At 42.2% G+C, this 1,153,433-nt stretch overlaps 7 protein-coding genes and 3 long non-coding RNA genes across 86 annotated transcripts in view; 4 read left to right on the forward strand and 6 right to left on the reverse strand.

Moving 5' to 3' along the window:
* Positions 1–171,994: 171,994 nt before the first annotated feature.
* GPAM (glycerol-3-phosphate acyltransferase, mitochondrial) lies at positions 171,995–286,591 on the reverse strand. 11 transcript variants are annotated; one of them, XR_013397668.1, is made up of 25 exons: positions 286,314–286,591; positions 255,731–255,828; positions 254,610–254,740; positions 253,398–253,520; positions 250,934–251,007; positions 248,560–248,673; positions 246,645–246,791; positions 245,921–246,017; positions 245,137–245,273; positions 241,812–241,911; positions 241,275–241,487; positions 239,353–239,466; positions 237,487–237,572; positions 236,685–236,800; positions 234,664–234,734; positions 233,595–233,859; positions 232,899–233,041; positions 231,332–231,409; positions 230,256–230,396; positions 228,860–229,049; positions 221,233–222,498; positions 215,108–215,225; positions 177,599–177,780; positions 172,901–173,064; positions 171,995–172,287 (listed from the first exon to the last, which is right to left on the reverse strand). XR_013397668.1 is itself a non-coding variant. In XM_015148146.3 (22 exons), exons 3-22 carry the CDS (start codon positions 254,709–254,711, stop codon positions 226,587–226,589), a joined length of 2,487 nt encoding a protein of 828 aa, XP_015003632.3. In that variant the 5' UTR covers positions 254,712–254,740; positions 255,731–255,828; positions 286,314–286,591; the 3' UTR covers positions 222,909–226,586.
* A 1,177-nt stretch (positions 286,592–287,768) lies between these two features.
* Positions 287,769–299,184, reverse strand: LOC107000278 (uncharacterized). Of its 3 annotated transcripts, none has more exons than XR_013398414.1 (3): positions 299,018–299,184; positions 288,994–289,109; positions 287,769–288,080 (listed from the first exon to the last, which is right to left on the reverse strand). It is a non-coding gene; the product is annotated as an uncharacterized LOC107000278 (long non-coding RNA). The 3 variants fall into 3 exon arrangements; XR_013398415.1 differs by having other exon boundaries at positions 287,952–288,083; positions 299,018–299,158; XR_001447308.3 differs by lacking the exon at positions 287,769–288,080 and having other exon boundaries at positions 288,913–289,109; positions 299,018–299,158.
* Positions 299,185–346,210: 47,026 nt separating this feature from the next.
* TECTB (tectorin beta) lies at positions 346,211–367,546 on the forward strand. Its single transcript, XM_001088216.5, has 10 exons — positions 346,211–346,372; positions 347,118–347,308; positions 348,654–348,796; positions 348,902–348,974; positions 356,022–356,125; positions 356,266–356,349; positions 360,406–360,568; positions 361,811–361,883; positions 364,601–364,633; positions 365,755–367,546. Exons 1-10 carry the CDS (start codon positions 346,297–346,299, stop codon positions 365,802–365,804), a joined length of 990 nt encoding a protein of 329 aa, XP_001088216.3. The 5' UTR covers positions 346,211–346,296; the 3' UTR covers positions 365,805–367,546.
* A 2,749-nt stretch (positions 367,547–370,295) lies between these two features.
* On the reverse strand, positions 370,296–414,104 carry LOC100423770 (guanylate cyclase 2G-like). The gene is given in 26 exon segments (XM_077947987.1): positions 370,296–370,570; positions 370,794–370,816; positions 371,640–371,738; positions 372,828–373,005; positions 374,817–375,009; positions 375,874–376,014; positions 379,115–379,292; positions 385,506–385,698; positions 388,305–388,460; positions 396,142–396,213; positions 396,752–396,790; positions 396,792–396,857; positions 397,569–397,652; positions 399,870–399,998; positions 401,420–401,428; positions 401,579–401,742; positions 402,472–402,580; positions 404,311–404,348; positions 404,680–404,720; positions 404,930–405,153; positions 407,182–407,277; positions 407,280–407,369; positions 409,518–409,627; positions 411,634–411,967; positions 413,722–414,035; positions 414,038–414,104. Coding segments are annotated over 26 exon segments (3,252 nt in total). The 3' UTR covers positions 370,296–370,465.
* Positions 414,105–428,121: 14,017 nt separating this feature from the next.
* Positions 428,122–482,754, forward strand: ACSL5 (acyl-CoA synthetase long chain family member 5). 4 transcript variants are annotated; one of them, XM_077947499.1, is made up of 22 exons: positions 428,122–428,404; positions 449,933–450,117; positions 453,658–453,766; positions 459,627–459,691; positions 459,823–459,924; positions 463,523–463,622; positions 464,614–464,792; positions 465,570–465,602; positions 465,691–465,742; positions 466,562–466,635; positions 467,002–467,079; positions 468,213–468,347; positions 471,565–471,699; positions 472,536–472,631; positions 476,289–476,361; positions 476,635–476,723; positions 477,014–477,130; positions 479,717–479,860; positions 480,640–480,741; positions 481,166–481,237; positions 481,594–481,740; positions 482,482–482,754. In XM_077947499.1, exons 2-21 carry the CDS (start codon positions 449,962–449,964, stop codon positions 481,732–481,734), a joined length of 2,052 nt encoding a protein of 683 aa, XP_077803625.1. In that variant the 5' UTR covers positions 428,122–428,404; positions 449,933–449,961; the 3' UTR covers positions 481,735–481,740; positions 482,482–482,754. The 4 variants fall into 4 exon arrangements, with proteins under 4 accessions (XP_077803625.1, XP_015003675.3, XP_077803624.1 ...); XM_077947498.1 differs by lacking the exon at positions 428,122–428,404 and adding an exon at positions 430,236–430,585; XM_015148189.3 differs by having other exon boundaries at positions 481,594–482,754.
* A 1,907-nt stretch (positions 482,755–484,661) lies between these two features.
* Positions 484,662–501,183, reverse strand: ZDHHC6 (zinc finger DHHC-type palmitoyltransferase 6). Of its 2 annotated transcripts, XM_001088533.5 has the most exons (11): positions 500,942–501,183; positions 499,382–499,861; positions 497,708–497,799; positions 496,377–496,536; positions 494,751–494,912; positions 492,691–492,744; positions 488,660–488,827; positions 487,603–487,644; positions 486,741–486,886; positions 486,605–486,651; positions 484,662–485,269 (listed from the first exon to the last, which is right to left on the reverse strand). In XM_001088533.5, the coding sequence occupies exons 2-11, from the start codon at positions 499,646–499,648 to the stop codon at positions 485,166–485,168; spliced, it is 1,242 nt and encodes a 413-aa protein (XP_001088533.3). In that variant the 5' UTR covers positions 499,649–499,861; positions 500,942–501,183; the 3' UTR covers positions 484,662–485,165. The 2 variants fall into 2 exon arrangements, with proteins under 2 accessions (XP_001088533.3, XP_015003677.3); XM_015148191.3 differs by lacking the exon at positions 488,660–488,827.
* Positions 501,184–501,449: 266 nt separating this feature from the next.
* On the forward strand, positions 501,450–898,559 carry VTI1A (vesicle transport through interaction with t-SNAREs 1A). 11 transcript variants are annotated; one of them, XR_001447311.3, is made up of 11 exons: positions 501,450–501,702; positions 514,646–514,704; positions 518,626–518,736; positions 581,980–582,057; positions 588,404–588,424; positions 593,102–593,186; positions 721,534–721,604; positions 722,253–722,314; positions 767,061–767,236; positions 767,363–767,433; positions 768,265–772,003. XR_001447311.3 is itself a non-coding variant. In XM_077947501.1 (10 exons), coding segments are annotated over exons 1-10 (633 nt in total). In that variant the 5' UTR covers positions 501,450–501,608; the 3' UTR covers positions 866,867–869,598. The 11 variants fall into 11 exon arrangements, 8 of the variants coding, with proteins under 8 accessions (XP_077803627.1, XP_077803628.1, XP_015003681.1 ...); XR_013398416.1 differs by lacking the exon at positions 588,404–588,424; XR_001447310.3 differs by having other exon boundaries at positions 767,061–767,433; positions 768,265–771,827.
* Positions 878,210–886,347, reverse strand: LOC144331349 (uncharacterized). Its single transcript, XR_013398417.1, has 5 exons — positions 883,682–886,347; positions 883,015–883,190; positions 881,661–881,773; positions 881,144–881,269; positions 878,210–879,115 (listed from the first exon to the last, which is right to left on the reverse strand). It is a non-coding gene; the product is annotated as an uncharacterized LOC144331349 (long non-coding RNA).
* A 23,621-nt stretch (positions 898,560–922,180) lies between the features above and the next one.
* Positions 922,181–926,187, reverse strand: LOC144331350 (uncharacterized). 2 transcript variants are annotated; one of them, XR_013398419.1, is made up of 4 exons: positions 925,962–926,187; positions 925,378–925,549; positions 923,800–923,915; positions 922,181–922,784 (listed from the first exon to the last, which is right to left on the reverse strand). It is a non-coding gene; the product is annotated as an uncharacterized LOC144331350 (long non-coding RNA). The 2 variants fall into 2 exon arrangements; XR_013398418.1 differs by having other exon boundaries at positions 923,800–924,557.
* A 77,612-nt stretch (positions 926,188–1,003,799) lies between these two features.
* The window catches only part of TCF7L2 (transcription factor 7 like 2), a 220,662-nt gene continuing 71,028 nt past the window's right edge, over positions 1,003,800–1,153,433 (forward strand). For 15 of the 50 annotated variants that reach the window (XM_028826859.2, XM_028826840.2, XM_028826839.2 and 12 more), the window contains exons 1-6: positions 1,003,800–1,004,500; positions 1,004,760–1,004,826; positions 1,005,036–1,005,160; positions 1,018,120–1,018,188; positions 1,093,560–1,093,661; positions 1,146,087–1,146,230. In XM_028826859.2, the coding sequence (XP_028682692.1) occupies positions 1,004,312–1,004,500; positions 1,004,760–1,004,826; positions 1,005,036–1,005,160; positions 1,018,120–1,018,188; positions 1,093,560–1,093,661; positions 1,146,087–1,146,230 (696 nt within the window). In that variant the 5' untranslated portion in view covers positions 1,003,800–1,004,311. The remainder of the gene's footprint in view (positions 1,004,501–1,004,759; positions 1,004,827–1,005,035; positions 1,005,161–1,018,119; positions 1,018,189–1,093,559; positions 1,093,662–1,146,086; positions 1,146,231–1,153,433) is intronic. The other 35 variants (XM_077947523.1, XM_028826852.2, XM_028826869.2 and 32 more) reach the window with 5 other exon arrangements.

The raw sequence follows: 1,153,433 nt of genomic DNA on the forward strand, positions 1-1,153,433 counted from the left end.
GTATACTGTCCTCAAGGAGTCATTAATCCAATATAGAGGTGACAAATCATTAGACAAAATCATTATAGTATTATTTGATTAGTGCTGTAAAAAGTGCAGGCTTTTTGGACACACAGGAATAAATATTCTAGAAGGAGTGAGGAATATTTGCAAAAGCCATATTGGAGCTGTCTTTAAGATATCTAGGAGTTCGCTGGGGAAAACAGAGACCAGGCAGAGGAAAACTAATCACGATTATCAGGATGCTTCCTCACTCCCCACTAAGAACCACAGGCTTCCTGGGGAAACCCAAGTAATGGAAAGAAGGACCAAGGACTGCAAGACTCACTGGCTCTTAAAGGACATTTTTTGGCCTCAAGATTCCTCCTGGCATCAGAACAGGAAAAGTGACACCTGAAGTCAGACTCAAAGTAGTTCAGTGTGACGGAAATGTACACTGGTCACACCCCTGTTTACAGTGACAAGTCCTTTTCCAGAGATCCATCGGCACCAACCTCCCTTGCACCAACCTCCCTTCTCTCTGTGGAACAATCCATTTTATTCCACAAGCCAAAAACAGGACAAACAGCCCAAAAATGTCCATTTAACTCCAGCATGTTTGTCTTCTCCGAATTCATTTCCCACCTTCCGTTCTTGACATATATCAGCTGAAGCGGTGATTTGCAAAGCACAGGCCCTGGCTTAGCAGCTTCAGTAGCACTTGGGACCTTGTTAGAAATGCAGATTCTCAGAACACATCTCAGGCCTCCTGAATTAGAAATTCTGGTGCTGGTGACCAGCAATTTGTGTTTTAACAAACTCTCCAAGGGATTCCAATGCACACTCAAGTTTGAAACTACTAGGCTAAACAGTGATTGATGCCACAAATACTGCTCAGAATTTTAAAGGGTCTCTTCTTTATGGTTACTTCAAAAGAACACAGGCATCACTGGGTGGCCTAATGTGTAGATTGGGGAAACAGGTCATTAGAATGAGTATAGAATAGTAGCAAGTAAGACACAGAAGGAATTTACTGCATATCCCAGCTCAGGGAAATAGATGAAAATACCCGTCCATGGTTCCAGGTGACTGTGCCCTATTTTTAAGCTTCCTCTATCTACTGGGCACAGTGGCCCATGCCTGTAATACCAGCACTTTGGGAGGCTAAGGCAGGAGGATCACTTGAGCCCAAGAGTTTGAGACCAGCTTGGGCAACATAGTGAGACCCCATCTGTACAAAAAATTTTTTAAATAGCCAGGTCTGGTGGTGGGCACCTGTAGTCCCAGCTACTCAAGAGGCTGAGGTGAGAGGATCACTTAAGCCTGGGGGTAGAGGCTGCAGTGTACTCCAGCATAGGCGAAAGAGTAAGATCCTGTCAAAAAGAAAAAAAAAGAAAAAAAAAGGCAGAGATAATTGGAAAGTCCCAGATACTTGGAAGAGCATGGAGTTTCCTGTGGCTCAATTCCATAACAAGAGTGAGGAAGGATGGAAAAATAGGCCATAAAGGTAGACTGGAGCAAGATCATGAAAGGTTGAGTCCCTTTTATACTTTGAGACTTTTATGTAACAATAACAGAAATCCACTAAAACTGTTCTTGCTGTTTGAGCAGTGTGGTGATATAAGGAGACGATGGTTTCAGAGTATTATTCTGGTGGCAAGGTCAGGGTACAGTGACAGTGATGGAGAGGAACATGGAGGTTTGTCACTTAAGAAGCTGTTAGGAGATGACAACCAAAATCAGGGACCCCACAAAAGGAATGAGGAGGAGGAGTCAAATTACAGGCAACTTTCAGGAAGAACTTTTAGGACATGGTGCCAGACTGAGTGTGGAAAGTGTGGGGAGGGGTTAGTGAAGACACTCGGCTTTATAGTTTGAGTGTGGATAGAAAATAGTGCCGCTCATCAAGGTGAGTAACACCAACAAGAAGAGATTATAGAGGAGAAAAACAAGTTTTATTCTTAATAGATGATGCTTATTGAGTCTGTGTGAAATTCACATAAAAGTATTAATACCTAATACCATTTTAATTTCCACATCCGTAAGGGTACAACGCACACAGCAAACTCACAAAGAGGTCTAATCTTCACTGCTCCCATCACTCCCATGACTTACACAGACATCTACCAATCTGTAATCTGAAATAGTGAAATTTAATGAACGGTAGATACACTCTCTCAATCCAGGTGTGTCTATTCAATCCAGGTGTGCAATATGACTTAAAATTCAGCTGTAATGCAAAACATTTCACATTTTAAGGCATTTGTAGGATATGAATTTTTAAGTGATATTCCTAGCCAACTTTTCAGATATCTGATGACTTGTGCTGAAAATTAAGCCCATTTAAAACAAATCCATTACACTCTCTGGCATCTCAAGGTTTTAAAGAATAAGAATTAGAAGACACTGCCAGTTTATCTGACATGTGATGTGAATGTCATGCAAATTAACAGAGAGCCCCCTTGCCAAGTTTTCATCAATAAGACTGAATTGAAAAGAAGGTACTAGTCCTGATAATAATGCTGTTTCCACAATTTCTCCATAAACAATAGACTCCATTTGCCTCCTCAAATCACTTTTAAAGAATTACTCATTCCTGGCATTCTGAATTTCTTCTGTCTGTGGTTTAAGGAAGCTAAAGGAGATGTCTCCAGTGGTATAACCCAATGTGAGAAATGAGCCAGAGCCCATTCAGACATGATGCATTCCCAGAAGTCTGGGAGATTCACCTCTGGTGCCAGAGTTTCTTCCTCTTGAAGAAATATAGCAAGTTTGTAGAAAATGAGATATCTTAGCAGTGGTCCTCCAAAGGAAGTTATTTGCTATATTTTAGGTTTGCACCTTGACTCACTTAGAGAATATTCTCTAAACACATCCTGGTCAACCAGTGAATAATATCTAGTATGAAATGTTCAAGGATTAATTAGTGAGGAAAATGTAAGCATGAGTGACATCAACAGCTAATCAATCATTTGCATTTAACCAACCTCAGACCTATTGGTCAGTCCAATAGGACTGGATCGAAGTCTTTTGATGTTAATCTCTCAATAAACCAAAAGGTCAAAGTCTGTCACTAATATTCAAACCCCTGTCCTGGGACAAAAAGGTTGAGGCTAGGGAAGGCAAGAGTGAGGCAAAATGTTTGTGTGTATATATACATGTGCAAAACGGATGAGATGTCCCTGTTCCTGGATGTTTGGATAAAGCTGTATTCTCATACAAGTGGGGAGCTGTGAGTTGAATACAGTACACTGGCCAAAACAGTTTACCTTAACCTTAACAACGAATACAATGATGGTGACTACAAGGCAAACCACCTCAGTAACCAAATTGTGGGCTGTCAGGAAAGGAGTAAGCTCCTGGAAGGTTGACCACGATTCCTGTACACACACCCCTTAGCTCAGTGCTAGGCAGTCAAAGATGAATGGAATGGTCAGCACATAGTGCATGCCCTACAGAGTGAGTGGCAGGTGGCCTTCACTTAACCAGCAACCCCATCCCTTCCTTGGCCATCAGGTGGTCATCCATGGGGCAGGAATGACAGGAAGCTACCAATGTGATGCTAATAAGCCAGTTTGGCTATGATCACTGAGACAGAGGGTCTCCAGGCTCCACCTTTACTCTCAGACTGTTAAATCATGCAATGCAAAACCGAATGTCAAAGAAAGCCATCAGGGACATAGATGCATTAAGAGGGGCACATGGAGACTGTGGTGAAGGAAGTGACTGCTTCTGCTTAGTGCCAACCATGTGCTGTCAAATAGGAAGGTCATTACATGTTGCTAGATCACCTAGCTTCCCAAGAAAAGCTAACACATCAGATTTTGATGTCAAATCTCCTGAGGTTTAGTATTTCATGGACATCTGTGCAGGCCAAACAAAATGCTGCTCAAGTGAGTCCACCAGGCTATAATCTTTGTTTCACTCCTTCACCAGGCTATAAAGCATTTCACCACATAATCAGAAATTCAGAGCTCCAAGTGAAAGCCTGTGGGAACTGGGGCCATTTCCCTTTCTTGTGAGTTAGGGGGAAAGGAATAAAGGACATACGGTGTATATTCCCAAAGAGAATACTACCCTGGAAACAGGAATACTTTGTTATTCTCATTATTTTAAGGTAACCAGTGGCCACAACAATAGCCAAAACCACTCTTGTCATCAAGGGAGTCTGTGCACACAGGTGTGTGCTATGTGGATTTGTGCTGTGTGTGTGTGTTAGCGCGCACGCACACGCTCATGTGGATGGGGGGATGGATGGGCAAGAAAATTTCTACAGAACCCAAGAGGGTATTGCAGAAATCACTCTCCCAGATAAGTTCCCTTCCTCCTCTTCACACCCTCTCTATCAACTCAAAGCACAGCCATTGGCATTCTGAACACAAGGCAAGAATCAAGCTTATTAGTATTTACCATACTAACTGACTTTGTGTTATTCAAAGGATGCTCAAAGCTTCTCATTCATATGGCTTAAACAATTGAAATGGTCAGGAACAGAATTTAGTGAATGGGATGAAGGAACATAAGGAGTCGGCTCTGGCTGCCACTCTGGGTCCATCTCCTCACCAGGCAGTGGTCCCAGAGCATTGGCCATCAGGGCAGCTTTACTGAAATCCCGCTCCAAGTCTGGAATCTTGCATTAGGAAGGGTTCTATTTGCTTTTTCATATAGAAAATAGCTTCAAAGGGCATTTTTGGCTTTGGTTTTTCTTTGGACAACATAAAAGGGGAGAACAAAGGGAATTCAAAACCTCTTTTTTTGCCACAGGCCACTCAGTTGACATCTTAGTTCAGAAGTGCTGGTGAAGTGCTGGTCTGCTCCTCTGCATGCCCAATGCAAACTGCCCTTGATGCTGCAAGCAGGCTCCTAAAGCTGCTTTCTCACAGAACAAGGTGGAGGAAGGTCCATTTTCAGGGCCAGGAAGGAACTTAGTGGAGATCAAAGTTAAGAAATATGTCTAAGGGGCTGACTGCGGTGGCTCACACCTGTAATCCCAACACTTTGGGAGGTCAAGGTGGGTGGATCACTTGAGGTCAGGAGTTCAAGCCCAACCTGGCCAACATGGTAAAACCCCATCTCTATTAAAAAATACAAAACTTAGCCAGGCATGGTGGTGCACGTCTGTAGTCCCAGCTACTCGGGAGGCTGAGGCATGAGAATCGCTTGAACCTGGGAGGTGGAAGTTATAGTGAGCTGAGATCACATAACTGTACTCCAGCCTGGGTGACACATTTAGACTCCATCTCAAAAAAAAAAAAAAGTGTCTAAGGTCCCATAGCAAGTCCGTGGCTCCCACTTCCCTTACACATTAGTATGGGAAGCAGGAGCTTCACTATTAGGCTTCCTGGTTTCAAATTCTGGTTCTGTTACTTCTTAGCACTTTGTTCTTGAGCAAGTTATTTAACTTCTCTGTGATCCTGTTTCCTGATTTATGAAGATAACAACACCTGCTTTATAGGATTACAGTGAGAATTAAACAAGATAGCATACATTCCTGATACATAGTAAACAATGAATGAATGTTAGGTGGTTTTGTTGTATTATCATCGTTATCATAGAAACCAGCACTTAACTGTAAAATTTCCTGATTTGTTCTATGACTACTTCATAAACTCCTTAAGGGCAACAGAATTTGTGCATTTAAAGAACACTGATCTTGAGATCAGAAGACCAAGAGATGGGAGTCAGCATTTCAGCTAGGCAGCTGACCAACCAGAGGACCACTGCCAAGTCACTGTGCCATCTTGAGTCTCAGTTCTATCATCTATAAAATGGGATAATATTTGTCCTTTAGCTTTTATAGGGTTTTTGTTAAACTCCATGTTAGGATTATTTGTCCTTAAGCCATAATGCATTATATTAGTCTAGTTATTCCTGTTTTCTCTATTTCATTCTCTTACTTTTTCACTTAGGGTACCTAACACACACTGAGGGCATAGCTGAGACTAATGGAATGGGAAAGGGAGGGGAGGAGAGGGGAGGAGAGGGGAGGAGAGGCGAGAAGAGGCAAGGAGAGGGGAGGCAAGGAGAGGGGAGGAGAGGAGAGGGGAGAGGAGGAGAGGGGAGAGGAGGAGAGGGGAGGGGGAACTGAATGATTGCTTACTTGCTCAAAAAATGGTATATTTTTTCATTTTATAAAATGTCCCTTAATCTACTTTTCTATGGTTGGAATTGGCATTAATTTGCTACCCTGAATATGAGTAAAACATTTGCTATATTAAATGAGTGTTAAATTTACAGATCTTGTGGAAAGCTGCATCTAGGACCCTTTGAGAACTATTAAGTAGCTTCTTCCCTATGTATCCATAATCCTGCTCCTGATAATTTGTCCTGGAGAGGTATTTTAAATAAAGAAAAATGAGACAAATGATTCATAGGTAAAGCTGCTTACTGCAGTATTATGTATAATACAAAACCACTGAAAACCATCTACATGTCCAAACATAGGAAGATGAACTAGTAAATTAGAGGACATTAACTTGATGGATAATATTGCAGGAATTACTAATGAAAGTTGTGGCACTCAGCAGTAGGCAAAGGCAGAGTACCAAATTTAATATAGATCATTATTATTATCTAATAAGCAGCCAGTTATATGAGTGTGGTGAAGTCACAGAGGATATATACAAATTTTTAAATGCCTTTTCAAGTTTAACATTGTTTTTTGTAATCAATGAAATTGAAAGATTGACATTTTTAAGATATGCGGTTGTCAAGTCTTTTGGCCTAGAACAAGAAGTTTGAAGAAAGACAGCTATCTTTAAGGTAGTCATTATCTGAACTGGCCCAGCAAAATGGCCAAGTATGTCTTCCCATGTATGTCTTCCCAGTGGGGAATGGCTCACAAAATTCAAGTGTTAATTTACAATGCTTATTAGTAAACTCCAAAAAATATCTGTGTTTTAAGAGGAATTTCCATTACTAAGCTTTCAGCCCCAAAGGTGGAGATATTGATCGAAAATCGACCACTGGAGTCAAAATTTGAGGAGAGATGAAATAGAAGCTAACACGTATAGAAACTCTCTTCTCTGAGTCCTCAGCTAAATATCTGCATATTTACTTTCTCAACGACTCTTCACCTCATGAGACAGGAAAGCATTATAAATTATGTTTTCAGTATACCTCACAAAGTCTGTGTTAACAGGCTGAAGGTCATACAGCTAGAGAGATTCTAATTGAACATAAAATTTATGGGGACAGTAAAATAACTTGGAAAACTGTATTTGGTATAGTGTCAACTGAAAGAAAAAAACATAGTTACACTGTAATTACTACAATGTAAAAGCATTGAGTTAATTTAGAAAGAAGCTTGGGGAAAATTAAAACAGTTTTGCAAGAGTAGTTAAATTAGGAGTAATTTTTTTCTTTTCAACTTCTTTTATTATTATAATATTGTTTTTGCAATACAGAGGCCTATGCTACTTTGATTGCACCACACTGCATGGTATACTCTCACCCTGTGGAGACCTGGGATGCCCTGGCTCAAGCTATAATTATATTAAAAATGAAACTGAATAAATGAATAATAATGACAACAATAAGAGCTGCTGTGAATTAACCATAATTGTCATGATGATAGGAGCAGCTATGAATTAAGAAGCCAGTTGTAATTGTAATGGCCATTGCGATAATGAGTTAGAAAATGAGTGCATGGAAATGGATCCTGAGGAAAGGGGCTGGGAATATATGGCAGGAGACAAAGGCCTGTGGATGGATATGGAAAATTACAAGAGCACCTTTCCAGCCAAGAGTGAATTCCAACAGAAACATCAACCAGAGAGAATTCTTCCAGAGTGGGTTGGGCTGCACTACAAAGGACCAGATCTAGCTAGGAAAAGCAAGTATAAGACATCCCAGGTGCCCATTGATGTACAGGTGCTGTAATTATGTAATGGCAGGGATGAACTTCTCCAAGTGGAATGAAAACCAGAAAACTGCCCAAATGAAGATGGCAAGGCTACACTCCGATACTCTACCCTTATGAGGGGTATGTGCTGGCTCTAAAATCTGTGTAAAATAAACTCCAAATATAGAACTAATTCTGTGGATGGAGAATTTCCTCTCAGAATGGCTTTGTATCTCTAGATCTGCAGACAGGGCTCCTCAGAATGTAAACTCAACAACTTATAACTCTACAGGCAACATGTGCTATGAGAAAATGACGTGTGTACACACGCTGATGGTGGCAGTTATTAAGAACATGGATTTCAGAGACAGAGGCCTGGGTTTGAAGCTAACCCTTATTAGATGTAATTATCAGACCAGTGCTTACCTTCTTTGGCTTTCATTTCTTCACCTGTAGAACACGGCCAGTAACAGAACCACTCTGACAGAGTTGTAATGAGAATTAAATAAGACAATGCTTGTCAAGTTCTTAGCATCGTACATGGTGTACTTTGAGTGCTAAACAGTGTTAAATACTACAGTTAATGTTCTTAGAGTAATAAGATTAAGTGATGTCATCATTTGTAAGTGAAAATTTTATTTTTAACCAGAATTGCATACCTATGTGGCATGCTTTTTTAACTTTCTTTCCTAAGATTCTGCATTATAAATAAGATCTTATTGTATTTGAGGCAGGTGACTGACAATGTCAATTACGAAATGTCAAAATGAAGTCCTAAAATGTCAGTTATGAGGTCTTGTCCATTTCCAGAATAGATATGTGAGGAAAGGGATGAAAGTGTAAGATTTTTAGAGTAGACAAGGTACCTGGTACCAAGGGATGCTGAGGGAGTTCACTCTTTTGACATCATTATAGGATAGGGAACTTTCTATTCTGATCAGTAAGGAAATAAATGGCACTTACTAGAGGTATCGGTGCTTAGCATATTGATTTACCATAAAATAATTACAAGTAAATAAACATCTAAGTATATGCCAGTAATAATAGCTAATATATATTGAGGGTTTACTATGTGTCAAGCATGATCCAAAATACTTTGTATTTATTACCTTATTAACAAGTCAGTGCTATGAAGTAGGTGATTGCTTATCCCAATTTACAGGTGAGGAAAATTGAGGCAGAGGAACTAAGTAACTAATTCAAAGTTGCAATAATGGAGTTGGGATTCAAGCCAGGCAGTCTGCCAGGAGAGTCTATCTAGGACAGTCATCAAGAAACATTTTGTACAAACTTTTTCTAAACTACAAAGACGACCCTACAAAGTAGGTACTTTTATCTTTATTTTACCCAGCTTTACAGGTGAGGAAACAAGTTCAATGGCATACCAGACTGTAGAGGGGAGATGAGAGTCGGAATAGTCATCCCTTTGGGGAAGAGTACTTTATTTCTAATGTTATCTAAAATTGCTAGTGTTTAGTGAAAACAAAAAGCAGATTTACTTTGATTTGCTGTTATTCCTCGAAATTTTCCAGACAATGTGCCCACATATTGCCAACGTCTAGGGTGGGCTCCTCCCCCAGCTCCTTCTACCTCACTCAAGCCTCTTGTCATGCCACCAGCTCAAAGAAATTGAATAAGATCACACAGCTTTTAAATCCTAGACCTCAGCGTCTGAAGCTAGGCTTACCTGGTTTCGAGGTAGGAAGGCATCACACTTGGTTCTTCCCAATTCATTAATTTATTAGAATCACTTGGGAAGCTTAACTATATATAAATGCCATATAAATGCCCAAACTCATCCCACAGACCGATTTAATCAGAATTCAGAATTCCCACTGGAGAAACATTTACATAAATATTTTATAGCTCACTGCCTTTATTTTTAAGTGCATCCAGAATTAAGGCCCTTAGCAACTTAAGAATTTTATTCTGGCATTGATTTCTTTATCTTGTTTTTTAAAAAAAAAAACAAAAAACAAAAAACAAAAACAACCACCAAAAAAACACCTCTAGGTAAGACTCCTATTGAGAGACAATCGCGTATTAAATTACCCTCTGAGCTGTGTCTCTAAATTCTCAGCCCTGAGATGGCTCCAGGTTAGCCTAAGAAGTTTGAGTATCTGGGAATGGCAGACGTGAGATAGCTATTGTGTCAGGCAGCCCCTCTTGGTAGAGATCCTCTACAGACTCTTAAAAGTGAATTTAAAATGCTAGCATATCAAATAGAAGCAGCAAAATGTAAACAGGACAGAGAGTTCCTTCTTCCAAAGACAGCCAAATACTGACTAGCGTGTTTGCATATCAAACAGAGTTTAGTAATGTGTACAAATCATTCCAGCCTATGCAGTGAGGCTATTTGTAGGGTTCTGGGGCCAGAAAATTTTTCTGACCTCCCCCTATATTCACTCCAGATGCTCGGACAGCCGGGATGCTAATATGACCTTTAATGACTTAATTTGAACAAAGCAACTTCTGACCATCCACGCAGGCCATCAGAACAGATGGTAACACCAAGGGATACCAGTTAGGGCTTGGCTTTGGAGAAATCTAGAAAGTTTTAAAAACATGTACAGCACTTTAAATTCCCGGCTCCTCTTAGCTTGTCTGATTCAATGAAGAGATTTAAGTTTTAAAAGCTCCCACAATGTGATTCTGAAACATCAAGTTTGGGTCCCAGCATGACAGAGGCTTTGGGCCATGGTACAACTAGGAAAGCTTAGGTCTATGGACTTCAAAGACCTCCATCCTAACCTACTCAAACACCTGAAGAGTTGTCATTAAAGTAACACCCTTTTGGCCGGGCATGGTGGCTCAGGCCTATAATCCTAGCACTTCGGGAGGCTGAGGCAGGTGGATCGCCTGAGCCCAGGAGTTCAAGACCAACATAAGCAACATGGCAAAACCCTGTTTCTATGAGGAAAAAAAAAAAAAAAAAAGCCAGGCCTAGTGGTGTGCACTTATAGTCCCAAGTTCCAGCTACTCAGGAGGCTGAGGTGGGAGGAATGCTTGAGTCTGGGAGGTCAAGACTGCAGTGAGCCATGATTGTGCCACTGCACTCCAGCCTGGGCAAAAGAGTAATGCCCTGCCTCAAGGAAAAAAAAAAAGTAACACCCCTTTGAGTCAAGCAAGAATAGCCCAGCAGTCCCCGAGAACAGTCAAATGCAATGAAGAGGTTCTGTACAGGGACCTAGACTGTGGTGTCTGTAAGTCTGAGGGGTAGAGCACATGCAGGTAAGACTGAGTCAGGAAGTCTTCTGTACAGTGGACAGACATGGACCTCAAAGTCAGGCCAGTCTGAATTCTACTCCTGCCTCTATCATTTCACCAGCTATGAATACTTGAATTATTAACTGAATCTCCCTCAGCCTGAATATCTCCATCTATAAACTGGGGAATAAAAGTGCCTTCCTCATGTTTATGATAATGATGCATTGAGCCGGTCCTGGGTCTTCTTGTTCTCAAATTGATTTTTCATCCTTCCAATGGTCTGCTTCCTACGGTAGGGGGCTGTTGCCTATATGCTATGGTTCTTGGCTGACTTGGCCAACAGGAAACTCCAAGGGAGACTGGAAGGTGGGAAGAAGGAAGAAGCCGTGGCATTCTCCGTCTCTCTCTCTGACTTGGTGGCATCTGTGCAGTGACTTCTGTTATGGCTTATTCCCACCAGATTTTTCCACCATGGTTCTAGCTCCTACTGAGTAACCCCATCCCATGGCCTCCAGTTACCCTTCACCCTCCTGTTGTCCTTCCAGCCCAGGGATGGAGGTACATGCTTGCTATGGCTAATTTCTGGGTTGTCGCTTGTCCCAGATTGTCTTGTTGGTTCTTCCACAACCAAGTCCCTGGTTTATTTTCTCTTTGTTTCAAATACTTCTCAACTGTTTCCTTTTTTTCCCTTTTCCTCCTAATTAAAACCTTACATTACAAAGCTCCAAGTGTATAGGGCTCAGTACTATTTATGTTGTATAAATTGGAGGTATTACCATTAAGTCTATTATAATAAGCTGCTGCTTATTCCCAGGTGCCTCCTGCTGTTGTACTCAGTATGAGTACTCTGGGGCAAGATGGCTGACCATGGCCAAATCTGTTTGAGCAGCTTTCCCAAGCTTGAAATAGTAATAATAGTCAACATTTATATAACGCTTACTCTGTGCTAGGCATGGTTCTAATTGCTTCATTTAAATGAACTCACTTAATCTTCACCATAACCCTATGAGGTAGACACATTACTACTGGGAATGAGGCAACAACAACAAAAAATAAAGTGACTTGCCCAAGGTCATAGAGCTAGTAGGTGATAGGGCCACAATTCAGCCCCAGGAAGTCTGACACAAGAAGCTGTGCTCTGTAACCTCTATTCTACACTGCCTCTCAAGATGACTGCCTCAGAACCAGGAGAAAGAATTTACTTTCATTCTCAGTGGCCACCGCCACTCAACCTGGAAGCCTCCCATGTGAAGACATCTCTCTCCCACACACAATTTCAGACCTGCACAAGAACCATGGCATCTTGATAGAGCATCCCTACCCAGCCTGGACCAGGGAGGTCCAGCATCTAGCTCTGAAGCTGCTTGGCACCTAACTGCCCATTTTTCTGCCTTAATAGATGCCTCTAGTGGAGCCTGAGCATGCAGGAATCCATAAGCCATTAAATGGAGCTATATTAAGCCTATAAAAATCAGTTGTTAACTTTCCAATAACCTTCTTATGAATTAGTTTGTCAGATGATTTTACTCATTCACTAATTAACTGAAGGCAGAAGGGAACATTTATTGTGTGCTTACTCTGTGTTCAGCTGTCTAGAGCTCTACATGTAACATCTCTTTTCCTGTTCATCCTCTTAGCAACCTGAGAGAGGAAAATATGATTCCCACTTTACAGATAGGAAAACTGAGTTCAGAAATGCTGACTGACTGCTGAGATCATAATTTAAATCCTCATCTGACCTGACTACACTACAGTCACCTTTGAGCTAAGATGAGGATGCTGTCTAAATGGGAATTTTGAAGTGTGGTTACAAAAAAAAAAGCATAATTATGAAGTTTGGGACACTTCCCATGGAAATTCCAAAATTTCTATAGACCAGCTACCACTCTGTAGGCTCACATTTTTCTCTTTTGAACAGGAATGTCTATAGCAATTAGATTATGCCTGCCCCACCACTTTATGTTGAGTGGGGCCCAGCAGGTAACTGTCTCTTTAATTTCATAGATCCTCATATTGACAGAAACTGTACTCAAGAAACTCTGCTTAACTATATTCAAGGAGTCTCATCCTCCCCTGAACCTGATATGCATCATGATATTTGGAACACAGAGCCGATACTTTATAAATGGGGGCATTTGGGGTTCTTGGGAATGACTGAATATACTTTGCATGTGAGAGAGATGTGACTTCTTAGGGACCAGAGGGCAAAAGGTAGTAGGCAGCCTTTAATGTGACTCTCAGTGATCCCCACCTCCAAGTATTCATATCCTTGTGTAATTCCTTCCCCTTGTGAGCTGGACCTAACAATTTGCTTCTAATGAATAGAATACAACAAAAGGGATGAGTTTGGGTTACAAAAAAAGACTCTGGCTTGTGTCTTGCTTATTCCCTCTTGCTCTCTATTGTTTCCTCTGCTATACTCCAGTTGCCATGTTGTGAGCTGTCCTTAGGAGAGACCCACATGGCAACTCGGGGAGATCTCAGGCCAACTGCCAGCAAAGAACCCAGGTCCAGCAATCCACAAGAAACAGAATGCTGCCAAATCCAAGAGTACATTTGGAAGCAGTTCCTTCCCCAGTCAAGCCTTCATAGAAGATTGCAGCCCTGGATGGCACAGTGATTAAAGCCTTAAGATCCTGAGACAGGAACATGTAGATTTACGATCCACAGAAACTGTGAAATAATAAATGTTTATTGTTTTAAACCACTAAATTTGGGGGTAATTTCTTATGCAGCAATAGACAACTAATAGACTTATTATCTCATCCATGATCCCTTCCAAGTGGTGCTTGAGAGAAGAATGCTATTTAGTTCCAAATTCAGCTCTCCAGGAAAGAGGAAAGGAAGGAAATAAACATTTATTGAGTACTTACTAAACTTTAAGCACTTATCTTGGTGATTTATTATCACATTAAATCCTCTCCCAAAAAACCCTCTGATTTCCATCTTACAGTTGAGGAAGCTGAGGCTTTGAGTCAGTAATTAGGTCACCTAGGTCATGAAGCTGATCAGCATCTAAGCTGGGGGTGAGGGGTTTGAACACAGGACCCTCAGCCTGCAAAGCTAATGCTCTTTCCACTAACCACACTCTTGAAGGTGGACCTACACTGTGCCGAATTCCATGGCAGCTGCTTTGCTACATTATGTTATTTAGTTTGTCAAGTTTTCTAAAGAAAGAAAACAAGCAGATCAGCAGACACCAAGAGCAGACATTTTTCCTGTGCTTGAGGCACAAAAGATAAAAGAGAAGGAACTTGTTTAATAGGATAAAAGGGTACAGTTTTGCATCCTCTCCCCATACCCCTTCTTGGTGTCACAAACCACATACAAAAACCCTCTTCCCCATCTAACTTTATTTGGCTCTTTATTTGCAGATGAGCAAGCAGGTTATCTCCATATTGGTGGAGAACTCTAGAGACTGCTTGGCTGAAAATGCAGACAACCTTTAAACATGGTGGGAGGGAGGAACAGGATGGAGCAGGATGGAGCAGGATGGAGCAGGATGGAGCAGGATGGAGCAAGGGTGGACACAGACAGGCAATGCCCTAAGGCTCCAAGCCTCTTCTGGGGAAATAGCCACAAGGAGAAAATCAATACCAATTGAGCCTTTGCTCCAATTTTAAATATTTCCTCTCCCCAACACAAGCCTCTACTTTCAGATTATTATTGCCCTTCCTCCCCACAGGGCTTCTCTCAACTAGTCTCTGCCTGCCAGCTTCCTAGACCCATGTTGAAGTCAAGGCTGTGGTCTTCCAGCTACATGGCTAGTATATTCACCTCAAACATTCTGGGAACATACATATTCTTCAAAAATGATAACTAAACTTTATATGTTAAATAGAAGAGTACATTTGCAAATATATATTTTTCCAGCATGTCAAATATATTTCAGAATTTTTGAGTCAATTGTAGATTCAGATGCAGTTGTAAGAAATAACAGAATCCTGTACCATTTACCCAGTTTACCACAACGTTTGCAAAACTATAGTACAATATCCCATCCAGGACGTCGACACTGATGCAGCCAAGATTCAGAACAGTTCCTGCACCATGAGGATCTCTCTTACTACCCCTTATGGCAAAATTCACTTTCCTCCTACCACATTCAGCCCCTGTATTAGTTTGCTAGGATTGCCATTATAAAGCACCACAAACTGGATGGCTAAAACAGAAATTTATTGTCTCACAGTTCTGGAGGCTAGGGGTCCGAGATCAATGGTTCAGCAAGCTAGGTTCCTTCTGAGTGGTACGAGAGAATCCTGTTTCATTTCCTAGCTTCTGATGGTTTGCTGGCCATCTTGGGTGTTCCTTGACTTACAGATCTCTGCTTTCATTGTTACAGAGTGTTCTCCCTGTGTGTGTATCTCCAAATTTCCCCCTTTATAAAGAGCACCACTCAAATTGGATTAAGGGCTCACCCTACTCCAGGTTGACCTCATCTTAACTAATTTTATCTGCAATGACCCTATTTCCATATTAAGTCCCATTCTGAGATACTGGGGGTTAGGACCGCCACATGTGAATTTTGGGGAGATACAATTCAATCTGTAAAACCCCTCCCTATCCTCAGCCTCTGGCAATCACTAGTCATCTCCCCCTGTCTATAATATTGTCATTTCAAGAATGTTATATAAATGGAATTCTACCTTAAATATTAGCATTTTTTCACTTATTTCTTTAGAGAGTCATCCAAGTCATTGAGTATATCAATTGTATCAACTGAGTATATCAGTTGTATGCTGAGTATTATACAGATGGACCATGGTTTAATCTTTCACCTATTAAAGAACACCTGGACTTACTCTAGCTTTTTGCCATTATAAATAAAGCTGATATGAACATTCATGCACAGGTTTTTTTGTATGAACATAAATTTTTGTTTCTCTAGGATCAATGCCCAGAAATGAAATTGCTAGATTATATTGTAATTGTATGTTTAGTTTTTTTTAAGAAACTGCCAAACTATTTTCCAGAATGATGGTACTATCTTACATTCCCAACGGCAAGGTATGAGTTATTCAATTTTTCTGCAACTTTACCAGCAATTGCTGTAACTGTTTTTAGTCATTCTTATAGGGCTATATTGAGAGCTCAGTGAGGTGTCAATTTGACCTGATGGTTAACGGTGTTGAATGCTGAACATCTGTTTGATTGTTTACCATGGGGACATCCTCTTCATTGAAATATCTCGTGTCTTTTGCCCATTTTCTAACTAGATCGTTTGCTTTATTTTTTAACTTGAGCTTTGATAATTCTCTCTATATTCCAGATACTAGTGTTTTGTCAGATTTGTGGTTTGCAAATATTTTCTCCCAGTCTATAACTTGTCTTTTTATCCTCTTCACATGGGTTTTCTCATAGTAGAAGTTTTTAATTATGAAGAGGTCTAATTTATCAATTTTTGCTCTTATGGATTGCGCCTTTCTTAGTGTTCTCAATGCCCTAAACCTTGAAATTTTTGTTTTTTTCCTGAAGTTTTATCATTTTATAGTTTTATGGTTTACATGTAAGTCCATGATCTGTAATTTTTATATAATATGTGAGACTTAGTTGAAGGCTTTTTGTTTTCCTTTTCATTTTTTACCTATGGATGTCCAATTGTTCCAGTACCATTTCTTGGGTAGGTGGGTAGGTGATTTGTTATTATATCCTAGTAATTTTGTCTATTGTGTTAGAAGCTTTTGGTCTTAAATTTAAGTCTCTTATTTTGGCAGAATGTCACCCTGTTTAAGTTTAGGTTTAGCTCATTTGTCGACTTACAGTTTTGGCCTGTGCTTCCAACAGAACCTCAGATCCTTTGTGACTTTATTTTGGTTTGCTTGGTTTTTCTGGTGATGCTGAGGCTCCACTGGTTCTCCACCAGTGCTACCTGCGAAAGTGGAAGGGCTTTCTCCAGGCTATACCACCAAGTATAGCAGAGAGGCAGAATTATTTTAATCAGACAAATGATATAATCAGTATTGTATTCTAGAATTGCTTTTCTCATGTAATGTTAAAATGTAAACATTATATTTTACTATATTGCTTTTATGTAAACCCTGAAGCACTCATCTTTAATGGTTCTTATATTTTAACCCCCACGTTATATTCAGAAGATAACACCCTGGGATATAAGAAATTGAGCAGTTAACATTGGTATTCCTGTCTCATTTTTTTAGGAGATATCTGGTGAGTTAATCTCAGATGTTGTCTTCCTTGCCCCCTTAACATTCCAGGAAAAAGACTTCAATGAAAATAGTTGTTTCAAGGCCAGAAGAGTTCCTGCTTTGGGAAGTATTATCCAGCTCTGGAATTTGAATTGTGAGTTTCAATTCCCCTTTTCAAAGTTCTATAAAATAAGAGGTTATGTTTTTTCACTATGATTAATTTTAAGAACATATGAAGATTAACATTATCTTCAGGCCCTTTTTCCAATGAACTGGCTAGATATATAAGCTCCATTTGGCTTGGAGATCTGTCTACAAGCATAAGCAAAGAACACAGAGTCTCTACCTAATCCTATGACACTGGGGTGCCCCTTCAAATTGTTTAGCCCTGACAAATCCATCATCTTCGTCTGTAAGGTCCTTTCTTTGCCTAGTCTTCTCCAGTGAAATTGTTCTCTGAAGTAGCAGGGCATTGCTTCCCACAGCTTGAAAAAAAATAATAGCTCCTCTCTCGCTTTTCCAGATTCTGAACTTTTCTTTCTGGTTCTAGGAAAATGCTTTTATTTTCACACATTAGGCTATAGAGTAGATTACAGGTTCAAACCCTTGCCCTGCCACAAAGTGCTTCAGTTTTCTCATCCATAAAATGGGAAACAAAATAGAAGCTACCTCACAGGATGTTATGAGGATTAAATGAGCTAACACATGTAAAAGCCCTGAGACTGGGACCTGACATTTAATCATCATCATCACCACCCTCTTCATCACCGTCTGCATTCTCGTCTCCCTCTGAGGTACTCCCTTTTTTCCCCACCAGGACACCTATCATAAGCTCCTTCATGCCTGGGGATGCGGAAAAGCAAAGTTACGGAAAGGCTCATCTTATAGCCCATGTTTGCCCTTCGTACAGCCACAAACCTCTCCAAGCCAGGAAGCTAGAGCCCACTACTCATTTTGGAAAATGGAGAGCAGGAAAATCATAAATCATTATCTGCAAAGATTACCCAGTCAATTATGGTGGTTTCAAAACTGCATATATTTGTCAAATCTCATTGAATAGTATACTTGAAATTGGTGCATTTTATTGTATGTAAATTATACCTCAGTAAAGCTGACAAGAGAAATTACCCTGCTGCATGAATAACACTATACTTAAAGAAATTATTTGGGGAGAAATACCTTGAAATGTGGATTTTTTTAATGGGAGAAATTACCATTCTAGGTTTTCTTAGTTCTTCCAATGTCTCCGCTATGCAATGAAGCCAAAGCTTTCAATCATAAATTACCCAGTGACTTGGGTGGTGGGGAATTAATTTGCCTCTCTATATATTCAGCAAAAAAGAGCAGAAAACAGTCTTCTGTCCCTAAATTTTTTAAAAGTCTAGGATCACAACAAAATAATCACAACTTGTGTGTGCTTTTGTTAGTGCTAATTTAGAGCTACACATGCCTACACAAGGTAATGCATTTGATTAATTCAATGGCCCAATATGTCAGTAAGCCAGACATTGTCCCCACTTGACAGAGGAGATATTCATGTCCAGAATGAGAAGGTGACTTGTCCAAGGTCACACAGATGGGAAGTCCCATCCAAGCCTTGAGCCCTGGTATTTTATAGCTAAATACCCTGTTTTATTTGTTACATCATTGGACACAATCATATTTTCAGGCCCTGGAATTGGCCACATTTCCCTCCAGGGTCTAGCAGTACAGATTCCTATTATAAAATAGGATGCTGCTGGTCTGAGTCTTGAGCCTTGTGTTGTCATCCTGCAGCGAATGCCATATTGTTATCACACAGCCCTCACAGGAACAGATGGAGAGAAAATGCAGAATGTTCTTCCTCCTGCTCCTGTTGTCGTGATCCACATGAATTGTGATGCAGCAGAGGGAAAATGAAAAGGTAGCAGTTTGCCTCTAAAGCATCAAATTGCCATCTGGTCTGAAGGGAATTATTATTTAACCATTGCCACGTAGAATTTGAGACGGCTCCAAAAAGAGTTTTGTTTTTCATTGAGGAGTTGGACAGTTTCAGAAGCAAATTTTACCACTTCTTTATTTTCTGGCCCACAGATAAGGGGTCGCTTCTTGAAATCAGGCAATGAATTGATCTGCTTCATGGATGGGGAACATAGAAAGGATCTCCTGGAATCTCTAGGAAGAAAATGAGAATCGAATGGTGATGGATGAGATTTCCATCTGCAGGAATGACCCAACTGAGTTCTGCAAATGGAAGCTGGAGAAACCTGGGAACAATAAAGTTTAATCATTGAGCATTGGAGACACTCTCCAGGGGCAACAATGGAACACACCATATCTCAGAATGCTGCAGCCTCTTTGTATTAGTTTGCTAGGGCTGCCACAACAAAGTACCACAGACTGGGTGGCTTAACAGAAATTTATTTTCTTGTGGTTCTGAAGGCTAGAAGTCCAAGATTAAGGTGCCAGTAGGACTTCTTATGAGGTCTGTTTCCTCAGCTTGTAAATGGCTGTCTTCTCCCTGTGTCGTCACATGGTCTTCCCTCTGTACCTGTGTCCAAATTTTTTCTTCTTACGAGGATAATAGTCATATTGAATTAAGACCCACCCTAAAGACCTCATTTTAATTTAAGTATGTCTTTAAAAACCTATGTCCAAATACAGTTGCATTCTGAGGTACTAGAGATTAGCACTTCAACATATGAATTTAGTAGGGTGAGTGGAATCACAACTCGCTTCATAACACTCCATAAAAGTATTTATCTTGTGGTGAGACCTCTGAATCTCAGATCTATTTCCAGTCTTTACCTTGACCTATTTACTGCTGAAAACTACATTTCCTAGGCTCCCTTGCCAACTGGCTCTGGATAAGTAGAAGGCATTGGTGAAAGACTGAATGATGGGAGAAGAGGAACAGCCTCTCTAAAAGTAGCTGACTCTTCCCCATTGTCCCAGGGCTATGTAGAAAGTCCCCCCGCTTCATGATGCTCATTTCTACTGGGCATATCTCCAGTGAGATAGCCATGGTTTCCAGATTTTTGTAACCCCATCTCCTTCATCTTTCCATTCCTAAGGGTGGTATAGCTTTCTGCAGTTGCTAATCTCAGAGGTGCTTCAGGAACTTGTTTGGCTTCTCAGCTCTTCATCGCCTGGCTAGCCAATTTCCAATATTAACTTCACTCTTTCTGAAAGACTTAGAATGTCCTGTTTCTCTACTGGGCTCTGAATATTATGTCCCCAATCTGAGAAAAATGTTTCCATCAGAAGGCAAAAATAAAGGTCAGCCTAGAATCTCAACAAAGCAATGACCCCTATGTGATAATAAAATAATTTTTAAAAAACACATTCTCTCTACTAGAGTTTCTTTCTAGGTGAGGAGACAGACAATAAAAGTCTCACAAACCACAAAATTACATGATCCCCAAACACACAGCCAGCAGCCAAAGCCACTGAGAAAGCTTAAATTTCAATGTCCCCAACCTTCAAGGGCCCCTTCCAAGGCCCTGAGAGAAACCTCAGCTGTGTGTTATATGGTCATATTTTTTGTAACATTTTTTAAAGAAACATATTTTTGCATTAAAGAGAATTTCACAATTTGCATAAGCTTCAAGCCCAGAAAAACTTCATTACACCTGCTGCAATTATTTTAGAACTGGCAGGCAGGGCTCAGCCCTTGCAGAAGCAGCTATTAGCATTTGATTGACGACCTCAATCTGTTCTCTGGACTCTTGAATCTTGGACACTCTGATTGTGAGTTGGAATCAACTCCTGGCCATAATCATTCTTGTTCTTCAAAATTCTGCTGAGGCAACAGTTTGCAGTTAAGTATATGCTCTAGGGTCAGACAGCCTCGACTACATTCCCAGCTCCACCTCCTATTACTGTATGACCTTGAGCCTCTAATTTCTTATCTATTAAATGGAGATCATGTGAGTACCTAGTTAACAGGGTTGTTCTGAGGATTTAGTGAGATGATCCAAAGGGTTTAAAGGGTGCCATAAACCCTTTATGTAGTTAGTAAGTGCTACATGAATGTCAGCCATTGTTAATATTAATATGGACTTGATCTCATACCTCCTGATCCTTTGTTCCTATCTCTGTGTTTCTTTGCCTAGACTTACTCAGCCACCCCACTGTGAACACTTTCCTGCCTCCGAATGGTAAGCTGACTGCCTTGCCTCTGCCAGCTGTGTCCAAGTCTCCTTAGAAAATAGACATTGACAGCTTTTTTTCAGCCCACTGGTACAGGGGCTCCACACTGCTCCTGGATTTCTCTTGGCCTTCCCAGCCACGTGCACCAGGTAGCAGGTTAACTCTGTTTCTTGAAGCATCTTCTTAGACCACAGCAGCAAAAGACAAAGCTTAACAAGCAGGAAATTACTGCCAGTATCTCCTCCTACCCTCTCATGAACTCTCTTTCTCCATTTCATGCCAGAGCTCCTGTGACATTTGATATTTGGGGGTCCTTGCCAATACATTTTCCTTAACTTCCAACTCTATGCTTTCTACTGCTATGTCCCCACTTCTGCCAGAATTCCCAACTATTCATGGCCTATCTTTGTTATTGTTACTATTAAGAAAGAAAACTGATATGAGTAAGATGAGACTTAATGACAGCTCCATTTGCATTTTTATGAGGTCTTTCTTTACATAAGCATATCATGTAATACTTAAGATTTACAAAGAGAAATAAAAAATAATACAGTGAAGATCTATATACAGGCATCCAGCTTAAGAAGTAAAATATTATCATCTATAGCTCCCAATGTACTCCTTTCCCTAGCATTTTGCCCTCCGTCCTCCCAGAGGTAACCACATCCTGAATTTGGTATTAATCCTTCCCTTGTTTATATTTTCCCTACATACAGGTAGATAGGCATTCCTACAAGTTAAAGAACATAAATAGTATTTCTATAAAGGGCAAAAACAAATCTAGTTGATTTTTTACCCAAATGATTCTATGGTTGGCCCAATAAGAAAGATTTGGAAGATGTCAGAAGGGAAGGCCAAATATTTAGTGAGTGTTTCATTTTAAAATTTCCAGTTCTAAAATTTATTTTGCTTCCACTTTTTAGTTTTTTCCATTTATTTACTTTCTTTTCGATAATTATGACTATCTTTTTAAAAAATTATTGAGCACATGTACAATAAATTCTTTAAAGTGCTTGCCTGCTGATTTCAAATTCAGAACCATCCTGTCTTTCTTTACTTACTGTTTTTCCTCTTGACTATGGCTCACGTTTCCCTGTTTCTCTGCATGTCTAGTAACTTTTTTTTTTAGCATGCTGGACATTGTTCATGGCAAGTTGCACAGACCTTAATCTGTCACATTCTTCTGAAGAAGGCTGGGTGATGAGTGCACTGGAGTCATTAGGTCAGATTTCTGGAGAGTCCTGTAAATCTTTGTCTAACTGCTGGCCCTGGTAGGAAAATGCTAGTGCCTGTAAAAAGTGAATTTGAGCATTCATATGGGAAACAGAAGTTGTACTGCTTACTGCAAAATTGTATTTACTTGATAAGCTAGAAGCTTCCAGTGGAATTATACTGATAGTTTAAGAAATATGTCCTATAATGACCATAAAGTTTGGGGAGAAAGTAAAACAGGTCTATAAGGACAATCCATCACAATATTTTTGCTGTGGAGAATTTGATGATGTAAGAAATGACTAAGGCATATTACCTCCTTCAAGGCGGTCCCTACTTACCAAGAAAACACAAACTGTATTTTTGTGTAACTGTTTCCAGGTTATTGAAACAGCTGAACAGATTTACCTGTGAAAACTCAAGATTTAATACATACGAAAGCACTATTGCTCTGTCTGAAGTACATTATGCCTCCAAGAACTTTGTTCACTGACACCCATGCCCCAGGAAAAGAGGTTTTTGAGTTGCATATCAGTGAATAGGTCTCTGGAGGACACAGCCTGCAATCTATTCCTATAGACCAGTGGTTGGCAAACTTTCTATAAAAGGCCATATAGTAAATATTTTAGGCTTTGTGAACCATATGGTCTCCATTCACAATTACTCAAACTTTCCATTGTAGCACAAAAGCAGCCATGAACAATATACAAATGAATGGGTTTGGCTGTGTCCCAGTAAATCTTTATTCATAAAAACAGATGGTGGGCCAAATTTGGCCCACAAGCTACAGTTTGCTGATCCCTGTTAGCCGAAAGAGGAAAGGATCCTTTTTAGAAAGCCTGAGTGACTAAAAGCCAACATATGCTTTTTTTTGAAGGTCTGAAATGTTAGGTGCTTATTGTTTCCATAAAGAATTTAGTACTGTAGATTATTTTATTGTTATTAACATTTTGCATTGTCAACCAACTAAATAGCCATGGATATTCTCAGCATCTGGGAAGTGTCTTTATTTATTGGCTGGAGAAAGTGTTCACTAGAGGAAAGGCAGAGCACCAGTGATGCTCAGGAAGTCCCACCCCGACTAGCTGTGCAAACCTGGTCAATTTTCTTCATGTGTCTGAGCCTCCTTCATTATCTATAAAATGGAAACCACAGTATCTAATTGACAAGACTGTCATGAAGATTAAATAACTTCAGAGTCAGTGCTGAATAAATGGTAGGTCCTTTTTTCTTCTTATTAAGCAGGGGACAAGAATAAATGTATCTGAAAAGTGTAATAAAAGGAACAAAATTTAAAAATCCAATTTGCCTAGGAAATTACTCTAGTAATCCCTCCCTAAAGGTCAGAAATATTTTTCAGGTACCCCAAATTCTTCTCTATCAATGAAACATGCAATAGGTTCAGCCTGATATGTGGGAAAAGCTCCAAATTGGGAGAAAAGTCCAAGTGACCCAGGTTCTTGCCCTATATCTGCTACATGACTTTGTGCAAATCACTTCTCTTTGTTCTCAATTTCTTTGATTTCCTCAGCTGTCAAAATGAAGTTATTTGGACTAGATTGGTGATTCTCAAACTGTCAGAACATGGATTCAGGTTCTTGAATCCATGCAAGTATCAGGCATTATCTGAATAAAATTCTTTCATATGGAGTAGAAAAAACTTAATGTTAACAGTGGTCCTAGAATGCGAAAGTGTGAGCAACACTAGGTTAGATGATTCTTCAGGTGCCTGCCAGTTCTAACAGCCCAGGTTGCAGTGAAACTGTGCAGTTCTATTATTTCCATGCATGTCACATAAATGTAATTGACAATATGACATTGTTATTCAGGAGGCATTTATGAGCCCTATTGAGTTCACACTACGAACACAAATTGGGGATATGGATTCTTTCCTTGGCTTAAAATCAATTGAAACTAGCTCCACTGTAGGAAAGCATGGTAACAATGTACACAATCAATCTTCCTTCTTAAAGGAGTTACAATGTCCAATGACAAGCCAGCAGGTTACTATGATGGGGGAGTAAATATGACACAGGCTCTCAAGAGTGGCTGGAGTTAAGCAATTTCATTCAGTCGATGCACAGTTGCTGCTCTAGAACTGGAAGTAAATCATAGAAGACATGCATTACCTTTGCCTTATGAGCATCCATTTCCATTCTTTTTGCAGTCCTTCCATTTTTCTTGGAAGGGGGAGGAGAGTGAATCACACACACAGTTGTGTGAACCCTGGTTTCTGGGGAGGACACATGATCCTAGTCTGGCCAATCGGAATATTCTATCTACCTACCTGTCTGTAGGGATGGACTTAGAATTGGACACATAGGTCAAATAGATCCAATGAGATTTTGTTCCATCACTTTAACTGGAACGATTGTCAAAGATCCACTCTAAGATTATTTGACTGATAGAATGGAAGCCATAATTTGCCACCATCACCAAGCACACACACATGCAAAATCCTCAATTTACAAAAATGTACAGATATCTGAACAGCTGGATTCAGTTGTGCCTGAAGCTAAAATATTCCCAGACTTTTCAATTATGAGACCCAATAAATTTCCTTTTTAAAAAAATTACTATGAATTGAACTTATGTGACATGCAACTGAAAGAGGCCTGATTGACTCAGAATGTCTGAGAAAAAGCAAATTCTGAGGTTCTGTTACACACATACACATACCTACATACATCCTTTTATTCAATAGTTCCAACTTCTCCCATTTAGTTGAGTCTAAAAACCAGAAGTCCTCCTTGATTCCCCTGCCCCATCTCCTTCCAGTCCCCAAATGTGTTTACCCAACTACAAAGTCCCACTGACACTACCTCTTAATTACTTGAACTTACCTGCTTTTCTCCAAACCCATGGCTAATGCTTCCCCGAGGTCTTCCTCCATCCTCACCAAGACTATTCCAACACCCTCCTAAAGACCCTCCTGCATATAACATGATTGTTATATCATGAATGGGGTTATATCAAACCCCATTCAAGCATTGTCCAGATTCTTCTGCCAGAGCAAATTTTTTTTTTTTTTTTTTTTTGGAGACAGGGATCTAGTCACCCTGGCTGGAATGCAATGGTGTGATCATAGCTCATTGCAACCTTGAGTTCCTGGGCTCAAGTGATGCTACCACCTCAGCCTTCTAAGTAGCTGGGACCACAGGCACATGCCACCATGACTGGCTATTTATTTATTTTATTTATTTATTTATTTATTTATTTTTTTTATTTATTTTTGAGACAGAGTCTTGCTCTGTTGCCAGGCTAGTAGCATGATCTAGGCTCACTGCAACCTCTGCCTCCCAGGTTCAAGCAATTCTCCTGCCTCAGCCTCCCAAGTAGCTTGAACTACAGGCGTATGCCACCACGCCCAGCTAATTTTTGTATTTTTAGTAGAGACGGGGTTTCACCATGTTGGCCAGAATGGTCTCAATCTCTTGACCTCGTGAATTTTTTAAATTTTTAATAGAAATGAGGTCTCAGTATGTTTCCCAGGCTGGACTTGAACTCTTGGCCTCAAGTGCTCCCCCCCATCTCTGTCTCCCAAAGTTCTGGGATTATAGGTGTGAGCCATCATGCCTGGCATCAGAGTACTATTTCTAAAGAGTAAATGTCACCAAACTCTTTAAAATTAACCAGACTCTGTTGCCTTCAGTGTAATCCAAATTTCACATTACTGTATGCAAAGCTACTGCATCCAGACCCTATCTACTATTCCATCCTTATCTTTTAACAATACTCCTTTGTCCCTTAGTTTCCCTTTCCACTTCCCCACCACACACACTACGCTTCTCCATGCCAAACTACTTGAAGTTTCCCAAACAGGACAGAAAAGAAACCCTATCTAGTTTGTAGAATTGAATTGACCTTGACAAGCAGCATCTCTGAAAATATATCCTGTTATGTCTGCTCTATCAGAACTCACCATATACCCACAAGTCACCAAATGTTGAGCTGCCATTAATTACATGGGAATTGAAACAACTGCATTTTGTTCTGTTTTGACATAGCCACTGCTAGGCCAAACCTCTTAACACTATTTTCAAATTGTAATGTGGAGGTTAACCCAAATGATTAAATCCAACATAGAAAAAGCAAAAAGAATTAGGATCTCCAATTTTGCTAGTAGCTCCTCTAGTAGATTACACAGAAAAATAGTCATTTTTGTGTCTTCACTTCTGACTTAGATGGAGTAACAGTTACACCCTCCATCCTGAAACAACTAAGTAAAAACACAATATATGAAACAATGGTTTGCAAGATACTGAACATCAGGCAACAAAGGACAATAATACTTGAGAGATGGGAAACAAATGAAGTGACCCTTATGACTGACCCAGCATCTCATCTTAAGAGCATTTCTACGACACAATACAGGGAGAGGAAACCTGGAAGAAGCTGGTGGATTCACTGAGTTGATGAGACAGAGCCAAGATCAAGGCAGTTGGAGTCCATGAGGAGCAGAGTACCAGGGAAGACAGAGCTGCACAAAGGGCCCAGTCCAGAGACTTGGAGAGGTTTTCTGAATACCAACCATCACAAAAAGCCAGCATGGCTTTGAAAAGGAATGCAGATGGAAGACTAAAACAACTTAATTTCAAGTCTAACAAAACTCTAGTAAGCAAGACAGTGTGGCATTAGCATACAGATGAACAAATATACCAATGGAACAAAGTAGAATTTAAAAATAGGCCCACACATGTATGGGCAATTGAGTTTCAACAAAGATGCAAAGCAATTCAATAAACAGAATCATCTTTGCAATAAATGGTACTGAAATAATTGGAGATCCATCACTCACACCATATACAAAAATTTATTCAAATAAATGCAGCACCTAAACTTTATAAAATGAAAATAAAATTTCCAAAAGAAAAAAAACAAGCAGCAGCCTTGGTACCTTTGGGTCAAGAAGGAGTTTTTAGATACAGCAAAAGCACAATCTATAAAGGAAAAAAAATGATAAACTGGACTGCAGCAAAGTTTACAACTTTTGCTCTTCAAACAATGCAGTCAAGACAATAAAAAGAAAGGCTCAAGGGGAACATCTGCAAGTTACATTTTTTAAAAGAGACATGTAGCTAGAATGTATAAATAATGCTTAAAACTCAGTAATAAGAAAACCAACTTATTTTCAAAAACTGGTTAAAAAGTTTGAACAGATTTTACCAAAGAAGATATATGAGTGGCAAATAATCACAGGAAAAAGAATTGTCAGGGAGTGAAGATGGCTGACTAGAAGCAGCTACAGTGCAGGGCTCTCACAGAGAGGAACAAAAGGGGCTAGTAAATACAGAAACTTCAACTGAAACATTCAGGTTCTCGCATTGGGACTGATCAGGGAAATAGTTTGAGCCACGGATAATGGAGAAAAGCAGGGCAGGGCAACGGTCTACCTGGGAGCAACATGGAGCCAAGCCAGGGAAGCAGTGAGTGAATGTGAGGCCCTGGGAAACCACACTTCTCGCTCTGATCTTTGCAACCCTCAGCTCAGGAGATCTCCTCGTGAACCTACTCCACCAGGGCCTTTGGTCTGACACACAGAGCTGTGTGAAGTCTCGGCAGAGCAGCTGCTCAGGCATACACAGATTCCGAGAAGCTTCACATACTCTAGCCCCAGGATCCTCAGCAGGGGTGACTGCAACTCAGGCATGGCGGGAGGTCAGATCTACACACACACCACTAGGAACAGAGCTGAATCCAGGAGGCCCACTGGCATTGGTCTGTGGGCCCCAGTTCCACAGCACCTCACAGGAGAAGACCCACTGTCTTAGATTTCCAGCCAGCCCCTGGCAACAGTGTTGCACTTACCTGGGGCAGAATGGAGTTGCCAGAGTGAGAGGCAGGCCACTATCTTTGCTATTTGAACGACTCAGCCATTCCTGCCTGCAGGTTTAGGAGAGTCCAAACCCACCTGACCAGGGACAGAAGGGACCCTCTACAACAGCACAGCTGCTCTACCAAAACATGGCCAGACTGCTTCTTTAAGCAGAACCCCAATCCATTCTTCATCTGAGAGCAAGGCCTCCTAACCAGGGCCTCCAGCCAGCCCCACTCATATTCTCTGGCAGACAGAGTTTTGATTTCTCTCTAAGATGGAGGGAGGAACTGGTTACCATCTTTGCTGTTTGGACAATTCAGCTGTTCCAGCCTGCAGGCTTAGGAGAAACTAAACCATCCAGGGGCAGAAGTAGTACCCCCACAGAGCACAGCTGCTCTACAAAAGCATGGCCAGACTGCTTTCTTAAGCAGGCCCCTGATCTGTTCCTTCTCAATGGGCAGGATTCTGCCCACTCCCACTGATGTTCTCTGGTGACAGAGGTTTGGAAACTTTCTAGGACAGAGCTACGAGATGGAGAGGTGGGCTGTCATCTTTGCTGTTTCAGCTACTTAGCCATTCCAGTCTCAAGGTTTTGGACAGCCCAACCCTATAGGGGACAGAAACAATACCTCACAGCACAGCTTGGCTGCTCTATGAAAGTGGGGCTAGACTGCTTCTTTAAGTGGGTCTCTGATTCCATTCCTCCTGGCAGGGTGAGACTTCCTAACCAGGGTCTCCAGCCACCTCCTGAGTTCAGGCTGCCAACAGGCCTGTACCACCCTGGGATGCTCCCAGCGGAAGGGGCAGGCTGCCATCCTTGCTATTGCACAGTCTTCACTGGTGATACCTCCAGGTACTGAAAAATCCAAGGTGACTAGGGACTACAGCGGATGCCCAGCAAACCACAGCACGTCTACAGAAAAGTGGTCAGACTGTTGAAAAACAAAACTAAAACTCCATCCAAAGGTCAGCAACCTCAAAGATTGAAGGCCAACAAATAAATAATCAGTACAAGAACACAGAAAACAAAAAGCCAGAGTTCCCTCTCTCCTCCAAATGAACATCACCTCTTCAGCAAGGGTTTGGAATAGGGCTGAGGCTGACATGGCTGAAATAACAAAAGTAGACCTCAGAAAGTAGATTAAAACAAACTTCTCTGAGATAAAGGAGCATGTTCTAACTTGATGCAAGGAAGCTAAAAATCACAATAAAATGTTGCAGGAGCTGACAAACAAAATAGCCAACATAGAGAAGAAAATAACCAACCTGACAGGGCTGAAAAACACAATACAATAATTTCATAATGCAGTCACAAGTATTAGTAGCAGAATAGACCAAGTGGAGGAAAGAATCTCAGAGTTTGAAGACTGTCTTTCTGAAATAAGAGACAATAACAGAGAAAAAAGAATGGAAAGAAATGAGCAAAACCTGTGAGAAATATGCAGTTATATAGAGATGGAATCTACAACTGATTGGTGTACCTGAAAGCACTGGGGAGAATGGAACCAATCTGGAAAACATATTTCAGGATATCAGCCATGAGAACTTCCCCAAATTTGCTAGATAGGCCAACATTCAAATGCAGGAAATGCAGAGAACCCCAGTGGGATACTCCACAAGAAGATCATCTGTAAGACACATAATCATCAGCTTTTCCAGATTCAACTTCTACAAAATCTAAATGAAAGAAAAAACGTTAAGGGCAGTCCAAGAAAAGGCCAGCTTACCTACAAATGGAAGCCCATCAGACTAACAGCAGACCTCTCAGGGGAAACCCTACAAGCCAGATGAGATTGAGGGCCAATATTTAACATTCTTTAAAAAAAAAAAAAAAAGATTTCATAACCAAAGAATAAATAAAATCCTTTTCAGACAAGCAAATGCTGAGGGAATTTGTTACCACCAGATCTGCCTTACAAGAGCTCCTGAAGGAAACACTAAATATGGAAAGGAAAAAACACTGCCACCCACTACAAAAACACATTGAAGTACACAGACTAGTGATACTATAAAGTAACCACATAAACAAGTCTGCCAAATAACGAGCTAGCATCATGGTGACAGGATCAAATCCACACACAACAATACTAACCTTAAACGTAAATGGGCTAAATGCCCCATTTAAAGACAAGGTGGCAAGCTGGATAAAGAAATAAGACCCACTGGTATGCTGTCTTCAAGAGACCCATCTCACATGCAAAGACACACATAAGCTCAAAATAAATGGATGGAGGAAAATTTACCAAGCAAATGGAAAACATATAAAAGCAGGGGCTTGCAATCCTAGTTTCTGACAAAACAGACTTTAAACCAAGAAAGATCAAATTACAAAGAAGGACATTACATAAAGATAAAGGATTCAATTCAACAAGAGCTAACTATCATAAATATATATTCACCCAATACAGGGGCACCCAATTTCATAAAGCAATCACTTAGAGACCTTCAAGGAGACGTAGACTCCCACACAATAATAGTGGGAGGCTGAGGCGGGCAGATCACCTGAGGCTGGAAGTTTGGGACCAGCCTGACCAACACGGAGAAACCCCATCTCTACTAAAAATATAAAATTAACCAGGCGTAGTGGCGCATGCCTATAATCCCAGCTACTTGGGAGTCTGAGGCAGAAGAATTGCCTGAACCTGGGAGGTGGAGGTTGCAGTTAGCCAAGATCACACCACTGCACTCCAGCCTGGGCAACAAGAGCGAAACTCTGTCTCAAAACAAAAAAAAAAAAAAAAAAAAGTGGTAGACTTGAATACCCTATTGACAGTATTAGATCATCAAGACAGAAAATTAGCAAAGATATTTGGGACCTGAACTCAGCTCTTGATCAAGTGGACCTGAGAGATATCTACAGAACTCTCCACCAAAAAATAATAAAATATGCATTCTTCTCATTGCCACATGGCACTTACTCTAAAACTGATTATATAAGCAGAAGTAAAACACTCTTCAGCAAATACAAAGAAACTGAAATAATAAACAGTCTTTTGGACCACAGCACAATCAAATTAGAACTCAATACTAAGAAATTCATTCAAAACCATACAATTACATGGAAACTGAATGACCTGCTCCTGAATGACTTTTGGGTAAATAATAAAATTAAGGAAGAAATCAAGAAGTTCTTTGAAACTAATGAGAACAAAGAGACAATGTACCAGAATGTCTGGAATACAGCTAAGGCAGTGTTAAGAGGGAAATTTATAGCTCTAAATTTATAGCTCCAAAAAGCTAGAAAGATCTCAAGTTAACAATCTAACATTATTACTAAAGGAACTAGAGAACCAAGAGAAAACAAAATCCCAAAGCTAGCGTAAGACAAGAAATAATCAAAATCAGAGCTGAAATGAAGGAGATAGAGGAATAAAAAACCATTCAAGAGATCAACAAATCCAGGAGCTGGTTTTTCAGAAAAATAAAATAAAATAAAATAAAATAGACTTCTAGCTAAACTGATAGGGAAGAAAAGAGAGATGATTCAAGTAAATACAATTGGATATAATAAGGAAGATAATACCACTGACATCACAGTAATACAAGCAGCCATCAGAGAATGTTAAAAACACCCCTATGAACATAAGCTAGAAGAAACTGATAAATTCCTGGACATATACACCCTTCCAAGACTGAACCAGGAAGAAAGTGAACCCCTGAACAGAAAAATAACAAGCTCTGAAATTAAGACAGTAATAAATAGCCTACCAACCATCCCCCCAAAAAAGAACCCAGGACCAGAGAGATTCACAGCTGAACTGTACCAGAAATACAAAGAAGACCTGGTACCATTCCTACTGAAACTATTTCAAAAAAAATGGAAAAGGAGGGATTCCTCCCTAATCCATTCTATGAGGCCACCATCATCCTGATACAAGAACCTGGCAACATACACAACAAGAAAAAATTTCAGGCCAACATCCTTGATGAACATCAGTGCAAAAATCCTTAACAAAATACTAGCAAATCAAATCCAGCAGCACATCAAAAAGCTTATCCACCACAATCAAGTAGGCTTCATCCCTGGGATGTAAGGTTGGTTCAACATACACAAATCAGCAAATGAGATCCATAATATGAACTAAAGACAAAAACCACTGATTATCTCAATAGATGCAGAAAAGGCTTTTGATAAAATTCAGCACCCCTTCATGTTAAAAATTCTCAATAGACTAGGTAATGAAGGAACATACCCCAAAATAGTAAGAGCCTACATGACAAACGCACAGCCAACATCATATTGAATGGACAAAAGCTGGAAGCATTCCCCTTGAAAACCAGAACAAGACAAGGATGCCCTCTCTCACCACTCTTATTCAATGTAGTATTGGAAGTTCTGGCCAGAGCAATAAGGCAAGAGAAAGAAATAAAGGGGATTCAAATAGGAAGAGAGGAAATCAAACTATCCCTGTTTGCAGATGACATGATCCCATTTCTAGAAAATCCCAAAAGCTTCTTAAGCTGATAAGCAATTTCAGCAAAGTCTCAGGATATAAAATCAATATGCAAAAATCACTAGCATTCTTATACACTAAGAACAGTCAAGCTGAAGGTCAAATCACAAACTCCCATTCACAATTGCCACAAAACGAATAAAACACCTAGAAACACAACAAGGGAAGTGAAAGATATCTACAAGAGGAACTACAAACCACTGCTCAAAGAAATTAGAGATAACACAAACAAATGGAAAAACATTCCATGCTCATGGATAGGAAGAATCAATATTGTTAAAATGGCCATACTGCTCAAAGCAATTTATAGATTCAATGCTATTCACATTGAACTACCACTGACATTTTCCCTAGAACAGAAAAATATATTTTAAAATTCCTATGGAACCAAAAAAGGGCCTGAATAGCCAAGGCCATCCTAAGCAAAAAGAACGAAGCTGGAAGCATCACGCTACCTGACTTCAAACTATACTACAGGGCAACAGTAACCAAAACAGCATGGTGCTTGTACAAGAACAGACACGCCGGGCGCGGTGGCTCACGCCTGTAATCCCAGCACTTTGGGAGGCCGAGGCGGGCGGATCACAAGGTCAGGAGATCGAGACCACGGTGAAACCCCGTCTCTACTAAAAATACAAAAAAAATTAGCCGGGCGCGGTTGTGGGCGCCTGTAGTCCCAGCTACTCGGGAGGCTGAGGCAGGAGAATGGCGTGAACCCGGGAGGTGGAGCTTGCAGTGAGCCGAGATCGCGCCACTGCACTCCAGCCTGGGCGACAGAGCGAGACTCTGTCTCAAAAAAAAAAAAAAAGTAAAAAAAAAAAAAAGAACAGACACACAGACCAATGGAACAGCACAGAGAAATAAGACACAAGATCAAAAAATAAGACCATACACTTACAACTATCTGATCTTCTACAAACCTGACAAAAGCAAGCAATGGGGAAAGGACTTCCTATTCCATAAATGGTGCTGGAATAACTGGCTAGCTACATGCAGAAAATTGAAACTGGACCTCTTTCTTACACTATATACAAAAATTAACTCAAGATGGATTAAAGACTGAAATGTAAAACCCAAAACTAGAAAACCCCTGGAAGGCAACCTAGGCGATACCATTCAGGACAGAGGCACAGGCAAAGATTTCATGACAAAGATGCCAAAAGCAATTGCAACAAAAGCAAAAACTGACAAATGGGATCTAATTAAACTAAGGAGCTTCTGCACAGCAAAAGAAACTATTGACAGAGTAAACAACCTACAGAATGGGAGAAAAATTTTGCAAACTATGCATCTGACAAAGGTCTAATATCCAGTATCTACAAGGAACAAACAAATTTACAAGAAAAAAATAAACAACCCTGTTAAAAAGAGCAAAGGACATGAATCTGTAGTTCTCAAAAGAAGACATATATGCAGCCAAGAAGCATATGAAAAAAGCTCAACATCACTGATCATTAGATAAATGCAAATCAAAACCACAATGAGATAGCATCTCACACCAGTCAGGATGATTATTAAAAAGTCAAAAAATAACAGACACTGGCAATGTTGTGGAGAAAAGGGAACACTTTTACACCATTGGTGGGAGTGTAAATTAGTTCAACCATAGTGGAATAAAGTGGTAATTCCCCAAAGACCTAAAAACAGAAATACCATTCAATCCAGCAATCCCATTACTGGGTATATACTCAAAGGATTATAAATTGTTCTATTGTAAAGACACATGCATGTATTCATTGCAGTACTATTCACAGTAGCAAAGACATGGAATCAACCCAAATGCCCATCAGTGATAGACTGGATAAGGAAAATGTAGTACATATACACCATAAAATACTATGCAGCTACAAAAAAGAATAAGATCATGTCCTTTGCAGGAACATGGATGGAGCTGGAGGTCATTATCCCTGGCAAACTACCACGGGAATAGAAAACCAAATACCACATGTTCTCATTTATAAGTAGGAGCCAAATGATGAGAACACATGGACACATAGAGGGGAACAAGAAACACTGGGACCTATCAGAGTGTGGGGAGTAGAAGGAGGGAGAGAAGCAGGAAGTATAACTAAATGGGCACTAGGCTTAATACCTGGGTGATGAAATAATCTGTACAACCAACCCCCATGACACATGTTTACCTATGTAACAAACCTGTGCATCCTGCACATGTACCCCTGAACTTAAAAGTTAAAAAAAAGAAAAAAAGTATCAAATTATAATCATGAGAAATTCAAATCAAAACCTCAGTGAGGTACCACTGTACATCTATTAAAGCAGCTGAAATTGAAAAGATTATACATGCCAGCTGTTAGCTAGGATTTAAAGAAACTAGAACTCTCATGCACTGTTGATGGGAATGTAAAATGGTACAACCACTTTGGAAAACAATTTGGCAGTTTCCTAAAAACTTAAACATGAACCTACTTTACAATCTGGTCATTCCACTCCAAGGTACTTACCCAAGAGGAAAAGCATATGTCTGCACAAAGACTTCTACATGAATATTTATAACAGCTTTATTTGTAATATTAAAAACTAAAAACAATCCAAATCTAACAAGAGGTGATTGGATAAAGTGTATTATCTACACCATGAAATATTCAACAGAAAGAAATGAGCTGCAAATAAATAATTCAACATGTATAAATCTCAAAATAATTATGCTGAGGGAAGAAGGCACCCCCCAAAAAAGAGTACTTACTGTTTGATTCCACTTATATAAAATTCTAGAAAATGTATACTAATCTAAGGTGATAAAAAGCAGATCAATAGTTACCTGAGGATGGGGGACGGGGCAGGAGGGAAGGATTACAGAGGTGCATGAGGAAATTTGGGAGGTGGAGGGGTATGTTCATAATCTCAATTGTGATGGGGATTTTACAGGCATATGGATGTATCAAAACTTATCAAATTATATATTTGAAATATGGGTTATTTACATATGCTGATGAAATCTCAATAAAAGTGTTTTAAACTATCATAACCTTAAGTATTTCTCTGCCCATATTCATGCCTATTGTAATGAAAGTTTGTAGCTACTCCCATTAAGAGGTAAAAGTCAATTTCTAGATCCTTTGAATCTGAGATGGCTAATAGAATGTGCTGGAAGTTCTGAGCCCAGACTTTAAGAGATTTGCACATCCCTCCCTGTCATTTTCTCAGAACCCTATTGCTTGCCACACAAGCAAGTTTAATGGAGGATGAAAGACACAAGGCCCAGTCACCCCTAAACTTCCCAGTCCCCACTGACATCTGTCCAAATCCCAGAAGCACAGCCATCTAGCTGGCCTGCAGCTGAGTGAGCTGAGCACATGAGGGAGCCCAGCAGAGACCTATGACCTGCCCAGCTGAGGCCATCTCAAGTTTTCAACCACTGGAATCATTAAATAAATGGTTATTCTGGTAAGCCACTAAGTTTAGAGTAGTTTCATGTGCAACATTATTTGTGGCACTACATAGTGATTTGCCTTCAGCCAGGATCATACCCCTCATTGCTTAACTCTGCTTGGCCTTTACAGGGCAGCTACAGATTTAGAAATGGTTCACTATAATGGATCAGAAACAATTATTTCATTGAAATCTCTCATTTGTTCACATACCAAACACCGAGCATCTACTAGGCTGTTGGCATTGTGCTAGATTTAAGGTGAAGATGTACAAAAGACACAGTCCCACCACAGGAGATTAGCGATTACAAGCCAGAGAAACATGCCTGCATGCTGGGTCTATCATACTCATTATTATTTTTTCCAGGTTGACTTTGTTATCCTACATTGTTCCAAATCAGTTGATTTCTCTCTTTCTATGGCCTGAATGTTTATTTCCCCCCAAAAATTCTTATGTTGAAATCCTAGTGCCTGCCACCCAAGGTGATGGTATTAGGAGGTAAGGCCTCTGGGAGGTGATTCGGTCATGAGGACACTATTCCCTAATTAATGGAAGAGCCATTAATTTAAAAGAGCCCAAAGAGGGACTCCCTTACCCTTTGTGCCACGTGAGGACACAGCCAGAAGTGTCCTCTATGAATCAGGAAAAGCTCTTCGGGAGGTAGCAAATCTGCCAAGGCCTTAACCTTGGACTTCCCAGTCCCTGGAACTGTGAAAAATAAATTTCTGGCTCGGCGCAGTGGCTCACGCCTATCATCCCAGCACTCTGGGAGGCCAAGGTGGGTGAATCACCTTAGGTCAGGAGTTTGAGACCAGCCTGGCCAACATAGCAAAACCGTCTCTACTAAAAATACAAAAATTAGCCGGGCGTGGTGGCATGCACCTGTAGTCCCAGCTTCTCAGGAGGCTGAGGGAGGAGAATCACTTGAACCCGGGAGGCAGAGGTTGCAGTGAACCAAGATCACGTCACTGCACTCCAGCCTGGGTGACAGAGCGAGACTCCATCTCCATAAATAAATAAATAAATAAACAAACAAATGACAGACAGACAAAAACAGAAAAATAAATTTCTGTTGTTTAAGCCACCCACTCTATGGTATTTTGTTACAGTAGCCCAAGTGGACTAAGACATCTCTGAACTAATAACGATTCATCTCTCCTCTAAGAAGAGCTAAAGAAAAATGGAGTTAACTCCCACCGAACCAAGACAAAATTCAGGTAGCATTAGACAAAGATGCTAGTCAAAGAAAGAAGTGACCAGGGCATGGAATAAGAGTGTTTATGCTAATTGCTGACATACAAAGTTACATAGCTTGAGAGCAGGTATTTTGAGAAGTCACAGAATTCGACTGTTAAAAAAAGAACCAGATTCATCAAGTACAATTATCAAGCATTTGTCCTTTGTATTTTTTATTTATTTCATTCTTTGCAGAGATGGGGGTCCCACTATGTTGCCCAGGTTAGAGAGCAGTGACTATTCATAGGTGTGATTATGAAGGTCTCTTAGGATTGATCACTGAATCCTCAAACTCCTGGATGGCTCAAACCATCCTCCTGCCTCTGGGATGACAGGCATGTGCCATGGGCCATCTTATATTTTTTAATATTTGTTATATTTTTTAATGTTTAAAAACATGCCATCCAGATGCTCTTTCCACATTGGAGACATTGAGCCAAGAGACAGGCTGTTAGTCTTAGCCAATTGCCATTAACTGTCTTTCCCTCAATCAGGAAAACAGATTTTATAAACTATCCTTAGAGAGCATGGCCCCTCGAGACTGGGGTCTTCCATGCCCAAGAGATGGTTTATATGTGAAATAAGAGTGATAACAGAAGTATGAGGTGTTCTTTGCTCTTTATATCTTTTTCTAGATTAAGAGAATGTTCATGGGATTGTCCTCACAAATATTTCTCTTGGTAAAAACAGAAAATCCACCTGATGGTGCCCCAAATGTCATCCCAGTTGTTCAATTCCTATAAAAGAGAGTAGTCAGGCTGGGCGAAATGGCTCACACCTGTAATCCCAGCACTTCGAGAGGCCAAGGCAGCCAGACGGCGTGAGCCCAAGAGTTTGAGACCAACCTGGGCAACATGGCAAGACCCCGACTCTTAAAAACAAAACAAAACAAAACAAAAATAAGCTGAGTGTAATGGCACATGCCTGTAGTCGCAGCTACTTGGGAGGCTGAGGTGGGAGGATCACTTGAGCCTGGGAGGTTGAGGCTGCAATGAGTGAAAATGGAGCCACTGCACTCCAACCTGAGTGGCAGAGTGAGATCCTGTCTCACCAAAAACAAAAGTGGGGGTGGGAGAAAGAGTGGTCCGTCACCTCATGGCACAGGAGCAGTACCCAGGTCATGTCCACAGAGCTTGATCTTGGACAGATCTATTTTGTCATCCTTCCTAAGTCAGGACGGCTCATCAGTACTATACCAATGCTGAAATAACTAATGACTGGTAGTTATCCACTCATCAGTCAAGGCTGAAGAAACAATGCAAGTGTAGATGATCAATATTTCAAGGTATTTTGAGGAGAAACTAAAAAGGACACAGCTTTAAAACCCACCTGACTGATGTCTGTCTCTCAGTCGCAAGCCTTTGACTCACCATCATTTTAAGTAAATAATTTATCCATCTGTGACCTGGCAAACAGAAGAAAGCCTCCCCTAATCCTTATCTATGCATGCCCCTCAGACAGACACCCAGGAAGAATCTGGAGACAAATGAAACCCCTTCTGCAGCCCTTCAGGGTGCTCTCCAGGTCCCCTGGGAACAAGCAGGCCCCTGTCTATGTAGCACAGGATTGACCCTCAACATCCAGGCACTGCTGCTTCTCTCCTGGGAGCTCTGGGCAACCTGTGCACACCAGGGCTCTCCCCAGGGAACTCCCACCAGGAAACTCATCCTTCTCCCACATTTCATCTTTTTCAGAGTCCTGGAAAAGCCTTCACTTCACCGCGACAGAGGAAGGTCCTTTTAGTCTAGTTACCTCTTTTCAAAAATTGTTTTTTTTTTTTTTTTTTTTTTTTTTTTTGCTTTGGCAGCTTTGTGTCTTTTATCATTAAAAGTGCAGTATCATTTAAATAAAGGTGAAGAGTGACATTTCTAAGAAAACGATTGCTGCTTGGGGACAGCACTACTAATTTTAAAAGGTTATTTGCTTCAAAGAACACCCTTTTAACACAGGATGTTAAAGAGTGTGAAACTTAGCACGCTGACTGGCTATACACCAACAGTTTTCCTTTGGTTCTGAGACCTCAAAGAGAATCCTATGTGCAGAAGCAGCCCAGCTTCACCGCCAGCCCTCCCACCCCAGCACTGCTGCCAGCAAGGTGCCAAGCCAAGGTTACCTGCTTAGTGAGCAAAACTGGATGTTCTCACTCTCCAAGTACCACTGAAAGAAAGCAAAGTATTTTTATTTTTGTTGAGAACACAGTTTCCTCGCAGGTGTTCCCAACTTCTGGCCCCACTTGACAACAGGCCAATCCCAGGAGCCTTGATGGAGAAGCTGAGGTCCATTGAACTTGTGAACCCTCTGGACATTCAGTCGCCACATGAGGCCAAGGAGACCTTTTCATTATAGGTTGTATTCGACCATCATGGTCGATTAAAGAGTCCATAAATCAAAGTCCAAAATAAGCTGGCTAGTGCCCATTTCACTGGCAGACTGAATTAAATACCTTCCATATGCTTTGGCCTCTGGAACTGCAGCCAAATGGCAAACACCATTCCATAGGAAAGAAGATCACCTTGGCTAGGAGACAACAATGTAGGATATATTAGGGTTTAGTGGCAGAGTATTTTTTACTTTTATAGTCAAAACCAACATCATTATATCAAACAGCCAGTAGCTGGAGTAACTAAAATAGACCTGCACATTAAAAAATAAATAAATAAACTATCAGTTACCAATCCTACTTTCATTGTTGCGTATACTGCTTAGAGAAAATATTCTTGCTGGAGCTCATCTGTTTTGTAGCCTATAAAATTCAAAAAGGATTAGGAGTGATAGGGAATTAGAGGTTCTTTTCCCCACAGTCTAGGTACTTGCATTCTGAGAGAAGAATCAGTCTGAAAATGCACTCCTGGGACATTCTTTAGCACTGCTCTATGCACATCAGGAAATTACTGTCGTCATCATACATATTGCCTCTGCTAACAAAACTAGACTCCTTCATTTCATCTCTGTTCAGTTTAACCTTGTGGTTCTGCTGGAGAGGCCAACATTAAGTCCAGATGTAATACTGTTGGTTGAGAAAATATAATAAATGCTGTCTCCAGGACGTACAAAATTAAAGTTAGTCCATCAAGTTGAAGATCTGTATCCACACATTTTGAAAGTTCATCACGATTCCCCCACTATCGAATAAGTGAAATCCTTTTAAATTTCCTGGAAGAGCTTGACAAATGAAGATGTAGCAGGTGTATACAATTTCCTTTAGAAATGAATGGTTTAGGGATAAAAATCATAATACATGCTGTCAAAATCAATGCTGTGGACGCAGTTTAATCACAGTGCTAATGGTGAATGCCACATTACAAAGCTTGCCCCTTTCTTGATATTAAAAATGACTTGTTATCTGTCACATGGAAAAGGTTGACAATTTTAATCACATTGGGGAACATTCCATCTGCTCAGGATATCAGTTCCTTTCTTCAGATGCTCTTCCATGTGAAGATGTTACTTGAGAACCAATTATGACGTTGGCAAATCAGAAGTCTTTTCCAGGCTAAGCTCCAGTGTTGGAGAATGGCATGGTGAATGTCTCCAGATAATAACTAAATTCAGTCGCAGAGACCAGAGCCTTCACAGACTCTCCGACTCAGTTCCACATATTAGTTTTAAAGCTCTGCTACACATCTTTTTTTAATTCCCACACATTGATTTGGTTGTAGCCCAGATTAAAATCAGACTGTCAGCTGGTTGCACATTCTCTCATACTCGAACACCAAGAGCATCTGTGATCCACATTAGCTATCAGAAACAAATATCACCAAATGAATAGATACTTCATATCTGCTACTGAGTTGAGCTATTACTCAAATGTGAAGTTTATACATTCTCTACATTTATGTCTTCTTCTCTGAGAGGATTAGAAGCAGTAATCCTTGAGACCTCTTTCTATTCTAAGATTATGTTTTTAAGAATTAACGGTAAAACAAGTAATATGTATCAAAAGACTTAATGATTCAGCAACCTCAAAATATCTGGAAATTTATTTAAAGTGCCCTGAGTTGAATAACAAGTTCCAGACCTTTTTTACTATGAAGGAAATGTCCATTTTTTGATGGAAGTAACACCAAGAAAAGCAGAGCACAGAAGGAGAAAGACCACCTGCAATAGCAAATATAAGCACCTGATGGAGCCCATTCCTGAAACAGGTGTTTTCCTTGACCTTTCAGCTATGTAAGCCAGTACATTTTCTTTTATGCCTAAGCATGTTTAAGTTTCCAGTCACTCAAAACCAGGTGATTCCTGCCTAATGACAGGCAGAATGGGGAATCTTTGGGGCCCTGAAGCATGTTCATTATTTTAGCTTTTCTCTGTCTCAGATATAACAACAACTTCAACCTCAGAAATTTGATCTTTAAAAGAGGAAATGAACTTTGTGACAACCTTGTCAGGTTGCAATCTGCATTTTTATGGATTAGTCTGTAATCTAGTGGGAAAATAATCTGTGTAGGCTCTACTAAAGGAAAAAGAAAAATGTAAAAGAGGAGTGAGAGTTAAATATAGGGATGAACTACTGAGTGCATAACCACATATCCCAGAAGCCCTGGGATGGGTACCAAGAGGCGCTGGCAAAGACCGCCACATGTGTGTCCTGGAAGCTGGATGGGTGATTGGGCAGAGTAGCCAAGGGCAATGGAAGCAGAAAACAAGGGTACCCCACATCCAAGAGATTACTGAGTGACCAACCTGGGAATGAGACCAGGCTAGAACCAGAACAAAATTTAATTCAGAGAAACTGAGGCAAGACGTCCAGTAATAATAACCAAACAGGACTGGATGTTCACACCTCACTGGAGGCAGGTTCCAGCAGCTTTGTACATGGGAGTCAGCCAAGCAAAAGGGCTCCAGGTGGATGAAAGGCATCACACCTTTAGGTTTAGGAGAGAGAAGAAAAAGAGAAAAAAGGGGACTAGATGAGGAAAAACAGGCGACGACGACAAAGGTATTAGGTTGGTGCAAATGTAATGGCAGGTTTCGCTATTATTTTCAATGGCAAAATCCATGATTACATTTGCACCAACCTATTAATATAATTAAAGCATTGCTATTTCAACCTTCCTCAATTCTGACTTTACAAATATCACTTTCCTTCTACTCTCTATAGAGCGAAGAAAAGCAAGATATATTTGCATTTTTTAAGGAATGAAAAAGGTTGAACAAAAGGTAAGTGACTGTCTCAGGCCACACGAGAACCTCTGAGTAGAAATGGGGAGGAGTGCTTTGGCACAGACAGCTCGGGAAATGTAGCATCTTCTAAATAGCATTGCCCAGGCTGTCAGAGATCTATTGCTTCTAAGTGCATATGAGAGAAGATGGCAGAATAAAATCTATAATGCCCAGATTCACTTTTCTAAGAAATGGAATAACAATGTGAAAGAATGCTTTGTAAGTGGGAATAATGGCATGAAATTGAGAAAGGAACAAATGCAAGTGAACTGGAAAATGCCACCCAGATCCTGACATGTATTCAATTGCCGCAGGGTCTTTCCAAAGGAATTGCAGGTGTGGCCCCACTCCAGCTGTCTGAGCTCAGACAGGACAAAGAAAGGAGGCTGCACATTGTCAAGAGCATCCTACTGCTCTGGCCACTGATTCAGCCTTTTCTCTCTTTCATGTAGCTGTTTCTGAAAATGCACTTTTTAAAAGTTACACTTTAAGTTCCTTGATACATGTGCAGAACATGCAGTTTTGTTACACAGTTTTGTTACAAACACCTGTGCCATGGTGGTTTGTTGCACGCATCAACCCATCATCTGTATTAGGCATTTCTCCTAATACTATCCCTCCCCGGATCCCCCACCTCCTGACAAGCCCCAGTGTGTGATGTTCCCCTGTGTCCATGTGTTCTCATTGTTCAACTCCCACTTATGAGTGAGAAAATGCGGCATTTTATTTGGTTTCCTGTTCCTGTGTTAGTTTGCTGAGAATAATGGTTTCCAGCTACATCCATGTCCCTGCAAAGGACATGAATTCATCCTTTTTTATGGCTGCATAGTATTCCATGGCACAAATGTGCTACATTTTCTTTATCCAGTCTGTCATTGATGGGCATTTGGGTTGGTTCCAAGTCTTTGCTATTGTGAACAGTGCTGCAATAAACATATGTGTGCATATGTCTTTATAGTAAAGTTCGCAACTTTAAATTTACCATACCGGCCATCAGAAATATATTAACAAAATAGAGAAATGCACCTAGAAATGGATTCTAGGTTCCAAAGCAGCTCTCTGCTGCAGGGACCATGTAAGGAAGACCCACAAAGACCTGGAGTTAAAGTACATTAAATGTAACTAGAACTCTCAGAGGAAGAAATAGCCAGTTTCAGAAAAGGAGGGATTTTATGTATGACAGACTTTTACATGCTTAGTAAATGCCCCCAAAAGTAGCAAATCTCCAAACCAAAATGTGAATTTCAGTTAAAGCAGAGAGTTGCTAGAAATACTATTAGAAACCTCTATCAGCCCTTTCATTTAATACCCAGGGGGAGGAGAAAGAATAGAAACACACAAACACCATGACCTTGGCAGGTGGATAAAGACTTCTCAGCATTAATTTGCTCTAGGATAAGTTAAAGAAAGAATCATGATTTCAACACCCTCATATTCATTGTATTGCTAAGGATAGAACCTCAACAGATGGCTTTTGTACCTAGTCAAAATAAACACCTCAGCAAAGTTTCTTTAGACCTACAAGTGGAGGTTAGGAGCATAATATGACATCAAGATTCAAAATTTAATTGCTCTATATAACAAAGTAACAAGAATTTTGAGTCTTCTTTTGGTGCATGGGACAGTAAGGGATCGGGGAACCCAAGAATGAACAAAAGAGAAATATAAGGGAAAGTATCAGGTTGGTGCAAAAGTAATTTTGGTTTTTGCCAATTCAATGACAAACTGCAATTACTTTTGTAACAACCTTATAATTCTACAGCAGTAGTTCTCAGCCCAGGGCAGTTTTTCCCCCAGGACATTTGGTAATACCTAGAGACATTTTCTGTTGGTTATCACAAATAGGGGGGAGGATGCTACTGGTATCTAGTGGGCAGAAGCCAGGGATGCTGCTAAACACCTACAGTGCACAGGACAGCCCCCACAACAAATATTTATCCTATCCAAAATGTTAATAGGGCTATGACTAAGAAACCCTGCTCTAGAGGGACAGAAAGAGGAACCTGTCAATGTCTGAAAAGCCACAGATTAAATAGACCACCAGAGAGAAGTTCCCAGTGAGTAGGGAAGGGCTGGGAAATAGTAACGATGCCACCTATGAAATTGTAAGTGTTTTATATGCTTAGAAGTACCAAGATCTCTTTCCATTCCCCTAAGTTAAAGTCTGCTGTGCAACAGACTTGTCGTAGTGATGCTTTGGAGAATGAAGGAAGAGGGGCTGGCTCCGTCAGGGGGCAGAGAGACAGGATGACAAGGTACAATGGCAGAGAAAAAAGGTGATGTTTGAACAAAAACAGAGGGTGGTGGCAGGGAAGCCTGGCCTATCCTTATTGCAGCAATCTCCCCAAATTATTGGGATAGCACAGAAGATCTCCCAGTATGTGGCAGGAGACTTAGGGAGATGATGGCACAGGTAAGGATATCCCAAAGTAATAAACGTACTTGCTGCTTGATTAAAGGGTAGGTAGAATTACATTTATACCCAAAGTTGGCCAAAGCCCAGGCCATCGTTCTGGTATATATGGCATCTTCCATTCATCTCTGTACTCTAGAATCTAGTACACCATTTGTGCATGTAATGCACCCTCACATCTTGTAGGGTGGGTTTTTCGCTCTGACTTGCAATCACGGTAATTTATTTCAGTTGATATTTGTTTTGTTACATTTGCATTCTAAGTAGAAAGAAAATATCATACTTAAAATCAACCAAAGACATGAGAACCCTAGACAAAGGAACAGACAGCTCTATTCCCCATCCTCACAAAACCTGTAGCAAAGTTTTCAAGGATCCTTATATGCCAGACATGGCACTTGGCATTTTTAATTGGAAGAAGACTATGATACACATATAATTCTTCCCATTTTAGTGATGAGAAAACTGAGGCTTGAAAAGAAAGTGACTCCCTGGAGTCACACAGATTGAAAATGTTTGAGCCAGGCCTGGAACCCTTTAAGTATTGAGGGATGAGTGACAGTGGAAATACTATACAGAATAGAACAGAAATGGGTACCAAGTACATAAATATATTTTCAATATTATTGGTTCAAGTAAATGTGAATTAAAACACAATAACTTAAAAAATCTATTAGCAGAAGTATGGAGAAGTGAGGGCTAAATGAGTATAAACTGAAACATACTTTCAGGAAAGCTATTTAGCAATAAATATAAAGAATGCTATGTTCTCACTTGTAAGTGGGAGCTAAATGATGAGAATACATGGACACACACATGGGAACAACAGACAACTGGGGCCTATCAGAGGGTAGAGGGTGGGAGGAGAGAAAGATTCAGGAATAATAACTAATGGGTATTAGGCTTAATATCCGGGTGATGAAATAATCTGTACAACAAAGCCCCATGGGTTTACCTACGTAACAAACCGGCGCATGTACCCCTGAACTTAAAAGATTTTACAAAAGAATGCTAGTAATATTCCTACCATTTGACCAAGTAATTCCATTTCTAGAAACCCACTGTAAATAAATAACTCATATGGGGACAGAGATTTATGCACAAATGTTTACTATGGGGTGATTTATTATAGCAAATAATAAAAAGAAGCTGTCTGAATATCATTATTAGGGAAACTAACGAATAAATGTTAAAATATGCATAAAATGAAACTGTATGTAACACTAACAACTATTTTACCAAATACTTAATAGTATGTGAAAAACACTTGAAATATCAGAAGAGGCTATACAATGGTTATCTTTGCAATGGTACCAGCTTTTAAAAATCATCTAAGAAAATATAGAAATAAAATATGCCAAAATATTAGCATTTTTTTCTTTTAAGTACCTTTCCGCATTTTTCAAATTTTCTCCAAAATCCATACTTTGCTTTTATAATCATAAACAAAATGAGGTGGGGTGGAGAAAGACCTAGTAAGCTGCAAAAAGAATTTCATCGACGATGATTGGGTTGGGTGATAGAAAAGAGAAATAAAACACTCCTTTGTTGAAGGCCTTCATTCTGCAAAACAACACTATAATACCTTCCAAGACCAGCACTACCTGTGAGGTACCAGAGATCCACAAAGACTCACAGTGCTTCCACTGAGAGTGAGCTCAGGAGGGACTGAAAGGAATGCAAAGCTCTGAGAAAGGAGCAAAACTCTCCAATACAAGTGAAGTCAGATGGGTTAACCAAGGGAGATGCCAGGCTGATATTGGAGATTCTAAAAAATTATTAAAGAAGGTCATTGTAGCCCTTAGAAGGACCAGTTATGGCAATCTCTGGCTATTTTAATAAAAATAAGTAGTAGTCCCTTGACATTTATATAATACAATTCTTCCTAGTACCGTACAATGCAAGGAGGCAACTGCACAATAAGCCAGCCCTTGAGACAGAAGTCAGCTGCTTTCTCTATACAGGTACAGATGGTAAGTATTTAGGCTTCATGGGCCATAGAGTCTCTGTTGTGGCTACTCAATTCTACCATGGTAGTGCAAAAGCAGCCATAGATGATAGGTAAATAAATTAGCTTGGTTGCATTCCACTAAAATTTTATTTACAAACCCAGGTATTGGGCTGGTTTAGTCTACTGGCCATAGTTTGCTGACCCCTTAGGGACATCAAACATGAGTAGCTTTCTTTTTTTTTTTTCTTTTTTTTAATTATATTTTAAGTTCTAGGGTACATGTGCACAACATGCAGATTTGTTACATATGTATACATGTGCCATGTTGGTGTGCTGCACCCATTAACTCGTCATTTACATTAGGTATATCTCCTAATGATATCCCTCCCCCCTACCCCCTCCCCACAATAGGACCCGGTGTGTGATGCTCCCCTTCCCAAGTCCAAGTGATCTCATTGTTCAATTCCCACCTATGAGTGAGAACAGGCGGTGTTTGGTTTTCTGTTCTTGCAACAGTTTGCTGAGAATGATGGTTTCCAGCTGCATCCATGTCCCTACAAAGGACACGAATTCATCCTTTTTTATGGCTGCATAGTATTCCATGGTGTATATGTGCCACATTTTCTTAATCTGGTCTGCCACTGATGGACATTTGGGTTGATTCCAAGTCTTTGCTGTTGTGAATAGTGCCGCAATAAACATACATGTGCATGTGTCTTTATAGCAGCATGCCTTATAATCCTTTGGGTATATCCCCAGTAATGGGATGGCTGGGTCAAATGGTATTTCTAGTTCTAGATCCTTGAGGAACAGCCACACTGTTTTCCACAATGGTTGAACTAGTTTACAGTCCCACCAACAGTGCAGAAGTGTTCTTATTTCTCCACATCCTCTCCAGCACCTGTTGTTTCCTGATTTTGTAATGATTGCCATTCTAACTGGTGTGAGATGGTATCTCATTGTGGTTTTGATTTGCATTTCTCTGATGAGTGATGATGAGCATTTTTTCCATGTGTCTGTTGGCTGCATAAATGTCTTCTTTTGAGAAGTATCTGTTCATATCCTTTGCCCACTTTTTGATGGGGTTGTTTTTTTTCTTGTAAATTTGATTGAGTTCTTTATAGGTTCTGGATACTAGCCCTTTGTCAGATGAGTAGATTGCAAAAATTTTCTTCTATTCTGTAGGTTGCCTGTTCACTCTGATGGTAGTTTCTTTTGCTGTGCAAAAGCTCTTTAGTTTAATTAGATCCCATTTGTCAATTTTGGCTTTTGTTGCCATTGCTTTTGGTGTTTTAGACATGAAGTCCTTGACCATGCCTATGTCCTGAATGGTATTACCTAGGTTTTCTTCTAGGGTTTTTATGGTTTTAGGTCTAACATTTAAGTCTCTAATCCATCTTGAATTAATTTTCATATAAGGAGTAAGGAAAGGGATCCAGTTTCAGCTTTCTACTTATGGCTAGCTGATTTTCCCAGCGCCACTTATTAAATACGGAATCCTTTCCCCTTTTCTTGTTTTTTGTCAGGTTTGTCAAAGATCAGATGGCTGTAGATATGTGGTATTATTTCTGAGGGTTCTGTTCTGTTCCATTGGTCTATATCTCTGTTTTGGTACCAGTACCATGCTGTTTTGGTTACTATAGCCTTGTAGTATAGTTTGAAGTCAGGTAGTGTGATGCCTCCAGCTTTGTTCTTTTGGCTTAGGATGGTCTTGGCAATACGGGGTCTTTTTTGGTTCCATATGAACTTTAAAGCAGTTTTTTCCAATTCTGTGAAGAAAGTCATTGGTAGTTTAATGGGGATGGCACTGAATCTATAAATTACCTTGGGCAGTATGACCATTTTCACGATATTGATTCTTCCTATCCATGAGCATGGTATGTTCTTCCATTTGTTTGTGTCCTCTTTGATTTCACTGAGCAGTGGTTTGTTGTTCTCCTTGAAGAAGTCCTTTACATCCCTTGTAAGTTGGATTCCTAGATATTTTATTCTCTTTGAAGCTATTGTGAATGGGAGTTCATTCAAGATTTGGCTCTCTATTACTGGTGTATAACAATGCTTGTGATTTTTGCACATTGATTTTGTATCCTGAGACTTTGCTGAAGTTGCTTTTCAGCTTAAGGAGATTTTGGGCTGAAACAATGGGGTTCTCTAAATATACACTCATGTCATCTGCCAACAGGGACAATTTGACTTCATCTTTTCCTAACTGAATACCCTTTATTTCTTTCTCTTGCTTGATTGCCCTAGCCAGAACTTCCAACACTATGTTGAATAGGAGTGGTGAGAGAGGGTATCCCTGTCTTGTACCAGTTTTCAAAGGGAATGCTTCCAGTTTTTGCCCATTCAGTATGATATTGGCTATAAACATTTCCTATCAATCATGACTCCTGGTACTAAGGAGCTAGCATTTGAATTCGGTTAATTATGTAACTATTTGGGGAAGATGCTGAGTAGAACCCAAGTAGACCAGAAAATGTGCTCAGTATTTTGGAAACTAAATGGATGTGAAACCCAGTACTAAATCCTCATTAAGCTACTACAAATCTAGTGGGTGACCCAAGTTGGTGGGCCTGAAGCAGCAGACACAAGTGATATGAAGTTTATCGCTGACCTTAGTAGGGGTGATCTCCATGGACGGATGGAAAGAGAAGGCAGAGAACAGGCATCCATCCAAGGAGGAGAAGACGTGGAGACAGGCAGCTGCACATTCTTGGAATGGAGTTAGCTGTTGAAATTTTTAGAATGGAACTCCAAAATCAAGGCAATATTTTGATTGGTCACATATCATTCACTTTATTTCTCACCCAGAAAAAGATTTAAATGCCCAGCAGTATTGAACTTTACCTGATTCCCATGATCCTGGAAAACAGTGAAGGTTAAGAAACGCCCCCATGCTTCGTGTTCCAGAAAAGAGCTTACTACAAAAACCCCTCTTCCCATAGGATTTAGATAAGACTCACAGATGCCCTGCTTCCTTGTTTACCTATGACAAGGCCAGGCAAAAAGCTTCCAAATCTCTATTTTTTGCCTCATAAGTGATTTGCTGAACTGCTTGTCCCCACTGAACAGCTGGAGCAAATGCTTGTTTAATCAAATTTTGGTTGTGCTTCTCTCTCCCTCATCTGGGGCCACCCTCAGCCTGCATCAATACATACACAGACCCTCCTGAGAATAGTCTGGCCATGGAGTGAAACACTCTCTGAACTACCATCTGATTACACTATACATTCAACCCACTTCCCCACACCTGGTTTTCTCTAGCCTTGTTTATTCCTCTGTTTAAGAGAAAAACGCTTTTGGCCTAGCCCTTGAGACATTTGTGGACCCTACGGTTACCATGTCCTCCGTGGCAGTTGTCCCCTTTGCTCTTGCAATAATCTTGAATAAATCTCTCCCTACCAAGTCTGGATTGTAATTTGACAGGCCCTAGATGATATGATTCCTGCTACCTCTCTTCCTCTTTCTTTTACATCTGCCCTCTCTCCACCCCAGCCATACTATTCTCTTCACGATCCCAAGCACATTTCCACCCCAAGGGCTTTGCATTCATGCAAAGCTTTACCTGAGTTTCACCTTTGCATACATCAAAGCTTGATGCTTCTATAACCTTAAAACTACCTAAGTTATTCCTGCACTTCCTTCCAGGATTTGCTCAAATGGTAACCTTCCAGAGAGGCCGTCCTTGAGAGCTCTCTATAAAATAGCAATCCCATCTCTTACCTCTCTCCCTATCCCTCTCTGCAGTTTACCTTTCTTCATTGTACTTATCACCACCTGACATGTACTTGTTTGTGGTCTGTCTCTCAACACTGAAGATGTAAACTCCATATACCCAGAAAATTTGCCTTTTTTGTTCACTGATGTCTGTACCTTTAGTGCCCACAACATTGCTTGGGATGGGACAAAGTCAACTTTTGATAAATACCCTATTAATAAAATGATATGACTAAATCAAATAAAATGAAAACTACTAGCTACATTTATTGAAAGTTTACTAGGTAGCAATACTGTGCTATGATTTCCAACCATCACAATTATCTGTCAAGGTAGAGATTATCTCCTTTTACACATGGGGACACTGAGTTGTAAAGATTCACTAAAATGTCCCAATTTTAACAGATGTGATGTGCTCAGTTTAAAACTCAAATCAACTACAAACTTTTTATTTTTTTTTTACTGTAACATACCAGGCTGCTTCCTAACCCTTTATTGAAATTGCCTAGAAGAAAAGCAGAAATGAGTCCTAAAGTACTATTTCCCTTTGGCACACTTAAAACTGAGAAGAATTTTAAGACAGATTGTGCTAGAGGTAGCATGTGAAAGTCCCCTAGAAAGGTGATGCATTTAGATACGTGAAAGGAAGAAAGACCCTCAATCTCTTTCTGGGGACTCACAGAGCCCCAGGCTCCTTGTCCATTGCATTTCATTGTCTCTGATCCAGTGTACAACCTGCCTCCAGGAGATGTTCCAACCTGACCAGCTACTTCATGGAGTCACAGAAATTATCGAACTGGGGATAGAATTGTATGACTCACTTATTTTTCTCAAGATCAGCTCTAAGTATTCGGGGCAAAAATAGCATAGTATTAGTATTGGTAATAGTATTGAATACTGTTACCATTTCCTTACATGTGCAATGAATTTTTAAATAGATCTACATTTTTTGGCTGAAAAATATTTGCCAATCTTGGTAATAATCTAGCTTTTACCTATCTCTTAATATGTGTTCGGTACTGTTTTAGACATGTTACATACATATGTCAATGCATCTAATTCTAACAAAAACACGGTGAAATAGAGATTATGTTCATTTTACCAAGGGGAGACTGAGGTTCAGAGTCCAGCATCATATCAGTTATAAATCAAGAGTGCAAACTCAGGAGCTCAGGTCCATCTGACTCTAATACCCTTACTTTGTTTACTACATTATTTTTCCTTTCAAGAAATGAAATTTTTACTAACTGGCTTCTTCTTGTTTTGCTAACTTAAGTATCCACACAGAAACAGGACTCTTCTCCCAGGAAATCAGTTCCCTTGGGCAGAGAATTATCCAACATAGTAACTGGTACCTAAAATTGCAGGTGTATTCCTAATTCATGAACACTGAAAGTAGAAAAATAAACTTAGCAAGCAGATCAATTGAGGGCCACTATTTACTTTCCAAAAGGATTCTGCCTTTTGCAAAATACTGAAGTCAAGTTTCAATGTATTTCATTTTTGCTAATAAAGAATTAATCAGTGTCCTGGGCAAATGGTAATCAATTTGCCTGCCATGACAATTTCCTGTTTAGTTCATTTTCACACTACTAATAAAAACATCCCCAAGACGGGATAATTTATAAAGGAGAGAGGTTTAATTGACTCACAGTTCTGCACTGCTGGGGAGGCTTCAGGAAACTTACAATCATGGTGGAAGGCGAAGCAAACATGTCCTTCTTCACAGGGCGGAAGGAAGAAGTACCCAGCCAAAGGGGGAAGATCCCCTTATAAAACCATCAGATCTTGTGAGAACTCACTATCATAAGAACAGCATGGGGGTAACCGCCCCCTGTGATTAAATTACCTCCCACTGGGTCCCTCCCATGACATGTGGGGATTATGGGAACTACAATTCAAGGTGAGATATGTGTGGGAACACTGAGCCAAACCATATCACCTGTTCTAACATAATCTGCCCATTTCTCAGCCTGGGCAAAGGAAACATTTGGTGGCTAGTGACTTGACCCCTTGTCACAGCTGACTGTCATGATGGACAATCTGACCCAAGCTGATTAGATTCTCTCCTGAGACTGTTAGGGGGCCCATAGATTGAGTTGAATTGTGCCGAGCATTGGAGTAAGAACACAGTCAGGGTAGCTGTAGTTCCATGGCAACCCCAAACCATGCACAAGCCAGTGTTCTTGGATAGCAATAACAAAGATAAATCAATACATAGGATGAGAGGGTGGGAGGGAACAGTACTTAGCAGACACAAGAGGCCATGTCACTCCAAAGAACCAGAGCCAGAAAGAGCTGCTGACTGATATTTGCTGAGTGATAACTTTCGACTTCTGGAAAACCTGACTGTATTTCCTGAAATTAGGTTCTGTGAGATGTCAACTGAAATTAAGGCTGTTCAGGCAGAAGTAATTTGATAAAGGGTTATTGGAAGCTAGATGGGAAGATCGACCTGGGAAGACACAACAACAAAGTTGGGCATGTTCCAAAGTCTATTACAAGTTGAAATGCTTTTATAGGAAAAGGAGAACTTTAGGAGAAGGAAGATGGACTCCTCCTATCAGAGTTGTCTTTTTTCATTGGAGAATACAATACAGAGGTTACAATCATTGGCTACAGATGACAACTTACAAGCTAAAATCTCCTATGTTCAAGACAATCAGTACAACTTCACGATTCAGAAACAAATCAGCAAAACTTCATAAATCAGAAACAAATCAGCATCCTTTTTGTTGTCAGTAGTTTACTGATTCATTAGTGTATCAATAGTTTGAGGAACTCATAAGATTTGAGGGACTCACGGTAAGATTCTTTCCTCAAGGACATGATATAAGCCATGAATCTTAACACCTTCCCCAGGCGATTCACTTAGAAATTTGCCAAATGTGACCTGTATGTTATCAGAAATTTCCCTGATTTCTTACAATTTATTTATCTTTATTTAAGCAATTTTCAGGCAATGTAGTAGTTATCTATTGCTATGTAACAAAGTATCCCAAAATGTAGCATTTTAAAACAGTATTACTATCTGTCTCTATTTCTGAAGGTTCAGAATTCAGAGTGGCTTAGCTGAGTGGTTCTGACTCAAAATTTCTTATAAAGTTACAGTCAAGCTGTGCTGTTGGCTGGGTCTCCAATCATTTCAAGGCTGGACTAGCACTGGAAAGTCTACTTCTAAGCTCACTCACATAGTTTTGTCAGGACTTAGGTCTTTGCTGGCTGCTTTCCCCAGAGAGAAAGAGAGAGACAGAGAGAGACAGAGAGAGACAGAGAGACAGAGAGACAGAGAGAGAGAGACATATACACAGAGAGAGCGAGCGAGCGAGCAAGAGCGCGAGCGTGCACAGGGGCGGGGAGGGAGAGGGAGGCACACCAAGACCAAGGTGAAAGCCACAATCTTTAGTAACTGAATCCCTTAAGTGACATACATTATTTCTGCCATATGCAATTGTACACACAAACCAACCCTGGTACACTATGAAAAAGGGACTATCTAAGGTGATATGGAAAAGGAGGAAGACATAATTAGTGACCCTCTTGGTGTCTATATACTATAGGAAGATCTCTGTTTTAAGCAAAGAATCTCAACCAAAACATTAGGCATATATAAATGGAGGCAGACTTTCGGCAATATCAGTTGAAATCCAAAGTCCAGTTAGAAATCAGAATATGAATAGAAAGAGGTTTCTAAGCACTAAAATATTTCAACAAAGCCTTTGCATTAGACTCACATGGATAGTCAGATCCACTCTTGGATCATTAGCAATTTGCACAGAAAACACATAGATTTAAAGCAATAAAAAAGGACACTTATTGAATGACTTACAGCAGTAAAAGGATACAGAAGAATCACCAAAGCAGGGTTCTTTGGGTCTATTTAGTATTGAAACAAAAAGCTCAGAAGATGTATTAGGGAAGGCAAAGTTATGCTGCAATAACAAAACCACAAATAAAAGAAGTTTTGTGGTTTAAAACAACTAACACTACACATCCATTTGGGGGCTACCTGCAATCTACTGTTTATTGTTGTCATTCCTACTCCAGGATCAGGGCTAAAAGAGCAATCTCAGTCTAGAATAGTCCAGTTGCTGTGCCAAAGGGAAAAATGGACGTGACAAAGCATGTTCTATATAGACCAAGACTTGAAGCAATGAGGTTTTCCTTTTTTTTTTTTAAGAAAGCAGATATGATTGGTTAAACCAATACTCTTTAGAGTCACAAGTTTTTGCCCCACCTATAATGCGATGCCATTTATATTTTGTCAGGAGTATGAAGTTACATAGCTACTTAGGAAGTAGAGTGTTTCCTATGGATGTGCATTGCTCCATCTGGAGGGTGGAAGAGGCAATCTAGCACCGTGGTGAAGAATAAGCCCTAGAGCCAGATCCATCAAGTTCCTCTCCTGGATCACCTTTACTAGCCCTGTGACTGTGAGCAAGTCACTTACCTGCTGGATCTTGGCTCTCCCACTAATGGAAGAGACCGAAATCAATAGCAACTATGCCTTAGAATTGATAGGAAGATACAACTGCAACTTAATAAAGGCATATGGAATGCTTAGAACAGGTTCTGACACAGAATCCTTGCTTGCCAAATGTTACCTGCTGCTGTTTTCTGGGTTTGCCTTTGAATATGTAACTTACTCCCATCCCAGAAATCCCTAAATCTCAAAACTAGAAGGAGCATATTCTCACTTTCTCCCCAAATACAAATGAGGAACAAAGAGATAAGTAAATAAGGTTTTTCAACCAGTGAGAACCATACGAGGAAATGAAATGGTACCAGGAGAGACTGCTGTTGATTCTTCATTTGTATAGATAAAGTTCAAATCTTCCCCATATTCCCTAGTACTTCCTTATTTCACTTCTGTTGTAAGAACTTTCATGATGCTCTTTAATGCTAATAGGATCAAATGCAAAATCCTCCACCTAATCTTTAAGGACTTGCACAGGCTGGGTACAGACTACCTATACCAGCCTTACAGGTCATAATTTCTTACATATATTAATTGCCTCGGAGACACTGGCCTCCTCAACCTTCTCTAAGCTCATGGTCCATTTTTCCGAATCCTTTTTTTGCCACTCCTCTTCCCTCTTCAGTCTTTCCAAATCTCACTCGTGTTTCAAAGGCCCACCTTAAACTATCTGCTCCATGAAGCCAGTCACTGACCATGCACTCATATATGGTTGCTTCTATTTCTGAATTCCTGTCTCTCTGGGCTACTTATTAATTCATTTGTTCACTCAATTCAACTATTATTAGCAATTGATAATTTTTTCCTTCTGATTAAAAAAGTTAGAATTCTACACCACACACAAAAATAAATTCCAGATGGATTAAAAAGCTAACCAGAGTGAATAGGCAATTCTTTAGAGACAGAAAATAGATTAGTGGTTGCCAGGGACTAGGGAGTTGAGGTGAAATGGGAAGTGACTGCTAATGAGTAAGACGTTTCCCTCTGGGATGATGAAAGTGTTCTGAAACTGATTGTGGTGAGGGTTGTCCAACCCTATAAATATACTAAAATCACTGAATGGTACACTTTAATAGGTAAATTGTATGGAATGTGCATTATACATTTCTTAAATATTAAAAGGGTATATTTTTTCAAACTTCTAAACAAACCTAACTAGAAACAAATACTTATGATTTGTACACTTTTGTGTGTGTGTTGCACATCAATAAAAAGTTTATTTTTAAAACTTTAACTGGATATAGAGAGACTTATAAAAGTCCTAGGACACATTGCAGGAAAACATTTTTCAATAATACTTGGATGGTAGGGACCCTCCTCAGTGTGGCAAAATACCCAGAAGCCATAAAATAAAAAAATAACATGCCACATTTTACTACCCATACAGGACATTAAATTATCTATTGGTAAATAACATCATAAAAACTTTAAAAAACAGAAGGGAATCTTTACTATATGTATATGAACATATACATATACACATGATGTATAACTATTAAGAATTTAATGTTCCTAATATAAAAAGAGATCTTAGAAACCAATAAAAATTATAAACAACAAAATATTAAAAAGGCCAAGAAATGAATGAGAGATATGAATGGGACCAACCAAGAAAAAAGTACATCACTTGCAACTGCTGGGAAGGCTCCATGCCACCTATCTCCTCAATTCAGTACCTAACACAGCGTCTCCTACGTAGTGAGGTTCACACATGTTTATCAAGAACAACATTCTTATTTTGTCTTCAAGGTTTAATTTGCCCTGTGACTTTTTCACTCTAACAGATTTTATATTATCTCTTCTTCAGCAGAACATGTTCCTTTTTTAGAGTTTTATTCAAAAATTGTTTATTCAAACATTTTGTATATACGTGGTTTTGTATTTTTTTGTTTTGTTTTGTTTTGCTGTGTTTTTTGTTTGTTTGCTTTTGTTTTGAGATGGAGTCTGGCTCTGTTGCCCAGGCTGGAGTGCAACAGCACGATCTCGGCTCACTGCAACCTCTACCTCCTGAGTTCAGGTGATTCTCCTGCCTCAGCCTCCCAAGTAGCTGAGATTACAGGCGCCTGCTACCACACCCAGCTAACTTTGTATTTCTTTTTTTTTTTTTTTTTTTTTTTTTTTTTAGTAGAGATGGGGTTTCACCACATTGGCCAGGTTTGTCTCAAACTCTTGACGTCAGGTGATCCACCCACCTTGACTTCCCAAAGTGCTGGGATTATAGGCATACGCCACCATGCCCGGCCATATTTATCTTTATTTAATTAAAGATTATTTTTCTCTTGATATATTGCTGCAGCCCAAACAATTCTCTTCCCTCACACACTGCGAATTACGCGTGATCTGCTGAGAATGAGTGGGTAACACTTCAATTTATTACGGGAGTAGGGGATATGGGTACTTAGCATTTTCATCAGGAATTCCGTCCTTGGTGTAACATGCAAAATGATTATGCTTTCAGGAACTTAAAGTAATTACCTCAGGCAAAAAATAGAAATTCTAATTTGTTAATGAAAATACTAGAGTTCGAAGCTCCTACTAAATTGGCCTCAGTACCATGCTTCCCTCTTAAATAGCATTTGCAGAAAAAAAAATGCACAACTTCTTATTAATTCTAAGAAATAAAAGAAAATTATTAGTCTCGATTAACCACAATAGCATGACGAGAGCTTACAAAGAACTGTGACGTGAATTTTTTTCTGTCTTGTGCAGAGGATTTTAATGAAAAAAAAAAATTCTCTCAGGAAATGGATTTCTCACCCTTAATTTCCTCACCAGCTACTGAGTTTGAGAGAAGCACTGAAGTCAAAGGATGGAGTCTCCAATCACCATGCTTTCCCCACACAATAGTCTACGTTTAAGGTCTATTTAGAAACAGACTGAAAGTCTTACGGGCACTTCAAATACCACAGGGACAAAGCCCTTCTAGAAGCTATTCTTCTTCCATGCTCCTACAGCACCATAAATCCTGTCACCCAGACTAAAACACTGGTCCTTCCAGAATCCTCCCTCCCTTTTTCCTCACTGCCCAAGCAGTCATGCACTGAGAGTTTGCCATCAAGAAATTTCTCAACCCCCTCCAGATTATCACTATTCTCACCAACTGTGGTTCACGTCTTTATCATTTATCACGTGGACTTTTGCAGAGGTCTTCTAATGGGTCTCTTTGAAGCTGACACCCTCAAACCCCTTAACTCCCCACCCCCCACCACAAATGCAAATCCAAACCTTGGCATTCTGCTCAATAAACTGTTGAAAATTCTTCTCAGCTAAGGCTCCATCCAGGCTTTGGCATCACCATTACGACCCTCTACAACCTGTACCCCACCCCCCTTCTCCAGCCTGTTCTCTCTCCACTGCTTCCTCACAGTGGATGTTCCAGTCTCCACAAGCTCTTTGAGGCACAATATACACATCATACTTTGCCGCATATTCATCATTGCTGGTAGAAAAATCTGTGCCTAGAGAACAGCGCTTCACCTGGCCACATCCTATACATCCTTCGATATTCCCAAGCCCCCAAATTAATCTAAGTTCTCTTATCACTCTTTCTTTTACCTCCATGACAGCACCTACTTCATCCGGTTGAAATAGCCTGTACATGTGTCTGCTTCCTTTACTAGAATATTCACTATTAGGGCAAGGGAGCCTGCCTTTGTCAACCTTGTATTATCAACAGCTGAGAAAAATGTCTGTTCCATAGAAGACTTGGAACAGTTACATATTACACATAACTGAATTGGGAAAATATCTCAGTGTTCTTTCCCTCAGCCAGTCTTACTAAGGCACTTACTTAAGTATGGAGCAGTTCTTCCTGTCCAGAAAGCAGAGTTCCCTGCATACCTTCAAGGCAGTCCTGTCCCCTCAGAGGCACTTTCCCTGTAAGATCCAATGAGTTGTTGTCTATATTACTAATTTTCAAACCTGATGGCCCATTAAAATTACCTGGAAGGCTTTAAAAATATTCACAGGCCCAGTCCCAATCCTGGACCACTGAAATCAAAATCTCTAGGGGTAATTCTTAGGCTATTTTTAGCAAGTTTTCCAGGTGATGGTAATGTGAAGTCAAGGCTGAGAAACACAAACCTACCTAGAAAATAAAACAATGGAGAGCGGAGACATCTCTCCAGACAGTACCACCTTGGGCAGCAAGCACGGCCCTTTCCCAGGGGTACACACTTTGGAATCTTTTTCTGAAAAATTTGAGCTCTATTCAGATGCCTAGAATTGGTACAGACCAGCAACACCATCCTAGGCAGGAAGCTCCAAACCCAAACCAGGACCCACATGGACCCCAGTAACCCCATATAAGAGGTTGATCAGACACAGTAAGGAGCTACCTAACTCACATATATGGGTCATCCTAGGGTTTAGGACACTTATACTGGCTGGCATATTTCTTTCACAGGATAAGATTGGGCCAGTAGAATGGTGTTAACATGCTTATTTTGAGTGACTCACTCACATCAAACAATGGTTGAGTTCAGGACTCGGGACTACCCAATGGCCCAAAGCCAACTCTTAGGCTTAGACTTGGTGTACAGGCCTCATATGCACTGGCTATCCTTATCACGAGTTGCCACCTTCAGTCCACAGTATCTGGGTGATGGGGGTAGGTAATGCCAGGCATTCTGTATCCTGAGCATCCCTTATTGCTGGCACCCATGGCAGTCACTCTGCCTCTTCCAAAGGTTCCACGCCACATTGTAGGCAGTCTGTGGGGAGTGGCTGCACCTCCTGAAGGCATTTGAGATTGTTGCTCCAAAAATTCTACAAGCCCCTCCAATTAATGTCCTCTCTTGCCTCTGATTGATGGGGTAATGTTGTACCCTCTTGGGTCAGTCTGAAGGCATGCCAGACAAGAAACAGACATTCCTTACATAAACGGAACTACTACTTTCAGTCCACAAGTGGGCCCCTGGTGAGGGACCAGAACATGGTCAACATTGAAAGAGATCACATTCTCTTTCAGCATATGGCCTAAAGAATTTAAGACAATTGCAAGATGTGTTGTTCTTATAAATTTTACATTATAAAATTCTGAATGGTGAATTATCTCGAATAGAAAATGAATTATCATTCATATTTTCCTAGATACTCCAAGCAAGACTTGCATCTGTGACCATCATTAAAAAAGCACCTTAACAATCTATCTTAGTCCATTTTGTGTTGTTGTAACGGAATATCACGGACTCAGTAACTGTAAAGGAAAGAAACTTACTTTTCAGAGTCTTGGAGGCTGGTGCCAACATCAAGGTGCCAGCATCTGGCAAGAGTTCTCTTGCCACATCATCCTACGGCAGAAGGGCTAGTGGGTGTGAGAGAGGGAGAGAGCAAGAAGGGTTCCAAATTTGCTTTTATAACTAATCCACTCTCATGAGAATGGCATTAATTCATTTATGAGGGAAGAGCCATCATGACCTAATCACCTATTAGGCTAACCCCACCTCCCAATAATCCAACATTAGTGATTTTCTAACACATGAACTTTGGGGGCCACATTCAAACCACAGCACAATTTAAGAGAGTCACTGGAAGTCAGTATTCACAGGCAGCATGATGGATGAGGCAGTGTCATGAGCAATGATACGGCCAGCAGGAAATAAGTCATATTAGGGAATGGCAGAGACCAGAAGGTCCACACTGGTTTAATACAGTTTCTAAAGAACCATGGCATGGTGAGTAATAATGTTACCTTTTTCTTTCTCAGTAGGACTTAGAAAATTAGCCAGGAATGGTTCATTTGACAGGAAAGAATATGAAGAAATGGTTTCAGGCCTGAACATTAAAAAAAAAAAAAAAAAAAATACCTGTGTCTGAATACTGAAGAATCTTCATGCACTGTTTGAACAATAAACAAATTGTCTCCTTTCTACCCATTATTCTAAATCTTTATCAATGTGTCACTACAATGCACAAGGGCCCATGACTTTTGTAACACATTCTTTTTGGCCCTGTCCCCAGATTATTCAAAAGGGAGAAAAATACATCCTAAGAAATTTGAATTTTGGTAAATCCCATTATATTTTGCTTGAACTTCATTTACAACCCTGAAATGTGGCTCCTCCAACTGACTGAGCTCCTAGGGTTCAGCGGGTGGAAAGTTGGGGACATGTTATTCATTCTTGTTTTGCCAGAAACAGACACCATGACACATAGCAGGTGTTCACATAAATGTTTGCTGAATGAATAATGGTTTTACTTGTACTTTTCATTTTTGTCTTTGTAGGAATCATTAAGAATATCACACTTAATTACATTTATGAAACATTTCTGATATTTATTTTTAACTAGATTATAGACTTTCTGGTTTACAAATCACTGTAGATGAATTATCTCATTGGCCAGGAAACATTTCCTGAGCCTTATTATGTGTCAGGCTCTTGGGGACAAAGATGAAAAGTCACTGATCTCAAGGAACTGAAATTTTAATGGAAGTAGTAGTCAGCCTAACATGATAAGGCAGCCTGTTAAGGGCTTCAATATAGGTTTGAACATCAAGATCAGCTGTGTGACTGAAACACACAAGTGACACTGAAATAGATGGTAGATGAAATCAAAGAGGCCAGCAGGAGCCCAATCACGTAAGACATGTGTTCTTCCAACACACCAAGCTTTTTCCTACTTTAGAGCCTCAACGTTTGCTCTTCTCTCTTCCTGGAACACTCCACTGCCCCCTAGATCTTCATGTGGCTGGCTCAGGCCTGTACAGTGTCAGTTCCTTAGGAATGACTTCCCTGACCACACGTTCAAAAGTAGCCTCCCATCCTCACCTCCTCACTATCTATGATACACTTTTTTCTTTTTAACTTCACAGAACTTTCTAAAACTGCTTTACATATAAACATAAATAGATTGTAACTTGTCTTTTGTTGGTCTTCCACATTATATATTCTAGGAGTCAAGGATCTTGAGTAGCTCATTCACTGCTATAACTCCAGAATCCAAGAGAGCATCTAGCAATAGTAGATTATAAGTAAATGGTTTTTGAATAAATTACTGGCAACGGGTTGCATGATCAAAGCCAGAGGTGTCAAGGCTGCATGTGGATAGAGTATGAGATATCTGGGGGAAATCTAAAGCTAGAACAAGCTGGAAAAGTAGTTATACCCAGCCCTATGAAGGTATCGGAATATGCTACAAGGTTTGAATCATATAAGGGATGGGATACCCAAAAATATTTGGGGCAAAAAAATAAGATCTATGTTTTAGGAAGATTAATTACATGGCAATGTTGAGAATGTCTTGGAGGAAGGTTGAAAACTGCACGCAAAGAATCCAGCTGGGAGCCAAAAATCCAGATAAAAGCGAATGAAGTCAGAGACATTGGGAAGAAGGGAGAGAAGACTGATTTGAGAGGCATAAAGGAAGAACTCACTCACTGACTGTACGGTAAGAGATTAAAATGATGGACACTGACTGAGTATAGGGTAGGTGCTTGATAAGTGCTAATTAAATAAATGAGCCCAGCTTGGGTGACTTAGTACATGGTGATATAATTGACCAAATTAGAACATGTCAGGGCATGAGCAAGTGGTGGTGGAAAAGACAGTAACAGCAGCTGTGGACATACTGTATTTGATCTGCCCATAACACGTCCAGGTGCAGAAGGTACAGACACAAAGCTTAGGAGAGAGTTTAGGTCTGGAAATATGAATGGATGGCCACCAGCTATAGGTAATTTCTCAAAGGTGGTAAGAGAATATAATTGATTATTGACTATTGGGGCATGTTATATGTAAGTAGTCAGAAAAGAGAGAACTAGGAGGAAGGACTAAGGAAGAGTGGCCAGGAAGGAAAAACAGGCAAGAATTCAGGAGCCAAGTGATGAAGGAATTAGATCTATTTTATCTTAACCAGCCTTTCAGTGGGGGCCAAAAGGCAGGTATTTTTTCCTCCACTTCACAAATGTAAAAATGACAACTCACAGGGGCTTGGAGATCCAGCTTAGGACAAACAGGGAGCAAGCAGCAGAGGTAGGACTCAAATCTAGGTCTCTCCATTGCAAGTTCAAAGCCCTTTAACCAAACCTTGCACCTCAAGAGTTGTGTTAAATGTTGCAACTTGAGGGGGTCTCAGATGGCTCAAATTGAACAGACACTTTTAGCACTGCCTGGAAATTTTTGTCCCCAACATCACTCTTTGGGGTAAATCAATTTTTAGAAGGCCCTTAAAATGGCACATTTGCAGGGAGGATTTTAACATATGAACACATTAACAGCTCTTAATGTGCTGTTCTCAGGACAGCCCTGCTCACAGCTCCTTTTCATCAAATTTCCAAAGAAGAAATGACAAGTCATGAAGGATGCCAGAACGTGAGAAGGAGAGAAAGTGTCTTTTGTATGCTGAAAAATTTCCCAGCTACCAGTTAAATGTGCTTTGACCAAAGCAAATGGACTCCAGGACCAGAGAGTAATAGTACAGCCAGCATGGTAGCTGATGGTCTAAATTGGGCTTAGGTTCTGCAGAGCTGGAATTGGAGCAGGGAACCCCTACATGAGGCAGCAGGGGCAATGAGAATCAGAGAGCATGGCAAGTATCAAACTAGTACGACTAGAAAGGATGTCCCAAATACTAGAGGCCATGGCAGGATTGGGGAATGGAGATCACAGAACCAGATATAAATGGGAACAGAAGTGAGAAGGTTGGGAAAAGGTAAAGGAGGCTGGAGGAATGGCAAGGAGGGTAACAGAAGGAATATGACCACAAACAACCATAAATATTTATGACTAGTGTTCATGAGCCAATCAGTGCATGGGTTGGTCAGGAGTGGATCCAGCACCATGACCATCTAGCTGTATGACCTTGGAAAAGATACTTTGCCTTTCTGAGTCTCACTTTGCTCATCTATTAAAATGATGACTTGATTAAATCATTTTAAGATCTTCTCTAGATCTAAAATAAAATAAATTTTCTGTTCCACTGTTGGAATCAGAGCTACCTTATACTTTTAACTCAAACCCCAAAGCAAAATCACACTCAAGATTTTTTTAAAATCAATTTCTTATCTACATTAAGGAAACTGTCAGATGCTTAAGAAAAGAAATCACCCATTGATTTATTTCTTACCTTCTAAGCAGCTATTCCTTTTAGCAAGAATAAAAGCGAAACAAGCCAAGGGGTGGAAACAAAAGGGCATTTTAAATCTCTAAATTGAAACAGAAAAGGAGGAAAGGTTTAAAGGTAGCCTAATAACAGCTTTTCTGTTTTCCCACTAAGAGCTTTTTATCTAAAAGGTTCACTTGGAATGCTAACAACAGAGCTTCAGAAATGCATCAAATGAAACCATTTCCATTTCCAGTAGCATTAATCTTCTCTATGGTTCAGGAAGAATTAAAAGTAACCCTAAGGAGTTGGCATCCCCTAGATGCTTTCCAAGTACACCTGTCCAGGTGTGCTGAGGCAAGGGCATCAGCCTGATTCACGTCACATTTCTGCCACAGCTCCACGAACTTCTTAAGTGTGTCATACTCTGAAGTCACCTGCTTGCTGCAAAGAGCACCAGTCAGTGAGCAATTGGATGAGAGTTCTTCTACCAGAGGAAGCTCACCATTGGAGATTTCATTTCCAAGACAATCCATCTATACATCACATTTATGCTGATAATATTATTCTATTAAAAAATAAAACATGGTATTTCCCACATAATTAAAACTATAAGATTGGGTAAATTCTCTCTTCTGTGTGTTTTCATTAGCCTATGCATTCCATTTACACAGAACTCTGTCTTACACGTTATATAAATTTATTCTATTTATACAGGTGAGCTAGCTGGCAGCACTTGCAGCTAGTCATTCTATTTTAGTACTGGTCTGTTATATCTTTGATCAATATACCAAAAAGGAACTCTCTCATGCTTTTAAAAATATGAAAAAATGTGAATAAATGAGAACATTTGTAAACAATGTCTTAAATTCTCCAGGGACCTTCTCTCTAGACCACTGATGCGCACCAGCAACATCCAATTCCACTGCCACTTGACGAAGGTCTTGTGTGAGCATGAGCTGCTTTACTTTCTCTAGCTTGCTTCCACTCCACTTTGGAAACTTGCTCAAACTTATACAATAAGAGACCAGTCATGTAGGGTAAGCTACACTGCAGTCTCATCAAAATCATCTTTGAAGTTTCATTTCCAAAAGAGCATCTGTAATTTTCAGCCCCCACATACTTAGTAATTAGAGATGCTACTCATCCAGAAGAAAATGACAAAGTTGACATTTCTACTGAAAAGTCACTGGAGCCAAGGAATCTGTCTCCAAATGTATTGACTATAAGAAGATACTTTTGGATGGTGGTTGGCGGTAATCATTAATGCTAAAAATAATGTTTTCTCTCCATCAGTTATGCCAATTTCACTCGGGTCTCATCTTCTCTATTAAGTGTTTTCTGATAATGGGTTTTGCTTTCACTGAATATAATACAAAAAGTATACTCATTAAATGTTCAAATGACCTCAAGCAAATGGGGTTTGCTATACCATGGGGATAGACCTAGAGTTCAAACTGGCATTGACAGATTGGATGGGCTGTCTAAATCCCAGCCACTGCATGCAAGGAGCACACACATACACAGCAGAGCCTTTGAGGAACAGGGAAAAAACTCAGTGGATCTTGGGTACTATGTCCTGCAATGGTCAAAAAGGTACACAGGCTCAGTCCATCCCCAGAAAGTTCCTGCCTTACTCATAACCAATGAAGAACAAAGTCAGGGCACAGAAAGTGAGCCAAATTTTTTTTTACTCCTTTTCAGTATCCTTTTGGTCAGGACTGTGGCATCTGCCCATACGAGTGTTCTGAAGACCTTTCTCCTTTTTTTTTCCACCAACTCCCTTTCCCTACTAGTCTCCTCCCAGGTTTATTTTGAGCCTTCCTTTGTGTTGAAGGCTCATGGCTTTCTTCTTTCATGCAGTTGCTACTTGACTCTCAATTAACAAATCACAGATCCAGTTTTACTGACACTCCAAGAATCTGCCCTGGCAAGCGGTCTGGTCTGGGATGTTCACATCCATTGGTGTTAGTTACATCTATAAAGAAAGAAATCTTCCTTTTGTTAATGTAAGTCATCTCTCATCGGATAACTTTGATGTATTATTATGCTCAAAAGAACCCCTGACCACCATGACTGAAGGAGGAGTGGGAAAAAGGGAATGCTCTGTCCTGGCACACATACAAACCTGGAATCGGGTCTAGAACTACCACTACCAATCACATGCCTGGAGGCAACACACTTCTCTCTGGGCCTCAGTTTCTCCATCTGCAAATGGCTGACTCTCAGATTGCCAGATTCCCTTCCAGCACTACTGTTCTCTGAATCTTGTCACTATATTGATCTTGCTCTTCTGCCCTTGGCCAACTCCATGCTCTCCAGCCCGAGAGTGCTATTCTCAGGCTGTTCATTACAGCTGAGGGCAGAAATAGATCGCAGCCAAGTTCTAATGAGCCTCAGAAAGAAGGAATAACCAGACAAAACTCAAAGTTGTTATAATCTGTACTCTCCATTGTTCCAAAGAGGATTAATGTCAGTTTAGCATGATGCTTTTTAAAAACACAGCCAGGCATAGTGGTTCAGGCCTGTAATCCCAGCAACATGGGAGGCTGAGGCAGAAGGACTGGGTAAACCCAGGAGTTTGAGGCTACAGTGAGCTATGATTGCTCCACTGCAGTCCAGCTTACGTGACAGAACAAGATTCATCTCTTAAAAAAGGGAGGGCAGGGGAACACATAAGCTAAATCAGTACAAGAAAAGAGAAAGCAGTGATAGGGACAAAGATGGAACCTCAAATACACCCCAAGAAACAAATAATAAATCCAGCTTTATCAATTCTTAATATTAAAATATTTAACTGACAAAAATTGCATATATTCAAGATGTGCAACATGACAATTTGATATACATATACATTGTCTACTAATTATCACAGCCAAATTAATATCACCTCCATCAGCATCCATAGTTACCATTTGGTGGGGGTGTGCAGATAAGGACACTTACAATCATCTCTTATCAAATTTCAAGTAAACAATATAGTATTGTTAATTACCATTACCATGCTATGCATTAGACTCCCAGAACTATTCATCTTATAAGTGAAAGTTTGTGCCTTTTGACCAACATCTCACCATTTTCCCTACCTCCCATCCCCTAGGCAATCACCATTCTACTCTTTGCTTCTATGAATTTGACTTCTTTTAGATTCCACATATAACTGCGATCATACATTTGTCTTCTAGTTTCTGGCTTATTTCACTTAGCTTAATGTCCTCCAAGTTCATCCATGTTATCACAAATGGCAACATTTTCTTCTTGTTCATGGCTGAATAACAGTTCATTGTATATATATTTTCTTTATCCATCCATCTTTGATGAACACTTCAGTTGTTTTCATATTTTGGCTATTCTGAATAATGCTCAATGAACAAGGGGGTAGAGACATCTCTTCAAGATACTGATTTTATTTCCATTGGATATATACTCCAAAGTGGAATTGCTGGATCAGACAGTTCTATTTGTTAATTTTTTGAGGAATTAACCATAATCCTTTTCCATAATAGCTGTACCATTTTACATTCCCACCAACAGTGTAGAAGGGTTCCCTTTCCTCCACACCCTTGCCAACATTTGCTATTTCTTGCCATGTTGATAATAGCCTTCCTAACAGGTGTGAAGTGATATATTACTATGGTTTTGATTTGCATTTCCCTGATGATTACTGATATTGACTATTTCCTCATAGACCTGTTTGCCATATGTATGTCTTCTTTGGGAAAATGTCCATTTAGGTTCTTGGCCCCCTTTTTTAGTTCATTATTTGATTTCTTGCTATTGAATTTTGTGTGTTCCTCATGTATTTTGAGTATCAACCAATTATTAGATGTATGGTTTGCAAGTATTTTCTTATTCTGCAGGTTGCCTTTTTCATGTTGTTGTTTCATTTGCTGTTCAAAAGCTTTTTAATATAGTCCCACTTGTTAATTTTTGCTTCTGTTGCCTATGCTTTTGTCATATTTTAAAAAATCACTGCCAAAACCAATGTCAAGAAGCTTTTCCTCTATATTTTCTTCAAGGAGTTTTACAGTGTTAGGTCTTACATTAAATCTTTAGTCCATTTAGAGTTCATCCCTTTTGCAAAGTCTGTGAGTAAGCAGTATATTTGGCTCTGAGCTCTCTAGTAGCCAAAGGGAAAAGGGAAATCCAGTGAGACTTCCTCTTTCCTGAAGGCTCTTTCCTCTATTTCACACTGCCTTTTGTCTATTCTTAATAAAGTGCTCAAAGCTAACATTCTCTGAAGTGGTATTGATTAGTGAGGCTGAAGCTTTTCAGTCTTTGGATAACTTTCAGCTCAGGAAGGAAACAGAAACCATAACCTAGAACACTGCCCCTGTGTCATATCAGACATGGGTAAAACAATGTTGATCCTTCTTTGCATCCCTGCCAGGGAAAACAACACAGAAACATTGGTTCTTTGCCATTTTTCCAGGTTTTCCTGTAATGTCTTACTCACTGGCCTAAGAATTGAAAGCTGATTGCTGAAAACATGTTTCTCACTCTGTTTCTTAATAATACAAAAGCCTCCATGTGTTCTAAAAAGAGCCTTTGATGCATAATTAAATAAACACCTGGCTTCTCAAAAAGAGACACCTTTTCTCAGCAGGGCAAGGACTATTTCCAAACAGTTCAAATCAAAACATCAGAAGGAACAAGTTCTACACTCTCCTCAAAGAGCAGCCACTGACAGGAATATTATTGGAGTGAGAAATCCAGCAGAGGGATAACTTTTCAGGAGTCTCAGAGACAGTGTGGTACTCTAGAAATAAACCTTTTAGTATCCTTATATTTAAATACGGTAATCCCTCTTATCCACAGGGAATATGTCCCAAGACCCCTAGTGGATGCCTGAAACCCCAGATAATACCAAACTGGATTGCTGTCCACCAGAACACGTGTCTGTTCCTATCTTCCACCCTCAAATTTAGTGCCTTTTCCATAACTGAGAATTTATCACACACTATGGTCATAACTTTTGCAGTTTGAGGTGCCACAAAGGTAGCATGAATTTCTTTTTCCTTCTTTACAATTTCAAGGAGAGAAGATTTGTTCTTACTATAGATCTTAGCAACCTCCATATGCAATTATTTTCCTCCTTTGAGTGAAGAACTTCCACTTTCTCACTTAAAAGGAGCACTCTATGACATATCTGACGTATCTGAAGGGCATCACCACTCTAGCCATCACTTTGGGGATGTTATTGAATAAAATAAGTGTGGCTTGAACACAAGCGCTTTGATGCCACAACTGTTGATCTGATCACTGAGGCAGCTACTAAGTGACTCATGGGTGGGCAGTGTCTACAACAGGACAAAGGGGGAATCTGTGTCCTGGGCGATTTCATCATGCTCTGTACTCAGAGTGGTGTACAATTTAAAACTTATGAATCGCTTATTTCTGGAAGTTTTCATTTAATATTTTCAGACCATGGTGGACTGTGGGCAACCATGGAAAGCAAAACCTTCGATTCAAGGGGACTACTGTAATGGCCCACAGTTTCCAAAGTATTTATATATATCCTATCTGTCACAAAATCTCTGTGAGGTGGGAAAAGGTAATGTTATATCCCCCAAAAATGGGGATAAATCTAGAACTGATTAAGGAAGTCTTCAGAGATGGGTCACATAGCCATGAGTCATGTCTTATAATTTCAAGTATAGTAGAAAGCCCTGGGGGACGGGAGTTGAATAGTGAAGCCCTGGATCTACCTCCCACTAACTAGCTGTGTGACCTCAAGCAAGTCACTTTTTCTTCAACTGAAAGCAGGGGAGGATGCAAAATGTGATTCCACCATCACTAGTGGGCAAACAAAGCTCATTCCTAGAGCCCACCTCTGTCTGTCTATGTGTCTTCTCAAGTCCCTCTCTTCATTGGGACATTGACTTCGGTGTTTCCTTCTCATATTTGCTCTTCCTAGTATTTATAGAAGGAGAGAACCAGACTCATTTAACTCATTTATCTACAAGGTACAATCACACATGGGCAATTTCAGCCCTGGCTGCCTCTGCAATCCAAGAAAGACTTTAACATGAGGCGATTGGGTTATATGTGCAAGATGGTAGGAACATTTTGTCTAGATAAAAATAATCTTTTCACCTACTGAAATCTTCTTCCTTTGCACATAAACAAGATAATGATGCCCCCAATTGCTCCAAGAGATTCTTTGCCACTTAAGGTAGCAAACCCCAGTTAGCATTCTCTGGCATAACTATTTGTGAATGAAAAGCATGTAGCTACTATTATGTCCTGTAGGCATCTTTTGAAATTAGAAAGGCCAGAACAGCCTCCCCGCTTGCCTCACCTCCCCACAGTAATTACAAATGAGAGCAGCTTTATCCTGTAGGCAATATACCACCTGCCCCTACCCATCCCATGCCCACCCCCAAATCCCCACCACCCAAGACCCAGCAAGGACCAAGGCAAGGGAAAGAGATTGTCCCTCACTCCCTAGCCTCATGCCCTCAGTGCTGTATTGCAGCCACTATAACCTGATGATGAATGTTGTTTTAAAAACCTGCTTAATTCCCAAAGAAGGTCTCTGGGTGTTCCCATCAATACAGTAAGGAAAGGCCAGAAAGGGCTATAGATCCTAAGGCCCCTAAATTCAGCATGGATCAGTTTAGAATTACTTGTCAGGAAGAGTTCCATTTCTGCTTTCTGGCCATGTTTCCTTCATGGCCCAGTTTAATCTTTCTCTGTAAATGGAATGTGTTTTCATCAGTTCTTCTCAGGAGCTGCCCTTCTATGAAATGATACACTCTAGTTAATGTACTGGAGCTAGTCTTTGATGGAAACTATGAATCACCCTTCTTCTTTGCATTGTCTATTCAACAATACCAATGGCAAGCTATAGAGCAAGAACTAAGAGTAGATTATGGTCATATTAACCTTAAAACTCAGAAAACAATGAATTTCAAACTGATGCTCCTTTAAAAGAACTACTATGAAACTCTTTGATGTCTTCCTAGCATTCCAAGGGGAAAGCACTTTTGTTGTATTATAGCAACAATTCCATCGTTCCTGCTGAAATAATAATTTGTACCCAATATTGCCAATCATGTACCAGAGTGAGGCAGGCAGCCCTACAATCTCCTACAGTGAGAGTACAGCCACAAATGTGTGAGTGTTCAAAACTTGTTCACTGTCAATGCGTCTCTGCAGCCAAGGGAACTGTCTACCAGACTGACTTTAGCATTCACACATTTATAATTTACCATTGTGACAGCATAAGCTGTTCATGCATTACCCAGATCCCCTTTATAGGCTGGTGCAGTAACCCTCCTCCCAGTCTCCAACTGGGAGTGTTGACTGCAAATGGCTCACAGCTGCCACCCTTTCCTTAAGAATAATCCTTATCAACAGGAACCATTTTCTCCATCGATCCCGTGGAGATTACCCAAAGCACAATCCTGCAGGGAATGAGGCAGGGAGAAGACTGCTGCCATGGACTGAACAATATGCGTATTAGAGGCTGGCTGCCTTACCTCCCCAGAGACAACACTGGGATGCTTCTCATGTTCCAGAGCTCCTTCTATCATCACACTGAGGCTAGGCTCCTACATCTTCATCCAGGTTCTTTCCTAGTCTTCTTCTGCTTCCCTGGCTCCTTTAAAGACCATACTTAAGAGCACTCACTCAAGAAATCACTCGCACATGAATTCTGGCTGACTCTGCTTCTAGAAAATCCAACCTAAGACACTGAGTAAGGAGCAAGTCTAAGCACAGAAAATCACACCTGGATGTTAATGATTGCAGCCCCTTCCTTGCGATGTGCATGTCTCTTATTTTCATCCATTGGTGCTATTTGGTCATCAAAGAACAACAGCAACAATGGAGTTTAAGAATTCAGTGTCTGTTGATAGGCACATAGCCCACATCTTACATAACCAGCAGGGATTATGCTCTAAGGAACGACTGCTATGGAAAATACGCCTTAGGAATATACGTACTTGCGTAAGGATTTTAAGAAGGCACTATTGATTTCCAAGAACAAAGTTCAATCATTTAACTGCAGGTGGAACAGACTTAAGGTTACGGCAGATGTATATTTAACTGTCGGGAAGCTTGATCAAACATTGAGGAGTCCCAGATACAAAGTTTCAGACAAGCCCCCTGCATTTGAACAGTTTGTCCAAACTAGATTTCCAAGTCTGAATTCCACTCAAGAATATAAATATGTGTTAATTTTTTTGTAGCAAAGTCTGTAAATAGTTTAAGTACCACACTCTAAGCTCCTTGAAGACTGAACTTGTTTCAGACACATATGCCAATCCTCTTGAAATGGATATCTACTATTTTTGGCCTGTCCAGAATCTATTCTATCTTCCAGTAGCAGCATCTTAATTGTCCCTTGTAAATTACCTTTCTCAACTTTCAGCCTAAGCAGCTCTGGTGAAGTTAGCATCATTCCCCAGATCCAGGAATAACTCAGGGCTAGGAAAAGTGACTTTCATATTCCCTGGTAACAATGTTTGGTTCAAGGATGGGCCCACGAGCCAAGCTTGGACAATTAGAGCCTACAAAAGTCAGTTTGAGTTTGATGCTGGAATAATTGAAAAGAATTTTGTTTCTTCTAAATTATTGAAGCTTATAGAATGTAGGCCTGCAGATGCTGGTGCCATATTTGCATAACAAGGAGACACCCTACAGGAGAATAAAGTCAATACAGAAGCAAGCAGACCTGAAAGATTAAAAAAAAAAAAAAAAAAACGAAAACAAAACCATTTTTTTCTGAACATAGTTCTGGTATTCCCATGACAAATAGCAACAAATTTTTTAAAGTCTAGGTCATTTTGAGTTGGATTGCTGTCAGTTCCAATCAGACAGCACAACTAAGGTCTAAATCCATGGTAGTCACAGATAAGTTTACATTAATCAGAATGTTTCAGTAACTTAAAACAAGCAGACAAATACTGTTAATCTATAGCAATTGCATCTAATTTAACAAATATCTATCGATTGCTTAATCTGGGCCAGACATAGGACTGGGATCTTTGAAGGATTCCAGGAAGATTAAGACGTGATTCCCTTCCCTTAAAACATTTATAATACTTGTAGCTTCCGAGAGAAACCCATTAGATTTTAATGGTAGTCTGTTGTACTCATTTCCATTGGAAATAGTACATGGACATCAATTTGCAAGTTTATGTTGAGAAATGTTTTATTAAAAACCCAGTGGAGAAATAGGTGATTCAAGTTGTTTCCTGGATCTAAATCATAAATTGTTGTACCAAGCCATAGATGATGACTCCACTGGGACACAGACATGTATTTTTAAACTTTTGAGATTGGAGAGTAACTTGAATAGAACAACCAAAAAGCACAGCCTGTCCTGTTGAATGACTCACTTGAGAAACTTTCATTTTTGTGCCATTTCAAAGCAGAATTTTCAGACTTAAAATTTGGATTGCTTTAAAGGTAAATGTGACATTTGGGTAACTTCATTTTGATGACAAACCAGGTCACCACATCATAGATATGATGCCCTCTGTTTTCATCAGCCTTTTTGATAATCATTAAATCTATTTTTCTAAGATTTGGATAAACTCATGAGCAACAGAGGCATGAGTTACTAATGGCAATATCCTACTTTTACATAGCACTTTCCTGCTTATGAAAGCACTTTAACTTCTGACACCTCAGAAGTTTGGTGTCAATCCCTAAATATATCTAAATGGTTACTTATCTTTGGATGGAATGTTTTTTATTTTACTCACTTTTATTGCCTTTTCTAAATTTCTACTCCCCTAAGAGAGGCTCACATAATTTACCTCTCACTTGAATTTTGTAATAGCCTCATAACTTGTTCCCATTTCTTAGTTTTTATTCTCAATATTCCTCATGCATAGTTCTGATCATGTTTTTTCTCCAGCTCTGGTGTTCCATGCTTAATAGACGAAATCCAGAAATCTTAGCTAGTCATTTAATGGTCCATCTTTTTTTTCGTGTGTGTGTGTGAGAGAGGAGACAGAGTCTCACTCTGTCGCCAAGGCTGGAGTGCAATGGTGCAATCTCAGCTCACTGCAACCTCCGCCTCCCGGGTTCAAGCGATTCTCCTGCTTCAGCTTCCTGAGTAGCTGAGATTACAGGCACCCGCAACCACGCCCAGCTAATTTTTGTATTTTCAGTAGAGACGGGGTTTCACCATGTTGGCCAGGCTGGTCTCAAACTTCTGACTTCAGGTGATCCGCCTGCCTTGGCCTCCCAAAGTGTTGGGATCCCAGGCATGAGCCACGACGCCCGGGCCCATTTTACATTTTCAATACCAACTCCTACTACCCTTCACTCTGACCAGTTTCACAGAAGAGGAGAAAGTTGGTATTACTGAAAGAAGAATGTATCTTAATGGAAAGATAGAAGTAGAAGCATATTCCTGAAGGAAGGACATGGGCAGAAATCACATGAGTAAAATGGTTCAACATGCACCCAAGAAGGTTAAGGAGGTCGATTTGCCCAGAACCAAGCCCTGGAGAAATGGTGATACCCACAGCGACATGTCAGCTTTAATATTCCTCAGTTCTACTCAATAACTCAGTACTCAATCTAAACACTTGAATGCCTCTGAAGGGATTAAAAAAAAGGAGGGGGGGGAACAGAAAGGAGATACAAATCTCTAACTACAGAATGGCTAGGGCTTTGGCCCACAAAGCTAGAAAAGATAACTCAGAGGGAGAACCTCTCCAGGGCTTGCAAGTTCATGAGGGCTGAGCCTTATGGTAGAGCCCAGAGCTCAGCTCCAAGCACAGTTTTGTCTCCCAAGACTGTAGTCATCTCTTTGGTAAAGCCCAGAGGGCAGGCCAAGATGGCACTAATGTCCCACTAGCAAAGGCTGAATTGGTCCCCAGGTTCTGAAATCATTTCAGTCGTATACACTGTGGCCAGCCACTAGCCACAGTAGGAGAGAAACCGCAGCATATGATATTTTTTTTTAACATCTGGAAACAGAGCAAACTGTATTTCCAATAATGCATATCTAATATCATTCAACAGCAGGTGGCTTGGAGGAACTAATAAGTGACTCCAGTGAAAAGCCTGTGAGAGATATGACTGTTCAACCCAGGCAAGCCCACACCTGTGCTGGGCTGGTTATGCCCAAGTTCCTGGGAAGCTTGTTAAAAATACACATTTCCAGGACCCCACTTCAGAAATTCAAATTCAGTAAACCTGAGGTGATGCTCCAAATTGCAAACTGTTAACATGGTTTCAGGTGATTTAGTTACCCGGCCAGCTTTGCAAGACAGAACAAGCCTACTTTACAAGTTGCCCCAGCAGAGGACGCCGCTCTCCCTCACCCAGGTTCCCTTGCTAATTGGGCTGCTGATGAGTCTATTAGGTACCAGCTGTTTATCAGTTCCTCTAGAGCAGTGGGTCCCAAGTTGTATGCACTGTAGAATCACTTAGGCGTCAGTTTCAAGGTCCAGGCCTTTCCCCACCCCAATTAAATCACAGTTGCGGGGAAAGGGGTTGTATTAGTTTATTCTCACATTACTATAAATGACTACCCGAAACTGGATAATTTATAAAGAAAAGAAGTTTAAGTGGCTTACGGTTCTGCAGGCTGTACAGGCTTCTGCTTCTAGTGAGGCTTCGGGAAACTTGAAATCATGGCGGAAGGCAAAGGGGAAACCAGCACAACCCACACGGCCAGAGCAGGAGGAAATGAGTGAAGCGAGAGGGGCTACGCGCTTTTAAACAACCAGATCTCGTGAGAACTCACTCACTATCACGAGACCAGCAAGGGGAAAATCCGCCCCTTCGATCTAATCGCTTCCCACCAGACCCCTCCTCCAACCTTGGGGATTACAATTTGACATGAGATTTGGGCGGGAACAGAAATCCAAACTGTATCAGGGGTTCACAAATGTCAAGAGTTGTTTAAGCTCCCCAGGTGGTTCTAACTTACAGATAGGTCTCGGAGCTGCTGCTCTATCGTGTTGCTGCTCAGATAGGGGTCCACAGACCAGCAGCAGCAGCGGCGTCACCTAGGCGTCACTTAGCACCTTGCAAGAAATGCGGAACCTTGGGCCACACCACAGCAGTAATGAATTAAAATCTGCATCTTAACAAATCTCCATGTAATGTGTGCACACATTCCAGTTTTAAAAGCCCAGTTCTATCGATTTGAATCCATTTGTTTGTGAATATCAAGGTCAGTTTTTAAGTAGACAGGGAAAAGAAAGACAGCACTCCCCAGCAGACAATCAAGTTCACAGGAGCCATCCCGAAAGAAATCATGTTTAAATGCCTAACGACTACAGGAAGATCCAGCCTGTCCCCCAGCTATTCAGCATTTACAGACACTACATGCTCGTTCTGACATTTCTATTTGGTAACTGTCAAAGCTAAAAGAGCCTTGCACAAGTTGATTCGTTGGTGGGGCTCATCCTCAGCCAGCCTAGCCTGCTCAGCCATGGGAGCATGCACAGAAAACCCCAGGGTCTCAGTGGAGCCGCGACCACCCCAGATTCTGCTTCGGTGAGTTTTGCGCTAGAGACACCTGCGTGACAAGGGCTCCAACTGCTGAGTAGTTGAGGACGCCAGAGACCCAGCTGGCAAATTGCCTGAACAGCTCTTTCCCCCGTGGGAGAGGGGAGGAAAGGTTTGCAGAGATGCCGCAGGCAACACCTGACTCAGGAGGAGGCGACCTGCTGATGAAATCTCTGGCAAGCACGAGCTCAGGAACAAAAGTCCAGAGCAGAATTATTTGCGCTGTAATTGCCAATTTGTCCATGTCAGCACGGCAGCCACATCTAATTTACTGTGCATAAGCAGTCGTGCTCGTGGCGGGAGGCAAAAACATGGCAGAGGAGCAACTTGTTACCTACCAATGAGCAGGACTCTCCCATGCCTGCGGGGATGGGTTGGTCCCCCAGCAGAATCCCTCTCCCTAGCCAGGGTAGCAGGAAGAGCAAATGAGATTATCTTTCAATACATTTTAGCTGTGGCAATTTTGTTATGTGTTTATTAGGCTACTTTTAGGGTGACAAGGAATAATCCCTATGTTTTTCCTGCAACCTCTCCTCCTTGCATATCAAAGAGGAAATAAGTTCATTAAAGATGTTTCTCCTGTCTCTCCTCTCTTCTCCTCCTTTTTAAACCCACCCTAGCACCCTTTGTAGAGATAGTCTATGGATCAGTAGTAGCTACGAACCTCTGAAGATTGGTCAAAGCAATCAAGAAAAAGAACTATGCCTCGTTAACTGTGTGCTAGCGATAAGTTCACTGGGAGAGGGAAGCCCAGACTGGGCAGATAAGAAGAATTAGCCCAAGGCATTCATCTGTAGCTGCTCTTATCAAGCTTTCAGTGGTGCCACTAAGAGTTACGCCAGGGGTTCTCAGACTTGAGCAGGCAACAGAATCCCCTGGGGTGAGAGCTAAAATCCCAAATTGCTGCGCCCCACCCTCACAGTTTCTGAATTAGTAGGTCTGGACTAGAGCACAGAAATGTACACTACTAATAAGTTTCCAGAAGCACAGGAATGTACACTACTAATAAGTTTTCAGGTGAAGCTGATGCTGCTGGCTGAGGAACCACATTTTGAGAACCAGTGAGCTAGGGTGACCCCAAGAGCAGCTGTGGACTTCAGGATGTGCAGAAGCAGTATCACTATGGAACTCACCCCATCCTCATTTAGTGAGGATTTTTGTTCATTTTAGCTCTATACTGTGAATAGTTTCTTAAACATAGATTTCCAGAAACAGGATTTATTGACCCAAAGAGTATAAACATCTTTACGGCTCTTGGTAATTATTACCAAATTGTTTTCGAAAAGGTTTGGGCCAATATATGACAGCACAACCATGTATGAGTCCACCTTTCATTACCAAAACTAAATATAATTCTTTTTACTAATTTCATAGACTAATAATAACAACAATAATTATGTCATTTAAAAACATACATGGCCAGGCGCGGTGGCTCACGCCTGTAATCCTAGCCCTTTGGGAGGCTGAGGCAGGTGGATCACCTCAGGTCAGGAGTTAGAAACCAGCCTGACCAACATGGAGAAACCCTGTCTCTAATAAAAATATGCAAATTAGCTGGGCATGTAATCCCAGCTACTCGGGAGGCTGAGTCAGGAGAATCGCTTGAACCTGGGAGGCAGAGGTTACGGTGAGCTGAGATTGCACCATTGCACTCCAGCCTGGGCAACAAGAGCGAAACTCTGTCCCAAAAAAAAAAAGAAAACAGAAAAAAACATACTTCTTTGAGGACTCTTTAGGGTGGAATATTATTCCAAGTTTATATTACCATCTTAATTTGAGTATTAAAGTTAACTGAGAAGCCTAGAGGAAATTCTATCACCTGATTGGGTTTATTAAAAACCCTGCTTTCTCAGAGTCTCAGATCCCATGTTCCCATGGGCTCAGGAGAAGCATTTGGAAGTTGCCCATTCAAGGAAGGGTCTTTGAGATGCCAGGAGGCTGGCACTGTGGCTGACAGAGCGAGAGGTAGGTGATGGTGGAGGGGGTGATGGGGCCCCAGTCTCTACCATTCCCATGGACCTGACCAGAGTGGAATTCAAACCCATTCTTCAGAAGAGTGCTGAAGTCCTTAGAGGAAGTGATTGGGCCATGACCAAGCAGGGTAAATGGTAGGACTGGGTGAGCCCAGATCTTTTTCTGTATTTATTCACACCCTTTATTTGTTTTATCCTCTTGAAATATAGGAAAACTTACAAACAAGGTCTACAATAAAACATACAAATCTCCAGTGTGCAGCTCAATGGATTTTCATATATGTATACAACTCTTAGCCACCACCCAGATTGAGGTAGGCAATATTTCCTGTACCCTAACAGATTTCCTTGTGCACCTTCTCAGTCAATATCCTCACCAAGGTAAGCAATGTTCTGAACTCTGTCAGTATAGAGTAGGCATGCCTGTTATGAACTCCATCTAAATGAAAGTGTGTCCTCTTTTTTGTCTGACTTCTTTCACTCATCATTTTGCTTCATGTGGCAGTAATTCATTCTTTTTCATTGCTGTATGGTATTCTGTTGTGTGAATATACTGTGATTTATTTATGCATTTTGTTGAGGGCATTAGACTTGCTCTCAGTTTGAGACTATTATGAGTTAAACTGCTATGTACATTCACACACATGTCTTTGGTTGGACATACACACTCACTTCTCTTAGATATATTTCTAGGAAATGAAGTACTGGGTCACAGGATAGGCAGATATTTAACTTTAGTAAATACTGCCAAAGTTTTCCAAAGTGGCTATACCAATTTACCCTCCTGCAAGCAATCTATGACAGTTCTGGTTGCTCCACACCCTCACCAGCACTTGTAACTTCAGCCCTATTGATGTTAATCCTTCTGGGGGTGATATAGAGGTATTTCATTGTGCTTCATTGCTCTTTCTAGGTATCCTGGAAATTAACATTCTAGGAAAGAGAATAGCAGAACATTACTTATTAGGGGAAAACAATCTCCAAGTTGTGGTAGAAATGAAACTCCCAGGCTTAAAAAGCATGAGGGGGTTCACTAGGTCCCATCTATTTAATACTTGGATAAGGGGATGCTGCTCAGGAAAGATGGGTTGGGGTGGCCACTAGAGGAATCAGGGGCATATTACACTAAAAATTGACTATGATCTCCTGTAGGAATGTGATGAAAGGAGGAAGAAGCTGGAAAAGAAAGAGAAGAGAGCCAGGGGGAAACTAAGAGGAAGAAGAAAAGGGTCAGAAGAAGGCTCCATTGATCTAGACTGTTACACTCTAGGGGCTAAGTAACCAGGGCTCAGCACTCAAACTTCTCTTAATAGAAACAACTTCTGTTTGCTTTTTGCTTTGCTTCTTAAGGCAAAGTAGAGGTCAGAAACTGTATCTTCCCAGATGTAACATGAAAAGCTTTTTAGGTGTTAACAATCTGGGTTTTCATTTCATTGGTGATGAAGTGCTTCCCAACTGAGTAACAGAGAAGGAGGAAGCTTCCCAAATGGCAGAAACCCAATCTGGGAGTGGAATTCAAGACAAGGGCTGCTGCTGCAGAGGTCCCAGTGGAGTGGGCAGAGAGAAGGGCCTCTGCCAGGGAACCGTTTGAGTGCATGGGGGCTTTTTCAGAGCTGAGCTTCTTGGATGACTGCATAGTCCTCCAGTGCATGGGGCATCCCACCCAGAGCCAGGAGGCCCAGGAGTGGTGTGATACCTAACCTATGCCATACATTACCACACTACATCATTTGGCTATCCTCCAAAGATACATCTCCATGGTACTCCCCACAACTGTGAGATCAAAGAGAGGCAAAGGGCAAGTCTCTGTATGTGACCTTGGGGCTGAACAAAATACACTAGGGTAATCTCAAGCTAGATCAGTGTGGAAGGGCACCCTTATTTTATATATGTGTTATTTCATTGAATTATCCAGACCACTCTGTGTGGTAGATATTATTGGTACATTGTTTTAGAAAACTGAGACCAAGGGCATTTTGCCACATGACCAAGGTAACAATGCTAGTAAATGAAGATTTCAAGGGTCAATCAGGATTCAAGTCCAAGCACACTCAGCTCCAAAATTTATGTTGCCTGAGACCAAAGAGGTGACAGCAAAAGCAACAGAGCCTATTCTTGCCTTAGCTAAACATTTTGTCCCCTTGCTTGTATGCCTTGATATCTGACTATAAAATGAATGACCAAATCAATTCATGAAAAGCAAGGTTGAGAAGAGAATGCAGAGAAAAGAAAAATAACATTTTCTTCTGTTTGTCCCATATAGGCCAGCTTCATTGTTTTGTTTTGTTTTGTTTTGTCTTATTTTTGTTTTTTAGTTTCATGAAACTATTAAGACATATTCCAGGCATTTGAACATGTAGTTGTTCCTCTGGTAACAGTTCTTCTTTCCTATTTGCTCCCTGATTAGCCCATTTGTTGGACTAACTTAAACTCCTACAAAAGTCTGAGCTTTTATATCACCTATTCCAGGAAGCCCCCCAAAACCTCCTGCCTCCACCTATTCTTCCACCCACCCACCTGAGCTTCCTGCGTAGTCTCTCCATAGTACCGTTCCACACCTAGACCAAAGCTTCATGATACAGGGCCCTGTCTGGTTCCCCACAGCATTCTTTGCCCAGAGCCTGGTGTGTAGTAGCTTCTCAATAAATATTTGTTAAATGAATAAATAACTTCCCTTGCATTTTGGGAAAATGTATATAGTTGCTACTTAAAAATAACATATTTCTCATTCATTCCCCATCACTTTTGTGCTGTTCATTCAAAGGAATAAAAGTTGGATAGCATCTTTGAATTGCCAATGCTGAGTATTCGCTGATGCCCCATGCCTTTCCCTGAGCATCCATATGAAGCAGGGAGGCAGGAGACAGACAAGCAGGATGTCGCCTGAGCCCACACGGGCTCTCTCCCTCTCCCAACCTGATTCTCTCTAATGTTTATTCCCGACCCTTTTCTACTAGATAAAAGAGGATCAGAGACTCCTCTATGCATGTCCCTTGCTGATGTGCAGCTAGCCAGGCAGCGGTGAGGAGTTGAAGGCAGACTTTTTCACCTTCCTTTGTGGGGTACAAGCAGAACACCTGTGGAACACTGGGCCCCTGGAACACAGCAATTCCCCAAGCATCCAGGCTGATTACTAAAGCCTGGTAACTCTGACTCAGACTCAGAAGCAGCCTCATTCTCTTTTCTACTTGTACTGGAGATTGATAGCTTTAATTTGATCTAAGTAATTCGTATGGTGGCCCAAGTGTCCTTATCAGAATTGTCACTAGGTAGGAAGTTATAAAATCAAAGGCAGGCCTCAGAGACAGGCTGTGATTGCTGGAAGTGGGTTGTTTTCAACTCTGGCTGCTGCTAGTTCCAGAGCTCTGAACTTTCTTCTTGGCTTCACTCAAAACCAAAGACATACAGTGATTCTCTCTGCCTCCAGCTAAACAACCAGCGGCCTCACATTCGAGGCCCTCTGTGAGATGACCTGACCAGCTTTTTCAAGTTTAGTTGCCATTACTTCCTGGGCCTGGGGAAGCCCACACATAGCATCCCTGCTCCCACACCTCCCTGCTACCTCAGCCTGAGCCTGGAATGGCTCAGTCTATCACCTTTTGAATCCTAGCCACCCACCAAGTTCAGTTTGAGATTTATCTCTTCCGAGAATACATGCCAGACAGCCTCAGCCTCAGGGAGTACACAATCTTCCCAACAAAAGCAGTGTCTGCGACACTCAGTTTGTCTCTTAAATCCATATCCAATTAGCAACACAACACTGTACATTTGACATCTGGGCTCCCCAACTAGAATGCAAGATTCCAGGGTCAAACATCTTTATGTGTCTTCTGGAACTCTGAACACAGTAGGTATTCAATAACTGCTGAGAAAGGTTTTTCCTTTAGGAGTTTTGCAAGTATCCTATTATAATCTAACCTGTATGTTTCTAGCAACTCTACAAACTAAAACCATAATCAGGTACAAACCTAATCCGACCATAATGTTTCTAGCACCTCTACAAACTAAAACCATAATTAGGTACAAACCTAATCTGACCATAATGTTTCTAACAACTCTACAAACTAAAATCATATTTAGGTACAAACCTAATCTGAGCATGATGTGTGCGCGTGTGTGTGTGTGCACGCGCACACATCTATGTGCACTTCTCTGACGTCAGTGGTGTCCTTGAAATCTAAACACAAATGTTATGGCCAGTCTAACAAAGGTATGTTAACACTCTCTTTCATACAAACCATCCTGGACTTTGGAAAACCACCTCATGTTACTTTGATTTTTCCTATATAAAACCCCTTTCCAAAGATTTCTCAGAAAATTGGTTTCTTGTCTGGTTGCCAGGAACACATACTTGTCAGGAAAGCTTTGACTTGATTCAACTGCAGCTTTTATCTGCGACACTACACACTACCTGCTCCCATCTTCCTATTCAGAAATATCCATTGCTCACCAGATCTCTCCCCTTGCAATATCTTATGCTGCTACTACGGTTCCAATTGCCAACCACCTTGTTTCACATGTTGTTGGCTTTTATTAACTCAGGGAGAGAGGATGGTAGGTGTCCATTTAACATGTATAAAGCTGAATGTGTGTCTACATCACAGCTGCAGTCTAGAAGCTGTTTAAGGCTATCAGTAATTGCTTTGTAATAAATGCTATCAGTGTTAGGTGGAATGGCTCACAATTTTATCCAATGGCTAATTTTCTCTCCATAGATTCTCAGGAAAAACTATCTTTATGGAGCCAGACAGAAAATGTAAATTATGCTTCTGTTTTCTCTCTTGTTCCTAAAGCTATAATTTATGTTTGTTCATCTTTTGTGTTAATATTTCCACATCTTTTCAAATAAACTTTGAAACATTTTACATAGGCACATGATTCTATAATTTTTTTAAAAAAATGAAATTAGGGAAAAGAGCAAAAAAGATGAAACCAAATAGCAAATTGTATTTTAGACAGATAGATGCAGCAATATCTCCCATCTTCTAGAAGCTCTTCAACAACATGACCTTGCACACACTCCTCCCATGAAGAAATGAGGTCTGTGTCCCTGTTTCCTGGTTGACTAACTAGTGGCAACCAAGAGACTGTGGCAGATGTTAAAAGACAATTCAGCTTTTGCCTTGTCTAGTGAAATACCTGCACTTGGAGCCCTGAGCTGCTATGTAAGAAAACTATCCTGAGGCAGCCATGCTGTAAGGAAGCCCAGACACAGGAAGAAACCACATGTGAGTAGTCAGCAGTCCTGGTCTTATTCCCTCTGCAAGTACCGGTTATGCAAATGAAAGAATCTTCAGGTTATTTTAGCTGCCAGCAATAGAGTCCCCTCTAGCCTTCCAGTATTCCCAGTTGAGGGCCCCAGATATCATGAACCAGATTCAAATCATTCCCACCATGTGCTCTTTTGGAACTCCAGACCCACAGAGTCTAGAAGCTTAATAAAATGGATGTTGTCTTGCTCAACTAAATTTAGAGTAATTTGTTCTGCAGCAGTAATAACTGGAACATGTAGTAACAGTAATTCACAGACTTGCTTAACATCAAGATGTTCAGTGTTCACCTGTGAAGTAATTGGATTCCTTTGATGTTCTAAAAGGCCTCAGTGAAAACAACTATCCTATAGCAGCAGAATCACAGAATCATTGTGATCACTGTGCTGTTTTAGAAGTGAAAAAGCAAGCTGTCTGACTCCAGATGTGTCACTAAAAAGATGCTTGACTTAGAAAACAATAACGTCTGCATAATGCTCTACTTTCCATTTCCCTAACTTCCTTCTCCATTTATAATTTCATTTATTCTTCCCAAGAACGCTGGGAAGTAGAGCAAATGTTCGTCTCTTGGACCTCAGTTTCCACACTGTAAAACTGGGGACAATGTCCTCACTACATCATCAGGCTTTTATGAGACTCAAATGAGATGGGGTAAGTGAACACACATTTGGACACCAAAAAGTAAGGTTTTGCCAGCTAAAAAGACAGGAATGTCAAAACAGGTATAACATATTGATCTTTGCTAAATATGCATCATCAGTAGCTACATAAATGCACACATTCTAATGTAGACCTCATGTGCTTGTCACCTCTGAATAAATGAACTTGATTGAAAGCAACACAAATCAGAGAAACAGAGGCTTCCTTTTCCTGCCAAGTAATTCAAGGAAACTGCTAGATTCAGTCCATCCCTCCCCAACTGCCATAAGATCCCGTCAAGCAGATCACAGGTGGAGTCCCGGGTCTCTTAGCAGACGTCACTTAGGCATCTTCGCCATGTTCACCTCGACCATGTCACAGGACAGAAGTGCAGAGACCACGGTGCATGGCAGAGCTGGCTTGGGTAAGGAGTATTGTGAGGGGAGAAAGCAAACCTGAATGAGTACTAGAAAACACTGTCCAGTGACAAACTTCACACTCACTTTCTATTCATCTCCCAGGTAGCCTCTTTTTGGAACAAAACTAAAGAACTGAGATGTTTCATGTCAACGAAGGGACCGATATCTAAGAATGAGAAGGTAGTCTCGAAAGAGGAATGCACACAGCCTGAGAGTGCATGCACTTGGGTTTGTAGCTCAGTCTGTGGACAGGAAAGAAGACTGTGACAGGGATACCATCCCAGCTTCACCACTGACTCATTCTTGGGTAAGTCTCTACTGAACCATGACCTGCTTGGGAGCAGATTTGTGTGTTGCCCCACTATATCCCTGCACTAGTGCAGTGTCTAGCATATAGAAGATGCCCAAGAAACGTTGTTTAATTAATGAATGAGTTTTGTTGTTGTTGTTGTTGTTGTTTGTTTTTGTTTTGTTTTTTGAGACAGAGTCTCACACTGTCACCCAGATTGGAGTGCAGTGGCATGATCGCCACTCACTCTAAGCTCTGGCTCCTGGGTTCAACTTATTCTCCTGCCTCAGCCTCCCGAGTAGCTGGCACTACAGGCGCCCGCCACTATGCCCGGCTAATTTTTTGTTTTTTTAGTAGAGATGGGGTTTCACCATGTTAGCAAGGATGGTCTCGATCTCCTGACCTCATGATCCGCCCACCTCAGCCTCCCAAAGTGCTGGGATTGCAGGTGTGAGCCACCGCACCCAGCCCATGAATGAGTTTCTTTAATGAGGCAGCTAAGATTGTGGGTTCTGCAACCAAAAGAAAAACTATTTTTCAATTCAAATTCCATCATTTTCTATTGGTTACTCAACATCTCTGTGTTTCAGTTTTCTTATCCACAAAATGAGGACAATGCTACCTCCCTGTAACGGGTGTTGTTAATGTTCTCTCACTTCCACTCCCCTTCCCATAGGCACAGCTGAGTTTCCAGCTGAAGCTGACAGCTTCCCACCTCAAGTACATCTTCCCATCTCTTGCTTGTCTTCTGGAGGACGTTCTCTAGCATCATAAGAGCCTGCTCAGCCAGAGGCAAATGCAATCCCCAAATGCTGGAGGGTTGTCCAATGTAGAAACCCCCACCTCCCCAGACTCTGGTTGAGCAATTTTTTTTTAAGATGAAGTCTCACTATGTTGCCCAGGCTGGTCTCAAACTCTTGGGTTCAAGCAAAAGCCTCTCAAGTAGCTGTGATTACAGGCACTGCACCACAATGCCCAGCTGGTTGGGCAATTTCAATGTCTATTGTCAGCAGGACTGAGGTTTATTAAGACACCATTTATTGGCTTTTCTACATGTCTCACTTTCCCTTATATAAACTCAACTGTGCTTCCGAAATGGACTGTCTGCACACAAGTTCTTGTCTTGGAGTCTTTTTTGGGAGTGTTACAGGCTAAACTGTGTCCTCCCAAAATTCATATATTGAAGTCCTAACTCCCAACAGCTCAGAATGTGACTCAATTTAGAGATAGGAGCTTTAAAGCAATTGAGTTAAAATGACATCCTTAGGGGTCCTTAATCCAATCTAACTGATATCCTCATAAGAGGAAATTTGGACACACAGAAAGACGCCAGCAGTGTGCACATACACAGGAATGGCCATGTGAGGTCACAGCAGACGGTGGCAACCAGCAAGTCAAAGACAAAGGATTCAGGAAAATCCAAACCTGGCAACACTTTCATCTTGGACTCGTAGCCTCCAGAACTTAAGAAAATGCACCGCTATTGTTTAAGCCACCCAGTCTGTGCACTTTGTTGTGGCAGCCCTGGCAAACTAACGAAGAGGAAAGGTAAAATAAGTCACCACCTCTTGAAGTTATTATGAAGAATAAATAAGACATTGTGTCTAAAGTACCTGGCAGGTGCCTGGAGAAACTCAATGCCTGTCCCTTAGGGCTATTGTTACTGTTAGTAGTAATAGTAGCAACAGTAATAGTAGTACTATTGCCATTATTTGTACAATAATAACTGCTCTGCTACAATTCTTCAAAAGGTAGTTGTGAAGAACCAAGAAGAAATTAGACGTGAAAGGATGTTAAATGTTTATAAAATCCACTCACTCATTCAACTAACTTTTATTAGCACCAACCATGTCCCAGGCAGGAACTACACAGCATTGCATTTTTCAGTACAATAGATACTAGTCACACGTGGCTGTTGAGATTTAAATTTAAAGTATTAAAAATACAATAAAATATAAAATCTAGTTCCTCAGTCATATTGAACACCTTTAATGTAGCTCTTTAATGTTCAAGAGCTCCATTTGCATGGTGGCTACTAGGCTAAGGCAGGGGAATCGCTTAAATCCGGGAGGCAGAGGTTGCAGTGAGCCGAGATCGCACCACTGCACTCCAGCCTGGTGACAGAGTGAGACTTTGTCTCAAAAAAAAAAGAGAGAGAGAAAGAAAAAGAAAAAGAAAGTTCTACTGAACAACTGTTGTAAGGAAGAAAAAAAATAAATGTTTCCTCTCAATGACTCTTAACCAATTACAAATGCAATCTGATGATGATGATATTTCTGGAAAATGTACTCAAAAGTCCATGGCCTAGGAGATCAGTCTTTGCTTCTGAAGGACAGAGGATAGTATAGTGATTTCAGGCATCCAAGCTCTGAGGATAGGCAGTTGCTATTCAAATCACTGCCAATAACAGCAAGGATATTCTTTCATACATATAACACGATCGAATGACTACTCTGTAAAAGTCATAAAACTGGGTGTAGTGGGGCACACAAGAAGAGAAAAGCAGCAGGTCCCAGCCTTAAGAAGCTTCCCGTTTAGCTGGAGAGATAATCGACATACACAGATAACAACAGATATACAAGATTGAAAGTAGCATTACATGAGAAGCCATCATCCTAACAGCAGCTAACATGGATTAAGCACTTAGCATGTGCTGGTGTGATATTAAGAGCTTCACAGACATGCTCTTGTTGAAGCTTAATAATCGCCCTAGTAGGTTACCAGCTGTAATCATTTTCGTTTTACAGAGGAAAATACAATGAAAAGCTGAAGATGACCATGCTATTTTGTATTCTTTCATGAGATGGTCAGGTGCAACCACAAGGAAAGAGGCTCAGGAAAGCAAAGTATATTATACTCACGGGTCCTACAAACAGGAGGCCTCTGGCACACCATGCAGGGCCACATGGGAAAGCACCTGCATGGTCAGGAGGCAGAAGAAGGGAGCCAGGGGAAGGTGGAGGCCAGAGCCTTCAGTGGGGTTTCCCCAGGAAAGAAAAGGAAAGGCAGGTGAAACAGTTTGGGATTGGCTAGTTTGAATAATTTGGGAGACTCTACAGGTTTGATTGCTAGCTGCCTGGGCCCTGGCCCTGGGATGTCTGAGGCAGATGAATGTTGCCTCCTGGGGTGCACGGGTCAGACAGGGGAGGCATGCTTGTTGTCTCTAAGAGATGACTAGTCCTAGGAGGTGCAGTCTCTTCTCAGCCAGAAAGGTTTGTTTTTAAGAGGTCAAAATATCACAAAATGCCCAAATAAATATATACCTACATATACATTTACAGTATATACATGCATGCACACGCACACACACATACACACACACCAACACTGCACATGCTCAGGGTCACATTGTTTAAAAGAAGTAAACCCAGACAGCCACATCCAGGGCATGTGCTCTCATAGTTGGATGCTATGGCTCAGTGTCGAACATGAATGAGGCTGAAATAATAGAAAGACCTACTTGGAAAGATAAAAGTGAACATGCCCCTCCTACACACCTGTTTTAGTTTGAGATCCCTCCAAAGCAGAGCAAAAGCCAACAAGAAAGGTACAGTGTTTTATGTGGCAGATGATATCAGGAAGCAGGAATGAGGGAGGAGGGAGAATGAAACAGGGAAGGAGGAAAAGCAAATGTCAGGGTGTGTTACCGGGGTTGCTGCTGTGAGCAACAGGAAATCACTTCTGCACATACAGGATGCCTGCCACAGTTGTCCACCTGAAAAACAAGGGACTTTATCCACCAGCAAGTATTCACCAGCTGCCAGCCTCACTGGCTGAGGGCTGCCCAGGGAGTTAATGTCACCCCATCTCTAGTCTGCAATGCACAGCCAAGCAAATTCCTGTGACCTCCAAGAGGACCCTGAGGCGGAGGGCTGGAAGATTCACCTTGCAGCCTTGCATATCTGAGGTGGGTAGCTAGCAGCATGGGGTGAGTCCATGGCAGCTACGGCTGATTCAGAAGTAAATGAAGGGATGTGGCACATGCAGGCATCAGAGGCATCTGCTATGTCATTCATATTTCTCCCCTGTGGACTCTTTCAGTTGAATTTTACCAGGGCAGATTTGTGACCTAGGCACGAGAGATGCCCTGGCCAAAACAAAACACTAGCTGTGTCCTCATGGAGTTTACAGTCCAATGGAAATTTCATTTGTGACCCATATTCAAATAGGAATCTTCCCAGTGTCCACCAAAGTGACTGACCTCTATCCTGGAGAACCACCACTGTTGCACAAGCCACTGAGCTCCTTTTCTGGTCACATGACTTACTGCTTTCCTAGGAACTGGCTGTTTCCCAACAGTTACTAAGCATTTTCCTCCTAAACTTTAGTTGGCAGAATTTTATTACTTTAAATAACCTCATTCCAGCAACCAGAAAACCTCATGTGCTTCTCTGTCAGGCCCAGAGCATTACTCAGGAAGAAATGCGGAAGAGGGAGAGAAGAGAAACCCCACAGAAGCAATATCATTAGGATTTGTCTGTTCCAGAGCCAGGCTGCCCACACTGCCATTTCATCTTTGTGCATATTTACTCAAGGCCCTCCAGTTCTACTTTGAGTCCCAAAGTTTGACATTTTCTTAAGGAAAGAAAGATGAGAAAATCCACTTTATTAAAGTCTAAGATTTTCACTTAAAGTTTGGTAACTTCTTTATATCACTGAACTCCAGGGGTAGATTTCTCATGTAAAATAATAAAAGTTTTTTAAATGCCTCCACACAAAGCATAACAATATTAAAGCACTAAATTAGAGTCCAACTTCTTCTGAGACTGAGCAACTTTAAAATCTATTTCCAAAGGGGGCTGTGATTTGAAGCACTTTGCAGAAGACAATTAGTGATCACTGAAATACAAGGAGGTATGTTGTGCAGTGTCCTTCAATGATCTTATTATGAAAAATGACATGTCCACACTGGGGAATTTCTGATCTTCATTATATTGATTTCCACCATTGCCGCTCCCACATCATTAGCCTGGTCAAATCCATAATTCAGAGATTTGTGCCAAAGAGTCAAAGGTGTAGAGTAGCTCTATATCCAATCAACTTGTTTGAGTCTATTGTTGAGACTCAACCTGAGATATTACCTAGAAGTATAGGCTATGAACATTCATCACAATGGGAGGTGATGGAGAGAGTGAATGGATCCATGGAGCCAGTCTGATATATTGCAAACACTTATGATATCAGTTTGGGAGCATAGCAGGTTGTCACCTTCACAGGCATGAATATAGAGTTGAGTTAGGTCTATCTGGGTGTGATCCTTTGACAATTTGTCATTAAGTCTGAAAGTCTCCAACCACAAGTCTAAGACAATCCTGGGCCACAAGACAAAGCTGTTAGAAAACATGTATATGGCCAGGTGTGGTGGCTCACGCCTGTAATCCAGCACTTTGGGAGGCCAAGGTAGGTGGATCACGAGGTCAGGAGTTTGAGACCAGCCTGGCCAACATGGTGAAACCCCATGTCTACTAAAAACACAAAAATTAGCGTGGTGTGTTGGTGGGTTCCTGTAATCCCAGCTACTCAGGAGGCTGAGGCAGGAGAATCACTTGAAACCAGAAAGTGGAGGTTGCAGTGAGCCAAGCTTGTGCCACTGCATTCCAGCCTGGGCAACAAGAGCGAAAGTCTGTCTCAAAAAAAAAGAAAAAAAAAAAAAAGAAAGAAAACCCATATGCACATCTACAAGAGCTGCCTAATTCCTTTGTTAGTGGATATTGTTGACATCACCTTTCGATAGCTGTTGAAAGAACATTCCAATCTTCTTTTCCATTATTGAAACTGTCTTTGCAGAACTTCTAGTAGTAAAGGAAATCTGACATAACTGACTCCATCTTGCTTCTACTGGGCTAAATTGCCTTTGGTTATTCTTGTGTAAAGCCATAATAGTCCTTTCCTTGAATTGATTCCCTCCTTGTTCAAAAATTGAAACTCTATTTGTAAAGACTAACAAAAGCTTACAAGGTTAGAATTATGGTAGGGGCATGAACTTTGCTAAAGAATAGGCATAGTTAAACAATAACCTGCCATGCTTAGCTTGCTTCTCTATAAGTGGCTGACTGCCCCACAGTCACATAACCAGAGGTCGCAGAATTTACAACTTCCCCAACTACTGGGCTTTGAGATATTTTTCAAATTTAACATTTCAACCGACCAAGAGATGCCACATAGTCCTGTGACCCCCTCCTGGAAACTGACTAAGCCTGTGATTTCAACCGCAGCCAATTATTTCAGTTCCCCAGTGCCCCCTTGCTATCCCAAGTATTTTTAAAAACCCTAGCCTCTGAATTCTTGGGAAGGCAAATTTGAGAAATTTCTCTCATCCTCCTGCTTGGCTGGCCCTTCAATAATTAAATTCTTTCTTTGCTGCACTGCCTGCTGTTCTAAGTGCATTAATTTTTTTCAGGGCAGTGAGCAAGAAGAACCTTTATGTCTCCGTTGGAATCCACCCTCATGTGATTTTTTCTAATCATCAAACCATTTCCCATGGCAGAAAAACTACTCCTGAGAAATACCATAAAATATCAGTAAATCTATATGCTCCTGACTATTCCCGTGAGATATTTCTCCCTTAAGACTAAGGGTGTGAAGATCTTGACGAACTTTGAGTGAATAGTATTGCAAATGCAATAAGATAAGAAAAAGAAGTGCAATATAAGAATTAGAAAGGAAGAGAAAATTTATCATTTTTTGCAGATAATATAATTTAACTGAAAGATCTAAAAGGATTTTAGGATTCATAAGCAGTTTCAGCAAAGTGATCCAAAGTAAGATCAGTACTGAAAAGTCAATAGAGACCAGGTGCAGTGGCTCACACCTGTAATACCAGCACTTTGGGAGGCGAAGGCAGGAAGAACGCTTGAGGCCAGGAGTTTGAGACCAGCCTGGGCAACACAACAAGACCCCATCTCTACAAAAAATAACATAATTTTATTTTAAAAATAGAAAACTAAAGTAAAAAAAAAGCAATAGGTTTCCTATACACCAAAGATAACTCATTATAAAATATAACAGAATAACAGATTCTTGTTCAAAATAGAAATTATGAAACTAACTAAGAATATAGCTCACAAACATTTCTAAGACTTTAACGATGAAAAAATAACATTTTAGCAATCAGTATAAAAGAAAACTTACTAAAAAGACCAGCAATACCAGTGAAAGGTATTTGTCTTGGTGAAAAAGAAGTACCTACGTATAACAATTCATGTTTTATAATGCTCACTGTATAAAGAAAAATAAAAACAACGTAACTCTCCATTAGTAGAAGATTAATTAAATAAACTGTGGAATAATGATACTACAAACTTCTATCATGTAGCAGGTAAAAAGATTGAGCGCCAACATGGTAAGAAATATAACTAAGGAGGAAAAAAAGCTACAAATGATAAATGCAGAATAATATTATTTATTAGATAAAATATATATAAAACACAAAGGCACATTTTTCTGTGTGTGTATGTGTATGTATACATTTAAATAAATAAAAGCATCTGGATAAACACTAATATGATAACAGCAATGACTTTCAGAGAGAGAAGTAGTACTTTTTTCTGTTTGCTTGAATATTTTTATACATATATGAGGTTGGTGCAAAAGTAATTGCTCTTTTTGCCACTGAAAGTAACGGCAAAAATCACAATTACTTTTGCGCCGATGCAATATATGAGGACTGTATGCATTCATTACTTAATTACTTAATGCAGTATATTATTACTTACAAATAATGTGTTAATTAAAGGAAAAAGCAGAAGAGGAAAGACAAAGTGCAGCTTTAGACCCCTCGAGTGTCCTCTCAGTCTTCCCCTTCCTTTCTTCTCCTTGTCAGTGCCCCACCTGGGCTGAAACAGGGAATGGATGGAATTCAGCCCCAGGGAGCATGCTGGTTCTAGTTCCTGAATGGCTGCTGGAGGCAAGTGGACAAAAGCTAAAGGTGTAAAGAGATGGCTCCTGGTAACTGAACTTTGACCAAAGGAAAACAGGAGCCAGAGAGGACTGGGAGAAAATTTCCCTGCAAGGCCAGAATTGCTCACGTAAATTCCCACCTCCAGGTAGGTGTTCAGTAGCATTTTCCCTTTTTGGAGTGGTCCCCTCCGCATGCAGGTATCAACACACAGACACTTCCTGAGCACTTACTATGTGCAAAACATCATGTGAGGGGCCCTGGGGGATCCAAAGAAGATTAAAGCCACAGGCCTTGTCCTCAAGGCATCTGCCGCTATCTTTGCCATCCCGGAGGAGACAGCAGAGAAAGGAAAGTCCAGCAAAGCAAGAGTTAACCCAGGCACAGGCTCAAGAAACAGGAGAAGCAATGAAGCAAAGGAACACCAAGCACTCTTATTCACCTTCTCAGGGCTAGATCACAGGGCCTGAACTCCTGTTGCCTGTTATAAGATCCCCGTAATCCATATTTTCCCTTTCAATAATAATAAGCAACATTTTCTAACGCCAGGCATAGTGCTCTGAAGTTTGTTTGCATTATCTCACTTAATCTTCACAACAGACCTATCACGTGGATGCAATTAGATTCCCATGTCATAAATAAGGCAACTGAGGCAAGCACAGCTACATTACCTACCCGAGGTCACAAAGCCTCATAAGCTTCGTAAGTAGGAGTCCACTGTTCACTTATAAAATGAGGGTAAAGAGAAACTATCAGAGTCTCAGAGAAACCAAGAGGGGAGCAGTGCAAGAGAGACTTACAATGGCAAAGAAAAAAATCCCTGGGAAATTACTGCTGGTCCTGAAAAAAGAAGACCCTATGAGCCAAAGACTTGTGATTTGCAGTTCTTAAAACTGTCCAGCTGCCATAGCAACAAGTGCAGCAAGCACTCAGGCTCTCTCCCAAGACAGAATATTTTATGACTGTATTACGGATACATACTCAGTGCATCATGTCAATAATGACAGGTGTTTTGCTGTCTTCCTGAGAAAGAATGTCTCCTTTTCCCCATGTTCTTTTACGTGCACAATTCCCATTTGCTCCTCCCTGGTGGGGGATGCGAGGAGGAGAAAGGATAGGGAGGAGAAAGGGTCTGTCTTTACCCTTATTTGTACAAGTGAGCAGTGGACTCATACTTACAAAGCTTGTAAGACTTTGTGACCTTAGGTAGGTGACCTAACCATGCTTGTCTCAGTTACTTTATTGATGACCTAGGAAACATAATTGCACTCACATGATAGGTCTGTTTTGAAGGTCTGCTGTGATATGCACATGCACACACGTGCATACACATACACACACACACACAGCTCATTTAGTTGAGGTAAGCCTGGCCTCATCGCCAGCTCCATCTCTGGTTAATCAATCACACACTAATTTCCCTCAGCCACAGGAACTGCAGTATTCAGAAATGTGCATAGGATGGGTATCTCCCATCTGATCCACTCTCCCACTCTGCTCTGTGCCCAAGAAGTTGACCAGTGCAGGCTTCATCAGCAAGCTCCCTTACCTTCTGGCTTCTATTTAGTGTCTGCCGTTGGCAAACATTAGCAAAAGAGCAGAGGGAGGAAGGAGGTCGAATGCGCTATGTATTCACCATGGGTAAATGCAGCCCTCAAAGGAAGGTTGCAGTCCATCAGACAGTCCTGGCCCCACAGCTCTTTCTGTTTCCACGCCTGGGAATAATAATAGAATCCCAGTGTTACAGCCTCAGGGTGCCTCTGTTCTCTGTGTTTTCCCTGTACACTGCCTACATATTTGAGAACAGTCTCTAATTAAAGTCTCCTCAAATCATCCAATTTCAGTGAACTACTTCCTGTTAGGGTCCTGACTGATACAGAGTATGTGACACAAGTTGAGATAATTAAAGCGAACCCAAGACTTCAGGAGAGAGAAGCTCTCTTTCTGCAGAAGTTAGAATGCAAGCTGAAGCCGGCATGAAGAATGCTGCCTGAGAATGAAGCCAACTTGAGGAGAGCCAAGTGGCAGGGAGAAGAGGAGAGAGACCCATTCCTCACACCATTCTTTGAGCACGTAGATCCAGTCATACGTGAAGACTGTAATACAAGACTGTAGTTATACAAGCCAATAAATCCCCATTATTGCTTAAGCCACTTTAAGTGCATTCCTTCACTGGCAAATAGTCATGACATCCCTTGTTCTCATGTCCATGGTGCAGGCTGATCTGAACAGAGGGGTACACTTATGCTCAACACATGATAAGTGTCTAGATGCGTATTGAGACATCCTTAGAGAGGCATAAATGGGAAAGGAAGGCAAAGAGGTGAAAGATATAAGCACCCTGCGATTCCTGGAAACAAGAGTCCAAATGTCAGTGCTTTGTAGGATTGAATCACTTTCTATTACAGAAGAGGTAACTGAGGTCTAGAGGAGTGAAATGACAGAGCTAGGACTAGAAGGGGGCTTACGCCACCCAGAGTCACGTGGAATGGAAACTATTTTCCTCTGACCCCAATTGCAAAATGTGAAAAACTCACATAAGAAAGTTTTTTTGTGCTCAGGAGCCACCAAGAGAGTTCAGCCTTTTTCCTTGAGATTTCTTATAAAAGCCTGATTTTTCAGAGACAAGTTGGCCCCAATGTCCTGAGTTGGAAGCACCAGGGGAAGAGCTGTGCAATATATCAAACCTGTGGCTTGCAGTCTGCAGGGGCCTTTCAAGAGGCTAAGAGTGTGTCAGCAGATAAAAACAAGCTCAGTCTTATTTCATCTTGATGTCTACAACATTGTCCCTTCCTACAAACAGCTCAAAGAAGGAGGGGAAAAGGTTTACTTGTTTGCTTTCGTTTTTACCACCTGGACATAGCAAAATAAATAAGACCTACTTGTTAAGGTAAAATACTTAAGATTATACAGAGATGAAGATGAAATTTCTCAGTCTTTAATCCTTTCTTCTTTACAGCATTCTGATAAGGTAATGGGAAGCATAGTTTGAAGTAAATAAATGTTTTACTTCATAATAAGCATCCTCACTGGAATCCCAAATCCCAGTTGCCAATCTCTAATGGAAAAGACCTTAAGGACCAAATACTAGGTAAGTTTCCAGATTTAAGGCTGTAGTTCTATAGCCTGTAGAGAAAAATGGATAAATACATGGGAACAAATCAAATGAAGCATTCACAAATTCAATCTTATCTTTAGAAAAGAATCCCAGCAAACTTGGAATCAAATCAGTCTTCTTAGATCTGATAATGCTAATTTCCCAAAATCCTGTATCAATAGTGATATTTTAAAAGCATTTGCACTAAAGTTAGGAAACAGGAAAGGATGTCCATTATTATAGCTTCTATTTCACATTGTTTTGCAGAACCTAACTAAAATAATAAAACAAAAAAGGGAAAAGGAAGTATAAAGATTGTAAATAAATATCATAATCTAAAGTCAAGATGATCATCCCAAAAGGAAACCCAAGAGAAAAATGACAAAATTATTAGAATGATGATACGGTAGTCTCTTATGCCAGCAATACTCAAATTAAAATAGAAAACAAGATAACTATACAAGTGTGAAGATTTGTGCAATGTGTGGGTGCATTCCCCAATGCTCCCTTTTACTTGATCTCAGGACCTAGACATAATATTTAATTTTTCTGATCCCCAGTTCCCTCATCTTTAAAAAAGTTTTTAAAATATTGAGCTCACGTATTCATGAGTTCATATACTCACATCCATATAGCCCCTAGCATGAAATCTGGAATTTAGTAAGTACCCAACAAAGATTCCTTCTTGAAGGATTATTGGCTATGTGGCTGTTAATTATATGTAATAAGAGCTAAGTGTAGGCATTTAACCATTGAAGAAAACATTTTGTTAAATAATCAAAGAAGCTAGTCACCTTATCCCTGTTTGCAACCACAAACCCAGTTGCTACCAAGAAAGAAGAAAGAGTTGTAAATCTTTGGAACTTAGTCCTTTGGCTAACGGAAGTAAAGAATGAAGGCCTCCAAATTCTCTACTGTAAGTTACTCCGATGGTAACAAAACTTCTCTTGTAATGGTCTTGCCTATTGACCAAGAAAGGTACATGTTTTTGCTCTCTGTATGTGGCCCACAGTGTTTGAAGTCCTGCACAAGCCCTAACAACTAGAGATTTTTTAGAGTCTGAAATGTTTGAGGTCTGGAAAAAAATTAGCTTTAATATATACAAGAAAACTGTGAAATTGAACTTAATAAATATGTAAATAAATGTCTACAAAATCTAACATTATGCAAACTTTTTAAATAAGCATATTTAATTTTATTTAAAAATTGACATTTAATTTTAAAAACAACTTATTGGTTAGATTTTTCTCATTGTGTGAGTATGAACACATACTTAGGAATTCTTGCAATGATTGTTGCTAAATTATAAACAGTAGTAAATTACATTATAGGAAGCCAAATTATTTTAAAAGCAAAAATAATAGAAGCTCTTTCAAACAATTATCAACAGAATATGATATTTAATGTAAGATGTGATGCTTTTTAATTGGTCTCATAATATGTGAGGATAACTAAAATGAAGAATTGCCTAGGTTTGTGAGTGTTCAAACACCAGCACACGTTTCTTAAACTGAAAGATGTGTTGAAAAGATGTGAAATCAGGCTGGGTGCAGTGGCTCATGCCTATAATCCCAGCACTTTGGGAGGCTGAGGCGGAGGAATCACCTGAGGTCAGGAGTTGGAGACCTGCCTGGCCAACATGCTGAACCCTCATCTCTACTAAAAATACAAAAATTAGCCAGGCATGATGGTGCATACCTGTAATCCCAGCTACTTGGAAGACTGAGGTCAGAGAATCCCTTGAACCCGGGGGGCAGAGGTTGCAGTAAGCCGAGATCACACCACTGCACTCCAGCCTGGGCAACAAAGTGAGACTCTGTCTCAAAAAAAAAAAAAAAAAAAATCAAAGAGTATTTTAGGAATCATAGGCAGAAGGCAGGAAAATTATAGCTATAGACCTAAGCCTCTACACCTTCACTCAGGAAAGACTTGTATTATCAACTACATCAGCTCCTGTGGCTTGAACCACTTCATAAGCAAATATAAATTATTTTTATATTTTATATATAAAATGTCCATCCTATCTGCCAAGTAAGACAATAAAACTCTCAAAGTCATGATTCATAACCACTGTCTCTCTTTTCATCTCATCTTAAGATGTGTAGAAATCACTCAGTATCTACATTTAAAACTGAAGATTAAAAGAAGCAAGTACCTTCAAAAACATTCTTTAAAAAAAGATTCTTCCAAGTTTGTTACTAACAACAAATGAAAAGAACCTGAAACTTTGAATTGTAAAATGCTGCTGGGAAATTACATTTTCACGAACATCTATTGTTTCTTTGTTCCTTGCCTGAAAATATGTTTCTCCCTGGGATATTAACATATAACAAATAAATCCTAAAGTACCTTATTTTCCTGCCCAAATGCAGTACTTAACTCTGGTTGATTTCTTAGCTAAAATTACTTACAGGAAGAAAAATTGCCTAAGTGTCTTTGATTACTATGGAATATTTGAGTCATCAAGCCATACCAAACATCTCACACATACACACACACACACACACACACACACACACACAACCATGCCTTGAATGGCATTGTATTTAAATACGATGATGTTTTTGACAGTGAAAACAAGAATTATTATTACGTATGTGAATTCCCACCTAAGGATTAACCTTGCTCTATGGACTTCATAACTATGGCATTACAGCTGTGCTTTTCATAATGAAGGGAAAAATCCAACATCAAATAAGCAATTTGCCATGGTTCATGTACTCCCCCACATCTGTGAGAGGAGGATATTCAACTATTCCAGCTATGAATTTCTAAGCGTTTTGTTTCCTAAAGGGGGATTTACCTGAGCTCCTATAGGGAAGAGATTCATGCTCACAAACTTAAGCCATAATGCCCCGAACCACAATCGCAATTTTAACAACATTTATTGTATGTATTTATTTATTTTTGCTACTTCTTCTTCATGAAAAGGAGTTGAGAATAGTCTCAGACTTCTGCTAGAGAGCAGGAAAGAACCAACTGTACCAGATGTAGCTCCATTCACCCTCCCCTGGCACTGACCCCCTCCTCCCATCCCCCCACCAAATAACAGTCTCCCAGCCAGAATGGGAATTGTCACAAAAGATGGATAACTGGAGTATAATTAACTGCGAGATTTGAGTCTCTTAAAGAACCTGGACCAAAGAGAGAGAAATTTGTTCTCTTAGCTAAATTATTCCTTCTGAACTCATTCTTCCCAATACCTTCTGCTCATTAGCTTAAATGAACTCAATCATCTCCCAGCCCAACCAGACTGCTGGGACTCTGTGATTCAAAGCACTCACCTGAGCTCAGAGGTCTCCAATCTATTCACCACCACAGAGAGTTCCCATTCTCCTCTACCTTGCCCACTCACCAAGTTTTCAAAGGTTATGTTCATTAAAGCAGCAGCACTGATTATGTCCAACTAATTAATTTTTCTACTTCAAATTAAGCAGACACAGATAACCACCAAGCAGCATGGTTGAGCAGCATGAAAGAGCCAGGATTACCACATTACCACCCTAGTTGCTTCTGAGTTTCCTATACATGATGTTTTAGGGTGGCTAAATATAAGATTTTCACTAGATTTTCTGAAATACAGAGAATAACTTAAGAAATCTGAGTTTGGGAGCACTGCCTCAGCCCTCATACAAGACTATCCCTGGGCGAATCCATCCTATAGGAGTCATGTGAGCATTACTCCCGTTTTGAGAGCCCCCAGCTAAACGGGGGCTCCTGCACCAGAGCAGCCAGCAACCCTTTCCTAATAGGAAATGAATAGAGCTGGATGTGAGTGTTGCAGTGTGCCTTTCACAAAATACTCCCTTACCTCGTGGACAGCCTAATGCCTGATTGTCTGAACTGCAACCAGGGAGTCCCCTCACACAGGAAACTTGTTTATACTGGCAGATGCCTTTGTGGGTCTTGTCTGACCTGCGTCCAGTTTATTCCTGCCCGACCATTGCTCTGATGCTGGGAGCGCAGCTTTGCGTTTTCCTCAGGGTCCCAGGGATGACCCAGCCTGGGGCAACACCCAGATCTTCAGACGAAAGGTGCAAATTCAATACACCACCATAACAGGAAACATGTGCAGAGATTTTTACTTAGAGATCCTGGACAGTGAGGGTATTGTGGGTTCTCTGGTCACCAAGCAAGAAGGAAGAGTCAGAAAGAGAGAAGGGGCGTGTGTGGTATCTAGTTGCACATCTAAGGGAGTAGGGTATGGGTCACTTTAAGTTCATAGGCAAATGTCTGCATGGTTCTTTTAAGGGGAGTGGTAGAAAAGCAGGGAGCCCAATGGCTAGGCCAGAGAGATGCCTCTAAGTTCTTATCTTTGGCCACCAGCTTGAGCCACTTGGATGTGGTTTAAAACTGGAAACTGTGTCCAGGGTGGGTGACTGAGCCCTGTTTCTGGAACAAGAAGTTTAAAGATGTATTCAAGATGAATGCTGAGGCAACATAAAATGATAAGAATTCACTAAATCTCCCTCTCCCTTAGAGTGGGTGTTCTTCCTAAACTGCATGGATATATCTATTTCAAGATGTTGCTGTATATTAAGCATGGTACTGGATGCTTTACAAACACGGACTGAAAAAGTCGTCATAGTAAGTAACTCTATGAAGTAGGTATTCAGTCATTCATCCACCCACTAATTCAGCAAAACTTTGTAGAAGGCTTACAACGTACAAAGTACAGTCTAGGCTGGTAAGTCCACAGCACTGGAAAAGACCCATGAAATACTTCCCTCCAGGAGTGTACACTCCAGCCCGGAGATATAGATGACAAGTGAAGAAACAATTGTGCAAGGAAATAAACAGGATGGCCTAATAAAGAGTGAAGGGAGGCATTACTTAGATTACATGCTCAGAGACATTCTCACTGGGGCCCTAACACCTGGTCCAAGACCTTACGGTCCTACACTTACTTTGCCAACTGAAAAACGGAGACTCACAGAGGTTGAGTAAAGAGCCTGACATCACACAGTGACACCAAGCCAGATTCTAACCTAGAGTTGTTGTCAATCTCCAAACCTGTTGACTTTTCACTACACCTATTGCCTCCCAAGAGGGACCCGAAAAATATCAAATTCTGCTCTATATTAGAGGCTGTTGTAGCAGAGGTTTCAGTCATGTCTGTGAGTGGAAAAACATAATGGATCAGCACTTAATTTTTCTTTCTTCATTTTCTTCCTCTATTAATTTTTCATCAAAACCAAAACGTTTGATTTTTTTCTTCCTTGGGGATGGTGATAAATAGGGTTCTGGTTTATTCCTTAGATATAATAGATTTTCAGAGCCTATTTTTAAAGATATGAACTTTACATAAACACAGATGTCCTCATCAAAGTCTAGATCATCACCACCCTCAAATCTTCATAAAGAAGTAGAGGTCCATTTAAAACACACACAAAGGAAAAAAGTTCTTGTTGGCTGATTGGGTAAGTAGCAGAGAGAACTGACTTGATTACAAATGACATTTAGAGGTTCTCTCTTGTACTTGGCCATTTTCTCTGTTGAGTGATCCTGAACAGGAGCTAAGGTGTTCATTCAGAATGCTCCCAAGAACAGTTTTATTGAACATAGGTTTTACTGAAACTGAAACACCCAGCTATCTTTGAACCCCACAGAAAAAAAAAAAAAAAAAACTTCTTTCAGTAAATTAAGGGCTATTACCTGAGAAAGGAGAGCAATTGAGGCCCTGCCTCCAGAGGAAGAACAAAGCCTCCAGTTCTAAGTGCACAGGAAGAAATTGTGGCTCAATTTAGAGAGGACAGCTCTGACAGAGAAGTCATTAAAGACAAGGAGGGAAAACCATCAGGAGAGCTTGATTGTGGCCACTCCTAATACTCTTTTCAAACAGGACAGCTATTAATCTCTGTGATGGGCAAGTAGAAAAGCAATCCATTTCAGTCCCACAATACCCTAATACGAAGAAAGGCCCCAAACCCAGGACTCCTGGAAGAAAATGTCAGTCCGACACAAATTCCTCCCAGATGGCCTGAAGTTATCGCCCCTTTTATGGTACCCCCTTAATGGTGTGATGTTTCTAACAATACAAAGTACGGTTGGGGAAAAGTTCCCGGAAGTTGAGAACCTGGGCTTTGGAATCAGACAGAGGAGTCTTGGCTCTCCACTTAAGAGCTATCACATGGGACTTTCATGAACACGGAGTGAACTTATTGTTTTTCCAAGGTCTTGAAATACCCTACACAATAATACAATATAGTCTTCTCCACCCAATTAAGAAAAACTAAGCATGTTTTTTTAGATGGTAGCCAAAATTTCAAAATCAGATATATATATATACACACACACTTACATATATATATATACACACTTACATATATATACACACACACACTTACACACACACACACACACACACACACACACACATACATACATATAGAGACAGAGACAGCTAATCAGAATCCTTCTTTGAGATTTTCTTCTTAAAACTGAAAGGAACTTAAGCACCCCCTTCCCCACCCTCTGCAGAAGTTGCAGGGTACAAGCTGTTGGGAGTTGAGAGCTTACTGTGATAGTCTGCAATGAGAATGGAGAAACTGAGGACAACCAAGGCAAAGAAAGAAGGTCCTACAGGGCCTCAGGTCCCAGGTTCTAACTGTTCTGAACTTGGCTGCCTGTGTGACCCTTTTATTATTTGGTTATGCAGACTCCTTGAATTATCTAAAATGGCTGTCCGCAAACTAAGGGTCTACAAGACAAATCTGGTCAGCCTATTTTTGTAAATACAGCTTTATTAGGACATAGCCACAGGCATTTGTCTGCTTTCAAATTATCCACGGCTGCTTTCACAATACAGAGGCTGAGTTGTGTCACTGGGACAGAAACCATATGAAAATATTCACTATCTGGACCTTTACAGAAGAACTCTGTCAATCCTTGATCTAAAACAATTCAGAAGTCTTTCAATGATTTCTCCTTTTTGTCCAAGTTAACTCAGGTTGGTTTCTGTCACTTGCCACCACGAATCATGATTAGATCTGTCTTCAAATTTCTCTTGTGCTTAGCACACCCAATGCACAGCTTACATGCTGTCAAGTCCTGTGCTAAAGCCTTTTGTCCTTTTTTGTGTTCATCTTCTCTTTCTGATCATTCCTTTGGTGCCATCCTGCATTAGATTTTTAGCCAGGGGTTTTGCCATGTTGGCTGGTCTTGAACTCCTGACCTCAGGTGATCCGCCCACCTCAGCCTCCCAAAGTGCTGGGATTACAGGTGTGAGCCACCATGCCTGGCCTGTTTTGTTTTGTTTTTGCTAAAGCTTTGGTTAAGTTTCTCAAAACATCTCATAATAAGCAAATGCTATCATTCTTTGGCCCTCCAGAAAGTCAACAAAATGCCTGGAGCATCCCAAACGACTGTTGCTATGCCCTTCGCTCTTGACAAGTCTGCTTTTGCATTAACCAGACCACTTCCATCTCTTACCAGTCATTGCTTTGATTGTGCTCTGTCTTCAGGATCATACTGAGAAAGCCATGTTTTTATCTCCTGTTACATTCTTCAAACAAATGCTTCAGGATCTTGATCCCATTTGTTTAAAATTTCCATTAAAAACTCTGCTCTTGTCTGCAGCTGATCTGGGCACAAGAGTTTTGGCACCCATCAGGTGGAGAGTTTGCTCAACTTTAATGTTTTAGTTACAACTGTGTAACCTGAATCAATCGAGATGTCTACAGTGTTGGCTATTGATTCTGCTGTTAATCATTGGTCCTCTTTAATTAGGGCATAAACTAGATGTTTTTTTCCTGGAAAATTGATGTGAATGGGCTGCTGCTGTGGGCTGTATCTTCAACATCATCTATTCCCTTCTTAAAATGAGTTACCCCGTTGTAAACAGCTGATTTCTTTGCGACATTTCCCCCATAAATTGTTCATAAAGTGTCAATGATTTCACCATTCTCCCAGCCAAGCTTTGCCATAAATTTGATGTTTGTTCTTGCTTCAGTTTTAGCAGAATTCATGTTTCTCTGATGAAGGTCCTTTTCCTTTTTAGTTCCTCAAACTAGATCTTGTTCAGACATGTTATAACAAATTAGCACCAGTTTATGTTGGTGCAAAAAAATAAAATTCTTGCATAATTTTTCATAATATGCATTTTCCATGAACTTTTTGAAGACCCCCTCATAGGCCCTCCCTCCTTCCCTCACCTGTCAACTAGAAAGGCAAGGCAGGAGCTATTTCTCATTCATCTTTGGTTTTTGCCTTTCTTGGTGCCCAGTGCAAAGTAGACACTCAAAAAACATATGTTGTATATATCTTGAAATAAATTTTTAAGTACTTCTTCACTTTCCAAAAGAAGACCAGTTTCCATGCCAAATGTTAGCAGGAGAGCCATTCCATCAAGAAACAAAACAAATCTTCAGTCTCTGAACATTTTTAGCACGATTAGTCTAAAACTGTCATTTCAAAGCATGGTCTATGAGCAGCAACAGCAGCCCCACCCAGGAACTTATGAGAAACAATTTCTCAGGATTCCCCTTCAGACCTTGTAAATTAGAAACTGATGGGTGGGACCCAGCAATGGGTGTTTTATCAAGACCACCAAGTGATTCTGATGCTCACTAAAATGTGATGCTCTAAAGCAAAAGCAACAGATCAGCAAACTTTTCTATAAAACCAGATAATAAATATTTAGGCTCAAGGTCAAGAAAATCAAACTTAGTAGATAGTGTTTGCATAACAAGACAGAATACAAATTTTTATAAATTTCCGATGAAATTTAGAAGTAATGTTATATAATATATTGTGATAATAATGGGATATAATTTTTTGTAATACAGGTCTACTCATGAAAAGAACAGAGTATGTTTTTCGGGATAACATTTTGATTAATTGGAGTTCTAAGTTAATTTTTGCTACTGCTGTGGTCTGAATGCTTGTATTTTCGCCGAAAATTTATAAGTTGAAGCCTAATCTCCAGTGTGATAGTATTTAGAGGTATGGCCTTTGAGAGAGAGTAAGATGATGAGGGTGAAGCCCTCTCGGCAGAATTAGTGCCCTTATAAGAACAGACTTGAGAGAGCTTCCTTCTCCTTTCTGATTTCTGCCATGTGAGAAAACAATGAGAAGATAGCCATCTGCAAACTAGGAACATCGCCAGACACCAGATCTGCAGGCACCTTGATCATTAACTTCACAGCCTCTAGAACTATGAGAAGCAAGTGTTCATTGTTTAATCCACCCAGCCTATATATCATAGTATATTTTTATAGCAGCCCAAACTGACTAAGACAGATATCATCAAATTGATTGTAAATATTCTTTTTTAAAAACAACTATTAGTTCATAAGAACAGGCTGTGAGACAGATGTGGTCCACAGGCTGTGGATTACTAACCGTTACTCTAAAGCATCAATGCCCACAATCAAGAGAGGGACCAAACATTCAGTGTAAGGTAGCAGAAGACCTTGGCATAAATTAGCAGTTTTCAACCGGGAATGGCTTTGCCTCCAAGGGACATATGGCAATGGTTAGGGACATTTTATGTTGTCACAACTGGGGAATACAAGTGTGCGTGGGGTTGGGGCGTGCTATTGTCATCTAAAAGGTAAAAGCCAGTAATGCTGTTAAACATCTTACAGGACAATCTCCTACAACAGAGAATTACCTGGTCCGACAAGTCACCAGTGCTGGTTGAGAACCACTGGGATAGAGACCCTCTGTGGATCACTGCAGGCCTGAGGACCTCTTTTTCACCTCCTGTCATATTTCTATGCCATGCAGGCAGGTGCCCCAGTCTTATTCCTATTGTTACTCTCCAATTCACACCTGAACAAGATACCTTTAAGTGTTTGTGCCAAGATATTTGCAAGAAGCAGAGCTTCTCTTTCTGGACTTTTCAAATTTTAATTATTGAGGCAAACTTAATGTCAACTCTAATACTATTTAATTTCAGAGCTATCCTTCAGAAGCAGCCTGGCGCCTATTTTCTCCCAGGAATAGCATCATGACGTTGGATATTTGTTGTAAGGAGGAAAACACAAAATGCTACTCAACAGAATCTTTGGCAAAAGAAAATGCCCCAGAATGTCCTAGGGTGTTGACGACTGTACAGGACGTTGGAGAATCACGAGGCCTTCAGTTTGGAAAACTTCTAATTATTCTAGTTGTGGAAGGGATGTAATAATCATCGATTACTTACACCCACCCCCGATTCTTCCCTTTAAAATAGGATACATCAGAAGCCAAGACATTCCTGAACCCCCTACCTGAATCAAAGAAAAAGACGCCTCCCCTTCTCCATGGTGTGGTCTAGGTTCGTCGTTAAGCTGCAAAATCACAGATTTGCTGAATCAGGTGATGGCTAGCAAATCAGTTGAAGTTAGGGAGCCTTTAGTTGAGGGTGGAGGAAAATATTGCTCTGTGCTAGGGAAATCTTAGCTAATATTTATTGAGATTTACTACATGCTGGGCACTCTCCAAGTGTTTTGGTATATCCTATTATTTCATCCTTACAGCAATCCTATGAGACAGATCCCATTATCCTCTTTTTACAGATGAGGAAAGAGGCACATTAACTTGTAAAGCCAGATCGCTGGTAGAACCGGTATTGAATCTAGATATTTCTGACTCCACACTTGGGATCTTTGACATTATTGCATCATTAAGGCTTTGTAGATGCAATAGAACCACATCATTGATAAATTAAAAATTGGCTGGGAGAAATTTTTAGTAAGTTCATGCCTGTAATCCCAGCACTTGGGGAGGCTAAGGCAAAAGGATCCCTTGAGCCCAGTAGTTTGAGACCAGCCTGGCAACATAGAAAGTCACCATTTCTACAAAAAAATAAAATAGCCAGGCACCTATAGTCCCAGCTATTTAGGAGGCTGAGGTGTGATGATGATCACTGGAGCCCAGAAGTTTGAGGCTGCAGTGAGCTATGATGGTGCCACCGCACTCCAATGTAGGCGACAGAGTGACACCCTGTCTCAAAAAAAAAAAATTAAAATTAAAAAGCTGACAAGGGGAAGAAAATTAGTTATGTCAATACTCTAAAAATATGCCAGCTATTGACCACTGTCTAAATGACTACTTGAAGGTGTACTCCAGATGACCAAGACTTAAATCCAAATTAAAATAGTCAAGAATAATGATACCGGTCACTGTATTAATGGCCCAGCCTAGTGGCCAGAGGAACTACCAAGAAGCATAATGCACAATTCATCACAAGGGTCCTAAGGAGAATTATCGTCTAAGTTAATTACACTTGGTTCTTCCGGCAACACTAATGAATATGGGGGAAAAAAATGTAGAAAGCTATTTGGCTCAATCACAATGATATCTGGATGAAGCCTAATAATAAAAATATTGCTTATGAGCCATTATCTGTTGTTATGAGAAAAGTCTTATAACTAGATATTTCTCTCAAAAAGACTTCTCTTAGGCAGGCTTTCAATCAGATTCAGAACCCCAAATAAATATTTCTAAAAATGTGGGAAAAAGAAAAACATACACAAGAATATCCACGCATGTACCTCTGAGTAAAGGAACCATTAGGATGTGCTTTAAATGTTTATGCATTTTTCAAATTTTTTTAAATAAACAGGCACTATTTTAATGTAAACAAACCTTCTAAATATTTAAATACAAAGCAAATAAAAAGCAAAGACTTATATTCCGAGATTCTGTTTATATTCTGAGATTTGAATGTACTAGTTTCAAAAAATAAAGTGATCTCTCTAAAAAGTGGTTCAGCATTCACTTTAATAGACTGACCTGAGTCCTGAAATTTAAAGTAGAGCAGATTTTAATTTCATTTCATTCCACGAACAAAGATAAAATAGCATACCTTTAGGAGAAAGAAATTTTATTTAAACGTGTTTCAACTATCAGTGATAATAGAAAAGGAAATATTTATGAGTCTGAGTAAAAGAAAATAATTCTTTCAAGTTCTTAACGAAAGACACAACTTTAGGAGAATTAGCTAAAGGGAAAAAAAATGCATAAAGAGTTGAAAAGAAGGATAAATTATTTATTGACTTTCCTCCTGCAGCGCCTTCTAAACTTTAGATACGCATCAAAAGATGCCTGAAGTGAGCTAATTTCTGTAGCAAATTCCCATTTAGAATTACATTGTAGGTTTCAAAATGCTCTTGTTCCGCTGTGTGCATGTTACATGTGTGAAAGGGTGGTCAGGTACAATGGTAATCGTAATCACATAACCAGAGCTCTCTTGATAGGGTACATATGTTCCTGGAAAGATGTATGTAAATCAAATTATATCTGAAATGCACTTGGGAATTCACCCAGCAGTGCATTATTTAGGAAACCAATAATTCCTGGATAATATGAAAAAGAAAAACTAAAACACTAAATTCTCCATCTGGCAAGCTTAATTGTTTTTCTTATTTGCTTTCTTCCAAAGGAACATGTTTGGACAATATGCACAGAAATCCCTGACAAAATTCATTATTTGTATTAAAGGTTACAGTTTTCCATTTAAGAACAAAGAACATTTGACCAGTTAGAACAATCTGAGTGTAACTAAAAACATATGCTCCACCCCAGCAGAGGTAAAGCAATGCTTAAATACGTTTCCCATATTAAGAATTTTCAGCATATAATTAATGTAAGACTGGATTTTCCCCCTTACGTTAATCAATGGCATCTGTAAGCCAATTGGCACCTATTAGGAGCTGCATGAGTTCCAGATAGCTTTCAAAGGGTAATTATTTTCAGACCATTCATGTATTTTTAAATATTTAATTTAAAATTCAGAATAAAATTTGCCTCATATGTTTGACATTTTGTCAGAGAAAATACAAATCTTCAAAACAATGATAATATCAACTGTGATCACAGCAAATTAGAATCACATCCAGTCTCCTCCCCTGGGGTTGTTTTGGGACCAGGACAAACACAGCTCAAGAAATTGAATTGCGATAACTAATTTGCCTTGACATTAAGCAAGAAAAATTGGAGGGGGCAAAGGTACCCCGGGTTACCTAAACCAGAAGTGCTGTTTCCTCGGTTCGGCTGAGGACTGTCCCCCTGTCCGGAAAAGAGAGGGATGTAAGACCACTAAAGATGCAGATCTTGGGCTGAGTGGATCACTTCCCAGTTCTGCAGATCAATACCTGAAATACTCACTGGGCCTAAGGGTGACCACTTGCTTGGGGCAGATAACGTCACATGATGTATGAGTGGGGAAAAATTCAGATCTTCTTCATAACAACAGCTATCATTTATTATGTCCCTCTACTGGCACTCCTCTTGGGCAAGGCTTTCTGCATATTTACCTCATTTGTTATTCCCAACACTGTTCCAAAGAAGGTATTACAATCCTTATAGCAAACTGGAACTAAGTTAACTAAGTTAAAGGGACTTGCCCAGAGTCACACAGGTAGTGAGTAGCAGAGTGAGTTATTTTCAATCCATATCTGAGTCTCAAACCCAAATCTTTTCCAATGTGCCAAGAATTTATAGCTAGTTGTGGCTGCCAGTCTCCAAGATTCCAAGATGTCCCCCAGCAATCCCTTCCTTGCGATATTCACACCCTTGTATAGTCCCCTCCCTATTGTACCAGGGATGATCCTGGTGACCAATCACATATACAATTTCTCTCTCTCTCTCTCTCTCTCTCTCTCATCCTTTGCTCTTGGAGAAGCAAACTGCCATGTTGTAGCAGCCCTGTGAAGACACCTACTGGTGAGGACCTGAAGCTCTGGCCAACAGCCGGCAAGGGCCTCAGTTTGGAAGTAGATTCTCCAGCCCCAGCCAAGCCTTGAGGTGACTGCAGACCTGGACAATGGCTTGACTGCAGCCTCATGAGAGATCCTGAGTCAGAACCACCCAGCTAAGCTGCTCCCAAATTCCTGACCTTCAGCATCTGGTGACGTGTTTACTGCTAAGGCGCTAAATTTTGGAGTAATTTGTTACATATATAACTAATATATGTGCTCAAAGCCTTGTATAAATACAATGGGAGAAATAAAAAAGCTAAAGAATAACATGCCCCTGCCAGCAGCTCTCAAGTAACTTTGAGGCAGAAGGAAAGAGAAAAGCATATATGAGAGTAAACCACAAAAATTTTTAAAAATAATTCTGTGATCTTCTTTTGGGTTTTTCTGTGTACAGAACCTTCTCCCTAATTAGCCCAAATTATTGAATCTGATACTTTGGGGGTATTGGGATTATTATAGAAGAACTGCAAAGAGAAAGAAAAGATTATAATTGAGCTTCCAAAATTCAAAATAGCATTTGCATGCAAGATAATTGGTCATAAGGCAGACATTGTTAAAAATGAAACAATTCTCTAAATTTTTTTAGCTCCCAGTTAACATATCAGGGGCTAGTCTTGGCATATTAAATCACAGACTTTTTCCACAATATAGATACTATGATTTTCTACCTATGATGGCTCGCCCAGAGTCAAAAGAAGACATAGGAAAGGTAAAGGAAAATTCTAACTGTGGTGGACACCGAGGTTCTCAGATACTATGGCTTCCCAGGAAGCCCTTTCTGTCGGCCTTCTTAGGAACTTGCCTTAGCTGAAGAGTCATTTTGCCTGGGCTATGCACCTTGGCAGGGCAGCTCCCGTCCAATAACTGGTAGATGCAGGGCAATGTAAAGGCCTGTCCCTTTTGCCCCAACCCAGGATACCTTGGAAGGGCATCCCAGCTTCAGAGTTCCCTTAGGACTGTCTGGAGCCATCAAGACTGCAGCAGAATACCGCTTATCCCTCTACCCAGTCAGGTTTCCTTCCTGTGCCTTCCATAGGTGGTGATCACTAGAGGACTCCCTAATAAGCCTTCTATACACTCAGCTATATCTCAGTATCTGCTTTCCAGAAAACCTGTGAAAAGATCCCTTTGAGTCCAGTGGAATGTGGGGACAAAGTAGGGGAGAGGTAAATCCAAAAGATCAGATGTATGTCCTAAAGCACAAAGCTTTGGAGAAGAGAGAGGTAGCTGATCAACACGTCGCTGGCAGATGGCTTTTAGCCCAGCTCCCTATTTAGGACTTAGGAGCTCGTCCTGCAGACCAGCACTGCCCCAGTGCAGGATCCCCTAGATAGTCAAGAAAGCAGCACAGGAGGCTCAGTAAACAGATCAGGTTTGCTCTCCCAGGTTTCTCTGGTTTTCAGTGCACAGGGAATGCAAAGCTGAGAGCCAACAGACCAGCCATGGAGCCTGCTGGGGTCAGCTAGGTGTGTGGGAAGAGAAGGCCCAGACCAGGGGCTGGCTGATGGATACAACAGAGTTTCAGAGGGGTTTCTGGTCCCTAGATGTCAAGGGAAGTCTACAGAGACAGAGAAGAAAGAAAAGACCCAGGAGAAACTGGAAAACAGGAGAAGCAGATTTAATAGCAGCAGTGGTGGCAGCAGCCAACACGAGCAGTGGATGGAAGCAGGATGTCCGGGTGTGGACCAGGCCAGCAGACCCAAAAGTCTAGCCCAAGTCCAGGTGGGCTAGACTTTTCACCCCAGTCCTATGAGGTCACATAAACCACTCCTTCCTCCATCTTCTTGGCCACCATATTGGACAGGAGGAGAGAAGAGAGCATGAGGCTCTGAAGACTAATGTATTTAGCTGAGTTATCCAAGCAGAGCAACCTGTCAGCCTCAGTTATGGTACTACAACTTTAATGGTTGCTGTAAAGGTCCCAGGAGACATTGTCAATGCAAAATGTGCAAAGATACTTTCATAAAATGTATGTTTTTAAAGTGTATTAGGTCATCAAGATACTTAACCCCCCATTTTTGACATTTCTATTTTTTTTTTTTTTTTTTTTTTTTTTTTGAGATGGAGTCTCGCTCTGTCACCCAGGCTGGAGTGCAGTGGCCGGATCTCAGCTCACTGCAAGCTCCGCCCCCCGGGTTCACGCCATTCTCCTGCCTCAGCCTCCTGAGTAGCTGGGACTATAGGCGCCCGCCACCTCACCCGGCTAGTTTTTTGTATTTTTTAGTAGAGACGGGGTTTCACCGTGTTAGCCAGGATGGTCTCGATCTCCTGACCTCGTGATCCGCCCGTCTCGGCCTCCCAAAGTGCTGGGATTACAGGCGTGAGCCACCGCGCCCGGCGACATTTCTATTTTTGTAAAGACTTTGTTTTCAGGTGGACAAGATAATTTTTGATGGTTGGATACATATTAACTTAGATGAAATCTTCTTGCATAAGCATTCCTGCTGCATTGTATAACCTGAGAGCCAGTGCATCTGCCATGGTGCCCCCACCATGATGTAGGTGTGGGGTCAGACTACCCAGATTAGAAACCAGTTGAGGGCCTGAAGGAGTTGGTAACCCTTAATAGTGAAAGGGAGGACAAGTCAGCCACCCCATTGTGATTAAGAATCCCTGAATTTGTGTATGTTCAAAGTAGGATAACCATATACCCTGGTTTTCCTGGGATAGTCCCGGTTTTTACCTAAGATCCTCATGTTCCATCCAATTGGCATCCCCTTTCTTTCTCAAAAGTGTCCCACTTTAGATAGGAAATTATGCGGTCACATTAACTAAAAGCTATTTATTTAGAAGGAAATAATTATATATTTATAATATTTATAAACAGGAAATTTCTCTGTTTAACTAAGCCTATAATGAATCCTTTGATAAAGCAAATAAACATTAAACATTGCCTATCCCAAGTGAGAGATTGGTTTATAGATTAATTGATTATTGGATTGGACAGAAATAACCACACATGTTGCTTGGTTTTTTCCTCATCACAATATGTGGAGGCTTAGAAAGAGACCAGATCAGCTACAGACATGAGGAGAGCCCATTTCATCTGCGTGTCTCAATTGATTGAGAGTAAATTTGTAACCCCCTACATAACACAAAAAGTTAGCTATCTTAGGCAGCTGATTTGGTACTGGACAAGTGATGCAGACAGAGGGGCTATTGACATTCAGAGGAGAAAGAAACCACATGTAACTCTGGTCATCCTGAAGGCTTCATTTTGAGGAGAATGTGGCTACATCTTGAGCTCCAGAGAGAGGGAGGAGAGGATCATCCACAGGCAGGGCCAGATTGCAGATCCCAGAGCCACAGGGAGAAGGGACATGGAGGACTGGACGGAGACAGGCTTGGCTGAAGAACTGAGCTGCTGCCAGAAACAGGGACACAAACATGGAAGGAAGGTGAGGACTGGATCAGGAAAGGGCCCAGGTCCAGGGAGATCCTGCCAGGTTTGGGGAAGACAGGGTCCTTTGGGATTATCTGTGGGAGGTAAAATACTCTACTAGACTTAGATGAAAAGATGCTGACCAATATGAGAGTAGGCATCAAGACAGCTGAGTCATCTTGAGTCAATTTTCTATTGCTTTAATTTAATGGTTGGAATAGGTAACATTCATATGATTAAAATTTCAAAATGGACAACATCATACATAATTTTGAAATGTTCTCACTCTCCTTCCCAGCCACCCATTTCTTCTCAGAAGCAGCCCATACCATCCCTTTCTTGCTTATCCTTCCAGAGATATTCTGTGTGGTGCAAACAATAATATTTTCATTCCAATCCCTTTTTGGTTTACATTAATAGCAGCTTATGATTTGCACTATTCTAACCTTGCTTTTTCCATTAAAAAATATATCTTAAAGATTGTTCCATATTAGAAAATTAAAAGTTCCCATGTGTTCTATGCTCTCGTAGTATTCCATTATATGGATGTGTCATGGCTTAGTTAACAGTCTCCTATTAATGGAGATTTCAATATTTTGCTCTTAGTAGCAATGGTTCAATGATTGTCCTTACAAATTCACCATGGCACACCTCTAAGTACATCTGTAGGATGTTTCTAAAAGGGGACCTGCCGAGGCAAATGATATGTGCATTTGTAGCTTTTTGCATTTTTTAAATTTATTTTTAATTGACAAATCATAATTACATCTACAGAGTACAATGTGTTTTAATATATGTATACAATGTGGAGTGATTAAATCAAGCTAATTAATATATCCATCACCTCATTTACTTGACTTTTTGGTGATGATCTATTTGAAATTCACTCCCTTTGTTATTTTGAAATATGCATTATTATTGACTATTATCACCCTGCTGATGGAATCAACCTAAACATCTGTTTTTTTTTGTTTTTGTTTTTGTTTTTGTTTTGAGACGGAGTCTCGCTGTGTCGCCCAGGCTGGAGTGCAGTGGCGCGATCTCGGCTCACTGCAAGCTCCGCCTCCCGGGTTCACGCCATTCTCCCGCCTCAGCCTCCGAGTAGCTGGGACTACAGGCGCCCGCCACCACGCCCGGCTAGTTTTTTGTATTTTTAGTAGAGACGGGGTTTCACCATGTTAACCAGGATGGTCTCGATCTCCTGACCTCGTGATCCACCCGCCTCGGCCTCCCAAAGTGCTGGGATTACAGGCTTGAGCCACCGCGCCCGGCCCTAAACATCTGTTAATAGATGAATGGATAAACCAAATATAGTGTATATATATACACTGTGTATATATACACAACAGAATATTGTATATATATATACACAGTGTGTATACACACAATAGAATATTGTTCGGCCTTATAAAAAGAATGAAGTTCTGTCACATGGGACAACATGGATGCATCTAGAGGACACAATGCTAAGTGAAATAAGCATTTGTCATATCTTGAGACATTGCCTTCGGTGAAACTTGCACCAAATTGCATTCCCACTAGAGGGCCTGTTCCCTTAGAGCCCAGCGAGCTCAGTGTGTTGTCAAACTTTGATTTTTGGCCAGTACTGAGAGGTGTAGATAGAGATGAGAAACACTGCTTAGTCTATTTCTGCTATTTCCTGACAAGTAAAGGGGACCCCCATGGCTCTCTCCACTCCCCAGAAGGTAAAGTCATGTATTAGATTGGTCAATTTGGGAAGCGTAACCTTGGTGTACTTCTCTCAGCTCCACATCTTAGCACAAGCTGCCCCAGAAAACAGTTCCTTTTTGTTCCTGCCTGAAGCACAGGAAAGCCTGCCTCACCGAACAGAGACTGAGGACAGGCTGCCCCATTCTGGGGTTCGTTGGTGGCCTGTTTGGCTCTCACACTTAACCTCATCCTACAAATCTGCCCTTGTCAGTAATTAGGAGGATATTTCAGCCCCCCATCTGCTTTTCCTTCTTTTATTTCTTAACTTGTTCATCACTCAAGCAAGAAGTTCAGAGACCCAAGTAAGAGGCTTACATTTTAAAAATTGTTATCCTACTCTTTCCTAAAAATTTACTTCTCAACTAGGCAAAATTGCCAAAGACTTCAGTTGTCTACCGAAGGAGTATTTCTCCAAGTAGAGTCATCTGCCTTCAAATCACTGGGGAATGTAGGGATTGGGAAACTGTCTAAAATGCAGAGTCTAGGCCCATCCCAGAATTTCTGAACTGAAATCATCAGAGGGCAGGAGGGAGAGAGGTGAGGCCCAGAAATCTACATTTCATTACAAACTTCTCTAGATGATATTGCAGCATCATAAAGTTTACAAAGCATTACACTAAATAAAGCAGTACGCTAAATTACTAGTCTTGAGAAAATCCCAAGTAACCTGTGTTATTATCTAATGTTATTATCATGACCAAAGCTAACATAACACACAAAGTGAAAGAGACAGCTAAAGAAAATATGACCCAGGAGAGAAAACTCGAAATGTTAAGAACTTGCAAGCACCGGCTAGGAATAACAGCAAAGAAATATTCATGAGCCTATTAAAGAAATAGATAAATAGCTTTCTGCTTCTATTAGGGATGGTACTTCAAAGCTGAGTGGCATCAAAGAAGAGGGCTGAATAGGACAAATGAAAGCTGTGGGCTTCAATTATTTATTGGCATGGTGAAAAATGAAATTTGGGGAAGTCTGAGCCTTCAACGTATTCTGAATAAACCGCTCTTGCCTGGCTAGATTAATTAGTATGTTAAAAGACTGGGTGTTAATTAGTTGCCTTTACACTGCTCTACCTACCCACAATACAACTGAGGAGTTATTATCTCCTACTTGTTAATTGGCTATTAACAGCAGGATGCAATTGCTCTGAAAATTATTCCCTTGAAAGCGCTTTAGGTCTAATGTTGAGAAATGTATCTGTGCACATGTTTGCACGTGAGCCAAGAAACAACCTGGCATGCTGATACTTCCTCATATTTTCTGAACTATGAAGTAGGTTTCATTCTTTGCATCTAATTGTTCATGTCCATACTTCTAAATCAGATATGACCAGCTTCATGGCCAATGGAGCTTCCCTAGGCAGGAACAGAACACACTGCATTGGTCACATTTGTGTGATTTTATCCTACTTAGTTCAGTAGTTATCTTATTCATGTCTTTTTTAAATTCATGCTATTAAATATAAATCAGATATAACTAAATATATTTAACATATTATGTATAATAATATTAGAAGGTTTATGGCTAATTTTTATGGAGGTAAAAATACATTCGCATGTGTTAACATAGTTTGATGTGACTTTACATCTCTATACACCTACATAACTTCTGCACACGGTGTCATTTCCAGAGGGTTCTCTAGGGCCAGTTCCCAGTCTATATCCAACCCCCAGAGGCAACTACTATTCTGTCATTTTGGCAATGTTTCCTCATTTTGAACTTGATATAAAGCCATACAATATTCATTATTTTTTGTCTGACTTCTTTCCTCAACGTAGTATCTGTAAGATTATCACTAGTCTTGGGTTAAGTTTTACTAGCAAACCCTTAGCCAGGGGAGAGCTGGCACTTCCATGAGAAGCTGTACTAAAGCAGGGCAGCTTATGCTTCATTCTGGGGACCGTGGGCTCTGAGGAGCTTGCATGTGCTCCCTTCTGGGACAGGATGGAAGTGGCATTGCCCAGACTGAGTTTCTAGTAGCTCAGGAAGATGGGGGGGATCTAGCCCGGCTGGAGAATTTCCTCTGTTTTGACGCCCTCTCGGCATTAAGACCCTAAAAGCTGAGCACTGGCCTTGCCTCCATTGCGCCCTTGATAAGCTTACTATTCCCTACAATTGTGGTCAAAAACATCAGCAAGCGTCGGAATCACTTAGAGCCTGTTAGACCACAGACTGTGGGGTCCCAACCCCAGAGTGATTGATTCAATAGATCAGGACTGATGCCCCAAATTGTATTTCTAAAAAGCTCTTACAGGTGATGCTGCTGCTCTGGGGATCACAATTGAAGACCCACTGCTCCATAGCAGCACTCAGGACTGGGGCGACTATGTTACTTAGATAAGGCAGGACATCGCCTACCATGGTAAGCTCACTGTCAAAGATGAGCAAAGTCAGACAGTGAAGTGGTGAAAAGGACTGTATTCGGTATCCACTGAATGTAGGGGAAAGAGCTGAGCTCCATTCCAGTTTATGATTTGCACAGAGGTGACTGGACTTTTTAAAGAGAGAATGAGAGAATAGGGAAGGGAAGAGGTCCCAAGCAGAGTCAGGGAAGAGAAAAATAGCAAAGAGTTGATGGGTGAAAATGCAATTAGGCCAGCTGGGTTGGTTGGCTGGCTGGCTATTATGGAAGTTAGGATTTCTATCTCCTCACAGAGACTGTGAGACAGAGCTCCTATCCTTCTGATGACCACATTTCAAAGAAATGGCTTTCAGGTCCTTGAGAAAGACATGCCTACATTATAGGAAATATGTGTACATGTCAAGAGGACAAAGAAAAAATTCACAAGCTTGAAGCCCTTTGTAGTAAACTCTAAGAAAGGGAGATCATGAGCCTCTCATGATGTAGTGTCAGTTAGAGCAAAGAATTTCGTATGACAGCCCTGAGCTTTTCTAGACAGGAACTCAAAAGGAGACTGGGTCATCCCAGGGACATGGCCTTAGGTTGCTAGATGGGTGATGAAGTCTCTTAGTGCAGGGGTTTAGAGAGTCATTATATGCCAGGAGTTCTCTGAAGTTCTTCACCACTCAAGTGGAAAATGGAAACTCCCCAACACATACACTGCTCCACCGTCCATAAATAGCCCTGACTTTTCCCATTCTCTTCCTTTCCTCACTGAGTCACTGTTTCTCATCTCTCTTTATATACCATGGCTCTAATGTAGAGGAAATCAAAACTAGCATTCCTAATTCTGAAGAACTTAAAAGCGTACCCATAAATGCTAACCAAATGACTACATCTATAGGCTACTTACTGAATACAATATCCCTATTGGTGGTGGATCAGGGTAGTGAAAAGCTATTTCCACCTTACCCAGGTCATCCTGTAGCAGAGGCTTTTAAAATATGGTTTGTGGACTCCTGAAAACTCCCTCAGGACTCTTTCAGGTAGTCTTTAATGTCAAAACATTTTTTATAATAAAAATTAAACATTATTTGTTTTCTGTTACTGTGTTGACATTTCCAGTGATGGTATAAAAGCAATGGTAGGTAAAATTGCTGGTACCCTAGCACAAATCAAAGCAGTGGGTCCACAATGTACTACTAGTCATTGCATTCTTTACTGCCATATACTCCCCATTTTTTTAAATGCCAGTTTTAACTAAGAAATTCCTTTATGAAGTAGTAAAAACAATATTAATTTTATTAAATCGCAACCTTTGAGTACATGTCTTTCTAATAGTGTGTGACAAAATGGGAAGGCTACATAAAAAATTCTGCTACCTAGTAAAGTTTAACAGCAGCTTTGTAGAAAACTGTTTGTTTGATTACTTAAGTTGCTAGCTGAACTAGCCACTTTTTTTTCATGGAGCATAATTTTTACTGGAAAGGATAAATGACAGACAAACTATAGCAATTTAGACTTAGAAAATTAGCAGACATTTTCTTCAAAACAAATGAAGAAAGCTTGTCATTTTAAGGGTAATAAATAATGTCATTTGTTTTGCTAATTTTAACATTGAAACTTTGCAATCGAAATTGAAATTTTGGAAAACTCGCATCTACTGTCATGAGTGTGACAGTTCTCAATATTTAAATACTTTATGAACTCAACAGTGATATTAACAAATGTGACTGGACAATTTATTATATGAAATGAATCCACCTTTTGAAGATGTGTGTATTTCAGAAGATCATTTTTTTCCACATGGTCAATGTTGTTACAAAATCATGCATTATAAAAAAATTCATTCAAAGTGCAAGATAGACCAATAGGTTTTAACATAACAGAATACAAGACTTTCATTGATATGGTTTCACATGCCACATCATTACTAACCTCTAAGAAATATCACTTGTCAAGTTTTGGTGTAGTATGAGAAAATAGCCACAATTATCTGAAAAGCTATTAAAGCACTGTTCCCTTTTCCACCCACATATCTATGTGAGGCCAGATTTTCTTTATATACTTCAATCAAAATAACACATTGTATCACACTGAATGAAGAAGCACCTATAAGAATCCAGCTGCATTCTATTAGGCCAGACATTGTCTAATTTAATCATTCATTGGCACATATACTCCATGTCATGCTTCCTGGGCCTGACAGGTCCTCTCTTTGATGAGACTTTATCAGCGTAATTGAACACTGGAAAAGAAGCATTCTGAGGGCAGCCAGTTGGATCAGAGGAAACAAAGCATGAGAACACACTGATGCAGTTTTCAAAACACTTGGTTGAAATGCAAAATTGAAACAATGAAATATTTTATTACTTTAAAAAATGGCAGATATTTTTCTTATTACTATTACTGGGATTACTGTATATGCCACCAGGATGGAAATACATTCTTGAATACTGCTCTTGGAAGCATTATTCAGCACAAACTTTCTGGAAGACTGGCAGTTATGGATTTTGAGATCCATAACTAATGTTACAGCACTGTGAGAATAGCACAGTTTCAGGGGTCACCATTCTAATTTACTTGGAGTTGACATCTAGGTGGAGTTGGCATGGCCAAAAGTAGTGACTCTACAAGCATACCCTTTGACCCGGAAATTCCACTTGCAGGAACTTTTCCTAAGCAAATGATTAGGGATACGTGCCAAAACTAAAGTCTTCATCACAATGTAATCTACAGTAGTGCAAAATGAAGAAAAGCATAAAGAATCCATAATAAATGAAGTAAATTAGTACATCCCTACCTATTACCCTTATTAGGAATGAGATGGGAAGTGTATATTCAGTGACCTTTAATGACATGGCATTTAGGTATCATGTGGCTAAAACAGTTTATATGAGAAAATTTGCATTAGAAACTGTAGTCAAACACATTTGAGTGTTACCATATTGTAGTGCTAAACTACATAGCTCTGCAATCAGATTGCCTTGTTCAAGTACAGGCTTTGACTGTTTTTTACCAAGGGGTGTTGGGCGAGGAACTTTGCAAGTGGATTTGGAATGTGGTTGCTGCTTATAGTAATGACCATGCAAAGAGAGTAGAGAGAGATAAAGAAGGGCTCCATTTTTCCACCTCAACAAAAACTCATGGGAACAATGTCTCCAAATCTTCCCATACCGGAGAATTCCTGGTTGGCTCCAGTCATGACTGCACTCAACAGCATTCACAGTTACATAGCCACAGCCTACCTCCTGGCCACATCAGTATCAAGATGCCCAGTCCATGTTGTTGATATTTACTTACTACTGGTAATTTGGCTTCTCTAAAGTTGACAGTTTGTTTTACATGTATTTTAAAAATTAATTTGCGTATCATCAGAGAGTATTCCTGGTTTGCTTTTGGAGTAAAATTCCAAACTATAGACACAAAAATATTCCAGCAACTATTATCATTAGCTTGTTTTCCTTAGCACTGAAGTAACTCCCTGCAACATGCTAATGATTATTTGATAACAAGATCACCACATTGTCTGTAAAATGGTGATCTAACTAAATATGCTAATTTTCTTACTTTTTAGAAATTCTTCCCTGCTAGGTTATCCTGAGATAGAACATGAGCTTTTAAATCTGTGAAGAAAATTATTCCAAAGCTCAAAATTCTCCTTCAACATCACTGCAGGCCTCCTTAGCCCTGAACTTTCTCACTGGCACTGCCTGTAGTTGACATTAGTGTTGCTGACTTTCCTCCTTGGCAGTGGGGGGATGGTACTTCTCTGGCCCACTTGAGGTCAGGTGCAGCTAGGCCAGTTAGTTTGTGCAATGAAAAGAGAGGAGGAGTGTATTAGTCTGTTCTCATGCCACTAATAAAGAATAAATTTACCCAAGACTGGGTAATTTATAAAGGAAAGAGGTTTAATTAACTCACAGTTCCACATGGCTGGGGAGGCCTCACAATTATGACAGAAGGTGAGTGAGGAGCAAAGTCATGTCTTACATGGTGGCAGGCAAGAGATCTCATGCAGGAGAACTCCCTTTTATAAAACCGTTAGATCTCATGAGACTTATTCACTACCACGAGAACAGCATGGGAAAGACCCATCCCCATTATTCAATTTCCTCCCACCAGGTCCTTCCCACAGTACACGGGAATTATGGGAGCTACAATCCAAGATGAGATTTGGGTAAGACACAACCAAATCACATCAAGGAGTAATGTGTCATTTCTGGGTGGAAGTTTTAATCCCCAGTGTGAAATTATCCACAGATCCCTTTGCCCCGACACAAATAACCTTGATGTTCCACATGATGGAGGCACCATTATCTAATGTTCTTGAGTAAGGATGACACAGAACAGCCTCCTAGAATGGGGAAAGATAAACCATTGTTGTTTTAAGTCAGGAAACTTTCTCTCTAAAGGAGTAAAGAGTATATATTTTCAACTTTGCAAGCCATTTGGTTCCTATCACAACTGTTTAACTCTGCTATATGTGGCATAAAGCAGTCCTGGATGATATGCAAATGCATGAGTGTGGCTGTGTTCTAACAAAACTTTACTTATAAACACAGGAAATAGCCAAATTTGACCCGGGACCATAGTTTCCTACCTGTTTTAAGCCACTGAAATGTTGAGGTTGTTTGTTACCACAGCATAATCTAGCTTTGACTGACCAACAAAATAACAATAGGACTTTAGGGCAACACACTTGAAAAATAAGTTCCAGGCAGTGGCACAATTTATTATGGTGACTTAGATCGTGGTAAAAAGTCCTTTGAAGTAACAGTCCTTTGAAGCCAAGTGCCTAGCCAAAGCAAAAGCAGCTTGGAAAAGTGGATGAGACATGAGGAAAACATAGAAAGGTATTATAACAAAGGAGAAATCAGACCTGTCGTGCTAGTTGAAGGCAGGTGGTTCAATCACCTTAGGAGCTGCTGGTGCACTTCAGAGCCACTAAGAACACATTCTCCAACTCCTTCCCACTACGCTAGACCTAACATGTTCCAGATGGAAGTTCTTTCCAGGAGAAAACCTCTTCAGCATGGATTCTCAATCAGAACCACCTGAGGATTGGTCCAAAACCTCTACTGAGAGAGGACTCTGCTCCCAGAGTTTCTGATTCAGAAGCTCTGGGGCAGGGCCAGAAAATTTGCACAGGTAACAAACAGGTGATGCTGCTGGTCCAAGAGCTATACTTCAAGATCCACTATTTCACAGTGAGTAGAAGTCCCACCTCGGGAAAACACAGAAAGGAACTTTCCGATTCAAAAACAAAGTTCTCAGAGTGTGTTTTACTCTTGCTTAAGGGTGATGGTTTTAAGGTGAGAGTGACCCAGATTCAAATCCTGTCACTGACCTTACTAACAGTGTGACGTTGGACAGTTACTTCTCCAGGTCTCAGGCCTCTCTGCAGGAAAAACATAGGAACGATATCTACCCCACAGAGGTGCTGACTGGGAAGGAAGTGACATTCGTCAGGCTTCTAGAATGCTACCTTGCTCAGTAGGTGATGTCCCTAAATTGCAAATGTGGGCAAGGTCCAACACTTTGGGAAGCAAGCATCAAGGGCCATTTCATGCATCTTTGAGATCATGTGTCCTCAGCAGGGATGATATCATTTCCAAGGGGGTAAAAGTTGGTTCTTGGGGAAGGGGTGAAAATCTGGACTCTTTAAAACAAATATACAGTATAATATCTATGGCAGCAGTCCCCGACCTTTTTGGCACGAGGGACCTGTTCCGTGGAAGACAATTTTTCCACATACAAGGCAAGGGGTGAGGGCGTGCGTGAGGTATGGTTTCAGGATGAAACTGTTTCACCTTAGATCACCAGGCATTAGATTCTGCAGTTAACAATAGGGTTTGCGCTCCTATGAGACTCTAACGCCACCACTCATCTGACCGGCGACAGAGCTCAGGTGGTAATGCTAGCTCACCCAGCACTCACTTCCTGCTGTGAAGCCTGGTTTCTAAGGGTCTGTGGTGCCATGGCCCCAGGGGTTGGGGACCTGTCATCTATGAGATTCATCTATGATATTAAAATTTCATGGAGAGGGTGCAATGATGAAAATATACATATACATAAAATGTTTCCTAAGCTTCAATAATAAAAAAAAAATGAGAAACACTGTTTCAGATGGTGTGTCATAAAGGCTAACCAGCTCAAGGTCACACAGATTCAATGTAGCAAGGCCTGATGATGCCGAGTCTTAACTCCAAATCCAGTGTTCTCATCGCAACATGATTTTGCCATTTACAAATAGTATCATAATACAGCATAAAAAATAAAGGAGAAAAAGAGGAGAAAATGAGATTCCCTCCCCAAAAAAATAACATGACATCATGCTTACTTGAGTTTACCTAACTTAGCCGTCTTAGTTCATTTTGTGCTGCTCTAACAGAATACCTGAGATGGGCAATTTATAATGAATGGAAACTCATTGGCTGACAGTTCTGGAGGCTGGGAAGTTCAATATCATGGCTCTGGAATCTGGCTAGGGCCTTCTTGCTGCATCATCACATGGCAGAAGGCAGAAGGGCAAAGAGGCAAAAGGGGCCAAACTTGCCCTTTTATAATAGCATCAATCGCACCCATGAGGGCAGAGCCCTATGGCCCTATCACCCCCTAACGGTCCCTCCTCCTAACATCACCACAACAGCAAACAAATTTAACATGATTTTCGGAAGGGACAGACATTGAAACCATAGCACTAGCACATAGCAACAGTGTGTCTTGTTTGTTTTAAATTTCCCTGGGTGTGTACCTTTGAGGCTAGAACTGATATAAGAAACAGTATGGGAGAATGCAAAACACATTGGAATCAGACAGACTTGGATTTGAGTACTTTGCCACTTACTGATTGGGCAATCTTAGCCCATTACTCAGTCCCATGAGACATCATCTATAACAGGGAACAGCAGACTTGTCTGTAAAGGGCAAAATAATATTTTAGACTTTGTCAGCCGTAACAGTAGGTCTCTGTTGCAATTACTCTACTCTGCTGTGTAGCGTGAAAGCAGTCATAGACAATATGTAAATTAATAATCTTGGCTGTGTTTCAATAAAACTTTATCTACAGAACAAGGTGGCAGACTAGATTTGGCCCAATGGGTATAGTTTGTCCACTCTGATCTACAAGATAGGGGTGATGATACCAACAATTTTGGATTACTATGGCTGCTTAATAAACCACCCCACGACTGAATGGCTTAAAGCAATGTCAAATTATTCCTCACCATTCTGTGGGTCAAGAACCCAGGCAGGGTTCAGATGGGTAGTTCTTTGTTCTAGTGGCATCAGCAGAGATCACCCACTCAGCTGTATTCAGCAGCAGCTAGAAGGGATGCATGCTAAGAAAGGTTCTCCACCCTGGCCAGTGCTTTCCCGTGTGGCCTCTTGTTCTCTCTCCACTGGTGTCTCATCATTCAGGAGTCCAGCCTGAGCATCTTTACATGGGACCTGGCTTCCCCGGAGAGAATATGAAACCTCCCAGGCTTCTTAAAGAACAGGTCTGAAAATGGCATAGAATTGTTTCTGCTACATTCTTGTGGCCAAAGCAAGTCACAAAGTCATCCCAGATTCAAGGGAGAGCAAAGAGGCTCTTGGCAGGAAGAAGCAGTATGTGTGTAAGGGAGACAGAGAAATTGCTGGCAGCCATCCTTCAAGAGTATGGACCTGATTGAGAGATGAAGAGGAGCTGATACAGGGAAAATGTTCAGCACATAGAATAGGTCAATACTACCCCCAAAAGCACTGGAGAGTCCCTGTGGTGGGCAAGCTCCTGAGTCACACTTACTCTTGCTTAGATGACTGCAATAACCTTCTTTCTGGTCTCCCTGCTTTAACTTTTGTCCACTTTGGTCCACTCTCCTCACTGTGTTAGAGTGATCTTATCAAAAAGCAAGTCAGATGATGTCACACCATTGCTTCAAACCCTACAGTGGGATCCATGATATTTAGAATAAAGTGCAGGCTCCTTCCCTTGTAAGGCTTGATTTTACCCCTGGCCCGCTCTAGAGCCTTGTTTCCTCCACTCTTACATTGTTCACCCTGCTCTGGCTGCAGTGGTTTCTCTGCAGTTGCTTGAAAATGACAAGCATGTTCCTGCTTCGGGGACTTTACATTCCTTGTTTCCCTTTTGTGGAGTACCCTTTCTTCACAAATTCATGTGGCCCAGTCTCCTAATTCTCTCGGGTGTCTGCTCAAATATGCCCTCATCAGAGAGGTCTTCCTGGCTCATCCTATCCAAAAGGGCATGTGCCATCACTCTCTGGCCACTTACCTCACCTTATGTTTTCACCACAGTGCTTATCATGACTTAAACTACGATTATATATATGTATTGATTTATTTGTTGATTTTCTCTCCCACTTGCATATAGGCCCCCCGCGGTGGGGAGTGGGTTCGCTGTTGAATCCTCAGCACCTAGTAATTAGCATGCAGTATGAGCTCAATAAATATTTGAAATAGGAAAGAAAAAAAGGAAAGAAGGGAAGGAGGAAGGGAAGGAGAGAGGGAGGGAGGGAGAAAATGAATGGGAGGGGAGTGGAGACGAAGAGGAGTCTTTGAATGTGATACCACCTTAGGTTGCACATCAGACAACTCCATGTAAAGACTTGACTATAGAAATGTGGGGTTTTCATCAGTCAATTTCTCCCACCCCCCCTGCATGGTACAAATCTTTTACAGGCATCTCCTTTATCGTATTGCAAGTTCTATTTCACTTAGACCCCAGGCTGGCTTGCAAGAACGAAATGCATTCTTAAAAGCTACTCTGCGCCAGTTTCACCAAATGCAGTGTTTCAAAGAGTACTTCAGGTCACTCCTTGTCTTGTTTTCCCTTTTCTGTGATTCGTTATGGTCAAGATGAAAGCAATCTGCCAATAAATCTTTTCAAGGGCACTTTAATTGAGATGCTCATGTTCATGTTTTTTAGCCTCAAAACAAAATGCTCAAGGGATGTCATGTTAGGTGAGTTGAAATAAAATCTAGGGCTTTGTTTTTTGTTTTTGAGACAGAGTCTCATTCTGTCACCTAGGCTGGAGTGCAATGGCACAATCTTGGGTCACGTCAACCTCTGTCTCCTGGGTTCAAGTGGTTCTCGTGCCTCAGCCTCCTGAGTAGCTGGAATTACGGGCGCCTGCCACCACATCTGGCTAATTTTTGTATTTTTAGTGGAGACGAGATTTCACCATGATGGCCAGGCTGGTCTCAAACTCCTGACCTCAAGTGATCTGCCCATCTCAACCTCCAAAGTGCTGGGATTGACAGGGGTGAACCACTGTCCCCAGCTCGGGCTTTGTTTTTAACAAACACACTGCTAACAGTCGAGCAGTGGGGAAATGAGGACCTTCCAGATAAAGCAGGAGGTAAGTGAGGAAGCTAAGAGTATGGATTTGGTGTCTGGCAGAACTTACTTACAAGTTCTATAACCTTGGAAATGTTGCCTATACTTAGTTTTACCACATAAACTAGAATCATAATCATGTATTCCACAGGACTGTTTTGAGGAATAAAATGAGTTGATGAATATGAAATGCTTAGCATAAGGCTGGGCACAGTGGCTCATGCCTGTAATCCCAACGCTTTGGGAGGCTGAGGCCAGCGGATCACCTGAGGTCGGGAGTTCGAGACCAGCCTGGCCAACATAGCGAAACCCCATCTCTACTAAAAATACACACCTGTAATCCCAGCTACTGGGGAGGCTGAAGCAGGAGAATCACTTGAACCCAGAGGCGGAGGTTGCAGTGAGCCAAGATCATACCACTGCCCTCTAGCCTGGGCAACAGAACAAGACTCTGTCTCAAGAAAACAAAACAAAACAAACAAAAAAAGAAATGTTTAGCACAACATCTCTCGCTGTTAAGGGCCCAGTTAATGTAAGTCCCCATCACTGTTTTTAAGAGAGAAACATTTGAAGCCTTAAAGCAGTGTTCTCTAACACATTCCATGTTTCATGTTTAGGACAAGAGAGCTGATTTCCCCCTAAAGACTGGATGAGAAGGCAGTACAAGGAAAAGCTTCTGGGATTACTAGAAAGTGGAGAATGTCTGACTATGAATAAAATTGCTGTGGAAAGAGCCAGCTCCTCAGCTAGCAAAGCACTGAGTTGCTACCAGGAAAGCAAGTAGCAGAACCTGGCACAGCTGATTTTTAAGGGGAGGTTCTTTTGACAGAAGCTGTAACAGACATCTCTGAAATCTGAGACCTGTCAAAGACTATAACTACACCCTTGCCAACCTCCCTGGGAACTATGACCGCCCTCCATCCAAAGCACTTTGAAGGGAATAGGAACTCAGCAGGCAAAGCTGAAACCAAGAAGTCGTAGTCCTCTGTGAACTCAGGCCAAGCTTTTACTTTCAAAGGGAAACCAATATCTAGGTTAATCAGAAACATCAGGTCAATGACTTGCTCTATAGAAGCTGACCAGAGATGAGAGGAAACAAATAGTTCTCTCATCCTGGAAACCAAAACAAGCCTCATTATATTTCAAAACACAACCTTATCTAAGTGGATGGTCAGGGAGGCTGGCAAGGCTACACAAGGCGCCCTCTTTTCCATCAGTGCTGCCAAGTCCCCCAACAATGCTATCTCGACATAAAGTGCTAGAGGAAAATCTCCATTTTCATTTAATTTGAGTGGAAAGCAAAGCTGTGGAACCAGAATCTCCCTCCTCTTTTAAGCAGCTGAATCACTGTAATGGTGAGCTTGGACACCCCAGGGCAAACAGGAAATGAGTAAATATTGTCAGGGTTTGAAATTGCCATTTTCCCCTAACGCATGTGTATATGCAGCAGAAGCAAGAACACAGCAAAGTACGCTAAACTAAGAGTCAAAAATACCCTTTATTCTCTAGCAACACATTCATGATTGAGCCCTGAATCTTTTAGGCCAATCCTGATTCTTGTTTTATACTTTTCAATAATGACTCTTCATTAAACAAATCCTAAATATAGTAGTGTATGCCTTTCACATAAATAGAAATATAAAAAGAAATCTTTTGTAAAGACTATATGACCAAATATTTTGGTTACCATATTTAATTTAAGTTACCTCCCAAGGCTCTTTTTCCTTTTCATTTTTCAGGTTCTTCCTGAGGAATGTTACTTACCTGTTCTCCAATGACTCCCTAATCTGTAGTGGACTCACATCTTATGCAGGAGTTAGGTCCCAAATTAGAGACCAAGGCAAAATTTATGAACATTACCAAAATCATCCTTGAAATTCTATTCTGCACTCAGACAAGCAAAATGCTGCCTTCATGAGAGGCACGTAAGAACTGAGATTTACCAGGAATCACAGACCCCTACCTCCCATCACATGCTCACTCCAAGGCAGATGTTTGTTGTATCGAATAGTAGATTCCACCTATGCCCTACCTGTTATTCTCCCTTGTGCTCTTTCTTTTGGTGAGTGCATTAGTCAATGCAAACAAGCTTTATGTTTCAAGCAGAACCACTAGGCAATGCATAAGTACATCTCTGTAAGGCTGTTCTTTTTGTATCTGATGCAGAAATTTGGAGTCCCCAGGGCAGGCAGTTGGTAGGGGAAGATTGATGTAAAGTAAAAGAGATTAAGATCAGGCTGGATCCCACAAACAAGAGGATGGAACCCAGCCTACAAGAATAAAGTAAAACCTATGTCATTTCTTGTTGCTTCTCACTTTGATAGTGTGGGTCCCTGCAGAAGCTGGAGTCTTTTGTCATGGAGCTAAACATACCTAACTGAGCTAGGAGTCAGAGAAGCTAAAGGAGGAGCCTGTCAAGGGAAAATGGAGCAGTTGCAAGGCCACAGCTTCTTCATGCAGATGAGGCAAGTCAGCAGATCAGTGACAATGCCTGTGAGCCTCAAAATGACTGCTGCTGCCCTTCCACCCACCAAGTCTCCCAAGACTCTCTCTTATGACCCACCCTAACCAGAAACATACAAAAAAAGGGAATTCTGGGAAACTTAGGTGAGCCTACCCAAGTTGACGTTTTACAAAGTTGACTTACCATCACGGTGTGTATTTGTTGAATGTTGCAAGCTCAGTGTGGTCAAGACTCTTCTCCTGATTTCAAGACCCCTGTATTAAAAAGCTTTCTGGACTTCCTCCCCATGCTGTCTCCACAAGCACTTCAAACTTAACTGTGCTCGTTACTGTCATAACAACTTCTCTCTCAAATCTATGCTCCTTTCTTTCTGATTTTGGTTAATAAAACCAACTAAGCCTAATACCTGAGATCAACTTCTCCTCTAAGTTTCTCTACATCTATTCAATTCCAAGTCTTATCAATCCCAAACCTTAAATATCTTAAATATCTATCCCAGACTTACCACTATCTCCTCTTCTTTTTTCCTCTTTCTTTTTTCTTTTCAACCACAGCAGCCTCCCAACTGGTCTTTCTGCCTCCAGCTTCATCCCCTCTAAATTCAGCGCTTACTGAGCTTATTAAAGCACAGATTGCTGGACCCTGGGCTCATTCCCAGAGGGTCTGCTTCAGAGATGCTGATGCTGCCAGCCCACTTTTAGTAGCTCTCCTCTAATCAAAGAGAATTTGTTTTCTAAAATGCAACTCCAATATGTCCCTTTCATCTAGAGAATAACATTCACACTTCCCATTTTAATTAGGATCTCTCTCTCTCTCCTTTTCCTGGAGACATGGCATACTCAAAGAGGAATATGCCTACTTTGAGAAGAGCATAGTAAAGGGACTATTTACAAAGAGCAGAAGGGATAGTGCAGCAACAGTCATGCCTCATTACTACCGCTGGGCCTGAGAAGGGGTGCAGATGGATGGTCACCAGAACCCAGACACAGAAAGAGTTTCATTAGTTTCATGGAAAGGACCATCCAACAGGAGCTGTGAGTTTTGGATGAGAGAGGCAGCCAGCCTGAATTCATCTTCTCCATTCATCCAGTCTTCCGCTGGTTCTCCCTATTAGTAGAATCCACCTCAAAGGCAGAGAACAAGGGAGCCCACTGATGTAGCCCAGGTCAGCCACAGGAGAGATAGAGTGGGTAGAAAAGGGTTGGGGAGTGGAATTGGAGTGGCAAATGTAAGATACCTGGCACTCTAATATTGTACTTAGAGTTCAGGAAATATTCAATGAAATGAAATGGCTTTTTCATCTCAGAGTGGTGAATGGCCCATTGGGCTGAGAATGCCAAATGATATTGGGCACAAATCCTAATTATGAGCAAACACAGGCTTTCCTGACAGTGGCATGCCTCTAAAATAATAGGACACTTCTTGATGTGTCTGAAGGCTAGATAGAAGAGAACCAGGTGGACAGCTGGAGACTGGAGAGGAGAGGAGAAAGTGAGCAAGCACATTACTCACTCCCTTGAAAAAAACAGTACAAGAACAAGTCCCTGCTGCCTTACAGATGTGTTATGCAAAAGTTCCAAGTCTAGGGTCTCCCTCTGCTTTCATCCCCAACAAGAACATGATCCTACAAAGTTTTGTTCTTCTGGAGAGCACATTGCAGAACAGTTTGCTTGTACAGTGGATGTGGACATTCCTCTCATACCCCTTCATTTTCTAGTTGGCTTTATTTAACAGCAGAGCTGCTTTCGCAAAAGAAGATGAAAGTGAAGCCTTCACGGAGAAGAAAGAGATGGCTTAGATTAGCAGTTGCAGTTGTATCTGAGAGAACTACTGAAAATGTGGGTTATACATCATATATTCCGTTTAATCAGCAAAGTTATATTAAGCATCTATTCTGTACAGAAACTAGGATAAGAGATAAGGATAAAAAGATGGAATCAGAAATATGAGCTTATAGTCTGGAACAGCGAATAAGACATTTATATAAATAGTTAAAATAGAAAGTAAAGAATTATAATATATGATAGAGAGGAGATGCAGATGAAGTGATTACCCCAGGATCAGTAGAGATGAACATCTAAGAGGAATAAGCACCCAGAAAGGCAAGTGGTCGAGAAAACATTGAGTACAAGCAGGTGAAGCTTGAAGTAGGATTTCAAATTAGAAAAGTAAGGCTGGATGCAGTGGCTCATGCCTGTAATCCCAGTGCTTTGGGAGGCTGAGGAGGGAGAGTTGCTTGAGCCTAAGAGTTTGAGACCAGCTTGGGCAACATAGCAAGACCCTGTCTCTGTAAAAAATTAAAAAAAAAAATTAGCTGGGCATGATGGCATGCACTTGCAGTCCCAGTTACTCAGGAGGCTGAGGTAGAAGGATCAATTGAACCTGGGAGATCGAGGCTGCAGTGAGCCATAATCACGTCACTACACTCCAGCCTGAGTGCAGAGCAAGACCCTGTCTCAAAAAATTAAAAAATAAATAAATACATAAAATAAAATAAAACAGGATCAGGAGCCTGGCTGCACTTGGTGCACATCAGAGCACCAATTAATAGTTTGCATTAAGAAACGATATACATACAGCTGTTCTTCTCAACCAGTAGCAGTGTATAGGGAACATCTTTGGACTCTAAACTTACTGAATCAGGCATCCTGTAAATGAAAATATTTTTATTTTACAATATGTGTAAATATGCAATAAATACACATTTATTTATAAATTACATATGCAAGTCACTGTTCTAGTGTGCTATGTGCATAATAAGGCATACATCAAAAGATGGACATTAAGAAATGAAAATATGCAAGATAAGTAAACAGATGTGCTAACATTTTCTTCCTACATTCCAATGGACTGCCTTATGTGTTCCCTTGGGTCTGTATCCTCTGTTCTTAGAGACCACTAAGAAACAGGCAACCTTCCAAGGAGATGGTAGGAACCTTTTCAATATGTGCCTGTGCCTTGGAGTGGAAGATCATACGTCTCTTTCAGGGGTTGGGTAGCCTGCGGACAAAGACTGAATGGGGAAGAGGCAGGAAATGGGGATTTTATTAGGAAGGATTAAGTGAAGCCCCAAATTAGGCTACACACAGTAGGAGCTGTTCAGCTTCTTGTCTCCCAGATCATTTTCTGAATTCATTCTCAGCACTGCCCAAGACACAGAGGACATGAAGTAAGCTCCCATCTTCAAGGAACTTTATTTTGAAGCAGAGTTAATAAACATGCCTAGGGGTAGCAAGAGATGTGTATCATTAACATGCTCAAAGAGCTAAAGGAAGAGAGGCTAGAGACAGCTCACTTCCCAAGGGGAGGGGATGGGAGAGGAGTCAGAAAGGAGCATCTCCAGGAAATGATTGAGCTGGCTCTGGAAACATGGTTAGACTTCCTCTTGGTAGAGGTGGCTATTCTAGGTTAATACCAGGGGCTGCAGCCAGGAAGTGGTGTGTAGTCCAGCATTATTACAGCACAACAGATGAGAAAGGTGGGCTCAGGCTAATTTATAGATAGCAAAGGACCCTGAGTGTCAGGCCAAGGAGTCTGGGCTGGTCGGCAATGGGTACCACCAAGCACTGGAGGAGGAAAGTTGTAGCAAGATCACTGTGTCCATGACCACACCAATTGCTACCATTTATGAACCTTCACTATTTATCAGACTCTGTACCAATCCCTTTACCTACATCATACCATTGAGGCCTTCCAGAATCCCTCTGAGTTGGATACTCTCATTGTCCCCATTTTAAAGAAGAAAAAACTTAAGCAAATTGTTTAAACAACTTGCCTGAGGTTATACAACTGATGAGAGGTCAAGCTTCAGTTTGACCCCATGTCTAACTCAAAGCCAAAATTCTTTACCATGTGCCCAACACAGGGTACTGGAGCCAGTCTATCAGAAGTGAAGGATGAGATGGGATGGGGAAGAGACACTGAGGGTGAGAAAGTCAGCAGATTCTACTCCAAGAGAGCTCCAAGCACCACTTAGGGCTTCAGCTAGAGCAGGAGAGAACAGGCTACAGTTGGAATTGACAGAACCCAGGCCCCACCACCCTTGGAGAAAAGCAGGAAGGGATGGGAAAAGGGAGAGCCAGAGTTGCCTCAGTAGTGAGTGAGAAAGTGTAGCTGGAGGGCAAAGAGCAGGCCATCAAGGAAGGAGATTCCAGTACCCACAGGGTCATCTCTGTCATCATCCCCTCTTCCAAGGCAAGATGATTCAAGGAAACAGCTCAGGCTCCAGAGTCCAAAGATTTTGTCTTGATGGCGACTTCTGCCATCCACCAGCTTATGTGACTGGCACAGTGCTGTGTTCCTGACTCACTGTCCTTGGTAAATCTGGGTGATGATCCCACTTCACAGGACTTTTCTGAGGATGAAATTAAATGATGCATAAAAAGCACTAGCCCAGGGTCTGGTTTTAAAAAACCCTCAAGAAATATTTATACCTTCCACTCCTCTTCCTTAAATTAAGAAATCAGAATGCTTTCATGAAGTCAGGGTGGCTACATGTTATCTTAAAACCTGAGAGCACAATTCCTCTTAGAGAAAACACAGTCTGTTATTTAGAAAAACCTTATTTAGATCGCAATTCTGGTTGTGAAAAGATGGGTTCTAGACAAGATATTGAAGATGGAGGAGACAAAGAAAAGCCAAAGAGTAAGAAGATAAGTGGAATAAAATATACCAAGATAAAGGAGATGGGGGAGGAGTGTCCAGGAACAGGTAGAAATTGACAGACATAAATTGGTCCACAAGAAAAGGAAGACAGCTCCAGTAAAATGCAAGGAGGCCAGTGCCTGGGAAGAGAATACAGCAAGTGAGACGTTCCTGACAGTGGGAAAAGGCCAAGGGAGATTTATAGGCCAGGACGGTCTCACAAATGATTCAAGTTGTATATCAGGAATGTGTTGAAACTCCTCCTCAGTAAAAGTCTACTCCATCAGCTCTCTTGACTTGGGGATGCTGTCGGGGAAATTTTTTCAAGGGTTAGTGGCACATTTGGGTGAACATGGGAAAATGGAAAGAACTGCCAGAGAAGGTGAACATAGGCAAAGATCAAGAATTACTCAGTGACAGCAGTAAACTGGAGAAAGAGGCAGGAAAGAGAAAGTCAGCCTCCAGGCGTTCATGAGAAGATTAAGATTGGAATGGGACTTCTGCCATATGTGAGACAGGGAGCACAAGCAGTTTTTTATTTGTTTTTAAATATTAAAGGAAAAGATGACCTCACAAGTCCTCAGGACTTGGATTCCTAGATAGCTAGTACTTGAATTATTTATGTAACCCAGATATCAATCGCAGCTCCTTAACCCTCAACGATTCCATTGAACTTGGCTTGAACCCCACTTCTAAGCATGAGTCCAAAAAGCACCACCACCCACTGTCTGTGAATTTGCAGCCTCACCTCCTTATGGTCCCTCTATCCCTGTCCCTTTGCCACTACCTAGCATCTCCCTTCTATTTCCTACCAAATCCCACAAAAATGTCCAGGTGAGTTAAGCACCTCTGAATCTAATAACTTGACCACATAGTCACCTGCCAAACGCTTCCCATCTTACAAAGGCCATTGCCCACAAATGCTCCTCTCCATGGTCTGAGGCCTGAGATGTGTGGCTGGCCCTCCCTGGGGAGCAGTCTCACAAGCCTGTCTGACTTACCCAGCTCACCCACTCACCACCTCCATTCTACGGATTGCAAGCTTTTCATCTTTTCACTTACCGAGTGTCTCAAAAGTCAGTGCAGTTTTAAGCAGGCATTAAGACTTTCGGGACACTCTGTACAAAAGTTTATTTTAAGAGGAGAGTTTTTTGGGTTTTCTTTTGACTTTGTTATTTTTTTCTTTTTCTTTTTCTTCAACTTTACACCAAGGTTGGATTAGGCCAATAGAAAGTGGTAATAAGAAGCGGAGTAATGAGCAACGAGAACAATTCCCATGGCTTCAAAATTTTTCTTCCAAGCCCATTTGAAACTTCCCAGTGACTCTCTGTCTCTCTCACACTGACACACACACACACACACACACACACACACACGCACACAACAGCCACCCAGGTCAGTCCAGCAGCCTGTTCCTGACTGAATCACAGGACAGCCAGAGCTACTAGAGGTACATCACTCTGACCAATGGCATCTGCCCAAGTGCTCATTACTTTGTCAGCAGAGATGGCACCCAGAACAAAAGCAAGACAATGAAAAAAGAGGAAGCTGGGGGGTACATTTCCATATTTGCTTCTCAAGCTCAAGGCATCTTTATCTCCTATGTTCAGTGCTACCATGTGCTTGGCTGGCCCTTGTCCTGGCCCTCAAGGATCAATATTCAATGCCTATTGGGTCAGAAAGGCTTGAAGGGGACTCACACTCCTCTTCCCAATTCTCCTTCCCAATTCCCCTAAGCTCATAGGATCTATAATCTGCCTCTGCCTCTTTCTGGCCATGTGGTCTTGGACAAGTCTTATTTTCTGAGTGTGTTTTCTCATCTATAAAAGCCGGGGGTTGGTAGGAACACTAGAGGGTCATCTCAGCTTTAGAGTCTAAGACCATGACCTCAGTGTTTACAGAATCGGAAATCAAAACTTCTTTGCCTCCAGGTGAGAGGAGGCACATCTCTTGTAATTACTACTTATTATTAAGAAAGCTCTCACATAAAGGATTAAATTCCTTTTTTAGCAAACACTTACAGTGCATGTGCATGCAAGTGTGTATAGGTACACGTGTGCGCGCACACACACCTTTTTAGGACTCATATATATATATCTGTTTTAGATAGATAAACATATATATACTCATATAAAATATGTATATTTATGTAAATATATAGAAACCTATATAGATATATTTGTCACGCAGGCTGGAGGGCAGTGGCACAATCTTGGCTAATGGCAGCCTCAACCTCCTGGGGGGGTCAAGTGATCTTCCCACCTCAGCCTCTTGCAATAGGTGGGTCTACAGGTGCGTGCCACCACACCCAGCTCATTTTTTAATATTTTATAGAGACAGGATCTCACTGCGTTACCCAGGCTAGTCTTGAACACCTTGGCTCAAGTGATCCTCCCATCTCAGCCTTACAAAGTGTTGGGATTACAGATGTGAGCCACTGTGCCCAGCCAGTTTTATATTTAAACATATACACTTTAAAAGTTCTTAAGGTTTTATCTTCTTCATTTTTATGTGAAATTCCTCATCCTCCTCCATAGCCGACATTTACATTGCACTTTTCACTGGCCAGGCAGGTCCTGTCTAAAAGGCTTTCCATGTTAAGTCAGTAATGCTCACAACAGCCCTACAGGGAAGGCATCTTCCAAAATGTACTCTGATGGAAGGTTCGATAGACAACCATGATGGACAGAGATGCCCTGAGGCTGTTTTGTCTCCAGGGTCTCCTGTTTTGCCTGTTGGGTGTATTTCCCCTCTGGGAAGGGCAGGTAGGGAGGGGAGCCAGGGCTCTGCATTCTTGCAGCCCGCTGTCTCCCAGGCTGCCACCTGCATCTGCCCCTGGGGCTGTCTCCTCAAAGCAGCAGCAGGCTGTCACATCCTCTTCCCATGTAATTGCAGAAGTAGCTTCCTCTGACTCAATTTGTCCTCTGAGTACAAATAATTCAGTTACAAAGGTTGAGACCAGGGCTCAGGTGATAGCAAACAGAAAACTGAGCCTCATGGGCCATACTAGAAAAAACACGCAGAGTTCACTGCTGAGATCAGATGCAGAGGCTGGAAAAAAATAAGCAATAAAACTGCCATTTAAAGTCTTCACTTACTTCCCTAACAATGGCTCTTTCCACTCCTTTTCGTTATAAGCTTATTAAATATTTTATCTGTTCCCACTGCCTTGAATCCTTTTCATCTAGTCTATTCCCTCTTCCAAACTTTCTGCAGGAAAGAAATGAAATGTGTGTTTGTTGTTTTTCTTAGAATGAATAAATCCTTCCCATCTAGGTGACTCTTTCTCATCATTGCTAGAATCATTGTTTAAGTGCCTAGGTCTTTGTGACAAGCATTAGGAGAATTCTAGAGCCAAGACTGCTATCACCTGCAGCCTTCTGGCATTTGCAGGTAGAATTAAATGTGTGTGTCTGTGTGTGTGTGTACGTGTGCACATGGTCCTATCAATTTCTTGACACAATTATACTGATTACAGAGAGAAAGCATAAAACACTTTCTCCAGGAGGCTTTGTTCAAACTCCTGTTCCATTTTCTTTTTTTTTTTTCCCCGAGACGGAGTCTCGCTCTGTTGCCCAGGCTGGAGCGCAGTGGTGCAATCTTGGCTCACTGCAAGCTCCACCCCCCATGTTCATGCCACTCTCCTGCCTCAGCCTCCTGAGTAGCTGGGACTACAGGCACCTGCCACCACGCCCGGCTAATTTTTTTGTATTTTTAGTAAAGACGGGGTTTCACCATGTTAGCCAGGATGGTCTTGATCTCCTGACCTTGTGATCCGCCCGCCTCGGCCTCCCAAAGTGCTGGGATTACAGGCGTGAGCCACTGCACCTGGCCACTTCTGTCCCATTTTCTTAAGAAGACTTTTCTCTGTTGTACAAACACCATTAGACCAATTATTTTATGGCATATGTTTATTTGCATGTCTGTCTCCCCTCTAGCTAGTTTTTAGTACCAGAGACAATTTTTAAGATACATCTTTGAATTCCTAGGCCCTAGCATAGTTCTTGGCACCTAGAAGGTACTCAGTAATTGCCTTTTGTGTGAATGAATGAATGAATGAACACATGAATGTCTATTCTTCACATAATCCTGGGAAGTCATATCCACTTCAGTAAAACTGAACAGATTCTGTTCTTTTAGCTGACACTAATGTGCCCAATCCCTGGTTGCCCACATATAGGGAGCTTTATTTTTCATCTCAGATCATGGTTTTTGTGCAGTGTCTTCATTTTTCATCGTGGTTGTCAAGAGTTTGTTTTCAACATAGTGCTTATTTTGCTGATGGATGAAGTTATCAGCTGTCTGCATAGTACAGTTTTAGAGATGGCACAAAGCTATGCTTTCGCCAAAATATGCCCCACTTCCCACTATGAGCCTGCCTGGATACCATAATACCTCTCAACCAAGCTGGGAATGATATCATGAGAATTGCCACCGTAAGAGTTCCAGATGGCCATTACTGTAATATTTGGATAGTAAGGTCAGAAGTCATCTGCATGAAAGAGTCACCCCTGCTTAACATAGATTATATAGACAGATTGGTTTGTAGACCTTTGGTAAACAGAGAATCACTGTGGACAAAAGGTGAGCCCAAATAGCCTTGTGTAGGGAGTAACAGCCACAGGGACAGGGACCCTGTCTTGGAGGTGACTCTGACCCTGGAGCATTTGGTCAGGTCATGGGATGCCAATCATGCCTTGCAAAGCAGTCTCCTGTGACTAAGGCTCCTCCCCTGCAGAAACAGTTTTGCCATGTCCTTATTCCTCATTGCTCATAACCTCCACCTAAAACAATCTTTGCTGAATTGATTTTAAAGACATCAAAGTCTCTGTTGTTCTTTCTCCCATTTGTAATGAACGAGGTTTCTTTATTCTGTGTGTTATCGAGGAAAGCTTCTGGCTTTGTGTCCCCAAGGTGAGGCAAATCTCACCAACACAATATTCAGTGAAGGTCTGGTCCAAGCTCATTAGAAGTAGAAAGAGAGGTTACCAAAAGCAAGCCCTCTTGTTTACTCTCAGGGTTCTGTCTTTTCTCCCTTTCCCATCCCCCTTTTTTTCATTTCCACATTTGCTCAGATTTTTCATATTTGTTTCCCAGGTTTCCTTTATTTGCCTCTAGAGTTGAAATCAAATCTGCCTTCTGCACAAGAAGCACACAGCTCCCTCACCCTCTGATGTATGCAGCAAATCACATTACAATCACTGCAAAAAGGGTCTGCAGGCTTCTTGGAATAGTGCACAGAATCTTCCTATGTTAGAAAAAAACATTTCAATTGAAAGCAAATGCTGCACCTAAAGATCAAAATAATTTCACATCACAAAAAGCAGTCTTCCTCTCTCCAGATGCAAGTTACAGATTATTAGATGTCCCCTTGTAAAATGCCCAACTCAGGGCCTTCCTCTGCATTCAACGGCAGCCTCATATGGGCCCAGTTCCTTCATGTTATGAATCCTATTTCCCCTCATGAGGATGCCCTCCACATTTAGCAAGGCCCCTTCACAACAAATAGACATGTTGTATTCACTGCACTAGGCACAGAAGACACACCCTATATTTATAATGAATTCACACACTTATTTCTCAAAATGCCCTATAAGGTCAATGTCATTTCCATTTTACAGATGAGGAAACTAAGGCATTCATATCCCCCTTCCCCTAAAGTCCTGCAGATAGCTAGGGGCAGGACCAGTTCTTAAAAGCAAATTTTTCTACCCCAGCATCAGTATTTGTTCTTTCCATGGCTCCACACCTGAGGGTTGATATCCAGGACTTTCCCTGAAGATAATAACTGTTTCCTTTCGTTGGGATACTATCTCCTTAGTAGCAAATGACACACAGAAAATAAGATGTCAGGTCCGTTTTGACACAGGAACACCAAACCTCCAAGGCTCCATCAGGTGCCACAAAGGGCCAGGTATTGTTCCAGGCCCTGGGATCCAGCAGAGAGAAAGACAAATTCTCTCCCTTAATGGAGCTTCCATTCTAGGAAGCAAGTAAGGAATCAACCTCTTTTTTTTTTTTTTTTTTTTTTTTTTTTTTTTGATGGCTCTAGTATATGATAAGGTTTCTAATATTAGGACTAAACAGCATATCTATAATAATTGTATTTATTTAATATATACTGACTTACACAGCAATTTCCATGTGCTCTGTGCTGTTATAAGCACTTCACAGATAAAGAGGTCATTGAATTATTCTATCAGACAGATGCTGTTATCTTCATCTCAAAAATGAGAAAGCTGGGGGATAGAGAGATGAAGTAACTTGGTTCAAATGGCACAGCTCTAAGGGGCAGGGTCAGGTGTCCAATACGGGCAGTCTTGTTCTAGAGGCCACTTTGCCATGTTGCCTGCAGAAACTTGAGGTCAAGAAGAGAGCTTTCTGCACAGCATGGCCTCAGAGTGGCATCACTGCCAATCATCATGGTTACTGCCATCAGAGTTTGACTGTCCAGGGCACTCTACATCATTTAATGTGATGGAAAGCCGCAGCCATGAGTGACATTGCACTGGCTGACAGAGTTGCCCACACCTGTGGGCAACAGTGCCTCTTACGTGCTCAGTGTCAGGTGCTACACCAAAAACTCTCAATGGAAACTTCAATTTAATACCAACGTCCCCACCCTGCGAAGTAGACCAGTAGACCTTATTTAAAAGATGAGGAAACCTAGACTTAGGAAACTGGAGCAGAGACTTCCAGATGCCGTCTCATGCCCCCACCCAACACACATACCCAGATATATTTCCTTTCATCTTCTCTAGAAATGTTGCAAGGGGTAATTTGCAACCTTCATAACCATGTAAATTCTAGCTGATGGCATGACTGACGGTGTGACTTCCTTTTCCTCATCTTTTCCTCTACCTGTGGCTGAAATGCAAACATGGTGGCCAGTGTCTTTGAACATGCAGATGAAGTCAGGGTTGACAGAAGAACAAGATGAAAGGAGGCTGTTCTCTCATGCTGTCAAGCCCCCGTATCAGCCCTGGACTCCTCATCTAGACTGTTATTCAAGGGATAATTGTAACATCCACCTTGTATGAGTCACTGTATTTGGGACCTCTGGTCCCAGCAGTCTAGCCTGTGTTTCCACAACTGTGCCCAAGGTCACTCAGCTGTGAGCAGCAGAGCTAGGATTTAGACCCAGGCCATCTCATATTTGACCTGGAAACCTCTCCCTCCCTTATAGTTACATCACAGTGGACAATCAGTTGCAATGACAGAATCACAGTCACAGTCACAGATAACTCACACCTTTGAGGCCAGAAGCACACTAATTGCATGTTGTTGTATCCTTCCTTTCTAGCTCAATTATGCTTCCACCTTCCAACCTTGCCTGTCTTGTGTCCTGCTTGTACTATCGTGCTATGCCAGGAAAGGAGAAGTCCTCTAAACCAAGCTGCATCTAGGTAAACTCACTAGCATCTGTGAAGGGTTGGAAGCCTCTAGAAGGCTTGATTTCATACATTACCACCACAACAGAACCTTTCATCAAGAACCTGAAATGTCCCAGACTTTTGATGAGACATTTTACATACATCTTTATGGAATTTGCAAGGGTTTGGTTTTGAGTTTGAAAATTACTTCTCAGTTACATGAAAGCAATACAAAATACAAATACAATCATGTGCCACATAAGGACATTTCAGTCATTGGCAGATTACATATACATTGGTGGTCCCATAAGATTACAATGGAGCTGAAATATTCCTACACCTAATGACATCAGAGATCTCATGATGTTATAGCACAATTTTTTAATGAATTTAGTGTAACCTAAGTCTACAGTGTTTATCAAGTCCACAGAAGTGTACAGTAATGTCCTAGGCCTTCACAGTCACCACTCACTCATTGATTCACCCAGAGCAACTTCCAATCCTGCAAGCTCCTTTCATGATAAGTGCCAAACAGGTGTACTATTTGTGTTGGGTTTTTTTTTAACCTTTTACACTGTATTTTTACTGTACCCTTTTGATGTTTAGATATGTTAGATACCCAAATACTTACTATTGTGTTATAATTGCCTACAGTAGTCAGTACAGTAACATTGTATGGTGTATAACCTAGGAGCAATTAGACCACATAGCCCAGGTGTGTAGTAGGCTATCCCATCTGGGTTTGTGTGAGTGCACTCCATGGTGTTCCCGTAATGATGAAATCGCCTAACCATGTATCTCTCAGAACATATCCTCATTGTTAAGTGATGCATGACTGTAATAAAATGCATATAGCCACTGCAAAACACGATTCAAATGTTAACTTAAAAATTGAAAGAGAACAGGCCAGGCATGGTGGCTCATGCCGGTAATCCCAGCACTTTGGGAGGCCGAGGCAGGTGTATCACGAGGTCAGGAGATCGAGACCATCCTGGCTAATACAGTGAAACCCCGTCTCTACTAAAAATACGAAAAATTAGCCGGGTGTGGCGGCGGGCACCTGTAGTCCCAGCTACTCGGGAGGCTGAGGCAGGAGAATGGCGTGAACCCCAGAGGCGGAGCCTGCAGTGAGCCGAGATCTCGCCACTGCACTCCAGCCTGGGCCACAGAGCAAGACTCCATCTCAAAAAAAAAAAAAGAAAAGAAAAGAAAAAAAAGAAAGAGAACAAAGACTAATAAATAAATGAAATGCTTGTGATATGACATGAAGGGAACAAAGGGACACTGCAGCAATGAAGAATCCAATAGAACTAAATTCATATGGCGCGTGATAATGTAGTTTCAGCCAACATTGTCCAACATATTATATACAAATGAAGCTAAAAACTAAAAAATAATTCAAATTAAGACCAGTTCTTCAATGTGTAAATGTGATGGGGTTTATAGTTATCTAGGAGCTATTAAAGGGTTTATACAAATGATTATGTTTTCATATATTTAAGTAACTTCATAATTAAAATAATTAAGTCAGACTGGGAAGTCATCAAGTTTGAGAAGCCTAATATTTCAGATAAATACAGCAACTGGGAACAATTCTCAGGAAAGGTTTAAGCCCTTTCTCACTGTTACCTCACAATTGTCCACATCATATGTCCTTACCTTGGCCTTGGAAATCAATATCCTACCCTCCAAGATATTAGGTAGATATACATCTGCCTCATTGTTAAATGGAAATATTAAAGTCACTGCTGTTGGACTACTCTCCCAATTTTCTCATTCCAAGGAATTTGCCATAGAATCAACATCTTGTATCTTTGTCAGTTAGGTATACAATTGTCTCCTCTGACTATTAACATGTGGGACGTAAAAGAAATTAACTGATGACCCTAAAACATCCATTTACCACATTAAAACAATCTTCCTACCAGAAAGCAAGCCACTGCCAATAGTTTGGGACTCATTTTTGCTGGCATTCAATTACTCGGCTCCAATGGATTAGGCCAATTAAACTGATTCGAGGTCACAATCCTACCGATCCTACAAATGTATGGTAATCAAATTTCAGTCACAAATCTGTTTTCCTGGCCTGGCATGAATAAGAAGTAAGGTGAGCTGGCACTAAAAATGATACGGAAGTGGCTAGAATCTCAGAGGAATTTGCAAGAGACCTCTTGGGAAAATTTCTCTCCTAAGTGTACATAAGGCAATTCCTCAAGCTATGACAATGACAATGTAAACTTCCTAGATTTTCTTCACCTAGCAGAAATGGCCACCCTTCCCCTCCCTTTACCCCACCCCCACACCTAGCGTCTCTTCACCAGTCCCAACAGGATTCTATGCAGTTCACATTTACCATCCTCCCCAAACGCCTATTTTCCTTATCTTCCACTGAGCTGTTCATCCCATGCAGGATGGACTTGGTGTGATCCACCACCGTATACCAGCACAATAGGCGGTCATTAAATGTTGGCTGAGTTAAAGATGCTCACTTAACTTTGTAAGACCCACTGCTGAAATCACCGTCTCCTGGCAGAATAGGGAACTGTCTCCATGTCTGTCTGCATGGGACCAAGGAAGGCAGAATCCCTCTGGCCCAGCATATAGGTTGAACTTTCCATGAGAGACTGCTTTAACGACATTTAATTTGATAGTGTTATGTTTCAACTATATTAGGCACTAGATACTTTTTGTGGGCTGTAACTGGAACATAACCTCCCTTTACAACATTCATTCTATGGAGAAATACATTCAGAAAGGTGATTGGGTATATATATTAGTTTCCTGGGGCTGCCATAACAAAATGCCACAAACTGGGTAGCTTAGAAAAATAGAAACTTATTCACTCACCATTCTGGAGGCCAACATTCTGAAACTGAGGTGTCAGCATGGCCACCCTCCATCGAAGGTGCTAGAAGAGAATCTTTTCTTGCCTTTTCCAACTTCTGATGGGTCCTGGCATTCCTTGGCTTGTGGAAGCATAATGCCAACCTCTGCCTCCGTCCTCACGTGATCTTCTTCCCTCTGGGTCCAAGTCTCTTAGGAAGACAAGAGTCACTGAATCTAGAGCCTGTCCTCATCCAGTATGACCTCATCTTGATTTGATTATGTCTGCAAAAACTCATTTCCAAATGGAGTCACATTCACAGGTACAGGAGTTTAGGACTTGAACGTATTTGGGGGATGGGGGAGGAAACAGATGATTCCACTATAATACAATAGTATCAAAATCCTATCTTAGCTACAATGTGTATTAAATTAATTGTTGTGGGCTAGCCTGTGAACCTAATCAGTGTTCATAACACTGAAATTTGGAACACAACATTTTAACATTAACATAAGATTATTAAACTGACTTTTAAAATACAACATGTCCAGGCCAGGTGTGGTGGCTCACACCTATAATTCCAACACTTTGGGAGGCTAAGGCAGGCAGATCACTTGAGGCCAGGAGGAGTTTGAGACCAGCCTGGCCAACAAGGTGAAACCCTGTCTCTACTGAAAATACAAAAAAGAGCCAGGCATGGTAGCGGGCACCTGTAGTCACAGCTACTTGGGAGGTTGAGGCAGGAGAATCACTCGAACCTAGGAGGCAGAGGTTGCAGTGAGCCAAGATCGCACCATTGCACTCCAGCCTGGGTGACACTGTAAGATACCATCTCAAAAATAAATAAATAAATAATAAATAAATAAAATACAATATGTCTACATTCATCTACATATAGAGAAAAATACGACATGTCAAATAATTAAGGATACATAGGAGAATATTCAACAGAACATAATTTCTAATACTAAAAAATTAGGAAAAACACAAATACCCAACAATATAGGGCTAATTATGTTACAGTTGTATAAGAAAATATATGGGGTTCTCCTTCAATTTTTAAGGTAACGTTTGAATCATATTTTACAGTGGCTATATGCATTTTATTACAGTCACGCAACCAAGAAAATTATGGGGTAAAATGTATTTGACATGAAAATATATTCATGTATTCATGACATACTGCCATACAAAACCATACACATATACATGTATAACTATATAGAGATTTTAAAACATACATAGATAAAAGTAAATCTATAGTTATATAATCTCTACATAGCTATATATATATATATATGTCTATGTGTGTGTATACATTTGTATTTATGGCCTTTACTACATTTCAAGTATAGACCGTACACAATTTGCAAGCAGATTTCAATATATTTTCTGTAAAGTTTTACATATGGAATAGTTTGTTGTTGTAAAACCAATACATGTTCATTTCAAATACATAAGCAAAAACAGACAAGCAAAATATTAAAATTTTGAATATCCATGTTTTTAACTACCCAGAGCAAACAGCTGTAAGCACTGTAGCATATATATGCACAGAATATAAGAAAATGGCCTTGAAAAAGACATCCCAAACTAGGACACACCAGTTTATCTACCGGCACAGAAAGCCACTGTATTAGCCATAGAATCACCCACAGAGTCAATTGTCCTCAAGTACCTAGGAGTGGGGAACATTAAGTAATTTAACTGAAAGTATGATGTGTATATTGAAACAAATGTAGGTGTATAATAAGATACGGAACTCATTCTTAGGGGAATAAACTCATTCAATAAGAATAAAAAGTTTAAGAATCACACACTAATATCTTAATGTGGGTAGAAGAATTGTGAGTATCTTATATATTCTTCTTTCAGCTTCTTTGTGTTTGCTGATTTTTTTTGTGAAATGAGTCAGTACTGCACTTATAGAGAAAATAACAAAATAATAACTCTACCAAAAACATAAAATGTATGACTTTTCCCCTCCACTACCACCTGTTTACAGATTGAGACTAGCTCATGACAAGGACAGTTATCAGCCAAGGATTCATGGTCAACCTAAATCTCATCCTCACTCCCAAAAGCTGTCCCTAGGCAGGATGAGTCTCTCTACACTGGGGATCTGGAAGGGCTGGGATGGCCTCTGAGGCTCACTCATCTGCCTAAATAGCCATCAGCTTTGGCCTCTAGAATCCCATCAGACTGTGGCAGAAAATACAATAAAAACGGGAGTGTTCACCACATGTAACATAACTGTAACTGTATTTTGGCTCAGAGCAATTGGTCAAGACCCTGAGAAGGCAACAACATCTTATTGAATGTGTGCTGTATGTTCCATCACTTTCTATTTAATTTTCTCAACAATCCTAGGTGCACTGATCCCATTGTTCAGATGGGAAAATTGAAGCTCAGAGAGGTTAGGAAACGTGCTCATAGTCACACAGTTAAGATGTGATGAGGACAAGATTCACACGCAGCTATGTCTGACTTCAGAGCTGTAGCCCCTCTGCTGCATCTAGAGACTTGTTCCAAAAATGAATATTTCTCCACCTGCCTCTTCCTGCTCATACGTTCTCTCCCTCTTTCCTATTCATTCTAAAAAGCAGCTTGCTCTTGCCTTTTTCCTAAGATGTCCTTTGCTATCTTTTACTCAAGAGTAGTTGTTAGCAAAGACTTCCTATATCAGTGAAGTGAGGAGGCAACTTCTAACCCTTGGCTTTCTGATTTCCAGTGAATGCTTCTTTTCTATTTAAGACAGGACAAAAATAACAGACACTCACGTACGAGGCGTAGCCTTAAGGCCTCAATAGTTCAGCCCAGGTAATCATTTCCCATCTTGGAGGCTTTTCTGCACAATGACAAATTAACTTGCTTTTTAATTTTCAAATCCCTTTTCATTTCATTTCATTATTTTTCCTTTGCCTCCTTCTGTTTCCAGAATGGGGCTCCCACCCATTTAATCACTTTTAAGAAACGTTCATTTTTTTAAATCTGCCCTGTAACTGTCCACTGAAGATAGCAACCAATAATTGCACTCTTTAGTCACATGAAATTTGCTGTTTAAAATAAGCTTCTAATCGGACAGGGTCCTCAAAACATTATGATTAATCTACAGACGATGTAATAGCCAAGACAGCAATGCTCTCATTTCTAAATGCTGTTTCATTAATAGGATTCATATCTTGAGTCTGTGATATTCTCAGCTCTACTTTACAGGCTGAACAAATAAAATTCTAAATCATATTAAGGAAAGGAGCAGCTTTGAAAATTAGAGTCTGTTGGAAATAGGAGACTCTCTTCAGGCAGCCCCAAGACCCTGCTACCTGACATTTCACCTTCCAAATGCGCTTCAGAAGGTACCAGTTTGTGATATGAGGAAAAGCTCGTAGGATGTTTATTTTCTCTAATGGGAGAAAAACAACAACAACAAAAAAAAAACACCTCTTCTTTCGAACTTGATGCAGTATGGGAATAACAGAAAAATCAATAACAAGCCTCAAAAGTATCTCTTGTTTAAACAGAAAGCAAGATTTTTGTTCCAGGTATTTCTTAAAAAAAAATATATATATATATACACACACACACACATATATATATACACACACATATATATATCTCTCTCAGAGATAAAAGAAAAAACTGCAAAGGAGAAGAGTTGGAAAAGAGAGGATGGCCAGAAATCAGCCGATATTTCAAAGGTAGAGGAAAGGTGTGCAAGCGTCAGGGCAAAGTGTCCATGCTGATATAAGCCCCGCCTCTGGAAATCACCTGTGGTACTCACATTGTCCCTTCCAGATATGCTAGGGGGCTAACAACTGCACCAGTGGTCCACTATGCCTCTCTCTGGGAGTGTACTAGAGCCAGGATGTGCTGCAGCCACCTCACACTGGCTCCTAAGAGCCTATTGTTCAATTTTTGGAATTTTTGGATATTGGCTGACATTACATTGGTGGCTTGAAATCAGCCATGGTGGGAGTATTCACACCACAGAAAGTAGAAAACGCAACAAATCAAGAATTCCCCTCCCCGCCGCCTCTCCCCTGACAGAGCCAGTTGTTAAAACTTTCACCAGCACACCACTGCTTCTTTCTCAGTTTTCCTGTGGGCTTCCCTTGGGAGGTGTCTAGGCTTGCCGAACATTGCCAAAGGACATTTACAAAAAAGAAAGAAGAAAAGCAGTTGCGTCTTCCAGAAACTTCCCACTAAAGGAGATATAGGACTATATCAACAAACAGGGCCACATCTAAATGCTTTCTGGAAGGGTCTGGATAAAACAGACCCACCAAGAATATCCCCTGGAGCCAAACTTTTTTGAAAAGCTCGGCCCTGGGCGCACGCTCTACCCTGAAACACAAGGTGCTGGCTCTCAACAGAGACAGCATGTCCCAAGGTCCTGAGGCCTCATCTTCACCCACAGGTAAATTTCTTTCAGTCCCTATGCCCCAGAGACTGGGTTTTTCTGCCAAGTCCTGCTTTTCTCTGCGTCCTCTACAAAGCAGGTCCTTGGCCTTTCCTGGCCACCCTATCTGCTGTCTCAGTCCCATCCATGACCCACCCAGAGGTACAGCCCCAACCAAGGGAGCAGCAGGGACCAACTCTTTCTGGTCACCACTGTATACTCAATTCCCAGCACAGTGCTGGCTATTCAGTAGATGCATGATAAATACATAGTGAAAGAATGAATGAATTCGATAGGTGAATCTCCACCAATCTACTTATTGCTAGCATCAGAGAATCTTGGTTAGGATAGGCAATTTAAGAAATTCAGGATAAGGCATCAAGAAACCTAGATTCTAGACCAGCCCCGACAATTAACTTGCTTATTTATGTCCCCTAACTTTGTTGGAGTTTCATCTCTTCATCTAGGAAATCGTGCACGCATTCTAGTATTTTTATACTGACTCTACCACTAAATAGCAGACATCTTGGCAAACTGTTATACCTTTCTTAGTCTCAATTTTTCTATCTTTAAATGAAGATAACACAATTCTACGTCCTTTTAAACTCTTATCGTGGGAACCAAAATATATGTGAAATGGGGACTCCATAAATTATTCATAGCTTCCCCTTCTCTTGTCCAGGCTGAACAGCTCATGAGTCCACTAGACCCAGTCAGGTATCTGTCTGTATACAGGAACAGGAAAGGTGCTGGTATCCAAATACTTCCCTGGAGGCTGACTTAGGACAGGTGAACATGGGAAACTATTTTTTAATTTCACTTCAAATAAAGCTGCACCAGTGAAAGAAACACAAGAACCTTCCTCTAAACTTAAAGAGTAATTGAACTTGGGGTCAAATTCTAGATTCCCAACTGACAGACTCTTCTATCAGTTAGGATGTCTTAAGCTACAAATAAAAGAGGGCCCAAATAACCATTGCTCAAACAATAAATGGATGTGTTAGCTCCCATAACAGATATCTAGTGGGAGGCCATTACAGAGTTGGCTAGTTTAGCAGATAAGACCACCACTAACATCCCTGGTCTCTTTCTATAGCATGTTTCTTTTGGAGCTAATTTCACTCCTGGTCCCAAGACGGCTGGTGCAGTGTCATGCATCCTATGCGGATATGATAACATTCAGCACACAAAAAATACTGCTCCTTTTGCATGCATGTCTTTTAAAGAGCAAAAAAACTTCCCCAAAAGTCCCCTGGCAGAATTCCCCTTATGTCACAATGACCAAAACTGAGTCCCGATGTCCACCCTTAAATGAATAATTGTCAAGAAAACGGGACCATTATAGGCTTAGACCAATTCAAAGTTGTCTCATTTAGGAATGGGTGGGACTAAACGGGAGCTCTGCCAGCATGGCAAAAAAAAGAGCCATGGGTGTTGAATAGGCAACCTGTACCATCTGTTGAACCCTCCCCACTCTGACAACCTTCCCCAACACATGCACACACACACACACACACACACACAGCTGCAGCCAGAAAGATCCAAATGATGTGATAGACTAACCTAAAAGCCTTTGTTACTAACCAAAGTGGAGGGGAAAGTCGCTTTTTTTGAGACAAGTTTTTATATTCATTCCATAGATGAAGAAACTGAATCACACATGGGCCAGTGAATGGCAGAACTGGATTGGAACGCAGATTTGGTTGACTCCAAATATTACAATCTTTCCACCATGCCAAACTACCTTACGAATGAGCAACCAGAAGCGTTGAATATATTTGCCTTGAACTAACGCTCTAGAAAGGGCATTAGAAAGGGCTCAGCTCCTAGACTCACTTGCCTCGGCTCATTCTGAATCCCAATAATAAAATGAGTCATTTTTAAGGTACAGGATAAAGAGCTTTGAGAGCCACATCCTGCTTTTGCACTTTCTTCTCTGGTTGCTATTTCGGAGTTTTCTTTTAACCACGCCGTTTTTAATATATTCTTTTGTCTTGCTAATGATAGGAAACTTGCTGCTGCATGGTTCCATAAAACATTATCTCATTATCTCCTTTGCCTCTCACTGTAAAGTACTTTGTAGCATTGAAAGTGGCATATGAAAAAAAATTAATTTCATTAAATTAATGGAGAGTATCATGACTGCTCAGTTATGGCTCAGATGCATTTGTAGAGGGACTGTGTATGCATCAGAGCTTGTCCTTTATTTTGCCATTTTTCCTCCCACATGCACCCACCAATGTTCCTAGGAAGGAAGAAATAATTCTAAATGGCATGCTTTCAAGATATATTGTTACCAACAACAACCTGGAAAATCCCAAATGCAAAGCTTGACTTTATATGGCCAATGAAAAAATTGCAGAGACAATCCAGTTATCTTCACCATCTTCCTAAGAGATACAAAAGTTACAGTTGAATACATCATGCTATAATTCACAGCAATCCATAAAATTGATCATGTCTCTCCAAGTGCCCAGTGTTTCAGTTTATACAACAAAATATTTTATTTAAAAAAAAAATTGTGGAAACGGGATCTCGTTATGTTGCCCAGACTGGTCTTGAACTCCTGGCCTCAGGAGAGTCTCTTGCCTTGGCCTACCAAAGAGCTGGAGAAAAAACAGTCTGGTCCCTCCAATCCTGGAGCACACTGTATCTGTACCACAGTTTACCCACCCAACTCAGGGGAAAACTGAGGTGCAGCAAATTAAAGAAATTACCTTCCTCCAAAAAAACAAACAAACAAAAATACTAGAATATCTTCTGAGAAATATGCTTCTGCTCAGTGAGCTTAACATAGTTTATGACAGGGGCCCCAACACCCTGGGCCACAGACTGGGCTAAGAACCAGTCTACACAGCAGAAGGCAAGTGGCAGGTCAGTGATCGAAGTTTCATCTGTATTTACAGCCACTCCCCATCACTCGCATTACCACCTGAGCTCCACCTCCTGTCAGATCAGCCGCAGCATTAGATTTTCATAGGAGCATGAACCCTATTGTGAACTGCACATGTGAGGAATATAGGTTGCACGCTCCTTATGAGACTCTAATACCTGATGATCTGTCACTGTCTCCCATCAGTCCCAGATGGGACCCTCTAGTTGCAGGAAAACAAGCTCAGGGCTCCCACTGATTCTATATTATGATGACTTGTATAATTATTTCATTATTTTATTATATATTACAATGTAATAATAACAGAAATACAGTGCATAATCAATGTAATGCGCTTGAATCATCCCGAAACCATACCCCTTCCCTGCCCTGGTCCACGGAAAAATGATCTTCCATGAAAGCAGTCCCTGGTGCCAAAAGGGTTGGGGGCCATTGGTCTAAGACTTTAACATCTATCTTGTTTTAGCTTCTATGAATGAAGAAAAGACTCCCACATTAGGTAATGCTGATACCCCCATGAGGCCATACTACATATCTGCACTTCATTGTGGAACTTCTCCAGATGACCTCCCCATTGGCTCATTCAGTTACTTCTTGGTCTCAATAGTCCTGGATCCTTTAATTCTCTGCTTTGGCTTTATATATCCACTCCATCTCAGGTCAAATATTCACTGGTATGTGTTAGACATTGTGCCTAGTGCTGTCTACATACAATGTCTAGTTCTCACAACAACTTATAAAACAGATGTGGCGGGCGCCTGTAGTCCTAGCTACTCAGGAGGCTGAGGCAGGAGAATGGCGTGAACCCAGGAGGCGGAGCTTGCAGTGAGCCGAGATCGCGCCACTGCACTCCAGCCTGGGCAACAGCGTGAGACTCCGTCTCAAAAATAAATAAATAAATAAATAAATAAATAAATAAATAAAACAGATGATGCAGTCTCAATTTTACAGAAGAAGAGACTGAGGCTCAGCAAATTAAGGAACTTATTCCCATGCTGGCTCACTCATAGGTGGCAGAACAAGGATTTGAACCCATATCTGTGCTTCCGGCATTCCATTATTCCACTTAACTTTAATCTCTACCTACTTCTTCACATGCAAAATGAGAAAAGTAATCCCCACCCTAACTGTCTCATAAGTTTGTTATGATTATCAAATGAGATTGTTGAATGTAAGGAATGCTGATAATTCATCTCTCCTATCTTCTGGGTTCTACCTGGTAGAGATTAATATCTAAAGCTAAATGGAGATCAATGGATAGCTTTGCAAATCATCACCTGATAACTTGGGTACCCTAGTAAAGAGATGCTGCAGAATGTTGCTTGAACTGAAAGCCAAAATGGAACCTTCTTAATGAAGTTCCTCTCCAAATCTAGACCCAGTATCTGCCTTTAGTAGAGTCACCTCTGCCAATACACCCTGAGTGCATGTTGACGGTCAGATCAGCCTTCCTCTAAAACCCAGACCTCCACAGAATGAGGATCCAAGAAAATAAGAGATGGGCTTTTGTTCCATTATCAATGCAGTAACTATGCACACATGGGAAAACGTGCTCCAGTGGAAATCAAGTTCTCTACAATCAATTGGATATTCACCTTCCCTCCAGGAAAACTAGTAAGAAATGGAGAAAACATCTCCTCCAGTATTTTCCCATCATTTGGAGAAAAGCAGAACTGCCCTCCCACCACCCTGTCCTGCAATAGAATCATGATGAAGGGGAAAAAATCATACTTCCCCACAATAAAGATTTTACCACAAAAGATGAAAAGTTCGGTACAAATCAAAGTTGTCAGTTTCATACCACTTTTTCATTACCGTTTCTATTGCGCTCTATACTTTTATATTATATTGTCAGATAATTAGTTATTTTTGTATCTGACTCTTAGACTGAATTCCTTCATGAAAATCATTTTTAAATTTATCCTTAAATATCCATTTCTAATACCATGTCTACTGCATAGTAGGCATGAAATATATATTTGTTCAATTAATAGAAAAAATAGATTTAATTCGTATATAAACACCAAGGCTCTGTAGAACAGAAACTCTTACAATTACAAAGCATAGGCATGTTTAGGCATCATTTTGCATTGTTTATCTTCGCTATTTACCTAACAGAGTGAACTAGATCCATATCTGTTTCTTTAAGTTATCTTATAATTCCCCATCAATGCAATAGGTTCATGTTTCACAAAATTAGATCTATAAATTCCCTACTCATTTAATTATGTCCCTCTTCAAAGAAAGAATTTAAGACAGCATACAATACAGGAAAATGAAAATCTTTTAGAATAAGTAAGAAAAATGAGGCAAAGCCACCCGTAAATTTTCACCTTTCTTACAATGTTCCTTTAGGAGTGCTCATCTGTCTACCTTAGTGCCACAAGATGGTATGGTGAACAACTTTTCAAGAAGAACACTGTACAATTTACTCATAAACAACCCAATAACTTTCCAAAATAAACCCAGACAACGTTGACAGAGGCTGGTGGTTAGTAAAGTAACATGATTCAGCCTTGGTAGCTATTAGCAAGTCTAGCAGACTTCACAGGGATTCTCTGAAGACACTAGACAGAGATGCACTTAAAAAATAAATCGACTTTTGGTCTGAAACCATTAGAAAAAAAAAATGAGGCAGAAGCAAAGGTCAGGGCTGAAGTGGGTTGATAAAGCACTGCTCCCTTAAAGATACCTTCTTCTCTCAAGAGGCACTCCCTGCCTGATATTCCCACTGAAGAACAGTTCTCTTGGCAGTTAATAATGGGCTAAGAGAAGCTGTGTTCTTTTGCTTACAGGCCCAGAATTGGAACTCATGATGGTGCTACTTAGATCACACCCCAGTGGGCAATCCCAGTTGAGAAATCTGGAAACACTAGAGAAGCTAAATGAAGCGTTTGACTCAAAGATGGGCTGAGTGTGTAGGTGGCTGGTGTTTGGTGCATATTGCTTTCATAGTAAATAAAGCAGGGAGAAAAAAGAAATCAAAATGGAATCTTTTCAACTTTTTTTTAACTTCCCAAGGGTTGGCTGAGGATAAGGTATCATTGGGACGTAGAAAAAGCTAGGGAAAATGTTGGCTTCTGCTTGCTTATACCAGTAACTTTATTATTTTATTTGTTTGAAAGTAAGAGAAGGCAATCCAACTGCAATCTGGACAATAACATCAGCACACTTAGGAAGGCCTGATCTGTGGATTGTCCTTTAAAATACTGAGTAACATCTTTCTGTCCAAGTGAAGAAAGGGAAAAAAGTTATACTTATCTTCTGTTCACTAAACACTCTTCCTTATCCAGTTGCAATACTTCCTTAAGACAATTTGGCAGTATCTAAAGCAATTGGAACAGTGGTCTTAACCAAAACAAACACCTCAAGCATAAACAATGGAAAATACACTGAACCTGTAGCAAAAAGTCCTGGGTTTGAGTCCTTTGTCCCCCACTTACTAATTTCGTAACTCTCAGCATGTCACTTAATGTCTTAGAGTCTCCAGTGCTTCATCTTCTAAATCAATAAACATTTCTACTTACCTACAAAACACTGAGAAGATCAAATAAAACACTATATGGCAATGATTCTAACTGGAGCTATTCTGCCCCTCAGGGGACATTTGCCAATATCTGGAGACAATTTTGGTTGTCACAACTGGTAGGCAAAGAGACCAGGGATGCTACTAAACATCCTACAATGCACAGAACAGCTCTCAACCACAAAGAAGTATTCAGCTCAAAAGGTCAATAAATGTCACAGTTGAAAAACTCTGATGTATGTCAGGTGCTATAAAGGTCCACTTCATTATCCTGCTTCTCTATGATAATGATGAAGCTAGATGTGATGGTTAATATTGAATATCAACTTGATTGGATTGGAGGATGCAAAGTACTGTTGCTGGGAGTGTCTGTGAGGGTGTTGCCAAAGGAGATTAATATTTGAGTCAGTGGACTGGGAGAGGCAGACCCACCCTCAGTCTAGGTGAGCACTATTTAATCAGCTGCCAGCGTGGGTATAATAAAACAGGCAGGAGATGATGGAAGGACAGACTTGCTGAGTCTTCTGGCCTTCATCTTTCTCCCGTGTTGGATGCTTCCTGCTTTTAGACTCCTGGACTTACAGCAGTGGTTTGCCAGGGTCTTTCGGGCCTTTGGCCACAACTGAAAGCTACACTGTCAGCTTCTCTGCTTTTGAAGTTTTGGGACACTGACTCATCCACCACTGGCTTCCTTGTTCCTCAACTTGCAGACGGTCTATCATGGGACTTCACCTTGTGATTGTGTGAGTCAATTGTTCCTAATAAACACCCTTTCATATATTCATATATCCTATTAGTCCACTGACTCAAATATTAATCGCCTTTGGCAACACCCTCACAGACTCTCCCAGGAACAGTACTTTGCATCCTCCAATCCAATCAAGTTGATATTCAATATTAGCCATCACACCTATCTTCATCATTATGATAGAGAAGCAGGATAACGAAACGATTAAACAAATAGGATCTGGACAGGAAGATGTAGAGTCATTTCCCTAGTTCCTCCATTTCCTAGCTGTGTACTAGTCACTTAATTTTCAAGTTCTAGTTGCCTCACTTAGAAAATAGAAGAAACAAAAATGCATACAGCAATAAAGTGTTTCAAAGATTCAATGAGATACAAAATGTAAAAGTGTTTTTATTCACTGAATGCTGAACATTTGATAAATGGTATATATCATCATCATTATCCTTTAAACACAGTGATTGACCAGACATGTTTATAGCAGCACAATTCTCAATTGCAAAAATGTGGAACCAACACAAATACCCATCAATCAACAAGTGGATAAAGAAACTTTGGTATATAAATACAACAAAATACTACCCAGCCATAAAAAGATATGAATTAATGGCATTCACAGCAACCTGGGTGGAACTGGAGACTATTATTCTAAGTGAAGTAACTCAGGAATGGAAAATCAAACATCGTATGTTCTCACTCATAAGTGGGAGCTAAGCTATGAGGATGCAAAGGCGTAATAATGATACAATGGACTTTGGGGACTCAGGAAAGAGTGAGAGGGGGTGAGGAATAAAAGACTACAAATTGGATTCAGTGTATACTGCTCATGTGATGGGTGCACTGAAATCTCATGAATCACCACTCAAGAACTTATGTAACCAAATACTGCTTGTTACCCAAAAAGCCTATGGAAATAAATTTTTAAAAAATAAATAACTAAACATAGTGATTAGATCATTCTGAGATATCAAATCACTGTCTAATTTTCGATCCCCTACTTTGATCTCAGGGACCCAGCCTTGTCTTCCCTCTGAATTGTGGAGACCCAGCCTGTAGGTCATAAAATAGATTTGAGCAGGGAGGCAATACTAAAGTTCCTTATTCACAGAAGTCAATACATAAATGATGTCATCATAACAGAGGTCAGACTTGGTACTTGCCAGATATAACAGCCTGATCCATTTAATGTACTTTCTGCATTTTTAAGAATATTAGTGCAGGAATATTGTCAGATGAACACCACATTATCTAATAGTTTACCTAAGTGAGGCATCTCTGTGCTTCATTGTTCATACATTATTAACTCTACCTGTTGACCAAATTATTATTTACAAACATATTTTCATTGATTGATATTTGCAATTTATTTGGAACTGCTCTCAACTAGCTAGAAGTCATCATCAAGAATCTCACAAAACCAACCTCATGTTGGGTCATCATCGTGAATTTGCAAGCGTCAGAAGACTCCAGTTTGGAAAGTGTGCAAAGGAGAGGTGGTATCCCTTCAATCTTTCAGAAGCATGCTGGAAGAGCAATCTTACCAAAATACGAAGGATGACTACTTCTCAAGAAAACCATAACGGCTCTCTACTGCCATAAGATCAAACAACAGCTCCTCCGTCTGGCTTCATGTATAGTAAACGCACCTGACAGCAGTAATTTAAGCATACCCTGACAACGACCCTGTATGGCAGACACATCTGAATGTGTGTTCTAAGCCAGGGAATCTGGGAGTGGCCAACCTGGAGATTCATTTCCCATCTATGACAAATATCTGAGTCCCTGGCCCATCCAGTGGAACACGAGCTATTCAGGAATTGAGATCCTGAGTTTTGGGTTAAATGAAGATTGCCAGGTGGAGGTCTTTAGGGGAGGTGTTACATGAGAATGCTATATAAACTGCATGCTGTTTGCAAGTGGTTGCAGTTTTCCTGCCCCGTCTGCTGCCACTAGACTGTAGGTAAGGCAGGCACCTTGTCTAGCCCATTGCTACTGGACCGTTTCTGTACAAAGACAGTTATCCTGTCCAGCCCGCCACCACTGGATTATTTCCCCTGTATGCAACCCCTAGATAAAACCCCAAGTTTCATTTGGCAGCTCTGGGTCTCTTCTTCGGCCTCTTGAACCTGGGGCCTTCCCTGTTGAAGTTAATAGGAGTTCCACACAATAGTGGGTAGGATAGAACAATAACCCTTGTTCTATCCTACCCAATATGAACACTCAGAAAATAGAGCCAAGTCACTAGAACTGGTTCCTTTTGTTCTTTTTTCATTCTTGTGACTATGCCCTGCATTAAGGGTGTCTTCTGTTCACTTGTGGCTGGGTTCGTGCCTGTAATCCCAGCACTTTGGAGGGCCGAGGCAGGTGTATGACATGAAACCAGGAGTTTGAGACTAGCCGGGCCAACATGGCAAAACCCCATCTCTACTAAAAAAAATACTAAAAATTAGCCAGGTGTGGTAGTACACATCTGTAATCCCAGCTACCCCAGAGGCTGAGGCACGCAAATCACTTGAACCTGGAAGGTGGACGTTATAGTGAGCAGAGATCACACCACTGCTCTCCAGCCTGGGTGATAGAGCAAGACCCTTTCTTACAAAAAAAGGGTGCCTTCTGTTAACTAACACCCCAACTATCCCCCCAAGTCATTTCCCATGACCCCACTCCCAGCATGTTCTCCATCCCTCCAATGCCTTTCCTCTCCTCTGCTTAGCCACGGTGATTGCCTCCATGTCTTTACTTGCAGAGCTTCCCCTGTCTTGAACATCTTTCTCTCTAACTCTCTAATTCCCACCAATTTATCAAGACTCAGAAGAAGGACCACTTGGTTTTATAGTTAACCCCCATTATTCCATTTCCCTCCTGTTAATCAACTTCTTCTCTGACCTCTCACAGTACCAGTAGCTGCAATACATAATTTAGCACTTGACTACTTTCCGTCTAATAGGGCTGTCTAATTGTTTCAGCACACATTTGGTCTGCAATTGAACTGTACAGTCTTCAAGGGAAGGGCCTCATGTAGTCTACATCTTTGCTATGTCCCAGAGGGAGAGACATGGTCTGCATTGTAGGCACACAAATAGTTCCTTGCCCAGGGCTAACCTAGGCAAGGAAATCAACAAATACTTACTGTGCACTTGCTGGAAGCAAGGCACTCTTCCCTGACCATTGCAGCTTCCTTGTTTACATAAAAGCAACACAGGTGAAAATATAAATGAACCTAAGATTAGGAAGACTTGGAAAATATTAATGCTCATTAATATTTAGCAGGGCTTGCTCATTAACTGGGTTTAGAGAGGTCTCCCTTACAATCACAAAGCTCTAATAACTGCTGGCATTTAATTGTGCTCATCCAATAGGAACTAAGCTGCAGGGGTTTGTGAGCCAAGAAGTACAATATGGTATAGAGTAGTGGTTTTAAAACCAAGGCTCATACAATTCCTAAACCCTTTCAAGGTAATTCAGAGGCTGCCTGGAAGACAAAGGGAGACTAGCACGTGGTAATCTGAGCCTCCACCCTCAATTCAACCATGGCAGCTCTTTTCTGACAGCTTCATATATTGGGCTTTGCTACAGAAAAAAGTTCTGTTACTAAAATTCTTTTTTAAAGAAAAGAAAACCACTGTAGACAGAATACTGCTTGGAACCAGAAGACAAGATATTTTTTCATTCCCAGCCAATTATTACCTATGGGAAACTAGACTGTGCAATTTTTCTGAAGTTCAGTGTTCTCCACTTCAGATGTAGGTAGGGCTTCCACCACACACACTGGGTTGTTGGGAAGATCAAATGAGGTGACGTGTACGAAAGCACAAGGCAAAGAGGAGGCATTTAAAACATGCATCATGAAGGCTGGGCATGGTGCTGTAATACCAGCACTTTGGAAGGCCAAGACTGGAGGATCACTTGAGGTCAGGAGTTTGAGACCAGCATGGGCAACATAGTGAGACCCCCCCCCCCACCTCACCATCTCTACAAAAAACAGTTTTTAAATTAACTGAGCACAGTGGCAACACCTGTAGGCCTAGCTTCTCAGGAGGCTGAGATAGGAGGATTGCCTGAGCCCAGGAATTCAGGGTTACAGTGACCCATGATTGTGCCACTGCACTCCAGCCTGGGTGAGACAGTGAGAGAAAAGAAAATAAAAAGGAAAAGAGGAAGGAAGGAAGGAAGGAAGGAAGGAAGGAAGGAAGGAAGGAAGGAAGGAAGGAAAGAAGGAAGGAAGGAAGGAAAAACAACATTGCATGAGGGTGAAACAACCTCCTCTTTATCTAGAGCATGGACGTGGACTGAAACACTGGACTTATGGGTATTTAGAGCAGACAGTTAACAGGAGCCTCCATAAATCCAGTTCACTGTGGTCAGGCTCACCTGAGAACTTGAACACCTCCAGAACCCCTGAACCAGAAATATCCTGCCATTGTCAGGGCCCCATTGTACACTTGTATGACACTCTTTTTTCTTTGGTGTATATCAACAGGAATTAATTGTTTGGGCAATTATTTAACATCACCCTCTCCCAAGATTGTAAGCTTGTGTCTGTCTTGTTCAGGGCTGGAGCCCAGCAGCCAGCACACACCTTGCAATAAATATCCCAAAAATACCTTGCTGAATAAATGACTGCATAATTCAAGGTAAGATATCTCCATGCTGGGCACCGGGAACATTAACAAGTAGAAAATAGGACTCCTTGACATAAAGGGACTCCCCAGGCCCTGAAAATGACACAGATGGCTGCAGATGCTATTGTTATAATCTATCTCATCCAGAGAAATAAAATTAAGTTTCTATCTATATCTGTTACTACATCAAACAGAAAACATTATTTGACTGATTTTTCAGTTTGGAGAATATATCTGGGAGTCTAACTTAAACACAATTTACGTTTCTTACGAAATCCACTCTGAATTTCACAGCTGAAACTGAAGTGCAGTAAAAGGGCTGTTGATCAAGAAATACAAGCCATAATTATCGAACTGCTGTGGGAAGGGAAATACCTTAAATAAAGGTTGCATGGGTAGATACCCCAAAGTGCAGATGGTGATCTACAATTGAGTTACTTCTCACAAGAGCAACTCTGAATGCTAAATCATGTGGAGTTCTATCAGGAACTGGTAATTTAATGATGGTTAATGTTTCTCGAGTAAGGCCAGATATTTGAGGTAGTTATTCTGATTCTTGCTCATAATGACAGTTGAGCACCACCTAGCTCTAATTCTCACAACACACTCCCAGGCTAGTGTTATTGTGCTTATTGTACAAATGAGTCAAATCAGGATCCCGAAGCTAATTGCTCAAAATGACAACTTGGGAAGTAGCCCAGCTGGGATTTGAGCTCCAGACTCTCTGACTCCGAAGCCTATTGTCTTGGCACACAGTCAGCCTTGCTTCCGGGAGAGGAAGGGACTGGAACCTTGTCCCAAACAAGCCCCAGGCACCAGGGCATCACCAATGAGATCTAGGGTTGGGTGCCTCAGAGTCCAGACCTGGGCCGCAATAGCGTTAATTATCACATGTTTTGAAAATAAAAAGTACCTGTTTGGGGAAAGCATATCAGGAGTCAATCCACAGATGTCTTGAAGGAGCTCAAGTCATTTTCTGCGTAAGTTGAAAATCGATTTCCTCTAGGAGGAAAGGTTTGCCAGGGAGGAAGCCAAAACCTCTCTGTAAAGCTCAACTTACCTGCTCCCTGCTCAGTGCACACACCTCCCCTCCCTTCCTAGAAGGAACTGCTCTCCTGAATCGCGCACATCATTCCATCGCATTGCTTTTTTTTTCAAGTTCTCCAGTTATTTTTGCCCTAACATGTCCACTTTACCCTGATAGATTGAAGCCTTAGCAAAGTTTATGCAAAAGGAAAAGTGTGGTCCAGAAAGAAGCTTAAGAAGAGTGACCATCATAGCCTCAGTTAACATATACCTAAACTAACCAGCCCCATCAAGCAGGCTTGCTGGTGGGTAATGCCTCGCTTTATCCTCTTATGGCAAGCTCCTTCTGATCTTTTACTGACTTATGTATTTCTCCTTCTAGGGAAACACAAAGAGAAGATACCTATCTCCCAGGGTTATTTGTTACTTTCTACATTGAAAAGATATTTCCATGTTTACATATTTGTAATTTTTTTTCTAACAAACCAGAAACATTTCTAAAAATTTAAAATTCTCCATGTCTCCATGACTTGCTGACAAACAGAATCCAGAAATGTATTCTTTTCCTCTTCTCATCCCCTCCCTTCCTTTCTCCTAATGCCCTGGACCCTACTCTTCTGCTGCCCAGAAAATCTTCTCCCCTGAGACCCTGACTGCTCCGCTATGGTCTTTCTCTTTATGCATGCCCATGGTTGACTTACTGTCTCGTGATCTTAGGCAAGAGCCACCATTATAGTGGACTCGGAAATCAAATAGCTCCTTTCCTTCTATTGAACTCCCTCTCTCCTCCCGCCTCCAAATGGTTTATAATATTTTACCCAGAAGTCTGACTAATGTAAAACACTACACACAACATCTCCATATTTTTCCTCTTCTGCAGTGACATTTTTTTTTTCAAATAACTGCATTGCTCTAACCCATAAAATTTCATTTTATGGGCCTGCACTTCTTTCGACATTCTATAATTTTTCATGGTCATCAGCAGCACTGGCTTCATTTCCAAGTGCAGATAGAAACAAACATGTTCCATGATAAATCACAGTTTATGCAACCAATAAATCAAAGGGCAGTTGCTCTCCGTGGGAAAATGTTATGCTAAGGTTCATTTTAACCAAGTGCCTTCAGCAACTAGTAGAGTCCTATGTACAGGAGGTGAGTTCCAACTTAGCACAGTGTCTCTGCACATACACACCCGTGTGCACATACATGCACCCCCATAATGCTATTCATTTCTCCTTCACAGCTGGTAATAACGGAAATAACAATAGCTACACTCAATCAAGAGCTTATGGTGGGTCACTCATTGTGTTAAGCCCCTTTCATACATCATCTCATTTAATCCTCACATCTTTTTCTTTTTCTCTTTTTTTTTTTTTGAGACAGGGTGTCACTCTGTCACCCAGGCTGGAGTGCAGTGGTGTGACCTCAGCTCACTGCAACCTCTGCCTCCAGGGTTCAAGCAATTCTCATGCCTCAGCCTCCCTAGTATCTGGGATTACAGGCAGGCACCATCACACCACCATGCCTGGCTGATTTTGTTGTATTTTTAGTAAAGAAGGGGTTTTGCCATGTTGCCTAGGCTAGTCTTGAACTCCTGGCCTCAAGTGATCCGCCTGCCTCAGGCTCCCAAAGTGCTGGGATGACAGGCGTGAGCCACCATGCCTGGCCCGCTCACATCTTATTAACACTATTTCACAGACTATGAACTTGAGCTTGAGGAGATTTTGTAGTGTAATGTGATCACACAGCTGGTGGGTAAAATTCCACCGAGGATGATTATTTCATGGAGACCTATCTTTCTCACTAGACAGTAAACTCATCAAGGGAAAGATAGTGTATGTTGGGCTCTTTGTGCCTGGCACATAGTAGGTGCTTAATAAAAGCTTGTTAAATGGATGAAATCAGGAAATGTTTTTGTTGTGATGATGCTGGTGATGGCTCCACTAATCCCCTTAAAAGAGGACTCATGTAGTTACAATATGACCAAGGCAGAACTTAGGAACATAGGAAGTAAACCAAAATAGTCCCAGATTAAACTGAAATATGTGCAATGAGAACTCTTCCTCTAAATGTACGTGTGACCTTAAGCAAATTCTTTACTGTTTCTGGGGCTGTTTTGTAGGTAATTAAGGAGGGGCAGGGGTTGGGGGACGGCTCCTGTTAAACATGGCAGACCAAACACAAATAAAAATAGGTGTTTATCCGTGTTTTCTTATTTTAAAAAATTCTAAAATTTCAGTAAATGATTTTATAAAAGAGTTTATAAACCTAACAGGACAAAGAGAAGAGAGAGAAGATAATAGCAACAAAATTCCAAAAAGATGAAGGAATTGTAATAAACTTACAGAAAGCAAGATAACATGAAAGTTAAGTTGAAAGCTGAAGAGGCCAAAATGAAGCCCAAGTATTCTGTATAACATCAGAAAGGCTCAGTGATTGGAGGTGCCTCTTTACAAAAGGGCGTGGCTGGGACTAGATAGGCTGAAGGTCTAACGAATAATTGGACTTACAAATTTCCATCCCCCCAAAAAACAAATTTCCATCCCTCCCTAGACCACGCTGGCAAGCAATGCCTCTATGCCACTCCAGCAGAAGATTGGAGGATTAGGTGGTTAGGACCAAAGGGTCCTGGAACTCGGGGACTCCAGGTGCCTTCTGTGGCTGAGAGTGCAATGTTGAAAACAGGGGGCCCATGAGAAAGTCTCCAGGGCAAGTGATGAGAGTCTTAGTCCCCGTCCCACTGTCCTCCATAAATGTTCCATCAAGTTGATACCCCCCAGGCAGAACATTGGAAAAATTTTTCTCCGGGGAATATCAAAAGCCCAAGAAAAATGACCTCTGGACATTGAAATCCCGGGGAGTTCCCCATTGGAACGGCCTTCCGCAGTGCCCCAAAGTGAGTCCCTCACTGGCAAGACCTACCAGTGCAGGCAGCTTCTCATCACTTTTTATGTTTCAATTAAAAAACAACTGAACAGAAAGCCAAGGATCCTCAAACATTTGAGAAAAGTATCCAACATGAGAGATAGAAACCAAAATAACAAACAGAGATCAGGAAAAACATCCAAAGAAAGCTATAGTTAATATTCTCAGCATGATAAGAACAGACACAGCAACCATTAAATAAAAACATGATGTTACTGTTTTTAAACAAAAAGAAACGTGCAGATATTAAAATATATATATTGAGAATTTAAAAGTGTGGAAGGAGAAATAAGAAATCCAATGATGGTCTCAAAAATGGAGTTGAGGAAATCTCTCATGAACTAAAACCAAAAAAGGTGGGAAGCAGGAGGGGGAAAAAGCGAAGAAAATCAGCTCATAGATCCAGGAAAATCAATGAATAGAGCTGCAGAAAGAGAAAACAGGACTCAGAAAGGGAGGACATTCAAAAGAAGAAAAAAAAAAAAACAACTTGGAGAAAATATCCCAGAACCAGAGGGCTTGAGTTCCAGATTTAAAGTGCAGTTCAAACAGAGAAAAAAGACTCACAGCCCGGGCATGGTGGCTCACGCCTGTAATCCCAACACTTTGGGAGGCCGAGGTGGGCAGACAGCTTGAGTCCAGAAGTTCAAGACAAGCCTGGGCAACATAGTGAGACCCTCATTTCTACAAAAAATAGAAAAACTAGCCAGGCATGGTGGCTTATGCCTGTGCTTCCAGCTACTCGAGAAGCTGAGGCAGGAGGGTGGCTTGAGCCCAGGAGGCAAAGGTTGTAGTGAGCCCAGATCATGCCACCGCACTCCAACCTGGGTAACAGATTGAGACCCTGTATAAAAAAATAATAATAAAAACAAAAAGACTCACACCAAGACATACCATTGATACCATTGTGATGTTTCAGAACACAAGGAATAAACTGTGGACCCTAAGTGCCTCCAGGGAGGAAAAGCAGGTCAATAACAAGATTGAGAATCAGAATCACATTATATTCTCAATGGCAACAATGAAGCGAATGAGAGGGAAAGGGGAAGCGCCTTTAAAATACTCAGGGAAAAGTATTTACTACTGGAATTCTACCAAGTCAAACTATTGATCAAATGTGAAGGGTAGAATAATACAAAATACGTGTCTATTTACCATGTACCCTTTCTCAGGAAGGTGCACAAGGATGATCTTCATCCAAATAAAAAAACAAACAACAAATGGGAAGACATGGGAGTGAGAACATGGGGATCTAATACAGGAGACAGGCAAAGGGAACTGCTAAAATAGTGGAGAAAGATTCCAGAATGACAGAACACAGACACAACATGAATGTACATGTGTGCGTGTGTTCATAGATTTATGCAAATACACATGAGTTATCAGTTGTGATTGTATATGGTCCCAATAGGATAAACACTGGATGATGAATTTTTTTAAATGTTACCTTGAGATGGAGTAGAGGGGAAATGGCTTGGTAAGAAAGCTATATCATGGTCTTCCATAGCAGGAAGTTAATGAATAATATCTAACACTGAAAAATTAAAAATCAAAGTATACATGCATAGCACTTGGAAATACAGAAGTAAATGGGAGGAGAAACGGTGAAAGACTAAAGATCTGTTAATTGCCTCTGGGAATGAGGATCAGAGGTGGGGCAGAGTGGGATCCAGGATTGTCTCTTTTGGTTACACATTTTATAGAGAAGTTTAAATGAGCTAATCTGCAGTTCTCTGAGTTTCTAATTGGATTTTTTGACATCTATTTCATAAAATGAGTTAATTTTGAATTCCAAAAGTCCTACATGAATCCCTCTTGCCAGAATAGAACCCCCCTTGTCTCATCCTTAATGGAAGAAAGTGCTTATCCTTCCCCGTCTGAGCCAATGCCAGGATTACACATCCCCACAGTGTCGGACGCCAACCAGGCTCCTACACGATGATGTATATGTTTCAGTTTTCAGCATTCCTATTTGAGCAGAGGTTTGGTTTAGGTTTACGTCATAAAAGCAAGTAAAGCAAGTCAGTGAGGTGCCTTAGTGAAGCTGACCTGGAAAAATTGAAAGAGCCAAACTACTTATTTAAAAAGAGAATTCAGAAACATCCTTTGCTATTTCAGTGAGCCCTCCATTCTCAAAAGAACCTTGTGGAATCTCCTTGACCATCACTAACTAGGAAGCATTTGCAGGAAAAATAGGTCATATTTCGGCTAATCTTATTTTAAATGGAAATTTCTCTGTGGTGTGCTGTTGAATGATATAAAACAGAAACAATTGCATCTTGAAGCTCCAGGCCTTTGGCTCTGTGAAGTTACACATAACCTGAGTGGTCTTCTCCCACCGCCCCCTCCTTCTTCCTCCACGTCCTTCCCTTTCCCACAGCAGGTTTGCTGACCTCCAGGTGAAGTAATTCATCTCACTCCATGTCTCTCTCAGCTGTCTCCACTTCACCTTCCAATGCAGGCAGCCCTTGGGAGCCCCAACATGGAAAACAGAAACAGAGATTATCCCCTCCCCTGCAGAGCGTCTCCCTGGGGGAGCAGGTGTCTTGATGAGGATGCAGGGCGGGGTCTGTGGACATAGAGTGTGATGGATGTGAGGGGCAGGCACACGTGCTCTTGCAGGGCACACAGCTTTCATCCTCATAATGAAGACACATGCAGTCGACAGGAAAATGGCTGTCTCATTAATGTTCCTTTTAACAGCATTGGGACATGCTCCAAATGTCAACCTCAAAGTGCAAGTGGTCTGCAATAACTGGGAGCCTGGGCAAGGAGCGCCCAGCACAGTCCTGGTGGCCGACATTCACTGTCTGCCCCACCACCCTTGTTAGCCCAAAAAGAGATGCAGCTCCACAGCCTTCTAGGAAAATCAAACCTCTGGTTTCAGCAATCTCATGGCCTAATTTCAAGGCAAATAAAACAGTCCAGAGTCAGATGGGGCAAAAGATACAGCATGAAAATACCCTTAATGGTGTCCCTGTTTTTTCTCTCTAATATCTATAATGTTGTGAGTGCCTCGCATTCTAACACAAATCATCCCTACCCATTCCATACTCCCATCCAGTTTCCTCCCCAAAAGATAAACTATGTGTCAGCCGATTACATTTTATTAGCCTGTAAAGGCTAATTAAATCACCTAATTTCAAGACACTGTACTTTCTAAGGTCCAATGGATTTTAAAAATGTTATTGACCTACAGAGGGTAAATGAGCCAAAATATTAACATTCTTAGAAGAGTTCATTCCAACCATGCTGTGAGAGGCATTCAGCGTCAGGACTGGGGTACCTTGATAGGGACGTTAGGAACGTCCTTATACCACATCTTGGAGATTTTACCAAGCAGCTGTTTACTGAGTGGGTACACTGGGCCAGACACTCAAAAGTTTTCTGAGATGTCTGGCACAAGACCTCTGCCATCAAAAAACTTCCCTGTGCTGAAGAAAACAGAAACAAACTATAGCTGAAAGAAACATGAAATAAAGACTCCTGGAATGCCACACAGTCCTGTGGGAATAACAAGGAGAGAGCAGTTCATCCTGACTGAGGGACCCTGGGACATAGGAGGTCACTCTTAAGATGAGCCTTGGGAATATGTATTGCTTCCAAAGGATTGGATATGGAAAGAGGGTGCACCAGACAGGGAGAGGGTAGAAGCGAAGGCCCAAGGAATCAAGTGGACATGACCCATTAGGGAACTCTAGAGCCCATTAAGTGCTCTAGAGCTGACGCCCACTGGCCTCTATCTGCAGACGAATTCTCTAAGCAGGTGGCTCAGGAAATATGCAGAAGAAAATAATGATGACGGAGCCCAATACTGGGTTTTTAGAAGTCACAAACTTGCTAAGTCCCAGTTTTCCATCCGAATAAAGCAGTTAGACTAAACGAAGTTCTCTGAAGTTTTGTAATTCCATGAGGCTGAGAAGAGGGCAGTGGAGTCCAGAATGAGAGATTCTTCAATGCCAGAACAAGACACACGGGCTTCTCTCAAGCAGATGGAGAGCCACTGCAGATTTTGTGAGCTGAGCTGTGACATGGCCTGGCTTGTTTAAATGGTGGCAGCAGCAGAGTAAAGATGAACTGGAGAGGCCAGGTATTAGAGGCAGATGCAAGGAAAAACTAGATCCCTGACTTCAGGCCATAATGTAAAAGAAAGCAAAACCCACTCCCCATGCCATGAAATGTAATAATTAAAAAAAAAAAAAAAGGAAAGAAAATGGCTTTACTTGCTAGACCTAGAATAGATATTGGCAAGAATCTGCACTTTGACCCTCTTCTTTCTACAGATTAAAAAACTGAAGGTCAGATAGCCTGACAGGTGCAGAGCAGGTTCGGAACTCTGAATTTCCAATTCAGGATTGTGGGGTCCTGCATACCTCCAAGGGGGGCACCTTCTCACTGGTTTACCCTCCCAAAAGAAGGCAAACTATTTGATCTTCATTTTTCAATACTCTGGGCTACTTCCCCACCCTCTGAGATTACCAATCAACACATTGTATTAATTGGGGGTTTCACTTGTTAATCAGTCAGGTATGGGGGGATGTTTTAGTGCTCATGGCAGGAATACAACTCACAAAATTCCATCAACTCACAAAATTCACAAAAAAGCTTCAACAACAGGAACCAGACATTCCACACCGCTAGGTATGTACCAGGTGTGTGTAATGTTTCCGATCCCTGTTCATCCCCATGTTGCCTTGCATGTCAGCTGGGTCTTTTTGCTCCTGGCAGCCAAGTAGAAACATGGCTGCCAGTAAACTCAATTTGGCAAACCCAACATAAGGAGAAACCAGCTTTTTCCCTGTGTTCATGTGTCAGTCCCAGGGAAGGATTCCAATTGACTCTGCAAGAATTACCTGTCCACCTCTTAAATCCGTCACTAATGATTTTCATTACACTTGCCTGGCACCCAGGACCATCCCTCTAGCCAGGATGAAAAGATCTGTTTCCAGAGTAAGAAGTTTTGGAAAACCTTTTATTTAAACAAAATAAAATAGCTTCCCTAATCTGCTAAACCCATCTCTACATAAACATCCTCAGGAAATTGCTATAATTTATTTCCTCTATGCAAAGTATATCTCCTTGGCTGTAGGACATGAGATTGGAAATGTATGCAGACCACCTCTTGCAAGCATGTCCCAGCATGTGCCCCTAAGGAATATTCAGGCAGGAACATGATGCTCACCCCAACATTTCATGCAAACATTTAATGTAGCGCAACTGATTGGTGATTAAATAAGAAAATGCATATTATGTTATATTATGGAAAGGTTTACCCTCAATGTGTCAGATCTTGCTAATATCAAACCTCTATAGAACATATCTCTCTGGAGCTGATGCCCACTGGCCTCTATCTGCAGGTTCTGCCTCGCCCGTTATTTTAAAACCAGCCTGCTTTCAGGCAGGAGGTACTTGAGCAACTCAGCCATCATCTTACCCAGGTACCCTGGCCCCAATCTTGAGTCCTTGTTGGAGTAAACAGGCCTCTGTCTTGTTCCAAAGACCCACTTTCTCATTCAGAGAACCTTATCTCATTCTCCTATCTCAATCCCTGCCTAGGCCCTCCATCCCCAAAAGACTGAAACTCTATCCCAAGCATGTCCACCTTGCACCCCGTGTGCTGCGTGAGGCCCAGGACAGCTTTGAATACAACCCAATGTAAATTTGTAAACTTTCCTAAAATATTATGAGATATTTTTATGATTTTTTTTAGTTCATCTGCTATTGTTATTTTATATGTGGCCCATGACAATTCTTCTCCTTTCAGTGTGGCCCAGGGAAGCCAGAAGATTGAATACCCCTGCTGTCTCCTCCATCCTACCTTCATCATTCCTCTCCCAGGGTTCTGATAGATGTCTCAGACTAATAACAGAGACCCTCCTGCCTTTACTGGTGCCATCTGCCTAGGTCTCCAAACCTCACCTCCTTCTGAATTCCCCATCACCCTGCTTAACCCCAACACTCTGGAATGTTCATCCGCCAGTGTTGACCATCAGAGAGGCCACCTCTTATTTACCGGCATTTCTTCCAGAAAATGCCTGTGGTACCCGTTCCCACTCACGGGGAGGATCTTACCTGATCCCAGTCTTAATTACCCAGCTGTGTTAAGCAATATGCACCGTAACAACTATGGCACTAGGTCAAAAGTCCCACAATCCCATCCCCTAAACCCAGCTTACACACAGGCGAAGGCTGAAATTACAGGAAATACCAATGGCCCAATGGCAGCCAGCCCAACCCTATGTTTATATTATACTCTCTCACATAAGCAGTGTGAGATAAACTTATGCAGTTCCAATGAATGGAATTCACGGGAAAAATAATTATGACAATCTTGTTACACCACCTAGCATAAGCAATGAGGATTATTGATCAAACCATCTGTGACTTTTATAAAATTATTTCTGGAGCTAGGGTTGTCCAAGGAAAGCATATTACTAACTTCATCTGCCTTCAACATTCTTCCAGATACAGTAGAAGGAAAGGCCTGGGGCCCCATTGGAATGGGATTATAGGCTCAAAGTTATCTAGAATCCTATGAGCTTAGCGGGGTATGAATCTCAAAATGTGTCTCTGAAACAACTGCAACAGCATCATCTAAGAACTTATCAGAAATGTATATCTTCAGGCACTACTCAGCCCTATTGAATCCAACATCCGAGGAATATGACCCCTCAATCTGTGTTTTAACAAGCCCTCAAGAAGACATTAATATCCGTGATGGTGACTACACTGGATGCTTTTAAAAAATTCAAATGCTTACTCCCCACTCCAGATATCCTGACTGGGTCTGGTCTAGGTGGGGCCTAAATATCACTTTGAAGAAATTCCCAAGGTGATTCCAGCAGTCAGTTTCTGTTGAGAAGCACTGCTTGGGATGTGCTGAGTCCTGCAGTTTCAGACAAATCTACAATCACTTTATCTTCCCCACCTGCCTTGCTTCCCTGCAAAAAGGCAGCTCCATCTGCACTTAATCTGCATGCTTCAGCCCCTGAAGAATGGACTGGTCAAGCTTGGCAAAGGCAAGATCTCATTTTCAAAGGCCCCGTAAATGTCAAGCTTCTTGTTATTCACATTGTTTCTGTGTTAGTCACGGTTGTTGATATCATCATCAAATCAAATTAGATTTTACAGGCTTGCTGTGAAATTGTTTCTGGATGTCTGCAACTCTAGCTGAAGTCCTACTTAGGTGAAGGCACATATGCTATCTGTAAGGACTGCAGTTTGCAATGAGAGGAAATGCCAGTGCTAAGGAGAGGCAGGAGGTATCAAAGAAATGAGACATTAGAACCTTGTTAAATCCACCCACCACGTTGCTGTTCTTCATGGAAGTCTACTTAAAACCACCTGTTTGGGTTGGATCCAAATCTGTAGCAAGGTAATTAATCAGGGGCGGGTGGTATCATATGGGTCCTGGGGGTCTGTCTTATGCCTCCCTCCAAAACAGTGGTTTCCAATTTTTAAGTATATTTTTAATGACAAAATACTTCTCAGAGCTCCACCTGATGGTAATAATGCTTTTAGCATTGTTGGATTGAGAAAATTCACAGAGAGAACTATTCTGCATTCATTACACTGATAAGTGAGTGTGCACTACATTTATCACATGCATTTGAAAATTCATACCTGTGTACTACACATTTGTTACTCAGCCTAGAGGCACAGATGGATTCCAGGGCCTTCTGTAGTCACCCTACAGCCCTAAGAAGACCACTGCCTTATAGAATAGAACTCCAGGCCAGGAGAAGGAGCAATGGGAACTTAGCAGTTTTATTGTACCAGACTTTCTCTACATAATTAGAATTCTACATCCACCACCAGCCCAGGCCCTACAGCTGCATAACCATCCCCAGGCATCCTGTAGTTTCTAGAAAAGCTGTCTTTATTCCCACCTACATTGTTCTGAGACACTGACTCTTGAGAAATAAATGCAGTCTATTTGAATTAATTGAAATTCCTTCAAAGGACCAAAGAAATGAAGGCTGGCTCTTTCTTTCTGTGGAATGACCTAAGCCTCCATCTCCAAGGCTAGGCCACATTGTCACTCTCTCTCTCTCTCTCAATCTGGTCCCAGCCTGCTGAGCACTTCGCTGCTTCCACCAGTCTCCTCTCCTCCTGCAACAAAATGGGCATTCTAAAATGCAAGTCTGATTGTACCACTGTCCCTGGGAAGAATCCAAACTCCTGAATGTAGAATAAAAGATGCTTCCCGAGTTGGCCTCTCCTCTCCTCACTGTCTTCTGCTTAGCGTACTAGCATACCCTAACTTGTGGTTTATGCTGTATCCTACCCAACCACTTCCAGTTCCCTGCAATAGCCTTTCCCTGTGCGCCTTTCTCTGGCTAGCTCTTATTCATTATTCATCTTCATCATAGCCAACTGCTGCCCCACAAAGGAGCCTGCCCTGACCACCAGGGGTCTGGATTAGCTTTTCTTCTTGGATACTCCCATAGTACCTTATAATTTCCCAACGATAGTGCTACTTAACCATACCATATTGTATTTGCTAATTTTCAGTGGATCTCAGAATATATCATACAACAAGAATAGAGGGAAAGTTGATTCAAGTGAGTTGGCTCCCATGTGAGATGAAGAAACTATAATCCCCAAATAACTTTTCCTTCCTGATTGGTTCTTTTGGATGATACCATGACAACAGCCAAGGCTACAGGACACATAAAGGCACTTTTCTTCAATGTCCTTGACCCACCCCATTTCCCATCCTCACCACCATTTGTGCAGGTTGTGACCTGGAGAATCCTTAGTGACAGAGGAACTGGAGCCATTCCACCTTCTTCTTAGGAAGAGATTGAAGGAATGTTCAGTAATATTTCTCCTTTAAGGGCTTAGGACTGAGAGGCCTCCCATGAACTCCTAGAATTTTGTCTGCTTCTGCAAAGAGGAATAAAAGATCTTTGAAGAACAATTCAGATCTAGGATTTTCATGAAAGAAAACAGGCAGAATGAATTTCTGCAAATGGTCCTTCCCAGGATCTTTCCTGATATGAAAAAGAAGCAGATCTGTGGACAATCAAAAGTATGCACAGGATAGAAAAGCATCTTCCTTCGGCAATCAAAAGCCTTGAATACATTTATAATTTCCTCATTCTATTTTGTTCATAGTGCATGCAACCTTCTGTAAGGTTTGCATGCTCTTTTCAGAACACAAGTTCTGAACCACCTAAGTAAATGTTCCAGATGACAAAACATATTCTTGTTTCTCAAAACAAAAATAAATCCATAGGATTTTTCCCTATAAAATAAAAGGTGTTCAGTATACATATCAAAAATACAGTTATGCGTAAAGAAGTAAATAAAATTTCAATACCTAAAAACGTCAGCATTACTTATTTTTAAAACTGCAAGCCAGACTGAGCTTCATTCAGTCCCTCCAGTCATGCCCCACCTCAAGCCTTTCCACCGGCAGATCCCTTTGTCTGAAAGAATTTTATTCTCCCTCTAAAAACCTGCCTTCAACCTCCTTCCCTGGTTCTAGCTTAGACATTATTATCATTATAATTATTACCTAATTAATGATGTCATATATAATTAGATGTGATACAATGTAACACTGCACTTTAATACAATTGTCATCATTGTTGGATATGATTCCTCCAGAAGGAGCCCCCTGACTTCCCAAGGCGGGTCCTCATACGTGCTCTCATAGCACCAGTCACAGTACTCCCCCCCTGTAATGCAATTGCTATTGATTCTTCTCTTTTTCTCACCATGGAGGCAGGGGAGTATTCACTGCTGTAAGAAGTGCCCAGCACACATCTCTCTCTCTCTCTCCCCCCCCCTCCCTCTTTCTCTCTCTCTCTCTCTCTCTCTCTCTCTCTCTCCCTATCCTTTCTCTCTCTCTCTCTCTCTTTCTCTTCTGTCTCTCTCTCACCAAGGGACAACTCTACATGCTGCTCTGTAAACTGCCTTGTTCTTCAATGACAGATAGTAGACATACTTCCGTGTTACTCAAGATACAGTTATATTGTTATTTTAAATGACTACTTTTCATGACATGGAAATCATCATTTCTTTAACCAGCCTTATACTGCATGCTGCTATGACATTTTATGAGACCAGATGATAATTTATTTTAGAACTCTGGGTGTAACAGTAGTCACTGGGCTCTGAGTAAGGAACTCTGATATGAGGAAATTTAATTCAAGAGTTCTCTTATGTCTTCCATCTGCTGAAAACGTGTTTTGTTGCTTACTTCCTGTGTCTTAGCTGCATTGTAATAATGGGTGTTGTTACCAGATTCATGACCTTCAGCGAAGTGACGCAGCATTGTTCTAAAACTAGTTAGTAGTTTCTGAACATCTGTAAACTGGCATTTAGTGATGTCAGCCCAGGGGAAAGACGCCATCCTGAGACAAATACTTTGCCTAGAAGAGATCATAAAATAAATAACCCACACATTGACAAAGTAAAATTGACTTTATTTGTACATTACCAAAAGTTCCCCAGGAATTCAGCACATTCCAGCCCTGGAGACAAAACTGTCCATGTATTTCCTATCAAATTGGATTTACAGAGCTCTGATTGTAAACCCAGGACTATGTTAGGTACTATGGAGAAGATAAGTGATACTTTTCTGCTCTGGGAGAGTTTATAGTCTCTTTTCATGATAAGATGTTTATACCAAAAGCTCTGGACCCCCCAAATTCAATTCACAGTCCCACAGATGGACAAACACACTTGCATTGATGAAAGAACCTGATCCATCTTCTTTTGAAAAAACAGATGCGTGAGTATAATGGCTCTCTGAAAATAATTCAAGCACATAGAAGAAAATGACTAATTTTGTTCAGAAAAGGGTCTTTAGAGGTACTGAACCAAGACATGAAGAAGTTGGGCAAGGCTGTGGAACATCATTTTTCTCTAGATGTGAGTATTATCACTTACTGCTGTGTCAGGATGCAGATACACAGCTGAGTAATGACTGGAGTTTTGGGGGCCATCAAACAGCTTGATACTGACGCCAAATATTTACATATTTCTTGCCCCTGAGGTGCTCAGAAGCTCTTTACAATTTTTTTAAAACTATAAACAAAAATCTCTCTATTGCATCAGTGCAAGTGGCAACTGGTATTTCCATGTTTGTAGTAGAGACAGTGGGAGTCCAACACATTTGGAAGCAAAAGCTGGACACAACCAACATGCATACATGTTTTGACCCAGAACCATTTCTTCCCTTGAACTCAACTCACATTTTCCGTCCCTACTTCTTAGTTACCTGCTATGGCCAAGCACTCATGAAATCCTCCATATGTCCACTATACATCATAGTCTCCCTTGGAATTAGGTCGACACCAGTTGAGGGTTCTAGTCAATGGATAATGAGCAGTTGTGAAGTGTGTCACTCCTGGGTCGAGGTAGTTCAAATAAATGTCTCTACCATCACTCTCTCCCTCTGTTCTAGCAAGCTTTGAGGCCACCTGGTGAAATGGGAACCTACCAAGATGGTGGGACAAAGGAGCATAGATCCAAGTCACCGGATGGAGGACAGTCTCCATCTAACCTGCATCAGATTTTGTAAGTGAGAAGTAAACTTTTGTTGTGCTAAGCCACTGAGATACTGGGGTCTGCTTGTCACCACAGCCCAGTCTATTCTATCCTGCCGGATATAATCCATCAGTCATTCCTATCCCCTCATTCCTTGTCGGTAAGGTCCCAATATTGTTCATGGTCCATTCTTTGCTTGACCACATGCTCAAAGTGACTGCCTCTCCAACTCTAGGAGGGTGAGTCATGAATTGACCTCAGTCAGCCACAGTGGTTTGAATTTCTTTGCCAGATTTTAGTTTAGGCTTGAACATGTGTTACAATTCTGGAATAAGATTTATAACATAAATCTCCTGAGGAACTTCTTGGAAAGGCTTTATTCACTCTTACAAAGAAAAATACATGGAAATGTCATCTTTCTTCCATCTCTAGATTCAGCTGATGAGGAAGTGATGCTTGGTACTACTGCAGCCATCTTGTGACCATTAGGCTGAGGACCAAAGCTAACATCTTGAAGATGGCAGAGAAGAGACATGAAAAGAACAAGAGCTTTTAAGATAATTCACCCATATATTAACTAACTCTGGAACCACCCTGTCTTTTTTATTGTTTGAGATGTGAAAAGTACCTGCCACCCGGGTCATCAGTTCTCAATCTGCCTGCACATTAGGAAAAGCTGGGGAATATTTGAAACATACCAATGCCCCAGTTCTGCTCCCAGAGATTCTAGTTTAGTCAGACTGCTGTGGAGACCAGACCTCACTTTTTGGAAGCTCCAAGATGGTTCTGCTCTATAGTCAGAATGGCAGACCACCGCAAGATTATAAGTTTCCTGAGGATAGGAACTATGCCTTTGTAATATTTGATGTCCCTGTAAGTGCCAGACATAGGGCTTAGTGTGCAAACACGTTCTTCCTTAATTTCTGAATAACTCTCTAAAGCAGATAACATGGGCTCATCTCTCTGGGGTTAATTTCCTTACAGAGCAGAAGCTGTGCTGTATCTTGGAAGGAAACAAGTTGTGACTGGTAGCAGGAACCCATGAAGTGGGGTCCCAGCAGCCCTCTTCTAGACATCCATGGGTCCTCTGATGCTCAGTGTCTCCACAACCCCTTTACTACCTAACACATACCTCTCTTCTCTGTGGCTCCAATGTCCAATCCCTCAGTCCTTCTCAGACCCTGGGAAGTTTTAAAGGCTGAGTTGGAAGATGCTTTTCTGTGACTGGGTCTGCTGAAGACTAATAGAGAAAGATCTGCCAATACTGCCCCATCTCACATAGAATAAACATCAATCTGATTTCCTTTGCTTTGAAGCTTCCAATTCCATGAAATAAATTATTGCTTTACTTGATATTGAAAGCTCAGATTCAATACAGCAAGTGAAAGCAGAGTCTGGCTGGAGAGAGCAAACGGCCTGGATAGGGAGGCCCTCTCTATCCCTACCCATGTGGCTTAGGAGTCCCCCAACTCTGGGAACTGGTGTGGACTTCCCTCCAAAGATCAGATCTGCCTCTTTCCCTCTTTGTATTTCCCTAGAACTGGGAGAAAAACCTCTGACTTCTGCCCACCTAGCCATATTTCCTTTCTCTCATAGAGCAACACAGTTTCAGGCTAAAGTGCACTACAGCTACATACCAGTTATCAGCACACTCTAAAATAAGCTCAGACCAAGCCTTACTGCAAATCTGTCCTGAAGTATAATCACTGATATATATATAACCACTTACTATGCACAAGGCACCAGGCCAAGAGCTTCACAAGCAGGCTCTGAGCAAATATGATTATACCCATTTATGGTGGAGGGAATAAGCACAGAAAGGTTAAGCAGTGTGTCCATGATCGTATCACTCATGGATGAGTGAGCTATTGCTGAGTTACAAAACTCCCCAAAACCTCTTGAAAATTCAAGCTAGGATCACCTATGCACTTTTTCTGGTCTTGGTGGGGCTCCTTCTCCTTTTGCCATCAACTGCAGATTGGCGAGGCATCTCTGATTCTGGATGCTGGCTCCTGTTGACTGAAGTGCTTCCATTCACCTGCTCATGGTCTTTCATGCTCCAGTTGGCTAGCTCTGGCCTGTTCCCAAGGCAGAACCAGCATTCTGAAAGAAAGCAAAAGTATGTAAGAACCCTTAAGGGCTAGCCTTGGAATTCGCACGATATCACTTTGTCTGCATTCTGCTGAATAGAGCATGACACAAGGCTAGCCCAGATTCATAGGCTGGAGAAATAGACTCTATTCCTTAATGGGAGGAGCAAAGACACTTTGCAAAGAACACAGATTTGGAGAAGCTATTAATCCACCAGAACTAAGTAATGGAACTGGTAAGTAATGAGCAAGTGATGGAACTGGATTGAAACCCAAGCAGTATAGATTTGGGCCCTGAGCTCTAAGATTGCACATTCATGTAGCTTTTCACACTCCCACCTATTCAGATTCTATGGTTCTGGTTTGAGCTCCCCACGTACTTCCTTCCAAGTTAAAATTCCTAGGTATTATGCAAACACATGTTCAATGCCACATCAACAGACAATAATTGACACCTGAGTCAGCCATGCCAAAAACCAAAGTTAACAGAAGGAGGAAATATCTAAATCTTGTTAAAACCAGTCTCCATATCTCAACATCACCTATATTAGTCCATTTTCATGCTGTTGATAAAGACGTACCCGAGACTGGGCAATTTACAAAAGAAAGGAGTTTAATGGACTTACAGTTCCACTTGACTGGGGAGGCCCCACAATCATGGTGGAAGGTGAAAGGCATGTTTCACATGGTGGCAGACAAGAAAAATGAAGAGAACTTGTGCACGGAAACTCCCCTTTTTAAAGCCATCAGATCTTATTCACTATCACAAGAAGAGCATTGGAAAGACCTGTCCCCATGATTCAATTACCTCCCACTGTGTCCCTTCCACAATACATGGGAATTCAAGATGAGAATGGAACACAAGTGGGGACACAGCTAAATCATATCATCCCACCCCTGGCCCCTCCCAAATCTCATGTTCTCACATTTCAAAACCAATCATGCCTTCCCAACAGTCCCCCAAAGTCTTAAATCATTTCAGCATTAACTCAAAAGTCCACAGTCCAACATCTCATCTGAGACAAGGCAAGTTCCTTCTGCCTATGAGCCTGTAAAATTAAAAGCAAGTTTGTTACTTCCTAGGTACAATGGGAATACAGGCATTTGGTAAATACACCTTTCCAAATGGGAAAAATTGGCCAAAACGAAGGGGCTACAGGTCACATGCAAGTCCAAAAGCCAGCAAGGCAGTCAAATCTTAAAGCTCCAAAATGATCTCCTTTGACTCCATGTCTCACATCCAGGTCACATTGATGCAAGAGGTGGGTTTCCATGGCCTTGGGCAGCTCTGCCCCTGTGGCTTTGCAGGGTACAGTCTCCCTCCTGGCTCCTTTTATGGGCTGGCATTGAGTCTCTGCAGCTTTTATAGGCACACAGTGCAAGCTGTCAGTGGATCTACCATTCTGGGAACTGGAGGACAGTGGCCCTCTTCTCACAGCTCCACAAGGTAGTACCCCAGTAGGGACTCTGTGGGGGCTCCCACCCCACATTTCCCTTCCACATTGCCCTAGCAGAGGCTCTCCATGAGGGCTCCACCCCTGCAGCAAACTTCTGCCTGGGCACCCAGGCATTTCTATACATCCTCTGAAATCTAGACAGAGGTTCCCAAACCTCAATTCTTGTCTTCTGCGTACCCACAGGCTCAACCCCATGTGGAAGCTGCCAAGGCTTGGGGCTTCCACCCTCTGAAGGAACAGCCTGAGCTGTACCTTGGCCCCTTTTAGTCAAAGCTGGAGCTGCTGGGACACAGCAACAAATCCCTAGACTGCACACAGCAGAGGGATCCTGGGCCCAGCCATCTTTTCCTCCTAAACCTCTGGGCCTGTGTAGGGAGGGGCTGTCACAAACATCTTTGACATGCCCTGGAGACATTTTCCCCATTGTCTTGGTGATTAACATTCAGCTCCTCTTTACTTTTGCAAACTTCTGCAGTTGACTTGAATTTATACTCAGAAAATGGGATTTTCTTTTCTATCGCATTATCAGACTGCAAGTTTTCCAAACTTTTATGCTCTGTTTCCCTTTTAAACCTGAATGCTTTTAACAGCACCCAAGTCACCTCTTGAATGCTTTACTGCTTAGAAATTTCTTCTGCCAGGTACTCTAAATCATCTCTCTCAAGTTCAAAGTTCCACAAATCTCTAGGGCAGGGGCAAAATGCCACCAGTCTCTTTACTAAAACATAACAAGAGTCACCTTTGCTCCAGTTCCCAACAAGTTCCTCATCTCCATCTCAGACCACCTCAGCCTGGACTTTATTGTACATATCACTATCAACATTTTGATCAAAGCCATTCAATAAGTCTCCAGGAAGTTCCAAACGTTGTCACATTTTCCTGTCTTGTTCAGAGCCCTCCAAACTATTCCAATCTCTGCCTATTACCCAGTTCCAAAGTCACTTCCATATTTTTGGGTATATTTTCAGCAGCACCCCATTCTACTGGTACCAATTTATTGTATTAGTCCATTTTCACACTGCTGATAAAGACATACACAAGCCTGGGCAATTTAAAAAAGAAAGATGTTTAATGGACTTACAGTTCCATGTGGCCAGAGAGCCCCAAAATCATGGTGGAAGATGAAAGGCACATCTCACATGGCGGCAGACAAGAGAAGAGAGCTTGTGCACGAGAACTCTCTTTTTTAAAACTATTAGATCTCATGAAACTTATTCACCATCACAAGAACAGCATGGGAAAGACCTGCCCCCATGATTCAATTACCTCTCACCAGGTCCCTCCCACAACACGTGGGAATTTAAGATGAGATTTGGGTGGGGACACAGCCAAACCATATCCCCATCCAACTAAATATTGTCCTTGCTGAAATCTCAAGCACTGACAATATCACAAACAAAGTTCACAGGATTATGTTTTGTGCTACAATCAAAGGCTAAGAAGTGAAGTGCCAATTTACATAAAACTTCAAGAAGAAATCTTTGAATGTTGAAGAATTGTTAGAATAGCTACTTTCCCTTTACAGAGTTGAGAGTTCAGCCAGAATGAAGGACCCAGTCCCTGGACTGACAGCTCAGAACTCAAGACTGTGATTTCCAAGAGAGCTTTCACCCAAAACTCCATCTTATAAAGACTGTTTGATGTCCTTGAACTCCCAGTACAAGCATACTTCATTTTTTTTCAAATTACCTCCAAACAATTACATTTGTATTGCACTCATGTCCTGTAATCCAAATCCCATTCTTCCAAATTGCCTGCAATACGAAACATGACTAACTCCTTCCTTGTGAGAATATTTTTTCTGACACGTGTGGTGACATCTTTTAAATAGATTCTTACAAATTGAACTTGCTACACAGTATGTAAGTGCTACTTGGAATATGTGAAAATATCTTCACTGCATAAACCCAAAAGTTCACCAAGAACATAAGCTCTCACCCTACCCCCTTCTCTCCCCTCTTTGGGACATATTGAAGTCCCTGAGCAAAGTGGAGCATCCCCAGAACACCTGTGCACCCCTGTACCCACCTGCCCTGAGTGGTCCAAATGCCAGTGAAATGCTATTTGGTGAGTGTTTCCTAGACTTTGCAAAATTTTCAAAGTAGAGGAAAATTTTGCCTGTAGCAACATACCTCACTTACCTTTCTCACCCCTTCCTTCTATTTTCCCCACATAAAAACGTTAAGACAATATTGGAAGTATTTCATTGACAGAGAGGGAGAGCAAGAGGGATATTTAGAATGAGAATCCCTCTTGGTAGCTGATATGGTACATGAAAACAGACTAATACAGTAGCCAAAAGAATTCAAAGGAATTGATAAAAAAAGGACTGGAGTTCTCTGGTGCTGCAGGCACTATCCCCAGTGTAAATATTCTCTTCAGTTCTTTCCTACATCAAGCAGGCCACCTGTTTTTAGTTCCATAAACCGACCACTCATTTCTTCCCCACACTCAATAATCAATAACCCTCATACAGAGTACTGGCCCATCCCATAGCCTTGAGGAACTCTCTCTCACTTTCCACCCACCAACACACATACCAAACCCTGACTAGCATAGAGCTCAACACATAATTTCTTACCTATGCTAATTGAGTTAACAGCTCAAGGTCTGACTATTGGTCTGTGGGTAGTGCCCATGGCTCAGGTCAGTGTCTCCCAAACCTAGAGAACCATCAGTATTACTGAATGAGCCCCTTACAATTTCAGATTCCCATCCTGTCCCATCAGAATCTCCACAGGAGAGGGATGGGCATCTCTGCTTTTAAAAGGCCATTCTTATCATTTTGATGATTGGCCAAGTTTGGTAATGAGTAAGCAGAAAATCTTTGAGGAACCAGACATTACCAAAAACAAACAGACTTGGGAGGGCTCTGGGGGTCATGGGAAAACACTCTTATCATGCACCTACTACTGCCTGCAGATTTCATTCTGAGGACTTCGGTGGCCCATGAAATCAAATCATTTTCAATAGCCACTAACCTTATAGAAAAAAGCCCTTCAGAGAGAACTCAACATATTCAAATTTTTTTCTTCTTTTTTAAGAATTAGTCTATGATGAACAATTATTAAGCTTCTTGTTTCCCAGCAGGTCAGGACAACTTCAGGGGAATTGTTAGCGGTGGAAGAGATCCGAGTTACCCCGAGTTACTGATGGCAAATTCGTACATGTCTGCAGCAAGTTTAGTCCTAGCCTCCTCAGAAGAAAGAATTAGACTGAGGGGCATAGAGCAGAAAAAGAGACCAAGGCAAGTTCCAGGACAAGAGTGGAAGTTTATTAAAAAGGCTTTAGAACAGGAAAGAAAGGAAAGAAGAGACCCAAGTAGGCACCTGAAGATTAAAGAGAAAAAAGGTCAAGTGGCCTGTTTAACCATGATCTTAGGACTTTTATAGACTTGCCTCTTTTCCATCATTCTTCCTTTAGGGTGGGCTTCTGCATGTGCAGTGCCCTCCTTGCCTTTGGGAAGTGAGCAGGCACAGTGTGTTTAGGAAGTTGTATCCACGCCCATCTGAGGCTTTCTTCCTTTTTCCAGTGGAGTGTACCCAGAAGATCACACTTTGCCAATTTCATCTCTCAATGTGTATGCCCAGTGATATGGTTTGGCTGTGTCCCCACCCAAATATCAACTTGAATTGTATCTCCCAGAATTCCCACGTTTTGTGGGAAGGACCCGGGGGAGGTAATCGAATCATGGGAGCCAGTCTTTCCATGCTATTCCCATGATAGTGAACAAGTCTCACAAGATCTAATGGGTTTATTGAGGGTTTCCACTTTTGCTTCTTCCTCATTTTCTCTTGCTGCCACCATGTAAGAAGTGCCTTTCACCTCCCACCATGATTCTGAGGCCTCCCCAGTCATGTGGAACTGTAAGTCCCATTAAACCTCCTTTTCTTCCTAGTCTTGTGTATGTGTTTATCAGCAGCATGAAAACGGACTAACATACCCAGGAAGTTTCTTCTCCCTGGGGCTGCTTTTAATTAACACTTTAATGTTAACAGGTGTGGACCATCCATTCATGGCCTCTGCCTGGCTCCAGCTGCCAGTTTATTACTTTTAGAGAAGCAATGTGATAATTGCCAAACCATCACCCGACATTTCTGGTGGGTGGGGGTAAGAGCCCTCTCCTGCCCCACTCACACCTAACTACCTGTAACAGAATCTGACCACCAAGGTGCAAGCCATTAAAGATACTCATAATAACTTCCCATCTGGGTCTCTCTCCTTAGGTTGCTTACAATAATCAAGGTCACTTTTGACTCCAAAGGACACTTGGCAATGCCTGGAGACATTTCTGCTACAACTGGGGAAGGGAGTTTGACTGGTACATAATAAGTAGAAGTCAAGGATGCTGCTCAACATCCCCCAATACACAGGGCAGCCCACTCTCACAACAAAGAATCATCAAACCCCAAAAATGTCAATAGTGCCAAAGTTGAGAAACCCTAGCTTAGAATAATATTTTGCAGTGTTCAATTAGCAATTCATAAACTTGATTTAGGTCTAACTCAATGAAAATCCTCTTCTATTTTGATGGTGGAGTAGTCACCATGACAGATTTGGAATATGGCAAACCTTTTATTTATTTACTCAATGGTTGCCTTAAATACCAACTATATGCGAGCATCATACTGGGAAGAGGGCTTCGAAGCAAAGAAGGCATGGTCCCTACCCTCGTGGAACTCACAGAATTGTTGGAGAGATGGGCACAAGGCAAAGAATCACCCAACTCAGGGTGAAGTGGCAACTGTAAGCACTATAAGGAAGTGGAAGAGTGATTAATGGTGAGATTTCACCTAGTCAAGGGGTCAGGAGAGGCTTCCTTAAGGAAGCCATGACTGGGCAAAGTTCTGAGGGATGCATAGAAGTTCTCTAGGGAAACAGACCTTTCCAAACAAAAGGAATCAGCACATACAACAGTCGCAGAAAGGAGTATAATACATACAAGAGGCTGAGATGCATACAAGGAAAATGAAAGTGGCACCAGAAGAGGCTTTGGTTTAGAAGACAATAAAGAGGTTGGTCTTTATCTTAATAGCAATGGGAAATCATTCAAAGTGTTTTAAACTGGAGCTGGAGAGTTATGAATGATTTAGGTATCTCCTAGTCCACTGACTCTCACCCCTGATTGTACATGGGAATTGACTGGGGAGCTGTTTAAACATACACATGTTCAGGCCCCACTTCAAATAAATCAGAATATCTAGGGGTGTTATCCAAGCATCAGTAATTTTTAAAAGGTTGTCCTTAACCATCTTAAACCCCCAATTCACATATATTTCTATAATCTATAATTTAGTCCATAAAACATAGCTGAAGAAGAGTAAAGATTAAGACAGTAGTTACCCAGATGCAGCCAGAAGCTTCTATTGATGGAGAAGTCATTCTACGCTAAGGGTTGAATCAGTCAGCCACGTTCATTAGACAGGACCTCTCTCAAGCATAGCAGCCTGTACTATGTACAATTCTACTTCTTGTTTTTGCAAAACTACAAATAATGTCCAGGCCTCTAGAAAATAGTCAACCCCATGAATTTGAAAATCTGCCTATGCCAAGGATCTACTGCATTTAGAAGATGGAAATGCTGAGGCAGAAATCAGAATTAAATAATACAGCAAAGCAATGGTAAAAATGGGAAAAAGAAAAACTTGAACCAAACAGCAATTGGCATCTCTCTCTGGTTATGTGAAGAGATGTTAGGTTTTTAAGTAGTTTCAAGGGGAATAGAAATGGAATTTATCTCTGAAGTTTGTAGTTTCAATGTTGCCTAGAATTACAAATAGTTTATAAAGTAATGTGAGATACCTTAATGTAGTATTCTCAAGCAAACGGACACTGTCTTCTGCTCATTTACCCCATTAGGATACAGAATAGGCAATTAAACCAAAATGAACATGACACAGAGATAATTGCACATCATAATAAAACCTATACTAAGCACCAACAACAATTTAAAAAATACCCAGATTTTAAACTATTAAAGGCAGGCACACAAGTGGGAAGTATTTCAGCACAACTTATTATGCCAAACGGTGTGGATAACTCAATAAAACAAAACTAGCTGCATGTCATCAGCTTTATATCAGCAGATGATTTATTTGCTTCAGTTCACCACACACAACAAAACACTGCTCATTAAAGACACCTAAGAAATACAGCACATCTCAGTAGGATTCATAACTGCGGCTCAGTCAATGCTCATTGGCAACACTGACTGAGAGACGACCTGTACTTCCTTTGGTGTTTTTTACACAAGGTAGGTGGGAAGAGGCAAAGAAAGGGAAGAAAAAAGCATTTGGCTTCTTGGGTCAAAAGTAGTCATTTGGGCCCAAGTACCTCTAACTTTGAACATAAAAGACCAAAGTAGACTATGAATCTTTCCAGAAACTTCCATTTGGGGATAAACTCATAGTTCTCTGCTGAGCTTGCATTCTATGACTCTACAACACAAGATATCTAAAATTAAGGAAACAGGGCAAAAACACAGACAATGGAAGTACTAAGAAATTGGGGATATTTTGACCCAAAGAGATCCTGATTTTTTTTCTTAATTCCAATTATTTGTCAACTCAAACAGCCTTTAGTAATTCATTGATCTATACTTACACATAAGCCAAACACCTCCAGTGCAATAAATGTCATTCAAATGACACACTCCTCAGAGTTAGACAGGGTCAAATCACTACTAGGTTACAAGTTATGATACATAAGCTAAATACTAAATTTTATCCAGGCAAAGGAAAAGCATAGTCAATATTTCATAAGGATTGTGTCCAGGTGTGGTGGCTCACGCCTGTAATCCCAGCACTTTGAGAAGCCGAGTTGGGTGGATCATTTGAAGTCAGGAGTTCGAGACCAGCCTAGCCATCATGGTGAAATCCCCATCTCTACTAAAAATACAAAAATTAGCCAGGAGGTAGTGGCGCATGCCTGTAATCCCAGCTACTAGGGAGGCTAATGCAGGAGAATCGCTTGAGCCTGGGAGGTGGAGGTTGCAGTGAGCCAAGATTGAGCCGCTGCACTTCAGTCTGGGTGACAGAGTGAGACCCTGTCTCAAAAAAAGGAAAAAATAAGTATTTCATAAGGTTTGCTTCTTTTTTTTTTTTTAACCAGTCTATCAGTCAATTAACAGTGAGTGCTACAGAAGCCATTTTGGATTTCTATGACGAAATATGAGTTGAAGCATTAATCAGGAAAATTCCATTTAATTAAGGCTTTCTGCAAGATATGCATTTGCATACTTTACCTTTAACACATATTCCTCCAAACTTGAAGACAGATGTAGATGACATTTACAGAAGGTATATGCTATAGTTTCCAGACAATGAAGTTTTTTTTTTTTTTTTAATTTACAGCTCCATCCAAAAATGAAGAGATGGTCATTTTGTTTATATTTTATTTGCAGCTAAATGAAACAGGTAACTGACAACATTCCTGGAAGGGAGCCCATTTTCAACCCAACAGGCCAATCTCCATTATATTTAGATAAGTTTGTCCATTGAACAAGAAGGATTACCCTAACCAACAGCAAATTAAATAACAACCTTTCAATAAAACAACAGCCTGTGCACTCTATATATACTTCTGAACAATCAATTTAATTTTTAAAAGGTTTGACTTTTTAAATTTTATCGTTTTATTATTTGAGACGTTTTTCTCTAAGTTAGAAAAAACAAGATTTCTTCCAGCATATCATCCCGAGGAACTGGGAATTCAGGGTAGACAGGACTCACTGTGCTTTCATCTTCCTTTATAATGATGCCCAGATCACTGCTTTGAAGATCTACTCTTAATTATACCATCAATGGGCTGTAGCTTAATTGTTTCCTGAGATTCATGGAGACACAGTAGGAAGCTGTGAAATGATTAAGAGTCTAGTATTTGCCGAGCACTATTCTAGGAACTGAGGAAACAAAGATCAACCTGTCTTCCTCAGGCTTAATCCAGCTGTAGATGTGCAAACAGAAATAAGGACATACCAAGGTGTTACCTTCCTAGGGTGGAAGCTTGCTCAGACTATCTCTGGGGTTCAAATCAGAGTAAACATTTGCTTAGGGTTTCCCACACACCAAGCACTTTACATGGATTATTTCATTTAATCCTGAGGTGAACCCTATGAGCAAGGCACTGTAACCTTCACCTTTCAAAGAGAGAGAAACTGAGGCCTAGAGAAGTTCAGTAGCCCGCATGGGTCATACAGAGCAACGGTGGTGACGCCAAGGGGTAGACTGGGATCATCCACCTCTAAACCCTGTTTTATTTTTGATTATGCTGCAATAGAATCCCACAACAGGGAAGTGGTGAGTGTCATCTTGGATAGGGCCTGGGGGAAGAAAGCAGGAAAGGCTTCAAGGGGGAGGTGATTCTTGAGCCAAGTCTAAAGATGAGTGGTGCACATGGGGTGAACAGCCCAGAAGAAGGAAGTCCGGCAAGACGAGGCATGCAATCCCAGTCCTCCAGGGAAGCTTCTGGGCCAGGGTTGGAGGAGCTGTGAGCAACACACTGAAGCTGTCTGCAGGGCCAGGCCACCAAAGAGTTTGAAGTGGATGCGTTCATGTGGTCATATTAGCATTTTGGAATGATCTGGTGACAGGGTGGAAGATGGATTCAAGGGACACCAAATGCAAGACAAGAAAACCAGGCAGGAAATACTTGCATTAATATGGGGTAAAATCAGTCTCTTCGCAGCACGGGGGATGGAAACGAAAGGATTCAATGAATATAGATGAATGGCGAACAGGGTTGTGATTGATTAGCCCTGGGAAGAGAGGGAGAGGGAGGTCGCAGGGAAGGTACCATGATTTCTAGCCTAGAAGACTGAATGATGCCATTTCCCAGGTCAAAGAGTGTAGAAAGAGACGCAGCTTGATGGGACTGCGGGGAGATGGCGAGCTCACTGTTGAATGTGTTAAATACCAGATTCCTATGGAGTGTCTAAGTGGAGGCATATCCTATAGGCTAGCAGATGTGGAATCAGAGCTCCTTACAACAGAACCTATCAAAAACAGTAAAAGAAGCAATGGAAAAGGACACCCTGGTTCCCTATGGGCGGGTGTGGACTCATGTGCATGGACCACCTGACGAACATTTTGAAACTCCAGAGGTAAAGGAAGGAGCATGTTCCCAGCTTCACCACATGAGGGCAGCACAGAGAGCCCTCCTCCGTGGGGACCTATTGCTCTCCTGTTTCCCTGACGCATTGCCTCTAACGGGTGACACAAGGTGACAATGCTTCGCCTGCAAAACAGTCCCAAAGGAGGCCCTAGTGCTTGCCTTTTGCCTCTTCCACAAAGAGGCCGACTGGGAGAAGCAGTTTTCCATTTAGCAAATTAGTCCTGATCATCTGCACCCCCGTGACGGCTGGGGTGACTTAATCTCTCTTCCGCCTAAAGAGAGGAGGACCTAAAGTATGCCAGAGGTAAAGGTAACAGGGGTTTTACGTGGCCGTTCCGTCATCAATAATTCCATATGCCCCTGCATGGTTTTTCCTTTAAGGTATTTCGTAGTTTATAATTGCATCTGTAGGTGATCATTTAATGAACATTTCCCTTACTATTTCTGCAAGGGTCTGTGTCTACCCACTTCATCCTAGCTGACATGTAACATTCAGAAAATAATATTAAATGCCTACTGTGTGTCAGCCACTACGCTGGGTCCTGAGGAGGTCAAGTTGGCTAGGTCCAGTCCCTAACACGGAGTTGCCTACAGCCCGCTATGGCCCAGATGTCATCCTTCTGGTTGGCTAAGGACATTAATTCTGACTGTTTAAAAGAGCCTCCGTCTGGTCTCCCTGAGCAGCCTTTTAAATGCCCCTCCAGGTCTGGTCCTCACACTAAAGCCAAAGACCGCTCAGGGAGAAGGGAGCTCCCATAAGTCATCACACGAGGCAAGACCTGAGATTCAAAATTGCTCTTATAAACGACATTTGCGATTCTTAAGCAAAATGGAATTTGTACTTCCTTTCAGGGTCTCACTTGCCCCCTTCCATTTTGAGCTGTGAGATGCATCCCCACTGCTTCATAATTAAAAGACACTGCCCATTTCCGGCAGCAAACACAGTCTCATGAAACAACAGTCAAAGCTAAGATGTGCATCTTTGTCCTTGAAGTTACGAATATTAAATCTTTCTGCTCAATAACAAGCATTTTCATGAATTAGTGTAAAGAACCTGAGACCTAATACACGATTAGAGTGATATGCTTAGAGAGGAAAGGGACTTTCTACTACTGTTATTTGTGAAGTTACTTCAGCACTGAATGTTTTCTTCAGCTAATTTCTATACCACAGATAATTCTGCAGATTGAACACCCCAGCCTGAGATTCAGCCTGACAGCTCTCTCTCCACGTAAACACACGTGTCCATTTTGAGATATAATTTACATACCATACAATTCACCTATTTAAATTGTACAAATTTATGGTTTTTAGTGTATTCACTGAGTTGTGCAACCATCATCATTATCTAATTTCAGAACATTTTTATCACCCCATAAAGGAACCCCATACATCAAGGAGGCCCTCCCCATAACCCTTTCTCCCCAGACATCAGAAATGGCTACTTTCTGCGTTTGTGGGATTGCCTCTTCTGGCTATTTCATGGAAATGGAATCATACGATATGTGGTCTTTCGAGGGGAGCTTCTTTCATTTAGCCTAATGTCTTTAAGGTTCATTCATGTTGTAGCATGTAGCAGTACTTCATTCTTTTTCGTTGCTAAATAATTGTATGGCATGAATGGATGGCATTCTGTTTGTCATTCATAATTGATGGACATTTGGGTTGTTTCCACTTTTTGGCTGTTATGAATAATGTTGCTATGAACAGTTGTGTTCACGTGTGTGTGTGGACATGTCTGCATTTCTCTTGGATATATACCTAGGAGTGGGATGGTAACTATGTTTAAACTTTTTTGTTTGGTTGGTACAGATGTTAACCTCTTATATGTATGGTTTACAAATATTTTCTCTCAATCTGTAAATGCCTTTTCACTCTGTTGATTGCTTCCTTTGCTGTGCAGGAGCTTTTTAGCTTGATATAATCTCACTTCTCTATTTTTGCTTTTGTTGCCTGTGCTTCTGGTGTCATATTCAAAATATTGCCCAGACCAATGCCCAGACCAATGTCAAGAAGTTTCTCCCCTAGGTTCTCTTCTAGCAGTTTTATGGTTTCAGGTCTTTCTTATATTTAAAAGTCTTTAGGCCTGGTGTAGTGGCCCATGCCTGTAATCCCAGCACTTTGGGAGGCCGAGGTGAGTGGATCACCTGAGGTCAAGAGTTTGTGACCAGCCTGGCCAGCATGGTGACCTGTCTCCAGTAAAAATACAAAACTTAGCCAGGCATGGTGACACATGCCTGTAACCCCAGCTACTTGGGAGGCTGAGGCAGGAGAATCACTTGAACCTGGGAGACGGAGGTTGCAGTGAGCTGAGATGATCATGCCTCTGCACTCCAGCCTGGGTGACAGAGTGAGATTCTGTCTCAAAAAACAACAACAAAAAAGTTCTTAATTGTTTCAAGGTAGTTATATAGTATGAGATAGGGGTCCATTTTATTCTTTGCCTGTGGATATCCGGTATCTAGTTTTCCCAGCACCATTGACTGAAGAGACTATCCTTTCCCCATTGTGTGTTCTTGGCACCCCTGCTGAGGATTAATTAACTGTAGCTGCATGGTTTTATTTTTGGGCTTTCTATTCTGTTCCATTGGTCTGTGTGTTTGTTTTTATGCCAGTACCATGCTGTTTAGATTACTGTTATTTAACCTTTTGAGGAACTGCAAGACTATTTTCCAAATTACTACACCATGAATTCCTCCCAGCAGTGTATGAGGGCTCCACTTTCTCTGCACCCTCATCGACACTTGTTAGGACTGGATCATAAGAAGTTAGTCTAAGATTATAAAACTCATCTAAACCCACCTTTTTGATGACAGCCATCCTAGTGGGTAGGAAGGGGTATGTCACTGAGATGATTTTTGTTTGCATTTCCCTGATGGCTAATGATGCCTATGGCTTTTTGATGCCTAAGTTCTGGGATATGATTTAGATCTTTTTTCCCCTGCATTGAAATGAAAATTAGCACTTCCAAGAACTTCAGAAAATAAAGCCATGAGATCCATAAGGTCCCTGTAATAGCAATAGAACTTGAAAGTGCCAACAGTAGTTTCAGGGAAGACACTGGAAGATGCAGTCAAGATAAGCTGTCGATGGAATGTGTTTGTGTTCTTGGGCCTGCAGAGAGAAGGGAGTCAAGAGTCCCATCAGAGCTCCACTAAGCAGGGAGGGTTTGTCCAAGACTCCATGAGCAAGCCCCACCCCCAGCTGCCCCAGTCATATCCTCATGTCAATGACTTTATGAACAAAAAGTCATAACCCAATAAGATATGTAGGAATCTAGGGCAGAGCAACAGGTGGTCCTGCTGAATTGCCTCAGGGGAAGATCGGGGTTGGAGTTTGAGAGGAGCTTGCACAGTGGACCAAGGATCGGATCATAAGAAAGTTAATCTAAGGTTCTAAAACCAAAATCGGGGAGGCTGTAATGAGCTTATTCAATCTGGAATTTCTGCCACTACAAACCAGTTGTCGGCACAGATGTGGCCACGGCCACCATTAAGTCAATGAAGTGTTTGTGTGCCCACAGCCCCTCACCTGTCCTATCTGCAGGGAATGCGGAAAAACGTCTGTGAGCCACAGCCCCTCACCTGTCTTACGCTCAGGAAAGGAAGCACAGCGCGAAGGATGGAGGAGCTCCTGTTCCTGAGGTTTGTGTAACTTGGTTGCTGTTAGAGGAACTCATAGGAGCCACTGGGTTGAGTGATGGAACCGTTAGAAGAGACGCTGAGACCTGGCCTCCCTTTAAGAAACTTATGTGTTTAACAACGGGCAAAAAAAGTGATGTTTTTCGCCCATCTTTATAACTTATTATATGATACTTATCAGTAAACCCAACTCCAGAGTTTACTTTTTAAAAAATAAAAAAATCACCAGCTAGGAAGTAACTATTACTGAAAATCAAATTGCCAGCCCTAGCTTATTCCAGAACAAAAAGGAAACGTGGGGGCTGGAATACCTTGTGTGACTACCACGTAATCAGTAAGCTCTTGTCGATAGGTCATTGTTCAACATGGAGAGACAAAGATCAGGCTGCCCATCTAAACCCACCATGAGCCCAGGAGGTTTCTCCCACTCTGAATGAGGTGCATCCATCTTACTCTCAGGCCATGTAGGTTGGTTGGGCCTGATGTAATCCCCAAACTGGGGGAAGTACAGAACCCATGACTGGCCAATGAGACTTAAATCAGGGATTTCAGCTTGGATTAGTAAGAAAGAGAAGCCTTCACTTTCTGCTAGACTTGAAGAAAGTGCCTGGGAATCATCGTGGAAAGGAAATCTGCCCCCAGGTGTGGCCCACAGACACGGTGGTGCTAAAAGTGATGCCAGAAAAACAAAGGCCTTTGACATCATTTGAGTGTCTGCAGACACCCGTGCCTAAAAACCATCACCTCTGGGATTTTTCATTACATTCACAAATGATCCCCTACCCCACTCACACACACACACACACACACACACACACACACACACACACATACACACACACACACGGTTTTGGTTTGTGTATTGTTTAAATCAATTTAAGTTGGGGTTCTATCACTTGCAAACACAATTCCCAATTGACACAATTTGGATTTTTTTATTATTATTATTTTCTACCATCTCTATCCTATTCACCTGAACCCCCTTTGGCACCAGGGGTGCTATTTAACACAGCCATTTGTGCTTTGACAATACTCTCCTTATGTACTGACAAGGCAAACCATGTCCACATTCCACTAAACATGCCAACTATCTCTGTCACTGCCTTGCCCGAAGGCCTCCTTCCTCTCACTCTCGCAGGACTTTGTAACCTGCCCCATGGCCCCACCCGGGACCTGCTCAGCTCGTCTTCCTGTTCCAACACAACCTGCATCTTCAGCCACAGGAAAATAAACCCAATGCATCCATCATTTTAGCAGCTCCCTTACAAGGCACCCCCAGTTCACTGATGCCCAACGCCTCCTTGGTTTTTTCTATTTCCAGTCCACATATGAATTCAGGAGTTTTTAACCACTATTTCGATATGCTCATTAGCAGAAGCAATAACCATCCTAAATGATGCCTTCATTTTTCCCTGCTTGCTAATCTTCAGGGAGTAAAGCCAAGCACAGTGGGACCCTCCATGGCACCAATCCAAGCCAAAGTTCCTGTCACCTCACAGGGGTTTTCTGGTGATATTTGTAAAAATTCACAGCTAAAGAACTTTGCCTAAAACCTCCCACTGGGGATGGCAGATGTATGCAGATGTCCTAAACCCCACTCACTGTCCTCTTGCAAGTCGCCTCCTCTCCACCTCCCCCGCTGCTACTCGTCACTGCCTGACACTCCAAAACTTCTCAAACAGGCAGAAGCATGGACAGAATGAGGTGCCTTGTCATTTACCCTGGGTGGGACTTCATTCCCATGCTGCTCCCCAGGGAGCGGAAAGCTGCCCAGGCCAATGTGCTCCTGATAAGGGAAATTTAGTGCAAAAAGCATCCCTTCAATTTTATTATAATGCGTTTTCAACCTAAAATTATATTTCCCTGGTGTTTGGGCAAGACTGAGTTATATTTTTCAGGAAATGGGAAGAGACATGCATATGTATATGGCACGGCAATTTACAATGTGGTCTCTGGAGTCAGATTGTCCAAGTCTAAATTCCAGGTCAGCCATTTGGAAACATTATTTCACTCACTGTTCTCATGGCTTTAATAGGGATAATAATAGAAGCCATATTATATAGTCGCTGGGAAGATCAAAAATGATAATGTATGCGAAGCACTCGGCATAGTGCTGGGTGTAAAGCAAGTGCTTGGTGTAAAGCAAGTGCTTGGTAAACACTCAGGATTGGGACAATTACCTTCCACCGTGACAAAGAAGCTCATTATGTCCAAAGGAGCTTGGGGTTGGAGAAAGCTGGTGGCCTCGCTGCCCACCAGCAGGAAAGTTTGGTAGTGCTATAATGGGTCCTACCAAAGGGATTCTCCGAAGAACCCCCACCTCCCTCCAACAGGTAGTCACCAGGATCAAAAGACACCCTCCATACGCGGGTTGGCTGCTTCCAGCACAGCTTGCCTTCAGTGGGAGGTATTCTTCCCTCAGCAGTGACAGGAACCCCCTCACTTCTAGCAACCTGTGTTGTGTCAATCAAAATGTCCAATAGCAGGTCCCAAGGGGAAGTACTGCCTATGGTAGAGGTTCTTAACCAAGGGCAATTTGCCCCCCAGGGAACAATTGACAGTGTCTGGAGACATTTTTAACTGTACCAATTAGGGAAAGGGGAGTTGCTATTACATATTGTGGATGGAGGCCAGGGCTGCTGCTACAAATCCTACGATGCACAGGACAACTGCCCAACAACTGATTGTCCGGCTCCAGTGTCAACGGTACCGGTGCTGAGTAACCCTGGTCTATGGTTACATCTTTTGAAGTTTGGTTCTTGGACTACCTGCATCTGAATTAGTTTGGGGTATGGCTAGGGATGCACATTTTGGAACAGAAGCCCCCAACCAACTAAGTTAGACTCTCCGGGGCTCCCTGTTGATTCTCAGGAGGACCAGGGTTTAATAGGATTCCTGCAGGTCTCACCTAGAAGCCTGAGAACTTGAACTGCGCTTTGGGAAGCAGCCTTCATGGGACCTCCCCAGACCATCTTGCTGTTGCCCTGACCGACTTTTGAGATCGCAGAGGATTAACACCGGAAGCTGCTTTAGGTGCTGACACATCTCTTCACCAAGTTCCAGAAATGTGCACAAATGAATTTGGGGGTGGGGAGGAGAGGCACTGTAATTGATTTAAAAGCTGGAAGAGATCTGTGAGATCACCCAGTCCAACACCTTCTGTTTGCAGTGGAGGAAACTGACATTGCTCAGGAAAGAAAAAAAAAAAAATCCATGCTTGGTAAAATTTCAGCATCAGTTACTACTGTTTCCTTTTTCTTTTTTCCTATCTTAATCAAAATCATATCAAAAGAGAAGTCGGCAGGGGGAAGCTGTGTCTAAGGTGGTAGGAAGGTGAGGGATCTGAGAGCTGGACAGTTGAGACCAAGGCACATTCTTCCATCACTGGGGGCTGAAAGGGAAGTGGCAAGAGGGGAGATTTTAGGCTCCAAGCCCCCAGCCAGTGAATGAGCCAGTGACCCCTTCCCCCACCGTCAGAAAGCATCTGTGGCTCCTGCACGGTTCACAGGCCTGAGGGGACTGCAGCTGGCAGGGCTGTCAGCTATGAGCAACCAGGAAAATATCATTGGCTGTATTTTTCCATCCTTCATTTTGAGAAGAAAAAGCAAAACTGTTATTAACTTTGGGTTGTTACATAAAAGGGCAGATACTCTTTTTTCTTTTCTTACTCTGTCCCCCAGGCTGGAGTGCGGCGGCACAATCTTGGCTCACTGCAGCCTCTGCCTCCCAAGTTCCAGCAATTTTCCTGCCTCAGCCTCCTGGGTAGCTGGGATTACAGGCGCACGCCACCACGTCCGGCTAGTTTTTGTATTTTTAGTAGAGATGGGGTTTCACCATGTTGGCCAGGCTGGTCTCAAACTCCTGACCTCAGGCGATCAGTCTGCCTCAGCCTCCCAAAGTGCTGGGATTACAGGTGTGAGTCACCGCACCCAGCCAAGAGCAGATATCTTTTATATTTCTTTTACTCATCAAGACTACCATCCAGGCAAAAAGAGCTTATGTTACACACACACACACACACGCACACAAACACATTTGTACATACAGAGACCTGCAAAGACACTATATATGCACACACACGACACACATGCAAACATTCACACACACACACACTATCCAGGTAAAGACAACACACAGAAAGAGACGGACGTGTGCTTTTCTCCCCCCCCAGGCCTATCTGCCCAAGGTACTTTTAGAATGGCATCTTAAAAGCAACCCATATCGCTTGCCAGGAATAGGAATCAGCCTCTGCCCTCATGGGATTTTAAATCTGGGAAGACAGGAAGGCTGCGTTTTTCATGCGGCTTTGTCCATATGTTTATGGAATACATGAGAATGCCATATGTGTCCCATAAACATATGGACAAAGCCACATGAAGTAAAGTCGGATCAGCTGTTATCTGGGTTGGGTGTGTGCGCGTGAGGACTACCCTTTATTTCTATTCACCACTCTCTGCCTTCCTGACCCAGGTCTGGACTTCAAGTGAGTCCCAGAGCTCCCCACCCAAGGGCAAGGTAAGGAGATACTAACAGGCTGTTAACCTCAATCAAGAGGGATTCCCTCATCCTGTGCCCTCCTCTCCTCCGCACTGATGCCCCAAATTCCTTCAACAGAGACGACGTTCCTTGCAAAGCTACGGCTACAGCCAGGATTAGACTGTCATCATCCCTGAGGAAAGGAAGCTTTAGACTGTAATTTGTTCCCCTTAAGGAGAAGAAGGCACATTTTACTCCACATGAGTGCTCTGCAAAAATGGAGCTGGTTGATGGAGGTGGCGGAGTCGCCTCCCTGTTGCTGGAGGAACCCCCACAACAACAGATATCAACCAGAGAGAACCCACCACTGGGAGGAAGGACCAGGGTTGGCAATGCTTTGCCAATGCTCTTAGTGTTCAATGTGAAAGGCTGAGTCCTCACCCCAGTCTGGAAACCCATGGAGATCTGGCTCCTGCCTACCCTCTGCCACATCTCCTGCCCAGCCCCCTCCATCACCATGACCCCAACCCACTGACCTCCCAGCAACTCCTGGAACATGCCGGTTTCATGACCTCCTCATGCACAGGTGCACATGCCTTTCCCTCTGTTTAATGTGCTCTTCACATGAAGCTCCTTTCCTGTTTTCAGGTCTCAACTTTGATGGCCAGTCCTTAGAGGGGCCTTCAGGATCACTCTATTGAAAGCAAGCCCCCTCATTATTGCCCCTCGCAGCTTCCTACTTGACATCTCCTCCTCCTCCTCTCCCCCATGCCCTCTTCTTCCTCTTCCCCTTGTTTCTTCTCCTCTTCCTCCTCCTTCTCCCCCATCATTAACCTAGCTAACATTGATTGGTTGTTTCCTACAAGTTGGGTAGAACTCTAAGCTTTCTATATGGATTATCTCATTTAATCTATTAACAACTCAATTGTCTCACTGATATGTCCCCATTGGGATTCTTGATTCCACACAACAGAAAGCAAGACTCTTTATGAAGAAACATTTACTGAAGAATATTGAATAGCTTGCAAAATCAATGAAACACCTGAAACTAATCAAGACTGGATGCCCAGAATCCCAGCCCAGGTCCATCCATAGGCAGGGCCTGGCAAAGAGCAAATGCCACTGCTGGATTTGGGTCACTATTGTCACCACTACCCCTGTGCCTAGAGACACTCACCGCTGCCTGCATCAACTCTGTCATTGCACCTTTGAGGCTCTACTTTCTCAAGTCAAGGTCCTCAGTGGAAGCACTCAGTGGCCTTAGCTAAGGCCAAAGGCCCTTCCTAGTCTGCCATGGGACTGAGATGTCATCTGGCACGAGGGCTGCTGCTGACATGGGTATATTGGAGACAGGATGTTCAAGTCACAATTTAAAAAAATCCTTGCCAAAACCGATGCCACTCCCACTAAAGAAATGTTGAATAAGTACTTTAAGACTCTCCCTTTGAAGAGGGGCCAAATTCTCAGGTGGGGCACCTGACTAGGGCACTGCACTTCTCAGTCTCATTCTGCTGATGAGGGTGGGCAGAGAAGTTTCCCAGAGGGACGTCTGCAGCCTGCATTCTCATGGACTTGTAGTTTCTGACAGCAGAGTCACATGGCTGAGCCTTCCAACTATTGCCACACAGTGTGATCTGGAAACCAGTGGCAGCATCCGCTGGAAGCTCGTTAGACATTCCGAGTCTCAGGCCCCACTGCAGCCCTCTCAAATCAGAATCTGCATTTTCACAAGATCCCCAGTCATTTACGGGCTCACAAAAGTTTGAAATGTACAGTTCTAGCGCTATGGTTCTCCCCCTCATCCGCACACTGAAATCACATGGGCAATTTTCACAAAGCATGGTGGCCCACCCTACTCCCAGAAATTCTGTTGTAATTGTTCTAAGGTGTAGCCTGGGCATGAAAATTTTGAAAAGCTCCCCAGAAACCCTGATGAGAAGCCAAAGTCAAGGACTACCTAGACGGACATGATCAAATCCAAACCAGGATAGCCTTGAAATGAAAAAATATTCTTAGGAAAATTCTGTCAATCCAGGGAGTCATTTCTCAACATGCTCCCTCTGAGAGGGTCACAGAGCATCACCACTCACTAAAGGTCCATTCCCAGAGAAGTAATTTCATAAACTAAAGGGCGTTGATTGGCCATTGCCTCTCTGAGCTGCTTACTCTAGACCTTAGTGGTTTAATTTTTTCCTACAAGCATTCAAGTTCAATAAAGCAGCAAAAGGAGCCTCAGAGGCCATAGGGTCTAACCCTCTCATTTTACAGATAAGGAAACAGGCAGAGAGAGGAGCTGATTTTTCAAGCGTAATCAAGGAGCTGACCTCCAACATTTAGACCACACACAGCCTCTCAAGCAGAGCGTTCATGAGGAAAAGATGCTGGATGAGTGCGTGGTCAAAAGTCCATCGCCAAAATGTTTATTATTAATAACGAGGTTAAGCTTCAAAGCCAATCCAGCAGTGCCGGTGGCTCCCATGAAAGCCATTTTTTCAGTTTGTTCTCATCTAATTACGGGTAGGTACAGTAATTGGAAACAGGCTATCTCCAACGGGCAGGGTTTCAGGAAATGGAAATCTCTAATACAATTCTGCCTGGGTAGAGTCAGCATCCACCATTGCATGCAGCTGGAAGGAGGAAAAGAAAGCCCATTTCAGGATGGGTGGGGAAAACAGGCTGAAAAGACAAGATCGCCGAGGTCTGGGAAAATTATGCCCCCACCTCCCTGGATGGTTGAGCACTGGGCTCTGGATCCCCTCTGCCATGTGCCAGTGCTCCACGAGTTGTTACTACAATGGTTATTATGCAAGATCCCCATGGTTATGGTCTTGAAGTGACCTCATTGAGTAGGCACTGGATACTAGGTGCCAGGTACTGCACTAAATATGCTGTTCACATTATACTATTTAATCCTCAAAAATCTTTCTGTGAGGTAGGTACTCTCTTTTGACAGAGGAGGAAACTAAGGCTTAAAGAGGTTTAAGTTACTTGCCTGTAGTCCCACAGATAGGGGTGGATCCAGGATTGGGGCCCAAGTCCATCTGGGCACAGAGCTCTCCCCTCCACCATGCTACTCTGTCTACCTCTTCCCATTGCAACAGCCTCAATTCCTAATCAGGACCAGCCTGATCCTGGCAGGTGGAGGTCAGCAGAAGCACCAGGCTCCATTGGAGCAGAAGGGCAGGTGTCAGCCAGAGGAAGGTGGACATGGAAGGAAGGAAATGGAACACACAGAATAAACAGATGCCCCTCTCAACTGCTCAGGGAGTGCCAACAACTTGAGTTCAGCTGGCCCAGGAGCTGTGAGCCCAGGCATCTGCTTCAGTGTGTGTTCCCTGCACTGGGACTCCAGGTTCACCACCACTATTTGCACCATCTGGCCTTTGAGTGGCAGAGATTCCACCACCACTTGCAGCTGGGCATGAGCTGAGCTCCAGCAGATACCGTTTAACAGGTTCATGGCTCAATGGTTCCCGAGATGGATTACTCCAAGCCCCGTGTTCTGGTGCCAGATTTTCTGAGAAGTCAGCTGCAGGTGGCGTCTTATGGTTGCCATCAGCCTTGTAAACCAGACCTGATGTGTAGATCAACCTTTTCCCATCTGCTGCCCATCAGCTGGAGGATTGATTTCACAATATCTCTCCTCTCTCTCTTTCTTTCTCTCTCTTTCTCTTTCTTTCTCTTTCTCTCTCTCTCTCTCTCCTTCCTTTTTACTCCTTCTACACCTGTGCAGTTTTATTCTAAACAATCTCTCATCAGTTCAAAAGCCCATACCCCCTTTGATCGGTTTTCAAAGCCAACCTCACACATGTTCTGCCCTGTATCACATACAAACGTCAACCCAGAGTGACAATACTCTTTCTTGTCTGATCAGGGTGGTGGAATTTACATCAGCCAATTCAGATCCACCCGCCCTTTCCCCTGAAGTTGCCCAGAAGGCTCAAGAAGGTCAATTCAATGCCCAGGATTGATGGGGGCAGGGAGAAGGGACCACCTGGGCTGTGATGGCCTAGGCCCATGCAGGTCACCGCCAAGCCACCCCTAGTCCTGCCTGTGAGGGCCCTTTTGGCCTCATGGCCCCTGTGGAATCATCTGCTGTGCCTTTTCCATGTCAGGTGGTGGATACACGAAGCTGTTCAGGGCATGCTTTGTCATGACCCGGGAGGAAGCCGTTTCTTCTCTGAGGTCCTTTGCCTCCCTGGAAAACAGACAGCCTGCTCCGCCCTCAGCTCCCACAGATACACCTGGTGACGTTGCTACTTGCCCAGAGCTCAGCCTTGGGGACAGGAAGCCAAGCCCCTCTGGGGTCTCTCCGTGTCGATACCTTCCCTACCCCCCTCCAACTCACATTCCTGCCTGCAGCCCTGAAAATCCTTTTCTGGTCAGCGATAGGGATGGGAGGAGGGTCTTCCTCTCATGCATTTCATGTCCTTCAAAATAATTTTTTGCAGACAGGAGTGCTCTTTGTCTGCCTGAAGATCTGGGCTACTGAAACTCTGAGGCCAGCAAGAATGTTCCTTTTTCATCCCCTTTCTGCCATCACAGAGAGGGGTAGGAAGACGGGAAGGTAGGAAGAAGGGGTAGGAAGACGGGAATGGAAGGAAGAGTTCTATGAGGGAAAAAGAAATAGCGATAATAACAACAATCAGATCACATTTTAAAAATATGATCCTGCCACAGGTTAAGAGGCTGGGGCTCAGAGACGTGAGGCGTCCTGCCCAAAGACACAGAGCAAATGCTTGTGGGAAAATTTGAACCGGAAATTAGCCTCAGGAATATGAACTATGGGAGATAATTTTGTTTGGTGGGTTCAGCTGTGAGTGAGAATCACCTGACCTCACACGGGAAATCCAACTTCAAGGAGAGCCTCAGGAAACTGGGAAGCAGTAAGTCTATACTCTTTGGAAACCATGTTGCAGGATGAAGACGCTAAGCTCAGAGGGGGTCTGCTCTCTCAGTTATCATTTATAGTCCACTTACTTCCAAAGAAATTGAGGTCACCCTTCACAAGGTCATGGCATCAAGACTAGAACCGATGCCCAGCTCAAGGTTCCTTCCTCCAGAAACCAGCCTGTGGTCTGTCCTCCACCCTGTTCACTCTGTTAAGGGAAAAGTTTTATCGTTTTCTTTTTTTTGGAGGGGGGGGCGGGGGGAAAAGAGTCTCGCTCTGTCTCCAGGCTGGAGTGCAGTGGTGCGATCTCGGCTCACTGCAACCTCTGCCTCCCAGGTTCAAGCGATTCCCCTGCCTCAGCCTCCTGAGTAGCTGAGACTACAGGTGTGCACCACCACACCTGGCTAATTTTTTGTATTTTAGTAGAGATGGGATTTCACCATGTTGGCCAGGATGGTCTCGATCTCTTCACCTCATGATCCACCCACCTCAGCCTCCCAAAGTGCTTTTATCCATTTTTTAAAAAATCACTTGTAGCCAATTCATTCATGCTCCAAAAGTTATCCAAGAAGCCAATATGGTTGAGAGATAAATAAAAGAGGAGCCTGTGCCCAGGTGTGACTGCATGAGCAAGAAGTAATGTACTGGCCGCAGACCAGTACCAGTCCATAGCCTGTTAGGAACCGGGCCGCATATCAGGAGGTGAGCAGTGGGCGGGCAGGCATTACCTCCCGAGCTCTGCCTCCTGTCAGATCAGTGGGGCATTAGATTCTCATAGGAGCACAAACCCTACTGTGAACTGTGAATGAGAGGGATCTAGGCTGCACACTTCCTATGAGTCTAACTAATGCCTGATCATCTGAGGTGGAACAGTTTCATCCTGAAACTATCCCCACCCAACTCCCGTCCATAGAAAAATTGTCCTCCACGAAACTGATCCCCAGTGCCAAAAAGGTTGAGGACCACCAATGTAAATAAATACAGGGTCAACACTCATCTGGTCTAGCACGTGTGTGTGTGTGTTTGGAACCAATAAGCCAAGCAGAGATGAACCAAAGATACCAACCAATCTGACCAGTAGTTACTCTATTAGTCCTAGGAAAGTATTGGACAATATTATAAATTTTATTTTTGTCAACAACTGGAGACTGGAGATATGCTTAAGAATGTCATATAAGGTCCTACCCTCAGAAAATTCACATTTTTATGGAAAGATTGGCAAAAAACTAAGGGAAAAAACATGAAAATATATATAATAATTACATGTGAAAGATGGCACTGAAGAAAGCCAATGAGAGGCTGAGCTAGAACGGGTTGGCAAACTTTTCTACAGAGGGCCAGATCGTAAAGATTTTAGGCTTCGTGTGCCATGCGGTCTCTGTTGCAACTACTCAGCTCTGCCAATGTAACCTGAGAGCACCCAAGCCCACAGCCAGGGGAATGGGCATGGTCGTGTCCCAATCAACTTTATTTACAAACTCAGGTTGTGGTCAGATTTGGCCCTGTAGTTTACAGACCCCTGAGCTACAGTATAATGTTTGTGGGGTGAAATGGGGGCAGAGACCTATGTTACATGGATGGTCACAGAGGATGTCCCCCGAGGAGGTGACGTGTAAGTTGAGACTTGAAGGATAAGGAAGTGCAGCCGTGGGGACAGAGAGCCCCTGGTAGGGACGAGCTTAGCAGAGTGGGGCATCTGGTGGCAGAACAGAGGTCAGGGGCTGGCAAGGGAGGGGGTGGCAGGTAGTGGGCATGGTTCATGGGCCCTGCAAATTGGAATTTTCTTCCAAGTGCAACAGAAAGCTATGGACAGTTTCACGTAAGGAATCAGCAGAACTTGAGTGACTTTCATCTTAAAAATCTCACCTCCTTGAAGCTGCTTTGTAACATATAGACTACCTGGGAGACAAGGACGGCTGCCAGGGCCAGTCATGGGCTTCATGCAGCAACTGGGTGGGTAGCAGGGCTGCGGTGGCAGCAGGGATGCTGGCCAGAAGTGGGGCCTTTGAGATGTGGTAGGAATCAAGACTGCGGCTTGTGAAGGGGACATTCCTGGGCCATCTCCAGATTTCCTGGCTGAACAGGTGGGCAGAGCTGGGGATGCATCATTGCTGAGTGAGGAAGATTCCGATGCCTTAGAGGATGGAGCAGGTCACAGAAAGAGGGGGCTGGACCCCATCACTCAAACCATCCATGGCTGTTCATTGTGTCAGTCAGTCTTAATTGGGCACCACTGTGTGCCCAGCACAAAGCCTCCTTGTAAGGCCTCACTTGGATGGAGTCGGACAGGTGAATGAGGTCACACACCTGCTGTCTGTCCACGCTGCTACACCTTCCCACCCCCGAGTTCTCGTCTCAGGCTCCCAGACACCAAAGATTCATGAGGGCAGCAAGAACAGAAGCGGGGGCTGCAGAAAAAGCAGTGACCTGTCCGGCACTGGCAAAGGTGTTGAAGAAGCTAGAAAGTTTTTTACAGTTTACGTTTTCCATAAAGCCGCGCAGTCAGCTCTGTGAGCTTTAAGGAAAAGCTGAGCCAGACGGACTGATGTAAGTGCCAGCCTCCCAGAGAGCGGAAGGTGAGGTTCTTGGCTTGCTTTTTGCTGTTTTTCTGAAAGGAAAGGCTCGAGGGAAGCAGGAACAGCACAAGGAGACATGGATCCAGGCCTGCGATGCCACAGGGGGACGCCCAGGGTGGGCTCTGGCAAGTCACGTGCCCCCGAAGGCCTCGGTGGACTATCTGTGAACTTGGAGTTGGAGCAGACGCTCGGCAGGCCTTTCTCACTCACCCTGACACCTGGCATCATGCCTGTGCAGTAAATTCCCTTTGTTGGGTGACGTCATTCACCACAGTTGTGGCCCAAAGGGTCTGTGGCCCTTGTAAATTGTGACCACCTGCCCTCTGTCTGGGAGCCGTAAATCACAGCACAGGGAGCTGAACAACCTTTCCTGCTCAAACTCAGGGCCTCCTCGCCGGCAAGCAGAGCCAGTTCTGTCCACCCGCAGAGTCGTCCGGCACACAGTGATGAGCATCCAGTGCTTCCAAGTTTACAATGATAGCCACGGCCCTCCCTCATCAATATGATACGTCTGACCCCTGGAGACATGGCCGGAGTCTTTTTTTTTTTTTTTTTTTTTTGAGACAGAGTCTGGCTCTGCCACCCAGGCTGGAGTGCAGTAGCCGGATCTCAGCTCACTGCAAGCTCCGCCTCCCGGGTTTACGCCATTCTCCCGCCTCAGCCTCCCGAGTAGCTGGGACTACAGGTGCCCACATGGGTTTCACTGTGTTAGCCAGGATGGTCTCGATCTCCTGACCTTGTGATCCGCCCGTCTCGGCCTCCCAAAGTGCTGGGATTACAGGCTTGAGCCACCGCGCCCGGCCTGCCTGAGTCATTTCTGATCTCCCTCCTCTTCTCTGCCAACCTCGCATTTGACCCTCTCTACAGCCTCTTCCCATGAGGCATTTTCGTTTATGTGTATATTGGGTATATTTATTCAGCAGTCATTTATTAAACACCTACTATGTGCCAGATGTGTAATTAAGGGCTGGGTATACAGGACAGACAAGACAGATAGGTGTGCCCACAAAGAGACCACAATCTGGTGAGGAAACGTGCCTCACAATTTATTCAAAATTACTACTTGGAGTAAGTGCCATGAGGAAGTTAAAACCAGATGGATGTGACAGAGAAGCATAGGCGGACCTGGTTTTGATTAGAGCAGGGTCAGAGAAGGAAAGGCCAGGAAAGGTCTCTCTGGGGAACTGGCATGTCGAGTGATTAGGAGGAGGACAGATGAAACGTGAGGGGTGGACAGGGCACAGGCACAGGCAGCAGGGGAGAAGGACCGGCACATGCCAGGCCTGGCAGGCCGTGTGAGTGGTTTGGGATTTCATTCTAGGTACAATGTTTCAATGTGGAATGCCATTTACGAAGGGTTTTATTAGATTCCTAGGGCTGCCATACGAAGTAGCACAAACTGAGTGCTGAAAACAACAGAAATGTATTCTCCCACAGTCCCGGAGGGTGACAGTCTGAAATCAAGGTGTTGGCAGGGCCGTGTCCCCTCTGAAAGCTCCAGGGAAATCCAGGAAAAAATTCCCTCATGCCTCTTCCTAACTTTCAGCAGCTGCCCACAGTCCCTGGCATTCTTTGGCTTATAGCAGCACGATATGGTTTGGAGGTCTGTCTACTCCAAATCGCATGCTGAAATGTGATTCCTAATGGTGGAGGTGGGGCCTGGTGGGAAGTGATTGGATCAGGAGGATGAATGGTTTAGTAACGTCCCCTTGGTGAGGAGTGAGTTCTTGCTCAGTGAGTTCACGCAGGGTTTGGGTTTGGTTGTTTAAGACAGTCTGGGACCTCCCCAATTTTCTCTCTCTCTCTCTCTCTCTCTTGCTCCCACTCTCTCTGTCTGTCTCTCTTGCTCTCTGTCTCTCTCTCTTGCTCTCTCTCTCTCGCTCCCACCCTCTCTCTTTTGCTCCCACTCTCTCTGTCTGTCTCTCTTGCTCTCTGTCTCTCTCTCTTGCTCTCTCTCTCTCGCTCCCACCCTCTCTCTTTTGCTCCCACTCTCACAAGGTGACCTGCCTACTCCCCCTTCACCTTCCGCCATGACTGGAAGCTTCCTGAGGCCCCTCACCAGGAGCAGATGCCAGCACTCAAGTTCCTGTCCCCCCTGCAGAACAGTGAGCCAATTAAACCTCTTTTCTCTATCAATTCCTCAGTTTCAGGTGTACCTTGACAGTCATGCAGCTGGACTAATACATCACTCCAATCTCTGCCTGTCATTGTGTGTCGTCTCCTCATCTTATAAGAACATCCGTCATTGGATTTAAAGCCCACCTTCATGCAGGATAACTTCAACTTACTTACAACTGCAAGGACTCTTACTTCCAAATAAGGTCCCAGTCTGATGTTCTGGGAAGACATGAACTTGTAGGGGCGGGAAATCCCTATTCAACCTACTATGAGATTTTAGGCAGGGTGGGTATAATGAGATTAATGTTTCAAAAACAGAGTTCTGGTTGGACAGTGAGGAATGGATTCGAGTGAGGAAGAGAGGAAGCAGGAGTGAGCCAGGGCACTTGGGGGATGATGGGGGCCAGACTGGGCTGGGGGAGGTGGAGAGAAGGGGTAGACTTGGAATCTGTTTTGGAGGTCGAGGGGACATGATAGGCCCCAGATGGATGTGAAGGGTAAAGGAGAGGGGTAAAGATCGCCACCCAGTTGCCTGGACACCATACATACTTTGAGAGCATGAGACAAGCCCCTTCTTCCCCCAGCACAGACGAGGTGCTCACTAAGTACCTGCACGGTGATGGATGGCTCAGGGCAAACATCTCCGGTGCCAAAGCAGGTATCTGAGTAGTGGGGCACATGGCCTCTTTCTCCACTTTGCAGGCAACACCTCCAGGCTCAGTCTCTGACTCGGACAGGGGCTTCCACACAGCCAGAGAGGCAGAAGCTGACTTGTCCTCCCAGGTCCTCCCCCAGATCTCCTTCCTCTGTTTTCAGAGCACCCCTAGGAATCGCTGGCTGGCAGGTGGGTGAACTGTGGTTGTTGCCATTTCCATGGCAGCCTGCCCCCCTCAGACCACAGGACCTTCGAGGTAGAAGCCCAAGTTTATGTCTAACGTCACTGGAGCAGAGCTGATATGTGCTAAGTTATTCATAAATAGGGGCTGAACAACAGAAGGGAGAGGGAGGAGAATGCTGAATCCTCAGACCTGTTAAGGATCCTGACAGGAAAGACCCCACAGTCAAAATATGGGCAACAAAAGGAGGCAGCAGCAGGAAATTGAAGTGCAGACATTAAAAGAAATTCTGTCCATGCTGAAGGCTTCTTTGAAGCTTTGACAAGGAGAAACACTTGCTCTTTGCTCCTTGCCTGCTCTTTGACAAGCAGCCTTGAAGCAGTTTTGTAACCTTAAGAGGAGCCTGTGACCACCAGAGAGTGGAAAGCAGTGGTTTCTGAGAAGTGGCCCAGGGAGAAAAGCCTAAAGGCACATACACATGTGTGCACACACACAGGCACACTGGCACACGCGCGCGCGCGCGCACACACACACACACACAGAGCTCAGCAGGCTGCCTGTGATCTGTGCTTCAAGACACTGGCACTACAAAAACTCAAACCTAAATCAGCTCAAGCCTCCTGATTCAAGTTCTAGGTTATAGGAAATACAGGGGACAGAGGAACATGCTAAACAGGGCCCCAGGGATACAAACAGCAAATGTGAGGTATAGAAACCATAGAAAAGATGACCAGATTGTGTAAACAATTACATTGTAACGAAAGAAAGAGGGAGAGAAACTACAGCTCAAATGAAACTGCATGCAATGTGTGGATTTTATTTGGATCCTGAGTTGAACAAACCATCTGGTAAAAAAAAAAAAAAAAAAAAAAAAAATGAGGCAATTGATGATTGAACACTGACTGGAATTACTGTTGATGGGTTTAGGTGTGATAATGGGATTATGATTGTGTGTTTTTTTTTAAGGAGTCATTATCCTTTAGAGCTGCCTGCTGAAATACTTATGGATGAAATGAGATGATGTCAGAGATTTACTATGAAATAATCCAGTGGTGGGGTAGTGGAGAGGGTATGGATAGAATGAAATTGGCCCTAAGTTGAAGATGGATGTTGGGATCATGGTACTTTGTTGTTCTCTCCACTTGTGTACATGTTTGGAATTTTCCGTGATGAACAGAAATTAAAAACAAAACAAAACAAAAAAAAACAAAAACAAAATTCTACCCAACGGACTCCCAGCTCCACCACTGACCAGCTGGGGCCCTCCCAACAATTCCTGGCTTCCCTGAGCCTCGGTGTCCCCAGGGGTAGGGACTCCTGCCTTGCAGGGAGTAGTGTCTAGCAAGAACTCCATCCCTGTTCATTATTTCTGCTATTTGTTTATTAGTGTTTACTCTCTTGTTTCTCTCGGGACAGTCTCAAAGGAGCATCAGATTAATGGATTATCCGCCAACAGGGCGCAGGTATTTTTTTGCTTCCTCCAAGAAGCCTGCTTGAAACCTGACTCGGCTGAAGTGGGCGTCTCCCCAGGATCATCCTGACACTCTGCAGGGGCATCCCCCATTAGACTGAGCTGTCCTTGGCACCTAGCATGCCGTAAGCACTCAGTAAGTTCTATTTGACCAACCAAATGAATAAACTTTGCATCTCTGGCTTTTCAGGGTCCCACTTTGCTGAAAGAACTCCCAAAGATACGATGCAGAAATCTGCCTTCTCAGCATTCCTCTGCCTCTGCTTCGCTGTGTGGCCCTGAGCAAGAATCTCAACCTCTCTGAGCCTCTCAAGTCACACTTCCTGATGGTCGTGCTGTGATAGGGAATGGATGGAAATCTGACCGTTGCCCATTGCCTCCCAGTTTCAGGTGAACCTGTCTTTGTAACACAACATTGCTTAGGGGTGTGGCCTGTACTGAAGCCAACTGCCCAAATGCCCAGCCTGAAGCAGCTCCCATGGCCTCAGTTTGAAAGGTGATGCCATATCCAACCCGCCCACTTCCCCTCTCTGCTAGATTCCCTTGTGGTCCACAAAGACTTTGCACGAAGTCCCCGGGCTCTCAACAACTTTCATCAATGAGGCTCTCATTGTGATAAAAATCATCCACCGATGACATTTAAGAACAAATAGGTTAACATTTTAGATAAGCCCATAACAAACGAACCCAATGAGGGACCCTTTTCAGACAGGGGAATTGGCTGCTGGAAACCACCAAGTAAGCAACGTCCTCTGGCTGCCAGAATTGCAGCTTTACCGGCTGGGAGAAGAAAACACAGCCTGCCAATGTGATTTTACCAATAGTCCAGCATGTCTATAACCCATGTCAGTATGGCTGAAAACCCACATAAGAACTTTGGGCAGCTCCATACCCAGGTGAGCAATATTCAGAGATGCTGGCGGTGACAGTCACACGAACTGCAACCTATGCAGAATATGACACCTGCACCTGCAGCTGTGGAGACCTTCATGGATCTTGAGGGGCACACAGGCCCCAGCAGCTCTGGGTCCTCGGCCCAGGGCACAGAAGAAAGGCCCAGCCCGAGGCTGCAGCTGAACAGTGTCTGGACAGAAGGGCACAGATGTTGGGGGGATTTGATGGCCAGTCCCCCTGGATCCTCCAGAGAGCTTGGCAGGCGACACCACAGCTAAAGGCCAGAGTGGAATAAGGAAAACATTTCCCCTCCCTTCCCTGGCCCAGAACAGCCTAGAGGAAAGGGCTTTGAGGGCCAGGAACAGAGCCAGCTTCCTGGGTTGGTTTCCTAGTTCTAGAACACTGGCAGCCCAGGTGGCTGCCAGCCCTTGTTTAATGTGGCTCTTCTGTGCCTGTCTGAATCCTTCCCCAAGCTTCCAAGACCAGCTCACTACCCTCTCCTTCCTCCACACTCAGCATCTCCAGCCTCCCAGCCCTGCTCTGATCCCATTTTGCACACCAGCTGAGCCTTCTCACCCACTCACTGTTCCCGGGGCTCTACTCCCACTCTGCATAGCAGCTGCCAGGCCCAGTGCCCAGCACGCACACAGGTGCAGTCGATTTGGGGAGTACCGACTCAGTGCACGGTCCAGTGAGGCCCTAAGGAAATAGGGAATAAATGAAATATGCAAAGACAAGCTCTCTTTCCCCAGCAAACTCTCCCTCCAGGGAGGAGGCCATAGGAACTGGAGGCTCCTGAGCAGGCAGACCCAGCTGCACATACCAGCTCCGGGGTCCCTCTGGTGCTCATCACAGCTGCCTGAAGTTCCCAGGTCTAGCTGGAGGTCCCACAACCCAGGACTCATGCTGGCAAACGTGGGGCCAGAGTTGGGTTGGGAAATACCCAAGGAAATGCAGCCCTATTGGAGCAGCAGAGGGGAGCAGGGAGCTCAGGGGATGCAAGGCAGGAGATTCCAGGTACATGGTGCTTGAGGTCCTGAGATGCCCCAAAACCTCTTCCATTCTCAGCGGTCTTTCCAGCCAGGTCCCAAAACTCCAGGCTGGATTGCAGGGTGCTGGTGCCCTCTACTGGATGAAATGGCAGGTGGCCTCACCTTGCTCCACCTGGAGCCCCCGGCTCCTCTACTGAGGAAGGATTCAAGTTCCCAGGCAGGCGCCAGCCCAGGGGACGACTGTGCAGAGCAGGACACTTCCTTCCAGCCCCAGCGTCCCTCCCCTCGTCCCTGCTCAACATTCCCCCCTCTTCCCACAGACCTCAGACATGAAGCCACACATTCTCCCTCCCACTCTCCCCCAGTTTGCTTTGCCAATCTGTCTACCAACGTGTGAAATTTACACTGTAAATGAATAATAAGGGATAATATGGTGGTCTTTTTAGGTGCAGCTGGCACAGTCTCTGTTAGGAGTGAAGTTCCAATATGGTGATTTGGGCATGAAAGAGGTGTTTCTAGGCAGAACGGGAGGCACTGCTTTCCCCTTCTGAGAGGAAGTTGGCCTCTATCCTACATGACTTGAAATCAGGAGCATTCCACTTTTCAAAGGCCACCGTGTAACCAGTGGACCCTAAAGGGGAGTGAGGGGGATCCTGAGCTCACTGCCTAAGCAACATGCGGGAGGACCAAGTTGGCTTGGAGTCCCCTAGGCACAGCAATGGAGAACAGAGGAGAAAAGCAATGAGCCGCCCTCACCCTCACTCTGCAGCCACTGGAGGCATCCCTAGGTGCTTCCAAGTACGCGGCAAGAGAAGCCTATCCAGACCCATTGGCATCCATTTCTCCAACAGTATCAAATCCCCGTGCTTGTCAGAGAGGTCACTTCCCCCTATCCCAGGAAATGCTTTTTTAGAGACACAACAGTGAATCAAGCACAGTTCCTGCCGTCGAGGAGTTGGGAGGCCATTCATCGAATATCAGATCCAACTGCCCATCTCACACTGCCCCTCCGGTGCTGTGCTGCCTGAGAGCTGTCAAACACATCACACTTTACCTCCCAGACTGCACATGGCCTCAGAACCCCTCCCTCGCTGTGCTCTGGAGGCAGCCATCCTCCACCCCACCCCACCCCAAGCCACTGGAGTTTACCTCGACAGTGCACCCTCTCCCTGTATGGTGGAGAAGGCCTGCTCAGCTGGTCTCCAGAATGCCCAAATTCACCCACTTCTCTGCATCCGCACCCCAGCTACCAGCATCTCTTTCTGGACTATGGTTTCCTTTCCTCTCCTTCCGCTCAGGACACTATATACAGATCAGCGAAGGAAAAAAAAAATGCTCTTTAAAAAGCTTGAGTCTTCATTACTTCCCTTCAATAGCTTCCCTACCTGGCCCTCTGGCACCCCTCTCAGCTCAGATGCTGCCTTCAGCCTTGATATGGTTTGGCTGTGTCTCCACCCAAATCTCATCGTGAATTATAGCTCCCATAATTCCCACCTGTTGTGGGAGGGACCCGGTAGAAAATAATTGAATCATGGGGGCGGTTCCCCATACTGTTCTCATGGTAGTGAATAAGTCTCATGAAATCTGATGGTTTTATAAGGAGTTTCCTCTATCGCTTGGCTCTCTCTCATCTGCTGCCATTTAAGATGTGCCTTTTGCCTTGATTGTGAGGCCTTCCCAGCCACGTGGAACTGTGAGTTCATTAAACCTCTTTTTCTTTAGAAGTTACCCAGTTTCAGGTGTGTCTTTATCAGAGGCATGAAAACGGACTAATACAAGCCTTCTCTGAGCTTCTCCACCAGCCCAGTCTCTTCCCACCTTAGGGTCCTATGCATGCCATCCCCTCTGCCGGGGCAGCCCACTCCCACTCCACTAGCCCCTTGCCAACCTGGCTCTTTCTCAGTCTTGAGGCTTGGCTGAAACACCACCTTGCTCAGATAAGGCTCCCCAGCTGGCACCCCACAACACACTACCACAGCACCCATGGGTTCCCTAAACCGCCCTCGTGGCAGACTGTGATTGTTTTCCTTACACTGTTTACTTTTAGGCCCATCTTGCCAGCTGGAACCGAAGCTCAAGGACCGCTGAGATGTTGACTTCATTCACCATCGTATCCCTGACATCTTGCCACACATAGTAGGTGTTCGGCAAATATTAGAATGAAGGAATAAATGAAAGGGCGCAGCACCATAGAAGCGATGCAGTGAGGGTTCAGAGGAGGAAGCAATCACTTCTGGGTTGGGGTGGAGAATAAGATTTGAATATGCAGAAGTGAGGGATAAGAAACTGCAGAAGCAAAGGTACGGGATGGGGTGCGCCTGAGGAAGCACAGAGTGCAGTGAACAGGGAGGGCCAGGGAAAAGCAGGTGGTCTTGGAGGGCTCTGACAGTGATGGATGGAGGAACAGAAAGGCTCAGGGAAGACAGGCTGCAAGGCAGGGGTGGGCAGAGAAACTGGAGAGAAGGCAATAAAATCAGCAGAGACAATTTGACAGAGAGTGACCAGAGCCTGGACCAGCACAGGGGACGGGCGGATGTGAAACCCAGGCAGAGGTGACAGGGCCTGTCTCCTGGCAGGAGATGGGCTGCCTCGGGTCCCCATCAATCCACATCCCTGTGCCTCTAGGCTGCAGACAGGAAACGGAGGCTAGATGGAGACCTTGGGTTCCCTGAGCCATGCCCATTGCTGCCATTTTTACCCCACTTCCCACCCCATCTGCATTTCTATCTCTCCTTTCCTTTCCTCCACTTGAAGGATCCATCCTGAGGTCTCATTTCTGGCAGTCAGTGATAAGCTGCAGTTGCTAAGAAGCACCCCAGGAGGCGTCCACCTGGTCCCAGGGTCTGGGTGGAGGCCACACCTTTTTTCCAGGCCTGGGTCTGGTACCCCTTGATGAAATCCGACCGCCATCTAGTGGACAGAGTTGGAATGCGCAGTGTGGCCACACCCTGCATCCTGGTCCATCCAGGTGGGGCCTGATGCAAGCAAATTAGCATCGGAAAATTCATGACCAACAGGAAGGTTGAGAAGGCTGGTGAACCCCAAACCACTAGTCCTGCGCACGGATGCCCCTGTTTAAGTCCAGGTGAGGCTTAAAGCAAGCAAATTAGCATCTGAAAATTCATGACCATTAGAAAGGCTCACAAGGGTGGTGAACCCCAAAGCACTACCCCTGCACACGGACGCCCCTGTTTACGCGGTGGTTTCAATACGCTGGCCAAAGAAGCCAGTGGGCAAGTAGGGGTAGAAAAGCAGTGGCTTCTGCAGAAAGTGTGCAGACTCATCTCGAAAAGGGTAGGCCTCTTAGCAGAGCTAATGTGTATAAAGCGTTTACCGTGTGCCACGCTGGTGCTAAATGCCTCATGCATGTTCATTACTTCATTTGATCTCCTATCAGTGGAAGTGACTAAGCAAAATGCAGGCACAAGGTTCAAGTGGCTGGTAAGTGCAGAGCAGGGATTTGAACCCAGGCACCCTGAGCCAGATTCTGAATCATAAAGCTACAAGCCCCTGGACAGCAGTAATATGCGAAGGCAGTTAAGCCAGAAGGCATTTAGGTAGGAAGCTGCCCCCAGACCATGCACCAGACTCTAGCTGCTCGAAACTCTCGTCTGTTGGTAGTTCAGAGCTCTGTACTGGAAGAAGGCTATGAAAATGGACTTGCCCATGACCTTCTGGGTTGTGGCTTTCTATTATCCTGAGGCCCCTGATATAAGATTGGCCCACCCATCACATTCAACAGCAGTGTGTGCCTCCCCGCTTCAAATAGTTATAGCCCCTTTATGCTGGAACGGGTGGGTTTAATTCCTAAGGCAGATACACGGGTCCTGGGAAGTGGGCTTTACTTTTTTCTGGTAAAGTCCCACATTCTAGTGCATTACCTTCCTTCTCCTTCCCCTCATCTCAAAACCCATATCCAAATGTATTGGTGGGGTCGTGGGGTGGGTACTTAGTACACCCATATCATGAAATCCAGACATCCAGGAAGGAAATCAAGGTCAAGGAAACTTGAGATTCAGTGGAAAGAGCTGGAGTCTGAGTGCCCACTGACCAAGCTTCCCCTAAGAGCTTGAGGAGTTTCCAGAGACCCATTCTGCTTCTTTATCTGTAAAATGGGAAGTGGCTAGTCTTGCCTGTAAAGCTGTTAGCCCAATGACTGGCAATTAGTTCTTGCTCAATATGTATTACTTTACCTTTACCCTGAAAAAAAACAAATTGTCCATCTGCTTTCTTTTTTTCCATTTTAAATAAACATAGGCATTTGGAGACACTGCTTTCTGTTTTGCAAAAGAAAACAGTGTACGTCCAATAATTAACAACCCCTGACCTTTGGCCTGAGAACCAGGGGACAATTCGGTAGGGGGAGTGTGGCACATGAAAAGACACATGCCCCATCCAAATGCTCTCTGTTCACTGGCAACCCCTTACTCCACGCCAGGGCACAGACACCGGGCCGCCAGGTCTTCTTACAGATTTAACAAAAGCTAGAATTTTACAGAAAACTTTTCTGACATCTGAAGCATTGACTTCATTTCTTTGAAAATTTAAAGTTATCAAAGTAGCTTTAAATAACTAAAGCTACTTTAATTATTTACAGTAGTTTTAGGGATGTGATGTGATGGGTGGGCCATCTGTCCGGAGCTCACAGGTCACCACTATGTGTGGCCACGCACAGTCCTCGCATATTATCACTTAAGAGTTTTGTTAAATTTCACTGTTGGGGCCATGCACAATGGCTCATGCCTGTAATCCCAGCACTTTGGGAGCTGAGGCAGTCAGATCACTTGAGGTCAGGAGTTCGAGACCAGCCTGGACAACATGAGGCAACCCCATCTCTACTAAAAATACAAAAATTGGTCAGGCATGGTGGCACTCACCTGTAATCCCAGCTACTCGGGAGGCTGAGGCAGGAGAATCGCTTGAACCCAGTAGGCGGAAGTTGCAGTGAGATGAGATCATACCACGGCAATCCAGCCTGAGCGACAGAGTGAGATTCTGTCTCAAAGAAACAAAAAGCAAAAAACAAAACCATCTGGTGAACTGTTAAAGGGATTCCTGTCCCCACTCTCTGGTTCTTGCCCTTCCTTCAAGGCTCAATTAAAAACTCACTCTGATGTGAGACCTCCCTCAATCACCATCCAAATCTCCAACTACAACATTGTTAGGTAACTTTTCTTGGGTAAAGTCTTGTGTCCCCTGAGAGCCTGAGAGCCAGAGGGCTGCCCCAGGTAGGCTGGCCCTTTGTATCTTCTGCCTTCTCTAGGCTCTGTGAATGAGAGTTGATGATGGTAATAACCCTCCCTGAATATTTCCCACCCTGAATCCTATTCTCTCTAACCACAGAAGTTGATCATTTTTCTTCCTGGCAACCAGCAAAGGAACCAGGGCAGTATTTCCAGATCATTCCTCATCACCAACTTCTGGCAGGGACCTCAAACCCGGAACTAGAAACGTCAGCTTCCCTCTCTCTCCCTTTAATTGTTCCGCAACCTGGAGGGACACTGCATTGGTTAGTGCAACTTAACAGTCTTTGGAAACACTAGCTGTTGACGTGGCTTTGTGGCTCGGCATCTTTTTCTGTTTTTGTTTTTGCTTTTTTTGAGATGAAGTCTCTGTTGCCCAGGCTGGAGTGCAGTGGCACAATCTCGGCTCACTACAGTCTCCGCCTACCATGCTCAAGCGATTCTTCTGCCTCAGCTTCATGAGTAGCTTAAATTACAGGCATGCGCCACCACGCCTGGCTAATTCTCATACGTTTATAGCGGAAATGGGGTTTCTCCATGTTGGCCAGGCTGGTCTTGAACTCCTGAACTCAAGTGATCCACCTGCCTCAGCCTCCCAAAGTGCTGGAATTAAAGGCGTGAGCCACTGTGCCCAGCTGGTACAGCATCTGGTGTGATGAATAGTCATGAGGCCTGTCTTAGCTTGCATCTCCCTAAAAGCTGCTAGAAAGACAAGTTTGCCTGCAAGTCATTTATGTGCAAGCTGATGCCAGGAAGGTCCAGTTAGGGATGGGACAGGGAGACACAGGGGGAAAAGCCAAGAAAAGGGTGCTCATGAGTAGGTCACCGATGAGGGCAACTGGAGCACCATCCCACCCACAGGGGCCCTCCAAAGCACGCCCCTGAGAGACAGAAACGGCGGGCTGTTTATCCCACAGCTCTCTGGGGTGTTGGCTCCCAAGCACCAGAGGCAGAAAGCAAGAACACCCCCTACAGAGAGACCCAGGAAGAGAGTGGGTGCGGGAACATCCGCGGCTGTCCTCCAGGGTGGCTGAGGGGAGAGAGGTAGGGCCTACAGAATCTACTGCAAAACTCTGCCTCGAGAAAGTCCAATTCGGCCGGGCGCGGTGGCTCAAACCTGTAATCCCAGCACTTTGGGAGGCCGAGGCGGGCGGATCACAAGGTCAGAAGATCGAGACCATCCTGGCTAACACGGTGAAACCCCATCTCTAATAAAAATTCAAAAAAAATAGCCGGGTGTGGTGGCAGGTGCCTGTAGTCCCAGTTACTTGGGAGGCTGAGGCAGGAGAATGGGGTGAACCCAGGAGGCGGAGCTTGCAGCGAGCAGAGATCATGCCACTGCACTCCAGCCTGGGCGACAGAGCAAGACTCCATCTCAAAAAAAAAAAAAAGAAAGTCCAATTCCGTGACCGAAGCCCATCTTTACACCTAAATTACACTGCAAAGCACCTCACACTGGCTCAGCAGGTTTTGCTAGACATGAGGTCAGTCATTATTATTGGCCCTAATTAACAAAAGGGAGAGATCAAGTGTGTGCCCGAAGTCATAAAACCAATTACTAATTCTACTTTGCAGACTCAGTGACCTTCATATGACTAAAGACCTTGCCAGGGGGCCTACTTTAAATAGCAAAGCATTTAACCCTTTAAAATCATGTTGTAATTTTTAAAGTTGATTTCCTTGGAGCTTTTTGGGAATTCACCTGGTGTTGGGTATCTCCTGTCTCTGTATGCCTGGCCTGGCTACAGTAACTCCATATTCAGTATCTACCAAGTCCTAGCCCCTCACAGTGCCATGAGACCCAAATGCCTGACAGTTGTTCTTTCAATCTCTACATTTCACCATTATGTAAAATTATCTTCTGGGCCCTGACAAGATTTTATCTTTAATAAAACTGAATTAAAACAGCAAGCACAGGCACACCATTTCAGCTGACCCTCCTGGTTCAAAAGATTAGAATAAAGAAGAGCAATGAATTGTCACGAAGAGAAAGAACTAAATGCAATGTTGTTGCCAACAAAACTTAGGTTTCATACTGACCAGAAACAATGATTGTGTTCCATTGCCCATTTTAGATATACTCTCCAAATTTAATTTCCTGCTTTGTGTCTGCAGTGAGAGGGAACTTCTATGGGGGAATGTTAAGGAGGCTAGAAGGCTCCTACAAAACAGATTGTACAAAAATTCCTGGCTGGGTGTGGTGGCTCACACCTGTAGTCCCAGCACTTTGGGAGGCCAGGGTGGCTGGATCACGAGGTCAAGAGATCGAGACCATCCTAGCCAACATGGGGAAACCCCGTCTCTACTAAAAATACAAAAATTAGCTGGGCATGGTGGCGGGTGCCTGTAAGCCCAACTACTCAGGAGGCTGAGGCAGGAGAATCGCTTGAACTCGGGAGGAGGAGGTTGCAGTGAGCCAAGATTGGGCCACTGCACTCCAGCCTGGCAACAGAGCAAGACTCCGTCTCAAAAATAACAACAAAAAAAATCCTGACCCGGAGGCAGAAAGACACTTTGTCTAAAAACAAACAAACAAACAAACAAATGAAAAAACAGCTTGTAGTTTAGAGCCGTAAAGCATTAAGTAGCTTTGGCCCTGTTAATATCATTGCTGTCCCAGGACTGCAGGTTTGGAAGTGATCCATTTGGTGTCTTGGAGGGGAGAGGTCCCTCCTGACTGCAGAGGGAGGGGCCAGGACCACAGCCTGCACAGTGAGGGAGGACAGGGTGGAACCTCTTCCCTCAGCCACAACAGACAAGTGAGTTTTCCAACCCAGTGAACACAGTGGGAGACTTCAAAGCGAACCTGACTAAAGCTCGCTTTGTGCTCAAACCACTTCCCAAATAAGTGCCATCTCCAGATTCTGTTTCAAAGTTAGTTGTTCTCTCTTCCAGACATGGACCCACCAGGGAGGCTAAGTGATTCCACTGAGCATTTGTAAAACACAATGTTGAAGATCAAGTTGGAAAACCAGCCAACCGCTTGCCAACACGATGACCCTGAGAAATTGCTCACATTCAGGTTACTATCAGGGTTGTTTAGGACCATGAACAGCATGGTTTCTGGAGCACACAATAAAAATACTACCCTCTGCTAAGTTGCTGAGTGTGGCTCTGTGCCATAACAGATTTGTAATAAGCAGTAGCACATTCTGGCTATTCTCAACCTCAAAGGCTCTCCTCCCGCTCAACTCTGCGGAAGAACAGTCTAAGAGAGCTTCTGCGAAGCCCTTTGCTCACTCTCTTCCCCCATCCTAAGGATGTTTTCCCAAGCACTGCTTTTCCTGTGCTTTTGTCAACTGCTCCTAGATGAAGGTTCCTTGGGTTTGCAAACTCCAGAAAGAAGCACGTCACAATGATCAAGAGAAATGTGAACTCCGTCTGACCAGTCTTCAGCAAACTACTTCACCCGAGTTTCAGTTTCATCGCTGGTAGGATGGGGCTCACAGTACCCACCCCAGAGGACTGATGATACATACAAAGTGCTTAGCCCAGTGCCTAACAATAGAAGCACAAGTCAGTCCTAGATATGTTTGCCACACTGTTTTGCTGGAGCCAATTAACTTCCATCCAGTCCACATCATTATGCCATTTGCCAAGCTTCACATCAAACACATGCATGGTTCGACTTTGGTGCAGGAAAACTGGGTCATTTTACTGACTTGTCCATGTTCCATTTGGCTGGTGTTGACTGGACTGTGTCAAACAATGTTGCTTCTGGTCTAGATTCTATCAACTTACTGTGTGAGCACTGGTAATTTTCTCTTCTGTAAAACGTGGAGGCACAATATCCTTAATTTCCCTCTGAAGGACCCATAAGCTTCCTCAGAGCTAAACTTTCTGTCCTATGATTCTTTGACATCCTAAAAAGACTGTCTGGCTAGGGAGAGACTGCCCCTCCTGGCACTAGCCAATTCTTAGAGATAGCAAAGGACTCAGCCAGGAGCCTACTTTGATATACACACTAATTAATCCAGAGTCATGCCTTCTCAATCTGGCCCATATACCCTCGTAAGCAGTATTCCTCTACCTAACTCATCCCAGGGACTGATACCAGCAAACTAGGGACCACTCCTATAGTTTAGAGCCTAATGAAATTATCCAGACTATTCAATTGTCAGTCCTAAACAGTTCACCCTGCTCTGCCCTGCCCTTCCCTCAGAAGCATCAATAAAGGCTCTGACCTAAGCCCCGCCCCTCGCTCCTGTCTTCTGCCTCCTGACCACCCGTGTCTTTCCCATGTGGCCCTGTGTGGTGTGTCCCATGCCTCCTGCCTCTACAACCTGTGAGGCAGGTTGTAGCAATAAATTGTGTCTCTTCTGTGGCCACACCTGACTGGCCATCACATGAAAGCATACAAAACACACAGTGGCTTCACACTTGCCAGCCTACAAAACACTTCCGCCTTCATTAAACCTAATTTCATCTTCAAACATCCACTGTGCATTTGCCCCTGTGCCATATGGAGAACCACCATGTCCACAGAAGTGATGTGACCAGCTCAGAGTCTGCACGCGCACAAGCAAGCCAGCTCTCAGTCCTAGGTTTACTGACCAAGGGATCAGTTTAAAGGACTGTGTAAAGCTCATACACAGAATTCAATTCGGGCAAGCCTCCTTTTCATAGACTGAGGGCTGAGAAGCACCTCGATGCCAAACTTTGTGGTGTAAGTCACCCAACTGCACAGGAGCTATGCCAGCATCTACAGAGATGGCTAGGCAGTGACAAGGTTCGAGGCAGCCATTTCCCGTTGTAGAAACATCTCCAGGTACATAGAGGATTTAAGCACGGTTACCTGAAAGCCCAGTTCTGTCCCGTTTACTAGATCACTTTAATACGTCCTGGAGGAAAAGCCATTTTAGAAGGGCGTTTATCACCCATGCCCTCTCCCTCGTTTTTACTTCCAGAGTATACTGTGTAGAACTGTGAAATGCCAGATTTTGCCAAGGTAAAGTGTCTAGAGCAAGGGTGCTCAAACTTCATGTGTATCACAATCACCTGAGGACTTGTTAAAATACATATTGCTGGTCTCTGGGTTGGGGCTCAAAGTAGTTGCATTTCCAACAAATTGCCCAGGTGATACTGATGCTGCTTGTCTGGTAACCACACTTGACAATCACTGGTCTAGACAGAGCCACCGTATTCCATGGCTCCTTAAAATCCTCACTGTGGACCCCACACTGTTCTACTTTTCCCTCGTTAGGTGAAGGGAGTCAGCGCTCTCTTCACTACCACGCACACCTAGCATTGTGTAATAGAAGCAGGATGTCTGCCCACCATTTCAACAATGGGGAAATAATAAAGCAGGCAAATTGGGCCTCAAACCCTCCAAAAGTAGGAGAAGAAATGGGCTTTGTGGGATTCTGTCTCCAAGAGAGATTACTTGGGGACAATTGGGCTATTTCTGAGCTCTCCCCAACAAGTGCCAAGATTGGTTCAAGAAGCAGAAGTTAGACGTTTTATAGTGCATAAACATTTCCTTACAAGTAAACTCAAAGACTGTTAAAATTCTCAGGTGATAACAACCTGAATATATATTCTTAAGGTAGCCTCTTTCTCAATTCCAGCCAGATTCTTTGTCACTAGCAGCGGCATAGCCCAGGGATACACAACAATATAGTCTATTATGCACACCTAGACTCTTCTAAGAGTCAGAGAGGGCATTAATAATTACAAGGAAAAAGGAGGGTATGGACGTAGGATTAGCCCACCAGTAAGGAAGTAAGGAACAAGGTGAAAAGCACACTCAGGCATGCTACCTCTGCTCTTGCCTGAGGGAGTCACCTCACTTCTACTAAGTCCTGTGTGATGTATCTCGGCCATGTAGGTTGGGAACTTTCAGCAGGTAGTTGAGGGTGTGTCCACTTGTGTTCTTTCCTTTCTGATTGTCCACCAACCTGCAAGACAAAAGAGGCAAGACGTTTTCCCAGAGGGCTGGAAATTGCATTTGCCCAATCATTTACTCTAATCACCAGCAGCAAATGCTAGCTCGATTTGATACACACTTTCTTTGACATGGGCACAGGAGTGAGTCAGATGTCAAAGGCTGACCCAGATGTTCTCATTGCCTAGTTAAACATCACCGGTCTTCATCAGATACTTGCCTCAAGCTCTAGTCCTGCCTAAGTCAGGTGACCAAGGTTAGCTTTCTCTCCCCTGGGATTGCCTACTAGCTCCTCCTGGAAGGGGCACCTAGAAACTCATCCTTTCATCCTCCTTTTTCCTAGGCCAAAAGATACGAACTGGCAGTTGCCAAGACAGAAATGGCCTGGAAATGCAATTTACTTGATCCATACATGTTGTCGGACCATCGTGTAAAAATTAGATGCTTTCACATAAAAATAGCAAATTCCAGATTATATTGCAAAAAATTTTTTTTCAAATCAGAGGACCAGGAAACACCACCAGGACCATCTGGTAAGGGATTGGAGGCAAGGAGTTGGAGAAGAACGGAGTCGTGATGGTAGACAGGAGACAACAGGGCCATGGAAACTGAAGGGGCAAGAGAAGCCAGGTGGGGGTGTCAACACCACAAGTGCCCTTGCACATGTCAAGGAGGTATGTTGGAATTTTACTCGCTAGGTGTGTAGAAGACAGCAAGAGCTTAAAAAGGAAAATAATAGGACTACAATTAGAGCGTAGACTAAACAAGAGATGAGACTTCAAAATTAACATCCACTTACCTAGTGGCTGTAAAAGTTAGAATTTAGCTACAATAAAAGGAAGGTAACCTTTGGCAGCAGCAAGAGAGTGCTAATGCAAAGAATGAATGTGCCAGAGTAGGGGCACAGTCACGGCAACATCACAAAGGAAATCAGAAGGGTTCAAGTAGAAAGTTTAGGGAGAGAGGCTGGCTGGAGAACGGATGGGATGGTCTTGGGCGTCAGTCAGTTTCACAGCCGCATCATGCATCCAAAGGACATGGACGTCATCAGCAGGCACACGTTTACCACTGTTCCCAGAAGGCACACTCTGGATATCAGGCCGTATTTGAGAACTTTCAAAGAATCCACAAAATCTGTGCTCTGATAAAAGAAATAATTTTCTTGTCAAAAAAGTAAACTAACATTGTTTGAGCAACTGTGATAAACTAGTGGAGAAAACACTTTTTATTAACTTAAATATTTAAAAATATAACAAAAAGCACCAAGCTTAAAGAAATATTTACAAAAACCCAAAGAATCTCTCTAGAATATGAATATTTACTAAATAAAAGGAGAGCAACAGCTAAGAAGCAGACCTACATCTCCAAATGCTTGATCAAATTTGGAAAGCTGTGGGTCAATAATAAAAGCATGTACTGTAGGTTCATACATTTATGTAAGATATCGTTAAGCATTTTAATAAGTTGCTATATAAAGTCAGAAAAGACTGATTGTTCGTATAGTGAATTATGTAGGAAACTGTCTTAAATACAAATCCAACACATCAAGAATATGTTCATTTTTTGGTTTATTAAAACAAAACTACATTTTCTGTGTTTCTTGCAATACATTAACAAGCATAAAAATCAATTCAGTATTTCCAAGTATGTTTCGCTCACAAAAATCACAGTCATTTCACAGTACCTTACAGTAATTCTTTTCACAACAGTCTTAACATTTCTTTATACAACAGGCAAATAGTTTAATACCTTCCATCAAGACATTTCAGAGCTTTAGATGTTCAGAAATAAGGTCAAGAATCTCTTTCAAATGCAATCATTAGTTTGTATTAAACTAAAATGCCAGATGACAAGTCTCAGGTTTCTAAAAAGAGTTTTAAAAAATAGGTTTACAGCCCATAGTAAGTCTTATAAACCTCAACAATAGGTCCTGTCACGTCTAAACACTACAACTGTCTGTGGATAAAAATCTGCATTCAATTGTACAATACTTTCTTCTACATCTGAATGAAAACCTTATTAACCCCAACTCATCCATGTATTCTGATATGTTCAGTGAAAAAGCCAGGATCATTGGGGCTGTTCTTTCTATCAAAGGAAAGAGCTCCGATCACCTACAATATAATTTTCTGTGCTTATTTTCTTTAGGGGAGGAAATACACATCTATTCCATGCCACACTGGATGTTACAAAATGCATGTGAATTCTGCCCCAGTGCCATGTGTTCATTACCGTTTTGTCTCCTTAAAGAACTATCTAACAGCGTTTCCCAAAATGTTCTCCACAGGACAGTAGTGAGAGGTTCACAGGTATCCCAAAGGAGAAAAAGGTCCTGATGTCAAAATAGTTTGGGCAATGCTGGGTTGAACAGTTTTTCACTGCCAGATGCCAAGCCCTTACTGCGCTAAAGTGCATTGTAAGTCTCCATGTGCAAACTTAGTTCCCAGCAACACCATTTCTATAAAACACTGATGAACATCTCACAGAGCACTCATATTACATGGAGTACTATGGGAAATGCTTTTCCCGGTCCAGGTTACTGGAAATTCCACAATCTGGGATTACATTCATTGTAATCCCAGAAATATTTTCTCCATATACCCTCATGACTTTGTGAGATTTAACAGATTTCAGAAGGAAGACTCAATGCCGTCTCAGTTAACAGTTCTACACATTTCACACTAGTTTTTGCCTTGTTTTTCATGCAATTTTAAGAGTACATAAATTCCTTCCTCTCTTCTGAATCACTTAGGACATTCTCATTTTTAAAAACAGAGAGCAGTTGCATATTGCTTAATATTTTTTTTTAACTTGACTCACAGTCTTCCCCTGAAGGGCATGCATTTCATGTTATAGAAATGCAATAGAGTAAACTGTAATAAAATTATTTACAAGCACCTAGTTTGTTTAACCTTACATGGAAGCCATCGCTGTTGGAAAACAATGAGAACGTATCTTTTAGCAAAATGGTGCTATCTGGAAGCTTTATTGTGAAGATGCTTTCTTTTTTGCTTTTTGTTTTTCGGTCATGAGGCACTGAAGAATGAGTTGTGCTGAAATTAACTCAAAGGTCAGCTTGTCTGGATGAGCATAACTTTGGTTGAGATTTTTCTCCCTTAAAAAAGATTTTCAAAGCACCAGTTAATTACAAAATGCATGCATATTTATCCTCACAGTGACTTAAGTGGTAAGAGAGCTAGCAAATCATACATTGCATTCCTCAAAGCATCTGATCAAACTTCTCGAAAACAAACCAACCAAAAGGGAAAATAATGCAAGAGAAGCCATATTTTCTCTGCTTAGGCTGGCGAAGCAGCAGCTCTTTGCAGCAGTGACAGGCAGGGCAGAGTATCCACTGGGAAGTGAGTCCCAACCTTGAATAATGGTGAGCTTGAGTAATCCTTAATCTACAATTTAAAGGATGAAAAAAAGAGACTAGTGAAATGTTTGATTCCCCACATAAGGAACACCCAAGACTCCCTGGGTATCCTCCAAATGTAGCCGAGAAAAGTGTTCTTCCACCCTAGTCAGTAAAATGGAATGCTAAAACGTGATTATCTCATTAACATCAGAGCTACTACAACTGACAATGACTTAACAGTACCTCAATTCCTATCAAGAAAAAATATCTTTTAAATGCAGAACTTGAGAGGGATCACAACAGCATAGCATTATTGCTACCAGTTTCAAACGTGATACTTCATACAATGTGAAATATCAATCAGCATCCCTCCCTCTCCCAAAACACACGTTACTCATGAGACACTATTAGTGTTTAAAACCCAAGCTTATAGAAGTACAAACTTAATTCTCAGTATTTTTATACTAAATTCAAAGAAACTATGTAACACTCATCTGGAAAAATTCTTAATTCCATAATATCTTAGAGATAAGCAACAGTAAACTGTTAGAAAATGTTTTAACATTACATGATATTTAAGAAATCACCATAATTACCATAATAAACTAATAATTATGCTCCCTGTTCACAAAAGGCACCTACCAATTATGAACAGACCATTTTTCATAATTATTTACCACTATGTGGCATAATGGTTTAGGCATATAACCCATAAAAATTTGTTAAAAGTCATGGTTTTTCCTCAAAGCTAAAAATTCACAAATGCCTCTAACCATTACCAGTCAGTAGGGCCACCACATGCATATACTGGACAGGTTGTGCACGGCACAACTCAAGTGGGCACCAGTCACCTGGACTGGGGTGCAGTACACAATCTGTGTGCAGTACAGAAAGCCCTCATCAGTTGTGGCCAGAGCACTGTATTCTAACAGAGTCTGTCAGCTCAAGCTAATCAAGTTAGGAAAGTTGCTATTTGGTTGGAGGATTTCCAAGAAACAGCTGTACCCGTGAGAAGCAGGTATTACCTGAGGGGTAGACGGGGTACAGACATAAAACAGGAAGGGTTCTAAATATTTGCTGGTCATTTAAAACTCAATGGCACTTTTTTATATGAGCAAAAGCCTTCAACACCAGTTTTCTGGCCAAGTTTCCCTAGAATTTTGCCAGCCAAATTAACTTCCTGATGTTAACTATTTGATTACAATATCTCAGTTCCCGACCTAAACTAATACTGTCTGTTTTCACATACCTCTTAAAAACATTTTCTATATCTGACTGCAAAGGACAGCACAGTGATACCTGGGTGTGATATATATCAGTCCATTCATTTATAAAGCACTTGGGATAAAAGGTACTCCCATTAAAAATGTAGCTACTATTGACAAAGATAAAACTGAAAAAGAGTGAATGGATGACTCAATTATTTTTAAAGGAAGCATTAACCATTAACCAGATAATATACCAACAAATTACCCAATAGCACTAAGTATACCATATAAGATTCAGTTCTAGAACACAGCTACATTTCTGTGTCCATCACAGTAATTAGTCCTTAAAAGTTGTACTTAAAATGTCAATCTTTAATAAACTCCAAAATAATGTATTGAGATTTCATCTTGTAGTCTACGGATTGTGAGTTGCGAATAGAGGCTGAGGTCCCCCCAAGTGTTATCTGCAGGCTGCTGTGTGGATGCAGAGCTGGGAAGATCACAGATCCATGGAGGGAGAAGGCACTTGTCTTCCAGGAGATCACTGCGGGACAGGGCAGGCGTGACCTTGCGACGGCACCTTCAACTCTCGAGCCAGAAGCTGGTACCTACAAGGGACTCATCTCATGACCTTCATTTGCCAGCGGTGCCACACGTTACCTACAGCACCACAAAACTCAGAATATATTCTAGAAGTTTTTGCCGGTTGCATTGAGGTAGAAAAGTGCTGCTCAGTTCTAAAACAGACACTCTCTTTTGTTTGGTCTCCTTGAAAACCTAAAGAAAAAGTTTAGATTAAATTAAAGGCAAAAAATAAAAAATAAAAAATAATTTCTATCACCAACCTGATCTGTGGTTTCCTAGACCTCAGAAGGCAGTAAAGGCACACAAAACCATATCCTGGCTTTAAGTAAATGTATGCATGTGTGTGTGTATGAGGTGGGAGTTTCCAATGCAAGCAAGGTTTTCCTTTTTTTTTTTTTTTTTTTTGATGGAGTTCAACCAACATAACTATATTCTAAAATTTCAACCAATTTAACTGTACTCTAAAATGACTTAGAATAAAGTCACAAACAGTCCCTCACAAAAGGCCACTAGTATCTCTATGGAACTCACATTCTCCATCAATTATGAAGGTAAAGGACACCTGAGGATACTTCTAGAAATACTTGTAAAAATACAAGAAAGTAACTAAAAATCATATGGAATAATTAAGAGCCAAGATTGTGGTCCTAATCCCAAAGTCAAAAAGCTGAAGCACCCCAAAATCTAAAACATTTTGAACGCCAGCATGATGCTCAAAAGACATGCTCATTAGAGCATTCTGGGTTTCGGATTAGAGACGCTCAACCTGTAAGTCTAAGGCACGTATTCCAAAATCCAACATTTCTGGTCCCAACATTTTAGATAAGGGATACTCAACCTGTAGCACCTTGAAACATATTGATACCAGTTATATATAGCAGTTTGGGAATAAATGTGAAACCAGTAAAATTCCAGAACATTCAAATAAATCTACACTGATGGGTTTCACCTTCAACATAGCCCAACCCATCCTACATGCTCCATTCCCAAAAACGCCTGTATCATTAAGCCAGCAGAAACTGCTTCTCTCGGGGTTCACCCCACCACAAAGGTAGCTCAAACAGACTCGATCTAAAGAGAACAGAAGTTAAGATAGCTTTTATACCATAAATGGTGGACACCTACCCCAATATCCTTAAACATTTTCACAGCATTCTTCACAAGACAGTATGTGGCACTCTCAGCTGAAGAGAGAGAATAAAACCCTGTCAAATGGTTAGGCCCAACAAATCATGACAATCCCAATAGCCACAGTAAGAAAGTACGGGGAGCTCGGAAGAGAATGAGGGCAAGTCAGCAGACAGGGGTGGGGCCCCACTTCCACCACTGACAACCTATGAGTTCTCAGCTGACTTGCTGTTACACCTACTTTGTTTAAACCTACTTTGGCCTATGTTGAGGTAAACAAGAAAGGGAGGGGGAAAGAAAAGAGGGTGTAGAGAGAGAAATGGGGAGAATGGAGGGAAATAGAAATACCTAAAACATCCATTGTCCAACATTGTTGTGAGAATCAAATGAGACAGCGTATAAACATTCTTTAAGCTACTCAGTGGTACGCAGATGACTGTACATCAGTGGAACCAGAGAAAGCACAGGCCTCGAGGTTACGAAACAAGATTTCTGATCCCAAGATCACCCACTAACTAGCAGTGTGACCTTCGGTATTTTCCTCAACTATAAAATGAGGTGATTAGATTAGATTCCTTCTGGCTCTGAAAAGTGATTCAAAGTAGTTTCAGCTCCAAACTACAACTGTATGAAATACTACTCCCACCCCAATCATATCTCCTACAACAAACAAGACGGAGCGCTGGCCAAGATGTGCAGCAAGTGAAACACACACTGTTGTGGGAGTACAAGCAGGTACTGGAAACTGTTTGGCGGTATCTACTAAAGCCGAATATATCTCGAGCCTACAACCAGGCAATTCTGTTCCCATATATATGCTGTATATAGGGGCACAGATGTTCACCAAAAGACATATTCAAACATGCTCACAGCAACACTGTTCAAAGCAGTTGTGAACTGAAAACAACCCAAATATCCTTCAACAGCAGAATTAATAAAATGTGGTAAATATTTATACAAGGGAACATTACACCACAAGAACAAAGGAACAAACTATATGCAACATGTATGAATCTCAAAAATAATGTCACGTGAAAAAAGCCAGACATAAGAGTGTATAACTGTATCATTCAACTTATATAACATACCAAAGAAGATAATAGTAATACTCTATGGTGTTAGAGGTCAGGATAAGTTTGCATTTTTCCAATTTTCTACAATTAGCAAATTTCTGTAATCAAAAAAAATTTTTTAAAAGAACAAATAGTGACTCAACATACCATATACTGCAACATTTCTTTCTGTTCTGGTTACTAGGTATTTGTGCAACTTTTGCAGATATTCAGGTTCTGGAACAGGACCGCTAAAGTTGTGAACAAAGATGGCAGCAGAGCTGTAGGCCTCCAGCAAAGGCCCAAGGAGTCTCTGTAAGAAGGTGATAAACTGCTGGTGCTCCTTGGATTGGCTCACCTGAGTGTGCAAAAGCAGGAGATGAAGTCATGAGGAAGGGACAAGAGACACAAGGCAAGAGGACAGAGGACTTTCTCTGGAGAGCCAGTAACGTGAGAAGATGGCCACTCACATCAGCACTACACGAAAGCGGACCCCTGCCCTTCATGCAGAGAATCTCTGCAGGAAACAACTGCTGGCTTTCAAACACATTCTTTATGGTAATCATTCACTTTTTTATAGTATATGAGGCTTGTGTTCATTGAACAGCCACCTAGAAGAAATTTTCATAACTGAATGCTATAATTATGATATGCTATCATCACTGAAAATAGCTGCTCCTAAGACTAGGCCTTCCACAGTTTGAAGCCTGGGCTCGACAGTCACTCAAGTCTGCAAAACAACCAATGAGAGACCATTAAGATCAACTCATTCCTTCTTCAGCACCTATTCCCTGCCTCCCCTAAATGGCCTTTGCCCACAGTCCAGCAATGTGGGGAATGATGGCCACCGTGACGGGGGTGCTTTATGGCCGAGAGGCTCTCACGGTACCTACCCAAAACACATGGGTTCGGTGAAGCCCCTCTGGAGTGTGAAAGCAAGATCACTGCCCAATCTTAAAACTACACTAGTACCACCCAAGTGAAAAAGAAGACAATTTCTAAATGTCAAAAAAGAGTAATCCACTTAGAGTATTCAGAAAAGATGGGTCATTATTACTAAGTTCTAAAATTATAAATTAGACAAAATTGATTTTTCTAAATCAGGGACTTTTTCTTAATCTAAATTTTCTCCTATAATGGTATTTGTTTTAACTGACAGCAAAGAGCTCAATATATGAAATTTTGGGAGGGACAGCAAGAGTGACTCAAAAAGAGCAACCAGGCCAATGGCAGCTCAATAGCAAAACTGCTGCCTCATGAGGGGGTGCAGGTGTAGATAAACAGGTATACACCTGTATATTTCATAAAAGGATGGTGAAAGTCTCACCTATGACATTCATCTTCCTGACTTTTCAGACTCTCCCTTCCTTTTCTACTTAAACCGAATAATTTAAGGTATTAATTCAACTCAAACAGTTTGAGTGTCTTTACCACACAGAAGGCACCAGAGCGAGCTGGGGAGTTCTTTAGATATGAAGACATCACCAGGGCTCCAGCTGATCTCATTGCAACATAAACCTCAACATATCCCTGTAATATCCACCAGAATTCTTCACCAAAGTACCTTCAGGTAGCAATCTCGCTGTTCCTCCCCAAAGTCACTGTCTTCATCTTCTTCATCACTTCTCCAAGACAAAGGTTCAGGAAGCTTCTTGTCCCACTGCTGCTCAGCAAGACTAGGACTGATATCTTCCTGGTCATCGTGCTAGGCCAAGGAGACAATGGATAGTAAATAAATATGCACTGGCACACAAACAACTGCCCAGTGGAGCCAGGACAAGGCGGTCCTCTTCTCTGACCCTTCCTGGCTCTTCTCTGTTTAGCCATTCATAACGTCAATCCACTTCCCTTCCAAACTCAAACTCAGTCAGGAGACAGCAGGGGACAAAAGAAAGGGCGGGTGGGAGGGGAGAGCTACCAGAAAGATCAAATAAAAGTACCCCCACATATTCTAAATTGATATCTACTTTTCCAGGCCATCCCCTCTACACTAAATCTACCAAAATTAAGATAGAATCTCAAAAATGAAAACTGCAGATGTGCAAGCTACAAGCATACTGATAGGTGTAACATCTCAACTTAGCATACAAACTTCTGGATGTCACGGAATCAAGTCAGGATATGTTTTAGATAACACAACTTACAAATAGGAACCAAAATATTAAATAATCCAAAGGACACTTATTCTCCCCATTCTTATTTTTCTCTTCTCTACATCTGAACATGACTGTATACCAAATGTAATTATTGATTTGTTTATTTATTTATTTATGAGACTGAGTCTCACTCTGTCGCCCAGGCTGGAGTGCAGTGACACGATCTTGGCTCACTGAAACCTCCACCTCTCCGATTCAAGCAATTCTCGTGCCTCAGCCTCCCAAATAGCTGGGATTGCAGGCGCGTGCCACCATGCCCAGCTAATTTTTGTATTTTTAGGAAAGACAGGGTTTTGCCATGTTGGCCAGGCTGGTCTCGAACTCCTGACCTCAGGTGATCCACCCACTTTCGCCTCCCAAGGTGCTGGGATTACAGGCGCATGCCACTGCGCCCGGCCAATTATTGGTTTAAATAAGTGGTAGAAAAGGGAATGAAGAGCAAGTAACTTCATACAGACAAATAAAGGAAAGCTCTTTCTCTTACCTCTGCCACTGTAAGAATGCCATACTGGATAAACTTTCCTACTGTTTCATGGCACACTTGGTAAAATGTCTGGCAAGGCTGAAAAGAAAAGTCATTTAGATGTAAATGCCACCATTTTATACTTCTTTTTTTAAAGGCAGAAAACATGGTATAAGGTAGCTGCCAAAGCCTTCCATTCTGTTACCTCCGTCACCCCACTGGGCAAGTCCTGTGATTCCCAGTGCCCACCGTCTTGATACACACATGGCCATGGACAAAGCCCAAGAAGAGACCTCTGTCACTTCACTGGCAGAGCACCCAACACTGCACCACCTGCAAGGGGTACTCCTGAGCTCAATTCTCTCCCCACACCCACAACGCGGCAAATCCCCTGAAGACTGCTTATCAGCCCCCCACCACCTACTTCTTTTACTTTCTAAGACCGTTTTTTTGCAATAGTTATAATAAATACCGTACACAAACATGGTGATTGAGGAAACACAACACTGGAATAAGTAAACAAAAACCAGAGAAAAGCCAAAGTCAGTCTTCGAGTCTTATCCGCCCTCGTCCCTCCCATCCCACCACCCACAGTTCATGCAAAACAGATTCCCCAACAGGACCACCAGGACACCTCACCCAAAGCACGGTGTGGAGGGGCGGTACTCCTAACACATGCCCTTATCTCATCAACATCTCAAGACACATTCATACAAAAGAAAATATCGGAATTCAAATAAAATATGAATTCTACATGTTGACAATTTTGAGAAGAAGGAAATCTACTGCTAAATACATATGTCTCATGATAAATGCCTAAGTGTTTGGGTATATAATATAAATGCTCATTAGTACTGCTGGGCTTTGTTTTCCTCGTTTGTAAACTGAGAGGGGTTGAGCAGATGTTTTTTTTTTTTTTGAGATGGAGTCTCGCTCTGTCTCTCAGACTGGAGAACAGTGGCGCAATCTTGGCTTACTGCAATCTTCACCTCCCAGGTTCAAGCGATCCTCCTGCCTCAGCCTCCAAAGTAGCTGGGACTACACACGCGTGCTACTACACTCAGCTAACTTTTTTTGTATTTTTAGTAGAGTCAGGGTCTCTCCACGTTAGCCAGGATGGTCTCGATCTCCTGACTTCATGATCTGCCCGCCTCAGCCTCCCTAAGTGCTGGGATTACAGGCATGAGTCACAGCACCTGGCCGAGCAGATGATTTTTAAGGCTGCTTCTAACTCTTACCATCTGTGGTTTCATCATCTACAGGTGGGTGCGTTAATTATTTACAAACCACTGACCCAGTGGCTCACACACAATACGTGCTCACTAGCTTTGGATGTGACTGCCTGAGAACACTGAGCGATCTGTCCTATCATGGCTCATACTGCAGGACAGATTCAGTGGAGCAGTGACCCAGAGAGCAAACCAAGATAGTAAATGACATATTGGTTTGGTGGTCACTGAAATCCAGGAGTGGAATATAAAGTATCAAAAATGGGCCAAACGTTCTCTAACAGAAAAATACGGGGGTTATGTTTTCACGAAAACGCTCAAGAAAAGAGACCAGGCAACACTGAAGAGTCTTCACTCACCAGTGAGATGGTGCCCTCATTGGAGAGAAGGTAGCACAGGCTGGCCGCCTTCCGCACCAGCTGCTCCTGGCTGATCAGGTTAGGTGGGGTGCCAGTGGGCCCCCCTAATCCCCTCTTGTTCAGAACTGCATAAAGGCTGCAAGCTAAGAAAAGAAAAGCAACAATGAAGTTGCCAGCTCAAAGTCTCCAAGAAAAACTTCAACTGGCTCAAATAACCTTAAGAGATTAATACATCAAAAATAATGGCCCGTATTTCTAGAAATTTAAGTAAATCCCACAAGATTAAATGCTTATGATTCCATATGATCCCAACTGCATCAAAACCCTTCTCCAAACACATAAGCCCCCTCTTCTCTCCTTCTTCTCTTTTCTCTTAATCACAAATGAGGCCCTCCACTCACTTTGCTGCCCTGTATATGTCTCATCTCAGTTAGATTTTCAGCTCCTGGATTGCAAGACACTCTACCTCTCCTGAGAAATAAGGGTAATATTATACAAATGGTAATTCAGTAATTACTCATTGTAGTTATAAACAGTGATATAACAGGAGATTACATTTTCATTTGAAAACTAAAATTACAGCCACATTCCCTCAAGCAAGGGGCTATCACCCAAATTAAAGCAGATACCACTATGTGTTTTAGGCTTTTTTATTTTCCATGAAAATTACTGAAAATATTTCAAGGACTGACATACCTATGATGGCCTCCATGATAAAGACATGAAGTACCCCATTGCTGTAGAAGTTGAGTTCGAAGACTGCTGGGACAGTTGTGCTGGGGGTGATAAAAAACTCATCGTTCCTGCTAGTGTGAGTGATTGTGACGCAATTTCCCAGCAGCTGTATGGCATGCATTACTACATCTTCTGAATTTCCTGAGAACCCCAGGTCAAAATCACGAGCCAGGACTTCCTCTTTCATCACAAAGAAGTCTTCCACCAATGTGGAGAGATCAATTCCCTAAAGAAAGAGACAGAAATGGTATCATGACAGTGGAAAACCTACTTTCCAAAAAGTTGGGAGGTCAACACTCCAAGACTTTCTTCTTGCCTTGGCTTTCCTGCAGCTCACTGCTAGCACAGAGAGAAGTAGGGCCAGAACACCAATGCAGAGCGAGTCAGAAAACTGCTTAAAAAGCTGGTCCTCCAGGAATGTCAAGGTATTACACACGCTAGTGAACACTCTAGCCATGACACATGATATGCACACATAAGATCACAAGAGAGAGAAAAAAAGCCATCTGCAAGTAAGGAGTGCTTATTTTTTAGCAAGATTTCCTTCATTTTAAATATTTATCTGACAAATATTTACTTGGTGCCTATATATATATTGGCACTGTGTTTGGTGTTGAGAACATGACTGAACAAGACTGATGTGGTCTCTTCCATCATAAAGTTTAGGCAAATGTATTTTGGGAGGATAAACGGTGGGTTCTAAAATATCAATCAATTTGTTTGGAAAGCATTTGCTATCAGAATACATGCCACATGTTAATGAAATAGATCTTATTTACATTAACAGTATTAATCAAGCAATAGCTTTGTACTACATATATTAAGCAGTCTGTTTTGTTTTGTTTTTAAATGTAGATTCTTCCTCCACCAAGTTGATAAGCTCCTTTGGGCAGGGTCCTCAGCTTATTTTACTGTTTACCTCATGGTACTAGCCATGAGTGGGCCAAATTTGCCCCTGAATATGTATCTGAGCAGCTAACAAAACATCCTAATGCTTCCTACTTAACTGCAGGTGACATTGCAGACATACCTGCCTGTGTCTGTAGAGGAGTAGGCAAGCCACAATGTGTGTGGACATAATGGCACAGGACTTGCTAGCAGCTGGAAGGCAAACACAAAGCTTTTTTTAGTTGCACTTTTTACAAATATAGCTGAACTTTTTTGAAATACCTAAATTTTAAACAAGAGTATTTAAAACTGTAAAAGTCGTCTATCACATTTCCCATAAGTGTGATTTACCAAAAGGAAGTTATAATATTACAGTGTTCTGGTATAATGGAACGTCATTAGAGATCACTGTTCATCATACAACAGGCTAAGACAGGTCCAAATTCAATCCAGGCCAATGGAATTTAGTTACTGAATGACAAAGAGACACTTTTATTGAAATATCAAGACCCAAAGTACAAGCCTGTTTGAGTTCTACAGGATCTCCCATTTCCATATTCCTTGACTTGCTCCCATCTAGTCTATTATAACTACAACTCCACTTCACTCTTCTTGCTGGTATTCACCATGTTAAAATGAAGGTGTAGTAAAAGGATAACAGCTGACTTGAAGTCAGAAAAATCTGGGCTCAAATCCTAATTAACTCACTAACTAACTTCATGACTTGGGGCAAATTACTTGAATTCCTGGCCTCACTTTCCTCACTGGTAAAATGAAAATACTACTAGCTCATTAGACTATGTGAGAATAAAATGATTGGCCCGGCACAGGAGCCACAGTAATGGGCGCTCAATATATTTGTATTTCCTCTTTCAACCTGACCCAGACGTAAGAAGGAAGGGCACAGAAACACATTTGAGAATGACTACAGTGCACACCCCTACAGTGAATTTGCATAAAATTATAATTATATAAATCAAATCTGAGAACACCCATGGAATGATAATCTGAAATCACGATAACATTTGTGAGTTTTCTAAGGTGACATTTATGAACACTTCATTCACTACTTGTAATTGAAGTTGTCTCCAGTGTTTAAAAAAAAGTACTCAGTACTATATGTATCGCTATTAAAATATTTATAAAGAATTTTTAAATATGAATATATGTGTTACAAATGGAAAGCTGCACAATACAAAACTGTAAAAAATATTTTTAGAGACTACACAGCAACACCCATGGTTATTTGGGTAGTGGGTTTTCGCTATCTATTTCATCTTTATTTTCCAACTTTTCGACAATAAGGTATTATTTTTCGTATCCAGATTTTAAGCCAGAGAGAGACACAATCAAACGTGCTTGAGAAAGAATCCTCTGACCCAAAGTCAAGCAGGAATAGGAGCCTCCAGAATGGGAGGAGCCAGGTGAGGGAGGGAGGCCTCCCCAGTAGCATTGGCAGGAGGCGCTGAGAGTATCATCAGTGTCCTGGCCCAGAGAGCAGCAAGAAAGAAATCACCACTGGGCTGAGCAGCAAAGAACCATCGTGCTGCCTTGGGATTTTAAAGCAGCCTCCACAACAGTACACAATTGTACAACTTGGAACTTAAAGAAGACTGATCCTGCAGTGAACTCACACTCCTCTCCAGGTTCACTTTAATTATTTGTGTATAACTATCCCACTGACGAGAACATAAGCTCGTTGAGTTCAGAACCATTAATTATTCATTTTGTATTCTCCACGGCTAAGGCAAAGCTTTATACAAGGCCACTCATATCTGCTGCATTATAAAAACTCTACGGGGTCAAAGCAGAAATGGACATGCAACTATAAATCTAGACGTTGTACCACAAATTAGTTCAAGCAGTTCAAATAAAACACATTAATGAGCAACAGAGGCAACAAATCATTTTAATAATAACTATCTTTAAAAAGCACAACAACTACCACACGAACACCTACAATTACCAGACACTGTATAAGATGTTTAACTCCAATTACCTCAAATCCCCATGGTATCACCTTCTTTCTAATAACTTACCTATCACCACCTGTGAATTAATAGAAGTGGAAACTAACCTCAGCAGATTTCAAAACCTGTATAGTTTGCACCACACCATGATGAATCTAAATTGTAGAATTAAAGAGTCTGGTATTCTACTTACTGAATAGAATATGCTCAGCCAGATTTGCAATCAACCTCCTTCGTAGGAATTCATCTGTTGCATTTCTGGACTCATTAATGGATGTGTCTCTACCTTCATCAGCAGCATCATTGGGTCTAAAAAGTGTTTCAAAAATCAACCCACAACCACACTCTTTTACAAGGCAAACTATGTGGAACTGATCTTTAAATGAATTAGATACTTTAAATTACTATATATTTTAAATTTAAACCACACATAGATTATTTCTATGGGTTATTCTCCTACATAATAGACTATATTATGACCTGGCCAAAAATTGTTATTTAGTTATGACTAAATAGTCTCTTGGTACATCACTTCCAAAACCACTGGCGGAAAGAATACATAAAGCAAGATGCCAGACTCTAAAACATTTCTGAAAATTCAACACTTCCACATATGAAAGGAAAGGCTTCATATTCAATTTATCTAAGTTAAAATTCAATTTGAATTCTGAAAAATTCAAACAGCAAAATCCTTTTCTATGGTTCACTTACATACAATATGCATAACCTACTACCACAAAAACTCAGTTCAAGTATTCAAAAAGCATAAATCAAATAAGAACTCCTATATAATTCACAAAATCAAAAAGCTTTTATAAGCAAATAACTAAAAACTTCCAAACTAATATGAAAACATGTCATCTCAATATTCCTTATTGGACCAAGAGAAAAGTTACTTGAGTAAAGAAGTGAAAATAAGAATGTGCACATTTTTAATAAGGTTAATCTATGCAATACAAGAAGTAACAGATGTTTGATAGCTCTACAAATTTTACCTTGAAGGAAGTATAGCTGGTAACAACGCTTGCTCCAGAGAAAGTGGAGCAGACACCGGTTTCTGACTTTGGCTTTCTAAATATTCCTGGAGAAAAAAAATACAACATGATCATTTACCCTCACTTTCACATCAACATATAAAATGTAATTTCATCTTCCAAAGGTTAAAAGGCAGTTGTGTATGAAATAAGCCATGCTATAGAGCATGGGAAATACTTTCTATATCTTAGACTATCTTCAGAAGTCCAGAATGATTCACAGACTGTTGCTAAGCATGAAGCTGAACTTAAGAACTGAAGACACAAAGAATAGGATGCTTAAACAAAATCATTTTAAAATTAAAATAAATTTTTAACTTTTCTCACACATTGTCATAAAATTGACATTCTTAATATCATTAATAGTGATGATAGACATAATCATACTTTAAAAAATCTGGCAACCTAAGAACCACATTATTTTCAAAAGAACCTCAATCTAAAAGCAAATCATAACAAGACAGAGGAGCTACGTGACCATTTAAAAAATAAAGAAAAAGAAAAGAAATGATGAGGTTCTAAAAGATCAAAGCATTCAAGGCCAGCAAGCATCTACCACAGCAGCTGGAATCTCTTAAAGTTAAGCCAGGAAGTAGAATAAAAGGAGAGGCGGGACCTTCTGCTCCTTATCCCTGGGCTCCCTACTTCGGTACCCATTCTTCTCCTTCTCCTTTACAATTTGAATATCTTAAGAATTTAAAACAGCAAGGGCCTCAGGGACCTGCCAGTCCCAGACTTTCAATGAGGATGGCACTATCCCTTAGGATGTGTGGTACTGGATTCTACACAATAAGACATAGCATCATCCTGTCAAATTTGCCCAGCTTTGGCTGCGCAAAGTGGCTCACACCTGTAATCCCAGCACTTTGGGAGGCCGAGGTGGGATGATCACCTGAGGTCGGAAGTTTGAGACCAGCCTGGCCAACATGGTGAAACCCTGTCTCTACTAAAAATACAAAACTTAGCCAGGTGTGGTAGCGGGCACCTGTAATCCCAGCTACTTAGGAGGCTTAGGCAGGAGAATTGCTTGAACCTAATGGGCAGAGGTTGCAGTGAGCTGAGATTGCGCCACTGCACTCCAGCCTGGGTGACAAGAGCATGAAACTCCATCTCAAAAAAAAAAAAGTTACGCCGCTTTTAGGGGAGGTGTTTGGAAAAAATTTCCCCTAAAGGCAATTTTAAAACATAAGATATAAATACATATTATAAAGGCACATGCAAGATTCACATGAATTTTTATTTTTTTACAATTATTTATTCGTTTATTCATTCATCCATCTCAAAATTTTTTTTGGCTTTTGGGGTTTTTTAATTGATATATAATAGTTGTACATATTTTGGGGTATATGCAATATTTTGATACCTATATACAATGTGTAATGATAAAATCAGGGTAACTGGGATAACCATCACCTCAAACACTTACCTTTTTTGTGTGTGTTGGGAATATTACAATTCTTCTCTTTCATTTTGAAATATACAATAAATTACTATTAACTAAAATTTCCCTACTGTACTATCAAATACTAGAACTCATTCCTTCTACGTGTTTTTTGTTCCCCTTAGATGGTCATGAATTAAAAAAAAATAATAATAGCAATAAATATTGAGCCTGATATCTCCCAAAAACAGATACTCACTCTTCTTCGTCAATAGGCAAATTTTGTGGAAAAATTTAGGCAACACCACCTTTCTCATAGTCCTCATTTTACAGGAGAGCAAACTGCAGCCCCCAAGTCACACAGAGAGGTGCTGTTAGATTCAGCACTGGAGCCTCCTGACTCCAGGTCGATGCTTCAACACGGTTTCATTTCAGCAGACACTCACCTTTAAGGAAAACGGCTGTGCAAAATCCACTCGGACACAACCATAGTTTTTTCGTAACATTCTAATAACACCTCTTGCTATACTCCACAGGCTCTCATTCTTCTTTGGCTTGCCCTAAATTCCAATAGTGATAATGACATGGTGAGAAATAAAGCCAACACATACACAAACATTCTATTATCCACAGAATAACTTGTTTTATGGAAACTGTAAGTTCATCTTGAAAAAGAACAATGAATGAAGAAGGAAAGGAAGCAGTCATTAACTGTGGCCTGTCAGAAAATGTTTAGTATTCAAAGATGCTCAAAGATGTAATCATGTCATTGGCAGATGGAATTCAGTCAATGAAAAACAAAACATTTAATACTATTTCATTTAGTATCATGTTCACACAATTCACAAAAATACAATTGCATACTAATCAAGGAAAAATATGACATAGCCTGGAAAACTGTTCTGTAGTTCTTAAATAAGAATAAAACATCGAAGAGGTCATTTATCTGAGGTCTGATGATCACCAGAGTCTAAATGTCTAATATTAGGCAAGTAATTGCAAATCCAGCCTCACAGTGGCCTTTGAACTGAGTATTCACTCAGTAAACACCTAGTATCTATTACATATAAGGCACAATGGCAGGACATATAATGGACACAGACTCAGATATGAACTTGTGAGACACAGTCAGGATGAGTAGGGTATACATCAAGGACAGATTCACAGAACACAAGGAGAAGAGTGTCATACAGATCACATCACTTAATTTGTAAGCCTATCACTTAATTTCTAAAGCCTCTGATTGTCAGATGTCCTTGAATTTCTGACACATCTGGAGCCATAAGCTTGAAATAAGTACCTCACCAAAAATTTCCACAATAAATAAGAACAAAACTAAATTCCTCTTGAACTCTAACGGCTGACTGGAGTGGTAAGCTGGTAAAACCATTCTGATAAAGTGGTTGGCAGTACCTACTAAAGCTGAAAATACATGTTTTAAGACCCATCAGTTCTTCTCCTAGGTGCATACCCAACAAAATGAATGTATATGGTCATCGAGAAAAAATATACAAGAATAATTACAGCCAAACATCTTGTTAACAGTAGAATAAATTATGGTATACTCATACACTGGAATACTACACAGCTATGAGAAGGAATAGACTACATGCAACAATGTGGATGAATCTCACAAACACCTGCTTAAGCAAAGGAAACCAGATGCGTACAGACCACATATTATCCAATTTACGTAAGTGCAAAAATATGCAAAACTAATCCAGTCTATAAGAAATGAAATTAATGATTAACCTTGAGGGGATGATGACAGGAGAAGCACGAGGAGGGTTTCAAAGGTCCTGGTAATATTGTTCCTTGATCTGGGTGCTAGTTGCATAGATGTATTCACTTTGTGATAATTCAAGCTACATGCTTATGATTTATCTACTCTTTTGTAACTATTACACTTCAATAAAAAGGTATACTGAAAAAGTCATTGCTACTTCTCAATCTGTAGGTGTTTTTGCCACTATGACCTCACAAGTTCTTCATGCCCAATTTAAAATATGCACATATTCATTAAGCCCTGGGGAGAACAAACCACAGATAACCTTCCACAGCAGAGATTGCAACGTGGTGGCAAGTCTTCTCCCACTTTCCAATCCCATGACCAAGGTCGTCACTGATAAATCTAACCAGGTCACTTCTGCCAAGCTCAGGAAAACACCACATAAGCACTACCAATCAAGTTAAAGACAGGGCATGAAAGCTACTCACCGTGCCCATCCAATCACATTTCATACAGTGCTTTAAACACAGGGAGTACCGAAAAAAAATTCTTAGTTAATTCTAAAAGCAAATCTAAATTCTAAAAGTTAAGTCTAAAAGACTTGATAAGCAAAGACGACTTTTGTGTAGGTATCCTTACCAGTTGTTCGCCATTGTAGTGACCTTCGATAATACGATCATAGGAGATTCCAACAGGTATTATCAAGATGTCTGGGATGACATTGGTAGATAGAGTATCTACCACAACTGACAAAAGTCCCGCCCGAGCACAGGAGGTTTTTCCACTCCTAGAACGTGTGCCTTCCAGGAAGATCTCCAAGAATTGCTGCTGTCGAAGTAATTCAACTATATGCTGGGATATAAGAAGAAAGTAAAACACGAATTCAAGACCACTCAACTTAGAATGAGCTCAGAAAAATTAAATCTTTAAAAGCAAAACAGAAAAAACTATAACTTGACTACTGACAAAGTATCTTATTCACACTAATAAAGCAGCTCCTCCAATGCTATATTTTGGTAATAACAACAATAACAACAAAAAATTAACAAACTCGAACAATAATCACTCAAATTTCTCAGAGTAGTGTTTAAAAAATCTCAACTCAAAAGAGTCCTTTTTCCTTCCACCGTGATAACCAACACAACGGCCCTAAGGATAATTAGAGCTCACACATACCCCATGGAGCAAAGCTCTGTAGAGAACATCTTTCCGTCCATCTGGTGTTTCATCGAGCCTTCGTCGTATGAAGAAGCCCCCAAGCTTATGGATCAAAGTACTATAAATTCAGAATGCATGAATTATTTACAAAGAAAAATGTAAAAAGAATACTCACATTCCAAGTTAATTCAAAACATTTGCCAAATGGATACAAGCCCTTATGTGCTGCTTGAGCAGCTGACAGTAAAAATGCAGGCATTTTTTTCATTTTCCACATTATTGACATGTTTCAGTCATTTACATTGTTCATCAGTCTTCGGGATATCACTGTGTATAATGAGCCTCTATTACATCTGTTCCAAGCCAAAAGGAGTTTGCATGATATATTACCCGTAAAAATGATAGTATAGATTTTAAGAGGATTACAGAACACTTCTAAATTTTAAAATCCTGCCCAGGGTCTCAAGACACTGACCCTTAGACATTCTGAAATTTGCCCATGACATCTTTACTACAAAATGAATATGATGTTTATCACGAAAGCTCCTTGGAGGAAATTTTCTCAAATAATTATTGCTTACAAAGGGTCCTTGTGAGACAAAAATAATTTTATCCAACTGAAACCACACATAACCATCTTTCCAAAACATGCAACAAAAATGTGCTTCCTTTGCACACACACAGGCATAAAACAATTCTTTTCCCAACCCCATGTCTCTTTCAACAACACTAATTGTGATATGAAGTTGAAACTAAGTCAATCTTTCCAAACTCACAGCCTCCTATTCTTTTCAAGTAGAGTGATACTAATATAAACATTAATATATATAGTTTTGGTATCCTCTACAGCAGGAGTCCCCAACCCCAGGGCCACGGACCAATACCGGTCCCTGGCCTGTTAGGAACCAGGCCACACAGCAGGAGATGAGTGGCAGGCAAGCAAGCAAAGCTTCGTCTATATTTACAGCCATTCCCCATCACTTGCATTACCCTCTGAGCTCTGCCTCCTGTCAGATCAGCAGCAACATTAGGTTCTCATAGGATAGGAGTGCAAATCCTACTGTGAACTGCAAATCTGCCCATGAGGGATCTAGGTTGTGCATTCCTTATGAGAATCTAATGCCTGATGATCTGTCACTGTCTCCCATCACCTCCAGTTGGGACTGTCGAGTGATTCTACATTATGATGAACTGTATAATTATTTCTTTATATATTACAATGTAATAATAGAAATAAAGTGCACAATAAATGTAACATGCTTGAATCATCTCAAAACCATTCTCCCCACCCCCATGGTCCGTGGAAATTGTCTTCCATGAAACTAGTCCCTGGTGCCAAAAAGAGTGGGGACCACTGCCGTACAATAAATATAAGGAGGCCACAGTAAGGTGCTGCCAAAGCTTAGCATCACTCTTTGAGAGTAAAACTCTGCAGAATAAAATGAATGAGATGAGCCATCCACAAAAATAACACAGGAGAAGTGGTTTGTGAATGGGTAGGCTGTCATGTAACAAAAGCAAGCTGCACAAAAACAGACTGGGTTATCTACAGCCTGCTGTGTCTGAAGGACAGGTGAGCTACACAATCGCTGGCATAGGGTCCATGAAAGGGAAGTTAGATTACAAAAACATTATCAGTGTTTATTAAGTAGTTCCAAGAAATCCTAGTTGAGAACCAAATGTGAAGGAAAAAGGTACAGGAAATATTCTAATTACAAGAGAAGCAAGGCTTCTCTAGAGCCCCACTGGAACATTCTTCCCTCTAAGTCTGTGCCCACCAGAAACTTCCTGATGACTTTCTAATTCGGTTTCCCAGGTTCCTTGGTTCTGGGAAGAGGTCCCCTGGAGAGCAAACACAGATATTCTAATTCCTGGAAAAGCACATCTACCCTGTAGGATCATATCACACTGTATTACAGCTAGCCGTCTGTCTACATTATCCATTAAGCTATGTGAAGGCAAGGACTATATATTTTGTTCTCTCTTGTCTAAAGCACAGCTGGATAAATATCATTGACTGCATGAATGCATGGCTTCTCTTCAGTTGGTCACAGGAGTCTGGTTAGCTACAGAACTCTGAAAGCCTATAGAACTCTGAGCCAAGGGATTAAGAAGGAGTTCCTTAGACTGTGATACTGAGGACATAGCACACAAAGGTGACAAATGCCATCTTGTGAAGCTCCACCTGCACAACCTGCCAGCCCACTTTCCTTCTAGTCTCTTTCTAAATTCATGCTCCTCTTATCCACTCTCTACCTACACAGTTGACCTTAGAGATGCTTTGTGCTTTCACGTTTCAAACTTTAATTTCCCAAACCAGCTCAACCAGTTCCTCACCAATTCCTTGTTGGTGATCAGACCTACCATCTACCCAGTTTCCTAGCTGGTAAACACCTGGGAATCTTGCTCCTTCCTCTCCCCCTCTATTGAGACCCCATATGGACTAGCATTGGGTCTTATAAATTCAAGCTACTAAATACTTTTTAAATCTATGCCCTCCTGTCCAAAAACAATACTATACTTTTAATTTAAACCTTCATTATCTTCTGCCTGAACTATCCTAATGGAAGCAGAATTGATTTCATTCTTCCGAATCCAGAATGACCTTTCAAAATACAAATCTGAACGTGTCATTTCTCAATTACGGGACAAACTCTAATCTCCTGGCTTAGAAATTGTTTTGATCTGGCTCTACCTATGCAGCTACCACCTCCAATCTCTGATCCTTCCTAATGCATCCCACATTCCCACCTTACCAAATTGTCCACCACTTCCCAACCATATCATGCTCCTGTATCTCTCCACATTTGCACATACCATTTCCCCTAAATGGAACACATTGAGGAAAACCTCTAAAAAACCTTTCAAAAGGTGAAAACCTCTAAAAGACACCTTTCCCATGATATTGCACTTTTTAAGTGGTTCTAGCTCCACTAAATTATGAGGTCAAAGTTACAGGTATGGTTATCTTTTTATCACTAACCCTTCTCCCACTTCACTGCCCCCTCCCCCACCACACAACTCCCTACTGCTGAGCCTGGTCTGGTAATTTGCTATTTTGCCCTTCTAACTACCTTTTATCCATTTGATAAATAATGCCCATAAAGTTTAGGTAGCCACAGTTCACCAAGTATCCCACATAAAAGATATAAATAATGATGATAGTCTTAATGCATTTTTGCACTCTCCACATTTTACACAATAAATATATATCACTTTTATAATAAAAGAAAAAAAGCTAATGTCATCTTTACAATAACATATCGAAAGGTATAATTTAAAAAACAAAAATTCAAAACATAGCCTTTTTAATTCCTTAAATTCCAAAATAAGCTCATCTTACCTGAAGATTGGGATATGGAGATTATTGCCTGAAGCAATGTATGGTGCTTTGATGTTATGGCAGAAGAGAATGAAAGTGAGCAGCAGATAGTCAATATGGGATCTATGAACTGGTAGAAACAGAAGCGGCAAATTCGTCTAGCAAAGGAAAAAATGCCAAATTTAAAATTCAAATGTAAAATTCAATCACACTTTGCAACTGCATATTTGGCTAGAGTCACTCAAACACTGGCTAATCAGTGACTCACTCTTTAAAAACATTTTCCAATAATAGGAACTTCCTTCAATGTAATACTTTTTGAGCTAAAAATAAAAGCAACTATAACAACAGAAACAAGTTGGGGGAAGAAGAGCAATCAAGAGTTCCAGTTGACTTATACCCTTTCTGAGAAGCAGCTCTACTGATATAAAAAGAGCACAGGTTTTGGAGTCAGGCTTGGTCTGTTTGAAATCCAGGACAAGTCACTTATTATCTGCCACTTGAGACAACCTATTTATCTATCTGTGTCTCTATTGCTTCATCTACAAAATAGAGATTGTTCTACCAGATTTTCAGGGTTGTTGCAAGGTAACTTACAAAAAGAATCCTGCATATTGCTGATAAGTACTCCTGTATCCCATTTCTCCTCCCCAAATACACAGCTGCTGAAGTTATCACAAAAGAGGGAAATCTTCCAAATGGGTTGAAATACATAACAGTACACAAGAGAATATTTCCACAAGAACTCTAAAATCACTCTAGAAATGAGGGGAAAATGGGGTAACAGATTCACAGAAATTCTTGCCTCAGTTGCAGCTTTAACCATCTCAAGTTGACCTTTGTGAATTTGAATGTTCCAAAAGAAGCTGTTGAACAGTTTTAGCAGCACCCACCCAGTCAGTCTGAAACAAAGTACAAACAAAAAAAAACATAAATGAACACACATATATTTTTACATACAAGCATACACAGTTATTTCTGTCTAAATTTATGGACCTACAACCTAAAATTTCTTATAAATGACTTTGTGTGTATGTGTGCACACGCATGCATGTATATCTGAATTGCTGAACTAGAGCTAACTTTATATATATATACTATTACAAAAGTATCCATTTATTATAGACTACAATCATATTTCACTCTAAAAATATTTTATACTGCAGAAGCAAATGACCAAGGTGAATGAATATTTAGTGAGCAGAATGATCCCTCTGATGTACACAAACCACTCCTTTTATGACTCGGATATGTGAAAGTTGATTCACAACTAGTCTAGATGAGCAGATGTTAGTAGTAATACATTGGCTGCTATCAATTAACAGAGATGAAGGCACCTTCAAGCCTACCACAGTGCTACTTTGCATGAAAGCTGAAGAAGAATTTAAGAAGAGTTTAATTTAATATCAGGATTCATTGAAACATCTTTTGGACAAAGAGAACTGTGCTAGGAAAGTTCAATAATTCAGTCTTATTTGCTCAAATCAGCATGGCTGTGATTGAAAGCTTTTTGTCTGGCCTTTTAATACCTGATCATTGCCGGTGAGACAGTGGCAACCATTTCTTGAAGAATCCTTTTAGCTTTCTTTTTCACTTTGTTAACGGCTTTTGATTGCTGCTGGGCAGAACCATCAGGGTTTAATTCAGCAGCCACTTCTGCAATTGCCTCTTGTACTCTGGTATGAAAATGGAAAAGAGACAATGTAACTGATTCTATACTAAATTCTGTATTCAGTATTTTCTAAACTGCAGCTGTAAATCACAAAACAAAATACATGTTCTCTTTAAAATGTGGCAACATGAAAGAATAAGCTCAAGCTAGAAGTGCTCTTTCTGGCTATCTACTAAATATTAAGAGTATTATATTCCTAAATCAAAGAATCTCTGAGGAATCTGGAAAGTGGACTTAAGAATTTAATTCAAATTTACTGGGTGACAACTATGTGCATTTGAATGTTCCCACTGAAGTGGGAGGGACATGAAATTGTACTCTAGCAGAAGAGAGAAAAAGAAAGGTTATCCCTTTAGGCATACAATTCAGAGGTATCCAAAAGTCTACAACCAAATTAATGTGTGGTTTTTCTTTTGAAGACTTAATTTACTTTTAATTTGTATTCTGACTCCATTAGTAAAAATATATGTAAAACTCTGGGAGGGACCAAAAAGGGACACAAATATTTACAAAATTTTTCAACTCAAACCAGTAGTTTTTAAAAGGCACAGCTCAAGATCAAAAGAGCACAGCATGGAATCATAAGCAGTGAGATAAAAGGAAACATTTAATCCAGTTTTATAAATCTTCCAGCTGACTTAAGGCAGAAAGTATGAGGTTCAACCTCCTTAAACCACTTCTAACATCCCAGTTTCTAGTCAAAACATCTGTATGAAACAAACATACTTAAAGGTTTTAACAAGAAAACAGAATATATAATAACCTAAGAGTTTCAAATAATTGTGTTTTATCCCACTGGTGTTGATTTTAGACTAGTGAAGTACAGCAAAATTCCACACAGCCCCATAATTCACTAATACAAAAAGACCAATACCACAGGACACTGATGCCCCCCAAGTCTATTCCCCAAAAAGCATTCATTGCATTCTGGCCAGGAATGTTTCTACAAGTCATTACCATGACTGATGCACCTCAATTATCAACTACTCACTCATCCATTCGAAAAGTATCTCTTGAGCACATACTATGTGCCAGCATTGTTCAGGCCTTAACAAACGTAACGAAGAGTCTACAAATGACACTTGTGAATTCAAAGCAGCCTTTTAATTCACCCTGATCTCCTGCTCCCCAAATCCAGGTAGATCTCTAAAACTGGCCACACCAATGAGACCAGTACTCTAGAATCAATATGCTAGAGTATGGAAGTTTGGAACACCTTCACCCAAACTCCCATACTCTAGAATATTTATTTCCCCATTCCACCTGAGTTCCAATCAGTCTTTCCTATTGTAAGCAAGCTCCTGTGAGAGCAAAGGCAGTATCTCATTCTGTTAAGATTTCTAGCAATGACTTTCTACTATAAGAATTTGTACCTAGGTACTCAGTAACTGGCAAAAATATCAAATTCACTTCTCTTTCGGCTATAAAATAGGAAATTCAATGTCTCCAACATTTATATTACAGAAAACAGAGAATTCTGGAAATATGTGCATCTCTGAACTTCTATTTGCCTTTCATGTTTTAGAAACCCATTTGATTATTAATCCATAACACAAGACTGCTATTCCCACATGGCACTGTCACCAAAGCATCTATTGCCTGCCCTTCTTTAGTTTCCTTTGGAGCTTAACATTTAATGTTTGGAAATATGAACACTTCTTGAGACACAGTCCCAGAGAAACTAAAGGTTACTAAGGAAAATTACTTCCCCCTCCCACTCCTACCGCCCATCCCTGCCATTTCCCACCTTTACACCTGTGTCCTGCCCTTACCTACTGCTGTTCAGCACATTTTCAGTCACATTGGTGGCAAACATGCCCTTATGCACATCTCGCTCTTGAATAAAAAGAACATAAGAAAGGCGTCTTGCAAGCCATCCCCGGTGTCTGTGAAAATGATTTAGCAGAGAAGTATTAGAGGTAAATCTAAAACAAGTTGTTTAAATCATAAACTAATTTTCCACCCATAAAAACAAAGCCTAATGTCATCCATTTCTGAGATTTAGGGTTCTCCTACAGCAAATTCTCCTTAGTAGTTCAGAATGTTGTGCAGCCAATTTTATTCACGTACTCTCAGCTAAAATTGAAACTTGGAATTTGTATATTAACGTTTGAATAGTGTTACTGTGCTGAATAACCCTAATATGAAAACAAAAATGAAATAAGAACATCTGGGTTTATTAATACCATTAAAAAGGCAAAAATGTTTAATGCTATATATAAGCTATATCTATTCTAATAAACCATACAGTTTATAATTATAGCTATGGGCTATAAAAGATAAATTTAGAAGTCTTTTCCTATGATTAAAGGCTAATTTTTTGTTATTGTTATAGTTTTTGTTTTTTCCTAAGATAATTGCTGACTAATTGAATTGACAAGGCTGATCAGCTGAAAGAAGTCAAGCATGATCTAAATATCTGTACTCTGGGCTAACAAAGCCAGAATTTTTCACTTTTTTTCCCCTTCACATTTTAAATATACCTGAGGGATAGAATATATTCCTGTCAGTTACAAATTACTATGAGGTATTTAGATGGGAGGATGGAGAGACAAGTTTCAGAATAAGAATGCTACAAGCTTTCATTATGTAATAATTTGAAACCATTTGTAATGATTACATGATATCGCATTATCAATTCATTAACTCTGAAAAGACCCAGAATGCCCTCAATTCTGGGCAAAGAAAAAGTAACTTGAGAGAGAACTGTTTATGAATGACTTATTTCTTCACCTCTCCTTCCTGCCATTCTCTTTTTCTTCCTCCTTTGTCTAAATCTTCCAAAAATTTGGCCCAATATATTAAACATTAATCCTAAACTCTTCCTTCAGCCAACATTTTCAGAAATATTATTGGAATGTACAAAGTCCAAGCTCTCTATGTAATCCCTTTGCAACTGACTGAAAGAATTGTGTGTGTGTATGCACATGTGCATGAGTGTGACAGTGACCGAGTGTGTGACTCTGTACGTGAATGTGTAAAAATGTTTTAGGCTTTGCTTCATTTAATATACAGAAGAACTAAATAGCTGAACATGCAGCTTATTTCACTGAATAGTTTCATACTGCTTAGTCATCACGGCAAACGCAATTTTCCTTAACTGTCTCTAATTGAGGGCAAGAAACAAACCTCTTGGCTTTCTATATAAAATATCTACTTAGATAAGGAAGACTCTATGAGATCCCTTTTCTTAGGATCTTATCATCTAATCAAAAAAAATTCAATGGACCAAAGTCTCTCCCCTCTTTTTTAAATTTAAATTTAAACATACATTTAAAAAAGGGAGAGAGACCAGCAGCCTGGGAATGATCTGCTCGTCTTAGACCTCAGTTCTATTTTTTAAAGTTTACTATATATGCAAGTATTATCATTCTCATATTTGATCTAATCATCAAATTATGAGAAGTAATATAAGGGCTTCAAGCAGTTGATTTCTTGCACTAATTTTCATAGAATTTCAAGTATTTCTCATCATCTGAGCCTATCTGCCTGCCTACTCCAGGTATCTATTTTTAGAATTACAAGGACTGCTAGCATTTGGCTACTGATTCTCTTGCCTCACAGACACTCACACAACCTTTCGACCCTCCTTCCTTGTTCCCTGGCCTAGAGTCAGATAAAACAAAGACCTTTTTCTCTCACCCTGGTGCTTACAAGCCTATCCCCATACGCCTAGAGATTTTAAGAATTCTAAGTCAAGTCTTGGGTAAACAATAACTCAAACAACATCTGCTCAATACAGAAAATGTCTTCTAACACCCTACAGATTGGGCAGATTTCAGTAATTTATACTTTTTTTAAAGTATTAAATAGTCATAATAAATCATAAGAGATTCAAACCTACCAGTCTCCTCAGACAAATGTTTCCCACATTTTGGCATACTTCATATGCAAAATCAATCTAAGTCAAAGAAGTGACATCTACACTCCCCTGAAAATATTTTTAAGTACACAAGTGGTAACAGTAATAGTTCTCTCTGTGGCTATACTGCTTCCAATTTTCAGATAATGTCTGTCTCTTGTGTCAGAAACTCATATTCCATTAACTCTCAATAACGCAAAGCAACTCAGCTTAAAGTGTATTAACTGATTATTATGAAGTTTTTCTTTTGAGATGTATTAAAAACACAAGAAATTTATTTTTACCTTGTGTGAGTTTCATTGATATAAATAACATTCCGCAAACCCAAAGACGGGATACTGGGGTTGAAAAATCTGTCCTATATAAAACAAAGTAAACGTAGACATAAATAAACAACTAGATTGATGAAGAGCTCTCATTACAAGTTCTTGACGACTTTAATATCAAGCATAAAAACAGACATTGCCTCAGAAATCTAAGTGAAGAAAAAAGTTTTATTGAAAAGTACTTTTTAGCCTTCAAAGGAAGTCATAAACTCAAAACAAATCTTTAAAATCTTAAAACCAGCCCGGTGCAGTGGCTCACACCTGTAATCCCAGCACTTTGGGAGGCTGAGACAGGCAGATCACCTAAGGTCAGCAGTTTGAGATCAACCTGGCCAACATGGTGAAATTTCATCTCTACTAAAAATATAAAAATTAGCTGGGCGTGGTGGTGGGCACCTGTAATCCCAGCTACTTGGGAGGCTAAGGCAGGAGAATTGCTTGAACCTAGGAGACAGAGGTTGCAGTGAGCCAACACAATGCCATTGTACTCTAGCCTGGGTGACAAAGCAAGACTCCGTCTCAAAACAAACAAACAAAAAACCGACAAACAAAAAAAAACACCTTAAAACCAAAGGAAATAGTACCCCTTCCTGCTTGACTCCTCATCTCCACCCTGAAAGAAGTGAAGCTACAAGAATGTCAGAGATTTCAGGTTTCCCAAAATACAAAGACCATGCTAAGGACCATGCAGTTATTGTTGCTTACTAAATCTCCCAAAAATCCTGACACATAAGAGTTATCACCATTTTCTAGGTGAGAAACTAAGGCTGGCAGAGGTTTAGGATTCAATCTTATGTCTTGATTTAAAGAGTATGGTCTTTCTATTACACCCAAATAACTGTCCACTTAATGAGAAATCGCATGTCTACTGGTCACCATCTTTACATGTGATCTTGAAAGATAATCCAGAGATAGCTTTGCTGAAAAGACAGTCTATAGTTTTATCAATATGGGCAAAAAAGTAACTGTTCCACACTCAAATGCTGAAAAAGCACAGTGTTCCCTCAACAAAAAATATAAAAACACTTAACTGTAATCTCTTTAAAGGAAAGGAAAATAGGATTTCAGAGAAAAGATAGCAAATATCATAAAGTTACCAAAAAAAACTTTTTTAAGCAAATTATTTTAAATGATCCTGTCATGGAAGTAATTCAAGATCAAGTTCAACTCCATCAGGTACTCTAGTAGGGCAAAAATCACTTGTCTGTTGTACCATCTACCCTTACTCCAAACCATCACCACCACCAAATATAGCCTCTGACTTAAGAACACTTTGCAGTTATTGTTTTAAGCATTCAAAATTAGAATCAGACTAGATATCAGATTTAAAAAGAAAATGACATTCTGTTTAAATCTTGATTTCAAGTGGCCTATTAATCTGAACTAGCCTTACTCCTAGGCCAGAAATTTCTGTGATCCTTGAATTCTACCAAATTCTTGCAACAAAGTACTTGTGGTTTAAAAGAAGAAATATTTATAACAAGACGTTCTTCAGCAGACCTGAACATTTAACATAAACTGCTTGGGTTCCACACAAATCTCTCCCATGTTAGTAAATCCCTTTAGATCAGACTCAGAATTCTACTTTCTGCCAAGCCAACCTTGAGCAGAAAATTCACACAGCACAATTACCTAGCCACACAAGTGCAACCTCTATAAACGGCAGGCACTTAAACGGCAGAATTTCTACATCCTGGTAACTGGATCCCAGAGAAAGCTTAACATCAAGAAATGACTTTTAAAAGGCAATTCTACTGCCTTCGAACACAACCACATGAAATTCTATGTTCCTGTGCTAACTTGTCCTTCTCTTCAACTACCACCGAAAACATACCTCTCACCCACTCAACTCTTCTCAAAGACTACACTGTAATGCAAAAGATATTGCATGGCTTGTGTTTTTTCACCAAAATACAATCAACAAACCCATATACACTCTCTTAAATCTTCATTCTAACATTTTAGTGACAATCCTTCACTATCACAAAGTCAACAGACACCTTCCATTAGCAAAGGCTCAGAGCAAAGTCACAGCTTTAACTTCTTACTCTGTCCCATTATCTCTTTCTTATCTTGCTAGGATTTTAATGTTAAGTGCTAAAGTTCAACAACTAAAAGTTCATGAAGGTTCCCACTAACTCCTTTGAAGACTTAACTGAAAGTAAGATCTACTCTCCCCCTTAAAATCCTACTAAAACCTCAAAAGAACTAGAATGTTACCCAGTATCAATTATGGGACCAATATTTACTGAATAAATGAATGGAAACAAAAAGTGTGACAACATCTTTACTTGAAATATTTAGTTCATAAACATGGGTCTCTGTTCTGAAAGTGAATTTAGTCCAATAAGACCGCCTACTACAAAGTTGGAAATCATATTTTATGCTGAGTATTAAGGTCCATAAGCAGTAAGGTTCTTACCCAGCTCTGGGGAGTGCAGGAGTAACAACATCTTCCAACAAATGGCCTTTTCCGACTCATTAGGCTTTCTTTCCATTTTAAAGTTGCAGATCTGAAGACAGTAGGTCTAAAACCACACTCACCCTGACAAATATTAAGGAAAAAAATAGTTTATAAATGGCAAGAGAATACTTGTCTACTTGATCTCAAAAACTATTTTGGACAGAAGAAAAACTTCTGGCATATTCGGAGTGATTTTCATTTAAGTACTCCCTCCATGATCAACACTTGGATAAAAGCTTACCACATAAGCAAACGTTGAGCACCCAAGCATAGTAACAGCTACACACTGAAAGCAGTATTCAAAAATTTAAAAACTAAATTGTAGAAGGTCAAACAGACTTCTGATAGCAAGATAAATAAATTCAGACTCCGGGATCTCTAGTCTAACAATTAACCTTACCCCCTTTTAAATCACACAGTCCCACTACAGAACATGAAGGCCTTACATAGTGAGCAAGTTTTTATAATTTTACTTTAAATTTGGAAAAAAAGGTAAACTTATATAACATTCCTTTATCTTATTAAGGGAACTTAAAGACCAGAATTTAAATTATAGCTATGCTGTTCAATTAGGGTCAAACCTTGCTCTTCTATTCTAAAAATGCTTAACTTTGAGCTCAGTTGCTCAAATCTCTGTTATACAGATATAACATTCTCAAAATTAAGCAAGAAAAAAAAACCCCACTATTTTTTATATAAAGACAATTGAGATAATATTTAAAATACATCATGTTATACTGAAATAAGAAAAACAATCCAAGAAAATGTATGCCTTTTGGATTGAATTCATACTATACATTCCTATTTTTAATTTTTTAAAGTTTATTTCTATTATAAAATTCATGCTTTTTAAGTATAACTCATGGAAAGTACATACCAAGAGAAAGAAAGAAACAAAGAATTTCTTACCCAACCCAAAACTACTACTTTTTTTCCTATGCAAAATGATTGTTTCATTTTCTAACATCATCAGTGTACATTAATTTCCTAACCATTTTTTCTTCCCAATATAATGCCATAAAAATTTTTATTAGGCTTCATAAACTTACCAGTTTCTGTAGCTATTAATCGCGACGTGATATTATGTTGCTGCCAGTATGTGCACCTTCACAAACACCACTGAAGTGAACATCTTTAGCCTGAATGCTTTTAACGCTATCCTAAACTTACCCATTCCTCACTTGTGTGCTTACATCGACCAACACTGTATTCTGATGAATTCGGCAGATAAGAAACATCTATTGTACCAAGGGTCAGTGCAGATTCATCCATGTCACAAAGTGTAATTCCCAAATCATGTGCTATAAAAAATAAGTACCACTTAAATTAACAAGGAATCAAAAGAGTAAATACCAGAACTCAAAATTCTGATTTCTACATTACTTTGCTCCATAATGGGATAGCAAATGAACTGATAGACTTCTACGATGTTGAGTTACAAGGTAAAAACTGACTTTGATGTGTTTATATGAACACAGTTAGGCGGCCCTGACTAGAAAAAAAAAAAAATCAGCATTTGCATTCTAAGACTTCCTGAATATATAAGGATACAACATTGTATCCTTTGTATACACACAAAACAGCTATGAATAGTATCCAAACAAAATATAGTATCCAAACAAAATGGTTTCCAAACAAATTAGCTATGAATTGTATCCAAACAAAATAGCTATGAACAGTCATTTGCAAGTGAAAATAAGAGCTTATTTTTATTTCGTTTTTGTTAATAATTGAATAGTTCCTGGCAGAATGAAGGCATGTTTATTTAATTAAGGCAATTAGGGCACCCCTTAAGTTCCCCTACTTAAATTGAATTAAGATTTTAATTTTCTTGTGATGTCCTAAAAGAAACATTTTCACTTTTAATACAAAGGTAATACAAAGCTACAAAGCTCTGAAAGAAAAGCACACTATTTTGAAATATCTGATGTATAAGTTTTCATCCTTTTCGATAAGCTTTTTTCCACCCTAAGGAAAAAGGTTCACTAAGAGTAAACTCCTAAAATAGATATTAACCCCAAATAGAAAAACTTTCAAACATAGTCTCTAGCCTTAAATTATTTTTGATTTTGCCTGTTTCTCACCTGGCCTAAAATTATTCCTTTAACATCCTGAAAAGTCATGTCTAGATTAATAGTGTTCCTTTGGAAGGCATATTCCAATCTCTTTACAATCCCCACATGGGTTTGCTCCAGTCACTGCTATTCTCGGCATAACCACCTATGTTCTTAACAATTTAACATAAGTACTATCTAACATAACAGGCTAGGGGAGAGAATAAACCAATGCACCTGGGATGAAAGTTCTTCTGTTTCATAACATAAAACTTCAGGACTCAGCTATCAGTTTCGGGTGCAGAATGTCCATACAACAGGGGAGCCGCTGCTGCCTGAGAAAACGAAGTGAAGAAGGGATGAGGAGAGGACAAAGAGGCTCGCTTGTGCCAATAGGAGGTCCACGTTTTGCACTTCCTCCCTCCCCACAGTTCGCTCAAGGTCAAGGAGTAATAAAGAAGCAATATCCCAGAGGCACCAGCCAGCATGCGCTGAGGGAAGCTGACTGGAGGATCTGAAAAGGACAGAGGCTGGAAGACCGGCTCTGAGGTTTAAATCTTCCACTGCTTACCATCTGTGTGATTGTTTTATTACCATAAGCTGGTTAACTTCTATGCCTTGGTTTTCCCATCTGGAAAATGGGCAGAATGATAGCTCTTACCTCCTGGGTTGCTGAGAGGACTGAATAACATAAACAAAGGGTCTAAAACAGTGTGTAACACACAGTGAGCGCTCAGTCCAATCAATGGTGACGCTGTCATTATCTCCAGCATACCGGCTCCTTTCAGAGCACCCCTTGCTGCCTCAGTGTCCCCCAGGGACCCAAGCGGGCTGGCTGGCGGCGCCTCCGCGCGTGCAGATGCTTAGGGGACTGAGTCCATAAGGACTCCAACCCAGAGGAACCCATGCCCCAGTCTGGTCCCCCTAGGAGAGATGAATCCTGCCCCCACCCCTGCACGAGCCCGACCCATTTCTCAGGGAGAAGCCCGGAGCTCGGGGGTCGGGGAAAAGGGGACACGACTGCCCCAGCAACTTGCAGGTCCCGCACCAGCTCCATGCACTTGTCCCGGCGCTCCCGGCCAGAGCAGCCTCTCGCAGCCCACACCTGCTCTCGCAGTTCGCACCCTAGCAGCTCCGGCTTCGGCTGCTGCAGCACCCCGCACTTCAAGTCCCGGCCAATGCCTGCTGCAATGGCGCACCATGATGACGCAACCGGCGCGTGGAATTGACGCAGGCCACCGGCGAGCCAGCGCCGGGGGCAGGGCCCGGCCTGCGGGTCTCGGGGAGCGTGCGTGGATCCGAGGGTGAAATGTGTGTACTCGACTGTGCGTTCCTGTGTGTGGCTAAAGATAGTGTGTGAGCGCCTGGACAGATGGTTACACTGCCTAGGCCATGCGTGTGTGAGTGTGTGTGGGTACGTGATTCTGCTTTGTGTGAATTCAGCTTATCTGGGAGGTTGTCCCTCTTCCAGGCTTTGTTGGGAATGTGCGCGTGGGCTATCAGGTTATGTGTGTGGTCTGAATTTTTATGAGATCTGTAAGACTATGTAGGATTTATTACGAATGGGAGAGGCAGGGATTGCAAATGGCCATGCTGTGTAATTTCTACAAAAGTGGCTGAGTGCCTTTTCCTTTAAGGAGGAGAATGAGATATGTAAAGAAGCAAATAAGGTTTGTAGGATAAAAAGCCTGAGTTAGGAGAAATAAGGACTTTTTTCCCCCTTTGGACTATATGTTGCACACCATAGTGAACATAGTAAATAATGTATTATACAATTCAAAATCGCTAAGAGTACATTTCAAAAGTTCTCACCACAAAAACAGGAATATCTGAGGTGGATATGTCAATTAGCTTGATTCAGTTATTCCACATTGTATTAAGTCATAACATTGATTTGTACCCCCTAAATATATGCAACTATTTAGTTAATTTAAAATATAATTTTAAAAAAATGACTTGAAGGAGTCTGAGTTGAAGTTGGCCTACCTTTAGCCCTTGGAACAAAATAACACTGACCATGAAGTTCTTTCACAATACTTGTCATGCCATTGGCAAGGCCAATGATTATCAAGAGCATTAACAATTTAGAAGGAAAAATAACCTTTTTTATCCGGGGGGTGGTGGCACACACCTATAGTCCCAGCTGCTCAGGAGGCTGAGGTGGGAGGATTGCTGGAGTCTGGTAGGCAAGGGGTTGCAGTGAGCCAAAATTACACCATTGCACTCCAGCGTGGGCAACGAGACCCTGTCTCGAAATACAATAAATAAACTTTTACATACACTCAAGCAACAAACATTGAGTATGAACTAGGATCTGGGAATACAAAGATGATTAAGGCATATGCCCTTCCCTCAAGCCTCTGCTGCCAGTCCTTGTCCCTCATATACTCACTAATCCTAATCCCCTATTCAATACAAATCTTCGTGCATATCCACCTGGAAAAAAATCATCTACAGCCCCTCATAGGACAAATGCCTGAGCCTGGAACACAATAAGGCCTCCACAGAGAGGCCTCTGCTATTCCCTCTTCTCCAGCAGAAGCCTTTTACTTCCTCTCTGGTTGTTCTTAGACAAGCCATGGGTACTCATCCTCTTAATTCTGCTTATACAGTTCTCCCTGAAACTCCACAGTTCCTTCCTGAACTAGTTCTTCAAGCCTTCCCTAATCTCTCCAGCCCTCAATAACCACACTCTCCTGTGACATCTCAAATATGTACTACAATACCACACCTTGGATCTTTCTCAATTTCTGTCAAGTCTTCTAGAAGATTACAAACACATTATGTCAGTGACTTGCCTCAGTCTCTTAGTTAACACCAAAGTCTCTTGTTGTATAGTAAGCACTCAGTACTTATTGGGGCTAAGGAACAATAAAAAAAAAAAATCCTTCTCTTGAATTTTTCATGCCTCTGTGTATAAAGCTTGAACTTTCTTATGCCTCGGTGTATAAATCCACCCCAAAATGCAAATGTTCTCCTCTTTTGCAACAATCAAAAACAATGGGAGTTTATATTCATATTTTTTAAAAGATTTTGAGCTTCTTGAGGTCAAAGACCCTGTCTTTATTCAACCCACACACATAATCTTAGCAATAAGCACACACTTAAATACTCAAGTACTTTATGCTAACTAGAGAAAGATGAATTTTAACCCCAAAACATTATGAAATTTTGTATACAGGTTATTGGCCCATGACAAGGAAAAAAAGAAAGAAGGGAGAAAATAGGGGAAAGTATTAGGGTTTGAAGTAACTACTATAGAGAAAGTAACAACAAATTCACTAGAGAGAATACCACAGGAGTTTTAAAATGTAAGCCAAAGGGGAAAATGGATCATCTTACATAAAATTCATTCATAGGCCACTCTTCGGTAATGCCTGTTTGTTGCACAGTCGTTACTGAGAAGCTGATGTACATTGCAATGTCAGGTGTTTCATGTTACTTAACAATTGTTTTGGAAACAGGTGACACCCTTGGCAATCTGTTTTATGAAGAGAGCCACAGTCATTTATAGCAATCCAGTCTAGCCAGCTAAGATGGAGCAACAGGACTGAATTTACTCTCCTGCCTAAAACAACTAAAAACAAAAACAAGCAGGCGTTTATAAGACAATGACTTTTAAACATTGTGCTGGACAGTGGTCCTTGAGGAGGGAAAACAAATGAGGTGGCCCTATGATTGCCTTGATTTACTAACTAGAGGGAGCAGCACAAAAGAGCTAGGCAGACTCCCTGAGTTGAGGAGATGGAACTGGGAGAGCAGGGAGGCCAAAGCAGCTGGAACTGAGAGTTGTGTATCAGCAAGGAGAAAGCTACACAGAGAAAGAAGGAGCTGTGGAGATCTACAACAGATCTCACTCCAGTCTTCTGCTTATTAGAGCAGGTGTGTGAGGAAGCTACCTAAGGGCAGGAAATAATCATGTATGAACAAAAGAGAGAGCAAGTACTAAAGCTTGCACAGGGTAGGAAATTAATTCTGCTCCCACAAGGCAGAGTAGAAAGGTACCCAGCTGAACCTACAGGACCAGAAATAGTGCCTGATCCTGGCACCCACACTGGAAAACCTCATAATTCACAATTCAAATGGTTTTGCTTCAGTAGTGGGGCAAAAGTAGCCCTAATGTAAAAGCTACTCTGATTCTATCTAAGAAATCTTAAAAGCCAGCTACCAAAGGATTAAGCTGTTTTTAAGAACAAAGTGTCCGAGAGCAAAGCACAAGAATATTTACAGGAAATTAAAAATAACCAACACCTAATAAGGTAAAATTTGCAACATCTGGAATCCAATCAGAATTATCAGGCATGCAAAAAGAAGCAGGAAAGTAATGAGAAAAAAAAAATCAATGAATTGAAAGCATCCCAGAAATGACAGATAAAATAAGAGAACAAAGACATTAAGAAAGTAATTATGACTGTATTCAATGTGTTCAACAAGTAGAAAAAATAAACTGAGCATGGGAAGTAGAGATGTGAACAATCTTAAAAAAAAAAAAAAAAAAGACACAAACATCTAGGAGATAATAAAACCGCTATCTGAGATTTTTAGCACCCTAACACACACACACACACACACACACACACACACACACGGGATTAATAGGTTAGACATTACTAAAAAAGAAACAGTAAAAAACTTGACGGGAGGATAAGGCAGGAGAATGGCGTGAACCCGGGAGGTGGAGCCTGCTGTGAGCCGAGATCCTGCCACTGCACTCCAGCCTGGGTGACAGAGCGAAACACCGTCTCAAAAAAAATAAATTAAATAAATAAATAAATAAACAAACTTGAAAGCATTGTGATAGAAACTATCCAAAATGGAACACTGAAGGAAGAAAAATACTGAAAGTAAAAGAGTATCAGTGAGCCTAGTATACATGCAATTGTAGTCCCTGAAGAAAATGAGAAATATGACATAAGAATAGATTAGGGAGGACAGAAAAAAGTATTTGAAGGAATAATTGATGAAAACTTTCCAAATTTGACCAAAACTATAAACTCATAAACCCAAAGAGCTCAACAAACTCAGTAGAAACATGAATAAAACCATACCAAGAAACATCACGATCAAAATGCCTACGACCACTGATAAAGAGAAAATCTTAAAAGCTATCAGAGATAAAAAAATATATATATATATACACATTACTGTACAGAGGAACACAGATAAGAATGACAGCAGATTTCACATCAGAAAAATGCAAACCAGAAGGTGGTGGAGCAGTATCTGAAGTACTGAATGAAGAATCTATCACTCAAGAGTTGTTTTATATTAATATATAATATGTACATTTTATATGCTTTATATATATATATCAAAAGAAAACAAAATAAACATATTTTGACATCAAATTGCCAAAAGAATTCATCACCAGCAGGCTAGTTCTGTAAGCAATGTTAAAGAAAGTCTTTCAGGCAAAAAAAAAAAAAAAAAATGCTATCAGATGGAATTCTGAATCTATGCAAAGGAATTAGAGCTTAAGAAACCATAAATATGTAGGTAAATGATTTTTCTTATTTTTAAAACCCTTTTATTTTAATTTATTTTATTTTATTTTTGAGATAGAATCTTACTCTGTCACCCAGGCTGGAGTGCAGTGGTACAGTGGCGTGATCTCGGCTCACTGAAACCTCCTCACAGGTTCAAGCAATTCTCATACCTTAGCCTCCCGAGTAGCTGGGATTACAGGCACCCACCACAATGCACAGCTAATTTTTTTCTGTATGTTTAGTAGAGTTGGGGTTTCACCATGTTGCCCAGGCCGGTCTCGATCTCCTGACCTCAAGTGATCCGCCTGCCTTGACCTCCCAAAGTGCTGGGATTATAAGAGTGAGCCACCATGTCAGTCATTAAAACCCTTTTAAAAGATAATTGCTTAATGCACAAACAAAAACAATATTTTGTGGGGCTTATAACATATGTAGAAATAAAATGTATGATGACAACAGCACAAAGTCCAGGAAGAGAGAAGTATTCCGTTGTAAGATTCTTATCTTATGCACTAAGTGGTATAATATACTTGAAGGTAAACTGTAATAAGTTAAAGATGTATACTTTAACTCCTAAAGCAACTACTATGAAAGCAAAACTAAGAGTTATTGTTAACACACCAACAAAGAAGCTTAAGTTGAATTTTTAAAATGTTTAATGAATTCAAAAGAAGGCAGTAAATGATGGGGGAGAAAAAAAAAGAATATATAGAATAAAGAGAAAATACATGGCAAGATGATAGATTTAAGCTCATATAAGTGTTCACCCTAATGAAAAGGCAGATATCGTCAGATTGGAAAGAAAATGAAGATCCAATGATATGCTACCTATTTAAAAACTTACTTTAAATATTAAGACAAATAAAAGTAAAAGGTTAGAAAACAGTATGCTATACTAATGCTAATCAAAAGAAATATAGGTGGTTATATTAATAACATAATTTCAATACAAAGAATATTATCAGAAATATAGAGGATCATTTTATAATGATAAAAGGGTCAATTCATAATGAGGACAAACCGATTCTACATATTTATTCCTCTGATACAGCACTTCAAAACACATAAATCAAAAACTAATCGAATTGCAAGAAAAAATTTTAAAAATCTACAATTGTAGTCAGCCATTTCAATATCCCTCCCCCAATAACTAATAGAACTGTGGGTAAAAAATTAATAAAGATGTAAAAGGCTTGTGCAATACTATAAACCCAACTTGGTCTAATTGACATTTATAGAACACTCCACCCAATAACAGGAGAATAAACATTCAAGTGTGCACAGAACATCCACCAAGATAGATCACATTCTGGGCCATAAAACAAGTCTCAATGCACATATAAGGATCCAAATCATGTAAAACATATACTCTGAGCACAGTAGAAATTAGAAACCACTAACTTAAAGGTATTTGGAAAATCCTTAACTATTTGGAAACTCACATACTTTTAAAAAATCATGATGTAAAAAAGAAATAAAAATGAAAATTAGTAAGTACCTTGAACCAAATGATAATGAACACACAATATATCATGTTGCTAAAACAGTACTCAGAAATGTATGGTACTAAAGCACCTATACTAGAAAAAAAGAAACATCTCAAATTATTGATCTCAGATTCAGCCTTAAGAAAAAAGTGTAAATTAAACCCAAAGTAAGCAAAACAAAAACAGAAAACAATAAAGGGCAGATATCAATGAAAACAGAAAAATTTTTAAGTAGGAAAATAAAAAGCAATTGAAACTGAAAGCTAATTCTTTGAGAAAATCAGTAGAGTTAATGAACCTCTAGCCAGATTCATAAGGAAAAAAGAGGAGGACACACATTATTGGTAATAGGAACAAGAAGAGTGACAGTACTACAAATTCTATATACACAGTAATACAGTCTTTCATTACCCAAGCTGGTTGCCTTTTATTTTCAGGGTGGTGTTACCAGATGTTAGATTTCCTGTCTTCATAAGGAGAGTCTGATTAGATCCTATAAAAATCTGGTCCTACCCATTGTACCAACAGAGAAGCTATTCGCTCTCTGTTTCCCTCTCTATGATTTTGTTCAGGACAATCTCCTGGCCAACTCTGAAAAAATAATGAATCATAATACTTAAGCCAATTATGAAAATGGGGCACACACTGCATTTGTGATAGTAATGCACATGTACCTCTGTGTACACTGCATTTTGTTTTGTTTTGCCATTTTCCAGATTTTCAAGGTATTTTAAAATCTTTGTTCTGCCATCCTACATATTGACCAGTATACCTGCTACATTTTAACATGGCTCATTCTCATGATGAAGCTGCAAGATATTATGATCCTTAATTTACAGATAAGAAAAACGGGCTCAGAGTAATTAAATAAATTGCCCAAATCAACCAGACAGAAAGCAACACAGAAGGGATTTGAACCGAGGCCTTTCTCATACTAAACCTCATATTCTTGACAATAATTCATGCTGCCTTCCTAATAGTCCCTGTTCAGAGGCTCCCCGTCAGACTGATCCAGATTCATTGACCAAACTTCCCTGGGTTCATTTGTTCAAGTAGCTGCAGGTCTACCTATGTATAATAGCATTGCTCTACAAGAATATTGTAAGGACATTGTCAACTGACTTGCCAGAATCCAATGATAAAGTATCTATTAAATTCCCTTATATAAAATATAATGATTGTTCTGTCAAGAATTTTTAAAGGAAGTAGCTTGGCATGAATTATTCCTACTGGATCCATACTCTTCTCATTATGGCCTACTTTTCCTTGGGCTGCTATTGTTTATTTATTTATTCAGTATACATTTATAGAACATCTACTTCATGCCACCCATGCTATTGTAGATACAGCATTGAACAAGACAGCACCATACCTCCTCCCTTCAAGCTTATAGTCTAGAATATTTACACTACTCCTGTTTAATCATTATTTCAAAAAGTTTCAAAAATCAGCATCAAGTTCATTGACTTGTGGCTTCCAGAATTCACTTCCCTAGTTCCAGCTGATTTGGGGCAGTCACTGAGACCTACCTGTTCAAGACGTATTTCCACCCTCTGATTATATTCAGGGTGATCTCTTGTCTAGCTCTGAGAAAAGAATGAATCAAGGTATCTAAGCCAATTATGATCATCTTGTTCCCTAATACTGCAACTATCCTTATAGCCAAGAAGGTCACATGACCCAGTTCTGGGCAATGTGAACTGAGAGCAAGGCAAACTGAGGATTCCTGAAGAAGTTTTTATTTCTTAGTAAAAGAGGACACAGCTGGCACTACTTCCTTTTTCGTTTTTCTCCCATTTGCTACATAATTCAATGTCCAAACTCAAGACACACACCTCTGGATTTTGCCAAATCTCTACCTGTGTAAGCCATTACAATGTTGTCTTTCGTTACTCTCGGGTAAATACATTCCTGATTGTCACCACGCATGTTCATTTTAATGAAATGGGCAGCTTAGATCCTTATTGTAACACATCCCAAGCCCAGTTTATTTAAACAATTAATCAAAAACTTTTTTACTGCCTACCTATACTCTGTGAGGAGGATACACTCTAGTCCCTGTTTTTAGAAATTCAAGATCTCATTGGATAAAATAAAATATGCACAATTAAATAGCTGCAAATAAATACATGCATTTCCTATCATATTTGAGCCTGGATCTTATTGCTAGAATGACTCAAACATTCTTTAAAAATAATAAAAGAGAGAGAGAATGTCTAGAAATAGTCCCTACCAGTGTATCACATGCTGAGGGGTGGCAGTGAAGATGACCTTAGATTCTGCCTTTAAGTCTTTCACAAGGTCTAGAGATCAAGACCATCCCAGTCAACATGGTGAAACCCCCTCTCTACTAAAAATACAAAAAATTAGCTGGGCGTGGTGGCACGTGTCTGATATCCCAGTGACTCAGGAGGCTGAGGCAAGAGAATCACTTGAACCCAGGAGCCAGAGGTGGCAGTGAGCCAAGATCGTGCCACTGAACTCTAGCCTGGGCAACAGAGTGAGACTCCATATCAAAAAAAAAAAAAAGAAGAAGAAGAAGAAAGGGTCTTAGGCCAGAAGAAAAGGAAACCCCTCTGACTTACTTTTACCACACTTATGGCATAAGAAGGACTTCATTTTGACTGAAACCTGCCTCATCAGGAAACCAATCAATAGACTAAGCTTCAAATAAGAGACGTTAAAGGATGACTGGAATAGCATGGTGCTGGCTGGAAATGTCTGTAACGGTACCCCACACTTGGATTGCTAATTGCGTTACCCATCACATATATATTGGTTTATGAAATCATAATTCAGAACTGAATAATTCAGAGAAGCAAATAATGAATATTCTTCCTTCTTTTAGAGAAGGCAGAATCTTCCAGAATGCTTCACCAAGAAAAGTGGGCCCACACTACAGACACAGACAACTATTTCCTTAGTCCCAAATGATTGCTCCCAAGCTAAAATATTTGTGATATTTCTTCTTACATATACACCTGCTTCCAAGTCTTAAAGAAGACGGAACTGTGGTCAAACATCATGGCTTATAATCATGTAAACTTCCTGGGCTCAAGCATAAGGTATCCTGGGACCTCTTTCTAGGAGGGAGAGTGAGGAGGGCAGAGCCAAACAGAAGAGAAAACAAGCACATTTTCCTGGACATTGAAGTTAGTTACAACGAGACATAGTGTTCAAAGAATGCACCAAGCCCAGGTCCAACTCAGACATCCTAGAATGGAAAGGGTCTTTGTGACGAGGCAGGTTAGAGCAGCAGTCTCTCAAGATGGTCGTCAAATACACTGGAGCCAGGCAGTAAGCAGCCAGGCTTCTGGGAGATCTCTCTGGTCATGTCCCACCAGATAGGGTACATGACAAGGTTCAGCTCCCCAGGAAGAAAGCACGGTGGGAACTAGGTAGTATTCCATGCCTCCAGCCACTAGCTGTGCCACTGGGCAGGGCACCAATTCTAGAGGGAAACGGGGGCCCTGCGTGGGGTAACTAGCAGAGCAGGGTAGTTAAGAAATTAGCTTGGATGTCTCTTAATTTGTAACTACTGTTTGCTCATTTTTAAGGAATGAAAGGTATTTTCCCTTCTCCCAGGAGCATAGCCAGGCTCTGTGGTTTAAATCCTGAGCTTTCCTAAGCCCTGGAAGGAGGCTAAGTAATTGCAATTAACTGCCTTTTTGTGATCAAAAGCAAAAAAACAAGAAGCTGCTCGAGGGGTTGGTATCCAAGAAGACAAATTCTAAATGGGCCTTTATTTTCTCATGGACTCAAGCTGGCTTGTGGGAGGAGAGAATGTCCAAGAAAAGAGTGGAGGCCAGGATGGCTCAGGCATTGAGAAGGGACAGGACTCAGGGGTCTGATGGTGGCTCAGCTCTGAGATCCTTCAGATGCAGAGGCTTGGAGGTGGCAGGGCTTCAAAAAAGGGTGAAGATGGGGGGACTGTGAAGAATGATAGTGTAGCACCTTGGAAACCTCAGCGAAGGTCCCAGTGGCTGAGTATGTCACGAAGGGAATGGAACTTTGAGTACCACGCAGAGCCCAGGCAAGGTGCAATGGGGCAGGTAACCAGCCTGAGCCAACCCAGGACCTCTGCTTGGCTTCCACACAACACAAGCAACAGGGTAAGGAGTAGGCGTAGAATACCCCAAATTATCACTATTGCCCTGCAAGAGAACTTTGACATAAGCTGTTTAAAGACAGAGTAATACAGTATTCATTCGTTCAACCATTCATTCATAACACAGACTGAGAGCCTTTTTTTGTGGCAGGCATCCTGCTAAGTGCTGAAGATATACAGATGAAGAAGTCACACACAGATCCTACCCTTGTGGAATTCATGGTCTAATGGCCTATGGTATGTAGGGATGGAGACAGTAAGAAGAAAGATAAACAAACTTAAAATCACGATGAAATTTTTTTTAAGTGCAATAAAGAATCCAAACAGCATCCATTCCCGAGAAGAAGAGAGGCGGTCAATATTGGATAAGGCGGTCAGGGAGGGCTTCTAAAAGGGGAGAGGAGTTACACTGAGGCCAGGGTGTGAGCAGGGCTGGGCCAAGACAGGAGGCCAGAGCAGACCTTTCCAAGAAGAGGGAAGAGTACACACCAAAGCCCGGAGGGAGGGCAGAGCTTGGCAGAGAGTGAGAACTGAACCAAGGCCAGTGTGGCTGGAGTGGATAAGTGAGAAAATGGCAGAGGGAGGAATTGGAAACGCAGGCAGACCAGGTCTTTGTAAGCCATAGTAAAAAGTTTGGAAATTTCAAAATAAAATTCTGACATGTGTCATAAATGTCATGGAGGTATGTGAATACCCTTTACCTTGTAATATTAGAGAAGGGTGAATCAAAATAGAAGCCTATGTCTATGGACTTGGTCAACCAGGGAGAGAAGAAGTGGGCAATGCTTCAGGAGCTATGTTGTATTCACGGGCCTGCCTGCCTGGGTGGAATTGGCAGCAGAGCATCTAGGTAAGGAAGAAAGTAAGTACGTTTTGTTAGCTACCCTTTATTGAGCAATTTCTATGTGCCAAGCACTGTTCTAAGTACTTTAGAGGCATTTTCTCAAATAATCACCTGTGCCAGTCATGGTGCCATCAGGAAAAAAGAACCCCTTCCAGACAGTTCACTAGTGAGACGTTAATACAGAAAACTACTTAGAAAGGTCCTGGAAGAGCAGAGAGGACAAAAGGAGAAGGGTGAGGCCCAGAGATCAGCAGCAACACAAGATCATTGCCCTGCCTCAGGCTGGAGTGGCAAAGACGGGTGTTGACAGAGCCACGAGCCATCACCTCATAGGCTACAACTGGGACCAAGGAGGGGGTCCTGCCCAGGAGGAGCCAAAACCATGGAGCCACCACTGCTGAAGGTACCACCTGAGAAAGAGGGAGACACCATAACTTTTATCCTCTCTCAGCCAATTGGGGCTGACCCAAGCTTCAAGGAAGCCTGAGGAATAAGTTTGCAAGGGGGCGTTGTCCTAAGATCTAGAGTAGAGCAGGGAAGGATGGGGAATAGATCTGAGGGCAAACAGGCAGATGATGGACCTGTCCTCTCAACAGCCCCGTGGGTTAGAAACTATTGTTACTCCCATTTTTCAGATGGGGAAAACTGAGGCACCAGGAGAGGTCAGAATCTGTAAAGTGGCAGAAACGCACTTTGAATTCAGCGTCTCCCTGATACTAAAGCCCAAACATACAAGGGCTGTATTATTCAGCCAGCCTAGGCAAGAACACGGCAGTTAGAGCTGGACTAGCAGATCCCAGGTCTGAAAACACTATGATAATTGTTTTTAGGATTTGCTTTGGAAGTGGCTCTAGTTCTTCGGTGATCCTCATCTCAGGGCTAGGCTGCCAAAACCTTATGCTTGGAAAACATACTTCTTGCAGATACTTTGGGGACAAAAGAGAAAATGCTGTTGCTTTGAGCTTGGATCCTGGCAAAATTTGTCCTAAAATTTTTGAAACTCATATGAACCCTTAAAGTTACTTTGTTCTAGGAAGAATGACTCTCTATCAGTCAGAATGGGCTAGGTTATAATACAGTAACAAAAGTCTTAGTCTTGAAACAACAGAGTTTATTTCTTGCCTATACTACATGTCAACAGCAGGTTATTCTGGGACTCTGCTCATGATGGTCACTGAGGAACCCAGGCTGAGGAAGGTTCCATGTTGACAGATACCTTCGTGTTTGCCAAGGCTGGAAAAGAGAGTGGAGTAAGTTGTACACTGGCTCCTAATCTGCTTTGCTGGGTAAAGAAGTGTAATCCTACCATATATCCCAGATAATTAAACATTTGTGAACAGCTCTAATGACAATCATACCACATCAATGACAGTTCTGGTTGGGCTGAGATAAACCAAAATCCTAATGTAGAATGAAGAGACTTAGGAGCTTCTAACAAGCCAGGCTACACTATATAACATCATAAAAACTTGTCTTTGCTGTGCTTAAAATTGCATCTCTGCAGACGCTATGTCTTTCAGGAAAACCTTTTGTTCCTAAGTATTGCTTAAGACCATTTCCCTAAAAATCACCATTGGTTCTTAAAAGATGCTGTCCAAGATGGCTTGGGGAGCTGAGATGCTGGCTGGAATGATGTGAAAACAAAGCATCTTGCCGTCTGGAAAAGAAATCCTAATGTGGACTAGATTCTAATGTGGACAAGCCCAGACTCATTCCAAGCTTTCTACTGTTGTATAACCTGACGGCAGATTATTGGGTAGGGATGGCTTGCTGAGCAAGTCGCGGCTCTGGGTGTAAAGAGCCAGGCAGTCCCTTGGCTTTCACAACCCCATGCTCTCCTGCATTTCTTTCTACCCACCTAGATGTTTTCTCTTGGCATGTTTTGCTGGCTCAAGTCCTTCCTTCATTCTCACTTCATACCATCTCCTCAGCAGACGAAGAACCTAGAAGTTCTTGACTTCTTCCTACATCCAATAGAACACTAACTCTTAAACAATTGTACCTTTTAAATAGCTTTAAACTCATCATCCCCTTATCTCCCTCTCCACCTGCACTATCCTAATCCAAAATATCACCATCTTCACTGGGGGGCATAAAAACTCACTGCCTGGACGCCCCACATCTATTTCTGCACTGGCTACCCATCCAGACGTCCCATACGCATCAGTCAGACCGAGCATTTGAAAACGCAGCGTGCCAAATGCACCACGCCAGATACCCCCATCTCTCTCCCTTGTCACCATTCCAACTGACTACAATCCTTCCATATATTCCTTACAGATTTTAGAACAAAAACTAAAGCCTGTAACATGTGTCGAATACCTGGCTCAGTCCGCCCTTGCTAATCTCACCACCCCCATCTCCTTCCACGTACACTTTCTCTCTCTGACTCCAATCACCCTGGCTTTCTTTCACTTCCCCGTCAAAGCCAGGCTCTGCCCTTCTCTGGCATTTGCTCTGCCTGCAGTGGTCCCCACCACATCTCCTCTCCAACTCATGCTTCATAACACAGCTCGGGACTCATGACCTCATGAAAAACTTTGTGGACCCTTCAGACTAAGGCAGGCCCCTTTCTTAAGCTTCTTCCCCATAGGAATGACCACAATTATAACTAAACATTTAATTGTAGAGTTAATCATTTAATATCTGCCCCTCTCTCTCTCTCAAATGGCATTCTTGACTTTTCCCCTGCATTCTTAGTGCCTAACAGTACCTGGCGTAAAGCAGATGCTCAATATCTATTTGTTGAATGTCTAAGCATAAGACATGATTAGCTACTTATAAAAGGAGAGGATGCATGGCTGTTATAACTATCAAGAGTCCTGAACAAGGATAGCCTTAGGAATAAAAACATTCAAGGAGGGATGTGTGAACCACAGTTCGGGGGCTTATCACTTTGTAACTCTTAGAGCAGGCATGCATCTAAGGTAGGCAGCGGAGTTCCCATCTTCTCTCCCTGACCCCACTCCTTGGGTCAGAGTAGAGGAAACATGTGACTACAAGGAAGACTAGACGCCCTGATCTCCAGTGTACGGGGTGGTCTACACAGAACAGAATGCCACGATCTAGAACAAGGCCAAGCAGAGGCTGGGAGGTAAACACACATATGTCCAATACTCTTGAAAGAAGGAACTTGAAAAGGCTTGAAAGGGAAAAACTAGGCATGGCTAGAAGACTTATTTTTATCGTTCCTCCCTCAGAATCAGTCTTTGTCAAAAGGAAAGAATTTTCCTGAAGAGGAGAAGCTGAACTACTTGGCAATTGGATTATTCTTTTTCCAATGAGTTCAAGGTAAGGTAGAACATCACTCATTAAGTATAATTGAAAGGAAGATCAATCTAAGTTCAACTAAGGCTAATTTTTAGAATACTTCTAAAGACATTTAGAATTTTTAGAATACTTCTAAAGAAATCTGACATATAAAAGCTCAAATATTTTCCTTTAGAAAATTTATTCTCTTGGGTGTTCTAAACATACTCTGTGTAACTGTCTTTGGCTTTTAACTTACAGATTTCCCAAAAGAAAAGGCCTCCAAAGTAAAGAGTGTTATCAATCTAGTTTCCAATTACCTAAATTACCTTACATAAAGCAAAACTTAAGTAAGCATAGCAGGATTATTTGGCTATGGTTTTCACCACATCTTTTCTAACTAGCAGTCATCATCATCTTACTCCATACAATATTTGATGTTTATTACAAGGATGATCTCCAACATGCAAGTGAGATATTAGAGAACAGGCTTTTCATAATCTAGGATTGCAAGGTGCAATTTCTTCTTCTAGCCCCATTTTGTTTTACTACTGGTTGGATGGATCACAGAGACCAACACTTCCCTCACCCCATTCCTTTTGCACATGTGATTCTGCTTACGAGATAACAAAACACCTTCCCCCTTTATCAATCACATCATAGTTATTTCTCCAGAGGCTCTCACTTCTGGGCCAGTGTTCCTACTTCACCTCCATAAAGCACTGGACACAGGTGTAAATTAAGCACACATACATAAATTGTAGAATTCCTAGTAACTGCTATAGGTAACCAATGGGTTAAATAAATCTTAATATGGGTTAAATAAATCTTAATATGGGTTAAATAAATCTTAAAATATCAACTCGCCATCCCTTGGATCTAGGCTGGGAATCAGGAGCTGAACTTTGAGAAGATGGGAGAACAATGGGCAAAGGAGGTAGTTTCAGTAGTGCTTGGCGATGCATAAGCAATGGGTTAGTGTGAGCTGGAGTGTAGAGGACAGGCCTCCTCTCAGCGCTGTGGTAGGGGGAGCAGGGTGAGGGGAGAGAGAAGCTGTGAAATACTCAGTCTCCTCTTCCTGTTTCATCTAGCTAAGATGGAAATTTAGAAACCCCCTTCTCTAGGGTAGCCATAGGTATTTAGAAATATATTAGACAAAATATTCATTTCTCTCTTATCCTGAAGAAAGAGTCCCTCTGAAAACAAGTCTCCAAAAAAGATTCCCTCTGCAAACTGCACACTGTTCTAAAACCTTATTCTCCTTAATTTTTGCCTAACTTTCTAAACATGGGCCATAAATAATAATAATAAAAACCAACACAATAATGTTGGTTTTTCTCTAGCTTATTTATAAGTGATGTTCTTAGAGAATAGTTCGTTTAAATTTCAAGGTCACCTGCTCGTTAACTGTTGAATAAATATAATCCAGGTAAAGAATGAATTATATCTAAAGCTCCATCAATTGATCAAATCCTGAATGAATGAAATTTTAACCTCCCAGAGATAAAGTTTCATTGACTTTAAGCTCCACAAAGTTGTGGCATGCCTTAGGTAAACAGTCTGAATTTTTTTGATTGTGCTAATAGTTACAAAAATAAAATTGCCTACTTGGTTAGTAAACCTATTTTATAAGCCACAGTGACTCTTAGCCAAATTCTAATTAAGCAAATCAGTTAACTGGCTCTCCTCTGTATGTGACCTGGTACGGCATTCTTATTCACAAAAACAGAGGTGGCATGTATAGGAATCCTGTTATTAATTTGGTATGTACTTCAAGATTACAACATGGCTGCCATTTACACATGTCAAAATGATAATTATTCTGAACCATTAATTACAGCTCATCAAACTACACTGTCCACAATTGTGAAGGGTCTTGGAATGTTTAAAGTAAACTCAATTTATGGTTTTTATCTCACTGTACCTCATTTTCCTCATCCGTGAAATAAAGCTAATCATAGTACCTACTTCATAGTATTATAAGGATTAAGAGTTAAAATATGTAAGGCACTGAGACAGTGCCTGGCACAGAGTGGGTACTATGTAATGCTTGCAGTTCCTAGGAAAATGTCCGGTCCCCTCAAAGACCGAAGATTCCACTGGATCCAGATATCAGTCCCACTTGCTTTCACAGATCACAGCCGGTAATAGGTGTATTTCAGAATCACAGGCTTCTCTGGATTCAACTTCAGCACGTTTTTCTTTTCCAGGTATAAACTTACATAGTTTTCCTTCAAGGACTATACTACTGATTGAGGCAGCGAACTCTATAAAGCAGTAAGTCCTCACTTTTTGGCATCTGGGAACACTTCGATAATCTGATGAAACTCCAGTCTCTTTCCCAGAAAAAAATGCACATGTAAAAATTTATATTCCATTTCAGCAGTTTCATAACCTCCCTCCAAGGTCATTCATGGACCCTAGATTAAGAATCAGTGTTTGTACCCCAGATTAAGAATCAGTGTTTGTAGTATAACTATTATGGAAAACAGTATGAGGGTTCCTCAAAAAATAAAATAGAGCTACCATGTGATTCAGTAAGCCCACTTCTGGGTGGGCTTACTGAATATAGTTTACTATATATATATAGTAAGCTATACTATATATATATACTATACTATACTATATATACTATACTACATATACTATATAGTATATATAGTAAACTATACATACTATATATACTACACTATAGTAAGTATATATATATATCTAGTAACATACTATATATAGTAAGTATACTATACTATAGATATGTAAGTAAACTATACTTAATACTTAATTTCTGCAAACCCAAGGACTGAAATATATGTATATACTATATATAGTATATATTACATGTAGTATATGTATACTATATATAGTATATATTACATGTAGTGTATATATATACTATATATAGTATATATTACATGTAGTGTATATATACTATAGTATATATTACATGTAGTATATATCTACTATATATAGTATATATTACATGTAGTATATATATACTATATATAGAGAGAGAGAATAGTTTTCCTTCAACAACTATACTATTAATTGTTTTTGAGACAGGGTCTCACTGTTGCCCAGACCGGAGTGCAGTGGCACGATCTTGGCTCACTGAAGCCTCGACTTCCCTATCTCAAGCTATCCTCCCACCTCAGCCTCTCGAGTAGCTGGGACCACAGATGCATGCCACCAGGCTCAGCTAATTTTTGTTTTTATTTTTTGTAGAGACAGGGTCTCACTATGTTGCCCAGGCTGGTCTCAAACTCCTGGGCTCAAGGGATCCTCCTGCCTTGGCCTCCCAAAGTGCTGGGATTACAGGCATGAACAACCATGCCCGGCTTTGTAAGGGAAATATTAATTACTATTAGTGAGCTAAGTACTTCCAATAAAAAGTTTTGCTGATGATGAAGGAGATGAAGAAGGAGAATAAAGAGGAAAACAACCAGAGGAGGAGAAGGAGTCATTCAAAATGGATAAAGGTAAGCAAACTGAAGGGATACTTTTACTTCTAAGTGAGCCACAAGTATGCAATAGTGTTTTGCTACTGTGGAATACTGTGTAGCTATTATTAGCAACTCTGGAGGCAGTTTGAGCAACTGATTATATCTAAGGCCTGCTTTTAAACCTTAAACAGGTAAAATATTGTTATGGAGTTCTCCACACCTGTTCAATGATTCAGACATAAAAGAAATGCTAATTATGAGAACTGAGCTGTGAATTCTGAGTGACCCTAGGGATAAAATGCTTATCTGGTGGTCTTATGTTGCTGGACATTTATTAGAGTTTTGAGATTACATTAACTGATTTTCACCTTAAGTGCTCTACCTCGAGAAGCATTAAAAGCTTCTGAAAAGGAATTATTTTAAAGAGGTAGAGACATAGGCCAGAAGATCTGTCTGCTGAATCAGGGGGCACTGTGAGGAGAAGAACCCAAGTAGGGTGTGAGGGGTTTGCCACAGCCAAAAGCTGCCACTTTGACCAGGACTCATGAGGACCCTACTCATTCCTCTGTTCAACAGTGGCCAATGCCTGAGACCAAAGAGGATGGATGATGATACTTAGAACAAAGATCATAGAATAAGGTCAAGGTCCCACTTACATTTCTGCCCTTTCATGGTCTCAGCTTGCATCCCTGCCTCTGAGCCAATTATTTTTTCAGGAATTACAAGCTCTGACATGGTTTTGCCCCTGCCTACCTCTCGCCTCTGGTCCTCTATCACTCTCCCTTGCCTTATTCAACCCTCGTCCCCAAGGTCATCTCTCTGTTCCTGGACCATCCCCAGCTCATGACTGGCTCAGAGACTGTGTGTTTATGGTCCCTTCTCCCAGGAACATTCCTTCTTCAGACATTTGCGTGGCTGATTCATTATTATTTTTAGATCTTAACTTGGTTAGCAACTTTCTGTCCCTTGCCTTGTCATTTTCTTCTATATCATCCTATTTATTTTATTTATAGCACTTATCCCTCTCTGAAAATAACCTGTTAATTTTTTTTCTTGACCATTGTCTATCTTCCTCATTAGAATGTGAGCTCCATAAGAGCAGAAACTTTCTACATTTTAGTAACTGCATAGCCCCCAGACCTATCATAGAAAAAGCACCAAATATACATTTGTTGGATAAAAGAATGAAAGATCATCAGCATAGCTACCATTTATTGAGCATTTACTCTGTGCCAGGCACAAGGCTGTAGGTTTTTCAATTAACTCGCACAACAGCTCTCCAAGATAGGTATTGATCATCCCCACGGTACAGATTAGGTTTCGCAGAGAGGTTATGCAACTTTCCCAATGTCACAGCTAGCAAGGAACCAAGACTTGATTTGAACCCAGATGTATCTGACTCTGACACTCATTCTCTAAGTCAAAATCAGCACTTTTTAAAAAATCAATGGCCAGATAGTAAATATTTTAGGCTTTGTGGGCTATATGGTCCTGTCCACAACTACTCAGTCCTTTTGTAGCATGAAAGCAGCCTTAGACAGTATATAAGAAAACTGATGTGACTGTGTGCCAATAAAACTTTATTCATCAAACAGATTTGATGAATAAGCAGCATTTGGCCCAGGAGCCATAGTTACCAATCTTTCCATTAAGTCATTGTTCTATATATGCTATTCTAGAAAGGGGTTTAAAAATGAGGGGGTGAGGAAAAGAATAACATTCAAATGTGTACTATGTTCATGGTGAGCCCTCTTTTAATAAGTAAGACAGCAGGTAGATGACTGTTACGTTTAAAAAGGCAAAATAGGAAATAGAGTTCTAATAGGAATTATGACTCCACTGATTCAACCTTTTGACTGAATTATAACCATCACTTAAGACTACAGTAGAGTTTAATTCAAATAATTTATGACATTTTAAGCAAGGTTCCATTCACATTGTAGTCATGCATAATTTTACACCATAAAAAACCTACATAAATTTTCATCTCAAGCATGTCTAAAATAGTACCAAGCCACTCTGTTAAAAATTCTTCTTCTTGGCCGGGCGCGGTGGCTCAAGCCTGTAATCCCAGCACTTTGGGAGGCCGAGACGGGCGGATCACGAGGTCAGGAGATCGAGACCATCCTGGCGAACACGGTGAAACCCCGTCTCTACTAAAAAAAAAATACAAAAAAACTAGCCGGGCGAGGCGGCGGGCGCCTGTAGTCCCAGCTACTCGGGAGGCTGAGGCAGGAGAATGGCGTAAACCCGGGGGGCGGAGCTTGCAGTGAGCTGAGATCCGGCCACTGCACTCCAGCCCGGGCGACAGAGCCAGACTCCGTCTCAAAAAAAAAAAAAAAAAAAATTCTTCTTCTTTCAACCATGGACCCTGAACACCTCAGTCTTTCCTTCTCAAGCAAACTTATGAGTCACTGGCCAAGGGTAAAAGGCAAGATATGAGGTCTGAGCCAGCCCAGAGAAATCTAAAATCTCGTTTGGAAAGGTGAATATTATTTGTGCTCAGCTGTTTAGTAATTCAGAGTGGTTCTTAAGACCGAATATCAGCACTGAAGCAAAATATCAACTCGCCATCCCTTGGGTTTAGGTTGGGAGTCAGGAGCTGAACTTTGAGAAGGTGGGAGAACAATGGGCAAAGGAGGTAGTTTCAGTAGTGCTTGGCGATGCATAAGCAATGGGTTAGTGTGAGCTGGTGTGTAGAGGACAGGCCTCCTCTCAGCGCTGTGGTAGGGGGAGCGGGGTAGGGGGAGAGAGAAGCTGTGAAACACTCAGTCTCCTCTTCCTGTTTCATCTAGCTAAGACGGAAGTTTAGAAACCCCCTGCTCTGGGGTACCCCTGGGTATTTAGGAACATATTAGACAAAATATTCATTTCTCTCTTATCCTGAAGAAAGAGTCCCTCTGAAAACAAGCCTCCAAAAAAGATTCCCTCTGCAAACTGCACACTGTTCTAAAACCTTACTCCCTTAATTCTTGTGTAATTTTCTAAACATGAGCCATAAAGGTTTGAGCAGGAAAGCAGCCCCAGCGTGGGAGAACCAGCATCTGAAGGGGAATCTGGAGAGGGGGAATCTGTCCCAGCTCTGCCAACAGCCAGCACCGAGGTCCTAGTTGCTAAGGCTTTCCCACTGTGGCCCTTTCTAAGCCTGTTTTCTTGTCAGTAACAGAATGAGTCAACCTCATATTTTTCATCCACCCAAACTTCTGCTTTTTGTTGTCTGTTTAACATGTTACATTCATTAGTGTTGAGTTACCATTTAAGATGATACATATTATTAACAATAATGGATTTCTGGTGAGCACTTAGTATTTACCAGAACTGTGCCACGCGCTCTCCATACACTCTGTTATTTAATTCTCATAACTATCCAACTCGAGAAAGACCCTTATGATTACAGACTTCTCAGAGATGATTCTGAGGTTCAGGAAAAAGAACTAAGTTTCCCAAGGTCACACAGGGAGTAGGTGGCAAAGCTGGGATTTGAGGCAGAGTCTGTTTTTTAAAGAACTACACAGTCTTTATGTTCCTTGGAGCCCCTAGTCAGTTTCTCACTGAGAGGAGGGTGCAGCTTCAAACTCCCTCACCCCGAAATCCTTCTCACTGTGACATGAGGACTCTCACTATGCCAGGCTACCAAACACCAAGGTCTTTTCCGTGGAGGAGATGGCACAGCAGCTGCTGTCAATATCCAAAGCATGGTCTTGAGACACTGAGAACCCATGCCTAATCAGTGCCTCCAGGAGGAGCATGCAGCTAATGCATGTGGGTAGAAGGTCCCTTGTCCTCAATTCCTATTGCCATTGTCCTGCTCAAGCACACAGGTAGAACAAGGCTGTCTACAAATCTCCGGTTATTAGAGAATTTTTTTTTTTTTTTGATAGGAAGAGACAACCCTTTCAAGGATGGCCCAAGTTCAACAATCTGGTGACACAAGAGATCTGGGGGCTCTTGTTGAAATAGACAGTTGGGGATTTTAAGATGATATATCAGCACTGGCTTGAGAAGGAAGAGGGTTGGGGTGGGTAGGGGAAGAAGAGTAGGTTGTAAAGATAGAACAATACTGGCAAAAGTAATGATTTTCACAGATCTGAATCCCTCGGTGGTTGGGGAAAGTTTAATTATTGCGTGTCTACTATGATCTGTTGCTTTCCTATACACTGGGCATTAGATCCTGACAACAGTGTGAAAATATGATGTTTTACAGATGAGGAGATGGAGCTCACATGGCTAGTAAGAATCAAAACAGGGATTCTATCTTCTTCCCTCTACCTCCATGCCTGTGCAAATAATTCAGATTATCCAGCTCTCATTCAGATTTTCATGAAGTAGATGCCCCTTTCTCAATAGAATATCTATTCACGTTACAAAGTCTAATACAGTGCCTAGCACACAGTAGAAGCTCAATAAAACAGGATGCATTAACAACTCTTAGTGTGGTTTCTCCAACTCAGGTAGAAATCATCTGCTCCAATAGTTCTCAACCAGAGATGATTTTGCTCCCCAGGGGATATTTGTAAATGTCTAGAGATATATTTAGTTGTCACAAATGAAGGGAGGGGTACCACTGGCATCCAGCAGTTAGAGACAGCACACTGCTAAACTTCCTATGATGCACGGGACAGTCCCCACAACAAAAATAATTATCTAATGTATAGCACCTATAGGGCCAAGGCTGAGCCATTCAGATCCAGCCTAACACATTCTACAGCTAAGGACACCCAAACCCAGAGACATAAAGAGACTTGCATAGGTCCACACAGCTGACAGAGCCTTGGTGAGAAACACTGCCTGAAATCTTCTACAATGTTCTTGCCCCTGCATAAGCAGCCAGTGCAGGTTCCAAAGGAACACAGTGTCCGCCTGCAGGCCCTGCTGCCCACCAGCTTCATGCTCCGTCAACTTCCTTTTCTTAGGGAAGTAAACCAAACACAATGACCAAGTCAAAGGAATTTATTTTAATAACGAAATAGGCAAGCTAAAATATTAATAATTAAGTAGTCGTATTAGGTCATGGTAGAAACTGCCAGAAACATTCTCTCTAAAATGTGTATTGTTTGCATTATCATTGTCACCAACAACCATGTTTGGCCTCTTATGTGCCAGGAGATGTGTTGGGTCTCAAGGGACCGACAGGCAGAGGGAGAAGGTGTCCACCAATATCACGCACAAGGTATATCCTTGACTTCAAGAAGCACTCAACACAAGCATGAGAGTCTCTTTTGCATTTGCTGTCACAGAAAGGAGGCAAGATTGCAAACATGGGTCAAACAAAACGCTCCTTGCAGCTAAATATCTAAGCACTGAGGTCCTAGCATGACCTGTTTATTTTAAACAATGTTTAACACAGGAACTTTCAACTATAGCCCAAGAACTTGGACTTTGCCACTTACATTCTTGGGATTTGGCTTGCCTGGTGGACGTTTCGTTGCATCTATCAAGCTTGTGAGAGACTTCCAGTGCCCTGGACATATCTCAAGTGTCAGAATAACCACATGCATCAGGGGACTTCATTTAATCACAGCAAAGCCAATGATCCCAAGATCCCCTAACAGAAGCAGGCAGATGGAGAACCCCCAAGATTCAGCTACCATAAACCAAGGTACTGGCATCTTTTGCAGCAGTCTCTAGGCTGCATCTAAGTGGAAGTTGGTGACCTGAATTAACACCACTCTGAAGATCAACTTTTATCTTGAAATATCAATGAAAAATTAAACATCCTGATAACACTGAGTACTAATGGCTTTTATTTCCATTGCAACTGCTTTCTGAGACGGATAGTTTCCCCTTTAGATTTTCATGACTTTGGCCCAGAAAGTGGATACTTGAGGCATTAAACATACAGGAGCCTGGGACGCCAAGAAAACAGTAGTTTCTATTTAAGGATTTGGCTGCAATAGCCAGCTAAGTGTCTTGGGGAAGTGAATGGAATTTGAATAGATCAACTCTGCTACTCTGCTACAGGCTGGGAAATCAGAAACTAAGAAGGATATCCCAAGGGCTCCTGCATGGGTTTAGGCATGAATGTTAGCCTCAGTGACAAGCAGCTTTTTGAACAATGCTTCCTGGACTCTGAGCTATTACAGTGCAGTAAACCAAGGGATACTAACTTTTTTATTCTGCCCAGTCATAACGTTAAAATTAAATTAAACATAAATTGCCAATCAACAAACCCCATCATTTGATAAAAGAAATAATGCTTTAAAATTCCAACAAGCAGGAAGGAGAGACTCTCAAAACGAAGGGAAGTTCCTCAAATTGACTACATTCACCCTAGACTGGAAAAAACATCATAAGCCAACAGCTATCTGCTGTCTGTAATGTGGGTGCCATGAATGCTAAACAACCACTGGCACTGGCTGGAGAAAAATCAGATTTGAGACCCAGCTAGAATGGAGACGGTGTTCAGGGCAGGGACAGGGATTGGGGACAGGGAGAGTTGGGAAGAAACACATTGCACTGTGAATATACCGCACTGCTCTATGGTCCGGTCACATTTTCCACTCTGTAATGCTGCACTTAATTGCCTGTTTAATTACCAGTCTCTTCCACTGGGCTGTGAGTTCCTTGAGAGCAGTGACTACGCCTTGTTGCCCTGATTCATGGAGCTAATCAGACATGGGTCAGGAATGATGGTGTAGTCATGCACTGAAGGAGTGACGGTGAAGCCCCAGGGACACACGGTGCTGCTTCACAGATCCATAAAATTGGAGGATTAGAGAGCACATTTTCTAGTATCTAATAGTTCATGTTGTTCTGTCTGGGTAGTGGAAAGGGCTCCAGCCCGCCTTACCCAGCAGGCTCACCCTGAGCATCAACCCACAGGATAATTAAAATGCGCCCCAAGGGGAGCCTGATGGGAGTCAGAATTGCTGTTGCCCCAGCCTGGGAGGACCACTGAGCAAAAGTTCAGCTCCTGTCCCATGGTGCCTGCAGATGTCCAAGTGGAAGCAGAGCTGATGGTGGGGAGAAGCCAGCCTCCTGCCTGCGGCTGCTTCATAGTCCCCCTGGTTTTCCCATAGCCAAGTCCTAGCAGAGCTCTCATTCCCAAGGTTTTCAATTTTCCCAGGCCCCTGTTCCTCATAGTCACTTTTTGGAATTGACTCAAAAAAGGAATGACGCTGTTACTAGCAGCCTTCAGGGTTCATTTCTACGGCAACCACCCCTTTCCTGCAGAATGTCCAGCCCAGAGAGAAATGAATGTCGCTTTCTTTCAAGACTCATTTTGGGTGTTTTTATGGCCAATCTGATTTCTGGCAGGATGCTAAAGCCCATAACACAGCCACACTTCCCGCCAGCCCCACAGGGCATGGGTAGAGTTTGCATGCAGAGCTCACTAAGCAAGTGCACCCAGGCAAGGAGGACAGAGTGGGGAAAGGGCTCCTGCCTGCCTGTGCCTGGAGAGCCAAGGAGCCGTGATGCAATGTTTTAATTAGCACTCGCTCAGTCTGACATCCAGGGTGCCCGTTTTACATCTGACATGCTGTGGCCATTGGAGAACCCAGCACCACATGGTGGGAATAGCAACGCTGAAGTTCTGGGAACTGAAGGATGAGAGTGAACTTTTCATTGCACATACACTGTCATTTTCCTCTTACAAGCTGTTGGGGGTAACTGCCCTGGGGTACAACTTCCTATTCAACCTCTCTTTGGAAATGTTCTTGATCTAGCATAGCATCTCTGTCCCTTTCTTAATATTCAACTCTCTAGCACTCGACCATCAAACAGGGAGTTTTCAAATCCTGAATTCATATGGAGAAAAGTTGTGTGCCCTGAAGTCTCATGCCTACCACAGTCTCCTCACCATTATTACTCTCTTCAGGCATCGTCGGCTAAAATGCCAGTGCCCCTGGAGGTCCCACGAGGTCCCATGACCAGCTAGCAATGGGGGTATTGGATAACAGACAGCTGCAGGCAAGAGTGAGACCCCAGGTAGGGAAGAAGAGATGGAGAAAGAACGCATATGCTTCTGGAGGTCAAGGGGACAGCCCCCCTCCACCCCACCCAGGAAAGGTGGGAGAGAATTGAAGATGCTGACATCCCCATTCTTTCAGGGCCCTGAGGCTAAGCATTTCCTTTCATCACCCTCTGCAAACTTAGCCTCCCCACCACCTCCAGAGTTTCTGCTCTGTCTGGAAAAAATGCTAACCAGCCATTTGCAAGAGATGTCACTAATAAGAGCTCACAATAGACACTGTGTGCTGTGCAGAGGGAACATGGTGCGCCTGGGGGAGGTCAAGTGGAAAGTGTTGGGAGCATTCATGGGCAGCCAAGGAACAGACCTAGGCTTATTCTCAAATCTTCAGCTCCCTGCTGCCCTCGCAGCCTGCCTGTTCTCAGAATTTCACCATCCAAAGAATCCCACCCCAGGTGCGTTAATTGTCCAGACTGGACGTGCAGGTGCTTGGAGAGGAAGGACACAGAGAACTGGGTCTACAGGAATGCCATAGTTCCTGGAAAGGGGCTTAGAGAGTTCTTCTGATAGGAGTGACCCCAGGGGAGTGAATACTGGGCTCCAGCTGGGGGAAGTAGTGGGGAGGTGCTGAGAGAAAGGGGATTCTAGAAGACAGAACTGGCCACCTCTTCCTCCTGCCGTCCTTGAGTTTGGGCCTAGCTTCTCTCCACCAGCAGAAGCACCTGGGGAAGAAGAGCCCAGGATAGGGAGTCAGAGACCCTCGTTTCACATGGATCTAACCTGCCATCAAATTATAAAATGCCAGAGGTGGGCAACTCAGTCTTAGGAATCATTCAGTCCAACTCCCTCATTTTATTCTCACAGACTCTGAGCCCCAGAGAGGTGCAGGTCTATGGCCAGGGCGGCAAGTATTGAGAACTTCCTGCATTCTGGTCAAGGCAGGGTATTAAGGGTTCAAATCCTGTTGGTTCATCAATGGGTCTTTTCTTGACTAGCTCCCACGCTATCTAACTCGGTCCTCTGTTCTTTTTCTCATCACATATGGGACTGAGCTATTTGTTTGTGTGATTTTTTAAATGTCGGTCATCCCCATTCAACTGTAAGTTCCACAAGGGCAGGCAGCTTTCTCAGCTTCATTCTCCACTCTACCCGCTGTGTGCCTCACACACAGTAAGCACACAACCGATACTTACTGAACACAGAATCTGTACTCTCAAAGTAACCTCTTGAGAAAGTATTACACCCATTTTACAAAGGAGGAAACTAGAGCTTGGACAATTTAAATAACAAGTGAAAAACGCGAGATTCGGCTCTGGATTCTAATGACCCTTTTCCTTAGGCTGTCTGCTTTTCTAACAAAAGATTAACAGATGTATGAGGGTTTCTTAAGCTGGGGACCTTGGTTTAGACTTCTTCAAACATGATGTTCTAGAACGAGATGCTCCAAGACCATTCCCTGAGAGAAGAGAAGAGGAGGGGCCACTTGGAGACTGAGGGCTGCTCAAAGCAGGTGTCCCCAGGCAGGTGCCCCGTCTTGCCTAATCAGGCACAAATGTGGAGCCCACAAGCATCAGTGGTCAGAAAAGATGTTAGGTCAGGGGTACAGTCAAGGAAGAGGGGGCTGAGGACCACTAAGCAGGGAGAAAACCCCAACTCAGTAACTGGGGAGGCAGACAGACAGGAATATCTGTTTGACAGGAATATTATTAGGTTGGTGCAAAAGTTAGTTCTGGTTTTTGCTGTTACTTTTAATAACGGAAACCAGTCATCAGGATGCAGTGAGCCCAAAGCTTAGGGTCTTGAGAAAGTCCCTGGTTGATGGAAAGGGCAAAGGCTTGGAGGCTAGACCAGCCTGCCATTGAGTCCCAGCTCTAGCACTTACCAGCTTGGGCATATTCCTTATGTTCTCTTAGCCTTGGTTCGTTCGTCTGAAACACAGGGTGGTGGTAACCCCTCTGCTTCACAAGGAGGAAATATGAGATCAGCCAGGGCAAAGCACTCAGCCTGGTGCCTGAGATACAGTCAGCTTCCAGACAAGGCTAGCTTCATTAAGCGTTTACTTCAAGGTTGGAACAAACTCCAGATATGGAGCTCCTCTTCGTGTTGAGGCGAGAGCCTGTAAGTGCTTAACCTTGGCTCCCAAGGCAGGTGAGAGGGACGGGAAAGCTGATCTCGACAGAGAGAACAGAGCAGAGCTGAGAACTGAAACATCTCAGCTCAGGGTCTGTACTTGCTAATCACTGTATTCTCAAAGCCTTGCTCATAGCCTGGCACATGGCTGGTGCTCAGTAGGCCCGGCTGAATGAATGGGTCCAGCCGAGCATGTGAAACAGTTACAATGTTTTTACCATCAGCCTGCTATCATTCATTCGTTCCTCACTGGCTCATTCAGCCCTAGAGTGGCCATCGTGACATAGATGTAAAAAAAAAAGGGCTCTGAAGTCTGCCATTTACTTAACTTACAGTTTGTTCATTCGTTAAATGGGTTGACACACACCTCAGTGACTTCAATGGCTCATTGTGGGGACTGAGTTAATAAGATAAAGCCCTTAGGAGAGTGCTGGGTATATAGAAGACACTCCACCAATGTTAGCCATTATCACAAGAAAGAGCCTACTGGGTGTCACAGATTCCTAGGCTCTGGGGTCCTGGCTGGGAGTCATAAAGGCATGAACCCTGCCTTCACAGCTATCAGTCTGGCGGGGGCAATGGATCAGGAAACAAGCAATCGTAAGACAATGTGGTTAGTGGTCCAGTAAGGGGAAGTTCAGGGGACCCTAACCTCATAGCAGAAGTGGATTTACTCAGAAAGAGTCCTGACTAATCTCCTGACTTGGTCAGACCCGGAGGCAGGGTAGGGTGAAGAATGCTTTAAGCAGACAGGATAACATGTGATAAGGTTCGACCACGGTGGGTCCAGAAAGCAGAAAGCGTGTTCCTGTGGTGAGGCAGAGGTAGAGAAGGAGGAGAAAAGAGGCCCAAGAGGCACACAGGATCCAGACCATGCTGGTAATGGCAAAGGGAGAAAATGTTCCAAAAGAGCAGAGAAGAATCACATCCAAGAAGTATAACCCCTTGCGTCGGGCTTGTCCTCCGCCTCTTGGCAGTTTCCATAAATGTATGAAGAAGAGCATGAGTCATTATGACAAACTTCTCGGCCCTCATACTCTGGATAAGCTCAGGAAATCCCATGGGACCCCTGCAGAGAAGGCTCCCTGGGGACCACAGCAGTCAGCACAGGAAGCATCTCCACCGTCCTGCCGGGGGATCCACGGACTCATTCCACTGCGGCTAACAAAGCAGGGACTATCTGGATACCAACACTGGGAATCAAGACAATATAGACAGCCAAAGAGAGTGGAGGCAGGAAATGCGGTTGGCATGGTTATTTTTTAACCTGAAATGCATACAGGGAAAAATCAGTGTTAAGAATACTGACATACTGTAAAAAACATTCTTTTCCACTCAGTACTAAAACAAAAGTATTGACTTCCTTGGTTTTGCGTCGTATCTTCCCCTCTGCTGCCACCTCCAGCCAAATCTAACAGAGAGAATGAAGCCTGTCTTTTCTGCCGTCTTTGATCTTCATTCCAGACGGTTAAATCCTGCTGGCCCCAAATGGAGCCCAGCTTTCCCCTACAGTGAGAAAGTCCTTTGATACGAGACTGTCTGCCCGACCCAAGCTCAGAAAACACCCCCGAGTAGGGAATACAGTAGGGATGAGAATGAATATCACCCGTTAAACACAGATCTTAAAGGGGGAAACCAAGTTTCCTAAAAGAGGTGCTCAGCTCCTCCTCTTTCCTCTGTAGCCAACATCACGAGGATTGGTACCAGGATCTGTACTACTAAGCAGAGCCTTTGAAGGCCATGTGCCGTTTGCAAATCAGATTTAATGATGTTTCAAGCCAAAGCAATTACATTTTTCGTAAAGTGTCCAAAATCCTCTGAGGATTTGGGGGTTCTGAGCCAGGATGGAGGATTACACGGAGGCCAAAAGACTAGCAAAAACTCGGGAAGGATTTCATGAGGAGCAAATGCACACAGGTGTGAATGTTACATCACAAAAGCGCTTGCACCTCTTTTCAGCTGCAAACAACTACGCCCACGAGCCTCAGTTTTGCCTTAGCCATGGAATTCCATGATTCTGAGTTCTTGTCTTTGACTTTCTTCTTCCTACTGTGTCTGCCTCTCCTGCATTCCACGCTGCTTCCCTGGCTTCCTCATCCTGCCTCCATGTCTCATGTCATGACATCCTAAGAAATTACTCCATGACCCCCAGGTTTTTAAATACCTGTATCCTTGACTTGGTGGTGTTTGAGGAATTATTTCCAATCAGTCGATTAGCAAAGGTGATGGAGACTCTGGAGAAGACAGTCCCAGGCTGTGGGTGAATAAGAAGCAAGGTCTACTTCCTCTGGGTGCCCCTCTGCACGGCCAGAGGCTGACGGACTTTGGGTGCTCCACAGTAACCTCAGAAAGAGTCCCCCCCGCAACAGCAAATTCTCCCAGAGCAGTTTTGAAACACCACAGGAGGAGGAAGGCTCTTCAATCAAATAATAACCAGTCAGAGATAAGGCCTGCTAGGCTGAGCTTGGCCAGCCAATCACAGGCGTCCTTCCGACTGCAAGGACAAACAGACCCAGGCTTCCGGAGTGCATTTCAGGGCTTGTTACAATTTAATGATGCAACAAATGGTGTCTTCTTCGCGTTGCCTGGTGGGGATTTTCTAACTGGGAAGTGAAGCTCCAAGCTCAGTAACCTCATTCTCGGTGGAGGTGTCCGCAGCTTGAGTGTTCACGTGGGGCAGGCTCCTGGCCTGGCTGTTTCCAACTTGCATTTCTCACTGCTGAGGGGAAGGGAGGCTTGAGTGGGGCTGAGGGGGGCTGGGGTCCCCACAGGGTGAGTCTATTTGATGCCAAATGTGCAGCTCACTGACTGTAACCCTGAAACGGTCATGGAGAGATGACGGAGATGCTTTACGTGCATTTCCTGTTTGTCTTCAATCAGTCATGACTTTGGTCTTCTGTATTTCTTCATCCCCTTTCCAGCTGCTGCCACCCTCCCCTTTCAAAGCTATTATTGCTCTGTTTGGCTTATGAAGAGGTCTTGTAAAGAGAGTAGGTTCTGGGGACTAAGAAGGTGTAGGGGCCAATAAAGGCCCTTGGTAGCCCTGTCCATGTGACTTTGAACACTGTCAGTTGCTTCCTGTTTAATTGTTGCAAAGACTAAATGCATAAAAACTCTCTCTCCTTCCTGTGAGGCTCTTACAGGCCCCATAGACCGGTAGGCAAACCCTCAAAGGGTCTTGATGTATTAGAGTTCAATATTTAAGCTCTTAAGCTTAAATATTGAACTTAAGGGGAACCCTCTTGTTAGGTAAATATGCATTCATGCAACAGTTATTTATTTTGCATCTACTCTGGTAGAGATGTGCTGACTGGGGGCACTGAGGTGAGTTAAACCTGGCGCAGTTCCCTGCCCTCCCGAAACAAGGTCAGCACAGGAGGTAGCAGTTTGTGAAAGAAGTCCTGAGTGCAGTGGAACCAATGGCAGGGACTGGTGAAGAGGGCTTGTCATGAACGGTATGGGCCTGTCCAAAGGAACTACAACAAAACCAGTAGTGGTGGACAGGAAACGGATCCAAGTCAGAGGGACAAGTACAGTCAAAATATTCTCCAAGGCGACCCCCTGCAGGGCTTCTACTAGGGAAAGAAGGAGAAAAAGCAAAGGTGTATATCTCGTCTCCTTTTTTATTTTTTTTTTATTTTATTTTTGTTTGTTTTGAGACAGAGTCTCACTCTGTCCCCAGGCTGGAGTGCGGTGGCGCAATCTTCGCTCACTGCAGCCTCTGCCTCCTGGCTTCAAGAGATTGTCCTGCCTCAGCCTCCCAAGTAGCTGGGACTACAGGCACCCACCAATGCACCCAGCTAATTTTTTTATTTTTAGTAGAGATGGGGTTTCACCATGTTGGCCAGGCTGGTCTCGAACTTCTGACCTCAGATGATCCTCCCATCTTGGCCTCCCCAAGTGCTGGGATTACGGGTGTGAGCCACCACTCCTACTGGGGAAAGAAGGAGAAAAAGCAAAGGTGTGTATCTCCACTCCTTTTAAAAAAATATTGATATATAACGTCTCGTTGAAATAAAATGCACACACCACACAATTTACCCGTTTAAAGTGTATGTGTAGTTCAGTGATTTCTAATACAGACACAGAGTTGTGCAGCCATCAGTAGAATGAATTTTAGAACATTCCATCACCCCATGAAGAACTCCCTTCCCATTAACAATCACTCCCAACCCTGCCAACACCTCCTCCAGCTCTAGGCAGCTACTGATCTACTGTATGTCTTCTACAGATCAGAAACTCCTACTCTGGACATTTCCTATAAATGCAATCATAGGATATGTGACCTTTGCAGCAGTTTTATTTCTCTTAGCATAAAGTTTTCAAGGTTTACTTCATTTCTTTTTATTGATGAATAATATTACATAGTATAATAAAGTTTTCAAGGTTTACTTCGTTTCTTTTTATTGATGAATAATATTACATAGCATAAATATACTACAATTTATACAGATATCCACCATTCATCTGCTGGAGGGCATTTGGGTGGTTTCCATGTTTTGCTTTGTTGTTTTGTGAAATCATGAATAATGCTGCTATGGACATTCATGTACAAGTTTGCATACCCTTAGAGCCACAAATTCACAACCTCATAGCAGGGAAACAGGAAAGAACAAAGCAAATGAGAGAGCTAGTCATTGAAGGGCTTCTCTCCCGCCAGAAGTTATGATGTCACAGCAGCAGCCGAGTCTAACATTTACACAGATTTTCACAGTGCATAAAGCACAATTATACATTCTCGCTCATGTAACCCTCCCCACAACTCTAAGCAAAAGGAAGGTAGTATTTTTATTGTCATTTCAAAGATGAGGTCCTGGAGAATCAGAAACTTTAGAGTAACTTGCCAAAATCTACCCAGGCAGGAACTGAAGCCAGAATGAAGTCCTATGTTCTTCCTACTTCAACTCTTCACATGAAAAACAGGTCTTTATTCTTCTCCTAAATATTCAGTCTTGGCTTCCTAGATGTTTAGTTCAAGAGAGAAAAAAAAAAAATGAAAGAAATTTAAAAGGGCTTCATCATTATTTATGGAGAAAATGGCAATTAGGCCGACAAATAGCTGTTATGTTGGCATTTAAAACATTTTTACCTAAGGCTCAGAAAGACTGAATATCTTACCTAGAGGCACAGAGCTAGCAAGCTGGCAATTGATGATTCAAAGGAAGATAGAGATCTGATTCCCAGATACAGGTAGAATCAACTTGCTTCCTTCCTAACAGCCTACTGAGAGCACTGCCTGGCCTGTTTAAGTGAGAGGAAGGTGAACTCTGGATGGAAGCACTGCAGGTGGGGTAGGCCTTGCTGAGGAGAATGCCATACAGAGCAGGGGACACAGAACGGGATTAAGGATCATGGGAGTCTTAAGATGCAGGAGAAGACGGCTACAAAAGAGAGAAAACAGAGTGGCTATGGAGAGATGGAGAGGACTTCACTGAAAGCTGGCCAAGTTCTCAGCTTGACCCATTGCCAGGAATGTTTTATCCAAACCCTTGAGGTCACTAGATAAACAATAAGACAGATGTAATGGGTAGGATGGTATAAGAAAAAAAAAAAAATCAACCAGGTGTTACCAGAAAGGGGTCCTGATTCAGACACCAGAAGAGGGTTCTTGGTGCTAGAAAGAATTTGGGGCAAGTCCGCAGAGTAAAGTGAAAGCAAGTTTCTAAGAGAGGTAAAGAAACAGACAGCTACTCCATAGACAGAGCAGCAGCATGGACTGCTCAACTGAGTACACTTAGGGTTATTTCTTGATTATATGCTAAACAAAGGAATTTCCCTTGCTAAATTTCCTTGCTAAATTCAGGAATTTCCCAGGAAAGGGGTGAGGAGTTCCCGTAATTGAGATTTCATCCCTTTTTTAGACTACACAGGGTAAATGCCATGGCATTTGTAAACTGTCATGGCGCAGGTGGGAGTGTTTTTTGGCATGCTAATGCATTATAATTAGCATATAATGAGCAGTGAGGATGATCAGAGGCCGCTTTTGTAGCCATCTTGGCTTTGGTGGGTGTTAGCCTGCTTCTTTACTGCATCCTGTTGTATCAGCAGGGTCTTTGTGACCTGTATCTTGCCCCAACCTCCTATCTCATTCTATGGCTAAAAACGCCTAACCTCTTGGGAATTCAGCCCAGCAGGTCTCAACCTCATTTTACCAGCCCCTGTTCAAGATGGAGTCACTGGTTTGAACGCCTCTGACACAGGGACGACGAGTGTGGTGACTGAGAGCGACAGCATCCTCCCAGATTCTCAGCACCTGTCCAGTCCCAACCAAAGCCCACAGCCCTGGCATAGCAGCACCAGAAAAGGACCCTCCCAGAAAGAGGCTAAAGCCATAGGGGTAGAGAGGAGGCTGAGCAGGCCATGTGCACACAGGTGACAGGGCCTGGCCACAGGTCATGCCTGAGATGGAGATTCCAATGCAAAGTGCTTTCACCTGGGAGTGAGGATGATGGAAAGGACACCTAGGATGTGGAAGTACCCGAGGTCTGGAATCAGCCAGGCACCTCACAGCCCCTGGATCTTGATTCGTGGCACCAAGATCCTGCCAACTTCATTTGATTTCCCTTTAATTTTCATTACTTGCAGAACTCAGTACACATCAGGCAAGTCACTGTCAGATTGACTTCAAAATCCATAATTTTTCTATCATTTCATGCTCCCACTTCTAAGAGAGTTCTTACATTCATTTTCTTTCTGTCTTTCGCAAGCTGCCACTTAATACATTTTCCCTTCTGTGATTATTCTAGCACTACCAAAATCACTTGTGTTTATAGCATGTATGAAACCCCCTCTGCAAAAATTTTATAACAGTGAGATTATGACAGTCAAAGAGATCTGATCTAACCAACCCCAATTTGCCTTTAACCTCCAAAATGCCCTTAATCATTCCTGGGGTCTGGCCAAGTGACCTTTGGGAGACATTTAATTTATAGTTTAAAAGATAGCCCTTCCCTAAAACTAAGCCGCCTTTGTAAAACTAATGACAGACCACCAGGTTAGAAGAATGAAAGGACCCTGAATTCTGCTAAGGTAAACAATTACCAGCCATTATTCTGGAGGTCACAAGATTTGCCACTTTTCCAATTACTCCTACGGATAACATTGCTCTTGTAGAACCTAAGATTAGCCTTTTTAGATGTCTCTTCAGGTTTTTGACTGAAAAATTTCTGACTACTGATGGCTCCACCCAGACAGTCAGCTGGATCTGTGGCCCCACCCAGAAGCAGGCTGAGCAGGCAGGAGGATCATTTTCCACACCCCTATAATTGGATCCCCAATCAATCAGCAGCACCCATTCCCTGGCCCACCAAACTATCCTAGAAAAACCCTGGCCTCTCAATGTTTGGGGTGATGGATTTGTGTAATAGAATTCCTGTCTGCCATTCTGCAGGCTCTGCATGACTTAAACTCTTTCTCTATTGGCATTCTCCTGTTTTGATAAATTGGCTCTATCTGGGCAGTGGGCAAAATGGAACCATTGGGTGGTTTCATACATGCATCTAGAGCCATACTCACATATAACTGTGAGAATACATCTCTCTGTGCACATGTATTCATATGCATGTATCTTCGCTTTTAGCTATCTGTGTTTTGTTGCCTTCAGAGAAGGGTGTGAGTGGCTTTAGTTTTAATTTCCTCGAGGTTAGGTAAAAGCCTGTGTCCTTGAATAGTGGGTTTGTGGTGATCTTACTGTATGTCATCACCTGAGTAAAGAAACTGCTCCTATAATGAGGGCAATTACCTTGCTGCAGCTATCTTCTGAGTATTTTTCTCTGGGATGATTCTTTCCTCCCAGAGAAGATTTGTGGAAACTTCCATCAATGGTGTTACCCAATGATGTGTACCACTGATGTGCATGTCATGACCAAACTAACCCATCTTCGATTTGGCTTTGATCTGCACTGCCAAGGACAGATCACAAATACACATACACACACACACACACACACACATGTCAACTTACATGGGGAGATTATATCACAAATTCAAAAGTGTCTTAGCACCAGGCAGCCAATGTAAACTAGAAAACTGGGTTAGATGTGATTAATGAGAAGTAGTGGGGACTGGGGTCAAGTGGAGAATATATATCACATCCAATGGCATCTACCACCTCCAGTCCAATATTGCCATGGGAAAATGTAGTCTCAGTGTGGTCAGACCTTTTTATCTTCAAAGGAGGACAGAAATAAAGATTTTAATGTGAAATCTGTTTTCTTTAATTTGGTAAACATTCACAGATATGAAATACTGCACAAGCCAGAAAGCACACACAGATTTCAAGATAAACTCAGTCTGTGGGCTGTCAGTTTTTGCCCCCTAATGTGGACATAATATGCACTTGCATACACATACCTACCTACTCTTGCACAGTGACCAAACATTCTAAATAGACTGTGAGAGTGAGTCCTCCAGGTGACTGTGGGTTTATCTCTCTTACTTCTCAAATCTAGAGTCATCAAAGTGTGGTGGGAGGACCCCTGTATCACTAGTCTTCATGAACTTAATAAGCATACAGATTCCTAGGCACCACCCCAGAAGCCCTAGGGACAGAACCTGAGAATCTGCATTTTAACAGAATGTCCAAGTAATTATGATGCCCACTCAAATTTAGGAGTCACTGGTTCTAAGTCCTGAAGAACTTTGAGTATAAGATAAAGTGTTTGAGTGTGTCCTGAAAGCCCTGGAAAATGTCTGAAAATGACATAATTCAACTTAGGTTTTAAAAAGATGGCACCAATTTGTCATTGTATACCCCCAGAACAGTGTGTCTCAACATGTGGTCTTGGCCACGGTTGCATCAGAACCACTTCAATATCCTATTGAAAAGCAGATTTCTATGCCCTTCTGAGTCACAATTTTTCATATGTGCTATAATCATAATAGGGAATATGACTATAGCTAAATATGGACCAAGTACTTCATATAAAATGGAGATAATAACCCTGCAAAATAGATACCAGTATGTTCATTTCATAAATAAGAAAATGAGACTCACAAAGGTGACACATGTAGTAGTATTCTCGATATATTTCAAAAGAAAAACAGCATCCTTATCCTTCAGAGATACCTACCAAAATATTCACCAGTAAAATGATATGATGTCTGCAAATTTGTTCCAAACTAATATGAGAGAGGATGTGGGTGACGCTAAAGGTGAAACAAAATTTGTCATGAGTTGACAATTGTTGAAGTTGGGTGGTAGGTATATTCCGGTGTTTATAATTTGTTATTCTATATTTTTCATATTTTTCTAAATTTAAATTTGTTCTATTTTTTATAATGAATGGAAATAAAAGACTTCCTTCCTACTACTGCATCATGCATTGCAGAGCTTTACAAATATATGTTTGCTAAATGAATGATTTTGCCCATTGTTTGTGCCTCACCTGAGTATTAGCAGGATTCCAGTCATTAAGAGTCCCACACAAACCCAAACATATTTCTATAGATTTGTTTTTTTAAATGACTCATCAGTGCCTATAACACCCCTCAATATCGTAAGTTTGTTTATGGCAAAGAACCCACCTACTGGCTGTACCTGGCACAGAGCCTTGTACTTGGTAGGCATTCGATGAATGCCAGATGGGTGAAGGTGACTCGTGGGCATGGGGTAGGCTGAAATGACTCAGAGCACCCTGCACACATGCCTGTCATCATACCAAATGGGAACATCCCAGGCTTTCCTCCCAGGGTCCCTCTTTGAAGCATGGCACACATGGTTCCTGATAATTTCAGGCTACTCCACTACACACCCCCTTTTATTATTGCCTTATGCATATTTGCTTGTTCAGGTTTGAATGTTTGGTCTTCCCAGCTAGATCATGAACCGCCTTGGGGATGAGAACAATGTTCTCTCAGATCTCTGTAGCCTCCAGCCCTAGCACAGAGCCAGGCCCAGCCACACCATTTACCCATGGCGTGGGTAAATAATCCATGCCATGCCAGCCACAGAGGAGCACTGTTTAGATTCCCCTTCAAGAGAACCTGCTGCAGGTGCCTGGTTGACTGACAGCCTCTCGATGCTGCCCTGTTGACTCCACCATGCCATTCCTGCCAGGGCCACATGTACCCCAGGCCACTCCTGGTCAGCAGCTGAATACAATGGGGGCATAAGAGCCAGGTCTCTCCCCTTCTCCCCATGTAGCCTTCTTCATTAGTCTGGCAGCCTTTCTCAGAGCTGCCCTGTGGTCTGGGGCTCCTCTGACCCAATCCTTCCTTTGCTCTCTCCTTTCACAGGGCTCAGACCTGCACCATGGTCCAAGGCCTACCTAATTCTGCTCCATTTCCTTTCATCCTTCACAAGCACCTCCCCCAATAAATCTTTTACATATCTACTCCTGTTTCAGCATCTTCTTCTAGGAGGACTCACACTGTTGAATACATGAAGTGCCTGAGATCCAATAACAACCAGGGATTTCCAAGCTCCCAGTCTTGCACATGAAACAAATTCTATCGATCTCCTAGCTTACAGCTAAATATGTGGTGTGTAACTCTTATCCTAAAACAAATTAAATCAACTTTTCTACACCAAACTAGGACATTCTATTTTGAAGTCACATGTTGCAGTGGAATGAACTGGGGGCCTTAGGGAACCTATAAAGTGATACCTGGCCTTGTGACCTTAAGCAAATTACTTCTTATGGTCCCTCACTTCCTTTATTCTTAAAGTAAGGCTACTAGGATCTTCCTCCCTCCTCCATGGTGATGTTGGATATATTTATGTTTTTTAGAAGTACTCTAGGCCAGGCGCAGTGGCTCACACCTGTAATCCCAGCACTTTGGGAGGCCCAGGAGGGCAGATCACAAGGTCAGGAGATCGAGACCATCTTGGCTAACACAGTGAAACCTCGTCTCTACTAAAAATACAAAAAATTAGCCGGGCATGGTGGCGGGCGCCTGTAGTCCCAGTTACTCGGGAGTCTGAGGCAGGAGAATGGCGTGAACCCGGGAGGCGGAGCTTGCAGTGAGCCGAGATCGTGCCACTGCACTCCAGCCTGGGTGAAAGAGCGAGACTCCATCTAAAAAAAAAAAAAAGAAGTACTCTAAACTGCCCTAAGACAGAGTTGGCCAACTTTTCTGAAAAGAACAAAATAGCAAATATTTTAAGCTTTGTGGGTTATACAGTCTCTATTATAACTAATCAACTCTGCCGTGTAGCGCAAAAGCTGCCAAGAATAACATATAAACAAAGACGACAGCAAAATTCTATTCAAATAAAAACTTGTGGTGGGCTGGACTTGGTCCCAGGGCTGTAATTTACTGACCCTTGCCCTAGAGTCATGGACACTTAGGGTTGGAAAAGATAACAGGCATCACGGGGTTTTGGGTAACTAGATCCTTCCTCTGACATTCATCATAGAACTGACTAATCCATCAGGAAGCACCTTCCCGCAGAGCTCAGAAGTGGCCTCGGCATCCTTCTTGACACAGGGTGACCAATCAAGCTAAGATGACATGTGTAGTGACGTCTATCATTTCCCCTTGATTTGTTCGCATCCCACACTCCCCAAGTGAGAAAACTGAGACCAATGATTCAGTAATAATGAAAATAAGAGTGTTTTGAAAAGTATAAAGTATTCCTTCAATGTAAACATTCTTATCTGGAGCTAAAAAAAAAAACAACCCAGCCATTTAAAATACAATTTAAGTAATAATAAGTTATATTATTTCATACACAATGATCATGATTATTTTTTGCAGCAAGAACAACTGGACCCAAAGTGCCATTTTCTCATCTCCTGGAAAGCAGGGATTCATTCTTTTAGTATGTACCGATAAATGTCTGCCTTGTTTCTCCACTGGCAGAAAATGAGCTAAGCTTTCTGGCCTTAGGTTGCAGTCCAGGAGGCAAGGTTTAAATTTCCTCCTCTGCAAGACACAGGTGATGAGAGAGGGTTGCAAGCTGTCTTAGATTCCCTCCAAGCAAGTGTCTGTATTCAAAGCAAAGCCTATCATAAATGGGACACACAAGGTGTTCCCCTGGCCTCTCTTCTCCTGGAAGCTGTTTGTCTTTATGTTTTGGGAAGGCAACCTTGACCTTTCCTCTATTCAAACTTGTTGATCAGAAAGATCAAAGCCTTTCGAAAGATCAAAATATGCAAGTACTAAGGACTAAAAACATCCTTTTCTGCCCCTAAGAATCCAAGGACCCTTATGAATATTAAATTGATGAATCTTTGCCATTTGAGAGTCAACCACCCCTTTTGGAATCCAATGACAGTCATGGAGCTCTCGGCAGGAAAGAGGCATGTGCCATAGTCACCGCAAGTTCTCCAGACTCCAGGATCACCTGTTTGTTTATATCCAAACAACGATAATCCCAGACCAGTGAGTATCACAGTCATTTCCACAGAATGCACATAGCCTTCCCATTATGCGGAGCGCTTAACATTCTAGTCTGAAGCAAACGCCTTAGGATGACTTTGCCTGGTCAGGGCCAGCCTGGTGATCCCACGTGCCAGCCTCGCTCCCCAGCAAGAAAGTGGCCCCAGGGATCTCTGCCAGAATGGGGTGGATGGCACCCCAGCCTGGATTTCAGCTTCTGGTCTAAAACCAGGATGTGCTGCCTTTTCACAATGTGACACTATCCAGATTCCCCCACCATACACACAAGAACCAATTTGCCAACAATTCCAAAATCCCAGAGGAGAGTCCAGCACTGGATAAGCCCCTCTAATGGCCTTGCCTGGGAGCTGCTGGCTCCTGGAGGGAAGAGTTCTGAGGGTGGGGACCACTGAGTCAAGTCCTGGAAAGCCATGGACTGGGGTTCAAAGCTTCTGGGTACTGAGCACCTAGTCTGTGTGTGACCACCACATCTAGGTGTGACCACCACCACCTTTCCATCCCACAATGCCACCGTCCTACCTATGCCAGCCAGCCTGATTCCACTACCAGGATGTTTACTTAGGGAAGCAAAGGGAAAAGAATATTCTAGGGAGTCATGGGTTTGTGGGAGTCTGAGTGGGATCCTCTGGCACTGGGATCTGCTACAGAGCAGTTCACGGTCCCTTTTCCGTAAGTAAAGCCCTCTCTGACCTCTCCATATAAAATGTCAGCTTCCCCTCGACTCCCCACCACCACCCACCATCTCTGTCCCTGCTACCTTCTTTCATTTTCCTCCATTACATGAATCATCATAAAACATTACAGAGCTCATTGTCTGTCAACTATCCCCCTCCACCAGGGTGTCAGCTTCTTAATGGCAAGGATGTTTTGTTTTGCTCGCTGCAGTGTTCCCTTCATCTAGAAGAATGCCTGGCACAATATATATTTATTAAATCAATATAATGAATAAACAAAAGAATCACAAGTACTCTTGTTTCTAGAGCCTGGCTCAGCCCCACCTCCTCTGGGAGCCTCCCCTGACTGCTCTGAGGATCACACCATTTTTCCCATGGTGCTCATTTATTTTGTCAACAAGCTTGTATTGAGCACCCACTATGTGCTAGATCCCAAGCTAGGCCCTGAGTTTACAGGAGAGACCAAGCAAAGCCCTTGCCCAAATAGCTTGCAATGTAGTTTAGCACATAAAAGGCATCTAGTTTGGGTTTCCAATTGCTTCCTGATCTTCCAGGGATCAACGAGCTGCTAAAGGAGGGGGAAGACTGACATTGCCTGAGCACCCACTATGTTCTCAGCATGTGATATGTGCTTTTCTGGAACCAGGTGGTTTGCCCCTGAAGAGAAGGTCCTCACTGGGGAGAGTATGAGAGGAGAAGAAGTAGGACTTGCAGAGCACAGCAATCAGAACACAGAGGCTGCAGGGAAGTGCGAGCCACTTCCCACTGGAAATATGAAAGGAGGCTCAGAAGAGACATGGGGAAGGATCAGCAGGCCTGGTGTGAAGAAGCCTAGTTGCACCCTGTGTTGGGGTGATCGGACCCAACACCAGGCCGTGGGGGCTATGAAGTCAGGCGGAGTCAAAGGAATGAGAAAAAGCAAGAGAGAAAGTGGGACCAGGGAGCCAACGCTAGTATGGAGGCTGTGAAGGCCCTGAGCTCTGGGAGCCCACGCTATTTATTGGTGATCAAACAAAGAAACAGGTGGTGAGGATGTGAAGGTTGAGAGAAAGTGATGCATCAAGCGAATGAGCTACAGCTGTGATGGTTTAGCATTTTCTTTGCTGCATATTGAACATGTTCTGCTACTTGAGATAATGGGAGTGCTAGAAGCAAGGAGCCAGCAAGTCTAGACACATTCCAGAGGCCACAAGGGGTTTTATGCCCTGAGCCCTGGATTCCATCCAAGCCATGAGGAGTTTTATGCCCTGGGCTTAGATTATGGTAAGGCAGGGCAGACTTCTACCCTTCAGCACAGAGCTTGGTGTTCCAAAGGCCACGAAGGGTTTTAGACCCTGGACCCCGGACATGTTCCAAGACTCTTTTACATTATGTCAGACATGCAAGCCCTGCCTCAGCTTCTCTCCCAACATTCACCTTTTCTCCCAACACCCTGACCCCTTAGGCATGCCACTCTCCCTCTCTTAGCCATTTCCATTTCAGTAAAGGGCAATTGTTGGCCTAGGTAACCTCTAAGGCTCATTACATGAAGACATCTATGATCCTTTCCAATCAACACAGCATCTTCCTCCTTTACTTCCTGTGGACTCTGTCCTGACCCCTGAGTTTAGAAAATGGCTTATGACAGTTAATGTGATCTTCCCACAGAGGGTCCATTACACCTGACCTTTGATTTAGGCAAAATGGTTTGGGGGATAAAGGAGCATGAACGAGCTCAGTGGTTTTCACTGTTCTGTTCTTTCCAATTAACCTTAGAGCCTTCTCGCCTGCTCTGCCCTCTCTTGGGACCTCCCAATCCTGGAGCCCAGCCATAAGCTGTCTTGGTTCTTCAGTTGCTGAAGCGACTCACCTGATTGGCTGTGAGGTCCAAAGCCCACTAGGCCCCTGTAGTTATCAAGAGGCCTCCCACAGGGCTGAAGTCAAGAAGACTGGCCCCTTGAGTATCTTCTCTCTCATCATGCTGGTTCCCATCCCTGAAGAAGATGGACCAAGCCAGGCAAAAGAGGGCATGTGCTGAAGACATGCACTGAGCAGTTGCCTCTCATCTTGCTGTGAGTGGCTAGGCAGAGGTTAAAGTTTCCTGTCCCCACCCCCTCCCATTGCCCAATTGTCCACAAGGAAAATCACATAGCAAGTAGTGGGCGGCTTTTGGAACCACAAACAGTCCGGATCAATTTGTTCTAAAGGCTCATTGAGCAACCACATTGCCGTCTTCCCTCTTGCCTGTCTAGCCATGAGGCTCCCTGCTGAGCAATTGCCTGCCCAGACAGGCAAGAATGCCAGCTCCTCAATTATAAGGGTCTGGATGCACAAAGCATAGCTCAACTAATTGACCACATCCCACTTGCAATCACGACAAGACAACATGAATTGAATCATAGTTTCCTCACTAATCATTTCAAGGTCTTTCTAAACACAATCTTTCTTTCAAATGTGTTATCTCACCACCAGACTGAGTTATGTTGCTAGGGACAATAATTAACTGATGGATGACAGGAAGCTAAAAAATATTCTTTAAACAAAAGAATATGATAGTATCATTTTAATAGCTCTGATTAGCATTTTGATAAACAAACAATGTTTTGTATTTGTGGATTCTGTAAAGATGTGTAAATCAATAATCTCAAAAAGACTTACATATTCCATAACCAAGACATCAGAAAATTAAAATCAAACAATTCAATTACTAATGTTTATTGAGTATCCACCATTCACAGGGCACTGGGCTGTGGGTTGATACACAGATGTATAAAGCTCAGTCCTTGACTTGGAGATGGTGAGTTGGTCACTTATCGGGGTTTGAGTACAGAAAAGTTTCGCAACTTACATAAAAATAAAGGAGTGAGCTGGGCATAGTGGCTCATATCTGTAATCCCAGCACTTTGGGAGGCCAAGGCAGGAGGATTGCTTGAGGCCAGCAGTTTGAAACCACCCTGGGCAACATAGCAAGACCTCATTCCTAAAGAAAAAACAAATTAGCCAGGCATGGTGGCATGCACTTGTAGTCCCAGCTACTTAGAAGGTAGAAAGATCACTTAAGCCCAGGCATTTGAGGCTGCAGTGATGCACGATGGCACCACTGCACTCCAGCCTGGGTGAAAGAGTAAAACCCTGTCTCAAAAAAATAAAATAAGGCCTGGCATGGTGGCTTACCCCTATAATCTTAGCACTTTGGGAGGCTGAGGCAGGCAAATCACTTGAGGCCAGGAGTTCAACACCAGCCTGGCCAACATGTTGAAGCCTCGTCTCTACCAAAAAAAACAAAATAGCAGCTGGCCGTGGTGGTGAGCATCTGTAGTCCCAGCTACTCGGGAGGCTGAGGCACAAGAATTGCTTGAACTGGGAGGCAGAGGTTGCAGTGAGCTGAGATTGTGCCACTGCACTCCAACCAGAGTGACAGAATGAGACTCTGTCTCAAAACTGAATAAATAAAATAAAGAGTAAGAGAGTGAAAATTCAGCCAGATATGAACTTCCACTGAAATAAATATCTTAAATATGTAACTTGCTGGATTAGGCACATTATTGTGAACAGGACCCTCCTAAGTTCTAATTTGACAGTTGACAATTTGGCATGGAGCATGGAGAGATACAGGACAGACATGAATGATGTTAGATTTGATAAAATGTCATGCCATCACAAAATAGTTTGGAGAATATTCAGCTGCAAGTAACAGAAAACCCACAAATAATGGCATAACCAAGTATGAGACATTTTTCTCACTCATCAAGAATTCCAGAGTTAGACTGCTCATAGGTGGAGAAGTTGCCATGAAAATCATCAATAATTTCTACTATTTTCTTTCTATATTGTCCTCTGCTTGTAGATTTTGTCCTCATGTTTTCAAAATGGCTGCAGCATTCCAGGTGTCATGTCCACATTGCAACAGGAAAAATGAGAGAAATACAAAGGACAAAAGTCTTCTCTTTTGTAAATGACTGTCTTTTTATTTGCAAAAAGAAGCCTTTCTCAGAAATCTACTTTCATTTCATTGACCAGAACAAATCACATGGCCACCCTCAACTGCAAAGGAACTGGGTATTTTTTAATTTGCAGGCTCCATAGTAAAGGAAGGCAAGGGAGAAGGTAATTTAAATAGGTTTCACTGGACCAGTAGAATTTGCCATGTATTTATCACATAATAATCATGTAGTGTATGAAATTTACTTGATTTTACATTACAAAAAGCTATTTTTCTGCCCCCACTGAATGTACAACTTGGCTGTACTTGCCTTTTTTAAATTAGGTTTTTAGATAAAAATATTATGTTTTTAAGAATATATTTTTAAGGAATAGTTGGGTACAAATTTTGTAGTGATTATCTCTCAGTGGTGGGATTATATGTTTTTAAAATTTATTTATCTGTGCTATCTAGTTTTGTTGTTTTGTTTTATTTTTTTAATTTGCCATAACAAAAGTGCATTGTTTTATAATAAGAACGCAAAAAAAAAAATTTCACAAGAATGTTCATGACTCATTATGGTATATTGTCAAATGAAAAAGCAATGTGTACGATGTGTTCCCAATTTTCAGAGAGTAGCAAAAGCCTAGAGCGATGCCTCTGAATGCTGGGAATATATTAATAGATTGCTTTGATTTTCTTTTTCTGCTTTTTGGTATTTTCCAAATTGATCACAGCAAAAAATATTAAAAACAAATAACAATCGTGGCCTATGCAGCTTTCCACCTGGACTTGGAGGAAATGAAGTCTTCTGAGCATAAACTGAAAAATAGAATTTGGGGAATAAAAATCACACCAAAAAGAGAGAGAGAGAGAGAAGAAAGAAAGAGATAAAGAAAAAGAGGAAAGAAAGAGAGAGAGAGGGAGGGAGGGAAGAATGGAGGGAGGGAGGAAAAGGAAGGAAGGAAGAAAGGAAGAAAAAGAAAATAAAGAGAGGGAGAAAAGAGAAAGAAGGAAAGAAAGAAAGAGAAAGAAAGAAAGAAAAAAGAAAGAGAAAGGAAAGAAAGAAAGAAAGGGAGAGAGAGAGGGAGGGAGGAAGGAAAGAAAGAAGGAAAGAAAGAAAAAAGAAAGAAAGGAAGGAAAGAAGAAAGAAAGGAAGGAAGGAAGGAAGGAAGGAAAGAAAGAAGGAAAGAAAGAAAAAAGAAAGAAAGGAAGGAAGGAAGGAAAGAAAGAAGGAAAGAAAGAAAAAAGAAAGGAAGGAAGGAAGGAAAGAAAGAAGGAAAGAAAGAAAGAAAAGAAAGAAAAGAAATTCTTCTGAAGAGGCCTTGTTTGTTAAGACCAAAAGGAAAACAATAAAATGCTTCCCTCCTCCTTGTTTCCTTTCTCTAAAAGCAGTTTCTGCTGAGAAACATTAAACCCCCTTAACATTCTTCAGGGGATTCTCAAGTCCAAGGCTCAGAGCCGGATAGAAAGAGGGTGTTTGTTCCTTTCTGGTGAGTCAGCTGTGAAACATGGCCCTTTGTTTCAACAAATATGGCCACCAGAAGTGGTCCTCTCATGGCCTCTTCTGTTTCCAGGAGGCTGAGAGACTGGGGAGCAAGATGTTTCCTTTGCCTTTCAGACAGACCATTCCACACAGAAATTCAGCAGTCATTTCCTGTCTCTTATTTTTTTTTTTCCTCTTTCCAATACACACAGCTTTCTCCCAAAAAGCAAGAGGCCATCTACAATTCTCCTGAATTCGCAGAGCCAAAGGCCATCATCTCAAAGGCCTGGAAAATGAACGTCTAGGTAAAGGGTTCTCCTACTGGGTCAATTTCAAAAGCAGACAGTCCATTTGTTAGACATTCATTCATTCATTCACTTATTCATCCATCCATCCATTCAACAACAGCGCCTGGCGTGAGGATACAGTGAGAACAATGCAGAGTAAACATGGCCTTCTGGAAGCTTACTTGCGAAGGCAGGGTGGTAGGGAAAGACAGAGAGTAAGGAAAAAGGAAGCACATCAGTAAATAATTTCAGGCAGTGAGAGTGTGATGTAAAGGATATAAAGCAGGGTAAGGTTCTAGAGAGCCACAAAGGAGTAGGCGGGTGGTCAGGAAAGAGTCTTTGAGAAGGTGACATTTGAATTGAGACTTGAATGATGTGAAGGAGGGAGCCATGAGAAGTTCAGGCAGGGCACAGGCAGGCAACAGCAGAGTTCCAGATGGAGCAAGTGACAGGAGGTGAGCCCAGAGAGGCAGCATGGAAGCACAGGGGCTTCGAGGCTGCAGGAAGGTGTGTAGATTCAAGAACAAGTGGTTATCTACAGCATAGTGGGGATCAAAAGCCAAAGGCTGCAAGCAGCTATGCATTCACGCACAAGCACCTGTTTCCCAGTTGTGTCAGAGAAGATTAAGGATGAGAGTAAACGTGTTCTGCTTTATCAGAGCTTCTAGCCTAGACCAGGAGACAAAAATAATGCCTAGTGCAATTATGGAACGATTTGGAGCTAAGTCATGTGACTCTAATTTATATAAACACATTTGCAGAAGGTGAAATCAGCGAGAGCAGAAGCAGTCAGAGGATTGCATGGGGAGAGAGTGGGCTTGACCTAGAAGATAGGAAGTATTACATCAAGGATGGCAAAGGTTAGACTGCACACACCCACTCCTCCTTCCATGGCAAATACATTTCACTATTCACAGCTCTCTTTCCCACTAACCTGGGCCCCGAAAACCTTCTCAAACTAGCATTCCAGGCAGATGCCCACCCTCTCCCCGCCCCCTCCCCCGGCAGTTAATCAGAGTTAGCCAAGGAGGAAAAAATGCAGCCTAAGCCAGACACAGTGAGTCAGGGAATTTGGGGAGAGAAAGTGCCTCAGAATAGCTTGTGTGAAGGGCTGGAGGTAGGAAGGTCTGGGGCAAGTAATTCAATGTGGCTGGGGTTACAAAGGCAGGGGCAGAAGGGGCTGGAGAAACAGATGATCACAGATGGCAGTGGAAGCAATGCAAAGAGTTTGAACTTTCTGTTACAGTAATACAGAAGCTTTGAAGGGCTTAAGCAGGAGAGAGAAGTGACCCTGGTTTCATTCCCAACATTACTCTTAAGTTCCCTGCCAAACAGGGAGTGCATGAATTAGGAGGCTGGTGCAGGAAGCCAGGACCTGGACTTGAGGGCATCAGTGGGAATGGAGATAAGTAGGTGGCCTGAAGCTATTTGGGAGATGAAATGGTTCAAAATTAGTGATTAGCTCTCAGGATAGAGAAGAGAGTAAAGAATGAAGTCCAGCCCCTCAAGTGAGTCCACAGATACCTGCACTGACAAGCGAAAAATGAGAACCGACTGGTCCGTGCTTTCAGATCTAACACACCTGCAGGAAGCCAGCAGTGCCCGCAGCTTCTCGAGATGATGACATTCCCACTCTGCTGGGAGCTTGACATGCCAGTCATTGAGCCTTTTCTCACTTCTGCTTTAGGTCTCAGGCAAACTATGCAAAATGCTTTAAGTCCAGGGCATCTCATTTTTCATAGCAAAGAGCAGTGACTCAACCTTTGAAAGCTATTTGCCATTTTAATTTGCCGGTGCCCCACCTTGGCAGAGGATAATCCAAATGTTCAGAGTGGTTGAGGGCGTTATTCCAGGTCACATAGCAAGTTGGAGATGAGTAGAGACTTGGAACCAAACATTCCCAATTTATTACACTACTTGCTGCCCAGGTTCTGAATAAATCAAGCACCTTGAGCTATGCCACTGCCCTCCTTAGCCTATGTAAGCAATGGTGCCAAGAGTAAGAGAAAATGTGGTAGCCCCCATTCTCAGTGTTGTGTCAGCTCCTGTATAGTCAATCCCTTCCTCTTAATAAAAGAACCTCTGGGTTCGTCTCTGGAGCAATGGGTGGGTGGGCAGAAATCCACATCTCTAGACATCCCAGTTCCTCCTGGACTCTATGTCTATTCTTGACTAGCTTTCAATAACTGGAAGAAGGTGGAGTGGGGCGTGTTCCGATTCTGAAACACGACATTTGAACAGCACCTCTCTCCTGGGAGTGAGCCCTAAAGTGAGGTAGTGCCTGGATCTCATCTTTCATCCTGGTTCCCCTCAGCAGGCACCTGAGCCCCTCCTGTGTGCCAGGCACGCGTCAGCACTGCACACCTGTTATTTAAACGCAATTTTGCTCAGGCCTCCGATAAGCACTTTATATGGGAGAGGAAGGAAAAGGTTTTTTAATGCTTGCCTTCTTCTGAACTCAACCCTGCTAGAGTTGATCTCATATGAGGTATGCAAATCCAGGAGCACTGAATTGCTGTGAGAAAGTGAGAGATGAGAGCTGGGTGCAGAGGCTCATGCCTGTAATCCCAGTACTTTGAGAGGCCGTGGCAGGTGGATCATCTGAAGTCAGGAGTTCGAGACCAGCCTGGCCAATATGGTGAAACCCCGTCTCTACTAAAAATACAAAAAGTAGCCTGGTGTGGTAGCAGGCTCCTGTAATCCCAGGTACTCAGGAGGCTGAGGCAGGAGAATCGCTTGAACCGAGAGGCAGAGGTTGCAGTGAGCTAAGATCATGCCACTGCACTCCACCCTGGGTGACAGAGCAAGACTCTGTCAGGAAGGAAGGAAGGAAGAGAGAAAGAAAGGAGGGAAGGAGGGAGGGAGGGAGTGAGTGAGGAAAGGAAGGAAGGAAGGAAGGAGGGAAGGAAGGGATGAGACATTAGACACCTGGGGGGTGGGAAAGCAGGCAGTGGGATAGGGAAGCTGGAGCCTCAGAGGCTAGGAAGGCCCCAGATGGGAAATCCCCAATGTGGGTGGGCCCAAAAGATGGACAGTGAATATGATGAGACGGATAATATAGGCCCTCCTCCTCCCCATCTGCATTCATTGATTCAACATTGATTCAACGAACAGTAATTAAACACCTTCTGAAGTGTTCTGGGTACCAGGACTATAACAGCAAACTCAACGGACCAAAATCTGTTCTCCTGTAGTTGATACTGTGGTGGCAGAGACAGATGTTAACAAGGATATCAAATGTTAGGTAGTGAGACAGGATGGAGTGACAGCCTGAGTCAGGAAAGGCGGCCCACAGAGCGGGTGGTATGTGAGAGGGGAATAGGAGTGCTGTCAGGGGAGGCCAGGGAAGGTGTCAGGGAGGTGAGTTTTGTGTGTGTGTGTGTTTGGTTGGGGGGTTGTTTGTTTTTTGAGACAGTCTCACTCCATCACCCAGGCTGGAGTGCAGTGGTGCTATCTCAGCTCACTGCAACCTCCGCATCCCAGGTTCAAACAATGATTCTCGTGCCTCAGCCTGCCTTGTAGCTGGGACTACTACCGGTGCGCGCCACCACACCCGGCTAATTTTTTGTTGTATTTTTAGTAGAGATAGGGTTTCTCCATGTTGGCCAGGCTGGCCTCGAATGTGCCTGGCCTCAAGTGATCCATCTGCCTTGGGAGAAGGTGAGTTTTTATTAAGCACTGAGGGAAATGAGGGAGCTAGCACTGCAGATGCCTGGGAGAAGAGCCTTCCAGGCAGAGAAACAAAAAAATGCACAGTTCCTGGGATGGGAACATGCTTGGAGTATTAGAGAGAGAAACATCAAATCCACGGGTCAGGAGCAGAGTGGGCGGTGACAGCAGGAGGGGAAGAGGTCAGAGTGGTGGCCAGCCAAAGACAAAACTGATAAGCTTTGCTTTTTGGGTGTTGCGGTTAGAACAAGGTCAATCCATAGGGACAAGGGGGCCAGTGGACTTTGAGGGGACATGTACTTTATATCTGGTCTCCCTCATAACACTACAGATAAGGCAAGCGAGGCTCAGGAGGGGAAGAGGAATTGTCCAAGATCACAAGGTTAGGGTGGTAGAAGCTGGAATCCATCCTGCAACTGATAGATTAAACCTCTGCTCATCCCACTACAGTTAGCTAAAAAGTGGGCAGTTGGGAAGGAGAAAGAGAGTCAGACACAGAAGTGTGTCTAGATAACAGCTGTGCAGCGCTGATGCCGTACCTGGCACACAGTAGGTGCTCAGGTTCCTGCGGAGTGGAACCAAGATGAAAGATGAGATCCAGCTGCTACCTCACCCCACACTCACGCCCAGGAGGGAGGTACTGTTCACATGTTATGTTTCAGCATCTGAACATGCCCGATTCCACCTTGTTTGAGTTATTCAAAGCTAGTCAAGGACAGGAGGAGAAGTAGTGTCCAGAGGATTGGGGATGTTTATAGAAGTGGTGGATCCCTGCACACTCATCTATCTCTCTAGGGCCAAAGCCCGAGGAATAGCCCAACCCCCACATAATCGTAGGATCTGAGAGTGGAAGGGACTAATACTTAAAGTGATCACATATCCCTCTTTGCATGGGACAGGCCCAGTGTGCTCCTGTTGTCTTGCAGAATTATTTTAAGACCCTCTTTCATCCTGTAACACAATCCTGGTTTGGATGATAAATTATGTACTCACCCTACTGGGCCTCAGTTTATAGAGGACCTGTGTGACAAGGTCTGTGATATACTTTAAGATATTTCAGCTTAGATCGTAGGATGTGTATGTGTTTGTTTTAACCTAAGCCCTAGGGTAAAACAAGGAGTAGTAACTCACCTACATGTGGTTAGTTAACATTTGAAGTATACTCATCAGGAATATACACTTCAGGCATTGGTTAGCATTTGAAATGATCTAATCAAAAATGGAAGCTACAACCAGCCCTTCAGTCAGAGACTTTATAAACAGTTATGATGAATGTTAGAAAGAATTTTTCCTTAGTGGAATGAAATGAACACATGCAGATTGCTAGACATATTCAGGCACTCCTGCTCTTGCATGAACAGAATGTGAGAACATAGAGAGCCCAGTTCTGTAAGACAACAGGAGCACACGAGGCCTTTCCCATGCAGTAGCCTGTACTCTCTGGAAAGCCACCCTGGGCTTAAGACTCGTTCATAGGAAGGTTTTATTGTCGGATTCTGAATAGGTTATCTGATTCCTGCTACAAAAATATTGTTACATTCATCTAAAGAGAACCTTTTATGCAAGATGCTGAGGAAAGACATCAAAGGACAGAGAACTGAGTCTTCATCAAGCTTACATAATTACATGTGTCTGTTTGCTAATAAGCAAAGGTACATGTGGTGGAATTCCAACTGAGATTTGTTTTCTCTGTGACCTTACCTGTAGATCCCACCCATATCTACTGAAGAACTAAAGAATTGTGAACAATCCAATTGTCTTGGCTCAGTTTACAACACCTGGGAAGCTGGCAAGGTCCCAGAGGAGAAGGAGCCACAAGCTATGTCATACACACCAAAGCAAAGAAGATCTTGGGGAGCCGTACAAGAGCACCTCAGGGAGAGAACCCTGTGTACCCAGAGGGTATGGAAGCTTCAAGGAGAATTCTTGAGCCAGTGGCTGTGAAATGGGACAGCCCAGCTGCCTCCTGCCTGATGGTCTCCCAAACCTGCATCTGCTGGGAATGGGGTTATCTCAGAGGCTATCAGTGTGTGTACATGATGACCCCGGAGACACATACACTCTTAAGCAAAAAAGGCTAGGAAGCACTGAATTGAGCATGGTAGGGTTCAAAACAGGAAGTTAACTTATTTATACCTCTTTGTATTTTTTTTTAATTTTTGTGGGTACATATTAGGTGTGTATATTTATGGAATTCAGGAAATATTTTGATATAGGCATATATAATAGGTAATAATCACATCAGGGTAAATCACATCACCTCAAACATTTATCCTTTCTTTTTGTTACCAATAATCCAATTATACCCTTTTAGTTATTTTTTAAATGTACAATAAACTATTGTTGACTATGGCCACCCCGTTGTGTTATCAAACACTAGATATTATTTATGCTATCTAACTATATTTTCATATCCTTTAACATCCTTACTTCCCCCCAACACACACACCCTTTCCTGCCTCTGGTAGCCATCATTCTACTCTTTATCTTCATGAGTCCAGTTGTCTTCATTTTTGTTAGCTTCCACAAATAAGTGAGAACATGCAATATTTATCTTTCTGTGCCTGGCTTATTTCATTAACATAATAATCATCAGTTCCATCCATAATGTTGCAAACAACAGGATCTCATCTTTTTTATGGCTGAATAGTACTCCATTGTGTATATGTACCACATTTTCTTTATCCAGTCATATGCTGATGGACACTTAGGTTACTTCCAAATCTTGGCTTTTGTGAATAGTGCTGCGATAAACATGGGAGTGCAGGTATCTCTTCAACATACTGATTTCCTTTCTTTTGGGGTGATACCTAGCAGTGGGATTGCTGGATCATGTGGTAGTTCCAATTTTAGTTTTTTTGAGGAACTTCCAAACTGTTCTCCATAGTAGTTGTCCTAGTTTACATTCACACCAACAGTGTATGAGGATTCTCTTTCCTCCACATCCTCACCAGAATTTCTTACTGCCTGTCTTTTGGAAAAAGACATTATAACTGGGGTAAGATGACATTTCATTATAGTTTTGGTGTGCATTTCTGTGATGGTCAATGATGCTGAGCATCTTTTCATAAACCTGTTTATTGTTGATATGCCTTCTTTTGAGAAATGTCTATTCAGATCTTTTGCCTATTTTTTAATCAGATTATTAGATTTTTTTCCTGTTGTGTTGTTTGAGCTCCTTATATATTCTGGTTATTAATCTCTTGTCAGATTGATGTCTTGCAAATGTCTTCTCCCATTCTGAGGATTGTCTCTTTACCTTGTTGATTGTTTCATTTGCTGTGCAAAAACTTTTTAACTTGATGTGATCCCATTTGTCCAGTTTTGCTTTGCTTGTCTATGCTTGAGGGACATTACTCAAGAAATCTTTGCCCAGTCTGATGTCCTGGAGAGTGTCCCCAGTGTTTTCTTTTAGTAGTTTCATAGGTTGATGCATTCAATTTAAGTTGAATGTTCAAATTAAGTTGAATTAAGGTGGTCACCACCACTGGGACTGTGCTGGGCCAGACCCAAAGCCAAGCCAAGGACTGAGTCTCACTCAAGGCCCGCAGTCACCATTGCCTGACAACTGTCTATGTGCACTCAAGGCCCTAGGGCTCTACAATTAGCTGGTAGCAAATCCAGCCAGCCTTGTGTCCTTCCCTTCAGGGCGATGAGATCCCCTTGGCACTGGATGGGTCCAGGGTTACAATCTGGGAGCTAGCGCATAGAGTCAACAATCTTAGGAATCTACCTGGCTCTCTATTCTACTACAGCTGAACCAAGCCACATGACATAGTCCTCTCTGCTCTTTCCTCCCACTTCCACAAGCAGAAGAGTCTCTTCACCATGGCCTGCACCATCCCAGGCCCATGGTGAGGACTGCCTGGCTACTACTGTGGTTCACTCATGGCCCAAGGGCTCTTCAGTCAGCTTGTGGTGACTTCTGCCAGGCCTGAGTCTCTCCCTTCAGGGCAGTGGGTTCCCCTCTGGCCCAGGGCAGATCAAGAAATTCCATCCAGGAGCCAAAGCCTGGAATTGGGGATCCCAGGATCCCACTTGGTGGTCTACTTTTCTATAGCCAAGCTGGTAACCAAATTGCAAGACAAAGTCCCCTTTCATCTTCCTTCTCCTTTCCTCAAGCAGAAGGGGTCTTCCCCCACAGCCACCACAGCTAGGCATGTGCTGGGGTCACACCCGAAGCCAGCACAACTCTGAGTCTCACCCGAGGGCCATGGCAAATACTTCCTGACTACTACTGCTGATTATTCCGGGACCAAGGGCTCTTTAGTCAGCAAGTGATGAATTCTGTCAGGACTGGGCCTTTCCCTTCAAGGCAGTGGGTTCCCTTTTGACCCAGGGTATGTTTAGAAATATTGTCCAGGAGCTGGGGCTTGGAATGGGGGCCCCAGGACTCTGCCTGATGCCCTATTCTACTGTGGCTAAGCCGGTATCCAAGTTGCAAGACAAAGTCCTCTTTACTCTCCCATCTCTTCTCCTGAAACAGAAGGAAGAAGTACCTCCCAGAGCTGCAAGCTGTGCTGCCTGGGATTGGGAGAGGGGTGATACAAGCACTCCCTTGGCCTCCCTGGCTTATATTCCACTAGGTCCCATGCAAGCACAGCATTAGGGCTTGCCCAAGAATTACAGTCTGTGTGGCCTAAACTGCCTTTCAATTTTATTTAGAACCCAGAGCACTTTAGCCCATGATGGCAGGGCTTGCTGCAACTCAGCTTCTGACCACTGCGATGGATGATTTGCCTGTGGCTAGGACTAGTCTAAATGCTCTCTCCATGGGTGTTGGTTGGGTTCTGTCTGGTGTTTCTTCCTGCTGTGACAAGGCTGCAATGAGTCTCAATGCAAATTTCCACAATCACTGCATTCTCCCTCCAACAAGCACTCAGATTCTCTCTCCGCACCACATGGTGGCTGCTGGAAGATTGGGCAGAGGTGGTGCAAGCAATTCAAGGCTGTCTTTCCTACCCACTATAGTGCCTCCTTCCTTAATATGATATTAAAACCAAGTACTGTGAAAAATCACCTGATTTTTGGTTCTTATGAAGGTGTTTTTGTGTGTGGATAGCTGTTCAATTTGGTGTTCCCCTGTGGGTGGACAATTGCTGAAGATTTCTATTCAGCCATCTTGCTCCACCTCCCTCCTGTACCTCTTTTACAACCTAGTTTGTGAACAAAGATTCATTCCTGTTATGATAGTTATCATTGATCGCTCTTTCACTCATGTCTGCATTTATTCAACAGCATTTATGGCAGGTGCTGTTGTAGGAGTTAGGGACACTACAGTGAACCAGAAAAACAATCCGGAAGTAGTAGATACACGGTACATCCGCGTGACGAAATATTTAGCAATCAAAACAAATGAAGTACTAATACATGCTACAACATGACTGAAACTTGAAAACATTATGCTAAGTGAAAGAACCCAGAAACAAAAGACTACATATTGTATGATTCCATTTCTATGAATAGGCAATTCGATGGAGACAGAAAATAGATTGGGAGTTGCCAAAGGATGGCGTAAGTTGAGTGCAAGTGAAGAGTGACTTCTAATAGGTTCAGGGTTTATTTTGAGGATGATGAAATGCTCTAAAAATAATTGGGCTGATGGGTTGCACAACTCTGTAAATTTACTAAATCCACTTACTTATACACTTCAAATGGGTGAATTGAATGATAGGTGAATTATAGCTCAATAAAGCTGTTAAAAAATATTACATTTAAAATTTTTAAGATTAAATTAATAGATGCGGACATTTAAAAATTAGTAGATACAATAGTAGCTCACTACGTGACCACTGGGATTATTTTCGTGTATTTAGATTTTTTTAACTTTTTTTTCTGCAGAGATGGGGTCTCACTATCTTGCCCAGGCTGGTCTAGAATTCCTGGCCTCAAGCAGTTCTCCTGCCTTAGCCTCCCAAAGTGCTGGGATTCCAAGCATGAGCCACCATGCCCAATCAGGATATTTGTTTTAATATAATTAATACTTCTGCTAGTGAATCATCCGGAACGCAAAAGTAAGTGAGGCATCAACTGACCCAGACTGAGCTCAGAAGCTCAAGCTCAAATTGAGAAGGCTGCCAAAAAAAGAATATATATAGTGTGTGGATTTTCTGGGGCCTTTATTGTCCCCACCGTTTTCAGTTTCCATTAATCTAGAGAAGTGAGAGTCCGCAGATTGGATGAAATTTCCTGAACCTGGAGCTATTGAGAAAATTCTTCCTAAGCCTCCTTGAGCGCTGGCAGGCATGGTTTCTTTTGGTTCTCCAGAGACAGAGCCCAAAGCAGGCCCTTGGAAGCAGGTAACCTGTTGGGAAAAGATCCAGGAAGCAGGAGTGAGAGACCGCAGAGAACGCGACCTAGAGCGGGGAGCACCTGTTAAGAGGACATTATCAAGCTGATTCCCATCTTGGGATATGAAGCCCAGACCTTCTGGGCACCATGTAGAATGTAACTTTATTTATTTTTATTATTTATTTTATTTATTTATTTATTATTTATTTATTATTTATTATTTATTTATTATTATTTTTTTTTGAGACAGGATCTCATACCATCATCCAGGCTGGAGGGCAGTGATGCGAATAGAGTTCACAGTAGCTTTGACCTCCCAGGCTCAAGTGATCCTCCTACTTCAGTCTCCACAGTAGCTGGGACCACAGGCACACACCACTATACCTACCTAATTTTGAAATTTTCTGTAGAGATGAGGTCTTGCCATATTGCCCCGTCTGGTCTCAAACTCCTGGGCTCGAGAAATCCTCCTTCCTTGGCCTTCCAAATGCTAGGGTTACAGGTGTGAGCCACTGCACCAGGCCAGAAGTGTCTTCTGAAGGACCTGGGACAGGCATTTATCCCTCTCCAAGAACATTAACTGCCCCCAGCTCTGGGTGACACCTACAGGTGGCTAAGTGGGTTCCCTCAGTTTCTGAGAAAGCTCTGAGGTCGAACCTGGCACTTGAGATGGGACACACTGGAAGTAAGCAAAGAAGTGTCCACCACTGCTGACCTGCAGTTAGAGGGGAGACCCAGAGGTTGTAATGTGGGGCACAAAAAGAGTCTGCTTCATGGGGTGTGGGATCCTGGGGGCTCACTGTCTAGAAAAGACACACATGTCAGGAAGGTGGGTGGGGCTAGGGCTGACCTCAGTACCCCATGAACATGATCAAACCACTGGGGAAGGAAGACAGCATGTTTCAGACATTGCCTGTGCATTGCTTCCTTCTCTGCTTGCAGTCAATCCTAAAAACATAAGAGAGATGCTCTTCTGTTTTAGCAGAGGAGAAAGCTTGAAGAAATGACACATGCTGCCCAAAGTTGCTCTGGAAGAATATGGCAAGGTAGGGATTCAAATTTGGAGAATCACAAAGCTCAACTAATATTTCTGTATTTTGTGGATGACACATTATAAAATATGTTTTCTGTAGGGGCTCAGATTACACACACGTATATATAACTAAAACTTTCATAAAATCCTCCCACCTTGTGGGTAATACACTCTGATGTTTAGTTCCAGTCTGTTTTTAAACGCCACTTGCAACCATTAAACTTATTTCACAATTCACTAATGGGACACATCCCACGATATGGAAAGAATACTTGATAACTTATTTATTCAATTACTTGTGAGGCACATATAGTACCCATCCAAGCCATTCCCCATTAATAATAATTGTCATATTATTTTTAGTCAGCCCTCTCCTTCAGTCTTGGCCAGTTCCCAATTAAATGCTCTTAAAACTGGGTCAGTTTTCTTTAGAGCGCTAATCTTAAATTGTACTTACATATCCCATTTGTGCGGTTGTTGATTTCTGCCTGTCTTCCACAAACGGTAAGTTTTACTCATGGTCAAGTCTACTTTGACTCACCTGTCTCCCTAGCACCAGCAGCATACATAGTATACAGCAGGTGCTCAGTGTTGGTATAATGAATTCATTTTAATAAAAGTGATTGGTTTGAGGTCACTACTCTCAGATGGTTTTTGTTTGTTTGTTTTTTGTTTTGTTTTTGAGATGGAGTCTCACAGTGTCACCTGGGCTGGAGTACAGTGGCACGATCTCGGCTCACTGCAACCTCCGCCTCCCAGGTTCAAGCGATTCTCCTGCCTCAGTCTCCCAAGTAGCTGGGATTACAGGCACTCACCACCACACCTGGCTAATTTTTTGTATTTTTAGCAGCTAATTTTTTGTACTTTTAGTAGAGATGGGGTTTCACTATGTTGGCCAGGTTGGTCTTGAACTCCTGACCCCATGATCTGCCTGACTTGGCCTCCCAAAGTGCTGGGATTACAGGCGTGAGCCACCGCACCCGGCCTGCCCTCAGACGTATTCTTATCTCTTTTCTTCTTCACACCTCCATGAGTGGACACAGGGAGGTGGGTCAACTGCTTGACTTCAAATGCCGCCTCCAAATCCTATAAGCTGCATGACCTTCAGCAGGTTTCTCATTCACACACACAAAAAATAATAATGACTTACCTTATGGAATTATTGTGAGAATTAATTGATAAGAGCTCATTGAACAAAAATAAAGTAGGGATGGGAATAAAGAAAGTTTACTGTAAAAAGCCCTGAAATGAAATATAGTCAAGTGAAGCAGATGTCGTGTATTGAATCGTGTCTCTCTTGCCAAAAAAAAAAAAGAGAGAGAAAAGATATATTGAAGTCCTAACCTTCAGGACATCAACATGTGAGCTTATTAGGAAATTGGGACATTGCAAAAATAATTAAGATGAAGTATACTGGAATAGAGTGGGCCATTAACCTCATATGGCTGGTGTCCTTATAAGAAGATGGCCATGTGAAGACAGAGAAACACAGTGAGAACACCACGTGATGACAGGCAAGATCGCAGTGATGCAGCCATAAGCCAAGAAATGCCAAGAAATGCCGAGGACTCCAGATAAACCACCAGAAGCTAAGAAGAGGCACTGTCAAATTCTCCTGCAGGTTTCAGAGGGGATACAGCTCTGCCAACACCTAGATCTCAGACTTCTCGCTTCCAGAACTGTGAGACGATCAATTTCTGTTGCCAAAAATAATAACCTCAATGACGATTAGTCATTATTATCATCATTCTACAGATGAGGGTAAAGTAGCATCTTTCAGACCCAAGTGAATTAGTTAACATTCATCCTTTAGGGCCTGGGGCTGGTTTCTGGGCTACACCTTTTATATATTTCAAATGCACACTTTAACAATACAACAATTCAAAATTTTAATTATTCAAACCCTTCCCTCAGGTAGCAAAATCCAGTGGCTAGCAATTATTGCAGCATCCTAATTTAAGGACCTGTTAATAACATGTAAATGTTCTATTCTTACAAACATACATTTTAAATAATCTCTTCCAATCATCAGGCCTACTAAATTGTCCTTCTTAAACTTATCACCTGTGACATTAAAAATCTCTTGACCAGGGAGAAGCAGGCCCTGAAGAGGAGTTGTGACAGGATTTAGCAAAGACCTGAAGGTGGCATGGAGGTGACTGAGGTTAAGGAAGTATTGCCCCTTGTCATCAGATCTTACATTTCCCAGACAGTAACAATCATGCCTTTTAGGGTCTAGAGTTGACCCCCATGTGGGTGTGTGTTTGACCTGCAGTGAGGTGTTACCCAGAAGGGGTGAGAAGTCCTCTTTGAAGTAGGAGCCACAGAGTTGACCTGACTGATTGCTAGTTTGGGCCCCTCCTTCCATATAAAAGAGACACTGCCCAGGTCCCCCAAGCCTAACAATGTGGCAATGTGGACTAGTGATGGAGAATCCAGAGTGTGACTTAGACCTGAAGTTGGCTCCTGGCTCAGCCACTTACCAGCTCCCTCACAGGTCTTCATCTATAAAAAGTGAACAAAAAGAGCTCCTGCTTTATCTCACTGCTGTGAGGAGAAGTGGACTTGATGGGTGGATGAGCTAACACAGCACAGGGCACATATAAGCATTTGTAAAGCTTTGCCTTCTCTTCCTATATTATTATTGTAATTATTATTAACATGAGTATTGAAACCTCAGGTTAACTTTGACACTTTGACTTCTTCATTCCCAAATGCAATTATTTTCTTTTTTTCATTTTCTTTTTCTTTTTTTTTTTTTTTTTTTTTTTTTTTTGAGATGGAGTCTTGCTCCGTTACCCAGGCTAGAGTGCAGTGGTGCAATCTCGGCTCACTGCAACCTCCACCTCCCAGGTTCAAGTGACTCTCCTGCCTCAGCCTCCCGAGTAGCTGGGATTACAGGCACCCACCATCACGCCCGGCTAATTTTTGTAATTTTAGTAGAGTCAGGGTTTCACCATGTTGGCCAGGCTTGTCTCGAACTCCTGACCTCAGGCCATCCGCACACTTCGGCCTCCCAAAGTGATGGGATTACAGGCATGAGCCACTACCCTCGGTCCAACGCAATCATTTTCTAGGTGCTATTGATTTCATTTCTGCAGAACCTCCACTGTCCCCTTCTCTCCATTTCCATCCCTTTCATTGCTTCTCGCCTGAGTGCAATTGGGGCCTCAGCACTTGTGGTCCCTCACCAGTGGTTCTCTAACTTTGCTGGACATTAAAATCATTTAGGGAGATTTGATTTCCCCATGCCCACCACAGACCAATTACATCAGAATGTGTGGCCATGGACAGCGGTACCAGTATGATCCAGGGGATTCCAATGAGCCTGCAAGGCTGAGAAGCACTGCTCAGTCCATGGCCCACACTACTGCAAGACTGGCCTTCTCAGAAGACAGCTCCACCCAGGCCTCTCCCCTTCTGAAAAACACTGGCGTCCCCCTTCTTTTTCAATTCAAAAGAAATCTTATTGCTGGGAGAATCCATCAATCTTAATAGTTCCAAGCCCTATTTTAAAAATAAGTTCACTGACTCTGCATATGTTAGCAGTTTTCCATTTGCAGAGTATGTGGATTGACAAACAGGTACTATGAATTCAGTAACACTTTTAAATGAATGGTGTTTCTTAGTCATCACTACAGAATCTCCATATACTTGAAAAATAGCACATATTGAGAACTGTTGTGCCACTTATGTATACATAGACTCATTGACTTAACCCAAGAACCCCACAGGCCCCAGGGTCCATAGCCCACAGAAACTGCTAATTATGGTCAAGGTAAAAACTTCATTGAGCATCAACTTGAAGCCATAAAATGGTTAGATAGGTTTTCTAAGGCCACACAACCAGAGGTGGAGCAGGGAGTTGAGCCCCAGTCTTCTGATACCAAGTTCAGTGCTGTTTTTACTGCAGAAGATTCTCAAGACTTTCTATATCTGTCCCAACACACCTGGTATGGTTTGACTCTGTCCCCACCCAAATCTCATCTTGAATTGTAGTTCCTATAATCTCCACATGTCATGGGAGGGACCTGGTAGGAGGTAATTTAATCATGGGGTTGGTTACCCTCATCCTGTTCTCATGATACTGAGTGAGTTCTCCCAAGATCTGATGGTTTAATAAGGGACTTTTCCCCTTATTACTCAGCACTTCTCCTTGCTGCCACCATAAGAAGAAGGATGTGTTTGCTTCCCTTCCACCATGATTGTAAGTTTCCTGAGGGCTCCTCAGTCATGCTGAACTGTGAGCCAATTAAACCTCTTTCCTTTATAAATTTTCCATTCCTGGGTATGTCTTTATTAGCAGCATGAGAACAGACTAATCCACCATTTCTTTTGATTTATGTGGCACCATCTCCCAACAAGCACAAATAGGCCTAATAAAATAGATCCTGTTATAGGACCAATATGTTTATATGCCCACTGTGTAGTAAAAAGCCAATTACACAGAGACAGTACGGTTTGCAACAGAGAAAGAGTTTGATGATTACAGAGCACCAAGCCAGGAGATGGAAAGCGATCCTCAAATTCATCTCCCCAAGGAATTCTTGACTGATGTTTTTAAGGGGATTGTGGAGTGGAAGGAGCTGGAGAGTCGCGGTCATTGACTGATTTGGGGAAGAGGGATGAAATCATCAGGAAACTATTTTTTGGTGAGTCAGTTCCTGTGAGGTTCTTCAGACCAGATGATGTCAGTAGTTTCACTGGTATGCAGGACTTGAAAGGAATATCTCAAAGGGAAAACTTAACATCTCATAATGTTAAAGTTGTTATCTATAGAACAGTTGAGGGGAACTATAATCTTATAACAGGGTGTACATGATTCTGAGGCAATAGGCTCCAAACAGCTATGAGGAAGCAGGTCAGAAAGCAAGCTGACCTAATGATTAATAAGGAATTTGCTGCAAGCTTGGTTTATTTACATATCTCCCCCTCCCATCTTCCCTGATTTTATAAGGTTTATAGGGGCGGTTTGAATCCCTCACACCATAACTTCTTGTGGTGGCAAGAATGATGGTCCCTAAAGATGTCCATGTCCTAATCCCCAGAAAATGTAAAAATGTTACTTTATATGCCAAAAGAGACTTTGCAAGTATGAACAAGTTTTGCATCTTAAGATAGGGAGATTACCATGAATTATCCACATTGGCCAAAGGTAATCAACAGGGTCCTTATGAAAGTGAAATAAGAGAGTCCAGGAAGAACATGTGTCAATGGAAACAGAGGTCAGAGTGATACAGGGCTATGAGCCTAGGAAGTCAGGCAGCCTCTAGAATCTGAAAAAGACAAGGAAGAGACAAATAAAGAGCCTCCAGAAAGAACACAGTCCTGTTGGTACCTTGATTTTACCCCACTGAGACTAATTTTGGACTTCTGACCTTCAGAATTGTAAAATAATAAACTCGCATCATTTTAGACCACTGAGTTTGTGGTAATTTGTTACAGCACAACATGAAACTAAAACACCCTTGTATACACCCCTTCTATCTCTACATTTACAAATGAGCTCTGCCTCTTCACCTCATATCACCACTTGTTAAAATGCTACCCGACTCCAGAGTGGAGAAGAAAAACTTACAAAGGAAAAATTACTTAAACACCCAATACATGTATAAAAATATTACAATATCAAAAGGGAGTGTAGTGGTTAATAATACTGAGGTCTTCACAATCAGAGCTGCATTTTAGTTCCAGCTCTGCCACTTTAACAGCTATGTGATTTGGGGTAAGTTATTGAACCTCTCTTGGGTCCTTGTGATGGTCTTTTGATGTACAACTTGTCCAGACTACAGTCTCCAGTTGTTCCATCACCCCCAATCCAGGTGTTGATGTAAGGTGTTTTGTGATTACAGCTCATAATCAGGTGACTTTAAGTAAGATAAATTATCCCAGATAATCTGCATAGGCATAATTTAATCAGTCAAAAGGCCTTAAGAACCGAACTGAGGCTTCCCTGGTGAAGAAGAAATTCCATCTCTGAACTACATCTTCAGCCTGTGCCTAAAATTTTCAGCCTGCCCTTCCAGGGCCTGCCCTACAGATTTCAGACTTGCCCAGCCAGCACCCACAATTGCATACAGCCAACTCCCTGCAATAAATCTCTTAATATATATCACATACTTGTTCTGCTTTCAATTGATACAATCCTTAAGCTCTAAAACTGAGATAATAGCACCTACTCACAGGACAGTTGTGAGGATTCCATGAGATAATGCATGGAAACTGTTTGGCGTACAATTAATTGCTAAACAAATACTTGGTATTGTTCTATTTTGTTTGTAATAACCTTGGTAGACTGCCACGAGTTCTTTCCCTCATTCTGTTCCAACCTCCTTGCCATGTGAACAGCAAGGAGCGTGCTCCCATGCTGATACTATGTCACCTGGTTTAGCCAGTGGCATGTTAGCAGGTGCTATTCAAGCAGAGACTTGAAAAGAATTTGTATCTCAGAACTCCTTGCCAGCCACATAAGGAAGCCCTTGACGGATGATGAGAGGTACATTATCCAGTCACAAACTTCCCTGCCCTTGTTACCCATGAGCAGCAAATCCTTTAAAAGTAGAGTCCTTATCTGATAGTAGCTGCATGAGTGACCCCAACTGAATTTAGCCCAAATTTCAGACTCACAGATCATTAGCTAAATGAATGGTTTTCTTCATAAGCCACGATTTTGGGAATGTTCTGTTATACAACAAAACTAACTGAATCAGGAATAAAAGTGAGATTCTTTTTAAACCTTTCAAATTGGAATTTTCCTTTTTGGTATCAATGACCATTATTAATTTGGGCATAGGAAAACAGATCTTCTCTTAGATTTCTTGTGGGCATATAAATTATTACAACCTTTTGAAGGGAAGTTGATTAATAGGTATAATATGTTTGAGAACTTTATGTACATATTCTTTAATCCAGTAATTCCAGTTCAATAATGTATTATAAGAAAAGAATTAGAAATATGCACAAAGGTTTATGAATAATGATGTTTAATGAGGTGAGCATTTTGAATGGTAAAGTGGAACTGTCTACATAATAGTAAAGAAAACAATAAATTTCCAACAATGGAAGATTATTGAACCACTCCTGGTGCAATATAATTGAATACCAAGCAATAAATAAAATTAACATTTCAAAGATTAGTCTTAGAAAATGCTCATAATTTGTTCAATGAAAAATGATACTGTAAACTTGTGAACAGTTCGATCTAAGTTTTATACTGTGTGTGATTGTGTAAACTGATTGATTATATAATTGTACAGGGGAAATTGATTCTATAGGGGAAAGAAAAAGAAAACACATCAAAATATTAATAGTGATTATTTCTGGGTGTGGGATTATTGGTGGTTATTTTATATTTTGCATTTTACAACATTTTTGTGATGAACACATATTATATTAATATTTATTACCAGAACAGTAAAAAGACTTTAGAAATTCTATCCATTCTTGAAAACCATGTCAAAGGCCAAACCAGCAAAGCCTTTAATTATCCCTGATTGGGAACAAAAGGAACATCCCCTAGTGATTTGCTCCTCTCTGTGTTGCTTATGACATGCCTTGTATTGCAGTTATTTCTTTACTTTTCTTATCACCCAACCTTTATGGTGAGTGCTTCAGGGTCGTGCTATATTTGCCTTGAATGTAGAAAACACACGTTGCATATTTGTTAACTAAAGCTGTATTGGATGATTTGTTGTGATACCACATTCAGAATATGCCCCATATCAGACTACTTCTCCACCTCAGCTCTGGTCCCTGGTACCATGCTGACCTCATGTCTTACGACTTTTTCCTAACTCACAGTCCAGCCATACCGGCCTCCTTGCTCTCTTCCATCTCCCCATACAGGTTCCTGTCTCTAATACTTTGTGCTTCTTGGTATCGCTGCCTGAAAGGACTCCTCCCCTGTCATTGGTGTGACTTTTTACTCTCTAATCCTCCTTCAAGTCTTTGCTCAAATGTCTCCTTTACCTCCTAAAACACAATGGCAAAACTTCAAATAACCCAACTTAAAAATGGTCAAAGGACTTGAATAGACATTTCTCCAAAGACAACACACAAACGGTCAACAGGTATATAAAAAGATGTTCAACGCTGCTGAGCATCAGGGAAATGTAAATCAAAATGACAATGAGATATCACCTCACACCTATTTGGCTATTCTTTAAAAACAAAAGATAAGTAGTGGTGAGGATGTGGGGAAATGGGAACCTTTGTACACTGTTGGTGGGAATGTAAAATGGTGTAGCGGTTGTGGAAAACAGTATGGCAGTTCCTCGAAAAATTAAAAATAGAACTATCATATGATCCAGCAATCCCACTACTGGGTATATATCAAAGGAAATGAAATCAGTATGTTGAAAATAAGTCTCCAGTCCTATGTTTATTGTAGCATTATTCACCATAGCCACAATAAGGAAACAACCTAAATGTCTATCAATGGATGAATGAATAAAGCAAGTGTGGTATACACACATAATGGAATATTATGAAGCCATAAAAAAGAAGAAAATCCTGCCATATGCCACAACATGGCTGACCTGGAGGACATTATGCTAAGTGAAATAAGTCAGATACAGGACAAACACTACGTGATTTCACTTATATAATGTATCTAAATGTGTCAAACTCATAGAAACAGAGTAGAATGGTAGATGCTAGGGGCTGAGGGAGGGCAATGGGGAGTTACTATTTAAGAGGCATAAAGTTTCAGTTATACAAAATGAGGAAGCTCTGGAGGTCAGCTGCACAACATTGTGCCTATAGTTAACTTAAATTTTTGTTGATGGGATAGATCTCATGTTACCTGTTCTTACCACAATTTTATATATATACATACATATGTCTCCCCTTCTCAGCGAGGCCTACCCTGAACCCCACTCTCCACCCCTAGAACTTTCTTTCTCCTTCTCTTGCTTTGCTTTTCCCTATAGTTCTTTTCACCTCTATATGTTTCACTTATTTGCTGTGGTCCACCTCTCTGTTAGGAAGGTCTTCATCAGAGCCCTGCACAGAGGAAGAGCAGGCACTTGATAAATATGTGCTGAATCATTCATGTCTCATGCCACAGCCACTGTGCTTGACTCCTCTTGCTTGACTCTTAGGACATAGCTCCAGTTCCAAGTTTAACTTGAAACTTTGAAAGGCAGTGGCTTTCAAAACGAATAATGTTCAAGTGGCAAAGTTCAGTTGCAGCAAAGCATTATTTGCTCACGTGAACATCAAGGTTTCCAAAGCCTTGTGACCTTGCTTCTCTAAGACCCAGAAAGGGGAGTCCTGGACATCAAAGGAACCCATGAAGTGTTACCGACAATCATTCCAGCGATGCTGAAAGTCTAATGTTTTCAATGACCTCTGGCCTCTCACTTGAGCAATAAACTCAACAGTGATTTTCCTCTTCAAATTTTCTTTCCCTAGTCAGACTAACAGGCACACACAGAAGCATGAAAGGATGGTGAAATAGAACAAGGCTAGACCAAGAACTCAGGGAGCTAACTTCTAATCTAGCTTTCTCCACTTCATATCTGTGAGTATGGGCGAGTCCCTTACTATCTGAGCCTCAATTTCATCATTTTAAAAAAGAGAATTTAATCTAAATCATCTCCATATACCCCCTTTTGTTGCTCTGAAATGTTAGTGTCCCATGAAATGCTAAGTCTCTGCAAAGAGGATGCTAGAAACATCCAAGATTGCATTTCCTCAATTCCTCCATGTGAATCCTGTCGTTTTTCTTCATTTCTTTTCCCCGTATAAAACTACCTTCTGTCATATCCCAGGGCAATTCTAATTATGAGGTTCTTAAGAAGATCTCCTGAGCTTATTCCATCTCTAAACTGGAATAGGCCTGAAGACCTGTTGGGGCTCTGTGAGTACGAAATGCACTAATGTGTACAAACCATCTGTCTCAGTGCCGGCATATAGCAGGCTCCTGGTAAATATTCATTTTGTCCCTTTCATGTCCTTTTCAGGGTTCTATTCTGATGAGCCCAAGAAAAGAGAGAATGCATGAAATCATTAGCCCAGCCTCCGTCTGATCACACTTGCCATCTCCATCTTCAGAAATGACAGGGCAGCCGCCTTGCCTTGGTCCATACAATTCCCCCAGGGCTTGGTCAGATCACCATGGTGTCAACGAGCATTTTGTGGATCATTCCCAACGGCTTTATTTTTTGCAACATATATTCTCTCATGTAATCTTCAAAACAGCCCTATGAACTAGCTATCATATTCCATTCTACAGATGAGGAAATTGAGGAACACGTGTGGCTGAGGGTTATCACAAGCTGGTAAGTGACGAGTTGGGCACTCAAAATCGGGTTTTCCAATGCACAGCTCCTTCCTCCTTCCCAAAGCTGTAGAGTGAAATGGGTTTGAAGGAATGAGTCACTATCTGAAAATGCTGGGTCGACATGCGCCAAGTTGGAGGAGTTAACATTGGCCTGGTCCCTAACATATTTTTCCGTTAAGGGGTAATAATGAACAAACCTTAACCTGTTAAGCATTTGTATGCACATAGTATTACATCTGATTTCTAATTTTTCCAACAACTCTGAAAGCAAGCTGAGCTCAAAGAGATTAAGGAACCAGCCTGAGGATACCCAGGCAGTGGCTGGTAGAGCTGTGGGCCCTACCCAAGTTCCTCTGGCTCCATGGTTCCCCCTCCCCACTCTGCAATTCTCTCTAGTAATGTCAACTATTGGGCCCTCGGGGTGAGATTTTACCACCATATCATCTGAGTACCTACCCTGCACAGAATCCTGCTTACCCCATCTGAGTCTCTGGCATAGGAACCAACAGCACGAAGTTAGCCTCAGCTCCACCTCCCGTCACCTGAGCACCACCTGAGCCCACCAGATGCCCTCCCTGCTTCAAATGCATAAGATTCTCATGAGCTTCCCTGCTCACTAGGCCTTGAAATTGCCATATTTTGCATCACTCTCAACACTTCCTTATGGACAAGTGATACCTTGAGGGCAGAGCTTATGTGGGGTATGTTTCTGTTTGCTCATGGCAGCTGGTATAAAGCCTTTCTTATAAAATCCTGAGAATAGATGGATTTATGCTCAATGCTTTGGGAATTGTAATGAAGCACGCTGTGCATGTTTGTGCATCCTTGCATGGAAGAGGCTATGAAATTTAAGGGTTGAGTAGCAAGAAACTAGGTTGTGAGCAACTCAAGAACAGGAACAATGTCTGATTCAAGGTCTAATGCTTAGGCCAAAAGCCCTTCCCCTAGCGCTTAGGACCTCAATGAACAAACAGACTTCAGCAAGTCCAGTAACCCCCTAAACATGTATGTAAATGTTTTTGAGGATGTTCATTTTTACACTTGTCTGCCGCAAAAACCCAGAGCTTTCATTTAATCCTCAAAGCCTGTTAAGACTCACTTTCCAAGTACACAGTAGATGCACACTCACTCATACATCCAACATATGCTAAATGAGCACTTCCTCAGAACCATTTGCTCTATGGATTGATGAAGGAAGGAAAAGAAGTGTGCAAGGTGCAGCCTTTTATAGTTGGATTCATTTATTTCACTGGTTTTAGTTAAAGCTTTTGGGGTACTGTTAGGGGGTCAAGTCCTTCTTCCCAATTAGAGTCCCCCTTAAGTCATTTTAAAGGCTAAAATTTAAAAGCAGCAATATTACACAAGCTTCAGGCTAGAAACTGGGACACCTGAATTCTGATTCCAGAGTTATTACTGATTAGTCAGAGTGGCCTTAGGCAAGTCCCTGAAAGCAGGTGGTTTGTGACACTTCTCAAAGTCTGCCACAACCCAATGACAGATGACTTTTCCATAGGAGAAAAAAATTATTATTTTTTTATGTATGGAAAAGTAAAATATAACCATAATTCATAAATTCTATACTGACATGTTCTGGAAGATTCTAATACCACACCCTCCATCCCTTTATTCCCCTATATCCCTTACTCACCCATGCCTCCCCTGTCATTTCCACCCAAGAAAGCATGTGAGCAGGTGAGGAATAGTGATTCCTCCTAATTTAAAAGTGAATTGTTTGCAGACATGAGCACTTTGATGGTTGTGTCTTACAGACTCCTGGAACATTCCTCCCAGGATGTCATGAGTCTTTGGAGCTCAAGAACCTCAATGTAGGTGGAGAGATCCCTGGATTTAGAGTCAAGGCAACTACAGAGCAAATCTCAGCTCTGCTTATTGGCTGTGTGACTTTGGGAAGTTAGATGACTTCTCTGAGCCTCTGTTTTGTCATCTAAAAAATGGAGATGACACCCGTTATCTCACAGGGTTGTGAGGGTTAAACAAGGCCTAGGGTGGAAAGGGCCAATTAGCACTGTGCCCATCCCATAAATAATGAATTTCAGTGTTTTTCTACTAATTACTTTCTCTGGACCTCAGGTTTCTGGTCATTAAGGTGAAAAGGTTGAATTAGATCAATGTTGGCAGGACCTATATTGGTTTCCCTCACCTCCTGACTCCAACATGGATCCCAGCTACCTTGGAGGTGAGGAAAAGAGAGGCTGGGCACGGTGGCTCACATCGGTAATCCCAGCGCTTCGAAAGGCCAAGGAGGATGGATCACTGAGGCCAGGAGTTTGAGACCAGCCTGGCCAATATGGTGAAAACCCATCTCTACTGAATATATACCAAAAAAATTAGCCAGGCTTGGTAGTATGCACCTGCAGTCCCAGCTACTTGGGAGACTGAGACATGAGAATTGCTTGAACCGAGGAGGCGGAGGTTGCAGTAAGTCAAGATCACGCCACTGCACTCCAGCCTGGGCAACAGAGCAAGACTCTGTTTAGAAAAAAAAAAAAAAGAAAAGAAAAAAAGAGACAGAAACCCTGTTAGCAAAACAATACATAAAAGATTTGCCACTGAGTTAGCCAATATTATCAAGGGAAACTTTTTTGCAGATACTTGTCTCTGAAGGACGGGAAAGGTCATCCTTCACCTCTGTAGCAACCACAAAGGAAAAACTGAAAGAAGTGGCCTGTCCTGGCCTTCCAGGCCCCACAGATAGAATTAAGCAGTTACAAATCTTTGCTTCTCCAACTAAGGGACAGGTATCCTTGCAGGAATGCAGCAGGAGCTAGGGATGCCCGAGGCATGAGAAAGCCAGCTTATCTTGCTGAGACACTGGTTGTATTGCAATTTTTAAAAAAATTATTTTTATTTTTATGCCGTTTTTTAAAATGACAATATAAAACTTTATATTTTGCTTTTATTTTTAAAAACACAGATACATTATGATAAAACTGCTTTTATAGATTTTTAAGACCAGGGTGGGGAGGGGGCATAACCCATTCATATATTCCATTATGAGGTAGAAAAGTTTAAGAAACACAGGCCAAGATGGTCCCTAACATCACGTGTGGTTGTATATCTGTGCCAGCTCCAGGCCTGCCTCTCCAAACAAGACTATGGGAGCTTATCAAAAACAAATAACTAAATTAAAATATAAAACTGGGTCAGAAATTTGAAGTTCACCTTGAAAAGAATTAGCTCAAACACAAGCAAGCCAGGAGCAGCTGAACAAACTAAGTGCTCCCTGGCACAGGCTGCAGGGTTGCATGGTCCTGAGGGAGCATTTCCACTTTGTGCCCAGGACAAAAGGCCTTCATGGACATCACATGGACTGAGGCAGGCGCCCTTGTGATGTTGCAGGCAGATAGGGAATAGGCCAATCGTTTTTATGGTGTGTAAAAGGAAAGCAAGAGCTATAAGCAATCCCGTGGACAGAAAGGTCACAAATCAACTAAACATCAAGAATGATGAAATTCTAATCATTTCTGGGTACTGCCTACATGTTGAAAGCAATTCATTTTATTGCATAAAACTGGAGAGATGCAGAAAAGCATAAACTAGAAGTAAAAATCACCCATGATCTCTTTGCTCAGAGAAAATAAAGGAAGAAGTGTTAACATTTTGTTAACTTAAATTACACACACACACACACACACACACACACACACACACATCTGTTTAGCTTAGACAGATAAACAGATATGTGTGTGTGTGTGTGTGTGTGTGTGTAATTTACATTTGGGATTATATTATACACAATGTTTGTTACCTATTTTTTCATTAGACATTAAATTATGGGCAGTTTTCCATGTACTTATTCCGAAAAATTATAGTTTTTGTTTGTTTGTCTGTTTATGTTTTAGACAGATTCTCACTCTATCACCCAGGCTGGTATGCAGTGGCTCAATCTCAGGTCACTGCAACCTCCACCTCCAGGATTCAAGCAAGTAGCGGGGATTATAGGCACTCACCTTCACACCCGATTAATTTTTGTATTTTTAGTACATACTGGGTTTCACCATGTTGGCCAGGCTGATCTTGAACTCCCAACCTCAGGTGATCCACCTGCCTTGGCCTCCCAAACTGCTGGGATTACAGATGTGAGCCACCACGGCCAACCTAAAATAATAGTTTCTAATAATTTCATTACAATGCATTTTATATCTTATTATGATATATAATACATATAAAGTAAATTATATAGAGATATCTCAATTATGCAGTTATATACACATTTCAATATTTATGTATGTGTATGTATACTTAATTTACTTAACCAGTACTTTTGGAAATTTATATCTAAATTTTCACCATTACAAACAATGACAGTAACAATAGCTAATATTTATTGTGTTAAGCACTTTATGAGAATTATCTTATTTCATTATTTCACAAGAATGCCACACACTGGGTATTATTGTCATCTCCATTGTACAGATGAAGAAATAGAGGCAAAGAGAAATGAAGACATTTGCCCAAAGTCATAGAGCTAGTAGGGGATATAGCCAGGATATGAACCCAGGCATTCTTTTAATCACTGTGAAATCTGAATTTCAGTTTCTTCATTAGTTAAAAAACAACAGCAACAACAAAAACAAAAAAACACTTTTCAGCACACTGGTCTAAAAGGTCCCTTCCAACTACATATTCCAGTTAGTCCATTTCATCACTAAGAGAGATACGACAATATAACAATGGTAAAAGCGGAGGCTTTAAAGCCAGACTTGTCTGAGCTTACGATCCTAGTTATACTACTTACCAGCCTTAACTCTTAAACTTTAGTGTTCTCTTCTTAAAACCGGGAATGATAGAGGTGTTTACTGGGCTGCTTTGAGAAATAAATGAGATGATGCTTGATACATGTCTCAAACAATCCTCATAACTAGTAACACTTAGAAGTGACTTTTAGTGAAAGCACTGTTGCCAATTTAGCCCCAAACTTTCTTCTAGTAATGCAATGGCAATCAATGAGGCCTTTGATAAAGGATAAAGAGTTCGGTTATTCTAGAAGGTTGAAATGAAGCCAAACAATATCCAAGTCACACTAGGAACCTCACCTGCTTCAGGCCAGATTTGACAATCAGGCCCCTCCCTCAAGACCAGGTACTGGTGGGGAGAGTCCTCTGGCCTCCACGAGCCCAGACTGGCCAGTCACAGACCCACAGGGAGACCTGGCCATATCCAGGGAGAAGTCCTTGCAGAGGGTCCCAGAGGGGCAAGGAAACCAGACTCTAGCATCATCTGCTTCTGGGCCAGGGGTGTGAGCACAAGCAGGCACCAATCATGATCTATGCTTTCTCAAAGGTCTCTGGAAATTTCCAACTATAGTCTGCTTACAAAAAAAAGAAAGAAAAAAAAAAAGGCTGGTTTTATTTCTAACCAGTAAGAGGAAGATACTCTTCTCCTTGGATATGTTCAAACTCCTGGAATTCATCATCCCAGAGGGGACACCAGCCCCCTACACAGCCAGGCATTTAGGTAGATGGTGTCTCAAGATAGCATCACATGTAAGAAATGAGGCTTCACTCTCACCATCAAAGGGACTTTTCCCAGGAGACAATGCACTAGTTGCTGATCTACCTACAGGGGCAGGAGCTGCTCTGCAACCACTGCTATGGACACTGGGCAGACACAGCATTGCCAGACCTTGTCACTTTTCAGGTCAACTTAAAAGTTAAGTGATTATATGAAATCTGCCAATTTTTAAATGTTGGCTCAAATTCATAAAACCCTAAAATGGATTGAATCAACCCATGGCCTGCCAGTCTATAACCTCTGGTTTAGGGAATGTTCTTCCAGAAATACTCACAAATCAGGAAAGTAGTAGGAAACGACCCTGGAAAGGAAGGAAGGAAAGAGGAAGGGGTCATTACTAGCAGAGTGGAAACACTTAAGCAAGTCAGGAGGTGTTCATCAACAGAATACAACAAAGAGACTGATTAATCCAGTAAAAAGGATGAGGAGAAAGGAAATAAAACTGGAAGCATAACTTAAGGGAGATCATTGGGAGACCCAAATATTGGTATCTGGAGATTTTATTTTATCCTGGTAATAATAGGGTGCCATTGAAGATGTTTGAGCAAGGGAGGGGCTGACACTTGGCTGCGGGAGGGTTATACAAAATCAGGCCTGTTTTACCAAAGTGTGAAAATCTCTCTCTCTCTCTCTAACAAAACGAATACACACGCAATCAAAGGAAGAGCTCTGGAGGGCTGCAGCACTTTTTGCGGCACTGGGTCAGCTGAAACTTGAGCCCAAATCAGCTCCACTGATACACTTACTTGACTTTGTTCTCTTTTCCCAAAACCACTGTCTTGTCGTTCTCTCACTTGCAATGTGTAAGCTGCCTCTAATGAACCACCTTGAAGTTATTTAATATGAGTTTCAAAAGTCCTGGGACAATGAGTCATACTCCATGGAGGATGCTATCAGCTCCCTTGAAATCCCAAACATAGAAAAATGGGATTGCCCGGTAGGATAATGGTTCCAGTGTACAGAAAAGGAGGCCCTGGTGGTGCATAGTTAAAAAATAATAACAACAGCACAAGAAAGGAAATAGGTCAAAATCTTAACAGAGTTTGACTCGAGAGGATGTAATTCTGTGTTTCTCTGCTTCTTTAATATTTTGTACATTTTCTAAATACTTCAGCAATGATCAGTATTACTTCTGTAGTACGAATAAATAAAAACACAAAGGGGAAAGAGGAAGAGGGCAAGAAGCACAAAAGGAAGAAACTGAGGGTGGTAAAAGGCTAAGCAAATGTCTCAGCCTAACCTCAGCCATGCAAACCAGCTCAGTCACTGTTCAAAGCCCCTCTCCACTGACCCCTCCAAGAAATTGCAGTCCGCACAGTGGTCTAACCAGCAGCCTTTTCTCAAGATAAAAACACCACTAGCCACAGGTGGTGGCTACAGAGCCAACTGCCACAGAGCCAATTAACAGCTTCACTGTTAGAAATTGCAATCTCTAATAGTGCCTTCCATGCACGTGTGACCTTGTAGTTTTGAAAATGCTTTCACAACTTCCACCTACCAGTCTGTCTCTCTACCTAGTGTTAGTAGCAAGAAGTGTCATTAATTTACAGGGAGAGGGAGAGGGAGATGTGGCATAGTTCCTTATGAGTAATTAGTGCTTTGATACACAACTGGTAATTTTTCAAAACATCTTGTGAATGCCTCTCTTCTGACTTCACCACAGTCTTATAAGAAGTGAAGTGGAAATGAATGACCAAAGAAATGGAACCATTTGCCCAGGATCAGATAGAGAGTTAAGGGAAGAACCAAAACTGGGAGAGAACCTAAGTGCCTCCGAAGTCCAAGTCCTTCTGCCTCTCCAAGGGTAGACCACACTTCGCTGTAGTTACCTTGGAGGTGTGCACACAGCCATAAATGGATTTCCTGTCAATTTTAACCATCTTTTAAATCCTCTGGGGAGGATAGATTTTCATAGCTTTTTAAATCCAACTGTAAGAGAACAGAGAGTTGGTTTCAAACCAGAAGCTAAAGTAACGTGAATGGTCTGAGGTCACGGGTAAAGCGATGGAGTGCAAAGGCCAGGGCGTGAAACTGTGGAACTATCCGGTATCAACAATACTTGGAACAAATCGCAGGCCTGACTATGCAGCTCCCAAGTTCCTCAAAATCAGGTTACTGGATTACTTACTCTGTTTTGTTTTTTCTTTCAAAAGAAGAAAAAAATCATTGCACTATATTCTCCCATTAAAAAAAAAAAAAATCTTGCAGCTATGCCCATATGAACACAATGCCGAGTGATCCCAAAATATCACCACTGTTATTGGACCAGCCTATTGGCTCACTAAGTCACTGACAGAGCCCTCTAGTTGCAAATTGTTAATGAAGTAGGGAAATAGTCAATAACCAGAAAATCACTAAATTGGGCCTGTAAAGACAGAACCAATTAACATGAAAGCGAATGGGAATGCAACCAGAAAGATACCTCCAGCCCCATGTCCCAATACTGCAGGTGGAAAGTGGTAAGGGGTTGGCCTAAATTTCTCCTACAAGCTCAGATCCAGCATGTTCTTCCGCTTTGAACTGGTTTACCAATACTGAGAAGACATAGGCTGGTAAGACAGAATTGATGGATGATTAGTTCTATAGGATGTGATTTAAAAGCAAGTAGTATCAGAAAAGTCTTTAGTATCAGAAAGACTCACTGCAGGGCATGAAGCACTTTGGGACTCGAAGCACCCAAAATCTTGAAGGCAACTGTGCTGGCATCATGAAAAGGTAGGCCATCAGCTCCCCATACATAGAGAGTCCCTAAGACCCTCACCTGCAGAAGCTGGAAGGACTCAGATAAAAGATGTCATCTAAATGGTTTAAATGTCATTTAAAGACTGAGTCACTTATCCACAGACACAGAGGTGGGTCTGTCTCACATTCACGCCCTGGCTCCTAACCATCCACGTGGCCCCTCCCATCATTACTGAAACAATTGCATCATATTCATGGGCTAAGGCAATGATACTTTCTCCTGGTATGAAAAAGACTCGGACTGCAATCACTGCATTTTATGTCATCATTTAACAATTATTTAGTTAAACGCCAGGCACAATGCTGGGTGATGGGAATTCAGCTGTGGACAAGCCAGAGACAGTTCCCTGCCCTGCAGCACTTACAGTATAGTGGGAAGACAAGAATTCAACAAAAAATAATAACATGACCATTAACACAAAGTTAACACCTCAAAGGTGCTCAGGAAATGAAAATGCAGGGCCGGGCGCGGTGGCTCATGCCTGTAATCCCAGCACTTCGGGAGGCCGAGATGGGCGGATCACGAGGTCAGCAGATCAAGACCATCCTGGCTAACACGGTGAAATCCCGTCTCTACTAAAAAATAACAAAAAATTAGCCAGGGCGTGGTGGCAGGCACCTGTAGTCTCAGCTACTCGGGAGCCTGAGGCAGGAGAATGGCGTGAACCTGGGAGGCAGAGCTTGCAGTGAGCCGAGATCATGCCACTGCACTCCAGCCTGGGCGACAGAACAAGACTCTGTCTCAAAAAAAAAAAAAAAAAAAAAAAAAAATTATAATGCAAGTGCTCTTTTTTGTAATTAACTTGGACCAGCAGTTCTCATAATGTTGTCTCCCAGGCTCTTTGCATCTCTAAGATTGTTTCAGAGAGTCAGTGAGGTCAAAACTGTTTTCATTACAATACTAAGATGTTATTTGCCTTTTCCACTAGAGAGACATTTGCACTAATCACACAAAAGCAATGATGGGTAAACTGCTGGCGCCTTGGCAGGAATCAAGGTAGTGGCGCCAAACCAAAAGAGTAGTCGTAATTGTCAATACAACATACTTGTAGTTTTAAAAAAAAGCTGTTTTCACATAAGAATTTTCTTGATGAAGCAGCAAAATTTATTAATCAAAATAAATCCTGACTCTCAAGTAAATAACTTTTTAATATTAATATTGTATATGACAAAATGGAAAGCATGCATGAAGCATTTCTGCTACCTATCAAAGTATAATAGTTATCTTGAAGTAAAGCACTAAGATCATGTGAATTAAGGGGTGAGCTAGCCACTTTTTTACGAAACAACATTTTTTCTTGAATAAACAATCTACAGAGGAGTTATCACTGTTCAGACTTGCATCTTTGGCAGACATTTTCTCTAAAATGAACAAAGTGAGCTTTTCACCACAAGAAACAACTGACCATGTCTGTTGCCAACAACAAAAGTTGAACTTCCACTAGAAAACTGGAATTTCCAAAGTCTAGTTCCACCATCATGATCTCAATACTCATTGAATTTTCTAATTCTGGCTTTAAGGCATGTGATTTCTAAAAATATCTATAATGAAATGTGTTAACCTTTAGAAGCTCTAATAACTTAGTGAACCAATATTTTCTGAAAGATCAATGCATGGTATTATCAATTCTGCATGAGCAAAAATTCCATTAGAGTGCAACAAAAACCAATGGATTTTAGTGTTACAGAGTACAAAAAGTTTATTGATACGGTTTCGGATTCCACATTGCTACTGATCTGTAAGATAACTACTATATGTTGGCCAGGCACGGTGGCTCATGCCTGTAATCCCAGCACTTTGGGAGGCTGAGGCGGGCGGGTCATGAGGTCAGGAGATCGAGACCATCCTGGCTAACACAGTAAAACCCCGTCTCTACTAAAAAATAAAAAAAAAATTAGCTGGGCATGGTGGCGGGCGCCTGTAGTCCCAGTTACTGGGGAGGCTGAGGCAGGAGAATGGCACGAACCTGGAAGGAGGAGCTTGCAGTGAGCTGAGATCGCACCACTGCACTCCAGCCTCAGTGACAGAGCGAGACTCCGTCTCAAAAAAAAAAAAAAAAAAAAAAAAGTAACTACTCTATGTTGAGTTTTGGTGTAGTTATCAAAAAAGAATGTCTACAATCATCTAAAGAAAATCTAAATTTATAGTTTTTCTAACTATAAATCCCTGTGAAGTCAGATGCTCTTTGTATACTTCAACCAAAACAACATATCTCAAAAGATTGAATGCAAAAGCAGATATTAGAATTCATCTGTCTTCTATTAAGCTAAATTTTAAAGACACTCATAACAATCCAAAAACAGTGGCATTCATGAATTTTTTGTTGTTTTGGAAATACATAGTTATTTTTTATTAAAAATACATTATTTGTGTTAGCATTTATGGGTTAAGTATTGCTATGTTCAAATAAGTAAATGTTTTTAAAATTCTCAGCTTTAATTTCTAATATAGTTAAATATCAGTGTACATAGCCCACATAACCCAAAGCCCTCAACAATCTTTAAGAGCATAAAAGAATCCTGAGATCAAAAGGTTTAAGAAGTGCTACTGACTTAGATCTTTATAGTCAATACTAAGATTATTAACAAGACGGGTAACTGCCTGAATACTTAGGTGTTGCCATTCCAAGGCTTCTCACTTTTTATTTATTTATTTATTTTTTGAGACGGAGTCTCACTCTGTCACCCAGGCTGGAGTGCAGTGGTGCAATCTCAGCCCACTGCAAGCTCCGCCTCCCGGGTTCAGGCCATTCTCCTGCCTCAGCCTCCTGAGTAGCTGGGACTACAGGCACCCGCCACCACATCTGACTTTTGTATTTTTAGTAGAGATGGGGTTTCACCGTGTTAGCCAGGCTGGTCTCGATCTCCTGACCTCGTGATCCGACTGCCTCAGCCCCGCAAAGTGCTCGGATTTACAGGCGTGAGCCACCCCGCCCAGCCTTATTTTACTCATTTAACAAATATGTATTAGCTTCCAGGCTGTGCTAATATAATTATTAGCTAGCATTTCTGCTAATAAGACTAGCAGAACTTTTTGCTTTCCCTTTCATGTTACAAATTGAATTGAATTAATAACCAGTTGAATTAATGCAAACCTGGAGCCACACAGCTTAGGGTCATAGTCAGGCTTCCTTAGGCAAGATCCTGAGCTTCTCAGCTGCACATTGAGGATAACCATATATACCCAACCTCATATGACTGTTGCAAAGAGTGAATCTGTCAATGCATGAAAAGTGTTTATGATAGTACTGACATAATAAAGGTTGCATAACTATCAGCTGGAATTGTGATATTATAAAATAGCTTGCTATCACTGCAATTCAAATTTGTAAAATATCGTACAATGGCATTTTTATTTTGAAGAAGAAGAAGTAGGGCCTGTCTGAATGTCCTGGACCTACCACTCTAAGGGTCTTGCACACTTATGACCCTCTCTAAAGGAAGGAAAGAACAAAATTCTCTTATACCTGATCAGCATACTTTATCCAATTTGAACATGGCTCTCTGATCTCAGCTGATTGGACCAGGGATCGAACCACCTATAGGCCAGTCAGCAACCACTGAGATAGCTGTCTTGGCAAAAGAGCTCTGCCAATAGGGTACTAGCTGACCAAGGAGATCCTCCCTTGGGGTGAGACCACGAATCTACAGAAGAGCTCAGCAGGCACTTCAGTGGGCAAAATGTCTGCCCAGGGCAAGAGAAGATGCAACAGCTTTAGGTCAAGATTAACAATCTCTGGATAGATAATCTCAAAAGTCCCTGTCAGCTTCGACAACCACTGACACATCCAGCCCAGAATCCCAAATTCTTCTCTGCCTTTCCCCTGAGTCTGAAGCTCAGCATGCTGAGGCCTGAGGCTTGGCTGCCTTGGGTCAGAAGACCCAGTCACACTGCAACATGTAAAGTCTTTACACTAAACCCTGCCGACATGATCTCTACAGGGCCTGCTCTTTAGAGTTCATCACTGGAGGGCAGGAAAGGGAAGATGGGCCCCACACAGTCAGCTGCCATCAAAGCAATCTCCACACTGTCTGCAGATCTTCTGTTGGGCCTGGGCCCAGGAGGTAACTGCTGGTGGACACTTCTAATGAAACTGGGATTGGCAGGCATAGCCTTGCAGTGTTTCCAAAGGAAGCTGAGGTGGGAGAAATAGGTGACGAAGAAAAACAGGCAGAGAACCTCAGTACTGCAAAAAGTACATCCTAGGCAGTACAGCAAAAAAGATGGGGATGATTGGAGAAAACCCGGCTTTTCATGATTCACATTGCTCATTTCAATCTTTGATTCAAACAATTAAGATCATTTTCAACCTTATGTAAGGTGCCCTTAATCACTCAAATATCCCACTTTATAACTAGATTGCTGCCTTAAAGCCCTTCCTTAAAGAAAATCTGCTGCCACCCTTGTACATAAACTAGTTTTTCCAGCTAAATCACTGGATTAATTAAACAGAGCCCCTACACAGGCTTGGGAATCCACTGTGACGTTTTCCTCACCCACAGCCAGTGTGCACGGATTAGTGAATTCAAGAGCTGGGTGGCAGGTCCAAAGGCTATTTGTTCTCTTCCTGCCAAAGACTGAGGTCTGTGTGATCAAACCTAAAGGTTTTCAGGGAGTAAGATACCTAACCACTTCTGGAATAAAATCAGGAAAGAAGTTATTCTTCTGATAACCCAGAATCAATGGGTTGTTGTTTGTGAGCACAGCCTTCTCCAGGGCTTACCATAGAGTGTTAGGACATTCTGGAACCCAGTGCATATGCTCAGAATTGTACAGATTCTTTCTGGATAATTCTCTATGGGGGCCTTTGAAATCCAGGCCAAAGCCTTTACTTTTCATTTATTAGGGAGTCAGTTAACAAGTATTTGCTGAGTGTTTACTAAAGGTTTTCAGGCTGTGAATTGATAAGGTCAGAGCTGTCTTTTAAGAAGACTGATCTGTCAATAATTTGCCTGGTCAGCTGACATCAAGAAGACAAGACACATACAAAGCACAAGACACATACAAAGCAGCCATATACATGATGCAGCCATATACATGATGTAGACAACATAAGTTTTAAGTTTAGAAAGTTCAGAGTCCCCAGAAGTAGGGGGATCTGAGATGGCTTCACATAGCAGGTAGCCTTGAGCTTGTCATTGAAGAATGGGTATGAATTGTCTGGATATGGAGACACAACTCATTCACCAACACTTAAAAACATCAATACGAAATCCCCCATCATCCAGTATCCACCCCCATAGTCTGTAGAACACTTTGCCTCTTAATATTTCTCCATTGCTCATGTCTTCTGATTTCCAGAGTGATCTGGTTCCTAGTTTCCATGCGATGGCCTTCAATCATCTGCAACTACTCCCCATTTCCAAAGGCTCTGGCAAGAAAGCAAGGACCTCTAGCTTCAGAATCTTTTTTTCTTCTTTTTTTTTTTTTTTTTGAGAGGCAGTCTCGCTCTGTCGCCCAGGCTGAGTGCAGCGGCGCGATCTTGGCTCACTGCAAGCTCAGTCTCCTGGGTTCACGCCATTCTCCCGCCTCAGCCTCCCGAGTGGCTGGGACTACAGGTGACCGCCACCATGCCTGGCTAATTTTTTGTATTTTTAGTAGAGACGGGGTTTCACCGTGTTAGCCAGGATGGTCTTGATCTCCTGACCTCATAATCCGCCTGCCTCAGCCTCCCAAAGTGCTGGGATTACAAGCATGAGCCACCGCACCTGGCCCACTTCAGAATCTTTTATATCCTCTCCCATGGGTCCATCACAACCTTGGGTCTGTGGCTTTAAGCAAATGGCTGGAAAATAAAACCATAACTGTATATTTATATTACTCTAGCATTTTGCCATTCTTCTAGCTATGGATCAATTAATCCATTTTAATTACCATTTCCGTCTAGTTAAAGCTTCAGGCTTTAACTCAAAGAATTGCATTTCGGAAATCAGAAGGCTGATCAATCCATTGTATTTTAATTATTACCATGTGAAGAAAGTTTGCAACATAAACTTACTGTTCATATTTTCCTCTCTCAAATAAGGAATTATAGATGATACAATAGAAAATATGCTATGAATTATAACTCACTTTTGCTTTCCATAATCAAAACTATTGCTTTTTAGTCTTTAAAAGCAGTTGGAGTGCCGTAATACAAATTACCTGTGTAACTTCCCGTTTTCAACTTTCCCCAGAATACTTAACATAGGCATTGCAATTCCTCAAGGTCAGAAATGCTCAATAGTTTTAATTAGCATAATTCTCCCTGCTTATTAAACAAATGAGACTCACATACTTAGGGTCAAGAAGAACAGAAAAATGAAACTACTCAGAATTTGGTACAAGAAATCATTTAAAACTCATTTAATCACAGTGTCAAGCTTGCATTTTGTAGAGAAGGTACTGATGGAGCTGTAGGATTTTGAAAATACTTTCACCCCTGATCTCAAGATGCAAAATTTGGTTCCTGGAGCAAAGAAAACATTGGCAAGTGTGTGCATTACAGTTATACAGAAACCCCCTTTTTTTTTTTGGAGATGGAGTTTTGCTCTTGTTGTCCAGACTGGAGTGCAATGGCACAATCTCAGCTCACTGCAACCTCCGCCTCCCAGGTTCAAGTGATACTCCTGCTTCAGCCTCCCAAGTAACTGGGACTACAGGCGCCCACCACCACATGCAGCTAATTTTTGTATTTTTAGTAGAGATGGGATTTCACCATGTTGGCCAGCTGGTCTTGAACTCCTGACCTCTGGTGATCCACCTGCCTTGGCCTCCCAGAGTGCTGGGATTACAGGCATGAGCCACTGTGCCTGGCCCAGAAACCCCTTTAGTGCAATGTGGAAATGGCCTGCTCCTCAGAAACACTTAAACAATAGTGCCTACAGTAACTGTAGGAATTAAAACTAGTATTGAGAGCTAGTATTGACTGCAAGGAGTTGGCTGAAGAAAACTCAGAGAGGGCCTTGGAAGAAGTCTGTCTGGGTCTACATATGCTAACTGGTCAAAATCTAATTGACTTTTGATGTCCTGGTCAAGAAAATCTCTTTGAAGAGAGACTTAAGATGAGGCCTGAGGCCAGGCGCAGTGGCTCAGGCCTGTAATCCCAGCACTCTGGGAGGCTGAGGAGGGCGGATCACGAGGTCAGGAGTTTGAGACCAGCCTGACCAACATGATGAAACTCCGTCTCTACTAAAAATACAAAAATTAGCTGGGCGTGGTGGCATGGGCAGTTGTGTTGCAACTTGAAAAGTACTTTGACTTATTCCAAAGAACATCTTTGTGTCATTCACACAGTCAGTAAATCATTTGCTAAATCAACTATGTGCTAGGTATTGTGTTGGAAGCTAACGATTTAATGCTGAATAAAAACCCAGATGGAAGGCTTGCTTTAATAGGGCTTTCAGCCTAGTAAAGGAACTTCATGCAAAATAGTCACAACTATCATAGCTATGATAATCATTATGAAGGAGAAGTGCATGGTGCCATAAGGGTATATCTCTCAGTCTTAGAAGCAGTACAGTTGCTTACACTAGAGATCACAAATGGGTTTCAACTCATATGCTAATTCCAATTGATTAATAATGTCTGCTTGGAGAACGGTGGTGAGAATGCTTCTGAGGTCATGCTAGAGGCTAGAGGGGAAGACTATCTTGATTAATAATGTCTGGCATGGATGCAGAAGGGAGAAGCAGCAAGATGGGTGCCACGTATTTGACATGTCTGGTATCCATCTAAAGCATGTAGGTATCTGGGAACAAAGTGAAGAGAAGTGTGGTTCCAACTGCATAGTCACCTAGTGGTAGCACACAAGATGTTTCTATAGGTCTTTTCTTCGGCTGCTTCTTCTCTCTACATCTTCTTACTGTCTGAGGACTAGGCATAACCTCTACAATAAACTGTCACAGACATGAAGGGAAATGGAACTCACCCCAGGCCTGGCATAATTATGATGATATCTGACTTGGTTAGCCTCTCACTGGGCCTGAGGAAGAAGCCAGGGGGTGTGTGTGTATATACACACACACACACACACACACACACGTGAGGTTGATAAAAGAGAGTCTCCATCCTGCATTAGAGCCTCCGTAAGCATCATACCCCCTGTATAGAATACACTGCCCCTACACATATGTGCACTCATGCACATGTGCATACACACACACGTGCATGCACATCTGCACAAATTCCACTGTCACCCATTCCAGCCTTCAGCCCTCATCTTTTTTTTTTTTTTTTTTTTTTTTTTTTGAGACAGAGTCTCACTCTGTTACCCAGGCTGGAGTGCAATAGCACGATCTTGGCTCACTCTGCCTCCCGGGCTCAAGCAATTCTCCTGCCTCAGCCTCCTGGGTAGCTGGGATTACAGGCCCATGCCACCACGCCCAGCTAATTTTTTGTATTTTTAGTAGAGACGGAGTTTCATCATGTTGGTCAGGCTGGTCTCAAACTCCTGACCTCGTGATCCGCCCTCCTCAGCCTCCCAGAGTGCTGGGATTACAGGCCTGAGCCACTGTGCCTGGCCTCAGGCCTCATCTTAAGTCTCTCTTCAAAGAGATTTTCTTGACCAGGCCATCTAAAGTCAATGACTCCTCTCTGCCCCATTGTTTTTTTTATCTCTGAAGCCCACTTGTGCCCTTCCTCCATATCCTTACATTTACCCCAAGTAGAAGATGTAGACACAGATTACAGATGGATAGTTGATTACTGCCCGGCAATAACACACACTCATTACATATTTGGTAGATGAATGAATGGGTAAATAAATAAAAGAATACAGGAATGATTCTTTGGGAGGTTTCAAGAACAGAATAAGTTATTTGCCTTGGATGTTTTAGACCAGTAATGAGATCCCTAAACTTGATCTGAGGAGGAGCAATTTTTAATTCTCCAGTCTGATGATTGCCAGTGGGGGTGAGGAGGGAGAGAGGGGGGAGACAGGTAAGGGAGGGGTTGATGGGGCCATAAGAGATGTGACTGTGGGTCCCCCTCTTCTGAGGGAAAGATCAGAGCATTGCTTAGAAATCAGCCAGAAAAGATTCCAAGATCTCCTGGAGGGGCCAGTTTATCTGCTTGGAGCAATGTGGGTTTCTGAAGCTGATAGCTTCAGGGTCAGGTAAGAGATGGGGGAGGCAGAGTGTCTTACCCCTAATTCCTGACGCACTATTACCAGTGGATCTTTTCTTACTTCTCAGTTCTCCTTTCTACCGCTTCCTCTGGGGAATTGTTAATTCCTGGGGAGTAGAATGAGGTTTGAGCCATTGAAGCCTGTATGGAAACACCCACTCATTTGCAAATTGGCAAACAGCCTCCCACAAAGTACAAGAAGGCTTGATTCAGAGCTTTAAGGAAACAATGGAGTTTGTTTAACATTTAATGAACTCAAAATAGAGTACTCTAAAAAATAAGTCAATAAAGCAGTTTTTTAATCTTTAATGCACACTTGCTAGCATTATGTCTGAAGTATTATCTGTTAACCTCAGTATGGGTTTACTGCTGTTGTTTATCAAATGATTCATTGCCTGTATGATTTCCAGGCTGTGAATGAAAATATTGATTGGAATTGTGCAAATGGAAATGCTTTTGTTTCTGGCCACAGCTTTCCCAAATCATTCAGGGCTTCGAATAGAATAGGTACCTTCTACTGCTAGGCAATTCACAAAAGAAAGACACAGGACAGACAGGCTTATCTTTCACATAAGTCTTTCTTGGGCTCATTCAAGGTCCTGTGAATGTTAAGATCTTCCATTCAGTTTCATTTGTGTGTTTTTGAAGAAAGAGCAAAATTCAGTGTGCTTCTCAGTGGGAGACTTTTCTTTTGCATTCCGTCTCCCAGTGGCACCCCCTGCCACTCCATCTTCATCTGAGGGAGAGTGTTGGAAAGCAGAGAGGGGATGGGCTGGGGCATTGGTATGGGGGCGGGGGTATTACCAGGAAAAACAGAAGCCTCCTGCCTTTTATCAGAGCAAGTATCAAATACTATTTGGCCCAAGTACATTTCGTCCCATTCTGTTTCTTATGCAAATTAAACATCTAGAGACCAGCCTGCCACAAAAGTTAAATCTACTTCCCAATTTCATTCAGCTTGTCCTTGAAAGGAGTATCATGTACCTGATGGTTAGCTGGATTCCCACCCCAAGAAATTGTAGGCGACATCTCTTTCTCTGTCCCAGGATCTTATCGCTATCAGACTTCTCTAGAAATCAAAAGCACCTTCTCTTTTGAGGTGGGCTTCTAAAGAGAGAAATATTACCATTAGAAAACACCCAGAGTTCACATGAGAACGCCACTGACATGTCCTTCCAGCCTGAGGATACCAACCTCAGATGAACACACGTTAGGGCGGCGAGTCTTCACAGAGCACTTCCTGTGTCCAGGCACTGTGCTCAGCAATTTATATGCCTTATTTTATTCTATCTTTGCAAAAGCCATAGGCAATGAAAAGCCCCATTTTACAGATTTGAAAACTGTAGGCTTAGAAAGGTCAAGTTATGAACCCAAGATAACACCATTGGAAACGTGACAGCACCATGACTTCTAATTTCGGAACCTGTGATCTTAGTTACATATGATGTAATCCAGGGCTGATGACAATAATGTGTGTTATCTAGGGGTGACCCACTCCTACTAGGCTTCCCTCTTTGGATTTCCCAAGTAGAACTGAGCATAGCAACAAAAGACTTTCCTGGTACCTTGCCCTGATTGGGGAAAATAAGCCATGTCTATGCTAGCAGACATATATCTCATTTAATAGTCTGAGTAACACTGTGTCATAGATATTAGCATATCCTTTCAGGAGAGGAGGAAATTAAAACTCCCAGAAGCTAAGTAATCCGCTCAAGAACACACAACTAGTAATGACTGAGGTGGACTTTGGATTCCAGGCCAAACAGCAGAGTCCAACTGTCCAGGCTTCTCCTATCACATCTCACAGCATCTTGCAAGCACCCATCAGACATTTCTGCTGGGAGAGAGGAAAGGTGTTTATATCCACTGCAACCCAGTCCATGAGTGACCCCTGCCCTGCCAAGTCAAAGGTAAGATGACACTGTTGACTTCCCTGGGCCAAAGTTGGTTGAAAAGAGACATGTATCTGTAGAATCCTCTTGAAATGGGAACAAGTACTCCAACCCATGTAAAATAGCAATACTGAGGCCAGATACGGTGGCTCATGCCTATAATCCCAGGACTTTGGGAGGCCGAGACGGGTGGATCCCTTGAGCTCAGGAGTTCCAGACCAGCCTTGTCAACATGGTGAAACCCCATCTCTACTAAAAATACAAAAATTAACCAGGTGTGGTGGTGTGTGCCTGTAATCCCAGCTACTCGGGAGACTGAGCCAGAAGAATTGCTTGAACCCAAGAAGCAGATGTTGCTGTGAACTGAGATCATACCACTGCACTCCAGCCTGGGTGACAGAGTGAGACTCAGTCTCAATTAAAAACAAAAACAAAAAACGAACCAAAAAAATACTGAATTGCCAGTAATGAATAATCATTTATGTCACATCAGAAGCCCTTCCTTATGCAGTTGGACTGTTACACTCTTCTGTGGCTTGACTTACCTGCCAAGCATTCTGATTATCCCTTTTTCCTCCTCTCCATCCCATAGTCCTATTTCTGTGCACTCTCCTCCCCTAGTTCCTCAGGGAAAGAAGCCACATGAAGTGCATGCATCTTCCCAGGGCCTGGTCCAGTATACCACAGGGGCTCAATAAATGCTTACTAAAAAAAGAGGGGGAAAGAAACACAGAGAATTCGTGCTAAGCCTCAGGAAAGAGGAACTCAGAGAATTCACACATATTTTCGAGATTCAGGTGTCTTTTTTCTGCTCAGGAATGAACTATGGAGAACAGTGGAAATATGCCAATGTTATTGTTCACAATAGCAAAGACTTGGAACCAACCCAAATGCCCATCAATGATAGGCTAGATAAAGAAAATGTGACACATATACACCATGGAATACTATGCAGCTGTAAAAAAGGATGAGTTCATGTCCTTTGTAGGGACATGAATGAAGCTGGAAACCATCATTCTCAGTAAACTATCACAACAGAAAACCAAACACCACATGTTCTCACTCATAAGTGGGAGTTGAACAATGAGAACACATGGACACAGGGAGGGGAATATCACACACTGGGGCCTGTCGGCGGGTGGGGGGCTAGGGGAGGGAGAGCATTAGGAGAAATACCTAATGTAGATGACCGGTTGATGGGTGCAGCAACCACATGGCACGTGTATACCTATGTAACAAACCTGCACCTTCTGCACATGTATCCCACAACTTGAAGTGTAATAATAATAAAAAAGAAATATGCTAATGTTTCCAGGCCACAATAAACTTGATCTTACTGTTTAAAAATTTTTTAACTACATTCTTTCTCTTCTCCCTTTCAGCTCATTTATTCATCGTCCATAAAGTATTTTGCATATGTGTTTTACAATACAGATATGCCTCCTGTTACATGAATCATAAATCTACAATCAGTCACTTTGTGGTGCATCTAAGGAAAGGAAAAGTAATTCATGGGACACATACATGTTACCGGAAACTGTTAGTTGTCTTTTCATGTAATCTACTTATTTATCTACTACTTACAGTTTACAAGAGCCTTCATATCATTGCTTTCCTACTCTGTAAGTTCAGCCCAGAACCACAGCCACCATTTTACACAGAAGGAAACAGAGTTACAGAAACTTTTAATGGCTTTCCACATGGCTCTTCCCCTCATTCTTTGACACTATCATTATAAAACCTCCCATCAATTTAACAATAGATTTTGAGGAAATAAGGAAACTGTACCGTATTACATATGCATATTGCTTATAAGACACCTCCCAATGTTTTGAAACATTAAATGATGTGCAATATCAATAATATATCTGGAACCTTCATGGGAGTAGCATGTTACCTGTTGTTTTCAGTGGGATCTTTTCGGGTGACAAAGGATTGAATTATAAGAGAGGCTTTCTAAGTTTCTTCTTCCGACGTCATTGCTCTGGGAGACTAATAAAGCTTTAGAAATCTCAAGGGTGTACAATTAAAAGTTGTTCTTCAGGATGAAGTTCAAGACACTAGAGTTTTTTTTTTTAATTAGAAGGAAAAATCCTTTAAAATGTTTATGGTCACACACAAACACACACACACATACATATATATATATAGTTATCAGGTGCAACAATGTTAAACCTGAATTTTCTTAAGTTCAAAGTCTAGTTCACCTACATACAAAAATAAGAAAGCAGGAAATAAAGCAAAGAAAGCAAGACAAAAGAATTAAAATTGTCACCTGGAATTGTACAGAAGTAGTTTGCCTCCATTCAGAGTTATTTTGTGTACAAAGGGGGAAAAAATCAACTTTTCCTCCCAATCTTGGTTGCGGCAGTTAAAAAAAAAAAGTTTTTCCAACTTTGTAAAGCAAAAGAAATTAGACTCAAGTAACTGAGCTTCCCATCGGATTACTGTGCAGGCCCCCCTTTTATTCCCCACACAGTGGATAATGCGTGCTCATTGTGACTTATCTGGAGCCAGTTTCTTTTACATCCTCAGGCTATATAAAGTCAAACTAGGACTGGGGCAGCAGATTTGGGGAGCATCCAGCAGGCAGCCTCCACAGTCCGGAGAGAATGAAACAGTCGGGAACATGAACAACTCCATGTGTCATTGACTCTTCCAACGGTATGAGCTCCACTTTTTGCCTCTCAGTGCTAACAAGAAACAATTAGAAGTGACACAACATCGTTGATCTCCCTTGAAAATTTCCCCAGGACTATATGTGTGGCTTTGTTCTTCCCTTGATTTTAACTTTTCATTCATGTTTCTGACTTAGAGTGATCGAGGCTCAGGCCCTGGAAGGACCGTAAAATTTGGCCAGCTTGGTTTGGACACCTGGCAAAGGCCAGGTTCTGAGAAGCAATGGTGATGAAGACCTTTGTCCTGTTGGCCATCTTTGCAGAAGCCTCTGCGAAATCATGCGCTCCAAATAAAGCAGGTATGTCCTCGCCACAGTCCATTTTCCTGGGAAGAAAAGTTTCCTTTTACAATGTTCAGCACTTCTGTGCTTAACTTGTTATAAAAATGCAATGATGGAGCCAAGTAGAAAAATACTTAAGTCTCCCCCACCAATATCAATCAGACTTTTCCCAGATGGAGCAAAAATGTATTGGATAAAGTCAGACATTTTTTAAATTAGAGAATGCTTGCTGTATTTCACTCTCTTGCTTACACGCTCTCTCCCCACATCCCATTATATATATATATATATATATATATATATATATATATAAATATAAAACATCTCCACTTGTTTTTCCATTCAACTACGGAATTTCTATCCTGTGCCCTAAATCAGTATTTCACAATATTATGCATGAAATTGACATTTAAAATGTTTAAGTTATGTGCTCATTGTGATGGAGATTTTAATATATATTTATATATGTCTATTACATCCTATCTGTGGTTTCACAGATATATTCTTTAAAGTTCCAAATGGACTAATTTTACTTCCACGTTAAATGAGGTGCGGTCATTAAATAAATGCAGCAAAAACTGTAGGAGTGACTCTCCAATGACTGAAGTTTGGGGAAAACGTTCGTCACAGCTGGTGAATAGCAGGGAAGGTGTTTTTAACCCACTGCTTTTGCATGCTCAGGTGTAGCTGGAACCCACTGTTCTTTATGTAGGTTAGCATGATTATCATAACTGATTTTGAACTATATGTGTGCTCTTTCCAGATGTCATTCTTGTGTTTTGTTATCCCAAAACCATCATCACCAAAATCCCCGAGTGTCCCTATGGATGGGAAGTTCATCAGCTGGCCCTCGGAGGGCTGTGTTACAACGGGGTCCACGAAGGAGGTTACTACCAATTTGTGATCCCAGATTTATCACCTAAAAACAAGTCCTATTGTGGAACCCAGTCTGAGGTAAGACCAGGCCACACAGTGTAGAGTTGTTTAAGGTAAGGCAACTGGATCCAAGAATGAGATGTCCACCATCCGTCCTTGAAAGGATTCAGAATGTACCCACTTCCTTTTAAAGGTCAATCCTGATTCCCAAATATCCTGGAATGTGAGCGTTATTTAACATCTTATCTTCTGCCTAGTTTAGATAACTCTTTTGGCTTGACCCTTATCCTCCTAATTTGTTGCCAAAGCCAGTGAAGCTATCTTCTAGTAGAGCAAAGTACATTTCCCACTTTCAAGTTCTGAGCCTGTGCTCACAAGCTGCCATCCTTCCTGGATCGGATGGGTGAATGGATGAGCCATTCTCTGCCTAAGACCGTAAAGTGGTGATAAAGAGCATTTGGAAGGGCAGTTTAGGGAGTGACCAATGTATAACACAACTTCTAACTCCATCTTGTGAAGTGCCCAGGATGGGGTATCATAAGATAATTATTAGGAAACAGATGCCCTCTTAACAAGTATCATATGACAGATGAGAAATCTGAGACTCCCCAATAAAGTCACTCGTTCAGGGCCACAGAGCCTGTAGGGGTGGAATCACGAAAGGAGGCTAGGTCTCCCAACCTCCCCACCAAGGTCTAGCATTCCTACTGCCCTACCTGCCAGAAGGCTGTGTATCTGTCCATCTCAGAGCATGAGAGCAAAGAGCTTCCAGGGCCAGCTCCTCTTTCTGAAGGCTTCACAAGGATTCAGTGATTTAATGGGAAGAGTCATGAGCATGATTAACAAGACGCCATGTCTTTGAGTATATCCTGGTGAACTAGAAATCATCTGTATGGTCTCAGGTCGGTCACTTTTCGAGTGGATGTTCAAGATCCCCTGTAGCTCTAATATTCTGTGATTTTAGAGCCCAACAAGTCAGAGGAAAGAGTCTCAGAAATCGTGCTTATAGTCAGAAGAAGGAAAGAGCAAAGAACCAGAAGGGAACATTCTAGAAATTGGAGATGGGTGAAGCATTCATTTAGGATACTTGGACAGGAGAAATGGATGAAGAGTTGACCTTGGGAAATAGAGGTTCTTGAGCCAGTTCTTTTTGGTCAGAAGCCCAATGGGTACATGGAGATGTTAAAGCATACAACATCAACCTAGATTGTTTTTAAACACTCTTAGTTGAATAAACTAAGGAACCCTTTACAAAATTATCAGTTTACCCACAGACAAGAAGAGTTGATGCCACTGTCAGTGGCAGACATTCCTGTCTCCCCACTGGACTTGTTTCTGAGCCATCTTCCCGCACTTTTCCCAGAACCCTCATTCCCATAGCAGGGACACAGATTCATCCTGACTGTCTCCTTTCTTTGTCCAGTACAAGCCACCTATCTATCACTTCTACAATCACATCGTTTCCAATGACAGCACAGTGATTGTAAAAAACCAGCCTGTCAACTACTCCTTCTCCTGCACCTACCATTCCACCTACTTGGTGAACCAGGCTGCCTTTGACCAGAGGTAAGTTGCTGTGAGGCATGAAGGGCTGGCTGCCTCATGTGTGTGCTGCAGGTCCTATCAATCAGTGTGTTTCAGTCCTTATGCAAAATTCTCTCCCCTTTTCAGAGTGGCCACTGTTCATGTGAAGAATGGGAGCATGGGCACATTTGAAAGCCAATTGTCTCTCAACTTCTACACTGTAAGTAGCCTCCAGGTTTCCATTACTTCCCTGTGGCCTTTCTAGGAGATGGTGGGATGCTTCCTCGGTATTCAGTCTTCCTCAAGCTCTGTGCAGAGCCCCATTCTTAAATTCAAGTTGAAACATAAGCTTTGGTTTAGCTTTAAACTTCTTTAAAAACTAAGTGTCACAGAAAGTCAGATTCATAGACTGGATAGAAGAGCTGAAAGGTATAAGATATAAGCTATAAGACCAACCTTCCGGCCAGGCACAGTAGCTAATGCCTGTAATCCCAGCACTTTAGGAGGCTGAGGCAGGCGGATCATTCGAGGTCAGGAGATCAAGACCAGCCTGTCTAACTTGGTGAAATCTCATCTCTACTAAAAAAAATACAAAAATTAGCCAGGTGTGGTGGCACGCGCTTGTAGTCCCAGCTACTCGGGAGCCTGGGGCAGGAGAATTACTTGAATCCGGGAGGTGGAGGTTGCAGTGAGCCAAGATGGCACCACAGCACTCCAGCCTGAGAAACAAGAGTGAAACTCTGCCTCAAAAAAAAAATAAAATAAAATAAAATAAAAACACCAACCTTCCGCAAAGATAAAAGACCAACCTTTCCATTTTACAGATGAGAAAACTGAGGCAAGGTCAATAGACAATAAGACAGCCAATGTCTGATTCTTGGTCAAGATTAGTTTTCACTACAACCCACTCCAGAGATTTATATTTCAGATCTAGCTCTTAAAATTTCTGGCACAAGGTATTGAGGTTCCTGACTGGGACAGGGCTAAAGAGAAGGATTGGGGTCGGCCTCCGCTGCCTAATTCTTTTGTCTCTGAAGCCTTTCAAGTAGCGTTTCCTACTTGCTTAATTTAGGCAGGCTGCCTATGTTGACATAGAAGTTAAAGGCACACTTTGGTCTCTCTCAAAATAGAGTGCTCCAGAGAAACTAAATATGCAGTGGCCATTTGCCCAGCTGCCCTCCTCTTTAGAAGGGGTGCTTTGTTTCTTCAAACCTGCAGCTTGCATTGAGGACACATGCACACAGAGACACTGTCCCGGCAGACTAAAAGAAGATGTGGGCAGAAATACAAACCTTTGCATAGAACATTAGAGCCAGAGGACCTCCTCGGAAGGGCTTCATGTCCAACCCATTCACTTCTCAAAGGAGAAATATCGTACTACCTGTAACTCCATTAACTTTCAACTCTTTAAACTTGCTTAACCTGCTGCCTGGAAGCTATTAGCCCTGCTGAGCTCAGAAGGCGAGAGCTGTAAGGGATCCTAGAATAACCTAGTCTGTTTCACAGATGAGGACCAGAAGCCCAGAGAGAGGAAGGATTAGCCTGAGAGCCCACAGGTAGTTCAGAGCAGTGGCCAGTCTTGAACACAGATCTCCTAGATATGGTCACTTTGCTTACTGCAAAGGGAATGAAACTCATTTCAAGGCCCTTGTGTCTAATTCTGTATTCAAAAATGTGATTCTTTTCATTAAAGAGGGCTCTCCACATTGTAAAAGTTTCAAGATCCCACAAAATCTAGATCTGCCCCTAGCCACATACCACTAGTGGTTAAGTACTGAGAAAAGGAATCCATACAGCCCTTGACCTATAATCGGGGGCTAAATATAGCATGGGCCACCAGGGTGATGATAAGGTGGTGAAACCGCTACAGTCACTGATGAAAGCCATCCGGAGAGGAAAATAGGCTTCCACGCACTGACAACAGTCTCAGGGGACTCCCTGATGACAGGCTGCCTTTGCTACTGAGTCCCTGTCTGGAAGTGAATAATTGTTGTTTTAACCGGACAAAATTATAGATATGATCCTATGAAGGTTTTACAGCAGTAGGCAACACGGAGACACCAGGATTGTCAAAAATCATCGCCCACCATCAGCCTTGTAGAGCTGAGCTTCAGGCATACACAAAACATCAAGTCTTAGAACTGGAATGAGCTTATTTTCTTTAAAAAAAAAAAAAAAAAAAATAAGAGACATGTCCTCAGCATCCTCCAGGCCATCCTCTGGGCTGGACAGACAGATAACGGGATACCCCCTTCAACAAGTATAAAACTAAGGGTCAAGCCTCCCCTGAGGCCCACCAAGACCCTTCTAGGACAAATAGGCCTCAGCAAAGAAGGGATTGTGCTGTCCTGACACTTTCGTGCTGATTAATATTCCCGCCATGGGCTCAGTTCCCTATGCCTGACCCATGTGGTTGGTATTTTTTTCTCCTCCCTTCTTCCGCTTTCAGAGAATTCTTATGTGTTTCTGAAGCAACAACTGCTCCCTGCATATATTTCCATCAAATTACCAGAAAGAGAGCTGTGCCCTAGATAACACAATGGAATCAATGCACTGCTAATTGCTTAGGATCCTGAGAGCTTCAAATGCTGGGCTCTAAAAGCACCAGTTCTACTCAGCAGGCTTCCTCTTTCTTTTCTCTCCATCCCCCTCCCACTCACTCTTGACAATATCCCATGGTTGGTATCCCTAGTGAAAAGTTATTTTGACCCTCAATACAAAATGAAGGAAGGTAGTTGGCTTACGGAAACACCCTAGTGCTGTGGTTAAGAAAATGGGCCTTCTCAACAGACCACTAGTTTGAAGCCTTGTTCCATCATTTACTAGTTGTGTGACTTTGGGCAAGTGAGTTAACCTCTCTGGGTTTCTATCTCTGCATTTGTTAAACAGGGATAATAATAGCACTTAACCCACTGGTTTGTTATAGGATTAAATGAAATAATCTTTCGGAAGCACTTAGCACAGTGCCTGGCACACGTTAAGTGCCCAAGAAAGTAGCCCTTCTCATCATTGTAGACTTTGACTCTATTTAAAGTGGAAACTCTGAGGGCTTCTAGCATTGTTACCTTTATAAGGCTGAACATCGATGTCAGTGTGGGATTATGTTGACTTTCATTCAGTCAAAACAGTACTGATCATTCCTCTTAGAGAGAGAGAAATGAAAAAGCTTAAGATGGAAAAAATGCAAGCAAGAGAGGCCAAAATCATAGACTCCAAGAGTCAAAACAAACCTCCGAGGTGGTGAACTTTGGCTTTCCACCCAAAGCCCAAAACCCTTCTGCAAGATTGCTGCGGGGTGGCCTCCCAGCCTCTTCCAAAGACAATGATATTTGGGCCTTCCCATTTTAGATCAGCTCTGATATCTGACACCCTGAACTCTCACGCATGTGTCCCGGTTCTGTCTTCTGAAATAATATCATATAATTATGTGGCTGACAGTCCTCCAAATATCTCCACCTTCTCCAAGCTAAACCTCTTGTCTCTGTTGGTGGTTCATTCACCATCCTAGTCACTCTTCTCTGAATACGATCCAGTTGCTCAGTACCTCTATTAAAAAATGAAGCCCAGAGTTGAAGTGTTATATTCTAGACTTTATCAGACCTGTGCAGGCCAAGGTCAGAGGGTCAGACCCCATCAAGGGTCAGAGGCGACCTTCTAGGTTTTGGAAGATTCCAGGAATGTGTCCTAGGAAAACAACTTTAGGGCAGTTTTTTTTTCACCACTATTTCACATGGAGCTTATAAGCAAAAGCAACTCGGAGATTTTTCCACATGAACTATTGTTAAGCCAGGTGTACTCATCCTTAACTTGTGACACCGGCTAGTTGTGACTCAACCGTTCGGTAAAGTAGTCCCCTCTTACCCACAGTTTTGCTTTTCATGGTTTCACTTACTGGTCAACTGTGGTCCAAAAATATTAAATGGAAAATTCTAGAAATAAACAATTCTTAAGTTTTAAATTGCACACCTGTTCTGAGTAGCATGATGAAATCTTGCACCACTCGCTCTGTGTTTCCTGGGATGTAAATCATCCCTTTGTCTAGAATATCTACACTGTAGACACTACCCATCTGTCAGTCACTCAGCAGCCATCTATGTTATCAGATCAAAAAAAAGTAATATATATACGGTTTGGTACTCTCTGCAGTTTCAGGCATCCACTGGGGATCTTGAAACATATCTCCTGTGGATAAAGGGAGGTTACTGGATCTGGAATAGGTTTCTAATTTTCACATTATAGAGAAGGTAGGGGAAAAATTATTCCAAGCATTGCCTGAGCTGCTGGATGAGAATATAAAGAACTCAATCATTAGTGTTCTATTTCAGAAATTGCATTAATGGTGCCAGCTCCGTTCTTCACTTTGTAACAGAATCAGGCAGGTTCTTCCATGAGGAGAGGTATTATTCCAATATTCTAACATTCTGCTGGCTGGTCCCTGGCAGAAAGAGTTGGGAGTAATACCTCTGACAGGCTTGGGGACTACATCAGTGTCCCCAGGTAAGTTCCCATATTTGAAAATGGCCTCTCAAAATATGACAAATCTCAGAACATAACAAGGAACATTAAAAACCACTGTAAATCTGCCACTTCAACCTGCATATTAAGCCAGTAGATCCCTTACGATTAAAAACATTATTATCCGATTATTGCAGCCATTTAAATGGTGCAGGGGCTGACAAATGGGAGGAAGCAACTGACTTCTAAGTGACTGAGTCAGGGAGCCCTTGCTGGACTTGCCACCAGTAAAATACTGTCAGAGGCACTAGGAAACTAAAGAGATTCTCAGTCCTCTCAGCAAAGTCTCTGTGCGTTTGACATGTGAGGGGTGAAGTCCATTTTGTTTTTGTTTTTTTATCTTTATTTGTTATTTTTATTTTAAGTTTAGGGGTACATGTGCAGGTTTGTTACATCGGGAAACGTGTGTCATGGTGATTTGCTGCACCTATCAACCCATCACCGAGGTATTGAGCCCAGCATGCATTAGCTATTTTTCCAAATGCTCTCCCTCCCCCAACCCCACCTGCCAACAGGCCCCAGTGTGTGTTGTTCCCCTGCCTGCGTCCATGTGTTCTCATTGTTCAGCTCCCACTTATAAGTGAGAACATGCACTGTTCCTGTGTTAGTTTGCTGAGGATAATGGCTTCTAACTCCATCCATGTCTTTGCAAAGGACAAGAAAGACCATTTGACCCAGCAATCCCTTTACTGGGCATATACCCAAAGGAATATAAATCATTCTATTACAAAGATACATGCAACCCAAAGGAATATTAATCATTCTATTACAAAGATACATGCCTGCATATGTTCATTGCAACACTATTCACAATAGCAAAGCCATGGAATCAACCCAAATGCCCATCAATGATAGGCTAGATAAAGAAAATGTGGTATGTATACACCATGGAATACTATAAAGTCCATTTAAACTAAACATCCTTGCTGAAATCCGTTCCTCCTGCCACTGTCTACCTATTGCAGTTCTGCAAATCTCCAGGTCTATGAAACTCAATCTTTCAAACAGTAACCTGGTCTAAGCCTTATTCCTCTATTACATAAAGTCACAAAGGTTATGCCCATTTTGCATAGGAAGAAACTGAGGCCTGAAAGGCTGACTTGCCTATAGTGTGTCCCAAGTTAGCAGTGGGAGCTCGGATTAGCCCAGCATCCCTGCCCTTCCATGGTAATGCTTTTGTCTCTGAAAGCTAATCCACAGAGCAGTTCAAGATTGTTACTAGAATTGAATGAACTCAAGACTAAGAGAATGGAGAAATCAGCCTCCTTTGAGTAAGTCAAACAGAAACACTGCTGTTACTCCTAACAGCTCACCCAGCATGTCTTGATGAGAACGGTAGGCAAATATCACATATGCCAGGCCAGTGATCAGCACCTGCTGTTCCTGTGCTCAAATCATGGTGTTGACTCCTTATTGCCCCATTGCACTCAGAGTGTAAGATCCAGTGTTTAGTTTTTTGAGGTGTTTTTTTTTTAGAGTCTCACTCTGTCACCCAGGCTGGAGTGCAATGGTGCAATCTTGGCTCATGGCAACCTCCACCTCCCAGGTTCAGGAGCTCTTCCTGCCTCAACCTCCAGAGTAGCTGGGACTACAGGGATTACAGATGCCTGCCACCACACCCAGTTAATTTTTGTATTTTTAATAGGGACGGGGTTTTGTCATGTTGGCCAGGCTAGTCTCGAACTTGTGGCCTCAAGTGATCTGCTTGCCTCAGCCTTCCAAAGTGCTGGGACTACAAGTGTAAGCCACAGTGCCCAGCCAGCCCCAGTCTTCTTGATCAGTCCCCATAACTTCTCTAACCTCACCCAAGCCCCGCTCCCCACTCTCCACCCTCCTGACTCACTTACTTACTCCAGCCACACTGGCCTCCTTGCTGTGCTGCCAGCCACACTCCTGCCCTAGGGCCTTTGTCCTGACTCAAGCATTCTTCCATGGATGGCCACATGGCCCCAATCTTCACTTCCTCCAAATCTTGCTCAAATGTCACATCCTCAGTGAGGCCTCCCCAACCACTGTATTTAAAACTGCAACCTGCCCTTCCTCATACTCCTGATCTTCCTTATCCTGTTCTGCATATTTTGCAGCTTTTCTAGACAATGTCCTATGGTCTAGAGTTGCATATTATATCATTTACTTACTTATTGTTTGTCTCCCCTGCTAGAATATGCCAGATCATTGGAGGCAGATACCTTTGCTTTGTTCGCTAACAAAATCCTGACATAGAGTCCATCCCAATACACAGAACAGTGCCCAATACGTAGTAGTTGATCAGTCCATTGTGGCTGTGATTGTTATTGTTGATGATTGTACTGGGAATCAGATACTATACTTCCCAACCCATACTGAAATCTGCTCAGGCAAAAAGTAGAAACAAGTGAGGGCAGAGGGGGGTGTTGTATGTGCTCGGTCCCTGTGTCTTTGGGCGATTCAGTATAACACAGTGCCTTAATATCCCTGAATTTCACTTGTTTCCCATTAGTCAAATTTCATTGGCGTAAATGAGACATACGGTGTGTGCCTCACCATAATGAGAAAATCTAGAATACATGATTATATGACGTCCTCATCCCTTCTAAGACGGCAGAGCATCCTAAAAGAGTTTCTCTGCTCCTGGAGGATCGCTCTGTGGTCTCACGTGCTTCTGTCTTTGGGTTGATTCTCATCCCCACCCCATCCCAATTCATCTGCTCCTGGCAGACCCAGCTGCTCAATCTGAATGGTCATAATGCCCAGTGTCAATTTCCTTCCAAAGAATGCCAAGTTCTCCATCAAGAAAGAAGCTCCCTTTGTCCTGGAGACATCCGAAATCGGTTCAGACCTCTTTGCAGGAGTAGAAGCCAAAGGGTTAAGCATTAGGTAAGTACATTTCCTCCAAGTTTATATGTTTAAATGCAAAGAAATAAAAAAAAGACTAGCTGACATACTTTTTAATCATCAGATACTTGCAGGCATAAGATTCTCTGTTTCAAAGTGATGCCATTTTGTTTTATTTCCAGGTTTAAAGTGGTCTTGAACAGCTGTTGGGCCACCCCCTCAGCTGACTTCATGTATCCCTTGCAGTGGCAGCTGATCAACAAGGGGTAGGTACACTGTCTAGAGACAGGGCTGAGCAGTGGAACCGGGCATTTATCGGGCTACTTTGCTCTGGCGTGGCAAAGCTTGGGAGGAAGAGGTGAAGCCTGCTGGAGTTATATCAGTGACATCCTCTGTGGTTCCAGGCAAAGGACAAATACTAAGAAACAGGACATAGTGCATTCTAGCGACTAGATACTGTTCTGAGAGCTTTACCTTGTATCAACTTCTTTAAGCCTTACAACAAGGAAGGTAGTTTTCCTATCATCCTCATTTTACAGATGAGGATACTGAGGCACAAGAGAGGGTAAGGTCTCATAGTAAATGTGTGTGTGTGTGTGTGTGTATGTGTGCATGTGTGTATGTGTGCAAGCGGAAGTGAGCAGGCTGAATTCAAATCCAATTATTCTGACAACAGAACCACGGTGATGATGACTAAATTAAATAATCCATATCGAAAGCTTAGCCGATGGTACCTGCTAGATAGTCCAACCATTTTAAATAAGATCATTGTTTTTATTACTAATTAGGTAGATAACCAGGAGCTCTTACAATCTGGAGTAAAGCACTAAAGTAGTACTAGAAGTGCGCCCTAGAAAAGCAATGCCGGAAATCACACACGGGATGGTTTAGAAACATGCATGGAAGGGAGAAAGACCAGATTACAGGCCCTGGCAGCTATTGTGCAAGAGTGATAAGACATGAACTGCTATTGTAGCCAAGTGAATGAAACAAGGTAATAAAAAGTAGGGAGACGCTTCTACAGGAATGAGAAAATGTAGGAACAAATCAGATAGGAGGTGGAGGAAAGGACAGTGTGAGAAACATGGGGAGTAATGGAAAAAAATGGCTTTGTGTTCTTAAATCTCTGGACTACGAAGCTGAGGAAGAGTGTTTGGATTTGGCTGTTGGAGAAGGAGGTTTTTGGATAAGGAAATATGGATTCTCACTGAATTCACCAACAGACATGTTAAGCTTCAAATGATGATTGCCCAGAATTACTTAGAATTGTACCATTGGAAATCAGAGGAGAGACAGAGCTAGATAAGAGATGTGGACATCATGCACATAATTAGCAGTAAACAAAGAAGAGAACATTCTCTAAACACAGCACATAACAACCAATGTGCCTGTGTTATTCTCAGAACCCATCAGGCCAAGCACAAATTAATGTCAAGGATAAAGATAATTAGATAACTAAAGTGGAGCTATTTTGAACCTGTATTTTTATTTAGCAAACACTTATACAGCTCTTACAATATACCAAATATTGTTCTAGGTAGGTGTATTACAAATATTAATTTATCTAAATGTCATTAATTAAATCCTCTATAAAGTAGATAGTATAATAATCATTATTTTATAGAGGAGAAAACTGAGGCACAGGTCCAGAAACGTGCCCGAGATATGGAGCTAGTAAGGAGAAGGCCTGGGATTCGTACTCAGTCAGTGTTACCTCCTGAGTGGCCTGGACAGGGCAGGCTGGCCGAGGCACGCCTATGCAGCCCAGCAATGCCTCCTGTAGAGATGGAAGCTTAATTTGGGTGTTTACCTCACATCTGCCATTGAGTGATTCAATTCATTTAGCCTCTGTTAGCAATGGTGCAATTAAATGACTTCAGGAATTCTGACATAACTTATTGACCTGCAGGGACCTGAAATTGCTATCAGGCACTAGGAGCCTCCCTCAGGCAGTGGTCACACTAGGCAAAGGCTTCTGCCACCCCTGGAATCATCTCTCTGCAGGGAGTTCTAGTGCTGTTGTTCCCATCTGGCAGATGTCCAACATGGCTGAAAAAGGGATGCCTGTGGCTTTGGGTGGTCTGCACAACTGTCCTCGAGCTCTAGTGTACACACAAACTGCCTAGGGTGCTATTACATATGCAGGTGCACTGTAAACCTGCCAGATCAGGACTCTGGGGAAACCCAGGGAATCTGCATTTCAGCACAGCCAGATGTAAGAAATCCCAATCCATTTCTACATTCTTCCTAATTGACATGGCACCTCAAAGTTGGAGATACATGCACAAAGTTCAGTGTCAAAGGGGAGAATGGAAAAGTCCACTCCCACAATCTCCAGATGATTTTTGCTCACACTGAGCCCCTTTGGAAAAAAACCCAGTTTACAAAAGTTCCTGGAGAGATGGTAGGAGATATATCATCAGGAATTTCCCTGTACACATGGATGCCCTGAAAGCAGCGTACTTATCTCAAAGAGCAATCCGACATGGGAAAGGAGGCTCGTGCAGAGAGGGCATAAAAGCCTCCTATGGGCTTCCACCATCTAGAGGCAGCTGCCACTGAAATGTGGGTACTGCAGCTGGTGCCAAGAAGCAGCAGTGCCAAGGCATCTAGACCTGCCTATTTTTTGCCTCCTCCCCACCCCCTGACAAAGCTCTGCTTACATTATTTTCCACTGGCTGACACCATGCCTGGGGCACTCTGGCTGCAAAGAGCTATTTTAAGAACTCCCATCTTGAGTTCATATGAGGATCTCGGGTTTATTGACAAAATGATCCCACAGAAGTATTGTTTCACAACTTGGAAAATGCCACAGTTTCATCACTGTTCAGAGCCCACCACACACAGATCCAACTCTGACCCCTGGTCCAGATACAAACGTACGGCATTCCCTCACTTTACTCCCTCACTCTCACACTTGACTTCCTTAGCTCCTGGCTTTAGCTTGGCCCCCTGTTGTCTGTTTCTGAGGGAATGGGGGTGGGGTAGAAAACGTCGTGAAGGTTCCCTGGGGTAACTGGACCACTCTCTGGCATGTGTGCCAAGTTTACAATACAGGAAGAAAGATGCTTCAGCGTCGCATTAATCTGGGGCTTGCTGTGGTGCTGTTCAGTGGTCTGACGCTTTTGATACACAGACCTTTTCCTGCAGAGGGACAGACACTGGTACCTCTTGTTAACTGCAGATAACAAACCCCCATAATGGTGTGGGCTTCTCTGTACGATCCCAAGAATGATTGTGTCTGTTTCCAATACCTAGTTAAAGGAATGGCACTTAGGTAATCAGTCTTTGTTAAATGAAAAAGTATGTTTGCTGAAACCAAGATTTCTTAATGTTGGCACCTTGACATTTGGGGTGGGACCATTCTCTATTGTGGGGGCTGCGCTGTGCACTGTAGGATGTTCAGCAGCAGCCCTTGTCTCTGCCCACTCACTAGATGCCAGCAGCACTTCCCCTAGTCTGGATAATCACAGTGCCAAATGTCCCCTGGGGCACAAAGTGGACCCCCAAGTGAGAACCACCAGCTTAAACAAACGTCCATCTGTGTCATTTTTTTAACTGAATTATTACCTTTGAGACTTTGGAATATTATACAAATATCATATTCTCATTATAGAGAATTTGGAAAAACACATGAAAATACAAAGAAGAAAACCAAAAATGTCTGTAATTTTATCACTTTGTATCAGCCTGTGTTAACATTTAGATGGTATCCTTCAGTTATTATTTCTGTACTTATATTAAAAACGTGACCACATTTTTACAAAGGTAACTATGTAGATATATATATAATTTAAATAATATACCATAAATACAAATTTTCAATGCAAAACCTCACAGTTCACACACAGAAATGTGTTGGGTGTGACTTGAGCTTAGGCAGCTGTGGCAACAGGGGCAATGCTGCTCCTGGTGCCATTGTCCTTACTTTGTATATCCCTCAAGGGCTGGACATATTTCAGGGCTGTATATCCCTCAAGGGCTGGACATATACTTTGTATATCCCTCAAGGCTGGACATATTTATCTCCTAGGGATTTGCTTTCTTTGGGACACAGGTACAACTTACTAAAAGTGTAGCTCTTATAAGGCACTCCCCTCCCATTGTACCTTGTCTGTAGAATGCGGACAGTCATACCCACTTCCTAGCTCATCAACTTGACCTCACAGTTGTGAGGATCAAGTGAGGTGCTGCTAATCAAAATGCCTGGGAAGGTTAGAGGCCATATAACCACCTCGGGAGCCTTGTGTGTAAATTGCTCAGCAGCTCTTGCTGGAGTTCCAGGAGGTGACAGTTCACTCTTCTTCCCCCATCTGCTTCAGCTGCCCCACGGATGAAACCGTCCTCGTGCATGAGAATGGGAAAGATCACAGGGCAACCTTCCAATTCAATGCTTTCCGGTTCCAGAACATCCCCAAACTCTCCAAGGTGTGGTTACACTGTGAGACGTTCATCTGCGACAGTGAGAAACTCTCCTGCCCAGTGGTGAGCTGTCTCTCTCCAGAGGAAAATGTTACCCAAAGGGCACCAGAATTGGAGGAGCTGGAGTTTAAGCGGGGAAATCATAACCAGGCCAGGGCAGCTGTGTGCCGAGGGCATCTGGAGGAAATGGCACTGAGTGTAAGGGCAGATGCTCGTGGGGGCAGATGCTCTGGACCCTATCCGCCCTGCCTCCAACAACCCGCATGGTCTGGCATGTGTCACCTAACCTGCTGGGACCTGCTTTCTCATCCTTAAGTAGAGTGTGATCAGTAATGATGGCCCTTCCCTCATCAGAGAGCAGTGTTGGTAAATGAAAGTGATAACAGACATGGAAATACTTTGAAGAAGTGAAAAGGGCAAGGGAAATTCAAGGTCTAGGTGGCAGGGACAGGCTGTGGGCATAACTCAAAGGGTGAGTGCTTTTAGTCTCGGCTGCACAGCCCGAGGGTTCACCTCTGTGACTTCAGAGAGATGCTGTAGAAAATTCCGACACTGGGTCATGGCTGATTTGACCCTTGTGACCTGACAGGCTGTGCTTTAACAAGCCAGCAGTCATCCTGGTGCTCACTCAAACCTGAGAACCACCACTTAGACACGGACAGACATGCCAAATCTCAAACTGTTCTCCTTTCTGGCCTCTTTCAACTGGAGACCTCGGTGTTTCCAAAGAGGCTGCTGCCCACATAGCCTATAGTAACCAACAAAAATAAGGTCATAATCTCTATTGCTATTGATTCATTTGGCCAGAAAATGGTTCTTTATGAGCACAAATAGCAACAGGGAAAGAAACCAGAGAGTGCAGAGCCAGGGAGAGGACGGGAGAGACCCTGTACAAAGTTGATCAAAGGATAAGTATCGGTGCCATATTTTTAAAAAGAAAGAAACGAAAATGAACCAGAATACATTTGCAAGTGTCCATTTCTCTAATTATAGTGGCGAGAGTGATAGTAAGTAAAAGCCTTATCAAAGGAAACGGTATCAATCCCTTCCACACTCAATGACCTCTTCCAGCAGGATTCCCTCTGGCTTGAAGAGTTAACAAAGTAAAGCTTTCTTTTTGAATTCAAGTTGGAGAAGGGATGAACAGTGTCTCTCTTTTTGAAAAAAGTAACTCATATCTGTTGACCGGGGAATTGTGGCTCCATCCCATTTGTGACCTTTTTAAAATGTCTTTTCTCTTTTCTCCCCTTTGCTCACTCGTCATCCCACCTTCCCCGCTTCTCTCCCCTCTGCCTGGGTCTTCAGACCTGCGATAAAAGGAAGCGCCTCCTGCGAGACCAGACCGGGGGAGTCCTGGTCGTGGAGCTCTCCCTGCGGAGTAAGCATCTCTGTTTTCCAAACGGTTGAGTTCACTCTGGGCTGCATCCACAGGCACAGCCGGTTTGAGCATTTTTACTGAATTGCCAAACCAGTTGTGCCTGTGGGCACAACCTTTGTCTGCTCCTGGAGTCTTCTAGCCAAGGGTGGGGAACAGCTCAAGCCAAACGAAGGAGTTGAGGTTTGTTATCTACTCTGGAAGTTCTATCTGCACCCTAAATTCAAATACCCTCAAGAAATAAGGAAGTGTTGAGCTTCCAAACAGAGCATGCAGTGAACAATAATAATAGAAAATGAGATGTCATGGGGCCGGGCACAGTGGCTCACGCCTGTAATCCCAGGACTTTGGGAGGCCAAGGTGGGTGGATCACTTGAGGTCAGGAGTTCGAGACCAGCCTGACCAACATGGTGAAACCCCATCTCTACTAAAAATACAAAATTACCTGGGCTTGGTGGGGGCATGCCTGTAATCCCAACTATCAGGAGGCTGAGGCAGGAGAATCGCTTGAATCTGGGTGGCAGAGGTTGCAGTGAGCTGAGATCACCACTGCACTCCAGCCTGGGCAGCAAGAATGAAACTCCATCTCAAAAAAAAGAAAAGAACGAAAGAACGACAGAGAGAGGAAAGAAAGAAAAAGAAGAAAGAAAGAGAGAAAGAGAGAAAGAAAGAAAAGGAAAGGAAAGGAAAGGAAGGAAGGAAGGAAGGAAGGAAGGAAGGAAGGAAGGAAGGAAGGAAGGAAGGAAGGAAGAAAGAAAGAAAGAAAGAAAGAAAGAAAGAAAGAAAGAAAGACGGAAAGAGGGAGGGAAGGAAGGAAGGAAGCAAAAGAAAAAGAAAGAAGAAAGAAAAAGAAAAAAAAAGGAAGGAAGGAAGGAAGGAAAGAAAGAAAGGAAGGAAGGAAGGAAGGAAGGAAGGAAGGAAGGAAGGAAAGAAAGAAAGGGAGAAAATATGTCATGATAATGTCATGGGCACGTCAAAAAACCTTTACTGAGTACCCAGCACTATCTGGCCTGAGCAGGGTGCTAGGATTTCAGAAATAAATGTGACCCACGCAAGCCCTGTCCTCAAGGGATTTACTGTCTAGCAAGGAGAGAGATGTTAGACACTAAGGGAAAGAGAAATTACTGTTAAGGGGGTGACAGTGGGCTGGTGCCATGGTTGCACAGTTGATCATCACTAATGTGAAAATCCAAAATCCGAACGCTCCCAAATCTGAAACTTTTTGAGCACCCACATGATGCTCGAAGGTCATGGTCACAGGAAATGCTCATTGTAGCATTTTAGATTTCAGATTCAAGGTTTTCAAGTTAGGGATGTTCAACCAGTATACTGCAAAGATTCCAAAAAAAAAAAAAAAAAATCTGAAATCTGAAACACTTCTGGTCCCAAACATTCTGGATAAGGGATATTCATCCTGAACAGAGCAAAGGGATTCAACCTAGTGCAGGGCTTTGCAGAAGAGCTCTGCTGACAATCTCCAAGTGAGACCTGAAGGATAGTGTGACATGAAGGGTGGGCAAAACCTGTGGGAAGGCAGGAAGCAGTAGCGGCTCTATCTTACAGGACAGTCACCAAGCTAAGGCCAAGGGCCAAGGGCCAAGGCCCAGGTGCCACCTGGTTTTGTGGCCTGCAAATTAAGAACAGTTTTCACATTTTTATATGGTTCAAAAACAGAATCAAAACAACAATATTTCGTGACATGTAAAAATTATATGAAATTCAGGGCCAGGCTTGGTGGCTCATGCCTGTAATCCCAGCACTTTGGGAGGCCAAGGCAGGTGGATCACCTGAGGTCAGGAGTTCAAGACCCAGCCTGGCCAACATGGCAAAACCGTGTCCCTACTAAAATACAAAAAGTAGCCGGGAGTGGTGGTGCACACCTGTAGTCCCAGCTACATGGGAGACTGAGGCCAGAGAATCACGTGAACCTGGGAGGCGGAGGTTGCAGTGAACAGAGATCGTGCTACTACACTCCAGCCTGGGCAACAAGAGTGAAACTCTGTCTCAAAAAAAAAAAATTATATGAAATTCAAGTTTCAGTGCCTTTAAAGAAAGTTTTATTAGAACACAGCAACACTCGTTCACGTAGATACTATCTACGGCTGCACGCTGCAACTACAGGGTGAATTTGTGGCAGCAGAGATGGTATGGCCTGCAAAGCTGACAATCTTTACTATCTGGTTCTTTTCAGAAAGCTTACCAACCCCTGCCTTGGAGAGAAAGTATTGTGAGATGAAACTTTGTAAACCCCCAGTATAAACTGTCTGAAAGGCAACGGAGCACCTGATGGTTTAATCAAGGGAGGATTGCGGTCAGGTTTTGTGTTTTACTTATTTATTTATTATTTATTTATTTACTTATTTATTTTTTGAGACCGAGTTTCGCTCTGTTGCCCAGGTTGGAGTGCAATGGTGTGATCTCAGCTTCAAGCAATTCTCCTGACTCAGCCTCCTGAGTAGATGGGATTATAGGCACGTGCCACCCCACCCGGTTCATTGTTGTATTTTTGGTAGAGACAGGGTTTCATCATGTTGCCCAGGCTGGTCTCAAACTCCCAGCCTCAAGTGATCCGCCCACCTCGGCTTCCCAAAGTGCTGGGATTACAGGTGTGAGCCGCCGCCCCCAGCCAGGTTTTGTGTTTTAGAAACATCACTCTGAGACTTCTCCTTTCTGTGATCTTTTCTTAAACTTTCTGCATTCTCTCTCTTTACTCACTACAGGCAGGGGATTTTCCAGTCTCTATAGCTTCTCAGGTAAGGAAAAGGGACACTTCTGGGATTTCGTGGGGCTGTGCTGTTAAAAGGCAGTGAGTATTTTAAGAGAAGCTTAACTTTGGCCCCAGCAAAACTTTTAAGGATTGAAAATTATAGTTTAAAGCACACCCGAGTGGGGCAGAGGGGGTGAGATCAAGAGGTCTCCCTCTGACCAGCCCCTGAACTCTGAAGAGAGGGAGGAACTGAAGGTAAATTGGATGAAGCAGAACTGGACCTCACTTCCCTGTCTCAGTAAAGCCATCCCCAGATGGCTTCCCTTGGGTTCCAACATTTGGAGAACAAGATTTTCAGTGATCTGTTCATTCAACAAATATTTGGATTCCTGTTACGGCTCTGTCTTTCATTAACTGAGTGACCTTGGGCAATGACCTCACCCCTCCATACCCCAGTTTCCTCTGTGGAATTGGGCTAATAATTGCCCCTGTCTACATGGCTGTGGTATAGATATTTAATTACAGCTAAGGGCACTGAACAATGCCCAGCAAACAGCAAATACCCAGTGAGGGTGAGCCATGATCATGATGACTGTACCAGGAGCTGGTCTTATGGCTACTGCCGTGAACAAGACAGACAAAGCCTCTTCCTTTGCTAGTATGTGCAAAGTATTTGGGGTGCGATGGGGGACGTGATTTAGAGAGCGGCCAGGGAAGCCCCTTAGAGGAAGAAACATTTCAGCTAAGACCCAAGATCTCACCTGAATAAGAAGGAAGCAACTACATGAGGAGATGGGGTAAGACAGTTCATTTATTCATAATCTCACAGCCAGATTTTGCTCTCATCATTACAGGAAAATCATGTAAATCAACTTCTAAAACTCCAGTCCTAGATTCTCATCATTTTTAAGTTCTATAGTGAAAGCCCTAGAGTACATTGCACCATCACTGATTTCTATTTGTCAGAGGTCCACAACCTAGGTTTATCTGTCAGGTTCTTTGAACTGATAAATGTGAGCTACAGAATCCCCAAGAGATGAACAAAATCGACTTTGTCTAAAATGTATGGAATTTTAGGAAGACCCCTGAGTTGACTCTTGTTAATTCTTTTGTTAACCCTTTCAGAACTGTCTCTGAGTGCCATCTCCCTCCCCTTCTGGTCCACAGATGTTCTCCACCACCTCATCATGATGTTGGGGATTTGTGCCATGTTGTAGGAGTTAGCCAGGCAGCTGCTGCTCCTCCACCCACAATCATCCTCAGCAAATGACAAACACATTTATTGTGCTGCCGAAAAGAACAAACAGAAGACCACATTGTTGGGGAGCAGAGAATAGCACTTTGCCAAATATGCGCTCCAAACATTTCTGTGAATTCGGTGATGCTTTCTTCTTTCTAAGAAAAAGTTAGATTACTTCCTAAAAACTTAGATTATTCCCTTAGATCTCACAGTCCTTCTAAAGCTGCGGGAGAAGTCTCCTTTCTCCATACTCAAGTCAGGGCTGCAGTGAATTCCTTTGAAAGCTATTTTAACTTTAAAAGGTTAGCACACCCAACCAAGTACCACTGAGCATTTTGAAGAGAATATAGGGTGCAACTACAAAGTCAACGCTAAATACAGAACACACATTAATAGCTGACTTTGCCGAAAAGGGGCTTTGTCATTGAGGCAGTATCATTCTACCTAAGGACCAGAGCTGAGCTCCCAGGCAGGGGGTTCCAACCTTTCAACTGATGACGTGGGAGATGATGTGGGAATCAGAGTGGAATACAATAGTTTCGCTCAAACCTAATGATATAAAGGAAATGGATTCTTGACAACGCCTAGTACTGACCTAATTTGTATGTATTATACCATTTGTTAAATATATAAACATGATATAGGTATAAACTCTGTGTTTTTATAGCAGATGTATACTTCTAAAGTCAAAATAAAATTACAAATTAAATAGGAATATTTGCAAAAAGAATAACTACAAGAAGAATACAACTCACATTAATTTAACCTTATAACATGGCATTGCCCCAGTGAAACCGCTGCTGGAAACGTGACTATAAAGTGACTCCAACGACACAGGTGTTGTGAGTTTGGTGACTCAATCCTACAAATAAATGCCTTGTGACACTCAATGCTATTTTTCTCTATTTGCTCTACTAAAAAGTTTTCATTTGTAAGAAATGGTCTGATCTCATTTAGCTTTCACTTAAACATCGAAGCTTACATCTGGTTTTGTCTCATTCACTTACGATGATTAGAATGAAGCTAACACAAAATCAGAAACACAAATGCAAATGTGGCCAATGAAATTATGCAGTAGCACATCTTGGTAACTGGCCACCCCAGTGATCCAGAATATGCCCATAAAAATGATTTACATTGTCAACAAAATACAAACTGAAATTCTGGTAGAGAATTGGCTGGACTGTGATAGGAAAAGGCAGAGTTCTAAGTTCTTAGTTATGTAAAGACTTAATTAGGAGGCTTATAATTTGAAAACAACACATGCATTTGTCTCTCTGTATTTAATGTATTTGAGAAGTTTTGCAATCTGCAGTTTGATGATTCTTTTACAACTTGTGTTAGTGAACTCAGAAATTAAACTAGTTATGAAATATCCAGATACATGAAGTATATGTTTGTTGAGTAATAGGCTAGAGTAAAATGACTCAATCTAGTCTAGATTTGGTCCCTAAGCTGGAGTTCCAACGAGTTTAGGATCTCTTCTTTCTGTAAATTCAGATTTTTTGTAGTCAGGAAAAACAGAAGACATATTTTATTGGTTCTAGTAGAAAACTCTTAAATAGCATACTCATAGCCATGTTCAAATCCTTTGCTGTCAGAATAAACCAATGTTCTATTAGTTTTGCTGTATTTCATCATTGTGTTTTATGATCTTGTATCTCTACCTGGTGCTATGGAATAAAAAAAATGCCTTAAAATAAATAACCTATGACTACAGTTTACAGTGTTAATATATCATGTTGATAGCTAATTCCCCAGTTCTCCCAGGGGTTTCTACAACTAGAACTTCTTTTTTTTTTTTTTTTTTTTTGAGATGGAGCCTAGCTCTGTCACCCAGGCTGGAGTGCAGTGGCATGATCTCAGCTCACTGCAAGCTCCATCTCCTGGGTTCACGCCATTCTCCTGCCTCAGCTTCCGGAGTAGCTGGGACTACAGGCGCCCGCCACCACATCCAGCTGATTTTTTGTATTTTTAGTAGAGACAGGGTTTCACCGTGTTAGCCAGAATGGTTAAGACATTGATTAACATTTTGGGGAAAAGGTCTTTGGGTCATCCCTGCCTATAAAGCCCGAATGTCTCTCACCAGCAACTGGATGTGTTTTGACTTCACATTAACTAACAGCCTCATGATGTTTGATTACCCTTCTTCTCTCATAACTTCTCCTTTGAGAAAATAAGATAAAGTACTCTCAAAACAATCTCTTGTAAATTCTCATTAGTTCTAAACACAATAGAAACATTAAGAAAAAGAAGAAAAGTAATTCTCCCCTAGGTATCCTTAGCTGACATAGAAAAAATACTGAATATAGATTTAGAAGAGTGTTCTTATCAAAATTCTTAGTTGTGATCCATAAAGACACTCTCACTTTCTCCTTCTCCACGTACGTATGTGTGTGTATGTATGCATGTGTGTGTATATATATGACGGTGTGCATATATATATGTGCATGTGTGTGCATATGGATGTCTGTGTGTGCACACATGTGTGTTTTTGTGTGTATGAGTGTCTAGATGCCAAATGTTTATGTTATGATGTTCAATAAGAAAGGCAGAACTAACTCTATATTACATGAACATAACTTATGTAAGCATATGGGCTAGGGCTGGAAGAAAAAAAGACACACACACACAATACAAAGACATGATAATAATAGGCAACTGCCTTACCTGGCCCCATTCCTTCATCTGCATATTATTTTCTAATATTCTTTTAATGTCACAGTGATGGATTGCTTAGTTACTGCTACGCTTTTGTGTATAGCTCTGTTAGTCCTTAATATTGCTTTATGACATGCAATTATGCTTTCTTCTCCCTAACTAGACTGCAAGCTAAAGATCAAGAGAAAGTTTATATTCTCTTGTGTACCCCAGAATGGCACAGAGTAAGTGCTTAATAAATGCTCCTTGGATTAAAGAATGTTCACATGAATAGGTGGACGGGTGGATGGGTGAATGGACGGATGGATGGATAGATGGATAAGTGGATGGATGGATGGATGGATGAAGACTATCCTAGCTCTCTAGGAGGCCTCATAGTAGAGGTGGCCTTGTTTCCTTTCATGGTTGAGCAAGGTGTTTGGGATCCAGAGCCATTATCTCAAGAAAAGGAGTTATGGGGAATGAGAAGATAAATCTGGCCTACTGTCTCCATGCTAAAGTAGCAGGAGAAAGTCTTCCTCTTCTCTCCACATAAATACCTTCTGCCTTCTCTCCCTTTAAGTATCAGTCTAAAGCCTTCAGTCCCCAATGCTGAAGGCCTCTGGGGAGGAGTGAAGCCTACCACAATGAAAACAAAATTTTCATATAGAAAACGGAGCCTGTGATGGATGTAGAATTCAGTCTTCCCTTTCTGGGCAGAAGCAAAATACTGCTAATGGAAATGCTTAGGAGCTCAATGAAGACTGGATTAATTGGGAAGTGAGAGTGCTTTTGTGTCCCTCTTCCTAAAGAAAGGCAAGAATTCCACCAAATCTTTGATATAATTTGGTGTCAAAAGCTTCAATAAATCAAAAAGTAGTTTATTTCCCATACAGGTCTCAAAAGTATCTCAGCAAAGGCAGCTCAAAGACCCAGCAAGAAAGAAACTATTTCTGGTCTCATTGATTTTCGCTCCTTCAATCATGGGAAGTTCAACAGGAAAAGGTCTCAAACACAATATTTCATTCAAATTGCTCTGCCAGATTCAGGAGCAACCACACAAAAGATATCTGGATGTGAGGAGTTGCAAGAGATGAAGAAAGAAGTACTATAAATGCATTAGTGGTTCAGCAAATCTATTAAAAGATCCGCTCAATAAAACAACATGGAATCCTATTCATTATGTAGAAGGGAAAACTATCGTAGCAGGAATCGATGGGTTCGTCTTTGTCTACTGGAAATTTTTTTAAATTAAAGTCTCCATAAATGACTGAGAAATTCTTCTTAAAATTCAAGCCTTGACTGCAGGAGTTTTTGCTCTGTGAGTAGGAAAGGAATTAGGCAATACATTGGGAAGAGGGCATTATGCATTTGGGAGCTGCCCCTCTCACAGTAACTCAGGGTTCAGAACCAGGCTTTTCAATAACTGCAGAGGGCTTGGCTGCTTGAAATAGTCTCGGCCCTGTTGGATTTCAGGGGCTGCTCATGGCTTAGAGCTTTTTTTCCTGAACACATTCTCAAGATGCTGTCAGATATGGGCTCCTATCTCCTTGCAAGCTGATTAACTGATAAGGAAAATCAGCACCAAAGGTTAGAGAGCAGGCACCTTGCACAGGAAAGACAGGCTTCATCCTCTCCACTTTCCCCTCCTACAGAATGAAACTGGGTTCACTGCAAATTCTCAAGTTAATGGGCTGTAAATATCTGGCAGCTAGGGCAGTTGCACAGGGCTGAGAGCCACAGGCCAGCCCTGGCACCCCATGAAATGAGTTCACCATCTTCAGCTCCTCCAAGCCTACATTTTCTGGAGGCACAGGCTGGGAGCAAACACCGGGATTGGAAGAGGCCAGCTAGAAGGCTCCCCCTAGTGGGAGACTGGACCAATGCCCTGGAAACACACCTCTTAAATGGAATATTGACCGGGTCTCAAAGAAGGGTTCCCAAAGACTTTCACATGACTCCACAAATTCACAAACATCTTGAAAGAAAACACTCACCTCACAATATCTCTGGGACTTTGGCTTTTTCCTGAGTAAATTCGGGGAGTGGAAGAGTGAAGCCTTCTTTACCTTTCAACCAGAAAGTTGTTTGCTCTCTTTTGCCCTGTGGAAAATTTACAAATTTAAAACAAAACAATGTTAATCACCTAAATCTTTTTGAAACTTACATCACTGAGTAATTCTTTTTTACATGTCCCAACTGATAAACAGCATACAAGTGCCTGGCAATGGTCAATGAAATAAAATTACTATAAAGCAAAAGGATGTAATATTCCCTGGAGGTCCTGGCTATAGATTTCTTCTGTACCACGAAGAATATACTCTACCTTGGAGAAGGGCAGATTATCACCTATGGGCCAAATTCAGCCCACTACTTGTGTTTGCAAATAAAGTTTTATTGGAACATGGCCATGCCTGTTGATTGACGTATTGTCTATTGCTGCTTTTGAGCTACAACAGCAGTTAAGTAGTTACAACAAAGACTCTATGGCCCCTGAAGCCTGAAATATTTACTGTCTGGCCCTGTATAGAAAAGGTTTTCCAGGCCAGATGCAGTGGCTGATGCCAGCTAATCCCAGCACTTTGGGAGGCTGAAGTGGGTGGATCGCTTGAGGTCAGGAGTTCAAGACCAGCCTGACCAACATGGTGAAACTCAGTCTCTACTAAAAATCAAAAAAAAAAAAAAAAAAAAAAAAAGCCAGGTGTGGTGGCACATGCCTGTAATCCCAGCAACTTGGGAGGCTGAGACAGGAGAATCCCTTGAACCCAGGAGGCAGAGGTCACAATGAACTAAGATCACACGACTGCACTCCAGCCTGGGTGACACAGTAAGACTCCATCTCAAAAAAAAAGAAAGAAAGAAAGAAAAAGTTTTCCAACTCCTGCTCTTCATTTAAGTAATTTTATTATATGCATGTGTGATTGCTTAGAATGGAAAGTCACAGAAGAAAGGAGGGTATGTGTATTTGCATGGTTCTAACGAGAGCACAGTGCAAAACCCTGTCTATAAAGTGTGTGATCAGTGTTGCCTGAAGTGGATAATGATCTTATCCTCCAGAAGGAAAACAGTAGGCAAAAAGCAAACGCCTCTTCTAAAAGTATCCCCTGGTTAAAGCTAGGGGCCTGGAGGGATAACAATATTGTGTTTACAAAGTGTCATCAGTGATACCCACGCAAACTGCTGCTCTCCATTCTGGATGCCATGTTCACAGTGTCTCCAAATAGACAGTATCTGGGCATGGTAATTCCCACCACACCAGCCACCACAGGACCTGAAGAGTGGAGAACCAAAGACCATAACTGCTCTGCATTGCCTGAGGCTGGACTCTATGATGCGCATCAAATCAACAAATGTAGTGATGCGCCCTCTTGGGGCAAAGTTTGGCAATAGATTTTAGGGTTTACAGAAAGGAGACCAACAGAACCCCAACTCCTGCTGGAAAGCGACATCATCACGGTCATTAAATGACCGTGTCACTCATGAACTAGAGCTGTGAACAATGCCAACAGTGGCACAAACATGGGAGCAATTCATTCTGAGGATGGAGTTTTGTTTTTGTTGAGCCCTGGAAGATAGGTAGTAGCATAACTGGCTACAAAATTTGCTGGAACAGGTGCAGAGTGAAAACACAGGATACTTTGTGCAAAGATGATTAAGAATTGCCAGATGGTAACAGAAGAGCATGAAATGAAGCATGGACCACTTCTGCACAGATCACATGCCCATGAGTTGGCAAACACAGACCACATCAAAGGGCATTTGATGTTGAGGCGTGGAGGAAAAGTAGCCCTATATAACCCGTCCTGGGGTTTGGTCTCTTCCTTTTTTTTCTCTCTCTTTTTTCTTTTCTTTTCTTTTTTTTGACAGGGTTTCACTTTGTTGCCCAGGCTGGAGTGCAGTGGCACAATGTCAGCTCACTGCAACCTCCGCCTCCCAGGTTCAAGCAATTCTTGTGTCTCAGCCTCCTGAGTAGCTGAGATTACAGGTGCCTGCCACCACACCTGGCTGGTTTTCTGTATTTTAGTACAGACAGGGTTTCACCATGTTGATAAGGTTGGTCTCAAACTCCTGAGCTCAGGTAATCCATCCATCTCGGCCTTCCAATTTGCTAGGACTACAGGTGTGAGCCACCGCGCCCAGTCTTTATTTTTGGTTGAATACATTGAAGCCACTGTGTGTCCTTGTTGTTACCAAGCAACCTAGCTAAATAGAAACACACATGCAGAGACAATTCAATCTTTTATTTCCCCTAAAGAGGTTACCGTTCAATGTCCAGGTTCCTAAAAGCCTTGGGCACAGGAATGGAACCCAGAACGACCTGCCGTCATCCCTGGACCATCAGGCCATCAGTTTTGTCTACCTGTGTGGAAGCCAATCCGAAGCTGGAGCTTCTCCTGGAGCAAGTGCCCAGTCTGGAAGCAAATGAATGGTGGCACTGAGAAGTGCAGGGACATGGTGGCAATCTCAGCCACATGCTGGCTTCAATTGCAGATAGGGAGTCTGCTAGCCACCATGTATGCGTCTCCAGTGGTCTCAACCTGAAAACAAAGCGAGAGTGACCTTTGTTTCCCATGAGGGAGGCCAAGGGTCGGGGTGGGTCAGAGATTAAGGCCCCACATTCGTCCCCAGCCTCGAGGCCCTGTTTTTGGATGTGTCACACTCCCTGACCTCCACCCCATGCAAGTTCCAGCATTTCTTCAGTTCCTGCCCTTGTAATGGCTCTTCCACAAAGCCCACCTCACCCTCCTTCCCCCAGCCTCCTTCCCCACATTTACTGTTTCCTCCTCTGAAATCCAATAGCAGCAGTGACTCTATTTCCCCAGCCCAAATTCAGAACCAGTGAGACAGGGAGCAGTGTGCTCCTGGAGTCAACCAGGAAGGGTGAGGTGGATCGGTCAAGCAGAGACCATCTCCCCCAAACCGAAATGTCCACGCCCCACACAAGGGCTCTTAGACACATTTATAAATGGGTAAGCATTATACATTATACAAACTGTATTCATATATATAGTATGTATCTGCCTGTCTGTCCTCTTCCCCCTCTATCCTCCTAATAAAATCAGCTTTCAGATCTGTCATTCACAAGAGAGAAATAAATGACAAGTAGTTACAGCCCTTTCCAGACACATTTGCATTTTAGCAGAATCCAAAGATGATGTGGTGAAGGCTGAATTGCAGGCATCAGCCAGACGGTAAGAACACCTCTGTTCTGGTGACCCCGAAATGATGCGAAGTCAACCAGTCAACAAGCCTCACCTGCTTCTGGGTTTCCTCTCCCCACCGTGATAACATCCTTTAGAAATACAAACTAAGTTTTAAAATGAGCTCAAGCAAAACACAACTGAGCAGGTAATACTAAGAGGAAAATCCCAGAAGACGTCCTCCTGAGCAGGGAGGGCTCTGATTTTGTTGGGTGTGTGTGGTCTGCTCTTCAAGGTTATCTATACTATCCTTTCTTTCACCCTTGAACAGAGGCGTCATTTGAGGGGAACACTGGGAGATCAACATTGAAGATGTGTCACTCTGTCACTGAGATATGTGACCATATGACCACACTGTCCCCCAAATCTCGCTGTCCCCAGGTCCACAGGCAGAGGCAGGGCCCTGGGATTGTGGTCGGAGCTGGTGCACTTGTGGCTGCCCACCAGGCATATATGAGCACAGGCACACGGTACTGTGCCTGGAGTCATGATCTGACCCCTTCTAAAGAGTCAGAACACACAGAAAGCAGCCCTCATCACCACCACCACCTGGCAGTCATGAAGAGCCAAAATGTCTCTGTTTTCCCCATCAAAAATGGTTTTCACTCTAGGTGACCGTGTCCTTCTGTCTCCCAGAGTAGCACCCAGCAGGTAATTGTTGCTGCCCCCCTTTTAGCCATGAGTCTGATAGTCTAAAATTGGGAGTCTTTCTTCACTCTGAATTGCTAAGGATCAGGACAACAGAGGTGAGACCCACACAAGATCCAAGGACAATCTTTGAAGGAGACTAAACAGGAGCCTCTCTGCCTCGGAAGGAAATGTATTTAGGAAAGACGGGAAGGAATTAGCCAGTGGAAGATCAATGCCTCTTTTTAAAAAGTGTTTACTGTGAGATGAAATAATGGAAGGAAACAGAGGAAAAACAGAGGAAACTGGTGATTTTTGACAAGCACATACATCTGTGACTAATCAAGACCTCTTCCAACAAAACATACAAATAAAATACTGAGTTTCTGCCATGAAGTGACATAGACTGAAATGGAGTTTCCTCCTGGCTGATGTCTGGAATCAGTTCCATCCTCCGTCAGGCCACAGAGACAGCCCGCAAGGAGCACGCATGACCTCACAGCCAGGATGAGACGTCTCACCTTATACTCACGGTAATTTGTGATGATGTGATCGAATAAACTGTACAGGTCATTGAGGAGCTTGACGACTTGCAAGGGGGAGCTGAGAGAACATAGCTTTGTGAATCCAACAATGTCAGAGAAAAAGATTGTCACAGACTCGAAATGTTCTGGTTCCACGGACCTTCCAGCTAGGAGTTGTTCTCCAGTGAAGCTGAAACCAGAGAAAGGGATCATTTTTTAATGGATCTTACTCATCTCATCTCCTACAGGCTCCCACGAAGTTGTCCTCATTGGTCCTTTTGCTTCAGTGGCTAATCTTTTGGTTAACAAAATTCATTATCTACAGGAATTCTTTCAACATCCACTTCTCCACTTGCATTCTCTCTAAAGAGATATTTTAATTGATGGGTATAAATGGTGGGGTGGGGGGGTAGGAGAGAGGGTCACATAATGCCCTTACAAAAAGGATTTTCTTGATGTATATTGGTTATAGAGTTAGAGTGTAAAGACTCTGCAGTTGTGGAAGCGAATATAACCATTCACCAATCCACAAATCAATTTCATTTCAGTCAACCAATCTCACTAAAAATCCCTGCCCCCATGTCTTTGGTCTAGACATGCAAGAAGTGCACAGGAATTTTAACAGCAAATACTTCTGCCAAGTGTTAAGAGAGTGAACATGTAGAAACAGAACCAAAAAATGGAGCAATATTTGAATGTGAAGCCACAGGTACATATTAAACTGTGCAGAGGTTTTGGACCTACAATCAAATACAGGGGAGGTAGCAATTAGTCAGACTCGTGAAACGAGGGCGCCATCTAGTGGCTACTCTCCTGTTGCTGCATCCGCCACCCGCCACGTAAAAGACGGACTGCAGCCTCTATTCCTATGGATTCAGGAGAGTTTGCTTCTATCTCCCTTTACAGGTGTACCAAACTGCACAAAAAATGCCTGACCCTTTTTAGAAGAGCCTGACATCCTCTTAGAAAAGTAATCATGGAAATTATCCCGCCTATGTGGGGCTGCTAGATGGTGATGCTGCAGCTTTGTCAAGTCCCCACTGCTTCCGAATACCTGGGCGTCATAGTGGACAGAAGCTTCTCCACCTTCCTCTTCTCTGCGGTCAGCCGGCTGGTCCTCTCTTGCACCAATTCCTCCAGGTGATTGGCATACACTTCCAGCTTGCTCATCATACTGGCCAGTATGCTCACGTGGCTTTAAAAGAAATCAGACATTGATGTTTTCTCCTAAGACCCTTAGGGCCTCAGTGGAACAGAGCTTCCAACTACACATTCCAGGAAAATATTTCTCACCTTTCAGGTGTCCTAGTTAAGGGTTGGCAGCGGACATCAGGGAGGTGACAATGACAATGCAGCTGCGTGACAGGACAGAGCCTTTCACCAGCCCTCTGAGCTTAAGCTGCCTCCTTCATTTCTCTGAGTCTCACTTCACTCATTTGGAAAATGAAGATAATCACACGTACCTCATGTACGTACGATTACACTGTTATTTTGAGGATGTAGGGAGATAACATGCATAAAGTGTCTAGGGCCACATCCATCCACAGGCACTCAACAAATAGCCGCCTTCAATGGCCCATTCCCCGCTTCCCAACAGACATTGAGAATGCAGATTGTGGGATGGGTCATTCCTTTCTTTTCAGATGGTCTAATGTAAGGGGCAGTTCTAGATTCCATTAGTCCTTTGTTTTCGAAGGGTCTTCAGAGAACTCATTTAAATTCCTCAACTTCAGATGAGGAGACCTAGACTCACATAGGTAAATCGACTTATAACATTGAGGTCCATATTTTCTAAGTAAAAAATCAGGATGTATCTTAAGCTTACTTAAGATGTACCTTTAGGTTAACTACCTTGATTTAATCATTCCACACAGTATATATGTCCCAAAACATCAGGTATACCATAAATATAAACAATGTTTCATTTGTTAATTTTATTTTTTATTTTTATTTTATTTTTTTGAGATGGAGTCTTGCTGTGTCACCCAGGCTGGAGTACAGTGCTGCGATCTCAGCTCACAACAACCTCCACCTCCCAGGTTCAAACGATTCTCCTGTCTCAGCCTCCCGAGTAGCTGGGATTACAGGTGTGTGCCATCACGTCTGGCTAATTTTTGTATTTTAAGTAGAGACGGGGTTTCACCATGTTGGTCAGCCCCGTCTCAATCTCCTGACCTCAGGTGATCCACCTGCCTCAGCCTCCCAAAGTTCTGGGATTACAGGCTTGAGCCACCACATCCAGCCTCATTTGTTAATTTTAAAAACAATATAAAAATAATTTTTAAAATTTAAAAACTTATGAGCTTGGAAATGCAGAACACAGGGCTATCGTGTTAAGAATGCATAGCTGGCTGGGCGCGGTGGCTCACGCCTGTAATCCCAGCACTTTGGGAGGCTGAGGTGGGTGGATCGCGAGGTCAGGAGATCGAGACCATCCTGGTTAACACAGTGAAACCCTGTCTCTACTAAAAAAAAATACAAAAAAAATTAGCCAGGCATGGTGGCGGGCACCTGTAGTCCTAGCTACTCAGGAGGCTGAAGCAGGAGAACGGTGTGAACCCAGGAGGCGTAGCTTGCAGTGAGCTGAGATTGCACCACTGCACTCCAGCCTGGGTGACAGAGAGAGAGACTCCATCTCAAAAAAAAAAAAAAAAAGAAAGAAAAAGAAAAAGAGACATAGCTGAAGCCAGGTGTGGTGACTCACGCCTGCAATCCCAGCACTTTGGGAGCCCGAGGCAGGCAGATCACCTGAGGCCAGGAGTCTGAGATCAGCCGGGCCAACATAGCGAAACCCTGTCTCTATTAAAAATACGAAAATTGGCCAGGCGTAGTGGCACACACCTGCAGTCCTAGCTACTCAGGAGGCTGAGGCATGAGAATCACTTGAAGCCGGGAGGCAGAGATTGCGGTGAGCCAAGATCATACCACTGCACTCCAGCCTGTGCAACAGAGCAAGACCCTGACCCCAAAAAATGTTTTTTTTTTTTTTTTTTTTTTTAAAAAGAATGCATAGCTGAAGGTCCAAATTAAGAGTAGACACCTGACTCCCAGCCTGGGGCTCTTTCCACCAACTCAAGCTACCCCTAACATGGGCATGTCTTCCTAAATTCATGTACCGAAAGATGATACAATTATCTGGTGTAAAGGAAGCTACTATTGAGAAAGTTGCTGGAGACGCATGAATGATTTAAGTCATAACCTACCCTACAGGTGGTGAGTAATTTTTATCTCATAGTCCGGTCCGAACTGATTAGCCTAACCCTTGGAATGCTGATTTGAAACAGATTCTGAAGCCATGTCAAAACTCCCTGGAAACAAGGACTTTAATTGATTAGTGACATCTGAGATAGACAAAGAAGGCAGTAAAATTATTAATATCTGATCCATTTTTGTGGCATCTATGAAATAAAGGGAGAATTTCTCTTTTTTTTTTTTTTTTTTTTTTTTTGAGACGGAGTCTCGCTGTGTCGCCCAGGCTGGAGTGCAGTGGCCGGATCTCAGCTCACTGCAAGCTCTGCCTCCCGGGTTTTTACTCCATTCTCCTGCCTCAGCCTCCCGAGTAGCCAGGACTACAGGCGCCCACCACCTCGCCCGGCTAGTTTTTTGTATTTTTTTAGTAGAGACGGGGTTTCACCGTGTTAGCCAGGATGGTCTCGAACTCCTGACCTCGTGATCCGCCCGTCTCGGCCTCCCAAAGTGCTGGGATTACAGGCTTGAGCCACCGCGCCCGGCCAAGGGAGAATTTCTCACTCCACTGCAACCAGCATGTAGTACAGTGCTTTGTGTATGGTAAGCCCTGAGTGAGTGTATGAGGAAGGAAGGGAGGAAGGGAGGAAGGGAGGGAGGGAGGAAGGGAGGGAGGGAGGAAGGGAGGGAGGGAGGGAGGGAGGGAGGGAGGGAATGAGTCGCATAGAACCAAGCACAGCCACATAGTCTTAAATTTTTTTTGTTTTGTAGAAACAGGGTCTCGTTCTGTCACCCAGGCTGCAGTACAGTGGCACAATCATAGCTCACTGGAGCCTTGACCTCCAGGGCTCAAGCGATTCTCAGCCCCCTAAGAAACTAGAACTATAGGCTCATACCACCACACCTGGCTAATTTTTTATTTTATTTTTTATAGATATAGAATCTCACCATGTTGACCCGGCTGGTCTTGAACTCCTGGCCTCAAGGGATCCTCCTACCTTAGCCTCCTAAAGCACTGGGATTACATGCATGAGCCACCATGCCTGGCAGCTCTAAAATCCTAATGGTTAACTGAGTGAGAGTAAATATCTGTTGCACATCTAACTTACCCTCTGGGAATGGCCTCTCATAAAGTTTTCTTGATGGAAGAGAAACTAGGTCTTTTCTCCGGAGATTCCTCCCAACATACCCTCACCATGGCCATGATCTTTTCACTGCCCTTCTCCTCGGGCAGGGAAGGCCGCAGTGGGACTGCTGTTGCAGGGTCTTTGATTTGGTTGATGATTTCTGAAATTCATGTTGGGTTTAGACAGCCAAACATCAGAGCTTTGTGCCACTTATTACACTTCATTTTCAATAGTAATTGTGCTCTTATATTTGTAAACTGAGTTTTTAAATAAATAGAACACATTAGAATTCCAAAGTAATCTGGATATTTTAATAGGATACTCTGAATCTGCCTGGAAAATGAACAATTCTAATGAAAAACATATAAACACCCTCCTAATTAATGTTTTCAAATCACGATTTTTAAAAATAGAACTTTGCTTGACGTGAAGCATATCTCCATATAATTTCAGGAATGTATAGGCATTTCGTGTTGGAAACCCCAAACTGCGCTTCATGCAATTTTGTTAAATTTTCTGCAATATGTTGCATAAATGTTATTTTAACACATAATAAATATTACCATCATGTCCTGCCTCTCTGTCCAATTTTGTAAACCTAATTTTTCCCACTTCTTCACTGGCTCCTACTGACATTTACTAAACATTCGGCTTAACCAGATGTTGTCAAGGGAATAATATTTTGAGAAAAATGTATACATGTTTTGGTATAAAAATAATAAAAATACTGTGCATGCAACAACATGGATAAGTCTTACATGCATTATTACTAAGTTAGAGAAACCAGTCAGAAAAGGCTGTGTACTGTATGATTCTATTTACATGGCACCCCAGAAGCAACAATACCTCGGCAGCAATGGGCATATCTGGTGTCATTTCTTTTTCTTTTCTTTTTTTTTTTTTTTGAGATAGACTCTGGCCCTAGTGCCCAGGCTGGAGTGCAGTGGCGCGATCTTGGCTCACTGCAACCTCCGCCACCCAGGTTCAAGCAATTCTCCTGCCTCAGCTTCCCCAGTAGCTGGGACTAAGGTGTGTGCCACCATGCCCAGCTAATTTTTGTACTTTTAGTAGAGACAGGGTTTCACTATGTTGGCCAGGACGGTCTTGATCTCTTGACCTTGTGATTCTCTTACCTTCTAATACCTTTATCCAAAAAAAGAAGTCATCGCTTCTTGGAGAATTGACTGCTTCTAGCACTGGGGCAGGAGATATGCAAAATGAGACTTTCTTGTTTTCCCAGAAAGTAAGGAAATATACATTCTGGAAAAGACAAAATTTTAGAGACAGAAAACAGATCAGTGGTTGCCAAGAGTTTGGGGAGCAGAGAGCATTGACTACATGAAATGCCGGGGATACTTTCAGGATGAGGAAAGTTTTCTGTACTACAGTGGTGGATAGATTACACTATATATTTGCCAAAACCCACAGAGTTTTACAGCACAAAAGTAAGCCATAAGGAAAGCAAACTTTAAAATACACCAATTGGGAAATTATGCAACCCCAAGACAGAATGCAGACAGCAATAAAAGAATCTAACAGTGTTACAAATATATGGCATAATCTTACTGAATGGGATGAGTGAGAAAGAATGCTGACCTACATTGCTTCTGAAATGACTAGAGATTTTAAGACTAAAGACAAAAGGAACTATTCATAATCATCGTACTCTAGTTTGTAAAACTGTTTCTCATGGGGATGCAGATTAACAAGTCTGAAATCACTGAACACACATATGGGGATTGAACAAAATACATGGGTGGTGGATGGTGGGAGCCAGGATCTCAATGTTGGAATTTACAGAAAAGTAATGGGAAGACTGCAATGAACCATGATGGTGATGAGTTACATTTCGAGACGTCAATGGGAACTCTTGTTTAGTTTAATATAGATGCAGATATATGTGTATGTGTGCATGTGTAATTATAGAGATATGTATACACACGAGTTAGTACACATACGTATTTCCTTACTCTGTCCACCGAGAGGGCCCGTAAGTAACAACCCCCGGTAGCAATGAGCACATCTAGTGTCAGCTCTAACTTTCTAATACCTTTCTCCAACAAAAGAAGCCAGGGCTTGTTGGAGAGATTTGCTTGCTTCTAGCACTGGGGCAGGGGATATGCAAAATGAGACTTTCTTGTCTTACCAGAAAGTAAGGAAATACGCAGAAACAAGACAAAACACCACAGTGATGGCTACACATCCAAGAGACACAGAAGCTACCTGAAACTGAATGGCGAAAATTGGAATAATTTAAGCTACAAAATAAATAAAGTGATATTCAGTTATAACCCAAAGTATAAAATAAATATCCATGAGTTCATACTGACATAAGTACTTGAAGAAATAAATGAATGGGCAGAGTAGACAAATCTCCCACGGAGAAGAATTCCAAATACTCCTTCCTCAAAGAGGTGGAGCCTGACTCCCCACCCTTTTTTTTCTTTTTTTCTCTCTTTTTTTGAGATAGGGTCTCTGTCACCCAGGCTGGAGTGCAGTGGCAGGATCTTTACTCCGCCTCCCAGGCTCAAGCAATCTTCGTGCCTCAGCTTCCAGGGTAGCTGCTAGGATGCTGCCACACTTGGGTAATTTTTGTATTTTTGTAAAGACTGGGTCTCCCTATATGCCCAGGTTGCTCTCAAACTCCTGGGCTCAAGCAATCCTCCCTCCTTGGCCTCCCACAATGTTGGGATTACAGGCATGAGCCACCACACCCAGCCTAACTCCTCACTCAGTCCTAGACTAAGTATGGAAGGGAGAAATCAGAGTAACTTTATGGTGGAGAAATTGACAAACACTTCCCCAGCCAAGTGATCAAGGTCAACATCAACAGCAATAATCAATGAAAAGGACAATTTACCTGTGCAGTCATCCTTCAAAACACACAAATGCCAAACCACGAGAAAAGAAAAACAAATCAGACAAATTCCACATGAAAGTACTTCTACAAAATATCTGACCAGTACTCCTCAGAAGTGTCAAGGTCATTGAAAATAAAGTCTGAGAAGTTTTCCCAGAGAAACTTAAGGAGACATGATGACCAAGTGTAATGTGGTACCCTGGATGGGGTTCAGAGACAGAAAAAGGACATTAGGCAAGAACTAGGAAATCTGAATAATATATGGCTATTAGTTTAATATAATAAAAAAAAAATACAGGTTACAAAACTGTGCATAAAATGCCTTGTTTAGGTGTACATGTTTAATGCCTAAAACTATTCTGAAAGTATGTGCATTAAAAAGCACTCTAGGAGCCAGGCACGGTGGTTCACACCTGTAATCCCAGCACTTTGGGAACCCAAGGCAGGGGGGATCACTTGAGGTCAAGAGTTCGAGACCAGCCTAGCAACATGGCAAAACCCCATCTCTACTAAAAATATAAAAATTAGCCAAGCATGGTGGTGGATGCCTGTAGTCCTAGCTACTCAGGAGGCTGAGGCAGGAGAATCACTTGAACCCAGAGGTGGAGGTTGCAGTGAGCCAAGATCATGCCATCACACTCCAGCCTGGGTGACAGAGAGATTCCATCTCAAAAAAAAAAAATACTCTTGTGTTTTACTTCCCAAATGAAGTACATTTTGAGACATGAGACAGCAATGGCTTCAAAAGCAGTGACTGAATTACTATGGCATCTTCTGCTTTCTGTGTTTAGCTCTAAGAAATGAAAGAATCAGAAAAACGATACAGGACTTCGAGAGCAAATTCGAACCCATGGGTCTGCACTTCAGAGAACATGTGTGAATTACCTAGAAACTTCTAGCCAGCTGTTTCCATCCTATAATCTTTAACCATCTACTAGACATGTTAGCACTGTTGCTCATTTGCTTTGGCAATGTGCATCAGAATCACTGGGGAGCTTGCTGAAACACAGATTTCTGGACCAATTCCTCCAGCTTTTCCAATGAAGCAGGTCAGGAGTGGGGCCTGAAAATGTGCATTTCTGACACGTTTCCAGCTGATGCTGATGCTGCTGGTCCAAGGACCAGAAGGACCAAGGCCAGTGCTTCTCAAGCTGTGGCTTTATCAGCATCACCTGGGAGGGTGACGGAAATGCACATTCTTAGGCCTCACCCCAGACCTCCTGAGTCAGAAATCCCAAGAGTGGAACCCAACAATGTTGTGTTTTAACCACCTCCCGGTGATTCTGATGCCCGCCACAGTTTGAGAACCATGGGTCTTGTGTGCCCAGAGAATCAATAGCTACTCCGTTCCCACGACAAGCTTTGTTTGTAGGAAAGCGTCAGAAGTTAATTGAAGAAGTGTTTGCCCATAAATTAGGTATACACTGTACTCTTCCTGGTTGCAGTCCTGTGAATACATAGTCCCACGTAGCCAGCTCTCAGTTAATTTTGTGAGCTCAACAATGAAGGGGAAATACACTGATTGTCCACAGTATCTTCCCTTACAGAACCCAACTGGCAAAAGTAGGCGGTGATGGGGCTGAGGGACTGTGGGTGGGCTCCTGCCTGGGCTGTCTGGGAATATTTGCGTGTGTGCTTGATGCCAAAGTTAGATGCACTTGGATTTTGAGTTACTATTTTTGGATTAATCTCACCTCTGCTTTATTTAACTGGAAATTAGAAACTGGAATCTGGTCTAAAAGCAATTGCATATCCTCACAATGGGCTCCTGACTCAAAAAGTCTCCAGGTAATAGATAATGACCTAAAGCCGAGGCTTGAGATAGGTCACTGAGGATAGGCTAGAAATGATAGGCACAGCAAGAAAAAAAAAAAAAATCAAGAGAGAAAGTGGGTTGAGTTTACTTAGAAACTCACACTCACGTGTGTGCACACACACACTGGTATCTTCTCTCCAAGCAGCCTGAGCTGCTACATATTACAATCACGCCAGGAGCTTTGAAACCCTGACACTGAGGCAGCACCCCAAACCAATGATATCAGAATCTCGGGCTGAGATCCAGGCATCAGCCGTTAAGAGACAATCCAGCAAAAAGAAAAAAAAAAAAAAAGCCCAAAAATATCCTTTGTAAGTGGACAACTGAACAGCATTTATCATGGATTTTAAATATATTTAAAATATATTTATCTCCTCAATTTCATGGCTAGAAATATAGCCTGAAGAAACATTCACCCATGTGTGCAAAGATATAGAGCTGCTCATTGCAGCAATTTCCAAAATGTGTATCGAGGTACCATTTATGGCATATTCTCACAATAAAAAATATTGTAAACCTTAAGAAAGAATGGGGCAAATTTGTATATAGGAATATGAGGTGAGAGGTGTCCAGGCAGAGGGAACAGCACACACAAAGGGTCTGGGGTAGAAATGTGTCTGGAGTGGTAGAAACATTTCCATCACTCCAAAGTAAACCCCTTGCTCATGAAGCAGTTTCTCCCTGTTCTCCCGACCCCCAACCCCTGGTAACCACCACCAACCTGCATTCTGTCTTTATAAATTTGTCTATGTTGGCGACGCACGAAGGTGGCCAGCGTGACTGAAAGGAGTGAGCCATAAGAGATGACAGTAGGAAGGTGCGGTGGGCTGAATCGTGGTTCCTAAAGGGAAATGTCCAAATCTGAATCCCCAGAATCTACAAATGTTTCCTTATTTGGGAAAGGGGATATAAACCAACTATGCAAATAGAATTAAGTTAAGGATCTCAGGTTGAGGAGGTCATCTTGGATGACAGGGGTGGGACCCAAATCCAATGACAAATGTCCTCATAAGCGGCACAGCCAGGATAAGTACACAGAGGAGGAGACAATGTGAAGACAGAGCTGGAGGTTGAGGCCATGCAGCCACAAACCCAGGAATGCTGGGGCAGCCACCAGCAGCTGGAAGAGGCAGAGAATGGAACCTTCCCTAGAGCTTCCGGAGGGAGCAGAGCCTTGACAACGCTTTGACTTTAGACATCTGGCCTCTAGAACTGCCAGAGAATAAACATCAGTGTTTCAAGCCACCAAGCTTGTGGTCACTATTATACCCCCCTAGGAAACTAATCCAGAAGGCCACAGAGGTTACTTCGGTGGTCTTGTAGGCCATGAGGAGAACTTAGTTTTCACTCCTCAGATAGGAAGCCAGGGGAGGATTCTGATACAAAAGTGACATAATCTGCCTCATTTTCTAATAGGATCCCTCTGGCTTCTGTAATACAATAAGTTATATAATTTGAGGTCCCTTGATTTTTTTGGTAACCAAAATGGAATTCGTTTTCTAATTTTAAAAAAGAATATGGATTTTTCTTTTTCTTTTTTTTTTTTTCTGAGTCTGCTTGCTAGGGAAAGAACATGAATTTTTCAATAAAAAATGATGGAATAAGTTGTAAATTAATAAAACAATTAATTTTAAAAACCAACATTTCAAAGCTAGCCCACACAACCAAAACCTCCCAAGCAGGCTCTCCCGCTTTACCATCCGGTGCCTCATGGAGGTCATCAGAGGGCCCATGGTCCCAGTGGTGGATCAGCTCCCTCATCAGAATGGTGAAGCTATAAACATCTCCTTGTGGGGTACCCGACCAGGGCACCTCCGGGAGCCGCAGCAGCTCTGGGGCAATCCAGTAGAGCTCTGCAAAGCAATGGGATGTCCGCATGGAGTGAGGGTGCTGCTGGGCAAAACTGGAAAAGCCACCCCTTCATCCTTGGGGGCACAGGAGAAAGGAAGGCATCCAGCTCTGAGCCATCAGCCCCAATGGTGTCTGGTTTGAAGAGCAAATAGGGGTCCGTGTGTGTGAATATGGAGAAAATCAGCAGGAAGGATGTGCACTAACATGTTAATGGTGGTTTACTCAAGACTAAAATTACAGCTGGTTTTCACGTTTATGTTCCTTCTCTGTATTGCCTTTATTTTTAAAAACAATTGTGGTATGATTCATAGAACATAAAATTAACCATTTTAGGCTGGGTGCACTTCACACCTGTAATCCCAGCACTGTGGGAGGCTGAGGCGGGAGGATAAATTGAGGTCAGGAGTTCCAGACCAGCCTGGCCAACATGGTGAAACCCCTCATCTATTAAAAATACAAAAATTGCTGGGCATGGTGGCTCATGTCTATAATCCCAGCACTTTGGGTGGCCAAGGCAGGTGGATCACCTGAGGTCAGGAGTTCAAGACGAGTCTGACCAACATGGAGAAACCCTGTCTCTCCTAAAATTACAAAATTAGCCGGGCATGGTGGCGCATGCCTGCAATCCCAGCACCTTGGGAGGTTGAGGCAGGAGAATCGCTTGAACCCAGGTGGCAGAGGTTGTGGTGAGCCAAGATCATGCCATTGCACTCCAGTCTGGGCAACAAGAGCAAAACTCTGTCTCTAATAAATAAATAATAAAAATAAAAAATACAAAAATTAGCCGGGCATGGTGGAGCACATCTGTACTCCCAGCTACTCGGAGGGCTGAGGCAGGAGAATCACTAGAACCCAGGAGGCAAAGGTTGCAGTGAGTCGAGATCGCACCACTGCCCTCCAGCCTGGGCAACAGATCAAGACTTCATCTCAAAAAAATAAATAAATAAAATAAAATAACCATTTTAAATGAACAATTCGGTGGCCTTTAGCACATTCATAATGTTATGCAACCACCACCACCTCTATCTAGCTCCAAAACATTTCCATCACTCCAAAGTAAACTCCTTATTCATGAAGCAGTTTCTCCCTGTTCTCCCGACCCTCAACCCCTGATAACCACCACCAACTTGCATTCTGTCTCTATAGATTTATCTGTCTATTCTAGATATTTCACACACCTTCTTTTTTTGCAGTGAAGTCTAAAAGCTTATGTCCTTATAGGTCATAGTCATTAAAAGAAAAGATAAATATTAGAGGATGTGGAAGGTGAACTAGGACGGCTGCTAGCAGGTCTCAGTTGGGCGCGGTGGCTCATGCCTATAATCCCAGCACTTTGGGACGCCGAGGAGAGCAAATCACCTGAGGTCAGGAATTCAAGACTGGCCTGGCCAACACGATGAAATCCCGTCTCCATTAAAATTACAGAAATTAGTCAGGCGTGATGGTGTATGCCTGTAATCCCCAGCTACACGGGAGGCTGAGGCATGAGAATTGCTTGAACCCAGGAGACAAGAGTTTGCAATGAGTCAAGATTGCACCACTGTACTCCAGCCTGGGCAACAGAGTGAGACTCTGTCTCATAATTAATTAATTACTTAATTAATAATAATAACAAAATTTCTCCCCTTGTCCTTTTTTTTTTTTTTTTTGACAGGGTCTCTAAAGGCTGGAGTGCAGTGGTGCAATCACAGCTCACTGCAGCCTCGACCTCCCAGGCTCAAGTGATCCTCCTACCTCAGCCTCACATGTCACCACACCAGCTAATTTTTTTTTTAAGTATAGGTGTTGGAGGGAAGTCTCACTATGTTCCCCAGGCTGGTATCAAACTCCTGGACTGAAGCAATCCTCCTACCTTAGCCTCCCAAAGTGCTGGGATTTCAGGCATAAGCCACCACTCCCATCCCCCTTGTCTTTCTGTAAGACATCATTCTATCGTATGTTATAGAAACCTCCCAAATTGACACAAAAAATCTCCTGGTGACATGCTGCTCCAGCAAAAAGGGGATCGGGGCTAAGAACATTGGTCTCAAGGGAGCCCAGGATACATGCAGAGGTAACAATCCAGGGCACTCAATTAACCAGACAGGTAGGAAGAGTCATTGAACCCCACTTGGCACATATGGAAGGGAAAAGTGGACTTGAGGCAGTGGTTTTGTCTTCAGATGCACAGCAGAATTTCTTGGGAGCATTTAAAAAACAATTCAGAGGCCAAGACCCCATCTTCAGATATTCTGATTCAGTTGATAGTTGGTCAGGGGTGGAGGGACCAGGCACCTAGAAGACAGAACTATAGAACTCGATTATCTCTAAAATGTCTGACAAATCTTATGTTCTAAGCTGAGAACATAGGATGAATGTGGGAAGGAACAAAGAGAACTAAAGAGACAGGCAATTGTTGCTCCAGGTGGCCCAGCTAAGCTAGGACAAGAACCAGTCTCCAAACCCAGACATCACCCCACGAACTGGTGCCACCTGCAGAGACTATTTTTTTTTCTCGTTCTCCTCAGGTGAACAGAACAACCACATATCATCAGCTCCAGAGGAAGGCCCACGTGTGGATACCTGCACAGATGAGCACCAGGAAGCAAAGATGGAGCTAGGAACCTCTGGCCATGCTGCCAATAGCTAGTGGGTGCAAAATCAACCACTGTCTCATCATATGTTCTGTATGTCCGGCCATACTTGAGTTCCCACAGTCCAAATCCCGACAGCTTCACCTGCAGCCGACCATTCACCAGGCAGTTGGAAGGTTTCAGGTTGCCGTGGGAACCCAGGAAGCTCCTATGGAGGAAGAGCATACCCTGAAAGGGTGAAAATGAGAAAATGAGGGAGACCGGGTGCTGATAACACTGCTGGAAGGAACCGAGGCAGAGAGACAGATGGGCAGAAACACAGATAGAGAGGCCTGGGCAGGGGATGTGCCCATCTCTGTGTTCATTTGTTCAGGAGCCACCAGCATAGCCCCTTGTCCCTGGAGTCAACTGGGGCTGGGACACCCAAAATGGAGAAAACTATTTCCAGCTCCTTTGTGTGAAGCCAAGAAGGCCAAGCCAGCTTAAAATAAATACATCCTAGTGATCAGCCTAGGACGAGTAAATTTGGAGTGTTAAATTGCTCCCAAGAAGTCAGGACCAGAGCTGGGATACAAACCCAGGTAGGACTGGGTTAGAAGCCTTGCTTCTAAACCACTAGATTCTCCTGTTCCCTGTGCCCTGGGTGATGGGAGAGAAAAAGGGGGAGGAGGGAAGAGGGAGGAAGGAGGGTCAAAGCACATACTCTCCCTGCACAACTACACAACCCCAATGTGTAATTACACAATTACACAACCTAGCTGAGAAGGGGCAGTGAAGTCATGTGTGGGAGGGGCTATGAGGAGGTCCTGGAGAGGAATGGAGTAGGGGGGAACATCCTGAACAGAGAAGGGAACCCAGGGACAGGGTCTTGGGCCTCTTGGGCACCAGTGACATAAGAGTTAGAAAGAGGCTGGGCATGATGTCTCATGCCTGGAATCTCAGCAGTTTAGGAGACCGAGGTGGGTGGATCACAAGGTCAGAAGTTCAAGACCAGCCTGTCCAATATGGTGAAACCCCATCTCTACTAAAAATACAAAAATTAGCCAGGCGTGGTAGCTAATTTTTATACACACCAGGCACCTGTAATCCTAGCTACTCAGGAGGCTGAGGCAGGAGAATCACTTGAACTCAGGAGGCAGAGGTTGCAATGAGCCAAGATTGTACCACTGCACTCCAGCCTGGGCAACAAAGCGAGACTCCGTCTCAAAAAAAAAAAAAAAAAAAAAAAAAAAGAGTTAATAAAGAAATTATTTAGACACTTAGTGAGTGTATGGGAGTCCTCGGTAAGGTTTTTCTTTAAATGAAAAGCAGCCCCTGTCAGGCCTCTGAGCCAAGGCTCAGCCATTGTAACCCCTGTGACCTGCACATATACGTCCAGATGGCCTGCAGGAGCCAAGAAGTCTGGAGTAGTTGAAAAACCACACAGAAGTGAAACAGCCAGTTCCTGCCTTAACTAATTGACCCATCTTACGACATTCTACCATTATGACTTGTTCATACCCTGCCCCAGCTGATCAATCGACCCTGTGACTTTCTTCTTCTGGACAATGAGTCTTATGATCTCCCCACCATACACCTTGTGACCCCCTCCCCTGCTAACAATAGATAACCACCTCCAACTGTAACTTTCCATAAAGCTGCTCCTCTCCTATCTCCCTTCACTGACTCTCTTTTCGGACTCAGCCCACTTGCACCCAAGTGAATAAACAGCATTGTTGCTCACACAAAGCGTATTTAGGTGGTCTTCTATATGGACACACGTGACAGGCCCCAAATCATTTTCTTTTCTAACAAAAAGCAGCCTGTAGAATCGAGCTGCAGACATAGAAAGCCAGGCTAGAAGCTTGCATGGGTGAATGCCTGCAGCTGTGCTAACAGGAAAGGGGCTACCTAGGGAGTAGTCATGTTCAGATAGGGGCTCCGTTGTCCCTTTTCCTTGTAAACCACGTGTACAGTAAGGAGCAGGCAACATGGCGCCAGGTGGGCAAAGACTTCATTTGCATAATAGAAGATTAAGGTAGGGCAGCCAGCTTCATTGCTGGCTACTTAAACGTCACGCCTGGTCCAACCAATCTTTCGGCCCTATGTAAAGCAGACACCGCCTCCTCAAGCCAGTCTATAAAATCTGGTGCACTTCGCTGTGGACCCCCTCTCTCGCATAGAAGAGCTATTCTCCTTTCTCTTTCTTTTGCCTATTAAACCTGTGCTCCTAAACCCACTTCTGGTGTGTCCGAGTACTCGATTTCCTTGGCGTGATACTACGAACCTCAGATATTTACCCCAGACAACAACCAGCTTCACCAGAACAGGGGGGCACCTCTTCCTCCAGCAGTGCTTGACAGGCCAAGTCACTATCCCACCTGAGCCAGAGCCCTGAGGCCAATATTGCATTAGAAATATGGGATAGGGGCTGGGCATGGTGGCTTATGCCTGTAATCCCAGCACTCTGGGAGGCTAAGGTGGGCGGATCATGAGGTCAGGAGTTCGAGACCAGCCTGACCAACATGGTGAAACCCTGTCTTTACTAAAAATACAAAAATTAGCCTGGCATGGTGGCACACATCTGTAATCCCAGCTACTCAGGAGGCTGAAGGAGGAGAATTGCTTGAACCCAGGAGGCAGAGGTTGCAGTGACCTGAGATTGTGCCATTGCACTCCAGCCTGGGCTACAGAGTGAGACTCCATCTCAAAAAAAAAAAAAAAAAAAAAGCCTCAAGTTGGCTGGGCGTAGTGGCTCATGCCTGTAATCCCAGCATTCTGGGAGGCCGAGGCAGGTGGATCACTCGAGGTCAGGAGTTCAGGACCAGCCTGGCCAACATGGTGAAACCCCGTCTCTACTAAAAATATAAAAATTAGCTGGACATGGTGGTGGGTGCCTGTAATCCCAGCTGCTCTGGAGGCTGAGTCATGAGAATCGCTTGAACCTGGAAGGCTGATGTTGCAGTGAGCCTAGATCCTGCCACTGCACTCCAGCCTGAGCAATAAAGTGAGGCTCTGTCTCAAAAAACAAATAACAAAAAAGAAATATGGGATAATACAGAAAACATCCAGAAGAATGGATACATGCCCCCAGCCCTGCCCCAATCACTCTCCACCCCCTACCCCATGTTCCTTTATCAAAGTGCCTTATTTATTTTTAGATGGTAACGTTGAATCACATTTTGAAATTGCCGCCCACTCAACTGGACCTGGAGGGGCCTGGCTGGGATTGCCTCTGAGACTTCCCCAGGGAGGCTCCAATAGGCTAAGGTCCAAGCTTGAAGTTGGGTGAGACCTGTGTCTAATCCAGAGTTCGCTCTGATTCCAGTAGGAGACCTCTCCATTCAACAGAACTGTCCCTGATACACACAAGGTTTTTTCTGCTTTCCTCCTGCCCTTGCTAGTTCCCAGGCCTACCTCAAGTATGAGATATTTTACAGTCAACGATTTTACATTCTAGGATTTTAGCAGAACTCCTTCCATTAGGGTGAAAACGACATGCTGAGGGATGCTTGGAATCCTGGGTGTGCATTCCTCTCCAAGAGATGGGACGCATGTCTTTATTTTCTATCTTGATGGAAATGTATGATTTTTATGTATATTGTCATAGAGCAGATAGAGCTACGAAAGGATTCATTATTTACATGTCAGATTTTATACACTTTTGGCAGCTCTGAGACAGGAATAACACAGGGTGACTGCAGGAGAACAGAAAATTCCAGGTCTGTTACACATGGCTAGCAAAAAGGAATTGAAATAGCTGCATAAGCTATTATTTTCAGGCCTGATAAGACCCTGAAAAGAACAGGGTGTGGGCCAAGCAGGCTAAGACCAATTGGACCCAACATGGTGCTGGATTTGGCCTAAGTTTCACCTGGGACCTTATTATAAGCTCATTAACATACTACGTCACACACCCACCGGTGCCACAACAGTTCCAGGAATAGCCATATTTGATGTAAAAATGGGTAGCACCGCAGTTCCCAGAAATCTCCACCTTTTTCTAGGAATCCTCATGAATATTCTACCCCTTGGTTAAAGAAACTCAAGAAGGTAGAAGCCTCAAATCCCATTGCGCAACTCTTTCTCTCTCGAGTCCACCCACACTCCCCTTTCCTGAGTGTGTACTTTTCACTTTGCAGTAAATCTCCATACTTTCACTATTTTCTGATTTATCCTTGAATTCCTTCTCACAATGGTGTTAAGAGCTTTCACATTGGCTGGGGTCGAGGGCCCACCAGCATTTGGGGACCTCCCCTAGCCCGCCAGTATCAGTTCAATCATCTGTCTGTTAGGTACATTTCTTGCCCTACTGGAAATTCCTGGGTGGCAGACAGGGCTCCTACCTCTGGGCCCCATATCTGTACTCTCTGGTACTTAGCAGGGAGGAAGCATCACATAGAAGAGCAAACACAGCCTTTGGTGACGGACTGGCTACAAATCCCAATCTGTGTCTTACCAGCTGGGCAGGTGACTTCACCTCATTAAGCCTCACTTTTTCCCTCTTGGAAATGGAGATCATGTTACTCCAATATTACTATGATTGGAGCTAAAAATGAATTAATAATGGAGTTCATTGTTAATTATTGAGATCACTGTCCAATAGAAACATAATACAAGCCACATGTGTATTTTTACATTTTCAGCAGCCGTGTTATAAACCAAACAGGTGAAGTGTATTTTATAATGTTTTATTTAACCCAATGCATTGAAAAATCTTATTTCAGCAAGTAACCAACATAAATATATTAGCAAGATATTTTATATTTTATTATTCTTGCTAAGTCTACAAAATCCAGTATAAACTTTATAGCACATCTCAAATTGAACTAGCTACAATTGCAGTGCTCATTATCCACATGTGGCTGGTGGCTATCATATTTGGACAGTGCAGATTTACCCCATAAGAGTGTTGGGGAAATTAAAACAAGAAAATGTACTTCTTTTAATACCAGTAATAGAATTATCTATGATTGTGATAATACTACTGCTACTACTAACAATCAACATTTACTGGACGCCTTTTACAGGCAGGGCATGGCACTAAGCATTTTGCATACATTAGGCCTCATGCAACCCTATGAGTCAGGTACTGATGTTATCTTTACACAGAGGATATATGAGGCCCAGGGTTGTTAAGGTCACCTGGCCAGTAAGTGGCAGTCAGGGTTCAAACTCCAAAGACAACTTCTATACTGAACTATCCTTCATCCTCTTAATCCATCAAGACTTCTCTTACTTAGACACGAAGCCCTATTTGTAACTCAAGGAGAGTATTATACTCTCCAAACTCCTTCCCAGGCTTGCCCAACTGGGTTGAACTTTTTGGGGACAGGACAATGAGGTTCATTCATCTGTGCCTCCTACGCCCAGAATCGGGTCTGATCCAAATTAGGCACTCAATCAATATATGTTTGTTGTCTTGAAATGTCTATGGTATCTTGGAGTCCCTCTGATACCTGATATAGAGGAGGTGCTGATCAAATAGACATCGAGAGACTTGTTTCCAAAGTACAATCGCCTTCATGGAGCTTGGCCCAATGCCCAGACTCATGGGAAGGCTCTAAGAGAACATTACATTTTCTGTTACTTGCAATCTCCTTTCAAAGAACATTGGCAGAGTAATTAACCTCAAAGGTCCTACCTATGCCTTGACCTAGCCTATTGTGTCATCAGTAGTGACCCTACATGATCCCAGAATGTGCACACTCCATCTCAGGAGGTAATGATCCTGCCAAAGCAAAATGCCAAGCTGTCCTCTGTTTTCCTGGAACAGAGTAGAGGGTAGACTCAGTGAGCTAGAGTAGGTGATGACCACCAGGGAGCTCTTCCCCTTCAAAGTGCCATGCCCACCTGCCATAGCGTTTTTTCAGAGAAACCTTTGGGTTAATGCTTCTTGAAATCTGATGCCTACACTAAAGAGGTCAAATCTGTTAGTCATTCATGGCTTGGTGAGAACTTACTAGCTTACTCTTCACTTCCAAAATAAATGATGTCGGCTATTTTGATGGGGGCAGGAGGCAGATAATTGGAGTCCTTCTCTATGCTTGGTGGGAAAAGAAAGGAAAAGTGGGTGAAGGGAAGGAGAGAATATTCCAGGGTAGGAAAAGATGCCACGTCACATCCTCCCAGTTTACAACCACTGCCACTTAAAGAATTTTATATGTACATCTCCAGACTGTTTTATTTTTCCCTAGATTTTAAGCCATTCAAAGCTGGAAACAAGTCCTTTCTTCCTACAAAAGTGACCAGAGTAGGATAAACTCTTAACAGATGCTCAATAAAATTTTAATGAAATAATAACAGTGGTGGTCCAGGGTTGCCAGTGAAGACCCAATCACAGAGACGCTTCTGTTTATCGACCTTGCTTGACAACAATCTGCTGGCTTCCTGCTAAAGCCTAGGAGGTCAAAGTCTCACAGAGCTATAGGACTCAGCTCCCTAGAAACAAAAAGCAATAAAATCCTTGTTGAAGGAAAGCCTTTAGACTTCAATTGGGCCAAGCTCATTCATTCTACCTACGTGGAGGTCGAGGTCTAGAGAGGGGAAGTGTACTGGCAAAATCACTCAATAAGTGGGTGGCCCATTAATCCAGGAGGGCACAGCCTGTGTTTCATTCTTTTTGCCCTCTCAACACACAGGTGAGTCTTCCCCACAGGAGTCTGTTGGTTGACTGATGATTGGACTATTGACTAGCAGTGGACCACCATCCTTCACCGTGCTGCCCATGACTGAGAGGTTTCCTCACCAGACTGACTCCCAGGTCACTGGCTTTGTCCTGGTGGTAAAAGTACAGGCAGCAAGCTTAAGAAAGAACAGCTGGATTTAGTGCAGGTAGGAGAGAGCAGCCTCAGGATGCTGGTCCATACTGACATGGCTTGTCCCACAGCAAATCTCCTCCCACTCCTGCCCTCTCCATCCCTCATCACCAGCTGCATACCTAGGGCATGGCCCTTCAAGACAGTGGCACCTTGGGCTTTCGATCCAGCTGCCACCTCTCAGCATTTCCACTGCCTTCCTGGCAACAGGCAGGAATTGGTCTCTCTCCAACTCCCTCTGAATTACCCCTCCCCAGCCCCTAATGGGCTTCTAGATGTGAGAATGACTTCTCCCTGTGGTAAAACACAAAAGCAAGCTCTCGTGCTTCCTACTGAGAGGCAGTATGGTACAGTGGTTAAGGGTATAGGACTTGAAAATGGCTGGGTTTGAATCCTAACTCCACTATTTCATAGCTATGAGACTTCAGGAAGGTCATATGTACTTTCTGTGCTTTGTGTTTCTTTAATCTGTAAAACAGAAGTAACAATAGATCTATCTTATATTTTTGTGAGAATTAAATAAATTAATATATACAAAGTACTGGAAAGTGCCTGGCCCAAAGTAGGCACTCTATATATTTTAGTGTTACTATTATTCCCTTCTTCTTTGCAGTCACCATAGCCCCCTGGGCCAAAGCAAAGATTCTACCTCCTCCGATCAGCATCTCTGGCCCACCTCTTAGGTCAGCAGCTTTGTGGTTAATGTGGCATCCCCATTTCCTAGGGAAAGAAATCAGGGGCTAGAGAGCAGGGAAGAATATCAGGAATCACCTCCCCCAGTCCGATTTATAATCTAGTGATGAGATGCTCTTTGAGATAGAAAGTTCTACCCTACAATGTAAATATTCTGCTCTTTTCTGATTGGGTAAACTTGGTATCCATTCCAACTTTAGTGTAAAATACTTTCCTCTCTCTATATTTATTTGCAATCAGGGAAGAAGAAAAGAAAAAATCGGATAGAAATGATAGATTTTAGAGCTGGAATCACCTTGAAGAGGAGATCTGAAGAGGTCCAACATTTTCAAGAAGAATTACAGTTCAATTAAATTCAAGACAGAGCAACTCAAAAATACTATCACATTTATTCTTTGGTAAGTTTATATTATACTCACATTGACTATGTCATATGCAAATGAGAGTTTGAATATCCAATCTATTTCATGATCCGAGTTTCTCAAAACATCCTGAAAAACACAGTTATTCAAAAGATTCCTAGTGACTCAACATGAAGCACAGTGAGCTTTAACGATTGAACAGATTTGACTGTAACATAGCTTATATTTTTGGCCAGTGCTAACGCAATGTGGGGCAGAAGACTTTAAACCTAATAACTGGAAATCTTCCCAGGAGATACCATAACCTGACTCAAGAATGCACGCAGTCTCAAGTTTTACAAACACTTCCTTGTTCCTGACAGAAAGCTGTCGTCACATACCATAATAGGATGGGCCCAGGAACACAGTTCAAGAGTAGTCATAACATCTTAAGAGAAGAAACCAAGCTCAGTTTCCCCCCAGAACAAAAGAAGCAGACACTTGGCTAATTTGATTAGCCAGATTACCAGATTATTCTGATTACCAGAAAGTAGCCTGACAAGATAATTCAGGTCTTGCAATTAGACCAGAGAGGAACTGGCCTTGGATGAATAGCAGAGGTCACTGAGAAACTTCTCTATTATCTATCACTAATCAAACCTAAGGTGCACTGTACTGTTTTCCTTACCTTAGGGCTTCCTTTTTTGCAATACTGAGTGACAATGCAGAATGTTAGGTGGTTCGGTGCAAATACCAAAGAAGGGAACAATGTTCTCGTGCCTTAATTCACCCATCTAGAAATAATCATGGTTACAATAGCTCATGTATAGAGTGTGTCTCTATGTCCAGGACCATGCTGTGTGCTTTGCATATTTTCAGTCAATTCTTATAAAGACCTTGTTAGATAAGAACTGTTACAGATCCCATTTTACAGATGAGGGAACTGGCACTGAAAGGTAAAGTAAAGGAATGGCTATAAGTGGCAGAGCTGGGAGGTAAACCCAGGAAGTCTGTCTCCAGCAAATAAATCAGAGGAATGATCAAAGTCTAACCTCAGCCATGGGGATTAACTCAACCACGTCACAGTAGCTGGACTCAGCCCTGCTTCCACGCTTATGGCTGTCAATGCCAGTGTGGGGCCCACAGCAGATCACAGAGAAGGAGCAGGAAGTCAGGCCCATGAACCTGACTCACTCCAAGGACCAGGTTCAAGGCTGGCAGGCAGGCAAGCAGCCATCACAGACACAGAGGATGAAGGGCCAGAATCAAGGCCAGGAAGAATGATGGGGAAGAAACAGAGGTAGGAGTGATCCCAGGCTTCAGGTGCCTGGGAGAGGCCAGGGGTCTGAGATTCAAAGCCTGGGCTGTCGAGGGGAGGGAGAGGTAGGTCACGTTAAGGGAAGCAGCCTCCCATCTCTGCTCCTTTGGGACCAGGGAGCTGGCAGAGGAGGGGCAGAGAGCATCACTGCTTTGTCTCTCCACTGACCCTGGGCAGGGGGCCTCACCAGCTGTATTTCCTGTAACACAGTCAGCTTCCTAACCCAGGCTTCTGCTTGGTGACCACCATAGCGGATGGCCACGTGGTTTCCCTAGAATCAGAGAAAAAGTGGAATGTTCTTAACTCAGGATGAACCAGAAAAAGCTCCACTTAGGGCCAGGGAGAGGAGCAAGAAAACTGGAAAGAAATGCATCTAGGAGCCAATCATCAAGCTCCTCACTGCCCAAAAAAACCCCTTTGGTGACCCTGTGCACAGCCAGGCACTGAGCTAGCTGCTTAACACGTAAGATCTCCTTTAACTGGCATCACAGCCCTGCGAGGTAGGTATGATTGGCCCATTTCCAGATGGGATTGTTGAGGTTACGAAACTTGCCCAAGTTGCATATTTGTAGGTATTACAGCCAGAACTTGAAAGTCTGACTCCAAGACTATGCGCTTTCTATTATATAATAATATCCCATTATCATTCAGAGGAAACAGTGAGTTACAGTGATAAGTGTAGGTTTGGAGTCAGTTGCCTGATTCTAAGCCCAGTGCTACCACTTACTACCTGAACAAGTTGAGTTGTTCTTAACTTCTCTAAGCCTTTATTTTCTCATCTATAAAATGGGATTGAAAATAACACCAAATCTAAAATAAGTTTTAAAAAAAACACACACACACCCATCTCATAAGGTTTTCTGAGCATTAAATCAGTTAAAATACCACTGGTAACTCAAGGCCTGGCACAGATTAAATTTTCAGTAAATGGCATATTTTATTTGTATTGCCTATGGAGTCTGCTTTTAGAGAGTCACTTAATCAGGCATCACAAAAACATATTGTAATGTGGTAAGAGCTAGATAGAAGAAGGCATAGAATCTGGACCCAAGAGAAGGTAAGCCATAAGAGAAGATAAATATCAACCAAATATCTTTCACATTTCGTATGAGGGCAATGGCAAAGGACTCAGGACTGTGATGGGAGGGCCACGGAGGAAGGAATGCCCGGGGGATGAAGAAAAGGATTCTTGGAGGGGTGATGCTTAGGCTGAACCTTGAAGGATAAGAAGGTTCCACATGGGTTGGGTGGAAGGGGAGTGGCATCGTCAGAAGGTGAAACATACATGGCAAAATTGGCAAGACCAACTGGGTGAGCACAGGATTTAAGCCAGGGGAAAAAAGATTAGAAAAATAGGTAGGGACTAGCGAGTTAAGAGGCTTGAGTCCTTTTTTAAAGAGTTTGGGCACTATCATGCAGGCAACAGAGGTGGGGAATCCAGTGATGGTGTTTGACAGAGGAAAGACGAGACATATTTTCGGAAGATCAATCAGACAGTGATATGCTATGTGTTGCTACTTCCTTCTTTATGTGGCCGGGTGACCACCACATAGAGTTTTGCATTGATGGTGGTCCCTAAGGTATTTGGTAATATCCCAGGAGGTTTTTGTAGTTTGAGAACTCAAGTAAGCAAACATTTAAAAAATCAAGTTTCATTGCATAGGGGATAATTTGGCTCTAGCCTTTTCTAACCCCAATTTAGAGCAATGAACAATTCTTCCCTTGCTCGGAGCTTTCTGTCCTTACTCTCTGGGACCCCCATTTTAAAGAATAAATACAATTTCGTACAAACTCTTCCCCCAAAGGGACTCGAATTTTGGAAGGATTGCTAGGTACAGGCAGCAATCATGGTCTGGGTGTAGGAGGGAAGGTGAGAAAGGACAAGCGGGAATTATGTTCTAGGCTGCAGCAGCAGTCACTGTCTATACCACAGAAGCACCAGGCCCCATGACTGATTCATCCATGCCAAAGTAACAAGGATGAAATAATCCACACTCTAGGACTGCACTGTCCATTCACGGAGCCACTAGCCACACGGGGCTATTTAAATTTAAATTAATTAACATTAAATAAAATTTAAAATTCAGTTGCCCAAACACACTAAGGTTCAGTAATCACAGGAGGCTAGTGGCCACCTTATTGGACAGTGCAGATCTGCGACATTTCCATCATCACAGGAGGTTGTATTGGACAAAGCTAAGTCTAATCTAGAAGCCAGCTTGGGAATCACCTAGAAGATTCTTTAAAATGCAGACTCTCAGGCACCACATCAGACCTATGGACCCAGAATCTGCATTTTAATAAGAGCCCCAGGTGATCCTTCCGCACATTAAAGTTAGGGAAGCACTAGTCTGGAGTCACAAGACCACCTTGGCTTTTGCTTGGAGAACGTTCTCCTATTCAGAATGCCCCGCCTGGCAGAAATGATGCAGAGAACAGGACAGAGATACACTAAGATCTATAGGCAACCACCTGGCCTCAGAAATACCTGATAAAGCCCTATTGGGGCATAGAAGAGCTCTTCCCCCTGCTGGCTCTTGACAAAAGAGCTGAGGTCCACAGAAATCACCACACTAGATGAGTTACTGGTGATGCCTCTTGACACAGGTATGCCTCTCTAGGGTGGCTGTAAAACAGGAAATGATTTGGTCACTCTCAGTAGCAAGGTCAAGTACTAAAGGGAATGCATTTTATAGAGGAGGAAGCTGAGTGCCAAGGTCAGACAGTTAACAGAGAGTCAGGATTTGAATCCTGATCTTTCCGACCTGCTACGTGCATCACTCTAAGACAGCACCATCCCATCCTCCATGCCCTCTATGGCGTCTGTACCACCATGGAGGTGTAGGTTCAGAGGGAAGGCTCTGAGGTCAGACTGCCCAGACTTAAGTTCTGGCTGTGGCACTTAATTAGATGTGTGGCCTGGGGTTAGTGTCATTTTCTTAAAGAACATCTAACCAGGTTGTCTCTGTTTAATACCCTCAGTGCCTCCCAACACCTAGAAAACATCTTCAAAGCATAGGAATCTTGTTTTCAAGGAGAATCTTATCTGGAACCCTCATGTAGAAATGAGGTAGATCAAAGCAGAGCTGCTTTGGTGGAACAGGAAACAGTAAGTGTCTGAATCCCCGGGGATGTTTGGAGATGAGTTACTAATAAATCGCAGTCACCTGCTCTTAGCATGTTGAAGCCTCCCTGACTTGGTACCAGCCAAGCTTCCCAGCCCTGAGCATCACACATCTCGTTATATCCCGTGTGACTTCACTTTTTTTCACCACTTGCAAACTCACTCTTTTCAAATGTCCCCTCCTCTCCAAAGTCTTCCAGATGCTGAGACCTTAAGTCCCTCTATCTGCAGGGCTTCCGTCTCACCGTGGAAACACCTCTCTGACACTTGCCTCCCTCTGGAGGCATCTCATTTGTGGGATATCCCCATGCCTTGTATGATGCTTGGCTTGTAGTTAATGGTCAAGTCCTTGTCAAACAAATGAACATTACTGTATTAGTCATCAATTGATTAAAGGAGTTAATGTGGTTTTGAAAATAACTAAATCCAGCCGGGCATGATGGTTCATGCCTGTAATCCCTGCACTTTGGGAGGCTGAGGCAGGTGGATCACCTGAGGTCAGGAGTTCGAGACCAGCCTGACCAACGTGGTGAAACCCCATTTCTACTAAAAAAAAAATACAAAAACTTAGCCGGGCGTGGTTAGAGGCACTTTGTAATACCAGCTACTTGGGAGGCTGAGGCAGGAGAATCACTTGAACTCGGGAGGCAGAGGTTGGAGTGAGAGCCGAGATTGTGCTGTTGCACTCCAGCCTGGGCAACAAGAGTGAAACTCCATCTCAAAAAAAAAAACAAAACAAAAAATAAAATAACTAAATCCTCCCCAGGAGACAGCTTTAATATCTGAACAGCATCTACAGTTCTCAACCACAGAGTAACAGAGCAAGTGGAACTTTAGAGACTGTCAATCATTTGTAAGTATTTAGAAACTGAGTCTTGGGGAGGTAAAATGACATTCTCAGATTCAGCAAGCACGTGGGAGGCCTAGAACCAGAACTCAGGCCTGGAGACTCTTCATGAAGTATTCACTTTATAAATTAGCCTCTTGCTCTTATAAGCTCCTAGATAAAGCACCTTCCACAAATCTCCAGCAGTGACCAGGAAAGGGGACATCTGGGTCATATGTGGCCTCACCTTGTTCTGGGGAAGAATGATGATATCGTCAAAATTGATTTGCCACCAGATGTCTTTGTTTTCCCTCTGCAGTTTTCCCCTCTGCGTCCTTAAAATCAGACCTATGATGGCAGCCCCCAAGACAGGAATCAGGATCATCATTGTGAGAACCACAGCAGTCACGCCTGGAGGGTAGAGGCATATTACCCAGGCCTTGCCTATGAGCAGTAGCATGTACATCCCTGCCCAGCTGGGCCCTGCCAAGCAGGCTCCTCAAAGGCTGTCCTCCAGAAGGTCTGGGTTAGGACACATGAAGTCTACTCTGACTTGTCTCTTCCAGGAATTTTTCCCCGACTATCACCCTAGTTCCCATTGGAACTGCATTCACCTCCCACTTTGCATAGAAAGTTCCACTGCAGAGAAATAATAATGATGACTTCTAACTCCACCACCAGTGTTTACTGAACATTTACTGTGTGTTCTCCTTAGGGTGGTTCTCCAGGCATGATCCATCTAATTCCAGGGCTGGGCTCCTAACCACTGGGGCACACTCCCCTGCCCAGACTCTCTCAACCTCCCTAGAGGTGAAGTTCCTGAGACTCAAATCTCAGGAGCCAGGTTCCCTTAGAGCAGTAATTCTCCGCAGGAGAGGAAGGTCATTTTGCTTCCTAGGGGATATCTGGCCATGTCTGGAGACATTTCTCATTGTTCCAACTAGAGGGCTGCTACAGGTATCTGTGGGTAGAGGCCAGGGATGCTGCTAAACATAATGTACAGGAATGTGTGACTTGAAATGCCAGGCTCACCATACACAAAAATTATCTGGCCCAAAATGTCAACAGTGCTGCCTGCCATAGAGACACCCTACTATAGAAAGTCTTTCCCTGCTACCTTCTGCAAGCAGCCATACTTACCCATCAAAGCAGGCTCAGTTTCAAAGAGCTCATTATAAAATCCACAGCCAGGTCTGTCTTCAGGAAGGGAGCCAGGGGTCCAGGCCATATTGGAGAAATTCCTTGTAGTCTTTAAAAAAAAAATAAAGGTCAGTGTCAGCTCAATTTATTCTATTTGACTCTACCTCATGTACAGCAGGGACAACGGAAAAATGCATGTTATTTGCAAAACTCAGGCCCTGGTCTCTCAATTCAAACTTCTGTCCAGTTTGCCCAACTCTCCTAGGCTCTTCAAATCCAGCCTTCAGGTAATTTCATTCAAGGAAGGCAATATCTTTTTGCCGTTGAAATAGCTTCCTCAATCTTTTGACTTAAACCACGTCACTTTAGGTTTAAAAGATGACATGCCAAGTCAATGTTGCTGGGACTTTCGCCTGTGTTTGATGTAGAGAAATCTTGTCATATAGCAGCTTGAGATCTCGGAAGCACAGCTTCACTTGAAGCACAGCTCCTTCACACCCCAAACTAGTACATAGGCTCTGACAAAGGACATATTGCTGATTTTGTCTCACAGGGGACAGGACACAAAATTACCACTGATAAAGCACCTAATAAGCGCCCAGCACTGCCGGTGGTGTTGACTTCCTATGTCTAATCCTAATTAACCCTTCAGAGGGGGCACCATCATCTATCTGTTCCCAACAAGCAAAGCTTGGAGGCACAAACTCCTTGAGTCTTCCTGCCAGGGCCAGGAAGAGGCACAGCTGGTACACAAACCCAGGCCTATCAGGCCCCAAGTGCCGTGTTCTTTCCAGCATGCCACACTGCCTTTCTGTGTGCATATCCGTGGGCATCCTGAATGGGGGTCTTGAGCCCGAGGTTTGCACGGGAAAGGCCAGAGCTCCTGCGACAACCTGGGCCACTGCTTTCAGTGTGCATTGCGTTCATGGAGCCAAAGCCAGTGGGGTTTGGGGGTTCTGCTCCCTAATTCGGTCTCCTAGAGGAGGCCTTCCTTCTGGAATGGTCCAAAAGCCCTGCGGCACTGGCCCATGGAAAGGATGCTACCATGTGGCAGAAATGAACAGAGGAAACAGAGACAAATACTCCAGTTCTGCCAAGGCTAGTCCTATAGCCCATAAAGGAACAGAAGCCAGTTTGGAGGGGTGAGGAGGGCCCTTTGGTCATGAGTCCCTGAAAGGGGTCCACGGGCCCCAGAACCAAAGTAGGATGACTCAGGCTCTCAAAGGGCCTCACTGCTCTTCACACCCTCCCCTCATCCCAGCATGAAGAATTCCTAAAACCACAGGAAAGAGGAATTAATTGATCTGGCAGAGAGGATTAAATTGAGAGCAGAAAGAAGGACCCCCCCCCCTTGTGACCTCTCCCTTTTTTAAGCAAATGCTTTAGGGTCTGAAAGGAAAGAAGAGAGAGAAGTTGGTGAATATTTCCACTTGCAAAAGGTATCAATAGGGTAAACGAGACCTGCTTCTATGAAATAGAAAAATATAAAATAGAAAGTATAAAAATAGGGACCATTTGGCCGGGCACAGTGGCTCACGCCTATGATCCCAGCACTTTGAGACACTGAGGTGGGAGGATCCCGTAAGCCCAGGAGTTTAAGACCAACCTGGGTGACAGAGCAAGACCCCGTCTCAAAAAGAAAAAAACAGAACCTACTATTTAATGAGCACCTACTCTGTGCCAGGTGCATGTCATATTCTCATTATGCCTATGTTACAGGATAGCAAAGAACATGAGCCCTGGAGAAGGCAGGCTTGATTTTTGAATCCTGGCTCCACCATCTAATAACTTTGTGACCTTAGACAAAGTACATAACCTCTGTAACCTCGGTTTACTCACCTGAATAATACAGATAGAAACAGTACCTGCCTCATGGGCTGTGTGAGGATTCAATTAGGTAATACTCAGAAGCTCTTAGCACTTGGGCTAGTGTAAGGTAAGCCCTCCCTAAATGTCAGTTATTATTGTTTCTGTATGTGGTAGCAGGTGTTATCCCTATCTTACAGGTGACAAAACTAGAACAAGAAAGATCAAAGCAGTTGGTCAGCTGAGTGTGATTTGAAAGCAGTTCACTCCCCAGCAGGGAGTGAACTCATCCCCACCAGGAAAGCAAGAATGAGACTACAACCCATCTTTAGAAGTCTGTGGCGCCAAGGCCCCCATCACAGAGGCTGCAGATGGGAAGTGACCCCGGGAGACGGCTCTCACATTTCTGAATTTTATTCTTGATGGACTCAGTTTCAATGCAACTGAGGGGGAGAATTCCCAAAAGGGGATAAGGTGCCCAGCGGCCTCCTCTCCTGGTCTGGGCAGGCTCCGGCCGGAAGGATGAGTGAACTGGGGGAACTGGGAGGTCTTAATCTCAACTACCCTTACAGAAGGAAGACTGGAATCCCCACAAGAAAGATGAATTCTGGAGTTCAGTGCGAGGCAGGCCCTGAAAGACGCCTTTAATTACATGCCCAAGATCTCAAAGCCCCCACCGACCGGAGCCGCAGGTCTGAGTTTAGAACACCCCCCAGCAGTAAGCCAGCTACCCTGCACCGTGGTCAGACTGGAACTCTTCAGAGCGCTGACCAGCTGCCGCCCGTCCTGGAAGTCGCCTCCAGCCTTTACCATCTGCTTCACGGCCTCAGCATAGAGCAGGACGGCGTCGTGAAGGTAGGCAGAGTAAAGGCTCACCTTCAATAAGACAAGCAAAGCAGGGTCTCAAGAGGTTCATGGCCTCTTGAGTCACCGTCCAGCGGTGTTAGGAGGAATCTCTCTTCGTCCGCCTGACAGTGGCACACAGCAATGTCTTCCCCCATTCCACACAGCAGAGGGCCCAGCACACGCCTGCGCCTGCGCGTGCGCCTGCGCTGTGAAACCCAGACGTCGCGGTCTTCTTCATTTTCCTTCTGAATGCCGCGTTCCCCAATCAGATCTCCTGATCCTTCAGGGCCGCTCTTCAGGCCTCAGGTGGGAGGGAGCATGGTTTCAGGGGAAGAGGGTACATGTTGGAACTAGACCAGCTCAGCTCCCTACTGGCTATGGGTAAGTTCCATAACCTCTCTGAATCTCAGCTCACTGCTTTATAAAATGGGGATAGGCCAGGTGCGGTGGCTCACGCCTGTAATCCCAGCACTTTGGGAGGCCAAAGCGGGCGGATCACGAGGTCAGGAGTTTGAGACCAGCGAAACTCCTGACATAGTGAAACCCCATCTTTACTAAAAATACAAAAATTAGCCGGGCATGGTGGCGGGTGCCTGTAATCCCAGCTACTCAGGAGGCTGAGGCAGGAGAATCACTTGAACCCGGGAGGTGGAGGTTGCTGTGAGCCAAGATTGCACCACTGCACTCCAGCCTAGGTGACAGAGCGAGACTTTATCTCAAAAAAAAAAAAAAAAAAAAAAAAAAGGATAAAACCGCTGTTGGGTTGAATGTGACAATAGTTAAATGAGGCATAATAGGTAAACTATCCATTGCAGTCCCTGACCCTTAGTAGGTCTTCAGGACATGATGTCTTCTATTGATCAGTCAAGGAAAATACAATACAAGTGCCTACTAAGTGCCAGACACTGTTCTCCCAACGGTACCAGGTACAACGCTGACACTTAGTAGATTGTTCCTCAAATATTCTTTAATTGGTTATCTTGTCTTATATGTTGGGATCCACGATCGGCCCCCTCATTTCGAATCAAACTCCTTGTCATCAGTGGCCTGTGGTCACCTTAGGGCTTCAGCTTGGGCCCATACTGGAAGTAGCTCTAGCTCTGTACAAAGGTCTGTCTTCAAAAAATTCTCTGTGGGAGCCAGACACTGTGCCTTGTCATCACACACATACTGGGATTACCACAGGCGGACCCTCTCCCTCCTGACCATCTTCTCCCTGTTCCAGCCCATCTGCTGGCCCTGACCTGTCCTAGCTCCACATCTCTGACCACTCCATCCTGGGTCTAGGTCCTGGCATCCTCCTGGGGAAGGAAATTGTCATGGTCTGAGTAGCCATTAATAGCCACGCCTGTAGTGGCTCACGCCTGTAATTCTAGCACTTTGGGAGGCCAGGGTGGAAGGATTGCTTGAGCCCAGGAGTTCAAGAACTGCCTCGGCAACATAGAGAAATCACATCTGTACAAAAAAAATTTTTTTTTTAATTATCAAGGCGTGATAGCATGTGTCTGTATTTCCAGCTACTTGAGAGGCTGAAGTGGGAGGATTGCTGGAGCCCAGGAAGTCGAGGATGTAGTGAGCATGATTGCACCACTGCACTCTAGCCTGGGTGACACAGCAAGACCTTCCCTCAAAAAAGGAAGATACCTGCTTTGCTAGTTCCATGGACAATGTTACTAAATACACAACACCACAGCCTGGGAGGTAGATGCCATCATCAATCCCGTTTCACAGATGAAGAGACCAAGGTGTAGGGAGGTTAAGCAATTCGCTACAAGGTCCAACAGTTAGCAAATAGCAGCAGTAGGATGGGGGCATAGGCCTCTGCTCCAAAGGCGTTTCACCCAGTAACCTCTGAAGTATAAATTCACAGGAGAGCATCAAACTGCTGTTTATTTTGGGCGTGGAAGATGGGGAAGTGCATGTGTGTGTGCACCTGCATGTGTGTAAGGGAGGTGGGGAGAGATGAGGAGAAATAAGAGGGAGAAATGCAAAAGCCAAACACAAATGTCATCAAAGAAGGGGAGGAGGGAGCCTGAGCTGGAAGACCCGGCATCAGACCTGCTCCTCCGAGGAGATGGTGCTGCGGAAGGGCGGCCTCCTCAGCGTTTGGTAGACTTGTTTCCAAAAGCCTTCGTCTCCACGGCCTTCTCCGCAGGAGCTGAGGGCAGTGAGAGAAGCACTGACCCATACATCTTTGGGAGGTACATCATTTTCTGATTTGTCAGTACTTCCTTCCAAAAATGGTCCTAAAAAGTAATGAAATAAATGTTGGTGTTTGGTAGGAAATGCCTTGGCAAGGGAACTGCATGTAACGCAATGTTTAATTTGAACCACTACATTCTAATCCTTGGAAACACAGTGATTCCAGAAGGCCTGCAATACAAGGTCCATGTTCTCTAGCTGGCATATAAACAGTGGAAGGAAAGCCACAAATAAAAAAGTAAAAATGTACTTGGTGCATACAGCAGCTAAGATGCAGAGAGCTTACCTACTAACAATGATTACAAAAACTTAAAAAGCTTGGGACTATAGATTCTTGCTTTTTTTTTTTTACTTGTGGCATAGGTGTTTTGTTATCATCATTATAATCTATATTATTACCATTATGAATAGTATATACCCAGTCGTTATATATATGTGTGTGTATATATACACATATATATTTTGACATCTCACACACACACATACATATATATATATGATGATATCATACCATAATATTCTGCAGCTTGATTTTTTTCCACCTAAACCTATACTGGGAATACTTTTATAAAATAGATTTATGCTATTCTTTCATGAAGCGGCATGAATTCAATTGCATGGACATTGGTGTATTCTTAGTTCTATTTTCTGCCACTACACACCAGTTGGAACTGGATCATCAAGGTGTGGGAGAAGGCAACAGGGGAGTTGAAAAGTTTCCCTGCCAATACTAAATGTGGTCCATCCTCTCCTCTCCTCATCTGCCTGAAGGCAGAGATGAGGAGGAAAGTAAAGAGAAAGGGAAGTGGTCACAATGGAAATCTAAGGTAAGCGAGTATTCTGGAAAGTCTGGCATGCCTTTAGAATTCCAGCTCACCACCCAAAGAAATCTGAGATGATTTTGTGCATCTGAAAGACTTCATGATAAAGAAGGAAAAATCTGGGACGTTACTATATATCTCCCTTTATTTTCTTCTGTCCTATTTCAGCTTCTTGTGATCATAGTTTTAAAAAGCTTGTTTTAGAAAAATAAAACTACTAGAAAAATAATGCAGTGTGTCCATAGGAAAAGGCAAGTGGCTTTTGTAGATGCCTGTTGTATAAGATGCTTACAAGCACAGACACAATAGCCCTGTGAGGCAGATACTACTTGCATTATTTCCATGCATCAGTGCACTTGATGAGAGGTGGAAAAGGAGCCCAGACCACCTGGGTTTGAATGCCAGCTCTCCCTCATACTAGTTGGATGGCCTTGGGCAAGTTTTGGCACCTCTCTGAACCTCAGTTTCCTCTTCTGTAAAATGAGGATGATAAAAGTATCTACCCCATAGGGTGGTTGTAAGCTGAAATAAGCTTTAATGTATTAAACACTCACAGTGAGGCCCAGCACTCCATAAACCCTCCAGGAGGCAGAGTTGTGTAGGGTGAGCTCAAAGTCTGAAAGGCTCAGTCTGGAATACTAGCTATGCCACTTGGGAGCTCTGAGATCTTAGGTAAGGTACCTTAATTATTTAAGCCTTGGTTTTTCTACCTGTATATTGGAATGCTCATCATATCTACTTTCCAAGGCTGTTGGAAACACCAAGTACAAAAGGTACAGGTACATAAATAATGCATTTAATAACTGCCTCGCAAACCCATTGAGAATATTAAGTGCAATCATGTGCGTAAACCATGTAACTCAGTCCTCATAGTAAGCAATTGTATTTTTAGCCATTCTCATCATTACCAAAAGAATCAAACCACCTAAGAATTGCCTCATTGCATCAATATGTTGGTCTTTCCAGCCCTTAGTTAGAGCTTCAGCAGGGACACAGGGAGGTAGCTGTGGAAGAAAAAGAAGTGAGAGCCACTTGTGTCTAAGAGTCCCTTGGGAAGGTCTTAGCTACCCGGTAGAAATGACAGTTCTTCCTCAACCGCTGTTGTCTGATACGGCGTACAGAGGACCAGGCCCTCAAGCCAGCCGACCTGGTTCAAGACCTGGTTCAGCCTTTCACTAGCGGTGCAGAAGAACTCTGGGTAAGTTCTTCCAGCTCCGTCTTAGTCTCCTAATTTTAAGATGAGGATGCAAGAGTGCCTACGTCATAGGGTTGTAGTGAGTGCTCAGTGAGCTGATGCATCCGGGTCATAGTGAGTACTCCATACTTGCTACCTCTTACTACCGGAGCCATTGAGTGGTCGACAGGACCCACCTCCAACTGCTGCAAAATGATGAAAATGAATTCTTCAGTGTTGAGTCCCAGGTTCTCTGCAGCCAGCAGAATAATATTTGCATCCTCTGAGCTGCAGATTAAGATGATAACTATAAGAATGAAAATCAGAGTCAGCCAGTTGCACGTGCTCGTGTATGTGTGCGCTCTCATACATGCTCTCACTCTCTCTAAGTCTAGCCTAAAGCCACTGTAAAAGAGACATGAACTTTTTCTTTCCTTGGGCATGTTTTAGGAAACAGGAATGCCTAAACTAGTCCCTGAGGTTTTACTTCTTTAACCAAGCCTGCAGTGTACAAACTAGCAGCTATAGCACTGAAGTCTTTACTGCAGCCTCCTCACAATGTACAAGTCAAAAAAGTTTGAGATCACTTCTGTGCTCTAGGTTTTTTCTTCTTTTTGGCTCAAAAATCAGAACAGCAGACCTGGCTTGTGACTTGTCAGCCACACCTCAATTAAGAGGAGTTCACAAAGGACCTAGAATCAAGGGCATTTAGACTTTCTGAGCTGGGCTGGCCGGAGGGAGGAGTAGGCCGTGGTACTTTTCTGCCATTTAATCATATCACTGTTCATTTTCAGAATATACAAATGAAGTAGTGGGTTTTATTTATTTATTTATTTATTTTTGAGACAGAGTCTCGCTCTACTGGCCAGGTTAGATGGAGTACAGTGGCATGATCTTGGCTCACTGCAACCTCTGCCTCCTGGGTTCAAGCAATTCTCATGTCTCAGCCTCCAGGATAGCTGGGATTACAGGCGTGCACCACCACACCTGGCTAATTTTTGTATTTTTAGTAGAGACAGCATTTCACCATGTCAACCAGGCTGGTCTCCAACTCCTGGCCTCGAGTGATCTGCCCGCCTCAGCCTCCCAAAGTGCTGGGATTACAGGCATGAGCCACCACACCCGGCCAGTTTATTTTTTAAATGAAGTAAATTATAGTCGATTTATCTGAGCTCCAATGTTGTGTCAGGCACTGTGCTGGGCACAGATATAGCAGCGAACGAGCCATCAGACAGACAGCATACAAGTGAACAGATTAAAGAGATCACTGAAGATTCTAATTAGTGAGGTTGGAAATGGATGCTGTGATGCTAATGGGTGGGGAGGGGAAGCAACTTCACATCGTGTCATTAGAGAAGGCCTCCCTGAGGAGGTGGACTCTGGACCCAGTCAGCAATGATGCAAGGATGAGAGGAAGCTACCCTCAAGAAGGTTCTGGGTAGGCTGGAGTGTGACTCAGACCACATAAGAATTGCCTCATTGGATCAGTATGTTGGTCTTTCAAGCCCTTTATTAGAGCTTCAACAGGGACACAGGGAGGTGGCTGTGGAAGAAAAAGAGGTGAGAGCCACTTGTATCTGAGAGTCCCACATTAGCATCACTGGGTGGAGTGGGTGCAGGTGACACCCTAGGCCAAGGGAGTAAAAAACCCTAAAGTCTCAAGGCTGGAGAGAGTTTAGTTTATCTGAGGAACAGAAAGGAGTCAGTTACTAATTCATGCTAGAAAGTTGAGCCTTATAGATATCACCACAAAAATAATTGCTGTCGTATGTTGACCAACTACTTGTCCAGACATGGTGCTGAGCACTTTAGAGGTGTAACCTTATTTAATCCTCCCCTTTCTATGACATAGGTAGGATGATTGTCTCCATTTTATAGATAAGATACTTGAGACAGAGAGATTAAGGTACTTACCCAAGGAGGACACAGTTTAAAAGTGTCAGAGACTGGATTCAAACCTAGGTCTGTCAGTCTGCAGAGCCCCTACTGTAAACAAATAGTGAACTCCAGGACCCAGCCCACCTGGAAGATGCTTCTAGAACTTACTCTGTGTTTCATAACACTGTAGCATGTGGGGTTTTACTTTAGACCAAAAAAAAAAAAAAAAAAAACCAAAAGCAACCCACAATTTTTTGTTAGTGATGTCAAGCAATAAAGGAAATTGCTTTTATATAGTATTAATTTTGTACCTTGTTTCCATCTGTTTTTACACTCAGAGAAAAATGAAGAGGTTTTTTTTTTTTTTTTTTCCAAATAACCTGCTTGTCTCATTTTTCTCTCCAAATAAAAGCAACAGAAGACTTTTCTACTTACCCCTGGCAATTGATGATATCCTCCAAAGATGCTCTTGAAGAAGGACTAAACTATTTTTGGTGTATCTCATGCTGGCAGTGATGATAAAATGGGAATTGAGTTCGTTCTGTACAACTCTCCACAATTCATCCACTCCATCCCAGGAGGAAGCCCCAGCGTAGCCTCCAAACATCCCAATGTGTTTCCAGCCCAGGTACTGGAGACTTTTCTGGAGCACGTCACCAATGTCCTGCTTGGGTGGCACAAGTTTCACACAGGTGTCACACAGCTTTTTGGTTTGTCCAACAAAGTCAAACATGGAGATGTTCCACTCAGAGGCCAGCAAACCGATAGCCTTGAAAATAACACAAAGGATGTCTTTGCATAATTGAGTTTATGTACACGCAAACCCCAGTGTAAGACATCTGCATAAACCTCAGATTCTGTGAGTCTATGGGTCATACCGGGCTGTTGCTTTTGTAATGTTGATGACAAAGTCAGTCTCAGAGAACAAAGATAACAAAAGCAAGCATTAATTGAGCACTTACTATGTGCTGAGCACTCTAAGAGCTTACATATATCATTTCAACTTTCACAACATTTCTAGGTGTTACTATTACCCCCTTTTTAAGATACAACAGGAAGACACAGAGATGTAAGTTACATAGCTAGCAAATAGTGGAGCAGGGTTGGAATTCATGTAATATGGTTCCAAGGCCCACACTCATAGTTACTCATCCTCTCTTTCTTTCTTAATTTCTCCCTTATTCATTTTTCATTCATTTTAATTAGGGGCCTATCACATACAAAAACTTTGGAGACCTTGCTCTTGAAGGAGCTCATGGTTTATTACAAGAACCAGGGTATATAAAAAATAGCTTTAAAGTGAAATATATTCTTTAAGATGTATAGATAATAGATTTATAGGCATTTAGAGAAGTAAACAATTACTTTTGATTGGGGAACTAGGGATATGGAGGGCAGAGATAAAGGGATAAAGAAAGGCTCCATGACATTTGATATTAACTCTTAGACAGGTAGCCTTTGAACAGATAGAAATGTGTCAGATGGGGAATTCCAGGAAAGACTGGCTCAAATTTAAATGTAAACTTAGTTCTGCAGCTCCAACTAGTGATAGTTCTACAATATTGTTGAGAGCAAGACCTGTGCTGGTCCTTCCTGTTCACCTTTTGCATCAACACTTTTCAGGTGACATGACACCCAAGGACACCAACAAAACTCATCCCAACAACCAAACAAATACAGGTCATTCATTTCCCTCATTTTCTTACTGTAGGTAAGGTAGTTTGCCATACTTGATTCTTTCTCATTTACTTGCATTTTCACTGATTAATTTATTATATGCACCAAAGAAAAGCCTACTCAAACAATTGATAATTTTCTATTTAAAACCACGCATTTGTTTCTTCTTAATTTCCTAAGCCTTATAGCTTGGGAACATGAGAGTAAACAATAAGAGTCTATATGCAACAGCATCAAGTTCAAACAATCAACAAGAGGAGAAAGAGGGTAGGTGAATGAACAATTATTGATCTGAAAGGCTTTCTGGCCAGATATGGTGGCTCACGCCTGTAATCCCAGCACTTTAGGAGACCGAGATTGGTGGATCACCTGAGTCAGGAGTTTGAGACCAGCCTGGCCAACATGCTGAAACCCTAGCTCTATTAAAAATACAAAAATTAGCTGAGTATGGTGGGGCACTCCTGTAATCCCAGCTACTAGGGAGGCTGAGGTGGGAGAACCATTTAAACTTGGGAGGCAGAGGCTGCAGTCAGCCGAGATCATGCCACTGCACTGCAGCCTGGACAACAGAGCAATACTCCATCTCAAAAAAAAAGAAGGAAAGAAAGCAGAAAAGAAAGAAAGAAGAAAGAAAGAAAGAAAGAGAGAAAAAGACTTTCTAAAGAGAATGTTAACTCTTCTAATTATATAGTCTAATTGCATCTCAAAAATGGTATTCAAGATCTACACGGTTATTATTATAATAATGTGACCCTTGCCAGGAGATTATTCAAATCTGTACCATCATCTTGAAGGCCACCCCTTCCAATGGAAACTCAAAGTTTCCAGAGGCTATATATATTCTACCTCAGTTGCTTCTGGGCATGCTGGTCCAAACAGGGCAGAAATCTGTTCTTTCTGGACCTGGTTGTTGAAAATAGCAAGAGACTCCTTGGTGCTGCAGGCTGAGTTGGTGTAAGTGAACTCCCAGCTGAAATTTCCAAGGTCCACTAGCTCTGAGTTGACCTTGTCCAAGGCAATCTGGAGGCCTGCACCCAACCTTTGCATGCTGAATGGATGGGAGATGTTCCAGGGGGCCTGGAAGCCTACAGTGAGTTTAGCAGCCTCAAGGCAAGTCACCAGCACACTGGCAAAGAGCATCAGAACTGGTGTTGGGTGGTACCCTGGCATTCAATCCCTGAACAGAGCTCAGACTCAACTGGGGCCTCAAGACCTGTTTTGAGAGCCATGGATGGCATCTAACACCTGTATCACTGCAGAGCTGTGAGAGGCTCAGCCTCCTGATTACTCCTGCCAGGAACTTATATGACAGTGTAGAGTTCCCTGAGGATCACAGCTTGCTTTCTATTCAGTGCCATTAGTAAACCAAAACTCTCCCTTTTCAGAGTCTGTCTTAATACCATCTAGAAGCAGCAACCTTGCAGAAGGAGGCCGAAGCAGCTAGTCAGTAGGATCCTGGTGATTGATCCAGTGATATGCCTGACAAACTTCATGTTCCTGGGCAAGTCACATGATCCCTCTGTCCCTCTCCACCAGTAAAATAAGAACCATGGAAACTACTCAAATGGAGTCAGATGGCCCGGGCTGGAATTCTGACTCCACCACACATTAGTTGAGTGACGTAGGACATATTACTTCCCCTTTCTATGCCTTCTTCTCCTGCTCTGTAAAACAGGGATAAAACTGTAATGAGGTCTTCCCCTAAGTGATATGGTAAAGACTAAAAGAGATCATACAAGACTAGCCCTTGGCAAAATATCTGGGCAAAGAGAGCCAGTCCATCAATGGTAGATTTGACAATGGTGTTGATGACGACGATGATCCCAGTAATAGTGATGATAATTATCACTTGCTGATTCCATCTTCTAGGACATTTTTATGAAATAAGTAAGCTTATGGCTATAAGGTTTCCTGACAAGTTGGCACAGTCTGTATCCCTCACCCAGGCTTTTAGGGTGCTACTGATTGGTTATTGATGCATGAAATACTAACCCTCCCTCTACACAGGTCAGGGCAAGGAGCTGGGCGCAGCTCTTAATTGTCTGAAATATCACAGGGATGACAGGACCCTTGGGAAGCCATTGCTACTCCCAAGTAAGATGGCCCAACTATTAGCCAGGAAAATCCACATGAGTATAAAGGGTTGAATTCCCACCTACTGTGGGCTTGCTTTCTGATTACTCTGGCAGGGAAGGAGCTGGCGTCTCACATTCATCTCAGGATTATGTGAGCACAGTCAACTTGCTATGAGTCTCAAGGCTTGATCTAAGGACCACCTACATGAGTCTCTCCTGATGGTTAGAAATGCAGATTCCAGCGCTTCTCTCCAGACCCTCTGAACCAGAATGTTTTGAGGTTGCTCTGGGAATCCATGTTCAACAGGTCCTCATATATCCCTAAGTAGACTGAAGTATGAGAACCCCTGGCAGTCTGAAGTGAGAAGAGGGAAAGAATAGCCAGTAGCTATTCTCTACTTATCTTCCTTGAGTAGCAAGCCCCCAGGATGGAATTAAGGAGGCTTAGCTTTGGCCTGTCTCAGAGGGTCACTTCTAAACCCACGGATTGGGAGGTTGCTTCTCTCCAAACCAAATGCATCATAACTGCTTCTTCCCTGACCTGCAGTTTCTCTCTCTCCTCTGCTAGGACAGCTTGGGGTCAATTTGCAAAATCATCTGAGTCCAAAAGCTCACTGGAACCATAAGCAAAATCCCATGAATGTTTTTTGGCTCAGACGCTTACCAGTGTACATGACCCTGGACAAGTCAGTTAAATCTGTGCCTCAGTCTCCTGAATATCAAAATGAGCAGAGTAACACCCCTCCTGGAGGGATGTTATAAAGATACTGTGAGATTGCATAATTACTTAGAATGGTACCTCACATTTATTAGGAATCCATAAGGGAATTCTGTTAATAAATGTGTCATTGCACACGTCATGATCTCAAAACTAGGGCACTGGGAATAATATGTTATCTATGCACTTTGTGTTCCCTCCACCCTTCCATATGTATCCTTTCTTTGATTTGTATTCCCACACTGGGTAATTTCTGATTCTTTGTGTTTACAGATTGCCTTTGTCCTGAGAATCTTTGAGCCAGGTGACTGTGTGTGTCCTTTTTGGATCCTAATATCAGCACAGTGTTAGGCCTCTAGGCATGCAAATTAGTATCAATCATAATAAGTATAAGGATTTTGTATTCTTTTTTTTTTTTTTTTTTTTTTTTTTTTTTTGAGACGGAGTCTCTCTCTGTCCCCCAGGCTGGAGTGCAGTGGCGTGATCTCGGTTCACTGCAAGCTCTGCCTCCCAGGTTCACGCCATTCTCCTGCCTCAGCCTCCTGAGTAGCTGGGACTACAGGCGCCCGCCACCAAGCCCGGCTAATTTTTTTGTATTTTTAGTAGAGACGGGGTTTCACTGTGTTAGCCAGGTTGGTCTCGATCTCCTGACCTCGTGATCCGCCCGCCTCGGCCTCCCAAAGTGCTGGGATTACAGGCATGAACCACCGTGCCCGGCCTAGGATTTTGTATTCTTAAATGCTTACAAGTGAGCATGGTCAAAACCAGAAGAAAATACCAATGGTGTTCAGTGTTGTTGTGAGTTTGAGAAACAGACATACACTGGCCGGTAGGAATGTTCATTAACAGCAGTTCTTCAGTATGCACCAAACCTTAAGAATGTGTGCATATTGGACTCAAAATTCTAATTTGAGGGATTTATTACAAATAAATAAAATCATATGATCAGATTTAACGAGTGTGATTTCTAACAGTCAAAATTTAGACACGCTTCAATGTCCAACAGATGGACCAGGATGAATAACACATAGTGAATTCACACGACTGAGTGGCATGCAATCACTAAAAATAATATTTTATATACATATTCTCTTAGAAAGATAACCGCAGTGTACTGCTAACTGATGAAGCACATCATACAACAATATATATTAGTATTCCATTTTGGTTTTTTTTTTTTCAAAAGGAAAGATTACATACAACAAACGATTAAACGTGGCTCACTCTGTGTGACAGAAATTATGGGTGGTTTGTCCTTTGTTTATATTAATTTTCATTTTTTGTCTTAATGTCTTTGCAATAAGAAAGAAAAGTGAATATTTTAATTAAAAATAAACCCTACAGAATTGTACTTCTGGAGGATCAACACAGAAGGTGAAATTCAGCCACCTTAAACCCTCAGGTCAGGAGCACCCCACACTTACAGACACCTGGCTTACCTCTGTAGGCCCTAATTATTCTCTGCTGAGCTCAGCCCCTTCCATTTCTCCATTGCCCTCAGAGACAGAGATGCAGCGGTCCAGGTAATGGCCATCATGAGCTGGAAAATCATTGCTGTAGTTACTAGCCCAATTTGTGTGATAACTTTGATTGGCAGGAATGGAAAGGCTGAGGTTAAAACCAAGTTGGGGGGCGGTGGGTGTTGTAAGGACTGTGGCTGTTGGAGGGGGCACACTGTCCTCTACTTTGCTTCCCAGCCCTCCTTCCTTTTAGGGGATTCTTAGGCCTAGAAGTTACCCGTATGATTGGGAGAGGCCACGTTATTTCATCGGATGATGCTTTGGAACAGAAGTTGTCTGTGCTTGGCCAGCAGAGGTTCAAAGTGCAGCCCCCTCTGCCTGGGGTAACTCTTTAATTCCTTGCTACTTTATCCCATCTCTGTTTCCTGAACAGACTATTACTGATGGAGGGTTCTTTCTGCCTGATTTGTGGCTTCCTCAATAGCGACCAGCCTAGTCCATAAACCAGATGCAAGGCCAGCTGTTCAGCATCTGAGATCAGATAAGATGAGCTGTATCCAGGATGGTGGGTTTTAGTAAAACCTCTAGCAACTTTCTAGCTGCCCTTCCTCCAGCTCCCCCTTTCTCCCTGCCTCACTTCAATTTCTAAATCAGTGGCCTGATCAAGTTTAGGTGAAAAGTAAAGGTTTGGCATGTTTGGGCTCTACTTCTCCCCCAGGGAAAAGGTGAGAGGCAGAAAGAGGTGCTTGACCTAAGTGGAATGCAATGCAGTGAGCCTGTGATCACGTTGGGGGAGAGGCAAAGTGAGCCCCTACTGGTGTGTTCCTGGAAAAGGCTTCAGCAAGTCTGTAAGACTACCTGAGCCTCAGTTTCCTTATCTGTGAAATGAGAAAAAGGCAGAGGGCAGCGAGCTCTGACCTTACCAGCCTCCTGCCCTAAGATACTAGACATCTGGTGGATTCCTAATGAATGGAAGACAGTAGTCCTGGGGGCCCTGCTGGGTGATGACAGCAAGTTTCTCTACAGTTCGGGCTTACAGGTTCCTAACGGGAACATTCCTGAAGGTAGAGCACACCGTGTACTCACTATTCCAGAAATAAGAGCAAGTAAACGTGGCTGTAACCTGTCAGGGTGTGAACTGCAAACTTCCCCTGTGTTCTCAGCTCTTACAAACAGCTGTGGTGCCAGTTCTGAAGATGCAGCTTCTACTAAGCAAAAGTTTAAGGAGCCAGAGGAAAGCAGAGTTAAGATCAAACTGAAAGATCGTGGCTTTTAAGGCTGCAACAAAACAAAATCCCTGGGATGCAAATCCTGTTAGTAATCACGCACACAGGCACCCACGACTCCCACAAGGCTGAGGATGAGGTGCGACCTTGGCTGACTGACAAGAACGCTCTGGTCTTGTTTCTGAAAACGTTTGTGCCCAGAGAAGAAAATTCCTCCCTCTTGGAAGTTCTACCTGTCTTCTGTGTGCTTCAATCGTCTGCTATTTATCCTGTGTGGCTGAAATAGACTTTCTCATGACCGTGTCCTAAAGGAATGAGTCTTTGACACCTGAGCAAACTTGGGGTTTTAAGAAATACTTTAAACAACCAAGCGTTCTCCCAGATATCACTATAATCTCAGGGGAAGAAGCTAGTCTGGCCTAAATGCCAGATTTCTGAATATTTATTTCACAGTCTCTGTTCCTACTATTTCATAGTCTCTGCTCCTCCTCCTGCCCCCATTATGCCTTGGTATGAAGAGCAAAAACTTTCAGAGGTTGTGAGGAGGAGAAGCAACCACCTGCTCCAGGTACTCGGTATTCAAAGATACGGGATGACTAACAGTGATGTCATTAATTCCAAAGCCACTTTCCATAAAATTTTAGGTTTCCCAAGACAGCTTTGCTGTCATAGTGTCCCAAACACTGAGCAAATAAAGAATATGTCCTGGCCGGGAGCAGTGGCTCACGCCTGTAATCCCAGCACTTTGGGAAGCTGAGGTGGGCAGATCACCTGAGGTCAGGAGTTCGAGTCCAGCTTGGTCAACATGGTGAAACCCCATCTCTACTCAAAACACAAAAATTAGCCAGGCATAGTGGCAGAGGCCTGTAATCCCAGCTACTCGGGAGGCTGAGGCAGAAGAATCACTTGAACCCTAGAGGCAGAGGTTGCAGTGAGCAGAGATCATACCACTGCACTCCAGCCTGGGCAACAGAGCAAGACTCCTTCTCAAAAAAAAAAAAAAAAAGAATATGTACTAATCCGTCTTTCTCTGGTGATGACACACTCTTGACCCATAGAATGTTTCTCCATCTGTGCAAATTGGCCACCTGTGTGGCACGGGGCTTGGCATCTGGCAGCTTCTTTCTGGTGGATAGCCATCCATCTAAAGTGACACAGGATGTCCCTGACTCCTCGGCCCTCTCCAGGTTCTTGTCTGGAGAAACCAGGAGACCTCTCACTTCCTGGCATTTCCTCTCTACTCCTGGTAAAGGCTCTTGAGCCAAACACGTGGTGTGGCTCTCCCTAGGCTGTGAGCCCGCGGAAGGAAAGCTTGCAAAGCAGAGGATAATATCCTTAAAGGCTTGAAGAGGAGGGAGGTGCTGACCTCCCCCTAGAGTACTGGTATTCTTATCTATGGCACAGGAGCCCCGGCTTCTCCCATCACTTTCCTGTAGAAGGCAGTGTCACAGAATGGCTGTGAGCATAGGTTTTGGAATGAGAAAAGCTGGCATGGACAAGTTATGTATTATCTGAACCCAATTTTCTCATTTGTAATTACTCTGATAACCTTATGCGAGGATTAAATGAAGTAGTAAATGTAAAATACACAGCATAGTGCCTGGCATGTAACAACAGCCAGTACGTGGTAGCAGTTTTAAAATAAGGATCTATTGCTCCAGGCAAAAGATCATAAAGTCTGTTGGATGGATTCTGTGTTGACCCAAAGGAACAAACTGCTGCAGAAACCAGAGGAACTGGTAAAAGATGTTGCTGGGACAGGTTTCTGAAGATGTCTGGATTTATCATTGCTAATGTATACATGCACATACATAGTTTTCAAGCATGACATGGGATGATGAAGCTCTGGCTGGTTATTAGGGGGGAAAAAAAAGTTCTCCCAGAACAATTACAACATGTTCACTGCTGCTGCTGGGTAACACTACCTTTTGCTTATATCCTGTAGGTATTAAGTCAAAGGGCCTTTAGTTTCTTTTTCTTTTTTATTGGACTGAGTCTCACTCTGTCAACCAGGCTGGAGTGCAGTGGCGTGATCTCAGCTCACTGCAACCTCTGCCTTCCATGTTCAAGCTATTCTCATGCCTCAGGCCAGGTTGGTCTCAAACTCCCGACCTCAAGCGACCCATCCACCTTGGCCTCCCAAGGTGCTGTGATTACAGGCATGAGTTACCACGCCCGGCCAGGGCCTTTAGTCTCTAAATCAGCACTGTCCAAAATAATAACATGAGCAACATATATTATTTAAGATTTTCTAGCAGACACATTAAAAAAAGAGTAAAAAAGCTGTTAAGATTACTTATCAAGAGTATTCTAAATATTATAATTTCAATACATAATCAATATTTTAAACATTGAGATTTTATGTTATTTTCTTTATACCACATCTGGAAAATTTGGTGTGTGTTTTATACTTAAACACATCTCAATTTAGATTTGCCTCATTTCAACTGCTCAGTAGCCATGTGTAGTTAGTGGTTACAGTCTTGAACAGTAAATCTTCACTCTGAGCGACCCTTTGAGTCCCCTGCAAGATAGCGATGTTTCCTCTGGGGTGTTGAAGGTCCTGGGAATTTCAACTTGACACCTCTCTCAGTGGCCTCAATTCTGTCCCTCTGATTCTTTAGTGTTCTTTGGAAGCTCTTGCTGATAAAGGAACAAGCTGCCTGTATCATGACACTGAGAATAATATTTACTCAACATACTTAAAGCCTGAGATGGGGCCGGACATGGTGTCTCACACCCGTAATCCCAGCACTTTGGGAGGCCGAGGTGGGTGGATCACCTGAGGTCAGGAGTTTGAGACTGGCCTGGCCAACATGGCGAAACCCCTTTGCTACTAAAAATACAAAAATTAGCCTGATGTGGTGGCGGGCACCTGTAATCCCAGCTACTTGGGAGGCTGAGGTGGGAGAGTCACTTGGACCTGAAAGGCAGAGGTTGCAGTGAGCCGAGATCACACCACTGCACTCCAGCCTGGGCAACAGGGCAAGACTCCACCTCAGGGGGAAGAAAAAAAAAAAAGGCTGAGATGGGGCCGTTCATAAGCACATTCTGAGGGTTGAGGGGGATCGGTGTCTATTGGCCCTTCCATGTGTCATGTATCTTGCCTCACCCATTGGACAGCTGAAATCTAAGGCTGAAAGGCAATTTGCTTTATGTGTGTGGTTCAGGAAAGGGGAGGGGTGCCTGGGGTTGGGGGAGCTTTCATTGTAATCTGGGCAAACACCATTCTTGTCAGCCAAGTGCTCACACTTGGGTAACACTTCCTTCCTACAAAGAATAAGCACGTGTTCTCAAGAGCATGCATGCCCAAGCAATTGCTATCAGCAGCTACAGTTAAGAGAAAGAGTTGCTGCCATCGCCGAGCTGTGGGGTCAGCTTCTTCCTCATGCCCTGTGAAGTTCACATGGTGCAGGGTTCACCACAGGGCCCAGAATGGAGCTGTGAGCCCTTGCCACATAGCAGACGGCTAAGAAGAAAGAGCTAGGGAGTCGCACAGCTGGGACGCGTGGAGCATTGGCCCCTCCAGTGGAGTGAAGCAAGGCTCTGAGTTGGTAATGGGCTCTGCAGCAGGCAGGATGTCCAGGTTGCTAGGGAGCCCTTCTCAAGGGGGAAGGTAGCTGTTGCCCCACCCTTGGCATCAGGTCCACATGTCTAGTATTGGGTCTGGCTTCCTGTAGGGCAATGGATCTTAGTTTTCTTTGAGAGACCAGTAAAAATTCCCAAAAGAAACGCACATATAAACACACCAGTTTGCTAGGGGATCTTGGAAGAGATGGTATGCAGTCACAGATATGTGCTTGGGCTCTGAACTCAAGACTACCTGAGTTCAAAATCTGACTCTGACACTCAGCCAGCTGTTAGCTGTGTACCTTGGACAAGTTACTTGGACTCTCTTAGACTTTCCTCTCCTTCTAAATAGCAATAAAAACTTCCATAGGGCTGCTGTGTGATTAAATGAGATAGTACAAAGCTCTTAAATGCAGTGTTGCCACCACGCGGTAGGAGCTCAGTCATGTTCACCATCATGAAGGCCTTCAGAGAGGATCTGGCATGAAAGCCTTGGATCACTGCCCTGTAAGTTGTACTTTGGGTGTCTTTAGCCTTTTGAAATAGCAGATAACCAGGTAAAGGGTGGACATGAAATTCCATGGCTGATTATAACACCCTCGTTATGAGTTAAGGGACTTCGCACCTTCCTTCTCATATCTCAGTACGAGGATAAACTTCAGAGTCAACTCTGCCATGTGGGATGCTAAAGGTCAGTGCAACACAGCTCTGTTTTTGCCCACTACATGCCATCACAACCTCTGCCCTGCTGTTCAGCTAACTCTAGGAAGGGACATCTCCCCTCTTTCTTTGTGATCCATCATTGTGAAGTTTACAAGAATAGATCCAGCCCATAGCTCTAGCTAGGTCTTTGCTTCTCTTGCCTGTTGAGTCATGTTGTTTGACTTGAAAAGATTTGACCTAGGGGTCAAAACAGCCTAAGATCCTTCCTAAATAAGTGTTTCCCATGCTTTACATGTCTCAGCTACTGCAGACATCATGTGCTTCCCCTTTTCTCTCTGATCCTCACATTTCTTCTTTGCCCTCACCAAAAATGCTTATGGTAAGCATTATTTTGTGACTGTTCCATCATCTTAATCCAATGAAATATTCTAAAACAAAAGATCTAGAGGTTTAAGATGAATCTTCTAGATTCTGAGGTCAGAAGTTATATTAAAAGGAGAAATTTGGGGCTGGGCATGGTGGCTCACATCTGTAATCCTAGCACTTTGGGAGGCCGAGGCATGTGGATCACTTGAGGTCAGGAGTTCAAGACCAGCCTGGCCAACATAGTGAAACCCTGTCTCTACTAAAAGTACAACAACAAAACAAAATTAGCTGGGCGTGATGGCAGGTGCCTGTAATCCCAGCTACTCAAGAGGCTGAGGTAGGAGAATTGCTTGAACTCAGGAAGTAGAGGTTGCAGTGAGCCAAGATTATGTCACTGTACTCCAGCCTGGGCAACAGAGCAAGACCCTCTTCATTAGGTTCAGTGGTCTCTGGAATCTGGACATATTCACTAAGACCTTTAAATAACATTTGGTTGCCCTGCCTGACTCCTCTCAACATGCTGTGAAATCTGCTTTGCAACCAGCTGTGCTTCCGAAAGAAAGGCAGATTTTCAGAGACAAGCTGCAAATCACTTGGCTTTGCAAAATCGCCTGAAAGTATTAAAAAATAACACTTGGCCCCACCAGCACCATCATCACTCTTACCAAGCTATAGGATCTCGGGAAGGGATGTCATTTCTCTGAGCTTCTATTTTTCTTGTCTGTACAAATCATAACTAACTTCTGAGTATATTGTGAGGGTCAAATGAAGTGTTTGTCACGGGACCTGGTTCCCAGCAGCCACTGGAAATTTGGATGTTGAAAGTATTTTTCCCACTCAGACCTCACAGGTTTGCTAAGAGGCAAGCTAGAAGCATTTTATAAACTGGGAGGAGCTGTGTGAATGCATGATGGCACTATGTAAAGTTAGTCTGCTTATATTATCTGTCTTTCTCTGCTTTCTGAAACATGGGGGCGCTGGGTGTGGTGGCTCACGCCTGTAATCCCAACACTTTGGGAAGCCAAGTCAGGCGGATCACTTGAGGTCAGGAGTTCCAGACCAGTCTGGCCAACGTGGTGAAACTCCGTCTCTACTAAAAATACAAAAAAAAAAAAAAAGAAAAAGAAAAAGAAAAATTTAGCCAGGCATGGTGGCAGGTGCCTGTAATCCCAGCTACTCGAAAGGCTGAGGTAGGAGAATTGCTTAAACCCAGGAGGCAGAGGTTGCAGTGAGCCGAGATTGTGCCATTGCATTGTAGCCTGGGCAACAGAGTGAGACTTCATTTCAAAAATAAAGTAAAATAAAATAAAATAAAATAAAATAAAGGGAAAGCCTGGTTTCTGTTTCTGAAGAGCTGCCAGCCTCTGCCATTAAAGATAAAATGGCTGTTTCCAGGCTGTGTTACAAAACTCTAGAATGTTAGACTCTAGTATTCTAGAACAACATTGTGTAGTACATGTGTGGTTGGGAACAGGATGGGAGTGTATACAAACAGTTCCCAGCAGCGTGGTTGTGAGTATGTCAGCGTTGTAGTGGGAGTGTGTACAAACAGTTTCCAGCAGCATGGTTGTGAGTATGTCAGCGTTGTAGCTGTGGGGCAGACTCCTCACTCCTCCAGATCTCACCTATGAATGACCTTAAAAGTGAAAGTTTGTACTTTTTAGGGGTTGCAGGATGCCCAAGCCTAAAGGTTACTTATTTTTATATTGGGTTCTAAATGGATATGGCAGCAGGAGGGGAGGGAGTGACAGAGCGTGTTGCAAAGAAGCTTATCTAACACGTTTTTGAAGAGAGAGGCTTTAGGAAGCAGTGGTTTATCAAGAGCTGGTGTAGCCTCTCGGGCACTGGAGACCTGGGTTCTGGGCTTATCTCTCTCATTAGTTACTTCATCACCTGAGCCAGCTGCCTCACGTTCTGGCATTTTAGATACCCTCATAAGTAAAATGACTGTTGTTGGATCAGCTGATGTCCCCCACACACCCACTCTCCTACCCACCTGGGCTGTCTAGTGGTGATGCTGTGCAGCTTTGTTTTATATTTACCTAAAGAAGTACAACCGTGACTGCCAATACCTCCTGCTGTGGCCAAAGCACTGCTCTGAGACTTGGCCTGCAGGCTGCTCTTGAAGACCGCCTCTCTCCTGGAGCATCTGAGGAGTTCCATTCTGTGTCAAGTTTCCCCCCACCTGCAGTCTCACCATAGCAAATGCGATTCCTGTGACATTTCAGTAGCTGGGCCCTTTGAAGCCAGGATAGCGGCTTGAAGCAGAGATGCTCCTAAATGTGGTCCAAGGGTGGTCCCCAGACCAGCAGAATCCATATCACCTGGAATTGTTAGAAATACAGATTCTTGGAACCTAGATCAGACCTAGGGAGTTAGAAATTCTAGCCAGAAATCTATGTTGTAACTAACAAGCCCTCCCTGAGGATTGTGATGCTGAAGTTTGGGAACCCCTGGCTTGGAGTATCTTGCTCTCTGGTAAGTGTGGTGTCAAAGCAGTTCAGTGGGTTGCTACTTAACACAACTGGGCCCTAGTCCAGTCAAGTAGTTCTCACACCCCCAATCCCCATTGAACCGTCTTCTTTAGCCACTTCTTAGAAGCCCTTTTCTTTCACATGCTAAGGAAGGACTAAGATTCTGTAGCAAAAAGGTGACCTTCAAGAGTTAATGAACAGGCTGGGCACGGTGGCTCATGCCTGTAATCCCAGCACCTTGGGAGGCCGAGGCGGGCAGATCACCTGAGGTCAGGAGTTTGAGGCCAGCCTGGTGAACATACAGTGAAATTCCGTCTATACAAAAAAAATACAAAACTTAGCCAAGCATGGTGGTGCATGCCTGTAGTCCCAGCTACTCAGGAGGCTGAGGCAGGAGAATCACTTGAACCCAGAGGGCGGAGGTTGCAGTGAGCTGAGATCACACCACTGCACCCCAGCCTGGGTGACAGAGCAAAACTCCATCTCTAAGATTAAAAAAAATAAAAAAAAGAGTTAGTGAACCAGGTTGGGTGCAGAGGCTCACACCTGTAATCCTAGCATTTTGGGAGGCCGTGGTGGGTGGATGACTTCAGCCCAAGAGTAAGAGGTCAGCCTGGGGAACATGGCAAAATCCGTATCTAGTAAAAATTTAAAAATTAATCAGGTATGGCGGTGCATGCCTATAGTCCCAGCTACTCTGGAGGCTGAGGTGGGAGGATAACCTGAGCCCAGAAAGTGGAAGTTGCAGTGAGCTGAGATTGCACCACTGTACTCTAGCCTGGGTGACAGAGCAAGACCCTGTCTCAAAAAAAGAAAAATCCTGTGTGTTGAAGAATCCAGGCCTCTGTGGCTCAGCAAAGGTAGGTGACTGGAGAGAGGACTGTTACCTAAATGGTGTGGTGGCAATGACCTGTGGTCCCAGCTGCTCACGAACCCGAGGTAGGAGGATTACCTGAGCCCAGGAAGTCAAGGCTGCAGTGAGCCATGATGTTGCCACTGCCTGAGTGACAGGAGTGAGACCCTGTCTTAAAAAAAAAAAAAAAAAAGCCAGGCACAGTGGCTCACACCTGTAATCCCAGCACTTTGGAAGGCCGAGGCAGGCAGATCACTTGAGGTCAGGAGTTCAAGACCAGCCACGGCCAACATGGTGAAACCCCATCTCTACTAAAATATAAAAGTCAGCCAGGCGTGGTGACACACATCTGTAGTCCCAGCTACTTAGGAGATTGAGGTAAGAGAATGGCTTGAACCCAGGAGGCAGAGGTTACAGTGAGCCAAGATAGAGTCGCTGCACTCTAGCCTGGGCAACAGAGGGAGACTCCATCTCAAAAAAAAAAAAAAAAAAAAAAAAAGTTAATGCACATGAGAATCTGACCTAAGAAGGCTTCTGTGTTAATATTCTAGTCTCTCCTCCACACAAGAGTCAACAGGAAGTGGTATTAGCTTCTGATTTTGATATTGGCCACCTGACCAAATACAGTAAGAAGAAACCTAATGCAGCATTTCCCTGAATTTCTGCAAAACTGATGCACAGAAAGCTTTCAAGGATCTAAGGTCTGCTGGTAGCTGAACATACACAGATCAATGGGGCAGCCTAGAGGCCAAGGTGCTGCAGCGGTTCTTCGTGACTCTGAGTCAGGCGCTGTCTTGACCAACCGGTTGTGTGATTCCAGAAGCCTTCTTTCACCTGAAAAGGCCTCCTTGGCCTCACCCATACAGTAGAGGTTGCACATCGTCTCCAGGGCTTGTTTCATTTCTACCCACTGTTTTTGTTTAGTAATGATGCCTTGCAGTCCTAATGATCTTGGAATCAAGAACGGCGACTAGGGAACTTCAAAATGGAAAGAGAGGCTGAGCGTGGTGGCTCATGCCTATGATCCCAGCACTTCAGGAGGCCGAGGCGGGCAGATCACTTGAAGTCAGGAGTTCGAAACCAGCCTGGCCAACATGGTGAAACCCTGTCTCTGCTAAAAAAAAAAAAAAAAAAATTAGCCGGGCATTGTGGTACATGCCTATAATCGCAGCTACTCCGGAGGCTGAGGCAGGAGAATTGCTCGAACCCAGGAAGCGGAGGCTGTGGTGAGCTGAGATTGCACCACTGCGCTCCAGCCTGGACAACAGAGTGAGACTCCATCTCAAAAAAAAAAAAAAAAAGAGGAAAGAGAGTAGGATGGCTGAACCATGATGCAGTAGCAATGCTTCTTATTTGAGCACCTTGCTAGACTATGTGTGCTGCAGACTGTGTTCATGATTCCGAATCCCAAATACAACTCTCCTAGAGTTGTATTTAGTCTCTCAGACTAGACTCTAGACTGATTTGGCTCATTTGGTTGTCTTGGACACGTTCTAATGCTGAAGGGGACAGTAGTCCTTTCTAGAAGATAGCTGGTCTCCAAATGCATACCTCTGCGTAGTCTGAATCCTAAAGTTATAGCTTGAGCCAATTAAAGTGGCTTCTCATTTTTCTCTCACTCTGATCTCAAGGAGCCCTTTTTCCTCTAGTAATCTAGACCTTCCTCTTCCTATCACAGTCTCAAGGATTGTGCCCCCAAAGCAGATACAAAGCCCTGTCTACCCCTTCTCCTTCCCCTGAGGCAGAGCTTTATCGAAGGTTTCTCTTGGTAAACGTTAGCTTTCTGAACTGAGGGCCGTCTTTTTATTTTTTCCCTCTTAAGCCCATTGCATAACAATCTCTTGTTGTAATCTTTTGCCGAACACTGCTTTTCTTACTGTCAGAGGTTACTACAGGGGTTTGAACAGGTAACTTCTACCTTTGAACTTCTATTGCGACAGATTCAAAGGTTCCAGGGGAGTGTGTTGGCCACTCTCAGGACAGTACACAGTAACTTCGGGTGTGTCCCAGTCAGTCCCAGGAGCTGTGGAAAGAGTAGAAGTGCCTGAATGTGGTGCTGAGTCAGTACAGGCAGCTGTGAGGGGAGCGCTTCCTCGACCCGGGAAGGAAGAGTCTTCTTCCAAGGTAAGCCGCAATGGTACTACCTGCTCTATATTGAATATATCTGTGAGATAGTAGGGAGGGGGGTGGTGTGGGGAAAGAAAGTGGGATTTCTTACTCTCAGACTAAGGCTCTTTTATAATATGAAATTACATTTAATTGAATAGTAATCTCAGCTGACTTGTGTGGGAGGCAAAGAAAAAAATCCGTTGGAAAGGGGGTGGAGATACATGAGCTGTCCAAATGCTAGCAGGGGATGGAATTGGGAGGGAACACTGATTTTGCTAAGTGTACTAAAGCACACAAAGCCAGAACGTGGGTCTCCTTCATCTTCCATTGAGAAGTTTCTGTCTCAGTGTAGTTAGAAGGATCATGTGTCAGCTGCTGACGGCAGAGAGTCCCATTTGGCAGAGAGAGAGGAAAGGAATCAGCAGATATTCAATTAGGTGCTGGGGACTGTTCTGGGTAGATGATGTACGTTACTTCATTGGTGTATCTCCTCCTGTAAAGCAGGTGGTATCATTCCCATTTCACAGATGCATAGTGTGTCTCCAGGCTGTTAAACAGCATGGCCTAAGCTACGTAGCTCAAAGGTGGTGTGGCTAGAATTTGAGTCTTGTTTGGTCAGTTTCCACAGCCTGCCCAACAACGCAGAATTCTTGTGGGTTGCCAAAACTTCTAGTTACCCCCTGAAATCCTGAGGGTGTCACTCATGTGCACAGAGGATTGATAGGAATACAACTGATGGGCCTTTAGAATGAGTCAACCTTCCTGAACTTGAGCATTTTTATTGGTGGAGGTCAATTAAAAATCAATAAATATGTATCTTCTCCTAGCCCTGAGCCCTTTGGTGAAGGAAGACAGCACCCGGTGAAGGGCCCAGAGGTATTAGCGTGGCTGAGATTCAACACCCACTCTGCCATCCTCTGCTCTCCTCTAGAGGAAGTTGCCTCTTGGGGTGCTGAGTTCCTGAAACTAAGCAAAAGCCAAGTGCTCCTCCAGTCGTGAGATGAGCTGGAGGATGGAATGCCACGGGCACCCCTTCATCTCCCAGCCCTTCATCTTTCTTCCATGTCCAAAGGCGGCTCCCCGGAGGCCAAGGGCTCAGCTCTTGTGTTCTCTGAGATTGTGGCACAGCTCACCCTGGCTTCCTTAGTTGGAAGCTCTTAAGACCCAGCTCTGTAGAAGGAACGAACCCTAATCTAGCTCCAGCAAAGAGCCAGGATCAGGCTGAATTTCCTGTGAGCCTTCGTGGGGGATTGAGGAGAAAGTGCTGCTTCATTCTGAGGTATCTGTGAGGTGGGGAAGGGGCAGGAAAATTTGTTATTTCTGCTTCCTAATCTGCGAATGGCAGCTCCAGGGCCCACCTGTGGCCACAGCCTTAGGCAGATCAAAAATGAGACTAATACAGGTCCTGGTAATACTGGGGGTGACCAAGGCAGCGGAATCGATTTTTAAGTTAAGTTTTGAGGTGTGAATGTGTCAGAGGGAAAGAAATCATGCCAACTGAACGACTCACAGCCCTGTCATTCTTGACTTGCTTGTTTGTTTTCTTGGCTTTGCCAGAACAGCTTCAGGGACCAAGGCAGGCAGCTCTGGCGACTGGAGAGATGGGGTGAAAGGTCTTGGTGTGGGTCTGAGGGCTGAGGTACCCTCTAGCCAGACTTTCCTGTCCTCCAAATCCAGCAGGGAACAGCGCCACTTCTGCCTTTGTGAGGCTTCTGATCTGAGGGGCACCTCAAGTTATTTTAGTTTGTTTTTTTTCATCTTAGTTGAAAGGTGATTGGCCACAGGAGGACAGGGTAAATTGTGTTGAGGCAAGCTGGCTTTTGTATCGGCCCTTAGGGGCTGAGGTGAAAGGCTTTGACACTGAGCCAGGGTAGCTTTGGCAGCTTCTCCCGTCCTGGTCAGAACAGTTCCACTTTCAGTTGTGAAAAAAAAAAAAAAAAAAAATTAAAACCAGGAAGTGAAGTCCCTGAGCACGTTAGAAAGCCTGACATGGCCTGACTCGGCACAGCTCAGAGCAGGGCAGAACTAGAGACGCTCTGGGCCGGACTTCTGCCCGCATGGACGTTCTGAAGCCACCCTGTCTCTGGAGGAACCGGGAGTGAGGGAAGAAGGACAGGGACTTGTGTGGCAGGAAGAACTTGGAGCCGGGAAGTCCCTGTTGGCTAGAAGCACTGAGAGATGTGGCCCCCTCCCAGGGTAAGGGGACCATCGAGGGGCTGTTATTCAGCAAGGGGGTCTTGTGAGGGTGTGACAGAGGCCAAGGGGGCATCCTGACCCCCAACTTTCGTGAAGCGACTTAGAATCAAGGGCCGGCTGAGTTCTACGGGCACACCATGCTCTCTCCCTCCTGGTCTCAGGCATGCCTTCAGATCCTGTGTCAGGAGGAGCAAGGGGAAGGAAGGATGTGGGGCATGCTTTCTCCCAGCTCTCTTGGGGGAGGTGAACCACAACAGAGACCTCTTTTTGTGGGTCTGAGCAGCCGGCATAGCTCCCCTGAGGTGGGCTGGGGGTTTGCCCTCAATTTTATGTTGGATAAGACTGATGAATGAGACCCATGGGGTGGGAGAGACAGATGAATGGAGTTGAGTGTATTTTAGGAAGCAGGGTCACAGGTTAAGTATCAGGTACTGCTTAATTCCTAACTACTTCCTTCCTGATGCCCACTGCCTGAGGGTCCTAAGGTGAACCTCAAAGACCCTCAGGGAGTAAGCACTAGAAAGAGACTCTACCGCCGGGGCTTGGTACCTTCTGAGATATCAACCTTTTTTTGGTGGTCTGAAAGGTAGGATGGAATCTGTAGCTCCAATGTGTAGGTGATTGGTATTCTATATCAGAGGCAGAGTCTTAAAAAATAACATTAAGGCCAGGCGCAGTGACTCACACCTGTAATCCCAGAACTCTGGGAGGCCGAGGCAGGTGGATCACCTGAAGTCAGGAGTTAGAGACCAGCCTGGCCAACAGGGAGAAACCCCATCTCTACTGAAAATACAAAAAGTAGCCGGGTGTGGTGGCATACGCCTGTAATCCCAGCAACTCAGGAGGCAGGACAATTGCTCGAACCTGGGAGGCGGAGGTTGCAGTGAGCTGGGATGGTGCCACTGCACTCCAGTTTGGACGACAGAGTGAGACTCTGGCTCAAAAACAACAAACAAACAAAAAAACATTGAAAACTGACTTGGTTTTTTTTGTTTGTTTGTTTATTTCTCCCTCCATATTCTGATATGGAGTCACTCCGTGGTAGTCCCCTCCGACTGATCAGTATTCGAGGTTAAACACAGAACATGTCTTGAAAGAGGCATGGTGTAAAATTTTGTAGGCATCTTTTGTGTATTTGGCATAATAAAAGGAACAAAAACCTAAATAAAACAAGAAGTATAAATGCAAATGCTTATAGGACAGGCAGTAATAAACAGAAGTAGAGTAGATGGTGTGTAATAAGATGCTAATGGTGGAAACTTTAGCAAAATTCAGAGCAGTCATACCCCAGATAAATGCATTCAAATTTAATTATTAAAAAAAGAAAACACCTTTAAATCCAGATCAAACAGAATGTTTCAGCCTGGCCTGACCTAAAATAGTCTCTCCCAGGCTATATTATAATTTCTTGAGGGCAAAGACACCAACAACAGTATCAGTGTGTCATTGCATACTAACCATCCACCTACAGTGAGACCACAGATACTACAAGGAGGTTGGAGATGGGGAAGGAGAGAGAAATGAATGTAGAGAGGGAAGATGAGGCCAGGGAAGTACCAGTACATAGGTACTCTTATATTTAATCAAGACAATCTTCTTCTTCTTTTTTTTTTTTTTTTTTTTTTTTTTTTTTTTTTTAGAATGAGCCTTGCTCTGTCACCTAGGCTCCCAGGCTTGAGGGCAGTGGCAACATCTCGGTTCACTGCAACCTCTGCCTCCCCGGTTCAAGCGATTCTCCTGCCTCAGCCTCCTGAATAGCTGGGATTATGGGCATGCGCCACCACGCCCAACTAGTTTTTGTATTTTTAGTAGAGACAGGGTTTCACCATATTGGCCAAGCTGGTCTCAAACTCCTGACCTCAAGTGATCTGCCTGCCTAGGCCTCCCAAAGTGCTGGGATTACAGGTGTGAGCCACTGCACCTGGCCTACAGGATTTGCCAACTTTTTAGAAACCAGAAATACAGTGTCTGCTCCTGTCTGTCTCTCATATGCCTCCTCAGCAGATGGGCAGACCCTCAGCTGGAATGCAGCCAGAGGTGACTTTTGTGCCTGACAGCACCCAGCAAGGGTGAGGCAACCCCCGCAGCAGTGAGTCCAGCCATCACTGCTTATCACATTCTGCTGGAAATGCGTCTGGGTCTATTTCTCCGTTGTATGTCCGCACATCCTGAGTTCGGAAAGGGACTCTCTCACCAACTTGTCCCCCTGGCACAGGGCCTGACACTTCCCAGGTTCTCAACTCATTGTTTGAATAAATACATGAGATCTGGAGTTTGGAAGGTCAGACAGCCCATGCACTGCTGTGGTCAGGCCATAATATCAGCCTTCTTTGGGGGGAGCTGGTGGATCTCCCAGTCTTCATGGATTATTCTATTCTAAGAGTTGTGAGGTTGCGAGTGGCTCAAGTTGAGGATGTGGGGGCTAGGGGAAAGCTAGGTCAGAGACAGGCCATGGTTCCTACAACTAGAAGTGCTCTGTTTAAATAGAAAAGAGGGCTTGTTGGCTGGGCGCAGTGGCTCACCTGTAATCCCAGCACTTTGGGAGGCCTAGGATCAGGAGTTTGAGACCAGCCTGGCCAACATGGTGAAACCCCATCTCTGCTAAAAATACAAAAACTAGCTGGGCATGGTGGTGGTCACCTGTAATCCCAGCTACTTGGGAGGCTGAGGCAGGAGAATCGCTTGAACCCAGGAGGCGGAGGTTGCAGTGAGCTGAGATCTCGCCACTGCACTCCAGCCTGAGTGACAAGAGTGAAACTCCATCTCAAAAAATAAAAGGAAAAAAAGAAAAAAGAAACAAGGGGCTTGTTAAGACCTTTGCACAGAAGTGGAGGGGCAGTAATGGTTCAAGACCGTGATCGTCTCTTTTCTTTTGGGACATCTCATAATAGAACATCTGATATTGGCAAGGATGTGAAAACTGAGGAAAAGGGAAGGAAAAGGGAGCTAGACTTGATTGAGGACTTCCTATGTGCCTGACAGCATACCAGCAGTTCTATACACAGCATCTCCTTTAAGTAGTGATTTTCACCTGCTCCTTCTGCGTACAGTGGCGGGGAACCGATGCTCAGTGACTTTAAGTAACTATCCCCAGGGCTACACATGTAGTAAGTGAGGAGCTGTTGCTCTGGTACCTGGACGGGCATGACCTTGAAAGGTTGTCCCTGGAAATGACACCATTGACAAGAAAGCTTGTTGCCTGCACTATGAAACTGTTGATCCTTGACCACTGGTTGTGACAGGCAGTGCAAGGGCTGATTCTGCAGAGAACCAACGCAAGAAGTCCGCTTTCCCAACCTCTTGCCTCACCCTGGCACAGGTGACGGGGTCCTAGCACTTTGTCCAGCCTATCTTTTTACAGACCCCCTTATCAGATCCAGTGGATTTCTGACACTACTTCCTCTTACCCCAGTTCTCTCATAATATACTTGGTCAGCAGGCCTGGGATGCCCTTTGAGGGTGTCACCCATACAAGTTGTCCCAGGGTCAGGATTTGGACTGTGACTCACTTCAAGCCCAGTGGTGGATCAAGGTTGACTCTATTGACCTGAGCTCCTGTGGGATTTGTCACTTCTGGGGTCACATCCTGTGGGTGACTCAACTATCCTATGCTATCTTAACGGACTGACTTAAGAGGCTCTTGGTATTTGACTTAACATGACATTTCCTGATAAATGCTACTCAGCTCAACTGGCCAAGGCCTGGCCCCACCCAGGCTCTTTGGAGTATGTGAAGGCAATGGCTCCAGTGGTGCAGTGTCTGCACTGGGCCCCATGCACCATCTCATTCATCCTTGAAGACTTTTTCTTTCCCCCGCCCCTTTTAACTACAGATGGACCCTCCACTTCCAGCAGAAATACCTCTTCACCATTTACCTCCCCTAAATGTCCCACTTGCCCCACTTTAGTGCCTCTAGCACATCTGGCCATTCCCCTTCTCCACTTCCACTTGGCTCCATCCAACCTAATGAGATGATTGGTCTCTCCATGAGGAAAGTAGATAGAGAGACACAGACAACAGTTGAGAAAGATGGTTTGGTGGCAGGGCCACTGGCTGGAATCATAGTTGAGATCTTACTAGACATCAGCTTGATTGGTAGAACTGTCATCCTTTTTTTTTTTTTTTTTTTTTTTTTTTTAGACAGGTCTCACTCTTGTCACTCTGCACATCCAGGCTCCCAGGCTGGAGTACAGTGGCGGGATCATGGATCACTGCAACCTTGACCTCCCAGGCTCAACAGTCCTCCTACCTCATTCTCCTGAGTACCTGGGACTATAGGCATGCCCAGCTAAATTTTTTATTTTTGTAAAGATGGGGTCACACTATGTTGCCCAGGCTGGTCTCGAACTCCTGGCCTCAAACGATCCTCCAGCCTCAGCCTCCCAAAGTGCTGAGATCACAGGGATGGACCATCATGTCTGGCCAGATCATCATCTTTGCCCCTGGAAAAGAGACAATTGGCAATAAAGCCAAGGGATCAAGGATCACACATCTTTGAGGTTCTAGTGTTCCATCAGCCGTCTTAATGTGCTCCAGTCTGCACTGGCCTCTTCCTCCTTCAAACCCATGAGCTCACTGCACACACTGAAGCATTCTGTAAGAGTTTCTAGGACTAGATAGACCCATAAGTACCCAGATGGCAGGAACTATATCAGCCAAGTGTTTGTCCCTCAGCACATGGCACAGTGCTGAATAGGCAGGTCCACAATTTTTGTTTACTTTGCTGAAAATAAATGTGTAGGCTGGGTACAGTGGCTCACACCTGTAATCCCAGCACTTTGGGAGGCCAAGGCGGGTAGATCACTTGAGGTCACAGTTCGAGACCAGCCTGACCAACATGGTGAAACCCCCTCTACTAAAAATACAAAACTTAGCCAGGTGTGGTGATGCACACTTGTAATCCCAGCTACTCAGGAGGCTGAGGTAGGAGAATTGCTTGAGCCCTGGAGGCAGAGGTTGCAGTGAACTGAGATCGTACCACTGCACTCCAGCCTGGGTGACAGAATGAGACTGTCTCAAAAAAAAAAAAAAAAAAGAGGCCAGGTGTGGTGGCTCACGCCTGTAATCTTAGCACTTTGCGAGGTCGAGGTGGGCAGATCATGAGGTCAGGAGTTTAAGACCAGACTGGTCAATATGGCGAAACCCAGTCTCTACTAAAAATACAAAAATTAGCTGGGCACGGTGGCGTGTGCCTGTAGTCCCAGCTACTCAAGAGGCTGAGGCAAAAGAATCGCTTGACTCTGTCTCAAAAAATAAATAAATAAATAATTTTTAAAAAATCGTATAAATAAGTTAAAAGTGCAGAGGGTAAATGTATCCCTTGCCACACACACACTTCTCCAGCCCACCAGGTGCTGCCAAAGTTGGGCACATCCCATAGAGCACTGGTCTCAAAAGCATCATGACTGCCTGGGGAATTGGCTTAATCTTCTACTGGACCAGAAGTTCTGAGCATGTTTTCCTGTGCTAAACACAGTGCCTGGCACACAGTAGGTGCTTGAATACCCAAATGGATGCATTATGAGGGAACCCTGACCTCACTCAGATTGGGTTGCTTAGTGTTGCCCTTCTCGTGGCATGAAGCCCCTGGCTGTGGCATTCCTGAGGAAGACTCTGCCGACCCTGCCCTGCTCTGTGCATAGGAGCATGTTCTGTTCCTTATGGGATTGAACACTGCAGACTTTCCTTCAGCAGACTCTCCTCGCTAGTTGCCTTTCTGTCAAATTGTGCCAATGGTGAGTAAAAGGTGAAAGTGGTTTGGTAACAGCAGCTTCCCACAGTGTCTCAGGTGCCACGCTAGGTGCAGTGGAATCCACAGGTGAGGATGGTCACTATGTGCGTGAGTCTATAGTACGTGAGTCTATATTCTATAGGAATAGACCTCACAGCACAGGGAGGTCTATTGACACACAGACGTCCATGAGTCACTGGAAGCCTCACTGGGACCCAAACCTGAGGAAAGGGCTTATTCTGTTCCACCTCTCCTAACTCTTCCGAGCTCTGGCTCCTGTAGCTTTTCCTGTGCAATTCAGCAGCAAAGATCTCACCAGTGGATCTGCATCAAATGCCCTAATGATTTATTTATGGTATGCTTGCCTATGGTCCAGGACACCTGTCTGAAGCCTAGACTCTTAACCCTTTCTCTGCCAGCTGTCTTACACATTGGGACTGTTAGATGCCATCTAACAATTGGGCTTGGAAGAGAGATATGAGAGGTTATTATCACTTACCTTTTAAAAAATTATCTAAGCAATCAAATTGAATCTTTCCATGGTGTGGAAACGACTACTTAGCTACCACCTGGTGTTGTAATAGGGCTCCCTTTGGTAATGCTGTTTCCCTGCTCTATCCACCACATCTCTGTGGAGATGATAAGAAGGACCTTCCCCGCTGGGTGCCACGGCTCATGCCTGTAACCCCAGAACTTTAGGAGGCTGAGACAGGTGGATCGCTTGAGCCCAGGGGTTCAAGGCCAGGCTGGGCAACTTCGGGAGACCCCATCTCTACAAAAAACTTAAAAATTAGCCGAGTGTGGTGGTGCACACCTGTAGTCTCAGATACTTGGAAGGCTGAGGTAGATCACTTAAGCCTGGGAAGTTAATGCTGCAGTGAGCTGAGCATGGGAGGATGGGGTTGCCATGAGCTGTGATAGCATCACTGCATTCCAGCCCGAGCAACAAAGTAAATACATAAATAAATAAAATAAGGCCCTTCCCATCTGCCTGGGGCCGTGGCTATTATAAGACAGTGGCTTGAGCATCCATGCACGCTGGTGAGTGGCTGGGAAATTATCAGCAGGCTGTAGGTCAGGATCTCAGACCATCCTTCCTTCTTAGCTACTTGGAATGAACATTGAAAGACACACTTTCAGGGCCGCTCGGCCCTGTGACTCAGCGTTCACCTTTGCTCTGGTTTCTTATCGGCTAGGGAAATGGATGAAAAAGGTTTCCACCCACAGAGCTGCTGTCCAGCTGGATTACTTAGCGGCTGAGAAGCATTTTACACAACATGAGGGCTTGGAAGAGGCTGTGTGTCGAATGTAGTTTCGGTAGTGGGAGAGCCACGCTTGTAGAAACAAAGCTGAGGTATATGCTTAGGTGCATTCATGTGAAATGCCACCAACCAAGGTGGTAGGATTTTCTAAATTAGCTGCCTGTGTTGGAGCTGGGATTATATGGAGCTGTTCATTTTATTCTTTTCTTTTTTTTGAGCATGAATATTTCAGAAGAAACAGTACACGTCAAGTGTTACCTTCCCAGTGAGACTACTCTAAACCTCCCTAATTAAAACTCATCTGCTGGATGCAGTGGTTCATGCCTGTAATCCCAACACTTTGGGAGGCTGAGGCAGGTGGATCACTTGATACCAGGAGCTCAAGTCCAGCCTGGACAACATGGCAAAAACTGTCTCTACTAAAAATATAAGAATTAGCCAGGCATACATCCGTAATCCCAGCTACTTGGAAGGCTGAGGCATGAGAATCGCTTGAACCCAGGAGGCAGAGGTTGCAGTGAGCTGAGATCACACCACTGCGTTCCAGCCCGGGCAACAGAGCGAGACTCTGTCTCAATAAATAAATAAATAAATAAATAAATAAATAAATAAAACCAATAAAAACTCATCTCCCTGCTATATTCCCAATTCTCTTTCCCTGCTCTTGTTGCTTTTGTTGTTCCGTAGTCCTATATAATCTAGTTATTGCTCAGGCTTGTTGTCAAACTCCCCAATATAATTCAACCTCACCAGGGCAGGGTTTTCCCTGCTGTATCCCCAGCACCTGGCACAATACCACATATACAGCCCAGTCTTTGAGTAACTTTTGGCTGAATGATGGAGTAGCCAAGACTTTCAAGAAATCCAGTCATGAGTCCTCCTCTGCCATCTGTCTTTTTCTTGTTTTTTTTGTTTTGTTTTGTCGTTTTGTTTTTGAGACAGGGTCTTGCTCTGTTGCCCTGGCTGGAGTGCAGTGGCACAGTTACAGCTCACTGCAGCCTTGACCTCCCTGGCTCAAGTGATCCTCCCACCTCAGGCTCCCAAGTAGCTAGGACTATAGGCATGCACCACAAAGCCAGGCTAATTTTTGTAATTTTTGTAGAGACAGGGCCTCACCGTGTTCCCCAGACTGGTCTCAAACTCCTGAGATCAAGCAATACATCCACCTCAGCCTTCCAAAGTACTGGGATTTTAGACGTAAGCCACCGCACCCGACCTCCATCTCTCTTTTTCTGTGAGGATTATCTTTTCAGAAACACAAATGCGTACATAATTCATTGCAATTGAGAAGATAATGTACACACTGTCCAAATATTTTTTTCTTTCTCCCTGGCAGCACATCATAAGTTCTTTTCATGTTATTACCTACAGATCGACTTTCTTTTTTAAAATACCTGGCCAGAATTCCATTGTGTGGAAGTATTATAATTTGTTTCATTATTCTGCTATCAAGGAAGGCTTTCCTAGGCTTTTGGATTAGCCTATATGGAAAAAGTCCAGTAGACTGTCCCCCAGGGAAAGCTATTCTCAGCTACCCAAGCTATTTAAAATGATACAAAATCCAAAGGGTCAACAATTCTATAGCTTTAATGATGATAAATATAATAGCTAAATACATGAACCTATGTGCCAGGCATGGTTCTAAGCACTTTATGTATCCATTAACTCTTTTAATCATGGTGACAGCCTTAGAAGGGAGATAACATTATTGTCATTTTGTAGATGAGAAACCACAGAGAATTAAATTATAAAGAAAATGACCAAGAAGAGCTTGAGCCCAACTAGTCTGAGCCAACATTCTTAACCTGTACTTTACATGTCATTTGTGATGTAGTTTATTGATCTGATGTCTTTCTATGAGATAAGTTGATAGTAGAATTACTAGGTGAAAGGGCATACATTTTATGATGTGGTAGAGGGCAATGGGGACTTCTCTAAGAGATGGCACCAAATGTACATTTCCACAATTCATGTTGCATTTCTCACTGTTTCATCCCTGGAATCTGATGCACGGGGGAAAGGCATGTCATTTAAATTTGCATTCTTAAGAACTGTAAGCAAAGTTGAATGTCTTTCCCTAAACGTAAGTAACTTGCTTGTTTTGCTGTGAACGTTCAGGACATCCCCTCTGCCCTTGCCTTACTGGGTTGAATTTTGTTTTTCATTGACTTTTGAGTTTCTTATTAAAGAAATTAACTCTTAGCCTGTCTGAGGGGTTTGATGTCACTTTTCCTCAAGTGTCTTTGTCTCTGGTATCTTTTCTGTGGGGGAAGTTTTTATTTTTGTATAATCAAACTTGTCAACATTTCTGTTTATAGATTTTAGGTGTTATGTCTGTCTTGGGTCTTCTCTGTGCCAAATTATAAGAGAAAAATCTCTCCATGCTTTTTCACTCCAACTATTCTTACGGTTTTCATTGTTTTATACTTAAGTCTTTGACCTATCTTCAACTTATTTTTGTTGTAGGAATAAGAGAGTAGACAGCTTAATGTATTCTCTCCGAATGGCTAACCAGTTGTCTCAGTATATTTATTTTAAGTGAAAAAAAAACTATTTTGATTTGAAATGCAATTTAGTACATGATAATAGCATCTACTGGGCGTGTTTCAGGATGATTTTATTAAATAGGTTTGTCTATTCATGACCAATAGAAAACTCCTATAGCTGTTTTGTTTTGTTTTGTTTTGTTTTGTTTTGTTTTTTGAGGCAGAGTCTGGCTCTGTTGCCCATGCTGGAGTGCAGTGGTGCAATCTTGGCTCACTGCAACCTCCACTTCCTGGGTTCAAGCAATTCTCCTGCCTCAGCCTCCCAAGTAGCTGAGCTTATAAGCACATGCCACCACGCCCAGTTAATTTTTGTATTTTGAGTAGGCACAGGGTTTCACCATGTTGGTCAGGCTGGTCTTGAACTCCTGACCTCAAGTGACCTGCTCGCCTCGGCCTTCCAAAGTGCTGGGATTACAGGCATGAGCCACTGCGCCAGACCAGAAAACTCCTATAGCTCTGTAGTAAGTATTTAAATTTGGTAATGATTACTGCACTGCTACCTACCCAATTCTTGCTATTTTTCAAAATTGTTTCACTCTTTGTTAAGTTTTATTTTTTTTTGGATGTACTTTATAATTGGCATTTTAGTTCCCAAGAAAGTCTTCATTAGGGTTGCATTAAATGTATAGATACCTTTAAGGTGACAGGAACCTTGAATATTTCAGGTATGTCTTTCCATTTTTCTAGCCTTCTTAGGTACTTCAGATCTAAACTTTTAAAATAGAGGTTTTACACATTTATTCTTATATACAATATTGTGAATAGCATCTTTTTCATGACTTCTAAATTAGTTATTTGTATAAAATAAAGGAAAACTATTAACTTTCTACATACCAATGTTAGTAACTGGCCACCTCTGAATTATCTCAGTAATTATAAAAATGAAATGTACTAATTACCTCTTATTTCCTTAGAGGGTTTTTAGAATTTCTCCTCTCAGTTCTTTTTTTAAGTTTTGTTTTGTTTTTTAATTGGGAGAGATGACCACAGATTTTTATCTCAGATCTGAATGTTGACCCTTTGGATTTTGAATCATTTTAAGTAGCTTGGATAGCTGAGAATAGCTTCCCTTGGGGGACAATCTACTGGGCTTTTTCCATATGATGCTTTTCTCTGACTGAGTTTTGTGAAACAGGATCATTGTCTCAAATCACCTCATCTGTCATTTCCCTAGTAGAAGAAATCTACTTGTGATACAGGAAAGCAAACTAGTTTAAGAAAATATTTTTTAAAAGCCTTTCATCCCGGGGCTCTGAGGAAATTGGGTGAAGGATCTTGCAACTGAACACACACCTGGTTCACGTTCATAGCGTATAAAGGAAAAGGTTATCAGACCTTTCCAGGTGTGCTCATGATGCTAATGGTTTGTAATTTCATGTTGACCTTTTGTCATTACTTTTGGGTTTGTCTAGAAATACTGACTCTGTAGTCAAGGACTGAGAGAGAGGTTTCCTAGGTTGAGGGTGGCAGGAATGCAGAAAAAAATGATTTTGGAAGCTGGGTTAGAAATGGAAAGGCCAGCTCAAAAAGCAAAACTTTCATATACAGCCTCCTAAATAACAAACAGGTCCCTCTGGAGTCATAAGTTGTAAAGACTTTTGACATGGTCTCTAGGAGAGAGTAGGTTTTCCTAGTATGGAAAAATGTGTTAACTAATTCGGTGTAAGAACTTGAGGATGCTGGTCTCCCTTTTAATTAGCTTTCTATCACCATAGGATGAGCCCATACATGCAAGAGAACACAGAAATCAATTAAATACAAATTAATGAAGGTAGATTTTTTTTTTTTTTTAGTTTTCTTTTCTTTTCTTTTTTATTACACTTTACGTTCTAGGGTACATGTGCACAACGTGCAGGTTTGTTACATATGTATACATGTGCCATGTTGGTGTGCTGTACCCATTAACTCGTCATTTATATTAGGTATATCTCCTAATGCTATCCCTCCCCACTCTCCCTACCCCACAACAGGCCCTGGTGTGTGATGTTCCCCTTCCTGTGTCCAAGTGATGTCATTGTTCAATTCCCACCTATGAGTGAGAACATGCGGTGTTTGGTTTTCTGTTCTTGCGATAGTTTGCTGAGAATGATGGTTTCCAGCTGCATCCATGTCCCTACAAAGGACACGAACTCATCTTTTTTTATGGCTGCATAGTATTCCATGGTGTATATGTGCCACATTTTCTTAATCCAGTCTGTCATTGATGGACATTTGGGTTGGTTCCAAGTCTTTGCTATTGTGAATAGTGCCACAACAAACATACGTGTGCATGTGTCTTTATAGCAGCATGATTTATAATCCTTGGGGTATATACCCAGTAATGGGATGGCTGGGTCAAATGGTATTTCTAGTTCTAGATCCTTGAGGAATCGCCACACTGTCTTCCACAATAGTTGAACTAGTTTACAATCCCACCAACAGTGTAAAAGTGTTCCTATTTCTCCACATCCTCTCCAACACCTGTTGTTTCCTGATGAAGGCAGATTTTTTAAAGCTTATCATTGCAATTTATATCTTATTATTGCACACACACACAAAAATAGTTCTCCAGGCCTAAAAGCAAAGATAATTTGCTTTATTGTCCTTAGACTTCCAGAAACTCAAGGTAACAGAATGATTTCTTTCTTCCTTTTTTTTTTTTTTTTTTTTTTTGAGACAGAGTCTTGCTCTGTCACCCCTCAGGCTGGGGTGCAGTGGTGTGATCTCGGCTGACTGCAACTTCTGCCTCCCAGGTTCAAGGAATTCTTGTGCCTGAGCCTCCTGAGTAGCTGGGATTACAGGCATGCGCCACCACGCCCAGCTAACTTTTTGTATTTTTGGTAGAGACGGGGTTTCACCATGTTGGCCAGGCTGGTCTCGAATTCCTGGCCTCAAGTGATCTGCCCTCTTTGGCCTCCCAAAGTGCTGGGATTACAGGCGTGAGTCACCGCTCCTAGTCCAGTATGATTTATTTCTTGGCTGGACTTTCTACCTACTTAAACTATGTAGATAACTTCATTCCAACTCTTCTAAGCCTGGAGGAGTAGATGGATCTTGAATGGTCCTTAATGTGTGTCAGAAATACACCCCTGTCACCATCCACCATCCCTATACAATACCTTACCAAAGTATTTATTAGGGAGTAATCCTCTCCAGATTTGCCTGAATGACTTCTTATGATCTAAGATTTGGGAGTTTGAGGGTGGGGTGTTTGTACTGCAGGGAAAATGAGTTAACTGAGAGTATATGGAATAAGCAATTGTGACCTAGAAAATGTTCATTTGCTCAACAACCACTTGTTGAAACTTTTTTTATGTGCCAGGCACGGTGAGGGCATGAGAGGCATGGCAGTAAACAAAATTAACATCTCTGTTCCAAAGAGAACATCAGCTCAGTGGGCACAATGAATGATAAGGAGCTAGGACTATTTCCCAGTGAACAGTGTTGTGGAGAAGAGAACACAAAGTCCATGACACTGACTAGAAAGGAAAAGACAATATTCAATGAGTGATCAGAAACAGTGGGCCTCGGAGGAAGTGACGTTTGAGGTGAGGCCTGACTGCTCAGCAGTACACAAAAATTTCAGGTCTGGGGAAACGTTCCAGGCAAAGAGAAAATCAAATCCAGAGGCTCTGGGGTGGGAACAGACTTCAAAGAGGGTTTGAGTGGGATATACATAGGAAAAATGCAATCTTTTCAAAGATAGAGACTATCAAAAGAAAATGGTATTTAGCCAATAGGGATCGTATGAAAGATTCAGAGCAATAAACATAGTTGACCAAAAATTTAAATATTAGAGTAGAAGGAGCCATGTAGGATATTTATCCAAAGAAAAGGAGACTAAATGAAGACATGCTGCCCCAAGTCCACAAAGGGAAAAAAATTCAAAGCTGAATATGGGGTGATCATAACCTAGACACCAAGAATGGTCCAGGAAGCGTGCACAGAGGTGTGAAGGCAGAAGGCGTCCTTCAGCTATCTTGGGAATAAAACATGTTAGGAGCCAGGAGATGAGTGACTGTGGCTCCAGTCATCCATCCACAGGGAAGGGGAAGGCCCTGGAGTGGATCAAGGACAACGATGGTGGACAAATGGGTATCCTGGGGTCTGAGGCCAAGGCATGTCACCATCAGCACATCAAAAAGTGGAGTAAGCCTTTTGACATGGGCTGTCCTGGAGTGTGTTGTGGCTTGTTCAGCCATTTGTATATTACGTGAAACAGGAAATCCCAGATACAGCATGACAGAGCTCTCTTTCCTCTTTTCTTTACCACTGTTGTGCTTCTCCCTACCCTAGCCAGGAGTAATGTTAAAAGGAAGAGGAAATGACAGTTACGCCCACTGCTTGCAGGGGATCCTGTGGAGTGACTAAACCAGAACTGTAGTTTGAGTCACACAGGACATGTGACAAAAGGGGGTGACTTTTTTCCCCTTGTTTATTTGAACTTCCTTGGAAGTGTTAACAGATTCTAATAGTCAGAATGGTAACCAGAGCTTCCCACTCCTGTCATGGTTTGACCCAGGGGTCTCACCTTCTCTCAGGCCCTTAGTTTCTCCCCCTTAAACAGTGAGAGAGTTACATGATACAGTTGCAAATCCTCTCAGGACTAACCTTATAAGGTTAAACATGTTTGAGTGTATTGGGCATTAAAAAGGAGACTATACACCAGGCGCAGTGGCTCACGCCTGTAATCCCAGCACTTTGGGAAGCTAAGGTGGGAAGATCACTTGAGCCCAGCAGTTCAGAACCAGCCAAGCGAGACCCCGTATCTAAAAAAATATTGTTAATTGTAAAACAATAAAAATAAAAAGAGATTATCAAGATAGTAAAAAGACAACCTACAGAATGGAAGAAAATATTGCAAATCATATCTCTGATAAGTGTTGTGTATATATACATATATGACCCAATTTTTACATGGGCAAAAGACTTGAGTAGACATTTCTTCAAAAAAGAAATACAAATGGCCAAAAAGCACATAAAAAAATGATCAACATCCTTAGTCATTAGAGAAATGCAAATCAAACCCACAATGAGATGCCACTTCACACCTATTAGAATGGCTATTTAAATAGACAAACAAACAAAAAGAAAGTAGCAGTGTTAGGGAGAATGGAATGGAGAGAAATTGGAACCCTCTTACATTGCTGGTTGGATATAAAATGGTGCAGCTACTGTGGAAAACAGTTTGGTGGTTCCTCAAAAAGTTAAATATAAAATTAGCATTGACTCAGCAATTTCTCTCCTAGTTCTACACCCTAAAGAATTGGAAAAAGATATTCCAACAAAAACTGTATAGAAATGCCCATAATAGCTCTGTTCACAATATCAAAAGTAGAAACAACCCAAATATTCATCAACTGGTAGGTTGGTAGATAGATAGATAGATCGATCGATAGATCGATAGATAGATAGAGTGTAGTCTATCCATACAATGGGATAACATTGAGCCATAAAAAGAAACGAAGTACAGACATACTACCGCATGAATGAATCTTAAAATTATACTATGTAAAAGAAGTCAGACACAAAAAGTCACATATATGGTTTCATTTATATGAAACATTTAGAATAGATAAATCCAAAGCAACAGAAAGCAGCCTAGTCCTTTCTCTAGAGGCTGGGCATTGAAGGGATTGGGAAATGACTGTTAACGTGTTCAGGATTTCTTATTTTATGGTGATGAAAATGTTTTGGAACTAAATAGATGTGATGGTTGCACAACATTGTGAATGTACTAAATACTGCCCGATTGTACATTTTAAAGTGGTTAGTTCTACATTATGTAAATTGTATCTCAATTTTTTTAAAAATTGAAGAAGGGCCGGGTGCAGTGGCTCACGCCTGTAATCCCAGCACTTTGGGAGGCCAAGGCGGGTGGATCACATGAGGTCAGGAGTTTGAGACCAGCCTGGCCAACATGGTGAAACCCTCGTCTCTACTAAAAATGCAAAAAATTAGATGGGCATGGTGCTGGGCAACTGTAATCCCAGCTACTCAGGAGACTGAGGCAGGAGAATCGCCTGAACCCGACAGGCAGAGGTTGTAGTCAGTCGAGATCACACCACTGCACTCCAGCCAGACTCTGCCTCAAAAAAAAAAAATTTTTTTGAGGAAGGAACCATGTGAAATTCTGTGCACCTCCTACTTGAGCTGGATACCTGGTCAGTGGTAGCAAACTAAGCTATTTCCATTGACAAATACAAATAAATCCTTCCTCATTGTCTTCCTCAAATAAAATCCCTTGCCAATATAGGCAAGGTACTCTCATTCTCATGAAACTGTGGCTTTGAAATGTGTAAATATCTCCCTTGTTTGTAATGAAGTGGTCAGTCTTGTTCTATTTGTGGGCAATATGATTGAAGTCTGTCTCCAAGGAGTAGTCAAACATTAACAGACCATGATCCAAATTAAACTACGAAATGTGTTCTCGTTTATCCCATGCCAGACCCTTGAAAATGGATGTTAGTTAAAATTGAGGTTTCACAAAAATGCAGTCTTCTGGGTTTTCTGGGGTGGGGGGCAGAATTCTGACAATCTGTGACCCATAGTATTGTTACTATGTGGTAACAATCACCTGAGATTGACAGCAAGTGCCCCAATGAGACTGGCCGTAGATTCTCTGTCCATTTTCTCCCCTATGTATTTCCAGTCAGGTTATTCACTCTCCTTCCTGACCCCACCCCCACGTCACCACAACTGAAAAGAAATTCAATTTTTAGACCCTAATTCAAAGACATTTTTTGCAAAGTCTCCTATTAAAGTATAAATGTGCCATCTGGAAGAAGAGGGCAGAAATCCTTAGTGCAACCATTTTTTCCCATAGTTGAACAGGAGGGTGTTGGTAAGGATCTCTTAATTTGTGGGTGGGATTGAGGCAGAGGGAAAAAGCCCAGATAAAATATCACCAGTCTGGGGTGGTCATGGTGGCTCACACCTGTAATCCCAGCACTTCAGGAGGCCAAGGTAGGAGGACCGCTTGAGCCCAGGAGTTTGAAACCAGCCTGGGCAGCATGGTGAGGCCGTGTCTTTACAAAAAATTAAAGAATTGGCTGGGCGCAGTGGCTCACACCTGTAATCCCAGCACTTTGGGAGGCCAAGGCGGGCAGATCACGAGTTCAGGAGATCGAGACCATCCTGGCTAACACAGTGAAACGCCATCTCTACTAAAAATACAAAAAATTAGCCAGGCGTGGTGGTGGGCACCTGTAGTCCCAGCTACTTGGGAGGCTGAGGCAGGAGAATGGCATCAACCTGGGAGGCAGAGCTTGCACTAAGCCGAGATCGCACCACTGCACTCCAGCCTGGGCGACAGAGCAAGGCTCCGTCTCAAAAAAAAAAAAAAAAACTACAGAATTAACTGGGTGTGGTGGCACACACCTGTGGTCCCAGTTACTCAGGAGGCTGAGGTGGGAGGTTCACCTGAGCCCACGAGGTTGAGGCTGCTGTGAGCCAGAATTGTGCCACTGCACTCCAGCCTGGGCAACAGAGTAAGACCCTGTCTCAAACATATATATATATATCTCCAGTCTTGTCACAATATCCCAGCCTGCAGGGGGTGGCTGGTGGCAGACTGGATGGGAGAGCACAAAACAGGCATAGGCTTCTCCTCCCCTTTAGCACTGCCACCTGCTTTTTCTTTTTCTTTTTCTTTTTTTTTTTTTTTTTTTGAGACAGAGTCTCGCTCTGTAGCCCAGGCTGGAGTGCAGTGGCCGGATCTCAGCTCACTCAACTCACTGGACCTCCCGGGTCCACGCCATTCTTCTGCCTCAGCCTCCCGAGTAGCTGGGACTACAGGCGCCCGCCACCTTGCCCGGCTAGTTTTTTTTTGTATTTTTCAGTAGAGATGGGGTTTCACCGTGTTAGCCAGGATGGTCTCGATCTCCTGACCTCGTGATCCACCTGTCTCGGCCTCCCAAAGTGCTGGGATTACAGGCTTGAGCCACCACGCCCGGCCCCTGCTTTTTCAATTTCACAATCTTCCCTGAGGCAGTCCCCCTTCTCTGCCTGGGCTTTAGGGCTAGCTTTTGAATGCTTTTGCATCCTGGAGTGCCACCTCATCATACAAGCCCAGGTAAGGCTGAATTCCAAAAATCCCAGCTTTCAGAATCCTGCCAGGTGGTCGGTCACAGTAGCACCCTTGTTATTATGTAACCTAGCACCTGTGGGACTTTGCTTTTATTTTTGTTTTGACTTCTTTCTCTCCCCTTGAATGCAATATGGAAAGAACCAAGGAGTTGAGGACTATTATCCCAGTTTCTGAAAGTTCAGTTTTCTCCTCTAAAATGGAAAAAGTCAGGTAATAACTAATCAAGGGACAGAAAGATAGTAAGAGTGGTCCAGGATTTCTTGTGACTGTTCCTGCCCCCACACAAAATTCCTGCACCTTGTGGCCTTTCTCAGACTACAGTGAAGTGTGTTTCCCTTGTTAAAGAAGTTTCCAGGTGGCAGCTAATGGCAGCTGTCCAAAGCTCTAAGGGCAACTGTGATCTTGATCTGATCCAACTTTTAATTGAGCTTGCTTTGTTCTTTTGATTTTCGGTGGGCATGTGCGGCCTCATCTCTGAGCTATTGTTTCATCAGGCATTGCAGTAAACTTTGAAGAATGCAAATTCTGAGCTTCATGTGCTGTCACCTGTAAGGTGCTAGACACATTCAATCCCCTTGAATTCTGTGACTAGAACCTATAAGAAAAAGTGAATTGGCTTTTTGTAGATGTTCATAGAGAAGTAGCAATAGGGAATGATGGGTGGTGAATTTGGGCAAGTCACTTTATCCCACAGCGTTCATTTCCACTTCTGTGAAATACTACTTTATAGTGTTGTTTGGCCTAAATTAAACAAACCATGCAAAAAGCCCAGCCCTATGCCTGGCATACAGTAAGTGCTCATGTGTTTGCTGCTATTATATTCTCCTAATCCTGTTTGAAAGCTGTGAGGCAGCAACTTTCCAGGAAAAGATGGCTTCGATGAGGGTATGCTCCCAAGACCTACCCGAAAGTAGTCTCTCCTATTAGAGTAGTTTGAAGCTGAACTTGGCTGAAAACTATAAGAAAGGCTGGGTTGGGGGAAGCCTTTGTTGCTTTTAGTTTCTTGAGATCTCTTCTTGACCTAACTCTTCAATGCTTGCCACGTGTCATCCATTCTCCAGCACTGTTTCTGTGCACCTGACTGACGTTTGCCTCATAGTAAAATGATTCCTCTGGGCTCCCTGGGGGAGAGAATGTTGGGCATAGCAAGTTGTAATGCTGTTGATCTCGGAAACCCTTCCGATGCTCCAAAAAATAAAGCAATGAGCAAGACATATCTAGCCAGCAGGAAATACCCTTCATACAAAATGGTTAATTTCTAAAACCTGTGGCATCACATTGACCGATCTCTTCTGTTTGGTTTATATGGGGGAAATCCAGCTGGAAGAGTCCTTCCTGACCCGTGGTCTGCCTGGGCAGAGGAGGTACTGTCCTCTGACCACCAGGTTCTGTTGGGTCTGGCAGGCTGCTTTCTTCCAGGCTTTGTACACCAACATTAAAAGGGCAGTCATTTCTCAAAATTGTCTGGGAAATGATTAACTTGTTTCCTTTGATCCTTCCTGCTTTGTGTGAGGACAGTCAAGTAGCAGGGGTGGAGAATGTGTTATATTAATTTCAACAGTGCTAAGTAAACAATGGGGGAAATTCTGCTACTAGAGAGGTACAACTCTATTTGAGGGTTTGAAGGCGTGTGTGTGTGTGTGTGTGTGTGTGTGTGTCCTTCTGTAAACATAGAGCTATTGAGTACAAAAATATGGCCGTTTCCTCTAAATTTTCTTTCCCCTGTTTTTTTTTTTTAAGGTCTGAATTTCCTGCTGCTATTCACAAAGATGCTTTTTATCTTCAACTTTTTATTTTCCCCACTTCCAACCCCGGCATTGATCTGCATCCTGACATTTGGAGCTGCCATCTTCCTGTGGCTGATCACCAGACCTCAACCCGTCTTACCTCTTCTTGACCTGAACAATCAGTCTGTGGGAATTGAGGTAATTTACCAGTCATCCTTTTAGTTTGTTAACCTTCATCAAACTCAAACTGTAACTCCAAACCTAGGGATAACTCTTGAAGGGGATTGGGTGTGGCATGGGAAAGCTTTCATGTTACTGATCAACAGGCAATATACAAATTTAAACTTCTATTACTGGCACATTTTCTTTTGTAATAAGGAAGGTTGTTGTATGATGTCAGTAATCTAGATTGGAGTTGGCAAACTATAGCCATGAACAAAATCCATCTTTTTTTGTGCATCTGGCAAGTAAAGAATAGTTTTTACCTTTTTTAAGGGATGAGTTAAAAACAAAAATGGGCGAGATGAGGCATGTCCCACAAAGCCTAAAGTGTTTGCTATCTAGCCCTTTACACAAGTAATTTGACAACCCATGATCTAAATAATAGTGCCAGAACTTTGGGGACAGGAGAACATTTTCATCGAGATACCCAGTGTCTGAGAACAATTAAGCCGTTTCCTCCAGTTAAATTCTAGCTTTGAGTTAAATTTATTTTTCTGAAAACTATAGAAATTGAACTAGGCTCACTCCCCTGGCTTTCAGCAAATCCCCCAGCTTCCTACCTCTATGAACAAATTGAAAGTTCCAACAATGTTCTCATTTCTCCTTCCTTCTGCGCCCATGAATATCTTCATCTGTTTTCATTTTCTACCCTCTTCAGAGGAAAAAATGCATTCCCGTTCCTTCACAAGGCTAACTTCTTCTGTTCTTTTTACAGTCTTCTTTCTCCAAGATAGAGGGAATCTTACTCCAAGCTACCTCTACTTTCCAGCTCTTCTCCCACCTGTGGGTACCTCTGCATGTTCAATGTCTTCATTGGCATCTTCTTGTCCCGCTGCATTCCACCACCACCTCTCACTCCTTTCCTTTCCCACTAGAGTTCTTTGAGAGTAGTTTGCATATTGATTTCCTCTTCTGAACTTCAACCCACTGAGATCTGACCGTTTACCACTACCATCTCCTCCACAGTGCTCTCAATCACTCATAACCTCACTTCCAAATTCAATGGCGTCTCTTTCAGCTTTCCTCTTGTTTGACTTGAGACTTCTTTCTTGAAACTCCTCCTTTTGCCTTTTATGATATCCTTCCATGAGATTTCTTCCTAATTTCAAGACAGTCTTTCTTTGTCACTTGGGTTCTTTCCTCTCCTCATACTAGGATTTTATTCTCAGCATCTCTTGATTCCTCTGCAGCAGGGGTTGGCAGACATACTCTGTAAAGGCCAGGCAGTAAATGGTATAGAATTTGCAGATCACATGGGCTCTTTTGCATCGACTCAATACTGACTGCTGTTGTAGAATAAGAGTACAGTACCAGACAACATGTAAACAAATGAGCGTGACTGTGTTCCGATAAAAGTTTACTCATAAAGGCAGGTGGTAGGCCAGATTCAGTGTGTGGATTATAGTCTGCCAAACCCTCAGCTAAATTCTCACGGCTAAGAAAATACCTCCTCTTTTATGACTTGAAAATGTGCCTGAGTCTGTGACACTGAAATCTGATTTTCTATTCTGACCTCAGTGATACTTAAGTAACTTAAGCTCTCCAGGTCTCTTTATGCATGTTTTCTCCCTTCTCTCTCTCTCTCTCTCTCTCACACACACACACACACACACACAAGCACATGCACACACACACACACACACACCTTCTTTCCTATTCTATTTCAGTTAAGTGTGTATCTTTTTACCCAGTTGCCAAAGTTAAGAGTCTGAAACATCTTGGATTATTCCTTCCTTACACTAGGCACGTAAACAGACAGCAAGACCCTGTCTTCCTTCACTAGACAAGGAGCTTTATTTTTGCTATTTTTTGTCTTAATGTGATAGCCCATGGAAATTTTCCCTGATGTCCTAGACTAAGTCAGATCTCTTGTTACAGCCTCGTGTGTTTTCCTGTACTTTTGTAGCTCTCACTTTGGATACTAATTTACATTGTTGAATGCTTATTTAATTGTTGCCTGTTCTTCTCTAGATGAAACTTCATGAGGGTTGGACCACTGGACCACACCCGGAGTGCCTGTTGTAGCTCCAGGGTCCATCCCAGGGCCCTGATCCTGTAGCTCCAGCTGACATTTCTAGATGGATTCCTAGCTACTCCCTTTTTCTTTTTCTTTTTTTTTTTTTCTTTTTTTCTTTTTTCTTTTTTTTTTAGAGAAAGTCTTTCTCTTGTCCCCCAGGCTAGAGTGCAAATGGTAGGATCTTGGCTCACTGCAACCTCCGCTTCCCAGGTTCAAGCAATTCTCCTGCCTCAGCCTCCTGAGTAGCTGGGATTACAGGTGCCCGCCACTACACCTGGCTAATTTTTGTATTTTTAGTATAGAGGGGGTTTCACCATGTTGGCCAGGCTGGTCTTGAACTCCTGACCTCCGATGATCCGCCCACTTTGGCATCTCAAAGTGCTGAAATTACAGGCATGAGCCACAGCGCCCAGCCAGCTAACCCCTTTTTCTTGAATACACCGTCCTCTAGCTGCCCACCCAACTCTGCGCTGCATTTTCTTACCTCCATGCCTTTGCTCAGGCTGTTCCTCCACTCTGGAATTTTCTGTTTTCTCCTTTACCCTACCCAAATCATATCTTTTTGCCAAATGCCTATTTGTCTTAGAAGTCTGTATTGAAATACCATTTCTTCTCTGTAATATTTCTGCTTAATACAGAACTGGTTGCTTCATTTCCCCCACGAATCCATTTCCTCCAAACTCATTATAGCATGTACATCATGGTATTATATTTCCATTTTTTCCCTATGACCTACTCATACTCCAACAACCCTAGTGTATGAGGTGCTTAAGGGCAGCTATTTTGTCTTAACTCACATCTACAGTATTTACAGACTACCTAGAACACATAGTATACATTCAGTAGAAGTTTAAACTTGATACTATAAAAAAGACATAAAACTATACATATCATCTCTCCTCCATATGCATACACAGATGGATGCCAGGAGGGTTACCAAAAACATAACAGTGGTAATCTCTGGGTGGGATTACAGATCCACTTTTCTTAAGCCTTTAGTACAGTTTTGTATTTTCTCTTTTTTTTTCTGAGATGGAGTCTAGCTCCGTTGCCCAGGCTGGAGTGCAGTGGCACGATCTTGCCTCACTGCAACCTCTGCCTCCCCAGTTCAAGCAATTCTCCTGTCTCAGCCTCCCAAGTAGCTGGGACTACAGGCATCTGCCACCACGCCTGGCTAATTTTTGTATTTTTAGTAGAGACGGGGTTTCACATTGTTGGTCAGGCTGGTCTCAAACTCCTGACCTCCACCCGCCTCGGCCTCCCAAAGTGCTGGGATTACAGGCGTGAACCACCGAGCCTAGCCTCTTTCCTATTTTCTAAAATGTCTACAATGTAAATATACTATGATTTGGAGATTTTTAAAAATCAATTGACTAGCAAAGAGAACATTCCCGTGACCTCAAAATCAGCATTTATGGTCTCTTTAATTCAATTCATAAAGGTTTTGGAAAGAGTGAGGGGAGACTTGGACTTGGCCTAAACTTGGTCTTGTGTCCTAGGGAGGAGCGCGGAAGGGTGTTTCCCAGAAGAACAATGACCTAATAAGTCACTGCTTCTCAGATGCCACGACTATGTATGAGGTTTTCCAAAGAGGACTCGCTATATCTGGTAAGCCTGGTGGTCTGTCCTTGCCTGAAGAAGACAAGGTGGGATCTGTGGCATATCTCTCTTTCTCTGTCTCACTTCTAAAACCCCAGCTATTTAGATGCAGTGATCCAAATAGAATCGCAACATGCAAAATAGAGGCAGCATTAGAACACAATATCAGGATGGGTGTTAGAACCAGTGTAAGACAGACTTAGGTTTGAAGCCCGGTTCTTGCATTTCCACCTTCATAACCTTATGCAAAACACTTTGCTTCTCTGAATCTGTTTCTCAACACAAGAAGAACGTCCCTGCCAAAACTGTTGTTAAAGGGTCAAGGAGATAATAATACAGGACAGTGTCTTTAACTCACTAGTACCTCATATTTGTTTAGAAACATGCCTTTCATTAATGCAATTGCCTGCATTTACAGATAGACAATCTGAGCCAGGACTAGCAGTCCAGGACTCCTGATGTCTTACATTGTCCTTGACTCTGATACCATCCTACTGGCCCAAGTTACCACTTCTTTGGACTTTTTCAGAGACTACCAAATGGGCTTTGACACATTCATTTGGAATACATCAAGCCTTAATATTTATATCTTATATCATTGAACATAATGCCTGGCACACACATGTTTACTTTTAAAAGCTACTGGCTTATAGCTCTTTCTGTGCCTTTGGTCTTTTGGGTGACATTCTGGTCATGTAACTTTTATCCGTTCCTTGACTTCTGTGTGTTAACTAACACTAAGAGGATATTCATAACCAACTCCTGTCAAGTGTTAACTATACAATAACTACTGTACATATATTACTTCATTTTCCCTAAACCGTAGAGATTAGTTACCATCATTGCCATTTTTAAAGATGAGGACCCAGACTCACAGTTTCAAGACCATTACCAAGGTCATAGAACTAGAAAATATCAGAGCTGATAGGAAAATCTAAGTGTGTCTGTTTGACTAGGTTGTTCTATTTTAGGTTGGCTCTTAAGTGTTTTATAAAAGTAGCTACTCCTCCAGACAATTAAAGATTTATTATCAAGAAAACATCTATCTGAAGACTCCCCTGGGGCCTGTGCTTAGTATATCTGGTTCCAAATCAGCATTTATTTATAGACTCCATGCAAATAACAAATAAAAACAAACCAAACATCAGTTCGTTTACTTCTCTGGCAATTTAAGATAGTATATGTCTAATACAGTATAATTTCCTTTGGGATTTTTTCTTTTTTTCTTTCAGAGACAGGATCTTCCTCTGTCACCCAGGCTGGAGTGCAGTGGTGTGATGGAATATAGCTCACTACAACTTCAAACTCTGGGACTCAAGCAATCCTCCCACCTCAACTTCTCAAGTAGCCAGGACTACAGGCATGTGCTGCCACACCTGGCTAAATTTTTTTTTCTTTTTTCTTTTTTTTTTTGAGACGGAGTCTTGCTCTGTTGCCCAGGCTGGAGTGCTGTGGCATGATCTTGGCTCACTACAACCTCCACCTCCCAGGTTCAAGCAATTCTCTGCCTCAGCCTCCCAAATAGCTGGGATTACAGGCGCCTGCCACCATGCCTGGCTGATTTTTGTATTTTTTTTTTTTTTTTTGAGATGGAGTCTCGCTCTGTCACCCAGGCTGGAGTGCAGTGGCCAGATCTCAGCTCACTGCAAGCTCCGCCTCCCGGGTTCCCGCCATTCTCCTGCCTCAGCCTCCCGAGTAGCTGGGACCACAGGCGCCGCCACCTCGCCCGGCTAATTTTTTGTGTTTTTAGTAGAGACGGGGTTTCGCCGTGTTAGCCAGGATGGTCTCGATCTCCTGACCTAGTGATCCGCCCGTCTCGGCCTCCCAAAGTGCTGGGATTACAGGCTTGAGCCACCGCGCCCGGCTCTTGATTTTTGTATTTTTAGTAGAGATGGGGTTTCACCATCTTGGCCAGGCTGGTCCTGAATTCCTGACCTTGTGATCTACCTGCCTTGATCTCCCAAAGTGCTGGGATTACAGGCATGAGCCACCGCGCCTGGCCTACACCTGGTTAATTTTTAAATTTTTTATAGAGACAAGGTCTCACTATGTTGCCCAAGCTAGTCTCAAACTGACTTCAAGAGATAACCCCCTCCCTGACTGCAGCCTCACGAAGTACTGGGATTACAGGAATGGGCCACTATGCCCAGCTCTAGTGATTTTCTGTTTTTAGGAGTTTTCTTTATTGATGATGTGTTGTTATTGTGACTAAAACAAGCAATTTAGCATGTGATATGTGGCACATGAGATATATAATTTAGGATTTTTTGAATACGAAATGGCTTCTCATGGAAGCAGGCACGAGAAATCTGGTGTGGATACTTACATAGAAAAATGATAGCCGGGCATAGTGGTGGTGCCTGTAATCCCAGCTACTTGGGAGGCTGAGGCAGGAGAATCGCTTGAACCTGGGAAGTGGAGGTTGCAGTGAGCCGAGATCGTGCCACTGCACTTCAGCCTGGGTGACACAGGGACACTGTGTCTCAAAAAAAATAAAAAAAGAAAAATGACACTTCTGGGCCTATCTGGGGTTGAATACATGAGCCTTAGCTAGTAGTTTGTTTATCTTGAGAATCGCTTGGGGCTGTTGTTTAAAATGTATATCTTCTGGTTACACTTTAGGTTCACTGAATTAAATTTCCAGATAATGAAACCTAAAAATCCTCAGGAAGCTTTGTATTTTTAGCAAAGCTTCCAGGAGATTCTGTATACCAGAGTTGGAATTCTACTTAGTATAGAGTGACAACTTTGCCAAGAATTTGTTAATGGATGGGCTGTTTGCAGATGGCCACAGCTTAGAACAAACAGGTCTGAGTTGACTAAGTTAATGAAACACTAGGCTGTTGCCTGGTCAGGCATTTGGCTAGTAGGTTGAAGCTGATCAAGTCACAGAGTTTAATGAGACCTGAGTTGTTGCCCCTTTGGGACAATTATTTGACTTGTTCCTTAGACACCAGCCTCTGCTAGCATTTTTATCAATCAAGAAGTGATAAGATACAGTATAATTCCTCCCTTCCTTCCTTCCTTCCTTCCTTCCTTCCTTCCTTCCTTCCTTCCTTCCTTCCTTCCTCTCTCTTCTTTCTTTCTCTTTCTTTCTCTTTCTTTCTTTCTTTCTTTCTTTCTTTCTTTCTTTCTTTCTTTCTTTCTTTCTTTCTTTCTTTCTTTTTTCTTTTCTTTTCTTTTCTTTTCTTTTCTTTTCTTTTCTTCCTTCCTTCCTTCCTCCCTCCCTCCCTCCCTCCCTTCCTCCCTTCCTCCCTCCCTCCCTTCCTCCCTCCCTCCCTCCCTTCCTCCCTTCCTCCCTCCCTCCCTCCTTCTCTCTCTCTCTCTCTCTCTGTCTTTCTTTTTTCAGCGTCTGACTCTGTTGCCCAGGCTGGAGTGCAGTGGCACGATCTAAGCTCACTGCAACCTCCACCTCCTGGGCTCAAGCCATCCTTCCACCTCAGTCTCTCAAGTAGCTGGGACTGCAGGCTCATGCCACCACCCATGGCTAATGTTTTATGTTTTTTGTAGAGATGGAGTTTTGCCATGTTGCCCAGGCTGGTCTTGAACTCTTGAGCTCAAGTGATCTGCCAACTTCTGCCTCCCAAAGTGCTGGCATTACAGGCATGACCCCCTGTGCCCAGGCCCCAGTATACTTTCTTAGACATTCATCAGCTCTACTACTTGCTGAGTGAGCTTGACCAAGCGTCTCAGTCCTTCATAATTCTTAGTATAATGCAAATGATAATAGCTGGGAAGACGAGTTAATGTGCTTGGCATGGAGTAAGCATTCAATAAATGGTAGCTATCATTAGTGATTAATGTTAGTACAAATGATATCATTGGTAGACCACCCAAGGCACACAGCCTGGGGGAGCAAGTGACTTCCACTCTGACAAAGCCATGCTTCAGGGAAAGTTAGTCTGAGACGTTACTTCTTAGGCTTTCATGCAGCTATTTCAATTGGAAGCTAAAGTACTAACATTTTCTGTACACAGCCTCCTTATTCATTTTTATATCTCTTTAATCAGAGTGGGTCTCTCTTTCCTGCTTTCCTTCTTTTTTTTTCCATCACTTAGTCTAGAAGTTTACTTACTTGCCTCCGAATTCCTTGTAACTCTCTTTATGAATACTTCCTTTTGGCAAGACCTGAATTCCTCTTAGTAATTTGGCTAGATCCTCTCCATACATTTTCCTGCCCTTCTACTTGTCTACTTATAACGGCCTCCTTCTGGCTTAGACATGAGGGCTTCTAAGCCACTTAATGTGTTCTTCAGCCTAATACCATTACTTCCTTGAGTTAGCTTTAAAAACTGAGATGCCATTTATTCTTGTAAATGGATGTTCCCAAACTTATTTTAAGAAAGGCTGAGTAGTTAAGATGTTCAGAAGTTTAATTCTTTTATTGTCAAATGCAAGGTGTAAATTGAAAAAATACTGAAGACAAATGCATGAGTATGTGCACACCTGCGTGTGTGTCTCCATGTTTTTTACAAGCCTTGATATCTTAGAAGATACTCTCATACAAATGGGCAAAGTATATGAACAAATAAGTCATGAGAGTAAATAAAACCTAACAAGGAAAAAGGTGCCACTTTACTAGCTGTTAAAGAAACTTAGACTACAGTAATAACCTTTCAAACCTATCAAACCTGAAAATAGTTTTGTTTTGTTTTGTTTTGTTTTGAGACCGAGTTTCGCTTTTGTTGCCCAGGCTGGAATGCAACGGTGAGATCTCAGCTCATCGCAACCTCTGCCTCCCAGGTTGAAACGATTCTCCTGCCTCAGCCTTCCCAGTAGCTGGGATTACAGGCATGTGCCACCGCGCCCAGCTAATTTTGTATTTTTAGTAGAGACAGCGTTTTCCATGTTGGTCAGGCTGGTCTCAAACTTCCAACCTCAGGTGATCTGCCCGCCTTGGCCTCCCAAAGTGCTGGGATTACAGGCATGGGCCACCGTGCCCAGCCTTGAAGATAATTTTTAAAGACACTATTTAGCGGTCTATGAGAGTATGTTAAAACTTGATATGATAGGAGAAAAGTGAATTGTCACATCTGCTCAAGTAAGCAGTGTGGTCTAGGTATCAAAAACCTAACTGTTCTGAGCCCCCATTCCCTTCCCTTATTACATTTTAGGAGCTCTATTCTAAGGAAATGTTCTAAATTTAAAAGGATCAATTTGAAAATACTTAGCGTAATTTAAGGTGTCAAACTTGAAAACAATCTAAATACCCACAATGAAATAAAGTCAACTACAATAGAACCCTTCATCGACTGGCCATTGAAACCACTACAGAGAAGAAATAATGACATGAAAATACTTATGTCAGATTGGGAGAGGAAGCAAGATATCAAAGTATTATATTCATTCTATACATGGGGAATGAACATAACTGTAAAACTATGCAAAAGGGCCATAGAATAACATATCAGTGCTAATAATGGTATTTGGATGATGAGATTGATGATTCATATTTTATTTTTTTTATTTTTATGAGCATAGTTTTTATTGTAGGGAAATTCAATCCGAGATTGTTCAATACAGGCTGTTTGTGTTTACTTGTAGGCTTTTACTTGGTCACGTTTTGTGGGCTAACCCCATATGGATGGTTTTCTCTGAATGTCTACATTATCATGCAGGTTACATATTCAACACTGAACCGCTCCTGTTTTATGTAGCATTTCCTAAATGTTTCAAGTATAATTTATAGGACTCTTCATCTTTGAGAACTCAGTGCTTTCTGACTTTGAATTTCCTGATCATATAAGAGAAGCTCAAATCCTCGTTGGACTTATCCTTTGTGTCTTGCCCCTTCTTAATCTCCTTTTAACTTCCTTGGTCCAGAGAATTTGCAACTGGAGTTGATTTTCTTTTAATATTATGTTTTTAGACAATGGGCCCTGCTTGGGATATAGGAAACCAAACCAGCCCTACAGATGGCTATCCTACAAACAGGTAAGTTGAGTCCATGGTTTTAGACAGATTCTTTCTAACATAGTATTCTGAACTACAGGATACCGTATTGGTCAGTTTTGAGTCTTGACCTCTTCTCCCTCTCTCTCTCACCCTATTTCTCTTTTTTGTAGGTGTCTGATAGAGCGGAGTACCTGGGTTCCTATCTCTTGCATAAAGGATATAAATCATCACCGGACCAATTTGTCGGCATCTTTGCTCAGAATAGGCCAGAGGTAACTATGTTGAAGCTAACTAAAGGAAATGAGTCAGGGTTAAGTTTAAAAATTTCAAATGCGATTCCCCATCCAGCACTCCAACACTCGTTAATGCTTTACCAAAGCTATTGTTAAAATTTTCTAATGCTTATTCTGCTTGAAAGAGTTACAACTCAGAACCTACTTAATTTCTGGTTAAGTGTCTAGCACTGTCACCTAGGTGTTCGGACCTCTCTTGTTTCCCAGTCTATCATGAGTCATTTGAAGTTGGTCTGATTGTTACATGAGGAAAATAAGGAAACTAGGAGGGACCGCCAAATAAGATCTTGAAGATATTGTGGAAAGTATGTACTAGTATTAGAACTGAAACTTGCAATTTGTACTTGAACCAGTAAATTCAGCCATTCATTGCTACTGAGTCTGGCCGTAGACGTCTTTCCACAGAGAGCTGGAAGCAGATTTTGATGGTAAGATGACAGAATCAAGCTTATCTCCAAGTTTCAATTAAGTCATTAGGCGCATTATCCCTCTGGGGAAGTCTTTTCATGCTTCAAAGGCTCCCTAGAAGTGCAGCATATGATACATATAACATACAAAATCTGTGTTAATTAACTGTCTGTGTTATCAGCAAGGCTTCCAGTCAACAGAAGCCATCAGTAGTTAAGTTTTGGGGGAGTTAAGTTCTGTGTGGATCTTATTGCAAGTTTACAAACTGCAAGTCCCAGTTCTAATGCTAATACAAATATAAAAATATTCACCTATAATTTTAGGTGAATCTACAAACTCTATTCTTGTCACAGTCAGCCTCAGTAGAAAAAGGTTCCCTTGACTCTAGTTTAGGAACTTAACACCTAATCTGATACAGTTAATCCTTGAACAACATGGGGGTTAGGACCACCGCCTATTCAGTAAAAAGATCCACCGATAACTCCCCTGAAACTTAACTACTAATAGCCTTCCTTGCTGATAATGTAGACAGTTGACTAACACATATTTTTGTATGTTATATGTATTGTATACTGCTTTCTTACAATGCAGTAAGCTAGAGAAATGAAAATGATAAGGAAGGGAAAATGTATGTACTATTCATTAGGTGGAAATGGATCATTATAGAGGTTTTCATCTGAGTCATCTTTACCTTGAGTAGGTTGAGGAGGAGGGAGAAGAGAGGTTGATCTTACTGTCTCAGACCTGGCAGAGGTGGAAGAGGTAGAGGAAGTAGAAAGGGAGGCAGGAAATATAGGCACACTCAATGTAACTTTTATTGAAAAAGAAAATCCACAAGCAGACCCTCACAGTTCAAACCCATGTGTTCAAGGAACAACTGTATAGTCTGTTAGGACTGCCATAATCTAATACACAGACCATGTGGCTTACACAACAGAAATTTATTTTCTCACAGTTCTGGAGTCTAGGAATCCAAGATCAGAGTGTCAGCAGGTTTAGCTTCTCCTGAGGCCTCTCTCCTTGACTTGTAGACAGCCACCTTTTCATTTTGTCTTCACACGGCCTTTTCTCTGTGCACATGTATCCCTCATGACCCTTCTTCTTCATAGAGGGAAGGGATTGGGACCCCACCCTTATAAGTTCGTTTAACCTTAATTACTTCTCTAAAAGCCCTATCTCATATACTGTCACATTGGGGATTAGGATTTCAACATGAATTTGGGTTGGGCCAGAGGAGGAGAGACAGGGAGACAGGATTCAGTCCATAACATCTACATTGACATTTAAGGCCCATCACTAGCAGATTCCTACCTACCTTTCCAGTTTTATTTCCTGTAGTCTTCACACTTGCTAATGTGTACCCACACAATGATGTCATGCTATCTGTATTAGTTCGTTATCACACTGTTATGAAGAAATACCTGAGACTGGGTAATTTATAAAGGAAAGGGGTTTAATTGACTCACAGTTCTGCAGTGCTGGGGAGGCTTCAAGAAACTTACAATCATGGTAGAAGGGGGAGCAAACATGTCCTTCTTCATATGGTTGCAGGAAAGAAAAGAATAAGAGCAAAGGGGGTGGAACGCTCCTTATGAAATCAGATCTCATGAGAACTCACTGTTACGAGAACAATATATTAGTCTGTTTTTATTCTGCTGATAAAGACATACCTAAGACTGGGAAGAAAAGGAGGTTTAATTGGACTTACAGTTCCACATGGCTGGGGAGGCCTCAGAATCATGGCAGGAGGCAAAAGGCACTTCTTACATCACAGCAGCAAGAGAAAATGAGGAAGAAGCAAAAGTGGAAACCCCTGATAAACCCATGAGATTTCGCGAGACTTATTCATTATCATGAGAATAGCACAGGAAAGACTGGCCCCCATGATTCAATTACCTCCCCCTGGGTTCCTCCCACAACACGTGGGAATTCTGGGAGATATAATTCAAGTAGAGATCTTTTTTTTTTTTTTTGAGATGGAGTCTCACTCTGTCGCCAGGCTGGAGTACAGTGGTACCATCTCAGCTCACTGCAACCTCCACCTCCCAGGTTCAAGCAATTCTCCTGCCTCAGCCTCCCAAGTAGCTGGGATTACAGGTGCATGCCACCACGCCCAGCTAATTTTTGTATTTTTAGTAGAGACGGGGTTTCACCATGTTGGCCAGGATGGTCTCAATCTCTTGACCTCGTGATCTGCCCACCACAGCCTCCCAAAGTGCTGGGATTACAGGCATGAGCCACTGCACCCGGCCTCAAGTTGAGATTTGAATGGGTATGCAGCTAAACCATATCGAACTGTATGAGGGTAACCACCCCCATGATTCAATTACCTCCCACCAGGTCCCTCCCAAAACACGTGGGGATTATGGGAACTACAATTCAAGATGAGATTTGGATGGGGACGCAGCCAAACCATACCACTATTCTTTGTTCATTCACTTCCTTCTTTTAATCTACCTCTCCATCCATAACCAAATCCTACTAGTCCTCTAAAGCCCTGCCCAGTTTTCATCTCTTTCCCACAAGCAGTCCCAAATTGCTTTGCCTCACCGTTGAAAGTGATCTCTGACACCCTAAGGCTCCTAATGCCTTCCATACCTCTTATGGATGGAACTTATCACACTCTGCCTTTGTATTCTGGTCTACCTTTGTATTGCAGTTGTCTCTGTGCCTTCCTTATCTCCCTTATTTAATTGTACTTTATAGCAGTGTTTGCAACTGTCCCTATGGCCCCAAAGAGATTTTTTTTTTTTTTTTACATTAAAGTCAACAAATAAGTAGTCCCAGCACTTTGGGAGGCCCAGGCAGGCAGATAGGTTGAGCTAGGAGTTTTATGCCAGACTGGGAAACATGGTGAAATCCTGTCTCTACAAAAAATATGAAAATTATCTGGACATAGTGATGTGTGCCTATAGTTCCAGCTATTCAGGAGGCTGAGGTGGGAGAACCGCTTGATCCTCGAAAGTTGAGGCTGCAGTGAGCTATGATCACATCACTGCACTCCAGCCTGGGCAGCAGAGCGAGGCACTGTCTCAAAAACAAAAACAAAAACAAAAACAAAAGCAAAACAAAACAAGACAGAAAACCAGATAGCATTTGTTGGCTGAATGACTGAACTAGTACTCTTCAATGTGCCCTCCAGTCCTTACTTGAACTTCTCTCTTTACAGTGGATCATCTCTGAATTGGCTTGTTACACGTACTCCATGGTAGCTGTACCTCTGTATGACACCTTGGGACCAGAAGCCATCGTATATATTGTCAACAAGGGTAAAATTTTGCTGTTACATTACAACTTGATTCTTCCTCAATGCTGAGTATTTCTTCAATTTCTGCTGTTTTGTTTATTTGTTTGTTTAAGCAAACTTGAAATGCTGTGGTCAGAAAATGTTCAAGTCTTTCTAGTTTTGTAGTACTTAGGATATAATTTTCAGGAAAGCTACAAAAAGCCCATGAAGCAGAGATACACAAAGATAGAAGTTTCAATGACATGCTTCAAGGTGACATGGTATGATGATATAGAGACAAGACTACTTACTCTGAACACACTAGATAAAAGCCCAGACAATGAACTTAATTGACTAAATCACAGTAAAGCTACAGATTTAATTTCCTACCTTTGTAAATCCAAGTCAGTACAGTTAACCAGCATGTACCAATGTCCATGGTGAGTCTGCAGAAAATAATTGTCATTGCTAGAGAAACAAGTCCAAATTTGATGGACAAGTAACAGCACTTTCACATATCCAACATGTTACCTTCTGTCGTGGGACTAGTAGATTAAGTGAGTAGGTCCATTTGCACAGTAAACATCATTTGAAGCTTTATGTAAACATATATCAAAACAAATGCTAAAATTTAGAATTGTAAAATACTTGTCAGCTAAAAATCCTATTTCTCCCCTCCTGTTTCCTGTATTCCCTACTATCCTCCTCAAAATAAAACACATTGATAGAACCACACCTCAGTAACCTGTTCAGGTTATCTGAATGAATTCTTAAACAGAAGGAATTTTGTGGTTCCTCTAGAAACTGTAAAATCTGCTGTCATAGTTCAAGAACATGACGTGTTTCTGTTTCGGTTAAGTTCATTTATCATCAATGGAGTATTTCAGGTTGTACATTATAAATCTGATTTGCAGGTATAATCTCCTTTCGACACCTGTCAGCTTTGAAAACTTTTCAAACCTCTTCCTTCTTGCAAGGCAATTAGGTACTTAGCAGAGAGGGGGAGTGATCTCTGGTTCTATTTTGGCTTTCAGCTGATATTGCCATGGTGATCTGTGACACACCCCAAAAGGCATCGGTGCTGATAGAGAATGTAGAGAAAGGCTTCACACCGAGCCTGAAGGTGGTCATCCTTATGGACCCCTTTGATGATGACCTGAAGCAAAGAGGGGAGAAGAGTGGAATTGAGATCTTATCCCTATATGATGCTGAGGTATGGATCTGAAATTTATCTTGCGGCTCCAATGCTGGTCCAACACCTTAGGCAACTTGCAAGATACCTTCACAAGAGGACAGGGTTCTTGTTCTCCAGGGGTGGCATGTGAGGAGTAAATTAGACTCATGATGTGAAGCTCTGAGAATAATTTCCACAAGACAACTTTGAAACTCATGCCAGGAGAGGACAAAGTTCTGTGGCCGGCTGCATGGACTTCTAAGTGGATAATATATAAATAGGAGTTCAGTAATAGTTAAAGGAGGTGGCTCCTGGAGCCGGGCTGCTTGGGTTCACATGCCAGCTCCACATCTGTTAGGCAACCTTGGGCAATCTCATCTCTCTTTCCTCGGTCCATGAAATGGTGATAAAAATAATCCCTACCTCACAGAGGTCTTGTAAAGAGTTAGATTAATTCATATATGTAAATTTATCAGGAAAGTGATGTGTATGTAATAAGCTCTGAAAATGTTAGCTATTCCTTTCTTTCAAAAAAGATTTAGTTATGGCGCTAGATGATTGAAACTTAAGAGTACAATGGGAAGTTTGAACATGCAATCTACCCTCTGTAGGTAGATGATTTTCTAGAGAAATCTTATGCTCTTCCCTGGGACTTCCATTGTTCCTGAATGTTGGCTTCTGGTCCTAATCCAGGTTGGAATTTTGCTTATATTCCCATAGAGATGTTCTCATGGGAAAGGGAGGGAGAGGGCCACATTTATCACAGTCTGTCCATCTCAACTGATGTCTTTCTTTCTTGGTTTTCTGTTCATATAGAACCTAGGCAAAGAGCACTTCAGAAAACCTGTGGTAAGTTTTCTTCTGCCTGAATTTGAGCCTTGCCATTGTCAACTCTCAAAGTTCATGGTAGAATAAGCCCTTGTGCTTCCTCCTCCAGCCTCCTAGCCCAGAAGACCTTAGCATCATCTGCTTCACCAGTGGGACCACAGGTCAGTGCCCATGAAGCTGAACCTTAGACCCCTGGTCAGCCAAGAACATGATTTCAATTCTTGGCCTCTGGTAGGCTGGTAAATATTCCGTCTAATGAGCCCTATCCTTAGGGGCTCACAGCCTAAGGCTTCTAAGTGTGAATTCCCAAATGGAAAAATATAAACATAAGTAAATAAACTTCATTTGGTATACTGGGAGCTGTTTACATTCAATAGATTTCAGGGGTCTTAAAGATGACATCAGAAAGTCCTTTCCTCTGCCCCCACCAACCCACCACTCTCTTGATTTGACACCACTGGGATGGTTTCATTCAATCAAGATAACTCAGTGATAGTTTTCCATAGAGGGCTTCAACCCCACCCTACATCCACCCATCTGTTAGAATGCTTAATAGTTTTTAATGTGGTCCATCATGGTCTACAGTTATATTCATTCTAGTATGCCCAGTTTATAGTGTTTATAACCATATTACTAGATAATATTGGTAGATCTGGAATTCCAAACATATAAATAGCACAAGATGTGGGGTGGAGGGAGAAGGAGGGTTAACTTGAATTTTTCTTTGCAGCTGTGCATCTATCTGAAATCACGGCTGTGCTCCGTGTAGTAGTAGAAGGCCAATGATGCATTCAGCAGTAGAATCTCTGGGGGAATTCATTATTCTAAACAGAGGCATATACCATCCACAAAAAGACACAGTGACAGGAAATGCTCTTGGCCTTCTGGAATAAAACCAATTGAATCTAGTTTCTTTCAAGGCCAAAGGCTACCTATTAGTTACATAAAGTATCTTTCTCTCCACCTCTTATTTCCTACAGGTGACCCCAAAGGAGCCATGATAACCCATCAAAATATTGTTTCAAATGCTTCTGCCTTTCTCAAATGTGTGGAGGTCAGTGGTCAATTGAAAAAGAGGCTCTCATTAAAACGTGAATCTGTCATAAGATTTTTATTTTTGAAGTTAGAGCAGGCAGACACACATACACACACACACACACACACACGTTAAAGGCCTGAGTGTGGACAAACACCAGTGTGTTCTTTGTCTACAGGACTGTACATTTTCAAGCCTTGGTCTTTTAGGATCACTGTAAATTTCTACACTATATGCAGTTCAAGGCATCTCAGATCTACACAGTGTACCACCTATACAGCTGTCTGTGGTAGTCCTGGGAGGAGGTAGTTTTAAAAACTCCATTGGAGATGAAAGTTGCCATGAATCTCATGTTGCCTTCTCTTGCTTCCCTGGCCTACATAGCATACTTTTGAGCCCACTCCCGACGATGTGACCATATCCTACCTCCCTCTGGCTCATATGTTTGAGAGGGTTGTACAGGTGAGTGTTCTATGTTCCTAGCAGTATGTGGCAAGGGGGTCCTGACTTGCTATCACATGTTTATTCCAAAGGCAGCTGCACAGTATTTACTGTCCTCTCTCTGGTGTGAGAGGTGCAGGCAAGGAGTTGGCTCATGGGAGCTCTAATCGTGGTATGACCCTTCATTTCCTGCAGAGCCTTCCTCTGCTAAGTCTGCATGTGTCCGGGAGGATAGTACATGCTTCTGCTTTCATGGGGTGTGTGAGTCTAGTGACATCACAGCTAGGAGCTTACTATCTGCCCTTAATTCTGAGCTGACACAAGACGTTGTCTTCTTTTTAAATTTTATTTTGGTTAGAATTTTTGAAAAGATCTAGGATTAGAGAAAAGGAAGTTCCCCACAGAGGATCAGGGAAGGAGCATTTGATCCACATAAGGTATGAGATGTCCCCCGTGAGAGTTTTTGCACCACACCTGAGTGTGTAAGGTGGTGCTGTCAGCATTGTGTGCACTGGAGGAGGTCTACTCTTCTGTGAGTGTACTCCAGGCTTTTCAGGCTATTTTGAGGCTGATTTGAGAACCGACAGCCGTGTCAGTCTTTCAAAAACACAGGTAGTGTGGTTGGAAAGTTCTCTCTCTGCTCCTCGCTACCCCCAAATGCCTCTTCAGCCAGCTCATGGTTGATGCCTAAAATGCCAAAATGCAAGATTCAGTTCTTTGGGCTAAAGTAATGTATCTGATTCATAAAAAATTGATTCTAAGAAACCTTAAAAAATATTTTAATGTAATTTATGAAATTGGGCTGGTCTTACGATTGAAGGCAGGTTCTGCTTTAATTGGCAGTGCTTTCTTAGTGCCACATAATGAATTGCGTCTTACAAAGGATGATTGTCTTAGAGACTGTCACACAGACCTGTGGTGGAGTCTGGGGGTCCACAAAGTCTCAATATCTGTCTCATCTGTCATGCCACCGCAGCAGAGATAAATATTCATCCTTTTTGGGGGGAAGGCTCTCAGAGTCCTGAATTGGCGGGGAGGTGCTGTGTAAGGAAAGTGTCTGTGTGCCTTAGCCCACTTCCCAAATTCCTTCCAAGACAGGTCCCCACTAAAGGGGTTGTTTGCCTCTAAGCTCTATAATTTGGTTTTGTTTTCAGACTGTTGTGTACTGCTGTGGAGCCAGAGTTGGATTCTTCCAAGGGAATATTCGGTTGCTGGCTGATGACATGAATACTTTGAAGCCCACATTGTTTCCCACGGTGCCTCGAGTCCTTAACAGGATCTACGATAAGGTACTAACTTTCCGCTGAAGGGACTCTGTGACTTCGGCCTGCATGAAGGAACTCTGTACTACTATGAGATTTACTCCACCTCTACCTCCACCCTCTACAAATATCTACGTAAAGCCATGTTTACAGGTCAAGCTATGAAAAACCATTATAAATACAATCCCTGCCAGGTACAGTGGCTCACTTCTGTGATCTCAGCACTTTGGGAGGCCAAGGCAGGCAGATTACCTGGGGTCAGGAGTTCGAGACCAACCTGGCCAACATGGTGAAACCCCATCTGTACTAAAAATACAAAAATTAGCTGGACGTGGTGGTGAGCGCCTGTGATCCCAGCTACTCGAGAGGCTGAGGCAGGAGAATTGCTTGAAGCCGTGAGGCGGAGGTTGCAGTGAGCCAAGATCATGCCACTGCACTTCAGCCTGGGCAACAGAGCAAGACTCCATCTCAAAAAATAAACAAAAATAAAATTTAAAAATGAAAAATAAATAAGTACAGTCCCCTTTTTCTTGGGCAAGATGACTTGGACCTGATCTGAAGAAAGAGCTTGACTCAGAGACTTATGGAGCCCCTCAGGGTTCAGCAGACATCTGGGGAAGCTGTTCCCTTGCTGAAGTGCCAGGCCTCATGATACACATTTCAGAGGCATCCTCTCATTGAATCCTCACAAAATCATAGTAAATCATACTTACACCTATTATTTCTAACTTATGATGAGGAAAATGAGCCTCGGAGGTTAAATAACCTGCCCAGAGTCACATTCAAAAGGGGTAAGGCAGAATCAAGCTTTCAGTAGTCTTGTTTCAGTAGTCATGTTAGCGAGTCATGCCGATGACTAGCACTGCTCTATTTTTCATTAGAAATTACAGAATGGTGATTCCTGTAATTCTGTCTTCCTCTTGCATTCATTAGCTGAGATTCTTCCATAAAACCTGGCGAATATTTGATTATTTTTATTTATCAATCTTCAGAAAAATGGATTTGTGTCTCAGCAATCTTCAAAAGTAGCCAATGAGATTTTCTCTGTGTATTTTTAGGAATTCATAATTTTCAGATTTGTTTTTTAAATTTCAGTCATTCTTTTTTTTTTTTTTTTGAGACAGAGTCCCACTCTGTCACCCAGATTGGAGTGCAATGGCACGATCTCGGCTCACTGCAAGCGCCGCCTCCTGGGTTCAAGTGATTCTCTTGCCTCAGCCTCCTGAGAGCTGGGACTATAGACGTGCACCACTACACCCATCTCATTTTTAAAATATTTTTTAGTAGAGAGGGGGTTTCACCATGTTGGCCAGGCTGGTCTCGAACTCCTGACTTCAAGTGATCCACCTACCTCAGCCTCCCAAACTGTTAGTCTTTCTTCTTGATCTTCTTATTGCCCCATCTTGGCAGTTGGAAACCCTCATCAAGTTGCTCGGGTGACCTTTTGACAATACCCCTGTAGCCTCTGATTGCTTCCTTGGTTTCTGGCACAAGTTGTCTCAACCTCATCTTGTATATTTCTCACCCAATTGTTAGATTGTCAGATTGCTTCAAGGAGCTGTCAAAGCTATTTGAACCCAGGCAATATAGTATGTGATGATTCCTCAGGCTGGGATCCGTGAGGAAGTAATACATGGCCATTCTTCACATGCTTTGGAACCCTCCCCCACCTCCCCAACCACCTCCGAGATTTTAACGCTTCCTTTCACTATTAGGACTCTCAGCAGATGCTAAATGGGCTCCGGTGACAGGGCAGGCGGTGTTCTAGCAGAACTGATAACAATTCCAACAGTTTCTTACCATGCTATGCAATTATTAGATTTGGTTGTTATTATGGTTTTTGTTCATATGTTGTTGTTGTACTTTTTTTATTTTTCAGAGATAGTTATTGTGTAGTTAATACCTAATACACAGTTCACTTCCTGAATGTATTTTTAAAATGAAGGACTTTATTAGCACAGGTCTCTAATACTAACTCTTTATCAGTGACTTGTTGAGGGAGGGTGAGTCTTGTGAATGTTGAAGAAAGATAAATCTCTTTTAGATGAGGGAGGTTTCAAGAATGACATGATGCAGGAAGCATTTGAGCATGGATCTTGGAGAGAGATTATGACATATTGGTACAATGATAATGTTATAGGCATAAGAAGATGCTTATGTCCTAGAGCCCAATTTACATTAGAAGATAAAAATTATCACCCCTGCTTGGCTGGAGGCCCAAAAATGGGGGTGTAAACATGGAAGATGGACGGAGAGGGATTCTCCAAATTTTGAACAAGAAAAAAGACTTCAATTGCCTTGCATCTGACTTCCAGTAGGGTGGAATCTTGAAAGCCAGCTACAGAGTTCAGGACTAAATTTTGGAAATAAGGGGTCACTTTGAGCTGTACTTGGGGAAGCTGTCCTTTGGCAGGAGTGTGGTTGATGGAACATACAGTCACAGTGAGGCCACAGTCAGGGAGACCAGGGAAATCATGTGAGCTGGAAAAATGGTGTCAGAATTAAGCCCAAATGGGAAGAAATAATTTTAGTAGGAAGAATTAAGTCCGGCCGGGTGCGGTGGCTCAAGCCTGTAATCCCAGCACTTTGGGAGGCCGAGACGGGCGGATCACGAGGTCAGGAGATCGAGACGATCCTGGCTAACACGGTGAAACCCCATCTCTACTAAAAATACAAAAAAAAAAAAAAAAAGTTAGCTGGGCATGGTGGCCAGTGCCTGTAGTTCCAGCTACTCAGGAGGCTGAGGCAGGAGAATGGCATGAACTCAGGAGGCGGAGCTTGCAGTGAGCCGAGATCACGCCACTGCACTCCAGCCTGGGTGACAGAGTGAGACTCCATCTCAAAAAAAAAAAAAAAAAAGCAGATTCCTAGGCTGCCCTTTGACCTACTAAATGAAAAGCCCTAGAGGTGGTGCCCATTGAGCTGTTGTTTTTTTGTTTGTTTTAAATCTAGTACCCCCCAGGTGACTTTGTAGGCAGTCCCTCTTTATCTCAGTTGTCAAGTTGTTTCCCAAGGACTAAAAATTGGGGCAGTAAAGGGGAGGACTGGAGCTTTGCATTAAGTTCACTTCTTTCTGAGCATGGCCATAATTCTCTGGGCTCATCATTATTCGCAATCGAGTTCATGAGTGTGAGACTGTGAGACCACTTCCTTATGAAGCTAGAACACACTGTTTCTTGCTGACTAATGGCCTTGATGAGTATCTCCAATAGGTTTCCAACTAAAAGGAGCTATCACTCTGCAGGTACAAAATGAAGCCAAGACACCCTTGAAGAAGTTCTTGTTGAACTTGGCTGTTGCCAGTAAATTCAAGGAGCTTCAAAAGGGTATCATCAGGCGTGACAGTTTTTGGGATAAGCTCATCTTTGCAAAGATCCAGGTAGGTTGGACAGGTCCCGGACTGAAGCAGGCAAATACCTGGGCTGCCTTCTGACTCCACAGACCTTGCTTTTCTTCTGTTGCTTGAGCGTCACTTTAGCTAGAGATCCTTTCACACTTTTTGTCCACTGCTTTTTGAGATCTTTCTTGTACTACTTTACTACTAAAGGGAGTAGGTTTAAAAAAAAAAAAAGAAGCAGGCTGAGTGTGGTGGCTCACACCTATAATCCCAGCACTTTGGGAGGCCTAGATGGGCAGGTCACCTGAGGTCAGGCGTTCAAGACCAGCCTGACCACCATGGTGAAACCCGCTCTCTACTGACAATAGAAAAATTAGCTGGGTGTGGTGGTGGGTGCCTGTAATCCCAGCTACATGGGAGGCTGAGGCAGGAGAATCGCTTGAACCTAGGAGGTAGAGGTTGCAGTGAGCTGAGATGGCACCACTTCACTCCAGCCTGGGCAGTAGGGCCAGACTCTATCTCAAAAAAAAAAAAAAAAAGAAAAGAAAAATATTTTATTTAAGTTCTAGCACTCTCTCTTATTTTCTTTGGTGGTCTGTTGAGATTATAAGCAATTTGAGGGGCTAAAGAATACAAATTATTTGAGAAATATATGGCTTCTGGTCCCAGCTATAGATAGCGATGACAATAATAGCTAACATTTTAAGTGCTTTTCTACAATCCAGACTGTATTCTAAGTGCTTTGTAAATTAACGTGAGAATTGATATCAGTTTAATTCTCATAACAACGCTGGACAGGCTATTATACCCACTCTACAGTAGAGGATGTTGAAGCCAAGAGAATAGGTTTTAGTATGTCTTTTGTTTCCACTGAACAGGCCAGCCTGGGCGGAAGGGTTCGCATAATCGTCACCGGAGCTGCCCCCATCTCCGCTCCAGTCATGACATTCTTCCGGGCAGCAATGGGATGTCAGGTAAGCCAAGCACCTTCTTTGAAAATAGGCCAGTTTACTTTTGCACAAACAAGCTCACTGTTTAAATAACAATGAAAACAACTAAAAGGTACCAAAATGAAAGTCACCTAAATTCTCAAAATCCAGAGAAAATATTCTTCTCATCATCTCTTCAGGCATCTGTGTGTAGAAACCTTCACATAAATAAAACTAGTGCTCTAAAACACTTGTTAACATTGCTCCTTGTCAAATAAAGCTCAGCATCATTTTAATGATTTCTCAATAGTTTATTGAATGTAGTTGACCCTTGAACAATGCAAGAGTTAGGATTGCCTACCCCCACGCAGTCAAAAATTCATGTATAATACTCGACTCCCCGGCCAGGCGCGGTGGCTGGTGCCTGTAATCCCAGCACTTTGGGAGGCCAAGGCAGGCAGATCACGAGGTCAGGAGATAGAGACCATCTTGGCTAACACGATGAAATCCTGTCTCTACTAAAAATACAAAAAAATTAGTCAGGCGTGGTGGAGGGCCACTGTGGTCCCAGCCACTCAGGAGGCTGAGGTGGGAGAATGGCGTGAACCCGGGAGGTGGACCGTACAGTGAGCAGAGATTGCGCCACTGCACTCCAGCTTGGACGACAGAGCAAGACTCCGTCTCAAAAAAACAAAACAAAACCAAACAAAAAAATTGACTCCCCAAAAACTTAACTACTAGTAGACTATTATTGACTAGAAGCCTTACCAATAATATAATTAATCAACATATATTTTGTATATGTATTATATACCGTATTCTTACCATAAAGGAAGTTAGAAAAAAGAAAATGTTATTTAAAAAATCATAAGGACGAGAAAACATATTTACTATTCATTAAGTGGAAATGGATCATTATAAAGGTTTTCATCCTCACTGTCTTCATGTTGAGTAGGCTGAGGAGGAAGAAGAGGAGGGGTTGGTCTTGCTATCTCAGGAGCAGCACAGACAGAAGAAAATCCACCTATCGGTGGAGCTGTGCCGTACAAACCTGTGTTGTGCAAGGAAGGGTCAGCTGTACTCAAATAACTAATCTGTTAATGGACACTTGAGTTGCTTATGATATTTTTCATTGTTATAATCAATTAATCATTAATCTAGAATAAATCCACGAAAGGGATTACTGGGTCAAAAGTGTATGTCTCTGTGTGTGTGTGTGTGTAATAGTGTATATTATCAAATTTTCTTCCAGAAAGATTGTTTGTTACACATTTCTGCAAGTACATCAGGCCTTATTTGCCCACGCTCTTGCCAGTGACAGACTTTATCAGTCATTTAGATATTAGCTAATCAGATAAATGAAAAATCTTATTAAGTTTTGTTTCTTTTATTTATACCAAGCATCTTTCTATTGCTTACTGACATGTGTATTTCATCCATGAATTATTCTATTACTTCTTTATAGAAAAACAGGCAAAAGATAATTTGGTCCTTTTTTATATTTCTAAGAGTTCTTCACAGAGTAATACAGGTTGAGTATCTCCCTATTTGAAATGCTTGGGACTAAAAGTGTTTTGAATTTTGCATTTTTTTCCCAATTTTGGAATATTTGCATTATAAAACAGTTGAGCATTCTGAATCTGAAAATCCAAAATCTGAAGTGCTCCAAAAAGCATTTCCTTTGAACATCATGTCGGCACTCAAAAGGTTTTGGATTTTGGAACATTTTGGATTTCAAACATTTAGATTAGAATAGTCAACCTGTAATATTAACTTTTGTCGTATTGGAAAGATTTTTCCTAGTCTCATCATTTTTGCCCTGTGTTTTGCCATATAAAAATTTCCAATGTTTTTATAGTCAAATTAAATAATCTTTTATATTTGTAGGTTTTAAATTGCTTAGACAGGACTTCCTAACCCCTGATACTTCGTAAGACTATTTCACCCTTACTTTCTGGCAAACTTACCATTTTCCATTTTTTCCATGTAAGTCTCAGTTCCACCTGAAATTTGTGCAAGTGCTTGGTCATGCACATTGTCTCAATTTTTACCCAGATGGATAGTTTATTCATTCAACCAGCCATGCAGAGCATGAACAAAACAGGCACAGACTTTTCCTCATGAGTCCCCTATCCGTATAACCACAATCAAAAGAGACTCCAGATTGATGCCAAGGCCTGAGGCCCTGTAGTCTTTCAAATCAGTATCCTCGTAGCCATTTTTAATATTGTCCTTTCCTTAAGCCCCTAAAACCAATAGATCGGCAGGTTCTGTTGCTAACCCCCTCCCAGAAATGTCTTCTTTAAGCCTTCCTCTGTCTCCCAATTCTGCCTATCACAGGCCACACCCTCCTTTGCCTGTGAACTTGTTTCCTGCCCCCAGCCTCTCTCCAATCAAGATTATCTTCTATACCAGGGTTTGGCAAATTGCAGCACAGGCTAAAACTAGTCTGCAGCCGGTTTTTATTTTTAAAATATTACTGAAATACAGCTATGTCCATCCATTTACATATGGACTGTGGCTGCTTTCGTGCTATGTTGGCAGAGTCAAGTTTTGAGTCAGATACCAGATGGCTCACAAAGCAGAAAATATTTACTATCTTGGCCTGTACAGATAAAGTTTGCCAACTCTTGTTTTATATCACAATGGGAGCTATTTCCCTTAAAAAATGCTACTCCCCTTCTTCAGTTCCTTCAGTGATGCTCCATTGCTCAGGTTGAAGTTCAATTGCTATTGGGTTGACCATCACTTAGTGAATAACTTACATGTTCCCACCTACTTGAAATGCTGCATTTTCTTTCCTTTCCTTTCTTTCTTTCTTTTTCTTTTCTTTTTCTTTTTTTTTTTTTTTGAGATGGAGTCTTGCTTGCTGTGTCACCGAGGCTGGAGTGCAATGGCACAATCTCGGCTCACCGCAACCTCTGCCTTCTGGGTTCAAGTGATTCTCCTGCCTCGGCCTCCTGAGTAGCTGGGATCACAGGTGCATGCCACCAGGCCCGGCTAATTTTTGTATTTTTACTAGAGATGGGGTTTCACCATGTTGGTCAGGCTGGCCTAGAACTCATGACCTCAGGTGAATCTCCCGCCTCGGCCTCCCAAAGTGCTGAGATTATAGGTGTGAGCCACCATGCCTGGCCAAAATGCTTTTTCATGTAAAGTTCTATACTTTGGTCTATTTCCAGACCCTTTTGGTTTCTGAATGGCCAAAAGTGTTGGTAGTAAATACTTTGCAGCTTGGGTATGAGTTCAAGGTTTTTTGTTTGTTTGTTTTGTTTTGTTTTGTTTTGAGATGGAGTCTTGCTCTGTTGCCCAGGCTGGTGTGCAATGGCATGATCTCAGCTCACTGCAACCTCCTCCTCCCAGGTTCAAGTGATTCTCCTGCCTCAGCCTCTTGAGTAGCTGGGATTACAGGCACCTGCCATCATGCCCAGCTAATTTTTTTTGTATTTTTGTAAATATCGGGTTTCACCATGTTGGCCAGGCTGGTCTCGAACTCTTGACCTCAGGTGATCCTCCAGCTTCAGCCTCCCAAAGTGCTGGGATTATAGGCGTGAGCCACCGCCCCCTCTAATTTCAAGGTTTTAAGACACTAAGTGGTCTCGAACACTTAGAGACCTTGGTTTCCTCATGTCTTGGCCATAGCACATGGCCAGCTCACACTTTATCTTGAGTAAATCTACAAGCTCTTCTTTGGTTTCCCAGGTGTATGAAGCTTATGGTCAAACAGAATGCACAGCTGGCTGTACATTTACATCACCTGGGGACTGGACATCAGGTAAGTCCTCCATCTGCTGGGCAGGAGGTGCCATGGTTGGAAGAAAGGCTCTAACTGAACTAAGACTTTGGAGTTTAGATAACCTCAGTTCTCTGGACTAATGTGGCAAATGCAAAATTGGGCCCAGGCCTGCCTACCTTGGCTAGTGTGCATTGGTGCCAGGTGATTTTTCAGTCTTACTCTTCTAGAGTCAAGTCATAAATATCTCAGAAATATGCCTGGAATTATCACCATGCAAGAGTTTCTCAGCTGATTCTGCGTGGTGTGTTCTAGGTCACGTTGGGGCGCCCCTGACTTGCAATTATGTGAAGCTGGAAGATGTGGCTGACATGAACTACTTTTCAGTGAATAATGAAGGAGAGGTGGGTAGGTCATGCCCTGTGGTCAGACAATCATGGTGGGGCGGTTTATATCAGAAGGAGCAAATAATTGTAAGCAAACTTGGATTTGGCCCCTTTGAGATCTTTAGCAAAGAATTAAGCACTCTGAACTTCACTTTCCTATCCCCTGTAGTGGAGACTAAGATCTGGTGCTCTTCACAGTGTAGTGGAAGCCATCAAATGATTTAAGGGGGAGCAGATGTTTCATAAACTGCCCACGCTGGGAGGAGCAGCCTTTGCTATTGTCACCGCCTTGTATGTCTGCTGTGCAGATCTGCATCAAGGGTACAAACGTGTTCAAAGGATACCTGAAGGACCCTGAGAAGACACAGGAAGCCCTGGACAGTGATGGCTGGCTTCACACAGGAGACATTGGTCGCTGGCTCCCGGTGGGTATATTGTCAGAACTCCTGGAAGTCTGTGCTAATGGACTGGGAAGAACAATTTGCTTATAGCAAGAGGGGCAGAAATGCAAGCAGGTTAATCAGCTGAGGCAGCTGGAGGGGATTAGATTTGTACCCTACCTGGCTTATGACTTCCTCATACTATCCAGAGAAGAACATACAGACTGAGGTGGTGGATCACCTGAGGTCAGGAGTTCAAGACCAGCCTGGCCAACATGGCGAAACCCCGTCACTACTAAAAATACAAAAATTAGGCGGGCCTGGTAAATGGGCACTTGTAATCCCACCTACTTGGGAGGCTGAGGCAGGAGAATCCCTTGAACCCAGAAGACAGAGGTTGCAGTGAGCCAAGATTGTGCCACTGCACTCCAGCCTGGGTGACAGAGACTCTGTCTCAAAAAATAAAATAAAATAAAACAAAAAATAAAAAAAAGAACATACAATTAAAAGAATCTAGGTTAACTTGTAACTTAAAAGTTAAAAAAAAAAAAAAAAGAATATAGGCTAGAAGTCAGGAGATTTGTGTTCTAGTTGCAGCTCTTCCATGGACCAACAATATGAAATTCTGAGAAAGTAATTTAATGTGTGAATAGGAGCTGCCAAAGCTAGAATTTTATAGAGATGCGGTCTCGCTGAGTTGACCAGGATGGACTCAAATTCCTGGCCTCAAGCAATCCTCCTGCCTTGACCTCCCAAAGTTCTGGGATTACTGGTATAAGCTACCACACCAGAAGTACCGCCAGAGACTACTTTCGGTATTTTGATCACACTGTTATCGAAGACACCAAGATGTAGACCAGTTGAAGTGTTTTCTTCCTGCCTTATTCCTTATCAAATATACCACCAGCAAGCAGTAAGTCAGTGATCCTAGCACTGTTTTTAGACCCAAACTGAAGGTGGGATTCTTTAATACATCAGGTAGACCTGGACATAAGAGTTGGCATGGGTCCCCTGCAATGGAATAGATTTGCTACCAGCCAAGGAAAAATTAGGTGACTTCTCCAGAAAAGGAGTAGGGAGATGTACTATTCTGTCCTTTTTTCCCCTGCCCCTTAACTTTTCTTGAGGCAGAAGTTGTCGTTTGAGGCCAAGTGTGGCGACTCAAGCCTATAATCCTAACACTTTAGGAGACTGAGGCGGGAGGATTGTTTGAGGCCAGGAGTTTGAGACCAGCCTAAGCAACATGGCAAGCCCCTGTGTCTACCAAAACAAAACAAAAACCCAGAAAATTTTGGTTTGATAACGCTGTTGGTCCACAACTTTTGCCTCTTATGAGTGTCTTGGGATAAGTATCCTCCCTATTAATTCACAGGCATATCAAAACAAGGAAGAAGGATTTCTAAATCAAGTGTTTGCAGAGGCTAGTGTTTGTCTCTCATTGACCTTGACAGCCCCTTTCTGTGGAAGATACAGGGACATATTTTTAGCATAGCTTGATGATAATTAGCAGTAATTGCTATTTTCATAGGAAGAAAGGAAATTATTGCAAGGGCAGTGATGGGATTTTCCAAAAGATCTCCCCTCTCAAAAGTTTTGTCTTAACTATGTGCTGGGGAAGTGGGAATGTAACTAGAATTTAAAACTCCCTTCTTGCTCAATCAATATTTAAGATTTAAGTGAGATTTAAGGAATGCTTGACAATGTAACTTTTAAGAACACTGGTCCTAACGATGCATTTTATTGATTTGGGTTTGGTAGTTTGCTAACATATTTGTTTCTGTCTAGTAACAGGATTAAATAACACTCTAATAAGCCTAGGATGTAAGCAATAGATATGTCCCCACACCAGGGTTATAGAAGGTGGCACCTTATCAATCACTTTCAGATAATGAACGTTATGCTGAATTGATGGCTAATTTATTGAGTCTGCCTTGTGATAGTTCCAGAGTGGGTTTAGTTAGTCGCCCTACTTAGGGTGTTAGCATGTGGATTGTATTTGCCATTTATCCCAATTCTACAATTCAAATCCCTAAAGACCTAAGCTCCTCAGACCAATTAGTTCAGAGAAATGAAGCTGCAAATGACCTTTGGTGGCCGGTCGGAGTCCTCTCAGCCCTGTTGCTGTCCTAACAAGCCCAGTAATTGACTTGCTTGATTAGCACAGTGGAGCTTTTTGAGCTTACTCCCGGATCTAACAAGGAGGAAAACATAACAGGGAGTCAAGCGGTGGGAGAACTATTCATATCAAATCAAAAGTCTAAACAAAAGACAACACCTCTATCGCTGAGAGTTCTGAAAATGAACTAATTGGAAATTAGTGATTGGAAATTGAGAGCTGCGCAATTTCTTCCTTGGATGAGGCATCAATTTGCATAACCCCAGCAGATCCGGGAGACTTTCTCTGAGGCTGCGCATTGACTCTCCACATAGATATACAGTAAAGACAGGTTCTTGCTGCACGATGCTTCCCTCCCCTTTCCCCAAAGCCAAGAAAGAGAAATGAAAGACAGCTCAAAAGTCTCTGGGAGAAATCAGCTTTAGAGAAGAAAGATGACTGTGACTTCACCACTCTCCCCACTGATACCGTCTCCGTGGCTCAGAAATACTGATCCTTGTATCTGTCTCATGTAGAATGGAACTCTGAAGATCATCGACCGTAAAAAGAACATTTTCAAGCTTGCCCAAGGAGAATACATTGCGCCAGAGAAGATAGAAAATATCTACAACAGGAGCAGACCAGTGTTACAAATTTTTGTACATGGGGAGAGCTTACGGGTAATACATCATTTTAACAATAGCCCATTTCAGTCACAAACCATGCTGGTTCTTGTAGCTACAGGAAATGGGTATAGTTGGGTTCAGAATGAGAAGATCCAAGCTTATAAAACTAAAAAAAAAAAAAAAAAAAAAAAAAAGTTACATTCCAACCTCAAATAAGGCAATTTCAATTAAAAAAATTTTGAAACTATGATGGACGTTGTACACAAGTCAGTAGAATTGTTTAGAATGGCTACACTAAAAGGTAATGATTCAGTAAAAAATGAGCTCCACATTGTACTTAGTTCCCATTCCTTTAGGAGTTCCTTAAGGCTATGTTTAAGTACAGTATGTATAAAACAACAAACTGTTGCAATATGTATAAAACAACAAACAAAAGTTTCATCAACAAACTGTTGTTTTATACATACTGTGCTTAAATATAGCTTTAAGGAACTCCTTATCCCAAAACAACAAACTGTTTTATACACACTGCGCTTAAACGTAGCTTTTGGGGGTTAAGGGAGAGTGGACCTGGACAAGTCAGAGATGCTTTAAGCTTAATGTTGACGGATCAGATTTGAATAGAACATCTTTGTAATGAGATATCGAGTGGGAAAATGGGATTACAGTTCCATGTGTATTGAAAATATATAGTGACAAAAGAACATTAGTACTGGATTTAGGGTTTTGAGGCAATAACTATTACAACGACATAATTCTGCTTTATTTAACTACTGGGGAAATCCCTACATGGCTTCTCTCATGCCCTTGCACCTTTTATTTCCTTTCCATAGTCATCCTTAGTAGGAGTGGTGGTTCCTGACCCAGATGTACTTCCCTCATTTGCAGCCAAGCTTGGGGTAAAGGGCTCCTTTGAGGAACTGTGCCAAAACCAAGTAAGTCTTGCCTAGGAAAGCTTTATGCACACCCATGGGTCCATCGTGGAGGAGAGGATGCCTCACCAGTTCCTGCATCTGTCACAAGTGGCTGCAGCCCCAACAGGCTGAATAGTTTTATGAGACTCGGGGATAGGATGGAGAGTTTAAAAAATAAAACTCTCTTTTCTATTTACAATAATATGTTCATTGTGGGAAAAGACTGGGAAAGAAGAGTAAAAATGCTATTCAGGGAAAACTGTTAACATTTAGATGTACCTTTTCTTCTTAGTTTTTCTTTCAATATTGGGCATATAATGTGCCCAGTTTTATATTCCTGCTTTCATACTGCACGGCTTTGCCAGGCACTCTGAGTTGGTTCACGCTTAGCCCTGCAGGCTCTGTTTGAAACAGCCATGCTTTAAGCGATGTTTTGTATTCTTAGGTTGTAAGGAAAGCCATTTTAGAAGACTTGCAGAAAATTGGGAAAGAAAGTGGCCTTAAAACCTTTGAACAGGTGTGTACTACCACTGATGTTATACTGGCCTCTCATCATATTAGAAAGTTTTGTTTCAAGTTTCTATCTCATGAGGTTTAAATATATAATTTCTAAGGAATTGATTATAGATTTTGTGCCATTAACTATAAAATAATCTTTCGTAGTTATTTGTCCTTTTTTTGCTGTTTATTATCCATTCTGCCTTCTCCCTACTCATTTCTTTCTCAAATTATGTTTATGGGAATGGGCATGTGTTACTATTACCTTTACCCTTTCCCTGCATCAACCTCACTTTTTTCACAGAGCACTCGGCGGGCTCTGCAGAGAAGTCCAAATCACTAATGAGCATGGATGTGTGTGTGTTCATCTTCCAGGTCAAAGCCGTTTTTCTTCATCCAGAACCATTTTCCATTGAAAATGGGCTCTTGACACCAACATTGAAAGCAAAGCGAGGAGAGCTTTCCAAATACTTTCGGACCCAAATTGACAGTCTGTATGAGCACATCCAGGATTAGGATAAGGTAGTTAAGTACCTGCCTGCCCACTCTGCACTGCTTGTGAGAACATGGATTAAAAACTATTCTTACATTTGTTTTGTCTTTCCTCCTTTTTTTTTTTTTCTTTTGCCTACTTAACTCTAAAGCCATAGCTTTTGTTTTATATTGAGAGACATATAATGTGTAAACTTAGTCCCCAAATAAATCAATCTCGTCTTTCCCATCTTCAATGTTGCTAATATTAAGGCTCTAGGGCTACTTTTATCAACATGCCTGTCTTCAAGATCTCAGTTTATGTTCTGTATCCTTCCTCATGATTTCCAACCTTAATACTATAAGTGACCACAAGTTCAAGGGTCAAAGGGACCTGCTGTGCCTTCTTCCTTGTTGCTTTGTGATAAACATAACTTGCCAACAGTCTCAATGCTTATTTACATCTTCTGTTCAAACTAAGATATTTTTAAATTCTGAAATGCTTATAATTCATGTTTTCTAGCCACTCCACAAACCAGTAAAATTTTAGTTTGAACCTGTCAGTCATGTCAATCATATCTATGAGATAAATTTCTCTGATGCTCTTCTGTGTAAATTAAATTGTGTACTGAAGGGAAAAGTTTAATCATACCAAACATTTCCTAAACTCTCTAGTTAGATCTCTAACTTGGCAGTATTAAAAATTGGGCCTACGACATATTGTTCAAAAGGAATGCTGTTTTTAAAGCGTTATTTATAGTAGCAACTGGGGAGTAAATCTGTCCGCTACAGTTTGCTGCTGAGCTGGAAGCTGTGGGGAAGGCGTTGACACGTGCGCACAGTGAACTTTTCCAGTAAATGAAGCAAGCACTGAATAAAAACCTCCTGAACTGGGAACAAAGACCTACAGGCAAGCAAGATGCCCACACAACAGGCTTATTTTCTGTGAAGGAACCAACTGATCTCCCCCACCCTCGGATTGGAGTTCCTGCTCTGCCTTATCCACAGATAACACACGTTGCTTCTACTTGTAAATGTAGTCTTTAAAATAAACTATTGCAGATACTTATGTTGTGGTGTTTTTTGCCTCATGGACCATGATGAAAATCAGTCTTAAACAAGGAGCCCTTAAAAATCAAGTACAGTATTTGTTCTTAAACTTGGCTACACGATAGAATTATCTAGGAAGTTTAAAAAGACACTAATGCCCAGCACTTTGGGAGGCTGAGACGGGCAGATCATGAGGTCAAGGGATCAAGACCATCCTGGCTAACACGGTGAAACCCCATCTCTACTAAAAATACAAAAAAATTACTTGGGCGTGGTGGTGGGCGCCTGTAGTCCCAGCTACTCAGGAGGCTGAGGCAGGAGAATGGCGTGAACCCGGGAGGCAGAGCTTGCTGTGAGCTGAGATTGCACCACTGCACTCCAGCCTGGGCAAAAGTGCGAGACTCTGTCTTAAAAAAAAAAAAAAAAAAAAAAAAGACACTAATGCCTGGGGTGCCACTCCAGAGATTCTGGCTTAAATGGCCGGATACAGCCTGGGCACTGGGATTGTTAAAGAGATCCCCAGATGATTCTAGTCTGCAAACAGGTTAACTACCAAAGAAAAGTTCTGAAGACCAACCCTTCTTATCCAATAGCTGTAAAGAATAAAACAAACACCAGCTGAGCCAAAACTCCAACTGAGCCCAAGTCATATCCATTCTCTTACCATCTTTGTTGTACTCTAATTAATCTTGAATATTAATAGTATTCTTTTCTGGCCTCCAACTGGAGTTAAAGAGAATGTTCTTGGATGGGCTTTCTAGACTTTGAGCCCAGAAAAGCCAAAGAAATGTCTATTCTTGAGTATCTGAAACAAAAGGGTAGGCAGGAATTAACTTTTAAGTCTAGCTCCCGTTATCACTTTAACCTTCTCGCCTTCACTTCCTTTCCTTTTCTCCCCTCACTCATTCTAGCTGAACCTCACCGGTTACCGTCCTGTGTATCAAACATGCCAGACACAGGTCCAGCCTGTTTTTGTTCTTACTGCTGTCTCTAAAATGCAAATATCCCAAAGCACATGACTTGTCCCCTCATCTGCTTCAAATGCCAACTCAAGACTGTCCTACCTTCTTGCTTCACAATAACATGACTCCATCTTACATATATTTTACTTGTCTGTTCACTGCCGAATTCCCAAGTGCTCTTCCCTTATCCTTAACTATTACAAGCCTGGCCCCCACAGCGTCACATTCCCTGCCTTGGAAAGGTTTCTGAAGTCCAGAGAAATAGGCTTTCTCTTTCCTTCTGTGATTCTACTCTTACGTTTAGACAAGCCCAACTTAAGCATTCAAGTCCACCAGCTAGGATCCTACCACTCAGATTCAGTTTTTTACTCAAGGGTACATGAGTAGTTTGGTATCACTATGTGTAAAGTCTAGAACACTACTGCCATGGGATCCTTGGGGTGTTGCTTTACCAGCTGGAACCCTCTATGGCTGGCAGCCCAAAGCCCGGAGGGGGCCTAGGCAGCAGGGCGCCGGTGTGTCAACACCACTCAGAGCTCACGAACACCTGGCCAGATCCCGACAGCACCCGGGCTTGGCCTCACCTTTACTCCAGAGCGAGTGCCAGGAGCAGGGAGAGGCCAGGTGGTTGGTGGTGGTGGTGGTGGGGGGGTTCCCCTGGGCCCCCTAGAGCACAGGGATGCCCAGGTCTGCAGCCATGACTGGGCAGCTGTAGCTATGCTTGGCTCCTGCCTATCACGGCTCCCCCCAACCCCCTTTGGGCCACTGCTGCCATCCACTGCCATCACTATGACCACAATATCCCGTTAATAGGGTTAATATGTTGAAGCAAGTGTGTCATGTCTTAAGACATGTTTTAAGATGCCAATTGTCCACAGGGCAGCAGAGCAGTTTTTCCATAAGGAACTAAGATGAACCTTTTTAGTTGGCAAAAAGAAAAATGCTTTAGGTAAAAACTGATTATACAGAACATCCATTGATCTTTATTTGATTTGACAAAATTTGCATTATTAAAAGACAGGTAACAAAATCTGAGCTTATACTGAATCTGACAAATTGAGTTCTATAGTATCTAGAATATCATATAAGAAATATCAACTGAGGGAAAAGAGAAGTACCACATGCAGATGCTCCTGGCAAAGGGGGAACTGTATCTGCAGGTGAGGTCCAGAGTGTGCAGTGCCTAAGAAAATCCTAGAGAAACTGCCGCTAACTTACTTGGGTGAAATGTTTTTCCTTTACCGGGGAGGAAGAGGTGGTAAAGAGGGGCAGGAAATCAAAGGCATATGCAGAATGGCTTCTCCATTTCAAAACGGTAATAAAAATATTTAAATCATGGCACTAGGGCACCTTTGAGGAAAAGAACATCTTAACCAGAGTAGGCTCTTTGCATAATTCTTTAGTAATATGTACAATTTTCAAGTAATTAAGCAGACTTAAAGGATAATTTCATTTTAACAGCAGCTATCTATTTTTCTTCTCGCCCTCTGGGGCTTGATCTGTTTCAGCATCACAGGGACACTTTTCCACACATTTTCTAGGGAACCATCCCCTTATTCTTGAAACACCTGAGGGAGAAAACGAAATTGAGGTGAAATTGTCTGATGGGTGAGTGACATTACTGAAAGCAGTAAGTCCTATTACTTCAAATTAATAAGCTTTTAGTCAGACTTTTATTCCCCTCTTTGCTATCTAATATAAGCACAGTTTAAAGGGGAAAAAAATTAAGGTTTTTAAATGTTTATTACAAGCTAGGAACAGATATTTCCCAAATTCTATGATCCAGAATAGGGACTAATGTGGTTAAAGACAGCTCCTAACTAGAGTCGGGGGGAACTCAGTATGGTGTTTACTTATATGTGTATGATCAGGAAAGGTGTTTGGCACACCATCACACTACGTCTTTTCCAGGGAACTATCTTCTTGTAGTCTTTGTAAATTTCCTTTTTAGACTTTTTCTAACATACCTATTTCTTTTTCTTTTTTTGAGATGGAGTCTTGCTGTGTCACCTAGGCTGGAGTGCAGTGGCACAATCTCGGCTCATTGCAACCTCCGCTTCCTGGGTTCAAGCAATTCTCCTGCCTTAGCCTCCGGAGCAGCTGGGATTACAGGCGCATGCCACCATGCCAGCTAATTTTTATATTTTTAGTAGAGATGGAGTTTCACCATGTTGGCCAGGCTGGTCTTGAACTCCTGACCTCAAGTGATCCATCTGCCTTGGTCTCCCAAAGTCCTGGGATTACAGGCATGAGTCACGCACCTGGCCTAACATATACATTTCTAGATCACGGCCGTCATAAGAAGTTAATTTATGATTAACCCCAACTGTTTTTTAAAGAACATCCCAAGCTAATCTTAACTTTAAAAAGAAACAATTATAAAACTTAAATTAAGAAAAGAAAAAACATACGCAAAGTTTTAATCTACTGGTTTTTATAATAAGAAAAATGCTCATTCAAAGTGGGGGGAGCAAACAGTACAGGGGTTTGATGCACAGAATGTGGAGTCAGATTGCTTGGCGTTAAGCCCTCGCTCCATCTGTTTTCAGTGCATAGCTATGGGCAAGTTGCCTCTCTGTGCTTCAGAGTTCCCTCCATAGAATGTAAATGATAGTGCCTACCTCCGAGGTCTTTTGGGGACTTTTACACCTTAAGGGAAGCACTTATACAAGTACTTGTCACATAGTTATGAGCTCAAATGTTAGCTATCATTAAAAAGACCTGAAAAATACAAGAGCTATAGAGAAATATATAAGGAGGTTCCTTTTGTTGCTTAGTCATATGCCCTTCTATGCAGTTCCCCTAATGCATTAGGCATGACTGGTTTATAAAAGTTACTCTTGTAAAATGTGGAATTATTGCTAATAGTCTTGTCCTTTAAACATGTCGTTCCATTTCCATACCTTCTATAAAGGAATCATCAAGGATTTTGTCTCCATACAACCAGTATCTGAAATATTTAAAAGATTAAAGTTAATTTTTTAGGCTATATACTGATTTTGTCATCGAATAAGAAATGCAGTACTTCCTATTACTTACCGTAAACCTCTTGTGGCTAAAATGAATTCCCCTTTTTGTAGCCGTATTCGAGGTTCTTCAGTGCAGGGGCTTGTGAAGAAGGTTTTGATTCCTTTATTCAAAGGGCAGCAGGCACCACTATAATCTTCTATTACTTTATAGCGAACCTGTCATCAGTGATCAGAAGAAACCTTTAAATATCCACCCATGATATCTGAGTTTTAAGTCTGAATTTCAAATTTTAAAGGGAGATCCAAAATATCCAGTGACAAGCCTTCTAGTTCCCCTTCTAGGGGAACCTCCCAGTTCCCCATCCCCTTCCCTGGGAAGCAACTGATGTTTCTAGTTCTCAAGGCTTTTCTTACTCTTCATTTCAAGCCTATAGCTAAGAATTAAAGTTAGAGCAGGGCTGAGAACATTCTGCTATGATGGAAATGTTCTGTATGTGTGCTATCCAATGCAGCAGCACTTGACACATGCAGCTACTGAGTGAGCACTTACAATGTGGTAAACTCAAATAAGAAACTGAATTTTTAAATTTATTTAATTTTAACAAATTTAAATAAAACAGCCACATATGGCTGGTGGCCATCATATCCAACAACACAGTTGTAAGGATAGGTTTCACATTAAGGAGCTGTATTGAGGATAATTATTTTCCTATGTTGGCAATATAAATTGACTAAATTCCTCCCAACCTCTAGTCCCAACTATTTAAATAAAAACAAAAGTTAACTGCATCAAATTTCAACAAATGTATTAAGGAATACTATTTAATAAAAGCCAACAATTGGTTTCTAGTCAGTCAATTAAAAAAACTGTATGGAAGTACAGAGCCTAACTAAAGAAAAAAAAACATTACCCCTGCAAAAGAAGTACTTACACTTCTGACTCTCTTATCTGCTTTTTGTTTCAACTGTTCTATCTGGAAGAAATAAAAAGAAAAAAATGAAATCTCTTGTCTCAATGTTGAAAAATAGCCTTTCCTCATCAACTGTCAAAGTGATACGGCAAACCCCCAATTTTCCAGCATTTCAAGTTGCTGATAATTTAAAGGCCACAGGTTGTTTCAGCATGGAAAAAAGGCCCTATGCTAAGAACCAGGGGCTGAGAGCGAGGCTTTCCTCTCGCTATTCACTCTCTAACGTCCTCATCTGTGTATATTCCTAGAGTGCTTACTGTGGCCCAGGGATCAGGGAGTATATTCTCTGCCCTCATGAAGCTTCTCAGGTGAAAACACTGAGAGTCACTGATTCTGTAGAGACATAGCAGACACACTACAAATGAATAATGAAGAACATTTAACAATGAAGTTGAATGAATGAATAAAAGTCATCATTATAACTTATTTTGACAGAGCTACTATTAAATAGCACTATATTAGATATAATAGGAGAAATAAAGATAACTCATGATCTCTGTCCTAGAATCTTATGATGTTACAGATATAAGATACCAGAATTAAATAAAAAAATGGGACTTCGTGAGCTACCATAGAGTAGTATGTGATTAAATGCCAAATTCAGATGAGTCTACGGGGGTAAGTTAGACTTTATGGAAGAGGTAAGACTGGAACGAGTCTTAATAATTTTAGATAGAGTGGAGGTCACGTAAGATGAAAAAATTGTGGGCAAAGTTGGGTGACAGGAATGTATAAGGAATTCATATGATACTGTAAGTTGGAAGGTAATTTTTGGTCAGATTTCATAAAACTATGTTAAGGGATCAGGACTTTATCTCACAGGTATAGAGAGTTAAGGAGATACTGAAATAAAGGGAGAGACATGATATAAGGAGAGATTTAGAATTATTAGATTCATTTTGACAGAGTGAAAACATTCGTATTACTTATTTTACTACAACATGTCACTTGAGTTGAGGGGGAGTTAAGGGAAAGAAGGTGAGGCAAAAAGGAAGGGCTATTTAACAAAAATACTCACTGTTAAGCTGTACTGGTGACAGCCTTCTCTTACTGGCCACTCAAGTCCATCTCCTTCAGGGACCCCTGACCACGTAAATACCTGTTTAAAGTTCCTCCATCTACTTCCCATATCATATGGAAAAACAAAGACTTCATCTAGTTGATAATACTGAATTCGATCTTTAGCCTGTGGGTAACAAAGATATAAGATGGCCGCTGCCTCTGTCTAAGTGGCCTTCAGTAATATATTATTGAGAACACTTATTTCTCAAGTTTCTAGCATTCATAAAAATAATTCCTCCTCGCTGTAATATTAGTGTACACGGAAGCAATAGACAACTTCATCACAGTACAGGAAGAACTTGATACAGAACACCAACCTTGTACATGATTACCTAGGAAATATCTGACAGGGTTTCTTTAGGAATAAGCACTCATAAAGGCTTACTAAAAGAGTTAGCTAACTTTATCTCATATATAAAAAGTCCTCAATGCTCCTGGTTGTTCAGCAATACAAAACAATTCAGGTATATAGAAGGGATGCTGATAAACAGATTCAGGAGAAAGGTAAGGGTTTATTCAGGATGGAACTGTTTTAGTCAAGGTTCTGCGGTGTGCATCAGAATGTAACAGTTGTATCAGAAAGTAACAGTTGTATCCTGGGTGGCAGTGATGCCCATGGGAATGGCCAGGAAAGGTGTAATAGGAGAGTTGTTTTATGAAAAACATTTTTTAAAGCTAACAGGTATATACAGGAGATCTTCTTTCTTTTTTATACTATCACACATGTATACATACTCATATATGCATTTATATGTACATGTTATGCATGTACATAACTATTCAGCTTGCATAAATTATATTCCACGCATTTAAATTGTTAGCTTTAACTTAAGGAAATAAACTGGCTTTGGATTTCTTAAGTTCCACTGACACCTAGTGGTACAAAGATACATTATTTATTTTAACAATAAGTGTACAAACCCTTCAAATTTGTTGTAGATAGTACCTGGTAATTTCTAGAAATTTCCTATAAATTTAATATGGTCATTTGTTTGAATTTTTTACTCAGCAATAAAGTGCCAATTCGGAAATAATTTCTAGTGTATGGCCATACCACTGAGCATACTCAGTCTCATCTGAAGTAATTTCTAAATGTAGCATCGGTTTATAAGGAGCCTTGGTCATTAGCAAAAATAATAAAAAAAAATGTTAATCTAATGTCAATATATTTATTATGCTTATCAGAAATGATATTTTGAAATATTTGATTATCAGGGGACAATGTTTTATGGAAAATGTTATTGCAATTATCTGTTAAGTGATATGAAAGTTAACTATTTACTAAAATAATTATTAAACTATAATGCATATGAATCTACTAAATTATATAAATTCATCCTCCCCAGAAAGTAAAGAATAATTTTTTTCTTTTTTATAAACAAAAGCTTCAGAGTCTTCAAAATGGACTGAATTTCAAAGAACAGAGATCTAGGCTATTTACAAAGAAAAGCTGGTAAATATAAGAGTCATTTATAAAATGACTAAGACATGTCTTTGCCTAACAGAAACACTCCATGAAGTTAGGATTCTATCAATATTGTGTGTTAAAAGGTGACGAAGGGGTGTGGTAGATGCTATGGGAAAAGGGAACAAAGGAAACAAAAGTACTTAGCCAAGTCTAGGGAATGTCCAGGAAGGGTCCTTGGGAGAAACAATACCTTAACTAAGTCTTGAGAAGGAAGAAATCAGGCAAAACGAGAGTGAAGAGCATTCTAGGCAGAGGGAACAACATGTGCAAGGATACAGCAGCATAAGATGTACAAACTATGAGTAATTTAGTATCAAGTGTGACAGACAGTGTAGAGAAGGGTAGGAAATGAGGCAGGAGAAGTAGATAAAAAGAAGTCGGCTGGGTGCAGTGGCTCATGCCTGTAATCCCAGCACTTTGGGAGGCTGAGATGGGTGGATTACTTGAGGTCAGGAGTTTGAGACCAGCCTGGCCAACATGGTGAAAGCCTGTCTCTACTAAAAATACAAAACTTAGCTGGGCGTGGTGGCATACATCTTTTAATCCCAGCTACTTGGGAGGCTAAGGAAGGAGAATCACTTGAACCCAGGAGGTGGAGGTTGCAGTGAGCCAAGATTGTGCCACTGCACTCCAGCCTGGGCAACAGAGTGAGACTCCGTCGCCAAAAAACAAAAAAAGAAGTCATAAAAGGTCTTATTTATGTAGAAGCTAAGAAGCTCACACCTAAAACCTGTACATCAGTGGCTCTCAAAGCATGCTTTGAAGATCAGTTTGAGTTTTCAAGGCTTTTTCTTGCTAGTCATTAAGGCCAAGCTATTTTCATAATAACACTGAAATGTTATTTGTCTTTTCGTTATGTTGACATTTGCAATGGTGAATAAAACTGTTGGCATCTTAGCAGAAACCAGGGCAGTGGCACCAAACTGTGTTGGTAGTCATTATGAGCAATTTCATGTAAGAACGTCCTTGATGAAGCAGTAAAAGTCATTTTTAAACATTAAATCTCAATTCTCAAGGAGATGTTCTTTACTTTTAACAGTCTGTGTGACAAAATGAGAAGTATACATAAAGCGTGCCCAAGTAGAATGATCATCTCAAGGAAAATAGTTGTTAAGCTGTAAGGTAACAAAAGCTGGAGAGCCAGCTTTTTTAATGTAACACTATTTTTACTTGAAAGAATGAGTAATTTAGCAAACTCAGGTTATCTGGACTTTAGTACTTGGTGAACATTTTCTCAAAAATGAACAGTCAGGCAGTCACTTCAAGGGAACTGACTGACAGTGTGGGTTGATGATAAAAAAATAAGGCTTTCAAATGCATATTAGAATTAAAAAAAAACAAAACTTGCATCTACCACTGTGAGCTTGACAGCTTTCTAATACTTAAGGATTTTTTTCTTATAAAACTAATATATTGACATAAGTGAATGCAGTTTTGGGATATTGTATAACGAAAGGTGTTTAACGTTTGGAAAATCTACATAACCCCGTAAATCAGTATCTCCCAAATGACCAATGCCTGATGTTACATAAAACCACATACTGGTAAAAGATTCATTCAAAGAGCAAGATAGGCTGATGAGTTTTAAAATAAAAAGGTATACAAATCTTACTGATAAGAAATATCACTTGTCAAGTTTTCAATGTAATATGGAAGAACATCCACTATTATCATGTAAAAGGCCTATTAAAATACTCTATCCTTTTCTACCTACTTATCTCTGTGAGGCTGGATCTTCACATACTTCAATCGAAGCAATACATCTCAACAGACTGAATGCAGAAGTGAGAATCCAACTGTCTTCTCTTAAGTCAGACACTAAAGAGATTTGTAAAGATATAAAACGATGCTATTCTTCTCCCTATTTTGTAATTTGGAAATTGTGAATATTCCCCTCTGGCAACAATCAGCTTGGTCTGCCAGGCAACTCTTTGGTATACAGGCTTGCTCCCCTTCATGGACGTTATCTGCCCAGACCCTGCAGGTATGTGGGTTTCAATCCCTGCCACAGGAATGGTGAGGCTCTGAGAAGTTTTAAACAGGGAGCAGGGTAGTCAGATTTGTGTTTCACGCTAGAATCACAATGGACAGCATGAAGTATTGGAGGCTGTGAGGTCTGTGATGAGCTAAATGTTAGGAGCTTCATTGAATGTCTAAAACATTGAGGAAAACTTGATGGCAGCTTGGTAGGGTGGAAGCTCCTTTCCAAATGGGTTGCTTTCTCTTTTAGTCTAAGAGAGAACGAACAGATGGTTTGACGTGTGGCTTAGGCCTCTGCAACCACTCAGGGTGTATGAGAAGCACATTTCTGTGGGAGTTATAGAACGAATAAAAATGTTTCCTATATTCACCTTTTATGTGGCATGCAAATGACTTATGGTAGCCATTTGGCAGCCATGTCTTCACTTTCAGGCACTTTTCGTTAATCCGGTCTATTAACAGACTTTATTAATACTGAGGACTTTACCAGTCCTTTATTAATATACTTTTTTAATATTGAAGAAATAATTAAAACTTACCTTCTCTTCAATCCATGACTCAATAGAAGTTTTGTTTCTGAGAATTATTTTCATCTGGAAATTAAATGATAGTAAAATTTAATAATGTGACCTTGGTTTCTTTAAGATTATCATATTCATAATTCTCTGAGACAGCTTTTATTACTCCATTCCATTGATAAAGATCCCAAGGAAAACAGAGGTTAAGTACCACAATTACCACGTCAGCCATCTGACTCCGAAGTCCTCGTTCTTAACTACTGCACCACAGTACCTCTCCGAAACAATGATTACACCTATCCATAATCAAACCTGAATCTAGTATGGTAATCAAACTTCATGTCATAAGTACTATTTTCAGAGCAAGGTTTTGCGAGTATTAATAAAACACTGATATAATCCATTTAATCAGTGCTTACTTGTAATTTGCTATTAAAATCTTTTATCATTATTTTTAACTAACTAAATTTATGATTAATCTATTTATGAGAAGTAACAGTGACTCATTTCAGTCAACCTCAATATTTCACTTGCCTTAAAAATAATGAATGTATTCAGTCTTTATTATTTGATTTTCCTAGGTATGACTGATTCCACATATACAGGCTTTTATATTATAGGATCTTAGTTTATTTCTAATATGATTCTAAATTAGAGGCATTGGGGGAAATTTTTCAAAGAATTTGGTCCCAGGCTAGTAGATGATAATAAAGCATAAACAAAACCAGATTATTTTAAAACCAAGAGTTCCCTTAAAGTCTGGCTGTGCCTTCAGAGAGACAGTGTAGTATATTAGAAACAGCCTTGGCGGAGGCTGCAATGAGCTGAGATCGTGCCATTGCACTCCAGCCTGGGCCAACAGAGTCAGGCTCCGTCTCAAAACAAACGAACAAACAAACAAACAACAACAAAAAAAATAAAAAGCCTTGGCCCAGGAGTCCTCATTCTATTCCAAGGGCCTAGTGGATAATACCTGGCCCACAGTAGGCCTTCAAAGAATCAATGAAAGAATTATGTGAATGCAATAAGTCATAAGAATGGTTTTTGGGCCAGGCGCAGTGGTTCACGCCTATAATCCCAGGACTTTGGGAGGCCGAGGCAGGTGGATCACAAAGTCAGGGGTTCAAGACCAGCCTGGCCAAGATGGTGAAGCTCTGTTTCCACTAAAAACACACAAATTAACCGGGTGTGGTGGCAGGCGCCTGTAATCCCAGCTACTTGGGAGGCTGAGGCAGAGAACTGCTTAAACCCGGAAGGCGGAGGTTGCAGTGAGCTGAGTTCGCACCATTGGACGCTAGCCTGGACGACAGAGTGAGACTCCATCTCAAAAAAAAAAAAAAAAAAAAAGAATGGTTTTTGGTCCCTTCAGAGCCAGGTCCTCCTCTGTGCTCTCATAGCACTTTGCACATAAATCTATGACATATGGCCCTGGATTAACTGTTTAATATTAACTGTCAGTTCCTAAGGGCAGCTACCTCTTATCATTTTTGTAGCCTCAGAAATTAGCAGAATGATTCATCAGAGTAGGCATTAAATAGCATCTTTATCATAGGGCTGTTACGGAGATTAAATGAGCTAATACATGTAAAGTGCCTAAAACAGTGCCTTACACATAATAAGTGCTCAATAAATGTTAGCTATATTATGATTACTACTATTATTAAATAGATACTATTATAAAATAACATTAATGTTTACCAAGTATATGAATGGGTGACATTGGGTAAGTCACTTAACCTTTTTGAGAATCAATGAATTAATCATCTGTCGGACTCCTCTATTGGGGTGGAGGTGAAGAGCAAGAGAGACTGTACAGGTGAGAAGTGCTCTCTCAATTTTGAAGTGCTCCAGAACTTACCTAACTCCAAGTTAACATTTGAAAAACTAAATCAATACCTAGAAATTCTGGCAAAATTAAATCAAAATTATCTGAAGAATACACAGGAGATTAGTTACCTAAATGAAATAAGCAAAAATAATTTCCATTTCATACTGCACACTTAAATACAGTCTTTATCTCTTTCTGTTCAATCAGTCCCAACAACTTGACACTTTTGACTAGACGTAACTGAGATGCTTACCTGGATAAAAAACAACATCCCAACAGCTATGGTTGTTCCTAAAGCTAATCCCAAGGCAAACAAGGTGGTAGCAAATGCAGCTAATCCAAATGGAACAATTGGAAGAGGATCTCTCCGGGCTGCACTCATGTCAATCTTCACTGTGTTCCACCCAAAGGAGAGCTATCACAGCAACAACAGCACACACACAAAATATTTGGTTATGGTAACTGGTCAGACTCTACTGTGACATGCAAAATAACCTGATCAAAGAGATGACAACATGGCCCTGTGGCCAAAGCAAACACAGCTATTTTTATTTTATTGATTTATTGTCGCCCAGGCTGGAGTGCAGTGGCGTGATCTTGACTCACTGCAACCTCCACCTCCCGGGTTCAAGCGATTTTCTTGCCTCATCCTCCTGAGTAGCTGGGACTACAGGCGTGTACCATCACACCTGGCTAATTTTTTGTAGTTTTAGTAGAGACATGGTGTCACCAGATTGGCCAGGCTGCTCGAACTCCTGACCTGGTGAACCACACCGCCTCGGCCTCCCAAAGTGCTAGGATTACAGGCGTGAGCCACCGCTCTGGCCAGCTATTTTTAATTAATATTGTAACGAGCTCAGACCGATGTGCAGGGTATCATTCTTAGTTTTCTCAAATGTTACTTTTTGTTGTTGTTGTTTCCTCAGTAAGTGTCAAGGAGACCTTACCAACATGCATAGACAACATTAGACACTAATCTAAACCAGAACTATGTCTTCTCTCTTCTCCTTGCTATTCTACGCTGCAGTATTCTTCCACGGTGACAAGCGCTGCCTAGGATTCAGTAGTTTCTTCCCTCATGTTTTACAAACAGTGGTGAAGAACTGATAAAATGCAGGCCAAATATGGCCACAGATGTGTGCTGCCTGCCCTGCATAAAGTTTCAACATTCAGAATTAGGTGCCAACATGTAAAAATCAAGAGATTTCACATAAAAATCCAGATTTTCAGATTGTTCTGGGCTAGAATTTCCAAACATCACAAGCTTGCAGATCAAATATGGGCTGTCCCCTCCCCAAAAGACAGACTCTACAGTTTGGCAGTCCCATCAGGTGTGTGTTTCTCGTTTACTTTCAAGGCCTCTTTAGGGAGTTTTGTTTGTGTCCCCTGAACTTTATCTCATGACTACTTGCCCATAAATCAACTTGATCTCTTGCTGGTTTAATCTGTTTATATTTTATGGTATGTATCTGCTCCATGAGCCACCTTCCAGGGCACTAGAATCAGAAATGAACAAAGAACTACAACTTGCCACATGAATGGGATGGAAGTAGGAAGCACTAGTGTTGTCTTTCTTCTCACTATTCTTTCCATAACTATTAAGTTTGAAGTCCAACAAATTACATATAAAGTATTAAAATATTTATCAGCTTCATCTAGAGCATGTAAGGTAAGTTTTCAGAAGAAATAATCTTTCCTCATCTCAAAATTTAAGTTTTAATGCTTTCTAAAAAGGAACCCATATATCAGTAAAACAAAGTTCTATTTCCCCAACTAAATCACAGAAAGCATATTTCCAAATGAAACTCTTAAATGTTGATAACTACCATTTAATCTTGCATGGATGATTTTATAACAAAACATTTTCATTTTCACTTACCCGATTATAAAGCTGTGTGTACATAGTCATCACAAAAATGAAAGCAGCATGGATACAACCCAGTGGTGCTAAAAGGAGAAACAGTGTGAACGAAGCATGATTTTGGTAACCACAACAGTTGTTGATCCAAGGACAGTGATGGTCCATCTTCATCACACATCTAACAAGAAAAATTTACATAAAACATGAGGCAGAAAATCCTGTCTACTTTAAATAACTTTGGTCTTCAAAAGATCAAGCAAATAGGAATCCAGCACGTCCATGAGCTATGGGAGAATTATACTTCATGGAACGGAAAGAAAAATCTTTATGAGCTTTTACACAATTATGAACAGTGACTCCTTTTAAATTCTGAACAGCACAGGAAAGGGCAGGCTTTCTAACAGCTTCTGAGGAAAAGATGTCAGCTACAAGTATTTGTTTAAAGAGGTCAGGAGACCCATTGAAAGGTCTCTTTCTAATGCTCATTATAAAGAAATGAGCATGGTTCCTGGATTTCTTCCAGCTTGTAAGTGCAGTGACCCAAGTGACCTACAGTAGACTCAACAAATCCCTTATAAACCTCCATTGGGGTTAATGGACTCAGACAGACACATGTAACTTCCTTCCTGTTCTCATAGTATCCTTTAGTTAGTGGATCTCTGAGCTAAGCAAGCAAACTCCAGAATATAAGATATGGTATAATAAGCAAAGTCTTGCCGTGCATCTGTTCCTTACTGTTGATAGAAGACAATGTTCTGGCCTCAAATAAAACTTCATTTGCTTTCAACAGTTCTCTAAATTTCTTACTAATCAGTGATTACAGCTGTTCATTAAAAAAGGTCACAGATTATTTCACATTTTTAATAGTTTTCTTCTGATTAAGTTTTTGATATTAAAACATTTGTGATAACAGGCACCTGGATTATTAGATTTGTATACAGTGTAAATGTTTGTCAATAAGTCATGGGGAAAGCAGATCTCCCTTATAATCTAGACTCAGAACAATTCTAAAGTTAGGCCAGATGGCAGCTGACTAACACAATTAATCTTGATATCTGGAAACAAACTTAAAGTATAATTTTCCCCTTGTTCTCGCAGGACAAGAGGCAAAGTAAATCTGTATTTTTCCAGAAAAGCTTTTCACTTGTAACAAAGAAGAATTAAATCTATTCATTATCTGGATAATTTAAGTATAAAATGGCGATTATGGATACAAGTATTTTGACAGTATTTTTTATAATATGGCAACCTTGCAGTGAATAGAAGTAGCACTAATGTAGTAGAAGGAACAATGAAAACATTAGTAATTAGTTGATCAATCCTCTCTGAACAGCAAGAAAGACAGGTACCTGTTACACTTCCTGCAGTGATGTGAACGTGGTGCCTTGTATGCTTGGCAGACTTTACAATACTGGAGATACATGGTATCCTGAGAAATTTCCTTGGCAGCAAAACAGAAACAAAAATGCATCAGATACTTGAACCCAAGTATGATTCCTAAGGTATGATTTTCTTTTATGGGAGACAGGGGAAGGAGGGAGTCTTAACTTGCACTTCCAGTCCTCTTATTTGAGGATATATAAGAATATTTTATATTTTTATATAACAATTTTCTGGTAAGAGCAGCATCACTTTCCCAATTACGCAGAAGTCCTTTTAAATGTTTCTTCCCTGTGCTCCATCTAAATTCAATGTCATAGTTGGTTCTACTTACCCCAATTCTTAGCGGATGGAGGAGTTCAGAAAAAGGCAGCTGACAACTTGGCAGGTATTTTAGAGGGAGGAGTTAAGCATGAGTTGATACTCTTACTGAAATCTGCTCCCTCCTTGACATTACCCCTGTCACTACCCCTTTCTTGAGCCATTTTAATCATTTTTATCACTTTAATCACTTCCTAACTAGTCTCCTTTACTGTAGTTTTTCTTTAGCACAAACCATGTATTGTCAAAATAACATTCCTATAACCCAACTCTGACTGTGTCAGACTCTGCCTGAAAACCCCTAACACTCTCTATGGTCTACAGTTTCTCATGTATTTCAGACCATCACGATCTGCCTTTGTTTCAGCTGTCTCTGCACTACATAGTCTTTCCCCAGCCACACAGGGCTGTCCATTGCTTCTGAATATGTGCCCCCACCATTCTCTCAACCTGCACGCCCTCTTCCCCATCTCCTTTGGAAATACCCACTCCTCCCTCAGGTCCCCAACTGAAAATGTTCAATTCTTCTAACTTCAACAGCACCCATCACATTCTACTTAATAGTTTAGTGATTTGCACAAGTGCGTTTGTTTCTTGCTTAGGTTATAAGCTCTTTCAGAATTCAAATTGTGTCTGGCCCTTCTCTGTACTCATTCCGAATAGTACACAGCACACGATATACACCAGTGTTTCCCAAACTTTAATATACCTAAGAATCACCTGGACACTTTATTAAAATAAAGGTTCTGATTCAGTAGGTCTGAAGTGGAGCCCAAGATTCTGCCTTTCTGACAAGCCATCAGGTGACGTCCCTTAGCAGGAAACATGGACATTCAGAAGCATAAACTTCCCAGTAGTTTTTAAACTATAAATGGATTTGGACTATACTTCTCAATGCTAAATTTTCAGTGCAATGATTTTAAAACTTTATGATTTAAACCAGCAGTTTCTAAAGCGTTTTTCTCAGTTCTAAGGGATGTTAAAAGTATTACATGAAAAAAGGTCCTACAGCCAAGCCTCACTGTGTATGACATGTGATGTTTCCTAAACTTTTGACCATGAACCCCCCCCACCTCCATCTTTTTTTTAAAGGAGAACAAATATTCAATAAAATTGCTTTGGCAAATGCTATTTTGGATCAATTTGTTCAAACAGATATGAAATAAAGTCTCCGAGCCTAAGTGATCAGTGATTAGAGTAATACACTTAGTCTCTATGAGAACAAACAGTAGGCTGTGTTTGGTATTATTCGTTAGCAAATACGGCAAAAACCAAATATGTGATTATCATTAAAGTTCATTGTCTTACAGAATCTTTCTTACCGGTTTCCACCTCAGAGGGACAAAGCCCGGACCGACAAACATGGCATTGAAGTAATTATAAAGAATCATGACAGTCCAATTTATCAACATGATGAAATTCACACTTCCTCCAGTTGTATGTAAGGGCCAATACCACAACACTGAGTCAATCATGGCCATTGTAGAACATATTGCTATAACACCGAGGGCTATGATGGGACCCCAGTGACACAGTCTCTTTAATTCTTGGAGATTTTCAAACTTGATAACTGAACAGAATGTACCCATTTTGGCGAGGAAGAACGCCTTCCTACTTTTAAAGAATTATAGATGTCCTTTTTCTGTGTGCACATTTCCATGTGCCACAAGTCCATGTGTGTTCTTTAACTGTCATGCCTTCAAACTATGAACTGTTACGCAGATTACACCATTTTCACTGTCAGGCACCCAAAGCTCTTTGTCTTAACTAGGAGAATCCAGTATCTTGGTCTCAAACCCAACCTAAAGAAAACAAAAATAGGAAAGTTCAGTTAAAAACAAAACAAAACAAAACAAACAAACAAAAAACCCCGCAAAAAACGGTTTATTACATACCATACTTGTTAACTACAATAAACACCTACAGCACAGCATCTCACAAGTGCACTACACTTTGGGATGCATATCTTGTCAAATGGCAAAAAGAATTACTTTTAACTTATCCAAAATATGGTACAAGTTTGAATGGTATGCAAACTGGATACATGATTCCAAAATAGTTGTTTTTATTCCTTCTCAGCTTCTCAGGGGACTGTCACCATCCAATGCTTAGTGAATAGTTTGAGAAGACAAAGAATTTTAGAACTGACAACCAGGACCTTAGAGTTGATCTAATTCGGTTTCCGAATTCTTCACAGAATAGAAATTGGCTGAGAGAGGCTGAGTGATTAGACCAAGGTCACAAACGGGTGAACCAGAATAGAAGGCAAGTCAATGAACTCCCTTTATGAAATTCTAAAGTCTTGAATTAAGCCAAGTGTGAATCAGACATGGTCTATGCCATTTGCCTGCAGTCTCCCCTCTATCCCGCCACCCAAACATCAAGAGAACAGTCAATCTGGCCCAAAAGTAAAGGAGCGAGAGTGAAAGCAAAGAGAGCACGCCAGGAAAGGAAGAGAGACAGCGAGAGTGTGTGTGATGTGTGTGAAATTATGACCAGAAGAATACAGGAGAAGAACCTGAATTAGAAGATTCCAGGGAAGAAAGAAGAGGAAGTGCCTCCTGGAGCGAGGGAAACGGAAGGCAGGACGGCGAACTCGGGGGAGATTTGTGAAAGGGCATCTCTGCCTGGACAGGATCCGAAGATCTGGAAGAAGATCTGAGCTACATAGATAATACAGACTACCACAGAGCAGACGCTGTTGACTTGTGCCTCAGTTTCCCGCCCGAGTCATCGAGCACAGGGCTTAGAAATAAATCCTCACCCAAGGAAAAAATATCCTAGTAAGCCAGGTCGGTCTCAACATTCAGGAGGGCCGGCTCCTACTCTGGGGGGGCAAAGACCACCAAAATCCTGCTTATATTCCCTGCCTTGACTCCCACCTCAGTGTGGTCCCTGGTGTCCGCTCTTCAGCCATCGCATATCCGGGGCGGCCTGGGCTCACCCGGAACAGATTTCTTCCTCCTTGGATAACTCCGTCATGGGCACCTCAGTCCAGGACAAGCAGAGAGCAAACCCTGGCCGCGAAAGGTTGGAGTGCGGGACCTGCTACAAGCCAAATGCCTCTCGACCAGCGCCCTCGTCGCGACTCTCCCGCTCAGGACCCCTGCGCAGTCTCCGTTACAGTCACTTCCGGGGGTTCGCCGCCTCAAACTTCCCTCCGGAAGCAAGTTCCTGTGACCTGTAGCTTGGGGATCCGGAGCCGATTCCCAGAACACGAAGGGGAAAAAAAACTCTCCTAATGATCCCTCAGAACCTGCATATTTTCATACGCTTTTTTGGGGGGCCACTAATTGGGGCGCTTTTCCTTAGCGAACTTAATTATCTTAAAGACGGAGCGGAAAATAAAGCACGCACGCAACCCAATTTCCGGAGAACCGAGATCGCGACGAACAACCAGGAAGCGACTGGGTTGAGAGCTGTTCCCGGTTCTCCGTTCTGCTCTCGGGGGCACCTCCCGGGGTTCCTAAGCCGCGGCGCCCCTCGCTGCCCCTCGAGGCCGTTTCCCTGACCTAGGCTTTGGCCTGGGCCACTCGTTCCGGAGCCGTCATGTCGTCCGACTTCGAAGGTTACGAGCAGGACTTCGCGGTGCTCACTGCAGAGATCACTAGCAAGATTGCGAGGGTCCCACGACTCCCGCCTGGTGAGAGCTCTGCCCGACTGGGCGAGGGTGCTGGGGAGCGCGGGGAGGGTGCGGGCGGTGGAACGCCGCCCGAACAAGTGTGTCTGTGAGGCGCGAGGCTGGAGTGGGTGGTGCTGGCTGTTTCCCGGAGGGGTAGGGCTTGCCTTGGTTGAGGGTAAAGAGTCAAGTTCGGGTGTGGGGTGCAGTGAAAAGAGCCTTCGGAATCTGAGCCATCTGAGTTCGAATCCCGACTTCACTCCCTTGGAACTTGTATAACCTGGAAACGTTTCTTAACGTCTTAAGAGTCTTAATGTTTTCGTTTGTTAATTAGAGATGTGAGTATTAAAAGAAAATGAATGAAAGTACGTAGTTGATGGATCTACAATCTACAGCGGCGTTGTTGTGTTAGTAATAATATTGTTATAATTATATGTGGCAAAATAGAGGTAGGAATCAGGGTGCCTAGATTCAAATCCCACCTCTGTCACTTAAAAGTTGTGCCTCTTAACTGGGGAGGCAGAGGTTGCAGTGAGCCGAGATCTCGCCATTGCACTCCAGCCTGGGCAACAAGAGTGAAACTCCGTCTCAAATAAATAAATAAAATAAAATAATAAAATAAAAGTTGTGCCTCTTAAGCAGACTGCTTAGTCTCTTTCAACTTTTCTTCTTAGTAAATGGGGGGAAATTGTACTTCTGTCATGGGGTTGTTAGGTAGATTAAATTTAAAAAACATATTTAAAGCCCCTTTGGTGTTGTTAGTTGCTGTATTAGCATTAGTATTTTTCATATCTCCCCATCCCCATTTCTTGTTTCTCATCCTTCTTGGGGATTTATTATATAACGCAGTTTTATGTCAAAGTTGGTACAAGATAGTTTTTCACACTTAAAAAATTTCACATCTCCCATCTGGAAGTGTTTTTGTTTTGGGGTTTGCTTTTGTGTTTTAGCACATCTGATTTTCTATGCTAGACTGTCACCTTTGTGAAGGTGGGAGCTGGGTCTGATTTGCTTGGTGCTTACTTATTAGGGGCTCAGAAAAATAAGTGAATGAGCAGGTGAATATAAATATGATCTTTTGTAACTTTGGTTTGGAAAATGTTGTTTCGGGGATTATCTTTCTCTACAGATTTGAGTAGTTAATCACAGAAAAGGATTTTACATTTTTGTTTAGTTTTGTTAGGGAAACTGAACCATCATCTGGCTGCTAGGCTTGTCCTTACCCTAGCTCCAGGATGTAAAGTGTAGAAAGGGGGATGCGCTCATTAATCTTCGGATTGGTGGGCACTTCACTTGCCCAGTTGTCCTGGTACTAGCAGTAATTTCTCCCGGACCTAAGTTGTCATTCCTCTTTCCCTTTCCCTACTTCCCCCAAAACTTACATGTTTATAAGTAATTTTTTCCCCTTATTTCTTTGTTTTTCTTCCCCTCACCTATTTTCTGTTAATACGGATATTTGCTTGAAGCCAGGATCTCTGAACTTACAACCCACTCATCTCCTGAAGTCCCCAGTTAGTTCTGGAGGAGATGGATGATGTCTTAAAGAGGTTTATGAGTCCAAGTAAGGGAACAAGAGGAGAGAACCAAGGTAGTATATACCACCAAGCTCTGCTGCCTCAGAGATTTTTGTGTCGAAAGTGGCTGATGGCCTCACCTCTTCATGATACATCACCTCGCCTCTTCTCTTCAGTTCTGCTTTTCTCCACTGCCAGAGATCATCTTGATTTTTGTTATTGTTGGAGACCACTTCCTTTGAATTGAGTCCCAGAGCCTCAGAGTATCAGGACTTGTGGTTCCAGTTAGAGTTTTACTCATTTTTAATTGTAATTGTTTTAGCAGTAGAAACATTTCTTTGGGTTATTAGCTTTTGTATTGGGAAGCTGTTTTACAAGGTAACAAAATCATCCTCGCATGCAAAGTTGTAAAAACTATTTCCAAGAAAACAGATCGTGTCACAATTTTTTTCTTACCTTTATATTTTAATGTAACAATTCTTAACACATAGAAGGAAACTGTTTGAATTCAGTACCTTAAAAATAAAACTGTGGGTGGGGCGCGGGTGGCTCATGCCTATAATCCCAAAACTTTGGGAGGCCGAGGCGGGCAGATCACTTGAGGTCGGGAGTTCGAGACCAGCCTGACCAACATGGAGAAACCCTGTCTCTACTAAAAATACAAAACTAGCCCGGTGTGTTGGCGCGTGCCTGTAATTCCAGCTGCTCAGGAGGCTGAAGCAGGAGGATCGCTTGAACCCGGGAGGCAGAGGTTGCGATGAGCCGAGATTGCATCATTGCACTCCAGCCTGAGTGACAAGAGCGAAACTCCATCTCAACAAATAAATAAATTAAAAAAAAACTGTGCCTCTCCTTAGCTGTAGTATTATGTAAGGCCCAAACACAGGAGCTACGTTACAATTGAAAGGAGACTGCATTGCTGGCTCTGGAAAAATGCTTACTGACTTGTATTATTGAATAATCATAATTCTTTTATTTTTTTTTTCTTTATGAGACAGGGTCTTGCTCTGTCGCCCAGGCTGGAGTGTAATGGTGCAATCTCAGCTCATTGCAACCTCTCCCTCCTGGCTCAAGGCTACTCCCACCTCAGCCTCCCAAGTAACTGGGACTACGGGCACAAGTCACTGTGCCTGGCTGATATTTTTTGGATTTATTTATTTATATTTTTTGTAGAGATGGGGTTTTGCCATGTTGCCCAGGCTGGCCTCAAACTCCTGGGCTCACGCAGTCTGCCCACTTCGGCCTCCCAAAGTGCTAGGATTACAGGCGTGAGCCACCGCACCTGGCCTAATCATAATTCTTAAAAATACAGTGGTTGCCTTCTTAATAATGACTTGTGCTTGCCCCTTTTATAATGTATTCAATTGATAAATAGAAAAAGAAGAAAAATATATCCATGTAGTTATGAATTTCAGATGTATGTATGTAGATTAACAGACATTAATATATATAACCATGGCAAAAATAGTTTGATGACAAGTAAGTATAATCTCTCTCTGGGCATCATTAGCAAGTGCAGTGTTCAGCTAAAAGTGACCCAGAGGAGGTGAACTATAATTTACTTGAGTTAAGAAGGATAAAGATTGGAGCAAACTTTCCAGCCAAAGCAGTTCATTCCCCCAACATAATAACTTACTTAAATTCAAGTAGAGTGGGTAGATCTATTGAAATGAACTTTGTGCTGTGCATGTTACAATGTATTAAAGTGCTGCTTCCAAAAAGAACAGAAGAGTGAACATTTAAAACTTTTAAGAAAGAAATCGATTACTCAGTGATATTTTTTAAACAATAAAGAGATTTTGCTCTTAAAGTGTTTGAATCTTAACTAATTTTAGCAATTGAACTGAGATGGGTGAGTTCTTTCTTAATACCCTTATGGCAGTATATTTGAAAAATTTTTTTTTAATTATTACGGTTCTGTGGGAAAGTAAGGAAAAGGGATGAGCAGAAACTATACAGTTAGTACTTTATTGTGAAGTTCCTTTTCCTCTAGTGATGGAGTGAATTCTTAAGTGGGGAATGTTTTCCTCTGGTGCAAAGATTCTGTTACATGAAGTAGGCTTCCTGAAGAATCTTAAGGTAATCTTTTTGCAATTTGTTGCCTACTTTACCATTCACAGAGAGAGAATGATCTGTTGTGAATCCTGTCACTTTATGGCTGTCCTCAGAATTGTACCAAGAAAGTATTACAGCAAAATGATTCAGACTCAGACACGACATCAGATCTGTTTAGAACCCTAGTTCTGCCACTTACTGGATGTGCGGTCATGGACAATTGCTTGGCCTCTCTAGGCCTGTCTCCTCCATCTGTAGAATGGGGATGACACAGTAATAATTTCAACCTTGTAATGTAAAAATCAGCGAAATAAAGCATGTAACACACTAACACAGTTCTTACACAGAAAATGCATGATATACTAGCCATTAATGATATTACTGCTGCTGCCGAAGACAGCAGCTGCTAAGATTAGCCAGGACCCCGATCTTCAGACTTTGTCATGTTAATTGAAGTCTTAAATCTTACACTTCAATTCTTGCTTCCTTTCTGTCCCTAGACTAGAATTAGGTCAGTTTCTCTTGATGAACACATTTGAAAGGAGATAAGTGATTAGGGCATTTTAGATATGAATTTGGAAGTGGGCTTTGAACTCAGGATCCCAGCGGGGGCAGTCAGAGGAGAGAAGTGAAAATGGAGTCGGACAAGGCAGGTGTCCTTTCCGGAAGGAAATACCTGAGTCTAGTGGATTAGTTGTGCCAAGCCCTGGAGGATTGTCTAGACGATCTAGACTTAGCCACATGTGGATGAAGGCATAAACACACTTCTGTGATTCTCTCTTGACTTTACAAGGTGGTTGCAGTGAAATAATTCAGAAAAGTTGGCTTTTGTTCATGATATACTGTGGTTTGCTTAAAATATATTTGGCTCTAGAGCTGTAATATCTACATGTAGCTATTGAGCACCTGAAATGTGGCTGTTGCTACATTGTGAAATGATAACATTTTAGATATATGCGGTTACATAGTATTAAAACTAAAAAATTATTAATTTCACTTGTTTCACTTGTTTCTCTTAACTTTAACGTTTTTTACTTTTACTTGTTTCTCTTAACTTTGAAGTTTTTTATTTTGAAAAACTTTACAAAATGCTGCTACAAGGACATTTAAAATCACATGTGTGACTTGCCTTATATTTCTGTTGCTCTAGAGGGTTACAGTTGAAGGGATGGTTCCAGTCCTAATTCGGGAATTCACTGCTACAATAGTTTCTTCCTTGTTAGGATTCAGGCTACCTCAAAATCAGCTTTGTGAGCTACTGGGCAAGGTCCAACTTTTTCAATTGAGCGTACAGGGAAGATAGTCTTTAGTGGTTACTGATGGCCCAGTTATGTCTCAAAAAATTTAAGCATTTAGGGCTGGGCATGGTGGCTCACACCTGTAATCTCAGCACTTTGGGAGGCCAAGGCAGGCAGATCATGAGCTCAGGAGATCGAGACCATCCTGGCCAACATGGAGAAACCTGTCTCTACTAGAAATACAAAAATTAGCTGGGCGTGGTGGCGCGTGCCTGTAATCCCAGCTACTCAGGAGGCTGAGGCAGGAAAATTACTTGAACCAGGGAGTCAGAGGTTGCAGTGAGCCAAGATTGCGCCACTGCACTCCAGCCTGGTGACACAGTGAGACTGTCTCAAAAAAAAAAATAAAATAAAATAAAAAATTAAGCATTTACGGAGTTGTATTCATCTTTGAATAATATACATTCATATAAACAAGTGTGTGTGTATGCATCTATAGATCTATATATTTATCTGTATGTTGTCTATATGTATATTTGGTCAATTTAGTCAACCTAAGTAATGGCTTCGGTTTTTTTTTTTTAAATAAATTTTTTATTTTAGAACAGTCTGAAATTTGCATAAAAATCACAAAGATAGTACAGAGAATCCCATATACTCCACGCCCAGTTTTTTCTGCGATTAACATCATGTTAATATGGTATGTTTGTTACAGCTAGTGAGCCCATATTGATGCATTATTATTAACTAAAGGTCATGCTTGATTCAGATTTTGTTTTGTTTTGTTTGTTGCTTTTTACCTAATGTCCTTTGACTATTCCAGGATCCAATCCGGGATACCATGAAACATTTAGTGCTCATGGCTTTTTAGGCCCCTCATGGCTATGACAGTTTCCCAAACTGTCCTTGTTTCTGATGACTTTACAGTTCAGAGGAGTACTGGTCAGATATTTCCTAGAAGGATCCCTCAACTGGGATTTGCTCAATGTTTTTCTCATGATTAGATTGGAGTTCTGGGTTTGGGGGAGGAGGACCACAGAGGTAAAGCATCATTTTCACCACGTATCAAGATACATGCTGTCAACATGACTTACCACTACTGACGTTAACCTTTATCACCTGGCTGAGGTAGTGTTTGCCAGGTTTTTCCACTTAAAGTTAATCTTTCCCTCCCTTTTCCATACTATTTGGAAGAAAATCATATATGCATAGCCTATACTTAAGGAGTGGAGAGTTATGCTCTACCTCCTTGAAGCCAAGTAATTACATAAATTATTTGTAATTCTTTTTATGTAAGAGAGATTTATCTATTCATTTATTTACTTATTCAGTCATTTACATCAGTATGGGCTCATAGATATCTATTTTATCCTTTGTGTTATATTCCAATACTACTTTATTTTCGTGTTGCTCAAATTGTTTTAGCTTTGACCATTGGGAGCCTTTTTTTCATTTGGCTTCTGTGTCCTTTATCATTTATCACCCCTATCATTTTGGCTTTTTTCTTTCCTTTTTTTTAAAGACTTTATTATTTTCTGATAGTATAAGATACTCCAGGATCATTTTCTCTATTTCCTGTTTCAGTGCTGGAATCAGCCCTTTCTCTGAGGAATCCTGTTTCCTTTAATTAAAGAAGGGTATTAGAAACCAAGATCTGGACACTAGGTGTGCGCATTACTCCTGGGGTGTTGTTGCTTCTGGTACCTCTCAGCTGACAGAGCAAGGAAATACACATGTATTTACTAAGCCATGTATATGAACATATCTACAAGCATTTGCATATGTAATCATTTGTATATATAGTATGTTAAACACAAGTTCATGCTAGTATCTGCAACGTTAATCCATTATCAGATGGATCATTCTAGAATTGCTTTATTTCAAAACTGACCATTCTATACCATGTTACACAGGGTAGCATCAGTAATATACCCATTTAAAAATTATCTGTTCCTCTCTTAGTGGTTTGACTCCACATTTCTCAGTACATACATAATTGCTGCTGCTAGTTTTATTTTAACATATCTACATTGCACAAAGACAGGTACAAGTAACTGAATTCAAGTGAGCCTTAACACTTTCACTTTAATGAGGTTGTTCTGTGCTGATTAAGCACTTCTGTAAATATCAAGAAATAATTATACTATGCAAAGACTTGTGTATATATGGTCACTAAGCACTTCTGTTAATATTGACTAGGAAATGAGAGGCCAAGGTGAGAGGATCACTTGAGCCCAGGAGCTCAAGATCAGCCTGGGCAACATAGTGAAACCCATCTCTGCAAAATAAAATTGAATTTAAAACTAGCTGGGCATAGTGGCATGCACCTGTCATCCCAGCTACTCAGGAGGCTGAGATGGGAGGACCCCTTGAACCCAGGAGTTTAAGGTTACAGTGAGCCGTGATCATGCTACTGTACTCCAGCCTGGGTGACAGAGCAAGACCCTGTCTCTAAAAGAAAAAAAAAGAACTAATTAAAAATATATTGAGTAGGAAAGAAAAGATTGTACATACTATGCTAAGACTTATGTGTATGTACATCGGCACTTATCAAGCTTATAGGCAAAAAAAAAAAAAAAAAAAAAAAGAAAGAAAAGAAAAACAGTGGGAGACTTTGTTTATATATTAAATAGTACATTTTATATAATACATATAGCAGTTAAGAGCTCAGTTCAGGACAACAGACCCACCCCATTAGAGTTCCAACTCTGCTGTTTATTAGTTGTTGAACTTTCAGGAATAATTTAACATCTCTGATCTTATTTAATGGCTTGAGAAAGGAATAGTAATAGTACCTCAAAAAGGTTGTTTTAAGGATTGACTCTAATAATATTAAACACAGAGCACCATGTACATTAATGATAGCCCTTAGTTACAAAGGTCTGAATCCTAGGAACATGTTATTTGAAAGGAGATGTCATTTGTGGTGGGCAGAATGAATCTCTTTTGGGAATCACATGTAAATGTTGCCAGGTTACCAAAACTTAGTGTTGGTAGGTATTGCCAAGGTCATCTAGTTCAGTCCCTTCCCCTCCCCTCCCCTCCTTCCTTCCCTCCTTCCCTCCTTCCCCCTTCTTCCCTTCCTCCCTTCCTCCCTTCCTCCCTTCCTCCCTTCCTCCCTTCCTCCCTTCCTCCCTTCCTCCCTTCCTCCCTTCCTCCCTTCCTTCCTTCCTTCCTTCCTTCCTTCCTTCCTTCCTTCCTTCCTTCCTTCGTTCTTTCCCTCCCTCCCTCCCTCCTTCCTTCCTTCTTTTTCTCCCTCCCTCCTTCTCTCCTTCCTTTGTTTCCTTCCTTCCTTCCTTCCTTCCTTCCTTCCTTCCTCCCTCCCTCCCTCCCTCCCTCCCTCCCTCCCTCCCTTCCTTCTTTCTTCATACTTTACCCCTAAATCATCACGTTTAAGATTTATTTTCTTAAAAACATGAGGAACACTATAAGGACCAATCAAAGAATGTCTCAGTTCCATCATTGTTTCTGACAGCACCATCACGAAATGAATTTTATTAAAAAAAAAAAAAAAAAAAAAAAGATCTAGTTGTGTTAATTCCACCTCTATCCTAATTTAATTATTTTTTTTGTAAAGGAAAATTTGTCATTCATATGGGAAGATTTGCCCCAGTCTTTTCCCCTCAGTTTCTCTGTGACTAATAAGTATGTTGCGGCTGCTAAGACTGAATTATTCATTCTGTAAGCACTTAATGGCCCCTACCGTGTATAGCTCTCTATGCTAAATACAGAGATTGGACACGATTTGTCAAGAGTAGTCTCTGCCTTCAAGGAGCCAGAGATGAGCCTGAAGAGGAAACTGCAGGCCGGGCGCGGTGGCTCACACCTGTAATCCCAGCACTTTGGGAGGCCGAGGCAGGTGGATCACTGGAGGTCAGGAGTTTAAGACGAGCCTGACCAACATGGTGAAACCTCGTTCTACTAATAATACAAAAATCAACTGTGTGTAGTGGTGCATGCCTGTAGTCCTAGCTACTCGGGAGGCTGCAGCAGGAGAACCACTTGAACCTGGGAGGCGGAGGTTGCAGTGAGCCAAGATTGCACCACTGCACTCCAGGCTGGGCGACAAAGCGAGAGTCCATCTCAAAAAAATAAATAAATAAATAAAGAGGAAACTGCAGAACCTTATTTTTAATGACCGTTAGACCCCCTAGAGCCAAGCAAAGAACTCTAGGAATTCAAAGGAGATGAGGTTATGTCTCAGGAGCTTGCCCAGAAGGATAGGTGGGGTTTGGACAGACGGAAACAGGAAAGACTGTATTATAAGACGTTGCCATACATGGATGCAGTGGGCATCTGTTACACCCAGCAGCTTTCATTCTATCTACTCAATTTCCTATTGAGGAACTACTTAAACCCCATTATTCCAGTCTTAATAGAACTGACAGACTGCCCTGCCCTCTGTAGGTCAAGAGATGAACATATTACCCAAGCAAGGACATTCATAGACTTTTTGCCAGGAATTTGATCAGGATGAACCAAGGAAAGAGAATAGAGCTGCTCAAGACTTTTCTTTAGCAGGGATTGTATGTTCCTGTTCCCTTGGTACCCTGAGCTACTCCTGATACTGTCTTTCCCAAACTGGGTGGCTCATTTTTGTCCATTGATTCTGTGAGCCACCCCACATTATTCTAACAAATTCTCTTTTTTGGCTTAGTTTAGCCAGAATCACTTCTGTCGCATTCAGCCAAAGAACCCTAAATGGTAGCTTAACAAAGATTTAGAGAAGAAAAAACAAGATTTGTTTGGGTGGCAATGAACAGTCTGTCTGTAGACTGCATACGAGAAAGCTTGTAGTTGGAAATAAAGTTGGAAAGGATGCTTGGCTCTGGAATGTCGAGGATCTTAACTGCTAAGCTCAACTGATCCATCAAAGCGAAATTTTAGGAAGATTAAATGGGAGAGGGGGCAGGGAAACCAAGGCGGTTAGTAGCATAGCTTCTTTTGCAAATTCTTGCTCTGTTCTGCATTATTTATTTAACTTACCTTCATTTTTTGAAAACTGATTGTATATGCCAAGTTCATTATAGTGTAGGGCTATAAAGATGATTAAGGCATGGCTCTTGTCTTCCCAGAGCCCTGCTAAGCTGAAAGGTTGTTCATGTGAGGGATAAATCATTAGGATGACATAAGAGTTATACGTATTTTATGTACAAGAGAGTGATTAACTCTTATGTTGGGTTGCCTTCAAAGAAGTGATGATTTCTGAAGAGAGTTTTGCATAGAGGTTTGCCAGGTGCGCCTGGTGGAGATGGGCATAAGCATTGGAGATTAAAGGATTGAAGGCCTGGAAATATATCAGTGTTAGAGATAAAGATTTAGGATCATAAATACATAATATGATAGTTTTAAAATGGATGAAATTGCCCAGAGACATAGATGATGGTCATAAGAAAGGCAAGGACTGAACTCCAAGAAACATCAGTGGTGAAAAGATGGCCTGAAAAATACAGTGCCTAGCAGAGGACCGTGAGACAGGAGTGAGCGTTCGGGAGAATTACCAGATCAGGGTGCCATGGGAGCCAGTAGAGGAGAAAGTTATAGGACGGGAGGAGCAAAGTGTAAGAAGCCACAAGATGAAATAAAAACAGGGCCTAAGAATGTGTATTAGTTTGGGCAAAGGAAGGGTTATTAATGTAGTAAGAGTAATTTCAGTGGAATGGTGGGGGCAGTAGTTAGTTTACAGGAAGTGGAGGGGAAGATGAGGAAGGGAAACAGAGTCTGTACCCTTGCTTTCAAGAAAATTGGCTGGTGATGAAAGGAGAGGAATATTAGCAAAGGGGAATACAGGTCAAGGGAGGCTTCTTTCTTTGTTTTGTTTTGCTAATGAGAAAAACTGATGCTTATTAGTCCTGGAGGTCCATGGCATGGACTTTCCTATCAACTGAATACATTAAAGAGAATAGGATGTTCCTCCTGATGTGTAAATACACCATCTCACTTTTGATCCAAGATAGGCCTGTCTTTTTTTATATTTTTCTCTATTACAAAAATATAGTGCTATTCTAACTGTAACTGTGTGAAGATACTGAAAGGATTGAAATGTCCCAGAAGCAAATAAATTTGGGATCATCTATTAAATATTTAATCTGGCCATGTGTAGATTTAACTTTTCGAGGAGGGAAAATTAAGTGGAATTCTAATCCCAAACGCATATTTTTCTTAGGGAGAAATATTGTGAGTACACATGAAACACCTTATGTGACAGCTGTTTCCCCTCTATAGTTTGGGGATAACAAAGGGAAAGGGTTAGGATTAGCAGAATCTACTAATAATCTAATCATTGTCTTAGTGAAATAATTTTTTTTTTTTTGAGATACAGTCCCGTACTGTCTCCCGGACTGGAGTCCAGTGGCGCAATCTCGGCTCACTGCAACCTCCACCTCCTGGGTTCAAGCAGTTTTCCTGTCTCAGCCTCCCAAGTAGTTGGGATTACAGGTGCCCGCCACTACACCCAGCTAATTTTTTGTATTTTTAGTAGAGACGGGATTTCACTATGTTGGCCAGTCTGGTCTCAAACTTCTGACCTCGTGATCCACCCGCCTCAGCCTCCCAAAGTGCTGAGATTACAGGTGTGAGCCACTGCACCTGGCCAGTGAAATAATAATTTCTACTAAAGCTTTCCCACTTAGGATTGGTTGTCCTTCTGAAGGCTGGTCAGCTGGTAGGTGTTGTGCCCATTTCAAGCTTCATGACTTTTCTAGTCTGTTGTGTTAGTCAATCTCATTAGGCTCCTGTGTGACATAAACCCAGTTTTAAACAAAGAACAACAAAGTTCTTGGCTCAAGCAACCAAACTATGGTAAAGTCAAGCTTTTATAAAGTCAAGCCATTTCAGTTATTTCAAGCCAGGAACTCTCTCTCTCTCTCTTTGTCTCTCAGTTGTGTTTCATTTTAAATGCAGGATTTATTTTCAGCCACTGCTTGCTTGCTTTCTTCTTGGAGCTAGACCAATGGATACCAGCAGCTTCTAGGCTCATTTTCTCATTACCAGGAGAGAGGAAAAGACTTTCCCCTTGCTCTAGAACTTTGATTCTTCTCCCTGGTTCATATATGCCTATCCCACCACCCAACCCCCAGATGGATGTGGCCAAAGGATTGAGTTACTAAGATTAGCCCAGCTAGGATTAAATGCCTTTCATTTGCCAAGTCACTCACTGTGACTGAAGAAGCAGAGTCTTTATGGAGATAGCATTTTCATTGTCCCGCTTGGTGAGGAAGGGGGCCTTTGAAGAGAGTAGGGGCTGTTGCCTGAGAAGAGAAGGATGCAGGCAGACAAAAACTAGAGATGTTCGATACATTTGGTTTGCATGAAACTTAACTAGGGTATGTGAACAAATAGGCTGACTGGTTGGAATGAGGGTATGGGAAAGCTTTCTGAAATTGTCTGCCAGGACATCTCTCTCCTAGAGAAGGGAATTACAGTTGGGTTATAACTTGATTGTATTAGAAAAATAAACCACATACAGAGACTTAGCACTTTATAATATTAAAGTGATGTCACTTGCATCAAGCTTATTGGAGCTAAAAGTAATCTAGTAGATAGATATATATTTTTTCCATTTTAGAGAGTACAGACTGAGTCTCAAAAAAAAGAGAGAAAAATTTCTTGCCCAGGATCCCATAACCACTGAGTGAGATAGTAGCTTTCAGTTTGGAATCAGTAGTCCTAACTTCAAATATTTATTCCATGGAGAATCATGATTCTCCATGCTACTGAAAGTACAATTTTTAAAGGATTGTTTTTGCCCAGTTTTAGGCAATGTTTTTGTATATGACTTTTAAATTGTATTAACAAATCAGTTATTCCCAATTTATTAAAGTTGTGACTTCACAGATTCCTCAGGCCAGCACAAATCTGCTCTTGTTAACGTAGTCTCTCCTAAAGGGTAACATAATTTTTAGTCTCTCTTAAAAATGTGTCTCTCTTAAAAATGGTATCTCTTAATAATTAGGTACTCTATCGGATTATATATTTCTAGATAGCCTAGAATCAGTGGCTTGAAGTGGTTTCGAACCCACCAAAGAATGATATGCTCTTTTGCCTTATGTTCTGTAATCTGATTGGCCAGAAAAGAGAAAGGCATATAAACATTGAAGTTTTAAAATATTAAATGTATTCATATCTTTAGCAATTTCTTGGTATTATTGTTTATTTCAGATGAAAAGAAACAGATGGTTGCAAATGTGGAGAAACAGCTTGAAGAAGCAAAAGAACTGGTATGTACAGACAGTAATGTATTTTAACACACAGCCAGAGCCATTTCAGCTAATGCCTTCCTCTAGCCTGTTTTATACATTGTGGAAATGTGAAGCATTGCTGATTGGCATTTTATAATTCAGAATTTGTCAGTTTTTAAATTGAAGATATTTTAATAGCTTCTTGGGATTTTATTCTTCTTAGTATAGGTGATTCATTAAATATCTGTCTCTAATTTTTATTCCATCATAATACGTTTCATAACAGCTGTAAATAGCTAATGCTGGATAAAAGCATACTGGATACCAGACACTGGATTAAAAATACTACTTGCTTTATAATATTTAATTTTCTCAATAACCATGTGAGACAATATTACTTGTCAAAAATGATAAAGGGTCTGATATTTTCTCCTATTTGCAAGCTCTCAAATGAGCTTGCTACAGTTTCATAGATGACTAGAGAAGACATGAGATTCCTAGGTCAGATACAAAAGATTTTCATTATCCACAACAAAAGCAGTTGCCAGTGTTTCAGGCTGGTTGCATCAGTTCCTGAGTTTGAATTCCCACAGTGGTGATGCAGGCAGGCCTAGATGTTGCAGGCAGGCTTACAACAGCATTAGAATGCCTTAGAGGAATGGAATGAGAGCCTAGAAAATGTGCCACTTTCTAGCAGCCTATAAGCAAGGCTGTTGTTTGTCCCAGGGGGACACATTATTTCCTCTCCCTGAGCTCCCTGCAAACACAATCCTGAAAAATGGCTCAGACAGAGTGCTCAGGACCTTGTATTCTTGGCATACCAGGCAAGACATGTAGGAGAGCATGAGAGAACCTTGGCCAAGTGATTCTCAACACTGTTACTACTCCTATTTTATGGATAGGGAGACTGAGACTTAGAAAGATGAAGTAACTTATTGGAGGTCCCAAATCTTGTTAAGTCATAGAGTAAATATTTGCTCCTAGTTTGCTAAACCCAGAGCTCTGGTTCATCTACTACTTTTTTATATAAATAAATTAGTAAAACATGGAGCAAAAAAGGACTAAAAGTATTGTGTCTTAATTTGGGATTTTAAAAGCCAACTACTACAAGCATGACTCACTTGTTACTATGCATTGTGTCCCTATATGAGTGTGTTGCTTTTCTTCTTTATTTTATTTTTTATACAGAGTCTCACTCTGTCTCCCAGGCTGGAATACAGTGGTACAATCTCGGCTCACTGCAACCTCTGCCTCCTGGGCTCAAGCGATTCTCATGCCTCAGTGCTCCAAGTATCTGGGATTACAGGCGAGCAACACCACACTTGGCTAATTTTGCTTGTTTGTTTGTAGAGAGGGGGTTTTGTCATGTTGACCAGGCTGGTCTTGAACTCCTGGCCTCAAGTGATCTGCCCACCTTGGTCTCCCAAAGTGCTGGGATTACAGACATGCACCACCACGCCCGGCTAATTTTGTATTTTTGGTAGATACGGGGTTTCACCATGTTAGTCAGGCTGGTCTTGAACTCCTGACCGCAGATGATCCATCCACCTTGGCCTCCCAAAGTTTTGGGATTACAGGTGTGAGCCACTTTGCCCAGCCCATACTGCCCTTTTGATGAGGACCTTGGGAGAAAAACTTTTTTGATTTGACTATTGGGATTAATTGTGTTTCTCCTGAACATCTGGTTTGTATTAGTCTCTTGGACACTAAACATCTTGCAATTATCTTTTCTCCCACTCTGCATTGGCCACATAAATGCTGTGATAACATGGAACAAGTGCACATTAGCCTCATTCTTGCTTTTATTTTAAGTGCCTGTTGTGTGTTTCCTTTTTCTTTCTTACTTTTAATTTAGTTTTTAGTATCCATGTAAAATATCTTCAACAAAAACATACTTAAGTCTCAGATTTTGGCATGCGTGTATTTTTGCAGTTATTTTTCCGGATGATCCTGTTTACCTTGTTAGAACTAAATAATCGATTATTTCAGAGAGTTGTTTTAAATAATTGTCTTGCTAAGTAATGATTTTATTTATTGGTGCTTCTCATTTATATTGAGACGTAATCATTTAAACTATCCTTGTTTAAATCAAGGCTAATTAAAATTATCTTTTTTCTTTATAATAAATTGAGGCCTATTAATTGAAAGGTGGTTGTCTGGTTTATCTGTATGCTACTATAGTTATTTAGTCGCTAACCCTGAATACAGGTTTTATTAGTGATAAACTGATAGGGTTCTGGAAGGAACTTATTAGAAAGCTTTAAAAGGTAAACTACATGTGATTTTATCAGACATGGCCTGGGCCAATTTGTTGTTGTTACTGGTTTTTCTTTTCTTTTTTTTTTTTGACATAGAGTCTCGCTCCATTGCTCAGGCTGGAGTGCAGTGACGCAATCTCAGCTCACTGCAACCTTCACCTCCCGGGTTCAAGCAATTCTCCTGTCTCAGCATCTCGAGTAGCTGGTACTACAGGCACCTGCCACCACAGCCAGCTGATTTTTGTATTTTTAGTAGAGATGGGATTTCACCTTGTTGGTCAGGCTGGTCCCGAACTCCTGACCTCAGGTGATCTACCTGATCACCTCCCAAAGTGCTGGGATTACAGGCGTGAACCACTGCGCCCGGCCTGGTTTTTATTTTTTAATGGCAACTACAAGTAAGCCACTTCTGCTATCTTGTATAGTGCTTGCTGTATGTTCTTCATCACTTGCAATCATCATTACTAGAGTTAATTTTAATCTAGCAATTGTCAAGTAAGAGACACTGTTCTAAGTACCTTATAGTAATTGCCTCATTTAATTTTCACAACTGCTCTGTGAAAAAGATACTATTTTATAAGTGGGAAAAATAAGGCACAGAGACATTAAGAAACCTGTTCAAGATTCCATGACTAATAAGTAGTAGAGCCTATGATGTGAACGTAAGAGTCTGGCTTCAAAGCCTAGGCCCAAACCATTATAGTATTTCTGCATTGCTGCCAATTAAACTCTTCTGTGTTGTATCCAAAGTGTTATCTGATAGCAGGTTGTTTAAAAAAAAAAAAAAAGCGCCTTGCTGTGATTTCACTGAGCTATATGTAATTTAGCATATTACTGTATCCATTTAATGCCATATCAGTGTGGTTATAAAGTATTGGGAGTTAGGATGAAGGTAAAGATCACATGTTGGTTGGTATGTGATTTTCCTAATTAGAAAACACCTGCCAGAATACAGGTCACCAAATAAGGCTTGGCTTGTTTCACGGATTACCCATGGGAAAGAATAGCTTACTTTATCTTCCCATAGTTGTGGAGGTTAATGGTCAGAAGACAAAACCTGGTTAGATTGAATGATGGGCTATTCCAAGTATATTGAAGTCAAATTATTAAGAATGTTTGGGTTAATTTGTTTATTTTATTTTAGTTTTTATTTTATTTTATTTTATTTTTGAGATGGAGTCTTGCTGTCTCACCCAGGCTGGAATGAGTGCAGTGGTGCAATCTCAGCTCACTGCAACCTCTGCCTCCCAGGTTCAAGCTATTCTCCTGCCTCAGCCTTCTGAGCAGCTAGGATTACAGGTGCCCACCACCACGCCCAGCTAATTTGGTATTTTTAGCAGAGACGGGGTTTTGCCATGTTGCCCAAGCTGGTCTCAAACTCCTGACCTCAAGTGATCCACCCGCCTTGGCCTCCCAAAGTGTTAGGATGACGGGCGTGAGCCACTGTGCTTGGCCAAATGTGTATGTTTTAACAAAGCATGTACTTGAGCACAATGTGTGTCACTTGGCAAGTACTCAGAGTTGCTGAACTAAAAAATTAAGAGTAAAAGTAGTTTCAGTGTTATTTGATCATTCAGCACCCTGAGCCTGGTTCCTCAACTACAAAAATGAGGAACTGGAATTAGATCCTTTCAGCCGTAAACATTTGTTCAAATAAGAGTAACAATGTGGTTTAAATCAAATTTTTCTCTCCTCCTTCTAGCTTGAACAGATGGATTTGGAAGTCCGAGAGATACCACCCCAAAGTCGAGGGATGTACAGCAACAGAATGAGAAGCTACAAACAAGAAATGGGAAAACTCGAAACAGATTTTGTGAGTCAAATTCGACCTTTTGTCATATTTTCTTTTCTTTTTTTTTTTTTATTGTTTCCTTCTCATGCCTCAGTCAGCATTAAATGCACAGTCTTTTGGGCTCGTGTAGAAGACAAGTAACAGCTTTCATTCTTTATGAGTTAGGGATCTAAAAAATGGTTCTAGAGAGAGCTAATGGTGGAATTTAAGGTATATTGGATTAATGACTCACAAATAGATCCAAGTCATGTGGCCCTTTGAGTGTGAATGGTATTTACTGGTACTTAGCATTTATTAAAATGTTGAAACTCAGTTTCTGGCCTTTCAGGGTGTGGAGCCTTTAAGATGCAGCCTGTACATTTGAAGCTCCTGGACTTCAGGGGCTCATAATCTCCTGAAAGCATATCTGTATTTTTGGATGCATGTTTCCATGTGTATTCTTTCCTGGGATAAACTCCATAGCCTTTATTAGATTCTTAATAGGATATATTATACCCTTCCCCCAAAAGACAAAAGAAACCACTTTTAATTGATAATTTATTTGTGATCCTTTATATTAATTGCCCATGAGAATATTTAGCTGTGTCTTCCTATATATCTGGCTTTCAACTTTATCTGCTTTATAGCAAATTTAAGAATATAAATGTAAAGACATAATGTTAAAGTTGTTAGTAATTAGACATTAATAGGAGTAGAAAAGATACAGCTGAGTAATTCCACTCCTGAGTGTATGTCCAAAAAAAAATTGAAAGCAGAGTCTCGGAGAGAGATTTGCACATCCATACTCTTAGCAGCATTTTCACAATAGTAGAGAGGTGGAAGCAACCTAAGCATCCATTGTTAAATAAATGGATAAACAAAATGTGGTATATTCATACAATGGAACATTATTCAGCCTTAAAAAAGAAAGGAAATTCTGACACGTGCAACAACTTGAATGAACCACGAGGACATTATGCTATGTGAAATAAGTCACTCACAAAGACAAATACTACATAATTCCACTGATAAGAGGTATCTAGAGTAGTCAGATTCATAGAAACAGAAAGTAGAATGGTAGTTACCAGGGACTTGAGGGCAGGGAGAAATGGAGAGTTGTTTCATGGGCAAAGAGTTTCAGTTTTGCCAGACTGAAACTTACAAAAAGTTCTGGAGTTTGGTTACTCAACAATGTGAATGTATTTAACACCACTGAACCATACACTTAAAAATGGTTAAGATGGTCAATTTTATGTTATGTGACTTTACTGCAATTAAAAATAAAAAGATATAGATAAAAAATATTTTTAAAACCCCGCCAATGATAAAAGGACAAAGAAGTTAACACAATAACAACTAACAGTTCTTATAGGCTGGCACAGGAAATTAGGTTTTCAGCAACTTAATGAAATTTCATATGACTCACATTTAAAAAAAGAAAGATACAGGGGAGGAAAGATCTGACTCTTACCTATGAGCAACAAAAGTCGTGTGTTGGGTGATGAATCAGCTGTATTTCTGAATCTGGGGCCCAAATTCACAAGGAAAGTCAAGAATGTGTAAGGATCTTTCCGCCTCAGTTCTTGCCTTAGGTGTTTTGCTTTTTGGAGGTTACACCTTCTAGGCTACCGTATACTTTTCCACTGTAAGACCAACATCAATGGACCTGGTAGAAATCCCTCCCAGAGTCTGAAAATAGGGTGATTTGCAGTTATGCATGCTTGGTTTGTGTTTGAGTGGCTGTTGTCCTGAGAAGTTGAGGTGGATCACATCAATAACTCTGATACCTTTTAGACTGTGCTCCTATTAATTAAAAAAAGACAAATTAAAACTCATGATGAGCCCAAATTGATAAAATAAATGTATATGCCTAAGTCTGTGCTCTGTACTATGTAAAATTTTCTCCAACTGCTTTGTGAAAGGCTAGTTTTTCTCAGTAAAAATATGAAATATAGTGAGAAAATTGGATTAAGAACAACTCAGATATATACTGAGAAAATTCTAACTGAAGTTAAAGTTTCAGTATAAATGATGAAAGCAAAATAACATGTTTATAAAGATTATTTTAACTTGCTTAAAAAATGAAACAAACTTTTTTGGGAACTTTTTTTTTTTAATGGAACTCTTTTCTGAAGATTTTTCTTATGGGTTCTAGAAAAACAAAGGATATGAATTTGCTAGGGCTGCGACAACAAAGTACCACAGACTGGGTGGCTTAAACAACAGGAATTTGTTTTCTCACAATTCTGGAAACTGGAAGTTGGAGTTCAAGGTGTTGGCAGGTGTGGTTCCTTTCGAGGCCTCTCTCCTTGATCTTTAGGTGGCTTCTCCCCATGTCTTCATATGTCTTCCATCTGCACGTTTCCACGTCCCAGTTTCCTCATGTAAGACATCAGTCCTATTGAATTAAGGCCCACACGAATGACATCATTTTAATGTAATCACCTCTTTGAAGACCCTATCTCCAGAGACACTCACATTCTCAGTGTGGGAATCAGGACTTCAACATAGGAATTTATGAGACACAATTCAGTTTGTAATGTTTAGGTCAGTTTTAATCTTTTATTCTTAATTTTTTTTTTCAGAAGTTAAATTATTTCTGTGGTTTGTAAGTCAGCTAACCCAATCTTTAGTCTTTCTTGTTTCCCAAAGAGTACAGTACTGGGTGAAGTCCTTTAGGTATCTGGAAATTGTATACTTGGATAAGTGTTCCCTTCGGGCTATATTTTCTATCATAAAAAAAATGGAACCAACAACTATGAAACTAAAAATTTATTCTCTAGGCCAGGGATGTCCAATTTTTTAGCTTACCTGGGCCACATTGGAAGAAGAATTGTCTTGGGCTACACATAAAATATCCTAACACTGATGATAGCTGATGAACTAACAAAAAAAAAAATCGCAAAAAACCTCATAATGTTTTAAGAAAGTTTGTGAATTTGTGTTGGGCCACAAAAAGCCATCCTGGGCTGCCTGCAGCCTGCTGGCCATGGGTTGGACTAGCTTGATATAGACTATCATTAACAATTCATGTATTTATATGTATATTTGCTACCACAGCTTTCTTCTACCATGTTAGGAAACATCTTTCACCACCTCTACTTCTATTGAATAGTGATTTACAGTTTTTAAATTACTTTAACATACATTATTTCATTTCATTGTGTGAAGAATAGAGCAGATATGGATTACTATCCTCATTTACACATGATAGAACAAAGAAGCTTAGATTAATTATAGATTTCATTCAATGAGAGTTTCTTGAGTACTATGGTGTGTCAGCCACTGTCCTAGGTGCTAGAATGCAGCAGTGGTGAACAAGATAAAGTTCTCGTTGTCATATAGTTTAAATTACAGCGGGGGAAAAGTCTAGTGGGGAAGACAACAAACAAATACATACATAGTATAATTTCAGGTAGAGATACATTACATAAAGTGAATAAATGAATAGAGAGTGACCAGCAGGGTGATTGTGGCCATTTTTGCTCGGGTGTTCTCTGAGGTTTAAGTGAGAGAGGAAGAAACGTGTGGTTGCAGAGGAAGCAGAGGAAGGATCTGTGACGGCATTGTAGGCTGTGGTAAAGACCTTGGCTTTTATTCTGGGTTGATGAAAAGTCACCGGAGGACTTTGAGAAGTGAATGGTCCTTCGACTCCTCTTTTACAGCTTTCTTCATTTTACCACACCACCTCACATGATATATTTGAATAGAGTGTAGAAAATATTGACATAACTCCCTTGTTTTAATTATTATTTCTTTTATAGATTTAATCCTTTTTTTAAATGAATGGAGAATATCTATTTAAAGATGCTTGATAGCTTTTGTATGCTGACATACCATACCTAGAAATATTGAATTTCAAGAAAGACTAGCAGAGATGGTTCTTCAGCTCTGTGTTTATTGCAGTTGAAGCCATTCTCCTGTTCCCCTTGTAATAGCAAGACTTTGAGGGAGCGTTTATGCCCATAGGGAGGGGCAGAGGACAACTCAATACTGTTTTCTTTGACTCATTTGTCCACTTGCTTTCTTTCCCCAGCCCGTCATTCTCCTCTGCTTACCCTTTGGATGCCTGGATCCTTCAGGCTTCCTCACTACTTCCTCCCATAACCTCCTCTGTGTGTTATCATCTTTCCTGTTCCTTCCATGGCTGCGTCTATACCGACTGGTATTTGTAGCCCAGACCTCTTGGTAGCTCCGGGTTTATATTTCTTACTATTTATCCCAGAGTCTTTTAAACACAGTCAGATTCAACAAGTACTGGTTACTTCAGAGTTATCGTTAATTTTTCAAGCTTGTACATCCACTGCATCATTGAGAATTAGCAGATCTACCACCTAAATATCTCTACTACTGGAAGCCTTCATGGTTTCTCTATCTGTATAATTGTAGTATGATTTCCTAATTCTGTTCTTGTGTCATTCAAAACCCTCTACATACTCCATAATTATCTTTCGAATACACTGATCTGTATATGTCATGCCATTACACAAAATCCCAGAGTCCTCATTGTCTGCTGAATAAAATCCAGGTCAATTTCTAGGTATTCTGACCTGTACCATTGCTTCTTCACATGGCTAATAGTTTTATTATACTTGCTGTTATGACCTCTATATTGTTATAAAGCCTATATTTTATTACTATTTTTTAGAACAGTATATCTCAACCTTTTTTTTCATTATCACTTCTCTAAGGATACTTTTTAGACATGTTTTTCGTAATCATCCCACTCCTTCCCCCATGAAATTTTAATACCACAGATATTCTGTATCTGTACATCTCTTATGTACTATGGCTCCTTCGAGGGCCACACATCTTTGTAATGTCTTCAGATTCATCATACTCCCAAGAACTAATTTTTGCCTCTGTGGACATGATATTGCTCCTGTTGACAATGCATGCTTTAGAGAATGTGAGGCTTTATTCAGGCAGTTAGATAATTTACCGGCAAATCAGATTGGTCCTTTCAGAGTTTATGGTTTGACTTTGTTAGGACACATTTAGAGTAGCCCTACTTTTATGGTTGTGGCCTTTCTTGGGTTCCTTCTGAATGACTGGAGTGTTTAGTAAGTGCTCTCTCCCCTATGTTTGTTTGGAATTCCATCTCTCTGCCCTGGGCAACCTCTAAAACATCCATTCAATCCATTACTCCCCAGTACCTATTCTCGGGGTGAGACCTCGTGGGGTCTCGTCCTCTACATATGCAAGTTCATTTTCAGCCAGAGACTTAGGGGACCACTTTCTCGATTTCTGGAGCTCCTTCTCTTTGTGGCTGCCTCTCACCATTACCCGGCTATGTTTGATGATGCATCCCAGCAGTCCTAACCAGTGTCTGCCTCCTAAGTTCAGTGACTTGCTGCACTCCCTGTGGGCTCCCCCTCCATGTGCTGCAATCGGGAAAGTGCCTCCAGGCTGAGAGCCATGCGGGGCTCATTGCACATGTTTTTCTTCTTTGAGGAATTACACTCCTCCATTGCTTGTTGTCCAACTTTGGAAAACAAGTGATTCGTGCATTTTGTCCATGTTCACAGTTGTTTAGAACAGGAGGGTTTGTCTTGTACCAATTCCTCCACCATGGCAGGAAATGAAACTTCAGTGTAGATTTAATGTTTCTTAATTCCTCAACAGATAATTTTATATATCAGAGAATGAAAAGTAATAGTCTGCTCTTTACTGTAGGAAAGTTGAAACTTTTCCTACTCAAGGGTCAAGTCGAAGTATGCTAAAATGAATTGACACTAAACAGATTAATGGGAAAAACCAAACAAAATGTATTGTGTGCATAAGTACAGGGGCCACACACAAAGTATGAGACTCAAAGTAGGGCCAGATAACTGAAGTTTTTATACTGTGCAGAAAAGCATAGAGGTTTGGAGTGTGGGAACAGGTTATCAGAGCGAGAGGGGAGGAAGGCAAGCAACGGTTGTCTTGGCTCTGCTTGATGGAGCCTCGCAGGCAGCAGCCCCCCAGAAGAATGGATGAGAACCTGTGGTAAAGCTTTCTCTGTTACCTTTAAAAGTGCCGGGCACAGTGGCTGACGCCTGTAATCCCAGCACTTTCGGAGACTGAGGCGGGCAGATCACTTGAGGTCAGGAGTTCGCATACCAATGTTCACATACCAGCCTGGCCAACATGGTGAAACCCCATCCCTACTAAAATTGCAAAAATTAGCCGGGCATGGTGGCGCACACTTGTAATCCCAGCTACTCAGGAGGCCGAGGCCTCCCTTGAACCGGGGAGGTGGAGGTTGCAGTAAGCTGAGATCGTGCCACTAAACTCCAGCCTGGGCAACAGAACGAGACTCAGCCTCAAAAAATAAAATAAAATAAAATCAAAGAGCGTCAGACTTTCAGTCTCCTTTTCCTGTGAGTTCATCTTTCCAAGATCTGGGTAAAGCCGATAGGGGTCAGGGTGGGGGCGCTCAGAGAAAGCCTGTTTTGCATTTGCTGTTTACTTCACTAATATTGATTTCCTCTACAAATGCATATCTCCAGCTTTTCAGAGCCATTCTTGTGTTTGTAGCCCCCTGAATAGCCATCTTAAAAATATGCCAAAGAAGTATATTTTGGGGTGGCATATTTTGGTTTTCTTCATTATAGTGGCTTATCATAGAATATAATTTGTAACTGACTAAATACCTGTTTAAAGGATTTTAAAATTCATGCGGTAGTTTGCAGTCAGCATCGTGTGTGTGGGAGGGTGTTAAGGAAAGTTAGTGGTCATACTTACATGCCCATTTATACTGTTACCATTCCTGATTATTCTGTTCACTTACCTAATTTCATTCTTCTTGATTTTTTCTTTTCTTACAGCCTGTATTGTTCATTTTTGGCTTGTTGTGTAGCCTCAAAGGAAGTTAGTAATATTAAGTTCAGAAGAGGTCAAACCTAATCACCTTATTTTTAGATGAAGAAATGGAGGACCAAGGAGACCAAATGACTTACTCTAAAGTAACACTGCTTTCTGGAACCAGAATCAGAATCCAGTAACTAAGCACCCATTTTACTGTTCCCTTCATAATCCTTTACAACCTGCCTGCCTTCGAGTTTCCACAAAAATTTAATAGTCTGTTTAGGTATTTGAAAACAACTTTTTTTTTTTTTTTAAATTAGAATTCCTGTAAGCTGTTCTTGTAATTTCTTCCTTCAACATTGGTATGAGGTTAGCTAGGGCCTTCTCATGTCAGAATGTTCCAGAAAAATGAACCAGCCAAGAGGGAAAAAAATGTAGTTAAGGATTTTTTCAAGTTTAAGATTACTGTTTGCTTCTTAAGAAAATCAAAGCAAACTTTAAAACCCTAAACTTATACAAACAAAAACCCCCCAAAATTGTATAAAATGTTTGACCAAGTCTCAGTAAATAGAAAAAGAAAGAAACAAGTAAGTGGTGTGCCAGTCTAAGGTTCCAAAGGTTATGAGGACATGGTGTGTTGAATGCTTTTTCACTTCTCTGATATTGTGCTATGATGCTAGCACCATCTTGTGGTTGATTTATATAGTTGCATATTTCTTTTTTCTTGTAACAAAGCTGAACTTCCTTTAAGACATACGCAGAAGGATTTGGGGTGAATGATTAGATCGTAATGAATGTTAAAAAGAGAGCTTTTTAGCCCCAGTCTCAAGTTCACTTCTATCCCAGGTCAGTGGTGCCCGAATGCTGCCTTTTCCTGTTTGGCAGGCTATGTGATGTGATTGTTAGACCAGCTCCTAGTGCAGAGCTGTCTACATCAGAGAATGGCACTTCTATTGACAGTCTCAGCAGTGAGGCTGAATGGTCCTAGAAATCCAACTACCTGCAGACTATTGGAGTTGGTCCCTTAGGTCAGGGTTCAAAGGATGTTGTGGAACAGCTTGAAGCTTTTACTGATACTACCTGTACTCTCTCTTTTCATAGGTGAATGGACAACTTGAGTATCTGAGTTTATGAGTAAAGCCAGTACCCATATTCTTTTTTTTTTTTTTTAACCCGAGATAGACTAAAGAAGTTCAAATGAGAAAGGTGAATTTAAATTTTGATTTTTGTTGAAAGGTCAAGAACGTATGCTTCTGTTTACATTTTATCTTTTCTGTACTTACAACTTCCTGGGATATTTTACTTCTATTTCTGTGGAAGCTATGGAAAACCATGAAAACATGTTTTAGAGGTTTGGGTAGTCTCAGTGGTAATATGTGGTAACCGTAGCATCAGCTGATCCTTCTTACAGGACCATAAGTGCATTCTAAAAAGAAATGTGAAAGGCTAGACAGAACTACCTCAGAAAAGAAAGTTTTCTTTACTGTGTACACTTAATGAATACGCCTGATATTTAAAAAAATTACATTTGTTGTTTGATTCTGTGTAAATATAATACCTGGTCATTATAAAATATTCTGAAAATAAAGAAGAGTAAAAAAGAAAAAAAAAATCACCAGTAGCCCTGTTACCCCCAAAGAACCATATTTTTTATTTTGGTTTGTTTTTTCCAATCTTCTCTCCCCTTCTCCCTTGCATAATTTATTGTTTCATTTTACATAACAATGAGGTCATTTGATCCACATTACTTTTTTGAGACAGAGTCTCGCTCTGTTGCCAGGCTGGAGTGCAGTGGCATGATCTCAGCTCATTGCAACCTCCGCCTCCTGGGTTTGAGCGATTCTCCTGCCTCAGCCTCCTGAGTAGCTGGGACTATAGGTGCGCGCCACCATGTCCAGCTAATTTTTGTATTTTTAGTAGAGACGGGGTTTCACCATGTTGGCCAGGATGGTCGTGATCTCTTGACCTCATGATCCACCCACCTTAGCCTCCCAAAGTGCTAGGATTACAGGTGTGGGCCACCACACCCATCCCACATTTTTTTAAAATCAAAGATTGTAACATTAGTATTTTCCATTTTTGTAAATTCTTGATCATTTTAATGGGTGTATAATATTCCTTGAATGATGTTAGCTAACCTTTTTTTGAATCTTACTATATTTCCATTTACCTCCTCTATCATTTATTGTGCCTGCAGTGGACATACTTGAACACGATTATTTAATTAGGATCGTTTCTCAGAAGGCAGATGACCAAGTGAAAGGGTATTAACAGTTTTATGGCTCTTAATAAAATATGCCTGGAACTACATTTTTATTGTGGCTCGTCAGATCACTTTTGTTCTTTCTCCATATTTTCTCTGTGTTAGAATGTGACTTTAAAAATAAAAATCATAGGCAAACCAGGACTAAGTACTTTACATGCATTACTCATTTAATCCACAAACAATTATATAAGAAATATACTGTTGTTTATGACTGTGGGGATTTTATAGACTCTAGAATTAAATACAACTGAGATTCCTTTTTCTAAGATACTCTTCCATGGAAGATACATTTAATGTTAGTAATGCTGGCAAATGTGCATGGTTCTCAGATTCTGGCCTTACCCCAAATCCATTTTACATACTTAACATTTCTTAATCAGAAACCGAAGAGTATTTCTTTTAGTTATTTGGATATGACTATGACCTTTAAGAGAGAAAGTACGACTCTATTTATATGTTATGGGCATGTGCATGCCCATTATTTTCCTTTTTTGAATTCATTTTCTTTTCTTCATTCTTTTTTTTTCTTTTTTTTTTTTTTAAGACAGGGGCTTGTTCTGTCACCCAGGCTAGAGTGCAGTGGTGCAATCACAGATCACAGTAGCCTTGACCTCCTAGGCTCAAGTGATCTTCTCACCTCATCCTCTAGAGTAGCTGGGACTACTGGTGCGAGCCACCACAGCTGGCTATTTTTTAAATCTTTTTGTAGAGACAGGGTCTCCCTATGTCACCCAGGCTCGTCTCCAACTTCTGGGCTCAAGTGATCCTCCCGCCTCGGCCTCCCACAGTGCTGGGATTACAGGCCTGGCCTGCATTCATTTTCTTAAAAAGTTGGTTCTCCGTTCCTAAGGCTCTGCTAGGTGAAACTGTTAGAAAATCATCATGCAGTTGCCCTTCATTGTCTATAGGATTCTTATTCCTGGCCTTGACCTTGGTCAGTCTTCTCACAGAGCTCCCGTTAATTTCAAAGGCCAACACAGGAAAGGGACCCAGCAAGCAGAGAATTTGCCAAAAATCTATCGTTACCTGTTGTCAGTGCCTTCTGGGAGCTGATGTGTGCTTGTGTATCACCCTGCCCTCCTTATCCAAGAGCCTAGAAAAGGTTCGTGTTCTTGACCCTTCCCTCCTCATCGTGTACACTTGATTAGAATAATATTATGTGTTAAAGATTTTATTGTTATGTGATTTTATAAAGATTTTATAGTCCTGCGTGCTGAATTTGAGGTTGATCTTAATAGATTTTCTTCACTTTGGAAACTCTGACACTTTCTTCCAATGTGACTATTTTTCTGATGACAACTTTGGGCTTGAAAGTGTTTGCCTTTAGCTTCTGTAGAATTTTATAACCTGTAAAATAATTTCCATGTTCACTGTAGTCGTTGTCAAAGCTGAAGCGTGTCCTGATGCAGATATCTGTGTGCATATGCACCCACACAGTCATGTGCGTGTAAATTTTTTTTAAGTTCATGTCAGATTCCTGATTGAATTCTGCAATTCAATTGTAGTTTTTTTCCTACCTACTTAACAATAATTTTTCATCATTGGAATTGTAGCTATGCTACCATTTTATGGCAGAAGGAGCAAATTTTTGCTACGACTTTATGGCATTTCTAGTTGTTTGAGTTTTCCAAGTAGATGAAGTATATATTTTCCAGAAACAGTGCTAACTTGCTCTATATGTGTGTGTAGTTTATTGGTTTTCATACAGTTGTTTCTGTTTATAATCCTTCTTAAATAACTTAACAAATTATTAGCAACTTCTGTTTGTTTGTTTTGCCCAGTGACTTTGATCTTACTTAGGAAATAAAGAGCAAAGATAAAACCAGATAAGATTTTGAGAGATTAATTATAAACTGATGACAAATTTGGCTTTATTGTTAGATGGCACTAGATGGCACTGTTTGTTTGCAGAGTGCCATTTTTTAAAAAAGAAACTATGCTAGTAACTGAAATTACTGCCTCATGAATAAAATATTTCTGATGGGATTTGCATTTCTATATTGGCTGAAGACACTGTGTTGAATGTTTTATTAACCAGCCCAGTGCAACTGTCAGCCTATTAAAGAGATCCAGTGGTCCCTGTTTAGATAAATAAGCTAAATAAATCCAATTCGTCAAATTGTGTTCCTGGCTGTTTATTTTCCATTCTTTTGATGTACAGTTTATTTTAAGTTAAAGCCACATCGGTTTAAAAATTAATGGGAAAATGTTATTTGGTGTTTGGAACATGAAGAAGCTAATTGCCATCGTCAAAAAGCCAGCTCTGTTTTAGTGTTAAATTGTTTGCTCATAAATAGTAAACTTTTTAGTGGTTGCTTACAGACTGTCCCATGGTCATAAATAGTCCGATATTCTGCAAATATATGGCCAGAAACTTTGTTATCAAGACGAGTGGAACCGAGTGGAACCTCTGTTTAATTTCCCTGGGAAAAGTACTGCATAGTTTAGAAGACAAGCCTTTTCCTTGGCTTTCCCTTTGAGTCACTGTCATTTTTCATGTATGGTATACTATTCCTTGGAAAGAAAAGTAGCTAATTGATTTTTAAATGAAATGCCTTTTATGAATGTACTTGCTAGTCACTCTCCTGGTAAAATATCAAACATTAAAGAAGAGACAGTGATGCTGTGGGAGTGATGTTACTGAAGGAACCAGAGGCCTCAAGGTGATGGCTCAGTATGGTACTGATGTGCACATGTTCATTGTCCTCTTAAGGCTTACGTTCTAGAAATCTTGAAACTCACAATTTAATACCACAAACTGAACCAGAAGATTTCACACTTTGGCCCTAGGGTTACAAAAATATTTGAATAAAGTGTGTCAATTTTGTGCTTTGCTAAACTGAAGTAAGGTAGCAATTTGAAATGACACCTCATGATTCCAGTGTCTCATTTCTTTTTTCGTAAGTCTTCAGTTGCTTTTATGCCATTCTTACTGTCTTTACCCAGTTCCACATTTATGAGACGTGGAGCAAAATTTAAAATGGGTTAGGCACTTTTGACTTAGCATATAGCTTTTAGGTGCATTTAGCTGGTTGTGTTAAAAACTGAGCCAGATCTGATCTCTAGGGTGAAGATTTTTACACTGTGTAATAGTAGTTGAGTTTTGCTATGTCAACTATTTTAAGCTTTCCTATACAAGAAGTTAAATTGGGACTAGAATAGATTTTGCCAGAGACTTTTCTGATGATTTCAAATCCTCGTAAGCCTAGCAGAAAATGGACCACGTGTACAAATAGTCTCATTTTTTGCTTATATTGTTTTGTTTGACTTCATGTCCTTTAGTTCCCCAAACTGGATAAATTGTATTTTAGGAGTAAAAACAAATAACAACCGTGCAGTCAAATTGCGCTTTGGGCTTTTCTTTTAAGAAGTTCATCAGATCATTAATTAAAAGCCTTCACTAGAAATGCCTCTGAAATGCTTAAGTGCGATCATACTGGGAAACCTCAAGAAACGTGACTCCATCCGCAGTGCATTTTATTAGTTGTTGAGGCTCCTCATGTCTTTGCAAATACTCCAAAGCTATTACAGGTCAAGCTTCATCAGAGAAGATTCTAAGGAAATGTCCAAATTTTCTTATTCTCCATTTGGTTCTGTTAAGTATTATTTAAACAAGTTACCACTGTCTTGGACTTGGAAATGTACTATGAAATGAAGACTTCTTTTATTAGTTATGAAGAATTTGACCTGCAATTGCATTAGTAAAATGGAGAAAGAGTGTTAGATTTTATGCTTTGGAAAGTCACATTGCACAGCATTGGCCTTGGTGTGAAATGTCTGATTATAGAAATCAAATGAGTTTCTTAAAACTGTATTCTGTGCTTTAAAACAAGGATGCCCTTTGTTAATCTCTTCTGAATTTTTTATCTGGTACCTTTTGATTTTCATAAGGGAGTATTGCATCTTTGCATATTGAATGACATGTTTTGTATCCTTTTTTTGTTATTTTGACCTTTTTCTACAAACCTAGTCTACAAAAAATTCATCTGAAGTAAGGCTAGAGTTGTCTTACTTATGGAAATGTAATTTTTAAAGTAAAGCTTAGGAGAAAATTACTATCCTCATAGCTAGCATCTTGCAGATTTATATTCATTTTAGTTTCAGTGACGTTTAAAATTTTCTACTTTTTTGAATGAATGTGGTTCAGTGCTAACCATTTCATCTTTGTATGATCCTGGGCTCCTAGTTGAATGTTCTATTTATACTTCAAAAATATTATGTATATATTATTAGATTGCTAGAAATAGTTAATTCTATACTTTTCTAATATTGTGTGCAAGCTAAATGTGACCATACTATCAAAAGAGAAAGTGAAATAGAAAGGCCCAGGCAGTGTAGATTGGAGGCCTTAGACATGTGGCATATTCATTCTGTGCTTCAGTTTCCTTATCTGCAAATTTAGATTCTAATACCAACTCTGCCTACCTAATGGGAAAATGAGAGGGTCAAATAGATAACAATAAAACACTTGGAGAACTGCACTGAGTTTTATTCAGTGACTTTCCTGTGAACAAGTGGTAATGCTATAAAAGAGGTTAGAGGATAACGTATCTCAAGGTCAGAAAATTTCTTAAATATCTTGAAAATGTAAACCCTCTTCCGCATTGCTTCAGTGGACTAACTGCGGGAGCATACACGAAGGATTAAAACGTGTAATCCTCCATCTTATTCTCGAATATGACCTTCTGAATTGGATTGCTTTTGTATTCTAGCACATTTTGTTTTGTAGAAGACATCTCAGAAATTAATCACCCTATGGTAGTAGAGTCAGAATTAAAGGAAGAAGAAATATGATATTACATATTATTTTATATCATTTTGTTATTGTATTATATTACTATTTGGAGTTATATTTGCACTTAGTTTTTATCTAGAGTTCAAAATACACATTGGATTACTTTGGATTTCCTTCCCATTTCCTCTCTAGCTTCTAATAACTGACAAGTCTCAGCAACATTTGGAAGTCACTGTCGGCCAGGCACGGTGGTTCACGCCTGTAATCCCAGCACTTTGGGAGGCCGAGGCAGGAGGATCACGAGGTCAAGAGATCAAGACCATCCTGGTCAACATGGTGAAACCCTGTCTCTACTAAAAATACAAAAATTAGCCAAGCGTGGTGGCACGCGCCTGTTATCCCAGCTACTTGGGAGGCTGAGGCAGGAGAATCGCTTGAAGCCGGGAGGCAGAGGTTGCAGTGAGTCAAGATTGCACCACTGCACTCCAGCCTGGCAACAGAGCATGACTCTGTCTCAAAAACAAAACAAAAAAAGCCACTTTCTTTACTAGGCCAGACTCTGGCCTAATATATACCATATTTAGAGGGAGAGGAGGAAGACTCTCTAATATGGGGCTTTAGACATGCTGACTGCTTTTGAATTAAAGGAAATTGGAAGGCCTTAGAAACTGCCTCAGAACCAAGGACTTTCTAACCTTCTCTTGTTTCTCTCTCCCACCTTACCCCCACCCCCTGCTCCTGCCCCAGCACAGGGAGGGGTTCTCTCTGGAAGTTCCCTCATCTGACTGACGAAAACTTCTTCCAACGGAAATGCACTTGTCTTAAGACTCCCTTTCTCTCTGAATCTCATCAAATAACCAGGAAAAATCAACCACTTGAGAAGAGACTCAAAGTCCTCACCATGGCCAGACAGATTTTCATTTATTTTTCTGAGAGCTGCACTGAGAGATTACATATGAGACTTTTTTTGGCATGAGACTACCATTGTTAACAGTGCAGTTTCACCCCCCACCTTCCCGTAACTCATCCCATTCTACTTCTGAAAATAATCATTTACAAGCTATTGTCTCATCTTTGGGCTCATTAAATTCCCCTAAATATTATTCACTACCTCTTAAAATTGGCCACACCCCTCTATCTTCCTCTCCTCTAGGAAGGGGATGCATTTTAAACCTCAGATATCTGGACCTTCTTTGAATCTCACATTTGATCTCATGTACACATTAATAAATTTGTATGCCTTTTCTCCAGTGAATCTGTCCATTGCTAGTTTATTTCAGTGGGATGACTCAATTATTGAATCTTCAGAGGATAAATTTAAACTTTTCTGAAAGTGTCTGTTACATATTGTGATTCATATTAATAAAGTATTGACTTTGGCATACATACCTAAAGACAGCAAGAAAATAGCCCTATAATTTAAAAGTTCCAAGTATTGTTACATACTGAGAACTTGGCCTACAGTATACACACACATAGAAGGCAGTGTAATACACAGCTAGAAATAATATGGTAGAAGCAAAAATGACTTGAATCAGGCTCTCAGTAGTAAAACAAGTAATATTAAACAAATGTCAAACTAAAGAGCAAATGAGGAAACTGAAGCTAAGAACTTTCGAGCTGGTGGTGTTTTAGTCACTTGAATAAAGTTTTAATTTTGGTGGTTCTTAACAATTTTTTGGTATTGTTTTGATACAGATTACTATAAACAACTTACATTGTGCAAGTGGCCAAAAGATGAATAAGACAAATTTTTCAAGGAGCTTGTTGCCTTAATAATTATAATACTGTGGTATATAAGCACAATTACAGAGGTACAGATGGGATCGTACGTGAAAACAGGGAGGGTCATCCAACCCGTGTGTGTGGCGCGCGCGCGCATGTGCACGCATGCGCACATAGGTGCGGGCATGCGTGTGTAGGAAGTGGGGGTTTTGAGGAAGGCACCCTCTGGGAGGTGATGTCCAAACTGAGACTGGATAAGGAGGAAGGATAAGGAGGAATTTGAGAGAAGCAGGGTGTAGTCAGGTTGAACGAACAACATGAACAAAGAATTTGGGCAGCGGGGACAGTGGAAGGGAGGAAGGGGAGGACTGGAGTGTTTGAAACTGCTCCAGGTGTAAAATATAGGTCTAGGGCCTTGAATCCTAGACTTTGCTATACATTAGAATCTGAGGATCTTAAAAAAGTTCTGATGCCCAGCTCCCACTCCCAGATGTTGTGATTTAATTGGCATGGGGTACAACTTGGGCATCAGAAGGTTTTTCTAAATCTCAGGTGATCCTTTGTGCAGCAGAGTTAAGGAGGTACTGAGCCAGAGTGTGGGGAACTGAGCCAGAGAGCTTGGCACATCCTTGTTGGTTAAGTTGAGCAGCTCAGCTTTTATCTCATTTGGGATTAGACACTATTGAAAGGTTACTTGTGCTGGGTAATATGGTGGCTTTATGTTTAATGAAGCACCTGAAACAATAAAGCTTTTTCTTCCACATGAGTTGCAGTGCCATTTGATTTTATTTTTATTTTTCCCTTTTAATCTTTAATGTTATTGTTTTAAATAAAAAATTTAAAGTTGGCAAAATCCAGTATTTTACATTTATTCTGTATCAGACTATTTTAAAACTTAATTTCCTTTCGGTATAAAATTAGGTGTTAGTTGGGGAAAACAGAAAAGCCACGACATGAATAATTTTGCTGCTTAGGTGGCAAAATGAGTACTTTAAATTTTCAATTAAGCTTAAAAAGAAAACAAAACCCTCAGTCTCTGATTGCATACTGACTGTCTCTTTGGCCTACCTTAAGCCAATGCCAATGGAATGTCTTCATATGAATTTTTTTTTTTTTAAATTTGCAGTCTAACTGCTTTGGATACAGGCATATTAACTCACTTGTAAGAAGGGAAATATAGTTACAAAAGTCTTGTATTTGTATGTTGTTTCTGCATTTAATAGGAGGTACTATATATATCCATTTTTTTCTTCACCCTGTGAAGTCTTGTAAGGCTGATTTTAACTTAATTTTGTACAAGAATTGTCAAGAAATTGCTAGTAATCTCTAATCAGAGAAAAAGAAGTACGGATGTGATGGATAAATAGGATTCTGTTATGGCCAGCATCTTCATTGATCTTAGCAGAATTGCTCTTTGCCTCCCCAGTGTCTGTATTTTCTCTTGGCAGTAAGCCGAGTAAATTTGGAACAGAAAGAAAGAGAGAGAAAATCTACTTGGTTCCAAATGATGATAGCTGTGCATTGGTGTGGGGAAAATAACTTACAACTTGATAGTACAATTACTAGAGGATTTCTTGTATCTTGTTTAGGGGGAAAATTGAAGTTCCTTTTGTGGCTAGATTGGAAAATTTCTAACTTAACATAACCCGTAACTTATGGTATCAATTTGAATGATCATGATATCAAGGGATAGAGTTTTTAATTATGAAATTACTTATAAAAACTATTTCTGAATAGTAGTCAAGAAGACTCAGATTAGAAAACAATACTATCCTGTGTCTTAAACAATTGCTATTTTAAAATCTGTTATATTTCTTAAAGCAAAATAATGGTTATTTTCTCAGTTTTTTAACATAATATATGGATTAAAGAGTTTTGGTTCATGAGTACATTATTCTGCTATGGACTTTGCAATCAGAGAGGTTGTCCTTATGAAAGTATGTAATTTCAAAATGTTTTCATCATATAAATTTACTTCTTTCAAGCTAATTGTTGTACTCTCAGATGGATTCTGAGGATATAATCTTGCTATGTGTCTGGAGATAGAGATTTGGGGTGAAGTTTTTGTCAGTGCATTTTATATCTGAGAGGGCTTTCTCCATACTCTGTTTAGAGACTGCCAAAGTAGTCAAATTGTGCTTGCTAATTTGAATGAGAAATGACCGCAGATGGCACTGTGGCTCACACTAATATTTAAAATAGGCCATATTTTGGCATTTTGTGAGAAAAATTTTCAAGACCAAATTTATTTAAAATAGTCTCTTTGCACTAAGAATTTGCTTTTCACTCTGAAAAGGCATTCTTTTTAACCCAGTAAAATTCCAAATGTGAACTATATTTTTAAAATATTAGCGAGTCATATTTTATAATAGATTGTGATCAGTTGTATTTTTTGTGCCCTTGGTAATGTATTTCAAAGCTGGGTCTCTTTTAATACTATTTCTACAAAATCTTTTTACATAGGGATAGCACCTAGGAAGTGAAAATTAAATTATGCATATGCCCGTGCTTCTCATTCTTACCTCCAAGAAAGCATCGCTGAAACCTTGCCACAAACTCAAGGTATTTTTTCTTTTGAGTTTTGTCGTGACTGGGGCTAAACAACTGTCACTGGCAAGTGACAAGAGGCACAGACAGCAGGGGAAAGAAAAAGAGAGAAAAGAAGTAGGCGTAGGAGAAACTAAAAGCCGAAGAGATAGGGAGGAAAGATACCCAGTATCTTCCAGGAGGGTAAGGATGTTGGAAGCAACTGTCTCAGGTGCCAGTTTGTTGGTGCTCAAGCAACAATCTGCCTACTTCTGCGGTATCCAGATGCTTTTGATGTCTTTTTGGAATCTAGGAAGTACTAAGAAATGTCTCAAAGTACAGACTGATGTTATCATTACATTTAAATTTGCCTAAAGAATTCTGCCAGTTCTCCAATTAAAAAAAAAAAAAATCCATAAAGAGGCTCAGCTGCAGTGTTGCCATTGCATGCAAATAGTCAGGAGGATTGCACGACAATGAATGTTAACCCAATTTTATTTTCCTAGTCCATGGCATAAACTCGAGTGTCTGGTGCATTTCTACCTTGATATTGATACTTTGGCAAAGTCAGGATGCTGCCTTTTAGGGCAGCAAAGACAGGATTTTTCTTTTAACTGAACACTAGTGGTAATGGTAAATCTTTCTGTTTGGTCTAGAACAGGGTTCCTCAACCTCAGCACTATTGAAATTTGAGGCTGGATAATTCTTGTGAGGGGCTGTCCCGTGTCTTCTAGGAAGTTTAGCAACATCTCTGGCCTCTACCCACTAAATGCTAGCAGGCTGCCATCCCAACCCCAATCATGGCAATCAAAAGATGTCTCCAGATATTCCAAATATCCCGTTGGGAGCAAAATTATCCCTGGTTGAGAGCCACTCAGTCTAGAATGACGTTGATGGGGATTTCAGAGGGAGAGAGAGAGAAGATTAACAATAACAATTAAAGGCATCTAATAGGCTGGATATCACGTTGTATATAATTTATTCTTCACAGCCAGTTTATAATTCAGACATAGGAGGTTATGAAAGCTAACACACTTTCCCAAGGTCTCCTAATTTGGATCCAGGACTTGAAATCAAGTCTCTCAGACTTTGAAGCTACTAAATCATGCTCCATTATAGCATTTATATCTAAAGAGTCACTAAATTCTCTGTTCATCTAATGTGTAGAGTTTAAAGATGACTTGGTTCATAACCAACCTACACTTATTTCGAATAGGCTGTAAACCAAGAGAGGCAGTGTGATGCAGCAGCAGGTACACTAGATTCAAGGTCAAGAGTTCTGACTGTGGGTGTCAGCTCTAATACTAACTAGCTGAGTGCCATTGGGCAAGTCATTCTGTCTCAGCTTCTTCGACTCCAAAATGCAGAGGTCAGCCTCTGCGCTCTCCAAGGTCAGTGAACACTGTTGCTTAATGATGCTGAAAATTTGAATACTTGGCATTTTAAGGCTTGTGAAACTTTTCACATTGCTTTAAATCTATTCTATATGCAGTTTCGGACAATCACTATGCTTTGGAATATTGGGCTCCACTTCATCTGTTAGGCCCATAATGATATGTCTTCCATGTCTATGATTTCACAACCATTATTCACCTCCTTTGTGAAGTCTTTTCTAGGCCTTCATGATAGATTTTCTTTACTTTCCATTCACCTTGACACATATTTGTAACCTGTATCAACTTACACACTATTTGCTTGTCAGAGCTGAAATGATTTATTGATTTTCACTTACTTAAGTTTTATTACTTCAACCAATTATAAGATCTTCAAGAGAGGAGAGTAGGTCATCTATTTTTTGTATTTTTGAAGTATTTAACAAATGCTGTATATAGTAGCTGTTCAACAAGTGCCTGTTGATTAATTTTAAGACCCAAGATTTATTATTGTAAAGCAAACTTTTTAGGAGAAACATCTGTGATAAATGATAGGCACACAAAACATAAGTATTCCAGTGAAAAAGTGGCATCCGGTATGAATTATTCTTTAAATGCAATTTTTATTTAACTTAAATAGAACAAAATAATAATGCCATGTGTTACAGTAAGTGTTTTCTTTGTTCTGACTTCTTTTAAATTTCTCATACCTAAGAATTAAGATGCTTTAAGAATGAAGTTTCTGGCCAGGTGCGGTGGCTCACGCCTGTAATCCCAGCACTTTGGGAGGCCAAGGTGGGTGGATCACCTGAGGTCAGGAGTTCAAGACCAGCCTGGCCAACATGGTGAAACCCCGTCTCTACTAAAAATACAAAAAAATTAGCTGGGCGTGGTGGCGGGCGCCTGTAATCCCAACTACTTTGGGAAGGCTGAGGCAGGAGAACTGCATGAACCCAGGAAGCGGAGGTTGCAGTGAGCCAAGATTGCGCCATTGCACTCCAGCCTGGGCGACAAGAGTGAAACTCTGTCTAAAAAAAAAAAAGAAAAAAAGAAAAGAATGAAGTTTCTGAAATGGTCCATTGAGCATGTCTTTTTGGAAGTAGCCATGTGTAGGAAAATATGACATGTTCATTGCCAGAGAAGAGCTGATATATATGATTTGATGTTATATTTTAGCAAACATTTCAATAAGTTTTTGACATTTTCCTGTAGTCCTTATTTACCTTATCAGTAGTTATAGTGACATATGATTGTCAACTTTTTATATTAAGACCAAACTAATAAATTAAACATGTTGTGTTTATATCTGATGAAAGCTGACGTTTTGGAAGGATGTTAAAATATACTGACAGGTCCGGTTCATAAGCTCTTTTGGTATAAATATGCAGATGACATCTTTAGATATTGTTTGTACACATGCTGATAGAAAGCCTTGACAATGTAACAAATGCAAATGTCAACCTCACAATTTAACCTTTCTGTGTAGAGAAAAGATGTTAGTTTTAAGTTGCCTGTATCTTTTAACTTTATTTCAAAGTTTTTATTATTTTTTAGCCTGTTATCATTACTGTTTCATGTATCACTAAAAGCAGCTGTTGGAATAAGATTTGTACTTGAGAACTTTTTTCTGTGGTGCTCCCATTTAAATGATTGCAACTGCTCAGATGTATACATTTTTCTGATTTTTAAATGTTTTTTTCCCATGCTCATGTCCTGTCTCTTGGATCTTTTTGTAGCATCCTTCTGTTTATCTACACAAAGTACTTTGGGTTAATAAGTGAACCTAAGGGAACTATTATGAATCTCCCTTTCTGTCCCACACATACTTTATGTTAAAACACTTCTTATAACACTTTACCACACGTATGTCTGTGCTAAGATCAAACAGTTGAGAATGCCATGTAGCACTGCAGAAAATTTTGGTTTATGGAGGCTTATATGGGACAGCAGTGGGGTGGACTGGAAAGAGCACTGAACTTCTAGTTAGAAGGCCTGGATTTAAATCCTGCCTTGGCCACCAACTGCCTTTGAGAATTTTTGCAGGTTAACTACACTTTGGGGCCTCCCTTTTTCATTTGTAAAGTGGAAATAATGATACCTGTTTCACTTACCTCACAATGGGTTAATCATGAAATAATGCATCATGAAAATGCCCTGAAAATGTATTTTGGAAAATACGTGGAAAAGACACATTTGGCAATCCTTATTACAGTGCCCTTATGTGGTACATCCTTGATGTTTTCTTGTTTACTTGCTCTGTTTCTAATAGACTCGTTTTCTGCTTAAATCTAAAACTAGCCTTGGAAATCTGAGTTTTGGACACTATTAAATCCAAGATCTTAAGATTTTTATATTCACTGCACACAATAACCATTAGAAATAATATCACAGGTCTAAATAGTATACAATGTAACAAAAAGTGCAAATAACTGATAATGTTCCCTACAATAACACACTCAAAGACCACCAGTACTGTAAGTTTTGCACTTATACATCAATCTTTTTTTTCCCTTGACTTCATGGCCAATCCCTAGGCCACAGTAATTTCTGAATTTCCACATCCACATTCTTCTATTTATAGTATATTTTTGATTTTGCCACATTTATTCTCTCTTTACTGCAAGTGTATTGTGTATGGTTCTGTTAAAACAGTAATATTTCAGATAGAGATGATATCACTATTTAAAGGGAGGAGTGACCTCAGATTAAGGATGCTTGTGTAAGCATATATGTCTTATAAATACTCTGCATCTGGGTTGAGAAACACTATGATAAAATTGAACAAACTTTAATGCCTTTTTTTTTTGAGACAGAGTCACACTGTGTCCCTCAGGCTGAAGTGAGGTGCCATGATCTTGCCTCACTGCAGCCTCTGTCTCCCCGCCGGTTCAAGCCATTCTCCTACCTCAGCCTCCCAAATAGCTGGGACTACGGGTGTGCGTCAGCACACCTGGCTCGTTTTTGTATTTTTAGTAGAGACAGGGTTTCACCCTGTTGGGCAGGCTGGTCTCAAACTTCTGACCTCAAATGATCTGCCTGCCTCAGCCTCCCAAAGTCCTGGGCTTACAGGTGTGAGCCACCGTGCCTGGCCTAATCTTGCATTTTTGAGAGGCATGCAAGGTTTATCATTGGCAATTGGATCAAATCCAAATTTGGCATTCTAGCATTCGTTTTGCTCCCCGTTCTCCCTGACCCCCAAGCGTCATCATTTTACAAGCATAAATTGTCTTTATTTGCTTGCTGTGATCAAATTAATCTGACCTTGCTATGTATAGTTGCTTCACTTATTCTCACCTAGTTGTCTTTTTATACAAGCTATTCTGTCTGGAATTCTCTCCTCCTGCTTGTAACCTTATGGCCTTCCATATATAACTCAAAAATCATTACTCCAACTTAGTCTTTCTGGCTGATGCCATCCCTTCTACTTTATGTGTCTTTTATAATATATTTACCTGAAAGGAAGAAAACACTTTTGTCAAAATAGTTTAACTTAAAAATTGACTGTCATCTCAGAATTTAACTTAAATTTATACAAATATTTTGGTAGTAATTAATAGGTATATTGGTAGTAATTTCATAGTTTGGTACATTTGGTAGTAATTAATAGGTACATTTTCTGCCTGTGTAGATTGTTTAAGAAGACAGCAATAATTATGCAAAGAAATGTTCAAATAACTGTTTGGGTAGTGATTTTGGCTTATTGGGTCACATTTCATTCGTTATGTTATGATAAGTAAATTAAAAGAGTACTGTGATAGCATCAGAATAAATACTTCCAATTTAATTTAAACATGTTTCTTTTTGCTTCATCCTGCATTCTTCAATCTTTGTACTATCAGGTCCTAAATCTTATGTTGCCTTCTAGTTTGCTTTGTTTAATTAGTGTTGTTCCTCCAACTACATTATATGCTATTTTAGAACAGGAACTGTGATATAGCATGCTATGTAAGAGCATATAAATTCTAAGTAAGTGTTTCTGAATGAATAGATGAATAAGGTCATCAAACTGATATTCTAAAAAAAATTGAAATAATTGTCCAATTAGCTATTCTCTATGTTAAGTGAAGAATACCAAGTCGAACTGTCATTACAATGCAGAGCTTTCCTAAGTCTGAGTAAAACGCCTCTATTATTCTTGGTTAAGATAGAGGACTTTGCTATCCACATCAACCAGAACCAGACCCAAAGGTATTATTTAATAAGAGTGTAATAGTGTTATTGAGCTGGTCAGTGGCTTGAGCAAGAATTAGAAACCTATGTTGTTTGATTCTGTATTCAATGTTACTTCCACTGTACCGCTTTGTCTTCTATAAATTGCACTTCTTGTAGTGATCTCACTTTTTAAAAGTCATGTAGGACTCAGGCTTCCTCTAATTTCTCTGGTCTTCATTTCTTGTTGGTTCAATATTTGTGGAATATTATGTTTGGTGGAATGGATAACCAATATTCTAAAAATGTCTATGGATTTTAGGTCCCAAGAGCTAAGTATACCATGAAAGGAAGCACTGTTGGGGAATGCAAGGCTCAGTAGTCCTAGAAGCTACAGTATTGTGTCTTATATATTAACAAAGTTTTTTTTTTTTTTTTTAAAGGAAAAAAAGATGATAGTAAACTCTTTGATGTCATCCTTTTATTTTATTCTCCTGTTTTGGAACTTTGGCCTCTTAGCTCACAGTTTCCTCATCTGTACAATGAAGTGCTTAGAGTAGATCAGTAGTTCTTAAACTCAAGCAACAAGAGAATCACTGGGAGTGTTTTTTAATACACAGATTGCTGAGTCTACCCTGGAGTTTCTGATTCTGAAGGCCCAGTTGGGACCCAGACAGGGCCTGGGGATTGACGTTTCTAAAGAGTTTCATATTGAGGCTGAAGCTGGTGTCACAGGACCATACTTTGAGAGCCACTGGAGTGGATGATCCCTGAGATCTCTTCCAGCTCTAAAATGTTTGTAACTCAGCTCTGTCAATTTCCTGGACATACTGGAAGATACGATACACTCCTTGAATCTCTGCTTTATTTAATTTTGTTTGGTGTCGTTTCTTGTCCTACTCTAAGTTGCTTTGCCTTAGAAATTATTTCCTTCCCCAATCCCCCGTTCTTTGTATACTGCCAAACAGAATGTTTGTTTAAGTAATATTAGTGAAATACATTTCCAGAACTGCTCTTTGGGGAAATTAAATGAAATTTTAAAGTATCATTAAGAATGCAAACAATAAATTCTTTGATTAGCTGTAGGCATCTTTACATTGGGATGACTAAAAAAGGTTCTGGTTAATTAGAAGTAATTTGTTAGGAACCTGAATTCTCTTTTTTTCTCTCTCAGATTAAAACTCAGTTCCCAGCTGGATGCTTATAAGTGCAGGAAATGTAATTGTCAGATGATTAATTGCAAAAGATAGATAATTAGAGTTCATATGCTGTGTCAAATATGGATAACCAAGAGGTTGACTTACATGTTGAAAGGGAGCAGCTGAAATCTAGACTGTGGGTTGTGGCTATAGACAGGTGATTTACCTTTACTACAAGAGCTTGTAGAATGAACATTTACCTGAATTTTGCCTTTTTAATCCCATTTTGAGCAAATTCCTCACAATAAAAAATACTGGAAGAGTTCCCACTACCTGAAATCAGGCTTAGAAAACTGAGCTGTTGCTGAGCCACCATTCTAATGTCAAATAAAAGATTTGGGCTATTTTAATACCTTCTTCTTTTTAACTCTCTCTGTTAAACTTACCTGATACATTTTCCCCCAGTTCGAATGACTTGTTTTTAGTTACTAATTTTCAATGGTTGCATTTTATTTCTTTTTAAATTAATGCTACTTCTTTCTGGAAGTTAAGTGCTTTCATCATTAATCATTGAATCTCAAGATGGAATCATTTCTGCCTTTTTAAAATAAATGTATTTCTGCTGTTTCTTTTTAAATCGTCCAACAACAACAACAAAATCATGAAAAAAGTCTTACAACCTGTCGGTGATTAAATAGCTCTCTCCAGTTTGGCTCACCTGTTGGTTTATTGAAAGTCACAGTGAAATTAATAAATACTACATTTTTCTCTTGCATTTGTAATAAAACTCTTTCTCAGTCTTCTAAACTTTGTATTTTTACTGAAGAGTTTTTCAGCCCTCAAAAATACTGTCTTACAAATTCAGCTAATGACCCAAATCCAGCTTGTTTGTTGTGTAGGAGTTGTATTAAAATAACTCACTGTATCTGTATTGTCATTAATGATATGCTCATTTTGATAATGGGGCTGCAGATTTTTAGTCTATAGTCCTTGGGGAGATGCTACAATTTTTTTTTTTTTTTTTAACTAAGTATTGTTCTGGCTCCTTTCCTTGATTGGCCCAGAAATAGCAATCAGCTGGGGAGCAGGATGACATGCCTCTTAGCGATCCCTTTGATCTTTGAGATGAGTATCAACATTGTATGCTTCCTAATGGAAGTGTAATTTAATGAAATCTATTGGGTAAACATACTTCAGATGTTCAAAGGAGGTGACAAAATTTTTGCTGGCAGCCGGGACCTGGCTGCTTTCCAGCTTGCCTCTAGCTGCTATGCATATAGCATTGAGAAAGGCACTTAAAATAGGAACACAAAGTATTATTTTCATTGTTTCAACCCCCCCGCCCACGCTCCCATACCAATTTCTTTCCCTTAAGTTTATTTCTATGGTGTTTCTGCAAGTGCCCTTTGACATATCACCTTTCCCCAGTATAAAGTGGAATGTGAGAGTTGATCTTTTTATATTTTCCTTGGTTTATTTCATGACAAGAGTAGTACATTCAATGTATGGCACCAAACTCAGGAGAAGTTGTAGGCAGGAGACTTACATCAAAATCCTAGAGGGAAAAAATGTACTCTATAAAAAGGACATATTTCAGTACCAGTTGATTAAATTAAACATTCTATTTTGAGAGGAGATGATAGAGCATTTTTGTTTTAACAATCCTTGAAGAAGTGTAATGGAAATAAGCGTAGACAGCAGGAGTCAGGGGACCTGACTCATCTCAGTGAAGTCACTTTCTAGCTGTGTCATGTAAGGCTAGTTACTTTCTCTCTCTGGACCTCAGTTTCCTTATCTGTAAAATGAAGAGATTGTATCAGGTGGTTCTAAAGGTCATTTTCAGCTGTGAGATGTGATTCTTTTTAAGACTGAAGATCAGCACTGTTCAACAGAAATGTTATAGCAGCCACATATGTAACTTTTAAGTTTTCTAGGAACCACATCAAAAAATGCAAAACGAAAGAGGTGAAATTGATTTTAGTAATATATTTTATTTAACCTAATAGCTGGAAACAAAATATTACCATTTCAAAATGTAATAAATACTAAAAATTTTAATAAGATATTTTACATTCTTTTTTCTTGTCTTCAGAGTCCAGTATATGTTTTACACCTACAGTAGATTTCAGTTCTGACTGTCCATATTTCAAGTGCTCAGTAATCACGTGTGGCTGGTAACTACTGCACCACGTTATACAGCAGCTCTAGGTGCTACAATGCAACTATGCCAAACCACATTGCCAGGAGCCTGTTGGGCATAAAAATAAAGGTTCCTAAGCCTCCACCTCTTCCCTCAGCTAGTGGTTCTCAATTTTGCCAGCACATTGGAATCACCTGTAGAACTTTAGCAACTACTGATGCCTGGATCCCCTACCAGAGATTTTAGTTTAGGTGGTCTAGGTGTAGCCAGGACCCAGGGATTTTTTTTTTTTAAAAGCTCCCCAGGTGATTCCAATGTTCGATCAAGGTTGGGAACTGCCTCACTAGATATAATGTTCTTAAAAGGCAGCTGTATCTTATTCCACAGGCTTCCCATTACTAACGAAGTTTCTGTCATCTCCAGTCTCTCCTTTTCCACCCCACTTTCTTGGCAATAAGGGGTATATAGAATCTTTAGATCACTCCCAAAATGTTGTCACTCAGTAAACCATAAACTAATAGATATTTGTGGACACTTTGAAGTGTTTTCAGAACAATAACAACAAAAAACATCATGTAAGGTACAAGGGGAGCCTTTGACATTAGTCTTAAGGCTCTTTTATACTCAAATTCTGCACAGTATATCAATGCAATTGCCACAATCACTAGTACTGTTTTGATATTATAACAGATTTATTTCTTTTTTTTTTTTTTTTTTTGAGGCGGAGTCTCGCTCTGTCGCCCAGGCTGGAGTGCAGTGGCGCGATCTTGGCTCACTGCAAGCTTCGCCTCCCGGGTTCCCGCCATTCTCCTGCCTCAGCCTCCCGAGTAGCTGGGACTACAGGCGCCGCCACCACGCCCGGCTAATTTTTTGGTATTTTTTAGTGGAGACGGGGTTTCATTGTGTTAGCCAGGATGGTCTCGATCTCCTGACCTCGTGATCCGCCCGTCTCGGCCTCCCAAAGTGCTGGGATTACAGGCTTGAGCCACCGCGCCCGGCCAACAGATTTATTTCTTAGATAAAAGCTATTTCTCCTATAGACCAGCTACTTTTTAAAAAAAAACAAATTGGCCAGGTGCGGTGGCTCACGCCTGTAATCCCAGCACTTTGGGAGACCCAGGCAGGCAGACCATGAGGTCGAGAGATCGAGACCATCCTGGCCAACACGGTGAGACCCTGTCTCTACCAAAAATACAAAAATTAGCCAGGTGTGGTGGAGGGCGCCTGTAAGCCCAGCTACTTGGGAGGCTGAGGCAGGAGAATGGCTTGAAACTGGGAGGCAAAGGTTGCAGTGAGCCAAGACCACACCACTGCACTCCAGCCTGGTGACAGAGTCTAAAAAAAAAAAAAAAAAATTGATTGAGTTATAATTCACATAGCATAACATTTTCCATTATAAATATACAATTCAGTGATTTTTAAAGGATATTTATACAGTTGTTCAGACATAACCATAATCGAGTTTTATGACACTTCTTAGAAGCTCCCTCACCATCATGTGCAGTCAGTCCTCCTTCCCACTCCCATTCCATGCAACCACTGATCTGCTTTCCTGCTTCCTCGTTCTGTAGTTTTGCCTTTTCTAGAAATTTTTTATTAATTTATTGAATGGAATCCAGATAAATCAATATGGAAGAAATTGCTATCTTAAAAATACTAAGTCTTCCAATCCATTTAGTTAGATTTTCTTTCAGTATACAGGTCTTGTACCTCTTTTGTGACATTTATTTCTAAATATTTTCTTTTTAATTGTGTTGTGAATGACTTTTTTTTCTTTCCTTTTTCATTTTTTCATTTCATTTTTTCATTTTTCATTGTTAGTACATAGAAATACAATTGATTTTTGTATATTCATCTTGTATCCTGCAACCTTGCTGAAACCTTTTAATATTTCAAGTAGTTTTCTTTGTTGATTCTTCTGGATTTTCTACATAAAATATCATGTCATCTGTGAATAAAGACAATTTTACTTCTTTACAATGTGTATACCTTTAATTTTAAAATTTTCTTTATTTTTTATTTTTGCTTTTTTGCACTGGCTACACACTGATATAATATTGACTAAAAATGCTAAGAATTGATTTCTTTGCTTTCATCCAATTTTAGGGGGAAGTATTCTGATTTTCACTATTAGAATGATTTTAGCTACAGGTGTTTTGTAAATGCCCTTTATCTGGTTGAGGAATTCCCCTTTTATTCTTAGTTTGGGTCTATATTATAAATAGGTGTTGGATTTCATCAAATGCTATTTCATTCTGTTGAGATGATCATGTTGTTTTTGCCCTTTATTGTGTTAATATATATTGCATTAATTGATTTTTAGATGTTAAACCAGCCTTGTATTCATAGAATAAATTTTACTTTGTAATAGTATATAACCCTCCTTACATGTTGCTGTGTTTTACTTATATTGTGTTAAGGATTTTTACATCTCTGTTTACACAGGGATATTGTTCTAGGAGTTTTCCTGTCATATATCTGACATTTACAGCACAGTAATACTAGTCTCATAGAACGAGTTAGGAAGTGTTTCTTCCTTTGTTTTCTAGTGATAATTTTGTGTAGGGTTGTTTATTTCTTCCTTAAATGTTTGATAGAACTCATCACTGAAGCCACTTGGGTCTGAGCTTTTTGTGTGAAAAGATTGTTTTACTAATTTAATTTTGTTACTTCTTATATTCTATTGTCTTTTGAGTCTATTTTTATAATTTATATATTTCTAGCAATTTGTGCCCTTCATCTAAATTCTCTGATTTATTCACAATAAATTCTTCATAATATTCCTTTATAATCTTTTTGATTTCTGTAGTGTCTGTAACAAATGTCTCCTTTTCTTTTCATGATTTTGTAATTTTTGTGTCTTAAAAACAACTTTTGGTTTCTTTTATTTTATTATTTGTTTTCTGTTTTATTGATTTTGGCTCTGATTTTTATTTCCTTTTTCTACCTACTCCAGCTTTCATTTGCTCTTCTTTTTCTAGCTTCTTTTCTAGAAGTGAGATTATTGATTTTAGACTCCCCCACCTCCCTTTCCTCCTCCTTTCCACCTTCTTTTCTTGCTCTGTTGCCAAGGCTGGAATGCAGTGGCACCATCTCAGCTCACTGCAACCTCCGCCTCCTAGGTTGAAGTGATTCTCCTGCCTCAGCCTCCCGAGTGGCTGGGATTACAGGTGCATGCCACAACACCCAGCTAATTTTTGTATTTGTAATAGAGACGGTGTTTCACCCTGTTGGCCAGGATGGTCTTGAACTCCTGAACTCAAGTGATCCACCTGCCTCAGCCTCCCAAGGTGCTGGGATTACAGGCATGAGTACCTGCATCCAGCCAGATCTTTCTTTCTTTCTTAAGACAAGTGTTTAAAGCTCTAAATTTTCCCCTACCAGCTAGCTGCTTTTAAAATTTAAACCTGTGGACATTTTCTATATTATTGCCCAGATTAATGTTCATATTGGGCTATAATAAAATTTGAAAATAGGCTTGGGAGGCTAAGAATCGGAGCTTTTTTTTTTTTTAGTAGTAACTCAAATGCTTTTAAGGTCTCAGTAATTGTTTAAGGTATATGAAATGCACAGACTGATGGAAACGTGTCTTTCTAGATGCATTGAAGAGGCCTGAATGTTTTACCACAGTGTTTTTGCTTTAGAAAAATTAGGTCAATAATACGAATCGCATGCCAATGGTCCGTTTCATTGATGGGAAGAATTCAGCAATGGTCTTTTTTTTATTATTAAAAAAAAGTTTCTCCATAGATTTTTATTTGAAAGCCTTCAAGCATATAGAAAAGTGGGAAGAAGGGTACAATTGCCCATGTACCTCTACCTAAATTCAATAACTGTTAATGCTTTTTCTCATTTGCTTTCTCTGTAAGGGAGGGATTCTTTAATTCAGTCTCTGAATGTTTCTCAAGAAGGAATTAAGGATAAAGTCCCAAGTTTCTATCTTGAATGACGAGGTGTTTCAAGTGATGGCACGACCTAATCAAGTTGGGAAAGACTAGGGATGGGGCAAGTTGTTTTTTTGTTTATTTTGGTAGGGGAATAGTTGTTGTAGAATCAGTAATTCACTCGAGGTGTTTTAAATTTGAGATACCTCAGATACATCCCAGTGGAGAAATTAAATAGCCAGTGAGATTTATCAAGTTTGAATTCAGAGGAGAAACTGAATTAAACCCATTTTGACATCAGCATATAGATATTATTTAAAGCTTCAGAAATAAATGGGGATACTTATGGAGAGAAGAGAGTTCTTGACCAAGCTCGCAGGAATTGTAGAGTTCAAGTAGAATTTAGAATTGTATTTAGAATTGTATTTCGAGTTTAATTCAATGACTTGAATTGAATTATGAAAAAAAGCTACTAATGAGGAAGATCATTTCTACAGAAGAGACTATTTCAGAAAAGAGGGCAGTTTAACCAAATTGAATACTATTGAGAAGCTGAGTGAAAGGAAGACATAAGAAAGTATCTATTAGATTGTCAGCATGATGGTCACTGTTAATCTTGACAAGAACCTGTAGGTTGAATGGTAGGACCTAAGATTCAGCAAATCCCTTTAAAGCCTGACTTGGCCAGATGCGATGGCTCACGCCTGTAATCCCAGCACTTTGGGAGGCCAGGCCTAAATGGAAGGATCACTTGAGCCAAGAGTTCAAGACCAGCATGGGCAAATAGGGAGAGTTCCCCATCTCTAAACAAAATAAAAATAAAGCCCGACTTGATCATTTCTAACCAGTTACTGAAATATTTATATATAAAGATTGGGCCAGGTACAGTGGCTTATGCCTGTAATCCCAGCACTTTGGGAGGCCAGGCCTAAGTGGGAGGATCACTTGAATCAAGAGTTCAAGACCAGCATGGGCAAATAGGGAGATTCCCCATCTCTAAACAAAATAAAAATAAAGCCTGACTTGATCATTTCTGACCACAGTTACTGAAATATTTATATGGAAAGATTGGGCCAGGTGCAGTGGCTCATGCCTGTAATCCCAGCACTTTGGGAGGCTGAAGCAGGCAGATCACTTGAGGTCAGGAGTTCAAGACGGGCGTGGCCAACATGGTGAAACCCCATCTCTACTAAGAATACAAAAAATTAGCCAGGTGTGGTGATGCGCACCTGTAGTCTCAGCTTCTTGGGAGGCTGAGACAGAAGAATCGCTTGAAGCTGGGAGGCAGAGGTTTCAGTGAACCGAGATCGGGCTTCCCACCTGGGCAACAGAGCAAGACTCCATCTCAAAAGAAAAAAAATATTTATACATGAAGATTATTAAAGACAAAATTATTGCTTTATTAAACAAATTCAGTTTTAGGTTCATTTCACTTAAGCAGATATTTATCAGTTACCCATTCAATACTCTTGATAATGTAGATGATGAAAATGGGCACTGCAGTTTTTCAGTCAATGTGAACCTGGTGTGCTACTGACAAAGGACTGTTTCAGCTAAGAACATACGTTTACTCTGAATGTATATGTGGTCACAACCACTTAAAAATATTTTTCAGCAGAGTTTTCTTTATTCCTCTTTTATTTCTAACCAATGCAACTGCCAGTTGTACCAATGTTTAAAATAAGTTGCCTTAAAAATAAAAAATAAACAAGCTAGCTGTTCTTTCTTCGGCAATAGGGGGTAGAGGTAATGGTGATAGAAGAAGGGAAACGTATGAGGACATGTGACTAGATTGGTTATATAAAGTGATTTACAGCTGGGTGCAGTGGCTCACATCTGTAATCTCAGCACTTTGGGAGGCTGAGGCAGGCGGATTACCTAAGTCAGGAGTTCAAGACTAGCCTGACCAAAATGGTGAAACCTCGTCTCTAATAAAATTACAAAAATTAGCCGGGCATGGTGGCAAGCACCTGTAATCCCAGGTTCTCGGGAGGCTGAGGCAGGCAAATCACTTGAACCCGGGAGGTGGAGGTTGCAGTGAACTGAGATCATGCCACTGCACTTCAGCCTGGGTGACAGAGTGAGACTCTGTCTCAAAAAAAAAAAAAAAAAAAAAGATTAAATAAATAAAAAATAAAATGATATAACTTTAGAAGCTTTGCCTGGTTTTAAGTTCTTGCTCTGATACTTATTTTCTGTTTGAACTTGGTCAAATTATTTAATCTCTATGCTTTGGTTTTCCTATCTGTAAAATGGAAATAATATCTGCCTCAAAGGATTATTGTGAAGAGTAAATTAACATACACACACACACACTCAAACAGCTCTTAGAATAATGCCTGATCCATAGTAAGCTCAAAAGATATATTAACTATTATTTTTGTCTGATACAAAATTAGGTTGGTTTTTCACTAACTTGCTCAATTTCAGAGTAAAATATAATCTAAATTAGGCCAAACTTTCCAAGAGAGATGGTTCCTTTGGCTTGAGACTTTTCTGACTTGTAAACCCACAAACCACACTTGGTTACTCCGTGTACTGAGTGACACCATTTAATTACTGATTCACCTTACTTTACCATTTTCGTATTATATTTTCCAGCTCTAGAAAACAGATCTGGATGGATATGTAAATAGGTTAAAGTTTATCTCTCATGTACAGTCTCACATAAACTAGTGCCAGTTTTACTTATGGGGAAGGATGAAAGATACTTGATTAACCTCTTCTCAAAGTTATGGTTCATAAAATAAGAAATCAGGCCATGATTTTCAGCTGACTCGCCACTGTTTATATTAAATGACATGAAATATTATAATAGATCACCCCTAAATAATTTTCATTATGATTCAGAATATTTTATATTCTTTGGTATGACTCTTCTCCACTGGATTATGTCTTACATAGAAATGCTTTCTCTCCAAGCATTCAGAATGCACTTGAGTTCTTAGTTAAAACAAGTCTCTGTCAGCAGCCAGCCGGGTTTATACTGACCGAAGAATTGGTCTTTCTATTTTATTAGACCATAATCTGCATTTTCCTTATCCATAAGGGGATACGGTTACGTTATTCTTCAAGAGTCTCATAATTCTGAAGTGCTATTATTCTATGATTTATAAAATGTTAATATATATTTATACTTTATTCTGTGACAACATTAAAGTTGGTTTATTTTGTTTGAAGTTGGATAGTTTTCCTCTTACTTGATTTATCCATAGATTGCGAACACATGGTAAACTAATCTCCTCACCACCACCACCACCAAATGAGCTCAATGGGATTTCATTACTTCTTAGAGTTCCTAGATACTTTTGTAAAATCTTCTTTCTTAAAAAAAATTTATAGAATGTGCTGTGACTATTTAGAGGAACAAAATGACCGTAATTTGCAGATATATTAAAACTAAACAGAAAAGAACAAATAAAGATTGTGGGATACATTCATTGTAACTATTGATTTGCTATTTTTGAGTTTACTCACATGGGGCTCAAATGAAATAAAGATTGAGTGGATGCAGTTAGAGTTTTGACCACCATTTTTGTTCGTTCGTTTGTTCATGTGACTTCCAGGGGTTATCATATTTAGATGACCAATTTTCTTAGAAATGCTGTTGCTTCAAGCGGTAGGTGCTCTATTCAGGTAGCCTGTCACTTTAATAAATGTCTTCCCTCCTAAGTGTCTCTACCTGAATTATTCTATTTTCACTACTGGGACTGAAATGTTATCCGGGAGAGTTTTGTCTAAAGAGAAAGGGGGCGGGAGGGATGGTACCATCAATCATGCATCTGCTAGATGTCAGCAAAGGCTTAAAGTAAATGAAGGAATAACTAGGCTTTGGGGAAAGTTGCCTTATCTAGTCTGTATCCTGTACAAACATTTCAGCATAGGTAAGGGGAGATATGGCATTTAATAAATATGTATAAGGAAAAATTAGGGTATTTAACTTTTTTTACGTTGTATTGCTTGAAATACTATGATAGATGTCATACCCCTGAAACTTTTTTGCTAAAGTCACACATGACCCCTGTTTCTCAGGTCTTTCTCCAGCTTTTATCTTGTCATCTATGTAGCACTTGATTCCCTCCCTTCTTCTTGAAACTAGCTTCCTTGACTTCCTTGGCCTCCCCCTGGGTCTCTGTTCTCAATCTCCATTGAATTCTCTTTTCCTGCCTTCTTCTTAATATTTGCATTTTCACGTCATTGTTGTTTTGACTTGTCATCTCTTTATTTTCTCTGGTTAATTTTACGTATGCCTATGGCTTTCACCAATGTCTATAAATTAACGACTTCAAAATTATATCTCTAGCCTAGACTTTCACATTGTATTCTGTACCATTTTTTAATTGTCTATTTCACATGTCCCAGTCCTACAGACATTCAAATACAGTGTTCCCAGTTGAATTCATTAAACTTATTATCTTTTCTCCAAAACCTGTTCTTCTTCCTGCATTTCTTCTTCCCGCATTTATTATGCTGGTTAACACATATGTTGGTTATTCTAATTAATATGCCATCTACACAGTTACCCATATGAGAAACCTTGAAGACATTTCATACTTGTTTCTTTGCCTTACCCTCACTCCCAGTACATCTCATGGGTTCCACCTCTAGAATATCTCTCCCTCCATCTTCACTTCTTCACTGTTGCTCTCTAAATGAGGGCCACATGGTCTCTCTCTTGACCTTTAGGAACAAGCCTGAGACTTCTGTCTTCAGTCAAGTCCTCCTGTCTGTTTTTCACTTTGAGTTGAGAGGAAACTCCTTAAAAATGTAAACCTGATTATATCAAACTATTATTTTTGTGACTTTACAGTACCTATAGGAGTTCATAAAGCCTCAGTCTACCAGTCAAATCTAGCTAAAAGACATGATATCCTTGCCCTGTTCATTGTTTTTCATACATTGAAATTGGTTGCCAAGGTCGGGCACAGTGACTCACGCCTGTAATCCCAGCATTTTGGGAGGCCAAGGCGGGCAGATCACGAGGTCAAGAGATCAAGACCATCCTGGTGAAACCCCATCTCTACTAAAAATACAGAATTAGCTGGGTGTGGTGGCTTGCGCCTGAAGTCCCAGCTACTCAGGAGGCTGAGGCAGGAGAATCGTTTGAACCCAGGAGGCAGGGGTTGCAGTGAGCCGAGATTGTGCCACTGCACTCACTCCAGCCTGGTAACAGAGAGACTCCATCACAAAAAGAAAAGAAAAAGAAATTGTTTGCCAACATTAAAATATTGAGAGATACCACATGCATTCAAATTTCGGGTTTCTACAGAAATTCTAAGAGATCTGGAAAATTTGGAAATAGCTACAGCTAAGTCGCTTTCCTCTGGGTGGAACATACTTTGGGTCCCCACTGTCACCTGACATTTCACCCACTTTTATTGCTGGCCTCCCTCCTGTGGGCAGCTGAGTTTGCTTCTCCTAGGTCAATGTTGGACTCTTGATTATGCCCTTTAAGGCCTCCTATGATGGACCCTTCCCTTCTACCTACCATTTTCTCTAGCAATTCGTTTCCTTTCACCCTTTGCCCATACATGCTAAAGCACCACTGTTTAGAGTTGTGCATCACATTTTAGGCCTCAGTTATTTTATACACGCTATATCCTTATCCTGGAATGTTTCTCCTTTCCTTCTTGCCTGCTTGACAAACTACTTGGCATGTGAGCCCCAGGTCAAGCTTCTTTGTAAAGCTGTTCTTGACCTGATTCAACCATTTGTTCCTTCCTTTATTTGACTGTATCAAAATAAACCTCCATTTTCTAGTGTGTCAAGTTTACACTTACTGCAATTATTTGTCTTCATGCCCGCCTTTCCTGGTATCATCAAGGAGCTCACAGGTCAGGAACCTATTTCATTACTAACACAATATCTGGCATACACTGGTGCTCAATGCATTGTTGTTAAATGAAGAAACAGATGGATGAATATAGAACCCCATACCTGTAGTCTTATTTAGATTTGTTATATTTTTTGGTCTGAGTACAAGATGGTCAATAAAACTTTTGCTTTTATTAAATAATAAAATCTTCTCCCCAAAACTAGTGGTAATCCTTATTTTATGTCATTATAACATTTTCAGTTTTATAACTGAAATTCCAATATTTCTGGTCTTTCGTGGTAAACTATTTTAGTAAATTTAAATCTTTCTCTTCTCTCTTAAGGAATTGTTAAAGTTCTTAAAATATGTTTACAAAAAAATGAACAAAAAGAAAAAGATGAAGTAAGAAAGTAGATATTCTAAAATTCCACTTCTGATCAACATTTTACAAACTTTGATTTCTAAGAATACAATATTAATAGTCATACTTTAAAAGAACTCTATGTAATTTAATTACTAATTGGAAGTAAAAACATTTTTGCTACTCCCTCCCCAACCTCCTACCCCCACCTCCAGCCTTCAGAAATCTAAAACTTTTACTCTAAAATTTTCATGTTTGCTTTTAAATTGAATAGTCAGATTGTTTTTGTTTGTTGGGGATAATTGAGCAACTTATTTTCTAAAATAATGTCTGAAATTAAAATGTAGCTCTTTCTTAAAAGGGATAATGCATGAGTTTAGAAGAGCACAGTTTTTTTTTTTTTTTTTTTTTTTTTTTTTGAGACGGAGTCTGGCTCTGTTGCCCGGGCTGGAGTGCAGTGGCCGGATCTCAGCTCACTGCAAGCTCCGCCCCCCGGGTTTATGCCGTTCTCCTGCCTCAGCCTCCCGAGTAGCTGGGACTACAGGCGCCCGCCGCCTCGCCCGGCTAGTTTTTTGTATTTTTTAGTAGAGACGGGGTTTCACCGTGTTCGCCAGGATGGTCTCGATCTCCTGACCTCGTGATCCGCCCGTCTCGGCCTCCCAAAGTGCTGGGATTACAGGCTTGAGCCACCGCGCCCGGCCAAGAGCACAGTTTGTATGTGGGAAATTTTAAAGTTGACATTTATTTCATTTTTTATGATCTTATGCCCTCAAGTTTGCATAATATTATATCCTCCGTGCTATTTTACCAATAAACATAAAGTGGTTAGTTAGCCTTGAAGTTAAGCAGCAAAATATCACTCTGCCCATGTTCCCTAGAATCCTGACTTTTTTTGGTTTTTTTTGGAGACAAGGTCTTGTTCTGTCACCCAGGCTGTAGTGCAGTGACATTGTCACGGCTCGCTGCAGCCTCGACCTCCTGGACTCAAGCGATCCTCCCACCTCAGCAGTCTGAGTAACTGAGACCACGGGTGCCTGCCACCACACCCAGTTAATTTTTTTTTTTTTTCTAATTTTTTGTAGAGACAGGGTTTTACCATGTTGCCCAGGCTGGTCTCGAACTCCTAAGCCTAGGCAAATCCTCCCACCTCGTCCTCCCAAAGTGTTAAGATTACAGGCGTGAGCCACTGTGCCCAGCTTCTTACTCTTTTTAAATCTACTATAATTTTTAACTAATTCTAGATAAATTAGATATTCATATTTGCTTGTTGTTATCTGTGTTGAGGTTATATCTGTGACCTTCCAGTCAACAACCCCTACCAGAAAAGGAAGACATTAAATCAAATAGAATTGAATGGTTAGCCAGTATGATAAACATGGTATATTAGAAGGATGCCTGCAGATGTTTGTGTTGAATTTCTTACGTGAACATGATTGTGGACCCACTGTCATCAGGTCATGCGTTTTGAATTCTTTTGCTAAAAGTGAACTGGGTTTATATGCATCTCTCTTCATTTTCTCCCCAACTCGTGCTTACAACCAGAAGCATGACTGTATCTTTATTACAGTTGGCTCTAGCCCTGGAATCAAATGTCCCCAGCTTCCTCAAGGATGGGGAGATCGTGACCTTTTTAAGAAAGTCTAACCCTTTTAAACTCTAACCCTGTATAACCCTGTGTGCTTTTTAAAAAATAGTAATTTAGGATTAAACCTCTTTATTTTGTCATAATTAACTTTGACTTCTTTTTCATTATTCTGTGTCTAGTGTTGGTATCCTTCAAGTAACTGATTTCCATGTTTTTACATAGTGATTCTTTAGGAACAAACAAAATAAAGGGTTTTATAGAAGTTTGGAGTGTGTTTGTTTATTTATTTTTATTGGTACATAATAGATGTGCATATTTTCAAGGTACATGTGATAATTTTATATATTTCAAATCAGGGGAATTGGGATGTCCATCACCTTAAATATTTTTTTTTTATGCTAAGAACATTCTAATTATTATCTTCTAGTGATTTTGAAATGTACAGTAGATTAATGTTAACTGTAGTCATTCTACTGATCTATGGAACACCAGGTGTTATTTTTTTCTACCTTACTGTATATTTGTACCCATTAATTAACCTCTCTTCATCCTCCTCTCCCCCTACCCTTCTGCGCCTCTGGTAACCACCAATCTGTTCTCCATCTTCATGAGTTCCACCTTTTTAGCTCCCACATATGAATTAGAACATGTGACATTTGCCTTCATGTGCTTGGCTTATTTCACTTAACATCATATAGAATGTGCTTTTTATTTCAATTGCTTCGGCTTTCTCTCATTTCTGAAAGAAAGCAAACAAATTTTCTTGCTGCCTACGGTTTTTCCTAAGAAGACAGAAGATGCTCCTTTGGTAAGTTACTAATTTTGTAATTAGTGAAATCTAAAATTAAAATTTTGATTTTGAGCAAATGTCTTCTTTAGATACATTTTCTAAGTTTTCTTCAACTAACAGATGGTGGCTTTGGTAGAAATTTTAAGAGGACAACCATTTTATTAATGTTTAATTATTGTGGAGTATGTGATGGAAATCGTCTGGTATCACTAATTGCTCAGTTTTGAAAGTTTTATTGCTTGTTGCTATCTATGTGAAATAGTGCACTTCTGTTGTAATCTCTTGGGCCATTAGTTACCATTTCTTATTTTACCCAATGCATGTATGTATGATGTCACAGATCTGCAGAAACGGGATGGATAAGATTCACTGGATTCCTTATTCCTTCTTAAATGGGCCAAAGTGTGACTGTTCTCCATGGCACAGGTTTCAGCATTCTACCACTTTCCAAAATGAGTCAAACATGGGGATTCCTTCTTTTTCCCTTGAGAAACTGCTCCATGGTCCAAAAGATCTCACTGTTTTGGAACTTTTCTTAAACTCATGCCTGAAATTTCCCCATCAGTTAAACTATACTGCGAAAAGTTGTACTAAAACTACAACTTGAAGTTCTTGTTGCATTGTTGGAAAACTTACCTAGCAGATGCTAGAGATGGTTCTGCCAGTATGATGAAAATGATTACAGTTAATGATGATGATAAAGATGTACAGGGAAAACTCTCCCTTCCACTTCTGTTCCCTATCCCAGTTTGCCATTCCAACCTCCTCCCAAACCTCCAACCCAGGTAACTGCTGCTGTGAATTTCTTGTGTATCTTTACAGATTCTCTTTAAATATACACAAGCAAATACAAACGTACATTCTCCTCCAACCCTGCTTTAAACAACAACAAAATGGCACATCACACAAAAGACAGCATATGCTAGGCACACTATTTTACACCCTGCTTTTTCAGTCGATCTTGGAAAACTTTCCATGTCGATACATAAAGAGCTTTTTTATTCTTTTTTTTTTTTTTATAGCTTAATGCACCCGTTGTATGGATGTACCAAATTTATTTAACCAAATCCATGTGAATTAGCTTTTGCTATTGCACATGCTGCTGAAATGAGTAACTTTCAACTATGTCATTTTACATATGGACATTTTTCATAAGAAGTAGAATTACTTCTTCCAAGAATATGTGGATTTACAATATTGATCATTCTTTCATAGTTGTCCTCCTGGCATTGCATGGAGATATTGGTTACTTGCAAATTGAATTATCAGTTATAAAATGAAGTATCAAACTTCTAAATATTGGTTAACTAATAGTAGTAAAGGGGAGGTCATTGTAGTTTTTATTAGATTTTATGAGCAAGAAGGAATGTCTTTTTATATGTTTTCAGAAACTTTTTATGCTTTGCTAGTTTTTTTGGTGGGGGAGGTGTGGGGATGGGTTGTTGATTTCTCTTGTTAAGTTCTATAATTTTTTTTAATGCTTTGAAGATTGTTTCTTATCAAAGATGAACTCTGCATGTATTTTTCCAGTTTACTATTTGTCTTTCATTTAATCAAACACTAAATTTATCCTATGTTTATTCTATATGTTGCCAAACATTTTTGTTTTTTATATAGTTGAAATTATTAATCTTATATGGTTATGCTTTAGAGTCATATTTGCGAAGGATTTTTGTACCTCAGGATTGTAAAAAATTAAGTTTAATCCTGGTTGATTGTCTTTTATGTTTTTACCTTAAATGAGGACTTTTCTTCCACTATATGTTCTCACTGGTTGTTGTTCATATGACTTGATTTCTATATTTTAATTTTGTAGCATGCTACCTTATTAAATTCTCTTATTGTTTGCAGTTCAGTTTATTCTTTTGGATTTTTGAGATATACAATTATATCATCTGTAAGTAATGATGGTTTTACCTCTTCCCTTCCAATTTTATGCTTCTAACTTATTTTACTAATCTAATTATGTTTGCTAGTATTTCAGGCCAGGCGCGGTGGCTCACGCCTGTAATCCCAGCACTTTGGGAGGCCGAGGCGGGCGGATCATGAGGTCAGGAGATCGAGACCATCCTGGCGAACACGGTGAAACCCCGTCTCTACTAAAAATACAAAAAAATTAGCCGGATGTGTTGGCGGGCGCCTGTAGTCCCAGCTGCTCAGGAGGCTGAGGCAGGAGAATGGCGTGAGCCCGGGAGGCGGTGGTTGCAGTGAGCCGAGATCACGCCACTGCACTCCAGCCTGGGCAACAGAGCAAGACTCCGTCTCAAAAAATAATAAAAAAAAGTAAAATGTTAAATAATAGTAGTGTTAGTGGTCACTTTATTGTCTTTTTTTGAAAAACAGCTTTATTGAGATATACTTGATATATATGTGGCTGTGCATAAACTATGGTATAGGCTTGTTTTTTGTTACTTTTGTGCTTACTTCTTGCCTTCTGTGGGGTAAATCACATAATTTTTTTTTTTTTTTTTGAGATGGGGTCTTGTTCTGTCACCCAGGCTGGAATGCAGTGGTGTAACCATGGCTCACTGCAGCCTTAACCTCCCAGGCTCGAGCGATCTTCCCACTTCTGCCTCCTGAGTAGCTGGGACTACAGGTGTGTGCCACCACGCCTGGCTAATTTAAATCACATAGTTTTTAATATTCTGTTCTCTCTCAATTATTAAAATTTTAGTTATATAGTAGTCCCCGTTATCTACAGTTTCACTTTCTGTGGTTTCAGCTATCTGTAGTATAGTGTAATAAGATACCGTATTATTGTTGTTAGTCTCTTACTGTGCCTAATGTATAAAATAAAATTAATAATAGGTATGTACGTACAGTCATGTGTTGCTTAATTATAGGAGTATGTTCTGAGAAACGTGTCGTTGCCATTTCATTGTGTGAACATCCTAGAGTATACTTCAACAAACCTGGATGGTCTAGCCTGTTGTTCCTAGATTACAAATCTGTACAGCATATTACTGTACTGGAGACTGTAGGCAATTGTAACACAATGATACGTATTTGTGTATCTAAACATATCTAAATATAGAAAAGATACCCTAAAAATGTGGTACTATAATCTTATGAGACTGCCTTTATATGTGTGGTTCGTCATTGACCGAAACATTAAGCAGCACATGACTGTAGGGAAAACTGTAGTATATATAGGGTTTAGTGTTATCTGAGATTTCAGACATCCACAGGGAGGCCTTGGAATACATCCCCCACCGATGAGAGGGGCTACTATGCCATTTCGTGTTAGTTTTTAGTGGTTCCTGTGGAGAGTACAATGTGAGTCTTTGGGTTTTTGCAGTCTACTTTCAAACAGTATCATATTACTTCCTGGATAATGTAGACATTACACACTGGAATTCCATTCACCTGTCTCTCACCATTTTGCTGTTGTTGTCTTCTATCTTACTTCTACATATGCTATGAGATTCATGACATATGCTTAGAAAAAGTCTTTTATATTTACCCAAGTATTTACTCTTATTGGAGCTCTTTTTTCCTGCTTGCAAATCTCATTTCCATTGAGTGTCATTCCTCTTCAGTTAAAGAACTGGTTTTTAGCATTTCTAGTACCTCTGGGTAGTTCTGTAGGAGGTAAATTCTCGCAGCTTTTATCTGTCTGAAACATTTATTTATTTCACCATCATGTTTGAATGATATATTCACTGGATGTTGAATTTCAGTTTGACAGTTTCCTTCTCTTCTTTCTGTATTTAAAGTTGTATTGTTTTGGTTTTTGTGGGGTTTCTAAATTTTTTTTATTTTGCTGCTTCATGCATCTTGGAATTTTTGATTATAGATCAAGTATTTGATAGAAAAGTACAGTAGAGAATGCAGCAGGGGAGCCGTTGTTTTGGCTTTTTGGGTTTTGAATAAAGTTTTACTTTTGTTTCAGGCATCCAGAAAGGAAGGGTTAAGTCAATCTGATCTTCAGTTGGACTGTGTGTGTGGCTTTTTTAGCTTCAGTTTAATTCAGATGTCTTTAGGCTGGGGTGAGGATTCTCCTTTCCGCATCGCTTACGTTCCAAATGCTGGCGAGTTTTCAGAGATCTCTTTCTGCTTTTCAGCTGAGCCTCAAGCCTTTGAATTTGAGGGAGATGTTCCTGTGCTTTACAGCACCACTGCTTTTTGGGTTTCTGGCAAGTTCCCTATATTCTCTTGGCTTTGTGCACCTTGAGACAGTTCTCTCTGCCCTGCTGCATAGACTAAGCCTTAGAAATGTAGTTGCCTTATACCCTTTGAAGATTCTGAATGCCTCAGAATATTTTCTCTCAGCCCTTCCGTGCCCCTCTTCCACTCTAACTTTTGGTGGCTGAAATGCCAGAATGCGTTAGATAGGTTTCCATCAGCTCTTCTGCCCCCCACCCTCCACCCTCAAGCCTATACTATAACCAAGATCTCAGAGCACTTAGCACGGACTTCCTTTAGTTCTGCTGCCTGGAACCCCTCCTTCAGAGGGCTGGCTTAAAATTAGGAGAGGTCCCGCATGACCCAGGGAGCATCTCTTTTAGCTCTTTTACCATGCTCTGAGCACTCAGTGATGAACTATAGGAAAAAGCATTGGCTGGTTGACGCTATTACCTCACTCTGTGGCTCAGGCTCCTTGAGATCCTAATCTGTGGTGCCAGCTCTGATGCAGCCCTTTAAAGTTTGCCAGAAGTTTGGCTGGTTTCTTCTTACTTAGATCTGTGGAGGTTTCCCCCACTCCACCAGGAATGAGAACAGCTGTGGCGCTCTTCTCTTTAAGAAAAAGGTTCATGATGTTCTGGAATGTAGTTTCTTTAGGTGTCTTTGTGTCACCAGCTTTCTGATAGGTTTTGAAAACTATGATTTTGTGGCTTCTCCAGCTTGTATTTGTTAAGGTGCAAACAATAGTCTATTGTGATTTTCTATATCCTTTGGGAACCAGAAGTCCTGTGTTATTCCTTACATAGCCCGGCCTCCTCTGCTTCTCTGAACAGACCGTGTCTAGGAGCGCTTCTGCCAGCAACCAGCTTAAACCTGTTCTCACGTTTGTTATTTCAAACAAAGGAAATAGATTTTGTGCTTCCGAACAAGTCCCTCATCTTTACGAAGTGTATTTTGGCTGCTGCTTCTCAAGCTTATCTATTGCTGAGCACTCTTATTTTTCATGCTCTTTGTCACCTTCACCAAGTGGCTTGTGCATGATCTCATTGGCTTTTGGATACCTCTCCACATATTTTGGAGTCTGTGAATAATATCTATTTTATAATTTTGCCAGAAATAGAGAATTCAGGGTGTATTTATTCTTGTTTTTCATCGATCTGTTCTACTCAAGGGGGTAGGAGAGACAAAAGTGATGACTTTAAGGGAACCTGTTAACTTATGAAGCTGTGTTCATATTGTGAGCCCCACTTAATCATGACAACCCAGTATGCATTTTTAATTTCCTCTATGCAGATGTGTAGACTGGGTCTAAGAATGGTTAGACACCCTCTCTGCAGCCACGCAGATAATACATAGCACAACTGGAATTTGAATCATTGTTTAATTCATACGATTAAATCATGTACTGATAATGAAGTGCATTATCTTCGAAGTTTTTCTGTTTTTCACTGTCTGAATTCTTGAGAGTTCGGGATAAAATATACAAGTACTTCTCTTGTAGGGACAGAGCCAAAGGGTGAATGGGAACCTAAATCCTCAGAAAACTTTGAAGGCTCAAAGCAGAGGAAAATCAAGCTCAGATACAAGCAAGTAATGTCAAAAGCAAAAAGGCGAAAATTGGGAGACAAAATTGAGTCACAAGAGCCAAGAAGAACTGGAATAGAGTAGCCATCTGGTCTTTTTAGTCAGGAGAGCTTGGGTCATCACTGGGATTGGGAGTGAAGTGGCTGTGTTGGGCGTGAGTATTTGAGGCCACATTAAAATAAAGAGCTCAGAGGCAAACAGTTTTGTATGCTAGAAGATAGACTTGCTAGCATTTTCAATAATGATTGTTATAATCAGAATAGTTGTATTTCTTTAATTCCTAGTATGTGCTAAGCACTATAATTGCTGCTTTATTAACTTTATCTTAGCTAGACCTGAAGTCCATATGAGTTCTTCATCACAGCTTAAGAGGACAAAGCTGGAATTTGAACCCAGTCTCATCAGTTGCCCAAAATCTGAGACCTTTCTACTTTATGATATTGTTTCTTCTAAAGGCAAGAAAATACCTGCCAAGAAAACAAATTTAAAGGAGTGGTACAAAGTAGCCCCAAAACTCAATTAAAATTAATGTGCATTTGCAATATGAAATATACTTAAAGCGAAAATAAGAAAAACAAAAAGGAATGATATCTTCAAGTTTACATATCAGGAGTTAAGATTGAATGCCCTTTGGTTCATGTGAGACTCTGGAAGAATTTACTAATGTTCATCTCTGGGTCCAGCTGGGGCTACCATGCCTAAAGATAATTCAGAGAAAATTCTGGGGAGTGCCTCTCAGAGGAACTGGAAAATTAGACAGATGAAGAAAAGTCCTGGAATCATTTTCCCTGGATGGAAAGTTGTAGAGTTGTTAAGTGTCTTCAGGTCTGTGAAGAGCTATTATGCCAAGTATGGTCAGCAGCTGTTTGTTGATTTCTACTGCATGTGCAACTGTAGAACCATAGGTTTAAGTTTAATTTGGAAAAATCATTCCTGCCAGTAACCAGTGATGGTTGGTAAGCTTCTTTGTGAAAGGTAAGGGACCCCCTTCCTGAGGTCTTCCTAAGATACATTCAATGTAAGATGCTGTGAGGGAGCAAGGCACCCTAAAGGACCTCTCAAGGTCCCTTCTAGCCCTAAGGTTCCATTAGTATTGCGTATTTATAGAACGCCAAAATCTGCTGTGTTCTTTGCAAGGACTAGAATTACATTCAATCCCTGTCCAGTGCTATCACAGTCAAAATTAGACAGATCAGCAATATCTTAGTTGCCAAATCGAGTTAAAGTTTACTGGGCACATGTCTACCTGAAAGTGTGTATTCTCTTCAAGAACGTTAGACAGTGACCTAAGAGTACGGTAAAAGATCTTTGGTTAGTGCTCAAGCACTCCAGTGAGATTTGCATTCAGTTCCTCGAGGCATTTTTGTAAAAACATCAATCTGCCATTTATTCTTATTTGTTAAGCAATCTAATTTAGAATTGTCCCCAAAACTTTTCATTTAGAATAAAGTGCACTTGGTGTGGTGGCTTATGGAAGTAATCTCAGCATTTTGGGAGGCTGAGACAGGGGGATTGCTTGAGGCCAGGAGTTCAAAACCAGCCTGGGCAACATAGCAAGACCCCATCTCTTAAAAAAAAAAAAAAAAAACAATTAAAAAGTTAGCAGGGGCCGGGTGCGGTAATCCCAGCACTTAGGGAGGCAAAGGCGGGCAGATCACGAGGTCAGGAGATCAAGACTATCCTGGCTAATGCGGTGAAACCCCGTCTCTACCAAAAAATAGAAAAAATTAGCCGGGGATGGTGACGGGCGCCTGTAGTCCCAGCTACTCGGGAGGCTGAGGCAGGAGAATGGTGTGAACCCAGGAGGCAGAGCTTGCAGTGAGCTGAGATCGAGCCACTGCACTCCAGCCTGGGCAACAGAGTGAGACGCCATCTCAAAAAAAAAAAAAAAAAAATGGTTAGCAGGTTGTAGCAGCATGCACCTGTAGTACCAGCTACTCAGGAGGCTGAGGTGGGAGGATTGCTTGAGCCTGGTAGGTCTTGGCTTCGGTGAGGGGTGACTGTGCCACTGCTCTCCAGCATGGACGACAGAATGAAGCCTTGACTCAGAGAAACCACCACCAACACCACTACAATGAAAACAATTACAGTTAAATGAAGGAGAAAAAGAATTCATACTTTATTGCCAAACAGTTTTAAATGGTATGTAATACTCTTTTATTTTGAACTGATAACTTCGAACTTCTCTGACCATGGATGATGGTCATTTTCATTTTTAAATCATTTTAAACTTTGTATTTGAAGATAATCTCAAACTTGATGAAAAGTACAAAGTAGTACAAAGAAGAACATATGCTCTCTACCCGGGTTTACCTGTTGTTAGCATTTTGCTCCATTTGCTTATTTATTTATTTAATCTGTACAAATGTATGGGGTACATGTGAGTGTTTTTTGTTTGTTTGATTGTTTTTTTGACAGAGTCTTGCTCTGTCGCCAGGCTGGAGTTCAATAGCGTGATCTCGCCTCACTGCAACCTCCGCCTCCTGGGTTCAAGCGATTTCCCTGCCTCAGCCTCCTGAGTAGCTGGGACTACAGGCGCACGCCACCATACCCAGCTGATTTTTTGTATTTTAGTAGAAACAGGGTTTCACCATGTTGGCCAGGATGGTCTTGATCTCCTGACCTTGTGATCTGCCTGCCTCAGCCTCCCAAAGTGCTGGGATTACAGGCGTGAGCCACCACGCCTGGCTTATGTGAGATTTTTTACATTTCTATATAATGCATAGTGTTCAATTCAGGTTATTTATGATGTCTACCACCCAACTTAAGTATAGTCACTCTACTCTGCTGTCAGATGTTGAATTTATTCCTTCTATCTTACTGAATGTTTGCACCCTTTAACCTACTTCTCTTCATCCTCCTTCCTCCTCCTAATTCACCTTTCCCAGACCCTGTTACCTGTATTTCCACCATCTACCTCCATGTGATCAAATTTTTTAGTTCCCACATATAAGTGAGAAGTTGTACTATTTGTCTTTTTGTGCCTGGCTTACTTTACTTTAGAGAACCACCTCCAGTTCCATCCATGTTGCTGCAGATGACATGATTTCAATTGTTTTATGGCCGGGTAGGATTTCATTGTGTATATGGACCACATTTTCTTTATCTATTCATTTGTTGATGAACACTTAGGTTGATTCCATATCTTTGCTATTGTGAATAGTGCTGCAATAAACTTGCTAGTGCAGGTATCCCTTTGATATATTGATTTCTTTTCCTTTGGGTAGATACTCAGTAGTGGGATTGCTGGATTGAATGGTACTTCTGTTTTTAGTTTGTTAAGAAATCTCCATACTGTTTTTCACAGTGGTTGTACTGGTTTACATTCCCACTATCACTGTTCACTTTTCTCATCATCCTCACCAACATCTGTTACCTTTCATTAATAATAGCCATTCTGACTATGGTAAGAGAATATTTCATTGTGGTTTTGATTTGCATTTCTTTGATGATTTGTTACATTGAGCATTTTTTCATATACCTATTGGCTATTTATGTTTTTTCTTTTGCGAATATCTATTCATATCCTTTGCCAAGTTTCACATGGGGCTATTTGTTTTTTCCTGTAGAATTGTTTGAGTTCCTTATATATTCTGAGTATTAGTCACCTGTTGGATGAATAGTTTGTGTTTTCTCTCATCCAACAGGTTGTCTTTTTACTCTGTTGATTATTTCTTTTGCTGTGCAGAAGCTTTTTAGCTTAATTAAGTCCCATTTGTCTATTTTTGGTTTATTACCTATCTTTTGAGATCTTGTCATAAATTCTTTACCTAAACCAATGTCCCCAAGAATTTTCCATAGATTCTTTTCTAGTATTTTTATAGTTTGGAGTCTTGTGTTTAAGTCCTTAATCCACTTTGAATTGGTTTTGTGTATGGTGAGAGATAGGGGTACAGTTTTCTGCATATGGATAGCTGATGTTCCCAGCACCATTTATTGAAGAGTAAGTCCTTTCTCCAGTGTAAGTTCTTGTTGGCTTGTGGAAGATCAGTTGGCTGTGAATATGTCTTATTTCTTGGTTCTCTGTTTTGTTCCATTGGCCCGTGTGTCTAGTTTTATACCAATATCATGTTGTTTTGATTACTACAGCTTTGTAAGATATTTTAAAGTCAGATAATGTAATGCCTCCAGCTTTGTTCATTTTACTCAGGATTGCTTTGGATATTTGGATTCATTTTTGGTTCCATATAATTTTAAGATTTTTTAAAATTCTGTGAAGAATGATTGATGGTATTTTGATAGAGATTGCATTGAATCTGTAGATTTGGGCAATGTGGACATTTTCACAGTATTAATTCTTCTAGTCCATGAACACAGGATATCTTTTCATGTATTTGTGTTTTCTTCAGATTCTTTCATCAGTATTTTATAGTTTTCAGTATACAAGTTTTTTACTTCCTTGGTTACATTTATACCTAAGTATTTAATTTTTTGTTGCTATTGCAAATGTTTTACTAATTTCCTTTTTGTATTAGCTTGTTATTAGTGTATAGAAACACTATTGATTTTCATATGTTGATTTTATATACTGCAACTTTACTGAATTTATTTATCAGTTTTAACAGTTTTTTGTGGGTATCTTTAGGGTTTTCTACATGTAAGATTATGTCATCAGTAAATAGAGATAATTTGACTTCTTCCTTTTCTGTTAGGATTCCTTTAATTGCTGTCTCTTGCCTAATTGCTGTGGCTAGGACTTAAGTACTATGTTGAAAAGAAACAGTGAGAGTGGGCATCTTTGTCTTATTCCTGATCTTAAAGGAAGAGCATTTGACATTTCACCATGGAGAATGATTTTAGCTATGGGTTTTATATATATCGACTTTATTGTGTTGAGGTACATTCCCTCTATGCCTAATCTGTTGAGATTTTTTATTATGAAAAGGTGTTGAATTTTGTCAGATGTTTTCTGTGCATCCATTGAGATGATCATATTATTTTTATTCTTCACTTTGTTAATATGTTGTATCGTGTTTATTGATTTGCATGTATTGAACCATCCTTGTATCTCAGGAATAAATCTCACTTGATCATGGTGAATGATTCTTTTAATGTATTCTGGAATTCAGTTTGCTTATATTTTGTTGAAGATTTTTGGATCGATGTTTATTAGAGATATTGATGTATGTATTTTTTCCCTGTAGTGTCCTTGTCTGGCTTTAATATCAGGATAATGCTAGGCTTATAAAATGCATTTGGAAATATTCCCTCTACTTCACATTTTTGGAAGAGTTTGAGAAGAATTGGCATTAGTTCTTTAAATGTTTGGTAGAATTCAGCAGTGAAAGCTGTCGGTCCTGGAATTTTCTTTGTTGGGAGACTTTTTATTACTTATTCAGTCTTCTTCTTTGTTATTTTTCTGTTTGGATTTTCTATTCCTTCCTACTTCAGTCTTAGTAGGCTATATGTGCCTAGGAATTTATCCATTTCTTCTGTTATCCAATTTGTTGGCATATAATTGTTCATAGTAGTTTCTTATACTCCTTTGTATTTCAGTTGTAATGTCTCCTCTTTCATTCTAATTTTATTTACCTGAGTAGTCTCTCCTTTTTTTCTACCTAGTTTTTAGCTAAGATTGTTTATTTTGTTTATCTTTTCACAATGTCAACTCTTGGTATCACTGATTTTTTTTTCTATTGTTTTTCTGGTCTTTGTTTTATTTGTTTACACCCTGATCTTTGTTATTTCATTCCTTCTGCTAACTTTGGGCTTAGTTTATTTTTCTTCTTCTAGTTTCTTGAACTGTAAGAGTAGATTGTTTATCTGTTATTTTCTTTTCTGATATAGACATTTATTGCTATAAACTCCCCTCTTAGGACTGCTTTTGCTGCATCCCATTAAGTATTGGTATGTTGTTTCATGTTTTTAAAGTAATATAATTTTATAACTTCTTTTGAAGTAAAAATGTTTTATTGTCAGCTCTACTATTTAACAAAATGTAGCGGTAGCTTGAAACATTATATTTCACCTTGCCTTTGTCCTGTTATCTATTTTAACTACCAACAATGAGGTCCTTTTCATGCCTGTATATGGAATATATCATTTTTTGTAATTGTTCTTTGGTAAAGTCTTAAGTCTTAACATAAGTCCCTGTTACTGTAACATATAATGCTACAGCTTTACCAAGTGACATATTACAGAATTTTGAAAGTACTAAATTCTTATCTAATATAAGAAAACATTTTTAAAATGTAAATATTTACCTTTGAAAAATTGAACTAATTAGATTTGTTTAGTAAAATTACATGGGTTCAAGTGAAGTTTTTGACTCTTACTTATTTTCTGTTTCAGCTTGATGCAGAGTCATAGGGCTGAATTTGCACGTTTGCCTATTTCTCTTACGGTAGTTTATGATTCCACAAGTCCAAGACTGAGTTTCACTGAAGGATTAGCTATAAAATATCAGAATGAAGATATGGCTTATCAAAGGGAACAGGATTCAACTCAAATAACATAAACATAATAGAGGGGGAAATTAATTATTTTAGATATTGATGAATAGACTTTTCAATTGTGAAAATTTTATTATTTTTTATTGATTTAATTATGAATTATCAATATATTTAGCATTTGATGTTAACATCAACTCTGAATAGATCAACTCTGAATATTCTTCCAGATGGCCTGAGATACAGTGTAACTGTGGTGAGGTCAGTTTACTAGTTTTTGCTTTTTCTTTATGGATATTGAAGACATAGAGCCAGAATCAATTTAGGCCTAAGGAGAATTATGGTCTCACTTCTCAAATTGACTGTTTTGTGGGCAGAGGCACTACCTGCATTCCTGGAGGGACTGTAGATCAGAGAACAGATTCAAAATGCAACATAATGTCACCTTCATCTAGCCACTGAATTTTGACTTGGAACTTCATTAGGCAGCCTCATTCTCCTCAGATAACAATTAATTCCTTTTTGTTCATGGCTTTTTTTTTTTTGTATGTTTATTAGTATTAGGCATACTATGTGCCTTTCTTATATTAGACTACAGCCAGAAAAACTAGACAGAATTAGTTCCAAGAACATTTTTCTTCCTGTAGCACCCACATGCAAGATGTGCGATCTATAGTAATTCTTATTCATTTGAAATGCAGCAATTTGTTCCTGTCACTAGAGGATAGGATTGTTGTTTTAAATTGCTGGGTTTTGTTTTTGTTGGCATGTTCCCCAATACAAATTGAATGGCTGACAAAAATCTATTTGTATGACAGTTCAATCTAGATAAGTGCCCTCTGTTGCCTAACAGTACAATTTGGGGTCTCAGAGATAAAAGCAAACTGAATGCCAGGCTTGTAGCAGAGCTTCTTGTGCAGATAACAGAGGTAATCCATATTCCTCAGGTCCACAAATCAGACAAACAAAGAAGAAATATGCATGCACATCATCTCGTTTGAAATGGTGGTCTTTTAGCTTCTACATAATAAAAAATGGGAATATCTAACTCATGAGAACAATAAAACAGCTGATATGAGATATGCCTATATTTGAAATTAAAGAGAAATGTGGTATTGACTTATAAAGTTGGAGAGTGGTCTGTTGCTTACCATTTTCCCATAGTATATTGGCTTTTGTTGAATATAGTTGCTTTCTATTTTAATATTTCTATCCTGAAATAAGTTATATTTTTAGACAATTATTCATTTATAACTTTGACATTCTGCTAGAAAAGGTATCTCCTTTTCTGCCCAAAATGAGGAACTGAGACTTTGGACCTATTGGCTTACCTCTGCCAAAAACATGTCAGTCTTTCCATCCAAATATCTCCCAAATATAATTCATATATAAAAAGAGGGATGAGAAATATATGTTAATAACAGTTATAAAGAAAGAATGGGGACTAATGCATAAGATAACAAACATACTGGAAATAGGGCCAAGGGCCCCAGTTGTAGATATTCTGAAAAATAAGGGTTTAATTGTTAAGGCCTGCTGATTGATTGGATCTGTGTAGTGAAGGAAAGACTGGGATAATTTTTAGGTTTTTATCTAAGAATACCATGTGCATGGTTATACTATCCATCACTAGGGAAAACAGGAGGTGGAGCATTCGGTAGAAGAAAGATAATATTCTCCTTGGTCTGTGTTAAGCCTGAGATGCCTTTATATTATTTAAGTGCTCAATAGGAATGGGATTTGTAGTAGAATATGCAGAAAACATCTTTGCCAGCTCCTGGGTGATGGTTTGAACAATAGGTATAAAAGAGATCATTCAGATGAGTGAGAAGTGGGCTAAGGACAGAGACCTAGGGGAACACCAGCATTCATGGGCAGATTGTGAGAGAAGTTACAATGAAGGAGACTAAGGAGAGACTGAGAAAGAGAAGTACAACTCCTCCAAGGATGGGAGGAATTCAAAGGGAGCATGGTGCTGAATCTGTTAAGGAGAAAGTGGGCAACAGTTCAGGTACTATCAAGAGGTCAGACCTGAAAAAGGACTGAAAAGTGACCATTGCAGCAAAAATTGGCACCATCTGAGCAACAAAAGAAATGAAGTAGTGTTGGATGATAACCCAGAATATAAAATAAATAGCCATGATGCCATACTGGTACGAATAGATGATTGGACTAATGATTGAATAGACAAATCTCCTATGCAATAGAATGCCAAGTAATTTATGTAGATACTCCACTCTCAAGGGGATGGAGCCTAATTCCCAACTCCTTACATGTGAGCTAATGCATAGTGAGTACAACATGAAAAGAGGAAAAGGGTAACTTTACAGTGGATAAACCTGATAAATACTACCTCAGCCAAGTGATCAAGGTCAGCATCAATAATGATGAGTCATGCTGATTGTATGTAGCTTTGATATGATGTGATCAAAGTGGCACTTTCCTTCTGGGATCTGCCTCCCTAAAATATATGACTCCAATCTGGTCGTGAGAAAAATATCAGGCAAATCCTAGTTGAGGGACATTTTATAAAATACCTGAGCACCACTCCTCAAAACTGTCAAGGTCATCAAAAACAAGTGAGTCTGAGAAACTATTACAGCCAAGAGGAGCCTAAGAAGACATGACTATTAAATATAATGTGGAGTCTTGGATGGGATCCTGGAATAGAAAATGAACATTAGGTAAAAGCTTAGCAAATCTGAAAAAAAGGATGACTTTAATTAATAATAATGAATAATTTATTAATTGTGACAAACTGGGTGTGGGTTATATGGGAACTCTCTGTGCTGTTGTTGCAACCTTTTTATAAATCTGAAACAATCATAAAATAAAAAGTTCATTTACAAAACATGACCAATAATTTTGACAACTAGGAAGTCACTGGTGATCTTTGAAAGACCTGCAGAGTGGTAGAAAGGCATCTAGTTCATAATAAGCTGAGAAATGACTGAGACATGAATAAGTGGAGTTAGTGCATGTAAAATAGTCTATTAACCCATTTATGCTGGAGGGTGCATATTTTTTTGTGTGAACACTCAGACCTTTGCCATGACCTTGAGTGGTAGGATATAAATAACTCCCACAAGCTTAGCGTTCCAGTAATGGAACACTGGGCATAAATGGGTTAAGAAGCTTGGCTAGGAAGGGAAGCATAAAGAGAGGTTGGGCATTTGCTGGGGGAGAGTAATGTAGAATGAAATAACTGCCAGGTGCTGTGGCTCATACCTGTAACCCCAGCACTTTGGGAGGCAGAGATGGGAGAATTGCTTGAGCCCAAGGAGTTCAAGACCAGCCTGGGCAGCATGCTGAGACCTCATCTCTCTCTCTCTCTCTCTCTCTCTCTAGATAGATAGATAGATAGATAGATAGATAGATAGATAGATGTCAAAAATTGTAAACTGCAAGCATATGCAAGCAAGTGGGGTCATGGTACTAACTTATGTTACCTTTTGAAACATTAATGCTAAATTTATATATATATATATATATATATGACATAACTTTTTAAAATGTGTAAAGCTGAGATACACTTAAAAGTGTTGATATACCTACCATAAAGGAAAGAACCAGTAGAGGATGAAACATTGAAGATACACAAGAAAACACTTAATTGATTAAGCAAAACATCTGAGTAGGCAAGATTTTATTTTATTTAACCTAAAATGGAGAATCTTTTAGGAAGAACATGTTACTTATTAATGAGACATGAAGTTTCATATTCATTATATTTTGTTTTGGGTCACCCTAGTATAGAAGTAACCGTCAAAATGTTTTCCTAGAAAATTTGGGCTAAAATAATTTTCTTATATTGCCTAAGCATCATAGTTTCATTGGCTATATCCATAAAACATTAAAAGACATTATGTATCTCTGAATTATGAACCCTATAACCTCACTATATCACAGCGTAGTCTATAATAAAGAATCTGTCGCAACATGGGTCCAAAAGTAAGTACCAGGAAAATAGGTTATAAAAATTGTTTGCCTATGAGGTGGCTGATTGCAATCTAGAATTTTAAAGTAACCAGGAGTTAGCAGATTTTCTGAGTAAGCAGGCAGTTCTGAACACATCTTAATAGCTGGTGCGGCTCCTCTCTGACCCATAGGTAGGCTATTGTTGCTTTATGGTACAGCCTTTGAAGATTAATCTTGAAACATATCTAAATAACACCCATAGGTGTGGTTATGACTCACCCTCTGAGATCGGATGCTTTGTTCTATCAAATAAAACAGTTTACCTTAAGCATTTATCGCCCTTGAACTCTCGATTGGTATCCAATATTCTAGCTGTTGATAACAACATATAAAGGTTTGTTGGTTTGTTGTTTTTAGAGAAGGGTGACCAGAAACAAAACCTTTAGACTAACTAGCTGGTGATAAGTTCATAGAACTAGGTGAATCGTGCACCCAACCTTGGCTTTGGAGAAGGAAGGTAGGGGGACTCCAGCCTGTTGTGGCGGTGTAATAAAGTGAAAAGAACACTGGCATTGAGGAATGGGTTCTGTCCTTGTTCTGCCTCATCTTTCCTAGCTCTGTGGCCTTGGATATATCATTCATCTGGCTTAGGACCCTTTGTCTCTAAATTTGCAGTCTGATCCAGATGAAGCCTCGCGTGATAAGTTGGTGTCAGTTACAGACACTCCTCAGGATAACTTGTTCTTGGATGTCTAGATCACTTGAAACTGTGACTATGGACAGATTTTCAATGAATGACCCCTTTTCCTTCCCAGTGCTAGGCAGATGATATAGAGAAACTAGCATTATATGAGAAACTAGCATTATATGAATTACTTGTATACACGTATATACTTTGTTGTAGTAGTTTACTTTAAAATACAAATGAAGCATCTAATGCAAAACATTTATTTATCAGAGTAACGTTTTCCAGTGGGGTGTATAGTATATTTATAAATCATTAACAAACAAGATAATAAACATTTTGATATTTTGATTATTTCAAGTAGAGTCTATGGAGTTATTTTATTTTACATATCAAAAGACTTAAAAGGATTAGATTTCCTCCACTGCATACTTACACTATTCCAGATGCTGACAACAACATCTGGGCATTCTATCACGAGCTGATTTTCTGAATGAAGTAATTTAATTGTTGATTGACAAGCTAACATGATTTAAGACACAGCCACACCGTATTCAATAGGAGTGTCAAAAGTCATAAACTGCAAGCATATGCAAGCAAATGGGGCCATGACACTAACTTATGTTGCCCTTTGAAACATTAATGCTACATTTAAATTACAGGCTAAAGTTTAGAAATGCTGGAAGAGGAAATGAAGAAGTGCAGTTGCATAATTTCTGGGCTCTCTGTTTTGCAAATGATTAAATGATATAGCAGCAATATGGGCAGAGTTCCTAATATAAATAAAAGTCTGTCCTAGCATTGTAAACATAGTTATTATTCCATATGGATTGCAAATGGGTTTGTTAGTCTCTATGTGTGTGTGTGTGTGTGTGTGTGTGTGTGTGTGTGTGTATAAAACCTCATGATATGCATATAAATATTCGCATATGATATTATAGCTAAATTTTAAAAACAAGGGGAAATGTGGTATAATTTATCTTATTGTTTATAGCCAGAACATAAATTTCCATTTTGAACATGGAAAATGTGTTTGAAAGTATAAGCAAAAATAATAAATGAGAGTGATTACGATAAAAAGACAAAAATTTTTAAAACTAATTTTTAACTTTTTTTCTGGTGTTGCATGCTAAAGAACAATGGATTATTTCAGCAGTCTCATGGTAACCTACTTTCCAGCTCTGTTGGTAGCCTTGCAGCAGGGTGTGTTAGTATTTTTTCTCTGGTGGCTTGCATATGGTCCATTGGCCATGAGCTTATGATAGACACAAAGTGTGCTTTCCCTTTATTAATGCTACAGTATTGGTGACATGTGGCATGTGCACCTTCCAGCGAATGAGCTTGACCTTTAACTCTAAACAGTCCCTTGAGCAAGAGCAAGCCATGTTTAGAGGAATGACTACATAGAAGAAACAGATTGGAACTAACTTTCTCTGATAGCATTAAAGAAATGCAGTAAAGTTTTTTACTATTGGAAGCCATCCAGAAATTGCAGCACCATAAAATAAGGAATTGGGCAAACAGTAATGGTGGAATTATAGGATCTAAATAATACAGATTTTTAAAGCCATTTTTGGTATGTATTGGCAAATGATTTTTTAAGAAGGATGCATAATTTATACTTTCAGCCATGTATGCCTACTTTATTGCATCCTTTCCAGTATTTATCAACTAAAATTTAGTTGCACATGCTCTGAAGGTCATCATATACAAAGTGTTAGGATAGGTTTGCATTTGTTAATAACATTTAAATCTCCACAACAGCCCTAGGAAATAAATACTATACCATTATTTTAGAGATGAAGAAACTGATGCTCAGAAAACTTAATTCGACCAAGATCACATACTGAAATGCTATCACTGTTCTTTTTATTTAGTACCCTGTGCTTTTCCATCCATCCTAACAATGTTCCAGGGATCAAACATTTATCTAACAATTTTCTTTACCTTTACCTAAGCCATGTAGTACGATACATGTTTTAACCTTAAATTGCTTTTTGCTAGAAATTAATACAGCATGGAGAATACCGTGATAAACAAAAATTCATACATTCCATTTAATTTTTTTTCTGGACTATGTGAGCTTTCTGTCCTGGATTGATGAGCCTTTTTGAGTCCTGGTGCAGGGGTGGTATGTGGCTGAAAAGCTGAAATTGTCCATGAGAAATAGAAGTGAGGCTAAAAATGGAACGCTTGGTGCCAAAGATAGATGCATTTTGGAAAATGCCATCTGGGCATTACAGAAGTATGATATTATTTAATTAGAACCAGATAAAATTAGGTAAGAAATGAATGCCAGCAATTATATGACTAACTAATCAATATAATTTCATGGTTTTCTGTAGATATCCCAAAGTGTTAATTATAACAGGAGCAGTTAAATTCTTTGGAGCAGTTAAATTCTTTGGCTATGAAAGCATAGCAATTTTTAATAGATGTATCACCTGGTAACCTTGGGCATTATTAAATATATGGAGACTGAAAGACATGGTAGAAGCAATGGAAAAGTCTGGCCAGACTGGGTAATTTGTTTTAGACCTATGGAGAAATCTATTAACCATTTCTTCTATAGACCCATTTGATTAGGAAGTAGGACAAGCTGTTCTTTCATTACTTACCAAAACCATACTGCACTCTGTATCAATTATTTGGCTGTCTGCAGCACATAGATTAGAATAAAGGGCTTGCTTAGTGTTTGTGAATGTTGTGGATTGCTGATTAGTAATTAAAGTGCTGAATGAAGAAAATTAGGCCAAAATCGAATGGGAATGAGAACGTCTTAATTCTGTGATACAGATGTTAGAAACAGATTGTCTTCAGCAGCCCTATTCAATGTGGTGACATTCTACATAGCCATCAAGTATTTGCATCCCATGTAAAACTCAAGTCGAATGCCTTTGAGATGGTTTCCTCTCCTATGCCTTGTGATGTAGCTGTATGGGTATTAATTTAGTGAAATATCCTGTCTGCCAGGTGTGGGAACTAGCTGATTTTATTGTAATACCAGATCATTACTTAATTCATATGCAACAGAGTACAGCACATGGAAAGCATTATAAATCTATTTACAATGTGGCTGGTCTGATGATAACATTGTATTAAATTCCCAGGTGAGGCAATTTAAGCAATTGCTTTGCCATGTGCACGCCATGGAAATTAAATTCTCATATACGCTTTAGTAATAAACCAACTTCATTGTTATGCTTTTGCTATTTCTGGGCTGTAGAATCCTCATTCTGGTTACGTATACTCTATTTCACATGTAGAATCATACAGGAGGCGGTACCACAGATCACAGTTTTTAATTAGTTTAAGCTAAGTTAATTCGTTTTGTTTCTAATTTCGCAGTGCCTGTCCAGGAACACATTCAGTTCAGTTGGGAAATGTCAAGGCTTGGGTCAAGTAGAAAGATTGTTTCAAGCCAAATTTCCAGACAGAACTGAGCAAGTGTATCTGTTTGAACTTGGCTTTAAGAAAATCAGCCAATCAGTATGCAAAGGACCTGTTCTTATACCAAGTAAAAATCAAAAATCGCCTTGAATCCGAAATTCTCACATTCATAACTCACTTGTGTTATCAGTTTAAAATAGCCATTGAAACTAGTGCATCTAACTTCTTAGAGGTAACGATCAGTTGTTTATTTGTCATATTTTTTCTATAGTTCATGTATGGTCTGTAGATTTTCTTTCTAACCATGTAGTCTACCAAAGTATATAAGTTACAAGAAGTAAACTTTACACAAACACACAATTAAAAGTGAGGAGTACTCTTGTATTTAACTCTGTGTATGTTGTGTGTGTATGTGTGTGTGTGGCAAGAATTGTCAGCTGAAGCTTTTCCACTCTTATGGTACAGACCAGAAATTGCAGTAGATTACAAACTGCATAGAGCTTCTGTCTTCTCCAGAAGCCACATATAAAGCACCAGTAGACAGTGGTAACTGACAACTAAGACTAAAAATGTTGACAATTTCTTGATTTGCCTGGTTAGCTTATGTATAGAAGTCATTAAGTATTTATAAAATGCATTATGAATTGGGCTCCTTCAAACTGTAGCTGAATGTGTGACATTTCCAGCTCAAATTCTCCTGTTTGCATTTGGCTAACGTACAAATTTTATACCGTTGATAATAAAGAAAAAATATTTTAGTGAACTTTATCAAGATACAGTAAATGCTTGAGTTTTATTAACTTTGAATCTTCGAAATTAAATTATTGTGTAGGTACTTATTAATGTAGCATGAGATTTTTTTTAATTCCATAAAAGGTAACATAATTTATTGATGTCTTAGAGGAAAATTACCCATAAAATAAGCAGTTTGTCATTCAAAGGATTTTTCCTCTTTTTTGGTATTCAGTTAGTTTAATAATGATCTTGCAGACTCAGTTATGGTTAGGTACAATCAGCTAACTTAAACTTTCAAGTCGTAAAAAATTATGAGAAAATACCAATGTTGGGCATCTAAATATAATTAGTTGTTTTTTTTTAATAGTCTTGATTTGTTTTCTGTTTGGAAAATGAAACTCACATATAAAGAGTTCAGTTTTCAGCGTTGTTGTGTCATGCTCGTGAGGAACTATTTCTGATATTTGAAATGAGTTGTCTTTTCATTCTTTAAGAAAAGTCAGTCCTGTTAGAGACCACTTTGTTAAACTCAGCATATCATTTGCTTAATTATATCCAGAAAGCCATCCAAACAACCAGTTTTTACCATCCCAATGGTAAAGAATGACATTTACAGGGACCACCCTTCAACTGTGGATAAAGCCTTAGTTCTCCTCTGTTGCTAAGCATGTACACTCTTAATTGCTGGTTTTTAAAAGCAGTGGATTCTAACCAAACCAAGATTAGATATTTAGGGATACACATTTATAATTTTCTCCTTTTGAAGTATAGTAAATCAAAATAAGAATATAATGTAATTGAACAATCTATGCCAATTTGTTGGTATTTTGGTGAAAAAAGGGAGAAAACAAAAACAATCTCCATATGATACTCTTGCATACTGTGGAATGTTTTTGTCCCCCATAGTGATGAAATGAATAATTAAAAAGGCAGCTCTGATACCACAGCCTGTTTAAAGGTTTCCATTTCCTTTAATGCTGTAAAATACTTTTGCTTAGCTAGTTTGAAGCTACTGTAGTAGGAACTCCGAATGAGCAAAAGCAAGCTTTGGCTTGATCTAAATATCGTATTAAGGCCATGAAGTGGACTGCCCTGATAATTTAGCATTTTTAAATGTGATTCTGTATGAAGTCAATAGGAATAGCTAATTAATAATGGCTTCAGTAAATACAATAAGAGAACCAGGCTTAATATATGCTGTTTGTGATGGTGAAAAGTCTGGCATGTTCACAAATGACTGAGTTGGGTCACTACTGAATTGTCGAGAGATCTGATATAGATATCTTTACTGACTTCATGCTGAGGACTTGAGTTCTTTACTCTGTCCTCCTCTCTGCAATATTGCTGGTTTTATTTATCTACTTATAGACTTATTGCAGAAGCCAAGGTATAAGATATGGCATTTGTGGCGGGGAAATGGGGGTTAGGGTGGAGACTCAGGGCAGGGAGTGGGTGCCACCGTCTCCTTAATATCAAAACATTTTGCAATTCTTGTGCCTTTTTCCTAAAAAGGTAATAGAATGAAGAGGAAATTTTGTGTGGTAGAATGAGCACTGAGCTGTGAGTCAGGACCCCAGTGTTCCAGTGTCAGTTTAACCAGAGTTACCTTTAGAATTCCATGAAACTTATTTTTTTCCCTAAAAAGCAAAGGAATGTCTAGATTTATTTATTTTTATTTCTACTCCATTCAGCCTTTTCAACTGGATTCTGCCAGAGACTTAAGCCTTGTCTTCAAATATATGTAATGAACTAAATTTTTTCTTATGCACCATCCTTGGGAGAATTGATAAACATAGTTACTGAAATAATTTTCTGTGTTTTGTGGTTAAGATAAGGAACCCCAACTGGGAAAAGTTGTAACTTCAAAATGATTTAAAGTGTATTGGTTGTTCTTGTCTAAGGTTCTTTTAAATTCAAATGTAATATGTTTGATGTTTAAGGTATTATGATCTCTATGTGGTCAAGCAGTGTTGCTTATTCACTAGTTTAAAATCTAATTTAAAAATCATATTGTTGACATCTGCTCTGGAATTGATAGTCCTTTTAAACTACAATACTTTTTCAGATCACAGTTGAACAAGTAAGAAATTTTAAGTCCCAAACTCTAGATTGCAAGTGAGGAAGAGATTACTGTTTTCCAGCTGCCATTTTTTAATGGAATGGTTTTCTTAGTGAATTCTGAAGCAGAAAAGACAACAAAGCAACTTGCAAATCTGAAATAGTGATGCTGAAGTGGGATCTGAGGCCCACACTTTAGCTTTCCAACGACTGTTCAGTCTTTTGGCTTTTCCGAATGTGTATACATTTAGATAATTCATGAATTGCTTGCAGACATGTCCCTCTGACTTTATAGAGAAGGGTGTATTTCTTGTAAAACACATTTTCAGTGTGTGAAACATTGACTCATAGCCCACTTGTCTTTATTTACTGGGACTGTGAAAAGTTGACTCATAGCCTACTTGCCTTTATTTACTGTGACTGGGAAATTTAGTTTCTTTTACCAGACACACATGCACGCATGCATGCACACATGCGCACACACACTTTCATTACTTTTCCTTAGGCCATTATTTATAGAGAGCTGGGAGACATTTAAATTATTGTTTGTACAGAGGAGGGGCTTTTAAATTCCCTCTCTTTCTGGTTAGTAACATCACAATAATGAAAGAAATATAGACATGCTATTCTAGGCATTGCAGAGTATAGTTGGAGATATAATTATTACCCTAGTATTAGAGACTTTTAAAGTCCTAAATTGAAAGCTTTGTAATGTCCATTTCCTGCCACAATATCAAAAAAAAACCACCATATACTCCTGCCTTAAGTACAATCTAGTGAGTTTTACAGACATACAGTTATATAGCTGTATTTCTTTCAGTTTAGTGTCTTATTTGAATGGCAGTGTATGGAATAATATACAAGTTCGGATCCGTTTATGAATATTAATAGAATACTTACACAACGCAGAGTTTCCTTTCATTATTGACATCTTAAAAACTTCTAATTTACATGAAACTTCTCAAGTTCAGGAACTTTACACAACTTTGGTGTGCAGATTGTAGCCAATAGGTTTCCATTAGGGGGCTCTCGAGGTTTGAGATCAGCCTTGATACCAATAAAGCTTGGAAGCCTTTACTTTCTAACGTTCCTCTCACTCTCTCCCTTTTTGTTTTGTTTTATAGAAAAGGTCACGGATCGCCTACAGTGACGAAGTACGGAATGAGCTCCTGGGGGATGATGGGAATTCCTCCGAGAACCAGGTAGAATGCTAATCAGGAAGGCCCGGTGGGTGGCTGGAGGGTGAAGGAGGTCACTGGCGCACTGGGCTCTCAAGCTGCTCCTTAACGGTATTAGCAGCAACTCATGTGGAAGCGATACTGTTTAATGCAAAGCTGGAGTCTTAATCAACTTCAAAATGTTTCTTGGAGATCTTACATTTAACCCTTTACCTTGTGATCGCTGTCTGCTATCTTTTAAAAAAATCTTTTCTTCTCTTTTCTTTATTATTTAGTACTTAAGGAATAACTTGAAACACACCGTTTGCAGACAAAGCCAAGGTCTTCACCTCAAACACATGTAAAAGGAATAAAAAAGTACATAATACAGCTTTGATAATAATGCAGTATAATTAAATCAACACTTGCAGCAAAACAAATGAAAGTAAGCTTTCAAAATTCAACAGGGTAGCCCAGTCTCCTATTGTGTGGCTTCTTAAAAATACATTCACCAAAATGCAAATTGGAAGCAACAGTGTGGAACTTGGATACCAATACAGAGGACCTGCTTCTGTCAAATAATAGTCATAATAATAATAATAATAATAATAATAGGATAAGTCTTTTTGCAGTTTAAGATCTGCGTGGGCAAAAAAATAAGATACAATTTCTTCTTAAAAGGGCTTTATACCTTGGCTGTCGGTTCTCATTGGATCATACCGTAGTGTCATGAGTCTAATTAACGTCCCGCCTCTTTCTTTGAATTAATACTGCAGACTCCATTAATTCATGCATATACTGTATACAAGTTTAAAAAAGTTTTAAGAACCTCAGTGTAGAGATGACTTTAAAAATGTCTCAAAAGAACCCTAATGACTGATTTTCTTTGACACTTTTAAAGAAAATACATGATAGGGACCTTCAGAAGCAAGACCTGAACATGGTTACTAATGCCACTTTGGCAAGTATTATAAAAGTCTCTACTCTGCCTAAATGAAAATGAACATAAATCAGTCACTGAGTAAACCAAAATTTCAATACAATAGTGAAACATTATATATTGATACATATTATGAAAATTGCATAATTGTATTTACCATCTCAAATAGATGATATTGTGGGTCTATATATGCTAATAGTATATTGCTATCTATTATATTATAATCCGTAACAGGGATGCTGTTTGTGTGATTAAGGACTCTACTCACCCACCCCCAAAAAAGAGAGAAGAATGACTGAGCTGATGATGTTTGTTTTTGGAAAGATCTCACCTCCTCCACTATTTGGATGTTATCAGCTTGAGTTCAGACATGTGAACACGTTCAGATTTGACTTGGGATTTCAGTTTCCCTGATTGAAATGTGAGAATAGCTAAAGGAAAAAAAAAACAGCATATCAAACATAAAAGGGTGATGTGATAAAGGGGTTTTACTCATAATAGATTAAATAATGTGAGGATGAGAGAAATATTTTCTTCTGTTTTTAAAGTGAGATTTAGATTGCTCATACCTCTTGAATGAATGAATCATAGTTTTATTTCCTATCTACTGCAAAAAAAAAAGCATTAACTTTTTTTGCAAAAAAGTGAATGCGTAGTTCCCATGTCAGTTCTTTAAACAGCTATAGATCTTTCCCTTATTTGAAACTACTGCCTAATGCAGAGGAAATAGAAAGGAAGGGGGTGTGCCTATCTTACTCAGACGCCTTTATTGTAATGGATGTTGTAGTTCTATGACAGGGATCCCTTTTTTTTCCAAACATGTTCACTTCTCTTAATGGACATTTTATATGTCTAAAACATTTGCCTTGCATACATATAAGTATGATTTTTATGCCTAAAGAAAACTGTTCCACAAAAATAGATTGAGTTCATATTTTCTGAATTTTTCAAATTATATTCCTGTCACTTTAAAGTGATTATGCACAGATTTCCCCTGGACTTGTATAAATCAAACTTACAAATTCTGAAAGTGCTTGGAGAACCTGAAGTTTAGATGTAAGGAACTGTCACTTCAATAAACAGAGTATGATAAATTATAGTCAGGAGAATATGTACTGTTAGATTATTACTTGTGTGAACTTTTCCGTCTAAAATTTGAATGAGGTGTAAAAGTTCAAAGAGACCACACTTAACTTTTTGGATATTTTGTTACCAAATGTAGCAAAGTTTCCATTTCATATGAAGTCACTGCATTTTGTTTTAAGGCTCTTTGTCATAATATAGGAATTAAAATCCCTCAAACTAAAACACATCCTTAACTAGGTATGGTCACTTGAGAATAACTTTTTTATTCCATATCAGCATTCATTCAGAATATGGAATCAAGACAGAAGCTCTTTCTGTAAAGAAAGAAAAAATTTTAATTTGGCTCTATATTAATTTTTGTAGCTCGGTAGCTAGGAAGAGATTTTTCTAGGTAGGGTTACTTATAATTTATATAAGAAAAGATCTTCTGCCTACAAATAAGTTTACTTCTAAGTTATTTGCTAATAAATTGATTTTCAGAACTTCTTGTCCATGGAATACTAACAATATATGGATAAAACTTGGAGATAAACAAAATGAGATTAAAATAGCAATATTCATTTAACCGCAATTGGGATAGATCTGTCAGTTTAAAAATATAGATCAAAATAGGAAAATAAGGAATTAGTAGCAATGATTGTATAGGTAAAATACTGGCTAGGTATTTTCAATGTCACATACACAGCCTCCTTATAGTTGCTTCTTTGCGAAGATTCGACAATATGAATACAATAGCTATTATTTCTCATTCTGGTAATTTCTGATGCAGTTTTTTTAGGCATCTGAAACCTGCCTGTTAATACATATAATTATAGTCTGCCAATTAACTATAAAGTATGTTAATATATTCTTAGGTACATAAACATTTCTGCCATGATTAGAAATGTTAAAAATTCAGAAATTAAGAATTTTTCAAAAGCATTTTTAATGTCCCTCATACAATACACCTTGCATTTAATTTCCAAATTAAATGCTTTGTGTACATTCATTTCTGATTCATATTCATTTCATTCAATCAAATATAGCTCATGCTTGATTTACAAAGAAGGGACAAGAAAATTACCTACTTTGTACATTCGAGTACTGTTGGGCTATCAGCTTTCCAAGGACTATTGTCTTAAGCATTATCATTCTATTCTTTGAAAATACCATATTTACCATTCCATGAGGCAACATTTTATTTCTTTGGAAGAGTTGAGTTCTTGAATGTAGTGATGTTGTATTTAGAGTGGAAATTAACAGTTCCTAACTTGATTGCATTTCATGAGAACCATTCTCATAAAAGGAAAAACACAAGTTGTAGAATAAAACCATAAAGCCTTTCATAGTGATGTATGATAATGGGGCAAATAAACTGTTCCAAGCTTTGGTTTTGAACCCTGATACTCTCTCAGTTTCTATATGCAGAATTATATTGATCAGTGACTTTGAATAAATCCTAAATAGAAGATTCAAAATATAAAGAGTAGACTATTTCCAAATGTGTGGAAAGTTTTGTGGCAAAGCAATATTTAGCAGATAATGATTGCTTAATTTCTTAATACGAGGTTCTCTTAAGTTCTGATTTGGGCTTGCTGTGCATAAAGTGTGTCAAACTTCAGCTACAGACCAGGGGGTGAAGTCGGTCAATTTAATTCCCCAAGATCTAAAGAAGGTCGGTATCATTTCATATAGCCCCGGCAGAGCAGATCATTACCAGGCACAAATCTGTTCGTTACGTGCTGAGGGTTTATAGCAAAATAAATAGACTGTCATCATAAGTTCAGAAAATTGTGTCTTCGACCCACGATAATGTGTAAAGGGCGTTTAATAGAGTTCAGCATTTATTCGTTATCTGTATGCGGACAGAGACGGCAGTGGCGTTATCAGCTTTAAAAAAAATGCGGTAGTTCTGGGGGTCACGTGACGCACCTCACACACAGAGGCGCGCGCGCATGAACCCTCACATGCTCTGCAGTGCCGTTTTGATTTTAGTCACAGCAGAAGGCTTAACCACAAGAGATTCCACTGGTTCAAACCAGCGTAAACCAGATTTTTTCAGCCCACAAAGGAACAGATTACCTCTTGTATCAAATTCTGCATTGGGGGGGAAAAAAAATCTTTGTTTCAAAAAAGATGTTGATTATCATAGCTCAACATGGTGGCATTGCACACTCTCGCGTTGCCTATGATGGAGCTAGTAACTCGAGAAAATACGAAATCACAACTTACAGTCCAGTTTTAGCATTGTTAATTTTCAAAAATAGGCCATCTTTTGTTTACTTGAATGAATAACTCTCAGCCTAACCAAAAAAAAAAAAAAAAAAAAAAAAAAAAAGATAAAGATGAAAAACCCTCCCATTACCTAGCTTAGCTACAAATCCGATGTAGAGCTTGAATGCAGCCATGCAGCACAAACAAGATAGAACGTTTTTTGTTTGGAACCTATTGAAAAAACAAATGGGTAGCATTTTTAAACACTCATTGATTATGGCAGGGTGGCATGCCCCAAATGGTCTCTATTGCTGAAGAGTAGTTTTAAACTTTGGCCCTTTAAGTATCATAGTCAGCCGAAGAATAGTGCCCCCAGAAAGAAAAGATAGCTGGCCGATCAATTCCCAGATCGTCTCTTTCTGAGAATTAATGTTTGCCTTTTTCTCCCATGATGTTGGGATGGCAAAGAGAAAGATTCCGATATATGATAGGCCAGGTATTTTCGTTTAAAATTTTGCTTCTTTTGGGGAAGAATTAGAACTTTTCACGTGAAATGACAAGATGATTTACTTGTGTGTTACTGGATGGTTGCTGAGAGAATGTGTTAATAAAAATAAAGACAACTTCTTGTCTATTTTGAAACTATGATAATAAAAGTTGCATTTTCACTGAGTGTACCGTGAGACATTACATGTTAACTTATGTACCTTTTTTATAAAGGATTCTTAACAGTTTTTAAAATCTTATTCTTTGGTACTCAAAATACTTTTCGTATAACAAATGAAATAACAGAATAAGCTGGAATGCATACTGCCTTCCTTGAATTCGGGACAAAAACAGCATTAAGCGTTGAGATATCCGGGCTACAGTAAACATGATACTTTTAGAGAGACTTATAGTGAGCAATTCAGGCACATTTCTCCCAAAGCAATAGTTTAATTTATTGGCCTGCATATGTCAAGTGTTATAACAGATGTTACAGATATTTGGATGTTTAAAAATTATCAGTTGTAGACCTGAATTGCTGAGGATGCAAATTTCAGACCTGGAATGTGGTTTAGTCTGTTAACAACATAGGTTTCAGTTTCTAGTCATTGCAGAAACTGTGGTCGTCATCTCACTTATACAGTGATATTTGTAGTTGAGAATAGTATCAAATACACATGCACATACACACATACACACACACACAATGAGCCAGATATATGGTTATATAATTATTTTAGTTCCTAAAGAGTTAAGCAGCTTGTTTTATCTATATATTTAAGGCAAATAGAAAAATGTTCTAAATAAGAGAATTAAAATGTTATCATAGGAGAATTGACCAACAAGTAAGGAGTGATTTTTTTGTTTGACTTTAGTGAAAACAAACTGCAATATAAATGAATTAAGAGCTCATTGCTAGTTTACAATATGAAGAAAATTGAAAAATGAAGAAATCATTCAAAAATTAAAATGAAAACATGTCACATGATTGCAGTAGCCTCTTAAGCAAAACAAAAACCTAGAAATTGACTCTTATATACACGAAAGTTCATATGATAATGAATTTTTGATACTATGTTCTAAATAAGTATTCTCTATCCTGGCATACTTTATTTTCTATTAAAATAACATTACCTCCAAATGCAGTCTTATTACTAGAGTGGGTACAAGTATAACATTAACTAACATAATAGTTTGTTGTTTTAAATAGTTTTTGGAACCAAAGCATGAGCTATTAATCATTTTCATTTGTAGGTAAAATCAGAAATCAGTTGTCAAGATTCCAAATAGAGAAACATCCTGAAAACTTGTATATACAAAACCTCTTCAATGGTACATTCTTAGAAGAGAGGAACAGTAAACTTGTTTTCTTTCTTTATAATATAGACTTCTATGAAGTCGTTCCCCTTTATTTCATGATGGTGTCTTAGATGTACTTTAAAAGAGGATTTCACACTATTCTCTTTGTTTAATGTGACAGTGTGAGAAAGTGATCTTTATTCGTTCAAAAAACTCTGCATGTAGTCTATGTTTAGGTTCTTTTAATGTGTTTGTCTGTGATTTTTAAATGCTAAACATGTAAACAGATAAATTGTCAATGTTAATTCTGTATCCTGTCACACAACTGATCTTTCTTTCCTGCCATTTCTTTCCTTTTTATCTTTTTTTTGTGCATTCATGTTGCAGTTGATAAAATTACGTGAAGAGGTGAGTACTTCCTAGCTTCTTTTTTTAAATTTAATTCTGCTTTTCCCTATAAAATTGAGTTCTTAAATCTGAAGTGGATCTTTGGATTTGTTTTTCCAGATAAATCTACACAGAGCAAAAAGTATCGTTTATATTGCTCAGTAATCTTTTCTGCTCACAATCTTTTAAAACACAACTATATCCTAATCATGCTTATCTCAGGGATCATTGTTCTTTGTTGGAACTGGGACAAAGTTAATACTTTAATGGCCGAAAATAAGGAGGAATAATAAAGGAATATCTTAAAACTCTACCTGAGTGTAGTTTTATTGTAGGCTCTAACTTCAAGTTTATTTATGTAGTTTCTCAAAGAAGCTAGTATGATTTTTTTTTCTAACATTCTGATTTATTTTACTGTAAACTGTTCTTAAATAAACTCCTTTCCCCCACCCAAAATTATTAGGTTTAACATAAGACACCATGGATCTATTATCCTTTTGGGGAAACACACATATGTTATAAATGCCCTGCTACTCTGTATACATAGATACCTAAGAATGGCCAAAGTTTTCGTCATTGTTAAACACTTTCCTTTTTGTAGCATACAGCACCCAAGTGAATTCTCATTTTTCTGAGTTTGCTGGACTGTTTCATAATGCAACGCCAGACTTTTATTGTGTGGCTCAGCAAATATTTACCACAATGTTTATAATTGTATCCTTGTGTTAATGAGGGATGCTGAATAATTCTATTTTTAAAAAATTAAGTCAAACATATAAAATATGCTTTGGCACTCTTTTTTAGAGGTAGTCATATTTTTTATTTAGTAAGGTTGGGTTTTATTTTTCTATCAAGACATAATGGCCTATATTGCAATTTAAAAATTGTCTAATTGCTTATAGTATAGAGTAGTATGAATTACTTTTGAGTTTAGTTTGACTGCATTGATTGAGAATTTTCTCGAATTTTTTTTATTGGTATGTCATCATTATGTGATGCAGATGTTAATTTAGAAGCTTCTAGATAGTGGTTTTCAACAACTCTTTGAATTTAAGATGCATTACTGACATCCTGCCTCAGAAAAAGTAATCATGATATATAAAATGAAGGGGAGAAATATACAAAAACCCTCACCCTACAACCTTTTTGTGTTATCTTCCCTACAGGAGAGCAGTTGTATATTTACTAAATGAATATAATCAGTTGCAGTTTTGATGTGTAAGATTATTCTTGAGGTGAGGGATAACATAAATATTATTTTTCTGCAAGATAGAGTATCTGCTTGTTGTATTTGCTTATGTTCATGTTTAGGTGAAGAATCTGAATTTTCCAGTGTTAACGGAACTAACAATTAACTTGAAAACCTCTGTATGAAGAAATTACGTGAAGCCCTTGCCCCTGAATTTAAGCAGTTAATGTTATTTATATATTAAATTGTGGCTTATTACAATCAACATTTTTGACAGAAGATTTATTTTTGTTAAGCCTAATTGTGTCAAATTAGAAATCTTAATTCCAAAAACTTAAAACATCACATCTGCATTTCTTTTAAAGTATTTTTTATTTTTGTTTGATGGCTTAGTTCTTTTCTTGTGCCTGTAGTAGCAGTTTCATCAGTTATGGTTCTGGAATTCATGTTTCCGAAACTGTAACCTGTAATTTCATTATAATTGGAAGAATTAATCAACTAATAGAATAATATACTCTGAAATATTCTTTTAACAGTCTTTGATATGGATCTAGCATTGATATTTATAGACTAGATTACAGTGATGATGCTGCATTGGTATATGGCTTGCTGAGAAGTTATTATTTCTCAGTCGGGATTCTAATAGTAATCATAGAGTGAATGTTACCCCCATGTTTCTTAACTTGCAACTGTGCTAAGAAGACAAGATGCTCCAAAATGTGTTATGTTTCGCTTGGAAACAAAAATATGCCCCTTCCCTTCCTTGTGATGCTCTTTTTGGGCTCAGTTTTGGAGAGGGGGCATGCTTGGAGGTAGGGTTGTAGTGCAGAGGGAGCTGATCTGGCGTTGGCTGTGCCGAGCTCCGTTTGAATCCTGCGTCTCCAGCTCTCCACATTGCGCAGCTCCTCACACAAGTTGAGCTCTGTCTGAAGCTCCTGCACAGCTTCACTTACCTGCTTTGAAAAGGGCTGAGAAGAGGGTGAGAGAATGAGTTTGGGATGGAGTGTGGGGGCAAGTTGAAAGCATCAGCTGCTACTGTAGTGTATTTCCTTTCATTTACAGAGACCAGGGCAATGTACAACTAAGGGAACAATGTAAATAGCGCAGCTGTTTCAAGAACTTGATTTTAGTTTGAGTTAAGTGAAGAGGTTCCAAAACACAAAGTGAAATCCTGCTGTAAAGCTGGTGGTAAACTGATAGTCCTCTTGTGTGCAGATTTACTCTGATAAAAGTGAACTGTCCTGAAGAAGAGTTACTTCTATTATTTAGTAATATATATATATATTTAAAGGTCTTTCAGAAATTTTGCTGTTATAACCATGAAATCCCCCCAGTTATTTTACATTTAAATGCTTTATTTCCTACATTAAATATTATTATAAAAGTGGAAGTCCATTTCCAGTATCGATCTTTGTTTTTTTTCTTTCTTTTAATCTCTAATAACTAAATGTTTTCTTTTAATTTTGGGATTTCATCCAATATGAAAATGAAGCAAAAATCTTTGTTGTCTTATTCTGGATTAAAATTCAGATTTACTTTTGATTTCACAGATCTGATATCATTTTAGAGAATCGCCAGTTTGAAGTTAAGTCCTTTGTTAAGGTAGAAAACAATTTTCAGGGAAGGGAAGAGCAATCCTTGCTCCCAGAACCTGCACATAAGGAAACTTAGGGATAAGAAAGCTATTTTTGACAAGCCTTAGTAAAGTGTTTAATTTTATTTAAAAACAGTCATCAATGCCAGACACAGAGAGCTCTCCTTTCTCTTCTTTTTCTTAATTACAGCCTTCAGTGATTTTGCTTTTTAATGATATAAGAAGCTTTCCTTCCTTTCTCTGTTTTATTTATTTAGATTTTTTTTTTTTTTTTGCAGAGGGAGGGGACAATTTTTCTCTTAATTTCTCTGCTGTACATTGGACGACTCTATTAATTATTATAGACTGTTGTTGCAGCTTCCTGACCTTCACATCAGGTCCTATCTCTCTGTTCTAAATGCATTGTTTTAATGATTCTCACCCCCCCCCACCCTTCCCCCCAAAAAAATTTCAAGGAAAGCTTTGATGTGGCTTTAGCTGCCTCCAACGTCTGGCCGCATCTCAGATGTGTCACCTATGCCGGGAGGGAATAAGGAAATCACGTTTTGAATGGTAATGATAACATACTAATCACTTCCTTTCTTTGAAGATGGAAGCGAGATATTCTGTCAGCATCCCTGGCTGCTAGAGCTTGGAGGCACTGGTCTAGGTGTATTAGCTTAAGTGTGCATGTCAATACAGCTTGCATCTCCAAGATCCATGGGGGCTCATTAGAGCAAGGTAGATCGTTTCGCTCGACAGCCACTCAGATAATATGTGTGGCACCTCCTTTTTTATTATTATTAGAAAGCATTTCTCCAATTTTAAATGACATCTGTCAACAACACAAAGTTGTAGGAGTTGTGGTTGTGTTTTTTCTTTCTTTTTGGCCAAATACCAAAACTGATTTAAGAAGGGAAGATATTAATATATGCAGATACATGTATGCATGTACACACACGCACACACACACAGATACATACATTTGTATATTTCTAAGTGTCTAGACATATATACACACACACATACACACATGCATCAGTTTTTATCCATTCATAGCCATGATTAGCTTATAAATCTGGCAACCTGAATAGATCTAATGTATGATCATTATGGTTATATAAAAAAAAATTAACAACAAGCATCTCAATGGAGTAAAGAAAGTTTGGAAGCTGAGGATTTGAAGAAAATCCTCTAATTTCCCCATCAGATAAATATAAAAGAGGTATATATAATGACTTTAAATTTAGTTCACAGTCTAAAGCACTGTGTGTTAAAATATCAACTTCAATCTACATAGCGCCATATATTTAGGAACAAATCCACAATTTTGTCCATCTATGTAAATGGAGAAACATGTGTCTCTTGTTTCTTAGTGTTGCCTCCAGTTGTCTGAAAACTAGAAGTGCTGTTTAGTATTCTGGCTTAGTAGCATATGTTGTTCTATATAGCATCTTGTTGCACATCCAAAATTGTGGATCATTTTCTTACAAATAAAGTTCCTGTTTTAAAATTTCTATATGCAAGAATCAAAGGAGCAAATGGATTTTTGAAATGATTGCATTTTATAAAAAATAAATACAAATAGGGCACATAGATCTATGCAAGTATCTCATATATCTGTCTCTGCTGAAACAGAAAAGATCCAGTTGGGTATGGTCTGCGTACTTTTCTCAGTATTTTGGAGTAAGATTCGTTGTGGCCATATACAACGTGAGTCTCCTTTTAAAAACAAAAAAGTGGATGGTCCATACGCGAGTGTTGGAAATCTGTCTATGGTAGTGGTTCCTATAATGGAAAATTCGCTAAAAATTAACTGTAATGGGTTATGAGCCCCCCGCCCCATGTTAGGGCATACGAAGGCATTTTTTTTTTAAGGCAAAAAAAGAACATTGTAGACGGCCGTCTGATTTTTCCCCCCCTTTTTCTTTTTCAGAGGGCACATCTGCTCGATAACACAGAGAGGCTGGAAAGGTCATCTCGGAGACTAGAGGCTGGATACCAAATAGCAGTGGAAACCGGTAAGAATTCTGAGAGTGAGCAAATTGTCTTGCTTATGCACAGCAGTCTTCACAACACATGACATTTCAGAGAAACTTCAAAGGAGTAGCAGAGACAGCAGCCCGAGATGTGGTTTACATATTGGGGAGACAATTGGGAGCTTATTTGCGCTTATCTTTTTTCAAGTTAAAAGGCATGACATCTACTGAAAACAGTTCCTGAGGTTTAAAAGTATACATCTGAAAAGAGATGGAATACTTTGTCTAAATTCTACATTTGTCTTAATATGCAGTTACATGTTGTCAGTTTACCCACCCGCAATGATTGCTAGCACATGGTGCAGTCTCCAGTTGTTTGCTCCTTTACGTTTTATTCACATATGTAAAAATTAACATTTTAATCAATCTAAATCATGTGAACTAGGGACAAAGAAATAACAATACCTACTTTACTTTGCACATTTGTCCTGGTGTTGGAAATGATTCCTAATAATCCTGTTTTAAAAATAAATCATGAATAGAGCCTATAATCAGATACAAAAATTATGAAAAAGTCGTAGCAAGGAGTAAGGCTCATGTTCATGATAATCTTATTAGCATTAGTTAATGCTCTTCAAACTTTTGGTTTGAATTAACCTCAGTTATTAATTTCAGAAAACATAATCTTAGTACGACTTCTAAAATTAGTCTACTTAAAATGAACATGCTTTTTTATTATAAATGTTTCATGCAATGACTATTTGTCTCCAGAGTAAATAAATATCCATTAATACCTTATTAGTCATCAGTTTCTTATTATTACTCTACCCTTTTTATTTTGTTTTGTCAAGCGTAGATTGTAAATAATCTATTTTGTATATTTTGGATAGCTCTTACCCAATGTGTAAACCACAAAAATATGTAATCCACAATATTTTTATCAATTTTTAAAAATTTAGAGTCACAGAAATGTTTATTTTGTAAGAGCAAGTATGATGAAAATGATTCCAAATAATTTCTTTTATGAATGGCCAGTGTTTTTCTTGTCCTGTGTTCATGGCTGCCCTATATTGGTTGGTTAATATGATGAATTCTAGGCAACCAAATAGGAATAATACAAACAACTTTTGCATTATATTAATAGTGAAAAAACTAAAGAAAACCACAAACCTTTCCAGATTTAATAGTTATGGACAGCCCTTCCCCCTGAGGTAATTGATAGATTGGCTTTCTGCCCTGATTGGAATAAAAGCCAGCTTTTGTGCGTTCTTTTTGTTTGGGAGCTCACCTTTAGAGGTGACTGTTCTTGGAAAGAGTGTGAATAATGGAAAGAGCCTTGAACATGAGGTCAGAGGACCAGGCTTGGGTTCTAGCTCTTGTTTGTGTGACCTTGAGGAGATCACGTAACCTCGCTGAGCCTCAGTTTCTTCTTCAATAACATGGAAATAATATTGCCTATCTCCGAACATTCTTAAGAAAAAATGGTACATGTAAAAATGTTTTATATACCAAAAAACACATGTACAAATATAAATGTTATTATTATTGTGTGGTCATTGATGATCTACAGGCATTTATCTTTATCTCCTAGCAGATAACTTTTATTATGATTGAAATTTATAAATAGTAAAGGAATAGGAAACAAAATGTGTTACTTTGACAATCCTTGGGGAACATAGCACTGTGTCTATGGAATCTGACCATAATCACAGGGCCCTTCCTTGACAAAACATCCACTGGTCAGCCTCCTTCCACATGGGGCTGGTTCATGCTCAGGGGGTCTTCTCCATGTGACCGTGATCACAAGGCTTGCTTTGGTTGATTGGGCTACATAGTTGCGTGTCTTTTTTTTCTTTCACTACGCTATTCGTATAGCTCCCTCTCAAAGCTGAAAGAAGATCGCAGATACCAAATGACTGTGTATTGATCAAGGTTATATACTTGAATGGGATTTGATGGTTATTATTTTTGGTGTGTGCTAAAACATAACATCCACATCAAACTATCAACATAACCAACATGGAAATGTCAACCTAAGAGTGTCCCATTAGCCTACCTCAGTCCCTTTGGACTTTTTAGTAAAGTACTATGGTACTGACTATGAAGTGTTATAAAATTAGATGTTGACTTGTCATATAAGGCTTGGGAACTTCTTGCAGAATACAAGACCAAGTCTGGGAGAATGGATAAGAATGGGCTTTGTGGAAGTAAAGACAGATGTGGCTCAGCCTGTGCATAGACGGGGGTCATCATTGCTAATTTACTTTTGTGGATGAATTTGAAAGTGGAGTGGGAAATGAGAAGGCAGGGACAAAGCATTTTTCCTGCTCTTTCTACTTACTGAAGTAATGGGACGGAATACACTGGGGTGGGCACCATATTGTTTCTGTATTTCCTGCTTCCCTACTGGTCCTCAGCCGAGTCATGGCTTGTCAATCCATAGCTCTGTATTTTGATTGTGATGTAAATTTAGGATACTTATCATTTGTTAAAGTATCAGAACAGCATCTTTGGAAAGGAAAAACTTTCAGCACTTATTGATGTCTTCTTCTTAAAGACTATGGAATGCAAGGAGGAAGAGAGGTGGAAGAGCTAGTATAACTTTTGAAACAGCACAAAAGAGGGAAATGGATTCCAAGTATTGATCTGAGAGCCAGTTCTAGACCACAACGGTTTTCACCAGTGCACTGCAAAATGAGAAGATAAGTAGAACATAGTGAATTTCTCATAAAGCATATTTTATTAATTCACAAGGCTACACTTATTTGGAAGATGATGTTTGTCCTATTTTGGAGTATAAAGGAAAGTTGTAATATGATTGAAATAGTAGGTAGAAGTTATTTTTTTTTCCTTTACTTAGAAGAATAACAAAATTGGCATCCCTGTTTTAGGCCTTCAATTTTTTTTTCAAATTTTTACTTGACCACAAAATTGGTAACTATGGCCTGATATACTGAATTAGAGAGAGAAAAAAACCGCATCATCTGTCCATGTCATTAATCAGCTGTGTGACTTTGAGAAATCATTTAACCTCTCTGCAAGTGTTCTTATATTTGCAAAATGGAAACTGTCAACCAGATTCTGTGTATCCCTTAAGGTTGTTATGAAGTAAAATAAGGTCATATATATTTAGGGGCTTAGAAACTAAAGAGAGCTCTGTTAAAGTCATCATTTTTAGAAACCACGATCAGCAGAAGTGGTTAACTTTCAGAATCATTGGCAAAGATTTCAACAAAAATCCGTAAACTTTTCTATTCATTAACTTGATGAGTGTAATTGGCAAATACTATAAAAGAAAGTTATGTAGAAAATAGAATGGAGTAGAGTAGAATAGAATGCACGTTATAGGGTCTTCCTAACAAATAATGAAATCCATTGTCTAAAATTCTTGAATCATTTTTGATATCTTATTTGGTCATATAGGCAGTCATTTTCTCTTCTGGAACTCAGCAGAGGGTCACATGTCCGCAGTGTGCTGGGTCTGAGAAAAGGCACATGATTATTCCCAAGTGCTGTTCACACCCTGATATGCACAGAGTTTAATACCAATCAAGTTTGTTTCAGGGATCCTTTCTTATTTGAGAAAATTGATGAAGCAACAAGTTAATTGACAGAACACTACACTGGTTGCCTGAACCATTGGCTTGATCCAGTGTGGCATTGCTTTTAAGTTCTTGTCCTAGAATCTGTGAATAAAAAGCAGCTCTTTCTTTTTTTTTTTTTTTGGTTACTATTAATAGTCAGATATGACTTTTAGCTGTGGAGATATCCATTTGGTTTGAGGTCAGGGACTTAATACTCAAAATTCTGGGTCATCTGCCCTTTGTTCTGAAATTACGATTCTTGTTTTCTCTGAAGTAAATATCCCAGAATTAACAATAGGCACAAAACTAATGGGAGCTGTATTATTAAGAAAGAAACAGGCTGAAAGAGAAATTGTACAAGGGCAGAAATGCAAGGCTCACTCTCTGCTTTTAATATGTAAGCAGGTAACTTAAGACCCTCCCAACTGTCCCACCGGTACTGTAGATGGGCCCCTGTGCACCTGGCAGTGCATCTCTGGAACTGTGAGAGTTTGTCTACACTCAGCAGCCTCGCATCCTTGAATCACAATCTGTACCACTTGTGATGACCTTGCTCCCCCATCCCTGGGCACCAAGCCTTACAAGTTGTCACCCTTTCAGTAGTCACTGCAGGCCACCTGGCCCTGACTTCCCAGGTGGCCACTGATCTCTTCACCACAGGGAGCTAACCTTCTGCCGGCCTTCATGTCGCGAAGAAGAGGGGCTCCAGCCTTCACCCAGGGCCTTGTGTGTCCTGATGACTGAACATATGTAGAAATAATACAATGTTTATTGAACATTTAATATGGGCCACACACTGTTTTCCATACTTTATATTCATTCTCTCTTTAATCCTCACCACAAACCTATGTAGTAATTATCCTTTCGTCACTTTAAAGATGAGAAAACAAGGTAGAGAGAGATTAACTAATTAGGTCCACACTTACAAACCTAGGATTCTCCTAATGCTATCCCTCCCCGCTACCCCCACCCCATGACAGGCCCCAGTGTGTGATGTTCCCCACCCTGTGTCCAAGTGTTCTCATTGTTCAATTCCCACCTATGAGTGAGAACATGCGGTGTTTGGTTTTGTGTCCTTGCAATAGTTTGCTCAGAATGATGGTTTCCAGCTTCATCCATGTCCCTACAAAGGACATTAACTCATCCTTTTTTATGGTTGCATAGTATTCCATGGTGTATATGTGCCACATTTTCTTAATCCAGTCTATCATTGACGGACATATGGGTTGGTTCCAAGTCTTTGCTATTGTGCATAGTGCCGCAATAAACATACGTGTGCATGTGTCTTTATAGTAGCATGATTTATAATCCTTTGGGTATATACCCAGTAATGGGATGGCTGGGTCAAATGGTATTTCTAGTTCTAGATCCTTGAGGAATCGCCACACTGTCTTCCACAATGGTTGAACTAGTTTACAGTCCCACCAACAGTGTAAAAGTGTTCCTATTTCTCCACATCCTCTCCAGCACCTGTTGTTTCCTGACTTTTTAATGATCACTATTCTAACTGGTGTGAGATGGTATCTCATTGTGGTTTTGATTTGCATTTCTCTGATGGCCAGTGATGATGAGCATTTTTTCATGTCTCTCTTGGCTGCATAAATGTCCTCTTTTGAGAAGTGACTGTTCATATCCTTCGCCCACTTTTTGATGGGGTTGTTTGATTTTTTTTTTTTTTTTGTAAATTTGTTTAAGTTCTTTGTAGATTCTGGATATTAGCCCTTTGTCAAATAGGTAAATTGCAAAAATTTTCTCCCATTCTGTAGGTTGCCTGTTCACTGATGGTAGTTTCTTTTGCTGTGCAGAAGCTCTTTAGCTTAATTAGATCCCATTTATCAATTCTGGCTTTTGTTGCCATTGCTTTTGGTGTTTTAGTCATGAAGTCCTTGCCCATGCCTATGTTCTGAATAGTATTGCCTAGGTTTTCTTCTAGGGTTTTTATGGTTTTAGGTCTAACATTTAAGTCTCTAATCCATCTTGAATTAATTTTTGTATAAGATGGAAGGAAGGGATCCAGTTTCAGCTTTCTACATATGGCTAGCCAGTTTTCCCAGCACCATTTATTAAATGTGGAATCCTTTCCCCATTTCTTGTTTTTGTCAGGTTTGTCAAAGATCAGATGGTTGTAGATGTGTGGTATTATTTCTGAGGACTCTGTTCTGTCCATTGATCTATATCTCTGTTTTGGTACCAGTACCATGCTGTTTTGGTTGCCTTAGCCTTGTAGTATAGTTTGAAGTCAGGTAGCGTGATGCCTCCAGCTTTGTTCTTTTTGCTTAGGATTGTCTTGGCAATGCGGGCTCTTTTTTGGTTCCATATAAACTTTAAAGTAGTTTTTCCAATTCTGTGAAGAAAGTAATTGGTAGCTTGATGGGGATGGCATTTGAGATGGAGTCTCACTTTGTTGCCTAGGCTGGAGTGCCATGATGCAGTCTTGGCTCACTGCAATGTCTGCCTCCTGGGTTCAAGTGATTCTCCTACCTCAGCCTCCTGAGTAGCTGGGATTACAGGCATCCACCACTACACCCAGCTAATTTTTGTATTTTTAGTAGAGACAGGGTTTCACCGTATTAAGTGATCCACCCACCTTGGCCTCCCAAAGTGCTGGGATTACAGGTGTGAGCCACCATGCCCGGCCGAGACAGACATTTCTTAAGTTAATAATGGACAAGACCATTTTGAATAGTGGTTAATGATGCAAGGTATTCAAGAGTAACTGCACCAGCCTGCACAACATTGCAAGACCCCCACCTCCAAAAAAAAGAATAACTGATAAAGGCTACCTTACGTTGGCTAGTCAGGAAAGATCTCCCAGAGAAGAACCCTGTAAGCTGAGCCTTGAATAGTACCAAGATGCCGTCAGTAAGCTGGGACAGATGATTCCAAGAAGAGGGAAGAGCAAGCAGAAAGGCTCTGGAACTAGAATGTGCTCGGGATGTTCAGGCAACAGAAAGAAGACCAGTACAGCTGGGGTGAAGTGAGCCAGGGGGCATGGAGCATGATTAGGGCAGAGTCAAGTGGGGCAGATTGTGTGGGGCCATGGGACATGGAAGGGGTCTGGATTTTATTCTGAGTAGGGTGTGACAGTCATGGAGGACTTTCATCAGGCAAGCGACCTGATCTAAACTGTGGAGAACAGGGATTGGAGGGGTGGCAGAGCAGAGGTGGAAATGAGGAGACGTGTTAGGAAGTTTATTATAGTAATCCAAGATTTGGTCCTTTTATCAACTGAACTTGCCGACAGAGGAATTTGGTCATGAAGATGCAGGAGAAATTACAAGCTGGCTTAAAAGGCATTCAGGAACAAAGAGCTTGAAATTTATCGTTAGTTCTTTAACAACTGGCGTGTGTTTCCAAATATTCTTTTGTAAGGCTATCCCCCCAAAAAATGGGGACTTATTAATCTTTGCGTCTTGTAGGGACAAATGGACAGTGGCCAGTCCCATCAGGCTGGCAGTAATGGACATTTGTGATTATAAATCTGGGCTGAAAACCAAGTTTATGATAATATTTTACATGAACAATTATGATAATGATACTTATTTCCTAGAGTTCAAGAAAGGCACAATAAAATAATTTATATGTTTGTAAATTATCTCACAAAACTATGGTATTTTTTTCTGTCTAATCATTTTCAGGTAAGTTCTGAGTTTATACATACATTGTCATTTTGTTCAATTTTGCATCAATCTAAAGAGGAAATGGGTTAGTTTCTTGCTACTCTAAGTGGGGTCCAGAACCAGCAACAGTGACATCCTCTGGGAGCTTGTTAAAAATGCACGGTCTTGGGCCCCACATCGGATCTACTGGATCAGAACTTGCATTTTAACAAGATCAGCTGTGATTTGTATGCACATTAAAGTTGAGTTAAATGCTTACTTTCCAGTGCTAGTATTTAGTCTGTGTTTATTCAAACTGGATAAATGTCATTTTATTGAATCTCATGTCTGTGTGTGTGCGTGTGCGTGTTTGCACATATATGTGTGTATTTTGCATGTATATGTGTATGTATGCAAAAATTTGACCGGGTGTGTGTGTGTGTGTGTGTGTGTGTGTGTGTGTATTTTGCATATATATGTGTGTATGTATGTATGTATGTGTATGTGTGTATATACATGTATGTGTGTCTGTGTGTGTGTATATATATATATATATATGCAAAAATCTGGCCAGGTAGCTAACTATAGTTAATATGTACACTCCTGGCCAGGCATGGTGGCTCACACCTGTAATCCAAAGCACTTTGAGAAGCTGAGACTGCTTGAAGTCAGGAATTTGAGACCAACCTTGGCAACATAGTGAGAACCCCCTCTCTATAAAAAATTAATTAATTAAATTTTATGAATGTATACTCCCTATGAAATAATTAATATGGCTATGTCTGTTAATTTAATTATTGGTGGCACTGGATATGAGGGATGGTCTTTTTAGAAGCTGTAATAATTATCTGTCTTGCCTCAGGAACATGTGAGTAGGCATTACTTGGCAGCTAGAATAGCTAGTAAAGCATCCAGTAACCCAAAAGGGACTAATTATACACCTTTATTTTTGTCAAAACATATTTTATCTCTATATTTAACACTACTTACTTTCTTTTTTTTTAAAAAAAAAGCATATTCATCACAATTTCCTATATATCTTGTTTCATTAGGGAAATGCAAAAATAGACTTTCTGAGTAAGAATAATAGCAATGCCGTGTGTTTTCAAGTTCCTTGCATAAAAGAAAATACTTTCTACCCAAACCTTATTTGTTGCAGAATTGATAGAGTGGATTCTTTCCATTTCTGTTTGAGGGTTTCCTTGGGAGTTCTGTTTCTTTTCTATGAAGGTTATCTCTTTTTAAAAAATAAAAATATGGATTTCTCTTCAATTTCAGTATTTCTATGCCATGTTATTGTTATCTAATTTTAAACTGCAGGCCGGGAGCAGTGGCTTACACTTATAATTCCAGCACTTCGACAGGCTAAGGCAGGCAGATCACTTGAACCCAGGAGTTCGACACCAGCTTGGGCAACGTGGTGAAACCCCATGTCCAAAAAAAATACAAAAATTAACTGTTCGTAATGTCATGCGCCTGTAGTCCCAGCTACTTCGGAGGCTGAGGTGGGAGGATGGCTTGAGCCCACAAGGTCAAGGCTGCAGTAAGCAAGCTGTGATTGCGCCATTGTACTCCAGCCCAGGTAACAGGGTGAGCCCTTGTCTCAAAAAATAATAGTCCAGGTGTGGTGGCTCATGCCTGTAATCCCAGCACTTTGGGAGGCCAAGGAGAGCGGATCACTTGAGGTCAGGAGTTCGAGACCAGCCTGACCAACATGGCAAAACCCCGTCTCTACTAAAAATACAAAAATTAGTTGGGGGTGGTGGTACATGCTCGTAATCCCAGCTACTGGTGAGGCTGAGGCAGGAGAATCACTTGAACCCAGGAGGTGGAGGTTGCAGTGAGCCGAGACTGTGCCACTGCCCTCCAGCCTGGGCAACAGAGGGAGACTCTGTCTCAATAATAATAATAATAATAATTTTAAGCTGCAGACATTCCCCATTATAGAAATATACTTCCACTGACCTGTTTTATATGATGTGTTCAGTTTATGTGTGCCCTTTATGCTTATTTGATCAAAATTTGAATTCATTTGACCTAATAGAGTTAGCCAGAGAAAGATATGGAGTATTTTTTCTTTTAGAAAACAAGTAATTTTTAGATTATGGCATTTTAATGGGAATTAGATAATTCATGTACATCACTTTTTTTTTCTTTTACTTTACCTAGCTCTTTTTAAAGAATTTGTAAAGGAAAAACGATCAACAGCAGTATAAGCTTACTTTTTTTCTTTTTTCTCTTTTTTAATATGCTTACCCAGGCTTGCACTTTTAGAAAATCAACTAAAATGTGCTTCATGTTTAAAACTTTTTAAAGAAGCTGAACAAATGCATTTAAATTTTGAGGTGCCTTTTTAATATATTTATTTGTTTCCAAGTCTTGACTGAACTACTGATAGAGTTTTCCTAAGTCGTCTCATTATATGGAGATTTTGCGGTATAAAAGCACAGTACTGCGACTTGATCGCCTTCTGTCTTTTGGTTCTTGACACTGTCTTTCCACTCACCTTATTATTTTAATCAACTCAGTATAGAACTCATTCAGAAATTTGAGTGGAAATACCTGTTGAGGCAGTTTTTATCAAACTCAGAGCCAGTCACTTTTTTTTTTGTTTTTGTTTTTTCTCATTAAACTTTTTTAACGGGTCTCTAAATTCTGTGACAGATTTTTGGTCAAGTTGTTTCCATTAAAAAGTACTGATTTTTAAAACTAATAGCTTAAGACTGCCACACGCAAAAAAAGAAAACCAAAGTGGTCCACAAAACATTCTCCTTTCCTTCTGAAGGCTTTACGATGCATTGTTACGATTCATTAACCAGTCTTTCACTACTAAACTTAAATGGCCAGTTGAAACAAATAGTTCTGAGACCGTTCGTTCTTCCACCACTGATTAAGACCAGGGTGGCAGGTATTATTTATTGAATAATGACTACAATAATATTCATTTAGTCTTCTGAGCTTTCTGGGCAGACTTGGTGACTTTGCCAGCTCCAGCAGCCTTCTTGTCCACTGCTTTGATGACACCCGTAGCAACTGTCTGTCTCATATCACGAACAGCAAAGGGACCCAGAGGTGGATAGTCTGAGAAGCTCTCAACACACATGGGCTTGCCAGGAACCATATCAACAATGGCAGCATCACCAGACTTTAAGAATTTAGGGCCATCTTCCAGCTTTTTACCGGAACGACGATCAATCACTTTTTAAAAAAATCATTTTAGAAGTTTCTTCACATCCACTGACATTTTCTTCTACTTCTACCTCCTCCTCATAATTATATCTTTCTTTCTTCTCTTCTTCTCCTTCCCTCCCCTCCCGCCTTCTCTTCGAGAAATATTTTGAGTGTTCACTGTGCCAGGTAAAATGTAACATCTCCTGTAGCAGATTATCAGAGCTTAAATTCCGCCCCCCACCCCGCCTCCCATTTACTGATGAGTCATTTTTAATACTCCTGAGAAAATAGACCCAAAAAGTATTCACTGCATGTTCCTTTCCCTCAGAGCTGTTATCTGTTAAGGTAGAAGAATATATTTCTGATTCTGTCCTATTGGTGAAAGTGGTATAAGATTGTATGAAAAAAAGTAAATGTTATATTTCACTTATTCAACAAGGTTTCATTGAGCCCTACTGAGTGTCAGGTGCTGCAGAGATGCGGAGCTAGGGCCAGTAAGATAACACAGTCCTGGTCTGGGCTATCTGACTCGAGAATGTTATGTCCATAAACACTGATTCAGATTATTAGCTGAAGTAATTTTGTTTAAGTACAGGTTGGAATTTAGAAAGGCACTATGGTGTCCAAATTATTGCAAAAATAACAAATTAACACTTTATGTTATTCTCCCTTATAGGGACAGAAGATAGGATTCTACAGTTAGGTTGATATTAACTATCTTTTATCCAACCACAAATATTTTAGAGAAAAAATTTTCTGGAGAAATGTTAAACTTTTTGACAGAGAAAGTTCTCTCTCTAGAAAAAGTTTCTCTATTCATTATTTTGGACAGTGGAAGGATACCTCTGCTTGAATAGGTATTTTTTTAATGCTGAGAAGAATTACTTGACCAGGTCCTATGAATTTTTAAAAGTCTGTCCAGTTCAGTTGTAGAATCATCATTTCTAATGTGCAGTTATCATTTACCTTACAATTTCAAGCCTATTAAATTCTGATATCTCAAAAAGCTGTGATTCTCTACTGAAAAGAATCGAGGAGGTTATCATTTGGGCAAAGCTCTTAAAGAGTATTTTCAAGTTGTGCTTATATATACTTTGTGAGGTCCTCTGAGATATTGGTGAGCTCCATGGTGGTAAGAAAAGAATGTCATTTAAACCCTGTTTGGAGAACCTTCTCCTTAGGTGGTCCAAGGGAATTCATAGGGTTCATTTTTAATCTATTAAAAAGTATTATACTCATCTTTAAAGGCGACTTCCCCATAATGCCTATATCACTTTTCCAGTTGGTTTGTAAGATACACGTGGAGCCATTCTTACTCTGTTGCATCTCTGTGAGTTGAGAAAAAGAATGAAGACTACAGCAGATTGTGAAAATGACAATTTACTTTCAAATATTACAGTGAAGCTTATGACCTTGTTGCACTGTACTTATAGAACTTTCTTTGGGATTTTTTTTTTAATCAAGTTTATTTTCCCTTTGAGTCTGACTTCTAGTGCCAGAAGGTTTTTTTCTTTTCTTTTTTTTTTTTTTTTTCAGCAGTGTTTATGTATTTAACAGAATTTTTTTGAGATGGGTGCTACAGAATTTTCACAGCATGGGTTTGCATTGGACTAAGACTTTGTGTACGACTTATATCAAGTGGAAAACTTGATGGGCATGGGCTTTAAAAATGGCTTTTTTGTGTGTGCTCTATATTTGAAGCTTTCGTCTGTATTTCCTGTTGGGCTACAGTGTTTTCCAACATTGCCGCAAGAGAACAAAGTAAACATTAAAAAATAATTTTTTATTGAAGAATATTTTTTCCAAGTAAAGTCCTTATCAAAGAGACTGTCGTGGTGGGTCATCATTCACATATGGCACTGTGTTGCCCTTCTGTATCTTAAGATTTAAGTGTGAAGTCATAGTTAAATAAATTATCTATTTATTTAGAGAGAGGAAGAAACCATCTTAAAGCCAGAAAAGGAAAAACGCTTTTTGGAAACTGTTCCTTTTGGAGGATAAAGAAAGCACATTGTTGAGTAGCAGTCCTACCATTACCCTCCATGTTGCTAATTTAACTATAATCAATCGTCTAAGCTCCTGGTCTACATTAAAAGGTTGATATTTGTGTATATAAAATACCTTCACAGTGGAGCTATTTTTTTTTTAATTTCCATTTTCAAAGTTGTTTGCAATATATGAAACTTAAATAGAGCTCAGTGGAACCTTAACATTTTGTTCAGCAAACAATTATTAGGCCCTAAGAAATTAGGATTGGATTCATTGGATGTGGATTGGACTTCTATTGATCTCTGCTATAGCAAGAAAAATACTGCCTTACATTATTATTATTTTTAGCAAATTTTGCATTTGGAATTAAGGTGGAGGAGAAATTCAGGCCACCTGAAAGGGAAAATAGATTTCATATCATTTAGGAAGGAACAAATCCTGGCACTGTCCTTGGCTCTTAGAATATAAATTTCCTTTAATAAGCTGGAATATCTTGACAAAATGCTCATGGCGAAAATAAATAGCTGTAGATTCTAATAATAAATACAATTAGTGTTTTTAAGGAGGGTAGAGGAAGTAATTAAGTCTATTTCATTATGTCGGGGAAAGACTTGGGAAAGATGGGCCTTATGAAATACATAAGGAGAGGAGGAAGGAGAAGTAAGTAAACTGAGCAAAGTCAGGCTTTGGGGCAAATACATGGCTTATGAGAATTCCCGGGGGGTGTCCTATGGCATAGCTAACATTCATCTTTTAACATTCCTCATTCAATAATTTTCACTTAAAATTGATAACATTTATTTTTAAAACATTTTCCATCAAACTTGTTATTATTTCAGAGTAACCATCCCAATTAACCCATTCATTAATAGTCAGATATGTAATTATTTAATATATTATGGAGGTTTTTAATGCTTTAAATCATAAATGTTGGTAATTGTTAATGTATTATGTGCTAAAAATAACAATGGTACCACAGACGATAACATTGTGTATTCTGCTTTGAAATTTTCAGACTACTTTTACATCTGTTAACTCATCGTATCAATCAATAAATTACCTTATCTGAAATGGAAATTATTTGTTCAAGCTGAGTACACTGATCCCCTGAATATTTCCCCAAATGCCATCTACTTTCACCAACCAGAATGTGTATTATGTTTTATTTGGTTTCATGAAGAAATAAGTACTTTTTGTTTCCCTCTTTCTCATTGGCGTATCTTTGAATTATCTATGTAATGTTCAATACTCTGTACAGACTGTTGATGATTAGGACCTGTTCGTTTGAAACCAACAAACCAACCAACCAACAAACAAACTCTGTCCTAAGAAGGCTACACAAATTTAAAGGATGCACCAGTTTTTCTCACTAGTGTTAGCATAGGACTTTTACAGACATCCAAATTTTTCATGTAGGTGAGTCAAAGAGATTGACTGGAGTGACTTTGTTAATGTAAAAAGAGACCTTAAAGAATTTAAAAAAAAAAAAAAAAAAAAACCCACTGACTCTAAAAGGTAAGCATGAAGATGGACCAAGTATCTTATTGCCTCACTGATATTGCCTGCCAGCTGTGAATTTTCTTACTACAATGAATCCCCTCATTTTTATTGCTGTGTGCAAGGTACAGTGTTTCATTTTTCTTCCTACTTGGGCTTCCTGTAGAATGCACACCCCATATAGTTCTTTAAATTCATACTGTTGTGAGAACAAGTACGTCTTTCTCTTCTCTCTTTTGTTAACTGTAAGCCTTGTGGAGCAACAGTTCTTTCGTGCCCTCTGTAAGTTGCTGGCCTCTGCTCAAATTAAACACTGTAAGATTATCAGCAGGTTACAAAGGTGTAGTGTATCTCTCTCTTCTGCATTTTTGTATAAGGTTGTCTTGATCTGAAAAATGCTAACAAATTCAAACGAACTAATCGTCTCATATCCACCCCTTGTAAATTGGGACTTTGTGTCTTCTACATAAAAAGTAGGGAGAACACACGTACAATTTCTGCTCTCCTTTGAGGATTTAAAAAAAAAGTTACGCATATAAAATGCACAGAAATTATTTTTTAATCCAAGTGCCAAGTCAGATCACCTCTCTTTCACCTGCAGTGAAGCAAAATGGAATGTGCCTGGAGCTTTGCTACGAGACAGACTCAGGTTCAAATCTTGGGCCTGCCACTTAATAACTGTAAGACCTTAGACAAGTTCCTTAGCCTTTCTGAGTCTTAGTTTTCAAATGTATAAAAATCCTCGGAGATCTTCTATATGGAGGTTGTCATGAGAGGTAAATGTGGTAAACGATATAAAACATCCAACACAGTGGTGATCCATAAATGTTAGTTTCCATTTGTACTGATTTGCATAGTAACACTAGCTGCTATAACAAATAAACCCCAGTCACCCCAGTGGCTTGATACAGTGATGTTAATTTCTCACTCTTGAAACTGTGTAATGCAAGCGTCCAAGTGAGCGGACAGCCCTTTCAGGTAGTTATTCAGAAATCTAGGCTTCAGCTATCTTTTGGCTCTGCCCTGCCCCGGGGCTTTGGTGTCCTTTACGTTTAGCCAGCAGCTAGACAAAGAGAATGGAGAAGGCATACCCACTTTTCAAGCTCCACATTAATTCTACCTGTGTTCCACTGTCAGGAACAGTTGAATGGTGCTACTTAGATGCAGGGGGACTGGGAAATACAGTTCCAACTAAATGACCACTTTCTAATCATAACTTTGTACTAAGAAAGAGGGAGAACAATATAGGTGGGTTGGGGCCGTTTATCTATCTCTGCATAGTATTTATTTATTGCCTACTTCGCTGCCTCATACATCATCAGTTAAGACCCTAGCTATTAACAGTACAATGGGCAGAGTGAAGGGATAGATGACTTACAGACCAGGTCAGTAGTTGTAATCTTCTAGTTTTTGTGGCAAATGAGACTATTTCTCTCTTTTCTATATTAATAGATATAGTAAGGAGTCCGATATCATCTGCTTTCTTTTCTACTAGGCATATATCTTTATTCACTTTTCAAATTTGTATTCCTTAGATCTGTAACAAAAAATAATTCTGCTCTGTGTGTTTTTTTCTAAGTGATGACAATAGTTGTAAGTTCGCAAATTTATGTTTATAATTTCTAAAGCATATGCTAAAAGTACACTTACACTGCACACTGTCACAGCCCAGAGGAACTTAAGGAAACTTAACATAATGCAAGTCCTGGATGGAATCCTGGAACAGAAAAAGAACATTGTGCAAAAACCAAGGAAATATGAATAAATTTATTGATTTTAGTTAATAATAATGTATCAATATTGGTTTGTTAATTGTGACACATGTACCATAGTAATGTAAGTGATAATGGGGGAAACTGGATGTAGAGTCAATGGAAACTCTGTACCAGAGCATAATTTTTTTTGTAAATCTAAAGCTATTCTGAAATTAAAAGTTGATTTCAACAAAAGGACATTGCAATCATGGTAGTCTTCGTATTTATTGAGTACCCATTGTGTAATATCATCATTGTTGCAAACCTGGCTTCTCTTTTTTAATTTTTTATTACAGTTGTAGAAAATTTGTCCCTTCTAGTAACTATAAGGCCTTATGTCTATTTAAAAGCACCTTGCCCAGGTTTGGGCACTAGTAAATGCTCTAAGAATATTTGCTGCTTCTTTCTTTCCTCCCACTCTCTACCTCTCCCTAAGTGCTTCTAGTAATTACAAAAACGACAATATGAACTTTTACTTCACTACTGAAAGGATCAGGCTAATCAGTCATTTCATTTGATGACTCCAGGAAGTATTAGATGTATATGGGGACGTGGTCCCAACGTTCATGTGGTCTATCCCCATCTTCAAGATGCGTAAGAATGAATAGACCATTTTACCAATTAGAAGAATGAGAGTTAATATTCTTTTCTTTTTCATTCTAGAAAAACAAGAGCGTATTATGATAATAATAGAAATGGTAACATAAGAATAAGGAGGTTATAGATTTTTTTCTCTATTCTGAATTTTCTAAACTGTTAGTATTTAATTTTACAGTTAAAAAAGAATTTTCTCTATATTTAAATAAGTGCCTAAAATCTATTCTTGAACAATTATTTCACATCTTAGTTTTCCAAATATATATGCATACACACACAACATACACAGAGACACGGGGTGTGGGTGGGGAGAGGTTCCATATGTCAATATCATGAGGAAGCCAAAGGCTGGTGAAACATAATTTTTACTTAACGTTTGTTTCTCCTTATTTAACTGCCTGAATTATGTAGTAGTAGGATTTATGTCTAACGTTCAATATCTCTGGAAATTCTACAGTAACAGACTTTTAAAACTCTTTCTATGTATGCTTTTAACTTCCTTGGCCTATTCCTTTGGATTATTCTGGCTTCATAATGGTGATTTCCTGATTTCTCTAAACACAGTTGTACCCATTTCAGCAATATTTATATGTGAAAGAAAGTGGAAATTAGAATCCAGATTCGTTGACCCTTGAGATCTTATATTGACCTTAGTAGGTATTAACTTTTTAGATCAATAAACAGCTGTTATTGACCTCTAAGAAAAGTCAATATCTGCTTGTTAATTTGCAGCTTGAAAATGTTATACATTTTGTTCTTCATTATTACCCTACTTGTTTCAGCCTTTTAAAAAAATGTCTCTATTGTTTCCGCTCGAGATCATCATGTCTAGATCAACATTTTAGTTTTGGTGTTTAAGGAGATAATCATTGGACATGGTGGTCATTTATCAGTGCTCCATTTTAGTTTCTTACAAAATTGCAACTGTCTGAGATTCATACTGTACAGAAAAGTGAAATATACTTAATTGTACTTGATTTACTATTGTTATTAATGTTTGAGAAACAATTTTAAGTAATCTATATAGCTCATGGCAAGAATATTCTGACATGTATATATGAGAAATGAAAAGAAAGTTAAATTGGAAACGTGGTCTGAAAAGAGATTAATAATGTTTTGCTTTTCTGTGTATAAATGGAAATAATCTGTGTAAATTGAGGTTTAGCACACACTTCTCATGTGGATAAACATTTAAAGCTTTTAGGTAAGGACTTCTGTGGGTCTGAATCTTAGAAGCCTATGATTCTAAAGTTTTATTAAGTGTTTAAGTTTTAAGTATTGATGGAGAAGTCACTTTTCACATCATCATTGTTTTGTATATTAACATGGAAATGTCAAGTTTTGCATAACTTGAAATGTCTCAGAATTGCCTATTGCTGAAATTCAAATGTCAGAACAATACTTCTGCACATATATGACTCTGATATTTCAACTCTAAAAACCTCATAAATGATTCAGTATCAGTTTGGCCTTGTTATGATGTAACTTTTAAAAGAGGCAGAATGATTTAAATCTGTTCTAGAAAATGGTGGTCTCATTCAGTGTAGACATCAAACATGAATCTCTCAACCCATTAATGCTCATTAATTTTTTTATTATGTTACCATTTTGGCAAAGAATTTAAGTTTTCATGAGGACTCTAAGTATTTTGCACCATTGTAAAAATGAAGCTATTTCTTTGTGAGCAACAGGATTGGCTTATATCTTACCCTAATTTGTGGTATTAATTGTTTTAGAGGGCTCAATACTTTTTGTAAAAGAAGATTTTTTTGTTTTTCAAGCGGTGAATGCCTTCTAGGACATAAATGATATATAGAGACCAAAAGGCCTGTAGAAATAAACATTATACTATTAATTTACTCTTCCAAATTTTGCATGGCATCTATATATTTAAAATTAAAAGTTTTACAGCTGGAATGAGCCTTGGAGATAAGAAACCTGACTTTGTCATTTTGCGCAGAGAAGTGAGTCTTGATGTCTAGTCCCCTTTGTTACTAGCTTTAAATTTTTTATTTGAAAATCTCAATATTGTTAACTGTTACTGATATATTAACAGTTTGAATAAAATAACTTTACTAGTCCCATATTTTTATATTAAGTATTTTTTTTCTTATGGAAGAAAAGCTTTCCACAGGGGAACTTTATTACTTGAAGAATCTTATTTTCATACATATTCTTAATAGCCTGTTTTACTTTCTCTTCTAGGATATAAAGTTTTGATAATTAAAATTTGTCAACATTTCAATATGATAAAATTGATATGTTTAGTGGCCTGCTATTCCAGAAACTTTTAAAAATGCCATTAGGGTCATAACTTGGAGTGTGTACCTTGGCATGTTTAATTTTTCCTCTGCTTGGAGATTAGTGGAAAATAAGCTCTGTAAATTAAATTTTATTGCAAAATTATCTTCCGATGTTCAGCAGTAAAGATAATATTGAGTGATAAGGCTGGAGTGGATTTTATGTAAAGCAATTACAGCATGAAGACCACAATCTGAAGGAAAATATTGCTCAGGATTTCCTATAATCTGTAGAAACGTCATTTTGGAATGTGTTTAAAATTACCTCATTTTGTGCAGGTGATTATAATACTTAAGGTATATCGCAGTTTGAAAGCAGCATTACTGAATAATTTTAAGGACCATTTATATATGGTGGGAGGAACAGATTATATATATATTCACACTTGGACAATTGTTACCTTTTCAAAATGTTTCTCCACTACTGGAGATTTTTTGTAAAGCTTGCTTTCTCCAGTGAGCCCATCTCTCTCTTTAGATAACTGCATACAAAAGGTGGGATCAAAATGCCCACTGTGTATTTTACTCTCACCCTGGCATGTGTAAAGGAGGACTTCTGCTCCAGGGCTCCACCATGTAGATGAAGAAGCACCTGGTGTTTTAATAACTTCATTTACACCACAACTCTTGAATTTAGCCTTTACATAGCAATTAGAAACAGATAAGAACAAAGATACCGTTCTTGAATGAGGTAGAAAAGGCTTGGTTTGAAAGGACTCCCTGCAAATAAAATTGAAGAAGAAAATATGCATGCACATGTGTCTGTAGCCACCCACCCCTCAACTCCTGTTCGTGTGTGTTTCCTGGACTTTGCATTCTTCATTCCCCAAAAATCAAGGCACCTTTAGTGAATGTCTAGTCTGAGCAAGTCAGTGTCTCTAAGTACCAGAATGATGGAGACAGAGAAATCACAGTGTATGGCAGTGTCAGGACTGGGCTTCAACCCAAGGAAGTGAAAATCCAATAGTATTATACAGTAGAAATTATTAAAAGAATCTGTTTCCTAATGGGCAGAGGATCCTGTCATCCTTTAATTTTTTTTAAAAAAAGGCATCCCCTTTAATAAATAATCATGTAAAAGGGAAAAATCCTCTGATTTGAGAAGAAGTTATTTTTTACTTCTTTACACGGAGCTGGGAAAAGACAGCTTACTGATTCAGTGTGCATAAATACTTATCATAGACTTACTGTGTAGCCATTACTTTAGGCAATTCATCCAGCTAAATAGCCTCTAATGCTATCATGAATGAAGACTATAGCGGTTTATCAAGATGAAAATAGCCCATTAAGAATTGATCTGAACCAGTTTAGAGAAGCAGAGCCTGAGACCTGGCCTGTGCAGCTTTGGCTAGTAAAAGTTCACTTGGTGCTGGGCATATACCAGCTCCACAGGCCCCAACTTTATTAGTGTGGAGATAAGCTGATTAGGTCTTGTCAATCAAAGGTGCCCATATCTCAATTGAGAGACACACACTCTCTCTCGATTTTTCTTTAAGCATTGAAGCAGGCAACAAAGAAAGAGATGTGTGGTATGCATCCCTACGGTTGTCACCATGCAGGGTGCAAGGGTCCTGTGATGATGTGGTGACTGTATTAAAGAGTACATCAATTTGTTTTAAAGTGTTTTGATTTTTTATGGTGGCATTAAGAGAGAGAACATTGTGGTTGCAGCTTTACTAGAAAGCAAAGAGTTCTAGAAGAAGAAAAAAAAAGTGTTTCTTTGAAGCCTACCAGGGCTTTGAATCTTGCTGTGCCAATGGGCGCTTAAGTGCTCCCGTAACTGGCAACCTCAGATCCACCATCAGCTTAGGAACTACCATCCTCTCCAAATTATTCATTTAAAGGAATAGGAAAAATTGTGTAAATTGACCTAAGCAATATTAATGATGATTGACCGCAAGTTTTTCTTTCTTTAAGAGATTTCAGATTTTGGATGAACATATAACACATGTTGGTTACACTCATGTGCACTGATTCTGTTGTAAAGAACAGAGATACTTCTAAATTGTGCCCAAGTACAGATTGGCAACATTGCTGCATTTAATTGTTTTATACATAATAATGAATGCTTTACTTTGTATATCTGGAAAATAAACCTGACTAATAAATATAGGCTGTCAAAGTATAATTCTGTAGGGCTTCAGCTTGAGACCTCATCATCTCGTCAGTATTGAGAAAAAGGTAGAGCGATGGTGTAGGGGGAAAACCTGGCCTTTTGTTCTTTACATCTGAAGTTTGCTCACTGCAGGCCTCCTTCCCACTTCAAATGCAACAACAGAAAGGAGGCCTTCCTCTTCTTCCCTCACCCTACATGCACCCCCCAGTGCTGCCATGCTGCACAGCCACGTTTCCACAGTGGATTATCTCTTTATCAGCTATTCTTCCCTTCACTCCATCCATTTTTCACTAACCAATCAGGCAGCCCTCTTAGGAAAGACTGGTGCTTACTACAATAAAATGTTAATTCTGTACGCACAGAGCCACACAGCCATTCTAGATGTTGCTTGTGACAGAAAAGCATTCATGTACCCCAGACATGAAGAATACCTGTATTGGCTGTCTTATGAGAAAAAATTGGGGGAAATAAAGTTATGATGGGTAGCAGTTACTGAAATGGAAAAGGCATTCTATTCTTTACAGTGCTGACCAGCCAGAGTGGCCACACACGTGTGTGGGGATGTACTCATGGGTACCTAAAAACATGCATCCTGCTTTTAAGGCATCTGAGATAGTAAAAACTAGTTTGTCACTTGTAGTTCTCACTGACCCAGATGGGGTAATTGCACTGCTGAGTCTGGTCCACTAAGTGTATGATCTTGAAAGGCCTTCTGACTCTAGAAAGATCAGGGTGAGCGATGCTTAGTAATGGGTGTACTTTAATATATAAAGATTTTCTACTCAGGATTCCCTGCTTTGAGATATTTTATTACTGGATTATCTTAATAGTGATAGGTCTTTAGAGTACTTACTATGGTTTTTTTTAAATAAGAAAACATGTCATATGCAACTTTCCAGAAATATCTTTTTAAAAAAGTATTGATGCATTCGCATGTGAAAGGAACTTGGCTAAGCTCCTTCTCGTGGTTTAGTTTCTAGTTTAATGTTATGTCTTCAGAGAAGACTCCCCTGACCACTCTTTCTAAAGCTTCCCCTGAATCTTACCGAGCCCCTTCCTCATAACGTTAATTGGAAGGAGTAATCCATTACTCATTTTTTGCTTGCCTTCTCCGAAAGAATGTAAGCTTCCTGAGCGGCATTTTGTTGAATGATTGAAAGAAATGGGCAGCTATATTCCTTTACTGCAAATAGAAGTGCTTTTATTTTTATTTATTTATTAATTTTTTTGAGATGGAGTCTCCCTCTATCGCCAGTCTGGAGTGCAGTGGCATGATTTCGGCTCACTGCAACTTTTGCCTCCAGGGTTCAGGCGATTCTCCTGCTACAGCCTCCCGAGTAGCTGGGAGTACAGGCGCGCGCCCCCACGCCTAACTAATTTTTGTATTTTTAGTAGAGACGGGGTTTCACCACGTTGGCCAGGATGCTATCTCTTGACCTCGTGATCTGCCCACATTGGCCTCCCAAAGTGCTGGGATTACAGGCGTGAGCCACCGCACCTGGCCAGAAGTGCTTATTTCAAAAAGTTTCTCACTTACCTTTAGTATTATAATAATTATAGCCATTTCCCATCCCAGACCACTTTTAAGAAGATTTAGTGTGGTTCTGTGACATTTTAGAATTAATCTTTGTCTCTTATTGTTTTGAAATTCTTAATACATTCAAGTGGTTCTCTCAAAAAAAGAATATTGTGCTTTATTCGGTGAAGTTATAATTGAGAAAAGTATACTCAAGTTAGTCTACAATGCAAACTAGTGTATACTCATTAATAAGCATTTGGTGGTAAAGATTTTAAGCCAATAATGAATCTGGGTTCCCTTTTTAATTTGCTGCATGCTTTAGTTATTGAGCTTTGTTTCTTTTCCACTATTTACCCATTCCAATTTCATAAGTTTACTTTGGTAATTGTTTTTAGGCTATAAAATTAATAGTGAAAATTAGGTTGCAGTGTGATCATGTTGCTTTATCATGAATTGGAGTATAATGTTTGTTTTGCTGAAATTTTGTAACAAGGAGTAGGCAGAAATGGTTGGACTAGGGACATTTACTTGTAGTGTCTTTGTGTAAATCTCAGTTTTCCACTTTATTATATGATAAGTAAAACACATAACCATTTATCTTTGGTTGCCTATAAGGATACAACAAATAATTAACATGAAGCTGTAAGCATCATCAGTTCATAACAATGATTTCTGAAAACTGTTTACTTTTTGTTTAAATTTGGAAGTTTAACTCAAATGGGAAAAAGATATTTTAACATGGTTCTCAGATCACTGATAACTGAAAAATTCTATTAGAATAATATAGGAACTCACACCACAAAATAGATCATGCTTACAGTCAGCACTTGAAAAAAAATTCTGGAAAAAAGTCTTTAAAGAGACTTTAGGGAGACCCTAGAAATATTGCAAACTAAAGGCTGTTGTCTTCTCTTTCCCTCTCAGAAAGAGATTTTTATAAATAAAGAAATACTTTTCTGAGTTGCTTTTATCATCAACATTTCACTCCCCGAAAATTAAAAAATCTGTCATCAAACTCTTACCAGAATTTACCAATTCCACCTGATGTTCTTAGCCCCTGAGACACAACTTTTTTTATTTCATAAAAGCCAAAGGAGTATTCTGAGTCCTTTGATGAACTTCCCTTCAGAAAAAATAAAATAAAATAAAATAATGGCAAATGCCTATTTTTCTGCTTCTCAAATGACCTTTCCAACACTCGTCATATATTCCTGAGTTACCGCTGGTTTATCGGGAGCAAACAGGCAGATATAACTTACGACACTGCAGGTTTAAAGTATCATCATCCAGAAACAATGATGTTTTATTATTTAAAAACAGTCTATATTTTTTCATATTCTTCCTTTAAGCCTTAATGTTTGTTCGAGAATTAAAGGGCCACACTCTTCTGTTTCTATGTGTTTACCTTGCAGTTCTGCTTGGCAAATGTTTATTTCTGGAAGTGAGTATGAAATGTCAGTATATTTAGGATAATTAAGTCAATATTACTCCAGTTTGCTTTGTTTTTAGAGTGCTATATTTTCCCAAGTAATATATTCCAGGTAACTTCCAGAAATGGAAGGATTTAGAAAGTAATATTATCTTTGTGTGTGTATGTGTGTGTGTGTGTGTACGCGCGCGCGTGTGTATATACACACACATATATAACTATATAAAATAGATTTTCTTTTATGACAACATCTGAGTGTCTCTTGATTTAGATAGTTTTATCATAGCAATCACATGTTGTGGGGAGTTCTTTTGTACCATTAATAATAACTAAAACACAATCCTCTTCCTAAAGGAGAGAAAGAGAGAGAAGAGGGAAAAGGTGGAATTTGAAAAGGGGGAAAAATCTGTTCCTATTCCTTCCCTGAGGCTGAACTGTTTATCACTCTATCCTCATTCGATAAAAGTGAATTTTATAATAAAATTTTCCCTAATCGGGCACTGTCAGTGGAGGTGTCTTATCGCTGAGAGGAAAATGACACCGATCCTATCGGAAAACAGAAACGATGTCACCATGTTCCCAATCACAGCTCTTCAGCCCCCATATCTACCTTCTCCACAAACACCAAGCAGTGCTTTTCTCATAAGAACATCAAAACCCAGCAAAGTCATTAAAATTGCACCCGCGTAGAGTTGCAGGGACCAGCCGCACTAGCACAAAATGGGATGTGGGAAAACAGACTCTCTAAATGTGCTAATTCCATTGTCACGTGTTTACGGCTTAATTTTAATCAGTTAAAAAAGCCACACATTGCAATAAATTGGCATTATCTTCTGTGACACCAGAAGACACAGTTGGTTCAAGGATTTAGAGGGTCACTGGCAACAGTATATAGTATTACAGACAAAGTATTTTTACGCTTGAACTACGGTAGCTAAGGTACAATCCCCAGTTAAGACTGCAAACAAAGGCTATAACCCACATGGTACTAAGTTCAACTTGCAGATCACCTTCATCCTTGATGGACTTTGTATGCAAAACAAAGAATTTTGAGAATTTTTTTAAAGGGTCATTCATTCATCATAGAAAAAAATTTTTAAGTAGCCTTTCAGTGCTGTAGCCTTATTGCCTACTTGGCAATAGACCAAATGTTCTTCCCATAGGTCCTCTCAGTAGACTTGTTTTCCAGTCCTGATGTTTCATTGACTGTGTTTACATTGACCATTCGACTTGCGAGCCTAAACAAAGAGACATTAACACGCTTGAGGAAATGCAAACAGAAAATAGTGTCATTGACAATTGTTGAAGGCCAACAATGAAAGACTGTCTCTAATGGTCTTAATTTATTAACGTCAAATTAGCACCAATATATTTTTACACAACTAAGTTGAGAAAGTACTGAAGTAGAAACTGCTGGCAAATTTAATTTTAATTTGTTCCATGGGGTTATTCTTAGGGCATGTATATCTCTGTTTTAAAGCAGAATGATCCCTTGATGTGGACTGGCTATTCTACATGAGAATATCTGTGAGTAGTTTTTGGACAAAAACATTTTTTTTCATGGCAAGGTATAGCATATTACTTCAGTTCTCAGATGGAATATTTTAACTTTGTAAATTGTCAGTGCATTTAAATATGATTTTTAAACATTAGACATCATAAAGTTTATTTTAAAAACCTAAGGTGATTGAACTATCTACTAAAATCTTGAAAATTGTAAAATCTCGGTGGTTAATGAAATAAGCGTGAGTGGAAAAATTTCAATTTCACCCTGAAAATAGTTTTTTATTTTTTGTTTTTTAATTGACATATCTGACCTTGAGGGAGAGAAAAAAATAAATGCAACCACAACTTGTATGGAATGAAAAGAGCTTTTGGAATTAAATCATTTGGCAGTGACTGAAAAATAAACATCGGAGTGGCTTTTGTTTTAATTTTGTTCAGCATGTTGTTGATTTCTTTATAACAAAAGCAATAGAAAGAAAAGATGAAGTAATAGTGAACCAAACAGAAATAATTTTCTGTGCATTGTGCTTGTCTTTACTGTGAGTTTAGTTTTCTATAGTCAATGTCAAATTGATCAGACCTCTACTGTGTGATTGAAGTACTTCTTTAAAAAAAAAAAAAAAAAAACTCATATTGTGAAGTTAAAACGGTTAAGTTGTAGTGTCACTGAAGCAGTTTTTCTGATTACATTCGCTTTGCAACAGAGCCTGAGTTTTTGCACTTCCTCCTTGTTTAAACAGCTTAAGTAAATTTATAGGGTTACCCCCCCTTTTTTAAAATAATGGAGAAAAGGAATGGGTGCAAATTTGGAATATGGTTCTTTTCTCTGTTAGAATTAGCAGCCAGCTCTGTGTGAAAGGAGAAAAGTTGAGAGTATATGAAAAAGACTTCCCTATATGATGGCTCCTGGGTTTTTAAAGGAGATACAGAAATAACAATAAAGTTAACTGTGTACAATGGAATGCTGGCTTTCATTGCAGATCTAAAAAAAATGGTTTTATTGACTTTTGCTCAAATTTTACTAGTAACAGTGAGTGTTTGCCAATAATTTTTGTTTTCTTTCTTTTTTTTAGGAGATGGGCTAGCTTAAAATTTCAAATATGCATATACTTACATGTATATTTACCTCATTGAATGCTAATGTTAAAAATGTGGTGGGAGCTGATCGCCTATGCTGCCGTAAAATGAAACAGCTCCCCCACTTATATTTGACCAGAGACCCATAGCATATATGGATTGAAGGAGATTTGAGGAAGTGAATGTATTTATCAAGTTCATACGTGAGGCAGCAGAACAGGCTTTATTTAGCCTTCCTATCACTTGTACCATAAAACAGTGGGCCTCTGTTTCGTTGGCCTAATGCAGTGTTAAATTGAAATAATTTTTCTGATTTAAAATTTGTAGTGTATTTATTTGGTGTTTTTCAGGGAAAAACTATTTTAAAGACATTACCAACCACAATGTCATATGTTAACCTGACAGTAACAAATATTGAAAATATTAAGTAGTCGGCCACAAAACACCATGCTTCCTTAGGTTTATGAAAGTGAAGAAAATAGAAAATTTTTTTCTGTATTCAAAGGCAATTTAAAATTAATGTTAAAAGACTTATTTTTACATTTTATTTATATTTACTTTGTTTATTTTAAATCATTTTGCAAATAGCAGTGAAAGTCATGATACAATAGAAGCTAAATTCTTTCCTGTATACCTCTGATCATTTTTCAAAACTGTATTATATTTTTAAACCCTTATTTACAACTTACGCGACTGGCTGGAGTTTGCACGTCATGCTGTATTATACTTTCCTACACATAGGCTGCGCCATTGAGCCACTAGTTAAAGAAATGTTTCTTGTGCTGCCAGTAGTACACGGAAATGGAAATGTGGAAGACATGGAAATCAAGAGGACGGGCTATCAGTTTTTAAAATGTGTGTTACTATAATTAATATAACAAAAAAGAACATATTTTGGTATACATCACTTTTTTAATCTTATAAGATATTTTCTAATAATTTTCAATGTGATACTTTCAAAACCTCATTTTTAAAAGTTTTTATTTACTATTTCCCATAGATGTTAGTGAATGTGTAATAGAAATTTAAATGTGTTAATAGAAAAATATGATTTGTAACTTAAGCATGTGAAGTCATTTTGGTATCTTTGGAAGATTATTTAAAATTTATTATAATGTAAAAGGTAAACATTAAAACAACTTTAAAGTGTCAAATATAATTAACAAATATGTGCTTAGAAACTTTACATTAAAATCTAGGTATTTAGCATTCTGCATTAGAAATTTGTGAAGTCAAAATGAGTATTTTTTTCCTAATGAAAGATATGAAACTTCAATTAATCTAGGTAAGAACTGGTTTGTTATTATTATTACACACTGCATTTTTATGTTTTATTTCCATTCATATTGAGACTAGCTAACATATAAAAAACTTACAGTAATATTTCTATTGCATTTTTGCCTTTTAATTCAATAAAATGTTAAAATAATAGATTTAACATAACATTTACAACTGCATTGCATTTAAACATAAACACTTCTTCACTTTTATATGTTGGAGAAGAAATTTTAAGAATAATCAAATACTTTTGTCAAATACATGAAAAAATTTGACTTTATCTGTACATTTAAACGTCCTTGATCTTGCATCTTGCAGATCAGCAGATTCTGGAAACTGCTCTGGGACTATTTCTTTGCAAAAATACTCTGTGTGAATTATTGTTTTACTATTTAATAATTAGAGTGATTTACTGGGAAAAGTGAACTATTTCTCTCTACTATAATAATAGTATGAAAGTATTAGTATTGTTGGCGAATGTGACTCTGCTTGGTTTTCCAGCATGCAAGAACTGGCATGCTTCAGCTCATAAATGCTGCTTCATGAATATTCCATCATTGTATATGTGAATCTCTAGGGAAGGGTTTATAGAAAGTGTATTTGTCAGCCAGTTATGTGCGGGGCGGGGAGGGGTCTTTCCCAGTGTTTATGTTGTTGCTAACTTGTACTACTGATGATTTGGACATAGTATCTGAGATTTTCATTAAAAAGAAAATCTTATTTGGACCTACTACAACATATTTTTTGTAAGACACCTTTTTTGTATCTCATAATATTCACTTCAGATGCTATAATGTAATTTACTCTATTTAATTTAGACAGAGTATCATTTTGTTGCCCAGGCTGGAATGCAGTGGTGTAATCACAGCTCACTGCAGCTTCGACCTCCCTGGCTCAGGTAATCCACCTAGCTCAGCCTCCCAAGTAGCTGGAACTACAAGCGCACCCCACCGTGCCCGGCTAATTGTTCTATTTTGTGTAGAGACCAGTTCTCGCCATGTTGCCCAGGCCAGTCTCGAACTCCTGGGCTGAAGTGATCCACCTGCCTGAGCCTCCCAAAGTGCTGGGATTACAGGTGTGAACCCACTACCCTGGCCATAATTTACTTTATAAAGTTTAGTTTGTTAGGGGTTTACCATTTTATGAATTCACATAAATGAATGACAGTTCTTTTTTTATGATGATGTGAAAATTTATTATTGCTTACATTTATATTATCTATATCTCAATTCTATTGTGATGTCTGTGATATCAAACAACCATATTAGAAATAATAGGCTGATTCGAAAGTTGGAGCATTAGGCTAACATGTTTTTTTCTTAGTGTATTTTATGTAATTAAGCCTTTTTTCTGATAGTAAATAATGTTGTCAAAGCATCAGAGGTATGATTGGGGGCAGATGATTCTTTTTGTAGCTAAAACTATGGCTTAGGAATCTGCCATGTTGGATAATTGACATTGTTAGTCTGTTATTTGTAGAATAACTGTGTGGTATGATTTGGGGTGCTTAGCAAGTGCTATATTGGTGACCTGTTCAAATTCGAGAGTCACCACTGATTTATATCACAGTTATTCCCAAGAGCATGGTAGATCATGTCTCTTTGGTAATGACCTTAGATTATTTGGATCTCTGGAAAGGAGGAGCATTTTAAACGAAGATGAGTGCTAACAATTAGTGCTTAAGTAGGCCACATATCTGTATAGGCAAAACCAGATTTCTCTTTATCTATTTTTGAATCTTAAAGTGACTAAATCAATTTTCGGTACTTGGCAGTTAAGCTTGTGATCATCTCACTTAAAATAAGGCTATGGAATGTACCCAGATTTCATTTTGGAGCCCACGGTGATATTTCATAGCTGTTTCACAGCAACCAAAACTCAGATATAAAGAAAAAATACACTGTACACCGTATGATACTGTAGACAGAGAAAAAAAGTAAGTGTGTGGTCTCAGAAGCACCAAATTACAAGTCCTAGGAGGAATTATACACCTCAAAATGTGATGGTTGGCTCACGCCTGTAATCCCAGCAGTTTGAGAGGCCGAGATGGGCAGATCATCTGAGGTCAAGAGTTCGAGACCAGCCTGGCCAACATGACGAAACCCTGTCTCTACTAAAAATACAAAACATTAGCCGGGCATGGTGGTGGGCGCCTGTAATCCCAGTTACTTGGGAGACTGAGGCAGGAGAATCTCTTGAGCCTGGGAGGCGGAGGTTGCAGTGAGCCAAGATCGTGCCACTGCACTTCAGCCTGGGCAAAAAAGTGAGTGAGACTCTGTCTCAAAAAAAGAAAAAAGTTGTGATGGAGCTGGTTTTCATATTGGCAGCTGTACATCGCTGTGCTCAGGAGGTGGAGCCAAGAGAAGTGTTCCCTAAATGATAGCAAATGGTTCTCTTTGGAAAGGTTAGAGAGCTCTAAATATGATCCCCATCTTATCCTATAACAATCACCCAGCCAGCTAAGCATTATCAGGTGTGATTTTATGTTCTCGCTTTAAGTGGTCATATTTTACCTACTTGTATTGTTTATTCAATTTGAGATGATCAAGTCTTCATGTTTTTCCCTCCACTTCCTATAACTCTCCTTTGACCACCTTTCTACCCTTGTGTTCCTCTGCCATGCAGTAGGCCCACTTAAAAGGTGAAACTCAGCTGGGCACAGTGGCTCATGCCTATAATCCCAACACTTTGGGAGGCCTGTGCAGGCGGATCACCTGAGGTCAGGAGTTTGAGACCAGCCTGGCCAACATGGTGAAACCCCGTCTCTGCTAAAAATACAAAAATCATCCAGGTGGTGGTGTGCACCTATGGTCCCAGCTACTCGGGAGGCTGAGCCAGGAGAATCATTTGAACCCAGGAGGCAGAGGTTGCAGTGGGCTGAGATCATGCCACTGCCCTGCAGCCTGGGCACAGAGCAAGATTCTATCTCAAAAAAAAAAAAAAAAAAAGAAAAGAAAAAAAAAGTTATGGAAAAAAAAAGGTGAAACTCAAGTAGGTTAATTGTATGCCAGAAACCCTAGTGATAGATTTGTTGAGAAGGCGGATAACCATTTGTTGTCTTCTGTGATCCAGGCATATACTTCATTTGATCTTCATGATTATCTTACACGGTAGATAGTGTTTTTCCCATTTTGCAAATAAGTATACTGAGGTCCAGAGAGGTTGAGGAATCAGTCCAATTGAAGGGCAGTATAAAGTCAAATCCTTTACTTTTTTTCATCATCATGTGCTAAAGATAAAGTGTTTAATTATCCCAATTGACTTCTAGTCTAGAAAGCAGAACTGAAACTGAAATTGGAATGTCTCTTGAGTTTATACTCTGAAGACAGAGGTTGGCTTTTGCCCTCACCATGGAGCCAACTCCCAAAGCAATGCCATCTGTAATGCTGTTGGCAGATAACTGTACATTAGTGAGGACTGACAAGCGAAGAGGGTATCCAGGGAAAACTTTGGAAGGTGGTGATAGGATGCTGCGAAGAGCATGCCTCTGAAAGTGGGTAAAAACTTGCATCAGTAGTGCCTGGGTTCCTACTAAAAAAATGCAGCTTCCTGGGTGTCAACAATAATCGACCAGATCAGAGTCTCTGGAGGTGTGGCCCAGGCGTCTTCCTTCCTAAGAAGTAACTTCAGGTACTTGAGAAGCATATTGACTTCTGAGGTTATTGCTTTCACGTATGAAGCTAATGGAACCTAAGAGAACCTGTACTTTGAAACTCTACATGCCTATCTGCAAAGTCTGTTTTTCTCTAGAGAAAGGTCTTTTCTGTGCAAAGTGTGCATTCAGTACCACCAATTCCCCGCATTTTGGTGCTCAGACCCTCAAAGACATAATTAAGGTGATTCCTTCTTTAAAAGCCTACTGTGTGGTATCTCATGCAATTATATGGCGCTTGTTTTTTTTTTTGTTGGTCATTTTTCAAATATAAAATGCAGTGTTGCCAGGAACACCATCATATTGAAGTAGAAAATTATCTTTTGTGAAAAATAGAGTCAGCACATACATCTGGGAATCCAACAAACTCTAAACTGGCTGTATACAAAAATTTTTTTTTTAAGTTTGGAAACTGATAGCTGCCTGAAGGTTGCATATTTAAAGTCAGTTTCCCTGCTTCCTTCATTTTCCCCCTGTGGCAAAGCAAAGCAGCACTTCTTACGAAAAAAAAAAAAATTGAAAGAAAGAGAAGAAAACCTAGTATTGGCACTCTAATAGTAAAAGAATGGTAAAAATTGAGCCTGGATCTTTGTAATACTTTGGATATTGGAATATCCTAATTTCCAGTTGGAAAAATTAGTATAAAATGTATTTTAGATGAAAAGTGCGTGAATGCTGACCCATATTTTGAGATATAAACAAAAAAAAACAATTAAAAGATAGCTCTTTTAATGAAGGAAAATATAGTATTTAAATAAAATAAAGTGTTGCTCATGTAATAGCCAGAGTACCTCTGTGCATACATCTCAGAAGAGGCTAAAATGCCAGATGTATTTTTGTGCTAATTTTCTCACCAGCTTCTGGAGCCAGTAGAGGAATTCAGCACATAATATCTCATAGAAGGTATTTTTCCCACGTTCCTCCTTCCTGATTCATTGCTGAAAGCAGAGATAAGAGAGTTAACAAATAACTAGACTAATAATAACCATAATAACGAACATTTATTGAGTGGTTACTGTGTGTGCCTGGCACCATGTTAAAGAGTTTACATAGATTATTTCATTTAACAACCATATGAGTCCTATCATCCCCACTTTACAAATGAGAAAATCAGCAACCATTGCAGCTAATATTTATTGAGCATCTTCTATATGTTGAATACTGTACTCTGCTGTTCCCTGTGTTATCTTTATCTTCAAAACATTCCATTTTATGGTGTATGGGTATTTATCTTTGTTTTACACATGAAGAAATTGAAACTGAGATACTAAGTGGCTTATTCTGGTAGATATTAGAGATTCCAGGCTTCTTAGTTCCCCATTTTACTTTGTTTGTCCTAAGATGCATTTAAAATATCTTCCCATCTTGTCTATTCCTTCCAAGTTTATACTCCAAAGAAAAGACTAGTAATATCTCCTGTATCCAGTGATTCCTCTTAAGGAAACTCATTCCTCTATAGGAGACAGCACTAGCCTTGGAAAGCCATCTTGGGATGCCTTAAAAGAAAAAACACAGCACAACATGCATTATAAGATAGCAGTTGACACAATGAGATGCCAGCTCACACCAGTCAGAATGACTTTTGCTAAAAAGTCAAAAAATAACAGATATTGGCGATGCTATGGAGAAAAGGGACACTTATACACTGTTGGTGGGAATGTAAATTAGTCTAGCCACTGTGGAGAGCATTTTGGAGATTTCTCAAAGAACTAAGAGTTGAGCTACCATACGACCCAGCAATCCCATTACTGGATATGTATATATCCAAAGGAAAGTCATTCTACCGAAAGGTAGAATGCACCTGTATGTTCGTTGCAGTGCTCTTCACAATGGCAAAAACATGAAATCAACCCAGGTGCCCACCAACGATAAATTGGATGAAGAAAAGATGGTATATATATGCACTGTGGAATATTACATAGCCATAAAAAAGAACAAAATCATGTTCTTTGTAGGAACATGGATGAAGCTGGAGGTCATTATCCTAAACGAACACAGAAACAAAATTAAATGCCACATATGCTCACTTAAGAGTGGGAGCTAAACATTGGCTACTCATTGGCATAAAGATGGGAACAGCAGATACTGGAGACTACTAGAAGGGGGAGAGAGGATGGGAACAAAGGCTGAAAAATTATTTTTGGGTACTGTGCCCAAGACTTGAATGACAGGATCATTCCTACCTCAAACCTTAGCATCACACAATATACTAATATCACAAACTTGCTCATTTACCCCCCCAATTCTAAAATTTACAAAAGTGAAAAAGAAAGATAGTGGTTGATTGTAGAGTTCTGTTTCTGTGTAAGTCCTGCTCTGCCACTTTGCTAGCTGTGAGACTTTGGGTAAACTAATTCATCTCTCTATCTTTCATCATCAAATAAACTGAAGACAATGATAGCATGATTATGTACCTAATAAGCTTTCAATGAAAGGTATGCATGGTGGTGGGTGTTGTTGATATTATTCCTACATTTAAATGCTTAAAAAGGTTTGCTTTTACAAGCAAGCTTTGGTAGTTTTCTGATTTTTATCTTACAGCCCTCACCAGAGTAGTTAAGGAGGATAGATATCATGAAATAAGAGAATTACCATTAAAGAAAGTCATGAGACTATCATTAAGCAATCAAAAATGGCTGTTTGTAATAATAACTTTGTCAGTAAAAAAATTGAAATATTCTGTCTTCTTAAGGAAACCGTGAGCTGTATTTTAATGGTGTATTTTAGAAGATCCTCACTAATTAATCAAATAAATTATTGCTGCTTGAAGTTAAACGAGCTTTCAATGTCTGGAAAGTTATCTTTCCTGAAGCATCCCATCTCACCACAATACTAGATTAATAAGTTGTTACCCAACTTCTGTACTGCTTTAGGTTTATTCAGGGGTGACAGACCCAAATGGTTCAAGGTTTTATACTCATAATGTAGCAAATTTTGAGAATTGTTGTTGAGCTTAAAGAAGAATTGTGCTGGCCTAACAAATGTGATTGGAGCAGTATTCAGCCCAAGGTTTATGGTCCCTGGAATGAATTGTATTCATGGTCCTTAATGCTCACTGCCTATGCACCTGTCCTTGTATGCTATCTGCTTCATTACCCGAAATAAGCTAAGCAACCTGGGAGTCAAGACTAAGCCTTAGACCTCTTTATTGTCCCCTTTTCCTGTCCAGTGCCCAGTGCCCTGCACTTAAAGGTTCTGCAACTCTTGCTGATAACAGAGGGTATGTTTATTAGGGGAAAAAAAAAAAACCCTAATGATATCCATGAAATAATTTTATTATTAGACATAAAATGACAATGGTATTTGCATGTTTGGTGAAAATATGCAGTCCCTAAGAAGTGAAAAGGTAATAGATTGAAAAGGAAATTGACTCAGGTACAACCTATCCTACTTGCCTGAGAGGCAGCGTATATAGTGAAAAGACCATGGAATCAAAGAAATTCAAATTTTATTGTCAGTTACACCATTCACGGTCTATGCCTTTAGGAAAATTGTTCGTCTAACACTTCCTCCTATTTCTTCTGGGCATCTCTGTATTTTCTGGCAAGCTCAGAAATGCATCAAAAATGCATGTTAGTTGAGGTAGATCCAAGGTCTAGTTGTGAAGGCCCTTTAGAACAGCAAAACTGTCTTATTGCCTGAAAAAGTTTGTAATGTTTATTACAATTAAAAAACCCCTTTTTTGCATAAGGTAATTTGAGATGGCTTCCTGTGATTTGAAAGTGCAGTAAGACTAATACCATTGGCTTCTGTGAGGAATGTTTTGTACTTTGTCTTCCCCCAGAAGCTTCAGAATATAGATAAAGTACATTGTTAAAAGGTTAGATTCTTTTTCTGAATATAATTGTTCCTTCTCATAGATCCCTACATGTTTGTAGTGAATCATATTGTTTAAATTCCATTTTTTTCCTCAATGACTTAAAGTACAGTACTCATTGTATACTCTAAATCATTGGCTTCTAGATATTTGGATTTCAAAAACAAACAAAGTTTTAAAAATAAAATCAAATAAGTTTGAGGAGTGGCACATGATTGGAAGCTGTTTATTACTTCAAGTATGTCTATAAAGGGGACAGGGAGAACTGACGTCTACTAATTCTGTATAAAGGAAATAATATTTGAATGCCACAAATTGGGCATTTGTAGCTCAGAACAAGTGGTTGTCCTTTAATGCAAATGTATTTAGTCTTAGGAAAAACTTGTTCTAGTGTTCTTATTTTTAAATTTGAACCACCTCCAGTCTATAGACCATAGTTTAGGAGCCGCTACTCTAAAGCCATAGCAGTCTTATTCATTGATTGCTAAATCAACAAACATTTGTTAAATACCCAGCAGAGGCTGGGTTTGGGAATCAAATAAACCTGGATTTAAATCCCAGCTTTATTTCTTATGAGCTGTGTAACTTTGGGTTAGTCAGTTAACCTTTCTGAGCTTCTTTTTTTCTCATCTACAATAGTGGCTTAATAAGACCTTGCTGAAGTGCTTATTGTTTAAATCTTCTACCACACGTTGCGTGATAGATGGAACCTATCAGGTGATACATACTGTATTAGGCACTGGGAGGAGCATAAAATTGAATGGACAGGACAAAAGTAAATGAGCGAGTACAGTGTGGATGAATGCATTGGATCAGAGAACCCTTCAGTGTCCTGGTCTAATCATGGGTTCACCTGAGGTACAAAGGAAAATGTTGCATGAATTTGACTTGGCTGGTACTAGACTATTGTTGAATTATTTGAATTCACTTTTTGAATACTAGTCCTAATATTGAAAGCTGATATTTGCATTTTCTCCTCAAAATGATTTAACTCAACCATTTCATTTTAACAGATAAAATAAGGCCCTGATGTGTTAAGTAGCTTGCCCATGTTTACACAGCCAGGTAGTGGTGAAAGAAGGACTGAGATTCCAGATCAATGTAGTAGTTTGCTTCACTAGCATGCGATTTCCATGACCGCAGGGACCTTGTATGGTTTGCTTACCTCTGTATCTCTCTTTGGTGCTAATAGTAGGCACTAAATAAATAGCTATGAAATGAATGATTGATTTCTCTTCTGAGATTTCACAGCCTAAAAATCTTTTTGCTTTCTCTCACCTAATGATGTCTCTTCCCTGGCACTGAAAACTGATGAAAGTTGGGTTGTGTTCTTGTAGCTCGTTTTCAGTTTCTGACGTGCAGATCTAATTTATGGATCTTTTCATTATAATCTTTGTAGCTGTTTTGGTGTATGCACAAGTCAAGATTTTCTTCATGTGTGTTTAAATATCACTGATATTTATCCTGCCTTTGCAAGAGTGGATTTTGATAATGACCAAAGGTACAGCAGTTTTCTGCTTTCAGTAAATGTTTGTTCATGTGTGTTTTTGAGAATGTTAGGTTCATCTTCATCCCTGCTGAGAGTGCTCTACAGGGAAACTTGCAGGCTGTTTACAGTCTAGTGGAATTAATATTGCCCTCATTTAAATTAGCAATTTATTAACTAATTACAGAACAAAATTACGTTTTACCTTATGCAATTAATTAATGTTTAATATTTAACTTGAAGGATGGCACTCTGTTATTTGTTCTTGTTATGAAGGAACATTCATAAAATCATTTCATTGACTTTAATTTTCTAGGCAGCTTTGGAGCCATTGAAACGATTTTGCCTAATAGACTTCGTATTTTTAGCATTTAAATTGTTTAAATTAATACTATTCCATTATTTTAGATGGTATCTTGTTGAAGAGAATAGCTTCCAATTAGCAATTTATTGTGTAGAAAAGTTTAAACCTGTCTTGTGAATTTTTCTCTGTCCATTCTGTATATCTTTTGCCCATTCCCACCCTGCCTCTTCTAAAAGGGTCAGACCTACATATGTTCAAACTATTTGCTGTTTTAGCATGTATTTGATCATTAGATCATTTCTAAGTACCTCCTAGGAATCAGGCACTGTGCTAACATGCAGATGACACCCAATTTAATAGCCTTAGAACTGTACCATTCTCAAAATGGAAACTTTGGAATCTAAAGATAAGAAAAAATATGTCCAAGTGGAAGTTGAAATTACATTTTAAATATATTCTTGGAATAAATATTAAACTCTCAAGAGTATCTTGGGGTGGGATGGTAGAATGGTGATTACAAGGTACTACCTCCCACCATCTATAATGGTAACATTTTAATAATGCGTTACTTTCATAATCAGAAGAAGATTAAAAATAAGATGTTTTCTGACACTTCAAGAAGTATTCCTTCATTCTATATTTGAATGTCAAATATGTACAGGGCTCTAGGCTATACAAGTCACAGCAGTATTTTTCAAATTTTGTTATCATGACCTATAGTAAGAAATACATTTCACATCACAATTTATATTATACACACCCACACACACACAAAACTGAAATGAATATTTTCTGAAACAATACTTAGCCTTTCTAACTACAGATACTATATGCCAATATTTTCTAATCTTTTTTTTTTTTTAAAGAAATGGCAGTCTTGATTTCTAAATTGATTTTATAATCCGTCTACAAGGTCACAATCCACAGTATATGTTAGGGATGCATAGATAAATAAGTTTTAGCTCTAACTTAGAGCTTGTATATTCCAAGAGGGAACATAAAACATGCCTACAGAGAACTCAGTGAGTCCTCACGTGGTGGGGAGAGAGCTCTGATCTTTCTTCCTCTTCTTTTTTTTTTTTTTTTTTTTTGAGACGGAGTCTCGCTGTGTCGCCCATGCTGGAGTGCAGTGGCGCGATCTCAGCTCACTGTAAGCTCCGCCTCCCGGGTTCACGCCATTCTCCTGCCTCAGCCTCCCGAGTAGCTGGGACTACAGGCGCCCGCCACCTCGCCCGGCTAGTCGTTTTGTATTTTTTAGTAGAGACGGGGTTTCACCGTGTCAGCCAGGATGGTCTCGATTTCCTGACCTCGTGATCCGCCCGTCTCGGCCTCGCAAAGTGCTGGGATTACAGGCTTGAGCCACCGTGCCCGGCCTCTTTTTCTTCTTATAAGGACACTAATCCCGTCACGGAGACCCAACTCTCGTGACCTCATCTAAACCTAATTACCTATAGTGTCGAATCTAGGGGTTAGGGCTTCAACATGTGAGTTCTGGGGGACAGAGACATTCATTCACTCTATAACAATATTTTTATATCAATCAACTTTAAAGCAACTGAAATTTTTTATTACATATCCTTATCCTCAGTGAAACCATGAGTTACCCAGTCAAGCTTTCCCTAGTATCTAAATACATACTTGTATAATGATTGAAGTATGTACCCCTGAGAGTAGACCAGGCACTCTGGTACACAGTTAAATGTTAGAGGGGTTTGGGAAACTAAGTCCAGGTTGAAGAAGAAGATAACATTTGGAATGGGGCCTTGAAGATGGGAGCAGTTACAAAGAAAGCCATCCCCTGTGGGAATAACACTGTGAACAAATAACACACCAAGTAAAAAGTTGTGTTCAGTAGCTTCTAATATGTTCTAATTAAAGGCATATGAACGACAGGGTGATAGGATGAGGCCTGTACTTAAGGATCATTATCCTGGTAGTAGTGTGGGAAAGGAACTGGGAGAAGGACAAGTTGGAAATATAATTTAATCAAAAATTGTATTTTAAAATTAGACGTAGAATCATATGTACGTGGTTAGATCAACCAAGCAGCCTTCCAGGCAGTGAAGAATTGCAAGAGGGCATGATGCAGGGAAAAGACCATCAGACCACAAAATCCATTCGCTGTTTAAGTTTCAGCAAATCATATACCCATTTTCTATTCTCATTTCTTCTTTTGAATGGGGTTAATAACGCCTATCTGACCTCATAGACTTGCTGAGAAAATCAAGTGAAAAAAGTCCGGAAATACTATGTAAATGTGAAGTAACTTTCTTATTGTTTTGTTTGAACCTTTTTGAACCCAAGAAGTGACCTGGTGATAATGATGCTTTAGGAGATGAATCTGGCCAGTGGCATACAGGACAGCTCAGAGGAGCAGGGATCCTAAGGAAAGCATTTCAGACATTATGGCAGCAGGTCATAGAAGAAATAACTGAGGCTTGAATTAGGGCCGTGAAAGCAGGAATTAAGAAGAGAGGATGGATGCCAGAGACATCACCGAGGTAGAATCAACGGACACAGCAATTGGGCTCTGAGGATAGGAGGTGAGGGGCAGGGATGAAGGGAGAGTTAGGAGAAACCTTACCAGAAATCCAGGGTTTCTGGTTGAGTAAAAGGTATATACTGATTGAGTGAACAGTAAAGGAAAATCAGGAGGAAGAATAGGTTTGGAGGGTGGAAAATACTGAGTTTAAGATATTAACAAATTGCCCAACTGGTTTCATTGAGTAGCCAGTCAGAAGTCTGGGATGGAAGCTTAGGAATGAAGTTATAGCTAGATATGTAAACATAAATCATTCTTGAACTGATAATCATTTAAATCTACATATTTCAAACTTTATCCATATGAGCGCAACTTGTAAGCTTTTTGCCATATTTGCACGATAGTTTTACTTAATATTTTCAAATCTATTTTAGGTTAGCTCACTTTTTAAAAGCATAGCCCCATTCCAAACAATAATATCTTGAATTTGATGGGATGGATATAGCTTTTAAGATACCCATTAGATGTATCATTACCATATTGCATGATTGCAAGATGTATATCTTTTTACAATTTAACCTTTCTGTAATTAGAGTGTTTTACAATTAATGGCATCTTACAAACTCTGCAGGCCAGCAGCAGTGGTGATATACTTGTCATTGTCAGCACACGAGCCACCTTGCTTGCTATTTCTGGTGACGTCAGCAGAAAAGTATAAGCCCTCAACATTTCTATCAACAAACCATTTAAGCATCTTTATAGAAAAGAACATGAGTTTAATTGTCATCCGAAAACCTTACTTTCTGGTACAATTAAGAAAGCACCAACATGGGAACTTCCAGAACAGTATCAGCAACATGGAAGATAATCCCAGAAACACACTTAAGAGATGCTGTATCCCAGTGCCCTTGATGCAGCATCCGGCGCAGAGGACGTTGATGACTGTAAGTTGAAAAGTGAATCAGAAGAGGTGGACACTGATGTGTGGAAAATTCTAGGAAAACCTTAACCCATTCATTTTGCTTATATTTCTCTTTTATGTATGCACAAGAGAGATGTGTATAAGATCTCTGGGTCAAAAAGAGCTCATTGAATCAGTACAAAATGAAAATTTTAAATGATAAGAAAATGTAGTGTTATAATTTAATTGGCAGCTGTTTTCTGAGTACTGTATTAAAAAAAATGGTGCATCTGGCTGGGAACTGTGGCTCACACCTGTAATTGCAGCACTTTAGGAGGCCGAGGTGGGAGGATGGCTTGAGGCCAGGAATTTGAGACCAGTCTGGGCAACATAGTGAGACATTGTCTTTTAAAATAAAAACTAAAAAAGGTATGTCTTACAATGGATGCTGACTAAGGTTACATTAAACAAAGTTTCCAAATAAAAAAGTGTCAGTTCATGTTCCACTTAAAGTCATCTCATAAATGCTACTTTTTAGAAACACATTTAAAGCACGGTAATAAATAAGATCACCCAGAGAATACTAATAGAGAAGAAAAGAGTCTTGGAACCTTAAAGAAAGTGCATTTCACAGGAGAAAAGAGAAAGTGGGAGAAAGTATGTGAAGAGAATTTGCAGATAACTCTGGGAAGTGCAGCAGCATGGAAGCCAAAGAAAGAGATTTTTCAAGAAAGAGAAGTAACTTAGAATAATTAAATACTATGTAAGACCCAGAGAGTATTCCAACAAGTAGGAAGTGGTGGCTTTTAGGAACGGAAAAGTTTGAGTAGTGGAAAAGTTGATCCTAGAATTTTCTTTTTAAGAAAAAGTGACTGGGGAAGCAAAAAAGGTGGTTTTGATGAGGATTAGAATTATTTTTTTTTCTTACATTCAGGCTAGAGATCCTTGAGCACGTGTTGGGGGCTAACTGTGGAAACTGGTTAAGGGGTAGTGGTGCCAGCATGAAGGAACCTCATTGATCATTTCAGGACCTGGAAGATGTACAAAGGGATGGAATCAACAGCTAAAGTTGAAGATGGAACCTCAGAAAGGAGGTTACATCCCTGCTTTCTCTGAAGCAGGGGTGAAAGAAGCAGAAGATAGATTTTGAATAATGTTTAAATATAGAAGAGAGAACTTCTGGAGAATCAACGTGATTCCAAATAGGAAGCCAAGTTACTCCCTGAAGGTGAAAGACAAGGTCAAGAACTTAGAAAGAAGACGGGAAAGCCTGAGAACAGCTGTGGTGGGGAATGTCAAGGTGACTCAGCCGGAGCCGGATCGGAAATTGCTGAACCATTGCAAGGGTCCAGCTGAGGTTAGGAAGCATGAATGCGTAGTGGGCTCAATAGCATGGTTTCACAGTTCTCCCCAGGATTGCTTGGCAGACCAAGAATGGAAGCCAAGAAAGTGAACAGTGGAAAGTTGATGCCTGTTGAGAACTAGCAGACTAGGAGTGACAGGAGGACAAAGAGGGAGTGACTGTAGGGTAGTAGTGAGTGCAAAGTTGAAATGGCTAACTGTGGGAGGCAGGCCAGATGAGGAGGCAGTGGAAGGCCAAATCAGGGTGACAGATAGGAGGAAAAGCAGGACATCAGGTGATTGACATTTCACAGTGTGCACAGAGAACCAAGAAGGGAGAGAAGGAATGTGGGAGTCTGGTTGGCTAAATGGAGATTTTGAGAATTTCAAGATTTTGAATATAGAATATTTAGGAATAACTACGTACTGGAATTATGAATGTACATGTCTTCTTAGAAGGCAGTGTATAGCCTGGTAGTCCATAGCAATAGATTTGGATCTGAACCCAAGACCTACTAGCATTTATACACCGTATGATCGTGCTAAACGTATGTTTGCCTTTCCCACATGCGCCCTGCATGGTTCCTAGGAAGACCAACTCTATGGATCACACCAATGGGCTCCCCATGCCTTCTGGGTTCCAGTTAGGTCACCCGTGGGGAGCTCTGGCAGAAGATGAAACACAGGGAGGAGAGTGTAGTCCAGGTAGGAATTCACTTAGTTCTCTTCCTCTGGGATTGCACTGGGCTGGCTACATCATTCTCTCTGCACAGTCCTTTCTTTCAGAGTCCTGATAACTCCTCCCTCCCCTCCCATATTCAAGCCTAGGGGTGATAACTTGTCCACTGTTACTTGCTCCAGGTTAGTGGGCCAGGTCTTGTGGTTTCCCACGCCTTTTAAATTACCTATGTAATAAGGTCTGCTTAAATTACCAATTTGAGTATGTGGTCCGATTTTTATTGCGACTGATAAAAATCACCTTGTGTAAGTTACTTAGGCTTTCAGCCTCACTTTTCTAATCCGCAAGATTGTGATAACAGTAGTACCTACCTTGTGGGTTTGGCAGACAATTTGATGTGATAATGTGAAATCCTTACACAATGCAAGGTATGTATTAATAGAAAGTTCTTGATAAATTATGATGATAATGATTGATGATGATAATGATGATGATGTAGATATAGACACTAGAATTTCCATTTATGTCTATAGAGATCTATAGATCAGTGACAGCGTTTCTATTAGCAAATAGCACTTCCTGATGCATCTTCATCAATGGCAGAATTTAAGGGGCAAATTGAAGAGGCAGGACACTAGTCACTTCTATAATCTCTATTAGCCTCTCCCCTGAAAAGCACTTTAGGTTGATAGTATCACAACCTAATTTGTGGAAAGAAGAAACTTAATAGGCAAAATGCTCTAAACTACAATTGGAATATCTTTACTATAACATCTAAGTAAAAATAACATGTTTGATGTGCAAATGCAGCTTCACAACAATATCTCTGACTTACCTCCTTGACATACCTTTCTGTCTTGATGCTAATTTCTGTCTTAGTCAGCTCAGGCTACCATAAGAGAATACCACAGACCGGGTGGCTTAAACAACAAATTTATTTCTCCAGTTCTAGAGACTGGAAGTCTGAGATCAGGGTGCCAGCACGGTGGAATTCTGGTGAGGACTCTCTTCCTGACTTGCAGATGGCTGTCTTCTTGCTCTGTCGTGGAGTTAGAAAGAGAGAGAGGACACTCTCTCCTGTCTCTTCTTATGCGGCCACAAATCCATCACGCGGGCCTCACTCCCATGACCTCATTACCTCCCAGTGTGCGTTCTCCAGATATATTATGTTGGGGTTAGGGTTTCAATCTATGAATTTTAGTGGGCAAAGACATTCAATCCATAGAATTTACCTCTTGTTCCCCCAAATATGTATTCTTCTCACATGCCAAATACATTCCTTCCACCCCAGCAGCCCCCGAGGTTGCTGTTAAGTATGGAAATTGTGGAACCGTCTCTGGTCCTCTTGATTGTGAGCCCTTCTCCAGGTCTCATGGTGACGTGGCTAGTGGAAACCTTTGAGGGCATGGATGTGCCTTTTAGGTAGTACAAAAGTAGTGATTTTAAAAACTTTTGGTCCAAGAATGACTTTGGTAGAGGAGAAACCGCGAATCACTTACCTTGTTAAATGTGTTATGACCTAACAAGGTGATACTTAAACTTGAAGTGTTCTAAATTAATAATCTATAATAGTGATGCCATCTTATACTTGATTAGTGCCTTTTAACTTAAACGTGTTTTTCGTCACTTTTTTAAAGTATAGATATTATTGTATTGTAAATATAACTCCTCTGTGAGGTCGACCGCCTGGAGACCACCATTGTGCACCAGCTTTGAAGAACACCAGTAAGTATGTCTTGTCTGTAATAACCTCCAGGAAAATAAGACCCTCTAAATCTCCATCAGTGACCTGCCCAGCTTTAGGACTGACCATGGTGCCCAGGAAGGGAGGCATGTTTGCTGATACCTGTATTCAATACTAGAGCAGTTCTGTAAACTCTTCACCAATCGTTTAAGTGGTTTCATGTTTCATGTCTTATATGCATGTGGGCATCTTATAGAAATAAAGGAAGGAAAGGGGAGCGATAAAAGGATAAGTGAAAATCAAGAGCAGAGTTCTTGGGGCTCAACTGGTACTTTCCTGATTCTCTTGTGCCTTCTGGCCCTGGAGGCTGATAATAACAGCAGGGGATTTGTATGGCTTTACTCACCTAGACACCATATGTAGTTTTAAGCCCGGATAACAACTTCGGTTTGGTAATGTCTTCTTTTTTCATTTTCTCAGGTCCCTAAGTTTGATTTTAGAAAACCCTCAAATCTGAAGGCCATTTCTCTGTTGGATATGTTTGTGTGTATATCCGCTTTATCAGGAATGCGGTTGCATTCAGGTCTGTTGTCCTAAGCGCCTTTGTTTGTGGCTGCATTCCATGCAGTTCCGTCTTTCAGTCCTATGTATTTACTAACTATTCAAATGCCTTGTGGTATTCACACACAGATTATGTAAAATAAAAAAAATACATTATTAAGGCTGTGGATGCTGTGAATGGATTATTACAATTTGCCTATCATGGTAATGGCACCTGTTAGAGGTGTGATACAAAAGGCAGTGACAGGCAGTGTAATTTAGTAATTGTGGCCATTGTACTGTATGGCTGGTCAGTTCACCAGGCAAGTACAAAGGAAGCAGTGTTATAGCAGAGCAGGGGTGGGTACGCTTAATAGAGAGAGCTAGTTGTGTACTGAAAGAGACTTTTGGTGGAGGGCTAACTCCCAGGGGGCAACTTAGAATGAGTTGAAAAGAATGAACAAAAGTACAAAAATGGTACAGGTTTTTCTATTTCAGCTCTTAAAGTGACAGACGAGTTATGTTGGTGCACACTGCCAGCACTTTCTCCTACTGCCAAAACAGCTTTTTTTCCCCCAGAATACCCAAAATTGCCTTGTCATATGGCAGTCACATATAATGTTCTCTTTTCTTTTTCTTCTCCTGTATATAAAACATATTGTGTCAAAGTTCAGATGTAACTGGCATAGGGGCAAATGCACTGTATTCAAGACGACCATTTGTTTAGAGTCTACAATAGTATTTAAAGCGCACGTAAGTAAACAGATTCAGAAGGGATATAAATTTATGTATCCTTCTTCTTTATTAATTCCCCTCCTCTCCTTAGTATTATTATGGTAGTATTTTGGGTGGTTTTGCTACTAGTCTGGACATTCTAGCATCCTACCGGTCGTTGTAATTAAGGCAGAACTTTGGCATCAGAATAGGTAACAGAAATTAACAGTCAGAATTTATGGTACACATTTTCTCCTTGCCTCCTTATGAACTCATGAAGTCAAGCCATTTTTCAGGGCACTACTGAGAAATACTTTAGAGGAGGAATGAGTAAGAGCACAATGAAAAGGACCAAGCATGCCAACATGACTTTTGTATCACAAAGTAATATATTGTGGGTTCACTTGTGGAGAGATGATGAGCTGACCACTGGGCATCACTCCCCTGGCAGGTATACTTCCAACATATAGGCATGCGTCATTGGAAGCAGCAGCTTCCTCCACCTGACTCTCACTTGTTTGCCTTAGTTTTCTGACCCAATTCAAATTGTGACCGACAACAAACACAACTCAGATCAGATGTTGACTGCATCTTATGGACCAGCTACTGTACTAGACTCTTGATAAGCATTTCCTCTTTTAATCTTTGCACCAACCCGTGGAGTATAGGTAGAATTTTTGTCCCCATTCAACAGAGAAGGAAATGTAGGCGCAGGAGGTTCCACAGCCTCCTCACATGCAGTGAGTTGGGATAACATATTCACATTCTCTCTATGGAGACAGATAGAGAGGGGCAGGTACCAAAATAGTACATTTAAATCTGTAGTCTTTTGAAGTAAAATAACCATGAAGTATTTAGAATGTTATTTGACAGGCTTTTGAAAACAGAATTGTGAAAAATTAGTCAGAAGACTCTGGAATCTTAACATGGAGTAGTATCTGCATTTTGTCGCAGAAGTCATTTTAATAACAAGGATTACACGAACGAGGTTCTTTATTGAGGGTGGATCAACTTATGTAGAATATATAATGCTACTGGGAGCCAGCCTCGTTTTAATAAAGGGCCACACAGAAGAAAATGTATGCTACAAAATGTCGATTCACATCTCCTAACTTGTGTAAATAGTGTCGCAGACAGTACGAGACATGAATGGGCGAGGTGCGCCACTGTTATGAATCACTCCAGCAGGGCTTTGGCCATCAGCCTGATGAAACAGGCATGCCACTTAGGATGCCAGCTGAATAGATTCAGTTGTGTGATATTTAAAACATGATTTTGTACTTTTGCTGCTCAGAACAGCTATTACAGCTTGTTACTTTTTTTTGCACCAGTTTTGACATCTGAACATTCTTAACTGAAAAAGAATGTCATTTTCATGAAAGAACTTTCTGTACAATAAAGTTAGCATTTAGAGTCATCCTAACATATGCAATGATTTGCCAAGCTTGAATATTCTTATAGGCATAAGTTTCCTTTTCTGCTTCCCAGAAATTATTCCAAAGTTTGCAGAGAAGGCACAGGGAAAGATATAGAAATTTATTTCTGGCATCAAGTTGTACAGAGAAACAACAAAAGATTGTGGATTTCTTTCTTTTTTTTTTTTTTTTTTTGGTTGTGTCACATATACCCTCTCCACGTCTTTGTACCATGTCAGTAACTTTGGAAAGAATTAGCATATTGACATACAGTACATAAACAGTATTCTAAAACAGTAATATAGCATTCTAGCATAAAAAGTGTTGGGTGTTTTGGCCAGACAGAAGCTGAATCAGAAATCAACATTAGCCTTAAAGATTGCAGTTACTTCTAATAAAACCACCTGGGCTTCCTCCGAGGTCAAGGATGTGCCCGCAAACCCATGTGCTCATCAGACTGTTGGAGTCAAGTCCTCTGTTTGTATACAGTGTATAAATGGTAATATGGGTAAACACTGCCCTCTCAAACCACATAATTACGTCGATTGCTGAAAAAACCCAGAAATGTACCAAAATATCACAGGGAAGCTATTTCTAACACGACTTTGCTCTTTATGGCTAAGTGGCAGCCACTGCTTTTTTTTTTTTTGCCTTCTAAATTATGTGTTCTTGTTTCAAGCATTGAGATGATGCAAAACAGATTTTTGTGGCAACATTCTTTTTCGCAGCCAAAAAAGCATTCAAGGAAGCTCTGTACTCCTCCTTGGTTGCTATTTATTCCGGATCTTTTGTATTATTGGTGTAAACTCATTTCATTTTAAAATGAGAACTAACCTACTTTGGGTTGTTTTTTAGCACTGCTAATAGTGCCAATAAAATAGCTAATTATGGTACGAAGTGGGAGTTTTTAATTGATTCGTTAAAACTGAGTAAGAATAAATGAACATTACAGGTGCAAAAGAGAACCTGTTTCCTTAGTTTTCCAGCAATCCGCTGTATAAAGCCTATTTCCAACAGAGACCTACTAGTTTTTCAACTGGATAAAATAAAGGATAATTTTGACATTGCATATGACCTGTAATCTCAAAAGCAAGTAATACTTTCTCAGTCTTCCTTATCTCTTTTTGTCCTCTTTTCATCCTTTCCTTTTCTTTCTTTGTTCCCGCTGCCTTTCTGTGTACCCCACTGCCTCCTCTAGCCAATCTCCTTAGAAACAATTGTGGTTAACAAAGTCGGAAGTCAAAACAGTTACTCTCATAGCCATGGTAAAAAAGACCAAAGTAAACAAATTCAGAATTTCTCATTTCCAACATCTCCATTTTGCACATCCTATTATTATGGCACTTAGTTTTAGGGTAACCACTGGTGATTTAGTCGTCTAAAAATGGCCAGTGGTTTTGAGCAGCAAACATGTTTTATTCTTTCATGGACCTTGAAATTTAAACTCAGAAATTCCACATCCATAAACTTAGCTTGTTCTAGCACTATTCATTTATATATGTAAGTTCACATTTTCATTTGTTTGCCTTTGACTTTCCTAGGCATTGCATTTAGAATCTGAGTAGGGTTTTGTTTGTTTCAGATGGGCCCTGACTCTGTCTGTGGAATACATATTTCTTTTACAGGGATCAACATCTGTTGCTGCAAGAATGTTTCAATTAAATAAAATTTGTGGGAAATTATGACTTTTCTGTTTGTGGTACTTCCAAAAACATGCCCAAGGTTTCGTAGCTCTATAAATGTTCTGAGTAAACACTGTTTTCCAAAGATTCATTTCACAAATTTAATACTTGCCATGTACCTACTGTTGCAGCAGTTAGTCACTGTGGAAAACTTCAGAAGTGTATATTGTATGTTCTTGCCCCAAAGAGCTTATAGCATAGGAGAAGGAAAGTTAATACCAAATTAAAAGCTGGCATAAAAAAATAAGTAAAACTGTGACTAAGGGAAAGTAATTGGAAAGAATATTAAAAGAAAAGGACTCCTTTACATTAATGGAGCGAAAAGGAGAGGAAAATAATAAACTTTGATGAAGAACAAATGGCTGTTAAACAGAATTTTTAAAATTTGATGTCAGAAGGTACCACGGCAGAAAATGTTGAATATTTACTACTATTTAAGTTGCACTTCTTCGACAACTAAATGTAATGACATTACCTGTGCCTAGTCCCAGAATTTGAATATCAGTTAGCAAATGTACAGATAACAACTGCAACTAAGAATTAGACTGGAATTATAAAAATGGATTGCATAAAATTAGTAAGATTTTCATAAAGGTTTTTTCCCCTCAGTGTTAGGGGAGAAAATGGCTTTTAGACTTCCTTCTCCTCCCTCCCTCCAAATTCCTGGACTGTTTGAAGTGCTTCTGTTGCCTTCTTACATTCTTAATGCATTATTTTATTTTATTCAAGAGAAGTGGGTTTTCTTTTTTACCCTTAACTTATGCTGTGTTGGTTTTAGTAAATTAAGGTTTAAATGCCACTTCTTTCCCCTTGAAATGATATTAAAAACCACTGCTACTCTGATGTCATAAAGGAAAAATGAAGTGGATTAAGATGGCAAAATGTGTAAAGAAAACGTGATGGGGCTTTTAAAGGAGCTTGTGCGGTGTCTTCTAACATGAACTTAGCTGCAATTGTCTGTTCAGTTTCTCTCCATTGAGCTTAAGTTTTATGAAAAGAGAAAGGTAGACAGGCAACAGAACTATACAAATGAAAATCTAAGTGGCCTAGAGCAAAAAGCAATAAAATATACTTTGTTTTTCCAGCTAATCTAAAATACTTGTAATTTGGGCCATAGCATTATGAAGTGTTTTTTTTTTTCCTCTTGAAAAAATAAATAAATAAATAAAACCTTAAAATGACTAATTTTTAAAGCAAGCCAGTAACAAAGGCAGTCAATATAATAAATTTCAGAGTATCACTTCACGGTAGTATATTCATAGGAAGTACTACTTGTTGACTATTTGAAGTCATTCAGTGAAAGACTGAAAATATTATGTTGTAACACGTTTGAAAATTTGGTTTCTCTATTCAGTTCGGAGCTACTGTACATCTTCTTTTGAAATGAATAATAACACCCTCTTACAAAGTGAGAGCAAAAAGAAGGACGAGGCTATGTTTCACTCCGAATGGTTTAAAGGCAGGCTCTTTCCTGAGTCTTAGAACTGCAAGTAGCAAGTAGTAGGGAACAGAATGCATGAAAGGTCATCTTTATTGGCTTTGCAGGCCCGTATTCCTCACATAGGCCATCATTGTGTGGGACTTTAATGTATTATAGTAAATGTGTTCAACACTTTCTCTTTCCTGGCAGCATTAACTTCCATGCACGTCATCACTGTGTCATGGCTTTATTTAATCACATTGCTCCTTTACTTCAGGCTTTGTCTAGCTTTCTTACCTCTCCTGACACCTTCACTCACTTGCAGAGCACAGTTCCTGGAAGGGGTAGAGGTATTTATTTCAGTCAAAAGCATCGGTGCCATTTTCTATCACCACATTCCCTACATATTTCAACACTTTGACTCCTTGTCTTTTTCTTTTTTTCCTTCAAAATTTACAGTGAATGTACAAACGTCGAAGATGTTAGCTTGTAAGAGAACTATTTTGTGTGTCTTCCTGTGTCAGGAAACTGGTTTGCCTTCATAAAATTAAAACTTCTTTCCCCTTAAAACATTGGGGGTGATATGGTTTGGCTGTGTCTCCACCCAAATCTCATCTTGAATTGCACTCCCATTATTCCCACGTGTTGTGGGAGGGACCCGAATAGGAGATAATTGAATCATGGGATCAGTTTCCCTCATACTGTTCTCATGGTAGTGAATTAAGTCCCACGAGATCTGATGATTGGATGAAGGGAAACCTGTTTCACTTGGCTTTCATTCTCTGTCTTGCCACTGCCATGTAAGACGTGCCTTTTGCCTTCCACCATGATCATGAGGCCTCCCCAGCCACATGGAACTGTAAGTCCAATAAACCTCTTTCTTTTGTAAATTGCCCAGTCTTGCGTATGTCTTTATCAGCCACGTGAAAACGAACTAATACGGGGGGAAAAAGGAGGGGATATAAATGCCAGAGAATAACATCTGACATAGCTAAAAAATAATAGTAATGATAATAGCTAACATTTGTTGAGCACACACTGTGTGTGACACGGTTATTAAGTGCTCTGTGTGTATTAAGTCTTCTCTGCAACCCTCTGGGGTAGGTATTTTTATTGTCCCCATTCATAGTGAAGAGACCACAGAGAGTTTAGTTGTTTGCTGAAGTAACGCTACTAGAAAATGGTAGAACAGGGATTTAAACCAGCAGTCTGACATCAGAATCTAAGTTCTTGACGAGGAAATTATTACTACATGCGCAAGAATTAAGTCAGAAGGGAGAATATTTTATGTTAAGAAAGCCTGAATTTATTTCATGGGAATTGCAATGTGCATTTCCTTAAAGTTGATGATTTATAGTTTTCTTCCTTTTTATAGATTTAATTTGTATAGGGTTTGAAGGGCCAAACCTTAATGTTAGGGTGCTATTTAAGTGCAGATTTCTAGTTTTCATGACACAATATTTTTGTACTCAGAAGATGAACTCAGTAACTGAACGTAGTTTACTCTTCTACCCAGATGTTTTTACCCTGATCTCTATTAGGGATATTTTGAGTCCTAGCTAGGACCTAGAGGTGGACGTTGGTAGCCACTCAAAAGTTTAGTTGATATTAAGAAAATTTTATTACTTAGAGGTGATAATGAAAATGTATACTTAGTGAATCAGAGAATGTTATAAAGAGGAAAGTGAAGTATTGGTTGTATGGATGAACGGATGGATGGATGGATGGATGGATGGATAGATAGATAGATAGATAGATAGATAGATAGATAGATAGATAGACAGACAGACAGATAGAATATCCTCTCTATATATGTTTGTGTATGTGGGAAAGAGATATATAAATTTATTTATTGCAGGCCAAGCACAGTGGCTTACACTTGCAATCCCAGCAATTTGGGAGACTGAGGTGGGAGAATCCCTTGAGCCCAGGAGTTCAAGATTAGCCTGGCCAACATGATGAGACCCCTTCTTAAAATTATCCAGACATGGTGGCATGCGTACCTATAATCCCAGCTACTCAGGAGGCTGAGGTGGGAGGATTGTTTGAGCCTAGGAGGTCGAGGCTACAGTGAGCTCTGGTCACGCCACTGCACTCCAGCCTTGGTGACAGAGTGAGACCCTGTCTAAACAATAATAATATTAATAAAAATAAAATAAATTTATCTATTTCATTAGCCCAGAGTTTGGAAACAAGAACAGAAGGTATATGCCCAGGATAATAATTAATGTATAGTGAGATAGCCACAACTCAAGAAAGAAATATGGCCAGGTGTGGTGGCTCAAATCTGTGATCCCAGCACTTTGGAAGGCCAAGGTGGGCAGATTACTTGAGGCCAGGAGTTTGAGACCAGCCTGGCCAACATGGCAAAATCCTGTCTGTACAAAACATACAAGAATTAGCTGGGCATGACGGCACATGCCTGTAATCCCAACTACTCAGGAGGCTGAGGCAAGAGAATCGCTTGAACCCGGGAGACAGAGGTTGCAGTAGCCAAGATCATACCACTGCACTCCAGCCTGGTCAACAGAGTGAGACTCTGACTCAAAAAAAAGAGAAAGAAAGGAATAGCTTCAGCTAAGATATCTACATTCTGGGCAGCATTGGCAGGAGCTGAGCATGCAAAGCTCAGGAATTCAGCCTCTCTGTTGGGTACTCAGGTTCATGTTAGAAGAGATACTGTTGACCGGGCACGGTGGCTCACGCCTGTAATCCCAGCACTTTGGGAGGCCGAGTCAGGCGCATCATGAGGTCAGGAGATTGAGACCATCTTGGCTAACACGGTGAAACCCTGTCTCTACTAACAATACAAAAAATTAGCCGGGCGTGGTAGTGGGCGCCTGTAGTCCCAGCTACACGGGAGGCTGAGGCAGGAGAATGGTGTGAACCCGGGAGGCGGAGCTTGAAGTGAGCTGAGATCACGCCACTGCACTCCAGCCTGGGTGACAGAGTGAGACCCTGTCTCATAAAAAAAAAAGAAGAAGAGATACTGTTCTTAAACAATTGTATCTGTTTAATTGTTTTATACTAAAATTTACATTCTCAAGGTCTTTACCCTCTCCTTCTGGCAAGGTAAAATCTGTACATCTTAGGCTGGTGTTCAAGGCCCTCAGGCTCCGTCGCTGTGTTCCTAGCTGTATCACACTGATTGTCCTGCAGGTCACCTGGTTTGGTGGGCAGAAGGCCCCCCCCCAAAATATGTCCATGCCTTAATCCCTGTAATCTGTGATGACTGGACATTACATGCCAAAAGGAAGTATGCAGATGTAATTAAGGTAACAGACCTTAAGTTAGGAGATTTCCTCAATTAACCAGTGGGCCTAATCTAATCATATTAGCCCTTTAAAGCAGAAAACTTTCTGTGTTGGAGGCAGAAGAGATTCAGCAGAAAGGGTAGATGCAGAGATGTGAACGTCAGAAGGACCAAATATGTCGTCTCTGGTCTAAGAGTAGAGGGGCAGTATGACGTGGAAGGTAGACAGTGTCGGGGGCCAAGAGAGTTCCCTGGCTGATAAGCAACAGGGAAACCAAGACCCCAGTCTTACAATCACAAGGAACAAGTTCAGCCAATAACCAGAAGGAGTTTGGAAATGGATACATCCCCACAACCTCCGGAAATGAACACAGTCTGGGCAACACCTTAATCTTGGCCTTGTGAGACCCAGAGCAGAGGAAGCATTAATGCTCCGCAGACTTCTCACCTAAAGAACTGTGAGATCATAAATATGTACTGTTTTAAGCCACTGAGCTTTTGGTCATTTGTTACAGCAACAACAAGAAATGAAGACATAAGTCTAAAATCCCCTTCCCCCACCCTTGCTAACAGTCATCATCTGTTCATCCTCCAAGGCTTACCTCAAAGGACATTTCCTCCATAAAGGCTTCTGGGAAAGCCCCAGTCAGAAAAATCACTCCTGCATCTGTTGATGCCATTGAGTTTCTGCCTCCGCAGTGGTGCATCTTCATTAGACTCCATGTCAGTTTACCTATTTGCGTTCATCTCTCCCTGACCAAATCACAGCACTTGGAGTCTATCTGTGCTTTGATTTACATCCACATATTATTTGACATAGTACTTTGCACACAGTAGGTGCCCAATTCTATAAATGTTGCATTTGGAATATGTGTCATCCTCAGAGAACCTAAAAAAGTGATTAGACATGGTGCCCATATACATTTACACAATCAGCAAATTATGAGGATATATGGCAAATAAAACTGGATGTTACTCTTAGCCTAATGGATCTTTCAGTCCACAGGAGGAAAGGAAAGTGTTAACCAAGTAATCCTGTGGATAAACCTACAATTAGACTTGTGTTAAGTTCCATGAAGGAAAGTGATACGGCGCTGCCAAGACTATAATCAGGAGCGTTTACTGAATGCAGGACTGTATGGTGTCTGAAGAAGGAAAGGAACAATTGAGATGATTCAGTTTAAAGGAGAGAATGCACAGTAATACTTCCAAATAGATACTAAAACTAGATGCAGACATCTTATACCAAAAGCGAGGATGATCTCCTCTCCCATCTTCCCAAAGGAAGCAGTGAGAAGTGAAATTAAACTGCATTCTGAAGGGTTTAGGTTAGACCAGTCATTTTCAGCCCTCGCTCAACATTAGAATGAGCTCAGGGACTTTTAAAAATGACTGGTGCAGGGGCCCCATCCCAGGCCTATTGAGTCAGAATCTCCAAGGGTCGGGTGTAGGCGTCAATATTTTTTAAAGCTTCCCAGCTATTTCTGAAGACTGTGAACGACTGCTTTGTGTTTTTGGTGTATTTTCAGAGTTCATGGTGAAAAGATAGGATTGTGAAGTGAAGGCAGTGAAATCCCCTTCCTCAGGGAGGGCTCTACAAATAGCACAGAAAGAACCTCTTCAGAGCATGTGGGTGTCAGTACTGTCGCAAAGCCAGCTCCAGGCGATTGGCTCCTTTTTCCCATCTCATAACATTCGTTGGAATTTTTCTGATTATAAAAATAAGGGGTTCTTTTTCATATGGAAAGTTTAGGGAAAGTAGAAAAGCACACAGAAAAAAATAAAAATTACTCATAATCCCATCAACCACTAACTGGTCTAAACACTTTTTGGTAAATACCCAGGGGTCATAGGCTAGCGGACTGTGTATGTGTGAACACGTTTATTCAGGATATGTGGTCTCCATCTTGTTTGTTTGTTTGTTTTTTGAGACGGAGTCTCGCTCTGCCGCCCAGGCTGGAGTGCAGTGGCCTAATCTCCGCTCACTGCAAACTCCGCCTCCCAGGTTCACGCCATTCTCCTGCCTCAGCCTCCCAAGTATCTGGGACTACAGGCGCCCGCCGCCATGCCCGGCTAATTTTTTTTGTATTATTAGTAGAGTCAGGGTTTCACAGTGTTAGCCAGGATGGTCTTGATCTCCTGACCTCGTGATCCGCCCGTCTTGGCCTCCCAGAGTGCTGGGATTACAGGCGTGAGCCACCACGCCCCGGCAGGTCTCCATCTTTTTAAACTTGGTCACTTCACAGCGTGCGCTTGATATCATCCTCTGTAAACATTTGAGCTTATAACCCCTGAAGTTTTAATATGGATCCTTTTTTAAAAGCCTGCTTTAAGACATTTAATATAGTATGAAGACTTTTTATTTTACCAAATATTCTGCTTTGAAATACATTAATGGCTATCTACTACTTTATCCCATGAGTATACCATACATTTTTTTGATCGGGCCCCTATTATTGGACATTTTGTGGTTTTTAAAACTATTCTGACTAATATTGGCAATAGGGATACTTATTCATAGTTCTTTACATCAAATTCTGGTTATTTCTTAATGATAAATTTTTAAAAGCAAAATTGTTGGGCTGAAAAATATAATGTTTTCAAGATTTTTAATGTATTATACCAAATTGTCCTCCCAAACACTACCATAGTTTAATTTTCCTTTCCCTAAACCTTCTCTCACATTGAGCAGAAGGTATGCTTGTACTTTTTATTACATTTCTTTGTCATGAGTAAGGCTGATAATTTCTCTTACGTTGATTAATTGTTGTAATTCTTTCACTTATTTTTTCATTAAAAGTTAGTTTTTTGCGGATGTGTTTTTCTTCCTGATTTACATAAGAACTCTTCTAAATAACCCTTTTGTGACAAGTTTGTGGTTTACTTTTTTCAAATTTGTTGGTAAGCTTTTTCTTCTGTTCTTGAAGTATTGACATGTTAAATTTGATACAGTCAAATCTTTCTTTTTTAGTTTTTCCTTTGAATGTATGCTCAGGAAAGCCTTCCATACCATAAGACCCGAAAAAGCTTATTTTTTCTTCTAATGCCAGATGGTTCTGTATTTTACTCATTAGGTTGGTGTCTGCTTCTCATTCTTCGAAGCAAACTTGAACTTGAGGTTTGAGAATCAAACAGATCTGGGAGAGAGTCCTGACATTTCCGTTTACTCTGACCTTTGGGAATTTTTGGAACCTCTTTGGGCTGTGGGGTTTTTTTGTTGTTTGTTTTGTTTTTTTGTTTGTTGTTTGTTCGCTCTTTTTGCCCAGGCTGGAGTACAAATGGCGCAGTCTTGGCTCACCGCCACCTCCATCTCCTGGGTTCAAGTGATTTGCCTGCCTCAGCCTCCCTAGTAGCTGGAATTACAGGCATGCACCACCACCCACCCGGCTAAAATGTTGTATTTTTAGTAGAGACAGGGTTTCTCCATGTTGGTCAGGCTAGTCTCGAACTCTCGACCAGAGGTGATCTGCCTGCCTCGGCCTCCGAAGTGCTGGGATTACAGGCGTGAGCCACCACACGCGGTCCGGGCTGTGTTTTCTTTGTCCATTCAAAGTAAATTTCAACCAAGCCAGGTGCAGTGGTACATGCCTATAGTCCTAGCTATGCCCGAGCCCAAGAGTTTGAGGCTGCAGTGAGCTATGATTGCACCTGTGAATAGCCATTGCACTCCAGCCTGGGCAACATAGTGAGACCTTGTCTCTTCAGAAACAGAATAAAATGAAACAACCTGTGAGGGATACCTGGTGTCATAGAAAGTACTGAGCACGGGACCTGGTATATAGTAAATGCTCAAAAAAATAAAAGCAGTTTTATCTAGCTTCGTTCTTCAGAGTAACATGAGACTAGCACTTGAAGATCCAAGGCTGTTCTGAGTCAGTTTTCTTGAAGTAAACTCTTGGGCACCTTGATTTTTGGCTGTCTTCAGCTTAACCCCTTTCACTCGTAAGTCTCTAATTATCTAAAGCGTATGGTTGTGTTTTCACTTATGCAAGTGGTTTATGTACCATTTATTGAAAGACCTCTTCCTTTCCTTCCTTTCCTTCTGAACCATTGTTTTCCTTCTGTTCAGTCTCCAAATGTACCTTTCTCTCCTCTTTAGCCTTTGACTGACATTTCTGTGAAGCATTTTGTGATGTGCATTTAGAACACTACGTAAAAATAAACTGCATTGTGTTATTTAAATATTTAGAGGCCTTTGTAGCCTTGCAGGCTATTTTTAAAATGACCTTTAAAACCATTTGCAAAGAAGACAAAAGTAATGGGGGAAAAGCATAACCTTTTAATGTTTCCTTCATTAGTGGCGTTCCCTACCTTGGATGCATTGCCTTGCTTTGATAGTTCATAATGTAGGATACATCAAAGACCCAAATAATGGAGAACAATGGGGACCAATTTTTTTTAAAGCTGATTTTGTATTATTGCTGCTGCCATTAGGTGTCAGATGGAAAAGATCCCTTTCTTTTAAATAACCTGGACTCATGATTGATTTTCTACGTGCGGTAGACCCCCTTGGTAATGCTGATGTGTAAAGAAAGACCTGCTATGCATTCATATGTGAATTGGGCTTATCCGGTTTCCTGCGACTTTGCTTTTGTACAGCAAGTTTATTTTGAGAGGAGAGAGTCAATCTGCATTATATCTGACTCAAAAATAACAAGAAGCCAGGTTGCAGTAAGAGTCTGCTCTGTTCCTTCTTTCATTCAATCCTCCATTCATCATTTCTCCAAAACATACCAGTCCGTCTTTGACTGTATTTTGAGGGTTTGAACCCACAGTCAACCTTCCAGAAACTTCTCTGATAAAAAAAAAAAAAAAAAAGGAGAGATGGAGGTCCAGGGCCACTGTGGAAAGCCAATGTTTGAAAGCCTCAAAAGGCCCGAACGAGAAGCAGCTTGCAAAGTAGGATTGGAGGATCTGCAAGGCCAGAGTAAGGTAGGAAGTAACCCACAGGGAGGGCCCTGATTGAATTAAGAGCATAGTACGCAATAAAAACAGGCAGCCGGGGTGTGGTGTTGGGTAGATATCGTGCAGGCCAATTGGATAGACCTGCTTTTATTGATTTTAAAATAGAACCAGGGCCTAAGGAAGATACTGCCCTCTTGGATCTTTAAGCATAGCTAGGGCGTTTGCATGTGAGAAGTTAAATATTAGGACAAAACAGTCCATGGTGGATGCCAAACGACTGGACCGTCAATAAGCGCTGGAGGAGAAGGTCTTCATGGAAAACCTTCAATACCAGAGATTTTCTTTCCTTGCTTGCTTTACTTTGCTTTGCTTTTTTTTTTTTTTTTTTTTTTTTAACAGAATCTCACCCTGTCTTCCAGGCAGGAGTGCAGTGCCACGATCGTGACTGCAACCTCAAACTCCTAGGTTCAAGCAATTCTCCTGCCTCAAATTCCTGAGTAGCCAGGACTACAGGCACATACCATCCCATCCAGCTAATTTTTAAATTTTTTGTTGAGACAGGGTCTCACTATGTTGGCCAGGCTGGTCTCAAACCCCCGGGCTCAAGGATGATCTTGCCTCCGCTTCCCAAAGTGCTGGGACTACAGGCGTGAGCCACAGTGCCCAGCCCACCGGAGACTTTCTGTGCTCAAAACAAATAATAATGTTCCAGCCCTGGGAAACTCAGTAAATTTTTTTAATAGATTATGCTATGTGTTCGTTAGGTGTAAGAGATATACTTATTATCCTTATTTTACAGAATTGGAAACTAAGGTTTGGAGAAATTCAGAACCATGTCTGCAGGCTCACAGCTGGTGTGTGATGAAGCAAGTTTTAAATTCAGGGCTATCTGACTTTAGTTATTTACCACCACATCACAAAACAATCTGAAAAACGGAATGTTTGAAAACCATGTGTAGTATAGAATAATGCACCCCTCCCTCAAAGATGTGTGACCACATCCTAATTCCTCTCCCATCTTCCATAGTACCCCTACTATAGTCATTTTTATCCTTATTAGCAGCCAATGTGATGCTTTGAAAACATAACCCAGATGCAGGATCTTCTGATCAAAACTGTCTGATGACTTCCCATCATACTTAGCATAAAATCCAGTCTTTATCGTGGTCCACAAGGCCTTTCATTATCGGGCCACTTCTCCCTCCAACCGTAATTTCTACCACTCTTCTTTACTTGCTCCTCTAAAATGCCCAGCACACCCTTGCCCCAGGGTCTGTGTACTTGCTGTTTCCTTCTCCCAGATACGCACGTGGCTCACTGACTTCATTCATGTGTGGCCTCTGCAGAAAGCACTTTCCTGACCACCAGTCTAAAATAGCATCTTTCATTTTCACCTTACCCTTCACTTATCACAAACCTTATAGTCTATATTTATGGGTTTATTGTCTTTTTCTCCCACGAGAATGAAAAGTCCATGATATCTGGTCTGTTTTGTCTCTACTGTGTCTCTGCCTCCTAAAACGGTGCCTGACAAAAGGTGAATGTTCAAAAAATCACAAATGAATGAATTTTTACAAGTGTTTAAAATTAATGTTTGATGTGAATTACATTAAGACAGTTATTTGCAGACATCCATTTAAAGCATGGATATGCATTTGCAATATTCCATCTGCTGTGTGCACTTCTAGTGCTAAGGCTTTAAAATAGGCAAATATGAAGAAAGTGCAATCCCTTGCTTGCCCTCAAGGCATTTACAATCTAGTAAAGGAGATGAATTTCAGTCAGTGTTCGGCTGATAGGTGTAACTTGTAGTAGACTCTGACATCTGTAATCATGTTGCAAGGATAGTTTTATGGGGATTCAGAGAAGGGAGCACTACATCCAGTTGCTAGCATTAGGGAGACCTTCATTGTGGGGAGTGGGAGAGGGCATCTTTGTGTGGCATTTTGGACAATGAGTAGCATTTTGATATGTGAGACTTAAGGAAAAGGCATTCTGGGTGAAAGGAACTGCTTAAACAAAGGTACAGAGGCAGAAAAGTCCAAGATGCTTTTCTAAAGAAAAATATTGACCACAGAGAAACTAGAGTCAATATTACCCCAATGACAGTAAATATTGAAGTTCAATAAAAACTAGTTGGCATATCTGCTATGCCTAAACAATTTTGCTAATATTCAGAAGGTTCTCAGCTAAAATTCTGACTCATCAATTATTTACTGTTTTTTTAAATGTATTTATTTAAACAACTATTTCTATGGGGAATCTTTTGTAAATGTGTCCGGTCCAATTAATTTGGTGCCAACCAGGCGCCAATGCCTTGTCGACTCTCTTTATTTACTATGGTATGCAGTCACTTTGCTTAGTTGTTCCATGCCTCGTCCTAGGAAGCAGGTTTGTCCTGTTTGTGTTCATAAGCATGACTGGCCAGTAAAACCCTTGGCCTTTAAACTGATGAGGAATACGAATTCATCTCATTCCGTCATGAAACAAAGATTCTCTGTATCAGATATTGCTATTTATTAGTAAGGCAAGGGGATGGGGGATGCCATGTGCTGTGAGGTATCGCTATTAGTTAATGAGAATGGTCCATGTCTTATCCTTCTTAGGAGTAATTTTTCTGAAGGGCATTGGGAAATTAAATAAACACATCTGAAATTGGATTTAGATTTTGATGGAGCATGAATGATTACAACTAGCGTCCTTTAGTAGTCTGGGACTATTCAAAGACAGATAAAGACAATGCATTTCCATGAATTCTTAAGAAAACATGTGACTGGCGTATGAGCCATATTCTTCTAGGTGCTGGGGTTGATGGCCATTAAAAATGAGAAGAGCTGAAACATGCAGGCATTAGTTCCTCACATGACAGTTGCTCTAAATAACCATTTATAGAATGCACTTTTTAATGTGAGCATTTCTAAAGTTAACATGAGCAATAGAAATGTCAAAAGTGAAAATCAAATCATTAATTCTAACATATTCCTTTCCTAATTAAGAATAATTATAGCAGGGGCTAGATTTTATTCACCCTTTGACCTCAACCTTGCTTGCTCAGTGCCTGGGACTTACTGTTCATTGAGCGAATAAAAAATTTTTTTATCAAATCTTTTGCTTAGGCAGGTCCACAAATGGCAAGGGGCATACCCGGGATATTGCTGAAAATGAGCAATTGATATGCAAGAGTTAGATGAAATTCAGCTAAGGCAGTCCAGGGCTTAAATAATACTAGCTCAGAAAATTAAGATAGAGACTTATCAAAGCTTTCTTTCAGACTGATCCTTAATTTTGAAATGTTTATCTAAACCTCTTAAACTCTAAAATAGTTTTGATGCCTTTTGATAGCAAATTCTGAAATGCCTCAATTAATGTGAAGCCACAATCGATTATGTTTTTAATATACAAGTATTGGTGCTAATGGATTTATAAGACATTGTGATGGACTTAGAATTATAAGTCTTTACTATCAGGCAGCCTTTAGGAAGCAGCTACTAACATGTTTATAAAGGATGCATACACTGGGAAATTGTGTTCAAAATGTCAAACAGTAAAACAGCAGAGTTCAAGCTGGTTCACATCAATATCTATTTTAATTTTGTAAACACTTATTTGGATGATTTTTTTATGATAGCCTAAGCTTTAGAGAAACATCTTTATAGATCAATTTTTTAAAAGCATTTGGTCACATAGAACTACTTGAAACTATTGTTCAAATAGCCTGCTAAAGCAGATGTGCTGCTTAATTTTTTTAAAACCCAGTCCATGATTGAAACATTTTCTATGTCACCTAGTTATCTGTGGTCAGAAGTGTTTATTGTTAATAATACTTTATTTTGAATTCATAAATGATTTGTGGAGATTCATGGAGTGGGTGATCTTCAGGCTTCTGGTAATTCATTATATCTTTTGTCTAAGTTGTATTGCCATGCTGGCTGAATAACTGAGCCATATCAGGGGGAACTGACTTGTTGAAGTTGATTTGCGCCATGTGGCATTGAATTGCAAGCATGAGTATAACAAGCTAAACCCAAATGAAGTTGGACACTGCTAACTGGGGGCTTGTTGACAATGTGTTGAGATAAGAGCCTGTTCTCTGTATCATAAAGCCTTCAAGGAAGACTTGTCCCATAGAAGTCTTTTGATCCTAAGGGTGTGGGGGGCCGCTCTTGACCATTGATGTATAGCAGAGGTAGGAAGGATTTTAATTTTTCAATAACATTCATTGCCTTTTTTTTCCTGAGTAGAAAAGTCATTATTTAATTTAATTTTGTTTTATGTTTTGTTTGTTTGGTTTTTAACCATTTCAATAGTAGTAGTGATTTCCTTAGTTGTCATGATTTTTCCCAATAGGTTTTTTCCCTCAGAGGAACTAAATACTGTTTTACTTCAAACTGAGTGCTTCACACTTTGGATCTCAAAATACGTCCTAGGAATTTCCAAAATTTCTTCCCTTTGTACGGTATGCTCATAGATGCTCTTAGATAGTCAAAAGGGGCATTACATCCCAAGACCAGCTCAATGAATGACAAGAAAGAATAGCTTCCCATCATCCACCTTAGCAACCCACTCCCTCCCAATGCCTTCCCCATCCCCCACCCCGCCCAAACATACAAGGCCTGGCTGTGTGCCTGGTTACCTGTAAAGGAGAAAAGCAGTTACTCTTGGTAGATGACGGCACCCAGTAACAATAACAAAACCTTCGTGAGCTCATCCCCCTTAGAAAGCAATTAAGTTAAGCCCACCTGACTCACTGTTTCCCCCTGAGCATTTTCCTGTGTCCAGTGTGCTGTCTTTTAGATTTGAGGCTGTCAGTGCCAGATTCACATGCTTAAGAAATAAATTCATTTTTTTTCTTTTGGTTTGAGGGTTAACAGAGAGTGGGGATACGAGTGACCCAGTAGACAGTGGAGGCCGAATGCTATGAGCTATTTTATTAATTTTGCTTAGTGGGTGTTCTGGAGCCAGACTGCCTGGCTTTACATTTCAGCACTGCCTCCACCAACTAGCTGTGTTAGTTTGGGTACGTTATCTAACCTCTTTATGCTTCATTTTCCCCACTTATAAAATGGAGCTTGTAACAACTTCATAGATGATTAGGAAGATACATGTAAACGGTTAAAGTTCATATGTGTAAAGAATTACAACACCTAACACAAAGTAGGTGCACAATAAATTATGATTATGTCCTTGTTTCTCTATCCCATTCTTCTCTTTCTTCCCCCTCTCTAACTCACCCTCCACCTTTCCATTTTTGCATTCTCTTGTTTCTATGAAAAATCTGAGATATACTAGGATTAAAATAAGTATATGAGAAAATCAGGGCAAAGGCAAAGATAACAAAAACTAAGTAAAGTTAGTCAGAAATGCATTCTCTAAGGCCCTATTCATTCATTAGAAATGGGTTATAAATTTGCCTCTGAATATCCTACTGGCCAAAGAGGAACATGTGATCAGTTGTAAGAGCCAAAGTTTCCAAAAGATAAAATATACCAACTGGTTTGGAAAAGCACGGCTTTCATTCACCCCAAGTTTTGAGCATTATTCTTATGGGCCCTCGTAACAGAAATGCTGTGGTATGTGGGATAATATGGAACTAGGGCAGTGCTCCTGGATTTATTTGATCATAAGCCCTTTCTTTGCAGAGGTTCTTGCAAACATTCCCCCAGATGTGGTATTTCTGCAATTGGGAATTGCCTGTGACCATTGGCGTGATAAATTGGAACGTTCAAGAAAAGAGAAACTCTAACATTCTGCTTAAAAGGGTTGCATAGTGTGCACATATGTTTGCCTGCCCACAAGCTCATGGACATGCCTTTAAGTGTTCTTCAAATAACTTGAAACTCCTATACACTCATAAACTGCTAATGATTTTGCTTCCACACAACCAGATGTATCTCTGGTTCTACACATCACCTCTTTTTCATGGAACTGTTTGGGCATATTCCTGTATACGAGTCTATTACTAGAAAACAAAGGAACAAATGAGAAGAAAATACTGTATGAAGGTTAAAAGCCAAAAGAGATATAAAACATTAAATTTCTGATTCTTCATGTTTGTTTTATGATCTGGCAACTTTGTCTAATTAATGGCACGTTTCTTAGTATACAGTGGTGATCACTGAGGTACAGTTTTACTCACTTAGGTAAATTAAGTAGTACTCTTATTTAGAATAGGGTAATCAAATGTGTCATAGTGAGCATTATGTTTATATAATTGTGTACATCTATCTCTGAATATTCTATATCTCTTATATAGGCCTCTTTTGAAAATTTGTGCAGGAAAAATTTAAAAGTCAACATAGAATTCCTTTCAGTGAACATTATAACCTTTTTCCCCACAGAGAGGTTATTTTTGGTTTCTGTTATGTCCCTGACCCCCACAAGGTAGCCAAACCAGACTTTCCATCCTGATCTTCCCCCACACTCGGCTCAGTCTCCACAGGTTTTGCCCCTTCCAGGCGACCTCGTCCAGGAGTGTGACAAACCCAGGCCTGGCTCCTGGGATTGAAAGAGGTAGAACAATCTATGTAGTGTCCCCTTGCCTTCCTTTCACCCCTGACATATTTATCTGGGGAAGTTGAACCACACTGCACTGTAGGAACAGCGTTGAGAGGGAAAGAAATTTACAGAAGAACCAACAAGTCACCTACGAGGTAGAGGCAGAAAGGAAAATTGGTTCCTTTTACTTTTCCAGGGAGGGAGTAAATAAAAGGACAGGCTCATAGCTTTACTGTTTTTCCACTACAACCTTAGCTGCTTCTGAGCAAGTACCCACTTGTGCTGCTTTCAATTGCATGGATTCGCCTAACTCCAGAGACGGCTCTGTGCACACTGGGGGATCACCGCTCCCTGTCTCTGCCTCAGGAGCCTGTAACTCATATATCTGGGGACAAGCAGGAAATGACCTGTGTAAGACAGATGGAGTGAAAGACAGTAGGCATTTCCCTGCTAAGGCCACTACCTACCTACCCACATCCAGCCTGTGCTTGCAGCTCCATGTCATTCTCACCTCCACTATAATGATGGCTTAGAAGGGCCTTACAGGGAAAGAATATGAGTAAAATAGGCCAGGGGTGGAACACAGGGGTATGGGAATTAGCACACACCCTGTCCCTAGAAAGGACAGCTGTGGTGGAGGGTGCACCTTAAGTTATCGTACCCTCCAACTTTTCATGCAAAGCTAGAAATTAGTATGTTCTTGTTAAAGTATCCAATTTTTAAGGCACTGTGTGAGTCAAAACTCTTCTGTTGGCCACATGTAGTCTTTAGGCCATTGTGTGCTAGTCTTTTTTTTTTTTTTTTTTTTTTGAGACAGAGTTTTGCTCTTGTTGGCCAGACTGGAGTGCAATGGCGCAGTCTCGGCTCAACACAACCTCCGCCTCCTGGGTTCAAGCAATTCTCTTGCCTCAGCCTTCCTGAGTAGCTGGGATTACAGGTGCATGCCACCACCCCTGGCTAATTTTGTATTTTTAGTAGAGATGGGGTTTCTCCATGTTGGTCAGGCTGGTCTCGAACTCCCAACCTCAGGTGATCCGCCCACTTCGGCCTCCCAAAGAGCGGAGATTACAGACGTGAGCCACCGCGCCCGGCCATTACGTGCTATTCTGATCTAACTCTCGCCAGCTTGAGCATCAAGTCTTCCTGCCCGCACCATGTGTGCTGCTGCTCCCCCGAATTCCATAACCAGCATCCTTTACCACTCATTTGTCACTTACTGGTGCTTTTCCTCATTATTTCCAGGAAGTAGGGCAAGTCACCGTAAGACAGTTATGAGCTGTGTGAGGACAAGAATTAATGTCTACATCCCCCTATCACAACTTTCTCATTTGCCTTGCGCACAGCTGGGCCCCAGTAAATACCTATATATTTGTTACTCTTTTTTTCAGTTACTTCTAATACTTTCTTCATATTACATGTCTAGGACCATGGCCCAGCTGCCCACTAGTTAATGACACTTGAACAGACACTTACATTTGTTTTATTGGTGACTGATGGCTAAGATGAGAATGGGAAAAGAACTAGAGGGAAGACTCACTTTTCTGTTTCCTTGTTAAATTTTGTCCTTTATGCAATTAAAATGAAATACTAGTTTTCACAATAAAATTAGCTTCCTGTTTTTAAAGAACCTAGTCCTAGTGGCAACAGCTACCACGTAATATTAAACACCAACTTTATGTCAAGTGCTTTACATATATTATTTCTCATCCTTACAGCAACCCAAGAGGTAAGTGTTACTGTTCACATTTTAAAGATAAGAAAGCTAAGTTGGCCGGGCCTGGTGGCTCACTCCTGTAATCCCAGCACTTTGGGAGGCGGAGGTGGGTGGATGACCTGAGGTCAGGAGTTCGAGACTAGCCTGGCCAACATGGTGAAACCCTGTCTCTACTAAAAATACAAAAATTAGCTGGGCGTGGTGGTGGGCATCCATAATCCAACTATTCAGGAGGCTGAGGCAGAAGAATTGCTTGAACCCGGGAGGCAGAGGTTGCAGTGAGCTGAATTGCTCCACTGAACTCCAGCCTGTCCAACAGAGCAAGACTCCGTCTTAAAAAAAAAAAAAAAAGAAAGCTAAGTCACAGAGAGATTGAGTGGCCTGTCCAAGACCATCTAGGCAGGAGGTGAGCCAAGATTGCAGAGCAGGTGTATGTCCCCTGTTACAGCACTTAAGACATCATATTGTAATTGTTCACTGCGCTGCACCCCCTGTACACCAACAGCTCCAGGAGCAGAGACTGACTCTGTCTTATTGATCACAGTGTCCTCAGTGCCTAGCACAGTGCCTGGCCTAAAATGGGAAAGTAGGAAAGATTTTCTGAATGGAAAACTATCCTACTGCCCCACTTCCATTACTTGTCCTTTGTTATGTAAGAAATTACTCCAAACTGAAATAATAAGCATTCGTTATGACACAATTTCACTGGGTCAGGGATTCCTCCGTGGCATAGCTGGATGGTTCTGACTCAGTCTCTCATGAGGTTATAATTAATTGTAGGTTGGGGCTGTAGGCATCCGAACACTTGACTGGGGCTGGAAAATCTGTTTCTAACCTGACTCAAATGGCTGCTGTCTGGAGGCCTTGTGCTTTTATTCCATCCCTTGGGCTTCTTCATAGGTGAGTATCCACATGAGCCTCTCCATGAGTGAGTGTTCTCACAACATGGCAGCTGGCATCTCTAAGAGAGAGCGTAGGTGAGAATAGCCAAGACAGAAGCCTTGGCATCTTTTATAACCTAACCTTGGAATTGACACCTCATCACTTCCGCAGTATTCTTTTGATCACATAGACCAACATGGGAGGGACTACATAAGGGTGTCTGCTCCCAAGAGGTATTGGGGGCCATCTTGAGGGCTGGCTACCACAAAACTCTACTGTAAACCCTTACTGTGATACAAACACTCATGCTACAGCTTCCTCCTTTGAAAAATTTTACTTTAACCCTTTTAGAATTTCTTAAAGACACCCAGTAGAATTAGACAAGACTTCTATATCATTTACAATGCTGTTTTTTTATATATATGTAATATAATATTACATATATATATATAACCAACAGTTTAATATGTAAAACAGCATATGCCTGATGTGATGAGTAAAGTGCCAAATGTGATTAAAAAGAACATTTATGGGGTTCTTGATGAAGCTGTACAAATAATTTGCCAAGGAAAAATGATACACAAAGCTTATGGGCCACTTGGACTATAGGTTTTAAAGTTTGTAGGTATTATTTCTTTTCTATATTTAAGTCATTGAAACAACCACTTAAACCACATGTAGACATGCTGGCAAATATATCGAATCACTGGTATAATTATTTATTTCATGAAGGGGAAATAGGCCTTTTATATGATGACCTTACGATAGGGTCATTTTTATACGTGGAAAAATAAGTGCCTGTCATTTTCTTGTTATTCTGAGGTCAGAGCCTACCACAGAGATTTTAATATTTGAAAACAATTCTATTCACTGGAATTTCAGCAGTTAAAGTAATGATTTTCTTAAGATGCAGCATTCTGATGCACTATGTCTGACCTTTCTTGGTCAGGAAAATAACATCTTCAACATCTCTTGTTTCTTATTCTACTCTTTCCATATTGCTTGAAACTGATGTTAAATGATCAGGATGCTTTTTCACTTCTTTAGCATCTTAATTAGCATGTGTCTGTTCCTATAGCTATCATGAGATGTAGCAGCTTTTGCAGTGACAATATCTTCAGTCAAATATTTGTACTTTAAAAATCATTTTAACAAAATGTATACTAGTAAAAATGAAGTTGGAAATCAAAATCTATAGAAATAATTATCATTTTCCAATGATGTGATATCATTGGAAAATAATTATTTTTTGATATCATTGGAAAATGATGATTATTTTTTGGTGGGATATATGGTTACGATAAGAATTTGGCGAATCTTATTTTATTTCTATGTCAGTATGTTTTAAGAAGTTCCTGTTATACTGTGCTGCCTAATCCAACCAAAAAGCTGGGCATATGCTTTGGGGAGGGATTAGGTGATGAGCTGTGTTTTTGCTCTTTGAAGGAGAATTCGTTAAAATAAGAACTCATTATAAGAAAAGGAAGCAAGTAATATTGAACAAACATTTAAGATGGTTATATTAATGAAGGTAGTCTTAGCTTTGGAACAAGATCATTAAAAATATGAAAAACTTCTTTGGGGGTAGTTAAAAATAACTTTAAAAGTAATTACGTTTGTAGTAATGATGAAAAGGATGGGGGAATAATTTGAGTATAAACTCTGTGAGGACAGGGATCAGATCTTATTAATTTTCAAAGTCCTCTTCTTGAGTCTAGTCCTTTGAGTACAGTAGAAGACAATAAATGTTGAATGGATACATGAATGATATGGTAGGTTTTTATAATGTAATTATATTACCTTATTTCTGTGTAGAAGCCATGCTTCTTGTTTTAGAAACATTCTAGTTTTTAAAGTCTTTCTTCTGAATACTTTGTCATCATAAAGTTATTTTAAGCATTTATCCAGTATGCATCCCTCCCTGACATATTATTACCCCCTCAATTAAAAAAAAATGAAATCACGTTGGTGAATTAAATGTCCTGGGTTTTGTGTGCCAGATTCAGTGGTGCCTCATGGAGCAGCGGTCCCAAATCCATGTGGAAAGGGGTTTGCTGCTGAAGTCCCCATGGCCCTTAGGCAAATTGTTTCATCGAGAGTGGTACTCTAAATCTCATTTTTAAAAAGATAGGGAAGTTTTAGTCGTATTATCACAAAATAATGGCAGTTTATTCCTAGGCATTTTCAAAGACTGCACCCTGGCTTTTAAGTATAATATTTGCAGAAAAATTGTGGTAAACACACAGGAAAAGAAAAACAGTATGGTAAACAAAACACACAGGACAAGAAAAGAAAAAAAAAAAAGAGGTGCATTTAATTGGCCTTATTCCGGTTAAAATCATCTTCAGTGTTCAGGGGGAGTCATAAAAAGTATATACTTTTCCAGTCTTTTTTTTTTTTTCCTCAAGATTTTTCAAGTTGATCCATTTAGGACCACGCTGTGGCAAAGCCTGTGGAAAACATGGGTGGCCCCAGGAGTGTCTCTAAGAGCTTCAAAGAAGCCAATGATGAGCTGTTGTTGCCGTAGGTAAAAGCACCCAAAATCAATAATCTCTTGAGCCTTGTAATCTCATTTTCCTTTCAGAGGCATTTCCCAAACCAAAACACCAAGCAAAATGTGGCATAAAGTCAAAGAATCTTTGATTTGGAAAGGATCTTTGAAATCATCATCCAGTCTGATTTTTATCTCCTCCCCAAATTTCTTTTAGACAATTGACTCTAATATTATGACCTAATGAATAAAATAATTTTACCAAAAGAAAAAATAAATCTGTGTACATTTCTTTTGTTTTACTTTGATAACTTATTACTCAGAACTTAGGACAAAATACCTATTTAAGAATTGCTTTCCCTCTGAACTTTAGGATGGATCTAGACTGTGTGGACTGTCTAACACATGAAATGAAAATGTCTGTCAGTTGTTGTCAGGCAGATTTTTGCTGCTTTCTTAATACCAAATTTTCTTATGCTCACTGTAAAGAAACCTGGAGCTACTTTTAATCTCAGCCATTTGTAATGAGAGCTGTCCCAGCATGGTGACATTGACAAATACTAATAATCTTTAAAAAGAAATGACAATGGAGTAATGTTACTTGCATTGGCAAAGTCCAGTGGTTCTAGAGATGACTTGTAAATAAGATTTCTTCTCTTATCGGACATAGGTAGAACATAATAAAATGTATTATCTGTTGAGCTTGATTGTCTATGCTTTTTGTTGCCATTGTTTTTCATTGTTTTCATCGTCACGCGGTTTAGCAAGTAACTTGGAAGGACTTTTGGAAGCATTAGAAGGATTAGAAGTTCTGATTGATTGTCCATGCTTCCAATACGGTAGTTCCTTAAAAGCTCCCTAGTAATTTGGCAACATATTATTGTGATCACCTGTGTAAAATGTATTTGTGTATGATGACCTTTCTCAGTGTACATGGTAAGAATGAGGATGAGGTTCAGTGGGAAACTTGTTGAGTTTCTTAGAGGTCATCAAGATTATGCCATAGAAAATAATTAATTTTTATTGTCAGTACCCTAAATTTATATTTTTGGCATATAAAAACCAAATCTAGAACGAAAAGAAGAAGCAAAAGTGAGTTATGCTCATTGTAAAATCTGACAAAATAGTCATCTTTGGTAAAGCCCATTTGGTGAGAAAGGTAATTATTTTAAAAATAAAAAAGCCATTTTATCATAAATTTGAAAACTGAGGTATCAGGATTTTCATGTGACTAAAAATGTTATCTATCTGTTATCAATCAGGTACCCAATCTGGTCAGATAGTCATTTGTCCTAGAGAGGTCTAGAAAGGAAAACACGGTTTTAATTAAGATTGGTAGAAGCTAGAACAACAGTTTTCGGTCTAAGTTAAATTTTGGTCATCATATATACATTTGTATAACCTAGAGTGATTTTTTTCTTGCTTCCCACTAGTCATACTATAATAAAATGACAAGCATCTTTTTGTTTTGTTTTAAGAGACAGGGTCTCGCTCACTCTGTCACCCTAGCTGGAGTGCAATAGCATGATCATAACTCACTGTAACTTTAAACTCCTGGACTCAAGTGATGATCCTCCCACCTCAGCCTCCTGGTTAGCTAGAACTTCAGGTACATGCCACCACATCCAGCCAATGTTTTAAATTTTTTGTAGAGATAGGCGTCTCACTGTGTTGCCCAGGTTGGTCTGGAACTCCCAGCCTGAAGAAATCCTCCTGCCTCAGCCTCCGAAGGCACTGGGATTATAGGCATGAGCCACCATGCCCAACCCACAAGCACCTTTTCAAAGAAGGCTTTGTAGATAATAATCTATAAAGTATGGATTTCTCCCAGCTACACAGGAGGCTGAGGCAGGAGAATGGCGTAAACCCGGGAGGCGGAGCTTGCAGTGAGCTGAGATCCGGCCACTGCACTCCTCCAGCCTGGGCGACAGAGCGAGACTCCGTCTCAAAAAAAAAAAAAAAAAAATGGATTTCTTGTGATTTTTCGCATACCTAAAACATGTAAATAAAAGTTATAATGAAGCACTTTCCTATCTTGACAATAGAGAAAAATAAAACAGAATATATATCTATGCTTGCTTGTTTGGACACCTAGTCAATTCTCAATGTTTGCCATTTATTTTGCATATAACCTGAATATTTTACAAATGTGGCTGTGAGGTAGGAAACAGACTGTTTTCTTCTTTCTGGTTTATAGATAATGGCTGTTTTTAAAAAATGATACTGATTTTCTCAATGTTAATACTTATTCAACAGAACGAATAAATATTACTCTTTCCTTCTAATAAAGCACATGTTCAGCACACATATCCAGTCATTTTGGAAGACTTTGCCCAATGGAGAAATGAAGGGGATGTTTTAATAATGGGATATACTATTTTATACCATTCAATATACTATTTAATAACAGTCTTGTAGTTGCTGAAAAAGTTGGTCTTTTTTAGTTGGTCTTTTTTAGAAGTTACAGTTGTGCATCTTTCGTGAAGGTTAATGTTTTTCTTTTGCTGCATTTGTCTTTTCACATTTCGGCTCCTAGAATTTTTATACTACTGGAAGAATATATAAAGAATATATTTCGTTTCCCCCCACTTCTTATGTTGGTATGGCTATCTTTACAAAATTCTTTATACAAAGATGTCCAAAAACACTCAGGTAATTCCTATGCTTTTATGCCTTTCACCTTCTTCCCTCTCGGTAGAGCTCACTCTCTCTCAGCTTCTTTTTTTCTCTTCTCCTTCTGCCTTTTTCTCGTTTTGTATCCCCTCTTTTGCAGTCTTCACTGCCTAACTTTAAATTGATTAGAATGCATTAATTTTTAAATAAGTGTCACATATCCTTAACTGAGCACTAAAAGGTTGAGAAGGCTTCATGGTGTAGAGTCTGATCCAAAACTAAGTGAGAAGAATTTTAAAAACAAGGGCTGCCCTTCATTAGCCCTCATGCTATCTCCTGACAGGCTCAGTGCACTTCGTTGCCATGCCAGGCCAGGGCAAGCCCTGCTGCCGTGCACCATTTACCCTCTGTCAGCAGCTTCAGTCGGAGCTTGGGCGATACTGTACATGCGAGTCTGTCATGCGTCAGCCTCAATTAAGCTCATATTGCTGTGCTTGGAAACACATCAGCCTCCTGTTAACCATTTTTTTGTTCTTGCTGTTCCTTTTTTTTCTTCCATTTTTCCCATTCAGCTTTCTCTAGAAATCCATGTTTCATTTGGTGAAAATATGTTCATATTTTTTTCAACTTTTTACAAAGGGAAATGGGTTTTAGAGGAACTAATGTACATAGGTTCCAATAAGTTGATGGTACTAATGGAAATGTGCTCAGTTAACCCCTGAGTTCATTAGTTAAAGAAGGGAATTATAGGTAACCCTCATTTGTACCTGTGCCATGCTTGGTCTTGAGTCTTGAGAAGCAATTTTTCTTTAGGCCTTGTAAGGGTACAAGAGCGTCAGGCATCTGGCATTATCAAATGTTGAAGTACTTCTTCACAACGTTTTGTTTACTCATGCCCTTGTCACTTAAGGTGGTGCTTTTATTTTTTTAAGAATAGAATGAGACCTTACTACACTTGAGGGGGAGAAAGTGTAGACAGCGGCGGTTAATAATTTGGTTCACTCTTTTGTGGCTTACCATAAGTTTATGGGAAAAAGAAAGAGACCACCCATGGCTTCATCGTGCTTGGTGGTTGGCTCACCAACTTAGTCTCTTACAAGAAATTATCTTTAAAAGGGATTCTCGAAAAAATAAAAGAAGAAGCTTTGAAGGGGGTTTCTTTTCTGTATCTAGATAACTATAGATTATCAGAAAGAGCTCCTGTATATTTTAATGGACAGGTAGACATTGAGACAGTTGGGCATCTTGAAGGACTTGTGGAGATTTTATGGCCCTGGTCAGTTTGTGAAGTCAGGTTAGATTTTATGGGCCTGGTCAGTTTGTGAAGTCAGGTTAATCCAAGAGGCTATTGTCAGATATTGGTCACAAGGCACAATTATGAAAGAAATTACAACACTGAAAATCTTGAGAGATCTGTGACAGTAAGGCTCTCAGCAGAAAGCAAGGTCAGTTTCACGGATGAGAATAGGGACACAAAGTGTGTGGTTTTTTTTTTTTTCTTTTTTCATAAGCACACCACCAGCATAGGAAAGTAGCTTTTAAATAGAATCATATTGATGGATCAATCCAGGAAAGGGATGGAGTACACAGATAATGGAATTCAGATTTCCAAAATCTGTGGCAAATGGATCACTGTTGAAATTATTAGCTTAAAAAAAAAACTAAAAATCCATCAGTATCTAACATTTGTATTGGCAATGGGTTAAGGATTTCCAATAAGACTATGTGGCAGTCCATGATATTGACTTTCTGGAAGATATATATTAGCATTAGATGTGAAGTTTATTGAACATCTTAAAGGAAAAATTATTTGCAAGAATAAACTGTCACAGTAGTTTAGCAAGGGCAAGGTTTTTCTGAGATACTATAGATGGAGAGATTTCCATCTGGAAAACAGATGGCAGCAGAAAAGTGACATAAATTAATATTTCGGAATAGTTCTCTTACACCTCAGGTCCTGATGGATATTGTCAAGGGAGTCTTCACTTTAACTTTTTCTAGAGAACACATCTCTTTTTGTTTGGATGAGTCACAACAATGAGGTTGTTTGTTTATTTAACACATACTTTGAGGCCCTATTATGTGGCAGACACTTTTTAGGTACAGATGAGTCAGTGGTAAACAAAACAGACCTCCCTGGCCCTCATGGGCTTTACAGCCTAATAATGAAAATAGACATTAAAATATATAAATTTTAAGCCATATTAATTGGATTGATGGAAAGTCCAGAGGGCTGTTAAAGTGTGTAATAGGGGATCTTGATCTTTGTCTGAGGGAGTCTGGGAAACTTCCCTAAATAAGTGACATTTAAAATGTGATCTGAAAGATAAGTAAGAATTAAGTAGGCAAAGGGCATGGGGAAGGGTGGGAGATGGGAATAGCCCACTAAGCAGAAGAAAGAGCCAAAGCAAAGGCCCTAGGCTAGGAAGGAGTATGGCACACTGAGACAGTGAGGTGCACAGGGAGTGAAGTAGAGTGTGCTAGGAATGCGCCTAGAGGCAGAGATGAGAGCTAAATCATATTTAGGCTCTTCGTGGGCCATATTTGGATTTTACCTGTATCTGAGGCAGACATTTTCCACCTGCAAAATGAGACGATTAAGCATAAAGTTCTCAACCTAGGAGGCTGTTGGAAATAAGTGATCTGATATTAATGGATATTAGATAAAAGTTTAAACATATTATTTAATGCACTTAAGGATTATTAAGAAAATAAGGAAAATCTCCAAAAAGAGAAAGAGGGAAGCAGTGGGGTTGAAATTAGAATAGAGAGCAGTGATTTATAAGTGTACAAGAAAGCCCAAGATGTTCAGGGACCAAATTTAACCACCAGCACGGCAATCAGGAATCTAAAATGCAGGAGTACATGCACACTTGCATATGTGCCCACATATGCATTTGTACACAAGCTTACATGTGCACACACTCACATGCAATAGGATAGCTAAAGTTGAAACTCTTCTATTTAGCCAGTACACTTGAAGTGGGTTAAAATAGTCCTAGGTAAGTCATGCCTATTGGCTTCCAGAACTAAACAAATTTTCTTCTGGAGGAAAGCATCCCTAAATTAGGCTCTCTGGATTCCTATACATTAAGTTCAACAAAATATGAGCTAATTAAAAAGATTTACCAAACATACAGTGAAAAAAAAAATATGACCATAAATGAGAGTCAACTCAAACAGCAAATAACACATTTTTACTTCACAAGGTTTTCAGATTCTGTCATTATCAATGTAGAATAAAAATAAGAATTGTATATAATGTATATAGAAAATGAAAGTGGAGCTTTTAAATGATCAAGCAATATAAGACTATTAAAATGTCCATAAGGAACCACACAGAACTTTTTGAAATTAAAATCTGGAGGAATGAATTTAAAAGCAGATCTGAGAAAGCTGAAGAGACAATTAGTGAATTGGAAAATATATCTGAAGGAATTATGCAGAATGCAACAGAGAGAGAAAATAAGGTGGAGCACACAAGAGAGGTGTTGGGACATGTAGGATACAAAAAGCAGACCAAAAAGACATCAAATTAGACTTCCAGAATGACAAGTTAGAGGAGTAGTAATTTGAATAGATAATATCTGAGAATTTTCCAAGTCTGCCAAAAGACATAAATCCATAGAGACACAACATAGACCAAGCAAAATAAATACAAAGTTTCACATCTAGACACCTTATAGTGAAACTACAGAACACCAAAGCCAATAAAAGCAGTCAGAGATAGAAGACACATCACCTGTCAACAGATGGCAAATTAGATTGAAAGTAGGCATCTCAACAAGAATTGAAGCCACAAGACAGTAAATAGTATTCCAGTTTTAAGGGAAAATAACTACCACCCTAGCATTGTCTTCTCAATAATGTGTCTTTCAATAACAAGAGCAAGACAACATTTTCAGATAAATAAAAACTAGGACATTGCCATCTGTAGATTTTTACTAAAGGGGTTTTTTAAAAGAAGTACTTCAGAATGGAGGAAAATGACTCCAGAAGGAAGATAGAAGATACAAAAATGAAAACTGAACAAGAAATTACTAAATCTAAAAAAAAATAAGATTTACATTTTAAATTTAGATTAAAAATAATAATAACAATATCTAATTTGGAAGGAGAGTTCATTTTAAGTAAAAGAACTAACACCTTCTTCCTATTTTGCTTTGTTGTTGGAAGTTAGGAGGGGAGTGGTCAGAGTTAAAGTATTCTAAGGGCCTTATATTTTCAGGACACATGTAAAAATATTCATAAACTTTGAACTTCGTTACATATGCATGGTAAAATTTCAAATATTCTCATTTAAAGAATAAAAATAAGACTAGAATCGAAAAATTTTATAAAAATCACTTGTATTTCTGTTTAAAAGCCAAAAAAATGAAACAAATTAAAGGTGCCATTTACAACCACAAAATAGAAGATGCTTGGGAATGAATATAATAAAAGATATACAAAGCGGCCGGGCACAGTGGCTCAGTCTTGTAATCCCAGCACTTTGGGAGGCCGAGGTGGCTGGATTACCTGAGGTCAGGGGTTCGAGACCAACCTGGCCAACGTGGTGAAACCCTGTCTCTTCTAAAAATACAAAAATTAGCCCAGTGTGGTGGCACCTGCCTGTAGTCCCAGCTACTCGGGAGGCTGCGGCAGGAGAATCACTTGAACCCAGGAGGCGGAGGTTGCAGTGAGCTGAGATGGTGCCATTGCATTCCAGCTTGAGCAACAGAGTGAGACACTGTCTCAAAAAAAACAAAAAAAAAAATACAGGACTGATCTCTTCTACTTAACAGCTGTGAACTTGAGCCAGTTAATTTCTCTGAGCCTGTTTCTCATCTATAATATGGCAATAATAATAGTACTTAATAGAATCGTGAAAATTAAATGAGATAAGTAGCATTTAACAGTGTGCCAAGTTCACAGTAAAACTCCCATTAAAAATTAGCTGCTACCTCATCAACATCATCATCATTATTATCATCCTTAGGTGTGAAGCTAAAAGGCATGAGAGAAGTAATGACCCAGCATTCCAAGATCTTAGAGCCTAATAGATTGGGATAATGAAATATACAAATCATTATATGATATATATATATATATAGTAAATGTCAAAAGGTAATATTAACGGACTGTTAGGAAGGAGCAATAATGTTTGGCTTAGGGGAAGGAGGAAGGGTTGTCAGAAGAGACTTTGTGAGGTAGATGATTTTTGAGTCTGACCTTAAAATATTAGTTTAGTTAGAATATGCATACCATAGATAGGGAGGACATTAGGCCAAAGTGTTGCTATATATACATTTTGGAGTCTGCCTTCATTAGGCAGATATCTAATTATTGAATATTATTAGGACATCCAAGGTGGACAGCAGGGAGATGCAAAAGCACAATGGATGATTGAGGGGTAGTTCAGCTTGACTGGTTAAGAGGAGGTGAGGTTGGAAGGATAGGGTAGAGAAAATACATTGAAATTACAGAACTGAGTTTTGTTCACACAGCCTATCATGACAATCAACCAAGTATTAATTAGCTGTCAGATAACAAGATGATGTCTGGGAGAATCTCTAAGAAAAAATAAATACATCCTCTGGAATCATGCCTGGCACATTAGTAAACACAGTTTTGTTTTTTAAAGAACTAATATATATATATATATAGGCCAGGCGCGGTGACTCACGCCTGTAATCCCAGCATTTTGGGAGGACGAGGCAGGCAGATCACAAGGTCAGGAGATTGAGACTATCCTGGCTAACACGGTGAAACGCCGTCTCTACTAAAAATATTTAAAAAAAAAAAATTAGCTGGACATGGTGGCAGGCACCTGTAGTCCCAGCTGGAGGCTGAGGCGCAAACCCGGGAGGCGGAGCTTGCAGTGAGCTGAGATCGAGATCGCGCCACTGCACTCCAGCCTGGGCAACAGAGCAAGACTCCATCTCAAAAACAAACAAACAAACAAAACAACGAATATATATTGTGCAGTGTGTTCAGAAAATTGTCATATTGGTGATGTCATGTCAAAGTAAACTAGCAGGTTTTTTTTTTTCCAGCTGACTTCATGATTGAAAAGATAAGTATATACATGGTCCAAGCCAATCCATTGGATTTGGAAAATGGTTCTTTGGGAGAAACAGTGGAAAGGGGCCTTAATGGGACTAAAAATGTGGAAATAAGACCGACATGATCATGAAGACAGTTCCTTACATTCACCTAGAGGTCTGGGTGGGGAATGCTTTCCAGGGATGGAGAAAATGTGGGCCTTTGTGCTCAAGGATCTTACAGTCTCATTTTAGGGAGCTAGACTGACACTCCAACAGCTTTTCTTTGAACTCTTCGCTGCCTCCACCTGGGAGGCCCCCAAGCTACAAGGCTCGCCTGGGGCTTCTTTAATGTTGTTTCTGCAAAATATACAACTGTGTTTGTTTCTTATTTCCAAACCATACCTAATTTTTACAGAGCTTTCCTCTTTAATGTTTTGCCCAGATGCGCACAATCGTCATTCTCCTCGTGACTAGACACAGCTGGGGGAGGAATGTCTGCTAGATGAGACTTTAATTAACTTCCTTCCTTGTGAGTAAGGCTTGGGATAAAATGTACATGGATCTTTCTTGCCTTTTTCCTTGACAGTGGAACTGATTTGCTTGCCAACAAGTACATATGTAGTGGGATCAGGAGGGGAGGATGGAAGCTAGAGGTGGAAGGGAAGGAGACACCACCTACGGGAGGACATAATTGAAAGGGTGTCCAGCATGGAGAACATGGCTGTCCATGTGGTTCAGGAAGGTCTCGACCCCTGGGTTGTATTTTTAACTTTGAAATTGTTCAGCAACAATCTGGTTTTCCCAGGACTTTTAAAATTCTCCTCTAAAGTATTTCTGGCAACAGTCTGGAAATCCTGGTGATAGCACATAGCACACTATGTTTTTAAGCCTGGTAAGTAACTTCCTGTAATATTAACAGTGTGTGTTGTTCCTTTCACTTAATGATTATTGGACCTTAATAGAATTTGCATCTTACTGTTGGACTGTAAATCTCTTTGGGGTATTATTGTTACTGATCATTGAAGCTATGTGATCCAACAAGCATTTTATTCTTTCTTTATGTTCAATATTGTACTAGGCACTGTGGAGCTGTGAAGACGAAGGACACACTGCCTGCTCTGGAGGGCTGTACAGTTTAGTGGAAACAATGGCTCTGGGAAAGGCTTGCTTATGAGGCTGACAGCTACAACAGAGCTGCAAACTACTTATAGGCCTATAAGAGAGGAAGAAACACATTCAACTGGGGAGAGTTGGTAGGACTTGTGGCGGGGGCCGGTTTTTAACCCGAAATTTTGAACTGGCTGAACGCGGTGGCTCACGCCTGTAATCCCAAAACTTTGGGAGGCCAAGGCGGGTGACCTGAGGTCAGGAGTTCGAGACCAGCCTGACCAACAAGGGGAAACCCCATCTCTACTAAAATACAAAAATAAGCCGGGCATGGTGGTGGGTGCCTGTAATCTCAGCTACTTGGGAGGCTGAGGCAGGAGAATCGCTTAAACCCAGGAGGCAGAGGTTGCAGTGAACTGAGATCACACCATTGCATTCCAGCCTGGGCAACAAGAGCGAAACACCATCTCAAAAAAAAAAAGAAGAAAAAAAAAAAGAAATTTTGAACCATGGAAAATTCAGAGATGCTTTTAGCAAAAGTGAGTGTCCAGGGACTTGAAGTGCCTTAGAATTGGGGTTAGATGGGCAATGCATCATTCCAGACCAGAACCATTGGCAGAGCCTTTGATTAGGCCAGGACTTGATTTTACATAGGGCATTTTGGGTTTCTCCATTCTATAGATGGAGGATTCCATCCATATGAAATTTGTTGATCTGTTCTTTTCCATCTTCTTGTTTTGGTGGTTTTCAATAATCGCCATCTGTTCCAATATTAACTTGTAAACTCTAAGCAGGTGGCTACATGTAAGGACTTACAGCATTGTTTCCTAAAGTGTGTTTCGCTGCAGAAGGAGGCGTTCCATCAAAAGAGGTCTTCATGCCACGTGTCTGTGTGCAAGGCTGCGCACTGCGCTCCTCCTGTCTTGTAGAGATTACACATTAGCATATTAATGGTTCTAAGAAGTAGCATTCCTTTTTTACTTTTTATACCAAAGAGTTTCTCAGTGTATTTGGTCACAGACCCTGTTCATCTTATCCTCTCATGAAACAAGATGGGGGGAAATATTGGACTTAGGCGCACTTCATAAATAGTTTTTATATATGTTTTATTTAAGTTTTTCATAGTCCCTCTACCATCCTTATCAGGTACACATTATTGTCCCCATTATTCAAATGCGAACTTAAGGTTAAGTGACTCTCCCAAGTTCACAAGCCAAGAAAAGAGCAAAAATTTGTACCTAAATTCTCCTAATCTGGGAACCATTCCACTACATTGTACTACCTCTTAGATTCATGTGTATCATTTCAGTGAGCACCAATGTGTCCCATCTTTCTCTGGACCCTGTCTCTGGAAGTACTTTATAAATGTACTTCTGCCTTGGCTTTTCCAGTCATAGCATGTAGCACGAAATCCTTCATTGTCCACTGTGTAACACCTTTCATGACATGCACTGTTCCATGTGGCACTGACTACTCCAGAGTCCCTGGCAACATTATGCTTTTTTTGCACACTCGTCTCTATTTTCCATGCTATACGTTCCTTATATGCAAGGTACTCTTAGTAATTGCAGCGTCTGGCCACTGTCCTTGGCCCCATAGTATCACCTGGTGCTTGTTTGCTAAATGACAATATTCCTCAGTTGTGGGAGTCGAGAGAGAGAGAGAAGAGGGAAATGGTAGAGAGAGAGAGTTGGGGTGCTTATTTTAACTCTGGTTCTAATCGTGCTGCAGGATCAGCTTGCCAAGAAACACTTAAGGCTCTGTTTTTTGTATGTAGGCAGGTAATCCTCTGATAGAGAAACATACAGTTATCCCATCAAAATGTGAGCACAGAAATGTATCAACAACATGCCATAAGCCAATCGATATACCTAAAAGCCAAACTGCAAACCAGTCCCTGTGCCCCTGAAGGGGGCCTCAGAATATAGTTGTTTTTGCAGGCTTTAACATTAATTGGCACGAGACACACCCAGCTGAAGCAACATCTGTTGCTGGTTTTGAGCTTCCTCTGCCTTTTACTGATGCTAAAATTTTTAACTTTGGCTTTGGTAGATTTTAATGTAGACCAAGAGTGCTATCTTTATGTATAAAATTTTATATTTATAAAACAAAAAGTACCTTTAAAAAAAAAAAAAAGAAGAGGTGTAATAGGATCGGGTAGAAGAGCCAGGACTAGAAAGAGTCACATACGTATTTCTTTATAATGGACTAAGGGAAAACCAGGAAATAAGTGCAGACTGGCCATGTTTCAAAAGAAAACAAGATTTGAAAGATAAAAATCATCAATTCCTATAATTTAGATTTTTACCCAGAGTCAGTGTGTTCATATAATCTCCTTTATTCTTGTAAGCATTTGGTGTAGCAGAGTTCTTTCAAACATCTTGAAAATTTTTTGTCCAAATAGCTGTACTTTCCAGTGTTGGTTTAAAAATGCAAATTTAAAAATCTGAAATACAAGTTAGGAGGTAGATTGGTAGAAAGTTGAAGCTATGTAAATAAGAATAGGCTGTAACTTAAGTTTTCAAAATTCCAATTATGGGTATTCCAGTGCATTTAGACAAGCTGGGTTTGTTATTTTTGGAGTTAATAAGCAATTTCACAATGTACTATATATCACTTTTAAAGACATGATAAATTGTCCCTAATGGTATTGTGTGTATAAACTAGAGCTGTTTCTGCCTCGTGTGTAATGCTCAGGATTGGGTGGTACACCTGAAAAGGCTTGGATTTTAATGGGGCCTTTTTAGCACTTTTGCACCTCGTATGTTCAGGATTATGTTTGATTGATGACTTTAAATGTGCTGGCATGAGAGATATGTAGATCTTAATGCTCTTAAACCATTTGTTTTCCAATCTCTATAAAAGGCCCCTCTGTTTTGGGGTAACACTTTATCCTTCTTAAATAAACAGAAATAGGTTTCTGGGATTTTGCTTTTTAACATTGTAAATCCAGCAGGAAAGAGACAGGCTAGAGGCTTTTAAGAGAAGACTGAAAACACCATGTTCCCATTTTATTAGAGTAGCCCCAAAAAGTCAGGGCGTGTGTGTGTATATATATGTATAGATATATTTTTCTTTCTTCTAAACAGTATTAAAATAACCCTCTTTTTTTTTTTTTTTTTTTTTTTTTTTTGCCAGAACTCTGTGAATCTTTTCTTCCTTTGGACAACTTGATATCTCAGCCATTATCCTCAGCCTGCTGGCTGAGAACTCTCTTTGGATCCGGTCATGATCTGAAACAGCTACAGGGTTGGCTACTGTGTGGCCAGGGGCACATTCTCCCCGACAGGTCTTAGAACAAGAGATTGGGGCTATAATCGAATCCTGCTTCCCAAAAGGCACTGGGACTTACTACCCAAGCCTGAAGGTGTTTCATAATCCATTCCTATAGGATTCCTCTGACTTGGACAAAATCTTCAGTGCTTCAGGAGAGGCTGGAAACAAATACTAGCAAGGGTCTCCAGCTTCTGATTAACAACCTCGGCACTGTGCAGGAAAAGGGTGAAAATTGCTTCTGCTAAAGGAACAGATTGTTTTAAGATTTTAAGAACTGATTATAAACAGGTTACTTAGGCAGGAGAGAACTGCGCCGGTCAGAAGCAGCCTCTGCTGCCAAGCAGTGAAACCTATTGTAGCAGCAGATCTCTTTGCAAGGGCCTTCAGCCTCGGCTCCCGGTTGTCCATCATCTTTCGAGAAAAGAGAACAGCATGGGACTGACAAACACATTTTCACTTCCGTCTAAGATATGAACTTAGGGGCTCGGGAGTTGAAAGACTAGTGCATTTACCCATATTTATAATATGTTGCTAATTAGCAGTCACTGTCCTTGTGATCTTTTTCTTTGTGGTCCTCTAGAGGCATCCCATTTCTTTCATTTCCTTTCTTTCCATCATCAGCAACACTAAATGGAATATGGATTATTCTGGCAGCAGGGCAGTTTGAGCCCCCTGATTAGTCTAGAATGAAATGTGAAGGAAAAAAGAAAGTATGAAATGAGCCATTGTGTCTCCTTGTTCTCAAGATGTTATTTTGAAATCTTTGTGGTAGTGATGTATTCGCTGGTGGTTCATATTACCTAGAGACTTCTAGGATACCTGGGAGGGCTTTTTAATATACATTTTCATTTTTTATGTCTTATTTTTAAAACGGTTCTTATTAGGATAAATGCTTATAAGACTCCTAGGATACTTGGGAAGGTTTTTTAATATACATTTTCATTTTTATTTTTTTTAAAAAAGTTCTTATTAGGATAAATGCTTATAAGTGAAATATAAGTATAATAACAGGAAAGATAAAAATGGAAGATACAATGTTAGGGTACTTAAAATGGCTCAAACCTCATAACCTTTTATTAGCAGTTTGCTGCTGTTGTTGTTATTGCTGTTTTAAGTCTGTGAATCAGCAGTTTTGCAGTTTCTGATATGTTTTCTGCCAAATAATCACAAGATTATTTTTCACTTGAATAATTGGAATTGTTTCTTATAATGGGTAGCTTAAGGGCCAGACATGGTAGCACAGGCCTGTGATGTCAGCATTTTGGGAGGCCAAGACAGAAGGATCACTTGAGGCTGGGAGTTCAGGACCAGCCTGGGCAACATAGTGAGCCCCATCTCTACAAAATATTTAAAAAATTAGCCAGACACAGTGGCACACACCTATAGTCCTAGCTACTCGAGAGGCTAAGGCAGGAGGATCACTTGAGCCTAAAAGGTCGAGACTGCAGTGAGCCATGATCATGCCACTGTACTCCAGCCTGAGTGCCAGAGTGTGGCGCTGTCTCAAAAAAATTAAAAAGTATTTTGTAACAAAGTAAGGGCTGAATACATATGTTTAACTTGGATGTAGCCTTTGTGGCTACACCTATATTTGTGTGTGTATGTGTTTGAGTGTAAAAGACTGCTGAAAGCACAACAGCAGCCATTACATATGGAAACACGATTATCAGAAGCATCAGGTATATGCAAAGGAAGAGCTAGCGACCTGGATGGGATTGGAGACTTATTCTAAGTGAAATAATTCAGGAATGGAAAACCAGGCCAGGTGCAGTGGCTCACGCCTGTAATCCCAGCACTTTGGGAGACCGAGGTAGGTGGATTACCTGAGGTCAGGAGTTCAAAACTAGCCTGGCCAACGTGGTGAAACCCCATCTCTACTAAAAATACAAAAATTAGCCGGGCATAGTGGCATGTGCCTGTAATCCCAGTTACTTGGGAGGCTAAGGCAGGAGAATTGCTTGAACCTGGGAGGCAGCGGTTGCAGTGAGCTGAGATCGCACCACTGCACTCCAGTCTGGGCAACAAGAGTGAAACTCTGTCTCAAAAAAAAAAAAGGAAAACCAAACATTGTATATTCTCTCTCATAAGTGGGAGCTAAGCTGTGAGGATGCAAAGGCATAAGAATGACACAATGGACTTTGGGGAGTTAGGGGGAAAGGGTGGGAAGGGGATGAGAGATAAAAGACTACAAATTGGGTGCAGCATATACTATTCAGGTGATGGGTGCACCAAAATCTCACAAATCACCACTAAGGAACTTACTCATGTAACCAAACACTACAGAAATAAAAAAATTTTTTAAAAAGATAGTACTAAAATAAATCTCTAATAAATTGCATAAAGCACTTAGAGCAGTAGCTGCACAAAGTGGTAGAGCAACACATTTTTATTACTGTTAGGTCTATTCTAATCTTTCTGTTTTCCCCAAGAAAATGTCAGCAAGAAGAAACAAAGTACATTTGGAAACTGCATCCTTTTTTTTTTTTTTTTTTTTTGTATTATTTCGCAGTAGTTATGTGGACGCATCATTCAGTTCTAGAATCAGTTAGAATCAACAGCTTGGTTCCACACAAAACCTTCATTTTTCAGATGATGTGGCTGAAGCACAGACAGGTAAAAGCATAACAGTGGAAATCTGAGATTTTAAGACCATGAAATCAAAAACAAATAGGAATTTTGGGGCAACTGCTCAGCTTCTTCATGTGGCTATATCTTTATTTTTTTTTAATCTATATCTTCAAAAATCTAAGCATTTCTGCCTTTTAAAAAAGATTTTTTTCTGTTTATTAGGTAAATTGAATTTGAGATATATATAATCAACATTCATAAAGCTACAGTATATTTATCTGTTGATTTATAGAATTATCTGTACTAATGAAATTATAATCTTTTTCTGTTGCTGAGGACAAAACTACATCTTAATCTTCTTTGTATCCCTAAAAGTGCTTAGTAAAATAACTCCTAACAAGTATTTTCAAAAAGAAAAAAAAAAAGAAAGATAAAAGAAATATAGAGCCAGAACTGATCTTAAAAAAAAAAAATCATTATACTTTAAGTTCTAGGGTACATGTGCACAACGTGCAGGTTTGTTACATCTCTATACATGTGCCATGTTTGTTGTGCTGCACCCATTAACTGATCATTTACATTAGGTATATCTCCTAATGCTATCCCTCCCCCTTCCCCCGACCCCATGACAGACCCTGATGTGTGATGTTCCCTTTCCTGTGTCCAAGTGTTCTCATTGTTCAGTTCCCACCTATGAGTGAAAACATGCGGTGTTTGGTTTTCTGTTCTTGCGATAGTTTGCTGACAAGGGTGGTTTCCAGCTGCATCCATGTCCCTATAAAGGACATGAACTCATCCTTTTTTATGGCTGCTTAGTATTCCATGGTGTATATGTGCCACATTTTCTTAATCCAGTCTGTCATTGATGGACATTTGGGTTGGTTCCAAGTCTTTGCTATTGTGAATAGTGCCGCAATAAACATACGTGTGTATGTGTCTTTATAGCAGCATGATTTATAATCCTTTGCGTATATACCCAGTAATGGGATGGCTGGGTCATATGGTACTTCTAGTTCTAGATCCTTGAGGAATCGCCACACTGTCTTCCACAAGGGTTAAACTAGTTTACAGTCCCACCAACAGTGTAAAAGTGTTCCTATTTCTCCACATCCTCTCCAGCACCTGTTGTTTCCTGACTTTTTAATGATCACCATTTTAACTGGTGTGAGATGGTATCTCATTGTGGTTTGATATGCATTTCTCTGATAGCCAGTGATGATGAGCATTTTTTTATGTGTCTGTTGGCTGCATATATGTCTTCTTTTGAGAAATGTCTGTTCGTATCCTTTGCCCACTTTTTAATGGGGTTGTTTGTTTTTTTCTTATACATTTGTTTGAATTCTTTGTAGGTTCTGGATATTAGCCCTTTGTCAGATGAGTAGATTGCAAAAATTTTCTCCCATTCTGTAGGTTGCCTGTTCACTCTGATGGTAGTTTCTTTTGCTGTGCAGAAGCTCTTTAGTTTAGTTAGATCCCATTTGTCAATTTTGGCTTTTGTTGCCATTGCTTTTGGTGTTTTAGACATGAAGTCCTTGCCCATGCCTATGTCCTCAATGGTATTGCCTAGGTTTTCTTCTAGGGTTTTTATGGTTTTAGGTCTAACATTTAAGTCTCTAATCCATCTTGAATTAATTTTCGTGTAAGGTGTAAGGAAGGGATCCAGTGTCAGCTTTCTACATATGGCTAGCCAGTTTTCCCAGCACCATTTATTAAATGTGGAATCCTTTCCCCATTTCTTGTTTTTGTCAGGTTTGTCAAAGAGCAGATGGTTGTAGATGTGTGCAGAAGTGATCTTAAAACCAACTCTAGCCGCTTACAAAGGAGAAAATTCAGTCCTAGTGAAGGACCATATGTGATGGTCAAAAGGAGATAGAGCCAGGGTTTTCTAGCTGATAGTCCACTGCTCTTCAGGTACATTAGGGATGCCTTTGTTTTCAGATACCCTGCATTTGCCATCTTAAAACAGTTAAAACAGGTAAAGGCTTAATCTAATAATTTTATTAAGTGTGATATTATTTTTAAATTCACACAAATGCAACCACAAAGCCTGCATCATAACTTTTCACTTCCAAGATAATTTTGTTCTATTCAGACTGGTGTAGTGTTTAACCACTGAAAAATTAATTGCAAACACAGCTTGCTGAAATATTTGTCCACTAATAGCCAATTAATTAAACTTATCTAATGTTTATTATCCACAATTGCCTGGCAGATAATTGATCCTCATTAAGTATATGTTGATTCAGTCTTCCCTGTCTCAGCTCTATCTCAAGATGGGTTCTTAAATGATGAGCTTTGTATCATCTTGAATGATTTTTAAAAAAATAAAAATTCCTACTCGGGAGGCTGAGGCAGGAGAATGGCGTAAACCCGGGAGGCGGAGCTTGCAGTGAGCTGAGATCCGGCCACTGCACTCCAGCCTGGGTGACAGAGCGAGACTCCGTCTCAAAAATAAAATAAAATAAAAAAATAAAAAATAAATAAAAATAAAAATTCCTGCTACCCAAACCCTATTCAGAATCTCTGGGGAGGGACCTTGGGATTCTATTTTTAACAAACTGGACAGATGCCTACTAAAGTTGGAGAATGACCACCTAAAGTAAGGAGATTGAAACTATCATTGATTAAAATATCTTCAATTGATCAGTCCAGTTGAAAACTAGAGATACCTAAATGTTATCTCCAGACATATTTTTAAAGTAGTTATATAGGTTCAGCAAACCCTAGTCCTTATATGACAATTTTAAAAATGTTTTATCATACCTTAATTCATCTTTATTATAAATTATTTAAATAAGATAGAAGTATATAAAGTAAAAAATGAAAGGGTCATCCCCTTTACCCTTACCCATCTATCTCTCCCACTCTAACTACTCAAATATAACCACTATTCATAGTAGGTATATAAACTTTGAGAGTTTTTCCCCTATATATTCATATGTTTTGTCTGTATCTAAGTACGTGTTTATATGTGTCAATATGTATGCACACATACATGTGCATATATTCATATTTACATTCATAATGAGATGTTTTTATTTATTCAACAAATATCGAAGCATCTACTATATAACAGAACCTGGTACTGAGATAACAACAGTGACCAAACTGATGAGATCCCTGTTCTCATTAACTGAACATTATAATAGTGAGACAGGCAATATATCAATAAAAATATGATATAAAATGTGGTAATGATTCACAATATAAAGTAAAATACAATAGGATAAAAGGTTAGATCATTCCAGGGGGTTCAACTTGAGATATGATGGTCAGGGCAAGATTCTGAGGGATATTTAGGCAGAGAACAGAGTGAAATGAGAAAATGAACCCCACACATATGTTGGAGAAGTGGACGCCAAGGTCTTCTAGACTATATATGCAAAACCACACTTTTTTCTTTTTACAAAATAAAATTCTATTATGTATACTGTTCTGTACCTTACTTTTTCTAGCCAACTCTGATTTATGTACACACCTCCAAGGTCTGTGTAGATGGATCTGAATTATTTCCTAGTAACTGCTTAGTATTCCATAATGTGTCTGTGTCATAATGTAATCATTCACATGTTGCTGGGCATTTTTTCTTTATATTTTATATTTACAAACAATGCTGCAATGAAATCTTATAAACTGTAATCTTTATGTTTAGGTATTATAGGATTAATATTATAGTTCTGTTGTAAAACAAGATTATTGTAAGTATTTGAATTCTATCAGTGAATAACAGAGTCACCTGTTCAAGAATAAAGGAGCCAAGATCTTGGGATGCAAACATGTATAATAATCATTTTATGTATGCATAGAGGTAAGATTTATTTAATCATGTTTAATTTTAAAATTGGGCCATCAAAGAATCCTAAATCAAGTTTTTATCATAAAAGACCATACTTTACAGCTTTCCATGTTTTAAAAGTTGTTCAACCAACTGCCCCAGCACTGGTTCTCATTTACAGGATTGCAGCCAGTTTGGATTTATTTTTATAATGTCTGTTCTCCTAGTATTGGATCATCCATTTAATCTTCAGTGCTGCTGCTTTGTGGTTTTCTTTATCCAAAAGTATTTGATCTAAACTATATTTTATCTTTTAAATATAAGATTTTGTTATTTAAAATCTTTTACAATATTATAATTATAAATACAGATAACCTTATCAGCCACTGTTAGTATTTTGGTGTATATCCTCCCAGTGTTTTTTCCAATGCATACATGTGTGTCTATATTTAAAGTATGATTTTTTTAGATTAAATTTTTAATTTTGGGGTCATTGACTCTCTTTGATACACCTGACATCTCATAACCCATACTGAGAATAGACCCATTACCACTCTTATCATGTTTCTATTACTGGTTACTCACTTAATGATGAAAAACCTAGCAGACCCTCTCCATGTTGTCAGTTGAATAGACAGGTGCCTTGCAGGTTGTTTGCCAAGTGAATGGCTTCTGGGATAACAGGTGATGTTACTGGGATACTCAGAGGCCTCAGACACTTGTCCAGTGGCCGTCATGATGGCTGCAGGCAGAGCCTGCCTCAGGATAGCGCTCTGGAGCATCTGAACCCATGCATCACATTCCTCCTTAGGGACAGGGCACCAGAAAGTTCTTCTCTCCTAATCTTCCTTAGGACCAGGCCCCTGAGGGAGCTTGCTTTGGATTTTCACAGAAAAAGAGATTTTCCTCCTACACTATTCCTCCTATCCCCTTCATTCTTCCTATTCCCGGTTTCATCACCACACTTCTCTTAGGAGAATAGTTGACTTTTAAGTGGAGGCTTATCTGGGATTTCCCCACCTTGGAATTAAGAAGAAACAGAACCTTTTAAAAACAGGACTTTTTTTTTTCCAGTTAGGCTTCCCCTAGGAAGGGGCTTCTTGTCTCCAGACTCCTGCACAATCTTTGAGGAACCAGTGTAAAACATGCTGTGATTTAGGAATGAATGCTTATTTAATGCAGAAATTATTTTAAAATTAGGCTATACAGCAGCAATTTAGCAATTAAAAATTTTTAACTTCCAATCCAGTTCTCAAAAGTGGCGTGAGCAGCACTGAGCTACGCTTGCTAAGTTTCAAGTGACTGCAGTTAGTTACTTTGCTTATTTGTTTTAACTGGATAATCTCTGTCAATTTGAGGATTTTGATGCATATAAATCCCTTGTGCTTCCGCCTCATCTGAGCCAAATCTCCTAAACATGCCATATGCCATTCATAAGTCTTTCTGTGTAGTACAGTGGATAACTTTGCAACTACTGGATTTTTTTAAACGAAGATGATTTTTCAGTATTTTTTAAAATACTGTTTTATAGTATTAAAACTGAGAGTGGAGTTGAGAGGGACTCTAGTATGTTAAAGAAACACATTTATTGTGCCTAAAGGTGTTTGTTTTTTTCTGGAAATGCCCACTTCGTTCCCAGTTGATCAAAAGATGAAGGTTTCAGAGACTCTTTATTCTAACAGACTTGATTATTAGGGGTTCCCTTCTAGAGAAGTTGTTATCTTATAAACACATGCATATGCATAATCTATTCTGCCCAGTACTCCCACTTTCTCATCTACGCAGTACAGCAGAGCATCCCGTGGAGTCACAGAACAAAGAAAATCTTCACCCTGATATTCTTTGCCGGAGCCAAGTATGTCCTCAGCTTCAGAAAGAAAATCCCTAGCCTAGGCTGGGTCCCCCCTCCAGCCCTCTGAGGGAATTTTAGTTGTGCCGTCCAGGAAAACATTACACTTGGGGGTGCTAGAACTTGGTTTTATTTTCTAGTATGGAGTCAAGTTTTGTTCTATATATTTACCTATATCATTGCAATTAATTCCCCCAATAATCCTGTATTGTAGGTATTAGTACTCCATGTTTCACATAAAGAAATGGAAGCTCAGAAAATTTGAATAATGGGCTGTAACTGTATAGTATTAAGTGGTGGAGTCAGGATTTGAACCTCTATTCACTTAACTCCAATGCCCTGACATTTCTATTCTGCCCAAGACAGACTGTAGCTTGTAGTAGCTAATGGAGAGAAAACCACTCTCCATTCAACATAGCTGAATTATCTTTTTCAGCCTGCAATCAAACCCCACAAAATTTTATTCACTGGTTTATGGTATCCAACTCCTTACTCAATAACCAGAAAACAAAAGGTAAGATATATATAACAGTATGAGAAAGCAGTATGAAAACATCACACTTCTGTGCTACTCTCTACTACACTGGGGAGCTCAAGCTGATAAGAGCGTAGTGTGGAGAAAAGAATATTAATTTTTAAACCTTAGTTATTTATTTTAATGAGGTACAATTCACATAACCAAAAATTAACCATTTTAAAATGTGCACATCCGTGACATTTAGTACTCTTACAGTGTTGTACAGCCACCATGTCTATCTAGTTCTAAAACACTTTTGTCACCCCAAAAAGAAACCCCATGCTCATTAGGCAGTTGCTCCCCTTGTGTGCTCCACCTAACCCCTAGTAACCACCAATCTTCTTCCTGTCTCTGTGGATTCATCTATTCTGGATAGTCCAAATAAATGGAATCCTACAATATGTGACCTTTTGTCTGGTTTCGTTCACTCAGCATCATGTTTCTGAGGTCCATTCACATTGCAGCCTCGGTCGGTACTTCATTCCTTTTTGTGGTTGGGAATATTGATTTTAAGTTCTAGGCCTAGCTCTGCTATTAACTCCCTGAAAGCCTGACACAAACCTCTGAGTCTTAATTTGCTCCTCTGTAAAGGTGAGGGCTCCGTAGCCTATGGCTTGTGAGTTCTGCAGGAAGCTCTGGAACAAAAGGTCTTCAGTTCAAATAAGTGTGAGGAACAGTGCATACTGTGTCTTGTTTTTCGTGATTCATAATGCTCCATGTGCTAAAGATTTGCACTCTTTAACCCAGCATTGCTCAATCTGGGACCAGAGAACCCTTTTATTTCACCTATTTTTGTTTACCTCTTACAGAACATAATCCAGGATTCTAAGACACTGTAACCTATGAATCACTTACTGATGAAATTACATAACATGGTAATTATTAACAATATAATTTTAATTGTAACAGTATACAATTTGGCCAGCCATGGTTATGTTGATCTTTTCTCCAAGTTAGTGGCCATCATTTCGGGTAGTATTCTTCCCTAGGGGACATTTTGAACCTTTGTTGGGGCATTTTGGTTATCTCAGTGATAAGTCAAGGGTAATAAACATCCTGGAATGTATTGCGCAGTCTTTTATAACAGTCCCCGATCCTGCACAAACTTTCAAATGTCCTGCTGGTCATTTATGTAGGTGCACACCCTATTTATAATTATCTGAACCTAGTTTTCCATATGAACACAAAAGTATTTTTGTGTGGCTTGAACATATATGGAGTTTTGCAAGTATACAATAATTGTGTATAATCAGGGTTTATTTTAAAGGAGTTCTTTACCATTGAAGGATAGACAGGATTATGCTGCAGTAACAAATTAACCTAGAAATTCTGATGGCTTAACACAACAAAGGTTTCTTTTTTATTTATGCTGAAAGTTGATCAAGCATTGACAGAGGGCTCTGCCCCACTCACTCAAGCATCCAGACTCCACCATGGGGATTGTTGCCAGCCACTGCGGGCAGGGGTAAACGGGATTCACATACCAGCTCGTCAATATTTTGACCCAAAAGCGAGGTACATCACTTCTGACTATAGTGTACTGGCCAGAAGTAGTCATATAGTCCTACCTAACCATAAGGGTGTTAGGGAAGAGGAACAGATGGCAAGTTGGGTGAGTACAATGTTCATGGTAATGTGACTTGTATTTGAGTTGGCATTACAGTGCTTGTGGATTGGTTTGCATATGTAGTGTCACATGCATGTTGATTGTACATGCATGTGACAGTTATATAGGCACAAGCATATACTTACTTAGATGTATCTATTAGTATAGTAATGCCTGGGTATTTACAAATAGAAATACTTCTTATTTTGTTATAAGTTATTTTCCTGTATTTTTTCTTTATATTACAGCTAGTGCATTATATTGACTTCTTTTTTAAAAATCATGTGTGAAATATTTGTTATGGAAAGGTGGTCTGGGCTGGGCGTGATGGCTCATGCCTGTAATCCTAGCACTTTGGGAGGCTGAGGCAGGTGGATCATGAGTTCAGGAGTTCAAGAGCAGCCTGACCAACATGGTGAAACCCTGTGTCTACTAAAAATACAAAAATTAGCCAGGTGTGGTGATGCCCACCTGTAATACCAGCTACTCAGGAGGCTGAGGCAGGAGAATCGCTTGAACCTGGGAGGCAGAGATTGTGGTGAGCTGAGATTGCACCACTGCACTCCACCCTGGGCGATAGAGCAAGACTCCATCTCAAAAAAGAATAAACGAAAAGAAAAGAGAGGAGAGGAGGGGAGAGGTCTGAAGGAGAGGAGAGGAGAGGTCTGAAGGAGAGGAGAGGAGAGGTCTGGAGGAGAGGAGGGGAGAGGTCTGAAGGAGAGGAGGGGAGAGGTCTGGAGGAGAGGAGGGGAGAGGTCTGGAGGAGAGGAGGGGAGAGGTCTGAAGGAGAGGAGGGGAGAGGTCTGGAGGAGAGGAGGGGAGAGGTCTGGAGGAGAGGAGGGGAGAGGTCTGGAGGAGAGGAGGGGAGAGGTCTGAAGGAGAGGAGAGGAGAGGTCTGGAGGAGAGGAGGGGAGAGGTCTGGAGGAGAGGAGGGGAGAGGTCTAAAGGGGAGGAGAGGAGAGGTCTGGAGGAGAGGAGAGGAGAGGTCTGGAGGAGAGGAGAGGTCTGGAGGAGAGGAGGGGAGAGGTCTGAAGGAGAGGAGGGGAGAGGTCTGGAGGAGAGGAGAGGAGAGGTCTGATGGTGATGAAAGCCACTTTTCTAGGTCTTCGGCGTCATCTGGAGCACATAGTGGGTCATAGAGAATTACAGGACTTACGTAGTAATAGTAAGAAGATTAGCTCACATCCTTTGAGTACTCCCCACGTCCCAGGCACTGGGCTAAACCCTGTAGGTTGATTCTCTGCTTTAAGCATCACCAGAAGCCTGTGAGTAAACCTCTGAATTCTCCATCTTACAGGAGAGAGAGCTGCTTTTCTCCTTCAAGCATAATGGAAAAGTTGTGGTCCCCAGAATTTCTGTCCTGCCTATGCTAGCACGAAGGGATAATTGATCTTCAGATATTGAAAAGAGATAGCAGGCAAAACACCAGGGCTGGGACAACACAGCCGGATACCCAGGGAGCCCAAAAGGAAATCAAAGAAGAGATTGGAGAAAAACAGTGGTGAGGAAAAGAACTTTGCCCCCCAAAAGTAATATCTCCCATGTGGAGAAGACTAGCTTTACCTAAATGTGTCACTGAGAGCGTTACCTTACCCTGACTCTGTAACCGAATTTTATTAAATGCCTCTCCTATTTCATCCTTGGTGAACTTCCCAGTTCTTCTCTTATTTTACGGTCATAAGAGCTTATAGTTTGCAGTTTAGTTAGTTAATTTATTTAAATAGCATTGTCAAGTTGGCTCTAGACCAAAAAAAAAAATAGTCATGACTCACTCCAGAAAATACCATCAGTTAACAAAAGGAAAAAAGGAAAAAGAATCACAGTTAACTTAGAATTATAAAACAATGGTTCTTTTAGGCTTCCTATTTTAGTGGTGTATCCAAACACCTTTTTCCCAGAGTAACAGAGCTTTCTTCGCTTTTGATTGCAAGCATTATTTAAGCAAGACTGGCCACTTTAAAAGTTTTCTTGCATCCTTACTTTCAGTACTCAATCTTTATTTCTCCTCAGTCTTTATTCCATAAGAAATACGCTTCAATGGCTTATGCATTTAGAATTGACTTTGTGGAACAGTGCAATGTTTTCCTTGCCTGTGGCAAGACCACTTCAGTTCAAGGCTAAGAAACTAGACTGTTCCTACAGAGACCCTCTGGGTGACTCATCTCTTTTGAGATCCTGATTGTCCATTTTTTGGTTGGTGTTCTGGCAGCAGTGTGTGTTGCCCTGAAGGCACCCTCTCATATGGTGTTGACTACACTATGCTGTGCTATTTAATTCTTGTTTTGGATTGTGCCTCGAGTTTTAAGTCACTTGACAATACAGAAGGTTTCTTTCTCCAAAGATTATCAATATCATACCATTGCCTCTCAGTGGTTACACACACAGACACACAGACACACACACACACACACGCATGAATTTCATGTTTTCTTCCTTTTGAAACTAAATATGATCTGTCTGACCTTTCTGAGGAGTCTGCTGCTTTTTCAGATTTATGTCCCTGTGACAAGGTGGTTTGGCAAGCTGTTTGTCTTAATCACTCAGCTTCTCCATTAGACAGGCTGTTTAAAAATCTTCTGTGTAATTACCTTTTTTGACTCTCACTCTTCCACATTCTTTTCTTTATTGTAAACTTTCTTACGACTTTTTTATATATCTGCCATGTTCTAAAAGGCATTTAAGCCTTCTTACACTGTTTTGTCTGCTTTTCATTAAGTTTGCCATCAATTTACAATCCATGCCCATTGCCTCCCTCACAATCTGAATGCATAAACATGCATAATAAATAAACTCTGGGGTTGAATCCTGGACTGAGTGGCCAACATTTTTTCTGTGTCTTCCTTAACTTTTGAAATAGGCAGACCGAGAAGCATTAGAGGAGCTAATTCTAGGAGTCTCCTAAGGACATTTGTCAGAGTTGTCACTGCCTTGTTGTTGCCTATGACTGCAAAGTTCAGAAAGCTGGGGCTGGAGCTGCCTTCATTCATAATATGAGCCTGACACTGTGCTCATTATTGGGGGGGAATAAAAGATAACACCATTCCTGCCTTCAAGCAGCTTTTACTCTGGTAAAGAGGATAATGCAGGCATGTAAATCTTTTGGAGATGAGACAGCGTGCTTAGGAATTTAAGGAGAAAGATCCCTTTGGCAAAGGCAGATGCAGAATTCATGGCAGATGGAGCGTTTTAGCAGAACCGTGAGCAGTCAGCAGGATTGTAAGGAGTGGAGATTGGTAGAGGCATTCCAGACAGGGAACCGCAAGGGTCAAAGCTCAGAGGTGGACAAGGCTAGAATATATGCCAGAGAGAATTGGGAGAGAAGCCTGAAAGAGTATTTAGGCCTAAATTCTGAAAGGTTCTGAATGCTGGCTTAAGCCTTGGATTTTTCTTGGTGAGCGTGGCCAAAGTGGTGTTTTAGGAAGATTTTACAAAGATCAAACAGTCGAGACGTATTGATGGTTGTAGACAATGAAGACAGGGAAACCAGTTAAGAGGCTTTTGCCCTAGTCTGTGTGGGAGGTTGCAACAGTAGGAATGGAAAAGAAACAAATATGAGAGAGAATTCAAAGTAAGATTTGAGAAAACCCGATGACTGGTTCAAAATGGGAAGCAAAATAAAGGAAGATTCAAACTGAATTGATATGTGTCAGTCCTAAGAGACCCACTTGATTTGCCCACACTTAGCTGATAGAAAGAGGCACATAGCAAGAAGCTATGATTTTTATTTATGCCCACTGAATTTAAGGGATGGGTGTACTACCCAGCATGTAATAGGAAATAGGGAGTAAAACTTGGAATAGTTTAACAAATTAAGCATAGAAGCAGAGATGATATTTTAAAACCATGAAAGTGAATGAGGATCTCAAAGGAGACTATTTGGAGAATGTAGGAAAGAAATACAAAGTACGAACTTGAACTGCCAATAATTATGGGTTGAGATGAAGCAGCACCTGCAAGGGAGAGAAATCTGAGGGTTGGGCTCTGAATGCTTTGCTCACAGTAGGCACTCTGCACGGTTGCATTTACGGATGAATATGTGTCAAAGTCAAGGCCAACTCTTTCACTACAAACTTTGCCATCCCATAAAGCTTTATATAAGGGTGCTTTGTACACCAAGAATCTTGAGCTCATCAACTCACATAGTTGACATTCAATGCAAGGGCTTTATATAAAGGTATATAGTTGCAATTAATATTACTTACTATTTTTTTAACCTATTGTAATAGCTCATTAATTTTCTCCTGCTATTGGATGGTGGGATGGTGTGTTATGGGTGGGTATGGGGAGTGTCCCATTTTGTCAAATAGATTACAAACTCTAGCCAGGTGCAGTGGCTCATGCCAGTAATCCCAGCACTTTGGGAGGCCAAGGCAGATGGATCACGAGGTCAAGAGATCGAGACCATCCTGGCCAACATAGTGAAACCCCGTCTCTACTAAAAAAAAAAAAAAAAAAATACAAAAATTAGCTGGGTGTAGTGGCATGCACCTATAGTCCCAGCTACTTGGGAGGCTGAGGCACAAGAATTACTTGAACCCGGGTGGTAGAGGTTGCAGTGAGCTAAGATCACACCACTGCACTCCAGCCTGGGTGTCAGAGCAAGACTCAGTCTCAAAAAAAAAAAAAAAAAAAAACTTATTAAAGTATAGAGGTAGTATCTTTTGTTCTTTGGTGTATTACTACAGGGTGCAGTCAGTATAAATTAAATGCTAGAGATCAATTATTCTCTTCCAAAGTGAAGAGAAAATAAACAACCATAGCAAAACAAAAGCAACAACCACCAACAACAAAAAACAGAGTCATTAAGATTCGTTGTCATGGATATAGATAGATCAGAGCAAACACTTAACATTTCTTATGTATCAGAAGGCTAGTCTATTCTTCCAGAACCTAGAGACCTCTGTCAACTCATTCTGTCTCAGAATAGCCTTAACCAAACAGATACATTTAACTTAAATACTGACATGAAGGCTTTTTTGAATGGTTCCAATAGAAACATTAGAAATTGTTTATTCCTAACTTTTATTTGGTTTTGTTTTTCTAAAAGCAAAACAATTTGGAGACTCACGAGATTTTATAGGTGTCATCTATTTTGAAACACTGTTTATTTGTATGATGTTTATTCATTGAAGGTTGTGAACATTACGGTTTTACTGCATGGCAAACTAATGCTATTTTTACAATATACTTTATATATAGTGTCACTTTTTCGGTGCTTCTTTTAATATTTCCTTGTTGCATATCCACAAAAAATCATGATTAGAACTGCTATATAGGGCCGGGCGTGGTGGCTCACGCCTGTAATTCCAGCACTTTGGGAGGCCAAGGTGGACGGATCACGACGTCAGGGGATCCTGGCTAACAGGGTGAAACCCCATCTCTAATAAAAATACAAAGAGTTAGCCGGGCATGGTGGCACACGCCTGTAGTCCCAGCTACTCAGGAGGCTGAGGCAGGAGAATCACTTGAACCCAGGAGATGGAAGTTGCAGTGAGCCGAGATCGCGCCACTGCACTCTAGCCCGGGTGACAGAGTGAGACTCCATCTAAAAAAAATAAATAAATAAAAAATAACGGCTGTATAAAAGACTCTCTTTTTCTTTAGCATTTAACTCTTAAGTAAAGAAGAAATTTAAAAGTAAAGTAAAATTGTAAATAAGTAATTGCACCTTTATTTCTGTACTGTGTATTACATAAAGATAGACAATATGATTGACCTAAAAGTTCTAAATAAATAAACTTAAATCAGAATGTGAGGATTAAGGATTAAAATAATAGTACCAAAAGATTACCTTTGATACAGTTGCTTTTTAGATCTGTAAAAATTGTTTACTTGACACACAGTGCTTTGGAATTAATATGTGCAAGCATGTTGTTTGTGGGGGGAACCCCTTATAGTCTCTACATATGTGAATGAAAGATGGGATTTGTTTGAATTACTCTATAGCCTTCATTGTTAAAATCAGAATTAAGTCCTTTGTTTAGTGAAGCATTCGTAGCAATCCTTGAGATTTCCAAGCAGGGCTGGTTGTTGGCAGAGAGTTCTTGGTGTATTATGCTGTTTACCTAAGGGTTTTATTCAAGGAGCTCTCTGAACAGCTGGGCTGATTATTGAAAATGCCTCATAGTAACTTCCAGCCTAGGCTGATCGATATCGGTGCAAAGCTTTACATGGGAGGGAGCTATTTAAACATTGAGAGCCCCAGGGATAAAAGAGAATGAAAAAATAATGCTGGACAAATATGCTGAAATGTTCAAAAGAAGAGAGAAGTATCTTGTCTTGGTATAGAGGGGAAATTCCTAAACAAACAAGCTAGAAAATTTGTAAGCTGATCTCATTACACCCTAAACATTTACTTATTTTAACTTATAACAATCCCCTAAATATTTATTTATCTTATAACAACACCCTAAGTATTTGGTGGCAAGAGGAAAGATTAATTAAAAGTACCAAAGACCAATTTTATTTTTATTTATTTTGAAATGTAACCTATTACATAAAATTCCATGAGACACTTTTTAGTGATAATATTGGGAAATATTTAACTTTATTGTCAAATGGATTCAGCTCTCATAGTTTAAACATAGCACCAATGTACTTCACCCAAATGTAAGCAGAAAAGTCCTATTTCTTTAATTTTTTTTTTTTTTTACTACAGAGGTCTAGAATACAGATATTATCATTTCCTTCTGGCTTAGTCCTAGCAAAACAGGTTGGGCTTTTTTTTTTTTTTTTTTTTTCATTTCTGTTTTTAAACAGTTTAATAAAATAAATAAAAACTGTACTAGAGATAGGAGATCTTATCTCCTAAAGGCATTTGGTGGAATTATGACATTGAAGCAAAAGTATCAGCATTTAAAAGCCTGTTTCTTTCTACAAAATGGAAGAACAGAGAAATACGCCAAAAAGGGAGGGGAAAACACTCAATTTATCAAAGTAGAAACCTGTATCGAGAAATCCTACATCTTGTTACATCCAGGATTTCTTACTTTTGCTCTGCTCATGAACAACAGACAGAAAGTTCAGAAACACAAAGGCAATCAATATGAAAACTGTGAAAGTCTCTTAATTAATCAACTCACACAAACTCTCCAAGTAAGAGGATTTTACAAACATTTCAATTAAAGCTTTCCCTTTTTATTACTAAATTTCATTGACAATTAAAAATGCATAATGAGAGTTGACATGATTATAAAAAGCAAAATATCATTTAAATACTGAGCTTTTAGACTTATAGGAGAGTGATTTTCTGATGCTTATTCTTTTGATGAATCACATAGACAATTACTAATTGGATAGCTATTCTATAACAGTGACATTTTGAAATTTTCAAAATGGGTAGGTCTTTGAACATGTTTGTATTTCCCTCCTCATGTTAACATCATCATTTTGGCATACTCAGACCTAGAAGCTTCATGTCTGACTCACTAATGAAATTCAACAATCATACATATGCAAAGAACTACTAAATTCATTGAAATATTTAAGAACTGACATGGTGTGACTAGATGTTTTAACATTTAAGAGCTCTAGAACAGGCTGAAAGCACTAGCATCCAACTGTTTACCTATGAATTGATATTGGAATATAAGAAACTTACATTGAACAGGTATATACAGAATATGGAAATTTTTATAAAAAACAAAAGCCAGCTTAGTCTAACAGTTTGTTTTGGCTTTTAAAAGAAAAGTTTATTTGAAATCTCCATTGACTGTCAGCTGCTGGTTCCAGAAACTACACATATTCCCAATATGGCTTATACCAGTTTTCTGCTTTGAAGACTGAAAAATGGACCAGAAGACAAGATATAATTTCATGATTCTGTGCCTCACTTGTGACAGTAGAGAAGTAATTTAACTCCTTTGTGCAGCTTTTCTTCACCAGTAAATTAGGAATAATCATTGTCTTCCACCTTCTGTTGGGGACTTTGAAGAGTAATGATTCAAGGGCCAATTGGAGTTAAAATAAAAATACGAAATTATTTTTCTTTTACCCAAAGAATTAAGTTCATAGAATATGAGAATATCTCTTAAATCATTTTCATTTTTAAGTGCTCATTTAAAAATTCAGCATTTTAAATCTATTTACTTTGTATTTATATTTCAGAAATACTACACAGATGCTAAAGATGTCATATTAGGACATCTCTAATAGCAGTATCTATCAATGCCATTAAAATATTATCTATCTATGAAGCATAAAATCCCACTGTTTTAAGAGTAAAGCATGGGTGTTTAAAAAATATGCAGAAACTGCCCAATTTATCAGAAACAATAGCAGTCAGTTTTTGAATCTGACTAAAATCTTATTTTGCCCATAGCTTGCCTCCTTTCCCACTCCTCCTGCCCCCACCTCTCATGGAGGATAAGTGGACCAATTCACATGGGGATCAGGCATTCCACAGCCTGGGGGTGGGTAAGGAGGATCTCAACAATCTGGGGAAAAAAACAAACAACAACAACAACAAAATCCCCACTAGCTTTTATAGATAAATATTTACATGGATCAGGTTGTTCTACTTTGTAAGTAATTTGTGTGCCTTTATTAACTGCTGAAATGATACACACTTTTACTCTATAAAAGGGTTCCAATGTTGATTCCCAATAGAAAAATACAGCTAAAGTATTTTAATATTGGCCTATCATTTGGCAGCTACTGAATTAGGCAGTTGTTTTATTTGAAGTCCACCAGTATTCTTTTGTGTATAAGAAAGTAGTAGCCCTGAGGGTAGTCTGAATGCAAAATACAGGGCTCAGTCCAGAAACAGATCTTGGTGTCATTCATTGTCTGGGCTCCAGAAAGATATTGGATGCTGTGGGTTAGCGTCCAAATTACTCTATTTATATCTCAGTTTCCAGCCAACAATGGACCATCAAGCATATTCAGATTGGCTGTTTTTGTATAACTTCAAAAGAATAGTAAATATTGCGCTGTTGTCTTGTGACTGTTACAGGAAAAGCAATGGATTTTTTTCTTTCCAGGTGATCATTCTGAGAGGGGTTGTGGTGGGGGGCAGATAGCAAAAGTCACGGATTTTCTCCTGTTGGAAAAAGCTCTATCTGAACAGGCTTGTTGAGCTGTCAGTTGGGCACTTCAGGCTTTCTCTCTGATCATGCAGTTCGAAAGCCTTTGCAACTCTCCTTCCAGTCCTCCTGCAGGCCCCAGTGATCCCACATGTCCCACATTACCTCCCTGCTACCCCATCCATCAAACACACTAAGCTTGCTGTTGATAAAGGAAAAACAGAATAGCCACTTTCCTTATTTTGCACAATGCAGAAAGGTTGAGGACCTTTCCCCACTCGCCAGGGCTCAAAAACGGGAATTTGGAGGGACTCACAGAGGCTATAGCAAATGACCGGGTGATGATGTGCATGACAGTTTGGGCTCAGGAGGGGAGATGAACTTAGCAAGGAATAGAAGCGGCAGTTCTGATAGTGTGGAGATGATCTCAGGCAGAAACTCCCAACAGCAACTGGCAAGGGTCCCAGCATCAATTCTGAAGCCCCACTTGCAGAAGGTCACCCTTAAAAGATCTTCTTCTCTATTACCTTTAGTATCCTGTCCCTTCCAGATGTTCCTTTCCCGTTTCCTAATTATCCATTTTCAGTGAGAGTACTAGATTAGCCAAACTTCCAGTTATATATTTTTTATGCTGCCTGAAGTGCTTGCTTTTACAAACCACATTTGGCCCCATATCAATCCATCGTGTAGACAACATCAAGTTTCCAGTTCGCAGCCCGGCTCCTGCACTTTGCGCCTGTCTTTGAACACAAATGGGCCGCAAAAGGAGAGGAACTGTTAGCCTTTGCGAATGACCGGAAACAGGGTACCACTGAGCAGAAATGGATCGCACCGTGTTAATACAGGAAGATTCTCAACCCAAACCACTCTTTGAGCACCAAGTTAGCAGGTATTGCAATTAAAATGTAATAAATGCAGTATTCATAAACTTATATGTGTCTTGTGCCTTTTGTGCCCGCAGGGTTTCTGTAGGCCTCTATTTATATCAAATAAATTTCAGATATTCCAGAACGTAGACCGCATCTGGTTCATTTTTGAAGTGTCCCTCTAGGAACATTTCTAAAATAGTAGATTGTTCCCATTTTTTTCCTAATGAGAACAATCCATGTGTTCGGTGATTATTAATAATAATGGCTTCAAATAAATTGTTGACTGGTTGCAATGGAATGTACTTTCCAGCAGCTGAGGAGCTCCGCGCAAAATGTCTGCGGTGTATTCCTCTGAGCCCCCGGCTCCATCAGTTCCACGGGTTATCAGCCGGCCCAAGCACAGCTGCTGAAGGGTCAGTTAAGAGAAAGATGGAACAGATATGAAGGATTCGTGGTTCAAAATTAGAGTAACATTTAATAAAAATTTAAAAGGAGTTGCTGATTCTTCTGTTTTTGATTTATGAATTTGGGGGCTTAAAAAATTTTGTATTCATAGCATTCAGTATATCAGCACCTATACGTATACACTCGTAGTATACAGGGTAGTGTGTGTGTGTATGTGCATGCCAAATGATTACCATTTATGAGGCATTGTATGGAGGGAACTGAATGTGACTGATTCCCTGCTATGGTGAAGTTTGTTACAGTCTAATGGGGAGACGGGCATGAGCCCAGTTAGTCATTCTTTACTAACTAGGCCAAGCATAGGGAGAAGACCAAAACACCAAGCCTTGGGATCTGTGCCATAATAGTGGTACAGATAGTGAATTGAGTTCAGAGGAGGGAAAAACATTGCCAGCTAAGTTGATCATGAAAAACTTCTGGACATTGGTGACACTGGAACTGTATTTAAATGCCTATTCCCTGTGTATAATTCTCTGAGCATATTTTCTTTTTTTTTTTTTTTTTTTTAGACAGAGTCTTGGTCTGTCACCCAGGCTGGAGTGCCATAGCACAATCTGGGCTCACTGCAACCTCTGCCTCCCGGGTTCAAGCAATTCTCATGCCTCAGCCTCCCAAGTAGCTGGGATTACAGGCACCCACCACACCACACCTGGCTAATTTTTTTTTTTTTTTTTGGTAGAGATGGAGTTTCACCATGTGGCCAGGGTGGTCTTGAACTCCTGGCCTCAAGACATGATCTGCTGGCCTCAGCCTCCCAAAGTGCTGGGATTACAGGTGTGAGCCACAGTGCCGGGCCTCTCTGAGCATGTTTTCTATTTCAATTATATTGAATTTTGAGACACACAAGTCAGTAATCATTTATGATTATTCAATGTCTTGTAATTTCATAAGTAAATCTTTAAAAATCTTTAAAATTTTAGCTTTACTCAAAATAATCCAAGACCATTTACTATGATTTAAAGTATTCATAAAGCAAGGTGATTATTACTCTTGAGACCATTGTACAAAGCCCTGAAGTGTGTTACACATAGGCCAGAAACCTTTCTCCTTTGTTTTATCTTATGAGTCTGTTAGGTTTAAAATATATATATATATATATATATTTGCTATTTCTGTTCTTTAATACTTGAAAAATGGAATTTTGTGTGCCTCAATCTAAATGGAGAATCGTCGAGAGAAGCTCATTCTGTACTGCATAAGCTACGAAAGACTTCAAAATTCCAGAGGAAAACAGACAAAAACTCTTTGCTTATTAGTGTACACACCTCCGTTTTCCTAAAGTTGCATAACTAGCTGAATTAGGAAAATGCTGTAAACATTGCATCACTGTTGACATTGAACATTGCATAGCTAGAAAGAAAGGGATATATATGTAATTTTTTTCATTTGCTATTTCAATAGTCTGAGTCTCAGTGGCAAATGAAAATACAATTGAATCTCAAGTGAATGGCCAGAAACACCGTATATTTTATGAAATATGGCAGCATAATGAATAGGAGGTAAAAAAAAAATGTCCTGGCTTTCAAGTCCTGATGGTTGTGATGTGATTGAATCATAGTGCATTCTGTTTGATGTCTCGGCTTTGCTATTCAGATGCACTGCGAAGTATGTGCATCACCCTCTCTGCAAAGTGCACCTGGCAACCCAGCACGGATGTAGTTTGTTTTCCTTGCATCTGCAAGAAACGTATGTATTCAGAGTAGAATTTAAGTAGGAGTATTTTAATTCTTCTAATTGTGATAGTTTCCCCACACAGAGAAAACTATCAATCAGGTACAAAAGAAACTGCTTAGGATTTGAAGGAATTTGACAATTTTGTTGTAGTTCCTAGCCTGGCAGGTGGTAATAATGCCTATGCCAGCACTGTCAAAATATGAAAATTAAAGTGACGATGGGTTTTAATGAAATCCATTTGACAAATATAATTAAGGTGTTTTAATATGAAGTCCTGTAATAAAGACTACCGGTGGACTCCCTGAGGTCCTGACTAATTGTGTAGATTGCTTTTAAGCTTTGAATAGTTTTATTGGATAATGAACTGTTAAGAAGTGTTAGATCTTTCTTAAGCAGAATTTGGTTTGAAAAAGAAGAGGAGAGACAGGCCTGAGGTGTGGCATTTTAAACATAATTAGAGGAGAGATTTAAGTTAACATCTTTGATCTTGCTGTCAGTTTTTGATTAGAGCTGTAAATGCTTTAATCAAGTGTAGTGTAGTCATTACATTTCTAACTGTTTTTTAAACTGCGAAATTACTGAGACATTGACATCAATTTTAACACATTCTGAAAATTTACAGCAGAATTGGGCTTCTCTACCTAGTGTTTGTATTAGAATATCAGCTTATACTGATTTACCAACCTTAAGCAGAATGGCAAAATGGTATTATGGTAAGGAATGGTTTAGTTTCAATCACAGTTAGACATAGTAACAAAATTGTACAATTATTTGATATTTATTGTGCTTTCTAGGAATGTGTTTATCAGTTGAAAGCACTCGTATGAACCTGTTCTATTAGAATGTACAGATGAGGAAGGAAGTAACCTCAACGTTTTCTATCAAGTAGATTTTATAATGTTAACTGGTTTTAACATTCACTTTTCAAAGAGCCATTGTAGCTCACTATAATCATCCAATGTCATATTTGGTTTTGTGCTCCCATCCCTAGTGCATAGCAAGCACTCAGTGTGTGTTTGTGGAATGAATGCGGAATCCATTTATGATAGCTGAATATGTACCCAGCTTAAATTTTTCCCCAGAATTCAATAAGATCATAAATAAGTGAAATGTAAGGAAATGGTATACTCCTCTTCCCCTTTGCCACCTATCTTAACCCAGTTACTCATTATGGGCTGTAAATGGGTATATATTTGGTATTTCCCACTAGTTTCAGAGAGCATCACTAGAATGATGAGTTAGACCAGGATTATTCTTGGGGGAGAGCAGCTTCCCTAGCATGTCACCCACGATTGCAGAAGTGCTAGGGCTATATAAAGGAGCCATGCCCCGGGGGCCATTCATTGAAGAAGGCATCCACACTAATTACATGGTCTTGAACTTCCTGCATGTGTATTATGCGTTACATAAGATATGAAATGTGGAGTGAAGAAGCCTAGATTCTAATCCAAGCTCTGCTTGATATGCCATTTAGAAAAATCACTTCTCTCCAGATGATCTAATCCAACTCCTGAGTGGAATAAATAACTTCTAAAACCCTCCTGATTCTAGAATTCTGCTGATAAGTGTATATCTATCTAGTGCGCTCTCCATAAGAGTTTCTTTACCAACTTTACCCCTTTGCCTTTCTTGCTTTTAATGTTCTCCCCTTTTTACTTTTTTTGGTGCATTTCTACCTATTTCACTTGATCATTTGTTTATTTATCCATCCATCCATCCATCCATCCAAGAAGCATGTATTGTATGCCAGGCATTATATGGAAAAGAAAGAACACCAATATACTCTTGTTGTCTTCTTTCTTTTTTCTTTTTTTGGATTACCTGATGCCAATGTAGTTCCAGGGATGGGAAGTGGGCAGACAGAATAGAATACTATCTTCTTATCATCCGTTTTGATTTATGTGCCATAGGGTGATAGATATATGTTTATAAATAGAAGGAACTGAACTAGATGCCTTTCAACATTTTTTACCTGCAAATTTTGCTAGAAATACAACCTGTCTTGTAGATTATCCAACTACCTATCCTGTTGTTTTAAATATTTACATGTACCATTAGTTTCAGGTCAATATGATATGCATTCTGAAAAAAAACAAAAGCTTGGAAGTTAGAAAAAAATAAAATAAAACTAGGAAGCCTTGTTTCCATAGGGTCTTACCTTTGTCTGCTAAGATTTGAGAAGAAATGTGAGGCACCCAATAGAGTATGAGACACAGGTTGTCAGTAACACTCAGATTTTACATTATATCCAGAGATATCCACATCACTGTGGGGCAGATGAGTATGAGTGTAGGAGCAAGAAGCCCAGGGTGGACATCAGGAAATGTGAGTGTGGAGGACCTGCAAAGGTGATGAGCAAATCTGTGAAGAGTACCATGGTTTTTTGTTTTTTGGTTTTTTTTTTTTGTTTTGAGATGTAGTTTTGCTGTTGTTGCCCAAGCTGGAGTGCAATGGTGCAATCTTGGCTCACTGTAACCTCTGCCTCCCAGGTTCAAGCACTTTTCCTGTCTCAGCCAGCCTCCTGAGTAGCTGAGATTACAGAAGCATGCCACCACGCCCGGCTAATTTTTTTGTATTTTTAGTAGAAACAGAGTTTCACCATGTTAGCCAGACTGGTCTCGAACTCCTCACCTCAGGTGATCAACCCGCCTCGGCCTCCCAAAGTGCTGGGATTACAAGCGCGAGCCACCGTGCCCGGCTACCATGTTCTTTTGTTAGTTGATACAAGACCTTTGGCACATTCCTCTAAGTCTAGCACTTGTGCAATGTTCTGTACTTTGTCCTGATGGTGGTTCCATTCATATCATATTACCCCATCTAAGTGTAGGCTGCTAGGTGTTGGGACCATGCTTTCTTCTTTATTTCTTTGCATGCCTGTTACGTAATTGACTCTCCGTAATATTTATTGGCTTGAATTCTAATCCTACCTCTGACCTAAAATTTGCCGCCACCGGCAAATAGTTTAACCTTTCTGGAAGAGTTCATTAAATGAGTGGAGATTCCATGGGATAAATGAAAGTTACTTTAAAACTTTTTCTTTACTTCCATGGGCATGTTATAAATGGCTTAACTCTCCAGCCCACCCCACTCTGCCCTTATCCAAATTACGTAAATATTTTCTATCGAGACCATGATGATTTTCACTTTTGGAATAGCTGTTTAGTGCTTTGAGATTGTGAGGAAAGACCTGTAGGGTGGGGAGAGATTGTTCAGGTGCAATCTCTTCTGAATCCATAGATATAATCAGAGTCAGGCTCTGTTTATAAAATCATCAACACACTATTTCCCACTGTGCTAGGTGTTCTTTTGAAGTCTCTCATCCTAAGCTCTGACCTCATTTCTCAAGATGTATCCACATTTTCTAAATGGAAAATTTTGGCAAATAGAAGACAGCCCCAACATGCAAAATGTTTTTGAATGTTGCTTTCCGTTTAACACATAAGGACATCAATAAAGTAAAATAAGATATGTGTACTATATTGTGTTAACTGGTGTTTCATTAAAGTTGTCAAGATGAAAAGTGTGTTTTTCCATAGTTTATATATAGATTTGTTTATTATCAGTATAGAAAGGATTCCACATAGAAATTTTTTGTAAAATAATTACACTTTGTCTCTGCATTTTTAAAATTTATTTTTAATTTTATTTTTATTTTCTGAGACAAGTTTCACTACTGTTGTCCAGGGTGGGGTGCAGTGGCGCAATCTTAGCTCACTTCACCTCCAAGGCTCAAGTGATTCTCCTGCCTTAGCCTCCTAAGTAGCTGGGACTACAAGCACATGCCACCGCACCCGGCTAATTTTCCTATTTTTGGTAGAGACCGAGTTTTGCCATGTTGCCCAGGGTGGTCTCAAATTCCTGAGCTCAAGCGATCCACCCGCCTCAGCCTCCCAAAGTGCTGGGATTACAGGCGTGAGCCACCACACCCAGCCTGCATTGTTTTTAAAGAGAACATTGAGATCATCTATTTGGAAATTACACATCAGTTATACATCTGGATTGCTTTGGTAGCTTTTTATGAAGAAGCTAAAAAAAATTTTCTCCTCTGTTGGACTCAGTGCTTAAGAGTAAAAATTTAAGAAGTCAAAAATCAGCTTAAACATATTCATTCTCCTTCCCTCTCTTGCTGTCACTAAGGAAAGAAAGTTAATGGTTTGTGCCAAAGCCTACCTCCATGAAACTAGAGAATGTTTGAAACTTGTCAGAGATGCTATTTGTCATATTCAGTGGCAGTCCTAGCCCATGGCATGCTTCTTTGTTATTGATGGCATCATCGTCAGATTTCTGAGAACAGTTCTGGTACCAAGCTCAGTGCACCAGACTAAAATGAGCATCAACCACAATAAATTAATTAAATCATCTTTAGGGTTAACCGACAGTGAAGTTCATGAGAATATTATACATAGTTCAAAAAGAGGTTCATTTCCGCTATGGTACTAGAGAACCAAGAATAATTTTGAATTTATTCTGCCTTATTCTATCTCACTCTGTAAAGATTTGTTGTTGTTATTCTTTTGGTAGGAGGCTTAGACATTCCTTCTACTCAGCAGTCTTTTTAAAATTTTTATTATTACCCTTTCAGTATTTTGAGCCTCCAACTTTGTAATATAGTTTTCAAAATATGGCATTTTGCTTTCAGACAGGAGTTTCATAGGAGATAAAAATTCCTAAATAGATTACCTGATTAACAATTTCTCAGCCTGAGTAAAATGTGTAGTGGGTTTGAGTTTGTCAGTGGGTAAAATATATATCTATTAAATAATTTCTTTACTCATCTATTAAGAGGTTTCTGACTTTACCTGCTGTGTATTAACAAATATTTTATTTTTATTTAGGTATTTGGGGTTTTTTTTTTTAAGGTTTCAGTCACTTTTCCTGTACCTGACGTGGAGAATGGGATTTGCCAGTGATAAATGGGGAAGTTGACTAGCTAACTAATAAAGATTTGTCTTAATCAAGTATGATTTGTCAGAACAGGAGCGCACTGGGGTCAGGGCGCGCGCAATGAATTATACAGCATTCACAGGAGGGAAGGACCCGGCAAGAGACCTCATAAATATGCTGCCATTACCCACTGCTAATTCGTATTCAAAGAGTGCTCTGCACAGCCGGTTTCTAGGTTGCTGAGCTGTTCACCAGTTTCCTGAGCTTTCTGTTTTTGTGAAAAAAGAAGTTTTTATTCTGTTTTGGTATCATCTGGGTTCTCAAGGTGTATCAGTCTTAAAAACTAAGTTGGTACCAATAATTTGAAGTGTGGCTTATTACATTACATCGTAAATAATATTAATCTAGTGCCTACTATGGGCTCACGCATCATGCTGGACACAGTGCAGAGGAATCAGATATATAAGGCACAATTTCTGCTAGAAGAGTTTTCTGATGCTTTCTTATGATTCTCTTCAAGTATTATAAATTCAAGTATGGCTACAAGAGGAAAATGCATCTGCCTCTTTGTTAAATATAGTCATGCATTCCTTAATGATGGAGATGCATTCCAAGAAATGCATCCTTAGGCATTTCATCATTGTGCAAATACCATGGAGAGTACTTACCAATCTAGATGGCATAGGATCCTGCACGCCTAATGTAATGGTCTAGCCTATTGCTCCCAGGCTGCAAACCTGTATAGTATGTTACTGTACCGAATACTACAGGCAATTGTAACACTATGGTAAGGATTTGTAGATTTAAACAGTAAAAATATGGTATAAAAGATAAAAAATGATCCACCTGGACGGGACACTCACCATGAATATGAATAGAGGTTAAAGGACAAGAAGTCGCTCTGGGTGAATCAGTGAGTGAGATTGTAAAGGGCGAGGGTATCAGTGTACGCTACTGTAGACTTTATAAACACTGGACACTTTGACTATGCTAAATTTATTTTTTGAATGTTTTTCTTTCTTCAACAATCAATTAACCTTAGCTTGCTGTAACTTTTTTACTTTATAAGCTTTTTAATTGTTTGATCATTTTGTCATAACGCTTAGCTTAAAACACATGGTACAGCTGTACAAAAATATTTTCTTTCTTTATATCCTCAATCTATGAGCTTCTATCTTTAATTTTTTTTTTCCCTTTTGTACTTTTTAAACTTTTTTGTTAAAAACTAAGACACAAACACACACATTAGCCTAGGCCTACACAGGGTCAGGATCATCAGTATCACTGTCTTCCACCCGCACATCTTGTCCCACTAGAAGATCTGCAGGGCCAATAACATGCTTGGAGCTGCCATCTCCTATGATAACAATGCCTTCTTCTGGAATACCTCCTGAAGGACCTGCCTGAGGCTGTTCTACTCTTCATGTTTTTTTTTTTTTTTTAAATAAGTGGAAGGAGTACACTCAAAAATAATGATAAAAGCTATAGTATAGTAAATTCAAAAACCAATAACATAGTTGTTTATTATGTTATCCAGTATTATGTACTGTGCGTAAGTGTATGTGCTATACTTTTATATGACTTGCAGTGCAGTAACTTTGTTTACACCAGCATCACCACAAACACATGAGTAATGCATTGTGCTACAATGTTCAACAGCTACCATGTCACTAGGGATAGGAATTTTCAGCTCTATTATAATCTCTTTAGGCCACCATCCTATACCTAGTCCCTCGTTGACCAAAACATTGTTATGCAATGCATGACCGTATGTCCTCTCAGTGAAGAGTTTTCAAATTAAAAGTACTCTTACTATTTCTTGCAGTTTGACGTACATTAAATACATAGAAGGTATTTTCTCATGTTTCTGCTAAGCTTGACTTTCTAACCTACGATTCATACTATTCTCATCTGTTTATATGACTGATTGCTTTGATGAGTTAAATTAGTTATTTTTCACAGTCTTTATTTTATAAATTACTTCTTTGATTTGAAGAGGTTATTGTTTCTCCTCTTCATATTGAACAATTATAAGTAATGCTGTGCAGCTCAACCAACATTTAAGGCCACCTAATCTGTTATATCCAGCTGCTGTTGGGATGATGTCCTTCTTGGCCCTAGAAAGTCAGCAAGGGGAACATTCCTGACTTCAGCACTTCCTTCTTGCTTCAGTGACCTATTAGATGGTTTTTACATGATATTTTAAATATGACAAAATAGTTTATAATATCTCAATGTCTTAATTGGTAGAAAAATATTGGCATCGTCTCTCTTAGTGGAATAACCCTTCTTCTTTTTTTTTTTTTTGAGATGGAGTTTCGCTCTCGTTGCCCAGGCTGGAGTACAGTGGTGCGATCTCGACTCACCACAACCTCCACCTCCCCAGGTTCAAGTGATTCTTCTGCCTCAGCCTCCTGAGTAGATGGGATTACAGACATGCACTCAGCTAATTTTTATATTTTTAGTAGAGAGAGGGTTTCACCATGTTGGCCAAGATGGTCTCAATCTCTTGCCCTTGTGATCCGCCCCCCTCGGCCTTCCAAAGTGCTGGGATTACAGGCGTGAGCCACCGTGCCCGGCCTGGAATAGCCCTCCTTATAGTTGATGATTCCAGCCTTTGTTAGCTGAAACTGATGTCCACATTAAAATACAATAATGGTAGTAATAATTATTTTTCAGAACTGTGAGTGTACACTTTTGATGTGTCAAGGAAGAAATGAATGGGCTTTGAATACCAAGTTACCTTCTTACTTCCCAAGGATAGTTCCTCCAGGAAAGAAAAGGTTGAAATAGAGAGATGGGAAAGTCCACTTCATGCAAGTCTGTTTTATCAGAGGAAAAGTTTTAGTCAAAGGGCTACTACTTGGTATATTTCTGCAAACTTCCCCAGAACATTAGCCTCAGCCAGAAATAGAAAGGAACACAGTCCTCTGATTGATCTTTTACCACTTAGAAATTGTCATGACTCCTAACAGGATGTTTAGAGTAGAGTATGGTCGAATATTTGGAATTCTATAGCGATGGAGATTTCTTTCCTTCAGGTGAAAAAAAGAAAAAAACAGGCAAAGAAAAAACAACTCTTTGAGTCAAAGACAATGTAAAGGGATGGAAGTATGGTTGCAGCAGTGCTTAGTTAGAACAATGTCTAAACTTCAGCGTAGACAAGCCCTGAGTGAAATCAAAGCCTCCCACTGCCATAACACCATGAAGATTTTCACAAGGTGACGCAGATAAATGGATGGGGAAAACAGACCAGAGCGGACACTTCAGTCCTCAGAAATGAGTGTCCTTCCCATTGGCTGTCACCGACCGTCTCAGTGAGTATGCAGTTGCTGTGTGTCTCACAAAAAACAAAATGCACAAAATCCGGGAAAGGGAATTGAGGACTCTGAGGGCAGCACAAAGAGTTAGAGCCAGTTGTGGAGGCTCACGCCTGTAATCCCAGCCCTTTGGGAGGCCAAGGCAAAAAAGTTGCTTGAGCCCAGGAGTTTGAGATCAGCCTGGGCAACATGATGAAACTCTATCTCTACAAAACATTTTTTTAAAAAAGTAGCCAGACATGGTGGCATTCACTTGTGGTCCCAGCTACTCAGGAGGCTGAGATGGGATGATCGCTTGAGCCCAGGAAGTCAAGGTTGCAGTGAGTCATGTTCATGCCACTGCACTCTAGGCTGGGCAACAGAGTGAGACCCTGTCTCAAAAAAAATAATAATAATAAATAATAGGCCCACTGGGCGTAGGAGGCAGACCATGATGTGTCTGTTACGCCCTACAAGACTCCCCTTGCTTTTCTTTCATTGAAGTAGTGTTACTGGTGGAGGGTGTCCAGGTTCTTGGCATCTTGAACAAAGAATTGGACAAAATGCACAAACAAAACAAGGAAAGATTTAAGCAACAAAAGCAGAGATTTATTGAAAATGAAAGTACACTCCACAGGTTGGGGGCAACCTGAGCATAGGGGCTCAAGAGCCCCATTACAGAATGTTCTGGGGTTTAAATACCCTCTAGAGGTTTCCATTTGTTACTTGGTGTACGTCCTCTGTAAATGAAGAGGATGAAGTCAAGTTACAAAGTCATTTACTCAACGTACACCCTATGTAAATGGAGAGGATATTTTCTGTCCTAGCTGAAGTGTTTCCATTTGATTTGGTTCTAGGAAGTCAGTGAGAATTGGCCTTATGTTCCCTGCCTCCAGACCCTATTCTCCTGCCTCAGTAAGGGGGAATTTTTTTCATTTTGCTTTGTATTCTTGTCCTTTTATTTGATTGATGGCATTCAAAGAGTCATATAATGTCTAGCTTCCTTCTTTGGCATGTGTTTGTGCAAAGTATAGCTCCGAATTGCACAACCAGAATGCCCATGACATTGGCCACCTATGTGCTGGAGAAGGCACAGTGCACAACAGTGGCCATGTCATCAGCTTAGGGATCCATATGGCTTGGGTCTTGAATACTGGCCAACCTTGGGCAAATTACTTAACTTCTCTGAGCCTCAGATTCCTTGTCTTTAAATGGGATTAATAATAATTGACTTCATGTGGTGGTTATGAAGATTAAATGCAGTATCCATTAAGTGCTTAGCACAGTTGCTAGTATAAAATGAAGCAGTCAATAAATAGTAGCCCAAAATAAAAACCTTTCCCTGGAGGGGAGCATTCATTGCAGTGTTTTATACACAGCCTGTAAGCAATAAACTTTTGTTGGATATATATTGAATGTATGCAGTCATTTTTTCATCCCCCAGGGTTTCAACCTACGTGCTTGTTTCCCCCCCAGAAGAAGTCCCATCCCAACTTGTTAATACTCTTAGGAGGAAGTTTGGTAAAAGACTCAGTTTTAGTGGTTCCCTAATAAAATCTGTTCAGATATAATTAAAAATTCTTCCTATAATTATGCTAATAAGTTCAATATACAGCCTGGCTGATAAAGTCTAATAAATTCCCTATTGTATTTAGAAACAATGGTAGCTTTGTTTTATTCTGTGTTTTAGAGACTCCCAATGTCATAGTGCTTGCTAAGAAAAGCAAACAATAAATAAACTTTTTTGTTGTTAGGAGTTTTACTAAAAGAAGTCTCTAAGTGCATATTTGGTTATGTACTCTCCTTCTAAGGTCACACTAATACTTCAGTTTATAAAATGAACAATTTTTTAGTGTGCTTCACCTGACATTGACCAGCAGTTACCATCTAATAAGCAAGATTTTCAAAATCCGTATTTACTAGCCTTTTCTATAATGTCATAAGGATAGCATAAATATTAAGAAACCTTATCTCGTTCTATTATTTTTTTTACGAGACAGTAATTTGAGTTCAGTTTAGATCTTTTACCACACATACATCTCAAATTTAGATATAATAATAAGATCACATCACCTTAAAACTCTGTCAGAATATACCCTACAGTCATCCATTCTTTTTCTCATACTTTTCTCCATTTATTCACTAGTTCCCTTGTCTTGAGTTTTGTTAGTTTCCACCTCTCAAAATGTCACTGTCTAAAAATACAAGTCTCTTCTACATTAAAGTTTTTGTCTGCCTCGTGATATAGCATAAATTCTCCCACTTCCTCTGTAAATTGCTGTGGCTTATGTGTGTGTGTGAATAAAACTTTATTTACAAAAACAGGCCATAGGCTGGATTTGGCTAAATTGCCCTAGCTCGCCAACCCTTACAGTGGTTCTCAAAACATAGTCTTAGGGAACCAGCATCACCAGCAGCATCTGGATACTTGTTAGAAATGCAGCTTCTTCCCTGCCACCCCCGACCCCCCCGACACACACATCTACTGAATTAGAAATTGTGGATTCAGGGCCCAGCAATCTGTGTTTTAACAGTCTCGCCCTTTCATATATCCATTGATTTATGCATTATCCACTTCCACAAAAAAGATTTGAAGTATCTTACTATAGATAATCAGGTAGGTGTATCAAGAGCAGAAAAAATTAACCCAGATCAAAAGATAGAAACCAAGGAGTAAAGAGAAGGTGTGTGTATGTGTGGTGGGGTGGGGCAGGGGTGGCAGGGCTCCATGAAGACCTAGAGAAATGCTTTAACAATCAAGGATTAAACTCACCCAGGGCTCCCTAGGATTCAGACCAAACAAACATGTTGGATTGCATAGCTTGCCTCAGTCACTAGTACAAAATGAATTCTGCCCTGTACTGTCCAAATATATATATATATATATATATATATATATATATATATATATATAAAATTATGAAGGGGAGGAAGTGTGATAGTGGTCTTTTAATAAGAAAGCTAAGAAATGTGATGAATCCTATTCTTGAAATCAGCCTAAAACTGTATCGATGTATTCTTTGTTTCATATTTTAAGTAAATCTTATGAGTACCAAAGGCCCAGAGCTAAAAGGGTAAAGATCTGTCCCAGGGCCAGGTATTTTGGACTAGAGAATGTTGAAGAATGAAGACCTGTGGCCCATAAGAAGGAGTTTGACATGACTGACAGACATTTTTAAAGTGTGCATATCTGTGCCCCGTATCTAGGGAATTAGCCTACAATAAGGGCTGCACAACACTGTTTCTTAAAAGCTTCCTAGATGATTCTGGTGCGCACTAGCACATGAGAATCTTTGCCAGAGTCTGTGACCTTCAAATTTCAGTCATCTCACTCAGGCCTTTAAAGCAAAGAATGAGAGCACTAGCTGGAAGCTGAAAAGTGGAGAACTCCAAAAATTACCATTTGTCAATTGAGAAAAGGTCCCAGTGCCATAGATCCAGGAGAGCAAGTGGGTCTTATCCCCTGTGCCAACCCTGACCAGCTGGAGTTGACTGCCTGGGGTGTTTCGAGGAGAAGGTTTGTGGCAAGGTGTGTTCAGGGCACCACTGTGATTGATGGACTATACCTGCCAGCTGTTTGGTGGTTAGGAGCTGTGGCATGTACGGCATGTGTTTGTTGACCTTATTCTCAGGGTTAGATAAATGAATAGAAGAAATAACATTTTGTTGAAAAATTCAGTAAACTGACTTACTTATCTCTTTGAATTTTCTTCCCAAACCATTTTTTTTTTTTTTTTTTTTTAAATCAGAGTCTTTCTCTGTCATCCAGGCTGGTCTGGAACCCTTGGGCTCAAGCAATCCTCCTGCCTCAGCCGCCTGAGTAACTGGAGATACAAGAGCATACCACACCCAGATTTTTTTTTTTTCTTTTTCTTTTTCTTTTCTTTTTTTTTTTTTTGAGAGACAAAGTTTCCCTGCATTGCCCAGGCTCATCTCAAACTCCTGGGCTCAAGTGATCCTTGATCTGCCTCGGCCTCCCAAAGTGCTGGGATTATAGGCTACCACACCCAGCCTACAAACTTTATTTCTCGAATTTTAAGCCAGCTTTAACGTCAGTCTTCTCACTTCCTCAATTTTCCCTTCTCATGATTTCCTGCAGGATATTTCTTGAAACTTGATCATCCTTGATGTGGTTTGGATCTTTGTCCCCACAAAATCTCATGCCCAAATGCTAATCCTCCGAGTTAGAGGTGGGCCCTGGTGGGAGGTGATTGGATCATGGGGGTGGTTTCTCATGGTTTAGTGCCATCCCCTCAATGCCGTTCTCGTGATAGCAAGGGAGTTAGTTATCGTGAGATCAGGTTGTTTAAAAGTGGGTAGCACCTTCCCCTCACTCTCTTGGTCCTGCTCCTGCCGTGTTAAGCCAGGCCCACCTCCCCTCTTCGCTTTCCGCCATGACTGAAAGTTCCCTGAGGCCTCCCTGGAAGCAGAAGCCACTATGCTTCCTGTACAGACTGCAGAACCGTGAGACAGTTAAACCCCTTTTGTGTCTCGGGTTTATTTTACAGGAATGTGAGAACGGACTAATGCAATCCTTTAGGTAAAAACGTTGTATTTCTCACAGCTCAAATATAGCAGCATGTATGTGTAAGGCCTGTTCTCTTCCTGTATGCATTGTCCTCTATTTTTCAGGTTTAATAACTTTACTTTTTCCATTTATTCAATATATCTATACTTTCTTCTCCTATTTTAGCCTAGGTATCTTCTTTCTTTCTGTGTGCTCAGAAGAGTCAAGATATATAAAAATACTATATAAAACATAACATTTTAAATTTATGAGTCAGTGTAAACATTTGTCCAGGCTTTGAGTTGGGATACATATTAGGTTTTTTTAAAAAAAATAAGAGGTATAAGAAGACAGTAACTTCTTCCTGATGAGTTCTAAATATTTTGTATGAATCAAAAATAACTCTTTGCCACCCCCTACGTCACACATATATAATGTACAAAAATTAAATCAAAATGGATCGAAGACCCAAGTCTCAGAACTAAAACTATAAAACTCTTAGAAGAAAATATAGGGACAAATCTTCATGGCGTGAAGTTGGCAATGCATTCTTAGGTATGACAGCAAAAGCACAAGCAACAGAAGAAAAAATCAGATTAGACTTTATGAAAGTTAAAAACTTTTATGTATCAAAGAACACTATATATATTGTGTGTGTGTGTATATATATATACACACACATATATGTATGCCTTAAAACGGAACAACAAAAAGATGTGTAGTATTAGGATGCCTTGTCCTCCACATTGTTATGCATGTTTGTTTTCTTTTTAATTTGTTTTTGTTGTTGTTAATGCAAAGATCAAAGGCCTAGGAGTCGGGAGACTTAGGATCATGGTTGCAGCTCTGCAGGTAATGAGCAGCATGATCTGGGTGATCTTGGAGACCTCCACCTCCCCACTTCCCGCATTCTAGTTTGCTCATTTGCTCAATTACTTTATTTATTTATTTATTTTTTCCAAGAAACAGGGTCTAACTCTGTCACCCACACTGGAGTACAGTGGCTCGGTCATAGCTCGCTGCAGCCTCAATCTCCTGACCTCAAGTGATCCTCCCACCTTGGCCTAACAAGTAGCTGATACCACAGGCATGCCCCACCACGCCCGGCTAATTTTTGCTTTTTTAAGAGATGGTGATCTCACTGTGTTGCCCAGGATGGTCTCAATCTCCTGGCCTCAAGTGATCCTCCCAGCTCAGCCTCCCAAAGCACTGGTATTACAAGCATGAGCCACCACGCCCAGCTCATTTACACCATTACTTTTACAGCCCACATTTGTTCTAAAAGTCTTTGATTCTGTTGTTATAAATTTATAAAGAACTTGACCATATTTTTAAGTTGAGTGGTTCCAATGAACAAATATTTCCAAAGCACCTGCATATGTCCTATACTGCCTCTTAAAATGCGGCGTATACTGAGAGGAATGAGACATGGCCTCATCTTTAAAGCCATTTACAGTATATTAGAGAAGAATATATAAGCGAGGAGTTACAAACGTCTATTCCTACGGCAGCCAAGCAGGAAACAGAAATGAGTGAAACAGGCCAGTAGGGAGGTGGCAAACTGGATAGTACCTGGCTCTTCTAAAGAGAGAAGCTGTAACTCAGTTCCGGCCTATGTTTACCGAGTGGGAATGGGGACTCAGTGTTCCAAACTTCAAAAGAAACTAGAAGTTTATCATTTTATATGAAACCTACTGTTTAAAAAATTTTTTTGCTGTGATTGCCAGCTGGTTCAAAAATGCTTAAAATAGTCTTTCATAAAAGCAAAAGATGTTTGCTAGCCACTTAAGTCCTGTGGTCCACCCGATAGTGACTTCTCAAACATATAATTAAAATGCTATACATTTAGTGATAGCAATGTGTGCAGAGTTCACAAAGAGTACAAATAGTGATTAACTTGGCTCAGAATGATTTCTAAAAAGGCTTTCTAATTACTTTCTAGTCACTTCTCAATTCTTTAAGCACTTTTTGTTTTTTTAGAATGAGTAATTCATTTACCCTGGAGAGCTGGATGACGCTGAACACGTCTCCCTTGTCTGTTAAGTAAATACATGTTTGGTAAATTCCACAAGTGAGCCTTTGGAATGTGTTTTGACAGTTTTGCCCATTCAGGTTTTCTGCTGCTTCATCTCCTGGCTTTTTTTTACAGGCTTTATTGAATTGTGAAAAAGGGATGTCCTTCCTGCTGCTCAAGTCTCATTTTATAGAATAGAATGGATTCATTCTCGTTTTTGAATGAAGCTATAATTAACATGGTTCCTTTTGTTTAACAACCTCAATTTACATAGTACCTGCTCATTCCGGAGCGTCATTATTGCTAGCACAGCTTCATTGACTGATGTCTGAGGGCTCTGGGAATAGTGTTTGTTAATTATCTGCAACAAACCAGGTAACTAAGGGGAGGTTCTGCTACTATGACTTTGATGAAAGTAGCACTGATGATTTTTTTAATTGCTTAATGATAGATTTGATCATCTTAAAGCAAAATAGAACACATACTCAGCTACTGAGAAGGTAGTGTTAAATCGTAATTGCTTATACACACACGCGCGCGCACACACACGCACGCGTAGACCCGGCATGGTCTCTTGCTGTATTTCTTTAAGAATGTATTAAGTTTACCTTCAGTCGATATGAATGTGTAATTTTTTAAATAATGTCATCATCAAAGTGCCTGTAAATATTTTATAGTACATAGTAAATGCTAATGTCCTCAGAGGCCAAGCAGTACTGTATGAAGCAGTCTAATGTTGGGGACTTAGGCAAAATGGAAACAATATGATCTGCTTAAAAGCATTGAAGTTTCTATTGTTTTGGGTTTTTTAAAACGTTGTTCTTGGGGCGGGATGGGAACACATCTCTGGGCCTAATTTGGCCCCGTGCTCTAGTTTCTCATGTGCTCTCTGGAGAAAAGGAGGCATTCAGTGTTTAGAGTGACTGAATTCTAATTTGTTATCGTTGTTGTTGTTGTTGTCGAGACAGAGTCTCACTCTGTTACCCAGGCTGGAGTGCAGTGGCACGATCTCGGCACACTATAACCTCTGCCTTCCGGGTTCAAGCGATTCTCCTGCCTCAGCCTCCCAAGTAGCTGGAACTACAGGCACGTGCCACCATGCCCAGCTGATTTTTGTGTTTTTGCTAGAGACGGGGTTTCATCCTGTTGGCCAGGATGATCTTATTCTCTTGACCTCGTGATCCGCCCACCTCGGCCTCCCAAAGTGCTGGGATTACAGGCATGAGCCACCGCGCCCGGCCCAAGTTCTAATATTTTAAAGCCAAGGGGCACTAAAGATCATCTAGTCTAAGATTCTCATTTTACATTTGAGGAAACTGAGGCCCAGAGAAAGGGAATGTTTTACCTAAATCAAACCCCAAGTGAATACTTCTTGATTTCTTTGAGTGTGTCTTAAAGACAAGGGAATTTGGAGATCATTTTAGAGATGGTTGTATTTCTGCATTCTCCAATACAGTGACCACTAACCACGTGTAGGTATTGAGCACTTGAAATGTGGATAGTGCTACTGAGGAACTAAAGTCCATTTTCTTTATTGAAGTTTAAATAGCCCCATGTGGCTAGTGGGTACTGTATTATATTGGAGAAAGAAACTCAGAAATTAAGCTTTTTATCCCTAATTTATTACAGCCTACCTTAAATCAATATGCTACTTTACATATAACTCAAGAGCCAGTCAACAGTATACTTCTGTTTACCTCCTCTTCATCTTTCGTGCTTTGGTTTTCATACATTTTGCTTCTGCATATGTTATCACTATTTTTATTTTAAACAGTTAATTACTTTGAAAGAATATAAGATAAAAATAAATGCTTTTATTTTTATTTTCTTATTTATTTATTTTTGAGACAGGGTCTCACTCTGTCACCCAGGCCGGAGTGCAGTGGCACAATCTTGCCTCACTGCAACCTCCGCCTCCTGGGTTCAAGTGATTCTCCCACTTCAGCCTCCCAAGTAGCTGGGACTACAGGCATGCGCCACCACACACAGCTAAGTTTTTGTGCTTTTTGCTAGAGAACGGGTTTCACCAAGTTGGCCAGGCTGGTCTCGAACTCCTGACCTCAAGCGATCCACCCTCCTCGGCCTCCCAAAGTGCTGGGATTATAGGCATGTACCATCACCTGGCTAATTTTTGTATTTTTAGTAGAGATGGGGTTTTGCCATGTTGGCCAGGCTGATCTAGAACTCCTGGCCTCAATTGATTCACCCACCTCAATCTCCCAAGGTGCTGAGATTACAGGTGTGAGCCACCGCGCCTGGTCTGCTTTTATATTTATCCACAGATTTACCATTTCTGGTGTTCATCATTCTTTCTTGTACACCCAGGTTTCTATCTAGTGTCATTTCCCTTGAGCCTGAATAATTTCCCTTAATATAACCTGCAGTTTACTTCTGCTGGGTAATATTTTTTGCTTATCAAAGAATATCTTTATTTCACCTTAATTTTTGAAGGCTATTATTGCTGGATATGGAATAATCGAATGACTTTTTATTTTTTCTTTTAGCACCTTGGAATGTTGTTCCATTGTATGTTTGTATTGTTTCTGATGAAAATTCAGCCTTCATCCTTATTATTGTTTTCCTGAATGTGTCTTTTTTTCTGCTGTTAAGATTTTTTTTTTTTTTTGAGAGGAAGTCTAGCTGTGTCACCCAGGCTGGAGTCAGTGGTGCAATCACAACTCACTGCAACCACCGTCTCACAGGTTCAAGTAATTCTCCTGCCTCAGTCTCCCGAGTAGAGTCGCTGGGACTACAGGCACCCACCAACATGCCCAGCTAGTTTTTGTATTTTTAGTAGAGACAGGGTTTCGCCTTGTTGGCTAGGCTGGTCTTGAACTCCTGACCTCAAGTGATCCACCTGCCTTGGCCTCCAAAAGTGCTGGGATTACAGGCATGAGCCACTGCACCCAGCCAAGATTGTAAATTTATCTTTAGTTTTCAGAAATTTGACTGTGACATGACTAGGTGTGATTTTTATTTCTCTTGCTCAGAGGTTCTTAAACTTCTTTGATCTGTGGATCGGCTTTTTAAGAAACACAGATTGGAAAAGTTTGACTGTTAGTTCTTCAGATATTTATTCATAAATTTTTATGTCTCTAATAATCTCTTTTTCTTGTAGTCTAATAACATGTATGTAAGACCCACTTGGTATAACCTCACAAGTTATTGATGCTGTGTTCATTTTTTAAAAATCGTTTTCCTCCTTCAGTTTGGATAATTTCTATTAACTATGTTCGTGTTCAGTGATCGTTTATTCTGTAGTGAAGGATATTCTATTTGGTACACCTAGTGAATTAATTTCAAATGTTATATTTTTATTCTAAAATTTTATTTGGTTTCTTTTAGAGTTTCCATTTGTTTCTTGATAAACTCATATTTTCAGCAATTATGTTTACCTATTCCTATAAATTATTTAACACAATTATAATAGTTCTAAAATCTTCATCTGTTAACTGTAGTGACTAGGATCTATTGGTCTACTCATATAGGTGTATTTTCTCTTGATTATTCTTTCCTGTTTTTTTTGCATGTCACAATTTTATAGTATTCCATACACTGTATAAAAAAGAACAAGGGAATCTGAAATATAACATCCTGGGTTTGTTATATATACAAGATAACATTTTACTCTTATCTTGTATTTAGATAATAGAAGGATCTGATTCTCCCAAAACTTGAGTTGGTGCTGAGCTGAAGCTATAATAAGATTGGATTCATCCATGATTAGTGCACTTCCAACCTGTGTTTATGCTGCTTCTTACAAACAAACAAAACATATTGTCAGTGTTTGAGCTGGGAGTTGGTTGATCTGCAGTTTCAGATATTTTTTGGTTCACCTTTAGACTCAATTCTGACAGCGTCTTAAAATACAAGTGCACAAGAATGTGTGGGAATATGTGATTTCTCTTTACTGACTAGCTCCACCTTTATTCTCTCTTATTTGGCAAATTTGAAGATTTGGGGAGAAATATCAGACCAAGCAATTTGTTTTTGTGTTTAGAGTTCATCTAGATTCCATTCTGTTTTGTAAGCCTACATCATCATTTAACATTTGACTGATGTCTCTCATCCCTATCTATGGCAGGCTCATTCTCAGAGCAGGCACTTGCCCTATATCAAACTTGGTATCAAAGTTGCCATACCTGTTCGCTCATACACAAAGTACTTGTTTCTCTCTAGAATTCATCAGAGCTTCTTTGCATCTACTTACTTCCTCCAGAAAAGTTTAGTAATTATTTTGTCTGGGTTTTTCTTGTTTCTATGGGAATGGTCATTTGCATCTTTCTATGGCATCTTTCTACATCCTAACTGGAAGCAGAAGTTCCTCACATGTCTTAGGTTGTCAAATAATGAAAGATGTTGAAAGAACTCTCTTTCCATTGTTGTATTTTTCCAGATATCAGGAATTCAAAAGGCTCTTCATGCCCAAGTAACATCAATACAGAGGATAACCTAGCTATTCAGGGCATGAGAGCAGAGTCAGTGCCCAGGAAGCTATGCTAAATGCCGAAGAGTGACTGATCCAACCACTCCGTGATCAGATCCCTCCTGAGAAAGCTGTATGTGAATCCCTCTGCTTCCTGAAGCAGCACGTTTTCTACCTTGATTAGATTCCGTGGCCAGAAGTTCCCAAGTCATGTCCAAAATTCAGCGCTCCAAATTGTGAGGACATATTACTTCAAGGTTTTTCATCTGGTTGGTGTTCTGCAATACACATATGAAAACACATGCTTCAGTATAGCTCTTTTGCAGAACTCCTGCACTTCACAAAAGTCCCTGTATGCAAACAATAGTTGTGTAACTGTGAATGCCTTTTATCTGCTACTAAAATTGCTGGTGACGTTTTCAAGTGCCGGAAGATACCCTTACCTTCTCTTAGTCCTTGAAAGAAGACCCAACTTGCTGTTTTCGCTTTTTAAAATAATTTGTTGGAAACCACATTCTTAACAAGGTTTATAAAAAGAAAATTAAATAAATATAGGTGTGCTGAGGAATAATCACTGTCTTCTGGAGAGTGTCTTGCATTTTCCACAGTGACTACTTTTTAAAAATATTTTGAATGTATCAAATGGGACATTTCCTAGTGAATTAGATTTGAGGCTCCTTCCCTTTCAGCCAGTTTATAACATGATGTGAGCTTCAGTAAGTCCTAACTTCTTACAGAGGATATTTTAATCTGCTCACCTCCAAAATACAGGTCTTATAAGTTTTTTTTTTTTTTAAAAAGGGGTTCATTCATATTAGTCTTATGTTACACTTATACTGTTGTTCACATGGTATTATTATTTTATGAGTGGAGAGACATGATGCTTTCAGTGATACAAGTTCTTCAAACTAAGTCTTATTTTCATGATGTCAGGCCAGTCCTTCAGGAGATATCTTGCTAGATTTGAAGTTACCTGCTCCTTTCTCAATTTCTTTATGGGACAGGAAAGTATTCAATGGCTATTGTGTATATCTTCCAAAAGATTGAAAAGCAAAGGAAATGTTAGCCAAAAACCCTTTTGCACATGTGTTTATCTATAAAAAGGGGCTATGGATCAAGGATATGATTGATTCTGGGTAACTGTAAAAACGAAAATTCATTTTATGTGTTTGAGAACTCTACTCCCAGGATGATTCCCAGGACCACTGTGGAAAGGAGAGAAGTGCAGGAAGGAGCTCTTCCTTCCAGGAATTCATTTATCATGCTCGTACTGACATGGAGAATTCCAGCATACACCGTCAGTTTTCATTGCCTTGTTATGCTTCCCATTGTTTCTTAATCTCAAGAAGACCCTCACAGTCAACAAGTACACTATTTATAAAATTTATGATTTCTCAAATTAGTTCAAGAGCAGCAGTATGGCTGTTCCATTCTTAAGGCACTATGGAAAGTAAAGAACTGAAAATTTAAATCTCACATCTGCCGTTGGCTTAGGCCTCTGAGCTTGTGTTCTTTCTATTACGGTGTTTTTGGTGAATGCTTACCTCTTCAGTTAAATTATTCAAGAAAAATAAACCTAACAGTGTTTCTAATTATTTAATGAAATAATCGCCAAACCAAAGATAATCTGTATTAAAAATAATCCCTCTAATTCGTTGTCTTGATTTGTTTTGGTTCGACTAGAAGAGTGGGCCCCACAGTGGAAAAGAAAAACCACATAACTTTCTTTACATGAATTTTTTTTTTCATTCCATAATAGTTATCACTGTAATATATTTGGCCTGAAATTTTCTTTATTAGAGCATTAAAATGGAAGAGAGCAAGCAAGAAATGAAAAAAGAATTGTGTTTCCAACAGTGCATGGCATTTGGGTGTTAAGACCGGGATGCATACGCTCTTGCCAATATCTCTTCTCTTGCTAGATCGAGTTAGTACTTGGGATGCTGAGCTATGTCTGGGGAGGCAAGGAGATTGTGAGAGTGGTTTATAACTCCTGAAAAGACCCAGATCTTTACTTCTTGTTTGTTGATTCCTTCAGTAGCAGACCGTAGGTCCACTCAGAGTAGAGTTTTCTCCTCAGCGAACCTGATAGAATGATGAATCTGTTACCTGCTTTCTGATGTCAACTTCTCCAGTGCTACACTGGATGGACTTTAAGAGCAAGAATAGGTCACAAACCTGACACATACTTTAATTCTTTTATTTATTCATTCTTTCCACAGATACTTACTGGGGATACGATACTGGCCACAGACACAATAGTAATAACCTATTTCCTCTTCGTTTTAGATTACATGTTATAATACCATCAATCTGAACAGGAGAAAATATGATATAAATAGCATTTTGCTGAAATAATTGCAGTGTTCATGGTGCTCATATATGTTAAAGGTTTTAAGTGAAAAATGAATTATAATTGCTATATTATGTTGATAAAAGAAATCCAATGTAACAGTAATAACAGTATGACAAAATTGAATATTGTCGTGCAAGAAAAGAAAAAAATTCAACTTCAGTTATTTCCTCCTTCTCCATTATTGATATCATCTTCCACTGCTGTGATGCTTCCACTGGGAACCACATATCTTACCCAATTTTACCTTAAGGATAAATTGTATGGGGTTAATAATAAAGAGCTGAAATAAGTCTAAGAGGAGCTACTATACTGAGAAAGAATGTTAAAAATGTGTATGCTGTCAAAAATATATTTATGCTAGTGCATGTAACTGTTTCCTATGAGTTGGATTTTCTGTCATGAAAGGAATATGCAGTGCTTTTTCTAATGTGCCTTGAAACACAAACTCTTCTGATAACACTTGTCTGTAACTCTTCTACGACACTTCTTTAACTGCTTAATCCTTACTGCTGGCATGGAAGCTCCATGAATGCAAACACTTGATGTTGTTTGCTGGCCATATCCCTGGCACCTGTACCTGGCACACAGTGGGGACTCAATGATTCTTTGTTGAATACTCTGAGTCTTACGTGCTATTTCATGACATGCCTTTATATGGTACCCTATAGCTTCCACAACATTTTTACTTAGGCTATCTCGTTGGATCATAACATCAACTTGGTGAGAAAGGCAGGACAGATATTTTTTCCTGTGAATAAAATTGCAGCTCAAGTGGGCTACAGCAGGACTAAGATAGGAGAGTGGCAAAGTCATAATAGCCCATTGATGTTCTTGATTGAATGATGATCAATCAATCATCATTCAATAAATGCTTATTATTGTTGTAGGCCAGTCACTGTGCTAAATATTGTAACTGAATTACCTTATTAAACTCTTACAACAAACTCATGATATAGTACTATTATTATTAATATTCCCATTTATGGATAAACTGAGGCACAATGAAGTTAGCCACACAGCTAGTAAGGGCCAGCACTGGGATTTTGGCTCAGGCAGTGTGAGTTCACAGCCAAAGCTCTCAATGTGGCCTAACTACTGCTCTACATTTTTAGGGTGTCCTTTAAAAAAAAGCCTAGCAGTGTACATGTATGAGCCAAATAACTAGCATGGTGACTTCTTACTGACTTCATTAAATTATTTCTTATTATTATAATAGGTGCTTGTTTGAATGCTTCTATATGTCTATAAGCCAGAGATGATTGTTGTTATAGGTATGAGTAAAGAGACAATGCCAGAGGGAAAAGGAGAGAGAGATGTAGAACAAGGTAGTCAGATAGGTTGCCAAGATTATAAGAGAGGCATCCTTCTAGTATGGAATAAGGCACCTCCCAGGTAATGGGGAATGAGTCTGAAAACGATTTATTCAAGGCAGCTGGTTATTTATGAGGTCAAGCCATACCTACTGTCTTCTAAAAGGGTCTGCAGATTGGAGAAGAGACTGCCTAGTGTCAACCAAATAAGATGATCATGGCACGGGAAAACCTCATTAAAACTCAGCAGTATGGCTTTTTAATGAATGTTCTAAATTGCCTATAACAGTATTAGGGTTTCAGAGTTCTGGGGTGAAAACACTGTCTCCAGCATAAGCTCTCTTCTACTTGAGAAGGAATGCACCTCACCTTGAGTTGACTCAAGTACCTACAGCTGCTGATAACACATTAAATGAGCCCTTGCCTTGAAGAGAGCAGAAGCCTAGAGACAGTTCACTACCAATAAGCATATGTAGGTGAGCGTATGAGGATTACTTGTGCAGGGCGAATACACTAAAATTAAAATTGTTCTAAATGGAGTCTGACATACATGTGCAAAATGAAAGGGGAAAGGGAGAGCAGAATCATTAACATTACTTATAACCTGTAAAAACCAACAGCTAAATTCCATGATGACAAAATAGACTAATGGACATCAGATCTCCTCCACCTTTGCTGACATTTGCTGGAGTGGCCTGGGCAAGACATCATCTCTAAGTCATTATTCTCATGTTGGTTATGTTCTATAGGTCAAATATCTAATTATACCTAAGATAAATAGACACATTTATCAAATACTGTTTATATTTTTCAAATACATGAATTGAAATACGTGTCTAATGTATAATGCATGCATGCTACTTTAACATTTTATGTCATTTGGGTACTCCTGAGAGTTATTCTCATGTGCACTCCGAGTCATTTTTCCTTACTCAGATTTTCTTTTCCATAGAGCAAATTGGTCAGGAGATGTTGGAAAACCTTAGTCATGACAGAGAAAAGATACAGCGAGCACGTGAAAGAGTAAGTACAAGTGATATAGTTTTTTCACATATTCAGTAAATGAAGACATAAATGAAAGGCATTGGGACATAAACAGTAGCAATTAGGTAGTTATATGTATCTAAGGTGAAAGAGGGTGTAAGGTCTGTGGAAAGGAAAAGAAAGAGAGTGACATGGAGCAAATAGCAGCCGACTCTATGTCCCCATCCCAGAATGCTCCCAGGTGGGTATTTTATTTACTTCTTATAGAGGAGAAGGTCACTGAGGGAGATTTTGGAGTATGTTCATCTTTTAGAGTGAAACTATAGAATTATTGGTGGTCATCTTTTCTCAATTCATATTATTTTTATGTTTTTAGGACTGCACATTCATAAGTTGGAGATGAATTACCAAATGTTTATGAAACTTTTTCAGCCTGTGCTTTGCTTTTATATCCAGTTCTAGTATCCAGCTTAAAGCTCCCAAGATTACCTCTCATGTGTCATTCTCCAAATATAAGAATTTTCCATGTTTGTGTAGCTGTCAGAAATGTATTTATTTTTGTATATTTGAACATTTTTATTGTTTGGATTTTCTACCGTGAAATAAATTGTCACTTGCCATGCACTTTAGAAATAGTCTAATTGCATGAACTTTTGTTTTGTTTTAACATTGCTGTTCTTCTTGTAGCTTCGGGAAACAGACGCTAATTTGGGAAAAAGCTCCAGGATTCTGACGGGGATGTTGCGAAGGTAAGAGCAAGGTAGGGACCCATCTTTCTCTCTGTCTCTTTTTAAAACTATTATGTTTTCATTCAATTGCAACGGGGCATATTACATGCTTTTAAGCTTCTGCTCTTAGTGCCCTGTGTCAGGACCCGTTTGAAATAATAAAGCACTGATATTAACTCTTGTTTGGACAGGGACACATAGTAACACAGATTAGAGAGAAGGCTTGAGCTAGGGGGGTAACCTGAAGCTATGGAAAAAATTAGGGTTAGACATGAAGTGTTTTTTCATAGCCTGAGGAAGGCCCCATGGCAGGAGCAGGCTGATTTTATTTTCTATTTTGATGGCCTCCTTCTTATGGAGGGAATGCAGACCTACCATTTTCAGGAGCACAGTTGCTGTTAGTTTTGCTCTGTGTTGCCTTGTTTTCATTTCTTTAAGTGACACGGTTTGGGGAAACATTTCTGTTTTATGTATACACTGAAAGATGATTTATAAAACGTCAAGATTATCTGAATAATATGTGCTAACAAACAAATGTTCATGTTTTATATGTGTAACTCAACCTTGATTGATGAAAAATATGCTAAATAGTATGAGAAAATAAATGAATGAATGCAGGTAATGTTCTTATAAGTACATTCAGTACAAAATTATTTCACATTCAGAATCTACCACATAAGAATATCATCTAGCATGACTGTCAGTTTGGAACTGTGGATAGAAAAGTGAATGAGAAACATTGAGAATGGCCTCTGGAATAGCTTAATTAGAATTTTGAAGAAGGAAATCTTTATAGTTGATACTATAAAGACAACCATCTAAAAATAACTAAAGTCTTCTTTGATCACGTATCCATATACAATAGTTTGCTAAAAGTATGTTTGCCGTGTTACAGATTTATTACATAAGAATCAATCAAATGTCTAGTGGTTTGGTCTTCAAGACTGTTAAGATTTTTCTAAGCAGCCTGACCAGTAGCAAGCTTAAAGTTCCTGGGACATTTCCAGCCAAGGCTTGCATAATATGACATTCCTTCTCATTTTCTTGGACCCTGACTCCCAACTCAGAATCATAAGCCATCACATTCTCTGATTAAGAGTACTAGGTAAATGGCCTAAGAAAAACTCAGAATTCAGAGAGAAGGGTAGTGGTGATTGAAAGGAATGCTTCAGTGCCTATAGACAATAAAAAAGAAAGGAAGGGGAGGGAAAAACCTCTGTTGCTTTCCTGGGAGGGCTCCTGCGTCGTGAGCTGTAACGAATATTCTGCATATGTCTCCATTTTGTCAAATCTCATTAAAGAGTCCTCCTGCTTTATGTCAATTGAGCTGTCCAGAAATCATTCATCATTTTTAGTGTAAAAAAAATGATGTGGTTATTTAAATAATATCATATTAATGTTAAAGTTCAGCTGTCATTTAATGGTATGGCTTAATCAGATGTAGCATTTAGGAAAAATAGTTTATGCGGGCTCCACGTGGCTTTCAGGTTGGCAGATTCAAATAAGGATTTATGGGTTTCGAAACCCATGTATTTCTGTCCATGTTTCTGCTTGATGTACCTCACCCTTTAGTGCAGGACACTGCAGACAGTTATTTCAACAAATAAAGCATCTCCTCATATTGTGTTTGAATAAATTTGCAAGTCATTTAGAGAGGGCGAAGCACAAACAACTTCGACAACCTTTGACTGGGCTTTCTGTAGGGAAATCATAATAACGTGGTTGTTTCAGAAGCCTACGGAAGAAAATTACTCTGGTGAAATCTACATGGGGTTCTCTTTGTAAGCAAACTCAGTCAATCACTGACTCATCTTCTTTTGGGATGTGTCTAGAGTATGAACAGAAATAAAAATTCCCAGATGGACATCACCTTGCTACATCTGAACCAAGGGTACGCTTAAGTCCACCTGTTCATATGCATGACAATGTTTTTCACTAGGCACAGCTGGGATCTTGGTATCAGCCAGGATATTCAGATATTTTCAACCAATGCCTTGACCTGGCAATGGTCTCTGGGGACCAAATGCAGTGGTGGTTTTGTTTTAGTTTCTAATTACTGCCCCATATGATATACAATGTATTTTGGACTTGGGAAAAGGTACAAACATTTTACCAACCTCTCTGCTTCATTATTTTGGTTATCTCATGGAAAAGCTCTCTGCAGAGAAATAGAGGCAGGGTTTATGTACCAAAGCCTCTTATTGAATGCTCTGATTTTGCTTTCTCTGTTACATCCCTCCCATTCATTCATATGGCTTTCGCTTCCAGCCCTGGTGAGCTTGTATTTCAGAAAGAAAAGCCACATTCTCTTACTATTCTTCTTACCAAAACTGCATAGCTATGTCGTGTGTCAGCAAGCGCTTCTGATTTAGGAAATGCTATGATATTGAATTGTGCTCATCTGCCACCTTCACAAATGTGTAAAAGAAATGAATGTCCTCATTGTGCAGTGCGAGCATTTACCTGCATATAACATAAGCTTAATTATTTTCATATGATAAATTCTGTGTGACTGAAAATAGTTAAATATTCTGTAGTATACCAAACCAAGGAATTGCTTTGTTTAAAAGAAATATTGCAGGTTATTTTTTAATTCTTTTAAACCTTGATTGTTCTCAGATTTGTAACGTGAGCAAAAATGGCTTGGCATGGCTCCTCATTTGAGCCATTTTACGTATGGTCTGTTGTGAAGACAGGTGAAAACACTGTTCCATTGGTACCAAGATCTGTGCATATGTCCACTTGATTATCTGTAAAACTGACCAAAAGGAGTTGGGGAAATCAAAATGAGTAAGCAACAAAATTAAGTTTATAAAATCCAGCAGCCACTAAATAATCATCTACCACTCATGCTTTTTTATCTTTTTTTAAACTTCAAATAAGATAAACATCTATTTCCTTCCTTCTTTCCTTTCTTCTTTTCTTTATTCTGCTTATTCATTTCCTTAGTAAATATTTACTGTCTGTACACCAGGGCTGGGGATCCTGAAATGAACCCAATTTTATCCTCACTTTCACAGTACTTTAGTGTAGTAGAAGACATATGCATAAAAATGTACCATGGAAATTCACAAAATTAACAGATTCTCAAGGCATCTATTAAAGATTCCACAACTCCAGTTAGTCCTTGCTGGTCATTAAAAGGGACACGAGGAAAACAAATAACTAATAAAAAAAAAATATGAGTTAAATGGCTATAAAGCCAACATGTTTGGAAAAAAATAGAGAAATAGAAAATGGCATATGGAATCATTACAAACAAATTTTGAAAAGAACTAAGGTATGCAAAAAAATTGACATATAATATGTAATTTAGTGAGATAGCAACTGATTCAACCAAAAAGAAATTGCTCTTTGTGTAAACACGCCATATTACCAAAAGGAAGAAAACAAAAGAGAAAATTAGTCAATTCAAAGTTATAATAGTAAAAGTCCACATCAGAACACAGCTATGACTGATTTCCTGGAAAGTAATTTTTCTTCTATTCTGACATAAGATGGAGAGTTATCAAGGGACAAACTGTTCATTTCCTAACTCTGTAGACAGAGTTTACATAAAGTAGAATTCAGATAATAATGAAAATGGTCATGAAACAAATGACCATTTATGTTGTAACTGGGTCCAATAAATGGATTTTTTCATTGACTTTCACAAAATTTGATTTTTATAATTGGCTGTCTTAAAGTGTCACAGTATCACTAGGAGGCTGAAATGTTTCTCTTCATATGTATGTATTGATGTGTGTGTTTGTGTTTTTTTTCTATACCTTTGAGCAGAAAGTCTTATTCGTTCAAACTGTTGGCAATCAGTACAAATGAAAATTAAAATTTTCAAAATTCAGAGTCAGAATAAAAAGAAATCGTGATTCTGTTTCCTTTTACCTCTGAAGAGTTAATGATTGATCACTAATTATATATTTGTTTCTAAAAGTACATGAACAATGCCTCAGGAATGTAACAAAGTTACAGTTTAAGAGCTCCACTGACAAAAATTTACAGGATATGTTACTACTTTACCTTGGCTCCTCTGCGGCATTGTATATGCTGGCAAAGTGCTTATAAAAAAAAAAAAAAAAAAAAAAGGCATAAGCCAGGTGTGGTGGCTCACTCCCGTAATCCCAGAACTTTGGGAGACCTAGGCAGGCAGATCACTTGATGCCAGGAGTTCAAAACCAGCCTGGCCAACATGGTGAAACCTCACCTCTACTAAAAAATAGAAAAAAAAATTAGCCGGGTACAGTAGCTAATAATCCCAGCTACTTGGGAGGCTGAGGCATGAGAGTCACTTCAGCCTGGGAGACGAAAGGTTGCAGTGAGCCGAGGTCGCACCACTGCACTCCAGCCTAGGTGACAGAGTGAGACTCCATGTCAAAAAAAAAAAAAAAAGAAAAGAAAAGAAAAGGAAAAGAAGAAATGGCATAGGTGATTGTTTAACACCTATTCTGTTTGACAGTCTCAAATCAAATAATTTCCTCTCTCCCCCTCCCTACCTATATTTGCCCCCAACTATTTGCACACACGTGCATGTGCATGTGCACACACACACACACACACACACACAGATTGTCTCCTTCAGAAAGTGAATTTTGTTTATCCTTCCAGTATGAGTATGGTTAACTTCCTTATGCATGGAGCTGCTCAGAGGTCTTTTGTAACTAATCTGTAATATAAACAAAACAGACAGTATTAAATGCAGTTGACCTAGCTAGCACCATTCACACAATATTATTTAATATGCATATTTTTGTTAGAGTTACTTTTGAGTTATTCTGGAGAATCATTGCCACCTATCATTGCTATCATATTTTACATTTTAAACATAGTCTTTGGTAGAGTGATAGGTAAAACATCTGAAAAGCTTAAATGCACTGTCAGAATGATTCCTAAGAGTAAATAGACCAGGAATGCCAATGCAAGATCTGTAAGCTATAGAAATAAAATTTTTAAAATAAAAACAGGTTTATTCTTACATATGCCATGGCTAGATGTTTAAGCTTCTTTTAAAAACTCATTCTTCTTTCTCCTTCGTTTTGCCCAGGAAGCATTCTGTTATATTCTAATTGTTCTTATTACAATGTCTGAAAATTCAGCAGTAGAGAGTTTTCAAGACATGTGAGAAAAATGTCCTTGAAAATGTGCTGTCAATTTTTAGGCACTGAAGAAAGTACCTTCTCTCATAGTATCTTGCATTTATATTTTTACATCTCTGTCTCTATCTCTTTTTCTTTTCTCTGTTTCTCTCATTCCTCTTTCTCAGCACATTTTACTTACTGGTGATAAACTTGGGCCCGACCTGAAATTAGTGTAGCAAAATCTCAATGTCTAAACTATTCTTCAGCTTTTAATCAAGCGCTTATTCTTTCAGAATAAAGTGATTGAATTTCCAATAGATTCTTTGGACTTAACAGATTTAAGATTGACCTCTTCAAGGCCAGCATGGGTAACGTTTTTACCAAACCAAAGAATAGCCTTGGATTTGCTTATATGTTTCTCTTTAATAACATGCTGTGCCTTTAAACATAGAATTTTGCTCTAGTGTCAGACACTTGAATGCAACACCTTATCTGTCAATGATAACTCTACCAGCTGCATTCATTGAGCCTTAAGTGCATATGTGACCCTAAATCATATATTATGCATCTTATCTGATTTTATCCTTAACAGTTCTGTGAAGGAGGCATCACTATCCCCATTTTACGGGTGAGGCAAACTGTGCTTAGTGAAGTTAAGTAAACTATCCAGATTCACATATTGTAGAAAGAGAATTAGGATGTGAACTTAGTTTGCTCTTTTGACACACTACACAAGGTTCCCAAAGACCAGATTATGAATCAGAACCAGTTTTCACTAGTAGTAAGAAGAGTAAGAACAAACAGTTGAGTTTTTGTTATGCCAACTTATTGTCAGATGCTATTATAGTTCCATTTCTTCTGTGAAATAATTGGTGGCAGTAAATAATTTCCTTAAACTAGGTTCATTGTTACAGTAAACAGAAAAATAAATACTTGGAAATATTAAACATTGGCAATTATATGTCAGTCCTCTCACTGTCCCATGCCCCCCTCTCATTTCACTGACCAGGAAATTCAAAATCCATACTATACTGTACCCTTTAATAAACAAAAACACTGCTACTTATGCACTCTCTGGTGGGTAGGTAGCAGCCACAGTCCTAGATACTTGTTATACGTTACCTTCTTTCACTTTCATGATAACTCTATAAGATGGATACTATTACTCCCATTTTAAGAAATAAGGGAACCACTGGTAAATATCATCAGGGTCTACATAAGTCGTCTGCCTCCGGAGCCTGGTTTTCCTACTACACCAACTATTTATCCTTCTGTGGAGACTCAGTTTCCTCACGATGGTCAGACAACCCTTCTGGATGTGTAGACAGTTGTTCCTGAAAGCAAGGAACAAACCCTACTGGATCCCATCATTGTGGGTGGGCTGAAGGCGCTCAACTGCAGCTACTGTGTGCCATAGGAGTCCCACGTGAGTGTGTTCTTAAGGAGTCCTTTCGAATTGTTGTATTGCTAAGCATAGACCGTGTGGCATTAACCAGAAGCGAGAAATAACAGCACCGTGCAACAGAAGAGTCTATCATCTCCCTTACCTCTGGAATTTGACAAGTGTCATTGTTAGAAAATTTTATTTCTATATCTAACTTTATCATCTGGAGTCTTATCCTTGCTGGAGCAAACAGTCCCAGTCTTGTTTAATTATTTATGTGAAATTTCTATGTATGCGTCCAGAGGCATATGTCCCAGTAGATAAGGGGTAGTAGGCTCTGGAGCTGCACTGGCTCTGCCGCTTTTTAGCTAGTAACCTTTGGCAAGAATCTCACCGCTCTGTACCTCAGTTTCCTCATCTGCAAAATAGGGATGACAATAGTCTTTACTATGGAAATTTTTATAAATGCCTAGATACGTGTAAAGTGCATACAACAGTGCCTGGCACATGATAAAGTACCAGGAAACATTGAGGTATCAGTTTTCATCATTATCAGCATTGGTTTTAAAAGAAATAGGGCCTGAGAGCAAAGACTAAAATCAAAATGTTAATTAATAGTTCTTCTAGGTTGATGAATTTTTAATTGATGTTTTTAAGTTTTCTTTTTCCATTACTAGAGTTTCATAGGAATTTTTAAAAAGTTACAAATCAATAATAATAAATCCCATCATCTTTTCCTTATGTCCCTGTTTCTGTCATGGCACCACTGTTCCCCCTTCCTTCTGGGACTGTCACTCAGCAGCATTTCTTGAACTACTCTAGTGTGTTCTGAGTACTACCTGGAGCAAAGCAGTCCTCCAGTCTCACATGTTTCCCATCTCATTTAGGCTGTTTAGGGAGGGGGGCTCCTAGTTGGTCTCTGTACTTCTTCCCTTCTTTTGCCGTTCTGAATATTACTGACCAGTTTAGTTGGAGGGTGCCAGACGAGTGCTGTTTCTTCTGTACTTAGGGATCTCCCATAGTGATGTTCAACACAGAATGTCTTCCTTAGTCTCATCGCTAAGGTTTTCCAGTGAACTTTCTAGCCTTGTTTGCTGCTTCTCCCTTTGGGTAGGCGGTATGTCCCTACTAGTGGTAACTACTTACAACCTCCAAGCAAGCTTCACTCTTCACTAATTCTAGACATTTGCTTTGTCTGTTACTTCTACCTGGAATGTTCTCCTTTTGCCACCTATATAAGTCAAAATCTTCCAGTTGCATGTGGCAGAAATCCAGATCAAACTGGCCATAAAATACACACACACACACACACACACACACACACACATATATATATATCTGAACTCATGTAACTAAGTAGTCCAAGGGTAGAAGTGACTTGAAACAGCATTTGAATCTAAAAGTTCCAACAATATCGTCACGACTGGCTCTTGCTCTTTCCATCTCACATCTCAGATCACTTATGGATGGGTTCTGGCCTTCGTCAAGGATTCCCCTGGTGGAGACAGCTCTTGCCAGCGCCTCATTACAGCCATTGAATATGGCGATTTTTTCATTCGAATGCCTCCAGTGAAAGTAATAGCATGGAATCTTACTGATTCGGATTGGTTCTGGTCAGGTAAAAACTCCATTAATCTATGATCTGATGTTGTAGGCATGAGACCCTGTGCAGGGGACGGACAAATAGACTGCGAATGGATGAGGCATAGTCCCCTCAGAAGAATCTGAGAGCTTTTTTCCAAAAGGGTAATGGATACTGGGTGGGCAAAAACAACAGATGTTACCTTTCGAATATTCCAAATGAGCTTTGGTCTATACTCTGGGTCTCAGGTGAATTACCTCACTCTCCCTCAAGCCTTCTTCACTCTCCGAGCCAGAAATGATGCGTCTTTGTTCTGCTCTTTCACAGCAGCTTGTACTTCTCACAAGACATGAACATCATCCACTTTGCATGGCATGTATTGTAATTATTATCAACTGTGTCTTACTTTTCTTCTAGATTTTTTTGTATTCTCCACCTTATCCCCAAAAGGATGCTTTACAGCTCCCCCACAGTATTGTGCAAGCAGCAGAAATTAAGAAGGGAAGAAACATGGATGAAAGAGAAATGAAACAAAGTCAGGGAACCATGGTGGTAACTGCTGTGCAGGTTCCTAGACAGGTTTAGAATTTCCCACCTGAAAGCAGAGCAGGACGCACAGTCAGCTGGAGGATCCACAGTGTTTCGTAAAAGCGAAAGCAGCCTTGAAGCAGCCTTAGTCAAGGCCCAGCATAACCCTCTTGCCACACAGATGGGCCCTTGATAACCGGTTGATAATGCGGTTACTGGAGAGTGGTGATAGTACACGCAGCACATTTCTGTCCCCAAAAGAATGAGGAATTGCTATAGGACCAGTTGTCTTCAGGATCCCGAGGTCAACCCTCACTTCTCTATTGTGAGATACTGCTGGTCAGGAACCTCCTCACATTTGGCTCACGGCCACGTTACCCTGATGTAGGCCTCATCAATGAATAGTCTTTGGAAGAATGCCAAAAAATAGTTTCAGAGTTGTTATCTGAGTTCATATGGGTATAATTTAGTGGAAAGTCTGCGGGTTTTTATCTGTTGCACTTTGGCTACATGTAAACATGTCCGTTCAAAGATAAAATATGTAACTTCCCAGTAAGAGAATATTTTCTCCATTATTTTATCACAATGGAAACACATCTTATCTTTTTTCTTGATTGTGAGCCACAATTTGACCTAATTTTTGAATTACTTTCCTTTTGTGATTTTCCTTTTTTCCCCTGGATGCATGCCATTCTTGAATGCTACATAGAATATGAAGGGTGCACTTTACCTTTTCCGTCAATGCCTTCTTTGAACGCAGCCTTGAGCTGTTAACTTGAAGCAAGGAGCCCTAGGCCTTCCTTATAAGCAAGTAATGGAGCCCTTAGCTCCCCTTGTAAATGGCTATTTATTAACGTATACCATCACCAAACAACATTTTATAATTCCAGGCCCCCACACCATTACACCACTGTCTGCTCCATTGTGAATTAAGGGAGGGCTTTGGCCATCTGTTTCATTAAATGCCAGAGGCAGCGAACAGTATCTGAACTTTATAAATCGAGAGTTAGGGCTTCTCCCTCCACAACTCTCCCCCTTCTTCGGCTGCCACCACCGCTACCACCACCATATTTTTTGGTTTCAACGCTCACATTGTAAATTAGCGTATTCACACATCAATTTTAAAAGGCTGGCTGTGTTATAAGACGGGACAAAGCAAGCTCAGTAACAGCTCATGCACAGTGCAGGTGGTCGAGCTAGCTGCTACCCAGATCAAAAGTCAAACAACTGTGAATCTGCTTTTGAAAGTGCAGTTAGGGAGACAAGGCAAGGCTTATCTGCACAAACAAGGATGAGTTATAGATATACATCACAAACGCAGGAGGACAAAAGGGGGTTTCATCATCTTGCAGGGCAAGAAAACCCTGTAATGCTGACAATTCTGAGGGCATCTCTGGAATATGTGGCTTGTTTTCATTTTTGTTTTTTTTCTATAATATAAAATTAGTTTTTTATTATGCGGCAATTGATAATTATTATTTACGCTTTGGTGCTGTTCCTAAAGTAGCTAAGAATTTTTTTTAAGCCACCTTTAGGGCAGGAAATGGCTCCTTTTCATGGTTGCATTTTATTTTTCAGCAGCATTTAAGGACAGACTCCTATTTATACCACACAAGCAGTTTTGTCTGTTGTAAACAAAGTAAGTGGCTGGGGATTGTGCTTTCCCAGAAATGTTTTCCAGGGAAGCCATAATAAGAAACAACTGTGTATATCTTGAGAATTTGTCATCTAGGTATTAAGAAAGAATTCTTTTCTTTTATGGGAAAAAAAAGGCACTGTGAAGAAATATATTCAATACTCAAAAGTACAGTTAAAATATTTCTTAATTTGTGATGTTTGACGACCTTGCTAGTATTAGTTGAGGCTTTCATTTTTTATTTAAAATTATCTCAAACATTTTTGACAATGTGGAAGCTGACGTGATAGGAAGCGTAACGATATTTTTTTAACCTCAGTGTTCTTTTTAAAAGGCTAATGACTTCTTTTGCAAAGTTATGTGAAGAACTTTGAAACCAAGGTATGACTATCAACGGAGAAAATGCCAGAATGGTAAATTTGACCATGCTTTTAAAAAGAGAATTGAAGCAGCTTGGAATTACGAGAAAAAAACAGCGCTATAGTTTCCTGTACAATTATAGTTTACCTAGGAAAAAACTATTCCACTGTCCACCTACCTTCCTATGGCTTAATGATTTTGTGATGAGGGGAAAAAAAAAACAACAATACCTGTCAACCATTTAATTCCCAAATCAGTTAAGGATGTCTGAATCAGGTCCCCTGGTGCTTTCCTGAAACCACACTCCCTGTCTCAAGCCATAGGGCAGTGGTTCCTATCCTGGAGTGGGCTTCATGGAGTCTTGAATATCTGAAGTTTTCTAAAAATGTGGGTGCGTATGTGTGTATATGCATCTTTTTGGGAATTTTCCATTAAATTTCCATAAAATTTTCAAGAGTCTACAGCCAACTCCAAAAAAAAAGTTGAGAAAATGAGATATTGTTAAAGAACTGTGTCCAATTTCCTAGCTAAATACCACTTAATTACTTTGATACTCTGGCTTACTTAAAATGCATTGACCTACAAGAAACACTTATTTTGAATTTTTCCACGAAGTTCAACAAGACATCTGAAAACACAGGGATACCATCCTTGGGATATCAGATCATTTGTTAAAAGTACGTCCTTAAAGACAATCAGAGCAGTTAAATTAATTTATATGGGGCCTTATGGTTTATAAGACACAGTCACATTATTTTATTTAAGTTATTCTTCATAAGAACTCTGAATTCATATTATCATTATTATCCTGTGGTACAGATAATTGAGACCTACAGAAGTTGAGTCTTGCCCAAGTTCACGCCACAAAGATAGAGCAAAACTTGGACCAGTACCCTGGTTTTAGCTACAGAAATCATGTTCTAGCAGCATTCTGGCAGTAGCACCATCAGCCTTTTCTTCAACACCAAATGTTTAATGTCTACTGGGTAAAAGGGCATATGGAGATTCCCTTAAGAATCCAATATTAGTCATTGGAGATTCAACAAATTCAAAACTCTACTCCTAGGTAGCTTAATATCTAATTGGGAGCTTTTGTTGAGAGACATTTTAAGAAACAACAATGCATAGTAACTTGTGCTACATAGTAAGTGAGAGATCATTGCTCTAGGCGATGACAGGAAGAAGAAATTCCTGGGGCCTGGATGTGCAGATAAGACTTCATAGAGGAGATGATCGGTAAGAACCAGACCTGACAGTCACTGCCCCATTCTTAACCCACATGTAGCATTAGGCCTCTTTCCTTCTCATGGCAGCTTCAAGGTAATAGCTCCTAGCAGCAGAATTTGAACCCTTGCAGGGAAACAGTGGTGATGGTGTTGGGGTGTTAGGAAGATGTTTGACCACAGCTGTGTTGAGGATACGTAGGAAATTAACAAAACAACTTGTAACCTCATCTGCTCGTAAAGTTAATATAATGTGAAAGCTTCAATCTTACCTTAAACTGTTGAATTTTTCTTTTGTTTCTCCTTTCTTTCTTTCTTTCTTTCTTTCTTTCTTTCTTTCTTTCTTTCTTTCTTTCTTTCTTTCTTTCTTTCTTTCTTTCTTTCTTTCTTTCTTTCTTTCTTTCTTTCTTTCTTTCTTTCTTTCTTTCTTTCTTTCTTTCTTTCTTTCTTTCTTTCTTTCTTTCTTTCTTTCTTTCTTTCTTTCTTTCTTTCTTTCTTTCTTTCTTTCTTTCTTTCTTTCTTTCTTTCTTTCTTTCTTTCTTTCTTTCTTTCTTTCTTTCTTTCTTTCTTTCCTTTTTTTTAAGGGACAGGGTCTCACCGTCACTGAGCCTAGGGTTCAGTGGCCCAGCAACAGCTCACTGCAACCTCAACTTTCTGGGCTCAAGTGATCCTTCCACCTCCACCTCAGCCTCCCGAGTAGCCACGACTACAGGTCCACCTCACACACCCAGCTAATTTTTAACTTTTTTGTAGAGACAGGATCTCCTTATGTTGTCCAGGCTGATCTCAAACTCCTGGCCTCAAGCAATCCTCCAGCCTCAGTCCCCCCAAAGTGCTGAGATTGCAAGCATGAACCACTGTGCCCAGCCAGGAGCCTTTAGCTTTTAGAACAGCAGTGAGCAAATCATAGACAGCAGACCAAATCCAGCCTGCCACCTGTTTTTGTATGGCCCTCAGGCCAGTAATGGTTTACATGTTTAAATGATTGGGAAAAATCAAAAGAAGAATATTTTTGACATGTGAAAATTATATAAATTCAAATTTTTTAATTATGATGAACTCTAAAATTTTCTTAAGTAAGGCTTGAAATCACCTAATAAGATCTAATTGTAAACAATTATGAAAAATCTTTTCACTGGTTGTGCCCCAATGTTAGAAAAATACTGCAAATTTTCACACACTTGACTAAAATTACATATTTATAAAACTTTACATATTTATAAAATTACATATTTATTAAGAAGTTCATTTTAAAGACAGGTCTTTGAAATAATACTGCATGTTGACTATACATATTCTACATATGATTCATGAATAGATGCAAAGAATGTTGGCAAAGTACATAAATTATTTTATTGTGGCATATTATTTATTTGATAAGCGTATCACTTAAAAATACTGAATTTTTTCATGTGTCCCAATTAAATCTTTATCATCGAATGGGCTTATAGAAATTTAGTCATTAGAAAACTTGCCCAGCCAATAAAGAAAAGCATTCATTTTCTATTCTGTATACATGATCTGAAGCCATAGCTTTTTAGGTCTTTTAATCTGTTTGTTCAAGGCCAAGCTATTTATATGGATAATTTTTAAAGCATCTGTATAAAGAAAAAAAGAACATTTTATTTATTCACTGGGGTTTTTATGTGCCTTGAAATTGCATAGATAAAGTATTTTCGAGCTCATGGATCTGGAAGAGATAAAAGGTCTCTTATTTTATAAGGCTTTATGTAAGCTTTTCAAATGTACAGTTTTCTCATGGCTAGAATTTTTTAAACAAAACATTATTTCACTATTATAGCTAGAGTTTGATGTGGGCACCTCTTTTTCTTCCCTGAATTACATGTTAAATTATGTGTTTAAGGTTGTTTTTATGGTATTTTACCTTCTGAATTTTAACAGTTTTCTTGTTGGAGAAATTAATTTACCAATCTTCATTTTTAGTAGTGGGCAACTATTTAATAAAACCAGAATACTAAGTGTTAAATATGAATAGAAAACTCAAAAGTCAGATTTAAGAAACAGAAAATGAAACGTACCACTTGGTTTTGCAACACACTGGTATGAAGATGAAAAATTATTTACCTCCCCCTACTTAAGAGTTTTTGCTAAGCCTGGTAGACGGAGAGAGAAGGGGCATTTTTATACTCTGGGGCAACTGGATCCAGACTAGATTCTGGATGAACATTAGCTGTTGTTAGTTGTGCCATGTCAGGGCCAAGAAACAGCTTTCCCTGGCTGGAGCATTCCCAAGTCATCATGGCCATCAGACAGGTGGGGAATAAATATTGTAGAATGGTGGGGCATTTGGAGAGCTCGCTCCTGATCCCAGGGACTCAATTTGGACCGGCTTCAATTGGAGCAAACAGGTGTTCCTGGGAGGAACTGTCCTCAGATGGCTGGAGGGGGTGCCATTCTTTCACATACATAAAAAGTTCCTCTTCCCTCTGCCCGCAGGAAAATTAGAATTAACTACAGCTTTTTCTTTTGAAATGGAAAAAGAGAAATAAAAATATGGCACCAGGTTTTGGCTGTGGCTGGATTTCCACAGAGCACGCAATCTATGATAAGTGATGAGAATTCTTGAAGCAAAGCATGCCTGTAGTTTCAACATTGGAGATGCTATAAAAAGTAGATGAATGCAAAGAATCTTTTTACCAAAAGATATACCTATAAAATCAAATAGTCTTTCCTTCTGTTATTCATTTGTTCATTCACCAGGTATTTGTGGAGCACTTGCGATTCCCCAAACACTGGGCCAAGTGCTAGGGACGAGAGTGTAACATGTAACAAGGTCCTGCCCTCAAAGTGCTTGGCCTGAGTTGTAGTAATGGTAATTGGTCGGAACATGAAAGTGAACCTGAGTGGTCTTTGGGAGACCATAGGCGGAAAGTGGTTGCTGGCCTCAGAAAGATTTGTTTTTCTGCAATATTACCATATCAAAGATATGACTAACTTGTTTTATTTGGGAATATTCTTTTTAAATCATGTTTTTCCTATAAAACAGAAAATAGTAATATTAAAGAAATTTTTAAGTAAAAAAATCGTTTTTAATCCCTTTACCTTGAAACAAGCTATTCTTTTGACCCAAGTATTCCCTTCCAACCTTTTAGTCATGTTTCAAGTTCAATATTATATTGCTTTACTCACTTAATATTATAATCTTAAAGTTTCCACAGTCTTTGTGATTTGTATTTTTGCCAAATTTTAAAAATTTATCATAATAACAAAGGATTTTAAAAACCTCTTATTTGGGGCCAGACGCAGTGGCTCACACCTTAATCCCAGCACTTTGGGAGGCCGAGGTGGGCAGATCACCGGAGGTCAGGAGTTTGAGACCAACCTGGCCAATGTGGCGAAACCCCATCTCTACTAAAAGTACAAAAATTAGCCGGGCGTGGTGGTGGGTACCGGTAATCGCAGCTACTCAGGAGGCTGAGGCAGGAGAACCGCTTGAATCCGGGAGGCAGAGGTTGCAGTGAGCCGAGATCACGCCACTGCACTCCAGCCTGACAACAAGAGCAAGACTCCATGTCAAAAAAAAAAAAAAAAAAGACCTCTTATTTTGTAAGGGTAAAAAACGTTATCAAGAAACAGGGAGAAAATTATTCATAATTATACTGGCTAAAGGTCACAACTATTAATTGGCATATTTTATTCCAGTTTTATTCCAGTATTCCAGTACATACGTTTTTTATGTACAACATATACAACTTTATATCCTATTATTTGCATTAAGAGTAAACTGAAAGTGTTTTCCCATGCCATTAAAAACTCTTTGTAATCATTATTTATGTGGTTGTATGGTATTTCCTCATAGAAATATTTCCTTTCTGTTAAACATACAGGTTTTTTCTAGCTTATAGCTATACAGTGAAGCTATGTATCTTCATTCATAAACTATATTATTTGCTTAGTGTGGCATCCTTGAAGATACTAAATGCTCATCTCTCTTTTTGTTTTTTTTTTTTGGTTTTTTTTTGAGATGGTGTCTCATTTTGTTGCCCAGTCTGGAGTGCAGTGGCGTGATCTTGGCTCACTCCAACTTCCGCCTCCCCAGTTTGAGAGATTCTCCTGCCTCGGCCTCCTAAGCAGCTGGGATTACAGGCACATGCCATCACGCCCAGCTAACTTTTTTGTATTTTTAGTAGAGATGGGGGTTTCACCATGTTGGTCAGGCTGGTCTCAAACTCCTGACCTCATGATCCGCCCACGTCGGCCTCCCAAAGTGCTGGGATTACAGGCATGAGCCACTGCACCCCGCCTGCTTATCTCTTTGATGACTTCCTCCACTGCACCCCGCCTGCTTATCTCTTTTATGACTTCCTCATTCTTAAATTCTTAACTCTCTAATCTTGAAGTCAGCTGGGATATATCTTCAAATAACTTTTCAAGAAAGGTACATGATTTGGATCTGTTCTTTTTTCTATATAGGAACTGCACCAATTGCATATATGTGACATACACATATGTATGTATCTGTGTACATTGGGCTGGCTGTAATATTTTTAGATCCTACCCGTCTTAGGAATCTATAGATGTAGAACCATTGTCTTCTGGCATTTCGTGTTTCAGAGTAGCAGAAAAATAGACCAATTTATGGTACTCTGGAGTGACATGTTGTGGGTTTTGTATGTTTAGTTTTGGTTTTATAAATCTTTGGGATTGAACAGAGTCTGGATATTTCTATATATGAGGTCTTTCACTCGTTTTGCATGGATCACAGAACTTTAAATCTGCACATTCAAGTCCTCCCTCTACCGACCAGGAGAGGTTTTTTTAAAATCATGTCTTGAATTATTGCTTCCATTTCAGATTTTCTGGCATCAGGATCATCCACAATTCTAACACTAGACCTTTATCTCCAGTGTTTGTCATGTTTTAAAAATAATGTTGTTCTCTTCTTTTTCTTCTCATTTATCTCCAACACCATTAACTCCCCTCTCTAGCATTGTTTCTAGTCTGTGCTGCTGGTTATGTGAGTATTAATGCCGCTGTTGCATTACTGGTTTCCCTGAAATCTTTTCTTTATCTATCCTATTGCCTCATCTCTTATCTCCTTGAAGTCTTGCTGGTTCTTACCTTACAGTTTTCTGCCCTGGCTTGATAAAGCTTTACCTTCTTACTGTTTTTATTAAGGACACCAAACTATTTTCAAAAACGTTTTTTGGTTTCTTTAGTTCATAAGTTTCAGAATTGCATTCTTTCTCAGAATCTTCAGGATGTTGTTTTCTGCGCCCCCCCCCCCACCCCGCCCCTTGTTCTGTAGTATAGATTTTTTCTATCATCCTTATGTTATTTTGAGTTTCTTGTTTGGTTACTTTTCAAAACAACATCTTGAATCTGCAAATGGAGAGCTGCTTGATATGCTCGCCTCTTTCCCAATTCCCTTTGTTGGAAAGAAATGGGACTTATTCCTTCTCCCACTCTGTGACTCTGTTGGGAAAAATGTCCACCCCTTATGTGTACAACTGTCATCTCCTTCCCAAGCTTACGCTCCCACCACCACAAAAAACACACTATTTATGAAGACCACAGTTCCCAGAATTCACTGCATGATGCCATACCTTCTCTATAGCTACCTAATACTGATTTATTGTTTTCTTGGGAACTCTGATTTCCTTACTGCATATAGAACAGAAACAAGATGGGAAATGTAGAGAAAAAGAAAAGAAGACAGCAGTCCAAATACCTCCTGAGTTACAACACTTATAAGACAGATTGCATCTTGATTTCTGGTTGTTACAAACCATGCACTTTCTATCTAGTAGAAGACTGTGGCAGGTGAACCACTTCTTTCATTTTTCAACACTGTTCATTTTTTGTAGCAGTAGAAAATCCTTCTAGGCTCTGGCAGTTTGTGATGTAAGTTTTGGTGGTGTAAATTTTCATCATCTTCTATTTTCTTCATCCAAATGTAATGGACACTTTGATAGAGGCAGCATTAGGATCCATGGAGGAGGCACCATTGTAAACTGGAACCTGAGTGATTTTTTAAATTGCCCTAGATAAGGGGGCCATAAGAACTATTTCTATAGCTCTACCCTTGGGCCTGTCTGCCTGGGTGGTCCGGTTTTAACTGTTGGTATTTAATTATTGATGATTTACTGACACAAGGCATGGAAGCCTTAGGGAAAATGAATTCCAACGTGCTACTTTCTTTAGATGAATCTTCTTTGAGGTTTAAGTGTCCCTCTAAGTAATATAGTGAGGCAGGATTTAAGGGGCCATTCCAAATACTGCCTCGCAAAGTCAGCCACAGCGTGAGTGCCTACTATATGCTCTGGACAGAAGGAACCTTATTAAAGGGCCAAGTTCTTTCATAGTTTTCATGTAACCCATTGATGTGTTTCTTTTCACACCTTATTTCCTCTTGAACATCACTGGTTTCATGGTGGTTTTCTAAGACTTCTGAAAGGTACTACAAACTGTGTATGTAGACAGAATAGAACCCCACCAAAAGGTGTACTTTTTCTTTAGTGGCACTGTGCCATCAAAACTGCCATCCCGAGCTGGTGTCCAAAATGCCTCCCTTTAGAGCTTGCTGCCTTGATCATGCAGCTGTGCTGTCTCCTCAGATGCTCTGTGGGCACCGCTGTAACCTGTTCCTCAGCTCTGCTGAGTGTGGCATAATCAGATTCCTTGCTGAGAATCGGTGGGTGGAGGAGTAGAGGGGAGCCAGGGCTAGATCCTGGAGGACTTTAGGAAGCTACAGATCAGATCAGAGAGACTGAATAGGAAAGGATCAAATCAAACTTCACCACATCACCGAAACGGGCCTATGCATACTACAACCTTTTTTTTTTTTTTTTTTTTTTTTGAGACGGAGTCTCGCTCTGTCACCCAGGCTGGAGTGCCTCCCAGGTTCATGCAATTCTTCTGCCTCAGTCTCCCCAGTTGCTGGGACTACAGGCTCCCGCCACCATGCCCGGCTAATTTTTTGTATTTTTAGTAGAGATGAGATTTCACCGTGTTAGCTAGGATGGTCTCGATCTCCTGACCTTGTGATCCGCCTCGGCCTCCCACAGTGCTGGGATTACAAGTGTGAGCCGCTGCGCCCGGCAACTTTTTTTTTTTTTTTTAAGCAACAATTTTGCTTTAATAAGACTTGAAAATTTTCACCAGTTTTGCTTTGGAGAAAAATGTATTAATGATATGTCTTGTCAAGATATTGTAACATTTTCAGAATGAAACCCATCTCTGGGCACTGGGGTTGTTATTTGTTGCACACCTGCCTCGTTGATCAAGTTCTCTGGCTTTTATTATTTCTACTTGCAAATAGAGATGTATAACAGCCAACCTCAGAAGAAGAAGGGATTGATTTCATCAGCATGACTAAAGCTGACAGAGTACTTGAGAGGACCTGGCAAGGTACTGCAGGACACCTTGGCCTTGCAGATCTGTGAGGAGAAGGAAATGGGCACAGCCCTACAGACATGAACCAATGGACATGCTATGGAACCATCCTGGCCAGTGACCAAGTCTTTTTTTTTTTAAGACTGGGTCTTGCTCTGTCACCCAGACTGGAGTGCAGTGGTGCCATCTCAGCTCACTGCAACCTCTACCTCCCAGGTTCAAGCGATTCTCCTGCCTCAGCCTCCCGAGTAGCTGGGATTACAGGCGCCCACCACCACGCCCGGCTAATTTTTGTATTTTTAGTAGAGACGGGGTTTCACCTTGTTGGCCAGGCTGGTCTCGAGCTCCTGACCTCAGGTGATCTGCCCACCTCCGCCTCCCAAAGTGCTGGGATTATACGTGTGAGCCCCCATGCCTGGCCAAGTCTTTTTCTTCTCATTTTTATTACACAAATAGTAACATCAAAGCAAAAGAAAACTTTTGTTTTAAAGAAAAGGAAAAAAAAAAAACACTCCTAACACTATAACCCACCCCATCTATAATGATCTCTTCCCCACCCTTATTAGTTTTTACTTTTTATTCATCTGTTGACATTTTTCTTTATATGGCTCTAATTGTAGTGTAACCAATTTTAAGTTCTGCCTTTTTGTTTTTAACTTAACATTGCAGCTTCTACTACTAATGTCAATTTTTTTTTTTTTTTTGAGATGGAGTTTTGATCTTGTTGCCCAGGCTAGAGTGCAGTGGCGCAATCTTGGCTCACTGCAACCCCTGCCTCCTGGGTTCAAACTATTCTCCTGCCTCAGCCTCCCCAGTACCTGGGATTACAGGCGTGTGCCACCACACCCAGCTAATTTTTTTTTTTTTTGTATTTTTAGTAGAGACGGGGTTTCATCATGTTGGCCAGGCTGGTCTCAAACTCCTGAGCTCAGGTGATCCACCCGCCTCAGCCTCCCAAAGTGCAGAAATTACAGGCATCAGCCACCGTGCCTGGCCTACTAATGTCAATTTTTCATAGTTATTATAGTTATTGTAGTTAGTGGGTTTTTTAAAAATCAAGTTATTTTGACATATATGGAGACTCAGGAAAGCCCAGCAGTGTGTGGTTGACATTAATTTGTTTTCAGAAAATAGAAGGGCTGCCTCTAGCATGTCCTTAGAGTTCCTCAGCCTGGTATTTAAGAGCACTCTCAGTTTTGACAACTGGGTACTGAGAGTTATTTGTACCTTTCTAGAGTGTCCATCTAAACCACTTGCATATATTAATTTTAACGTGTTTGATGATAATATTGATGACAAAAATGTATGTATAAGCTGAGCAGGCAAGTCATTGTGGTAGGAAAAAGTGCGGTGAATCCCAGAAATAGCCCTACTTTTCCCAAGGTATTCCCTAACTGACTGGACTTGGGTTAAGGCTCCGTGCATTGTCTTCAACAGATGTCAGTGCTTGGAAATGTAATCAGTAACAGTCATGTGCACCTACCTGGTCATGTGTTAACCAAGTGAAATGTGTCTCCGCCTTGCACGAAGCACCGAGGGGCAGCCTCTGCATTCCGGAGGTCAGGAGGAAGGCCGGAGGGAAGGGTGGTTTTGGAGCTGACTCCAGGAGGCATGGGTGGGGCGCCCTGGTAGGAGGTGCTGGACAGCCAGGGGGCAGCATGGGAGCATTTTGTATGTGATGAAGGAGGACAGAGAATTGGAAGAGGGGGATAAACGAAAACGTCACCGTTCTTCCTGAGTCCAGCCCTGGGGAGGATGATGGATGACTTTTTGTCATCTTTTGTATTTCCTCAGGGGCAGCTGAAACAGAATCTCTCTACTGAGACCAGAGGTTGAAAACTGGAAGTCTGTGGGCCACAAGTGGCCTGCAGAATTTTTTTCTTTTGCTCTGCATGGGTTTTTTTAAATTAAGTTATTATTTACACACAACAAAATTCACCCAATGTAACTGTAGAGTTGGATGTATGTTGGTACGCATATGCAGCTGCGTTGCCTTGTTCCACCATCACACATCAAGATATAGAATAGAACAGTTCCCTCACTCCACCAGTTTCCTCCTGCCCCTTTGCATTCAAATCTGTTTCCCCACCCTACCCCAGAGAGCCACTGATCTGCTTCCTGACATTAGAGTTTTGCCTTTTCTAGAATTTCACGTACATGGAATTATACAGTGTGTCATCTTTTGTATACAACATCTTTCACATGCACAGAGCTTTTGCAATGCATCCATGTGGTTGCATATGTCATATGTCAGTATTTCATTCCTTTTAATTGCTGAGTGATATTCCAGAGTGGGGGTACACTACAACTGATTACTATTCACCCATAGATGAATGTGTAGATTGCTTCCAGTTTGAAGCTATTTTAAGTAACGCTGCTGTGAATATTTGTGTATATATCTTTTTGCAGACATAGGTTTCCATTTCTCTTGGTAAATATCTAGGAGTAGGATTGATGGGTCATATGGTAAGTATATGTTTAATTTTATAAGAACCTGTCTGATTGTTCCCAAAGATACTGAACCATTTTGCAGTCCCATAACCATGGATGAGAGTTCCTGTTGCTCTGCATCATTGCTCTTAAAGCATCCAAACACTCAGAACCCATTAAAGGACACATGGCCTGTAGCTCACCCCAGTTCCTATTTGACCTATTTTCCTCATTTACATTACCCACCTGTCACCTGTAGGTTTGTGACCTGTGCCATTGAGCAGCTTTATGCCCCTTAGTATATAACAGGGCATGACAGTTAAGAGCAGGGTCTATGGAGATTCACAGTTGGAATCTCCATCTTGCCATTTATAAGCTGTCACTTTGGACTTTCCTCTGAATTCACTTCTTCATCTGTAAAATGCTAAAAACACCTTATTTATTAGCTGGCTAGTTGTAAAAATAAAAAATACAGAGCATGTGAAGCACCTATCACAGGACTGGGCCTGTAGAAAATGTGTACAATAGATGGTACCTGTTAGTATCCACACAGTAGCCGCATGATTCTCTATTATGTGTGTGTGCGTCAGAGTCACCTGCACAGATTCTTTAAAAACATAGCTCCTGCCCCAGACATAGGCGCCCCTGCTCAGCCCTCCTTCATAATGAGAATTTCCCAGGCTGGGCCTGTGCATATGCATTGGTTAAAAGTCCCATAGTCCGGGTGTGGTGGCTCACACCTGTAATCCCAGCATTTTGGGAGGCCAAGGCAAGCGGATCACTTGAGGCCAGGAATTTGAGAACAAGCTGACGAAACCCTGTCTCAACTAAAAAAAGAAAAAAAAATTAACCGGGTATGGTGGCGTGTGCCTGTGCTCCCAGCTACTTGGGAGGCTGAGGTGAGAGAATCTCTTGAACGCAGGAGGTGTAGGTTGAAGTGAGCCAAGACCGTGCCACTGCACTCCAGCCTGGGCAACAGAACAAGACTCTGTTTCATAAATAAATAAATAAATAAATAGTCCACAGATAATTGGGATGAGCATCCCTGGCCTACAGCCGTTGGTTGGGAAGATGTAGCAAGGAACCCACGTTCTAAACTCAGTTCTACTGCCAACTAGCTGTGTGACTTTGGACAAATCACTGAATCTCTCTGAGAGAGCTAGTCTAGTTGAGATATGACTGTAGTAAATTTGGTGTTTCACAATTATTAGGCTCTTCTTGGTGGACAGTGGCTACATTTCGAGGCAGATGAATTGGAGGTGGTTGAGGGCTATGCATATGTCCCAAGTGATATGTCCAAATGAAAGCAAATCTCAGCCTGGATTGGGGCATACACAGAAATATGAGTGCAGGCATGCACAAAACCATCACTCAGCATGTCTGATAGGCCCAATGAACTCCTGTCCTCTTTCCTGGTGGGAGGGTACATTGACAGCAACCTGCATGAAAGGTTCACTTGAGGCAGATGTAGCAATGGGTGTTGGCTAACCTTCTAGTCAAAGTCACGTGGTAAAATCCTCCTTTGAATGAATGGATGGACACGGGACTAAGCCAAAATCTGAACTCAAGGACACCATTCAGGGAGACTCAGTTGGGGTCACTGCATTCTGATAACCTTTCCACACATGCTGTGGAAGTGCGAGTGACACTATTTCGAGCCAGTCCACATATCTTCAATACCGTTTCTAATGTCTTAATAATTATTAGTTATGCTAATTAAGAGTAACTAATTAATAAGATAAAGATAGCTGCCACATATGTATGAGCTGCCTCTGGAATGTGGCTTTTCATTAGTCTTTTAAATGTTACTAAACATCTCTGAAATGTATATTCCCATTAGCCCACTTCAGTTATAAACTCACCACCCTAGAGTGTAGATTAAAACTAACTAATGCACATATATATGTCTCCCTATCTATGCAGAATTACTTTAAAGTTAATTACAGACAGTATAACAGTTGATTTCTGGGGTTCCATCCAAACTTAAGATTCCACAATTCTTCAAATGAAGGGTCCTAGTAAATGTACTTGTTTCTCAGCACAACTTCTCCTCATCCTTCTATCTACTCTTTCTGGAAGCTTCTGAATCTCCCAGGCCATGTCAATGTCTTTCCCCTCCCTGTACCTTCGTGGAAGCACACACCTCTTTCGTGGCATCTTATTTCAGGCCCAGAAACATGCACTGAGGATTCCAGCCTCTGTAAAATGGCATCTCTTTTGATTTACCCACACTGACCTGCCTTATTTCCCAGACGTCAATGATTTGAGTAGTGCCATCACTGTTTTTATTGCAGGGAGGTGAGGAGGGCATACCTACCTGCCTAACACCTGTATTATTTTCCTTTAAATTGGCACAATTTCTTCTTCTTTAGCTTTATCACACAGAGTATTGCCCATGGTTTTAGTTTGCTAGCTATGCATTTTTTCACACGTTAAAATAGAGGCATAACTAAATATCTGAAGTAAAATGTTAAAAGTAAGTAATCATCTGAGGCCTGAAATCAGCTTTCGTGTCTCCAGTGGTCTGCACACATCACAGTGGGAACCACTTTTGCGCTGTCCTTGTCGGGTTCCTTGCCCATCTCCCCACCAGACAGTGAGTCCCTGGAGGACAGGGATGAGCTTTCATCTCTGCCTCACCATGTCAGTAAATCTGGTGCCTGGTGCATAATATGCATTCAATAAATGTTTGATGAATGAATGTCTGTCTCACGAGCACGAGTGAAATACCATAGCAAACACAAATATCTGCTATTTTCTCTCACTTTGATTCCCAACCTCTGATAAACTCTTAAGCACTCAAACATGGAATTAAAACATAAATAAGTACCAAACATGTGTAAGTGAAGTGCAGCCCATTTTTCTACCTCTTAAAACTTTTTTTTAAGTAACTGTTATTTAATTCCCCTAATGTTAAGGGGTAAGAAGTTAAATGATTTAAAATTGTAAATAATTCTTTAAAAATAATTTAACTGGCCGGGCGCTGTGCCTCAAGCCTGTAGTCCCAGCACTTTGGGAGCCCAAGGCAGGCAGATTGGCTGAGGTCAGTAGTTCGAGACCAGCCTGGCCAACATGGTGAAACCCCATCTCTACTAAAAATACAAAAATTAGCTGGGCGTGGTGGTGGGCGCCTGGAATCCCAGCTACTGGGGAGGCTGAGGCAGGAGAACCTCTTGAACCCAGGAGGCAGAGGTTGCAGTGATCTGAGATTGCGCCACTGCACTCCAGTCTGGACAACAAGATCGAAAAACTCTGTCTAATAAATAAATAAATAAATAAATAAATGTAAGTAAATAAATAAAAATAACTTATCTGACACAGGCTCAAGGCATCTTCACCATGTTAAATGTAAAGATCTTGAAGAACTCTAATTTCCGAGTTGAAAATAGTGCTTGAACAAAAGCAGTGATCAAATTATTGTCTCAGTTTCCCAAAGGAAGCACAAAAAGTAAATTAAAAGGCCCTGGTTGCTCTTCCTGAGTGCTGACTGGCCCAAGATGAATATGCACTTGGAGAAATAAAAGGCACTTCTGGCCCAAGAGCCTATACACATTCCGAGGCTCCACGAGATCGCTGTGCCCTCAGTCTTTGTCCCACGGTGGAACAAGGCATTCCTGATCCAAAACTTAAAATATTTTATCTGTTTTAACGCCGAGCTCGGTGGCTCACCCTTGTAATCCCAGCACTTTGGGAGGCCAATGTAGGCGGATCACAAGGTAAAGAGTTCAAGACCAGCCTGGCCAATATGGTGAAACCCCGTCTCTACTAAAAATACAAAAATTAGCTGGCGTGGTGGTGCGTGCCTGTAATCCCAGCTACTCAGGAGGCTGAGGCAGAAGAATTGCTTGAACCCAGGAGGCGGAGCTTGCAGTGAGCCAAGATCGCGCCATTGCACTCCAGCCTGGGCAACAGAGTGAGACTCCATCTCAAAATATGTGTATTTTTTATCTGTTTTAATCTGAACTGCCCTTCGCATCTCCATCTCCACCCCAAAAGCTTTAAAGCTCCTTGAGGGCAAGGGACTGAAGCTTATTTTGCTTCAGATCCCCTGTGCCTTGCTAGTTCCTGGAATAGAATGGACACTCAGTAAGTATTTGGATGGATGGATGGATGGACAGATGGATGGATGGATGGATGGATGGACTAATAAATAAAAGAACAGATGAACTATGACATTGATTTACATGAAGCTTGCTGACTTACCTTCCTGCATTTTAGTAAAGATCTGGAAGGAAACACATTTAGGGGAAAACTCTAACATCTGGAAGCATGCCTATGAATGGCAGAGTTAGTCTCTTTAGTTGGGGTGATTTTTTACTTCTAACCTCCTTTAAACAAAGTTGAACGATTCAGTCTCAAAAAAAACTCTTATTCAATCTGAGTTGGTCTCAGAAAGCAAATGTTCCAGCCGGGCACGGTGGCTCAAGCCTGTAATCCCAGCACTTGGGGAGGCGGAGGCGGGCAATCACCTGAAGTCAGGAGTTTAAGACTAGCCTGGCCAACATAGTGAAACCCTGTCTCTACTAAAAATACAAAAATTATCCAGACATGGTGGCAGGTACCTGTAATCCCAGCTACTTGGGAGGCTGAGGCAGGAGAATCACTTGAACCTGGGGGCAAAGGTTGCAATGAGCTGAGATCACAACCCTTCACTCCAGCCCGGGTGACAGAGTGAGACTCTGTCTCCTAAATAAATAAATAGCAGATGTTCCAAAGTAAACCAGTTGACTAAAAGGTATAAATTCATCTTCCATTTGTTGGATGCCCTTTACATTATGTGGGAAATGGAACACATGAAATTTTTTTGAGCTTTGTCTTTCTATTGATTTCCAAAAGTAAAAATTTAGAGAAATATTTATCTTACCATAGTACCTACCTTGAAATTTGCTTCATAGTATTTACTGTTTTTATTTCTGATCAAAGCAATTGCATTTAACTACTGAAAGCATATAAAAAAATTCAATATTTCTATTTCAAGGGTTGATTAATTCTACAAGTATTAGTAAGAAACAGTGGGTATAAGGAAAAGGGCATATGTATTTACATAAATAAAAAGCATCTAATTAAGCCTTCAAATGACATTTTTTTTTTAAGGGTATGGTGTAAAGATAAAAAAAGGGTTTGGTTTATTTGCATTGATTTTGCTTTTTCCCATAATTGCTGAGGTTATTATGTTCATAAAAAGGGAAACAGTGCTAACTTCAGGAGGCAGTTGCTCAGTGTCAGGCTGGGGCATTGTGACTGTTCTCTGGCTTACTTTAAATACACATATTTGCTCTTGCAAATATGGCGTCAGTTGATTATAGATAGTTCCTTCTTACACTGGAATCTCGGGCAGGCTCATTCCAGGAAAGGTACAAAGCTCGAGGCAGAGGAAACGCATGTTGCAGTTGCACTGCATGCCCGGTGGACGAGTACTGCCCTCAGCTTGCCGTCACCCAAACAGCCCTGGAGTGGACACACCCAGGGTTGCGAAATCAAGAAAACTTACACCTTCAGGAGCCTTTTTACTCCACACGTGACACATCCACTGAGGTTCATGATGGTTACTTCAGACAAAAAGCGGAGGAGGTTAAAATTACGTTTCTACTCATTTTTCCCGTCCTCTGAAAAGTTTGATGAAACGTGTAAGTTGTTATGTAAGATTTGCTAAGCACCTTATTACTCTACAGAACATTGTAACAAAGTGCGCTAGGGAGAATTTTTTTTACAGAAAGAGCTTTCCTTTACAATGCCTCCAATGTATTTTGTTTACTGAGTATGCCACGTCTACAGAAAAATGTAATTAGGGAGAATGATTTTATATATATATATATATGCACATGAGCACATGCAGGGAAATTCAGAAGTTTATCTCAAGGTCTGTATCTCCATCAGAGCTACTTATCTTATTCTGTTTTCTATAAAGTGGAATGTGTTTGCATGCTTGTTTGACTAGGGACCTTCAGTGAAATTAACCTAACAATTCTAGCTGGTTCTGAGGACTCGGAAAGCGTGCTGTCTTCCTTATAGATTGTCTCCTAACCAGTGACATTTACAAAAGGTTTTGTAATTTTTGTAGCATAAGTCTTAATTCCTGAGGTTGGTTTGCATGCATTTCAAGACCAACCTAAGTGAAACTGTTTCAGATTTCAGGATGTGTTCAGTATTGATGGACTATAGATTGTCTACATTCTATATCCATTTTTGCACTGTTACAAACTAAAATGTCTTAATATTGAAGAAACGTGGGATTGCTAAAATGAATTCTCTCATCGGGCTATTTGTTTTGGTCAAAATATAACTATTAAACATAAACTAAGAAAACCTGTGAGCAACTTTCCTCTATTATTTCCTTGGTCAGATTCTGTTTTCTCTGTTTTCTTAATTTGGACTGAGTCTTCGAGAAGAAAAAAATAATCACCATCACTTTGTCAGTGTGCACTCTGGAATTTGTTTAAGCAAAGAGTCAGGTCACAGCAGCCAGAAACCGTGCTTTTTCTGCTGAGGAATTGTATTTCGTTGAGTATGTACTGAGCTGCGTGAAGAAATCATTAAGTGACACAAGTGAACAGGAAAAGAGAAGTATTCAAAAATTCTATGACCTCTGTTACAAAGGTGGCTGGCAGAAGACACTACCTTTAATTGTGTGTTTTCCTCTTGCCAGTTTTTATTCAACAAAGCATTCCATGATCTTGCAGTAAAAGGTGATTGGGAAGGCAATATTTTTATTCTAATTATATATCAGTTTTCCTTTATTCAGAATAATCAGAAATATTTTCCTAGGTATAGTCAACTAGTACTTAAACATAAATTATTCTATTAAGCAGGAAAAGCCATATTAATTAGTACTGTGTGAGAAGTGGAATTGAAGCACAAACTTGCAGATCTTTTGCTTTTCTTCTGTTCTTTTTTTTTTTTTTTTCCAGACAGAGTCCTGCTCTGTCACCCAGGCTGGAGTGCAATGATGCCGTCTCGGCACACTGCATCCTCTGCCTCCCAGGTTCAAGTGATTCTCTTGCCTCAGCCTGCCAAGTAGCTGAGACTAGGGACTATAGGTGCGTGCCACCACACCCGGCTCATTTTGTTCTTGGTATTTTCTTTTTTTTTCTTTGAGACAGTGTTTAGCTCTTGTTGTCCAGGCAGTGCAATGGCACTATCTCAGCTCACCGCAACCTCTGCCTCCCGGATTCAAGCAGTTCTTCTGCCTCAGCCTCCTGAGTAGCTGGGATTACAGGCGTGTGCCACCACACCCGGCTAATTTTGTATTTTTAGTAGAGACAGGGTTTCTCCATGTTGGTCAGTCTGGTCTCGAACTCCCGACCTCAGGTGGTCTGTCCACCTCAGCCTCCCGAAGTGCTGAGATTACAGGAGTGAACCAGCACGCCTAGCCTTTTTCTTGGTATTTTTAAAAATAATATGTAATTATATCCATTACCAGCGGAGAAATGAATGGGCTTAAATAACTTTACTGGTTTATTTTGTTGGTAGCTTTGTTCCATAACAAGAAAATAAAATAGAAAATAGCTGCCTGAAATTTTGTTTCTCTGTATTAGCATTTACGTGTGTGTGTGTGTGTGTGTGTGTGTGTGTGTGTGTGTGTGTGCTTTTCTTCACCCTGTAAAAAAGCATTAATAGCACATTCTGGGTTTTGTCTACTTTTTTCTTTTTTAAGTGACATCCAGGGTTGTGTATTTATATTTTAAGCTAAGCAAATCTATTTGCTTTGGAATGGAAGCCTACAGCAGCAATGTAGATTCATAATGTAACATAAGCTGAAATATTCAGCAAATAGTGTCAGATATACCTTAAAGCCAACCTCTATCACATGTTACTATCAATAAGAACTGTAGGAATCCCTGTTCTTAGTGCAGTGATGTGTGTATTTTAAAACTGAAAACAAAAAGCCGAATCCTAGCTGTGGGAAAGGAACCCTGAGTCTGTGGGCTATGTGGCTTCTCAGACCTTGAGATTTGAGTAATATGTCACTGCATCTTCCGAACACTGCATATTGTCTCACTGGGTGTTCAGTGTGGTTTGCCCCTCGTTTCTCACTGTTGCCTCTCTACATGTGGAGTGTACCCCGGTTTTTGCTTACACTGGCAGAAGAGCACTATGTCTTTTGGAAACTATAGACGTAAATCCTTAGTGATGAAACCAAGACAGGAAAAAAGAATTCTAGCTTCAGTTTTTTTAAGTTTAATAATTTATTGTGTTAAGTTAGGACAACACAGAGCTATTGCTTAGCAACACTGGATTAGGGAGAAAATAATTTAAGCTCCCAAATGAGAAACACTTGTAATCGAATATGCTCTAACACTTGCTTTACCACATGGCTTAACACCCTTCTGCTCACACATGGTTAAACACGTGTTTGAACTGATGTTTTAACACCCGTCTCACACATCTTTATGATCTTTGTTCACATATGCTGGAACACATGCTTTGACACCCTTTGTGCACTCATTGTCAAACACAGGCAGAGTATTGTCTAGAGTCTGGCTTTCCAGAGGTTCATTGGTGAGTAGCATTCCATCTAAGATTGGTGCCTAATAAAGTCACAGCTCTTTCTGCTAGATGATGTCCACACTTGTGTTCCTTCAGTCCACCAGAGAAGAAAATCCTCACAGAGATGGCCACAGCTGTGGTCCTCCGTGGCTACCACACCCCTGAGTAGTGGCTTGTTCAAGTGTTCCAGCAGATGGATGTGTCACGTCACAAAGTATTGCTCTCCACCCCGGCCAATTCACTTATATTTTCCCAAACTGCCAAGCTCTAAAGTCTTAACTCATGACCAGATGAAGAGCTGAAATGATTTCATGTTCTCTTTCATCTTACTTGGTAATTTCAGCATAGATGGCGGTTGCCATCACTTCAGGCAAGCTAACTACCTCCTCCTCACTCTGCTTAGACCTGTCATTGGTGGTGTCTTAGCTCAGGCTGCTGTAACAGAATTCCACAGACTGGGTGGCTTAAACAAGGGATATTTGTTTCTCACAGTTCTGGAGGTTGGGAAATTCAAGATCAACGTGCTGGCAGATCTGCTGTCTGGTAAGGATCCATTTCCTGGTTTCTAGATGGTTGTCTGCTCATTGTATCCTCACATGGAGGACAGCTGAGAAAAATAGTAGTTCTTAATTCAAGTTAGAATTCAATGGTGATATTAATCTAAATTTAAACCATGGTTTGTAGTTTATAAAATGTGTTTTAGCCATCTTTTTGGATCCCTGTCAAAACACTGGGAGGAGCCGGGCATGGTGGCTCACCCCTGTAATCCCAGCACTTTGGGAGGCCGAGATGGACGGATCATGAGGTCAGGAAATCGAGATCATCCTGGTCAACATGGTGAAACCCCGACTCTACTAAAAATACAAAATGAGCTGGGCATGGTGGCATGTGCCTGTAATCCCAGCTACTCAGGAGGCTGAAGCAGAATTGCTTGAACCCAGGAGGCGGAGCTTGCAGTGAGCCAAGATCTTGCCATTGCACTCCAGCCTGGGCAACAGAGCAAAACTCCGTCTCAAAAAAAAAAAAAAAAAAGGCCAGGCACAGTGGCTCACACCTATAATCCCAGCACTTTGGGAGGCCAAGGCGGGTGGATCACGAGGTCAGGAGTTCAAGACCAGCCTGGCCAAGATGGTAAACCCTGACTCTACTAAAAATGCAAAAATTTAGCCGGTTATGGTGGCGGGCACCTGTAATCCCAGCTACTCGAGAGACTGAGGCAGAGAATTGCTTGAACCTGGCAGGCGGAGGTTGCAGTGAGCCAAGATCACGCCACTGCACTCCAGCCTGAGTGACAGAGCAAGACTCTATCTCAAAAAAAAAAAAGCAAAACAAAGCACTGGGAGGTAAAACATTATCCCCATCTTACAGATAGACATGTTAAGACCCAGATATCTTAAGAACTCTGCCAAAGTTTACATAACTAGTAGGTAGTGAGATTGGATGTTACTGGTCCCTTGATACCTAATCAGTGTTTTTCTTGCTATGTCACAAGGGTGAGTACTGTAAGATGGACAAGAAAGTCCAGAAGTAGCCGTTCCCATCAAAGAGCTTATTGAAAAGGAAAGACACTTACAAACAAAAAATAATTCCAGTCTATTGAGCACTAACTATGAGCTAGTCCTCTACTAGGCACTTTGTAATGAATCATCTTTCTTAATCTTCACAACAACCCATTTGACAGGTGAGGAAACTAAGGCCTAAAATGCATAATAAACATGCTCTGCATCAAAGAACTAATAAGTATCAGAGCTAGAATTTGAATGCAAGCCTGATTCTGAATAAACCCATACCTTTAGCCGTTACTTATATTGACTTCCAACCAACAATAATAAATGAGTTCATAGACAAACCATAGCTATTGTATAAATCAAGTTTGGATGAAGTATATTCTTCCCCTAATCATTCCTGGTTATGGTACTTTGTGATTGAGTTTTTAAAAATGTTTAACATTATGAAGTGGATAAATATAACAAGAAGTTAAAGTTACAAATATTATATGAAAGCGTTTGTAAATTAAGTCCAAGTGTAGTCTGTTCCACCACTTTGGTTAAATGCAAGGTCATAAATTGTGCTACCCTGGCTAAATCTTCATGGAAATTTGATTTTATAGGTAACTTGTGCTCACGATTATCAGAAGAGAAGAATCATTTCTCTTCTGTGGGTTTTAGGTTGCAAAGAGTGTTAATGGATGCTAAATTAAATTATTTGAAAATAAATTGTATCTCATTGACTGGACCCTAAAGGGTCATTATTGAGCAAACTATATAATGAATGATACCCTTGAGTTTGGTGAGTCTGAACGGCGTTTTTCATAATTGTATGTTAATAACTCCAGCTATTTTTGTAGCTGGCTTTAAAGATAATTTAAAGGTGACTGAAATCCTTGAACTAACTTTCCCTGTTAAATTGGTTTGGACCCAGATGCAGAAACCAACAACTAAACCATTTAAACACAGAACAAGATCAGCCAGGAATAGCAACACTTGGATGCCTGACTTGTGGATGTAAGCAGGAATTAGTGATTACTTCGAATGGCTGGAAGACCCCAGAGGGAAATTTGGGGGGACTCTTCACTCTGTTTTGTCCTGAAAACAGAATTGCTCGTACAAATATCTGGCAACATCCAAACACAGGTGCAGATTTGGAATGTATAAAGCCTCATGTTGGTTTCTTTGTATTTTCACTGTATTTCACTATGTTGAGGCTCAAGATCAAATGATTGCATTTTAAAGTAGTATTTGCCAAATTTCCAAACCTCTAAGCACAAAATCCTCAGCCTTCATTTCTTCATTTGCCTGGAAATCTAGGTAGCACTGAGCCAAAATCTGAAGTTATGAAGTGAGATTATACTTGATTAGGAACAAAAAAAAGTCCTACATTCAGAAATGCAGATGTGCACAGCAGTCCTCGGGGAATGTTGGTATTTGATCTCTGAGTCTTAAAGGTTCATGTTCCCAAGGTTAAGAAATGCAGAGAGCCAACATTTATTAGTAACTAATGCTGAAATTACTCTGGAGATTCTAGAAGTATTACATTACAAATCACTCAGCTTTAGAAATCCTACATCTAGTGAGTTACAAATATCGCTGTATGAGAGAAAGGGGCAGTAAGTGAAGGGCGTCATTCATAAACTTGATTTCTACTCTTGCAGCTTGATCATGGGTATACTGTGTGAGAGTTTTCATTTCAGTGAGAAAGGAAAAAGGAACATACAAAGTCCATGAGTCAAGGCCCTAAATGAAAGAAGCAGGAAGCAAAGGCCTCCTTGTGTAGGTGGACTTTGGGTAGGGCTGTGGGGTGCAGCAGTCCAACCTGGGCTACAATATCTTCCTCCTTTTCTAATACTATCTAACTTCGTGACCTGGGGCAAGTTCCTTATTTATTGAGCAAGCTTTCCATTTTGGTGAAAGTTAAAGCCTGGGTATTCATAAAATGATACCCTTCAACAAACATGGCACCTATAGCCATCTATGAAATAGATACAGATAGCAGACATTTCACTTCAAGGGGAGAATCTTAATAGCACCAAATTCAGTGTTAAAACCGGGATTAGTTTAAAGCATTACTATGTCACATGGTGCCCTGATTTTTTTTGTTTGTTCGTTTGTTTGTTTTCAGACACAATCTTGCTCTGTTACCCAGGCTGTAGTGCAGTGGCACAATCTCGGCTCACTGAAATCTCCACCTCCCAGGTTCAAGCAATTCTTGTGCCTCAGCCTCCCGAGTAGCTGGGATTACAGGTGTGTGCCACCACGCCCAGCTAATTTATTTTTTATTTTTTTTTTAGCTAGAATCTCGCTCTGTCACCCAGGCTGGAGAACAGTGGCGCGATCTCGGCTCACTGCAACATCTGCCTGTGGGTTCAAGAGATTCTCATGCCTCAACCGCTGAAGTAGCTGGGATTACAGGCACATGCCACCACATCTGGCTAATTTTTGTATTTTTGGTAGAGATGGGATTTCACCATGTTGGCCAGACTGGTCTTGAACTCCTAGGCTCAATGGATCCACCCACCTCGGCCGCCCAAAGTGCTGGGATTATAGGTGTGACCCACTGTGCCTGGCTGTGCCCTGTTTTTTAACCTTAATAAATTATGTTACTTTAGTAGGTACCTGGGTACTCTCTAGTATTAACTAATTGGGCCTCCTTTTTGGCTAGACCATTCTTATTTTAAACTCAGTAGTGATCTGATTTTTTTTAATCAATGACTTGAATTCCAACAACAAAGAAAAGGTGGATAAATCTGCCTTGGTTACAATAATAAGCTGTTAAAGGCAAAATTATACTTTTTATACTTTTCACCAATAATGCCTACTACTAGATTTTTTTTTTTTCATTGTGAGATTGATTTGCCCTTGACATGTGTTGATAAGTGTTTTCTTTATAAATGAAATCCATTTAAATCATTACTCTTTGGGAAGAGTTTTTAAACTGATCAGAATGCACGATCTTAAAAATATTTCTGGGCCAGGTGCGGTGGCTCACGCCTGTAACACCAGTACTTTGGGAGGCCAAGGTGGTGGATCACCTGAGCTTGGGAGTTCGAGACCAGCCTGACCAACATGGGGAAACCCCATCTCTACTAAAAATACAAAATTAGCCAGGCATGGTGGCACATGCTTGTAATCCCAGCTACTCGGGAGGCTGAGACAGGAGAATCACTTGAACCGGGAGGTGGAGGTTGCGGTGAGCCGAGATCGTGCCATTGCACTCTAGCCTGGGCCACAAGAGCGAAACTCTGTCTCAAAAAAAAAAAATTGCTGAAATTTGGAATATGATGCATTATATATATAATTAATGTACAGTGTATGATTATAAATGTATATTTTAAGTAGACTATATAAGCAAAATATAGGAAGATGAAACATCACATATATATTATTTACATCACACCAATAAATTCATATTCAGGTTGTAACATTTGAACATGTGCTACTTCACTCATCCTCACTAATGCTATTTTTCAGATCTTAGATTTTGATAGGTGCACTGTGGAGTGTAGAAATAATCATTATTTAGGTAGCTAAAAAATAGCTTGCCAAAACTAATAATGAAAGTTATTCAAGATGGTCTGTCAAAATCCTTTCCAATTAGTGTTGAGGTCTTGAAGGGCCAAGCTTAGCTTTTTATTAATATGTTAGATTTATTAATGTATTTTTTGATATATGCATAGTGTGACTGTCTAATACATCTCATGATATTGCATAATTACGGTACTTTTAATTTGTTATATCCCAGTCTTTTCTTCGGTCTTATTTAAAATTCAGAATTACTTCATCGTTTCATAACTAATCACTCATTAGGAAGCTGTGCCATGTACTTGAGGTTACCTCTAAGGCAATTCATATTAACAATAAACCAGAGAAATTCCTGGGTACTTGACTGTCATTGACCAGTTTAAATATTTAAAGTCATCATCTGACCCTTTGTCTAACCACTTACAGAAAATGAAATAAAGGTTGTGTACAAAATGGGAGAAAGAGAAGCCCTTTCAAATAGTCTTTTCTAACTGAAGAAAACTAGTGGTGCTGTGAGTAATCAAATTCTTAGATAACAATTATATGTATATGACCCCACAGGGACAATATGTTATTTTTAAAATAAAGGGCCTGTTTTTCTTTTTCTTTTTGCTTGTTACTTTTCACCAAGACATAGGCATTTTAGTGTGTCATTCTACAGTGGTCAAGTTCAGACTCATTGTTAATCATAATAATACTTTTAGATAGCTTTTGACTTGTTTTTGTCTTCTGCAAATGATGAGAAATTGAGACTGTTTTTAATGCCTTGCTTTACCCAGATAAGTGAACATGGCTAGAAATTACAGTGGTTCAACCACTTGTTTATGGAGGTGTTTGTTGTGTATATTATTTAGATCTTGTTCTACTCTCTAATTTGTAGTTGAATGATGTTAAAATTTGATCAGCATAATGCTGTGGCTATAGTAGTATGATTTAACTAACATTCAATCTACATGATAAAAATTACGCTAGGTCCAGTAGGGATACAAAGATGATGGTGTTATGGATACCTCTTATGAGGTAATGAGATAATTAGGGTCTATTTTATTTTGTTTTTAATTTATTTATTTTTCAGAGGTAGGGTCTTGCTCTGTCAACCCAGCCTGGAGTGCAGTGGCACAATCATAGATCACTGCAACCTTCAATTCCTGGGCTCAACAGTCCTCCTGCCTCAGCCTCCTAAGTAGGTAGGACTATAGGACTATAGGCATGTGCCACCATGCCTGGCTAGGATCTTAAGTTTTTGTTTGGTTGGTTGGTTGGTTTTTTTGGAAACAGGATTTTGCCATGTTGCTCAGGCTCGTCTGAACTCCTAGCCTCAAGTAATCCTCCTGCTTCAGCCTCCCAAAGTACCTGATTACAGTCATAAGCCACTGCACCCAGCCCCTCTATTTCAGAATTTGAATTGGTCAGGGTTCTTAGATTCAGAGGGATAGAATCAGTAGCTAACTTAAGCAGAAAAAGATTCACTAGAATAGCTTACAGACTCTTTGGGAAGGCCAATGAAGCTCTTGTAGATGCTACACAGCCATGAATTTCAGCAACAGAAGAGGCAGTCGGACTGTTCTGGGAGGTCTCACTGCCTCACTGTTATCCCACATGGCATCCGTGATACTAGCTTCTATACTGACTCCATTATGACTGCCAGAGCTGTCCCAGAAGAACCAAAGGCAAGCCTCTCTTCTCCCTCTACGCATTCCCCCCACAAACACACATTTATGGGAAGTGCACCCATCTCTTTCCTTGTGGCCGCCTCACACTGCTCATACCCACTTTCCAAGTTTTGCCCAGGCTCCTCTAGAATCTTGGCCACATCCAGAACCTGGTAGCAGAGACTTTTGGAAATGTCCTTCTTAGCTTTCTAGCCTTGCTGTCAAAGAAAGCTGCTAAAGAGAATCAGAATCTGTGTGGACTGAGTCAATTCACAGTACTCCCAGAGATGCATAAAGGAGGGATTCTCAAATTGTATTCCAAGGAAACAACATTTGCCCACCCACCTAAAGGTTACCAAGGAGGAAGAAAAGGCGAAACAAACAAGACTTCATCTAGAGAAGCTAGTTCCATGTTAATTTGGTCATCTGTTGGGCATGTTTATAATCATCATTTGAAAAAAAAAATTCTTTTGTCGTTGTTTCTGTTGTTTTAAGTTTGAAAACCACTGCTAACCTACAGTTTACATTCATCAATCTCCTATCTTTTGTGTGAGATGGACTGTCACAAATGTACCTAGGATTCCTTTCCATAGCAAACCTTTTAATAGAACATCATCACGTTCGTAGCCAATATTTGAAAATGACTACAAATCATGTGCCTCTCCCACGTCCTCAGAGGAAGTGCTGCTAACAGCCCCATTCATATTAGGGTTTTTAATGTGAAGTTGCCACCTCCTGAGAACATGTCTTTTAGTTATTTCAAAGCCTTTCCAGCATCTTCTCAGAAACCCTCAGCAGTGGAGGGCAGCCCAGTCATCATAGCCATAGGGATAAAGGGAGTGGACACGTTTAATTACTCTTCAGCTACTTTATTTCATTTGACTTCAAAAACAAAATTAGCAGTAGCAGAAGACAGTGGTTACATGGGGTTAAGTTAATCAATGTGTGCTAATTAAATAACTGTTGTGCCTATGCCATTAATGCCTGTTTCAGATGGTAGAGAGCTCTTAGTCTTACCTACTTCGGTCTCTGTACTCTCAATATTTTGCCATACAGACTAGATTAAAGGGATATAATCTCTAAATTAAGTAGGAAAGAGACAAAGCTATTACCTGCCTGCATATTGGTCCTTGTGAAAGGATTGTAATTGGGAGCTTTTCTCTTACGGTCTCTAGAGCATCTCCCTCCATAGCACATGTGGCCTTTCCCACTCTCAACCATAACTGCTTTCGACTTACATGTACTCAAGAAACCTGCACTTTTGCTACCAGTCCGCTACTTCTTTGTCTTTCACGTGTTTTCAGGATGCCCTGACCTCACCCCTCCCTGTCATGCAACATCAAAACACAGACCTGCTTTGTCACCCCAGAAACAGACCAACAGCCCAACGGTTCTTTAAAGCTGCAGAAGCTTTTTTTCGTACACTCAACATGTTTATCGTGTTGCTCCCACTTGCTTAAATCACCTTCAGAGTATTTTATTTTTGTTTTTTAACACACAAAAAATGTGATGAGTTTGTTGAACTCCTTGTAATTTTAAACAATAAAATCTAAACGTTTAAAAACTATTACTTTCATATTTATTATTGAATATTTTGAAAATTCAGAAAGGGGTAAAGAACAAACAAGCCTCATCTTCCATTGAACCATTGGGGTTTTTTGGGGGGGGTTGTCTTTGTTTTTTTGAAACAGGAACTCCTTTTGTCACCTAGGCTGGAGTGCTAGAGTACAGTGGCGTGATCATGGCTTATTGTAGCCTCAGCCTTCCCGGGATCAGGTGATCCTCCCATCTCAGCCTCCCAGGTAGCTGGGACTACAGGCATGTGCCCCCATGCCAGGCTCACTTTTTTTTTTTTTTTAAATGATGTCTCTGTGCCCCAGGCTGGAGTGCAATGGCGCGATCTCGGCTCACTGCAACCTGCACCTCCCAGGTTCAAGCAATTCTCCTGCCTCAGCCTCCTGAGTAGCTGGGATTACTGGCACATGCCCCCATGCCTGGCTAATTTTTTTATTTTCAGTAGAGACAGAGTTTCACCATGTTGGTCAGGCTGGTCTAGAACTCCCGACGTCGTGATCTGCCTGCCTCAGCCTCCCAAAGTGCTGGGATTACAGGCTTGAGTCACCTTGCCGCCCAGCTATTGAACTATTGTTAACAACTTTGTATATATTCTCCCCCCTTTTATGTATATTTTACATACAAATAATTGAATGTTTTATTGGCATTTAAGTTTTCAAAACCTGTCTGTGATTTGCTGTTACTTTGAATAAAAATTTTAAAGTTATTGTCCTAAATTGGAAGATGATGTATTTTAACGTAAAGAATATTAGAATCTGCCAGAATTATTTATTTGAGATTGACTATGAGCTGTAAAAGTCTGTTTGGTTCATGTAATTGCCTTTTAGTTTTTTTTTTTGCTACCCTCAGCTGTAAAACATCAAACAAAATTAGCAGCTGCAGTCCTGGTTGCACTTCATTAAACATCTAGCCAATGTTTTCACCCCTGTTCCTGGTGAAGTTTATTTAGGTAAAAGGTTGATAACATTCTTTACCGCCAAAGAAAGCAGGTTTTTCTTTCATTTCTGTTAGACAGTTCTATCCTGATAACATTGAAGATGTTAAACACGAGGACTCATTGTTTCTCACTGATATCAGTGGGCCAGTCCTTCCGCTGTGCTAGCCAGGTATATAAAGTATGTAATTTCACATGCAAAAGAGAGTAATTGTGTGGTATGTGCGTACAGCATGTATATTACTATAGGTTTGTTGAAATACAAAATAATTCTGAAATGTCTGCATTTTGAAAAAGACTTGGCCTCCACCAGGCACTAATGCACAGTATGCATTGTTTATACATGGGCATATTTATATAAACGGGGTTACAGGTCTGTGTAAACAAGTTACATTGATTATAAGAGCTAATATAAGCTTGAGAATATTTGTGTTAATACTTCAGTTTTTTCAAGTAAGGTGCCATGTATTTCTTACTTAGAAGACTGTTTCTTAAAAGTGGTAAAAAGGAAAACACTCATCTCTAATGTTTTTTACTGTGCCAACTACATCTTTGACAAGATTCTTTTAGTTATTCTACTTATTAGAGATATTTGTAAAGCAATGTGTTCTGCATACTAATTAGCATTAAGCAGTATCTTTGACAGAAGCGAGTCACCAGCTATTCTAAGTAAGAAATAAAGAAATTTTGGATGGCATGGAATATTTCAAATATTTCACCGCCGAACAGTCTCGCTCATGATGGTCAAATACACCAATAATTGCTGCTCGTATTTCTATAAACATGGAATTATGTTGTACATGCATCCATCTTGTGTAGCCTTTCCCACTTCGCCGTTTGCCGTGAACGTTTCTTCTTTACAGTAAATAGTCTCCTAAAAAGATGTTTCATGGTTACACCGTCTGTCTCCTAAGAGCGCAAAGAGCAGTACTTGGTTTCTGGGTGGAAACCCATAGCTGGCATGTTTATTCCATCCCGCAGTTGCCAGTAGTTTCTGAATCTATGGGCTTGCTGGCCCTCCAGTGTCTGTTGTCAGTTTTCTTAAGGATTGTCCCGGGAGGAGCATATGTCCCCTTCCTCACCTCCATCCTGTTCCTGATTAGACCTCCTTCCTCTGGTATATATTCCCCTTCATCTCACTCACCATCCTCCTCCTTAAATCCCTGATTAGTCTCTGCCTTCATTTCATTTTAGTCACCATTTCTCCCCAGGAATTGGCTCCCTTTTTGTGTCCCTTCTTTAAGAGTGTCTAGTTGCTTTGCTGACAGACACCTCAGAAAAGGGACAGTAAGTTGAAGCCCTGTATTTTCATAGATAAAGTGTATACGATGAAGATGTTTGACCCCTAGTTCCCTAGGATTGTCTGTCTTCAGACAGAACTGCCCCGCTGGTGCTGTGGACAGGCCTAGGCCTCTGCTGGCCTTCTCTGCAGTACAGCCTCTACCTCCCTTCCCAGCCACCCTCCCCTCGCTTGACCTGCACCTACCAGCCAGCCAGGGCTGCTTCCTGCCTACCAGACTTGCCTCTTGCTCTTATCTTGCTCATGCCATTCCTCCTGCCTGGACACATACCTTCTCCTCCCCATCAAAATCCTGCCCATCTTTCAGTTCCATGTCTTCATGCTGCAGCCTCAAAGAAAGGAGAGGTCACATTTTTCAGATCTCTCCAACAAGAAGGACTCTATGTTGCTTTTTTTGTTTGTTTGTTTTTTGTTTTTTGAGACAGTCTTGCTCTGTTGCCCAGGCTGGAATACAGTGGCACAATCTTGGCTCGCTGCAACCTCTGCCTCCTGGGTTCAAGCAATTCTTGTGCCTCAGCCTCCCAGGTAGGTGGGACTACAGGCAGGCACCACCGTGCCTGGCTTATTTTTTGTATTTTAGTAGAGACAAGGTTTCACCATGTTTCCCAGGCTGGTCTCGAACCCCTGAGCTCAAGCAATCCACCTGCCTCGACCTCCCAGAGTGCTCTGTGTTGCTTTGATTGTACTGCTCTTATTGGACAGATCTGATATGCCTTAAGTTTTAGCTGTTTCTACCTATCTCATTCCCCCACCTATATGGTTGGCTCCTGGAGAACAAGGAATACAGCTCTCATATTTGAATCTGAAAGCACTCAGCACAGCTGTGTTCACACGGAATGTGCTTGGTAAATATTGGCTGATGAGGATTTTTCAACCTCTGATTTGAATCTATTGGTTGTCCTCCAGTTAATGTCTTTTTTTTTTTTTTTTTTTGAGCTGGAGTCTCACTCTGTCACCCAGGCTGGAGTGCAGTGGCATGATCTCAGCTCACTGCAACCTCTGCCTCCTGGGTTCAAGTGATTCTCCTACCTCAGCCTCCCGAGTAGCTGAGATTACAAGCGTGCACTACCACGCCAGCTAACTTTTGTATTTTTAGTAGAAATGGGGTTTTGCCATGTTGGTCAGGCTGGTCCCGAACTCCTAACCTCAAGTGATCCACCCAACTTGGCCTCCCAAAGTGCTGGAATTACAGGTGTGAGCCACCACGCCCGGCTCAGTTAATATCTCTGAATTTTATTCACTTAGTACTCCTGCAGAATAATTACAGAAATTGCACGTGGTTTATATAAAAGCATGAAATCCCCTAACTTGGTTATATTTTTTAAGCAACGTCCAAAGAGAGGCCACTTCCACTTTGGGGTTTACTCTGAGTTCATGCTTTGCCTAATTTTTTCCCAGGTCAGTAGCATAATGTACCTAGGAGAGTTTTGAGGTATCTGCCTTAGCTCTAAAGAGTCTTCCTCAGCTTTCTTACTCAGTCTGCATTGTTGTTCATGTGTATATGTGTGTCTGTGTGTATCTGTGTGTCTGTGTGTATGGGTGTGTGTGTGTGTGTGTGTGAGAACCTTCAATTTTAGAATAATATTACATTCCAAATCAAATTCTGCCTCAAAAGAGCTATTCTTCCACAATTTTCTGCATTTCTGTACAGGTTACAAAATGTCACAATTCAGTAGGGCCAATTATTAGATTTTCATTTAATGGGCAGTTTTAATGTTCTCAGAGAATCTGAATAGTAATAACATTTTAAACCAGTGCATTCCATTTAAAGACTCACAGCCAGTTCTTCTCTCTTTGAGCACACCTAGTTATATTTTTGGGTATCATTTAAATTCAGGCTCCCAATCTGTAGAAAAAAATCAATGAGTTAATGAATAGCTTCATTTTGAAAACTTTTAAAATATTTTATCCTAATTATAAGGCATATCTAGTGACATTAATTTGGCGAAATCCCAAATCATCAGATTGTGCGGAATAGCCCTTACCAAGGAGTAATTTAGAGAATTATCAGTTTAACAAATGTACTGTTTTTAGGACCAGATCATGGCTTTGCTTACTCTGAGAAAAATTTTCTACTGTTAAGGTTTAGGGGCCATGTCAGTGTAGGTCAAACGTCATGCTTTTTATTCACAGTTGTGTTTTTTTAGCGTGTTTTATTTAACCTATTAAATGAAAAGCATTCCTACTACTAATAATCACCCCTGACATTTGTATAGCAAATTCTTATTGGTAAATCACTCCCACATGCGCTGTCCCTGGGCCTGGTGAGCTTCAGGCCATACTCCCTGACCATACAGTGAGTCATTGGGAAAGCCAGCCCTCGAATCGGAGCTGACCAAGTTCAAGACCAGTGACTTTCCACACATGATTGGTGTTTGTTCATGTAAGTAAACCACCCCAAATTTTGTGGGGAACAAGATGGAGAATACGCCAACAAAGTGATTGCTTTGGAGTCATTTATATTCTACTATGTGGTCCATAGCTTACCGACTGTGTCCGCTGGGACAACAACAGATAATGAACCCTCTAACCAGATCGAGGCTACAGTTTGTGAGAAACCCACAAAGCAGCCATCATCTCAGTCTTTCCTAGAGTGTGGTTCCCTCTGTGTGGTTTTCTATTTTAATCTTTGTCCCACTTTATCTTAATCTATTCTCTGTCCATTCTCCAGCTGAAGACACCTGACGCATTCATAGTCTCAGGGAAGGAGAAATCATTTATAAGCAGTGCTTGATGACTCTTCAGGGCCGCCCAGTAACAGAAGCCTCAGCACCCTTGCTACTCCTTCAATATTTGAATGAGTGACCCAATTAGTAATAGAACCTAGTTCTCCTCGTTCCCAGTCTGCTTTTCTGTTCATGACCTATACGCTGCTCCATCTTCTTCAGATATATCCTGCCTGGATGTCTTCATTCTTCTCACCCTCCCTCCCAGCCAAAAAGTTGTAGGTGTCACACTCTGCAGGGCTGGCCACAGAGTCACCTAAAATTTACTCTTGCAAATCTCTTTTTATTGGACTGGGTCAGAAAGAAGTTGGAGTCCTCACATGTATTTTCAGTAAAAGCTCCTGACGGTGGAGTTATGAAAAGCAAAAGCTGCCTGGAAATGCTCATCTTCCTAATGATTTGTTTCTCTGCTAGGCCCACAATGGAACTCGATAACTCTATGTGGTCTAAATGGTATAATACAGCTAAATGAGATCAACTATTATCTCTCTCTCTCTCACACACACACACACACACACACACACACACGTATTAAATGATATAAATCTAGTTAAATGTTTACTCCAGAGGGGGAAGAAAGGTAAAAGGGTAGAATACATGCAGAGGGGTAGGGGTGTGAAACTAAGAGAGGCCTTTCCCTTCCTAAAGAAGCTTTGCTTATGTGCGACACATGCCCTGATAAGGAAAAGTGCATTAGGACAGACTTGCCCTCCCTGATTTTCCACTTGCACTTCACTTTCCACTGCTGTATTCTCTAAGCGTGTGAACTGATTTGCTTCTATTGCCGATGGAGACTGGTGCAGGTTCAAGGGATGTTGATTCCATAACATCTCATTGTGCTACATGCAGATTTAATGGCTTTAGGACTGTCAGGATGTGCTCCCTCATTGTTGTTTTTAAATTTGGGGTGGCAGATGTTGAACACCTGTGAAACTGAATAGAGCAAAAGCTGCTGCAGATGTGGGGAGGCCTCAGAATGCTGGGGACACATTCCACTGACATCCTATCTCTCCATTCCTGTTGGGCCTCCAGTTCCTGATATAGGACCCCCGTCCTAGCTTTAGGGATCCCCTTTCTGTGTCTCCATGGCCATCGAGGCTGCCCAGAATGGTCCCCACTGCCTAGTGCATTCTCAGCCCCTTAGATTTGAGATGGACCCATGGTCCATATGAAAGACCCCTCCCTCCTTAGTTTCCTTCTCTCTCTGACCACCGCACTGCATGCACCAGCCCAATGGAGCACTGGTATTCTCTTACAGAACTATTGGTTATTACTTAACCCTCTTAGTAATTTAGAATCCAGAGCTTTCCTTCTCAGTTTCAAAACTGAAGGACCTTGCATATGATTTTTTTTACCATTATTGTCAAGATTATTGTCACCATCTTAATTGCCATTTATTTTAAGAGTACTTCAATGCTAACTGCTATATAAGCATTATCTCATTTAGTTTCATTTAAGTGTCAGAGCAAACCTATAAGGGAGGCATTATTGTTTTCTTTTACAGATGAGGAAACTGAGGCTTAGAAAAGTTCAGTAACTTGCTCAAACTCACACAACTCTCAAGTCTCAGATCCAGGATTACAGCAGCTCCAGTCTATCAGCCTTAAGAGCACAGATCTCCTTGTCTGACACCTGATACCAGCTGGGTTCTCATCATGCAGTCAGCCTCCAAGAATATAAGTAATTATACGTAGTCAAAGAAAAAAATCTGTTTAAAATCAGGCTATGCCTTTATCAATACATTTCATTTAAGCTATCAATGATGTTTTCAGTTAATAACTTAAGAATCAAATCTTTATTTTATAGTCTGGAAAATGCTATTCGATCAAAAAACACTGACTGAAAAATCCAGCATTATCTTAGCAGATAACATTCAAGTAAGTAAAAAATTGGCCTACATAACTCATCTGGAAATTAGTATGAGCCAACTTTTCAGTCTTCCATGATGTGCACTGTGTTCACGGTTCTCTTAGAATTGTCATCGGCGTTGCAGGTTATAAGTTATGTGCATAAAATTAAAAACAAAACCTACCCATCACATTTGAGCCCAAATATTTCCTCTTTTAAGTTGTACTCGTAACTTTGAAATTGGGGTTAAACCACAGGCTTATGTTTCTTATAGCCATTTTTTTTGAAATATTTGGGTTCAATCATACCTGGTAATTTGGTGGGCAGTGATGGGGTAGGCTTGAGAATGTTCAAGAACAAATTGCACCATTATCATTCAGTTCTCCTTAATCTTACCAAAAAAAAAATCAAAAACCACTTATTACTGAATTTTAATACCTTCTGAATCTTCCAGCAAAAAGGAGGAAGATAGCATCTAAAAGAGTAATCTAAACACTGAAAAAGGAGTGGGAGGAGAGAGAGAATCCCAAGTAGTAAACCATATTGACCTACCAATTATGATGATTGTTTTTAAAATCACAGAGTGTTGTGGAAAAAAAATTGTCTTTATGGTGCCAGGTTTGTGGAGTCCTCTTTGTTAAAACCTTAGTAGATGAAGTTATGAAATTGAGACTAGTTTATTCTGGAAGCTTCTTAGTGGGGGATAAGATGGCTGGATGAACTGGGAGGACAGTAAACGGTGGAGGTGGAAACCTTATTCATAAAAATACTGTTTTTCATATGTTAAAAAAAAAAGACATCTCATGGTTTTCATCAAGAGCTGTAGTCAGTGAGCCTGTGTACTTCCTTTTCCCTGCCAGATAGTTGTTCCTGGCTGGAAGACATTTTATGATATTTATTTGATGACACACACCTGCTGGGTGGATGAAAAGCAACTGCTCCTGGGGATGACCTACTTCAAGGGCGCAGTCAGCTTCTGAGGACGTCGGCAGGTTATCCTGAAATCATTTGAGTTCATCTTGATATCACCTGTTGAACATATCTAAGACTGGTGTATTCGCAGACTCGTGGTAGGCACAGTTGCTAACCCCAGGGAAGAGATTTTGGAGTCAGTAACTACTTTGTCAGTGTGTTGAGACTGGGAAGACATGCTGCTTTACCAAACCCACTCTGAGCATATGGAGTGCTGTTCTTGGCACTCGGGATGTGAATCAGCCCAAGGACCTGCCATCTGGGAGCGGACCCTGTAGAAGGGTATCTAGTGGGAACAAAAGTAAGTATAGTCCAGCACAGAAGGGATGGATCTAACGTAGAAGGCATGGCGGATGAGGATCCGAGGTGAGGGGAAAGGGCCATGAAAAAAATTCTGACGAAGTGTTTGCCTGGGAGTTTCCAGGACAGAGACAGATTTCCGGTTGAGATCAGGGAAGAGCAAGGAATATTTGAAACGCATGGAGACACTGTCACCAATTCATCCTTTGAAGCCGACATGTCTTGGCATGTTCATTTCTATTCTACAAACATTTATGGAACACATGCTATTGAGACATGGCAGGCCTTAGGTAGTGAAGATAAAATATAAATAATCCATGTCTCTCTCCCAATATATATACTCTAGTGAGAAAACATACCTAAACAAATTTTATTATAAATTTGAATATAACATACCCATATGTGTACACAAGGAGTTCTTAGCCAAGTTGGAGTTCCTGAAGTTGGTGATACCTGGCCTGAGCTTTGAAGAATAAGTTTGTGTTAGCCAATGAAGAGAGAACAGGGACATGAAGGCATTAAAACAATATGTTGTGCCCAGGAGCTACAGATTGAGCATCCCTAATCTGAAAATCCAAAATTCACAATGCCCCAAAATCCAAGTTTTTGAGCCCCAATATGATGCTCAAAAGGAATACTCACTGGAGCTCTTTGGATTTCTGATTTTTGGATTAGAGATACTCAACTGGCATGTTATTTTGCATATATTCCCATATCCAAAAAAATTAAGAACTCAAAACACTTCTGTTCCCAAGCGTGTTGGATAAGGGATTCCCAACCCGTACAAACTGTTACGTTTTACTTGAGAAAAAAAAAGACAAGGCAGGAACCAGGGTTTGAGCCAGTGGGTACCTCAGAGGGGCTATAGGTTCCCCACCACCCCAAGAGCCCCTTGCCATAAATGCTGCCAGGGCCACCCCAAGCAGACATATAGTCGGAGTAAGGGGACTGTGCTTGCTATGTAAATGCAGGTTCGTAACAAGTGCCCTTGCACCTCTGCTGCCCTAAGCTCCTCTGTATGGAAAATCTAGAGATTCCACCGAAGGGACATTGGCTCAGTGCTGAAAGTTGGAAGCTCTGAGTCATGACGAATTGGAAGCTTACATGTTGATTTACAAGGCGTCTTTGCCCATTACATTTATTTACATGTCTAGAGGTCATGGCCTAAAAGGCTTGGCTCCAAATATGATATGCCCTTCGTATTGTTTATGATATGACTCTCCATTCAGTTCTCTTTTTCTCTTCTCCTGATTATCTGTTGCTGAGTTGCAAATCACCCCAGAAATGCAGTGGCTTCAGCAGCAATCTCAGGATTTTGGCAGGTTTGGAAAATCGGGGGTCGCTTGGCTGGGTGTTCTGGCTCAGGGTCTCTCGTGAGGTTTCTTTAGACAGAGATCAGAGCTGGAACCATGTAGGGGGACAGGAGCCTGGAGTAGCTGGGGACTGACTGGGCACCTCCCTCTTTCTGTCGTCATTAGTCAAAAGGCCCTTCCATGTGATCTCCCTACGTGTGCTGGTGAGGGCAATCTTACGGCATGGCAGCCTCAGGCTTGGCAGCCCAGGGCACCTAAGGTGAGAGCTACAAAAGTGAGAGGCAAAAGCTGTGTGGCCTTTTCTAACCCAGTCTAAGAAGTCACACAGTGCCACATTCTGTGCTGCGTTCTAGTCAGCAAGACAGTCGCAAGGGCTTGCCAAGGTTTAAGGGGATGGGATAGGACACATACCCCACCCACTCTTTGATGCAAGGGTGGCAGGTTGAGGAAGACCAGTGGGGTAGGAAATATTGTTGCAACCAGTTTTGGAAAATACAATCTGCCACATCCCGGAAGAACATTTTCATCCGCTCACGTAATCCTTTAAGTTACATAAAAATTAATTTACTCATTATGGTGTCGCCCACAACCTTCCTTGGTCCCTTCCCACAGCAAAATCCAAGGCTCAGTGCACACACACAAACCACAAAACTCCCGTTGTCTGAATGAGGGTCAGTCACTCAAGTGTGTACTGTCCCCATCAAGATGACAACATTTGATAAGGATATATCCTGTTGCCCCATCTTCTAGGAAGCTGCACTTCCATCCATTGTTAAAGCCAAATATCGCTCAGATCTTTCATGGAGAGGCCCCTTTGAAACTAACCCCAGCAAACTAGAGACTCAGTGAATGATTTCAAATCTCTGTTTGCTCTGCACCTGGGAGATTGATGGTACTCTCATAACAATTTGGTGAGTGGCACTTAGTGGAGTACTGAATGTTCCAGAAAGTGAAAAAAAGAGAAGATAAAAGAAAGGCCCAGACTTTGGGCTCAAGGAACTTTAAAAACTGAAGCATTACCGTGTTCATGGTAAGAAATCTTCTGATTTCAACAATTGGTGTAAATTTTACATTTTTTAGTAAGCACTATTTCAAGTGTGCTGTCCTTAATGAGGACTTTAATTCTTGTTTTTGCACATATGTAGAAAACAGAAGTTGAGTTCTTCAAACATTTGTTATCAAAAATATATGATATATAAGCACTGAATTGGAAGATTGTTTTCCCCCTTGGATAATCTAGAAAAGAATATAGCTCTATTCTGAAATCCCTTCCCGTTCAAGAGTTATCCAAGCAAATAGTGTTGACCAAGGTGTTGAATGCACCAGTAATAATAATGCTACCCTTTCATAAAGCTAAGTAATCAGGAATAATGCTGAAAATAAGAAGACAGTCATTTATTTACTCTATTTGGCATTGTTAATACTAATAATGTATTTCAACACAGTAAAATTGCTAGATAATGCTTTTGTGACTTTTATGCAGGTTATTGTTATTTAAATGAACAGTCGACTGCACTGTAATGAAGAAATGCATGCTTTTCCCAACTCAGTTATCAACCAGAATTCTAGGAAAATGAGAATTTGTGTCTGCTTTCATTCACAGAGCAAACTGGAGGTCACTGTTTTCAATATGAACCTTTTTTTAGCTTTTCAACAGTGAATAATTAGGAGCTGCTGCTTCTGAAATTACCTGTATTCACTGTAGAGAAGGAAAGACTTTTATCTTTCACGATGAAATACATTTTCTCATTCAAACTTTGTCATTCTTTTTTTAAATGGCATTTTACACCACTGAGTCGATCTTCGGTAGTAAAATAAAAGAAATATATTTTGTGAGCTGCAATAGCCTTGTTTATTCAATTTTACTTCCTTAAATTTCATCTCCTCCTTGAAAAATGATCCAAATGCAAAAATGAGTTTAAAGCAGTTGAATGTACAAAGCAATTATCTGCATGAAATGCTATTATACAAACATACATGTTCCTTGCACTTTGATTAAATGGAATTGATTCTTGATCCTTATCGATTATGTGCTTCTATTGTTTTTTAACAGCTTTATTGAGATATAATTTATATGTTATATAATGCACCCATTTAAAGTGTACAATTCAGTAGCTCTTAGTATATTCGCTACATTGTGCAACCATCACCACAATCAATTGTAGAACTTTTTTTTTTTTTTTTTTTTGAGGCAGAGTTTTGCTCTTATTGCCCAGGCTGGAGTGCAATGGTGCGATCTCGGCTCACAGCAACCTCCGCCTCCCAGGTTCAAGTGATTCTCCTGCCTCAGCTTCCTGCGTAGCTGGGATCACAGGCATGCGCCACCACGCCCCGCTAATTTTGTATTTTTAGTAGAGACGGGGTTTCTCCATGTTGGTCAGGCTGGTCTCAAACTCCCGACCTCAGGTGATCTGCCCGCCTCGGCCTCCCAGAGTGCTGGGATTACAGGCGTGAGCCCCTGCACCCAGCCCAATTGTAGAACATTTTTATCACCCCAAAAAGAAATCTGGTTTCGATTAATAGTCACTCCCCCTTTCCTGCCAGCCCCTGACAACCGCTAGTATACTTTCTGTCTCTATAGATTTGCCTATTTAGGTATTTCATATAAATGGAATCATACTATATGTGGTATTTTGTGTCTGGCTTCTTTCACTTAGCGTAATGTTTCAAATCTTCTTATTGACATCATATGCCATTGTATGGATACATAAATTTTATTTGTCTGCTTATCAATTGATGAGCATTTGGGTTGTTTCTACTTTTTGAATATTGTGAACAATGCTGTCATGGACATTTATGTACAAGTTTTTGTGTGAACATACATTTTCATTTCTCCTTGCTGCCTACTTAGGAGTAGAATTGTTGGGTCATGTGATAACTCTGCATAGCTTTTGAAAAACTGCCGAACTATTTTCTAAAGTGGCTGCACTGTTTCCCAGTCCCACCAGCAAAGAATAAGTGTTCCAGTTTCTTCACATCTTCACCAGCACTTGCTTTTGTCTGTCTTTTTTATTACAGTTTTTCAAGTGGGAGTGAGGAACTATCTCATGGTGGCTTTGATTTGTATTTCCCTAATGCCTAGATGTTGAACGTTTTTTCATGTGCTTATTGGCCATTTGTATTTCTTCTTTGGAGAAATGTCTGATTCTACTGAGTTTTTAAAACTTCTTTTGCCTCACCTCAGGCATGTGGTTAGCAGAACTGTTAGAAACAAATATATCTTCCTAAAGGGAGGGATTTTCAAACAAATTTATAAATCGAAGATGTTCTTTTTACCATGGTAGTATTTTAGATTATGCAACAACTGAATTGTTCTCAGGAAGCAATCTGCTTCTAAAACTTTGTTTTCCATTTGGCTAGCAATACGGATATTAAGTGATCCCAGAAGCATACCTAGAAAGATCAGCTTGTCTAATTAACTCATTTTACCAATTAGGAAAGCAAGGGCCTGAGAGGTGAAATATGTGGGTCACATGGAGAATTAATGATAGAGTTGGAATTGTATCCAGGTGAACTACAGGTATCTGAAATTCTGTGTTTATTTTAGAGAGAATATAGCACTTTGCCACTAGGTTCTCAACTGATTTTTTAAAAAAAAATGGTGAAAATGCCCTGCAATTTACTCAGTGACATTTATTGTTGAGTGTTGAACACATATTATTTTATTTTATCCTCATAGAAGCATATGTAAGATTGATACTTTTATTTTCTCCTTTTATGTGTGGGGAAGCTGAGGTTAGCTCACTTTTTCAATGGCACCTGCATAGTGAGTGGCAGATTTTCTGATTCCGAATCTGCTGTTCTGTGTTTCTTCTGATCTGTCTGATGAATGAAAGACAGCATCAGCATATTGCTTCCTGTGCCATCTTCCAACTTCTCACTGTCACTGAAACAAATAACCGATAGGTGGCATCAAGGAGCACTCACTTGCCATTGCCATAATTAACAGTTATTTAGCAACACTACTATACCAACTTCAGAAGTAGAATATATGGTTCTGTGGACAGAAGAATTGTTCAAATGTAAGAATATTGTACCGTAAGGGACTAATAACAGAACAACTTACATTCACAGGGTACTTTTCAGTTACAAAGCATTTGACTTACACTTTTAATTTGATGCTCACAATTTGGCAAGCTTTTCATTGTCTTTGTTTTTATGTACTTTTAATACTCATGATGAAACGAAGGCCTGAAGGGCTTTAGTCACTACAATTCTAAAGTCTGAGGCAGAGCTGCTTCTCAAAACAAGTCTCTTGGCTCCTGTGTAGTCCTGTGTATTCCCTCCAGTGTACCATCCTCTGCCATAATGATGTGCTGTTGGGCACTCATTTGAAAGAAGAGGAGACTTTATACCATTATTTCAGACAACAACAGAGCTATGAACAAGTAGAAGTTATAGGGAGGCTAATTTTGAACCCATATAAAGAAGAATTGATCTGTCCAACAATGAAATGTGTTGTCTTATGAAGGAGTGAGGTCTCTTGTCATTGAACTGTTCAAGCTAGGGCTGACTGACCATCTGGAAGGATCTTGCAGAAGGCATTTCTGCATTGGGGGAGGTGGGGAGTGTGTTTGTGGTGCTGAGAGATGTTAGATGGCACCTAAGAGCCCTTTCAACTATGAGATTGTGAATCTTTGTTCTTAGAGAGTAAGCTGGTTTAAGGGGTCCTCTGTATCCCTATTGAGGAAAGAGAGTTTAGCTCTGGTGTACTCTTATCCTGCAAAGTTAAGGGTACAGGGTTTTCTCTTTAAAAGAAAGTAACCAAATTTATCAACCTGGATTACTGGTTTGTAAAAGGTTATAACAGCTGTTCCCATCTATGTTAACAGATGCTGTACACAACAAGGGATCTATATTCAGATAAGATTTGACTATCGCAAGGACAGAAAACCAAACACCACATGTTCTCACTCATAGGTGGGAATTGAACAATGAGAACACTTGGACACAGGGTGGGGAACATCACACACCGGGGCCTGTCATGGGGTGGGGGGAGGGGGAAGGGATAGCATTAGGAGAAATACCTAATGGAAATGAGGAGTTAATGGGTGCAGCACACCAACATGGCACATGTATACATATGTAACAAACCTGCACGTTGTGCACATGGACCCTAGAACTTAAAGTATAATAATACAAAAAATAAAAAATTTTTAAAAAGATTTGATATGAGCCTGCAACGTGCTGTTGTTCTTTGTGACTATCCAAGAGAAAGAGAAAAGAAGAAGCAATTCTAAATTTGTTTTTTAGTTTTGTAAAGTGTTTCAGAGGCCAGTCGCTCTCAGCCCTTGTTGCTCATGAGAATCACCTGGGGAGCTTTTTAAAAATCAGATGCCCAGGCCCCACCACAGAACAAATTAATCATATTCTCTAGTTCCCAGATACTGGTGGGTTCCCAGTATCTTAACAGCTGTCCCGGTGATGCTTACGTGAAACCAGAGTTAAGAAGAGCTCATCTAATCAGTCTAGTCTGAGCATGAATCCAGGCAAAATCTGGACATTTGCTTTTGTAATTCAGCTTCTTGTCTAGCATTCCTATTATCAATTCAAAGCCAGTGCTCTTTAGTACAATAAGGGGCAGTGTCTCACAGTGGTTCACACTGCTGCTCTTGAGCCAGACAGCCTGGCTTTGTCCACTTACTAGCTTTGTGACGTCAGGAAAGTTATTTTCATCACTCTGTGCCTCAAGTTCTTTATTTGCAAATCAAGAGAATAATAGTAGTTACAAAGTAAATGCTAAAGTTAATAAAGACCCAAAAGAAAATTAAAACTCTACATATCATGATATTATAATTACAACCATCATCATCGTCCTCCTCATCACCATTATTGTTTTGTTGTTGGTAGCAGTGGTATCCTGCTAGGTGCTAGAAGCTAGGAACCTATTGAAAAAGTGCTCTTCCCTGTACAGTACTATACCTGGCTTTACTTCAAAACTAAGAACTCTTAGCAACATTAGCAACATACTTCCTCAGCTCTAGAACTTCCCGATGAAGTGGAATGTTTTACATCGGACTTTTTGCAAGAAGCTCAGGCCTGAACCCGGTAACCTGTGGTTCCATCCAGCACTTGATTCTACATTAAGATCAGGCCACAGCTCTGCAAGGTGAGGGCCCAGACTGAAGGCTCAGGCTGGGTTTCTGTTTAGTAACTGGGAAAGGCATGTACTGCATGTGGCAGGCTGACCTCCTGAATCTTCAGGACAATCTCAATTTCGGATGGCCCACCCTGCTGATCAAATCTGTGGTTCGGAAAGGATGGTTACTGTTAAGCAGGAGGCAAGGGCTCCAAATGCCAGTGTCCTAATTGTGTAAAAAGTAAATATAATTTGAGTATGTGGGATAGCCTCAGAGAAAAATCAAAGAACACAATTAAGCATAGTTTCTATTTAGTTTTCAGTTGATGAAGGAATAATTTGAAGTTGCACTAGTCACTGAGAGTACAGTAGCAATAGTCCTCCATTCTCTGGGATTCAGGGCAGGCGCAGACATTATGTGCATATTACAGGTTTTCTAGCACACAGATTCTATCAAGATAGCCTCTAACTGCGATTGTGGAAACTGGTGGAATATTCCTAGCAGGAGCTCAAAGGATTGTAAAGCTGAATAACATCTTTGTCTCAAGAACTTATATGAGAAACTTTTTCCCCTTTTTCTCCTACAGGCATTTAGTGGTTCACCATTGCAGACACTGCATATCTTTGTATCCCACACAGTCCCCATGTTAATAGTTGTTTGCTAGTTGTGGTCATTTAATTGAAAAAAGCTGGCACGGAGATATTACAGGTCCCAATAGGTCATTTCTGTATCAAGTATGGTGTTATTGCCTTTAACCAAGCCCTGTCCAAGGCCAAATTTATTACATGCATTAATAACATATAAGAGGATAGACAGGGAGCTGAAGAAAAGATGTGTGTGGCCTTTAACTATGCCAGTCATCTATAGTTCAGAGGGTTGCTTACCGTGGCATATTGCCAGCTGTGCATTATAGAGTTCCAGATGGCATGGTGCTATTGGTACTTGTTTTGGATTTGCCCTGGGAATGAAGTTAAAGAGGACACTGAACTATGGCTGGGATCCTTTTGCTTGCCTCTTCCAGGGTAGATCCTGGAAGGCTCTGTCCCCTCCAACCAATCAGAAAGCTGCCCCGACCTCTCTTGGGGATTACGAACTCAGCACAAATTGCTCTTTTCCCGTGAGTTGCCCATGCACCTAGTAACCCTGCACTAAGAGGACAGTGAGATTGCATTCCCTCATGTGATCTGTGTTCGCCCTCCCTCAGACCCCAGAGCTGGGGCAACTTTGGACATGAACTCAAAGACTCTATAGATAAGGGTTGTGTTTTCATTAGCTTGCCTGTCTTGCTTGCTTTATATTCTGTGAGATTTCCTTCCCCCATCCCCCCATTTTTTGGAAAATAAATAAATAAATAAAACCCTTTTTACAGAAATTCACACACAGAGACAAAATAGTGTAATGAACCCACACGTCTCCAACAGCCACCTTCAACAGCCACCAACATGTCACCCTTCTTGTTTTATCCTTCTCTCCTCTTTTTCTTTTGTTAGAGTATTTTGAAGCAAATCCCAGATATCTGATTTTACCTGTAAATATGTCAGTATGTATCTCTAGCACATACAGCATAACTTTTTAAAAACGTAATCACTACTTAATAATGATTGTGTAACCTGTCTGGGTTCAGTATTTCCTAATTGTTTCCAAAGCTTTCACAAATAGTTGGATGGTTTAAATCAGGCTGAAAACAAAGTATATCTGTTGCATTTGGTTGATCTGTCTTTAAACGTTCTTTAATCTATTACAGATCCTCCTCCTGTTTTTATTACATTTATTTGTTGAAGAAATTGTCCTGTAAAAATTTTTGTCCTATAGATTATTGTCCTGTAAAAATTTTCATGTTATGTATTTGAACTATTGCATCTCCATGGTGCCATTTTAACATATTTCTCTTTCCTCTGTACTTCCTATAAATTAATAGTTAGATCAAATGACTTAATAAGATGCAAATTCAGCTGTATCACATCAGAAGGCACATAACATCTGTTTGCATTACATTTATTGAGTTCAAGATTGATCAGTGGGTTTAGGTGTGGTCAGCCTTTCATCCATTATGAAGTTCTCTACCAACCGGTTAAAATAGTAGTTTTAGCAACCATTGATGATCACTGCCAGCATTCATTAGGGATTACAACATGGTAATGTTCACTTCTGTCATTCAGTTTGCATTTACTAGCTATTATTCTATCATATAGAAGAACGTACTATCATCAACTATTCAGTTACTCTGAAATACAGTTCACATAAGAAAGCAGCATAAATGCCTCTGTTTATTAAATAGTTTTCAGATTTTTGAATGGCACCAGCATTCTCCAAAAGTGATCAGTGGCACTTGTTTGTTTGTTTGTTTGTTTTGAGCATCATTATAAACCCTTGGGCTTTTATCTATTTTATAGGTGTTAGGTGTCAGTCCATTACTCTTTGATCAGTGAGATCCCCTTCAAGTTGCCTCTTTTGCCTTTTAACGTGATTCCACTAGTCTTTTCTGTCAGGATAAGATGCCATGGGCTCCTGGCCCAAACCTGGAAGCAACTATTTTTACAAGAAATCCTGATTCCTCTCCTTAGTAAACAGTATATAAAGATTTCAGTCTGGTCACCAAGGGTAGACTGCCCCTGAAATGGTTATGTTTATGTTGGAGTGGTAACGCAGTCTTCCTTGGTATCTCATCATTCCTGCCCTCTGTAGGCATCTGGTTCCACCTGGATACTCCCTCCCACCACAGTCTCGTAATGGCCAGTGCTCCTTGTGATTCCACCTCCCTCTCCAACCAGATCCTGCTGCTTCTCTCAACGCTTTCATCCTCTCCTTCTAAATCAGGTACCCCAACACATCTCTGGGCTTCTAAGACACCAGAGTGGAGAACACCTCTATAATGTTGAAGAATAATGGTACCCTTTCTTACACAGACTATTTTTATGTTTTTATTTCTTGAAGGGAGTCAACCTCCTGTTGCTGTCCAAGCCTTCAGTAGACAAATTTAGTCTTGTTCTTAACCCAGAACAACTGTGCTTTGAAACACCATGGAAACAGGCAGTCCCAGCCCCAAACCCAGGGAGGCTTCATAAAACCAACAATCCCCTCAGGTGTGTGTGTTTCCTAGGAAGCGTGGGCAGTTGCATGTTGAAATTCTTAACTAGGGTTGCCAGGTAATGAAAAAGTGTTAAGGAGTTAGTTTATCATAACCATTTTGAGGCCGCATATCTATTTGTACATTTGATGAAAACTATAGAACTTCTCTCTGGAAAATGTACATACGCACAAAATTTTACAGACAATTTCATGGGCTTCAAGGAGCTCCGGGTATCTTGGAGTTTAATTTGTTTTCATAAACTAGATCCTGATGTGCTCTGGCTTGTTGGAGGCTGCCCAGTTTGGAGGTGAGTCTGGACAAGAAGGCATATAGCTGATACCAGGGGGCCAGTTTGAAATCACTCCACTCAAATTATTCTTTGGTGTAGAGGTACTCCTGGTGCCAGTCTATAAACCATTTGTTGTCAGTCCATGACGTCATAAGTGTAGAAACTGAGAACAGGCATCTAAAAAAATTTATAGCAATTGGATGTTGTCACAGCATGCAAGCATATGGTCCTTGGACTTGTCTCATTGAACAGGGCACAAAGCATTTTGGGTGCTGATGAGTTCACATGCTGAGTTGCATGCAGTGGGGGCTGCGTAGCAGTCATGCAAAAAGGTCTCCCCATCAATTGTCGACAGGTTGGAAATTAAACACCAAAACCCAAACTGGCCCTTCATTTCAGATAGTCTAAGAAGCAACAACAGTGAAACCCAGAGTACCTTTGCTCACCCTACTACCTTGTTGTTTTAGCCTGTCTTTCTCCACTGTATACTTCTACAAAGTATACCCAGAACAAGGCATAGAGTTGATATTCAGTAAATCTTTGCTGAACGGTGAGCAGAGCAAAACTGTTGCCCAAAAGGAGAAACCACATTTTTTCCCTAATGATGCCCTGCAGGGAAAAAAATTTTTTTGATAATTCCTAGAAAGTTGAAGCTACTTACATGAAAAAAATATGATAGGAAATAAATTATAAGCAGTTATTAACTTCACTGAATATTCTCATAGAACGTGAAATAAATAGAGTAATCTTAAAGAGCTGGTCCTCACTGTGGAAGCTGTGAGGCTTTCGGGATGGTTTGTATTTCAGTGTACATGTTGTATGAATTAACAAGTCAGTAACAAATGTGATCCATTTACAGGGCAGAAAAGTTAGAGTGGTCTCAAGTATAATGATAGTCACAGTGGGAAGAATATAATTTACTTAATCGACAGAATAAGAGTTTATTATAAATGAAAGGCAAACGAGATATGGTCATGCATTCACTGCCTAGTTTTTCCCTTCTCTCACCCCTTTATGTCATCTCTTTCTGTCTTCCCTGAGGGTCCAGAATTAGTAAAATCTGTTCTTTGAAAATCTTACCTTTAAAAACTGGGCTTGTGAAAAGTCACCAGGCAGCCTGAGGACCGACCAACCTAAGAAGGGGTTTAATCCCAACCTCACAGCCCCTCTGCACCACCCCCATACCCAGTAGGGTCCATTCCACACCCCTAGTAGCACATCTGTGACACAGCAGGCTGCTGGGGGGACAGTCTGAACCCAAAGTCACCAACTGTCTCACTAACCAGAGAAAGGGATTTTACCTCAGGACAGTTTCTCAGGTTCTGTGGAACCAGTCCCTGCATAAAGAGACAGATTTCCTTCTTTCCTTCTTTCTTTTATTTTCCGTGCCTCCCCCCCACCCCCCACCGCCACAAATGAGTGGCTTCAGAAACGTTATCTGCTAAAAGTAAAAGAAGAAGAAAAATTGAGACTATGTCACACAGGTGGTGAAATCAGTAGTAGAGGGTGTCTGGGTATGTGTTGCAAGAGTGACACCTGGTTGATGTTTATCAACAACCAAGTGAGCTATAAAATTTGTGGAAATAACTTTGCTTTTTAACATCATCCCTTTTGAACAACACAGGCCGTTCGCCCTATCTATCTAATAAAAAGGAAACAGTTGTCCTGCTTACCATGCATGGGACACTGAAGGGATAAAGGAGCTTGTCCACAGTATGTGGGCCCAGAAATACACAATAGCTAAAGTCTGATGTGACCTTTGTCTTTGCAAATAAAGAGACTGATAACCCAGGTGTCACCACCACATTTTTTAAACACATGCATCACAAAGGGCTCAGCTTAATGACTATTTTCAAGTACAAACGAATTTCCTGAAATGGAAGAAAAAAAAATAGAATCATACTTGGGGGTAATTAGGGGCTCAGGCTACTCCTAGTGTTCTCAGACAATATCTAATAACAGACGTTCACTGCACCAGTGCCCTGACTCGTATATGGAGTTTTATGGTTATTGATAGTAACATGATTATGGTAACCATTATATGTGCCACGCATGGGGCTATGCATTTTATGTTAGTAGATTTTTTTTTTAATCTGCACAATAGGCCTAAGAGATCAATGTTTTTATTATTCCGTTTTATAAGTAAGGAAACAACTGACTCATATCATGCCCTCCATACGTGGCCGAGCTGGTCTCAGAACCAGGTCTAACTTCTCAGCCTTAACAACCATGATGCCTTTTAGGGGTTTTGGTTAGGTTGGTTTTGATTTATTTTTCTTAAAAGTTTTTAAAAAATGGGCTGCTTTGCTCCTTGACTAAAAAGGTTCCAAAGCACTTTTTACCCTAGAACTCACACAAGCCAACAGGGAATGGAAATTGGCCACAGCACTGTCACTGAAAGGTAATAATTAATGAAAAAGGTGTCACCTAAAGAGGCCAATGACAAAAAGTGTATGTTTCTCTTGGATTAACTTTTCTAACACTCTTTAAATAATGTGTTGATAGCAGCAGAGACCAAAAAGAATGCAAACAGACCTGAACATTTTAAACCTCTGGGAAGAAAAATATGAAAATGAAGATGTTTTCATAGCCCTAAACGACTTTTTGCACTTCTTTTTCTGTGGTAGTAACTGTGATGTTTACCACTTCTTGTGTGCCTTTTTTGTGCTAAGCATCATGCTTATTTTTAATTATCAACAATCCCCACAAACAGGAGCCATCTCAGTTTTACAGTTAAGAAAACTTAGATTCCGTGAGGTTAAGAAGTTATAGCTCTGTGTAGAATCTTAGGAAGACTTTCTCATTATGAAATAGACCACATTCGAAATATACAACAGAATTAACAAGAAAAACACACGCAGATTGGTGAGCATTTCCAAGAGATCGCTTACGAGGCACAAGCAGTGAAGGGTCAGCACCTCCTGTGGGCTGCTCCGTTGTTGTTGATGGGGATATGAAGCAATTGAAATACAGTCAGGTGGGCACTCCATTTTCAAATTAGCTGATTGCGGACTGGACACCGTTGGTGTAATCTACAAAGACAGGGAAAAGGAAACCTGCGCCTCTTCGGTGCTGCAGTGGTACTGGTGAGGGTCACGTCTTGTGATCAGGAGAGTTCCACCAGCCCTCTTTGTGCATAGCAAACCTGATACTCCCCAGAAAGTTCCATAGGCAAAGGCTGGGCATGCTGACCTCCAATCCAGGGGCCCCAGCATCAGGACCTCTCTCCCCAGCAGCAACACCTGGATTGAGTTATTTTACTTCTCTGGACCTGAATCTCACTGACGGTAGAAGAGGGCATATTTCTCAGCAAAACAGCTGGAAAATTATGCTGGCCTTTTGTACAGGTCATATTAAGCTCCTTCATAGACTACATGAACAATCTGGGTTATTTTAAAGGTGAAAATGGGCTTTTTAAGGGGGAGAGGTTACAGCTACCAGCAAACCAGAGACTTCCTCCATTCTGTGACCCTCCTTCCTCTGCATTCTTAAGGACTTGGATAGAACCTGAGTTTTCCATTTCTCCTTGTGAGAATGTGTCTTCAGGAGCTTATTGATAATTCTGTCTTTCAGCATAACTTTGTAAAGTTGAGGTCCCTGCCAATTGATAGTCACCTTGTGGCTTGAACCTTCAGTCCAAAAGAATAAAGATCTACCTTTACATTCGTTTAGAGTGAGGGATGGTGTAGAGCCAGGATACCTAAGTGTCACCTCCTGCAGTTTACTAACACATGGAGTCCCTTTGACAGGTGCCCGAGTTTCGTCTTCCTATTTATTACAACGTATACTTTTAGGGTTTTTTTTTTTTTTAACCTCTTACCCCCTTTCCTTCCTGTTCTTTCTTCCCTCTTTTTTCTTCTTTTTCCATCTCCTTGGCTTTTTAACTCTCTCCTCTTTTCTCTCTTTCCCTTTTCACTTTTCTTGTCAGCAGTTTACTCAACCACCATATAATAAATCCAGTAAGTGATCATAAAAATACCAATCCCGATTGCAAAAATGGCAGCACAGCCTCAGCTTGGAAAAAAACTTGGAAAAACAAACTGAAATCATCAAAGACTAAAGACCAGATACTAAAAAGATGGGATTTGCTGTGAGATATATTTTATAATAAAAATTCTGCTATAAAGAAGCATCTTTTTATTTTTTTCCTTGATATAGTCTGAATAGTTTATACCTGATGCCAAGAAATTATATATAATTAGTCTTGGTAATATATAATTTCCATTTGATTATATATATTAAAGTGATTAAGGAACTTCAGTTTTTCACTAGTAAATATCTGCCTTCTTTGTTGCGTTCTGGGTCTGTAATGACTGTTTATATCAAGGGTAGCACTCGTTCAGAACTGAAGGGAGCAAAAGTTGGAATGCTTTAACCAAGCTTGATTGCCTGATGTCTATGAATCTGGGAGATAACATGAAGTTAGCTACATTTTGGGAAAAACTGAAGGGAGATTTCAGTCCAATTTCTTGAAACCGTCACGTAGTTGTGCATGACTTCCCAGGAGTAAACTGCATAAGGCCAGGCACAGTGGCTCACGCCTGTAATCCCAAGACTTTGGGAGGCTGAGGTAGGCAGATCACCTGAGGTCAGGAGTTCAAGACCAGCCTGCCCAACATGGCGAAACCCGGTCTCTACTAAAAGTACAAAAAATTAGCCAGGCATGGTGGGGGGTGCCTGTAATCCCAGCTACTCGAGAGGCTGAGGCAGGAGAATCGCTTGAACCTGGGAGGTGGAGGTTGCAATGAGCCAAGATCGTGCCACTACACTCTAGCCTGGGCAACAAGAGTGAAACTCCATCTCAAAAAAAAAAAAAAGAAAAGAAAACTGCATAAAACAGCATAGATGAGAAGGCATATTTTAGGAAGATTACTCAGTTAAGTATATGACATCACCAATATTTTTAATATTGCATAGAATAAAATGAAATTTTTGACATGTCAGTTTTTAATTAATGACTTCTATTTGCCTTTTGCAGATTACTTTCATGTGTTTATTCCACATATTTTATAGCAGTTTTTCTTTTTCCAATTAGAGGATAGATTTCATCCTTTATCTTTGTAGGTAGCTGATCCAAGACATTTTTATGTAAATGGATTAATTAATTAGTAGCCTTCATTTGAAACTTAAAAAGAAAATAATCCTTTTTGAGAGGCATTAACTATTTTTTAAAGCCACAAACGATTCTTTACTTAAGCACCTTGTCACACAATTAGAAATTATTTGACAGCATTAATCATAATAAAATGCATTACCCTTTACTGAATCACCTTTTTTTCCTAAGCTAATTAAAAGAATCCATTCCCTAGGAGACTGTACAGCAACTTCACTTGTAAAAATCACATTATTGGGGAACTTAACAGTATATATTTAGGAAACTTTTGAGCAAATGACATCACAAGTTCAATTACCTGTACAGCCTTTGTGAGAAGGCATCTAGCTACAGAGATGTGCTGGGTTCTAGGGAAGGCAGCTACATCTGGCCTTTTTTGAGAGCCCTTAAGCCTCTCTGCCTTCCAGCCCTAGGTTTTATGCAAATCAGGAATCTTTGGCGGTCTCTACTTCCTGGCCAGGCCAGCCTAATCCACTTCCTTCGGGTTCATGTGACCATGCAAATTTGAGCACTCCTGAATAGTCCCAGAGGGGCTGTGCCTCTCATTATTCCTGCCCCATTCTCTGTGCAGTGCAAGCATTCAGACTATGAATGGACAAGGGTTTAATTACTCACCACATCTGTCAGATCAGATTCAACTTGAGAATGAAGAGAATCCCAGACAAGCCCAGTCGTTTCTTTGCACTGTTCTTCATGGCCGAGGTCATCCAGCTCTGTCTTCTAGGGAATATTTTCCACTCCTGGTTTCATGACCTCTGGAAAGCAGGGACTGTGGCTTTTGGAGATCCATTACTGGGCCTTTCACATTGTGTGTGGCCTTTACAAATGTTAATTAATCTTCCTGATGATGCACTGAGCATCAGGGAGCCCTTTATTCCCCTTGGACTACTGATGACCAATATGAGTGCCAGAAAGTTTTTCTTACTGTTTCCTGACCCACATGCTCTTCTCTGGATGAGCTTTGCTGCTTTTTCCCCTCCCTCTGATATGTTTCCACATGGCAGATTGACTGTTCACATTACTAGGTCAGCCAGAGTTGACATAGTAAAGGTGGATAGTCCCCAAGTAGAGAACATACCTCCAATTCCAAGGCTATTAGCCTTCCCAGGAAAATGTGCATAATAACAGGTAGTAGGAAAGAGTGTGTCCACTGGGGACCAGGTGATTCTGCTCAGTGAATGGGCACTAGCAGTCCTTCCCTCAGGTTTCTTTCCTTACTGGGATTATCTGGGTTTAAAAGGAGATTCCTGGCATGTTCAGCTGTGGAATACAAGGTTTTTTGGGCTGCCGTGATGTTTTTGGGTTTTGGGTTGATTTTTTATTTTTGGTTGGATTTTTTATTTCTGGTTTTTTTTGCTTTGCTTTTATCTTTTTAAAATTGAAATTCGTATAAAATTAACCATTTGAAAGTATACCATTCAGTACATTAACAATGTTATGCACCCTCATGTCTACCTAGTTCCAAAACATTTTCACCACCCCAAAAAGAAACTCTATGCCCATTAAATAGTCGCTTCCCATTCTCCCAGCCCCTGTCTCTATGGATTTACTCACCCTGGATGTTTCATATAACTAGAGTCAATATGTGACCTTTTGTGACTGTCTTCTTTCATTTAGCATGAAGTTTTTGAAGTTTGCCATAGTATTTTACTATAGCATTCTCTGGCATAGGGGTATTGATTATTTGGTCAAAGTTATTCATACGTTCTCTGTTTTGGGTAATGTCGTCATCATCTAAGGAAGCCTGAGAGTCAGCTGGGACCCCTCCCCTCTCTCACTCCTATTGTCTAATTGTTCTTTAAGTCCTGTGGATTCCACATTTGTTATATCGCTAGTCAATTCTCATTTACATTATTTTATTTTATTTTGTTTTGAGACAGAGTTTTGCACTTGTTGCCCAGGCTGGAGTGCAGTGGCGTGATCTCAGCTCACTGCAGCCTCTGCCTCCTGGGTTCAAGCGATTCTCCTATCTCAGCCCAAGTAGCTGAGATTACAGGCGTGCATCACCACGCCCAGCTAATTTTGTATTTTTAGTAGAGACAGGGTTTCACCATGTTGGTCAGGCTGGTCTCGAACTCCCGACCTCAGGTGATCCACCCACTTCAGCCTCCCAAAGTGCTGGAATTACAGGCGTGAGCCATCGTGCCTGGCCTTCATTTACATTCTTACTGCTTCTGACGCTTTCAAATGCTGTTCCTTCTCCAGTTTGTCCTTCTCAAACCCAGACCCATCTGACCATGTCACTGCCCTTCTCAGTACTCTCCAATGGCTCCTCCCACCTCAAAATAGGGTTCAAGCTCCTTACCAGAAGGCCAAGGCTGCCCACAATCTGTTCCTCCTCTGCCTCCATCATTTCCATCCCTCACCTGTCTACCATGTCTGAGCCAAACACATTAGACTGCTCGGGGGTCTCTGGCCCCTGATGCACACTCGCTCTTGCATCCCTTTATGTATCCTGTTTCCTCCCCCTAAAATATTATTCCTCTCCCCACAAATGCAGGAGTCCATTCCTCCTCTATAATCTTGCGTTTTAGCTTCTCACCTTCCCTGGTCCATTAATCAGAAGGAATTCCTCCTTTCTCCCTAATTCTGGCATTTTATTTATCATAATACCTATCACAGCCAGTCTTTAAAAGGGCTCTTTGTAAATTTCTATCCTTTTCCCACTAAATACTGAGCTTCATGAAGGCAGAAATTTTGCCTTACTCATTTTAATATCTAGCAGCAACCATTGTATAAGTCCTCAATTTTTTTTTTTTTTTTTTTTTTTTTTTGAGACAGAATCTCACTCTGTCACCCAGGCTGGAGTGCAGTGGCGCAATCTCAGCTCATTGGAATCTCCGCCTCCCAGGTTCAAGGCGTTCTCCTGCCTTAGCCTCCTGAGTATCTGGGATTACAGGCGCCCGCCACCACGCCAGGCTAATTTTTTTGTATTTTTAGTAGAGATGGGGTTTCACCATGTTGGCCAGGCTAGTCTCAAACTTCTGACCTCAAGTGATCCACCTGTCTCAGCCTCCCAAAGTGCTTGGATTACAGGCATGAGCAACCGCGCCCAGCCCTCAATAAATATTGTGTTGAATGATTTGAATTTTCGTCTCCAAAGAAAAAACCATGAGCCTACAAGGAGCCCCAAGTCAAGGAGAGAACCAGACTGGAGCAAAGTAACAAGGACTAACATTTAAAATAGTAATTATTGTTATCTTCTGTTGAATTTAAAGCTACCCACAGTGATTTACCAGTTTTAATTCGCAGAAAATGCAACTTTGCTTTTTTTCCCCTTCTGATTATGTTCTTCATTACAAATCTCAAGAGTTTTATATGCAGTTGCCAAAAATCTCTCTTTTGACAAATTGCACAGGAGGCATTTTGAGATTTTGTGATAGACTCGATTGAATTTAGGCCAAATCCTGTACACTTGTTTCACTCAAAACACAAATACAGATGTAGGGCTACTCAAACGTTTACCTATTTATTTTCTCCCAACCCTCCAAATCCATCTTTCTTTAAAAACAATCAATCGGATTCCTTTTAAATTAAATGCCAAGTAAACAATGCAAATAAAACTATTTTGTTTGCTGAGAAGTAATTGAAAATCTGCAACTAATTACCAATTGGCAAGCTCTGAGCCTACAAATAGCTGAAACACTCTGCTGAGGCATTGTTTACAGCTGCGTTCAAAACTGGTTTCCTTACACCAGCCATCCACAAGTTATTAATCAATACTTTGCCAAGTTCTATACCTCACCTTCAAAAAATTGTAATAAACATTTCATTTTCAATATGGGCTTCATAAACAAAGCTGTTAAAAACGAGAGGAGGTTTAATTGGTTAGAACACACAAAGCCTGCTCTTGGGTTATGTGAATTGGCTTTTCGTTTAAATACCCTGTTCTTCCTCAACTACTCAGGAACCTGCAACTTAGTTGAAATTAATATTCTGTCAGTCTGGTCACTGAGTCCCCTATGGCACGCCAAGTGCCACAAGACCTTCTTTAATTGCATTCCTGGAGAAAAGCAGCATGTTCATGGACCACAGAGACACGGGGACAACGAATTTAATTTGGCATTGTGACATGCAGGTAAAGTAGAATTTACACATGGCTTTATTCTGAGTGGTGAGATTTAAAATATACATAAATTTTAAAATATATTTTATATTTATATATAGTATATGTTTATATACTATATGATATATTTTATATTTTTATATATAGTATATGTTTATTTTACATATATATATAAATATATGATTTTTTTTTTCCTAAATGTTCTTCCTCCGGATCTTCACTCGGCTGTCTCCTTCTTTTCCTTCAGATTTCAGTTGAATGTCACTCCTCAAAAAGATTCTCTGTCCACCTTACCTAATATCTCATATTTATTTCCTTTCTTCATTTATTTACTTGATTATTGTGATATACCACCACTGGATTGTAAGCTAGGCAAGGAGAGACTCCTTGTCTATCTTATTCACTAGTCTCTAGAACTACTGTCTCTAACCCTAGTCTCTAAGAATAGTGCCCGGCACATAGTAAGTTTTTAATAAGTATTGGATGGGCAGACGGATAGATGGGTGGGTGGGTGGATGGATGGACTAAAGCGACGAATGAGGAAATCGAGTTAGGTTGGTTGGGACAAGCAGCAGAGTTAAGATAGAAATTGAATGCCAGGAAAAGGCATGACTCTGAAAGTGGCTCCTCTGATAAGAAACCAAAGTCTGTTGTTCTAAATGCCAAAATTGGAAACAAGTATACCAACTAGGGTGCATTTAGCAATGAGAGATGGTGAGAAATTTTACGTAAGGATTTCTCTTCAGTATTCACAAGGGTTGTTCCGTGGAAAAACAGTTTAACCTGTCTCTGGCCCCAAAGGCTTGAACCAGAACCAACAGGTGGAAATTACTCAAACACGTATTTTGCCTTCAGTGAGGAGCCTTCTCACTGAAAGAGCTGCCCTGGATGGAAGATGAGTAGTGAGATGATGCTGGTGGAAGTATTTATAGATACAGTGCATGAGTACTTGGCAAGGATGCTATCCAAGGGGAAACTGACATCAAATGTGCTGTGGTTCTGGGTGACTTATCTGATCCCTTCCCATCCCAAGCTTTATGATTCTATAATAATCAAGAGAGAAACCCATTACATAGTGGACAATTTTTTTTCTTTTTTTTTCTTTTTTTTTTTTTTGAGACAGCTTCTTGTCCTTTCGCCTGGCTGGAGTGCAGTGGCGTGATCTTGGCTCAGCCTCCCAAGTAGCTGGGACTACAGGCGCACACCACTACGCCCAGCTAATTTTTGTTTTTTGTTTTTTGGTTTTTGGTTTTTTTTGGTAGAGATGGAGTTTCACCACGTTGGCCAGGATGGTCTCGAGCTCTTAACCTTGTGATCTGCCCGCCTCGGCCTCCCAAAGTGCTGGGATTACAGGCGTGAGCCACCACACCCAACCCTAACTATTTTTAAAAGGAGGAATTTAAATGAACTGTAGATTATTCATTTTTGTCCCATAAGAAGATAACTAAAAACTGACAAAAATGAACTGAACAAAAATGTTCTAACAAAATAATAAGGCTGAATTTTTAAAGTCTCTTCCGCATCTTCTGTTCCCTGGGATGCCTTAGACGGGGTGTGCAGTATTTTAGGCACATCGTGAGCAAGGAGCCTGCATTCCCAGGGGGTGGCAGGAACAGCATGTAAGGTCTTAATCCAGCTCTGTGATCTGAAGGCAGAGCCTCTATGTGTGAAACACAGGGGTACCTCAAAAATAGAACAAGAGCACTCCATCCATGTGAGGATGACTGTCAAGGTCACTGAGACCTACAGTGATCTGGCAAATTAAAGCTCTCTGACTGCCTTTCCTTTCAGGACATACTTCTGGAGATAAAAAAAAAAAAAAAATTACAAATTGATGATTTTCTGTTGCTGAGTCATTTTTCTTGCAGTTCTTTCTGCTTTTCCTGTTGATTGTTGGTTTGATAGCTGAGCCGTAGAATCGATGCCTTTCAGCGAGTGTGAGGGAGAGAGCTGAGGATGGAGATATGTCCCACATTTAGGCACATTTAGGCAGGGATGCACAGGGCCTCCTGCAAGTCCTCAGATGTCCAGAGATCAAGATGAGTGTCTTGTCTGGTTAATGAAGTTTGGATTATTCACTGCGCCACAATCTCATTCTTATCCTTGTCAATTGTTGGGGCAAATGGAATACTGAGAATGGAATGTGGGAAGGGAGTTTAGATTCTTCACCTGGTTTCTAGCCAGTCTGATTCGTTGTCTTACCAGAGAGGCCTTGTTTGGGCCATAGTAAAGTGGCACCATCCCTGGTGAGCACCCCTAATGTTCCCTGTGCCCGCGTGTCCCTTCATTTGGGTAGATCCCACTCGTCTCACAAGGCCCAGCTTCAATGTTAACTAACTTCTGTTTGAAGCTCCCCAGGCCTTCAGGCAGAGTAACTAGTCTGTCCTCTGTGCTTCCTCACTCTCCTCTATACTGCATTTGTCAGCTTATGTTATGGATTGTTCTATACAGACTTGGCTCTCCTCTGAGGCTAGGAGATCCTTGAGGATAGGGAATATGTTTCCTTTTTCTTTATATCTAGGATTCAGCACAGTTCTTGGTCCTCAATGAATGCCTGATGAATTAGAAAATTAATGACCGGACACCTGAAATATGAAAGGAATTAATATTTTGTAGGTGGAGAGAAATCAAGACATGTAAAGTTCAGTGTGAAATTAATCTTTTCTCCCCAATACAGTCTGATTAAACGGTGACAGTTTCTTCCTCTCATGAGCCACCTGGATCTTAATGGTTATTTTCTTACAAGACTGTTGAGTTTACAATACGACAGAACTGTGTTTACCTTGGAACGAGGGCTGTCCTCTATTAAGAAGCTTTCAGTACAGCCCGAGAGTCAAGTTATGGTGTTGTGGGCGAAAAGCCAGGAGGGAAAGCCTTGAGGAGAAAGTCCTCATGGATGAGAAATGCTTTATCATCTGGTCCCTGAATCTTACGGAATTCAGCAGTGACCTAGCCGCATGATCCCGCAGTGAGGGCTTAACACGTTCCACGGCCTGAACGCGCTCTGAATGGACTCCAGATTCCCAGTGATGCATGCAGCCCCTCAGGGTCAGAGGCCATCATGCTGCCAATCAGACAAGGCAGGTGGAATGTCGCACAGCTGCACTCTGGTTGCATTTCCCAACACCTCCCTGTCCCACAATGCTTGCACGTTGGCATGCTGTTCCTGCCACCTTGTCATACTTGTGTGTGTGGAGAGCCTGTCCCCAGTGCTGTTTTCTCAGGACAAGCTCAACTTCACTTCCTCCCGCCTTATCGAACCCTTTGTTTCCAAAATTGTTAATCAAGCCACTTGGGGGGTTGAACTCAACTCCACCCTCCCAATATCCTCCCAGCTCAAAGTAATGAGAAAAACAATTGCCCATAGTGAGGATGTCCATGGCCCCCATTTTCCCCAGTCTATCATGCCTTCGATCGATAAGGCTGTTGAATTTTGTCAGTTGCATGTCCCACATGCTAACGGTGGTTATTTGGACATCTCTGCTTCAAGCCCAGCTTAAAAAACCATATGGCCCCAGATTCTTCAATGCCACAGCTATGGTACTCTTCCATGTTAAGAGACTTAACAGATGAAATATGGTTTTCCGAACCTCTTTTCATTTACCATCAAAATAACAAGCGATGTCTTGTATTTCAACAGAGACGTCCTTTTCACTCAGTTACTCTGCGAAGAATGTGCCCTTGTCTCTGCTGTAGATTTTTATTTTATTTGTAAATTGTGCGTGCTGCATGCTACGGAATACTGAAAAGCCATACACCCTGGCTTGTTGGTTGACACATAGTATGTGTGATTACAGATTGTTTGAATAACAGTGGACTATTGAACTGCCATCCAGATGTGTGTGGAGTTAACTGTGGGAATGTCCACAAAGGAGGATTATCTTTCTTGTTGCTGGGGCCAAGGCCCCCAGAAAGTGGAAACATAAGCGTGGCAGCTACTCAAATAGAACAGTAGCTACAATTGGCTCTTCAGAAGCAAAATTAATCATTTTTTTAAAATTATGCATTGCAATTAAGACTGGGTTTGTTCTCTAAAAGTAAATCATGCAAAGAAAATGCCAAACAATAACAAAAAAATTGCAGCTTTGAATGCCCTTTGTGAATGGTTTCGTCATTTTGTGTTTTTAAACGTTTAGAAATTCAGAACATTGTAGATTAAAGATAAGACCTCAACCATGACAAGCCTCTGAGCCATCATCTTGTAGACTTGATCTGTGTTTCCTACACTCTCTTCCATTCTCTGTACTGTCCAGGATACTGTAAGCCTTGATTACTTGGTGTTCACAAATACTGGCCATGAGAAAACAATGCAGAATTTCCCCTGTGAACACTTTCTTTCTTTTTTCTTTTTTTTTTTTTGGTTTTTTGTTTTTTGTTTTTGAGACAGAGTCTTGCTCTGTCGCCCAGGCTGGAGTGCAATGGCGTAATCTCGGCACACTGCAACCTCTGCCTCCCGGGTTCAAGTGAGTCTCCTGCCTCAGCCTCTTGAGTAGCTGGGACCACAGGCACGTGCCACCACACCTGGCTAATTTTTGTATTTTTAGTAGAGACCCGGTTTCACCATCTTTACCAGACTGGTCTCGAACTCCTGACCTCAAGTGATCTGCCTGCTTCGGCCTCCCAAAGTGCTGGGATTACAGGCTTGTGCCACAATGCCCAGCCTTGAACATTTTCTTTAAAAGATATTTGAACCACAATGAGACATCACTTCCCACCTGCTAAAATGGCTAAAATAAAACAGACTATAACAAGTGTTGGCAAGGATATGGAGCAATTGGAATGCTCATGTGCTACTGGTGAGAATGTAAAATGGGGTCACCACTTTGGAAAACAGTTTGGCAATCACTTAAAATGGTAAACATGGAGTTTACCCTATGATCCAGCATTTCCATTACTACGTATCTGTATCCAAGACCAATGAAAACCTATGTCCACACAAAAACTTATACATGAATATTTATAACAGCATTATTTATAATAGTCAAAAAGTAGAAGCAACCCAAATGTCCATGAACTGATGAGTGTATAAATAAAATGTGGTCTATTATTCAACCATGAACAGGAATGAAGTACTAATCCAACATGGATAAACCTGAAAACATGCTCGGTAAAAGAAGCCAGACACAAGAGACTGCATATTGTATGAATCCATTGTGTGAAATGTCTGGAATAAGCAAATCTATAGAGACAAAAAGTAGATTATTAGTGGTCATAGAGCACTGGAGAGGGGAAATTAAGAGTGACTGTTAATGGGCCAGTCACGGTGGCTCACGCCTGTAGTCCCAGCACTTTGGGAAGCTGAGGCAGGCAGATCACTTGAGGTCAGGAGTTCAAGACCACCCTGGCCAACATGGTGGAACCCTGTCCTAATAAAAATAGAAAAATTAGCTGAGCATGGTGGCCCATGCCTGTAATCCCAGCTACTCAGGAGGCTGAGACAGGAGTATCACTTGAGCCCAGGATGTGGAGGTTTGCAGTGAGCCAGTATCACGTCACTGTACTCCAGCCTGTCTCAAAACCTAAAAAACAAAAGAGTGACTATTAATGGATATTAGGGTTTCTTTTGGAGTGATGAAAATCTTCTAAAATTGATATTGATGATGATTGTACAACTCAGTGAACACACTAGAAATTCTTAAATTTTACACTTTAAATGGGTGAATTGCGTGGTATGTGAGTCAGACCTGAATAAAACTGTTTAAAAATGAAGACGAATGAAGACATTTTCAGATAAAAAATTTTTAAAGGTATTTGAAGATAAGTTTTTAAAAATTATACCTAAAATTAGGATATCTTCAAAAATCACATATCTCAAGTTTTTTTAGCAGTGTAGAAAAAAAGGGGAAATGCTTTTCAATTTAATAGCTTATATCTTTTTTTTTTTCCCCCTGGAATGAAAGATCTGTTACTTGTTCAACAGTGTCAATGCTTTCTATCTCTGGTTGGAATCTGCAGCAGTGAGTTGGCACCCAGCCATCAAATACCTAGATTTACCTTTGTGCAATAAAAGTCCCTTTAGCAATGCATATTGAGATATATCATTTTGAACCTATTTTAAATTCTGTAGCAAGCAAGTAAAAAAAAAAAAATTAAATCATGAAACATCAGGCAAGTCAAAGGAAACAAAGAAACGAATAGGAAATCCTCTCTAGATTCTGTTCCCACTTTACTTTCTGTAGTTTGATCTAAAGAAAAATGTGGAATTTCCTGCAGAGTGATTAATAGGCTAATGTGGTGACTGACAGGCACTCTGAGCTTGACCTGGCAGGTAAAGGCTAACTGGTACGTTAAGTTGATTACACAATTTCCTCTAAATAAGTTGACAAGTGGTTTGCACAGTTGCCTTGACTTTTGCCCTATAAATGCACACTTATAAATGAATTGCTTTTTCAGCTAAAGCAATCCTTATTTTAGATGTGACATGTGTTAAGTAAACAGTTTGATATAGAACCCCAGCATCCTAGCCTTCCTAGCCAGGTCAGATTATCAGAGTTGCTAGGAAATAAGAGTTTTGAGCCTGAAACTCAGCTTTGAGATCTAGTTGTATCCCTAGGGCATAAGAAACCCAAAACTATTTTTCTTTCCTCTAGTATTGTGAAGCAGATTAGTAGATTTGAGAAGATGTGTTCCACAAATGGCTCGAAATAGTCCAGGAGTCGAGGCTGCTAAATGGTTTGCTCAATTCTAATGCTTTGTACAGATCGCCTTTCAGGATGTCAACTTCGTAGGAAAATGCAGCCTTTGGTTGGTATTTCTTTAAAAATATGACAGAGGAAAGATTTCTAGTTGGCATCTCTGTTCTATGATCGTTTTCACAAGAAGAAAATGTCCATTTATACTTCAGAGAATATGGTTTATTGAGATATTTTGTTTTACAGATGTACTACTTCCTTCCATTTAAGGGGGGGAGTTACAAAAAGCCATGATAAATGAACAGGAAATACAGTTTGAGATAATAAATCAAAATGCTCTTTAGGAAAATAACTATTTATTTGTAGATTTATAAGCCAGGCACCTTTATTGAACCTAATATATCCTGATTTGATAAGCAAGAGGAGATTTGCTAATGTTGTTGATTTAGCTGGGACCTATTCTCGTGTGTGTGTGTGTGTGTGTGTGTGTGTGTGTGTGTGTGTGTCTTCCTGAATGAGTTAAACATTTGGAAAATGAATTGATTTTTATTTGTATATACAAAGATAATACCATTTATGCTTTCCAGGTCTAGAATATGACAAGCCTTGAGTTCGTCTGGAAAATAGAACATTATTAGGACTCAGAGGTTAAATGTACCATCCCACCATCAAAGTCTGTGAATGCTCCCCTGCAACAATGAGCAGGCCCATTATAAATCGTCTTCATTCATGTTAACTCTTACAAAAGATGAAACTTGTCAGGCTTACAATGTTTACTACTTTCCAGAGATGACTCATGCAGTAATCTTTTTATTTATTTCATTATTTCACTCCATCGTCTGGAGGTACTCATAACAAAAGGATTGCCTTCCACTTTCTGGCTGGGGCTGGCTGTGTACTTGGTAAGGACCGTGCTAGTCCCTCCTACAGTGTGGTTTCGCCTTGCAAGTCGTCAATACTCAGTAACCATTAACTATGAACAATATCCTCCACTCATTTCACTTCCTCCCCAGCTGGCCAGCGCCCTTTAGACGTATTCACGAGCCAGGGGGAGATATTTCATGCCCAGCCCTCTCTGCCTGTGGAAGGTTGGAGTCTCCTGAGGTTTGGATTTAAACTCCACATGGCAAACCCAAGTTTCAGGAACCTTCCACCCCAGTGGAATAGTCAGAGAAGTTTCTGCTGCCTCTCACTTTTTTTTTAAGAGAACACTCTTAAAAAGAAAAAGAAAAAGGCCGGGCGCGGTGGCTCAAGCCTGTAATCCCAGCACTTTGGGAGGCCGAGACGGGTGGATCACGAGGTCAGGAGATCGAGACCATCCTGGCTAACACGGTGAAACCCCGTCTCTACTAAAAAATACAAAAAACTAGCCGGGTGAGGTGGCGGGCGCCTGTATTCCCAGCTACTCGGGAGGCTGAGGCAGGAGAATGGCGGGAACCCGGGAGGCGGAGCTTGCAGTGAGCTGAGATCCGGCCACAGCACTCCAGCCTGGGCGACAGAGCGAGACTCCGTCTCAAAAAAAAAAAAAAAAAAAAGAAAGAAAGAAAAAAATAATTTCGGTTATATACATTTTCAGTCAAATACTTTAGAAATAAAAAAAGATAGGGCATAATATAATGAACACCTTTCTTCCCGGTATAAGCTTAAGAGTTAATATTTTACAAATACAATGAAGCCCCTGTTCAACCTCAAGTTTCCTTGTAAGACTAAGTCCTCAGCACCTTGAAGAAAGCCATATCAAATACTGGGACCCTCCCTGTGAAAGGAAAGAGGGATAGTATACTCAGGGAGGAAGAATGGACTTTTTCTTTGTTGGTTTGTGTTCTTAATATTCTGGATATTTGAACCATAAGAAATTGCTAGTATTCAATTGTCTTCTACTTACAAAAATGTCAATTTTATATGGATCAGCCTCATAGCAGCGAGACAAATGTCCCTTGCACATTACGGAAGAAAACTAAATCAAACTCGCATCTCCTCTTGTACAAGCTATTAGCTTAGCCTCAGAATTAGCTTCCCCCGCCTTAATTCTCAACCCCCTCCGATTCAGCCTCCACTCTCTTGCCACAACCATATTGATAAACCTGACTAAAGTTAATTCTGGCTAAAAATTTAAAAATACTTCGTTGCAAAAGTATCAGTGATTTGTTATGGTGTTCTGCCCCCAGAAGCTGCCGGAAGTGATATGGAACATATGGCATATGCTTACATTTTCTTCTTCTTCTTTTTTTTTTTTGAGACAGGGTCTGTCGCCCAGGCTGGCACAACCACAGCTCACTATAGCCTTGGCCTCTCAGGCTCAAGCGATCTTCCCACTTCAGCCTCCCAAGTAGCTAGGACTATACGCACACGCCACCATGCACGACTTATTTTTAAATTTTTTGTGGAAACAAGGTCTTGCTGCGTTGCCAGGGCTGGTCTCAAACTCCTGGGTTTAAGCAGTCCTCCCGCCTCCGCCTCCCAAAGTGCTGGGATTACAGGCGTGAGCCAAGGAACCTGGCCTACTGTTGCACTTTCAGTATTGTCCCTTAACTGTGCATCGACGTCCCTCCCCGTCGGAGCTCTTACTAGAAGCCAGCTACATTGCAGAGACAGCACGTTAAGCATCTTGTCTCATTTCATCCTCACAGCAAACTGAGATTTCCAGGGGTAGAACAGGTTTTGTGGGACCTGAAGCATTTACAGTTTGGGGTACTCTCTGAAAGAAACATTAAACTCAAAGTAAGTTATGAAAGTTAATGACCATTTAGGTCAAGAAAAGAAAGTACAACACATTTTTTAAAGCAGGCAAATACTACAGACACCATAAAAAAAGTCATTTTTTTAATTAACTGATTGACATACTTATAATACTTTTTTTCCTCCTATGTTTTTTGACTGCATAATCTCTGGCTATTTCTTCACATGATAATTTTTTTATGACTTTTTATGGAGAGAATAGGAACAGGGTTAACTTATTCCTCTAGCATGGTTGATCAAAACTTGGTTTTTTTTTTAATGATTGAAAGTTTTACAAAAGCTTCTTTGGCTCCATTGTTCAGTGTTAGTAATGTTATGGAAGTTTTTAAGATTGTTGTCAAAGGAAAATATCTCTCACTTTTTGTCCATATATGAGGCTGTAGGATTTGGATTTTTTTTTTTCTCAGACTAGTTTCTGGCTCTATACATTTTGTTTTTCTGCCACCCACGTACCTCCAGTGTCAAGTGCTCTCACTGTGTTCACGTCACAGTGAGACCTCTGAGCCTGCACCTTTGTGTCCCGGTACTACATAAGTTGACCATCTCCAGCTCAACACAGCTAACAGTGATGTAACCAGACATGGAAATGATTGTGGACATGTGACCCCATCCTACTGCATCCAAACTAAATTATCCCTAACTCAGCTTCCCCTTAGCTGGATCCCAAAAGTGCTCACAGCCACACCGATGCTGTCAACATGAAAGGGAATAGTAGAAAGTAATCATTTGCAGTTACTATATCTGATTTTTACAAATTTTACAAAGATATTTGGCCAAGCCAACATATTGCTAAGATCTCTTTCAGGACCTTGGAAGGAGCCCAAACAAGTGAGGGGCTGACCCTGAAGCCCAGAACGAAGCTGAGAAGCCACATATGAATCTCCTAGGAGAACTGTGCAAGGTTACTCAGGTAGCAAGAGACAGAGCTGGGATTTGAACTCAGTCTTTAGAGGCCAATTTAATAATCTTTTAAATTACGCTAATTCATGTCTTGTATACAAAACCTTTCCCTTCCCTATCCCACCTTAGTGCTCAGTTAAGTGCATAACCATTGGTCAACATTTGCAATAGAAAAAGTGGACATCTAACTCTCAAAACAGATTTGCTGTGTTCTTGATCATATTTGGGCCAACTTCCTTGAAGACTCTGGAATTTCATGTCTATTTGAAATCAATTTTATCATGATACAGAATTTCAGATAACTCTGTATGAAACAAAGCTCACTGTCTCTACTCCACCCATGTTCTAGAAACCATGTTGCTCCTCATCCAGCTGGGAGTATTTCTCAGCGTGCCCCAAGGACTAATAAATATAGTACAGTCCTTAGGTTTATCCTGGTGTCCCTAAGAGTCACAGTTCGGAAATGGTGGGACACTCTTAATTAGAAGGGGGAGAGCCAGCAGCGACCCTGCTTTCAGTGCCCTGGCACCTACAGAAAAAAGCCTTTCTGTCTGATAAACCCTCTGGTCTGCAGCCCACCGCTGTACACATGGGCGGAACTCGCTCTCACGGAACAAGTGTGTTTGCCAAAACAGGGAGTGAAGTATCTTGCAAGGCCACTTGTTCCAGAAGAAAGACAGGATAAGGGAAGTGGCAGAAACAGTGATAGGGAAGGAGTTTTTCCACGCTAACAAGCGTGAACCGATAAGCCTGACCTTACAGACAAATGTTGAGGGTCCTAAGAGCACCTCTCAGGCCAAAATTAACTAAGCAAATTTGACTTGGCTTCCCATTTTATAATGGAAAAAATTCCTAGGGAGAAAGAAAACTCAACATTGGCTGCTATCATGGCTGATGGATTTGACTTCTTATCTGCCAGATTTTCCTACTAAACAAGTCAATGGAATCACTTTCTAATATGTCCGAACTAGAAGATTGCATGATAAAAATATGTTAATAATATTATCATTCTTACAGTCCCTGGGCCAAGAATGTTTACAGAGCTTATCTCATTTAATCCTCACAAGAACCCTCTGGGGCTGTTTCAATTTACAGGTGAAGACAGTGAGGCTCAGAGATATCCAGTCATTTACCCAGCCCAGTCACACAGCCAACAAGCAGTGGAGGCCAGCTTTGAACCAGGGCAGTCAAACTCATGGGCCTGTGCATTTATCCACTGTTACATAGTGAGGTCCATCAGAATCGTACTCCTTTCTCCCTCCTCGGGACTCCTCCGGGCCTCCAAACACTTCCCATAAATGGGGAATGCCTTAAGATACTCTCTGAATGTTACCCTGTGATGTGTGTAAAGCAAACAGGAGCTATTTTTATCATCTGCCACAAGTATTCTTATTAGCATGCATTGCTTAATGACAGGGATACGTTCTGAGAGTTCATCGTTGTGCGAACATTACAGAGTGTGCTTACACAAACCTGGACGGTAAAGTCTACTACACACTTAGGCTGTAAAGTATACCCTATTGTGCCTAGGCTACACTCATGTACAGCATTTTACTGTCCTGAATATGGTAGCCAATTATAACACAATGGTTAAGTATTTGTGCATGTAAACATAGAAAAGTTACAGTAAAAATACTGTATTATAACTATAGTTTCCGTTGTTGACCAAAACATTGTTATGCGGCCCATGACTGTAATTGTTTTGTTTTGTTTTCTCTTGGGGTGCCTAGAATAAAACATAAGGATATTGGTAAGGAAGCAAAATAAATATGTATTGGTCCCCATAAACCTTGATACATGCTCGATTCTTCACCCTTACATGGAGACCGGGTTGTGTAGAAGGAAGCCCTCAAAGAGGAATACAGGGAGTGTGGCTTCTTCCTTCTGGCAAACTCAGAGTTCAGCGCTGCCCCCTTGGGGGCTAGAACAGGGTTCCCCATGTGTTTCCCACTTGTACCTAGCAATTCCCCTAGGAAGTTTTTGAAAAGTTTCCAGGGGTGGCAGCCATACTCACATGGCCCGGCTGGAGGGTACAGTGGCAATCCAATGCCCAGACAGGGTCCTGGGCGAAACGCCTCAACTAGGACTCCTAGACCAAAGCAGAGAGGAAGTGATGGGCCAAGGCAACAAAAGGGAGCCTTAGGAGAACACGTGCTCCAACCCCTCATCTCATAGGTGGAGAAACTGAGGCCCAGGTAGAGGAAGTGACTTGCTAAAGGTCACTCAGCTAATCTTGGTGGAGCCAGCACTAGGATTCCTGACAACATATCCCTTCCACCATAGGCTGCTGACATGCCCACCTCAGGGCACCATCACCCACCCAGACAGGTACCTCCCACGGCAAAGCCTAAATACACAATGATAGATGAGTCATACAATGATCCAATTTGGGGTTGCATTTGAAAGTTGTACTGAAAAAAACAATAACCAGAAAGGCTGTGCCCATTTTTCTCAGGTGGCTAGATTCTCAGTGTAGAACACTAAAAAAGCTATTTAAATTAACTCTATTTTATTCATACAGTTGGCGACTCATCTGTAATAACACCTGTTGTCACATTACCTGAGCCAGTCAAGTTTTCTCCAGATTTATATTCCACAGCAGAGATGCGGGGAAGTTGCCCAACAAGTCCTTTATTACTCATTCTGAAAACCAAGATGTACCCTGGATAATGATACACATGTACAAATAACTCACACACAAATGACACCTGTTACTCTTTTTTTTTTTTTTTTTAATTGAGAAACCCTGTTTAAATATACTTGGAAAGGGATGGGAAAAATCGAATTATTGTTCACATCAATCTATCTTTGCCATGAGAATATTTTTAGAAAATGTTTTGTCTTACATGCTTTAAGTATATTCTTATCACAACCTTGGAGTTACAAATTCCGTTCATTGGAATTAGTTAGTTCAATGGCAAAGTATACTATATGACCCAATGAGTAAAACCAGTCTTCATTGTCAAATAAAATAACCAGGTAGACTGATTTTCTAACAGAACAAGTCTGACTTGATTATTTTTCTGTTTAAATAAATGCATTAGTACGTGGACCAAGGACAACAGCATCACTTCTGTTCTAATTCTAGGGTAGGTGGGAAGCCAGTCCAGTGGCCTTAGGTGGATTTATGGAGTGTGGAGCTTTAAGCCTGTCTGTGAATTTGGCATGTGGGGCAGAAGGCACTGCCACCATCAGTACTGCTTACTGACACTCTATTTGCTTTGTCCTCACAAGACTTTCTCAGAAAAACTACATTCTTTGAAAATGAGGTAGGGGTCGGAAAACGTGAAACCATGAATGAAGGTTGTCAAAAGTTGCATCACCCTAGTCTACAATACATCTGAATTCAGGTCATCCCAACAAGGGTTGAACGCTGTTTCACCCTAGATAGGAATATGTGTAAGACAGGGAGAAACTCAGAGCTGTAGCTTGGATCTGTGGCCCTTGATGAAAGGAGTAGCTACTTACAGCAGTCCTTCATATTGCCTGTTTGCATCTATGGAGGTTTTTACACTTCAGGCAGAGCTACTTAGTAAAGTGGGAGAAGGCATTTAAGGAAAGAGAGGGAAAAGAACTGCAAGATACCTGGATTAGTTTAAGCAAATAATACATATAGGAGGGACCTGGAAATCAGTTCTCTTAAACTGAGCTATACTCTAGTTTGAAGACTTCAAGAAAACTCCTTGCAGATACTGACAAGAGGCCATATACCCAGGCATTTTTTTTTGCAACACTGGAGTAGCAGAAATTTAGAAGCAGCATAAATGTTCATCATTTGGCAAGAGGGTCAATGTAGTAGCATACTATAGAGCGGTTAAATGAACCATGCACACATATATGCAGTTTGAAACTTACATTGAGTCAAAAGATAATACTCAAACATGCTTTATACGGAGTATTATGCATGTTGATATATATGTAGTAGAAGTATAAAAACAGGGACAAGCTTCAGGTTAGTCATTACTGGGAGGTAGAGATGAATGAGGAGGAACTGTCACCTGTATTTGTAACATGTTATCTTTTCAAAAGACCAGCTCAGCCTTCCATGGGATTAAATCAATTATTGTCTTTGGGGAGAAACAAAGAGACTGACTTTTTTTTTTTTTTTTTTTTTTTAAGTTTTGTTTTTGTTTTTTGAGATAGGGTCTCACTCTGTCACCTCCACTGGAGTGCAGTGGCACGAGCATAGCCCACTGCAGCCTCAAACTCCTGGGCTCAAATGATCCTCCCACCTCAGCCTCCCAAGTAGCTAGGACTATAGGTGCACCTATAGTGCACCTATACCACCTATAATACACCTATAGTCTTATAGTGCACCACCATACCTGACTAATTTTGTAATTTTTGTTTGTTTTTTTTGTTTGTTTGCTTTTTGAGAGAAGAGGTCTCACTGTGTTACCCAGGCTGGTCTGGAGCTCCTGAACACAGGCAATCCTTCCTCTTCAGCCTCCCAAAGTGCTGGGATTACATGAGCCACCACACCTAGCCAAGACTGATTGTTTAAATCCGTGTCTTGTGCAACAGTCTAATGGCAGAAAGGGCTTTAGAGTTTCAACTTAGGCTTTTGTGGGAGAACAAACTAACTGAGCTGCCTCTCACCTAGGATACTCCTACAGCCCAAACTACGAGTTCAAGAGAATTCTGTCTTGGAAAGGGCTGAGTCTTGTTAGACTGCTTATCCCTAATACTCTGCAGAGTCATCCCTCATTTATTTTTTAATGAAATTTGACAAAATATGTACACTAAGTCTCCTGTAGAATGGCCATAATTTGTGCTTAGGAATGCATAATTTTATCAGGATCTCTGTAATTAGATATTGTGCAATAGAATAAAAAGCAAATACTGTGTGTCCCATGGCAACCTCGGCCTTTAGTATCTCACTATCTTTGAGATAACGAAGGTTTCCACAGACACACGTACCACATGGGATTTTTAAGTGACATCCAGGAAGAGAACCAAAGTTCCCCTATTGGTTTTCCCCTATTTTTAAGGGCGAGTGTATGAATGTGTGTTTTGTTCTCTTCCTTTTATATTGCCTCCTGGATTTGGGTGGTTTTCCTTTATCTGTCTGGACTGTAAATGTGGATATGAAGGTTCATAGTCCTGTAGAATAATGTCAGTGCTTGAGCTAGTGTTTGGTGTGAAGTACCTATCTTTTGAAGGGAGAGAAAAGAATTACGACTCTGGTAAGATTTAAGAGAAAATAATTAAGATTATGTAAGGACTGAAGAAAGGTTTGCTGGGAATGTGGTGTGTGTTTTAGCAGAGACCCCAGTGACCTGCCAGGGCACGTAGAGAGAGCAGGCTACTTGAGGGCAGGAAGTGGACTGCCACCATGTCTGTGACCTCACATCTGGCATGGCCAGGCACACAGTAGGTGCTCAATAATTAACTCCCTGCTGTTTCCCTAATCATGTAGAGGAAAACAACAATGTTCAGTAATTAACTGTTAAAAAAAAAAAAAAAAAAAAAAAGAAAAAACAGCCCTGCAAGCTGCACCTTTGCTTCTAGACCAGGAGACAGCTGCCCACGTCTCATGGGGATGCAGTTAGGACATCATTTAAAATATCATCCATTTCTTCTAAAATGTATAGTTTCTTTGGAGGCAATTGTAGTCACTTTTGTAAATAGGACCAATAAAGGGGATAAAATTGTCCCTCTCTCCACTGAAATAAGGAAATAGAGCAAGAACCTAGGAGTTCTAGTACTCCACTAGAGATTACACATTATAGAATAGTGCAGAAAGCAAGCCACATGAAAGGGTCAATTTAATGTCGCATCCTGCAGAGGTGAGGAGTTGATCTCCAACTATTCTCATTGGTTACACAATCACATTGAGGTATTTAAATCCTGGCAGGTGGGAGCCTTTGCTTCCTTTGCTCAGCGGTGAATTCACATGGTGGTGCGGTGGGCAGAGGTTGCACGGCATTCTCTAATAGCTACAACTTACCTAGTCTTATCCAGTTAGGTACCAGGGAAGTGATTACACATGTTCAGATACATCAATTTAACAGTAATCAAAGAGTTCTTTTAACTTAGAACTCAGGGAAGTCAGGTCTGTCTTCTCAAGCTGAGAAGAACCAAAGTCATGGTATAGACATAACCATACACAGGTAATGTAAAAGTCTAAGCTGAAAACAGGTATAGAAAAACCACGAGAAGATGCAGTTATGAGAGGGTTGCAGGTGTTAATGACCAATTCCTCTCCACTAAGCTGTGGTGAGACCCAGAGTCAGGAGATACCAGGACTGAATCCAGCCTGGCTCCAACCTGGGTCCCCTTCTCTGTTGTCATACTGATCCCATTTTGTCTTCTGATCCCCCTCCAGGTTTGTGCTATTCTGATGACATTATTGACTAGTCTGAAGCAGAGCTGATAGCTCTTCACTGGGGAGTCTGCTTCACCAGCCACAGCTGCTGAAAGAATAACTTGCAGATTTCACCCACTGCATTTCTGTTGCTCAAACGCTTTCTGACCTTTGTGCTATTTGAGAAATCTTTGAAATGCTGAAGGTATGATTCTCCTTCAGGGGGAGCATGCTTTGGAAAAATGCCCACTTAAAAAAATGTATTTTCTTTCTGCTGTGGCTGCCAGGGATTTGGTAAGGCCCATTTGCTTTAGGTAGGTGAAGAACAGCTTCTAGAATAGATGTCGCCTCCACTTAGGAAAGTATGCATTGTTTTCTGTACTGAACTATCACGCTGCAATATTAAGTGTTTTGGGAAGAAATAATTCTGCTGCCAGGTTGGTGTTCTGCTATTTACCACGTTAAAATTCATCCCATTGGGATTACAGTGGCTTGGCAGTCTCTTTTGGGTCTAGTGTAGACTTCTTTTTGGTACTTCAGCTCATTTACATGGACTTGTTTTTTGCCTAATGCCCTTTTTTTTTTTGTATGATAGAGGTCTATAATTTGTGGACTCTGAAGCCATATTTACAAATCAATAAGTAAGACGTGAAACCTGAAAAAGGGTTGTTTTTTTTCTCCTGATTTGCATGTGTATCTTACGTAAAATTTCTTCTAAATTAAATTAGATTTAGGCCGAGAGCGGTGGCTCAAGCCTGTAATCCCAGCACTTTGGGAGGCCGAGACGGGCGGATCACGAGGTCAGGAGATCGAGACCATCCTGGCTAACATGGTGAAACCCCGTCTCTACTAAAAAATACAAAAAACTAGCCGGGCAAGGTGGCGGGAGCCTGTAGTCCCAGCTACTCGGGAGGCTGAGGCAGGAGAATGGCGTGAACCCGGGAGGCAGAGCTTGCAGTGAGCTGAGATCCGGCCACTGCACTCCAGCCTGGGCGACAGAGTGAGACTCCGTCTCAAAAAAAAAAAAAAAAAAAAAAAAAAAAAAATTAGATTTAATTATACATTAGAAAAAAATACCTTTTAAAAGGATCAGAGTTTATAAAATAGATGCAGCCCTGAAGCAGTTGTGTTATATGAGCATTCTACCTCTAACATATACAGAGTTGCAATGTTATCAACTGTTAGACTCAACAACTTATTTTTGAAAAAAGGATCCTTTGCCAGTTTTATACACATGAGAGAAACAGCCAAGAAACTTCACTCTTTTAAATATAATAATAATCGTACAACCTTGAGTTTCCTAACCGGAAAGAACAGATGTCCCCAAGACACTTTTGTCAACTCGAGAAAGGGATTCAGTTTGTCTTTTCTTTTTTGTTTTTTCCCCAAAATTACTATCCTCAGAGAGGGAGAAAGTAGGCAAATCCTAGAAAGAGTTTATTCTCCTTAAAAAGAGAGCATTTTCTCCCCAGGGTAATTGTTTGCTCTTGAGACAAAACCTGTAATTACTATTATCTAATAGTGGATAGCACGGCATGCGCTATTTGCAAAGAATTTTTCCCATCATTGTTTTCATTGGCCATTTGGAGATACGATTTGGTGTTAAAAATTAGCTATTTTCCCCTGGTATGGGAAAAGAGACTATGCAAGAGCAAAAATAGACATTTTTCCCCAGATTTCTGTTCTGCCTACCCTGAGTTGAAGTCGCCAGGAGCAGAGTACGATTATTTTTTGTGACTATATTCATATGAAAAGAATTTGATATTTCTTTCTCTCACGGTTGGGAAAGCCTCAATTTCAGCCTATATCCACGACTTCGTGGGGCTTATAAAAGAGAAAGAAAACCTTTTTGGAAAGAAACCTTTAGGTCAGAATGAATCAAACCATCAAGAGAATTTCCAAGCATCCTTTCCACCATCAAGTGTAAAACTGTAAGAAGAACAGTATGCACAGCACAGGTAGGGATCGTGGAGCCAGGAAGAGGCCCAGCACACTGACATCTTGCTGCGACTTGATGTAAGTTTGTAAGCTGGACCACCAGAGAAAATAAAGTTGGCATTCTGTTTGGGACATTGCACTCTGCAAAAACTAGAAAACTTTGGGAAAATGTTAAGCCCAAAGCAAGAACGTAGACGTTCCTTAGGAGGGACAACCACAGAGAAAGGGACTGTTTACTTCTCAGGAAGTTATGAAATCGCCTATGTAAAATGTAGTCATGTTTTTTTTTATTACTTGATTAACACTCCAGGAACTTAGCCCAAGCCAGCTGTGGTCCTCAGGCTGCCCCGCTCATTAAAATCCCCCCCTTTCGATTCAGACTCCCTCTACCATGACTGACTGCTGCCTGGCCTGCTGTCCCTCAACTGATTCTCTGTAGAATTCAGGAATGTGGCTGTTCAGTGCTCCCAGGAAATTTCTTCTTAACAGCTTCTTTTCTGTCTACAAAAGTTAAAGTTCATTGTAGAAATTTTGGAAAATTCTGAAAACCACAAAGAAAAAGTTCACAGAACAGTAATTCTCACCTGTGCACACAGTGTACTGTTAAAATTTCAATGATATAAAGCTGTTATTATTTTTTAAGCATTCACACTAATTCTGCAGATACCAAGAGCTACAAGAAATCACCTAACATGGAAGAACTGAGGCTTTCAAACCTCATTCTTAAGGACGAAGGCCACATCGTCTCTGTCTCGATGCTCTGGAAGCTGGCCCGGCGCCCAGCATGCAGGCGGGCACAGAGTGTTTGCAGCATCCACAAGCCTGGGGTTTCCAAGGAAAGGGAAGGCAACAATCTAGAATCGGTCTAGGAAAGAGGAGAAGAATTAGTACTTCTCTCAAATGGAGACTATAAAATATATTCCTCAATGATGACATTTTTCTGAAGATGTCAAAAATGTGCTCATAAGATGGTTTGGGGACTGGGACTCAAAGAGAAGGTTTCCAAGACTGTTCAGAAGATAGGTTTGCTTAGCTGGGCGCGGTGGCTCATGCCTGTAATCCCAGCACTTTGGGGGGCTAAGGTGGGCGGGAGTTGAGGCCAGTAGTTCAAAACCAGCGTGGCCAACATGGCGAAACCCTGTCTCTACTTAAACTACAAAAATGAGCCGGGCATGGTGGCACACGCCTGTAATCCCAGCTACCTCAGGAGGCTGGGGCATGAGAATCGCTTGAACTCAGGAGGTGGAGGTTGCAGCGAGCCGAGATTGGGCCACTGCACTCCAGCCTGGGTGACAGAGCAAGACTCTGTCAAAAAAGAAAGAAAGGAAAAAAGAAAAAGAAAGAAAGAAAAAGAGAGAAAGAAAGAGAAGAAAAAAGAGAGAGAGAAAGAAGAGAGAGAGAGAGAAAGAGAGAGAAAGAAAGAAAAGTTTGGTTCAAATTCTGTGACATATCTGCCACCCATAGCAGAAAGATGCCCACTTGGGAAAGCAGACCCCAGAGATGCTGTTTGGGAAGAGGCCATTATCTGCCAGGGTGGGGACCACACTATCCACCTTCAGTACTTGATTCCTGGTGGAGCGTGGGTTAACGAAGAATAGTGGAGAGGTAGGAGTGCTTGGTATCCAGGTCGTTATAACTTACCAGGGTCTGCACGTGGACCAAATGTCCCTGCACGGAGCAGCGCCCATAAACAGATTACAGAACAGCCATTCGTTAATCCCAAAACAGTTTTCTGTCAGTTAATTAGAAAATTCATCTTATTTTGCCTCCAGGCCCTGTAGCCTTATTGCATTTGCACATATTTCAAAATGTTTCAAGTACTGACCAGATAACATTAATGAATATATTAGATAGGCAAACGCTTTTAAACAAAAAATAATAAACATACTTGTGTGTATATATAAAAAAATGTTAATTTCGTCTGGAGCCAAACAGGTAATTTTCCCTTCAGCATTTTTTCAGTCAGCTAAGACAGGTTGGCCTAGGAGTGCAGTCAGCCTGTCTGCAGTCTCTGGCTTGACTTGCATACCAGGGTCAGAAACAGACAGCGAGATGATCTGATTGGCCCAAGTCCAGAGCATGCTCACAAGGGCTTCTTTGATGAAAGGGTTCTTGGTAAGTACTGTACCAAAAGCAGCCTGCCACCCTCCTTTCAAAGATACCCATTTAGAGTAATTCCCAGAAAGGGAAAAAACAGCGAGAAAAGGAGAGAGGGAGGGGAGGAGAGGAAAAAAGAGCTGAACTACGGGATCACCGCAAGAATAATTATGCTCCCTGGCATGGAGAAAGGGGTAAAAGTTATTACAAGTAAACTGTTGGATGTGGAACTAGCTGGTTGGCAACTCCACAGGCACATAAGGAATGTGCAATTAAGCTCATTAAAACATCATCATTATGCTTATCAATCTTTTTCCAAAAGGGGTGGGGCGGGGCAGTGTGTTACGGCATGACTGCTTTTGCAGATAGAGATCCCGGGCTACCTAGTTGCCCCTCTCAGCAAACAAAATCAGCCATTCAGTTCCACGCAGCATTTACACTTAGGCAGGCTGGCCCCGACTAACACTGGAGTCATGCCTGCACTCTGGGGGAGGCATCCAGGAGGCTGGTTTCTCTCAGCAGGCGTGCTTCCTTCTGCTGTGATCTCCGTCAGAAAAGCCGGTCTTTATTAAACACCTACTACATGTCCAACACTGGTGTTCAGGAAAATTCAGAAATACTACATATGATGGAAGCTCTGCCCTCTAGGTATTGTTAGCTTAGTTGGAGAGGTGAAGTCCGGTCTACGAATCTGTGTCATTAAAATATTTTTTTCTCTCTGTTAGACCCTAAGAGGCCAATAGAGATATCCAGCAATAAAAGGCAAATGTAAGCCTGCTTTCTTTAAGATGCGTCATTCGACCGGGCACGGTGGCTCATGCTTATAAACCTAGCACTTTAGGAGGCCGAGCCGGGAGAATCCCTGAGTCCAAGAGTTCAAAACCAGCCTGGGCAACATGGCAAAACCCTGTCTCTACAAAAAGTAAAAAAAATTAGTCAGGCGTGGTGGTGTGCCGGTAGTCCCAGCTACTTGGGAGGCTGAAGTGGGAGGATCACTGGAGCCCAGGAGGTTGAGGCTGCAGTGAGCCATAATTGCGCCATTGTGCTCCACCCTGGGTGACAGAGTGAGACCTTGCTTCAAAGAAAAAAAAAAAAAAAGATGCATCATTATGCATTCATTCAACAAATACTAATTCAGAGGCAGCCAAGTGTAGGCCTCCATTAGCTACTAAAGGTACAAGGGTGACCAAGCAGGACATGCCCTGGGCCTCACCCTGTAGCAGAGAGGCAGTCAGTCAAGCATAACTTCCATGACACAGAATTGCTATGTGATGAGTGCTGGGAGGGAGAAGGAGTAACTACTCCAGACACAACTTGCCCATTTTCCAACTTGTTCCTGGAGGAAAAGCTCTTTTGCTTTTGCTTTTACTCTTTGTTGCTGAAAATTTTTTTTTTTTTTTCCTTGAGGCACAGCCTTGCTTCGTTGCCCCGGCTGGAGTACAGTGACACCATCTCAGCTCACTGCAACCTCCACCTCCCGGGTTCAAGCGATTCTCCTGCCTCAGCCTCCTGAGTAACTGGGAATACAAGCACGGGCCACCACGCCAGACTGATTGTATTTTTGTAGAAACGGGGTTTTGCCATGTTGGTCAGGCTGGTCTTGAACTAATGGCCTCAAGTGATCTGCCCGCCTCGGCCTGCCAAAGTGCTGGGTTTACAGGCGTGAGTCACCACACCTGACCTGTTGCTTTGATTTTTTAATGACATTTTTAATATGACAGTAATATGTTTCTTTTTAAAAACTAGAAAACAAACACTTTCAAAGAAAATAAAAATCATCTGTAATTTGGCCACCCAAAGATACCAATTCTAACTTTTCAATGTATTTTCTTCCAATCTTTTGTTTTTGATTTTTTTCTTTTTTTTTTTTTTTTTTTTTTGAGACAGAGTCTCGCTTAGTCGCCCAGGCTGGAGTGCAGTGGCGCGATCTCGGCTCACTGCAAGCTCCGCCTCCCGGGTTCACGCCATTCTCCTGCCTCAGCCTCCCGAGTAGCTGGGACTACAGGCGCCCGCCGCCTCGCCCGGCTAATTTTTTGCATTTTTAGTAGAGACGGGGTTTCACAGTGTTAGCCAGGATGGTCTCGATCTCCTGACCTTGTGATCCGCCCGCCTCAGCCTCCCAAAGTGCTGGGATTACAGGCGTGAGCCACCGCGCCCGGCCTGTTTTTGATTTTTTTCAAAACATGTAAATAGAATTATTGTTTACTTTTTCCACTTGACAGCATGTGAACATTTTATATGCTATAAACTATTGTTTAGGAAGTCTGCACAGTTTAATCTTCTACTGGATATTTTGTTTACAATCTTTAGTCATTGTAAATAATATTGCCCTGAGCATCTTTGCATGTGAGTATTGTTATTTATTTCAATCTGACATATATTTGCAAATAGCATTTATGCAATAACTACCTGTAAACTAAGGTAGGATGTGACTGTGGGACCCACACTGGAGCTGCAGAAATCTGTGGAATGGGAAGTTCTCAAGATTAGCATGAACAGGAAGGCTCATAGAGGAGATGGGTCTTACACAGAGTTGTATAGTTTTTTAGAGTCCCGTATTACTGCAGATTTTCTCAAGACCCCCGGCCTGTACTTTCTTCTCATCATCTCTAAGGAGTGTCTCTCTCACTGCCAGCTCAGACCTGGCAACCTCCACCACCTATGTCTATCCCACATCTCAAGCTCTAGTTCACTGATCCACAAGCATTTGTCCACTTCAGGATCACCTAGGGTACAGGTTAAAAAGAAAGACTTCTGGACCCCATCCTGGACCTGCTAAATCAGAACCCATGGCACAGGGTTCAGGAATCTATTTTTAAATGCACCCCAAAGTGATTCCAGGGCAAGACATCCAAGACCCAGTGCCGCGAGAGGAAGTGCTGGTTGTGGCCACGAAGGCTGGCACTCGGTATTAAAGAGCAAGGGCTTGGTCTGAGAGGTGTGGGATCAGGCTCTGGCCCTGCCATTCACCACTTTATGGCCTTGGGTGAGTCCCCTTGCTTACTGAGTCTGTTTCCTCCTCTATAAAAGGAAGATCATAATGGAAGATCTCTCCAAGTGTGGTTGTGAAGACTGAATGAGGTGCTTTTGGGTGGCCCAGCCCGTGCCGCGTTCTCAGTGCATGTTTTGGTAGTTGTTATGACTTTCATACACATCATTTCTCTTTAAGGCATGAGCAGCAGGTAGGCATCTTCCTTTCGAAACCAGCCTGGGCAACATGGCATCTACAAGGTAGGCATCTTCCTACCTGCTGCTCATGCTTTAAAGAGAAATGATATGACCCTTTTATCTTGGCTGGTGCTGAGTTCACCAATGACACCCTGTGCTGTGAAAGTGGCCTCAGAGATGAGTCTCCTGCCCTGTTCCCTCCCAGGCCTCCCCTGCCTCCCTACCTCAGCCAGCTACCGGAGGGGAGGTCTTCGGTGGCATCTGATTGGTAGAAATGCATCCTTGGATGGGAGCCAAGTTAAGCTACAGTGAGAGAGAAAAAGAAGCCCGAGGCAATGCTGATGTGGAGAGGTGTGACTCGAGAAACTCCAGGACCCTCCACCAGAGGAAGCCAGCTTGAACTTTCATTCCTGGTTTGATCAAGGTAGTGTAAAAATGGACCCCAAAGGTCTTCAGATGGAAAACCAGGTTTTAGGTTTCACTTATGAGCTGTAGTTAAAGCCAAATACTCATTCCACTCAAATTGTGTGGGTGGATCACTTTCCTCCCACTGTTGAAGTATCATGTGTTGAGCTGCTAATAAACTTAATAAAATCCATTTCTTATTTCCCCGAGCGCATAGAGTTCGTTCACATGCCATGCTGAACCAACGTTTAGCGACACTGTGTTAGAAAGTATTTTTGTTGGAAACAGACAACAGACACAGTTCCATTGCAAAACACTTCTCAAACAAGCTTCTTTTCTCCAGTCTCAAACTTGCAAAGAGCCATCTGAATTCAGGGAATCCTCCCAGTCAACTATAACACCTACACAAAGTATGAAGGAATTCTGTTTTATTGGTTCAAGAAGCAGATTCAAAGGAACTGCATGCTTTTCTCCTCCCACAGAAGCTCCCACCTGTCCTTCTCCGCCCACCGCCCCCCACCCCACAAGTCCCCCGTTGCCACTGATGGCTCACTGTCTTCTGCCTGGATTAGAAGACATAGGGTACATTGCAGGGTCTAACCAACCCCACATATTCTCAGAGTGAGTGGTGATTGAATGTGAATGCTGTAATTAAACAAAACTAACAAAAACACCCATCTGAGAACTGCGGGGCCATTTGGGATGGGAGAACAAGTCCCATCAATTCCCAATGGGGAATACTGGAACCATCTCAGTCTGGGTTGCAAAGAGCCAGAAGTGAAGAGGAGGGGTAGGGAAGATATAAACACAGAAAAAATATACGGGAGTCCACACGAAGAACTAGAATCTAGGGAGGTAGAAATAGATGGCTGAACAATTTCAAACATCGTAGTTCTCCCTTATCCAAGGGGGGATACATTCCAAGACCGCCAGTGGTTGCCTGAAAGCTTGAACCATGGATAGGGCCAAGCCCTGTTCTGGTTTTCCCTGTGCATGTATACCTATGATAAAGTTTAATGTATAAATTAGGCACAGTAAGAGATTAACAGCAATAACAGAATAAAATAGAGTAACTGTGACAATATACTGTAATAAAAGTTAGGTGAATATGGTCTATGTCTGTCTGTCTCTCAAAATATCTTAGTATCTTTCAGACCTTGGGTGCCTGAAACTGCAGACAGCGAAACCATGGATAAGGGGAGACTGCTATATCTTGTTTTGTTCTAAAATGTGAAAACCTAGTGTTGAGACTCGTCACAATACGTTATGTCTGTGATACTTCCATTACCAGCGTGTGTGTGTTGGGTCAAGGACCAAGATGAGATTTTATCTTATTATAAGGAAAACCAGGCCAGGCGCGGTGGCTCACGCCTGTAATCCCAGCATTTTGAGAGGCCGAGGCGGGCAGATCACAAGGCCAGCAGTTTGGAGACCAACCTGGCCAACATGGTGAAACTCCGCGTCTGCTAAAAACACAAAAATTAGCTGGGCGTGGTGGTGCGCGCCTGTAATCCCAGGTACTGGGGAGGCTGAGGCAGGAGAATGGCTTGAACCCAGGAGGCAAAGGGTGCAGTGAGTCCAGATCGTGCCACTGCATTCCAGCCTGGGTGACAGAGCAAGATTCCAGCTCAAAAAAAAAAAAAAACAAAAAAACAAAACAAAACAAAAAAAACACCAAAAAGTTGGAAACAATACAGATGTTCGTAGATGTATAATATTAACTTCACATTTGATTTAAGAATGCAGAAATAGGACATAGAACCCTTGTCAGCACTGCTTTATTTTAGTGATAATTGAACCAATTATATACATGAGCATTTACCTTTTCTTTTTTTGTTTTCAAGGCTGAAAAAAATTAAAGTCAGCCTCTTACTCAGGCTCACATACCATGGGCTGTCTGTCTTGAGGAATCCGCTGCTATTTAACAAAGCGGTGGCGAGATCTTTGCTCTTCTGTGAGGTGAAAAACTAGAAAATTGCAATGCCATGCCCATGTTTGCTGAAGTGATCACCCTTAGATTCTGTGGGGCTTATCTCCTGGTATAATCAGCATGGCCCTCTTAAATAGAGCTGTCTTAAAAACACAGATCTACTGGTAAGGTTTGTTTTAATTTAGGTCTAACAGCCTTAGGATTACCCCTCAAGACTCTATCGTCAGGCTTTTGTACAAACAAGGAGCTTACACAAAACTCCCATTATAATGGCGGTTTGAGGGGAGGAAAAAGCCTTGTTTGCTTGATTGAGTTATGATTGTATAGGGAACAAATAAAGGCTTTCTTTCCTTAAACATAGCAGTTATGTCTTACTCTCACTAATAATGCCGCATTTTCTTTTAAAAAAATATTTACACAGCCTGACGTTATTCTTAATGTCAATGCAATGTGTTACCTCTAAGTTAAAATCCAGTTTTAATCCTATAAGCTAGAAAAATAAGTTCGATTTTACACAATTGAGTTTGGAAACTGCTGATTCTGTTGCTGTATTTATTACCAGTGCTTGGTCTCTCTCCCTCCTCCTCTCCCTCCTTCTTTCTCTATGTGTGTATGTATATGAATATATTAATATATGTATACGCTGATCTTGTATCTTTGTGTATCTGTACACATGGAGCAATCTTGTCCTTGCCATAAGAAACTATCTTATTTCGTTTTCTGAGTATCTACTCTGTGATCTGAGTAAATAAAGTCTTTTACAGTGAACTGATTTACTGCAGTCCTGGACAGCATTATGCCTTCCTCTCCAAAGAAGTTAAATGGCCGTTCTTTGACAGTTGTTGCACTGGATACATTACAGTTTTATTTACTAGATTTTATTTAAAATCTCTCTTTAATAAAAATCGATGGGAAAGCTTTGTTGCTGGGTAAAAAATGTTATTTCAGCCGAGGGGTGGCCAAGCACTGGTATCACGGTTACTTCAGGTCTTATTTCACATGGCTTTAAGGGCCACAGCCCCCTTCTCTGCAGTTGGGCTCATAGGGGATGCTAGAGCCAGTGTTTCGGATGCAGCTCTGTAACTGCAAGGTATAAAGGGTAAGAGCCAAAAAAGAACAGAAAAAGTGAAATCAGGGGTGAAGTTGGACAAAAGTAGGCTGCGAACTTTTTTTTTTTCTCCCGAATGGAAAGCGGATAGTAAATCAGAAACACGAAGACAGAGAGGTTCCTACAAATTGAAATAGAAGCCATAGTTAAAGCTTCCTAAAGTGAATTTGAAATTCCTTTGGCCCTATATTAGAAACTGAGTGCTTTTTGAGTTTTCCAAATCCATCTTTAAATATTAGTTTCTGCAAGTATATTTGGGCAGGAGATTTGAATTAGGATATTATAACTTCAACAGGACTGACTAATTTTAATCAGCTAATTTGGCATTTAAAAAGGACTACAGGTCATTGTAATTATGCCAGGGATATGCAGTCATTAGCTTCAGTATTCCAATTTCTCATTAATATCTACCCGGAAGAGAGTTGTTGAATATGAGGCTATCACCACTGCCTGAAAATGAACATTTTCACTTGAAAATGTGGCTTACTTTCCCTCCCAGCTACTTCCAGAATTGATTTCTGTGCTGGGCCTGGACAGCAGTTCCCTTTAGATTTCAGGGCCATGTCTCACATACTTGTAATGGATCAAGACATTTAAATCTCACTGATCCAGTTCAGCACAACCAAAAGATCTGGGCCAATGCTAGTTTTAAATATATATATAACAAGAGCCACAGCTGAAAGATGTTTCTGCATAGCCTCAACCCCTACCTTTTGGCACCGAAAACTCCATACCCAGACAGCCCCTGCCACTTGGCATTGGACTCAGAAACCTATTAGTGGTGCCACTTTGGTGAGTAGAGAATGAATGACTGAGCATGTGGCCTCTTAGTAGACTTAAAATGTACCACTGGGCCAGGTGCGGTGGCTCACGCCTGTAATCCCAGCACTTTGGGCAGCCAAGGCGGGCGGATCATGAGGTCAGGAGATCGAGACCATCCTGGCTGAAACAGGAGATTGAGACCATCCTGGCTAATAAGGTGAAACCCCGTCTCTACTAAAAATACAAAAAAATTAGCCGGGTGTGGTGGCAGGCGCCTGTAGTCCCAGCTACTCGGGAGGCTGAGGCAGGAGAATGGCACGAACCTGGGAGGCAGAGCTTGTAGTGAGCGGAGATCACACCACTGCACTCCAGCCTGGGCAACAGAGCGAGACTCCGGCCAAAAAAAAAAATGTACCACTGGCCTTTGTTACGAGTCTCACTTCCAAGCATAATTTTACATGCCTCATGTGCACTAAGGTGATGAGGCTGAATTGAGTTCTTGCTTCTTTTCTGCACGTTTGTACTAAGAGCATGTTGCCCTGCTTTGTAGCTCTGAGAAGTAAACTTAATGGCCTGGTGGCAGTTAGAACTCTGCTTTGCTGAGTTGTGAGACTTCGTAGCCCTGTGTTTGGGAGTTTTGTATAATATATTGATATAAGCTCTCTTGGTTTAGGACCTATTTTATCCTTCATCTCAATCTAGCTCTCGGGTGTTGTTTTATTAAAATGCACATCAAGGTCATTAAGTTTCTGCCTTTGACCTCTAGCCTCACCCTTTTACTGACCACTGCCATATAACACAAAGAACATGTGGTAAACTGGGTGCCAATCAGACACTGCTTCATTGGCATCTACAAACATCACCTGATCTCAATTGGTTTATCTGTCTGATTCACGCCACAGCACCCTCTCCAGAAAACAGCATCCCAAGAATGTGTACGGTTTCAGGGAGAGAAAAAGAGAGAGGTGGAAGGAAAGATTTTGAATAGTTGCAATCATGCCTGCAATGACTGTCTCCAGCATCCCTGGGAGCTGTTTAGAGATCCCCAACAGACTGATGCCCAACCTATAGCAATGAGGATGGCAGCCCCCATTCATGGACATGGCACCCTCTGGAATCCTTAGTTAAGGGCAGGGATTTTATCTCTCCTGTGCCAGCAGTTTTTGGATGTGGTTTGCATGCATGCGGTCAGTAACCAGCTACTTAACCCCAATCAGTGCCTGCAGTACTTGATGTGTCGGTCATTGCAGCCAGTTGCAGAAATTCTTGATTTTCTGTGGAAATGGAGGAGACTTGCAGTGTGGTTAACCCAAAACAGTGAATAATGCAAGAGTCATCTTTTGAGCATTATCTTTAGTTGGTTCTGTGTTTACAAAAGTGCTTTGCCTCCCTGGTTATATTTTGCTTAAGCCAACGTGGTGTTTAAAAATGTTATTGTTAATTCTTTATTTTATATAGAGTGATATATTGAAAAAAATTGGAAAATTATGGGAAATTGTGAAGAAAATAAAGACCACCACACTCACACCATTAATAGTGCTTTTGCTGAATATCTGTCTAGACATTTTTCTCTGGATATATACATGTATAAATACAACTTTTTAATTAAGTTGAGCTTTTTCATTTCACTTAGTATTGTGAGCCTGGTTAATGTTAACATTGTGATCATGGTTAATTCTACATCAATTAATTCATCTCAGCGTCATTATTTTTGTTGTCTGCATGGTAGTTAGTGTTGTCAGTGCACCACAATTTGCTCATACAAATCTCTATTAGTGAATATTTGCATTATTTTAAAATTAGAGTTAACTGTGTTATAATTTATACTCTTATACATACATATAGCTGTGTGCAGATGTACTAATATATCCTTAGAGTTAATGACTAAGGGTGGCATTGCTGGATCATTTTAAATTTTCAAAATGATGTCAAACTGCATTCCAGAAAAGCTACTCAAACCCACATTCCTACAACAGCAGTGATCCCCATGTCCTGGTTGAATATTGTAATTCCCTTTCATCTTTGCAAACTTGACAAGTGAAAGGGAAATGACATCATATTGTTATACCTGTTTCCTAGTTTACTAGTTGAATTTGAGCATGCTAAAATACCATTTCTAGTTCTTGCTTTGTAAATTACCAGTTCATATGTTTTGTTTTGTTTTGTTTTGTTTTGTTGAGATGGAGTCTCGCTCTGTCACCCAGGCTGGAGTGCAGTTGGCTCAATCTTGGCTCACTGCAGCCTCTGCCTCCTGGGTTCAAGCAATTCTCCTGCCTCAGCTTACCACATTGCTGAGATTACAGGCGCCCGCCACCACACCCGGCTAATTTTTGTATTTTTAGTAGAGGCGGGATTTCACCATTTTGGCCAGGCTGGTTTTGAACTCCTGGCCTCAAGTCATCTGCCCACCTCGGCCTCCCAAAGTGCTGAGATTACAGGCGTGAGCCACCTCACCCGACCTGTCTTTCCTTTTAAGCATTACATTTATGTTTAATTTATTGAAAAATATTTATTGAGCACCAATTATGTGCTAAACACTGCTAGGTGCTGGGGAAATGTTGATGAGCCAAAGGGACACAGTTTCTGCCCTTAGTATGGTGGGGGAAACGGACATTAATCAAATAATCACATACATTTGGAAGTAATTGTGATGACGGTTATAAAGGAGAGCTTCATGGTGCAGTAGGACTAGATGATAGGTAAGTGATTCTAAAATGTCAGCAGGCACCCGAATCCCCTGGAGGGATTGTTAAAACAAAGCCCAGATGTCTGGGCCCTACCCCGAGAATTTCTGTGTCTAACCTATCTCTGTGCGATGCTAATGATGCCAGTCCAGAGACCACACCTCCAGAGAGGCTGTAGTCTAGAGATTTTACCTTGACAGGAGGCCAAGGCAGGCCGATAAAGTGATGCGTTAGCTGAGGTGTGAAGGCATTACCTAAATGCTCCTGTCACAGATAAGAGCTTGTGCAAGAGCCCTGTGAAGGAAGTGGGCAGAGGACAAGAGACAGAGTTAGGCCAGTGTGTCTGGAGAAGCAAGAGAAAGGAGAGAGTGGTATGATGTCAGGGCCAGACCTGTAGGTGTAGTAGCACATGCTAAGGAATGTTAAGGCCTTTTGACAAGGTTAAGCATAAAAAGAGACATTAGGCAATAAAGAAGGTGTTCCGTGGAAAGAAACAGAAGTCAAAGTTTAAAACTGACTAGAAGCAATGCACTAAGTGTGGAAATTATGCATAAATAATGTTAAGTTCAACAGATGGTAGCCAGTACTTTCAAAGATAAAAATAATTATTATAGAGTTACTTTAAATTTTTGTTTATAAACTTTGCTAAATTCAGTTAAGAGCTGTGTGTAAACTTAGGTTCAAATATAATTCTAGATGTATTAGTTAGAAAGAAACTGTTTCTGCAAGCAGTTGGTATCTGAGTCTTACCTGCTGGTTGCTCCAGGCAACCTCACTTGAAGAGGAAACCATTGCATTCAAATTAATAGTCAATAGGAGAATCAGGAACCAGATTCTCCTTGGAAGAAATGCTAGTACTCTTCAAAGAGGAGAGAAAAATACTTGCTTCAGATTAACAAAAAATGCTCAAGGAATCCTATGGTCCAAAGAACTAAAATCTCTCACTGGATTCCTCCGTAGGGAAGAGAAAGTGATGACTTTTAGCAAGGGTGCTGGAAAACAGGTCTTGTATGCATCTTCATAAACCTTTTCCTTAGTTAGCTGGGGGCAAAGGAAATTTAACATAGCATAGGTATTCTAAGTATTTCCAAGTACTTTGAGAAGTTGTGAGACGGGTTTAGTGGCAGGTAACTTGGATGAGATGGAAGCCAAGGATTTCTTTCTTTGAAGCTGTAAAGGGAAAAATGAAATAAGATCCATGCCAATTGTGGTTTAGTGAGAAAAACGTAGCAATAGTACATTCAGGTGTTAGTTCTTTAAATCTTGCTCCATATATATTACATATCCTTCAAAGCAGAGTTTAAAGCCACTGATTTCTTAGCCATGAGAATTTTTATTCTTTAAAAGGGAAATGATTTCATCAGCTTCCCAATCTGTGGCTTAAAGTTGACTTTGCAATCCATATTGGAAGAATAGTAATAGCTAGCATTTATTGAGTGCCTTACTGTATGTCAGGTACTGTGCTAAGCTCTTATATGTTTTAGCGCATTTTAATTCTCGCAGCAATCTTTGGGTAAGTAGTTTCATCATCTCCTGCTACAGATGGTAAGGCCAATGCCCAAAGTCATAAACTAGTCAGTGGAGATCCTGGAATTTGAATCCAGATGGTCTGACCTCAGAGCCCTTACTCTTAATCATTTGTCTATTTTGCTTCCCCAAGTCCCTTCTTTACCTGGAGGCAGCAAACCCTGATTGCAGACCCAGTGCCTAAAAGGAAATAAGTGCCTATTCAATGCCTAATCTGAAGTAAAATCTGTCAGAGTAAGAGCACAAGGAGAGAAACCATTCTAGTGTATTGTGCAAAATACATTTGTGCTAGTTCTGAAAACAGGAGGGCATAAACTAATAACAACAGCATGGCACATACTGGGACAAAGGGGAGGAGAAACTCCCTAATGTTAAATGCATTCGTTTGAGTTTTCAACTAAAGGATCTTGCCTGCCTGCCTACCTTATTTCTTCCTTCCTTCTTTTTTTTTCTGTTTCTCTGTATTCTCCCAATTTTCTTGGTTGAATGAAAAAATAATAATAATTTTTAAAATTGTTTGAAGACCAATGGGACATATAACTAACTTATTTTAAACACAAACTTCATGTAAGGCATGGTGAGATGATATAAAGGCCAGAATATTCTGGGCCCTTCACCTCTTCTTAGGACCAGTCTTGTCATCAGGCATCTTGGGGAGGGTGACCTGCAGGTCATGTGCCCCAGAGGCACTAGTATCACAGAAGGCGAACACATATTACTTCCCCCTTGGATCCCCATGCCTTTCCTGGACTTCTGTGCTCCTATCTCCTCCTTCCCAAGCTCATGTGATAGGTGACCTCCAGAACCAAGCCAGGCTTCCCTCAAGCCCTCTCTGTCCCTGCCCCACATATTCAACATCCGATTTTGACCTTCAGTGGTTTGCAGCTCCCTGCAGATATTGGAAAAGAGAATGAAGTGATTTACATAATTCAAACAAATTGCCTGACGAGTGTGAGGATCCATTGTTATGGTATAATGGAATGATTTAGAGGCTTTGAGAGAGAAGGAGCCTCTGCCACCCTGGAAATGTAATTATTGCTCCACAAGGCGCTTTCTGGAGAGGCTTGGGATGAATAGAGCAGGACGTGGCAGTTGTCTCTGGAAGAAAGCATAAGACCAAAATAGAAGACTCTTAGCTTTGCAAGTTGGCCTTCTCAACTTGAAGCATATGATGCAATTCCTGGAGCAACTGCTGCAGTCCAAGGGAACATTTGGTATTCCCCCATGATCGTCTACCAGTTTCAGCCATTACATTTGGGTTTTTTCCTCCTTGTTTGCATGTTTCCACCCTCAACCTCTATCTGTTCTGGTTCTCCGACGCCACAAAGAAAGCATCTTCAGAAACCAATTAGGATTTCAGATTTAAAGAAACCAAAGAGGCTTGACAACTAGAAAACTAAGTGCAGTTCGTGATCGCAGGTTGAATCCTGGAGCGGGGGTGAGGGTGGGGAAAGAAAGAAAGAGCATTACTAGGGCAATTGACACACAGGCTGTGGTTTCCATGTTAGTATTAGATCATTATTAAATTTCCTGATTTGGGTAAATGTGTTATAATCATGGAGCCTCATGTCTGCAACTGACTCTCAAATGGTTCTCAATGAAATATGCGTTTATGCAGACAGAGAATGGTACAGCTTATGGTGCAAAATAATAATAGTAAATTTACGTGAAGGGTATAGGAACTCATTTTTCTTGAAACTTCTCTCAAGTTTAAATTTATTTCAAAATCAGTTTTTATTTTGTTTTGTTTTGTTTAAACCCCAAACCCATTAGGAAGTAATTCTGGCCTTTTAACACTAACAGTTACTCATTTCTTGAAAGAAAAACTTGGAAGGGCTAGCAAAGGGAAATAACATGCAGAGCCCAAATAAATTTTGTGTGAAATAGGGAGAGCTAAAATTTGCAAATAATTACATCCACAAGTAAGTTGGAAATCCAGATCGCCACCACAGCCCAGCTGACTTCAGAACACAGACAGCAGGCCTTGCTTATACCCTGATGCAGGGTGTGGCTGTCTCAGGACCTCGGTGTAAGGTTATCCCAACTAGAGAGTGAGCCCTTCCTGTATGTGGAAGGATTCAGAGAGGGCTTTGTCATTTAATCTGCAGGGTCTGTTTACCTCTCATTCTCATCAGGAAGAAAATGAGTTGACTTAAAGTCCAAGTCCATTTGGAATATTAGATGAAACCATGGAATTTCTCTATCTTCGTGTCTTTGATAAGCCAGACTTGCCAACAATAGCCTCCTAGTTCATGCCTGGGTGCACCACCCCTCCATAAGCTGGAGGTCCCCGGCAAGGTGGAGCCTTGGTGAGGCATAAATGCCCTCCGGGAATCTCCCTTAGGTTCTGTTCTGGGTGTGATATCAGGCTTGCAAGCCAATGTAGTTTCAATCCATGCATCCCATTGCTCTGAGTAGTATTGGAAAGGTATATGGCAAGATCCAGGGGACTCACCCCTTACCTTCCTGTTGCAACACCACAAAGCTTAGAACATAGCCTGGAGAAAGAGCAGGTAGGAATCTGGGAAATAACCCAGTTCAGAGGTGGCATATTTACATACCTTAGGAACCAAGTGGATACCACAGTGAGTGAAACAGGCCAGGAGGTGACGAGAACTGGAGAGGGAGTACCCTATCCAGAGGCTTCTCAGAATCTACCCCCTGGTTGCTATGGGGGCATGTAGGCCCACTGGGGTCATATCTTCTGGAGTTTCCAGAATGCTTGCATTCTGGATTACAAATCTTCCCATTTGTAAATGTTGGCAAGGATTTTTTTTTTTTTTTTTTTTTTAAATTAAAAACCGAACAGGCCAAACCAACACATCTGCAGGCGGAATCTGGCAATGGGCTGCCAGTTGGCGACCTCTGATCTGATCCAGCCCACTAGTATTATGTGTTTGACACATTTATTCCACAGTTATTGGTTCCAACTGGCTGCTGGTACCCAGAGATGGCAAGTAACTGGCCTAAGATCACACAGCTAGTTAAGGGCAGAGGCAGGCATACTGTATGAAAGTGTTAAACTCATGTAGTCTGTATGCCAGTATGACACGAAAACAATAATTTGGCTGAAAGATGCAGCCTCATGAACAAAAGAGATTAATTCCAAATGTTTTCTTAAAAAGAAAATTAATTCCATAGTTAAATCCTATGACACCCTGCTTCTGCCATGTTTGTAGAAATATCTCCTTAAAACTCACCCAGTATGTTTCTTCCTAACAAAATTTCTTCAGAAACAAGTAGAGTTAGAGATGGTATTCAACATGTCAGCTGCAGGGGAAAAAGTGACCCTTCTCCCATTTTCAAATGACATGTTTTAGAAATAAACAGGACAGATAGGACTTATCTCTAAAGAATGTTCTAGCTTCTCTCTAAAGACATTTCTGGCTCTCCCAGGGAACACTTTGAGTCATTTTGAATGGAGAAGCCTTTGGGATTCCCCAGGACCAGAGGAGGGGATGGCTTGCATGAGCACACACGGGCACCCTTTCTAGTGCGTAACCAAGGTTCACATATGCCCAGATTCGAAGTCAGGTGGACCTGGGTTCAAATCCAGGCACTGCCGCTTACTAGCTGTCTGACCTTGGAGAATTTTCCTCATCTTTAAATGGACAGATAGAAGTAGTACCTACCTCAGAGAGCAGTTGAAAGAACTAAATGAGATCATTTCTGTACAACACTCAGTGTGGAGCCTGGCAGGCAGCATGTACCCAGAAATGAGTCCGTTCTCATCACCAGTGTTCCTTCTCTCCATCCTGCAAGGGATGAAAGGGAAAGCACTTCTGAAATGAGCAGCACCCCTGCCCACATGAGGCCGACCATAGGAACTGGGGAAGGAACAGGAGAAAGGGTTTGCTCGCCTCGCAGCAAAGCAGCTGTGCAAGAGCTGCTTTTCGTTTGGTTGTTTCGGGGAGTTTGGGGGTACTTTTTTTCAGTAACTGCTTTATTGATATATAATTCACGAAACCTACAATGCACCCATTTAAAGCATGCAATTCAATGGGTTTTTTTAGTATACTTTTATATTGCAACCATCACCATAGGCAATTTTAGAACCTTTTTATCACCTCAAAAAGAAACCCTATACCTTTTAGCTATCATCTTCAGTCCCTCATTCCCCCAGCCCTATGCAACCACAAATCTGTTTTCTCTATAGATGTAGACGTGCCTCTAATCTGACCATTTCATATAAATGGAATCATAGAATGTGTGATTTTTTGTGACTGACTTCTTTCACTTAGTATAATGTTTATCCTGGTTATAACATGTGCCAGTACATTATTCCTTTTTTACGGTCAAATAGTATTCCATTATATGGATATACCATGCCACATTTTGTTTACCTGTTCCTCAGCCAATGGGCATTTAGGTTGTTTGTGCCTTTCGGCTATTGTGAATAATGCTGCTGTGAACATCTGTGTACAAGTTTTTGTGTGGGCATATGTTTTTATTCTCTTATATACCTTGGAATGGATTGGCTAGATCAAATGGTAACTCTGTGTTCAACTTTTTGAAGAACTGGCAAACTGCTTTCCAAAGCAGCTGTACTGTTTTGTATTCCCACCAGCACAATATGAAGGTTTTGATTTCTCCACATATTCACCAACACTCATGATTATGAGACTTTTCAATTCTAGCCATCCTAATGGATGAGAAGTGGTATCTCACTGTGGTTTTGATTTGCATTTCACTAGTCCTAATGATGCTGAGCATGTTTTTATGTGCTTATTGGTCATTTTATATCTTCTTTGGAGATGTCTACTCAGGTCCTTTGCTCACTTTTTAATTAGGTTGTCTTTTTTATTACTGTGTTGTAAGAGTTTTTTTATATAGTCTAGATATGTCTTATAGTATATATGATTTTTATATAGTCTAAATATGTCTTATTGTACATATGATTTGCAAGCATGTTCTCCTATTCTCCAGTGTGTCTTTTTACTTTCTTGATAGTGTCCTTTGAAACACAAAAGTTTTTAATTTTGATGAAATCCAATTTATTTTCTTTTGTTGCTTGTGCTTTTGGTGTCACATCTAAGAGTCTATTGTTAAAACCCACACCACAAAGACTTATTCCTCTGTTATCTTCTAAGGGAATCATAATTTTGGCTTTCATTTAGGTCTTTGATTCATTTTGAGTTAATGTTTATATATGCCGTGAGGTAAGGGTCCAACTGTCTTCTTTTGCATATGGATATCTAGTTGTACAGCCATGTTTTTGAAGGAAGAAAAAGAACTGTGGATTGATGTGGTCAACTACCAAGACACACCTCAGCCCAGTCCACCTTGGAAACCCATTGGTCAGTCGGAATAGAACTGACCGACTGGCATAGGTCATTCAGAGCAGAACAGGGTGGAGTTTAGCCATAGAATGCCACTTAGTTCAAGAAACTCTAGTCTGCAAGCCATAGAGTGTAACTCCAAAACTCATAAAGTGTGCCTATTTGGTAGATGAAATAATTACCAATAAGGTAGGGATTTAATCATCCTCATTTATACATGTCTCTTACCCCCCCCTACCATTTCTTGGCCTTTTGGGGAGAAGTAGGATGTAATAAAAAGAGAATTGACCTTGCTAGCAGAAGTCTAAGAACTGATTCTTGGTGACCCTTGTGACATTGGGCAAGTCACTTAACCTCGTTGAGTCTTAGTTTTCTTATCTCTAAAGTAGAATAATAATACCAAATTTCTAGTCTTACTGAATCAATCAAAGGAAGTTTTTCCAAGGTTTGGGAAAGCACATAGTACCTGGTGTCTAGTTGCCACACGAAGCGTGCGTGTTCACACTTACCACACTCCTCTTCCCAACTGTACCATCGATCACACTAAACACTAACTGAACTACTGCATCAGATCATAGAGGCCAGACCCCTGGAGTTCCACAGAACCACAAATTCCAGAAACACAAACCTGCCGCATAACTATCCCGTGCTAACCCCATTCCTCCATCCAGATCATTAACCATGGGAATCTTGGGACAGGATGATACTTGGACACACCTCAACTTGGCTAAGGGTGCTCCTGGAAAGTGTTCACCCTCAACACCTCTCAGTGTTGCAAGTGGTGACTCCAGTATCTGGCAGGAGACAGTTGACTGGAAAGAAAATTTGTAGTCATAGGACCAAGTGATGCCCATCCAGTGCATCCTAAATGTGGGAAGAGAGGACCAAGAGGGATGTTTAAGTGTGATTTGAGATTTACCCCGGGCCTGAAATTCCACTATGCCTTTGTTAAGACATAGTGTTGTTGCCAGGATCTAATATCTTATCTGGGGTGGGCAGCAGAGAGCCAGTGGATGTGAAGATATTGGGAGGTGTAAGAAGAGCTATGTAAACATGACAAGGCACAGTAACTAATGAGTAGCCACTGACATAATCACAGAAGGTTAGAGCAGAGAGGAAGGGCCTTCAGGAATCTTCTATCGGGCTCCCTTATTTGGCAAAAGAAGACAGCTAGGGGTCCGAGACACTGGGTGGCTTGGCCGAGGGAAGGCTGTAAGTAGCTGCAGAGCAGGACACCTAATGCTCTTGCCATTTGGCACTGAGGCCGTGGAACCTGGAACATTTTGATGTGGAGGGTGTTGGAGAAAGTATCACAAAAAGAGACTGAGCATTCAGGTCTGGCGCTGAGGGCACCAGAGAAGCAGTTTAGGAGCGATTTTGCTGGGGAGACAGAGGCCAAAACAGGCTGGGGCAGAGACACAGAGGCATCTGTGTTTTCTGGAAGGTTCTTCTCATAGTTCCTCTCATAGTTCCACCTCACTTCAGGACACCAGAAAGAAGCGGTGGGAAATCCATGACCTGGGCCTGCCTCTGCCATTGACCATCCAGAGGCCACCCCAGGACAACCACTTTCTCCTCTGAACCTTGGTCTTCCCACTACAAAGGAGATGGGAGTGAGGGAGGTGAACTCCGAGTCTGACGGCTCTGACCAGTCTCCGAGGGGAAAGCCAGGTCAGGCTTGGGTAGTAAATTAGTCTGAGGATGAACAACTTTATGTGAGCATATTTAGAAATAAGTTTAGGGTGATGATTTTAAGTTCCACCTTTTTTTTTTAATGCATCTATTCAGGTGACATATTTGACCTGATTAACAGAAAGTACATGGGCCTAATGTACAATATTAGGAGATAATTGCAATGGATGAAAGTCACTTGAGTCAATTAACTCTTACTACCTGGAAACCATTTAGAAGAGGCAATAAATTATTGGGACAACACAATTAGCAGTCCCAGAATGAAACAGATTTTGTGTGTGTGCTCGGAGAAGCCCCCCTCCTGAGGGCCTGTCAAGTTCAAGGGTACATGTTTGAGGGGGACTGCTGTGCCCTTTTGTGTTCACAGGAGTGTGTTAACATGCAACAGGGCTGACATATCCCAGGCTAGACCGAAGCAATGAAATGAGCTTTCGACGCCTGAGAACAATGACGCCTGTGTCACCACCAGTCAATGGCTGCCTCAGTGCCTTTTCCCTAATAGGCTCTCACTGAACGTTGGTCGGTTGGCTGAGTGATATTGAGGTTGGGTCTTGTGACTCTGTTTAAAGACCATTTCTAACACCTCCACTCTCGAATTTAAAAACTGAAACGGCTTAGCATTTAGAAAGACCTTTTTCATCAAGTTACACATTCTATACCAGCATGGATAGAGTTGGGATAAAGAAAAAGGTTTGTATAAAGATTCTTTACCACTGCAGTAGCAAATAGGCTCCAAGAACCTCATTGATCTCTTATCTATTGTTTTCAATCCGTGGAAGAAGATTGTGTTGTCCCAGAGCAGGCCCAAGTTTAATTCAATGTGTCTTAAGGCTGTGGGATCCTGGGTTCCTTGCCACTAAATCTACACACCATTTGCTTATTAAGTAACAAACTACCCTAGAATTCTTTGGCAATGATCTGAAATAACCTGGCATTTGCTTTCACTGACCTTTTAGTGTTTCTATCACCTAAAGCATTTTTCCTTCCACTGCTGCATTACAGGCAGGATCCAAATTCCTAACAGCAGAGCGGGGGAAAAAAATCCCAAAGCACAACAAATGTTAATGATCAACATTTCATTTTGATCGTGTTGACTGTTTCAACCACAAGCTTAAAGAATTATCAAGGCAGACTGCATTAGTCCAAATAAGCTGAAAATAATACACTGGCCAGAACTAGTGCTCAGAAGGCAAATTTATATATCAAGTAATTGAAAATGTAATAAAGAAGGAAATCATTGCCATAGGACACAGGTCTCTCTCGTTTGTGTGTGTACCTCCAAATTTGTGGGGTTTAAAAATATATCACCAGATACTTTTGCGATAGTCTATCTGTGACTTCTTCAATGATGATAAATGTGCAATCTGATCTTTTGGAAGAATAAACAGTTCCTTGTTAATTAATTTATACAGCTGTCAGTGCAGCTTTCTCTGTCTTCGCACTCTAAGTGTTTCCCTGCCATAGATTTTCTTGCCGTTTCTGGCAAACCTCCAGTGAGAGCCTGGGATTTATTAGGCTGACTTGGTGCAGAGTCTATTGATTGTGGTCCCGAGGGTAATAACTAAATAGAGCCGGAGCAACAAGTCAATAACACCATTGTTGCTGCAGCCTGCATTCACTCGAGGAGTGAGATTGTTTTACAGCAGCCGAGGGTAATCGTGGGCAGATCAGTGTGTTCAACACGCGCTGCACCGTGTTAGTGCTGAGGACTATTTGAAAGCTTTCAGTGGGATCACTGGAGAATTGGGGTGGGGTACTGGGATTATGAACCCTGTGAACTCCTTCATTACAGCTTAAAGGTTTCAACTTTAGTTTTTAACATCTGCTGCAACCTTGGGGAGCTCAGGAGTAAGGCTGGTGCAGGGGAGTGCAGAAACAGGCTCTGGGCCTTAGCACTAGGCGGTCTGTTCTGGTCTGTGTCCCGGAAACAAGATGGTTATGAGCAGAGAAATTGTCTCACAGCTGCTGTCTGACATCCATCCGTCTATCCGGCCGCTCATCTGTGTGAGGTGCCAGCCAGTGGCACCATCCCTACCTCCTCATACCCCAGGATGCATTTAATGTAAACCATCTAAACAGAAGATACCACATTATTATAATTTTCTCACTTCCAAATCTTGAGTTAGGCTGACTTAATTTTTTTTTTTTTTTTTTTTTTTTTTTTTTTTTTGATACAGAGTCTTGCTCTGTCGCCCAGGTTGGAGTGCAGTGGGGCGATCTTGGCTCACTGCAAGCTCTGCCTCCCAGAATCAAGGAATTCTCCTGCCTCAGCTTCCCAAGTAGCTGGGACTACAAGCGCACACTACCACACCTGGCTAATTTTTGCATTTTTAGTAGAGACGGGGTTTTGCCATATTGGCCAGGCTGGTCTTGAACTCGTGACCTCAGGTGATCCAACTGCCTTGGCCTCCCAAAGTGCTGGGATTACAGATGTGAGCCACTGTGCCCAGCCAGGCTGACTTAATTTTAAAAGCCATTTTTCTTAAGGCTTACTTAGTAAGAGAAACTAAAACTCACATCTTTCAAAGCTTTTTTTACTAATTGGTAGAAGTTCACTACACTGACTTTTACATACCCAGTGATGAGTTTTTTTAATTACAGAAAGTAAAATCAAAGTCCATGTCAATTCCTGTCACTCTTTTAGCCTTTTAAAGAATCCTCATGGATTCTGTTTCTATACATGGAGGACCGGAAAATAAAAGAGACAAGTTCCCAGATGTGGGTAGTGCTAACCTATCCCCCAGCCTTCCAGGCCTGCCTTTCTGAGTGGTGTCTGAATTACTGTGGTGGGGATGGATTTCTTAGGCCCATCACAGAAGGTTTCAGGACCTTATACCCACAATACAAGCACTAAATTGACACTAATCAATCAGTGCCATCTCTTCAGGTGGGAGGGTGGAGACAGCCACGGAGCAGCGCTTAATTATGCAGAAGGTTTATCCTTGGAGTCTGACATAGAGCACTGTGAGGAAAGGCTATCACTTGGGGCTGGAAAGTGAAAACAAGACTTCACCGAAAAGGATTTTATTCTGAAATGTAAGACCTGCCTGGTAGAGATACCTTCCCAAGTAGTCTATGGTGTTTATCTCATTTTAATTCCATGCCTGCCATTCATCAGTTACAGGCAAAACTCATTGGCAGGGAAAGAGATGAGAGGCCTCCGTTTCCTGGACATTGTGGCATTCATCCTCTGGCCTCTTCACTAAGGAAGTGCTGCAGTGAAACTCGATTCTGCCCATACTGTCATTTAACTTTCACAGAAGCAAATACAAAGTATTGGTGAAAGTGGCCGGGCATGGTGACTCATGCCTGTAATCCTAGCACTTTGGGAGGCCGAGGCGGGTGGATCATCTGAGGTAGGGAGTTCCAGACCAGCCTGACCAACATGGAGAAACCTCATCTCTACTAAAAATACAAAATTAGCCAGGCGTGGTGGTGCGTGCCTGTAATCCCAGCTACTTGGGAGGCTGAGGCAGGAGAATCTCTTGAACCCAGGAGGTGGAGGTTGCAGTGAGCCGAGATTGTGCCATTGCACTCCAACCTGGGCAACAAGAGCAAAACTCTGTCTCAAAAAAAAAAAAAAAAAATGTATTGGTGATAGCAAGTTCCATAATAGCCTTATGGAACTCACATTACTCTAGAAAGTGACCTTTCTGATCTATGAGCTGGAATTACCAGTTACCTGGATAAACATCACCTCATTGTTAACTTAATACTAAAGCCATCATCTCCATGTTGTTGAAATGAAGAACCTTAGAGTGGCTTCAGGAAAGGCCGGTGACTCTGAGCACTGGTAGAAATTCTTCTGCCAAGACCATTCACCATTGTTACCCCAGTTGTCCCCCGATAAGAGATAGCCATTGCGAATTATACCCCAGTGTCACCACATGAACCGATTACCCCCAAATAACCACAACCCCTTGTATGATACTGTCTAGACTGAGTGCAAATCTTTCATAAAATGTTGTAGTTCTCAAAAGAATTTAATTATTCTGTACAGGACCAAGAGCTTTTCCTATTCACTCCTATTTTACTCAGAAAAATCTTTGGCAAATCTGTGGCAAAAGATAAAACTTGGGAGGGTTTCTTAAAATTATTTGCAGTATGAGTCACCTTAATGAAAGCTTCAGGAGCGTGGAGCAGTTCCATCAGGTAGCAGTCCTCCAGGAAAAAAAATTTTTTTTTTTTTTAGTTTAGTCAATACTAACATACAACATATGGGCAAAGGTAGACTGCCTCCTTGCTCTACTGGGAGACATAAATAGCTTTCTTATCAGACTGTTTTTTGTCTGAATGAAGAAATTCCTGTCCAGTCTGCTTAGGTTCAGCTCTGTGATCCAAGAAGTTTTTGACATATCCAGATGACCTGAGAGTTGATAAGCCTTGGCACAGGAAAGAAATATACAGGAGAAGTTCAGGAACCAAAGAAGGAAAAAAATAAGAATAATAATCGAAGTGGATTTGTTGAATACTTGCAAATTCTCAAAGATGTTTCTGTTTAGGTGGCTGTGGAAATCTCACGTTTGCTTTATGGCAGCTTGAAAAAGGACAAGAGAAAGAAATGCCAGAGGGTACACATACTGCCAGTTCTTTTGAGTGATATTACCAATATTGCATCTCGAGGTTTCCAGGGGTAGAAGCCAGATATTTTCAGTCTTATGCACTGTTTAAGGGTCAGAAGAAGTCAGAATCAACTCTGATGGAATAAACATGGGGATAAGCAGCTGACAATAATAGCTTTGTGTATTTACTACATGCTAAGAAGTCAAAGGAAGTGGTGTGTGAGCTTGTAAAACAGTGGCTGCCAGCTTTATCTTTTTAAGAGGAGACTGGATTTTGACACAGAGATAAGCAAACAGGAGCAAACAGTGATTTCTTAAACTGCTACCCATAAAATAAGCTTGTTGCGAATATATCTACGTAAGAGAGATTGTCCTCTCTTTTTCACCTATGGGTCAGGTTATTCTAAGCTCTTATATACTCATAATGCCAAAGGTGTAGGCGCTGGGCTTATGTTCAGCTATTTCAGATCATCTGGACTTGAATTTAGAGAATGTCCTTGCTCTGTCGGCACATGCTCACCCCACTATTTAAAAAAATGACCATCTTGGTACAAAGTTTCTTTGGCAATCAGATCTGTTTCAGCATCTCCAATCAACATATGTTTTTCTTCATTTTGTATCTCCCTGTTTGTGGCATTTTATGGATTAGAATAAGCAGAAAATAGGCATCTGAAGGATTATTCCCATAAACAGGTGAGATTGGCGAGAGAAGAAATTATTTTTCAACATTATTATTAAATAGAAGCTTTCATGCTCTGTATAGCCACATTCCTCCATTTACAATGGCTGTTGAGGCTGAGAACTTCCTTGTTCTTTAGGTTTCTCAGAGATTATTTTTCTGTTACAAGCTGTTTGTTACTCAGTTCTGAGTTACTGAGGTTGTTTAATTCTAAACTTAGTTGTATGGCAGATTACAGCTCACACCTGTAATCCCAGCACTTTGGGAGGCCAAGGCAGGAGGATCACTTGAGGCCAGGCATTCGGGACCAGTCTGGGCAACCAGTCTGTCTCCTAAAAAAAAAAAAAAAAATGCAAAAATTAGCCCAGTATGGTGCCATGTGCCTATAATCCCTGCTACTCGGGAGGCTGAAGCAGGAGGATCGTTTGAGCCCAGGAGTTCAAGGTTGTAGTAAGCTATGATCACACCGCAGCACTCCAGCCTGGGAGGCAGAGCAAGACCCTGTCTCTAAAAATAAATAAATAAATAATAAAATAAAATTACCTACCTATATGCCTAGACTTTTAATAATTGAAAATGTGGTAGCACCATGATCTTGGTGGAAAAGGCATTGAGCAATTTCACTTGGAGTTTGCTCAAATCAGTTTCTGCCTGACATGGGATTCCTCTGCGGGGCTGTCTTGGCTACAGAGCTCCTCACTGGGTTGGTTAAGACTTTGTCAGTCCTGGCCAGGCACGGTGGCTCACACCTGTGATCCCAGCACTTTGGGAGGCTGAGGCGGGTGGATAACTTGAGGTCAGGCGTTTGAGACCGGCCTGGCCAACATGATGAAACCCCACCTCTACTAAAAATACAAAAATTAGCGGGGTGTGATGGCACGCACTCGTAGTCCCAGCTACTCGGGAGGCTGAGGCAGGAGAATCGCTTGAACCCAGGAGGCAGAGCTTGCAGTGAGCCAAGACTGCACGACTGCTCTCCAGCCTGGGCAACAGAGTGAGATTCTGTCTAAAAAATAAATAAATAAGACTTTGTCAGCTCTGCACTGTGGTCCGAGGCTCTTCCTGCCCAATTCTGCTTCCTCCCCCATTTATCTGCTACAGGTATTACCCCCAGGAAACCTCTTGCACACCTAACTCCTTCCAGCATCTCCTTTCCTAGAAGACCCATCGACTGACACAAGTCCCCTCTTCTAGATGCTCATAGAATCATATCCGCTTCCTTTGTAGTGATTACCACAGTTTAAAACTCAATTATATTGTTTACCTGTGATTTTGTTAAGGCCTGGAAGCTCTACGAGGACAGGGACCTAATTTTGCTCATCACTGTACCGCTAGACTGGAGCCAGATCATTTCCCACAGATCTCATTAGAGTGCTCGCTTGACTCTGTGTGTCCAGGGCCTTTCACTGGCTGTCACCATTTGCGTGCTGGGGCTTTCAAAGCAGCGCTGAGAGTGGAACACTAAAACCTCACGCCGACTTGGAGGCCGCACTGGAAAAGGATGTTGCAATGACGCCTGGATCAGGCCAGCCCCTGTGTTAAGGCCCTTTGGCTTCTTACTCGGCATGGAAGCGCATGCTCCTTCTCCTTGAGGAGAAGATAGGACCTTAGCGTTTCCAGGGCCTTCTGAGTGAAAACATCTGTATCCGATTTTTCCCGTCGCGGCGTATTAGTGAAGTCCGGCTAAAGGCAGCTTATAGTTGACAAGACTCTCATCAGAAGGTGTCACTGCCATCGGCTGGAATTACAGTGGGGCTGTTCGCGCTGGTGCCCTAGCCAGATGCCAGTCTGCGTAATTACATTTGGTCTACCTAAACTCCCTGCAGACTTCTCATCGGACACAGCATTCTTCATCTCTGCCCTGAACTGCTAGGGAGTGTTTGCTAAGAGCCCTTCAGCTGCTGCCATAGTTTATTCCAAAAATGGATACATTCCTGAAGGACCACTTGTCAGCGGGTGTTGCTGGGGGGCGTTCCAGCTTGGAAGAGGGCTGGCCTGGCTAGGTGGCCCCAAAGGCCCCTTCCCCTTCTAATTTCACTTCTGTGGTTCAGTGATTAGAACTCAAACTGTAGTATTCATGGAACTGCTAAGAGCCTCATAAATGAAAATACCATCAGATGGAAAGTGCAGAACTTGTAGGAAAGATGTCCAAATAACACACACACACACACACCCCCAAAAAAAGAGACACAAATCTGGATATCCCTAGGACCCAGAAACAGTCACAGTTCCATTTCCTCTCTCAAGTTGATTCTCAAGCCATAATTAAGTGAAGACAAAAACATATATACATTGAATGAAAGGCGTGTAATCTTTGGGATAATTCTGATGTAATTAACACAGCAGAGCTGCATTAAGGCCAGTGTGCAATGAGTGGAATTTTCCAACATTGATTAAGCGGACTCGAAGAGAACTGAGTCTTTGTCTCAAAGCTGCCAAATGAAAACAACTTTGGGATATTTAAATTCAGGTTGGAAATTGGTTTGGGTAAGGGATATTTAAACCACAGCTGTTCAAGGGCTAAAAACATATGAGTTGTATGTGCATGCACGCGTGCACATGCACACACACACACACACACACTGCCTGCTCTGAAAACAAGTTAGCTAAAGGTGTACATTCCTTCTAGGTTCTCATGATCAACAGATGTAAATGTTCACGGTGTTCAGATGAATTATGGACCCTAATGAGATTTCAATACTGAGCAAACAATAAAAATTTATGCATTGCATAGTTGCCGTGGCCTTTGGCTTCATGGCTAGTGTTCTACCTTTTCAACGGCTTCAGTAATATAATATCCAGCTGGCTTTGGAGGTAAGGAAAATTCGAAGAGAGAATTGAAATTGTGAGAAATAATTTGATGGATTACTTTGTCAGAGTAATGCATGGCCTTGGCATAATTACCGTGGCCACCTTAACCCTGGAGGCAGGTGGTGACAAAGGCCTGCAGGGCCTGGGTGCTGAGCCGATTCCAGCATGTGCTGCTGGCTCTCCCGGTCCCCAGAGTCCGGGGAGTCTAGGCACTCCTGAACAAATGCCGAACAAGCACATTCCTGTCCTACTCCAACAAGCAAGAAGGACAGCCGAAGGGCTGCCTTCTCCCGACAACTGTCATCTGTGTCAGAGTGAAAGGAAGGAAACAAAAGGCAGACCAACCTTGAAGCAAAATGGGGTGAGGACGGGGAAAAGGATGAATAATATCTTTTAAAGCAGAACATTTAAACACAAATGATGGACACAGGCACACTAATCTTTTTTTCTCTTCTCCTCGTGTTTTTTTTTTTTTTTATCAGTTCAGACCTTGAACTTAACGCATGTCTGCCTTGCACTTTATAACGTTCCAATCTTAACGTGATTAATAGCAGATTCCCCGTGTGTACGTGTCAGAGACCACATCTGTAGCAAATCTGCCGGTATATTCCTTACACTAGTTTTACTTTGGAGCCATAAAGTAATTCCTGTTTTGTGAATGAGAATAAACCTATTATGCACTAATATAGCTACACCCAGCATCTGCTTTTGGCGGGGAAAGAAGTTGCCTGTATGATACAGCAGCTCAAATTTCAGTGTTCTGAAGTGCTTTTCAGTGTGGCCTTCAGCAGTGAGAAACCACTCCTGCCTGTTTCTTGCTTTTATTATGATAACATAAATATATTTGCAGCATGTTGACAAACTCATTTGGAGTAAACAGAGTAGTCCTAATTGTAAGTTCTAATGTTTTAACGCTAAATTGGACGATAAGTCAATGTTTCAATTTGGCACAGTCAACCACACGTTTTCCAGAAATAGCCTTTGACACTTTTTAAAGCAAGTCAGTGGCGTGCTTAGGCTGTTCACAAAAGACTTCATTCTTGTCTACAAACGGCAAACCTCCCCTTCATCCCAGAGTGCCCAATTCAAGTGAGGTTGGAGAAAAATAGATACTTCCCCTGTTTTAAGGCATTTCTCCAACTGTTACGCTAGTCAAAATGAAAAAATGTTGGAGTATATGGGGAAAGCATGCCTAAGAAAGGTTATCTTGATTTTCATTTAACACACCCTCCCACTGACTTTTTAAAAGGTCCATCGTACGTATTTCTGCATAGCTGAAAACACAGATTCCACCCTGGAGAGATCTCGGGGCTGTTCATGTTACACTCTGAAGCCATGTGTTTTCACATCATGGCAAAACTCAAGATGTAGGCAGATCCCTTGGCCCCTGTTGGCTTTGGATTTTAGTCTTTTCATTGTTCTCTACTGTAAACTTATACAGAAAAAGACCTCCAGGCCGGGCGCGGTGGCTCAAGCCTGTAATCCCAGCACTTTGGGAGGCCGAGGCGGGTGGATCACGAGGTCAGGAGATCGAGACCATCCTGGCTAACATGGTGAAACCCCGTCTCTACTAAAAATACAAAAAAAAAAACTAGCCGGGCGTGGTGGCGGGCACCTGTAGTCCCAGCTACTCGGAGGCTGAGGCAGGAGAATGGCGTGAACCTGGGAGACGGAGCTTGCAGTGAGCCGAGATCGCGCCACTGCACTCCAGCCTGGGTGACACAGCGCGAGACTCCGTCTCAAAAAAAAAAAAAAAGAAAAAGAAAAAGACCTCCACGCCCCTGAATATAAGCACAGCCAGTAATGTTTTCCCACACATGCCAGTGGTGTAGCTGAGCAGGACCCCAGAATGGTGGGAAAGGGAAGAAAGTGGGGGCAGAGGTCCATGAAGGCTGTAGATGGGAGCAAGGGGCTCACTGGGCTCCCCAAGAGCCTTCCTGGAGGCAGCCATTCCTTAAGAATCCTTGTCAGAGGCATGACCAGAGGCAATGCAGGGAAGCCCCTCCCCAGCGAAGGCAGCTCTGGAGCTTGTAAGACTCTGCTACAAAGGCGCAGAGGGGCTTTATTTTTATGCTTCTCTGTACACACCTTTTTTTGAATATATGATTTGCAAATATTTTCCCCACTCTGTGGCTTGCCTTTTTATTTTCTTAATGGGGAATTTTGAAAAGCAAAAGCTTTTAATTTTGATAAAAATTTATCAATTTTTAATTGTATAGATCATGCTTGTAGTGGTTTACCTAAAAATCTTTGCCTGTCCCAAGGTTAGAAAAATTTTACTTCTATGTTTTCTTCTAGAAGTTTTATAGTTTAGCCTTTACATTTAGGTCTGTGTTCCCTTTAAATTTTTCTGTATAGTGTAAGATTATGGTCTATGTTCATTTTGTTAAATATGGGTATCCAATTCTTCTATTAAATTGCCTTGGATCCTTTGTCAAAAACTGACTGTGAATATAAATGTTTGTTTCTGGAATGTCTGTTTTGTTCCATTGAACTGTGTCTTCCTTACAGTCAAACTTCCTTACATTCAAAACACTCTTGATTACAGTAGCTTCATAGTAAGTTTGAAGTCAGGTGGTATAAGTCTTTCACCTTTGTTCTTTTTCAAACTCGTTTTTATGCATTCTAGTTCTAATTGTTTCATTTACATATACATTTAAGAATTCCCATTTCCATTTTCACACCCTCCAAAAAAAATGCTTGCTGGCATTTTAATAAGGATTGCGTTGAACTGTCATGTTAACAATATTGAATCATCCAATTCGTGAATGGAATTGTTCCTCATTTATTTAGATCTTTAATTTTTAAAGCTATATTTATAGATTTCAGGGTACAGGTCTCATTTTGTTAAAGTTGTTTCTAAGTTTTGCATTCTTTTTTGATGCTATTATGAATTACATTGTTTTCTTAATTTCATTTGCAGACTATTTGTGGCTATAGCAAGACACTTGATTTTTGTATGTTCTCATCTTGTGACCTTGCTAAATCTGTGTATTAGTTCTAGTAGTATTTTGTCGATCTCTTAGAATTTTATACATACAGAATCCTGTCAGTTGTGAATGACAACAATTTTCCTTCTTCTTTTCCAATCTGGGTGCCTTCTATTTGTAATTTTTAAATGCCAGATTGCACTGGTTAGAAGCTCCAGTACAATTTTGAACAGGAGTGGTGAGAGCAGACATTTTTGCCCTATCCCCAATCAGAAAGAAAGCCTTCAGTCTTTCACCATTAAGTATGATATTAGCTGTAAGTTTTTCATAGATGCTCTTTATTGAGTTGAAAAAGTCTCCTTTTATTCCAAGTTTGTTGAGAGTTTCTATCATGAGTAGGTGTTAGATTTTGCCAAGTGTTTTTCTGTGTCTAATGAGATGATTATGTGATTTTGGTTCTTGACTCTCTCAATGTCATGTGTCACATTAATTGATTTTCAGATGTTAAATCAACCTTGCATTTCTGGGATAAGTCCCACTTGGTCATGATATTTAAACCTTATTAATATCTTACAGGATTCAGTTTGATAATGTTTTGTAAAGAATTTTGGTATCTGTGTTTATGGAGAATATTTCTTGAAATATTTTTGTTTAACTTTTGTATCCAGGTGATACTGGCCTCATAGAACAAGTTGGCATAGTCTCTCCATTATTTTCTAAGAGGATTTGTGTAGGAACAGTATTATTTCTTTCATAAATTGTGATGTAATTCACTATTTAAGCCATCTGGTCCTGGACTTTTCTTTGTGGGAAGATTTTAAGTTACTAATCCAACTTATTTGCTTGTTACAGGTCTGGTCTATTCAGGTATTCTATGTTTCCTTGAGTCAGATTTGGTAATGTGTGTATTTCTATGAATTTTTCCATTTTATCTAAATTATCTGATTTGTTTGCAAAGCATTGTTCAGAATATTCCCTTGTAATCCTTTAATTTTTGTTAAGTAGTGATGTTCTTCTTTCATTTCTGATATTGGTAATTTGTATCTTCTTTCCTTTTTTCTTGGTCATTCTAGCTAAAAGTTTATCAGTTTTGTTGATCTTTTTGAAGAGCCAGCTTCTGGTTTCATTGATTTTCTCTATTATTTTCTACTTTCTCTTGTATTAATTTCTGCTCTAACCCTTACTCCTTTTTATTGCTTCTGTCGGGCTTAATTTGCTCTCTCTTAATGTGGTAGCTTAGATCATTGACTTGAGGCCCTTCCTTTGTCCCTAACTAGGCAAATATATTTCTCTCTAAGCTCTGCTTAAATTGCATCTTACAAATAGTGATAATTATGGTTTGGTTTTCATTCATTAAATTTTCGTTGTGATTTTTCCCTTCGATTCATGCATTCTTTAGAAATGTGTTACTTAATTATCTAATACTTAGGACTTACCAAATTAGTTTCTTTTTTCTTTTTTCTTTTTTTTTGAGACGGAGTCTCACACTGACGCCCAGGCTGGAGTGCAGTGGCACAGTATTGGCTCATTGCAACCTCCGCCTCCTGTGTTCAAGCAAGCCTCCTGCCTCAGTCTCCCAAGTAGGTGGGATTACAGGCACACGACACCACACTCAGCTAATTTTTGTATTTTTAGTAGAGATGGGGTTTCACCATGTTGGCCAGGCTGTCCTCGAACTCCTGACCTCAAGTGATCCACTGAATCCCACAGTGCTGGATTACAGGCGTGAGCCACAGTGCCTGGCCACCAAATTACTCTCTATTATTGATTTCTAATTCAGTCGTGTGATTAGAGAACATATTTTTTATTATTTCAATGTTTTTAATAATAAATTAATATTTAATAATAAATTATTGAGACTTATTTTATGGCCTATATATGGTCTATGCATGTTCTATAAATGTTGATTTCTATATCTAGTCTATCTAGTCTTCTATAGCCTTGCTGATTTTCTGTCTAGTTATTCTATCAGTTATTGAGAATAGGGTATTGAAATCTCCAAGTATAATTGTTGAACTTTGTATTCTCCTTTTGTCTATCAGTTTTTACTTCATGTTTTTCAAGACTTGGTTATTAGGTGTGTATGTTTATCATCATTATAATGTCTCAGTACATTGAGTCTCTTGTATCTGTGAAACATCCTTTTTTGTTCCTAAGACTATTTGTTTTAAAAGCCATGTGTCTGATATTAATATAGACACTCTCACTCCTTATAGTTACTGTTTGCATATATTTTTTCATCTTTTAACTTTCAACCTCTATGTGCTTTTTAATCTGAAATGTGTCTCTTAAGACAGGATAAAGTTGGGTCTTTTATATCCAGTCTAACAATCTCTGCTGTTTGACTGGAGTGTTTAATCCTTTAACATGTACATGTTAACATTTAGTCCATTAACATTTAACATGTGCATTTTTTTTGTCCTGTTGAATTTATGTCTGCCATTTTGCTATTTGTTTTCTATATTCCTTGTGTCTTTTTGTTCCTCTGTTTCTTCTTTTCTGCCTCCTTTTTAAAAATAGATATTTTTGTATGCCATTTTAATTCATGTATTGATTTTTTTTATTACATTTTTAAGTGTTCTCAGTCTTTGCTCTAGGAATTGTATCTTCTGACTTTTCATAATCTACTTTAGGTTGACACTGACTTAATTCTAATAAAATGCGGCAGTGTTTTTCCAAAATAACCAACTTCCTCCCTCTTCCTTTGATATATATAGATATGACTATGATGATCATATCTACACATGATATAAACCCAACAATACAAAATTATAATGAGTGCTATGCAATCTAATAGTTTTTAAAGAAATTAAGGGATGAGAAGAAAAATATATGTATTTATACAGTCTTTTATATTTGCCTACATATTTACCATTTCCAGTGTTCTTATTTCCTTCTGTGGATTTGAATGACCATCTAGCATAATTTCTTTCAGCCTGAAGGACTTTATTTAGTATTTTTTGTACGGCAAGTCTACTAACAAAACATTCTCTTATTCTTTATCTAGAAAAGTCTTTATATCACCTTCACTTTTAGTGGATAGTATTGCTGGATATAGAATTCTTGGTTGATAAGTCCCCCCACCTCACCCTTTTTGGCACTTAGAATATGTCATTCCACTGTCTTCTCTTCCATTGTTTCTGATGAGAAGTCAGCCATTAATCATATTATTTGCCTGTGCATGATGAGTCATTTTTGTCTTGCTACTTTCAAGAGTTTAGCTGTCAGCCATCATTTCTACCAGTATATTTATCTGCTACTCTCTCTCCTGTTCTTGGATTCCCGTTACACATATGTTGGTATGCTTGATATTGACACACAGGTCTCTGAAGCCCTGTTCATTTTTCATCAGTCATTTTTCCTTTTTCTTCTTCAGATTGGACAATTTCTTTAGACAGATTTTCAAGTCCATAATTCCTCTTCATTCCATTTACTGTATATTCAACTGTAGAATTTCCATTTGGCTCTTTTTTTATAATTTCTCTTTCTCTGTTCAGATTTCCTGTTTTTTGAGGCACTGTCATCATAATTTCTTCTAATTCTTTAAGCATAATTTTCTTTAATTCTCTGGACATATTTCTAATAGCTGCTTGGGATTCTTTGCTAAATCTAACATCAGAGCCACTCAGAGTCAGTTTCTATTGACTGCTTTTTTCCCCTGAATATATAGATCACACTTTTTTTTCCTTTCCTTTTTTTTTTTTATTGTTATCGTGTCATTTTTTGTTGAAAATGGGACGTTTTGATAATATATTGTAGCAACACAAGAGTCTAGTATTTTTAAGTAGCTTTCTTGAATGTAATCTGTACAATCTGTCTCCCCTGCAGTCTGCTCAGTTGTTCCTTTTTTTTTTTTTTTCCAAGTCTTATCTTTATTTTATGAGGCTGGTTTCCTAGGGGTTGCCCCTTCGTCTGCATAGCTTAGTGGTCAGCCAATGACTGGGCAGAGATCGTGTTCAAAAACCTCGAACCCATAAGGCTTCCATCCTCTGCAGTGATTTGTGTGTGGGTTGCAGCGCACATTCAAAGTTCAGCCAGTTCCCAAGCCTGCTTTGGCTTTGGCTTCTCACTGGTGTCTCTCAGGCCTTCCCAGCACATACATATACTTTCCCACTCCATAAGAGATGCATGGAGAGCTTATCTAGCACTTCTGTGGCTCTTTCATTTCCAGGATCTCCCCATCACATTTTTGGTTGGCCTGTTACCCTCCCCAACTAGGACTGTAACTTCAGGCGAGCAGAGCTGTGGGTTTTCACCATTCATTGTCCTACCGAGTTTGCTACTTTTATTGACAATGCTGCTGGGCCTGGGTTTCGCCCTCTGCTCCAAATCAAGTCAGCCTCCTCTGGCAGCCCCACCCTGGTAAAACCATCATTCTAGCCAACTAAGCTTAGGGGTGAGGTGGGGTTGTTCTTACCCAAAATTCTGCCAGTTTTCTATGAATGAGCACTTCTCAATTTGTTTTTTGCCTTTGATAATTATCCAGATCACTATAAGGGTTTTTTTTTTTAATTTATTTTTAATTTTTTATTTTTTTGGTCCATTCTCCAGTTTTATACTTGTTTTGTGAATTTGCCGACCTCTTCACTCTTAGTTGGAAGTCCCCTGGTAGGAAGATTTTTGCTAGTCTGTAGAATGTGTTTGTAGAAAGTGTTTAGGATACCCTTGCAATGAAAGACCTCATCTTTGTGGATTTGGGTCTCTACTCCCCAGAATCCCAAAAACCCCTCCTCAAAGAGCATTCGGTGCTTGAGGTTCTCCAATATGGCAGTGACCAGCTCTGCATACTCTTGTTTCATTCCTTCCACCATCAGGGTGTAACTGCCAGGATTCCGTCTGTGTGTGCTCCCATCAGCTTTGAATCCAGGCAGCTCTTGGCCCATTAGCTGACCCAAAGGCAACAGGTGGGACCTGTTTTTGGCGGAACTGTTAAAGAAAAATGCCCTAGTCATCAGCTTGTTTCACTTTCATTTATCTCTGTCATCTGGGAATACAATATAGATAGTATCAGGAGCAACAAAAGGTACATTCTGATATTATTTTCAGTTTTTTGTCTAGACAGAGAAGACTAAGCACTTGGCTATCAGAAATACGTACCACAAAAAATAAGAAAGACATGCTCAGCAAAAGGCCAGAGGGGGGTAGCACTGCTTGTTCACTTTCTCTCTATATATTCTTTTTTAAAAGAAGAAAAAAGTTTAAACCCCACCACCCACTCATCAGGTGATTGGAGACTATAGTTGTAAAAATGTGCTGCAGGCAGAAGTTCTGAAAAATCCCAGAAAGTGTTGAAAACATCCCTAAACAAGGTATTTTTCTTCTGCACCTTTATTGCTAAAGGTCCCAATTGCTGCCAAGAAAACTAGTGAGAATGTTAGCTGCCAAATAAAAAATTTATGACAGTGTTTGGCAAAGGACTATCTCGCTGCTTGTTTTATACATTTCCACAAGGCGCTTGAAGGCGGCCTCTTTTTTTCTTGCCCCCACAGCACCCCCTCACTTTGGGTACGTATAGCTTACTGATCACTCTTCTGGGTCTGTTCTCTAATAAAAAAGCAAACTCCTATAAAGTAGGATTAAACAATATAACTTTTTTTCCCCCTTCTGTAGCTTCCTAAAATATGAGGGAAACGCTTTCAAATATGATGTGGTGCATAGAAGGGGAAAAGAGATGCTGGGATTGCGTATTTAGAATAGATACATTTAGAGGAAAGGAATAAGAACCTTCCAATTAAAAACTGTAGACTCGGCCGGGCGCGGTAGCTCACGCCTGTAATCCCACCACTTTGGGAGACCAAGGCGGGCGTATCACAAAGTCAGGAGTTCGAGACCAATCTAGCCAACATACTGAAACCCTGTCTCTACTAAACATGCAAAAAATTAGCTAGATGTGGTAGTGTGCACCTGTAATCCCAGCTACTCAGGAGGCTGAGGCAGGAGAATCGTGTGAACCCGGGAGGCAGAGGTTGCAGTGAGCCGAGATCGCGCCGCAATACTCCAGCCTGGGCAACAGTGCGAGAATCTGTCTCCAAAAAACAAACAAACAAACAAAACCCTATAGATTCTTAGTGTTAGAAGGAGTCTTAGAAATCCCCCAGTCCTTATGTGCCCAACATCCCATGCTTTGTAGATCAGGAAATGAGGGCCCAGAAGCAGTGTGGTCACACAGTGTGCCTGAGGTCACACAGCCCAGTAGCCCACCTGGGACCCGAGCCTGGCTCTCACCTTGATACCACACTCTTCCCCAAATCATCACTCCAGCCCAATGCTGCTTTGTTTGTTGGCATAATGCATAATCACCCCTACACACACGTTTTATGAGCATTGGAATTGTGAGTTATTCTCTTTTATGAAAATTACAACATTTCCTTCCCCAGAACTCTTCAAAAACCTAACTCATAAAAACCGAGTCAAGATACGGCAATGATACTACTAAAGTGGTATTGCCAGCCCGTATCAATGAAGCCTCCTGGCTGTGTCAGTGAATGTTTACATGAGCCTTTTAAAAGAGGGGAAGGGTGGGGACTGTATTTAGAAAAAAAAAGTTTTTTTGAACTGAGTTTGGATGTTGATAGTGATAATTACATAGGCTGCTCAACACCCTGAAATATTTTGCCTGCCTGTCTGAGAAAGCAAAGTTATGTCTCAGTCTTTTCAAAATGCTTATCAGATTATGCTTTCAGTTGTTAATTGGTGCTGTTTAGCACATACTTCATCATCAATCTCACTTACTCAAAAGCCTATGATGCACTCTTGTTCCTTGCCTCGCCTGGCTCTGTTACAGGCATCAGCAGTAACTGTCGCACACTCGGTGAAGTGGAAGCACAGGGCTGGGGCTGAGGCTGCCTTTTGCTGTGGCTGTGTTAAGGAAGCCAGTGTTATTTGATATAAAGTGCTGTGGACAGACCAGGAGTAAGCGGATTATTTCAGACAGCGTTAGGAGGTAACCAGAGGAAGATTAGCTCGACATGAGGCAGATATCATAAGCAAATTAGAAAACCTCCCCAATTAGTACAAGAAACCCAGATTTGTGCTGTTTGTGATCTTCTGCTGAAAGGCAAAGTGTCGATGTTATGGGCTCTAGCCTTGATTCAAGTTGAAATGTTGGCATTGCCTATCAGTGCATGTTAGCATCTGAGGCTGTATACTGGCCTAATAAATGAAGTAAATTCCCGTTCTCCTGCACTGCTAAGTATTCCCCATTCCAAGGTTCTATACATTGGGTAATGTTTTACTTGGCCCTGGAATAATCTCTAGGGCATATTATAATGTTTCGATACTGGGAATATTCAACATGACTCCAATGTACCACACTTAATCTCTCTTTTGTTTGTTTGTCTTGCGGAACATGTATCATGCTGAAGTCATAAAAATGAAGTGTGCAAAATGCCAGATGCTACAAATGCAATTAGATACTTAAAAATAGCTTTCTTGGTGGCACTGCTTGAACTCTGAACTGGGCCTTGTTTTTACGAACAGGGTGGTGCTTTTCTGCTATGCTTCTGATTGTGTGCTCTGATAGGAGGCAAGGCTCTGCTTCTAAGGCCACCATGCAAACCATCAGACTGTTCTAGAATCAGACTAGGTGCTGATGTTATACGACATCATTGCAGTTGCAGGAATGAGGTTTTTCTCCCCAGGAGCTCCGTGTACTCTCCTGCTTTTTGACCTCTGATGGTTTGCAGTCAAGCTGTGTTGGCAAAAACCCTCAACCGACTGAGTCTGACCAGTATAAAGAAGATGAAGTGCCCACACCCCTCACCCCTCACTTTTTAAGTTCTAAATGTATTCCACATAAACTTTTATTTCACCAGAACTCAAACAACCACAAAGCTCAGAATTTATTTTGCAATTTTATCCAAGGAAAAAGGTGATGTTTTTATATTGTGGGGAAAAGGGGGCTGGATCATATTTTCTGATTATAAAAATAGTACATATTTATTACTCCAAAATTTGCAAAATTCAAATCAAAATGCAAAATGCAAAAAAAAAAATTGTAAAATGCAAAAAATCAGAGATTTTTTTAAAATCATGATCCTGGTCAGGCACAGTGGCTCATACCTGTAATCCCAGCACTGTGGGAAGCTAGGTGGGAAGATCACTTGAGGCCAGGAGACCAGCCTGGGCAGTATAATAAGACCAGCCTGGGCAGTATAATAAGACCCCATCACTACAAAAAATAAATTAGCCAGGTGTGGTGATGCATGCCTGTGGTCCCAGCTACTCAGGAGGCTGAGGTGGGAGGACTGCTTGAGCCCAGGAGGCGGAGGTGGGAGGACTGCTTGGCCCAGGAGATTGAGGTTGCAATGAGCTATAATCACACTGTTGCACTCCAGCCTGGGCAACAGAGTGAGACTCCACCTCTAAAAAATAATAATAAATAAATAAAATAATAAATAAAAAATTAAAATTATGATCCCAACACCTAGACACAATCATTATTTACATTTCAGTGTATATCCTTCCAATTTCTGTTTTACATTTATATATGTAGTTTTTGCAAAATTGAGATCATACTATGCATACTACTTGTAACACTTGCTTTTTACATAATATATTATGAGCAAGAAAATTGGTCATCCTAATGATGACTAGGGTGGGGTCAGATTCTGTTAAACTTTCTGAATCATCAAGAACAAATTTGTTCCATATAGTCTTAGTAATAATTCTACTCTTGTATAAGCTTTTATTTGAAAATTATCAGTACCCAGATAGCATTTGTAACAACTCTCAACTCACCGATAATATATGAAATATTATCATATTACCGTATTCCTTTGAGAAGAACATTGTGTTTTCTCTGCTTTTACACATGCAATCTAATTCGAGCATCACAAGAACCCATGAGGTAGGAAAAAAGGACAGATGTTGTTGTCCCTGACTTTAATCATAAATGCAAAGTGACTCACCTGGCATTACAGCCGTTTGGAACTAGAGCTAGGAAGCAAGACGTTCTGTGACTTGTTATTTTCCTCACCATTGTATTGCATGTGGTCTTTGACATCAGATCCGATTTCAAATACCAGCTTTTCCACCAGCTAGCCGTGTGATCTTGGATAGTTTAACTCTCTAAGCCTCAGTTTCCTCCTCTGGAAAATGGGAACAGTGACACCTTTGCCATGGATTTGTTATGAGAATTAAATTAAAAACTTTGAGTGAAGGACTTAGGATAGTAGAAATCACTAAAAAAAAAATTGTATGTTTTACCCTTGTTCTTTTTTCTCCTACACATTCCCTATTACTTTTTTTTTTTCCCTGAGAGACAGAGTCTCACTCTGTCACCCAGGCTGGAGTGCATTGGTGTGATCTCAGCTTACTGTAACCTCCACCTCCCAGGTTCAAGCAATTCTCCTGCCTCAGCTTCCCAAGTAGCTGAGACCTACAGGCGTGCGCCACCACGCCCAGCTAATTTTTGTATTTTTAGTAGAGACAGAGTTTCACTATATGTTGGCCAGGCTGGTCTCTAACTAACTCCTGACCTCAGGTGATCTGCCCGCCTTGGCCTCCCAAAGTGCTGGATTACAGGCATGAGCCACTGCGCCCGGCCCCCTCTTACTCTCTTATAACACTGTGAATAAAATAATCTATTATGTTTCTTTTATCCAATATACTGAATTTTTAGTTTAGCATTATTTTAAATAATCATTAGTATATATATAATGAGAATATCTTATTATGAATTATAATTTCTTTCTGTGCAAAGACTTGCCATTAGTTCAATCAGTGTTTTGAACTAATGAAAGCTAGGCGACAGTTAAGGCTTGTGTTCTGGTTATCAAAGAGGTGCCCCCTTGAAATCCCACTTGGATTGCCAAGAAGCCAATATGAGGGATCAAAAAGCTGTCACGGGGTGACACGCGGTGGCTCCCCCCTGTAATCCCAGCACTTTGAGAGGCCAAGGTGAGCAGATCACCTGAGGTCAGGAGTTCGAGACCAGCCTGGCCAACATGATGAAACCCTGACTCTACTAAAAAATATTTTCAAAAAACTTAGCCAGGCATAGTGGCAGACACCTGTAATCCCAGCTACTCGGGAGGCTGAGGCAGGAGAATCACTTGAACTCTGGAGGCCAAGGTTGCAGTGATCCAAGATTGCACCACTGCAGTCCAGCCTGGGCGACAAAGCAAGACTCCATCAAAAAAAAAAAAACAGAAAGAAAACTGTCATGGGTCTGCAGGGGGGTGTGAGAAGGTCTCAAGAACCTAAGACATCCAAGTGAACTGATGAATTCCCAACTCACTGATCTCGTGTCTAGGAACAATTCAAGTAAAATGCAGCCCACCTCTTCACAAAACTGCTTCCTCTCATATAAAAGAGGTTCTGGACAAGCAGAGGCCATCATCTGTCAGGCCCCAGGTTGGCCCTGGTGTGGGCAAGTCCTTGAAAGAATCACTCTACTAGAGTATCTTCAACCCCTGGGAGGGAAATGTTCTTCCTGGGCCCGTAAAAGGCATTCTGTTTAGGCTGAAAGGAAATTTCCTACAGCCAAGCATCTCCTGTCAGCTAATTTGATAGTTCTCTATCAAGTAAACCATTAGTGAATACATTGATCCTTTTTTTTCCCCCTTTCTGCAGGTCTGCCTTGGCTATTCCCAAGATTTCTCTGAACCAGTTGGGCAAAATTGATTTTTATTAGTTCCACTGGCCTTGTGGAAAATTATCTCATGAACTGGTTTTTATAGGAAGACTCAAAGCATAGCACAGGGTAAAAAAAGAAGCCTATAGCAGTCAAAACTGTTGTCTGAAATGTCTTCAGACTGGAAGGCTGAATTTATTGCACAAAACAAGTACTAGCAAGGCGGAGGTGTGCAGTCCTGCTCATTATCACTGGAAAGGGGAACCAAAAAGCGGAGTAAAAAATTAAATTTTAATAATGCCAGTGATATTTTCTAAATCTTTCCTGACAGAAAGATTCTCATTATTTTTATCTGTCTCCGAGTAGGTTCTTTTAGTGCCATCTCAGAAATGGCCTCAGCTATGATTGTTTTCCAGGCTTTAAAGCATCTAAAAAAACAAATATATACAGAGAGAAATATGCTTTAGATTGTTCGAGGAAGGGCCGTGACCGTGGCAACATCCCGGCTAGTGTATTTGCAGCCAACATTTGCTGGGAACGCCTGCAGCTTTCACAAAAGCGGTCCATGTCGTTAAGACAATTGCTGTAAATCCCCCCAACAAAGAGGACCCAAAATCCACTGCAGTTGGCTACAGGAGGAGCCCAGGGGCCCCAAGTCCCAAGTTTGGGTTCATTCTAGAAACCTCTCTATGCTGGCCATGAAAGGAAATTCAAGAAAAAAATAATAATAATAAGATATCCTATTGTTTTAGTAAATGTGAAAACTCACATTCCAAGTGTCATATGATACAGAATTTTGGGGGACAGGAGGGAAACTAAAGGCAGAATCATTAAAGTAGCCCAATCTGTGATGACGTGATGATTTTTTTGTCTGTCTGTTTTCTCACCTCTTCAGTGCCTGTGTAGGAACCTGTCTTGGTCCCAAAAGGAATTAGAGCATTTACCTAAATATACGCAAGACAATAAGATTGAGTATTTACAAAATGAAGTAATGGGGAGGCCAGTACACAAACTGCGGAATCGCCTATACATTTGTAAGAGGTGGCCCACAGGTTTCTCTCTGGACGTTCTGGCAGCCGACTTGGAGAGGGCAATGGTTTCAGCTACGTGAGTCAGTATCTGTGAGATAGAAACTCAGCTTTTTCCCCTACTCTGATGACAGACAACACTTTCTCGTGGGACCTCTTCACAGGGACACACACTGTGCAGGTTAGTAAACACCAGGCTCCAAAGCATCCTTCCAGGGAGGACAGTGAGCCCTGCAGGGCGCTCTGACCGTCCTCCTTTCCTCAGGCTGGCGGTGTTAGGTCAGTGCAGCTGTGAACCAAAGTAACGCTGTGCAGATGGGACACTCAGAGGGCTCAGCTGCTCCAGGGTTGACCTCAGAGCCTCCAGCAGGAGAGGTGGACCCCAGTTCACTCGGCTCCTCAGCCAGCACTGTCTCTCAGCTGGTCTTTCAACACATCTTCCATAGGAGAGAATTTCAGGTTGTTCCCTTTGCTGAGGACCTGGAGTGGAAACGCCTTATTATTGGTACTTAAGGGCCATCGTGTTGTCTCGTAGCCAGTTAGAGGGTCAGATATCACCATCATCTGTGAAAATTAAGGCCAGGGAGCTTGAAGGGAGGGTCCCCAAAGAATGACAGAGTGAAAGTTCACACTCTCTCTTTGCAAGACGCAGGCTGCCTTTTGACTTAGTCTGTATGAAGATCCCTCCTAATTCATGGGTGATTTTCCTACTCATTGCTGCCAAATACAGGACCTGAGAGAGTGATCAAAGGATCAAAGGCCACACTACTCCTTGGCAACTAGTTTTCTTTGTCTTTGTCAAGTCCCCAAATACGGTTCTTGGTGCCCATCCTCAAGGGTGCTGGGTTCTCATACGTTTACTGCCATTTTAAAGATGGATAAACTGAGGCACTATTTGTTCTCCCTAAGATCACACAGCAAATTGTAGGTAGAGGCAACCCTACAAGGCTGCCTTTGCTCCTCACCCTCCAAGAGAGACCTCTGGCTTTCCCATTCCAGGCCTCCTGACCTCTAACACGCTGCATAGGAAATGCACACCATCCTCCCCGAGAGTCACCAGCTGGGCTTCTCCAGCCACGTGCTGCAGACCATGCCAAGGTCAGGGGGCTGCAGATGTTCGGTCCAGCCCTGACCTCTGCTTATGCTTCTCGTGAAAGTCCATGAGGCACGCACAAGCTGGTTTCTGGCTCCTGTTGACCCTTCCCTGGCCTTTGACTCCACGGTTAGGAATCGGTTATGGGCTAAGTTAGATGATCTCAGGGTAGACCCTGGTTATTGATGCTGCCACAGAGGCTGAACTTCAGGCTTCTGAGAGCCGCGGGGTCAGGAGGGCTGGGCTTTTCCCGCCTCCGAGGGAGTCTCCAGGAGGGTCAGGCAGGGGTGCGCTCACCACCACTCCCTCTTCCTTTTAATTTCTTCCTTAATAACTAGTCAGAGGTCGCAGACTGAAGGCCCACAGGGTGAGTCTACCCCACAGATGTGCTTTCTTTGGCCATCCAGTGTTTTGGAAAACTTTGACTTAGTTGCCAACATTTAAAACTTGGGAGATTTCACAAAGAGAACACCATTTCTGGCTTATCTTGGCGAATCAGAAGGTCTCAGTCCCAGCAGCAGTCAGCAGCAGCCCCTCGCTTTAGAAAAAGGGCCGGTGCCCCCGTTCTCCCAGTCCCTGCCCCTGATGCCTACAGCCTGTGGACTGGATCTCCCCCACCCTCACAGCACTTTCTTCCTTGGTTAGAGAGAAGGATACGCCTTCCCAGGCTGGCAGGTGATGTGGCTTCACCTGCACAAACCTGGGGGCTCTGTTATCTGATCGTTACCCCACCCCACCCTCCTCCCAGCCTAAGAACTATGAGTCAATCATCCTGCTTATCGTTAATGAGCCTTGCGGGGAGGCGTTCTTAACCCAGAGTTCACCTGCTCAGATCTGATTAATGCTGCTTTGGGGTATGTGAAGTCAGTGTAAGATTATGAAGGAGATATCACAAGTTTGAACAGACAGCACACACTCTGCAGGGGTCTCATTCAATGTCCAACTAAGAAAACAGGGCAGCCCAGGGCTTAGCCAAGCAGGACACCCCTCCACCTGGGCTGGGGGGACTAGGCAGCGAGCAGTGTCCCTGGAGCCCAGAGAGAGAGAGAGAGTTATGATGTTAGGATCTAGAAAATGTAACCACATCCCTCAAGAGTTGACAGAGATGCAGGCGGCTGATAAGCCTCTGCCAGAATGTTTTTCCTTTCTGACATCAGGAAAGAAAAAGGTGTTAAATGAATGACTATTAAGTGGTAAGTATCGAATGTCAGATCTTAGGGAAAATAAAGCCCATCACAAAAGCCAAGGCAGCCGAGTCTTCACCAGTATGTTCCAGGAGAGGCATCGTGGCCGTCAGGGAGTATCCCCAGGGAAGCTCACGGAGCCACAGAGGAGCTGAAGGCAGGGATTCCAGGCGAGTAGCTCAGCCTGGACCGGACAATCCAAGCTGATCAGGACTAAGACCAGATGTGCCCTGTTGAGCCCTGGTCATCTGCAGGAATCTGAGGAGGGATATGTAGGCTTTCAGAGCAAGGCACCTGAAGCAGGAGGCTGCCTGCATGAGGGGGTACAGCCAGACAAGGAGGAGTTTCAAGAACTAATGTGGGGAGATGGTGAGTATGATAGGAGTGGAGTAATAATAGTTCCTATAGTTATTTATTGAGCAATTACCATTGGCCAGGCACTGATCTAAGCACTTCACATTGAATTAAGCCATTTATTTATTAATGTAATTCATTAACAGAATGCTGCTATTATTGGCCCCATTTTACCAGTAGAGGGAAAGCACAGCATTGGCTCTTTGGAGCGCGCCAATTCCTTGTATTGGTACTGTTTTCTTTCATAGAGACCTGATGGTAGATTGTTCACTCTTTATTTTGCCAAGTAAGAAAGAGTAATTTCCAATGAGAGACTACATTTCTAATGTCCAAGAAAAGACACTGGGACATCTTCTCCTACTCTCACTGCATAAAGGACATTTTCATTTTCACACTAAAACAGTCAAGAGGATGTCATCTCAGAGAAGGAATGCAGTAACTTAACCAATGCTGTACAACTGGTGTGTGGTAGATCCTAGATTCGAATCCAAGCAATTTGGCTCCAAAAATGAGGGTGGTTGCTCAACCTCCACCCGAATGTAGTCTGTGGTTTCTCTGGAGGCTGAAAAGGATGAGGGACCTTCATGCAGGAAAGAGCTTGGTGGGTTACTAGTTCAGGAGGGCAGGAAGTTTGCATCTCAATAAAGGGTCAGGACTCAGTGGAGGTGGAGAACCTTCTCAAGCAGATTTTCCCAGGATGGCCAGCAGGAAGTGGGAAGATAAGGAGTACCTAAAGCTGGGGGTTGCGGAGGGGTCATCCTGGCCCACACACCAATCACGTCTGCCCTGGGCTGAGAACTTTCAGGGCCACCTCTGGAGTGGGCCTGGCCTTTTCCCTGGGTAGGCCTGAGCCATCAGATCTAGGTCCTAATACATGAGGATAGTTGTAAAAATTCAATGACATCTTGTATGCAATAAACCAGAAAAGGTACTTTCTTTTTAAGTCTGTCCAGAAGTTATATAGATCTTCACAAACCTTGCGGAAGATACTTGGGAGAGCTTCCTTTATTACCATTTCATGGATGGGGAAACTCAAGGACCTGTAGTCCTTTCCCGGATTCGCACAGTGAGCCTAGCTAGTTCTTCCATCTGATTTTCTTTCTGCCTAGAACTCTGTTCCAACAGATCCACTACAATAAATCTTCAGCAGACCTGAATCTTTCTATAGTGTATCCCCTCACCTAAAAATAAAAAATCGTGTGTTACAAGGTCATTGGCAGCTCCCAGAGAACACTTGCCATTCTTTCTGTCTCAGACTCTGGTGAGGGATCAGGTGATCAGGTCTCAGACTCTTTGGTGAGGGATCAGGTGATCACACGTTTACCTGGAAGAGATAAAGTAAGCCCCTTAAAAGGCTGAAAGGAGACAGGCAATGTGCCAGTGATTGAAGAAAGCTGATGAAATATGCTGCAGAATAAAATGAATATTACCTTAGTAATGTACTGCGTATTTACATTAGGCACTGAGTGAAGAATTGACTGACTTTGGTTAATCAGTGCCCTGCACTACCAACAAAAATAAACTTGCAGCTGGGTGTGGTGGCTCGCACCTGTGATCCCAGCACTTTGGGAGGCCAAGGCAGGAGGATCACTGGAGCCCAGGAATTTGAGACCAGCCTGGGTAACATAGGGAGACGCATCTCTACTAAAAACTTTTGTAAATTAGCCAGGCATAGTGGCGTGCACCTGTGGTCCCAGCTATTCGGGAGGCTGAGGCAGACCACTCGAACCCGGGAAGTTGAGGCTGTGGTGGGCAGTACCACTGCACTCCAGCCTGGGAGCGGGGACCTTGTCTCAAAAAATAAACGTAAAAATAAGTTTGTGTACTCAGTGACTGTGTCTATAGAAAACAATGTAAAGATATCCAAGACTCTTCCATCAAAGAACCAAGAAGGATCTAGTAAAGATTCTAAGACACACGGTTATATAAATAATGATCTGTGTGCTGTACAGTGGTAGAAGATGGGGCTGGAGAAGTGGGTTGAGGCTTCGGTTACCTCCTCTGTAAAAATGGGGATGATAATAGGCCCCAGCTCATAGGGTTGTGGTGAGGGTTCAGGCACAGTGTATAAAATGCCAGAACAACGCCTGGCCCAGAGTAAAGCCCAGCCAACCTGAGCTGCTCATGCAGGCATCCCTGCTGCCATGGCTGCAGCTGTCCTCACTGCAGCGGATGTTGTTGCAGCCGCATTCTCTAGAATAATCACCAAAGAGTACTGCTGGGTGGGAATTTCTAGCCCCATGCTTTACAGACGTTCAGATTTCTTGGAATTGACCTTTTTTGTTTTTTTTAAGCACAGGCCTATTGGAAGATTGTCCACTATTTATTTTGCCAAGTAAGAGAGAGTAATTTCCAAGGGAGAGTACATTTCCAATGTCCAAAGAAGGACACTGGGGAAAAACCCTGCCATCTACACTCGTCATCACTCCATAAAACAAGGGACATTTTGACACTGAAACAGTGGAAAGGGCATATTCTCAGAGAAAAGGGCAGCCTCGAAATTGAGTAATCTTGGGTTTAAGAAAAAAGCTTCCTTCTAATGTTACTCTTCTTTTCCCACTTCAGCCTTGGCCTGGAGTTGGGGGCCACTTTTCCCAGTCATCCCATGCCCCCTCTTCTTTTTATTTTATTTTATTTATTTTTTGAGATGGAGTTTCACTCTTGTCGCCCAGGCTGGAGTGCAATGGTTCAATCTCGGCTCACTACAACCTCTGCCTCCTAGGTTCAAGCGATTCTCCTGCCTCAGCCTCCCAAGTAGCTGGGGTTACAGGCATCTGCCACCACGCCCAGCTAATTTTGTATTTTTAGTAGAGATGGAGTTTCACCATGTTGGTCAGGCTGGTCTCAAACTCCTGATCTCAAGTGACCCACCCACCTTGGCCTCCCAAAGTGCTGAGATTACAGGCATGAGCCACCACGCCCAGCTTCCTTCTTCATTTTAGAGAGAAGTGGGTTTGGGTTGGGCTTATGAAGAGGTGGGGCCACTGATGGGTTTGAGTTGCTGTCACGTACAGACACCGTGAGAGGCAGTGACCACTTGAATGAGAAAGAGTGTGATAGTGAAACAAGAGTGGGCCTGGGGCCGGAAGACCTGGCTGTGCCCCAGGTAGCTGACCCTGGGCACATATCTTCCCCTCTCAGGACCTCAGTGTCCTCAACTCTAAAATGAAGAATCTAAGCCAGATGTGGTGATGTGCACCTGTGATCCCAGCTACTCAGGAGGCTGAGGTGGGAGGATCACTCGAGCCCAGGAGGTGAAGGCTGCAGTGAGCTGTGATTGTGCCACTGCACACCAGCCTGGGCAACAGAGTGAGACCCTGTCTCTAAAAAAATAAAACAAAATGAAGAATTTAGACTAGGGCGTGGAGGCCTTTTCCAGCTCTAGCCATCTACAGACATGTGAGGAGTTAAATATACCTTACATTTCTAGAACATCCTTATTTAATTCTCTTCAAGTTCTTTCCAAGCCCTTTGATTGAAGCGAGCTGCCTTGATCCTATCTGGGAGTCTGCAGCCAGCAAAGCCACTCTGCAGGCCCCCTGCCATTGTCAAGTCCATATTTAAGAATGGCAGTGGCCATGGTGCCCAGGCTGAAATTTGAGGTACACATTTGGCAACATAGAGTGCAATGTAACTACACATTACTGATCAAAACCCATCAGACTTATCAGTGGGCTCTGACAGGTACTTGTTGGCTGCCTTCCCAGGCTGGGAAGGTATCCCTGAGCCAGCCAATGCGATGCCCTCCCCTCCCTTTTGATGTTTGTGGGAGAGAAGGCTCGGCTGTGCTCGGGAGACTGTCAGCATGAGGCCCAGATGGATACCAGCCTGTGGGAACCAGAAGCCTGGAAGGCTTGGGAAGCAGCAGCTTCCTGGATTACTGCCTCCACCTTCCCATCCAGCCACTGGAAGTTTCCTAGGCAGCTTCTCCAGCCTCTGACAACCAGTGCCTCTCACCTTTCCTGAAATACCATCTCCTTTTACAGAATGATTTGCCAACTGCACACATGTAAAGAGCTTTTCAAAGTGCTTTACAATCTTTAATGAGCTAATCCTCTCCTTCCTCCCTGGGGTGGTTGGTGAGTTGGCTGATTTTGTTTGGGAAGAAACTGAAACCCAAATGTCATGGGGTGACTTGCTCTAGGTCACCCCAGGTAAATACTGGATTATGGGTACACAACACATTGTCCCGGCCCTGGCATTACTCTGATTGCGGCCTTTGTTGTGAGGCTTCTGTCATTCATTGATTGCTCATTGTGACACCATAAGTTCCCATAGGGCAGGGACTCTGTGTTTCCTTTGTTCTTCAGAGGGACTTCGGCCAGACCTGCCAGACCTGTCTGTGCAGCTCACGCCTTGTCCAAGACCACCACATTCTTCAACCAAGGAGGGCCACCCTAGGTAGATTTTAGATGTTGTTTTGTTTTTTTTTTTTTTTCTGAGACAGAGTCCTTCTCTGTCTCCCAGGCTGGAGTGCAGTCGTGCGATCACAGGTCACTGCAGCCTTGAACTCCTGGACTTAAGCAATCCTCCCACCTCAGCCTCCAGAGTAGCTGGGACTAAAGGTGTGCCCCACCACGCCCGGCTTTTTTTTTTTTTTTTTTTACTTTTTGTAGAGACTTGGGTCTCACCATGTTGCCCAGGCTGGTCTCAAATTCCTGCCCTCAAGTGATCCTGCCACCGTAGCTTCCCCAATGTGTGGAGATTTCAGTTGTGAGCCACTGTGCCCAGCCAGTAGCTTTTAGCTTTTAGATCATGAGTGGTCAAATCACAGACAGTGGGCCTTATCCAGCCTTCCTCCTGTTTTAGCCACAGGCTAATAGTAGTTTTACATTTTTAAATGGTTGAAAAAAATTCAAAAGAAGAATTTTTGACACGTGAAAATTATACAGATTCAGAATTATACAACTCAGATTCCAGTGTCTGTAAATAAAGACTTCATTGGAACACAGCCATGCTTATTCATTGACATACGTCACTGGCTCCGCTTTACACTACAAGAACAAAGCTGAGCAGTTGTGACAGACTGTGGAGTCCCCAAAGCCTAAAATGTTTAGTTATGGGTTAAATTGCAGCCCCTCACCTTAATTCATATGTCGAAGTACTAACCTCTAGTACCTCAGAATATGACTTTATTTGGAAATAATGTCTTTGCAAATGCAATTAGTTAAGACGAGGTACGGGAATAGGGTGGGCCCCTGAGCCAATGTGATCGGTGTCCTTATTAAAAGGAGAAACTTGAACACAGGCACTCACATAGAGATACCACCTTGTGAAAACAAAGGCAGAGATGAGGGAATGCATCAGACCCTTGCACTGCTCTCTCAGGGAACCAACCCTGCCGACACCTTGACCTTGCACTTCGGCCTCCAGAGCTGGGAGACAATCACTTTCTGTTGTTGAAGCCACCCAGTCTGTGCGACTTTGTTATGCCAGCCCTAGCACACTAATATACTGACTGTCTGGCCCTCTACAGACAGAGTTTGCTGATTCCTGTTAAGCTCTAAGTATTAACAAAAATTTAGAAACAGGGCAAAGCGACTCTAGTCCTCAGTCAGGACCTAATCTAGATATGCCAGGGCTCAGGGACTGGCTCTGGCTCCTTGGTTCCTTGCTGGAGAAAGTGCTCATCTCCCTGCCCATCAAAACTCGTCCCTCCTGTGTCCCAGTCCCTCAGGTCTCTCAGATGACTGACTACACCTAAATTGATGTTAGCCATTTGGGGCTACTAGTGGCTGATGATGGCTTGGTAGATTGGCCCAGAGACAGCATCTAGTTTTCTTCCTATTTTGATGATGATGATGATGATGATGATGATTATTATTATTATTATTATTATTATTTTGAGATGGAGTCTCACTCTGTCACCCAGGCTGGAGTACAGTGGCAAGATCTTGACTCACTGCAACTTCCACCTCCCGGGTTCAAGCAATTCTCCTGCCTCTGCCTCCTGAGGAGCTGGGACTACAGGCACTTGCCACCACACCTGGCTAATTTTTATATTTTTAGTACAGATGGGATTTTACCATGTTGGCCAGGCTGGTCTCAAACTCCTGACCTCAAGTGATCTGCCCACCTCCACCTCCCAAAGTGCTGGGATTGCAGGCGTGAGCCACCGTGCCCGGCCTTATTTTTTTTTATTTTTGAGATAGGGTCTCGCTCTGTCACCCAGGCTGGAATGCAGCGGTGCAATCATGGCTCATTGTGATTTCAACTTCAGGCTTAAGCAATTCTCCTACCTCAGCCTCCTTAGTAGCTGGGAGCACAAGTACATGCCACCACACCTGCCTTTTTTTTTTTTCCACAGGGATGGGGGATCTCTTTATGTTGCCCAGGCTAGTCTCAAACTCCTAAGCTCAAGCGATCCTCCTGCCTCAGCCTCCCAAAGTGCTGGGATTTCAGGCATGAGCCACTGCACCTAGCCTTCTTCCTGTTTTAAATGGCCTATTCCAGAGGCAGGAGTTTTGTGAAATGAGTGTTGTGGCACATGCCCCCTCAGTCCCCTTATCTCACATGACTTCAGGAAACTGCTCTGCTCATGAATGGAAATTCTTATTCTGAGATGTAAGAATCAACAGCTCCCAAAGACTGTGAGCCCCACAGCTGCATGCAAAGCTTCTGTGAACCCGGCTGGGACTGACCTGTCCTTTGGAGGAGGACTTAGTGTAGATCCACAGTAAACGTGCAGTGCAGCCATGGGGAAGAAGTTGGAGACATGGAAAACAGTCATCATGAAACCCAAGATAAGATCACCATTCTCCTGCCTCAGCCTCCCAAGTAGCTGGGACTATAGGCACCCGCCACCTCGCCCAGCTAGTTTTTTTTGTTTTTTTTTTTTTTTGTATTTTTTAGTAGAGACGGAGTTTCACCGTGTTAGCCAGGATGGTCTCGATCTCCTGACCTCGTGATCCGCTCATCTCAGCCTCCCAAAGTGCTAGGATTACAGGCTTGAGCCACCACGCCCGGCACAAAAAATTTAAAAATTAGCCAGGTGCAGTGGTGCATGCCTGTAGTCCTAGCTACCTGGGAGGCTGAGGCGGGAGGATCACTTGAGCCCAAGAGTTCAAGGCTGCAGTGAGCTATGATTGCACCAGTGCCCTCCAGCCTGGGCAATAGGCCAAGACTCTGTCCCTTAAAAATAAAAAATAAAAAGGACCCTATTTCCAAATAAGGTCACCTTCTGAGGTTCCAGGTGGACATGAATTTGCAGGGACACTGTTCAATCCAGTACAGTCCGTATGATTTAAAGTGAGAGGCCGGGCACAGTGCCTCATGTGTGTAATCCCAGCACTTTGGGAGGCTCAGGTGGGCAGATTACCTGAGGTCAGGAGTTCAAGACCAGCCTGGCCAACATGGCGAAACCTCATCTCTCCTAAAAATACAAAAATTAGCCTGGTTTGGTGGCAGCACCTGTAATCTCAGCTACTCAGGAGGCTGAGGCAGGAGAATCACTTGGACCCAGGAGGTGGAGGTTACAGTGAGCTGAGATTGCTCCTCTGCACTCCAGCCTGGTTGACAAAGCGAGACTGCGTCTCAAAAAAGAAAAAAAGAAAAAAAAGAACATGAGAGAATCCCCAACCATACTTGCTCCAGTCAATGGGGAATTGTTTGGCTCCTGTAGCTGGGAAGCTGAGTGTGACTCTTCAGGTTTCAGGCACACAGCAGGAAGAGGAAGCGGGGGTTCAAATATGTCTTCAGGAATCCGTCTCCTTTTCTTCATCTCTCGGCTCTGCATTCCTCTGGTGTCGGCTTCTTTCAGGCAGCCTCGTCCGGTACGGTAGTAAGAATGGTCCTTGGCAGCTCCAGGTTCTCACTGTCCTGACAGTCAATCTCAGTAAAAACAGTATCTTTTTCCTGATTTTCCAGTAAGAATCCCAAGAGGAACTCCATCTGGCTTGGGTGGCAGACCAGTCCTTGAGCCAAGGGTAGTGCAAGAGCTAGAAAGCTATAATTGGCTGGGCCTGCCTGGGTCCTATGCCCGCCTGTGGAATCAGAGTGGGGTCAGCCTCCCTGAATTCTTGGGATGGGGCTGAGGATTCCTCCTAGAGATGCAGGACATGGAAGACCCAAGATGGGCATTAGTAGGCAGCATGATAACCACACAGCTCTAGCTCAGAGGCAAACATGTCCCCAGCTCTGAAAATAACCCTTCCAATTAAAGTGAGTGTTTGAGGCAGATGACGATCAACTGTTTCTCCTACCCCTGTTTTCATTTCTTTCTGGTGAATACTAACGTTGAATTGGATATAGAATGTAAAGAGCTTTCCCTTGGCCCATGTTTTGGGAAGTGCCTCGAGAGAAGCAGATCCGGGCTCCTTTGCTCAGAATTTATCCCATGCTTTCACGGTTGCTAATTACTGTTCTGTCAGACCCCAAAGGTGGGGCATCGTTATTCAGGGCCAGTCAGCCAGGCAGGAAGGCAGGTACAGGATGCGGCTCTGAACCTGTAAAGTGTCTGCCACTCTCCAGCTAATGAATACAGGCTTGTAAAAGAGTTGGGACTCTGCTGGCATCCTGAATGGGACAGTGGCTAACAGCTAAGTCCTAAAGCTGTGCTTGTCTACAAGCAGCCCTTAGAAATCAGGAGAACAGTAACCACGTGACCCTGAGCACATGTAGGTAGAGTCTCTCATTTCTTCATCAGCAAGCATTTTTTGAGAACATTTATGCCAAGCTCTGTGTTAGGCATCAGGGATACAAAAGACAAAGGAAATTCGGTCTGTGGAAGGTCCACTTTTTACTGGGGACTGTAGTCAATGTACTGGAAAGAGAGATGCGTAGGGAGATGGGAGAATACAAGAGGGGCATAGCCAGGAAATGCCTCTTGGAAGAGGAGGGAAGAATGCACGTATGTCATAGATCAAGGACTTGGTTTGGAATCAGGGTGACTCAACCTAAAAATGCTTTTTGGTCATAAATAACAGAAGACCCAATTCAAACTGACTTTGGAAAATAAAGTCAGTTTATTTTCTCATATAAGTTAAAGTCCAAAGAAAGGGTGGTTTGATTAAAACAAAAAAAGGAAGTTCACTGTCGGCCTGGCATGGTGGCTCACACTTGTAATCCCAGCACTTTGGGAGGCTGAGGTGGGCAGATCACCTGAGGTCAGGAGTTTGGAACCAAGCTGGCCAACGTGGTGAAATCCCATCTCTACTAAAAATACAAAAATTAGCCAGACGTGGTGGCAGATGCCTGTAACCCCAGCTACTCTGGAGGCTGAGGCTATAATCCCAGCTACCTGGGAGGCGGAGGTTGCAGTGAGCTGAGATCGCACCACTGCACTCCAGCCTGAAGACAGAGCATGACTCCGTCTCAAAAACAAAAAAAAAAAAATTAAAAATTAAAGTTCTCTGTCTTCAGGACTGGGGTTCTATTTCTCTGCCCACTGTGGGTCAGCTTCTTTCTTGGGTTGGCTTCCCTCCATAATCAAAAGGGCTGCAGTGGATCCAGCCTGACATCCACACACCAAACTGTCCAGGTGACCTGGCATTTCAAGCAAAGTTGCTGAGATCCACTCTGTTGAATGGGCTTCAGTCACAAGCCTGCTCCTGGTCCAGTTACCATGGCCAGGGGCATGGAATGTACTGACCATGGCAGCCTCAGTCACAGCTGTACCCCTGGAGCTGGGGGAGCGTCAGCTGTGCGGAATAGGGAAACGAACGCAGCCACCGTGGATCTGCTACACACAGGAAGCAGACGCCTGGCTAGGCCTGGTGAGGCCTCGTGCATGGTATCATCACTCATCAATACACAGGGGCATTGGCTGGAAGAAGCTCCTGATTCCTCAGTGAAAAGTGTCGTGACCAAGAGGTCAGTTTCCCAGCTCTTGAAAACCTGTTCTTCAAGGAAAAAAAAAAAAAAATCTTATCAGTCCTCATCATACCTTGGCTTCTGAAATACATGAAACCAGAGCCTCTCTTGGCTTGGCCAGATGCCTCCTCTTGTCTGAGAGGCGGACAGTAGCGTATCACTCAGGGTAGCTTATGGTATTCGGCAGTGAAAAACAACCCCCAGTCCTCAGTGGCTCAACGCAAGTCCACCGGGAGTCCAGGTGTGTCTCCAGGACAGTGGCTCTTTACATGATGACTGCAGGATCCGGGCAGAAGATGTTACCACCGTCCTGTAACTTGCACTCTCTGGAACGATACAGTCCCCACCCCCCCAGTCAAAACCGCAGGAAGAGCCAGCTAGAGAGACAAACACTGGAAGTTAGATGCCTCCACCTGGGAGTGACACTGAGAACTTTTGCTCTCACTTCTTTAGCCAAAGCTAGTTCCAAGACCACGCCTAACATTAAGGTGAGTGCATCCATGCCTGGAAGTAGAGGAGAACCGGATATTGGAGAACACTCGTAATGCCTGCTCCAGTGGAATTCCTGGGCTCCTCGAGCAAGAGCAGAGAGCTGTGCCAGGTGCCGCGCCTGTCCCCTGCACTGGAACCAGCCTTCTGTGATTCCGGCTGCCACACGCAGGAGCTCATTTCCAGGCTGGGAGGAGACTGGCAATGGAAAGATTAACTGCTCCCTGGGTTCCACATGGGGATCAGTACTTTCAATAGTACTTTGTGAGTTCAGCCTCAAAGTAAATGGTTAATTCATCTTGTATCAACAGCACTGTGATTCATAATGTAAACTTGGAGAATCCTTGATGTTTCGGGCCCACATTCCTTTTATTTTGGCTCTGCATTCTTTTAAAGCCACAGTGTGCTCATTTAATAGAATGCAGCATGCAAATGCACAAGTTTTTGCCTGGAGGCAATTTAGCCTGGCTGTTTCAATGGATGTCTTCTTTCAAGTGTATATTCTTTCTTAAATTATTTACTGGGTAAACACACTTTGCATTTTCAAAAGGGAGATTAAGACGGCTTGCTGCAGACCTAGTTCAACAGAAAGCTCCCCGCTTGCCCAAAGTTAGGAGGAAGTTACTTTGGGCTTCTCCCCAAGTTCCTTCGCCACCATCTCACTAGCTGGGAACCCCTCGGCCTGGCTGGTTTTTCTAATTCTCTCCAAACTCTGCATTCCTTTCTGCTTTGCCTACAGCAATATGGGCCGGCAGCCCCTGGCTGCGATTGCAACTAGGCTTCCTCACAGATGGGGCCCACCAGTGCCAGCCTGTATTCCCCCCTTCCAAACTGGCTCAGTCCTATCCACCCAGATGCCCTGAGAGTTCACTTTTCTGGTCCTGAGGGAGACCACATTTGCACAACTCCTTTGAGGTCCAAAGCTGGGTGGACGGCCCAGCCAGTCGAGCTTACTTAGAGCTCTCTCTGTTCCAACTCTTTCCCCACCCCCATCTACTCTGCGTCCCAAATGTCTGCCGGCATTTGGTTTGAAAGCAAATGCCCTTTCCTGCTGACACCCCGCCCCCACCCAGCACACAGGGAGTTCCCTCTAGCTTGGGGAGAAGACCCAGTCATGCTCTGAGAAGGCGTGATGGTAGGAAGTTTCATCTTTGGTGGGGCTTGCTTCAACTTTGAACTTTAGCCTTTTCCATGCAGACTCCCTGAGATTTTCCTGCAAATTAATTGCACAGACTTCTTCTCCACCGTCCTTTGAATGGAAGATTACAGTTACCAGAGACTGCATTCTTTCATGATCACTCTTTGGGCAGTTCTCTTGAGTGCCTGTGTGCCAGCAACTGTGCCATGTGTGGGGTGGTAGAGGTGAATTCCACACGGCCCCAGTCCACACAGGTTGGGCCCTTGGAAGCGGGCGGTGGAGGGGAAGCCACCAGGCCCTGTGGGTGCACCAGGGAGGGGGTGAAGCCCAATTAGGAAGGCTAGGGAAGAGCTGAGGATTTAGGGATTCCTGTGTATTCATATTTCTTACCATGCCTCAGATTGAACAAGTAACACCCACAGCTAATCCTTTCTAAATTAGCATCATGGATGCCTTGGGGTCCTCAACCCACAAATAAAATGGTTGTCAACCAAGCTGTACAAGAGACACTACTGTAGATTACTGTAGGCAGAATTTTAAAGAGTTTTCATGCTTTTAATCTGTTTCACTGCTGAGTTTCAATTTTGCTGATTTCCTTTGCAAGTCTGATGAGGGTGACTGTGGTAAATAGAGATTTTGACAGTGACTTGGGCAAATGGGATGTGTAGGGGCTGTTCTGAAGACTTCTGTCCTTTCCAGAGAAAAGGGGGAAAGAAATCAGTTTGGGTTTTAAACAGAGCCACTAAGTAGCACCGATCAGTGTTCATAATTAGCCTCCCTATAATAAGCCATGAAGTCCTGTTTTTATTTATTTATTTATTTGGGGGACAGAGAATCTTCCTGCCTCTTGAGTAAGTATGGCCTGTTAAGTCTGAATTAGCTGTCATCACAGAAGAATGAATGTCGGAGTGCAGACTTTCTAGTGGGGAAGGGAAGAACTAAACAAGACAGATCTTAGCCGAGCCTTGCGTGATAAATGAGGACCAAGTGGGCCATTCATCTCCTGCGAGGAGAGTGGACAGAGGCACGAAGGCAGTTTTGCGGAAGACGTGTCAGCAAATGTGATCATTTTGTAACCTGTCAGGAGGAGAAGGAGCTCGTCCTTTTAGGGGGCCACAAGGGAGTGGGTTGGTCTGATATGACAGTTTCCATTCAACCGTTTAGGTTTGGAGAAGGAGGGGACGGGTGAGGAGGAATCCTACTAAAACTACAACCTGATGTCATCCTTCCGGGAAATAAACTCATCTAGGAACTAGAAAAGGCTGCAGAGACCCTGCAAATATTTGTGTGTGTGAAGATACAAAGTAGGGGTGTGGGGTCTCTGTTCCGTGGGGGGGCCCGGCTTCACCCCCCCAGCTCCTCCCCATGGAATACCCATGGCCAGTGTTTGGAGACTGGAGTAGGGCAGGAGGCCTTTTGCTGCTTGGAATTTGGAGGAGGGCTGGGTGGGGTTTGCCGTGGGGTTTTGAGCTGGACAGATAGCTGGCTAGACTGCCAGCCAGCCTATGTCTCTATTTCCGTGCAGCTCTGTGAGAGCGAGCGTGGGCACGGCTGTTTGACCTAGGTTCCCTTTGAAACTCTCAACAAAGCACTCTGATGTTCGACCTCTTTTCTCCGAATGAGGTAACAAATTATGAAACAACCTCATCAGAAGCTCTCTGCAGGCATCTGGGAGCGTGTGTCTCCACTCTGGTCCCCCTTCTGAGTTGCTGGTTCCCCATCAGCACGCAGCCCAGCCAGATCCCAGGGAGGGTGGAACCCCTGGAGGTGAGGGCCCAGCAACAGATGCACAACAGGCACCTTGAGTACATTGTATATTTCTCATTTCCATCTTTTTTGCTATGGAGCAAATGTAACGTTTCCTCCTGGCGTAACGGAGCGTGAGCCCCAGTGACAGATGACGGTTTCACAGCCTAAGCTGCACATTTGACACTTGCTTCTCAATTCCATCCTTTTCTTCCTTAGTCTCTCTTTTACTTTTCCCCAGGTATTTTTATGCAGGTAAGTACCTTACTGACATGTGTTTCCTCGGAGTCTTTTACTTTAACAGGAAACACTGCAAAAAAATGAGGCTTGTCTCACCTTTTAAATTAAAAAGAGAAGCTCGCAAAGGGCTCTTGATCGCTTAAAGAGACTACATGGTATTCTGAGCCCAGAGAGCCATTTGATTCGCCTTCGCTTTGCAGTAAGCATTTCTCGGAGGGCAGCGTGACAATCGTGTGGAGTCTTTCGTTTTCTCGTGGATCGTTTGTAGAACCAGAAAGCTGCGTGATCTCTCTTCACACACACACACACATGCACACGCACATGCATGCACACGCTCCCCACCCCCACCTGCGAAGCTGCCGTTTGATTAGCCACCCTGGCCTCGGACGGCATTTGTGGGAAGGCCCTCCACTTATCTGTGTGTGTTTTTTCTCCTTTGCTGTCTCCTAGAATCATCCAGAACCGCATCCTGCTCGTCATCCTAGGGATCGTCGTGGTCATCACCATCCTGATGGCGATCACTTTTTCTGTCAGAAGACACTGATGTATCTGCTCTCCCTTGATAAACAGCAACAACAGCTTGTTCTGAGTAATTAAGACAAAATGGTCACATGAATCATTCTGTTGCACTGACAGGCCCTGGGTGACCCTCTCTCTCCCTCACCGCCGTTGGGCTGAAGTGCAAAGAGTGTAAAAATATTTTCTATTCCTGTTTGCATGTGGGTTGGTTTCCTTTTCGAGGTTTGTCTTCACCCAGATTCGTTTTTTAGACGGGAAGGTGAATGTTTATTTGCCTTTTTGCTAATGTCATCAACTAGCCAAAATAGCCCGGTGACACTCCTCTTAGCCCTTTGGACGTGTCAAGGGCCGTGGTTTGGGAGAGGACATGATGAGTCAGTCACGAGAGCTTCTGTTTGTCACACGCCTCTTGTTGCTGAAAAGCTCTTCTGTGATGTCCGAGGATAAAAAGGCAGCAAAAAGCAGGGGATGGAGTCAGTGACCCAGTCCGGCAAGCCAGCCCTGTTCCTACCCAGGCCTCATGAATATGGTCATCAACCTGCTTGAGTGCTTTCATTGTAAAGGTCGGTATTTAATGTCAGTTGTACAGGAAATTGACTTAGCACTTTCCCTGTTTTTCTATTGCATAATTTTTTTTTTGAAAACCCAAGAATATTTTTGCTGAGCCTGCCCAATATTCACTGTTCACAACTTTGATTACTGGCTTCAGGAAATATTTCCTTGCCTTCCCCAAATCCCATACTCCCCAGAATCTGCTGGCAAAGTGAGCCCTGGCACGGGATTTAATTGTGACCTCGTCTTCCCTGACCTGTGTAAGCATCTCTGTATCCTTTCGGTTTTAATATCTGCACTGCCAAAAGCAGTCCTCATACATGCAAAAGGTCTGACAAGGTTCTCTCCACATCCATTCCAGTATGTAAAGAGACCATGAATATTTCAGTAAGAGCAAGAGCATGACTCCATCAGTGTGAAATTTCAAATGTGATTATAAATATGGGAGAGTCCTATAGGAGGGTCCGCCAGAGATAAACTTCCCGGAAAACGTTCCCTAACCTCCTTTAAAAGAATAGAGGATGGTGGATTGTTACAAAAGGAACGGCTTGGGTTTTTTAGCTAACAAATGTTAGCAAGCCTTTCCTGAATTCACTATGTATTCAAACTTCTAATATGCTCTGTGATTTTTTTCTTTTCATTTCTTTCTGTCTGAGGTAACCAGGCATTGCGTTCAAAATGAGCTCATTTGTGATCAGGCTTAAAAGTTGCCCAAGCTGAGGTCGCTTCCCCCCCCAGTCACAAAGCAGAATGTGTTTTTCTCAAGACTTCATAGGCACTTACTGGTCCGTACTATCTTTGGAATATAATTAGAAGCTTTGAATCCTTGAAAAGCAAACCTGTTCTCTTCATCAAAAATGCTAACCACCTGTGCCCATGGATCAAGATCACCTGGATGTAGTGCTTGATATTTTTCCCAACTCAGAAGAAAACCATTATGGTTTAGAGAGGAAATGCAGAATGGCAGAATCCACCAGAGAAATTGCACTTATCGAAACAGGCCAAGGCCTGCATGTGTTCAGATAAATCATTTAGTATTGTGTAAATAAAGCTGCAGCCTTTACTTCGGAGGGATGGTGTGGGATTTTGGCCGAGGGAAGCAGGACAGAGAAGGAGCAGGAAGCTATGCTAATTTTCCTGTCGGCTTAAGGGATCCGTCTCAGCAAGAATCTTGTATTCTGATAACGGAATGCTGTACATGCTAACCACATCTAAGAACCATTAAAAAGCAAGGAAACAAACAAACAACCCTTTTCTCATTCCGACACACGAATAGTCGTCGAGTATTACACCAGCCCCTCCGGTGGCTTCCTTCGAAACTGTTGATATTAGCTGAAGTGTATAACCAGTTACCAGCTGCACTTCGCACGGCCATCCCGTCTACAATGCAGCAGACTCTTCCCAAGGCCACCTAGCAAGCAAGGTTGATCGGATCATCTAAACTTGCCGCCTCCTAAATATTTCACTGAATCCTGGCGTTCGTGTTGAAGTAGACAAAATGAGAAAGGAGGAGTGCATTGCTCACCTCTCGATAGCTTTTTTCGTTCAAGTTCTATGTCTTTATCTGCTCTTGACTGTGATTTTACCCCAGTTCAACCTTGGGAGTGGGAAGAATATGAACAGATAACCCTTGGCCTAACAGCTCCATCAAACCTCCTTGAGAGCAACCACCTAGGCCAGGCTAGTGAGTGCTTTGTGAGGAAACTGGTCAGAAGGTTCCCTCAACTCCTTCCTGGTCCTCCTGGAGGCTGCAGAAAAGATTTAGGGGATCCCCAGCAGAGGCCAATTGCTCTCCCTCCTTCCCTGCCCCACCGGGAAAGGAATAACGTCCACAAACTTGAAGCAGATAGAGAATTCGATCTGTGAAAGGTCCTAGGTACTTAGTGTGTGGACTTTGACAAATATTTCTCAAGTTGGGAGCCCTTGTTAAAAATGATGTTTAAGGGAGTGGTTTGGGGGGAAGATGAAGACGTGGAGGAGGAAGAAGAGAAGGAAGCCCTTGCCATATAAAATTCATGCGGACTAAACAGTTTCCCTGACAGAATAAATAAAGTGGATGCTACCCCACTCCAGAATCAAAAGCAATTTAATTAAAGTCTCTTAAGTTGTAAAGAGTTTTAAATGATCCATGTTGAAGGCAAATGCCTGCAAATGCAGTGGGGCCTGACGTCAGCTGCGGGGCCTGGGCTGGGAGGCCATTTGCTATTCTGTTTAAGGCAGGCTGGATTGTCTTATTTTGGAACCAGCTTGGTGGGGGGTTTGCTTTGCTACTGCTTCTGAGCCCTGAGCTTCAAAGGCTGAAATTAATGGTGAACAAAATTGTGCGGCTCTGGCCATCCCATGCGGGGCAAGCCCATTGAGGGTTATCATTAAGTAAAGAAATAAAGAGGGGGAAGAAAGCCTGCCTGTTCCAAAAACCTCATCAGATAATGACCTCAGTGATTGGGTTTTCATTACCAAACAGCATCCAGAGATTATCAACCCATAGAAGAAGGGAGGGGGAAAAAAAAGAAAGAAAGGAAAAGCAACTGTCTTTCTCTCCCTCTCTTTCTCCTTTTTTTTTTTTTTTTTTGCACATCTTTTCTTTAAAACTGTCAGATCATTTCAGTATTTCAAATCCGAGGAAAACAGCCTGCCTGCTGCTGTATTTGAAGTTGTAATGGTGTCAAAAAGTCACGACTGACTGACAGCCGTCAGTCCCAGAGGGGCTCATTAAATCATAAAAACTTGACAAGGAAATAATTGCGCATTGCCAGCAACTTGGCGCCTGTTTAGACGCTTTTATTTTCTTTCATTATTAGTCCCCACCATTACGTTCATTAACAAATTGCATTAAACAACTGTTAAGGGCTAATGATTTGTTTATCGCTTTTTTTTATTATTATTATTTAAACATTAGCTGTGTCATGTGGTACCCCAGCAGCCTCTTGCCATCATCTGACTGAATATTTTTCCACTCCGAGCTCTGGGTACTGTTGGAATATGAAATAGATTATTCATTACTCTCCTCTTTGCCACTGATTTGGTTTCATGTAGCGTCTTCCACAGAGAAAGATGAAAACTTGTCAAAAATAGGTTATATCTTATTCGAAGGGGTAACAATAGCAGCAGGTACAGGCACACTTTAATATTTAATTAAGGTTGATGTTAACCCCTTTAAATGACTTTAGCTGTAAGTTATATTCAAATGCAGAAGAGAAAAATAATTGTTCTTAATTTGCAACCTGTTCAGCAGGCGTTCTTCATGGAGTGAGCTGGAAATTTAGAGCAGAATTTTTAAATAATGAAATTTCCCATCATAAATATTTATAGCAGTTTGTCTACGTAGTGGAGAATTGACTAGAAGTGATGATCTCCTCATCCCTTTGGTTTGAACTGCTCGCCTAGTGAGGCACTTCATGCTTGGGAGTGGAGGTGGCTTTTCCTGGGAGAAACGTGTGTGTGGAGGGGAAGTTCAGAGCCAAGTTCTGTTGGTTGGTTGGTTGTAGTCAGCGCTGGTTTCAAAGGAACCACTGTGAGTCCGTAGTCTCCAGGCCACTTGCCTTCCCCTTTGGCTGAGTGTGTGGTTGCAGGGATGTGGGCAGGCGGGAGAGCCAGTAGAGAGGTCTTAAAGGAAGATGTGTGTCCGGTCAGCTGGTTTGGGAAGGGTCTGATTCGGAGTATGTCTTGGTCATCTCCGTGCAGTCAACTGGAGCTCGTTCCCTAATACTCTACGGGGAGACACTTGGCTGGGGTGGGCCTTCTGTCCTGTGACTTGCTCTTCTTTTCCATGGGCCATGAGCTTGAAGGGCCAGGGAGGAGAGAGCCCCATCATCCTCATCCTAAATCAGAAGCCAGTGGCCTTCTCCATGCTATGGCTGCTGTCTGCATGTCTGTATGTCTGTATGTCTGCTTAGCCTGTTTGTTTGATGAGTTTATATAACTGTGGAAGCCACCCTCAGAGGCCTGGTTCATTGACACTTCAGGGCAGGGGTGTTGGGTCAATATCAGGGAATGGGAAGTTCCTTTCTCCCACCCCCGAGGGACCAGGCCCCTTATGTAGCTCCGCCATGGGTGTGAGGGGAAGAGATGGTGCGTGTTCCTTGCTCAGTGTAGCATCTCTCAGCGTCGCCCACCCAAGGACAGATAGTCCTGCAGGACCCGTGGCGTGGGAGGTACCTGCCTGGCAGACATGAACCAGGTGAGACCTGGCCTCAAGCCTCTTTCGTTACTATGGGCATAGGAACAGCAGACATGCTAGGCTTTGGAGGGTCTCAAGCCTCCCTTTCAATCCAGGATAAATTAGCCACATGACAATCTGTCCCCCTTGAGATGGACTTCACACCTCAACAGAAAAGGTACCCAGAGCCATTTTTCCAAGAAGGAAGGAAAGAAGGAAGGAAGGAGGGAGGGAGGGAGGGAGGGAGGGAGGGAGGGAGGGAGGGAGGGAGGAAGGAAGGAAGGAAGGAAGGAAGGAAGGAAGGAAGGAAGGAAGGCAGGCAGGCTCTGTGATGAGCCATCCCCAGTCCAACTCCCAGTGACCCTGGTTGAGGGCCTGCCTGAGACTAGCTCAAACTCGACCTCACCCTATGCTGTAACTCTCTAACTCTACACTAGCCTCCGAGAAATACTCTGGTGGCTTCACTTTGCCTGCGACCCATCAGACTCAGACCAGTGGCAGCTGCCAGAAGCTGGCCACATAATGTCAGCAGTCAGGTGGCTCTCAGACCAGATGCCAGTCTTTGTTAAGTAGGGCAGGTGACTACGTGGACAGCTCAGAAAAGCTCCTGAAGCCACAAGTATTGCACCCAAGATGGATGAGAGCAGCCAGGCCCAGGCAGGAAGAGTGTGTCACCGGAGCCAAGACTTCCTGAAATGGGTGACTGAGCCAGGGTTAGTGTCCTGTTGTGGATGAGGGCAGACGCAGGGAGTGCCGAGTGAGGTCCCGTCTCCATTGGGATTCCAGCACAGTAAGAAGGAGCCAGCTTACCAGAGGTGAGCCGGGCAAAAGCAAGATGGCAGGACGGGTCACGATGTGTTGGGGGTTGGGTAGCAGAGGGTGGACAAGTGAGGGATGGACGGATTTCCCAGCACCAGGGGATAGCAAGGGCAAGTAGGCCCCCCTGAGCTCATCACTACCCTTCTTCAGGAGGAGCTAAAGATGGGGAAAGGCAGAGTGCATCTCTCCAGGACCCCCTGCCCCAGTCACACACCCCTGTGGCCGTGGCTCCTGGGCTTCCAGCGTGCCGTGGGGAAAGCAATTCCTCATCCCGAATCGCTCGTTACTCATGCTACATGAAGAACACAGGCATCACAGAGGGGGGGATCGCCAGGAAGCAGAGCTCTGGACTGTTATTCCATGAACTCGCGCACCCCCTCCTTCCCTTCATCCAAACAAGGCCCTTTGGCGTGAATAATAGCTCAGCGGCTCCGAAGCCGTATTGATTGGCTGCACACGCGGCTCCGCCGAGAACGGCCAGGGCTTTTCCTGGGGGCAGGACCAGCACCGCTCAGCGCAGCCGCCTCTCCCCCTCCCACTTCCCCGGCCTCCCCCAGGTGTGTTCAGGAGGGGACAATACCTGGGGGAGCCCAGGCCCTCTCCAGCTCAGTGCCACTTCGTTGCTGCAACTTTTCTGTTTTTCACTTATTTTGCCAGGGAAAGCACCTAAGTTAGAGAGAAATGTTTTTTCGTGACAAGGCCCCACAGAGCTGAGAATGAACACATCCTCCCGCTCCAGCTTCTCCCCAGAAGGTTCTGCCAAAGACCCAGGTCATAGAGGCATCCTGGACTGACACCTGTGGGGGCCCTGTTATACCCCCAGCGCCAACAAGCACTTCAGCATCCCGTGCCACACTTTCCCGTTACTCTCCCCTGTCTTATGCCATCGGAAAAGAGGAGCCGAGAACATGGCTAGGACTTACCACCTCCCTGGGGAATGGGGACTGTTGCAAAATTCAACAGAGGTGCATCAGTCACAGGTTGGGAGACCAGCAGAGACCAAAGCCTGCCAGCCCCTCTCCCTGAGCCTCTGACCAGACTGTCCCTTCCCGTGTTTGCACCTCTTCTGGACACAGGAAGTGGCCAAGGCCTTGACCCTTTGAGGGACGCCAGGCCCCTGCGCAGTGACACCCTGCGTGCCGGTGGATGCCTGAAACCCCACCCCTAGAGTTGCAGTACTGTGATTTCTGCCCTGGAACACTGGAAAAATGCAGATTCATTTTTCCCTAGACAGCTTCAGTCCCACCAGCCACAGATCCCTCTGAGTGAGTTGTCTGACCATTTCCTGGGGGCAGATTTTGGGTTTGGGGGAGGACAGATCCACTACGTGAGGGAGCCTGATGGTCTTTGGGAGAAGGGTTAGAAGGAAAGAGGGGCTTGGTTCCCTGGGAGCAGCTCCCTGGAGGTTGCCCCGTATCAGCTGCCTTCAGCCTTGCCCTCAAGCCCACTGCCTGGCCAGGCCCCTGTTGTTCTAAGGATTGTGTTCTGGCTCAGGGCTGCATGCAGGCAAACACGGGAGCCTGAGAATGGGCTCTGCCAAGGAGCAGATAATGGGTCGAGGGTCCCCTGGCAGGTCCCACGGCCATGCCCTGGCTGAGAAGGATTGAGAAAGAACAGGGAGGCTGGGTTGGAGTTTGGACAGCTAACCCTGGGGGCAGGCAAATTGTGTCCCTCCTCTGGCCCTGCTGAGGCTGAAAGAAGTCCAAATCCAATGTAGCGTACAATTTGGCATTTGGGGGAGGACCCAAAATGGATTCTTCCTGCCCTGAGCAGACCTTCCCCACACTGCCACATCCAGGGGTCTTGGCACAGAGGGGACACTGGCCGTCAGAGACTCTCCGCTCAATTCCATCTTCTCTCATTCATCCACACCCACCCCTGCAGAGCTCTACACTGCATTTCTAAAGAAAGGGAGAAACTCGAGTGAGAACTAGAGGGCTTCAATGACTTCATTATTGTCCCCGACAAGACTTCTAAATAATCCAGCCTTTCCCTGTTTGAAGCATGAGAGGTGTAAGCAGATTTATTCATTCATTCAATCAATATTTATTGAGTATCTACTATGTTCCAGGCCCCAAAGACACATGGTGAAGAAGACAGATAAGAAAACAAGGAAGATAGTCTCACTGCACTGCAAGTCAGAAAACTATTTTCATTTCCAGAATCCTGACTCCAATCTCGGGCAAGGTCACTCTCGGGGTCTCAAAATCACATTGCGATGCCTGTGCCTCTGCCCCCTTCCACGCTACCCCCTGAGATGAATGCCCCATCACTGTGAATTGTCAGGCAAAATCCTCTCCAAGTAGACAATGCTGTGTGCTCATTCCTCCTTGCAGTCCCCATGACTGCATTAGCAAAGGAGCCCCGCTGAGGCTGAGTAGGGCTGACACTTGCCTGCAGGTGGGCAGGTCCCCATCAGCACTGGTCCTACGTCCAGGACTGGCCTAGGAGAGGCCAGGGATAGGAATGGGGACCGTTTAGATCGGGGCTGACTTGAAGAATTTTTTTCCCCCTGCTTATTAAATGTTAAAGGTTTGACTTGGCAGGCAATCAGGAGCCCAAAATATCATAAAAGGGAAAAAAGTTGCCGAGTGGCTAAGAGGTGCACCACGGGAGTGTCACTGGGCCCGCCGGCGAGGTGAATTGCTAAGCAGAGAGCAGTGAACAGGGAGGAAATGGAGCAGCAGACATTTTCAAAGGCTTCTCTCCCCTTCTTCTCCTCTCTCTGTCCCCCATGCGGAAAGGGGAAAATAGAAGTAGAATCCAGATTGGGGCGCGTGGCTGATTTGGTCCTCCTCCCGCACCATCCTCCCCCAGACAGCAGAGAAACTTTGATGTCTGGGTGCATGGCATTCAGGGACAGAGGAGCCCAGGCATCCCAGCAAATGCAACCGCATGTTCCGCCTCTGGATGGCCTCTCTGAACTCCTTTGTGGGGTAGATGAAGCCCACAGAGCTGGAAAGAGCAGCATTTTGAAATGAGGAAGCGTGGATCGGCATTCCTTGAGCTCAGTGCTAGCCACCTTGGCGGTGGGGTGGGCCAACCAGGAGCTCAGATTTATAAAACGTTTGAGCTTTGCGGGCCCTAGGGGGCCACTGTGGCCTACCTGTTGATTTTCAGATGGGGAAATGGGAGCTCAGAGAGGGGACAAGATTTGCTGAAGGTCACCTAGCAGATTGGTTCCAGGTACAGGAGTAGATTCCATGCCTTCAGCCTCTAGTAAGACACCTTTCCTCTGTACCAGGAAGTGGAGCTTCAAACAGCACCAGGGTTTGGAACTTTTGTCTCGAATCCTCTCCGCCTCATCCCCACCCACTGCCCAGCAGCTCCAGGCTGGGTCTTTCGTCCCGTCAGGCTCAAAAGGGCTGTGGCCCAGCCAGAGCCGGGGGTCTCCTCAGTAGTGTTGGCCTTCACACTCTTGGTGCTAAAGTTCTCCAGTTACTTTTTTATTAAACCGACACGTACAGAAAAACTCAATTTTCGGCTGGGCACAGTGGCTCACACCTGTAATCCCAGCACTTTGAGAGGCCGAAGCAGGCGGATCACTTGAGGTCAGGAGTTCGAGACCAGCCTGGCCAACATGGTGAAATCCTGTCTCTACAAAAATACAAAAATTAGCTGGGCATGGAGGCGCATGCCTGTAGTCTCTGCTAGTCGAGAGGGTGAGGCAGGAGAATCGCTTGAACCTGGGAGGCCGAAGTTGCAGTGAGCCGAGATCGCGCCACCGCACTCCAGCCTGGGCAACAGAGCAAGACTCTGTCACAAACAAAAAAACCCTCAGTTTTATCCCTGTGGGCTATGATAGCCCCACCATGACACTGAGCGTCGGCTACTGATGCTAAGGGGATGCAACTTAGAACTGGAGGGGAACTCGGACACCACTCCTGGGTCCAGATGGCTGTGGCTGGAGTACAGTCACAGCAAGGAACAGTGTGGCAGGGATACCAGTGGGGCTCTGGTCTCTTCCCAGAGTCTGGCATCTTTCATGCCAAGTTGGGCCTCAGGTCTCGGGGCTCTAGACCTTACTGTGCCAGTGGCCAGATGTGTGGCCTTATATGCCAGTCATACCCTGCTCCAGGCCCAAGTTTCCTCATCCACAAAATGGGAAAGCTGGGCTAGAAAATCTCTCAGGAAGGTAGGTCTCTGCTAGCTCCCAGCCTTCCATGGCAGTGCAGAGGGAACCTTCCCAACAAAGTAAGAGCCAAAGGCTAAGATGGCAGCCGGTGGTTTGTAGAACCTTCTAGAAGACCAGGAGACTTGGTAAGCTGAGCTTGTAAGTGGTCCAGGATGCAGGGCTGGTGTCACAGGTGTGTGACCGGTACAGGTACACAGGGCTTTGTGCCCAGAAGGGCCCCACGCTTGGGAAATAAGGCTCTGCAGTCACTGTCTTCAAATTCTTAATAATTTTATCTTTGTCACTGGGTTTTGTAAGTGAAGTCCAATGGGACAGTGGACTGTGAACTGGGGAGGTGGAGCCTCCCATCTCCCTGTGTCCAGGATCTGCTTCTCAGCTGCTTGCCCGTCTGCCCCCCCAGCTCCAGCTCCACTCAGCTTCTACCTCCCTGCCTCCCACCCAGCAACCACTGCCAACCTGCCCCCAACCTGGCACAGGCACACCCTGTGGGGGAGGGGAGCAAGCACACCCCACAGCATCTCAGAGTGGGGCATGGTGGCAGCAGTCCCCATCCTGCGCTGGCAGCCTGGGGCACATTCAGTGCAGGACTCTGCGGGGGTGAGCCCCTAGCATCCCCAGATCCAGCACCTCGTGTGTCCTGGTACGAAATTTGTAGTGACTCTGGGGGCTGCCCGTCTGCTGTGGGTTGGGGCAGGAGCCTGTGGGAGGATGCCTGGCTCAACCTCCTGCCCTAGGCCTGGGGCACAACATGTGGGCCCAGCAGCTCACAGGAAAGGGAGCCAGAAGATGGGTTCAAGTGTTCGTGTGTTCCCCAAGTCACCAGGGTGCCTTTGGGGGTCTGCACTCCCCCGGGAGAACCCTCATGTCTAGGGAGCACCCCATGGGGTCATCTCCATGCCTGAGAGGACCCTCCCTTCTTTCAACCTTCTGGAGTCATTTGTCTCTTCTGGCCAGGTCAAGGCATCCTCCTGAGAGAACCGTGAAATACAGTGTGCCGCTTTGCTAATTCCACATGCAATATTCGGATATTTGCATTTGAAACTGGCATTGCACAATGTAAAGAGGAATGGTAAAAGTCATGCTAATAATTTAAAATTTTGACTTTACTTAGAATGGCATTAACTAGCAAATTTAAAACACCATGACAAGTTGAAAATGAGACTGGGGAAGAAAGCAAAAAGCATGTTTTCTTACTATTTGAACAAGGGGCCCCACATTTTCATTTTGTAGTGGGTCCTGAAAATTATGTAGCCAGTCCTGCCTGTGAGCCACCTACCCTCTTGGGCATTTAGTTCTCTATCGGTAAACTAGATCATGAACACTGCGCCTGCCCCTCCTGCTCACGGGCACGTTAGGAACATGCACTTGGATAAAATCCAGGACAGAGATTTAGAAACCAGTGTGTGGTGCCAGCTCTCAGCCTTGGAACCACAAGCCCATTTTTCTTAAAAAGGGAGCTGGACTGGCATCCAAAGTGATTTCAGTCCCCTCATGTAGGTTTAGCCACCATGGGCAAGGCAGTCTCTCTCCCATGTATTCCTCTCCCTAGGTGCTCTGCCCTAGAAATGAAGCCCCAGTCTAAAAGCAGCCCCATCAATACAGAACAGAGGTATAAGCACCCAGAGAGATTTAATTTGGAATCCAAGCAAGGTGTGAAATGGAAAGACTAGTCGGCCAGAGAGCTGAGGTCTTACGGTGTGCAAAGACCAGTCCTCAATACCTGCACCCATCCATTTGAGTTTCAGGTGAGGTTTAGGATTTGGGAGCTCAGTACAAAGGTGCCAGTACCAAGGAGGGTGGGTGCCAACTACGTTTGGGTTTAGAGACATCATCCTCTTGGGAAAGGTAAAAATCCTGATCCACTGAGGTTTCCAGGAACAAGGCATCCCCATTTCAGAACTGTTTTCTAAGCCACCCTCACGGAGGTTCCACCTGCAGCCTTCGATCTGCTTTGTCTGATGTCTGAGGATGCAACTGCCCCAAAATGGGTCTAAAGTAACATCCCATCACGTTCTGTGAAAAGTAATACTGCACTTTAAGGTAACACTTATGGAATGTATGAATGAATGAGTCAGTTTGGATCAAGCTGCCTCAAATAGAGTCTAAATATAAGATTTCATACTTAATAGTGTCATTTCAGGATCAGGAAAAATTAGGTGACTCCCGTTTGGTTTCTACAGCTTTTTCCCAATATCATGTTAAAGTTTCGGCTTTTTATCTTATTTCATTTTGAGTGATGTCTTCTGGCTCCAGCTCAGCTTCCTAGAGATAATTCATTAGGCCCGAGAGCTGCTCCAGAGTGGGATTAGAACTCGTGTAGTACATAGTCACATTAAACTGAGATCGGCTAATTAATCGCTCTTCTCCGTGTAACTGAGCGATCGCACTCCTTCCCCGAGGAATTGCAATTTCATGGTTCCTAATGATGGTGCGATTACATTATGTGGATCACTTAGGCTGTGGGTGTCAGGAGCAGTACTTGGAGCCTCTCTCGGCGGGGATGGGAGAAGTCACTCCTAAAACCGGGGAGATGGAGAAAAGCAGTTAGAATGTCTGTTACTAATTTTTGTTGACGTGCTGCTGTTTCCTACATCTCATTCAGGCATTAGCTTCAAGTTCCATTTTCCCCCAGCACCGCGTGGCACCTTCCCCAGAACCCTCACATGTTTTTTCTAATATTCACAGGGTTATTGTTTGTAAAAAAAAAAAAAAAAAAAAAAAAAAAAAAAAAAAAATCTATTTATTTGCTGTATTCCACCAAGTAATTTATTTTCATTAGATTTCTTGGAAATGTGGCTCTACATATCGTTAGTACAAGTAATACATTTTGATTGTTGTTTCCTGGAATAACTTGTATTATTTGATGAGTTAAATAAAATACCTAATTCCAAAGTCGGCTATTCCCATCTTTTCCATTTGAATTCTTTCTCTTACTTCCATTTCCTTTCTAATTGGCGGTTAGTTCAAAATCTTCAGTTCAGTGCTCTGCTACAGTTTTTGGACTGTGAATTAGATGCTGTCATTTTTTTAAATGATGAAACTTGGAAAGATAATATTCAAGGTTGTTTTTGAATGCAGGTTTTGTTTTTCTTTAATTTCCCAGAAATATGGCATTACAGAGCAATCACAGACTTGGGTCTGAGCTCTCATTCTCTCACTGGTGAGCCTGGATAACCTACTGATCTCCTCACTGAGCCTCAGTTTCCTCGACTGTAAAGCAGAGAAAATAGCACTCCACCCAAGGGCTGATATGAAGATTCCATTAGGTGGCCGTGGAAATCACCCCCAGGCACGGGGCAAACCATCACACTCATCATGATTAAATGTGTTGCTCAGTAACAGGGCAGACAAATATTGCTTGGGGGGGTTGTTGGTGTTTTGGGGTTTTTTGTGTATGTACGGATTCCTCATGATTCTGGGCTTCAGATGCCTAAAGAATGCCTTAATTCCATACCGTAGCTCCAGTGGCACAGTCAGTTAGCACACGGTATGTGGAAGAACACTTTAATGGTAGAAAGATATTTATTTCTTCATTATTTAAAAAATTCATTTTTAAAATGTTTTAAAATTATTTTTTAACAATAAATAGCGCTGGGCATGGTATCTCATGCCTGTAATCCCAGCACTTTGGGAGGCTGAAGTGGGAGGATTGCTTGAGCCCCGGAGTTCAAGATCAGCCTGGGCAACATAGTGAGACCCGGTCTCAAAAAAAAAAAAAACAATAAATATTAGACATGGCACAGGATCATGAAGGTAACATTTGAACCACAAAACTGAGTCTCTGCTTTCCCCAAAGCTCAAGGGTACTAAGGGACACCCAGCAGTTCCCTGGCAATTAACTGCTATAGGAACTCAGTCACAGAGAGACCTGGAAGGTAAGGCAGACAGTCTTGGTCGGTTATGCTGGTTTGAGCCTACCTAATGTCCAGGACACGGCATCCTGAAGGAAATTTGAGGACACATTTGAAACATTGATTTTTAAAAATCTATTCATTGGCTGGGCACCGTGGCTCACGCCTATAATCCCAGCCATTTGGGAGGCCCAGGCAGGTGGATTGCTTGAGATCAGGAGTTCAAGACCAGCCTAGCCAACATGGTGAAATCCCATCTCTACTAAAACTACAAAAAGAATTAGCGGGGCATGGTGGCAGGCACCTGTAGTCCTAGCTACTCAGGAGGCTGAGGCAGGAGAACCAGTTCAACCCCGGAGGCAGAGGTTGCAGTGAGCTGACATTGGGCCACTGCATGCCAGCCTGGGCAACAGAGCAAGACTCTGTTTCAAAAAAATAAAAATAAATAATCTATTGATTGAGAAAAGGGAGACTATGAGAAATGATAAATGCTGTGATGAGATGCTTTTCAGTGAACTCATAACAGCATCTGTGGGAATGTGAAAAGTGAGGGATGCAGAATGTAGTTAGTTATTCAGTCTGTGCACAACGCTTGACTCCTAATGAAATCCTGGACCCCTGGATCACTAGTGGTTCTTGAATAATCCACTGCTGAGGGGCAATTAAAAGGGAAGTAGAGAAGAAATAACTCACCTGTGCTCTCCCAGGAACACTGGTAGAATCCTAGTCCATTCTCCTCCACCCTGGTCAAGCTGCCACCTCTCACCTGCCGTAGCCTCCAAGCTGTTCTCCCCACTTCTAGTAGGTAGGTTGTCCAAGCTCACAATAGCCAGGGTGAGAATTTGACAATGAAAATCAGATCATAGAGCCTTCTGGTTCAAAAGCCTCTGACTTGGCATAGCCTTTCAAATCAGAATTCCTTCCCATGGCCCGTCCAGCCTTGCTTGACCTGACGCCTGCCCCTGGTCAGGCATTTTATCTCTCCCCGCCTCCTGTCTCCACTCCACTTCCCTCACTCCTTTCTCCCTCCAACACTGCAAACTCTTTCTCCCCTCAGAGCCTCTGCCTGGAACGTTCTCCTCCCCTTCCCTCTTCTCCTTGACTAGCTCTTGCTACCTGCCCTGTCTCAGGTTACATACACCATCGCAGAAGCCTTCCCTGAACCCTCCTCCAATCTCAAGAAGGTCCCCCTGATTCTTCCTCAACCTACCTTTTTCCTTATCATAATACATACTCCAGTATTTATTCCTGTGTTTATTCTTTCATGTCCATCATCCACATTATGTGGATCACTTAGGCTGTGGGGACCGGGAGAAATCACTCCTAAAACCGAGGAGATGGAGAAAGCGGTTGGAATGTCTGTTACTAATTTTCATTAACATACTGCTGTTTCCTCCATCTCACTCAGGCATTAGCTTCAACTTTCACATTTTTCCCCAGCTCCACGTGGCACCATCCCTAAAACCCTCATTCATATATATATATATATATTTTTTTTTTCCTTGTAGACAGGGTCTCACTCAGTCACCCAAGCTGGGGTACAGTGGCACGATCATGGCTATATATATATATATATTTTTTTTTTCTTGTAGTTAGGGTCTCTGTCACCCAAGCTGGAGTACAGTGGCACGATCACGGCTCACAGCAGCCTCGACCCCCCCAGGCTCAGGTGATCCTCCCACCTCAACCTCCCGAGAAGCTGGGACCACAGGCGCGGGCCACCATGCCCGGCTAAGTTTTGTATTTTTTTGTAGAGAATTTTTTTTTTCTAATATGCACTCCCCAGTTAGTCTGCATGCTCGGTGAAGGCTGGTACAAAACCTGTTTTATTTCTCCATCGTTTGGTGCCAGAAGAGAGTGGCACATAGTGGGTTCTCAGTAGATTATTGAATGAATGAATGGGAGAGAACTTCTATTATTTCAGACAACCTGCTCAGCCAAAACTTCACCACCAGCAAGTTCTCTGTTAATTATCGTTTGTCCCCATCCAAAAGCCTGAGCACTGTGCATGGTGTGGGAGAGAAGACATGTGGGATCCACTTTCCTCCCGGACAAGAGGTGGGGCTGGGAAGAGGCGCTGGGCCGCCAGCCACACCTGAGCTAATATTCCTGGCACATCAGGTGCTTCTCAAGTGTTTGTGGGCAGACTGCTGCCTTGGAGGAAATGGTATTCACCAGGCGTGTCCTTTTACTGTCTAATTTGGTCACCAAGATTCTCCCCCATTTTAAGAGGGAGCTGAGCAGCTTCACAAGGCTAATCTTGTTTGGATGCATAGCACAATGAATTGGTACCCGCCGAGCCTCCAGCGCTGACATTTCAAAACCTACAGTACACTAAACGTAAAACTTTTGTTCAAATTTCAAGGATTTTGATAGCCCAAGTGAATAGACACTGCCTATTGATTTTTCCCTTACAATGACTCTTGGATAACCTATTTTCTCATTTATTTTTAAAGACAGCTCATGAGATTTCATAGCAATTCTGCCCAACCTCCTAATATCAAAATCCCTCCTTGACCCTGAAAATTGTAATTCTGCTATAGATCACAGCTGCTGAATATTACCTTTTACTAAGCTGGTTAAATAAAATATGTCCAAATCACTAGATCCCACAAGCCGTGGGCTGCAAGTCTAATGATCCAGAGGCAGAGGTTTCAGCCGCTGCACACTCAACAGCCCCGCGCTCTTGCCGGCCGACACCAGAGTGTGGGAATCGAGAATATCGGCTTGGGTTTGGAATCTAAGGAGGAGGAGAGAAAAAGGATAGCTCGGCTGGTCTTCAATGATTTTCTTGTAAAACTTTTACAAGGGAGACTTAGGCTGTTTGATGTGTTCTAGACAATCAAATGCCCGCCGAGTCTGAGGCAGAGAGTGGCTGGTCTTCTCCCTAGTGGAGGAGGGGGTGTATTTGATGTAGGGCAAGTTCAAAACCCCCAAAGCCTTACACGCTGGTAGGTCAGATTACACTCACAAGCTGGGGGAAAATACAACACGTAAAATGTGAAGAAGACCTCTGACCCTGAAAGTCTCATTCTGCCCAGGCCAGGGCTGTTGGTGGGCTCTTAGTTTGGATGGAGAGGGCCCGCGTATCATTTATCCCATGGAGGCTTCTACCCTGCCTGCACCCCGTTGGGCCTCTACGCATTCCTGCTCTCTCCTGCACTTCATCCATTTTAGCCAAAGGGGCCCTGCCCACCACGCTGTCCAGCAGCGCATCCACATCAGACTTACTTTTTCTCTTTCTCAGAAGAATGAAGGGCGGCACTGACCCAAGTTGGTTCCAGGGGAGTTGTGAATATTTCAAAGCTGAGACTTAGATCAAAAGTCATAACCTCTGGCTTTCAGACTGTCCTCTTCCCTTATCTGGGTGGCCCCTGCATCCAATATGGAAATGTTTCCTGAAGAATCTCACTCATTACAGGTGAGCAGAGCCTGAACTGACTCTCACTCAGCAGAAATGTGGCCTCTCTCAGCAATGGCCATGGGAGCCCATTTGAAATGCAAGAGACTCTTCCGTGGGCCTGTGGAGCTCTGTAGCTCAGCTGCCTCCCAGCCCTGGCCCTGCAGTAATTCTGCTAGACCTGGTGCCTCCCCTTGCAGGGCGGGCAGTGGGGCTTTGGCAGGTGATGGGTCCATGGAATAGATGCAGAGATCTGCTGATAACAGCACCAGGTGAGTCTGAGTGAGCAAGAAACTGTCCATGAAAAACAAATTAATCGATAACAGAGTCGTCCCCCAGCCCTGGTCAAGACCTGTCAGTGGATCAGAAGAGTTCACATGTTACTGCACTTTAAGCATGCCTTATGCCAGGGAGGACAGGCATGTGGCAAGAGGTCCTCTCCTTCCCCTCCCCATGCTCCTGACAGACATTGCTAATCGATCCTGGCTCTTTCGACTTCAGAATCCTCTTCCTCTCAGCATCTCCTGCAGCCTCTACTCATCAGAAAGAGTGGAGTTAGTAGGTGCAATCCATCTAACCCCTAGCCTCCCATGTCCCACATCCCACATCACCTGCATACCTCTTCCCCTACCTAGAGCATCCTCATACCCCTCTCCAGTACCCTGCATACTCCTTCAAGGTTCCACCCAGTCCCTGTTTTCCTGACCATCATTCTCCCCACCGCCTCGCTGACTACTAAGGAACCAAGCAGAGGAGTGAATCGGAGAGTAGGGGTGTGAAGACTCCTAAGTTCTGGCCCTGGTTTTGCCTCTGAATTAGCTGGATAACCTTGGACAAGTCACTTTCCTTCTTTATACCCTTACTTTCCCATCTGTAGATTAACGATAAAGACTCTGTGATCTCTAAGGTGAGTCTCAGCTCCTCTTTGTTACGATGCAAATTCCTTTGCAGCTATCCCACTCTTTGAGCCATTTAATATGGCCCTTAGTCATTTCTTTCTCCACCCATGACTGCTCTTGGAGGGCAGGAATCATGTCTGGGGCTGATGCTGTATTTCTCCTTGGGGCATCAAAGTGCTGGGAGGCAGAGTACTCAGGGCCTACTGGTGCCATGTTCAATCCCTGTAACACTGATCTTCAGCTCCCAAAGAAGGAGTATTCTTGGGAAAATGCAGTAACTTCAAATTAAGCATTGTTCAAAGGGATGGACTCCATCTTCTATCCCTCCAAGGGGCTTCTGAGCCACTTCGGAGCTCAGGACTGTGAGCCAATGAGAGATAAGAGAGGTGGTGGAGGCTCAGGGCCACAAGCCAGACTGCTGCTTGCTCTCTGGCTGGGTGAGCCTAAGCAAGTTAATGCACCTCCCTGAACCTCGTTCCCTTCCCTGCAAGTTTGTCATAGTAACATTACCAAGTTACGGAGGTGGCGTGAGGATCAGATGACAGAATCCATGTGGCACATGCAGCTCAGAACCTGGACAGCAGTGAGTGCTCAGTGAATGGACGCCCATCACAGCCCTCACAAAGGCCACCAGCCTCGGCCAGGCCACACCCCTGCCCCAGTCTCTGGTCTGTTCATGAGACATTACCCACGGGAGCTTGTTCTCTTAGTTCAAGTGAGCTGATGCCTGCTCTGTGCCAGCCACTAGTCTAGGAATACGGATGGGAATAAGCAATTCTTGGCTAGAAAGACGAGTTGAGAACATCCAGAGCACAAACCAGATGAGGCCAAACAAGGTCACAATTCTGACAGTCAGATGGGATGCTTCCCAGAGAGACACCATCCCTAGCCCCCGACCAACCTGTGATTGATTCCATGCAAAGAACCCTCTCATGGTACCGCAGACCCCCTGCCCAGTGGACAGTGCCACCTGCGCCTGGGGAGAATATAAGCCACCAGGCAATAAATTTCAGCTCTTGTTACCACCTCTCCATTCTCCTCCATCGCTCCCTCTTGATCTCCTCTCTCTGCTGACAACAAGATATGGCTGGCATTTAGTTGAGGATTTAAAATCAGGAAAGCTTCTCCCTCCCTTCAGGCTGGAAGCTCGCTCCCCGGGCTCTCTGAGGCCTCTTGAAGCTGGGCGTTTGCTGAGTGCCAGGAGACCAGCTCCTGAAACCGGAAGGGGCCTGCATTGTTGGACTAAAATAGCAAATGTGCAACATGAGTCTCTTCAGGGGCCTTCAGCGGGCTGGCAGCTTCCGGTGGGTGCTCTACACGGGCCACAGGGAAGCAAACTGGAGTGGCCCTCCCTGCCACTTGAGAGAGCCCTTCTATGTACATGACTGTTCTGTCCCTTAGCTAGATTAATTTATCCAACTGAAAATGGACTTTAGCTGTGCCCAGCAAAAAAGAAAACAAAAATGGCATGTCTGAGTCAAATAAACCATGCTTAGACACAGGGCCTGTGCGCTTCCCGACTGACATAAATCTCATCTGGGGCTTGCTGCCCTGGATCTCCCAAGACAAAAGAGACCTCCCAAAGCCAAAAGGAGCCCTCTCACATGGATGGCAGCCACAGCCCGACCCATGAGGCCAGAACACGGAGCTCCAGAATGTCGCTTCTCTTCCCCGGTGGCAGCCAATTGATTACTTGTCAGTTTCCAAAATGGTCTCATCTCCAGAAGAAACAATGCACGAAAAAGCAGTTCTGAAAAAGAGAATTAAGAGCTTGTTAGACACGGGCCTCAGGTCAGGGTAGGTGGCCTATCTGGGGGGCCTTTGAGGAGGCATGCTGCGATTGTTTTAAGCCAGCCCTCTCCCCCGCAGTTCTCGCTTAATGAAGCTGCTGTACAAGCCCCTTGGAGGGCCCACGTACTGCAAAGTAGTACCAAGTGTCCCGTTACTGTAAACGGCCTTTTATTTTTAAACTAATGCTATATTTGGAAAGCAGTAATCCTGGGGAAATGATACTGGGACTAATGGGGAACATATTACCTTTCATGTGTTTTTTTCATGTTTAACGTTTCTTTGTTATTATCTGAGTAGCAAGGCTCTGCACAGACTCTTGGGCAAAAAATCAAAATAAGCCTTAAAGCAATAATATTTTAATAAGCATCAAATGTCTTCAATGAGATAAAAGTATTATATGGTGTTTTGATATTAGGCTTTAGTTAAAACCTCATTAAAAAAAGAAAATTTCTCAGATGTATTCGGGTAGGGGGGCAGTAATGTATTTTTAAATTCAGGTGGAGGAAAAGTTCCAGTTCAGGTCAATTATGCTAACTAAATGCCACAAATGACTGAAATCGCCCACAAATGGACATTATTATTTGTTGCTTTCACTATTTCCCATTGATCAAAAACAGCAGCTAATGACACTTGAGCCTGCAAAGGCCAAAGCTCCAGTCTGAATAAACATCGGCTGCCTGGACACCAATCACAGCCCTTGGGGTGGGAGAACTAAGCTCTTGTCCAGCTTGCGTCCGGCACTGCCCTCTTCCTGGGTGAGGTTTCCAACAGCCGAGGCTGCAGTCACCTCCCTGAAACTCAGATTAGTTTCGTCAGTGAATGCCTGGTCCTGTTCCCAGCCCCATCTGGGAAGTGCTGAGGGGCGCAAGTTATGAAATGAAACTAAGTCTTTGATTTCTTCACCCATAGCCAGAGACCCAGCTAGAATCATGAACTCTTTAGAACTGAAAGGAAGAACCTTGAAGATCCTTCATTTGGTTATATAAAATGAGGAAACTGAGGCTCAGAGAGGGGAAGTGACCTGCCCGAGGGCACACAGCAAGCTACTTGCAGAGCCAAGAATAGAACAGCTGTTTCCTGATTCTCAGTCCATGCCCCTTCACATGCTGTCCTCTCCAATATTATAGTATAAAAGAGAACTTCACCTTTCCTCTCCGCTACCTCATAGCAAATTTCCCTCCGTTTTCTCTTGTAACTGTATGTCAAAGCTTAGTTGGGGGCTTCAGCATAAACTAACCTGACTCCAAGACTGGAATCAGGCCACTTATAGTAGGACGTGAATCTGTCTTCTCCTCTGGTTGACCTAAAAGGGGAGTCTAATTTCAGCTACAAAATGAAAGGCAGTGACTGTGTATGGATGGGACGTTGGAGCATGATGTGGGGAGAGCAGGGGTATGGAATCCATGGTTTCAGGCCCATCTGTGGACTCCATGATCCTGACTTTATCTCCTGAGCTAATGTAGAAACCATACTCCAAGCTGCTACCAGTCGTTTCTACCTCAAGGTAAATAAACCGTCTCGGAAGAATGCAGTGGCTTCAAGTTAAACATTGTTCAAAGGAATTGACTCCATCTTCTATCCCTCCAAGGAGCTTCAGAGCTACTTCGGAGCTCAGGACTGGGAGCCAATACTGCAGGAGAAGGAGTCAAAGGAGATCAAAATCCTGGGAAGGGGCCGGGAGTGGTGGCCTACGCCTGTAATCCCAGCACTTTGGGAGGCCAAGGCAGGCGGATCACAAGGTCATGAGTTTGAGACCAGCCTGGCCAACATGGTGAAACCCCATCTCTACTAAAAATACAAAAATCAGCTATGCGTGGTGGTGCGTCCCTGATAATCCTGGCTACTTGGGAGGCTGAGGCAGAAGAATTGTTTGAACCCAGGAAGCGGAGGTTGCAGTGAGCCAAGATTGTGCCACTGCACTCCAGCCTGGGTGACAGTGCGAGACTACATCTCAAAAAAAAAAAAAAAATCCTGGGAAGGGGAGGGGATGGAAGACGTAGGGTGGGTGGTTAAGGATGTCACAATGACCCACCTATTCGTTTCTTGTCCTGCTGATGTGGATCCTGAAGGCCATGACCCCTGCTGCTCCTCAGCCTGCCTGATTTCCAGGCGTGGTTGCGTGAGAACCCTCCTCCACAGCTCAATCAGAGCTGCAGCTGACATGAAGACAGCCCTGCCCTCCTAAGGGCCTCAGGAATCCTTGGTTCTGCTCCAGGCTCTATCCCAGACATGTGACCCTGAGCAAGTCAGTGGCCCACTGGGCCTCAATTTGCTGATGTGCAAGATGGGAGGGCTTGGTCTGGAAGGCTTGGGGTTGAATGGCTCCCCAGGAACAGTTCCTGGGTCTTGGGAACATAGGGCAGGCAGCCGTGTCCCTAGAGACATACAGGTAATTCCTAGCCACAGGCAATCCTGAAGTCCTATTTGGGCTTTATAGGGAGACTTCGGTGATGTCTTTGAAGCGCCAGGGTCAGATCAGCCATCTGAATTTGGTTTGCCTCACAGTCACGAAATGAAACCACTTTTGGGTGACAGTAAAAAAGGGGAAGGAGGGAGTACCCAGCCCAATCCAGGCCTGGGCCAAGGGTTTGACCTGTATCATCCGATTAATCCTCAAAATGGCCCTCCTAGGAGGCAGGAACCTTCATGTTCTCCATTTTCGGATGGGGAAACGAAGGTCAGGATGCCGAAGTCATGCTGCTATTCAGGACCGAGGCCAGTGCGAAGGCCCAGGCACACAGCTCAATGTCCTGGCCTGGTACTGAGTGCGTCTCCCTCTGCCCACGTGACTTGGGAGGAAAAGACCCCAAGAGGGCTGGGCCAAGCCCACAAGGCAGGTGCTCCCCCGGCTCTGTGCATTCTACTCCCAAGACAGCCCCAGGTAGGTGGGGCCAAGCCCCAGGAAGGGCCAGGGACAGGCCTCGGGTCCTCCTGGGGCCAGAGCCAGAGTTGACTGCAGGTGGCTACTAGGGGGTCCCAGGGACCTGGGAGCAGAGCCTTCTGCACAGACTGGGCAAACACCAGTGCATGTGCCTGTTAGGAAGCAAATTTGAGTTACTGAAAAGTAAAAAGTGCTTATGCGCTGCACATTATGTCATATATGGTGTAGATTACAACTGGGAATGATCCTGTATCCGATTTTTTCCCCTAGACTAATTTGTATTTCGTGTGTCCAATATTTTGTTGAAAGCATCAGGACACCCCCTCTTCTTAGTAACATAGGGCAGGAAGGGAGTAGGCAGGATGGGAAGGAACTCAGAGACCCTTCGCTGCCCCTGCCTGTGGGTACCAGGTGACTTGAAGGGCAAGAACAGGGGCACAGAAGACGCTGGAGGAGCAGGGGATGCAGAGAAGGAGCAGGCCTCGGTCACGGGCCAGCTCACTGCGCTTCCAGGCATCTGGTGCCGTGGAAGTGCACCGCTCTAAAGGTTGTCAGATCTGGGTGAAATCACGATCCTGCATCTCCTAGCTGGGGGCTTCAGACAAGTTCCTTAACCTCCCTGAGCCTCGCTTGGTCACCAGCAACGTGGATGATGGTGATACTGACTTTGGAGGGTTGCCACCAGCATTTGACCAGATCCAGTCAGTCCCGCAGCCTGCAGAGTTTGCAGCTGATGCAAGAACCCCACTTTCTCCCCTGAGGGCTGCTGGCTGGGTCATCTCGCAGCTCAGCCCAAGGAGGGGCCACAGGCAGCCACTGAGGCTGGTTCTGCTGGTTGCCCCTCCCTTGCTCACGGGTCAGGGATGGAGCTGGAGCCTCGTCTCAAGAGCAGGAAGAGCAGACACTGGGGAAGGAGTCGAAACTCACTCATTCATCCATTCACAGGGTATTTCCTGAGCCCTGGCAGGGCAAGCACATTTCGGTCCTCAGAGGCTCTGACAACCCACAAACCATCGTGAGCCTTTGTCATTTCCCATTGTGAGAAGCACCGTGACAGTGATGGGGGTGGGGTCCTGGCCTGCAGGGGCAGCTGCTGAGCTGGAGGAGGTGACACCTGAGCTGAGTCCTGAAAAAAGCTGAGGAACCCAGTGGGGAGTTCCAGGCAGAGGGAAAGGCCAGGGCAAAGGGCTGAAGGCAGGAACGAAGCTACTTGGGGAGGTGGCCCGGGAAGGTGTGAGTGATGCCATCTGAGCTTTTCAAGGACCACTGGCTGGTTGGGAGGGTTGGAGGGAGCATAGATGAAAAGGGAGACAAACATGGAATCAGAGAGACAAGGGTGGGCTCTCAGGGATGATCCAAAGTGCTCCCTGCTGCCCCGAAGGGTTATTCTGAGATAGAGGCACTGCTGCTGGGGGGCAGCCCAGGAGTCTCTCCTTCTCACTGCACCCCTACTCCTACCTCCACTCCCCCTCCCCCATCATAATTTGCCAGACCTAGTACCCTAAGGCAAAGCAGGGTCACCTTCCTCTCAGGAGGGAGGAACACCTACCATCCTGCTGTCAGTGGGACCATCTCAATGGGGTGGGGCTTGCAGGGGATAAAGGATGAGTGGTGACAGGCAGCTTGGTGTAGATCAGAACGGCCCAACTCCACATACCCAGTACAGCTGAGGGGCTTCAGGCACACTCCTGGACTTCTTTGGGACTCAGTTTCCTCATCTGTAAGTTGGACTGCTGTGAGGATAAAGAGCTGAGAGACTGGATACACAAGTGGAGGAGGGCCAGGCTGTATATCAAAACAGGACTCTGCCTCACGGTCTGCAGCAACCTGGCCAGGAAACCAACCTCTTAGCTACATAAACAACCCAGGAAGCCAGGCTGCTATCTCTGGTGAAATCCAGAAACTAAACAATAACCCCTGCCACATTCTGCCCTAAATGGCCAGGACTTGATTAACAGCTGACAGCTTCCCTCATTTTCGTCTCCATTTCCTACTTAGGACCAACCAGAGAAAGCCAAATGTGCACCCCAACCAATTAGATAGGATGCCCCCTTCTAGTTATCCCAGCCACGACTCCCCCAACCCAACAGCCTCGGCTCAGGGCACACTGAAGCCTTCCCACTCCTGGTGGCTAGGCTAACTCCTTTGCTACAGCAAAGTCAGAACAAATAGCCTTCGATTGTTCTCATTGGTTGGTATCATTTATTTCCACAGTGCCAAGGCATGAAAAGCTCCTACTGCCTCCCTAGCACTTAACAGGTGCTTAGTGAGGTTCTGTCCCTACCCATTGAGGCCCCCTGAGCAGCTGCCCCACTGCCTGCTGGCCCAAGAGCGTCTAAACCCTGAGCTGTGAGGTAGGCACATGTGCCCTAAGAATTGGCTAGTTCCCAGAACAACTGGACCCCTGGGGGGAAACTGAGCCTAATGAAATTCTGTATTTCCTTATGTATGGTATTGAGGGGGTGGGATTAGGGAGAGGCTATATTTTTGGGAAAGAGGCCACTAGTATAATGGGAAGAGAGTGGGTTTTGCCTAGGTTCAAATCCCAAGCCCGTGCTAGCTCTGTGGCCTTGGGTGACAGTTGTCTTAGTTGTTAAGTGGAGAAGATTAAATGAGCTAATTGGGGTTAGATGCTTAGCACAGCACCTGGCATCTAGGACATGTGCCTTCAACAGAAACTAGCAGCCAGAAGTGGTGGTGACAATGTGTGGCCATCTCAGCCAGCACCAAAGCGAGTGGCCAAAGGTTCAGAAAACTGTTCAGGAGGACGCATGTAGGCACACCCCCCAGAATGAACCACTCTCTGGAGTCCTCAGCACACTAGCTTCATCCCAGGGCTTTCCTAGGGGATAGTAAAGAGACTGCAGGACTCCTGGGATCTGCAACTGTGACCCTCTCCCCAACTAGGCCCCCACCTCAGTGGAAGCAAAGGTAGTTTCCCAAAGGGCTAACAGGGTAAGTGACATTCTATCAAGAGGTGTGGGTCCCAAAAATATTAGTGCACCATCCCACGTAAGAAGGCTAGACGAGGGTGTTCTGGAAAACAACCGAATTGCTGTTCATCCATTCTTAGTCTTTATATTTTAATAGGAGGCAAAGCCCTGAGTCCAGAGAAACTCCATTTATTGTAGGCTTTCAGGCAGTTTGGATAAAAAGAAATAACCCTTGATGGAGAGAAGAGGGGCGTTGGGAGCCACACCACCAAGATGGTGCAAGGGGCATTGGTCATGCAGCTGGCCAATATCAAAGCCCACCAGAGGACCCTCTTGCTGCCAAGGACCAGGGAAAGTGGGCGTCTGCATCTGGAGCTGTTATCACAAAATAGAAAGGTGGTGAAGAATTCATTCCAGCCCTGCCCATGGCAGTCACAGCCACTTTCAGAGGAGCAGCACCAGAAGAGGGTGTGGCACTCTGTGGTGGGGGCAGTAGGAGCTCAGGCCCCAGGGTTTGGCAGCATCCCCGGTGGCATCTGCTGAGCAGGGGATAGTTTCCAGGTACAGGTCTCCTGCCCTCTTGATAATTCTATCGCTCCACAATAGTCTTCCAATAAATCCCGTCTCTACTAAATCAGTGGCTTGCCACTAGGAATCTGCTCTGATGCAGCCCACAAGCCCAAGGCCGGTGGAGGCAAGAGAATGATTACAAAAAGCAAGCGACACTGTTGATTTTAATTTCACGACATGGTTTCCAACAACTGGATACAGAAACAAGGAGTTTTTAAAATAAGTTGCCTGTTACCAGATGGAAAAGTGATAGGGTTTCCATAGTTGGGTTAGGATTAGGGAAATGTGGCTTACATATTCTCATGCTTTCATGAGACCTGCCACACCCTGCTTCCCCCATCCTGGGGAGGCTGCAGAACTCATCTCTGATCACTCACCTTCCCATTACAGCCAGGTGTTTACCAGCTCACAGACCAGCCTGCCATGGGACACATTTCAGCTTGGCTGTGCCTTACTTACAAGCTCACGTGAATCTCCTTATTTGAGATCCTGAGGTCCAAGGATGAGAACTGGTCCAGGTCAGCAGGCCTGGCTTCCAGCCACAGCTCTGGGACTAACTGGCATTACTTTCCTCTCCGGGCCTCAGTTTTTCCCATCAACAAAATGAAAAGAACTCAGCTGTCTCTGTATAAAGGTCCTCTGGCTGCAAATTCTATGATGCTATTATTTTGATCATTTGGCAGTGTCCCTGTCATTGCTTCCTTTTCTGCACTCTGTGTAGGTGGGCCACAGACGTAACAGAAAACAGGGGGAGCAAATGCAGCAAGCATCCATCTTTCATCTTGCAACCAAGTTCTGTTCCCTGCCCTTAAGGTGTGGATGAAACTGTAGCTGTCAGGGGGTTTGGTCATGAAAACAGAAGCCACTCTGGGTATTCCAAGTAGGAAGGGTTCCAATACAGGGAATTGGATACTTGCACAATCACTGGAAAGGCTGGGGAAACAAAGGTCAGGCCAGCAGCTGCCAGAGACTGGTGATTTACAGGAGCTCACCCGGAAGCTGCAAAGAACCCAGCAGTCTCAGCGGTGGCTGCAGCCACCAACCTCAACAGCCAGAAGCACCAGAGCATGCGATTCTCAAGGCTTTGAGTTTTACCCGTGGGTCAAGCTGCAGCTGCCCCCAGAGAATGACAGTGATTCTCCTTCTTCGCCTCCCAATTCTCCCAGCAGTGCCTCTCATTGGCTGACTGTAATGTGGAGCTGTACAGGGAAAGGGATTCTGGGAAATGCAGTTCTAGGCTTCTCCCCTGAGATGCAGACTTTAGAAGTGTGTGGCCATGATGCCAAGGACAACATTCAGCAAAGCCACAAACCAGGAAGAGCAGAGAGATTTTATCTGAAGGGCCAGCTCCTGGTTCATTGGTAATGGCTGACCAGAGCACTGTATGGAAAATAATTTTCAGGCTGTATCTAGGAGGAGCAGGAAAAGGTGGTACGACTCACTAGCAGTGCCTGTCATGGGTGTGGAATTAATGTGAGGAATCGTATGCAACACACTTGCACTCATGCTCTAAACTGATGATTGGAAAGTTCTCTAAAGTGACTGCTAACAGCATTTGTCTCCTTTGTCCCTGAGTCAAACATACATGTTGTAACCATCTATGTGTGAAGTTAACACCCATAAACCTGGAGCTCGAGAGGGATCTCAGAATTAGAGCAGCTAATGAAAAACAGGGCGGGAACATTGAGGAAGCTGTGGGGGTCTCCAGCCTCCTGGAACTCTGCTCTTCACAGTCCACACAGTCACGTTCCTCAAGGTCATAGTGTGGTCAGCTCTTTCAAAACCAGCCCCAATCCCCTGTCCTCATCTCATTTCACTTCTAAGCTTTCAGGCCCCGCTTCGCCAGGCCTATCACATGATGTTGGAGAAACGTTTCCCCACCCCATCTCCAGTTAATTACTTCCCCTCTCTGTACCTCAGTTTCCTCATGGGCATATTTACGAGTTGAGTTAGATCCATGGTTTGCAGACTGTGTGCCAGGAGCCCTGGGGTGTTCAGGAGGAGGCAGGTTAGAGGAATGCCAAGGCATAGGGCTTTGAGAGGCATTATTTTATCTGTTTAAAGGCTCAAGAACCTCTGGATAAACAAAAGGTCCCCCTGGAGTCCTTCTAGATGTACCATTCTCTGGTGCTGCTTAGTTTGTCTCCCTCTCTTCTTCTCTCTCCACTTCCTTTCCTCATTTCTTTCCCATCCCCCTGTCTTCCAAAGAAATGAGTTGCAAATCTCCATCTTAACTTCCAAAGTTGAGTTGAGAACCAAACATGAAGCCTGGATCTTGTCATTATGAGAGGCTCTGAGGTCATGGAAAGGAGAAGGGGACAATAAAGCCAAGACAGAGTCTTGCTCTGTTGTCCAGGCTGGAGTCAGTGGTTCGATCTTGGCTCACTGCAGTCTCCACTTCCAGGGTTGAAGCGATTCTTCTGCCTCAGCCTCCCAAGTAGTTGGGATTACAGGCACCCACCACCACGCCCAGCTAAGTTTTGTATTTTTAGTAGAGACGGAGTTTCGCCATGTTGGTCTGGCTGGTCTCGAACTCCTGACCTCAGGCGATCCGCCCATCTCGGTCTCCCAAAGTGCTGGGATTACAGGCGTGAGCCACCGCGCCTGGCGTGTTATCCTTTTTTGTAATTGAAAATCACACTGAACCATGGAAAATGTAGTTTGACATCCTGGAGTTAAGAGATATTCACCCTTTCCCGTCCTCTTACTGAGCAGCGCAAAAGTTCGAGAAATGGGAACATGCTGCTTTGAGTTGTTGTTTTTAATGTCACTGCGATGACTGGACAGTTTTTATCATTGGCAAGAAAAGGCAGGAGGAACCATTCACATAGGGTTTTCTGCTCAAAATGTACTTTGGAGTTCCAACTTGGGGAATAGGAACCCCTCTGTTCCTCTTCCCGCTGAAGTTTCACCGAGGTTCCACTGGTGTCAACTCCAGAGGACTCTGACCGCGTCAGCCGTAAAATATGTCCGTTCAGGAAGAGGACAAGTTCATTTTCATTATTCCCTGGCAGAGAGAAAGGGCAGAGTCGTTGAGAGGCCTGGGACGTCGTGTTTGAAGAATGATGGCCCGAGTCTACCATTCCACACCAGCTCTGCGTGGTCCTCTGGCCAGGGTCTTGGCTGGAGAAGAACGTGGCGGGAACCCGCACCCGACAGCCTTTGTCTGCACAAGTTGGAGCAGGACGGCCAGGTAGACGCAGATCATGCACAGACCGCGCCTGCTGATTGGCTGAATCCTGGGGGTTCAGAAGGCAGCGCCTTCTCCCATTGGCTGTTCCGGGTGGGCACAGGTCGCTGGAGAGGGTGGGGCTTGTGTTCCGCAACTCCACCTGTCTCACCTGTTCTCTGGTTCCCGAATTCCCCCACTAAGAAAGAGGGGCTGCCTGGAGTTCACTAATGCCTGGCTCTAGAGAAATGCTTTCAGAAGTAACTTGTGCAGCAGCGGCCCTCTCCCCAGGAGGAACAGTAACCCACATACAGGAGAAGGGGTAGCTTTGTCTTTCCTGAGAGCTCCTTGGAGACAGAGGTCAGGGCACGGAGGGTCGAGCTGGAGGAAAAGCCTCCGCGGGAGGAGGAGGAAAGTCAAGGCTGTTTCACTCAGGACCAGCCCCGGGTTCTCCCAAGGTGGAGCTGATGAACAAAAGACCGGTGGGGGGCTGGACTTGGTGGCTCACGCCTGTAATCTCAGCACTTTGGGAGGCCAAAGCGGGCAGATAATTTGAGGTCGGGAATTCGAGACCAGCCTGGCCAACGTGGTGAAACCCCATCTCTACTAAAAATACAAAAATTAGCCAGGTGTGGTGGCGTGCACCTGTAATCCCAGCTACTCGGGAGGCTGAGGCAGGAGAATCACTTGAAACCGGGAGTTGGAGGTTGCAGTGAGCCACGATTGCACCACCATACTCCAGCCTGGGTGACAGAGCGAGGCTCTGTCTGAAAAGAAAAGAAAAGAAGACAGAGGTGGGAATCTTGATGTCCTTTCTGGAGAAGAGAAGAGGGCTCGAGGCAGAGCCTGGCAGAATGGGAACTTGCGTTACAGATAGGAGAGTTTACCCCCAAAATAAGCGAGTCATCTTCCATTCGCATTTCTTTTGGGAGGTCTTTCCCCAGGCACTAAAGCCTGAATCCTATTATCAGAACTTTCATATTCTGTTGGATCTCCTCTTGAACTGTGTTTCCCTTAAAAGGGCCATAGGAAGTCCCATCTTACAGAAAGGGATACCTCATGGCCTTGGGAGTGGCTGATGTGTGCACAAGCTAGACAGGTGGGAGACTGGCACAAGCATGCACTGTTGATACTGGAACAGCACTGGCCAACAAAACTCTGTGATGATGTTCAATAGAACTAACTTGCGCTGCGTAACAGTGTATGGCAACTGAGCACTTGAAATATGGCCAGTGGAACCAAGGAACCGGGTGTTTAATTTTAATAGCCAAACTGTCTACTGGCTATCATATTGAACAGTGGCAGTTCTAGAAAGTCTAACTTGGAAGAGACCCAAGATATACTTTGGTTCAGGAAGTCTCACCAGGTGAAGACTCCAGGAGGAACGCAGCCCTGCCAATGCCTTGATTTAGACTTCTGACCTCCAGAACCGTAAGATAATAAGCCTGTATTGTATTAAGCCACTAGTTTTGGTAATTTGTTATGGTGGCAATGGATAGCTAACACAGCTACTGTTGGAGGGGTTGGCTCCTGCTGTCACCAGGATCTACAGAATTGAGAGAAATGCATGACAGGAGCTTATTTCCTTCAAATTATGTTTGTTTCTTCTATTGAACAGTGTCCTCCAGCTGCGGGGTCTCTCCTCCTTCAGTAAGTTTTTGACTGTTGTGTGGAATTCCTCTTTGGTAGTTGGAGCAGCCGCCAATCTCCCTTGGTGCTCTAGAGAGCTGATCATCTCCCTTGATTTCCCTTTACCTTTTCCCCAAGAGGCCTCAGGCACTTCAAGCGGATCGAATCTCCTAGGATTTGTCTTAATACTCCGGAGTTCTTTTTTAACACCTAACTTTCCTACTCTCTTCTATGTCACCTCTTCCCTCTATCCCCTCAAAAGTCCAATGAGCAAAGCCAGAAACTCAAGCAAGAATGGGAATCAAATTTCTATTTCCCATCCGGAGCAAGGAGGGTTGCCCTCTGATTCCCAGGATGACAAGAGCCACTGGATCACTCAACCTTTCCCTGTTTCTACAATTTGAGCAGGCCCTAAAGGCTACATTCTACATGCAGCTCCTTCTTTCTGCCAAGAAAGAAGACCAGGCCCTGACTTCATCTGGAGATCCTCAGGGAACATTCTTTCCTACTCGTCCTGAGAATCTTTCTGACCATCACAGCACCCACCATTCAGCATGCCAAATGAGATAACTTAGTTATTCTCTCTTACAAACCCCACGCCTTTTGTGTGCCCTTATTTATTCATTCTACCATTGAACATTTCCCTAGAATCTCCTGGGTGCCAGACACTGTGCCTAGTTACTGAAGAAACATATCTCCCATCTGCGGCACCAGGCATATGAGCAAAGAAGAAACCATCTTGGACAGTCCAGCACACACCACATAGAGCAGAAGAACCACCCAGCTAAGCCCAATCCAAAGCATGAGAAAAAAAAATAAACTGTTGTTTTAGGCAACTAAGATTTGGGGGTAGTTTTTTACACAACAATAGCTAATTGAAACATTCCCAGACACAACCCCCATCATCAGACTTTAGGTCTTGTCTTTTTCTTTCAGCAGGCTCTCCCCAGCTTCTTGGCCAGCTCTCCCAATCCCCTCCCTGTCAGCTGCTTGTAGTTCTGTAACTGGCAGCAGTGCTGGGAGCACCTGCCCAACCAGTTCTTTGTGTGGCCAGGTGTAATTAATTAACTAGCCATTTGTGGGCCCCAGACAGGAGGTGCCATTTGTCTTCGATCTCCTCCTTTGATGAGTAGCCCTTGAGCTGGAGCCATTAAGGTATAGGCAAGGATGACTCGGGCAATTTCAGACACAGAACCCCACCCCTGCTGTCAGTTACAGATGACCTGATGACACGGTCCCTGGCAAATGACCCTGGTCAGACCCTGGAGAGCAAAGAAACCTCAAGAGAGACTTCCAGCAAATGAGGAGTCTCATGAGAAACAACAGAAGTGATCATATTTAATATCGCAGGTTGGAGACACAGATCATGGCAGTTACAGGAAACCATGCGTTTTCTGTGGATAAGGTCTCCTGGCCTGTTACCTTATTCAATAAACAATTCAATTATTCAGTCCAGCAAACATTTGCTAGTTCCAGATGATCACAACCAAAAAGGGAAGCCAGAGAAGCAAAAAAGTGATTATGATGCCTTTTGATAGTGTAGAAACAGAAGCACATACAAAACCCAGAGACTGCCCTGAGGAGGAAGGGAATGATAATTTGTGGGGGTATTCAGGAAGGCCCCTGGGAGGAGGTGACCAATGAGATGGATCTTGAAGGGCAAATAGGAGTTCACTAGCCATACAGGGTAGGAGGTTATCTTTAATGGTTGGTAGCCATGATTTGTGGGTGGGTCTACCTGGTTTAAAGACAAAGAAGCAAAGCCAACTTTCCACATGCAATTCCCAATATGCATACATATTGATCTGATGGTGGGGTGAGGCCAGCTTCTGGACCCATGACCAACTTTGGAGATCATGACACCCGCTGAGATCTTGGCAGGGAGCAGCCTTAGAAGGCACAAGCACTGGTGGAATCCACCACTCACAAAGGTTATTAACATTATATGAGTTTTTGTGCATGGTATAGCAAGACAGAAGGAACCAAGGAAGAACAAATGGAAAACAACACATGCTAAGCTGTTCATCTGCAACTGTTAAGACTCCAAGTGGTGACAGTGCCAGCTCAGAGCCCTCCACCTGCTGGAGATGTTTCTATTGTCTTCACACATGGGCATTCATCCCGCAGTGGGGTGGGATGAGCCCTGAGGTAAGGTTACAACTCCTGAGACCCCATTTGTGGAGACGACCCGTCTAAGGAACTGGGACCTGGGGCAACCTCACTCCTTCCTCCACAGTGAAATAGACTGAACCTCCAGCACACTGACCAGCACAGGTCTTGAATGGTGACTCCTGGTCTAGGGCTGGTCCCCTCTTAGAAAACCTGCCTTCCAATGATGGAGGGCTCTGCCTGGGTATCCATTGGAGGGGGCAGCCCTGAGGTAGGAATTACCCCTTTGAAAAGAGCTAATGTCATTCTTGTCACTTTAAATTAACTTTAGCCAAGAGGGACTGACAGAAACATGGATCTGGGTGAACTATATTTGACTGATATTCTGTCAAATATTGCGTGGGGTTGTGATCCGCAACTTTTCCCATCTGCTGCTCCAGTCTGAGTCGCTGAATGCACAATGGCATCATTACCATATTTTGTTCAGATTTCCCTCTATCGGATCAGAGCCTGTGAATGTGAAATGTGCCCACAGAAAAAGGCAGCCCTGGCGAGGTGGGTGCTGCAAGGGCGAGGGTGTCCCTTAGTTCTTCCTAAGGGGAGAGCTGGGAAGGGGGAGGGCTCCTCCGGAAGGCGTCCCAGCCCTCGCCCAGGAAGGTGCACATCCTGGAAACAAAAGAGGAAGGTGGCGGATCAGGAGTAAGGAGTGGGATTAAGATCACACAAACCTGCAGCCTTTAGAAACTAGCTTAATCCATTTTATAAAGAGTTGGGAGGGTTTTTCTCTCCGTGAATATAATACCTTGCACATCTGATCAGCGTTTTTCCCAGAACATTTCAAAGCTCTCTGCAAATACAGCAGAGTCTCCTTAGATTAGAGCACGGCCTATTATTACCTGGCTTTGGAGACATCCCAGGTCAGCGGGTCACCTGGGGCCTTCTGAAATAAGACAGTTCCCTACAACAAAAAGCCTGGTGTGATGTGGTTTGTCTAACTAGTGGTTTTCAAACTATGTGAGTCATAGGACCCTTGAAGAAAAAAAAAAGAAACAGCCTGAAGCTCAATTTCTAATTCAGAACAAAATGAAATTAGGTTAAGGTAGAGAGTAAAGGAAGAGGGTGAGGGGGAGCAAAGAAAGGTCCACCTGACACCCCATTCACTAAACCCCCAGGACTCCCAAGACCACAATTTGAAGACTACTGTGGAGGTCACCCCCTCCCCAACCGGAAGCAGGTTTTCTGTGAAGTTAATGAAACCTAAGTTTCTGCAGCGCACCTTCTCTTCCTAGGTACCTCTTCCAAGACTTAGAACTTAATTTTATTTCTCTTATTTTGTGTTGTTTTTAAAATGAGGGCCCCCCCAAATTATATAAGTGTCACAAAAGACCAGCTACATAATTTGGGCAGCCAAGTGCAAAATAAAAATGTGGGGCCCTTTGTTCAAAAACAACTAAAACTTTGAAGATGGCAACACCAGCGCCTTCTTGGCACTGGGCCCTGCGCAACTGTGCAGATGCATGTCCACGAAGCCAACCCTGATTTCATGCCCTGCGAAACCTGGATCTGCCCCTTTCCCCAACTTTCCAAAGAAATGCCAGTCGATTCAAATAAACCTCAGCCTCTCCCGAGAATTGTCTTACGTCCCAGTGTGTCAGATTAGTTCACCTTGCAGCACCTGAGACTGCAGCTCCTCCCAAGACAGAAGCACAGGCTTCCTTCCGAACTCTGCTTTCACATAGAAGATTGGCTTTAAGATGAAGGCCTGCATTTGCTAACAGAAACTATAGCAGACACACAAAATCCATTGTATTTTCAGGCATTCCGATTGGAGCAGAACTTAAGAGAATTGGTGGGGTGATCCTGAAAGTCTCAGAGCATTTGACTGAATCATTTCAAGGTGCTCCTTGAGGGCCAGGGCCACATGCATTCCTTTTCTGGGTCGCCTGTGATACTAGGCCATCGTAATGGTTGAAAACATGTCTATTGAGTAAACACAGCCTCTCTACCAACTAGACTATGTGCTCATGGCTCTCTGACTGTGCCATACTCATGGCAATTGACAAACCTTCATATGCTTCTTCCCCTGCCCAGAAAGATCTTTCTAGTACCTCCTTCAATCGAGATTCTGTCTACACGCTGAACCCTTATGGAAGTGGCACTCTCAGGCAGCCCTGCCTTTGAGATGAAATAGGCTGCTCTGTTTTGGAAGTAAGGGGTGCCCCGTCCTCAGGGGTGTTTGGGTTAAGGCTGGACATCAATTAGTGAACACACCCAGCAAAGTCCCACCCAGGAAAAAGAAACCAGAAAGTATTGAAAACAGAGGGATGTGAGTGCAGGAATTGGTTTTTGTAGGAGATGGAAGAGCTCAGAAGCCATACAGGGGCTTCTGAACTTCTGAAGCTTCTGAAGTAGGGAGAGGCATTTGAACTTGAGAACTTTAGGGAACCTTTCCAGCCCTGGGAGGGGCACTTGACAGGAACACTCTTTACTTTCCACTACTACACTTCACATGATAATGGCCATAGGAAGACTGTTTCTCAACCTCAGTGAAATTATACTGAAAAATCTTTCCACTGAATATTTAATATCCCACCAGATTAACTTTTCTTTATAACTAAAGAGAATGTTGTTTTCTGACTTGCAGATTCACTTCCTTTTATGAGACAAAAGAAAAAAAATAAAATGAAAATGAGAATTATATAACCAATCATATTTCCTTTTTTGCATTAGCTACCAGGAAGCTCTAAGCTAAATTTGAAACTTCCTAAATACAGATTTTTAATTATATACCATCCCATTTTATATTTCTTTAAATTCACAATTTTTAATTTAATACTCTCATGGATTAAATATGTTGTAATATAAGACACCCCAAATACTTCTGAGTAGATAAAGTATACTGTGGCTTCTTTTAAATTTTAGATGATTCCAACAATTCCTACATCTCTAATTCTTTCCCACATTTGGTCCCTACCTGTTCCCTTTCCCCCACAAAACTTCCTAGTGATTTGTCATTTTCCCACGTTGAGAAAGCCACAGGCCCTCCCCACTTCTCCATGGCACTGTCTTGCTCTTAAATTATTGCTGTATCTCTTTCACTTCTCATTTCTCTGCCCTCTTTGGAGATTTCCTCTCCAGCAGGGCATGAACCCTTTCTAAGCAGTGCCAGCATCACGGGGCCCACTAAAGAGGAAGCCGCAAGTCTGGACAGAGAAGTGAAGGCTCCTGAGGTGGGGGGGTTGGCACGTGGCATTATTGGCAGCATGGGCTTTGGGTCACTGACCTGTGCCATTCACCTTTTGTGACCAATGGACGTCTATGGTGTATACCTGCTTCACAGTGCAGTGTCCCCTCCTTCATTCTTGGTAACAGCACCCGGTTTTCCTCTGGGGATTGCTCCTCTCCCATTGCATTCAGTCTGGATAGGACTGTCTTTCTTGGTTTTGTTTTGTGTTGTTTTGTTTTGTTTTTTGAGACGGAGTCTCGCTCTGTCGCCAGGCTGGAGTGCAGTGGCATAATCTCAGGTCACTGCAACCTCCACCTCCCAGGTTCAAGCAATTCCTCTGCCTCAGCCTCCCGACTAAGTGGCACAAGGCGCGCACCACCACAGCTGGCTAATTTTTTTTTTTTTTTGTATTTTAGTAGAGATGGGGTTTCACCATGTTGGCCAGGCTGGTCTCGAACTCCTGACCTCATGATCCACCCACCTTGGCTTCCCAAAGTGCTGGGATTACAGGCATGAGCCACCGGGCCCGGCCAGGACTGTCCTTCAAAGTGCCATGTTCTCCTTGTCTAAGGTACAGCCAGGCAACCTGGCCAAATCCATAAGACTCATTCTTCCAAGGGGGTAAATTTTGAGTGGGGTGACAAGTTAAAGCTCAGTATTTTGCCTGCAATCTCCAATTACCGTGTCTGTGAGCTCCTACTACCTCCAACCCTAGAACTGCCCACATCCTTGTCCTTGCAATACCTGCTTGCTCAGCTTTTTCTTAAGTCTTTAAGAATGAGTCTCTGTTGCTTGCAACCATCAAACTCCAAGTGATTCAGGGTCTGATAGTGGGCAAGGTGTGTAGCCTCTTTGAGCCCTGGATTCTGCATTTATATAATGGAGATACCTCATGAGGCGAGGGGCAAGGTGCTTAGTCCATCATATGTGTTTCACAAATATTTCACCCTTTCTTCCTTGCCCTGCTGAACTAGTGACCTTCAAAAGGTAATGGAATGTACCCACATTCCACAGGTAGCCAGTGGCAAACATCAATGGTCAAGCCTCCTGAGACCTCATGTTGTTCTTTAAGACCTTGAGATCACACAGATGGGTGAGCAGTGGTTTACCCATTTCAATGGAGGAAAAGTGAAATTTCTTTAAAAAAAAAAAAAAAAAAACACGCGCCAAAAACTCATCATAAGGAACAAAAGCAACAGATTCTCCAGCTGTGGCCCTTTCCCAAAAGCGCTGGCCCAAGCTTCTACACAGCAAAGCTGCTACACTCCATGGATTCCTCTCTCCATCAAACTGCCACTGATTTTGTTTCAGAAGGATATGCGGGAAGAGCCTTGGCTTTGAGGGACCTGCCGCCTCCTCCATGACTCTGTATTGGTGAGCACAGAAGATCCTCAGATCCTCTAAGAAGTCCTCAGCAGACATCCTCAGCCTCCCTTCTTCTTTACCCTGCTCACATGAACCTAGAGCTGGAGGCAGCTGGCCATGTCTGGCTGCCTCCCTGGGTCCTCCTATGACACTGAGCCAGGTCTCCAGGGAACACTGTTCAAATGGACAGAGTCAGAATTCAGTAGCGATGCTCCTGAGCCCACAGTGGGCTCCACGGGAAACACACCGGCTATTCTGCTGGCCACAAAGCCTTCTAACAGTAATAAGTACTAGGAGTATCATTGCTATTTATTGCTTCCTGTCAGGTGGGAACTAAGTCCATTAGCCCAAGTTCAGTAGCCCTATTTTACAAATGCAGAAACAGGCTTAAACAATTAAGAAACTTGATCAAGACCATCACAGTTATTAAGGGATAGTCAAGAATTTCACCCAGGTCTCCCTGACTCCAAAGCCTCTGCTCTTAACTACTATAGATGTCTCTAATGCTTTGGAGGGGAGGCTACCATGACCCCCACTTACAGTCACCAGCTGGGCCCCAGCCGCCCGGAGATCAAGCAGAGTGAAGAGAACTGATTTCCAGCACTGCTGCTCCATGGCTGTGTGACTTCCGACAGTCTCATTTCCCCTCTCTTTCTCGGTTCCCTCTTATGAAAGATGGAGGACACTATACCTGCCATGCCTCAGTGGAGCAAGATCATCTATAATGTTCTATAATGTTCATCTATAATGTTCTGCATGGAAGCACCATGAAGGGCATTGGGAGCTTGAAGAAAACCAGTGTCTGGAATGAGGCGACACCAGTACGTAGGGAGAGCAATCGGGAAGCGATGAGAAGGAGATTCACTAGGGGTCTGCTGGGCCGCCTGCTGCAGAGAATGGCTCTAGAATCCTGCACTCCCATCTTCCCTTCTGCAGGTCAAAGCTGGCCCACCCTGGGGATGGTACTAGCTGGGGCACTCCTTCCAGGCCTCCGGGAGGGAGGGGAAGGAGCCAAGAATGGGTCAGTAACCACAGGATTCTTTTGAGTTCACAGAGAGCCTGCCTGCTGTGGGCCTCCAAAGAGTCCTGCCGGTTCTTCCCAAGTCAGTTTGGGCTTACAGTCCTTTCTGCACCAACTGGGAAGGAGCTGGAGACGCTCGACCTGGGATGGGAAGCTCGACCCAGGATGGGAAGCCTACTTTGTGTTGAACTTCCTATTTTGTCACTCTCTGCAGGCCCAATGACCAGAGAATTTTCTTTGCCCTTTCTGGCAAGATTAGTGGCTTCCCCTCACCCACTCTACCCCCACCTCCTCATTACAGAACAAAGGAACCTGGCTCCTTCCCGCCAGTCCAGAGAGGGTTCCTAATTGGCTTTCCATTAAAGAGAAAATAGACTACTGTTTCCACCTCATTATTTATGAGCCTTTCTGGAAGTGCATTTCCATGCACTCTGGGATTACTCACGCCCATTTTGCTTGGCCATATTTTATGATCTGTTTTATTTATTCAGGGCCTCTATTGGGTACTCACATCTGAAACCAATTAAAAACCAAGAAATAGGAAAAATCAAATAAACACCTGGAGATGTCCAAACGCAGTCTTCCTGAAGCCTGCTTTTGGTGGGACTGGCATGGCCATGCCAACAATATAGGCCATTGGAAGTGGAGATTGCTCTCCTAGAGATATCAGGTAACATGGCCACACAAAATGGCAGCCCACAGATGCACAGACTTCCTGTCCACAGAACTTGGGCTGAAGTTGCCTGGTTTGTTGGTTCCCCTGAGGTCTCCCTGTGCAGGGCAAGGGTACTGCTTATTCATTTTTGTATCCTCCTTTCAGCCTGGCACATAGTAGGAACTCAATAACTCTTTGCTCAGCCTTGTTCTCATAGACACCATGCTTGCTGTGAGTGCATCTGTGGACACACTGTCTCAAGAGTTTAAAAGGACAACATGGAGAACCATCTCTATGAATTCTGGAATAGTTTGCCTTTTATAAACAGTGATTCCAGCTCACCCTGGATGGATTCCTAGCGCTAAACACACTCCCTTTCAATCTGAGGAAAGCAGCTACCAAGCCTGGTTTTCCTAGAATCAGACAGTCTCACCTTCTGAAGCCCTGCACTCAGCCAGGTACAGATGGGGGTGCCACAGAGAAGAAAGCAGGCACTCCCATCTTTTTCAGGGGAGCCTGAGACCATTCACACATCTGCATAGGGTTTGCTTTGGAGTCTGTGTGCATGGATGGCCCATCCTGCCTCTTGCTTTTCCACATAAAATGTGCAGAAGTCCCCCCTTTTATCCCACCTGCCCTCGCCCATCTCCAACTTCAATCTCTGCCAGAATTAAAGGCTCCTCTCTGTCCATTTCCCACCTCCACCCTGGAGAGGCAGCACGTTGCTTGGTGGTCTCTGTCCTGAAGCCAAATGCCACACCCCTCCCATTCCTCTCCTTAGGCTGAGCTGGGTGTGTGGACAGTGTGGACAAGTACAGGAGCAAGTGGGAGTGGGAGCACCTGCGGGACAGGCAGATGGGTGGGGAGGTGAAAGGCAGCACATGGCAGGACTTTGCAGGGCTTCTGTTGGGATTGAAGAAAATAAAAATACACACCACATATTTTACTTTTTTTCTCTATAGGATATTTATGATGCTTATTGTAATCAGATTTTAGACACATACACACACACATACACGCACACATTTGGGGATGGAGCTGGGCCCCTGAATTCTTAGGGATCACGCTGTTTATAGACTTATCTCTCCCAATCTCCAGCCTTCCCTAGTAATTTATGTAAGTCCTCTGTATTAGTCAGTGTTCTCCAGAGAAATAGAACCAATAGGATCTATTTATCTATCTATCTATATATACATAGACAGAGAGAAAGGAAGAGAGAGACAGAGACAGTATGGGAATTGGCTCACAAAATTATGCATGCAAAGAAGTTCCATGATCTGCTTGTCTGCAACCTGGAGAACAAAAGAAGCTGGTGGTATCATTCAGTTCAAGTCGAAAGACCAAGTCTGAAGGCCTGAGGACAGGGGAGCAGATAGTATAAGTCCTGATCTAAGTCCAAAGGCCCAGCAACTAGGAGTACCAATGTCCAAGGGCAGGAAGAGATGGATGTCCCAGCTCAAATAGAGAGAGCGAATTCACTCTTCCTCTGCCTTTTTGTTCTACCTGGGCCATCACTGGCTTAGATGATGCCTACCCACATTGGTGAGGGCAATCTTCTTTAGTGGGTCTACTGATTCAAATGCTAATCTCTTCCACTCCCTTACAGACATGACCAGAAACAGTATTACCAGCTATCTGGGCATCCCTTAGTCCAGGCAAGTTGACACATAAAATTAACGACCATATCTTTCCTTCCCTTCCTTCCTTCCTTCCTTGTTCATCAATCAGCCAACCATGTGTTGAGTGCCTCTATTGGAAGGCACTGGCTGCACATCTGATATAAGCTACCCCTCCGTTAGCTGCCAGCCTGTGCCTTCTCTTGGGATAGTGCATTTCACAGGCTTACTCTTCACTTTGAATATAAGAACTATGAAAGTCATCATCTCTTGAGACAGGAAGGGAACTAGGAACCTGACACACTCTATTTGTCCACAAACCACTGCTTCCAAATTTGAGGTCTGTTCTCCTATCTCTTGGTCACATTCTGGCAAACATGATCATTTCTTACTGCCACAAATGTCTGGCCTGATGCTTCCAAATATGCAACGCAAAGTTACCCAATCTCCCTGTCCCCTACTTTCTTCATCAGCACATGGGGACTGATAGTATGGTGAAGATCCAGGCAGCAAATAGGCAGGTGACTGGGGGAGTGGGGAGGAGAATGCCCGCACAGCCACAGACGGCTTCCCACTCAGAGAAAGGTCCAGAGTTTGGCAATGTCAAGGTGGGTTAAGTGAAGCTGAATTACTCTGTGTGCCCATATTGGCCCCCTAGGGAAGGCTAAGGATCCCTTCTCAGATTAATGTTTTTAAACGGATAAAACAAAATACTAAGATAAGTAAGCCAACTCTATTAGAATACAGTTATCAAAATATTTTTAAAACTGTAATAGAGTAATTTATGTGCTTTTTTTTTTTTTTTAGATGGAGTCGCGCGCTGTTGCCCAGGCTGGAGTGCAATGGCACAATCTCAGCTCACTGCAACCTCTGCCTCCCAGGTTCAAGCGATTTTCCTGCCTCAGCCTCCTGAATAGCTGGGATTACAGGCATGCACCACCATGCTCGGCTAATGTTTGTATTTTTAGTAGAGACGGGGTTTTTCCACATTGGCCAGGATGATCTCAAACTCCTAACCTCAGGTAATCCCCCCACCTCGGCCTCCCAAAGTGCTGGGATTACATGAACCATTGCACCCAGCTTTTTTTTTTTTTTTTTCGTACCAGACAGAGTCTCACTGTGCTACCTGTCGCCCAGGCTGGAGAGCAGTGGAGCAATCTCAGCTCACTGCAACCTGTGCCTCCCAGGTTGAAGAGATTCTCATGCCTCAGCCTTCCAAGTACTTGGCACTACAGGCACCCACTACCATGCTTGGCTAAGGTGAGCAGATCACTTGAGGACAGGAGTTCCAGACCAGCCTGGCCAACATGGTGAAACCCCATCTCTACTAAAAATACAAACATTAGCTGGCCGTGGTGGCGGGTGCCAGTAATCCCAGCTCCTTGGGAGGCTGAGGTAGAAGAATGGCTTGAACCCAGAAGGCAGAGGTTGCAGTGAGTTGAGATCGCACCACTGTACTCCAGCCTGGGCTACAGAGTGAGACTGTGTCTCAAAAAAAAAAAAAAAAAAAAAAAAAAGAGGAGGGGGCTTTGGATATCCACAGGTCATGGAGTACAGGGGTCCGGAGATGATCTCATCTAGATCTCAGGGTCCTGGGACCCCTGCACATTGGGTGGCATCTAGAAGGGTCACAGGGCCTTTGGCAGAGGAGAAAGTAAGTCATTCATGGCTCTGATGTTCAGGGGGCTGCAGAATGGTCATTCTGGTAACCCCCTGACTTCTCACTGGCTTTTTCCACAACACACAACCCTTCCCTGGGGCTCAGGCATCCAGAAAACAGGTGTGACCTTCCCGGGGTGTGGGGTGCTCCCATCATCATATCTAAGGGTTTGGCCCTTTCAGAAATCTGAGTGAGAGACTGGCCCCTGGCAGTTGCCAGCCCAGGCGCTGGTTGCAGAGGAAGTTCTAATGAGAATCCAACAAATGAACCCCCTTTGCCCTGCCCTGCCTCCAGCAAGCCCACGCTTCCTCACACTGTCTTCCCCATGCTGTTTTGTAAGTTTTCTTCCTAATCTCAACTTCAATTCCTTTTTCTCATTCTTCTGAATGTTAAAGTCATGACCTTTGCGGTTTATGGGCCACCGGAGACTGAACTAAATGTGTTAGCTCAGAGTCCAAACAAGTAATAGCCAGCCAATTAAATTAATAATCCATACTGTTACAATGTTTAACTACGGCTGTTTCCTCAGCGGTCTGTTTAAATCACAGCCAAGGCCTGACCTATTAAAATGAATAACTGGAATTATGAGAAACTCCATTTAATAAACACAGCGAGGAACGCAGCACAATTGGGCATGAAATATTTATTACCACTTGAAGCAGAGAGCTGTTTGGGACTTTCAGATGGGATTAATGAATGCGTTTTAATTTCTGACTCACAAGGTGGGAGGTGGGGCTGGAACCAGGAGCCCTTTGGTAGATTCCTGGAAAAATCATCTCACCTTATATTATCACACTGTGATGGGGCTACTTGTTTATGTGTGGGCCTCCTTCAATCCACTGTAATCATGGCCCTACAGGGACCTAGTACTTGCTTAGCAAATGTTAGTGGATGGATGGATGGATGGATGGATGGATGGATGGATGGATGATCAGATAGGTGGGTGGTAGGATTATCAGACAGATGGGTGGATGGATGATCCGATGGATGGATGAATGGATAGATGGATGGATGGATAGATGGATGCATAATCAGACGGATGGATGGATGGATGGATGGATGGATGGATGGATGGATGGACACATGGATAGATGGATGGATGGGTGGATGGATGGATGGATGGATGGATGGATGGATGGATGGACACATGGATGGATGGATGGATGGATGGATAGATGGATGGATGGATAGATGGATGCATAATCAGACGGATGGATGGATGAATGGATGGATGGACACATGGATAGATGGATGGATGGGTGGATGTATGTATGTATGGATGGATGGATGGATGGATGCATGGATGGATGGATGGATGGATGATCAGATGGATGGATGGATGGATGGATGGATGGATGGATGGATGGACAAATGGATAGATAGATGGATGAATGGACTAATTATAATAAAATGGTTTTGACATCTTAGTGTCTACACTTCAGTGATACAGAACATATAAAACACAGCTCAGTGCCTGACACGTTCAAGTCTTGCAGTCAATAATAACTGTCATTACAGTTAGGAGAGTAAGGTCTCATTAATTTACTAAAAAATCAATTCTTACATTTGGCAACTCTTTGGGAGTTTCAGAGCTGCCCCAGGACCCAAGTTCCCGCCTGACTGGCCCATTTATCTTTATGTGCACTTGGGAGCCTGATTTGCATTGGAGGTTTTTATTTTACTGTTTTTGGCTTTTTTCAGAGTTGCTCCCTTCTCTGTTTTCCCAAAGCTCAATGTCTTATGCTTGCATTTGCCCCAGCATGTCCCTGTTCTCCCCGGTATGGCTACATTTCACAGGGTCTGTTTCCTTTTCCCAGACAACGTCAGCTCTGAAGTTTTGATAACGGGTTTAGAAAATGTGGTTGCTGTAATGATAGCCCTTAGCAAGTTTTGTAAGCGCAGTGATTATTGGGGATCTCTGAACAAGATAACTGAGCCTTTTCTGCAGGAGAGCCCCAAATGGGAACAAGATGGCTTAACTCTGCCAAAACTTGCTTTCTGGAGAAAGGGGAAAGCAGGCAGCTCAAGCCGTGTGCTGATGGAGCACCTTTGACATTGTAAGGTCTGGTGTGGGGGAGGGGAGGACAAGAGGGGAAAGAGCCACAGGAAGGCTTAGCTTTGGTTTCCTCTTTTGAGAACCAGAGGGCATCTCCTGGAGATCACAAAAATTCCGCGCAGGTTCAGTCATCACATTTGCAGGTCCAGAATTCAGCATATTAGTAAATCCAAGGCAGGCAAAGGGCAGTCTCATTTTGGATAGAGAGACACTTGAAACTAAAACCAGAAAGAGGAATGCACTTTGTAAAGGTGGGTAGGTCTCTGTGTTTGGAGGTGATGTTGGAGACTTTTTTCCTTTCATTGAGGAAAAGATGGATCTAACTACATGGAGACTGATGGGATCTTGCCACCTCCCTACTAAATTCAAAAGCCCACCGTGGTCCCAAAGAGGAGGAGTGTCACCAGGGGCCTACATGGCCTCACGGGATGTGGCATGGGGAGCTTGCCCGGTCCTGAGAGACCTTCAAGAGATTGGAACTTCAAAGGGCTCTGTCTATCTGGCAGTCTGCAGATATGATAACAGTGTTAGTATCTGTTACTTCTATCTCTTTAATCCTTAAGGGTGGATTCGACACATGGCTGCGTTGGAATCATGTGTTTTCCTATATGGTGAAGGAGCCTTATATGGAATAAGAGAGCTCCAGCCTTCCTGATAGAAGGCTTCAGAATTACATAAAGCCATAAGGTAGAGCTGCTTGTGTATTACCCATCCCTGCCCTACTAGATTGTACGTTCCTACAGGGTAAGACTGTATCTTATTCATGTTTGTATCCCCCACTGTGACTTGCACAGTAGCTGATGTCCTGTAGGTTCTCAGCAAATGTTTGTGGAAAGTAAAAGCCCCCATTCGTGGGGCTGTGTGCTATCCTGAGCTCCGTGCTAAGTTCTTTGCATGTTCCCTCTCATGTACTGTTTCCAACCACACTAAAGCTCTCTGTTATCCCCCAAGTTATGGATGAGGCCACTGAAACAAAAGAGATTCAGCCCTTGTCCAAGATCATCTAGATAACAGGGAATTTGATACTAAGGAATTTGAACCCTCATCAGTAATATTCCTAAGCCTTTGCTTTCATTGCTGTGCCATTTGGTCTGCAAGAGTTGAACTCACACACAACTTAACCAAGCACAGAAACAGACAGAGTCTGAGCAACGCTGCGAGGGTGAGGCTGCAGAGACAGGAGGTGGAAGAGATTCTGGCAGCATAGACTTGCCTCTCTCTTATGGCTTTCTCTTTCGCCTCTCTTACCCAAAGCATAGTTGAGTTTTCTCCTGTGCTTTGTGCCCACCAAGCACCTTGTTACTAACAGGTCATTCCATCCCTCAAACCTCTTAATGCATCCACGAGGTATGGCAAGAAGGCCAAGAGTAGAAAGCAAGAGGTGTGGGTTCTTGGCGTGGCTCTGCCACTGATGTGTGGTATAAACTTGAGCAAGCCACCCGGGGCCCAGCTTACCTGACAGTACCCTGAGGGAGTTGGATTAGCTTATCTTCATCCCTCTTCTATAATTCCTCAGATAGGCCATCATCAGATTAAATGCCTTCTCCTAGCCAATCTGGGTTATTCTTTGGGGGTCTTATGACAGTTTCCATCCCTGTCTAAAGGATCCAGTAGCCCAGGTCTGGCTGTGTAAGTAAGAGATCAGTCAATGGTACATGAACACCAAGTGAACACTGAGTGTGAGGTCAGGCCACTCTGGGACTTTTCCTTGTGGCCCTGACCAATAGCCACCAAGTTCCTATGTGCTTTAGCACTCTGGGCTTTGGTTTCACCTGTGTATTGAGGATGATAAAGCCTGTGCTACTTTCTTCCAGGACTATAAGAGGGACTAAATAATATCACAGATGCTTTGAAAGGTTGGAATGTGCCAGGCACAGTGGCTCATGCCTGTAATCCCAGCACTTTGGGAGGCCAAGGTGGGTGGATCACCTGAGGTCAGGAGTTCAAGACTAGCCTGGCCAATATGGCAAAACCCTGTCTTTATGAAAAGTACAAAAATTAGTCGGGTGTGGTGGTGGGCACCTGTAATCCCAGCTACTCAGGAGACTGAGGCAGGAAAACTGCTTGAACCCAGGAGGGGGAGGCTGCAGTGAGCTGAGATCACGCTATTGCACTCCAGCCTAGGTGACAAGAGTGAGACTCTGTCTAAAAAAAAAAAAGAAAGTAAAAGAAAGGTTGGAATGTACTAAACAAATGTGAACAATTAAATTATGATTTACTTGATTCCTCTCTGGGAAAGGTGAAATACCTCGATTAAATCAACTATACCAAGCCCCTTTTAGAAACATAGATGATGATTTTGGTCACATAATATATCAATCATTGGATTTTCTATTTTGGATCTAATCAGAGCCGAGAGCTCATCAATTCAGCTTAGATATTTATCCAAACAAAGGTCAACTTTAAACCACAGTAGTTTTCTAAAAAGTCCATCAATGAAGAATGTGCTTAAATGATTTAAGGTCCATTCATATCATGGAATAATACTAAGTACTAAATAATACTAAAGTGAAAAGTCAAATTGTTTTGTATATATGTATTTTTTATATATACATATATATATGTATCAGTCTGTTCTCACACTGCCAATAAAGACATATCTAAGACTGGGTCATTTATAAGGGAAAGAAGTTTAATTGACTCACAGTTCCACGTTGCTGAAAAGGCCTCACAATCATGGCGGAAGGCAAATGAGGAGCAAAGTCATGTTTTACATGGCAGCAGGCAAAGAGAGCATGGGCAGGGGAACTGCACTTTATAAAACCATCAGATCTCATGAGACTTATTCACTATCATGAGAACAGCACAGAAAATATCCACCCCCATGATTCAATTATCTCCCACCAGATCCCTCTTATGACACATGGGAATTATGGGAGCTGTAATTCAATATGAGATTTGGGTGGAGACACAACTATATCAATATCTATTATACAATCCCATTTGAAAAATATATAAATATATATAAATATACATCTATGAGGAAGTGTGTGTGTGTGTGTGTGTGTGTGTGCTCATGAAAACATAATAAAAAGTCTGGAAAAAACTGTTAACTGTGGTTACCTCTGGAGATGAGTGTAGGACGGTGGTGATAAAGAGTTTTCTTTTTCTACATTGTACTTTGTATACTTCTAAAACTCTAGTTTTTTTTTTTTAACAATAAAGATATATTAATTTTATAACTAAAATGTTTTTTAAATGACCTGGAAAGGGAGGAGATGAAACTCAGAGTGAGTCCTGACAGAATTGTTTAGGTCCTAAGGGACTTTGGCAGGGAATGCTGGTTAACCCTTGACACCCTTCTCCCCACCTCCCCACCGTCTTCCACGGAACCTCAATTTTACATTTCCCAGACTCCCTTGCAGCTAGATGTGGTCATGTGATAAGTTCTGGCCAAAGGGAAGTGAGCAGAAATGATTTGCTAACAGCCAGTCCATGGCCTTAAAGGGAAGGGGCTCTGGCCCAATTCAGCCTCCACATGTAACCTTGAAATCTTTAGGCCAAGATGACTACATCAGAGAGAAACACACTTCTATCTTAAGTCTCTGTTATTTTAGATCCTTGTTTCAACAGCTGAAACTTTATACAATCCAATACAGAAACCTAGAAATTAATTAGTAAATATTAAGGAGTGTGCCCAGCCTCTGCCACTCCTTAAAGGGAGGAAAAGAAACATGAGAGTCACTTCTTCTGCCCAAGGGGCTCAAAACCTAGCAGATAAGGCAAGTCTGATTCACTTTTTCTAATTGTGCAGGAGAGTTTATCAGAGGCTAACCTGTGTGCCACACACAGGAAGGTCTTCATTTCAGTGCAGTGCATTACATGAGTCCTGCCCTGTTTTATCAAAGGATGAGAAGTTGGTCAAACAAAATATAACGTGAAAAAAAGAGACCATCCAAACAGAAGAAAGAGATAGACAATAGGAAAAGACTTTTGGGTCCAATACCTTGGCAGGATGAGTTTTGTTGGTAAAAATAAACAAATAAATAAATAATGTCAGGGCCTAATGACCAAGGAGTAGGAGGAGGCAGTCCCTCTAGCTGTTGCTGAGTCCTTCCTTGTGCCTTCTGTAGCCACTGCAAGTTAAATATCAAGCTGCATATACTTACAAATGCACCCAAATGTCCATCAAAAACATATGTGAATTGCTTGCTCTAGACCTAGCATCAATCTTTATCCGAGGAGCCCTACCTTCATTGAGAAATAGAATTAAAAGATCATAATCTGGGCTCTCTTTGTTGCTGAATTGGTTGCTGTTTCTAAATGTTTAAGTGAAAAGTGCTGAAAAATATTTTTTTTAAGGGAAACTACATCATGAGTTTAAACAAACAATCCAATTCTAATTCTATTGGGTTTTCACTTATTTGATTTTATATACGTATTTCTTTTATGATGAAAATCTTGATTCCTAAAGAACACCAATGTAATTACTTATTTCAAACATGTAAAATAGTTTCAAATTAACATCGATATTAATGCTAACAATATGATTTTAAAGATACAAAATGAGAGTGGATCATCGTCATATCAGAAAGCAAACAGCTATCAAAGACTTCTGTAATTGTGTCAAAGGACGTAGAACTAACCCAAAGTGGCTCCCCACTCGCCAAAGGTGGAGAAATCTGCACAGTAAAATAATAACTGCTTTAAATCAAAGCACATCAAATATGTTCCAATCCATGAGTTCACAATGATACTTTTCTTTAAAACTCTCAAAGTTAATTATTAGAGATGGCTAGGGACCTAATTTCATTTTCTGAAGACTGGCAAGTAAGGAAAGAATCAAGTATTTACCTGCCCTGCTGGCATGAACTATGTTTCCAAAAAATCAAATAGTTGATGTAGGAAAGTTCTTTTTTATACAAGACTCTCAGCTAATCAGTGTGAAAGAATGACAAAATTAGAATATCACCATTTTACAACCTCTAATGAAATAATGAATCCAGGGCTGGGCGCGGTGGCTCACGCCTGTAATCCCAGAACTTTGGGAGGCCAAGGTGGGTGGATCCCTTGAGGTCAGGAGTTCGAGACTGGCCTGACCAACATGCTGAAACCCCATCTCTACTAAAAATACAAAATTAGCTGAGCATGGTGGCGCATATCTGTAATCCCAGCTACTTGGGAGGCTGAGGCAGGAGAATTGCTTGAACCCAGGGAGGCGGAGGTTGCAGTGAGCCGAGATCGTGCCACTGCACTCCAGCCTGGGCGACAAGAGCAAAACTCCATCTCAAAAAAAAAAAAAAAAAGAAAGAAACAATGAATCCAGGCAATGATCAGCTATGGCTCCTGAAGCCATCTAGTGAGAAGCTAATGGGGAACTGGATAGTGAACAGACCAGGCTGATGATATCTGAGCCCACTGATCAATCTTATAACAAATAACATTACATACCCTCTCACATAAAGTAATACAAAATACACAGGACTCTTTATGAAGGATTCTTGCCAGAAAATCAAACCTAAATCTGATCTTGCTGCTAGCTCTAATTACAATTGACAGAAGGTACAGGGGAGAGAGGAACAGGTTACACAACACCCACATGATACAGTCAGCAAAAAACAGATTGTGGGACTCTCTATCAGATGATGAACCAGTTCGTCTGAAGAAAAAAAAAAAGGTCGAGAAAGAGAAGAGAGAGAGGAGGAAACTGTACACTAAGGGAGTCTTAAGATCAGACACAAAAGCCATGTATTTTATGATTTTTTTAATATTAAGCATCTGGAAATGGACAAATCCATAGAGACGGGAAGTAGATTAGGGGTTGTCTCGGGCTAGGAGAGAGGGGAACAGGGAATAATTACTTAAAGGGTATTTTTCTAAGATGATGAAAAAAAGAAATTTTTTTTTTTTTTTTTTTTTTTTTGAGACTGAGTCTTGCTCTTATTGCCCAGGCTGGAGTGCAGTGGCGTGATCTTGGCTCATTGCAACCTCCGCCTCCTGGGTTCAAGTGATTCTCCTGCCTCAGTCTCCCACATAGCTGGGATTATGGGTGCCCGCCACCATGCCTGGCTAATTTTTGTATTTTTTAATAGAGGCAGGGTTTAGCCATCTTGGCCAGGCTGGTCTTGAACTCCTGACCTCAGATGATCCACTCACCTTGGCCTCCCAAAATGCTGGGATTACAGGCATGAGCTACCATGCTCAGCCTGATGAAAATGTTTTGAAAATAAAAGAGTGAATGCACTAAAGGCCACTAAATTGTGCCCTTTAAAATGGTAATTACATGTTATGTGAATTTCACCTCAATAAAAGAGAAAGAGAGAAAGACTTAAGAGACATATCAACCATATGTAAATGTGTGGTATGGATGTTGATTCCAACAAACCAATTGTGAAAAAAGAAAATAAAAACTGGCCAGGTGCAGTGGCTCACGCCTGTACTCCCAGCACTTTGGGAGGCTAAGGCAGGCAGATCACGAGGTCAAGAGATCGAGATCATCCTGGCCAACCTGGTGAAACCCCATCTCTACTAAAAATACAAAAATCAGCTTGGCGTGGTGGCACACACCTGTAGTCTCAGCTACTCAGGAGGAGAGAATCACTTGAACCTGGGAGGCGGAGGTTGCCGTGATCCGAGATGACGCCACTGCACTCCAGCCTGGGACAAAGCGAGACTCCATCTCAAAAAAAAAAAAAAAAAATGAGACAATCAGAGACTTATGAATATTGACTGGATACTTGCTGGTATTTTAATAAATTATTGTTTTTTAAGTTTGATAATGATATTTTGGTTATATTATCACCAACAAAAATCATTTTATGTTTAAAATATATACTGAAAATGTACAATTTATATGATTCCTGGAATTTGTTATAAAATAATCTGGTATGTTTGTGTATGTGAGGAAGGAGAAGTAGGAAGATATGTAAATGTTGAAACTGGGTGATAGCTACATAGGAGTATCCTTACTCTCTATTATGGAAAATTTTTGAAACTTTCCAAAATAGATTCTAAAAATAAATTTGCAAAGTTGGTCATCCAACACTTTAAATATCGTTAACCTCCCTAGTGATCAAAGAAATGCAAATTAAAATTACGAGATGCAATTACCCACTTGTCAGATTGGCAAAGGTTATGAGAATGATAATATGCAATATTGGTAAAGATTAGGGTAATGGGCACTCTTTTGCTTTCCCAGTTCACTTGGTATGGCCTTAGTATCACCTTACTACAAAGCATCTTGGCAGTATGACTGAAAAGCCTTAAATATGTAGGTACCCTTTGCCCCAGAAATTCTGCTTAGATTAATTTATCCAAAGGAAATGATTAAACAAGGGCGCAAGATTGCTCAAGGATGTTTATTACAGTTTAATTATAATAACAAAAGATTTAAATAACCAAAATACATACCAATAAGAAAATGGTTTTAAGATGAAGGTATATCTACATAATGGATGTAGATATACAGAGCCATTAAGAGCTGTGATAAAGATGCATATATTCATTTGTTTATTTATTTATTTATTTGAGACAGAGTCTCACTCCATTGCCCAGGCTAGAGTGCAACGGTGCATTCTTGACTCGCTGCAGCCTCAACCTCCCTGACTCAGATTATCCTCCCATCTCAGCCTCCCAAGTAGCTGGGACTACAGGCATGCGCCACCATGCCCCACTAATGTTTTGTATTTTTAGTAGAGATGGGGTTTCACCATTTTGCCCAGACTGGTCTCGAACTCCTCAGCTCAAGTAATCTCCCCACCTCAGCCTCCCAAAGTACTGGGATTACAGGGTTGAGCCACTGTGCCTGGCGAAGACGTATCTTTTGTTAGCATAAGAGATGTGTCATAGATACTTTAATAAGGGGGCAAAAATCAAGCTCCAAAGGTTTTATATGGTAAGATAATTTGTGTGTGTGTGTGTGTGTGTTTTAATGTGGGAAGAATTTGAAACAATGACAATCTCTTGGTGATGAGAACATGGATTATTTTTATTACTTTCCTTTTGCTTAACTTTATTTTTTTATGTTTATGCTTGCGGTCTTTTCACCTAGGGAGGGAAAGGAGAGGGAGGAGAGGGGACGGGGGCACACCTTCTGCACACGTGGGCTTGGGTTTCTTTTTTCTCTTGTTCCCAAGGATGTAAACAGGGTGGAAAAAATAAGAAATTTTAAAGGGGAGGTTGAAATAAAACCACCACCACCAATAAGAACTCAGACGTAAACAGCAAAGTGGAGGAGACCGAAGGCACGGGGAGTCCATGCCGCTTCAGTGTTTCATTTTCCTTTTTTTGGAGATGGAGTCTCGCTCTGCCACCCAGGCTGGAGTGCAGCAGCGCAATCTCAGGTGCAGCAGCGCAATCTCAGCTCACTGCAACCTCTGCCTCTCAGGTTCAAGCGATTCTCCTGTCTCAGCCTCCCAAGTAGCTGGGATTATAGGCACCTGCCACCATGCCTGGCTAATTTTTGTATGTTTAGTAGAGACGGGGTTTCAGCATGTTGTCCAGACCAGTCTCAAATTCCTGACCTCAGGTGATCCACCCTCCTGAGCCCCGCAAAGTGCTGGGATTACAGGTGTGGGCCATCGCACCTGGCCTAGTTTTTCATCTTTCTTAGTGGATTTTGAGTAGTTTTGGAACTCCAAATAATGAATTCCTATATAATTAAAATCACCTTTGTCAAGAGAGTAGCTCTTAAATGTACTCACCTCAAAAAATAAGCATGTGAGGTGATGGATATGTCAATTAGCTTGATTTAGTCCTTTCACAATGTGTGCACATATAAAAATATCACATTGTACTCTGTAAACATATTCAATTTTTGTTAGCCAATTATACCTTAGTAAAACTGAAGGGAAAATTAAATTTTTTTATTTAAATAAATAAAATGTCCTTTGCTTCCTAAAATGACTTGAGATCTGGAATTTATTCCAGAGTTACCTAGGGTCGCACTATGGAGAAAACAATTTGGGCTGTGGGTTGACAGCTCTTGAACCTGGGTAACCAGGTACCTAGGGCTTTGCTTTGATTTGTTCTCTACTTCTGTGTTTAGAATTTTTCTTCTTCTTTTTTTTTTTTTTTTTTTTTTTAGAGACAGAGTCTCACTTTGTCACCCAGGCTGGAGTGCAGTGGTGTGATCTTAGCTCACTGCAACCTCAACCTCTGCCTCCTTGGGTTTAAGCGATTCTCCTGCCTCAGCCTCCTGAGTAGCTGGAACTACAGGCACCCACCACCATGACCAGCTAATTTTTGTATTTTTAGTAGAGATGGGTTTCACCATGTTGGTCAGGCTGGTCTCTAACTCCTGACCTCAGGTGATCCACCCACCTCAGCCTCCCAAAGTGGTGAGATTACAGGTGTAAGCCACCATGCCCAGCCTTGTTTGGAATTTTTCATACTAAAGGTTCTCAAATAAATAAATAAATAAATAAGCCAAGCATGGTGGCTCATGCCTGTAATCCCAGCATTTTGGGAGGCCGAGGCGGGTGGATTACCTGAGGTCAGAAGGTCGAGACCAACCTGGCTGATGTGGCAAAACCCCATTTCTACTAAAAATACAAAAATTAGCCAGGTATGGTAGTGGGTGCCTGTAATCCCAGCTACTCGGGAGGCTGAGGCAGGAGAATCACTTGAATTTGGGAGGTGGAGGTTTTAGTGAGCTGAGATTATGCTACTGCACTCCAGCCCGGGCGACAGAGCGAGACTCCATCTCAAAAACAATAAATAAATAAATAAATAAATAAATAAATAAATAAATAAAAATAATCTTTGCCAGTACAAAATGACACTTTGTGATCTTTGGTGTCTACTCCTTCCACAACACACCCCCCAGAGATCACAAAGGGTCAGCGTCATGCTGTGAAGCAGGATCACTGTCTGATATTTTGGTTGTAAAAATGGCTCACCCCTCCTGTGTTCAGAAAGGGACTGGGTTTGAACTGGCCCTCTTCTAAAAGTTCCTCCCTTTCTGACCTTTCCTACCTACACAAGATAGTTCTGATGGCTATTCTATGTGTCAACTTGACTGGGCTCGGGATGCCCAGATATCTGGTTAAACATTACCTTTGGATGTGCCTGCAAGGGTGTTTGCAGAAGAGATGAGCATTTGAACTAGTGGACCCAGGAAAGCAGATTCCCCTCCCCAATGTGGGTGGACCTCATCCAATACATTGAGGACGTGACCAGAACAAAACTGAGCAAGAAGTTGAATTCACTCTCTGTCTGACTCTTTTAGCTGAGACATCAGTCTTCCTGGTCTGGGACTCAAACCATTGGCTCTCCTAATTCTCAGACCTTCAGACTTGGACTGAAACTATAGCACTGGCTTTCCTAGGTCTTCAGCCTGCAGGCATAAATAGCAGGACTTCCTTTTTTTTTTTTTTTTTTTTGAGACAGAGTCTTGCTCTTATTGCCCAGGCTGGAGTACAGTGGCACAAAATTAACTCACTGCAACCTCTGCCTCCCAAGTTCAAGTGATTCTCTTGCCTTAGCCTCCCACATAGCTGGGATTATAGGCATGTGCCACCATGTCTGGCTAATTTTAGTATTTTTAGAGGAGATAAGGTTTCACCATGTTGGCCAGGCTGGTCTTGAACTCCTGACCTCAAATGATCCACCTGCCTTAGCCTCCCTAAGTGTTGGGATTACAGGTGTGAGCCATGGAGCCCGACTAAATTGCAGGACTTTTCAGCCTCCATAACCACATGAGCCAGTTCCATATATATATTTATATATGTATATAAATATATATATATTCCATAAATATATGTATATACACACACATATATACACAATATGAATATATATGGAACTGGCTCATTGCTTATATACATATAAATACACATATATTATGGTTTGTGTGTGTGTGTGTTTGCTCTGTTTCTCTGGAGAATCCTGACTAATATAATACCTGTCTGGGGCCAGGGGCACAGACTTCAGCCAAGAGATTCAGAAGAGGCAGTTTGTTCATTTAAGAAACAGACTCATAGCCTTTCCCTTTTTAGCACCTTTGTCAACCTGATTCCTGTGTCACCCTACTTTTGACAGCCTGCCATGCTCCCTCCTACATGGGCCATCTCCTTCTCAAAGGAAGGAAGCATGAAGAGGTTAGTAGATTTGGCATTCCCAGCCTGAAGATTTGTTCTTTTCATTTGGCCACTGCTTCACACTGTCTCATCCATGCATGTTGCCTACAAAAGTGCCTGGAATGCAGAAATTACTATGAATATTCATGAAGTTATATTATGAATGATACTTTGTAAAAATGAATAGTCTTCACCCTGGGAAATGGAATTCTTTGTCCACACATTGGGTCACTTGGAGATTGTCAATAGCAGTGTTCAGCAAACTATAGCCCATTGGCCAAAGGTGCTCCACCATCTACTGTCATATGGCCTGCAAGCCAAGACTGGTTTTCACATCTGTAAATGTTTGAAAAAAAAATCAAAAGAAGAAAACTATTTTGTGATATATAAAATTATATTAAATTCACATTTCAGTGTCTATACCGTTTTATTGAAACACAGCCACATTCATTTGCTTATATTTTGCCAAAGTCTGTTTTCATGCTACAAGGACAGTGTCAAGCAATTGTGATGGACATATGACCCACACAGCCTAAAATATTTAGTATCTAGCCCTTTACGGAAAAAGTTTGTTGACCAATGGTCTATAGGCTTGAGGTTCTCCTAAATGCATTCTTGGTGGTTCCAAACTCTTGTCTCATAGAGCTGAACTGCAGTGCCATACATTGCCAGTAGGTGAGGCTATGCACTACACACCAGCCTAAAACCACCAGGAGTTGAAGCTTTGGAATTTAGAACGTTCATTCATTCATTTATTCATTCATCAAATATTTAATGAAGGCCAACTTTGTGCCACACACCCTTTTAAGTTCTAGATTTATAGAAGCCTACAAAACAAGCAGAAATGTCTGCTTTCTTGGAAATGAGGTTTTAATGAGAGGAGATGACCACAAACAAGATGGATAATACTACACAGTACACTAAGTGGAAATGAGTGTGATGAAGAAAAATAAAGCAAGGCAGCAGGTAGAAAGGGTCAGAAATGGGGAGAGTAGCAACTTTAAATCAGGTTAGGTGGCCAGCGCAATGGCTCATGCCTGTAATCCCAGCACTTTGGGAGGCCGAGGCAGACAGATCACTTGACGCCAGGAGTTTGAGACCAGCCTGGCCAACATGGTGAAACCCTGTCTCTACTAAAAATACACACACAAAAAAAATTAGCCCAGGGTTGTGGTGCACACCTGTAGTCCCAGCTACTCGGGAGGCTAAGACATGAGAATTGCTTGAACCCAGGAGGTGGAGGTTACAGTGAGCTGAGATCATATCACTGCACTTCAGCCTGGGTAACAGAGGGAAACTCTGTCTCAAAAATAAAATAAATAAATAAATCAGGTTAGGTATCAATTTTTACCTTGTCAGTGAAGTCCTGAAGGAGATGAGAGGGCAGGTAGTCCATGAATATGTCTGTGATAAGAACATTCCAGCCACAAGGAACAGCAAATGCAAAGGTCCTGGGGTAGACTGCACCTATCACATTCAAGGAAGATCAAAGGCAATGAGTAGTAGAAATTGAGGTCAGGAAGGCAAGGAGTAGAGGACAACTCATATGGGGCCTTGATGATGTGGCTTTTATTCTGAGTGATGGATGAAGCCAGCAAAACAATAGGAGCAGATAAGTAATATAATCTGATTTCCAATTCCTGAATTAATATCTGTCTGAAATATTCTACCACTACTTTACATAAATGAGGCATATTTTGCCTTTTATTTTGATATATTATATTTAAAGAAAGTTGAAATGTGTGAGGGTAAGTATAAAAAGTTGAGTAACAGGAAGAAAGTATGTCCATGATCACTTCAGTTATCCATTGCTGCATAACCAATCAACCCAAAGCTTAGCAGTTTAAATGAACAATGATTTGTCATTTGTCATGATGCTGTGGCTTTAGTAGGATCAGTCAGGCCATTCTACTCTCTTGGCATCAGCTGAGGTCACTCATGTGGCTGAATTCTACTGGCGAGTGAGCTGGACTGGCAGGTCTAAGGTTTCACCCCACACATCTGGAACTTTGTTGTCCTCTATGGGCTTCTCCCCTCAGTTATCTTGGGCTTCCTCACAATATGGCAGCCTCAGAGTCTCAGGGTTTCCAGGATTTCTGCAAAAGCTGGCTTCAAGAGGGAAACAAGAAGCTGTCAGAACTCTCAGAGGCTAGACCTATAACTGGCACAGCATCACTTCTGCCACATTGTATTGGTCAAAGTAAGTCAAAAGTGCAGCCCAAATTCAAGGCTAGGAGAGATTCCATCTAGTGATAGTTGGTTGATGGGTTGAGCAGCGCACATGTACTTGGAGAGAAGAAATTGATGGTGGCCATCTTTGGAGACTGTCAGAATGGGCAAGAAACAATGATTTCCCCCCCACCACCACCATGGCATCTTGGGATGTCCTTCTCTCCTTTTGGCCATTGTGTGTGCATAATATTGATCAATTTGACTGGTGGATGGAAATTGATTAACTTTATATTCTTGAATCATGCGTTTCCCTGAGGCCTGGAAATTATTCTGAGAAGGCCCCTGACCCCTGTACACGAGCCCCTTATAGCCTGTGTTGATTTTCCTCCCTGGCTCTGCAGGCCCACCATCCCATTCCTGGGCATTGTCACACTCTGACAGGCAGCTGGGCTAATGTCAGAAAATGGGACAGGTGGTACGGTATTCTGCAGAATTTGGGGGATGTGGTACAGCTTTTTCTCTGGAAGAAGCCAGAGCTGGCCAGACTGGCCAAATGTGTCCCCCAGCCCTGATGATAGTCCACCTTCCCAAAAGGAAAGCAAGTGAAAGATCATGCATTTAAATTACCTCTGGGCTTCATAAACAAAACCAAAACCTTTTTTCTGGAAATAATTTTAGATTTATAAAAGAGTTATAAAGATAGTACAGAGAGGTTCTCATACCCTCCACCCAGCTTTCCCTAATGTTAACTACTTACATAACCATGATCCATTTGTCAAAATGAAGACATTAACATTGACACCCGGGTGTGGTGGTGCATGCCTGTAGTCCCAGCTACTCGGGAGGCTGAGGTGGGAGGATCCCCTGAGCCTGGGAGGCGGAGATTGCCGTGAGCCACTGCACTCCAGCCTGGACAACAGAGTGAGACCCTGTCTCAAAAAAGCAAACCAATAGCAACAAAAACATTGGCACAATACTATTAGCCAAACTACAGACTTATTTAGGTTTCCCCAGTTTTCAATATTGCCCTTCTTTCGTCCCAAGAGCCCATCTTGGATTCCACATAACATTTAGCCTTTGCCATCATGTCTCATTAGTCTCCTTCATGACAGTTTCGCAGTCGTTTCTTGTCTTTCATGACCTGGAGAGCTTTTGAAGATTAGCACTCAGGTGTTTTGTAGAATGTTCCTCAATTTGGGGTTGACTCATGTTTTCTCATAAGTCAACTGAGGTCATGAGGTTTGGGAAGACGTGCCATGCCATTCACATTGTATCATGTCAGGGGCACATGCCATCAACCTGCAATATTACTGGTGATGTTAACCTTGACATTAACCTTACCTAAGGTGGTATTTGTGAGGTTTCTCCACTATGAATTCACTGTATTTTCCTTTCCATTCTCTATTCGTTAGAAGTAAGTCACGAAGTCCAACTCACACTCAAGGAGATGGGAATTTAACTTCTGGAGGGAGGAACCTCTGGGCTTTTAAAAATACACAGCACACTAGGCTGGGCTGCCAGGAGCAGGGAGGGTCCCAGGCCTGCCCACTGACTTGCTGTTGACCTTGGGTGAGTCACTCTGTTTCTCAGAGCTGGGATTTCCCTCCCTCTTATGAAATCCATCACGGTATCGCGGCCCCACAGCTGTCTCTAGGAGCCTCAGAAGGATTTAGCTGGTAACATTTTGAGCTGCTGGAGTACGGACCTGATGGGGGACACAGGATCCTTGTTAGTGACACTGGGGTCCTGTTCCTGGTCTGTAAGCAGTTTCCAATCCTGATGCTCATCACCCCCGTAACAGGGGTGTCCCTTCAAAGTGGTGAGGCCGTCACTATTTTTACAAAATAGTCTCATGTTATAAACATGCTAACGAGGACTTCGTGTAGTAGGAAATACCACAGGGAAATATTTTCGTAAAGTGAAGCATTATTTTGCAAAGTGAATAATTCCCCTGAATTAGCCTTTTTGTCTAAAGTCAGCTTTTCACTTATTGGATTTGCTTAAACTAAGGGGCTCTAGGAATTCCTTCCAAAGTACACACTGTCTTTGTGCAAATGCTTCTGAACACACAGAATGTTTTCTATGTTGATGGTGATGAATTACTTGAGAATCATAACTTATAGTAATTATTTTACAGCCTTGTTGGTTGACTCTTTACTAGTGGAGAATCCTGGCCAACTTGTATTCTGTCAATTGACACTAACAAGAACTAAACCCCAAAAAGATTGCTGTTTGGTGACTTTAGCAAAGATAATGAATGGTGAGCTATGTTTTTCTAATCTGCTGGGATTAGACATTTTCCCCATTTCTTTTGACATCACACCACTCTCCATGGGCCACCATGTCTGGGCACACAGGCTTTGCGTCCTGCACAACTCCAGGGCATCACTCCCAGGGATTCTGATGTGGATGGTGCTCCCTAGAGTTCAGCAACATGGCAGGCCTGTCTCCCACCCTGTGGAACCACTGCTGAACTTGCCCAGTTACTCACCCCACATCAGTTCTCTGAGAAGCCTGGAGCAGGGCTGACATAGAGCAGAATGCCACTGGTCCAAGACTTCAGTGTCCTCTCCAAATTCGTCTCCACAGACAGTCAATAAAGGCTTCTGACAAGGTGGAAAAAAATGTTCATTCTACACTTTTCATTTGTGGCCACGGCTAGCCCACCCCACCTGGACAATGTGTAATAACATCCTTTAGCGATCCTCTAATTTTCTTGAGAATAGCACAATTACCTGGGTTGTGTTGGGGGAAGGATGATTGAGTGTTTCTTTGTTGAACATAAAGAGTTAAAATAGACAAGAATGTTTAGTACTCTCTTGATATGTCTTCATTTTGCAACATAGAAAGAATCTCAAAAATGGAAGTTACCCATAACATCCCTCATCCTGAGAAAGGCTCAGGCCAAGAAACACCCCCCTCATTGTTTCAGTTTTCCACTCCGTTTCTGTTTTTTGTTTTTTGTTTTTTTTGAGACAGAGTCTCACTCTGTCACCCAGGCTGGAGTACAGTGGTACGATCTCAGCTCACTGCAACCTCCATCTCCTGGGTTCAAGCGATTCTTCCACCTCAGCCTCCCAAGTAGCTGGGACAACAGGTGTGCACCACCACACCCGGCTAATTTTTTTGTAATTTTAGCAGAGATGGGATTTTACCAAGTTGGCCAGGTTGGTCTCAAACTCCTGACCTCAAGTGATCCACCCACCTTGGCCTCCCAAAGTGCTGAGATTAAATAGCTAACTCTGCTTTACTCTCTCTGTTCCTAAGCACCTCCAATCCTTTGCCTCTATTGTGCCTCCTACCTAGAAGGTTCTCCCTCTTTCTTCCCTGATGATCCAAGTCTTCTGTTTTTCAAGACTCAGTTCAGTCATGCAGTCTTTAAGAGGTCCTTTCTATAATTGCCTTCACCCCCAAATGCCATCCTCATCTACTACTCCGGAACTGCCTCTTTGAAGAGGAGGACACATCATCCCTATAATAGGAGTGCCACCTCATCATGACGCATTCCCTTACCATGCCCTTTCTTGTTAAATAAGTATAATGATGGGCAACATTATTTTTGCCAGACTAGTATTCACTCCTTTTTTTGATAAAGGATCTGATCTTCCTTTAGGGCTCCGCTGCTCCCTCATCTTCTCTCTCCTGCCTTCCCACGCCCTAGCTGGCTCAGAAGAGCACGTGTGCCTAACCAACGTCTGCATTCAATCCCCTTGGTCTGATGTTTGGTTCTGGATCTATCAGGGCCACTGTCTGGAAATGACCTACCCAGGAGTGGAGCCACATCAGAGGAAAGAACAGAAATGGATGATGATGATGATGACGATGATGATGATGATGGTTTGCTTTTTGTTTTTTGAGACGGAGTTTCACTCTTATTGCCCAGGCTGGAGTGCAATGGCATGATCTCAGTTCACTACAACCTCTGCCTCCCGGGTTCAGGCGATTCATTTTCCTGCCTCAGTCTCCTGAGCAGCTGGGATTACAGGCGCCTGCCACCACACCCTAGTTTTCACATTTTTAGTTTTCACATTTTTAGTAGAGACGGGGTTTCACCATGTTGGTCAGGCTGGTCTTGAACTCCTGACCTCAGGTGATCCACCCGCCTTGGCCTCCCAAAGTGCTGAGATTACAGGCATGAGCCACCATGACTGGCGATGATGATGTTTAAGCCCCTGGATTCAGCTGTACCTGAAGTTAGAATTCTCCCTTAGACTTTTCTGGTACTTAAGCCTATAAATTCCTCTTTTGCTCTAGCTAGTTTGGTTTCTGCCACTTGCAAGTTCTTTGTGGATAAGGATCATGCCTGATTTACCTTGATATTCCCCTGTGGCAAGCACAGTGCTTGGCATATATATAGTAAGTGTTTCATAAATAGTTATTGCTGATATAGGGGAAAATATACTAAACCAGCCAGTTCAAAGGGAGAAAATTGTTTTTTTTTTTTTTTTTTTTTTTTTTTTTTTGAGATGGAGTCCCACTCTGTCACCCCCAGGCTGGAGTACAGTGGCACAATCTCACCTCACTGCAACCTCCATCTCCTGAGTTCAAGTGATTCTCCTGCCTCAACCTCCTTAGTAGCTGGGATTACAGGTGTGTGCCACCACGCCCAGCTAACTTTTTTTCTATTTTTAGTAGAGATAGAGTTTCACCATGTTGGCCAGGCTGGTCTCGAACTCCTGACCTCAAATGATCTGCCCCCCTCAGCCTCTCAAAGTGTTGGGATTACAGGCGTGAGCCGCTGCACCCAGCCTAACGGAGAAAAATTCTCATTTTATGAAAACCAAATAAACCACAGTGGTTTTTCACCTCTCACCGAGCGAGACAAGGTCCAGGTGGTAGCCTATGGCCCCGGGTGCTTGTCTTTATTCTCTCCCCTCACTCCTTAGTCTCTGAACTATGGCTTCTTAAGACCATGAACTCTAAGGTCAGGCTGCCTGGCTTCAAATCAACATTTTGCTGCTTATAAGTCTGTGTCCTTAGACAAAGTATTTAGTCTTTCTAATCCTCAGTTTTTTCAAATGTAAAATGGGGAAAATAGTAATATCTATGGCTTGGGTTGCTATGAAGATTAAATGAGCTGTTATTATAATTTTTTTCTTTTTCACTCTGTCACCGAGGCTGGAGTGAAGTGGTACAATTAGCCTCTACCTCCTGAGCTCAAGTGATCCTCCTATCTCAGCCTCCTAAGTAGCTGAGACCACAAGTGTGTGCCATCATGGCCAACTAATTTTCAGAAATTTTTCTGTAGAGATGAAGTTGTTGCCCAGGCTGGTCTCAAACTCCTGGGCTCAAGTGATACTTCTGCCTCAGCCTCCCAAAGTACTGAGATTACAGGTGTGAGCCACCACACCACCACACCCGCTTATTATAGCCTGTTATAATTCTTTTTTTCTTTTTTCTTTTCTTTTTTTTTTTTTTTTTTGAGACAGAGTCTCACTCCGTTGCGCAGGCTGGAGTGCAACACACAGCTCACTGCAGCCTTGACCTCATGGACTCAGGTGATCCTCCTACTCCAGCCTTCTGGGTAGCTGGGACTACAGGTGTGCACCATCATGCCCAGCTAATTTTTCATATTTTTTGTAGAAACAAGGTTTCACCATGTTGTTCAGGCTCATCTCAAACTCCAGGGCTCAAGTGATCCCCCTCTCTCAGCCTCCCAAAGTGCTAGGATTACAATTATGCAGTTATGAGCCACCATACCCAGCCCACAATTCTTAAAATACCAACATATCCTCCCTGAAGTCTGTACCATTTAGCTGTTTCCTGTTGGATCCTAGGCAGGACTTTGGGACCAGGCCATGCTGTGCGAAAAGGTGCAGGAACAGTGTCAGAGTTGGGATAGTGTCAGCCAGAGGAAAAGCAGGTGATCTCTCAAGTAATAGATAAAGAAGACCTCAGATTTCTGTTAACTGCAGCCAACCTCTACCAAGAATAAGGGCACCGCATCCTCAGACTTTACAGATGTAATTTTTCTCCTTCATGGCTGGAGGAATAACAGAAAGAAAAACATGAGTTTTGGTGTGAGACTGATGGTTCAAAGTCCAATTCTGATCCTTCATAACACTTGGACCTCTCAGAACCTTAGTTTCCTCATGTGTAAAATGGGGATGACATTACCGACTTCAGTAAGAAAAATCACTTAGAATAGTAATTACTCAGGCCATCATTCAACACAGATATTTTGAGCTTAGTCTGTTACAAGCCTTCTGACACATGACAGGGTGAACAGTATACTCATGCACTCTACCCTCATGGACCTTAGACTAATGAGGAAGAGAGTTATAAGTCAACAGATTCTAACAAAACATGGTGAGTAATTTGATAGCAGTAGTAAAAGGAACTCAAGATCTTATAATGGGAGGTTTAAAACGTAAGTTAAGCATTTAGAAGATGAGTAAATAAAGAGGAGGAGTTGAAGGACCGATAAGGAGCCCAGAGTGAAATTGAGGAAAGCAAGCCTTCTGTCTCAGCCTTGTGATTTGCGTGGGATCCCTCTCATCTCTAGCTCCAGGAGTAATTTCAGCCTTTTATCATAGCAACTGATGGAGGTGGCTCAGTCTTAAGCCAAACAGCACATGGCATTTCCACAGCAATTGTTTTGGGATGATCCAATTAGAGCAAAGATAAAAACCCTTTGTTCCCATGGATATGACTTAAAAAGCTGTGTTGGCAGCCATCTTACAACTATGTGGGAAATTTGACTGAGGACAAAGCCAATACCTCAGAAGGGGGCAAAGACTGAAGAACTGCAGAGCCTGAGCCCTGATCAAACTATACCTGAAGCTTACTAACCACTGGTCTTTTGATGATGCATGAGCTGATAAATCTTTGTTTAAGCCAGCTTGTGCTGAACTTTTTGTTATTTTTATTTTTATTTACTTATTTATTTATTTTTGAGATGGAGTCTTGCTCTGTCACCCAGGCTGGAGTGCAGTGGCGCAATCTTGGCTCACTGCAAACTCCACTTCCCGGGTTCAAGCAATTCTCCTGCCTCAGCCTCCCGAGTAGCTGGGATTACAGGCACCCAGCATCATGCCTGGCTAATTTTTGTACTTTTAGTGGGTTTCACCATATTGGCCCAGCTGGTCTCAGACTCTTGACCTCGTGATCCACCAACCTCGGCCTCCCAAACTGCTGGGATTACAGGCGTGAGCCACCGTGCCCAGCCCATTTTGTTATTTTTAAATGGAATTATTCTAACCAATAGATAAGAGAAGAATAGTTTGAGAAATAGGAAGCAAGTACATTAGTATCTGATGATATCAACATGTCAAACAAAACAAGAACAAGAAGTTTCCTTTGGATTTGGCAACATGAAGATCACTTGTGACCTGGGCAAGATAAGTTTCAGTAGTAGGGAGTGGGGTGACAAGGAGAACTCTACGCAAGCTTGTACAGTGCAAGTAAGCAGAGGACCCCCTTGATTGTGTTTGAGGGATGCAAGCAATTCATAGTCTCTGTCATCACAGTGGGATTGTATTTTGTAAGATCTTAAACATTCTGTCTTATTGTCCCACTATCCATCAAAACACTTCCCCCAGATCCTTTAACTGTTTGGGTTCTGGGCTGTCCTGTAGGTTTAACTATAGAAAGTACAGTGTTTCAAGTAAACTGTGTAAGAAGCTTCCATCACAGTTGACCAATTGGATTAAATTTTGGCCTTTTCCCAACTAATAGTTATTGCTTCCTAACATTCTGGGGACAGGGAGTCACATAGCCCTTAGAGAATTAGATTAAAACCATGAACCCTCTCCCTTGGAGAGAAAATGCCCCCAAATTCTGTGTACATTTCTGAGGCTTCATGATCACTATGCAGCTGGCCTCACAAATTACCTGGGACACTGCCCAAGCTTGCCATCATTTATAAGCTCTAGGGAATCAAAGTTTCCTTAACTGGGGTCTTGTTCCAATGAATGAAGGATTCCAACTTATCAAACTAGCTCTTTCTTCCTGCCAGTAGCTCCTGGAATTCCAGCTTTCTCCTTCAGCCTTCAGGGGTTGATCAAGGTGGAGTTTGTAGCTATCTCACCCTGTCAAAACACCCACACCAGCCTCACCTCTCTCTCCTTCCCTTCCCAATTTCTCCTCCACCAAGCACAAATCTCCAGCTCTGGCCCTAGTAAAAGCCATGAATTTAAAAGGTGTGTATGGTCATACTCTCACTCACTCATCTCTTCATTCTTGGGATTCTGCCTGCAGAGTGAGCCACAGTTCTCAGACACCTGTCCCATACAGCCCTGAAAACCATACACAGGAATCGGGAGGTGAAGACATACAAGCCCAGGATGTGACCTGCCACTAACACATTCCCTACCTGTGGCCTGAATGTTTCCCATCATGCTGCTCCTTCAGTATAAAATAATTCACTTGTCCCAAACTGCTTGTTTCAGCCCAGCTAAGAGATTTGCTGGAGAGGAAGGGTGTGGTGTGTGATCTGGGGGCAGCTCTGGCTCTCCCATCTGGAATAAACAGCTTTGCCCTAATGGTATGCCTCCCACCTGAGCTGAAGAAAAGGGTCTAAAGTACTTCGTTTTGACCTCTGTTAACACTTATAATTATGTCCTGATTATTTGCATGCCCACCAGTCATCCTCACTAGCTCCTTTTGGGTGAAACCATGGGTAATTCACCCTCATGTATTACAGATAATAACATTAACAAGAGTGAGTGTGGACTGAGCTCTCTGATCTGAGAAAGGAGTTAGGCGCTATCTATGCCTCCCTCTCTCTCCCAACACTATGCATTACTAACCTCTCTTAAGTTTTTTTAAACTTTTTTGTTTTGTTTTGTTTTGTTTTGTTTTAATCAAAGTCTCACTTTGTCACCCAGGCTAGAGTGCAATGGTGTAATCTTGACTCACTGAAACTTCTGCCTTCCAGGTTCAAGTGATTCTCCTCCCTCAGCCTCCTGAGTAGCTGGGGTTACAGGTGTACATCATCATGCCTGGGTAATTTCTGTATTTTTAGTAGAGACGGGGGTTTCACTATGTTGGCCAGGCTGGTCCCGAACTCCTGACCTCAAGTGATCTGCCCGCCTCTGCCTTCCAAAGTGCTGATGTAAGCCGCTGCACCCAGGCTTAAACTTTTCATTCTGTACTAATTTTGCAATTCTTCTGCAATACTAATATTGCAAAATTAGTACAAAAAAATCCCATATATCCTTTACCCAGCCCCTGCCCAAATGTTAACATCTTGCACAACCACAATAAAATAGTCAAAATCAGAAAATTAACATCGAGGCAATACTTAACTAGCCTATGGAACTAATAACTAACTATGTCTAATAATAGCTAATCTGATTCAAATTTCACCAATTATACCACTACTGGACTTTTGCTGGTCCAGAATCCAGGGTTTCATGTTGCATTCAGCTGACATGTCTCCAGTTTCCTTTCATCTGAGGCAGTTTGTCCTTAACGCTTTTGAAGAGTATTGGCCAGTTAGTGATTTGTAGAATGTCCCTTCATTTGGATTTGTCTGATGTTTCTTCAGGATTAGAATCAGGTTATGTATTTTTGGCAAGAATATGGCAAAAGAAACGCTGTGCCTTTTTCAGTGCATCATGTCAGGAGGTACATGATGTCAATTTACTGCATCTCATTACTGGGAATGTCAACTTTGATCACCTGATGAAGGTGGTATATACCAGCTTTCTCCACTGTAAAGTTACTTTTCCCCTTTGTAACTGACAAGTATCTTGTGGGGAAATTCTTTGAGACTATGTAAATATCCTCTTCCTCATGATACTTTTCCCACTAATTTTAACATTTATCAATGATCCTTTCTTGAAAACAATCATGACTGGGGTGTTTGCCAAATGCTGGTCCTCTATTTCCATATTTCTTTCTCCATTGAAAACTGGAATTCTGTAAGGAAGAGCTTTTCTCCTCTCCTTTTTGCTTACTTAGTTATTTATTGACATCAGTATACACTCATAGAATATTAACTCCATTTTTTCATTGAGGCAACTGAGGCTGAAAGCTGTTAGATAATATGGTACCCACAGCCAAAAAGCTAGGATGAAGGAGGGCCAGGATTTAGTCTTGCATCACCTAAGTGCTTAACTGATACTTCTTCATGACAATGCAAATTTCGTAACTTAGCATGGTTACCTCTTTGCTTTGATTACCAGGTGATATAGTTTGGCTGTGTCCCCACCCGAATCTTACCTTGAATTGTAATAATCCCCACGTGTCAAGGGTGGGGCCAGGTGGAGATCATTGACTCACAGGGGCGGTGTCTCCCATACTGTTCTTGTGATAATGAATAAGTCTCATGAGATCTGATGGTTTTATAAATGGGAGTTCCCCTAAACAAGCTCTTTTGCCTGCTGCCATGTAAGATGTGACTTTGCTCTGCATTCACCTTCCGCCATAATTGTGAGGCCTCCCCAGCCGTGTGGAACTGTGAGTCAGTTAAACCTCTTTCCTTTATAAATTACCGAGTCTTGGGCATGTCTTTATTAGCAATGTAAGAACAGAGTAATACACCAGGAAATTCAAATTTAAGACTACCTTCAGTAATACTGCCAGTTTGTACAACATGCAAATTTTGTTACTACATTCTCTTATTATTGTATCCTATTTTTCTCTTGCACCCATGTCATTATCTGTGGTTTATTTTCTCAATCGTATTTGTATTTTTTAAAATCACATTAAATCTTTTTAGGGGAGAAAACAAATAATAAATAAACGTATCTCTGAGGCCAGGACACGGTAGGTTGCTTATTATTACATGATGTGAATCGCTTTGATTGCTGAAAGATTGTTTCTTGACAATGGTGGCCACATGTGGTCCTTAAGAATTATCCACAAGGACAAGTTCACAGAACGTGTAGAGACACACACCTTCTTTCTGTGGTTCCTAATAAATGAGTGTGCCCAGATGGGGTTATCAGAGGATGCAGTGACAGCCAGGTACCAAGTGCTGAATGCCTAAAGTTGATATGTGGAGGGAGGGACATTTTTAATGATGTCTCTTTAAGATGGAACCCCAAATGGCTTATTCTGGGACATTGTTTGGAGATTAAAGAGACTGACGGCGCAAGCAGTGAGCTCTCTGAGACTGCAAGTATTTGAGCAGAGACTTCCAGCAGACCAAATACAAGGGCTTTTGCAGGGCATGCCAATGTCACTTGGAAGATGTGGATGGTAGATCTCTGTGCTTTGCTTTCCAGGCTCCATTTTCCCTCTTTCTGGGAAGCAGGTCTAAAGTTTGAAATGCGTCTCTCCTCCACTGTGACTGCATAGTTAGAGTAAGCTGAATTCACCCACAGCTCTAGGTCTTTAAGCTAATACGTTTCACCTGTCCCCAACCATAATGTCTAGTTCAGGTATCTGCAGGTAACAACCCAGAGTTGGAGATATGATAGCCAGCTTCTAGCACCTTCCAGGAAAGAGAAGCTCATCTCCTCCAAGAAGGTTTATGGAAGTGATATGCTCTCTTCCCCCGTGATGGAGAGGGTGAAGTAGGGAGCTCTGGCAGCCTGATGATAGTCAGCCTGAGGCTAAGCCAGACAACGGGAGCTAAGAAATGGAACTATGGTCTGAGCTGTGGCTGTCGCTCCATCAGAGGCCAGATATCTCCTTGATCTCCTGGACGTTGACAAGACCCAGCAGTTTGCCATTCTTTATTAAAACAGTTTGGGTAGAGGCTTTGATCATTTGCAACTGAAAGAATCATAAATGTTAAAACTAGATGGACTAAAAGTCAGATTTAGTTTTAGAACCACTGAAGGAAGTTTACTAAACACACAGAATGCCTTTAAATTAGTATCAAATACAAATATGATTGATAAACATCCCCTAGTAATTCTTGTGCACACCCAGACCTGGAAGCCGCTGATCTCTGCTCAAACACATTAAGATTGGCCTTTGAAAGGTCCTTAGTGTGTCTTTTGCTCCCTTCCCTCCTCCTCCTCCTCCTCCTCCTCCTCTGCCCCCTCCTCAGCCAGGTGAGAGACCCCCAGGGAGAAGGCCTGGCCCCAGCCCGGAGCTTCAAGGCTTTCTATTTATATGTGAAATTGCTTGCGTTTTCCTAGTTAGTGGCAGATCTGCCTGTTTGATGTTAATGAGTTTGTGAACCCAACAAAAACATGAAAGACGAGGCTCTTCCAAAGAGAAAAAATAGAAAATAAAGTGCCATCCAAAATGGGACAGGCTTGAAATCAGTCTTGCATCTCACCAGCCCCTTTCTCTGTCTTCCCAAAGGGGCCCCTTTCATCCAATTGAGGAAATCAAGATAAAATGCCAGCCTAGTGAGCATCCTGCAAAACCAAACTGATCTGATTTGTCTGGACAAAGAAAATGAGGAATTTGGCTGATCAAAGTGGGCACAGCTCCCTCTTAAGCCCCACCCACCCCATCAGGCCTCCTGTGGACAAGAAACACAAATCTCTTGCACTTCAGCGCCGCTCTCATATTCATTTTCAAATAGCCCCTTGCATCCTGGTGCAAATCTTAGCTGTCTCCTAATAACCCACTTTAGGACATGGATGTTCTGATCTGATATTATTAAATGGAAAGGGGCCGCTTTCTAATCTGGAGAGAGGCAGGGGCATTTGTAACAGCCAGAATCAAAGGCCTGGTCTCTTTCTGTTCCTAATTATCAATAGTGTTTTATAATCTTATTAATATTGATACACAGTATACTGAAGATCTGTTAAGACGTAATGTATGTGGAAGATAATTAACAAGATCCGAGTCAGATCAATCGCCTATTTGACAGCCAACGGTGTGTGGCTTATAAATTATACATATTCTAGGTATTGCTCAAAATGTTTAAAGTTTCAGTCCAATCCTTCCGATCCAGCGCTGGGGGAAGGCATGAACCTAAAGGTACCGTCCCCAGCCTATTGGAGCCTTCTCTGCACACGCAGGACTCACTCTTACTTAAAAATCAAAGGGTTCTGTTAACCGCCAAGATCTACACAGAGCATAAAAACACACCTTCTCCTTGTAAAGTGCAGAAAAACAAAAGGTGAAATCTTGTAAGAAAAGAGATGATTAACAAAAGGAAGGTAATTTGCCTTTTGATTTCTGAGAGAAGGTAGCAGTTGGGTATTTCAAATGGCAGAGCTGATCTTTCCTGCTGATGCCAGTTTGTAACAGAGTAAGATATTTGGTGGCAGTAAATGCAATGAACAATCCCAATTAATGTGTATGTCTGGGTGGATTGAAGAGCTTAAACTGCGCCAGGTGCAGCGGCCCACACCTGTAATCCCAGCACTTTGGGAGGCCGAGATGGGCGGATTGCTTGAGCCTAGGAGTTCGAGGCCAGCCTGAAAAACATAGTGAGAACCCGTCTCTACAAAAACACAAAAATTTGCCGGGTACGATGGCACATGTCTCTAGTCCCAGTTACTCCAGAGGCTGAGGTGGTAGGATGGCTTTAGCCCAGGAGGTCAAGGCGGCTGCAGTGAGTCAAGATTGAGTCACTGCCATCCAGCCTGGGTGACAGAGTAAGATCCTGTCTCAAAAAAAAGTTTAAAACGTGCTCTCTTGCTCTTGGTCAAATATTGTGTGTGTGTGTGTGTGTCCATGTGCTGTGAAGTCACTGAAAATTATTTTTTCTCTGACAGCATTCCTTTAGGGACAACCTGTCCCCCATTCTATAATAATCCCACTGGGTCTATGCAGTTCAGATGGGTCTGACCCCACCCTGGCAGGCACAATGCCCAATTTGGCTGATCAGATTCCTCTCACCATTTATTTTTCAGTCACCAGAAAAGACGGTATGATTTCCCACTGGGTTTTTAAGCAAGAAGGGTACAAACCTTCTACTGCTGGTGGTCTCTTTGCCACCAGGCAGAGAGAGCCTGCCTGTGAAGAAGCAGTTCAGAGGAAAAGTACAACCAAGGCATGAAGAGAACTAGGTTCTCTTCATGGGCCACTGGGCCACTGTACTTGGCCCAGTTTAAGCTCTTCAATTCACCCAAAATACACATTAATTGGGATTGTTAATTGCATTGCACCTTCTCTCAGAAATCAAAAGGCAAATTATCTTCCTTTTGTTAATCATCTCTTTTCTTACAAGACTTCACCTTTTGTTTTTCTGCACTTCACAAAAAATGTTTAAAGTTTCAGTCCAATTCAAAAAAAAAAAAAAAAAAAAAGCAGCACTAGGATGCTAGTCCTGCTAGCATCACGAGCTCCTGGATAGAGCTGTGCCTGAAGTATGCACTGGGACTCTCAATTACCAGAGCAAATAAGTATGTCCCCTTTTCTGCATAAGGCAATAAGAATTGGCTTTGTATCACTTAACTGAAAAAATTCTAGCTAACGCAGGCAATTGAGGCAACATTTTTGGCCCTTCCTCTGTTCTTCTCCACAATGCCAATGAGAAAGGTAGACAACACAATGAGGTCCAGTACCTGGAAAAGGACGAGCCACCATAAGAGAGTGCAGCCCTTCTATCAAGACGATGGAGGCCTGATGCAGTGGCTCACACCTGTAATTCCAGTACCTTGGGAGGCTCTGGTGGGAGGATCGCCTGAGGCCAAGAGCTTGAGACAACCATAGGCAACATAGCAAGACTGTCTCCAAAAAAAATTGAACCAGAAGTGGTGGTTTGTACCTGCCTGTAGTCCTAGCTATTCTGGAAGCTGAGATGAGAAGATCACTTGAACCCAGGAGTTAGAGATTACAATGAGCTATGATTGTACCACTGCACTCCAGCCTGGGCAACAGAGTGAGACCCTGTCTCTAAAAAAGACAGTGGGGCTGTGATGAGATGTGATGTGGTGCTGAGTCCTGCAGATATCCAGCATCCATCACATTTAACTAGGGAGACTGCAGGGCTTTACTGCAGAGCTTGCCGCCTCCATCAGAAGGAAGTCAGGGTTTCAGAGAGTCCTCCAAATCAAGCAGTGTACTGGCCTGGACTGGGGAAAGTGACAACCTACTCAAAAGGAATAGCTCCCTGAGCCTAAACAAGCCTTGGGATTTGCAATGGGTCATTGTGAGGACATTGAGCGATATTGAGGTGCCCCATGTATTACGGTATTGGGTTCGTGGAGGTTCACCATGATGATTCAGTGTAGCCTCGTCTTATTTGCTGGTTAGGTACTAAAACAAGTGTTAAGGTCAACATCATAGAAGGAGTAATGTGGAGCTGCCACTAGCCTCTATAGAGCTTTGGCACAGATTGGAAAAAGGTACCGTCTTTGGCTAGACAAATTAGAAAAAGGTGTCTCTTCTAGACAGAAGACTACAGCAGAACACAGGGCTTGGAAAGAGTAGTTCTAGCAGGAATTTAATTGCCATTTGTCCCCTTAAGCAGCCCTTTGTGCAGTGCACAGACTAGACAATGGTATGTGGCAGCCCTGAGTAGAGACTCCCTAATCAGCCCCCACTAACTAACTCTGATCCATCAGCTGCTCTTCCTGCTGTCTGTAAAACATCCGAGGGGATGCGTGTCCATGGCCATCTGAATGCTCAGGATTGGTGCATTTCATACGTTCTAGTGTTTCCATGCACCTCTGCTTCCCCAGCTCAGTTTAGTGCTTACCATGAGTCCACCAGATTTGTACCCAAACCTGCTTATGCCACGACATTGCAATGAACTAATTTAACAGAAAAGTATGGCAACCAACGAAACAGGAAGAAGCAAAGAGAGCATAGTGGTATCTATGAAAACTAAAGGCATGCTTTGGAATGATAAAGGCAAGTTGCTAAAAAAAATCCTTAAAATTAAGGAATTGTTTGGGGGTAATAGAAATGCATTATAGTTTGATGGTGTTTCACAGCTGTGTAAGACTGTATCCAACTGTTAAAAGACATTGAATTATGTGTTGTAACTAGATGCAGTTTATTATATGTAAATTATTCCTCCATAAAGTTGATAGGAAAAATATTAAGTGCAAGTGAGACAAAATAAAAGATTGGAGAAGAAACATAAAACTCCTCAAAGAGTTTTGCAATCTGATTGTTCTCCAGATGTCTTTAAGATCTGGCTTCACTTTAAGAAAACCACAACTAGAAATTGTAAATGATGGGCATTTGGCTTAGTCAAGAAAGAGAAGCCGGAACTCCAAAGAGCAAACCCATTCCCTCAAGAAAAGCCTTGGTTTCACATCAAAAGATTTGTAAAGAAAATGTATACTTACCATGTTTAAATTTTGTTTGTTTTGTTTTGTTTTGTTTTTATAGATGGAGTATTGCTCTGTCACCCAGACTGGAGTGCAGTGGTGTGATCTCAGCTCACTGCAACCTCCGCTTCATGGGTTCAAGCAATTCTCATGCCTCAGCCTCCCCAGGTAGTTGGGATTACAGGCACACCACCATGCCTGGCTAATTTTTGTATTTTTAGTAGAGACAGGGTTTAACCATGTTGGCCAGGCTGGTCTCGAACGCCTGACTTCAAGTGATCTGCCTGCCTCAACCTCCCAAAGTGCTAGGATTACAGGCATAAACCACCATGCCCGGCCACCACGTTTTAAAATTTTTAAAAGCATTTAGAGTATATGCACATGAGCTGTTTTATAAAGATTCTCCATTTTAACTGATTTTTTTTTGTGATTAACTGTCAACTTATGCCCTGACCCCATCACACTACAAGCCTTCCACAATGGTCTCGTCATCCTGAAAATCCCAGAAATCATCCTTAAAGTGTGTGGTAGTGCCATCTTGCAACAAATCCAGCACAACCTATTTTTCCTTTTTTTCTCCAGGGAAATGGTTGCTATTTCTTCAGTTGAGCCTGCGTGTATGAGGGCCACAAAATGCTGACTCCCACCCTCAGTGTAGGAGCCATCCGTGAGATGTGCATCCCTATGGGAGGCCCTTCCAGAACACAGGCTTTCCTAGGGAAATGCCAGGTGCAATCACCTACACCATTTAAATTGTTCTGTGTGTGTGTATGGAGGGAGGAGGGCGGGGCGGGGCGGGGCGGGGCGGGGCGGGGCGGGGGAGTGGCGCGCGTGCAGCTGAGTTTCTTATAACTTAAATTTTTGTATGCTGGGATTCTGCCACATATCCACTCATATACAGCCATTCATTCTTTATCACTTCTATTACTTCTACCAACTCCAGAGCCACATGCTGGGGTAATGGGCTCTCCCACTTAGAATCACTGATCATTAACAACAGGAGTGTGTTGCCGGGCGCAGTGGCTCACTCCTGTAATCCCAGCACTTTGGGAGGCTGAGGCGGGTGGATCACGAGGTCAGGAGATCAAGACCATCCTGGCTAACATGGTAAAACCCTTTCTCTACTAAAAATACAAAAAAAAATTAGCCAGGTGTGGTGGCTGGGAGGCTGAGGCAGGAAATGGCATGAACTTTGGAGGCGGAGCTTGCAGTGAGCCAAGATTGCGCCACTGCGCCACTGCACTCCAGCCTGGGTGACAGAGCAAGACTCTGTCTCAAAAAAAAAAAAAAAAAGAAAGAAAGAAAAAGAAAAAAAAATAGGAATGTGGTCAATGAGATTATCATCCCAATCCTTCCTTCCCTTCCTTCTATAACATTATAATCCCCCTCTCATGGCTTCACCAGGGCACAGCACTTCTTTATCTCTAAACATTGGGCTTGGCCATTGATGTGGCCATGCAGACATGACAGGAGTTGTGGGCCAGCAGGAACAGACATAGACATGGAGATTTGCATGCTGTGATGAATGACGCCGGCTTTATTCTGTGGGCAATAGTGAGCCAAGAACAGTTTAGGGTTTCCAGCAGCATTATTGTGATTATGACACTGAGCAAACTTTCATACAGCTATCAGAGAATTGGGTGAGACAGGTACTGTATAAATATATTTTTTTTAAGGACAGAAATGGGTTCGTGCATTTGGCTTGCTATCTTTTCTTTCTGCCATATGCCATGAAAAGAGCATGCCCTAAGAAACCACTGGTCCAAGGAAGGTAAGACACACAGGGAGAAAACCTAGACCTAACCTACTGTCTGAAACGAAGCCCAATCAATCCATACCCTAAAACAGCGCTGCCTCAGCCAACGCATATAACCATGAGCTGGAAATGTATGCATCTGTGTTGTATGCCACTGAGACTTAGGAGCCTTTTGTTATGCAGCATTGTGGAATAAAAACATAACCGATACAAAAGGGAAATTGAAGACTTTCTAGTCCACCCCACTGATTTTTGTAGCTAAAATTATTTCCTCTGGAATATATATATTGCTTAGACAGTTTCTGGTCTCAGTTCCATCATCTGTGAAATGAAAATACCGTACCTGACCAGGCATAGTGGCTCACGCCTGTAATCCCAGCACTTTGGGAGGCTGAGGCAGGTGGATCACCTGAGGTCGGGAGTTTGAGACTAGCCTGGCCAATATGGCAAAACCCTGTCTCTACTAAAAATACAAAAATTAGCCGGGGAGGTGTTGCATGCCTGTAATCCCCGCTACTTGAGAGGCTGAGGCAGGAGAATCGCTTGAACCCGGGAGGTGGAGGTTGCATGAACCAAGATCATGCCACTGCACTCCAGTCTGGGCGACGGAGTGAGACTCTGTCTCAAAAACAAAAAGCAAAAAATACAGTACCTGTCTTGCCCAACTCTGATAGTTGTGCGAAAGTTTGCTCAGTGTCATAATCACAATAATGCTGCTGGAAACCCTAAACTGTTCATGGCTTACCATTGCCCACAGAATAAAGCCAGCGTCATTCATCACAGCGTGCAAATCTCCATGCCTGTGTCTGTTCCTGCTGGCCCACAACCGCTTTGTTTCTCCCCATACTCACACACTCTGTTGCTGCCATTTGAATTATCTGCCATTTCCCAAACTGTCTCTGATCTTCTCTCCATGGTTTTTCTCTCATTGGTCTCTTCCCTAACAAAGCCTTTTCCTGCCATCTCACCTTTTGGAAACCTTCATGGTGTAACTTAGATATCACATTCTCCAAATGGCTTCCCCTATCCGTTTAGCTGAAATTAAGACATTTCCTTCTGGATGCTTAACACATTTTACTCGCATTGCAGGCATTGGGGCCAAGTCCATCACCTACACTAAGAACAAGCTTTATGAGACCAAGGATCAGTTTCTGTTCATTTGCATCTCCCGTGGACCCTAGCCTATGAAGCACTGTGTCTGCTCAGTGTGTGTTGATAATCAGATATCTTAGCTTCAAGAAGCACAGTCACTGTAGCACACTACGGTGGTGTATTTCTTCCATGTTCTAGTGTCCTCCACAGTAGATAAGCAATGGTACTGACCCACATGTGGATGATGACCTGAATAGCTGCCATTATTGAGCACTTATTCTGGGACAGCATCTGCACTAGCATACTTGCACATTTTGTCTAATTTAAATCTCTCCACAGCCCTCTTGGTTGTCTCCAGGATTTGTTTCATTTAACAGATGAGATATGGCAAGGACTGTTATGCATCGTTCCTTTCTTCCTGAGCACCCAGCTAGACCACACTTCCCAGATTCCCTTGCGGTTAGGTGAAACCATGTTACTGGTTCTGCCCAATAGAATCTGAGGGGAAATAGCATGTGCCACTTCTAACCCAGGCCCATAAAAACCTCCCCTGAAAAGCTCCTCACTCCTGTTCTGCTAGTAGATGTAGAGGATCCAGCCAATGACCTTGAGGTCTAGAGGATGGTGGAGCCACCGAATGCAAAGAGCTTGGGTTCATGACTCACCTTCCAGGAGAGGTCACCTGCTGAATACTCCTGTATTGAGCTGTAATATGATCATGAACTCAATTTCTATTTCGTTTAGCCAAGGAGATTTTAGTGTTTTTACTTGCGGTTGTTACATGAGGAAACTGAGGTTCAGTTTAAATGACTTTAGGCTGATTATATAAGTTAGTGGCAGAGGGCTATGATTTAACGCAAATCTAGCTGTCTCTGATTCCTGTGATTCTAATTACTACAATATACTGCCTCTTTGCTAAGGAAAAACAAAACAAAACAAAACAAACAAATGAAAACAAACTCCCTATGGGGGCAAACTCAGGATTTTCCAAACTGTGACTCCCCCTGGCTCTGGAATGTTGCACCCAGCAGTTTTGTGAGGTTGCTGAATGGTTGCCTACTTTAAGGGAGTGGGGAGGCAGAGGGGAATGCCATGTGTTGATTCCCCACACATTCCAGGCACTTTACATACATGTTATTTCCCTTACTCTTCACAGTAACCCTCTGGGACAGTATTAATGCCACAGGCTCTGAGAAGCTAAGCAACTTGCTCATGTTTCCGTGGTGAGGAAGCCACAACTCTGAGATTCGAATTTATCTCCCTGTGATTCCAAGTCTAGTGCTGCTGCTTTTCGTTACTACCTCAAGGAAGATACCATTTCGGGGTCTATTTCTTTTATTCCTTCACTAATTGATTTATTTAATCTTAATTGAGTGCCTACTATGGGCCAGGCACTCTGCTGGTCCCCAGGGATTAGGGCCAGAACGAGGGTGAGGCAGGAAGGGCGCCTAAGGCACTGCATCGAAGGAGGCACTGGCTCCCAGGCACTCACCCTGTACTCCCACAGCCCCGAAGTTGAGTACCTTTTTAAATTTTGTGCCATAGGCACTTGGTTGACCTCACCCTAGTTCCATCCCTGAAGGAATAGTGAGCAAACCAGACATGCACTCTGCCCTCAGAGAGCTGACGATTCAGTAGCAGACATGCAAGCTAAGGAGATTCCAGTTACCACAACAGATCACCCCCAGCTTCTTCCTGGAAAACCACCATCACCTTATTATGCTCGCAGAGTCTATGGTCAAGAGCTCAGACAGGCCCAGAGGGCATGGCTTGTCTCTGTTCTACGTGTTTCCGGAATCGGCTGGAAGGTGTGCAACTTAGGGGTAATGAGGATAAGTGGGATCACCTGCAATCACCTGGCACTTCGTCACTCATGCATGTGGTATCTGGGCTGCGATGAGTGGAGGGTCAGGCTAAGCTGGGACTGTGCAGTGGAGCACCGCATGTGGCCTCCCCAGGTGGCCCGAGCTTCTCAGAGCCTGATGGCTGTGTCCCCAGGGGATACATTTCAAAAGGGAGCACCCAGAGAATAATGGGCAGAGTCACAAGGTTTCATTTATATCTCATACCCAATTGGCCAAAGCAGCCACCAGTCTGCCCAGGTCTAAGAGGAGGGGACAAAGTCCCACCTTTTGGTGGAAGGAATATCAAATTATTGGTGACCATTTTTTAAATCATCACAATGACCAAAAAAAAAGAAAAAAAAAAAAGAATAATTCTTCTACAGAGGAAAGGAACATTGTTCTATGAAAGTGTAGCAGAGAACTGAACTGGTAATAGTAATATGCTTCATTCATTCAACCACATTGAGCACCTACAAGGAATCAGGCCGTCAGCAGAGGGACTGGAATAATAGATGCTCACAGGGAAGGAACAGTTCTGCCTGGGAAGGCAGTGCAGGTCTGCCTTGCTTTTGTCTGTCTTTGTATGCAGCCATACAGGTGGTGCTGATCCATTACACAAAACTGGCTCAAACGTGTGTGTGTGTGAATCGTGTCCTGAGCTCCTCCCTGTGCTTGTCTTGGACAGGAGTTGAGGGGGGACAAAGAAGGAGCGGTTCTTGACCCTGAGAACTTGGAGTCTGTGTTGTTAGTATCATCACCACCATCATTATTATCAGGAACACACTGCAATCGATGCTACCTTGATGTCCTTAACAATTCCTTGCATTTCTGAAATGTTATTGGTCAGAGTTCTCCAGAGAAATAGAACCAGTAGGACATGAATGGATGACTAGAGAGATGATAGGTAGATAGACAGGATGCGATTTATTGTGGGACTTGGCGCATGCAATCATGGAAGTCAAGAAGTCTGACAATCTGCTGTCTGCAAGCTGGAGAATCAGGAAAGCTGGTGATGTCATTTGGTCTGAGTCCAAATGTCTGAGAGTCAAATAGCTAATGTTGTAAGTCCTGGTCTGAGTCCGAAAGTCTGAAAACGAAGAGCTCCAATGTCCAAGGGCAGGAGAAGGTTGATGGCCCAGCTCAAGAAGAAAGGGATATTCCTTCCTCTGCCTTTTTGTTCTATTCAGGTCATGTATTGCATGACGCCATCTTCTTTACTCAGCCTACTGATTCAAATGGCTAAACTTTTTGGAAACACTTTCACAGACACTCTGGGAAATAATGTTTTACAAGCTATCTGGGGATCCCTTAGCCCAGTCATGTTGACGCATAAGATTAACCATCTCATGAAGGGATTGTGGGTTCCAAAGCTCATTCACACTCCTTAGCTCACATGAAGCTCACTTCCAACCTCCAGGGCAGGAGGGTGAGCATCCCCCACACTCCCATTTTACAGATGCAGAAACTGAGCTCAGAGAATTTAAACCCCCAGATCGGAGAGCTAAGCGTGGCCTCCAGACTCTGCACTGGCCCGTGCCTGGAGGGTTTTTTAAAATTCTCCAGTTTTAACATGACCAATCATCAGAAAAATGCAAATTAAAACCACAGTGAGATATCATCTTACACCAATCAGAATGGCTATGATTAAGGACAAAAAGTAACAGATGTTGGCAAAGATGCAGAGAAAAGGGAACGTTTATCCACTGACGGTGGGAATGTAAGTTAATACAACCTTTGTGAAAACTAGTATGGATATTTCTCAAATAACTAAAAAAAGAACAACCATTCCATCCAGCAATCCCACTACTGGGTATCTCCTTGAAGGAAAAGAAATCATTATATCAAAATGATACCTGCACTCTTCTGTTTATCACAGCATTATTCACAATAAGAATGATACAGAATCAACGTGTCCATCAACAGAGGACTGGTTTTTTTTTTTTTTTTTTTTAATGTGGTGTGTGTGTGTATGTATATATAAATATATATAAATAAAAACAGTGGAATACTACTCAGCCATAAAGAATGAAATCCTGTCTTTTGCAGCAACATGGATGGAACTGGAGGCCCATTATCTTAAGTGAAATAAGCCAGGCACAGACAAATACCACATGTTGTCATTCATAAATGAGAGCTAAACAATGTGTACCCATGGAAGAGTGTGGAATGATGGAAAGTGGGGACTCAGAGGTGGAGGCAGTGGGAGTGGATGGATGATAGGAGGTTGCTTGGTGAGCACAACATGCATTGCTCTAATGATGGAGGTACTGAAGGCACTCACTTCACAATGCAATATGTCAGTGTAGCAGAACTGCACTTGTACCCCATTAATATAGACAAATAATTTTTTTCAATTAAAAAATTATTTAGTTCCTTTTCTACCAAATTCCTGTGTCTTCCTGCCATCTGTCAATCCCGATTTCCCTTTAGGAGCATCCATTTAGAAATAAACGAGTAAGGCCAGGTGCGGTGGCTCAAGCCTGTAATACCAACACTTTGGGAGGCCAAGGCAGGCCGATCACCTGAGGTCAGGAGTTCAAGACCAGCCTAGCCAACATGGTGAAACCCCATCTCTATTAAAAATACAAACATTAGCCAGGCGAGGTGGCACATGCCTGTGATCCCAGCTACTTGGGAGGCTGAGGCAAGAGAATCGCTTGAACCCAGGAGGTGGAGGTTGCACTTCAGCCTGGGTGACAAGAGTGAAACGCCATCTCAAAAAACAAAAAAAAAAAGAAAGAAATGGATAAAGTCACTGAGCACCTCTGTGCCAGGTATCATGCAAAGCACTCACATATGCTAGCTCAGGTAATCTTCCCAGCACTCTACAAGTGAGGTAGAATTATTATCGTCTTCACCTTACCAACAGGGATAAACAGCTTAGGAAGTGACAGTGACTTTCTCAAGGTCACAGAGCGAGTCAGGAAGCTGTGGAGAAGAAACTGACCCCCTGTCAGTTTTTTTTTTTTTTTTTTTTTTTTTTTTTTTTGAGATGGAGTCTCGCGCTGTCACCCAGGCTGGAGTGCAGTGGCCGGATCTCAGCTCACTGCAAGCTCCGCCTCCCGGGTTCACGCCATTCTCCTGCCTCCGCCTCCCGAGTAGCTGGGACTACAGGCGCCCGCCACCTCGCCCGGCTAGTTTTTTTTGTATTTTTTAGTAGAGACGGGGTTTCACCGTGTTAACCAGGATGGTCTCGATCTCCTGACCTCGTGATCCGCCCGTCTCGGCCTCCCAAAGTGCTGGGATTACAGGCTTGAGCCACCGCGCCCGGCCCCCCCCTGTCAGTTTGACTTGAAACCAACTTGGGTACCACTGCCCATGGCTGCCCCTCCTCCACCCCAGCTCTTGCCATGGGAGCCTTTGTCCCCAAAATGCTGGACTGAGATGAATGCTCGGTGACCCAGATTAGGGTGCTCTGCCCTTGCCTAGGATGAGGTGAATATTCACTGTCATGACCAGCTTGGGAAAATCGTGCCTCGCTGACGTTATCAATTATGCATGGTCCTGGGCTAGGCCCCTGCACCCTGGGACTTGGAGAAAGGTGTTTCCAGTGGGACGGCAGCAGCATGTTGAGTCACTTGCCTCTCGTTTAACTCTTTCCCGGACACCTCAACTCTGGAGGCGGGGTTTGGGCCTGGGGTTCTGTTTCGGGCGTCTCTGACAGGGCTTGTGTAGGGTAAGCCGGGTTTCCACCCCAGTCCGCTCCCTCCACTTCAGGCCTCATTAGTGCCCAGAGCTCGGATTTACACAGATGTAAATCAGGTCATTAGCACCTCACACTCTGGCAAGGAGGTGTGGCCAAAGGGAATTTAAGGGCAGCAGGGGGTGGGGTGGGGAGTAAACTTTGAGCCCAACTTAATGTTTAACCTCTCGGACAATGGGATTGTCAGGCTTCCCCACCTCTATTCCAGGCAGCTTCTTGGGGAAAAGGTCGATAAATACCCACAGATAACAGGCAACGCTGGGTGGGTGGCAGGAAATGGATCGCTAAATTATACATCAGATGCAAGGTAGCTAGGTTGGGCCAATGGGAAGCAACTTCTCCAGGGAAAAGCTTCCAGAGCCCCCAGTTCTCTCCCTAACCACACTTTAGCCTTCCTTTGTCTGGAAAGAGAAGCCGCTAAATGCCTCTTACCCCAGTGTTAACTCTTTGTGAGGAGAGAATCTGAAGGGAAGATAATTCTAGGAGCAGGAAAGAATGAGAAAGACAGAAAGAGAAACAGACCCATTTCTGGTAAATAATTAACAATAAAAAATGTTTTCCTGAAAAAAAAAAAATGCCCAGCAGAACTTTCAACTTCTCCAATTTGGGAAGTCAAAAGTTTAACTGGGTGCCAGGCAGCTGATGCCAAGACAGGTCTCCAACCATGTAATGCTGGCCATGCCTGAGCTCAGCTCTGGACCTCTTCTTCCTGAGGAGATGTGGCATCTGGGTGACAGCAGTTGAGGGCCTCTAGCTTTCTTCTAGAGCCCCATGCAGAGAGACAGAAGCCTGGGGTCTGTCACCCTGGGTGTTCGGAATCCCCCCACAGGGCTTTACAGAAGCACAAGTATGTTATCAGACTGATCTCAAGTCAAGACATAAGTAGCATCAGTTTGTGAATCACACCTGGGTCTCCATTCCCTCTTGGTAGTTACCTGCTGTGTGACTTCACACAAGTTACTTAACCTCTCTGAACCAGTTTACTTAGCTATAGAATGGAGTCAACAAAACTGCTTTGGGAGAGTTGTTGCCAGGATTAGACACAGTACATGTCAGGGGTCAGCAAACTATGGCGTGTGGGCCAAATCTAGCAGGTGCCTGTTTTTGTCTCTTTATATAAAGTTTTAAAACAGCCACCCCCTTTGAATGACCAACTGTCCATGGCCGTTTGCATGCTGCAACAGTGGAGCTGAGTAGCAGAGCCCCTGCGGCTCTCAAAGCCTAAGGTATTTACCTGTTAGCCCTTTGCAGAAAATGTGGCTGACCCTGGGATATGTAAAGATGCAGCTTGGTGCTTCAGAAAACTTGAAAATGTGGAGGAAGCGGTGGTTAGTGTCGTTAATATCATCCCAGGCCATTCCGCGTCTTGTCCTTCATTCTTTAATCTGGGAAGTGTGACTCTTGTGTCCCTTGTGTATTTTGCTACTCACAGATCCTGCCTCCACTCACACTCTAAGTGCTGGTAATTACATTTGGGACAGGGGCTTTTCTATGCTCTGAGTGTGCAGGAGAAGCTAATGACAGCACCTCTTGCCCTTGTTAGGACCAGGCAGGCCTCCACCCTGGGTGGCAACCAGGCCACTTGACAGATGGCAACCTGGGACCCAGGAAGAGACAGCCCTGGAAGCTGGTAAAATCAGTGCAGACCCAAGAAACAGACCATGGCTGAACTCTTGTTAGGAGCAAGTTTGCCCTGGGATGAGGGGCAGGCAGGGAAGAAGGAGGGAGCCCAGCCCTTCTAGACAAGTTCCTGGAGTCCACAGGAGCTGCCTGGGCTGCCTTGGCTGTGGAAGGACAGTGCAGACCCCTCCCACAAAAGAACGAGGCACATTCACTTCACTCCTGCCTTCTTTTTTTTTTTTGAGACGGAGTCTCTCTCTGTCGCCCAGGTTGGAGTGCAGTGACACGATCTTGGCTCACTGCAGGCTCTGCCTCCCAGGTTCACGCCATTCTCCTGCCTCAGCCTCCCGAGTAGCTGGGACTACAGGCTCCCGCCACCACGCCTGGCTATTTTTTTGTATTTTTAGGAGAGACAGGATTTCACCATGTTAGCCAGGATGGTCTCGATCTCCTGACCTTGTGATCCACCCTCCTCAGCCTCCCAGTGCTAGGATTATAGGCCTGAGCCACCGTGCCCGGCTGGTTGCCTTTCTCTCTTTTAGCTTGCTGTATGGGATGGACGAGTGAGGCCGTAGATGGCATGGATCATCCTCTCATGGTATAACAACAGGAGCTTAAAAAGTAACCTCAAAGCTCTGCCCACAAATGCCTCTGCGCCTACCCTTGTGGCCTGTTGAGCCTCCTGTGGGCCTTTCCCTACAGGCAGTGTCTGGGAGAACTGCACCACCGTGATGAGAGCCCAACTAGAAAGCCTTCTGCTAGTGGTGTTCTCAGCAGTATTTATCCAATAACTCCAGGTTTTTAAGGCCCGTACACTTGTCCAACCACACTAGCCAGAAATGCCAAGTCCCTGGACCCTAAAAGTTGACCCTTCGCACGGTAACCCTACCACCTTGGGGTAAGCATTATGTTAATGGCCTTACATGCACTAGTACCGTGGTTCTTAAAACTATTTCATCACATTTTCAGAGCATAACGAAAGCATTATTTCCTTTTTTTTTTTCCTTAACTCTCATTCTCTCTTAAGTATATGATAGAATTTTCCAGAGGATATATGAAGCATGATGATGTCACCATTCCGATGGCCAATGGAATGTATTTTCTAGGATTTTCTAAGGCGAGGTCTTTACGGTGTTCAATAATTTGGGGGTAGAGGGGCAGGGTCTTGCTCTGTCTCCAAGGCTGGAGTACATACAGCAGCGTAAACCACAGCTCACTGAAGCCTCGAACTCCTAGGTTCAAGCAATCCTCCCACCTCAGCCTCCTGAGTAGCTAGGACTACAGACACATGCCACCATGTCCAGTTTATTATTATTATAGAGATGGGGGTCTCACTTTGTTGCCCAGGCTGGTCTCAATCTCCTAGGCTGAAGCAATCCTCCAGCCTCAACCTCTCAAAGTGCTGGGATGACAGGAATGAGCCACTACACCCACCCACTCAATAATTTTTATGAATGTAAAGCAGTCCTGAGATCAGAATGTTGTGGGGTTTTTTGGTGGTGGTGGTGGTGGTGGTGGTGGTGGTGGTGGTGGTGGTGGTTGTTGTTTTGAGAGGAGTCTCTCTCGCTCTGTCGCCCAGGCTGGAGTGCAATGGCACAATCTCAGCACACTGCAGCTTCCACTTCCTGGGCTCAAGCAATTCTCCTGCCTCAGCCTCCTGAATAGCTGGGATTACAGGCACCCACCACCACATCCAGCTAATTTTAAAAAATATTTTTAGTAGAGACAGAGTTTTGCCATGTTGGCCAGGCTGGTCTTGAACTCCTGACCTCGGGTGATCTGCCCACCTCGGCCTCCCAAAGTGCTGGGATTACAGGCATGAGCCACTGCTCCCGGCCTGAGATCACAATGTTTGAGAACTGCTGGACTACTATGGTCTCTTTTTATTTTTATTTTTTTGATTATTTATTTATTTATTTATTTATTTATTTATTTTTTGAGACGGAGTCTCGCTCTGTCGCCCAGGCTGGAGTGCAGTGGCCGGATCTCAGCTCACAGCAAGCTCCGCCTCCCGGGTTTACGCCATTCTCCTGCCTCAGCCTCCAGAGTAGCTGGGACTACAGGCGCCCGCCACCTCGCCTGGCTAGTTTTTTGTATTTTTTAGTAGAAACGGGGTTTCACCGTGTTAGCCAGGATGGTCTTGATCTCCTGACCTTGTGATCCGCCCGTCTCAGACTCCCAAAGTGCTGGGATTACAGGCTTGAGCCACCGCGCCCGGCATATGGTCTCTTTTTAAACCCTCATAACAACCTATGGGATAGGTAAAATCATCCCTTTTTACAGATGAGGAAACTGAGGTTCAAAGAGGTAAGTGGGCCAGGTGCAGTGGCTCACGCCTGTAACCCCAGCATTTTGGGAGGCTGAGGCAAGTGGATCACAAGGTCAGGAGTTCGAGACCAGCCTGGCCAACATGGCAAAACCAGTCTCTACTAAAAATACAAAACAAACCAGCCAGGCGTGATGGCTCATGCCTGTAGTCCCAGCTACTAGGGAGGCTGAGGCAGGAGAATTGCTTGAACCCAGGAGGCAGAAGTTGCAGTGAGCCGAGATTGAGCAACTGCACTCCAGCCTGGGTGACAGAGTGAGACTCCGTCTCAAATAAAAAAAAAATAAAGTAAAATAGCCACCAGTGACACCGTTGGCTAAGGAGCCCGAGAACAGAATCCCTCACTTTTGTTGCTTTTTTGTGTGTATTTTTCTATTTGTTTTGTTTGGGATATTTTATTATTCTGCACACTTCAAAAGAGGCTTGTGTGGCCCAAGAAGGCCTGTATTCCTAGCTCATTTCCCTCCCGTGGGGCTTTTGTGGACTTGGTCCTTGGGTTCATTTTATTTTTCTTGTCCATGGATTGGGGCTGTAGAATAAAGAGATTGGATTTTTAAAAAGAAACAAATGTGGCCAGAGTGGAGGTGCCCTGAACAGCTCAATTCTACCTGCAAACACAGGTTCACGGTAGCCCTTGGGGGTTGGCATTCTTTTTCTTGGGCAATGGTCGAACCTTATCCACCAAGTCAAATCAGCCTGAAACCTGGGACCTATCTCTGACCCCTACTCTTTCTCACCAGCCCACCCAGTCCACCTCCAAGGTCTGTGGAATTTTTTTTTTTTTTTTTTTTGAGACAGAGTCTTGGTCTTGTCTCCCAGACTTGAGTGCAGTAGCGTGATCTCGGCTCACTGCAACCTCTGCCTCCCAGGTTCAAGCAATTCTCCTGCCTCAGCCTCCCTAGTAGCTGTGATTACAGACCCCCACCATCATGCCTGGCTAATGTTTTGTTTTGTTTTGTTTTTTACGCATTTTTAATGGAGACGGGGTTTCACCATGTTGGCCAGGCTGCTCTTGAACTCCTGACCTCAGGTGATCCGCCCACCTCAGCCTCCCAAAGTGCTAGGATTACAGGCATGAGCCACTGTGCCTGGCTGGTGTGTGGACTTTAACTCCTTCACTGGGCTTAAGTGATTGGTGTCACAGAAAGAAAATGAGTTTTGGCATTAAACGCACCAGCGTTTGTTTTTGGTTTTGCTTTTATTTCTTTATTTGAACTGGGGTCTCCCTCTGTCACCCAGACTGGAATGCAATAGCGTGATTGCAGCTTACCACAGCCTCAATCTCCCAGGCTCCAGGTACCCTCCCACCTCAGCACCCAAGTAGCTGGGACTACAGGCAGGAGCCACCATGCTTGGCTAATTTTTGTATTTTTGTAGAGACAGTGTTTTACCATGTTGCCCAGGCTGGTCTCAAACTGCTGGGATCATGTGATCCACCTGCCTTGGCCTCCCAAAGTGCTGGGAATACAGGCATGAGCCACCACGCTCTGCCCAGACCTGCATGTGAATCCCAGTTTGCTCCTTCTACTCTCAGCAAGACCTTGGGCAGATATCACCTTGATCAAACAGGTGCTATATTGCCCTGGCTCACCTTCAAGGTCACCCGTCATTCCCTGTGCCTGCTGACCGTCTCCATCCTCAAGTGCCCAGGGTCTCCCCTTGGTTGCAAGAGATCTTGCTTAGCCTTGAGCAGGGCAAGCAGAGTGCCCTAGATTTAACCCCTCCAGAGAAGGCATCCCCCAAAGAGGGCCAGAGGCTGTTGACTAAGCATCTCAGCTTCCTCATCCCTTTGGGGACAGGAAATGACACAAGGCACTGATTCCTTGGAAGGTCCCCAGCAGGATGTCAGTTATCCATAACGCATCTGCAATGTCTCTTCCTTCCCTACTCCCTCACTGGTGCTTCCTGGGATCGCCTCCCGAACAAACTACCTGCTCCCAAATCCTCCCAAATGCTAAGCTCTATAAGCCTCCGTTTTCTCAGTGGTAAAAGGGGGCTGGCAACATCCGCCTCACAGTGTTGTTAATGAGTGAGAATACGTAATAATCCTCGCCATGGAAAAATCCAGAGGTGCATCTGCTCTCTCCCTGAGCCCATGTCTACTATGTGCTCTATAGGATGAGGTGGGTGTTTATGAAGTCTCATAATGTCATGACTACCGTGGGTTAGTAGCCAGTGCACAAAGGCTACGGTTTGGAGAATATGCGTTACATGCTTGCATCAGTACTTAGGTTCTTACTGGGGCTCCCGTGACAAACGAAAAATGGCTACTATAGAAAAGAAGGGAAATGGAAGTCTCCATCTAGGTGAGAAGACAAATACACTCTTCATTTGTCAGAAAGATTTCAGGTCCTTCCAGAAGTAGCATGAAAGAGCAGAGAGTTTGAATCTTGGCCCCATCACCTAATAACTGTGTAAATGTGAACAATTTACTTGATGTTGCTGAGCCTGTTTTCTGCCTTGCAAAATTGTAATGAGAATTTAAATAATATCCACTTCGAGTAGAGGCAGTTCTATTGTGGATAAGAAATGAATGATATGGTCTTTGCTTTCCAGGATCTTAGAATCACCTTAGAATCTCAGGTGGGCCGGGCGCGGTGGCTCAAGCCTGTAATCCCAGCACTTTGGGAGGCTGAGACGGGCGGATCACGAGGTCAGGAGATCGAGACCATCCTGGCTAACACGGTGAAACCCCGTCTCTACTAAAAAATACAAAAATCTAGCCGGGCAAGATGGCGGGCGCCTGTAGTCCCAGCTACTCGGGAGGCTGAGGCAGGAGAATGGCGTAAACCCGGGAGGCGGAGCTTGCAGTGAGCTGAGATCCGGCCACTGCAGTCCAGCCTGGGCAACAGAGCAAGACTCCGTCTCAAAAAAAAAAAAAAAGTAATCCCAGCACTTTGGAAGGCCAAGGCGGGTGGATCACTTGAGGTCAGGAGTTCAAGACAGCCTGGACAACATAGTGAAACCCCTGTCTCTACTAAAAATACAAAAATTAGCCAGGCATGGTGGTGGGCACCTGTAATCCCAGTTACTCGGGAGGCTGAGGCAGGAGGATTGCTTGAACTCGCGAGGCAGAGGTTGCAGTGAGTTGAGATCACGTCACTGCACTCCAGCCTGCGCAACATAGCAAGACTCCATTTTTTTAAAAAAAAGAATCTCATTGAGAGATAAAATCAGACACAGGAATAGCAGAAGCAGAGCATGACTGAATCCTTGGCCAGCAATATTTACTGAGCACCTACTATGCACTAGACATTGAAATGCAGGTGCTTGCTAGAGGTGGTCACAGGAGACTCCCTCTGCCAGTATTCATCTTATAAGCCATCTTTCCTTCCTTCCTTCCTTCCTTCCTTCCTTCCTTCCTTCCTTCCTCCCTCCCTCCCTCCCTCCCTTCCTTTCCTTCCTTCTCTCCTTTCCTTCCTTTCCTCTTCCTCCCTGTCTCCCTCCTTCCCTTCCTTCCTCACTTCTGTCTTCTTTCTCTTTTTCTGTTCTTTTCACCCATATTCTTTCATTCCTTCCTTTCTAAATCTGCTTTTCCCTCCTCTGTCAGGACCATAGACCTCCAACCAGCAACATTACTTGATCTCAGAGGAGCTGCGGGTCCAGATGATCCCAAGCCCTGGAGATCCCATCCATCCTTCAGGGCAAACTGGGAGCATCTTCTTCCACCCCCAGAGTGTTTGAATTTGAATTTGAATGGAAGGAGGAGCATCATAACCACTGAATGCATCGAATATCTCTGAGTCCCATTATATGTAAGGTTCTCTACAAATAGCAGTATGCTGGAACCAGCTCATACCAGCTTCTAGGAAACAATTATTAAGTTGTCAGGATTTTTTTCTTAAATTTATTCATTATTATTATTATTATTTGAAATGGAGTCTTGCTCTGTCGACCAGGCTGGAGTGCGATGGCGGGAACTCGACTCACTGCAACCTCCACCTCCCGGGGTCAAGGGATTCTCCTGCCTTAGACTCCTGAGTAGCTGGGGTTACAGGAGCACGCCACCATGCCTGGCGAATTTTTTTGTATTTTTAGTAAAAACGGGATTTCACCATGTTGGCCAGACTGCTCTCAAACTCCTGACCTCAGGTGATCCGTCTGCCTCAGCTTCCCAAAGTAGTGGAATTGCAGGCGTGAGCCACTGTGCCTGGCCTTTTAATTTATTTTTTATTTTTTGAGACAGTTTCATCCAGGCTGGAGTGCGATGGCACACTCCCAGCTCACTGCAACCCTTTCCTCCTGGGCTCAAGTGAGTGTCATGCCTCAACCTCCCAAGTAGTTGGGATTACAGTCATGCACCACCATGCCTGGCTAATTTTTGTATTTTTTAATAGAGACAGGGTTTCACCATGTTGGCCAGGCTGGTCTCAAACTCCTGGCCTCAAGTGAACTTCCCACCTCAGCCTCCCAAAGTGCTAAGATTACAAGTGGGAGCTATCATGGCCAGCAAGTTTTCAGGAATTTCTGAAGTGGCCGATGTCACATTGGTAGCTTGAAGTCAGCCATGATGGGACTATTTACACTACCAAAATTGGCAACTGCTACAAATCAGAAATTTATTTCCTCCGAGAGCCGGTTGTTAAACACTTACCAGCACACTACTGCATAAAATACAGGTTATACAAGAGAGACAGAGATGTGTAGAAACATGCCTTGCCTTCAAGGAGCTATATAGGAGGCAAGATGATGATGATGTTGAGAGTGTTGCTGATTTATAGTCAGGAAGTGAAAGTTCAAGTTTCAGCTGAGCCTCCCAAGGCAGGTCATTTTCTTTCTCTGAAACTCAGATTTCTGTCTGTTAAATGGGAATGATGGTAATATCTCCCTGCCGTTTTCACTGGGTTTTTAGGGAATTCACCAAAAATGATACACGTGAAAGAACACCCGTTGGGGCCAGGCGCGGTGGTTCACACCTATAATCCCAGCACTTTGAAAGGCTGAAGCGGGTGGATCATGTGAGGAGTTTGAGACCAGCCTAGCCAACATGGTGAAACCCCATCTCTACCTAAAATACGAAAAATAACCGAGTGTAGTGGCACACATCTGTAATCCCAGCTACTCAGGAGGCTGAGGCACAGGAATCGCTTGAACCCGGAAGGGAGAAGTTGCAGTGAGCTGAGATGGCACCACTGTACTCCAGCCTGGGCAACAGAGTGAGACTCTGTCAAAAAAAAAAAAAAAAGGTGGGGAGGTGGCTATGGAATTATGTAACATCTCTCTGCCTTTCTCACTAGGTTATTAGAAAATTCACCACAAATGATACACATAAAAGAAATCCCATTGGGATCTGTACTGGGCTGTTCCAATCATAGAAACATCCAGAAGGCACAAGACTGTCACCTGAGTGCCCCCAAGAAGGGATTTAACCACACACAGGACCACCCTGATGAACTATTAGAAGCCAAGAGAAGCAACAATTGAGTTTTATGTCCCCTGGTTAGACTAGAAGCAGCTTGACAGTCTGGCCCTGTCTGCTATTTCTTTGTGCCTCTCACCAAGTGTAACACAGGATTGTGATCCTAAGGAATAAACAGGTGGTTCAGGCAGGAGGCTTGGGGGCACCTGTGGTGAGTCCGCCCACAAAGGCTGTGCTAAGAAGGGAGGCAGAGATAGTTCTGTCTTCTCCAATCCACTGCAAAGAGGCTGTTGGGGCTGTGTGCAGGTATCTGAATGATGAAATGGAATGTCCTTGATGGATAAGGAGCAATAACTACTGCAAGCACATGACTTAGATAGGGATCTTTTAAAAAAAATGTTAATCTAGGCTGGGTGCGGTGGCTCGTGCCCATAATCCCAGCGCTTTGGGAGGCCAAAGCGGGCAGATCACGAGGTCAGGAGATCGAGACCATCCTGGCCAACATGGTGAAACCCCATCTCTACTAAAAATACAAAAATTAGCCGGGCATGGTGGCAGGCGCCTGTAGTCCCAGCTACTTGGGAGGCTGAGACTGGAGAATCGCTTGAACCCGGGAGGTGGAGGTTGCAGTGAGATGAGATTGCGCCACTGCACTCCAGCCTGACGACAGAGCAAGACTCCGTCCCAAAAGAGAAAAAAATGGTTAATCTAAAGAGCAAAGTAAGGGTGACTCGCTTTGTAGCCTGGGGACTTCTCCTCGGGCCACTGCTGGAGCATCATCCTGAAGGTCTCCTTGTCAGCCGGTTGTCCCACTCACTTTCTCCTGGCATTCCAGCCTCACCTCCTGCACCCTCCCTGTTATTCTTCCTCTCTCCATGACAGTCCAAGGCATTTACACTTGGAGCCACCCATTCTGTAGTGTAATTATAGGAAAGTATTTGTATCTTTTTATCTAATGATTTAATGGTCTGTCTTCCCAACCACACTGTAAAACCCTGGAGGGCATGGAATATTGTCAATTGTATCTATTTCTCCTGCGCTTCTTATTAGTACCCTGGAAGTGCTCAGTACATCATATGAGCCAGAGTGCTGGCCAGGAATGAGACCACACTTTGCCTGTTGAGCACTGCATCTCCAGGGAACTCAGAGGCATCTCCAGGAAACTCAACACCTGAATATGTGAGCTGGTTCCTTACAACAATCCAATGAGGCAGAGGGGTGAGCAGATCCTTTTTACGGCTAAGGAAACTGGGGCACAAAGAGGTTGACAGCACACTTGCCCCAAAGAGCAGGTAAGCAGCAAAGCCAGAACGCAAAGTTTGGTCTATCTTAAAAACCCGTACTCTAGACCAGGCGCAGAGGCTCACGCTTGTAATCCCAGCACTTTGGGAGGCCAAGGCGGGCAGATCACAAAGTCAGGAGTTTGAGACAAGCCTGACCAACATGGTGAAACCCCATCTTTACTAAAAATACAAAAATTAGTCGGGCGTGGTGGTATGGGCTTGTTGTCCCAGCTACTTGGGAGGCTGAGGCAGGAGAATCACTTGAACCTGGGAGGCGGACGTTGTAATGGGCCGAGATCGCATCACTGCACTCCAGCCTGGGTGACAGAGTGAGAATCTGTCTCAAAACAAACCAACCAACCAACCCATGGTCTTAACAACTATGTTATTAGGCAACACTGAGGAAAAGCTGTGAGTTTATTGAGTGAGTAGTACTATGGTGTTATCCCAACTTAGCCAATTGAAGAACCGATGCACTCAGTGGTTAAGACAACCTGCCCACGTTGTCTTAGGCAGCTGGGACCTGCTGGGAAGGTCTTGGATGGTAGATCTCTGCAGGGAGTGTGAACTGCCAAGGGCTGCTGGGTCTAGAAGAGAGGGCCTGGAAGGCGCTGGAGTCTCGGATGAACAGCTCTCTAGTAAGGGCAAACACGATGATGGTAGAAAAGACTTTAGGCTCTGAAGGGCGCCTCCGTCCTCTTCGTTAGGTTTGCCCTAAAATCCAGTGTGATTCGGTGCAAGCCTCCATTTCAGGTCTGTTTTCCTTTCTTCCTTCCCTTTTGCTTATCCTCGTGCAGAGCCCAGGGTATTTTTGGTGTTTTATTTTTTCACTTTTCCTCCTGCACTGTGTGACTGCAGCAGAATGTTCCGGGAACATCTAGTTAGAGATCACTTCGTGTGCTCCAAGGCCTGGGGACATGTTGTCCTCCTGGCCAGGTGGCCGCCAGGAACTGTTAATATGGCAGCAGCGCTGGCCTCCCAGGGCTAAAGGGGCACAGGATGGGCCTGGCCCAGTCCCTCAGGACTACCCTGGAGGCTCTATAGACAGACCAGACACCAGAGTTACATGGGGGCTGCAAAACCCAGAGCAAGGGCCAAAACTGAGATGAAGGCCAAAGCCCTGCCTTCAGATTCTACTTCTTCCCCAGCCAAAGTCAGCCCTGGGCTTCTCTTTGGCCTTCAGAAACAGCCACTGAGGCTCAGACCAACTCTGGTGGACTAGAATGTCTCAATCTGGTCCTCTTTACACGTGTCGCTCTGCAGACCCACCAAGCTGGCATTCAGAGCTCCATTCCCAATAGAGACACCTCTCATCTCTTGACATTTCTAACCTGCCAGGCACTGCGTCAAGTACTTCCTATATAAGATTGCCAGATAAGGCCGCGTGTGCTGGCTCAGGCCCGTAATCCTGCCTGAGAGGCAGTTTGTACCTTCTCATCTGCCCCCACAAAAGTATTGGCTCATGGTGCCTTTAACAGGGCAGTAAGTATCGGACCAGGAAACAAGTACATCTGGGTACTAATCCCAGTTCTCACCTAAACCTCTGTGGATCCAACTTGACTTCTCTGCATCCCACGCACAAGAAGTCAGAGGCACAGTTCTAAGTCCTTGACTTATATGAACTCATTCAGTCCTCATCTCTTTGAGGCAGAGACTACTGTTGTCCCTATTACAGAGGAGGAAACTGAGGCAGAGAGAGGTTCGGTTACTTCACGCTGACTTCAGAGACTTCAGGCTTAATCATGACATAAGACTACCCTTGAGGCCACACAGCACAGTGGTTGTAGCATAGACTCTGGAGTCAGAATACTATGGGTTCAAATCCTGGCTCTGTTGCTTAGAAGCTCTGTTACTAAGTTACCTCTTAAGGGGGGAAAAAGCTGTGTTAATAACAGTGATTGGCTATATTTATGTGTGTTCCAGATATTGCACAGGACATGATATTGCATGGGACATGCTTACACTAAAAAAATCAAATTGAACGGATATCCTGAACCTTATCGAGACAGAGTCTCACTCTTATTGCCCATCCTGGAGTGCAATGGTGCGATCTCAGTTCACCGCAACCTCCACCTCCCAGGTTCAAGAGATTCTCCTGCCTCAGCCTCCTGAGTAGCTGGGATTACAGGCATGCACCACCGCACGTGGCTAATTTTGTATTTTTTAGTAGAGATGGAGTTTCTCCATGTTGGTCAGGCTAGTCTTGAACTCCTGACCTCAGGTGATCCGCCCACCTCGGCCTCCCAAAGTGCTGAGATTACAGGTGTGAGACACCACACCCGGTAGGAGAGACACATTTCAATATCTTGACAGCCAGCACAGCCATAGCCATATGTGTTGGTGAACTTCAGACCCATGTATCAAGCTTCAGGAAATAAACTGTCTCCATCCACTAGAGAAAGAAAGGTTGAGGGATAATGTGTTTGAGCCATGCTTGGTTGGATCCCCTCTCACTGTGGAACAGTGCGGCAGTCATAACTGTCTGTCATTAAACAGTCAGATAGGCAGGGGTCAGTTCTTGTCACTCATAACAGGCCTTTGCTGTCAAAATCTGATAAAAGACCGGGCGCAGTGGCTCATGCCTGTAATTCCAGCACTTTGGGAGGCCAATGTGGGTGAACTGCTTGAGCTCAGGAGTTTGAGACCAGCAGGGGCAACATAGGAAGACCTTGTTTCTACCAAAAAAAAAAAAAAAAAAATCAGCACATGCCTGTCGTCCCAGCTACTTGGGAGGCTGAGGTGGGAGGACCATTTGAGCCCAGGAGATCAAGGCTGCAGTGAGCTGTGACTGAGCTGCTGCACTCCAGCCTGGGTGACAAAGGGAGACCGTGTCTCAAAAAAAAAAAAAATCTGATACAATATGGTTAGCCCATGTTATGGTGATTTCAATAGGAAGAATACTTGTAAAAGGTTTTTAGAGAAAGCCCTAGACCAGACATCAGGGGGCTTAGATGCTAGTCCAGTTATGTTCCTAACTGGTTCCTAACTGTGAGATGTTGAACAAGCCATTCTCTTTTCTTTTCTTTCTTTTTTTTTTTTGAGACAGAGTCTCCCTCTGTCACCCAGGCTGGAATGCAGTGGTGCAATCTTGGCTCACTGCAGCCTCTGCCTCCCGGGTTCAAGCAATTCTCCTGTCTCAGCCTCCTGGGTAACTGGGATTACAGGTGCCCATCACCATGCCCGGCTAATTTTTGTATTTTTAGCACAGACAGGTTTTCACCATGTTGGTCAGGCTGGTCTCAAATTCCTAACCTCAAGTGATCTGCCCACCTTGGCCTCCCAAAGTGCTGGGATCACAGGCATGAGCCACCATACCCAGCTGAACAAGCTATTCTCTAATTTTGTTTCGTGAAAAGAAAGAACTGGGGAATGGATTTGCCATGACTCATTTGGTTGCAAATGATAAACAATCAACTCAAACAGGTTAAAGCCCCAAACTGGATGTATCTGTTCACATAACTGAAAAGTTCAGAGATGATTTTAGTTTCAGGTATAGCTGGATCCAGGGGCTCAAAGGAAGTTTCTATGATTTGGCCTCTTCCTCACGCTTTCACAATCAGTCATGCCCACTTTATATGGTGACTCCAGTAGCTCAGCCCGACATTATCCTTATAGCTAGCAATCCCATCAGAAATAGACCTTCTGTATTCAACAGGTCCATCCAAAAAATTATCTTTGTACTGATAGGAGTCATGTGTCCATCCTAAATGAATGACTAAGGTTGGAGGGATAGAATATGCCCATTGTCCAGGTCTGGGTTATATGTCCACCCTTTGGAGCCAGGAGCAGGTTAGCCCCATCCAAAGATCTGAGAGTACAAGAGCATTGGTTTTCCCAAAGATGAATCGGGGTGCTGTGAGAAAAGGAAGAGAGAAAGGATGCTGATGCTGGGAAGCCATGGCAGGTGTCTACCACAATTGGCTCTCAGGTGGCTCCTAGTTCTAAAAACCTGTAATTTTGGAGAATAAAGTTCTCTGCTTTCTGTCCTTTGATAACTTACAAAGAGGACAATGTGGGGCAGAAGATAGTGTTCTCTTTTGATAGTGTTCTCTTTTTGATTTATTTATATTTAGTAGAGATGAGGTCTCACTATGTGGCCTGGGCTGGTCTTGAACTCCTGGACTCAAGCAGTCTTCCCACCTCAGTGTCCCAAAGTCCTGGGATTACGGACATGAGCCATGATGTCCAGCCTACTGTTTCTTTTTTTTTCTTTTTTTTTTTTTTTGAGATGGAGTCTCGCTCTGTCACCCGGGCTGGAGTGCAGTGGCCGGATCTCAGCTCACTGCAAGCTCCGCCTCCCGGGTTCACGCCATTCTCCTGCCTCAGCCTCCCGAGTAGCTGGGACTACAGGCGCCCGCCACCTCGCCCGGCTAGCTTTTTGTATTTTTTAGTAGAGACGGGGTTTCACCGTGTTAGCCAGGATGGTCTCGATCTCCTGACCTTGTGATCCGCCCGTCTCAGCCTCCCAAAGTGCTGGGATTACAGGCTTGAGCCACCGCGCCCGGCTGCCTACTGTTTCTTATTTCACCCGTTTTTCCACTGTCGTGTGCCCCCTTGGGAAGAGAGCAAAACAGAGCATTGACCTTGTAAAAAGTCAAAAAAAGGCCACTCTTCAGTAGCATGGATGGAAGACATTCTGCATCTTCCTTCCCAAACAGTGTGGGTCTCCAGGCAAAGAATTAATCATTATAAATGGTGGGGAGGGACGCACAGCATCAGCATCTATTGCCATCTGAGCAGCCACATTGTCACTCATAGAGCAACAACATTTGCTCTTCTCCCTTCCCAGAAGCATTTACCCTAAAGAATCCTCTGGTCCTTAAATCAAGCTCCAGGCTGATTTGTATGCTGTAATGGTGATACACACCATCTGGTTACAACCAGGTCCCAATGCCAAATGGTGAACTTGTCTGGGAAAGTGCAGTTTTGTGAACAACAGTAGAAGGAAAAATGTCAATAAAGGACAGTCTGCTGAACGGAGGTTAAATACTTTCATATGTCTCAGCTAACCCAAAAACTTCCCTGAATTCTCATTAAAAAAAAAAAATCATAATCTGATGTTTTAACCTCATTAAATGCTGCACTTTGAGAAGCAAGAAAAGGACTGAGTTGAAAATTGGCACCTGGTTCAGGTCACTGAGCTGTAATTCTGTCTTTGCCTTGCCTGGTTCCCCTGTAGGGGAGGGCTCTGCAGAGTGACAGGAAATTGGGCAGGGGTTGAGATTTCCTAGAGCCTCTGAGAAGCCTTTTCCTCTCCCAGCCCCAATCCACAAAGCTGATTCTAGTTCCTTCCTCCATAACTCTCCACTGCTGCCCAGGCCCATTCCTTTCCCCCACTGCCTTTGGGGGACAGGCCGCCATGTTGGTTCTTGAATCCTGGCCAAAAGATTGAGAAGTCCGGAAGCAGTCAGCTCCTTCTTTTGAAGCCATTGGCTTCCTTTCTGTCCCTGCCTCGTTTTCTCCTTTCCCTTCTATGCTTCTACTATCATTTTTCATCTATATGTCTATTTTCTTCCAGTTTTTAGTAGCAGTACTGAAAATTCTAATAAGAAAACTTAGAAGCAATTTTTTTAAAGTAGTGATGTAATATACAAAAGACCATTCATTGAATTGTATGATTTAAATGGGTGAACTGTGTGATTATATAAATTATATCTTAATAGTTTTGTTTTTTTTAAAAAAGAAGAAAATATGAGAACTACAAGTGGGTAGTATAGGTAATTGAAGATGCGTTTACCTAGTAGTATTCATTCATAAGACTAAGGAATCACTTGCTACCCACATCCAAAACTGGGCTGAGTTGATGGAGATTGAGCGGTACATTCACCCGACTTAGCGTCACAGCTGTTCTTTCTCCTCCCTTCCAGAGGCCAAAATGGCAGATGAGTTTGAGGTTACGGTCCAAACTGGAGATTCTGTGTACACAGTGTATTTATGTGGGTGGGAGTCCTTCCATGGCCTCATAAAGTTTCATCTCCTAAGCATCGCAGCGTTTGTAGTCTCAGAGGTTAAATTCGACTAACAATGGCTTCCTTTTCTGAGAACGACTTGGTTAAAAGGTGTATGACTCATATTTGTCAGGGGCAATTTGCTTTTATCTGACTTTTTTCCTCATTGGCGTCACTTCCTCCTCCTTTCCTTTTCTCAGAGGTAGCTGGGATTTGGCAACATGAACACAGCAATTTACAGGGAAGTCACACATAGTCTCCCGTTTGGCTCCGGTGGCCATGCTCAGAGCTACCCTAGGTTACCCTAGGCCTTCATACACCACCTGCCCCAGTTCGCACACTCTCAGCTCTGCATAGGAAATTCACCACTTTATGGCTTCGCGTAAAAGTGCCATTCTGAATAAACGCAAAAGCAATCAAATGCTCTTGAGTTGTTGGTCTTAAATATCAGTCATGCTTCATCGCAGGCATGCAGGACCTGTTCCTTGTATGATATCGTCATATAAAGATTAAGGACCTTAGGGGCATCTTAATGAGGTGATAATGAGGAAAAAATGTTCTGGTTTTTGGGGGGCCTGTAGTCTTCACTTTAATGTTCAAAATGGGTTTAATCTGACATTGAACTCCTTGTTATGCAGTATTAAGGAAGAGTGGGGAGGGAAATGAAGATGGTACTCAGGTAGGGGTGTGTGTGTGTGTGGGTGTGTGGTTGTGTTTGTGTATGGGTGTGTGTGTGTACGTGCAGGTGTGTGTGCGTGGATGTGTGGGGGTGTGTATAGGTGTGTGTGTAGGTGTGTGTGTGGGAGGTGTGTGTGGGTATGTGTGTGTGGGGGTGTTGGTGTGGGTGTGTGTGGGTGTAGGGGTGTGTGTGTGGGTGTAGCGGTGTGTGTGGCTGTGTGTGTGTGGGGGTGTGTGGTTGTGTTTGTGTAGGTGTGTGTGTAGGTATGTATGGGTGTGTGTGCACACGTGCAGGTGTGTGTGTGAATGTCTGGTGGTGTGTGTGTGTGTAGGTGTGTGTGTGGGTGTGTATGGGTGTGTGTGTGTATGTGTGTGTGGGTGTGTATGTGTGTGGGTGTGTGGGGGCATGTGTAGGGTGTGTAGGTGTAGGTGTGTGGGTGTAGGGTGTGTGTGGGTGTAGGGTGTGTGTGGCTGTGTGTGTGGGTGTGTGTGGGTTGTGGGGGTGTGTGGGGGTGTGTGGAGGTGCGTGTGGGGTGTGTGTGTGGGTGTGTGGGTGGGGCGTGTGTGGGGTGTGTAGGTGTAGGTGTGTGGGTGTAGGGTGTGTGTGGGTGTGTGTTGGTGTGTGTGGGTTGTGGGGGTGTGTGGGGGGGTGTGTGGGGTGTGTGTGTGGGTGTGTGGGTGTGGATGTGGGTTTGTGTGAGGGGGTGTGAGTGTGGGTGTATGGGGGGATGAGGAGGTGTGTGTGTGTGTATGTAGGCACACACTGTGCTTGGAATTTTTTTTGTTTTCAAGACAGGGTCTTGCTCTGTTGCCCAGACTGGAGTGCAGTAGCATGATCTTGGCTCACTGCAACCTCTGCTTCTCAGGCTCAAACTGTCCTCCTGCCTCAGTCCCCCTAGTAGCTGGGTCTATAGGCGCATACCACCATGCCTGGCTAATTTTTTCTATTTTTGGTAAAGATGTGGTTTCATGATGTTGCTCAGGCTGGTCTTGAACTCCTGGGCTAGAGTGATCCACCCGCCTCAGACTCCCAAAGTATTAGGATTGCAGGCGTGAGCCACTGTGCCAGGCTGGAACTTTCTTAATCTGCCTTTTATTGCTCTTGAACACCTGCCCATAATATCATGAGGTTCTCCTTTTGACACAGACTACCCAAGTCCTAGGGCAGTGACTCCAAGGAGCTTCCTTCTCTAATATCCAGACCTCTTTATGTTCCCTTCCCCTGTATTTATGCCACTGTCTTTGCCGCATTACACTATTATTGTTTTCGCTTTGTTTCCTAAGGTGCCCTTTGTTACTCTTGAAGACCTGCCATTATTTCAAAACCTTTTCTCTTTATATGAACCACTGTGGAGCAATAGGGTGAGGGAGCTTCCGACTTCACCATACAGATGGTCTTTATTCTCCCTTCCTTCCTCCTTCTTTCTTTTCAGACACTTGGAATAACCAGATAGTTGAGAACGTTCTTTGAAATGGGAAGTCACAAACTGTGTCCTTTGCTGAGTGACTTAACCCCTTTGGGGGAAAAAGATTTGTATAAAACCAAGGCAGCATTGTTATGACTATGGAATGAGAACAATAGATGACTTAAATCATTCCTTCATTTGTAACCTAAATATTCCCCTGGGGTTATGACAGGTTTCCTGTATGTTTATGCACAAAATTACATTTGCCCTGAATCTTCACCCATTTGACTAAGAGGATTCTACAGTCCGTTTGTGTGTGATTCTCCTATTCCAAGAAGTACAAAATCTTCTTGGTCATATCCTCATTTTTGCTCCCTTGCCAGTTAATTCAGCCCACAATCAATTATCCATCCATTCTTTCATCTATCTGTTCATCTGTCCATCCATCTGTCTACTCATCCATTCATTCCACACATATTTATTGAGCATTTAAATGAGGCAGGTACTCACCTAGATGACTAGTGGGGGATTTGGTGTGAGTCTGAATATCTGCCCTCTGGGAGAATAGACTTTCATGAGGGATATAGACAAAGAAGTAGACAAACAATTACAATATGTGTTAAGTCCAGTACAGAGTGGACTGGGCACACAGAGAAGGGACAGCTGGCCAGAGTTAGGGACTCAGAAAAAGTGCCCCTAAAGAAATGCTATCGGAGACCCAAAGGATACGAAAAAGCAGGGAGGAGGCCGGGCATGGTGGCTCACGCCTGTAATTCCAGCACTTTGGGAGTCTGAGGTGGTGGATCACTTGCGGTCAGGAGCTCGAGACCAGCCTGCCCAACATGGTGAAACCCCACCTCTACTAAAAATACAAAAAATAGTGACGCATAGTGGTATGTACCTATAATCCCAGCTACTTGGGAGGCTGAGGCAGGGGAATCGCTTGAACCCAGCAGGTGGAGGTTGCAGTGGGCCAACATCACACCACTGCACTCCAGCCTGGGCTACAGAGCAAGACTTTGTCTCTCAAAGAAAGAAAAAAAAGAAAAGAAAGGAAGAGAAAAGAAAAGAGAAAAGAAAAGAGAAAGCAGGGGGGAGGAGAGAAGGACTTTTTTTCAGAAAAATATCCAATGACGTATCTACTACTCTCCTAAGCAAACTAATTCATTTGCTGATCCCTGAGCCTCTCACATAATGATGGATTTTCATGTAGAAAGAGCAGAGATTTGGATTTAGTGGCTCAGGACAATTTTCCTTAAATTTTTCTGGGTGGAGGTTGCCTCATTTGTAATATGTGCAAGGTAATAATTCCTAACTTACAGAGTTGTTAGAAGAATTAGATGTGTGACAGGCAAAGCCCCCAGCACATGAGGGGCCTTCACAAATGGTAGAGCTTATTACCATGAAAAGCAAAAAAAAAAATCAGTGGTTCCTAAGGGCAAGGGTGGGGGGTGGGGAGGGGTTGGGACTCCCAGGAAGCTCTTTAAAAAAAAGAAAAAAAAAGTAAGGACAAATAAACAAACACACCCAGGCTCCATCCCAGGAGGTTCTGAGTCACTAGGTCTGGGGTGGGTCTCTAACATCTGAACTCTGTAGGTGATTCTGATCTTAGCCCCCTAGGTGATTCTGGTCTTAGCCACAGTTGGGAAGTGCAGCTGTACCCTGCAAAGGCAAGGCTCTATTTTCATTCATAGAGCTGCCATTTTAAGTACATTAAAACCACAACTAAGAGCGCAGTAACCATGATTTAAAGTAACTATTAAACAGAGTTGGAAGGGTGTGCTGATGGTCAGTAACCACCCTCCCTGGGTAATTGAGAAGGGACTTATGAATCAGTGAAAGTGGAACTGCAGAATTTCTCAGGCTCTTAGAAATGAGACCTGTAAAAATGTCTGGCTGGAGTCAGAGTGGAATTTAGCTGTCATATTTCTCTTGACTGACCACTGTAACCCTTTGGTAATTGATCTAGTAAATTAGTAACTCATATCACACAGCAGCTTAAGCTTTCCAGAGTTCATGATTGCTTGCTGAAAATAGACATCTGGCCGTAGAATTTCCAGCGTAACTAGTAAAGAAAAATTCAGACAGCCATTTGCTCATGAAAAGTCTCAATATTTCAACCCACAGTCTGAAATTTCAGTTGTTCAGGGTGGAATTCTTAAGTATGTTTGTAAATGTTCCCCGAATGGAGAGTGTTCAAGCTGTTTGTCTCGTATTCACTCGCTCACTGTAAGACAACACAATACAACACAGTTGACGTTTGGATTTGCCTAGAGCTTCAAGACAGTCACTATCTACGAATTGCTGGGGAAAAAAATCTCAGGAATAAGCAAGCTTTGGTCTTCAGAGGTGGTTGCTTTAGAGATAGGATAAGAGGAGACTAAATATTCTTGATTTGTCCCGAATCATGTCAGCAAAGAAAAAGCCTGGCATACAACTCTTTCCAAATATTATCCAAGGAACTTCCCTGAGAATCACCAGCCAGAGTTTAGGAAACCTGCAGGTTCCTGGGCACTCTTCCAGCCTTTCTGAATTTCTGGGGGTGAGGTCCAAGGCTCCCAGGTGATTTTTATAGTCATGACTACCTTATGAGAAGGTAAAAAATGAGGCTGGGCACCATGGCTCATGCCTGTAATTCCAGCACTTTGGGAGGCTGAGGCAGGAGGATTACTTGAGCCCAGGAGTTCGAAACCAGCCTGGGCAACAAAGCAAAACACCATCTCTGGGGGAAGAAAAAGAAGAAGAAGGAAATTAGCCGGGCATGGTGGTGCATGCCTGTGGTCCCAGCTAATTGGGAGGCAGTGGTGGGAAGATCCCTTGAGCCCAGCAGTTGAAGGCTACAATGAGCCATGATCATGCCACTGAACTCCAGCCTGGGCAACAGAGTGAGACCCTGTCTCCAAAAAAAAATAAGTAAATAAATAAAAAGAGGGTGATAATGTATTTTTAGTACACTCTCATTTTGCCACAATGGAATTCTGTGTCTGCATTTAGATTTTTTTTTTTTTTTTTTTTTTTTTTTTTTTTTGAGACGGAGTCTCCCTCTGTCGCCCAGGCTGGAGTGCAGTGGCCGGATCTCAGCTCACTGCAAGCTCCGCCTCCCGGGTTCACGCCATTCTCCTGCCTCAGCCTCCCTAGTAGCTGGGACTACAGGCGCCCGCCACCTCACCTGGCTAGTTTTTTGTATTTTTTAGTAGAGACGGGGTTTCACCATGTTAGCCAGGATGGTCTCAATCTCCTGACCTCGTGATCCACCCATCTCGGCCTCCCAAAGTGCTGGGATTACAGGCTTGAGCCACCACGCCCAGCACCTCCCTTACCCGTTTTGAACTTCAGTTGCCTTCTCCATAAATGGCACTAATAAGGGGGGTTATCCTCCCCCCCCCACATTTCCTTAAAGACCAAATGAAAAAAATGGATATGAAAATACTTTGTAAACTAAAAATACACAGTTCTATCATTATAGTCATTTTATATATGAAGAATCTACAATTTAGGATTCCCAGCTGACAAAATTCCTCCTTAATTTGGCTGGTTTTATTTTTATTCAAGGAGAGGAGGGTGTTTCCATACACAATGAGCCATCTAGCCCTAAGCATAAATAAGACAGTTCAGATGTTGCAAAGAAGGAGACAGGGGTCATTAAGTCCTTAACATATCAATCCAGAGTTGCATAATGCACATCTAGAGCAGCTACCAAGGAACAGAAGCAGCTTAATGTGTTCCCCAAAGCGCATTATGTTATTCTACATCTAGGAAACTGCTTGAGTCAGAGCTTTCTCCAACCAAAGCAATGTCCGCTATCTTTGACGGCTTGCCTGCAGATAATTTTTTTTTTTTTTTTGCCCGTTTCATGAAAAAAAAAAAAAAAAACAAAACTGGCTGTAGGACAAGCCAGCTTGATGCATTTTGTGACAGATCTTTGCTAATATTCTAATCTCTCAGGCCCCAGACATGAGTCCTCAAAAGAGATGGAAAGACTTTGTCCTAAATGTAGTTGATATATAAGAACCTTCCATTATCCGCCTTACCTTACCCATCTGAGCTCCAGTCTAAGAAAGGAGGTTGTCTCCTTCACAAGACGCATTCACTGGCATTTTCGATTGATAAAGATTGAGTAATGCATTAAGTAGTCCTGTATGCGGCTGTTGATACTTAATCACCTGAGCTCTCTTCAGTACCGTTTATCTGGCATAATCCGATAGGTGCCCGTGCAATTATTTGCTTTGAATAGATCTGTTTCCCAGGCCTAGAGGAAATAGCCATTGATGGTAGAACTCTTATAAGCCCCTACCTAGCAAACAAGGAAAGGCTGGTGGGGAAGAGAGAACAGGAAGAGAGAAGTAGGACCCGTGGCTTACTTAGCCTCTATGGGAGTTGAAATGACTGTCTGGACTGGAAAGAGAACTTGCACTCATTCTGCTCATCCACTCGTTCATTCATTTCATTCATCTGCTCAACAATATTTACTGCATGCCCCTCTGTGCCAGGCAGTGTCATGGGCACAGGGGCTCTGTGCCTTCCTCAGATGAAAGTCACTTAGCACATTGCCATAGCCCGGGTTTATAGCCATACATAGTATTTACAAGTTGGGGAAGTTTTCCTCTTGCTTTGTTTGGGAGAACAAAGAACTATAAGAAATACTGGGCTAAAGCAAAGGGGAGAAAATCCAGTTCCACCTGGCTCCTTCCTGAATGGGCTCCCACCCCTTTCTGGAGTAGGTGGGGCAGTCAGAGCCCCTAACCACTGGCTTGGAAAGAAAAATCCTGAAGTCATTTGATCCAGCTCTAAGAGGTGCATTCTACCAGGAACTAGAAGGCACCTTCCAGGGAGTTAACCCTTTTGATCACAAGTACAAAATGCAAGACCTTCCAGGCACTAAGAGGATGCACTATATGAACTTGAAAAAGATGATGATGATGAAATGACAATGATGTGATGATGATGATGACAATGATGACGATAAATAGCTCCCATTCAGTGAGCTTTTACTGGGTATCAGGTACTGTGCTATGTGCTTTGTGTATTATTTCATTGCATCTTCACAACAGTATGAGGTAGATACAGTGATTATCTTTATTTTACAGATAAGAAAATTGAGTGTAAGTAAAGTTAGGACTTTTGTCCAAAGACACACAACTACTAGATGTCAGAGCTGGGTCAGTGTCTGTTTATCTTCCTTCTCTGTTCCTTTGGTTCTATTTGGGATTATAAAACAATGTGGGCTCACTTCTATGTAAAAAGTCCCATGTAGTTCCTATTCTATTTTTTATGTGTGTCGGTTGATCCAGGAGTTGTTTGCCTGGCATAGATGGCTCCTCTGATCTGATTCAACTTTCTCGGTCTTGGAAGTCCTCTGTTTTCATTTTCTGTCTAGTAAGATGGGGAGGGGCACAAAGAAATGTCAGTGTGAGGTTGTCTTTGGCCAAAGTCTTGAGGCCATCCAAGAACCAGCTACCCCTTTAGCCCCGAAGATCTAAGGACCAAAGATCCCAAAGAAGTAAGTGACATGGAGGAAAGAACAGATGATACCAAATGAGGAGACACAGGGAACACACCAGAGCCAAGGAGAGAGTGGAAATGGTCCTGAGTACCAGCACTACTCCTTTTGACATTCCTCAGCGGTGATCAAGCTTTGCTCTTTTAGAGGGGGAGGGAGCTTTGCTCTTTTATAGCTCTGTGGCTGAATCAGGCTGGGGACAGAAGTGAGTAATGCCTCCATAGGTTAAAACAAAACAAAACACTGGGCGCAGTGGCTCACGCCTGTAATCTCAACTGGGAGGCTGAGGCAGGCAGATCACGAGGTTGGGAGATTGAGACCATCCCGGCTAACACGGTGAAATCCCTTCTCTACTAAAAATACAAAAAAAATGAGCTGGGTGTAGTGGCAGGCGCCTGTAGTCCCAGCTACTGAGGAGGCTAAGGCAGGAGAATGGCGTGAACCCAGGAGGCGGAGCTTGCAGTGAGCAGAGATCGCGCCACTGCACTCCAGCCTGGGCGACAGAGCGAGACTCTGTCTCAAACAACAACAACAACAACAACAACAACAACAACAACAACAAAAATGATGACTACTGTTGAGGTTTTCGGGAGTTGCAGAACATGGCACAACTCTGGAATGAATGTCTTACTTTCTTTGAAAGGACAGTGTCCACCTGGATATTTGTACATGGGTGTCTCTGTTCACGAATCTAACATAAGCTTTCCACGGTCTACCCTGTTTGAGGTGGAATGTAGTGTTTGCATCCTCAGTACCTGTTCAAGTATCTGGGACTGAGCAGACACTCCATAAATGTGTGCAGTTTATTTTATTTTGAGACAGGGTCTCATTCTGTCACCCAGGCTGGAGTAAGGTACTGTAATTATGGCTAACTGCAGCCTTGACCTCCCAGGCTCAAGTGATCCTTCCACCTCAGCCTCTTGAGTAGTTAGGACTTCAGGCATACACCCAGCTAATATTTTAAAATTATTATTATTTTTTGCAGAGACAGGGTCTCCCTCTGTTGCCCAGGCTGTTTTTGAATTCCTGGGCTCAAATGATCCTCCTGCCTTGGCCTCCCAAATTGCTGGGATTACAGGCCACTGCATCTGGCCATGTGTATGGTTTAAATGAAGAGCATAGCACTTCTCTTTGGCAGAGACTGAGCTGAGGAGATAACAGAGAAGCCCACCCAGGTGAACACAGGAGTACCTGTAGGGCAGGTGGCAATGGCCAGGCCACTGATTAGGCAGGTGGAGAAGAACTAAGTGGATGGTGTCAGTTGGAAAGTCCAATAGTATAGAAAAAAGTGTCATGCAGAGACCATAGGTCTAGAGAATGAAGCCAGACTGTGAGCTTCAAAGCAGACTGAGGTCAAAGCAGAGAGCAGGCTAGAGATGGTGCTTGGGTGTCAAGGAAGGGCCCAAGCACTACAGTGTAGTGGGAAAAGTCTAGGTTTTGGAGTCAGGTAAACTGAGATTGAATTTTGCCTCCGCTTACTGGCCTCTCTGAGCTTTGGTTTAGTCTTCCCTAGCTGCAAAGTAGAGATAATAAAACCTACTAATTCTGGTTATATATCACTGTGTAACTACGTATCTCAAAATTTAATGACTTAAAACAACAGCCATGGTTTTATTTTATTTTGTTTTTGAGATAGGGTATTGCTTTGTTGCCCAGGCTGGTCTCAAACCCCTGGGCTCAAAGTCATTATTTTTATATCTCACAATTCTAGGCAGGGCTTGCCTGGGCGATTCTTCTGTTCCGTGTAGTATCAATGGATGTCACTAAATGGTATTCAGCAGGCTGGGAGGCTGCTCTGGAGGGTTCAAGAGGGCATCACTCATAAGTCTGGAGCCTTAGTAGGGATGACTGGCAAGCTGGGCTCAGCTGGTACTGTCAATCAGCCCACCTACACCATGAATACCTGGCATGGTGGTATTAAGGTAGCTGAACTTCCTATGTGATTCCAGAGAATAAGGAGAAAACAGCAGAGCTTTTTTTTTTTTTTTTTTTTTTTTGTTTATTTGTTTGTTTTCAAGACAGAGTCTCATTGTGTCACCCAGGCTGGAGTATAATGGCATGATCTTGGCTCACTGCAACCTCCACCTCCCAGGTTCAAGTGATTCTTCGGCCTCAGCCTCCCGAGTAGTTGGAATTACAGATGCCCACCACCATGCCCAGCTAATCTTTGTATTTTTTAATAGAGACGGAGTTTCACCATGTTGACCAGGTTGGTCTCAATCTCCCAGCCTTAGGTGATCCACCCGCCTCAGCCTCCCAAAGCATGGGGATTACAGGCATGAGCCACCAGGCCCAGCCAGGCACAGCTTTTTATGAGTGAGCCTCTCACTGTATTCTGTTGGTGGGTATATACACAGGACCACCAGGATCCAAGCAGAAGGGACATAGGACCTACCTTTTGATGGAAAAAGTATTGAAGAATTTGCAGCCACGTTTTAAAATGGCTACACTATCTCGTGGTGAAAATTGAATAGAGAGCATTTAGCACAATGTCTGGCATGCAGTAGGTGCTCATAATATTAGCATCTTTTCCTCATCTTGTACCCTCAAGGAGAAAAATAAATGAAGTTTATGGTCTGGGATTTCATGCCAGAAGGGCCTGTATCAGTTAGGAAGTCTTAATCATAAGTATTAGAAAATATTCATATGATGGCTTCAACAGGCCAGGCACGGTGGCTCACACCTGTAATCCCGGCACTTTGCAAGGCCGGGGGGGGGGGTGGATCACCTGAGGTCAGGAGTTCGAGACCAGCCTGGCCAACATGGAGAAACCCCATCGCTACTAAAAATACAAAATAAGCCATGTGTGGTGATGCGCGCCTGTAATCCCAGCTACCCGGGAGACTGAGGCAGGAGAATGCTCAAACCTGGGAGGCAGAGGTTGCAGTGAGCCAAGATCGTGACACTGCACTCTAAGATGATATAAGATTGGAGTTAGAGTGAGTCCATGGTTGCTAATTTAGCTGCCCAATCATATCTTCAGGGAATCAGGTTATTTCCCTCTTTTCATTTTGTTATCCTCAGTCTGTTTACTCATCCTCTTAGTTGAGATTCCTACCTAGGCCCAAGCTGGCCGCTGCAGTTCTGAGAGCGGCATGAACATAGTAACGTCCCTTAAGCAATCCATGTGAGTGCCAGGGTGGGGCTTTGGTGTTCTTTTTCATGAGCGATGAAAATGTTCTGAAAGGCTCCCCAGCAGACCTCCCCTCGCAACACATGGGTCCACATCCAAACCATACATTTGGCAAGAAGAATGAGACCGTCATGAGTGGCTTAGATCCATCCAGATTTCAACCCTAGGGCCAACCTTCCTGAAAGGTTGTGATCACTTGGGGAAGGGGAACAAAGTCAGGATTCTATTACCGCGAAGGTAGGAGAGAATTGCCATTGAGTAGACAGCCCACAGTGCCTCCCACAATCCCCACCACTTGCTTATTCATCACACCCTTCGTCCTGGACGTGGCCTCACCATGTGTAGAGGGACTGAGCTTGGACATGGTCTTGGTGGGCATGAGGAGTCATTGTCTTGGAGATGGGTGATAGAGAACAGAGAACGAGGGAAAGAAGGTGCAAAGATAACAATAGAAATCTAAATCCAAAGTATCTGGGACACTGAGTCAAAGCCAAGCCACCAGAATGAGGGCTTGAAAAGGCAAAGGTACAGCCATTTTGAAAACAGTATGGAGATAACTCAAAAAAACTAAAAAGCCACTGCCCGGCATGGTAGCTCACACCTGTAATTCCAGCACTTCGGGAGGCCAAGGCAGGCAGCTCACTTTAGGTCAGGAGTCTGAGACCAGCCTGGCCAGCATGGCCAAACCCCATCTCTACTGAAAATACAAAAAAAAAAAAAAAAAAAAATAGCCAGGTGTGGTGGCGCACGCCTGTAATCCCAGCTTCTCGGGAGGCTGAGGCGGGAGAATCGCTTGAACTTGGGAGGAGGAAGTTGCAGTGAGCTGAGATCGCACCACTGCACTCTAACCTGGGCAACAGAGCAAGACTCTGTCTCAAAACAAAAACAAAAACCAACCAAAAACAAAAAACAAAAAAACCACTAAAAATCAAACTACCATATGACCCAGCAATCCCACTTTGCGGTCTGTACCCAAAGGAATTAAAATCAGTGTGGTGAAGAGATATCTCCCCTGCCATGTTAATCAAATGCAGCATATAAACACAATGAAACCCTGTTCAGCCTTAAAAAAAAAAACAAAAAACCAAAAACGGGAAATTCTGTCATTTGTAGAAACATGGATGAACCTACAGGATACTATGTTAAATGAAATAAGCCAGGCACAGAATGACAAATACCACTTATGGATCTCAATTATATGCAGAATCTAAAAACGTCAAACTCACAGAAATAGAGAGCAGAATGGTGGTTACCAGAGGCTGCGGTGGGGATGAATGGAGAAGGAGAAGATGCTGGTCAACAGGTACAAAGCTGCAGTTAAGCAAGAGGGATAAGATCTGGTGTTCTGTGTACTGCATCGTGACTATAGCTACTAATAATGCACTGTAGGCCAGGCAAGATGGCTCACACCTGTAATCCCAGCACTTTGGGAGGCCGAGACAGACAGATCACTTGAGGTCAGGGGTTCGAGACCAGCCCGGCCAACATGGTGAAACCCCATCTCTATTAAAACTACAAAAAAATTAACCAGGCATGGTGGTGCATGCCTGTAGTCCCAGCTACTCGGGAGGGCCAAGGCAGGAGAATCCCTTGAACCCGGGAGGCGGAGGCTAGAGAGAGCCGAGATTGCACAACTGCACTCCAGCCCAGATGACAGAGTGAGACTCCATCTCAAAAAAAAAAAAAAAAATGCATGGTATATTTCAAAATAGCTAACAGAGAGGATTTTAAATGTTCTCACCACAAAGAAATGATAAGTATTTGAGTTGATAGATATATGCTAATTAGCTTGATTTGCTCATTCCACAATGTATATGTGTATAAAAATATCACATTGTACTTTTTATATATATATATGTGTGTGTGTGTGTGTGTGTGTGTGTGTGTATCAATTGAAAATAAACCTTAAAAAAAGGTAAAGGGACCAAATGCTAGGCTGATCTTTACTTTTAGCCATGTTTTAGCTATGCTGGGGGCTAGGACAGAACTGAGATTAGTATGTAGGTAGAGTTAAGCCTATAAGTAGGAGAAATTATCTTTACTCTGAGATAAGAGAAATGTTGAAGAATGAGCAAGCCTGGCCAGGTACAGTGGCTCATGCCTATAGTGCCAGCACTTTGGGAGGCTGAGGCGGATCACTTGAGAATCACCCGAGGCCAGGAGTTCCAGACCAGCCTGGGCAACATGGTGAGACCCCCATCTCTACAAAAAATTTTTAAAATTAGCTGGAGGGTGGTGGCGCACACCTGTAGTCCTAGCTAGTCAGGAGGCTGAGGGAGGAGGATCACTCGAGCCTGGGAATTTGAGGCTGCAGTAACCTATGATTGTGCCACTGCACTCCAGCCTGGGTAGCAAAGCAAGACCCTAGCTCTGAAAAATGAAAAATAATTTAAAAAAAAAATTAGGGGCCAGGTGCAGTTGCTCACACCTATAATCCCAGCACTTTGGGAGGCTGAGGCGGGTGGATCACCTGAGGTCAGGAGTTCCAGACCAGCCTGGCCAACATAGCAAAACCCTGTCTCTACTAAAAATATTAAAATTAGCCAGGCATGGTGGCACGTGCCTGTAATCCCAGCTACACAGGAGGCTGAGACAGGAGAATCTCTTGAACCCGGGAGGCAGAGGTTGCAGTAAGCCGAGATTGCGCCACTGCACTCCAGTCTGGGTGACAGAGCAAGACTCCATCTCAAAAAAAAAAAATTAAAAAAAATTAAGGCTGAGGCAAGCAGATCACTTGAGCCCAGAAGTTTCAGACAAGCCTGGGCAACATGGCGAAACCCTGTGTCTACAAAAAAAAAAAAAAAAAAAAAAAAACAAGGCTGAGCATGGCGGCTCTTTCCTGTAACCCCAGCACTTTGGGAGGCCGAGGAGGGTGGATCACTAGAGGTCAGGAGTTCGAGACCACCCAGGCCAACATAGTGAAACCCCGTGTCTACTAAAAATACAAAAATTAGCCAGCCATGGTGGTGTGCACCTGTAATCCCAGGTACTCGGGAAGCTGAGGCAGAAGAATCGCTCGAACCCAGGAGGTGGAGGTTGCAATGAGCTGAGATGGCAGCACTGCACTCCAGTCTGGGAAACAGAGTAAGACTCCATCACCAAAAAAGAAAAAAAGATAAAAGAAAAAATAGCCAGGCATGGTGGTACACGCCTGTAGTCTCAGCTACTCAGACAGCTGAGGTGGGAGGATTTTGCAGAGGCTGCAGTAAGCCAAGATCACACCACTGTATTCTAGCCTGGGCGACAGAGCAAGACTCTGTCTCAAAAAAAAAAAAAGTATATATATATATATACACACACACACACACACACACACACACACACACACACAAAATAAAAAGTCATCCCACCACTTTGGGAGGCTGAGGTGGGTGGATCACAAGGTCAAGAGATTGAGACTATCCTGGCTAACACAGTGAAAACCTGTCTGTACTAAAAATATAAAAAAAATTAGCTGGGCGTGGTAGCACGCACCTGTAGTCCTAGTTACTCAGGAAGCTGAGGCAGGAGAATGGCGTGAACCTGGGAGGCAGAGCGTGCAGTGAGCCAAGATCGTGCCACTGCACTCCAGCCTGGGTGACACAGTGATACTCCATCTCAAAAAAAAAAAAAAAAAAAAAATCAGAAGCCTGACTTTTTTGGCTCCATTCTCTCCCTTGGAAATGGACCCTGAAATCTATGGACAGCAGCTTTCTGAGTCTTTGGAGAGACTCTGAACTAAAGTGGTAAGAATCACTTCACTGGCCCCATTACCTGCTCCCGCATTGCTCCTAGAATAAAGACCCAAATCCCTAACCCAGCCTCTGAGACTGTGTGTGGCCTAGCAGGGCCTCTAAGTATGATTGTGTAGGTGTGCCCTGGACAAGCACATTTGGCTGAGAGATGAGTCAGGGCTGAAATCCAGTCCTCACTCCAGTAGCCAAGCATGGGCCCCACATCTTTGTTTGCCTGGAGGGATTGCCTTTTCTAGAGTCACTGGGCTTGCAGCAAGTTCTGGATCCAGCTCTTTCTCCCTTTCCATTCTCAGGTCCCAGAGGTACTTGTGCCCTTTTCCACTGGCCTTCTCAGAGTTCCCCATACACACTGTTATCTATAGCCACCAGAGCAAACCACGTCAATACTGAGTGACTTGAAAGGATGATACGATATTTCTTTTGCTCACGGATCTGAAATCCAGGCAGGGCTCGCTCCATTTGGCTTCTGCTGCAGTGGCTCAGAGGCTGGGTCTGGAGTCATCTGAAGGCCCTTTCAGTCTGGAGGGCAATTGGCCCTTGCCAGCTAGGACTTTTCCACGTGGCTCCATGGGTGCCTCACAGCATGGTCCTGGGTTCCAAAAAGATGAGATAGAACATTTTTAGATTTAGCCTCAGAAGTCACATGGCATCACATCTGCGGTGGGCCACTGGATTCAAGGGGACACAGACCTTGAATTCAAGGGGACACAGACCTTCACCTCTCCATGGGTGAGTGTGGCCTCAGGTTGCAGGAAGAGCTATGGAGTATCACACAGTGAGGCAGCCATCTTTGGAAAATGCACTCTGCCACACACCTGCTTCCTTAGGCCACAGGGCCTTTGGACATCCTGTTTCTTCCACAGGGAGCACTCTTTCCCCTCTTCTCCTAATTAAAGTCTACTCATCTTTTACGTCTCAGTTGGGTTATCGTTTCTTCAGAGAACTCCCCAACCAGGTCAGTTCCCTTAATTTATGCTTACTTATTCCTCCTCAAGGAGTGTCACTGTTATATTTTACGTATGTGTGCATGCATATAATATATGCATGTAATTTTGTGCTCTTTTACACACACACAAACATACACCATATCAATGCCTGTCTCAATTAGATGGTAAGCCTCATAAAAAGAGGAACTGTAGAGTTTGTTGGATTTTGTTCATAGCCCTATCCTCAATGCCTACTGTAAGGACTGGAATACAGCGGATCTCAGATATTTGTTGAATAAAAAAATGCATGGATACTCAAGGCTGGATTTTGGAGCTTCCTGTGCTGATGGCTGTGTTACCCCCTGGGCAGGATCTTTAAACCCAGGAAAAAGAGATTCAGAGGAAGATGCTTCTGAGCTTGACACTGGACTAGCAGCTGATGTCAACTTCAGGAGTTACATCAATGTTCATCTCAATAGAATGAATCCCTCCTGCCCAGCTCCCACAGACTTGCTTACAAATGCTAATGAGTTCATTTCATTTGTCTCTACCCAGCAACCCAGGTTGTACCAGCCTCCCAAAGGGAATTAGGGGAGACTTGGAATACTAGGAAAAATACAGGACTAATGAATAGTTTCCATGTGGGAGCCAGCCCCGCCTCCAGCTCCTTTGTCAGAGGTGGCAGAGATCTGCAGCCTAACTTTGCACTCAGATGAACAAAACACGCACTGCTAGGGGCACACAGATTCCTCCACCAGGCAAAGGTGTTTGGGTTCAGCAAGCTTACGCCCTAATTAGAAAGGAGGAGAAAATGGAGCAGAGTCTGCAGTGGGGACGGGAAGGATTTTTAGGATGGGCATGGAAAAAGAAAAAAAAAAAAGGTTAATAACCAAGTTTGCTGTGAAATTACAACTTCATGACATATTTGTCCAGACCCTGCTGAACATTTTGCAAACCTCTCTTTGGGAAGCAAGAAAGACACAGCCAACAGGGAAAAACTGCAGGGTGGGAACCAGTCTCCTCCTAGATCTCCTCTGGGGAAAATCTGGAAGCCCAGGACTGCCAGAGACCATCTTCATGTTCTCATTCACGTTCAGACCCCAGCTTTTGAGGGCCTAAAAGCAGCTCAGGCCTTGTTCCATCTTTCTCAAGGAAAATCTGTAAAGGAGAGATGGCCAAAAAAATATTAACTAAACCTACCTGAGCAGGAGTTCTTTTTTTTTTTTTTTGAGATGGAGTCTTGCTCTGTTGCCCAGGCTGGAGTGCAGTGGCATGATCTCGGCTCACTGCTACCTTTGCCTCCTGGGTTCAAGCAATTCTCCTGCCTCAGCCTTCCAAGAAGCCGGGATTACAGGCATGCGCCACCACACCCAGCAACTTTTAAAAATATTTTTAGTAGAGATGGGATTTCATCATGTTGGCCAGGCTGGTCTCAAACTCCTGACCTGAAATGATCCAACTTGGCCTCCCAAAGTGCTGGAATTACAAGTGTAAGCCACTGCGCCCGGCAAGAGCAGGAGTTCTTAAACTTTTTTGTGTGTCATGGTCCCCTCTGACCATCTGGTGAAGGATATGGACATTTTCTCAGGCTCTGTATTTTGTTTTAAATGCATTAAATAAAATATATAGGATTGATTGCAGATTTCTGCTACTGACCAAGATGGAGTAATAGAGATCAGAGTTACCCTGCCTGAAAAAGTCAGATGAAGTATATGCAACAATGGTTTTCAAAACATTGATAATCGGGCAACATAGGGCAGTTGATCCCCAAGGGATGAGAAATAAACTACGTGACCGCTATGACATTGCCCAGCTTATTGCATGGAGAGTGTCCCAACTGTGGCACAAAGATGAGGAGCTTGTAGTGTTTCTGGGCTGAGAAGGAAAAGCTGGGAGAGTGGGGAGGCCAAGGTGGCAGGAGTTCGCAAAATATCAAAGAGGAGAGAATTTCACAGAGAGAACTCTGGAAATCCAGAGAGGGTCTCCCTGGAGTCTTCAGCTGAGTCCTGATTAGCACATGTATATGAGGAAACTATGAGAGACCAGGAAAAGAACCAGCAAAAGGAACAGAGAGAACTCACATAGGGTCAGGTATAGTTCCCGTCCTCATCGATCAGAGTAGAAAACCTCATAATCCACAGGGCATAAGATACAGTACTCTGAATAATATTGTCTCAGTAGTTGGAAAAATTCAGGTCGAAACTAACTGCTGCTCTGTTCTCACCCAACGAGGCTTGAAAACAGGACTGAAAAAATCAAACTGATTCTAAGTAACTTAACCATGGCCCAAAATAAAGCTCAAGAATATTTAGAGTATTTGTGAAAATACAAAAAAATATCCAGTACTCCAAAAGGTAAAATTCACGATGTCTGATGTGTGATGAAAAGTTATCAGGCATGCAAAGAATTAGGGAAAGATAGCCCATAATGAGTATAAAAATCACTCAATCAAAACTGAATCACAAATGATACAGAGGATAGAATTAGTAGACAGGAACAATGAAAGTTATATTCAAGAAGCTAGAGGAACAATTAAGCATATTAAGTAGAGACATCAAAGATAGTTTTAAAAATCTTAATAAGAATTCTAAAGATGAAAACTATAATGTCTAAGATGAAAAGTACATTAGATCAGATTAACAGCAGATTACACACGGCAGAGAATGATTAATGAACTTACAAACACAATAGAAACTAAAGTAAAACACGAAGGAAAAAAGACTTATAAAAATATACAAAGAGGCCGGGCGCGGTGGCTCAAGCCTGTAATCCCAGCACTTTGGGAGGCCGAGGCGGGCGGATCACAAGGTCAGGAGATCGAGACCATCCTGGCTAACATTGTGAAACCCCGTCTCTACTAAAAAAAAAATACAAAAAACTAGCTGGGCATGGTGGTGGGCGCCTGTAGTCCCAGCTACTTGGGAGGCTGAGGCAGGAGAATGGGGTGAACCCAGGGGGCGGAGCTTGCAGTGAACCGAGATTGCGCCACTGTACTCCAGCCTGGGGCACAGAGCAAGACTCCGTCTCAAAAAAAAAAAAAAAAAAAAAAAAATATATATATATATATATATATATACACACAAAGAATCATTGAGCTATAGGAAAACTTCAAGTAGCCCAATACATGTGTAACTAGAGTCTTCAAATGATAAAGTATTTGAAAAAATAATCATCAAAAACTTTTCCAATTTGATGAAAAATATGAACTCAAAGATCCAAGAAGCAGTCCGGGAGCAGTGGCTCATGCCTCTAATCCCAGCACTTTGGGAGGCTGAGGCAGGTGGATCGCTTGAGTTCAGGAGTTCAAGACCAGCCTGGGCAACATGGCGAGACCCCATCTCTGCTAAGAATAAAAAAATAAAAAAAAAATTGCCAGGTGTGGTGATGTGTGCCTGTGGTCCCAGCTAACTTGGGAGGCTGAGGTGGGAAGATCCCTTGAGCCTGGGAGGCAGAGGTTGCAGTGAGCTGAGATGGCACCACTGCACTCCAGCCTGGATGATAGAGCAAGACCCTGTCTCAGGAAAAAAAAAAAAAAAAAAAAAAAAAAAAAAAAAAAAATCCAAGAGGCTCAATAAACCCCAAGCACACACACCCAAAATAAATAAAATTACAGTAAAGCATATCTTAATAGAATTGCTTAAAACCAGTAATAAAGAGAAAAGTTTTTAAGAAGCCAGAAATAAGACATACTATGTACATAGAAACAAAGATAAGAGTAACAGTAGAATTCTTGTTAGAAACAACGCAAACCAGAAGACAGTGGGGCAAAATCTTTAAAGAACTGAAAGAAAAAAAAACACTGATAAGTTAGAATTTTATAGTCAGCAAAAATGACTTTCAAAATGAAAGCAAACACCCCACCAAAGATGGCAAATAAGTTTATGAAAAGATGGTCAACATCATATGAAACTAGGGAACTGCAGTTTAAAAGGAATAATAAGATACTACTATACGTCTATTAGAATGGTTGAAATCCAAAAATACTGAAAATATCAAATGCTGACAAGGACATGGGATAACAGGGACTCTCGTTCATTGTTGGTACTGGATGGGAACCATTTTGGAAGATAGTTTATCACTTTGGAAGATGATTCTTGCACAAAACTAAACATAACTCTTACCATGTGATCCACCAACTATACTCCTTGGTATTTATCCAAATAAGTTGAAAAATTTGTCCACACAAAAACCTGCACACAAATATTTATAGCAGCTTGGATCATAATTACCAAAACGTGGAAGCAACCAAGATGCTCTTTAGTAGATGAATGGATAAATAAACTGTGGTTCATCCAGACAATGGAATATTATTCAGCACTAAAAAAGAAAAGAGCTGCCAAGTCATAAAAAGGCATGGAGAAAACTTAAATGTAAATTACGAAGTGAAAGAAACCAATGTGAAAAAGATACATGTGGTACGAATCCAACATTATGAACACCCGGAAAAGGCCAAACTATAAAGACAGTAAAAAGATCAGTGGCTGCCAGGTATTGGGGGAGAGGGAAGGATAAATAGGCAGAGCACAGAGGATTTTTAGGGCAGTGAAATTATTCTATGTAAAATGATAATGGTGAATATATGCTATTGTACATTTGTCAAAACCCATAGAATGAACCAGAGTGGACCCTAATGTGAACGATGAAATGTGAGTGGTAATGATGTGTCAATGCACGTTCATCAGTTATAACAAATATGCCACTCTGGTGCGGGATGTTGATAGTGGGAGAGGCTGTGCATGCGTTGAGGCAGGAGAACATACGGGAAATATCTGTACCTTCTGCTCAATTTTGATGTGAACCTAAAACTGCTCTAAAGAATAAAGTCTAAGGCCGGGCGCGGTGGCTCACGCCTATAATCCCAGCACTTTGGCAGGCTGAGGCGGACGGATTACGAGGTCAGGAGATCAAGCCCATCCTGGCTAACATAGCGAAACCCCAAAATACAAAAAAATTAGCTGGGTGTAGTGGCACGTGCCTGTAATCCCAGCTACTCAGGAGGCTGAGGCAGGAAAATCGTTTGAATCTGGGAGGCAGAGGTTGCAGTGAGCCGAGATCACCACTGCACTCCAGCCTGGGTGACAGAGCGAGACTCCATCTAAAAAAAAAAAAAAAAAAAAAAAAGTGAAATAAACATTTTATCAGACATACAAAATTTGAAAGAATTCATCACCAGCAGATTCATACTACAAGAAATGTCAAGGGAAATTCTTCAGGCAGAAGGAAAATTGCATTGGTGGGAAATCCAGATCTACATGAAGGAATAGAGTACCAGAGACATTAAGGACACGGGTAAATATCCGACTTTTTCCTTATTGTATAAATCTATTTAAAAGACATTTGACTGTTTAAAGCAAAATTATTTAACAATGTATTGTAGGGTTGATAAGATACGTGGCGGTAAAATGTGTGGCAATAATGACAAAGACTGGGTGAGGATAAATGGAAGTATATTATTGTAAGTTTCTCCTACTGTATGTAGAAAGGTATAATATCGTTTGAAGGTAGACAGTGATAAGTTAAAGATCTATACCATCAACCCTAAAGCAATCGTCAAAAGAACCAAACAGTTACAGCCATAAGCCAACAAAGATGATAAAATGACATCATACAGATGTTCAGTTCATTCAGAGGAAGGTAAAAACGAGGGGGAGAAAAAACCCCAAAGTACAGAAATAACAAATAGAAAATAAATGGCAAGATGATATATTTAAACCCAGCCATAGCAATACTCACATAAATGTAAATAGTCTAAACATTTCAATTGGCCTGGTGCGGTGGCTCACGCCTGTAATACCAGCACTTTAGGAGGACAAAAGGGGCAGATCACTTGAGGCCAGGAGTTTAAGACCAGCCTGGTCAACATGGTGAAACCCTGTCTCTACTGAAAATACAAAAATTAGTCAGGCACGGTGGCACACACCTGTAGTCCTAGCTACTTATGAGACAGAGGCACAAGAATTACTTGAACCCAGGAGGCAAAGGTTGCAGTGAGCTGAGATAATGCCACTTCACTCCACCCTGGGCAACAGAACAAAACTCTGTCAAAAAAAAAAAAAGCAGTTGAAAATAATTAATTTTTAAAAATCCATAGGATTAAAAAAGAGCCCAATTACATTGAAATGCAGCTATCAAAATATTTTTTAAAAATAAATTTGCAGCCAGGCGCAGTGGCTCACTCCTGTAATCCCAGCACTTTGAGAGGCCAAGGTGGGAGGATCACCTGAGGTCAGGAGTTTGAGACCAGCATGGCCAACACGGCAAAACCCCGTTTCTACTAAAAATACAAAAATTATCTGGGTGTGGTGGTGCGCACCTGTAATCTCAGCTACTTGGGAGGCTGAGGCAAGAAAATCACTTGAACTCGGGAGGTAGAGGTTGCAGTGAGCCGAAATCACACCACTGCACTCCAGCCTGGATGACAGAGTGAGATTCTGTTCTGAGAAAAAAAAAAAAAAAAAAAGAAAGAAAGAAAGAAATGAAGTAGAGCAGTGTTAAGTAGAGCCTGGAGCTGCTAGGGACCCTAGGGTAGTTAAGTAGAGCCTGGAGTTGCTATGGACCCTGGGGTATCCTGCAATGCCTAGACCCCTTGTCTTGTGGAAGTTGCAATGGGTCTGGTGGGACAATAGCCATCGATGCTGGTGGTCAGTGTTGGAGGCTGGGACTTCCTAGGGAGGGTGGAAGGTTCTACCTTGAGAAGGACCAGGGCAGGAAGAGCCAGAATGAACTCTAATCCTCAAGAGAGTCTGGGTCCAGTGGGACATCATGACTACTTGATATATCCCAGGAAAAAGAGCCTGCCTGGGCCAACAGAAGGAGCCAGAAACCAGGAACGGGGGTTCTGGGTGACTACTAGGGACAGAGTAAAAGAGCCCTCAAAGAGCCCAAGGTATAAGGATAGTGGGTTGGGCTTTTATTTTGGTCCAGCTTCTGGAACAGCACTAAAAGTCTCCAGATGACAGATATTGGAAATTGTGGGTGAGGTTGCAACCTTTACATCACCTTCCCCAGACTAAGGAATTAGTAGCTGGATGTTAGCAATGTGATTGATGATTCATTGGAAGAGCTAGTGAGGCCAGCAAAGCAGAAGAACAGTTATGATACAATCAGGTATCATAAAAGTCATGCATAGTTTATTACTTGTCCTGTTACTGACATTTTAGCTGCCCCAGGGATTTTCGAGTCACTCCAGGTGACTAGACAATGCATCTTTTCCACCACGTACTTGGCTGGAATGTAGGTTCTTACTTGGCTCAGGGACCTGCTACTCACATAGGAACCAGATTTCAGCCTCTCCCTGTGAACCTTCAGAGATTCCCCAAAGGAGTAATACTGAAAGCATGCTCCCACCTCCCTAGCCAGACTCCGGGGGACAGGCACCAAGCCCCAGCCCGAAAAGCAAATCTGTGGTAGACCTTGCTTCTAAGGCAAGGGACTTTGGAAAGACACTATGGATGTTGGCAGGAGCCTCACATGGATCTGGGCAGATCACAGGGTGTAAGATATTAGACTGGGTTCTCTGAGTGAATGACTGCCATGCCAAGTTCAAGTTTTAAATTCTCAGCATCTAGTACAATACCTTGGCACATATGAAGATGCTTTGTAATTCTTTTTTGGATTGAACTTAACTATCTAATGATGATATTAGTGAATGTGAACATAGATTCTGTAGAATTGTGAAGCTGGGAAATAATTTAAATATTAATTGGGAGGTACATACCATAGACCAAAAAAAAAAACGTCCAGTGGATCTAAATGTGAAAGATAAAACAAAAATTCTTCTAGAAGGCAATATAGGAGAATATGTTTATGCCCTTGGGGTAGGTAATGACTTCTCACATAACACATATACTCACAAAAGCAATAACCATAAAGGTTACTAACATTAAAAACCTCTGGGCCAGACGCGGTGGCTCATGCCTGTAATCCCAACACTTTGGAAAGCTGAGTAAGGGGTGGATCCGATGAGGTCAGGAGTTCGAGACCAGCCTGGCCAACATGGTGAAACCCTGTCTCTACTAAAAATACAAAAATTACCTGGGCGTGGTGGCGCGTGCCTGTAGTCCCAGCTACCTGGGAGGCTGAGGATGGAGAATCTCTTGAACCCGGGAGACAGAGGTTGCAGTGAGCTGAGATTGTGCCATTGCACTCTAGGCTGGGTGACAGAGTGAGACTCCGTATCAAAAACAAGCCAACAAACCCAAAAAACTTCTGTTCATCAAAATGCACCATTATGAGAGTGAGAAGGCAAAGCAATACAGAAAGTATTTGTAAAACCTATGACTGACAAAGGACTCATATGCAGGCTATGTAAATAATTCTTATAAATCAATAGGAAAGAGACAGACCATCTATTTTTTTAAATGGTTGCAAGACTTGAACAGGGATTTTATTAAAGAGGACATCTAAATAGCCAATATGTGTGTGAAAAGATGCTCAACATCATTAGTTAACAAGGAATATGCAGATTAAAACCAATGATATACCACTGCACACTCACCATAAAAGGGGAAAAACTGACCATACCAAATAGAGCAATTGCACCTCTCTGTACATTCTTGTATAACTGGTTCAACAATTTTGAAGAATTTTGGTACTGTCTATTAAAGTGAGCATATTGTCACATTCCAGATGTGAGAATGCATTCATATATGAACATGTGTAAGAATATTCATAGCAACCCTGTTTATCTTGGCTGAAAACAACCTAACGTTTAAGCTACAGTAGAATGGATAAGTACATTTATCTTCATTGTACATGCATTTGTGCATAAAAACACATATATGTACCCACATATATTTATAATATACAAGTAATAAATGTATATTCATTGTATGTTATAAATTTATATAAACATTGTACACAATGAAATACTATACAGTAAAGAAAACAACTACTGCTACATTGTTGCATCTCACAGATAAAATGTTAAGTAAAAGAAGCTGGAATTTTTTTGTATTTTTAGTAGAGATGGGGTTTTCTCATGTTGCACCACTGCACTACAGCCTGGGAGACAGAGCAAGACTTTGTCGCCAAAAAAAAAAAGAAAAAAAAAAAAAGGAAGCTGGAATCAAAAGAGCACTTACTGTATGATTCCATTTATATAATACACAAGAACAGGTCAAACTAATCTAGAGTTATAACAGTCAGAATAGGCTGGGTGCAGTGGCTCACACCTGTAATCCCAGCACTTTGGGAGGCTGAGGCAAGCAGATCACCTGAGGTCAGGAGTTCAAGACCAGCCTGGCCAAGATGGTGAAACCCCATCTCTACTGAAAATACAAAACATTAGCTGGGCGTGATGGTGGGCCTCTGTAATCCCAGCTACTCAGGAGGCTGAGGCAGGAGAATCACTTGAACCCGGGAGGTGGAGGCTGCAGTGAGCCGAGATGGTAGCATTGCATTCCAGCCTGGGTGACAAAAGCAAAAGTCCGTCTCAAAAAAAAAAATAAATAAATAAATAAATAAATAAATAAGTAAAAATAATGGTTACTTTTTGGGTAGGACTGCCAGATATAAATACAGGCGACCTAGTTAATTTTGAATTTCAGAAAAACAGCAAATAATTTTTTAGTATAAATATGTTTCATGCAATATTTTTATTTGCTAAATCTGGCAACCTTATTTTGGGAGAATATCCATTTGGAGGGTACGCAGGGATTGCTTATGTGGTTCTGGTAATATTCTAGATGTTACATTGCATGGGTGTGTTCATTTGTAAACATTCATAAGGTGAATATTTTAATTTTTTTTTTTTTGAGACGGAGTCTCGCTCTGTCACCCAGGCTGGAGTGCAGTGGTGTAATCTCGGCTCACTGCAAGCTCCGCCTCCCAGGTTCACACCATTCTCCTGCCTCAGCCTCCCGAGTAGCTGGGACTACAGGCGCCCGCCACCACGCTTGGCTAATTTGTTTGTATTTTTAGTAGAGATGGAGTTTCACCATGTTAGCCAGGATGGTCTCAATCTGCTGACCTCGTGATCTGCCCATCGTGGCCTCCCAAAGTGCTGTGATTACAGGCATGAGCCATTGCGCCCGGCCGAATATTTAAAGTTTTTGCACTTTATGATATGAATGTTACACTCTTATTTTTTATTATTATTATTATTGTTGTTATTATTATTTGAGATGAAGTTTTGCTTTGTTGCCCAGGCTGGAGTGCAGTAGAGTGATCTCAGCTCACGGCAACGTCTGCCTCCTGGGTTCAAGCGATTCTCCTGCCTCAGCCTCCTGAGTAGCTGGGACTACGTAGGTGTGTGCCACTATGCCCGGCTAATTTTTGTATTTTTAGAAGAGACAAGGTTTCATCATGTTGGCCAGGCTGGTCTCAAACTCCCGACCTCAAGTGATCCACTTGCCTCGGCCTCCCAAAGTGCTGGATTACAGGCGTAAGGCCCCACACCTGGCCTAACAAAAATGCTTTTAAAAGTAAAAGAGAAGTAGAGCAATATAGGAAGAGCCAAGAATCCTGGGTTCAAATCTCAGCTCTTACTGACTAGAGTGAGTTTGGTCAAGCTTTTCGAGGTCTCAGTTTTTCATCTGTAAAATGGAAACAGTTTTAACAAGAGATACTTCTACTAACTCCATTTTATTTAAGAGAAAATGGAAGTGTGCCTACTGCTTTGCTACTGGAAAGTGCTTCTTAAATTGTAAAAGAGTCAACAAATCTAAGACGTTACGTATGATTATTTAGGACAGAAGATTTTAATGCAAAATCTAGGGATTATTTGCAGAAATTTAAATGTCAGTACATTTTCCTGGTGAGACAGCCTAAATCTAGCTTTGGATTCTCAAAGGAGGTTTCTGACAACCTTCCCTACAAATTGAAAAGTTAGGGCCGGTCACGTTGACTCACGCCTGTAATCCCAGCACTTTGGGAGGCCAAGGCGGGTGGATCACCTGAGCTCAGGAGTCTGAGACCAGCCTGGCCAACACGGTGAAACCCAATCTCTACTAAAAATACAAAAATTAGCTGGGTGTGGTAGCATGCCCCTGTAATCTCAGCTACTTGGGAAGCTGAGGTGAGAGAATCGCTTGAACCTGGGAGGTGGAAGTTGCAGTGAGCTGAGATCGCGCTACTGCACTCCAACCTGGGTGACAAGAGCGAAACTCCATCTCTAAATAAATACATAAATAAATAAAAGTTAGAAGACCCTTGATCTGAAGGAGACCATCCATCCCAGAGTAGGCAGTAGTAGCCTTGACTGGACTACTGTGACCTGGAGTTCCTTTCTTCCCCTTTGTCCTAGCCTTCCTTCTTTCCTTCCTTTTCACTGCAAAGCAGGCTGCTTCTGGGAGCCACCATTCAGTTGCCTCCCTTTTGTAAGCAGGGTCTGGGGGTGGGAGGATGGCAGGCCTTCCTCACCAGGAGCTATGCTCTTGCTTAATTAGTGTTTGCCAAGGGCTGCAGATTATTAAATTACTAGTCACTTGTGATGAAGCCTTGGGGGCTTTCGAAATCTATGTGCTGCCCTAACTGGATGGAAGGGACTTGCCTGAAGGTTCAGGGCAAGGAGGGTGTTTGGAGTTGCTCTTTTGGTGGGGCTGTCCCCTCCCAGTGGATAGCACCACAAAGAGATCCCAAAAGGTCTTGGCTGCAACTGTCCAGCTTGTCTTTGGAGCTCGAAAGACACCATGAGAGATGTGTTTGATTTGAGTTTAGGCACCTTTCCTTTGTATAATGCAGCTGCTCTTGAGAGGATTAACTGGGAGGGACAGGATAACAGTGATAAGGTCTACTGGGCTCTCCCAAGGAGCGAGAACTATGCTAAATCTTGGTATTCCATCCCCATTTGGAGAAGGGAGGCAAGAAAGGGAAACTGCCCCACTGAAAGACATAGAAATCAAGGCAACTCTACATGTTATTTCACTGAATCTTGGTAATAACACTCACATGTAGATATTACAACCCCGTTTTACAGGTACGGGAAGACAGTCAGCATGATTTATGGAGGGGCCCAAGGTCACGCATCCACACAGGGCAAGATCCACACGATCCAAGATTTCAGTCCTGCTGCTGAGGCCAAGAGGCTCCCTCGTGCAGGGCGTGGGTTCTCAACAGGACTGTGGGGGCTGGGGAGGGTCACAGTTGGAAAAAACTTCCCAGGCCATTCTAATACAGCCCCTGGTTGGCTGGGGGACTTGGGGGTGGGGAGAAGGGATGGTGGCATCCCCCTAATCAGTTAGAGAACTGATTTACTAAAGTGAATCTAAAGTATATCACATTTCTAAGGCAGGGCACGGTGCCTCATGCCCGTAATCCCAGCACTTTAGGAGGCTGAAGCGGGCGGATCATTTGAGGCCAGGAATTGGAGATCAGCCTCGCCAACATGGTGAAACTGTCTCTAAAATACAAAAATTAGTCAGGCATGGTGGTACTCACCTGTCCCAGCTACTCGGGAGGCTGAGGCAGGAGAGCTGCTTGAACCCAGGAGGCGGAGGCTGCAGTGAGCCAAGATCGCACCACTGCACTTCAGCCTGGGAGATGGAGCACGACTCAGTGTCAAAAATAAATAAATAGGCCGGGCGCGGTGGCTCAAGCCTGTAATCCCAGCACTTTGGGAGGCTGAGAAGGGCGGATCACGAGGTCAGGAGATCGAGACCATCCTGGCTAACATAGTGAAACCCTGTCTCTACTAAAAAAATACAAAAAAGCTAGCCGGGCGAGGTGGCGGGTGCCTGTAGTCCCAGCTACTCTGGAGGCTGAGGCAGGAGAATGGCGTGAACCCGGGAGGCGGAGCTTGCAGTGAGCTGAGATCCGGCCACTGCACTCCAGCCTGGGTGACAGAGCCAGACTCCATCTCAACAACAACAACAAAAAATCAATCAATCAATCAATCAATCAATCAATAAATCGCAGCGGCTCACGCCTGTAATCCTAGCACTTTGGGAGGCCAAGGCAGGTGGATCACTTGAGGTCAGGAGTTCGTGACCAGCCTGGCCAACATGATGAAACCCCATCTCTACTAAAAATACAAAAATTAGGTGGGCATGGTGGCATGCACCTGTAGTCCCAGCTACTCAGGAGGCTGAGGCAGGAGAATTGCTTGAACCCGGGAGGCAGAGGTTGCAGTGAGCTGAGATTGTGCCACCGCACTCCAGCCTGGGCGACAGAGGGAGACTTTGTCTCAAAAGGAAGGAAGGAAGGAAGGAAGGAAGGAGAAAGAAAGAAGGAAGGAAGGAAGGAGAAAGAAGGAAGGAAGGAAGGAAGGAAGGAAAGAAAGAAAGAAAGAAAGAAAGAAAGAAAGAAAGAAAGAAAGAAAGAAAGAAAGAAAGAAAGAAAGAAAAAAAGAAAGAAAGAACCACATTTCTTCCAGAGACAGGATTCCATGTAGAGCAGTGGTTCTCTAAGTGAGGATGATTTTATACTCTCCCTCCCCACCCACTGTTCCTCCCCGCCCCCCAACCCCCACAGTCTGCTGGGGATGTGTGACAATTTCTGGAGACATCTGTTATGATCACAACCGCTGGGGGAGTGGGGAGGGTCTGGCAACTAGTGGGCAGAAACTAGGAGTGCTGCCCAGTACCCCACACGCACAGGACAGCTCCTGACAACAAAGACGTATTCAGTCCAAAACATTAATAGCGCTAAGCTTCAGAAACCCTGGGGGAGACTACAGGGTGCTGTTTTGGGGTAGGGGGCGAGGAAGGGGCAAAGTTGGGGAGAGGGCTCTGGAGATCCCAGAAGAAGGCTAAGTAGGGGAGGAATGGATGGCCAAATGTTAACTTCACAGCGTAGCCGGGTGTGAGTTTTGCTTTAAAGAAATCTATTTATATTTTGCCAAGATCCCCTTTATACTCCCAGGGTGTCACAGAAAAATCGTGAGGATGAGTCTGTCGTTGGGTTGACCAGAATCCAGGAGCAAAACAAAGATCTGGACTGGGAGACAGGAAACCTGCATTCCAGTCCTGGTCTGGCCACTTACCAACTATGGGACACTGGGCCACACTGGATCTCTTGGAGGCTCAGTTTCTTTTCCTGTAAAATGGGGGTAATTTGTTCTCTCTACCTCACAAGGTGTTTTAAGCAGTAAGTGGGACAATCTATAAGAAAGGGCTTTTGGAAGGACAATGCCTGTTAGGCCGTTCTTGCACTGCAGTAAGGAGATACCTGAGACTGGGCAATTTATAAAGAGAAGGGGCTTAGTTGGCTAACAGTTCTTCAGGGTATACCGGAAGCACAGCGCTGACATTGCTGGGCTTCTGGAGAGGTTGCAGGGAGCTTTTGATGCTCATGGTGGAAGGTAGAGGGGGAGCAGGCATGTCACATGGTGAAAGCAAGAGCAAGTGAAAGAGAGTGAATGGGAGGGGGGTGCCACACATTTTTTAATGACCAGATCTCACTCACTATGATGAAGACAGCACCAAGCCATGAGGATCTGCCCCCATAATCCAAACACCTCCCACCAGCCCCCATCTCCAGCATTGAGGATTACAATTCAACCTGAGACTTGGGAGGGGCAAATATCCAACTCTATCAATCTCCTTATAGGACAGAGGATGCTGCTGTTGTGAATCTGCATGCAGGTCTCTGAGTACATTTGGATAAGTGGGGTTCATCATTTTTTTAAATTACTTTTTACTTTTTTTTTTTTTTTTTGGACAGAGTCTTGCTCAGTCTCCGAGGCTAGAGTGCAGTGGTGCGATCTTGGCTCACTGCCACCTCTGCCTCCTAGGCTTAAGTGATTCTCCTGCCTCAGCCTCCTGAATAGCTGGGATTACAGGCACCTGCCACCATGCCTGGCTGATTTTTATATTTTTAGTAGAGAAAGGGTTTCACCATGTTGGCCAGACTGGTCTTGAACTCCTGACCTCAAATGATCCACCTGCCTTGGCCTCTCAAAGTGCTCGGATTACAGGTGGGAACCACTGCACCTGGCCCATCATTTATTTTTAAATTGAAGGAGTGAAATTAAATATTTTGTCATTGGGTGCAATGGCTCATGCTTGGAATCCCAGCACTTTGGGAGGCTCAGGCAGGTGAATCACGAGGTCAGCAGATCGAGACCATCCTGGCTAATGTGCTGAAATCCTGTCTCTACTAAAAATACAAAAATTATCCAGGCATGGTGGCGTGTGCCTGTAGTCTCAGCTACTCAGGAACTGAGGCAGAAGAATCACTTGAACCCAAGAGGCAAAGGTTACAGTGAGCCAAGATCGTGCCACTGCACTCCAGCCTGGGCAACAGAGCAAGACTCTGTCTCGAAAATAAATAAATAAATAAATAAATAAATAAATAAATAAATATATTTTGTCATCCACATGCTTTGAAATTCAAGCATGAGAGTAAAATTGACAGAGGTTTACAATTATATATCAGGTGCAATGTTAACAATGACTACCTTAAAATGTCCCCAACTTGTGTGAGAGTTATGGATATAAGAGGAAGAAAGTCAAAGCATTTATCTTTCAAAATAGAGCATTACTTCCATCCTGATGGCACAAATAATCCATGCCTAGTTGTAAAAAAATGATAATAATAAAAGACAACATAGGGAAGTATGAAAATGAAAGCAAAGGCTGGGTGCACTGGCTCACATCTGTAATCCCAGTGCTTTGGGAGGCTAAGGTGGGAGGATTGCTTGAGTCTAGGAGTTTGAGACCAGCTTGAACAATATAGCGAGACTTTGTCTCTAAAAATAAAAAATATGGCCAGGCACAGTGGCTCATACCTGTAATCCCAGCACTTTGGGAGGCTGAGGCAGGTGGATCACCTGAGGTCAGGAGTTCGAGGAGGAGGCTGAGGCAGGAGAATCGCTTGAACCCAGGAGGTGGAGGTTGTGGTGAGACTAGATAGCACCACTGTACTCCAGCCTTGTCGACAGAGTGACACTCTGTCTTGAAAAAATAAAAATAAAAATAAAAATAAATAAATAAAAAATAAAAGTTAGTCGGTGTACTGGTGCATGTCTGTAGACCTAACTACTTGGTAAGCTAAAATCGGAGGATTGCTTGGGTCCAGGAGTTCCAGGCTGTAGTGAGCTAGAATTGTGCCACTGTGCTGCAGCCTGGGCGACAGAGCAAGGACCTGTCTCAAAATAAATAAATAAATAAACAAACAAACCAACCAAAAGGAAAATGAAAGTAAAAATTATCCCAAATTCTATCATCTAGGGGGAAAAAGTGCTGTTGACATTTTGAAGCAAATGTCTCCAAATTTTTTTTTTTTATGTTTTTTTGAGACAGTCTCGCTCTGTCACCCAGGCTGGAGTACAGTGGCGCAATCTCAGCTCACTGCAACCTCTGCCTCCTGGGTTCAAGTGATTCTCTTGCCTCAGCCTCCAGGGGGACCAGGATTACAGGTGCCCGCCACCATGCCCTGCTAATTTTTGTATTTTTTTAGTAGAGACGGGGTTTCACCATGTTGACCAGGCTGGTCTTGAACTCCTGACCACAAGTGATTCACCCATCTTGGCCTCCCAAAGTCAAATATTTTTAATGAATAATTATATAAAAAAGAACTCTACAGTACATGCTTTTTTGTAACCAGCAATATTATAGCATGAACATCCAGAAGATAACGTTAGAAAGATGCTTCTTGTATAAAGGGGTGTGTGAGGTGCCTTCAAAGAAGAAAAGACAGAAAGACATTAACATCAGATCCTTCCCTAAGAAATGTTCTATCTGGCTTCCAGATAGAGTCACCACCTTTGTCGTTTGGGTGGGTGGCAGAGCCAGGAGGGTCTCACAGGCATATAGATGCCATCAGTTATGGCCTTTAGCCCCTAGGCACATTGATTAGAAGGAGAATGGGAAGTGGTGGGGCCCCAGGAGGCCTCTTCGGATTCTTCCTGGCCTAAGACTTGGGTTTCTTTAGAAGCAGAGTCCTTTGCAGGATGAGAACAAGGAACCTGCATCCCTGTGCTGTCAACAGACCATCAAGAACCTTGGCCACCCTTAAAAAGCACGGGGAGGATTTCCAGCAGTGTGAGAAGTCATTAGAAATTCAGTGTATGGGGACACAGGCAAAGAGAAACACCACATCTCCATAGGTGGGGGTGCTGGGAGGGGCTCCCGTGTTTCTCATGGAGTCTGGGGGTTATTATAACCTCTCACTCTCAGCATCCTGGAACCTTTAATAACGATTAATGCTCTCCTTCCTGCTCTACATATTTACAGAATGCCCTCGGGCTACCCAGAACCGTGTTTGCTAAAGATGGCAGTCCACCGGAAGCCTCTCTTGTTGGTGCTAAACCTTGTGCTGCATGTTGTTGTCTATACTGAGATCCAAACTCACTCTGGATCCCGGAACTCATTCATTGAAACTTCTTCCCTTTCCTCATCGAAATGAGTGTTTTGTTAGGAAACGTAATCCATCCATACCAATTTGGAATTTGGAATTTGCAGAAACATTTGGAATTCTGCAAAGGAGGAGACAGAGTTGTTGATTCTAATCCAGTCTCAAGTTGATTCGGTCAACATGGATTTAGTCTTTTCTCAAGACAGATTGGGGCTGATGCTGCTGTGGATTCCTAGTGAGGACCAAACCTGAAATCTTCACACTGTGGACCTGGGAGTCTCCTTGGATCTTTTACCTCCTCCCCATCCCATATTGCTTCTGGCCAGATGCAGGTGTGTGAGCCCACACCTAGATGAATTTCAAGGGGGAACAATGGCATCATCCTCTCCTGAAATTTCACCTGCTCTGTCGCTTGAACACACGTAAGCCACCTTGTGAGACTGCTCAATGCCAGGGGACGTCGTATCTGCCTCATTTTAAGGTGTCCATGTTTTAGTGGAAGGTGCTTTGGTATCTGTGACATTTTTGAATACAGCAATGGATGTGAGTGGGCAAAGCTGCTCTGTAAGACAGGGTGGGGTCATTGAAGCCATTTTAAAAAGAGAAAACAAAAGAAAACCTCAGGCATTTGAATATGCTAAATACACATCCAATTATTAATTCTAAAGACCTCTACAAATCAACCTAGATGAAGCTTTTTTCACCTTTTTCCTGCCTCTTTTCCCCTTCTCCGAAACATTTAGACCTACCCTATGGCAATGACTACTGGGAAGTCTCTGCCCTGTATATCAGGGTAGCACAAATAATTCAGCATAAAGCAGCCCAGTTGCTGTAGCTTGGCATTAGGATAAGTATATCTTAAGAAAGTTCTTATGCAGACTTGGCTTCAGGCAATAAAACGTCATAGACGTGTAACTGTAGTGAGCGAAATTTCTAGGGAGCAAATTAGGCTGAAAACATCTTCTAGAGACAGCTAGAAAGGAATTGTACACCACCCCAAAATAAGGCAAGTTATGCAGTAAATGTTTCATTTATTGGCCTTCTTCCATTACTATTAGGGTTAAAAGACATCTTGTCAATAAGAAAAGTATATTTATGGAGGACTGATGTCTTTCAGAAAGCTGTTCCTGTCACAAATGCCTATAGCAGTGGTAATCGGCTTATGAAGGCAGGTGATGAAACCCTGTACAGATGCATATATCTCCCCATTAACCCTTGGATCATCAGGTATTATTGTCACTTTATTACCCGGACCTGTTATTACCTGAAGCAAGGTGATCAAGCCCCGCACTTCAGAAAAATGTCAGAACAGAAGAGTGTTCGTCAGGGTTTCAAGGGGGAGAGAGTGTATGTCTCTCCAAGTCCCTTCACGGAGTCGTTGGGGGGATAGAGGATGCCTGTGAAGTGGGAGCTTTTGCCTAACCCTTCCTCTTGCTAAATTTGAAAACTCTTGGGTGTCCAATTTTTAACGTTCCTATGTTGGCTAAGGGAGTAGCTTTCCTCAAGGTCCAAATAAGGAACCATCACCCACACAGAACAAAAAGCAAACAGAAAATCTCACAGTGGAATCAGGACTTTGGCTTCTAAACATTTCCCCATTTTATAGCTTCCTTATGTTTTCAGATTCTTTTTTTGGCTTCCCTTAGCACACTCCCGGCATAGATAAGTCCAACACAGTGGGGTAACAGATCATCCATCTTGGAGCCCAGATCTTTAAAGAAAAATCACACAGGAACACAAATACACACACCCACACATGTACATATCACTGTCAAGGGTAACTTAGTAGAATCTTGCTGAGAGATTGGGGGAGCCGAATATGGTTGTCAACATGTATTCCCCACTTCGGGTAAATCTGACAGACTAGCCTTGTTTTTCTGAAATTCCAGAGCCAAGCTTTCAATATGGTTTGTCTTCTTTGCTGGTGTGCGTGAATCTCTGAGCCATAACTGGGGCGTGTGGTGAAACGATGGAATCATGGACTCTTTGAATATTAACAGGCAATTTAAAAAAGCCCATTCCAACCACCTCATCCACCAGGTGAGACAAGACGAAGGTGACACAGCCTGTGGCCTGCCTATTTCTGCAGTCCCGTCAGGCACAGGCACAGGCACAGGCACAGGCACTGTATTTCAGTGGGCACCGAACACTTCACCATATCTCCCCTGCGGGGGAACCAACCCTTAAAAGGTGATTTGTGTAAACCAAAACCTCCTTTTCATGCTCATTGATAGGGATGAACAAGGAAGCACCTCTGGAAGAGGTGACCCTACTCACTTAAGCTTTAAGGTATCAACATGTATCCATAGAGATGTAATCAAGGGAGGGCTGAAGGAGAGGAGAAAACAGAAGAGAAGCAGCAGAAGGGCAGTGGATGAAGAGGGCGAGGTCAAAGTCAGGGAGGCCTAGGAACAGCTACTTACAGTTCGGAACCTGGACTGGTGCCAGGAATGGACTCCAAGGGGCGAGGGCCCAGTTTCTCCCTGCCCTCCCCCCAAAATATGCAGAGACCAAACTGGACTCCAAGGGATGAGGGCACAGCCTCTCCTCCATTCCACCCATTTCCCAACATGCAGAGCCCATGGTGGCAAAATCCCCTGGCTCAGGCTAAAGTCAGAACTGGTCTGGTTTCCTGTGTTTTTCGAATCTCTGCCATTTGGGCAGAACTCTTGGTCCTATAAACCAGGAGTCATCAGTATCCACAGAGAAGTTGCCTCAGCACTTGGACCCAAGTCAACTGTGTTTAAAATTTCACACCAAATCTATAAATTACACATCCACATTGTGGGCCAGCCTACCTTTTTTTCAAATAGTATTCAAGGTATTTTTCAATACCTTGCTGCTTGGGTACTGCAGTGCCAATTCTGCCATTCCCTCCCCCTCCTCAATTCAGGCATCACCTGAGGGACTTGCAGAGCATCAGGGATCTCGCCCCTCTGAAATCTTGCTGGTCTACTCAAGCCTTTGTATGGCACCAAGTAACGAAATTAAATGTGGGACATGCACTATCACAGAATAACTTTTTAATTGCTTGATTAAATCAGAGATTTAAGGAAGGAAAGACTCAAAAGAGTTCCCTTTGAATGAGAAAAATAAGGATATGCCAAAATGGATAAAGTTACTAATCATCGGAACAAAGCCCTTAGTATTTACATATGATAAAAATGCAGGCCAGTATAGTAAAATCAGTAAGTACATTCTTTAAAATTTCAGTTCAGTATATTCCAGAGATTACATTATACAGGTAGTACTATAAAGGACATAGAAGACCTCATTACCCAACTTAATTCAGACGAGGGTTTCATTAAAATAGCAAAACGAAACAAAAAACTACCACACAGGACAAAGAAATTGCCATAAAATTGAGTTCCTATAAATGTGTTCCAGTTTAAGTAAGTCAGTCCCTAAAATGAGCCTTAGGAAAGTCTACGCTGCATAAAGACAGACTTGGGCACATCAAGAATACAGGTGACAATTAGCAAGTGTGTAAAGCTTGGTCATTTCACTAAATGTGTCAATCTAAAGGTAACCAAGTAAAAGACCTAAAAAAGGAAACTGTTAAATCCATTTGTACATGGATTTTTGACAGTGAAGCATTTCATTCTTCATGTTTTCACTTGGTGTCTTGAAATAATCCCCTTTCTGTCTCCACTCTCCCTCTTAGACACTGCGCCCGCCTTATTTATTTATGAAGTCTGAAGGTTAGTCCTACCTGCTGAGACTAATTAGCCCTGTGCTTTGTATCCTATGCAATCCTGTCTGATTAAATGTACACATTTGTTTTACTTCTTTTCAGGCTCCTTCTCACTCTACTTCTGATATTCTGATTAATATGAAAGTTGGGAGTTACAGTGATTCTTCTCTGCCTGCCCCCCAACCCATTTTCATTTTGCCTGCATATTCTTTAGTGTGCAAATGTGGTTGTGAATTTTTTCCAGTGCAGGGGAATTCGTTGGCCTTGTCAATCTCGGTATCATTATTTTTAGTAGTCTTCTTTCTGAGCCTTTAGCCTATAAAACAGTTTTGCTGGCACCCCAAACTCTCTAAATATTACATGGCAAATTTGCTTTCTTTTGGAAACCTTGGTGCTGATGGGCCAGCTGAAGTGCAGGTGAGCTTTTTCAGGGAAGGGTGGGATAACAGTACATCCTGGACTTAGACTAATACTGCTCCTAAGAGGCAATTTGCTAAATCCTACTGATTTATTTATTTTCTTTTTTCTCTTTTTCATGTTGCAGTGTCCAGTCTACTTCTTACTGGATATTTGCAAAAATGAATCTTCTTGCTGTATCACCCAGGCACATTGTGTTTTGGGAGGTGGGCCTTTCCTCTTTAACATAATTCCATTCCCCATTTTGTAGCAAATCAGTCTGCTCCTCCTCTAATACCTGAAAGTCAACAAATACCTGCCTCAAGCCCCAGGTTTCCCATCTTCTCCCAGAGGTCTTCTAGCATTGGTTTGGTTAGCAATTTCCTGCCAGAGCCACCTACATCTTGATTATTTTGGTCAGTCTTTCGGGGATTTCATTTCAGACCCCCTTCGAGAAACACTGTAGCCCAACTGATCCCAGGGGCTGGTGAACTTTCGGTTTTATTTTCCCTGACGGTGTTAACGCCCAAACTTTTCACCTCCGAAGTCAAAAAGGACTTTGACTCTAGCTCATTTCCTACTACCTCCAACGTCAGTTTAAAAAAAAAAAAAAAAAAAGCAAAACACCACTCTACATTTAAAAGAATCATATATTATTCCTTCAGGGTACTTTTAATGTTTCTGACATTTAATATTTGTTTTTTGCATAAAAAGTCATTTCGGCATATTCATCCTAGTGGGACTTAACATTTCATGAAATGATCCACTACTAATAAACAAAAAAGGGAGGAGGGAGGCCTCATGGGTTAATAGTTTCTTTCATTGTAGATGACCAGGAACTTTGACCAGCCCCTTCACTTCCCCAAGCTCTCTGAAAGTGGAGGGTTGATCTTTCCTTTTGACCACTTCTGTTCATCCCGCCCAAGTGTGGCTGATTTCACTGCTGAATTAACCACCAAGCACCCCCCCACCCCCGCCCCCAGCCACCACTTTCTCACAATACTACCCTTCCTTTTCCCCCTCCCTTAAGATTTATTTCTAATATTTCTAAAGTGCACTTTTTTGGGCCTCTCCCCATCCCCGCCCCCCAAGTGGGCTTTCCTTCCGCCTTCCTCGGCTCGGATTCCTGACTTGGTCGCCACCCCCTTCTCCTCCTCTCCCACCCCGCATTGTCTTTCTGAAACCGCCCCCACCCGGAGCGAGTCCCTGCACCCTCGCCCAGAATCCCGGGCTCGCACACACTCCGCGCAGGCCGCTCCCCCTGCACACTCCTCCCTCCGTCTCCCCCCGGCTTCCCCGCCCCTCTCCTCCTCCTCCTCTCCCTCCTCCCTCTCCCGGCGCCCGAAAGGATCATTGTTAGCCGCCCCCGCCCCGCCCACCCCGGCTGTTTATTTATGCACACGTCACCGGGCCGGCCCCGCCCTCCGGCATCTCATTAAGGCAGTGTGTTCCTCTCGCCCTGTCAATAATCTCCGCTCCCAGACTACTCCGTTCCTCCGGATTTCGATCCCCCTTTTTCTATCTGTCAATCAGCGCCGCCTTTGAACTGAAAAGCTCTCAGTCTAACTTCAACTCACTCAAATCCGAGCGGCACGAGCACCTCCTGTATCTTCGGCTTCCCCCCCCTTTGCTCTTTATATCTGACTTCTTGTTGTTGTTGTTTTTTTTTTTTTTTTACCCCCCTTTTTTATTTATTATTTTTTGCACATTGATCGGATCCTTGGGAACGAGAGAAAAAAGAAACCCAAACTCACGCGTGCAGAAGATCTCCCCCCCCTTCCCCTCCCCTCCTCCCTCTTTTCCCCTCCCCAGGAGAAAAAGACCCCCAAGCAGAAAAAAAGTTCACCTTGGACTCGTCTTTTTCTTGCAATATTTTTTTTGGGGGGCAAAACTTTTTGGGGGTGATTTTTTTTTTTTGGCTTTTCTTCCTCCTTCATTTTTCTTCCAAAATTGCTGCTGGTGGGTGAAAAAAAATGCCGCAGCTGAACGGCGGTGGAGGGGATGACCTAGGCGCCAACGACGAACTGATTTCCTTCAAAGACGAGGGCGAACAGGAGGAGAAGAGCTCCGAAAACTCCTCGGCAGAGAGGGATTTAGCTGATGTCAAATCGTCTCTAGTCAATGAATCAGAAACGAATCAAAACAGCTCCTCCGATTCCGAGGTAAGAAAAGCCCCTCGGGCTGGTGGGGTTTTTTATCTGTTTCCTGGGCTTGGCAAATGTTGCTGAAAGGGGAGAAATCGGGGCTGGGGGCGGCGGCGGGGCCCGGCGGGCGGCGTGTGCGTGCGATGCCACCATTGCAAAAACTTGTAACCCTGTTTTTTCTACCCCCCCCCGACCTCGCCGATTCTTTTTCTCCCTCTTCTCCCCCTTCTGCGTGGCGTTTGCCCCTCGCCCTCCCCACCTCCACCCCTCCGGGAAGGCGGAAAGACGGCCTCCGCCTCGCTCCGAAAGTTTCCGAGATAAATCCCGGGAAAGTTTGGAAGAAGGTGAGTACGCCCCGCGCGCCCCGCAGCCGCCCGGAGCCGCCCCCCGGGCCGGCCGCCCCGCGCGCCCCGGCCCCGCGCCCGGCTCGGCCCGGCCCTGCGCCGGCCCGGCCGGGGCGCCCAGCCCCTCGGGGCACTTTCTAAAAAGTTTCTCCTCGCTCTCTCCCGCTCCGCGCGGCCGCCGCCGTCCCCTCGCCGCCCCGCCATGTTAGCGGCCAAGAGGCAAGATGGAGGGCTCTTTAAGGGGCCACCGTATCCCGGCTACCCCTTCATCATGATCCCCGACCTGACGAGCCCCTACCTCCCCAACGGATCGCTCTCGCCCACCGCCCGAACCGTAAGTGCCTCCGCGCCCGGCCCCCGCCCGCTGCCCGCCCGCCCGCGCCGCCCGCCGGGCCCCGCATGCGGCCCCTGCCCTGCCCCCTCCCCGCCTCCCCCTCCCCGCCTCCTCCCCTCCCTCCCTCCCCTCCCCCGCTCGTGGCCCAGGCGGCCCGAAACTCTCCAAACTTTTCTGCCTTTTGTGGACTGGATTTGTTTGCACTTCGCCACGTTCTTGCTTTCAGTTTGCTGCCTCGTGATGTTGGGGAGACCTCTCTGTCCAAGCAGGGCTTTGTTGGTGGGGCGGGGGTGGGAAATCCGAATAACTTTTCTTTTGCGCTCTGGTTCCCCCTCCCCCTTTGGTGGTGGTGTTTGTTTCTTCACCCTGGGAAGATGACTGTGTGGCTCTTTCTTTGCTCTCTCTCCCTCTCTCTCCTTCTCTTCCTTCCCTCTTCTGTGGCGTCTTGGGCTTTCCCCGGTTAACCCCTTGGCTGCCGCTGCGGTCCCCGAGTGACTGTGCTGCGCCCGACGCGCGGGGTAGAGAGTGGGTTTCCTTCAGGCGTTGGACTTGAGAACTGGCTAGCGCGCAGCGCCGGGGGCCCTGGAGAGGCTCCTTGGCTTTCTTTTGGGCGGCTATGTATTTACCTCTCTAGTGGCAATCTCTGGCTCTCGGCCCTCCTTCCCCCTTCCCCTGGAAGGTCACACTTCCCAGATTGGTCCCACCGCAAACTTGGGGGCTCTGAGGCGTCCTTTTCTTTGGCGACCCGCAGGGCCGCGAGCGCCCTGGGCGCCGTGGCGGGCTCGGCTGCCCGGCGCGCTGGCTGCGGGCTCTCCCGGGCCGCGCAGGGCAGCCGGGCTGAGTGGGGCGGGGAGGCCCCTGCGGCCCGGATTCTTGATTTGTGTGCAGCCGGAATGGACTCCTCTAAGCGGACTTGTGTATTTCTAGGGAATTTTGGCGCCTTGGGATGTATGGCGGGGTCTGCGCTCGCCAGCTTCCGTGTAGGCCCGTCGTGGGCCCTGGGGGGGCCAGAGACCAGGGTGTGCGGGCTCAAGGAGGTGCGGGGGCCGAGGGAGGCCGGGGCGCCTCTCCTTCAATGGAGTGGGCCGCCGATCGCCGGCCACCCAACTTTGGGGGCCCTAGCCAGCGCGGGGTGCCGGGCTCGGGGGGCGCTTCCTGCAGGGTCGGTCCCGCGCCCAACCCTGACATTTGTTAAGACGGCTCATCCCCTCCCCCACCGGCCTCTGCCCCCTGCCCTCACCCTGAACCCCTTCCTCCTCATCCCTCCCTCCCTCTTCTAAGAAGCCTGGATTACGAATCTCTGGACGCAGGACGCATTTGTTCCCGGCTTCCCGGGATTGTCATTTTACACCTTCTCTGGTTTGGTCCCCTACCCCTTATTTACACACACGACTTTTGTTTTTTCTTTTTCGGTAACTCTAGATAGCAATTTGAAATAATGCACCCACTGTTCAGCAGCCGTGGATTCGGTGCTAATGGCCGAGGGCTTGCCGGACGGGAGTCGATCAGATCTACAAGTGTTTTTAAGCATTAAAATATTAACTATCAGGTTTGACTTGTTTTTTTGGGCCCTGGCAAAATGGCAAGGGCATGCTAGACCGGTCATTTTTTTATGGCTAGGGAAGAGAAATAATTATTCCCCCCCTGCCCGGCGCCCAGGCATGCTTGGGAAGCTGGGAGAGCGGTTCGGCTCGACCCCCTTCTCCAGGGCCAGTTCCACCAGGCTGCAGGGGCCGCGCTCTGGGCTTGCAGCTGTAGGGGAGGCACAGTTCGCTTACTTTGTATTTTTCTTGAGAGCTTGTGGGGCATCTTAAACGGGACCGTTCGGCTCAGAATCGCAGTGTTCGCCTACCAATAAACCGGCCCAAGCAACATTCCAAAGAATCCCTGAGAATTTCTGCCTCTCCCCCCCTCCCCCTTCCGATGGAAACCTCCCTGGTATTATTTTAAAATCCACTTAACCATCGGAATATTGAGCTTTGATGGCGGACTTGCTAGCTTTCTTGACTCTTTTTAAACTCCCTGTCTGATGCTGGCAATCTTGCCATTCCTTCTCAAACTTGAGCAGTTGTGTTGTCTTGTAATTAGCAAACAGGGAAATTGTTAAAGGCAAATAAATGATTTCCCGGTGAGAAAAGGAAGGCTCCCAATGATCGGTCCCTTTTGTGGGCATTATAGGAATAGACGGCGTCTAGTTATTTTAATTGTGGACATAGCGGGTGGCCTGGTGCTGTGACATCAGATTGAGTCTCAGAAGACATTTCTGAACTCAGTAGGCAGTTTTAGTACTTACATGTCAAACACCAGCAGACATCTTTGTGTACACTGCCCCTTCCTCCTTCCTCCCTGTTACCTGGGTTAGATTATGTGCTCCAAAATTAAAGTTATTTATTTAGGCTGGTCAGCAGAGCAGTGGAAATGAGGACGGTAGGCTGTTGTATGTCACTCCTGACGTCTTCAATCAGAGGGCCAGCTTGCAATTCCAGATTTGATACAGCTGCGGGAGGAATGGAGGCATCCATAGGCAAGATAGCGGGCTTCCCATGCTCTTCTGAAATTCTTAGTATTTTATAGGGTGTGTTTTTAATGGCAAGGTGTAAAGACAAATTTGCTGTATGCTTTATTATTTTCCCTTTGCTCCTTGGTGGCGGTGATTTTTGCTACATTTTCTGTTACTTATGGTGTACCTGTAAGCAGCTGCATCCTTTAAAAAGCAAACTCTCTGGAACCCTGATTTCTGCTTTTTTATTTAAGAATGTAAAGAATTAGAGAGTATCATTAAATCGGCTTATGATGAATAATACATTATCTCAAGAATAATGCTTTAATTGCTGAAGACACCATAAAGCTTGATAGTAATAATTTTATTTTAAAATGACAAAGATTTCTGCATAATATTAATTTAGTCTTTGATACAGTAATAGGAATGGCTTTTAAAAAGACAGATTCAGATACAAAACTGCATTAAGGAGAGGTCTAGTTAAGTAGATGGGAAGTGTTAGAACTGCAAATATTAGAACTGTGGTAACATTTGTATATTAAAGATAAGAATACTGTAACCTATTAAAGTTGATTGGAAAAAGTAGTTTTACATTTCTTTTTCCCTCCTGGCAAAGGGGAAATAGGAATATGGTGGTTGAAATTCCAGTTAGGTTTGAAATTTCTTTTTAAGGACTTGATTATTCGAGCCCTTGCATCTTCTCTTATCCAAAGTTATTTGCTTTTCAACCGAGCTGTTTGCTACTAGGTTGAACAGATAAATAATCTGCATCTTGAATTCATTTTTGAACTTGGAATCCAGCATTTAAAGGAAACTGAGAGGGGCCTATTCATTGGGGTTTTATTTAGCCGGGCAACTTCTCTTTCTGGCTTGTGAAAAATGGATGTTTTTTCCTCACTGAAACAACATAATCCTTTCTGATACAAAAGATTTAGACCTTGGAGTGTGAAGGGTTAACGGTGGTCCTTCCCAGTTGTCCTCCCACCCCCCCACCTCACCCCTGATTGTTTTGACAACACTTTTCAAAGTGTGACATTCCAAGCCCCTACATAACAATGTAATATTACTGTAATTACACAGGTCATTACATTTTAAATAGAGAACAATAAAATGCTTATCGCCCTGAAAAAGAACAGGTGTTCTTACCCTTCTTTGGTATTTATGCTAATTGTTTTTCATCTCCTTCAGAAATATTTATGGCGAACATGTTTAGATTTCAATCTCAATGTAACCGTATTAATTCCATGCTAATCTTTATAGGTTGGGGTTTAATGTCTGCAGTATGGATTATAGGCTCAACATTCACCCAATAGGTCATATTTTAATGATTATAAATTAAATATGCCAGCGCTTTCCACTTTGTTGATATTGAAACTTTCTGAAACCCCAGAAACAAACTCAGGCATTTGGGAACCTAACGAGCTTATCTGAAAGACGTGTTTTTGGAAACTTTTGCCTGTTTAAGGGAAGGAGCTTTGACTGATGCCCTCTGTGTCTGATTGAGGAAGAATTTTGAGGAAAACAATCCTCGTTCTTGCCAGGAGTTCTTCACCTTGATTTTAATTTTACTGATAGGGATTTCATTTAGAGTCACTGCTGGAAGTTGGTCAGCTTTCTGTTTCTTAGCAAGCTGTGAAAAAGTTACCGGAAGGTTTCCGGGGGCTCGCAGATCAAGAATGCTGTTCTGTTTGCAGTGCTGGATCGCTGCAGTTCTGCACACCATTAAAAAAAAAATATTTGCTTTAGAAAACTAGCATTTTAATAGTTGCACCAGAGGCTGTGCTTTTAAAAGATTACAGTAGAAGTCTTTCCAGGTTTTGAATGCCTCCTCACATCCCACAAGGTGCCCCTGGCTGTGTGCAAAAAGTGCCTAGATTTCTCGGTGGAGAAATCCTGGTGCAACTTCTCTCACACACGTGCAGTGGGTAAACTAGAAGGTATCTAAGAGGATTTTACATTTTGTCAGATGTTTCACAACAGGCCCCCCTGAATCACATTAAAAATGCACTGTCGAGAAAGGACAGCTGCAAATTTTTGTGTGGACGCGTGTTTCTGGACCATGACTAAAACTCCGAGGACCTTTCCCCCAGCTGTCTGGAAGTTATGTGGAAGTTGGTTTATTGGCAGTTAAGTATGAGACAACCTGGATTTAGCAAATGCTGTCTCCTGCACAGGAAGTAGATGACATTATATTGGGGGAAGGGAGGAGATTTCAGGCAAGGAGTGATTTACTTTTTTTTTTTTTTTTTTAAATGCCGGAGTTGCCAAATAAATAAGCACTTTCCAGGGAAGTAGGTGTGAGCTTTTTAGTATTGGTGAGTGGCGTTAGATAATATATTTGACCGCATTTACAATTCTTTTGAGGTGACACATTTCAAAGTTTGGAAAAGGAGGCTGAACCAAATTCTTGAGGGTCTTATTTTCAAAGGGGTGTGGGATGTGGGCATCTGAGTTTCTTCTGGGAGTGAATATGGGCAACCATGTAAGTAAATCTTCAACTCTGACTTATAATTGAGCACATTTGTGAAGGAAATGGTTAATTTTACAACCAAAGGCAAACTCGCACCTCGACAGGTCTGCTGAAAGAAATGTGCCCCAGTGTTTTGCTGGCAAGCACACTACCAGGTCATAAATCCACAGGCTTTATTTACAGCCCATAACACTTATGAATGTTAAGATATTTGACGCCACGTTGGCCTTATAATATTCAAGGTCCGCAGACATTGGCAGTAGCTCAAATTTCTCTCACTAATTATAAGCAATGAGATGGGGCGGGGGGTGGTATCCCAACGCAAATGCTACCTTCCCTTCTCCACTGACCCCCACCTCTGCGATCTGAGTGTACTGAGACAGACACCACCACTCCTTTGGCAGCTGACTTGTACGTTTCCTCTAGGCTATTGTTACACACATTTATTAAGAGCACTTTCAGGAATGGAAATTCAGTGGGGGCTCTGCACAAATGCCTTTTTCAAAAGCAAAGTTGCTCTAGGTGTTTGCATGTTTTCCCTTCTCTTTTCTCCCTTTTTCCTTTCTTTCTCTTTTCTTAATCCCCCCAACCCCCCCCTTTTTTTTTTTTTTTTTTTTTTTTGCGATTACATTGCCTATATTATGCATTTTCCCCAAGAATACTTAAAGAAACCTGCTATGGGAGACAGCTCTTTAATTTATATGATGTTCCCCTGAGTGGAAGGGAAAATGTACACATTACATAGTACACTAGTTAACGTGAGAGTTTTTAAAAAAGTGAGATGAGGTGTGAAGAGCGTTGATTAAAAGAATATGATAGGTGAGGGGAAAAAATCCAGGTTTACATCGGGGATGGGAGGGCTGCTGCTTTGCGAAAAATGTACTGGTATCTGGGGGAGGAGGCACAGAAAAGTAGTCAGGGGAGACAGAATAAATGCCTAAGAAAGATTAGAAAAGTGTAATACAAGAGGACAAAGATTTGGGCTTGGGGGAATTGAAATTGGAGATTGGAAGTTTCCTCATGGAGAGGCATGGGAGTACCCTGGGCTGGGCTATTAAAAAGGGCTATTGCTTTGCTCAGCAAAGATGGACTGCGATCCCTTCATTACCCAGGGCGTTCTACCTAGCCACAGATGTGTTTCCTATCAGTTACTGTGTAAGCATCTGGGGGTGGGGCATTATCTGTGGTGGAGACCGGAGTGTGAGAGAGAAGGCCAGTTGTCCTACTGATTTTAATTTATGTTGAAAAAGTGGGCTGTTCTGGTGCATTACAAACTGACTACGCGGTATAGGGGGGAAGTGGGATTCAGAGGTGTTTGCCAGGCCAGGAGAGATGATGGCTCTCATTTCTGACTGGATCCTTCCTTCTATCCACCCCAAACTTAAAGACCCAGGCCGAAAGGTTTTCTTTTCTAATCAATGGCATGCAGAAACTTACTAGCCCTCAGGGATAGATGTGAATCCCTAAACAGCTCATTACAAAGATGGGGCTGTGGGATCTTTGAACGGGTTATCAGCCGAGGTGTTCTTTGCTTTTCCCATGATAGGTTTTTTCTTCCTTAGGCACATCTGATTTCGGGCTGGTAATTCGACCTGTTATATTTTATTCTTTTTGTCATGCAGTAGCCCCAACCAGGTCGGTCTAAGGAGGAAGGAATGGCCAGGAGTGGGATCAGCCCTGAAGGAGTTAAAATTGCTCCCTAAAGTTTGGCATCATGAAAATAAATTTGAGGCCTGGTAGGCATTAGCAGGGCACAGCACATTTACAGAGCTTAATTAGTACGCACTGTAATTGTTCATGGTCTGCCAGAAGAAGTAATGTTCAGGAAAAGTGGAGTCCCTCTCTTGCAGTCTTTAGCTTGAAACCGATAAATCACTTGCATATTTGTGTAGTGATTCAAATGGAGCTAAGACCTCTCCCATCCCAACATGTGGTAAATTGTAAAGTCAATGAATTGCAGATGTAGGCTACAGTGAGATTCTCTAAGAAAATGCAGAATGAATGGGAAAGAGTGATGCTATAAATATTTACTGAGAAGATAACTAGATTCCTTCGTGCTGGGCCAATTATGATGTACTAAAATATATTAGTAAAATGCTTAAAAAATTGAGAGGATTTGTGTGGGTCTTTGGGTGGGTTGGTTTGTTTTGGAAAGTGAAATAAAAGGCACTATGTTATTGTCGTGTCAGTTTTATTAAGCCTGAATCACAATGGCATACCCAGGGAAGGACACATGAAACCCACATTAATGCAAATTAATTCGTTATGAGTTGCAGCACTGCAACTGCTAAGTGGAGTAATGATGGGGCATCATTTTAACAGTGTTAGTGTAGCAACTTTTAATGAAAAATGCTGTGTTAGGAACATGTCTCAGCACTTCAGCCCACGTGTTTTTCTATATGCTAGAAATATGTTTTGTACAAGGGCAGGAAACTTGATTCACTTTATTTTTTTCCGCCAAACAGTTTAAGAACTTTAATTATGTTTTGATGTTGAAAGAAAAATCATCGTTTTTCTCAAAAATCAACCCAGAAATGCCTATCACCATAACCAAGTTCAAGCTCAACTTTTTTTTTTTTTTTTTTTGAGACTTTACAGCACAAAGTGGAAAAACAATGAATGTAGCATTTCCCCATAGACCTACAGATAAAACTTTCTTGAAGCGACTTTTCCCCCTTTTTTTCTTCTTAGAGAATTTTGGTCTCGGGCAATGTTGCAAGTCAATACTTCTTTCCCCAAATGTGAGTAGGTGGATGCGTATAGAAGCTGTAAAAGTTAATGATCGTTCTCTGACTCATAGCTGATGGTTTCAGGTTGAGGAAAAGAAAAATTAATGAGGGTAAATAGACATTTGATGGAGCATTGAGACAGTAGGAGAGATTGTTCTTGTGTCTAAAGGCATGCATTTTGTTGCAGCAGAATTTCTGAGGCAGAATGCCAGGAAGTGAAAGGGGATGCTGTCGTTAAGTTATTGTTTGGGGATGGTACAAATGTTCAGTGTCTAGATCTTTGCAGGAATGTTTAAGCTCAAGTACCAGGCAATGCTGGCTTTGCCTTTTCTCTTGAAGTCAGAGGCCCCCCTTGGTACTTTATAAGGGCAGGCAGTCACCCAAAATCTTGGTCAAAAGTTTATTTCCCATTAAATGTAAAAGGCTCTCAACACAGGACTGGGGGCAGCGGGGTAGGGGAAGCTGGGCTCATAATGGCCTGTGGTTGCTCAAATGACTAATGACCTAAGAAAAGGTCTTAGGTATACTAAAAAAGTATTTTGTTTCTTAAGGTAATTACATGGAAATTAGATTTCAAGTGGCTCATGGTAGTAGCTACAGGGTAGAGAGGAAAGTGGACCAAAAAAACCAACACCTCCTAGGAAATGATCTGTTACTTTTTTTATATAGATAAGAGAAAGCCAGGTGATTCATAAAACTGAAAATAAAGTAAATGTTCCACCTCTTCCCAATTTAGCAGGACGAGTAGTCATCAAAAATTAATGTTCATTGTGTTAGAAGTTAGCTTAGTGCTGGAAAAACCAACCGAGGATTTCAGCTGTTTTAGTTGTCTTTGAGGAGATTCCTGTGGTTGAAAAAAGCTGTTTCCCATTCCACATCTGGATAGCTCTGATGTTTTGTATCAGAAACATCAAATTTAGAGCCCAGTAGTGATTAGAAATGAGACGAAGAATCTAGATATGATGATAATAAGGGAAGGGGTTAATCTTAAAATGTTGGTCTTTACATTGCTGAAGAATTTTGCAAGCCTGTGCTGAGAACTGCCGAGTCTTCATGGTTCTTCCTCTGGACGAGTGAGGGCTGAGGCATTTGTGGGTGCTAGAATGGGGAATGGGCTTGGTCACTGATTTTTGTTGAGAGCTTCATGGGAAGGCATGAAGCGGAAAATACGTTGGAGTTCTCATCTGGTGACTCCCTGGGTACTCCAGGCAGTGAGGCGTCATTTTGAAGGTGTGGGGCGTAACCAGGTGAGAGCAGCCATGTTTGCCGGATGAGGAAATGATGCGGAGCGGTCTTAGAGCACTCTCGGTGACGGGTGCAGGACAGTCCCAAGAGATGATGCAGATGGAAACCGTTTTTTTTTTTTATTTATTTTTTATTTTTTTAGATGGAGTTTTGCTCTTGTTATCCAGGCTGGAGTGCAGTGGTGTGATCTTGGCCCACTGTAGCCCCTGCCTCCCTGGCTTAAGCAATTCTCCTGCCTCAGCCTCCCGAGTAGCTGGGATTGTAGGTGCGCACCACCATGCCGGGCTAGTTTTATTTTTGTATTTTTAGTAGAGATGGGGTTTCGCCATCTTGGCCAGGCTGGTCTCTAACTCCTGGCCTCAGGTGATCCACCTGCCTTGGCCTCTCAAAGTGCTGGGATTACAGGTGCGAGCCACCGCTTCCAGCCTGGGAACTTGGTTTTTATTTTATTTTATTATTTGTTTTTTGAGACAGAGTTTTGCTCTTGTTGCCCAGGCTGGAGTGCGATGGTGCAATCTCTGCTCACTGCAACCTTCGCTTCCTGGGTTCAAGTGATTCTCCTGCCTCAGCGTACCAAGTAGCTGGGATTACAGGCATGTGCCACCATGCCCGGCTAATTTTTGTATTTTTTAGTAGAGACGGGGTTTCACCGTGTTGGCCAGACTGGTCTGGAACTCCCGACCTCAGGTGATCTGCCTCCCCCCGCCCCCCTCGGCCTTCCAAAGTGTTGGGATTGCAGGCGTGAGCCATCGTGCCCGACCAGAACCTGGTTTTTAAACTTAGATATGCCTCAGTCATCTTGTCCTAGACCTCGCAATCTCACCTCGTATTCCAAAGCACAAATGACCTACCATGTTTTATTCTTCCTTCTAGCTTCTGGAGAGAGAAATGATTGTTCCAGTTTAGAATGCCAGGGATTTACTGGGTGTTTGTACTTTTTATCTGTGCCTTAAAAAAATTAGATTATAATGAACAAGATATCTTTGTTTTTTACAGGGAAGGAAAAAGCAGTGAAAGTATACATTTTCAAAAGAAAAGTGTATTGGGAAAAGAGAGAGAGAGAGTGGAAACCCAAAGGAGAAACAAGAAAATTTTAAGTCCTTGTTGCGGTAGCTGGAGGAAGTGTAGCTTGGAAATCTCTCCAGCACAATGGTTGCTGGCTGGGAGGAAAGATCTGACTTAGACACAGAATAAGCTGCTTGTGCTGGGTGTGTTCGTGAGCTGGGTGAGGTTTTCTGTGTCGCTGGGCACCTGAGGAAAGTTATGTGGCTGGGGGTGGTGGGGGGCGTTAGAATGGAGTGTGGGTGTCTGCGCTCGTGCACGCGTGCGCGTGTGTGTGTGTTGTGTGTGTGTGTGTGTGTGTGTGAGAGAGAGAGAGAGAGAGATAGAGAGACAGAAAGAAAGAGAAGGTAAAATTAACTTTGTCCTATATGTTGATTTCTCTGCTAGAGTCTTAAGGAACTTGCAGCTGCATTTTTACTGTTTCAATTACAGGATTCTCTCTAGGATTGTTGGTGTTATTTAGGTGATGATGAAGGCAAGGATTAAGAACAGAACTGGACAAGTGAAAATGGAATTTGGATTAACCACAGTTTGATTAATTTATTCATAAGATTGTGACTATATGAATTTTTTTTCTACAACATAGCCTTAGTTATCAGGTGTCCATTCAATTTTAATTGACAATATAAGATTCCTGTGGTTACCCTGTGTACAGATTGCCTAGGGGCTCTGCAGGGATTGTGGGAAGGAAAGCTTGGACAAGTTTCCATTAAGATCTGAATCAGGCGATTGGAAAAGAAGAGAATAAAACCAACTGAAAAGAGAGGGACAAGTTGTTAGTGTTGCCTACTCTGCTTGAAGGAGAACCCTCCTCTCAGACAAGAGCTACTTTCTGGCCAAGAATTCCAAGCTCGCAGAGAAACCTGTCCCAGGCACAGAAGTTGTTTTAACATGATGCAGAATTGTCACAGTAATTAGTGCACTCTCCGTTTACTGACTGGCAGTTTTTACAAAAAGGAGATGAGGACAAAGGGTGCAAAGTCATCTTTGTTTTTCAGCGGGTCACTTTACTTATTTATTTTTATTTTTTATTTTTGAGATGGAGTCTCACTCTTACCGTCCAGCCTAGAGTCCAGTGATGAGGTCTTGGCTCACTGCAACCTCTGCCTCCTGGGTCCAAGCAATTCTCTTGCCTCAGCCTCCCGAGTAGCTGGGACCATAGGCACCCACCACCACACCTGGCTAATTTTTGTATTTGTAGTAGAGATGGGGTTTCACCATGTTAGCCAGGGTGGCCTCAAACTTCTGACCTCAGGTGATCCGCCCACCTCAGCCTCCCAAAGTGCTGGGATTAGAGACGTGAGCCACTGTGCCCTGCCAGCGGTTCACTTTACATGCTGCTTCTGAGTGTGTGTGGGGGGCTGTGTGTGTGGGGGTCAGATCTTCTGTTGTTTTAGGGTACTGTGGTTTATTACTCTCCTTTGACAGGTGTAGGGTTTTTTTCCCACCCACTTCATTGTGCCTCCTTTTAATTTTGATTAATACTCTGTTTGGGGCAAGCAGACTTACATTATATCTATCTGTAAATATGTATGTAATGTTTTCTGTTTGTTTATTTGGAACAGATAAAATGATCTCAGAGCCCGCTGCATCCTAGAATGGGTATTTATAGACTTAGCCCATGAACAATATGGATTTACACTATTTTTTTAAATTGGATTACTACCCTTGTGTTTGAGTTAGTTCAAAAGTTCTTATGTGATTTTTCCCCCTTTATTTATTTTTTAAAACTGTGTGGACTGAATTGTTTTCCTTCCAGGGAGCAAGATACAAATTATCTGGATCTGAAACTCGCAGTGTAAATTTGTGCTAGTAACACAGATGTGTTCTGGTAGTAGTAATAGCACAGGAGTAGTAACAGTAGTTTGATATAATACTACAGATCCATGTTCGGAAATGCAGTTGATTTGCCTGTTACAAGGAGGGGACTGGACATCAATTTTCCAGGGTCATCTGATTCCTCATTATTAGTTCCTATATGGCAAATTAAAATGCATTTTCAGATAATTGTTGAGATCCTTTAGTGATTATTGTATTGTTTATAAAATAAATCAGTAGATGGTGTTTGTGTTCCCAATTGATGGGATCCCAAGATTAACAAGTATTATTTGGGAAGGTGAGAATTGGGTGAACAATCTTGCTGTTTCTTTCTATTTCGGGATACCTGCTTCTTTGATGGGTGGTCTCTAGGACTTCAGAGGGAAATGCTGAGGACAGACTTAGACCTTGGGGAGGATCTGAGCCAATCAGTGACTTGCATTCACTCAGTTGCCACCTAATAGGTGGTCCTCCGTTAGAAAATTGGTGGCTTTCTGGCAGTGTTTGGCCCTCTCTTTGGGGAAGTGTGGATTACTAGAGTGCAGGTGACAGAGATGGCCTGGGATGGACAGCTTAGTCATCATGAAAGAATGTGTAAGGCATCGGGTGGCCCCTGAATTCTGTCTGACACATTTGTTTTCCCAGAAATAGAATTGCATTGGAGAGCTGGGGCCCAGTTATTAGAAATATAGGGGTGGGGTGCTTGTACTTGTTGCAGTCTTGTGGCTTCTCATAATCTTTTCTCTGCTAATCCTTCCTCTTGCCTACATGTTGCAATTCTGGTGACTTTTTGCAGCACACAGTTCATTTTTCTTCAGCATCCCGCTCAGCACACTGGCTTCCTTTATGTCTTAATGGGCATCCATCCTTCATTTTCATGTCATTAATTCTCACTCCTGGCCCCCACCTTCCCTGTATGCTTATTGAATAGGTGCTTTAAAAAAAAAAAAAACTTTACCTTAGACTGTTATGATCATCTTATCCATAGCAACAAATAAAAGTACACAGGTCTTGATTGAATGCCAAGGCTGCAGTTCAATCTAGGAAGGTTTGTCTGCTATTCATAAACTGCTTAAGATGTTTTCTTGTAGTTTGTGACATAAGCAGAACGCTTTGATTTGGTTTCTTTCTACAGCTCCATTTTCAGTCCGGCAGCACACATTACTCTGCGTACAAAACGATTGAACACCAGATTGCAGTTCAGGTAGGAAACGCAAGAGATTCTGAAGCTTGAATTGTCTATATGTAGGTCTCTTGTGTGTTTTATTCTCTGCCCCTTACCCCAACTGAGATGATGATGATGATGATGATGATGGTGGTGGTGATGATGGTGATGGTGGTGGTGCTGGTGGTGCTGGTGGTGCTGGTGGTGGTGGTGGTGGTGGTGGTGGTGGTGGTGGTTGAATCACTGGGAGAGAAGGGGAGCAAAGGAGAGAGAAGCAGGAGAAATGCTGCTGAAATGATGTAGAGATATGGAAAGAAAGAGAAGCCTGTGCTTATTGTAAAGAGTTTCTTGATCGGGTATAATGGGCACACAGACCCCAGCTTGACTATTTTTCTTTGCTTAGGGAGGGATGTTGAATTGGGAGTAAGGGTGGCACAATGTGAATGGGAAGGCTTAAGGGGAGAGGTGGGAGAGGAGGCCATGCGACAGCCAGAGGGTGGTTTCTGGTGGATCAAAATCTTGTTAAGTGGTGCTAAGAATATCTGTTTGGACCTGATCATCCTGAAATGTTGGTTTCTCTTGGACCTGTCGATGTACGACACTAAATGTGCTGGAAGGGAAAGGCGACAGATCCCAGCTTCTGATGAGTGTCCTGTTTCCTGCTCACGTAGTACTTCCATTCTCTTAAATCCAAAGGCTAAACAAATCATGGACTAATATAGACTCGGAGCTGAACTGATGCCAGCAGAATGCAGTAGAGGAGGGAGAGCAGACTAATACGATTTTCATCTGTCTGCCCGGCTTTGCTGGGATGGATGTACCTCATGGTGTAACTAATGGTACCAAAACTTCTTGAGTGTCCTGCCTTAACCCTTCGAAGGGATTCTCTTGAAACCTTTTGCTGTAGCATTAAAGTCTAGCTGGAGAGCCTTCTTTTCTTGTGAGTTGATATTGGTTTGTTAGATCATGTGCATTATTCCATGACTTCTTTTCTGGTGAAGAGCCCTTGCAGATAACTTGTCTGTGTTTGTGTGTATCTGTGTGTGTGTGTGTGGTCTTAGGTAGCCACAGCCACAATGCATCTTTGTAGCTCTGTCATCTCAGATCTGCATCTTCCTCGATAAGACTTTCAGATAGCTGTTTGCCCCAGGTAAACGGAATTATTCCGCCAGTGAAAAGCATGAGTCAGCAGACATTTTTATTTGGTGCATTCCTAGTGTTTCTGTACTCATTTTCAGGCCACAGCAACTTATTTTAAAAATATTTGAGGCTGGGTGAGGTAGCTCACGCCTGTAATCCCAGCACTTTGGGAGGCTGAGGTGGACGGATCACTTGAGGTCAGGAGTTTGAGACCAGCCTGGCCAACATGGCAAAACCCCGTCTCTACTAAAAATATAAAAGTTACTCGGTGTGGTGGTGGGTGCCTGTAATCCCAGCTAATCAGGAGGCTGAGGCAGGAGAATCACTTGAACCCGGGAGGTGGAGGTTGCAGTGGGCCGAGATCATGCCATTGCACTCCAGCCTGGGTGACAAGAGTGAGACTCTGTCTAAAATATATATATATATATATATTTTTTTTTTTTTTTCTTTTTTTGATTATTTCTGCAGTTGTGCTGATGACCTTCTTGTGTGTGTCTTTTGGGGGAAAAGTGTGACTCTTGATTTTACCCTTCTCAACCCCTAACTGTTTCCAAGACTGACCTGTCTTTAACTTGAGGCTGCAGTTCTTTTTGGCATGCTGCCGATTGGTCCCTCCTTCTTTCTTCTGATGGACAGCATAGTAAGTCTTGCTCCCAGAAAGTGCTTTAGATGCAGGACTTGGTTAGAGAACAAGCCCAAACCCTAACTCTTGGTGCCTGGGTGGATGTACAACTCTTGGTGAACAGGTGAATATACCATGTCCGGAGGCCTCCTACATCTCGGGGAGTGCTGGAAAATCTTGTTGCCTGGGGTGTGGGAATTGTTGAAGTTGAATAGGATAGTGATCCTTATCTTGGTGTGGAAAAGCTGGCTGGGGCCATGTCACTGGGAGACTAGCCCGGACCAGACCAGCTGTTGTATCTTTACACCCGTTGCTGAAGTGCCCCTTGTTAGGCTGAGCAGTTTGTCTTTCTCCAAACCACCTGGCACGGTGCAGGCCATGTGAAGCTCTTTCTCAGGAGGAAGATGGAGTAAATTACAGAGCTCATTGTTTTGGAGGACTGAAACCATTACTATTCCTCCATGAACAGGTAGTATTGTTCTCCTCTGCTTCTATTTGCTAAGGCTTGATGCCCATGTGGGCAAACAGAGAGACATTTTATTAGAGACCCAGAATCATGCTTTTGCAGCGTTCATTCTCCCTCAGTCTCTGCTAGACCCGCACAAGGCCAAGCTAAATGGCATCTAGCTGTAATTTTAGTTTGATCATCAAAGGATAAATGGCAAAAAACAAAACCAAAGAAGCAAAGGGAAAAGAAGGGGAAAGCTTAGACAAAATGAAATTGTTCCCAAAGTACATTGGGGTGTTCATAATCTTTTTGCCCTGGTACAGCATAGACCAGACATGTTCCCTTCGCTCCATTCTCCAACTTAAGGCTAAATGCAACACGATTGTCGGGGCAGAGTTATTGTCCCTGGAAACTTAAAACTGTTTAACCTTAATAAACACTAGATTTCAATAGGAGCTGAGCTGGTTGCTCTCCTAAGCTACATCCTAAAATAACCCAGAGTACTATGACCCTGTGCATCACAGGAGACTCATACTCTTTTCCCTTCCCATCGCTCCTGTAATCTCAGGACTCAGCCAAGCTCACCGTTTATATGAATGGCCTTGAGTGATTCTATAGACACGTCACATTCTTATAAAAGGTTTGGACACAATAGCAGTTGCTATGTTTAGATCTTTCCTACTTTTGACAGCCTCCTAGCTCCTCCTGGTTTTGAAAAGACAAGAGCAACTCAGATGGCCACATTCTCCCAAAGTGAATAACACAAATAAAACTAGAATGAAAATTAAAAGTTTTTTTTTTTTTGAGACGGAGTTTCACTCTCTGTTGCCCAGGCTGGCGTGCAATGGCGTGACCTCGGCTCACTGCAACCTCCACCTCCCGGGTTCAAGTGATTCTCCTGCCTCAGCCTCCCGAGTAGCTGGGATTACAGGCATGCGCCACCACACCCGGCTGTTTTTGTATTTTTAGTGGAGACAGGGTTTCTCCATGTTGGTCAGGCTGGTCTCGAACTCCCGACCGCACGTGATCCACCTCGGCCTTCCAAAGTGTTGAGATTGCAGGTGTGAGCCACTGTGCCCAGCCGAAAATTAAAAGATCTTTTAGAAAAGACATTGTTTTAAAATTCTATTGACTTTTAAAATGTTTTATTGTAGTGTAATTTACGTATAACACAGTACACAGAACTTTAGTAGAGAGGTGGATGAAGTTTTCCATATGTGAACGCCCGTGAAACCATCACTCAGATCAGTATATAGAATGAGGTTGGGACACCTTTATTGTCAAGGGCCAGATAGTAAATATTTTGGGCTTTCTGAGCTGCTCAGTCTCTGTTGCAACTACATTTGACCCTTGAACGACACAGCACGCGTTTGAACCACATGGATCCACTTAGATATGGATTTTCTTCTGCCTCTGAGACAGCAAGACCAACCCCTTCTCTTCCTCCTCTTCCCCCTCAGCCAACTCATCCCAAAGAAGGCAAGGATGAAGACCTTTATTATAATCCACTCCCACTTAATGAATAGTAAATATGTTTTCCATATGATTTTCTTAATAACATTTTCTTTAGCTTACTTTATTGTAAGAATACAGCATATAATATATACATAAATTATATATTAATTGACTGTTTATGTTATCGGTCAGGCTTCTAGTCAGCAGTAGGCTATTAGTTAAGTTTTTGAGGAGTCAAAAGGTATACTCAGGTTTTCTTCTTCATTTTTTTTGAAACGGAGTCTCCCTCTGTCGCCCAGGCTGGAGTGCGGTGGCGCATCTCGGCTCACTGCAACCTCCGCCTCCCAGGCTCAAGCAATTCTCCTGTTTCAGCCTCACTAGTAGCTGGGACTACTGGTGCCTGCCACCACGCCCGACTCATTTTTTGTATTTTTAGTAGAGATGGGGTTTCACCGCGTTAGCCAGGATGGTCTCGATCTCCTGACCTTGTGATGCACCTGCCTTGGCCTCCCAAAGTGTTGGGATTACAGGTGTGAGCCACTGAGCCTGACCTATACTCGACTTTTCAACTGTGTCCCTGGCCCGGGTGTTCAGGGGTCAGCTGTACTCAGCGCTTCTATTGTGGGTTGAAAGCAGTCAATGATAAACCCAAAGGAATATATTCCTTGTTGTGTCTCAATAAAGCTTTATTTAGAAAAAACAGGCAGTGGCTGGATTTGGCCTCAGAGGCTAACTTCTGATAAAGAGCTCCCCGGAAGTCTCCCTTGTCTCCCCCTTTTTCCAGTTATTTGGCTGCTTCCTCTCTCCCCTGCCCCCACTGAAAAGTCTGTTAGTTTTATTTATCACTGTGGATTAGTTTTGCCTGTTTTTTGGCAAAAACATGTAATGGAATCTTACAGAATATACTGATTCATGTCTGGCCACACTCAGCATATGTCTGTGAGTTTCATCCATGTTCTCTTGGGTAGCAACGGTTTGCTCTTTTTCATGGCCAAGTAGTATTCCACCAATGAATGTGCTTCAGTGCATGCATCCTTCCTGTGTTGTTGGGTATTTGCATTGCTTCCAGTTTTTTTTTGCTATTATGAATAAAATTCTAGTAACATTTTCACACACATCTTTTGGGGAAACATATTTCCATTTCTGTTCATATACTGAGAGTAGACTTGGAGGGGCATGGGGTAATGTGTGTTTAGCCTTGCACTGACCTTCTCAGAGAGACTTGAGTGCTGGATGTGAGTATTGTCATTGCAACAGCGGTAGTAGTTGTTAGGTATGTGAGTGATACGTGTAGGGTGAGCAGTAAATTTATCTGGGTGTGATCAGAGGCCAATTGCCCAAGCTTCGGTGCAGGCCCCTTCATGCAGTGATTTGGCCTTTGGCCCTAGCTCCTAGGAACTCCTCCCACTGTCTCCATTAACCTGGGAGGAGGACTAGCAGGCTGAATTCCAGAGGTGGACCCACATTGCAGATGTGTATAAACAGAGCTGCCTCCCAGGAATGCCCTGCAGGTGATTGCAGATAATGGTTAGGCATCTCTATTGCATCTCTATGGCCTTCATGAAGAAAGCTCTTCCAACACTCCTATTCTCAGCATTATTCCAACCCCATGAACACTGTTGTGATGAAGGTCAAGACCCACAGAAGATGTTTCCCTTGGTTTTCGGAAGGGCTGCTTCTGAGCCAATTAAGCCTTTGTTTTAAGAGCGTTTTGGCCAAAGGTTGATGTTTTAACACCAAGTCAGATGTGATTTAGGAAAAACCTCCACATGCAGCAAAAACAAACTGTGTAGACCTTTTTTGGTTGTTATTCTTTTTAGATGTGAAGTGGTTTGTGTGTGTGTATGTGTGCGCGTGTGTGCACGCGTGTGTGCGTCCACACAAAGACAACTCGGAGAGGATCCAGAAGAAATGGACCATTTTATTTGTTTACACAGCTGAGGAGTGGAGACTGTGCAGTGGGGGTTACTTTCCCTCTTGTTCCTATGCTTGCAAGTTCCCATCTGAGCTTTACCAAAGCATAACCTTCTGCTTGGTCTTAGCACTCCTCCACCATGATTCACTAAGGCTACCAGGACCCTCCTCCAGAGCCTGGGTGCTTTTTGGAGCCAAGGAGAGAAGAATACTAACTGGAGAGTGTCCTTACTTCATGTTGGCCACTTATTCCTGGATGTGAACTGGAAGTTCCATCTTAGAGTGTCTTAACATTGTTAAGATTCCTGGAGTGCGTTGACACAGAGTCTATGTCTGTGTCTGAGGAGACCCCTCATGCTGTGATGAGCATGGCCAGAAATTAGTACCACCGGACTGGCCCAGCATTGGGGAATGAGGTGGCGTGTTTGCAGGGCGCTTGACTTTTCTCTCACTTCAGGTTTTTGATGGGGGTCTCTTGTGTTCTGGGCCTGTCCTCTCACCCATCACAGGTCCCCTGGCCTTCCCGTTTTCATGAGGATTTGCTGTCTTGGCTGAGCAGCTGATCCAGGCTAAGTGAAGAACTCCTGGAAACAGGTTCAGCCCTTGGTGTAGTCACTTCCTCACATTTCCTTCAGAGCTGTAGCAGACTCAGGCTGTGACATTTCATGTCCATTTTCCACAGAGGAATGAAGAATTAGAGAGAGACAGAGAGAGCATTTCATTACAGTAGTTTGATAGAACCTGTGGATGCTGCCAGGTAACTTGCTTAGGAGGTTCATTGACTTGCTATGGTGATGAGTTTTAGCCTCGTTAGCTAATTTAAGTCCATACCTCAGAAGAATGTTCATTCTGGAAAAATATTTGCATCTAATATGTGCCAGGCCACTGGAGAATTCATCAGTGAGCAAAACAGACAAAAATCCCTTGCTCTCACCAACCTTAAATTCTAGTGATATTTTAAATACTGACTTATACACACCCTGTTCCAAGACTGAGTTAAGTTTCCGGTGCAGTCCAGGAGTTAGATTTTCTTTTTCCTTTATGTTTTGAGACAGAGCCTTGCACTCTGTTGTCTAGGCTGGAGTGCAGTGGCACCATCTCGGTCCACTGCAACCTCCGCCTCCCGGGTTTCAAGTGATTCTCGTGCCTCAGTCTTTTGAGTAGCTGGGATTACAGGTGTGCACCACCACACCTGGCTAATTTTTGTATTTTTAGTAGAGACGGGGATTTCACCATGTTGGCCAGGTTGGCCTTGAACTCCTGACCACAGGTGATCCTCCTGCCTTGGCCTCCCAAAGTGCTGGGATTACAGGTGTGAGCCACCACATCTGGACAGGAGTTACTTTTTGGTTTTTGAGATGGAGTCTTGCTCTGTCACCCAGTCTGGAATGCAGTGGCGTGATCTTGGCTCACTGCAACCTCCACCTCCTGGGTTCAAGCAATTTTCCTGCCTCAGCCTCCTGAGTAGCTGGGACTACAGGTGTGTGCCACCACACCCAGCTAGTTTTTATATTTTTAGTAGAGACGAGGTCTCACCATGTTGGCCAGGCTGGTCTCAAACTCCTGACCTCAGGTGATCCATCCACCTTGGCCTCCCAAAGTGCTGGGATTACAGGTGTGAGCCACTGGGCCTGGCCATAATTTTCTTTTTTCTTTTTTTTTGAGACGGAGTCTCGCTCTATCGCCCAGGCTGGGGTGCAGTGGCACGATCTCAGCTCACTGCAGCCTCCACCTCCTGAGTTCAAGTGATTCTCCTGCCTCAGCCTCCCGCCGGCCGTCATTTTAAATCAGGGTTGTGATTTTCAACCTACTGAAGTTTAAGAATTGCTGCCTTAGAGTCTTCTGAAACCAATCAATTGATCATTTATTGGCTGTCCCAGTCATTTTCACTCGCCAAATAAAAAATGAGGGCTGGCTAAGTACTATATTGGGATAGCATTTTCTTATTTCGAATGAGAAATTGGACTGCCCTTATGTTCCTGTGAGTTTTTGAGCCTTTATTTTCCCATTCTTATGTGAAGAGAGCCAGATACTTTTGCAAAGCTTGAGAAAAAGCATTTGTTTGTGGAAGAGTAGCTTGGACAGTAATGTGCTTAGACTTTGGGGTCAGAGGCAATAACAATAGTTAGTAATAATAGCTGCTTATGCTTACTGAATTCTCTTGAGGGGTCCAGTGTTGAGTGCTTTTTGTGAATTATTATTATTATTTTGAGACAGGGTCTCACTCTGTCACCCAGGCTGGAGTACAGTGGCGTGATCATAGCTCACTGCAGCCTTGACCTCACTGGGCTAAGGTGATTCTCCCACCTCAGCCTCTTGAGTAATTGGGACTACAGGTATGCATCACCACGCCTGGCTAAGTTTTGTATTTTTAGTGGAGATGGGGCTTCGCCATGTTGCCCAGGCTGGTCGCTAACTCCTGAGCTCAAGCTATCTGCCTGCCGTGGCCTCCCAAAGTGCTAGGATTACAGGAGTGATCCACCATGCCCAGCGTATGTGAATTCTTTATTGATTCTTCATAACAACACAGAGGGAAATTCGAAAGGTGTAGTTACTGGTATTATCACCATTATCCTCATTTTGTAAATGAGGAATCAGATACCTGAGATATTTTGCCCAAGGCCAATTAGGATTCCAACCCAGACAGTGTGACGAGAGGAAGGCTGTCCTACATAGGCTTATGGTAACTATTGCCTGCTCAAAGTAATGCTCTCAAGGGTCTAGGGGTTCCTTATAGCAGTGGCTACCAACCAGCCTTCTGGGCAACACACATAGGAATCACGTGGGACCTGCTAAAAAGCACAGAATCCTGGGTTCTATTCCTTGGAGATTCTCATTTAGGGACTGGGTCAGTGTTTCACAAGCTCAAGTATCACCTGGAGGGCACCCGGAGAGCAGACTGGGAATCCATCCCCAGGGTTTCAGGTTCTGTAAGCTTGGAAGGGGTCCTGACATTTGCAAGCTTTTAATTAATGCTGTGTTCCTTCTCTGGGGATAGCTCTTGGAGAACCACCGGACTAGGGCAAGGGTTCCCAGCTTGGACTGTTAGGTTACACTCACTCAGGAAGCATTTCAAACAATATTCAGCCCAGGCCCTGCCCCAGACCAACCGAGTCAGCGTCTAGGGGTTGGAGCCTGTGCATCCCTGGGTTGCAAAAGCTTCCCAGCTTTTAGTGAGTAGGCTGGGTTGAGGCACGCTGGTCTAGGGGATTCTGGAATCTGCCACCACTTCCCCACACCAGATGATTCTGAGGCACACAATCACACTAGAGAACAACTGTTGTAGGCTTTTTTTATTGGTTTGTTTTTTTAATTTTAATTAATTAATTAATTAATTAATTTATTTATTTTTGAGATGGAGTCTAACTCTGTTGCCCAGGCTGGAGTGCAGTTGTACCATCTCGGCTTACTGCAACCTCTGCCTCCTGGGTTCAAGCTGTTCGCTGCCTCAGCCTCCCAAGTATCTGAGATTACAGGTTCTTGCCACCACGCCCCGGCTAATTTTTGTATTTTTGGTTGTGACGGGGTTTCACCATGTTGGCCAGGCTGGTCTTGAACCCTTGCCTCAAATAATCTGCCTGCTTTGGCCTCCCAAAGTACTGGAATGACAGGCGGGGGCCACTGCACCCTGCCAAGTTTTAATTTTTTTGTAGAGACGGGGTCTCGCCTTGTTGCCCAGGCTGATACAGTCCATTTTAATAGGCAAGGAAACAGGTGCATGGAGGTGAATGGGTTGGTCCCAGGTCTCCCCACTTGGTGGACACAGGACAAGACAAGAATCCAGGAGTCCAGTGCAGCTTTCTTTCAACACGGATTTCTTTCTGTCTTTCCAGGAGAGGTTATCATCTTGTGTAAGCCGATAGCAATTGGATTACATTGGCCAGATAAAATAAAGCAGTCTAGTTTTACCGTTTTTACTTACATCATTTTAAAACTTATATCTGTTTTAATTATATCATTGTATTTGTACGAGTTGAGATATTTGTATCTGTTCATTCTCCACGATATTAGCGCACTTAGTTCAGAAGAGGGCTGGTGAGGATACCGAGAGAATGTCTGGTAGTCTTTAACTGGAACTACCAGAAAGAAAAAAAAAACAACTGTCCTATCAGCCATCCGTGTGCCTCTTATGGGCCACGGCAGGTGGGCCTTGAGGTCTGACTTACTATGGCAGTCAGCTGCTGGTATTTTCTTTTCTTTTTTTGAGATGAGCCTCGCTCTCTTGCCCAGGCTGGAGTGCAGTGGCACGATCTCGGCTCACTGCAACCTCCGCCTCCCGGGTTCAAGCAATTATCTGCCTCGGCCTCCTGAGTGGCTGGGATTACAGGTGCCCGCCACCATGCCCGGCTAATTTTTTTGTGTTTTTAGTAGAGATGGGGTTTCACCATCTTGACCAGGCTGGTCTTGAACTCCTGACCTTGTGATCCATCCACCTTGGCCTTCCAAAATACTGGGATTACAGGCATGAGCCACCGCACCCGGCCGTCTGCTGGTATTTTCTTAGCATAACTTCATTTTGTAAATTCTGCTTTATAATATTTATTTTATAAAGTCCCTGAAAATCATGGGATTGTTGAACTGAGCACAGAAATTTCTAAATGGGTTGTGACTGACATTAACAGGCTTATCAGGCTTAGTAGTTAATTTGTTTCTTGAGTTTGATTTGGTTGCTTGGGATCGAATCCTGATCAAACAGATTAAGTGGTTACTTCCTTTTTTTTCCTTTCTTTTTTGTTTTTTTAGTGGTTTGTCTTGAAATTTTAGCATATGCTTCAATTAAACAGAAATGGCATTACTTATTCCTGAGGGTTCCACCAAAACCACTGGATGGATGGCAGTGCGTTTAATAGTTAATGAATAGTATATTGAAATGTAAAAATCAAGTTTAAAAGTGGGTACATGTACTATATTATGTCTATATTTATATGTTATAAAAAGAAATATTCGCATCAAACATGTGGAGTCTTTGAAGCATCTTCACAAAATCCTAGTTTTTTTAAGGGGTACAGCTAGGAAAATACTCGGTTATACCACATTTCACCCAGGTTGAGGCTTGGTCTGGAAACTGGCATGTCTGTGTCTTTGGTTAGTAGCAGGGGCTGGATGAGATGGGATGACTTAACGCAGGACTTCTCAGCCTCAGCACTGTTGACATTTTGGGCTGGACAATTCTTTGTTGCAGGGGGCCATCTTGTGCATTGTAGGGTGTTTACTTTTAAATTTTATGTATTTTTATTTTTATTTTTATTTGAGACAGAGTCTCACTCTATTGCCTAGGCTGGAATGCAGTGTCGCGATCTTGGATCACTGCAACCTCCGTCTCCTGGGTTCAAGGCATTCTCATACCTCAGCCTCCCCAGTAGCTGGGATTATAGGCATGCGCCACCATGCCTGGCTAATTTTTGTATTTTCAGTAGAGATGGGATTTCACCATGTTGGCCAGGCTGTTCTCGAACTCCTGACCTCGAGTGATCTGCCCGTCTCGGCCTCCCAAAGTGCTGGGATTACAGTCGTGAGCTGCCATGCCTGGCCTGTAGGGTGTTTATTTAGCACCATTCATTGGCCTCTTCCCTCTCGATGCCACTGACCCTCAACAAAAATGTGACAACTGAAAATATCTCTAGACATTGCCACATGTCCCCTGGGGATCAAAATCTTCCCCTGGTTGAGAACCTCTGACTCAGTATAATAGTTTAAAGCATGCATCCTACCATTGATATTAAACTACATTACCTTTGCATTTTAAAGAAACAGGTGCAAGTGGAGGTGAACAGTTCAGTTTCTGCTTCTGGAGTCAGGTATCTATCTGGGTTTGAGTCTCTGCTCTGCTAAGCTTCAGTTTCCTCAATCTGTAAAATGGGGATAATGGCAGTACCTGTTTCTAGAGTTGGGAGATCAAACAAGATAAGATATATAATGATCTGGACAGTACGATGATACAAGGAAGTGTGCTTGATAAATGTAAGCTGCTATTTTTACCATTGAGGATTATGAAGTACTTGTTTGCACATTTAGAATATGCTTTATCCCGACATGCATTGTGTATTTTTTATTTCCTGTCAAGAATATCACACATGATGAATTTGATAACTTGGACTATCTTTGCTGGGTAACAAAGATTTATGACTCTTATTCCTGGTGGTTGCTGTTTGCATTTCTCTTATGTCACTGAAAATTTTTTGCTGGGTTCTTGTTACATTTGACTAGAATGTAAGCACTTCTGAAGGGCTGAGATTGTGTCTTACTCAGAGATTGTGTTTTACTCATATTTAGTTCCCTGTAGCACCATGCACTAATTCCTGGGACATCGTAGGGGTACAACTAGGGGTGTGAATGTGTTTGAATATCTAATTGTGGGCAGAAAGGAAACAGTATTTAAATGAGATTGGGGTAGGTGTATATTAGAGGTAGCAAAGTGTGCTTTTTAAATTTTTAAATAACAGCCCCTTTTATAATATGAAAGACTAAAAATAATTTGTTTTTGTGCTCAGCCAGGTAATTTGAGATGAGTGTTCAACCCCTTTGTCAACTTGGTGTTCTTTTCCACGTATCTTAGATTTTGATTTCAGCTCTCCATCAGTGCGTGAATTTGCCCTGCTGTCTTAGTGACTATGGCATCACCTAAACAGTGGTAACCATGGTTGGACTGGTTTCTGTTTCTGTAATCATCTTCTGATTTTCAGAATGCTTGGAGGTTTTAGTTGGTTTTTAAAAGCAATATTACTTTTTTTTTTAATGTCAGGCAGCATTACTTGTCATCATACACTTTGACAATTGTCATTCATTCCTGCAGGGGACTTCAAAACAAATTTTAAACAAGGTGTTTTCCTACTTGTGGATGGATGAGCCCACACAGACAGATTCATTCTTTTCTATTCCCAAACCTCGTGCCTCCCTGATTTTTGAGGTTGAGATGAAGCACCAGAATAAATAGCTCTGGTTGCAAATCAGAAATTTTCCAAGGCTTGGAAATGGATGTGCGTGATAGTAGCCCATTCTAGGGGGGACCGGAAGATTCTTTTCACTAGGCTGCCCTGTGGGGAAGAAGTCTTGTGTCAATAGTTTTTAAGTTGATTCAGTAAGCATTGTTGATGATTGAAATTGAAGAATTGTGAAGACAATTCATCTTGAGGAACAGAGAGCATAGGGTGTGAGCCAGGCTGCTGGGAGCAGACATTGACATACGGACCGTCATCAAACTAATTGTTGTTTGAATTACCTGTTATGATCCGATGACAAATCTGCCTTGCTCCTGCCACTGGAGCAGAAAATGTAGCTTGAATTGGCGTGATGTTAGCAAGTGTAAACTGTACTTCAACAAGATGGATAAACCCAATTATGGGGCAGACCTGTAGAGAGAAAATCCATTTAAATCTCATAATGTTAAGCAGAGCTGTGTTTAATTCATTTGGACCAATTTGGGAATGATGTATGAGTGTTGGTGAACATTAGTCAAAGGGGGGACCACTTGGGGGAAAGGGATGTGCTGATGCCGCAGGCCACTCGGGGGAGGCAGCTGGGGTGTTGTCTCAGCAGCCTGCACTAATGGCGGGGAAAGAAATGACCGAACGATGTACTGCCTGCTGTTGGGGAGCGGCGCTGTGTAAATGAACCAATAAGGAAAACATTTGAAGCAGAAAGGAGAGGAGTTGTTTTTCTTAAATGCTATTGACAGCTCAAAACATAAAGGAAATTCGAGGTTCCCTTTCTCTGTTTCTAGACCCTGAAACCCTTATGGGGTCTGCTAAGCCTTGTAACAGGAGGCCTAGAAAAAGCTCTTGCCAGAAAGCTTAATGGTGATTTGAAAGAGAGAAAGAAAAAGGACAGCTACATTTAAATTGATATCTTGGGGCATTTGATTCTCTATTGGAAAGCAGTTAAGAGGGATTATTATTTTGAAATATATGTATTATGCATATTTGAAATGGAGTCTAGAAGGTCTTGTCTATTTAAAAATCTCCCTCTCTATTTTTTAATAGCTACTAAGTGGTGACCCAGCTTTGCGCATAGTAGGTGCTTAATATATACTGATCAGGTGAATGAAAGCATTGAACTTGAGAGGCAGTTTTCAGAGCTAGATATTGGTGTTTTCTGCACCTCAAACTCATTAGGATATATAAGGACCTCATATCCTAATTTCTCGTACTAGTCTTTTCTGGCTTGCATTCCCAGGAATTTTGTGATTTTTTTTTTTTTTTTTTTTCCCCAGACAGGGTCTCGCTCTGTCGCCCAGGCTGGAGTGCAGTGGCGCAATCTCGGCTCACTGCAAGCTCTGCCTCCCGGGTTCACGCCATTCTCCTGCCTCAGCCTCCCGAGTAGCTGGGACTACAGGCACCTGTCACCACCCCTGGCCAATTTTCTTTTTTTTTTTTTTTTTCATTTTTAGTAGAGACGGGGTTTCACCGTGTTAGCCAGGATGGTCTCGATCCCCTGACCTCGTGATCTGCCTGTCTCGGCCTCCCAAAGTGCTGGGATTACAGGCATGAGCCACTGTGCCCAGCCAAATTTTGTGATTTTTATATAACAATATATGATTCCAGTTTTTATCCCTACGCCTACATTGTTGGTTTTGCCAAGGATGTTCTTAGGAGACTCCAGCTCTCTTTTATGTGGGGAGGAGGTGCTAAAGCCCCCTGGTATGTTGGTATTGTTTGTTTCTTTTTCTCTTTTGGTTTGGGGGGTTTTCTTCTTTTGTGGAATGGACTGGCCTTGGAGACTTCGCCTGTTGAAAGGAGAACTTAAAAGACTGGAGTGCATAAGGAGCTTGGCAATAGACCGCCAAGACATTCATGGTTGTGCACTCTTGCCTCAGTACCCATATATCTAATGATTGGGAGTGCTGGGTGTAAGTGGAGGTTAAAGCCCTAGGATTTTTTTTCTGTAACTGGGGACAGTTCATTGTATGAGGTCATGGTGCACATTGAGTGCCCATTCCGGGCACATCTTTTGTCCCAGAGTCAAATTTGTTAGGATTTTTTTTTTTTTTACCACTTTCTGGCATTCTCCAAGTGTCAGCTTAGTTGAAGAACCAGTACAAGAATGACAATAGGCTGGGTGCGGTGGCTCACGACTGTAATTCCAGCACTTTGGGAAGCCGAGGCGGGCGGATCACTTGAGGTCAGGAGTTCGAGACCAGCCTGGCCAACATGGTGAAATCCCATCTCTACTAAAAATACAAAAAATTAGGTGGGTGTAGTGGCATGCGCCTGTAATTCCAACTACTGGGGAGGCTGAGGCAGGAGAATTGCTTGAACTGGGAGGCGGAGGTTGCAGTAAAGGGAGATGGCACCACTGCACTCTAGCCTAGGCGGTAGAGCAAGACCCTGTCTCAGAAAATAAAAAAAGAACGATAATAAACGAAGACCTCACAGTTATGTTTCAACACTGTGAATTCTGAGAATCTGAATTTTCTAATCTAGTTACCAGTAGAATGTACGTAAAATACTTTGAGAAAATTTAAATGAGCATCTCCACCAAAAAGCCCCAGCACATTTAGCCCTTGGTTTGACCTGCCCAATGGGAGTCTTCCAAATCATTTAAGAACAAGTAAGTACTATTAATTAAATGAACTTGGAAGAAACATATCAGGATGTGCTTCCAAATCTGAAGGTATTTGTGCTGAAAGAAGCATCTCTTGTGTTCCATGAGTTTTATGGGGGACTCTGTCTGGTTTGGCTCAAAAGCATTTGTCAGATTTATACTCCTGAGGGTGGGGTATAGACAGTGTGAACTGGACAGGCAGTGAATAAGGGAATTTCTGGAGAACAGACCCTTAAGGAAAAGAAAACCTCCGCTTCGTGGGTTAGAATGGCCCATGTATGTTGGGGGCAAGTCTTTTCAGGGCCTTCTGTGGTTTTTGTCCTGCTGAGCTTACTGCTTTCTGATGTAATAGCAAAGCTAAAATCTTGCAGTAATGTGCAGAGAGGAATTTTTGTCCTTTGGATTAGCTTCTAATATGTAAATATATAGCAAAAGATCTAGGACTATTTAATTTGATACAGAAATGAAACAGTGAGTTATCTAGATAAGGGCTTGATTGATTTATGAAATGTATCAGACTCTATATTCAGGAGTGTTCCGGGAGTTAACAACGTTCAGAACTAGATTCTTATCCTTAAAAATCAAAAACAAACCTCCCCTGCTTCCCTCCTCCTGGTCTTAAGTCACTAGTTTTTATTCTGGAATCCAGCAGCATTTGTTTCTTAATAATTGCTGAAGAAGCCAAGAGTTTCCTGTTAATTAAAAAAAAAAAATCATTGAAGCAATGTATAAAGACACTTTTTTCTTGAAAGAGAACTTAAAGGAAGATTTGAAAGTGCCCCTAAGCTAAGGACATTCTTACCAAACCACCAGTATGTTTTAGGCAGCCTGCTCTGGTTTGTGTTTTCTTGTCACTTGTCACTGTTGCTACATTTTCATGATGGTGAAAGCAGATGAGAAATGTCTCCTCACAGAAGATTCGATTTGTGAAGCTGTTTCTGTCTGAAGAATTGGCGTTCAGGGCTTGAATTTGAGCAAGTAAAGGGCATCAATAATGTGATGGGCCCCTCTCCTTGGAAGAGACCCCTCCTCAAAAAAAAAAAAAAAAAAAAAAGTAAAAAAGAAAAGGGAAAAACTGTGTTTTGATTGGGTGACTTTTCAGCTTGGTTAAATTTGCCAGTTTATCTCTATCAGAAAATAAATCCTAATACTCCTGACATGATTTTGTCATTTTAGGATCGTTTAGGAAAAGCATCAAGGTAGTTTTTGCTGATTGAGTTGGTACCTCTGCCATCCTTAACTGTTTATTTAATAGTTAGTCATAAATTGAGAGTGTAGTGTTCCTTACCACCACCCTCTTTGGAATTTTTGGCCAAGATCATCTCCAGCCACCAAGTTTGCATAGCAGTGAAGGGAGCCCGACGATGACTTAAATGTGACGGGAACCAATGATGTAACTTGTAAAAAGTACACACAGAAAACCACATGCCACATGCAAAGCAGATATGGTTTTGATTTCGGCCTCAGTGGTTCTCTTATCGTTTCTTTCGCCCTGAGAGTGGATTTTTATCTTTCGATCTGACTTCTGTTTTGGTCATGGTTTGTGGTTTCCCCTTGCCATCACAGCTTGTGCATTTGGCTGCGTGGGAACCAAAGTGACCAGGACTCCTGGCCGGTGGAAGTCTCAGGCAGGGCAGCGTCAGCATGCCAGCCCCCGGGAGTATTGACACTGCAGTGACTGCACAGTCATTGCTCCTGTCCTGCTAACTCACAGGCTCCCCACCTGGGAATTCTTCTCCCTCTGTCTTTGCTTCTTATGTAATACCTCTGTGGACTATTTTGGAAACATCTAGATCAACTTGTGATTGATCTTCCTGTTCTATGTATTTCTCCTGGTTCCCCGCTTTTCTGTCATCTCCTTTGGGAGATAATATTTTTCCTCATTAACTAGTTTCCAGGTCAGAATTTCTCCATGAAGTACGAACTTTTCTTTATCCCAGTATTTAATTTCCACCACTTTTTTTTTTTTTTATTTTAAATAACGAAGGCTGAAACTTTTTAATTGGGCAGATGACTTAATTGCTATGTGGCTCTATTTTCTCATCTGTGAAAAGCAGGTTTACTTAGAAGATTGGCCTATCACGGGGATTCATGTGAGGCTCTGTCACGGGGGCCCAGTCCGGTGCTTGACACATAAGAAAGGCTTGTTGGGTTTATGACTATTTCCGGTGGGGTGTTTCCGGGCAAACTGGGACAGCTGATGACCCTAACTGTTATTATTATTATTATTTTTATTACTACTTTTTAGATGGAGTCTCACTCTGTCGCCCAGGCTGGAGTGCAGTGGCGTGATCTCTGCTCACTGCAAACTCCACCTCCCGGGTTCAAACAATTCATCTGCCTCAGCCTCCCGAGTAGCTGAGATTACAGGCGGCCACTACCGCACTACCGCGCCCGGCTAATTTTTGTATTTTTAGTACAGACGGAGTTTCACCGTGTTGGCCAGGCTGGTGTTGAACTCCTGATCTCATGATCCACCTGCCTCGGTCTCCCAAAGTGCTAGGATTACAGGCGAGAACCACCACGCCCGGCAACACAGTTATTATTAAAACTCTTGCCAAGCTTACAAGTGGTGATGTATTGTGGTGCATATCTCTTTTTTCCCCCTTTTCCTCAGTACCTCACAGCAGAATCTGGACTTGAGTTGTTTCTCCTGAATAAGAGTAGCCCAGAATACCCTTTATTTTTGTTTTCTTTTTTGAGATGGAGTCTCACTCTCTTGCCCAGGTTGGAGTGCAGTGGTGTGATCTTGGCTCATTGCAGCCTCCACCTCCCGGGTTCAAACAATTCTCCTGCCTCAGCCTCCCAAGTAGCTGGAACTACAGGCGCCCGCCACCATGCCTGGCTAATGTTTGTATTTTTAGTAGAGACAGGGTTTCGCCATGTTGGCCTGGCTGGTCTCAAACTCCTGACCTCAAGTGATCTGCCCACCTTGGCCTCCCAAAGTGCTGGGATTACAGGTGTGAGCCACCGTGCCTGACCCCAGAATACCGTTTGAAGAGAGTTAGGGTGAAAGAGTCCATGTTGTGATGTCATTTGTCTCCCCATGGAGGGAAACCAAAAAGCCTGGGGGTGAGATGGGACTTAAAATTATTCATTTAGCTTCTGATGAGCATGAAATTAATGACAGCAAGATGGGAATTTGTGGCCTTTTGGTTGTAACGTCTACTCTGTCTTTGTTTTTGTTTTTGTTTTTTTTGGTCAGATTTCTGTTGCTTAGTACTTCATTGAAAAATAAATTTAGGCCCAGCATGGTAGCTCACGCCTGTAATGCCAGGACTTTGGGAGGCCGAGGCGGGTGGATCATGAGGTCAGGAGATCAAAACCATCCTGGCTAACACGGTGAAAACCCATCTCTACTAAAAATACAAAAAGTTAGCCGGGTGTGGTGGCGGGCGCCTGTAGTCTCAGCTACTCGGGAGGCTGAGGCAGGAGAACGGCGTGAACCTGGGAGGCGGAGCTTGCAGTGAGCCAAGATCGTGCCACTGCACTCCAGCCTGGGCAACAGAGAGAGACTCCGTCTCAAAAAAAAAAAAAAAAAAAAAAAAAAAAAAAAAAAAAAAAAATTAAATAAATAAATAAAGTTAAAAGTCATCCTTTCAGTTCTCAAAAGGCAGAGGTCTGCCTCCTGCCTTGCAAACCTATTAACACTCCTTTCTTTCTTTATGTGGGGTTTTCCTTGGGCCTCTGTGGTCAAGCTATTGTTTGTCTGAGTTTGTAATAAGCGTGTAACAGTCTCCAGTTTGCCTCAAAGACAAGTGGTGTTAGTTGGTTACTAGGGACAGGAGACCTTTGGAACTTGTGATTGGAAGCTAACTGCTCCAGGGTCCCTGGGTGCCTGTGTCATATGGGAGAAGGCACTGGTGTCACTGCATGTGAGTCTGTGCACACAGCATAGGTCAGCTTGCTGGAACTTTCTTGTGTGTTCACAAGAAAAAGACCTCCTGAGCAAGAAATCAGTTAGTGGCCACGAACCCAGGCCTGTTCACACATAAACTGAGATGACAGCGATGCAGTAGGGAGCTTGTCCAGAATGATTTATTCTCAAGAGTGGTGAAGAAATAACTTTGATTCTCCCAGTCGACTTGAAAGCAACCATTATTTTCTTAACACCTTCTGGTTCCAGAAGGTACAGTTCAAACCTCCCTCATTTGCAGTAGGCTGAATTAAAACACAGTGCTTTGGGATCTATTTATTGCTATCTGTCTTTAGCGTTTCAGAAGCCAAAATGGAAAGAGAAATCAGAAAGCAGTGTTGGTCAATAGACTTTCCCCCTACACTTACCTCCTTTTGGCTTGGGGAACTGTAAAACAGTAGGTTACACCCTCCCACCCTTCCCCAGCCCCCTTCAGAAGAAGACTTGTATTTCAGCAGGCTTTGTGAATCAGAAAGCTATGGTGTTTTTTTTTTTTTTTTTTTTTTTTTTTTGGCATTTGCCAGAACTCTGTAGCTGTTCAGTGGCCTCAGGCTGCAGAAGGCCTGTTTTCCTCCCCTTCACTCTAATTTGTCCCCGGCGTTCTGGCTGATGGCATGGCTTTTTAGCAAGAGCAGTGCCTTACCTCTTTAATTGGTTAGTTCCTCTAAGTGATGATTTATTCCCTACCTATCAGAAATGTCTTAATTTACTTAATCACGTAGTCCCCCCCCGCCCTTTTAAGTCCCCTCCCTCTAAAAAAAAATTAATACCAACAACAGAACGATTTCCCCAGGCAGTGCATTGTGAGATGAGGCATTTTTCTCTGGGGAGAACCATGTCTTTGTGTATGGCAGTGGGGAAGAATTAATTAAGGGAGAGGATGAAGGTTAATAATTGAAGTTAGGGGCCCAGGAGCTCCGAACACTCCCAGGTCTGCTACTAAATTGTCTGGCTGCAGATAGCTGGTTCTCTGGGTCTTGGTTTGCCCATCTGTGAAATGCCTCCACAGGGATGGATGCAGTGGTAAGACAAATTAATTAGCAGCCATAAAAGTGTTGTTTTATCTGAAGTTAAGCGTTTTTGTTGTGATAAGGAGGCGTTCTGGGATGATGGATACAGCGCTCTGGCACTGAAGTCAGACGTAGCTGGGGACTCAAGTCAGCAGTGTCCGTTTATTGCCTGTGGGACCACCCTGAGCCTTAGTTTTATCTATAAAATGGGGATAAGACCTCTCTCAGAGGATTAAATGGGATAACACATACAGCGCCACAGTGCTGACCCAATGGCCCACGCTAAGGAAGGAGCAACGGTGGTTACTTTATTGGAAAGGAAATGATACCTGGGATCCTGGCAAGCTCTAGCTGTTGCTGGGGTACTTTGGTTCCTTCTGCTTCTAGGGAAGGCAAGTGGTTACTTTGGGGTTGGTTTCCTTGTCTTTTAAAACTTCCATCTCTTCCGGTTAAATTTCTTCTGCTTCTCAGAAGCTGTAAGAGATGAAATCCCTATTCTCCTTGTCAGATGGACATCAAAACAGGGCTTTCAAATAAACTTCAGGATCCTTCCATGGAATGAAACAAATTCATTTGCTACCTATTTTCACTTTTATTTTAGTGACCCCCCTCCCCCAAGACATATAATATATAAACACATACATTGATTTCTTTCTTTTTTCTTGTATTACTACAAGGATCAGTTTCTTCTGGCCGAAGTCCAGGAACAACATGCCTGTCTTTTTTCATTGTTGAGGAAAAACAGTCTGAAGGCACCATAATTCCTTAAATTGGATTTCAATTCTTGATCCCCTTATGTTCGGTAAACAGAGTGTTATATGAAACATCATTGTTTAGGAGCAAGGGGCTGGCAACCTTGCTTTTTTATGGGAGTAAGGGTCCTGGATTGGAGCTTCCTGGGGTGAGGCTGTGGGTGGGGTCCCCTAGAGGTGAATGCCCCCCTTCACTTGGGATGGAGGCATTAATCCCTTTCCAAAAAATGCTGGTAGAAGTCGGGAGGGCTGCCTGTTAGTGAGCAGAGTTTTGCTTGGAAAGAAGCCTGCAGAGTGTGTGTGTGTGTGTGTGTGTGTGTGCGCGCGCACACATTCTTGTTAACTCTATTAGTGCCATGGGCAGCCGCCACTTCACTTGAAAGCTTTGGAATTTCTATATTCAAATCAAAGGCACCCAGAAGCAAAGATGAAGGGGACAGTGTGATCTTCAAAGATGAGGGAGTAAAAAAGTAGTGGGGAATATTTTCCTGAGCAATTCTGCATCCCCGCCCCCACCTTTACAGAAACTCTAAGAGCCTCAGCCACTTCCTCTTTCTTGGTGGTTATGTGGGTACTCAGGCTCTGGTCAAGCCATTGGCTGTTAATGGAGCAGCAGACAGATGACTTGGGAAAGCAACATGAAAATGTCTTGGGTTGGTTTCGAGCTTGCATGGGGGAGTGAGTCAGTAGATGTTTCTCGGGTTCTCTCTCTTCCTCTCTCGCCTTTCCTCCTTTCTTGGAGCTTGTTTCGCTCTGAGAGTACAGGCTTGGCACCCACTTACCCAAGAACTGATTAGTTCCTAAAAGAAGCAGTGAGTTGATTGCTTACAGAGATGATGTAAGCTTTGCTCTGGGGTACATCAACTTGGATTTCTCATGCTTTATCTTATAAAGCCTAAATTAACAGCTGGTTTGGTTTGAGTTCTCCGGGATCTGACTAAGGGATTAGAGTCCATTCTCAAGTGAGTCAATCTAGTTTAATTTATTTCAGGTCTATCAAAAAAGATCAATCAAAGCTCTTTTGAAAGTAAAGCTATAATCGGTCTGCACACTTATAAGTCACTGTTGTTGCACTTGGTGTATCTCTCTGGTGGAAAAATGCTCAGGCTGTGGTTAAGAGGATGTATTAGAGCATTTTCTGTGTACCTCCCTTTCTTGCAGCCTCCACACCTCCCTGGGAAGATTTTGAGAAAGCGTCATGTTTGAGAACCCCACTCAAGTGGCAGCTGCACTCACCCCCTTCTCCTTTTTCTTTGGGGATACTGGATCCCTGATTTGGAAGTTTCTAGTTCAGTATAATTTTAATACCTGGACCTGAACAATTCCAGCCTGTTTCATGTCACTGTTTTTGCTCCTGGGCTTTTTCTTGCAGATATTGGTGGGTGAAGACATGCATTGAATTCTTTCCAGAATGTCTGCTGTGAAGAATTACTCATGTCATTTGCAAGGCTTAAGGTGAAGCATTCTCTGCTCTGGTCGATCTAGGCTTTTGTGGGTACTGGATACGACAACCCGACAACCCGAGCTGTTCGTTTCCTTTGTTTCTATTTTAAAAATACTTATTGAGCATCTCCTGGTAGCTAAGAACTATCCGAGATGCACTTAATGTGCCAAGAGAAACATCAAGATAAAGGAAGTAGTTAAGAGCTTGACTGTAGAGTTAGACCTGTCTTTGAATCCTAGCTTTGCTACTATTTGACTTTATATGACCTGCAGCAAATAAATCTCAGTTTCCTTGTCTGTAAAATAGGCAGAGTAAAACTGTCTCCTTCTAAGGATTGTTGTGATAATGAAATGATACAGTATCTTTTGCTTTTTGAATAAGAGGCCACTTCTGGAGACCTTCTAGGAAGCAGAAACTCGCTTTTTTTTTTCTTCCCCCAAATGCATTCAAAAGAAACAAATCTCCTTTTTCTACCATAATGGTGTATGTGAATGTCCTGGTGGATGCTCTCAAGAGCATCAACAATGCGGGAAAAAGAAGCAAACACCAGGTTCTTCATAGGTGGAGCTCCACAGTCGTCCAATTTCTAAGTGTGATGATGAAGCATGGGTGCATTGACGAATTTCAAATTATTGATCATCACGGAGCAGGGAAGATTGTGATGAACCTCACAGGCAGGTTAAACGAGTGTGAAGTGGCCAGCTGTGGAGATGTGATGTACAGCTCAAAGATCTAGAAAGATGGCAGAATCATCTGCTTCTGTCCCAGCAGCTGGCTTGCATTGTGCTGACCTCAGCTGGCATCATGGACCACAAAGAGAAAACACACAGGTGGAAAAAGCCTGGGATTCTTTTTCTAGGGATGTAATACACCCACGCAAAAAAAAAAAAAAATAAAAAAATAAAAAAATAAAAATGCCTCAGTGGGGAAAAAAAACGGCACCAGAAACAAATACTTATTTAGGATCTGTAATGTACCCATTGCTGTATCTAGGTCAGTTGGGTTACTCTGGAATTTCTCTCTCTGGCTGGAGTGACTGAGGCCTTGCACGTGACATTAGTGAGGACTCGCAGCCTCAGGTCTGGCTTCTCTTAGCAACCCCCTTTCCTGTCTCTGCCTCTGGAGTTAACCATTAAAAAAAAAAAAAAAAAAAGCCAAAACACTTTATAAAGTCACGTGCTGGGTTTCTACTATGTCCTAGAAACTGTCTTAATTCATCTTCCTCTTTACTCTTATATGAGCAGGAAGAAAGAAAAAATTGCTAGTCAATGCTAATAATTGTGGCATGTAATGTAATTGGAAGTGTTTCATTGACATGCTCATGAGAGTTTGCGGCTTCATCTTTGGGCTGGGATGTAGCACTAGACTTGCCTTGAGTGTCTGCACAAGCCTTTGATGCAGGTAGACCATATTATAAATAGGCGCGTTGCTATGGTGAGGATGGCAGTCCTTGCTTGCTGTGGGTAACCTTTTCTACCTTCTCGGACACTGTTTTAAAACACAGCAGCGTGATAGCATTTCATTTAATTTGGACCAAGGTGGGGTAGATGAAATGTTGAGATTTAGATCTCAAATGTTGTTGTGATGTTTCAGGGGGGTTCTGCCTCACCTAGCACTATGGAATATTTTGCAGATTGGGCTTCCTCATGATTTATTTAGAAATAGATTTTCTAATAGATGGGGTGAGGGGAGGGTGGTGGGCAGAAGGCTGGGCTTTCTTCTCTTCCCCCTCCTTCTTTCCTCGAGCATTTCTGCGAATGTGTTGGCTTTGATGCCTGGCAGCTCATACAGTGAAATGGAAGTTCAGGTTGGCACGATGCAGAAATGATTATTCCGGGTACTACGTTTCCCATTACTGTTAATAATATAAAGACAATTGCCTGCCTCTCAGGACTCCTGCACGTGGCTACAGTCATTTCTTCATGGAATTCGACACATAGCAGTGGGGACCAGGAGTGTTTTATTAGTGATTGTCCTCCTGCAAGTTTCCAGGGTATCTCAGATTAGACACATGAATTATTTTTTCCTGTTGCTTGGAGGATATACTTTTAATTATATTCATTCAATATCAGAGCAGTTCAGGTTTGTAATATTTTTTTTTCTCCCCCAACCTTTTCCCCAGCATACATCCCCGTCCCGTAAGTTTTTGGGCAGAGACAATCTCAAGAGCCTAAAGGTTGCTAAAAAATGAGCTAGTTGGCCAGGGCGCATGACTCATGCCAGTAATCCCAGCACTTTGGGAGGCTGAGGCGGGTGGATTGCTTGAGCCCAGGAATTTGAGACCAGCCTAGACAACATGGCAAAACCCTGTCCCTGCAAACTAAACAAAATCTAGCTGGGCATGGTGGTGCATGCCTGTAGTCCCAGCTACTCGGGAGGCTGAGGTGAGCAGACGATTGAGCTCAGGAGGTCCAGGCTGCAGTGAGCCGTAATCGTGCCATTGCACGACAGCCTGGGTGACTGAGTGGGACCCTGTCTCAATAATAAATAAAAAAAAAAAAAATTAGCTAGCTAGCTGCTTATAGGTCTTTTACATGGCCACGCCACTTTCTCACCTTTAAAATGGTAATAACATTTCCTTACTCATCTCAACGGGTTTTGAGTGCCAAGAGAGACTGTTTGATGGAAGCTCTCTGGGGAGAAAAATGCTACCCTAGACAGGCTTTTCAACTGGAGACCGATCCGTTGGTGTTTTGGTCAGTTGGTATTGAAATCCCTATTTTTCCAGCTCAGGATTGCCTCTCTCCCCGGAATTCTTCTTCCAGAGGTGAGCTCTGGAACTCTCAGCCTCTGGATCCCTTCTTGCCAGGTGGAGTGGACATGCCGAAGTGGTGGGCCAGACCCGGACTGCCTGGCTTCTCTCAGGACCTTTGGGGACCCACTTCCCCTCTCTGGGAACTGGGGAAGCTAACAGAGATCTTGCTAGGGGGGTGGAATCCTGTATGTATGTGAGGTTGTACCCCTAGGCTCCTGAGTGGTTTGAAAGTGAGGAACCCTGGCCGGGCGCGGGTGGCTCACGCCTGTAATCCCAGCACTCTGGGAGGCCGAGGTGGGTGGATCACAAGGTCAGGAGATCGAGACCATCCTGGCTAACACGGTGAAAACCCATCTGTACTAAAAATATAAAAATTAGCCGGGCATGGTGGCGGGTGCCTGTAGTCCCAGCTGCTCGGGAGGTAGGAGAATGGCGTGAACCCGGGAGGCGGAGGTTGCCGTGAGCCGAGATCGCGCCACTGCACTCTAGCCTGGGTGACAGAGCGAGACTACATCTCAAAAAAAAAAAAGAAAAAAAAAAGAAACTGGGGAACCCCTCCCCCAGGATAAGAAGAGCCATGGGGTGAGTCTCTGCCACCGCCAAGGGGAGTCAGGCTCAGAGGCTGCTACAGGGACAGGCAGCTCTCTTTAGACGGTCCCCACCATCCTGCCAGGGCTTGTTACATCTGGAGCAGAGACAGCGCAGGCTGCTGTTTCCCTGGAGAAGGCCCCTGTCGGTCTGTTCAGCTGTAGCTGACCTTGCCTCCTTGTGCTTTTTGGGGAGGGAGCCTTGGAAGGAGTAGGGCACGTGGGGCACTCTGCTTCCCGGCCCTACACTGGCGAACCTGTGGATTCTGCCTCTGATTCCCGAGGAAACATCACTGTGAAGGTGGAATGAGCTGCATATAGAGGTGGCTGTTGGGGCCAGGGAGGGGTGAAACGCCCCCAGGGTGTACATTGCACCAAAAGCCAGGCTGCATATAGACCTCAGGATGGGCTGGCTTTTGGATTTATTTAGAAGTATTTCCAGAGGGTAACCTCATTGGCTACAAAGCATGTCTGAACAAGAGCTCCGTTGTTCATTCCCAGCCCTGTTACCCTGGCAGGATGCAGACTCCAGGCGGCCTGTTGGTCAGGCCTTGGACTCAGAGAGCAGCAAGGCCTGAGGAGGGGTGGGGGGCAGGGGTGTGACTGGTCCAGGGCCTCAGTTCCTCCAGGACACCCCTTGCCAAGCGCAGAGAAAGCTCTGCCCATCCGTCCCCTCAGGCAGTGGGATTGGGCAACCTGGGAAGCAGTGAATGTGCGTCGGTAGCGCAGATTCCATTCCGCACGCCACCCTCGCCTCCACCCCCCAGTCCTGGGAGGGATGCATGCCCTCCGGGAGACACCCAGACCCGACAGAGAGGCCTTTGTTGGAGCTGGAGGTGAGAATCTGTGGGCGTTGGGATTCCTGGGTTCGAGTTCCAGCTCACTGCCAATTGCCCGAGTGCTGGGCGAATATTTCTGGAATCAAAAGGAGTGCAGCCTGCCCAGCAGGGCCTACGGGAGCCGGAGGCTGCAGGGTGCTAAGATTGCGTTACCTTTGCCAAGTGCTCGGAGCTCCTGGGAGGGGAAAGAGAGTCCTAGGACTCAGGATAGGAGGTGGCTGGAGTTTCTCGAGGAAGACTCCATGCTTTGGTTCTGGCCTCCTGAGGACTGGACCGCCAAGCAGACCCCCTCTGTGACACCAGAATGCAGTGTTACTCTCTTGTATTTCTTTTTCTTTTGTTTTTCTTGAGACGGAGCCTCACTCTGTCACCCAGCCTGGAGTGCAATGGCATGATCTTGGCTCACTGCAACCTCCGCCCTCTGAGTTAAAGCGATTCTCCTGCCTCAGCCTCCCAAATAGCTGGGATTACAGGTGCCTGCCACTGTGCCTGGCTAATTTTTTGTATTTTTAGTAGAGACGGGGTTTCACCATCTTGGCCAGGCTGGTCTTGAACTCCTGACCTTGTGATCCACCCGCCTTGGCCTCCCAAAGTGCTGGGATTATAGGCGTGAGCCAGCACGCCTGGCCACTCTCTTGTATTTCTAACGTTCCCCTGACTTTTCTGATCATGTAATTCTTAACTTTCTCAAAACTGAGATTTGTCACGTGTCCTCTCCCCACCCCATTTTGTGAATGAGAGTCTTCCAGGGGCAGGACCTGGGGAATGGGTCTTTATTAACACACATGTGAAAATGCTTTTGCCAGCAAGGCGTGGTGGCTCATGCCTGTCATCCCAGCACTTTGGGAGGCCGAGGCCGTCGGATCACTTGAGGTCAGCCTGGCCAACATGGTAAAACCCTGTCTCTACTAAAATTACAAAAATTAGCCGGGCGTGGTCATGGGCACCTGTAGTCCCACGTACTCGAGAGGCTGAGGCATGAGAATCACTGGAACCCAGGAGGCAGAAGTTGCAGTGAGCCGAGATCGTGCCACTGCATTCCACCTTGGATGATAGAACGAGACTTCATCTCAAAAAAAAAAACCAACCAACCAAACAAACAAACAAGAAAACACACAAGAAAAGAAAATGCTTTTGCCATGGGCTGTCTCCTGCTTCTGCTTTGCACTGGGCCTCTGTTGTTAGATTCTTCAGGGTGCACCTGGGTTTATTGTTATCTGTAAGTTATCCCACCGCGCACTTAAAACACAGTGCTGGCACGACGAGTCCCCTCTACAAGAGAGGGACAGGGCAAAAACAACACCTCTTGCCTCGCAAGCTGTCGTGGGCCAAACCTCAGGTCTATTCTTTCTTTTTTTGGAAAGTAGCGGCTGGGCACAGTGGCTTAACGCCTGTAATCTCAGCACTTTGGGAGGCCAAGGCGGGTGGATCATGAGGTCAGGAGTTCGAGACCAGCCTGGCCAACATGGTAAAACTCTGTCTCTACTAAAAGTACAAAAAATAGCCGGACACGGTGGCGCACGCCTGTAGTCCCAGCTACTTGGGAGGCTGAGGCAGGAGAATCGCTTGAATCCGGGAGGCAGAGGTTGCAGTGAGCTGAGACTGCGCCATTGCATTCCATCCTGGACGACAGAGCGAGATTGTCTTAAAAAAAAAAAAGAAAGAAAGTAGCAGCTCTACTGAGTTATTTAGAAACCATAAAATCCACCGATTTGAGGTGTACAATTGAGTGATTTTCCATATATTCACAGGTCTTTGCAGTCATCCACGTCATCTAACTCCATGACATTTTCCTCACCCTCAAGGAGAAACCTCCCTTACCTATTAGCAGTCACTCCTCATTTCCTCTCCCCTCAGCCCCTGGCAATCACTGTGGATTTGCCTGTTCTTGACATTTCATATAAACGGGATCATAAAATCTATGGGCTTTTGTGTCTGTCTGCTTTCACTTAGCATACTGTTCTCAAGGTTCATCTAGCGTTGTAGCATCTATCAGCATGTCATTCCTTTTTATGGCCAAATAATATTTTATTATAAGGATAGATCACATCTTGTTTATTCATTTATCTGTTTTGGTTATTATGAATAACATTACTATGAACATTGTGCACAAATTTTTGTATTGACGTATGTTTTCATTTCTCCTGGGTATAGTCCTATGAGTGAAGTTGCTGGGTCATATAATAAATAACTGTTTAACAGTTTGGGGAATTGCCAAACTTTTAAAATCTTGGGTTCTGTGATGTACCAGTTGTGTTAGGCAACACAGCAAAATGTGACTTTTGATTGCCAGAAGCCATATTAAAAAAGTGGTTATAAAAAGTGGTTTGGGAGGCTGAGGCAGGAGAATCACTTGAGCTCAGGAGTTTGAGACCAGCCTGGACAACATAGTGAGACCCTGTTTAAAAAAAAAAAAAAAAGGCCAGGCACGGTGGCTCACGCCTGTAATCCCAGCACTTTGGGAGACTGAGGTGAGCAGATCACCTGAGGTCCGGAGTTCCAGACCAGCCTGGCCAACATGGCGAAACCCCATCTCTACTAAAAATACAAAAATTAGCTGGGCCTGGTGGCAGGCGCCTATAATCCCAGCTACTCGGGAGGCTGAGGCAGGAGAATTGCTTGAACATGGGAGGCTGAGGTTGCAGTGAGCTGAGATCACGCCATTGCATTCCAGTCTGGGCAACAAGAGCGAAACTCTGTCTCAAAACAAACAAAAAGAAAAGGCTGTCATGTTAGATCCACCCTCCTCCTCATTGTTCTAACTGGATAGACACCTACCTGCTGCATTTCTTTCCTCTAGTAGTTCTTGACCCCAGCTGCACAATACACTCATCTGGGAACTCTTAGAAAAGAAAAGCCCTGTTTCCAGGTCAGTTCTTGGAATCTCCAGCTATTGGAATTTCAGTCTGATTTTCACAAATTGGTGTTGTCTGCTTCTCTTTTTCTCCATGAGTGAGAAGAAGGCACAGGTGGGTTGGTTGTGTGGACCAGGAAGAATTTGTAAGTATCACAGACAGTCTCTTCAGGGGAACCTCTGGGCTGCTCTCTGGGTGTAGATGGGAACCCAGGCCTCGGGCCAGTGAGTGGCAGGAACCTTTGGGATGATTGACTTGGGACTGCGCTGGAGGTGAAGAATTTTCCAGTAGGCAAAGTTTGGCCTTACATTTTTTTTTTCCAAGCAAAGCACATCATTACCCACAGGGGGCCATTGGTGAGAGATTTGTAAGGCTCCTGACAGTGGCTAGAGTTTGTTGTTTGGTGGTTGTTTCTTTGTCTCAGCCCTGGAGATGGGAGTGACCACATGTTCTCTCTGGACGGAGGCTGTCCACGTTCATGCAATTCCTTGGACACCGGTGGTGGAGGGGGAGGCGTAACTGGGAGTGGGAGACCCTGGACTGTGCCGGCTCTTGCAAAGTATCCTTGTGACCTCAGGCGAGTCACCCCATATCAGGCAGCTCAGAATAAGGGATTGATCTAGAAGGACCTTTCACCTGGGCTATTCTGTGGCTCAAATTATCTTCTCCTAAGCCCACTACTGCCTGGTGTGTTGGTTAAATTAGCCTAAAGTTCATTCCCTCAGAGAGGCCCTCCGGGAAACATCCCTTTCTGGAGAGTCACTGCTTGCTGGCGCCTGCCCCTGGGGTTCCTTCAGAGTCATGATCATGCCCTGGCCTCTTCCTTTACTGGGCAGTCCCTTCCCTTCCCTATCCCTGATGAGGGTAGGGAGCATCTGTCTGCGACTTTGTCTTCATTGTCTAGGGGCTCCAGAAATACCTGTCCGTAAATAAACAAGTGATTTAATCTTTGCCTCAAATTTCCAGTGACTGTAGGGATATAGCTGTGAGCCTCTAGGAGCTGAGATTTTTAAAAATTTCCCACTTAAACATTTATTTAAAAACTTTGTGCTCAGCATGGACTAAGGACTTTATATTCATTAACTCGTTTATAGCTCAGTCCTGTGCGGTGGACATTCATTTACTGAGTGAGGAAGAGGTCATTTCCTCACCATTTTACAGGTGAAGAAGAGGCCAGCTAGGGGTGCAGCCTAGGTTAGCATCCCAGAGCCCATCAGGCTGTGTCGTCCCCAGTGAAGGAATAAGCAAAGAAGTGAATGTTGCGCATTGAAAAAAATGACACTTGGAGGAGGATGAGCCTCTCGGATATGCGGACCGAAGTGATTTGGGGCGACTGTCAAGGGTCTCTATTATGTCATCAAGAAAGGATGCTGCTTTCGGTGATACCCAAGGACAGCTTCAATATTTTATACCGGAAACCTAAAAAAGGGGCCATGTTGTGGTCTGTGCACCTAAGATACTAAAGGAAATATTTTATGGAGACAGCCAGTGCGTCAGGCCTTGGAGGGGAACCCCAGGATCCAAATGGTTGCACTCTCATACCGGGGCCCCCCTCACTGTGGCCTTCAGCATTTAGTGATGGAACCAATAGCATAAGCTTTGGTCAGGACCTTTGATGGAAACCACAGTGCTCGTTAGTGACCACGGTTACCTACCTTCTCTCTCCTAAGCTGACTCCTGGAGGGCAGCTGGGATTTCTGGCCAGTGATCAGTGCCGGTGAAGCCTGAAGGCCAAGGTGTAGGTGTAGCTGCTCAGTCAGAACCCAGAAGGGGCCAGAGGGATGATTTCCTTCAACCTCCACTGAGGGAAATGAAAGTCATAGTTCGTTAAAAGGCTCAGGTGGGACCAGAGTCGAGGGTTCTAGAGGTGGGAATTTCGGCAGCTTTGGGGGACTTTGCAAGGGCATTTGCTCTTCTGGGACTGTGAGGAGACTGTTTCTCAGAGATGTTCGCATTTGGCTTGGGGAGAGAAAGGAAAGGTGAGGTTCACGCTCCGCCATGATGGTGGAAAGTGATGTTGGTGTGGTGAGGAACTGGTTCCAAGGAATTAACGAGATTGCTCCTCAAGTGTCCTGTTCCCCCACAAACTAATGAAGCAGTGGGTTTCTGAAGAGAAACATTGCAGAATGTCTGCCTGGGGTTTTATGGTTAATTCTCCTCCCTTGTGTGGGTTGACTCAGCCTTGGCTATTAGATGTCTTTGAGAATCCAGGGTTCAAATACCACAGCTGGTAGAATGTTTCTCAACATGGAGCAAATCTCCATCTACTGAAGGTAGGCTGGTTTAGACAGACAACAGGGACATCAGCATTTTAAAGAGCAGGTGGAAAAAGTTTGCTTGTCTTGATGAGAGCCATGACATTTTATTTTGAAATTTCAAGCATCATGAAGGGAGGTTTGGAGCGGTTTTCGATTTATCCAAAGGGCAGTGGATTGAAGGCTGAGACACACCAGCCTGAATGGGAGCGGGGTTGGGGTCCCCTGTGAGATAGTGAAACAATGGTAACGCCATCCAATGCTAGGCACTTTTCTGTCATTCAGAAGCAGAAAGGGGGCCAGAGGCCTGTTGGCCTCACTGGGCAGTAAGCTGTAGAGCTTTTCGTGAAAGGGTTGACACCAACCTTCTCCTCCGGGAAGAGTGACCAGGGACCTGAGGGGCACGGTCTAGCAGATGGCAGCCTTTGTGAAACATCTCCCTGGTCTCATCAGGGTTGTTCGTCCTGCCTTCCTTCTGAGCGATTTCCGTCTCAGGACAGGAGTCAGGTGGAGCAGGATTCCATGTTGGTTTCTGTTGGGCCTAGCGTGTCACACTGAGACCGAATTCCATACTTTATGAATTCTAGTACTGCTCTCGAAGGTAAGAGCCGTCCTCTTTGGCTGAAGGATTTTGCCGCAACCTTGCATTGTAATCCAATGACACCTGACATCTGTAAATTTCTTCAAATTTCTAAGTGTATTACAGCCTCCTATGCAAAGATGATTAATTAATTGCCTTGACAGTAAATAAAAAAGGGTGGGGTTGGGGTATATGATATCCCTGATTTACTATAGAAGATGCAGAGAGAGTGTGAAGGGGGACGAAGTGGGGAGGAGGGGCCCAGGTTCTGGTCCTTCTTTTTTTTTAAAGAGATGGGGTCTTACCATGTTGGCCAGTCTAGTCTTGGACTCCTGGCCTGGCCTCAAGCAGTGCTCTCACCTCAGTCTCCCAGAGTGCTGGGATTCTAGGCGTGAGCCACTGAGCCTAGCCCAGGTTCTGTTTCTTGCTTAGTCACTTTCTGTTTGAACAAACTGGGAATTTCCTTTTTGGATCTGTTTCTTTAATTGTGAATTGAATTGGACTCAGACCTTTCCAGTTTCTTCACATATGAAGACATATGCAAAAGTTTTATTGGAGGGTTGCACCTGTGAAAGAAAAAGGGAGAAAGCAGGATTGAACGGGGGGAGCCGTCAGATGGCAGTGTAGATGTGATGAGATCTCTGCTGGCCCAAACAGAAGATTCTTTTTTAAATGGTGACAAGTTCATGGACTTTCCCTGCCTCAAAACCTAGCACAGCTGTTATTTACTGAACAATTAAAGAGCTAAGCACTTTATAGATATTATATAATTTAATTGCCATATGAGGCACCCTTAGTTTTCAGACGAGGAAACACAGTTACAGGGAAGGCAAGTAACTTGCTCAGCGTCGAATAGCTAGGACACAGGCCTTTGTAACTGAGAAGCTTGGGCACCTCACTGCTACACTCGTCTCTTCACTATAAAAATTTTAGCGGTTTGTGTTTGCTGACTGGGAACGATACATAGTAAAAGTTCTAATAATTTGTAATGCTTTTGCATGTCTTTGTATTTTTCTTAGTTATCACATTACATCAAACTAAGATACTCATCAGCAGTGTGAGAGGTCATTTTTCCATGTCCTCTTCATTAGTATTAGCTTGTGGATGGATTTGAGGCTCTCTGTGCTTTCCCCCCAACAAAATGAATACCAGACTTTCCTATTAAAAAAAATACATACATTTTTTTCAAAGACAGGGTCTCATTCTGTCTCCCAGGCTGGAGTGCAGTGGCACAATCATAGCTCACAGGGGCTTCCAACTCTTGTGTTCAAATGATCCTCCTGCCTCAGCCTCTCTCAAGTAGTGCCTTTCTCCATTCTCATGGGACTTTCCAATCCATGAGATACTTTGCTGCAGGGAAGCCCTGTCTGTCCAGGCCTGTGTAATAGACGACTTCAGATGGTCCTGTGTGGTTGTTTGCTTCTGTGTGGCTAAGTTTCCATGACCTGGTGGCTTGGAAGCCCCATCCCTGATTTGTGGGAGAGGCAGGGGGGCACCTTGTAGCGCACTAGGCGTTGGGCCTGAACAAGTCTGCGTGTTTCCAGTGTCTTTGTGGGGAGGTTTATGAGCCCTTCTTATTATATAGTAGTATCTCGTCTTAGCTTGGTGCCTTTCTTCTCGGAAGCTCGAGGCACTCTGCAGATACCGTCTCAATTTGCTTTCTGGGAGGAGGGGAGGAAGCTACCCAAAAGATGAAGTTCTCTGTGAGGGGCTTGAACACAGGTTGATAGGGTTGCTGGTTAGTTATTCTCATGGTGTGGATGAAAAATGGAATATGCTGAAATTTCAGTTACTCGTCACAAAAATAAGGCGTATGTAGAAAACATCCTGGCCTAAGGGTTTCCATGTTTCTAGAACTTCCTGTTACTTAATGGCTGTTGACTATAAACCTCGGGAACAGTGGGGATCCTTGGAGACCCCAAATAACTTATATTTGTGGTTACTCCTGTCTTGTCTGTAAATAGCCTTGTCTATGTCTTATTGGAACTAGAAGGACACACAGACTGGATTCAGAAGCTGGCCTGGGGTTTAGGAGAATATGGGGCCTCATCTTGGCTGTGTCAGTTTACCTCCTGGAGCTTGTTTTCTCATCTGTAAAATGAATTGGGGCGTGGACTGTCTATGGCCTATAGAATGCTAGCCCTGAGAATTTCCTCCAGATATTCTATGGTTAAGTAATTTTAGGGGACACTGTCTAAGCAGTTGCCTCTTGGAGAATGAAGATGTTCATTAGAATATGGAAGGCTCTGAGAAGTCCTAAAGTTAGAGAAAATCTGGACTGTTCTTTGTAGGACTGAATAATGCAACCTGGGAAATGAGGGATTAGATGACGCTTGAGCAGCCTTCCAGATCCAAGACGAGTCTCTCTCTGTTTGTTTACTCCATCTGTGATGGGTGTAGGCACCATCTCGGGGAGCAAGCTGTGATGGAGAGGGAACAATGCCTTGTTAATGTTTGTCTAATTCACTACCCAGGTGCATGGTAGTGAATTAGACACTACTTCGTAGGTTCTGGAGGGAAGAAGAAAAGACGAGACCCACCTGGATTGGGGCTTGAGACCACTGTCAAATACAAGTACACAGTTGTATGACTGGTAGGGAGTGGGTCATAGTGTGGCCAGTCTTTTTAAAAGTGAGGAATTTTTAGGCCCAGAAAGGCAAAGCGACAGATCCTGGATTTAACCAGCAGCCCAGATTTGAGGCCTAGCACATAGCAAAGCACCATAGCTATTCAATCGCTGCCAAGTCAGAGTTAGGATGATGGTTTTCCTGGACAGCAAAAGCAGTGATGTTTGCTTAGGATGGCCTTTGGCAGTGCTGCTGTTGTCCTTCCCACTGGCAGGCTGTCTCACGGGCCCGGAGGGGAGGGCAAGGAATCCTAATTCTGTGAGCAGGCTCTGGGTACATGAGTGTGAGACATGGATACCCTAGGCCCTGCCCGTGAAGGCAGTGGCATCAGATTTACTGCACTATTCCAGTCAGACAGGCACCTTGATTTTTCTCTTTCTGGATGTTCGATGTGTTTGGGTCCTATTTCTTCTCCAAATCCCGCTCAGGCCATTCCCCCACCCTTCACTTCCTGGCCCTCCACTGAGCAGGTCGGCTGCAGTCTCGAAGGATTCTGCCTCATCTTTATGTGTGAAGGGGGTTTTGACAAACATGATTAACTGGGTATTTTTGGAAGGCTCAGGAGGAACGCAGAGTGGTCCGGAGGGCAGGCCTGGAGTCAGGAATGCTTCCTGCAGCCTGTGCGTGCAGTGAGCGTGTCTTCCTCGCCCTGCCCTTGGCCGGGGAATGTGCTGGCTTGGAGGGCAGGGGAGTGACAGGCGGTTTGAGAACTCCAAACTCTCCCGTCTTCGGATGGCTCCTGTGAAAGCAGGGCCTGAAACTTTTATCACTACTGCTACAGGTGAAAGACTTTCATTTGGCTGCACTGGTCCAACAAAGACTATTTTATTTATGTGTTTCCAAGCCCTTAAAAATTCTTTTAGGGCACATCAGTGGGGAGTTAATAGAAACTTTGAAATAAGAAAAATGCCTGCAGGGTAAGTAGAACCCCAGCCAGCCAGCTCCGAGTTCTGTGCTGTTAGCGGGTAGGTTGGTTCTCAGAGAAGCGGCTGGCTGGCTGGGTTACTGAGCCCACATCTCTAATGCCTTAGTGTTCAATCATTAAGTGGGTTTTTTTTTTTTCCTTCTCTTCTTTTGCTGTGGAGGGAGGACTACTCTAAACTTTATGCTGGGCAGGGTAGCTCCTGAAAGGGCTCCCTAACCTTTCTGGTTTATGACACAGAGAAAGCTTGGAGGGACTGGGATAAGAGATGGCTTGGGTGACCGTCCGCCAGGCCCCCTAACACAGACACAGCAGACCAAACCAACTCATCCTTGATCATACTGGTTGTTTACACAGGGAATTTTTATTGTCTTGTGAGTGTTGAGTGATGATTAAACAGAAGAGATGTGACTCCAAGCCTGGCTTCACTAAGATAGTCTTGTTTCTTTCTTTTCCTCCAAAGTAATTTCCTAAGGAATTAAAAGCCCTTTTGAGATCCAGCACTGCCTTGTCTCTGATTATCAGCATAGGAGGGAAGGGCTTTAAGTTCTGCTCCCAGCTGTTTAGAGGTTACGAGACTTGAGACAAATCCTGGTATGTCTCTTTTGGCCTCAGTTTCTTCATCTGTGAAATGGCACGGTACTACCCTCCACCGAGGATGCTGCTGAGAATTAAATGGGATGACAGATTTCACCCCCAGCACCTGTTCTTAGGAAGAAAAAGCTGTGACTTATGAAGCCTATAGATTGTGTTCAGGTTTGTATGAGGCCTCGGACTTCATACAAAGGTATCAAAGTGGCAGACCCTGATCCAGATGTTTTCAGTTCAGTCAGCTGGTCCTTGGGCCTGTCGTGTGCCAGATATCCTGACCACCAGAGAAGCTGGATGGGGACTGCTGTGTTGTTCCTTGGGACTGCTGGATTCAAGTTGTTGAGGTTGGTGGTTTTCAAATGCTGGTGATTTTGCTCACCAGAGGACTTTTGGCAATGTCTGGAGACATTTAGCATGGTCAGTCATTGGGAGGTACTCCTGGCATCTCGTGGGCAGAGGCTAAGGATGCTATTGAACATCCTGCGATGCCCAGGACAGCCCCCTGTGACAGGAGTCATCCAGCCCAAGATGTCACTAGTGCTGCAGTGGAGAAGCCCTGGCTGTGTGTGTGTGTGTGTGTGTGTGTGTGTGTGTGTGTGTCCTCTTCTACATTTGGTAAGGTAACTCATCCTTGCTGCCCCCATGATCGCTGTGGGGGATGCTCATCTATGCCCTAGTCCTGGTGTTGGTTGATGGGAACATCAAGATTCAGGCAAGATGGAAAACAGCCCTTAGAGCTAGCAGGAAAAGAATCTCGTTTCATTTGGCTAGTGGTTCTGTTAAAGTGCCTCTGCTTCTATTTTGAGACTTGTTCTTAAAAAAAAATGCAGATATGAAAGAAAATAAAAACCACATTATCCCTCCACTTTTTCTTGGAAGAGGGCATGTAGAAGAAGTCAGAGTTCACCATCCCTTCAGATAGAGTCATTTTTAACAATTTCATATGTCAGTACATTTTGCTCATCTCTAAATTTTATTTTAGAGCCTGTGTTGTTCTGTGCATGGATATATCGCATGTCTGTATGCACACAAAAATAAAAGCAAATGTTGATTCTTATGAATAAGTATAGAAATAAATTAATTTTTGGAATCTCAAACTATCAGAGACTTATGTAATAACCAGAGGCAGGCCTGATTATGTATGGGCGAAGCATTTGTGAACAATGTCTCCATTGTATAACATACAAAACAAGCTTTTCTTCCACATTGGATATGCAAGTCGGCCTTCTCCAATAAGGGCCTGTCTCTTTCCAACTCCCTCCACCTCCCACCTTTGAGCAAACATTATTTATTGTGGCTGATGTGTGATCAGGTCTTGATTTGGGGCCTCTTTTTGATGCTTTCTCTTTGTGGGAATCTCACCCACGTGCCCCTGGAGACCCTTTGGCTGCCAGGACCTTTGTTTCCCAGCCACCCATGTGGTGCCAGCAGTGTCCGCTTTGTAGTGAGCTGTCCCCAGAGCCTCAGCATGCCTTGGGGATGGTCCTGAGGTGGGGTTTGGATCCCTCCTGGAGTCACTTTTGGGCTCAGAAAGAATGGCTGCCCTCTGTTTCCCTGTCCCTGCCCTCTCTGATCCCATTTCCCAGCCCGCATCATGTTATCCTTGTTTCTTGTAATTTACCAAACGATTTATGGGCAAGCAGGGGAGGTGAAGAGGGAGCTCATCTGTCAAGATAACCTACTTTGTGCCAGCCACTGAGCACAGCAATTGTCCCTTCCTCAGCCCTCTGAGGACCGTGGAGGGGATTCTCATGAAACGAAACAGGTGAGGAACTTGAGGCTTCTTTTTTGTTTTGTTTTGTTTTTGTTTTTGTTTTTGAGACGGAGTCTCGCTCTGCCGCCCAGGCTGGAGTGCAGTGGCATGCTCTCAGCTCACTGCAAGCTCCGCCTCCCGGGTTTATGCCATCCTCCTGCCTCAGCCTCCCGAGTAGCTGGGATTACAGGCGCCCGCTACCATGCCCGGCTAATTTTTTGTATTTTTAGTAGGGACAGGGTTTCACTGTGTTAGCCAGGATGGTCTCGATCTTCTGACCTCATGATCCGCCCGCCTCAGCCTCCCAAAGTGCTGGGATTATAGGCGTGAGCCACCGAGCCCGGCTGAGGCTTCTTTTAGGGAACTTGCTTGAGGTCCCACAGGCAGCGAGTATCAGTCAACGTCAGGATCTGAGCCCCGGTCTGTTTGGCTGAAAATATACTCCCTGAGATGGTGTAGGCCACCACGGCTTTCAGCAGGCTCTGCGCTTGGTGGAAGGAAGCTGGAAGCTGTGTACACACTCACGGGGAACAGGGACCACAGAGGAGCACCTTTTGAGTGCAGAATCTGGAGAAACATACACCTTTAGAGGCATTTTAGGTACCCTTGAGGCTGGGAGAATCAAGCAGAGCTCAGTTTCCCAGTGGGGTGTCACAGATTGAAGAAACAGAGCCCTACGTAGCACGGGGAAGTTGATTGCCCAATATCAGTTAGTTTGGCTTTAATGACTGAGAAGAGATTCCACCAGTTCATTGAGGAGACGGCATACTTTTTATTGGAGGAAAGAAGAGCTCCTGAAAGTAGAGAAGTTTCCGGGGTGCAGTGCTGTTTGGGGCAGGAAGAACAGTATGAACCACTGCGGAGAGAAAGCCCAAGGAGTCTTGGCAGGGCGGGGAGTAGGATGGATTTGAAGCCAGAGGAAGTATGGGGTCTCTGTAGACTCTAGGCGAGCCATATTAATATTTTAGGAAACCGTGATGGAGCTGCAGATGGGTGTGGACGTTAAAGTTTATCTGTTCATTCACCAGTCCTTCCCCTGGAGAGTGTGCAGCACATGGACAGTGGAACTTTAAGGTCCTTGACTTGTATTTCACACCCAGGAGATGAATAGGTCCAGGTATGTCATAGACCAGACTAATGAAATCACAAATTTCTTTTCAAAAATTTTACTTTTTATAGGAAAGCCTCTCTGTCTGGCATTTTTCTTCTCCCAGTTGTGACTCAATCTGATGTCTTCAGACAATTAACATAAAATTTCCCACAGTGAATCAAAGTATACTTTAAAATTTTTTTTTCTTTTGAGATGGAGTTTCTTGTCACCCAGGCTGGAGTGCAATGGTGCGATCTTGGCTCACTGCAGCCTCCACCTCCCGGGTTCAAGCGATTCTCCTGCCTCAGCCTCCCAAGTAGCTGGGATTACAGGCACCTGCCACCATGCCCGACTAATTTTCGTATGTTTTAGTAGAGACGGGGTTTCACCATGTTGGCCAGGCTGGTCACAAACTCCTGACCTCAGGCAATCCGCCTGCCTCAGCCTCCCAAAGTGCTGGGATTACAGGCGTGAGTCACCACCATGCCCAGCCTGGGGTTCAGTTTCTTAACCCCTCCTTCTAATCCCTGGGAAAGTCTTGCCCTGTAAGCCTCTGTAGCTGCCTTGGTTCAGGGGAAGGGGGAGGCCTTTGTTTTAGGACTGTCCAGACCATAGACACATTTCCTGGCACCTAGCAGGTGTTGGGTCAAACAGGAATGATGAACGCATGCGTGAATGAGGTTCTTAGCGCTGAAGACGGTGTCATAGGTGGTCTACCACGCCGCCTCATCATTCCAATGGTGCATATGAATGTGTGTGTGGCAGGGCCCCTCCCACGATCCCGTCAGCACCGTGCACGTTGTCGGGGAGGTGCTGGGAGAAAGACTGGGTCTCAGAAGATGGATTAGAGGTGGGTCCATCTCTGCTACTGCCTAGCAGGGTAGCTGTGGAGGGGTGCCCCATCTTGCTGGTCTTAAATTTCCTCACTGTACACAGGGAGCATGACCTGGCTGAATTCTAAGTCCTTTTCTACTCTGAGGTTCATTGTGGGTGTGACCTGCTGGGCTCAGCTCTGGCTTTGGGAGACACCCTCTCCCCTTGATCTCGACAACCCCTTAGCAGAGCCCAGTGGCTCCTACAGTGCCCTGAGCTGCTTGCCCGAAGGATGCGGTTGTGGTTATCTCACCCCAGCCGCCCTGTTTGCACAACGGTTTGGGATTGTGTGGCCTCTCCTTGTACTTTGGGGTGAGGCTTGCTCCAGAAAGGTGGTCTGCAAAGCGGTTGGCTGGGGAAGGAGGAAGAAGTCATTCCCCAAGTGTTTGTCCTCATCGTCATCCCAAATTGCTTGCCTGGAATAAGGAAGGAAAGAAATAAAGTACTCTGAGTGGTTTGGGCCAGGATTTTAGCTGATGGTTCTGGTAGTTCTTTCCGCCAGATTTGTTTTCTTTGAACTGTCTGGGCTGGCCACGGTGTCATTGTTTAAATGTGGAATGTAGGTGTTCTGGGAAATAAAAACCAAAATGGGTCCAGGGGATCCACACAGGTAAGAAAAGAACATTCCAATAGGAATGTTTCAGAACCAGGAGGGGAGGGGAGAAACGCAGCTCTGTTAGTCTTCTAGAAGAAGAACTTGTTAGATTTGGGGAGAGTGAGGATAAATTTGGCCCTAAGAGTCTCTGATTCCTTTTAGAGACTTTTCTTGTAAGAAATGAAATGGAACTTGGGAGAGGCGGCAACTTGGGAAACAGCACATTCTGCTGTAATGAAAGTCGTCCCACAAGAATTTCTCTATCCCTTTAGCCAAATTTCTGTTTCTAAAAGGGGAAAAGGGGCTAGAGATGGGCTTGTTTGTTTTCTTAGTTGAGATCTTGCTTTTTGTATTTCCAGCCCATTCTGCAGGGTGAGAACAAGCACAGCCCAAGGGCTCACTCAGTGTGGTGTTCCAGAGTCTGGCTCTGCCTCAGCCCCTCACTCTGGAGGATCAGGCGGCAGGAGCCAGCAATGGCTTTTTTTTCCCCTTTCCCCCTCTATTAATACTTACCGAGGTATAACTTACAGCAAAGCGCGCAGACCTAGGTATCTAAGGCTGTGAGGTTTTCTCGTGTTACCTGTGTAACCACGACCCAGATCAAGATAAGGAACTTTTCCAGCATCCAGAGGCTCTTCCTGGTCCCTTTCCGACTCCATCTCCCAGAATGAACTACTTCTGATTTCTGTAGCCATAGATTCGATTTCCTCTTTTCTAACTTCATGTGCATAGGATTGTCACGGGTGTTTCAATTTTAATTTCATGTCTCCTTGCCACTCCCAAATGGAAATTTGTTGGCATCTCTGGATGTTTCTTCATAAGAAACATGCCGTATGGGGCAAAGCCCAGGACAGGGCTGTGCTGCTGCTGAAGTCCTGTGCAGCCGGCCAGCCTCTGCCCACCCCTCCGGCCACGCTGACACTTTCAGCTTCTCCAGCCTCCTCCAGCCTTCTGCCCTTCCCACCTCCAGTCCTGCACCTGCTGTCCCCACAGATGCACCTGCCCTTTTCCTTCCATCCTTTATGTGCCACACCCTTAAGGGGGACATCTTCCTGTCTGTGTTTTGCATCCTCTTAAAACTACATTCCTTTCCCTTCAGCATTGGCATCTCTGTCATTGTGCATTACCTGGATTGACTATTCACTTAACAAATGCTTTCTTCCTAGGCTGTGAGCCCAAGTTTGTTGGATGATTGGATGGGGGCACGTTGTGTGAGAGAAGGACCATGGGGTAGCGTTTGGCTCTCTTGGGGGTGTGTGGGGGTGTGTGATGCCTGCCAGGGCACTTTCGTTCTTGGGGGTTCTGTGTGTTTGAAGCACCTGGGTTGTGTGCCCCTAATGTCTCCGTCACAGGCAACCTCATTCCTTCTCTAGCCTCCATCCCCTGCCCCTGCCCACCCCAGGCCTCTCTGGAGCCGGCTCCCTTTCCTGCTAACTCTCTTTTGGCCAGGATTTTAACATATATCACAGACTGGTAGGCTAAGAGCTTGGGACTTCCCCTCACCACACTCAAAGCCTTTGATCTTTTGCTTTGGAGGTAACATCAAAAGGAAGGCTGAGGAAGACAGCCAGGCTGTGAAGTTCAACGTTCAAGTTAATAGCTTGACTGAAGGTTGTGCTGCGTTGTGGCAGCATCACCGAGGCCGGAGTAAACAGAGCGATTCTGCCACATTTTCCTGGAAACGCACCCCAATATTGGAAGAGGGCTTCTTTTACATTTGGAATGAATTCAGGCTGTAGAGCTTCTTTTCCCTTTCCCCATTTTCCTTGGAAGTATGAAAACATGGGGAGAAGATGTTTGTAGGAGGGCATGATGAGGGGTAGAGGAAGTCCAAAGAGAGGATCTGGGGAGGGGAAGCCCCATGGGCTGAGAGTCTGAAGTTATCCTTGCCCCGATTCTGGGACTTGCTATCTGCCTGCCTTTTGGCGTGATGTCCCTGTGCCCCTGACCATTCCTGATGTAGCCGGGTGTTTCTGAATTCTGATGGAATTCAGAGAAGGCTGGGCAGGCAGGCAGCTTGGCTTGGGACTTGGGGAAGTGTGCCGCCCAGACGTAGCAGCAATGAGAGGGCCTCCGGGCTGAGGGCTGAGATGTGAATTTCATCACATGCAAAAGCGAAAGCGACCCATCGGTCTTTTCCGCTTGATCTCTCTGCTGAGCTTTGCGGACACTTTGGTTGTTTAATTTAACATTGCTCCTTTTTTAGATTTTCATCCAAAGCTCTGTTTGAGTGGTTTTCAAACCCATTTTGGCCCTGATTCTATTTGGCATACAATTCAGCTCTGGGGATGGTTACCTTCCCCACAGCTGCGTTGGGTCCATTTTTGGTGTATGCTCAGAGCATCCTTGGACATCTTTCTGGTCTGTGTCCAGCATCGTCAAGCTGCCCTGTAGCCTCTTAGTGCCCCCGGATACACCTGTCTCTCTGCGTAGCAGCACTCAGCCTCACCTTTCTGTGGGGTCTTGAGACCCTGATGATATCAGCACTACGCTGCCAGAATTCCCGCTGGATTCTTTAGTGTGGCTTCTCAAGCATCGCTCATGGCTATAACCCCTTCATGGTTTTTGTCATAACTGTATACCACCTGTGCATTATTTATTTGATGCATTCAAACATTTGATTCATTTATTCAAACTCGGTCTCACTGTAATCCTGAATTAGCACCTGTGAAATTATAGGTTTGATGTGCTATTTATTTATTTTTTACTACACATTAGTATAATCCCGTAACTGCTAAAGTAACACTTTGTACTGCCTGAAACCATGCTTGGGAGCGCCACAGTTTGAGAAAGTGCTTAGCCTTCCTTTCCCTCTTTTAGTGACTTGTGGTTTGGGGCATCTGTTGACTCCTAGGGCTCCCTTATTCATCTTCCGTTCCTGGGTCCAGGGAGTAGTTGCTCAACCCAGGAGTGGCCTTAAAAGTCTGTTCATGGAATAGCCTCGGGCTTCTATAAATCTAGTCTTTTTTTTGGGAGACTGAGTCTTGCTCTGTTGCTCAGGCTGGGGCACAGTGGCGCAATCCACCGTAACCTGTGCCTTCTAGGGTCAAGCGATCCTCGCATTTCAGACTCCCAAGCAGCTGGGACTGTAGGCCGACGCCACCAGGCCCGACTAATTTTGAAATTTTTTGAAGAGACGGGGGTCTCACTGTATTGCCCATGCTGAAAGTCTAGTTTCATAGTGATGATAATTCAGCTGGGGTCCGAGGGGCCCTCCTGTGTTGATTCCTGTGCTCCCCTCTAAATAAAGATACTCCTTCCAAGTTGTCCTTTTCAGGTCATCGCATTTTTTGAGCTGGATGGGGAAGCTGGCCTGGAGCAGCCTTCCCTGTCTCCGAGTTGCATTACCTTCTGAGAGGTCTGCCACCTCTTGATCAGAGTTGCTGGCATGAGTCCTCTGTGGTTCTAGGTTTTCAGCCCTGGAGACTCTCGCCTGCATTACATGTCCTTTTAGTGCCTTGTTGAAAGGCATCTCCTGCCACCGAAGGCTGTGGGCTTCTGGAAATTCCTCAGAAAACACAATATGCCAGCCTCCAGGGATGGGTCTCCAAAGCTTCAGGAACATATCCTGGGGTGTTGAGGAAACATCCTCAAGGGGGAGTGTTACTGCTTGCCCTAACCCTCTTGAGCTGATGCTCACAGGACGTCCCTGAGATGGGCTTCTTTTTTTGCCCGTACTTAAAGCTGTAAAGGGCCATTGTCAAATTTGTTTAGCTTCTCAATTCGTGTTCCTTAGAGGATGGTAAATTAAAGTTAGCATTCCTGGACAGAGCCTTTCATACATTGAAGACAACCCGGTGAGTCTCAAGGGGAGAGGTAAGGGAGAGATGAAAGGTTTTCTCCAGGCCTGTTCGGTAGCATGGACTGTTCTTTTAGGTAATTAAGGGAGACCATGAAAGACAAGCGCGCGTGAGTCCATTACTTTTCACTTGGGGGTCTTAAGCCTTTGGTTGGGCTTCTTTAACCCTGTGTGTCACCCTCGGGCTCCTGTTGGCGCTGTTTTCATTGTTCCATTGTCTAGGTAGTTGGAACACACCTTTGGGGATTGGAGAATGGAGTTTTTGGGGCTTTGGGAACTTTGAGTTTTCCTACAAAGTCCTACAGAAGCTTGAGTCTGTAATTCCTGGGCAGGGCCTTCTCCTAGTTGGTGAGATTGGTGGGGCAGGGCAGCCAGTTAGGGGGTCATGGGAGAAGGTGTGGAAAAGTAATTCTTTGTGACATCACCTTCATTGTTGATATCTTCTCCCTATCATGTATTAGGGCAGTGGTTCCCCCCAGTGTGCTGCACATTGGATTCACCTGCAGAGCTTTTATTAAAATGCCAATGCCCAGGTCCCACTTTGGGAGGAGCCAGGCATCCGTAATTTTAAAGGTCTCTAAATGATTTACAGTTTGGGAATCACCATTATGAGGACAGTAAGCCCTGAGTCCTATGTGTTCTATGCCGATCACCCATGAAGCAGTTTTCCAAACATTTTACCTGTGTCATCTCAATTCTCATGCCATTAAGGAGGTAGACGGTATCATCTCCATTTTGTAGACAAGATAACTGAATCTCAGAGAGGTTTAAGTCTCAAGACACCGAAGTCATTTTAATCAGGGGAACTGTGATTGCTCCCTTTATAAAATGTAGGAGATATTGTGGAGCATGGTTGAGAAACCATTGCAATAGTTTTCTTACTTCGTTAAGAAATTAGGCTGGACGTGCCGGCTCAGGCCTTTAATTCCAGCACTTTAGGAGCCCCAGGTGGGCTGATCTCTTGAGCTCAGGAGTTCCAGACCAGCTTGGGCAACAGGGTGAAACCCTTTCTCCACTAAAACTACAAAAATATTAGCCGAGCGTGGTGGTGTGCACCTGGAGTCTCAGCTACTTGAGAGGCTGAGGTGGGAGGATCACCTGAGTCTGGCTGTAGTGAGCTGGGATTGTGCCACTATACTCCAGCCTGGGCAGTGAGAGTGAGATCTTGTCTCAAAAAAAAAAAAAAAGAAAAAAAGAAATTAGTCAGTGGTGGAAGGTGGCTTTGCATCTGGGCGTATCTGCCTGCAGAGTTGGTGTCCTTACCATGAAGAAACCCTGCTTTAGTTGGAGTATGCTTAATGGTTAGGGGCAGGAGGGGAGGCGCAGTTCCCGGGAGACTGGAACAAAATACGGTACCTGAATGCTAAAGGCTTGGCAGATGAGCAGTCATTTTCTTACATAGAGCTTAGGAAAGGGCATCCAGATAGAGGAATCAGCATGAACAAAAGCACAGAACCATAGAGTTCTCAGAAGGAAAGATGGGGTTAACCGGGGCTGAGCCAGAGATCTGGTGGTAGTGGGTGATTTCCAAGCTAGAATGGTTGTGTGGTATTCTGCCCTCATGGGCCTTGAATTCTGTGTGCTAATGAGGCCTTAAATTCTGTGGGACTCTGACTAAAATGCAGATTCTGATAACAGTTGGCTTGGGTGGGGCCTTGCATTTCTCTAAGCCTTTAGCAGTTGCGCTGCTGCTACTGCCTTGAGTATTTGAGCATTACTACCTTGAGTATTGCCGTCAAGTATTACTACCTTGAATATTGCTGTTGAGTATTACTGTCAAGTATTACTACCTTGAGTGTTACTGTTGAGTTTTTCTACCTTGAGTGTTGCTGTTGAATATTACTACCGTGAGTATTAATGTCAAGCATTACTACCTTGAGTATTGCTCTCGAGTATTACCACCTTGAGCTTTGCTTTTGAGTGTTACGACCTTGAGTATCACTGTTGAGTATTGCTACCTTGAATATTACTGTTGAGTATTACTACCTTGAGTATTGCTCTTGAGTATTACCACCTTGAGTTTTGTTCTTGAGTATTGCTACCTTGAGTATTGCTGTTGAGCATTACTACCTTGAATATTGCTGTTGAGCATTACTACCTCAAGGATTGCTCTTGAGCTTTACTACCTCGAATATTGCTCTTGAGCATTACTGCCTTGAGTATTGTGTTGAGTATTACTGCCTTGAGTATTGCCATTGAGTTTAGTCCTGTGAGTATTGCTGCTACTACACCTTGGCAATGGTTTTCAAACTTTGCAGCACATCAGAATCACTTGGGAAACCTTTAAAATCCCAATGCCCAGGTCACATCCCATTCCAACTAGATCAGAACGTCTGGGGAATGCAAGCCATGCACCAGTAGTTATAAACATGTCCAGGTGATTCCAAGGTGTGGGAACCTTTGAGAAGCTTTAGGTGTTGGGACAGTCCTGGCTGAATTTTAATCAGGGAAGACTGACTGCTCCATTTATGAAACGTAGGAGAGAGTGGAGCAGGGTTGAGAAACCATCGCGATAGTGTTCTTACTTTGTTAAGTGAGCAATATTTGTTGAATGTCTATGATGGGTTCTAGGAGTTCAGAGGACAGCAGTGTGCTGCTAGGATGGTTGTCTGAACTAGTGGAAAGGCATTTGAAGGAAGAAAGACAGAATTCTAAGAGGAGAGGAATTTTAGGAAGGAGATACCCAGGACTTTAGAATTACAGGTAATTTGGTCAGAACCCAAAACTGAAATTTCTCTGCTCTATGATGAAAGGATTTGCTGGCATTGAGTAAGGAGCTACAGGAAGGCCATTAACTTGTCTCCAGGTCTCTTAACAGCTTTGTCATTTACATACAAGCACCTGCCTGGCTAAACCATTCCTTTCTGTAGCTTCCTTCAGAATCTGTCTAGGGAATATTTGCTTTGCATATTTTGGGGTTATGTTAAGTGTTTGAAGGAACCAAAATATTTTTCTTAAAAATAACACTCATCTGTAGTTCACATGATTAATTTTGACTGATTTGTGAGAATCAGTAGGTGCTGAGTGACTGGGGCGCCCCACACATCCCGCTTCCTTCTGTTACCCTACCTGGGGTCTTCTCGCCTGGCACCGTCAGGCCCAGTATTCACACTGAAGTTTGCAGTGGGGGAAAGGAGGGTATTTATTTGTAGGGCACGAAGCAGGGCAAATCCGGCAGCTCACGCTTAAGACCTGACCTCTCCCATGGTTTGTAAGCAAGTATTTTTTGTTTTTGTTTTTAAAATTTATTTATTTGTTTGTTTATTTTTATTTTTATTTTTATTTTTTTTGAGACTGAGTCTTGCTCTGTCACCCAGGCTGGAGTGCAGTGGTGCCATCTCAGCTCACTACAACCTCCGCCTCCCAGGTTCAAGCAATTCTCCTGCCTCAGGTCCTGAATAGCTGGGACTACAGGCATGTGCCACCACACTTGGCTAAGTTTTGTCTTTTTAGTAGAGGTGGGGTTTCACCGTGTTGCCCAGGCTGGTTTCGAACTCCTGACCTCAAGTGATCCTCCCGCCTTGACCTCCCAAAGTGCTGGGATTATGGGCATGAGCCACAGTGCCTGGCCTGTAAGCAAGTGTTTTTAAAGGAAGGGGTAAATTTTAGGGAAACAGAAGTTCTAGGCAAAATGGTAAATTAATACAGGAAGGTAAGACATTGGTTTGGCCTAATATGGTGGGATATTTTGAAGTGGGGGCTCATAGGTCATAAGTGGATTTAAAGATTTTTTTTTGCTTTGTATTGGTTAGGGAAGATAAGCTTTGATTAAAGATGTAGGGTCAGCAGAAAGAAATGTTAGGTCTGACTTGGGGGCATGTCTTTTTCTAGGTCCTTCCTTGGAAAGAACTTTAGAGCAAAGAAAGGCAGTTAGAGGTTAGTCCCTACTTTCTCCTGACCTGAGGTCTACGGACCACCGGATCCATGTCGTGGGGTCCATTTTTCTGAAAAACAAGTCAGGGACATGTATTGAGATGATATTATTGGTATTTATAGGGAACCAAACACCCCATGGCTCTGTTTTGGCTATTGTTTTAAGCTGCTATTATGTTTTTGCTTATCGAGTTGTTAACTTATTTTTTAAAGCTGGCTAGCTGCCTGGAATTTCTTTAGAAGGAACTGAAGTTTTAAAAAATTTTTATGTTGGGGGTGGTGGGCCCTGCAAGCCCCTAAAAGGGGTGCCTGCTCTGTCTCAAAACTTGGATGCAAAGAGAAGTTGAGTTAACACAGGAGGACAGGGGTAGACGCACCAAGGGCGTCTTCCTAGAGTGCTTGGTCCTTACTAAGGAGGGTGGTTAGACAGGGAATGGGTTAGTTTCTGGGTCAGCATTCAGCTGAAATAGTGATGGTTAAAATCCTGAAAAATGTCCACGCTCTGCATTCTCTTTCTAACACCCAGGACCCAGTAACTATAAAGCCCTCTACCCTTGGGCATAGCAGGGGGGCTTCAGGGTCCCATGAGAAGGTCATCTGCTGCTATAGTTACACTCTTTCTGGGACTTGATTTAGACAGTTTGGTGGTAGTTTTGTGAGGCTTAATTTTAGGGCCAAGGATGCTTCTAGAATGGAAGTACCTGCTTGACATTGGGAGCTTTATTGGTTGATTATGTCAGTGTGAGAATTCAGGAAGCCCAGTGCTAAGCCTCCATCCTAAAAGGAGTAGATTGGCTGGGCATGGTGGCTCACACCTGTAATCCTAGCACTTTGGGAGGCTGAGGGCGGGGCATCACCTGAGGTCAGGAGTTCAAGACCAGCCTGGCCAATATGGTGAAACCCCGTCTCTACTAAAAATACAAAAATTAGCCGGGCGTGGTGGTGGGCACCTGTAATCCCAGCTACTCGGGAGGCTGAGGCGGGGATAACTGCTTGAACCCAGGAGGTGGAGGCTGCAGTGAGCCGACATTGTGCCACTACCCTCCAGCCTGGGCAACAGAGCAAGACTTTGTCTTAAAAAAAAAAAAAAAAAAGAGAACTGAAAGGGGATTTCCTCCTTCTATCCTCTATGAGAGACTTCATCTGTGGGAAAGTCTGGAATCCTTGGAAATTAGAAATTTTTAAGTTTTGGCCAACTATAGTGGCTTATGCCTATAATCCCACCTCGTTGGGAGGCTGAGGCAGGTGGATCACTTAAGGCCAGGAGTTCAAGACCAGCCTGGCCAACATGGTGAAACCCCATCTCTACTAAAAATACAAAAATTAGCCGGTTGTGGTGGCAGGAGCCTGTAGTCCCAGCTACCAGGGAGACTGAGGCAGGAGAATCGCCAGAACCCGTGAGGTGGAGGTTGCAGTGAGCTGAGATCGCACCACTGCACTCCAGCCTGGGTGACAGAACAAGACTCCGTTTCAACAAAATAGAAACTCTGAAATTTTTGCCTCTCCAGGCCACGTCAATCCCATTCCTCTGCTGTCTCTGCAGGATTCTGTGAGGAATAATTAGTTAATGTTTGCAGAGCACTTTGAAATCCTCAGATGAAAGGCACCGGAGAAGCATAAAGTATTATTATTTGTTATTAGCTTGCCCCAGAATGGAAACGCATGAGGCCCTGGCAGCTCCCTGCCTTGTGCCAGGTGTAATCCTCCTGCTGGGCTTTTCCTGCCTGATGGCCTTTCTTTCTTTCTTTTTTTTTTTTTTGTTTTTGAGACAGGGTTCAGCTCTGTTGCCCAGGCTGGAGTGCAGTGGCATAAAACAGTTTACTGCACACAGCTCACTGCACTATAGCCTCAAACACCTGGGCTCAAGCAATCCTCCTGCCTCAGCCTCCCAAGTAACTGGGACTATATACTACAGGCACATGCTACCACTCTTGGCTAATTAAAAAAAATTTTTTTTTTTAATAGAGATGGGGGTCTAACTATGTTGCCCAGGTTGGTCTCGAACTCCTGGGCCTCAAAGATGCCAAAGGTTCACACCTTGGCCTCTCAAAGTGCTGAGATGACAGGTGTGAGCCATTGTGCCTGTGCCCAGTTGATTTTCTTTATTAAAAAAGAAACATGGGGCCGGGTGCGGTGGCTCAAGCCTGTAATCCCAGCACTTTGGGAGGCCGAGATGGGCGGATCACGAGGTCAGCAGATCGAGACCATCCTGGCTAACACGGTGAAACCCTGTCTCTACTAAAAAAAAAAATACAAAAAACTAGCCGGACGAGGTGGTGGACACCTGTAGTCCCAGCTACTCTGGAGGCTGAGGCAGGAGAATGGCGTGAACCCAGGAGGCGGAGCTTGCAGTGAGCTGAGATCTGGTCACTGCACTCCAGCCTGGGCGACAGAGGGAGACTCTGTCTCAAAAAAATAAAAAATAAAAAAGAAACATGGAAGAAAGTGAAGGATGAGAATCAGTAATGTAACATGTGCTTCAGATCCTGGGCAAGTGATGTGAAGGAAACACGTTGGTCCCACTGTGGTGACAGAGCAGGGATTTCCTTACCTGGCAAGGTTGGGGCTGCCATTCCTTGGGGTCTGGGGTTAAAATCATCTGCCCGATGGTAGCGCAGTAATAAAGCAGTACTAAAGGTGATAGTGCCAGGCTACGCCTTGCTTGGTGTATTTTTTGTTTTTTAATTGAGATGGAGTCTCACTCTGTTGCCCAGGCTGGAGTGCAGTGGTGTGATCTCAGCTCACGGCAACCTCCACTGCCCGGTTTCAAGTGATTCTCCTGCCTTAGCCTCCTGAGTAGCTGGGATTACAGGCACATGCCACCATGCTTGGCTAATTTTTTAATATTTTTAGTAGAGACGGGGTTTCGTCATGTTGGCCAAACTGGTCTTGAACTCCTGACCTCAAGTGATCCGCCCACCTCGGCCTCCCAAAGTGCTGGGATTACAGGCATGAGCCTGGCTGGTGTATTTGTTTTAAATTTAAAGTTTACTACATTTAATGATATCTGGGGAATCAGCTTCCTGGGGATCTGGATGTACTTGAGTGGAGAGGGTGGGGATTCAGAATTATCCTTCCTACCGCAGCATGTTCTGGATTGATTCATGTAGGTCTCCAGTGTGTGTCAATATTTCATTTCTTCGTGCAATTTTGGCATGCCGAGGCGGGTACCCTGAAGCTCGGGCAGAGCCTGGAGACAGAGCGGGGAGCTCTCCGCTCTTTCCCTTCCTTCATCCCAGCTGACTTCCACTGGAATTGAATTCATCAGCTGCCGGAGAGTTGTTTCATTTGCCTGGTGGTGGAGAGGGAGGAAAGGAACATCATGGGGCCAGGCTTTTTTTTGAAAGGAAAGATTTGATTTACTTTCCCCCTTCGTAGCATGATGGGCACCTGCACCCGCCAGCTAATCAGAAGCCGCTGTCCCCTAAATGCCTCCACTGCCCGCCAGATCCTGACAGCCTCCCACGCGGGAGCACCTGTGTGTGCCCCTGGCAGCTTCTGCTGCCTGGCGGTTCTCTAAACTTGCTGGTGTCTCTCTGCCCCGAGGCTCAGAAACCCAGAGGACTGACCACTTCTTGAGGCTCATGTCCAGTTTGCAAAGAGCCCCCGGCAAGCAGAGAAGGGGATTTTTGTACCAACGACAGCTCTTCTGCACTCCCCAACACACTCCCTTCCACTCTTTGTCTCCTATAAACGTGGAACAGCCAGGAATACTCAAATCGTAGCCTGTCAGGAAGCCAAGAATTGATACAGGCCTACTATCCAGAACGATTTTTTATGGTGACCCTGTGTTTAGTGGGTAAGACTTTTAAACCATGAGGGATTCTGGTCCTGCAGGGCAGTAATATCTGGGGCAGAGCCTGAGACTTTTGTTATTCATTTCCTCCGTAAGCCAGGAGTGACTGCTCCGATGCAGGGTGTTGTGTGGGTGGTAGAAGCTGGCATTATCCCATTTTACCCACGAGGGAACAAATGATCAGTGGTAGAACGAGAGCTCAGCATCCCATGTGCCCATTTGCTCCCCCGGTGGACTTTTCACCTGCCCACGCCATCTTCTTTGCGAACTTTACTGCGGTGACAGACACATCTTTAGGTACAAATTCTTAGGGGAACCCTGTGTTCCTTGGCCGGAGCCTGGCTGGGAAGGAGGAGGGGGCAGAGGGCTTTGTTGGGTGTGGCCTATTGCAGTTGAGCCAGGGAAAGGCTGGTCCGTGGGAGACACCCTCTTTGGTCACTGCAGACTTCCTGCCCTCCGTTCAGTGTCCTCCTACTTGCAGGGCATGTGCCCAGCAGAGAGAATCTCTGAAGCCATGTTGTTATTGGGATAACATTCCTGTCCCGGTCACCTTATTTCTCAGAAAAAAGACAATGGGAAACAACTTTTTATTGAGTCCTGTGCTGGTCCTATTAATGGGGTCTCTTATTTTTCACAGCAGCCCTGCAAACAGAGTTACGTTTCTATTCATTTTACAGATTAGAAAGCTGAGATCCAGAGTGGGCAGATGTAAACCTGGGGGTCTTTAAAATGCATCTTTTTTGGCAAACAAATAAGCTTAGTGTATTAAGAGGGCTGGAGAGAGCAGAGTAAGGTAAGATTTGGGTGGTCAGCATGTAGTCCTGGATCCCCACAGTGGAGATGGCACAGTGCTGGGTGCTGGGGGAACTATGGTCACTAAGAGACACTGAATAATGTAATGCATGCCCCTGAATCCATCATTGATGTTGAGGAAACACATCCATTTATATTGTCAGTGGCGGTGAAGATGACATGAGCTGCATAAAGTGTTTGACCAGTGCCTGCACATAACACAGGAGGTGCTCGATAAAGATCACCCTCTCTTAACAGGTGGGGGGAGGTGAAGTCGTCTCTCTGGGGAGTGTTACCCTGTTGTTCTCTGCTGCGTTCTTGCTGTCCTTTAGGTGCTGAGGATGCTGGGTTGGGCAGTGTGAGTGGACTTCTCAGGCCTCTGTGACATGTTGCTTTTATGAAAGGGCCCCTCTAGCCAAAGACTGAGTGGTCCTTGCAGGCTTTCTCCTGAGTCTTTTTTTTTTTTTTTGGGAGACAGAGACTTGTGTCGCCAGGTTGGAGTGCAGTGACGCAGTCTTGGCTGACTGCAACCTCTGCCTCCCAGGTTCAAGCAATTCTCCTGCCACAGCATCCTGAGTATTTGGGATTACAGGTGCCCACTACCATGCCTGGCTATTTTTTTTGTATTTTTAGTAGAGATGGGGTTTCACCCTGTTGACCAGGTTGGTCTTGAACTCCTGACCTTGAGTGATCCGCCTGCCTTGACCTCCCAAAGTGCTGGGATTACAGGCGTGAGCCACTGCACCCAGCCTCTCTCCTGAATCCTTTTGTTTGTGCCTGCTTTGGGGATTCCCTCTGGCTGGGGTGGACTGCCGGGATCTGTTTGTCCAGTGTACATTTCCTGGTCACCTAGCACCGGCCAGCTGCAGTGCTGGGAGCTGGGAAGAACAGGGCCTGGCTCTGGGAGGCAGCTGGGAGAGTCAGGAAGTGAAGAAAGTTCTTGTGGGTGTGACGGTGGAAACCCAAGCAGCGTCCAGAGGGGGCACAAGAAGGGAGGGATAAATCTTGGGAAGGTCCTGGGCCAATGGGGACCCAGTGTAAGAAATTGCACCTGTCCTGGCAGATGGAGAAGGTGGAAGCAGTGAATGATAGAGCATCCTCATTCTCCTCTCTGCCAGCAAGCACCTTTGTGGAAGTCCTCACGGACAGGAACGTCGTGTGCCTTGGCTTGAGATGTCAAAGGAACACGTTGGACACACCATGGTGACACAGCAGGAGTCTCTTAACCCTGATGTGGTTGGGGCTGCCATTCTGGTGGGGTCTGGGGTCAGTCAGGGGTTAACAGTCGCTCCTGCTTGCCTGATTGACACAGTAATAAAGGCAGTGACACCAAACTAGGTCTCAGGAATGTGTCCTCATTAGAAAGACTCACTCGTGGTTGTGGCAGACCCTTGAGTCCCTCTGGGTTTAGTGGCAAGAAGTAGGGGACCCTTTGGTCTTTGCCCTTTTTGGTCGTAGGACTTCACCCCACAGACATAATTGAACCGTTGGGTTTCTGCAGCCAAATTCAAATGTCACCAATCTTGGTCGCCCCTTTCATCTCTTGGATCCTCTGTGAGTTATAGCTATCTGATAGTTTACTGAAAAATAAACTGAAAATATGTTTTAAAGTTTTACTTTTGATTTAAAATAATGTTTAGAGAAAAAAAAGGGTCTGTAATCCACTTGGAGAAAAGCATTGTCAAAGGCGGTTGATTTTTTTTTTCTTTTGCTGTTTCGAAGTGGTAAATAGACGAGTGTTTTGGATATATTGATTTTTCAGGTGTGCAGGCGGTCACATGAACAGCTGACATTTTTTTTTTTTCATGTGGACTTCAGCCAGTCTTGACACCTGCGCCTTAACGAAAAGTAAACCTTCGCCTTGTTTGACAGTTTAAGTGCAGCGATATGGATGGAGGCAGGTTTACGTTATGTTAAAGGCTTGACAACCCAGAACCCCCTGTTGGTTTCTTTGTTGTAACCTTTGAGCCGGTGGCCTGCTGAAATGTCACCTTTGCCCTTCTTTAAAAGCAGGAATAATAGGTGGTGAGTGGGTGGATGCCTCTTAAAATACTGGAAAGTGCTGTGGCCCGAGGGTAAGCTTTTTAGAAGTGAGTGTGTGTGTTGTGTTGTTTTAATTAATGAATCTTCTGGGCCTGAAGATAATGAGGTCAGTGAGGGCAGCCATGCTGCCTCACAGCTCACCTTAGGGTCCTTGTCGTCCAGAACGTGCGTGACCTACTGGAGGGGCCTGGGAATGCTGCTTTGATTGACATGGGGTAGGAAGACAGATGTGACGGCCTCCATGCTGATGGGAGGCAGCTGGGAAGAAGGTCGTGGGCACCGTCTCGGGAGTTGCATAGCCGCCTCGCCTTCCCCTCACCCCGTGTGTCTGGATTCTTCCAGCTGTGTGGTCCTTCTTCCTGCCTGGAAGTGAGCATCCTGCAGAGTTCGGCTCCTGTTCACACCCTCCTCCTAACCCCCTACTCTCCCTCTCCCTTCTGTCCAGGGCTAGAGGACCAGGTGGGCTTTACCTGATGGAGTGTGCTTTGCTGACATGGTGCAAAGAGCCAACTCCTGGTTGCAAAGAGAGAGCTGGGTGCAGAGGCGGAGTGCATTCCTGTAATAATAATAACTTGTGTTTTTATAATACTTTACAGTCTAAGTACTTTTCAAATACTTGACCTCATTTAGTTCTCACCACAGCCCTCTGAAGGGATATTACTATTACCTTCATTTTATAGATGCATTAACGAGGGCTTGTTTTGGGAGGTAGACGGGGTGCGAGGGGGACAGAGGGGAGGGAACCAGTGTTGAATGAATTCTGAGGCCCTGCCAAAGCAGCCAGCTAGCTAGGTGTTATTTAATGGACTCTTTGCATCTACAGTATGAGGGAGGTGGGGTGAAGGGAAATTATTTCACAATAACTGAAGGTCGGAGAGACTAACTCTCTCTGCTCATTGTCACACAGCAAGTTGAGTGCCAGCTGGGATTTGTCACCCATGTCACCTGACTCCTAAGCCCTGTGATCGTTTTCTTCTGTCTCTAGTACCCAGCATAATGCCCGGCAAAGTGCTGGCATCAATAAATATTTGTCAAATGTTAAATGAGGCTTAAAGACACCATTCATGCTTGGCACAGGGGCACAGTGGCACAGTGAGACCAACATGTTTCCTGCCCTCGTAACCTTCACTTCCAAATCCTGTGACCTTGGGCGGGTTGCCTGAGCTCTTTTCCAGCTCAGTTTCCTGAAAACTCACCCGGAAAATGGGTAAAATATCAGAGCGCATTCTGTATGGTAAGACTGCAAATATTAGATGATTCTGCTACTTGTTATTGTTTTCTTTTTCGTACCACACACCTTCCCTTTTTATGTACACCTCCTAGAAAATAAGTTTCTGATAACATACTGCATTGTTGGATAACAGCAACAAAAAGCACTTCCTGACATTATTGCCCAAATCACCAAATGAAGCAATTACCAACTTTAGAATAAGAATAGCAATGGTGCGGCTGGGCACGGCCGGGCATGGTGGCTCAAGCCTGTAATCCCAGCACTTTGGGAGGCCGAGACGGGCGGATCATGAGGTCAGGAGATCGAGACCATCCCGGCTAACACGGTGAAACCCCGTCTCTACTAAAAAAAAAAAAAATACAAAAAACTAGCCGGGCGAGGTGGCGGGCGCCTGTAGTCCCGCTACTCGGGAGGCTGAGGCAGGAGAATGGCGTGAACCCGGGAGGCGGAGCTTGCAGTGAGCTGAGATCCGGCCACTGCACTCCAGCCCGGGCGACAGAGCGAGACTCCGTCTCAAAAAAAAAAAAAAAAAAAAAAAAAAAGCGTAGCAATTGTGGTAAGAGCTGACGTTTCTTGAGCACTTACCATATGCTGGGTGTATTACTCTAAGCTGCTGTGTACAATTATGATTTGGGAACAACTCTGAAAGTGCTGTTACCTCCCATTTTATAGAAGAGGAAACTGAGGTTCAGAGAGGTTAAGTAACCCCCCGAAGGTCACTCAGGAAGTAGTTGGTGGTCTGGGATTCAAACACCAGAACTGGTCTGACTTCCCACTCTTTAAACCACACTCAAAACTGAACTCTCCACATGTGTGTGTTCTGGGCATTTTTGCATCTTCTCCCTTGGCTTGTTGACAGCCTGGACTTTTGCTTTCTCCATTCTTAGAGAACATGGCCAGTGCAGGAGGAGGAAATCCACACTGGTCTTTGGACTAAACCAGAGGCTGGCGATGGTCCCAAAACAGGTTGCCAAGTGGCTGACCCTTGTTTTTATGCCTCGTGCTGGTGAGCCCGGGGCACCAGGAGCTCTTTGAATTTCTCTTTCTTGCCTGTCCATGCCTTCTTGAGGCAATCTTTTAACAGGCTAGGTTTTAAATCTTATTGACATCTCTGAGGAAAGATAGAGGAGGAAAAAAAAAATCAAGACATGGCCTTGGAGAGAAGTGGCAGGTTTTCTTTGAGATTTTTTTTTTCTTTTTTCATTTTTATTTTGTGCACGTTGCAAAAGCTCTTTGGGATGATGATTTCGTGTGGTTTCTTGGTAGCCCTTGGGCAGCTGCTGCCGGGTTTCACCCAAATGCATCGTGACCCTCTGTTTTGTGGGACGGCTTTGCCTCCACATGGCTGATTGTGCTCTGTGTGTCCGCTGTGGGCAGAGTGGGATTGTAAGAATCAGAATTCTGCTGGGCTTCAAGCATTTAAAAAATCTCTTTAAGTTTGAGAACAGGTTGGAAGGGAGAGATGCAGTGACTTAGAACACCCGGCCTGCAGCTCAGCTTCCGTGTGCCTGGGAGGAGCCCATATGGAGAAACAGGAAAATTCCACTTCACCAGAAAGCTGGGGAAATGAGTGAATAAGGTGTAGGAGTAGGGGCCAGGCTGGTTAACTAGGAAGGCTTTTGGTCACTCTGCTTTACTTAGCCTGAAGTGTTCATTTCCCCCTTAAGCAGTGGTTAATACGCATGTCTACGGATTTACTTTTTGGATGATTTAAAATCTTGCAGTATCTCAAGGGATTGTATCCTGATGATGGTGATTATATTAATAACAAGATAATAGCTTATAATATAATAGCTAGCAATTACCAAGCACTTACCATCCACCAGGCACAAGGCCAGGCATTTGATCCTTACACGAACTCTGAGACATGGCTGTTTGTATTCCCATTTTACAGATGAGGGAAGCTGTGCTCAGAGAGGTGAGATCATTTGCCCCAGCTCACCCACTTTGAGATGGTCTGCTTTTATATCCTCTTAGCCCAACTCTTTTGGATGTGAGCACTTGGCATGTATTAGGCACTGGATAAATGTTTTGTTGAATGAATGAAATGATGGAACTTGGATTTGAACCCTGGTCTGAGCTGGCTTTGAGTCTTCACAGTAGTAGGTCCAGTTAGTGAACTGTGGGGGCTCGGTAGTCCAAAGGGAAAGGAGCAAGGAGACATTGTGGGGGTCGAGAAGAGGGCTCCTGGGGTGTTTCCTGGGCACACTGGCAGTAAAGGCATAGTGTGAAGTGCCTTTCAGAACAATGTGCTGGATTAGCGTTTTTCCTCTCCACTTTCGGTGCTCACGACTGGCTTTGTGCCCCCGTGTCTGCAAAGTGAGTTTTGCTGAACTCGGGAAGACCTTTTGGTTGGGATGACTGTGTATTCACCTGCACCTGAGCAGGGACTGAGTTTCACACGCCAGTTTTACCGTAGCAATTAAGTTGGCTTCCTCTCATTTGGGCGTTTGGGAAACCTTAGGCGGCCGGAGTTTAATTCTCAAGGCAAAGCCTCTTTTCAAGGGACATGAAGAAAGGCAGAGAGATATATTTAAAATACCTGAATGAACTGTTTCTTTTTTTTTTTTTTGAGATGGAGTCTCACTCTGTCGCCCAAGCTGGAGTGCAGTGGCGCGATCTCGGCTCACTGCAACCTTCGCCTCCCGGGTTCAAGTGATTCTCCTGCCTCAGCCTCCCGAATAACTGGGACTGCAGGCATGTGCCACCATGCCCAGATAATTTTTGTATTTTTTTTGGGGGGTGGGTGGTGTCTCGCTCTGTCGCCTAGGCTGGAGTGCAGTGGTACGATCTTGGCTCACTGCAAGCTCCACCTCTCGGGTTCATGCCATTCTCCTGCCTTAGCCTCCCGAGTAGCTGGGACTACAGGCGCCCACAACCCCGCCTGGCTAATTTTTTGTATTTTTAGTAGAGACGGGGTTTCATGATGTTGGCCAGGATGGTCTTGATATCTTGACCTTGTGATCCACCCGCATCGGCCTCTGAAAGTGTGGGATTACAGGCGTGAGCCACCGCAACTTGTTCATTTTCATATAGACAATAATGGCAGGTCACTATCAGTGGGTCTGTTAATCAGGTGTCCAACCTGGGTAGTTTCTCTGTTGACTTACTGCATTTACTTACAAACTCACTTGCCGCTGGGCTTGGTGGCTCATGCCTGTAATCCTAGCACTCTGGGAGGCTGAGGCGGGCCGATCACCTGAGGTCAGGAGTACAAGACCAGCCTGGCCAACATAGTAAAAGCCCATCTCTACTAAATACAAAAATTAGCTGGGTGTGGTGGCGTGCGCCTGTAGTCCCAGCTACTCGAGAGGATGAGGCAGGAGAATGGCTTGAATCTGGGAGGCAGAGGTTGCAGTGAGCCAAGATTGTGCCACTGCACTCCATCCAGCCTGAGCAACAAAGCGAGACTCTCACGATGAAACAGAACAAACAAACAAACAAACAGTCACTTGCTTCTTATTTTGCTTGTTTATGGACATAAACCCTCATACCTCATGGGGGTGAGTTTGCAGTGGGTAGACTGCTATTCACTAACTCATATACATCCTATGAAGGAGTACAGGTTAAAGAAGACTTATCCAAAATGCTTGGGGCTGGAAGTGTTTTACATTTTGGATTTTTTTTCAGATTTTGGAATATTTGCATATACATAATGAGATATCCTGGGGATGGGACCCAACCCTAAACAGGAAATTCATTTATGTTTTAAATAAAATTTTTTTTTTTTTTTTTCTTTGAGACAGAGTTTCACTCTTGTTGGCCAGGCTGGAATGCAGTGATGTGATCTCGGCCCACTGCAACCTCTACCTCCTGCATCCAAATGATTCTCCTGCCTCAGCCTCCCTAGTAGCTGAGATTACAGGAGCTCGCCACCATGCACAGCTAATTTTTGTATTTTTAATAGAGACGAGGTTTCACCCTGTTAGCCAGGCTGGTCTCGAACTCCTGATCTTAAGTGATCCACCCGCTTTGGCTTCCCAAAGTGCTGGGATTGCAATGTGAGCCACTGTGCACGGCCTTATATAAACCTTAGGTAATTTTATACAATATTTTAAATAATTTTTGTGCATGAAACAGAGTTTTGACTGCATTTTGACTGTGACTTCTCACTTGAGGTCAGGTGTAGAATTTTCCACTTGTGGTGTCAAGTTTCAGATTTTGAAGCTTTAAATAATGAGATAGGGTCTTGCTCCGTTGCCAAGGCTGGAGTACAGTGGCACGATCACAGCTCGCTGCAGCCTTGACCTCCTGGGCTCAAGTGACCCTCCCACCTCAACCACCTGAGTAGCTGGGACTACAGGCATGCACTGTGACTGGATTTTTTTTTTTTTGAGACGGAATGTGGAGTCTCAAATCTCGCTCTGGTGGCCAGGCTGGAGTAAAGTGGTATGATCTTGGCTCACTGCAACCTCCACCTCCCGGGTTCAAGTGATTCTCCTGCCTCAGCCTCCTGAGTAACTGGGATTCCAGGCGTGTGCTATACTCCTGGCTAATTTTTGTAGTTTTAGTAGAGTCGGAGTTTCACCACGTTGACCAGGCTGGTCTTCAACTCTGACCTGAAGTGATCCGCCCACCTTAGCCTCCCAAAGTGATGGGATTACAGGCCTGAGTCACCGTGCCCAGCCTTGGCTAATTTTTTATATTTTTGTAGAGACAGGGTTTCGCTATGTTACCCAGGTTGGTCTTGAATTCCTGGGCTCAAGCAATCTGCCCACCTTGGCCTCCCAACGTGCTGGGATTACAGGTGTGAGCCACCGCTCCTGGCCTGAAGCATTTTTGGATTTTTGGGTGAAGGTTGCATAGCCTTTACTGTTACTATCGCGATGTTATTATCCACATTTTACAAGCAAGGATCTGAAGGTGTAGAGAGGTAAAGACATTTTTTCAAGGCCCCAGAACTACCAAGCCGCAGATTGTGAATTTGAACCCAGGCATTCTGGGTCAGAATTAGTGAGGTTTTAAGTTAGTTTTTTTTTTTTTTTAAGTTAGAGCCTTGCTCTATTACCCAGGGTGGAGTGCAGTGGTACTATCTCGACTCACTGCAACCTCCGCCTCCCAGGTTCAAGCGATTCTCCTGCTTCAGCTTCTTGAGTAGCTGGGACTACAGGCACGCATCGCCACGCCTGGCTAATTTTTGTATTTTTATAGAGACGGTGTTTCGCCATGTTGGCCAGGCTGGTCTCAATCTCCTGAACTCAGGTGATCTAACCGCCTCGGCCTCCAGAAGTGCTGGGATTACAGGCGTGAGCCACTGTGCCTGGCCTAAGTTTAGTTTTTAACCATGCTGCTTTTTCTTGAACCTTCTGTCAGTCAACTCCACAATGGTGAATCAGGGAGTTAGGTCTGGCTGTAAGAGAGGGCCCAGGAGCTGGGTCAGATAGGTAAAGAGACATTCCTTAGTTCTTACCCTCTGCTACCAAGCCATTTCTTGGGATCAGGCCCTCTTTGCCTGTGTCATTCTGCCTCCATTAAATTCAGCCTTCTTTCCACATCTTTCCACTGCTGTTGAAAACTTGAGACCTGAAATCCCATCTCCTAAATCCCTGGGAGCTCTAGAAGTAGAGATGGCCAGGTTCTGTGGTCAGGGCTGGTTGGGATTACAAATAAACCAAAGCCTGGGAAACTTTCTTGCTATTAATAGTGCAGACCTTTTGGGGAGGGAATACCCAAACTTGATGCTGTTGGAATTGATTTTGCCTGTCCAGATGACATACTAATGAGCTAAGTGGTTAGCTTCAGATCATTATTGCTCCTTCCCAAGCCAAGTTCTTTTAAAGACTAAAACCACAAAAGCAGAGAACAAGTTGGGTTAGAGAGGCATAGTGGCCCAGTCTGGAGAAGGGAGAGTGGTCAGCTCCGGCCTTAAAAATGAGAAAATAAAGGTGGTCCTTGCTTTGGAATGAGTTAGTGGTGCTGACTCATTCAACTGGTTTTTCTTTTTGGAAGTGGAATTTGATTTGGTGTCTGGATTTTGATGAGGGTATTTATATTTCTTCAGCACTTTTTGATTCTTGCAGAAAGTTGCATTCCTAGTTCCTCAACTGCTTGTTTCTTTTTGGGTTTTGAAGCAGGAATTTGATTTGGTGTCTGGGTTTTGATAGGGGTGTTTATGTTTTGTCAGTGTCTTTTGGTTCTTTGAGAGTTTCTCTCCTCATCTGTCATGTGTCAGAGTGGGTGCCTGTCAACCATTCTCTCTCCAGGGAGAAAGTCTTCCTTAAAACAGCCCTAAGATCCTTATCTCCTCAAATCACCCACTTTGATGATAATATCCATTGTTCTCTTCTCTGCTTCTTGGCATATTCTAGTCAGTCTGTGTATACAATTAAAAAAACAAGACGGCCCTCTGTGTCCGAAGTACTTGGAATATCCCAGTGTTTCACAGGAGACTTTGGAAGTGGACAAAACTGTATTTCCTTCCCCAAATGAGGTTATTGTGCTCGAAATATCTCCTGGTAGTTTATTAAAGGAAACCGCAGACTGGGGTAAGAGAGGCAGTTTCTACAGCCTGCAACCCTGCTATCTTGCCTCTTCTTTTCGACCCTCTTTCCTCCCTCTCCTCTTCTCTCCCGTCCTCACCCTCTTCAACCCACCCCCACATGTCATGCCATCCTCAGGGGGTAGCCCTGCAGCCCTGCTTCACTGGGATGGTCTGTTCTGGCCACCCGTCCCATGGAACGTGAGGAAGGAATTTGGGGTGTGGACTTCCTTGAGTGACTAGGATTAGACCCGTCGGGTCTGCAGTCAGACGAGAAGCGTGTGGGCAAAGGGAACTATTGTGTGAGGCTTCTCCGGACAGAAAGCCTGCCTTCATCTTTTACTGTGCCTAATGGACAATTGAGACATTCAGCTTAGGTCTGAAAGGAAAGTGGGCCGGGATGGTCTAGCAGACCTCCCAGATGAAGGCTTGTAGGAGAAGCAAATAGAGACAAGGATTACCAACAGGGGGAACAACTGGGGCAGAGTCCTGGGAGAGAATGTTTATTTCCTTGCTCTCTAGGAGGGATTTGGAAAGAGCCATAATCCTGGGTTAGGAGTAATTTGTTACAGCAAGATGATACTTGAGTGACAGGCTGCTTCTGGCTGAGGCAGCAAGACTTGCATGCAGGGGGGTCGTGGGCCTCCAGAAGGTCAGCCTCCCGTAAATCTCCACCCCGGCTTTGGGGTTTGTTTCTCCCCAAGCAAAATTAACCAGAGGCACTGCTGACCTTTGGGCTTCCTGGGTGTAGCGTTACGAAGCATCTCCACATGCTTGTCACAGCTAGAATTTGACAATAAAAATTTGGACGGGGAGACCCTGCCAGAGCCACTGACCTCTTTCCAGTGTGACAAGGGGAAAAAAATAAAGGAAAACGTAGCGCGGGGTGCGGTTTCAGTTGAAGTTGGAGGACACGGAGCCCAGCTCGTCTCGCATTTGCTGTCTATGTAGACTCACTAAAGCAAGTTAATTCATTGCTCTTTGACCGCCAGGTCTTTCGTTGTCTTTTGTTGTTGTGGAATGGGGGAAAGAAATACAGAATGGGGAGGAGAACCTAATTAGAAAAATTAAGCCTTGAGAGCTCCCAGCCATGGAGACAGAAAGGGATTTTTTAGAAGTTGTGATTTTAATATCTGCTGCAATCTGATGATTCATGGAATTAAAATAACCCTTTCAGGTCACCAGGACCCTGTTACTTGCTGGCTTTGTACCTCTTAAAGGTCATTTGTTGGCTTCGTCTCTAACAATTTCCATGGTAGACCTAAAATTTCTGGCTGTTAAATCCCCTGTGTAGAAGAAGAAATAGCAAATCTTAGCTGCCTTGGACCTGATATAATTCTTTGTCTTCATTCCCATGGTTTATCCTTGAAGGTTGAATAAATGATGTGGAAGCTAGTCGAGGGACTTTAGGTAAGTGATTTCATGCCCACTTTTTTTAGGTAGAGAAACTGAGGTCACAGGGTGGTAGAGAATGGGCTATAAGATTCCGGTTTCTGAATTGCCTGTGGTTTTGTTGACTCAACTGCTCTTCTGTTATTTTTTAGCCACATGCCTTGAAACAGTCCTCTCTCCCATGTTTCTTCATCAGCACCATTAACCCAAGGTATACTGTCCTCTCTTATCTTTCACAAGGTCTTGGAGTTCCCATGCCTTTGTAAGCATCCCTCCCCGAGATCAAGCACCAACCAAAATCACATTTGGAAAAATTGCTTGTTTCCCAAGAGGCTTTGGAGGATATGATTTTGTATAGAATGGCTTCACAGGTTTTCAGTTCATTCTTTTATGGTGGAGTGTGTGTGTATGTGACTCTGTCTTCTCTCCATCCCTCTTTTTTTTTTTTTTTCCTGAGATGGAATTTCACTTTTGTGGCCCAGGTTTGAGTGCAATGGCGTGATCTCAGCTCACTGCAACCTCCACCTCCCGGGTTCTAGCGATTCTCCTGTCTCAGCCTTCCAAGTAGCTGGGATTGCAGGCATGTACCACCACACCCGGCTAATTTTTGTGTTTTTAATAGAGACAGGGTTTCATCACGTTGGTCAGACTGGTCGCAAATTCCTGACCTCAGGTGATCTACCCGCCTTGGCTTCCCAAAGAGCTGGGATTACAGGCATGAGCCACCATGCCCAGCCTCCCCGTCCCCTTTTATCTATTAAATGAATGTGGTCACCATCAAAGATGGTGCCTAACTCTTCTTTGTTTTCAGTTCATCTTAAATTCGCATGTAATTCACATGTCATAAAAGGTACCACTTTAAAGTGTACAATTCAGTGGTTTTTTAGTATATTTAGTATATTTACAATATTGTACAAACATACCAGTATCTTAATATTTTTATCATCCTCAAAAGAAACCCTGTAACCCTAGCAACCAGTCTCTACCCACCGTCCCCTCAGCTCCTGGCAATCACTAATTTACTTCCTGTCTCTATGGATTTGCCTATTTTGGTTATTTCATATAAAAAGAATCATACAATATGACACTTTCTTGGTCTGCCTTTAAGTTAGCATATTTTGAAGGGCTACCATGTTGTGGCATGTGTCAGTACTCCATTTGTTTTTATTACTGAATAGTATTCCATTTTATGGCTGTACCATATTTTAGTTATCCAGCTACCGGTTGAGACTTGGTGCGTTCTTATCCCAGAACATACCATATTAAGCTCCCAGTGACACCCACATTCATTCCTGGGCTGCTCCATGTCTTCCAGCTATTTTCCTGGTTTCCCGTTGCCTCAGCCTACTTCAGCATGCTCTACAGACATGGGTAGTAACTAAAACATTCCAATTAACTGCATTGTACTTGGCCTTTTTATAAGAAGCAGTAATTAGAAAATATGGTGACCACAAGGTTGATATGAAAATGAAAGATTATAAATACTTTTCTGCCTGAAGGTAGATGGCCTCTGGCCTGCCTCTTAATGGGAGGTTCCTCCAGCAGCTTGCAAGCATTCATTATCTGTTAGTCATCAGTTTAGCGGCCATGGGGCATGAGCCTGTCTTGCTTTGTCTGGAGGCTGAAGACTTTGAGTGACATGGGAGGGCAAGGGCTGCTCCTTTTGAATTCTTCCAATGTCTTCATGTCCTTTAACCTCCTGGCTTAGGGACTTGTGTGCTGGTGGTGGAGCTGGCATTTGCTTGGAATCCACAGCCCTTTGGGTGGGACTCAATCTTGGGGTCGCCTGAAGACTTTGAGATGGCTAGGTCTGGGCCTTTTCTCGTCACAATGGAGCAAGACTATCTCAGAAGCCGGAGTCTGTCTCACCAGTCCCGTGTCTTGGGACTGCACCATTGTAGGGTCTTTGCCCTCCCCTGGAGATTTCTCTCCTGCTGCCTGGGCACCCATTGGCCATTCTACCTGTAAGCTCAGTAGGGTGTAGGCAAAAGAGTTCTGTTCTGGAAGTACCAAAGTCCTGCATTCTGGTTTCAGTCCCTCATAACTGTGTATAATAAGTCACTTAATTTTCTCTGCCTCATTTTCTTCTGTTTTAAGATGGATTTGGAGATTATTGGCTTTGACCACCTAAAAAGAATGTAGTGACAATCAATTTAGAGGTCTAAAAGAGCCTTTGAGGAAGTAAAATGGAATCTTCAAATGGACTACATGCTGATTATTGACACTGCCCTAGCACCGATAGTTGATGCTAATGACTGATCATCAGAATTGCTTGGCAAGTTGGAAAAAAATACATACAGATCCTGGGCCACTACCAAGTTTCATTTAACAGATCTGAGTGCATCAGGAAAGAAGTCCCTCTAAACAAGTCGGCAAGGTTTGGATACTGTGCAACCATTTTTTTTTTTTTCTTTTTTGAGACGGAGTCTCACTCTGTCGCCCAGCCTGGAGTGCAGTGGCCGGATCTCAGCTGACTGCAAAGTCCGCCTCCCGAGTTCACGCCATTCTCCTGCCTCAGCCTCCCGAGTAGCTGGGACTACAGACGCCCGCCACCTCGCCCGGCTAGTTTTTTGTATTTTTTAGTAGAGACGGGGTTTCACCTTGTTAGCCGGGATGGTCTCGATATCTTGACTTCGTGATCCGCCCGTCTCAGCCTCTCAAAGTGCTGGGATTACAGGCTTGAGCCACCGCGCCCGGCTTTTTTTTTTTTTTTCTTTTGAGATGGAGTCTGGCTCTGTTGCCCAAGCTGGAGTGTAGTTGCATGATCTTGGCTCACTGCAACCTCTGCCCTCGGGTTCCAGCAATTCTCCTGCTTTAGCCTCCCGAGTAACTGGCATAACAGGCGCCTGCCACCACACCCAGCTCATTTATATTTTTTGGAGAGATGGGGTCTCACCATGTTGGCCAGGCTGGTCTTGAACTACTAACCTCAAGTGATCTGCCCACCTCTGCCTCCTAAAGTGCTGGAATTACAGGCATGAGCCACTGTGTCTGGCCCACTTACCTTCTTTGTGTTACTTCCTGCACCACTGATTAGCTTATTGTCCCATTGACTGTGTCTTTAGATGACTTCTCTGGGCCTCAGAATATCTAGTCCATAGCTGACACAGAACATATGCTTAATAGTAAATGCTGCAGGAATCCATGCATTGAAGTAGAAAGAGATTTTTAGATCATGTTCCCCATTTCTTGCTACAGACTTAGGCAAAGAATGGAGAAGAGGTTGTCCAATGAAGAAATGAAGTGACATGCCAGGACAGAGCTAGGCCTGGAAATAGGTTTCCAGATTCTTCCCCTTCTACCATGCTTTTATTGGGAGTACGCACTCATAATTTGAAGAGTGACTTTTGGGGGAGGGTGGAAGGAAGGCCTGGGCCTCAGCCTAAGGGGCCCATTGGTTGTGAGAGGAGGGTCTGGTGAAATTCCACACCGATTTGTGCATGTGTGAGCTGCTGTACCATAGCCTCCCTGCAGAACCAGGCAAGTGCAGAAATAGTTTAGGGACAGGGATGTTGAAGGATTGGCGGGGTAAAGAAAACAGTGAATCCCAAGTTTTGTTAATTGGATTTTTTTGTTTGTTAGTTGTTTTGCTTCGTTGTCTTCATCATACCAGGGGCCTCCTGAAATCTAGTAGAAAAATTTTCTTGGAAAACAATTCAATGTTTGTCCATAGGGCTTAGGAGGGGGAGATGGTAGATGCTCGAAAGTCTTGCTTATTACTTTGGGGACACTGAGATGTTCCCTTCACCATGTACTTTGAGACACACATCCTGGTTGAGTTCAGGCAAAGATGCCTAACAGTTGATAAGAAAACTGGGAAAGACAGAAGGGTTTGTAAGGTAAGTCAGGGTGAGTGAAAACACATCGGGTGTGCTGGAGCCCTAGATGCTTGACTGCCACTCGCCCTTGTCACCTCAGGCAATCTGGGTCTTGCTCTGTTGACCTTAGTTTCCTCCTTGCTACTAACAGGTTAGTTCCACCTTTCTGCCCATTTATTTTGTAGGGTTATTGTGGATGTTGTTCTGAACTCTGAAATACCCTCTAAATATGAAGTGATACAGTATTAGTGCTCTTTACATGGTTATGATTAAAAATATTTATGAGAAAAAGGTTAACTATAAGGATTTCATTGAAAATCTTATAACAACCAACTGATAGAAGATAAGGCTATTAAATTGTTCACACAGATGCCTTGATATCCTACGTTTCTTTCCCTATATTCCTTTTATGTGAGAAATGAGATAGTGATTTAAGGGAAAAACTTGCGAGTTCCGACTATGTTGGCTTTTTTCCCCGCAAGTCAACCTTAATATCCTTACTTAAATCTTCCCTCCCCTTCCCCTTCCCCTTTCCCTTTCCCTTTCTTATTTCTTATTTCTTTTTTCTTCTCCCTCCCCCCCCCTCCGTTTTCTTTCTCTCTCTTTTTTCCTTTTCTCCTCTTCTTCTTCTTCTTCTTTTTTTTTTTTTTTGAGACCAGGTCTTCCTCTGTCGCTCAGGCTGGAGTGCAGTGGCACCTTCTTGGCTCATTGCAACCTCCGCCTCCTGAGTTCAAGTGATCCTCCCACCTCAGCCTCCCAAGTAGCTGGGACCACAGGCACGTGCCACCACACTCAGCTAATTTTTTTTTTTTTTTTTTGGGTAGAGATGGGGTCTCGCTATGTTACCTAGGCTGGTCTTGAACTCCTGGGCTCAAGCAGTCTTCCTGCCTCAGCCTTCCAAAGTACTGGGATTACTGGCGTGAGCCACCACGCCTGGCTTGAAATTTTTCTATGGCTTTATTCTTTCTCCAAGTCCAGAGTCTACTCAACCTTCTGAGATCTTTGGTTTTCTTTTCCTAGGTAACTATAGTACATACTTATTTATGTCAAACAACAGAAATCATCACATTATTTCTGAACTTCCTTTTCTATACAATCATGCTTTCTAGGCAAGTAAAGTCTCTGTTTTAGGCTCTCTGGATTTTTTCAAAAGATGCAATTCCTAGAGTATGGTTTTACCTAGAACAAAGCAGCCTAATCTCCTGTACCTTCTGCAACTGCAGAAAAATTGGTTAAACAGACTTTGTAATGATGCCCCTTACAATTCTGAAGGGACTTCTGAAATAGTTTCACAGAGTTTCAGTGTTAGGTATATTTGATCAATGCTAACTTTTGGAAAACTTTGGTGCCTGTATGATTTAGAGTGTAGGGCAGAATATTAAATTAATCACAACTGCTTGTGTTTTAACCATTCGGGGTAAATTGGGATTCCCTGACGCCCAGGCAAAATTACTTGTTTATAGAAGATGGGCTGAGTTTTCCATCTTCCATTTCTGAGAAATGAGGTAGGTTTAGAAAGAGGCAATCAGGCCTCTTCTTTAACAGACATATGTGTGTCTATTAGGTGTGTGTCACAATATGAGTTCCCGAAGAAGTAAGTGTCTGCTGTTGGGGTGGATACTTGTACTTCTTATTTTCTTACTTCACACATTTTTCTGGTATTTCCCTTTTTATGGTGAGTGGCTTCTGGTTGTCTTTTGTTTTGTGTAATGATATGAGAGTCACGATGCGGTCTTCAGTGTTGCATATTTGTAGGGGATCTGTATGAATGGCCCGTGGTGAGGCTGCACTGAAAGGTTAGGAGCAACCACCTTGATGCGGGGGAGGCTTAGTGACTTTGGACATCATGGGCTATGACTGGCTATACCCTTGGCTTTGGATGTATAAGCAGAGTATTGACTTTGTATTTTATAAAAACCAGAAGTACAACTTTCTGGCAGCAGAGGATTAGGAAGATTTATCGAATCTTTCTGCTGGCTATGAGCAGAAAGCTATCATGAGGATAGTATCCAATTAATTCGATTTTTTTGGTCGGGCATGGTGGTTCCCACCTGTAATCCCAGCACTTTGGGAGACTGAGGTGGGAGGGTCATCTGAGATCAGGAGTTTGAGACCAGCCTGACCAACATGGTAAAATCCCATTTCTACTAAAAATATAAAAATTAGCCAGACGTGATGGCACGCGCCTGTAATCCCAGCTAATTGGGAGGCTGAGGCAGGAGAATTACTTGAAGCTGGGAGGCAGAGGTTGCAGTGAGCTGAGATCACACCACTACACTCCAGCCTGGGCAACAGAGTAAGACTCTATCTCAAAAAAATCATAATTTCTTTTACTTTCCTCTCCTCTCCTCTCCTCGCCTCGCCTCGCCTCGCCTCGCCTCGCCTCGCCTCGCCTCGCCTCGCCTCGCCTCTCCTCTCCTCTCCTCTCCTCGCCTCTCCTCTCCCCTCCCCTCCCCTCCCCTCCCCTCCCCTCCCCTCCCCTCCCCTCCCCTCTCCTCTCTTTCCTTTTCCCTCCACACTCCCGTCTCCCCTCCCCTCCTTCCCTTTCCTCCCCTTTCCTTCCCTCTCCTTCCCTTTCTGTCTCTTTCCTTCCTTTCTTTTCTCTCTTTCTTTCAACAGGGTCTCACTCTGAACCTTTTCCAGGCAGAATTGCTCAGGGATTTTTAGACTTCCATTCTGGAAAAGAGGGGATAGTTATTTTGGTGTGATTGTGGTCTTGTGGTTAGACCTTGTGACGGGGGCCTCAGCCAAAGGGTTCAAATTTTTTTCCAAGCTTTTCCCTCACAACTTGAGTTAATCCGAAACGTTGCTTTTAGGCCACTGGACATGCTTTTCTATATGCCTGTGTTTGGCTGTTTGGATTGAAGGCCCAGCAAGGGAAGGCCCCGTCGCCCATCTGATATGGGCAGGCCTCTACAATTTTATTTCCTAACCAGGACATGACAAACTATGGCCCATAGACCAAAACTGGCTTGCCACCTGCTTTTGTCTGGCCAGTGAGCTAAGAATGACTTTTTATTATCATTATTAATAATGTTTTTTGAGGCAGGGTCTCATTTTGTCACCCAGAGTAGAGTGCAGTGGTGCAATCATGGCTCCTGCAGCCTCAGACTCCTGGGCTCTAGCAGTCCTCCTGCTTCAGCCTCCTGAGTAGCTGGAACCTACAGGCATGTGCCACAAGCATGTATCATCACGTCCAGCTAACTTTTTTTATTTTTGTAGAGTCTTGCTGTTGTTGCCCAGGCTGGTCTGGAACTCCTGGCCTTCAGCAATTCTCTGGCCTTGGCCTTCCAAAGCGTTGGGACTACAGGCCTGAGCCGCCGCACCCAGCACTTTTATTATTTTTAAATGGATGAAACACATCAAGAGAGGAATAATATTTTCTGACACAGGAAAATGATATGAAATTCACATTTCAGTGTCTATAAATAAGGTTTTATTGGAGCACAGCCATGATACAAGACATACCCTCACTGCCTGTGACTGCTTTCGAGTTACGAGGACTGAGTCGAGTAGTTATGACAGAGATCGTATGGGCCGCAAAGCCTAAGATATTTGCTGTCTGGCGCTTTACAGAAAAGGTTTGCCGGCCCTGCCCTGAACAAATAAGGGGACAAATTCCACTTGCCCGTCCATCTGTGGAGCAGAGTCACTGAAAGGAAATACTGGAAATACTGGAAACCACATGGGTGTTTTATCAAGGATGTGAAGTTTCCTGGCAACTTCGTTGCCTCATCATCATCATCATCATCATCATCATCATCTGCCCTTTAAGTTTGCTGCTTGTTTAGAAAAGAAATGTATACAGAGCCCTCAGTAGCGGCTGTAAGGGGGCAGGTTCTCGGAGCAGCTCATCCTCGACATTCTTGCCGCTGATGGAAGATTCTTGAGGATGAAGGCCCCCCTATGGGAGCAGGCTCCATCTGTCTGGCTTTAGTAGATGCCAGTTTCTGCTAAGACTAATTCCTAAAGGAGCCTCTCCTCATTTTCCTTTTCTCCCTGTTTTCATTGGGGGGAAGTAGAAGAGGAGAAAAAGAAATTAGAGATGCTTACCTTTTTCTTTTTGCTGGTAATTTAACAGTCTTTTCAGCTGCTTTGATTCCTGTCGGGCCATTGGTGTTGTACGTATTTCAAGATTTGCTCACAGGTCCAAAGCTTGACTTAAGCTCCCTGAGACGTATCATAAAATATGATGTGGGGAAAAACCCTAATGGGCCATGATCAGAACATTATTATTCAACAAAGGATGAAATGCTTAAGCCAAGATGGCCTTCTTTCTTTCTTTCCTTTTTTTTTTTTTTTTTAAAGGAAAGTTGAGCAGACTCCCTTCCAACCGTTTTCAATGTAGGAATTCCCACAGCCCCATGTGATTGCAGTTTGTTGAAAAGTTTAATGTTTTTGTAGGCAATTCATAATTTCCACGTTGAACAGCCTAAGAGGAAGAGAGCTGGAGCCCACTGTTGTTTTTATAGTGGGATGGTGGGAACTTTTTTTTTCCCTCCCCCAAAAGGATATAAAACCAAGTCAGATGGTTGGGAAAACGTGGCACAGGGTTCCAGCCCTTTTGTAAATCTGAGATGCCCCCTCCTTCAGGTCTTCCTTTAGGACCTAACAGAATAGAATTTCCTGCTGCTTAATGTCTCCAGGAAGGAAAAAATTTTCCTCTAGGCTGTAATAGTACCTAATTTCCTTTTTCTTCCCTTTATTTATTTATTTTCCCTATTAATAAGGACCAATTGTAGAAGATGAAGGAAACTGGGAAACCCATCACTTTTGGAGAAGGTTAATAGCTTCCTTTAGAAAATCCTGACATAATACTTATTTCCCCAAAAGGCACTTCATCAGCCTGAATGCCAGTTAAGATTCAAGGAACGGGCTTGGATTTGTGTGTACCCAGCGGTTCTGTGGCATCAAGTTGCACTGGGAAGGAGAGTTTGGGGCTGTCACTGCGGAGTCCCTGCAAGTCAGCAGGACCAGGGCTGTCTTCCTGCACCATCTGGATTTGGTTAGCTCTCTCTGGGCAGTGGGGCCGAGTCTCATTTCCTCCAACAGTAATGTTATATAGGCAATGATCCTGAGCTGCCCTAACATAATTGAAAATTATGTGTATTGTAGGCTTGGAGCGCTGAAATGTAGGCTCATAAAAATATGTGGTGCAGGTAGCCTATGGAGATTGGATGTGGCACACAATGAAGCTTTTATGTAAAGTAAGAATTATAAGTCTCCATGTTAATATTGTATTATGAGTATGACAGTTCCTGGGTGGGTCCTCAGGGCAGGTCTGTCACCTTCAACAAAGCCCAAGTTTCCTAATTTGACAGAGCTAGTATTTGGACGTAATCAAATCAGTTTTGCAGGTGGTCAAAGATGAAAACTTGTCCACCAACGTAGCTCTCCCCACTGAGGGATAGCTTGGGGTGTAGATGGGTTCGACTCCATTTGGCGTTTTTGTTCACGGGTTTTTATGAGATGGAGAGGTGAGTGTTTGTGGGTGTCCACTTTGGTTGGCCTCAAGGAAATGACTCTATTGAGTGGTTTTGACCAATGCAGCGCATATAGTTATGTGATAAGTGAGAATGGGAAGAAGTCGGGGTGAGACGGGGCAGTCAGATTCCCAGAGCCCTCTGGCCTGGGTTACAGATGGAGACTCTGGAAATATTTACTTCAGTAATCAACTTGAGATGATACTGCTCCCAGAGAAGGTAATTGGAAGTGGTAAGATGGTAAGGATGACTGAGGGGGTTCCTGTATTTACTGTCTGGGGGCTTGGAGTCCTAGAAATCCTTCAGTGTTTGGGACAGACTCCCCACCTAATACCCTGTGGCAGATAGGACAACTCCTTCGGTACTCAGATGAAAAAACCAGAGATCACAGAAGCAAGGGGATTCGATGCAGGGTCTTGTGGCGAGTTACAGACACAACGAGACTAATATCTAGGTTGCTCACCATGGGAGGCCTCTGGGTGAAAGCTCTGAATTTGTAGCAGACCCACCCACCTTGTATAGATCCTAGACATCATGGGAAAATCGACTGTGCACTTTGGCAGGTAGTTCTTGGGCAGTGATCTTTCAGCTTTAAGTATAACCAAATTTGGTTTGAATTTACCAAGCCGTCGTATCTTTGAGGAACTCGTCGGCTGACTTGTGGATGGCTTTGGCACTTCTGTCTCATGTGGAATTTGTGCAAACTATTCTGTATTATCCTTTCCTGTCTTTTTTCTTTCTATTGAAATTGTTCTGACCATCAAGACCTAACTCTGTGCAGCCTTCCCCAGTCTCGTGTCCCAGAAATTCTGTCATCTTTCTTGGCATTTCCTGAGTTCCTGAGTTCCTGAGTCTCTGTCACAGTGTCACCATATTCTGTCTTGATTTACCTGTGTCTGTAAGGCTCCTCATGCTGGCACAAGCTCTGTGAGAGCAGACATCTTTGTATCTCCTAATGCTTGTCACAGCCTGTACACAAAGCAAGTAGTACTCAGTGTTCATTGAGTAAAGTTTTCCATAGAATTACTATTAAAACCAGCCATGTATTTTGCTTGAGGAGGTCTCCAAAATGACCAAGGTGTCTCCTTATATCCCCTCCAAGCATTCATTAACTGATGAATTAGTGAGTTGGCGGTGGGAAACATAAAGGCTCGTCTCCATGTGCTTCTAAGCATTGTGTCTAAGTTCCGTTTGGTTTCCTGAGTGAAACTGTCATAATGTTACCAACGGAAGTTAAATGCCTAAGAGTTTCTTATACATGAGCTGAGTACGCCTGTGACTGGGGAAGCCACCTCACCTCATTTTACCTTGTCTGCAAAATGAGGAACTGGGGCAACTCATCCTTCAAATCTCACTGAAAGCTAATGGATTGCTTTTGACAGAAGTAGCTCCCTTGGGCCGTATATTCATTTCCTAGTTTGGAGGAAGGTGGGGACAGACAGAATTGACTTACACCTTTATTTTTATGTCTACGGTAAATAAACCCGTGCATACTAAAGCATTCCTCTGGTCTTTTGAGGTGAGTGTATACATTGTGTCTGGCACCGTGCATCTTTTACCAAGAAGTAATTTTTGTTGAGTAAACTTGGGTTGTGTGAGGAACTGCATGCTCACCGTACTCAAATAGCTTTTGCTACCTAAAGGATAGCTGCTCACATGTACTTGACTTCCTTTAAAGTGAAGGATGATGACATTTGAAAAACAGAGGTTGAGAAGGAGCAGATTTGGAATTGATGGTTTCCTAGGACACTTCTGGCTTGAGATTTGTGTTTTACTTCCTTTGGAATAGCTCTGTATTCCTCTCCCTCCCCACCTCTCCCACTGCCCTCCACCCCCCACCCAATTAAGGTAGTAGCAATGAAATCATTTTTTGCTGAAGCTACCCTGTAGTTTGAATGCAAAGATAACAAATACAGTTGCTAGTAACATTAATCTTCTATATGTGTACCTGTTGAACTTGAGCTCTAAGGAAGAACCTATTGGTATCGCATGCTTTTTCTTTTTTTTTTTTTTAATGATTATTTGCATGCTTGTATGTTTTTTAGTTTCTGACCCATGTCACAGTTATTTCTTGGGCTAGCTGTTCTGCGTTTACTTTCTGAATTCATTGTTTTCCATTTCACTTTTGTTTCCTCTCGCCAGTATCTCCAGATGAAATGGCCACTGCTTGATGTCCAGGCAGGGAGCCTGCAGAGTAGACAAGCTCTCAAGGATGCTCGGTCCCCATCGCCGGCACACATTGTCGTAAGTAACCTCCCAGAGATGATGGCTTCCTTTATTGAGGGGGTGAAAAAGAAAATGCTTTTTTGATGATAACAGGCCTTATTTGTCATTTTTCTCTTTCTTTAAACAAAATTTCTTTGGAAATATTCTTGGATATAGCTTATGTCTATAAGGTATTCATTTTCTGCTATTGGACCTTAATGACTGTAACCTACCCAGAAATTTTACAAACCTTTCCTCCACTCTTTTCCATGTATTTGGTTAGAATCTAGCCTTGCGGGCTCTAGTTTATGGGACACAATCACCATGGTATGGAGGAGACTAGAAGTGGTATCAAAGCAGTTATAAAAATACATTCAGGGGAGGTGAGGTGAAGAAGAGGGAATTAGAAAACTCAAAAGGGGGTCCTGGATTTGAAACTTGCCTATTACTGTCTCCCCCAATTTATCTTAATATTTGTTGGTAACATTCTACACTAACATTAGACAAATGTCATCTGGGCTGGCTTGATTTGTAAACCTAGAGTATAAATGAACTCAGAAAGGCTAAAATGGAATTTAATCTATACATCTATGACTTTGAAAGTATGTGGGTTCGATAGAGAAAACATTTGTTTTTAGTACTAAGAGACTACAAGTGTGTGTCTACATATATTTTTAATGTATTTTCTTAGGCTCTAAGAGTGGAATTTATAAATTAACCTCTTGAGAAGATAGCTCAGCCTTATTTGAAGATTCCCTTCTATATATCATGAGCTGGACTTCATGCTTTTGAAATAATTAATGGAAGGCACATTTTTATAATGAATCCATCCATGACAGGTAGAATTATGCAAAGCATGAATCAATCATGTATTTTTCATTGAAGTATCACAAGATGTTAATCATAAATACATTTTACTTCTATATTGTAATTTCTAAAAATCGCAAAACAAGTTTCTTAAGTAGAAGAATCTTAAGATGCATTCTTCCATTTTGGGCTAAGTGCCTCCTTATTTTGGAGCTTGCTGTAACTGAACATGTGTTATTTAATGAGTTATACCTCTCTCATATGTGTGTGTATATATCACAAAATAACTTATTTTTGTAAAACCATATTTTGAGTCATCATTTGTGACAATGTCTTCTTTTCTATGGTATAAACGAGGCATGTAGAAAGAAGATTGACATTTGCTAGAAGCTTCCCCTTTCTTCCAACTCCACAATAAAATGGATGCTCATAATTATGTCTGCTCCTATAAGGTCAAGATTTCAGGGCTGGAAGTGACCTTAGATCATTTAGGCCCAACGTGCCCTCAGAAAAGGAAACTGAGGCCCAGAGATGCCTTAAGTGAATTGCCCAATGTCACACGCTGAGTCAGTGGCCAGAGCAAGGCCTGGATCCAGTTCTCTGCTCCCTTTCTAGAGCCTTGTGGTGTCTTCTCTCCTACGGGAGGTGAAAGTAACTTGCTGTGGTTGGTTCTGTTTTGCTGACTGTAAATTGGGTCATGGTCAGGGACAGTGCATAGGTGTAAAGAAGTTGCTAGTTGGGGGTTCTAATGCAGGTTTCTTTGAAAGTGAATGCCCTGTTTAAAAAAATTCATAACAAACATACAGAGATTTTTTAAAAAAGCGTGACAGTTCTAGACACCTAGAGAATAAAGTGAAGAAGCCTGTTTCACTTTTCCCGCCTCCCTGAATTTCCCAGCGTGGTCCAGGCTGTGAAATTTATTTCTCTGCGTTTGGCAATGGTTGATGGGAATTTCCCACATTTATTTTTTAGCTACAGAGAAAGGACATTATCTTTAAAATCTCTTCGTTGTTTTCTCTCTTTGAGTGAGGAGAGAATATGCGAATCCTGGCAGTAGTTCAGAGTGGACACAGCCCCTGTGTTTGTGGCATAGGCTCTGTGGGCCCCATGCCAGGGGGCATTACCCCCGTGCAAGAGTGGGGATTCGTCCATTTGGATAGAGCAATGATTCTCCACCCCAAATTCCATAAGAACATTTGCCAACTTAGGCCCTAAGCATCTCATTTTCCTACGTAGAAGTTAATGATCTGGAGGAGATGGCAAAACATTCCTTCCAGAGCCTGTGTGGATTTTGGCCAGGGGTGCAGCAGGGGGGCTTAGGCCCCTTCTTCCTCTGCTGTGTCTGTCTTAGCAGGTGTGTTGACCCACAGCAACTCCCCTGGGGCATACACACCATCTTGTAGTTGGAGACCTTTGTCCAAAGCAGCCACAGCTGGCAACTGTCCTACAATCTTTTGTGCTTTCTGCTGTGCCAAAGGGACCTGGGAATGGCCATTGCCTAGAGGGGATGGGCTGGTGGAGGAAGGTGGGCTCTGGGAGCTGGGGAGAAGGAAAAAGCCATGAACTTGGACAAAAGGACAAATGTGGTTTACGGTTGCGAAATACTTGAATGCTTGTCATGAATGGCGACTTTGGTTCTATCAGTCAGCCCTGTGATGGGGCTTTTCTGCAGTCTTCACCTGACACCAGGGGTGAGAAGGAGGATGTCTGGGGAGGAGGAATTATTTGAGGGAGATAGGAAAGTAGAGTGGAAGAAAGGCCGTGAGTTTTTGACCTCCATCCACCTGGTCACCTCTAGTTTTGGGGATTGAGGATGCATACACCTTGAGACTACAGATTTATGATTATATTTTTGCTGAATGTAAGGCAATGTGCCAACCAAAACCAGCTGTACCTTGGCTGGTACGGTGTGTCTGTGTTTGTAAAGGGCGCATTCTGAATGGTGGCTGATACATCATTTGGGTCTTTGTAGAGTCAAACATCGGCCAGAGGGTCTGGTTCTTGTTTGGAGTCGCTGATGAAGGGCTAACTTTTCTGCAGACACTTGGGGCTCTTGCCCACACTTTGCTTTTCATTCTTTTTAGTAAGACGTTGTCACATCACAGTGTTTCATCAGACATGTTTCAAAATAATTGTCTAAGGATTGCTTCCTAATTTCTCCAAAATTTGGAATTGTTGTAACTTTTGGGCCAAGCTATTTCATAATTATTTCTACTGTCTTGCTTGGAGAATTAGGGATGTATTCAGTGTTTATTATTAGTCATTCGAAACTACAACTTTCACAGATTGCTAAGAAGAATAACTTTTTCCAGTACCCATTTGGGGTAGAATCTTCACGTGGGAATTGAGAGCATTTCGCTGGACTATTTTAATCTGATTGGATTATTTTCATGTGGTATGTGGGTTACCACATTAGAAAAAATTGATGTGTAGAATAAATGTTCTTAACAAGTGGAGGTCAACTTATCAAATGATATTTCAATTAAGAATAGACTCCACAAATTTTAGTTCCTGTAGCTGATATAGCATCTCGTTTGTTACAATCCAGTGATTCCTAATCTGTGTTCAGAGGAGAGAGGAAATTGATTCCAACAGGGATGGTGTCTTCATTGGCTGGCCCCAAACTGGGAGTTTATACAAGGCATTAGTCTTTGCCTTCCTCCTCCCCGCCTTCCCTCTCTCTTCTTCCCTCCCCACAACCCCCAACAAATTCATGGACTTCTTAACAACTCGGAGACATTAGCCACAAGTTCCAAGACACCCCCAGCCCCCAGCCTCCCCAATCCTATTTTTGCATTCACATAACTAAGCTCTTTTTCTTTCTTGGTGGAGTTTTGAAATTTATATTTTTAATTCTTTGCTCCCTTTTTCCCTCTTACAAAATGAGTGCCAAGCAGCTAAGTTGTGCTGAGTGGTAGAGTTTGAGTCAGTCTTGGCTGGTAAGCTGTGGGGTTAGGAGCCGCTCCCTGGATACCACCTCCGGTGTCTGTGCTATACAAAGACTTTCATTTAGCTTCCTTTGTATCCAGCAAAAAAAGATTCTGTACCCCAAATGGTGGTATTTTGGTATAGTATATGTCTTACAAAATGGCAAAAGGCTTCAAAAGTTCCTACAGTTTTATCTTGGGGGTTTCCTTTTGAAGTCGATGTAGAATTTTACCTTGGGGTGGATTTTTTTGTGCTTCTTGGTCTGGTGTGTTTTGTTGTGTAATGAGCATGGAGGTGTGGGATAAGAAAGCAGACTGAATCCTGAGGAACAAAGCCTGCCAGACTGTGGTGGTGTACTTTTCTTGTTGTTATTGCTTAAATGCTGCAAGAGAGTGGAAAACTCTTACGAAATAATGCACGATGGGTAGAGCTTCAGAGAAAGTCTCTGCCATCTACCCTGTGCATTTTCAAGGAAGCTCAGAGGGCATGCTGAACCTTTGCTTTTTGTTTCTGAAGAGTTCAGGGGAGCCTACCCATAATTAATTTTTTAAAACACTACCTAGAGAGCACCCTCTTGGTTATTAAACACATGTGTTGTTTCGATGGGATGTTTGACCTGGATTCTGGATGCTTGCTGGGATGTGGCATGTGTTGGGAGGCTCTCTGCTGCCTGCTGAGCACCAGCAAAGTCACGGTGGCCCCTACCTCTGTGGGAGGCCCTGCGCCAGGTGCCCTCAAAGAGTAGAGGGCCCATGAGGCTATGACCAGGGGGACCTGATTTCAGCTGAGAAGTTGGTGGGGATTACAGGCCTGGGCGGCTCCCTGAGGAAATTGCATTAAAAGTGAGATCTGAAGACTTGATTGGGGTTGGCCCCGTGAAGGAACAGGAGAAGGGATGGGGAGTGTGCAGAAGCAAACACATGTATGAAAGTCCTCAAGGGATAAGTGCTTGGTTTGGACAGAGGCAGGAAATCAGGTAGGAGGCTAGAGGTTGGGCAGGGCTCCGGGAGAGTGACGTGGGGTGCAGCATATGGTGAGGATTTGACACTGGGGAGTCACTTGAGCAGGTTGGCTGTTTCAATAGGAGCGTGTGTTAAGCTGGCAGCGGGGATGGTGAAAATAGAGATGTGGAGGAAACAGCAGCGGAGCTTGCTGATAGGTTAGATATTGGCATTGAGGGAGAAAGGAGAGTCAAAGGTAGGTAGCTGGAGACGCTTCACTGAATGGAGAGTATTGGAGGAGGAGCAGGTTTGGGGTGGAAGCGTTGTCTTTTTGGAGAGATTGTATTTGCCTTTGACTGATTCATTCGTTGTTTCTGCAAATGTTTAGTGTGGGAAAAAGCATTCTAGACACCGAGAGAGAGCGCGGTCGATGAACGATAACAGCAACAAAGACTGTAGCGCTTCCTACATGAGGCTTGTTCCAGTTGCTTCAGAGGCTGTGTTACCCTTATTCTAGAGAGAGGAGGAACTAGGCCCAGGGAGGTGGGGATTTGCCCAGTTGTGGGAGTCAGGATGTGAAACAAAGCAGCCTGGCTCCAGAGCACACCATCCTCTCCACCACCTCAGAGAAGCTGGGAAAGAGACAATTAAGTGGACGCTTAGAGCACAATGTGTGTGGTGTATTGAGAGTGGCCTGGAGCCCTGGGAATCCCAGGGAACCCCATCCCCACCTGGGAGTGGTGGGCATGGCTGGAGGAGGCCTGCTGGCTTCACTGGAGAGTGGGACATGCATCAGGGTGGCCAGAGACTGGGCTTCTGGGTGTTGTGCTGTGACTACTGCAAAGGGCTCATTGACACATGGTGGGGAGGGCCAGCGTATTTTCTGCGGGCAGGACATTTGGGGGATATGGGGTGTGACCCTGTACTGAGTATCTAAAATCTTTTACTTTTGGATTATCTCCACTTTCTCTACTGCATATATACTTTGTTTTTATTTATTTTATTCATTTATCTATGACTCAGCCAGACTCTCTAAAAGAGTTGACTTGTGTTTCCTAGCAGCCACTGAGTCAGAACTTTCCCATTTTGCAGTCAGGGCTGTGGTCAGGGTGTCTGTGTTGTCTGAGGATATAAAGCAAGCCTTCGGGCACTGCCAAAACCTTATTTTATAAGGAGAACTATGAGTACCTAATAGGAAGAACCAGGCAATCAGGTTATCTTTTGGTGGGGAAGAAGTGGTCGATGGGATCAGTGGTGCTTTGAAGGAAGTGGGTGGTGTAGACACCAAAGCATACATGGGGCCATGATAGAGTCCATGGTCAGATGTCCAAAGCTTCCTTTTCTCCTCCCAGAAGCTCTGTCCTTTGGTGAAGAGTTTTGAAGTTCCTGAGGTTTGGGTCCATGGTGTGGCAGGTGACACCATGGCAATAGGAGATATCCTGTCAAGAAGGATTGTGTGACCTCAGTTGTAGCCTCTGCATATTGGAATCACAACAATTTTCAGGGCCTTAAAATCATATGCCATTTCACCAACTGCCCTCCCCCATTTTTTTCAGCACTGTTTGGTAGCCGTCTGTTTCCCCCGATATTCTTGGACACTTCCAGAGATGGGGGCTCTATCTCCTGGTGGTAGACTGTTTCTTTTTGGTACAACATGAACTCTTAAGAGAGGTCTGCCTTTAGGGAGCTGCAGTCTCTCTCCTGGAAATGCTCATCTCCTTAATTCATGTTTTGCTGTTTAATTCTGCTTATGCTTCAAGTTGCATATCTTGACAATTTGAAGGTAGCTGTTGTACTCCTCGCAACCCCCAGGTCTTCTCTTCAAAATGATTATTAGTTGTAATTCAATTCATCAGTGACTGGTGTCTTAGACTACTTAAGGATGGGAATTGCTAATTTTGTATTTAAAAGTTCTACCTCTAAAGTAAGTGAAATTTATTTTTAAACGTAGCTTTCTTCATTCATAAGCTTTATGTTCATTGTAGACAGTTTGGAAAACAGCCCATAATCTCCCCACTCGGAGATTACATTATGAATGATTTGGTATATTTTCCTTTTAGAAATATACCAAATTATCCTTTTTCCTCTGAGTGTATGAATATTTATATTTGTTTTTAACATACTTGAGCTCATAGTGCTCAGTATTTCCAACCTTCTGTTTATTTAAAATGAAAATTGCTGTAGTTAATAAGTACTTCCCCATGTCATTAAAATGCTTAAGGATTTTTAATGACCACATAACAGTCCATAATATGATTAAACCCCAATTTACTGAATCAATGCCATATTGTTGGGTCTTTAGATTGTCTCCTTTTGTTTCTGTTACTGTGAATGATCCTGTGATGATGATCTTTGTGCACATATCTTTGTCCCCCACCCCCTCCGCTTTTATTATTTTCTTGGGGTAGACCCCTAGGACAGAAGTTAGAAAAGAACAAAGTGTTAAAAAGTTTCTTGATACATAGCCATAGATTATTTTCCTGAAAGTTCTCAACGTTTATAACTACCGGCAGTATGTAAGAGAGTTATGGTTGGAATGATTTTAATGTCTCTGGGGAATTTAATAACAAAAAAATTTCAGCTTCCCTGGAGAGAGACATGCCCGTAACTCCACCCCGCCCTAGAACAGAGACCCCGCCCATCCAAGTCAGCCTCTCCGGGTCCTCCACCTTCAAAACAGGCAAACAAAACGATGGTTTCTTGAATGATTGGTAGGCTTCAAGGTCAGCTGTTTATTTTAGATAATTCACAGCATAACTTTTATATGTTTTAGCTACCTTAGCCCCTGAATATACTCAGTTCATTTAGGACTATTTTAGAGGTCTTGAGTATACTCTTATAACCTCACATTTTTTGCAGAATTTTTTAGTTCTATTATCTTTGTTTTCATGGCATATTGTTGGGCACAGACACTATTTATTCTATGCTATGTGTGAGCTGGGTCAGGATTGTGACCCTGAGTTATGTTTCTGGGAAAATGTACCCACTTGTCAAAGATGCCGTTGGCTCCTGTGATTAAGGTCAGCCCACAATGAATGTGGGGAGGGCTGGCAGCCTCTCAAATCAGCTCTTGACCATTTCTCAAGCTGGGGCCTGTTGTGCTTGGGGGAAGAGTCTTTGGCAGCTCAGCTTGGGGCTAGCGTTTCCTGACATTTGTTTCGCTGAATGTGAACAAGGTTACTGGAAAAAAGGGTTCTCTCCTAAAATAGGTTTAGGGAAGCACTGGGGTATGCGAAGTGAAAGAGTTTCTTTAGGGCAGGATCTTGACTCCGCAGGGGGCTTGGAGGCCTTCCCTAGAATGGGACTTCCTAACACTGCAGAGCTCTTCCCAGCAAGAGGGGCAAGATTGGGACCTACTTTTGAAAGCTGTTTTTGTTTCGGCACCTGCTCTGTTTACGAAACGTGGGAGCCTGTTTTAAATTAATGTGCGCCTACTTAGAGCTACACTCATGGTTTTGACTATGTTTATCTTTCCAGTAAATAAAACAAAATTGTTCATTTGGCACCCAGCCTGTCCTGCTTGTCATTTCTTGTCTCGCTGATTAACTCTGTGGATGGGGTATGCTTCTCCAACCAGATTGTAAGTTTCTTGAAGCCAAGGAACTCTGTGGTTGATTTCTTCACGTGTGGCTCTCTCTTCCCACAGTGGTGCTTCGTTAATTAAGCAGAAAACCAATCTCTGGTTAGGGACTGGAGTTGATTTTGTTTGGAATGAGTGTGACTTCATCGTGACCTGAAAGTGTTCAGGACCATCTTGGTTAGCACAAGGGCGTGGACGTGTGTCTACTTTCTACCTGATGGGGCAGCATGTTTTGGGGAAATGTAATTTTGGGTTATGACACTGCATGGTTTGCCAGTAACTTGCTAATCCAACCTTATACATTCCAGCTCACAGTGGAGCGTGTCTAATTGCCACAGCAGCATTTATGTGGAACGTGGTTGCACAAAAGCTCCAGAAAGTCAGGCTGAGGGCTCCTATCTCTTCTCTGTCTTGGTTTAAACTGTCTATTTCTGAGGAATCCTGGGATGGGGCCACTGGCTCTTTAAGAGAGAATCCAATTTGGAAATCTAGGACTTGATTGTTGATTATGGGCAATAGATACATTTTAAGAATGATGTTGTAGGCTGTATGAAGTTATTTGATGATTGTTTTGTTAATGGCTTGCAGGTCAGATTTTCATCTTTTTAAATTAATTATCATAAAAGGAGAGAACAACTGGATTTCAGAACTGTCCCTTGAGGTGTACTTGAAACTCAGGTGCAAGGGACCCATAGGGGTCTGGCTTGGAAAGTGTATTGCTATGTCCAGTTTACACATAAGGATGTGCAAATTCAGCAGGTTAGCTGAGCTGCCCAGGAATATCCAGGCAAGAATGACTGTATTCTGATAATTACTCAGGCCTCTGCCTCATCTCTGCTGCCTGCCACCCCCGCCCCGACTCTCTTGTGAGTGCCAGGTTCAGCCTCCATTTGAATGCCAGACAGGAAATTAGCATTCCCAGAATCCATGTCTTTAGTGCACTCTTTCCCTAGCTCCAAACCTGTTACTCCTTGTGTTTGACATCTCAGTAAAGCTCAGCAACATTGACCCATTACTTAGGCCTCAAACCTTGGGTGGCATCATTGATTGCTCTTTTCTTTCACACCCCACATTCAGCCCGCCAGCCCATCCCACAGGACCAAGCGTGTCCTCTCTACCTTCAAAGCGCATGTGGCATCCACCGCTTATCACCACCTCTGCCATTACTACTGGAGTCCAGTGCCATCATCTCTCAGTTGGATGTCGCCAGAGTGTCTTTGCTGGTCTCTTTCTTGCTTCCTACCTTTGTAATAGCCTATCATCCATCTCTGGTCTCCACAGCTCATTCCCATACTTTGAGAGGGCCTTTGAAAGCCTTAGACAGATCACATCACAGACCTCAATACGGAAAGTCGGGATAAATTTTATCTCTGGAAAGAGGCCCAAAGCAGTGATGAACAGATACTTTGTCCTGTCACATGATTGAAAGGTGGGGCTTTGAGACCCAAGAGCTTAGAATGGAGAGCCTAGATGCCATTACGCCCAGGCGCTGGCCGTGCTTCAAGGTTTGTGCTGGTGGAGGAGAGATGGCTGGGGGTCACCTGTAGGCTGAGCAGGTCCCTGTTCATCAGGCCCTGGCTCATCCAGCAGGGCGTGGCGGATGTTTTCAATGTTGTACCCTGAGTGGGACCTGGATGCTTCCCAGCTGTGCCACATCCGAGCCCTGCATGCCATGTGTCCAGTTGCAGCCTGACTGCAACGTAAGGCTGCTGAAGAGCTCTGGATGGTGTGAAGCAGTCTGTTTTCTAGCCTGAGCCTGCATAGCCGGCGGATCCTGGACCGTGATTAAGTGCATCACCTAGCCTTGAATGAGATGGGGTCACCGTGTGTCCAAATAGTGGGATAAAGGCTTTACTCTTGTCTCCCTGCTCTGAGGGCACAAGCTGCTTGTTTCTCTCACAAGGACACTGTCTGTGTTGTTCAGGTGCTGGGGTGAAAAAAACAGCAAGCATTTGAAAAGGCCGAAGAAGGAAGGAAAGCTGAGAGCAGCACAGCCCTGGGGACTGATCCATCCCATTGTCCCCAAGGTGGGGGTGTTATCAAGTCCCGTCTTTGAGCCATACCTCTGACTCTTCCCAGAAAGTTAGACCCAACTCAAGAACACACCAAGAGAAGTGTTTCCCCCCAGCCCTTTCCGATTGAAAGGAGACGCCAACCTTGATGGGTGGAGGTAGAAAATACAGTCTAAAAACAGTGTCTTGTAACTGAAGGGGAACATGACTGGGCAGAGGGCTTCTGGTGAAACTTTTGGGATGATTCAGTTGGAACTCAGGAAAAAAAGTTGTTTTTTTGGAAAGAGGTAGCAGCCCCCTTCAGCCAAAGCTCATAAATGAAGGAATGTCTGAGACTCAGAATTACAGTGACCAAGGCAAGACATTGTCAAAGGCTAATAAGTGAGTTTGGGAGAGGCCGTCTCCATTTTTAGAATATGGCCAAGCATCTTTCCCACCGTCTTCCTCGAGCCCCTTCCCATCCCACTTCTGAAACGCACTGAGTTGGCCATTACTATGCTTTTTTTGAGAGGGAGTCTCACTCTGTCGCTCTGTCGCCCAGGCTGGAGTGCAGTGGCGCCATCTCGGTTCACTGCAAGCTCCGCCTCCCAGGTTCACGCCATTCTCTTGCCTTAGCAGGTGGGACTACAGGCATCGGCCACTGCGCCTGGCTAATTTTTTTTGTATTTTTAGTAGAGACGGGGTTTCACCGTGGTCTCCATCTCCTGACCTCGTGATCCGCCCGCCTCGGCCTCCCAAAGTGCTGGGATTACAGGCGTGAGCCACCGCGCCTGGCCTATGCTTTTTTTTCCCTTAAATTATGAAGTCGTTTTCAGGTATTGAGAATAATACCTAGGTGTGAACTCCCAGCGTAAGAAATCAAGCATTCAAAGTGGAATAAGGTTCTGAAGCTGACATCTGTCTCTATACATTTTTTTTTTTTCGATAATACCATTTCCTGTCTCCACCCTCACTCTTTCATTGTGGTGAACTATACTTCCCTTGTTCCACTTGGTTCTGTTGCAAATGTGATTAGGCAAGGGGCAGATATGTGATATTTATTTTGAGTCTTTTACACGCAGAGAGGATCTAAATCTGGCTCTTTGCAACTGCCTTCATACACATGCATACACATACACACAAATACACACACACATACATAAACACATATATATGCACACACCCCCGACTCAGTAGAGGACCCTCATTTGTAGAAGGGTAAAATGGGTGAGGCGGAAATGTCTTTATGGCACCATGGAGTTCTGTGTAGCCAGTTCCAATCTTGGGCTATTCAGTAAGGAATGAAGTTGGAGATAGTTTTCTGTCCCTTACAACCAAAGGAATTCTAACTAATAGTCTGCCAAGTTTTATGTTTATAATAAAAAATGACATGTTTTTTCTTTTGGATTTTTAATGCTTTTGAATTAAAAATGCTGGAACATGAGCTGATTCTTCTGTCGCTACATAAATAGAGCCCTACAAGATTAGAGCGTGCTTGCTTTCTTTAAGAACAGGTTGGTTTGTGCTCGTCTGAGGACTGTTTTAAGGAGACTTATTATACACAATCATCCCCCACAAATGATTTCTAAAGAGAGGCTGGTATGAAAAAAAGGAGTTTCTGTGATTCTCTCCTGTGGTTCTGGGGAATTCTGAAAATGAACTTTAGGTATTTTTGTGAAATTCTTATTTTCATATTTTTGGTATCTCAGAGTTTTCTTTTCTGGCTTCTGTTTAACATACTCCTCTTTGCCCTAAAGCTCTCTTATTTTTGCTCCTTGGGACAACTGAAGAACCCTCAGATAATTAATAGTATGAAATTTAGTTGAAAAATGTCACAATAATGTAATAACATAAATAAGGAGGTGTCACTTTAACCTGTGTTGTGTAGTCTCCTCTACTTACTAACACTTACTTGTATTACTATAAGCATTATTTTTTAAATCATGGAAAATTGGTGGCAAGATGAGCATACAGTTGTTTATTTCTGTTTGACTGATTATTACAACTTCACTATTTGATGAAGGTTCTGTACATTTTCCTTTAAGACACATAGAAACCGTGAGAAGATCCTGTAGCTCCGAAAGGCTACGGTGTCGATCCGAGGACTCTGAGCCCAGTGCAGTGTTTGTACCTGGACTGCAGGCTGGGTGGCGTCTGCTGGGAGCAGTGTGTTGAGAGAGATTCTGAGGCCGTATGTGTCAGGGCCTCCAGGGGAAGGATGCATTGATGGATTAATTTCTGCCAAGGCTGAAAGAGGAGAGAGTAAGAGGGCTGTAGAGGTGTCACAGCTGTCATTGCTGTTTTAGGCAGTCGAGCTTTTGGGAAAGTGTCAGAAATTGAGCCCCCTACTGGATCTATCGGAGCCCTGTCAAATGTCCATTTAGATGTCCTGGTGAACAAAAGTCCTACTGACTCACCATTTAAAAACTTGTTCCAAATGAAATGATGGGAGAAAGGAACATTTTTCATCCGAACCCAGACTGAGGATGTACCCAAGGAAAAGGACGTAGGCTCGGGAGCTGGACTGTGGCTCGACTGGCTTGATGTATCCCACTTTGTTCCTCCCACGGCTGGGCTGTCTCTTTGCTCTCCATGACCCATGTGTCTTGAGGACATGACACATGGGCCAAGCTTGACGTGTGGACTCATTTTTAGGCATTCTACCTGTGAATGATTGCAGTGGATCTAGTCATATTTCTGAGAGTTACTGAAACTGGACTTCAGTAGTGAAGTCTGCAGTTCTCTTTTCCTCCCACCTTTCTATTAGACATTGCATGATATAAAAATCAAGGTATTTCTAAGAGCGTGATAACTTCAATGTTATCTAAACTTTTAATTTGGAAGAAGAGGGGTTCTTTGTTCTTTTTAAAAATACACAAACGAACTTCTTTATCTGATTCTTTTTTGCTGCAAACCCATGATGCCCTCTTCCCGATTTATCTGCTACACTGTGAGTTGAAGCCTGGCATAGGACACAGGCACAGCTCTAATGCCAACAATCTCATGGTTAAGTTTTGGAACATAATTTGAAAAATGTAACCCATTGAGAGGCAGTAAGGACATACGGTGAGCTAGTGCGTGTTTGGATGTCTGTGTGGAAGAAGTGAGTGGGTAGAGAGGACATTTGTCAAGGAGCGGGAGGGCGGGCCATTGGCTTGGGGGAAATGGGCTGAGACTCCAGGGGTGGCCAGCACCGCATACAGAGGCCAGCAGGGTTGGGCTTGGCTAAGTGCTCTGGTGTCTGGATGCCTATGTGAATTTCCTCCAGAAGTTTTCAGTTGGCAAAGTAGAACCTGCTGGATATGGAGCCAGGGTGTGGATTGTCGGGATCCTGCTGGGCGCAGGCGTGTGATACCAGAGGTCAGAACAGAAGCTGAGGGATGAGGCTTTGGGAGCTTTTTGTCATGCACTGTCCTGGAGCCTCAGTTACTACAAAGTCTGCAAATGATAGACCAGAGCTTCGGTTCTCTCTCGTGCTAGCTCCCCTGTTCCTGATTTTTCTTTTAATATTAGACTTAATCCCAGAATTCACATGTTGAAAGAAAACATAGAGGTCTAGTGATACCAAAGCCTCATTTTGATAGTTACAGAACTGATGCCTTGAGAAATGGAGAGAGAAGTACAAGATCATGGTAATACTGGATGTTCACTGAACACTTACTAGCTCCAGGCCTTTTCTAAGTAATTTATGAAGTTGTCAGGTGTAATCCTCACAACGCCCTTATGAATGAGCTATGGTTATTATCCCAATTTGGCAGATGAGGACACTGAGACTTGGGGGGAAGATGACGTACTCAAGGTCACACAGCTGGGAGGCGGCAAGCTGGAATTTGAACCCAAGCAGTCTCACATCAGAGCCAGGGCTGTCACCCTTCCGTGTTATGCTGCCTTAGTCAGACACACATACAGGCGGGGAGAGGCAGGTTTCCGGACACCAGACCAGGCTGGTGCCGGTCAGGCTACACCAGGGAACCTGGAGGCCTGTCATTCTTTTGTGATGCTGTTAGTTCCTGTTGAGGAAGTGAGGCTTTGTGGGTTCCTAGGAGGAAAAGGTATGAACTCATGGCAAAAGAAAGGAACCAAAAAAGGGAGATATGCATCGCAATGAGCCTTCTATTCATCCCAATTTACACGTCCTTTTATACCGTGTGTGTCTGCAAACTGGCGGGTAAATCACAAATCCTTCTGGTAAGTTACAATGGGCGGAAGGTTGTTGCATTTCTCTTAAATCGCCAATCATTTAACGCTATGAGTAGACACTCCCTCATCTGTCTTTCGTACGAATTTGGATCTTTGTGTTTTGGGGTTTGCCACGATGTTTGGCAGTTCCCCTTAGGGTGTCTGTCCCAGAGTTTGTCACACTGACAGGCTTTGGGGAGAGGAGTCAGAGGTGGGCTTCCCTGTTTTCAGTGGCTGTATCTGATTGTTCTGTCTGTTCTCCGGGACAGGAGAGATTGATTGCTCTCTAGCTCTTTTTAAAATTAAAACAACAAAAAAAATGCAGAAAGGTACAAAGGATAACAAACACATTCATGCCACCTAAAATAACAATTATTAATCTTTTTTCCCCTCCTAGCCCATGATCTTCCCTCCCAGGCTGTTATTCATATGAAAACCGAGTTCAGGTTTTTATACTTTTCGACATCTATTTATATTAACCTATGTATTATAAATAATCTTAGTGGTTTTTAACTTTTACATAAGTGGCTTCACATTCCACATAACATTCTGCTGCATGTTTTTCTTTTCTTTTTGTTTTTTTCTTTATTTTCAAATTTGTATTTTGCAGCATGCTTTTCTTAGTCAACATTACATATGAATTTTATCTACACTGTACATTGAAATTTAGCTCATTCTTTTTAACTGCTATGTAGTATTTAATTGTATGGAAATACTACAGCTCTCTATTTCTGTATTGATGGTTAATTAGGTTGCTTACAGTTTTTTAAGATTACAGACTATGCTGTAATAGCCATCCTTTGGGCAAGTGTTTGTAGGTACCTATATATGAGTTTCTCTAGGATTCATACCAAAGTAGAGGAATTGGTCGGGCATTGGTTGGCTGGTTTTAATTTTAATTCACATGCTATTGTCAAGCTTTCCAGAACAACTGGATCAGTTGATTGGATCAATGAGTATTTCCATCACCAGCATATAAACTCTTTCCTCATAATCTCACCAATGCTTGATCTTGTTGGACTTGAAATTTTTGCCAGTTTGCTGGGTATGCAATGGCATCTTACCTAATTTGCATTTATTTGATGACTCCTGAGGTTGAGCATCTGGTCATATGTTTATTTTCTCCTCTGTAGCTTGCCTGGTTTAATGCCTTCTTCATTTTAAAGAATCAGGTAGTTTTCTGTTATTGATTTATAAGAGCTCTTTATGTAAGTTGAAAACTTGATTCTATGTGTTGGAAATACTTTTTCTAGGCTGTGATGGTTTAAAATATTGCTTTAGATGGGTTTTCATTTTTACCTTTTATTTTAGAGATAGAATCTCACTGTATTGCCCAGGCTGGATTACAGTGCCTATTCATAGGAAAGTGCATAGTGTGTTACAGCCTCCACCTCCTGGTACCAAGAGGTCCTCCTGCCTCAGCCTCCCTAATAGTGGGACCACAGGTGCACATCACTGTGCCTAGCTTTAGATGGGTTTTGAAAGAAAGAAGTTTTAAATTTTAATATCCTCAAATTCATCTGTATTTTCCTCTGTGCTTTTATTTTGTACCCACTCTTCAGTAGCTCTGAATTCTACAGATAGTTGATGCGGGAACTCTGATTTTAACTGGACATCTGCTCTCCAACAGTCACATTGAAGGAAATTAGTTTTCGTTGGTAGGAATCTAAGCAAGGGGTTGATTTTTAAACTGGGCTTTACATATAATTTAAAGCAAGTCACTTAGAAGAAGATACAAAAATTGTGGACTGGACCCATATCTGGAAAACTTGAAAGTGCTAGGGCAATAAATAATTCTTGGTCACGCACAGCTGGGGTCTTGGGTTCCTGATTCTGGAACAGAAGCTTTCTGTATTTTATCTCATCAGTCTTAGCAACAGGTCCTCTTGAAGCAATTTTATCCCCATTTTAGAGATAAGAAAACCAGAGCTTAAAGCAGTTAGATAATTTATGAAGTAAGTGGCAGAGCCAAGATTCAAATCCAGACCTTTCTGACCACAAAGCTCGTTGCTGAATACTGCGCCCCATTGCCTTCTTGCGAATTGGGATTTGTTTGAATCCCAACATCTTTATATGTTATTTTTAATTTGAATCTAATTGGAAGTGGGGCAGTGAGGGTAGAGGACAGGAAGAAGGGGAAGAGCCTGAGACTCAATAATAGAAACTAAAAACCCGTCGCCAGGAGGGCAGTTCAAAAGGAAGAGTTCCATATTTCATGTAACTGAAACGTTAAAAGCCCAAATAATTGCATCATGCAAGTCTGATGCTGAGTAATCACCCTCCCCCATATTATTGGAGGGGGGGGCAAGAAGTCTGGGAAGCTGCTTTTGCCTAAGGAATTACATTCCAGGGGACTCCGAGGATTTAGGTAACCACAAAAGCCATTTATTTCGAGTACACTGAGATTTCTACCACTTTGATCCCTAATCCATAGCATAATTAATAAATGAAATGTGCTGTAGCATGGGTTTTTTACAAAGTGTACTTTTAAAATGGCTTTTGGTCTGACATGATTCATTTGCCACTTGGAAAAGCGTCATAGCCTCAGATGGGCAGGCTGGGAGAGGCTGCCTGGTGGGTAGCTGAGGGCGGTTTCCTGGGGCACAGTTCCTGCCTTGGGCCTCTACAGAACAGTCTCTTCCAAACATCTCCCAGACTCTGCGTTTTCCAGGAAGCGTGCAGAAATAGGAGGCCAGGACTGAAATGCTATCTGCTCTGTGTATGTCAGAAGACCGCAAACCACTTATAACCAATGAAGATCTTTTTATTTGTTCTTATTCCTTTATGTCACTTGAGGAAAGTTGCTGTGAGTAGGTGATGACCATTACAGTGATTACTGGTTGCCCAAACTGAGAAGCCAGACATTTGGCTTGGTTTCTCTCCCTTCCTCTTGTCTCTCCTACCCTGTAAACACATACTTGGTGATTACCCATGGGGAGACAAGACAGGCTGGGAATATATATTTTTGCAACTTCAGCCTCCTGGGTTCAAGCGATTCTCCTGCCTCAGCCTCCAGAAGAGCTCGCATTACAGACGTGCACCACCACGCCTGGCTAACTTTTTGTATTTTTAGTAGAGATGGGGTTTCACCATGTTGGCCAGGCTGGTCTCGAACTCCTGACCTCAGGTGATCTGCCCGCCTTGGCCTCCCAAAGTGATGGGATTATAGACGTGAGTCACTGAGCCTGGCCCCTGGGAATAATATATCAGTGGACAAGAAAATATTCTTGCTCTCATGGGACTTCTGTTGGGGGTCAGGGTATAGGGAGGAAGGCATAGAGATGAAAAGCAGTAAACAAATAAATAATAGGGGAAAATTTAAATACATTAATAAATAAATAATAAAATAGAAATAAATCTGTTGGCTACTTAACAGGATGTGCCACGTTCCAGATATATTACTTTAATCCTTATGACCTTTGGGGGCTAAGCATTACTATTCCATTTTACAGAGGAAGAGACTAAGGCTCAGAGAGAAGGGAGGCGGCTTTTCACAGGTGGAAAGCCAGACCTTTTCAGTGGTCATTCAGTTCGTAGCTAAGGTCTTATTTTCTGTGCTCTCTGTCAGCTGAAAATGGGCAAGGTAATTTCACATAGTGACAGGAGCCATGCCAGAGAAAGAGCAGGACAGTGGGACAGAGAGGGACCGGGCCGGGGGCTGTTTCAGATGGAGGGTCAGGAAGAACCAAACTAAGATGTGAACGGTGGGAGGTGTTGGAGCTGTGGTGCTTGCCTAGAAGGACCCTCATGGAGCAATTAGAAGCTTCTGGCAGGAAGAACTTAATGTCTTGCGTGTGCCCTATGTGGGTTCATTAGGGCCTTTAAAGGGGGAAGAAGGTGGTGGCTGTAAATGTTACAATCTTACCTTTGGCCCCTAGGGATTCTTTCAACCTTGGTTCAGTAACAACTTGTGACTGCCCAACAGGGCTTCCTTTTGGGAGAGAATGGCTTGTTACATTCAAATATGCCATAAAAGTATCACCATTTATTTCAGTGTCTCATGCCCCGGCTTGGGGAGTCTGAGGAGGCTCTGAATAGGTCTGAAGAGGCCCTTTAGAGTAGAGATGAAAAGGGGGCGGGGAATCCTCCATTCTAAACAAAGAGTCTGCAATGGGAAGATGGCCAAATGCTGTTTTTGGAGTGGGTGAGAGGGAAAAGAAAGGTATGGATGGTTCGTTGGAAAATGTGGTTTTATACAGGGTTTTGGTGTCGGGTCCCTGAGGGCAACATGGACTCCAAATGTGATCCTCCAGGCAGCTCATAGCCCCAGCCCCTTCCTTTTGCTTCCTGGTGGGTTTGTGAAAAGAAGGGGTTGTGTCTCCAATCTGAGCAATAAGTCTGAGGGGGGTTGGATCCATGTGGCTTTCCTGTGTCCTGTTCCTTGTAAAAGTTCCAGGTTTTGGGTCGTGAGCTGTGCGTGTGTGTGTGCGCGCGCGCGTGCGTGTGCGCTGTACCTTAATATGGAGAGGTGGGCTTGGGCCAGTGGGAAAGAGAAAGACCCGCAAGCACAGAGTGACAGGGTTTGATAGTAAGCAGCAGGCCAGCATCGCTGCTTTTATTCCTCCGTAAATCCTTGCACAATGCCATATGCTCTTGCATTCCGTAGCTGCTGCATAGGGTGTGATTTAGTTAATGCCCACTCTGCAAACAGGAAACGGTGCTCACTGCTGTGTATGCTTTTCATGGAGATAAAGTGTCAGGAGCAGGACCCCAAACCTGCGAAATCACTAATGCAACCACCCCCGTTCCATGCCCCAAAAGGGTGGGGGTGGGGGGATAAAAAGAGTAGGAAAGTGGGGTGGGGAAGGGAAGCTTTAGGGCCATAATTCAGACAATTTGTCAGGCAGTGGCATCAGCTGGGAGGAAAATATTGATGTACGCTTTTTGTTTTTGAACCTGAAGTTTGGTTTTTTTTCGGATGCATTGGAGGACTTTTAAATGTTTTTGAAGTGCCAGAGTTTGGACGTTAGGTCACCGTAGGTACCGGCTTGCATATCATTTCAGCGGAATATTTTCAAAACTCCATAAAAACATGCGGCTTTCAAGGCTGGGCCACTTGTTCAGGTCCTCCTCCCACCCCCCACCCTTTTTGGCAAAACCGTGCAAACATTGGTATTCAAAAATATTTTGTTACTTTTCTTGGCAAAGTGTTCCAAGAAGGAATTGCAACACAGTCTCAGAGTTAGGAGGCAACTTTCTGGGGAAAAGGCGGGGGTTGGGGAGGTTTGGAGTTTGAATCAAAAACAGACACCGAAGCTTTAATAAAATAAATGAAGCGGAGCCCTTTCAGCTCGCGGTGGACTGTGTTGGTGCGCGGGTCAGGCTTTAACGTGCCTAGTGGAAATTGACAGTCTGAGAACTGGGACATAAACAAAAATGTCAGTCCCTGGGAGTCTTGTTCACTGGACAATGTCTCAATTGTTCCTTTGGTTTTCAAGGCAGCAGGGAGAGTGGAATATTAACTGTTTACTGCCCAAAGCTGGTTGGGAAATTGCTTGGAGAAGTGGAGAAAAAAGACAGAAAATCACATTTTTTATTTAGAAACTATTAAACGTGTCAGTAAGTGATAGGAAAAGAGCAGATTTTTTTCTCCTTAATTATCTGCCATTCACTTCCATATTTCTACATACCATTTTTGGGGTGTGTGTGTGTGAAGGAACAGCAGGGTGTTTCTTTTTAAATTTGAATGTTAGCCTTGCATATTGTCAGTTTTTAAAGCTTGCTGGCGTGTAGATTATCCGCCCCCGGTGGATATGACAGTAGGCTTAGGAAAGGAAGTATGGGCCGGGCGCGGTGGCTCAAGCCTGTAATCCCAGCACTTTGGGAGGCCGAGATGGGCGGATCACAAGGTCAGGAGATCGAGACCATCCTGGCTAACACGGTGAAACCCCGTCTCTACTAAGAAATACAAAAAATAGCCGGGCGAGGTGGCAGCGCCTGTAGTCCCAGCTACTCGGGAGGCTGAGGCCGGAGAATGGCGTGAACCCGGGAGGCGGAGCTTGCAGTGAGCTGAGATCCGGCCACCGCACTCCAGCCTGGGCTACAGAGCGAGACTCCGTCTCAAAAAAAAAAAAAAAAAAAAAAAAGGAAAGGAAGTATGATTTCTGATAACATTTACATTTTAGCCGTTCAGCGGATACCCTGTTAGCGTTTGTTCTTCTTCAGAATGCTCAGATAGAATAAAAATCAAGTGGTTGGAATTTAAAAAACAAAATGTATTTGACGCTCCATAAAAATGCATTTAGTGATAAAAGGGTGGGGGGCAGGAAGTAACCGTGTCTGAGGGAAGGAATTGGAGGCACAGAGGAGATCCAGAATTCTGTTCACACTTGAGTTTACTTGGTTCGAGAAACAAACAGCAAAGCCTGGTGTATTGGCCTTTATCTGGGCGAAGTTCACAACTCAACTGGTAATCATGTCCTTAGAAGCCTTAAAAGGATTGGTGTTGTTGCAAAAGCAGTGACCGAGCTTACTTCTTCAGGAGCGAATGCACTCCGGTTGTTTGTTAGATAAACTTGTTTTAATAAATGGGGGAGGGGGTGGCCAGGGGAGAGGTTTCCTGTTCTTGGAAGATTCCCCGATAAGTAGCTATCTTCTCTTGGAGAACGTTAGGCTTTTTCTCCAAGCCAGGGGTTTGCAGGGAGCTAAAGTCAGCTTCGGCTCCTGCTTCCTGTCAGTCAGGAAGTCACTTCCTTAACCCAAATTACAAGCTAGGGCACAGCTCCCCAGCCATACCGAAAAGAGCAGGTTTTTCCCAGAAGACTCTGTTTCTAGATGCGGAAGCGTAAATTGGTGCGCTGTATGATCACGGAATGCCCGAAATACGTAGGGAAGAGTGTCTTTGGAAAGAGGCTGTGTCCCCAAGGAGAAGATGCCGCCCGCAACAGCTGGATCGGCTGTCGTGGCTGAGCGTGAGGCAGCTGTGGCTGGCTGCTGTGTGACGATGACCTAGTAGCCGCCCATGTGGAGTCCTGGCTGCCTCAGAACCCTATCACATCTAGGCAAAATCTTGCATTTTTTATTTGGGAGGCCTGAGGACTTCAGGGCTGGTGGATCGTAAGCTCCTTGGTTATCTCACAGAGGTAAGAGATCTTGGAAGTCCACAATCAAACTTGATGTGTGCGTTTACCCTCCTCCCTTGGACTCTGTTATTCAAATATTTAAGCCTCCAACCTTGTGGTCCCTACCTGCACCTGCACCACCCGTCACTCCCCGACCAGTGAAAGTCAAGCTCTTGACCTCATGGCTTCTTTCAGTGACGCTTGGGGGACAGAGTTTCGCAAGGCTGGTTGCCGGCTGACATGGTCCCCCATTGGTGAAGTGGAGACTTGTGTTTTTTGGTCATTTCACGAAGAGCTTATGGATGACAGCAGTTCTCTCTGCCTTGCTGGGACAGAGTGTATTCTGAGGTCCAGCGTCTGCATGGAGACCTGCCTCTCCTTCACTTGGGATGTTTGGTAGGTAACGCTGCCACTTTCCTGTGCATTCGTTAATTTAAGGGAACAGTGTAAACTCAGCCCAGGTGGATTAATCTCTCCAGTGACTTGTGAAACTTCAATCTCCAATTTCCCTCTTATGTCCAGGTATGAGTGAGGATACATGTAATAATTGTCGCAGGTATTAGTGAGAAAGGGTACAGATCACACAAATATTTCACACGTTCTTAGTTGGACCAGACTTCGGAGGCAAGGGAGGGCCGTGTCACCTAGGAAATTTGCTCTTCCGTGGAGATGAAAGGGCGGTGAATTAAGTGCCTGCTTTTTCTCCCTTTTTCCCTCTTACGGTTATTGATCCTCCCCTGGAACTGTACAGTTCACGTTCTGATCTTTTTCTTGACAAAGGGAATTCCCAGTTTGTTCGCTGGCAAACGCACTAGCAGGTGAGGAGTTAAAAGTTGGCAACGCCTGCCCTCTCGAGAGTGTCAGGATTTTCATTCTCTTCCTTAAGAGCTAGAAGATGTTTCTAAAAGAATCTCTTTGGTGACTTAGAAGTAAAGAGAGCTTTACAAGCATGGCACAAATAAAAGGAAAGAGGCAAACACTGTTATTCTACATCTGTTTATTTTGTTATTAACAAAAGGCAAGGCAATTTCTCTTACTAAAGTTTTGCTGGGGTCGGGGGTGAGGGTGTAGAGAGCAAAAGTGTGAGTTTACACCATGACTGGAATTGCTTGGACATACTCTTCAGCAGACATTGTGTGACTGTGGAAGACATGAGTTTCATGAAGATGACTGATACAACGAAGCCACTGAACCAGCCCTTTATCACCTCTTCCAAGGCTAAAGTTTGGAGCCACTTGCAGAAGGCCCTCCTCAAACCCTTGTGTTCTTTGCCTACCCCTGCTGTTGCCACATCATCTTGGATAACTGGCTGCTTCCCTCCTCAACTAGAAGTTCCTTGGTGCCTGCTTAGTTCTTGTCTCTCGATTCCCAAGTGCTCACAAAATACGTCCGTGTTAGCTACGAGGAAATGGACCACATAAGGTTTCCGTGAAAACCTTAGCCCTTAGGTCTAACACAGTAGGAACAGAAGTTAACGTTTTCCTGATGTGGAAGTTTCTCTTGCTGCTTTTGGTCGCATTTCTTTCTTGTGTGGTTCTTCTATGGCTACTGCACATGTTTTTTTACATTTTTTTTTTTTGTACTGTCTCCCCCTTCCCCTACATACCACCTTTTGGGGACAGGGTGGCAAGTGATAATATAAACACATAATGGTTAAGAGATAGTTTAGTCTTTCTAGGCCAAATTATTCAGTTTTTGCCATCTAGGTAAAATTCGGTCCAGTTAAGCGTCCATGAAGTGTTTTAATATAAGCTGGGGAAGGAGTTGAACCTGGAGGTCAGGGCTCTGTGGTCTATTACAGTCCCCCTGGGGTCTCCAGCCCAGGGGACACTCCAGGGTCCTAATAAATGACTGGGGACTTCATTTTGAGGCCTTTACTACCGAAGACTGAATAATACATTGGGCATGATGCTTTTGTCCTAAACATTAACAGCCACAAAAGGTAGAGAGTGTGTGTGTTATAGATACACATGTATCATGAATAATTAGTTGGGGACTGTGCATCAAGTCTCTCATTTTACATTCAAGGAAGCAATGCATGGAATGAATTCTGGACCTACAAACTTTGAATTTCAATTCTCTGTCTCCTACTTTTACTAGAGTGCTTGCAAACAGTACAGTGTTTTTGTTGTGAAGTTATACCGTGCCTGTACTCTCTCTGCGGGTGACCCTCCTAAGCCCTACTTCAAGAAATAGCTCTAAGCTCATGACACTCGCCCCACCCAATGTCTACATATGTCTTATATCCTTGGAGTAGTGTTTGGGGTTGTAAATTTGACCTTAAGGAGACATACTCTCTGATGATAGGCTAATGCTTGTATTTACTAATAAATTTCCTTTTTGACAGTCATGGGCTCCGGGGGCTCCCAACCAAACTATGTGGCTGCTTTTATGTTGGGCCAAAAGACAGGCTCCTTGTGTCCTCCCAGTTTCTTAAACAATGAAGTCATGGCATTTTACAGTGCTGGTGAATGGATTGAGATTGTGGTGACCCTGGAATGTGGCACTACTCTGGCTGGAGGGAAGATGGGAGGGAGGGATGGAGAGGAGAGGAGAGTGGGAGATGGGAACCTGGTGGACACAGGAGGGAGTGTGAGTTCTGAGGGCCAAAGGAAACAACACCGGATGGGACATTAATCTGATTCTGTTATCTGAGGCTGTCACCAGTCCTCCCTGTCCTCCTGGCATGCTTCTGTTGAGACCCCCACACCCGGCTGATTCCTTGCCTCTTCCAAGGAGCCGGAGGGTGGAGAAAGCAACAAGAAAAAGGAGCCAAGAAAAGAGCAATGAAAGAGTTCTTCTTTAGGAAAAGGGGAAGGTCCCAAGAGATCTGGTAAATGTTAAATTGAAGGGCCAGGCATGAGGAAGAGTAGGCAGTGGGAGAAGAGTGAATGTGTGCGTGCACGTGGATGTGGCGTGTGTGTGTGTGTGTGTTTTGTTGGATGGATGGATGATATGTCATCCAAGCAGATTCAAGGAGGTTCCTAAAAGGCAGTGAGGTTCCTGAAATAGACAAGTCTAGGGAACTCCTGCGAGGAAGGGGAGGCGTTTATTGGTATTTGGGGAGGTTGTTAAGAGCTTGCTGGAGTCAGGCGGAGTCCGTGCCATTTTGCCTCTCATCTCCTGAAGAAGGACTGTTTCTTTTGGGATATCTAACAGGCTTCCAGTCAGGCATCACAATTTTCTTGCTTGAAGGGTTTATTCTTTCACTGAAGCTAGCCGCAAGGACCCTAATACCTGTCAGGAACTGGCCTCCTCTAGGAGAGGGAGGGGCCAGGCCCGAATGGTGGCTGCAGAGGTATTTACCAGCTGGTTCCGTGCTCTGCAGGAGGTTGGTGAACACGTAAATGTGGGTAGTAGGCTCACATCTGCTTCTGTTTTTCCTTTTTCTGTAGGCCAGACTGAAAGCTTAATAAATTGTACGAAACCCAAGTAAGCATGGATGTTAAAGAACATTGAATAAATTATATAAGTATGCTTACCTGTAACACTTTTATAAGGCAAATGCACATGGGTTATTTTGCCATAAACGTGCACATGGACCGAGATGTATTCTAAAGCCCTCTTGTTTCAGCCGTGCTGCTGGTGAAGGTACTACTGTTCATCAGCTTTTCCCTTTTTTACCTGGCAAGCGCTGTAGCTAGTCTTGGAAATTGCAATAATGATGCCATAAGTACGCTTGTGCAAAAGTTGTTTTTTGTTCCAAAACATTGCCAGTTCACGGCATATAAAACTTCCACGGATGCTTCAGCCGGGTTTCTTTTTCTCCAAATAAGGCAAGCATTAATGAAGCAGCTGAGGGCCTGGGAAAATATTTTGTCATTCCCAAAATGAAATTTCTTCCCCTCTCTAGGCCTGCCCATTGATTTTTCGGCTGAAGCACAAGTGGCTAGCCAGACTTGGTGAACAGTAGGCCTTGCAACTAAACTTGTCGATTGCCATTGTCACCTCTAATGACCATTGATATAAATAATGCTCAGCTTCATATTTCCATGCATGTTCACCCAGAGACCAGAAGGCTTTGTGTAGAGGATGGTGGGATCATCCCATTCCATAGGGGAAAAGGGCCAGGTTCCCTGACTCCACCTGTCATTGAATTACAAGCTGGGAAGCTGGGCCAGGCAGAGCTCCAGTTGCCAGATACTGTGGCCACTCTGGTACCAGCTACTCCTAGAACCCAGTGCAGGCAAGGTGTTTAGTGTGGCCTATGAGGATGCTGTTTACCAGGCAGCAACCTCATGAATAGGCAAAAGGCCTGTTTCGAATGCCTCCTGTTTAGAAGTCTGAAATGTAATATCCAGACATGTTTGGAAACATTTTGGGTAGGGTCAAGGGCAGAGACCAGAAGACATTCATAGATCTGCAGTTGCAGATGGAGACTTTGTCCCAGCTACCCATGGTGTGAGTATACCTTACAGGTGCTATTTGGAATAGGACCTTATTTTTGTTCAGTATATTGGAGAAAGTAATTCCTGCCTCCAAACTCACACAGTATTTATGTCGCCCCGGCTATCTGGCTTATCCACCTGCAGCTGTGGAATTACTTATGAAGAGCTTAATACGCAGCCTCAGTTTCTTTATCTGTTAAGGGTGGGGATAGCTGGGGCTTCTGAAGGGGCAGAGCCATGTAGCCTGGTGGTTAGGAGCTCTGGCTTTAGAGATGGACAGGTTTTGGTTTGGGCTCTGGCTCAGCTGCCTTCTTGCTTTATCAGCCGGATAAGTTACTAATCTCCAAGTTTCCGTATCTGTAAAGTAAGGAAAATAATAAGTACCTCCCTGATAGGTTGTAGTTAGGAAAAAGATGTTGTGAGGCTCAGGTGGTCTGAGGGATATAGAGTTGCTTCTCAAACATGATATGTTGCTTTTCCCAGTCCTTAGGCGGGAGTTGCGGTTAATACTTGAAGTGTTTTGCAAGTAAGTCTTTTGGATCAGTATAAGGCTGTGATAATTCTTATTACTTGCTTTGTGTGCATGAAGGCAGAAAGCAGCCAGAGGAGTCCCTGATTCAAGGAGCACGAGAATTACTGTTCGCAACACCATGTTTTCTAAATTCCAGTTGTAAGATATGCTTAAGGTTGAGCGTGGTGACTCATGCCTGTAATCCCAGCACTTTGGGAGGCCGAGGAGGGCGGATCACCTGAGGTCAGGAGTTCGAGACCAGACTGGCTAACATGGTGAAACCCTGTCTCTACTTAAAAAAAAAAAAAAATAGCTGGGCTTGGTGGCGCATGCCTGTAATCCCAGCTACTGGGGAGGCTGAGGCAGGAGAATCGCTTGAACCTGGGAGGTGGAGGTTGCAGTGAGCCAAGATTGCGCCACTGCATTCCAGCCTGGGCAACAAGAGCAAAACTCCATCTCAAAAAGAAAAAAAAAAAAAAAGATATGATTGTAATCTAACAGCAAATAATTTCAGGGAGAGAAGAATCATAGCTCTCTTAAATATATCTACTTACCATATGCATCTAAATTTCAGATGCATGTGTAAAAATGTAGAAACATGCGAGTCTTCAAAAGAAGGAAATAATGCCTGTGTGCTTACATAATTTGAATAAAAGCTGTGCTCTTTGGAGCCCTAAACTTCAAATGGATGACATGTTAAAAGCTTCCAAACCCTCTTTTGATCAAAAATGGGTGGAACCTATGTGGACCAGATTTTTCAGCTGTGCCAAAAGAGTAACAGCAAACCAGAGTCATTGGGCATGGTCGTGCCAAAGATCAGTGCTTAGAAGATCATACCAATCAAATTTCACAGGACTATGTTCATGAAGATTCTGCATATCTGTTTCCATGTTGTTTCTGACCATTAAGGAGAGTTGCCGGTATTGACAGATGAGGAAGCTGGGCTGCCTTGCAGCTTGCTTCTCCATAAGCACACCATCAAATATGTCCACATTCCAGCCTCACCTTAGCCCATCTTCTCATTGGGAGGAGTTAGGCTGCAGCATGAATGGGAACAATGAATACAGAGGTTTCTTCAGAAGGGCGGTATTAGAGCATTTAATGTACTGCGATTCTTGTGTATTCTATTGGGAAGAGTGGGCAACCACACATTAACCTTATTGTAAGTGTGATGCATTTGAACGTACAGTTAAGAACAGCCCAAAGAATATGCATTTCTGCTGTGAGCAGTTTTGAATAAATCAACATAATAGCCCATGGTTATTAACATATTATGTGAATTGGACAATGATACATACTTTGAGGACCTTGAACTAAATCCACCAGCTAAGAGCAGCCTGTAGGAGGGGCTCCAGAAGGACCAGAGGTCGGGGTGTTGAGAGGTTGTCATACAAAGAAATGAACTGCAGACCACTGGCAGAAGAATTTTCTGGTAATACGCAACCCAAAGTCAATTTTCAAATGCTTGGACTGCAGCACAGAATTGACTAATGTCAGATTAATTGAATCTGGACTTCTAAATGTGGGTCAGTTTGGGTCGGAAGTGATTTTATTATCCAGAAACTTCTGTATACCTCTCTTCCCCCCCAGAAAGATTCAGCCATAATTTTCCCCTGTTGCTGAGGTTCTCTTGCGAAGCTTCTGAGAAGCAGTGTATCTTTCTGTTAGATTTCATAAGAAATAGTGCTAGGCTTTTGATATAATTATGTTTAGATTTCAAGGAAACTTTCAGTGTGTTGAAAGATAACTTCTAAGGCATAAAGGGGAAGGAGTCCTCGGCTCAGACCCAGACAGCCCAAGTCCTTAGCCCACTCAGAAACTTGCCATGTGACCTTGGGCAAGTCTTGGCATGCTCTACCTCACGGTTGAAATTTTTTTTTTTAAAGTGGGGAGAGTTACATCTGACCTCCTTTTTGTCCCTTTAGTTCGTACACTTAAAGGTTCAGTGATCTGTGTTTTTTTGTTTGTTTTTGTTTGTTTGTTTTTTGGCGGGGGTGCTATAAGTACAAAATGGAAAAGAAAATAAGTAGGCAGGCCCTCATAATCTTTGAGAACCAGGATTTTCCTTAAATTGCTCGCTTTTGAATCTCCTGGTACCCTTTAAAAAACCTCTTTACCTGGGTGCAAGTCTTCTTCCATGACACTTAATATGACTTTATGGACCTCAGTTCGACTCTGATGTCCTTTTCAAAACTGTTGTTTTTTGAAGTATGAAGTGCTTATTAAACCCGCTTAGGAGATGCAGTCCTAGGAGGCCATTGATCACACGTGAAAACACTCTCCTTTCAAAGAAGTGGCTAATGAAGCATAAACCACCTTCCTATTTTGAACAAAGTGCTATGACTGGGCAAAATATAACAACTTTTGGGACAAAAAGGTTTCTGGAGCCGCTGCCTCGTCTATTCTTGCACTGCTTGCTGTTGACAGCCCATGTGAGAACACTTTGTTAGTGACATTTAGCCAATGGTTGGCCCATCCAAAAAGTGGTTACCCAGAAACCCTCGTGAGTGAGCCAGGATGCTGGGAGAGGGATGGGAGGTGGCCTTTTGGGAACAAGGGGATACATACGGCTGGGTTCCTCAGTCATGTGGCGAGTATGATACACCTCTCCCCTGCCATGCCATGGCAGCTGGGCCTTGCAGAGATGAACATCAGAATTCACAGCACCAGAGTTCAAACACTAAACTCGGGCAGCTGGACGTTGGCCTTGGGAGGTCTGGACATGGGGCACTGTCCTGGACCTCGGGTTGTTTCAGGGACCTCCATGGCAGGAGTTGATTATCCTTCTCTTTCAGGCTGAGCCATGATGTGCTTGGCCCTTCCCCTGAACTCTGTCTTCTGGAAGCTCATCCCATCTGCAGGCCCCCTCACTCTATGTGCACCTTCATTCTCCATCTCTCAGCTTCTGCACACTCTGAACTTTGGCCATTCGCATGCCACCATACCCCTTCCACCTCTTGGACTCCTCCTTACATCCCTTTACCTTTGGCTCCCAATTCTTTTTTTATTTCCCAATTAAAACAACAACCACAACCTAGAACAAGAATTAGGCCTCGCCTACCCTTGTTTGGATGGGGTGTTTGTGCCAGGCAGGATCACCGACCTCTGTCCATCCTTGACATGGTTGTCTTTGGGTCCGATGTTTCCTCTGGCCCAGTTAGCAGGGAGGAATGTCACATGGTTTAGAAAGGAAGGCCCAGGGCTGGCCAACTCTTGGAGGGGCTTGGGATGGGGTAGGCCCCCTTGGAAGGGGATGGTGGGTGCGGTGGGCACTGTGAATGTTGTGTCCAGCTCAGAGGGCACAACAGTGTCTATAACTCATATTCTCTCTCTCTTTTTTTTTTTTTTTTTGGAGTCAGAATCTCGCTCCTGCACCCAGGCTGGAGTGCAGTGGTACGATCTCAGGTCACTGCAACCTTAGCCTCCTGGGTTCAAACAATTCTCCTGCCTCAGCCTCCTGAGTAGCTAAGATTACAGGTGCCCGCCACCATGCCTGGCTCCTGGCTAATTTTTGTGTTTTTAGTAGAGACAGGGTTTCACCATGTTGGCCAGGCTGGTCTCGAACTCCTGACCTCAAGTGATCTGCCCGCCTCAGCCTCCCAAAGTGCTGGGATTACAGGTGTGAGCCACTGTGCCTGGCCAGTGTCTATAACTGAAGGCTGTTTATTTCTCCTTGCCTAACCCATCCAGGAGGATGTGCTGGGGCCATCTGAACAACCATTGACATTCAGACATTATTTAGACATGGAATTGGAAAGTGTTTAAAAGGCGTAGACCAGTCTGGCCTTCTGCCCGTTGAGAGACTGTGTATGTAATCAGTGTACAGTGTATTCATTGAGGGCCCCTCACTGGAGGTTTCAGCCGCTCCCTCACAGGTTCTCGTGTCTGCTTGATACAGCTGAGATCTGCAAGAGCTGATTCACCGGCCTGATTGAGATTCCTTTGTAAAACCAGATATTCTAGAATACTAGTGGCAAGAACGCTTTGGTGAGCATAAGATAGCGGCTCCCACTGGATCACATGGCTGGTCAGTGTCAGGGAGATCACTGTGGGAGGTAGCAGGATTCAGTCTAAAACAATTATTGGGACGGGCAGGATGGCTCATGCCTGTAATCCCAGCACTTTGGGAGGCCGAGGTGGGTGGATAATGAGGTCAGGAGATCGAGACCATCCTGGCCAACATGGTGAAACCCCGTCTCTACTAAAAATACAAAAATTATCTGGGTGTGGTGGCATGTGCCTGTAATCCCAGCTACCCAGGAGGCTGAGGCAGGAGAATCCCTTGAACCAGGGAGTCGGAGGTTCCGGTGAGCTGAGATGGTGCCACTGCACTCCAGCCTGGTGACAGAGTGAGACCCCGTCTCAAAAAAAAAAAAGAAAAAATATATTAATTAATTAATTTAATGTTGCATTAGTGAGAGGTATAAGGTTCTTAGCCCTTTGTCTGGTATCTGCTGGGTGTTCAATATTCGTTTCCTCCCATCAGGAGGTCACGAGATCGAGACCATCCTGGCTAAGACGGTGAAACTGTCTCCACTAAAAATACAAAAAATTAGCCCGGCGTGGTGGCAGGCACCTGTAATCCCAGCTACTCGGGAGACTGAGGCAGGAGAATGGCGTGAACCCTGGAGGCGGAGCTTGCAGTGAGCCGAGATCGTGCCACTGCGCTCCAGCCTGGGGAACGGAGCGAGACTCTGTCTCAAAAAAAAAAAAAAAGTTTGTTTCCTCCCTTTCCCTGCATATTTTGAGCTAATAACTGTTTGGGGACACCACTTTCCTGTAGAATCTCATGTAAACCCGAACAGCTCCTAGCTGCTTGCTGTGGCCCATCTGCGGAACCCATGGCAAGGCCTTCCCACAAAGGAGAGCCCTGCGGGAATCGTCATGTGCCAGGCACTGTGCTAGGCTGTTTCGGTACATCTTGAAATTTAATCCTTGTGACATGTTGAAGTGGATACTATCATCCCCATAGAAGGTACTGAAGTCTCAAACACATTAATAGGTTACCTAAATATTGCTAAGGGTCTTCCAGATGATCTTTAGGAAATTTTCAGCCAGGGGAGAGTGAAAGTTCTATTTGCTATGGTTGAAGCAAGGAAACCCCCCTTCTTAAAAAATGATAGAGTTCTTGAGATATAATTCACATACCTTACAATTCATCCATTTAAAGCATGCAATTCGGTGGTTGTAGTATATTCAGGACTTGCGCGAGCATCGCCACAGTCAATTTTGGAACATTTTCATCACCTTCCACAAAACCCCTGTGTCTCCTAGTAGCCACTCCCCATTTTCTGTAAGTCCCACAGTCCTAGGCAACCACTAATATATTTTCTGTGTCTATGGATTTGCCTGTTCTGGACATTTCAGATACATGAAATCTTAGACACATGGTCTTTTGTAACTGACTTCTTTCACTTAGCAAATGGAAGGGTTTCTGATGAAAACTTAGCTCAGGTGTTGCCCTAGCCTTGGCCTTCTGGAACTGGCTGTTCTCTTGCTTCCTTCCACCCTGCCTCCCTACCTGCTTTGCTACAGGAAGACAGAAGGTAGAAACCCCGAGTTGACTTTTTGAGTGGAAATGAGCCATGTTCTATTTAGTGGTAGAATGTTTGCTGGGTTAGCCAGGACTTCAGATGGAGAGCTTCCTTCTTTTTAATACTTTGTGACTGTTGCGTTGGCAAGCAGAGGGTTAAATGCTGCAGGAGGACATTGGAGAGTTTCTGTTTTGAGGGTCCACTGGGGCAAGAGAAGCTTGAGGGTCTGTCTCTGAGATCCCAGAACAGACATGGAGATACGGTACCCATTCCCTTGGTGCTAAAAGGAACTCCACGGGAATTTCAGGAAACCCCTCCTTTTCTCGTCTTTATTCTCACCCCGTCCCCCCGCCACATCTCTCCCCAAGTTCACACTCAGGAGGGAGGAATCTTTTACCTTTTCCGTTCTGGGCAGCAGCTGTAAGGAATGTTATCAGTGTTGGGACTGGGCACGGGACCAAGCCTTCCTGGTGCCTGGACTGCAACCAAGCTGTGAGCTGACATGGCAGGGCAGGTTGTGTGTGAGTTGGCTGCCCCCAGGCTCATAGGCCTGGCACGATTGAGACCCTGTCAACGGAGATGGCACAGACACTATCAGGCAGGTCACATTGGTGCGGATCCTTGGAGGACTTCCCCTGCCACCATGAGTGGATTCCTCCAGGTTAGGGGTTGGCTGGGACTGTGGATGCTGGAGTAAGTGGAATTGCGGGTGCACTCGGCCTCAGCAATACTCTCCAAGGAGAATGATTGCTCCAATAAATTATTGTTTTAATAAGGGAGGTGAGGGAGCTTTTTAAATTAATCACTTGCTTTTTTTCCCCTTAACTTTTAATTTTATTTATTTATTTATTTTTGAGACGGAGTCTCGCTCTGTCACCCAGGCTGGAGTGCAGTGGTGCGATCTCAGCTCACTGCAAGCTCTGCCTCCTGGGTTCACGCCATTCTCCTGCCTCAGCCTTCCGAGTAGCTGAGACTACAGGTGCCCGCCACCATGCCTGGCTAAAAACGGGGTTTCACTGTGTTAGCCGGGATGGTCTAGATCTCCTGACCTCGTGATCTGCCCGCCTCAGCCCCCCAAAGTGTTGGGATTACAGGCATGAGCCAGTGCATCCAGCCCTTATTTTTTATTTTTTTTTTTGAGACGGAGTTTTTCTCCGTTGCCCAAGCTGGAGCATGGTGGTGTGATCTTGGCTTACTGCAACGTCCACCTCCCGGGTTCAAGTGATTCTCCAGCCTCAGCCTCCTGAGTAGCTGGAATTACAGGTGTGCACCACCACCTCTGGCTAATTTTTGTATTTTTAGTAGAGACCAGGCTTCACCATGTTGGCCAGGCTTGTTTTGAACCCTAACCTCAGGTGATCCTCCTGCCTTGGCCTCCCAAAGCGCTGGGATTACAGGCGCGAGCCACTACGCCCTGCCAATCACTTGCTTTTAAACTACCTAAATCAAAAGAGCCAACCCCAAATCTTGTTCGTGCTTGGGAAACTGGCAGTGGAATATGAGAAGTTTTTATTTGTGGTGCACACAGGTGACTCGTGGTGCTGTGTTTTGGTTCTTGCCTCGATCTGTAGCAATCTGTTGTTTCTTGCCTGCCTTTTGGGAAGAAATGAGAAAAGAAGCAGCACGAGCCTCCATGCATCATGGTTGTGATGGCGCTGGGCCTGAGGCCTTTTCTGCTGTCCAGGTAGAAACGTGAAGACCATGGTTCTTGAGGTTTCTTAATAAATTCAGGTGTTAAGTGCTAAGTGACGCTCCCAGCCCCTGAGCTAGAGCAACTACGCTGTTCATGTTCCCAGGAATGGAAGTGGACCCTAGTTAGGTGCTGGTGGCCAGCCATGTGTACCTGGGGCAGGGCCAGGTCGTGTGTGTGTGTGTGTGTGTGTGTGTGTGTGTGTGTGTGTGTGTGAGACAGAGACGTGGAGGTGATCGGCGCCCAGACATCCTGTGTGGTCCACCTCGCTTCTCAGGCAGGTGTCTTCCCGGTCTATAACTCGTTGACCACAGGTGGAATTTATCATAAGCTCTGTTCCCTGTCTTGCTTGGGTCCTCCAGAGAAAGAAATGCTGAATTATCATCTTGGTGATGGTCAGTCCTGAAAGCCTAACTTTGATGATCACCAAAGTGTTTGGATTTAAAAGGGTGGCTCACTCCTGTAACTCCAGCATTTTGGGAGGCTGAGGCAGAAGGATCATTTGAGCCCAGGAGTTTCAGACTAGGCTGGGCAACAAAGCAAGACCCTGCCTCTACAAAAAAAAATAAAATAAAATAAAAAAAAAATTAGCCGAGGGTGGTGGTGTGCGCCTATAGCTCCAGCTACTCAGGAGGCTGAGGCGGGAGGATTGCTTGAGCCCAGGGGTTTGCGGCTGCAGTGAGCTGTGATTGCACCACTGCACTCCAGCCTGGGCGACTGTGAGACCCTATCTTTAAAAACAAAACAACAACAACAAAAAAAAGGTCACAAGACATTCTTGACTCCGCCCTGCAGAGCTGCTTCCAGATCTCCTTTGTATTTGCTTCCCAACCTGCGGGCCTCAGCGTGACTCACCGCACCAGACTGCCTGGCCCTGCTGCCTGCCGCCCATCCTTGCGGCCTGGACGACTCCATGTGCGAGTTGCTGGCGCAGCGTCCAGAAAACAAACCACACCCCAGGAATGATGATACGTTACAGCATTTCTCTGCTCTGTTAAGAGGCACCAGGGTCGTGTGCTGGGTCTGGGGTTTGTCCGTTCCACATCCGGTGCTGCTGTTGACTCTGGTGTCGGCCGCTGGTGAGCTGGCTGTAGTTGGTCACCTCTGGGTGGTTTCTGGGGCGGTCACAGGCTGACTAACACACCAAAGGTCAGCCAGGGTGTTGATGCTGGCACCTTTCTTCCTGGACAACAGACGTCATCTTGGATCTGTTAGATACTTGGACTTGATTTATGCAGAACATTCTGGATTTCTGAATTAGATGGACTCTTTATTATTTTGTACTTTGGATTCTTTCTGTAAGGAGATCAGAGATAAAAATATCATTATTTTGCCAATTTGCTACCACCAGCCCACACCCCTCTTTCCCTTGTCCAAAAAGGGGGTGGTTAGAGTTTTCTTGAGTGACTGGGCTGTCTATTACGATTAGCAGATCGCTAAAGCTGTGTGATTTTAACAAGACGTAAACACATGTGGGAACCCCTCCTTTCATGTCTTTAGACATATTAATCTTGCTAATGTCAGTCCTGTCACTTCATACATTTATAAATATTAGGAACACTTAAGAGAGTTGTAGGACTGTGCGGGACCTTGGCACCCTGCTGACGACTGCACATTCTTCCCTGGGGGGCTCATAACACGACACCAGCACTATATTTTGCTGGGTTTCCTGATCTCTGTTGAGTATTTGGATTTGAATGGGATGGTTTTAATGTTGCTGCTCGCTACTGCAGTGATCCAAATAAACTTTAAAGCTGGGGCCTCCACACCATAGGCAAATTTTCATGCCAGTTACCTTTACCTCAGTAGTTTTCAGCTGGGGCAATTTTGTTCCCCAGGAGACATCTGGATCCAGTTTTGGTTGTAACAGTTGGGCAGGGGGTACTTCTGTCATCTCGTGGGCAAAGGCCAGGGATGCTGCTAGGGCAATCCCTCACCCTCCCAAAGAATCATCAAAACATCAATAGTGCCAAAGTTGAGAAACTCTGCTTTAATGTGTTTATTGAGCAACTAAAGAATAGACTCAGATATAGGAAAGTGTTTATTTATTTATTTAGAGGCAGGATCTGGCTCTGTTGTCCAGATCATAACTCACTCTAACCTTGGTCTCCTGGGCTGAAGCAGTCTTCTCACCTTTGTCTTCCAAAGCGTGCTGGATTACAGGTATAAGCCACGGTGCCCAGCCTGAAAAGAATACTTTAAATGGGCGGGGTATGGTGTCTCACGCCTGTAATCCCAGCACTTTGGGAGGCAGAGGCGGGCAGATCACCTGAGATCAGGAGTTCAAGACCAACTTGGCCAACATGGTGAAACCCTGTCTCTACTAAAAATATAAAAATTAGTCCGGAGTGGTGATAGGCACATGTAATCCGAGCTCTTCTGGAGGCTGGGGCAGGAGAATCACTTGAACCTGGGAGGGGGAGGTTGCAGTGAGCTGAGATCGTGCCATTGTCTGTGTGACAAGAGCAAAACTCCATGTCAAAAAAAAAAAAAAGAAAAAGAAAGAAAAAAAAGAATATGTTTAAATGAATGGCAACCCAATTTGCAAATGTATGTTTTAAGTTGTCCTTTTTTAAATGTTGCCAATTACTTTATGTGTTTAAGAAATATCTTTGTGGTTTACTAGGGTATTCCTCAAAAAGAAAAAAAGGATTAAAACTGCACAAACACGCTGACATAAAAGCTAGTAGCTTCTCAAGCTGTGAAAGGTCTGTGATGCAGAGAACAAGCTCCCTGTGAGCTGTATTTTGTTTGCTGTGGTCCAGCATGGGTTTAGATCCTACCTGGTTAGTGAAAGAGAGAATGTGAAGTCATTGCATTTGCATTTGTCAAAATCCTAGTTTTCCACTTACCTAATAGTTTTTTGTTTGTTTGTTTTGTTTTGTTTTTAAAGATAGAATCTTGCATCCGGGGCCTGTAATCCTAGCACTCTGGGAGGCTGAGGCGTGTTGATCACCTGAGGTCAGGAGTTGGAGACCAGCCTGGCCAACATGGTGAAACCCTGTGTCTACTAAAAATACAAAAATTAGCCAGGAGTGGTGACATGCGCCTGTAATCCCAGCTACTGGGGAGGCTGAGGCAGGAGAATCACTTAAACCCAGGAGGGGAAGGTTGTAGTGAGCCGAAATCACGCCACTGCACTCTAGTCTAGGCAACAGAGCGAGACTCCATCTCAAAAAAAAAAAAAAAAAAAAAAAAAAAAAAAAAAAAAAAAAAAAGACATGCTCTTGCTCTGTCAGCTGGGCTGGAGTATACTGGCTTGATCGTATAGCTCACTGCGACCTCGAGCTCCTGGGCTCAAGCAATCCTCCAGCATCAGCCTCCTGAGTAGCTGGGACTATAGGTGTGCACTACCATGCCTGGCTAACTTTTTTGTTTTTTGTAGAGGTAGGGTCTTACCATGTTGCCTAGGCTGGTTTCGAACTCCTGGCCTCAAGTGATCCTCTTGCCTTGGCTTCCCAAAGTGCTGGTATTACATGCATAAAACACCACACCTGAACTAGTCTTTTTTGTTGTTGTTGTTAAAGTGAGAGACCCAGACCCAAATCATCTTTCTTCTCCCAAAATGCTAATTATTATTCGTTTTAAGTTATAGCTCCAGATTACCTTCTAGGATTATTCACATTTTGCTTTCTAAATGCTCTTCTTGAAAGGAAGCATCTATTGACAGTACATCAGAAATTCCATGGCTCCTTTATGACATTTCTGGGGAAGTAAATGAAAGGTGTAAATTAAGAAAAGCAAGTGTTTGCCGTTCCCACTTTAACCTTGTGTTCTGTTAAGTGGCTTTGTTGAAGAGGGCTGTCACTGCTCTTGAAAACTTGGGAAAATCCATAGCAAGCTGTGCCATTAGTTGTCTTTGGGAGCACAGGATGTTTGATGTGAAAATTATATGGACACATCTAATTGGGTGTATTTTCACCCCACCAGATATCAACTAAAGAGGTGACTCTTCCCCCTCCCCTGCATTTTTAGCTAGATTGTTTAACCTGAATTTCATGCTATTAAGAATTGCATTTCAGTAATCCGCCTGCCATTTTTCAATGCCTTTTGTTGAGTAGCATGTCTGTATGATCCACCTACATAACCTTTCTAGACATCTGGCAAGAGCTAGTTATCATCCCTTCCTGATTTGGGGTGCTAAGACCTGTGGTCCCCCTTCTTCCACCGTAATTTACATTCTTCCCTGAGTCCTGCAGAAACGCAGCCAGGCAGTGGAAAGAAAACAGAAACTCTTTGGACCTCTGCTTCCTGTAGAATGGGAATAATAATTCTTATCCTGCCTGTTTCCCAGAGTTGTATATTCTTTTGCAATAAAATGTACTCAGAATTAAAATACAAAGCAGTTACACAGAGATAAGGTAGTGGCAATTATGCCGATTGAAACTCCAGAATTAAAAAATAAGTTTAGTCACATACCATGCAGTTCACCCATTTAAAGTATATAATTCAGTGGTTTTTCGTATATTTACACAACTACGCAACCAGTATTGCCATTGTAGAACGTTTTCCTCACCCCCAAAAGAAACTGTACCCATTAGCTCTCCTTTCCCATTTCCCCCACTCTGCCCTCTCCCCCATGCCCAAAGCAACCATCAGTCTACTTCCTGTTTCTATGGATTTGCCTGTTCTGGCATTAGATATATACATGAAATCATACAATTTGTGGTCCTTTGTGACTGCTTCTTTCACTTAACTTAAATGTTTTCAAGGTTTGTCCATGTTGCTGCATGTATCAGGACATCATTTCTTCCTTTTTCTTTTCTTTTTTTCTTTTTTTTTTTGAGGTAGAGTCTTGCTCTGTCACCCAGGCTGGAGTGCAGTGGCATGATCTCGGGTCACTGCAAACTCTGCCTCCCAGGTTCAGGCGATTCACCTGCCTCAGCCTCCCGTGTAGCTCAGACTACAGGCCTGTGCCACCACTTCCGGCTTAATTTTAATTTTTTTGTATTTTTAGTAGAGATGGGGTTTCACCATGTTGGCTAGGCTGGTCTTAAATTCCTGACCTCAAGTGATCTGCCTGCCTTGGCCTCCCAAAGTGCTGGGATTATAGTCATGAGCCACTATGCCCGACCAGGACTGTATTCCTTTTATGGCTGAATCATATTTCATTATATGGATATACCATATTTTATTGACCCATTCATTGGTTGATGGTAAGCTTCAGAATTAAAAAAATATATTAAGCTAGTTCATATTTGCTTTCATTTTCCAAATGATCTCTTTCCTTTCATTGCAAGTTAAGTGTTCCTACGATAATGACTGTTACGGGGCAAAGATGACCAAGTCTATCAGTGGTCCACACATTTCAACAAATATGTACCTCAGCAGACTACCTGGAACCAGACATTGGGTAAAGATAACTTTAGAACTCATGGTTTCCCTGTAACACTAAAGACTTTTTAATCAATGCAATTAGTAACTTTCTAGTTACTGTTACTCTTTTTTTTTTTTTTTTGAGGCAGGATTTCACTCTGTTGCCCAGGCTGAAGTGCAATGGCCCAATCCCAGCTCACTGCGGCTTTTGACCTCCTGTGATCAAGTGATAGCTGAGACTACAGTCATGTGCCACCACACCCCGCTCCTTAAAAGTTTTTTTTTTTTTTTTTTTTTTTTTGCAGAGATGTGGTCTCACTATAGGCTGGTCTTGAATTTCTGGCCGCAAGGGATCCTCCTCCCTCAGCCTCTCAAAGTGCTGGGATCACAGGCCTGAGCCACCACACACACCCAGTTTGTTGCTCTTTCTGTAGTTTGGCTAAGGATTAAGATGTTATCTCCAGTGCCTGAAACATGCCTCTGATAGGTGCTATCTCCCTTGTCTTCGTTTTTTACTCTGGTTGTAATCCTGGAAGCTGCAGGGATCGGTCAGATGGCAACAGCAGAATCTTTTTTTTTTTTGAGGTGGAATTTTGCTCTGTCACCCAGGCTGGAGTGCAGTGTGATTTCATCTCACTGCAACCTCCACCTCCTGGGTTCAAGTGATTCTCCTGCCTCAGCCTCCTGAGTAGCTGGGAATACAGGTGCCTGCCACAATGCCTGGCTAATTTTTGTGTTTTTAGTAGAGACGGGGGTTTCACCATGTTGGCCAGGCTGGTCTCAAACTCCTGACCTCAAGTGATCCAGCTATCTTGGCCTCCCAAAGTGCTGGGATTACCGGCGTGAGCCACTGTGCTGGGCCAGCCACAGCAGATTCTGATCAGGTGATCCCCTTGCCAGCCTGGGGAGCCTTTTGGTTTTGGGTTTGGTTTTTAAGTTTGTTACTGTTTTGGTGGTTGCTTTTACCTGTTGTAAATATTAAGAAGCCCAGGCACGATGATGCTCTGAAGACAGGACTAGTAGTTTTGTCCCGATTTGCCACAGACTCCTGCCTGCATCTGGGTTCAGGCAGCCACAGGGAGAGCTGCTCTTCTCAGGAGATCCAGCCCGGGCCAGCAGCTTTATAATCAGTTCTGATCACCACCCTGCTGTTTTTGGCATTAATGTCCCTTAAGTACTTTCAGGAGAAAGTTTTCAAAGAAAATCTGATTTTTTTCTTTATTGGCTGTACCTGTTAGACATATGAAGATGTCTTTCACTTTACAAAGCAGGGGGAACCCTCAACAATCTTTAAGAGAACCCTAAAAACTGAGTGTTGTCTCAGAGCCATCTGAATCCAAGAACATTGGACCTATTATGCTTATTCTGGCAGATGGGCTCATCCCTTTTTTTTCCTGAGACAGAGTCTCGCTCCGTTGCCCAAGCTGGAGTACAATGGTGTAATCTTGGCTCACTGCAACCCCTACCTCCCAGGTTCAAGCGATTCTCCTGCCTCAGCTTCCTGAGTAGCTGGGATTATAGGCGCACACCACCACACTCAACTAATTTTTGCATTTTTAGTAGAGATGGAGTTTCACCATGTTGGCCAGGCTGGTCTTGAACTCCTGACCTCAGGTGATCCGCCCCCCTCAGCCTCCCAAAGTGCTGGGATTACAAGTATGAGCCCTGTGCCTGGCCCCCATCCTTTTATTGGTGAGAAGAAAAGGGAGCAAGATGAGGTTGACCCTTGCAACGTATGTGTGTACTGTCTCTGCCTGTGTACACACACACACACGCACCACAGATACACCACACACACACACACGCACCACAGATACACCACACACACACACACACGCACCACAGATACACCACACACACACACACACACACGCACCACAGATACACCACACACACACACACACGCACCACAGATACACCACACACACACACACACACGCACCACAGATACACCACACACACACACACACACGCACCACAGATACACCACACACACACACACACGCACCACAGATACACCACACACACACACACACATGCACCACAGATACACCACACACACACACACACCACAGATACACCACACACACACACACACACCACAGATACACCACACACACACACACGCACCACAGATACACCACACACACACACACACACGCACCACAGATACACCACACACACACACACGCACCACAGATACACCACACACACACACACACACGCACCACAGATACACCACACACACACACACACACGCACCACAGATACACCACACACACACACACACACGCACCACAGATACACCACACACACGCACCACAGATACACCACACACACACACACGCACCACAGATACACCACACACACACACACGCACCACAGATACACCACACACACACACACGCACCACAGATACACCACACACACACACACGCACGCACCACAGATACACCACACACACACACACACGCACCACAGATACACCACACACACACACACACGCACCACAGATACACCACACACACACACACACGCACCACAGATACACCACACACACACACACACGCACCACAGATACACCACACACACACACACACGCACCACAGATACACCACACACACACACACACACGCACCACAGATACACCACACACACACACACACACGCACCACAGATACACCACACACACACACACACCCCCCACAGATACACCACACACACACACACACACGCACCACAGATACACCACACACACACACACACCCCCCACAGATACACCAACACACACACACACACACCACAGATACACCACACACACACACGCACCACAGATACACCACACACACACACACACACACCACAGATACACCACACACACACACACACACACCACAGATACACCACACACACACACACACACCACAGATACACCACACACACACACACACACACACCACAGATACACCACACACACACACACACACCACAGATACACCACACACACACACACACACCACAGATACACCACACACACACACACACACCACAGATACACCACACACACACACACACCACAGATACACCACACACACACGCACGCACCACAGATACACCACACACACACACACACGCACGCACCACAGATACACCACACACACACACACACGCACGCACCACAGATACACCACACACACACACACGCACGCACCACAGATACACCACACACACACGCACGCACCACAGATACACCACACACACACGCACGCACCACAGATACACCACACACACACACACCACAGATACACCACACACACACACACACCACAGATACACCACACACACACACACACCACAGATACACCACACACACACACACACCACAGATACACCACACACACACACACACCACAGATACACCACACACACACACACACACCACGGATACACCACACACACACACACCACGGATACACCACACACACACACACCACGGATACACCACACACACACACACACGCACCACGGATACACCACACACACACGCACGCACCACGGATACACCACACACACGCACGCACCACGGATACACCACACACACACGCACGCACCACGGATACACCACACACACACACGCACGCACCACGGATACACCACACACACACACACGCACGCACCACGGATACACCACACACACACACACGCACGCACCACGGATACACCACACACACACGCACGCACCGCGGATACACCACACACACACGCACGCACCGCGGATACACCACACACACACACGCACGCACCGCGGATACACCACACACACACACGCACGCACCGCGGATACACCACACACACACACGCACGCACCGCGGATACACCACACACACACACGCACGCACCGCGGATACACCACACACACACACGCACGCACCGCGGATACACCACACACACACACGCACGCACCGCGGATACACCACACACACACACGCACGCACCGCGGATACACCACACACACACACGCACGCACCGCGGATACACCACACACACACACGCACGCACCGCGGATACACCACACACACACACACGCACGCACCGCGGATACACCACACACACACACACGCACGCACCGCAGATACACCACACACACACGCACCGCAGATACACCACACACACACACACGCACCACAGATACACCACACACACACACAGCCGACACACACAGCCCACACACACAGCCCACATACACGCACACACAATTTAGGATTTTCCCCCTTCTCTCAAAAGTCCTCTTTAACGTGATTTGTACTAATAAAGTTATAAATGTCTGGAGTTAGAAGATAGCCAAAGTTTTGGGTGGCGTAAGAGATAATTCATCCCAGACTCCACACCCCTTATGCCATGAAAACTTCACCTCTCCTTTTCAAGCTGAGAAACCCCAAATACACTACAAATACGTTACAAGGCAGCTGTCACATCACCATAGGCCAAGCAGAAGGCATTGTGGATGCCCTGGGTATATACTCTCTGACACAGTGGTGACTGCCTACGCAGTCAGATTTGTGACACTGTGATTCTTTTTGGAATTCATACACTGGGGCAAGGATTGGAACCAAGGTTGCCAGTGAATGGGGCCGGCAAGTCTTGTTTTCAAGTTTCCTTGTGTGTTCCCATTCTGAACAAGGTGGTGGCAAGTTGATCCTGCCCGTGGGAATGCATTGTTCTTGAATATTTATATCTTTATATGCTCCCATTGGGATTTCTCCTTTCATAATGTCTGAAAAGAACTTGTTTTCATTAAAGCCATTTCCATTTCATACATTTTTATGCAATTTAGCGTTTATGGTATCTCCTAACCAACATGGTTTGTTTTCATAAACACCCGAGAAGGTTTAAATAACATTTTCTCATAAATTAGCCCTCGTTTGCACAATTATTCAGTTATTGCATCAGGAAGACCCTCTGGAGTTTGATCTTGTCAGGAAACATATTAGCAGAAAATAGTGTGTTATTATCTAATGCTAATAATTGGTTAGTGGAAATGAGAAAAGAGGATATGTAATTGGGGTTCCTGTGGCTAACAAGATGTGAGCTATGAAAGCATTTCCAGGAGAAATTCCAGGGGTATTCCAGGAACCTGTTATTTACTTTTTAAAACATTTGATTCCCATTGAAAGGGGAGGAGGGCGCTGTTTACCAACACTGCTTTCTTTTTCAGAGCAAATCCATCTAAATTTCCTGAGTGGTAGCTAGATCCCCTGACACACCTAGCCCCTATGTTGTCTTGACTTGTCAGTCCCATTTTAGGCTGCTAACTTTCTTTTTGTAGGAAATATGTTGGCTTTTAAAGAGAGAATTACCTAGTACACATCACAAGTCCTGATCAGACCCTCTTCTCCCTCCCTTGATTCTGCCCAGTGATGCTCACAGTACACAACACACACCAATACTACTTCCCAAAGGCTGCTTGGGAGAAGGAGCGCCCCTTTAGCAAGAATCTCATTATAAGCACAGTATAATGCTGACTTCATTAGCTAGATTCACAAAGCTTTCCGCAGCCTGTGCTGCTTGAACCCGAACTTCTGCTTCATGTTCTTTCATAGACAGTCATTGCTGAGTAAGGTGGATGGCTTCTGTGTTATGCTTAAACATGTGAAATCAACTCCTGTTCTCTCAAAGTCATTGATGAGCATGGTTTTTCATGCTTGCTCGCTGACTTGTCTGGAAAGATTATACTGTTAAGGACAGAGGTTCTCTCCGTTGCATAGGGAAATAATGGATATGAAGGTTGCAAGGAGAAGCTTCATTTTCCACCTGCTTGAGGTCGCATCAAACCTCATCCCTGTTGCGGGAAACAAATGGGAGTGATGGCTGGTGTCAGCTAGTGTATGGATGTCCTTGAAATTAGATGTGCCTGCAAAAAGACTTGATTTAATGTTAGCCAGGTCTGTTTGAACTTCATTATTATTATTATTATTATTATTATTATTATTATTATTATTTTGAGATAGAGTCTTGCTCTGTCGCCGAGGCTGGAGTGCAGTGGCCTGATCTCAGCTCACTGTAACCTCTGCCTCCTGGATTCAAGCAGTTCTCCTGCCTCAGCCTCCTGAGTATGTGGGATTACAGGGGCCCGTCACCACATCTGGCTAATTTTTGTATTTTTAGTAGACACAGCGTTTCACCATGTTGGCCAGGCTGGTCTCAAACTCCTGACCTCAAGTGCCTGCCTTGACCTCCCAAAGTGCTGGGATTACAGGTGTGAGCCACTACCTTTTTTTTTCCCCCCCACATGCCTTGGTTAATATCTCAAGTTTGGATAATGGTAAGGTTAACCACTTCACCTTATTACTTTTCATCCCAGTAAAGCCTTGACCTTCACGTATAAAACTAATTTAGTGTCGATACAGTTAAAAAGTCAAAGCATCTCCTTTATTCAGAATTACCCATATAACTTCTTTTTTAATAACTTTATTCCTAACTTGAAAAAATTTTTTTTACCCTTTTTCCCTGTATTGTTTATGATACAATAATGAAAAAAATTACCTTGTTTCCAACTTCTCAATATTTGATGGGTACGCTCCCCCCACCCCAAAGGAAAAAAGAAACAGTTGACAAAACTTTGTTTTAGCCAACAAGCGCCTTTTGAAATGATGCCGCAAATTCCTATTCATGATGCCATATTCCTAAAATACTTTTTCTTGGTCATGTTGAACTTTTATTCAGTACAAGAAATCTTCGCCCTGTGCACGCGTGTGTGTGTGCGTGCGCGTGTGTGTTTATGTTTGTGTGTGCACATGCACGCATGCATGCAGCCTTTTCTCCTTGAATGTGACTTATTTCAATAAATTTACCCTTTTATTATATAATGGCCATGTCCAGAAATTCAGGCACATTGCTTCTGTACATGGAGAGTCAAGGCCCTAACGAACCCGCTCCTCGGTATTCTGCTAGCCATACAGAAGTGGAGTGTTTTGGAGGTTGACACAGCCCTTAGAAGTCATCCAGCAGCCAGCACCCGCATGTGCTGTGTCAAGCTGAGCCTCAGGAATTCAGAGAGTACAGCGCTAGTCAGTGGGAGGGTGACAGTGGCAGTGACACTGGCGCCCTACGCTCTGTCTGTGCCGAGGTCGAGGAGGGGTGAGCAGTGCTTTGTAAAGGTATGTGAAAAGGTGGACTCTTTCTGTGCTTGTTCTGTTTTGCCTTCTGTTTGGAGCCTTGTCTCTTTCTCAGGTGAGGTCTTTGAGGGCTGAGGTAGACTTCATTTCTGCATGCCTTGAGTGCAGAGATGGTGATTACGTTTCAACTTGGGCCAACTTTGAGCAGAGTGGCTGTGTGGTATGGAGGTAGTAAGGGAAGAGGGAGGTGCTGTGTGTGACCTGGACACTTGCCATTCGTGACTCTAGGACATTGCCCTCCACATATACTGATACCCTCACTCACACACACACACACACGCAAGTGTGGGCCCATACTCACACCTTGCCACTCACGCATGCTCACATGAAAAAAAAATAATGAGAAAAAAGGATTGCATAAATTTGCCGTGTGAGTGATGATATCCCAGTCTGGGGAGGAACTGGCTTGTCTTTATGATAAAAACGGTAGCTTATCTGGAGCCCTGATTGCAGTTTCTTTGCCTTTGCATCAAGTTGACAGCGTATTTAAGATATAATTAGTTCCCATCAAAGTTACCTCACCTTCAGAGGTGAGAATTATTGATGGTACATAAAGCTGGATCAGTGTGACCTGTAAAGACCTTACCTCTCTCCAAGGTTACATGTGTGTACGTGGGGTTGGTTGGTTTGTTTGGATGGTTGGTTTTTGGCATCCTTGTGTGTGAATAAATGATAAGAAATATGAGGATGTTACTTTCTCACCGATTTTTAAAAATCGTCAGTTCGTTACTTTGCTTTTTTAGTGGAATGGCCCTTAGCAATATCCTTCTTTTAGATGGATTTCTTATTGTTCCAAAGAAGCCACATTTCCAAAAGAAAATTCTTCCATTTATGCATAGAACCTTCAACTCTATTCTTTAAAAATCTAGGCTTTAGTTTCAGCTCCTTTTTAGCTGTGTGGTCCTGGACAGGCCCTTTTACATCTAGACTTGGAGGTTTAAAGAAAATCATAAAGAATTAGATTAGATGATTTCTAAGACTCACTTCATTTTAAAACTCTGATCTTTCAGAGACCCACAAATCCGTTCCCTCTTGCTGTGGAGGAGAAAATACATGAAAATTTGAATCCACATGTATTTGTCAGGGTTCTCCAGAGACACAAAACCAATAGGATGTATGTGTTTATGTAGAGAGATTTGCAATAAGGAACTGGCTCACCCAGTCATGGAATTCCATAATCTGCATCATCAAGTGTCATGATCTGTAGCTGGGAAGCTGGAGACCCAGGAGAGTCCATGGTGAAGCTCTAGTCTTAGTCTAAAGGCTGGAAGACTGGTACAACTGACGGTGTAATTCCTGTTCGAAGGTTGGCGGGGCTCGAACCCAGAGATACTGCTTTAGCTCAAGTCCGAAGGCAGTTACTCAGGAGGATGCCCCCTGATTCGGAGGAAGATTGGCCTTGTATTCTATTCCGGCCTTCAGCTGGTTGGCTGAGGCCTGCTCATCTCAAGGAGGGCCATCTGCTTTGCTCAGTGAATGTTACATTTATTCAAAAATATCCTCAGAGAAACATCCAGAATAATGTATAACCAAATATCTGGGCACCCTGTGACTTAGTCAAACGGACACATAAGGCCAGGCATGGAAGCTCACGCCTGTAGCAATCCCAGCACTTTGGGAGACCGAGGCTGGCGGATCACTTGAGGCCAGGAGTTGGAGACCTGCCTGGCCAACATGGTGAAACCCCATCTCTACCAAAAAAATAAAACATTAGCCGGGAGTGGTGGTGCACGCCTGTATTCCCAGCTACTCGGGAGGCTGAGTCACAAGAATCGCTTGAACCCAGGAGGCGGAGGTTGCAGTGAGCCGAGATTGCACCCCTGCACTCCAGCCTGGGTGACAAAGAGAGACTCTATCTCAAAAAACAAAACAAAACAAAACAAACAAACAAAAAAACCCAAAAATACCCTGACACATAAAATTAATTACCAACGGAGTTTTCTGAGGCAAAGAGGAGTAAAGCTCTTGCCTTTTTCTTCTTGCCCATGAGGTTGGTTCAGATTCTTCTAACAGCCAATGGTTGTTGGCCGATTTTACTCTGAATGACACCTTTCTTTCTTTTTATTCAGGTCTCCCTCTGTCACCCAGGCTGGAGTGCAGGGGCACAATCATGGCTCACAGCAGCCTTGCTCTTCCAGGCTTAACCAAACCTTTCACCTTGGCCTTCTGAGTAGCTACGGGCCTGCACCACCACATCTGGCTAATTTTTTTCTTTTTTAAAAAATTTTTAGTAGAGACGAGGTCTTGCTATGTTGCCCAGTCTAGTCCTGAACTCTTGAGCTCAAGCAGTCCTCTAGCCTTGGCCTCAGAAAGTGCTGGAATTATAGGTGTGAGCCACCGCACCCAGCCCTGAGTGACATTATTTCATACAAAATTCTCATCTCTGGAGGCCTTTGTATTTTTAGGGGTTTTGTTTTTCAAATGCTTTTCACCTCATTCTATACTGGTTCATTTTTAAATGTTTCCTGGCAGAGCAATTAGTATTTTCTGGCTTACTAGGTGCTATTCGATTGCATTAGCTTTTGAATATTACCTAGCTAGTTGTGGAGTGGGACAGTAAGCTCATAAAGAAGCAAGATAGTGGAATACACAAATATTACTACGACTTTATGGATGGCACACCTGATTCTTGATCCATGTGACTGTGTTCAGATCTGGTTAGCACACAATGACATCAGGTGCTGAGCCACCAGTGAGACTCAAACCCAGCAGCCCTGTCAGTCTACCTTCTCTCTTAACTTGATCCAGCCTCATAACTTCACTTTCCACAGGAGGAATACACCTCTTGAGGTCCTGTGTCACAAATAGGCAGTGTTTCTGGAGAAAGCCAGGAGGCAGATTTTAGTGCTGGTTAGCATCTGTGGCCTCTACTTTCTGGATTTGGTGCATTTTGGAGACCACAGAATGACATGAAATAGCTCAGTGCTGCCAGTGGCGTTGACAGGGACAGAAGAGGTAAAGGAGGGCCCTTGGGGCAATCCCAGCAGGTGGGTGGTGGCTGAAGGTCCTCATCTTCTTTCTGCAGAGACTGGCCACCTGCTTCATTCTTTCAAGAAGCGCCAAATCCCTACTTCAGTACTTTGCCTTGTAACAGCCCACTCATCATGTCAGGAGAATGAAACTCACGAGGCCTTCATTTACTTTTATCCTGTAACACCTCCAGTTTTTCCCACATCCTCCCTTGATTCGTGGATGGACAACTATGGAGGCCAGTCTGGCTGAGGTGACGACTGCTTCAGTCGAAATTCCTCTCTGTCTCCTCAACCCCAATTCAGACTGGCCTGAGCAAAATGAATGTATTGATCCATAACTGAAAAGTCCAGAGCGGTCAGGCATCAGGCATGGCTGGATCCAGAGGCCCATGTATTAGAACCATCTCTTTCCAATTCTGGGCTCTGCTAGCCTCCCAGTTGGTTTTACTGCACAGAGGTTTATTCAAGTCCAAAGAGATCTTATGTTTGTCTACAAGTCTGTGACCTTGATTCTGAACCTGTGTCTATGGGAAGGGGTTGCAGTGTCTGAGTGAGCTTGTACTGTGTAAACTTTCCCACTTCTGAAGCTGGGTGTGGGGTTCACTCCACTAAGCTACATGGCTTTAGAGTCAGGGGGCTGCCCCCTAAGTAGTTGGCAGTAATTGTTACCAGAAAAACCATGAATGGACATTGAGCAGAAAACTCAGCAGATGTTTATTTCCTGGTCTTTAGGATTTGTTGAAGAGTTTTTTGTTTGTTTGTTTTTTAAGAAAGACTCAAAGGAGGAGGGGGAAGAAACTATAGTTATTTTATCATGGTATAAAAAGATTTTGTAGTTTACATTTGAACTTTCTATAAGACATCTCCTACCCCCCTAAAATTGGAAGTCATTTATTAAGACTTTGTATTCTCTAAGAGGATTGGAAATAAATAATTAAGAACATTAAAGAGGACAGCTGGGGGGCGGTGGGGAAGTGTGGTCTTGAAGGGGTAATAAACCTCCTTCCGGCTACACACACACACACACACACAGGAAAGGAAAGCAGTGTAGCCCGGTAAGATAAGGTGGAGAATAAGGTTAGGGGTAAGGTTAATTCTACAAGTTCAAAGCCAGTAGCCCCTGATGCAATGCTGGACGTGAACTATAAATTTGGCTCTGAGGTTCCCAGGCATGGGAGAATATCTAGATCTGTACAGAGAGGTTGTATGTGTGTTTAACATTTCCATAAGGTACAATTTCCTCTAAGAATAAAGGCCATGAGGAAATGCCCGTGGAAGATAAAGAAGAGCATGTGGTCTGTGGCAACCACGGATTCATTTCTTTCCCAACGCGTTCTCTGGGGCACTTCGGTAACTCTGCCTCTTTGCTCTCAGCATTGTGTTAGAAAATAAAGCAAGCAGGCAGGGATTAAACCCTCATGTTGCTGGGTTCCTTCTAGAAACAATTGGAGGGCTAACCAAGTCACCTTTGGTGGAAGGCAGTAAGGTGAGTCACTGCTGTGGCTGGACTGAATAGGATAGCCTTAGCTGTAAAATTGGGCTGATCTTTCAAATGGACTCATGCTTGCCTAATGACTCACGCTCCTGTTTACAAATCAGCTCTGTGAAGAAATGCAGAGTGGGACGCTCTGCTTCCCAGACAGAGACCTTAGACCTCCAGGGGTGGAGAACCAAGTACTTCCTCTGGTGCTCAGCTTCCCTTCCTGGGGGCAGATCTCTCAGCTTCTGGCAGTTAGTTGGTTGCTCTCAAAATCCAGACACAGGGTCAGCTGCAGCCAGCATGGGCCCTGGAGTAGTAGCTCCAGTTATGGGGCAGCAATGGCCGCCTCTCATTTTGGGAGCTCACTTTGCCTGTGGATGGTTTTAATCCATCTGGATAAACTTGGAGCCCATGGGAATACCATGTACTGTGGTAACCATGTACATTGCTCTAAAGACGTGGCTGCTGTTGTATAAATTTTTCCTTTATTTTTATCAATTTCCTCTTTTCCAGAGTCTTCCATACCCACTATGTCTACTGTGATAGTGAACGTAAAAAACATACAAGATGTTGGTGTTATCCTCAATCTCTTAGTCTTAATCCTGAACAAATTACGTGAAAAAATTGTTCATGGAGTTTTTCCTTGTATAAAACTTTTTGCAATGAATATAAAAGGCATAGCTATTTCTCTTTTTTAAAAAAGGAAAGTAGAATAATATTTCTTGGTTGCAAAGTCTCCCTTCTTGGACCCCAAGTTGTTTTTTACAGCCCTAAATTCTCTTGTTTATAGAGCCATAGACAGGCCAATGGGTCTCTACAGCAGGCACCTGCATGAGTTGACTGGGACCTGGTCTATATTACCCTCTGCCATTTACTAGCTGTGTGACCTTGGGCATGCTCCTTACAGTCTCTGAGTCAGTTTCCTCCTCTGTGAAATGGGCATGATACTACCTACCTCATAAAGTAGGTGTGAGGATTAATGAAGTAAGAGGCACACTCCTGTCCAGGGCCCCAGACAGGGTAGGCTGTCAGTAAACTGTAGTAGTTATTGTGACAGGGTTTGAAATTCAAATTAACACATATTTCTTGAGCACCCAAGGTGTGTGCTGCCAGATCTTTCAGGGGGTCCAGGATTGGTAGTATAGTTGCTTTTCTCAAAAGACTGTCGCCTGGCAGAGGAAAAGGTGTTAAGGTATGAGTGAAGACAGATCAACCAAGCATGGTGCTGCTTGCCTGAGATCTCAACACTTTGGGAGGCCGAAGTAGGATTGCCTGAGCCCAGGAGTTCGAGATCAGCCTGAGCAACATAGCAAGATTCTGTCTCCACACACACAAAAATAAAAAGATTAGCTGGGTGTGGTGGTGTGTACCTGTAGTCCTAACTGTTTGGGAGGCTGAGACAGGAGGATTGCCCAGAAGTTTAAGTTCAGTCCGGGCAACACAGCAAGACCCCATCTCTTTTAAAAAAAAAATCAGCTCCCCAAACAGCTGAAGTATTAAGTGGAACCATATGTAATTGTATTTTTGTGGGACAGAAATACCAGCAATTTCACATAACTAATAGATTCAGTAAGGTAAGTTGAGAGAGAAAATGCTAGCTAGGTGATTCTTGAGAGGCTCAGAGGAAGGGGAGGCCATGCCCATTAGGAGAATGGTGGGTAGGGGTGAGAATACAGAACAGGAAGGCTGCCTGGAGGAGGCTGCATTTCAGATGTTCCTAGAAGGGACCCTGAGCTGGATGGCAGGGAAATGGGAGAGTTCTGATTTGCGCTGGGAACTATAATCCCTCTTGCTTGGAGCTTCTGTAGAAATGTGGGTTAGGGTAGAAAGGAAGGCTGGGGGCTGTGTGTGCCTTGGTGACGTGTCCCCCTCACTCCCGAGCCTTACTCTGTTCCCCTTTCTTCCTGGCAGCAGAGCCCCCTCCCTTGCTGCACTCAGGGACATGACTGTCAGCACTTCTACCCCCCCTCAGACTTCACTGTCAGCACTCAAGTCTTCAGGGACATGAAAAGGAGCCACTCCTTACAAAAAGTTGGGGAGCCCTGGTGTATTGAGGTAGGTCTCGGAGCAGAATGACGGTATGAGATGAGTTAGCTCTGAAATGAAGCCGCCCATCCAAAGTTTACCTCTCTCTAGGGCAGGGCCCATCCACTGCGGTCCCTGAATTCTTGGCGGGTCACTGTCATTTCGGGTGCCATGATGTCTGGGTGTGCTGACCACTGATAGGGATATCATAGCCATAAAAACGCCTGTTTACAAGGAGAGGGTGGAGGGTGGTGCTCCCATGCTTCCAGGATGCCTGGCTCCCAGTGAAGGCCTCGTGATCCAGTGCCACATGTAACTTCCGTGAAAATGAGGAACACAACATTGTCCCATTAAACTTGGCCCCAGGAAGTGTCTCCTGGGACTCTTCACAGTTCGCAATGGAGAAGCTACCACCTCAACTTCGCCTTCGTTACTAGTAATTTAGAACTTAAAGATTTTCTTTTAAAATTCAGGGTGCTGGAAAATGCCCGCTTTGCCTCGACAGTACCTCCCAGAGGCAGCCGTGAGTGGCATTACTTGCAGGTGTTGCTCTCCAAGGACAGGAAGCATTGTTAATTTCCTTTAAATAATTCAGTACAACATCAATCCCCCACACTACTCAGTGCTTGGGAGTGGCAGTTCTCTTCAAATTAGTAGTCCTAAAGAAAAAAGAACATCTAGAACATGCTTTTATCTTGAGAAAAGCAAAAGTCAATGCAGATGAAAAATTTTCAAGAAACGCTTAGATTTAAACAGCAAATGATTTAGTACTAATGTTAGCTTTTTAAAAAAGAAAACTGAATATTTATGAACCGATTAATAAAGCCTCTGTTTTTAAAAACATTTATTGTATACCTATTGTGTGCTGTGCTATGTGTTAGAGCCACAGGAACAGAAAGCAGTGCCTCCAGCAGGCAGAAACCTGGAGTGATATATATGTACGTAAGTCTTGCTGTTGGAGAGAGAAAACGTGGAATAAATCATCTTTAAAAGTTTGTTCTGGCATAGGAAGTGATAAATAGCCATATAAGAGAACTAGAAACTGTAAAACTATATAAAGAAAATGTAAATACCTATATTCTTATTACCTATTGATAATCTCTCTGTTTTTTTTTGAGATGGAGTCTCGTTCTGTTTCCCAGGCTGGAGTGCGGTGGCGCGATCTCAGCTCACTGCAACCTTTGCTTCCCGGGTTCAAGCGATTCTCCTGCCTCAGCCTCCTGAGTAACTGGACTACATGTGCACGCCACCAAGCCCAGCTAATTTTTTGTATTTTTAGTAAAGACGGGGTTTCACCGTGTTAGCCAGGATGATCTCGATCTCCTGACCTCGTGATCCGCCTGTCTCGGCCTCCCAAAGTGCTGGGGTTACAGGTGTGAGCCACCGCACCTGGCCTTTTTTATTTTTCAATTTTTTTTTTGAGATGGAGTCTCACTCTGTCTCCCAGGCTGGAGTGTGTGATCTTGGCTTACTGTGACCTCCACCTGCCAGGTTCAAGAAATTCTCCTGCCTCGTGAGTAGCTGGGATTACAGGTGTTTGCCACCACACCCGGCTAATTTTTGTATTTTTAGTAGAGACGGGGTTTTGCCATGTTGGTCAGACTGGTCTTGAACTCCTGACCTCAGGCCATCCGCCTGCCTCAGCCTCCCAAAGTGCTGGGATTACAGGCGTGAGCCACCATGTCTGTCTGATCATCTCTCAATATTTGGATACATTTCCAAATTTCTAATCATTCATGTGCACAAACCTTAAAAGTGTTTCACAAAATTGGTATTATACCTCATAAGGTTTTGCAAATTCTTTCTACTTTTAATTCTAGGAACACTTTTTGATATTATAACATGTGCCTAATTCTCTTTAATAACTTCATGTACTAAAGTGGAAATCCTCTGGTCCAACTATTCCCTGTTAGCCAAATGTGCATAAAACTGAAAATGTGGCTGGGTGCAGTGGCAGACACCTGTAATCCCAGCACTTTGGAAGGCTGAGGTGGGCAGATCACCACGTCAGGAGTTCGAGAGCAGTGAAACTCGTCTCTACTAAAAATAACGAAAATTAGTTGGGCGTGGTGGCACGCGCCTGTAATCCCAGCTACTCGGGAGGCTGAGGCAGGAGAATCGCTTGAACCCGGGAGACAGAGGTTGCAGTGAGCCGATACTGCACCACTGTACTCCAGCCTGGGCGACAGAGTGAGACTCCGTCTCAAAATGTTTCTGGAGTCTTTCAGACTTTCGCTGTCTTGCACGCTTGCCTCTGATCTTGCATGTTCTTGGGCCATGCCTATGTCTTGATTACCTGGAGCTACTGCCTGTGTGTGTAAGGAGCATGCCCTTTAACTGGCCTGGGTCTGATAGAGCAGGGAGGCCCCCTTTCTTCTGCATTAGCCATGGCCTGGTGGAAGATTTTTTTCAGTAGCCTGTAGTTGGTTCAGCTTTTAAAAGCATAGCTGTTCATTCTGGCTATTTACGTTAAGATGATATGAATATAGCTATTCTCCCATCAGAGCCTGGCACATGGTAACTCATTAATCTTTGGTTGGCGGCAGGAGGTAGATAAAGGAACTGGGCACCCATTTTAAGTATGAGGAAAACGAAACAGAAAGACTGGGTTTCTTCCTTATAACTCAAGATCCGCAGGAGCTGATTAGATCCCTGGCGCCAGTGACTGAGCATTTCTCAGCCTTGTCCTCAGAACCCAGCAGCATCTCCCAGGGACGTGCCAAAATGCCACGTTTCCAGGATGTCATCTAAATCTGTAAACCGTGAATAGGTGAGATATAAAGATGCCACTTAATGGGCTGTGCCACCTTGGGCAAGTTACCCGACTGATCTGTGCTTCAATTTCTCCATTAGTGATAAAGGTTCACATACGGGCTGTATATAAAGGGAGTGCTTGGTGAGAAAGTTGGTGGGCTTAGACTGGTGCAGGCAATTAGCAGGATTCTTGAGGAGTCACACCCTGATGGTGCGTCCGTGTGATGGGCCGGTCGCTGCTGGAATAGCTCAGTTATGTGTTCCCTGTAGGTTTTCATGGAAATTCACATGTAACATTCCTAGTACCTACTTCAAGAATTTTGGTGGTGGCTGGGCGTGGTGGGTCACACTTGCAATCTCAGCACTTTGGGAGGCCGAGGCAGGCGGATCACAAGGTGTCAGGAGTTCAAGACCACCCTGGCCAACATGGTGAAACCCCGTCTCTACTAAAAATACAAAAATTAGCCAGGCGTGGTGGCACATGCCTGTAATTCCAGTTACTTGGGAGGCTGAGGCAGGAGAATTGCTTGAACCTGGGAGGCAGAGGTTGCAGTGAGCCAAGATAGCACCACTGCACTCCAGCCTGGGCAACAGAGCAAGACTCCCTTGGTGGGGGGGTGGGGGCAGGGGAAGAATTTTGGTGATGTCTCAAAATCCTGATCCCACAGCATGGGTGTGATAGAAATAGCTCTGCAGAGTGTGGTGGGGACCTCCTGTGACTGGTCATAAGAACTAAGTTTGAGTCCAACCCTCACTTTTTTGGCAAGGTGCTTCCCCGCTCTGTGATGCAATTCCTGCATCTGCAAAAAAGGGGGTGGTCATGGGATATTCCCCTAGTCTGCTCCACTGGGTACCTACAGAGATCCCTTGACATTTAACACAGGCTTCCTGTGATCCAGGAACTATTCTAAGAATTACTGTAACTACCTCCTATATTAACTTTTCCAAACCTTGATAGCAACCTTATGAGGGAGGTGCTGTGATTATTCCCATTTTGCAATTAAGGTAACTGAGCCAGAGAGAGAGAAAGCAACGTTCCCTGAGATCACACAGCTGAAGAGTGATAGCTATAAAATTACTGGTAATGAAGGGCCATGGTTATTGGCCATGGTTCAGAGCCGTGATACCAGCCATCTTCCACTTGTTCAGGGAGAACGTGTTTGATCCTTTTCTTCACTCAGCCACCTTAGGAGTTGGGAGGAAATTTTGGTTCAGGATACCTAAGTTCTTACAAGTCTCAACAGTTGTACTTTCTGTCCCATCCACATTTCAAATTCATTGTCCCTTCTCTTTCTTTCCATGTAATTCAGCCGGATTCGAACCCTTTAGATCCCTTCCTCTAGGGAATTAAGGTTGGTAGACCAGCTGAGTAAATGTGACTCAGAAAGTCAATATCCACCTGGGCAGGGATGAGTCATTTCTTTCTAGTTAGCTATTCATGTACATTTTAAAGCTCGCCACACAAAGTCATTACATTGAGGCTATTAACATGTTTAATAGTGACAATAATAGGGTGTGACCCATGGCATATAACCGCATTCAGATAAGAAGAAAGAGTTTTCTTTTTTTTTTCTTCCTGTAATTGCTCAGTCAATACCATTTTCACGGAAATACTTGCAAACAAACTTTTAAAAAGTTCTTTGTCCAAACCCTTCCCTGATTCCTTGTTTCCTTCCTCTTCAGGGGTTCTATAAACTTTTCCTGATCAGTGGCCGGGGATTAGCGAGATGGTGCACTCTGTCCTTCTGATTTTGTGGTTGACCTACCCTTTTGCTGGTGTTCAGCCAGTTTTTATTGCATTTTTTGGGGGGGGTGTGTGTGCGCGTGCACACGCATGTGTGTATTTTCAGGAGGGGGCCACATTATTGCTGCTACTTGCTTGTTAACCTCTCAATCTAGAAATTTCAGGGAAGAAGAGACTTCCGCTAAATTTGCCAAGCTAGACGCATAAACAAGGAGTTAGCCATTTTGGTGAGAGGAAATGAAACTTTTCTTGGGTTTATTAGACCACATCCTATGTGGCTTATTATATGTCTGATTTCTAAAAAGCATGTCATCATGGTCAAAGTTTTATTTTTGCTTGTTAGTCATTTGAAACAAATATAGATATTGCTTCATTTCCTGGGTACTGTATTTTTCAGTACGTGATATGTATGGAAAATTTGGATCTACACAATGAAGTGCACTAGAAGGGAAGTATTTGCTAATTTATAAGTCTCTACATTATAACTTTGGATTAGCAAGCATTCTGCTAACTAAACATTTTCATTTATCTCCTACCCCTGATTATATAAAGAAGCAGATGAGACAACCAAAGAAATACCCCTCCAAGACAAAGTGAATATTTTGAAATACTTCCTCTCAGTCGTTTAAAAAATGTGATTTAAAAATCATAGGTGGGATCATACGATACATGCACTTGTTTTCTGTTTATTTTACATCTCTCTATACTAGAAACACTTTCCTATGTATGCCACAGAAACTCTTTGTGAAAGTACTAATGGTTATCTCTCCTGTGCCTTAATATGCTTAGCTGTTGCCCCAACGAACACAGACTGTTTCCAAAGTTCTGCTGTTGGCCGGGCACCGTGGCTCATGCCTCAAATCTCAACACTTTGAGAGGCCGAGGCAGGTGGGTCACTTGAGGCCAGGATTTGAGATCAGCCTGGCCAACATGGCAAAACGCTGTCTCTACTAAAAAAATACAAAAATTAGTTGGGCACATGGTCCCAGCTACTCAGGAGGCTGAGGCAGGAGAATCGCTTGAACCCAGGAGGCGGAGGTTGCAGTGAGCCAAGATTGCACCACTGCACTCCAGCCTGGGCAACAGAGTGAGACTCCATCTCAAAAAAACAAACAAACAAAACCAAAAAACAGAGTTCCACTATTAATAGTGCAACTGCATCTCATGTGGCAGAGGGTGTAAGTTGCAAATAGTGAAGAGAGAGTGATTCTGGAACGTTCTATAATGCCCCCTTGATGTATGTGACCCCTCATTGCCTTGCATGTATAGCCCCGGATTGTTCTGTGCAAGTGGGCCAGCAAATTCAATTCCTTGTCACCCCCTCTCTACCCCAGTTCATGCTGACTGGGTAGGATGGCAGTTGGGACTACCAGATTATTTTAACTTTTTCCTTCCCCACATTCTCTATCTGCCAAATTTTTTTGTTGAAGTCTTTTAGGCTAAATGAGTGGACAAATTTTCTCTGCTGATCAACCACTGTGGTAGTGTCAGTGGACACTGCCGTTCCTCCCTGGGAATTTTTAATGCTTCAGTGAGGTCATATTCCCAGTGCAGAGGGAACATGACATAGCCCCACTCTACAATCAGATGCAGAGCTTGCCACAGGAAAACAGACGCAGAGAAGCCGGGATCATTTCTGGCCCCATTTCCCTCATTGTTCACCATTCCTTGGGCTGCAAAGAGATGTCATTGTAAACGCTCTCCTTTTCATTTTGTATACTAAGCAGGAAGCCCAGGCACTCTCCTCGAGGTCTTCCAAGGAGCTCATCCATGCAGAAGATAGGAGTATTCCTGCACCCTGCATCCTAGCTTCAGTGGGCCCACTTGACACCCGCTAGGGCACCGCAAGCTGTACCCATGTCTCTCCACGTTAGTGGCTACCTCCTTTTTCCCCTTTCGTTGTGAGCCACGTATTTTCTTTGTGTCTCGTGTGACAAAGGTCATTCGTAGAGAAGATTTGGGCCTTTGGTGTGTGACATGGCATCCCCACAGTTGATTGTTTTGGCTCCTCCCCTTTTCTAATGCTGTGAGGTGACAGGTCAGTTTTTAATGGGCTGGTCTGCGTCAAGGGAGAGTATAAATTAGCCTTAAGACTTTGTATTCCATACAGGGTCTCCCATATGAGAATACGCGGTTAGCACTTAGGGAGAGGGGCCGACGCTGCAGGGGTGGTTTTCACATTATCTGCCTATCAGTCAGTGTTTCTGTTGATGTACCTATTTCTCAGGTATTAATCCCTTTTATGATGTCACCAAGGTAGACGTTTGGAATTTGGAAACGGAGAGGAACCATATTTCAGCCCAGACTCTGGAACTTAATTTACTCATTTTTATAAGGGCAGTGATTATTAGGCCAGCAAAATAGCAGATCTGAGTTCTTATTCTTCGTTATAAGGCCTGTCCTATGGACCTTATTGGAAAGGTATTGATTGCATCAGCTGCTGCCGGTTTTGCCAGGAGCACCATCATCTTTCACCTTTTACTTCACACCCATCCATGTTCTCTGTCACATCTCTGAAAGGCCGTTTCAAACCGGTTTGCATTAAGAAAAATCAGTAATTTCTTTTTTTTTTTTTTTTTTAGTTTGCTGGAAGCACCATAGAAGGCCAGATTTGCTTTTCCTGGTCAATGTCTGGCTTCTTCTACAGGGGCCAAAAATGAAAGGGGAGCAGCCATACCCTTTTAGATTGTGGCCATGTCACAGCGCACTCACAGCCAGCTTCAGGGGCCGGGGCA

Source organism: Macaca mulatta, chromosome 9 (assembly GCF_049350105.2).
Source record: "Macaca mulatta isolate MMU2019108-1 chromosome 9, T2T-MMU8v2.0, whole genome shotgun sequence".
Taxonomy (NCBI): Eukaryota; Metazoa; Chordata; class Mammalia; order Primates; family Cercopithecidae; genus Macaca; species Macaca mulatta.

Coding starts and splice junctions, on each gene's coding strand:
- ZDHHC6 (XM_001088533.5), bottom strand. CDS start 499,648: ATGGGTACATTCTGTTCAGTTATCAAGTTTGAAAATCTCCAAGAATTA. Junction 494,913..496,376: donor ACACACAGCTTTATAATCGG/GTAAGTGAAAAT, acceptor TTGCTGTGATAG/CTCTCCTTTGGGTGGAACAC. Junction 492,745..494,750: donor GGATGTTGTTTTTTATCCAG/GTAAGCATCTCA, acceptor TTTAATTTCCAG/ATGAAAATAATTCTCAGAAA.
- GPAM (XM_015148146.3), bottom strand. CDS start 254,711: ATGGATGAATCTGCACTGACCCTTGGTACAATAGATGTTTCTTATCTG. Junction 236,801..237,486: donor CCAGCTATACTTCCTTCAAG/GTAAAATTTGTA, acceptor AACACTTTTTAG/ACCCAATGATGCTGCTGATG. Junction 226,704..227,636: donor AAATGTTTAAGGATATTGGG/GTAGGTGTCCAC, acceptor CTTTTTCTTTAG/GTTTTCAAGGAGACCAAACA.
- VTI1A (XM_015148192.3), top strand. CDS start 501,609: ATGTCGTCCGACTTCGAAGGTTACGAGCAGGACTTCGCGGTGCTCACT. Junction 501,703..514,645: donor GGTCCCACGACTCCCGCCTG/GTGAGAGCTCTG, acceptor TGTTTATTTCAG/ATGAAAAGAAACAGATGGTT. Junction 593,187..721,533: donor CCAAATAGCAGTGGAAACCG/GTAAGAATTCTG, acceptor TCTTTTCCATAG/AGCAAATTGGTCAGGAGATG.
- TECTB (XM_001088216.5), top strand. CDS start 346,297: ATGGTGATGAAGACCTTTGTCCTGTTGGCCATCTTTGCAGAAGCCTCT. Junction 348,975..356,021: donor TGTCTCTCAACTTCTACACT/GTAAGTAGCCTC, acceptor TTCCTTCCAAAG/AATGCCAAGTTCTCCATCAA. Junction 364,634..365,754: donor CAGTCTCTATAGCTTCTCAG/GTAAGGAAAAGG, acceptor TCTGGTCCACAG/ATGTTCTCCACCACCTCATC.
- ACSL5 (XM_015148189.3), top strand. CDS start 449,962: ATGCTTTTTATCTTCAACTTTTTATTTTCCCCACTTCCAACCCCGGCA. Junction 472,632..476,288: donor GGGCAGCAATGGGATGTCAG/GTAAGCCAAGCA, acceptor TTGGTTTCCCAG/GTGTATGAAGCTTATGGTCA. Junction 477,131..479,716: donor ACATTGGTCGCTGGCTCCCG/GTGGGTATATTG, acceptor TGTCTCATGTAG/AATGGAACTCTGAAGATCAT.